Source organism: Triturus cristatus, chromosome 4_1 (genome assembly GCF_964204655.1).
Source record: "Triturus cristatus chromosome 4_1, aTriCri1.1, whole genome shotgun sequence".
NCBI classification, from domain to species: domain Eukaryota; kingdom Metazoa; phylum Chordata; class Amphibia; order Caudata; family Salamandridae; genus Triturus; species Triturus cristatus.
Window position 1 is genome coordinate 1224280365 of NC_140585.1, and position 1153433 is coordinate 1225433797.

At 47.1% G+C, this 1153433-nt stretch overlaps 1 protein-coding gene and 1 pseudogene across 1 annotated transcript; both read right to left on the reverse strand.

Annotated features, from left to right (window-relative positions):
- Positions 1-92013: 92013 nt before the first annotated feature.
- Positions 92014-602793, reverse strand: LOC146856451 (zinc finger E-box-binding homeobox 2-like). Its single transcript, XM_085654619.1, has 8 exons — positions 602454-602793; positions 280115-280330; positions 212118-212252; positions 208688-208926; positions 195450-195555; positions 176404-177839; positions 163120-163297; positions 92014-101455 (listed from the first exon to the last, which is right to left on the reverse strand). Exons 1-8 carry the CDS (start codon positions 602509-602511, stop codon positions 101058-101060), a joined length of 2766 nt encoding a protein of 921 aa, XP_085510745.1. The 5' UTR covers positions 602512-602793; the 3' UTR covers positions 92014-101057.
- Positions 602794-672420: 69627 nt separating this feature from the next.
- Positions 672421-703089, reverse strand: LOC146856452 (endogenous retrovirus group PABLB member 1 Env polyprotein-like; annotated as a pseudogene).
- Between the last annotated feature and the right edge of the window lie 450344 nt (positions 703090-1153433).

Genomic DNA, 1153433 nt, shown 5'->3' on the forward strand with positions numbered 1-1153433 from the left:
GAAGCTGAAAGGCTCTCCACAGAGAAGAGGTATGGGGCTTCAAAAAGCATTCCATAAGCGATCAATGACTGGGTGTATAATAATGTTAACAGACAAATCTTGTGGTTCCAGCAACTGAGCAGTACTTCCAAAATTAAGACCCATTACACACATTAAAATCCCACTCCACATTGAGGAAGAATGTAACAGCTTGGACCCAGGGGCTTAGTTGATCCTCGACCATTTACATTCAAACAATGGATGTCTGGAGCTGACAGCATGGCACTCCACAGAGCAGCCCTGCCCTGGCACTGCCTCCCAGCCCGTGTCTCTCTCGGCAGTGGCTCCCTTCCTGTGTCCTGGGTAGACTTGGGGGTAAGTTACAGGCTCAGCCCACAGGACAGGCGGCTCTCGGCTTCCCACCATTGGCTGCACTTCCAGCCCATTAGGAAAATGAAGACCCCTCTCCGGTTGCCCGAGCGGCTAATGCCGTTTTCTGGAAACCCTCCTCATTCTCTTTATCACTCTCTGGCCTCTCTCCCTCACACTGGCCCTCCTCATTCTCTTCCTGTCTCGCCTGTTGGTCGCCCCCCTAAGTATGTGCATCTACAGTCCCTCTACCAATTTGCCTGCCTCTACTCCTTCATTACCTCCCGCTGCTCTCTGACACAAGCCTGACCATGTAATTGCACGTTCTTTTTTCTTCCTGCATCGCGTCCTCTTCCATGAGGTTCCCTCCCTGTCCGGAGTGTGTCTTGCTGTGCATTGCCCTCCCAGGTTCTTTTGTGTCCTCCGTCCCCAGACGTGAACCAACCCCTGCCATAGAGACCCTGGCTCTGGCTGCCACCACTGTGGAGTGCTGCTGGAGGCTGAGTGAGGTAAGAGCTAAACGTTTTCAGAGGGGATATTTAGTGAGTGGCAGAGTGGCAGCATAGCTGCCAAGGTTTCAGATGTGTGACATTTTCTCATAACTTCAGTGTAATTATGATTGACATTTCAACGATTATGAGCATAGCTCCCAAGGTTTCAAATTGCTATGTGTGACATTTTCAGAATTCAATTGTAGTTGTGAGTGACATTTCAACGACTATGAGTGACACTTCTTTGCGAGCAAAACTCAAGCAATGAAGACGAGGGAAACATATATATATATATATATATATATATATATATATCAGTAATTACACCCATTTGAGCAATGAGAAACTCTAAGAAGACTAAAACTGGTACAAATGTCTGCGGCGGCGGACTCATAATTGCAATAAAATTATGAAAATATCACACCCAGCAATCTGAAAGCTTGGCAGCTATGCACTTTGAGGCTGCTATTTACCAACTGACGTTGGAACTACTCAAAACAACAATGTACAGTAGAACTCTTCTTACTGTGTATCATCTGTGACTTGTCCATGCACATCAAGGGTTGGATCTCTTTGGCAGTACCCCCATATAAGTCATATAGATTGCACAATTTTCTTCTCTAATGTATAATTCAGATGTAGCTTACTCAAATTATTTTAACTTATGTTGGTAATAGATTTTAATGGGCACATATAACAGGGGGGCACAGTAGTATAGCACAATACAGCCCATCCCATAATCTCCATGATTATCTCATGTACATCCAGGGTTCGATTCCCTGGCTTTACATCCCTTAATTTTCAGTTTGATTGTTATTGTCTTCTTTAATTTAGCCATAATGTATGTGTGGTATTAGTTTGGCAATATATTTAAATAGACACACCTAACAGCATCTCATGTAAGTTTAGCATAATGCAGCCTACCTGGTATGCTCAAGACTCACCTCTGTACATCTACTTCCTTTAATCTAGATGTATTTCACTTAAATTTTAGCAGCTGACAATCACACTTAACATGCTTGATGTCGTCTTTGTCTTGTATCTATTTATTTGCCCTGCACATTTCTTTATTTCGAAACATTGACCATTCTTGGCCGACATCACTGTGGTTTAATATTTCTTGTTTCTTCTGAATATTCAAGGAGTGCCGCAGCGCCGGAACAGTTTGTCCCGGGTCTTGGATAGAGTTGAACAAGTCCCCATGGCCCCCACAACTGTGTTTAAGGATTGTGATCATAATGTGTCGGCCCTCCCTGTATTGTAGCTTTGGGCCCCCAGGCAGGCTGTGCACCATGTGTGTGCTGAGGCTGCTGTGAAGGAGAGATGCACTATTACAAGCTGGTTTTGGGTACCAAGAGCACACGTCTTTTCATTCCCAGGGAGTTGGTTGCTGCTGCTTTGAAGTAATGACAGGGAGCGGCCCCTGGATGTTGCCTTTGGGCCACCAGAGTGGGCTTTGTATCTGGTCTGTGTTGGCAAGGTGGAGCTGACTGACCCCTTTGTGCTGCGTTTAGTTTTAAGGGCACACAGTGAGTCATTCCCTGTGAATAATTAATTTGCTGTTTTTGAAAGATAAAGAATCACAGGCTTCAACACTGTTAAGTTGGTTTTGGGTCCCCAGAGCACATCACGTTCGTGCAGGTCCCCACTGCTTTAATGGTGGGACCATGATGTATGGTCATTTAATGTCAGCTGTAGATGAAGGTTACATGAACAGTGTCATGTGTGTGCATGTTTGCATTGTGTTGAGGGGATTACCAGGTAATTGTTCACGCAGCTCTCTGATGGATGTCATATGAGGTTTTTCTGAGTCCCCAGATAGATCATGCAGTCTGTGTGTTCTCTTTTGTACTGCCAGTCACCGGTGTATTCAACTGTGTAGCCTTGGACCGTGTCATGTATGTGCATGCAACTTGCATGATCAAGGTAACTATTCGAGGCGATATTACGTTTTTTTCGGACCTCTTTGAAGTGCATGCCCTCCCGCCAGGGGGGGGGGGGGGGGGGGGGGGGCGGCAATCTGAGGGATAGCCCCGGGCGCCACAAGCTCTAGCTACGCCACTGGCTTGGTGCGAGCATTGATGTGGCAGGAATTGGCCCTCATGCATCTATTCATACATAAGTTTTGCTATTGTTCGATTTCAGTGTGAACAGAGTTCTTTCAGCTGCTCGGTGCCAAAGACAGGATGTAAATATTTGAGCAGATGACAAACAGCGGATGCATCTTTCCACAATGTGCACAATTTGCGTGTTGGAAAAGCAGTAGCTGCGCGCCTGGGCACAATACATAGTACCAGCAAACAAGACCTTTCACTTTCCTCAATTAGCATTAGTTGATTTGGAAATGTAAAAAAGAAAGATCTAGATCAGCTCCTTGTGATCAGAAACATCCCACTCAAGTACAGTTTTTGTTGGGCAAACCAGTGTAATGTGGCACTTTCACTCAATGATGGTGAACAGGGACTACGACTTCCAGATAGGAAGTCTTTGCTCCTTGCCAATCCTTGTAAAACAAGCACGGGCTCTTTACAGGGCGGAGAGTAGGGGTGGGCGGAATTTGCGAAAGTGACTTTCGCAAATTATCGCGAAAATTTAAAAAATCTCCGCAAACACGCGGAAATATCGCGAAGATGCGGAAGTTTTTTTCCCGCCCGTTCACGGTATTTTCTGCGTGGTCGCGGCTCGCCAACTTACCCATGCGGTTGCTCGCGGGCGCGGCCATCTTGTTTTCACTCTTCTCGTGGTGCATGATCGCGAGAAGAAAGACGTGATCGCGCGACCAATGACATTACTGCGGGCGTGAACTGTCGCGAGACAGCGCAAATGGCTACCAACAATCCAACATCTCGTGGAGAACGCGACCGGATCGGGAAAACTTGTCGGCGAATGCGGGGACTCAGGTAAGGCGATCGCGCGCGCGCGAGAATGTATTATTTTACAGCGCGAGCAAGAAACAAATTATCGCTAAGCTGCGGAATGCGAAAATTTTAACATTTTCGCGCTCACCGCGGAACGCAAAAATGTCAAATTATCGCAATTTCCGCGAGCGGAACGGAAATTTAGCCCAGGCCTAGCGGAGAGAAGATGTGCACGCGGGGACTGGCTTTATTGGCGGCGAAAAAAAAAGTCCCCAGAGTGTCACGCCGCCAGTAAAGCATCCAATACCAGCGTGCACATCTTTTGTCTTGTTTGTCTCCCCGCGTGCACACTGGAATCGTATCGATTCCAAAAGGTCCTCTGCATGGCAGAGCAGCACTTGTGCTGCTTTTCGCCAGACCGAGACCTAATATCACTGCTGGAAAACTCCAAAGAATGTCAAAATGAAAAATATTTACAACGTGTGTTCACACTACCGAGGTGAACATCCAGGCTGATGGGGAGAGGCAACAATATAGCCCTTCTTTGCTCTAGGAGTAGAAGGTCGAGGGTAAAGTGCGGGAGGTCAAATCAGCGCGTCCTCACGCTGAAATCTTCACAGCAAACAGCACATCCTTGCGCTGAAATCTTCAAAGCAGTCAGTGCGTCCTCGCGCTGCAGGCAAGCGTTTCTGGAGGAGAAAGCGGTAGTTGGTTTGCAGCACGCGTAAATCCCAGAAAGTTCAAGAAATGCAGAGTAAACCTGACGAGGAGATCTCAGGTTGCACAGGATACAACAAGGAAAGGAACTGGACAGGGAGGCGTGGTCCACAGAAGGAAGGAAGCCAAGCACTCAGGAATGTAGGTGGGCTTCTTTTGAATCATATGAGGTCAGCTGACTCTGCCTCGGTGCAGCATGTGAATGCACACAGCCCAATTTCCCGCCCACTGCATTATGGGAAAGGTAGTCCTATAAAAGGAACAAGAGCAGGAGAGCTAAGGTGTAACAGTTGTGCATAATATTCAGCGAATCCTTCTGCTATATGTTGCACATCCCTCATTCATGTCCCCTTCTCCCCACGTATTACTCTGATCCATCGCTCCGCTTTCTCCTGCCTATCCAGCCAAGCTATCCATTTACTAGCTCGATCTCCCTGTTCGCATATTCTATGCAGTTGAGTGCGGTGTTTTACCTTGGGGGTTTTTGTTGGCTAACTCTGTTCTTTCCTTTTAAGTTGTAATATGTGAACCTCTGTCTCATTCCATGTACCCATAAATGCCTGTTTCCTAGTCAGTATGTCATGTTCTAGCTCTGATAGATTGTTATCTTTCTCTTTCCTATGTCCCAAGGCTAGGGAGAGGGCCCGGCCCTTTATCACTGCTTTGTAGGCCTTCCAGATAACCTGGGATGACTGGACCGATCCCACATTCTCCACGAAGTAATTTTCAGTGTCTTTTATGAAGGTGGCCTTGATGTGTGGTATTTTAAGTCTCCATGGGTTGATCGTGATCAATCTACGGGTGGGAGCGACACTCACTACGTATCGCACCAACATCGGGACATGGTCAGAAATGCCCCTAGCTAAGTGCTTGACCTCAGTAAAATAGTATGCTTTATCTGCCAATGTAAGAATGTGGTCGATTCGGGAGCTGCTGTTATGGGCTGCTGAGTAAAAAATATATTGTCGTGCATGCGGGTGAGCCACACGCCATACATCTGTCAAGCCCAATGCCACTAGGAAATTGGCCATCGTGTTTTTTGGTCGTGGAATGTCCTTGGGTGGGTATCTGTCCACCTGGTCGCACAGCGTCATATTGAGAACACCTCCTATCACTAGGCCACCCTCTGGCAAGTCATGTATCATCCTACTCATATCTGGAAAGGCCACATTATGCAGTGCTGGAGGTATATATGCGGAGAGAATATTCATGCACCTGCCCTCCCAGGTACCTGACACGGCTGCGAAGTGGCCGTACTGGTCAGTGCGTGTGTGAGTCAACATGAACGGAAGGTTTTTCCGCATTAGTATCCCTACCCCTCTAGGCCCGCTAGTGAAGCCAGAGTGGACTGCAAGCTTATATCCCCATCTGTCAAGCGCCTTACAGGTATTCCCAACAAGATGAGCTTCCTGCAGCAAGACGATATCTGATGCCTGTCATTTAATGTATTGGAGTGGAACCCCCCTCTTAAGTTTATCCCCCAACCCGTTGACATTCCAAGAAAGTATGTTTAGTGCCACCTCAGCTCTTCCAACCCCAGCAGCATCCGCAACCGTCACCGCAGTTTGCCCAGTGGCCACAGGGGCCCCATTGTCAGAGATGGAATCTTTGGGCAGAGGTGGCTTGACTGAATTTATGGTGAGTGTGATGTTTGTGAGCCGCGATATTTACAATCCAGACGGAGAGGGCAGATGCCAGCGGTGAACGCGAACTGTGACCAGTTGACAACTTGTTTTACCTTCCTGATGTGTGCACCCTTTGAGCCTCTACAAAATTGCCCTCTTAGACGATTGACCATCTAAACTGCCTTTCTAGAGGCAGTAACATCAGCCAGGAGGGTTAGTGATTTGCAGGCACTCTCGGCGCACCCTCCCTACACTACCTTCTACCCGGACAAGCTGGTCCTCCGGACACGTGCCGCCTTCCTTCTGAAGGTTGTGACTCCCTTCCATGTAGGCAAGAACATCACCCTCCTTACCTTCTTTGCTCATCCTCACCCCTCCAAGGAAAACAAGAGACTCCACCATCTGACCCAAAAAGAGCGTTGTTCTACCTTGATCGGACAAAAGAGTTCCAAGTGGGCGTTCAACTCTTTGTGTGGTACGTAGGAGCTAGGAAAGGGAAGGCTGCGCAGAAACAGACCATCTCAAGATGGATAGTGCTCTGCATCAAGATCTGTTACGCATTGGCCAAGAAGCTACCATCTGAGCGTTTGCATGCTTGTTTCACCAGAGCTAAGGCTAGAAGCATAACGCAAAATGATGGGCCCTGCTAGAGATTGTGATGAGGGACCACTGAGTCTCACATATGTTAATTTGTCTTTGGATCAATGGGGGCCCCTGAATAGAATGATGGCACCATAAAGGGCTGCCCCCCTGCCCCCTGCGCCATAGTCGATGTCAAGGGCCTGTGTTACACCTTTTGCTAAGCCTGCACCCAGTACTTTAGCTCGGGGATTCCCTGTCCTTGACATCAGTCAGGCAGCAGCGTGGGCATCTTTGCACACGTTCACCAAGCACAGCTGCCTGGACAGTGAAGTCCGTTGTCGCTGGCACTTCACTTGTTCAGTTCTGCAGGACTTCTGCTTTAAACTGGTTTAATCGATTTACCTCAAGGGAGGCATTGCTTGTGTATCTATTCTAAGGTACGGAATCTGTGGCTAAAAGTCTCTATAAGATGAACAAATTACTTACTTTCAGTAACACCTTACCTGGTAGAGCCTCTATCCAGCTCCAGTTTCCCCTGATCCTCCCTGCCCTGTGAGACGATTGCAGTCTAAGGGACACCCTTCTCCAGATCTTAGTATTTCACACCAGTGGTCCTTTCTCATAGTGGTTCCGCGCTACTGGTATGGAAAGTTGTGAAAGTAACTGATGTCAGTACACCCAGGTGGTGACTATTATTATTTACTTATTATTGGATCTTATTAAGTGCAGCAAATCACCCTGAAAAAGTCTCAAGGCACTGATTGATGCAAGACTTCCGGAGGGATATTTAACAGTGGTGCTGCGACAGATTAGCATTAGAAAATCCAAGTTTTAGGGCCTTTTTGAAGTGTCTATGATAGTTGCAGACACAAAGCTGTCAGGGATGCTGGTTCCAGTATTGCGGGGCTAATTACGAAAATGATTTTCCAAAATTTCTGGTAGTGCGAGTCCTATGGGGATGTAACAAATGTTTCCCACTGGACCGTAGATTCCTTATTGGCGCATACCAATTAAGTTTTCTCTGTAGGTACAGGGGACCATTTCCATATAGAGATTTGTGTGCCAGGCAAATGAGTTTAAATCGCGTACAATTTTTTATTGGCAGCCAGTTTGGCCTTCTTAGGATGGGGACTGAAGGTGATAGGGAGGGAAAGATGGAGTACTAGACGAGCTACAGTGTTTTGCACCACCTGGAGTCTAGCTAGTGTACAGTTCTTCATTCATGGAAGCCATTAGAGTATTTCCATAGTCCAAGCGACTAATGATGAGTGCCTGGACTAGGTATTTTCTAGATCTAAGTGGAATCCATTGAAATACTTTCTGTAGAGAGGGTGCGCATAATGCCAAAACATGTGCCTGAGATATGATTTACGTGTTTCTTCATTGACAATTTCTCATCAACTATTATTCCTAGATATTTTACTGTTGCCTTTGGAATGGGAATAGGGCCTCAACTATTCATTCGACCAGAGTTCGTGAGCTTTCCCAAACAGTTCAACCTCTGTTTTACTGGCATTAAGTTGACAATTCTGGTTCATCCATTTGGCAGTATGATTTATACAGTTACAGAATCTTACTTTAGTCTCTTCCGGCTTGGGTCCCATCATGATGACCAACTGCGTGTCATCTGCATAAGAGATGACATCAAATCCATATGATTTTATCACTTGTGAAAGTGGTGCCATAAGTATATTGAAGATAGTAGGGCTCAAGGCCCATCGCTGTGGCAATCTCCTGTCCAAGGATATGGTTCTTGAGACATTCGACTCTAGTTTCACTGAATGTGTACTTCCCTTCTGAAAGTTCTGTATCCAGCTGAGAGCTTTCCCTCTGGCACCAATCTCTTCTAGCCTTTTTGTTCAGATTACATAGGAGATGGTGTCAAAAGCGGCTGACAGATCCAATAGGACCAGCATTGCTGCGTGTCCATTGTCGAGAGAAAGTCTTATATTTTCTAGTACTTCCACTAATGCTGTTTCAGTGCTTTGCCATGCACAGAAACTTGACTGGGAAGAGTTGAGCAATTGTCGACTTTCTAAGGGGCATATTATCAAGAAACGGCGTTACAATTATCTCCACTTTAGCGGCAGAAAACTGCCACTAAAGCGGCGATAATGGGCTTGATAATATGCCCTTGAGAATTCCCATAGAAGCCCATGTTCTGGTGTCAACATGGGCTTCTATTGGAATTCTCTGCGGCATATTATCAAGCCCATTATCGCCGCTTTAGCTGCAGTTTTCTGCTGCTAAAGCGGGGAAAATTTTATCGCCGTGCTTGATAATATGCCCCAAAATATGTTGTCAGTTGTGTGTTAACCAATGTTTCCATCATCTTCCTGAAATAAGGAGTAGGTAGATTGGTCTAAAATGTACTAGTTCGCTAGGATCTGCCCATGTGTTTTTTAAGAATAACCCTCACTGTTTTCCTTTTTACTGGAACTACTTCCAGATTTAATGACAAATTGAGCAGGTCTGTAGGGCTGCACAGTAGTATAGGATCCAGGATGGACATACTATAGGGAGGAGCCAGGTCTTCCGATGATCCTGACCTAACTCTTTTTATTATTGCACTGACATCTTCTTGCGTTACCATGGTGAATTCCTTCAATAATACAGTACGGGCAGTTTCCATCATTCTCCACTCCATATTTGTTTCTTCTGCCTTCTCCTTAACAAAGGCATTGTAGAGTTTTGTTATTTTGTCCTCAAAGAAATTTGCCAACGTTTCTACCAGGTCATTGGAGGCTGGAATAGATGCCTCACAAGATATGTGATTAGTGATTAGTGAATTCCTTTAGAATTCTAAACAATTCCTTGTGTGAGTTGGCTGCTTTATCAATTCTATTCTTTCCTTGCACACTTAATGTTATCAAGATATTGGCCCTGATGTGGACCCTTTTGTAAAATATTCTATCTTCATTTATTTTCGATGACCTCCATTTACGTTCTAATTTCCTGCTCGCCATTTTTTCTGTTCTCAGGAGAATCCATAAACCATGGGGCTATCTTAGTCTATGCGTAGTTTTGCTTTTGCCCATTGAGACAGGAGCTATCTTGTCTAAAGCTTTCAAGATGGCCCTTTCAAAGGCTTTGAGGGTCTCATCCAGAATATTGTAGCCCATTAAAGAGGGGGGACAAAATATGAAGTAAGGGTGGTAGATCAATTTTTCTCCATGGCCGGCATGGTTTTAGGGCTGGGACCTGACCCTCCACAGGAATTTCAGACTGTAAGTGGAATTGAATAACGCAATGGTCAGACTAGTGGGGAAGGGGAATTGACCCTGATTTTTTATTTATTGGTGAACAGTAGGTCTAGGGTGTGCACTGAAATATGTGTACGCTCAATAACCTTTTGATATAGGCCTAGTGATTTAGGTCTGTGATTAGACGGGTAGTGATGGGATCAGATGTTAATTCTCCATGATATTTAAAGTATCCGAACATTAGGAAGTAATCTGCCACAAAGAAATGTGATGCTATAAATTCAGTCAATTTGTTACTAAAATCTTGCTTCGGACCAGGGGGTCTGTACACTAGGGCACCTCTCCAGGTACCTTTCCCTGATGATTCCAATCTAAAGATGCATATTTCCACCCAGTCTGAGATAAAAGATTCGACTACACTGACCTTTATCCGATTACCAAATGCTATTGCAATGCCCCATCCTCTTTTTTTTGCTTCTGTCTTTTCTTATCAGTTTGTAATCTGAGGGAAAGCTAATGAAATGTCTGAAAGGGCTACTTTATGTTGCCAGTTCTCTGTTAAGAGACATATATCTGGCTTTTCAGCATTCAACAGATTCCACACATCTAGTGCGTGTTTAGGAATTTAGCCTGCATTACAATCCAAAAGAAGTTCTTGGTTGTGAACTTTTACCTTAGATCCCACGTTCTTAGTCCCTGGTTGCGGAGGGTAAAGAGTAAACTTACATTCCTTACAGATGTATGTGCCATCTTGTTCTGAGACAGGGTTAAGTGCATTCCCAGTGTTATGGGTACAGTGAACTGTGGTTTGTTCTCTAATTTGCTTTAGTTCTGGGCTAGAGTAACAGTACGATGGCATTGTGAATCTTTCCTTATCTCTTAAACTGACCGTTGGGAAGGGAAACAAGCATATACAATGCAATAGGTCTCGCATTTGCGAGAGTTTATGCTATTGGTATTGCAAATGACAATGCCTTTTATTTATTTGTTTAAAAAACCAACACATTCATAAAAGGCATCCTAATCTACAATGCCAATAGCTCAAACTCACGTAAATGCAAGACCTATCGCATTGCAAATGCTTGTTATAGTTTTCAATTCCTTGCAACTGTTTTAACCACTCTATCTACTTTTATGGTTGCTTATACATACCGAATAAAGGGGCATATTAGCAAGCGCTTCATCGCCGCTTTAGCGGCACTTTTTGCCGCTATAGCGGTGATTTTTTTATCGCCCTATTAGCAAGCTGTCGCTAACAGCAGTTAGCGACAGCTTTCAGGCGATAGCGACAGGTTTGGGGCCCACTTTGCATGTCAGCGATATTTATTGCTAATGACATGCAAAGTGGGTGTAGCCAAACTGTTAGCGAATTAGCAACGCAGGCTGTGCGATAAAAAAAGTCGCACTAAGCGCAATTATCGCCAGAATCTAACACCTGCTCAAAACATTACTTACCTGTGTAATCAATGGGAGGTAGATTGTCAGTTTAGGTCCCCATTGGCGTTAATGCGTAAATATCGCTGGATTTCCAGCGATATTCCCGCATTTAGCCGCTATCGCTGGATATTTTATCGCATCAGAGATAAACGTTGCTAATAGCGTGTTATCACTGCGATAATATCCGGCGATAGGCGGCGATAAAAAAATACGCGCTAAGCGCGTTTTGCGGAAAATACCGCATGTCCTTGCTAATATGCCCCAAAGTTCTCTGCATCGAATCGCCTGGCATAAGACTGCAAATGGGGTAAAACAATCCCTTTAAAACGCCATATTTTCTCTGGGTCAAGAGAAAGTATTTCTCCCCATGGAACAATAGTTTCTGTGTGACAAAAAGTAAATGTGCAATGCAGATTTCTGAAGTGTTTTTCCAGGACGTGTAAGCAGGTGCTGACAGAAGTAGATTCCTATGCAGATTTTTGTGAGACCCTTCTAAACATCAGAAATATACATACATGGGAATAGGAAACCAATGAGGAGTACATTTCTGAGTTTTTGCTTTGTCTTTTGTAAATCAGGTTTGCAGTTCTTCGCTGAATGTGAGGTAAATACACACACCGACGTTTGCGGCTTGGTAGGATAGGGGCACGTGGAAGAGGCAATCAGCCCCTCACTAGGAAAGGTAAGGACATTTTCAGGCCTGCTTTCTTATGCATGTGCAGGGCTGCAGCCACACCCACACTCACACATACAAACATTGCTCTCAACCGTACATATGGTGCTTTTGGATAGAACAAACAATAACTTTCCCCCCTTCTCAACACCTGTAAGTTCGTCACCAGAAGGGGACCTGTGATGTCTAAAGTGAAGACATATCCGTGTGCTGCTCAACACCAACGCCTTCTGTCCTGTGTAACTTGAGTGGTACTCTGCGAGGCGTTGGACTGTGAGGTTTGTTCACACGTGTGTGCTGTCTGAAGCTTGTGAATGTTAGAGTTTTCACACCTGTGCAGTAGCTTTACTGTGTGATGCTTGAACCTGTACATTATGTGAGTCGGGATTCTTACAGGAAGATCCATATATTCTGTGTTACATTTCTCTCTGAATTCACAGCTTGAACCTTTCTACAGCGCTCCATGATGCACGCTGAGGCCTCGTTTGCACTGCAGAAAGGATAACAAATAAATAGATGAACAAGTAATGTCGCCACAAGAGACAAGCTCCACAGCACAGCAATGCAGACTAGAAGTGGTCCATTGAGCTCACATCACGGAGATTGACCAGTGCAGTTCAGTGCCGAGCCAGGCTGCATCCCCTCACCCTGGAGTCAGTTATCTTTCTCACAACCTCGAAAGTCACTGTGAGCTAGGGCTAGCGCCACTTCAAAGTGTAAACGCACCGCAGGCTCATCTGGTGGTGCTTAGACCTTGTTATGATATGTAGGTAGTGGAGAGTTTAAAGGCAGTCATATGTATGTCCTCACGTTATGTTTTATTTCTCAGTCCCCTCTGACTTGTCAACACTAGTGACCCTTGTGTCACTCACATTACACGCGGAGTGGTATGAACTTTACCGTGAAACCTTGGTAAATTAATGGTGCCATATTTTCATAATTCAATTGCTCAGAAACTGCAGTTTTTGCTTTATTTGCTTTATTATGTCGGCAAATGGCGGTTGTAGTAACTGACATTCAATTATTGAATAAGCTACAGAACGCAAGACTAATTTTGACGAGTAGCCATGCTGGTGCATGAGCTTTTGAAATTGTAGTGCCTATTTGTACAATCACCGCTCAAATAGAACTAAAATGCACTACTAGTTGTGTTATATTGTGATATTTTCACATATTTTTTTTTATAAACGGGTGATCATGAATTACGTTTTTATATCGTTACAGCCATTTTAGAAGTTGAGCGAATTCAACAAAACCCTTATTGCTTCGTTAATCATTATTCAGTGGTAACGCTGGGTTAAAATGCTCCGAGAGTACCGTGACCTTCCTTGACACCTGCGAAAAGCATTTGAATCAGTCGCACCTTCACGTCGTCTTGTAAATGCCAATAGGAGACCGTTGTAACTCAAACTTCATCATCTTTAATGCATTGCGAATAAGAGAAAAGGGAGTCATTCACAAAAATGCCACGGGTGAGAGAAATGGCGATAGGTACCCATTATTGCTCAATGACGCGATGAATAGTACACTTTCATATCCGATGCCTGAGGAGAACCCGATGACGTCACATGGTGACGTACCAGCCTCTATTTGCTACTGATGGTCTGGATTCTACCTCCTACGACCAGCTTGCTTTGTGCTCGAGCAGCTGCTTTCATGACCCGGTGGCCAAGGGTGGCAAGGCCATTGCCACCACGGGTACCAAAGGGTATGGGCAGTGTTGTGGCTGTTTCCTTGTCTAGTGCTGATTGAAGGTCATGAAAAGAGCGCTTTAAACAATACAGCAGTCTTACAAAAACAAGCAACAAAGTGTATTGGAGCCGCAAAGCCACAAGTAAAGCGATTGCGTAACTGAAAGCAATCGCTTTTGGAAACATAGGAAGCCGCGAGTGGTGTACGCGCACGCGCGCACGCCACAGCGAGCCATATGGTTTCAATTATCGCGCCCGTGTCTGGGCACGATAATTGAAACCATATGGCAGCAATGCGTGTAATAGACACCAATAGGCCATGGGCAGAGCAATGCGCCTGCCTTTGGCCTATTGCGTGCTATCTTAAAAACAAACAGGCAGGCAAAGGCCAATAGCAGGACACAAAAGTAAAAACACACGTACAAGCGTGTACAATTCCAGGCTCTGTTTCGGAACCCCGGACCAAAGGACTCTCACTGCGCGAGCAGTGTTACGCACTGCATCGCTAGGCGCGAGACCTAAAAAGGGCTTGCCTTAGGCATGCCGCTGGTGCGCCGAAGCATGCATCCGCTGCGCGTCCGCGCTCTTTCTGGCCCTAAATAGCCTATGCCTGATGGCTAACGAGTGAAGGAGGTGGAGAACTAGTCCGCTAACCACCGGGCGAAAATAGTGGTTGCCGTGTGTTTGTCTTCCTGTAATGTGATGGACCTAGAGCACTTCCCTCTGCTCAAACGGCACCAGCTGCGGCAGAAGGGGGACTGCAAATGTTATAAGCTTATATAGTGCACAATATTAGTTTTCTAAAATTCATTAAGACCCAAGATTAAAAGACTTTTGAAAAGACACATAAGGTCCTATGAGCGTGAGAATAGACCAGTAGGAGAATTCTACATGTTTAGAGGTTCCATTCACAGTTTATATTCTGTTGCAATCTTTCCAATACAAATTCTGTTAAAATTCCTGAGGAACCAAACAACACCACCAGGGTCGGACTAGCTACCGGGCTTTTCTTAATAAACGACACAAAACAAATGTTTAAAAAAGTATGCTTTAAAGCTTTTTGTTTTGCATTGTTCACTTAGAAGCGCTGGCAGCTCCCCAGCAACATAATCAGCCCCCTCAGAAGTGAATGTAGACCCCACCTTGCCACCCCAGCAAAAAGCGCCCGGTAGCCAGTCCGACCCTGGACACAACGTACTGCTCGAAAATGTATGGCTTTAGTAGTATGATGCCTGGGGAATATTCCAAAGTAAAGAATCTGCAGCTAGATAGAGTCTCTACCGGATAAGGTAAGCAACATTGTTGGATATTTATGTGAGGGAGCCCCCAGTACATTAAATGTTACCAGCAAGAAATGACTCACAGTGAGTCAAAAATACTTTTTGCGAATTATATTCTTTTCATCAACTGCTAACAATGCTTCATGTTAGGGCTGCTATAGTGCTCACGGAAAGTACCAGCACCTCTCAGCCTGGGTTCAAGACATTCATTGGAAGTTCCAACATTCTCTGAAGGCCTGCCATATATTTACTATACAGTAAACACATTTCTGAGCACAAAAGCTATACTTTTTATTGACAGTATCAATATTTCTTAGCAGTTCTGATGATTGTGTTGATAGAGCTGTCAACTATTATCCTTGTCTTGAAAGTCATTTAGTCTTTTGTTCCTGTTGTCAGTGCCCCCATGACAGTGCAGCCAGGTCACTGTCCAAGCCCCCTGCGTCTGTTCCCTTTTATTGGTGTAGCTGTGCATTGTCACCATGCCAATGGGATTGTCCCAGATTCCGTGTGACGGTCCCAATGTGCCTGTATCTATGCCACTTAAGCAGTCAGTGCCCCAGTTTCCCTATGTAAGAACTAGTGTGTAGTTGTCTGTTAGCCAGGGCTCCTTTTTTGATGCCACAGTCAATTCCATTGTCCCAGTCTCTCCATAACAGATGTGGTGACTGTTTCCCTGTGTGGACATGTTGCTTGTATGTGTAGCCCTTATACCATCTTAAATCTACTTCAAAGTGCACCAGGTTCAAATTCTTGTTGCACCTTATCTAGCACACCCGTTTTACAGATTGTTTCAGAAATTAGTGAGTGTGTTTATGCAATACAGTAATTAAAATGGTTTATTTTGTCATAATGTAGAATCACAATCTTCCCTTCTTGTTTTAGAAAAGAAATTCTGATGGGTACTTCTACCTGCAGATTCCCCACTTGTAGAACAACTGCAGGCGTCAGACAGCATCCCGAAACCTCAAAGCAACAAGGTCGCTAGTAGAGTGTTAGACTTGGTCGGCGGCAGAAATGACATTGGACGACGTCACCGAGGCCATATAGTTCCCGCCTTGTGTTCTTTTCCCAGTTCAAAGCAGGTCCTGCAGTTTATTTTGCAGACTACGAGTATATACGGGTTACATATGTCTTAATATGAGCTAAGCAGTACGTTTAAAAATCATTGCCTGTTAACCTCCTGGGCCCTGCAGGGCATTTACGGGGCCCAAACATTAATAGGGATCTCCTGGCTCTGCAAGCGCCTGTGTAGCTACGGCACTGGGCCCTCTCCCTTCCCACTTAAAGCTGACGGTGGTGATGGATTGGTCACTCCTGGGTTGGGAATGATATATATGTGAGGGAGTGATCCAAGGACTGTGGCAGAAACCCTGGTCTATATCAATCTCCTGAAGTTGCTGGCAATTCAACTAGCATTGAAGGCCTTCCTGATATCTATCAAAGAGAGGCTGGTGCAGGTTCTCACAGGCAAAACTACTGCCATGTGGTACTGCCAAAAGCAAGGTTTAGTTCGGTCACAGGTCCTGTACCAACAGGCTTTGCATCTTGGAGTTCAATGAAGCATCGGGGCATTTCCCTAATTGTGACTCATTTGACGGGATCCTTAGATGCCAGGATAGATGAGCTCGGCCAGCGGTGTCTGAAGGATCAGAAATGGTGTCTACACCCCAAAGTGGCGCAAGGTATCTTCCGATAGTGGGAAGAACCCTGGCTATATCTTTTCGCCACATTTGAGAAGGCATAGTGTCAAACGTTTTGCACGTTGACATTTCCGGGAAGACACCTGCTGGGAGATGCATTCTGCCTGGAGTGCAAAATGGGACTCCTGTATGCCTTCCTGCCCCAAGTTCTGAAAAAGATCAGAAACGACGGCCCAAGTCATCCTAGTGGCTGTGGATTGGTTAATTGATTTTAAGTGTATACAGCACACAAATGTCCAAAGGGCTATCTAGGTGCTAGAGAGGCAAGAGATGTCCTACTCATAGTAGAAATAAATGGGTCTTCACCTGCTTGTGGAAAATCAGAAGGTTGGGTTCTGCATGAATGGCAGGCGGAATATTGTTCCAGGCCTGAGCAGCCAGTAAAGAAAAAGTATTACCCCCTGTGCATATCTTGCTGAATTTGGGAGTATTTACTAAGTGTAGCCACTTGGAGTGGCGAGGTATAGAAGGCAAAGAAGGAGAGAAAAGAGATATTATATAGCTTCGAGGTGCAGAACCATGGATGGCTGTATGTCACAGTCTCTCACCGCACCCTAATGCGCAGACTCCACGACGCAGGAATCCAGAACAAAGCCCTCGACGGGATCCGCTCCTTCCTCTCCGGCAGAACGCAGTGGGTCAGACTCCCCCTTTCCTCTTGGACCTTCCACCTGCGGAGTCCCCCAGGGCTCCTCCCTCAGCCCGACACTCTTCAACGTCTACATGGCTCCACTCGCCCCCATCGTCAGGACCTACGGACTGAACATTGTGTCATACACAGACGACACACAACTCATCCTCTCCCTATCCAACGAACCCAACACCGCCGGACACAAATTTCGAGAAGGCATGGAAGCCGTTGACAAATGGATGAAAAACAGCTGCCTACAACTAAACACCAGCAAAACAGAAGTTCTCATCATGTGCCCAAACCCCGACGCCTGGAGCGACACCTGGTGGCCCCCCGCCCTCGAAAACCCGCCAACCCCCATGGACCACACATGCAATCTGGGAATCATCCTGGACTCCGAGCTCAAAATGGACCGCCAGATCAACTCCTTCTTGTCTTCCTGCTTCCAGACCCTCTGCCTCCTTTGTAAGAGCTTCAAATGGATCCCCCTCGAACATGGAAAGACCGTCACTCACGCCCTGGTCACCAGCAGACTCGACTACGGCAACGTACTGTACGCCGAAATAAACAAAAACCTCACCCGCAAGCTACAGAACATCCAGAATGCCGCCGCAAGACTGGTCCTCAACCTGCCAAAACACTGCCACATCTCCCAGCACCTGTGCACATTCCACTGGCTTCCAGTCGAGGCGAGAATCACCTTCAAGATACTCACGCATGCACACAAGGCCCTCCACGTCACCGGACCAGCATACCTGAACAGCTGACTCAAATTCCACGCACCCCAAAGGACCCTACGATCAGCCCAGCTCTCCTACGCCATGGTCCCCCGCACCAGAAAGACCAGATCGGGAGACCGCTCCTTCTTCCTCACGGCCAAAGCCTGGAACGCCCTTCCGCTCCACCTCAGACAGACAACATCGCTCCCCATCTTCACAAGAAACCTCAGAACCTGGCTCTTCGACAGACCCCCTCCTTGATGGAATGGATCCTGCAACCTCCCTACCCCTAGCGCCTTGAGACCCTTACAGGTGAGAAGCCGCGCTTAACAAACTTCTGATTGATTGATTGATTTACAATGCCAAAAGCTCAAACTCTCGCAAATGCGAGACCTATTGCATTGCATGAGGAAAGACAGAGAATATGACAAACTGACTTGTTATCTACACCACACAAATAACAGCATAGAAGTTGTGTAAACTTTAAAATGTATCTCACTCATTTATCCATTAGAAGTGGTTTTAAATCTGTGCATCTTTTAATTAACGAGCTTGTTCTCGTTATACTTAATAGTTCTGTATAAAGGTTGCTTGGAAGCCTTACTGGCTTTAATTGATGGGAGTCACTTAAAGCTTCGTGATGACTGATTTATTCTTTTTGAGAGGAAATGTAAGGTGACATGCTGAGCTTTGGAGTGCATGTTAATAGTTAAAAAATGTTTTACATTAGATCTTGATAGAAGCAAGCGTCCATCAATTAAGTTGGGCACCTAGATCAAAGCTGGTGTTGGATTGCTAATCATTACTGCGGGATAATAACCCCCAAATAAAAGACTACCATATTAGATGGTGAACCCCTCCCATAAGTAATGAGTCAGGTGACAGCACCTAAATGCATTACAGAAATTTTTTATAAGTCTGATAAGGTTAGGTTTGAGGTCATGGTTAAAGACATGCACGAGTAACCCTAACAGACTTCTTCGAGTCATAGGTGGTCAGAAACTGGACGGGGTGGAGTTTCCTGTTATCTTTTTTAAGATCGTATTCATATTTAAGAATCCATATTGCATTGGGGCATTTAACACCAAGGTTCCAACTTTGGATTTGGTCTACTTTGTGGCTTCCTTTCTAATTATCGAATTGTATGCAGTACTTTCAAATGAGATTTACCTGTTACTGAATATGGGTTTGACTACGAAATAAGGGGTATATTAACAAGCCAGGCGATAAAATTATCGCCACTTTAGCGGCAGAAAACCGCCGCTAAAATGGAGATAATGGGCTTGATAATATGCTCTATGGAATTCCAATTGAAGCCCATGTTAGACGTCCTTCACATCTAACATGGGCTTCCATTGGAATTCCATAGAGCATATTATCAAGCCCATTATCGCCGTTTTAGCGGCAGTTTTCTGCTGCTAAAGTGGCCATAATTTTATCGCCTGGCTTGTTAATATGCCCCCAAATTTGTATTCTCCATTCAAAGTATTTAAGTACACACTTCGCCCCTCAAATTCACAAACAGAAGAAACCAACAAATCTTATCACTTGGTGAGCAACATTTATGGAAGCCTGGGAAACTTCATGAAAGAAAGCCTCAGCCATTTTAGTAAGCGGCTGAAAATTGCAGTATTATCCTAATTTTGGTGTACCATCCTTCCATCGAAACATAAATATAAGTATACAGAAAGATTTCAAAACAAGCAAGTCAATTGACTACATCCGCCACTAATGTTTATTATAAAATTATTCTCTGTACGAGTCAGCAACGGGGGCAGCAAACATGATAAACACCTGAGAGGGCAGAACAGTGTCTTGGAATAACTCACTACGCTTACCAACATCGCATTTTCAATACACTTATATGCAAAAACGAACGCCAAACGATAGGCTCCGTCTACCAAATGTGTTTTTTCACAATAGTAATGCAGCCCAGAGAGACTCCGAGAGGTGGCAGTAAAATAAATCGAACATGGTGGCATATTATCAAGACAGGCGATAAAATTATCGCCGCTTTAGCGGCAGAAAACTGCCACTAAAACGGCGATAATGGGCTTGATAATATGCTCTATGGAATTCCAACTGAAGCGCAGGTTAGATGTCCTTCACATCTAACATGGGCTTCAATTGGAATTCCATAGAGCATATTATCAGGCCCATTATCACCGTTTTAGTGGCAGTTTTCTGACGCTAAAGCGGCGATAATTTAATCGCCTGTCTTGATAATATGCCCCACAGTTCTTAAAGGAAGTTCGGTAGTGAACGTTTCCGCAGTAATTGAAAAGGAAAAATTGGATAACCAGTAACAATTCGAGAGAAGGGCTGGGAAAGGAAACCTTTCTACCATATAAAAAAAAATCCTACAAGAGTTTTAAGCACCAACACAATAGCAATTTAAAGGGGAGAAGGCAGAGTCTGTACACTGCGGTACCCATTATGTTGAGGTTCAAACCAATCCTCCTTGAACGAATGCACATAATCCACCATACCCAAAGGAAACAGGTTGCAGAAAAAGATTTAAACAACCCACAAACACCTAATGTCGCAAAAATCGAGGGCTCCCCGAACAAACCTTTATTTACATCATTTCTAACGACCCCACATACCCCTGCCTGCAATGCCCACTCCTTGAAGGCTACCTTGAATGGTGCACTAATGATCCTTCAGCTTTATGGCAGCTGTGCAGCTCGGTGGGGAGAAAACAATCCAAGCCAGCTTTTTTGTGTCTGTTTATTGGGGGTGTAGAAATACCGAAGAGCTCACCTTGGCAATCCAGGCGTTAATGCAGTCCTTTGAGTTCATGACTTGAATTCCCCAGTCCGGCTACCTCGACTGGAAGCCAAGCTTAGCGGAGAGCAGTATTACCCTGCTGGAGCTAGCCTGGCTTCCACCCCCCCACGCTACTTTTATAGAGGTCCTATGTGCAGGAGAGCATCAAGAAGCAGCACAGCGGCCAAGGGGAGCATATAGCGATGAAAACGAGTGGTGAGTGCAGCCCAGCTGTGAAACTGAAAGCTCGCATCGCGCGCTGAGAATATAAACAAGCGCTGGTATACAGGAGGGGGCGTCGCACTGTCTGTGTAATGCGCAGCACTTAGGTACAAAGCTGCTGACGTTTGGATTCAGGAACCGAGTTGGAGGGTTGACGTGGCTTTCATGTGTATACACAAAATGTAATCGGAACTAATTAAATATAAATGAACAATGGAGTGCAGTGCAATTACTAAAATGAATAAACAATGCGAATTGTAAGAAAATTAACAATGCGAATTGTAAAAAAAAAAACATTAGTATGTTTACGAAGAAACAAAGACTCTAAAGAGCGAGCACAACGCTGCCGACTTTGGGAATCAGGAACCAGGGTCGAGGCTTTGCGTGGCTTTCACATGTATACACAAAATGTCATCAGAACTAATAAAAATATAAATGAACAATGGCGTGCAGAGTGCAATTACTAATATAAATAAACAATGCAAATTGTAACAAAATTTATGCAAATTGCAAAAAAAATAAAAATTTGGATGTTTACAAAGAAACAAAGACATTAAAGAGCGAGCAGCAGCAGGTAATTAAAGAAGTAGTCCCACAGCGTAATGAAACTGTAGTTGGCCGGTGCTCCTGAAACAAAAACGTAAGTGAGGTATCGGGAGCACCAACCAATAAGGACCCGCCAATCAAGATCGATGTAGGAGAGAACCAATGATAAGCAGAAGGAAGAATTTCCCTCAGTAGAGTAATTACAGCAGGTCTTGCAGACAGCGCATGCGCGCTGATGCTCGACCTAAAAAGGAAGCAATCCAGGGCAACTCTGTGCAGAAGCAGAATAGGTGAGCCCCTATGCTTAACAGAGCAACGCTTGCGGAAGCAAAGAGGAGGTTCCGGGGGCTCTTGGAGGGAGGAGGTATTCCCATGAGGTTCATCAATGCCAGTAAGGAGAAATGCCAATCATGACAGATGTCATTGTTGTTCCCCAGATCCCAAAGAACTGGTGCAGTCTGTCCCAGAAGTCTGCAATGCTATACTTGCAAAGCGCCCACGCCTCCTCCCTCCACAGCATGCCACCCTCGACTGCAGCCCAGTATTGCAGATCCACTAACCACGCGCCTCCTTGAGGGGTGCAGGGGAACTTCCAATGCATAGTGATCATTCTTTTGGCCAGTATAAGCGTTCAATGAATTTTGTAGTAGACTGTGCATTTACGGGTCTCAGATAGCTACACAATAGGTAAGCCTCAACTAGTCTTGAGTTTAGCCATGATCGTGGCAATGCAGTCTGTGACATCCCTCCAATAGCCCTCCATTGCCTGGCAAGCCCAGATGAGCATGTAGTAATAATGTGCCTGATCGATCTAGTATATGGCCCCGTCGGCAGTAGTGCCCGCAAACACCCTATGCAGCCTCTGCAGCATGAGCTATGCACTGTGTAAAATGTTATTTTGTATATATTGAAAATTGACATTTCTCAAGACCTTTCAAGGATACTCCAGGGCCCTCCCCCATTCTGCTTCATTATAGACATGTTCTACATCTTCCTCTCACTGATCCCTTAACTGGCACAGTGAGAAGCCAGAGTGGTCTTGAATTGCCCTGTACAGCTATGTGATTGATCTACCTTTATACCCCATCATGTGTATAGTGTTTAGCACAGCATTCGCACTGGGTTCTGTCATGTCAGCATTCCATTGCCTCTTCTATGCTTTTGTGATCTTACCATATGTTAGGAATTTACCCTCACCCAGCTCACACTCCGCAATTAGGGTAGGAATGGCTGAAATACAATAGTTCCTGTTAATGGATGAAATGCCCATTGTGCTGACAGACATTTCAAAATTTGGCAGGCAGGTACTCCATCAGGGCGACAGAGTAATTTATCCGTCACCCTGACAGAGTACATTCCGTTGCCAAGATCAGAATAAGCCCCAAAGAGTCCAAACCTTTGGAGGGTTTGCTGGAAAAAGGATATCCTCCTCCGCCAGTCTCGCCCTCAGATCCATGAATTCAATTTGCCTTAAGGCATTACTCACACGCATTGTGGTGCATGGTGAGCGATATCTTGCCCTCAGCCTCTGATGACCTCTGAGCCAATCTGCAGCAGAACATACAAGACGGCCAAGATGTGGCGAAGTGCATGATTACGTCAGACCTGGACATTACTGACTGTTTGGGTAGGGCAGTTGGTACCAACCTGGGCTTCGCCACATGGATCAGACCCACAGGCTTCTTCAGTGATGTCCAGGCATCACTCATGGACATGCCATTCAGTTGCACCTATCTTTTCGGAGGCAAGGCGGATTCGGCCCTGGAGTGCTTTATAGAGAGTAAGGATACAGCGCACTACCTCAGCCATTCAGTGCCCATGTGGCAACTTCCCTGACAATTCTGTTCTTTTTGAGAATTCAGAAGGGGCATCCAATAAAGGCAACACCAGATCCTGCCTGCACAACAAATGACCTCCCAACCTTTTTAAGTTAGTTGTCAGGGATATGGCTGACAGTGCCCAGCCTTCAGGGGCAATGCACTGTCCAATCCCTTACCGCCCTACCACTGCTGCTGCAAAATTCCTTTTGTTTGACATCGGCCACACATTCTCGCCCAGTTGTAGTCAGGATAAATTATTACCTCAACGGGGAGCAAAGCATCATATCAGACAGATGGATGCTTCAAATGGTCCAGTATTGTTACTCCCTACTCTTCCTATCCACCCCTCCAGACATGCCACTTACCCCACAGCTTCTAGAGGACCACTTGTCCATTCTACAGAAGGAAATCTAGTCTATCTTGGGCAAGTGAGCCATAGAGAGGGTGCCAGCATCAGAAATCAGGACTGTATACTACTCCTGTTACTTTCTAGTGCTGAAGAAGGATGGAGGACTTTGTCTGAACTTCTTCCTCAAAAAGCACAACGTCAGGATGCTTACTCTGGCCCATGTTCTGTCTGCCCTAGGTCCACCCCCATCCTGCCGTCCACAAGTTACCTGCATTTTCAAGTAAGCCATGAGCACTTTTAGTTTTTGGTGGTCCCCTGTGGTTTCACCAGTGTCCCTCAGATATTCACCAAAGTGATGTTGGTGATTTTTGCACATCTTCGGAGGTTGGTAGTACCAGTCTTTCCTTACTTTGACGACTGGTTGCTGCTGTCGAGTTCACCTCAATCAGTTGTGAACGACCTCCAGAGCACAACCATTCTGTTAATATCCTTAGGTTTTCCATCACTGTGTTGAAGTCACACCTGACTTCTTTGCATAGGCTCCTGTTCATTAGAGCCATCCTGTTTACAGTGCTTTTCCTCCCCCTCAAATGAGTCTAGGACATTCAGGCTATGATCCTGATGTTTCAAAGAGAGCGGCTCTGTGCCTTCTTGGCATCCAGCATCCTGTTAGTGAACCACGTCAGGTGGCATTTGTGGGCTTTGCAGTGGGATCGGAAGTCTCAGTGGGTTCAGCATTGCGGAAGTCTGTCAGATTTCATCCGGCTGTCGGACAAGACATCAAAAGACCTGCACTTGTGGTTGCTGGACTACTGAGGCAGACCCCTTGCTCTAACCCCTCCTCCACCCCCTATTGCTGGTTGGATGTAGCATCTGTGAAAAGTGGGGATCAGAGAACTCTGGTCTCCGATGGAAATCTGTCTCCATATCAATCTGTTGTAGTTGAGGCCATTTAAAATCTTCCTACCGACCCTCAAGGGGGAATGGGTACAAGTCCTTATGGACAACACCACCACCATAAGGCATGCACCAAACAGGGAAGATTGGGGTTATAGGGCCGGCGGAAGGACGATTTACTCCTCTGGAACTGCTTGAGTTGTCGGGCATTTCACTGATTGTACAATACCAGGCAGGATCTTTAAACGCCAGGGCCAACTAACTCAGCCAAGGTTGCCAAGCAGATTATGAATGATGGCTACACTCAGAGGGCATCTTCCAGCAATGGGGAGGACCATGGTTCGATCTTTCACCAACGCCAAAGATGCTCACTAGTCAAACTTCTGTGCATTGGAGATCCCAAGGTGGTTCTCCCTTGGAGATGCCTTTTGGCTTGAATGGAGCTCGGGCATCTGTACTCTTTCCATCTGTGGCTTTTCCTGCCCAATGTTCTGAAGAAGATCAGGAATGACCGGCCCCAAGTCATCCTAGGGGATCTAGATTGGACTAGGAGATTCTGGTATTCAGAACTGCTGGCCTTGAGCATCTGTCCTCTGATTCGACTGCCACCTCAGGAGGACCTTCTGTCACAGCAGCAGGCCTGGGTCCTACAATGAGCCTGCACAACTTGCACCACTATGCTTGGTGACTAAGTGGCCACAAGTACCTGCCTTTGTCTGCACTTCCAAGTTACTGAATGTAGTTATAACATTCTGGTGTCCCTCCACCAAGACCATTAATGTGGGGCACTGGGCAAAGTTTGTTGTTTGGTGTTCTTCTTGGAATATCCAACCCTTGCAAGCCCAGTTGTCTGATGTCCTTTTTTTCTCATTCTTAGCCCAGAAAGGCCTTGCTTTGGCTACTGTTAATAGTTTTTTGTCGGACCATCTTTTTATGATTGCCTGATCAGTCATTTCTGTTTAAATCATATATTATGATGCATTTTCTAAAAGCGATGACCCACATGTTCCAGGCAAAACTTTTTGTGATGCTTCTATGGGACCTAAATTTGGTTCTCACATTTTGATGTGGCACCCCTTTAAGCCAATGCACAGCTTTCTCTAAATTTATTAAGCGAAAAAGGAAGTGTTCCTCTTAGCAATCATATCTGCTCATTGCATGTGTGAGCTGCAATTGCAGTATGTCTATATACCGTATACCACCTTTTTTTTGGACAAATTAATGTTAAGGACTAAGGCGGCATTCCTCTCAAAAGTTATCACGCCCTTTCACATTGGGCAGTCTATCACCCTGCCCGCGTTCTTATTTTCTCCTCTTCCATCCAGGGAGGAAGAAAGACTCCATTGCTTGAACCCAAAGAGTCTTAAGCTTCTTTATTGATCGCAGCTAGGACCATCAGGAGTTCGATCAATTATTTGTGGGATTCTCTGGTACAATGAAGGGAAAATGATTACAAAAATGGATCATCTCTAGATAGATCGTGCTTTGCATAAGGATCTGCTAGCCAAGAAACAGCCTCCTAAAAGTCTGAGGGCTCATTCCACCAGGGCAAAGGCTGCTACCACTGCACTTGCGCTCAGAGCGCCTGTCTTAGACATCTGCCAGGCTGCTACCTGGGCATTAGTTCACATGTTAACAAACCACTACTGTCTGAATAGCCACTTCCATTGGGAGGGACATTTTGCCCGTTCGGTCCTGCAAGACTTCATGGTCTGGGCCATTCCACAGACTCACCACTTAAGGAGGTACTGCTCTGGTATCTATTCACAAGGTGAGGAATCTACGGTTAGAAATATTCTTCAGAAGAACAAGTTACTTCCGTTAGGTAACATTCTTTCTGATGGATACACTATCTAATTGCAGTTCTCACCGACCTTACATCTTGCACAATCTGTGGAATAGGCTATGTAGGAAAGTGCCCCCTTTTGACATGGTCACTCTCACTTTATGCCTAGTATTTGATGCAGTTTTGATTGAAGTGCACTGAGGTCATGCTAACCAGGTCCAAAGTGTCAGTGCTCTTTCCCTAAAACAAGATACCTGTGCAATTGTACCCCGATTGGCAAGACTTGTAGCACCCTTGTAAGTCCCGAGTAAATGGTATCCCTGTTTCCTAGGTCATGGGTACTAAAGAGGGTCACTAAAGGCTACAGCATGTATTGTGCCACCCCAAGGGATCTAGCACCAAACTCATGCAGCCTGCAATTGCAGGCTGCGTGAAATGGTGCAGACAAAAGTGAAAACATGACATGGCACACACCCTGTGTGCCATGCCCACAAACATTGCATGCAATATAGGTACGTCACCGCTAAAGCAGGCTTACAGCCTTAAGGCAGGGTGCAGTACATTACATGTGAGGACACATCTGCATTAGCAGATATGCCCCTGTGTGGTCTAGTTCAGTTGCTAGATAGTACAAGTGAACAGGGAAGCCACCTTAAGTATATGTACTGGGCACTGGTCAATACAAGTTCCCCAGTTACATGATGGTTTTACTGAAACCTATGGTGTTTGGTATCAAACACCCTGTCTTAATAGATCCATTCAGTTGGGTAACAATAAACATCTGTTATTCAGTGCCAAGATGCCCTTCTAGGTGAACCTGCACTTTGTACATACACAGGTTGTGTTATGTTATGTTATGATGGCTTCAGTGAAACCACCTTGTCATAATAATCCATACTGATCCTGGTAGTGGATTTAATAAAACATGCACCCAGAGGGCACTTTAGAGGTGCCCCCTGAAAACCTACCAGCCTCTTAGTGTGCTGGCTGATTGGAATCGTCCAGCCACCAACCACAGACGTGTTTCTGACCTCATGCAGGTCGGAGCCTGTGCTGTCTGAGGCCAGAAACAATGCGGAAGGTGTTCACACCTCCTCCAGCAGGACAATTAATGAATCTGCACACCAAGGTCACGGACTTCAAAGCACCTACCGCCTTTCATATGCAATCCCAGCTTGCCCCAGACCTGGGAGATGGCACCCCCTCCACCCCCGAGGGCCGTTTGGCACCAGGACAGGCAGGATATTAGCTATGCAAGGAGGCGTGTTGCACCTCCAGGCTATTCACACTCCTAAGGTGGGCTACCTGAAGTGAACACGAAAACTAGGATTTCACCATCTTGGTCGTGGTGAAATTAGGAACTCTGGGACAGGGCTATGCCCACTCCCCACAATAATTGGACATATAGGGGGTGTGTTGACCCCATGGGTAAGTAGCTCATTGGCGACTACCCTTCACTCCCCTTAATGCCCCTAACTGGAGTATTTAGGTGGCACCCTGACACCAGGAACTTAGCTTTGTCTGAATGAAGAAAAGAGGACAAAGATGAGCCAATGAAGCAAGAACTGCGGACTGCTTGTGGACCTTGGTGCCAAACCCTGCCTGCGTTACCTGTTCCTGTCCCGACAATTGCGACACCCCGACTCGTCCTGCAGCTGTGCATCCTTCAAAAGCCTCGAAGGGCCTCCAGCACTTCCCCAATCTGTCAGCATCTCCCTTTAATTTTTTTTCCATAGGGAAGCATTACAGCATAAAAGCGCTTTTGAATAAACATTTTACTGCTAAAATTGCTATTCTGAAAAGTGCTTACCCATTTAGGAAGTTCTTTTTTTTTCTTTGAGTTTTCAAAAACCTTTATTTGAGAAGAATGCACAGTACAATTACATAGTTCCACAAATGAAAAAGATTAGACACACCAATACTTTGCAGCACAGCAGAGATAGTTGCACAGTCGTGTGACATTAGAGACAATGCCACAAAGGATAATCATGAACTCATTGTGAGGGGGCAAAAGCAAACGATCAGGGGGGAGCACCAAACATAGAGGGGGCAGGCAGGGAGAATGGGAGGGCCGTGGACTGAAAGGGAACAGCTTATGGACTAACACCGGCGGCCGCTGCGGAAGGGAGCTGGCGGGGAGCGCGGGAGAGGTCGCTGAATGCTGAGGGTCACGATTTGAGAGGCAGGTAACAAGTGGGCCCCATATATCCAGTGGACAGGATTTGGCTGGCATGAGATCCCAGAACTCAGACAGGAGGGTTTGGCAGCGGGATGTGTCTTCAAGCCAGAGAGGCATCTTAGGCACTGGCCTGCGACCCCAACACATAGAGACCCTGCACCGCGCCAGAACCAACAGCATGGCAGTCAAACGGCGGGAGGCGTCCGGACAAAATTCAACAAAGCCCAAGAGGCAGATCACGGGGTCAGGTTGGAGTGGTGAAGAGGTGATTTCGGAGATAATTGCACAGACCTCCCGCCAATAGGCCGAGACTCGAGGGCATAACTAGGCGAGATGAGCAAAATCAGCCGCGGGCGCGGAGCAGCGCAAGCATCCATTTAGGAAGTTCTTGATGTTAAAATAAATTTAATAATACTTGTTACTTTTCTAAATTGGTCTCGAGTTTCTTCTTGAGAGTGTGTCTCATTTATTGAATCTATCTGTGTTCAACAAATGCATTAACACTACCCTCTGATAAGCCTAAATTGCGCGCCCACACTACAATAGAGCATTTTGGATTATTAAGTTTAGCCCTGTAAACCAATAAGGGTCGTCTGGACTTTCGATATAGTATACCTCGTTTTTGTATACTACATAAAACTAGGGGTGGGCGGAATTTGCGAAATTCACTTGCCCAAATTATCGCGAATATGTTAAAAATCTCCGCAAACACGCGGAAATATCGCGAAGATGCAGAAGTTTTTTTCCCGCCCGTTCACGGTATTTTCTGCGTGGTCGCGGCTCGCCAACTTACCCATGCGGTTGCTCGCGGGCGCGGCCATCTTGTTTTCACTTGTCTCGCGGTGCATGATCGCGAGAAGAAAGACATGATCGCGCGACGAATGACGTTACTGCGGGCGCGAACTGTCGCGAGACAGCGCAAATGGCTACCAACAATCCAACATCTCATGGAGAACGCGACCGGATCGGGAAAACTTGTCGGCGAACGCTGGGATTCAGGTAAGGTGATTGCGCGCACGCGAGAATGTATTATTTTACAACGCAAAAAATTTCCGGTAAAATGCGAATTGCGGAAATTTTGACATTTTCGCGCTCTCCGCGGAACGCGAAAATGTCAAATTATTGCAATTTCCGCGAGCGGAACAGAATTTTAGCCCAGGCCTACATAAATCCCAGCTTCCTACATTGGTGGATCAGTGGTAGGGTTCAAGAATTTGCATTTGCAGATACCACTTGGCCAATAGATGATTCCACTAAGGAACTTACAATTGACAGTCAGATTTTTAAAGATTTATCTAAATTTTCTAATTTGGTCTGTTAGGGTCTTGTGTAAAATCCCTCAGTCCTGTTGCGTTAGAGATTAAAAAAGTAAATTAGGCCGTCAAAAGTCTTTTAGATGTTTTTTCAATTTTCTAACTAGGTCCCAGCTTTACTAAAGATGTCAACCTCAGAGGAGATACTCCAGGGGCTCAACCTGACTCCGTACCTGCAACGTAGTCTGTAGCAGATAAAGGACCTCTGCAAGGTGTGCAAAATTGCAACTAAGTGTAGACCAACCAAAGCACAACTCCAGGAGTTGCTTGCTGAGGTTGATAGAGTCCAGGCAAAAAAGAAAACACTAACAGTACTGAAGAGGAAGTAGTCAGTGAAGATGATTCTATAACCAGTAATCATGGGGATGATTCCTCTCTCAATAGTACAAGTGATGAGGCACCCTGACATACCTGCCCTAGAACTGTACCTGGAGTGTCTGCCTCCACCGGGGGTAGGACAGGCAACTCAAGGCACAGAGAAGTACTAGAAGATGCAGATGTGTATCTTGAGCAATCATTGTGGCCAAAATTATGGCCATAGAAATGGAGATGTCTGAAATGGGTTTAGAACCCTTAAATGGTGGCTCCAACAAAACAAATATGGAGAGACAAGAAATATTTGATCCCAAAATCCCCAAAGGGATTGTCCCCAAATATGTTGAGAAGGATAACATTACCAAATGGCATACAGCCTTAGAGAGGGCTTGTAGAATGAGGAGGTTACACCAGAGACACGGGGACTCTGTACTCTAGGAGGTATTCTCAGGAAACTGCTTGGATAGACTCCTGACTCTGGAGGAGAAATGTTCTGAGTCTTATGACCTCATGAACGATACCCTGATTGAGGACTTTTGACTCACCACTGAGTAGTACAGAATTAGGTTCAGGGAGACACGCAAAACCTCAAGTCAGTATTAGGAAGATTTTGTTAACTTCTCAGTCAAGACACTAGGTGGTTGGTTGAAAGGTAACAAGGTGCAGGGTTATTGTGGGCTTTATAATCTAATTATGAAAGAACACATTTTGTCAATCTGTAACTCTGAGAAGGTACCAGCATCTGGTAGATTCATCTCTTTCGAGTCCCAGAGAGCTGGTTCAGACAGGTAATGAGTGGGTAAGGACCAACATACCCAAGAAGTCCTAGGGGGTGACTCCAAAAAGGGGGGATCAGGCCCACAAAAATCCAAGGAGGGAGGTGGTAAGCTCACTAAAGAAACACCCTCAGGACCCCAGATCTCTAAAAAGGAGGGCAACAATCCCAACCCTACTCTGACAAGCAGAGACAGGGGGACCCAGGGCTTTAAAAGGTTCTGGATAGCAGGTTGTGTTTTGACTGCAAGCAGCCAGGTCACTACAAGGGTGACCTAACCTGTGCCAAGAGGGTGGTCTGAACTGGGCAATCCAGTGTGACCCTAGGAGGGGACTCTTCAGATGAGGAAGCCTTCATTGCAGTTAACTGATCAGCAGGACCAGATAGTTAGCTGGCACTTCCACTCCATTCAGGTGAATGGGATCCCTGGCCGGAGAGACACGTGGCGTCAAACTATAGTGAGTGACAGGTTGGTGTCCCCAGACATGTATGTGCTAGGAGAGACAAAAAGTAAACGTAGTCCCTGGGGAGGTCGAAGTGAAGCCTGTAGCCAGAGTGCCTCAAGAAAAGGAGAGTACCCTTTGCTGGCATAAGGTGATGGTCAGTCCTGATCTCCCCTTAGATTGTATCCTAGGCAATGACCTACCAGAGGATGGTCTGTTCCAAGATGGAGAAGTTGACTAATGCACTCCCCAAACCCAAGATCCTGAGGATCCATACCCTACACCTAGGAGACTGGAGTTCAAGAAGAAAAGGAAGAAGATGAGGAAAGGGTGGTCACTCTTAAAAAAAGTTCCAGTGAGCCAAGGACCTTCTGACCCAGTTGGGGTGAAGCCCAGAGCTGGCACTGGTGAGGCCTCTCCTGTTCCTGAAGAACTCCTGAGCAGTCATGCAGCTGTCCAGTTATAGTGTGCCCCCATGCACTAACAGATGGAGAGTGGAAGAAGGGTGTCTGCCACAGGATGTGGTAGCCCCCCTCTCCGAACAGCACAAAAGGCTCCAAGAACCCACAGCTGCCCCTAAAGAAGCTCAGCCACCAGTCAGTGATGAGCTTAGGGTGTTGTTTTGGATACCGGCAGCTGTCAGTGGCCTCTGCTGGGTGCTAGCCTTCATGGCAGCACTGTACTTGGCATGGGAGGCAGACCGCATGTCCAAAAGCAAATTAGGCCCCTTGACCCTGTTGGTCATGATGGGATTGCTCAAGAGTTGGGTAGTCTCTTTGGGTAAGCTTGGAGTTGCCTAGGCACAGTTAGGGATAGAAGAGGTGGGCACCTCACTACCCAAAATAAAAGGGGAGGAAGGAAAGTGCCCAGATTTATGGAAGGTTCACTTCAAAATGTGTCCTATCGCTGTTGAAACAGGTCACCTTCTGTAGTGAATGAGACACTTTTGTGGTCTGACACCCTATGATGACCCTCAACCACCACCATTTTGTACTGACTTAAGTGTATTATGTTACCCTAGCCTTAATGTAGGATGAGTTTGCATATGCCTGCTTCTCTTCTGTCCTGTAATCTTGCTGTCTTTTAGTAGAATAGTCTTGCAAAGAATAGAAGGTATGGGATGTTGAGGTGCAGTGTTGTGGGTGGTGGTGCAAACATGTTCTCAATGTTGTATACTGAGGGATAAAGTCTATAGTGTTATTTGGGTTATGTGAATTATGTGTTGAACTATTGCCTTTGACATGGCTTCATGTCATTCTGATTTCTGACTTTACCTTGCTTTATGGCAGTGCTGACTATTGCCTTGACATGGTGTCATGTCATCCTTGCTTTTCTGATTCCATCTTGCTTTGGGCCTTTGTGTGCATGGCTTAACTAACTCCATTTTCATGACTGAAGCTATTTTCTGTGCCTGCACGAAGCTACAGAGGTGGGGAGGGCATTATTTGCTCTTCTCCTGTTTTTCGCACTTTACTGACTAGAGAGAACTGGTTCTTATCAGAGGAATGTACATGGCCTGTCTCGGAGCCATAGCAAAGGCCTGATCAACCGATGCAGTGGCCTTGGAGCAGGCTGGTACAGGCTTTCATGAGAACGAGGGGGCGAGGCTTGCTAGAAGCTTCGTTGTGTTTGAATTTGTATTAAAAAGGGGAGCCTACACTGGCCTGGTGGATGTTCACGCCGTGGAGCAGACGTGTTGTCACGGAAGAGTGGAGGCTGGTGTCACCTCTGAGCTTTCACCCGGTTCAAGCAATGGACTCCCCTTGAGCAAAGTGGGGTGAAATGATGAAGCAGTAGGTGAGGTGTCTCTGCTACTAACTGTCTCTTGATTCTTTACTGATTCTTTCCTTTCCTCCTTATTTTCTGATTCTTATAGCCATACATTTTTATTTCTACATATATGTTTGCCTTGATTGTGTTTCAATCATACTATTGATATGTTAGAGTCTGCTATGATAGGTGCATTTGGCTTACCGTGTGGTGCTATTTACTAATAAATACATCCCAGATATACCAATTCGTCTTTTCCTTGTAGCAGGAGGTGTGGACTCTTCTTGGCCAAGTATTCTGTTGTAGAAGGATGGGTGAATTCCCTTCTAGCAGGTAATTGTGTTATAGGAAGTTGTTCTACTCCTGGCAAGTGATGTGCAAAATATATTTCGCTCTAGAGAAGTGCTGTGTATATATTGTTTGCTTGCATTGCCTTTGGGGGAGTGTTGAAAGTTTGCCCACCTTAGGAAGTGCTGTGTATATGTTATATTCCATAAGTTTGGAACTGATATTCTCTCCCTGGGAAAGTGACGGTACGTACCTTGGTCCAGGGGAGATATGAGACCTTTCATTACACCTTCCCGGAGGAAATGGCCATAACAAGAGGATGTGAGACAGAGTAGACCTAGCAATAGCACAGCTGGCTTCCTTACTTCTTCCTCTCCTGACAAGTCAGGAACAGTCTCCCAGTGGTGGGCTCAGTCTCCTGGAGTGTTGGCTGAGGGGAGGGGGGTGGGGGGTTGTGTAGGAAGCTGCACGTCTTTGCAGATTTCCCTCACTATCAGACCCCATTTGAAATTCTAGAGGCTGTTTTTTGGACTCTGACAGTGCACTAAAGCCTGCTAACCAGTCTCAAGTTCTAGTGTTCTTTCTTTTAAAAATGAAATGTCTAATTGTAACCCAACTGGCAAGGACTTTAGGTCCCTTGTAAGTCCATAGTAAATGGTACCCCTGGTACCTAGTGCATGGGTACTTAAGAGTGTCCCTAAGGGCTGCAGCATGTCTAATGCCATCCTGAAGGACCCTTACAAAAACGACATGCAGACTGCGTGAAAGGGTGCAAGCCCTTCTGAAAACACAGCATTGCACACTTTCTGTGTGCAATGCTAAAGTACACTGCAGGTACTATATGTAAGTCACCCCTACAGCAGGCCCTAAAATCCATAAGGCAGGGTGCATTATAGCACTTGTGAGGACATATCTGCATAAGCAGATATGCCCCTGTGATGTCTAATTCTATTACTGGATATAGCAAGTGAGCAGGGAATCAAACCAAGGATTAAGGTGGGCCATGGACTCCACTCCGCTAGCGGAGTTTTCGGAGTTTGATCCACTTCGCACTACTCAATGAGCGTTGAGTTTCATCAACAAACTCCGCTACATCGCGTATCAGAACTTACCCCCCACCGGCACCTACTTTTTTTTTGTTGAAAATTTCTTTATTGGTTTTTCAGTACAGATTACAGTATGCACAGTTAACCAGTTCCACTTAATAAATTAACATTGCAAATTGACCAGAGTTATAGTACAAGACACATTCTGAGAGGTGTATCGTGTTGGACCCGATTCTTACAGATTTTGCCACTTTAATTGCGGTTTGTGGGACCATATTGGATGTGTAATGGTGTGACATAACCATCGCCTCTGGGCCACGTCAATTGGCCGGTGAAGGTTCTTTGTCCGTATTGGCAATATTGGCTTGCTCCAGGAGATATGCCTGAAGCGGGGCCCAGATATCTCGAGGGCGGGAGGATGGTGGGAGGAGTTCAGCATATGTAGTTAATTGTTCTTGACAGTATACTAGGTCATTCAGCCATGCTTTAAATTTAAGATTTAAGATCTCTTGACTGGGGGTGAATGTTTTGATTTGTTCTGCATTCCGTCCATCAATTGTGTGTCTTTTGATTTCTCGCCCTAAGTGCGCCAGGTCTGCTCAGACGTGAGTCCTGGGCTCACTGTGCCACTGGACTCAAGCTATCCTGGCTGAAGAGGGGTGAAACCCCGAAACCGGTCCTAGGATGCTTGTTTCCGGTCCAGAGAGGACATGGCTTGGCAGTTCGAGCTAGACTGTTCCCATGAGGCACAGGGTCAAGACTGGTTTGCATATAGCCAGGTCTAAACTGGGGTGGCATGGTGAGCAAAAGAATGATGGATTTAACTCAGATCTCTTGACTGGGGGTGAATGTTTTGATTTGTCCTGCATTCTGTCCATCAATTGTGTGTCTTTTGCTTTCTCGCCCTAAGTGCGCCAGGTATGCTCAGACGTGAGTCCTGGGCTCACTGTGCCACTGGAATCAAGCTATACTGGCTGAAGAGGGGTGAAACCCCGAAACCGGTCCTAGAATGCTTGTTTTCGGTCCAGAGAGGACCTGGCTTGGCAGTTCGGGCTGGCCTGTTCCCATGAGGAACAGGGTCAAGACTGATTTGCATATAGCCAGGTCTAAACTGGGGTTGCATGGTGAGTGTTGAACTTGGCCCTTTTTGCAGGGTCATCCCTGAACTTTTTGCCTTCCTGCTATATTTTTTCTGAACTGTTGTTGGCTGTTTTATGACTCTGGGCACTTTACCACTGCTGATCAGTGCTAAAGTGCATATGCTCTCCCTATTGTAAATTATTGTACAAATTAGTGATTCCATGATTGGTTGGTTTGGTTTACCTGTCAGACCCTAGTACAGTGCACCAGGAGTGCCCAGGGCTTGTAAATCCAAATGCTGCTGGTGGGCTTGCAGCACTGGTTGTGCCACCCACAGAAGCAGCTTCTAAAAATGTGTCTCAGGCCTGCCATTGCAGAGCCTGCGTGCAGTCTGGTACTGTCATGCTGACTGGGCATGTGCGCCCACTTGCCAGTCCCTAAACCTTCCCTTTTCTTCATATCAGACACCCCTATGGTAGGCCCAAGGACAGGGTACATCGTAAGGATACGGTAGGGCATGCCCTGGTGTGTGTGGCATGTTCTAATAGTGAATTACAGCCATTTTTGTTTTTCACTATTGCAAGGCTACCGGTTCTCCATAGGCCAGAATGGGCAGTTTGGTTATTACATCTTTTAATCCTAACTGACTCAGAGAACATGGTAGCAATTCAAATTTAGTATGCCTGAACTCAGGATGATAAAATACAACTTTTAATGAAGTTGCTTTTAGAAAGTAGGCAATTTCTTGTCTAACCATTCAAACCTGCCTCTGCTAGGCTGTGTGTATTCCTTTGTCTGGAGTTTGAGTGACAGGGCTGGGGAATTCTAGGAGACAGGGTGAGGTGTCCCAGTGGTGAATAGAGAGATCTGCATCTAGATGGGTGGGAGGAGTTGCACCTGGGACCTGAATAGGGATGTGCCTGCCTTCCACAATGTTGGCTCCACCCCCTGGGGAGCAGCTGATGTCTCTGCCCTGCACAGTGAATGAAGAGAAGGAATCCTGTCAACAAAGTGCTCCAGGGCTGTACTTGCCTTCCACAATGCTGGCTCCACCTCCTGTGGGGCGTCTAATGTTTCTGCCCTGCACTGTGAAAGGAAAGGAGAAGTCTGGTAAACAGAGTGCTCAGGAACTGGTTTGGACTGGGCAAAGGCCCATCTGCCTTCAGAGGACAAAGGATTTCTGGGTATACATATATTGGGACCCTGATCCCAAGAATTTAGATCACTTTGGGAAAACAAGAAGAACCTCTGCTGAGGGAGGAACCAGAAGAAGCTGAGGAGGAAACTATCCCTGAAACTGGGGGATTGGCCTGCAGTGATTGCCTTACGGCCAAAGAGAGGAGAAAGGAACTTTGTGTGTACTTTTGCTCAACTTGTGAAGGATCTCCAAGGGGTTGGAAAAGAGCTTGCCTCCTGCTGAAGTCTCAGGAACAACAGACTTCACCCCCCAGCTCCCCAGAGTTCTTTGGAAGGGCCTGCTGTTGTTGTTGGGCCTTCTGAGGGACTGCGTGTCGCAAGGAGCAGGAAGCGCGACTCAAGAAGGGGAAGCGTGCCGCCGGAGCTGTTGTCGTCGCATCTCGTAAAGTGTGTCGCCGCTGCAGCATCGCATCGAGCGGAAGCGTCTCGCATCATCCAGGAAGTGTCTCGCAACGCCGAAGAAGCGTGTCGCCGTCGCAGCCATTGTAGCTGGCATTGCACCGCATCAAGGGAAGAGTCTCGCATCGAGTAAGAAGCGTGTTGCCATCGCAGCCATCGTAGTTGTCGCATTGCACCGCATCAAGACAAGCGCCTCGCATCCACGGAGAAGCGTGCCGCCGTCGGAGCTGCTGTCGTCGCATCACGTAAAGTGGTGTCGCCGCTGCAACATCACATCGAGCGGAAGCGTCTCGCAAACGTCGGGGAAGAGTGTCGCTGCCAAGGCCGTTGTCGTCGCATCGCGTAAAGGGTGACGCCGCTGCAGCTGAAGCATTGAGTCGAGTCTTCTCGCAACATCAGAGAAGCGTGCCGCATCTGGAAGATCTTCACGTCTTTATTTCTTTGCACCAAAAACTTCATCGCATCTACATCGTTGCAACACTTCCGTTGCCCTGCGTGTCGCATCTAAAAGGTACATTGACTTAAAGTGTCGCATTTAAGAACTTAAGAGAACTAAGCAAAATTCTACCATCTAGAGTAACAGTATTGTGTGTTTTTGACGTTTAATGGTCTTGTGGTAAATCTATATAAAGAATACCTATTTTTGATATAAAACCTGTGTGGTGTCCATCTGTAGTGTTGTCACTTGATTACTGTATGTGTTCACAAATGCTTTACACACTGCCTCTGAGATAAGCCTGTCTGCTCGTGCCAAGCTACCAAGGGGGTGAGCAGGGGTTATTTTAGGAGTGTACCCCCTTACCCTGACTGGAGGAGGAGGTCCCTATTTGTCACAAGTGCATACCTGTGGCAACTAGAGACCCCCAAGTCTAGCAGTGAGCAAAAGAATGATGGATTTAACCCAGATCTCTTAAATGGGGGTGAATGTTTTGATTTGTTCTGCATTCCGTCCATCAATTGTGTGTCTTATGCTTTAAATTTGGGCGCCCTCCCACGTCCCCATCTGCAGGCCCCCCATCGCTTGGCAAGCAAAAGTGCCAGAGAGATGTATTTCCGCAACGAGGCGGTCAGTGCTTCGGTGTAGCCTAGTAGTGTAATTAGAGGGGATTTGCAGTCCAGTCATGCGGTCAAGCGCGCCCAATATCTCCGTCCAGTAACTTCGGATGGGGGGACAGTCCTAAGCCAGGTGTCTGAAGTCAGCTCCTTCCCTCCCACAGCGGTCGCAGCGGTCGGTGTCACCGAGGTGGAGGTACATCAGGCGCGCGGGGGGTATAGTAGAGGCGATGTAGATAACGATAGTGAATGATGCGTAGCCTACTATTAGCTGATATTTTCACGGTTTGCTTGCAGCAGAATGACCACTGGTCATCAGTGATGGGGGAGTCTAGTTCTTACTTCCAGCGAGTTCTAGCCAGAGGGGGGTCACATATGCAGTCTTTTTGGGTGGTGCGATAGAGCATTGAAATGGCATGTGCGGGGTGTCTTTTTGAATGAGATTGTGCAGTGGAGTCAGTGTAGGAGGTTCCTGTTGGCAACACGGGGTGAGGGTTCTAACATCCTGCTTCAATCAAATATAGTAAAAGTGTTCTAGGGGGGTGGGCGTGGTGGTGCCAAAGAATTCCTCGCTAGTGCGAAAGATGCCTGTCGTGTATAACTGACCCCATGTCTGAATCGCAAGCTTGCGGAGGAGTTGACAGCATCCACCCTCACGCGTGACGAGAAGGTCCAGCCGACCTCGAAGAGGCAGCAGGGGGGAGTATAGCGTAGTGATGTGGAGGCCGCGGGCCAAGTCATGCCAAGCGCTGGTGGTGCATTCTACAGTAGAGCAAGCGAGTCGACGTGGTACAGCAGGTGCACTTAGGTATGCGGAGTAAGGGGTTGGGGACATGTACCCATCCTCAATTGCTAAGTGGGGCATGTAAGGCGGGGTCCAGCCAATATACAGCAAAATGTGCCTGGGCACACCTGAAATACAGCTCCAGATCTGGGATCTCAAAACCTCCCTCGCTGAAAGGCCGTGTGAGAGTGTCCCAACGTAGTCTAGCTTGTTTCCCTCCCAGGTGAGACAAATGAGTTGGGTTTTGAGGGCTTGGAAGAAGTGTCTACTGGGGGCGTAGGGGATGTTGATGAAGAGGTAAAGCAATTTGGGCAGGATTACCATCTTTATGAGTGAGGCTCTCCCGGCCATGGAAAGGGGCATAGAGATCCATCTTGTGATTTTGTCGGTGAGGGGGTCTAAGGTGCGCCCATAATTTGCCACCATCAACGCGCTTCGGTCGCGTGTGACTAGTATACCCAGGTATTTGATTGTGTCTACACACCATGCAATGGGGTAGTCTGAGGTAAATTGCGGCATTGAGGCAGGTAGAGGAAAGATTTGGGACTTCCCCCAATTGATGTTGACACCTGAGAGGTGGCCAAAGAGGATAAGCAGCCGCAGAATGGGGTTATGGCTGTCTTCCGGGTTACGCATATAGAGGGTGAGGTCATCGGCGTACAGGGAGAATAGGAGCAATCGCTCGGGGTTAATGAGGGCATGTTCGCGATAATGTCAACGGACCTTAGCAGCCAGGGGTTCGATGGCAATGGCGAAAAGGATAGGAGACAGTGGGCATCCCTGTCTGGTATCTCTGGCTATGGGGAAGAGGGAGGACCTGGTCCCAGTGATTAGTACGCTGGCCTGCAAGCCTGTGTAAAGTAGGTTAATCCACGCAAGGAAGGGGGCGGGGAAGCCCATGCGCTGAAGAACAAAGGCCAAATAGTCCCATTTGATGGAGTCAAACGCCTTGGTGGTGTCTAGAAAGACAGCCACTGCGTTCATGTCAGGATCAACATTTTGAAGGACGGCGAAAAGGGTACGGAGGTTATGGGAGGTGCCTCTACTAGGTATGAACCCTGACTGGTCGGGGAGGACTAAGACAGTCATAAGGGGACTGATACGATTTGCAATTAGTTTTGCTAGTATTTTAGCATCTACGTTAATGAGGGAGAGGTGTCTGTAGGAGTCACATTGTGCAGATGGTTTTTCCGGTTTGGGTAAGGAAATTATGAGTGCCTCTCTCATGGATCGGGGGAGTATACCCGTCTCTCTAGCCTCTTTGTAGATGTGGCGCAGAACAGGGATGTGTATGTGGCAAAAGGTCTTGTAGAATTCAGCGGGGAGGCCGTCCGGGCCAGGGGCCTTGCTGGACCACAATTGCATTATGGCAGTGATAATCTCATCATCCTCGTGATCTGCGAGGAGGAACTCCCTGTGGTTGTCTCCCAGCCAAGCAATGGCGGTGTCATCAAAGAAAGGTGTGAAGTCCACACGGTGTGTTCTGTGTGAGGTGTACAGAGTTTTGTAAAATCTTTAGAAAATATCAGCTATGTCAGTTGTGTTCCTGTAAATATGCCCTTCCTCATCAGAAATTTCTAGTATAGTGTTGGAAAATCTCGGGAGGCAGGCCAGAGCCGCAAGTGCTTTGCCCGGTAGCTCCCCTTCTCCGTAGCGGCGAGCTTGAAAATATTTCCCTCTAAATTTACATTCCCGTTCCGCTGTCTCATGGTAGTCAGTGAGGAGTTCACGTAGACAACTTTGCAGCTCAGTGGTAGGCGTGGCTTGTATCTGACTCTCAGAGTGTTTGAGTTCACCCTCCAATTTATGGAGTGTGGATTAATGTCCCTTAAAATCCCCCCACTTTTGGCAATGCAAAGAACGCTCACTGTGACTTCAAAGGCTTCCCATATCGTGGAGTGTTGTGTGACTGAGTTCTCATTGCGGGGGAAGCAATCTTCAATTTCTTGTTCGAGCTCGTGTTTAAATACAGGGTCTAGCAGGGCCAGTCAGTAGGTCTCGGTCTTACAATTTTGGTAGGGTTAAGAATAATGCTGATTTTTCAAACTTTTGAACTACAATGTTACTTTCAAGGTTGTGTCACTGGGTGACTCTTTTTAGGACTTGAATTGGAAATACCTACTATACGATCCATTTATAAATTAATTCTTATCACATAATCAATCATTATCACGCGCACTTCTCACCTTTGAGCACAAATGAATACTTCTGTATAACTGTTTTCTCAAGGTGTGACTCGACACTATTTTAAATGTCACAGATGGCACTATATGAATGAACAAATACCGGACTATGAGATGTTAACACATCAACTAGCACAATGTTATTTTAATCACCCGGAGAGCACATTTGTTTTTAATAATAACAAATGTTTGCAAAAGTTATAAAAAATAACAAAATAATGTAAAATATCATATCACTCTCTACCTAGCCATGAACAAGTCGCATGTACAATCATACTGAGGCGACGAAACACGTGTTGGCTTGGGAACTACTTTCTAAACTTAAAACTTGGAGATCAATTAAAAAGAAGAAAGAAAAAAGAAAAAAACTAAAGATTGATTTATTGTGTTTCATGTGTGATCAAATTCGTAAACTTTAAACTAAAATTTTACGTGTGCTTGGATACATACTTGTATGATTCTTTGTTGGCTTGCCTCAATAACTCAGGGAGGCAGGTGGTTTTCTCTAACCCTTGAGCACCATCACTAATATAATCTTTTTAGAATACCTGGTGGAATTACCTATAGGCGCCTTTTACCTATTACCTATACCACCTCATCTAGTGAAATGGAATGGGGTTGGGATAGTCAGCGCCCAGATGGGCCCCTAAAGGTCGTCCATAGGGTTAATGGGGTGGCGAGTGGTGTCGGTAGGCAGGACTGGCGTGGATGTCCCCAGGCCGGACTGTTCCGTCAGCTGGAGCAGCATAGGCCGCGGCAGGCAAATAATCTCAATAGCAGGGGTGAGGGCTCCATGCGAGGCTGCACAACATCCAGAAGTCGTGGTGTGGTGTAGGCCCTACATCAGGGCGTGGGTACCATCACGGGGATGAGGCAGCGGCTACTTGAGCAGGCCCCGCGGTGGTCCCCAGTTGTGAAGTGGTGCTCTGTGAGTATGGAGGTGCAGCCAGAAGAGAGGCATCCAATAGGCGGCGCACTGCAGGTGGGCAATGCAGGGCGTCGCTGCAGGCGTGGGGTGGCAGAGGAGGGCGGCGGGCACCGAACGCAAACTCACCAGCTCCGGCGGGCGCAGTGTGTCATAGCAGCCGGGCGGGCAAGCCAGTCAGCACCCGCATGCAGCGCCGGCCTCCAGTCTCTCAGCAGGGCCAGCGGGGGTCGCGCTGGAACAGGGCTCCCCAGGCCTCCGCCGGCCCAACAGACTCACGGCAGCAGCGATCCCCTCAGGCCGCAGGTCAGAGCCAGCACTGTCCCCGTGGCCTCTGCCGATCGCCCCCTGTGCTGGAATTTCAGTGCGGGCAGGCGTCGAGGCTGAGCGCGGGCCAAAACGCTTCTGCAGACAGCGAGAGCGAGGGCCGCTTGGTGATCAGGGGGAGGCCTTCCGTACAGCCAGCCGCAAAGATGGTCTCAGGCTCCCCATGCGTCCAGGCAGCAGGCAGAACGACCTCACCTCACAAGACGCAGAAGTTCCGGGGCCGGCAGCTGGCACAGACTGAGAAGTGGTTCAGGGGAAATTGGCAGACAGCTCTGTATCGGAGAGTTCAAAGGGCTGCACTCCCCGCGGCCGCCATTTTGAGCCAGCGGGGCTAGGAGGCAGTCTGTTAGGTCTGCAGTGTGCTCTGCTGCGACATTTTTTCTTACCCCCTGCAGGTAAGATTTTTCTGGCAAGATGTGTTATCATCTCCTCCAGAAGGATGGCTAGTGAATCTGCATACCAGGTCCAGGGACTTCAAAGCCCATAATGCCTTTGATATTCGATCCTGGCTTCCCCCAGACCTGAGAGATGGCACCCCCTGCCTTGAGGTCCATTTGGTACCAGGACAGGCAGGAAATTGCTATACAAGGAGGCGTGTTGCACCTCCAGGCTAGTCACACCCCTAAGGTGGGCTGCCTGAAGTGAACACGAAAATAAGGATTTTGCCATCTTGGTTAGGGTGAAAGTTATGTTATGTTATGTTATACTTTATTTGTAAAGCGCACGTACACCAGATAGATTTCATGGCGCTACTCTAAGGGTGCCGGTCCTGATATGTTACTCGTATGCCTGTCTAAATAGCCATGTCTTTAGGAGCCTTCAAAAACTCATGAGGTCTGTGCAGGATCTGATTTCTAGAGGCAGTGGTCAGATAAGGGGCATAGTGACTTCCAAGAATAAGTAGCCCATTGGCTACTACCCTTCACTCCCCTAAATGGAGTATTTAGGTGGCCCCCTGATACCAGGAACTTACATTTATCTGACTGAAGAAAAGAAGAGGACAAAGAAGAGCCGAAGGAAGGAAGAACTGCAGACTGCTTGTGGACGTGGGCACAAAACCCTGTCTGCCTACCTGCTCCTGACAATAGCAACACCCTGACACATCCTGCAGCTGTGCATTCCCCCAAAGCTTCGGAGGACCTCCAGCACTTCGCCAAGCCATCAGCATCCCCTTTGAAGTGGAGTAGTCACCGACTGCAATATCCGGTTCACAGATATGCTGCTCACCGGGTCCACCGACACAGCAGCCGCCTAGGAAGAGGTCACAGTGCTCCTAGAGGTTAGATCTGTCTCCCCACCAAGTGAGAATATGCCAGGACCAACCTGAGCCACCCTGCACCAATACCCAGGAGTACCTTACCCCTGGCAGCAACCAAAGCTTGTTTGAGTCCAATCTGGACTCGAACGCCGCAAAGACCGAGCAGCTGATGAGGGACCTTAGCATTGCAGAGGCTAGCACCAAGCCCTGCTGTCCTCTTTTGGCCCAGTTGGCCCAGTTTGCAAGTCTAAAGAGATGTGTGTGTGCCTTTGAGGCACGGGAAACAGTTGACCGAAACCCTCTGCACCCGAGCTCCCCAGCCCGGGTCCACGACAACCGATCGTGCTCTCCTGCTCCCAGGACCACTCAAACTGAGCCCCCTGTTGGGAGCTCCTGGATTTGTCCCCAAGTCAAAGGCGCAACGAGAGACAAATTTCGGAGGGGGCTAAGAAAAAATGGCGGGGGGGGGCTAATTCTTCCAGTAATAGGCAGAGTGGAGATGCAGTAGCTCAAAGAAGGGGTGAAAAAATATCAAAGCCTCATTAACAAGCAAATTGTCTTTTAAAGACCTGTGAAGTACTCGGGTGCAGCTGTGTGTGTGCCCAGGAAGCTGTCTCAACCCCGGTTGCCACACACGATGGGGGAGGTCTGAAGCCCTTTGAGCCCAATGGGTGTTGCATGCCTGCCCCCCTCTGCAGCCTGTTTCCAGGAGCCCCCCCCGTTGCCTATGGTGTAGCGCACAAGGCTGCCAACCTGTCCAGCACCTCTGCAACTGGACACTCCAGGGCAGGTAAACTCGAAGTGCTGGTGGTACTTTGGACCTTGGCTCTCTAGCACGTTAAGTCCTAAAGGGGACCCCAGAAAACTGTTTGCAAACAACCGTATGCAGTATACCCCTTTTCTCCATAAGAAAGAATTACAACGTAAAAACACATTTTACTTACCTGCTAAAACTGCTATTACGAAAAGTACTTACCTTTTTGTGAAGTTCTTTGTTTTAAAATAAATATAAAAATACATATTTTTATAATTTGGTCTAGAGTTTCTTCTTGACTGTGTGTTCAATAAATTCATTAACACTACCCTCTGATAATCCTAAACTGCTCACCCACACTACCACAAAAGAGAGCGTTGGGGATTATTAATTTAAGCCCTGTAAACCAATAAGGGTTTTAGGTAAGACCACTGCTTTCCTACAAAAAAAGCAGGTAAGCTGTGGAACATGATCAAACTTATGTTTTACGATGCTGCAACCACTTACTAGATGTGCCCGCACGCATGATGGTGGCATGTAACTTTCGCTAATAGCTCTTTGATTTACTGGGCAATGTGTATTCAATGCACAGTGGCACTAGCTTTATGAATAAGGTTGAAACCTCATTTTTAAGAAACAACATTGTCAATTGCCTTACTTTCTTCTATGTTGAATGTGTGTTCTGTTTGTTTACATACATCTGGAAGCCACTTCAGCTCCAGACAAACATTCTGGTCCATGAGAAGGGACATTCTGGTTAATAAGATGGTTTTGTGCCAGAAACATGATGAATTTGTTGTTATTATCTTTTCTTTTTCAAGCAGGTTGGACAGCCAAGCCTGAGACAAATAGGGACCACTCATAGGGCACTTGGATCGACAGAATTGTGGGTTAGGAAAATTCACCCATTATCTTTGTCCTGAAGAGTCACCACAGATACTTTTGACCACCAGGGGCACGAAACATGTTGACCAGAGTTCGACCCCAACAAGGGTGTGGATGTCAAGCTACTAGGGTACTTTATTACCCCATTAGTAGCACCAACCCATGAAGGTTTTTTAGTCTGACAAGGGAATCAAGATATTAAATGTTTCAATGATAGCCCCAATCAGTTTTAAGTCACATCACAGCACACCCAACACCACCCCACGTAGACATTACTTGCACTCATCATACTGCAAAAAACAAAAGAACTCTGCCAAAGTGACCCTTCAGGGGGCCGGTAGGGCATTGCAGCGCCGGCCCAATGAGGAGCAACCGCTCCATGATGAATCGTGACATCCCTCTGGATGTGTGAGGGCAACATGAAACAGTCTCATTGACTGTCCCTCTCTATCTGTCTAACCTTGAAAATCCTCTTATCTTTCCCTCTATTATTAAGGGTCAGTGACCCCCAGTTTTTGAATTTGGGTCCTTCAGGGAGCCTGATATTATTTTTTTGATAAACACATTTTTATTGATTTCACAAAGAAGTGCCAGCCAATCACCAAGATACCATGATAACAAAGGATTATTTGCACTTATCTGGACAACCCAAAGACCAAAGAAATACAAATTCAAAAGGGCGGATTTTGGAGCATCCCCATCGAAATCAGACCATTCCCCCCAACCACTTCCCCCAGACCCTACGATATTTCTTGGGGCAGCCACATGCTACGTACATTGTCTTCTATTGCATGGCACACCAGTCCACCCCGGCCTGCCACTTCCTCACGGTCGGAGGATCCAGACATTTCCAAGCGGAAGCTATGTCCCATTTGGCCACTACCATTGCTGTAGTGTAACAATTGTTTTTCATTCCTGGTACCATTCAACCCGTCTTTGTTGCCCAGCAGTGCAAGTCGTGGGTCATGCAGGATTGCCCACCCCAACACCTCAGTGAGTTCTTCTTCAGTGGCTCCCCAGAATCGCACCAAGTGTGGGCATGTCCATACCATGTGAAAAAAATCGGCTGGTCACAGGCGGGGGTCAGTCGGAGCCCCGCGCGACATAGGCGCACCGGCATCAAATAGGCAGCATGCAGGAAATAAAGCTGTGTCAAACGCAATCTGGCAGAAGCAGTGATTGTCCTGGGGGCCATAAGGGCGTTGCGGCAGTCCTCCTCCTCCAAGGAACCCGCCCATTCCTCCCATTGAGCCTGCAGTAGATCAACTGATGTTGGGGTATTGTTAATGAGCGACCGATAAATGCGGGAGATGCCCCCTCTCCCCAGGTCCCCCAGTATAATCTGTGCCTCGGGAGGGCTATGGTCCGGGAGTAGTGTACCAGTCGCGAGGTGTACCTGAAGGGCGGGACGGAGCTGCATTTATCTATAAAACTGTGATTGATGCAGGGAATGTCTAGCTTGGAGGTCCCGGAAGGAGCACATGTGGTCACCCACCCAAATGTCGCCTAGCTGCGAAATGCCTATGAGGCCCCATGACCGAAAGCCTTGTAGCCCGTTGACTTCTCTGAGCCAGGTACCCTGCCACAGGGGTGTGCATTGGGTCAGCGTGCGGGTCCAGCCGGTATGGCTCAGTGCGGCCCACCAGGCCAGGAACACCAAACGCGTCACCTCCGGCAGGTGAGAAGGGACAGGTGCCCCATACATCATCGACTGGAGGTTGAACAAGCCCAATTCACTGAGTTCCAGTCTGTAAGCCGGATCCGACCATCCTCCATTGAGCCAGTCGTGCAGGGAGAGCAGGCATGTGGCCAGATGATACAAATATAGATGGGTCATCCCTATGCCCCCATCAAAGGAAGGGATCCGAAAAACGCATAGGGCCATTCGGGACCTGCCCTTCCCCCAGAGGAATTTGGAAGCCAGGCTGTCGAGCTCCCGGAACCATGCTCTCAGAAAGTTAAGGGGGTGTTTTGGAGCGTATAAAGGAATATGGGAAGAATCATCATTTTGAAAAGAGCGACTCTTCCCATGGGATTCAGAGGCAGTGATTGCCATTTAAACAGGTCCGCCTTAGCCCATTTCACCAGGGGAGTGGCGTTAAGGGCCCAGCTGAGTTCAGGGAGTAAAGTCACCCATATCCCTAGGTACTTAAAGGATTGGCGACGGAGAAGTATGGTGGATTGCCAATCAAAGCATTCCCTAGATATGTGGAGGGGAACCAATACCGACTTCTCAGGATTGAGCCAAAGGCCAGAAGCCTGCTCAAAGGACCGAAGGATCTGGAGGCAATGAGAGCCCGAACAAGCGGGGTTCACCAAATAAATCAGGACATTGTCCGCGTAGAGGGCGATTTTATATACTTCCGTATTGGGCCATTCCCAACCCTGCACCTGCCCGCTTAAACATATCAGGGCTGCCAGGGGTTCCATCACCCGAGCAAAGAGCAGGGGAGAGAGGGGCATCCCTGCCTCGTTCCCTTGCAGTTCGGAAAGGGTTCTGACAGAACTCCATTCACTAGGACCCGTGCCTTCGGTCGAGCATACAAAAGTCTGATGAAACCACGGAAGTGGGGTCCGAAGCCCATCTCCACCAGAACGTCGTCCAAGAACCCCCAGTCTACCGAATCAAAGGCTTTCTCAAACTCTACCAGAAGGAGTGAGAGATAGGGGGTGAGTAAGTTACGGTGAGCCAGAGCAGTATGGAGCATCTGCAGCCAATGACGGGTACCACGCGATGGCATGAACCCACATTGGTCTGGATGGACCAGCGTACTTAAGTGGGGTTTCGGACGCTGGGCGAATATTGTGGCGTACAACTTCAGCTCCATATTAATGAGGGAGATGGGACGATGGTCCGCGCACCGAGGCGAGGGTGGTTGGGATTTAGGAAGGACCACAATGGTGGCCATATCAGTCTCGAAAGGGAAGGAACCTTTCTCCATCGCCTCCCTAAATAACTGAGCAAGATATGTACTCAACGTCTCACGGTACAGAGCATAAAATTCTTGGGGAAGGCCACCCGGACCCGGCGTCTTGCCGGACGAGACGAGGGTAATCGCCTCTCCAATTTCAGCAAGGTTGTTCTAGGTTACCCTGAACTTCTGAGTCCAATTGAGGGAGATGACAGGCTCCAGCTCGCAACAGATCTGAAAGAGACAGGGAGGGAGTCCCACCCATGTATAATTGGCAATAATACATCGCAAAAGCCCGGGCCATGTCGGCCGTGGATTTACACACTGAGCCGTCCCGGTCTATAATTTCGGGAATTATGTGGTTCGCTCTGGGGTAGGTGGCTAGCTGGTGGAGGAGAGAGCTGTTCTTGTCTCCCCAACCATACACCCTAGCGACAGACGAGAGCCAGAGGAGTTTGGCCGCGTCAAGCGACAATTGGCGAATCTCTTCACGGATGTGGGCAAGGAGCCTCACTTCGGAGGCGTCCGGGTTCAGGGCGGTAGACCGCTCAAGGCGCAGGGCCTGCGCTTCATGTGAGGTAAGCTGCTCCAACTGTGAGCGCCGCTGGGTTTTGAGTTGCTCCTTGGTGACTCCACGTATCGTAGCCTTGCCAGCCTCCCACAAGACGCCCAGGGATGACACGACCCCTCGTTGATCTGGAAGTACAGTTTTAGCTCTCGCCCTAGCACCTCGCGGAAGTCTTTGTCCTGGAGAAACCACGCGTTCATTCTCCATGTCTGGCACATGGAGGCAGGAGGGGCTCCCACAGTGAGTAGCACCGGGGAGTGGTCAGATACACCCCTAGACAGGATAGCGACGTCTTGGAGCAAAAGGCAGTCAGTCGAGGGAATGTAAAAGGTGTCTATGCGCGCGTGTGTGGTGCGCAGCCGAAGTGTGGGTGTATTGTCTAGACCGCGGGTGCCACACACGCCATGCATCACAAAGACCCAGGGATTCAGGCCAGTCCGTTAGGTGTTTCGCATGCACCAGTCTGCGGTCAGAAGGGGGCCCAGTCGTGTCGAGTGCAGGAGAGGGAACTGCGTTGAAATCACCCCCCAGGAAGGTAGAGCCCGGGGGGGCAGGGAAGCCAGGAGTCCAACGGAGGCGGCCAGGGTTGTGGGCAATCGCGATGGGGGAGAGTATAATGACACCAAGTTAAGGGGTACACCATTCAGGGTGCCAGACAGGGCCAAGAAGATGCCCTGGTCGTGGACGACTTGCGTTGCCACAAACGGAAGGGAGCGCTGCACCAGGATTGCAACCCCACGGGACCCGCATGTGAAGCCTGAATACCAGACCCTGTTGTAACCATATCTCGCTAAAAAGGGGCAGTGGTTACCCAGTAAATGTGTTTCTTGCAGCACTAGAACCTCCACCCCTTGTCATTGCACGTAGCAAAGAACCGCCGAACGCTTGAGGCAGTCAAGGAGACCATTGACATTCCAGGACAGTAGGCGTAAGGATACACCCTGTTTTAACATGACTGTCATCCTAGTGGACTGTCTCAGGGAGCGGGGCGGCCCTGGAGGGGAGTTCGGCCCAGGGCGCTGACGCCGGAATGCACGATAGGGGCCCAGATGCCATGGATCGTATCCCTTGATGCCAGGGACGTGGCATCCTGTGAATGCTTGTATGGTGAAAAATAAATGCAACGAAAAACCAAAATCAAAAAACTTGGGACAACAGTCCCCCCCCTCCCTCTCCCTACCCTCACACCCCACCCTATACTTCAGGAACAGAAGCATCTGTCGCCCTAACAATAACAACAATATAGGACCAAACTAGAACACTTGGGATCGAACAAGGTGTGGAGGACCCCTCCTCATGACAGGATGTCCATAATCAAGTCCAAGAAGAGAGTGAACAAGGCTAAGCTGTCCCATGCTTCCGGCCGTGGAGCCAGGCCCGGCGGGCAGAAGCGGACTCAGGCTGGGTTGCTGAGAAGTGTTGGGCTACGAGAAAGGTCAGTGTCCGGAAGGTTGGTCATGGAGGGGGTTGGTGAGGCCCCCCACGACCCAGGCGGCCAGAGGAGTCAGAGCATCGTATGGCCCGAAGGTCCTCCCGGGGCGGCCCGGTCACCTGGGAAGGATTCAACAGGGAGTCAGAGTGGGACCTCCGATGCCCACGGTGCCTACATGAGCGGTTGCGCTCGGGCCTGGGTTCTGGCAAGCCGCATTCTGATTGATTACCCTAGCCACACAGCAAGGCCCAATCAATCAGGTAGTGGCTTATCACCCAAGAGAGTATCCAGGTGTTTGCTGGAGAAGAAGTGTCCTCCTGCACAGCAGCAGTGTATGCGAGGGACCCGTGCGTGCAAGGACAAGGTATGCGGAGCAGAGGTTCCTGGGGCGGGTGGGTGGAAGTACAGGCAGTGGTTCATGTAGGCAGGTTCTTGGTCTTGGAGGGCCTTGTAGGCATGGGTCAGGAGCTTGAAATGGCATCTCTTCTGGCTCAGGAGTCAGTGGAGGCCTTTCATGTGCTAGGTGATGTGGGTTCTCTTGGGCAGGTTGATGATCAGTTTGGCGGCTACATTCTGAATCGTTTGGAGTCTTTGCATGAGATTGTTGGGGGTATCTGCATAGAGTGCATTGCCGCAGTCCAGTCGACTGGTGTTGAGGGCCTGGGTCACAGTCTTCCTAGTGCTGAATGGCAGCCATTTCATAATTTTTGGAGTGTGTGGAAGAAGGCTGAGAAGTCGGCGTTGATCTGACATTTAATGGAGAGTTTGCTGTCAAAGATGATGCCGCGGTTGCTGTGTGGTCATTTAGTGTGGGTCCAAATTCCGACGCCACCTGGAGTCATTCCAAAGGGCGGTGCTTTTGCCAAAGATCAGAACTTCAGTTTTGTCCGTGTTGAGCTTCAGGTAGTTGTCCTTCATCCAGGCTGAGACGTTCTACATACAGTTGTGGAAGTTAGTCTTCATCGATGTGGAATCGGTTGAGAGCCTGAGGACGAGCTGAATGTCGTCAACATAGGAGATGATATTGAAGTAGTGTGATCTGATGATGTCTGTGAGTGGTGACATGTAGATGTTGAAGAGGGTTGGGCTGAGGGATGAGCCTTGGGGGACACCGCACATGGTGTGCTTGGCTTACCATGTAAAGATAGGGAGGTGGATTCTCTGGGTGCATCCCGTGAGAAAGGATGCCATTCATCTGAACGCATTGTCTATGATACTGACCTGGCATTGGCAGTTGATGAGTGTGTGGAGATGGTGTTGAAGGCTGCGGAGAGGTCAAGGAGGATCATGGTGGCTGATTCTTCTCTGTTGAGGAGAGTGCAGATGTCATCTGTTGCGGCGATCAATGCTGTCTCTGTACTGTGGTTGGCTCTGAAACCTGATTGGGAAGGGTCCAGTAGGTTGTTTCTCTCCAGGTGTTCGGTGACTTGAAGGTTGATGGCCTTCTCCAGGACTTTGGCGGGGAATGGGAGCAGTGAGATGGAATGGTAGTTCTTGAGTTTGTTGGGATCTGCTGAGGGTTTCTTCTGGAAGAGTTTGACCTCCACGTGTTTCCAGGCATCTGAAAATGTGGCGGTGGTTATCGAGGCATTGAGGATGGTAGTGAGTTGGCGGCTGATCTCATCTTTTCCGAGGTTGAAATATCGGTGGAGGCAGGTGTCGGTGAGTGCTCTTGAGTGGATGGAGTTTATAAGAGTGGTTGTGTTTGGTGTGCTGAGTTGTTACCATGAGGTAAGCGAGTGGTCGGTGGTGGTGGTCAATGGGAAGCTGAGGAGGTTTGAGGGTTGGGTATTGAAGTTTTCGTAGTTGGTTGCTATCTTGTGGAAAAGGTTGGCGAGAGGGCACACAGCTCCTGTGAGGCTGGTATAGCGTGTTCAGTGGCTGAGGAGCAGGTGAACTCTCTGACAATGGGGAAGAGTTCCTTGTCTTGGTTGGTGCTTGATTTGATCCAGTGGGTCGCAGCTCCCTTTTTTACAGCTTTAATCTGGCAGTGGTAGTCATAGAGGGCTGAATTAAAATTGGCTTGGTTGGTGTGGTTCCTGCTGGTGCACCGTCTTCTTTCGAGTTGTTTGCACCTGCGTTTTGACGTGCTGAGTTCCGGGGTTTATCATCTGGCTTGTTTGGAGGGTCTGTGCGTTTTGGCTGGTTTGGTTGGAGCAACTTGATTGACAGCGCTGGTGATCCTGTTCTGTAGCGCCTGATCCAAATTGGTGGTGTCTTTGGGCTGTGGTGCTGAAGGCATTGGTCTATTGTTGCTGAGTGACCTTGGACCAGCTGCAGAAGGGGGCTCTGTGGCAGTTGGGGGCGGTGCTGGCAGGTCCGGCAATGGTGAAGTGTATGATGGAGTGGTCCGACCAGGTGAGTTCTGAGGTGTGGCTGTATCTTATTCTGTTGCTGGACGTGAAGATGGGGTCCAGCGTGTGTCCTGCTTTGTGCGTGGGGTCAGTAGCCAGCTGCTTGAGTCCGACGTTGTCCAATCTTTCCGGGAGGTCAGTGGAGTTAGTGTCACTGGGGTAATCCAGGTGGAAGTTGAGGTGTCCTAGGAAGATGTAGTTTTTGGATTTGATGGTGAGCGGGGTGATGAATACCGTGATGGCATAGCTGAAGCTGGTTTGTGGTCCTTGTGGTCTGTACACAAGGGTGCCTCTGATGGTAGTGTTGTCATCAGTGCGGAGCTGGAAGTTTGTGTTCCATGATCGGCGTAGTTTTGTTGTCGCCAATGGTACAGATGTCTGATTCCTTGTGTACGATGGTGATGCTGCCTTCATGTCTGTTGGTGTGGTCGCAATGTTGCATCTTGTAGCCAGTGGGTGTTGCCTTGGTGATGTCCGCAGGCGATGCAGGGGTAAGCCAGGTCTCTGTGATTAATGTCACGTCGGGGTGAAGGGTGGAGATGGCACCCCAGACTTCGCTGGTGTGTTTGCAGAGCAATCTGGCATTGATCAGGAGGCAGCTGCGCTGTTCCGAGGGGTCTCGGACTTCAGGGTTGTTGCGATGGTGTTTGATGCTGATGTGGAGGTGAATCAGCAACGGTCCCTCTTAGGAGCGAGGTGAGGTGAGGCAACATTTGCATCCAGGGCACAAAGGCCAGCCTCAGAATACCTCTGGGAGTACGGAGGACCAGGGTTCCTGGCACTGGGCAGGGTCCAGGTGCAGACGGGCTGAGACGGACTTGCCTTTGGCACGACTCTGGCGTGCCGTTGGCACAGCCGCGCACCAGCCTCCATAAGTAGTCCTGGAAGGTGGGAGGTGCTGGCAGTGAGGCTGGTGGGTTGCGAGCATGGAAGTGGCAGGAGCAGGTAGATCGGCTGGAAAAGGGCGCAGATACCAAGAGAAATTCAAATAACACAACAGGCCAAAAGTAAAATCCAAAATAAATACCAAGTACAGCAACAATTACAATTTTTAGCTGATCAGTACAGCAGATGAACTTAAACAGTTTGTGCAAGAAGACCAGTGAGTGATCTCCTGACTGCAGGAGCCGGCTGCAACTGGGCTGCAAGCAAGGCCGCAGTTGCACAGAGCTAGACAGCTGCAGCGGGGGGAGATGCACAAGACCAGGGGTCCAGGGCTATTCCATGAACTTCATAATATTTTTGGCACTGAAGCAGACAACTTCAGTTTGTATATCACATTAGAAGTGTTACAGTTACTGAACTTATTCAGGTACCATGTTCTACCATCAGCCAACTGTACACTCAGGTTTTCTTGTTAAATCACACACTGAACATCCCCCACAAGGATAATGCCCCGGCGGGATACCAGAGTCTTTAGTCTATTGGATGGGGCGTGTATGGACCAACCGATCTCGCAGGTTGGTTGCTCTTCTGAAAGCAAACCTGGGTGGCGGCATATCAGAGCAAAATAGGCCCGTCTCCCAATCGATTGTTGTCTGCATTAAACTCTGCTATGCTGTTGCCTAAACAGCAGCCCCCAGAAGGATTGAGGCTCACCACCAGAGCTGAGTCTGGTACCACTGCAAGTGCCTATCCTGGTATATGTCAGGTGGCTACATGGGTGTTGGTAAATACATTCAGAAATCGCTACTGCCTTGACAGTCAGGTCCATCTGGGGGCAATTTGTCTCCTTAACCCTGCAGAACATTTTGGCCTGAGCCAGTTGGGGAGGTACTGCTATAGTATCTATTTACAAGGTGAGAAATCTGCAGTTAGGTGTATCAGAAGGACAAGTTACTTAGGTAACAATCTTTCTGGTAGATACTCTATCTAACCACAGATTCCTCACCAACCCTCCCACATCCCTATTCTGTGAACTGGACTCTTTCCTATCTTAAAAGGTCTCAGTCTAGAGATCTGCACACTGGTCATGCCAGCCTGCCAAGATGTGCTCTGCTTCTAAGAGCGCGAACACCCTAAGAAAGCAACTGACATCAGCAGTCATGGGTGGCGCCTCTATGCTGTTTCACTTGTCCCTTCTGGAGCAGAACGATGTTGTCACGAAACCACATGATGTCACCTACCAACTTTCAGGAGCACTACTTGAAAAGTTTCTGTATCCAGTCTTACACCTGAGAAAAATTCACAAAGTGATAAATGTGTGCTTAGATAGAGTATCCACCAGAAAGAGCGTTACCGAAGATAAGTACCTTGTTCTTATTTTCCTCTGTGTAGCAAGCCATGCAAACTCCGTACCGGGCATCCTGGTAGGGCTACTTTTTCTCTATGTACTGTTACGTTTTGATGTCATTAAAGGACTTCTCTTTTATTAAAAGGAAAGACACTGGGCTTGATATTCCTTTATTGCAACTGTTGATTGACTGCTTGAGTCTCTACCCCCCACTTTACCTCCTTAAGACACCTTGGGTTGCTTGTCTCTGCTACTCTAACAATCAAATGCAATAGTGGTGTACTTGAGCGAGCTTGCAGCATCACAGTAGGACCACGGGTGTCCAGTGGTCCTACTGTTCAAGCTCAATTTCCCCTACTTGCACTGTGGGCCCCCAAATGGGGTCTGACGTTCATGTAATCCTTTATGGCAACATAACCTCATTGGTGGCATTGTCAACACAGTAGACTCTCGTCATAAAAATGACTCCTCAAAACTGAGCGTGGAGACTCTCGACATCTAGGGGATGAGTAATATCAAAAGGAACCAGCAGGTTAGGCATTAACAATGCTGAGATGCAAATAGCAACTCAGGAGGAAAAATGTCATACCAATTGGAGTCTAAAAGTCAATGGAATCTGGTGGAGCAATTCTGTAAAGCAATTCTGTATAGAAAAAGCCATGCTAGACTTCCGTGATTAATGATTTCTTTTAAGCATGCCATCATAAGGAGCGCTTTCCTCCACTGTGGAAAGGATTACATTTCCATGTCTATTTAAAATAAGAACTTTTATCTCTGAACACAACCTTTTCCAAGGTAAGACGAAAGGGAGGCATGTGGTTGTAAGTAATTTCAGCGCCAAAGGATGAGCTAGTAGTAGAATCACCCACAGGGTGTAGGGATCACACAAGACAGTGAGAGGAACAGGATATCTGGCGTTGCCAGGACTGTGGCTGCCGACAGAAGTAAGGAGATGAGAGGATCCTAGTTCTACATGGTGTTTCCTGATATTGCATGCTTGCAGGAACAACAACAAGGCTGATGGCAGCTGGATTCTGCATGGGAGAATGCAGCACACGCGGAGAAGGCAGGAGTTGGGAGGCTCATAAAATGCTGAAATGAGCTGGGCTCCCCGTCTAACCGTGCAGTAGTGAAGTGCTACGAGCGGGTAGGAGTTGTGGGATCTACAGGAGTGACAACAATACAAACGGAGAGAAGAGGGGTCTTAGGGAACTTTTTGAGACCAGGCGTGGATATATTCCCCAAAGTCAATGAATCCAAACAACAACAGTATCCACGGCTCTAAAGCTTAGTAAGGTGTACTAGAACACAACAAAACAATGTGTGGAGTGAACAGAACATTTGTCTGGGCATTCCTATTGGTCTCCTCCTAGCGCCACGCTCGAGACGCCAAGGGCTACAACACCTCACCTATGAAGGGGAGCTCACAGATGTTTTTTTTAAAAAGTAAATTGATCCACTAGATGTGAAGAGATATTATTAGGGGAGTTATGGACGCAGTGTGTGAACAGAATGAAAGTGAAATGTAAAATGACCCCTAGGGAGAAGTTTTATTTGATATCACTTGAAGGTCAGGTTAAAAACGGTGCAGTGACAGTTTTAACATAATAACTGTCTGTGTCAGAAGGAAGGTCACAGACCCAGAAGCATGTCACCTCGGTGAGTGATGGGAATCTGTCCTACAAATAGGAATGCCCAGACAAATGTTCTGGTCACTCCACACAACATTGTTTTGTTGTGTTCTAGTAAACCTTACTAAGCTTTAGACCCGTGGATACTGTTGTTGTTTGGATCTACAGGATTGAGTCTGCTACCCAGAGAATGCTCATCAACTCCCTTGCAAGTATGACACTTGGCTTAGTTCTGCGGGTTCAGATTGTTAACAGCTGCAGCCTGCAAGCTCTCCAGGTCCAGGCCTACCAAACCCACAACTGCTGATGACTTGACGTCATTTAGGCCAAAAAAAGCTGCTTGAAACCAGAACATATTGTCTTTCTTCACAGGATTCTGTGATTTTAAACAAACCTTGCAAAGCACCTAAAAGAGTGTGCCTTTGATGCAAGATTCCTTGGAGATTCCTAATTTCCAAACGTCATATTGCAGTAGCTCCTGTGCTACAAGATAGGAAAATAATTATGTCGCCACCTAAGTGATCGGCTTTTTCTTGGACACCAACCGCCAGCAGATTCTGTGATAGTCTTGATTGTCGCAGTAGCTAAGTGAAGATCGGCGTATCTTTCTTGCGTGTCCTTGTCCTGATGAACACTGTTAAAGAATAAACCTCATTGCAGATGTCTCTCCCTGACACTCACACAGCACTGCTTGAGTATCTGTTATTCTCAAATGTTTCGTTTCTCCATTGGGCTATTCTAGTTCACCGTTGTATTCTTTTACTCACCACTTTTGTTTCCTTATTCAGCTTCCTTAGAAAGAAGGTTCTCTGTCCTTCTTTTGTTGGACCCCAGTGAAATAACTCTAGAATGATAATTGACAGGCAGTTGATCATAGGATATTGAGAAAGCTAGATGCCGTCTTCTCCGTTTACAGGAGTTCTTCATGGTTTTCTACTGACAAGTGTCCTGTCCATATGGACATCCAGATTCACATTTCTTTTGGGCCACGTGAGACATATTAGTTTGGGCAAGTTTGAAACCCTAATCCAATTCTAAGCTTTAGGTAAAAGTTATGAATGGCAGGTTGTAGCAAATCATGTGATGAGAGCCTCTGAGACATAGCATGTGTGCTGGACAGGGATGAAGTTACAGTCTTGCCATAAAATGACAGCTTAAAATACTGTCTTGCCGTTTTGCTGTTTTGGGAAATATCCTGTATGGTGCCTGAAAGATGACGAGGGAACGAAATAAAGAACAAGGGGGCACTTTGCGATTTTTTTTCAATGAAAACTATGTTCAGATCAGGGGCTGAAAGTAAACCTAACCAAATCTAAAAAAATCCATTGAAGTAAAAAACAGAGGTGCTGCTCCTCCCTCTGCACTGCTGGAAAAGCCCCAGATCATCTCCAAAAACACGTGTTGGATGTGTTATTTTCTTCCTTTTCCTTTCACCCACTCTTACGAATAGAGTGCAAATAAACTGATATACACCTTTTTATAAACCAGTGCAGAATCGGAATTTCTTCCAGGAAAAATCAGATGAAACGAATCACGCACAATATATAGGCATCATCTTGGACTCCTCGCTGAACATGAAGCGCCAGATCAACGCCGTCTCATCATCCTGCTTCCACACGCAATCCCTGCTCGGAAAGATCAAGTGGATCCCCACAGAGTCCAGAAAGACAGTCACCAACGCACTCATCAGCAGCAGACTCGACTATGGCAACGCACGCTATGCTGGCATCATCCAGAACTCCTCAAGAAACTGCATAGCATCCAGAACGCCTACGCCAGACTCATTCTCAATATACCTCACTGCAGCCACATCACCAGCCACCTGAGAGACCTCCACTGGCTTCCAGTCAATAAAAGAATCCCCTTCAAGCTCCTTACCCGCCTACAAAGCCGTGCACAATGCGGGACCTGCATACCTCAGCCACTGCCTTGCATTCCACGCACCCACCAGAGACTTCTGCTCTGCCCAACTGGCCCTAGCCGCCATCCCACGTATCCGCAAGAACTCAGCAGGAGGAAGATCCTTCTCCTACCTTGCCGCAAAGACCTGGAACACCCTGCCTCTCCACCTAAGGCAATCACAGTCTCTGACCCAATTCAGGAAGGACCTCAGGACCTGGCTCTTCGACTGAACCACAGTGCCTGCAACAGATCAGCAGGTTGTGCCTCCCACCGCCCCCCCCCCCACCGCCTTGAGACCCTTACGGGTGAGTAGTCGCGCTTTGTAAGTCACTTGATTGATTGATTGACTAACATTGGCATATCTCCTACCTGAAAATATCAACACAATACACCAAAATACTTCAAATGCAGTACGGTAAGTAGTACAAAATACGGTGGTCTCCAGGACAAGACCAAACCATATATTAAGAAAGTGGAATGCGAATTGCAAAGGAGGACGGGACCTGGACCAGAATACCCAGAGGAGCGGAGGACACAAGGAACCACCCAACGTAAGTTTCCAGGAACCCCATGGAGGCTGTGTGCAGAGTGGAAACACAGCTGCATTCCCAATGGAAGTCAATGGATAGGTCGCGGTTGCAGTTTTGCAGACAAAGGACCCTTCCCAGATGACCCCAAAGAATTCCCTTGGAGGACAGATGGCTGCTGAGGCACCCCACCCGTGGATGCCCCGGAGAGCTGGTTACCTACACTAGGGAAGCCAGGTGCATAGAGTTGAAGAGACGTCAGAAACCTTCGTAAATTGCAATGGAAGACTTGGAGAAAAGTGCCTCTGGAAAAAAAGGTGAAGAAGTTGTTGGAATCCAAGGGTGGATTCTGGAAGTGAAGAACCTGCAAGCAGAGGGGACAAAGTCTATGCCACTCAGGATTGACCAGGAGGCACGGAAGAGCAATGTCCACTGACGTCGGACAGTTCAGAAGAGTTGTTGGTGACCTTGTCGCTGCAGCTTTGAGGACCAGGTGATGCTGAGGAAGACCGGGAGCTGTGCATGAGCTGTCCCATATCAGATGTCGGTGACTCGGTGGTCAGTGTCCGGCAGGAGCACCAACAAGCCTTGGAAGCCGCAACTTGCTTGAAGAATGAAGAAGAAGCAACGTTGGGACCAGCAAGGTCCAAGGGACTCACCAACAGCATGAGAGTCAGAGCAGGCCCTGAACAAGCAGGGGAACCCACTGAAACAGGAGTAGACCCACAGGAGGGCCCACAGGACAAAGCCACAGGAGTCACAAGAGGACCTCAAGCAGCTCACCAAGAATGAAGGCCCACAATGCAGAGGATGCGGTGAGGATGCTGTACTTGGCAGGAAGAAATGCTGGAGGCTGGAGCTTCTTGCAGCTCGAAGACCTCTGGAGTACAAAGCCAACAAGCCTTGGCAACGGCAAATCAACGCTGTGCACAGAGGTTCGGTCCCAGCGGTTCCGACGATGGATACTAGCCTCAAAATTGCAGAGAGGACAGGTCAGGCCGCGAGGTAGTTGCAGAATCACACCTGTGTTATTGAGCCTCAGGAAGTCCATAGGACGACAGGAGCCGAAGACCGGTCAGCTTCGTTGCAGTGCCTGTAGATGCAGGGGAGTGACTCTTTCGCTTCAAGGGAGATCACTTTGGATGTCCTTGATGCCCATAGTTCTGGTGAAGATCTTGGAAGAAGCACAGACACAGATGACTTTGTAGAACAGTGAGACCAGGAGCAGCAGGTGTCTTCCTTTGTGCAGTCTTGGTTCCAGGTGAAGTCCAGTAAAGGGTTGGCAGCAGCACTAGCTTACTGACTCACCATGAAAGGCTGTTACGGGTAGTACAGGGGGGTACCCCAAGGGAACCCCTCAGTACATGGGATCATAATTGCAACACTGGAATCAGTGTTGGGTATGATTCCAACATGTTTGATACTAAACATGACTAGGTTTGTAGGGGTACCCTGCTCATGCAGGGGGCACCCTCACATTTATCACCAGGCACCCTGCCCTCAGGACTGAAGACCCTGCCGTAGGGTGACTTATAGATTTTAAGTGTAGTTACCTCAGATATAAGGAAACTTATATCTGTTGTGAGAGGTGCAAGCACCAACTCACACAGGCTCCAATGGCAGGTTTGTAGTCGCATTTTAAGTGGACTCCATGGGTTACACAACACGTGCTGCAGCCCATGTGAGACCCCTGGTGCACCTATGTGCTGGGTACCTTAGCACCATATACTAGGGACTTACAAGGATACATCAGTAGCCAATTGTGGATGTACAAAAGTACTTCCCATGGTCAATTTAGGGAGAAAGCACAGTGACTGGGGTCCTGATTAGCAGGATCCCAATCGGACTAGGTCGAAAACACACTGACAGCAAGTAAAAAGTGGGGTAACCATGAAAGCAGATCATGCTTTCCTGCATGGCTCAATGACTCTTTCAGCAGTGGGGAGAGTCTTGGGTAGATCTGTTCACCTCCATCGAGAACATGCAATGTCAGCAGTTTTGCATGTTGGAGTTTCCAAGGTGGCTCTCGCTCGTCAACGCTTTTCATCTTGAGCTCAGGTCTACTTTCCGCCTTTCTGCCTATACCACTCCTGTCCAGAGTGCTCAAGAAGGTCAGGAGCGGCTGGGCACAAGTCATTCGCTTGGCTCCAGACTGGGCACAGAGAGTTTGGTATCCCAAGTTCTCCAAATGAGCATCGATCCTCCGATCAGGCTGCCCCTTTGGGAGCATCTTCTGTTGCAGCAGCACAAGAGGGTCCTCCACCCGAACCTGTCTACTCTCTGCCTTCATGCATGGAGATTGAGCGGCGGGCGACAGTTGACAGCATTTGACCTTCCTCCCGAAGTATGTGAAGTTATTGTGGCAGCCAGGCGTCCCTTCACTAAGTCGGTATACGCTTGCAGATGGCAAAAGTTTAGTAAATAGTGTTCAGAACTGTCTGTCTACCCTTTGTCTGCCTCTCTTTCAGACATTCTTCTATTCATCCACTCTTTTGCCTAGCAGGGTTCTGCTCTGGGTACTCTAAAGGGTTACCTTTCGGCCTTTCGTGCCTTTCTACGGTTGCCAGATCAATCATCACTTTTCAAATCACTTATTGTACATAATTTCCTGAAGGGGCTTACACATTTGTTTCCTCCTTCTCCTTTCATCATGCCCCAGTGTGACCTTAACTTTGTCCTCACTTATCTGATGTGTGCGCCTTTCAAGCCGTTGCACAATTGTCCCCTCAGGCTGCTCACCATCAAGACAGCCTTTTTAGTGGCAATATCTTCTGCCAGGAGGGTGAGCGAGTTGCATGCACTTTCTTCTCAGCCTCCTTACCTGACCGTCTTCCCAGACAAAGAAGTGCTTCGAACTAGGGCTCCTTTTCTGCCTAAAGTGGTGACACCCTTCCAACTAGGACAATCTGCCACCTTGCCCACCTTCTATGCTCCTCCGCATACTTCTAAAGAAGAAGAACATCTCCACCATCTAGATTCAAAAGGGAGCGTTATTGGTCAACCTCAGCCGAATTAAAGAGTTTCAGGTGGATGACCAACTATTTGTTGGGTACGTTGGAGCAAAGAAGGGATGTGCTGTGGAAAAGAGGACCATCTTCCCAGGGTTAATCCTATGTATTAAGATCTGTTACGCTCTGGCAAAGAGTCAGCCTCCTGAAGGCCTCATGGCTCATTCCTCCAGGGCTAAAGCTGGCATCAGAGTTCTCCAGCGTGGTGTCCTGGTCCTTGACATTTACCATGCAGCTACGTAGGCATCCCTGCACACTTTTTTCCACGCATTATTGCCTGGACAATCGGGTCCATAGGGAGGACCTCTTTGGCCACTTGGTTTTACAGGACATTCCGGTTTGAACTTTTCCACAGTCCCACTTCCAGGATAGTATTGCTTGGGTATCTGTTCACAGGTAAGGAATCTGACACTAGATGTTGAAATCAGATGGATAAGTTACTTTCCTTTGCTAACAGCTTATCTGGTAGAGACATGATCTAGCTGCAGATTACTTACCAAGCCTTCCACACTCACGCACTGCGGATCAGTTTTTAGTGTCAGGGCTATTCCTCTTCAGGGCCCTAGTTGTCTAAATACACAACTGTCAGTCACCTTTATGGCTCCACACTTCTGGTGTGGAAAGTAGGAAAAGTACTGATGTCAGCATGCTGAGGTGGCGCCTACATAGACGACACGGACCTCATAACAACAAACACGATGCCAGTGACGTCACACAGAGTCCATTGACGCCACCGACCAGAGCGCAGGGGTACTGCTCAACAAAAATCTCCCGGGTTCAGTCGGACGCCTGGGAAGTTCACAGGTAAGAAATCTACAGCTAGATCATGTCTCCTCTAGATAGGGCGTTACCGAAGGTCAGTAACTTGTTCAACTGACTCATCCAACCTCCATTGTATATAAGTGATTTTTTATATCCTAGCCACAGGTAGGAAGCTCAGAACTCTTTTACATGCTTGCCCAGTGGCACAGGCTGGGTTCCCAGAAACTTTCAACATGCTGCCACTGTACCTTGAAGGTGACTGGGTTTCGAACTTGTGTCATGCACCATAGGCTGGCAGTGATGACACCCACCAGATAAACAGGGCTTCTTCATTGCAAAGCCCACCAATACCATTTTCTAGTATTTCCTCTTTCACTGACCATAAAAGTGACCCCTGGGGTTCAGAATGTGCCGGAGTTATATGAAGGGAGAGTCAAATACCAATGCTCTTGATTGCTATATGTGGTATTTGGGTGTTGGTCATGACAGATGGAATAATTCTTCTAAAACAAGAGTTGATAAACCTCTGCAACCCATAATGGCATTCCCAAAAAGAGGATACGGGAGGTGCTATGAGGTAGAACCCGGTAAAGCGTAAACAATGGCTTTGTTGTGTGGCACGAACAGTGGGAATTTTTAGTCATACAAATAAGAAATTGGATCAGGTTGCTGTCTTGGTTGAGATAGCAACAGAGTCGTTTTAAGGCATGGGTAGAGTGGGCAAATACTCCAGGCCTCCACCTGGGAAAGTGAACCTCCTCTTTATTTGACCTTTGCCTATTCTGTTTCTTCCTAAACCCTTCTCCCTCTCTGCCTACCTCTACCCCTGTCTCTGTCTGTCTACACATTGTCATCTTAAGGATTTTTGGGGTCCTGGAGAAGACATATTTCAACTGTTTTGTGTGTGATTGTTTAGATTAACGTATCATTTAGTATTGTTTGGGATCATACTGGCTTGAATTAGCAGGAAATGGATAATACAATGCAAAATTGTCCCATACAGAGGCCCCCAAAACATGTTTTGCCCAAGGCCTCCAAAATGCTTACGATGACACTGGATGGCAATTGGACTCTGTCAGGTCCACTGTGTGGTTCCAAGGCTTTAGCACTGCTGATATTAGAGTGTGCAGAATATCTCATAGACTTATGATTCATTAAGCTACTGAAAGATTGCCAGAGCTGCCAGCATTTGAGTGCGGAGCACTGCTGTAAGTTATAGCAGTGCTGGTGGTAAGGTATTTAGAGAAACTAAATTTGTTGACCTAATGGAGCCACAGTGCCAACCTCTGGTGCCTGCGAAGCCTCTGCTGGCATCCAAGGCGCTAGCGTCCATACCCATGCTGAGTTGGGAGCTAATTGCTATGCGTAGTCCCAGAGATGAGGGCTCTTCGTCTTTAGATGGATTTTCACTGTGATATTGGTGACTGGGATTTACATGTTTCTGACTCAAGATGCTAGCATTCTGAAGTGAGAGAAAGCATGGTGAGGTTCTGATGAAGCAATTGCAACTTTGAGAGGCTTACAAGATGCATGCAAGTGCTTTGGACAACTGAGCAAATGGTGTACTTATTGAGGTTGTGTTGAGAGAGGTGCAGACCAAGACTACCCCCGGCGCCACATCTTAGTATTGAAAAAAACCTATGAACAAGTTTGCTAACAAAATGAAGAAGATCGAAGCAGGCATTCATACCAATTCTGAAACATCTCTTTTCTCTCCATCATACTGCGAGCTGTTAAACATCCTTCGCTTCATTCTGCACGGTGTGTACCACATAGAGTATGAAAAACACTAAATAAATGAAGAGACTTGTTCGATGACTACCATGAAAGACCATAGACACACATTGGCAGCTGGCAATAGTTGGGTGATCAATTCACCATTTGAATGGGACTTGGGATGTAAGTGCCAAAAGTGCACTATTGTTACTTTTCTGCTGAAAATAAAGACTGGAAACCCTAGAAAAGTTCCACTACATATCATGAGGATACTCATGAATCTCAAACCCTTCCTCCCACAAGCTGACTTCAAGCAAGTGGTCCAAGCACTTGTTTTGCCGAGTCTAGACTATGGCAGTGCTACGCTCTGTGTCCTCTCCAAATATACCTTGACCCCACTAAGGGCACCATTGAATGCAGCTGCCAGATTGGTTAAGGGTACCAAAAGAAATTCACACATTTCCCCAGTCTTAAAATCCCTAAATTGGTTGCCCTATGAAGCAAGAATACAGCTAAAGATAGCCTGCCTGTCTCACAAAGCCCTCAACTTCAAACCCCCCAGTTATCTAGTGCAAAAGATATAATTATCCGGAGGGAGTAGACCTTTCAGGAGTGCAAACTCTCTCCTCCTGAAACCACAGATCTTTCGCAAAAAGATAACGTGTCCCCGTGCTTTCTCCGTCTCTGCGCCGAAGATCTGGAACTCTCGCCCACCGCAAATACGCAGAATCTCCTCCAAGGTTGCTTTCAAATTGAAAGTAAAAAGATTCCTTATGAACAAGTTCTCACCTTAAAAGGATTTTGGATCGTCTGCTCTATTGCTTTGAACTTACACCTTTAAGCCCTGCGCTGGGGGCTATTCTTGTTTTTTATGAATCTTCTGCTCCCCTCCTAGCTTGCTATGTACCAGTTTATTATCTTATTCTTTGCTGACCCATTTTGTCTGTAACTTTTTTGTTTGGTATTTCTATTTCATAAGTGTTTTGTTTCGGTATTGCTATCTGATACCTGTACTGCAATTGTTACCTCCCCTTCCCTCCAATTTTAAAGCGCTCTGATATCCTTCGGGATCATGTTCATGCTACATAAAACTTTATAAATAAATACATTAATTAATTAATTTCCAAAGTACACATTCTAAGCAAGATAGTGGAAGGGAGACCAGTCCAGAACAAAAGGAAACAAACGCATCCTTCATGACAGGCAGTCAGGTTTTAGGCTGTTTACAGGGACTGGCTCACCTCTAGCTTACATTTGGGATGACCTGCCCCATCACTCAATCTGCAGCAAACGGTACCCCTGATCCCAAACGGATCTCCGCTGCTGACATTGTGGAACTTGATACACAGGTGGGACATCTAGAAAGATAGACGTGGATCACTGGAGTGATGCCTCAGCCATGCTGTTCCTTCCTTGCAGATTGGAGCCAACAAGCAAGAATCTGTACTATTTTCCTCCTTAATAAACATATCATCTACGGTATCTCTCAAGGCTCTTCACCATCACTTTTGTTTTTCAACATCTGCATGTGGCCCCTGGCTCAAGTAGCAACAACTTCAATTCCAAAAAAATGCAGGTGGCAGCCAGCCAGGTCTTAGAAGCAAAAATTAAAAGCGACGAAAGATTACCAGCTTTTTCAGACACACTTACTACTGGATGAAAGAAATCAATTTTCATCTGATTCAAAAACTGAAATACTGGAAATCACTGATGTTACCATGGATTCCATTTCTTTCCTATGGCCCAGGATGATGTGGACATCCACGTCATGAACTTACAAAGTACCAGTCCTTGGAGTCTGATTTAATTCCAAGCACTCATTCAATCACTGAGTCATATCCTGGAACAGAAACACTTATCATCACCTAAAGATGCTGAGAAGGCTTTTTCCTCTTCTCCACATGAAGCACTGTTTGACGGCCATGATTCTATCTCAGCTTAGTTACTCTATGATCATTTGTGCCAATCACCAAAGAAAGAAATACAGATGTTTTCGAACGTGCAGCACTACTTTACCCTAACCTTACTAACTAGAACTACATCACCCTGTATTTTAAGAGCGTTTTCAAAGCCCACAGCAGATTGGTCCTTGAATCCCTACAAATGTTTTCTCTTAATATATCTAAAGTCATAATTTCACATCTGGGAATGCAAACGTGATCTCCTAGCCCATATTCAACCCGAAGAGTTGTGGTGAAACCACATCCTAATTCAAGTCTCAGAACACTAGAATATTCTGAGTCCTCTCCTGACAAACTAGCCCAGTCTAGGAACCTTCAATAGAGATTTGTAGAGCAGCAGCCATTATCTGTCAATTAAAGGCTGGTTCCCTCTGTGAAAAGGGAATGTGCCCCAAGCCTCTCTTCTAGATACTCCACATATGTCTGCTATATAATGCTCCTAACATATAGACTTTTGCAGATATCTTTTTGCTCAAAGACCCAAGGTCCGCGAGGCAGCCCACAGGTTGGCGTGATAGTGCTTCGCTAGACACCTGAAGAAATATACATGATGAACGGGATGAAGCAATACAGTGAGTGGTGTCTGTCAGCACTGCATCATCAAAACATATTTCTTAATCCGTTGTAGATGTTGGGTCATTTGCATGATGTGCAGCAATTTCGTGTGCAGTAGATGCCAACTACTGCTTATATCGGTAGGTTTACTCCAGGTGTTCGGTGCAAAAAAATTAGATATGCCCTTAGATGAAAAGAACTTATTGAAGAGTACATATTAACTCTGATCAGATGAGAGTAATAGGTACAGAGGTTCAAATAACAATGGCTGTTCACATTCTGATGCACAACAAAAAATCTACTGGTTCTGCAGGCACAAACAAAGTTCTGACCTGGTCATATTTTTAGGTCGAGCCTGGGCAGCGCATGCGCTGCTCTGTGAGGCATGCTATATTGAGGTACAAACTTGAAGCTCCGTCCATTCTCTGCCCACATTTTTCTTTGGCTTCTGTCATTGTTCACAGTAAACTGTGGCTGTTTATTGGTCAAAAGGCTTAGTAGTCTCTCCTTAGTACCGCCTTGTCTCATTTTGTAACCTCCCATGGCGACACTCCTTGTTACGTGTGTTGTTGTCCGAGCACTATTTTCTCAAATAGCTTTGTCCTGCCTGCTGTTCCAGGCAGGACACGTTCTCTCATAACATCTTTTTTATTCTTATAGCACGCATTTGCAAGAGTTTAAGCTATTGACATTGTAAATGACAATGCCTTTTATTTATCTGTTTTAAAAACAACACATAAATAAAAGGCATTGTCATTGACAATGCAAATAGCTAAAACTCTCATAAATTCGATACCTATCGCATTGCAAATGCTTGTTTTTGTTTCTAGTCACTTTCAAATCTGTGACGACTAGGAAGTGGACACAAGCTATAACATAGTTGTAGTGCAAAAGAGAATGTAAAGGTAAATTGAGCAATTTCAAAGTTTGTATGTTTCTTTGAAAGGTTGATCATGATGACACGCTTTCCTTTTTTGTTGAATTTCAAAAAGCTGTATTGGCATATTAGGAGCTTAATAAAATGATATCAACTTACCATCATTGCACAGTAGTGAATGCGTACAGGTACACAAATGAAAATCAATGCAAAACAGAACAAAAGCAGGTGTCGAACGGGCATTAAATCAGTGGACACGACTAATGAATGATCGCCTCGCTGGCAAACCAGGGGTCGGTTAAACAGTTTGGAGAATATGCATTGGTCTCCTCAAAGGAATCAGCTGTTCTTCGTGTAGTCAGAGGATTTTCTTTTTCTTGATATATCTTAACAGTGGGAGTGATGTGATATTAACAGAACTTCTCATTTTCCAGACAGAATCATTGTCCGAGTTCGCTTTCTGAAGCCGTTAACCCCTGTGGCCTCCTGTAGGCCACTGCTACCTCCGAGAGGATGAGCATACATTTGTTTCAGAGGGGACCAAGGACTCGGTGACCCCAGTTGGGAGATTTTCCACATCTTCTGTGGGTGAGATTGCATTCAGTGTGGCTGACTCATAACGCCAAGCTGTTAAAGGGTCAGAGTTTGCTTCCTCAGAATGTCAAGTGTAGGCGCGGCGGGTGCATGGCTGGACAGGGTGGAGTACTCCTTGAAGGAACTGGCTGGGAGCTACTTTGGATCAGAAACCGTGGGACAACTCCTCTTCAGTTTTTTGGAGTTTTAAAATTTTTATTTTTTACCTCAAGTGGAAGGCAAGCCGATTCTGGTGTTTACAGATAATACTACTATTGTGCATTGTACAACTCGTGCAGTAAATGTACTCTTTGAAGAAATGCCCAAATGAATGATGTTCTGGCACTGAAGGATCTAAGCTTCAGGCCAAATTGGTCAGGGGTAAGCAGCGCTCGGGCGCACACTTCCAGGAACCTGCATTGCGTCTTCACACATAACCTGCAGATGTCTTCACGTGGAAGCAGTATTTATCATTAGAGTCCTGTTGTCCAGTAACACACTGATGGTCTCCTCTACTTCTAAATGAATAGGGGGCATATGGCTGTAAGATGCACAGAATATATTTTCACGGTGTTACAAGCCTGTGCTACTAGTGTCAATAAATTAGTGCTACAGAAAGCTGTGTTTGGTCTTACACTGTGACTTTTGTCAGTCTTGTAGGTGAACAAGTGTGTTTATTTCTGATGTTTCATCTCGAGAACATTGTTATCCCGTGTACCAAATGTGTATTTAATTTCACATGAAGGAAACGTTTCTCTGTATTTTTTAGCTCTAGATTGAATACAGACGCTCTTATTGACTACTAAGGGCATCATTACAAGTGCCTCAGATTTTCTAGTGGGGCGTTTGACTTACCAGTCCCATCTTGAATTACATGGTAAACACCACAGACCTGCAATGTTGCATCACTGAGTTTGTTTAAAACCGAATAGCAATCGTCTTGATATACAGGAAGTTTTCTCCCAGTTCTTGGGCACTGCTCTTCATTTTTCCCTTTCCAGTGTTGTATTCCGCTTTAGGTGTCCGTATATAGGTTTTCCTGAAACGTCCTTATAGAGGCACAATTCGCATTGCCCTTATATAGGCATAAGATCCCAGTCCTTATTTAGGCATTAGCTATGCAATCCAAACACAGGCATGGTCACCAACACCCGTCCACCCCAACGTCACAACGAGTTCTTAGAAACCAGACACTTAAGCTCTTGGGAGTTCCCCTAGCACAGGATTATTGATTTCTCCAATAACTCATGTATTATGGATGAAACGCTATTCCTTAAGGGTTCATTCCTGACGTCTTCCTCTGCCCAACTTTACGTCAATGCTAACATTCCAAGGCACCTACCAGGTATAAATATACCTTCCTTTGCCCAAGCAAATAGGAGGAGACCTCGACTTTAGAGGAGCCTGTGTCCTGGCCTGATGAACTGACAAGGGATGTATGACGTTACAACGCATACATTTACATCGCGGTACATTACACCGCGGTTTTGAAAACGCAAGTCGTTACAACGACTTGCGTTGGAGGGCGCTGGACTTAGGAGTAGTATAATTTACTATTCCAACTCCAGTCTACGTACAGTAGGGAAGGTGTTGGATAGTAAATTATACTATTCCTTGTCCTAGAGCGCCATCTAGCGCAAGTCGTTGTAACGACTTGCGTTGTAAAAACCGCGATGTAATCCCCGCGTTGTAAACGATGTTTCCCCTGACAAGAGACGCTGTCATCCCTGCTCACAGAGAATCCAGCTTCCAGTGTTCTGACTCCCTTCGCGGGGTGTTAGAGTTCGAGACCCGGAAAGAGATTCCCACCTCTCTCATTCTCAAGGTATGGAGCTGACTAGAACCTAGAGGGTCTCTTGGCATACCATACTATAGCCTACCATACTAGGGAATACATCATCTACTTCTTACCTTGTACTACACTTAGGTTAGGCACACTGGGGTAGAACTAGTTAGAGAAGCATCTTATGAGTACTCACATTTTTAGCTTATATTATTTATGTATATGAATGTATGTGTCATAGTTAAAAGATAATGCTAGCGCAGTATTATTTCTTTCAACTGCTTATGCTGTACATAATATATCTCGCATACTGTCTTACGATTGTAACAGCTCATATCTCTTACACGAGAAACAAGACTGTTCGATAAATCCTTTTATTGACACGCCTGTCTATTCTTTCTGTGTAACTCTCAAGAAACAAAGCATGCACAATTAGCTGAGTGAAACTGTTATCTGTTGTTTCCACAATTCTGAGAGTGCTCTGATTCTAAAGGAAAACAAAGTTGTCATGTTTATGCGGTTGCCAGAAACTACTCCCTTCTTGTTTACAAGGAGTTTCTAGTGGTCTCTGAGTTAGCTGGCACAAAGTAATTAAGTTTAATATACTCGATAGGGGCATACTGACCTCAGTCCTATGCCAAATCTATAGGGTATATTATTCCAATGCGCAGAGCCTATTAGGGAAATAGGAACTACACTACATGGTGCCCAACATTTGGTAAGCCACTAATTTAACGCTAGTAACTCAGTCGTGCTTTTCTCAGAGACCCCTACTCACATACTCCATAAGACATCTGGAGTGGGTAGGGTTAAGTTACCGCCAAAGATGAATAGGACAAAAATCCTATATATTAGCTGTTTGGTTAGTTTAACGTTGAAGGACACAGTGTTCCAAAATATTGTGCACCTTATCTTCGTTTCCTTGAAACTTGTTCTACATTTTTCAAAAACGATGTCCCTTAACGGGTATACTAACACCGAGAACGGTGTAGCTGCGGCTGACCCAGTCATAACAGCTTTTAATTTTACAGGTTTAAATGAAACCGATGAGGGTGTTATAAACATCCCTCCAAACATAAGGAGAGCCATCACTCTTAAACTTATAAAACACGGCCTAACACCAAGAGGTGATAGAGGCACACAAATCCTTTCAGACAGAGGTATTCTATTCGGGGAACAACCTTTACAACGCAACTTTTACAACGCACTACCTTTACAACGCATTTTTTACAACGCATAATCCATTACAACGCATGACATTACAACGCATGACACTACAACGCATCTTTAAAAACTACCTTTACAACGCATTCCATTACAACGCATACTACCATTACAACGCATACCATTACAACGCATAATATTACACTAAACTATCCAACACTTACCCTACTGTTGCACCCCTTGGAGTTAGAATAGTAATTTTTACCCCTATACTATCCAACACTTACCCTACTGTTGCACCCCCTGGAGTTAGAATAGTAATTTTTACCCCTATACTATCCAACACTTACCCTACTGTTGCACCCCCTGGAGTTAGAATAGTAATTTTTACCCCTATACTATCCAACACTTACCCTACTGTTGCACCCCCTGGAGTTAGAATAGTAATTTTTACCCCTATACTATCCAACACTTACCCCACTGTTGCACCCCCTGGAGTTAGAATAGTAATTTTTACCCCTATACTATCCAACACTTACCCTACTGTTGCACCCCCTGGAGTTAGAATAGTAATTTTTACCCCTATACTATCCAACACTTACCCTACTGTAGCACCCCCTGGAGTTAGAATAGTAATTTTTACCCCTATACTATCCAACACTTACCCTACTGTTGCACCCCCTGGAGTTAGAATAGTAATTTTTACCCCTATACTATCCAACACTTACCCTACTGTTGCACCCCCTGGAGTTAGAATAGTAATTTTTATCCCTATACTATCCAACACTTACCCTACTGTTGCACCCCCTGGAGTTAGAATAGTAATTTTTACCCCTATACTATCCAACACTTACCCTACTGTTGCACCCCCTGGAGTTAGAATAGTAATTTTTACCCCTATACTATCCAACACTTACCCTACTGTTGCACCCCCTGGAGTTAGAATAGTAATTTTTACCCCTATACTATCCAACACTTACCCTAATGTTGCACCCCCTGGAGTTAGAATAGTAATTTTTACCCCTATACTATCCAACACTTACCCCACTGTTGCACCCCCTGGAGTTAGAATAGTAATTTTTACCCCTATACTATCCAACACTTACCCTACTGTTGCACCCCCTGGAGTTAGAATAGTAATTTTTACCCCTATACTATCCAACACTTACCCTACTGTTGCACCCCCTGGAGTTAGAATAGTAATTTTTACCCCTATACTATCCAACACTTACCCTACTGTTGCACCCCCTGGAGTTAGAATAGTAATTTTTACCCCTATACTATCCAACACTTACCCTACTGTTGCACCCCCTGGAGTTAGAATAGTAATTTTTACCCCTATACTATCCAACACTTACCCTACTGTTGCACCCCCTGGAGTTAGAAAAGTAACTTTTACCCCTATACTATCTAATACTTACCTTAAATGCAATTTAATATTATGCGTTGTAATGGTATGCGTTGTAAAGGTATTATGCGTTGTAATGGAAATGCGTTGTAAAGGTAGTTTTTAAAAATGCGTTGTAGTGTCATGCGTTGTAATGTCATGTGTTGTAATGGATTATGCGTTGTAGAAAATGCGTTGTAAGTGCATGCGTTGTAAAAGTGTGCGTTGTAACGTCATACATCCATTCTATTCATGGATTGTATTCTCAGAATCAAATCCGGTAACAAAAGTATTTCACTTCTTTAAACAAGATGAACCACCTGAGGAATATATTCCTTTCGAGGATATTGAAATTCCACTCACATACCAGGATCATAATCTCTGGTTTAAAGGTGCCCTAAAACATCACAGAAACATTACCAGGCTCGGTCCACTAGGTAGACCAGGAGCAACATGGTCGATTCTAGCCCGCTACACACCTCATCCTGACATCGAGGAGATGTCAGGCGAGGAATTACTGACTCAACTACAAGAGTTAAACAAATTTTACAGACAATTAATCCAATATATCATGCAGACTTTCACAGTCCAACCACCAATGACCATTCCAAATCAAACCCCTCAACAGGGGTATACACAAAAATTATTTCACAGAATCTACACGCAGTCATGGGTAAAATGCCCACAAAACGTGAACAAATTCCATTCTGGATAGCTAAAAAAATTACTCGAATCGAAGCAGTATTTCCAAATACTAGCCCTTATGAGAAACACAGAATCCTAACAATCTGTTTATCAATGGGGATCACACCACAACTGGAAGACTGCACCACTTGGGGCACAGTCTTTGCTGCCATCTATACTAAAACACATGGTGTTCCGTCAATTGCAGTAATACCAGATGTCCTGAAACACATTCAAAATGAATACGGGGCAGAGCCTGCTCTGAATTTAGGTATGAAATTACTGCAAACTTCGACCAGGTCTCAACAATAATATTATCTAACATTAAAGGGGAGGCAGCATCAGTGGCGATCTGCCAACGCTTTAGGGAATTTGATGTAACAGAACATCAACATGAACTACCCAGAATAATAGAAAAATCTTATGCAGAATTAGGCAGAGACAGTTTGGGTGGAAAACCTTTGAAGCCAAAACTGTCTGAAGGTCCTGAGAAGGACTCTATTAAACAAAACCCTACATCTTCTAAAAAGGAGTAGGAAACTAATAAACATAATTCAAAACAGAAACGTTCTCAATCCCGAGGTAGATCTCCTCAAAAGGAGCCCTCTGAAAGGAGGTATAACCTCAAGAATAGGAATAATTTAAGAAAACCTGACAGGTATCAGAATACTGATACATTTTCCTCTCGTACCTTTCAGATATCGTCACAAACATCAGAAAGAAGAGGACGGTCAGATCACAAAGAAGAACGCGTGAAGTCCAAAGACGATCAACACGTTCAGAAAAATAAATCAAAACCTCAATTCACCAAAAAGAAGGTAGCAGGTCTGAAGATCAGACATGCCGAGAATACTGAGAACACTGCTCAAGAACGAAGAATGGGATCAGACAATGCTGGACAGTGCAGCAGAAGTAACAATAGCTCGCCAGAACCTGAAGGAACGTCTGGAGATAGTGGGCTTGAATGAGTACATCATAGTAGAGACTGTAGACACCAGGATCTGAAAGAAACACGTTAGTTAGATTCCTTACCTTAGAATATCCCCAGGCGTCAGGCTGGATCCGGAAAGATTTTTTTCGTCAGCAGTACCCTTGTGCGTCAGTAGGCATCGTCTGCGACTCCGCGTCCATCGTTGGCGTCGTGATCGCCGGGATGATGTAGTCGAAGTACTTAGACGCCGCCCTCGCGCGCTGATGTCAGTTCTTCTTTTTTCCGCGCCAGTTAGCGCAGATCCGGGAAGAGCATACCCTTAGTCACTTTTTGACTAACTTTTTGGACATTTTTGTCTCCCTTTTTGAGTCGACTTCGACTCCTGGTGCCAGTAGAGATGCCCGGGTTCAAGCCGTGTGACGTCTGTCACCGACTGATGTCGATTACCGACCCCTACCATCGGTGTCTCTACTGCTTTGGGGCCGACCATGATGATAAGTCGTGCCCCGACTGCCGGGCCTTGATCTTGAAGGCTAGGCGGGAGCGGTCCCGCAAGCTCCTCGAGATCCGGCAGTCGGCTCCGCGCCGCTCGAGGTCCCGGTCGAGGAGGAGGTCGAGGGACCGGTCGCGGAGCCGAAGTCATCACCGCTCGTTGGGTTCGAAGTCCTCGCATTCAGGTAAGTCGAGGCACAGTAAGAAGAAGTCGAAGACGCAACACCGCTCTTCTGACTCCCCTCGCCGGTCGCGTCCGGCCCCATACCCTCTGGTCCCTGGGCGTCACGCGACTCAGGGCGAGATTCGGGACTTCCTTGTGGCCATGAGGAGTCACGTTCCGCCGTCGAGGCCTACAGGCGCACCTCCGGGCCCCGCAGTTCTGACTGGGGGGCCTAGCGAGCCTGCGGCTTCAGCCCCGGCGCCGTCCTCAACATCAGTCCCGACGCCGCAGGTCCCCGTGCGATCCAGGCCTGGATCCCAGTCGACGGCGGTTGACCTTACGACCCCTCTGCCCAGTGCCGACCCCCATGGTGCCGCCCCCGGCACCGTCTTCGGACGACGCCGTCCCTAATTTCAGCCCTGGTCCGGGTCCGACATCGGAACGGCACCGCCCGGTTCCATCTCCGGCGCCGATGGATGAGCATTTCATCTATAACCCAGCTCCATCCTTTCTGCCTGTATACCAGGAGACGGATGAAGGGGAGGACTGGGAGGGGTCTGAGGACCCTCTGGCACAGCAGTGCCAGTTAAGTCAGGACTGGGCAGACGAGCTGGGGGATGCCAGTGGTCTTGACACTTCGCCTGACACTGGCTTCATCTCTCCTCCTTCCGTGGCTACGGAGGAGGGTGCGACTTATTCTGTGGTGCTGCGCAGGGCTGCCGAGGCTCTTCACCTGGAGCTCCCTGCAGCGGCCGGGAGGACTAACCTCCTCACTGAGGTGCTTCAACCGCCGGTAAGCTCTTCGGAGCCTCTACAGCAGTTCAATGAGGCCCTCACCAACGTTCTGATGGGCACTTGGTCCAAGCCCTCCACAGTCTCGCCTGTGGATCGGAACGTGGCCCAGCGCCTCTGCCCTGCTCCGGGCGACCCCAGCTTTCTGTCGGTACACCCCACCCCTAAGAGTCTGGTTATCCAGGCCTCTACATCCCAGACCGCCTTCCCGTCCGCTCCTCCGGACCGGGAATCCAAAAGGTTGGAGCAGTTTGGGAAGAAACTGTTTTCCTCCCTCAGTTTGGGGTTGCGGTCTATTAATACCGCGTGCCTTTTGGACCGTTATACCCACTCCTTGTGGGATACGGTGGCAGGCGTGCTGCCCCAGTGTCCGGAGGAGGACAGGACACGGCTCGCCCAGGCGCTTGCTGAGGGGTGGGATGCAGCACGGTACTCCATTCGATATGGACTTAACACCACGGGCTCGCTGAGTAGAGCGATTGCGACGACTATGGTAATTCGTTGTCACGCCTGGCTGAGGTCCACAAATTTTTCAGGGGATGTCCAGAGTGCCCTCATGGACATGCCCTTCGATGGCCGTTGCTTTTTGGGCGACAAAGCGGATAGTGCGCTGGAGCGCTTTAAGGAATCCAGGGCTAGGGCCAAGTCCTTGGGCCTCTCTGCCCTGCGCCCGCAAACTTCCACTTTTTGCCCCTTTGGTGGCCAAGGGTGGGGCGCCCCCGCACGTTCGTCCAGCCACAGGCTGCAGAACCAGCCTCAACGCGGTTGCGGATGTGGATCCCGCCGTGGCGGAGCAGGGGGACAAAGAGCCGGTCAGTCCACATCTGCTCCCGCAGCATCTGCCTCAAAGCCTTCCTAGTCCGAGCTTTCAGGCCCATTCCACGCCAGTGGGTGGCAGAGTTTACCATCATCTGCTCCACTGGCGTACCATCATGTCGGACAGGTGGGTGCTGCAAATCTCCCTCTTCAAGGCGACCCCTCCAGGCATGCCACCGCTGTGAGAAGTTGGCCTGATGTATGATGTCACTAGTTCTAGTGTACACCGTATATCAGTCCAAACAACCCTTATGGTGATTGGTTGTAAAGTCAACCTTATAGACCAGCTATCCCAGTGGTAGCATGGACAAGAGCAGTCTTAGGCTAAACTCTGAATGGCATGTGAAGCCAGCTGTTATACCATATGTAACCCCTTGAATACCAAATGAAAGGACACTACAACAGATATATATATAAAATAAAGTGTATTTTTTCTAGTCAAACCCTCAGCACTCTTTATGAGATTCGAGGTAAGTACAACACAGTCTTATTTATGCATACATTAAGTCACACATGTAAGTAATACAGTTAGGCCCTAGGGGCCAAGCAAACCATATACTAAGTAAGTGGTATAAGGACCACTGTCACGGAAATAGGATAGGCCTAGGCCTAGGGAATCGCTGGGGCTACACTATACTACCCAAGGTTAGGAAGTGGGAGGCCCATGGGATTCAGGTGCAGAGTGGAAACACTCACGCGTAATGCGTATAGTCGATAGAAATAGTACAGTTCAGAATTAAGCAGTTTTAGGACACTTCTGTTATGGCTAGAAAGTCGAGACTCGGAAACTAGACCCTAGGATAGTCAATACCCTTGTGAGCACCGGAGTACCCAAGTTACCTAGCCCACGGGCTGCGGGTGCATAGGTGTGAACTTGCGTCGGGTTTCGTCGTGGACTTCTATGGATGCCTGAAGGAAAGTTGCTGACAGGCAGTCAGTGAAGAGTGTACGGTGGATCCCAAGGTTGGGATCAAGAAGGAAGGATACCTGCAATCAGAGGGGACAGAGTCTGGGTCACTAGCCAGTGACCACGTGGAACCAGGAAGGAACCAGGCGATGTCGTGAAGATGCAGGTGAAGAGGTGAAGCTTGTCACAGCAGCCACGGGTACCAGGAGACGTCGAGGACAACCAGGACCAGGAGGCGAGCTGTCCCACGAAGGCTCGTGCTGTCGGCAGCGTCGAAGTCGAACTAGGACTCACCAAGCCTTGGCAAGCGGAGCCCACGAAGAATGGAGGACTTGCTTCTGGTGCAGACCAGGAAGGTCTGGGGTGCTTCTCTTTTGCAGAGGAGCAGGAGCCAGTCTGGAGGAGCCAAACCAGCAGTGGAAAATCGAAGGTGTGTCGTCGCAAAGGTTACTAGCCAACGGGCAAGCAACCGGACAGACGCGGCAAGCAGGAAAATGCAGAAGGGCTCCACGCAGGACTCGTGGAGTGTGGGGGGCTGATCTTCGGTGCAGATGGTGCTTGGGGTTGGGGCTTCTCAATCCCCGGTGCACAACCTCGAGGGTGCCTCAGAAGCTGCGCTGGAAGATACTCGCCACTTTTCCCAGGTAGCTGGTCCCACGTCTCTCGTCGCCTCCACGGATCTCAGCTCGGCTGTGGATGTGGATGTGGATCAGGGTCAGAGAAGTCTGGAAGTCAAGGCTCTGGTCAGGCTCTGCAGTCGGTCCCTCGTAGAACTTCAGCAAAGCAAAGGGTAAGTCTCTTGATGGTGCCTGTTCGCACAGGGTAGCCACTCCTTGGCCACAAGGGAGATTCTTCAGTCTTCTTCTTTCGTCGAATGTCGAAGGTCCAGAGTTTCTGTTCAAGTTGCAGGTTCAGGATAATCTAATTTAGCAGGGCCCAACTAGCTACTAATATACTGGGCTAGTGGGGTGGGCTACCTGCAAGGTCCCTCCTATGGGTGGGACCAGAAAGGGGAGTGGCTACACCCCCTTTCCTTTGTCCAGTTTCACGCCAGAGCTGGGGCTGGAGTGCCCCAGCACCGGTTTGAACTGGACTATGCATGGAGCACCTTGTGTGCCCCAGGCATGTCTCATTCCTTTCAGCCCTCCCTGCCCCAATACACTAAAGTCTGTCTGGGGAGGTGCTAGCACCTCCCCAAGCAGGAAACCTATTGTCCAGGCCTCCCTGGCTGGGAGGGCTCCCAGCAGCAGGAGGTCAGACTCGTGTCTGTGGCAGCAGCATCCATTTTGTGATGCTGAGGCTTGGGTGAGAGTTAAACAGCAAAGTAGGATTTTAACATGTCTCTCCCACTAGAAGGGAGGAATAATATCCTCATTACCAGAAATGGTATGGGGGTATTATTCCAAAGTGTTAGACACCTTACACAACATGTTTTGATAAAGCCAAACCATAGTTACCATAACCGTTTAAGATTATAAGGTACTTTAAGAGTATATGGTAGGCTATATCATAGAACAGCTATAAGGACATGGTTCCAAAAGCTGCAGACAGGCTCAGCTCATGCTAGAGCACCATCTCACATGTTACCAAGCACTATGCCTCCAGGATTGTTAAGGCGTGCCATAGGAGTGGCTGATAGGTACACATGTGTCTATATATAAGGGTAGATATAGGTATACTATATCTAAGCAAGGGGTGATTACACGACCTTGCCCCAGCTGAGTGATCAGCGAGTTGTGTCTGATTGGAAGGCCAGACCAGGGGTGGCATAATACATGCTGCAGCCCCTGGGAGGCCTAGGGTACACCTATGCCCTGGGTACCTATGGTACACTCTACAGGGTCCAATAAGGTGATCCTTATCAATTGGGTATGTACCTAGGGTACATGGAGTCCATTTTAAAGAGAGAGCAGACATTCTGAGACCCTGAATGGCAGGATCTCAGGCCAACTAAGTCGAAAAACCAGCTAGACACTAGGCAAAAAGTTGGGGGTAACCATAGTCAGATATCCACCTTCCTACAACCGCTGTACCACCGCATGTCGGGGGATCACTTGCAACTTCTGCAGGAGGAAGTTACGGCCCTCTTGGCCAAGGGGGCCATCGAGCATGTTCCTGGCCCAGAAGTAGGACAGGGTTGTTACTCTCACTACTTTCTGGTTCCCAAGAAGGGCGAGGGGGGCCTACGCTCTATCTTGGACCTCAGGAGCGTCAACGCCTTCCTCCGGAAGGAGAATTCAAGATATTGACTTTAGGTCAGGTTCTGGCTGCCCTAGACCCGGGAGACTGGATGGTAGCGTTGGACTTGCAGGACGCATATTTCCACATCCCCGTCCTGCCGGCCCACCGGCGTTACCTGCGGTTCATGGTAGGCCACGAGCACTTTCAGTTTACCATGCTCCCCTTCGGCCTCACTAGTGCCCCTCGGGTGTTCACGAAAGTGATGGCGGTGGTCGCAGCTCATCTGTGCAGATTAGGGGTTCCAGTCTTTCCCTATCTCGACCACTGGTTGTTGAAGGCGGGCTCACCCCAGGCAGTTGTCTCCCACCTCCAGACTACGGCCGACCTCCTGCATTTGCTGGGGTTCCCCATCAACGTGCCGAAGTCACATCTGAGTCCCTCCCAGAAGCTCCTTTTCACCGGAGCGGTTCTGGACTTGGCGCAGTTTCAGGTCTATCCTCAGGAACAGCGGGTTCGGGATAGTCAGGCTCTGATTCCGATCTTTCAGACTTTATCCCGAGTTTCGGTCAGGGTGGTCCTACGGCTGCTGGGTCTGATGGCCTCCTGCATCCTGCTGGTACATCACGCCAGGTGGCGGATGCGGGCTCTGCAGTGGGACCTGAAGTTCCAGTGAGCTCAACATCGGGGCGACCTGTCCGACCACGTCCTGATCTCGGAGGGCAGTGCGAGACAGTTGCAGTGGTGGCTCATGGACCGCGATTGGGTCAGCGGCACATCCCTCTCCCTACCCCAACCGGAGCACGCAGTGGTGACGGATGCGTCCCTCCGGGATGGGGGGCCACATGGGAGAGGCGGAGATCAGAGGTCTCTGATCTCCGGCGGAGTCCCGGCTCCATATCAACCAATTGGAGCTGCGGGTGTTCTGGCTTGCACTGAAGGCATTCCTTCCCTCTGTCCGGGGAAGTGTAGTGCAGGTGTTCACGGACAACACCACCACAATGTGGTATTGCAACAAACAGGGTGGGGTAGGGTCGTGGACTCTTTGGCAGGAGGCTCTGCACCTCTGGACATGGCTGGAGCATCAGGGCATCATCCTGGTGGTTCAACACCTGGCAGGTTCTCTGAACGCCAGGCGGACGAACTCAGCCACCGGTGCATGATGGATCACAAATGGCATCTGAACTCGGACGTGGCGCAAGGCCTCTTTCGGCAATGCGGAGAGCCTTCGTTAGATCTATTCGCCACCGAAGAGAACGCGCAATGTCCTCAGTTCTGCGCATTGTAATTTCCAAGGCGGCACTCGCTCGGAGACGCTTTTCGTCGCTTGTGGAATTGTGGTCTGTTATACGCCTTTCCGCCTATACCACTTCTGCCCAGAGTACTGTAGAAGATCAGGCACGACCGGGCCCAAGTCATCCTTGTGGCTCCGGATTGGGCATGAAGATACTGGTATCCCGAGCAACTCAGTCTGTCAATCGATCCCCCGATTCGACTGCCTCTTCAGGAGGACCTTCTGTCGCAGCAACAGGGGACGGTCCTCCACCCGAACCTGTCCAGCCACCACCTCCATGCGTGGAGATTGAGCAGCGGCAGTTGATGCCATTTGACTTGCCTCCTGAAGTCTGTGATGTCATTCTGGCAGCCAGGCTTCCCTCCACTAAAACGGTATACACCTGCAGGTGGAACAAATTTGTGGCATGGTGCACAGCAAAGGCTGTGGATCCCCTTTCCGCCCCTCTTTCTGAGGTTCTCCTCTTTCTTCTTCCCTGGCCCAGCAGGGCTCTGCTCTGGGCACCATCAAGGGATATCTTTCAGCTGTCTCTGCCTTCTTATGGCTTCCTGATCAGCCTTCTCTTTTCAAGTCCCCTGTTGTAAATAGATTCTTAAAAGGCATTACTCACATGTTTCCTCCTGTCCCCTTCGTAATGCCTCAGTGGGACTTGAATCTGGTGTTAACCTATCTGATGTGCTCTCCTTTTGAGCCACTTCATAACTGTCCTCTTCGTCTTCTGACTCTCAAGACTGCTTTCCTGATTGCCATCACCTCTGCCAGAAGAGTGAGTGAGCTCCAGGCTCTTTCTTCTAAACCTCCTTTCCTCTCTGTCCATCCGGACAAGGTTGTTCTGAGGACTCGACCTACTAAGGTAGTTACTGGTTTTCACATCGGGCAGTCCATTACCTTACCCACCTTCTTTCCGCCTCCGCATCCCTCAAAAGAGGAGGAGAGGCTCCACCGTCTGGACCCAAAACGGGCGCTCTCCTTTTATCTGAATCGCACGAAACAGTTCCAGGTGGATGACCAACTCTTCGTTGGCTACGTGGGCGCTAAAAAGGGGCGGGTATTGCACAAGCGAACCATCTCTCGGTGGGTCGTTTTGTGCATTAAGGTCTGTTATTCCTTGGCTAAGAATGATCCTCTTGTGGGGCTGAGGGCCCATTCCACTCGGCCACAGCGGCTACTACTGCCTTGGGACGGAGAGTCCCGCTGCAGGACATTTGTCAGGCAGCAACGTGGGCCTTGCTGCACACGTTTGCCAAGCATTACTGTCTAGACAGCCATGTCTGGAGAGACGGCTTCTTTGGCCGTTCCGTTCTCCAGGACTTCCTGGTGTGATCTTGGTTCGCAGACCCACCACCGGGGTTGGTATTGCTGGGGTATCTATTCTAAGGTAAGGAATCTAACTAATGTGTTTCTTTCAGATGCACAAGTTACTTACCTTCGGTAACGATATATCTGTAAGAAACATTAGTTAATTAGATTCCTTACCACCCCACCCATCCAGCCCGTTCTGCGAACTGATATCTAAGATTAAGGTCATCCCTTTCAGGGCCCTAGTTTCATGGCACCAGTGTCGGTTTCTTGCATGGCTCTGCGTTCCTGGCACGGAAAGCTATGTACAGAACTGATGTCAGCGCACGAGGGCGGCGTCTAAGTACTCCGACAACGTCAACCCGGCGATTACGACGCCGACAACGGACGCGGAGTCGCAGACGACGCCTACTGACGCGCAAGGGTACTGCTGACAAAAAAATCTTTCCGGATCCAGCCTGACGCCTGGGGATATTCTAAGGTACGGAATCTATCTAGCTAAAGTTTTTTACAGATATATCGTTACCGAAGGTAAGTAACTTGTGCGTTTGTACTCCACAAAAGTTATATGAAATAACACCTCGGATGGAGGGAGACATACCAAGAAAAGTGAAAGCACTCTTTTGGGAGAAACTTTCAAGGGGTTATGATATACTTCTAGCAGAACAGGACTGGCCACCCAAATTTATCTGGGAGTGCCCACATGGCGAGGACATCATTATGCCAGCTTTCTCCAACCATATTCCAATTCACCTAAAATATACTTATGCCAGGAAATGGGCAGTTGACCAGGCCCCAGCATTATACAAAAATCATGTAGAATGGAATGAGGATTCACCTCACCACAAAATATCGCTAAAAAATCAACCTACTGCACAAAGGCAGTACCCAATAAAGCAAGAAGCTAAAAAACAGATCAGGGAGATCTTAGATCAACTTGAATACCAAAGGGTGATTGAAACATGCACCTTCTCAAGAACAATCCTTTGCTTCCTGTATCCGAACCAGACAATATATATCATCTAGTTTTGGATTACAGACATTTGAAAACTTGATCCAAAACATTTGCTATTCAAAATGCACATAGTACAGCATTAAGGAATAACATTGTGCGTAAAAAATATAAAACCACATTGGACATTTCACATGGTTTCTTTTGTCAAAACATAGCACCTGAAAGCAGGTACTTAACAGCTTTCTCAATAATGGGGACCCAGGGTCAATTTTGTCGACTCCCACAAGGGTTCAAAAACAACCCGGGGTTATTCTCAGCAAGGGTAACAGAGTTACTACAAATTTATGATGACGATGCATTGTCATTTGTCGATGACATCTATCTGACAGACGATGACCTAGATAGGCACTTGAACAGGGTGAGTATCATTATACCGGGCTTCGCCTCTGAGGGCAATATATTCAACTTTAAAAAATCCAGAATTGCTCATCTCAATGTCCTTTTCCTAGGATATGAGCTTTCAAGTGAAGGCAAATGCCTGGCAGCTAACTTTTTAGAAAAATGTGCGCTGCTCCAACCTCCAAAAATGCAGAAAAATTTACAATCCATCTTGGGTTTCCTAAATTTTGGAAGAATTCTAAATTACGCAGAAAGGGTTAAACCTCTCTACAAAATAATCAAACCTGATTTTTCAACAAAACATTGGAAACAGGAACACAGAGACATCCTGCGTTCACTCCAAGCTAACATGTTAGCAACAAATCACTTACAAACACGCGTAAATAAACGCAATATAGTGATCCGAATAATTTCGGATCTATGCGAATTCACCTATTTAGCATTTAATGAGGGTGAAAAAGTACCAATAGCATACAAATCACATTTGTATACTCAAGCAGAAGTGCACTTCACTTCAACAGAAAAAATACTGACAGCAGTTCAAACCGCTGTAGCAGAAGAAAGAGCACTAGCTCAGGGGAAACGCATTATTGTCGTGACTCCAGTACGAGCATTAGAGGCGGTTACAAAAGCGAGCATTCCAAATGCAAAAGCTTTACATCCTAGATGGATACAATGGGTTAATTCTCTTGCTGCAACAGATGTTGAATATGTTTTTGATCCTGATTTAAAAATACAAGCGTTCCTACAATATGAACATGAATGTCCTCTGCCCACTGAAATTCTGCCTCTCAATCAGTACGAATTTATAATTCATACTGACGGATCAGCACAACCCGCTACAGGGAGTAAACAAGCTTACAGTGCAGCGTGCGCAATCGTTAAAGGTCGCATGCGCGATGGTAACTTCCGACCAATGGTCACTAAAACTCAATCTCTAGGAGATTGTATAGCTCAGCAAGCTGAACTATAAGCATTCAAACTGGCACTTGAAAGTACAGATCTCGAATTCCCCACACTTATAGTGTGCGATTCCTTTTACTGTGTTCAGTCATATAATGAATATTTACAGAATTGGCTTCAAAACGTATTCGAAGATGCAAAAGGTGGCACAATAAAGCACGCTTTGGGAACAAGTAGTTCAGTTGAGAAACAAACTACCAAAAGCTCATGTGATACACACGCTGAGTCATCAACGTGATGGCGTTCACGTTGCAGGGAATTCATTGGCTGATAAAGCCGCAAAGGGGGCTGTTCAGACAGCTTCCGTAGCTGCGATCACTCGTTCAGAAAAGAGAATAGACAGTGAGATATTGTTGGCTGTCAATGCTTCAAGCAAAGGCAGTGGTGCAGCGTTACCAAAGAAATTTCCACTCAAGTACTCTTAAGTAATTGATGTGAACAACGTTCCTTTTGCTCATATCCCAGGAGTGGGGGATTGGCAAATTCCTAACATGGAACGTAAAGCAGCTTTGATTTATGAAGCACATCTTGGGGAGGGGCTGTCACATCAGGGGATCTCTAAAACAATATTAACATTAAAAGAGATGTACTGGTGGCCTGGAATGAATACACTGATTCACATCTTCATCAATGACTGCAGAGACTGCAATAGACAGCGTAGTGCAGAACGCCATCAGACACGAGACCACGAAGTAGCCTGCGCAGTACAGACACCATTGTTAGACAGCATTAGACTATCTACGCGCAGGTGTCCTTTATGATAAATGCATTCCCACAAAAGCTAAGTCAAGGTTCCTATGGATGTGGCCTCAACGCTCGGCTGACGCTCAAACTATTATAAAAGATTTGCGAGTCTTTATCGGCACATACGCAATTGGCACACTACATTCTGACCAGGGCCCTGCGTTTAGCTCTCGCGCTTACAAAGAAGCCATGGCCAGTTTGTGCGTAGCATTGCGGTACTCCTCTCCATTTCATCCTGAGGGAAATTCTGTTGTGGAAAGGAAAAACCGGGACATAAAGCAGTCTATAACAGCTAGAGTATTAGGTTCGGGTGATGGGTGGGTCAAACATCTTATGGGGTCCAACGCTCATTAAATAATTTGCCAAGAAGTTCTCTAGGGGGGGGTCACTCCATATGAGGTCCTATTTGGGGCAAGAAAGTGGGTTCTTGATCTCGAATGTAAAGGCACAGTGGTGGAAAATAAACCCTTTGATATCAAAGATCGTTTGGCTGTTTTACAGGATCTAAATGAAGTAAGATCGAAACAAAGCAACGTGTTCCTGAAGGCAACCTCCACTGGGGAAAAAACGGCAGTCCCAGCAATGCCTGTCTGAATCCCAAAAGTTGGGGATCTAGTCAGAGAGAAGATTGCGGACAAGAAGGAATTTGGATCTTCTTACAGACAACCAGTACCCATTCTAGCCGCCCACGGAACAAGAACAGTACTTCTGCCGCCCCTTGCTGGAAAAAAGGAGAAAAGATTTGTGTCAATCGACCTCATCAAACCACACTATGTGGCTGATACTAAATAGTAGGCCTCGTGGACTCCGACCTAGTAGCAAATGCCCTCCTCTCGCTACTATCCAAGAGGTTCAGACTGAAAGACTCATAACCATCGAGAATTCAGCAGTAAGAGATGAAGGACTAAGCAACAATGCTATGGAACTCATCCCTCTTGAAAGTCAAGTAACAGTTCGTCCAGATACACCTGTCTACACCAACGTAACACATGATCAACTGGTTCCAGCGATTTTGACGAATCCTGATGCCATTCCAACAATTGACTGAACTGCTTCTGGCTACTTCAATAACTTTGATATGTTTTCTGAGGATCCAAGTGAGCCTGAAACTACGCCAGACCCAAAAACTTTCAAACAACAAGTACAAGATTTATTCATTTTCTGAAAGACACTTATCTGGTTTCACCATGGACTGAACTATGGATTATTTCTGGAATCTTTTTCTCTCTGCTTTGGCTAGCTTTGGTAATGATTCTTAGCTGGCTTATGAATGGCAGATACATTTGTTTGGACACTGAAAGTAAACATGTGAACTTACTTTTAAAGCCATACAAATCTTCCCATCGTGAAGCAAGAGACTTGTCAGCAGTGAACATCACAGCCGTTCCTATACAGGATGGTATAGTTTGGGGCAAAAACGATTTTAACATATTCAGCCCGACTGAACTTTTGAAGATTCCACATTTATTTAAAATTTCATTAAGTGACTTTATTACCTCCAGTACCTATTCTGATGATTGGGAATTGAGACTGTTAATAACATGATGTCTGATCTAGAAGGGTCTGCTGCGTTCTCTAACAATGAAAACTTAGAAGGTTCATCAGACTACGAACAGCTTAATTGTTACAACCACTATGGTCATCATTTCTTGCATAAATCTGCAACACCTAGAAATGTGTTTATGTTTAACCAATGGAAACATTGTCCTACAACACCAAAGGGTAGTTCAAAAATGTTTGCAAATAAGTTTCCATATTTTTCAGGGTACAATACATCTGATCCAGAAACATTTTTCTATAGAAATGTAGACAAAACAGGACAGAAAAATATGTTAACTAATACAAAACAGATTTATTCTGCAGCCTTTATTGCCCAACTGTCTAGACAAAGGTTTGATTTTTGGAAAGACACAATCGACACAAAATCGGTCTGGGGTTCTAAAGATTGGCAAGTGCAGGGGATAGAAGCTTTGTTTAGAGCCTGTATCATCCCACAGCAAATAATGTTTTTGAATGACACTGTGCAACAAACGTCTTGCCTTGGATTAGCCAAGATCAAAGACATGAACACACCTTCTGTACCAACACCTGCAAGTAATAGCACTACACAGGGAGCGGTCACAGTAGACACAATACTACAAAACAACAGATCAGATCCTGATTGGAAAAAATGGTTGCTCTGGCCCACAGACACAAACACCTGTCAAGAAAGATTCCTGAATAGAATACAGGGCTTTACTATCCATAGGCCAGACCCACGTTATGGTCAACGACAGCCCCCGGGGGTAGTAACAACATACAGTGTAGGGAAATTGTGCCTCGACTGGTTACAAAAATCTACATGCGAGGATGTGAAACAACACTTATCTTTACTTAAAGAAGACGCAGACCGAAGGGATTTCTAAGAACCAAGAAAAACGCGTCAATAACTTTTCATATATGCCAGCATTTATGCTGTTTATAATTAAATATGGAAGGTTTCACAGGCAGAGGCCGCAGAAAGAATACATGAGCTTGATCGTATTAATTTAGAGAAATCTCTTACTGTGGTCGACAATGGGTTAACAACTTTGTCAGCCAGAATATATTCACTGGACAACATTGTTTCCTCTGCTATTGACATACTGGAACAAGATTTAGCCATGTTACAACAAGGACAATCTCAGTTACGTTCTATTATGTAAGTAGGCTGGACGCTGCAATCCGTGCGTGTCGGCTATGTGCCTTGGCGTTTTATCAACACGTCGTCTCTGTTTTCAGAATACAATCTCACGGATAAACAGATCAAACTGGTACAAAGGGGAGCAAAGTATAGAGTGCTGAGCATTGAAAACTGGAAAAATTACCATTTACGGTAGCAGAAACAACAGCTACAGAATGGCTTATCCATGGCAAAATTACTCTGCCTGTCACTACTTTTCATTTTCAGTATTGCCTCAAACAAATGCAAGCAGGCAAATATGAAAGGTTGGGTAAAGAATACATTAAGACATCCTGGGATTTACCTTACGAATACAGATGTTGGAGTGGGGGTCGTGAAGTGTTTCTAAGCGGTACACACTGTGAAAATGCCCTGAGTGGATCACTCATATGCCAGAACATTTTTACACGGGGCTTGTAATGGTTCTGTGGCAAACTTGTCCTGCCACCTGCAGGGTACACCAGCTGCTGTGATTAATCCAACGTTTGGCCAACTTTCTAACGAGAGTTACCTCATGTTGAATGATCAAAGTTGCTGTGGCATGTTGCCAGGAATCCAATATCTGGTAATGGTTAGCTCCAGGGTTACTTGTTGTATGCAAGTATTGTTCCCCAAAATAGACACAGTCAGGGAGTCGCCTCTATGGCCTTCATTGAATGTTTCTTTTATACGTTTTGATATTTTAAGCAGAATGAAAGCCATGCTTTTGCAACAGACCGTGCCTTTGATCTCGGCCAAAGAAACCTATGTTCTACAAATTGCAAGGACTTCGGCTGGGATACAGGCTCTAATATGTACAACCTGCCCGATACATTTAATAGAAATGATGGCACGTATCTTAAACATGTCTGATACGAGTGGGATTGTACATGTATGTAAGACCATATGTTCAGGACTGTTAACACCTTTTCAGGTAGTCCTCGGAACCATTCCAAACTTCGTGCATTCAGTGTTTGGTGGTATGCCATTAATTCTAGCACTCATTGCAGGAATCCTGTTTCTATTTCTACTACTACACTATGGCAAGCCTATCCACCGGTGTCACTCCCAGCAACTTGGAGAAAGCTCTCCTAGAACGGAAGTGCCGTGAGCACATAGTGCAACTTTGGGCATACCTCGTCTACGGGAACTTAATACAACATGGTTTCTGTCATTTAGAGCAATCTGGCAAGATTGCATCTTACCTGTTCTACGCTGCCTGCTTTGCGGTGAAGAATGCGTGCTAGACATCTGTCTAATACTCCCATCAGTCATGCCAATGGATATCGATACTCTGCTGGACCCGATAACGGCCCATGCTCTGTGTTGTCCCCAGAGCCTACCAATACTGATGACGGCATTCTTTGAGATCTCACTTCTTGCTGCTGCTGAGGTACGAGATGGATCAACAGGCACACAGGTAACAACGGACGCGAACATTGCTGCGGCATACCATACTGAAGGCGATGCTTTACATCTCTGTGCAGTTAACCTTCTAAAGGAGATGTTCCAACTGTCACCGACATCGATAGATGATCTTTTGTCTACAGGAGTAGATGATTTCATGTTTACACCAGACCCATACACTGACTTTGATTCGCCTCACAGTGTACCGGGGAAGCTATGAATTTGGCCTCCATATTTTCAAAACAGAACAAAACTTGGAACTCTTCCTAAAATATTTGTTTTTTTTCTGAATTTGAAAATACAAGGCAATTCAATCTGCTTAGAGTAGAACTATTCATATAGAACTGACTTCTTTGAATACTTCCAGGGACACATTGTCACCTTATTTACCACTATTTCATTTAGTACCATGTTATGAAATGGCTTTGGTTTTTGAATATTTGTCAACCATTTCTCCATATGTATATATTTCTATTAATTCATACTGCATTTATTTCTGATATATGCTTAGAATGAAAAACTGCTTTAAAATGTACAGTACCTTTGCATTACATGTTTAACAAAAGTTTTTTTTTTTTACTTCTTTTAGTATGCTTTTACAAATGTTTTTTTACAACATTGGGTACTCAGTTTAATGTTTAGCATTTAGTATTATCGTTCATTCGAAAGTGGAGTGGGTGTTGTATTCCGCTTTAGGTGTCTGTATATAGGTTTTCCTGAAACATGTCCTTATATAGGCACAATTCACATTGCTCTTATATAGGCATAAGTTCCCAGTCCTTATTTAGGCATTAGCCATGCTATCCAAATACAGGCATGGTCACCTACATCCTTCCACCTCAACGTCACAACGAGTTCTTAGAGACCAGACCCTTAAGCTCTTGGGAGTTCCCCTAGCACAGGATAATTGATTTCTCCAAATACTCATTTATTATGCATGAACCGCTATTCCTTAAGGGTTCATTCCTGATGTTTCCCTCTGCCCGACTTTACGTCAATGCTAACATTCCAGGGCACCTACCAGGTATAAATATACCTTCCCTTGCCCAAGCAAGTAGGTGGAGACCTCGACTTTAGAGGAGCCCGTGTCCCGGCCTGACGCACTGACAAGAGACGCTGTCATCCCTGCTCGCAGAGAATCCAGCTTCCAGTGTTCGGACTCCCTTCGCGGGGTGTTAGAGTGTGAGACCCGGAAAGAGATTCCCACCTCTCTCATTCTCATGTTATGGAGCGGACTAGAACCTAGAGGGACACTTGGTATACCAGACTTGGCATACCATACTATAGCCTACCATACTATAGAATACATCACCTACTTCTTACCTTGTACTACACTTAGGTTATGTACACTGGGGTAGAACTAGTTAGAGAAGCATCTTATGAGTACTCTGATTTTTAACTTATGTTATTTATGTATATGAATATATGTGTCATAGCTAAAAGATAATGCTAGCGCAGTATTATTTCTTTCTACTGCTTACACTGTACATAATATATCTCGCATACTGTCTTACGATTGTAACAGCTCATATCGCTTACTCGAGAAACAAGACTGTTCAATAAATCCTTTTATTGAAACGCCCGTCAATTCTTTCTGTGTAACCCTGAAGAAACTAAGCATGCACGATTAGCTGAGTGAAATTGTTATCTGTTGTTTCCTCGATTCTGAGAGTGTTCCAATTCTAAAGGGAAACAAAGTTGTCATGTTTATGCGGTTGCCAGAAACTACTCCCTTCTTGTTTACAAGGAGTTTCTAGTGGCCTCTGAGTTAGCTAGCACAAAGTAATTAAGTTTAATATACTCGATAGGGGCATACTGACCTCAGTCCTATGCCAAATCTATAGGGTATATTATTCCAATGCACAGAGCCTATTAGGGAAATAGGAACTACACTACACCATGTCCACTATATGCTGCATGACAGACTTGGGCAAGGAAGAAAACAGTGGCCATTGCTCCATGCCAATCACTTTGAGCTAGTGGCTCTGTGATGGATAGGTTGGAAAATCAATTCTGACTATTCTGTTAGAAACCCTACAGTTCCCCCAGTTTTAAAAGAGGTTGGGGAACTACAAGTCTGACAGGGTGAAAGCACTGCAAGTTTGTGGGGCTGCTTCTTTCCCTGCAAACTTTCACTGAGACATTGAGAGTGTTATCTAAATTTGGGTAGCAGTGAAAATTGCACTCATTTTTGAAGGAAGGGTAAAATTTATATTTCATATTTCCCACTCCTTAGGGATGGGAAATTGCAGTGGTGGATTCTCTTCCAGAAATTGCACGTCTTCCCGAAATTGTACGATTTTGCTTTATCACACAATATTAAATTATTCTTAAGGATACTGGAGCTAGCTATCAGTCACTTTTACCATTTCATCCAATACCCAGGCAGGAGACGTGCATTAAAAGTTCCTTCGTATTACTGGCTCACGTTTGAGGCTATGCAGTGTGCAGGAGACATGCAGGGTAGAGTGGTTTTAATATAAAGCTTTAATCCAAAGCACAGTGCATGAGAACTTTCGTATTCAAATGTCTCTGAATCAACATTGGTCCTAAGTGTCAAGAAATTTGAATCCCTGACCTGTACCTCAAACCTGCCCCACGAGTTAGACAGAAATTAAGGACAATAAAACACAGTTTCCTGGTGCAAAATGCTTTATTAACAGTGAATGACAAGTTTCTGGCAGAGCCATAAAAGCATATATATATTTGTATTACAATATATAAAAGAAAACCAGGTTGGACCAAAGTGCTTTTTTATTTATATTTAGAAAAATAGCCACTTGGCGCTGCACTACAAGTGCGTGCCAGATTTAAGAATGAATTCGAAAATGTGTCATAGTGTAATGTTAAAATCACATCAGAATTGTAAACAAATGTGATTTACATACGTCCATGCGGAAGGCAATCATTTCAGTGGAATGCTAACAGGGTGCCAACCAGTCAAATTTCCAAAAATATATTATTTATTTAGAATATCTTTGTCCAGCTGCATGTTACCATGGTTACATTGAGGACGAGCACTGCGATCGTGTGAAATGAGTTTTGTCATTGGTTTTGTTAGAGCCTCCTGCCTCCTGGCTTCTCTACTTAATCTGAAGTGTAACCTGCTGCTGCTCGAGCAGCACCTGCACAGGAAACAAACTACTCCGTCTTCTTCCTACATGAATACTGGGGTTAAAGCTTAACACAGATACTGTTCTGTTATGTTATGGGGGATTTATAGAGCGCACGGCTACTCAAAAAGAGTGTCCTGTGAATGTAACAAAAAAAGGACAAGCATTCTAATTATAGTTTCCCAGTAGTACGTGGTGTGATCTTACATGCCTATTAGAAGCCGCATTGATGATAGTCTGATAAACTGGAAAGCATTCAAACCACAACCTCTTCAACCCACCCCATGCAAAATCTGAGCTAGTGCTGCATATGGACTCAAGAATGGGACTCACTTCACAAGTGATGACCTCCAGAACTCAACACATTAGGGCAGAGGTGACCTCCAGAACTTACCACATTGGGGCAGAGGTGACCTCCAGAACTCCACACATTAGTGCAGTGGTGACCTCCAGAACTCAACACATTAGGGCAGAGGTGACCTCCAAAACTCAACACATTAGGGCAGATGTGACCTCCAAAACTTAACACATTAGGGCAGAGGTGACCACCAGAACTCAACACATTAGTGCAGTGGTGACCTCCAGAACTTAACACATTAGGGCAGATGTGACCTCCAGAACTTACCACATTGGGGCAGAGGTGACCTCCAGAACTCAACACATTAGGGCAGAGGCGACCTCCAGAACTCAACATATTAGGGCAGAGATGACCACCAGAACTCAACACATTTGGGCTCCAGAACTCAACACATTAGGGCAGAGGTGACCTCCAAAACTCAACACATTAGGGCAGAGGTGACCTCCAAAACTTAACACATTAGGGCAGAGGTGACCACCAGAACTCAACACATTAGTGCAGTGGTGACCTCCAGAACTTAACACATTAGGGCAGATGTGACCTCCAGAACTTACCACATTGGGGCAGAGGTGACCTCCAGAACTCAACACATTAGGGCAGAGGCGACCTCCAGAACTCAACATATTAGGGCAGAGATGACCACCAGAACTCAACACATTTGGGCTCCAGAACTCAACACATTAGGGCAGAGGTGACCTCCAGAATCCAACACATTAGGGCAGAGGTGACCTTCAGAACTCAACACATTAGGGCAGAGGTGAGCTCAAGAGTTGGACAGAGCACACCTGTGATGTCCAAAACAATTGGGCATGACTTCACATGAAGTCTCCAGAACTATCCCCAACACGCCATATGTGGACTGGCTTGGGAGTCATAACAAAGCCTCAGTTTTTCTAGGTTGTAATGCTCCATTTGAACCCTAGCATTCCTCTTGCTCTCTGTGGCCTTGGCCTATTGTTTGCCTACTTAGGCTCTCGTTGTGAGTGGCCCTATGTTAGGGGGCATTAACAGGGCAGCTCGGAGATCAGCAGTCCTAGGTCGCCCTTTATCAGCGCATCACGAGTTGATCCCCTATAGTTTTTTTCTATTGTTGGGAAACACCTGCAGAAATTGGTGTTTCCACACCGATTCCAAAGTGAAGTTGTAATCTGGGGCATTTTATTGAAGACAAAATCTCCAGGTACAGCCTGGACTAGTGTCCTCAGTACAGAATGTATGATTACCCGAAACAGGAGCACCAGGTGCAGTAACACCACACCATGATTAATCTCGTTTTGGCTATTTGAAACCAAAACAGGATTGCAGGCCATGGCACCAAAAGGGACTTTGAGGTGCTTCAGTATAAGAACTCCAAGACCAGGCGCGCAACACCCATTGGACTCAAAGGGCTTCAGCCCCCCCCCGTCGTGTGTGGCAGCCCGGGATGAGACAGCTTCCCGGGCACACACACAGCCGCACCCGAGCACTTTACAGGTCTTTAAAAGACCATTTGCATGCTAATGAGGCCTCGCTGTTGTTTCAGCCCTTCTAAGAGCCCCTGCAGCTCCACTCTGCCTATTGCTTAAAGATTCAGCCCCCCCCCCCCGAAATTTTTTCTTAGCCCCCCCCCCCCCGAAATTTGGCTCTAGTTGCGCCTCTGTCCAAGACACTTAAGGAACTCCTGCCTGTGCAATAATTGTCCTATGCTCGTTAAGGGAGATTGCATTGCTTCTTTCTGTGCTGTATCAGTTCTGTAAGGGAAGCTTGCACCGCTGCTGCACATGCTTTACCTGTTTGTGTGAAGGAAGCTGTCATTGTTTATGTCTGCATTATACGTAATGACAAGTCTGTGTTTGTGAAAATCTTGCACTGTTGATACTCATACTGTACCACTTCTGTGTATGTGGGAAGCTTGCAGTTCTCATGCATACGTGGTCCCTATTGTCTGTTTTCCAATGAATCTTGAGAAAAGCTTTCAACCGTACCACAACGAAAATGATTTGCATTATCAATGCTTGATATACTACTAATCGGCAATGTTGACGTTTCCCTGGTAGGTAACGTAGGCCCACCAAGATTTACTGCTAAGTAATATCAAGTGGTTTCAACCTTGCTAGTTCACTTAACGTGACGTGTATAGTGTAGCACTTCAAGTTGCATTGCTTTTAGGAGCTTTTACAAACCAGTAGAAGGCCATTTGGCATACTTAGAAACACCTAGATGAAATTTGCCTTCCTTTGGATACATAAGAAACATTGACCCTTTATCACTTTAACAAGTACATTTTATACAGGGTCATCTCACTCTCAAGTTCAGGGACAGAGATTCAGAGGCTTCCACTGTACGGCATGCTCGGATTTTGAAACATGGACCTTTGAGGTGGAGAAGAAGTCGTGAACATTTGCATATAATAATTTTCTCATTCTGGTGTGTGGCAAAATAGAAACTTGTGCATGAGGCTTAACAAAAAAAGTTGTAAATCTGCACCCATAGAAGTACTCCAAGAATGGATACAACCATACTACGTTATGGAATTCACAAACATTGGCAAAAGTAGACTTGGGAAAGCTGCGCCAGTCTCGAGTTTCCAGTCATACTACTGGCATTGAAGGGACAAAGGAAGCATACTGTCTAACCACTAGTAATCGCTTGGTGTAGCATCCCAACCCATCGTTTATCGCCCACTGTTCCACCCTGGACAGAGGCCCACCTAATGCACATCAGTACTGGCCCTGTTCCTCATGGGAACAGTCCATCGCGAGCTTTGGTCCTCTCACCCCTCCACCCTGCAGTCCACCCCTTTTTCAGTTGGGAAATTCGAGATTCATTGCTCCCAAACCTCACTTTGTTACAGCCCTAGTTCTGGGTTACAGGGTAAGAATATCGACAAAATGAAACTAATTCTACACATAGACCGTTCTAAGGACAGTTTCACGTGAATGCTAAGAAATGTTTGACATAGCAGACAGTGCGGCTTTCCTAGTTGCTTGTGGTGTGACCAGTCATTAGTACCACATAATGTCCATATCAGTAGTAGTCATAAGGTAGCAGTGTCTGCAAAGCCTTTCTGTAAAGGGTTTCTCTAAGTGTGTGACTCTTCAAACTCAGAGATCAAGTTTTTTAAAGACTAAAAAGTGAAGCCCTGTGAATAAGAGACCCTTTACGCAGTAAAACAGACCAGAGCCCTCGGCGTGGTGTGTTTTTATTTCATAATTTGGATAAAATGTGCAGCGCTGCCTATTGTCATAATAATTTCTCTCTGCGCCTGAGTTGAAGAGGTTATGAAAAAAAGGTGATAATCCGAGACAGGAAACCGATTTATAAAACGCTTTGTGAAATTTTAAAAAAGTATTTGAAAAAAAATCTGTTATTTTGAAAGTTCAGCAACATACGATAGAGTTTGATACGAGATTGTATACCTCGTTTTGAGTTCTGCAAGTACATTCTTGATTCAAATATCGCAGAATAGTGCGTCAAGTATTTGTTGCTATCACCCAAGCATCTGTTCGGGTTAAAAAACAAACAATGCGCCTGCCGCGCTTCGGTGCTGTTGCGAAAAGGCCATTAACCGTTGGCCGGCAATTACTCACAGGTGAGAGCCCAGCTGCGTGTTGAGTAATCCCGGCCAGAGAGCGCCGCCCCGTACATTCTGCGCGAGGAGGAGAGCGGACTCCTAGGAACAGCTGATACACCGCCGGGTGGGGCGTCTCCGAGGCTGGTGACTCCACATCTGGAGACTAGAGATGTTTTCTTTGGGAATGTACATGGCAAGGAGATTGTTGCTGTCTCCTCTTCTCCAGTCGTATGCTGTGAAGCCAACTAGCTAAAAGGGAAGCACGGAGTTTTCTTGGCAGAGCTGCAAGGACATCGATTCCCCAAAATGCAAGGTATCGTGGAAGTGACATCACCCACTGCTTTACCATAGAGACGTCACCGGGTTGTCCTTTTGTGCCACTCTTACCATCTCAGAGGCCTCTTTCATGATGCTGAAAGGCTAGGAGAATGGCAAGGTGGGAATACTGCCCGTCCCTGCTATTCCCGAGGCACTACAAAGGGAGCCACAGGTGGTACCCTGGCTACCCTAATTGACATCTACGCATTGCTGTAAAATGGCCGTCATGTCTAAGGCCGAATCAGAAACAAAAAGGGCTTCAGCCCTGTTACTAAATTGCCATCTACACACGACTTTTTGGAAGGCTATCTTTTCTGAAGAGCTCCAGGCGAGGTCTCAGTTTGTTGTGCATATGCAGGGACACTTCAATTATGCTGCAGGAGAGGGCCAAATTACACTGCCGGGTTGAATAAATTATGTGGCAAGAAAAGGTAAATTATGTGTCGTACTAGAGCACATTTTTAATAGCATTACTTCATTATTTTGTACTTTTTACACTTGTTAACACTGAGTATTGGATGTACCTTATTAGTACCAGTTTAATACCCAAATATAGCAATAAATAACAGAAAGGTGATCAGTCAACACTTGCAAAAGGCCTGCCACTGCGCGGTATTACGTGCTGCTGCGTTTTTAGTAACTTTTGAACCATTTGAGCTAGAAACAATTTGTTTTTGTTAAAATCAGCACATCATGCAGCAGATGAAGGATTATGTGGCAAATGCAGCAACTCTATAATAAAGCAAAAATAGCTGCACAGTCGCATAATTCCAGTAACCCTGCATATATGGCACTACACCTTTCATCTTTTCTTCCCCAAAGACATAATTTCCCTCTTGTAAACAGAGAGTGTAAGTGACCTGGTAAGGGGAGAATTTAACAACAGTGCAACATATGAAGGAAGTGTATTGCGAATGCTGAGTGACTTTTCACCCAGCTTTAATGTTTATGAGTTGATTAATTTACAACAAAAGTGAATGAAGTCACAGTCTGAAGCATCACCCGTACAAGTCGTGTTTTGTTGAGTGACCATGCCTCAGTAGGGTGTGGTTGAGGATAGGTAAATTGTACACAAACACATTGCTGCCCTGGTCACATATTGAAGCTGTCTGAGCATGCCAGCTTTAGTCCCTCTGAGTTGTGTATTCTTTCATGACTCCCTAACCTTGAAAATTATAGTTTGCCTTCACTAGTGCACCTCTTGTTCCCATATCTTCAGCTAAACCTGCAAACAAAATGGAAAAATTGAATTGATTCTGTCACTTGTACAATAATTCTCCGTATATAGTCTCCATATATTTCAGGGCTAGTAATCGAACACATTGCTACCAACGCGCCCCATATTAGTGCTGGCTTTTAGGCCAACAGCACTTTGGATCCTGTGATCAGTAGGCATGTCATCAAAATATAAAAGTGAGACTACAATTGCCACTGTCACCAGGTAGCAAAATAAAACTGACATGTGTCAGCACCGTACGAAGTTGATCTTCATGACAAAATGGTCCTCTTAGTAGTCTGTCCCCCATTGCACTTGTGTTTGATAATGCTGTAGATGTTTGTCAAAATCTTATGTCACATTGCATTTTCCAGAATACTTGCCATAAGTAGGCATCACCCAAGAAAACCTGTCTCAATGCACGTCAAAAGTGGTGGTCTCAAAGTAAAATATCAGGAAAGGCTTTGATCAAAACTTCCTGTTTCCTCAGCTGAAAACTGTTTGTGTTAACTTTCATCTTCGTGGGATTAAAAAGAGGACTAGAAAGAGTTATATCAAAGTAAAATATATCTGAGATATTTATACTCGGTGGACACCACACTACAGTTCACAGTCTTAAGGCCTCACGTACCTGCATACAGATGAAGGGTGAAATGGGAGTTTGGGGTACCATTAACAGATTGTGGGGGCCACAAAGATACTTAGCAAGTTGAGGCAGCTCTCACCTAGTGTGTCCTTGAAATGAATCACCTCTTAATAAAAGGCAATTTGGTGATCTTTTCTTAAGAATTGTATGCTTTTTGGTTACTTCTTCGTGTTTGACTGCAGGGGAATTGAGAATGTTCTGGTAATCCTATTTTATATGTAAAGCTTTCTACCCCTTACGAGGCATCGAATGGTGTCAGCTATAGGGAGTAACTAACATGGACATAGGATTTAAGATTGCCTTAGAGCCAGCAACAGCACAGAATGCAAAATAGTCAGCTTTGAGATTCTTCCTCTAAATCTCTAGTGGCTAAAAGTGAACTTTAAGTTACAACTGAGCTTCTGCCATTGCCTGTGCAATATGTAAGGCTCATCAGGGGTCTTTGAAATGTAACACAGCAGAGTGGGCAGATAATGAGACTGAATAATAATAATATAATAAATGAAATACACCATTTGCATAGTTGACACACAACGAGTGGCGAAGGACCTCAACACTGAAAGGAAACCCACAGAAAGGTATTTTTTCCCAAAGTGTGGCAAATATTGCACTTGGACTTCTCCTGAGGATTAATGGCTCTTGTTCAAAATAGGAGCCTGCTGGTCAAATTACTCCAGTATGGCTTATGCTCCTGCACTGCTTTCTTATTGAAGAATTACACTTGACGAAAATGCTAACGAGCAACACTGATGACAATAAAAAATATAATCTTGGACGTGAAGTGTCAATAATTAAAATGAATGAATACAAACAATACTGACAATAATATTTGCAATAATACTAAGCGGCTTCCTCCTGTTCTGTGTATTCCATCCGTCATAACCACATACGTCATAATTAGTGGAGGGAGCATGATAGTCAACATAAAAGCTTTTCAAGGGGGTTAGGGAAAAACCTGATGTCACTCCGTGTATCTGTGATAAGTTTGTTAGTGGGTTGGACGCGTTGAGACTTTTGCTAACTGGCACTATGCCATGTAGCATTTTCCACAAAACATCGGCAACCGGATGTAAACACAATCACTTTGTTGCACATATTAAATAAGAATGTGCTCTTTTTACACATAACATTTTTGAAAATTAGCAATTTTATGCAGTTTTGCTCACTGCTCCATGTGCACTTTTGAACATTTTTCCCCCAGTCAGTTTTCTTTGTGATTCAGAGTCTGGTGGTGTAACCAGGGAGCGCATATGGATGCGTTATGCAAGGAGTAAAATAGCCCTTTAAAACGAACAGCAACCACGAGAATCAGCCCTAACGTTATTTACAAACAAGTGCCTTACGGGTTACGATGATATAATTGCTTCACCTCTCCCATACCATCCTCCAGGTCAGAAATACCATAAAGAAACTAGAGCTTACAAGGCAGTAGGGCACACCAATCACCTGTTAAAAGTTATCGTAGTATTTTGTACATTAGTTATAGATATGAAATAGCGGGTCACGGGATCATCCAGTAGTAGGCTCATGTAGGCACATTCATGCCAGGCAACAGTAGACCATTCTGTTCGAAAACAGTAATAGAAGATTTTGTTGGTACTTGAGATTCCTTAAGTTCCCTGGTGCATTGCTTGGGCACACTGGCACTTCTAGTGGTCTTCAGCCTCAAGCAGATGTTGTTTCCAAAGCACATAAGTATAGAGGTGACTGCTGTGCCCACCATGCTGCTATTGTGTTTTACTGGTTGCATTTGGAGTGGAAATGAGAAGTAACAAATATTGCTTTTGCTGTTATACTTCACCAAGTTTTCAATGCCGGGTGAGTTGTGTCGACTCCGTGATATGTCCCCTTGCTTCATACTGTGCATTTCCTGGACTGAAGGAAGTGGAGGACACAAAGTGCTTTCCCCTAAGACAGAATTGCAGTTTCCAAGTGTTTTTTTTATAGTGGTGTCAGAGATCTGTAAAAATAAAACCAGTGCAAGCTCAGGTACGCAGTTCAGCCATCATATTAGCAGGGATAGAAGGTCATGGGTGGTGCCACTAACAGGGCCTCCACCTGAACCGTACTCTAGTGGTGTTTGTATGCTTGTCTCCTGTCAAAACCATTAAAGGAGACTCGTGTCTGCTTTTTGCCCTAATTTCAGTTTATGAGATCAAAGATCAGGTACATGTTGGATCCACTAGATGCTCATCCTGAAGATCCTGTATCGGTCTGTACAACTGATCTATGAGCTATAATGGGCCATAATGAAGTTGACTTGGTCCGCCAAAATCTCAAGACGTTTTCTGAGTGAAGATCAAAGCTTCCTTCAAAGGACCTCCTGAGTCACGGTCTGTTTCTTCCTAAGAATAAATACCTCCTTGGATGGGCAATTTGTTTGCACCCACGTCTGTGGCCTATAGGTCTTCCTTGCAGCATGCAGGATGGGCTTCCTAGCCTGGATTCATAAAGAAAACAAGAAACCTAAGTGGTCTGAGAGTTCATGGCAGCATGTTCTGAAGAAGCTCTTGGCCAGGCCCTTTTGCATAGTTGGCATTGACGGTTACCCCATTTTCATAGTTGCGGCAGGGGCATGGCAGTTCAGGATCAGTCAGGCTGCTCCCTAATACTCGGGCGGGGCTGGGGGTTCTCTCAGGGCTCTCTTCCACACTCCGTGGAACCCCCAGGGGGTCCTCCAGGAACTCGCTGGCATCGTCTTTTCTGCAGTAGGCATAGCGGTGGTTCATGTGCTGTGAGTAGGACCCTGAGTGTGAGAACCGCTTGCCACACTTGTTGCATTGGTACGGCTTCTCCCCCGAGTGAAGCCTTGAGTGCTCGATGAGGTGGTGTTTGTGCTTGAAGGCTTTCTGGCAGATCTCACACTGATGCGGCCTCTTCCCTGCGAAGAGAAGCAAAAATATTTTATGAGTGGTTGCTGCACTGATGACATCACACTCAGAATTCACATTGAAAACTGACATCAGACTTCCTGCACGGACTGATAAAAAGTGTAAACGTATCATATATAAAATGTTCATTCAACAAGCACTTCTGTTGTTCATAGTTCTAACTGCAGTAGTGTTGTGCCATTATACTTCTGCAAGCGACAGGAAGTTCATATCATCCATTAAAAGTTTGAGAAGCTTAGCTGAGTGAGCCTACTGACCTCTCAACCCATGACCTGGAGTTTGCACACAGTACTTTGCATCAAGTGACTACTACACTATCTTACAGGCAGGACAGACTCCTAAAATCTGTCAGAACTAAACTAATATTGAAATTACGTAGTTACATTCTTCAGTTACAATTTTATTGACTTTTAGCTCAATAAATATGTTTATGACGTTTTAGAACATGAGATTTTAAAACTGTTCAATGTGATCCTTTGCAGCGCATTTCGCAATTCCCAGCATTCACACACTGTTGAGTATCTTCTTTTCCTCTCTTTTCCATGGCCGCCTGCCATTCTCTCCCTCAACGCAAGGAATCTCCCTGATTGTTTACCAGTCTTCTTTCTATTGATTTTGTTTTTAAGCATCCCTAAAAGGCATTTATTAACATACAATATATCTGTAGAAACTTTTTAAATGATCCCAGATGATCATGAAACTGCAAACAACAATCTCAACCTGCTTCCTCTAAGTTAATATATGTGGTGTGAATACAGACTATCGACTACAGAAATCAGGGGATATAGTCGACAGAACATCGAGGGACAAAATATCAAAAGCTAAGTATGTATAGATTTTCTATACTTATCTCCAGAGCTTTGTACTCTGACTATATATATATATATATATATATATATATATATATGCAAAAAAGAAGCAGAGAACTCTGGGTAGTTCTCAAGTTTAGGTGGAAAGCAGCTCCTTTGTGAGAGCACTCTCAACACCAGCGACACTCTAGATCTGCTCACCTAAAATGTCTGCTTTTCTATCAAAGTCTTTAAGCATAGGATTAGCACAGTGCTATCCATGCCGAGATAGAAATGGACAAAGTCTTTAAGCATAGGACTAGCACAGTGCTGTCCTTGCTGAGCTGTAAAATGACAGACGCCATTTACCACTCCAGGCACAGTATTACAGCTTCGAATTGGTAAAATACCAACCAAGCCAACCTGAAATGAGTAAAAGCAACCCCTGACACAGTGTTTCGCTCTAATTAGAGCTCTTCAGAGAGGTATAGCTTTGTCCAGACACAAGGGAGCACCCAGTATAAGTAAAAAAATACCCTTTCAGGCATAGAGTGACGAATAAATTATCCCAAAAAGAAGCAGAGAACTCTGGGTAGTTCTCAAGTTTAGATGGAAAGCAGCTCCTGTATAGAGCACTCTCAACACCAGCGACACTCTAGATCTGCTCACCTCAAATGTCTGCTTTTCTATCAAAGTCTTTAAGCATAGGATTAGCACAGTGCTATCCACGCCGAGATAGAAATGGACAAAGTCTTTTGCCATTTCTATAGCAAAGGCTTTAAGCATAGGACTAGCACAGTGCTGTCCTTGCCGAGCTGTAAAATGACAAAAGCCATTTACCACTCCAGGCACGGTATTACAGCTTTGAATTGGTAAAATACCAATCAAGCCAACCTGAAATGAGTAAAAGCAACCCCTGACACAGTGTCGCTCTAATTAGAGCTCTTCAGAGAGGTATAGCTTTGTCCAGACACAAGGGAGCACCCAGTATAAGTCAAAAAATACCCTTTCAGGCATAGGCATATTACGCCTGCACCGGTGCCGCTTCCTCTGGCCCTGCACCCGCATTCGATGCCGGTCGTACCCCCGGCCGGCATGGACTCCGGCCTCCATCCTGATGTGGACACAGAGCCGGACCGGTGTCGCCTGGCGCTGGATGCGGCGCAGAGCGTTGTTTTTGTGCCCCTGTTCACTCCTGGGGTCCCTTTTAGGCCAGATTGGCACCCAGAGGATGACGAAGAGGACTGGGAGGGGTCAGGTGTCCCTCTGACCAACCTGTTGGAGTACGATCCAGACTGGAGAGAGGACCTGGGGGATGCCAGTGGTCTTGATACCTCCCCTGACCTTGGCATGTTGTCTCCTCCTACCGTGGCTACGGATGAGGGAGCGTCATACGCAGTGGTGTTGCATATGGCTAGTGAGGCTCTCAACCTCGAGCTCCCTACAGTGGCGGTCAGGACTAACCTCCTGACAGAGGTGCTTCAACCGCAAGCGAGCTCTTCAGTGCCCCTGCTGCCGTTCAATGAAGCCCTCCCCGACGTACTTTTGGGCACCTTGTCCAGGCCCATAACAGGTGCTCCCGTGGATAGGATGATTTTGCCGGATGCCACCGCCAGGCTCCGGGCGACCCCACTTTCCTCTATCAACACCCCACCCCTGAAAGCTTGGTGGTCCAAGCCTCTACCTCCAAGAGCGCATTCCCTACCGCTCAACCAGATAGGGAATCCAAGAAGCTGGATCATCTTGGGAAGAAAATGTTCTCTTCCGCCAGCTTGGGACTGCGGTCGGTAAACTTTGCATGTCTTTTGAGCTGTTATTCCCACTCTGTGTGGGACATGGTTGTGCAAGTGCTGCCTCAGCGTCCGGAGGAGGCCCGGACAGTGCTCTCCCAGGCTGTTGCCGCCGGGAGGGATGTGTGCAAAGTTTACCATCCGTTGTGGGCTGGATACCGCCGACTCTCTAGGCAGGACGATTTCCATGTCGGTAGTCCTTCGGCGCTACGCCTGGATGAGATTGACTGGCTTTTCTGGGGATGTCCAGAATACCCTCATGGACATGCCCTTTGATGGCCGTCTAGAGCGTTGCAAGGACTCTCGGGTGCTACAGCCAAGTCCTTGCGCCTCTCCAGCTGCACTGCGCAGTCTGCTTTTCGCCCCTTTTGTGGCTACGGAAGGGGTACCCCACTACGTTTCGCCCAGAGCCACAGGCCGATGCAATTTCCCCAACCATCGCACGGTCGGGGACGTGGGAACCACCGCCGTGGTTCAGGGGGCCCGCTGGCGGGCCAGTCCACCACCCCCCATCTGCAGCAACCTCCAAACCTTCCTAGTCCGACATTTGAGGCAGTTCAAACGCCAGTGGGCGGCAGGATCTGCCATCACCTCCCCCACTGGCGCACCATCACGTCGGAAAGATTGGTTTTGCAGATAGTCCGAAGGGGCTACTCCCTCTCCTTCGAGGCTACCCCTCCAGCCATGCCACCCCAGTACCACCGTATGTGGGAGGATCACTGGTCCTTCTCCAACAGGAAATCATGGCTCTCTTGGCTAAGGGTGCGTTCCTGCCCCAGAAGTAGGTTGTGGTTGTTACTCCCACTACTTTCTGGTACCCAAGAAGGACAAGGGCCTGTGTCCTATCTTGGATCTCAGGAACGTCAACCGCTTCCTCCTGAAGAAGTTCAAGATGTTGACGCTCGCTCAGGTCCTGTCTGCCCTCAACCCTGGAGACTGGTTAGTAGAGTTGGACTTGCAGGACGTTTATATTCACATCCCCGTCCTGACAGCCCACCGGCGTTACCTGCGGTTCATGGTAGGCCACGAGCACTTTCAGTTTACTGTGCTCCCCTTTGGCCTTACCAGCGCCTCTCGGGTGTTCACGAAAGTGATGGCGGTGGTCACAGCTCATCTGCGCAGATCAGGGGTTTCAGTCTTCCCCCATCTCGACTACTGGCTGTTGAAGGCAGGCTTGCCCCAGACTGTCGTCTCCCACCTCCAGATTACGGCCGACCTCCTGCATTCGCTGGGATTCTCCATCAATGTGCCGAAGTCACACTTGATCCCCTCTCAGAAGCTCCTCTTCATCAGAGCGGTTCTGGACACCATGCGGTTATGGGATTATCCTCCCGAACAGCGAGTCCGGGATGTTCGGACTATGAATCCTCAATCCTGGGTTTCGGTCAGGATGACCCTGAGGCTGCGAGGCCTCATGGCCTCCTGCATCCTGCTGGTCAATCATCCCAGGTGGAATATGCGGGCTCTGCAGTGGGACCTGAAGTTCCAGTGGGTGCAGCATCAGGGGAATCTGTCCGATTGAGTCCAGATCTCGGAGGGCACTGCACAACAGTTGCAGTGGTGGCTCACAAACCAGGATTGGGTCAACGACAGATCCCTTTCCCAACCAGAGCACACAGTGGTGACGGACGCATCCCTTCTGGGATGGGGTGACCACATGGAAGAGTCGGAGATCAGAGGCCTCTGGTCTCCAGCGTAGTACGGGCTCCACATCAACCTTCTGGAGCTCCGGGCGATCCGTCTTGCACTCAAGGCATTCCTTCCCTCTGTCTGGGAAAGAGTAGTGCAGGTATTCACGGACAACACCACCGCCATGTGGTACTGCAACAAACTAGGCAGGGTGGGGTCGTGGACCCTATATCAGGAGGCCCTCCGCCTCTGGACTTGGCTGGAACATCAGGGCATATCCCTGGTGGTTCAACACCTGGCAGGTTCCCTGAAAGCCAGGTCGGAGAAACTCAGCCGCCAGTGCATGATGGATCACGAATGGAGATGGTGAAAGGTCTCTTTTGACAGTGGGTTAGATTTATTTGCTGCCGAAGAGAACTCGCAATGTCAGCAATTCTGCGCATTGGAATTTCTAAGGCGGCACTCGCTAGGTCACACTTTTCGTTGCGAGTGGAGTTGCGGTCTGTTGTACGCCTTACCGCCTATACCACTTCTGCCCAGAGTGCTGAAGAAGATCGAACGGGCCCTAGTCATTCTGGTGGTTCCGGATTAGGCACAAAGAGTCTGGTATCCCGAGCTGCTCAATATGGTCATCGATCCTCCGATCCGACTGCCTCTTCGGGAGGATCTTCTGTTGCAGCAGCAGGGGACGGTCCTCCACCCGAACCTGTCCAGCCTTCACCTCCTTGTGTGGAGATTGAGCGGCGGCAGTTGACGTCATTTGACTTGCATCCCAAAGTTTGTGATGTAATCTTGGCAGCCAGGCGTCCCTCTACTAAGACGGTGTGCGCCTGCCGGTGGAACAAATTTGTGGCATGGTACACAGCAAAGGCTGTGTATCCCCTTTCTGCCCCTCTTTCTGAGGTTCTCTTGTTCCTCCTTTTCTTTGACCCAGCAGGGCTCTGCTCTGGGCACTGTCAAAGGCTATCTTTCGGCCATTTCTGCCTTTCTTCAGCTTCCTGATCAGCCTTCTCTCTTCTAGTCCCCGGTTGTAAATCGTTTCTTAAAAGGCATAACTCATCTCTTTCCTCCTATTCCCTTCGTTATGCCTCAGTGGGACTTGAATCTGGTCTTGACCTATTTAATGGGCGCTCCCTTTGAGCCGCTTCACAACTGTCCTTTAAGACTTTTAACTCTTAAAACTGCATTCGTGGTGGCCATCACATCTGCCAGAAGAGTGAGTGAGCTCCAGGCTCTTTCATCCAAGCCTCCTTTTCTGTCTGTACATCCGGACAAGGCTGTCCTCAGGACTCGTCCATCCTTCCTTCCCAAGATTGTCACCTCCTTTTACATTGGGAAAACCATCACTTTGCCCACCTTCTTTTCACCTCTGCATCCTTCGAAAGAGGAAGAGAGACTCCACCGTCTGGACGCAAAACGTGCGCTCTCCTTTTATCTGGATTGCACCAAACAGTTCCGGGTGGATGACCAGCTCTTTTTTGGCTATGTGGGCGCCAAGAAAGGTCGGGCTGTACACAAGCGGACTATCTCCAGATGGGTCATTTTGTGTATCAAAGCCAGCTATTCTCTAGCAAAGAAGGAGCCTCCAGTGGGGCTGCACGCCCATTCCACCAGGGCGACGGCAGCCATGACTGCTTTGGGACGAGGAGTCCCTCTAAATGACATCTGTCAGGCAGCTACATGGGCATCGCTGCACACGTTTACTAGACACTACTGCCTCGACAGCCAAGTCCGGAGAGACAGCTTCTTTGGCTGTTCTGTTCTCCAGGACTTTCTGGTGTGAACTTGGTTCGCAGACCGACCTCCGGGGTTGGTATTGCTGGGGCATCTATTCTAAGATAAGGAATCTATAACTCACTGTTTCTTTCAGATGAACAAGTTACTTACCTTTGGTAACGATATATCTGTGTGAAACATAGGTTAGTTATAGATTCCTTACCGCCCCACCCATCTTCCCCGTTCTGCGAACTGATTTCTAGTGTTAAGGACATCCTTTTAAGGCCCTAGTTTTGTGCACCAGCGGTCAGTGTCTTGCATGTCTCTGTGTTTCTGGTGCAGAAAGTCGTATACAGAACTGATGTCAGCGCGCGAGGGCGGCCTCTAAGTAGCTACCGTGATGTCATTCCGGCGACCACGACGGCAACAACGGACACGGAGCTGGCCAATGCCACCTTCTGATGCACAAAGGTACTGCTGACGAAAAAACATTTCGGATCCAGTCTGACGCCTGGGGGTAATTCTAAGGTAAGGAATTTATAACTAACCTATGTTTCTTACAGATATATTGTTACCGAAGGTAAGTAACTTATATATATATATATATATTTTACAGCAAATGACACTCGCACTCAGGAACCTTGCAGATATTTTATTCTTTAACAGAGTACCCTTCTGTTACACCAACGCGTTTCAGCCCTGTCGGCCTTGGGCACCCGCTGCTGAGCGATCCGAATCCAAGCCGCATTGCAGTACATATATATATATATATCAAACTCCACTCTCCCCCAACAATGCGAGGAAGTGAGCACACACGGGACTCCAGGCAGACTGCAAATTTCTTTCTGTAATTAGGCGTTAGCATGACGCGTTTCGTTTAATGATAAACTTCCTCAGATGCCGCCAAAGAACAAGCCAGTGCTTCTCCCGCCATCTTTTAAACAGGATACCTCGCTCCAATTGGTTGGGCATCCCTGGTGTGCAAGCAATGGGAAAGGCGCAAACCCAGGACTGGATTCACGCGGAGCAGGCATCGTTCGTCAGTACTGGCCCCAGTGGGCGGTGTCCGCTCCCTTCTCCCCAATGCGCACCGAGTCCTCTCGAGTCGGCGGAATTTCAGTTCGCCTTCTCCCTCACCCTGCCGCTATGTTTCCCAAAAGGAGCTCGTGCTTGTCCCCTAAGTAGGCTATATATAATAAGAACAAAGAAACGGGGCTAAGAGGGATCAATCTCGTTTATTTTAACTCAAGAAACAATTAATTTTCTCGGTACAACTTATTTCTTATAAGAAACTATATTCATCATAATTTATCAGGGACGAATATCTCTTGGTGAACATCAGAGCACTTCAACACAAAATATATACAGATTTGCACAAACAAGCAGCAACACAACAACCTCTATTTACAATATCATTAATTCATATGAAATACAAATACACATACAGTTTATGTACACAACAAACTATCAAATATCAATTCCCCTAATCATGGTTCTAAATCAATGTATACTAGTTATTTATAGTAGTACATTTGGAGGAAATCCTTTTTGGCATCCGAGGTGTTACTCCTCTCCTATTGTTTTATATGTCTGCCAAACAAAAATAATTCTTGAATAAACACTTTTAGTGGATTCCTCCTACGTCAAAATGTCGACGCGTTCGCGTTTCAGCCTCCAACTATTTGGCCTCTTCAGGACGGGGATAACAAGCTATCTACAAAAGTGGTATGATAAAATGACAATGAATAAATAAATAACAACAACTAATATATGTCACAAGCTGTCCCAGATTAGCCCATGCAGTGCTCGAAAGGGCCACACGTGAAGGACTCAGCGGAAACACCGGAGCAAAACCTTAATCCCGGAAAAACAGAAACGTGAATTATACTGGTTCAACCCCGGCTTAGTGCGACAGCGAAAATTTTTGAGGGGTGGTGCGGGGGCGGTGGAGAAAAAACTTCCTAAGAGACGCGAGACCCACCACCAATCAAGGCACTCCCAGAATGATTAGTACCTGGTTCAAGACTGGGCGGACATAGCAGGGGCAGTACGTCAGACGAAGTCTTCTCAGTGTCTCAACAAAATTAGAATAATGCCTGTGTACAGGTCCGGCTTGACCTCTCATATGGCGTAACGTAACTTCAATATCTTTTACATCTAAAGTGGAGTATACAGTAAAACCACTTGGGTTAGAAAGTGCACTGAGCGCGTGAGAGAGCGTCTAAACTCATGTAACGTGTGAGAAAGGGAAAGGAGGTTACCTGGTCCATAGCCTCAGTATGAAAAAATCGCCATACGTCTAAATCAACAAGTATGGGGGTCGCTTAAAGTTCTTCCACTCGATCCCCTCATTCACCCACTGGAGGGAACAACAAAGACAGGTCTAATATCACTGTCTACTCCAAACAACACTGACTCGAAGCTATTCACGGGATAGTATTGTTAAAAATCCACTATCAGTCCTCCTCTGCACAAAGCCAAACAGCAACGGTCATACACGCTTAATTGTATACTCATGACGCTATTGCACTTGTGCTCATAGACACTGACACGAAGCTATTAACGGGGTAATATTATAACAATCAACTATCAGCCCTCCTCCGCACATAACCACACGACAACAGTCATATACACTTAACTGGTACGAGCTCGCGTACACGCCTCTGAATCCGCCGCTTCAGGTTCACCAAATGAGACCGCACAGGTGACTGTGAAGGCGGATAGTTTAAAAGCGTGTGCTTACGTAGGTGCGCCGCGGGCAGCGTGACGGAGACACGAAAGTGAGAGAGGACTATTCTCCACCCCGGAGTAACTGCGTCCCGTCTACCATATTGCACTTCTCCACGCTCCTGTCAATAACAAAGTTGGACGAAAACGTAAAAATCAAAGCGCATGTCATGGCACGGAAAAAAAGGCTGGGAAAAATGTGGAAAAAGAGGAGAGCGGGGACGGTACACACGTATTCCCTCATTCATAGCCTGTTTGAAATTGTACTCCTCACCGTGCTCATAGTTGAAATTACCGTAAAAAATGAAAATGGATACAAAGACAGTTAAAACTTTGTTTATCTGCCACCATATAGCCAAGTGGCAGCAGGTGTCACGCAGCGAACGGGGACAGCATAGGGGGGGTCCCCATTCCCCTTCCACCTTTAGATCACTGCATGAGCCAACCAGCAGGCTTACATTCTCAACATGTATCAAGGTTAACGAAACGTGTTATACTTGCTGTTCAAGCTACGTAGGCATCTTACTACATCCCACATACATAGCTTACCTAACTGGCAATCTTAGATCAGAGCCCATAGTTCATCTCTCTCGTTAAGGCCCTCAATCACAGTGTGGTATCTTTCAATGAGGCGAGCTTCTATTCGGTTTAATCTCATCTCGAGTTCCCCCTTGTTGTTTGCCTTAACTACAGCTAAGACTGTCCATTCAATGTCATTCTCGTTGTGACCTGCTTCAACGTAGTGTTGTACCAGCGGTGCTCCCTGTGTTCTACACCTAATACGCGATTTATGTTGTAAAATTCGCGATTTCACCATCTGTGTCGTCTGCCCGATGTACATTTTCCCACACGGACATTTTATCGCATACACCACATTTTTGGTATTGCAATTGGAAAATGTTTGCATCACGTGTTCTTTATCGTTAATCTGCAAACTTTTGGTATCAGTTGTATAGGTGCAGGCCACGCAGTTGTTACTTCGTCTGACGTACTGCCCCTGCTATGTCCGCCCAGTCTTGAACCAGGTACTAATTCACGTTTCTGTTTTTCCGGGATTAAGGTTTTGCTCCGGTGTTTCCGCTGAGTCCTTCACGTGTGGCCCTTTCGAGCACTGCATGGGCTAATCTGGGACAGCTTGTGACATATATTAGTTGTTGTTATTTATTTATTCATTGTCATTTTATCATACCACTTTTGTAGATAGCTTGTTATCCCCGTCCTGAAGAGGCCAAATAGTTGGAGGCTGAAACGCGAACGCGTCGACATTTTGACGTAGGAGGAATCCACTAAAAGTGTTTATTCAAGAATTATTTTTGTTTGGCAGACATATAAAACAATAGGAGAGGAGTAACACCTCGGATGCCAAAAATGATTTCCTCCAAATGTACTACTATAAATAACTAGTATACATTGATTTAGAACCATGATTAGGGGAATTGATATTTGATAGTTTGTTGTGTACATAAACTGTATGTGTATTTGTATTTCATATGAATTAATGATATTGTAAATAGAGGTTGTTGTGTTGCTGCTTGTTTGTGCAAATCTGTATATATTTTGTGTTGAAGTGCTCTGATGTTCACCAAGAGATATTCGTCCCTGATAAATTATGATGAATATAGTTTCTTATAAGAAATAAGTTGTACCGAGAAAATTAATTGTTTCTTGAGTTAAAATAAACGAGATTGATCCCTCTTAGCCCCGTTTCTTTGTTCTTATTATATGTTCCTTACCCAGGCGTGGGAGGGTTATTTGGGTATGCCCCAGTACACTTTCTTGATTGTCCCCTAAGTAGGCGGCAAGCTCCCGCACGAAGTCGTGGTCCACTGTATAGTGTCTGAGCTGGTCACAGGTAAGCGGGTGTCCAGGCGCTACCACAGAGCCTGTAGTGTGTCCAAAGGATGCCACCAGAATCGCCGGACTCAGTTAGGGTGGGCGCTCATTGGGATGCTCGTGGCTGCATCCCCAAACATCAAACTCCACTCTCCCCCAACAATGCGAGGAAGTGAGCACACACGGGACTCCAGGCAGACTGCAAATTTCTTTCTTTAATTAGGCGTTAGCATGACGCGTTTCGTTTAATGATAAACTTCCTCAGATGCCGCCAAAGAACAAGCCAGTGCTTCTCCCGCCATCATATGTATATATATATATATATATATTACCTACTGGCAGTCGCCAGTAGGTAGTTATAGTTGGGACCTATTTTCCATAGGAAATCCGCAACATTCTATTTGGAATACCGTTGGCGCCGATTGACGAATCTTCGCGAACTTTTCCAAACTTTTGGCCAGCTCCGGTCTGCTCCTATCCTGAAAATTTCACGGTGATTCATCAGGCGGGGGCCGAGAAAAAAGGGGGGTCTCAAAACACATTTTCCCCATGCATTTTCCCATAGGACCTGTTGACGCAGCTACAGCCTGAACTGCGGAACGGAATTACACCAAATTTGGCAAAGAGGTAGTCCTCAGCTCAGACTCGTGCCTTTTGCTTAAATGGTGTAAATCCGTTCAGTAGTTCCTGAGAAAATTAGAGTTAAAAAGATAGATATATCTGGGCGGAGCCTAACCACACATCTCATCGTGAGATCTGATTGGCTGTCAGTACTTCATCCAAGAAGTGTTGGCAGTCATCTTGGGACCAATATACATGATAGCACCTCATTAAAAAGCATTGCAGTTAATAGAAGGTTTTAAGACTTTAGTTACATCATAAATCATTTGTTGATGGTACCATACTCATTTTAGGAATTGTGGTGTGTTCTAAGGTTTTTTTTACCATGTGAAAAAGCCTTCTGCTGTGATATCATGAATCATGTTTGAGAGAAAACTATTTTCTCATGCTTTTCCCACAGAGGTTTGGAAGGTGATCTATAAGCTAAACTGAGAACATATTTTCTGTAAATTCACATTATCTTTCTTAGTCATGTGAGAATGAAGTCTGACATTCTCAGTAAAACATGTACATCCAACAAGGGCAGAGCCTGTCAGTTGATTCCTTTGTGTTCTACTGCAGCTTCCCAGAATGTTCTAAAGAACAACTAGAGCGCTAACAGTCCTACTTATTACAAACGTATTGCACACCTGAAGCCATCTTGATTGGAATAAAGTGGTAACTCTTAAAACATTTAATTTAAAAAGGAACAAAATGAGGGGGTTCATTTTGCCATAGAAAGTATGATTAGTGATGCAGAAAGAGAAATTAGGGCACATTTTGAGTGACTTCTCAAATCCTCTTCTATTTCATAAAAACATTCTGACATGCAGACTGAAACATGCACTTTCAATACCAGCAGCAGACTTCCCTGGTGAGCTTTACTACAGTGATCTAATGAGCAACTAGAGTGCTAACATTCTAAATTTATGGCAAATGTGTGACACATCTGAATGCCTTCTTGATGGAATCAAAGTAAAAAACTGAAAGTATTTCCTACTGAGGAGACTGTAGTAAATGAGGAAATTAGGAAACTTCATATCAAATAAGTCTCCCAAAATGGCCACCCGAGACAAAAGAGCCCAAATGTAGCACAAATATCACCCAGATGTAGCCCAAATATAGCCCAATGACAGAATATCCCAGAGTGTTCTAACGAACAACTAGAGCGCTTACTATCTTAATTATGATAAAAGTATGGCACACCTGAAGCCATCTCGATTGGAATAAACTGGTAACACTTAAAACATTTAATTTAAAAAGGAACACAATGAGGGGGTTCATTTTGCCAAAGAAATTATGATTAGTGCTGAAGGAAGAAAAATTAGGGCACTTAATACCAGCAGCAGACTTCCGTGGTGAGCAGTAGTTTTACTACAGTGATCTAATGAGCAACTAGAGTGCTAACATTCAGAGTTATGGCATATGTGTGACAAAATTGGATTCCTCCTTCAAGGAATCAAAGTAAAAAACTGAAAGCATTTCCTACTGAGGAGACTGCAGTAAATGAGGAAATTAGGAAACTTCATAACAAATACATCTCCCAAGATGGCCACCAGAGACAAAAGAGCCCAAATGCAGCACAAATATCACCCAGCTGTAGCCCACATGTAGCCCAATGACAGAAGTGTGCAAAACACTTATTTTTTGTGTATTTTCAGTTTTATATAGTGCAGACTTGTCAGGTATTGGAGTGCTTTACATGAGCATTGGTTACATCACACAAGATCAAATTCATTTTGGTTGTAGACATGGGGAGATTAAGTGATTTGACCAGAATCACAGAATGTTGAGCTGAAGCAGAAACTCCAACCTGGTTCCCCAGTTGCAAAGTCTGCAGCTCTGGAACTAACACCACATCCTCTCCCCTAAGTGCAACATTTAATCAAGTGGTCAACTGGATAAAAAAACATAAAGATTACAAATAGTTGAAAAGTTCTTTGTCGCTATTTGAAAACTCAGATAATATGTCCTCATTTTAGTTTTTTAGAGCACTAACCATAATTTTGATGCAAATAAGACCCTCTAATATATGTAATTTCTAAAGATAATGCTCTAGGTATTACAGTTTTGATTACATCAAGATGGCGTCAGGCGTTCCACACTTTTGTAATAAATATAGAATGTTAGCAATCTAGTTGTTCATTGGGATACTGTTGAGAGGCAGAGGCCAGGGGCACGGACTCTGAAAATTGAAGGCAGGTAGGAGAGTGCAGGGGCAACAATTTGACCACACTGGGCAGGCAGGAAGGGCAGTGGTAGCACAACAGACTACGGAGGGCAGTGGAAAGGGGGGCAGGGGAAACAAACCAACAATACAAGACTGGCAAGAGAGGCTGTGGCAATGTAATAGACCATTGTGGGCAGAAGGAAGAGGCAGTGGTAGTACAACCATACATGCCAACAGACCCGTTTCAGCCAGGAAACGTCCAATGTTTTTAAGCTCAAATGGGCTTTATTTGATCTTTCTCCTGTCTACAATCTCCTCTTTTTCAATGTAACTCAAAGGGGAAAATCAATACCCCAGTTTTTTTTCAAAATCTCCCTCTTACCAAGTTCAAAATGTTCGCAAGTATGGTACATTGGATCATGGTAGGCAGGAGGAATTGGGGTAGGGACATGGACTCGGATAACAGAGGATAGGAGGGACATGGAGAGGTGCACCAAACTGACCCTACAGGGCAGGCATCAGGGTTTGCAGCAGCACAATACACCACACAGGGCATGCGGGACGGGAGTGCAGCACAACAATCCATAGAAAGCAATAAGGAGGGGACAGGACCATGCACATGGACAACAGAGAACAGAGGGGAAAGAGGCAATGGTAGCTAGCTGACCATAATGGACAGACAGGAGAGAAAGCTGCAGCATAACAGACCATAAAGGGCAGGAGGGACGGATCAGGGGCATTACAATGGAACAGACAAGCCAGGAGGGAAGGAATAGGGGTCTGCACATGGAAACAGAGGGTTGGGGGCAAGGGGGCAAGGGGGCAGGTCAGGAGCAGCAAGATGACCATGGAGGTCAGGCAGGATGGGCACTAGAAACAAGACACACCATGGAGAGCAACAGTGAGACTATGATGGCATACACACAGACCATGGAGGGAAGGTGGGAGGGGGTCAGGGGCAGCTAGCTGACCACACAGGGAAGGTGGGAGGGGCCATGGCAGAACAGAAGACCATGCATGGCAAGAGCGAGGGTTATTGGCAGCACAATGGCTATGATGGGCAAGAAGGAGGGTGCAGGGGCATGCACAAAGGACCATGGAGGATAGAAGGGAGGGTCAGGACCTGGGCACAGACAAGAGAGTTCAGGGGAAGGGGCCTCACAACAGACCGCACGGGGCAGGCAGGAGGAGCAGTTGCAGCACAACAGACCAGGGAGGGCAGAAGGGTGTGGCAGTAAAATGGACCATGGAAGACAGGAGGAAGGTGATATGGGCATGGCATGTGGACAGGCAGGGTGGAGGTGGCAGGGACAGGGTACAGTCATCTGACAATGCTAGGCAGGTGGGAGTGGAGTGGCAGCTCAACAGAACCCTCAGAGTAGATAGGAGTGGCAGGTCCATGGAACATGGTGGGTAAAAAGGATGGAGCAGGGGCATGCACAAAGACATCGGAGGGCAGGGGGAAGGAGAATAGGGGCAGCAAGCTAAGCACAGAGGCTAAGCAGGAGGTCAATGATGGGCCATAGAATTGGGCAATGGAGGGCAGGAGGAGTGGACTGGTACATCATGCTAAATGGAGGGCAGTGGCAACACATCAGACCATGCATGGCAGGAAGGAGGAGGCTAGTCCATCGATTCAGACAACAGAGGATAGGGAGGAGGTGGATGGGGCAGCAAGCTAACTGTTCAGAGAAGGTGGGTATTAGGAACTTTATTGTTTTTAAAATGTGTGTCTGTGCGAACTACTTAAAATATGAACAAGTATGCAGCATAATCTCACTTTTATTCAGGAAGAAGAGGACATATGTGACTGTGACTCCGGGCTCACTTGGCAGAAATACCCCCTGACCCTCCACCCCCCATCGCAAAATGTAATGCCCGTGAAAAGGGTAGGTGAACGCAGTGTTATATAGAACATAGTCCTGAGAGCACGATTGAAAATGAAAACTAGATATAATATATGGTATAAACTATGCACCAAAAAGGGTGATATAAGATGAACCGGGGCCTGAAATATAATATGGAATACATTGTGCGCAATGACAGATTCATTGGAGAGTGCGAGATAGCACAGGCACTAGCGCGTGCTATGCGATATGTGCCTTGGAGTGTAATATGCACAGGGCAGTGTTGTGTAACCTAACTAGTCTCTAAAGTTGTAATATAAAATATGTGCTGGGGAGTGTAACGTTGCATATGCACTGTGACAAAGATATGGATCCCAGATTGTAATATGTATGGCATAGCGCTGTGCGTTATAACATAGGCATCGAGGAAGGCACGTTAAATGGGGCAGGTAAGTGTGGCATGACATATTCACGGGGTGGTGGTACAGTGCACATGGGCTAGAGAGTGTCATAGCATACGCACTAGCTGGTGGAATACAACACAGAGGTGTGTGGCACTCGGCGGGCACTGGTGGGTGTGACACAGCATTGGGCTCAGCCAGGAGCACGCTGTGACTCTCAAGTGAGGTTCGTCTCCTTTCCAGAGAGTAAAATAAAAAGTATTACACATTCGGCGGAGGATGTGTGTTTTATTAACCGTGAGGGGGGTTTCTTGCATAGTTTGGTCGAATTTTGGTCGAATCCCCTTTGAATGGCTTGGTGTGCGTGTGTATCAAATGTGCCCGCCAATAGCTACCAATGTTTGTATAAATAAACAACAAGGGTGTCTACTTGGAGAGTACCCACCGGCGGGGGCGTCGGGATTAGGCACGGTAGGGTGTCAGACACGTCAGAGCTTCACTAGCGGTGTAAATACATTCCACATGGATTCATTGTATGCATAGTCGCCTTTTAATGAATATCACGCAAATCGTCATGGTGATAGGTACATACGGTTTGTCCAGCATGTCCTAGGTGTTTCTATAAATATATATTTTTTTAAAATAATAAAAAACAAAGGCCGGCCCCGGGGGATGTGGTCCCCAGGGCCATAAGTGGCCTGAGGAGGGGGGCAACGCAGCCCCCCTCCTAAAGAATAATAAGTAAAAAAAGGCCGTGACTCGGGGGTTAGGGTCCCCGGGGCCGATTAAGGCCTTGGGAGGGGGGCCACGCGGCACCCTTCCAAATTAATTTTTTTCAACAAAAAAATGAGGGTGCAGGCCCTGGGGGATGGGGTCGCCAGGGCCAATAAATTAGAAAAAGAAGGGGGGCCACACAGCCCTCCTTCTTAAAAAAATAAAAAAAATAAAAGACCGTCATCGTGCCGGAGGCCACGCCCCCTCCTTGCAGCACTCTGCAAATGCGCCCCCTGGCCAGTTGTAAGTTGGGGAATTAATTCCCCTTCAATACTTAGGGTCCCTGAGGGCCAACTAGCCCAACAGGTATCTCCAGTATGCGCCAGGGAGCTGCGTTGCAGACAGGTGTTCTGAGGCCACGCCCCTTTTTACACCTCACTGCAACGCAGCTCTGTGGCGCTTACTGGAGGTACCTAGTGGGCTAGTTTGACCCTAGGGACCCTTAGGATTCAAGGGGACTTAATCTCTCAACTTAGAACGGCCACAGGGCGCGTTTACACAGTGGTGAAGGGAGGGGACGGGGCCTGAGATGACGTGTGCAAACACACCCTATGGCGCGTTTTAAGTTGGGAAAATAATTCCCCTTTAATCCTGAGGGCCCCTGGGGGCTAACTAGCCCACCAGGTGCTTCCAGTAAGCGCCACTGAGCTGTGTTGCAGAGAGGTGGTCCAGGCCGTGCCACTTCTTACACCTCTCTGCAACGCAGCTCTGTGGCGCTTACTGGAGGTACCTAGTGGGCTAGTTGGACCCTAGGGACCCTCAGGATTCAAAGGAACTTAATCTCCCAACTAAAACCGCCACAGGGCGTGTTTACACAGTGGTGAAGGGAGGGGGCGGGGCCTGAGTTAACGTGTGCAAACACGCCCTGTGGCGCGTTTTAAGTTGGGGAAATAATTCCCCTCCAATCCTGAGGGCCCCTGGGGGCTAACTAGCCCACCAGGTGCTTCCAGTAAGCGCCATTGCGCTGCGTTGCAGAGAGGTGGTCTAGGCTGTGCCCCTTTTTACATCTCTCTGCAACGCAGCTCTGTGGCGCTTACTGGAGGTACCTAGTGGTCTAGTTGGACCCTAGGGACCCTCAGGATTCAAGGGAACTTAATCTCCCAATTTAAAACGGCCACAGGGTGTGTTTACACAGTGGGGAAGGGAGGGGACGGTTCCTGATGTGACGTGTGCAAATACGCTCTGTGGCCTGTTTTAAGAGGTAGTTTTAATCCCCTGCCCTATTATATGCTAGGGGCTTACAGTGGAGGTCATGCTAATCACAGGGGGACCCCAACACATAGTGTTCCCAAGTGTATGTAGGTGGTTTCACTGTATTCTGAGTGTCTTTTAACATAACACTGCCTCTAGGACTGGTTAGTCAGACTCTGTTACCACCAGTATCCGTCTGAAAAAGTTGAGGGTACAGGATGATTTTGCAACAAGACTTCTTTCTGCTCTTCTGTTTGTTCTTTCTGCACGTTATCCTTCTTCCTGCACTTTTCTTCGTCTTTGAGGACTTCTGTTGCTTCTTTCTGCATTTCTTTTTTTTCTTTCTGTGCGTTTTTTCTTCTTTCTTCACATGTCCTATCTCTGTAGGCATAGTTAGAAATTAGCATTTAAAAAACCTTTGAAATTCACTGAAAAAACCATAGGTTTCAAGCATGTTATAGTTAGGAATTAGCATTTAAAAAACCTTAGAAATTCACTGAAGAAACCATAGGTTTCAGGGGCGTTATAGTTAGCTGGACTTTTCACTCGTACAAAACCATTGAAATTCCCCCGTTATAGTTAGTTCAGCTAACTATAACTTGCGCGCCCGCAATGCACTGCTGATGACGTCACATATTACATCACTCATGACATGGTCAGTGACATCACTCATGACATCACTGATGACATCTCAAATGACATCACTGATGACATCACTGATGACATCATCCTTGTGATAGAGTGGCAGACCTCCTCTCCCCCTAATATAACCTTTAATACACACATTCAAAAATAGAAACAACAATTTTCAAAACAATGGACATACCATTACCAGTTACAACAACCTATTCAGTAATTCTAAGATCCACATACACATCCACTCATTCACCAACAGTCCTATACAGTCACTCATACATGTACTCACTCATCATATGTACTCATACACCTATACATCATGTTACACAATGCCACTCATCCATAGAGTTACTCACACACATAGTCACTCATGCTAATAAAGAATCAAACATCCATTTACTTGCATATACAGTTATACATATACCACCACACTTACTTCTACAGAAACTTACACATACTTAGTCTTTTAAACAATCACTTATAGAAACACATACTTATTCATACAGAACTCTTCCAATCTCTCACTCTCACATATACTCACTTATATACACCAATAGTCACATATACTAGTCTAAAACATATGTAGTTACTCATAAAGACACTATTGAGACAGTCATTCACTCACTAACACACCCATGTACACACTCATCCACCCATACAGTCCTGCACACATGCTGTCTTCAACACATACAAACAGTGAGTCACTCATTCATGCACCTATGCACTACGTAATACCCCCCACCTAACCATACAGACACTCAGACACTCACACTGATACTCAAAAAACTAAGGGTGGGCGTAGTTCGCGAAGTAGCACTTCGCGAAGCTACGCAAAGTGAAGTTCGCACTACGCGAGCTACGCGTAGCACTTCGCGAACTGCGAAGTAACATGTTCGCACTGTGCAAGATGTTGTTTTCAATGATTGCACAGTGCGGACAAGCAACCGGCACTGTGCAATCATTGAAAATGGCATCTTGCACAGTGCGAGCTGTAGTTTTCTGCTGCTCGAGTAGATTTTTCCTCGAGCTGCAGCTTTCTCAACGCGAACTGGTAGTTTCTCATCGCGAGCGGTCGCGAGCATACGCGACCCCTCGCAATGAGAAACCTGACCTTCTCGCGTTGGGAATCTCGCCGGGAGGTTTATTTTCCATGCTCGCGATCGCGAACAAGGAAAAAGTCTCGCCAGGATGTCATTTTGCTTGCTCGCGGTCGCCAACTTGACGTTGAGGACCGCGAGCAAGCAAAAAATGACCGCAGCACTACGCAACACTACGCTACGCGTGTTCGCACTGTGCTACGTGCAGTTCGCGTAGCGCGAAGTAACGCGAACTTCGCAAACTACGCGAGCGTAGCGTAGTGCTTCGCCCAGGCCTACAAAAAACCAAGTAATAACCTATATAGACACTCATGTAGCTACTCACCAACCCATGCAGCCACTTATACACAAAGTGAGAGACTGATACAGATATTTACATATTTAAATATTACTCACTAAGCCATGTATTCACTAAGATACACTTAATCAGTCAGTTATACAATCAATTTTTCAAAAACAAATCATCCATTTAGACACTTATATACCCATTTATTCTTCCATCGACCTTGAGATATACATATGTAAAACATATGTAATTTTCAGAAAAACACACATTCACTAGATGATGTCATCAGTGATGTCATTTGAGATGTCATCAGTGATGTCATGAGTGATGTCACTGACCATGTCATGAGTGATGTAATATGTGACGTCATCAGCAGTGCATTGCGGGCGCGCGAGTTATAGTTAGCTGAACTAACTATAACGGGGGAATTTCAATGGTTTTGTACGAGTGAAAAGTCCAGCTAACTATAACGCCCCTGAAACCTATGATTTCTTCAGTGAATTTCTAAGGTTTTTTAAATGCTAATTCCTAACTATAACGTGCCTGGAACCTATGGTTTTTTCAGTGAATATACATATATATATATATATGTATATATATATATATATATATATATATGAGACTTTGTCCTTTTCTATCTCGTTGTGGATGGCACTGTGCCAATCCTATGCTTACAGACTTTGATAGAAAAGCAGACATTTGAGGTGAGCAAATGTAGAGTGTCGGTGGTGTTGAGGGTGCTCTAGACAGGAGCTGCTTCCCATCTAAACTTGAGAACTACCCAAAGTTTTCTGCTTTTTTTTTCATAATCTGTGCGTCACTCTATGCCTGAAAGGGTATTGTTTTGAGATATATGTATATTTATCCAGTATTGGGTTATCTTTCATAGATTTACATGCCTGAATCATTCGCCATCATCGTGGTGGGAGTCCAACGGTATATATAACAAAGTAGTAGACAGTAAATAGTACATTCCATAGGCTATCATGGTGGTAACCATGTACTCTATAGCCTATTAGCCTCCTTTTACAAAAAAGGACCAAACTGAAAACACAACCAATCAGTAGCCAGCACCCTCTAGAACCTTCCCAAGAGAGGCAGAATCCCTCAGATTTTCACCGCACTTCGTTGTGTAAGGGAGTCTCCCTGAGCTCTGCTCAGTTCTTCAACTTTCTCAGATAACTTTATGTTTTAAACCTTTCAGAAGAATGTCTGATAAAAAAGGATTATTCAGAGCTTGTAAATCCTATGGGAAAAAGAGAGTGCATGTGGATAGTGCACACAAAGATTGCATTTATTGTCTCTATCCCAACCCTGAGACAAAACAATGTAAAATATCACAGACTTTCTCAACCAAAACCTTGAGAGATAGAGACGGAAGACTTTTATTGTGGCTAAAAAAGAAGCAGAGGGCTTCCTCTGATGTAGATAGCGACACGTCCTCTATGTCACACAAGAGGCCCAGGTCGCCTGAGGGTCAGCCTGAAGAGAGAAAGAAACATTCTAAAGTCTCTCATTTGACCAAGGAATCTCTTAAGCAGGAGAAACAGCCGAAGGTCTCCTCAGAGATTGGATCCCCTCAGTCTTCAGGAACATCAAAAAGAAAACCAGAGTCATCAAGCCATTCCAGAGGTAGAGTTAGCCAAAAATCTTCTTCGGCGTCAAGTTCACCATCGATGCCTGTGACTTCTTCAATGACGACTACAGTGACTCTCTCGTTGTGGAGACCATCGACGGCGTTAACTACATCAACGGCGAGTATAAAGGGGTCTCTACCGTCGACGACTCCACCGTCGACGAGAGCACCACAGATGAAGAGGTCATCATCGATAAAAACATCGTCGTCGACAAAGACCATGACGACGACACCATCTTCGATGACGACACCATCATTTTTTTGTGGTTAATAACTTTGGCGCAATTTGCCGAATCTCCCCGAAACATTTATAAGAAGTGCTACTTTTTGGCTAGTTTGAGCATGAAAAGTTTCGCGTGATCCGTCAAGCGGGGGCTGAGAAAAACAGGGGACCCAAAACATGTTTCCCCCCTTCATTTTTCCATTGGAACTTTTAGACACAGCCTAAGCCGCTAAACGGATTTACACCAAATTTGGCAGAAAGCTACTTCTTGGTCTAGAAAGAGTGCCTTTTGTGTTTTTATTTAAATCCGGGACATAGCAGTTACCTTCCCCACACTGGTGCGGTAAGGGAAACCTATGTTAGCTCCTGCTTGGTGGGAGCATTTTCAAAACTCCCGCCATGCAGGAGCAAACACAAAGTCTGCTCCCAACAGGCGGGAGATTTAAAAATCCTCCCGCTGGCTGGGAGCACACTTTTGATCTGTTTCCCTGCCCACACTGATACAGGCAGGAATATAGATCAAAATATTTCTCCCATCCGGAGGGAGGAGAATTAGTAGCTGCTCCTTCCAGAAGGGAGCCATGCCAGCTCCGCTGCATGCGGGGAGCAGACTGGGACTGCGGTGGTATTGTGGCTCCCCCCACTGTCCCCAATGAGTATTTGTGGGCCCGGGGAATGGGGTCCTAACAAGGCTTGGTGAGGGGGGCCATCCGTCCCCCCTCCCCTTTAATTAAAATACCCGGCCCTGGGAGATGCGGTCCCCAGGTCCTTACAAGGCTTGGGGAGTGGGACCATGAGGCTCCACTGCCTTTTCATAAAATGGCTCTGGAGGATGGGGTCCCCAAGGCCTAACAAGGACCATGGAGGGAAGCCACATGGCCCCTCTCCCCTTTATTTGAAGTAGTGGACATGGGGTCCTTGGGGAGGGGAGGCTTGGGAAGGGCCCCCCTCCCTTTTTAAATATATATGGCCTTGGGGGGTGGGGTCCCCAGGGCCATTATAGGTTTAGGACGGGAGCAAAGCAGTTCCCCTCTCCTTTATAAAAAAATGTCCTGGGGGATGGAGTCCACACCTCCAGGCCCTGTGGCAAACCCCCGCTGTGCACGGCCAAAGGCAATGCACACGGTGGGGTTGGCTGCCTTTGGGGAGTTGGCCACAGAGCCTGTACACAGGCTAGGCTTTGTGCCCAACTCCCCACTGTGCATAGCCGAATGCCATGTGCAAAGTGGGGTCGGCTGCACGCGGGGTGTTGGCTGCCGGGCCTGACCACATGGCTGGGTGGGGTGGATTTACCTATGGTAAATAAATATAAGTTTACATTAAAAAACATAGAAATTCCCTGAAAAAAACAAAGGTTAACGTAACACTATAGTTGGGTGAAATATTCAGTAACAACATCATGTTTTTACTCTAAAAAAACACTGAAATTCACCAGTTAGTGTTATAGTTATCTCATTTAACTATAAGTTGTGCCCTAAGTTAACCATAACTTGCGCTCTCACCACACACTGCTAATTACCTTACACATTTCATCACTCATGACATCTTCTATGACATCATTAATAATATCACTGCAAAATATGAAATTATTGATGAGAAAAATGTGCATAGCGGGCGTGAGTTATAGTTACCTTGAGACAACTATAACTAAAACTGGTGAATTTCAATGGTTTTTAGAGTTTAAAACGTTATGTTGTTACTGAATATTTCACCTAACTATCAGGGGCGTAACACAGGCCCCCGCATCCCCCGCGGTGCGGGGAGGCCCCCAAGCTCCAGGGGGCCCCCTCCACACAGTACTCCGTCCTGAGAGCTCCTGATTGAGCTTGAAAGGGGGCCTCTCCACTTACCTGGCAGGGGGGCCCCTTCAAGTTTCGTTACGCCATTGCTAACTATAACGTTACTATAACCTTTGTTTTTTTCAGTATCCCAAAAATCCCGCACTCAGATGGGTGCAAAGAACGAGCCACACCAATCGATACTCTCAAAGTTTCTTTTAATCTTACAAAAACAAATAACACGTTTCAAGTATATCACTCGGTCTTGGTCACGTGATTTGCAGCCTTACTCAATACATTTTTAAAGCATTCCTAATGTAATGAAAATACTGTAACATTGTATCCATTTTAACTTCCTACTTTTTCGTCAATCTTCGTTCATTTTTCACAACAGTGTAATGCAGTTCTTCCGACCATTTTACGTCTTTATCCAGACTACAAAAGATACTCATGGCTCATGAGCGTAGTACGCCCATTTTACAATCGGGCCTGGCAGTATGTTGTTTCTTTCTGGGGCTAAACAATGCACAAATGCAAATACAATGAGCGCATTTTTAAAACAGTGTCGTGAAATTGTTACGACATTGTTCCAACTCTATTCAAACTATACAAAGCACTCAAGTCTCATGCGCATGGTGCGCCCATTTTACAATCGGATCCGCATATATGCCCTTTCATCCCAGTATTAATCACAGCATTACTTCCATGCGTGTTCTGTCATGGAGAAAAAAACGGGAAAGCGGTTCCCCCATCCAATTCATGACCGTCGGAGGATTAGTGTCCTATTCCCACCTCTCGGATGCTCAGGAACCGAATCTATGCCAACAAATCGCATCTTCCTCCTGTCCGCCTCATGTTTCTCATTAAAATGCCGGGCAGTGCTGTAACTTGTGTCATTGTGAGATATTGCTTGCATGTGCTCTAATATACATTTCTTTATTGGGAAAATGGTTGGACCAATATACTATTCCCCACACAGGCAAAAATTCACGTAGACCACAAACTCAGTCTTGCGCATAATTTATTTCTTATTACACCATTTTCTGTGTGTACGTGGCAATGTTATTTCAAAGACTGTGTTTACTTTGCACTGTCCGCAATTTATGAAACTCTTTGGCTGATTTAAGCCATTTTTTTTGTTTTGGTGGAAGGATACTGTGTGCTAGGAGGTATTTTAGCGATGTGTTCCTCTGGAAAGTTAAAGATAGATTTGTTCCAATCTTTTCTTTGGATGTATGACGTTACAACGCATACTTTTACAACGCATGCACTTACAACGCAATTTTTACAACGCAACATCCACTACAACGCATTCCATTACATCGCATGACACTACAACGCATTTTTAAAAACTACCTTTACAACGCATTCCATTACATCGCATACTACCTTTACAACGCATACCATTACAACGCATAATATTACATTGCATTTAAGGTAAGTATTGGATAGTATAGGGGTAAAAATTACTATTCTAACTCCAGGGGTTGCAACAGTAGGGTAAGTGTTGGATAGTATAGGGGTAAAAATTACTATTCTAACTCCAGGGGGTGCAACAGTAGGGTAAGTGTTGGATAGTATAGGGGTAAAAATTACAATTCTAACTCCCGGGGGTGCAACAGTAGGGTAAATGTTGGATAGTATAGGGGTAAAAATTACTATTCTAACTCCAGGGGGTGCAACAGTAGGGTAAGTGTTGGATAGTATAGGGGTAAAAATTACTATTCTTACTCCAGGGGGTGCAACAGTAGGGTAAGTGTTGGATAGTATAGGGGTAAAAATTACTATTCTAACTCCAGGGGGTGCAACAGTAGGGTAAGTGTTGGATAGTATAGGGGTAAAAATTACTATTCTAACTCCAGGGGGTGCAACAGTAGGGTAAGTGTTGGATAGTATAGGGGTAAAAATTACTATTCTAACTCCAGGGGGTGCAACAGTAGGGTAAGTGTTGGATAGTATAGGGATAAAAATTACTATTCTAACTCCAGGGGGTGCAACAGTAGGGTAAGTGTTGGATAGTATAGGGGTAAAAATTACTATTCTAACTCCAGGGGGTGCAACAGTAGGGTAAGTGTTGGATAGTATAGGGGTAAAAATTACTATTCTAACTCCAGGGGGTGCAACAGTAGGGTAAGTGTTGGATAGTATAGGGATAAAAATTACTTTCTAACTCCAGGGGGTGCAACAGTAGGGTAAGTGTTGGATAGTGTAGTGTAATATTATGCGTTGTAATGGTATGCGTTGTAAAGGTAGTATGCGATGTAATGGAATGCGTTGTAAAGGTAGTTTTTAAAAATGCGTTGTAGTGTCATGCGATGTAATGGAATGCGTTGTAGTGGATGTTGCGTTGTAAAAATTGCGTTGTAAGTGTAGTGCGTTGTAAAAGTTGCGTTGTAAAGGTTGTTCCCCTTTTCTTTTAAGAGTGGGTCTGGTGCCAGGATGTCCCATCTCTTTTTGAATGCTGTGTGTATTTTGTGATGAACCTCACTGGTTCTTTTCCAGTATTAGCCCTACTTTTAGTAGGCCTATATAGGGCAGCTACCATGTCAATTCTATCTGCTTCCCCACTCACCAGTTTGAGTGTTTTGTTAGAAGTTTCTTCTAGCTGCAAATCTCAGTTGCATCTCTTTTTTGGTTCTCTGATAACCATCTTCAGAACTACAGTTGCGCTTGGTGTATAAATATGAATCTGAATTAAATCGGGTCCTTGATTCAGAATTGTAAAGTTGCTTAGAAATATGCAGGATCCATATCCACAGTGGCACATAATGCAGGCCTTATTGTTCCAAGGTGCCTAGAACTGAAGATATTCTTATCCATGGAATGAGTTTCCAAATGAGACAAATGCCTCACGTACCTAGGTTATCCTGGAGAAATGGCAAGTTTCACTATGAGGAGAGACTTGATGGGCTCTCATTGGCACATGCCAGGATGGTGATCCCTATTCAAGCTATTTTTCTTGTCTTGTATGCTTAAGAACCTTCTTCTTGCATCTGCTGTACTTAGTACATGTTTCTTCTGAACCTCATTTTTTGTTCCTTCTGAACACCTACCCCACCTTATGTTATGCAAACGTGGCCATACTCCATGTTTCTCTAATCTACCATCAATTATTTCCCCAAACTCATCTTGCTTTGTAATGCCTCTAATTGCCCTTACCATGTGCCACCTGAGTAACCTGCCATGTTTGCCTTCCTTTTTTTTGTTTGTGCTGGGATGTGTTTGCTGTTTGCCATGGTGGTTGTTTTCCTGACTGCTTAAGTCTGAGTTTTTCCGGTTGATCTTAGGATAGCTTTTATCACAGTTAAATTTGACCTCTTTGGAAGTGTTTCTAGCTAAGGCCAGACTTTGTGTATGATTCGCTGCAAGTTTCCTGCATCTCCTGTGCTTTGCATCTGCTCTGCTAATTACAATGTATTGTTAATGATAGTCAGTTGCAAAAATGTTTTTGGGTATAAGATTATGCATGAATCCATGAATATATTATCTATATTTCATAAATAAATAGACTGCTCAAACAATTACTTCTGATAGAGACTTCTAGCCCCAGATTCCTCTTCTTTTTAATTTTCCCCAGGCGTCAGACTGGATCTGGAATCTTTTCCGTAGTTCCTCCACGTGCAGGAAGGTGGCACCATGTGGCTCCGCACTGACGCCATTATACTCCGGAAATAATGTGTGGAGCAAAAATAGGCTCCACTCCCACATGCTGATGTCTGTAACTTTCTTTCCACGCCACCAGATGCGGCTCCAGAGCGCTCTCTTTTGTCCTTTAGAGACACTTACCATGATATTTTCTACAGTGTGCAAAGGATGTTACCCCCTAAAACGACAGGTCTTAGGCCCTATAGGGACTGTTGCAAACAAATGTCTGTGACAGATCCCCATTAGGTGTGTGTTTTGTGCCTAGGGTAGAGTTGCAACTTATTTCATTTATAATTTATTTATAATTTTAAATAGCGCTGAATCACCCCGAGGGGTATCTCTGCGCTTGTAACAAATAAACAACCATGGCAAACGAGTTAGAAGAGATATGTTTTTAACCCCTTGAGTGCCCATGACGAGATAGTCTCGTCATGGGCCGCAGTTGCGCTGTGCCCATGACGAGACTATCTCGTCATGAACCCCGCCCGCTAATTCAATGCCCGGCACAGGGCGGGGAAAGGGCGGGGCACACAAGGGGTTAAAAGCTTTCTGAACTGAAGAATGGTCATATCATTGCGAGGATATTGTGGAAGGCTATTCCAGAAACTCGGGGCAAGGTAAGAAAAGCTTTGCCTCCGGTGCGCGACTTTTTAATTCTAGGAATAGAAAGTAATCTTTTAGATCCAGATCTAAGAGAGCATTAAGGAGTATAGGTATTACATTTCCTGGCAAGATAGGAAGAACTAAGCTTATTTAAGGCCTTAAAGATCATACATCCTATTTTAAATTCCACTCTTTTTTTCACTGAAAGCCAATGAAGCTTTAGTAGCAAAGGCAGAGAAGGAGTCCTAGGCGGTAAACCCGTCACGAGACGGGCTGCCGTATTTTGTATGACCTGCAATTTTCCTAAAGAGGCTACGTGCGTAGAAAGAAGCAGAGCATTACAATAATCGATTCTGCTCATAATCAGGGCCTGAATCAAAGTCTTCCTAGTAGAGATAGGAAGTAAAGGAAAGATTCTCCTAAGCAGGCTCAAAAAATGATAACAAGTGCCAACAGTTGAATTGACATGGGCATCTAAGGTAAGTTTTTGATCCAGTTTGATGCCTAGATTTTTTATCTCCTCTTTTGGAATCGGGGCTTTACCCAACTCCTCAGGCCACCAGTTTGGTGACCAGCAGATGGCAGTACCTCCAAACAACATAATCTCAGATTTTTCGGAGTTTAATTGGAGGAAAGTGCTTTGCATCCAAGAGGCAATAGCCATCATACCTTTGGAGAAAATATGTTGTGTGTCTGATCTTTTTTTATCAAAGGTGAGGAGGAGTTGGGTATCATCCGCATAAGAAATAGGACTAAACCCCAGATTTCTCATAAGTTTCGCCAGTGGGGTCACATAGATGTTGAAAAGAGTAGGGCTCAAACATGAGCCCTGGGGGACACCCCTGGTAACTTGAGAGGGAGCAGATTTATAGGAGCCCATAGTGACTGCCTGAGTTCTGTTTGTCAGAAAATCTGACAACCACTTCAGTGCAAGTCCTTTAATTCCAAGCCCCTGCAGTCTGGACAGCAGGATTTGATGAGAAATGGTATCGAACGCTGCTAAAAGGTCAAGCAGCAATAAAAAAGTGCTGCTTGACCGTTATCCAGAGCCATACTGATATTGTCCGTTACTTCCACTAAGGCAGTCTCCGTGCTATGCTTAGCTCAAAAACCTGATTGAGAAATATCAAGTGCATGAGTGGACTCAATAAACGCCAATAGATGTCTATTATTGTGTTTTTCTATGAGCTTGCTCTGTAGAGGAAGCAATGAAATGGGGCGGTAATTGGTCAACTCAGATGGATGAATTTTTGGGAATAATTTGGGCATGTTTCCATTCTTGCGGGAGACTTCCGGAATTTAGAGAGCTATTGATAATGGAACATATGGGTAGAACAAGTTGTGCCGAAAGTTTAGATGCGACTTTAGCTGGAATAATGTCAAGAGGGGAGCCAGATTTAGTACATTCCAGTAAAGATGATACTTCTATGGTAGTAACATTAGGAAAGGTGCATAATTGAGTCTTCACTAGTATAATTTGATAGATCTACAATAGAGACAGGAAAGGAGGTGTAAGATGAAATAATTTTTTGATAGATATTTTCAATTTTCTGGATAAAGAAGGAAGAAATATTGTCACATAGAGTTTTGGAGGAGATGTCTCTGGTCTCACAAGATTTAGGATTAGTAAAATCCTTCACGATTTGAAAAAGCATTCTAGAATTATTTCCTGCTTGATCTAACGCGGACGCAATATGCAATTTGCGAGCCTTTTTAATGTTATTGTGATAGTTAGATATTGCAGTCTAATAATTAGTTTATCTTGCTCATTGTGCGAGAGTCGCCATAAACGTTCTAGCTTCTTACAAGAGCTTTTTTCCTCTCGTAAAGCAGAAGAGTACCAATCAGTGGGGGTACCTTTTAGAGGATGAGTGAGAAGCTTCATAGGGACTATCTCATCAAGCACATTTGAGATAAGAGAGTTAAAAAGGTCGAGTTGTTGATCGACATTGTAGAACATGGTTTCCCTGTCCCAGGAAGAAAATAGCAAAGAAAGATGATCAGGGGTCAATTTATGCCATGGTCTATACTGGCGAGTGGCTGGGGTTGTGGATGCAGCAGAAATACAATTAGTAGGGCTAATACATTGAAAATGTATAGTGAATGATCGGTCCAAGTAAGCGGGTAGGTGTCACCACATATAATATCCTGAGAATTGGTCAAAATGAGATCCAGAGTGTGGCCAGCTACATGAGTAGCAGCAGAGTTAATTTTAACTAATAATGGTTCAGGGCATCTTCGCTATGGATATTAAAATCTCCTAGCAGAAGAAATTTACGAGTAGCAATTATATGAGGAGAGATAAAATCTTGCAATTGGCTGGTAAAATCTAGTGTCGGGCCAGGTGGTCTATATACCAAAGCACCTTTCCAGCTACAGCGTGTAGAAAGATCTAATCTAAATACGAGGCATTCAAACGCCTCTGTGCCCATTTGATCTAGAATGGTAATTGCTAGGGCTTCTTTATAAATTATAGCTATAGCCCCGCCCACTCTGCCTGTTCTATCCAATCTCGAAATACGATAGCCCTCCGGAATGGCCAAAGCAATGGCAGGAGTGGAGGATGGTTTAATCCAGGTCTCAGTAATGAAGCCCATCTCGGGTTTCAGATCAGTCAGGATATCTCATATTTCTGTAGCATGCTTAGGGAGAGACCTAACATTAGCCAAAAAACAATTCCACTCGATATTTTTCCCTAGGGGAGGTGGTAGATTGGGAAAGATATTCTTTAGAGAGTGAGATGGATCTTTAAAGTTAAGCTGTCGGATAGTAATCAAAGAGGGACAGAGACACTCAGTGCTCTGAAATCTACAAGCTCGGCAAGAAAAAGGGCCCTCTAATACGCGGTATAGGTGAAAGGATAGTTTGCAGGGGGCAGGCTTAAGATCTAATAAAGAGTCACGCGAATATCTGCGGGGTATATTTAGGATATGTAATGTAGATAATGGCAACCTACCAGGGGTCCTGGCTGCTGGCGGCGAACTGCGTTACAACAAACAAATGATGGACAGAATGCTGACAATGCAGACATTCTCCCCCAGTCAAGAGATCTGGGTTAAATCCATCGTTCTTTTGCCCACTACGCCACCCCAGTTCAGACATGGCCATATGCAAATCAGTCTTGACCCTGTGCCTCATGGGAACAGTCCAGCCCGAACTGCCAAGTCATGTCTTCCCTGGACCGGAATCAAGTATCCTAGGACCGGTTTCTGGCTATCAGCCGTCATCAGCCAGGATAGCTTGACTCCAGTGGCGTAGTGAGCACGGGACCCACGTCTGGGCATACCCATCCCACTTAGGGCGAAAAGCGTTACAACAAACAAATGATGGACGGAATGCTGACAATGCAGACATTCTCCCCCAGTCAAGAGATCTGGGTTAAATCCATCGTTCTTTTGCCCACTACGCCACCCCAGTTCAGACATGGCCATATGCAAATCAGTCTTGACCCTGTGCCTCATGGGAACAGTCCAGCCCGAACTGCCAAGCCATGTCTTCCCTGGACCGGAATCAAGTATCCTAGGACCGGTTTCTGGCTATCAGCCGTCATCAGCCAGGATAGCTTGACTCCAGTGGCGTAGTGAGCACGGGACCCACGTCTGGGCATACCCATCCCACTTAGGGCGAAAAGCGTTACAACAAACAAATGATGGACGGAATGCTGACAATGCAGACATTCTCCCCCAGTCAAGAGATCTGGGTTAAATCCACCGTTCTTCTGCCCACTACGCCACCCCAGTTCAGACATGGCCATATGCAAATCAGTCTTGACCCTCTGCCTCATGGGAACAGTCCAGCCCGAACTGCCAAGCCATGTCTTCCCTGGACCGGAATCAAGCAGCCTAGGACCGGTTTCTGGCTATCAGCCGTCATCAGCCAGGATAGCTTGACTCCAGTGGCGTAGTGAGCACGGGACCCACGTCTGGGCATACCCATCCCACTTAGGGCGGAAAGCGTTACAACAAACAAATGATGGACGGAATGCTGACAATGCAGACATTCTCCCCCAGTCAAGAGATCTGGGTTAAATCCATCGTTCTTTTGCCCACTACGCCACCCCAGTTCAGACATGGCCATATGCAAATCAGTCTTGACCCTGTGCCTCATGGGAACAGTCCAGCCCGAACTGCCAAGCCATGTCTTCCCTGGACCGGAATCAAGTATCCTAGGACCGGTTTCTGGCTATCAGCCGTCATCAGCCAGGATAGCTTGACTCCAGTGGCGTAGTGAGCACGGGACCCACGTCTGGGCATACCCATCCCACTTAGGGCGAAAAGCGTTACAACAAACAAATGATGGACGGAATGCTGACAATGCAGACATTCTCCCCCAGTCAAGAGATCTGGGTTAAATCCACCGTTCTTCTGCCCACTACGCCACCCCAGTTCAGACATGGCCATATGCAAATCAGTCTTGACCCTCTGCCTCATGGGAACAGTCCAGCCCGAACTGCCAAGCCATGTCTTCCCTGGACCGGAATCAAGCAGCCTAGGACCGGTTTCTGGCTATCAGCCGTCATCAGCCAGGATAGCTTGACTCCAGTGGCGTAGTGAGCACGGGACCCACGTCTGGGCATACCCATCCCACTTAGGGCGGAAAGCGTTACAACAAACAAATGATGGACGGAATGCTGACAATGCAGACATTCTCCCCCAGTCAAGAGATCTGGGTTAAATCCATCGTTCTTTTGCCCACTACGCCACCCCAGTTCAGACATGGCCATATGCAAATCAGTCTTGACCCTGTGCCTCATGGGAACAGTCCAGCCCGAACTGCCAAGCCATGTCTTCCCTGGACCGGAATCAAGCATCCTAGGACCGGTTTCTGGCTATCAGCCGTCATCAGCCAGGATAGCTTGACTCCAGTGGCGTAGTGAGCACGGGACCCACGTCTGGGCATACCCATCCCACTTAGGGCGAAAAGCGTTACAACAAACAAATGATGGAACGGCATGGTGAGCAAAAAAACTATGGATTTAGGCCCAGATCTCTGTACTGTGTTGAATGTATGACATTGTTCTGCATTCTGTCCATCAACTGTTGTTTTTGCATTTGTCACCCCGAGTGGGAAGGGTATGCCCAGACGTGGGTCCTTAGCTCTCCACGCCACTGGAATCAAGCTATCCTGGCTGAAGAGGGGTGAAACCCCGAAACCGGTCCTAGGATGCTTGTTTCCAGACCAGGGAGGACCTGGCTTGGCAGTTCGGGCTGGACTGTTCCCATGAGGCACAGGGTCAAGACTGATCTGCATATGGCTGGGTTCAAACTGGAACGGCATGGTGAGCAAAAAAACGATGGATTTAGGCCCAGATCTCTGTACTGGGGTGAATGTATGACATTGCTCTGCATTCTGTCCATCAACTGTTGTTTTTGCATTTGTCACCCCGAGAGGGAAGGGTATGCCCAGACGTGGGTCCCGTGCTCTCCACGCCACTGGAATCAAGATATCCTGGCTGAAGAGGGGTGAAACCCCGAAACCGGTCCTAGGATGCTTGTTTCCAGACCAGGGAGGACCTGGCTTGGCAGTTCGGGCTGGACTGTTCCCATGAGGCACAGGGTCAAGACTGATCTGCATATGGCTGGGTTCAAACTGGAACGGCATGGTGAGCAAAAAAACGATGGATTTAGGCCCAGATCTCTGTACTGGGGTGAATGTATGACATTGTTCTGCATTCTGTCCATCAACTGTTGTTTTTGCATTTGTCACCCCGAGTGGGAAGGGTATGCCCAGACGTGGGTCCCGTGCTCTCCACGCCACTGGAATCAAGCTATCCTGGCTGAAGAGGGGTGAAACCCCGAAACCGGTCCTAGGATGCTTGTTTCCAGACCAGGGAGGACCTGGCTTGGCAGTTCGGGCTGGACTGTTCCCATGAGGCACAGGGTCAAGACTGATCTGCATATGGCTGGGTTCAAACTGGAACGGCATGGTGAGCAAAAAAACGATGGATTTAGGCCCAGATCTCTGTACTGGGGTGAATGTATGACATTGTTCTGCATTCTGTCCATCAACTGTTGTTTTTGCATTTGTTACCCCGAGTGGGAAGGGTATGCCCAGACGTGGGTCCCGTGCTCTCCACGTCACTGGAATCAAGCTATCCTGGCTGAAGAGGGGTGAAACCCCGAAACCGGTCCTAGGATGCTTGTTTCCAGACCAGGGAGGACCTGGCTTGGCAGTTCGGGCTGGACTGTTCCCATGAGGCACAGGGTCAAGACTGATCTGCATATGGCTGGGTTCAAACTGGAACGGCATGGTGAGCAAAAAAACGATGGATTTAGGCCCAGATCTCTGCACTGGGGTGAATGTATGATATTGTTCTGCATTCTGTCCATCAACTATTGTTTTTGCATTTGTCACCCCGAGTGGGAAGGGTATGCCCAGACGTGGGTCCCGTGCTCTCCACGCCACTGGAATCGAGCTATCCTGGCTGAAGAGGGGTGAAACCCCGAAACCGGTCCTAGGATGCTTGTTTCCAGACCAGGGAGGACCTGGCTTGGCAGTTCGGGCTGGACTGTTCCCATGAGGCACAGGGTCAAGACTGATCTGCATATGGCTGGGTTCAAACTGGAACGGCATGGTGAGCAAAAAATCGATGGATTTAGGCCCAGATCTCTGTACTGGGGTGAATGTATGACATTGTTCTGCATTCTGTCCATCAACTGTTGTTTTTGCATTTGTCACCCCGAGTGGGAAGGGTATGCCCAGACGTGGGTCCCATGCTCTCCACGCCACTGGAATCAAGCTATCCTGGCTGAAGATGGGTGAAACCCCGAAACCGGTCCTAGGATGCTTGTTTCCAGACCAGGGAGGACCTGGCTTGGCAGTTCGGGCTGGACTGTTCCCATGAGGAACAGGGTCAAGACTGATCTGCATATGGCTGGGTTCAAACTGGAACGGCATGGTGAGCAAAAAAGCGATGGATTTAGGCCCAGATCTCTGTACTGGGGTGAATGTATGACATTGTTCTGCATTCTGTCCATCAAATGTTGTTTTTGCATTTGTCACCCCGAGTGGGAAGGGTATGCCCAGACGTGGGTCCCGTGCTCTCCGCGCCACTGGAATCAAGCTATCCTGGCTGAAGAGGGGTGAAACCCCGAAACCGGTCCTAGGATGCTTGTTTCCAGACCAGGGAGGACCTGGCTTGGCAGTTCGGGCTGGACTGTTCCCATGAGGCACAGGGTCAAGACTGATCTGCATATGGCTGGGTTCAAACTGGAACGGCATGGTGAGCAAAAAAACGATGGATTTAGGCCCATATCTCTGTACTGGGGTGAATGTATGACATTGTTCTGCATTCTGTCCATCAACTGTTGTTTTTGCATGCTGGCGGCGAACTGGCGCGGACGGGCGCAGACGGGCTTGCCTCTGGCGCGCCCGCTGCGTGCGCGCGCTTCGCGCTTGCATCATCCTGGCTTAAGTATCCCCAGCTACAAGAGCGCTAGAGCGCTAACCAAAACGGCGCCCGATTACTGGCCTGACCTGAAGAGGTTCTAGTGTAGCGCGCTAAGTAGCGAGGTGTGTTTTCCAGTTTTAAGTGCAGGTGAGTGGGCAGTAAGCTTTATTTAAAATAACAACTAAAAGAGATTTACAAATATATTTTAAAACAAAAGCGAGTAATGCGCGCTATTACCTACCCTCGTTACTATGAGAGGGCAGGGAGCCGCAATATCAGTAAGAGTAAGCAAAAACGAGTTCAGCTTCAGCATACAGCGTTCGCGCTAGTAGTACCATCTATTACGATGCGCGCTTGCATCATCCTGGCTTAAGTATCCCCAGCTACAAGAGCGCTAGAGTGCTAACCAAAATGGCGCCCGATTACTGGCCTGACCTGAAGAGGTTCTAGTGTAGCTCGCTAAGTAGCGAGGTGTGTTTTCCAGTTTTAAGTGCAGATGAGTGGGCAGTAAGCTTTATTTAAAATAACAACTAAAAGAGACTTACAAATATATTTTAGAAGAAAAGCGAGTAATGCGCACAAGTACTTACTCTCGTTACTATGAGAGGGCAGGGAGCCGCAATATCAGTAAGAGTAAGCAAAAACGAGTTCAGTTTCAGCATACAGCGTTCGCGCTAGTAGTACCATCATTCAAGACCTGCAGTGACTGTGCGTTGATGTACCGAATCCCACCCAGGACCCCAAGGTTAATCTTTACATCAACAAGCATAGGAAGGCTTCTTGATGATCTAAGTCGCCGTACAAGTCCGAGTTTGGCTCTGGTACCGTTCCTGCTCCAGGAGTCACTGAAGCCGCTCCAGAGTCCGGCCTTCATTGCGATCCAAATTTTCTGGTAAGTCCAAAAAGAAACACAAGAAAATGAAGACAGACTCCGTTCCCTTTCGCCACTTGCATTTGCCTCATCAGGTGTAGGTATGTTACTATAGCTCTCACTCCTGGAGTTGCATGATTTCGGAGCCGATCCCGAAACCTGTTCTGGCACACACAAGTTTCCGGGGCCATCTGTCACACCTCAACAGATCAAAGAGTTCTGCGCAGCCAAGCTCTTCAGATCCTTGGAAAAACCTTCTGGCCAAAAGGAGTAGAGAGTCCCTCTGTTAGTTGAGCCTCTCAAGCTCTATCTCGTGCCTCCTAGCTTCCAGTCTGTCCTCCAGCTCCTCTGGGGACAAACCACTGCTAACTGGCCTGGAGGGATTCCCCCCCCTCCCAAAAGCACACCCACCCTAGCAATAGGCTCCTCGGCATCTCCACTGAGAATACCAGAATGCTCGCTGGCATGTCTGGCTGCTACCCAGGCCCTCAGTGCCTTTTGTAGCTCCTCCTTCCCAGTAAGGCCTCTGACTTGGACTTTTAGGTTTTTGCAAAGCACTTTCAACTCCTTCACGTTGTAGGATTCCAATCTATCCTCCTCAAAGGCAATTTCCATGGATGCAACAGATGATGCTCTTGATTCAGGCATGATGAAGGAGCAAGTTCAAGCTGGCAAGGTCAAAAATAGACCAAAAACAAAAGTATGTGGTACGTAATGGTCTGCGATATGGTAGTAGTGCACACCAAACACTGTAAGGCAAGTGCAAGCGCAAGTCCTATCCTCACCGCTGACAACCAATGTTAGAAATTGGATTTTTGGTCGGCTAGGGCATGTGCCAAAGTCGGGCAGAAACCCCCATTCTAGTTACACTCCTAAAATAACCCCTGCTCACCCCCTTGGTAGCTTGGCACGAGCAGTCAGGCTTATCTTAGAGTCAGTGTGTAAAGCATTTTCACATAACCAACAGTAATACAGTGTAAGCACTACAAAAGGACTCCACACCAGTTTAGAAAAATCTCCAATATTTTTATATACTTAAGAAAAGACCAAAAACGATAAATATCCACCATACAGTACTTCAAAATCTTCAGTTTTCAAAAATATGCTTGAATATCCGGGGCTATCGCGGCGTCGTGAACAAACAAATCCAAACAGTTCTGAGTGACCGCAGCATTGCGGGCCAGCTGCGATGTCGGGAAGACCCGCAAACAGTACCTTTTAGAAATGCAGGGCGTTGGCGACCTCTCGTTGAGCTTCCGAAAGCACGGCGTCCGCAAGCGTCGATTCCGGAGGTCGGTGTAGCAGTCGTCGGGGCCCTTGAAGTCACACGCATTGCAGATCGTACTCCTCTCTGATGAAGTCAGGAGCACTGGCATCGGCAGGCGTCGAGTGCTGTGGTGCGAAGTGCAGCGGTGCGGCATGCGGTACCCTCAGGTCACGGTGTGAGCAGCGGCTCGGTGGCGGTGTCCGATGGCGTCGTTGGTGAGACCAAGGTCGTGGTGCAAAGTGAATGCGGTGCTTGTCGCGATGCAAGCAGCGGCGTCGTCATTGCTGAAGCGCTGTAGTCGGCTGACGAACTGGAGTTGATGGCACCGGCGTCGGTAGGCCAAAGCTGTGGTGTGGGATGAGGGTGGTGCGTCGTGTAACTTTACGAGCAGTGCCCTTGAACCACGGTGCAAGCAGCAGCGTAGATTTCGGCGTGGAACGGCGTCTTTGGGGATATAAAGGCGTCGTCGCGAGGCGGTGCGGAGTGCGGTGCCCACAGGTCGCGGTGCGAGCAGTGGCTCGGTGGCAGCATCAGCAGGCGTCATCGGTGAGACCAGGGTTGTAGTGCAGCGTTGCGAAGGTGCCCTCTGCGGTGCCTTCAGGACACAGAGTCAGAAGCGGCGTCGTAGACAGCGCTGGGTTGCTTTTTCCTCTGTTGCAGTACAAAACACACAGTCCCCAGTGCTGAGGGCAGGTCTTTGCTGTTCCTGAGACTTCTCGAACAGGGGGCAAGCTCTACCTCAAGCCCTTGGAGAAACTCCCAAAAGTAGATTGCAGCAAGTTCAGTCCAGTCCTTTCACTGCCCAAGACAGAAGCAGCCACTGCAGGCCAACACAGCAAAGCACACAGCAAAGTGGTAGTTCCTCCTCACAGCTTCTCCAGCTCTTCTTCTTGATCCAAAAGAGTTCTAAAGTTCAGGGGCCTGGGCCCCAATATTTATATCCCAAAAATCCTTTGATCTCTTAGGCAGAGAGTGTCTATGCCCAGCCAGAGCCAGTTCTGCCTTCTCTGGTGTGACTTCCTGGCAGGAGGTGGAGACATCATTGTCAGAAGCAGACCAGGCCCTTTGAGGTGCGAGGAAATCTCCTCGCCCTTCCCCAATTGCAGCCCAGGTCTATTCAGCCCTTTCCTGACCCACCCAGACTATCTGGAGCCACTCCTGCTCCCCAGCCTTCTGTCATCCAAAACCCAGACAGGCAATCCACATTCCAGCAGAGGCACACAGGATGACTGAGCAAGAAAATACCTACTTTCTAAAAGTGATATTTTCAAACACAGAATGTAAAAATCACCTTCACTAAAAGATGTATCTTTAGATTCTGAGTTCAGGCATACTAAACTTTATTTTCTTACCTAGTTCCCAAGGCCAGTTATGTTTATAAGATGTTATAAACAAACTTCCTATTCTGTCCTATGTGGAACAGGTAGCCTTGCAATTGTGAAAAATTAGATTGGCAGTAATTCACTATCAGAACATACCACACACACCAGGGCATGCCCTACCTTTCCCATACACTGTACCCTGCCCACAGGTGTACCTTGGGCCTACCTTAGGGGTGGCTGACATGTAAGAAAAGGGAAGGTTAGGGCCTGGCAAGTGGGTGCACTTGCCAAGTCGAAGTGGCAGTACTAGACTGCGCACAGGTTCTGCAATGGTTGGCCAGAGTCACATTTATGGGCTGTTTGGGTGGGTGGCACAATCCAGTGCTGCAGCCCACCTACAGGCCCAGGCACACGCAGTGCACTTTACCAGGGACTGACACATAAATCAAATAGGCCAATCATGGAAACACCTATCCATAACACATTGTACCACAGGAGCACTTGCACTTTACCACTGATCAGCAGTGAGAAAAGTGCGCAGAAACACTAAGCCAGCACAAACAGAGTCAAAACCGGGAGGTCAGAAAGCAAAAACTCAGGGGAAACACACCAAAAGTTGCCAACTCTACTACCCTCCACCTGGAGTACCATCAGTGGGTTCGCCCTCTGCGCCAATTTGATCCTCAGAGTCCATCTCAATGCCTCTTGCTCCGGTCCAGATCCTACCTTAGTGCCAGAGTCCAGGCCAGTCCATGGACTTCAACACCAGTACCAAATCCATTGACGCCGGATGAGAAAATTACATAGTGTTGTCTGATTTAGAGTCAGCGCAAGTTCGATGTCAACCTGCATTACACCTGGCAATAGTTGAGGCGCTGCTCCCTTTACTTGACTTGCTGCCCTCACAAGGTAGACAACACACCTTACACTCACTTTTCGGCATTGACATTAACAGTGATTATGACGCAGGTGATGAGTTTGCTCAGCCCTATCAAGACTATAGTTGGTATGATGACTTGCACAAGGCTAGATGTCGCCATACCTCACCTGAAATGGGTCTTCTCTGAGACCCAGGAACAACCACACAGGAATCAGCTTCCTATGCCATGCTAATGAGTAGGTCGTTCTAAGTCCTTGACCTCCAGCTCGTCACCTTGAAGGTCAAGACTAAAGTGTTGACAGAAGTTCTCCAGCCAGGGCACACATTATCAGGGACCCTTTTACCATTCAATGAGGCACTTAATGATACCTTATTGGTGCTTGAGCCAGACCTTGCTCCAGTCGTTCAATCAACAGACAAAATTGCAAGACTTGACTGCTGTGCCTGGTTGACCTTGCGTTCCTCTCTCAGCATCCTTACCCTGAAGGCTTTGGTGGTACAAGCGTCTGCGATAGAGAGTCTAAAAGGGTGGAAACATTTCAGAAGGAAGTTGTTTCTTCCACCAGCCTGCCTTTCTGATCAGTAAAAGCCAGCTGCCTCCTGGACGGCTATTCCCGTGATCTTTGGAACTCTGTGGCTCAAGTCCTTCCTGGTCTCCCCAAACATCTCTGACCTGTCCTTGCTTAGATATACAGGACAGTAATGATGTGGCTAAGTTCACAATTTGTTGTGACTTGGATACCACCTATTGCATCGGGCGAGCTATTGGTATCAGCGTTTGCATTCACCACCATGCATGGCTGAGATCAGCTGAGTTCTCAGGCAATGTTCAGTCCTCTCTTATGTACATGCCTACAATAGGACTCACCTTTTTGGGGACAAGTCTAATTCCGCTTTAGAGCGATCTAAAGAGAGCAGCTCTACTGCACATTCTCTGGGCTTATCTACCTTGGCTCTCCAACCACACCAACCGTATCTCTACTTTCGCAGATTTGGTCGAGCTGTGCTGTACCACTAGTCTGTCCAGCAAGGAACCCAACAGTTTTGTGACCAAGGCCTTGGTGCCCACCACCCCGGTTTTCAATATCAACAGGCCACCTAGTCCACTGCCATTCTGCATCCCACCTGCTAAACCCCTTTAGCGTACCCTTAGGGGAGCACAGCTACCCAGTGGTAGGAAGGATCCAATGATTCTTCCTGGGTTGGTAAGCTTTACCATCAGACAAGTGGGTCTTGCAGGGCTATGCCTTACCCTTCCTCTATTCTCCGCTGCACCTTCCACCATTCCCCCAGTGATTGACGAAGGACCATCTCTCCATTTAGCATCAGGAAGTGTAAGCTCCTTAGGACAAAGAGGCTATTGAGAGGGTGCCAGTGCTAGTAGTAGGATGTGGTTGTTATTCCTGCTACTTTCTGGTGCCCAAGAAGGGAGGAAGCCTACATCCTATGCCATACCTGGGTCCCCTCGATGTCTTCCGCTGGAAGGAGAAATTCAGAATGCTCACCCTGGCAAGGTCTTGTTTGGTCTCGAACCTGGAGACTGGATGGTGGGGTTGGTTCTGTAGGAAGCCTCTTTCCATATCCCCATCCTGCCGGCCCATCGGTGCTACCTACGATTCATGGTGGGACAGGAGTATTTTTGGTTCACTGTAATCCCCTTTGGTTTCACCAGTGCCCCCCGGGTGTTCATGAAAATGACGCAGGTGGTGGCAGCACAGTTTTGGAGCTCAGAGGTGGCAGTCTTCCACTATCTTTACGACTGGCTGTTGAAGGAGGGCTCATCCCAGGCAGTCATCAATAACCTTCAGACTATGGCGAACCTCCTGTCATCTTTGTGGTTCACTATCAATGTGCCAGTGTCACACCTGGCTCTTTCTTAGATGCTCCCCTTCATCTGAGCCATTCTGAACACGGTTCGGTTTCATGACATTCCCCCGGGAAAGAGAACCCAGGACATTCAAACTATGATCCCTATCTTTCAGGCTCAGTCCTGGATTTCAGTGAGGTCGACTCTGAGGCTGCTGAAGCTGATGGCCTGTTGCATTCTGATGATCAAACATGACAGGTGGCATGTGCAGACTCTGCAGTGGGATCTGAAGTCTCAGTGGACCTAACATCAAAAGGACCTCTCCGATGATGTTCAGAATTTGGAGGAGACTGCAAAAGATCTGCAGTAGTGGTTACTGAACAACAATTGGCTCTGCGGCAGACCCCCCTCCATTCCCCACCCAGAGTTGACAGTGGTAACTGCTTCTGGGTTGGGGTGGGCATCTGGGAGAGATGGAAATCAGAGGCCTCTGGTCTTCAGAGGAGTCCCTGTTCCATACCAGCCTTCTAGAGCCGAGGTCTTTTCAACATGGCATTGAAAGTCTTCCTTCCGTCCATCAAAGGGAGGCTTGTAGAGGTGCTCACGGACACCACCACCGCCATGTAGTCCTGCAACATACAGGGTGGGGTGGGATCATAGTCCGTCTGCCAGAAGGCTTTGCACCTCTGAAAATGGCTGGCCTGCCAAGGGATATTCCTGGTGGTTAACCACTTGGCATAAACTTTGAAGGGCAAGGCAGGCGTACTCAGCCGCTGATGTTTAGTGGAGCATGAGTGGCAGTTGCATCCGGAGGTGGTGCAAGGTCTCTTCCGTGCATGGGGAGAACCTTGGCTCAATCTCTTTGCCACTGCCAAGAAGTTTTCAAGGTGTACCTCGCTCAGTGATGCCTTTCACCACAAGTGGCACTCAGGGCCCCTCTATGTCTTGTCCCAAATACCAATCCTGCCCTGAGTTCTCAAGAAAATCAGGACTGACCAGACCCAAGTCATCCTATTGGAACCAGATTTTTGGGGGGATTTTCTTCTCACTGAGTTTTCTATAGCGCAAAATTGACCCGAAGGTATCGGGTATCAGAGCGCTTTACACAAGCACCAGTTGCGTTACATGAGTACACATTCATTTTTGTCAGGCACAGGGAGATTAAGTGATTTGCCCAGAATCACAGGATGTTGGTCGTCTTTGCAGAGACCCAAACCCGGTTCCCCAGATTTGAGGTCGACCGCCCCAGCCGTTAGGCCAACTCCTCTCCAGATTGGGCATGGAGAGTATGGTATCCAGAACTTGAGCATGTGTCCTCTGAACAGGCTGCCCCTCTGGGAGGATCTGCTGTTGCAGCAGTAGGGCCAGGTTCTGCACCAGGACCTTTTCAATCTCCACCTTCATGCTTGTAAATTGACGGGTAACAGCTGAACAACTTCAGTCTTCCTCCAGAGGTGGTTGATGTCATCTTTGCAGCCAGGCGTGCCCTGATGAAAACTATACATGCCTGTCATTGGGACAAATTTGTAGCTTGGTGAGGCACTCGCCGGATGGACCCCACCTCCAGGCAAAGGTTTGTGACTTTTTGTTATTTGTTTCAGCCCTCAGCCACCAAGACTTTGCTCTGGGCACTGCTAAAGAGTATTGTTTTGGGCTCTTCTTTTCCACAGTTGCCGCATCAGCCTTCGTTGTTTAAGTCTCCAGTTGTTATGCTTTTTTAAAAGGGTTACAACATCAGTTTCCTCCCTTCCTCTTTGTGATGCCACAGTGGGACCTTAATTTGGTCCTTACATTCCTGATATGCATTCCCCTTAAGCCCCTTTACAGCTTCTACTTGCGGCTTCTCACACTAAAGACTGTTCCTTGTTGGCATTATATCGGCTCTTGAGGGTAAATGAACTTAAAGCTATTTGTGGTAACACACCATACACCACCCTTTTCCCAGACAAACTGCTTCTGCAGACACAAGCATCTTTTTTACCAAAAGTTGTGATGCTGTTCCACATCATTCAGTCCATCACCCTGCCTGCATTCCATGCTCTGCCTCACACCACTAAGTAGGAGGAGTGACTCCATCAATTGGACCCCAAGAGAGCACTGAACGTTTGCATAGATCGTAAAAAAGAACACCGGGTGGACAACCAGTTTTTGAGGGATTCGCTGGAGGGATAAAAGCCAGTCAGTGCAGAAGAGAACCATCTCCCACTGGATCGTGATCTGTATTAAGATCTGCTAGGCATTGTGTAAAAAGAAGCCTCTAGAAGGACTGCATGCTCATTCTACCAGGGCCGAAGCTGCTACAACTGCGTTAGCAGCTACTACCACTGCTTTAGCACATGGGGTACCCATGCTAGACATTTGACAGGCAGCTACATGAGTTTCCCTCCATACGTTCACGAAGTACGATTGTCTGGCTAGTCAGGCCGGCCGAGAAGGCCATTTTGCCAATTGGTTCTGCAGGACTTTCTGGTTTGAGTCCATTCAAAGGCTCACCTCCAGTTAGGTATTCATTTGGTATTGATTCAAAAGGTGAGGGATCTGTGGCTAGATCTCTCTTTAAGAAGAACATGTTACTTACCTTGAGTTATGCTCTTTCTGCTAGAGACTCTATCTAGCTCAAATTCCTAACAGACCGTCTGATCCTCCCCATTTCATTAGTGGACTCTACCCTTTAATAATATCCAAAGTCTAGGAATCTGCACACTGGGCACATCAGTTTACAATTTCAATTTTCACTTTATTTTTATTATGTTTTGGCACTCCAAAGAGGTCCACATAAAACAAGATACACAAATACAAATACACATTCTCAAAGTAAAATTGACAGCTACAGCATTTTCCACTGAACAAGATAATCAGCGACACATACCTCCATATTTCATCAATAAATATCTAAAAAACCTTTAAAAAATTAAAAATATTGAAGCAAAACATTTCATTTGGAGGAATATATAAGGCCTGCAAAAAAGAATTCACATTGAGGATACCCAATTGCAAGCATATTGGTCTTAACCACTTCAAACGAAGTGGACGCAATGCAGGACATATAAACAGTACATGAGAACGATCTTGAGCAGACATATTACAAAAGTTACATGTGGGAGAAGACCCATGCCATTTTGCCAAAAGAGTATTTAGGGGCAGCAAGTCCTGCCTTAGAAGGAACCAAAATCTCCGAACACCATGTGGTAGGTTCCAGGTGACATAGGGTTGAGCAAGCTTCATTAAGAATGTGTTAGCAAGGAGATCACCACCCCTCTTTACTAGCATGGGCTTCTTGTCCAACGAGAAGCAAAGAGCCCAAGAAGCCTGTTTCAAAAGTGATTTTAGCTGGGAAGGAGAAATAGTAAGTAAGGGTACTCTCTTCCAATTCAAGAAGTGCCACAGCCTTTCTAAAATTCTTAACAATTTGGGAGTACTCTCTTAAACTACCCAGCAATTCCCCCTTGAGAAGGGATCTCAAAGTCCCCGTTTCTCCTCTAGCCAGGCTGGCAACCCATCGTACTAGAGCGGACAGGCCCTGCGCCCAACTGCTACGGAGACCGAATTCAAGTCTACAGGCAGCCACAGAACAGGCGGGGTTGAGAGAAGTTATAGACCTTAATAATTTTCCTTCTACCGTCTGTAGAAAACCCCAGTGCTTTAAGTCAACCAGTTCCATTCCATACAGGAGGGTTGATGGAATTTTTGCCCTAAAGACCTCCAGTAAACAAGCAAAATGTCTTCTCCCTGTGGCGGAATAAAGGGCGCTCAGACTTTTGCCTTGGGACAGGGCTTTACGGGAATTATTATCAATATGAGGCTTCTCACTCAAGTTGGCCGAAATTATTTTTCCTAAGAAGGTATATGTCTTAACCACCTCCAATTTCTGACCACCAACTGACCAACCAAAATTCTCTGATTTAGATTTTTTCTTCCCTGTAATGCACATAATTTTGCTTTTTGTGGCATTTATCCTCATGTAGTGGGTCTCTGCAAAAAGATGTAAAGCCTGCAGACGATTAGCTAATCCCTTAGGTGTTAAATCTAGGATAAGGATATCGTCTGCATATAGAAGGCAGGAAATAGAAGATCCCCCCACTACCGGGGCTATGCCAACACAAGATGAAAGCGAAGCAGGAAGGTCAGCAATGTACAGGGAGAACAGTAATGGGGCCAGTAGACAACCCTGCTTTAATCCATTAATGGAGGGAATAACCCGCGATAAACCCCTTTCTCCACCTTGTAACACTCTGCACCAAGTGTCCGTGTGTAAAGACCGCACCAGATCTAATAGAAGAGGGGGCATGCCCAAGTCAGATAGCTTTCTCCACAGCAAGGGACGATCAACTTTGTCGAATGCTGTGGAGAAATCAATGAAAGCCGCATACACTCCTCCTCCCCGAACTCTTATATATTTGTCCGAAATAACCTGAAGGGCTGTAAGGTTATCCAATGTACCATGCCCCTTACGGAAGCCGGTTTGTTCAAGGGGTAATATCTGATTCGCATCAACCCAATCAGTAATTAGCGGTAGGAGACATTTGGAAAAAACTTTTCCAATGGCATCAAGAAGGGCTATCTGGCGATAATTCATTGGCTTATCCCTATCGCCCTTCTTGAATAATGGAACCAATATGCTCCCTTTCCAAGAAGAGGGCACGGTTTTACTAATGAAGCAAGATCTAAATAAAGGAAAAAGAATCTTGCTCCATAAGACAGGATCCTGCTTCAATGCCGATATGGGAAGTTAATCAGGCCCCATTGCTCCAGAGGAACGCATATCCTTAATGGCCATTTCAATGGTTTTCTCCGAAGGGGCGTCAATAGAAAACTCATCCTCTTTAGTAGTCCCCTTACATTCCACCCTTGCGCCGTTCCCAGCATACAGGTTGGAGATGAAAGAGACCCATGACAATTCAGCAATGGAAATAGGGAGGGGGGTAACTCTTGCTCCACAACCCTCCCCAATGAGTGACCAGAATTGTCTAACTTTGCCATGAACTGCGGCCTCCCGTAGACTTATCCAGAGTGAATCTTCTTTTTCTTTTTTAAGTTTCTTCCTAATTCTGCTTCTCCTTCTTTTTAACAAGTATATTTTATTATTTATTTCAATGGATCTACGCAAAAATTGCTCCCGCACTAATTTATTTATTTCCTTATTTAGGAGGGTAATCGGTCTAGAAACATAAATCTTTTTTACAGAAGGGCTAGACCTTTTGGCAACACGGATAACCTCCTTCATAAAATTCTTAAAGTGAATTATTTCAGAACCCTGCCAATCCTTCAATTCTAGAATTGTTTTACCTAAAATACACTCCAAGCCCTTCTTGGCTTTAAAATTCCAAAAACATCTTCCAGAGTCCTTATGAAAGTTAACTACATCACTGTTAAGGGACCATGAATCGGAATTAGGAGGTTGTAATAAGAGGCTTATAGTAATCACATTGTGGTCACTAAATGATGTCGGAGAGACCACCAAATCCTTCACTGAGGAAAAAGTACAATAGTCGGTGATTACATAGTCCAGAATTGACTCACTTTGGAAGGATCTATGAGTATATTTTGCAGGGACATCAGAGGGAAGCCTACCGTTCACTATTAACCCCTCCGCCGCTGAAAGTTCTTCCAGCAACAGCTTCCCTCTCTTATTTGTTTTAATTTTATTAGGGAGGAGAGATTGGGGAATAAGATAGGCTTCTTCTTTACATTTGTTTCTAAATAACTCTATGCTAGAGTTAGAAACTTTACAATTAAAATCACCTACTAACAACACATAGGGGGGAGGTTCTAACTCTTTAATCTGTTTAATGTACGAAAAGACTTGCTTCAATAGAATATTAAAACATTCATCCGGGGGGATGTATACATTTATTATTACCAGAGGATTATTATTTCCCCTACTGGTTAGACTACAAAGTGTCACCGCCTGAAAGAGATTGCTTGGGTCAGCATAATGAGTGAAGTTCCACTTTAATCTGTTGGACAGAAGGCACGCAATTCCCCCTTTTGCATGCCCTTTCTTCGAAGGAGAGGCCATTGCCTCAAGGACAAAATAATCTCTTCCTACACACAATCTACTAGCACACCAGGTCTCTTGGATGCAAATCACACTAGCGTTCAGAGAGAACAAGTACTGTAATTTCTCGGGACTATTATTTATCCCGGCACCATTCCAGGAGAGAACTTTTAAATCACTGCTAAAGATGTCGAAAAAGTTTGGGGTTGTCTATGGATTTACTAGACAGAGCACCGGGCAGCCAATTCCACAACTGGATATCTTCTATTGGGAGGGAATTCTGAATTAACGGGGCAGGCATTACATGCGTCACCAAACGTGTGCTTTTCGAAACCCAAATCTTTAAATCATCAAATGAGGGAGGGGGACCATCTTGGCCAGTGCCCTGCTGAGAGAGTCTATTATGAGGGAAACTATCTCTTCCAGAAGACAAAACAGGTAATACATCAATTCCCCTACACTGGAAGTTCTCAGCCTGTTGCAATATAAGATTTACTATAAGTTTGGAATAGAACTTTACCCTGACATAGGGCGCAGCAACTGTTCCTGATATGGAGACTAAATCAATATCGTTAGATTGGATTAACCTTAGACTCTCTATGTCTTTGAAATACTTAAGTAACCATACTCTATTTAAGGGCAGATCAGAGTCAAATAACGATAGAAAGTCCACAGTCAAAGTATCTACAAAAACTTCTGTCTGGTACTCTTATAGGTAGATGATGAGGCCATACAACACCATCACCTGCGGCATGAAAAATAGGAGCAGAAGGTTTAAGAGCCACAGATACAATAGGGACTGACCTGGACATCTCTGCTACGGGGAGAGGAATCGTCAATCCTCCTACATCTAATAGGGGGCCTCCCACGGGAGAGATTGAACAATTGGAAGAAATTTTAATGCCTAATGCAGAGGGATTCAAATTATCAGAAGTATGAGTAGCCGCTTCCTGACTCAAGGACCCATTTACAGATTCTCCAGTGTTAGGATCATTGATATCAGGGACTTGGGAATCCTCAAAAATTATTTGTCTCTGCCTTTTCTTCCTGTATCTGCGGATTGGTTTCCCCTTTTTTCCTTTGTTCTTTCTTTGTTTTCCAGTTTTTTCTTTTTCTTTCCCCCCTATCCCCTTCATTTCAGGCACAAAAATTGGGAATAGCTCTTTTTCAGATTTTGGAGCAGTAACATCAACACTTTCTTCATCAATTTCAAGGTCAGAATTCCTTACACAGTTAGATACGGGAAGTGTGGGTACTAAAGATGGCTCATTTTTAGGTCTCGCTGAGACAGCGAAAGCTGTCTCTTTGAGACATTTTGTAGTGGGTTTTTAAAAGTGCTTCCCCTGGCATAGAGCTACAGTGCACGAGGCGTGCACGCGCGCAAAGCAGCCATATGGCTTTACTTCGCTCTCCCTCGTAGCCCCTCTCCGCCCCCTTCCCTGCTGCTATTTCACACCAGCTTATCTCTACTCGCGCTTCTCTCCCCCACCCCCCCACCATCGCGTCTCGCGCGTTCAATGCCTGTTCATTATCCCCCACCATCGCGTTTTGCGCGGCCAATGCTTGTTTAATATATATTGCTCCAGCAGGAGCCATTAGTACACCCCACCCCTTCCCAGGTGTTCTGAGAGGGACCCCCGTCCTCCCCACCGCCGTGCTTGCACCCTTTGTACGCCGAATACGCTGTTTAGCGACTGTTTTAATTCTTCTACTGTTCGTGTTGTGCCTCTTTAATAGCGCTTCGAAGGGATGGTACCTTGCTGAATGCTTTCGGTTGCATAAGGCATGGGCATTTTTCTAGCCTTGTGACCGAAAGAGCAACATTAAAATGACATGGATATTTACGAGGTTATTACAGCTCTTTAAGCGACACCAGTAACACAGCGCAAAAGAGCTCATTCTGAAATGCGGAACTTTGTAATAGGGGCTCCTGTTTATCTGCCCTGAAAACAGCAGGCGCTTTCAAACCCCACTCGTCTCTCCAAAGGCTCTGGAAGAAGAAATATGTGAGGCAAAACACCGAATATATATAAAGCAATCCGCTCACTCTCAAAACACTAGAATGAACATTTACCACAAAAATATATATTTATTATAGACGCATTGTCTGCTCGGGGAGATTAACCTTCTACAAAGAGCAAATGCTTATCAATTAAACCATGAAACCTATTCTCAGCCATATAACTTCCTGGGATGTAGGAAGGGTAGGATAATAAATGCCTCTGTCTTTTTAATTCTAGATTTTTATGGTCACACTGGTCGACAAATCACCATGTAATGTGAAAACTGGAGGCCTGAATTATTTGCCTGTTTAACGCACAAAATCCGAGCCACCACATAATATAGGTTTAGAAAGAACCCGCACACAGGGAGGAACCCGCTGATGCCCTAATGTCTAGTAAACAAAAGCGTTTCGGACTGTTCCGTGCAATTTGGGTGAAAAATAGAAGCAGCATGACCCTGTTTTTTTTTCAAACCTACCCTTATGCACTACTTAATACCTCAGGGCGTCTGTGCCTGTCACCCTCATAAGACATCAAACACAACATACATGGCTTCCATCAGCACCTCCTGCTAGGCAGCAACCTATGCCACAAATCCAATGCTTTATTCACGTGCCACAGCGCTACCTGAGCCATGGGTGTCTAACTGAATACTCAATGAGCCATCTCTTCCTGCTGAAGCATCATCCACCATCATTGGTCCTAGAGCGATCAGGGCGTGACACAAATTTATGATCGTACATTAAACCTTTCTAAAGCAACTCGGTCAGGAGTTTGGCCCTAGCCCCTTGGGCACTGTTTTTATCCCAGGCAGCACAAAGCACAATCTAACCAAAGCTCTTGATATTGTTCCTTATTCCTATGACCCAAACTCATGAGCGTGCCTCAATGTGTGGGTCAAATGAACTCCTCGCCATGGGACGGATGCCTTCAAGATGACACACCCCGCCTCATTGGGCACAAACCCTGGAACCCAAATACAGTGACGCAACATCGAAAACTGAGTTGGCTAACTCGACAGTCTGCAGTTTTCCCTCTTGCAACACACCGTGGAAAATTAGAAAAGCATCACAGTCCACCTTTGGACAAGATTCCTTCTATTTCAATGTAGTCGTGGCTGGAGTCTGCACCGTCTGATCCAGAATAGATGTGTACTTTGTTTCATTTTTGTTCCTTTAAAACTTTATTAGTGAGCGCGGCGTCCGCTACACGGACACCGTGCTCAGTGTTAAAATAAAAAAACAAGCATTGGCATAGCCAATAGGTCTCACTTTTGGGACCTTATAAGTGTTTAGCCATGCAGCAGTTGATGTTGTTGCACCAAGGATATTGTGCTGCATAACTAAATACTTATAAGGTCCCAAAAGCGAGACCTATTGGCTATGCCAATGCTTGTTAAGGATAGCCACATGTTTATTTTGAACTGAATTAACATTTCCAGCTAGATGGTCACTACCCGACTCAGGCCCCTGCAATCCTACCTTAGGAACTAAGTCAGGAACCTTTTCCGGGAGCTTTAACAGTAAGACATTTAGTATCTGAGTGACTGATTCCAAAATACAATCAGACCTTCCCACAAATTTACCCAGTAACTGTAAAATAGATGCCAGCAAATGTTCCAATGCAATCAGGGATTCAGAAATCGGTTTTTCCGATTTATCAAAACCTAGGGGACCCATGGGACCAATGCCAGATATATTAAGCAGTGGACTCTTTGAGATGTTATACTGAGAGGAGATATCTAGCGATTTTAAGGAGGGGGTACTGCTATAAAGCAGAAGACCAGATGGAGTAGCGCCGATCGGGGACTTAAAAGCTTCAGATGATTTCAGAGTACCGTCAGTTAGGTATCGACCACAAAGCTCCAGATGAATACTCGACAACTGAGAGTCCCCCTTACCGTCCCCCTTTGGCTGTAAACCTCCCATGGGATCATTGGATAAAAACACTTTATGGCTTGCAGACACATTATTTTGTTGCCCACCCTCAGAATTAGGAGCAGAACACTTAATGTCACCAGTCATTTCAGGGGGTGCTGGGCAAGATTCCTCAGTAATCAGAGAGCCCGAATATTCTTCATTCACCAAAGGAGGGACCTTCTTGAGCACCATAAGGGCTGTGCCAGATGGAGAAGCTATGTCAAAGGCTTTATTTGCAACATTTAACAATTCCTTATCCTTGGGTTTTTCCCAAAATTGCAGCAGCTGGCATTGACCCTTTAATAACAAATTACTAACAGCCTTGTTTCTAAGGGGGTTGGATCTTGTCTTTGTACAAGACCTTTCCCCCAATAGTCTCCCCGAACGTAACTTTTTAGCCGTCATCCTTATACGTGGAGAGCAGGGGAGACCGTAACCCCGATGAATACAATTAATAACAGTTAAAAAGATTGAATATTTGGAGGTAAGTTACGATGAGTTCCTGGCCAGAGAGACAATGTTTATACCGTCAGAATACGACGCGAAATATGAAACACTAAGCAAATGAAGAAATTCAAATACAAATAAAATAAAAATATAAATAAGTAGGCCCAGCCCAGCCTACTTCAACCTCTGAGGGTCACAGAGGGCCCGCCCTTTGCCCGGGCTTAGCCCCCGCGCGCGATCCCATGTCGCGGGAGAAGTGCCGCTCCTTTTCTGCGCCTCCGGGCGCGGACACTGGTGTCAGGGGGGGCGGAGCCACAAAGGATTGTGGGGCCTGTAGTCCCCCCGCTCTGCGGTCGTGGTATGGAGTGCGACAGCGGGGGGGACCAGGCAGCAGGAACACACAGGTAATATCCCCCAAGTGCTCCGCAAGTCCAAAATGCGACAAATTGGCTCCAAAAACCGCGTTTAGGCAATGTAATTACCCCCCAATGCTCCGCAAGAGAAAGCACGACAAACGGGAGGGAGGCACACCTCTCCCACTGTGAAACCAGCAACAGCAGCAATGGCAAAGTCAATGGCCAAAGTCCGAGAAGTCAGGAGTCAGAACCGCAGGAGATTGCGTCCTAACAAGTCCCACCAAGTCCAATAATTAGCGCCACCGCCACCGCTACACTCACGGGACTCTTTGGGACTGATGCACTTCCGCCGACTGGTCCAATTCGGCAGGGGACCAATTCACAGCCGATCGGCAGGGCCGCAGCTTAGACAGCAGCGACAGGTCCGCCCGGCTTCAATCCCCCGCTAGGCCCACGGCCCACCACGCCCAGGAGTGCACAGCTCACCCTCCGATCCGCGGAATCAAGGATCGTGGCCACAGCACACCACGGAGCCGCAACTCCTCCTCCTTGTGCTGATTGATTTCACCAAATATCAAATGTCAGACAAAAAGTCTTAACGTCACACTTCTGCCACAGCACAATATTTATATTTGTATTTGGGTTTCTAAAATATTTCAATTCTATTTGTGACCTTTAATGAGCAAGAGAAGAGGATTATTTGCACGGAGCAGTGTTAAATTTCATCCAATATGCTGCTGCCTGCTGTTATAGACGCTTCGGCGCTAACATCTCAGATCCGCTCTTACCGGTCGCAAGAGATGTAATGTTACGGCCGGTTAGCTCCTGGTATTAAGGCAGTGATTCCCATCAATCCGCGGCACTCGATTTAACTTCGATGTTAGCCTGGACGCCTGGACGCTGACTTGGGCGGCCGCTGAACGCCGAGCACTTTCGCGTCCCGTATTTCAAACTTTCAGGAGAGTTTCAGCTCGCGTTCTCCGCGGTCGCCTTTGCCCTCTTTGCTCCACACGATCCACTGCAGTCTTCCCTCCGGGGGGCGGAGTCTCGTTCCTCCAGTCCTAACTCGTATCCCAACGTCACAGTGAGAGAAGACACCCAAGCAACTATGGAGTACACTTACTAGATGCATCAGTTTACTTTTAGGGCTGTGCGTTTGGGGTCGTGGGCAATCTTGAAAGGAACTGATGTCAACACGCTGGAGTGGCGCCTATGTTTTTTGCCCCTATCCTTATTGAAATGTTTGAGATGATACAAACACAAATAGCCACCCCAAGTGATAAACCAAGAAAGAAAGTCATTGATTGCATCAGCACAGCTGGAGCAGATGTCACTCATACAGCATCAAAATACAGTAGATCAATAGTAGAACATCATTGTAAACATGGGATGTCGAAAAAGAACAAGAGAAAACAGTAAACCAACAAACATCATAAAGCCTACTTCTGAGAGCCTGTTGCAGTGTCTTCGGTGTGTGGAAAACGATGTGCCCGTCCTCGTGGGATGGACATTGTCATGCTTCCTGGATGAGAATGCAATGATCTGCCAGATGGCGGTGACTACAATCCCAAGTCAGAGCCAGAGTCGCGTCACTCTGAAAAGCATGTAACAAGCCATTCCAATCAGTGGCTATAGCACTATGACAAAGGTCCGCGACTCCTCTCTATGTAATACAACTGATTCTGCTGCGGCCCATTCCACCACTGTTGCCTGCCATAGTGCCAGTCCAGGAAGTGGCACCTATATAGGCTCCGCACGCCATTTCAGGAGCAGAGTGTTGCTGGTGTGGAGCTACACAGTGCCACCTAACGACGCGCAGAGGTACTGCTCAAAAGTTTCCAGATCCAGTCTAACACCTGGGGAACATTCAAAAGGTGAGGAATCCGTGGCTAGATAGAATCTTTACCGGAAAGAGCATCTGAAGGCAAGTAACTTGTTCATCACAGCTAGAACCCCACAATATGCACATAATCCATTATAAAGGATATGGACAGAAATAGGCTGATGTACATTTTAAAGGCAAAATTGCTCTAAAAATCAGGTTATGATGAAAAACGTGATCTACCCATAAAAAAATCCCTTAACAATCAGTTAAAGTAAACAAAAGTGTGCATTCGTCCTAATAGCCTCCTTAAAAAAGGCTGTATCTTTGGTTATTTATGCCAATTTTTCTGTCTACCAAAGATAAGAAGGTCAAACGTTGAGATTGAGTAATCAACTCTTTAACCATCTCTGATGAGTGTGCCAGAAGTGAACAATTGTGCGTTGAATAAATCTTGCAAATGGATAAATGAGTACGATGTTCTTAGTCAAGACATAATGATGTATTCTCCAACACTTGTCTAATCTTATGCTTCCTAATAAGGGCTAGCAGTCATATACTTGTTGCTTTTACCAAAAAAGGGTAAACAATGCGGACGAACGAGAACGCATTTTTTTATCTCATTGAAACAAGGGTAAAAAACAAAATACTCTATAACACAAGCATCTCATTGTTTGTGTTTCCAGAGAGATAATCCCCAGTTTAATCAAAAATACAAAGCCCTCACTTATGGATGAAATAATATTTACAGGTGTGGATCCAGATTAGACTTAATTTTACGATGGGTCCAACCCTTCCTAGACAATCTCATTCTCTGCCCACATCTTCAAAACCAATATCCTAATATTCGATTTTGAAATTCAGTCAACTGTGTGCCATACGCGATCCATACCCTAAAGCTTACTGAAGATCCCTTATGTCATCATCAGAATAGTTTATTTCAATCATAAAAGATCATTAAAACAGGCACATGCCATTTTCCAGCAATGGGTAGGACCCTGGCTGGATCTTTTCACCACTGCTGAGAATGCGCACTGTCAAAGCTTTTGGGCGCTGGAGTTTCCAAGAAGTCTTTCTCTCTCTCTCTGAGATGCATTTGGGATAGAGTGAAGAACAGGACTCCTGTATGCCTTCCCACTGCTACCTCTCCTGTCGTGCATTTTGAAGAAGTTCAGGAACCACCGAGCCCAAGTCATCCAAGTGGCTCCTAGACTGAACCAGGAAAGTGTTATGCTATTTGTATTTTTAAAGTGCCTTATGACCCACAAGGCCATCCTGGCACTAAGCAGTTTTGTGTGCCTAGCCCTGCCTATGGTAGGTTGATTAATTGAAAACCCAGGTCCTCAGCTTCTTGCAAAATTCAAGAAGAAAGGAAGAGGCTCTGATGTGGAGTCAGAGGTTGTTCCATGCTTTAGGAACGATGTAAGAGATGACCTGTCCTCCTGATCTGGTCCTGTGTATGTGTACAATGTGTGTTAATAGGAGTCATGCGGAGTCGAAGTGTCAGAGCTGTTGGTGGAAGGAGATGCAAATGTTCAAGCAGGTAAAACCTAAGTTCTATAGTGCCTTGCGTGTGAGGAGTTTGAATTGAGGTTGCTTGTATATCGGGAGTCAGTGTGGTTCCCTGAGGTGTGGTGTGATGTGAGGTTTGCGTGGGAGGTGGAGGATGAGTTTGGCTGCCAAGTTCTGGATGGTTTGTGGTCTTCTAATGAGTTTTTTGGTGGTCCTGGTATGGATGGGTGTTACCATAGTACAACTTGCTGGTGACTAGGGCATGAGTGAAATTTTTTCTCGTGTTCCTTGGGGTGCGATGCGAGTTCGGCCAGCAATTAGTTGGAGTCCCATGGCGAGGTGGTCTTGCCAAAGAAGCACTACTTCTGACTTGATTGATGTTGAGCTTGAGACAGTTGGCTTTCATCCAGTTAGCAACTTCGGTAATGCAGGCAATGAACTTGTTTCTTGTGCAGGGGTGTTCTCCGAGAGGGAGAGTATGAGTTGCGTGTCATCTACATGGGAGAGGATGTTGCGGTCATGTGTGCGGATGACGTTGGCCAGAGGGATCAGGCATGTGATGAAGAGGGTGGGACTGAGTGATGAACCTTGAGGCACTCTGCAGATGTGTGAGCAGGTTTCCGATTAGTAAAGTGCCAGGCTGACAAGCTTGTGTTAATAAGGATCAGATCCAGTGGAGAGTGGGTCCTTGGATGGCAGTCTTATGCAGGCACCCGATGAGGATGGGGTGTGAGACCATATTAAATGCTGCATAGAGATCCAGGAGAACGAAGGCTGCTGTGTCTCCTCTGTTAACGATCATGCAGGTGTTGTCTCTTGTGGTTAATGGCTATGAGTGCTGAAATGGTTTTCCAGCTGCAGCTGACGATTCCAGTGGTGAGGTCTGTGATGGTGCGGGATGGGTATGCTGAAACTAACAAAGGTGTGGTCTGTCCAGGTCATAGTTACTAGCCTATCAAATGTGATGTTGCTGATTAAGGAGAAAATCGGGTCCAACAGGTGTCTGGTTGTGTGAGTGCGTTTGGTAATGTGCTTGGTGATACTAAGATTTCCGAGGTTTTCTAGATGGGCTGTAGAGTTTGGGTCAGTGCAGTTTTGTAGGTGAAAGTTAAGGTCTTTGAGGAGGATGAAGGTGCTGGCTAAGATGATTTGGGGTGTGTCAGAGTCCCTGATGTCACTGATTAAATTGGTGTGAGGTCCTAATGGTCTGTATATGAGGGTTCCAACCAGGGAGAAGTTGGCTGCGATGCATATCTTGAACTTGAGGTGTTCCATGTAGCTGGTGGGGTGTCAGTGTTAGTGGTGCAGTTGATAGTCTTTTTTATTATGATGGTGACTCCACTTCCAGGCTGGTGCTGGCAGTCTTGCCTAACGATCTTGTAGCCGGCAGGGATGGCTGTTGTGATGTCCGGTACCAAAGTCGGGTTTAGCCATGTTTCGGTAAGAATGAGCAGGCCCGAGCGCGGTTGACAGTATGTCTCATATCTCTGTGGCATGTTTGGTGAGCAAGCCGGTGTTGAGGAGCATGCATGCGAGTGTGGTGTGTTTGGTTGGTATTTGGTATACGTGAGCATGAATGAGTGGCTGGTTTATGTAAGTGAGCGAGCAGGGTGCTGTTGATGTGGGAATGGTGGGTATAGGGTGCGGGAGAACTTGCAGGAGACACATGTGAATGCTCTTTCTGTGTTATGTGGTGCGGTGTTTGAGCATTGCGGCTTGCAGCGGCCAGGGTTAAGAGTATGTAGGAGTGCAGCAGGGTATCGGTGGGTAGGGGGAGGGACAGGGTTCCTGGCACTGGGCATGGTCCAGGTGTGGATGAGTGCAGATGGGCTTGCCTTTGGTGTTCCTTCAGAGCGCCAGCTGCAGCCGCCATTAAATAGGTCCTGGGATGCCTCTTTCCGTGTAGATAGATGATGAGAAATCCAGTGATGTCACTTCCTGTACAGGTGGGCAATGGGAAATTAAGTCCTCTTGCTTGGCTTTTTCTTTTAAAGTAGGTTTTGGCAAGAAACCAGTGATGTCACTTCCTGTGCAGATGGATGATGGGAAATCCAGTGATGTCAGTTTATGTGCACATGGGCAACAGGAAATGATGTACTCTTGCTTGGCGTCTTCTTTTAAAGACGGTTTTGGCGGTAAACCAGTGATGTCACTTTCTGTGCAGATTGATGATGGGAATCTAGTGATGTCGCTTCCTGTTCAGATTGATGTTGGGAAATTCAGTGACGTCACTTTCTGGACAGATGGGTGATGGAAAATCGTGACGTCACTTCCTGTGCAGATGGCAATGGGAAAAAATTGCATCTTCTGGGTCTCAGCCTCTGCCCTCCAATCTGGCTGCCCCTTCGGGAGGATCTTCTGTCACAGCAGCAGGGGAGAGTCTTGCACCTAGGCCTGCACAACCTGCACCTCCATACATGGAGACTGAGATACAGCAGATGATCTCCTTTGATTTCTCTTCTACGTTTGTTGATGTAGTCGTGGCTGCCAGCGTCCTTCCACAAAATCAGTTTATGCTCAGCACTGGGATAAGTTTGTGGCTTGGTGCAAAACCCCCCAGATGTACCTGTTGCAAGCCAGTCAGATGTCTAGCTTGTTTTGTCTTTTGACCAGTAAGGACTTGTAGTGGGTACTGGTAAAGGTTAGTTGTTGGTCCTCTTAGCCTTTTTACATTTGTTGGACAAGCAATTCTTATTCAAATCCCCTGCTGTGATGCGTTTTCTTAAAGGTTTGCAACATATGTTTTTCCTTTGTGATGCTTTGTGTGGAACTTAAATTTGGTTCTCACTTTCCTAACTCTCCTAACACTTTCCTTTTTAAAAAAGTAATGATTTTATTATGCATTTTTATAAAATAGCACTTCTATTAAAACTAAAGATTTTCTCCTAACACTTTCCTGTGTACACCTTTTGAACCAATGCAGTTATCCATTGCGCCTCATGATTTAATATTTTTTCTAGTTTCGATATTATCAGCATATCATGTAAGTAAGCTTCAGACTCTCTCGGTCCAGCCACCTATATCATCTTTTTTCTAGGCAAGTTGGTGTTAAGAACTTGCGCTTCGTTCCTTCTAAAGTTAGTGACGTCTACCTTGTTGGACAAGTCATCAATCTGCTAACCTCCTTTGCTCTGCCTCTTCCCTTGAAAGAGGAGTAGAGACTCGCCTGCTTGACCCCAGGAGGGTGCTGAGCATTTACATTGATTGTATCAAGGAACATTGGGTAGATGATCAGCTCTTTGTGGGGTTTCTGGGGCAAAGAAAGGCAATTCAGTGCAGGAATGGGCCATTTTATAATTGATAGTCCTCTGAATTTAGATCTGCTACAGTTTGGCTGGGTAACAGCATCCAGAAGGCTGATATTTCTCAGACTGCCTTGTGGCCATCAGTGCATGTGTTCACAAAGCACTATTGCCTTGACAGTCGGGTCCACTGGAATGAGTATTTTGCTTATTGAGTACTCTAGGACATTTTTATCTGAATCATTCCATTTCACGGACTCACCACTTTGGGAGATAGCTCTTTGGTATCTGTTAACAAGGTGAGTAATCTGCAGTTAAATGTATCCATCAGAAGTACAAGTTACCTCCAGTAGCATTCTTTTTAATGGATACTCTAGCTAACTGCAGATTGCTCACCATCTTCCTACCTCGCTGTTCTGTGGAATAGTCTCCTTTTTCATCTATAAAGTCCCCAATTTAGGAATCTGCACACTGGTCCTTCCACTCTGAAGGTGGGCTCTGCGTCTGAGGGCCCTAACAAGTGTCTGAAAGAAGTTAACATCAGAAGGCATGGATGGCGCTACTGGTCACCTTTCGAGGAGAGCGAAGTGGGCACAGAGTCATACTCAAACACCTCCGAGCACTCAATAATCCATGTTGAAAAAGTTCCAAAAATTAGAATCATCAGTTGATAAGATTCATCCACTGTTTTGGTGGACGCCACCAGTTTGAACGAAGATTGGAGTTACCGTGGGGCACGTACTCGTGTTCCGATTTTGCATGGGAATTTGGAGAGCTTTTATTACGATGAGGAGTAGTACAGTTGGCCTATGTTAAGACCGGACCGGAGGAAATCCACGTGGAAACTGAGTTATGTTTTTGATTGTTCTTGAGAATTATCTGCTGATTTACTTAAGTGGAATGAAATAAGAAGGAAGTAACTTGGGAACTCCTTAAGCAAATGAGGAGTGTATAAGGGTTCATTTACTGGAGACCGGATTGGATGGATAATATTTCTTCTTTTTGTGGACTTGAAGGAGCGCTAAGAATTGCTATTTCAGCCCTGAAGAAGTTGTGAGTCTGATATGACTTTATGAAACACGTGTCGGCTGCGCTTGTATTGAACTGCTGTCCTGATGAATAAACAGTGGATGAATCTTATCAACTGATGATTCTAATTTTTGGAACTTTTTCAACATGGATTATTGAGTGCTCGGAGGTGTTTGAGTATAGATCTGGACCACCTTGGTTGTCCTATTGGGGTTGTGGGAACCAATCCCTTCCTCCTGAGCACCATTTTTGGACTTGGACATTGTTGACTGTTGACCTACATCTGCTGAGCGCTTGAAATAACTGTTTTCCCAATTTGTTGAATTTATTGGGCACAGAGTCACACTGGAACACAGTTTCCAAATCCAGTCTGGCGCCTGGCATATTCACAAGGAGAGGAATCCGCAATTAGATAGAGTATCCGCCAGAAAAAACATTACTGGAGGTAAGTAACTTGTTCTAAATGATGCAACATGGTTTGCAATACAATACACCAAGAGACATTGCAGAATATTTGCATAGTCTCTAGCAGGGTCTCTAACCTTGTCTATATTAAGAGCTACCTTCCTATGTTCAATGAAAATCATCCCCGGCTACTAATGTTACTAGTGTTGTAATTGTTACCCCAACAGACAAGATCACATTAGTGGCCACCAAGTTCAAGATTACCAACAATGATCACCTTGGTGGATCATGCAGGACTGCCAGCTTTATCAATTTGGAATCCTTGTACATGGGTAATATATAAAGGCCATAGCTGCAACGTTACTGGCACACAGGTAATAATATTAGTAAGATGTCTCCACAGTGTCACACAATTTATCTCTCAAATATATGCTTTAACTATATTTTGGAAATGTAATTTCAAACATCAGCTTATGAGTTCAGAAAATATACATTCATCATTCTGACCACTAACTTTTCAACTTTCATATACATACACTAATTTAACCTAACAAAGGTATCTAATTTAGTAGGCTGGGAGGCACACAGGAGAGCTACTTACGGGAAGCTGGAGATCTACCAGTAGCTCGCGAGCTACTCGTTGTAGAAGCCTGGTCCATAGTAAGACTCCTCATAAGATTATTCCAGTCAGTCTCAATGTCATAAAAGCCCTTACAAGTTATATTGCAAAACACCAGTGGCAAATTTAAAGTCATCAGACAAGCCATATCCACTAATCATTTCTCAATACCCACTGACCACAAACCTGATCAACAGAATTTCCTCGGAGGAACCCAATTAAGTGCTGTGTCTACCCTAAGCATGCCTCTTTAGTAAATTTATTTAACACTTCAATGTTTTTCAGTACGGGTTTACTATCACTGCACTCTCCACGTAGTTGGTGATTATAGACGAGGCTATTTTAAGTACATTGAGAATTTGTTCTATGGGCAAAATGTACGTTTTTACCAAATCGTACTCTCAGCCAGGTGTCCTACATACAAGGATCAATTTGCTTCAGAAGATGACATTTTTCTGTGGAAGTGTGAGATAATTTGCAAATATTTTTATGTGAAAGATTAAACGCATTATTTCCCAACTATAAAAAGTTATAGCAACCATAGAGTGGGCAGTTGAGATAGAGAGAAAGGGCTCAATAGAATTAGAAAATTTAGACTAGACTCTTCCTGTAAGATAAAATGTGCCTGCTAAGCATACAGCTAACATTTTCTATGAGTTAAAGAGAAGTATATTTTCTTCCTAACTTTCTGATTATGATTGGAGTCATAGAAAAGTAACATTCCGCTCGATCACCTCGACACCCAACAGACCCTGCTTCATTGCAGGCTGTTGTTACCTACATTGGCGTAACACAAAATGATACCCCCCCCCCCCACACACACACACAGAATATGCTAAGGGGCCCATCAGTCTTCAATATTTTACAGCTATTCATAGATCTTGGTAGGAATGGAAACCCTTTGTAGGGTGGGGGCCCCCGGCGGTGCAGAGGCTGCAGGGGTCTGTGCTACGACCCTGGTTGTAGTTTCTAAGCGCAGGCTAAATTTGTGCTGGTGCAAATTTGCACAGAAAAACAGTTTTTTAGCTTCATTGTTTGCAATCGAAAGAACAGAATAATGTCATAATCAGAGGCAGTATGAAAAATGTAAGCAAGATAACTGTAAGTAACAGTGACGGTAAAGTGAAATGATATTCCCCTCTGCAGAATGTTAAGAGGGGACCCTGAGTCTCCTATATCACACAGATATTCATTGGCCTTGGGGCAAAAAGGGGCCAGGCCTAAGTATTTTGGGGGCCTCCGAAAAGGTGGCGAGGGGAAGGCTGCACGCAGGGGCTTGCATTTCGCCTCTGGTGACGGTGCACAATATTAAAGCTATGTAGACCTGCTTTTTGCCGTACAGAGCCGGCAAGTAACGGGCGCTCCTTTATATCTTGACCCTACACCCATGCTTACCTGTGTGCTCATACTTGTGGCGCAGCAGGGAGCTACTCTTCTGGAAGGTTTTGTCGCAGATATCACACGCGTAGAGTCCCTCTTCGGTCTTCTTTAGCCGCTTTCTCATCGGGCTTGACTCACCGTCCTCAGTGTCCTCCCCTGGAGAGGGCTGCTCAGCAAGGCTGAAGAACTCTCCCTTAGTGAAAAGAAACGTTGGAGTAAGCCTTTGCTGTGAAAACTCGTTCAAAATTGCATTGGACTATGTAGAAGACCGGTGAAAGTTCGCTGTTAAGATGATTACTGTCTTTTATGCTGTTTGCAGTCATGAAGCATCTCTGCCTCCCTATCTCTTTTTGTAGCACTCAGTATCTCATGGTTGTAAAAGGGACTCTTGTCTGTCCGACCCAACTGGGGAACTCAAAAAGGCAGCAGAAAAGTTACTCATCTTACAGCACCTGGACAACTCGCAGAAAAAAACATAAATGTTCTGGGGCGGTGCCCAAGAATGGAGACCCTGTTCCATTTTAGTTCTAGGTCAAATTGGACAAAAAACAGACCCAGGCCTAGTCCTTGTCAGACTCTACAACAACCATTGGTGATTATCTAACAAACTTTTTCTACTAAATGCATTATCTGTTAGAGTATTCTAGCCACAAATTCCTTACCTTAGAATTATCCCCCTGCATCTGACTGGATCTGAACATTTTCAAGCATTACTGCTGCGTGCTGGTAGTTGGCGTAGTTTGTCTCTTTGTCAGTGTTGTATGTGCCAGAAGTCTATATAGGTATGCGGTACCTATGTAGGTGCCACCTTGGCATGCTAACGTCAGTTCTTTCCATTCCTTTCCACACCAGATAGCACAGATCCATGAAAAACTACCTATCAGTCACTTTTTGACTGACTTATTTCAACTTTTTGTCGACCACTTTTTTTGAGAAATTCTTTTCTCCAGTATTGGGGTGTCTTTCATAGATTCACATGCTTGAATATTCCCCGTCGTCGGAGTGGGAGTCCCACGGTAAATAATATAGCAAAATATACAGTCATAATATATATATATATACATATACATAAGTAATCATATAAAAACAGAGATATAAGTAAGTGATAACATCAAGAATGTCCCTATATGAAATCTCCATAGAGATACATGGAAAGAGAAAAAAGACATTCGCAGTCTATCTCTGTCATTATGTTAGTCCAAACTACGGCCAATCAGGCGCCAGCTCCTCTCTAGAACCTTCTCCTCAGAGCTCCTCACCTCAGATTTTCTACCGCACGTCGTGTGAAAGGGAGTCTCCCTGAGCTCTGCTCAGTTTTGTTCTCTTCAGCATGTCTTCAAGTAAGAAGTCTTTGTTTAGACCTTGTTCTTCTTGTGGAAAGCTACGTTTATTCTCAGAAGATCCACACAGTAAGTGTATTTACTGTCTTTACCCAGACCATGAAGTGGCTAAATGTAAGTTCTGTAGAACTTTTTCTACAAAAACTCTGAAAGACAGGGAAGGCCGTCTCTTGTTGTGGCTCCAGAGACTTAAGGATAAAGATGAAGTGGTTTCTGAAGTAGAAAGCCTTACTTCTGGCCGTTCCCACACAGCCTCTAAGCGCAGTAGTATACAAGATTTACCTTCTCCTTTTCTGAAAAAGAAGAAAATGTCTTTGACTATGACATCTGCCACTTCTTCTTCCTTGACTACTGCTTTGTCGCCCACGATACATAGTTCTCAGGCTGCTGAGGCTTCCACTTCCCAGTTTTCAGGGAAAAAACTGGCCTCATCGTCGACGAAGCTTCCGACGATGAAATCTGCAATTTCCTGCACGTCGACGGTGACTCTGACGACGACGACAGCATCAACATCTTCGTAGACGGTTCCGTCGACGTTGTCGACGTCGACGATGATAATCAGTACCATCAAGACTGTATCATCTATATTACCTATTGCATCGTCGTCGACGAAGAAGGAAAAAATCTCGTCGACATTGACTTCGTCGTCGTCGAAGGTTGTGAAATCGTCCTCATCGACGATTACGTCGTCGATTGACCCGTCGACGAGTGTCCCGTCGACGAAGAAGAAGAAAACCTCGTCGTCGTTTTTGTCGACGACGACTCCGTCGACGAAGGTCCCGTCGACGATGGTTCCGTCGACGAAGATCCCGTCGGCGAAGGTCCCGTCGACGATGGTTCCGCCGACGCCAATTCCATCGACTATGGTTCCGTCGACGATAGTCCCGTCGACGATGGTTCCGTTGACAAGTCCGTCTACAAAGATGTCCTCAGTACCTTCTATGTCTCCGATACCGTCGACGGCAGTCTCTTCGGTGAAAATAAAGATTAAAAGGACGACTTCTGCTCAGAGGTCCTTAAAAGATCAAATTTCTTCCACGTCTACAGTACCTACTTCGTCTTTTGCCGCTGCTCCTTTGGTACCATTGCCACCAAGTTCTCGACCAGATATGTCGGGTGAAGTTATATTGTTGGAGGATTCCCACCTTCCTTCTCCATTGTTTGCCACGGATTCTGATCAAGATTCAGAAGAAGGTTTACCTGAATCGTTTGGGACGGCACGCAGTCCCTCAGATTTAATAATAAAGTGCCAAGAGGATAGTAGTGAAGATGAGGAACAATTTTATCACAAAGAAATTCCTACAGAAAGGCAAACTGCGACGCTACCACTGTCCCTGATAACAAATCTTCAACTCATGTTGGACGATTATAATAGACGGTTTCCTTTATCACCACAAGAATCTGTGGTCCCGCCTCCTCCAGTGGTGCCAACAACTATATCGGAACCGGTGCCAGCTCCAATTCAATCTGTGGTAACACCTTCACTACCGCTGCAACATTCTTCAACTCGGGCAGTACCTTCTCATGTTACTGAAGAAGAAGAAGAAATTCCTCAAGACAGAGAGGATGGTGAGATTCTCGATTATGGTGGCGATGATGATGATGATGGTATGGCGGAGTGGGATGATTATCATGCTCAAACACCATCTCCCTCTCCAGTGATACCTGGTGACTCACCACCGGTGGATATTGCCAGTTTTCACCAGTTAATGGATAGGGCAGCACAAAGATTCAAATTGACAACGGAACATAAGGAAGAGGATTGTTTCCTTTACGATTTCAAAAATCAGCCTTTTAAACAAACACATACAATCCCTATAATCGAATTTATTTGGGAGGAAGGCAAAAAGATTATGAAGACCCCAAATAGTCTTCCGGCACAGGTGCCCAGATTGGAAGAAAAGTACAAGTCGCCTTCGGGAGCGCCAGCGTGTCTTACTGGTCAAGCAAAGGCAGATTCTGTGGTGACACAGGCAGCGCAACGTCGGGCTAGAAACCCTGCGTCAACGATCACTGCACCACCTGATCGTGATGGACGTCGTTTGGACGCTATAGGGCGGAAATTTTCTTCAATGGCTTCCACCACTGTGAGAGCGGCTAATGCTCTAGCCATTTTAGGCCGTTACGACCGTCAAGTATGGGCGGATATATCAACGCTAGTTGACCAACTGCCGGAACCATCGAAGAGTGAAGCCCTAAAGCTACTCCAGGAGGGTGAGAGTACATCTGCAGAGATGATAGACTGTGCAGTTGATATCGCCTGTATGGGATTCCGTCAGCTTGCTGGAGCAGCGGTATTGCGCAGACAAGGTTGGTTGCGCTCAACATCCTTTCGTCAGGAAGTACAGGCAAAAATATTGGACAGGGCATATGACGGAGAGGCTTTGTTCGGAGATCATGTGGATGAAGCTCTCCAATCGATAAAGAAGGATACGGAGACTGCCCGCTCTCTGGGCACATTACAATTTCGGAAACAGTCCTTTCGGGGAGCACACGGACGCGGCACCTCCTCTAATTTTCGACGAGGAAGCAACCAGTATAGATCATATAACCAGGGTTCCAACCGTTATTCCTATAACCAACAGCAAACCTCTCGACAGCAATCTTCCAAGACTTACAGAGGGAAATCCTCTTATAGGGGTTCCACCCCTAAGAGACAATGACTTGTATCAGTCCCAGAAAATTGGAGGTCGAATCTCTCTGTACTCTTCTCAATGGTATTCCATAACAAGGGACCGTTGGGTTTTGGACATTGTAAAAAGAGGTCACACTTTAGAGTTCACCGAATTCCCTCCACCCACACCACCTACCGGACCACAACCGGCTCATATCAAGGAACTGTTACATCAAGTTCAACTTATGATAGACAAAGGAGCTATAGAGGTAGTTCCAAGATCTCAAAAAGGAAAAGGATTTTATTCCCGATTTTTTCTTATCACCGAAAAGAACGGGGAATGGAGGCCCATTCTAGATCTGAGGGCTCTCAACAGGTTTCTGAAGAAACAATCCTTTCGCATGTTGACGCTTGTAGAGATCTTGTGATTACTCTCACAAGGAGATTTCATGGCAACAATCGATCTCCAAGATGCATATTTTCATATCCCCAGACTACGACAACATCGGAAATTCCTTCGTTTTCGAGTGGGTCGGAAGGATTTCCAGTTCAAGGTACTACCATTCGGCCTACGCTCGGCCCCGCGAGTGTTTACAAAGGTGCTAGCCCCTGTCGTAGCGTTCCTACATCTCCAGGGTGTCCAGATCTTCCCATATCTGGACGACTGTCTCCTAAAATCACAATCGGAAGTGCAACTTCGACAGCACACACGTCTTTGCAAGGAGGTGTTTCGCGCCTTAGGGCTCTCCATAAATGCCACAAAGTCCCATCTACAGCCTTCTCATCACAAGGATTTTCTGGGAGCAACTTTGGAGACAGTGTCAGCAAGGGCACTTCTCTCCCAAGACCATCTTCAAAGGATTCTCCGTCTGGTCACCCTTATCAGATCAAAAAGATCAGTTTCTGTACGACTGTTAAAGTCATTTCTGGGAATGGCGTCATCATGCATTGCATTGATCCCTCATTGCAGGTTACGGACACGTCCCATCCAAGAAGAACTGGATGTTCAATGGCGTCAGGTTACGGGTTCTTTCAACGATCTCGTAACCGTCACAGATCGGATGAAGTCGGTGCTGAAGTGGTGGACACAACCGTTAAATCTAATGAAAGGCATTTCATTTCTGTCAATAGTACCAGACATGACAATAACAACAGACGCCTCTCTAGAAGGATGGGGTGCTCATTTGGAGGATCTATCAATCAAGGGAAAATGGACAATATGCCAAAAGCCTGGCACATCAACAGGTTGGAGCGCATGGCTATATTTCTGGCTCTCAAATCCTTTCTCCCTTTAATCCAAGGAGAATCAGTCCTAATACAGACAGACAACACAACCTGCATGCACTACATCAACAAGCAGGGCGGAACAAAATCTCCGAAACTGTCTCGACTAGCCCAGTCGATCTGGGATTGGTCTCTCAACCATCACATCACGATTGCAGCAGTTCATCTACCGGGGGTATCCAATATCCTAGCGGATTCCCTGAGCAGGTCCTCCTCCTCGACCCACGAATGGGAGTTACATCAGCCAACTCTAGAGATGATATTTCGACGATGGGGTCGTCCACAGCTGGATCTCTTTGCCACACCAGAGAACCGCAAATGCCGAGACTATGCAAGCTGGCATCCCCACCAAGGATCACGGGGCAATGCCCTTTTGATGAACTGGTACAATCTGTTTGCCTACGCTTTTCCTCCAATCCCACTCATACCTCGTGTCCTGTGGAAGATGCGGAGGCAACCTTGCCATCTACTTCTAATAGCCCCCCGTTGGCCTCGGCAAGCATGGTTCTCAGAGTTACTCCTAATGTCTCAATGCGAACCAATCCTTCTACATCCTCGTACAGATCTACTTACAATGAGCAAGGGGAAAATTTGTCATCCGAATCCCTCCTCACTGAGCTTATCAGCTTGGAACCTGAGCACTGTGAATTTGCCCATTTAGACATCCCACAGGACTGTAGAGACATCTTGGCTCAGGCGAGGGCTCCTTCTACGGTAAAAACGTACAAATTAAAGTGGAAAAGATTCTGCCACTGGTGTGCAGCTAATGGAGTTCATCCGTTTCACTCCACGCCACAACAATTGCTACCTTTCTTCTTGCATTTAGCTAACTCCGGATTGTCTCATGCAACCTTGAGGTTTTTTCTGGCGGCAATTTCCCGTTTCCGTCAAGATGGTTCGACGTCCCTTTGTTCTTCAAGGATTATCCAACAATTCTTCAAAGGGTTATTTCGTAAATTTCCTCCTGTTAGACGCCCACCTCCATTGTGGCATCTAAACATCGTATTGGCACAACTGATGAGGCCACCGTTTGAACCTATTCACAAGGTCGAGTTGAAGTATCTAACATGGAAGGTGGCTCTTCTTCTGGCACTAACGTCTTCACGTCGCGTCAGTGACATTCATGCATTTACCATAAATCCGCCTTTCCTACAGTTCAAACCAGATTCTGTAGTGTTGCGTACAAATCCAACTTTTTTGCCGAAGGTACCTTCAGACTTTCATATTAACGAACCAGTGATTTTGAAAACCTTCTTTGCTAATCCTCAAACTCCTGCAGAGATTGCATTCCCTGGATGTGAAACGATGTTTAAAGTTCTACATCAGCAGAACAGCTTCTTTACGGAAAACTGATCAACTCTTCATAGCTTATGGACGCTATCACAAGGGACGTCCAGTTGCAAAACCAACTATTGCACGTTGGGTTTCAGCAGCCATCGTCTTCTGCCATCAAAAGGCAAACAAGCCATTGCAGTCACCAGTGAGGGCCCACTCCACTAGAGCGATGTCTTCTTCAACCGCATTATTTGCTGGAATGCCTTTACATCAGATCTGCAGAGCAGCTACGTGGTCAAGCAGACATATGTTTACAAGACACTACTGCTTGGCAACTTTAAACGAGGAGGATGCTGCAGTTGGGCAGGCAGTGCTTCGCAATCTTTTTAAATAAGGTGAGCCTCTTCCTTCCCTCCTCCATATTGTTTCCATGTACCGTTGAAATAATGGTTTATTTACACTTGTATAGATATTCAGTAATATCATATATATAAGGATATTGATTGGCAGTACAACTGTTTAGTGCTGTTATGACTATGGAAGCAATGATAATTGTTACTGCTGGCTATTCTATATTCAAGCATGTGAATCTATGAAAGACACCCCAATACTGGAGAAGAACAATTGTTACTTACCTGTAAACAGGTGGTTCTCCAGTATTGGTGTCTTTCATAGATTCACATGCGACCCTCCCTCCTCCCTTCAGAGGCTCTCTTCTCCTCATACACTCTAAAGTCACTTTGGTGCTACGAATATCTGAGGTGAGGAGCTCTGAGGAGAAGGTTCTAGAGAGGAGCTGGCGCCTGATTGGCCGTAGTTTGGACTAACATAATGACAGAGATAGACTGCGAATGTCTTTTTTCTCTTTCCATGTATCTCTATGGAGATTTCATATAGGGACATTCTTGATGTTATCACTTACTTATATCTCTGTTTTTATATGATTACTTATGTATATGTATATATATATATATATTATGACTGTATATATTGCTATATTATTTACCGTGGGACTCCCACTCCGACGACGGGGAATATTCAAGCATGTGAATCTATAAAAGACACCAATACTGGAGAACCACCTGTTTACAGGTAAGTAACAATTGTTCTTCTCCTGGTGTGACAGGATATCCACCAAATCACGTCTGATTTCAACCCATGTGTTGTGCCTGTCCCAGGCAAATGTCTGTGACAGACACCCCGCTTGGTCTATCTATAGTGCCTCGAGAAAGACCATGACTCAAAGGCCTGCCAGAATTGCCTCGCCATGCACCCTAAGCCATGAAGGGAGCGCGCCCTTAAGCTCCTCGATGCCTGACATCGGGTGACCCAGTGACAATCAAGATCCTGGTCACTTGGAAGGTACTGGGATTGCTCACGGAGTCGCACCAGACGGTCATCGTCCTGGGCAAAGTCATCATAGGGTAAGTCACATTGAAAGAAGAAATCTAAGAAGCAAAAAAGGTCTTCCAACTTCTCTGTGTCTCTCTAAATCTGCAAACGAAGAGGGAGCCTCAACACTCTAGGCTCCACTCTTTTATGGAGCTCCACGCTTACCTGGTTTTCCCGAAGTGACCCCCGCCCAACTTAAAGAATTTTTTGAGGCCATGCATCTCATTTTTGGGTGGCCCGACCTCTCTGGAGCGCCTTTGGGCACCTAGGGTTTGGGAGGGACCCCTATTGGATTCCCGCCAGCGGTTACTCCCTCAGTGCAAGTTGGGCCCCTTGGATCTGGTGCTGGATCTGGAGTGGTTCTGCTTGCAAGATCTATACCTTCTCCGTCGCTCGTTCCTGTAGCGGCACCCAATCGACGACATCATCCCCATTGCCCTCAACTCTGACACGGAACAGGACCTGCGTCACAAGACATCGGTCCCGGCGCCGTCAGGACCCATATCTTCCAGGCCGCAGCCAGGGCCTTTTGTCTTGGACAGCCCTAGTACAGGGGATGAAGGGGAGAGCTATGGCGACTCTGATTAATATATCGTCATCTATTGGATGATACAAAGGACACCTGGTAAGATCTGGCGGTTGCCAGTGCATTAGACATCTCACCTGACACTGGCCTGGTCTCCCCTCTTATTGTGGCCATGGAGGAGAGAGCCCCTTTTGCCATGGTGGTGCATAGGGTGGCTGAGCTCGTTGACCTCTAATAACCCTCAGTGGCAGTCAAGACTAACGTCTTGACAGAGGTGCTTCTACAGGGTACTAACCTCTCGGAACCCGTGCTCCCCTTTAATGAAGCCGTCACTGATGTCCTCCTTGGGGCCTGATCCAAACCCTGTAAAGGGGCTCCTTTGCACAGGACGATTTCCCTCCGCCACTGCCCTGCTCCAGAAGACACCAGTTTACTCACCCAGCACTCCACCCCAGACAGTTTGGTGGTCTAGACCTCCACTTCCAGAATCAATCTTGGTGTGTTCCCTTCCCCTCCACCGGATAGAGAATGCTAGAGGTTGGATACCTGTGGAAATGAAATGTTCTCTTCCGCAGCCTAGCACTGTGGTTGGTGAACACTACATGCCTCTGGGGCCATTACTCCCATGTGATCTGGGATTCAAGTGCTGCCTATGGTCTCGGAGGAGGCCAAGCCATACTCGACGGGGACTATTGCAAATGGGAGAGACGTGGCAAAGTTCGCCATTCATTGTAGTCTGGACATGGCCGACTCACTGGGAAAATCAATTTCTTCATCAGTGGCCATTCAATGCCATTCTTGGCTGAGGACTGCTGGATTTTCTGGGGATGTCCAAGCATCGCTTATGGACATGCCCTTTGATGGCGCCCGTCTCTTCGGAGAGAAGGCGGAGTCAGCCCTAGAGCGCTTTAAGTGCTCCAGGGATCCGGCCAGGTCCTTGGGCCTCTCTATGGCCTCTCATCACCTCCAGTCTGCCATTCTCCCCTTTCGTGGCCACAGAAGGGGTTTTCAACTTTGTCAATACACTCCCAGCCACCACAGTCGGCAAACTTCCGAGTCTTTATGTGGTCGAGGACACTTTTGCCATGGACCACATGGAACAGGTAGTCAGAGTCTGGTACAGTCTACCACTCCCCCGGGAGCCGCAGCCTCCAAACCCCTTTAGTTTGCCCTCCTACCATTGTGGGCATCCAGTGGAAGGCAGGATAGGCCATCACCTTCTCAACTGGAGTTCAATAACATCAGGCTATTAGGTTCTACAAATTGTACAACGCAAAGAGGATACTCCATCCCCTTTGTGGCTACCCCTCCACCCATGCTACCCACATACGACCGATTGGCAGTAGACCACTTTTCCTTATTTCGCCAGGAAGTGGCAGCTCTCTTGGCCAAGGGAGCTATAGAGAGGAGGCCGGCATCAGAAATAGGTTGTGGTTACTATTCTCACTACTTTCTGGTGCCCAAGATGAACAGAGTACCTCATCCTTTATTTGACCTGCGCCTTCTCAATCTCTTCTTCAAGGAGGAGAAAATCAAAATGCTCACGCTCACTCAAATTCTGTCTGCCCTGGATCCGAGAGACTGGATGGTGGTGTTGGATTTGCAGAATGCATATTTCCCACCAGATTCCTACCCACAGATGTTAATTGGAGTTCATGGTGGGCCAGGAGCATTTTCACCAAGGTGATGATAGCGGTTACAGCACACATGTGGAAGTCTGGGGTTCCAGTCTTCCCCTACCTCGACGATTGGCTGCTGAAGGCGGGCTCTCTCCAGGCTGTTGTTTCCCACCTCCAGACTACAGAAAACCTCCTGCACTTGCTGGGGTTCACTATGAACATGCCGAAGTCACCTAACTCCCTTTCAAACCCTCCTTTCATCAGAGCTGTTGTGGACACAGTGCAGTTTCCGGCTTATCCTCCCTACCAGCTAGTCCAGGATATTCAGGTTATGATACTGATGTTTTAGCCTCTATCCTGGATTTCACTGAGACAGACTCTACCTCATAGCCTCCTGCATCCTGCTAGTGAAGCATGCCCACTGGCATATGTGGGCTGTACAGTGGGACAGGGTTCAGATTTCAGAGGGACCTGCAACTGATTTGCAGTAGTGGCTAACGAACCGTGATTCTGTCATGCCCTTCTCTGTTCCCCAGACAGAACTAACTGTAGTGACGGATGCGTCACTCCCGGGCTGGGGCAGCTAACTGAGGGAGGTGGAGATCAGAGGACTCTGGTCACCAGCAGAGTCCAGCCTACACATAAACTTGTTGGAGCTTTGGGTGATTCACTTAGCATTGAAGGGTTTTTACCCTCCATCAAGAGAAGACTAGTGCAGGTGTTGATAGACAACATCACCGCCATGTGGTACTGCAACAGACAGGGCAGGGTGGGGTCGTGGACCCTTTGTCATGAGGCTCTGCATCTCTGCACATGGCTGGAAAACCAGGGCATCTCCCTGGTGGATCAACAATTGGCAGGGCAGATGAACTCAGACGTCAATGCCTAGCACAAAGGATCATGAATCTCGTCTCCATTCGGAGTAGGTGCAAGATCACTTTCAAGAGTGGGGAGAGCCTTTGTTAGATCTGTTCGCCACCACTGAGAATGCACAAAGTCAGCAGTTCTACACGCTGGAGTTGCCAAGGCGGCTCTCGCTCTGAGATGCGTTTCCTCTCGAATGGAGCTCTGGCCTCCGGTGTGACTTTCCAGCAATGTTACGCCTGCCCAGAGTTCTCAAGAAGACCAGGAACGACCAGGCCCAAGTTATTCTTATGGCTCCAAAGTGGGGCTGGAGAGTCTGGCCTCCCAAGCTGTTGAGAATAAGCATCAATCCTACGGTCAAGCTACCTCTTCAAGAGGATCTTCAGTCACAGCAACAGGGAAGGGTCCTGCACCCGAACCTGCATACCCTCCGCCTTCATGCATGGCAATTGAGCGGCAACAGCTGACAGCCTTCGACCTTCCTCCCGAAGTCTGTGATGTTATTGTGGCTGTCAGGCATCCTTTCACCAATAAGGTATATGCCTGTTGCTGGGGCAGATTTGTGGCATGGTATGTATCCAGAAGTGTTGATCCCCTCTCTGCTCCTCTTTCTCAAGTATTATTATTTATTCTTTCTTTGGCCCAGCTTGAGTCTTCTCTGGGCACAGTTATGGGCTATATTTCAACCATCTCTGCATTTTTGCGGTTGCCGGTCAAACCTTCCCTATTTAAGTCACCTGTTGTGATGAGCTTTCTCAAAGGTTTGCAACACGTTTCCCCCCAAACCATTCATTATGCCCCAGTGGGATTTGAATCTGGTGCTCACTTTCCTGATGTGCGCACCATTTGAGCCATTGCACAACTTCCCTCTTTGGATATTGACCATCAAGACCGCTGTTCTAGTGGCCAATTGGACAAAAAATCGACCAGTAGGGCCAGCGAGTTGAGGGCATCTTTGGGTACATCTTTCATATGCTACCTTCTACCCTGATAAACTGGTTCTCCGGACTCGTGCCTCCTTCCTTCCGGATGTAGTCACTCCTTTTGATGTAGGCCAGACCATCAGCCTGTCTACCTTTTGTGCCCCACCTCATCCTTCTAAGGAAGAGGAGAGACTCCACTTCCTGGACCCAAAAAGAGCATTGTGGTTCTACCTCGATCATACAGAAGACTTCAGGATGGATGATCTACTCTTTGTAGGGTACGTCTGGGCAGAGAAAAGGAAGGATGTGCAGAAATGAACCAGTTCCCGATGGAGAGTGCTCAGCATAAAGATCTGCTGTACATTGGCCAAGAAACAACCACCTGAGGGTTTGTACTCTCATTCCACCTGAGCCAAAGCTGCGAACACTACATTGGCTCACAGAATTCCGGTCCTGGACATCTATCCGGCTGCAATGTGGGCTTATTTGCACACGTTTACTAAGCACTACTGCCTGGACAGTCAGGTCCGTCTGTAAGGGCATTTTGCACGTTCGGTCCTGCAGGACTTTCTGGTCTAAATTAGGTTCCGGGAGGTATTGCTTGGGTATCTATTCTAAGGTAAGCAACCTGCAGCTTACCTTATCTGGTAGAGACTCTATCTAGTCACAGATTCCTTATTAACTCTCCCATCCTCCCTGTTCTGCAACCTGATTAAAGGATGAGGGTTTTCCGTTCAAAATGGTAATAGAAATTCACACCAGTGATCAGTATTCATCGTGGTTCAGCGCTCTTGGCATGTAAAGTCGTGATATGAACTAATGTCAGCACGACGAGGTGGTGCTTATTTAGGTACCGCGTACAACACTTCCGGTGCTGACGCGAGCTGAACGATCCTAATAACCGGTGCACAGGGGTGCGGCTCAAAAATTCCTGGATCCAGTCTGATGTCTGATGCCTGGAGATAATTCTAAGGTAAGGAATCTGTGGCAAGATAGAGTCTTTAGCAGAAAAGTCGTTATTGAAGGTAAGTAACTTGTCCTGCTTGCTAACAAAACACCGTCTTTACACAATTTTTATAAATATTTTTCCAGCAGCATCTGCTTAACTGTTCTTTGCCAGGTGGTGCATAGCTCTCTGTACTGTCTCATTATTCATGCATTCACTTTTCTCATTGATAAATCCCTAAATATCCATTGTATATAAATGCACGTTACCTTTATTAGTTCTTGTTACTCACACTCATAAAATATGTTTGGCTAGCATTATTTTCGGTACTGCATACTTAAAATCTTAGGGTTGTTTCTTTCAATCTAGAGATTTGCAACCCATGATGCTCTGTAGAAAAACGAGTGTATTTGGATTTTCTACAATCCACACAACAAAAAAACGGTTCAAGCATAAAGATACAGGTCTTTCATTGGATTTCATTTTCCACAGGTAAGATTTCAGGGTCCTACTCACCAGCTGTCTGTATTTGTGCTGCAATGTGTTCGGAAGTATGTAGCCTGACTCTGCTCCATAGATGTAGGACATGTATGGTAGAAAATGGAGGCCTTGAAAGTTGGAGTTCATTTGCAGAATGGGGTATCGTTCCTGGAGCAGGTTATTTAAGGTGGTTGGTAGAAGACCAGGGAAGGTAGTAAACAGGGGCGGTGGATATAAGGAATCAGGCTTTAAATCTGATAAAGAGCCGGGTTTGTGGACTTTCGAGTCTTCCTGAGTGGGTAAGGATACCTGCTTATCGTGGTTTTGAGCTTGAAACCCTCGATTACTCCATGGGACCAGGGGTAATTCTTTGCAAAATCTGGGTAGAGAAAGATCCAGGGGCTCAGCCTGGGTCAAGTCAGAGGTAGAGCTGTTCAGGGTGGTTGGAAGGCCATATGAGGGCAGTTTGGGATTGTGGAGAGGCAATAGTGTGGTGTGATTATTGGCAAGCTTATGGTGGCCTATGGAGGTGGCTTGCAATTGCATCGCCGCACATTGCATCTCATGGTCTGGAGAACTTGCAGCATCCTGTGGTTTTGTCTCTTGATACAATTCCCTGAGGGAGAATTGGGATCGGGCACCTTGCCGGCCATGGTGGTGCCTTCCCACATCACCACCCTTTCTGCTGTGACTTTGAGCAGGACTTGGGCTGCAAGTTTTTGCTGTGCAGACTTTAGTTTGGTCCAAAACTTTGCATGGGTTCTTGCAGTCTTGCCTTTGGTGAAGAGCTTGATGGTCATCCATAGTGACAAATTCCTCCACTGTTGAGTTTCCATTAGACTTCGAGCATCTGAAGTCACCCAGAGAACACCGTATGGGTGAATGGTTTTCGGTGGTACCTTCACCGTGCTGGAGTTCCTTTGAGGCCAAGAAGGGTTCTGAAGGGTATTTATGCCTGTCGTCATTACTCTCCAATGGCTTAATTTCAAAGCCACATTTAAGATCTTGCATGATCTGAAAGTTAGTTCTCCGCCCATTGGAACTGTTTACATGGCCGAAAAGATAGTCCACTTTGTGGCCCAGGGAGGTGGCATGTGTTGCACCACTGAATCCCACTGGCAAGTTTGGCAATGTTTGGTGAAACTCATTCCAAGGAAAATCCACCCATCTCCTAGAAGGGCCTGAGTCAAAGCAGTGCATGGTTATGTTCTTGGCCTTGGAGTTGATGGGCTGTTCGTGATCGTGACCATGCTCATTCTGCTCTTTCTGGCTGTTGTGTCTGAGTCCAGGGCTTGTTAAAATGGACGATGCCCCAGGAGAGCGAGGTCTAGACGGTGAAGTAGGGGAAGAACCTTGGTGGGTGTTGCTAGCTTGTGCGGGTGCAAGGCATTTCTTGTTGTTGAGGTGGGAGCTGTAGGAGCCCGAGTGGGAGAACCTTTTCTTGCAGTGCGAGCATTCATAAGGCTTTTCTCCTATAAGAGACACAAATCCAACACGTTTGGTCAGTAACGTTGTCAACATCTTTATTTTAGCACACCAACAAAAATGTGCTAGTACTAAGTCATTTTCGAATGATTGCCTGCCTCAAGTAAATTAAATCATAGCTTTCATCTAAAGGTAATTAAACGGTGTACCTCCATCTATGAAATAATCTTCATATTGTAGACTGTAGATTGTGCGAAGTTAAACCATACAGGATAAGATATTCGTATTCTAGTTTATTTTCAAAGGTCGTTACGTGTTGACATACAAATAACAATCGCAACCACTGAAAATGCTGATTAAGGATAAAGTCAACTCTAGTTTTGTTTTGCACTCTTCAATTGCTTACTTTTCCACAAGATGTAGATTTTCGGACATTTTAATGTGACAAATATACCCGCCATAGGTACCCCAACCCAAACAGGATAATGCCTCATTGTAAAAGGGTAAAAGGCTCCACCTACAGTTAGTAAGGCTTTAGAGACAGAGGGGGGGGAGAGAGAATGAGCATGCATTCTGGCATGTATTACGCACATAAATCCACATTCACGAGTCCCTCTAATAATAGCAGGTCCTGCTGCCCCCTAGAATTACCAGTGTTTCGCATAATGGGTGCTCACTGAGCAGGCAAGGGGACAGATGCATTGAAATAGTGGCAATAGAATCAGAATGAAAGTAAAATACAGGTACTGTGGGCTGGTTTTTTTTTGACTGGGTGGCAGTACAGTGGAAGTAAACAAAAAAGATACAATATCAAAAAAGTGTGCAAAATGTAAATGATGCAATATTTGAAAAAAGAAGCAAACCCGAATCTAATCATGTCAAACGGTTTGCAAGAAGGAGCATTACAAATCGTTAATGTGCAATTTCAACATCGTAATATAGACAGGGGATGTGAGAAAGTGCCATCTTTCTTGCATGGTATGCCCCCACTTTTTGCTGAATTGCTGAATGTACTTTGACTGAGTGTGCCCTGGGCTCCTGCCAATCAGGTGCCCAGGGCCTATGTTCCTTCCCTAAAACACAAAACACAAATTGGCAAACCCTGGCCACATGTCAGCCCCTGGTAAATGGTACCCTAGGTACCCAGGGTTTTGTGACCAGGGAAGGCCTCTAAGGGCAGCAGCACTCATTGTGCCACCCTTAGAGGCCCTGTACCCTTACACACACACACTGCCCTTGCAGGCTGGGTGTCTGGGTACAAGACAAAACAAAGAGTCGACATGGCACACATCCCTGTGTGCCATGCCCACCACCTACACTGCCATGGCATATATCAGCCACCCCTCTAGCTGGATGCCCTATGCCAGTAGTGTGGGCACAGGAGCCCTGTGCCCCTTTAGTACCCAGGTCCATTCCTGGGCACTGCAAGTGCAGTGCTGCCATTTAAGAGCACATGGTGCTGAGAGCTTGTCAAACACGAACTCCACAGCACCATAATGGCAACACTGAAGACTGAGAAGTTTGGTATCAAACTTCTCAGCACATTAAACCCGCACTGATGCCAGTGTGGGATTTAATGTACCAAGCACCCCAGAGGGCATCTTAGAGATTCCCCCTAAAACCTAACCTTCAATCCACGTCTGTTCTGAGGCTGCCTAGGCTGCCACACAGCAGACATGTCGCTGGACCCCTGGGTAGGAGAGCCCCTGCTCTCCTGGGCCTGCAACAATGCACATCCTGGGCGAGGTGCTAAATCTCCTCCCCCAGGATGGGCAGGGAGAAGCTTCAAAGGCATGCCGCCTCTGTGAGCTTCCCCAGGCCACTGCAACCCCCCACTCTGGTGGGAAGCTGGGCCGGAAACCCCAAATAAGGACAGGGGATGTGCCAGCCTGCCAACCCCACCCCTCAGGTGGGGGAGGCGAGGTGAAGCACATCTCCGGGCTCTCGCCATCTTGAAGATGGGGAGCCCTGCCCAATCAGGACTAGGCTACTGCCCCCCTCCCACAGGAGAGAGGCAGGATAGGGGGTGTACCCACCCCAGGACAGTGACCCATTGGTCCCTGCCCTTCACCTACCTGTAACGCCCCTAAATCTAGTATTTAGGGGCACCCTGAACCTTCCTCCCTCAGATTCCAGATTCTGAAATCCGAAGAAGAGCTAGAAGAAAGAAGACCTGCCCTGCAGCTGCTAAGATTAGGAAGACACCAACTGCTTTGGCCCCAGCCCTACCGGCCTGTCGACCCTCAAACCTGCTCCTGCTCCAACCCGGCATCTCTTGTGGCCAGCAACTTCACAAACCCCGGAGGACCTGGCGACCTTTTGACTCTAAGCCCACTGGGACTCCCATGAGTAGAGGCTCTACTCAAAATCTACTTCTAATCCCTCGCAGCAGCCCGGAACCGCGAACCCAGCACTCTCTGCACCCGCCAAGCCTGGGATGTGCCGGAGTGAACAAAGACCACGAGGACGACCCCACGGCGACTGTGACCCCGAGGGCACCCAAGGACTTCCCTCGACGCTCCTGAAGAAGCCTGCAGCCTCAGAACCAGGTGCCCCCCCAACCGCGATCAACTGAGGGTAAGCTTTCCCGACACCAAAAGGCACACCTTCACCCGGCGCCCCGCGGCCCCCTGTGCCCAATCCCGGGGTACCTACCTATCCTCCAACTACCCAACTTACCTCTCGAAGTGGTGGTGGCACCCGAAGAATCTTCATCCCCGAGCTTGCAGTCTTTTTCTAAACCGGAGCTTTCCCATTGAAATCGATTGAGCGACCGAAGGCTCAAAAGCACCCTGCACCCAGCCGCCGAGTGGCCCTGACAGTGCAACCTCTACACCTAACTAGTTCCCCACTTGCCCTGAGTAAGTGACCAGGAGCCCTGCTCCCACAGCCGCGTGGCCTGCTAGTCAGCAGCCACCAACCAAGGCCCCCCTACCTCTCATAGGATAACATTGGGCCTAACTCTCTCTGCACCCGGCCGTCCCCGTGCCGCTGAGGGTGAACCAACTGTACCTACCTGACCCTGGGAGACCCCTGAGTTTATGCCCAGAACGTTAACTCTGCCAGTCGAGCAGCCGCGGTGCGTCCATTGGGGCGTAGGGGCGTAGCCCCACCAGCCCTGCTTGCCCCACTACACACGCGGTGCGTGCTGCTGTGTGCAATGAATTTGAATTGGTAGCTTCAAATGAAATCAATACCGGCCGGGAGTCGGGACATGAAGGGGGTGGGGCCGGGGGGCGAGCACTAAGGTTGAGTGACAGTTTCACCTCACCCACTGACTGACAGCGGCTCGCAATTTGCGCATGCTTGAGTTTGTTTCATGACCAGCACGAGCATGCGCATTCGCCGCACTCTCTGTCAGCCAGCCAGCCACTAGTTGTACTGAGAGGGAGGGGACCCGAGAGGTCGAGGGTTGCCTCATGCAGCAGCCCCCGTCTCTCGGTATGGGCGAGCCCTATCTGTGCTCTTTAGCCAATCCAGGGCAGGCGCTGCTAATGCAGCGTCTCTGGATTGGCTGAGACAGTCTCAGACACCGAGCGGCACTGTTGAAGGCGCCAACGGACCCGAGGTGGCGCGGACCAGGTAAGATTATTTTATTTACCCCCCTCCCCCGCGAACCCCCTCCCTCGCAACCCCCCCCAACCTCCACCCCCAAGATGTAGACTCTCCGCCATTTGAGTTTGTGGGCCGCTTAATTTCATACTCCAACCGTCCCAGGCGGCGGCTCCTCCGGCTTCCTGGAGGTGCCGGGCCAGAAGGACAGCGCACCGGGCCTCAAGCATGTCGCCTCCGAGGGAGAGATGGACTGGCAGGCAGCGAAAGCCTTCTACGAGAGCATGGGCACCAAGAAAAAGCCCCGGCCCGTGAGTGCGGGGAAGAAAAAATGCATAAATAAGAGCGGTATTATGTGGTAGAGAGAGGAGGTGGGGTGGCATGAAGGGGGTAGTGAGGGCGGAGGGATGCGGAAACGGGTGTTGGCAGAGAGTGAACTTAAAGTCTTTTGTGTCGTAGATAGATAAGAGTGGTGGGGAGATGTCATACGGTGAGAGACTGAGTAGTGGAGAAGGGGCGGGGGCTTTGGGGAGGGGGCAACACCAAAGCTTGCGTGGCTTCGAATGTTTGAGTTTGAGCACATTGAAGACTCTGCTTCCAAGGTTTCAGTTGGCCTACATTTCCATGCTTTCAGTGTGCGTGAGCTCCGAAGACAGCTGCCACAGTTTCACTCTTCTTATTAATGTTTTCAGTGTACCTTATTTTTGTGATTCACGTAGTGCCTTTGAGTGATACCTCATCGCGAATTGAATTTATCGAATTATAGATGGGTAGCAGTTTGCACTCAGAGCCCGGAGGTGAAAAACGTCCCTTGAATTTACTGTTATCTATCTGCTGTAATTATATGTTATGTATGGCCCACAAAATCATCTGCCTTTGCTTGCTACATGCAGGCAGAGGAGGGATGGGGGAGCTATACATCAGTCATGGCTGCTGCCAAAGCAGTGGTGGGTCAGCGGCAGGGGTGACAGGGAAGCAGCAGCGGCAGCTGGGGTGATCCTACCTGTTATTGTTGGACGGGTTGGTCCAACCCGTCCAACAATAACAGGTAGGAAAGCACCGCTCTTCCCTTCTTTCATTAACAGAGGCCTTTCGGAAATGGCTGGTGCGGGCCCTTGTCGCGGGGGCGCAAAATCACGGCACAAATGCCAGGGACCACTGGTCCCTCGCCAGCACTAACTTTCAATTTCCGTCAAACCTTTCCACCCTGAGATCTGACGGCGGACGACAGATAGGCGTGGAAAACATCACTCCAGTCCCATGCAGCACACAGTCAATGGTTTAATCACCTTTTTTGTTGATTCAAATGCACACCTTGGGAAACACTTAAATAAAATGGCGGTCTTTCTGGGTAGATAATTACTTGCCCTCCTTCGTTTATTTGCAGTTGAATGTGGCTCAGGGGGAACTGCATCGCCCCAAGGTTTGAGTGCAACCTGAGGCATGAATGAATAACAATATCACGTCATTGAATGATTGGCAGTAGTATACGCCACATGCCATTATGGGCCAAAACTTTGGTGTTTGACTTTGTTCACCTGGGAGCTACTCAGAGGTCGGAGATAGGATTTTGGGAGCAATCTCCTAATAAAAGGTAAAATGTGAAATTGGCACACTCTACGTCTGATGCTTTGGGTCAATAATTGAATGTTGATTTCTTTTTTAATGCATGTTGTACTTGTACTACTAGAGCCAGGTGTGGCAGTGATTTCACACAGCAGCTCTTGTTTCCAGATGGTTTGACACAAGCCAAATGTAGCTTCTGTGTTGCTTTGTAACTGGTGATAGCAGTGGTGTGTTGCCGTGAGCATATTGGATATAATGATTGCTCTTCTATGGGTGTTCAAATATTAGTTTCCCTGGTATATACTTGCAAGTAAATCCTTTGACTTCATATGATGAGAATATTGTCCTATAGGCATCTTTTCTTGTTTGATGTACAATGCAGCAATGTACATAGCATCTCTTGATTAACCGAAGTGTATGTTTAGTGATGCCAATTAAGCATTATTGTGTTGTAGTTTATTTGGCACTGCCCAGTTCTTTTCTGTCCCGATCCTCATCCATGTTCACTTTCACATGTATTTGGTTTTCTCTTTCGATATTGTTTGCATAGCAACTTTCAGTTCAGCTCAACCAGAATCACGGTAACAGCGCATTGCGCTGCCTCTTTTATATTCAGTATATTGTAAGGCTGTTTTTCTTCCCCCGCCTTTCCTTGTTTTGTTCCCAGTTTTCCCCTTGCGTGCCATTCGTTACTCTAGAGTCTAATAGAGTCGGAAGGCCGTAGGGGAAGACTGTGGACTTTTCTTCAAGTTCCTGACGCTCCTGCGGAACGAACCTGGCAACCATTACACTGCTGTGCAACTTCTTCTACTCTTAGAGCTGAGATTTCCATGAGTCTTATAGTCTGAATTCAGCACCTGAGCATAATAGGACAGAATGTATGAAGCTCTGTGGTAATACTGAATAAGCAGCTACCTATGTTATGCCATCTATTAATGTAATAACTGCACTTTCACAATTGCTTTATTAACCTTCCGGCTTTCTCAAATTTGCTTGAAAATGCACGATTTTTCTTCTTTTTTTCAAAATTTTCTTGTGGGGGGTAACCCCCCCAAACCCCCCTTTTGGGGTTCGGGCTCGCTCGCTGCGCTCGCTCGCTACGGTGCTGTATGCTCATTCGTTTGCGCCCCACCACTTTCAAATCTCACCCACCGCCCCTGCAGTCGAGTACTTACCTTTAAACCGATAACTCAATTTTCTCCATAGGGTAACATTGACTGGTTTTTCCTGCAATTTCTTCTAAGTGTGGATTTTGCAAAACCTAAAATATTCACCAAAAATCAGCCGAGTAACGAAAACGAAAATACTCACCTCCTATTAGGTGATCTCCCAGTGCTGGATCTTGGTGCCCAGCACTGACTCTGTAAAATACTTACAACTGTACTTACCAGTAACCCAATTTTCTCCCATGGGAAATCATTGACTGTTTTTCTGTGAAATTTCTTCTGTCAATTTCTGAAAACTTTAAATATTCTTTAAAAATCGTATAATTTCTGAAAACGTAAATACTTATCTGTTTTGGATAAAGGTCGCAGTACTGAGTCTAGGCACCCAGTACTGGATTACAAAAGTAACGAGAACATACTATACCTGCAACGTGAAATTACTGCCATAGGGAATCATTGATTGTCTTCTGTGAAATATTTTCTAAGTGTCAACTTTTAAAATAGCAAAATATTATCTAAAAATCACCACAGTAATTAAGTCAACTTTTATCACTTGTTTCTAAGTACTGTCCCAGGACTGAATCTAGGATCCAGTCCTGGAATTCCAAAAGTAATCTAAAAGTAATCTATTGCAAATAACTTGAAACTTCCATTGAACTCAATGCATGATTGTGTTTAGAATGGTGTTGCCTATTGCAACAACTTCTAATTATTTACAAAAGTCAATTGCATATTGCAAAAGTATTTACCTACAGCATCTCATTCTGAGAAAGTATATTTTAATACCTATTGTTGGTTCTAAAATAAAACAAGCATATATTTTTTATATATAAACCATTGGCCTAGAGTTCAATTATTGAGTGTGTGAAACCATTTGCTGACTGAGTGTGTACATCCAAATTCTTTACACTGTCCTCTGATACCGCCTTACTGCTCGACCAAGCTACCACTTTAGAGAGTAAGGTTATATCTAACTTTAGCCTCTGCCAAACCTCTGGGGACTGTGGACTCTGTACACACTGTACCTATTTAGGAACAGTATATACAGAGCCACTTTCTCACAGGGGAGACATAGCAAGGGACTTTTTATTTTAGTTTTTGTGAGTACTCCGTGTTGTCTACCATTGACTTTAAAGTGATAATGGAAATATAGTGTGGGGGAGTGTGAATTTTATCGATAAATAAATGGTCCATGCCTGATATTCTGCAGTCTGTCCTCCCGAGCTAAAGGCAATCAGCAACACAAAAGTTTGGATATCAGCCCTATCTTGAAGCTGTTGTCCTCTGGTTCCACCCTATGTTTCCTGCTCAGTGAGTTCCAGTCTTGATGACAGGGAAAGTTGTCTCCTTGTTTGTTTTTGTGAAGCCTTTTTGATAGACAAGGTTTGCTGCTGATGACTACATGGTTCTGTTGGGCACATAGTTGGGGGCCTGTCTAATACCATTGCTCTAATAAGCCCTGTGTGGGGTACAAACAGTTTTAAACATTATTTATGTATCCACTGGAAGAGTGAGGAATGCTTTCAAGCCTGGTTTTATGTGGTTGCCTCGCTGCAGGTTAGGTCCGGAGTCTTTGATCGCTGTCAACAAGTTTCTTTGGCAGGAAGTTAAAAAGGCTTTGACACAGGCTGATATAGGCCGAGCAGTGGAAGGATTCTCAAGAACACGAAGAACCACAGATTGATTCCTTGGTTCAGAGCATTGATGGTGATATTAAATTATTTTATATAGCGCCCAAATGCCAGAGGCGTCTTGGCGCTGATGTCTACTACATTAGAAAATGAACTAGCAGAAGATAAGAATTTATCACTAGGAAGGGCCTATGCTTGATCACATCGAATAGGAGAATAACCAGGTTTTAAGATGTTTCCTGAAACTGGAAAGGTTAGACTGAACTCCTAGCTGGTAAGGTAAGTTATTCCATAGTTGAGATGTGATGTGGATGAAGCTCCATCCTCCCCAGCTCTTTCTTCTGATTTTGAAGACATTGACTGTCCTAGAATTCACTGAGCGTAAGGTTCTTCTGGGAGTAAACAAAGAGAGGTTTCAATTCAGGTAGGCTGGGCCTCCACCATACAGTGTCTTATGTGCCACACATAAGGCCCTGAACATCTTTTCGTCACATGGAGCCAATGGAGCTCAAGTACTGCTTCAGAGACTGGCTTAAACTTGAGAATTTTCTTTAGCAGTTGAGCCGCTGCATTTTGTAGGCCTTGGAGTTTCTTAAGAGAATGCGAGTGAATGCCTACATGTAAGGCATTGTAATAGTCCAGCCTAGACAGAACTAAGGCTGTGACTACTGATTTTTGCATTTCGTATGGAATGAAAAGGAGAACTTTCTTTGAGGTGTGCTACAGAAAATTGCAAGAATAAGTAAGTTTGTTAATTTGTGAATTGAAAGAGACACTGGGATCGAAAATTATTCCCAGATTCCTGACCGAAGATACCAGGATGGGAAAAAAGCCAGGCATCTGAGGCCACCAAGATTGGTCCCAAAGAGTTGTGTCCTTGCTGAAAAGAACCTAATTTTTGTCCGGGTTCAACATAAGACTATTGTTGCACATCCATTCTACAAATGCACACATACAGTTGTTGTTAAAGTGGTGTGCAGTCTCATCAACATCATTCGAGATAAACATAGCAATTTGTATCATCAGCATAAGCCACAAGGATAAGACCAAAATAACGGATCAATCTTGTCCAAGGAGACATGTAAATATTAAATAGTGTAGGACTTAGTGATAAACACTGGGGAACACCAGACGGTAATGAGAAGGACTTAGATACCTAGTCCTCCAGGGTGACTGATTGCTCTCTGTCTGAAAGAAACAGTTCAAGGGCCAGTCCAGAGATTCCAATTTCCACCCAGAGTTCCAGCAAGATCGTGTGTTTCACTATGTCGAAGCCCGCTAATAGCTCCAACAGAATCATCCCCGCCTTCCCGCCCTATCTAGAATACTTCTCAGCTCCTATGTCGCTACAGCCAGAGCTGACTCGGGTACTATGATTAGGTCTGAATCCAATTGAGTCAAGAATTTCATTCTGCTCTAAAAATTTAGAGAGTGCAATGTTCATGTGCTTTCCAGAGTTTTTTCTGGAAAGAGTAAACGAGATATTGGACAGTAGTTCTTTGCCTTTTTGCAACCGTTTCTGCTATGTCATGAACAATTTTTGGAGGATAGGAGTCAGATGTTGCCCACTACTTTGTTTGGTCTAAATGTTCGACTACTTTTTCCTCTGTAAAAGGAGGACATTTGCAGAAAGTATTTTTTTCGGGAGCCACATCGGTGGCACTCGATGCCGACGCTACGGCCCTACCACTAGAGTTTAGTTTGATATATATTTCCTCAACTTTATTAGAAAAAAAATCCGCTAGCTTATCACAGAAAAACTGACAAGGGGGCACTGAGCAGCTTGATGATAAGCAGGACAGGAACCGGACTGTTTTAAAAAGTTCTCTTGTGGAGTTCTCTGCTGCGTAAATTATTTCAGAGAAATATTTCATTTTCTTAAAGGCAATCAGTTTTATATATTTTTGAATAAGCTGATTGCATCTAGCCTTTCCATCCTTGGGATAATTTCATCTCCATAGTTTTCCTGCCTTCTGTTTTTTTGTTTTAATCCCTTAAACTGAGAATAAAACCAAGGAGCTGACGGCCCACTTCTGGAACTTTTAATAGTTTTAGAAAGAGCCAACTTAGTAGCTGAGGCCCTTAACCAATCTGAGTATTTGCCTACTGTTCATTTTGAATCTTTCATGATTGAGGGCCGAGACCTCTCTAAAATGTCAGTTAAGCCTGTTTTGTTAATTTTTTTCCAGGCTTGAACCTTCTTACTTTGCATATTCTTGTTATTAGCAGGAATTGGTGGGACACATTTTAGACTAAAATTAATGGCTTTATGGTCTGACCAAATAATGGGTAAGATATTGTCAACTTTTAAGTCGGAGTTATTAGAAAAAATGCCATCAAGTGTGTTTCCTGCTACATGTGTAGCGGTATTCACCAGCTGAACCAGTCTAAAACAATTTAAAATATCAGTGAGTTGCTTTGAATCTTTTTTATTACCAATTTATAAATGAAAGTTAAAATCACCTAAAATAATAAAATTAGGATATTGCATACATGATTCTAAAATATCTCCTTGTCTTCTAAAACGTTTGCTTTGTGTCCGAGCAGCGGCCTGTAAATCAATAATGCATTGACACTGCTATTGTTAGATAGGTTACCACTGAATAACATTGCTTCACCATTCGCCACTATCGCAAGTTCACATATCACTTCAAGATGGTCTCAAAAGACAACTGCAAGGCCGCCACCTCGCTTACCTGCTCAATCTACCCTAATAATAGCAATTCCGGCTGGTAATGCATCAACTAAGTCTAACTCAGAAGTTTCATCAGCCCACGTTTTATTTAAGAAATGCTAGATCAGGGGTATGAATGTCTAAATGATAAAAAAAATATCGAATTTATGCTTAATGAGAGAACGAGTATTTCTTACTATGCATTTCAATCTAGCGCCACCGACTTCTAGAGAGTCGGTAGTCATAAAACAGTCAGTCTTGTATTTTGGAAAAGTTTGTTCCACCTGGCAGGCAAGATTACAATGACTACGCTGTACATTGTCCTGAGCACGGCTGAAGTTAAGAGTATTACATAACGGGGGCTTACCCATGTTAAGCTGTAGCAGCCACTCCCTGGAATACTTTTGAGATGATATTTGGCCTGGGGTACTGGCATAAGGAGTGGTCTGGGCGTGGACGGCGTACCCACTGTGCGCGTCTCAAGGTTCAATAAATAAGGAGCTCGGACTAAGACTAGACCACCAACCCTGCTTGCAGCAAAATGGTGTCACTTTCGAGCAGTCCTGACTCTGAACCCGGCCAAGGGAGTGCGAATGTGCAAAACAAATTAAAGAAATAATGCCGCCTAGTGTGCCCTATGCAAATTTACAAAATATTAAAAATGCCCTGTGTAATTCCACAAAATGATGCAAAATGACTAAAGTTACTTTTCAGATAGTGTGGTAATTTCAGATCTCCCTCCTCCTCCCCTCCCCCCCAGTCAGCGTTACAGAACTGGGAACATAGGTGAGTTTGGAGTTGAATATGACTACCAGACATCAGTTTTAGATCAATTGTGCCATGGAGAAACTGTTTATTAAATTTTTGCATATGCTTGCACATAACTGTCAAAAAGGCGGAAGACTGATTCCTTTGCTTACATTTTTAAGGTTTTTAAGATTATTGGAAAATGATCCTTGTATAGGCTCTTATGCTGTTTTATAGAATGTTTTGCTGTGTACCTTTATGGCTTTAAACAGCTGGATAAAGTTGATTTTGACTTGACCTCCAGGTTCCTAACTTTTAGTGCAGTACAAGATGGTGCTTCTCTTCCTGCGAGCCACTTGATTGGCAGTGAGGTCGATTTTTGTCTGCATAATCAGGATTTGATTAGGCAAAGGAAACTCTAATTAAGAAAAATATATTGCCCGAACTGGTGGAGATACTAGCCTGATTTACCAGTCCGTTTTCTAGATGGAAGCTGATTTGAATGTCATTAGTGGACGCTTGCACTGCTCCAGGAGCTGGGCCAAATGGAACATGTAGATAGATGCTTAAGAACAGCCATGAAAGGTAAGGATTTCATCCTAGGTAAGGATTCCATTGACTCAATCTGGACTCGATGGGAGGGAATACTAGCATTATAAGACAGATCAAAGATCATCACTCTTCTCAAAGCTTTTTTAGACCTGTAAGGCTGTGAACTGTTAATTTACTGCGTGTAAAGTGTGAAAAATACAGGAACTTAGGAAGGAAGAAGCGGTAGATGAAGTGCTGACAAGAGGAATACACTGACAAAGAAATATTGAAAGTGGAGCATGGGATTATGCATCGACTGGGTAACCTTCGTACATATACTAGACAGAATGGAAAGCGCCCACTATGAATTGTGCAAAGTCTGTAAAACGTCACTCATCGATTCTGGCTCTTTGTGTCCTTATGCTGAGGAGTTGTGCACTATGCAATAACTAGATCCCATTATGTACAACCTGTCCATACGAATATCTTGAATTTCATCTTATTCTTTACATTTGGTGAATTGTGGTATTGTTTTGCTGTATGTGGGGAGTGACATTAGGTATGTACACATTTACGACGAGTGTCACAATCTAAGAATGCATTTCCTTCAGATTACTGGCCTTTGTGCATGGCTGGCAACGAATCATTGGCAATATTCATACATTTAATATTAACAGTTAAGAGCGCAAGCACACTTCGAAACTGCAGAAACTATATTCCTTTTCCAGACAATACCAATTCAAATAGACCCCAGATCCTGACACAGCTAAGGAGAGCATACCCTGACTTAGAAGGAGGAAAGAAAACAAGAATTGCTTCCAAAATTGCATTCCGGCCGTTCAGTAAAGGAGAATTGAGGATCCCTAATCTCAGCCGAATTTCAAGCTACACTCCCAAGCTACCGCCTAAATCGGTTGAAAGCTGAAGCAAAGAGCCATTGCTGCTTCATCGACCATTTTTTTGCAGACTGCTACCTATGGGTAACCTTGGGGAAAACCTGAACTGTAGACACCGAAACCTACTGGCATCCCTTGTTGCAAGAGCTACCATCCAAATATGGGTTATCACAGGTGAATCCCTGAGCCTTATGGAACATCCATTGCCATTCACCCCAGTATTCACGAACCTGGACTTTGAGCCAGGCAGTGGTGGGTAGGGCTGGTTTTAGACAATAGTGAGAAGCCATATGCATTGATATATGTTCATAAATGACGAACTAGATTTAGAGAATGGGCTGTTTTTTGTTTGCATTTGTTTTAAATCAATAAAAATCAATTGAAACATAAGGATGCAAACTGGCATATTTTTCCAGGAGGGATTTCATGCAGTATTAATCCAGGGTAAAAATGAGAAGAGCACAGGTTTTGATACATTTAAGGAGGTAACTGAGGACGTTATCCTAAAACGGGACAAATTCCTAAGCTTACAAAATCTCAAAGACTTCTTTGTCAAACCGTTGTCTCACATTGAAACCAGTTCAAGAATGTACGATTTTAGCATTTGATTCTACATTATGCCATGAAAAGGAATCACCACAAATAGTTTACATTGTACTCTACCTTTAGGAATGAGGAAAGAAAAACTTAAGAGTCATGAACACCTTTTGGTGTAGATGGGTGAGCCCAACTCATTTGTGCAATTGTAGGGGCACAAACAAATATTAAGCCAGTGGAATCTACAAAAGTACTCAACTGTTCCCACTGCACCCAAATAAACTTGAGATCCTTGCTTTCTTGTCTTTCTCTTAGCACTTACTCACCTGTGAGGTGAGCACTTGTTTGCACCCCTAAATGCGTTAATACGATGACTGAACACTGTCAACAATCTATAGTCTATGAACTCAACTGTGAAAGGTTTAAAACGATTCTCCTCATGAAAGGGACTCTCTTCCCGAAATGTACTGAAATGCCTATATTATTTTCATGTTGTGAAAAGACACAAGAATTGTTTTTTTGGATAACCAAATGAATTGGATTTTGCAAAAAGAAAAACACTCAGTAGCAGGGGCAGCTCCTCCATTATAGTAGAGGAGCGTCGCCCCACTACCAGCAGATGCAAACGTGGGGAGAATAAAATGATAATAAAACAGGTTTATTGTCATTTTATTTTTCTTCTCAGAGCTGTCTTGGGGGCGTGACAACAGGCATGTAGGAAGAGTGTTGGGCACTGCTGCAAGTGCGTATGTGGGTTTGGCCGGCCGTCTTAGGACAGCCAAACCGACATGTGCACTGAGATGTCTCTAACACAAGCTGCGTTGCCGGGCTGGAGACAGCAGGCACATACTCCCAGTCTCTGTGGGGATGCAAATTCAGCCCGCTCAGGCCAATCCCGGAGCTTCTCTCATGCTGCCAGCAGCATGAGTGCAGTGTTTAGAATGGCCGTAGGGGAGTCTAGAAGCCTCAGCCTGTGCTGCAGTGGAGCCAGAGGAGCAGAAGAGTGGCGAGGCGGCAGGCAAGTTCTTTTTTTGTAATGTTTTATTATGTGATTGTCCAAACCCCCCACCATGCTGCCCCACCACTTTTCCCTGACACCATCTGCTACTGCTCAGTAGACACAAGAGAGTACATAATAATTGTAGCATAAGACATAAGTACATCACACTGTTGGGCGAGTATCCAATGAGAAAGCACAACCAAGCAATAAAATGTTACAGAAACTTCACTCCAGTTGCCCCAACCACTTCCCCCCAGATGCGCTCATACTTCGTTGCGCAACCCCAAACTTCGTACACAGGCCTCTCTTGTTGTGTACACAAGTCCACACCTCTTCGCCAATGCCTTGACGTAGGGAGCACAGAAGCCTTCGATCGCGCTGCTATGTCCAGCATCGCCACAATTGTATCTGTTCCCAAAAATGTCTGGTCTGCCCTTAAGCCCCCAGATCCCTCCAGGACCACAAGCAGCAACAGCAAAGGAGAGAGTGGCACCTCCAACCCCTGCACATTGGTCAGTTCGGGTGTTATGTTTGTCCAAAAACTCTGGGTCACCTGACACAGCCACGCCATGTGGTAAGAATCTGCAGGAACGCGGGACCAACGTTGACAGGTGGGGTCTGGAAGAAGGTCTGCCTGGTGTAATCTGTCAGGAGTGTGGTATGCGCAATAAAGATAATAGGTCTGGACCAGGCAGAGCCTGGATAATATCATAATGACTCTAGGTGCCAATATGTCTTATCACTAGTCAACATCATCCATTGAACCCAACCAACTCTCCCAGTGGGCTCTAAGGTGGTCCAGTGTATGAGGGGCATTAACGGCAAGGGTACAATAGTTCTGAGAGATGCCTCCCTTTCCCAATGGGCCCATGAGGAGTTTAGCCTCAAGGGGACTAAATTCAGGAGGAGAGGCTTACCGGGACATGAAAGTATAATGTGCATGTCGCAGTTGTAACCACTTGTAGAATTGTGAAGCGGTGATGGCATATGTGTCCTGGAGTTCCAAGTAGGAGCGTATATGGGCCCCAGACCACAAGTCACCCTGTTGTATTATGCCAATAAGTTCCCACTTCCTAAAGCTCTCCAGTTTCGCCACATTGTGCGGCCACGTTCCGTGCCACAGGGGGGTATGAAGTATAAGCTTGCCAGATTTGGTGAATCGGAGCGCAGCCCTGCAAGCCAGAAGGACCACCTGGGTCACCACGGAGCTAGCACCAGAGATTGGGGAGCCATACAGCATGGCCATAATCTATGGAAACCCTAAAGATGACAATTGCATTTGATAAGCCGGATCTGACCATCCCCCACTAAGCCACTCGTTAATCACCACAATTTGGGAGGCTAAATAGTAAAAAGTAAAGGTTGGCCATACCCAACCCCCCATTATACAGGCGTGCTGCCAAATACTTAGAGCAAGGTGGGCATGGAGTTATCCCCGAGGAATGATGACATTGAGTCCAGCTCCCGGAGCCATCATCGAGGCACGACAATAGGAAGGTTCTGAACGACATAGAGGAACCTCAGTAATGCCATCATCTTGTACAGGGCAATGCAACCCATCTCATTTAACGGGAGGGATTGCCATTTGTTGAGGTCTTTGGTTCTGTGAGTCAGGGGTCTAAAGTTAAAAGACCAGGTCAATACGGGGTGGAACTCAACCCAAATACTTGAAGCTGAAATGCACACAGGGCAGTCAGTCTGCCAAGCCACACTGTCCCAAGTCGGACCGATTTCAGCCAGATTTTAGGCTTCATTCCATGTACCAAGATTGATTTAGCTGTGTTGACGTGGCGGCCTGATGCTTTACACAAGAATTGTTAACACAAATTGAGAGAAAGAGCAAAATTGTCTTTTGAAATTAAAATTTCTCCTGAGAATGTAATTTAATTACTTTATAAGTGAACTGCAATTGTGTGGCGGGGAAGACAACCCTGTCAATGTTTCTTGAAGCATTTACATCCTCATACAAAACATATTTTATTTGATAATATCAGTTGTTTTAAGGTTACAGCACCACTGTCACTATACTGATGCCTTCTCATTCAATATCTATCTCCACTGTTTGTGGTTTAATTGATGCATCCGATCATATAAACCTTCATGTGATATGTGATGATTTAATTTTCTATGTCATTCGTTATGTATTGTGTAAGGCTGTAAGCAGTGAATTACGTGGAGTTATGGTTGTATAGATCATCATAACTGGATTTTTAGTTTTAGTTGTAACTACAACATTTCTCCGTCTAGTTTGAGGGTACTTTAACAAATTATCAGTTCTAGGCCAAGGTTGACGTGCGATGATCATGTATGGTCTTCTGCCGTCATAACATTGCTGGCCGCAGACAGTGGCCTATCATTTAACCTTCTGATTCAAACTTGACATACATTGCTCTTTTGAAGAAGTTTGGGGAATGGGGTTAAGTAAGTTACTGTAGAAAGAAAATTTCACACCAGCTGCAGTATTTGTGTTCTTTTATGGCGAATTAAACTGCTTTTTTGTTTTGCTTCTCAAAGGATGAACCGAGAACTTGTAACATATGGAACCATTGCAAGCATTAAGAGCTGACCAATGACTCTGACAACGCTGGCCCTTGACCTGAGATTACAGAATCTGAGTACATAATGACACTATCCGTGGATATCCCACACAGTGGCATTACGCAGAATCTGATCAGAATCTTGCCCTTTCTGCAAGTTGCACATGGATATTCTATTGGTTTTCTGCCCACATTGAGAGTCGTTATATAAAGTGTTCTTGTTTCTTTCACAATGAAACAGTCTCTTGAAAAACTGACGTGCATTCAAAGCCGGAGGCAAGGGGACCATATAGACCGCATGTTTCTCGCAGTGGTTCACAAGAGCTAGGATCATGCCAGATTACCAAAATATCCACAAGGGAGAAATGTGCACAATGTATCTTATTCAAGTCCTCGTTGCAAGTAGCCTCTTAATTCTGATTGGCCTGCTAACAGCCGTCACTGGCTCCATTGGAAAAGCAGCAGAAAACTTGGATAAAAAGTCCGGCCCAAAATAAGGAATTACTGGGGAGAAGGGGATCTGAAAAAACAGATCCCCCTGGTGTTTCCTCATTTCCTAGTAGATCCTTGCGTGCCAACTAGTAATGAATTGAATTTTTCCTATTTCTGCAGATATTTGTAACCCATCAGACTGATGGAAATGCATCCCATTTTTCATGGCATGCGTAATGAGATGGGTCTTAATATTTTTCCTGTATAAACATCATGGATTGGCCCTCAAGGACCCTTCAAAAATCTAGAACCTGGTGGAAATGTCTTCTAATTCAGCATCTGTCAAAGAAGCCGTGTTGAAGGTCAGAAGAAAAGTTCCAAAACTCACCACTGTGTATTCGGATGTGTTCTTTGAGGTGATGTTTGTACTTGAAAGATTTGCCACACTCAGGACACTTAAATTTTCTGGTGTCCGGACTTTCACCTGATAGAGGCTGCAGAAAGAAAATGTCAGAATATTTAAATAGAGAAAGGTTGAGCACAACTGTTTGCAAGCACACTTAAATACCGGATTGAAACATACATTTATGAGCTGGATAAAAATCTTGTTTTATCAAATAAAACACATTCTTGTTTGGGAAAAAGTTTTGTACTTATTAACGTATATATATAAATGTGTGTATGTATATTTTCATGTATTGTGAGCACATCAAGAGGACGGCAGAGTACTTCAGATTAACACAGTCGTTTTGTACACGGTTCAACATACTGACAGGATGACATTGAGGCAAATATGTACACATTTTTGGATGAGTTTACATCAAGTGAAGGTAGATAAAATTATGTGCAAATAGAAGCATACAATCATCATTGCAGTGTCCATTCAATTTTATAGAAGAGGAATTAGAAGAATTTCCATTGGACACATTAGAAGCTCGTTACTCCTAATTCCCCTAATGTATGAATTTTCACTATTCTTTATTGCATAACTACACACCAAAACTTGAAAAAAACAATCACTACATGAAAAGGTATTGTCACGCCCCCACAGTTTAGACGAGGCAGGGGAGTATTGTACACAGGCTTTATTGAGGTTTTACAGATGAGGGATATTGGGTATCCCGGTTAATGGAGAGTCTTTTGCTGTGGGCTTGTGTTCCTGGCGACGTCTGCTCCTTTCAAGGGTGGCCGTCTCTGCCGCTCTCCCTCTCCCGTGGGCTGTTCAGCCGGTCGTCCCCTCAGTAAAAGAAAATAGGAGATACCTGTTTCCCTTCCACTTCCCCGTGTGCTTTTGTTCTGGTTCCCCTTTTACCCTTTCTTCTCCCAGTCCCACTATGAGTTCCCTGCTGCAGGTCAGTTTAGTTGGTGGGCTTTCACCGTCCCCGGGCCCTTTTTATCAGGTATTTCCCGTTGGAGGTGGGATTTGGGCTTCCCTGGTTCCTGTCTTTAATTCTCCTGTCCCAAAAAGTGCTCCCCCTCCCCCCTTTGTTTTACGCTGCCTCGTTAGCTGTCAGGCTGGTCTCCTAGCGGCCAGAGAAGCTCGACTGCGCGTACCACCACCCTACTATAGTGCTCCCAGTTTTCCCTATGACTTGCCTAAAGCCGGGACCCGATGACGGGGTCCCGGCCGTCTCGTCCGTAGGGCCTTCCTCGGGGTACGTCCCGGTTCTTCTCTGGGTCTTCTCGAGGTCGTCCCGTACTACCCTCGGATCCTTCCCCGTCCGTATCAAATAGGTCTTCTCCCTCGTTTGCAATTGGTGTCCTGCCAAGCCTCAAAGCCTGAGCCCTCCAGCGCCAGGGGAAAGTCCGGGTTGACTATAAATGAGGTCTGCAGGGAAATCGGAGTGGAGAGGTTATGTCTCAGCTGCGCCCTGTCCTAGACCCCCAGTGTCGATCTCGTGACCGGAGAGATGTATACTCCCATTGGTCTCTGGGGTTTGGGAAGCCATGGCACTTTCCAGATGTGGATTCCCGCTATGACTTGGTCTATAAAGCACCAGTATTTTTCGGTAAGCGGGCAGGACCACTCCACCATGTGATGCAATGGGCGGCCTGATAGTATTTACTAATGTTGGGGATCCCCAAACCCCCCTCCGCCCCCGAAATAAAGGCCCGCGACCTAGACATTCTCGCCCTTTTGCCTTCCCAGATGAAGTACCAAATCAGGGACTGCAGCTTGTCCAGAGCTCACGTGGGAGGCTGGAGGGGTAGAGTTTGCAGCACGTACAGCAACTTGGGAAGTAGCGTCATTTTGACGGCAGCCATCCTCCCCAGCCATGATAAGTTCTGCTGCTCCAATTTAGTGAGGTCTAACCGATCCATGGCTAGTAAGCTTCCATAATTGTAGTCTGTGGTGGTTTGAAGTGTAGGAAATATTTGTAAGCCCAAGTATGGGACTCCCCCAGTTGCCCACTGAAACAGAAACTGCTCACAGAGGAGCACTTGCTCAGATTCCTGCAACATCAGTTCTAGCATCAAGGACTTCTGTGGGTTGATTTTGAAACCCGATGCCTGCCCGAATTCCGTGAGCTCCCTCATGACGGCTGGTAATGAGTCAGACGGATTTGTGAGGGTCAGCAGCATGTCATCTGTACAGAACTTGATCTTATGTCCCCCCCCCCATCTTAATCCCGGTCACTCTTGCGCTTCCCTATATACGTTACGTGAAAGGCTCCATATAGAGCGAGAATAGAAGGGGGACAGGGGGCAACCCTGTCTGGTTCCCCTGGCTCCCCAGCCGTTTACGCAGATGCTAGCTTGCTGGGCTGGTTAGCACGCCTGCAACCAGGACCGGACTGGGAACCACAACCGGCCCTGGCAACGTGCTCGGCCGGCCCCCTCCCCGGGCCTGTAACAAAAAACGGCCCCCAGGGGGCCAAAACCGGCCCCCACCCATGCAGCGCACCGGGGAATTGCCCGGTGCCCGCTACGGCCAGTCCGGCCCTGCTTGCAACCAACCTCGGAATCGGGGGCCATGGCCAACGCATTCAAGTACCCGATAGAGATACGGCCAGTGCACTCGGTCAAACGCTTTGTCTGCGTCAATTGTTAACATTAATACCGGTGTCTGGGAGTGCTGTGTTTTATCCATGAGATGGCATACCCTCTTTGTATTATCACTAGACCCACGTTCAGGGATGAATCCGGCCTGGTCTGGGTCAATGATCCCTTCTACATATGGAGCCAGCCTGAGCGCCAACACGCTAGTGAAAATCTTTGCGTCTACGTTCAGCAATGAGATCGGGCCGTAGAATGCACATTTTTGGGGGTCTTTCCCTGGCTTGAGAATTACTGTGATGATGGCCTTGCGCATTCATTCTGGTAGATTCTCCTGTGTGTCAATTGAATTGTATAGGCATGTGAGTATCGGTGCTATGTGGGCAGCAAAGGTTTTATAGGATTCCCCTCCATATCCATTGGGGCCGGGCGCTTTCTGGGGTTGCGGCTTATGTTTAGCAGTGAGGACCTCCTGTACTGTGATGTCCTTCTCTAAGGCAGTGTACACTGGTACCTCCGCTTCATTTGTATGTTTATTTTTAAGCAAGATGCCAGTCACATAAACATTAGTCACTGATAGAGAAATTACCATAGAAAATCTTTCACAGACCTTTTTTAAACTGGCACTGTGACTTTACGAACCTAATAATACACCTGCACTGTGGTCTGTATTTTTTTTTGCTGTAAATCATTTGGAAAACTTCCAAACCCTTTCTATTTTGAATTTAGTCAATGTCTTTTAAGGCTGTGAGAATAATTGAACTACTTTTTGACAGATAATAAATTATATTCTTGTCAAAATGCTTTCACTATTCGAGAAGTGCCCTTCTTGTGGGAAAAAGAAGGACCAGACACATCTTCACCCTGTCTGCATTGTTTGCCTTCTGGAAGACCGTCATCCACAGACTTGCACCCACTATGAAAAGTTCTCCAGAAGGACCCTCAAGGACAGAGAAAAAATCAGGCTGCATGACATCCGGAAAGGAAGACATAAGCAGCTGTTGAGTCAACAAGAGCCTTGGGGAAGTTAATCCTTTTTCTAGAGCGCCCTCCTCCCCCTTCAGGTACTCCCACAGAGGGCCATCCATGAAGAAACACCATCAGAGAAAGATGCGATGCTCCCTTTTGATGTCGAAACATGACATAGAGAATGGAAAAACTACTGATTTGTTCACAGTCAACAGGTATGCTGGTGAGGCAACACTCGACGTCAAAGCATTCTCAACATCACGGTCACCATCGACATGTTGAAATTACAATTGAAGCCTCCTTCAACATCCAAATCTCAGTCATATTTTAGGCTTCATTCCATGTCGACAGCTATATCACAATCTACCTTCAATATTTGACCACAATGGATTCAAAGTTTGCAAGAGAAATGTATACCACACACATTCATATTATTCCTCCACCAGTTCTCCATCGTGGGTAACACTTGAGATCCAGCTTTCAAGCAGCCCATCTCTTAGGAGCTCAAATTCTGCTCATTTCTCTCCAAGCTCACTACCTAATACGACACCTCAAACTCCTCCTACTGCTCTAGAAAGACCTCTGAGCAGTCCACAGCGGACTACTCCTTCACCTGATCTTCTCAAAGAGCTATAAGACCAAGAAAGTACCATCGCTCCATTTCTAGTACTAGATCTAGGAGGACTTCTAAAAATAGGCCATCATCCAGATGTTACAGAAGATCGAGTAGGAGATCACAACATGGAAGGGGATCTCCAAACTGGACTTCCTCTAATTGCTCATCTGTCAGTAATTATTCACCTACTCTGGGGTTTAGGAACACTGCACTAACATTGCTGAGTTCATTTCTCCACGATAGACAACAGTGGGTAGAGATGGGAGACACAAGCTCCAGACCTTTCTCTCTCCCCTGTAGGGTGCCGCAGGGGTCTGCTCTGAGCCCCACCTTGTTTAACGTGTATGTCACTCCCCTTGTTAATCTTATACACAGTTTTGGCTTGGCTGTATTCTCTTATGCTGATGCTACACAGATAGTGGTATCTATCTCATTGAAGGTGGAAAAGGATGCAAGTAATTTCTGCAGATATATGGCCCAGGTTGCAGTCAGGATGCAGAGAAACTGTCTCAAGCTGAACTCGGATAAAACTGAGGTTTTGCTTTTTGATAAGGAGACCACCTTTTGGGATGGATCATGGTGGCCATCGGATATGGGCGCTTTACTGAGGCCAGTGCAAAAGACAAGAAAACTGGGAGTCTTCTTTGACACCAAATTATGTTTCTAAGAACAAATCAATGCTGTGACCTCAGCAGGTTTTTTTCATGCTGAGGGTTCTCAAGAAAATCTTTCTGTTTATTCCGTTTGATTTACAGAAGACGGTGATGATGGTACTCATCTTCTCGAAGATGGATTACTGCAATGCTCTATACTTAGGCACCTCTTAAATACTTGATAAAAAAACTCCAGTCCTCGCAGAATGCAGCGGCAAGAACGTTGCTGAAAGTCCCCAAATCTGAACCAATCTCTCATGTAATGCGCGGCATCCACTGGTTGCCAGTAGAAAAGAGGATTTCATTTAAGGCTCTGTGCATAATCCACAAGGCCCTATACAAAGCTGGCCCACGTTTTTTCAAAATTAGCTCTCCTGTATACTCCTTGTAGTAACCTTAGATCGAGCTCTGCGCAATTGATCACTGTCCCAAGAATAAAGAAAGTAAAATGGGGCAGAAGAATGCTCTTGTACTGTGAGGGGAAACTATGGAACTCTTTGCCTCTTGCCTTACGCTTGCAATCCATCTTGCAGCTATTCAGAAAACAGTTGAAGACCTGGTTGTTTTCTCAAAGGGTTATAGAGCTACGCCAAAGGTGTGTCCCCAGGCAGATGTTTTCCTGGTTTGATCTGTATAGCGCTAAGACACCTTGCATATTGTGCGCTCTATAAAACTATTTCTTTCATTCATTCATAGATAGACCACCAGCAAGAGTCTCGCAAGTAGATGACCTACTAACCTTTAATGATGTACTGGTGAGAGGAGCAGCAAAATTAAATATCACTATGCCTTCTCCTACTACATAAGCCACTGGGTGTTTTTAAACTCTACATCCCAGAGGCCCAGCAAGATTATCTCTCCTTCCTCTACACCCTGGTCTTCTTGAGCCTACGATGCAACTATTCCTCATGCCTGCATCAGTGAAGTCTGCTCCATTTAGACTTCTCAAGAAATATAAACCACCTAACTAGGACCTCGTGTTTCTTAGAACAGACTCTATTGCAGATTATGGTGTTGTAGCTGCAGCAGGGAAGTCTCATACTCGGATAAAGTGAATAAGCAGATAGACTTACTTGGGAAAAAGATGTTTGGAACATCAGCATCACAATGAAGTCATTGTTCTATCTAAATTAATGCCCCCATGACCCCATTCACAAAGCCGCTTTACAGCATCTTACATGGAAAACAGCTTTCTTAGTCACTATTAAATCTGTTTGCAGAGTTGGTGACATTCAGGCTTTGTGTGCTACTGAACCATACACAGTATGCCATAGCAATAGATGACAAAGAGAACACGCCCCTGTTTTCTTTTTAAGGTGGTTTCAGTTTTTTACAAAAACCAAACCATCTATTTGCCTATATTTTTTCCTAATTTGATAACTCCATCAGAGTGATCTCTACATTCTCTATATGTAAAAGGGGTTCTTATATCAGGCCGAGAGCCACTTCAAACCACGAGGCACACCCACAATGATTCACAACAGTACTTGCCACTGTTCATAGGTTCACCTAAAGTGCCATATCTTATCACCTTTCTAAAATTAAAATGGCATTCAGTGACAAACATGGTGGGAATAGGGCAAACTTAGTTGATGCCCCATAGAGATCCATAGTTGTCTTCTGGGGAGGCAACTGCTAAAAACCTCCTTGGGATATCATTGACCTTCAACCCAAATACCTCCTTGGGTCTCACAAATGGCTTCATGTAGACCCTTGCAGGCAGGCTGCCAAACAGTTGGGGCAGCTAAAGCATGGGCTGCATCAGCCTAGTCCCACGAAGCTCATTGTATTTAACGAATCTCTCAGCATCAGTTGTTTTTTTCATCGAAACTGCTCCCACAGCCAACACTCCTTGGGGTGCATCAGTGACCTTTCCACAAATATTGCAAATCCAGCCATAAATATTACCAGTCACAGTGTTAAGAGAGCTTGATGTCAAGAACTCTCAACGTTGAGAATGACAGTTCCTCAACTTTGAGTCTGTTTCTTCATATGGTAATTTGTTTTTTAATAAAGTCATCATTACCAGGCAGGCTTCAGGGGTGCATCACGTCTCAGATCCAAAATTCATCCAGAGACATTTTAAAGTCAGTGCGAGAGGGGGATCATTTGACTACAGGGCACTGATGTTCATACTTCAAGGTCCAATGGGATCCTTAGCCTTTACAGATCTTTTTGTTTTCAGGACATCACCAGCTACCCTCATATAACATAGATATGTTTCTCTAATGTGATTTTTAGTGTTGGGATAGAGCCTTAACACGTACATGACATATGACATATGGTGATTGCTATTTACAAGATCTCCCTTCCTACAAGCACAGCTTTGGGCTTAATTTAGGGAACTTTCGTATGGCTTTCCTGAATAGGCTAGCCCCTTATTTCAAATTTTTATCAAATATATCTCATTCCGTCTAACCAATGGAGAAAATGAAGCCTGAGAGAGGTGAAAACCAGAGGACCCTTGTCTCCGGCAGAGGCCCGTCTCTATATCAACCTGTTGGATTTGCAAGCAATTCACTTGGCATTGAAAGCCTTCCAGCTGTCCATCAAGGGATGGCTGGCTCAGGTTCTCACAGACACCACCACTGCCATCTGGTAATGTAGCGAGCAGATTTGGGTGTGGTCTTGGGCCTTGTGCCAGATAGCCATGCACATCTGAAACTGGCTGAATCGTCAGGGCATTTTCCTGATCGTACACTACCTTGAAGGGCCTTTAAACACCAGAGCGGAAGAAATCAACCAGCAATGCCTGGGGATCACAAATGATAGAAAAGGTTTTTCTTAGGAGCCATTATAGTCGCTAAAGTGGTGACAGAAATCCAAGCCTTATGACCACAAGTGGCATATGGTATGCCATTTTAATATGGTTACATTAAGAACTCTTGCTTTCTTATTGAAGAACAAAATTTCAGATGTCTACGCAGACCAGACTATTTTGTTACATCCTTGCCTCCTGCACCCATTTTACTCAGTAGAGAACTCACTTCTTATACTAACTAGAAAGAGTGCCTTTTGGTTTTATCTGGATAACACAGAAGGCATACTTAAAATACAAGTTTATTTATTAACAGTGGAATGACCTATACTGGTTTTGCCAACCAGTCTAATCCATGGCTAGACGTAAGACTGTCCTGCAACAGACATCCTGTTCTCAAAAGGCTTATTTACCCAATCTCAGTAGATAAAGACCTTATTTCGCTACAGGCTTCTCTTATGTAAAGCGTTCCTATCAGCAAGAGTACAGAATATTATTGCTCGGAATCTAATTCAAACTCTGAAACCATGCCCTTATTTTGCTCAGACAGCCTTGTGGCTGCTCATATTGATGATGGGTTCCTTAGGTACATAGCTAAATCTGAGTGTTGTCTACATTGGGTCAGAAATTAGCCCATCCACTATGAGTGGGAACAATACTGCTCTGATATAGGGATTCAATTTAAATGTGGAGTAGGAACACCACACTTCATTTTTGTAGGTAGCTATTTCTGACATACAAATTTCCCCTTTGTCATCTGTTTTATTGCTGATGTTGAGTCTTTTGATCAATGGGTAATCTTAATATTAAGTAACCACGATTTACTGTGTGTAACTCTGAACGTAGGTCAAGTAGCAACCACAGGGGCGTAGCTTAGTCATTAAGATTGCGGCGAGGGTGGGCGAGCTTCAGATTTCCCTACTATCTCACTGGCATATCTTGATAAAATACATTATATAAGAAGTAGGGCAGAGGGGGGCTCAAGAAGCAGTCGAAAGGGAAAAGAGTGTGGATTGTTAGAGGTACTTAAAACACGATATTTTGCATACTAATCAAGATTTTTGAAGGAACAAAATATAAACAAGAGCGTCAGTGTGTTTTTGTCAGTGTGAGCATGTAGAAATCCCAGGTAAAATATGACAGACACTTTACAGTACCCGACTGAAAACACTTGTACCCAACTATTTACTACAGAATACATTTTTAGGGGGGTGTAACACCCCAAACAGCCCTCCTGAAGAAACGCCCCTAAGCAGCCACATTATCATATGCCCTTGAACCAACTACTGGAAACGAATAGCCCATACCTGAAGAGTAACTGAGTGAATAATATGGGTTTGTAGATACCACTGGAACATAGTTTTTAGGGTAGAGTTCCTTAACATGCAGAACTCAATGGGTCCGTGATGCCTACTCAGGGCGTCTGCGACTGTTTGCAAAACTAAATAATTTTAGCAGATTAATAGTGTACACATATGTGAAAAATTCATATTGTGAAAACTAAAATGTTCAACTGTTGGTAAGTGTGAAGGAATTACAAATTGGGGACTAAATATTAAGGAGCCGACTACGATGCCATAGGAAATAGCATCGTAATCTCCTGTTTGGATTAATTTCCGACCGACCCATTTGGATGGAGTCGGTCGGAAAGGAATCCAAACTGGATTTCCGAATGGAGAGCCCATCTGCCATTCAGAAAGCCTACTGTAATCCCAGGGGCGACTCTTTCCGTCCGAGGAACTATAATGCTGCATTCCGACAGCATTTCTGTGCCGGCCTTTCCGACACAGAAAGGCTGTCGTAAATCGACTTTGGGGTGCCCCAGCAGGGCCCCCATGGGTGCAAGGCCTCCGGTTGGCGGCCGAGGGGGCACCTATGGTGCCCCCCTGTTGATCCCTGCACCCCAAGGTACCTGCCACGGGGTGCAGGGAAGAACTGCACCTCTTCACTTTACACTGAGAGCATGCATTCCAGTCAGAATGCATGCTCCCATTGTAAAGAATTTGAGTGTGACTGAACAGTGTTCAGTTGCATTTTAATTGCTGAGTTGGGACCACCGACAGGAGGTTGGTCAGTCCCAGTACCCAAACAATGATTGACGGACTCAGGTCCGTCCGACATCGTAATCGAGCCCTAAGTTGGTATTCTCAGTCTAATTCATGGGAGCAGCATGTGTACAGCAAACAGAATCAAGTATGGACGACTGGTGGCCCCAAGTGAAGTGTAGGCATGGACCGACAAAAGGGAAGCACGGATTAGGAACAAAAAAGACAAACTGATATGCTAGAGTGTAGCCAGTTATTTCGTCTTTTAGAAATGAAACCAAATAATGAAAAGCTCCAACCTTCCCATCAAAATTAAACTTTTGATTTTGTATATTTTTGGTTTGTCATACAAATAGATTATTTTGTAATTTGAGTAACTGCTGGTGTATACTTGTTTCTATATTTTCCAGTATCATTCTGAGGTTTACATCATAGAGATTGCTTAAGCGGGGTCCCTGTCTTCCAGAAGCGATTCAGTCAGCGGGTTCCCAAAGTCAAACCTTTAGGAACTGCTGCTCTAGGACAAACGCTTAAGGATTTGGATTGAATTAAGAGTTTTTAAATGTGGTCCTGGTTATATCTTTATGGGGCAAGGCTTGACTGCTTCCTTGAAATGTGTATTAGGTATTCCAGTAATGAATGGAGCAACTTTGTCAGCCGTACAGTCTGTCAACCATTCTCATACATGATGAATTCTTGAGGAAATCGGTTTTGCATATATTAAAATATCTGGGTGCTAATTTATTTACCGCGTGAATCCTTTGTTTGCAGGTGTTTTGTATGCGCTGCTCAATATGTGTGAACTATCAATAGAGTGCAGATTCCCGCCCGGCAAAGATGGTAAGCAGTTCCATCCTCTCTTCTGTGTGGCAGGCAATTCTTGGAAGTTGACTATGTTTTTATTACATATATTACATTTGATGAAGTTGGTAATTGTTGCATTTAACTAAATTGTGAAAGTATGGGATTAATTTTCATGTAGGCCTTTCTAAAAAAAAGATTATGCAAACACCCCTTTTTTCAGAAACATGTTAAAGTAATAATGTGGTGTTTACTTTTTCTTTTCATTAAAATAAATGGAAAACATATTAAAATGATTCACTTTTTTGTTAGAAGGCAGCCTAAAAATCTCTCATTATTTCATCTTTTCCTCACAAAAACATGTATATGGTTCTTTTTTTCTTACACTTTTCAACAATTTCTAACTTTATGACATTTGGGAAGTTTCTTGCATATTTTTACAAGGCGTGTTAAATGTAACTCTTGCAACTCTCGAAGCCTGAATTGTGCTGCTCTCCCCAACTTGTGGATGACGTGCTTGTTGTAATGCTGACACCAGCGTGGAGAGGTCATTTACCAACACCTAAGAGAAAGTTACACTGTGGTGGAATTAGAAATGCCACGCAGGTATAACCCACCAGATTAATCAAGCACAGTTGTTGGAGAGATTTAGAGGGTAAATAGGCATGGATAGGAAATATGAATGTACAAGTAGAAAGGAAGAGAATGTTGTAAAGGAAGAGTACAGGGACTCCTCTTCTTTTGCATAGACAGATTTCAAATGAACACAAGGAGTAAGTGGGCACAACAGACAAATAGATGTCAAAACAAAACGTATGGGCATGTGAGACTTCAGATATAAATTCCCTAAATCATGAAAATATATATATATATATATTCATACACACACACATATATATACACACACAGACACGCATATATACACACACACACACATATATATATATATATATATATATACACGTGCACACACACATTATATATTAGCCTTTATTACTTAATTTTTAAGGAAGTTTAAAATGTAAAGTTATTCTGTGAATCTTCATTTGTGTTTGTTCATTGTGTGGCAACACATTTATGGATGCATTCCGGTGTAAGACAGTCCTGACTGTCTTTCCGTGTATTATTTATTTATATTTATAAGAATTTATAGAACATCTTTAATTCAGCCCAGATACTGAGTTTTTACCCAATTCTCTTTGGGTTGCTTTAATTAATCACATACTATTAAAATCTGTTGAGGTACTAATTAAGAGTTCCAGACCATCATGCACACCTGAGCCAAATAATGTTCCAATTACTGTTGTGAAACAGGACCCAATAGGTTGAGCTACAATCCTGATATGCTGTACTCTAACATCTTGAATGATGAAGTCAACAGTCCCTCATGGAAGGGATCGACTTGCAGGCAGTTAATAAACGACTAGTGCCCAGCAACCCCAAGTAAGTAACCAGTGGATTCCAGTGGAAACTGTCCGTCAAATGATTACCCCAAAAAATTGAAAAATGGTCTTATAGAAAGCACTTTATTAACTTAGCCAGACAGTATTCCAGAAGCACTGTTTCATGCCAGATAATTTCATGACACTAACACTACTAGCTGTGAAGGCCAAAAAATGGCAAACATGAGAGTCTTCTGACCTGTTTTATAGACTAGTTCGGCATTTGATTAGGAAAATGGAGCCCAACCGTGGCCTATATGTAAACTTTTGGGAATTGATGAAAATAACCGTATTTTATCATTGAACTCGATAAACAGACCTGGATAAAAGTAATACTGTCTAGCAACTTGCGAATTTTACCAAAAATCGCAACAGAAACAGACATAAAATGGTGCGCTTTAACCCTTTTACTTTTTGATCTACATACAGTGGATTACCAATCAATCTTAGACACAGGTGACAGTTGCCACCAAAGCAGAGTGATATATATACAAGTAATCTGATTTACATGGGTGGTCTGGCTTTATAAGACATTTCCCCACATGAAGACACAGTTGTTGCTGCAAACAGTGAGTGTAACAATAAAAACGCTCTCGAAATCTTGTTTAAAAATCCAGAAGAGCAACTGTGAAATTCTTTCAGTATGCGAGTGATTTTCGCAACATGTGTGTGCGGGAATGAAGACTTCCTTCCTTTCTGTGCTAAAAGGTAATTTGTGGGCCGCAGCACACTCACTAAGACCTTATCATTATCGTACTGACCTTTTAGAGCACTAACCAGTTTGGAAACCTCCCAATTTCTCTGTACTAAATATGATAACTTGTAAGTCTCATAAGGCCACGGGGGCCTAGTCTATGTGCTATGGAAAATACAGTGACAAAGCAAAGCAACAGCGGGATGGGTCGGAACTGATAGGGAGAAATATTTGTCCATTTCCAATATTTGATTTGAGTTTGTTTAAGCTGAGCCGCTAAATTACAGAAGTTCAGCAACAGGCTGCATTCTGCACTAATAAAGTTGTTAGGACAGGATGGTCGAGCCTATGCCAATCCGATTTTTGGGATAACCAAGATGCATTGTAAGTACAATTAATCAAGTAGGTATCCTTATCATATGGCAGGGATGGGGCCATCCTTGAACCAACAATGGAAAGGTTTAGAGCAGGACCTAAGGGAATCTAGGAGGTTTACAGACAGGCCAGTGACTCTGAAAGGCCTGTAAGACTGGGACAGGCCCAGATGTGCGGCTTAGCATTTCACTGAAATCTTTTGATTTACCTTCAGTACATCTGCCCATACACCCCCCCCCCCCCCCCGAAAAAAGAAGACCCTGCGCTGCAGCTCACCTGAATATGCTCAGAGGAGGAGTTGCTGTTGGCCAACTGAGCAGAGTGGAGTGCCATGTGCAGCTCCAGCTGGACCCCAAACTGGACCGTGTGACCACAGAGTGGGCAGGTGAAGTTTCCCTCTGGCTTGTGATGGTCTCTGATGTGGTCACTCAGGGAGATGCTGCTTCTGCACTCTTGCTTGCAGTGTGGGCATTGAAGTAGCTGAGAAAAGGCTTTCAGAGCTTCAAACGTCCTGTCTAGAAGAAAGCAGACCACATTTGCCATTTGAAGCTGCAAACCCAACCAACCTACCTGAACTGCGTGCAGAAACTGCTAGAGCATCCCTGTGCGTCTAGAATGATGATGCCTGCAAAAAAAATTCCCCAGCAGTTTCCCACATGTCATGCAAGCTGGGAGCAAGCAGGCATGGTTACTTTCTTATTTATACTTTGTTTTGATGATAGTTATGGGTAGGCCGGTGAGACTCACTGTTTGTTTATAAGTAATGTGAAAAAGCGGTATTAAAAGTGTTTGCTACTGCAAAACCCGCTCGGGATTCTTAGGATGTGCCTTGAAATAAGTCATTGCACCATAAAATTAATTTTCTTGCGTCATTGAGTTCTGTAATGAGTCACCAATATTACCATCCAAACAAGCTGGGTCACAGCAGGCAAAACTACTTTCTGAAATGTTTTTGAAGAAGGCGCTCACACTTGTTGGTGTTTTATAATAATAGGTTATTTATTATGTATAATTAGCTCACAAACCTTGTGTATCATAATGATGGAATTTATTATAGTAATCTTAGCAGCCATAATATAAAATAAGATGAACATTAGAAACACCCAAAGCATTTAACATCGCACATCCATACTAGCTGTAATACTTGTCTTACACCCCATCTAACGCATATATCTATATATTCATCCTCACGATTATTTTATCAGCTGAATGATTAGTATTTTTCCTTACTACTTCATGCTAAGCCATGTACAATCCCTGCATACTTTAGGAAGCTTTCGGGCCTGAATTCGGATGACAGTACTCCTTAATTTCCCCAAGAAACCAATGTTCGTGTCTGTCGAGATTCTTAGGTCTCGTTATATTTTTCTCCCCAATAATTCTTCATGAAGAGGGGAAGTGAAGCTGTTATGCAGTCTCTCGTATCTGTATCACTGAACAAACAATGCCTCGGTTAGAGACATGTCCAAAAGGCAAAAAAAAAATTATCAAAATATGCTTTCTTCCACAGCTGCTATGTGTCGGGCCATAGGGCCTCGTAATGTTGCTCACTACATGTAGCACTGTGGGCAACAGAATGGAAGTTTCCTCTACGCTGCATTTCGGTTTTCTTTGTTAGCTTGACTAATGTGGCGAACTCACACACTTTGATAGCTATAATTGCTGTTCAAAGAATTTGTTTTCTAGGCCGTTAACCTTTCATTTATGCACCTTAAAGACTTAGGGCCTTATTTATATCTTGGTGGAGAGGGTATTCCGTCACAACAGCAACAGAGTTCCCTTCCCGCCAATATAGTTGCCCATCCACCAAATGTAATTGTTGGCAGACCTTAAGTTTGGCCTTGGCAGAGACTACTCCTCCTCTGTGGCCAAACTTCCCTGATGCACTGGGCTGTTGGAGAAATGGCTACATATCCGCCTGCCCAATTTAGATGGGTGGACATGAAGTCATTTTTACTGTTTCCTAAAGCCAGGTAAAACCTGGCCGTAAGGAACAGTAAAACCACTAAAATGCCCCCCCCCCTCCAATGGGAGAAGACTCCCATGGCAAGACCATTTTATTTTTTTCTTCGCAAAAAAAAAATTCTGTTTCGGAATTTTCTTTTCGCAAAGAAAAAACAATTAATCTGTGCTACAAGACTGCGTACTGCTGATGCAGACCCATAGCACAGAGTAATATTTACTGCCAGGAACCGCTTTCATGGCGGTTCCTGGCAGTGCTTTTATAAATGACCACCTGCTTGGCAGTTATTCATAAATTGGGCGGTCGGCCTCTCCACCATGTGGACGGAGTAAGTTACTCCATGCCCATGGTGGAACGGCGGGCTGTCCGCCCATACTTAAATCAGGTCCATAGTGCTTCATGTTTGCTGCTCAATTAGTCCTGATTTGTGTGTAACTTCCATGTGTCATCAGAGGGGACGGGAGGACATGTGCATTGTCACTGATTTTTGAGCAACACATATTTCTAAAAAGATCTGAATTTGGACATCAGGTAAAAAATCCGAGTCCAGCCGGATGCGTATGGTGAACCTAGAGCTGGCGTTTGTCATGTTCACGTTGGACTTGTTTGATTTTAATAGCCATCACTAATATTTGAACTCCTGTCATAAATCTAGGTATGATCACGGACATATGGTAAATATCAGCCATTGATCTCAAAGGAGATATCTTTTTTCTGATCGTAGATGTGGTATTTTCAAAACTGCTCACCAAAGGCTCTGTCAAAACCTCCCTGTCCCCTTGCTCAGCACTCAATGTTTGGAAAGCAATAGCAACTAGTTCATTGATAAAAGACTGCAATTAGCACTTTTTTTAATAGATACAATCGAAAGGCACTATACTTCCAGCCTCAAGGCCATTGCTCTATTGATTGGGCCAACAATTCATTGATAACTTTTGCACTAGCTGTGCTGCGGGCGAGTTTAATTCTGCAAAGCTTGTGTGGTTACGGTAGGATGGTATGTTACAGTTTTGACTGGTGTTTCTATGCCCAGCGGGTTCTTTTGCTGCACATTATTTTCTTGCTTGAGATCTGCTTGTGGTAGATTTGGAGAGTGCAAACTTGTGCAAATGATGCAAGAGCTCTGTGGTAAGTGCACACTTTGCAAGTGTGCTCGGTGTACCAGGTTTTAATTCTTGTGTCTCCGACGAGGACATGCGCTGGCAGAGACGTTTCAAAGCATGGGCAGAGTGGGCAGTTGCCCAGGCCCCCACTTGCAAAGTGGCCCTCACGGAAAGCGAACATTCTCTGTTTCACCTCCGTCTTTTTCTGGATCTCAACCTCGCTCCCGCTCTTTGCCTTCCTCTACTTCTGATTCTGTTTCTTTTTACTCAGTGGTATGTCAAGGATTTTTGTTTCAACTATTTATGCGTAACCCTAACCCCTTTCTTCGAAAGTATAACATGTAATTCAGTATTATTTGGAGTCATGCAGGTTTGTTTTTCAAAAAATGGGTAGTAAAATGCAATGATATTCTGAACATGGACCCAAATATAACTTGCCCAGAGTCCCAATACTCCTCAAAATGACAGGGTGCACTAGTTTTATTTTCGCTCCTTGAGTCTTTAATTTGCCTCGGAACACACAAGGCCCAATTACGGGCATGAGGTTCACGTCTTTATATCTGAGAATATTTCTTGGAGATGAAAGAGTTTGGAAGTCTTATAGCTAGAGCAGTGCGGATGACTGCTCTTTACCTCTTACCTGCCTCTTGGCATTCAGGGCTCTCACGCCGCACATCCTCTTCCGGTGCTCGTGGGTGGATAATGGCTGTGCTGATGCACCTGCTAGAGTCCCCGCTGCTGCCTCTAGACAAGCCCTCCTCCTCCTCTGCCACCGCTGAAAGAAATCAATTCAACATGTTTAGTGACCATTATTTAGGGCGAGAAGAGAGTGCCCTGAGGCCAGTCTTCTCTGTGGACAGTGTCTAAGGTCAGGGTGCTGAGTTAACTAATCTTAGTGCTCAGTTGCTAGGTGAGCTAGCAATTAGGCAGGATGCCTAGGGTGATAGAGTATAAGTGTTTAGCGCGCTCCTTAGGGTGATAGAGTATAAGTGTTTAGCGCGCTCCCTAGGGGGATCAGAGTATAGGTGTTTAGCGCGCTCCTTAGGGTGATAGAGTATAAGTGTTTAGCGCGCTCCTTAGGGTGAAAGAGTATAAGTGTTTAGCGCGCTCCCTAGGGAGATCAGAGTATAAGTGTTTAGCGCGCTCCTTAGGGCGATAGAGTAAAAGTGTTTAGCGCGCTCCCTAGGGGGATCAGAGTATAAGTGTTTAGCACGCTCCTTAGGGGGATCAGAGTATAAGTGTTTAGCACGCTCCCTAGGGGGATCAGAGTATAGGTGTTTAGCGCTCTCCTTAGGGTGAAAGAGTATAAGTGTTTAGCGCGCTCCTTAGGGTGATAGAGTATAAGTGTTTAGCGCGCTCCTTAGGGTGATAGAGTATAAGTGTTTAGCGCGCTCCCTAGGGGGATCAGAGTATAGGTGTTTAGCGCGCTCCTTAGGGTGATAGAGTATAAGTGTTTAGCACGCTCCTTAGGGGGATCAGAGTATAAGTGTCTAGCACGCTCCCTAGGGGGATCAGAGTATAGGTGTTTTGCGCTCTCCTTAGGGTGAAAGAGTATAAGTGTTTAGCGCGCTCCTTAGGGTGATAGAGTATAAGTGTTTAGCGCGCTCCTTAGGGTGATAGAGTATAAGTGTTTAGCGCGCTCCCTAGGGGGATCAGAGTATAGGTGTTTAGCGCGCTCCTTAGGGTGATAGAGTATAAGTGTTTAGCACGCTCCTTAGGGGGATCAGAGTATAAGTGTTTAGCACGCTCCCTAGGGGGATCAGAGTATAGGTGTTTAGCGCTCTCCTTAGGGTGAAAGAGTATAAGTGTTTAGCGCGCTCCTTAGGGTGATAGAGTATAAGTGTTTAGCACGCTCCTTAGGGGGATCAGAGTAAAAGTGTTTAGCACGCTCCCTAGGGGGATCAGAGTATAGGTGTTTAGCGCTCTCCTTAGGGTGAAAGAGTATAAGTGTTTAGCGCGCTCCTTAGGGTGATAGAGTATAGGTGTTTAGCGCGCTCCCTAGGGGGATCAGAGTATAGGTGTTTAGCGCGCTCCTTAGGGTGAAAGAGTATAGGTGTTTAGCGCGCTCCTTAGGGTGAAAGTGTATAAGTGTTTAGCGCACTCCTTAGGGTGATAGAGTATAAGTGTTTAGCGCGCTCCCTAGAGGGATCAGAGTATAGGTGTTTAGCACGCTCCTTAGGGGGATCAGAGTATAAGTGTTTAGCGCGCTCCCTAGGGGGATCAGAGTATAGGTGTTTAGCGCGCTCCTTAGGGTGATAGAGTATAGGTGTTTAGCACGCTCCTTAGGGGGATCAGAGTATAAGTGTTTAGCGCGCTCCCTAGGGGGATCAGAGTATAGGTGTTTAGCGCGCTCCTTAGGGTGATAGAGTATAAGTGTTTAGCGCGCTCCTTAGGGTGATAGAGTATAAGTGTTTAGCGCGCTCCCTAGGGGGATCAGAGTATAGGTGTTTAGTGCGCTCCTTAGGGTGAAAGAGTATAAGTGTTTAGCGCGCTCCTTAGGGTGATAGAGTATAAGTGTTTAGCGCGCTCCCTAGGGGGATCAGAGTATGGGTGTTTAACGAGCTCCCTAGGGTAGTAGAGTATAGGTGTTTATCGCACTGCTCCTACGGTGATAGAGGGTAGTTGTTTAGCGTGCTGCCTCTAGGGTGATAGAGTGTAGTTGTTTAGCGTGCAGCCTGTAGTCTAGGGTGATAGAGCATAGGTGTTTTACTGAGCTGCCCTATGGTGACAGAGTATAGGTCAATGAGGTTGCTGCCCCCTTGAAAGAATAAAAAAAGTTCCGGCCCTGCTTTGCAGACAGTCGCTGCCTACAGCAACTCCAGATCTATAGTCCTGTTGACAATCTCCTACTCCCATCCGTCTCTGACAAATGATATTACATAGTGATGATTTTTGTTTTTCATCCCCCAGAGTCTGACCATTTTTCCTTGGTACTGGCATGGTTTATTTTGCCTTCGTTAAGATGAGGTGAGAGGGGCAAGGAACTTAAACAGTGGCAATTAAAAGAGGTATTGTCTTAAGATTCCCACAACTGCCAGATGCCTGTATCAAGGGAAGGCTCTGAGACAGGGGCGGCCTCTCCTCAGGAGCGAGCGCAACAGGCAAACACAAATAAATAAAATGGCAAGTCACTGCCATTCTATTTATTTGCCACCGCACCATTTTGCGCTGTGTATAGCATGAGGGTGGGGTTGAATCTTGCAAATGCAGGATGACAGCACTGGTCTACAGTGCTCATATCAGATTGGCCGGCCATCTTGCGACGGCCAGCCCGACATGCGCACTTTAAACCCAGCAATCCAAAGACTGTGAAACAGCTTGGGAGTTGCTGGCACAGGCCCCGAGCCTCAAAATGAGGGCTGGGGGAGCCTCCTCCAACCAATCCTGGAACTGCTTTCACAGCATGAGAACAGCTTCAGGATTGGTTGGAACTGCGTTCCACAAGCAGGAAGGCCGCACCGGTTGTGTTCCCGCTCCCGCATTTATGGTGAGTCGAGCACCTATATGCCCCACAATTTTTTTATTGAAGCTAGCTGCCACTGCTCTGAGGGCACATGAGGTGAGCATGTTGACTTAAGGTTGCCATTTAGCCCCGAATTTTGGATGTCTTTTGCTAATATTACGAGTATCAGATATTACAACGAAATACTTTACATTGTATGCACCACATTGCATTGTAATGTACCCAGCCGCGGCCCGTGGAGGGAGTTCCGTGGAGCGGAATGGCGGGGCGGGGGGGGTTCTAAAAACCGGAATATGGAAAATTGCAGGTAAGTAAACAATAAAAGAAATAAAACGAATTTCGTAGCGCCCGCTGCATCGCATTTTGCCACTCTGTGCCCACACTCCAATGTACAACAATCTTTTCCACTATACAAGATTTTTCTTTACGACACAGCACTCCACTCTATTGTACGAGACCCCACTCCAGTTTATAACAGTTTACTACCTACGCTACACCAGTACACTCCATTCCATGCCACTATGCCCTATGGCACACCAATACACTCTTTTGTACTTTACTCCACATGTACTTTACTCCACAGTACGGTACACCACTCGACTCAACTCTACTCCACAGTACGAGATTTTACCTCACTCTGCGCTACTATTCAACTATCCACTCTATGCAGATGCTTCACACACTAGTGTACTCTATGCAGCTCCACTCAACAACACTTCTGCAACCCTCTAATACACTGTATGCCACTCTCTGACACTTCAGTCCTATCTATACCACTTGAATCCACTGTACAACACTGTACTATACTGTATGCCACTGTACGAGACTCTACTCTCTACTCTACAATACTCTAGTATACTATGCAACAATGTACACAACTCTATGTATGCCACTGCACCCCACTTTAGTCCACTTTACTCTGACACAGTACTCCACTCTACTCTACTGCTCCGCTGTACGCCACTCCACTCCCCTCCACTCTAAACTACTCGATGCCACACTACTCTATAACACTTTATGCCAATCCACAGTACCAGATACTATAACACTGTACATCACTCCACTCTACAAAAATCAACTAGACTGTATGCTACTCTACTGTAGTCTACATCAATTTCCAATATTGTATGACACCCCACTACACTCTACTGTACAACACGGCCTCCAATTAATGCCACTTTATTAATCTGTATGCTATGCCACTGCACTCTACTGCACTCCACACCACTATAGTCTATAACACGCCACTCCACTTTATTACATTTTACTCCACTCTACAATACCCTACTCCAGTGTACTCTATGCCACTATACTTTATCTCACTCTACCCCACTCTACTATACTCCTTTCTATGCCACTCCACTGTCAGACACTCAACTCCACTCTGCAACACTGTGCTCCACTCTGTGCCCATCCGCTCTACAGCACTGTATTACACTGTATGACACTCAACGACATGCCACCCAACTTCTCTCTATGATATGCCAGTCCACTATATGACACAGCACTCCACTCTATGACACTCTACGACACTCTCCTCCATTGTACTCTATGACACTCCACTTGACAATACTCCACTCTATAATACTCTATGACACCCTACTCTACTCTTTGACACGCCATTCCACTGTACACCTTGCTACTCCAGTCTACGATACTTGACTCCACTATATGAGACACCATGCATGTCACTACACTATTTAACACTATACAATACACTACTACACTCTACTCTACTTAATTCCAATCTACAATACTCCAATCTATGACAATAGACTTCACAACACTCTCCTCCACTGTACTGTATGATACTCCACTGCACATAACAACTCTCGGCTTGTGACACTGGACTCTATGATTTGGAACTCAATTATTATTATTTTTTTAAAACATAGAAATTGAATGAAAAAAAAACTTAATTTCCCTATACAAACCAAGTTTAAACTACACAAACTTTAAAAATTCTAAAGGTATAGTTATAATTTTCATTTACAATTTATCACCACCTTCAAATTATTATAAAAAGCGGACCACATTACACACTCTTTTTAGCTTGCTAATTAGTCAGCACTACTATAACTCGCCACTCTATCATGCAATGTGTTCTCACAAATAATGATACTACACTGTGCAACACAACACTGTATGAGACTCTCCACCACTCTACTCACGACACTACACTCGACAACTCTTAACTATATAACACTCTACTGGACTGAACTCCACTCTATGTCACTACAATATACTAATCTCTATGTTACTCGATGACACTCCACTCCACCCCACTCCATTTCATGACACTCCGTTGACAACACTCCACTGTACAACACTCAGCTCTACTGCTTGATATGCCACTACACTGTACAACATGCCGCTCCAACTCTACGATACTCCACAATACAACACATCACGCCACTCCACTGTCTAACACTTTACTCCACTGTGCGCTATGTCACTTCACTCCACTGTACTCGACTGCACTCTATTCCTCTCTACAATACTCCAGTCTACGACTCTCAGCTTCACTGTACTGTACTACACTAAAGCCTTGTAGTGGGCTATATAGGCCATTAAAGGCCACCTCCAGCGTTGAAGGCCAGATCTGAAGGCGGGGGTCTTTAACAAGGGAGTGGGACTTCCATACTGGTATAGCCCAACTACGGAGGGCTATGAGGCTATTAGAACATTCCATCACTAGAGGGCTGAATGTTCTAGCAAATAAAACAAAGGATTCACGGAGCCGCTCCGTGAGACCTTTGTTCACAGCAACAGCTGTGAAGGACAACATTGGAATATTGGAGCTCTGGGCTTCTAACAGTCATTAGAAGCCCAGAGCACTCCATTGTTTTCAATGGAGCTCTCAAAATTCCAATGTTCTAATACACTTTCCAACACTCCAATCAGTGACATTCCACACTGCGATTTGAAACACAATTTTATTAATAAATAAATACCATTAACATACAATGAAAAAACAAAGGTTAAGGATAATTTATAGTTAGAAATTTGTTGCGTATTCTTTCTATGCAAACCCTAGTTAAAATACAGAAACATTAAAAATTGTAAAGTTATAATTATAACTTCAATTTAGAATTTACGTACCACCTTCAAATTATTATAAGTCGCACACCTCCGAGCACAGTCTTGTCACCTCACTTACCACACTACATTAACTGTAACTCATGCCATTCCCATGCACTGTTTAGACCCTTGCTTGCTTCACACTTATAGCATGTGAAATCATACCATTCATAACAACACTTCTAACTTCTCAAATTACATTATTTGTAACAACACAGTGCATGGTAGAGTGGCTTGTTATAGTTAGTGTTGTCTGGTTAGTGAGCTGTAAAGAGTTTGTAGCGAGGTCCACTACTTATAATAATTTGAAGGTGGTGGATAAATGGTAAATGAATTTTTAATTATACCTTTATAATTGTTTACGTTTGTGTAGTTTAAACTTGGTTTGTATAGGGAAAATACCTTTTCCTACCTATAACTAAGCTTTAACATTTGTTTTTTTCATACTCATACACACACACAGACACACACATGACACACATACACACATACACACACTCACACACACACACATATATTCGTGAACAAGGCTGTGTTATTCAGCCGAAACGTGTGGACGTTTAATTTCATGGTGCTAAATAAAATTCTTTGTGGATGAAGAACAAGAGTGCCTACCTTTGCTCAACATCTACGAGAACAAGTTTCCGGCGAGTTTCCCTCTGGCATCCTGAATGCCAGTGGTGCTGTGGAGTACAGTGCTTTGCCGCACGCTGTTAAACTCGAAGGTGAGCAATTCCTGGAACAATAAAGGAGCCCACAGCTCTCCGGTGCAGTTAATTAAAGTTTATTGTGCACTACAGTAGAGGCACTAAACGCCAATGCTTTTTGGTGCTAACTCACAGCACCGGAACGCATTGGCGTTTTGTGCCTCTGCTGTAGCGCACATTAAACTTGAATTAACTGAACCAGAGTGCTGTGCGCTCCTTTATTGTTTCAGGAATTGCCTACCTTCATGTGTGTGTGTGTATATATATATATATATATATATATATATATATATATATATATATATATATATATATATATATATATTACTTTTAGGGGAACCCCCCTTTTTCATTTTTTCAAAATAAACTTTTTAGTCTTACTTCCTTTTACCTCTTCCTGCCTCTGAACCCTAAAAAGCCCTTACCACCATTTAACTGTACTCATCCAATCCATATAACCTTAACACCTCTTGCCCTCTTTACCTCTAGCCAACACCTAACACTAAAAATCCCTTGCCTCTCTTTAACTCTACCCACCGCGGAACCTAAAAACGTACCTTATTACTAATACTTACCTTCTTCTGCTTACATGCTTTGTAAAGACATGCGTTGTTAAGACACTCATTGTAAAGGCTCATGCTTTGTAAAAGCTTTTTTTTGTAAAGGTAGGACTTTGTAAAAAATGTGTTGTAAAGGTGACATGCCATTATTACACTACTAGTATGAGACAACCTAAAATATTGCATGAAGAATTACATTTTTTTGGGTGTATTTTCACAGACTATGGGGCAGATTTATGAGCCCCTTGCGCCACTTTTGCGTCACTTTTAACATGGGAAAAGTGACGCAAAAGTGGCGCAAGGGGCTCATAAATCTGCGCCTATGTTCCTAGCAGCCAACTAGGCTTATGTCATGTGTGAAAACTTCAGTAGGCCAGGGGTTTTAGCCGACAGCATTATGGGGCTTTTGATTTTTGAGTCAAAACTTACAATGATAGATTCAAAGCTATATTTATTAGAAAGCAATCTGATTTGGGAGAAAAGTCAGGACTAGCACGCGACATGTAGCCACTCGGCAACAGTGAGTGATCTTAACTATCTTAAAAGAGAAAACAAACATGCTATTGGTAAACATATTTTACTCTAGCTAGAAAATTATTTAAATCCGTAATCTACATGGGGCAGATTGGATAACTAAATGGTAGCATTTGCTAAGTAGTGTTGAGGTGTTGCAATTGGACAGCTTTGCAACCTCTATGATTTAAAGAAACTGCTTCTACTCTATGGGGCATATTATCAAGGACTGGCGATAACTATCGCAAACCTAGGTTAGCGGTATTTTTTTTTATCTCTGTCTGTCGCCCTTTTAATTCGCCTTGTTAGCGACGTATTATCAACACGTCGCTAACAGGCAATTGCTTCCATGAAAACTGCCGCTAACCGCTGCACGATGGCGATAGGTAAACCGCTGATAGCGGGCAGAATCCAGCGATAAGCTTTTAGCGATAATAAAACGCACCCTAACCCGCAAGTGTGGACTTAGAAAAAATAGCTTATCAGTCCACCTACCATAGAAAAGATGTACAAAAAAAAAGTAAAATGCAGATTTGAGCACCTAGGGCCAAGTGCAGCGCTAACAACAACCCCCTCAAGCCCCCCAACATCCAGGATTAGCAGGATGAGAGCCTGGATGCCCCGCTGGACTTGTGTCTTGTGCCTAGATGACTCGCTGGACCTGCGTCTGGGGCCTGGATGACTCGCTGGACCTGCGTCTGGTGCCTGGATGCCTGCTGGAGTTGCGCCTGGAGCCTGGATGCCTGCTGGACCTGCGCCTGGAGCCTGAATGCCTCTCTGGACTTGCGTCTAGTGCCTGGATGCCTCGCTGGACTTGCGTCTGGTGCCTGGATGCCTCGCTGGACCTGCGTCTGGTGCCTGGATGCCTGCTGGACTTGCGCCTGGAGCTTGAATGCCTGCTGGACTGGAGCCTGGATGCCTCGCTGGACTCGCGTCTTGAGCCTGGATGCCTCGCTGGACCTGCGTCTGGTGCCTGGATGCCTGCTGGACTTGCGCCTAGAGCCTGGATGCCTTGCTGGACTTGCACTTGGAGCCTGGATGCCTGCTGGGCTTGCGCCTCGAGCCTGGATGCCTCCCTGGACTTGCGTCTGGTGCCTGGATGCCTTGCTGGACTTGCGTCTGGTGCCTGGATGCTTCGCTGGACCTGCGTCTGGTGCCTGGATGCCTGCTGGACTTGCTCCTAGAGCCTGGATGCCTTGCTGGACTTGCGCTTGGAGCCTGGATGCCTGCTGGGCTTGCGCCTCGAGCCTGGATGCCTCCCATGACTTACGTCTGGTGCCTGGATGCCTTGCTGGACTTGCGTCTGGTGCCTGGATGCTTCGCTGGACCTGCGTCTGGTGCCTGGATGCCTGCTGGACTTGATCCTGGAGCCTGGATGCCTGCTGGACTTGCGTCTGGTGCCTGGATGCCTGCTGGACCTACCTCTGGTGCCTGGAGTGGGAAGTGGAGTAGCTGTGGAGTCGATGACCCGTGGCGGGAGACACTGATGTGCGACGATCGCCCGTACCTGGTGGTGAAGTCTGGCAGGTCGCATGGAGACACGTTGCTGACCTGTGTGAGAAGTCTGCCTTGCACACCTTGGAGTAGTCAATGGTACAGGCGCTGCTGCGCACCAATGTAGTGAGGTCTGCATCGCATACTACAATCCACCACTACACCAGTGTGCACGGAGTGGATTACCAACTGTGGGTGCCGTCTCCCTGCATCATAGGGCGGATGATGTTGGGATGGCTGGATGCTGTGGAGGGTGAGGCCCCTGTGCTACGCCCAACTTGTGTTGTCTGAGTGCTGCAACTACACACCTAAGGGAGCCCTGCTGCATCAACTGCATCGGGAGGTCCACCAGCGGACTACACGGTGACTGCTGTACCCAGCCCAGTGAAATCAGGCTCATGCTGGCTAAGTCACAGATTTGGAGGGAGTGCAGTGGATTGCGCCACGGGGTCAATGTCCAGGCAAGGAGAAGGTGGGACGCGTAGCGCAGGAGGGCCGGGGGTGAGTCGCTCATGCTTATCACACGTAGATGGCGCGCCCCCAGTGTCGTCTTGACCGCTATGGTGGAACAGCGTTGCCCCACCACCTCAAGCAGTGCAGAAGAGGAACAATCTTCACATGATCATAACTCAATCAATCAATCACTCAGGGGAATTGTAAGCGCGCTACTCACCTGTGAGTGTCTCAAGGCACTGAGGGGAGGGGGGCGCAGATCTGCTGTTAGCCGGAGAACCAGGTCTTGAGGGTCTTCCTGAAGGTGTTCAGGGAGGGGGCACCTCTGATGTCTGCCGGTAGTATGTTCCAGGTCCTGGATGCAGTGTGGGAGAGGGATCTTTGGGCTGCTCTGGCTCTGTGGATGCGCGGGGTTTTGGACAGTGCGAGGTTGGAAGATCTGATGTCTCATTTGAGTACGTGGAAGTTGATTCTGTCATTGAGGTATTTGGTTACATTGTTGTGTAGGCATTTGTAGGTGTAAGTGATGATTTGGAATGTGACTCTTTACTCCACGGGGAGCAAGTGGAGTCTACGTCGGTGTTGGCTGATGTGTTTGTGCCGGGGGATGCCGAAGACGAGTCTGGCAGCGGTGTACTGCAATGTCTGGAGTTTGCGGAGTATGGATTTGTAAATGCCGGCGTAGAGTGCGTTTCCATAGTCCAGTCTGCTGGTGATGAGTGCATGGGCGACTGTCTTCCTTGACCCTGGGGGGATCCCTTTGAAGGTCTTGTGGAGGACGCAGAGGGTGTTGAAGCAGCTGAAGGTGATGGCGTAGACCTGTTGTTTCATGGCGAGGGATGGGTCGAGTACGATGCTGAGGTTTCTGGCGTGGTCTGAGGGGTTAGGTGGGTTTCCGAGGGCGGAGGCCAACCTGTGTTGTCCCATGCTGAATGTGTGGTCCCAAGGATGAGGATTACTGTCTTCTCGGTGTTGAGCTTCAGGCAGCTGTTGCTCATCCAGACTGCGACACCCGGCATTCCTTTCTGGGAGTTGAGTCTGGCAGTGGTGGGGTCTTTGGTGAGGGAGAGGATGAGCTGGGTGTCATCAGCGTAGGATACAATGTTAAGGCCATGTTGTCGAATGATGGCGTCGAGGGGGCCATGTAGATGTTGAAGAGGGTCGTGCTCAGATATGATCCCTCTGGGACTCTGCAGGTGATTTACGTGGGATCTCAGAGAAAGGGTGGTAGTCTGATCCTTTGGCTTCTTACTGTGATGAATGATCGGATCCAGTCTGGGGCTGTTCCTTGTATGCAGACGTCGTGTAGTCTGGCAACTGGTGTGCGTTAGGAGACCGTGTCGAAGGCCGGTGAAAGGTCAAGTAGGATGAGGGCTGCCGAGTAGCCTTGGTCCAGGAGGGTGAGTATGTCGTCTGTGGTGGCGAGTAGGGCGGGCTCGTTGCTGTGGTTGCTTGGCAATCCGGATTGGGACGGGTCGAGGATGGTGTTGTCATCAATGAATCGTGTCAGTTCCCTGTTGACTGTTTACTCAGAAACTTTGCCCACGAAGGGGAGGAGCGAGATGGACCAGTAGTTCTTAAGGTCGGTGGGGTCAGCTGTGGTATTATTGAGCATGGGCCAGACTTCTGCACGCTTCCAGTCGTCTATGTAGGTGCCGATTTTGAAGGTGGTGTTGATGGTGCGTTGTAGATTATGTGTCATGGGGGACGCGGCTCTGTGGTAGATGTGAGGAGGGCATGGGTTGGTGGGGGCCCACGAGTGGATGCCTTTCATGGTCGAGGTGGTGTCTTCGGCGGTGACTGGCATCTAGGTGGAGATGGTGGACTGGCTGGTGTGTCCGACGGCCGGGCGGGGGGCCTGTAGACCAGGGTTCCTCAGAGTGTGGAGTTTTGGCTGGTCTGGATCTGGAAGTGCAGGTGTTCGGCGGAGGGGAAAGTTTAGCTGGAGGTGGTGAGGCGGAGGGTGCTCTTGTGGGCAATGGTGAGGCCCACTGCTGGGTGGTCCTTCCTCTGGATCTTGTATCCGTCCGGGATGGCGGTGTTGATGTCGGGGAGGAGGAGGCCTTGGTCCAGGTCTCAGTGAAGAAGACGATGTCGGGCGAGAGGGAGTCGAGTACCTCCCAGATTTCCATGGCATGTTTGTGCACGGAGTGCACGTTGAGGAGGATGCATCTTAGGGTGTCACTTGTGCTAGCGTCAGCTGTGTTTGAGTCCGGGGTGGTGGTTAAGCTCTGGCGGCAGTGGAGGCCGGAGAGCTGGCCGTGGGTCGTGTTTGGCAAGGCCTGTTGGCAGTCTCTGTCTTTTCCAGGGTTGAGTGCGTGGAGTGTGGCTGTGCTGGAGCAGTGGGTGGCCCAGGATCCAGGGTTCCTGGCGCTGGTCGAGTCGGGGACGGGCGCAGACGGGCTTGACTTAGGCGAGCCTTCTCTGTACCAGCGGCATGCGTCCACTGCACGATCGTGCAGCATCCGCCATTAATTAGCGGAGGGTGGACGACCGATCACCTGGGAGGCGGCAATGAGCGAGGACAGGGGTGCGGGCCCGCGGGGGCAGCAACGGCAAAAGTGCGGGCTCAGAGAAGCCAAAAAAAAAATTACAAAATGGAAAAAACAATGGATAACTAACTGATGTAATCATGTTATGTATCCTTAGGGAGTGGGTGGTGGGCAAGACTGCTCCAAACATGGAGCAGGGCATGGGCGGATGGGCATACACACCCAAGTTCGCAATGACTGTTTGGTCGGCCCACTCAGGCCGCCCAAAGCAGTCATGCGCTCTTCCCTGTTCACAATGCAGGCTGCATTACAGCCTGTATGGATAACATGCCCACCCCTCTGTCACCTGGCTGCATGACTTGTCCCATTGCCAATTGCCAATACTCAAACCCCAATTGCATCGCAGCATTGTGATTGACTCAGGGGAGGGAGCCTGGCTGCCTACTTCATTTTAATGGAAGCAGACGTAGAAGAGCAAGAGCTACGAAGACAAAAGAGACGGATTAGAGGTAAGACTTCCCTCAATAAATTTATGACAACACCCGCTCACACACACATCCCTCCGTTCATGCACCATCCAGTGTTCTTTAGGCTTTTACCACCTCACAGCTGTCCAACCTCACCCTGCACTTCTCAATGTTGGACGGTGTGCGCCCATGCATAGTGGGCGTACCACTCGTGTGCCAAAGGCACATACGTGGTTGCGACGCATGCCATGACATTGCATTCCATTCCAATACTAGGCACATTGCAACAGTAGAGTAGGTTTTGCATGGCGGACACATGAAGATCACTGTTCCCACTTCAGTGAGTGCAAACCAAAACTAACCGTAGCACAACAAACCCAAACGTGTACCCTGGAATTCCATTTTAGAACCCCCAAAAGACACCCAAAAATCACATTTGAGACAAATGCACGATCCAAAAGTTTATTTTTCTACCCCAAAACACCCCCCAAATTTTTCATATTTTACCCCCAAAAACACAATTTTTTCATATTTTACCCCATAAACACCCCCAAATTATCCCATTACTGACCCGAGAATGCGTTGTATTCAAATGCGATGTTAAGGCACCTGCGTTGTTGTTGTTGCGTTAACGATGTACTGCCTGCGTTGTAATGGTCGTCTCCTGTGCAAAGGGCAACCCATGGGCTATGCCGTTTACGTCCGTCTGCCCCTGGCCCGCGCTCAGCACCAAGGTGCATTCCTCTTGGACACTCCACTGCTACGGTGCCTGCATCCTCCTCGCCATCAACCCTGTATGCCACCTCGCCTGCCAGAACCAACCTCTGGTCCGTAAAGGAAATCGCCTTCGCCATCACTGACGGCTGCAGTTTCACCCGCAAGGGGCACCCCGGACATCAAGGGGGAGGCATTTCCGTCACCTACAGGGCACACTCCGACTGACCACGCAATCTAATGTGCCAAGGGTGACCATGGACCACATCAAGTCCTAGATCCGGACCAGGCCCAAGAACATCCTCTTCGGCACCCTCATGTGCAGGCCCCCCATTCTCCAATCCCATTGTAGACCTCATTGCACACCAGGGCCTCCCTTCCACCGACGACATACAACTCTGTGAACTCATGTTCCACCTGGACTACCCCAGTGACCAAAGCGCCACCCCCTCCTATCACCGACGTCAGACGCAAGCAGCAAGTCACCTCAGCAGGCCACATTGCAGGACACACGGTCAAGCACGCCACCTCAGCCAGCGGGTACTTCAACTACAGCCACAACAACGGACTCTCCTGGCAGTACCATCATTGAATGAATCACGTCTTCACCTTGGCCACCGGACGCCAGTGCCATCATCACGCCCCCTCGCAGCTGGATCAAGGCCACCGCAGAGCGTCTCAACAACTCCCTCCGCACCAACACTCCACCAATGCTTCCAAACGATGATACCGATGGATCTCCAATGACGCCGACATTCAGGCACCCCTCATGAACGGCACTGCGTCAGTACCTTGCGCCTGCCTGACGGCAGGCATGAGGGTGAGGCAGTGCCACAGGGATAGGCTGGCCCCATGCATTGCTGGAGTTGCGTCATGGTTGTGACACGACTGCAGCAATGCGTGACTTTAGCTCAGGCGGATACGTCAGGATTCCTGACATTTCTGTCATTACTTGCGTCATGGAGCGCTGTCCAGTGATTACAGCGCATCCATGTTGTCGCAAGAAGGGCGTAGTGAGAAGTGTTGCAACGCTGTCTTGTCGTAGCGCAGCACCTCTTTTTATGACTGGGGTACAGGTATGCGCATTATCTTATTGATTGTACGCATTCCTGCACTGTAGTTTTGTCGCAGGGTAGCGCTGCAACATTACTTGCAGTGTTGTCCTGCACCAAAAGCTGCATTGATGAGGCACCATGTTTTTTAGACCAGATTTTTTCTGGTCTTAGCTTCCTGCAGCTAACAGGCCTTAGCAAGAGTATTTTTATCGCTTCACGGGTCCGGGCCATCCTTGATAATAGGGCGAAATGGTGTTAGCGTGTGTTTTTGTGAAATCTTGACAGGGAACGCCTACCTTGCATGTCATTAGAGATAAATATCGCTGGCATACAAGGCGATGGAAATTCCGGCCGCTATCACCTGAAAGCTGTCACTAACGCCTGTTTGCGACAGCTTGCTAATTGGGTGATAAAAATATCGCCACTTTAGCAGCAAAAAAGTGACGCTAAAGCGGCGATGAACCCTTGATAATATGCCCCTATGTATATAGTTTTTGCTTTTTACAGTGGATTTCTGTTTGCATCTGTTTTTATTCCATTTAAATTAACATGCTGCAGTTTAAAGATGTATCTATCTAGTGGTTTCTCAGTGATATATGAAGTGCTTATTTAGAGCCAATGGTTTCCGGTGGAGCCCACGGGCACTCATTTTTTGGGACCGGCACTTATTTTTTCTAACTAGATATTGACTAAGAGCAAGAGAGAGAAATACAAGCAAAGGGTAAAGAAGGAGGAAAAGAAAGAAGGAAAAATCGGCAGAAAGGGCTCAAGCAGGGACCTGCAAGAATGAGCTAAAGGGGCAGTGAGTGTCTGCTGGTGGATTAAAGAGGCCTAAAGGGAATTCAAGACTATATAGCCTTAGTATCGGCGTGTCAGCATTTAATAACACATGACATAAGCTTCTTAACAGAGCTTTGTGTACTGACACTCATTCGTTTACAAATTAAGCACTGGGTATATGACTGCTGGTGACAGCATTTATGGTGAAGTCACAAAGGTCAAAGTTTTTGCCGTATATATCAGCAACACGTACCCCCAAGGGACATTTGGAAATTGCCTCCCCTGCTCAGGATAACAGTAAATAATGCATGGAAATACTGGAATTAATCTTAAAAGATGGTAATTACTCTGAGTAATACTCAATCAGTTTTGCTCCCATTGCCATTACTGGCAGGAATCAACCATATGCAAGTCAGCCTTGGCCGTATTCCAAACGGAGGAATCCATCATGAACCTCTAAAGTGCAACAAAAGCAACCCCCAAACTCGTGACAGCTTTATTGGGCCCTATTAGAGAGCTGCATCTTGAATCCCAATACCACATCAAGTTATGGGCCTCACGTCTGAGAGCTCTCGTGAACTAAGGTGACTCACAAACAAGAAGAATGGAAATGCTTGTATTAATTTACCCACTGGGAATTACTCCAGCCAGCACCCCTCTAATCTGTTTTGGCCATTGCGCAGTTACCAACAGAGACCAGCCATGCACGAATCAGTTTTAATGCTGGCCTCAAAAAAGTAATCCATCCTGAACGTGGGTTGCGTAGCTCCCTGCACCATGCAGGCTCAAGCAGCATTTTAGCAGTAAAGCACAATTAGGCAGACAGACGTCTTTTGTGTTTTTTCTAAGCACACAGACGTGTGACTGGACAAACTCTATGTCAGCAGTCCTGAGAGGAAGATGCGTCTAGAAGCCCCTTGCTCAGTGCAAGTGTATGTATACATCACGACACCACATGCAAGCGTATTCTTCCTTGATGTTTGGCAAGTATCACATAGGTTGTGAGTGAGGCCCACCTATAGGGAGTGATACTTTTTTAGTGGCTGTTCATGAGGAGGGAATAACAGTACCAAGATGGAAAAGATCATTGTGGTGGAAATGTGATCTAGTTTCAAACACAATGGTCCCTAAACAGAAGATTAAACAAACAATGAATATAGACTCAATCAGTACTATATTTGAAGCTGTGCAGCCGGATAGATACTTTAATATTCAATTTGTTTCCAAAAAATGAACAAAAGACATTTGAAGTGGGACACAAGCCTGCATCCAACTCAGCAAAATAGGATGAACAACGTGTAACAGAAAAGGCTCAGGCAGAGTAAGTTGTTTGTATGTAGCACATACTGATGTTACAAACAAAATATAGTGGGACACCATTACACGAGCGATATTTAGTTGAGAAGTGTATATGGTGTGCATTAAGTCGACGGCGTTTCGATCCTTACAAAACATATTAGGATTATCATCAGGACATTCACATTAGCATGCCTGGGTACATTTGACTAATGTCCAGAAGAGAGCAACATGGATATGCCACTTGTTGGGAGGGGCCGGGCTAGGGCAGATTAAGCGTCCGGACCTGGTGCGGTCAAACCTGCAGGAGGTTGGTAGAGATGGCGCCATGTGCACGGTCACTATATCAATTAGAAGAGTTAGGTCTGAATCCGCCTAGCAGTGAGGACACTGCTGCATGAGCGTGCTTTCTGCCGGCATCAATCGCGGTGATCTGTAACACCATCAATGAGGTTAACCCCATACAGCCCCCTAAAAAGGGTTAATATGATTGTGTTTCCCCATTAAAACAAGTGTCCTAAGATAAGTACCTGTGGAAAAGTTGTTCACTTGGCTCTGATCTCTGCATGGTTGGTACAACTGCTTGTCGCTCCCCACTTTCTGCTGCAACTTGGTTAGCCATTCAACACCGGGTGGCATGGGCCACCAAGCTGCCATTTTACTTAGGGTTGGAGGTGCCTCCTGCCCTGGGCTATCCCTGTCCAGGACCCAATCTTGGCTATATTTTGGCTATCAGGTGGGCCCTGCTGCTCCCGTCTGCTTCCCACAACCTAGTTAGGACAGAAACTAGCTATTGCTGAACCACAGCTTAGTCTGAGGAAAGTGGGTGGAATAAATTATGCCGCCACTTACTGCTGCCTTCAAGTCAATGTAGAAGACTGGTGCTGATGAATTCCCCAGTAGGTACCGAGGTGGCCCAATTCTGTTGCCCAGCCCACCAACCTTTCAATTTTTTTTACGCTTCATTCTGTTAGTTGTATACCGACATTGAGGGCCAAACACTATCAGTAGATACAAACAGATAGCATGAAGAAATGGCTTCAATGAAATTCAAAACCATTATCGAAACAATTTTGCTATCAAGCCAACATTGCACCAACTGATTCTGCTGAACATGACCAACATTTCCAAAGAGGTTTGTGGAGTTCTAGCCCCTGAGAAATATTGGGAAAGATCCATCTTAAACCCCTTCCCTGTATAAAGCCCTATTTCCAAATACGAAGAAGCTGTGTGTGTATGATACAGTGTGCCCTGCTGGAATACCCTATGCTAAGGAGAAATATCACCAGTTTCAATTATTGTAACTGGATATAGTACCCATTACTGACTCCTGGCCAACTTAATGGTATATTGAAATTTCAGTGCCAGAATTGTGTAACAGAGGTCAAAGGTTACTCTGTCTTCTGATAAATTGCTGCTTATTCTTTTAACATGGAGATTGGTGTTTACTTTTATCTCTCTGAATGCAAAGTGAGATAACTTTGTAACAAACTATTTGACAATCTTGCTGAAAGTGAAAGGAAAGGCTATAGGATGATGATTTTTCCTACCACTCTACAAAACTTGAACTGTACAAATATTTCAAAATATATCAACAGTTCGGAAAGCACTATTGAAGCACTTTCTGTTGTAATTCTGAAGTGTGATGGAAACAAATGTTTTATCAGAATCAAACTGAATCAACACACTTTACTTTGTGATGCACAAATGATAAATATTCACATAACCCGATTTCCACACATTACAAATGGTGCGCTCAGGAGTTCTATTAATAAAACTAAATGTCTGTGCAAATTTAGTGCCCATTTCAATGGAAAATGTGGTTTCTGTAAATGACAGTGCGCTCCGACACCAACTTTTAGTAATATATTTGCAACAGTGTGCTCCAAAATGTTCCATTGGCTACATACCACCTCCTTACTGCTCTCCTGCTGAAAAGGGCGCAGCTCATTTGCTACACTTGTTCTTTGTAAGATGATGGAATCTTTCACCATGCCTATGACTTCAGTGATGTAACACTAATGGCAACAACCCCACTCTCAAAATGTTTCCAATACCACTGATGGTCCTCATGATAGTTAGACTAGTGTGGGTTGCTTAATACCCTCAGGTTACGCTCTACAGTTAATTATATTACATACAAGCAGTTTACTGACTGAGTTGTTTGCAGTTTGTGGGTTGATGAGGATTGCACTCAGGGGTGTAACTGTTTTCTGGACTGTAATGCCTCGATGGTGGAGTTATCTAAGAAATAGTCATATTTTCAACTGTCTTTTGAAGTGTATATGCTCCTGGGTGCTTCTAATTCTGGCTGGTAGTTAGTTCCAGAACTTGGCAGCTTGTAACAAGAAAGTGGTGCCTCCTATGAATTTCTTAAAGTAAGGTGGTAAGATGATAAGTGATGCAAGCCTGGAGCGCAGTGTTCTGTTTACTTGAATTTAATTTGTATGTATAGTGGTCCTTTACCTTGGGAGGCTCTGTGGACAATGCAGAGTGCCTTGAACATTTCCCCTCTAGCTATAGGTAGCCAGTGAAACGCTTGTAGGACTGGGGGTTATGCATTCTCTTGGGTGAAGGCAGAGAAGAAGGTTTGGGGCAACATTTTGGTTGAGTTGTATTTTGCGTATAATGAATGTGGGTGTGCCAAGGGATAAGCTGTTGGCATAGTCAAGTCTGGAGATTACGAGTGTAATGACGGCTTGCAGTTTATGCTGATATGCAAGTTATGAGAAGATGCAACGTTGTGTTTTCATTGTGTAGAAGGCACTGTTTGTGAGGTTAGCAAGGATAAGTCTGAATCCTTAGTTACTCTCAGGTTTCTAACGTCTGTTGATGTTGTTGGAAGGGCTTCAAGTTCTTTAGGCCATATGGTGGTAGTCTGGTAGTTTTGCGTTTATCCGCATGTCATAATCTGATTTTGCAGTATTGAGCTTTAGATGGTGATTCATCATCCATGCGTTTATGGCACAAATTTAGTCATCAAGTTTTGAATTGTAGAGGTCTTCGGGGTTATACATTATCAAAATAATTTGGGTGTCATCTGCATAGTTGTAACAGAAGAGGTTGTATGATTAATCAGATTTGGTAAGGGGGTTAGGTAGATGTTGAATAATAGAAGGGATATGTTAGACCCCAGAGGAGCGCCACAGGGTTATGTGTGAGGAGGTGACGTGAAAGGGGGTAAGTAGACTAGTTTATGTCTGTCTGTAAGATAAGAAGCAATCCATTTAAAAGATTTTTAACAGATTCCAATATTGTGAAGTGTTTGCAGCAGTGTGCGATAGTAGAGAGTGTCAAATGCAGCCCATAAATCCATAAGTAATGAGGCAGCTACTCCATTTTTGTCCACTTTGAGTTTTAGATCATCCCAGATGGATATGATGGCTGACTCTGTGCCACGGCCTGGTCTGAAACCAGACTTATGGTCAGACAGTAAGCCATAATTTTTGGAAAAATCAGAGAGTTGAGTAAACACTGCTCTCTTTAAAAAATTTCCTAAGACTGGTCCATTTGATATGGGCCTATAGTTTTCTTGATCCTGCTGCTGTGATTGGAAGGCTAAGGCTCATCATGCCAACACAGCATCAAGGTGAGATATGGTGTAGCAACCTATTGGTGGCTTGCTGGAACAATCCTCACCAGCACTGCATCCATTGCCTGCAGTAGTCAGCATCCTGTCCTCTCTCTACCACAGCACTGGCTTGCCTTGAAACGGATGGACCGTACCAAAGGTGTGTTATAGAGAAAATGGTCAGACAGAAGCATTTTATACATAGGTTGGTAATCCCAGTCAGTAGTGATGTGGTATACCAAGGATGTCTCAAAAGAGTTCTGGCATTTGTATGCAGTAGAGAAAGCAAGTGGGTTTATTTTTGTTGACGAATGCAGCTGCTCCTTCCTTCCCTGGTACAGTTGATGAAAATACAACACCTTCAACCTGCGCAGCCACTGTGGAAAACAAGCATCAGGAAAGCCAATAGAGGGGGGCGTGGCTTGTCGCAGATGTGAGGGGAAGTGGACCTCTGAGCTCCGTCCGCGCAGTACCCCTGCCCACAACGATCCTGACAAACTGAAGGTGACCTTTACTGCAAACCTGGTGGCGGAAGCTCTGCTGCCTGTGCTGGGCGACAGCTGACGATCGGGGCTGCCTAACCAGCGACCAAAGCACTGTTTTTGTCACCGGGCAGCTCTGGGTGCTGCGTGACTAAGATGGCGGCCGCGAGTTGAGGAGGTGGGGAGCGCCACGCACTAGCGAGGAGGTCCGGGGCTCACTGAGAGATTTCTCCTCTCCAGCAGCTCTGAAGCGCGGCAGCTGAGGACGTGGCTGGTGAGAGTGGAGCACCGGGGCTGACGAGGAGCTGGGAGTGCTCTGCTGAGCTCGGAGTCGCGCTCCGCATTCAAAATGCCGGCGGCCACCAGTGAGGCTGGGCCCTGACGTCCATGGTGCAGTGGGGCAAGAAGTGGATGTAAGGAGTGCGGGGCTCAGCTGTGGGACCACCTGATTGGAGACATAGTGGACGCCTAGTGCCCGGAGCCACGACGGGCAACGATATTAAGCTGGGCAGGAGGTGTGGAGAGCACTGACCCGAGGCCTTACACGATGAGGGAGAGGCTGTGGGCGTGGCGGGGGGAGCCCACTGGATCCAATGAAGATATCAACCTCATAGGCAAACCCTGTACACATTGTGGTTTCCAGGGAGGTTGGCCTGTGCAAGCGGTGATCATTAATTGAATGCATGCAAGTGGCGGTGACGAAATGCACATGCGGGAGCCTTGATGTCCCATTCCTGACTGCGAGTGTCTGCAAGATGTAAGTAAGGGAGGGACCCTTCAGGTCAACGCCAAGGGCTGGTTGTGGACCCCCATTGTCTGGAATAACCCCGGCGGCCTTTGCCCGCAGAGGAGAACTTCGGGGATCGCTCCTGCTGTTGGGCCTGATGCAGATATTTGGAGGCGCTTGCTGCCGCCACCCCGGAGACCCCGGAGAGTTTGCGCGACCCGCTGATAATGGGGAGGGTGTCCAGGAAGAAGGGGTTCGCTGTCCTGCACGTGGAGAACACAGGACAGCATACTGACGATGAAGAAGAGGTGGTGGAGAGGCAGGGAGATGGTGCCTCGGGAGGTCCCACACTGGTGAAATGTTAGAACTGGGGGTCTCTAGTTGGCAGAGGTAGGTACCTCGGACCAAATAGGGACCCTTGCTTCTAGTCAGGGTAAGGGGGTACACTCCTAAAATAACCCCTTCTCACCCCCTTGGTAGCTTGGCACGAGCAGACAGGCTTATCTCAGAGGCACTGTGCAAAGCATTTGTGAACACATACAGTAACCCAGTGACAACACTACAGATGGACACCACACAAGTGGTAGTATAAAAATAAGTATTTTTATATAGACTTAACACAAGACCACAAATGACAAAAATCCACAATACTGTACTTTAAAAATGGTAGAAATAGCTTAGTTCTCTTAAGATGTAAAATGCGATACTTTGAGTTCAATGTACCTTAGGATGCGTCACGCTATACAACGAAAGTGGTGCAGGCAAGGTGGTGCGTCGGTTACTTACACGCAAGAATGGTGATGCGTTGGGTCCCTACTGATGCGTAGGGGATGGGTCGGTTCTTCTCTGCGAGGGGAGGTGATGCTTCGGTTTCTTACTGTGCTTTCGTGGCGATGCGACCCGCAGCGCCGCGATGCGCTGAAGATCCGGTGCGATGAAACAAAGATGGCGTCTTCTTCTTGATGCGACACGATGCGTGCACACCTGACGGCCGTGCAGCATCTCAATGATTCTTCTGAGCCGCGACAGGCCCTGCGACACACTTCCCGGTGATGTGGCAGTGTCTGATGCGACGCCGATCCTCTTCTCTGGCGATGCAAGGCGCTTCGGCAATGATGCGTCAACTTCAGCGGCGACACGCTTTTCCAGCAATGCGATGACAGCCACTGCGGCTGCGTCACGCTTCTCCAATGATGCGGCGGCGTCTGGTGCGACGTCGATCCTTTTCTCCGGCGATGTGAGGCGCTTTCGCGTTGTGAAGCCGCAGTGGCAATTCGGCGACACGCTTCTTCTTTGTGCGTCGTGCTTCCAGCTCCTTGCGACACGCAGTCCCTCAGAAAGCCCAGCACAGCAGCAGGCACTTCCAAAAGACTCTTGGGGAGCTGGTGGGTGAAGTCTGTTGGCCCTGAGACTTCAGCAGGAGGCAAACTCTTTCTCAAGCCCTTGGAGATCCTCCACAGGTTGATGAAAGAACACAAAAAGTTCCTCTATCCTTTCTTTGGCAGTCAGGCAACCACTGAAGGCCAATCCCCCAAACAGCACTCAGCTTAGGGATAGTCTCTCCTCAGTCTCTCTGGTTCCTCTCCTCAGCAAAGGTTTCTTCTTGTTTCCCAAAAGGGATCTAAAGTTCTGGGGTCTGGGTCCCCCTTTTTATACACAGTTTCTCTTTGTTCTCTGAAGGCAGAGAGGCCTTTACCTAGTCCAAACCAGTTCTGGTCAGTCCTTGAGCACTCTGTTTACATGACTCCTTCTTTCCTTTCACAGTGCAGGGCAGAACATCAGATGCACCACAGGAGGTGGAGCCAGCATTGTGGAGGGAAGGCACAGCCCTATTCAGGTCCCAGGTGTAACTCTTCCCACCCATCTACATGCAGATCTCTCTATTCAGACCTGTGCTGACTCACCCTGTCTCCTAGAATCCCCCAGCCCCTATTTTTCAAACTCCAGACAAGGAATACACAACCTAGCAGAGGCCGGCTTGGATGATTAGACAAGAAAATACCTACTTTCTAAAAGTGGTATTTTCAAACACAGAATGTTAAAACCAACTTCACTAAAAGATGCATTTTATCATTCTGAGTTCAGGCATACTAAACTCGAATTTCTACCTAGTTCCCTGAGTCAGTTAGGATTATAAGATGTAGTAATCAAACTGCCCATTCTGGCCTATGGGGAACAGTTGGCCTTGCAAGAGTGAAAAACGAAAATGTCTGTAATTCACTATTAGGACATGCCACACACATCAGGGCTTGTCCTACATTTTACCTACAATGCACCCTGCCCTTAGGCCTACCATAGGGGTGACTAATTTGCAGAAAAGGGAAGGTTTAGGGACTGGCAAGTGGGTGCACTTGCCCAGTCAACATGGCAGTACCAGACTGCAAATAGGCTCTGCAATGGCAGACCTGAGACCCACTTTTACTGGCTGCTTCTGTGGGTGGCACAACCAGTGCTGCAAGCCCACCAGCAGCATTTGGTTTACAAGCCCTGGACACACTCAGTGCACTGTACTAGGGTCTGACAAGTAAACCAAACCAACCAATCATGGAAACACTAATCCATACATCAATTTACCATAGGGAGAGCATATGCACTTTAGCACTGATCAGCAGTGGTAAGGTGCCCAGAGTCATAAAACCAACAAAAACAGGTCAGAGAAAATACAGGAGGAAGGCAAAAAGTTCAGGGATGACCCTGCAAAAAGGGCCAAGTCCAACATGGACATAATGCAGGCCATCACCTCCTCGAGGGAGGCTCTGGAGGCGAAGATGGATTCCATAGGGGTGGACCTCAATTTGCTGAAGGACGACCATCGCAAGCTGAAGGAAAGAGTGTAACTTCACGAGAAGACCATGGAGGAGGTCCCGGGGGCAGTCTCCGCACTACGGCGATCCCTGACGATTGCGGAAGCCAAGGTCAAGGTGCTGGAAATGAAAACAGAGGACAGTGAAGGGCGCTCCCGACAGAATAATCTACGCGTCGTGGGGGTTCCGAGGCGAGAGGAAGGAGATGACGCAGTCCGCTTCATGGAACACTGGCTTAAAACAGAGGTGGTCCCGGAGGGGCTATCCTCCTTTTATGCTCTGGAGCGAGCCCACAGGGTCCCGAATAGACCGCCTAACCCTGGGTCCCCACCTCGACCGATGGTGATGCGACTGCTTCATTACCGGGACAGGGATCATATCTTGCAGCAAGCTCGAGAGAAACGGAGCTTGCAGATTAGGAATGCCAGGGTGATGATCTTCCATGACTTCACCAGGGAGGTCCAGAGGCAGCGTGCCTCCTTCCTGACACTCAAGCAAAAGCTGCGCCAGTTGCAAATTTCCTACGCCTTGTTGTTCCCGGCATACCTCCGGGTGGTCGATAATGAAGAAACCCACTTCTTTACTGCCCCCCAAGAAGTCTGGCATTGACTGGAGACGCGGCAGGTACCTGTAACAAGTACTTTGCCACCGAGCGGCGCATGGTGGACATCGGTCACTCCCCCGCGATCTCAGAGGGCTCCTACACCAACGGGCACCAACTGGAGAGACACAGAGCCGTGCAGGCCGTTGCGGAGATTAGAAGCGGGGAGGCTAGTCCAAACTCGACTAATAGCGACCGAGGCATGGACAGATCTGAAAGCTCTCGTCCCAGTAGCATGAATGGAGACTCTGAGAATTAACAGCCCGATGTTACACCGCAAACAGCAGATGGCATAGTCTGACAGACGCATGCCGAGACCCGTGAGGAATACTTATCCTGTCGCTGGGAATGTCCTGATGGAAAAGCTGCCATGGGGTGACAACGGACTAATGGCACCTGATTAACTACTGGGGTTACCATTCACACTGCGGGTGGGGGGGTTGGCCGGGGAGGTTCTGGGTCCAACAGGGCCAGCATACGCCACACCACATTTTCGTGATTTATAGTTCACAACACTAGTTTGGATGGGGACTTGTTGGCTGGTACTTGTCCTGGGGACGGGGAGTTTGGGGGATTTGGATGTTGAAGGGGTTTTATTTGGGACCAGGCATGTCGCTGCTGGGAGGTTAGAAGGAGGAGTGATAAGGTTCAAGCAATGGGACTGTTCCATCTTTTTGTGTGAACGGATATCAATGTTCACCATATACTTTTGAAGAAGACACACAACTTTATGTATCACAGCAGAGAGACCAAATCTTACTTCTACCATACAGTGACCAAAATCACTACTTATAACTGTGGTATGTGCTGTCTACTTGTGCATAGTCTCCCACCAATGTGCAGGTGAACGTGAAGGAGAAACAAGGTTAAGAAAAAGGTGAGGAAAAGTTGGCAGTGCCTCACGGGAGTAACACCAAAGGAGGTTACAGGCTGGTACTCGCCCTTGTCCTCAGGTTCTCATCATTAGCATCTGCCAACTTGAAAAATAATAAGATAGTGAGGAAAAAGAACCAAAAATTGTGGTATGAATGCTACAAGTGACCCTTTAAGGAAGACCGGGATCTAGCATAGAAACCCAATGTGCCTTGATTTAAAAACAAGCTAGACACACTGGCTATATTGATTTATTCCTTGCTGTGTGTCTGCTCAGTTAGCTGATCCAATGGTGGATGTGGGAGGGCAAGAAGCAACATGGACAAAGGGGTGAGATGGGAGGGGAAGAAGCAAAACAGACAACGGAGGTGGGAGGCAAGAAGCAATACGAACAAGGGGGTGGGAGGGGAAAAGCAACATGGACATGGGCGACCGGAAGAAGAAAAAAAGTAGTACCTCAATCACAGCGTGATCAGCGGAAGGATAGCAATCATCTGAAGCAATAAGTACTTGGCCCATGCTCCAGCCAAAAGAAGAAGTGAAGCTGGCATTCAGTGGCCAATTAGAAAGCAGTAAATAAGAGTGACAATGAAGCCAGTGACGGGTAAGAAACGGGCGGGCTGCAAGCCCCTTTTTATATAAATATCTCTTGCCAGCGAGAGGACATGCACAACATGCGCTGTTGCAGGCGAGACCTAAAAAACGAGACCTTCTCATTTCAATCAGAAGTGCTCACAAACAGGTCACAAACACATTTTCATTAAGCTATCCCATCATACTTGGTGTCCTGAAACCCAATATATGGGTCTGGGCAAACCTATCCTTATAAGTCTTTTGTGAAAGCAATTATTAATTTGGAGCATTAGCCTATTGAAAAAAATGAATATGCAAAGACGTGTTTGAACATTTGTTTGCAGGAATGTCTTCCAATTGGTATCTATGGGTAGGACTGCAATCTGCCCAAATTTTCATTGGCATGGCTGCTATTTTAATTTCAATGCCAGTAATTGCATTTGGAAAATTAGTGAAATCAATAACTTTTCCCCTTTACATTTTTTTTTTTAAAAAAAGCAATAAATACATTAGGAAATCACTTTAAAAGTAGTTTGGGGCTGTCCAAACTATTCCCCACTGATTATTAAACAGACTAGAGGCAGATTATATTGTTAACAAATAACATAGACGCTTTTACGTCAATACAAGCTCATAGTCTTTGCAGAATTTAAAAATATAACAAACATTCAGTACTGTTCTCTGGGAAATGTGTCAACTATTTCGGGCATTTATTTCCCTTGCTTGTGACTGATGGCGAGCTCAAGGAGTGTGAAACCCACTAAATTAGGATGAGTTTTCACTTAGAGTTATGCCTTAGGCTTAATACCACCATCTAATATTTGACCCGTCGAACCCTGGTAGTGTAGTTTGAGCTTCCCCATTTACTGAGACTTTTTCACCCAGGTTACTGTAGCCGTGAGCCACACAAACTGCAGAAACGTCCACGCCCTCATCATCTTTCTTTTAGGCATGTATAACAATATCATGTTTCAGAAACTGAAGCACGTGTGTGAGTATAATAAAAATGCTGTTCAGCAGACTTCAAGCAACAGTATTAAGAGCATGAGTAAACCCACGGCTACCTAACATTAAGCCTGGGTGGAGTATGGGGAGTAGAACTCCGCGGAGTTCCACGGAGTTAAAGAAAAAACTCTGTGGACTCCGCTCCATCCCAGTCCCTCAATTGTTTTTTAAAAGAGTAAAAAAAAACACATATCTTTTCTCTTGCGTCTGCGGGCTGACCTCCTCCTCACTGTGGTGTCTCCTCGTTGCCGCCGTCCCCCTCTTCATTGCCGTTCGCAACCCCCTACGTTTTACATCTTGCCTGGACTGCGCATGCAACGAGGAAACACCACGGTGAGGAGGAGGGCGGCCCGCAGATGCGAGAGAGCAGGTAAGAGGGGTTTTTACCCTTTTTTCGGGGACCCGGTGGCGCAGTGTCGTACTTTAATATTCGGGACCGCGTAGGGGACAGGGCCCTACCCCTGTCTATGTTGGTATTAGCGAACCGCAAATGGTAAATGCGGCATGTACGAGTGCTTTATATATCGCTCTAAGCTATGAATGCACTGTGTACACGTTATTCTGCTTAACTACGCGGGTTCCATTTTGGAAGCAGTGGCCATCTTGTCATTGCCCTCACATAGGCTATGATGGAGTTAATACGGGCCTCACAGTACATGGGCTTTCCCTCTGACTTCTCTGTGACCTGGGCAGCTGGCTCTGCTGCCCCGGGTCAAACCGGTCTCACGAGCTCCCCTTCCTCCGTCCACCTGTGATTAGCATCAGGGTTTGACCCGTCATAAAATCCTTTCATTCTACACAATCCCCCGGCTAATCTCTTCCACACCTGCTTGTTCTTGCTTTATGACTTGTTTCCCAAAACAGGAGATGCTCATGTTTATTGGGGGGTCTATTTACTTCAAACATGGGATCTGAACCTTACTGTGTAAATCATTGTGGGCTGGCCGAACTGGAATGTGGGATGGTCATCATGACTCTGCTTTTTCGTTTGTAATGTATGCCTTTATATGACCATATCGTAAACCAAGGAATGTGTGCCTGGAGCATGATATTTTGTACTTAAGGAGAAGTCCGTTGCTATGATTTTCAGCAGTCTCCTGAGAACATACACGCTGTTGTACTTCTAGGATACCTGTCATTGGTCTGCAGCCAATAAACGAATCTTTGACTTCACCCAGAAGACTCTGTGTTTCTGTAGGTCTGGAACAGGGTGAACCCAGAAGTCATAGGGTGTGTGCCCCTGCACCGCTGGGTCTAAAATACCCAGTACTTCAGTTTGGCGCCCAACTCGGGCCGATTTCAGCGGTACCAGTCCAAGCCAGAGGTTCGTGAGGAGCTTCGTGTGGAAATTCCGGAGGAAGGCCGCCACTTCATCGACCCCTGCATGTCGACGTGGTCCGAAAGTCTTTTCTGCGAGGTTCTCCGCGTCCCGACGGCTACGAAGGACTGCTGCCCTGATTAATCGACCTGTTTTGGACCCTTGACGAGTTTGAGAGAGCGAAACAATCGAGAGAGTCTTCTGGTGACGCCATCGATCAGCAATATTCAGTTAAGTATAAGTGGAGCGTCTCCCATTTGTTTTGGTATCCTTCGGGATCATTTTGAATTAGTCATTTGGAGTTTGCAAACGCCAAAACCAGAGGACTCGTGTATTCACGAGAATATCGTATTCGATAATCCTTTGACGTTTGGATCTAGACTAGTGAGCGAAGATGCCTGGTTCTGGACTATTTGGTAGATTATTCTGTTTGGGTTGTGGAAAAGATTTCCAGCTAGAGGAATCATGTCCGGTTCCTCCGGTTGGAACTCCAACTTATGAGCTCTATGTGAAACATGGCGTAGGCCCCATTGCATATAACGAAGTGTGGATCCACTACACCAGGAAAGATGGTGTTTTAAAATGGCCCCAAAATGGTAGTTTTGATACCGATATTTTAGATAATCTGGAAATTAAATTGTTTAAGAAGAAAGCCCGGCCGGCGATGTTTGACTCTTTCCGCTTATGGCGAAAGGAAGCCAAACAGAAGGAAATTAAATTAGCGAAAAAGAATAAAAGAGAGAGAGGTATGACAGTAATGCAAGCAGCTGTACAATTTAAAGACAATGAAGAGGAGCAAATGAATGAGCAATTGCACAGGCAGCGTAAGTTAGGGATTGACAGATGTTACCCAGCTTTGCCACATTCTAAGCAGGATGAGTCAGAAGAAAAGGAGAAAGATCCTTTGATGTCACATTTGTTGAGTACGCCACCCCCGTATGCTCAAACTGCCACGGCGCCTCCCCAGCTTGTAAATATGCCACCTCCAGTGCATATACTGCAAGCCTTGCCGCAACCGCCAGTTGCTTTGCAGCCAGTTCCTATTCCTGTAGCGCAGCCCTCTCAAGCGCCGCCAGTTGTGCTTCCAACTGCCCCCGCACTTCCTGCGACTTTGCCTAATCCAGTAACTGCCTCCCCTAACACTCTTCCTTCCATCACTCCAGTACCTGTCTCTACATCCTCTTTTCTTCCCTCTGTTTTTCCCCCTGTTCTCGCCTCAGCTTCTCCTTCGGCGCGACAGCGCTTAGCTAATGTGGTTACTACATTAATGTCTCCTCTCTTTGGGTCATCTGGTGCAACTCCTGGTTTACAGCGTAAGCAGCTGCGCAGCCAATTGCCTAACCCCGATGAGAAAAAGGTAATAGATCACATGGCGCGTAGATGGATCGTTTTTCCTTCACTTTATGATGTGGAATCAGTTGTCAGTACTTTCCATCAATGGGATGCCCCTAAACAGAGATATGTGTTCGAGAAAATGTGCGAAATTCTCTGTGAAGAATTGGAGGATAGTGGTAAAAATCCGAGTCCGCAGGAATTGTGTAGAGTGAGGTTCGATTTTGGAACTGGTATAATTGTGGACCGCGAAGTAGATAAAGCAGTTGCGGTTGTATTGTCACTTAGGAATGACGATTGCCAACAGTCATTGTTTGAACAAGAGGTCCTTGTGGGGAAAAAGGCAAAAGCGCGACAATACCCCATGAGAGAAGTTCCCCCGGTATGGAAGGAAGCGGTTGCAGCTGTCGGTGGTAACCCCGCTGTGGCAGCGCATTTCCAGCGTGTTTGGGTGCATGTTCCATGGAAGCGCTCTGAAGTATTAGCGCTTAAGCAGTCCTTACCTGATCCCCGTAAGAACCCAGCAGGTTATTATAAAGAGTTGTCACAGACGGCAGGGTCATGCATTATGAATCTGGCCGATATAGACATGTTGTTTGGCAATGTTGTTCCACAGCCTCTATGGGGATCAATTCGTAATGTAGATCACAATGCAGAACTAGGGGATACATGGGCCAACATTGTTGCTGCTGATGCTAGACAAACGGGTGGTGCGAAACCAGAACCTTTAGTAGCTGAACTCCCTGGTAGAATCATCACGTATATGAAGACACTAATGCCTGCAATGCGCGTAAATTGGGACAAGTTATCTGCATGCAAGCAGAAGAAAGATGAGACAGTGTCAGACTTCTTTACTAGGTTTGAAGAAACGTTTATTGACCACAGTGGGCAAGATATGAGTACTGAGGGTGGCCAACGGCTGTTTGTGGATAAGTTTGTGCAGAATTTACTTCCTGACCTGTGTAAAAAGTTAAATGATTCAGAAAGTTCTTGGGCTGTTTCTTCTTCAGCGCAAATACTGGCTACTGCACAGTATTATGAAAATAGAGATAAAGACGAGAAAGATAGAACGGAGAAGAAAACGAAGGAACTGAAGACAAAGGTCCTTTTACAGCAGGCCTATCCGCCACGTGGAGGTCAGAATAATTATAGGCAACCCCAAGGTGTCTATCACCAACCCCAACAGTTTCAGAACAATCAGCAAATGAACGGGTATTACCAACCACGTGTCCCTGTAGGTCCCAACCAATGTTCATACTGCAAAGAGGAAGGTCATTTTAAATATAGTTGCCCTAAATTAATGCAGCGGAACGGTAATATGTATGGCGCAAGAGGTAGAGGTGGTCAGCAAGCTCCTAGAGGTAGAGGGCGTGGAAGTGTTCCCCAGAACGCGCGTCCTCTGCCGCCTCAAAGTACCATCAATAGCTTTGATCAGCAAGCTAACGCGATTAGCAATACGGCCCAGTATTATAATAATGATTATTATGCAGAGGACGGTGATGCAGAGAATAATGATTACTAGGACAGCCATAGACAGAGAGAGGGAGTTGTTTCAGTGCCAGTGGATCAGAGTGGACCGTATGTTGAGGTGACTACAGCCAATGTAACGGAGCCTTTTCTGCTAGACACTGGTGCTGCAAAGAGTTCAATCATGCATTCAAAACTCCCTGGCGCACCTTTGTCTGGCGATATAAATGTTTCAGTAGGTTTTTCTGGCGCCCCAGTTAGGAACCCGATTTCTAGTCCCATGTCACTTTCTGTTGGACCTTGTGAGCTGAAAGCACCCCTGATCCTGACAACAGGTTGTGGTGAGAATTTACTGGGATTAGATTTGTTGAAAAGATTGCACGCTACACTGTATTGTTCTCCTTCAGGAGTACAACTTACATTAGGTAGGAAAGTGATTTCCCCAATGTACCTGTCTAAAAACACGATGCCACCTGAATTGTCATCCCTTCCGGATGCACTTTGGGCTACTGGTCCCAATGATGTGGGCCTCTTGGAGATACCGCCATATGTGGTGACTTCAAAGGCTAATGTCAGACTGCCACGTATTCCCCAGTACAAGATCTCTAATGAAGGGCAGAAAGCATTGTTAGACATTGTCAGCGACTTGATTCATAAGGGTGTGATAGAAGAGACAAGAGGCAACGTTTGCAATAGTCCGATCATACCTGTCTTAAAACGAACGGACCCTTCACAGCCACCTGTTTACAGGTTTGTGATTGATCTTAGAGAGGTTAATAAGATTGTTGTGCCACAGTTTCCGGTTGTCCCCGATATAACTGCCTTGTTAACGATGATTCCAGCCTCTGCTGTATGGTTTTCAGTGATCGATTTAAAGAATGCTTTCTTTAGTATCCCAATTGCAGAAGAGAGTAGAGATATTTTTGGGTTTAGTCTGGGAGGCCGAAGCTTCCGCTTCAAACGCGCTCCCCAGGGCTACTGTGAGAGTCCATCCATATACAGTCAGGCTTTGAAAGCGCAGCTTGATGCACTTGTTTTACCTAGTGGCGCTATCCTGATTCAGTACGTGGACGATTTACTGATCGCCGCGGATACTGAGAAGATCTGTAAAGAAGCCACATTGTCACTGTTGCGCCATTTATCCGCTTTCCATCACAAAGTGTCTCTCTCTAAGCTGCAATATTGTCGACAAGAAGTGACCTACTTAGGTCATCTCTTATCGAAGGAGGGAAGGAAACTGACCCCAGAAAGAATTCAAGCCATTGCACAGTTGAGTGTGCCAAAAACACAGAGAGAAGTGCGTGCTTTCTTGGGCATCACTTCATACTGTAGGCATTGGATCCCTAGTTTTTCTTTATTGGCAAAACCTTTGTTAGCCTTAACATGCAAAGACACGCCGAATCCTATCCCATGGTCTGAAGAGTGCCAGAAAAGTTTTGTGGAATTGCGTAATGCGTTATGTTCAGCTCCTGTGTTGGGCACTCCTGACTACAGTAAGCCTTTTACATTGTATGTTCACGAGAAAGATGGATGTGCGTTGTCAGTGTTAACACAGCCTTTTGGCGACAGACCGCGCCCATGCGCATATTTTTCATCCACCTTGGACCCTGTAGCGAGGGCATTGCCAAGCTGTCTGAGAGCGACAGCTGCTGCGGCGATGTCTATCCGACAATCTGCTGGTTTGGTAATGGACAACACATTGATTGTCATGGTTCCACACGCTGTAGATACATTATTAAATAGAACTAAGACACAACACTTGACTAGTGCACGATTATCGGGCTACGAACTTACACTGTTAGCTAATCACATACACATAAAAAGATGTAATACGCTGAATCCAGCTACATTGTTGCCAATTCCAGCAGACTCAGATGAGATTGAGCAACATGACTGTCTGTTCAGAACAGAAGAAGAGACGAAAGGGAGAGTAGATCTCAAAGATACTCCCCTGACTGAGTGTGATGGCACTTTATGGGTAGATGGGTCCTGTTTCAAGCTCCCTAATGGTGACACGACTGCTGCATATGCTATCACGACTCTACACACGGTTGTGGAAACTGCACGAGTGCCACATAATTCGGCCCAAGCAGCAGAATTAATCGCCCTCACGAGAGCATGTGTGTTGTCTGAAGGAATGAGAGTGAACATATACACAGATAGCCAGTACGCCTTTGGCGTGGCTCATAATTTTGGGCGTTTGTGGAAGGAGCGTGGGTTCCTGACGTCGCATGGAGCTAAAATTCAGAATGGCAAGTTGGTGAATGATCTCCTTGAGTCACTGACCCTACCGTTGCAAGTTGCGATCATGAAATGCAGTGCGCACAGGAAAGTCACAGATGATGTTGGACGTGGGAATGCGTTTGCTGATGAGACCGCGAGAGAAACGGCACAGAATGTGAAGACTAGAATGTATGTTGCAGGTCCCGCAAGATGGGTTAATGATGTTGGAATGTGTGAGAACACAATAGAGAGTGTGAAGTCGCTTCAAGCTGAAGCCACAGAGGAAGAGTTAAGCAAGTGGAGAGAAAGTATGGGTAAATTGGATGAGAATGGTTGTTGGATTGATCTGACGGAACATAGGCGATGGTTGTTGCCTGATGCATATGTGCTTCCAGTAGTTACTATGGCACATGGAATGGCACATATCAGTACGAAAGGTATATGCAAGTTGTTGGCTCCAGTATGGCAGAATGCTGGGATTCCCAAGTGTGCAGAGAATGTGGTCAAGAATTGCATAGTATGCTTGAAGTACAACCCTGGTAGGGGAACCCCAACTCCGGCTGGTCACTTTGCACCCCCATCATGTCCATTTGAAGTTTTGCAGCTGGACTTTATTCACATGGAAAGATGCAACAACCTGAAATATGTACTGGTGGTTGTTTGTGCTTTCTCAAAATGGATTGAGGCTTATCCTCTGAAAGATAACACTGCCCTATCCACAGCCAAAGCCCTTGTGAAAGAGTTTTTTCCTAGGTTTGGGATGCCAAGAATGGTGTGGTGTGATAACGGAAGTGAGTTTGTGGGTAAAGTGATGAAGAATGTATGTGAAGGGCTAGGGATAAAGCAGAAGTTCCACGCTGCAAATCACCCCCAATCAGCTGGATTAGTAGAACGCTACAATGGAGCCTTAAAACTCAAGCTGGCCAAAATCCAGGCGAGCACCGGTCTTAAATGGCCTGACGCTCTGCCTTTAGCACTCCTGTCTACTAGAATGACCATACACTCACGAGTGGGACTTAGTCCTTACGAGGTCGTTTTTGGCCGTCCCGCCAACGTATGGGGTGTACCGAGACCTACGAAGTTCAGGGAGATTGAGCATCCAGTACTGCTCGATTACCTGTATGATTTGACTGTTAAACTGCGTGTTTTGCACCAACAGGTACATGATACTCTTCCCCAAGCCTCTGAACCTCCTGGACACCCTATCAACCCTGGCTCGTGGGTCCTGGTCCGAAATTTCCAGCGCAAGAGCAACGACGAGCCTCGCTGGATCGGCCCTCATCTTGTTCTTCTTTCGACAAGATCAGCAGTGCGAGTGAAAGGGAAGAAGCACTGGATTCATGGTACCCACTGCAAAGTAGTCCCCTTGCCTCTGCCATATGACCAGTGGGTCAAGGAGGGTATCGCCGACTCAGAGACAAACATTGTACCTCGCTTTGTACCATTCAGTGACGCACGCTTAAGAGACACAGTTTCAGACCAAGAGAGTGACAATATTCTGCAGGAAGCTGTGCCACCATCGAGTCGACTGGACACCACTGAGCCTGAACTTTTGTTTCAAGACCAAACAGCACCTGGCCGTCTCCGCTATAATTTGAGACCTAGGCCCATGGACAAATAAAGATTTCCTCATTATTTCCCTTTTGACCTTTTTGCTCTCCCATCTGAAGGACTTTCTTGATTTTTGTTTTTCGAACCACCATCCGGGTTCTGCCGCAGGGTCGCGGTGCCAAGACTTTGGGGTACAGGCCGAAGACGCTAGGTCAACGGTTCTGGTTAGTCTAGGACGTTTCCCTGGACTGACAGGCGTACTCCTTAGCAGAAGAAACTCATCCGCCGCGAGCGGCCCGAGTAGAGGATGGAGTTTTTTAAGATGGAGAGACCGATTGAGGAAATGACCTTTAACGCAAGGATGTGTAGAATTGTAAAAAGTAAATGTTTTGTCTTTTTGTGCTTTTTTACACTGTGTAGTATCATAATGTTTATTGTAGGATTTGTGTTTTTCTCCGCTCAAAAGCCCATTGCACCCACTCAACAGCCTATATCTCCTTCTACTGCCTCCTCTCACTCTTTTCACCCTTTGCCTGAGCACGAACAGACCAGACGATCAGAGTTCGTAAATAACTCGTTTATCCAACTCTTGCACCAGCACCAACTGGTAATGAATACGACCAATTGCTGGGTGTGTGGGTTAATGCCCCATACCATTAACAAGGGTATTCCCTACCTGGTGCTACCGTACAGTTACAATGGATCGTCATGGGCATTCCAAACCATGTTTCTCTATGCTCTAGATACATACTCCCCTCGCCAACCGCGTTCCATCAGACCCATCACCAATAATAAGGCTTTGATGAAAGGAGTTGCCGATATGAGTAGGGATATTAATGCATACTCCTCTATTCCCAAAGAAGAGTTGAGACCTTATGCAGGATGGAACGCGACGGGGTATAGTATTAGTCTGGGTGAAAGACAGCGAAAAATCTCATCTCCGATCTGGGTCGTACCCCACATGGGTCGGTTCTGCTTACAGGGTAATGGTCAGAATCCTAGAGCTCAACTGGGAAGAAGTGACTGTACTGAAACGTACACTTTCCCGTCACAGTTTTCCCCTGCGTTTTTGGCTGCTAAGGGCACATATTTCATCTGCAATGACCGAGCATATACATGGCTGCCCCCTGATTTCTCGGGCACATGTTATATTGCGAACTTGCTACCGCCGACATTTACTGCTGCCTCTGACTATCACAAGACCAGAGTTGTGAGAGGTGTGATTAGTAAGGAGGACACTGCCGGTCAGGAAGCAGGAGACTTCTTCTTGGGTTTCCTGCCGTTTTGGGGACCTATGGTCAATAGTAGGAACCTGAGACAGCTGACTCGTGTGGTTGAATCCACTGTCAATGTAACGGCTGGTGCCCTTAGTAATCTGACAGCTGAGCTCCAAGCGGATCGCCTTATGACTCTGCAGAACCGCATGGTTATAGACGTTATTCTTGCAGACCGCGGTGGGGTATGCAAGGTCATCCAATCCAGTTGCTGCATTTTTATACCAGATAATGCTCCAACAGTGTATCAAGCCATCTCCAAACTCCATAAAATATCTGAAGCCATACACGTGGATAAGGGAGATTGGTCACTGATGGGGTGGTTCTGGGAATTGATATCTGCCTGGGGTTGGAAAGTTCTGATGGTCATTGGAATGATCTTAGCCATTCTTTTCCTGTTCTGTCTGTGCATACAGTGTGCTCCTGCGATATGTGGTCTCTGTGCTACCTTATGTGTAAGGAAACCTGTATCGAGGGACGAGCTAAGTAACAGGATGATGCTACAGCAACATCTCCATGACTTCGTGAACATTGACCTAGACTCGGATTAAGATGAGTATAGTGATTGCCTATGTAAGGGCAAAAGGAGGGTCTGTCGTACTTTAATATTCGGGACCGCGTAGGGGACAGGGCCCTACCCCTGTCTATGTTGGTATTAGCGAACCGCAAATGGTAAATGCGGCATGTACGAGTGCTTTATATATCGTTCTAAGCTATGAATGCACTGTGTACACGTTATTCTGCTTAACTACGCGGGTTCCATTTTGGAAGCAGTGGCCATCTTGTCATTGCCCTCACATAGGCTATGATGGAGTTAATACGGGCCTCACAGTACATGGGCTTTCCCTCTGACTTCTCTGTGACCTGGGCAGCTGGCTCTGCTGCCCCGGGTCAAACCGGTCTCACGAGCTCCCCTTCCTCCGTCCACCTGTGATTAGCATCAGGGTTTGACCCGTCATAAAATCCTTTCATTCTACACAATCCCCCGGCTAATCTCTTCCACACCTGCTTGTTCTTGCTTTATGACTTGTTTCCCAAAACAGGAGATGCTCATGTTTATTGGGGGGTCTATTTACTTCAAACATGGGATCTGAACCTTACTGTGTAAATCATTGTGGGCTGGCCGAACTGGAATGTGGGATGGTCATCATGACTCTGCTTTTTCGTTTGTAATGTATGCCTTTATATGACCATATCGTAAACCAAGGAATGTGTGCCTGGAGCATGATATTTTGTACTTAAGGAGAAGTCCGTTGCTATGATTTTCAGCAGTCTCCTGAGAACATACACGCTGTTGTACTTCTAGGATACCTGTCATTGGTCTGCAGCCAATAAACGAATCTTTGACTTCACCCAGAAGACTCTGTGTTTCTGTAGGTCTGGAACAGGGTGAACCCAGAAGTCATAGGGTGTGTGCCCCTGCACCGCTGGGTCTAAAATACCCAGTACTTCAGCAGGGGCTGAGGGACCTACTCCGCTCTGCCATGGAGTTGGAGTTTTGCCTCCACTTCGCGTTCCCAGCAGAGGGCGGAGTTGGTAAAACTCCGCAAACTCAACTGGCTGAGCGGAGTACGCCGCCCGGAGTTACCTAAATTAGAACCAGCTCATTTTTTGCTGTTAAATAATATACATCTTGAATTTTCACACTTTTGAAGGTATGCATAGCTACTGACAAACTAATTTAAAATTCGTATACAACTAAACTATAAACTTTCCAACAAATCTGAAAACAGTATAATTTAGTAATTTTATTTCGCTTTGTTGTACACTGAAATCTACGTTTGCATTTTTAGAAAAATAGTACCTTAATCACAGCAAATCAATGGAAGGACCACAATCATGCTGAAGAAGTAAGCACTTGGTCCATTCTCCAACCGAAAGAAGGAGTGAAGCCGCCAAGCACAGGCCAATTAGAAGGCAGCCAATAAGAGTCCCAATGAAGCCAACGAATGGTAAGCAGTGGGCGGGATGAAATATCTCTCACAAGCTAGAGTGTATGGCTGTCGCAGGTGAGACCTAAAAAATCAGAGTTGGCCCGCCTTCTCATGTACAGTACAGGGTCCAGTAGGTCCGCTGCAGTAGCAATCTAGGGGGAAATCTGGCAACTTGAGAAGAACGGGTAAAAAGGAACATGTCCTTCGAGAAACTAAGCTTTCAGTTTTAAAGCTAGGAATGTTTTTGGGAACCTGTGCCAAGCCCTGGGTATGCGCAGGGTTCTTTTCACGTGTATCTTTGTGCGTGTGCTAGGCTCCTGCCTGACATTTAGGGCTTAACGTTTCTATCAGGCTTGCTGGCCTGGATCAGTTATGCCAGTCTGTTGAAAAATCTCAGCCTATGCTCGCACAACCAGGCCCTTGAAACCCTTCAATCACTGGAAACCCCATATGTGTGTTTTGTGACCGCATCTTTTTTATTAGCAGCCCTAAAGATCAGAAAGTTGAACATTACACCATAAGGGATACAATTAAAAGGGCCTATAACGTTTACTGTTTGAGCTTGTACTGTCGTCTGCACGTTATAGGTCCTAGTCGACCCACCCAATTGTGTCTGCATAGCCGCTCTTATTAACTCGCTGTTGAATTTTATCATATTTATTAATCTCGCATGGTTGTTATATTGACTTTACTGACTTTGTTTTACCTTCGATTTTATGTACTTTTTATGCATTTATTTAAATGTGAAATAAAGATGAAATGAAATGTGTCATGATGCCGCCCCCCCAACACAGGAAATAAATAAGATATTATACCATGCACATATGCATCTATAGGTTATGACATGGTATCGTTGTATGTGTACTTTTTTTCACAAAGGTATTTAACCAAATCAGGATGCAAGGGGTTACAGTTGAGCAGTAGGGTGAAATCATATTGAAGAGACCTCATGGCTATTATACGAGTTGTGTCCTTTGTAAAGTAATGGTTAGGTGTAATCTGTGACACATTAGTCTTTTCTCATTTCCTGTTGTCAGTTTTGGTGTACTGTGGTATTTATTGTACTTGAATTTGATCGGAGCACAGTAGTAATAAATATGTGAATATGCCAGTCGCTTTAGGAGACCTCGTGCCCCCCCCTCCAAAAAAAAAATGACTTCGTCGAGTCCGGCGAGGCCCCGACGTTAAAGTGGTGGTAGCACGTGAAACCGCATACGAACGAACACACCCTCTTGAGTCGGACTTGGACTGCTGAGCCACGCCGGTGGTAACCTGCACACTCAATTAGAAACTAAGCTGGCGAGGGCCGCCTTTAGAAATCGACATTAGCTGGCCACCAGACCTGTGTGATTCGAAAACCTTACTAACCACTTGCTACACAACTCGTTTCCTATAGGTCCGTCTTGATGCCAAGGTGGGGGGTTCTTTGAGAACAACACCTTGCTGAGAACTAACTTTGCAATCTTGTAACCGCAAGTGCAGCAGTGCTCACTCACTACATATGCCTAGTCTGATCTACCGTAATAAAGCATTACCGTATTTTAGTAACAGTGTCATTTATTTCGCAGTACTTGTCACTCGACCGAGGAGTCAAATTCTCAGTTTAAACCGAGACCTAGCTTTAGATTTTTTTGTCGTCTGTCCTCTGATTTTATCATATTTTCGGGTATGTTTCTAGTTTACTTTAATACCTGCTTTAGAAACGACCAGTTAGATACTGATGTGGCCTCTACGTACTTTGTGTCCTTCACAGGGACATACTTCCACTCCAACACATATCCCGAGGTAGAATAAACCTTCTGCCGTCATCAAGGCAGGGCTCAGCGTCCAATCAATAACCGTCTCAGGTGTGCCACTGGGAACTCTGTGGATTAGGCCAAGCTTTCTTGAAGTCCAGAATACGTCCCATTTGTGTTGAATAAAATTGTTCCAGGCTTGGACCAGAATAGTCAGGGAAACTCAGAAACAAAAGAAGGTCATCTGCATAAAGTGGTGTGTGTCTTCTACCCCAGGTGTGCACTGGAAGCTCGTTATCCCTCTGTCAGAGCACAGCTGTTCAGCCAGCGGCTCCACTGCAAGTGAAACTGGCAGGGCGAACGAGGGCATTCTTGCTGCCCCTCCCAGTCCTGAAGAACTTCGAGAGTGTCCTGTTGACGTTTACCCTCGCAATTGTATTTGAATGGATTGGACATGGGCAATGGATTCTTGACACTGGTTCAAACCAGGAGAGGATAGTGAAAAAGTAGTCTCAGACTGGGGTATCAAAACTTTTCCCAGTTCCCCCCACCCTTCACTTCTAGCAGTGAGGCATCCGATAATTAATCCAGGGCAGGAGTATTGGCCTCCAGTTTGATTACTATTGACAACCAGACCACTCTGGAATCCCAGAACTCCCCTTCCAAAAATTACAACTGTCTAGTGTCTTGGCACGCCCATTTAAAGTAAACGTCTCCACTTGTACACATTTTTTTTTAAAGTATTTTTATTGGGATTTTTTTTTTAACCAAGTAGAACATAACAGTTAATCTCAAACAGGACACACCTCGACAATGATCCCCCTGCAAGAACGATTGTACAAAGCATAGTTTCCCCAGTACTTGTTTGTCTCCCAGTACCTTTAAAACACCCACTTCATCTCTCCTGTGTCCAGCATTGCAGGCTGAGAGATGCTTTTATCCTCAAGATCCTCTGTATGTCAGCCATGTCCCCCAGATCTTAGTCCATTTTTGTGGGAAGCCACTGCCTTAGGATATTTGCTGTTTGGCCAGCATACACCAGTCCATACTTTCCTTCCAGGCCAATACCTGGGGGGGGGGGGGGGGGGGGGGGGAGGGTCTCTCCCTCCCACCACAACCTGGCAATATTCCTTGTCACTATTCTCCCCCCCCCACCGTTCCCAGGGTCAGCCATATTCTTGTGTATTTCGGGACACTGCCATCCCCCCAAAAGTTCAGTAGCAATTGTTTCTTCAAGCTGTATACGCTAAGTCTCACCACTTCCGTCATGCAGTCACCTATCCCATCCCATTAGTCCTGTATCTTGGGGCATGTTCACAGGATGTGGATGGATGATCCTGCTTGGGTGCAGCCTCTAAGACAGCTGTCTGAGTGTGTCCATCACATTGTTTATAAGTTACTCTGGAATGGTACGGTCTATGAAGGATACATTGCTTCACTAGTATGCATTTATCATTAAGTTTCAATTCAAGATCACTACCAGGTATGTCATATGTAAACCATGCCTTGACCGAAGGAGAGAGTCTTTCGTTGTACCTCTATGTATTGTGTCTGGGGCATAATTCTGTATGTAGACTCAGACTATCTCAAGAAGGGTGAAATGTATTCCTTGTCTGTCCTAGAGGGGTTAAGCTATCTATGCCGGGTGTACCAGAAGTTCCTCAAGCCCCCTTGTTGCCTTTGTTAAGTTTCCATCTCCTTCATCATTAGGGGTTTCTTCCTGCATATGTTCAGACTCGGAGTCTAGTGATCAGGCATCTGTGGCCCCTTCTGTTAGTAGCAAGCCTTAATTTCCAAGAAGGCTGAACTTGAATTTTGCCCTTTTCTCTGTCTTTGTCTACTTATTCTCGGGCCCTCTTGTGAGGGATTAGCATGTTGATCAGTTTCTTGTGGTCAACTTGGTCTCACAGATTAATCTTTTTGTCAGTCACTCAGGCTGTTTTAGGTAATTCAAAGGAGTATGCATTTGTCTGAAATATAATTTTAATCTTTACCAGGCATGGGAGTATATAGCGCCAGGCTGTAGCTATCAGTTTCAGAAGGGGTAAGCAGGCACAGAAAGAAAGTTTATGAGATTAGAGCACAAGATACACAATATTAAAGCACTAGAAGGACAGTAAATAGCACAATAAACAATGGGCCCCAGGGGGAGACCACACCATATATTAAGAAAGTGTTATAAGAACCACAACTTGACTAGACACAGTGCCTAGAGCACGTAGAATCTCTGGGACCCCAAGGAACCTCCCAAAACAGTGACACAGGGGATCCACCGGGGACGCGTGCACTGTGAGAACACAGCCGCGAGCTCCGTACAATCCTATGGGAAAGTCGCTGTTGGAATTTTAAAGATTAAGGAAACTTAGGAGAGGACTTGGAGCAAACCCTTTCAAACTTAGAAGGTTCTAAGGCCAGCACCCATGTGAGCTCCGAGGTACTCGTGTTACCTAACCCAGGGAAGCCGGGTGCATAGGTGTCGAATGGTGTCGGGAATCTTAGTTATTTTCAATGGAGGGTTGCTGCAAAGTGCTGCTGCCGTGAAGAGGAAAAGTGTCCGGTGTGATCCAAGCCTGGATCGGAGATGTGAAGAACCTGAAAGCAGGGGGGACAGAGTCTGGGTCACTTCAGGGTGACCAGGGGCATGGTAGACCAATGCCCACCAATGTCGGGTGTTTCAGGTGCGAAGAGGTGAAGCTTGACTCCACTGCCACGGGGACCAGGACACGTCGACGATGACCACAGTTCGCAGGTGAGCTGTCCCACGAAGGATGTTGGGGGGGGTCGGCGTCCGGATTGGAGACCAACAAGCCTTGGCAACGGCAACCCATGAGGTGAGAGTAAAAAGGCTTCGGTGTGGACCAGCAAGGTCGTGTGGACTCCCCAAGCGATGGAGAGTCAGGGCACGTCTGGAGCAACCAGGTAAGCAAGTTGAAAGTTAAAGTACCCTTCTCAGGGACCCACAAGTCAACGGACAAGGGATCGCGAAGGGACCTCGAGAGGAATCACTAAATACCAGCCCACGGGACACTCGAGGAGTGTAGGCCAGTAATCATCAGTGGAATCACTGCTTGGGTTCTGGACTACAAGTAGCCCAAAGCACAGCCTCAGGCATTGACAAAAAGCATATGCTGCTGCAAATGTGCACGGTGTCCAGGGGTTCGGGTTGCACGGTCCCCACGAGGGCTTTGGATCTCAGGTTTTGCTGAGAGCACGGATCGGCCTCGGAAAAGCTTGGAAACCCACCTCCTGTGTTGCAAAGTCTTCGGAGTCTTTCAGGAGTTGTGTAGTTGCAAACCGGACAGATGCGTCTTTGGTGCCTGCCTTGCACGGGAGTAACTCCTTTACTCCAAGGGAGATTCTTTGGTCATCCACCATCGTGTAGATAGTTGAAGTTCTGGGATTCTGTAGCAGAGTTTCGTCCAGGTAAAATCTAAAGTCCTGTAGCCAGGGGTTCCTACTTTATACCCAAGGAAGGGGTGGGACAAACTCTGGGGACCCACCTATGGGAGGGTCAGGGCAGAGGGGTGGCTACACCCATATCCTTTGTCCAGTTTTGCACCAGAGCAGGGGCTGGTAGCCCCTGCAACCGGTTTGAGATGGACTATGCACAGGAACACCAAATGTACCCCCAGTGCAGACATCAAAGCACTCTTGGAGTGCACCCACCCAGCCCCAATACACCAAAGCCTGTCTGGGAGGTGGTCACACCTCCCTGTGACAGGAAACCTATTGTCCAGCCTCCCCTGCCAGAGTTTCGTCCAGCAGCAGGGGGGCAGACTTGTGGCTGGCAGCATCCATTTTTGATGCCAGGGTTCTGTGAAGCTGGTACCGGGTGTACTGGTGAAGTCATATTTCTCCCTCTAGTAGGGTGGAATCATACCTCCCCCGCCAGTTACTAGCGGGGAGGTATGATTCCAAGGTGTTTGACACCAAACACGACATGTTTCCATGTAGCCATTCAAAAGTTAGCATTTACCACGAGGTTATAATGCACTTAAGAGTATATGGTTTGGCTGCATCACAAACAACCCTGGAATAGAGGTTCCGAAGGCTGCAGAGGGGCTCTGCTCATGGATGGGCACCCTCTCACATAAATCCCAGCACCCTGCATTCAGGATTGATAAGGACTGCCATAGGGGTGACTGATAGGTTTATATGTACTGTGCTATGGATAGATATAGTGAACCTATATCTAAGTAAGGGGTGCATGCACCACCTTACACAGGCTGCTGTAGCAGACCTGTGGTGCCATTTGGCATGGTCTCCCAGGGGTGGCATAATACATGCTGCAGCCCCTGAGAGGCCTCTGGTGTACATATGCCCTTTGTATATAGGATACAATATACTAGGGACATATAGGGTTACCCCCAGAATCCAATCTGTGGTGTACCTAAAGTACATGTAATCAATTTAGAGAGGAAGCAGCTAGGCTGGGGTCCTGGATAGCAGGATCCCAGCCAGACTAAAGTCGAAAAACAGTGAAGCATCAGCAAAAAGTGGGGGTAACTATAAGAAGCATATCCTACTCTCCTACACCCACATTTAAATTAGTGTATGCCCCGGGAAGGTGCTGGTCTCGGGGCAGTGTGGGGGGGGTGGGGGGCAGGAGCCCCTCTACACTTTTTTATATTAATTTAAGCCCCGGGGAGGAGGCGGTCCCCGGGGCTTGGGGGGGCCCGCGAGGCCCTCCCGCTGAAAATAACCAATGCCCCAGGGAGGTGGCGGTCCCTGGAGCTGTGTGGGGGTGGGCAGGAGCCCATGCATTATTTTACTTGCCCCGGGGAGGTGGTGGTCCCCGTGGCTGCAGGGGCCCCCACAGGCCCGCTATATAATTTCACATTGCCCCTGTACTTGGCCCACCCGGGGGCTTAAGGAAAGACGTTCATCATCTCCTTGTGTTTGCTTTGTTCGCCCTAGGTTAGCAGGGTATGCCCAGACGTGGGTCCCTTGCTCACTTTGCCACTGGATTAAAGCTAGCCTGACTGATGAAGGGTGTTACCCAGAAACCGATCCCAGGATGCTTGTTTCCAGTTCAGAAAAGACCTGGCTTGGCAGTTCAGGCTGGACTGTTCCTATGAGGCACAGGGTCAAGACTGATTTGGATGTATCTAGGTCTGAACTGAGGTGGCGGAGTGAGCTAAAGAATGATGATGGATTCAACCCAGATCTGTGACTGGGGGTGAGTGTCTGAAAAGTTTCAGCGCTCCGTCCATCCCCCTAGTGTTTGCTTTGTTCGCCCTAAGTTGGCAGGGTATGCCCAGACGTGGGTCCCTTGCTCACTTTGTCACTGGATTCAAGCTAGCCTGGCTGATGAAGGGTGTTACCCAGAAACCTGTCCCAGGATGCTTGTTTCTGGTTCAGGGAAGACCGAGCTTGGCAGTTCAGGCTGGACTGTTCCCATGAGGCACATGGTCAAGACTGATTTTCAAATAGCTGGGTCTGAACTGAGGTGGCGGAGTGAGCTAAAGAATGATGATGGATTGAACCCAGATCTGTGACTGGGGGTGAGTGTCTGAAAAGTGTCAGCGCTCAGTCCATCATCTCCTTGTGTTTGCTTTGTTCGCCCTAAGTTGGCAGGGTATGCCCAGACGTGGGTCCCTTGCTCACTTTGCCACTGGATTCAAGCTAGCCTGGCTGATGAAGGGTGTTACCCAGAAACCGGTCACGGGATGATTGTTTCCGGTTCAGGGAAGACCTGGCTTGGCAGTTCAGGCTGGACTGTTCCCATGAGGCACAGGGTCAAGACTGATTTGCATATAGCTGGGTCTGAACTGAGGTGGCGGAGTGTGCTACAGAATGATGATGGATTCAACCCAGATCTTTGACTTGGGGTGAGTGTCTGAAAAGTTTCAGCACTCCGTCCATCATATCCTTGTATTTGTTTTGTTCGCCCTAAGTTGGCAGGGAATGCCCAGACGTTGGTCCCTTGCTTACTTTGCCACTGGATTCAAGCTAGCCTGGCTGGTTAAGGGTGTTACCCAGACACCGGTCCCAAGATGCTTATTTCCAGTTCAGGGAAGACCTGACTTGGCAGTTCAGGCTGGACTGTTCCTATGAGGCACAGGGTCAAGACTGATTTGCGGGTAGCTGGGTCTGAACTGAGGTTGTTTCTTCCCATGCTGAAGGTGCAAAGCCTGTGTTAGATTTAAACGTGTGTTAAGCTATGAGGTACCAGGAATGAGCAAACCGAAACTTATCAAAAAATTCATTACGTGCAGCACGCCATATACCGTTTATTGCTTGGTTTGCAGCTGTGGGCTTAAGTATATCGGAAGCACTATTCACCAGACCAAGATACGTGTCTTGGAACACATCGGGGAAATCAAGAACCAGTTCAGGCTAGACAGTTCCCATGAGGCACAGGGTCAAGTCTGATTTGCATATAGCTGGGTCTCAACTGAGGTGATGGAGTGAACTAAAGAATGATGATGGATTCAACCCAGATCTGTGACTGGGGTGAGTGTCTGAACAGCTTCAGCGCTCCGCCCATCATCTCCTTGTGTTTGCTTTGTTCACCCTAAGTTGGCAGGGTATGCCCAAACGTGAGTCCCTTGCTCACTTTGCCACTGGATTCAAGCTAGCCTGGCTGATGAAGGGTGTTACCCAGAAACCGGTCCAACGATGCTTGTTTCCGGTTCAGGGAAGACCTGGCTTGGCAGTTCAGGCTAGATTGTTCAAATGAGGCACAGGGTCAAGACTGATGTGCATATAGCCGGGTCTGAACTCAGGTGACGGAGTGTGCCAAAGAATGATGATGGATTCAACCCAGATCTGTGACTGGGGTGAGTGTCTGAAAAGTTTCAGCGCTCTGTCCACCTTCTCCTTGTGGTTGCTATGTTCGCCCTATGTTGGCAGGGTATGCCCAGAAGTGTGTCCCTTGCTCACTTTGCCACTGGATTTAAGCTAGCCTGGCTGATTAAGGGTGTTACCCAGAGACCGGTCCCAAGATGCTTGTTTCCGGTTCAGGGAAGACCTGACTTGGCAGTTCAGGCTGGACTGTTCCCATGAGGCACAGGGTCAAGACTGATTTGCGGGTAGCTGGGTCTGAACTGAGGTGGTTTCTTCCCATGCGGAAGGTGCAAAGCCTGTGTTAGATTTAAAGGTGTGTTAAGCTATGAGGTACCAGGAATGAGCAAACCGAAACATATCAAAAAATTCATTACGTGCAGCACGCCATATACCGTTTATTGCTTGGTTTGCAGCTGTGGGCTTAAGTATATCGGAAGCACTATTCACCAGACCAAGATACGTGTCTTGGAACAGATCAGGGAAATCAAGAACCATGATGTAGCCTGCCCGGTAGCGCGGCACTTCATGGACAAACACAATAGCAATAGAAATCATCTAACATTTTTTGCACTTGACCAGGTTCCGCTACATCCTAGAAGGGGAGACAGGGTGACAACTCTTAGAAGACTGGAATCACGTTTCATAATTGATCTCCCAAACCAATTCCCCACAGGGTCTGAACAGTACTGAGGAGTTAGCGGTACATCTGGGTGAATAGCCTTTTGTGATGAAATGTGGTTGAAATTCTGAACTGTGAACGTATTAGTTTCCATGGAGTGTGGTTGAATAATGCTTATTAACTATGGAAACCAGTCCCTTCCCCCTCACCCCCTCACCCCCTCACCCCTCGTTTTGGGATTCGCTATATGCTTTGAAATTTTTTGAAATCCATGAAATTTTGCAATTTTGGTTCCTTAAAGTTTTCTGAATTTTTTGAATAATGTGTTTGTCATGATATTGATGCAAATGTATGCACGTTGAAGTGAACATCCCATGACTAAGAAAACTAATTTTGATTGACAGCGGTGTATTTGCTAATCAAAGAGATTTTTAAACATGCAATGAAATATGCAATTGAATGTGAGGTTTTGCCCATACAGGCTATATGAGGATATGGTTAACTCCAGAACAAACTAAGCCGATTGCGAGTATCTGCTCATCGATGGGCATTATGAGGAAGTGATCATACGCAATAGAACCGGATACAGGTATATGCCCATTTGAGGGCGTAATAAGTATATAGATGTATTGACATTTATATTTAATTTGTAAATAATTGCAGTCATGAACTGTTTGCATTTACATTGTTGCCGAAATGTTTTAACAGGAGGAAACGCTATGAAATATTGCATTGCATTGTTGCATGCTTTAAGATGGCGCTGAATGAATTGTGGACTTGAGTCCGTTTTCGCTGTCAATCCATGTGTCAGGATACTAATGAAAGTGACATAAATAAATCACCATCGAAAAAGGCGTCTGCCGAAACGCGTCTGGTTGCATTTGTGAGTCCGTAATAAATCAATTTGGACTAGCCCCCGTGAGTGCTATTCCTTTTTGACCAAAGAGAAAAAGGTTGGAGAAAAATGCACCCGCTCCTGAGTGCACAAAGCTGGTGCAAAAGCTTGGAGCGAAGATACACAGACACACACATATATATATATATATATATATATATATATATATATATATATATATATATTACCTACTGGCGACCGCCAGTAGGTAGTTATAGTTAGGACCCTGTTTCCATAGGAAAACCACAACATTCTATTTGGAATAACTTTGGCGCCGGTCGACGAATCCTCGCGAAATTTTCAAAATAGGTGGGGCGCTATGCTCCGCTCCTACCCTGAAAGTCTCGGGGGGATTCGTCAAGCGGGGGCTGAGAAAAAAGGGGGGTCCCAAAACGCGTTTTTCCCATGCATTTTTCCATAGGACCTTTAGACACAGCTACAGCCGGAACGGCTGAACAGAGTTACTTGAAATTTGGCAGAGAGGTAGTCCTCAGGTCAAGGAAGTGCCTTTTGTAGGTCTGGTGTAAATCTGTTCAGTAGTTCCTGAGAAAATAGCATTTAAATCAATATATATATCTGTGGCAGCTTACGGTGCGCTTACGGTAAGCTTACCGTAAGCTTACCGTACGCGTACGGTGCCGTGCGCGAGCGCGAATCTGATTGGCTGTTAGATCTTAGTAAACATTCGAATCGGTCGAAACCAGGAAGTGGCGGCCGCCATTTTCTCTCTCGCACTCTGAGAGGGGGTTAAAAAACAAAGACCAAAAACATGTAAAGGGGCTGTTTAGACAGCTCCTAAGCACCTAGCCATGTTGAGGGAGTCCCCAAAGATCCCCCAAGGCCAAAAACGGAATTTTAATTTTTTCGATAATTTCGGCGATTACGCTTACCGTACGCGTACGGTAAAAATTATTTAAAAAAAAAAAATATCCATACTCTTCCCCACCCCATGTGCAAATGGTGCCCGAAGGTCACCATTTGTGCATGGCATATATATTTATGAGAAAAATCAAAATATTACCTTTCACAACGAAGCGCATCATATGTCCTCCATGTGCGCACGGTGTGCGAAGCGCATCGTGCGTACATGGCCCATCTAGCGTAGCGTGGGCACGCGGTGCGCGTAGCGCACCGCGTGCCCACCGTGCATGCACGGCACTAACTGCGTAAAGTGGGCGCGCGGTGCGCAAAGCGCACCGCGTGCTCACTGTGCGCGCACGGTGCGCAAAGCGCACCGTGCGCGCACGGAACGAACTGCGTTAAGTGGGCGCGCACGCCACGAATGGCGTAAAGTAACTTAGCATTTAAAAAACCGTACAAATTCACTGAAAAAACCATAGGTTTCACACACGTTATAGTTAGGAATTAGCATTTAAAAAACCTTGCAAATTCAGTGAAAAAACCATAGGTTTCACACATGTTATAGTTAGCTGGACATTTTACTGATAAAAAACCAATGAAATTCCCCCGTTATAGTTAGTGCAGGCAACTATAACTCACGCGACCGCAATCCTCTGCTGATGACATATGTGTCTTTATGAAAAAAAAATATTTGTAATATATGTATAGCTAAAATTTAATGGAAGAAGACATGGGCAAATAAGTGTCTAAATACAGTATTAGCATCAGCAGAAGATTGCGGTCGCGTGAGTTATAGTTGCCTGCACTAACTGTAACGGGGGAATTTCATTGGTTTTTTATCAGTAAAATGTCCAGCTAACTATAACATGTGTGAAACCTATGGTTTTTTCACTGAATATATATATGTATATATATGTGTATATATATATATCTATATTCCAAACGAAAAGGCGACGTGAGGATTGCCCAGCCATTCGTGTCGGGGCCTGACAGGCGCGTCACCACCTCAATATTTCCAAGCGAAAAACACGTTCTTCTCAGTTCGTGCAATCAGGCCCAACCAGTCGTGCTTCAGTACAAAATTCTTTATTCATGGCAGATCTCAAAGCATTACGCGTTTCGAATTAGAAACAGTCTTGATCATATGCAGCCAAGAAATGTAAGTACGTCCGTTTGTTCTTTTAAACGTGATTTAGACAGCAATGAAGGACTACAATGTATCAGCATCACATGTTGAGTATTCCTTAAAGTTGCAGTGGACACATCATTAATATTATTAAACTTATCCTAAAACAAAGTAGAGCGGAATTACTTCTCTACATATGGAAGTTCAATATCACTTTTTTCAATAAAGTTTGTAAGTTGATTCCTTTTCAGTTGTTATCCATCGATGTTTTAAACCACAGCAACCACAATGCTTTGCGAGTGTCTTTTTCTCTCAAAAATACGTATCCTTCAACGCTAAGTTCTTGAATTTACCCCATGAATTATTACATGCACCAACATTCCTTTTATGCCTTTAAAGGATTAAATTCCATGTGTGGCAAGGTCTATTGAAGTCCATATAAAGTCTGAGATAACATTACATTGCCCACGCGGACTTGCCTGAAAATTGTTTTTGTAGCACGCTGTGCAAGGGTATGGTACCCCTGCAAACCCTGGCTCCTTCATAGAAATTTGCCAAGTCGAAGCTGGCCTCTCACTCGTGGCCCTGCTATCATTACTCTTTCAACCTCATAGATTCAGCTGGCGGGCATCCCCTTTCTCAAGAACGTGTGATAATTATCGCAAAATTAGCTTAATGCAACTTTGCATATCGCAGTCTATCGTGGGAAAACAACCCAGTGTTAACGTAGTATTCTCAACTCGGCGGCACCATGCGATAGTTACACGATAATGCGTCAAATGACCGTGTTAAAATCAATGCGACGCCTCAAAAATGCGAAATACAAATGCCCAAAAAGTTGCTATGAGGCCAATGGCGATTCAAAAATAGCGATAACCAGCGACAGCCTGCAATTCCCACGCGTCATGCAAGAAAATGCACTATAAAAGCAGAACAAGAAAAACACACCAAAAACAAAATAAACTGCGTGGCAACATGGATGCACCTGGACCCAGTGCCCAGGTCAACGCGATACCCACAAGCCCCACAGACCACCACCAAGGAACCTCGGGGTCGGGAAGGCCAAGGAGAAGAGGAAGAAGAAGAGGGGGTACAGTCCGCAGGACAATCGGATCGTCATCACGGAGATGACAGAAAACTAACAACAACTGTCTGTCACCTCCACCGTGTCATTGGCAACACAGACGGAAAAATGGCATTCCATCCTGAATGCAGTCAGATTGTCGAGGAGGTCAAGATGCACTGGCATGACGTGAAAAGCCTAACCAAGCAGAAACCCGCTGCCAACAGGAAGGCAGCAATGGCGACTGGAGGTGGGAGTCCTGCGCCACAGGGGAGCTGGAGCAAATGGTGGCCACAGTCATCAGTGTGGAGACGGTGCAAGGAGTAGGGAGTCCGGACACTGCTCGACATGACCTAACACGACATCAACAGGGTGAGTAACGAACAGGGACTGGGGGGACGGAGGTGATGGGCACAATGGCACACATGCACAACGACGTGTAGCACACCACACACCCACAATAACCCTGGGTCATGTCCCTGATCCCCGCAGCACACATACAAACATCAAGTAGGCCCCCATCCACCATGTGCCCAAAGGGGTCCCACCCCACACATCACCAATTCCGCAACACACACATGCACCCGTGCAAAGATGCGTATTTGTGAGCCACACTGACAATGCAAGTGACACTACATGACGAGCAGCATGGCTGGAGCACAATCACCATGACATCGTGCGCCACGACACTGAGGTGGCTGAGTGTGGACCACATCCGTAAAGGAGCAGGTCACACTCTGACACATCCATGTGCACAAACAACGACTGACGTCAACAGTACATCTGCAGACAAACAATGCACAAGAGGACAAAAACCGTCCAAGAGCACAAATGACCCAAGTCGCCAACATCACAGGACCTTAAAAGCTCAAAAGTCAAAGGCACAATGCCTCCAAGGGATAAGGGGCAGCAAAATCACAGCTGCAGGGTCGACTCTCCCACAATGCAGCACACACACATAGCAATGACAGCACGTTCACATGGACGACAATGTGGTACGCAGTGCAACACTTACACTGCAAAACAGAGGACACAACTGGGTCCACTTGTGCGTAGAAAATGGCCAATCACATCTGACATAGCAGGAAACTGTGAGATGACAATGTACGTGTACAACCTCACCTACGTCATGTAGTCTAAATGTCCACTGTCCCCCATAAAATAGTCCGCTCCTCCCAAACAGTCACAATGTACATTGTCATGCACTCTGTATGTAAACTTGAACAATGCGTCAACATACATGCCAACACAATGTCAACAAGAATCTACCTATGACCTCAATGACCCTATGACCTCAATGGTTGCCAAATGTTTTTAGTCCTGGATGCTTGTGGCTGAAGAGAGGCATATATGTCACTTGTGCTATCACAATTTACTAAATCCTGCATCCAGCGCTTGACAATAGGGGAAATTGCAATTCCCCAGTGCATAGATACCTGTCTCTTAGCCAACAGCAGTGCCAAACGGTGTAGCACCGGCAGTGCTTGGATGTAACCCAGCAGAGCCATTAATGGGTCAGGGTCTATCTCTGTCTCCACTATCTGTGGCAGGACCCGGAACACCTCCTCCCAGTTAGGGGTGGGCGGAATTTGCGAAAGTGACTTTCGCAAATTATCGCGAAAATGTTACAAATCTCCGCAAACACGCGGAAATATCTCGAAGATGCAGAAGTTTTTTTCCCGCCCGTTTGCGGTATTTTCTGCATGGTCGCGGCTCGCCAACTTACCCATGCGGTTGCTTGCGGGCGCGGCCATCTTGTTTTCACTCTTCTCGCGGTGCATGATCGCGAGAAGAAAGACGTGATCGCGCGACCAATGACATTACTGCGGGTGCGAACTGTCGCGAGACAGCGCAAATGGCTACCAACAATCCAACATCTTGTGGAGAACGCGACCGGATCGGGAAAACTTGTCGGCGAATGCGGGGATTCAGGTAAGGCGATCGCGCGCGCGCGAGAATGTATTATTTTACAGCGCGAGCAAGAACCAAATTATCGCTAAGCTGCGGAATGCGGAAATTTTGACATTATTGCGCTCTCCGCGGAACGCGAAAATGTCAAATTATCGCAATTTCCGTGAGCGGAACGGAAATTTAGCCCAGGCCTACTCCCAGTACACCAGCACTGGTGCACTGTTCTAGGCCAAGTGTATGAAATCAGCCTGCTCTGACGCACACTTCGCACAGGTGTGGGGTTTGGTGGGATCAAATTTTGACACTAAGTATGGGGTGGAGTACGAGCGGTGCAGGTACTTAAAATGCAATATCTTGTGTCGATGATTATTCGAGATCAGTTTGTTCTGTTGGCAACAATAGAACCATATCTTGTCCGGCAATTGGGTTCCTAAATCTCTCTCCCAGGATGTCCTTGACACCTGTCTATGATGGGCTTCATATTGGATGCTGTGCCATAGAGTCTGGCCACTAAGTGTGTTGCATCAGGAGTCGTAATAACCATTGGTAGAAGGGGGAATTCGGGAGGCTCTAGGGGGGCAGTAGCAAACTTAGCGCGCAAAGTGCTGTGTAGTCTGTATAAAATGAACCTATCCATTTGTGTGACATTGTGCCCTTCCATTAGGGATGTAACTGTGCGCAACCCCGTCTCGTCAAACCCATCCCGTAATTTGTGGATACGACAGGTGGATAGGGTTCTTTTGGTAAGCGACTCAGTTGTCACTGGTAGACAAGTGTTATCCGATATTGGAATGTGCGGGGAGTACAGGTGTTCATAACCAAGGTCCCGTTGAAGCTTGGTCCATGCCCAACAGGTGGTTGCAATAGTTTGAATGTCTGTAATACTCCTGGGAAGTCCGTGCGGCAAGAGCATGTCTAATGGATAAGGGTAGATCTGTAAACTTTCAGGTTTGAGGAATTGTAGGAGTGCGTCATTGTGATACCAATGATAAGAAAAATTGACCTGTGCTACTAGATGATAGAGATAGAAATCCAGTACTCCAAATCCACAGCGTTCATAAGGTAAGGTTAGAGTAGCCCATCCGAGCCTAAGATGCCCTCCCGCCCATATCAGCCGGGTGGGCATACAACGAAGGTTATCAAAAAAAGCATTGGTAAGCGCGATTGGGATGTTTAAAAATAGATACAAAAAGTGGTGGAGCACTACCATTTTTATTATCGCTGTCCTACCGGCATACAAAGGGGGAGGATTATTCCATTTGTCGATTAAAGTGGTTAATTGTCCACCGCGGGGCCATAATTCAGTCTAATTACCTAGAAGCTACAACGGTGTAGACAAACCCCTAAATATATAGGGGGGTCCGTGCACCATTTGAGAGGGAGGTCAAGAGCATTCTGGGAGGTAGAGGCTGTTAATGAGAAAACTTCAGACTTGAACCAGTTAATTGATAGCCCAGACAATGCCCCGTAACAGATCACTTCTCTCAATACTGGGCTCAGATTGGGTTCTGGGTTTCTGAGGAATAGCATAACATCGTCTGCATATAACGATGCCAACAGTGGGCTGCGCTGAAATTGGAGCCCTTTTGCCAAATGCCGCTCCTGTAGCTGGCGAACAAGTGGGTCCATGGCAATAATAAATAATAGCGGGGAAAACAGGCATACATCTCTGCCGGTTCGTTATATTACCATTTACTTTTAAGTATGATATGGGCTTTGTATACATGAGTGGTACCAGATCACAGAATACTTTAGGGCAGCTAAGCTTGCTCAAAGTGTCGAGAAGAAAAGGCCATTCTAGCGAATCAAACACTTTTTCAGCATCTAATAGGACTGCCACCGCCGGTAGATCAGGATTGATCTGCTTGATTACTGTGAATATAGTGCTCAAGGTGACTGACATTGATTAGCAGGGACAGGTGTGTAGCAAGGACTTTGGCCATGATTTTGTAATCATGGTTTATTAAAGACAACGGGTGGTAGGACATGCAGGATTCTGGAGAATTCCCAGGTATTAACAAAAGGGTTATTATTTACACAGACTTAGACATGCAGTTAGATCACAGTATGTAACATATCCCCGTGAGCCTCCCACGCTGCGCTCTTTGCAACTGGTGCTAACTACCGCCACCAATAAAAAACTTATGACCAGACTATATAGGACAATATGCGATGAGAGCACGGACGATAAAAGTCGGGAGAGATGGAATGGCAATCTGATATCCCCGATCTCCGAAGCGGACTGGGAACATATATGTGGACTGACGGGCAAACTCACCAGAATGGAAATGTACGTATTATACATTTTAAGTATATACATCAGGTGTACTATACACCAGCGAGGTTACATCGCTATGGTCTATGTGATTCTAGCAGGTGCATGAGGGGCGGACAGTCCGATGCAGACTTTATGCACCTTGCATGGGAGTGTAGAGGGGTGGCCTGTTTCTGGAGTGCTGTGGTGAAGGATATAACAGAAATGTTGGGGTTGGAGATACAGTGCTCACCCTTGGTATGTTTACTGTGCTGTGTTCCACATGTGAAGGGGGTGGCGGGCCGATTTGTACAACTGGCGTTGTTAATGGCCAAGCGTAGGGTTGCCATCACATGGGGAGGGAAACGCTCACCAAAAACTGAACATTGGATTAAAGATCTTGTGTATTGTAAAGATAATATGGAATTATATGCAGAGGAATTGCCAACAACATCGCGACCGAAGGACATATGGGAACCATTGAGACAATTATTACACCAAAAGGCAATGACGGCTGCACAGAGCGACGTGAATTAGATATGGCAATTTCATGCACTCCGCACGATGAAGACACGGCATAGTTACAAAGACAATTTGACATCTCTATTTCTCAGGCAGACTGTAGACCTACGATTGGCAAAGATATGATTGTTTTGTTATGATTTGGAGATTATTGTTTGATATTTTTGAGGTGGGGGGTAATGCTTGTGATCACCTTGCACGGTGATAGTGTGGAGCATGTTTCTTTTTGAAATGCATTTAAAATCAATAAAAAAAATGTTTTTTAAAAGGGTTATTATCGCTTCCCGCATTGCTTGGAGTAAATACCATCAGTCAAGGCTTCTCTGTAGACCTCAAGGAAGTGTGTGGGGGTAATTCAGTTTTATATGCATTATAAAAGGCTCCAGTTAAGCCGTCCATTCTGGGTACACGGGTTCCATTTAGATCATCTATTGCTTGCACAATCTCATCGCATGTGATAGGTGCGGCCAAGAAATGTTGCTGTCCTGGTTCTAGCCAGACCATGGCAATTTCTGCTAGGTAGTTTGCAATAGTTTCCGCAGAAGCAGAGTACTTAGACCTGTATAACTGGGTGTAATAATTCGTGAATATATGAGCTATATCTCCTGAATCTGTGACGTTAGTTCTGTCTTCTAACTGCAGAGATGGGATAAGTGCTGCCTGATACGGTGGACGCAGGGAATTGGCTAGGGAGCGACCAGGCCTCCCTCCCTCCCCATAGGCCTGCACTCAAGCATATTTACACAGGTATGTCATTTCACGGTGAGCGAGGTCTTGGAATTCCTGAATTAGTGCAGCCCTTCTATGCAAAAGAGTCAGGTGGTTCCCTGTGTGCATCTCAATGTCAAGTGATTTCCGTGACTCCTTCACTCGTGCCAGGTCTTGCCGTATCGATCTAAGCACTCCTGGGTGTTTCACAATGGACACCCCTATTATGTATGGTTTGAATGCATCCCATAATGTTGAGTACGTCTGTACCTCGCCCTTATTATGTTGGAAATACTCAGTGATTGCGTCTCGCACTTCACTTTTGTATACCTCGTCTAGTAGTGTGTTTGTGAGAAAGCGCCAGACTGCTCGCAGCAGCGGGCCCCCAGGCCTCTGTAAAGTGAGTATTACAGGAGTGTGGTCTGACAGAGTTCTGGGGAGGTACACAATATCGATTAGTGCTAACGATAAATTAGGCGTGCTCTACCAATAGTCAATATGGGACCAGGTTTCATGTGGTGCAGACCAGAAGGAATATTCCTTGACATTCAGATATTTGTGCCGGCATGCATCTATTAAATAATGGGAGTGTGTCATCGTGGTCAAGGCTTGCAAGGAGTGTGGCTTTGTTGCAGGGCCCAGGCCTGTGGTGTCGAGCAGCGGGTTCAGGGAGAGGTTAAAATCTCCCCCCATGAGTACAGTGGGAGTGTGTAATCGAATGAGGTGCGAAGATATGCACAAGTATATTCCGGGGGAGTCCGTGCTTGGCGCATAAATGTTTACTAACAGCAGTGGAGTGGTAGCAAGTATGCCTGCCACTATTAGAGAATGACTCCCAGGGTCAGTAATCACCTCCTGCGCTTTGAGAGGTATAGACCTGTGTACAAGGATGCACACCCTCCTGGAATACGTACTGTTTTTTGCAAAATATTGGTTTGTGTCCCAAGCAGAAGCAAAGTGGGGCATAGCACCTGGGGCGCAATGGGTCTCTTGAAGGAAAGCCACCTGCATCCCGTGTCTGGTTGAATAGAATAGTACGTGCTGGCCCTTCCAAGGATTAGAGAGCCCTTGAATATTCCAAGTAATGCATGTCATTGAGCGTCGCTCTATGATTTTAGCAGTTGCGCACATGGACGACTGGGACTAGTGTGCATGGAGGCCAAATACTCGCAGATCGGCCCCACAAAGTGAGGCAACCCGCCAGTATATGACTTCACTTACATTTCATGCAGATATAGAGACCAGTTAAATGAGAGAAGAAAACAAATAGATAATAAAAACACAGTGCAATAACCTCTATTCCCCACCCCCACTTCCGACAGTGAAACAGATACTACCAGAGGATCCCAATAAACATACCCCTATCAAAGAATTAGAACAACTTGTAGGAGTCATCCTTTGGGGAGCCAACACTCAAAGTTGAGCACTTATTAGCATGGTTATTTATCAAATAGTAATGGCCTGATGAATAGCCAGCGATGATGAGCGAAGCGAAACTCGCAGTCTTCAATGCCGTCAACAGTACAAAATCATAGATACACCCATCTGGTTGAAGCGTGCCATCGCGCCTCTACTGGTCCAGTAAGAAAGCAAAGAGGCCAGTCATCAACCCCCCAACATCACCAAAGTAATGTGAAGAAATCTATTACCAGTTGCCTCCGGTCGTGGAGCAGTGTTATGTGGATGATGAGTGGGCAGAGGTAGAGTCGCCAGTCGCTGTGTGAAAGGCAGTGAGATTGGAGCAATGACGCTTGCAAAATTGGGCAGCCTCTTCTGCTGTTTTGAAGATGATCACGTTGCCCTTGTGTTGTATGCGCAGTTTTGCTGGGTACAGCATTGAATATTTCACATTGGCTTTACTTAAGGTTTTCTTGACTTCTGTGAACTTGCGTTGCGCTTCCTGCACAACTGGGGTGTAGTCTGGATAGTTGGCTAGTGTCATGCCTTGGTATTGCAGTGAGCTATTTTCCTGAGTGAGCCGCAGCGCCATGTCACGATCCTGATAATTGATTAGTTTGGCGATTATTATCGGGGGCACCAGGGACAGGCTCTGAGGGTTCTGTCCGCTCTCTCTATGGCAAATGTGGTTGTGAAGGCCTCCCTACTGTGTACTTCAGTGAGGAGCCACTCTACATTATTGCTCATGCGCCCCGTGTTAGTAGTCTCCGGCACTCCTGATATGCGTAAAGTCATCATCTTTTGCCTCTGTTTGTTTGAGCTGCTTCTCCAGCTTGTCTAGCTGTTTGGAGCTGGAGGAGCCAGCATCCTCCATATCAGAGATACGTTGTTCAGCTGCGTTTAGCCACTACTCATGCTGGTCAAGGCGTTGGTGCATGCACCATAAACACTAGGATCCACCCTTGACCGATTTGGTAGAGGATTATTTAAATCAAGGGTCATGTGCATTACCTACAATGGTTGGAAGCACATAGTGTTTCTTAAATACCCCTCACACACCAAAACAGCCCTTGGTGTCATGCTTCATCGTAGGGGTCTTCGCGACCCTCTACGGGACGCGACGTGATACTACCTAAGGATACGCTGAAGCACTAGCATTGTTCACTATGTATGGTGTAGGAATGAGTGAGTGGAAGGGCCAGAGGTGAGTGAAAAGTGAGTGTTAAAAAATACCTAGCTCCTGTGAAGTAGAAACTTTAATATTCTATGGTGCCGGTATTATTAAAAAGGTGTGGGTCGGAGGTGTCTTGTTTCAATGTACAATGCCTCCTGTGTGTGTCAACATGTTTCAAAGCATGCTGCTTCTTCTTCAGGACAGGTTAACAGATCGCTACCATTCCCACATAGCTCGTTTGACAATGTCAAAAATGGTATGGTGCTATATAAACAGGTAGTGAATGCTACGTGTTAGAGACAGATTTGTCTTAAATATAAAATAGGATACCAAAAGGAAAGTCCTTAAGGGTTATTTGTTGCATGGAAGGCGAATACCTCATGAGCCTTAGTCACGAGTGGGACAAGAGGATGGAGTTCACAGGGGTGCTGTCAACAAAATTCTTAAGGTCTACCCATCTCTAAATGAAGCTGTTTGAGCATTTGGAAGGCTGGGAACTCTGTTGTGTTTGTGACAGAGTACACTGTCTCCAAATTGGCCCCCAAATGTACCAAGGCATTTGGAAAGAAAATCTACCACAATGGTAGTCTTTCGTTCAGCCAGCCTAATGCCAGTGCAATCATGGCAACCCATGCTTATGCTTTTGGCACTAATTTATCTATCTCCCTGCTTCTCAGACATGTTCATGAAGAGTGTACTTTAATGCTAAACCTACAACCTGGGACAATAAGCATCAGAGTAAAAGCTGTTGAAAGTGATAGACTACAGCGAACATGCTCATGGTATGGTGGAAGTCTTCATTTTTTTGTTTAGATCGTTTTCATTAACCTTTTTGTTTATTTTTGCACATTTATCAATAAAGCATACAGTCAGAGCAGCACTCATGTAACAGATGGAAAAAGAGAGAAAATTAATTGCCAGTGGCAAGGCACACTTTGACTAATAGCAACATGAAAATGGAAATTCAGGGTATGTTGAGTACATCAAAGCTTGTGGCAATATCTCAAGAGGGACAGAGTGGTGCTGACAAATCGCGGCATCAGTTAGCATGTGAGTAAAGCAGGATCAGTGCAGTTCAAACACAACCGGGGGCATAGGGCACAACAAAATGAGGATAACGAAAGCGAAGGAAGGGTAGAGGAGAGTCGCTCAAGACCTGCTGCTGCATCAAATTAGCTGGGGGGGCCTCAAACACCACCAAGACTCAGTGACAGTAGTGCTCTGAGGCAGAGGGGCAGTGGCAATTCGGGTGTCGGCGTTAGTCTGTATTCACACCAGTGGGGGATGTACCCTGAGTGATAAACCTCTGTGATGCAGTTGGGGTCCCTGTGTCAGTGTCCGCCCCCGAGAGTTTGGAGACCATTGCATCCCACTGAGGCGCCAGGGGGAATATACGAATGTCAAGCAGGTCTTCTCTGCGTAGCGCCACAGCCTCCGCTTTTGCCCAGTTAAGCAGGGATCGGCGCCAAGAAAGTGGGTGCGGCAACAGGGGGGATTTCCGTTGTTTGGTGATCAGGCGCTTGGCTGTTATTAGACCTAGGTCTAGAAACCGTGTGGCAGCTCTATATTTCTTGTTTCTGCTGAAGAGGTGCAATACATGGGCTTCCCAGGTCGGGGGAATGGTGCGGGTGGTACAACTTGTGAGGGTAGCCGTCACCGTGTTCCAATAGTCAGTCAGGACTGAGCAACCCCAAAGAATATGAAGCAAGTCGGCATCTAATTGCCGGCAACGGGGACAAGCCGCATCCATGCGGAGGAAGTACCTGTTGATTTGGGCTGGGGTAAGGTAGGCCTGATGCAGTATGAAAAATTGTATCTGCTTGAAACGCTGATTCCGAGGGATGCAGGTTGGACTGCCTCGGGCAGCCATCCATTCTCTATCTGTAAACGCCCTTCCCAGGGTCCCCTCCCAATGAAGTCAAAGTCGAGTGAGATCTGCTTCCGTGTGTTGTCGAAGTGGCGATGCGAACCAGCACGTGAGATGTCTCCCTCTCCCCATCACCTGATGATACTGCAAAGTGTGGTGTGTGGGAGGTTCCTGAGCGAGTGCACCCCATTTGGACGCTAACAAAGCTATGAGTGTTCTGTGTAATAGGAACTGCCCAGATGGAGATTCTCCTCTGCTATGAGTTCCTGGAATGGAATAAGAGTGCTCTCTTGAAAAAAGTCCCCCACGTCTTGTATATCTTCCAAGGCCCAGTGATGTAACTCAGCCGTCGTCGTGTAGGCGTCCCCCCCGTGGAGTTCCCAACAGCGGGATGGCGGGTGCGTATGGGACAGTGGTTCTAGTGAGGAAAAGGCACCTATGGAAGCATTTGTGCACTACAGTGAGGAGAAAAATATCGGGGGTCTAAGTGTGAGGCAAGGATGGAAAATCTGTAAAAGGGTTTTCAGCGGTAGTGGAGGCTGCAGAAAGGCTGTGTCCAGTAAATAACGGGAGGACATCCACCTGACGATCCATTGCAGCTGGGAGGCCAGGTAGTAGTGTTCGAAATTGGGTACCGCAAGACCGCCCAGCTCAGTAGGCAGATAAAGGTTTCCCATGGATACTCTGTGGCGTGATGTCCTCCATATGAAATCCCGAACTACCTTTTCCCATTGCTTGAAGAAGGGGGGGGAGATGATGAGGGGTAAAATGGCAAAGTAATAGAGAAGGCGAGGAAGAACCACCATTTTAACCAGGGCGATTCTACCAGAGATCGCCAATGGGAGAGTCTTCCTGAAACCCATCTGAGGTCGAATCGCTGTGGCAACTCGGACAACATTCCCGTCAAAGAGGTCAGCTTTGGTTCGATAAACCCGGACCACCAAATAGTGAAAAGTGTCGATGCACCAGGCCACAGGCGTCCTCCCGAGCGTGTAGCCTGGATCAGGAGTATCCCCTAAGAACGGAGAAAGTATGGATTTTATCAGGTTCACTTGTAGTCCCGAGGCACGTGCAAAATGGCTAAGGGCTCGATCAAGGGAAGAGGGAATGTCATGAAGGTCCCGAGCATATAGTAACCGGTCATCTGCATAGAGCGAAATGGTGTGTATGCCATCGCCTAGCTCAATCCCCATATCGGCGTGTGCGCGGTTATGGGCCGCTGGCGGCTCCACCACTAGCACAAATAGTAGCGGGGACAACGGGCATCCCTGTCGGGTCCCACGTCGCACCCAAATTGGATCTGAAATATATGGGCCCGTCCAGACCCGAACAGACGGATTACAATATAACAGTTGCACCAAGCCGAGGAAGCAGGGACCAACCCCAAAACAAACCAGGGCAGCAAAAATGAAGTTCCAGGCCAGGGAATCGAAGGCCTTCTCAAGGTCTAATACCATGCAACCGGAGCGCGGCCAGGCGATCAGGGCATATTCCGCCACCCGAAAGCAGCAGCGTAAGTTCAGAGCCGTATTATGCTGCGGAACAATGCCATTCTGGTCAGAGTGTACTAGATCAGGGACCAGCGGGGCTAGCCGGTTGGCCAAGACCTTTGCCAGGATCTTATAATCCGAGTTCAATATTGCAATCGGCTGATAGGAGCCGGGAGACGTGGGGTCCTTACCAGGTTTCAACAAAGACACCACATTAGTGGTACACATGGTTGGGGGCAGAGTCCCTTCCGGGATTGCCTCCAGATACATCGAGTGTAGGTGCGGCACCAAATGTTCCGCATGGGTTTTGAAAAACTCTGTTGGGAGGCCGTCCGGCCCCGGAGTTGTACCAGAGGACAAGGAACGCAATGCGGCTCGTATTTCGTCCTCAGCTAGAGGAGAGTCCAGCTCTAGGGACTGGTCTATCGTTAGAGTGGGCAACTCCACTGTGACCACGAAGGATCCAACATCTTGGGCGTTGCCCGTCAGGAGGGTCTCATATAGGCGAGTGTAGTGTTCAGTCATGCGTGAATGTCTCTCTGGGTGCTGCGCTCCCGACCAAGGTCATCGAGTAAGAAATGTATGGGGCGTTGGGGATGTTCTTGTCTAATCAAATAGGCCAGTAGTCTCCCGGCTTTCTCCCTGGCCGAGTGAGAGCGGATCAAATGTGCCAAATAGTTATGGCATCGCAGGCGGTATAGAAGTGCCTCCCGTTCGGTATGGGCAGCATCGAGGTGCAGTTGTCGAGCCGGGTAGGTGACAACCTGCGACTCGAGTAAGAGCAGCCGTCCCTCAATGTGGGCCAGTGAGGTGTCCAATTGTCTGCGAATACTCCAAGTCTGTCCCAGGCAATGACTTCTAACCACCACCTTAAAGGCCTCCCATTAAGTGAGGATCGAGTCCGTGGAACTGGTATTAGGTGCACAATAGCTAGCTATCACTGATTCCAGTGAGCTTCGGAAGAAGGGGTCTTCCAGAGCCGCGGTCTGCAGACGCCAGGCCGGAACCGGAGGGGGTTGCGCCTTCCAGGCCAGGTGCATTACCAAGGGGTTATGATCGGAGTGTGTCCGACCAAGATAATCAGTTGTTTGTATCAAGGGGAGGAGGGCTGCGGATGCAAGTATACGGTCGAGGCGCACATGTAACTTATGGACCAGGGAATAGGAGGAATATACTCTGGAGTGAGGATGACGTTCCCGCCAAACATCTGAAAGAGCCCAGTTACCCAGCCAGGCGTTTAAAAGGCGAGCATTAGAGGAAGCTGTAGTACTAGAGAGAGGGGGAAAGGAGCGGCCAAGGGATACGTTGAGTACTGCATTAAAATCACCTCCCAGGAGCCACGGGACATCCCTCCACTGGAGCAATATCTCTGAGAGATCACTCAGAAAGGTGCCCTAGGCAACATTGGGGGCATATAAGGAACCTAGCAAAATCGGTTAGCCGTTCAGTCTGCCACTTATCAGGACGTACCGCCCCATTAGGTCTGTCAGGACTTCCTTCTCTTCCCACGTGACCCCTGCCTTAACCCATATCATCACCCCTCTAGCAATGGACGAATAGTTGGTACTGTACATCTGGCCACGCCAACGTCGGCGTAAGCGGGTAACTTCAACGGCTGCCAGATGCGTCGCCTGTAAAAATGCAACACTCGTCTTGTGACGCTGCAAATAGGCGTAAATGGTGTATCGCTTAGAGGCTGTCTGGATGCCCCTGACATTCCAAGTGAGGACGTTAAGGTCAGTCATCGAGACAAGTGAGATCAGTGTGCCCTGTCCGGGTGCGGCGGGGCCCCACGTGCGGTGGACCCCCTTGGATGGCAAGGACGGAGAGGCAGCAGGTCTGTAGGGGTGGCGACTCATACAGTGGGAGAAAAGTAATAAGGTGGGGCAGCAGGAAACCTTGCAAGAGGAAAAGAGCGGAACCCCAACATGAGGAACTGCCCAAACAATCACGCCAAATCATGGCTAGGGAACTTGTGCCTTGTATGACTTCGAGGGGAAAATAGACCAGTGAGAGAGAGGAGTCATTGTAAAGACCGTCCCCTTCAATTATCCCAAGAGAGCAGGAGATAGAGCATCACAAAAGTACGAAACGAAACCTGAAGCACTATAGTGTTCTAACATGTATACAAATCAAAAGTCAAATAATGCCGTCTGCAGTTTGTGGGGTGACACCCCGGAGCGGGGGAAAGTCCGCATCCAAGGACCATTCAGGTGTGGATTTGGCGGCTCCGGACTGGGGCGGAGAGGCAGTAGATACAACCGGATATGGGGATCTGGAGGACTGGAGGGCCGTCATTGCCTGTAGGGCCCCTTGGCGTTTCAATCAGATCTGGTCAGGGCTGGGGATGACTACTGTAGACCCCGTGCTCTTGGCTCCTCTCCCCCTGCGTCTGCCTCCGCGTGGGCGCTCACGGGGTTGGACCTCATCAGACGATTTGGGCGCCGGCGCCAACCCCTGTTCCTTGAGCCAGTCCCATGCATGGTATGGTGGAAGTCTTCATTCATAAATTTGGAGGTTCAGGATCAGGTCATCAACTTGCTATATGTTGTCACTCAATGGACACTGCTGCAGCAGTACAAAACCGGCCCTGACAAAACAATAACGCTAAATTCTATCTAACTGGGAAATGCCAGTCCAAGCCCTCCTTCCGACTGACCAGGGCCCTTCGATTTTCTTGGTGAGGGGCGCTCTTTCCCACATGCCTCTCTGATCCGAGTCTCCTCTTCCTTTAGCTCAACATTAGAGGGGGGGCACAAGAAAAACCAAGCTATATGGGGACTTTTTTCCACAAAAGGAAGTAGGTAAGGAAGCGCACCCACACTGTCGAAGGGGAAGTAGCCGCTTTATGCGAACACGTGTGTGCCTGATATCAGCTGCATACATCTTTGAGAATCTGTGTCCGGTCTTACCGCTAGGTGGCAGAATATACACAAACTGCGAATACGAGTCAGCCTGGACTTGAAGTGACAGTCACCACAAAGGACATTTTCATCTTGTGGGTGTCACACAGACGACCTCTCAGGCGCCCCCGCCCTTCCATTCCTCCCTTCTTGCAGTGTCAGGCAGAGTTTTTGTTTTTCATCTCCTCTACAGGGTCGAGTAAAGCTCTAAACTCTCTAAGGCTTGTTTTGTGTTATCGCCTTCTCGTGAGGGGAACATCCGCGCACCTAGCAATTGCGGCATTCTCAACTAGAGCACCACACTGATCTACAGATAAAGAAAGCGGCAAGCAAAAAGCAGAATTACAAAAATCTCAGATGAGTTCCGAAACAAAGAAGATAAGATACCAGGAAAAAGCTATGTTGTGTGTTGATGACTGTGTGATATCTAGTTAGTATGAGCAAAAACTGTGTTGGACACTGATGTGGAAGAAGAGATGCGCTGAGAGGACACGGAAAAAAGAGCTGGCGTGACTGTATGTGTGTGACGCGGAATGAGAGGGGATAGAACAAAGGAAAGCAATGACAAGAAGAGGAAAGAACCAAGAGGCCCGAGGGGAGGAGAGAAAGGGAGGGACAGCGAGGGAGAAGTAGTAAGAGAGAGAGATAAGAACGGAGAGAGAGCGAGGAAGGGGGTGGGGAGAGAGAAGCAAAAGAAAACAGAAACAAAAACAGTTGAAGTGAGTGAGTGGGGATTGCGTGTGAGAGAAAGATTACGATCTAGATGAGAAAGAAGGGGGAACACTAACCTCGAGAGTGCAAGAGAGAGAGTGACAGTCTCTGCTTGAGTGTGTGATGGAGAGGGACGGAAGGAGGAGAGAGGGACAGAATGACACGAGCAATGGAAAGAAGAGATAGAAAGATACATCTGTGTCAGTGGAAGGAGGGGCAGATCGAGGGCAAAGAAGGACCAGCAATGGCGAAGAAAAGAGACTGTGGGGGAAATGCGCGCGCGTGTGATGGTAAAGGAGAGAGAGAGAAAGGGGAGAAGAGAAACTGCCCATGTCCGTGAGAGGAAAAGAGACAGACCGTGATAATGGACAGACAGAGACACGGGGCATATTATCAACAAACTGCGGTAAATATCGCAGAGCGCGCTTGGCGCATTTTTTCTATCGCCGGCTATCGCCGGCTATCGCTGGATTTCAGTTAGCGCGTTATTATCAACGCTTATCTCAAAGGCAATAAGAAATCCAGCGATAGCAGCAAAACGCGGGAATAGCGCGGGAAATGCTGCGATATTTTTTGAGCGATAATGAAAACCTCGCTGATACGCCTCTGTGACCTTAGCCTTGCAATCCAACTCCCATTATTAAGATGGCTAAGTCAACTTTATAGCAGGAGTTAAATTCCTGCGATAAAGGGGGCTTAGCGCGATTATTATCATTGCTTCGCGGGTCTGCTGCCGGTTTGATAATATCACGAAGCCGTGTTAGCGAGTTCTCCCATGCTGTTTTACTCAGGAACGCCTACTTTGCATGTCATTAGCGATGGCATGCAGGGCGATAAAAAAACGGCAGCCATCACGCCAAAAAAAGCGCTAATATGGGTTAGCGTGAGCTTGTCAATAGTGCGATGAATATCTTGCCGATTTTTTGGCTTTTAAAGCCAAAACAGCGGCGATATGGCCCTTGATAATATGCCCCACAGTGTGCCCGATGTCAGTGCGTCATTGTGATGAATCTCGAGCAAGTCACTATAAATCGTGAGGGGAAACGGCGCTCCTTCCAATCCGGGCTCCGTGCCTCGGCTCCCGTCCTTGTGTGGGCTCTGTACGAGCCTCGCTTAACCAGGTGGCACACTGCCAACCAGTGGGAGACACGACAAAAACGTCAACCTACAGACGCTTTAATAATTTGCTAACAATAAGAAGGAGTTCGACGCTGACAGCTGTCATGCACCGAGTTTGACCTGAGATTTTTGTATGATCTTTTCTAGGCTCCTCTGTGATTTGATGGTACAAGTCTATCGCCAAATGACTCCCTCACAGACCCGTTTATACACCATTAACGAACATGCAGAGTTTTGGAATGTAGTATAGTTTTACGTATCTGCTCGATACACTCTCTTCCAACACAAAACGACTTTTCAAACCCTCACGTGATAATGTGAATATAACTAAACATAGTGGGCCAGCAGTTGTCTTACTTTGTATTACTGTACACGTGCCTCACCACAGGGACAGCATGCCGCCACACTCCTTCCTCTTTGAAACTTAGGGTTAGGTAGCGTGAGTTGCACATTACAGGATTGAACATAAAACCAACATTTTGGAGTTACAAATCTCAGCAGGATTTGAGCCTATCTCATTATAAAATTATAGCTCGAGAGGAGTTCTTTTCTGGTGATTATTGCAGTGGAGAAAATCTCTAATTGCCTTGTTTGAAGAAGCCATGGTAAAGAGGATTAAAATGTGGTCAGCCTAGCAGTTATCCCGAACAGAGATACCCCAGTGCCCTCACTAAGTCTTACCTGGGTTCCGATCTTTCGTGATTGGTGCCGCTAACATGTTGGCACCCAATACTTCGTCTTCTTGGTGGGCTTCTTTGGTCTCTTCTGGGAAGTCACTTCCCGAGGCTGGTCGTTCTGCATCAGGGCTCGCCCCAGGAGTCGCCATGCTCTCATCTGTAATATTGGGCTCTTGGGTGAGAGGGCTCTCCACATTTTCTGTTACCTCAAAATGTGAACCTGCAAGAAAGGCAGCAGTCAAACAATAGGCTCAAGAAGCAGTGTAGATACCTTCATACGGTTTGTTTATCATATTTGAATACATGGGACCAAAGGCATTCACTCCCTCAGAGAGTGGACGGGCACTAGTGGTCCAAATTTGTATGGTTTCAATCAGAGATTCTCTTGTTAGGCCTCAGTAACATGTTACAGGACTCAGACAACATCCGACAACCACACTGTCTTTTCATCCACCCAGCCAGTTTCATCACCTATACCAAGACCATTGGTTTTCCATTTGATGAATTGTGGCACTGCAGACAAGGTGCAGATGGCAGTCTGTGGAATGAGACACCATCACTACCAGTGCAGTAAACTCACACACTTTCTCCTGGCGTAAAAGAAGGCAGTCCACTTCTCACACGCCCTCCTCTTTGAGCTAGGCTCCTGCATATGGCAGCCCTGGTGTTTGGCGAGTACTTTCACACTTATTATGTTGAGGATCCTTGCCAGGCTCAATCCTGGCTTGCCTAGAATCAGACCATGGAGCATTACAGTTTCACCACCCAGCAGTTTCTGGAGATGTTTTTAATGGAGACAAACAAAATGCCAAGTAACCCATTTTCCTGACACATTTATTGATCCACACCATTACTACCCACTTCTAAATTAACCTATTGTCAGCCCTGGTCTCTGCTTATTCCATTGCCTCCCAGGTAGAATCTATTTAGGTGCCTCACCTTCATCTGCCTCTAATGCACAGCCTACACCTGCGCCTAACACAACATGTCCTTCTAGAACTGTTGTTTTTGCACTTTGTCACCCCGAGTGGGACGGGTATGCTCAGACGTAAATCCCGTGCTCTCCATGCCACTGGAATCAAGCTATCCTGGCTGAAGAGGGGTGAAACCCCGAAACCGGTCCTAGGATGCTTGTTTCCAGTCCAGGGAGGACCTGGCTTGGCAGTTCGGGCTGGACTGTTCCCATGAGGCACAGGGTCAAGACTGATTTGCATATGACTGGGTTCAAACTGGAATGGCATGGTGAGCAAAAAAACGATGGATTTAGGCCCAGATCTCTGTACTGGGGTGAATGTATGACATTGTTCTGCATTCTGTCCATCAATTGTTGTTTTTGCATTTGTCACCCCGAGTGGGACGGGTATGCTCAGACGTGAGTCCCGTGCTCTCCATGCCACTGGAATCAAGCTATCCTGGCTGAAGAGGGGTGAAACCCCGGAACCAGTCCTAGGATGCTTGTTTCCAGTCCAGGGAGGACCTGGCTTGGCAGTTCGGGCTGGACTGTTCCCATGAGGCACAGGGTCAAGACTGGTTTGCATATGGCTGAGTTCAAACTGGAATGGCATGGTGAGCAAAAAAACGATGGATTTAGGCCCAGATCTCTATACTGGGGTGAATGTATGACATTGTTCTGCATTCTGTCCATCAATTGTTGTTTTTGCATTTGTCACCCCGAGTGGGACGGGTATGCTCAGACGTGAGTCCCGTGCTCTCCATGCCACTGGAATCAAGCTATCCTGGCTGAAGAGGGGTGAACCCCCAAAACCGGTCCTAGGGTGCTTGTTTCCAGTCCAGGGAGGACCTGGCTTGGCAGTTCGGACTGGACTGTTCCCATGAGGCACAGGGTCAAGACTGATTTGCATATGGCTGGGTTCAAACTGGAATGGCATGGTGAGCAAAAAAACGATGGATTTAGGCCCAGATCTCTGTACTGGGGTGAATGTGTGACATTTTTCTGCATTCTGTCCATCAATTGTTGTTTTTGCATTTGTCACCCCGAGTGGGACGGGTATGCTCAGACGTGAGTCCCGTGCTCTCCATGCCACTGGAATCAAGCTATCCTGGCTGAAGAGGGGTGAAACCCCAAAACCGGTCCTAGGATGCTTGTTTCCAGTCCAGGGAGGACCTGGCTTGGCAGTTCGGGCTGGACTGTTCCCATGAGGCACAGGGTCAAGACTGATTTGCATATGGCTGGGTTTAAACTGGAATGGCATGGTGAGCAAAAAAACGATGGATTTAGGCCCAGATCTCTGTACTGGGGTGAATGTATGACATTGTTCCGCATTCTGTCCATAATTGTTGTTTTTGCATTTGTCACCCCGAGTGGGACGGGTATGCTCAGACGTGAGTCCTGTGCTCTCCATGCCATTGGAATCAAGCTATCCTGGCTGAAGAGGGGTGAAACCCTGAAACCGGTCCTAGGATGCTTGTTTCCAGTCCAGGGAGGACCTGGCTTGGCATTTCGGGCTGGACTGTTCCCATGAGGCACAGGGTCAAGACTGATTTGCATATGGCTGGGTTCAAACTGGAATGGCATGGTGAGCAAAAAAACGATGGATTTAGGTCCAGATCTCTGTATTGGGGTGAATGTATGACATTGTTCTGCATTCTGTCCATCAATTGTTGTTTTTGCATTTGTCACCCCGAGTGGGACGGGTATGCTCAGACGTGAGTCCCGTGCTCTCCATGCCACTGGAATCAAGCTATCCTGGCTGAAGAGGGGTGACACCCCGAAACCGGTCCTAGGATGCTTGTTTCCAGTCCAGGGAGGACCTGGCTTGGCAGTTCGGGCTGGACTGTTCCCATGAGGCACAGGGTCAAGACTGATTTGCATATGGCTGGGTTCAAACTGGAATGGCATGGTGAGCACAAAAACAATGGATTTAGGCCCAGATCTCTGTACTGGGGTGAATGTATGACATTGTTCTGCATTCTGTCCATCAATTGTTGTTTTTGCTTCTAGAACTTTAGCCAGCCTCTATGTTCTAGAAACCACCAATGCCTTTGAAATTTTATGCAGGTTGATATTAAACACTTGACATGTTAGTAGAACACTGGGCGATTCTGCCACAGAGCACATGTACAGAGCAGTAGAAGATTGGAAACAAAATGGAGTATCGCTGCATCTTAACACAGAAACACACTAAATTATCTGTGGGTCTAATATGTTTCTAAGCGCCCTACGGCGTCTTGCACACAAGTGGATAATACCTACTCTAACACAGGGGAGTCCTAATTAAAGGATGGGATCCCATCACTCACCAGGGTGACATGCTTCATCATCTTGGATCTCATCCCGGCTGTAACTCCCAGTACAGCCGAGGGCTACAACCCCCTCACTGTGAGGGAGGAGCTCAGGGATGTTTTAAACAATTGCTAGGATATACTAAAATCCACAGGATGATGAGCTGGAGTAAGTTACCAAGTGATGGACACAGTGCTCTAGTGAAAAGGTGGTGAATGTGAAGTAACACTGACTACCAAGAGAAAAAAGTTTTAATATGTATCTCTTGGTGCCAGGATTAAAAACAGTGCTGAAGCAGTTTTGAAAAAATATCTGCAACTATCTAGTTAGAGGGTTGGTTTACATGTTTCAGCTATCGTGACCTTTAGTGTGTCTAGCCTTCCCCAGGACCTAAAAAGTTAAAGCCACTGCGTGTTAAGTGAAAAGAAGTGTAAAAAGAAATAGGTGTAGCTGAATAACTGTAAGAGATACAACCAATTACACCAATTGTCTCAGTTAAGGGGGGGTTGTAGCCCTCTGCTGTACTAGGAGTTACAGCCGGGAGGAGATCCCAGATGATGAAGCATGTTACCTTGGTGAGTGATGGGATCCTGTCCTTTAATTAGGACTCCCCTGTGTTAGAGTAGGTATTATCCACTTGTGTGCAAGACGCCCTAGGGCGCTTAGTAACATATTAGACCCACAGATCATTTAGTGTGTTTCTGAGTTTCTTAGGGAAAGTATCTGTGCTGGTCTCTAAATTTTCCCTTGGACCCTCCTCCCTCCCCTTTGTATTTTTGCATCTTAACAAGCCAAGGAACTCAGAGGTGGGCACACCACTAGATTCTCGAGCCTGCTTCGAGCCAGATGCTCACTCTGGCTTTTCCCAAGGTCCTCTAGGGCAGTCATACCAGAAACAAGCTACGATTTCTTGTAGGTTCTTCTTGCCCTACCTCCCCTTCTTGAACGCTCAAAGACTGATCTATTGGCCACCTCCACACACCAGAGGAAAGGCTGGCCAGTGCTGCGGGCTTCTTGCTTTTTGATTAACCCTTACCAAAATGTACAATGCCTGCAGCACTTACCTGCCCCTCCTCTGCTGAACACAGGGGTTCCACCAGCATCACAGTCTTTTTGCAACACTGGGAAGGTTGTCTGACACAGGAGAATGGATGTGGAGTGTGCATTGCTTGTATGTTAGACACAGCCTTCCCAGCGCTTCATTGCTATGTTTATGTTTGTAGCCCCTATATCTGTACTACAGGTTTTTTTTTTACATGCATGGCTCCGGGAAGGGAGTGGTAAAGAGTATTAGAAGGGCGCAGAAAGAGGGGAGGGAGCTGGAGAGAGGAGAAAGAGAGAGGAAGAGAGATGGGAGAGGAAAATACATGGATTGAGAGCAGGATAGATGAAGGCGTAGGGAGGCAGAGTCAGGGTGGGTGAGTGAAAATGAGAGAAAGCTAGACAGTGTGCGAGAGAGAGATAAAGATCGAACCAAAGAGGCAAAGAGAAAGAGAGTGTGTGTGTGCGCGAGGGAATAGAATGAAATGTGTGATGTTGCAAGTAAGAGGCTTCCTCAGAGCATGGCCTGTGATCGTAGTCAGATATTGCAGAAGCTATCCACTTTCTTGTTGGCACGGCCCATCTATTGCCTCATAGCTCCAAGCCAGACCCCCGGCTCGACGCCTGCTCAGCTCTTCCCGTGAATTCTCAGACTTTCCACCCACTAAAACATTGTTACTGTATTATTAAGAAAGATAAGTATGTTGCTTAATCGTAATCGATCTCTAGTAAAGTGAAACTAATGCAATGAAAACAACAGAAATGGCACTCTGTCTAACCTGCAGAATCAGCTCTCCTATACCAGTCACTGTGAAACCGCCCCACTGCTCACTGTGCGACCTTCATAACTGGCACCTCTCCTGGCTAATTTGATCCCCTGAATAAGAAATATAGCTTTAAATGAATACGACAAGGAAAGCCTCCGTAGGTGTGAAGAAAAGTCCCTATCAACACACATCAAAACACAGAAATGTTTGTAGGAACTCATAACACACAAGGTTAATCACATGCAAACCACACACATACAAGCCTATCCCCACACAAAATACCACAGCAAAATGAGAATAAGCCAACCACAAACAAAAGTACCTTAAACAAACTGAACTGTCAGACAAAACATATAAAGAAACAAAACAATCCACTCAGCACAATAAACCACAAGTAAAACCAACACACGACGGAAATGTACATAATTACACTTGCAATACCATTCGAGGATTTACAAACTTTCCTCATTCCCATAAACCACAATTGAGAACATGGTAAACTGCAAAAAAAATAAAAAAAATTTACAGTGGAGAAATGTAACTACAAGCTGACAATTCGACTGGAAGCAAAAACAAACTGCAATAGAAAATAGTTGTAAACTCCCGAAACCGACAAAACCTAAATAGGCCATGCTAGTTTCTCGAAGGAAAAGTCAGAAAAAAAGACACTGGTTCAGAAATTGAAATATTACACACTTATCTAAACGATAACCTTCCGATAATCTGTTTTGTTCCGACTTCAGTGTACTAGTCAGGAAACTAGTAGTGAAGAAAATAACACCAATAAAACAAACATTAACATCAACTATTACGAGGCTATTTTCTCCTGCTTGTCTGTTAGCAAGTTGCTCTTTTCTTAGGGCAGCAACCCCAGCAGATAATCGTAGTTTGGTGTTCGCTAAATCCTAAAATAGGCTGCTGAGTACATCCAGTACTCAATGCATCTTTACTCAAAAAGTAAACTTTGTGAACACTAAATATATATATATATTGTAATGGCGCATAGGTCACCAGTTTCTGTTTCTCAAAACACAATACTTATATACAGTTATATGTACATTCTGCATTTACCATTTAGCAAATGTGTTAGACAAGTTTCATATGTAGCACTGCTCCGAAGAGAAGATTGAAACGAATACCTTAATTAGCTACTTGTAAAAGGCATTGCACAGGTTCTGTGCACTCTGTCGTCATGTTGCATATTACAAGACAGATTTAGGGGTAGTAAATATCCTCACTCCCCATACCTATCTATTCCAAATTCAGTGGCAAAGGTGCGGAAAATCCATAATATGTGGTAAATGCCACAGACACAGATTAACATTATTCCTGACCATTGTCCACAGTTTAATTAGCAATCTATTCATGAAATGTAAATAAAACCTAAACATTCTAATTCCAATCAGTGTAAATGCTTTGCTGAACGTTTGAAAGAACAGCTTGAAGATCGCTCCCTTCCACTGACTTGACGTGTTTTTAACAATGCAAAAGGCTTTCTACATTTTTTTGCTACATAATTATTGTTCTGTTCGTTATATTGAAATCAACCAAACAGTATTATCCAGTATTTTAATAATTACTTTCAACAAACATTTCCTTGTTTCAAGATAACTACCCCAAAATGAAAACGGAATACTAAAATATACATAGCAAGGAAAAAGTTCACTATTGTCCTATATTATCATCTTGAGTTTCTCTTTACATTTGAAAAACATTTATTCTGGTGGCACCATAAATCATGTGACTCTCTCCCTATCTCTCTCTCTCTCTCTCTTTTTCTGAAATGGCAATTAAACATTTACTCAGAGGAGTGTCATCTTGGTTTGGTTTAAATGCATAAAGTAGTTTTTGAGATATGTGTGTTACAAAGAAGTGTCAGGTGGTCTTCCAAGGGTTAAATTACAGTCATAGCTTGACAAACGTATTCAATTGATTATAACTTTTAGTGCCCTTTGACAAATGTGCTTGAGATTTGAAAGACAGTATGCGTCACTTACTCTGTATATTTTTAGATCATGCAGATCCCTTAATGGAGAATAAGTTAAAAAGAGGTTGCAGGTGTGTATCTTCAGTGGGAGTGCGTACGTCAAACCACCTGAATAAATTAATTTTCATGCTGGTAGTCGGAACCTACAAGTAAGGTTGTGTCACGGGGCAGCTCCTCCGCTAAGGCAGAGGAGCAACGCCCCACTGTTTTTTTTAGCAGGAAAAATACAATGATAATAACTATGATAATACTGTAATTATTATCATTTTATTTTTCGCAGGTTCGGGGCTGGTTAGAGCGGGACAAGGCTGGAGGCACAGGGGGAGGAGTGCTTTGCACACTCTAAGTGCACATTACTGATTAGCTGGCCGTCTTGGCTCAGCCAAACAGTCATGCTCACTTTGCATGTTCCCCACCAGACTGCATCACACAGACTGGTGGGGAACAGGCCCAGGCCCACAGTCCCCATCTTAGCGCCGATCCACGCGCACGACCAGTGGAAGAGGCAAGGTTATTTTTTTTAATTTATTGTGTCCCACAGTCACCTGCTTCCCCCCGCCCCGCCACCCTCATTCCTTGCCAGCTGCTACTGGGCTATGACACTGCCTGCTTTGGGTTTTTCTTCAACAGCAAAGCCGCCTGTCACACTAGACTGTAGAAGAGATAATTTATAAAGCAACCCCTCCTCCTCCCCTGACATAACTGAAATGGCAAATAAACTGAGAGGTTAACTGTCATTGTCACTTCACTGCACGCTACTCTGCAACACTTGACGCCAATGCATTCTACACTAGTCCGCTCTACACTACTCCACTGTACACCACTGCATTCTATGCCACTCTCCTCTACTATGCTCCACTGTACTCTACAACACTGCACTCTACCCTACTCTTAGCCGCACTACTGCATTCTATGCCAATGCACTCTATGCCACTCTACTCTGCATCATTCCACTCTCAGCCCCTCTACTCTACATCACTCCACTCTAAACCACTGCACTCTGCAGCACTCCACTCTACACCACTGCACTCTACGGAACTATAGTCTGTACCTCTCTGCGCCACTCTACTCTGCACCACTCTATGCCATTGCACTATGTCACTCTACTCTAGTCTGTACCTCTCTGTTCTGCACCACTCCATGTGACTGCACTTTACGCCACTGCACTTTACAATGCAACATTCTAACCTACGCCACTGCATACTACGATGCTGCATTGCACGCCGCTGAATTCGATGCCACTCCACTCTATGCCACTATACCTTGCAGCTCTACGTTAATGCACTCTGCACCAGTCCACTCTACTCTATGCCACTTTACTGTACACCACTGTACCCGACTCCACTCTATGCCACTCCAATACACAACATTCTGTGCCACACCACTCTACTTTACTCTTTGCCAATACACTCTACGACAGTCCACTCCAAACTCCTCTACGCAACTAACTTTTAGCCATGCTGGACAGCAGCCACACTGGTGTACAACATGGCTTTAACACATTGGCAAAGCATCTTATTTCCGCTGGCGCTGTTTAAGTAATTAAATGTTTAGCCACATAGTTCATCTACATATGTACTTTAAATAGTACTCATCGAGGATATTGTGAGTGTTATGATCTTAGTTTACACTCCCATTTCTACTGTATTCCCCTACGAATTCTGTAACAACTTCTCTGCAGCGACGTTTTTTATATTAGTTTACGTTTTTAAAGCTATGGAAATAAGAGAAATTTAGCAGTAATGCTGTTACGTGCATTAGTATACAATTCTTAGTCTATTTTATTTTGCATCGTACAACTGAAATTTGCCCAAAATAATACCATTTACTGTCAGTAATTACGAAGTCTTTTTATTATTCAGTTTATTTGTGATTTTAACATTTTATTGGCTTTCCTGTAGAATATATGAGGGTTTTTATTAACTGAACTAAACTTACTTTAATATTGACATTGACATAGGCGGGACCTATTGGCTTTAACAATGCTTGCTTTGTTTGCTCATTTACTTAGAGATCGCATATATTTTCCAAGATGGAATGGGATGAGGGGAAAACCTAATGAGCTCCTGTTCAGCAGCTCTTTCGATTTTCGGGGGCGGAGGTGAAATGTGACAGCAAGAGAAAAGTAAACAAGCAAAAAATGCTGAACGGATTTGCACTAAACTTGGCATAAAAGTAAAACTCTACTCCGAAAGCGTACCTTCATTGACTTGGTGTAAATCAGTTCAGTAGTATTTGAAATACAAGCATTTATAAAAGTTGCAGAGCGGCCTTTAAAGGGTCCTTTTGTATACCTCTGCAGTTAGCAATCGCAATTAAAAAAATCGTGAATCCTGTCCATCACCTGTGTGGAGCCAAGGAGATGTGGAGCATGGGGGTGGCTGCCTGTATTGGTAACCAGCGGTAGTTTAGCACCCTGTGATGGGTTGTCATCCCGAAGTGGGATAGTTACAAAACCTGGCCATAGGCCAACCTCTGTGGCCAAGTCCTGCTGACTGAAGGCTGTAAACAGTGGGGGTTTGTGCACATAGTGGGGCAGATTTACAAGCCCCTTGCGCCTCATTTGCGCCGCTGTTGCATCACTTCTGTGACGCAGCAGCGGCGTAAACCTTGCGCCACATTGCGCCCTATTTACAACGTGACACATCTAGGGAGATGCGTCACGTTGTAAAGCCCTGCGCCACATGAAACCTGCGCCAGGTTTCATGTGGGCGTTACGGCGCAGGGTGGGCATTCCCTCGCAGGTACGCCTCGTAGACGTGACGCAGTGAAATCTACAAGATTTCACGGAGTCACTTTAACGACCATGCTGCGTCAAAACCCTGCACCTGCTTGAAGCTGGCGCAAGGAGTGACGCAGCATGATAGGCATAGAGCGCCCCCGAGCCTTGCTGGAGCGTGTCGCATCCCCCGTCGTAAAGGCGGCGCATAGCTGGAGTCGCGACGCTTGCGACGCGACTCCAGCAATGCGCCGCCTTTACGACGGGGGATGCGACACGCATCTGCCCATCCGTGCGCCACGGCTCACCGCATTGTAAATGCGGCGCATCAGTGGTGGCACACAGGTGTTTTTGCCTGTCGCAAGTGTTCTGGCGCATCCCTGCTGATTTGCAGAGATGTGCCAGACCTTGTAATTATGCCCCAGTGAGTTTGGGCACGTGGACTGACTGAAGCCTAGGCCCTCTGGCTAACTCCTGCTGTTGACAGCCAAAGGTCACGGACAGTGCTGGTTGGAAATTAATGTGTGCCATAAAAATAATCCTTAGAATTCACTGAAAAAAAGCACAATAAAAAACTTAGTTATGGTTGTGACTCAAGTGTGCAAAACTGCTGGAATTCGCCAATTATGGCTAGCTGTGCACCCAACCCACACCATAACATGGTTCGCTTGCTATTCTCAAAACACGAGTTTGCCAATTTCACTGAAGCAAAAACAAACATTGGAAAAGCAAATAGGTTTGGCATTAGCTGCCAACCTTTTGGCTTTGTCAATGCGTGTTTCGTTTTGTTGTGTTTTTGCAAAACGTTATTGTTGGGGAAGGTGCTGGGCCCTCACCAATCAAAAAAAAAAAAAACATTTGGGTGCCGATCACAATCCGGTAAAACCCGGGTACGAACCGTCGGACGGAGCATATTCTCCGTCCGACGCGTACCCGGTCGTCAAAATATACAAACATGGAATTACGATTCGCACGGGTACACCATTACCGTACGAATCGTAAAAAAGACCGACCGAACAAAAAACACCTACCAATGCGATCCGGGAAAGCGCCGACCTGACGTCGGGACGCACGCAGCCAGCCATTCACGACCCAGGAATCACGATTCGCACCGACGTCACCCCGCACGGTGAATATTTTGCGGCAGCCAAAAACTGCCGGGAAATCAGGACGACGCGAACAAGGACCACCAGTACGCGACGGACAGACGACGACGCGAACAAGGAGGACCAGTACGTGACGGACACACAGGACGACGCCACCAAGGAGGACCCGTACGCGACAGGACGACGCGATCAAGGAGGACCCGTACGCGACAGGACGACGCGAGCAAGGAGTACCAGTACGCGACGGACAGACATGGACCCGAACCTACGAGTCATCCCTGCCCTCATAGCAGTACACCTCCTCTACAGGTTACGACGCAGACGCCGCAGAAGGTCAGAATAACTAAGGGAGGGGGGAAAGTGGGGTGGGGTGGGGGTGGCACGACCAGGGCAGGCCACAAAACAACCACATGAGTGACACACTACACATGGCCTGGACATACCTGACTCCCATGCCCTGGTCACCACGAGGGGGTGGGGGCGTGTCCTGATAATCCAGCGACCGCCACAACGGAAGTCCGTCACCACGCGAACCGGCAACACAACCAGACAGGTACGTCCCGTACCCACGCCTGAAGAGCGTGGGTACGAGTCGGACCACGCCCACACACGTCACCCCAACAATGGCGGGACGGATCGCACCCACGTGGCAAAGGCCTGGGTACGGGCCGCACAAACATCACATAGCGTGGGGACGGATATGTACGGACCCTACCCCCACCCCGTATGCAAGGAGCGTACCCCCCTGCCCAACAGTGAAAGTACGACCCGTACCCCCACCCGCGTATGCAAGGAGCGTACCCCCCTGCCCAACAGTGTAAGTACGACCCGTACCCCCACCCACGAATGCATGGAGCGTACCCCCCATGCCAACAGTGTAAGTACGACTCGAACCCCCACCCACGAATGCAAGGAGCGTACCCCCCAGCCCAACAGTGTAAGTACGACCCGTACCCCCACCCACGAATGCAAGGAGCGTACCCCCCTGCCCAACAGTGTAAGTACGACCCGTACCCCCACCCGCGAATGCAAGGAGCGTACCCCCCTGCCCAACAGTGTAAGTACGACCCGTACCCACACCCGCGGACGTACGGAGCGTACCCCCAGCCCAACAGTGTAAGTACGACCCGTACCCCCACCCGCGGACGTACGGAGCGTACCCCCAGCCCAACAGTGTAAGTACGACCCGTACCCCCACCCGCGGACGTACGGAGCGTACCCCCAGCCCAACAGTGTAAGTACGACCCGTACCCCCACCCGCGGACGTACGGAGCGTACCCCCAGCCCAACAGTGTAAGTACGACCCGTACCCCCACCCGCGGACGTACGGAGCGTACCCCCAGCCCAACAGTGTAAGTACGACCCGTACCCCCACCCGCGTATGCAAGGAGCGTACCCCCCTGCCCAACAGTGTAAGTACGACCCGTACCCCCACCCGCGTATGCAAGGAGCGTACCCCCCTGCCCAACAGTGTAAGTACGACCCGTACCCCCACCCACGAATGCATGGAGCGTACCCCCCATGCCAACAGTGTAAGTACGACTCGAACCCCCACCCACGAATGCAAGGAGCGTACCCCCCAGCCCAACAGTGTAAGTACGACCCGTACCCCCACCCACGAATGCAAGGAGCGTACCCCCCTGCCCAACAGTGTAAGTACGACCCGTACCCCCACCCGCGAATGCAAGGAGCGTACCCCCCTGCCCAACAGTGTAAGTACGACCCGTACCCCCACCCGCGGACGTACGGAGCGTACCCCCAGCCCAACAGTGTAAGTACGACCCGTACCCCCACCCGCGGACGTACGGAGCGTACCCCCAGCCCAACAGTGTAAGTACGACCCGTACCCCCACCCGCGGACGTACGGAGCGTACCCCCAGCCCAACAGTGTAAGTACGACCCGTACCCCCACCCGCGGACGTACGGAGCGTACCCCCAGCCCAACAGTGTAAGTACGACCCGTACCCCCACCCGCGTATGCAAGGAGCGTACCCCCCTGCCCAACAGTGTAAGTACGACCCGTACCCCCACCCGCGTATGCAAGGAGCGTACCCCCCTGCCCAACAGTGTAAGTACGACCCGTACCCCCACCCACGAATGCATGGAGCGTACCCCCCATGCCAACAGTGTAAGTACGACTCGAACCCCCACCCACGAATGCAAGGAGCGTACCCCCCAGCCCAACAGTGTAAGTACGACCCGTACCCCCACCCACGAATGCAAGGAGCGTACCCCCCTGCCCAACAGTGTAAGTACGACCCGTACCCCCACCCGCGAATGCAAGGAGCGTACCCCCCTGCCCAACAGTGTAAGTACGACCCGTACCCACACCCGCGGACGTACGGAGCGTACCCCCAGCCCAACAGTGTAAGTACGACCCGTACCCCCACCCGCGGACGTACGGAGCGTACCCCCAGCCCAACAGTGTAAGTACGACCCGTACCCCCACCCGCGGACGTACGGAGCGTACCCCCAGCCCAACAGTGTAAGTACGACCCGTACCCCCACCCGCGGACGTACGGAGCGTACCCCCAGCCCAACAGTGTAAGTACGACCCGTACCCCCACCCGCGGACGTACGGAGCGTACCCCCAGCCCAACAGTGTAAGTACGACCCGTACCCCCACCCGCGGACGTACGGAGCGTACCCCCAGCCCAACAGAGTAAGTACGACCCGTACCCCCACCCGCGGATGTACGGAGCGTACCCCCAGCCCAACAGTGTAAGTACGACCCGTACCCCCACCCGCGGACGTACGGAGCGTACCCCCAGCCCAACAGTGTAAGTACGACCCGTACCCCCACCCGCGGACGTACGGAGCGTACCCCCAGCCCAACAATGTAAGTACGACCCGTACCCCCACCCGCGAATGCAAGGAGCGTACCCCCCTGCCCAACAGTGTAAGTACGACCCGTACCCCCACCCGCGTATGCATGGAGCGTACCCCCCATGCCAACAGTGTAAGTACGACTCGAACCCCCACCCACGAATGCAAGGAGCGTACCCCCCTGCCCAACAGTGTAAGTACGACCCGTACCCCCACCCGCGGACGTACGGAGCGTACCCCCAGCCCAACAGTGTAAGTACGACCCGTACCCCCACCCGCGGACGTACGGAGCGTACCCCCAGCCCAACAGAGTAAGTACGACCCGTACCCCCACCCGCGGACGTACGGAGCGTACCCCCAGCCCAACAGTGTAAGTACGACCCGTACCCCCACCCGCGGACGTACGGAGCGTACCCCCAGCCCAACAGTGTAAGTACGACCCGTACCCCCACCCGCGGACGTACGGAGCGTACCCCCAGCCCAACAGTGTAAGTACGACCCGTACCCCCACCCGCGAATGCAAGGAGCGTACCCCCCTGCCCAACAGTGTAAGTACGACCCGTACCCTCACCCGCGTATGCATGGAGCGTACCCCCCATGCCAACAGTGTAAGTACGACTCGAACCCCCACCCACGAATGCAAGGAGCGTACCCCCCTGCCCAACAGTGTAAGTACGACCCGTACCCACACCCGCGGACGTACGGAGCGTACCCCCACCACACCAGTGTCAGTAGACTCGTACCCTCACCTCTAATGCAGTGTGCGTAACCCCACCGTGTATGTGCCAAGCGCACATATCCAGAAATCGGAGGTGTGTGTGCAGAGTCCACCCAGCAGTGCCCTGAGACAGGAGTGGTGGGTGTGGAGTCCTCCCAGCAGTGCCCTGAGACAGGAGGGGTGGGTGCCCATCACTCCCAGCAGTGCCCAGAGACAGGAGGGGTGTGTGCAGAGTCCTCCCAGCAGTGCCCTGAGACAGGAGGGGTGGGTGCAGAGTCCTCCCAGCAGTGCCCTGAGACAGGAGGGGTGGGTGCCCATCACTCCCAGCAGTGCCCAGAGACAGGAGGGGTGTGTGCAGAGTCCTCCCAGCAGTGCCCTGAGACAGGAGGGGTGGGTGCAGAGTCCTCCCAGCAGTGCCCAGACACAGGAGGGGTGGGTGTGGAGTCCTCCCAGCAGTGCCCTGAGACAGGAGGGGTGGGTGCAGAGTCCTCCCAGCAGTGCCCTGACACAGGAGGGGTGGGTGCAGAGTCCTCCCAGCAGTGCCCAGACACAGGAGGGGTGGGTGTGGAGTCCTCCCAGCAGTGCCCTGAGACAGGAGGGGTGGGTGCAGAGTCCTCCCAGCAGTGCCCTGAGACTGGAGGGGTGTAACACATGTGTGTGAGGCCAGAATTATCCACATGCATACTGGCTACAAGGGAACATGTCCCCATGAACTCATGTCAACAGACTCCACACACAAGTACAGTGATCACCAAGGATGCCACGATTGTCGCAGGTGGAGACATGGCCCTGCATGCATGGCCAAAGTAGAAGGGCTCCGTCACACACACAGCTCATGTAGACACAGCTCTGCGCTAAACATTGGGAACACCCTGCAGGGAAGAAAGCTGGGTACACAGAGGAAGGAATACACCCTTGGACAAGTGCACCATGCAGTAACTGCCTACATGAACAAAGAAAGTTAGCCAACACCTTGTGATGGCACACAGATCACAGGGTCCCACCAATGAGCAGTACACTACTACATATCCCACACACCCAAACCCTTACACACCACCCAAAACCATGTAGCAGCCCCACCAACACCAATACCAGCATAGCAGTAGTGTGATAATGAAAACAAAATTAAGCTTTATTCTGCAGGAGCACAATGTCCGTGGATCGCAGGCAGTTCAATCTTCACAAAGCCCATAGGGCAGTCAATGATTCTCAGCTGGATGGGGGACACAGTGGGATGCGTGTCCCCTACCTTGCCTGCACAGTCAAATGGCATCGTCTTCCACACTGGTGAGGGCATCAGGGGGGGGGGGGGGAGCAACAGGCACCGCAGGGACATCAGGGCAAAGGGGCGGCGTTGTGGGTGCAGGGATGGAGGAGTCCACCACAGGGGGTGGGTCAGTGCCAAAGGCGGAGGCCAGGATGGCACTACACACCTTTGCAAGGTCATCCAGGGAGTCCCCTGCACCCGAAGGGACCTCAGGCCCCAAGGAGGGGGGGGGGTCAGAGGGATGGGTCGCAGCGCCACCGGGGGAGGGTGGAGACAGGGGGGGAGACTCAACCACCCTGACCGGGGACCTCCGTGACCGCTTGCGTGGTGGTGTAACTGTGGGGCTCAGGGACAGAGCGGCCATGAAGGAGTCCTTGGGGGAGATGTGGCCAGGAGAGCTGAGGGGAGGGGATTTGGAGGGAGTGGACTGGGTGGAATGCGGACTCCCACTATGGCTGCGTGTCACACGTTTGCCCCCCGACCCAGTGGGTGTGCCTACCTCACCCTGTGTGTGCGTGTCAGGAGGAGTGCGGTGGACCTTCCCTGCTGGTGTGGTGCCCGTGTCCGTTGATGTGGGTGCATGCCGACGTCTGGGTGTACGTGTGACAGGCATGGGAGTGGGAAGTGTGGATGGGGCAGGGGTAGGTGGGGGGAGGTCGCGCTGCAGGAGACCCACTGCTGCAGTCAGTGTGGAGTCGATGGACCTCAGCAAGTTGCGTTGGTCAGCCTGCGATGAATGAATGCCCTCCAAGAAAGCCTCGATGTTGGTGAGGGTTTTGCCGTGGGCATGGAGGACATTAAGGATCGCAGCCTGACCAACCTGCAGTTGCCGCTGGATGTCCACAGACTCTGCATTGGCGGCAGCAGTGGAGACAGGGGCAGGGGGCGCGGTGCCTGGCAGGAAGGAGACATGCTGTGACCGGGCACGCTGGGAAGGGACACGAGCAAGTGGGAGGCGGCTGGTGGAAACTGAGGGGGCGGTGCGAGGTGTTGTTCCGCTGTCAGCTGCTGGTGCAGCCTCCGCCCACTCGGAGACATCGTCCCCGGACCTGTCAGCTTCGTAGTCTGATGTGCCAGTCGACAGGTCCTCGGCCACATTATCCAGTATTAGGGTATCTTTCATAGATTCACCTGCCTGAATCATTCCCCGTCGTCGGGAATGGGAGTCACCGGTAAATAACAAAGTAATGTCCAGAAGACATAAGATAGTCATAGGCCTCAGAGGCCTTAGCTTAGTAAGCTATCCACGTCCTTATGTAAAAAGGACCAAATTTTGGCCAGAGCCAATCAGCTAACACCACCCTCTAGAACCTTCCTGGTAGGAGCTCTAGTCCCTCAGATTTTCTACCGCACGTCGTGCTAAGGGAGTCTCCACTGAGCTCTGCTCATTTCTTTGGATTTGACAGCATTTCTTCTCAACATTCTGGATTTTCAGCATGGCTGATACACCTAAGAAGGGTTTATTCAGGCCCTGCGCCTCTTGTGGAAAAAAGAGGCTACATATCGACGACCAACACAAGGACTGCTTGTATTGTCTCTATCCCAGTCACAGTTCTAAGGACTGCAAGGTATGTCGGACTTTCTCATCTAAGACCTTGAAAGACCGAGAGGGGCGCCTTTTAATCTGGCTGCAAAGGCTAAAGGACAAGGAGGATGTGGCCTCTGAGGAGAGTGAGAGTTCTTCAGTTGCGTCTCACTCCTCATCTAAAAGACCAAGGGTGGCATCGCCGGGCCCTTCGTCGCAGCCACCTCAAAAGAAGACGCAGAAAAAGTCTTCAGAGGTCCAGGATTCGCCTGTTCCAGGGAGCTCGTCTCCTAAGGTGATGCCCCACACCTTCAAAAAGCCTATTGCCACCTCGTCGACGACAACAATGTCGACAGTAGCGTCGATGAGAAAATCTCCTTCGACAGCGATTTCAGTTACATCGTCGACGACGACTCTATCGACGATGACATCCCATTCCATGTCCTCGACGACGACAACTCCATCGTCGACGGCAGGCAAGTCAATCCCGTCGACGTTAGCCATAAAAAAGGCGTCGTCGAGTAAGCTGTCGACGGGAGCGTCGACGACGACGACACCGTCGACGAGAGCTTCATCATCGTCGACGACAACATCGTCGACGAAGCTATCAACGACGAAGACACCGTCGTCGACGAAGACACCGTCGACGACGAAGACACCGTCGACGACGAAGACACCGTCGACGAGAATATCACCGACGACGCCGTCGTCGACGTCATCGTCGACGTCATCGTCGACGAGGAGACCGTCTTCATCATCCTCGTCGTTGACGACGACCCCGACGACGATCCCGTCGACGGCATTGATACCTGTAACGTCGGTTACAGCTATACCATCGAGCCCCTTGAGGAGTATGGACACGGACGACCAGAGTACATTTGTGCATGTACAAATAACCAAGCGTGCATTGACTCCGGCCCTCACTTCGCCCAGTAAGGTCTCAACCTTGCCTCCCACTCGCCTCTTTGAAGAGGAGGATTCGGACGACGCTAGTCTCTTTCCTGCGGCGACTAGTCCATCACAACTCCATGTGAAGTACCAGGATGTCTCGGATTACGAAGACAATCCCCAGGATTATGAGGAGGTTCCTCATCGAGAATACATGCCGCCTCCACCTTCCATGGTGTGTCTACCGGCAACCTTGGTCACAGACCTTCAGCTCTTAATAACGGACTATAAGCAGCGTTTTCCGACTCCGGCACCTCCACCGATGCCTGCGGGGCCTTCCAAGGAGGAGGCTACACGGCCACGACCGCCTCCACTGCGTTTGGAGAGGACGGCACCTCCGCCTCGGCCCGCCACGGACGAGGAGGAGGAGGAGGAGGAGGAGGAACCTGAGGAAGGAGAACTCCAGGACGTTCAATCCCAACAAGATGAATGGGACGATTACATCCTTCCGGCTCCTGTTTCGCCTGTCCCTACCACAGCCGACTCACCGCCCGACGACATCGGCGGTTTCCACAACATCATTGAAAGGGCGGCCCAGCGCTTCCAGATCCCGATGCCTTCGCATCAACAGGACTGTTTCTTATATGACTTTAAGGAACCCTTCAAGAAGACCGTCCGGGCAATTCCGATAATAGATTATATTTGGGACCAGGGCATAAAGATAATGCAGAACCCTTCATCAATGCCACCGGTTCTACCACGCCTGGACAAGAAGTATAAAGCTCCGGACACTGCTCCGGTTTGTCTTACAGGCCATCCAAAGCCGGACTCGGTTATCACTCAGGCTGCGCAGAGGAGGTCAAACAACCCAGCTGCGCTGTTGACAGCTCCGCCGGATAAAGAAGGGCGACGTATGGATAACATAGGGAAACGTTTCTCCTCTATGTCAGCCTTGACAGTGCGTGCCTCCAACGCTACTGCACTATTGGGACGGTACAACCGACAAATGTGGGCGGACATTGCCCCATATCTAGCGGATTTGCCTTCTGACTTAAAAGAAGAGGCAAAGAAGATTCTGTTGGAGGGTGAGCGATCTGCCACGGAACTGATAGACTGTGCAATGGATATTGCTTCCACAGGCTTTAGACAGCTGGCTGGTGCGGCTGCTCTCCGGTGCCAGGGTTGGCTCAAGGCAACTTCTTTCAGGCCGGAGGTCCAGACAAAAGTCCTGGACATGCCTTATGATGGCCAGTTTCTATTCGGTTCTCTTATTGACGAGGCATTGCAAGGTATCAAAAAAGATACAGACACTGCCAGAGCCCTGGGGTCTCTGCAATCTCGGAACCCTTCCTTTCGTGGGTCAAGAGGAAGAGGCCAGACTTCCTCCAGAGGAGACTTTCAACAGCGTTCCTCTTTCTCCTCTTCCCAGCAGTACCGTCCACAATCTCAGCAGCGACAACAGTCGTCTTACCACAAAACTTCCTTTCGTAACAGAGGAGGAAGACAAAAAGGTGCCGCGCGGCGGCAATGACTTCCAGATGCAGCCGGGCTCAAACTTGTCTCCACCCTACAAGATTGGCGGAAAAATCTCCCATTTTCTCAAAAATTGGCAAACGATAACTACGGACCGATGGGTCCTTCAATTAATACAATTCGGCCATTCCCTGGAATTCACACAAATTCCTCCTCAAACTCCTCCCCGCCAAAGGGCTCACAAAAACCTACGCCCATTACTCCAAGAAATAAAGATTATGCTTCTAAAGGGAGCTATAGAAAAAGTTCCCCTCAGCCAACGAGGGAGAGGGTTCTACTCCCATTTCTTTCTCATCCGAAAGAAAGAGAAGAAATGGAGACCCATATTGGACCTCAGAAATCTCAACAAATTTCTGAAAAAACAGTCGTTTCGAATGATTACCATACAGGAGGTTTTGCATTTACTCAACGCAAACGACTACATGGTGTCGGTGGACCTTCAAGACGCCTATTTTCATGTCCCAATACACCGCAACCACAAGAAGTTCCTGCGTTTCATGGTGGCGGGCAGGCATTACCAGTTTCGGGTTCTGCCATTTGGGCTCAAATCGGCGCCTCGCATTTTCACCAAATGCCTAGCACCAGTGGCGGCGTACCTACGCCGGTTCCACCACCAAGTCTTCCCGTATTTAGACGACTGGCTTATCAAGTCCCCATCACAAGAAGGCGTGATAAGTTCTTCCAACGCTTGTCTGACACTCTTCGAGTCACTGGGGCTCACTCTCAACCACGACAAATCTGTCCTGCAACCATCCCAATGCATGCAATTTTTGGGAGCCACACTAGACACCATCCACAGGAAAGCATTCCCGTCACAGGAACGCCAGGACAAACTTCAATCTCTGGCACTCCAGGTAATGACAAGAAAGACACTCTCGGTGCGCCTCTTCAAATCCCTCCTCGGGATGATGTCCTCCTGCATTCTTTTAATCCCACATTGCCGCTTGCGGATGCGACCCCTACAAGAGGCTCTGTCGAACCAGTGGATCCAGTGTACAGGGTCTTTCGACGACGTCATCCAAGTAACCCCGGCGATCAAACAGGCTCTGCAATGGTGGGTTTGCCCCAAGAACCTTTCGCAAGGCTTGCCTTTCTTGCTTCCTGCTACTCCTCATATAATCACCACGGACGCTTCCTTAGAAGGCTGGGGAGCTTTCCTTCAGGAGCTACAGATAAGCGGAAAGTGGTCCCTTTCGGAAAAAATGCTTCATATCAACCTTTTAGAGCTCCGAGCAGTCTACCTAGCTCTAGTGGCTTTCCTCCCGAGGATAAAGAACTCAGTAGTGCTTGTCCGGACAGACAACACCACGACAATGCACTACCTGAACAAGCAGGGAGGGACTCGTTCATTGACACTTTCGCGCGAATCGCAGAAAATCTGGAACTGGCTGCTCCGCCACAACATCTCTCTCCGAGCAGATTATGTTCCAGGCACCCACAATGTGTTGGCAGATTATCTAAGCAGGAGGCAGGCAGCGTGCCACGAGTGGGAGCTGGATCAGCAGGTCCTCAACAATATCTTCGCCCAATGGGGCACACCTCAGCTGGACCTATTCGCCACCCAACGCAACGCCAAATGCCAATACTTTGCAAGCTGGCATCCCCAACCAGGATCCCTGGGGAATGCCTTTTCGATAGCATGGTGCAACGTCTTTGCATACGCCTTTCCGCCATTTCCCCTGATCCCCAGGGTACTACGGAAGATGAAGGCGGAGCCTTGCACTTTGATATTGGTAGCCCCAGCTTGGCCACGCCAACACTGGTTCTCGGAACTTCACCTCCTCTCCCAGGAACCTCCGATCAGGCTGAAAACGTTTCCATCTCTTCTGACGCTCAGCGATCAGCAGATTCAACATCCGGATCTAGCCTCTCTCAGGTTATCAGCTTGGCTCCTGAGTTCAGAGAGTTTCGGGGCCTAGACATTCCTCCAGACTGCAGGCGAATTCTAGCTCGGGCTCGAGCAGATAGTACCAACAAGACCTATTCACTCAAGTGGAAAAGATTCTGTATCTGGTGTAAGATGAATAAGTTGCATCCTTTCTCTTCCACCCCAGGACAAGTCTTACCCTACCTTTTACATCTAGCAGAATCTGGTCTTGCTCATGCCTCCATTAAAGTTCACCTAGCTGCAATCTCACGTTTCAGAAGATCTTCTTCCGGCCCCTCTTTATGGTCTCATAGACTCATCAAGCAATTCATGAAAGGACTGTTTCGCACATTCCCTCCAGTAAAGCCTGTTCCACCGGCCTGGCACCTTAACATAGTTCTAGCTCAACTAATGAAGCACCCGTTTGAGCCCATCCACAGAGCTGACCTTAAATTTGTTTCCTGGAAGGTGGCACTTCTACTAGCTCTTACCTCGGCAAGGCGAGTGGGAGAGCTCCAAGCATTCTCTATCCAGGACCCATTCCTGCAATTCAAAAAGGATAGAGTCCTTCTCCGCACAAATCCAGCTTTCATCCCTAAGGTTCCATCTCACTTCCACCTCAACGAACCTATTGTTTTACAATCATTCTTCCCAAATCCACAAACAGTGGCGGAACGAACTCTACATTCACTAGACATTCAACGTTGCTTGAAATTTTACATTGAGAGAACGAAATCTTTTCGAAAATCAAATCAGCTATTCATAGCCTACAGCAGACCTCGACGAGGGCTTCCGCTCACAAAACAGAGCATTTCCCGCTGGATTTCTTCGGCCATTTCTTTCTGTCACCAACAGGCAGGACGTCCGTTGAGAACAACGGTCCGTGCCCACTCCACAAGGGCCATGTCTACTTCCATGGCTCTTTTTGCTGGGGTGCCCATTGTGGACATTTGTAGAGCGGCCACATGGAAGACGCCGCATACCTTCACCAAGCATTACTGCCTGGATGCGGAGATCATGAAGGATGCGTCAGTGGGTCAAGCGGTACTACGTCATCTTTTTAAATAGAGGTGAGCCCTTTCTTTCATCCCACCATCCTCAGTTTATGCACATTTCGCACTATAATGTATGCTTTACTTATTCATTGCTTTACGGTAGCACTGTTGTTTATCTCGGATAGATGTGGTTATCTAATACCTGTATGTTATCCATATCTTTCGAAATGTGCTTTATTCACTGCTTGCTACTCTGATTCAGGCAGGTGAATCTATGAAAGATACCCTAATACTGGATAAGGAACGCGTTACTTACCTGTAACTGCGGTTATCCAGTATTGGTATCTTTCATAGATTCACATGCAACCCACCCGCCTCCCCTGGAAGGGCTCTCTCGGATCTCTCAGTATACAGCTGCTTAGCACTGTGCTCACGAAAATCTGAGGGACTAGAGCTCCTACCAGGAAGGTTCTAGAGGGTGGTGTTAGCTGATTGGCTCTGGCCAAAATTTGGTCCTTTTTACATAAGGACGTGGATAGCTTACTAAGCTAAGGCCTCTGAGGCCTATGACTATCTTATGTCTTCTGGACATTACTTTGTTATTTACCGGTGACTCCCATTCCCGACGACGGGGAATGATTCAGGCAGGTGAATCTATGAAAGATACCAATACTGGATAACCGCAGTTACAGGTAAGTAACGCGTTCCCTCTCCTCCGCCTCTGTCCCACTCGATGTGCCAGCCCCGATGTCACGGCTGGCACTGGTGCTCGGTCCCTCCGCCTGGTCTGTGTCCATGTCTCCCTCTGTGTCCCCCGACGATGCTGTGGGCAGGGTGGAGAGACAGAAATTATTCAGACACCTGTACACATCTGTCACATGAGTCCAAACTACATAGGTAACATTGCATGGCCTGAAAAGGAAGATCCCTAACATCTACTGAACAGGGTACCGATGTAGGGCATGCAACACACAGTTGGTTGAGCCACCATGCCACTGAAATACCATGGAGAGCATGAGACAATAGCTAAACACAGGAAAAGGAGTCTGACATAGCACCCAGGTCCTGGGGACAATCCAGCACTGCATCTGCACCACACAGCGTTTGCGAAAATACCGATGACCAGGGACCATATCCATGAACTTGAGACACATGCTGCATAGGTAATGCTGAAAACATGCACAACATGACTCGGTCACTGCACATTGCGTGTGTGTCCAGGCACATCACACACTGCCCAGACCCAGCAAGTGGTAATCAGGATTTAACACATAGGCATTGCCCGCCCCAACAAGACCCTACACGAGGCAAATTGTGGAGACACAGGTGGCACCAACATCTCATGGTCTGGGTGATACACACAGGGGCAGGCAAAAAGCAAGATTGGACGCCAAACAGCCAAGGTGCGCCTGTACAAATAATGAGGTACCAGTGCCCATCCTCAGATGAGTATAACAAGACACACAGGCACTGGCAACTGTGAGTATGAAGAAGGACAATCAGGTCAGGCTGCACAGTGGACACCTGTACAAATTAGCACGTCTATATACATGGTGACAGGGGACAATGGCACAGAGCACAACTTACGCTGTAGACACTGACAGTGGCCACGTTCATGATGACACATACACCACTGAGGAAAAGGTGCCCCAGGGGACAGTAGTGGGCACGCAACTACATGCTACTGAATGGTAATGACAGCAACACACGTCACCATCCCTGCACTATGTGTATCGCACAGTCATGCACATCATGTCACAGGCCACTACATAGGACATGCGCGCTGTAAGGCATGACACATGAGAGACCAACTCCCATGTCTGGAGTCAGCATCAGTGCCAACTGACATGGAACCCACATGCAGTGAACTTGACAGTGCACAGGCAAGGTCCCACAACCTGTTACACACCACCCCCACACATGATGCTACAGACATTGTTCCCGTGGACAAAGCGCCAGCCTACATTACCCTGGGAAGGAGTGACTACACACAGACCAGGGAACACATTGCAAGGAGGGGAAGGGTGGCAGGGGCACAGCGCTATACTGGGCCAAACAGGATCTGCACAGCACCTTTAAACCCTGCCAGTGGATTCATGCTACTGTGCCCTTACAAATGCCGGTGAGACACAACAAACACACATGTACCTACCCCCTTCCGGCTGCTGCATCGCCTGTAAGCGCCTCTCCAGGTCTGGAAAGACCACCGGCAGCACACGCCTGTGGAGGTGGCTCAGACGGCGGCGGCCGCGGTTCTTGTGGCTCTCAGGTGAGTCCCCCAGCAGGAGCCGTGCAATCCTCCGCGTCCAGCACCGGATATCCTGCCAGCGTTTCCTCACCTGGGCCAGGCGCCGCCTCCGACCATCCACACCCCTCACGGCACTGACGGCGGTCAGCCAGATCTGCTCCTTGGCAGTGGCGCCTACCTGTGAGGAGGAACAAGTGACACCACATCAATACACCAGCCACATGTCACAGAGAGACATATGGGTACAAATTAGCTGGTAACAACAAGGCATGTCATGCAGCCAACGCATTGCACCTTTGTCATAGGGACATCATCCCCTGGTGAGGGAAAAAGCAGTACGTGCCACAGTGGGTACACAGGTGGAATGATGGCAATGTCACAATCAATGATCTAGGCTCACACTGTGCATCACACCCACCCCTCCTGGCTCAGGGCACTGCTGTGAGGACTCCACACCCACCCCTCCTGTCTCAGGGCACTGCTGGGAGGACTCTGCACCCACCCCTCCTGTCTCAGGGCACTGCTGGGAGGACTCTGCACCCACCCCTCCTGTCTCAGGGCACTGCTGGGAGGACTCTGCACACACCCCTCCTGTCTCAGGGCACTGCTGTGAGTGATAGGCCCCCACCCCTCCTGTCTCAGGGCACTGCTGTGAGGACTCCACACCCACCCCTCCTGTCTCAGGGCACTGCTGTGAGTGATAGGCCCCCACCCCTCCTGTCTCAGGGCACTGCTGTGAGGACTCCACACCCACCCCTCCTGTCTCAGGGCACTGCTGTGAGGACTCTGCACACACCCCTCCTGTCTCAGGGCACTGCTGGGAGGACTCTGCACACACCCCTCCTGTCTCAGGGCACTGCTGTGAGGACTCCACACCCACCCCTCCTGTCTCAGGGCACTGCTGTGAGGACTCCACACCCACCCCTCCTGTCTCAGGGCACTGCTGTGAGTGATAGGCCCCCACCCCTCCTGTCTCAGGGCACTGCTGTGAGGACTCCACACCCACCCCTCCTGTCTCAGGGCACTGCTGTGAGGACTCTGCACACACCCCTCCTGTCTCAGGGCACTGCTGGGAGGACTCTGCACACACCCCTCCTGTCTCAGGGCACTGCTGTGAGGACTCCACACCCACCCCTCCTGTCTCAGGGCACTGCTGTGAGGACTCCACACCCACCCCTCCTGTCTCAGGGCACTGCTGTGAGTGATAGGCCCCCACCCCTCCTGTCTCAGGGCACTGCTGTGAGGACTCCACACCCACCCCTCCTGTCTCAGGGCACTGCTGTGAGGACTCTGCACACACCCCTCCTGTCTCAGGGCACTGCTGGGAGGACTCTGCACACACCCCTCCTGTCTCAGGGCACTGCTGTGAGGACTCCACACCCACCCCTCCTGTCTCAGGGCACTGCTGTGAGGACTCTGCACACACCCCTCCTGTCTCAGGGCACTGCTGTGAGTGATAGGCCCCCACCCCTCCTGTCTCAGGGCACTGCTGTGAGGACTCCACACCCACCCCTCCTGTCTCAGGGCACTGCTGTGAGGACTCTGCACACACCCCTCCTGTCTCAGGGCACTGCTGGGAGGACTCTGCACACACCCCTCCTGTCTCAGGGCACTGCTGTGAGGACTCCACACCCACCCCTCCTGTCTCAGGGCACTGCTGTGAGGACTCCACACCCACCCCTCCTGTCTCAGGGCACTGCTGTGAGTGATAGGCCCCCACCCCTCCTGTCTCAGGGCACTGCTGTGAGGACTCCACACCCACCCCTCCTGTCTCAGGGCACTGCTGTGAGGACTCTGCACACACCCCTCCTGTCTCAGGGCACTGCTGGGAGGACTCTGCACACACCCCTCCTGTCTCAGGGCACTGCTGTGAGGACTCCACACCCACCCCTCCTGTCTCAGGGCACTGCTGTGAGGACTCTGCACACACCCCTCCTGTCTCAGGGCACTGCTGTGAGTGATAGGCCCCCACCCCTCCTGTCTCAGGGCACTGCTGTGAGGACTCCACACCCACCCCTCCTGTCTCAGGGCACTGCTGTGAGGACTCTGCACACACCCCTCCTGTCTCAGGGCACTGCTGGGAGGACTCTGCACACACCCCTCCTGTCTCAGGGCACTGCTGTGAGTGATAGGCCCCCACCCCTCCTGTCTCAGGGCACTGCTGGGAGACATCAGGCACCCCCCCCCCTGGGACCCCCCCGACAGTACATGGCATGTGTGTTACACCTGGACGCAATGGCAGAAGTCACAGTCACCACATAGGGACAGTCTGTGGCAGTGGCCTATGCACTCACCTGATAACCTGGTCGCCCATACAGCATGGAGTACTGTGGGAGGATCACATCCAGCAGAGCCATGTTCTCCTCCAGGGTGAATGGCTGTGTCCTCTCCACAGCCCTTGACATGGTTCCAGGGAATCAGTAGCAGCAGCTGGGTCGACGAATGCAAAGATGTGCAGGCAAGTGCTCCCTCATGGGACCTGGCTGCCTTATATGTGCCCTTCTGCCCAGTCTCATGCACAGGAGTACAGAGAGATTGGTCACTCACATTTGCATCCTATGTTTCCACCAATCCCTTCAAACCTAGCAGTCTGTGGGTTCTCTATCGGTTTCATTCTCCTGCATGATGTCAGCCCCACAAACACATTGCAACAAAGTAGACAAATCCCAACTGACTTCTGCTGTGCACCTTCCAGAACAATTTCCAATTTTGAACTTGGTCTCCATGACAACCAGCATGCATGTAGGCCTTAATACTTGTCCCCCATGTAATTTGGAGCATCACACACAGGTACGGTGCGTGTGGGGGCCCTAGGGCACCCCAAATGCATGGCAACGGCCCGTACATGCATGCCTACGCTCTCCATCACTTTTGGTCTGCACGCGTATGCGTACTCGTAGTGGTACGGACCGAACACTCGCATCTACGCTCACTATCACTATGGGTCTGCACGCGTATGCGTACCCGTAGTGGTACGGACCGTACACTCGCATCTACGCTCGCCATCACGATGGGTACACATACAGCAGCACTCCCACAGTGATTTGGGAACATGCACAGGCCCTCTCAGCAGCAGTACGGCGGATTTTACACATCACTGTGGTGATAGGCGACACACATGTCGGAATAGGGCGGACATACTTGTCCATGGATGGACATACTTGTCCAGGAATGGACACCAAGGCATCGTCTGTGCATTACCACATGTGTTGGGCACAGGTGTCACAGGCTGTGATGTGGAACATGCCTCCTGAGTGGAGAAGGCACCAGATGTATGATGAGATGTGTACATGTGTACTGTGTGAGGGTGCAATGTGTGCCAGGCATGCCCTTGACTCCTTTGACATGTGTGCATGTGGGACTGCGCACTTGGGGTGAGCGTCACTGGCATGGCACGGACACCAACACACGGAAGTGTCCCATGATGCCCGGTACAGGGGTCATGACACATGACTCATCACTACCCACAGTGCACAATGTGACTATGCCATATATGTGTCCGGGATTTACATCGGGTTGATGTTGTTGCACCCTCAAAAGCTGCAGCCGTTGCAGCAACCAACATGTGGCTGTGTGTAGATTGTCATTGCACACTGTTCCCAACACCATGCCACATGTGTTACCGGATGTGAGGTGCACATGTATGCAAGGGACACGGAGTAGCGTGACAAGGCCATGTCAGCAAACTCACAAGGAATGTGTGGGGAGTCATGACATGTGCACCTTCATGGCAAGGTGTGTGGGCTGGACTAGTGTAATGTCATGTGACCTGTGGCTCAAGTGTTCCGCTGCCAGTCTCTGCAATCAGCATCACACTTCTGCTGATGTGTGGGTGTATGTCACTCCTGTCTTGCGTCGGGCAGTGCACTTGCACTGGGACACAGCTATTCCCATGGCGTGGCATGGGGAGGTTCTCAATCACCGTGTGTAGCTGGGTCTTGGAAGGAGTGTCACCTTGCATCCATACGTGTCCTGGGCATGTAGCACATGCCTGACTCCCTATGTGGCATGTGTGTATTGGCAGATTTACATGTGCTCAGTAGACATGAGTTGTTCTCGTAGTGCACTCACTCTTCCTTGTCACTTCCAAATTACTGCAGAGCGCCTCCTGTTGCCCGAAGAATTCCAGACTTGGCCACCATGCAGGAGAATGACAGGATCCGGCTCTACCGCTTCACCCAACCGTTGATTCTGGAGCTGACGGCGAGACTGGCACCACACCTGCAACCGCAGCACAGGTATCCTACGGCACTGACACCCCAGCTGAAGGTAATGGCTGCCCTACATTTCCTTGCCACGGGTACCTTCCAATATACCATAGCTCATGTTGGTGGCATGTCCCAGAGCATGTTCAGCGGTGTGCTGCATGATTTCTTGGAGGCCATGTTGATTCACCTGGATGACTTCATCAAGTTCCCAACCCCTGAACAGATGACTGAGGTCAAACGTGGTTTCTATGCCCTGGGAGGGATGCCCCATGTCATTGGGTCCATAGATGGGACACATGTAGGTTTGGTACCACCACACGCACGGGAGGTGGCGTACCGCAATCGGAAGCACTACCACTCCATCAATGCCCTTGTGGTGTGTCTGTCCAACATGGTGATTTCACATGTCTGTGCTCGTTTCCCAGGATCAGCACACGATGCCTACATCATGAGGCGTAGCGGGATGCCTGATATGATGATGCAGCTGCGCAACGAACGTGCATGTGTTGTTGGTGGGTACAGTCTGTCTGTCCTGTATTCTGTTTGGCCGAGCAGCACTACCGCTTCGCCAGTTCTAACGATATCCATGTACTTTCCATTTAGGGGACGCTGGCTATCCCAACATGCCTTGGCTGCTGACACCTCTCCGCAACCCCATCACGCCGGCCCAGCTCCGCTACAACACCGCCCATGGCCGGACAAGGCGAGTGATAGAGAGGACGTTTGGCATGCTGAAGAGCCGATTCCGGTGCCTCCACAAGACCGGCGGCGCACTCCCATATGCCCCGGCGAAGGTCTGCAAGATCTTCATGGTCTGCTGCATGCTGCACAACATGGCAGTTGAAAGAGCTGTGCCCCTCATCCTGGATCAAGATGACGAGGACCATCCACCCGTGGAGGACGAAGGGCTTGGCAATGGGGCTAGTGATGTGGAGGATGTGGAGCCGCAAGAGGACATCCGGACTCGGCTCATACGCGACTTCTTTGCTTAGTGGTGAGTACCAGGGTCTGAGTGTGCACGCATTGGTCCCCGTGTGGCATGCGTTGTGATGTGTGTCTCCACCTGCATGTATGGCACGTGGGTCAGAGGTGTGTGTGGGTGTGTCACTGGAGTGATGGTGGCAGTGATGGTAGTATTTCCCCAGGCATAATTGTGACCTAGCATGTTGTCATACATACATGTGTCGAGTAAATGCACATGCAAGTGGCTGTGCTTCTTGTGGCTGACTTCTTGTGTGTCTCTCTTCCCCAGGTACCTGCGCATGCCGTTTGCTGGTTGCATTGTTGTGGCACTGCTATTCCTCATGGACATGGCATCGTGGGCTGACTCAGCGTTACAGGCACGGACACGTTTGGAAGTCTCCATGGGGTAAGGGATGCATCTGGGGTGTATTGGGTGTGGCAGTTGTTCACGATGTGTGCACACTGCCCCGGTCGGGGTTTGGGTCCTCTGCAGACATGTGGCATCCCCATGGGACACGACATGCAGCTGGGTACACCTGAATAGATGGGCTGCCTGGTTGTCAGTCATCAGTGATGGGATGGTGGATTGTGATGAAGGCATCAATGTGTGTGACACTGCCCTCGGACACATACGGTTAACATTGTCTTGACATGGCGTGGGACTTCCACATCAGCGGATGTATGGTGTATGGCAGGCTCTCCGTGAGCAGCTGTGGGTATTTAGCTATTATCCGACACTTGTGTGCCAGTTCCATGGCTATCACGCATTTGTGCTGCAGAAGGGGGGTGCCAGTGTTGGAGCCACATGTTACTCCACATGATGTGTTCATGTGTACTTCAAGTTGCCTCTGCAATCCCAAACACATGACTATTAAAGGTGTCCCTATGCCTCCAAGGTGCCTCTTCTCAGTCAATGCTGGTGTGTTGGCACGGTGCATCCTGCTTGTCTGGCATGGTATTCCCTGATTGTGGCTATGTGTCAATGTGTCGAGTGGCAAGATGCAAGCTGTGTGTGTGTGCTGAGACTGTGTAATGGGCATGATGTCCATGACTGTGTGGGTATTGTGACATGTGCCATCCCCATGCATCCAACGTTGTCCATGACCCCATTCTCTGCATCCACCGGACTCAAGCTTGCAGGACATGGTTCTGCCACCTGTCTACACGTACCTGGGTGCCCCCCAGGACACGGGCCAGGATCCCTGACCTCTGCGCATGACTGTTGCTGTACTCAATGTGTCTGTCAGCACGGTTGTTCGGCCACCCCCTCAGCTGGTTCTGACCATCACGGGTGTGTATGGTGCTCCATGTCTGTCTTGCCTAGAAAACTGTGACCCATGTGTCCTGTGCCAGACTCAGGCCCCAGGGTGTGGATGGTTGAAGTGAACAGATGACTCAGGCATGTTTAGACTGTACAAGACACATGTTAGGTAATAATGCTACCAGCAGGCATCTACTCTTAATAGTGTGATTTATTATTGGGGGGGGGGGGGGGCCAAGTGAGGGCCTTTCCGGGATTAGGGAATCCAAAGTTCAGTAGGGGAGTTGGTGTCCTTGCCATTGGAAATCCTCAGAGTCCATGCCACAGTCTTTGTCAACATTGGTCAGCCAGTGAACAGCAGGGCCATGTGGCAGAGAATGTCTCTTGATGCTGTGATGCTGTTGCTCCAGTGGGCCAGGTGCCAGGCCAGGTGTCCTGGGAGATGGTGATGTAGCAGCCACCCTCACGGTCCTTTCCGTGGACGACCCGGCTTCCTGCGGGGAACCTCAGCAGCAGGCCGTGACGACGTCTGGGATGCTCCGTCGGATGTTTCCTCCTCCTCCTCATGATCCCTCCCTGTGGGTGGTGATGTTCTCCGCCTTCTGGCACAGGGAGGGTCGGCCATGGTGTCGGCCATCCGACGGAGTTCAGCGTGAATCCCCTGGGACGCCGTCACTTGCTGAGCCTGTCTGTCCTCCATCCTCCGTTGGTGTAGCTGTAGACAGGCTATTAGCTCCGCATGTTGCTGGGCCTGCTGGACCTTGATCCCCTCGAGGACGGACACAACCTGGGCCATGCCCGTGGTGTCCTGCCGGTATGAGTCCAGGATGTTACGGACATGGGAAAATACCGGATCCCCAGCCAACTGGTCAGGCTCGCGCCTCCGCCGCTCTCCACTCCCACCACCCCTGCCCACTTGCGTCTGGCCTGCACTTGTGGGCACATGGGGTCTCCGGGACCCCTGAGGGGTGGCATTGGCGTTGTCGCCTGCCTCCTCCTGGGTGCCCGGGACACCGTGTCCCTCCTGGCGAGCCTGGCTGCATTGTGGTGTTGGGGCAGGGATCCTGGGTGTCTCCTGGGATGTGGCAGGAGTGGGGGTGGTGGTTGGCACGGTTGTACCTGACGCAGGTGCTGCAGGTGGTTGGACACCAGAGGGGCCAGGTCGGTCGGGGTCGTCCGCAGAGTGGTGAGAGTGGTCGCTGCCGGTGGGATCGGTCTCCTGCAGATCCGGGTCCTGTGAGTGTTCCCCCCCAGTGTTGGGGGGTGCAGCACGACGTTGACCTGTGTGTGAGAGAGACAATGTTAATTTTGATCCATGCAACATCCATGTTTCATCCGTTACAAAGTTGGCACATTTCCTCTTGGAATTAGGATCTGTCTTGCATTCCACTCACAGTGCACTTGTGCATGTGTGTGTCCCTTGGGCACCAATTTGGCCCCTTTAACTATGTGTGGCACAGTCTTACTTGCTGCGTCAAGTGTGACTGCAGTCAGCAGTGGAGTGTGCATGTGTGCCGAGCTATGCGTTTGCGCCTTCCTTGTAGCACTGTACATGTGCACATGGAGTGGATCCACACACTCATATGATGCAGGTGGCTATCCTTGTGCTCGTGTACAGGTTGTAACATGGCCCTGCGTTTTGCCATGATGAAGAGGGGGGGTTCTGGCACTGGGCACCCTTGTCTACATGCACGCAGTCCACCTGCTGACGAGCAGACATTCCCACACACCAAAGGACTGATTTGCTCTCCCTGTGTCTCCCTCCTTCTCTGTCCCCCTCTCCCTCCCTCTCTGTCCCCCTCTCCCTCCCTCCGTGTGTCAGCCTCCTCCCTCTGTCCGTCTCCCTCCCTCTCTGTCCCCCTCTCCCTCCCTCTCTGTCCCCCTCTCCCTCCCTCTCTGTCCCCCTCTCCCTCCCTCTGTGTCCCCCTCTCCCTCCCTCCGTGTGTCAGCCTCCTCCCTCTGTCCGTCTCCCTCCCTCTCAGTCCCCCTCTCCCTCCCTCTCTGTCCCCCTCTCCCACCCTCTGTGTCCCCCTCTCCCTCCCTCCGTGTGTCAGCCTCCTCCCTCTGTCCGTCTCCCTCCCTCTCAGTCCCCCTCTCCCTCCCTCCCTGTCCCCCTCTCCCACCCTCTGTGTCCCCCTCTCCCTCCCTCCGTGTGTCAGCCTCCTCCCTCTGTCCGTCTCCCTCCCTCTCAGTCCCCCTCTCCCTCCCTCTCTGTCCCCCTCTCCCTCCCTCTGTGTCCCCCTCTCCCTCCCTCCGTGTGTCAGCCTCCTCCCTCTGTCCGTCTCCCTCCCTCTCAGTCCCCCTCTCCCTCCCTCCCTGTCCCCCTCTCCCACCCTCTGTGTCCCCCTCTCCCTCCCTCCGTGTGTCAGCCTCCTCCCTCTGTCCGTCTCCCTCCCTCTCAGTCCCCCTCTCCCTCCCTCTCTGTCCCCCTCTCCCTCCCTCTGTGTCCCCCTCTCCCTCCCTCCGTGTGTCACCCTCTGTCACCTTGGCCCAGCTTCCTGGGCACACACTGTTAGCAGATCTTTGAGTGGCCCTTGGCCTGTTGATGTGAGTTTGTTTCTGATCTCCAGGCACCCATTTTGTCTGCTGTGTGTCTGTGCGCTGCTGCTGTGGTGGTGTGTGCTGCCACTCTTTCACACTGTTGGCTGTTCATTAGCTGCTGGCATGTGCAAAACAGTGCCTTCACCCCCATGTGTTGATGCAAGGCGTCCGCCATTTGCTGGCAAGTCATTCCTGTGTTGGGACACAGTGTTTGTCTGGCTGTGACCTAGGCCATATGGGCAGAGGGCATTGTTGTCTGCTTTGGAGTCGCACTATGTGATTCTTGGTGCCCAGCCTCCCGCCATCCGGGTTACCGTGTCATGTGTTGTTGTCTTCTGTGGCCTGTGACTTGACATTGTCCAGCTGGGTGCATGGGGCATGGTGGCAGCAGTGGCATGTGCCTGCTCATGGAGTGTGGTTGAGTAATGCGATGGCTTGTGGTGGTTGCGTGCCTGTTATTGATTTTGGTTGTGGTTGCAGTTCCCCCCATGTGAGGTGCGTTGTTTGTGTACTCACCCGGGTCTCGGAGTCCTTCTACTCCTTCAACTGCCTCCACCGGCAGTATGGCCATCACCCTCTCCTCCCAGGGATGGTACTGTACGGCTCTGCGGGAGGGCCCTCCTCCGGTGGCGTTGGCCTGGTCGTGTTCCTCCTGCCTCTTGGCTCTGACCCTCCTCCGCAGATCGTACCACCTGTTCTGGCAATCCTGCTTGGTCCTCCTGGTGTCCGCAACAGCATTCACAGCATCGACGATGGTCTGCCACATGGCTGTTTTGGCTGCCTGGCTGGTGCTTCTGACCAATGTTCCAAAGATCTGTGGCTCGACTCTGAGGATTTGATCAACAAGGACCTCCAACTCTCGGTGACTGAACTTTGGATTCTTGGTAGTGGGCATGGTGAGGGGTGTGGGTGGGGATGGTGTGGGTGTGGGGGGGGGTGTGGATGTTGGGGGGGGGTGTGGATGGTTGTGTGTGTGTGTGAATGTGATGAGAGGGTGTTTGTGAGGGTGGTCGTTTGAAGGTGTGCAAGTGTAAGGTGTGGTGTAGCTTGTAGTCTGGTTCTGTGGTGTCTGGCAGCAGTGAGTCTGTTGGAAAGGCTCATGGTTTGTGTGTGTGGGCCCTTTTTATTGGTCCATGGGTGGGTGTGGCAGTTTTTGAATTTTGGGTGGGTGTGTTATAAGGAGTGGTGGTGTATTGGGCCTCTGTTTGTTTTTGGCAGTTGCAGGTCAGTGATTGTGTTATTTAAGTGGTTGTTGGCCATGTTTAGTGGCTGTGTGCCTTTTGACTGGTGTATTCTTGTGTTGTTTTATTTTGTCCTGGTTGTGTACGTGCGTTTTGAGCGTGTGTACGGTGTGTACATGGGCCATTTGGTTGTACGATTTTGTCCTTGTGTGTGGCTTTGTAAGACTCGTACATGCGGTTGTGATGTTGGGGCATGGGGTGCGCTCCGTACTTAGGAGGTTGTGTTGGGGGTGCGCCAGGAACGTACTGGGGTGGGGGTACGACTGGAACGTACTGGGGTGTAGGTACACGGGGGGTACGACACGTACAGGGGTGGGGGGTGTACATTGACGGTGGTACGACACGTACTGGGGTGGGGGTACGACTGGAACGTACTGGGGTGTAGGTACACGGGGGGTACGACACGTGCAGGGGTGGGGGGTGTACATTGACGGTGGTACGACACGTACTGGGGTGGGGGTATGACTGGAACGTACTGGGGTGTAGGTACACGGGGGGTACGACACGTACAGGGGTGGGGGGTGTACATTGACGGTGGTACGACACGTACTGGGGTGGGGGTACGACTGGAACGTACTGGGGTGTCGGTACACGGGGGGTACGACACGTCCAGGGGTGGGGGTACGACTGGAACGTACTGGGGTGTAGGTACACGGGGGGTACGACACGTACAAGGGTGGGGGGTGTACATTGACGGTGGTACGACACGTACTGGGGTGGGGGTACGACTGGAACGTACTGGGGTGTAGGTACACGGGGGGTATGACACGTACAGGGGTGGGGGGTGTACATTGACGGTGGTACGACACGTACTGGGGTGGGGGTACGACTGGAACGTACTGGGGTGTAGGTACACGGGGGGTACGACACGTCCTGGGGTGGGGGTACGACTCGAACGTACTTGGGTGTAGGTACACGGGGGGTACGACACGTCCAGGGGTGGGGGTACGACTGGAACGTACTTGGGTGTAGGTACACGGGGGGTACGACACGTCCTGGGGTGGGGGTACGACTCGAACGTACTTGGGTGTAGGTACATGGGGGGTACGACACGTACTGGGGTGGGGGGGTGTACATTGACGGTGGTACGACACGTACTGGGGTGGGGGTACGACTGGAACGTACTGGGGTGTAGGTACACGGGGGTACGACACGTCCTGGGGTGGGGGTACGACTCGAACGTACTTGGGTGTAGGTACACGGGGGGTACGACACGTCCAGGGGTGGGGGTACGACTGGAACGTACTTGGGTGTAGGTACACGGGGGGGGTACGACACGTCCTGGGGTGGGGGTACGACTCGAACGTACTTGGGTGTAGGTACACGGGGGGTACGACACGTACTGGGGTGGGGGGGTGTACATTGACGGTGGTACGACACGTACTGGGGTGGGGGTACGACTGGAACGTACTGGGGTGTAGGTACACGGGGGGTACGACACGTACTGGGGTGGGGGTACGACTGGAACGTACTGGGGTGTAGGTACACGGGGGGTATGACACGTACTGGGGTGGGGGTACGACTGGAATGTACTGGGGTGTACATAGACGGTGGTACGACACGTACAGGGGTGGGGGGGTGTACATTGACGGTGGTACGACACGTCCTGGGGTGGGGGTACGACTGGAACGTACTTGGGTGTAGGTACACGGGGGGTACGACACGTCCAGGGGTGGGGGTACGACTGGAACGTACTGGGGTGGGGGTACACGGGGGTACGACACGTACAGGGGTGGGGGGGTGTACATTGACGGTGGTACGACACGTACTGGGGTGGGGGTACGACTGGAACGTACTGGGGTGTAGGTACACGGGGGGTACGACACGTACAGGGGTGGGGGGTGTACATTGACGGTGGTACGACACGTACTGGGGTGGGGGTACGACTGGAACGTACTGGGGTGTAGGTACACGGGGGGTATGACACGTACTGGGGTGGGGGTACGACTGGAATGTACTGGGGTGTACATAGACGGTGGTACGACACGTACAGGGGTGGGGGGGTGTACATTGACGGTGGTACGACACGTCCTGGGGTGGGGGTACGACTGGAACGTACTTGGGTGTAGGTACACGGGGGGTACGACACGTCCAGGGGTGGGGGTACGACTGGAACGTACTGGGGTGGGGGTACACGGGGGTACGACACGTACAGGGGTGGGGGGGTGTACATTGACGGGGGTATGACACGTACTGGGGTGGGGGTTCGACTGGAACGTACTGGGGTGTACCTAGACGGGTGGGGGTATACATACACGGGGGGTACGTGTCGGACGTACGGGGGCTGGGGGGAGTGTTGGGCGCGTATGCGGGCACATGTCTCCATGGTTGCTATGGGTGTTCGGTGCGGACGGTGTTTTTTCCATACGGTTGTACGGTCGGACGCACGGGATGGATCGTGATTCCTCGGTCGGACTTGGCTTTTCACGTTTGTAAGGTAAATCGTCCGAGGACGTGTCGGACACATTTTCCGACCCGAGGACGTGTGGGGAATGATTCCCAGTGCGGTTCGTATGGACTTTTTACCATGCGAATCGTGATTGCCAGTTCGTACGGCACTTGTACGATTCGTACGGTAAAAAGACCCGATACGAGTCGCACGGGGGAATTTTTTACCGGATTGTGATCGGCACCTTGGTGTCAAAAATATTTTTTGTTCTCAAAGCACATATTGCCATAGTATTTCCCTGGCACTTAAGAGAAATACCTGTGTCGATGTTTACCTTTTATAAAAGAGCAGAATGCCTTGAATCACATTGATTTTAGATAATAGATGAAGGGGGCTGACTCACTGCCCCATGCTGTAGGTTCAGTGACTAAATATAGAGGGACATAATATAGAATTCCCAAAATATCGACTCCAAAATATTGAAGTACAGAATATAGAATCCCTATCTACAAACAGGTAAGAACTAAAATATCGATTCCAAAATATAGAATGTTATAATACAGTTAGCTAAAATATCGAATTTTTAAAACATGTATTAAAAATAATATAAAAGTAATTAAATATTAAAAACAATTAAATAAAACATACTTAAAATAGTTTTTGTTGGATAGTGAGAGCGTAAAAATTACTATTAACACTCCAGTGAGTGCAACAGTAGGGAAAACGTTGGATAGCGTAGGGGTAAAAATTACTATTCCCACTCCAAAGACAGCAACAGTAGGGAAAGCGTTGGCTAGCGGGAGGGTAAAAATGACTATTCCCTCTCCAGAGAGTGCAACAGTAGGGAAAGCGTTGGATAGCGGGAAGTTAAAAATTACTATTCCCACTCCAGTGAGTGCAACAGTAGGGAAAGCGTTGGATAGCATAGGGGTAAAAATTACTATTCCCACTCCAGTGAGTGCAACAGTAGGGAAAACGTTGGATAGCGTTGGGGTAAAAATTATTATTCCCACTCCAAAGAGTGCAACAGTAGGGAAAGCGTTGGATAGCGGAAGGGTAAAAATTACTATTCCCACTCCAGAGAGTGCAACAGTAGGGAAAGCGTTGGATAGCGGGATGGTAAAAATTACTATTCCCACTCCAGAGAGTGCAACAGTAGGGAAAGCGTTGGATAGCGTAGGGGTAAAAATTACTATTCCCACTCCAGTGAGTGCAACAGCAGGGAAAACGTTGGATAGCGTAGGGGTAAAAATTACTATACCCACTCCAAAGAGTGCAACAGTAGGGAAAGTAATGATTTAATATTAAAATAAGATTAAATTAATTATCAATACCAATAAAAAATTAATTACAAATAATTACCAATTAATAAAAATTAATTACCATTGAAAAAAATTTAATTACCAATTAATAAAAATTAATTACCAATTAATAATTAATTATCAATTAATTATCAATACACAAATACAAATTATTTACTTTATTACAATTAAATTACTTCCCACCCAATTCCCCTATAAACCCACAACCCGCTCCTAATAATAAAAAATACAATTAACATAATTATCAATTAATCAATTAATAAAAATTAATTACCAATTAATAAAAATTAATTACCAATTAATAATTTATTATCAATCAATTAATTATCACTACATATAAATAAAAATTAATATTTAATTTACTATACTTAAATTACTTCCCACCCTATTCCGCTATAAACCCACAACCTGCTACGGAATTAAATTACGTAAAAATGAAATTACATAACATTCATTACTTAAAAAAATTAAACATACATTACAAAAATAATACATAATTGTAACACATATACTACCATACATAACACTAATTTTTTTTCGATATTATGGAAATCTATATTTTAAATTCGATATTATGGAAATCGATATTCCATACCCCAATTTCGATATTCTGTCATATCTATATTTTGGTAATTCGATATTCTGTGCTATCTATATTTTGGAGCATAGCGCTGGGGGTACGGCGCGTACATACGGGGCTGGGGGTACGGCGCGTACATACAGGGCTGGGGGTACGGCGCGTACATATGGGGCTGGGGGTACGGCGCATACATACGGGGCTGGGGTGGGGGTACGGCGCGTACATACAGGGCTGGGGGTATGGCGCGTACATACGAGGCTGGGGGTACGGCACGTACATACGGGGCTGGGGGTACGGCACGTACCCCGGGCACAAGTGTACCCGGGGTAGGGGTCGTACAAAGTTCGCTCCGTACGGGACGCTTTCCATATGCTTGTGTATTCGGAACGCCGGTACGGATCGGACTTGTGCGCTCGGACTTCAGTTTTACGACTCGTACGTAAAACTGTCCGGGACGTCTCGTAGACTTTTCCCAAGGCGATTCATATGTATTTTTCCCATAAGAATCGTACTTCACCGTTTGTACGGTACTTGTACAAATCGTACGTAAAAAAATACGGATACGAGTCGTACAGGAAAAAAAAATACAGGATCGGAATCGGCACCTTAATGTTTATAAAAATTAAATAAATAAAATATATTAATTTCATTTATAATTAATATTTGAAATAATTTTAAAACTTCAATCCTCACTGTCATTTTTATATTTAATTATTGTTTATTACATTTTAATGAAACCTATTTTTTAAATAATTGTAATTATTTTACATTTTTTATTAACAGTTGTATTTAATTATTTTAAAATATAAATTTTAAATATAATAGATTTAATAAAAAAGTCATTTTAAATTGAATATGTTTTAATATATATACCATTGCTCGGATATATATCTATATACCAAAGTCCAGGGACAAATAAGCCATCCCACAAAGCGAAAATAGAGTGGAAAACCAAATTTATTACAAATGCACGCCCATGACACGTTTTAGCCACACAGCCTTGATCCCGCTATGTGGGACGACTTATTTGTTCCTGGACTTTGATATTTTATAACTGAGCTTTGCTCTCTTTGTCACCATAACACCTCCTCAGTTGACGGGACTCATAAAAGAGCTGTGTTGGTATCTCTCTAAATGTTGCAGTTTATGCTAAATTTTTGTGTTTCAGCCTCATGTCTGACTGCACTATATACACCCTCATTGGGAAAGTAGCAATGACTGCTAACTATAATCTTATTCCCAGATACTTTTTTTTTCATATAAACCTAGCACTTAGGGCCACGCCCTATTTGTGTCTCGGGCTGAATTTGAAAACTTGTGTTGCTGGGTCTGCCAAAATTGCTTGTGTTTCTCTGCTGGTTGTCTTTCATGCTGCCCACAAGTGGGTTGCAAGCAATGCTTAATTTGAGCCAGTGGTTTCCAGTGCCGCGCACCGGCACTTAATTGTCAACACTGGCACTTGACAGTCTGCCACAGGGTGGCGCTGTCTGGCTAATTTAGAGATGAACACAACAACAGTTATTTAATAATTCAATCTACATTAAAGATGACTATTACTTGCCGCCCAAGCCATTCTTATAGCTTTGGGGGCCTGAAATAGTCCGAATTGTTGTGCTTGTAGGAGTGAGATCATTAATAGTTTTGTTGTGACTATCATTGGCAGCGATGGGAGGGGCAATGTGTGGTGCAAGCTGCTGTTGCCTCCTTATAAGAGCCCAAGGACTGATTTCTTTACAAATTAAGCACTGGTTGCACTGTCTAGAATATTTGACCACATACCACCTGTTTTTGAACAAATCTACTGGCTGTCATTCCAGCACTCGTTAAGCTCAAGATCATCCGCCTTATTTGCAAGGCTTCGCTTACTGGCTGCTTTTTTAGACTTCGGGGGATATGTACAATAGAAGTGGCAGAGTGAGGCTTTAGGTGTCATGGCTTAACCCCTCTCTCTGCCACTTCTGAAACGCAAGGCTGCACCATATTTACAAAGATATGGTGCAGCCTTGCGTTTCGCCCTGGGATGGCGCTACACTTAGCAGTGTAGCTCCAATGCAGGCAACCTTGCACCATAGTGCAAGGGTGTCTGCGTGTAGGGGAGGATTATTTATGAGTAGATAGGTGTCCCTCCCTGCACATAAACAATCCTGAAATGCCATGTTGTCACTGTCATGTGCGCTGCTTCATGCAACACACATGAAAGTCACAAAATGGCATTTTTTTATAGATTGTTTATGGACAGGAAGGGGGACCTTCCTGTACATAAACAATCCATAGTAGTTTGCGTTTTTCCATGTGTGCTGCACAAGGCAGCACACATGGAAAAAGCAAAAACAAGGGGAAATAATGCATTTCTCCTCGTTTCGCCAACTTAAGTCCAGGTTTTCCCTGGACATAATTTTGGCGCTGCCTCCTATGCACGCTGCCCTTGTACATAGAGGGCAGCGTCAAAGTCAAAGGGTGTTGCGGTGGAACAACCACCGCAACACTCACTGCTAACCCCTTTCACGTTAAGCATAGTGTGAAAGGGGGCTTTATTTACAAGGCAACGTTAAGCCATGTTAAGTGGCTAACACTGCCTTGTAAATAAGACAAGGCCCCTATCTCCACCACAACGTCGATAAAAGTGATGTTGTGGTGGCGATAGATGCTTGTATGTATGCCCCTTAGTTACCAATTTGAACATTTTTAGCTGAGGAAATAATATTCTAAATACCGCAAACTGTTCCTTTTTTATGGATCCTCTTATGGCCTCAAAATAGCTTCCTGGTGTTATGGGGAGCATCCTATAAAAAAACCTAAAGGCTAAATTTTGAAACGAATTTTGCTGTGTTTTAGTATTGTTTTATTAGATAATTGCTTTATCTTTGTATTTAATAGTATTTCTCTCGTATTTAATAGTAATTCTCTTTTTCCCTGTTAATGATTGTGTAAAGCACATTGGCAATTGAGTACACCCTATATGGTAAAACGAAGGCATAGCAGGCAACTATATAGTTGTAGTACTTTCTACCAATACCTATCAGTAATTTAACTTCCATGTAAAAGGCATATTTGAAATTAAATAAAACAATTTGACACACAGTTCTTGAATAATTTACATCAGCAGCAAAAAATGAGTCATTTTGCTTGTGTAGCTTATTAGATAAGATTTCTCCAAAATCGACTTGGTGAATAGTTTGAAAATGGAAAATCAGTACACTCTGTCCTATATCAACCAAGAATCACAGTGGCACAGTATCACATAGGTAAACTTCTAATAATGTAGCGTCATATGTATTCCATTAATCAACTCAATGTTCCTTTGACAGACTGTGAGTGCAGTGCAGAAGGAAAATTACAAATTTGCATTACATTTTTTGCCATTTTTAATGATGTATACATATTTCGTGGACTTTATTAAAGCTAGTAGCAGCTGAATGTTACTTTAGGGTTTTAAAAATTGAACAGGTGACCTCACATTTAAAGCTTTGGTGTTGTGAATTTTAAGTTGAAATAAAACTCCAGCTTAGACACTGATGCACTGTATGATTTTGGGCTATTTAGAAGCATCTTTTATTTCACTTACTTAATTGCAAGCCTAAAGCATTTAGAAATGGGATTTCCCCTTGTGATTCACTGTATAAAACAAGCAGTAGTCATGAGTCATCCTATCACTCTGAGCTATTTTCATATTGAAACAAGCACTATTAATTCAGCATTGACTATTCTTCCTTGGAAAGATCCTACATGAAGTGCTGGGGGCGAACAGAGACCTCAAAGACTAGGGGTCGATTTCCCACTGAAACAAGTCGACTGTGTGCAAACAGAAAGCTCCTTGTAGCTACGAATGGTGCCCAATCATTATGCACAATTGACAACATAAATGGAAAGTACCTCTTCATAGACAGAAATTCATAGCTATCGTTATCCGTGGTTGTTGGAGCTATCTCATAACATTGTCTTCATGTGACACATGTGTCATTCCAGATGATGAAAAAACCTTAAACAGAGCATAACTGAATTGGCTAACCTTTTTGTTTCTAAGTCAGCAGGCTGGTGAGATTTCCTGTTTCACGGCAAAAGAAGCATCATATATGTTTTAAAAGAAATATGGGCAGTGGTGGTACAAGTGTCCTCATTATAAGCTCCTAAATCATAACAAACATCAACAGACATTACTGCTACATTAAGCGGCGAGTATACGGATGTTATTTTGACTAATTACCGAGAGATTCAAGTGCATTATACAGAATTTAGTGTCTATTTATGTTTGCTGATTTCCAGGACCTTGAAATTCACAGAGTTTCCTACTATTCTTCTCACTGCAAGACTAAATTGCAATAGCGTTAGCAAGGGTGCCATGATCAAGAATATTTTTATATTATATTGATACTACATGGGAAATATAACACATCCTGATAATGTAGAGTACACAACAAAGTGAGTGGTCTCTGCATTTTTGTTAGCTGCTCAATGGGACTTTTTTTAGTGACTTTAAGATGATGATGTGGTGAGTCTGCTTGGACTATGAGTAAGATTTACTTGCAGAATTATAGATTGATGCAGTGCTCAACCCACTCGGCTATGTTATTAAGGTCAGTTAAATATCTCGCTTGAAATATTCATGTTGATTATCTGCAGTTGCCAACACTGTCATTGAAGTTTTAAAACTATTGGCAAGTTAGAGAGGACACACACCTTCAAATAGTGGTGAACAAATTGTTTTTGATGCATTGTGGTAGGTTTTTTTAAACGTAAAGATTCCCGGCCATTTATTTCCATGCAGAAACACAAAACCACAGTCGCTCACACTAATTAGTACCTGCACTAAAACAGAATCTCAATGTAAGATTGAAATCCTCTGAACAAATATGACAACAAATGTTATTAGGTGTGCATTGCAATGTGCATTAACTTACTGGGCAATGCTCCACAGTTACAAATAGAAAACAAATGTAAAAAGACCTTTTTTGTTGCTTTTTGGCAGACGTTTTGTGAAATTTAACCTGCTCGATGAACAATTGAAAAGTATTTAATTAATTAATTTGCATTAGTCTTTTGATGATCTTTGGGAGCGATATTGATCAAGCTTTTTGCTATCTTGGGCTAACTGCGCTATATTGATGGACTTAAAGAAATTGGGGACCATATTCAATGGTTTATTTAACATCAACAATAGTGGAGTAACATATTTACCTTTCTTTCCTGCTTGCTATAAATAATTGGACAACCACACTTTGCTCCACACTGTTGCTGTCAAGAGCTGGGGTATTAACATGACACAACATTCGGAACACTGTTGCTCTTGTGAAAGTCGCTTTTAATTCTACTGTGTTGAAACTGCTGATGTTGGCTCAGATGCATTGTAGATACATATCATCAACATACTTCTTTTGACTTTCAGTCACAGAAGTAACCAAAGAAATGTCTTGCAAAAGGTATTTTGGAAATTCTCCCTAAAATGGTGGCCATAAACTCTATGGCAATCTTGACGCTTATTTCTCTAAAAGCTAAATTCACCGGTTATTCTGGGTTTGGATTCAGGCGCATTTTAGTTCAGTTCTCACATACAGTGTTACTGATCACCAGCTTTCTGATTGGCTGTAACATAAGTTGGTGCTACAAAAGTGAGTGAGGTGTTTTCTTGGAGGCAGAAGTGGAAGAGTGCATGTTCTTTTTGAGCCAATTACTGCTCGCTTGGCGTCAGAAGCTCATAGTGTGGTTTCTACTGCAACTTGTAATTTCAATATTAGGTCTCGCCTGAGCCAGAACACGCGCTGCTCTGCAAGACATTTAGTAAGTAGGTTTTGAAAGTGCTACCACAGGCTTTTGGAGGCCTCAAGCTTGCGGTTACACGCTCGTGCACGCGCGCATCCGCCATCTGTCTTTCCTCCGTCACGTGTCATTAAAAGACGGTGCTCTCACTTTCAACGTGGCGGGCGCTCACTCGTGCACCACTTTTGAGGCCGGGCTTGTCTTGTCTTTTACTTTTGCGGCCGCACGCGCATTCCACGCATCGCTCGCGAGCTTGCTCTCCCAAGCACCCGCTTTAAAACAGCCGCTGATCGGACATGACCCCCTCGCTACACATGCGCAACATCCTTAATTTTTCTCATAAGAGGGATTGCAACAACGGTACTGTCATGATACAAGCTGAAGACACCTGTCTCTCTCTCTTCGACCACCTCTTCCCTTCCCTACCTCCCTCCCCTGCGACTGGGTTCTCCCCTGACTCTTCTTCTAGCTCCACACATTACTCCCTATCTCCTCCCATGACCCCCTACACTCCAATAAGTTGCACCCTCGGGAGGCACAGGTCAACCCTCTTTCCCCCTCCCCTGTTCCCTCCTCTCCCATTCTTCCCCATCCACAGTGTGCCCCCCTATCACATCAGCCTCTCCTTTAGCTAATATGCTCCCCGTCCAATATGCACTGTTCCAGTACTCCAATTTAACTCCTACCCCCAACCCTACCTGCCACCCCCCTACTTAGTCCACCTCTCCTCCAACCTACTCCCCAAGTTAACTTTCCTTACGTTCCCCATTCCCTTCTCTTCTTCTCTTCTCCTCTTTTCTACCTCCTCCTCCCCTCGCCGTGTACCCTGAATTCTTCACAAACCCCTTGCATCTCTCTTCTTCCCCCCACTTCTCCAGTAATGTTGTGCTACCCGCATCTCCCCTTGGTAACCCCTTCCATTTCCCTCCTTTGGTCCTAGCAGAACCACTCTCTTTCTTCAATCACCCTATCTCCCAACACCCCTCACTCTACCAGGTGCCCGTTCCCTCACATCCACCTCACCTAGCTTACAGGACCTCTCCAGCCCCCTTCCCTCTCTTCCTCCCAAACCTCCTCTCTTTCTACGACTCCACACATTCCCCTCCTCTCAATCTACCCCACCGCCTCGTTCCTCTCCTATCTCCCACTAATTATGTCCTCAGTTCCTATCCTCTTTGTAACTTCAACAAAGACAACTCTCCTTGCACCTCTGATGCACCAACACCCGCTCTTAACCACCACCTTTCCCCACCCCTGAACCTTGTACCACCAACTCCCCACCCATACCCCCACCTCTCCCTGCCCTCCACTGCCAATTGCACCCCCTCCTGTTTCTATCGAGCCCCCCAACATGCTGTGCTCTGCTCTACTCTCTCTGGAAAATAAGCTAGGATCTCTCATCACCTCCATCTCCCCTTGCAACTTCAACAAAGACAACTCTCCTTGCATCCCTGATGCACCAACACCCGCTCTCAACCACCACCTTTCCCCACCCCTGAACCTTGTACCCTAACTCCCCACCTGTACCCCCACCTCTCCCTACCCTCCACTGCCAATTGCACCCCCTCCTGTTTCCATCGAGCCACCAAACATGCCGTGCTCTGTCCTACTCTCTCTGGAAAATAAACTTGGATCTCTCATCACCTCCATCTCCCAGCTTGACGCTACCATCTCACTCTTAAGCTCCAAGATTGCCACCTTTCCATACACTTCAATTCCTTTGGAAAACACTCACTTTCCCAAACCCATGAGATGCACCTAGTCCCACACCTCAAAATAGCCAATCATAATCTGTCGTCTCCAAACATTGCGAACTGACACAAGTCCTCGAACGCCACCCTTCTTCCACTTTCCTCTCTAAGTAACCCTACTATCTACACTATTCCGACAATCTTTTCTGTCAGAACCACCTAAATACTCCTGGGCACCCTCGTACAAGTACAATATCCCTATCACTCCTCATAGCCCAAGTGCCCCCGTCACCAAAACAGTCGCGACAGAGTTGCTCTGTCTGCTGCATAACTGCAGATCTGCAATGAAACACAAACTTGAAATCTCCGATACCATCATCCTTCACAATATTGACATGCTCTTCCTTACAGAGACCTGGTTCAACGATACCTCTCACTCTATGTTTGATCTCCTGATTCCCACAGCTACTCTATACTTAGAAAGGACAGAATAGACATAGTTGGGGGAGGTGTTGCTGTCATTTTTAGAAACTCCCTTCAACTCAAGGCTTTTCCTAACAGCTCCTTCCGTACCTTTGAATGCCTATCTCTTGAGCTTCAAGTGCACCACGGCTCACCCCTCAGATTCCATGCCATTTACCGCCCGCCTGATAGCAGCCCTTCGTTTTTGGAGGAACTCACTGACTTCATCAGCGACCAATACTCGCAAAGTGACAGTCGGATCTTCCTGGGTGACTTCAATCTCCACTGGGGCTCGCTGGAAGACTCTTAGGTGAATTTGCTGGCCACCTTTCTCTCAGCAAATGATCTTGTCCAACATTGCACAGAAACAACACACTCTAAGGGCTCAATCCTGGACCTTGCTATTTCTAAAGCAGATATGCTTACTATCGCTATCCCTATTCATGTAGGCTGGTCTGACCACCTCCATATCCCCTTCTCTCTTTACCTATCACACTCTATAACTCTCGGCCAACCTAAGAGGACTACCACCTGGTTCCGCAACACTAAAAATATTGACCTCGGCGCTCTCTGTGATTCGGCTCTGCTATCACTTCCAAGGCTAGACCCGAACCTGGATGTCAACGAACTCACCTCCCAATGCCTCTCAGTCCTTGCAGTCGAAATCAACAATGTCGCTCCTCTCCAAAGCAAAAAGAAAAGGCCTACTCCCTCTGCACCTTGGTTCAACAAACCCCTTTATGAAGAATGGAAGTACCTAAGAATCCTGGAGAAACAATGGAGACAAGCGCCCTCCACCAATAATCTTGCTATGCTTCGCTCAGCAAGATCCAACTACCACAAGCACATCTTTCTTGAAAAAGCATCACAGTTCAGAACCCTCCTCGACTCAGCCAAAAATAGACCCAAAAAACTATTCAACCTCATCAACAATCCAAACTGCGCTCCCCCAACCCCCAAGTTGGAGGACTTTACAAAGAAAGCAGCGGAATTCGCTCTATTCTTTGATGGAAAAGTGAAATCCCTTGTGGAGCAGGTCATTCATCCTACCCCTCCAGAGGATCGCAAATCCTTAGACATTTGGCAGAACTTTGACATCATCTCTGAAGATGCCCTCCTCAAATGCATCCTTGAAACAAAGCCCTCCAACCATTCTCTTGACCCCATCCCTAGTGACATTGTCATCGACTTCTACACCCATTCTCTTTCCTTTTGGACCACTCTGGTTAACCTCTCCCTCAGTCAAGGCTCCCTTCCTGTGTCCTTCAAAACTAGGCAGGTTACCCCTCTTCTTAAAAAACCCACCACTAATGCGAACGACCTCAACAACTTCCGCCCCATCACTAACCTACCTTTTCTGGTGAAAATCACAGAAAGATGTGTAGTGAAACAACTCTCCCGTCATATCAAGGATAATGATCTTCTTGACAATTTCCAGTCTGGCTTCATGCAAAACTTTAGCACTGAAACAGCCCTGCTGCAAGTGAGTGATGACACGCTGCGGATACTCGATGCAGGGGAGTCTTGTCTTCTGATTCTCCTTGACCTTTCTGCAGCCTTTGACACTGTCAATCACAACACTCTCCTTAACACTCTTCAACAGAGAATGGGCGTGGAAGGCACAGTGCTTAAATGGTTTGCTTCCTTCCTCTCTGATAGATCCCAAATGATCAAAATAGCGAACAGTCATTCATTTCCTTTGGCGGTAGGTCAAGGTGTCCCTCAAGGCTCTATACTTGCACCTACTTTGTTCAACCTCTATTTGGAACCATTGGGAAATCTCTTAAGTAAATCTGGGATCCTCTATCATCTTTATGCGGATGACACCCAAATCTACCTTAAGGGGTCCTCCACACACGATCTCGCCATCCTAAACTCTACTCTCAACTATATTCAAAACTGGATGTCAATTCATCAACTCATTCTGAATCCCTCCAAAACTGAATTCCTCCTCCTCTCCTCCTCACTCTCTCCTCCTCCGCTTCAATCATGGATGGATCAGATGAATCTACTTAACAATAAACCCATCATTGTCGACAGCGCAAAATCCCTTGGTGTCATACTCGACAAAAGACTCAATCTACTCTCCCACATCAATTCCATTGCAAAGTCTGCTCGATACCAGCTGCGCCTTCTTTGGGGGATCCGACGCTTCTTCCCGAAACAAGACCTAAAAACCCTGGTCCAATCGCTGGTTCTCTCTAGATTGGACTACTGAAATTCTCTTCTTACTGGCCTCCCCAAATCTCACTTGCCCCCCCTTAAATCTGTTCTCCATTCTGCAGCTCGTTTCATATATGGGGCCAAAAGAAGTGACCACATCACACCCATTTTATCTTCCCTCCATTGGCTTCCAATCGAGGCAAGATCTATCTACAAGACTGCCTGTATCACCTACAAAGCCTTGCACTCCTCCTCTCCCTGCTACTTGGCGAATAAACTGAAACTCTCTGGAGGCTCTAGACCATCACGCAATGCAGAAAATGTATTGCTTGAACCTCCCACTTTCAAAAGGGAAAGATCGATGGCCCAATCCTTTTCAGGCAACGCAGTGATAATCTGGAACTCACTTCCACCTCAGCTCCGGACCACCACCTCCCCCCGGTCCTTCAAAACTGACCTCAAACTTCTCCTCCTTCAAAGACACTTCCAAACCTAATTCACACCATATCACACCATATTCACACCATATCTATTCCCTCAAGGAAGTTCTCTCACTATAGGAAATTCTGTACTCCATGCCTATAGAAGTGCCTTCCCAGTGTGTTCTTGTGTTTGGAGTGACTGCCACTTATTGCAGTATTATACCTCTATTTGTATCCAGTATGCTTATGTAACATGCACACTAGCCACTCTTTCCTCTTGTAACGTATCATTTGCTACATCATCTTGTATCTTGTTTACTGTTGTTGTATGCAAATGCGAGTCTAGCATTAAACACAAATCGAGCTTGAAGTTGTTATAAAAGCTGCCATGCTCATACACAATTGTTAAAATGCAAGACCGTCCATCTCCCCCATGGAAGGAAAGCATAGCGTTCGTTACTACCCAGCTTTAACGGACCGCCCAACTGGTCATCCCCCGCCCGCCCTGATCTCCTTAATCGAGAAATTCCTCCTCTTGGACAGCCTCATCCCCCTAATCTGGTCCCTCCCTCCATTACCCTGTAATCCGACCCATTGCCGCCTCTTCCCTAGCCACTTAAATCGGTGCCCCGGCGCGCTTTTGTCGCCTTATAACCCTAGTCAGCGTGTTTTTGATTTTTGAGACAGCTACCCCGCCCACTGTTACCTGCTTTCACCACCTCTTGCTCCCGACCCCCCCCAGCATTCCTTCCCTTCATTGAAACCTCCCGCAGTCCAGGACACAATCTCCCCTATTGGGCACCCTGCTGTACCCATCCCCCTTCTGCCACCTCCCGAGCCATGCGAGTCACCCATCCCTAATTTGCCCCCCAATCCCCCCTCCCCCGCTCACTGAAATCTCTGCTTCCTTCCCAACTCTCTACAACTAGCCCCCCGCTAGCAGATCGAGCCCGGCAACACCTCCATCCTCCTGAATGGCAACCAAACCGTACCACCATCCTCCATGCGCGCCGCTGCAAGGTCCGTCAGGTGGCCCTGGGTTCAGCCTCGGGTGCAGCCACACCCAACCTCCCCTTGGAAACCGCACACCCTCTGCCCCACTGCCCCCAAGTTCCCCCCAGCCAGGCTCTATCACCTCCCACCTTTGAGGGTGACAGTCTGCCCGGCACCCCTGCACCCATCACCCTCGGCCCTCCCCGCATCCTTCCTTGCAATACACCCCTTCCCTCCTCCCATGACCGTGCCCGGCCCCCGCCATGTCTCCCAAGTGCCCACAGAAACTGTAACCAACCACACCGGGCTCAGAAGTATGAAAGGCTATGACATGAAGACTACCCAACTCATGCATACGTCCCCTCCTGCAAGCCCCCCCGTTGCTCCTGCGCTCCGCCGCTTTCCCACCCGTCATTCCCAGCGCTCTCCTTAACTTCACAATGAAACCTCTCACTCCCCCTTCCCCAGGCTGCCCAATCACGGTGTCCCCTCCTTGCCCCTTCCAGCTGAGGTCGCCGACGAGACCAATCACCCTGCCCAGGAACCCAGGACGTTGAACCATGCCGAGACACGAACCCCGCCCCCACCCCCCCCAAGATCGGCAGCTCCGAGCATAAGCCCCCACCCGCTCCGGAAATCCCACCATCCCCACTGTCTTGTTACGCCACCCTGTGCTCCCGAGCCCCACCATCTACGCCTCTGCAACCCTCAACTGAGCATCCCACAGCCCGAGACCCACCCCCTTTCTTGAGCGCCCTTTGCTGCACCCAAGCATTCCCGTGTGCACCCCGGAGCCCACCCATCCAAAACTTCGCCCCCAACCTCACTGTGGTCCTCCTCATCCCTCTGTCGCACTTCATCCATGAACGATTGCATTCATACGCCACATCCAAGCACCATGACCACCCACACCCACAGCTCCCCGCAACCAGATGCGCACACTCCACACCTGACTCCTCCGACCGGCAGAGACGGCCGCGGATGCAACCCATCAGAAAGTAAACCACCTTGTCGCTAGGAGCCGTGTATTTGTTCATTATTCATTGGTAATACCAAATCTGGCAAAAGCCGCTACCAACCGCTAATGGAATGAAGACGCTATTTGTGTATTGCACTCAGCCGCACCATTGTTCAGCAAGACACCGCGTAAGTTCCAATTACCGTTTACGAATGCATTTGTCGTAATCAAATGCGAGGTGGCATCCGGGCGAAACCGGGGGTGGAGCCCCATTATGCCGCTCCGCGCTGACCATCCGCCCCACCCCCACAAACCACCTCCACCTCCCCCAGCATTATTCCCCTTCCAGTGTTATAAGTGTACACGTATAATTGTTTAACCATGCAACAGTTGGTGTTGTTGCACCAAGGATATTCTGCTGCATAACTAATTACTTATAAGGTCCCAAAAGCGAGACCTATTGGCTATGCCAATGCTTGTTTTATTGGTTAACTCATGTTTCTCAATGACACTCTATGAGCATCTGTAGTAGAAAGGCAAACCATAATGTACAAAAGGAACACAATACACCAGGAATTCCTATCAATGTAGCTTCCTGTGTTCCACCCCATTTTTCTCTCCTCTATCGGTAGGACATTGTGATGACAGGACTCTCTTAGCCCACCTTACCTTTCATTCTCACCCCACCCACACTGAGGATCCATCTTAGTTCTACCACAGGCTCCCAGAATCTGATGTAATGTATAAGGACACACTGGTTTTCCTACTATAATCCAAGCAGAACTGTAGTTCATTTTTAACGCATTGCTGTTTACGGCTACACTTATGAGTGAAATCGCAAACTCATGTATGAGACTCCAAATCCACTACTGACTTTGTCCTAGAAACCGCTGATTGACTTTATCACCTTTTCCCTGAAGCAGTGCAGATGGAAACAGCTTGCTGACGTGCTTGGAAGTGCCCACCACCATCATAATTTTAAATAGTATTCCAAATGGTGTGCAGTTTGCTGTCATACCGGGATATCTTACGAAGGAGGTATGTAGAGATCAAGGATGCCTGGGAATCTCTTTGGGGTTCATTCCATAAAGAGCGTGCCTGACAACTGTCAGAACCAACATGTTTCCCTCTGCTACCTTCCCACTTGGTTCTCAGATCTGCTGAGTGTTTGTTGCATATCCAGTACAGCATGGTACATGCCCAAGACATGCTACATTAGCATCTATCATTGGTAGATAAACTGTCCATTTCTTTGTACTCAGTCCGGACCAATGTGGGGTCATGGAATGCCAAAGGTGGAGCCGCCTCAAGCAGTCAGACCTTCGTTGCTCAAACGTCCTGTGGAGTTGCTCACAAGATATGAAAAGCCCTGTACCGCTTTGTTCGCCACAAGTTGGCAGGGTATGCTCAGACGTTGAGTCCCTTGCTCACTTTGCCACTGGATTCAAGCAAGCCTGGCTGAAGACGGCTGAAATGCCAGAAACCAGTCCTAGGAAGCTTGTTTTTGGTCCAGGGAAGGCATGGCTTGGCAGTTCGGGCTGGACTGTTCCTATGAGGCACAGGGTCAGACTGATTTGCATATGGACATGTCTGAACTGGGGTGGCAGAGTGGGCTAAAGAACGGTGATGGATCAAACCCAGATCTGTTGACTAGGTGTGAGGGTTTGATTGGTTCTGATGCTCCGTCCATCACCACCCCCTTTTGTACTGCTTTGTTCGCCACAAGTTGGCAGGGTATGCTCAGACGTTGAGTCCCTTGCTCACTTTGCCACTGGATTCAAGCAAGCCTGGCTGATGACGGCTGAAATACCAGAAACCGGTCCTAGGAAGCTTGTTTCCGGTCCAGGGAAGCCATGGCTTGGCAGTTCGGGCTGGACTGTTCCCATGAGACACAGGGTCAGACTGATTTGCATATGGCCATGTCTGAACTGGGGTGACAGAGTGGGCTAAAGAACGGTGATGGATCAAACCCAGATCTGTTGACTGGGTGTGAGTGTTTGATTGGTTTTAATGCTCCGTCCATCACCACCCCCTTTTGTACCGCTTTGTTCGCCACAAGTTGGCAGGGTATGCTCAGACGTTGAGTCCCTTGCTCACTTTGCCACTGGATTCAAGCAAGCCTGGCTGAAGACGGCTGAAATGCCAGAAACCGGTCCTAGGAAGCTTGTTTCCGGTCCAGGGAAGGCATGGCTTGGCAGTTCGGGCTGGACTGTTCCCATGAGGCACAGGGTCAGACTGATTTGCAGATGGCCATGTCTGAACTGGGGTGGCAGAGTGGGCTAAAGAACGGTGATGGATCAAACCCAGATCTGTTGACTGGGTGTGAGTGTTTGATTGGTTCTGATGCTCCGTCCATCACCACCCCCTTTTGTACCGCTTTGTTCGCCACAAGTTGGCAGGGTATGCTCAGACGTTGAGTCCCTTGCTCACTTTGCCACTGGATTCAAGCAAGCCTGGCTGAAGACGACTGAAATGCCAGAAACCGGTCCTAGGAAGCTTGTTTCGGGTCCAGGGAAGACATGGCTTGGCAGTTAGGGCTGGACTGTTTCCATGAGGCACAGGGTCAGACTGATTTGCATATGGCCATGTCTGAACTGGGGTGGCAGAGTGGGCTAAAGAACGGTGATGGATCAAACCCAGATCTGTTGACTGGGTGTGAGTGTTTGATTGGTTCTGATGCTCCGTCCATCACCACCCCATTTTGTACCGCTTTGTTCGCCACAAGTTGGCAGGGTATGCTCAGACGTTGAGTCCCTTGCTCACTTTGCCACTGGATTCAAGCAAGCCTGACTGAAGACGGCTGAAATGCCAGAAACCGGTCCTAGGAAGCTTGTTTCCGTTCCAGGGAAGGCATTGCTTGGAAGTTTGGGCTGGACTGTTCCCATGAGGCACAGGGTCAGACTGATTTGAATATGGCCATATCTGAACTGCGGTGGCAGAGTGGGCTAAAGAACGGTGATGGATCAAACCCAGATCTGTTGACTGGGTGTGAGTGTTTGATTGGTTCTGATGCTCTGTCCATCACCACCCCCTTTTGTACCCCTTTGTTCGCCACAAGTTGGCAGGGTATGCTCAGACGTTGATTCCCTTGCTCACTTTGCCACTAGATTCAAGCAAGCCTGGCTGAAGATGGCTGAAATGCCAGAAACCTGTCCTAGGAAGCTTGTTTCCGGTCCAGGGAAGGCATGGCTTGGCAGTTAGGGCTGGACTGTTTCCATGAGGCACAGGGTCAGACTGATTTGCATATGGCCATGTCTGAACTGGGGTGGCAGAGTGGGCTAAAGAACGGCGATGGATCAAACCCAGATCTGTTGACTGGGTGTGAGTGTTTGATTGGTTCTGATGCTCCGTCCATCACCACCCCCTTTTGTACCGCTTTGTTCGCCACAAGTTGGCAGGGTATGCTCAGACGTTGAGCTCCTTGCTCACTTTGCCACTGGATTCAAGCAAGCCTGGCTGAAGACAGCTGAAATGCCAGAAACCGGTCCTAGGAAGCTTGTTTCCGGTCCAGGGAAGGCATGGCTTGGCAGTTCCGGCTGGACTGTTCCCCTGAGGCACAGGGTCAAACTGATTTGCATATGGCCATGTCTGAACTGGGGTGGCAGAGTGGGCTAAAGAACGGTGATGGATCAAACCCAGATCTGTTGACTGGGTGTGAGTGTTTGATTGGTTCTGATGCTCCGTCCATCACCACCTCCTTTTGTACCGCTGCATATAATAGGCTGAGCAGTTTTGTGTTTCCACTGCTTTCGATCTGGGAGTTTCCCTGATGTTGTTAAATTGCCATTCATGTAAATAGTATTTAAACATAATAAAGACAATATATGATAAAGTACCTCCCACCTGTACCCTCTGATTCAAAGTGTTAGTTCACTTCTCCCAACCAGTCTAAGGCAGGTCTATATTGACTCTGTTTATCAATTTGCCATTTCCAGTCTAGAGTATTGATTACCCAGAACAGGAAGAGCTCATATTCGCCCATTCAAGCATTTTCTGCCCTTGATTTGTACATAGTCTTATTAGGCCAGTTTCATGCTCCATGTAACCCTCTTGATGTTGGTATATGAGCCTTTGTTTCTTTGCTGATGTTTATCCTGTAATGCTGCCTGGTTACTGGCTTGCTCCTACTTACCATAGGAACAATTGGAATAGGAGGCAGCAAATACTGTTAAGTCTGTCAACAGTGAGAACAATCGGCTGAATGGATATTCGAGCATAACTAATGCCTTTACTTTTGATAGGTGTTAGCCAAAGTGGGGTATATGAGTTTGTCAAACTGAAAGATTTAAAGACCAAACAGTAAAATGTCATTGCTAAAGTTACCATTGTATGACGTGAAATCAGCACTAGTCCAACTCGATAACGGGTTTTCTGCTACACTTTCCATTGTATATCTGCTACCGAAGTCAATACACATGCTTTTGTTGCTGTGCACTGCTATCTTTGAAAGTATGCAATGAGATCATGTTTTACGTGCACAGGGACTCAGTGAGACTTTAAGTTCAGCCCAGTCACTATATCAGTCCGCTCAATTCTCTAAAATTGTCAAACCAATAGATGTATTTAATACACTTTTGCTTCATTTATTGACCCAGAAAAATCTCAGGTTGTGAAATGTGTGGAGAATTTAGATTTGCTCCTTTTTAGGTCTCGGCTCGAGGGCTGCGCTTGCGCAGTCTCGCTCCGAGATTTAATGTTTTGGAGAAGAGGGGCTTGAACCCGCCCCTCTTCTCCATTGGCTTGCCTCTGGAATGCTGGCCAGCCATTGGAGAAGAGGTCCGTCACTCCGAACAGGCCCCATCCTTTTCGGATTCGGGGCCGTGTTTTTTGCAACTTTTCTAATTATCTCCTCCAGCAAATGGTAAGAGGAGAACACGTCCCCTAATCCGAAAGCGCCGCTGCCTTTCTCCGAGGCATTTCTGCTTTGCCTCGGAGAAAGGCGGTGGTGTCTCCTACCTACTTCTAATTTGGCCAGATTCTCCTACATATGGTTGGCTTTCCAGTGTTCCATTTCAGATGTTCATCTTGCATACTTCCTGTCAGCTTTTGAATCCATCACTCTTAACGTAACAGAAGTGTATCCCCAGTTCGTTGGCATTCCTCCGTCATCCGACTGCATGGTTTCTGTATGTGTGCTGTATTCAAGCAGTGTACAGGAAATAGGATGCAGCCACTACACCATGCTGCCGATCCTCGAGGGTCCTTGTCTTCCAGAAGTCGGGCTTCACAATGAAATTGGAAATGCAAAACCAGCAGCACAGTGGTCGAATTAATATCTCCGGAGGGGCGAAATGTAATCTTAGAGAATTTAAGAAAATAATTTCGCATGTGATACCTTTTACGTATGCTTCGTTAATGCTGCTACATGCTCGGAGGGTGGGGGAAGGTTTATAACGTGAAAACAGCCGCCCTCCTGGCTTTAGCACTTCACACAAACAGAAAGTTAGCACTCTAGCTCTTCCTCACTACTCCGAGAACTGACTGTGCCTCAGGAAGAGGGAGAGAAGCTTGGTGTTCAAACAAAGCAGGACTACAACTGCATCGTAGCAGCCGTCTTCAAACCAACCTTTGTATTTTGTTTATCAGATTGTAGTTCTTATCGAAATCGTGAGGCATGCGGAGACGGTATTTTGGAGACGAACGTCACATTCTCGATGTTACCGTGCATATTTTAAAACATCGCAAACGTGTCTAGTGTGAAATATATTTTTAAGAATAATACACTAGAACACATTGATCGTCTTTGCTTATGTTTTTCCCGACTGTTTAATATTAGGACGTTAGCCTCCGTTGCATCGGTTAACCGTATTGTTTATATTGACTTGGCAGTACCGCTCATGCGTGGATCGCTCAAGTCACACAGAGGCCATGTTGGGTGTGGATGTGGCCTTCGTCTAGAGGGAGGAGCAAGTAGGGTAGTTATCATTTCTCAACTTACACGGCTTGCGGCCAGGCCGTGAATCTCCAATTAGCAAGGCCCACGAGAGGTATAGTGTCTGAGGTGTGTAAGGTGCACGAGGATTGGCTGCATGCGTTGCGCGTGCGCTTGAGAGTAGCGTGGTTGGCTGTGCAGTCCAGGAAGTGAGTGCATTTCTGAGGCTGATACTGGTCATGGACAAACTGCACAGGCTAAAGCAGTTCGATGCATATCCAAAGACTTTGGAGGATTTCAGGATTAAGACCTGCGGGGGGGCTGTAGGTAAGAATGTTCAGGTCTTGTATGAAAGACATGGGCCACATAAGAGTTCCATTGTGAATTGTGCGCGCAGAGGCTAAAAGAGCTTTATTGTCGCATCTCGAAAGAAGGAGCAGTCAGTTGGCAGAAGCTTCTCTTACATTGTGGACAGACCTGGAAGACAATATCTCATGCTTTGCTGAGCATGCCAGTGAGGAAGTACCAGCTAAAACGAAGATATGATTTTTGAACCCCAAAAGGTGGCATTTTATAGAAACGGCAGCTTATTCGGCGTTAGGGGACACTGTGTTGTGAGAGAGAAGCCAATGAAGGTTTTGGGACCCTGTTGGGTACGTGCTAGCCATCTCTGTTCCTTATGATGAAATTGCACACAATCTTAGGGGCAAATAAGCTTTCCTGCAGTGCAATTCATGGTGCTTTTTGAAAGCTTTATGTTATTGCATCTGAATAATAAAATAATGTCATGAGCAATGCCAATAGCTCTAACTTTAACAATGCCGAGACCATTGCATTGTAAATTGTAATTCTCTTTTTGCTTCTCCTCCATTGGCTGGCTTCCTAAACTGAGGCCAGCCATTGGAGGCGAGAGCCGTCCCTCCAAATAGGCTCCGTCTTTTTCAGATTCGGGGGCGTGTTCCGTGCTGTTCTTTCCACTTTTTAGCCACGCCCTTTTTTAGGCGTGTTTTTCTCTTCTCCAGCCAATGGCAAGAGGAGAGAAAAGAAAAACACGCCCCCGAATCTGAAACCGCCGCTGCGTTTCTCCGAGGCATTTCTGCTTCGCCTCAGAGAAAGGCAGTGGTGTGCTTGTCCTCTCCCCCTGCCTGTCCTCTCCCCCTGCCCCGATCACACTTCCCTGACACATTGTTCATATAATTGGAGTTACATTGTTCGTGTCATTGGAGTTGTGTTTTTACTTGGTTTTCGTTGCTTAGTGTGCAAGCCAACATTCTATGTTTTATTTTGCATCTTTAACAATGGCGGCCGTGCGCATTTCTTTTGTTGTGCGTGGCTCGCCCTTCAATGTGAAGTACTGGTACGTCGCTGCTTCCAGGCAGCTCCAACTTTCTAGACGCTGGCGGAGGTGGGTAGCTCACCACTCGCAGTTCCTTGTGCAGGCGGCTGCCTGCACTAGGCATGCTCAGTCTCTGCCGGAGCTCTGGCTGAGCTCTATTGCAACGCTGAGAGGCGGCCGCGGTACAGGCTGATAGATGAGAACGCACAGCAGCCGATTGGTAAGCCGTTGCCCCCCTTCTACTTTTTGCGCGCATCTGATGGGCAGCAGCTGATAGTTTCTGCGCTGACAGATGCGTGTTTCTTTCGCTGCATTGCTCTGCTTTAAGAGCATTCACAGGGAGAGAAATACCAGTAAACAGTTGCCTATTGCATCGTGTTTTGTTTTTATTTCTTCTTTGTAATTCTGAGACGTACAGTAACAACTTGCACAGTTCAGGCAGTTTACCCAGACTTTTGTGTAGTGAACGGCGGTAACGCTGAGAGGAATAGAGCAGCCTTGTTTAGGGAGTGCTCCTCTTGTTGTTTGCATGAAGAAGTATAGCAAGTGTCTGTGCAGATAAAAAGTTTGGTGCAAGCTCCAATGCCTGCCACGTTTGTCTCTGCATATTTTGCATCAGTACCCTCAGTCCTCTCCTACCGCTCTGTTCTCACCCACGTTATTGCGGTGCAGAGCCCATACATTGTTCTTCCTTTTCCCATCTCGGCTCCCTCGGTTTGAAGGATGTTCCAGAATGAGAAGAAAATCGGTCCGATGGCACTGCTCATGTGGGACATGAAGTTACTTGAGTTCTTCAATCTCTCTCCTGGGCAGGTCAAATCCTGTTGAAATTAAAGTGCACAAACTTTGAAACGCTGAACTCTCCGGTATTTTTACATCTTTACTTTATTAAAGGCTTGTGGGGCGCGATGTGGCAGTTTAGTACTTCTGTGGTGGGGGGCGTAGTATATAGTATTTATCGTCGATGGCTAGTGGTAGCATTTAGTCCCTCTTCTATGTCTATGGCCTTCCCGGTTTTGGTTCTGAAAATCTGGTCACCCTATTGTTGTAAACATCGTATTTTCTTGTCAATCAATCAGGGCAACAGTCTCAAAGCAATATGTGCCCTTTTGCAAATACGGCTCCTGTCTACTTTTCATAGTATGAACCTGGCACAAGGTTACAAGGCCGCTCTACAAAAGGAACCACATTGCTTTCATTTTTAGATTCACGATTAAGTCTTTTGCCCGGAATCACAGAAAGGTGAGGCGTGGGTGGGGTTTGAACCTTGCGCCCCTTGCTTTAAGGTCGACCGTTCTAGCCTCGAGGGATCTCACAGCTGCTTTTTTTTTTAACCGGAATGTTCAGCTAGGATGCTTTAAACATACCCTTCCCTTTTATTTAATAAGGTGCGCAGAACAAAATATGTAAGCGGTAAATATTCAACTTTCTTCACTTCACGCAAACTATGGGCGAGTGAGACTATTTCCGTTTCTCTGGGTGTGTATGTGCTTTCCAGTATGGAGCAGCTTTGTTCATTCATTTGCTGGTCGCTGAAGTAAAACGCCTGAAGGCGTATTCTCTCGCTCGTGACTTCTTCAGAGCGCTGCCGTGACAGAGTGTTATCTATTTCTGTATCACTCTGGTGCATGTACCTCTCTCTCTATCTCACTACATCACTCTATGCTTATATATCACTACCTCACAACATCACTCTCCCTCTCTACCTCACTCTCTATCTACCTCACTCTCTATCTCACTACCTCACTCTCTATCTACCTCACTCTCTCTCACTACCTCACTCTCTATTTCAATACCTCACTCTCTCTCTCTATCTCACTCTCTCTCTGCTAATGCAATAGGTATCACATATGCAAAAAAAAGCTAATGCCAATAGAAATGACAATTCCATTTATTTAGGGATCCAAAAATGATAAAAAAATAATGAGCAATACCAATAGCTCTACCTATAATATTGCCGAGACCATTGCATTGTAAATGCTTGTTTGTTTTCTTAATGGTATAGTTTACCTTATAAATGTAGTAACACAAATACATGAACATAAAAAAACAAGATTGTAAGCACTACTAACACCTGACATGCAGCAATTTGAGATACTTGTAGTGCATATAGACATATATTGCACACTTAACCTGCTTTGTAAAATGTGGCTATAGGTTGTGCCGATATAACATTTGCCATTGTTTTATTTACAGAGTAAAGTTTTTATATTTGAATAAAAGTCATTCATTGCATAACAGAAAATGAGAGTAATGAAATTGACTAACCTGCTTATCACTTTTGAAGCTCGTTTGCAACTCATAAAAGTTAAAAACAGCTAATGGCAAAAAAATCATATTTCCCGAAAATAATTTTTTTCTGACATTTGGACACTAAAAATGGGTAATACACTTATCTGAGATAGAAGTATTGTAGGAGAGTAGGATCTGCTTTCATTGTTACCCCCACGTTTTGCTTGGTGTCAGTGTGTTTTTGGCCCAGTCTGACTGGGATCTTGCTAATCAGGAACCCGGTAACGGTGCTTTCAACCCTAAATTGACATAGTAGGTAATATAGCACCTCCACAATTGGCTACTGGTGTAGCTTTATAAGTTCCTAACATATGGTACTAAGGTACCCATGGCATAGGTACACCAGGGGTATTCCATGGGCTGCAGCAGGTATTATGGCACCCATGGAAGACCACTTAAAATTGTGACTACAGGCCTGCCATTTCAGCCTGTGCAAGTTGGGGCTTTCACCTCTCACGACAGATATGTTTTCTTATATCTGATGTCACTGCACTTAAAACCTATAAGTCACCCCTATGGCAGGCTCTTCAGTCCTGATGGCAGGGTGCTTGGTTATAAGTTTGAGAGTGCCTCTGCATGAGTAGGACACCCATACAAATCCCAGAGTCGATTCACCAGGCTTTGTAAGTGTGGTCGGCCATTTTAAGACATATAGTGGACATCAGTCATTATGAGCTTTCTAACTGTAGAGTGGCTGAACTGAGCCCTGTCATGTATGGTATCAAACATGTTGGACTCGCACTTCAACACCAATTCCAGTGTTGGAAGTATGATCCCATGTATTGGGGGGCTCCTTAGGAGACTTTCCTGTACTCCCGGTAACAGTCTTTCAGGGTGTGGACGCAAGCTTGTGCTACTGCTGACCATAGACACGATTCTGCTCTCCTGCAGCTGATCCAAGCTCGAGCAGGGGAAGGTAGAACAATAGGTTTCCTGTCACAGGGAGGTGTGACCACCTCCTAGTCAGGACTTTGTGTATGGGGCTGGGGTGGGGGCGCTTGCCAGCGCCACCAGACTGCACCTTTGGTGCCCTCCTTGCATACTCCAGTTTGAACCAGTTCAGGAAGCCCTTCGCTCCTGCTCTGGCGTGAAACTGGAAAAGCACATGTGAGTGTCCTTCCCTCTGTCCAGCCCCAAGTCATTCTAAGCCTTGAGGGCTCCCCTGTGGGTGGGTCTTCAGATTTGTCGTGGGACAGGACTAAAGTCAGGAACTACATCACTCTTCAATCATCAGGACACTTGGACTTCGTTGGACTTCGACTGGAACTGAGACTGCACCAAGGAAGACTCCTGCTGCTCCTGATTTGGCTGTTCTTCAAGTCTTCTCTGTCGTCTGTGTTTCATCTTTGTTCTACAACAGACCTGTGGGCATCAATCACACCTGAAGAAATCTCCCTTGTAGTGAAGGAGTCACTCCCAGCATCTGCAGGTACCGCAACAAAGCTGACAGGTCTGCTGCTCCTGTCATCCTACAGACTTCCAGAGGCTCAGCAACAGAGGTGGTGGTTTTACAACTCCCTCGTGGCATGACCTGTACTCTCTGCAATTCGGAGGACAGTATCCCTCGTCAGAACCTCTGGGACCAAACCTCTGTGCACCTCATTGACTTGTCGTTACCAAGGCTTGTTGGCTCTGCATGCCAGAGATCTTCTGGCTACAAGAAGCTCCACTCCCCAGCATCTTGTCCCTTCAAGATCAGCGTCTTCACCGCATTCTCTGCACTGTGGATCTTCATCTTTAGTGAGCTGCTCAAGGTCCTCTTGTGACTCCTGGGCCTTCAGCCTGTGGGTCCTCTGAGGGTCTTCAATTGCTTCAGTGGGCTCCCCTGCTTGCTTGGGCACTGCCCTGACTCTCTTGCTGTTGGTGAATCCCTTGGACCTTGTTGTTCCCAACGTTGCTCTTTTTTTCATCTTCCACTCCAGTTGCGGCTACCAATGCTTGTTGGTGCTCCCACCAGACACCGACCACCTAGTCACCGACATCCAATGTGGGACAGCATGTGTACAGCTCCGGTCTTCCTCAGTATGGCCTGGTCCTCACAGCGACAGCGACAAGGTCACTGTTGACTCTGCAGAACCCCCCCAACATCGGTGGGCATTGTGTCTCTGTGCCTCCTGGTCACCTCAGAGTGGCATAGACTCTGTCCCCTCTGCTTTCAGGTTCTTCAGTCCGGAATCCACCCTTGGATTCCTACGGACTCCTTCACAATCTTCTCTTGTTGTCTATGGCAGGTTCGGACGTCATTTCACCCTTATGCAGCCGGATCCCCTGGTGTAGGTAACCTGGTTCCCGGGGCATCCACAGGTGGGGAGGCTCTCCAATCTTCTGTATTCTCAAAGGGTTTCATCGGGGTCCTCCGGGAAGGGTCCTTCTTTAAAACTGCAACTGTGACTTCTCCATTGACTTCCATTGGGCATGCGGCTGTGTTCCCACTCTGGACACAGCCTCCGTGGGGTTCCTGGGTACTTACCTTGGGTGGTTCCTTGTGTCCCTGCTCCTCTGGATCCTCTGGTCCAAGTCCCATTCTCCTCTGCAGTTCGCATTCCACTTTCTTAGTATATGGTTTGGTCTCCCCCTAGAGACCACTGTATTTTGTGCTACTTAGCTGATTGCTTTTGAAGTATTCTTGTGTATTGTGTTGATATCTCCGGCTAGGAGATATACCAATGTGATAGTGAAATTGTGTTGTAATAAATAGACTTATTTTGCTAAACACTGTGTGGTTTCTTTTCAACTAACTTACACTATAGATTAAACTGGTAAAACACGCTGCTTAACACTCCTTCAAGATACGCCTGAAGGCTGCTCTCCATAGCTACCTCTTTGAGAGCTTTCCATGGTTATCAAAGACCACTAAAATCAACATAAAGGATTGCCTGGATTAGTGCAAGGTGCACCACTTGAGTAAGTGTGCACCATATACTAAGCCAGCCTCCTACATGTATCATTTACAATATCCTTTACTCTGTAGTATGTGTTTCAAAAGATGGTGTTTTCAGCTTTTCAGTGAATGGGAAGCACGAGTATGGGAAAAGTAAAAACTCAATACTTTTTATAGTATAAAAACATTGTCTCCTAAATAAAACGTTTGCAACTTTTGCCACTCAAAAGGAAATAAATGCTTAGTTGTGAGTCTAACCTAGCTTTAAACTGCAAATGTGTATAACTGTGCAGTGTATCCATCAATTGATTAAATGTCTGGGTAATATATGATTATGTTTTACTCAATTCTGCTGGGCGTTAATGAGATTTCAAAAGCTCTTTTAGGTTGATGGATTCATTTTAGATACGTATGTAAGTAGAATGATTATTGCAGAAATATATATATGCATTGTGTCTACTTCTTAGATAAATCTGCTCGTCAACCAGTGGTACTGTGTGACTACAAAAGGTGTGAGTCTTGCATGGGTGGGGTTCTATTTGTGACATCCGGCCTGAACCTATTTTCCAACTTCTTTCACATGCAGTGTCAGCAAGCAGATAGACATCTGTTCACATCTGCAAACCTCTTCATCGGGTAATAGGGATGCGTGTGGCATAGTTTAAACCACAATATCAAAGTGTAAATATCATCCTACTAAAAAAATGTATCCAGAATATCGGCTACCACAATATCATAAAATTATTTTTGTTCATGCAAGTATAGATTTACTATTCTTAACTCGACATTTATGTATCTTGATTATGCATATCTTCAAAGTAGTACAGATAGTACAAAACACAAGGCTAGCGGAATCCCACTAAGACAGCACCGGATTTTAGAGTAACTCAATGTAATAATGTGGTGAAAAAGATTATTTATTCACCAGAAGTGTGCACTCTTGGTTAGCACCCGCCAGCACAATGCCGTTCCATTAATTGGAATCTACATATACAAAAAAACAGCACCAAATGCACCACTCCACCTATGCAATTTAAGTGAGTCCAAATCTTTAGGGTAGTTCGTATTCCAAAAGCTTCTTCTTTATTATGCAGTTTAACATGCAATTTTTTAAAAACTTCCGACAACAGCAAAAGCAGCCGACGCGTTTCGTCCAACTTTGGACTTCTTCAGGGCCGAAATAGTAGGTTGAATGTAAAAACACGTAGGTTTCTTATTAACTCTATTCAAGAGTCTTTCTCCATCCAGTGGGATATAGTATATCCCCAATAAGAGATCACAGTCCTGTTTAAAAACAGAAGTTTATGGTACAAATTAGAAGATTAAAAGGATCCTTTGCCATCAGTTTCAAGCAATAGTAGGATAGTGGGTCTATATGAAAACTCCTCCAATGATAAGGGCGAGTTAGTCCTATCGTGGGATACCCGATTCAGTATCCAGATGTAAGTGAAAGGGAGGCACCAGCCCCGTCCGATAACAGCGACCGGGGCTGGTGCCTCCCTTTCACTTACATCTGGATACTGAATCGGGTATCCCACGATAGGACTAACTCGCCCTTATCATTGGAGGAGTTTTCATATAGACCCACTATCCTACTATTGCTTGAAACTGATGGCAAAGGATCCTTTTAATCTTCTAATTTGTACCATAAACTTCTGTTTTTAAACAGGACTGTGATCTCTTATTGGGGATATACTATATCCCACTGGATGGAGAAAGACTCTTGAATAGAGTTATTCAACAGCATTGTGGGTGACAGGGATGTTACATCATAATATATTGCGCGTTCCTAACAATGAGAAATGGAAGGAGGGTGTGAGAATTTCATATTAACCAGGTGTGGAAGGAGAGTAAAATTGGGGATGTAAAGGTGAGAATTTTCATTTTTCTCATTGTGTCAAGTAGTAAGCTTTCTTGAGGACAATTACCTTGCTAATTGAAAGTGATTGCTACTTGCCTGGTGTATGGAGTACTGGGTGAAATTAAGCAGAAACAGAGTCAATCACACTGACCCCGAGGCTAGTTTCCTAGAAGATTGAGACAAGACAATGAAAGTATGGGCACATGGCCCTACATACACATGGAAAAACAAGGTCTCCTGCTTTCAGTAAAGAAGGCTCTCTGAGTTTCTTCTGTGTATATATATATATATATATACACACAAATCAGCCCAAGCTGGGTGATGACACATTTCTAAATATCTTGGGTCCTTGGCAGGGCCCATTAATGTTTCCTACTGCTGTGATCTTCAGGTTGCACAGAGAATTCTGCATAGTTGAACTCACCCACGAATCCCTGTCATCAGTATTGTATTGTATTGCAACATTTACATAGCACTTCCGCCAGGACGCCGCTTGGCTGTGGCATCTGTGCGCCTTATAAATGAAAAATAACATAACATAACATAACTTCCTACCCTTAAGGGGGACGCTGAAGCGCTTGCCTGCATAGGTAGAACACTCTACTGTGTAGGGTGTTTGGGTGGAAGTGTATTGTCTTTGTTTTGCACCTGGGTGAGAAGTGTTTCCATGTTATGCGTGAGGACCACCGGTTTTCGCTGGCAGCTTTGATCAGCTCTGCAGGTCCCTTTTTGGTGTTTCCTATATTCATAGTCCACTTAACCGGGTTATCCATTCTGAGATATTTTCTTTAAAGGTAATGGTCCTGATCAGGCATAGGTTAAAGGAGAAAATGGTGGAGATCTCTGCTGGGATGGACTTTGTTAATATCACCCCAAATCTTAGTGGCATTGTGGGATGCCAATAAGTGGTAGTAGTATGCTGCTAGTCAGGTCCTAAATTAGAGCCCTCCATTGGCCATCTGTATATGGTATATTACTTCAGTTATTGTGTGCTTGTTCAGTGGGTGATGGGTGGTTTATTGCTATATACTAGGTGATGGATATGACCCATGGCAATTTTGTCTTATGTGAGTGTAAGAGTGTCAAGCAGTAAAAGGAAATTATTAAACAGCTTGTATGAAATAATAGTGACTGTCTGACTGCTGAGTGTAATGGTACTAGCTTTAGTGTGGGTTACAAATTATATTGTACAATTGACTTTCTGATTGTTGAGTGTTATGTTATTAATTTCAGACTGGGTTATATATTGTATTGTAAGTGCATTACGTCAGATTTGCCGGATGATCCCTGTCCTCCCAGAGTCCTACAACTCCTACCGGATCAGATTGCCGCCTTTTTTAGAAAAGGTTTACAATCTGATATTAAACAAGGAAGTGTTTCCCCAACTTTGGAAGGAGGCAGTAATGATTCCCCTTAAAAAGAAACCCAATGCAGGATCCACAGGACCGCAGAAACCTCTACCAATCTCTCTTTTGCCTGCACCAGCCACAATCTTTGAAAAAATATCAACCAGAATCTGTCCAAGTTTATTACTGCCCAGGACCTTCTGGACCCATCAAAAAATGGGTTCGGGAGTGGTTATAGTACAATAATGGCACTGGATGCCATGGCAGATTCAGATAGTTGCCAGGTGGCCAAGAAGGCACTGCAATCTTGGTAATGTCGGGTATGTTGGCGGCATTCGATACAATATCCTCATCCCTCTTTGTGAAGAGATTGCGCCAAGTGGGTGTGAGGGGTACCTCTCTGGAACATCGGAGCTCCTTTTTGACGAATAGGACCCAATCAGTCAGTTGTGGGAATTTCAGAGCAGAACCATTCCAGCTTCCTTGTGAGGCTCTGCAGAGGTCCTTCCTCAGCTCCCCCCTGTTTAACCTTTATGTTGCCTCCCTGACTAAACTGGTGGGGTCATTCAGCTTCCAGTTGTTTTCCTATACGGACGACACTCAAATCATCATTTCTATATCAGATGATATGTTGCTGGTCACAGAGAAGTTCAAACTCTGTATGATTGATATCAACGTATGGATGAAGGAGAATTGTTTGAAACTGAATGCCGAAAAGATGGAGATCTTGGTTTTTGGGGCACAGCACTCGGTGTGGCGAGAACTTTGTTGGTCAGAGACATGTGGTCATTTACCTACACCAGTTGTCTCTACAAAAAATCTAAGGGTTATCTTTCATTATTCTCTAACTTTCGACACTCAGGTCAATAGGACTATGAGTTCTTGCTTTTTTATTATCAAAATCCTGAAAAAGATATTCCCTGTCATTCCTGCTGAACTTAGATTAGCAGTGGTTATTGAGTTAGTTACATTGTGGCTTGACTATTGCAACACTTTATAGTTAAAGTCCAATAAGTCCTTACTCAACAGACTGCAGGTCATTCAAAATGCGGCAGCTCACATAATATTGGATGTACCTAAAAGTCTTCCAGTCAGAGAAGGTATGCGCTCCCTGCACTGGTTGCCAGTCAAGAAGCATGTGATCTTTAAAGCACTCTGCATGGTCTATTTGAGTCGTCTTCATCCAGGGGACGATTCCCCTGAGAACAGCATTTTGTTGGTATACCAATAAGAGACAGATTAGATCATCTTCTCTTAGGAAGGTGACCATTCCTAGACTCAAGAAAGCCAGGTGGGGCGGTCGTTCCTTTTCAGTAGCAGCAGTCAAATTGTGGAATACCTTGCCCACACATATTGCGAGTCTGAACTCCTATAGAGCTTTCCGTAACCAACTAAAAACCTGGCTCTTCACCCTCCCATGATTGTAGCTCTCTGGTTTTTGCAGCTGTCTTTCTATTCCGGTTTAGCGCTTTGACGCCTATAGGCATAATACGCTTAATAAATCCATTTCGTTGATTCATTCATTCATTATTTGGCACTTATTACCCCTGATGGTGCACTGGTGTGCTTTTACGCTGGGAAGGGCGCTGCTCCAGTCCCAGGGTTAGTGGTTTTTGTTTTGTAGGTATTGTTGATTATTGGGATTAGTCATGTGCTCTTGTGCTTTACAAAAACCATTAAATACCTTTGCTCCAGTTTCTATATGGTTGGTTGCATCAGTAGGAATTAGGTTTGACCTTTCGTTGGGAGAGGAGGGATATGGGAATTTCATGCATTGGTTGGCGATATTAATAGAAGAGGTTTCAGAGATTAGTTATTGTTAGGGTGCAGGGTATGACTTTTAAACAAGAGGTTGTGACCTTTCTACTAAGGTGTGGAAAATGTTCATTGATATTGTTATTGTTATCATCACTTATAAAGCGCACTATCACCCTACGGGCATCCTGGCGCTATCATACGTGTGCCCAACTGAGCTCATGGTACGTGGGGGGTCTAACCGATTGAGTAAAGTCATGCTCTAGGGTAGAGCCATGTCTTCAGGCTCTTCCTAAACTGTAAAAGATCTTCCAGCTGTCTCATCTCGGATGGAAGATTATTTCAAAGTCGTGCAACTGCGGTGCTGAAAGCTCTACCTCCTGATTTTGTTTTTTTAAATCTTGGTACCTTCACCAACTTGGCGGAGGAAGAGCGGAGAATCTGAGCAGGAGCATACCAGGCAAATTTATTCTGCATTGGTTTAGGTCCAGATCCATGCAGAGCCTTGAATACTATGCAAAGCGACTTAAATTGAACTCTTTGCAATATAGGAAGCCAGTGCAGCTCTGACAGAGTCAAGGAGGCAGATGAGTATCTCGGCCTTCTCAAGGCTAACTTAGCTGCCATTGTTTGGATCCTCTAGAGTCTCTCAATCAAATATCTTGGGGACTCCAGCAGCAAGGCATTACAGTAATCCAGCCTGCTTACAATGGTACTTCTTACTATCAGCGCTCGGGCTTGGGCTGGTAGTAACGGAAGAACCTTGCTAAGGGCTTTAATAATGGAAAAGCAACTCCCCATTGTTTTATTTACTTGTATTTCAAGGGTCAATCTGTTATTGAACATAACTCCTAAGTTACACACTTTCTCAGAGGGTGCCGGTGGAGTGGATGTGGGTAGGGGCCAAAAGTTCATACAATAGTAACGATTAAGGCAAGCATGCATCTGATTTAGAATAGGCTGTACTCGGAAAGCAGAGACATTCAGAGGACTGAGACATTTGAAAGAAAAAGGACAGTCCAGAGCTGGAAGTTTTAAGTCAAAGTCAGTTTTCATGCAGGGTTTTTAGGAATATCGTGGAAACATTTTGAGGCACCATGCAGATCTATAGAAAGAAATAACATTATGTGCATGTGTTTCAATATCACTATAGGCCATGAGAGCACCACTGTACATTCATGCGTAAATTTGGTTTAATTTTCCCATTACATTCAATGGAAGGAAGACACAGACTAGGCCGTTTAACTGTTTGTGCTATAAATGCACCTCCCCAGTACACATAAAAAATATTTTTGTTTACTTCTCATACCTTGCGCTGAATTTTGACATGTTGCTTGTAAAATGTTTTTGCATCTGTAACTGTAGTGTACGTCTGTATGAGTAGTGTTGTTTTTGGTGTACATTGTAGATAGAATATTTTTTTAAATGGTTCCTCCTTCACATACCGTTTGAATACCATTCTGAGAAAACTATCGTAGGAAGGTGGATATCTGACTATGGTTACCCCCAACTTTTTGCCTAGTGTTTAGCTGGTTTTTCGACTTAGTTGGCCTGAGATCCTGCCATTCAGGGTCTCAGGCTGTCTGCTCTCTCTTTAAAATGGACTCCATGTACCCTAGGTACATACACAATTGGTAAGGATCACCTTATTGGACCCTGTACAGTGTACCCTAGGTACCCAGGGCATAGGTGTACCCTAGGCCTCCCAGGGGCTGCAGCATGTATTATGCCACCCCTGGTCTGGCCTTCCAATCAGACACAACTGGCTGATCACTCAGCTGGGGCAAGGTCGTGTAATCACCCCTTGCTTAGATATAGTATACCTATATCTACCATTAAAATTGACACATGTGTACCTATCAGCCACTCCTATGGCAGGCCTTAACAATCCTGGAGGCAGAGTGCTTGGTAACATGTGAGATGGTGCTCTAGCATGAGCTGAGCCTGTCTGCAGCTTTCGGAACCATGTCCTTATAGCTGTTCTATGATATAGCCTACCATATACTCTTAAAGTGCCTTATAACCTTAAACGGTTATGGTAACTATGGTTTGGCTTTATCAAAACATGTCGTGTAAGGTGTCTAACACTTTGGAATAATACCCCCATACCATTTTTGGTGATGAGGATATTATTCCCCCCTTCTAGAGGGAGAGACATGTTAAAATCCTACTTTGCTGTTTAACTCTAACCAAAGCCTCAGCATCACAAGATGGATGCTGCTGCCACAGACACGAGTCTGGCCTCCTGCTGCTGGGAGTGATCCCGGCAAGGGAGGCTTGGACAATAGGTTTCCTGCTTGGGGAGGTGCTAGCACCTCCCCAGACAGACTTTAGTGTATTGGGGCAGGGAGGGCTGAAAGGAATGAGACATGCCTGGGGCACACAAGGTGTCCCATGCATAGTCCAGTTCATACCGGTGCTGGGGCACTCCAGCCCCAGTCCTGGCACGAAACTGGACAAAGGGAAGGGGGTGTAACCACCCTCCTCCCAGGTCCCACCCATAAGGCGTGACCTAGCAGGCAACCCAGCCCCCCAGATTAGTATAAGTGTGGTAGCTGGGCCCCAGGAAATTAGATTATCCTGAACCTGCGACTTGAACAGAAACTCTGGACCTCCGACATTCGACGAAAGAAGAAGACTGAAGAATCTCCCTTGTGGCCAAGGAGTGGTCACCCTGTGCGAACAGGCACCATCAAGAGACTTACCCTTTGCTTTGCTGAAGTTCTACGAGGGACCGACTGCAGAGCCTGACCAGAGCCTTGACTTCCAGACTTCTCCGACCCTGATCCACATCCACAGCCGAGCTGAGATCCGTGGAGGCGACGAGAGACGTGGGACCGGCTACCTGGGAAAAGTGCCGAGTATCTTCCAGCGCAGCTTCTGAGGCACCCTCGAAGTTGTGCACTGGGGATTGAGAAGCCCCAACCCCAAGCACCATCTGCACCGAAGATCAGCCCCCCACACTCCACGAGTCCTGCGTGGGGCCCTTCTGCATTTTCCTGCTTGCCGCGTCTGTCCGGTTGCTTGCCCGTTGGCTAGTAACCTTTGCGACGACACACCTTCAATTTTCCACTGCTGGTTTGGCTCCTCCAGACTGGCTCCTGCTCCTCTATAAAAGAGAAGCACCCCAGACCTTCCTGGTCTGCACCAGAAGCAAGTCCTCCATTCTTCGTGGGTTCCGCTTGCCAAGGCTTGGTGAGTCCTAGTTCGACTTCGACGCCACCGACAGCACGAGCCTTTGTGGGACAGCTCGCCTCCTGGTCCTGGTCGTCCTCGACGTCTCCTGGTACCCGTGGCTGCTGCAACAAGCTTCACCTCTTCACCTGCAATCTCCCGACATCGCCTGGTTCCTTCCTGGTTCCACGTGGTCACTGGCTAGTGACCCAGACTCTGTCCCTTCTGCTTGCAGGTATCCTTCCTTCTTGATCCCGGCCTTGGGATCCACCGGACACTCTTCACTGACTGCCTGTCAGCATCTTTCCTTCAGGCATCCATAGGAGTCGACGACGAAACCCGACGCAAGTTCACACCTATGCACCCGCAGCCCGTGGGCTAGGTAACTTGGGTACTCCGGTGCTCATCAGGGTATTGACTATCCTAGTGTCTAGTTCTCAAGTCTCGACTTCCTAGCTACTCCAGAAGTGTCCTAAATCTTATTAATTCTGAACTGTACTATTTCTATCGATTATACGCATTACGCGTGAGTGTTTCCACTCTGCTCCTGAATCCCATGGGCCTCCCACTTCCTCACTGTTGGTAGGGTAGTGTAGCCCCAGCGATTCCCTAGGCCTAGGCCTATCCTATTTCCGTGACAGTGGTCCTTATACCACTTACTTAGTATATGGTTTGCGTGGCCCCTAAGGCCTAACTGTATTACTTACCTGTGTGACTTAATGTATGCTTGAATAAGACTGTGTTGTACTTACCTCGAATCTCATAAAGAGTGCTGAGGGTTTGACTAGAATAAATACACTTTATGTTATATATATATCTGTTGTGGTGTCCTTTCATTTGGTATTCAAGGGGTTACAAATGGTATAACAGCTGGCTTCGCATGCCATTCAGAGTTTAGCCTAAGACTGCTCTTGTCCATGCTACCACTAGGATAGCTGGTCTATAAGGTTGACTTTACAACCAATCACCATAAGGGTTGTTTGGACTGATACAAGGGGTATACTAGAATTAGTGACATCATATATCAGGCAACTTCTCACATCTATCTTCTATTGTGAAGACTGCATTAGTGTTGATTCTCTAAAATGCTCAATCTGAAAGAAACACGTTAGTTAGATTCCTTACCTTAGAATATCCCCAGGCATCAGGCTGGATCCGGAAAGATTTTTGGTCAGCAATACCCTTGCGCGTCGCTAGGCGTTGTCTGCGGCTCTGCGTCCTTCGTCGGCGTCATGATCGCCGGGATGACGTCGTCGGAGTACTTAGATGCCGCCCTCGCGCGCTGACGTCAGTTCTTCTTTTTCCGTGCCAGTAAGAGCAGATCCGGGAAGAGCATACTCTTTAGTCACTTTTTTACTAAACTTTTTGGACTTTTTTGGTTCATCTTTTGAGTCGACCTCGACTCCTGGTGCCGGTAGGGATGCCCGGTTTCAAGCCGTGCGACGCCTGTCACCGACTGATGTCTGTTACGGATCACCACCGTCGGTGTCTTTACTGCCTTGGGGCCGACCATGATGCCGAGTCGTGCCCCGACTGCTGGGCCTTGATCTTGAAGGCTAGGCGGGAGCGGTCCCGCAAGCTCCTCGAGATCCGGCAGTCGACTCCGCGCCGCTCGAAGTCTCGCTCGAGGAGGAGGTCGAGGGACCGGTCGCGGAGCCATCACCGCTCGTCGGGTTCGAAGTCCTCGCATTCAGGTAAGTCGAGGCACAGTAAGAAGAAGTCGAAGAGGAGACATCGCTCTTCTGACTCCCCTTGCCGGTCGCGCGACTCGGCTGAGGGTTTGGGTGGCACCACCCGCGCGGCTCCATCGGAGCCGCAGGAGTCGCATCCGGCCCCATTCCCTCCGGTCCCTGGGCCTACTGCGACTCCAGGCGAGATTCGGGACTTCCTCGTGGCCATGAGGAGACTCGCTCCACCGTCGAGGCCTGCCGGCGCGCCTTCGGTCCCCGCAGGTCCGACTGTGAGGCCTAGCGAGCCGGAGGCTCCGCCCCAGCTCCGTCGTCGACTTCGGTCCCGACGCTGCAGGCCCCCGTGGGATCCAGGCCTGGATCCCGGTCGACACCGGTTGACCTGACGACCCCTACGCCGGCGCCGACCCTTATGGTGCCGCCCCCGGCGCCGTCTTCGGACAACGTCGTCCCCAGTTTTAGCCCCGGGCCGGGTCCGGCGTCGGAGCAGCGCCGCCTGGCGCCGTCTCTGGTGACGATGGATGAGCAATTCATATACCGCCCGGCTCCGTCCTTTCAACCTGTCTATCAGGAATCGGATGACGGGGATGACTGGGAGGGGTCTGAGGACCCTCTGTGGCACAGTAGTGCCAGTTTCATCAGGACTGGGCAGAAGAGCTGGGGGATGCCAGTGGTCTCGACACCTCCCCTGACACTGGCTTCATCTCTCCTCCCTCTGTGGCTATGGAGGAGGGTGCGACCTATTCTGTGGTGCTGCGCAGCGCTGCCGAAGCCCTTCATCTAGAGCTCCCTGCAGCGGCCGTGAGGACTAACCTCCTCACCGAAGTGCTTCAACCGCCAGTAAGCTCCTCGGAGCCTCTACTGCAGTTCAACGAAGCACTGACTGACGTTCTGATGGGCACCTGGTCCAAGCCCTCCACGGTAACTCCTGTGGACCGGAACGTGGCCCGGCCCCACCGCCCTGCACCGGGCGACCCCAGCTTTCTGTCAGTGCACCTCACCCCTGGGAGCCTGGTTATCCAGGCCTCTACGTCCCAGACCGCCTTCCCGTCCGCTCCTCCGGATTGGGAATCCAAAAGGTTGGAAAAGTTTGGGAAGAAGCTGTTTTCCTCCCTCAGTTTGGGGTTGCGGTACATTAATACCGCGTGCCTTTTGGACCGTTACACCCACTCCTTGTGGGATACGGTGGCGGACGTGCTGCCCCAGTGTCCTGAGGTGGCCCGGACACGGCTTGCCCAGGCTCTTGCTGAGGGGCGGGATGCAGCACGGTACTCGATTCGATGTGGGCTTGACACCACGGACTCGCTAGGTAGGGCGATTGCGACGACGGTGGCGATTCGTCGCCACGCCTGGCTGAGATCCCCAAATTTCTCCGGGGATGTCCAGAACACCCTCATGGACATGCCCTTCGATGGCCGTCGCCTTTTTGGTGACAAAGCGGATAGTGCGTTGGAGCGCTTTGAGGACTCCAGGGCTACGGCCAAGTCCTTGGGCCTTTCGGCCCGCACCCGCAAACTTCCGCTTTTCGACCCTTTCGTGGCCAAGGAAGGGGCGCCCCTGCACGTCCGTCTAGCCACAGGCCGCAGAACCAGCCTCAATGCAGTCACGGAAGTAGATTCCGCCGAGGCGGAGCAGGGGGACAGAGAGCTGGTCAGCCCACATCTGCCCCCACAGCATCTGCCTCAAAGCCTTCCTAGTCCGACCTTTCAGGCCCATTCCACGCCAGTGGGAGGCAGAGTTTGCCATCACCTGCTCGTACCATCACGTCGGACAGGTGGGTGCTGCAAATCGTCCGAAGGGGCTACTCCCTCCCCTTCGAGGTGACCCCTCCAGCCATGCCACCGCAGTACCACCGCATGTCGGGGATCACTTGCAACTTCTGCAGGAGGACGTTTCATCCCTCTTGGCCAAGGGGGCCATCGAGCGCGTTCCTGGCCCAGAAGTAGGTCGGGGTTGTTACTCCCACTACTTTCTGGTTCCCAAGAAGGGCAAAGGGGGCCTATGCCCTATCTTGGACCTCAGGAGCGTCAACGCCTTCCTCTGGAAGGAGAAGTTCAAGATGCTCACCTTAGCTCAGGTTCTGGCTGCCCTAGACCCTGGAGACTGAATGGTAGCTTTGGACTTGCAGGACGCATACTTCCACATCCCCGTCCTGCTGGCCCACCGGCGTTACCTGCGGTTCACGGTAGGCCACGAGCACTTTCAGTTTACCGTGCTCCCCTTCGGCCTCACCAGTGCCCCTCGGGTGTTCACGAAAGTGATGGCTGTGGTCGCAGCTCATCTGCGCAGATTAGGGGTTCCAGTCTTCCCCTATCTAGACGACTGGTTGTTGACGGCGGGCTCGCCCCAGGCAGTCGTCTCCCACCTCCAGACTACGGCCGATCTCCTGCATTTGCTGGGGTTCTCCATCAATGTGCCAAAGTCGCATCTGAGTCCCTCCCAGAAGCTTCTTTTCATTGGAACGGTTCTGGACTCGGCGATGTTTCGGGTCTATCCTCCAGAACAGCGGGTTCGGGATATTCAGGCTCTGATTCCGATCTTTCAGCCTTTATCCCGAGTTTCGGTCAGGTTGGTGCTGCGGCTGCTGGGTCTGATGGCCTCCTGCATCCTGCTGGTACATCACGCCAGGTGGCGGATGCGGGCTCTGCAGTGGGACCTGAAGTTCCAGTGGGCTCACCATCGGGGCAACCTGTCCGGCCACGTCCTGATCTCGGAGGGCACTGTAAGACAGTTGCAGTGGTGGCTCACGGACCGCAATTGGGTCAGTGGCAGATCCCTCTCCCTACCCCAACCGGAGCATGTGGTGGTGACGGATGCGTCCCTCCTGAGATGGGGGGCCACATGGGAGAGGCGAAGATCAGAGGCCTCTGGTCTCCGGCGGAGTCCCGGCTCCATATCAACCTATTGGAGCTGCGGGCGATCCGGCTTGCACTGAAGGCGTTCCTTCCCTCTGTTCGGGGAAGTGTAGTTTAGGTGTTCACGGACAACACCACCGCCATGTGGCATTGCAACAAACAGGGCGGGGTGGGGTCGTGGACCCTTTGTCAGGAGACTCTGCGCCTCTGGACATGGCTGGAACATCAGGGCATCACCCTGGTGGTTCAACACCTGGCGGGCTCTCTGAACGCCAGGGCGGACGAACTCAGCCACTGGTGCATGATGGATCATGAATGGCGTCTGAACTCGGACGTGGCGCAAGGTCTCTTTCGGCAGTGGGGAGAGCCTTGGTTAGATCTATTCGCCACCGAAGAGAGCGCGCAATGTCATCAGTTATGCACGTTGGAATTTCCAAGGCGGCACTCGCTTGGAGACGCCTTTCGTCGCGAGTGGAGTTGCTGTCTGTTGTACGCCTTTCCGCCTATACCACTTCTGCCCAGAGTGCTGAAGAAGATCAGGCGCGACCATGCCCAAGTCATCCTTGTTGCTCCGGATTGGGTACGAAGGTACTGGTATCCCGAGCTACTCAGTCTGTCAATCGATCCCCCGATTCGACTGCCTCTTCAGGAGGACCTTCTGTCGCAGCAGCAGGGGACAGTCCTCCACCCGAATCTGTCCAGCCTCCACCTCCATGCGTGGAGATTGAGCGGCCGCAGTTGATGCCATTTGACTTGCCTCCTGAAGTCTATGATGTCATTCTGGCAGCCAGGTGTCCCTCCACAAAAACGGTATACGCCTGCAGGTGGAACAAATTTGTGGCATGGTGCACAGCAAAGGCTGTGGATCCCCTTTCCGCCCCTCTCTCTGAAGATCACCTCTTTCTTCTTTCCTTGGCCCAGCAGGGCTCTGCTCTGGGCGCCCTCAAGGGATATCTTTCAGCTGTTTCTGCCTTCTTGCGGCTTACTGATCAGCCTTCTCTTTTCAAGTCCCCTGTTGTTGCTAGATTCTTTAAGGGCATTACTCACATGTTTCCTCCTGTCCCTTTCGTAATGCCTCAGTGGGACTTGAATCTGGTGTTAACCTATCTGATGTGCGCTCCTTTTGAGCCACTTCATAGTTGTCCTCTTCGTCTTCTGACTCTTAAGACTGCTTTGCTGGTTGCCATCACCTCTGCCAGAAGAGTGAGTGAGCTCCAGGCTCTTTCTTATAAACCTCCTTTCCTCTCTGTCCATCCGGACAAGGTTGTTTTAAGGACTCGTCCTTCCTTTCTCCCTAAGGTGGTTACTGCCTTTCACATCGGCCAGTCTGTTATATTGCCCACCTTCTTTCCGCCTCCGCATCCCTCGAAAGAGGAAGGGAGGCTCCACCGTCTGGACCCAAAACGTGCGCTCTCCTTCGATCTGGACCGCACCAAACATTTCCGGGTGGACGACCAACTCTTCGTTGGCTACGTGGGCGCTAAGAAGGGGCGGGCGGTGCACAAAACCTGTTATTCCTTGACTCAGAAGGAACCTCCTGTGGGGCTGAGGGCCCATTCCACTCGGGCCACAGCGGCTACTACTACCCTGGGATGGGAAGTCCCTCTGCAGAACATTTGTCAGGCAGCAACGTGGGCCTCGCTGCACACGTTTGCTAAGCATTACTGCCTGGGCAGCCAAGTCCGGAGAGACGGCTTCTTTGGCCGTTCCGTTCTCCAGGACTTCCTGGTGTGATCTTGGTTCGCAGACCCACCACCGGGGTTGTTATTGCTGGGGTATCTATTCTAAGGTAAGGAATCTAACTAACGTGTTTCAGATGAACAAGTTGCTTACATCTGGTAACATTAGTTAGTTAGATTCCTTACCGCCCCACCCATCCTCCCCGTTCTGCGAACTGATATCTAGGGTTAAGGTCATCCCTTTCAGGGCCCTAGATTCATGGCACCAGTGTCGGTTTCTTGCATGGCTCTGCGTTCCTGGCGCGGAAAGCTATGTACAAGAACTGACGTCAGCGCGCGAGGGCGGCGTCTAAGTACTCCGACGACGTCATCCCGGCGATCACGACGCCGACGACGGACGCGGAGCCGCAGACGACGCCTAGCGACACGCAAAGGTATTGCTGACGAAAAATCTTTCCGGATCCAGCCTGACGCCTGGGGATATTCTAGGGTAAGGAATCTAACTAATGTTTCTTACAGATATATCGTTACCGATACTTGTTCTTATAGACTTCAAGCACTCTGCTAGCCTTGCAATAAGGTGCACCAAAATCCTATATGTTCCCCATAAAAGTGTGCATGTGTGCATATTGGCATCATATGTTCACAGCTATTTGATAGAGTCATCTAGCTGCAGATTCCTTACCTTTGAATTCTGAGGCGTCAGACTGGACCCAGAAGATTTTTCTTCAGGCAATACCTTTGCGTGCCAGTAGGTGGCATCGGTTGGCTCCCTGTGATATTATCGGCTTTCTCACTGCAGTTGTGACGTCCGTATCACCTATATAGGCGCCCCCTTGACACACTGATGTCAGTTCTTTTCTTTCCGAGCTAGCCAGCGCAGATCCGTGAGAAGATCTGCCCTTTGTCACTTTTTGACAGGCTTCTTTCAATGATTTGTCGAACGTTTTTTAGGTGTAAGTTTTTCCAACATGTCAAAGAAGACTTCTGAATTCAAACTGTGCGGTGTCTGCCACTGAGCTATGTCGGTGACGGATCAACACCTGATTTGTCTTTTGTGCCTGAAGTGTGACCATGACTAGAAGTTGTGTTCCGACTGGCAGGCCATGGCTCCGAAAGCTTTGAGGGAGCAGTCCCTAAATCTGCTAGCATCCGGCGCTCGGCTCTGCGCCGTTCACTCTGGAGGTCTCATTCTCAGTCCCGGTCGAGAGGAAGGTCCAAGCACTGCTCCAGGAGTTCTAAGTCCTCGTCCTCCCACTCAAAGTCATCAGGTCTGCCAAGAGGCATACGAAACACAAGAAATCGAAGCGTGCTTCGACTTCTCTCCATCCACCAGCTGACACAACAGGGGAGCCTCATACTCTAGGCCTCGTTCTGCGGAACCTGTGCCTGGGTCGGCTCCGTGCTTCCCTACCTTCCCAGGAGCCAGAGTGACCCCCGCTCAGCTCAAAGAATTTTATGACTCCATGTGCCTCATATTTGGGTGGCCTGACCCTCCCGGCACACCATTTGGCCCTGGAGGCTCAGAGGGGGCTCCATCCAGTTCCACTCTGATGGCTCAGTCTCTGGCACAGATGAACCCATGGATCCGGTGATGGATTCGGACTGATGCCGGTCGTGCCACTGCAACCTTCCCTGGTGCCAGCCTCTGAGCTGAGACACACGACGCTGCCGGAGCCACCCGGCAACACCAGCACCGCTGGTTCCCTTGAGTCCTAGGTTGGTTCCTCAGGCTTATTTTGAAGGGCTAGGAAGATTGGGAGGGATCGCTGGACCCTTTACAAGACCAGCCCCAATACGAAATGGAGTGATATGAGGAATTGGGTGAGGCTAGTGGACTGGGTACCTCTCCAGAATCTATCCTGCTTTCTCCCCCTACTGTGGCTATGGAGGAGGTAGCTTCATATGTTATGGTGGTGAGAATGGCAGCTGAGGTCCTGGACTATCAGCTCCCTTCAATGGAAGTCAAGACAAACATCTTGAAAGAGGTCTTGCTGCTGGGTGTCTCCTTCTCTGAACCCCTCCAGCAATTCAATGAGGCCTTGACTGATGTCCTTCTGGGAACCTGGCCCAAACCATGCACAGGGACTCCTGTGAATAGGACAGTCACCCGCCATCGCCAAGCACCGGGCAACCAAAATTTCCACACCAACCATCCTACCCCGAGAGCTTGGTGGTCCAAGCCTCTACCTCACAAGGCTTATTCCTTTCTGCACCCCTGAACAAAGACTCCAAGAGCTGGATAGTTGGGCCAAGAAAATATTTTCTTTTGCCTGCCAGCCTTGCATTGCGGTCAGTGAACACCGCATGCCTATTGGGACGTAATTCCCACTCTCTGTGGGAGACGTTTGCACAAGTGTTGCTACAGGTCCCTGAGAAGGCCCGTGCCATCCTCTCCCAAGTGGTATCAGGTGAGAGAGATGTGGTAAAGTTCGCCATTTGGTTGTGGGCTTGACACGACCGACTCACTGGGCAGAGCGATTTTATAGACAGTGGCTGTTTGATTCCACCCTTGGCTGAGAACCTCTGGCTTTTCTGGGGATGTCCAGGCTTCCCTCATGGACATGCCCTTTGATGGCACCGTCTCTTCCGAGACAAAGCAGACATTGCCCTGGAGGACTTTAAGGACTCACAGGCTACGGCCAAGTCCTTGGGCCTCCCAGTGGCCACGCACCCCGTCTGCTTTTCACCCTTTTCGTGGCGGCGGAAGGGGCTTTCAGCCACACCAGCCATATCACAGCCACAAACCCGCGCAAGTTCAGCAACCTCTGCGCGGCCATGGGCGCTGTTCGTTCAAACTCTGTGAGTCGGTCAGCCAGAGGTCGGGTCAGTTCACCACCTCCACTGCTCCCTCAGCCTACAAACCTTCCTAGTCCAGCCCTTCAAGATCATAGGCAGCCGTTGGTGGAAAGATCAGCCATCACCTCCACCACTGGCAAAATTTCACATCATACAGGTGGGTTCTTCAGATAGCTTGAAAGGGCTACTCCCTACACTTTGAGACTACCCCTCCCTCCATTCCCCCAGCTTACGACAGGGTTACAGAGGATCACCTGGCTTTGCTTCATAGGAAGTCATAATTATCTTGGCCAAAGGAGCCATAGAGAGGGTTCCGGCACCAGAAGTACGCTATGGTTGTTAGTCCCGCTACTTTCTGGTCCCGAAGAAGGAAAAGTGCCTGCGTCCTATCCTAGGTCTGCAAGCAAATGCTCACTCTAGCTCAGGTCTTGTCTGCCGTGGACCCGGGAGACGGGATGGTAGCATTGGACTGCATTGGTAAACAGTCAAAATATTGAATTGTAAATATCGATATGGCAAAATATCGAGTTTTAAATATAGAGTGGACATAATACCGACTTTCAAAAATAAAGTGATGCAGAATATCGAAATGCAGGTAAGAAATATCCTTTTTCATAATATCGAAGTTAGTAATATCGACAGTCATAATATAGTTGTTAAAAATATAGATTTTTTTGTGTTTTAAGTGCTAGTATATGTGTTAAAAGTATGTATTATTTTTGTAATGTATGTTTGAATTTTTTTAATGTAATGAATCCAAAACTTTCCCTACTGTTGCACTCACTGGAGTGGGAATAGTAATTTGTACCCTCCCGCTATCCAACACTTTCCCGACTGTTACACTTGGTGGAGTGGGAATAGTACATTATTCCCACTCGCTATTCAACACTTTTCCTACTGTTGCACTCACTGGAGTGGGAATAGTAATTTTTACCCACCCGCTATCCAACACTTTCCCGACTGTTACACTTGGTGGAGTGGGAATAGTACATTATTCCCACCCGCTATCCAACACATTTCCTACTGTTGCACTCACTGGAGTGGGATTAGTAATTTTTATCCACCCGCTATCCAACACTTTCCCTACTGTTGCTGTCACTGAAGTGGGAATAGTAATATTTACCCTTCCGCTATCCAAAACTTTACCTACTGTTGCACTCGCTGGAGAGGGAATAGTAATTTTATCCCCTATGCTATGCAACGTTGTTATATTTAATGTAGCGTAAAATATTATGTTTAAAAAAATATTTTTATGTTTTAACTTATTATTTATAATTTATTTTAATATTTATATTATATGTTTATTTAGATATATGTAATTATATTTTAAATTATGTTTTTAACATTTTGTAATTAAAAATATTCATAATTTTTCAATATTATTAAGTTAATATATATACAAAAAAATGCATGTTTATTTTTTTACATTACATTTATTATTTATTAATTTTAACGTTTTTTAATTATTTTTAAGTATGTTTTACTTAAATATATTTATTATTCAATTAATTTATATTAATTTTAAGACATTTAAAAACGTCGATATTTTAGTAAACTATATTATTAACAGCGATATTTAGGATTCAATATTTTTGTACTTACCTGTTTGTAGATAGGAAGTCGATATTCTGTCACTCGATATTTTTACCTCGATATTGTGGCAGCTCGATATTCTTCTCCTCGATATTCTGTCAGTGATCCGACTGCATTATCAATTTTAGAGGGGAAGGATTCATTAGAAAGTTTTCCAGCACCTGCAGCTTGGGGAGCGCAAGTGAAAATGTAGCAAATCTGGGCTGCAGGGCGGCCCGTAGCTGGTAGTAAGTGAATCTGTCCAGCACATTGAAGTCCTCCGCATCAAGGGCCTGTTGTGTAGAGATGAATATCCCATCAGGAAACGCATCTCCCAACTTTGTTAGCCGCAGCTTCCTGAGTCTTATCGCTAGCGCCTGCCTCGCGAGAAAAGGTAGTGCATGGTGTTTGATTAAAAGTATGGAGGGGGCATGTAGCACTTCCAGCCGTTCCCTCCTGCACAGTTCGTGCCAGGCCCAGATAGTGCAGCCCATCGTGTGCCCCCCAGGGCATGGCCTGGCCTGCCTTCTATAGCGGGCCACATGCAGTGGTTGGTGCATCGCCCGGTCCTGCTCCGGTGCCGTGTGCACCACAAACCGCATAGGGTACACCCAGTGGAACCCAAATTGTGCCTGAACACAGCTGTAATATAAGACCATGTCTTGCTCAAAGCAGAGTGTCAGGATTTCCCAGGAAATCCTAGGCTATTTTCCCGCCCATGCCAATGATATCATGTTTGAGCGCAGTTTGCGCCTGAAGCTATTGGTGAAGGGAAGGGGGAGATTATTGAATAGGTAGAGGAACTTGGGTAGGACAGCCATCTTAGCGATTGCCAATCGTCCCACCAAAGACAGCACACCTGCGCCCATCATCCCAGACGGTCCTCCAGCCATTCCATCAGGCAATCATAATTCCCCCAGTGAACGTCAATGTCACGGCTCAACCAGATGCCAAGGTAGCGCACCGGGCCTTCCGCCCAGCTAAGGGGGAACTCTGATGCAAACCGCTCTGTTGCCTCCGTTAGTGGGAAAATCACTGATTTCACCCGGTTAATACAAATTCCCGACAGTCTCATGAGTTTGATATATCCTCTAAATAAGGGATCGAGGTTCTCCGCGGGGTGTTTCATGTACAGCATATAGGGAAACAAGTATCACCTGGGGGGGAGGCCAAATCGCGTTGAGCACGGTGCTGCCTCAGTTGGGTTGCCAAGGGCTCCATGGCCACAGCAAAAAGAATGGGGGAGAGCAGGTATCCCTGCCTCGTTCCTCGGGACACCGGAAATGGAGGAGTAATCATCCCATTTATCTGTAGCCTTGCAGTAGGCTTTGTATATAGGAGGCGTATCAATTGTATACATTTTAGGCTAGTCCCCAGGCATGACAATAGTGTAAAGAGATACGGCCGTTCGAGGGAGTCGAATGCCTTAGTGGTGTCCAGAAATATGGTAGCTGCTTCCAGCTCTGGGTCCACCTCCTGCAGAGTGGTGAAGAAAGTGCACAGTTTATGCACAGTGGCCCTACCGAGGACGAACCCAGACTGATCTGTTCCCATCACCGCAGGCAGCAACAGGAGTAGTGGCGAGGTCACCAGCTTGGCCAGGAGTTTATTGTCCACATTAATCATGGACAGCTGCCTTTATAGCTCACAGCTCAGCGGATCTTTTTCCGGCTTCAGGATCATCACAAAGACAGGTTCTCTTGGTGACGAGGGGAGCTCTCCCTTCTCCAGTGACTCTCCATACATGTTTATGAGGTGTGGAGCCAGTATGTCCGCATACTCCTGTAGTATCTTCATATAAGATAAATTGTACTCCTGTATTATTTGTGGTTAGCTGCTCAGCCAGTGTGAGTGTTCCATGTGGAATGATGACGTGACTGGAATGTTGGTGTGGTGGAGACAGTTAGGAGAGGATGGGCTGAGCAGCTAGCAGGCTGCTCCTGGTGGGGCTATACAATGGACTTAACATCTTAATAAATACACTTAAGATATATACTGGCTACGTCTGGTGTGTCACATCAACCTATGGAACCAGGTCACTTCAATTGGCGACGAGTTGGACTAAAGAAACCGTGCGTGTAACCTAAAAGACTGGTGTGTAACTAAACTGGTGTGACTTGAAGAAATTTTGGCGTAAAGAAAAGTACTCCTCATCTGGCGGATTCTCCTGGCACCGTGAGCCCCACCAGTGACCACAACACCGGTCGCCCAAACCTTTGTGTGCCAGGTGGAGTGAGGAGTGGAGCTGCAAGTGGTTCCTGAGTGCAGCACTGTATCTACTTCAAGGTGTTGTTTCCCAGCGTCTTTTGTAGATGTTTTCGCAACCAAGCAAGGTGTCTTATGATTATTGTTGGCACCTCTGACAGTCGTGAAGGAGATGGTCTGTGGAGGGCCAGTACAACTACTAACCTTAATGCTCCAGTATTCAAGGACAATGTACCTCTGCTAACAAGCTTATTGGTGACTACCATTGCTGTTTTGTTGTTTGGAGAGAGTGTCTCCATCGTGAGAAGTTCCCCTGTGGACTCACTAGTGAAATGGCTGTTCACCATCAGCTTCAACTAATGGATGACCTTTTGGGAAAATGTACGGGGGCAAAATTCGGGCCCCGGTGTTAAAATATGGTGTTTTGGTGTGGCGATCTACACCAGGAAAGGAGCACATCGGTTCAGGGGCGTGGATTGGGCCCTCGTGTTCACTGTTTGTGTCCTCAAGAATGTGGTTCGTTTTGATGTGGAGATCAGGGCAAGGATCGGGCTCATTGCTTCTTTGAGTGGTCCCGGGTGAGGACAAAGAGCGAGGAGGTGTGTGTTTCGGCGAATGGCTCAAGTGTGGAGACAACGTTACGTTATCGATTTCCTGTCTAAATTGTAAGGGATGCCGTATGCAAGCTGCCAAGTTTAAGCCAACGAGCGGAAAAAATGAAATGTGACCGTTTATTCTTTTTGTTGAACTGCCGTTTTGAGCCATCTGGATGAGGAGAATACATTCTGTCTAAATCATATGGGATGCGGTAATAGTACATTTTTTTTTTATGCTTTTAAAGTTTGTCAGGTATTCTCTCTACATAGCTGGCAATAGATTACGGTTGCGCTTCATTTTAAAAATTCAAATTGGCTCGCGGAACCTACCATGATCTATGTCGCGCGGAGCCCCTCTTCAAGTTGCCATGACGTCTTCATCTCTTGTGGTGTTCGGAGCTGCATTTGAGTCTTTTGAAGCCGGTGCGTGCCGTGAGCCACCCGGCATACGTCTCCTGTGCGTGCCGCCATTTTAAGGTTCACAATATTTTCTGTTCCAGACCGTGATGTATACACTGCTTCTTATGTGTTTTGCCAACCACGATTCTTTAATATACCAACCACGTTTTGTGCGCAAAATAAAGCAAATTGAAAAAAAGTCGGCAACGAGTGGGCACAAGTCAGGTGCTACAGTACAAGTTCAGTGAGAGCCTGAGGGGAATTTGCACTACGGTGTAACGCATCGGCGCAACCAAGAGCAAATGGAAGATAAAAAGGAACAGTTCAACGAAATAAGAAGAAGCAGAGTAATGGGGTTTTCGTATTTAAAGGTACTGTGTTTTGATGGTAGCAGCGGGAAAAAAAAGGTCATCAGTAAGCACTCACCGTTAATTCATGTAGCGACGAAGCGGTGCATTTGAAAGTTTCAAAACTGCGTGTTGTGTCTGCATGAATTTGAAGTGCTCAAATTGTTTTTTTTGGACGCCTGTCGCGGTGACAGGCACACCATTGACTTTTGGAAATACAAGTTTGTGGTACATGTTTTACAGATTTCACGCAAAATGTTGTTGTTTTCATGAGTGGAAAAATTTAACGAAAAGAATGTTTCACAAGAGAGTTAATTTATTGCAAAATGTTTATTTCTTTCTACAATGTCTTATTTAGTCAGTTTTTAGGGGGTTATTGTCCCACCTATTTATAGGGGGCTAGAGTCCCACCTATGTTATTAGTAATGGGTGCCAGTCCTATTTACTCAGTTTTTAGGGGGTATTAGTCCCACCTACGTAAATGTTTATGGGTGTTAGTCCCGTGCACTTAGTGTTTAGGGGGTGTTAGTCCCACCTAGGTAATTAGTAATCGGTTTTAGTCCTTTTACTAAATTTTAAGGGGGTGTGAGTCCCACCTTTGTTCACGTTTGTGTTGGGTTTTAGTCCCTTCATTTATTTATTAGCCGTTGTGTGTGAGGGTATTTGTCTCCTGACGCCTCTCTGTGCTGCATTCTGTTATGTTTGTTGCATTAGTCTAAGGGTGTTAGTCCCATACACTTCGTGTTTAGGGGGTGTCAGTCCCACTTAGGTCATTCTTTATTAGTGTTACTCCCATTTTATTTGTGTTTAGGGGGTATTGTCCCACCTATGTCAGTAGTATTGGGTGTTAGTCCCATATACTTAGTATTTAGGGGGTGTTAGTCCCATCTACGTTTTAGTAATGGGTGACATCCATCCATTGTGTATTTGGTTGGGAGTCTTTCTTCTTGTCTGTTTCTGCGGTTCCTCGAGTGTTTTTATTGTGATTTTCTGTGTTTGTTTTCATGAGTATATTGTGTGGTGTTTCCAACCTCCCTTTGGTATTTTAGCGTTGTTAGTTTAATGTTTTTTGGGTCTCATTAAAGGAGGAGGTTGGTCATGGTGTGTGAGTTTATTGTTTTCTTTTTATTCTTATAAGAGGAGGATGGTGATAGTTCATTCTTATTTTCCGTCCTTTTCTTATCTTTTTCCTTCCGTTTTATAGTCTGGTTCCCTTTCGTGGTATGTGTAATTCATCTTACCCTTGGGATTTGGACTATTTATCTCTTGTTTATTTTGTGTTTAGTTATTATGTACTTTTAGTGCTCTCTTTGTTTTATTGTCAACTGTAAAGAAGGGAGATATTGTAGTATCTTCATATAAGATAAATTGTACTCCTGTATTATTTGTGGTTAGCTGCTCAGCCAGTGTGAGTGTTCCATGTGGAATGATGACGTGACTGGAATGTTGGTGTGGTGGAGACAGTTAGGAGAGGATGGGCTGAGCAGCTAGCAGGCTGCTCCTGGTGGGGCTATACAATGGACTTAACATCTTAATAAATACACTTAAGATATATACTGGCTACGTCTGGTGTGTCACATCAACCTATGGAACCAGGTCACTTCAACTCCTTATAAACCACAGCCGGCAAGCCGGTAAGACCAGGTGTCTTGTCAGCGGGGAGATCTCTGATCACCTGGATCACCTTCTCTACTGTGAAGGACTCATCAAGAATACGCCGGTGCCCATCCCCAAGCCAAAGTATTTGAAGCAAATCGAAGAAAACTTCATAGTCCAGAAATCCGGAAAGGGCCAACCACTGTTTCGCGTCAGAGAAGGAAGAGTAGAAAGAGAGCATCTCTGCCTGCACTGCCTCCTGACCCACCACCGTCTCATTCTCTGACGTACAGTTTCGCAATGTAATCACTTGCCCAGGGTTTCCTGAGTAAGCCAGCAAGGGTCTTGCCTGCTCTGTCCCCCTCTCCCTATCTTCTAGCGCTCGCCTCCCTGCCCAGGTAATGGGTCTCCCTTAAGGCAGCTTCTTCAAAGTCCCCAATTTTGTCCCAGATGCGACTCTATACCTCTGTCTTGTTGGTGTTGAATAATTCCCTTTCAAGTCCCTGTATTTCCTGCTCAATGCATTTTATATCTCTCATGAGCGAGCGTAGGACCCCTGCCTGCTTCGCTATGCACTCCCCTCTGATGACTGTTTTGAAAGCCTTCCATAATACTGAAGAGATCTCAACAGTGCCCATATTTAGGTGAAAGAATCCCACTATTGCAGCTTTGATAGTCTTGCAGGGCCCCAAGTGGTAACTGCCACCCGAACTTCCGGCTCGGGCTGTCCGGCAAAGAGAGCTCTACCAGCATTCGGGATTGGTCTGAGAGTGTTCACCGCAAGTGGATGGCATTGGAGACCCATGCTGCTATGTCTCAGGTGGCAATCCAGTAATCAATTCTCGAATAGGAGGGACCCGCAGAAGTAATGCATGTGCTCTCTTCCCTCTCCCCATTCCTGTTCCTCCAGATATCTACCAATTTGTTTTATGGACTATTATGGACAGGAGTTGTGCCACTGCTCTAGGATGCGGGCGCCGGGATACCCTCGACCTGTCTCTTTGAGGATCAGGAACCACGTTATAGTCCCCAAAGAAAAGCCCCAGGCCCCAGAGTCCCAATCAGTCTCCAAACCTCTGCAAAGATATCAGGGTTATCAGTGTTAGGGCTGTTAATGGATACAAGCCTAAGCGGGTGTCCCCAAGCGCGTCAGCAAGCATCACATGCCTACCCTGCTTGTCACACAATGCAATACGCTTGCGTCAGGGCAAGCCCTTCCTGATGAGTATAGCCACCCCTCGCGAATAGTTAGAGAAGCAGGGTACGTGCCTTTCTCCAATCCATCCCACCTGCAACTGCGTGCAGGAATGTTCCATCAAATGCAATTCCTGTAGAAAGCAGATATCCGCACCATGGCAGCTCAAGTGCGCAGCTACCAGTCTCACCTTGTGCTGATCATTCAAGTCATGAACATTCCAAGTAATTACTTTCAGTCGAGCCATACTGTGTTATCAATCATACATGCACTAGTTTGCCGCTCTATCCTCATATACATCAGCACCCCAGGGCCTGTCGAATAGGAGGAGAAGGTTGGGTAAAAGAAGGGGTGGGAGAGAGAGGAAAGGAAAAAAGAAGAAGCTCAATAGAGCCAGCACCCTGAGAAATACCCACCCCACACCCACTGCAGCCTCCCAATCACACTGAATAAGATCCCCCCACCCCAAACAAAGCCTGTAAAGGCTAACATTTGAATAGAGCAAAGGAAACATCCCTGGGGGAACCACTAGGTGCCCGGCACAGCCCAGCTCAGGTAAGCCAGGTGGCTGGAGAAAATGGGCGCAGGCAGCCTGAATAGACCACACACTGATGAAGGCACAGCTACGCATACTCCAGCAGAGCGTACGAGAACTCATCAGTCTCCAAGCCTCATCTCAGTAGGACCCAACAGACTGTCACATATGTGGTGCCCTTCACAGCATCCATTGGGCCCCAGCAGAAGCCAATAATTATCACTAGTGTGGCCATGTTCGTCAGGGTCCTGCTCCGATCGAGCATCCGCCTTGGATGGTCGAATGCCCATCACAAACCTGGAGGCAGCCTTCGGGTCTGTGAGGTAGTAAGTTATCCCGGCGTGAAAGATACGCAACTTCGCTAGGTAGAGTAAAGAGTATTTAGCATCAGTTTTTTTAAGCGATCTCTTCAACCGGCAAGAAATTGCACCTCGCTGCCTGCACTGCCAGGGTTAAGTCCGGATAAAATGACACAGTATTCCCATGGTAGGCTACAAGTTGCTGCTCCCGGGCCAGTCTGAGTATATAGTGTGAGCCCACAAACAGGGTGGTTACCATTTCTTCTATGTAGTTCTTGACACGGGTCATAGCGGTGGATTCTGGAATTCCTAAAATTCTAATGTTGTTCTGCCTGGACCTGGCTTTCAAGTCCTCATTATTATTACGGATCACCTCAACCACTTTCTCCATGTGGAGCAGCATCTCCCTCGTCCCATTTCCCTCTTTATTAGTCGCTGAGGTTCTCTGTTCCAGCTGTCCAATTTGTTCTTCGTGATTAGATACCTTGTCCTCGAGGCGATCAAATCTATCTGCTACGGAGTCGATTTTGTTATCAATGGCCGTGAGGGACTGCTTTAAGTCTCTGAACATCTCCCTAATGTCATGATCTGGTACCAGCGCACCATCCGGTTCAGGCTCCCGTTGACTGTCACCAGCCAGAGCCAGCATCTTCCTAGTCAGCCTGCGCAGGTCAAAAGTCAGCTTGGGCTGACAGGCATCAAATTTGCCCATCCCAGCAGCGTGGGCATATGACCCAGTCCAAGCACCATCACCCACCAATATAGCTCACCGAAGAGTCCAGTGCTCTCAGGAGTCTCAATCATCAGCAACCCCACCCCAGGCAGAGGCCGCTCACTGCCCCGCATGACACGGAGGCAAGTTCACAAGGCGAGGGTCAAAATGTCAATTGGTGCTCCTGGGCCGCAAACCCCCACCACCAGCATGGTCCGCAAAACTCAACTTCGGCCAGCCTGTCTCTGGGTCTTCCGCAGGCTGCCACGGTCCTCTGCCGGCTACAATCAAGGCCCAAGGAGCTTCAGGGCCTCCCACCCTGCAGAGTGCCTTGCCTCCGACACTTAAAGGTGGGCGGCAGGGACCGAGGTGCCAGCTACCAGCATGCCCCACACAGCTGCACTCACCGCGGGGCGTCCATCGGTCCTGGTCGCCGCCTCCGCTGCTGCCTGGTATCCCTTAGCTGCTCCACTTCCCGATTACTCCGCCACTCAGGTTCCCAGCATGCCTTCTTCCCGGGCCCTCCAGCGAGGCGCGGTCAGCTGAACTTTCCAGCAGGCGCCAGTCTCTGCACAGTGTTCCCCCGCCCGTCAGTGCTGTTCTTCGGGCACTAGAAGCGCCACAGTACACACTGCAGCTGTCCGGTCAGTCAAGGTCCCTGCATGTCCGCTGAGCCGCCGCATATATCTTCAGGTGGGCAGTCGTCAAATTCCATCCAGTGCCACACAAACAGGCCGATTACCGCAGCTCTCCCACACAGCCTCTGCAAGTGACTGCCTTTTGGCCGCTCTGTCCTTCATGATTTCCTGGCCTAAACTTGTCCGGAGTCCCTCCTCTGCGATGGTACTGCTTGTGTATCTACAAAGGTAAGGAATATATTAATAATACTACTACTAATAATAATAATAATAGTAAAGGGCATTAATAGAGCGCACAGCTACCTCAGACGAGGTGTCCTGGCGCTGACGTGGAAGACAGCAGAGTAGAAGAGCTGAGCAGTTAATCCCATTGCTTAAACAGCCATGTTTTCAGCGCCTTTCTGAAATCCTGTTCTGAGTTCAGCATCCGTAAGTGGATAGGCAAGACATTCCACAGTTTGGCAGTCCCTACTGAAAAAGACCTACCCCCCTGCCTGGCTTTGGAGAAACACGGGACGGTAAGGTAGTGTTGGTGGTTGGATCCGGAATGTGCAGTTATTACATGTCTCTATCAGTTGGATAAATTGCCTACCTTCAGTAACGGCTTATCTGGTAGAGACATAATCTAGCTGCAGATTCCTTACCGACCCACCCATCCTCGTCACAGTGTCAGAGACAACGCCGACAAAGTCACCCGGATCCGACCGACACCACCTACTGGTACGCATGGGTTCTGCTCGAAGAAAACTTTTCCGGATCCAGTCTGACGCCTGGGAAATTCAAAGGTAAGGAATCTGCGGCTAGAATAGATCATGTCTCTACCAGATAAGGCGTTACCGAAGGTAAGTAACTTGTCCTTTTTGCAGCTTAATCAACCTAAAGTACATTACTGTTGGAACAAACAATGAATGTCACTAGGCAGATCGCCCTGTGGCAGAACATTCCTTGAATATGGCAGCTTAATGGCAGGAATCCTCAAAATGTATTTAACTAAAATCAGGTTGGAGGAACGCCCCCAAGAAGGCTGTGGTTAATTTTAAAGCCACCTTTTTGGAAATGGATATCTCCTGCAATCTCTGGAAAGATAACCACATACCAGCATGGAAAAGACAGCGCAAGAGTGTGTGATAGACCTGTCTGGACTATTTACCAACTTAGACCAGGATTTGTCCTTCCACTGCAAAGGACGGAGAGGGTGGCCCTCTTGCTAGCAGTCTGTGTCCGCTGGGGCAGCTTGGAACGTCAGGAAGGTGCTGCCGTCTACCACCTCCTTCCTCCAGTGTGAGATCTGATGACACAGCGCCGCGAGTGCTTTCAAGTAAGAGGAGGCCACCTTGCCCTACATAGACAATCCACTCGGGAGCAGAGCAGAGCTGACCACATCCACTCTTCATTATCTCGCTCCTGATGTAAAGGCTGATAAAAGCACAACATGGCCTCTGTTGACGCTGCCTGAGGGTTTCATTCTCAGGCAGGAAGATGAAGAGCATGGTCCGAAAAAGCGATGTCAAGCGAGGACACCGCTCCATGCTAACATGACAGCTTCATAAAGAGGTCCCTTTCAGGATACAATCAAAGGCCTCCTTCTTTTAGCACAATGGGGCACATTTGTCGACTGCAGCGTTCTCAGCATGCAGACACGGTCACTTTTTTGCACCATATAGATGCTTTTCTGGCCCTGCACGCACATGTAAACATCACATATGCTAATATGGCGTTTACGGCTAGGGAAAATAGTTTCTAGTTAGCAAAAATTCCAAAAAGTGAGACCTAAAAAAGACACACTTATGGTCTTAATTTTCCTGAAAGACTTATAATTCTAAGCAGACATTGAAGAGCAGTTTTTTAGAATTCAAAGGCAACTGTGGGGGAGTCAGCAAGGCGTGTTTAGGTTTCGCCCCACTGGCGGATTTCTCTAGGTAAAAGATGGTCCCTTTGTACAGGAGAGACTTCTCTAGTTTTCTTTGACACAGTGCAGTGGAGTCTGATTAGTTGCTTCTGTCGTTACAGTCGAAAATCTGATGGATGTAGTAAGATTTCTGATGGTTACAACAGTGTTTGTACACACTGCGGCCTTCCAGGCTGCTGCCCAGGAAGCCACGATGTTAGGGTGGCGGGCTCTGTCCCGAAAAGACCAACAGCCATTGGCAACATGTGGCAATTGACACTCTTATTAATTAACAGCCCCTCATTCTGCCGCATTGCATGATACCACACATCAGTGACGTTGAGTAGCACCGTAATAACTGATCGTGAGTTAACCTCACCGTTTTAGCAGTGTGCACCAAAAAAAGCAAAAAGAAGGGTCTCTGGAGCGGACACACGGTTGTTGCAAGTGTCTTATGTCGAAGAAGGTTTGATTATGCCAGGAAATAAAGCAACCGGAAAGATGTCTAAAGTTTATAGTTGCCAGCACACTGGCTCTTCCACCTGACATTAAACTTAATGGAGTGTGTGACCAACAGACCAAAAAGCTTGTGAGTTTGCACATACCATTCCTTCAAGAGCCACCCCTGCATAAATGGGGGAAAACTGGTGGGAAATGCAGTGTTAAGTGATACAGCCGTGACATTGTTTTTCCTTCCAGAGGTGGTCCATCCATCGAGTGGCTTCAGGGAACATGCTGTGGCCAGTAGCCTCCAGCCCATTGTGTGGTGTCAACATGGTGAGACGTTCTCAGGAAGAGGCATCTATCTGGGGGAACTGACGTGAGAGAGCCTACAGGCACATAATGCCAGCATCCCACCGCTCAGTGGAGTGATACTGGAGTTTTGGGGATTACTGTCCAACCACAGTGCTCCATCCTCATTCCATCAATTTTTGATCCTATGCTCTACTCTTCTGTACCCTCTTTCCATCACTCCAATTGCCTGAGCACACTGAAGTGAACTAAGGGAGACATAAATATAACAGACCATCATAAATTACAAGAGTCATCCTAGACCCAAACCTCTAAACTTTAGTTGCCAACAAAGCTACCAAAAAAACAGGGTGCTGATGAGTGTCACATTCCTCCGTAACATTCGCAGATGCTGGCGAAAGTGGCACGTTTTGGAACAAGTATTAGTGAATTTGCTTTTTTGTGACATTTTGATGGGAACGAACACCAACCAATCACATACACAAGAGAGAGAACACAGACAGATTTGCTATGGTGGAGATGCGCACGTATGATATGTTTTCCTGAATCATGACTTGTCTTAATATAACAGAGATGTTGAATGTAGTATTTTTCTCCTCTTAAATACTTTGTTCAAAATTGTTACAGGCAAGAAACCTAAATATGTCAGGCCCATTTGAGTTTAAGTTGCTTATTTTGCCCCTACTGATCCTGGTGTAAATAAGAAGTTCTGTATTTTAATCCCATGTTTCCTTTCCACAAGTCTTATTTCACAATTCCAGAACAACAAAACTTCATGAAATATTATCTGTAAAAATCTATGAGCTCAGAGAATAATTTGCCATTACTGTGAATTCTGTGCCATATTCCCGAACTTGAGACTAACATTTTGGGATATCTGCTTCTTTACAAGTTAGAAAGGATGTTACAACCTGTAATTTATTGACAAATCCATCACGGCCTATAGTCTTGCCTATCTGGTTTACAAGTTCACCATCTCTGGTGGTTCTCAGCATAGCCAGGACATCAACAGCCTGGAGACGAGGAAGTGCAAAAAAAAAAAACAGGCAGCAGGACTTCTCCATCTGTGCATTCAGGATCTGGAATTAAATTCCTTCATCGGGGCTGCCCCAACTGTGCTCTAGTTTAGGAAACTTCTGACAGCACACACCTCTTTAATGAACAGTAGAGTGTGATGCAGTAATATTTCACTTTGGCTTTTAGAAATCAGCCACCTCTATAACCACACATTGACTGCCTTTTTTCCTTGGAACCTGTAGAGCTCTCCGCTGTCTAGGTTAGGTTGACGCTATATAAATAGCATTATACTGTACTTTGGGCTATGGTAGAGAGCCCCCTACCAAGGCCGGAAGGGTTAGAGAAGTATTCCAGGAAGTGTATATGTCCTCCCGAATCAAATATTACTAACTAAAGCTATCCCAACACGTAAAGGCTCAGAACTTGACTCAACCGTCAGGCGCGGAAAAGGAAGCAATTCGAACCCCTGTATATAATAATTTTTAATATCCACTACGTCTCCACTAATAAAGGGATACCTGGAGAACGGAGTAGGATTTTTATCTTTAGACCCCCTGGCCTATCTCTCCTAAGCGCTCCCTGAAATATGGTCGAGCCCACCCTGACCTTAAGTAGTCAGGGTGAACCCGAAGATGAAACATGGCACCAATAGGGTGTGTGAGGGTTATTTAACAAAAAGGAATTGCTTCCTTTCCCGCGCCTGAGTGGTTGACGCCACAAGAGTCTAGTTCTGAGCCTTTACGGGTTGGGATACCTTTAGTTACTAATAGCTATATAAATAGCACCTCCACATAATTCGTATTACATTTTATAATATTGTGGTAGATTTTTAATAACTCGTGACTCTGGAAAGATTAATACGCAATTTTAGTGGCTTTTTAATGGGTCGCGATGCTGTCTTCAGGCATGTATGTAGTTTTCTTACTCGTATTGCACTCATGTTCTGATTCTATAGTTAGACTATCACTTAATAAATAAAGGAATCAGTTTAAAAAACAGACTTATCCACTTTTTAAATGTTGACTTTTAGCACAGCTATTTTTAGTTCTGACGTTAGCGAAAAATTGTTGATTTTTCTAAAATTATATTTATAACATATTTACCATTAGGAGCTTTCAGCCACCTTCTTCAGTCATTAGCCTGTTCTTGTGTTCTTCACTTTTTGCTTCTGCACACTACAGCGTACAGCATGGTACAATGAGTCAGTACACTTGGCTTACTTCACTGTGAGTGATGGCATTCTGCTATTTAAAAAGAGCACATCCTCACCCAAAGTGATTACCTTAGGTGCCAGGGACTGCTAGGACAATGTATGCTTTTTGAGATCAAAAATATATTTTCGTTTTGGCTCAACGTTTTTATTTTATATTGACCCATCAGCTCCCTCTATAATACAATTAAAACAAAATGACAAAACAAGCATTGATAAAGTCAAAAGCTGGCAACCAACGACAGACCTATTGGCTTTGCCATGCTTGTTAACACAAGGTTAGAAAACCAGCATTTCACCATTAACTTTACACACATTTTTGTATTCTTGACATTTATCAAAACGTTTCGTTTTTTTAATCATTTGATTAACTAATGTTTCAAATGACAGAGTTTATATCCCATTCCTTAGTCATGGCATTAACAGAAACTCCAGAATCCACTATCGTAGTTCAGTGTTATACATATTGCATTTCAGCGTGAAAAGCGAATGTCCCTTTCCCTTTCCTTGCTGTGACAAGGGGTGGTGCTTTTCACATCACTTAAGTTCATACTCATCTGTTCAAGACTGTTCTAGAAACAGAACACCCTGTAGCGAAAATTATATTGGACCCCAATTAAGGGTCGTTTTAATGGCATTTAAGGCCATTGTGGGGCAGTAAGAGATCTCTTGTGGTTGTTTGTGGTAGTGTTGTTAGGCTGCTGCTTGCAGCAGCCTTACTGTAGGACTGAACCTGGAACTGAGCAATCTTTGAAATAGCCTATGCACAACAACCCCAGAGCACAGGCACGCAAGAATTTGTAACCGTTGATCGTGGTTTATGAGCCCCTATGCTATATGCCTGGGGCACTATCGTCACTGTTTGTCTCATAACTTGGTTCAGAACTGTGGGGCCTTTAGAAGAATGGTCTGGCGTCAGATCACCTTCTTTTCTTCATGCGGTTGCGTTTGTATCACGCGATTTAAAAGGCACCAAAAATGTTGCAGTCAGGAGGACATGAGGTAGCATGGTCTTGAGTGCATCTTGCGATACAATGCAACAGTTAGCAATCCAATAGCATTCCCATTTATCAGATTTATACAACAGTTAGAGGAAGCTGCAGATAATGTTTGTAAGACGCAGAGGAGGAGGGTCATGGGGGGTTGTAGGAAGAGTTTACAAGAGGCAGTAGGTGGGGAAACAAGAGGCACTAGACAGCAGTTGCAATGGGCATTGGACAGGGTATCTCAAGATGGAAAAGGATTCCTGGCCAGGAAACGACCAGGAAGAATGGCTCCTTCACTCACACACACATGGCGGCCAAGGTAACTGGCCATGGTCGCAGTCACAGTAAGATGCGTTTCAGCATATGCCGGTGAAGGAGACCAGTTTCAAGAAAAGTTAGAGCACCCTTTCTGAGGAGCTGTTATTAAATAATGCTGGACGTTTTCTGGAACTTCGTTCGTAAATAGCATATTCACAATAAATGAAAAGCAGAGCTATAAGGGAACACCTTTCAGTGGCCAACAAGTGTACCTAAAATCCTCATTAATGCAGGTACTGTTGAAGGAAAGAGGGTTTTCGATCGGGTGCTCAAAATCTGCAAAACGTAGAAAGGTCCTAAAGAGTTTGGAGTTTGTGGGATTGAGGGAAGACCACTGAAATGTGACAGATCTCAGTGGCTTGTCCCTTTTCATAATAAGCCAGATGTTTATATTGAATATTGCAAGTGGCAGTTAGCAGGTCTAAGCTTTAATTCAGCAATGTGCACACCAGTAAAATGAGGGAGAGGTCACCGAATGAGATGCCTGGCTGTCACGCTGTTAGTTTCACTTCTGTTTTTTTTTTTAATTTGGAGAAGTACAACCAACTGAGTTCCAATGCTCACATTACACAAAAAGGCTTAAAATGTGACACATTTCTCCTTTTAGAGTGTTGCTCAGGTGAAGAGATAGAGAAAAAGGAAGCTTTTGCCAGTTCCTAATAAATAGACTCTTGTGATCTGTAGCTAGATTTTTTATATTTCGCTTGCGTTTGTGAATCTATCCCACATGCTAAATATTGCCTTGTGCATAGAAGGTTTATCTCCAAGGTAGGCTAAGCTTAATGTTTTTCACAAAGCGACGATTAGAACAGACATAAAAAATACACTGCTTCAAACAATGCAAACCTCCTGCAAGTCACCAAAGAAGCCTTCACCACTCTCACAAATCATCACCCAACTCTTACAAAAGCCATTTAACTTCTCTGCCTAGCAACACCCAGAGTGGTTAAAACGCCTCTTTTACAGTCATTAACTCCATTAAACGACATCTTATTCTACAGGTGCTGCAAGACACCAGTTCATCCTCACAGAGATGGTGCCCATGCACTGGTAAACAAAAGAAGAGGTGTTAGCTTATCACCAACAATATCATTCTCTGACATGCTGATCTTAAAGAACATGGGAAGAGCAGTTAGTTACCTCTTAAATACTTTTGCTTGATAATTTAGTATATGGGAATTAATATAATTTGAGTTAATTTCAGGAAAGGCATCCTTCCCTTCACGTGTTCTATACTCAAACCCTTCGAATACATATCAGAAATACTTCAGAGAGACTGCGTGTGCGTGTAAATAAGTGAATTATTAACAAACGTTATTAAGAGGCTTGTATTTGGAAAAACATTGTGTTAGAACTGATGTGAAATTCTTATCACTGATAACATGGAAACATGAAGCTGTTATATGACCTAGCTGCCAATCATGATAGAGGCATTCCACCTCACATTCATGAAACACTGAGGAGGCAAACTGGGTCAGACAAAAATTCAATAATACTAGTAGGCTTAAAGAACAGAAGCTCGAAGATCACGTGCCCATGTTGATGGCCCTCAGCCTAAAGTCGAACCGTAGAATGTATTGCTGAGCTAAACATGAAAAGGCAATTAAACCATGTTTTTTAAGTATCCTCTTAAAAATAAACTCTTTAAGAAACAGGCGAAACTCCTAAAACTAAGGGAAAAAGCACCTCACTAGGGATGGCAGTCTTTGGAACAAAAAAACAACAACACAGAAATACCAAATACTTCATAAGCAAAGAACAATTAATCTAAGTTAATAATGTGTGCTACTAGTATAGTCAACCTGTCCTCATACATTCATAACACAGAGACACACAATATAGTTAACTGCTTAACTATAATATGAATAGATAATTTTAAGTTATTACTGCAGAGAAACACAGGTTTGATGAAAATGCTTTATTGCTAATGATCATTCAGAATTAAACGAGAGCTTGTCCCACACACGAAAGAATAACTTCATGATAAACCACAGAAGTTTATCGTCATTAGGCGTGATCAGAAAAGACAATAGTTCCTTCGTCATTGTGAGGTGTGACAGTCACACAAATATACATTCATAATATGAATTAATGATAAGCCACTAAAATAATATGTTATCATTTAAAAAGTTAAGCACATAAATACAAAATGTGCATCTCAAGATAAAGTGGTGTTCTACAACACCACTCATCTTTGAAAACTATGTTCCACACATGAGTGTACATCCAGCCTGTATCATAGTCCATCCTTTTGTCTTTGTTAGGTGCAATAAGAGAAATAATGTAGCCACTCAATGTGAACGGTGGTGCTGCAATCCTATTCATCATCACAAACTGTGCTAAATTTACATATATAAAACATAAATTCCTAATAAACCACGAAATCTTTTTGTTGGAATAGAACTTAGCAGAAACCTATGATGCAGAAATCCTACTTGTACAGTTTGTATATACACATGCTCATCCCCACAACACAAAACGTCATAAGAAAACAGTAGAGGAAATCAAATAAAAAGAAGTGTCCCTTAAAATGAAGAGGGGTGGGGCTTATGCCCTGTTCCACTTTGGGTTTTGGTGTTGGCAGTGTTGATACTCTCTTTGATGTTTCCAAATTGCATATCATTAGTGATGATGTGCAATTATCGGGATGGTAATGTAATTACAGGGACATTTAAAAAGCTAATTCTACAACCTCCTCTGTTTATAATTTGGTAATGGAAAACTATTATAAAGTATATTGAGACGACATCTGTACTTCTCAGAATTCTATCAGCATTTACGTTGAAATGACAGGGTTTTGTGGATTTTCAAAATGCCCACTATTTCATGGTCTTTTATTTTCTTTCTGTTCATTTGTGGCTTGGGGTACAAAGTCTTAGCTTGACCCCATTAATCAGGATGTCATTTATTGGTTTTCACTTGATTATTCTGCATTTTGATCAATTCAGCAAGGATTTCTTACAAACTTTTCCAAGCTAAGCCATACTTCCACCTGAAAGAGCTGCAGCTATGTTTCCATAGCAGGTAGATTGTTTCTAACCGACCGGTATGTCTTCCATTTTTATGCTCCTTAGGATAACATAAATAAAATAATTGTTGAAAAATCATAATAATTAACCTTACTTTCCCAGTTATATTGTATTTTTGTATTTATTTCGGATTACATTTAGACATCCAGAAAAAATGAGCCATTCCTTTCAAAACACAAATGCATATGAAAAGCATGAGCTTATGGTGTGTATCCATGTTACATGTTTTAAAGAATTACATAAAAGGGCAGATTATAAGTGTTCCAATTTTTGGGGAACGCACTTAATCTCTGCCCTTTCATGTAATTCTTTAAAAATGTAACATGGAAACACACAATAGGTTCATACTTTTCTCATACATATGTGTTCTATAAGTAATGACTGATTGTAGCGAAAGTGCTATCTTCCATGCTTGGCATTTTAATTGATATGCTCCTGTTATGAAGTGAATATCTGTTTTATAGGAGAATCTCATAATTATATTTTTGGGTGTTCATATGTGGAAAAAAACAAAACGTGCCCTTTAAAAAAAGGCTGACAGTTAAGATAATTAAAAAAATATCAATTAACAGTAGACCAGTGTGCGCCTATTAAATGTATGTGTATTTTGGGACCTATCCCGTTATTTATTCTCAAGGGTGTAGGCTTCTCGAGGCATATCTAACAGACCTCTTTTATGTCTTTTTTGTCTTCTTTAAAATTGTTTCTTAACGTGAAAGAAAAAATATCTCATGGATTTATATGTTTCACATCTTACAAATTGGTTTTTTTGGTCCACAAATTACTGTACTAGACCATCGTTATAATCATTTTGTTGTTTTAACAGAAGTATCTCTGCATACACAATTATTTCTCATTCAATTAGGCAACACACATTTTGTTTGGCACACTTTCAAAAAGGCATACAGAACACACCGCATTCTAGCTTAGTCGGATTCTTATGAGATGACGGGGTATTGTAAATCCCTTGAAGACAGGAGAGTTGTCAGCAGAAGGGTTTATTATGACAGATCATGACCAAGCATCTTGAAACACCAACTGCCCTTGGAAGTTTAGAATATTGGAATACAGGCAAAGAGATTGTACTAAAGAGGGAGGGAAGGGAGAAACGAAATACATGTGAGGACAAGGAAAAACAAGAAGAGAAAAAAGTGAAGCAGGAAACTAGGGTGTATATTCACAAAAACGTGTGATAACTACCACAAGAGTAGCTTAACGCAACTCTCAACATCGCAGCCCATCGCAGGAAAATAACCCAGTGTCAACGTCGAATTCCCAACAAGGTGGTACCATGCGGATGGCTACGGAGAACCACGCCTCCGGGTAGCCACAGGTGATCCGCTGCCCCACCCCCAGTAATGGTGGCTCGTACCTGGCTGGCGTTCCAGTGAATGTTGTGGTCTGAGGTCCTCTGTGGTCCTCGAGAGAGATTGAGGTGTGGATCAAGGCGAGACGAAGCGTCCGAGCTGGGAGTTTTTCTTTCCTGAAGCGCTTTTACTCCGGCACTCGAGGTGCGGTGTTAGTGTGAGCAGGAAGCTGATTGTGGGGACGGACGGCGGTCTCCGCTAATCTCCGTTAATCAGGCGAGAAGGCTCGGTCTGGCTCGGCTGCAGCGGCTCGGCTGCAGCGGGAGGTTGGGAGCGGCCGAATGGAGGTTTGTCCACTCCGGAGCACTGATGCCGCATGAAGCTCCAGGAGGGCTTATGGAGATATCAGCCGGGAAACCCTGGAACACCACGGAGAGCCTTTCGGAGAAGTAGACGGTGGCTTCTGCTACCTTGGCGGCTTTGTTGAGGAGGTGAGGTGGAGGCGGGCATTAGCTTCCCGAACTGCGGCTGGGATTTATTCGTTGGTTGCCTCACTGCTCTGCTGTGTTGCTGGTTCCCTGCACTTCTCTGCTTGCAGCTTGGCTTGCTTGGCAGCAGCGAGAGACTGGGAAAGGTTGTCCACTCCTGATTCCGCTTCAAGTTCCGAAATTAAGAGAGATATTAGCAGGGAGGACCTCTGGTATATGTTTAACATAGAAACACGCACGAAAAAGATACACTAAAGACACACTAAAGCTAAGGGGGGGAAAATTAAAAGAGGTTAAGAAATGGGTAAACCTCTGAAGCATGGAAGCGCAGTTGCTAAAGTCGACTCCACAGCTCGTCTTAAAGCCAAAACACGCTTTGCCCAGGCAAAAGAAGCTGCACGAATAGCTAGTAAGGAGAATACTACCAACTCCTATGGACTCGATAGTACCCTCGAGAGCTCGGAAGAGGACCTGCCTCCCATCATCTCTCTGGAACAGGAGGGATCATTGATGGATAAGACAAACTTGTCAGAAGTTGCAGCAGCGCCAACTAAGCCTCAGCAGGATAATTTGGTAACAGATGAACTCAAGAATAGACAAAAAGAGACAGCAATTTTCACTATTCCTAAAGAAAGCTGCCTTACAACCCCCCTCTCCAAGTTTTAGTCCTACCTCAAATATATCTAAAGGCCTTTCAGTGGTACCAGTATTGCCAGCACTTCCAACAGACTTGGCTTCTAATAATAGGGAGAAATTACAATGCAATCTGGGACCCGATCAGTTGATAGCCTCGGAGTCAAATCTAGGTCAAAATCATGGTCAAGATGCAGGTCAAGATGCGGCAACCTCATTAATAGTTTCAACGGAAATGGAAACGATTGCTCCTAGCATAAATTACTCCCGGCCACACGGAACATCAGACGAGGGCAGAAAGATCGCCTTAAATGCTTTTGTAAACCCGACGTCACCCCAATTACAACTTCAGTCACAATCCCTTTTGTTGCCTCAAGTATTACCAGAAGGTCAGCTGGCTCAGGAGGACATCACAGCTGGAAATATGTCTCCCGGTACAGATGAATTGCAAAGCAACCCTAGTCAAAGTACGGAGTTAACAGGCACTTATCAATTAGATATTAGGGATATGTTGAATCTAATATTGGATGAGGTCCGCGAGATCAAAAAAACTCAGAAATTGGAAATTGCCTCATGGCATCAACGGCTACGGAAAATTGAAGAGGCAATGTCATGCTTTCCTATCAAACTTCAAGAGGCGGAAGCCAGAATCTCAGTCTTAGAAGATCAAATGAACACGGTAATTGGGGAGGTGAAAGAGGCAGTAAAAAACAAGAACTATCTGGAAAACAAACTTGAGGATCTTGAGAACCAATCTCGGAGGTCCAACCTCCGGGTCCCTGAAGGCATTGAAGGCTCCTAAACTCTGCAATGGGTCAACTCTTTTATCAAGCAGTAAGTTCTTCCGGAGTTTGAAGGAGATCTCACTATTACCAGGGCTCATCGTGTCCCAGCCCATCCTTTCCCCAATTCTACGATGCCGCGTACAATATTGTTAAATTTTACAGACTTTCGAGTGAAAGAAAGAATCTTGACAAAAGCAATTCAGCAGAGACAATTTTTAGTAAATGAAACCATTAAATGTCGTATTTTCTCAGATACAACTGCTGCTGCTGCACGTAAAAGAGAGTTTGTTAAGATCCTCCATTTGTTCAAAACCCATGGTGCTCAAGCATCAATTGCTCAACAATCAAAACTGAGAGTTTTAGTCAAGGGAAAGTTTTTTAAGTTCTCTGATTTAGAAGGAGCCCAGGCACTTTTAAAAGAGATTTCGCAAGGATCTTTTGCCTGAAGGAATGGTTTATATGTAGGTCTGTCAGATAGAAATGAAAAGGGCTAGTTATTGTTGATTGTGGTATGCTATTGCTGGGGAACCGTGGGGTTTGCGGGGTCATCCAGGGTGTAATCACATGACACCCAGGAGGCTAGATGGGAGGGACGAAGTGTGTATAGCGTGGCCAATCTGGGTTTTTCCACATTTCTATTGGTGGGTCTTTTTTCTTCGGGGTGGTAAGGGTGGGGCTGGGACAGGGTTCACCGTAGAAAAAAAAGAGTAAGAGCAAAAGGTACTAAAAATACGCAATTTGAAGTTCAGTCAGTGAGTAAACCAGGAGTTTACTCTAGAGTTAAAACTTAATAATAGAAACCAGTAAATGTAAGATCACATCAGTCAACAAAAAAAGCATGGTGCTCTCATTAGATGGCTGACATCATTCAATCCCCAAGTTTTGTTCCTACAGGAGACACATTTGAAAATCCAATTCTCCTAAGCTATTTTTACCCAGGGTCTTTTCGAATGATTTTTATGCGTCCGCTGGCCTTGCTATGAGAGGGGTTGCCATTTATTTTTCTAGAAAAATTCCCTGGGAATTTTTACAGATACATAGGGATCCACAGGAAGATGGATTTGGGTAGTAGTACGGTTACAGGTGAGGATCCTGAATTTTATAAATTACTATGGTCCTGTATCAGATGATACCTTAGCCCTGGTCAAAATTAACGAGCTTCTGATGGGCACTCCCGGTCAGTTTATTTTTGCCGGGGATTTTAATTTCATACAGGATTTAAGAAAGGATACATCAAACAAAAATAAAAAACAACTGAAACCAAATACCAAAAAATTAGTGGAGGCTATTAGACAAGAATACCAACTAGTGGATCCTTGGCGAGATATCAATCCTAATAAAGAATGTTTTACTATGCTTTTCGCATCGTTTTAAGAGCGCATCAAAAATTGTTTTTTTTCATATCTAGGTCCCTTCAGGTTTGAAAAGCCGATATAGGGTGTAATCCCTTTTCCGACTATGCGTATGGGCTTGAAATATTATTCATGGGAGGGAGTAGGGAATGGCCCAGGTGGCAGCTGGACCATCTCCTTCTGGAGGATCAGGACTGGGTGAAAAGCTTTAGAGAATGGATCTTGGAATTTTTTTAAATCAATGAGAATACCGTGGAGCCTTTCTCGGTTTGGGGCGGGTTTGAGGCAGCAGCACGCGGTCAAATAATCGCCTATACGGTCGCCCAGTCTAATGCCCGGAGGCTTAAAATAACCAAATTACAAACAGTGGTTGAAAAAGAGTATGCCCTCCAATTACAGCAACGCCCAAATCAATTTGAACAGGCAAGAATAGCTTTGAGGGATTTTTTCGTTATAGAGGAGATTTGTAGCTCCCAAATATACCAACAAAGGGTTTACGAAGAGAGTCAGTTGGTTGGTAAATTCTTGGCTAATTCAACAAGGAAGAAACAAGAAGCAGCCACGATATCAAAAGTCCTCGACCCTCAGTCTGGTCAAGAAGTTGTCAATAGCGGCGAGATGCCCCAGATCTTTGTAGAACATTTCCACCAACTCTATTCTATTGAATATCTAGTGGAGGAGGAGCTGATCCAGAAATATTTCACAGATGTGAATATTCCGAAACATTCAGATAATCGGATCAGTCAACTGGGATCTGAGGTGGAATTCGCCGAGATATCGGCAGCCATCAAAGCAAGGGCAGGGGCCAAAGCATGTGGACAGGATGGTTTCCCAATTGAAGTTTATAATGTTTTTTCAAAAGAATTAATCATCCCCCTAAAGAAACTATTTAATTATATTAAAGAAGGTGGCTTGGTCCTGGCATGTTTTAAAGAGGCGATAATTGTGTCCTTCGTTAAAAAAGATAAAAATCCTATAGATGTCAACTCATATAGGCCCATCAGTCTTTTGAACTCAGATTATAAGATTCTAATGAAGGTATGTGCAGAACATTTTTAATTGGCCGCCCAAGAGACAATTCATAAAGATCAGACTGGTTTTATAGCAGGCAGATCAATGATGGCCAATACTGAGTTTTTAATACATGCCTTGGATTATTTTAATACCAACCTTACTCCGGATGCATTATAATGGTCGATGCCGAGAAAGCATTCGACCTAGTAAACTGGAGAACCCTGTATTTTGCCCTCGGTCTCTTTGGCTTTCCTGCTCAGGTCGTCAACATGTTACGCAACATCTATCAGGGAGCCACGGCTCAGGTAGCAATAAATTTGAAACGAGCGGGAACCATAGAAATAAACCGTGGGACAAGACAGGGTTGTCTGCTCTTGCCGCTACTTTTTACATTTTTTATTGAACCACTTGTAATTAAAATACGAAATAATGCTGCTATTCAACCCCCCATCTCTGGTATGGCCAAGTTGAAACTTTTTGCGGACGACATTATTTTATATCTGACTCCTGACAAAGACAATCTTGAAATGGTTTTGAGGGAATTCAAGAACTTCAAACTAATTGGTGGCTATAGAATAAATTCTAATAAAACCGAAGTTCTTGCCCTCAATACTAATTTGAATTTTCTTCCATCTTGCTTGAGAGCACAAGCCGCTAAGCTAGATCCAATTAGATATCTTGTGGTATTTGTGAATAATGAGTACCAACAGCTATACCAATTGAATTATTTAAGAATGAAAGAGAAAATTAAGAAACTCCTGGAACAATGGCTTCTACTCCCCCTTTCGTTAGTGGGTAGAGTTTTACTAATCAAAATGTCCATACTTCCGTTGCTTATATTTCTTTCTACTAATGTCCCAATCAAGATAAATTTGTCATTTTTTAGAGAAATTGAAAGTGTATTTAGAGAATTTGTCTGGGGAAAGAAAGTATCAAGGGTCAAACTCACTGTGGTACAACTACCTATTGCACAAGGGGGCTTAGCTTTGCCTCATTTAAGAACGTATTATGAGGCCGCTTTTTTAAATTTGGTATCTGGCTTGATAGGATCTAAATATATTAGAGATAGCTTTTTTATAGACAAAATGACGCAAGAAATTGGTTCTCAAACTCAAGTGTTTTTAAAAACTTCCAAACTCCCTAAGAGAACAAGATATAAGACGTTAAAGGATTATTCCTTCAGACTTCAGTCCTTTTTTAAAAAGACAGGCTCTTCGGGTCTGCAATATTTAAAATTGAGAGAATATACCAGTCTCGGCCTCCAATTTAGATTACGACATATTAATAATCTGAAAGAAACACGTTAGTTAGATTCCTCACCGTAGAATATCCCCAGGCGTCAGGCTGGATCCGGAAAGATTTTTCGTCAGCAATACCCTTGCACGTCCGTCGTTGGCGTCGTGCGCCGGGATGACGTCGTCGGAGTACTTAGACGCCGCCCTCGCATGCTGACGTCAGTTCTTCTTTTTCCGCACCAGACAGCGCCGATCCGGGAAGAGCATACCCTTTTAGTCATTTTTTGACTAAACTTTTTGGACTCTTTTGGTCTATTCTCGTTGACTCAACTCTGGTGCCGGTAGGATGCCTGGTTTTAAACCTTGTGACTCCTGTCACCGACTGATGTCGGTTACGGACCACCACCGCTGGTGCCTCTACTGCCTTGGGGCCGACCACGATGCCGAGTCGTGCCTCGACTGCCGGGCCTTGACTTCGAAGGCTAGGCAGGAGCGGTCCCACAAGCTACTTGAGCTCCGGCAGTCGGCTCCACTCGTCTGGTTCCAAGTCTTCGGGTAAGTCGAAGCATAGTAAGAAGTCCAAGAGGCGATATCGCTCTTCGGGCTCCCCTCGCCAGTCGCGCGACTCGGCTGAGGGTTCGGGTGGTACCACCCACGTGGCTCCGTTGGAGCCGCAGGAGTCACATCCGTCCCCGGGACTGACGGGACTCCGGCGGAGATCAGTGCCTTCCTCTCGGCCATGAGAGTTCTGGCTCCGCCGTCGATGCCTGCCGGCGCGCCTTCGGGCCCCGCGGGCTCGACTGGGAGGCCTAGCGAGCCAGCGGCTCCGGCCCCGGCGCCATCGTCGACTCCGGTCCCGACGCCGCAGGTCCCCGCGGGATCCAGGCCTGGATCCCAGTCGGTGCCGGTCGACCTCACGACCCCTCCGCCGGCGCCGACTCCGGTGCCACAACCAGCGCCACCTTCGGACGACGCCATTCCCCGGTTCAATCCCGGTTCGGACCCGGCGTCGGAGCGGCGCCGTCCGGCGCCGCACCCGACGGGTCGCAATTTCATGTTCCGCCCGGCTCAGATTATTCCACCTGTCTACCAGGAATCGGATGACGGTGACGACTGGGAGGGGTCTGATGACCCTCTGGCCCGGCAGGGCCAGTTATCACAGGAGTGGGCAGACGAGCTGGGGGATGCCAGTGGTCTTGACACCTCCCCTGACACTGGCTTCATCTCTCCTCCGACCGTGGCTTCGGAGGAAGGTGCTGCATTTTCTGTGGTGCTGCGCAAGGCGGCCGAAGCCCTTGGGCTGGAGCTACCTGCTGTGGCCGTGAGGACTAACCTCCTCACAGAAGTGCTCCAACCGTCAGCAAGCTCCTCTGAGCCTTTGCTGCAGTTTAATGAAGCACTAGTGGACGTTCTGAAGGGCACCTGGTCCAAGCCCTCCACAGTACCTCCTGTGGACCGGAAAGTGGCCCGGCGCCACCGCCATGCACCGGGCGACCCCAGTTTTCTGTCCATGCACCCCATGCCCGAGAGCCTGGTTATCCAGGCCTCTACTTCCCAGACCTCCTTCCCGTCCGCTCCCCCGGATCAGGAATCCAAGAGACTAGAACAGTTTGGTAAGAAGCTGTTCTCCTCCCTTAGTTTGGGATTGCGGTGTATTAACACCGCTTGTCTCTTGGACCGTTACTCCCACTCCCTGTGGGATACGGTGGAGGACGTGCTGCCCCAGTGTCCGGAGGAGGCCCGGACACGGCTTGCCCAGGCTCTTGCCGAGGGGCGGGATGCAGCGCGGCATGCAATCCGATGTGGACTGGACACTACGGACTCGCTGGGTAGGGCAATGTCTACCACGGTGGTGCTTCGTCGCCACGCCTGGCTGCGGTCCACAAGTTTTTCTGGGGATGTCCAGAGCACCCTCATGGACATGCCCTTTGATGGCAGTCGCCTTTTTGGCGACAAAGCGGATAGTGCGCTGCAGTGCTTTAAAGACTCCAGGGCTATGGCCAAGTCCTTGGGCCTCTCGGGTCCGCGCCCACAAACTTCCGCTTTTCGCCCCTTTCGTGGCCATGGAAGGGGCGCCCCCTCACATCCGCCTAGCCACAGGCCGCAGACCCAACCTCCACGGGGTCGCGGACGTGGATTCTGCCGAGGCCGTACAGGGGGACAACGTGCCGGTCCGTCCACATCTACCCCAGCAGCATCCGCCTCAAAGCCCTCCTAGTCCGTGCTTTCAGGCCCATTCCACGCCAGTGGGAGGCAGAGCTTGCCATCACCTGCTCCACTGGCGTTCCATCACGTTGGACAGATGGGTGCTGCAAATTGTCCGAAGAGACTACTCCCTCCCTTCGAGGCGACCCCTCCAGCCATGCCACCGTAGTGCCACCGAATTTCGGGGGATCACTTGCAACTTCTGCAGGAGGAAGTTACGGCCCTCTTGGCAAAGGGGGACATCGAGCACGTTCCTGGTCCAGAAGTAGGTCGTGGTTGTTATTCCCACTACTTTCTGGTTCCCAAGAAGGGCAAAGGGGGCCTACGCCCTATCTTGGACCTCAGGAACATCAACACCTTCCTCCGGAAGGAGAAGTTCAAGATGCTCACTGTAGCTCAGGTTCTGACTGCCCTAGACCCTGGAGACTGGATGTTAGCATTGGACTTGCAGGACCCATACTTCCACATTCCCGTCCTGCCGGCCCACCGGAGTTACCTGCGATTCACGGTGGGCCAGGAGCATTTTCAGTTTACCGTGCTCCACTTCGGCCTCACCAGTGCCCCTCGGGTGTTCACGAAAGTGATGGTGGTGGTCGCAGCTCATCTGCGCAGATCAGGGGTTTCAGTCTTCCCCTATCTCGACGACTGGTTGTTGAAGGCGGGCTCGCCCCAGGCAGTCGTCTCCCACCTCCAGACTAGGGCAGACTTCTTGCATTCACTGGGGTTCTCCATCACCCTGCCGAAGTCGCATCTGAGTCCCTCTCAGCAGCTCCTCTTCATCGTAGCGGTTCTGGACTCGGCGCAGTTCTGGGCCTATCCTCCGGAACAGTGGGTCCGGGATATTCGGGCTCTGATTCCCGTCTTTCGGCCTCTATCCCGGGTTTCGGTCAGGTTGGTACTGCGGCTTCTGGGTCTGATGGCCTCCTGCATCCTGTTGGTGCATCACGCCAGGTGGTGAATGCGGGCTCTGCAGTGGGACCTGAAGTTTCCGTGGGCCCAGCATCGGGGCAACCTGTCCGACCACGTCCTGATCTTGGAGGGCACTGCGAGACAGTTGCAGTGGTGGCTCACGGATCGCGGTTGGGTCAGTGGCAGATCCCTCTCCCTACCCCAACCGGAGCACGTAGTTGTGACAGATGCGTCTCTCCTAGGATGGGGAGGCCACATGGGAGAGGCGGAGATCAGAGGCCTCTGGTCTCCGGCGGAGTCCCGGCTCCATCTCAACCTTTTGGAGCTGAGGGCGATCTGGCTTGCACTGAAGGCATTCCTTCCCTCTGTCCGGGGAAGTGTAGTGCAGGTGTTCACGGACAACACCACCGCCATGTTGTATTGCAACAAACAAGGCGGGGTGGGGTCGTGGACCCTTTGTCAGGAGGTTCTGCGCCTCTGGACATGGCTGGAACATCAGGGCATCACCCTGGTGGTTCAACATCTGGCAGGCTCTCTGAACGCCAGAGCAGACTAACTCAGCCGTTGTGCCTGATGGATCACGAATAGCGTCTAAACTCGGACGTGGCGCAAGGCCTCTTTCGGCAGTGGGGAGAGCCTTGGTTAGATCTATTCGCCACCGAAGAGAACGCGCAATGTCAGCAGTTCTGCGTGTTGGAGTTTCCAAGGCGGCACTTGCTTGGGACGCCTTTCGTCGCGAGTGGAGTTGCGGTCTGTTGTACACCTTTCCGCCTATACCACTTCTGTTCAGAGTGCTGAAGAAGATCAAGCGGGACCGGGCCCAAGTCATCTTGGTGGCTCCGGATTGGGCACAAAGATTCTGGTATCCCGAGCTACTCACTCTGTCGATCGATCCCCCGATACGACTGCCTCTTCAGGAGGACCTTCTGTCGCAGCAGCAGGGGACGGTCCTCCACCCGAACCTGTCCAGCCTCCACCTCCATGAGTGGAGATTGAGCGGTGACAGTTGATGCCATTTGACTTGCCTCCTGAAGTCTGTGATGTGGTTCTGGCAGCCAGGCGTCCCTCCACAAAATCGGTATACGCCTGCAGGTGGAACAAATTTGTGGCATGGTGCACAGCAAAGGCTGTGGATCCCCTTTCCGCCCCTCTTTCTGAGGTTCTCCTCTTTCTTCTTTCTTTGGGCCAGCAGGGCTCTGCTCTGGGCACCCTAAAAGGTTATCTTTCTGCTATATCTGCTTTCTTACGGCTTCCTGATCAGCCTTCTCTTTTCAAACCCCCTGTTGTTTCTCGCTTCCTTAAGGGCATTACTCACATGTTTCCTCCTGTCCCTTTCGTAATGCCTCAGTGGGATTTGAATCTGGTCTTGACGTTTCTGATGTGCGCTCCCTTTAAGCCACTTCATAATTGTCCCCTTCGTCTTTTGACGCTTAAGACTGCTTTCCTGGTAGCCATCACCTCTGCCAGAAGGGTGAGTGAGCTCCAGGCTCTCTCTTCTAAGCCTCCTTTTCTTTCTGTCCATCCGGACAAAGTTGTTCTTAGGACTCGTCCTTCCTTTCTCCCTAAGGTGGTAACTGCCTTTCACATCGGGCAGTCTGTTACGTTGCCCACCTTCTTTCCGCCTCCGCATCCTTCGAAAGAGGAAGAGAGGCTCCACCGTCTGGACCCAAAACGGGCGCTGTCCTTTTATTTGGACCGCACCAAGCAGTTCCGGGTGGACGACCAACTCTTTGTTGGCTACGTGGGTGCTAAGAAGCGACGGGCGGTGCACAAGCGGACCATCTCTTGGTGGGTCGTTTTGTGTATCAAAGCTTGTTACTCCTTGGCTAAAAAGCAACCATCTGTAGGGCTGAGGGCCAATTCCAATCGGGCCACAGCGGCAACAACTGCCCTGGGCCGGGGAGTCCCCTTTCAGGACATCTGTCAGGCAGCAACGTGGGCCATGCTGCACACGTTTGCTAAACATTATTGCCTGGACAGCCAAGTCCGGAGAGACGGCTTCTTTGGCCGTTCTGTTCTCCAGGACTTTCTGGTGTGATCTTGGTTCGCAGACCCACCACCGGGGTTGGTATTGCTGGGGTATCTATTCTAAGGTGAGGAATCTAACTAATGTGTTTCTTTCAGATGAACAAGTTACTTACCTTCGGTAACGATATATCTGTAAGAAACATTAGTTAGTTAGATTTCTCACCGACCCACCCATCCTCCCCGTTCTGCGAACCGATATCTAGGGTTGAGGTCATCCCTTTCAGGGCCCTAGAATTTTTTGGCACCAATGCCGGTCTCTTGCATGGCTCTGCGTTCCTGGCGCGGAAAGCTATGTACAAGAACTGATGTCAGTGCGCGAGGGCGGCGTCTAAGTACTCCGACGACATCATCCCGCCGCACGACGCCGACGATGGACGCGGAGCCGCAGACGATGCCTAGCGACGCGCAAGGGTATTGCTGACGAAAAATCTTTCCGGATCCAGCCTGACGCCTGGGGATATTCTAAGGTGAGGAATCTAACTAACTAATGTTTCTTACAGATATATCGTTACCGAAGGTAAGTAACTTGTTCATTGGGAAGATTGTGGATTACTTGAGCTAAGACATTTTATAATTCAAAATAGGGGGATTTCCTGGCAAGAGGTAATGGCTAGGGCAGAGAGCTGCAGGAAACCTGCCTTTTTTGAATATTTACAAGTCGTTCGTTTATTAAAGAATACCAATGGCATTTTCGTTGCTCTAAATCAACTTGTGGTAGCTCACTATGGGGTAAAGTCTACGGTGTAGGGAACTGGTATCGGTTACTACATCAACGGGGTCAAGCTCCCATGATAGAGAGCCATTTGGCTAAAATTGCACGTGAAACACAATGTATTTTTTCCCTTAAAGAATGTGAGGCCCTATGCCACCTAGGAAGCAAATCCCTGCAAGCAGCGAATTTTAAAAGGATGGCCTTCTTATCACGTTGGCTTGCCTATTTGACTCCGGCTGCCCTAAAAAAAAGATTTCCGGAAGGGAAGTTGAAAATAAGTGCTTTCGCTGTCAGGCAGATGAGGAAGGAGGATGGCACCATATCTTCTTTACATGCCCTAGGTTGAGGCCCTTCTGGGAGGCAATTTTCGCAGATATTGAGCTAGCAATTGGGAAGAGAGTTTTGCTTATGGCTGAGGCCGCCCTATTTGGCATATGCAGAGATAGAATGATGCTAACAGAGGCCGAGAAAGTTTCTCTATTTATCTCTTGTACTGTAGCCCGTTCATTAATTCTACAGAATTGGAAATCTAGTGAAGCTCCCTTTCATCTGAAATGGTTTAATAAAATGAAAAGGACTAGAAATTTTGAGGAAGCATACGCTAGACGGGTGGGAGCTACTAGGAGATTTGAAAAAAATTGGAAGTTTTTTTGTGATTTAGAAAAGCTAAAAGAGGAACTCTAACACTTGTTATTGATATTGATGTGGAAGTTTTAGCTGCTATTTGTGAATAAAAGGCACTACACTTTAGTTTTGCACTTTAAAAGCACTAGCACTTTTCCTGTTGCACTTTATTATATGATTTGCACAGTGCCATTTTGTAGTTGAATATGTTATTAGCCGCTACAGTCATATTTTGTCTATAACTTTATTATGAAACATGAAGCTATAGTATTTTTTGTACATATGGTTTTTAAAGAATGATTTTAACTATACTATGTATTTCATGTGCTCAATGCTCTGCTCAATAAAACATTTTTAAAGAGAAGGCGGTACCATGCGATAGTCTTCCTAAACCGCGGACAATGTCCGCGATACAACCACCTCGATGGAGATAAAAACAAACCACAACACAAAAAAACCTGCGATGGGCCAACGCGTGATGAGGAAATCAGTAATAAGCAGAGCCAGGCCTGCAACACACATATGGCAGGCGGGAAAAATCACCATAAAAGTAGAATAAACACCCAAACACAAACTGACAAACACCCAAGCACCATGGAGGCAGCTGGAGCAGGCGCAGAGGACGAGCGCAACCCCACAAGCACCCCGGACGACCAGCCTGGGACCTCGGGGACAGGGAAGGGCAAGGACAAGAAGAAGAGGAAGACGAAGTTCAGTCCGTAGGTGAACAGGATCATGGTCACTGAGGTGATGGAACACCATCAACAACTGTTCGTCACCTCCAACGTGTCATTGGGCAGCAAAACTGGAATATGGCGGGACATCGTGGACAAGGTGAATGCCGTCAGAGAGCACAAGAGGACAATGGACGAGGTCAAGAGGCGATGGAATGACATCAAGCGAAAGACCAAGGAGAACTCGCAGCCAACTAGAAGGCAGCAATGCAGACTGGATGTGGGGGCCCAGCGCCACAGCTCATGCTGGATGACATGGAGGAGCTGGTGTCGACAGTCATCAGTATGGATACTGTGGCCGGAGTCGGGGGACCGAACACTGCTCGACAGGACACAACACAACCGCAACAGGGTGAGTGACCACCAGGTACTGGGGGGACAGGTGGAGATGGCCACGATGGGACACATGCACAATCAAGCAGAGCACAGTGTACACCCTCAATGACTCTGGGCCATCGCCCAGATCTATAGCCTGTCACAATGTACAATGCCATGCTGTCTGAATGTCAACATGTACCATGCGGCTACATACATGTGGACACATTGCAATACACCATCTCCTCTTCACATTGCAGGGCCACCATCAACACCCCCTGCAGAGCAGTTCCAGCCACCCTTCACTGATGACGAGGAGGACAACCTCAGCATCGACGCACAAGCACTCCTAGACATCATTGACATCATCCGCGACTCACCTTCAGGATCAGGGCTGACCAGCTGCATCGATGAGACCCCACCCACCACCCAAACCACCCAGCAGGAGGCACCCACGGCCCAGGCAGTCTCCCAAGACCGTCAGGAACAACACACGGCCTTCCAACGCGTGTGCTGGAGGCCCGGAGGGAGACGGCTGAGCAGGTGCGGGTGGGGTCCGACCTCTTGGCCACCAAACTGGACGCCTTCCATGGGTGTCTAGGCCCGCTCCATGGTCTCCAACGATCCCTGACTGACATAGCTGGAGTCCTGACGTGGAGAAAAGAACACCTGTCCGCATAGAGGGGCACCAGCGATGCCAGCCGTGAGCTGGCACACATGCGGAGGCTCATGGAGGACATGGTGCTGATGGAGGCGGAAAGGATGGCAGCCACCGCTGCACATCAGCGAAATGTAGCTGGGATCTACCATGCCCTGCAGATCATCATCATGGCATTGCTGCCACAAGGCGTGGCGCAGATAAATGCTGCTGCCCTCACATCATCCACATCTCCGCCTCCTGGTGTGCCATTGCCTCACAGTGCGGCAGACGTATCCACTCCGGCACCTGATGTGTCAGTGGTACACAGTGCCTCAGCCAGTACTGCAACACCCACAGGTGGGGCAGAGCACAGATCCGGGGACAAGGACGTGGATGGGTTTGTGATCAGGAAGCACTAGCATTCATTTCCGCCACCTGGCCTGTTTCTGCTTGGTGCCGCACATGGCCTCATGACCTTCCACTGACCCCCGATACACTCCGATGCACTCACCTTGGACAGCGACATGGACTGCCATATCCTGGTTGATGACCAATGACACGGCGACCAGACTGCGGACTGTACCCTTCCTCTTCCGCAGTACTTGTCGTCCCCGGAAGGACTCTGGCTGGCCCTCCACGGGCCTATATTGTGTAGTGTGCTCTGCATTGCCCTGTACCGCTCCAGCTGCAGAACTGCACTGGATGTGCAATAAACATCCAGAGACGCATTGCTGTGTCATGTCTTTCATCATTCATGTATGAATGTGTGGATGAATGTAGGGATAGTGATTTCCCTTGCGTTAATAATGCTCATCCTGTGGGATGCCAGTCAGAGGGTGCTACATTGCATATTGTGTCCCAGGTGTCGTGGACACTACAACAGGGACACACGCATCAGTCACTTTCATGTCCGGACATGGACTGAACCACGCCCAGAGCCCACGAGTCATTGTTGCAAGCCCTGTGCTGGTACGGCATACGGCAGGCCAGACCACTCCGCTTACGCTCTGAGGGGGGGCCCTCATTGCTACCCGCCGCTGGCGTACACGCTGCTGGTGTGCAGGTCACTGGTCTAGTGTCAGCATGTCACACCACTCCCTGAGGGAAGGTTTGCACGCACACCACACCCATCCGGCACAGGCATCACAGGCCATGCGACTCCGCCAACATAAGGGGCCGATGACGTCACATTCCCCTCTGCCGGTGGTGACTGGATGACGGACGCTCCACGGTTCTCAATCATAAAGGGCCCATGAGTTGTTGTGCACAGGGTTAGTGCACAGGGTGGTGGCCCTCACAGGCCTACCACCACGTGGCGCTGACTGGGGTTGCATAGGGTTAGTGGCACCCGGGGCCTTACGGCCGTCACGGGCTTACCACCACGTGGCGCTGACTGGGGTTGCACAGGGTTAGTGGTACCCAGAGCATTGCGGCCGGCACAGGCACCCCGCCACGGGACGGTGACTTTAGGTGCACTGAGTTAGCGGCACCTTAAGCTGCTGAGTGGGTGTTCAGCCTGCGATGATGCCCCGTCCCGGCGCTCCGGACAGCTCAGGTTTTGTGTGCCCTGCTGGACCGCAGTGTAGGTCAGAGCCAGCGGGCAGCGCGGGCCTACACCCAGTGGCATCGCTTCTGGGATCCCAGAGTTAGTGGCACCCATTGGGCTGAGCGGGTGTGCTGCCTGCGATGATGCCGGGTGCACTGGTATGTCATGTGCCATGGAGTAAACAAGACCCAGCACCAAACGTGAGACCTGGTGGCCTGAAGAGCGGGGCTGCATGGTGCGGAGGGTGCCGTGCCCGCAGGCCATGCAGCGGCACATGAGGGACCTCCTGTCTACACGCCGGTGGTGGAACGTGAGCAGTGAGGCCTGGGTGTGCATGGGCGGGCATGCTCCGATGGGCTGGGGTGCCTCTGCCTGGTTGTGCATGGGCGGGCAGGCAATGTTGTCTTGTGCAAGTGTGTGTACTGTGCCAATCATGTATCTGGACTCTGTTTCAGATAACGGGTCTGTCTCAGATGTGTGACCTGGTGTACTGCTATACAAGTATAAAAATATATGTGCCTATTGGCTATTGGTCAACAATCACTATCCTCTCAATCTTCAAACACACTCATATTCACACTTCACTATCCACCTCAATGCTGGGTCTGTAAGAAGCACTTGTCGTGAAACGAAATAGGTAAAATAAATCTGTATTTTAATAATCAATGTAAATTCATCCCTAGTATTTTATATGTGACATAATAAATCATACACATAAAGATCCTATACAGTTTAAAATAATAAAAGCACCACACACTTTGTCACAATTGTTTCAAAACATTTTTCATGCCATAAAAAGGAGAACGGTAATCGACAAGCAATGTGTCATACATCTGTCAATTTGGATTTGTCAAAGGCAGTGTCAGACATAAGTTACTGATCCCTGTCTTTCCCTAACTGCACCAAATTTAACACTTTGAAAACAACAGGCGTCGACGCGTTTCGGTGGTGAAACCTTCACATAGAACCACTTTCCTCAGGACTCAAGCTATTTTCTCCTTGTGTGTATAAGTGTTCAATTATGATGTCGAATTCACCGGTACAATTGTACTGCGGCAAGAATGTCTCCTACAACGGAGTACTTCTAGATATCTTGGCGGAACGTTGGAGGCTTGCAAAAATTGCTTAATGTTTATCATAGGACGCAAAGACGGGGTAGACTTCAGTTCAAGTTCATTTTATTTGCCGGAAATAGTCTCGGTCGCTCTCTTGTCTGGAACTGTGTTTATTCCATGTGGATATCAATCCCTCTCTTGCGGAAGAAAAGGCGAAAGACGGAGGAATAAACACACGACCCTGATATACGACAACCAAGGGAGATGACAAATAATATGCTCGCCCCTTTTTGAACTATAAGAAATCGCAAGAGAGGGATTGACATCCACATGGAATAAACACAGTTCCAGACAAGAGAGCGACCGAGACTATTTCCGGCAAATAAAATGAACTTGAACTGAAGTCTACCCCGTCTTTGCGTCCTATGATAAACATTAAGCAATTTTTGCAAGCCTCCAACGTTCCGCCAAGATATCTAGAAGTACTCCGTTGTAGGAGACATTCTTGCCGCAGTACAATTGTACCGGTGAATTCGACATCATAATTGAACACTTATACACACAAGGAGAAAATAGCTTGAGTCCTGAGGAAGGTGGTTCTATGTGAAGGTTTCACCACCGAAACGCGTCGACGCCTGTTGTTTTCAAAGTGTTAAATTTGGTGCAGTTAGGGAAAGACAGGGATCAGTAACTTATGTCTGACACTGCCTTTGACAAATCCAAATTGACAGATGTATGACACATTGCTTGTCGATTACCGTTCTCCTTTTTATGGCATGAAAAATGTTTTGAAACAATTGTGACAAAGTGTGTGGTGCTTTTATTATTTTAAACTGTATAGGATCTTTATGTGTATGATTTATTATGTCACATATAAAATACTAGGGATGAATTTACATTGATTATTAAAATACAGATTTATTTTACCTATTTCGTTTCACGACAAGTGCTTCTTACAGACCCAGCATTGAGGTGGATAGTGAAGTGTGAATATGAGTGTGTTTGAAGATTGAGAGGATAGTGATTGTTGACCAATAGCCAATAGGCACATATATTTTTATACTTGTATTCCTGGGTACTCCAGCCTTCTGGCTTTAAGAGTCCCCTCTCCTTGGTTTCAAGGTACTGCTATACATACCGGCAAGTGGTTGGAGACACACCGGTGGCAGCAGGTGAGCAGTGTGGCCTGAGTGCGCAGGGGCGGCACTCTCACTCTCTCTCTCTCTTTTCTTATCTCTCTCTCCCCCTCTCTTCTACTCTCTCTCTCTCTCTCTCCCCCTCTCTTTTTCTCTCTCTCTCCCCCTCTCTTCTTATCTCTCTCTCCCCCTCTTCTTAGCTCTCTCTCTCTCTCCCTCTCTTCTTCTCTCTCTCTCTCCCCCTCTCTTCTTCTCTCTCTCTCCCCCTTCCTTCTTCTCTCTCTCTCCCCTTCTCTTCTTCTCTCTCTCTCTCTCTCTTCCCCCTTCTTCTTCTCTCTCTCTCTCCTCCTCTCTTCTTATCTCTCTCTCTCTCTCCCTCTCTCTTCTTATCTCTCTCTCTCCCTCTCTCCCTTTCTTCCTCTCTCTCTCCTTCGCTGTCTCTCTGTCCTTTGATGTGCGCAGGACACACCTTCTCATCATGATTCTTGTCTTGCAGGCTGTGACCTACGGATTGCCCCGAGGGGAGCCGCCATGTGTCTTCATTTCATTTCAGTGTTCATGTTAATAAAGTTTCATTTGTTGCTTCGAAAGTGAATGTGTGATGCTCATTTTTGTGACAACACATGCATGTGTCCAGTTGTGGCTGTGCAACATCAAGCGGATTATTTGTTTAGGTGTAGCTGATGTGCCATGTCTTTGGTCGGGGGGTGCCGGGGAGGGGGGTTCCTAGGGGTGGTGGCGGCGGGTGTTCTTGCCCTTTCCGCCCTCCGGGCTGCATGTTCAGTTGCCCGGGTGTATCTGTTGTTCTTCAGGTGTGGGTCTGGGTTGTGCTCCCTGTTGTGGTGCAGGCTGTGGTCCAACTTTGCACCAGGTCAGAGCAGGTGTTATTTTCCTGCTGCTAACGAGCCTTATCACCTGTTTTGTGTTCTTATCGCAGTTCTGGCTGGTCGTTGTGAATGTTGTGGAGTGGTGTTGTCGCGGCTTTTGGCACGGGAACGCCTACTCTGCATCTCATTAGCGATAGTTGCGGGGATCATCTGTGGCGATATGTTTTGCGGCTGCTATCGTGGGTAAACTGGTGCTGTGGGCTGTTAACACCAGCTTGTGATTGGGGCGATAAGTTTATCGCAACTTTGGCTGCGATAATGTGCAGTTAACTCTGCGATAGTTCCCTGTGAATATCCTCCTAGGTGTACATAGATGAGTTGCAGTGCATATCAATGCGAACAGCATGCAGAGAATACATCTCTTGATTTGGTACGTTGCTTTTGAAAATTCCGAAATTGCTCACCACTGATTCCTGGATATTAGAATCGCTGATCACTAGAAGGGCTAAAGTATAAATACCTGCTTAAATGTGAACTACTTTATGTGCATCACAGATGGTATCCCTTGAATTTAGAAAGGAAAACGTTTTGTGCCTTTATATCTATGCAACTCTACAGGAACTTTGGTGATATGTACAATGAAGTGGCGGAGCGTATTGTTTAGCCTCTTGGGCTTAATGACACGCTCCGCCATTTCGGAAACGCAAAGCTGCACTATATGTGTGCTGCTTCATGAAGCACACATGAAAGTTACAAAATGGAATTTTTAAAAAAAGGTTTGTTTATGTACAGGAAGGGACACCTTCCTGTACATAAACAAACCATGGCATTTTGCCTTTTCCATGTGTGCTGCACACACATGGAAAAAGCAAAAACAAGGAGAAATAATGCATTTCTCCTCGTTTCGCCAACTTAAGACCAAGGGGTTTTTTGGTCTTAATTTTGGTGCAGCCTCCTTTGTACGCCACCCTTGTACATAGGGGGCAGCGTCTAATACAATGGGTGTTGCGGTGGAATGCCCACCGCAACCTCCACTGCATGCCCCTTTCACTCTAAACATAGCGTGAAAGGGTGCCTTATGTACAAGGCAGCGTTAAGCCACGTTAAGTGGCTTAACAATGCCTTGAACATAAGGTAAGGTCCCTATGGCCACAGGAAAGTCAAAAAGTGACGTTCCCGTGACGATAGGGGCTTGTACATATGCCCCTTTGTTCTTCATTTTGTGGTGAATAGGTGTGGGAATCTAAAAAATAAATTAAAATGGCAGGTGTTGCTTTTGCCGTCTCAGAGTAATCAGATTCCTTGTTATTAATACCTTCTAAGGCAGTGATTACATATCACACTCTATCAAACAAATCACAATATTAATACACCTGGTATACCGAGACAAGCAGGCAGCGCTTGGGAATCTACCACCTCACTATCCCACAGATCACATTAAATAAGTGCCAGGTAATAGAAATTAAAAAAGGCTCTTTCTCACCCATGAATTGATGCAGCTCCTGAGGATGAGTCATTACACGCAAAGACAATTTTTGAAAAATGGGCGTCGGACTAATCCAATTTGTTGTAATTGTTATGTACTAAAATGCAAAGGACCTTTCTTTCCCTTCTTATTTTCTGAAGACGTTCACATCATCACTCATCATCATCAGCCTTGAGTAGGTTTCAAGTCAACACTGAATCTCATGTGAGCCTGCAAGCAGAGCTCGAGGTGTGCATATGCCCTCTCATTACAGCAAAGGAAAGCACGAGGGAGGTACAAGTAATGTGCTTTGTTAGAAAGACTGCAGAGATGTGCTTTCGGTTCTGAGTCACAAGCACCACAAGAGAGAGCCACCTCCCACGCCACTGGTGTAGCTTCGGAGCTTTGCACTCAGGCTTCACTCGTGCTTCTCGGTGAGTAGAGGATGCTTGTGGTGGAGTTGTTTGGTCTGCTGGTCAAGGCAAGACAGCGAAATACCAAGTTCTGAGCCATCCGTAAGTTAAGCACAAAAGAAAGAATGCAGCTAAAGAAATAAGAAAAGAAGATGTTTTTCACAGATTAAAAGATGCTAGAAGAGGAGACGTTCCAAAACTGTGATAGCCTTAAAACTTATTTTGGGATTCCTTAAACAATCTTGGTCTTAGATTTTCAAGGACTTGGGTCTCAAATGCCATTTTTACTGCAGGTTCTACAAAAAGATTTCGAAGATGAGAGGCCTGATTTCGAATCCCAATTTCCCAATATGACAAAACTGTGTGAACTTGGACAAATCATACCTTCTCACAGAGTCTCAGGGTATTTTAATTGCTTGAATTTGGATTTTTCTTTTTTATAAAATGATCTATTTCCAAGATTTGCACGGAATGGTTAAAAATGTTACATTCAGACCTTTGGAAAAGCAGCATAAGTGATCGCATCCATACAGCATTTGTGTGCAAGTGTTGCGGAGGTGGTGGGTAAAAGGCAGTTTTTATTGTCAATTAAAAAAAAATGTTTGAGCCATTTCAAGACTTAAATGTGAATGGCCACTTTTTAACTAGAGCTTAATAGTTTGGTTACTTTGCTTGTTAGCATTCCCACTTTAGGCAAACAAAAGCACAAACAGATTAGGTAATTTGGTCAGAATTATAAATTGTGGTAAAATGGGGAAGCTCAGATCAGAGCACAGTTCTCCGGATTGCCAGGGAAGTTTCAACATAGCTGTTAGACCCCGTCCCCTAATGCACACTTAGGGGCAGAGCAGGCGTAGGGATTTTGACGCAATGAAGGCATAGAGTGATGCAGTGAAATGTTGTAAATTTCACTGAGTCAGTTCTACATGGCTTTTTGCGCAGGAACGCCTAGCCTGCATACTTTGGGGCAGATTTACAAGCCCCTTGCGCCTCCTTGTGCCGCAAATGCATCTCTTTTTTTGACGCAACAGCGGTGTGAACAGTACAGCAAATTTACAACATGCGCATCTAGGGAGATGCGTCACGTTGTAAAGCCCTGCGTCACATTATACCTGCACTAGGTATAATGTACACAGACTAGGCGTTCCCATGCAAAAAGCCATGTAGAACTGACGCAGTGAAATTTACAACATTTCACTGCATCACTCTACACCTTCACTCCGTCAAAATTCCCACCAGGCGTAAGGAATGACTCAGGGCTTTTTGTATGGGACTCACATATCTGTTGTGGCACATTGCTGGAGTTGTGTCACTTTCATGCGCAACTCCAGTGGCGAGTCACTTTTGTGCCAACAGATGCGTCAGTATTTCTGACGCATTTGTTAATCCTTGTGCCATGGAGCACTGTATTGTAAATAAAGCGCATCCATGGTGGCGCAAGGACATTTTGCATTGGTGCTAGGAAACTGATGCATCTATGCAGATGCGTCAGTTCCTTGTAAATCTGCCCCATTATACCTGGAGCAGGTATAATGTGACCCAGGGCTTTACAACATGACGCATCTCCCTTGATGCGTCACGTTGTAAATTTGCCGCATTGTTTGCGCCGCCGTTGCGTCACAAAAAGTGACGCTTTGGCGGCACAAGGAGGCGCAAGGGGCTTCTAAATCTGCAAAAGGATTCCTAGTTGTAGAGCCAGTTCAGTAGAAAGCTGCAGCATTCAACAGGTGAGGGAGTGGCCTGTGCTTGCCAGGGACGGAGGAGGAAGGCGACTAGGCACGGCATAACCTTCCAGTCCTAGACTACAATTTTGTTTTAACAAGAAAAATGTTATTCATACTGAGAACATAGAGTATGACATTAAATAATCCAAACTCCAAAATTCAAACACAATATCCAGATTACAATCTTCTACTTTGAAAAGTGAAATAATGTAGGAAATACGTTTCCCAACAAGAGTAGTCTCAACATTGCATCTCACCCAATATAAGCAGACGAATTATTGGAGAAAAAAGACATAAGTGAAATCTGTAGATGGTGGGAATGTGGGTAGTTTGTAAGGGGAAAATAATAATCAAGGAACGATGAAAGGAAAATAAGGAGGAATAGAAGGAAAGTAAGTAGGAGAGAAGAAAAGAAAGAAAACTAGTGCTACTACGAGACTGAAGGTTATATTCGAACAAACAGGTCCAGACGCCTAAGAGTCAACCATGGACCAGCAACCCTAGGAGATAATCTAATACTAGAAGAACACGAAAAGAGCAACGGTAACATTTGTGATAAAGGAACTAGAATTTGATTTATCTAATATGAATGATCTCCACATCTGTTGAAAGAGCCTCGCCAGCTTTGAGACCATCACTAATATTAAATCAATGCTCATGAGCCAGTCCACAGACTTTGCTTGAACTTCGAGCTCCACTAAAAACTCGTACTGTTTCTACTACTATTTAGAAAACATTTAGAGATGCAAACATTTTGCAGATTGTTTTGGAAGCAATAATGTCCACGTGTGAATTATATTATGCCCTGATAGTATTATTTTTTATTTTAAATTTTTAACAGTAATGCAATTGAGTCAGGGAATATTGCCGGCTTTTCTTTGTACAACTCTCCTATGTCGTATATTCAGAGAGCATGTTCAAGGCTAAGGCAGGAAAAGCAAACATGCACTTAAAAGCCCATGTACCGTTCACATTTTCTGGACTTCAGAAATACCATAGTCTCGACTAAGGGCCTAATTTATATTTCGGCGAACGGATTACTCCTTCACCACGGTCCGCTCCACCGAATTACAATTTCTATTGGATATAATGGAATGTTTAATTCACCGTTGTGATGGAGTACCCTGCCTGCCAAAATATACATCAGGCCCTGAGCTGCTAATTCTGTGATTGTTTTTCTCCTCCGTTTGCTACCCCATGCCTTTCACAGGAGGTATTGACTTCTGTTACTGAATTCGCCCCTATCTAAATTACCAATTAAGAATCTGGAACTGGGGTTGTGATTATGATGGAGTTATGGTTTGTGCAGAAATTTGTTTTGAATCAGGTGAAGATTCAACAGACTTTAAAGGGACAAGAGTTGTTGTCTGCCTGCCCATGTGTAGACGGTGGGGGAGGCGGTTATAAGAATAGACCTACTGTCTTTGAGACTTCTGGAATGTGGCGCTGTGTGTCGCAGTCTGTCACGGTGCACTTGGCTATGCGTCTAATTGGTATCAAGCAAAGAGTAAGTGAAACCATCAACAGCAACAACACTGTATGTGCAACCGACAATACAGAAGATCATGACAAAGATAGAAAGGCAGACTTTTCATTGAAAAGATTTCCATCTCGAACAATATGGCATTCATCAGGATCCCCACGTGCTCCCAGAGCTGCTCGCCCCCATGACATGGGCAGGTTTTTCGCCGCCACCTCACAGACACAGAGCTCAATGGTACAGTGTCTTCCCCTTTCACACTATGGACAGAGGGAGTATTGATCAGACTGTTCTGCATGGAGAAGGGGGCACTGGAGGAATGCTTGGCACCATAGCGGCATAGAGCTGGATCATTCCGAGGGGTAGGGCACCTGGACAGGGCGGACAGGATCACTCCGAGCATAAAGTGTGGATAAGAATGCTGGGCATGATGACTGTGAGGATGCAGGGGGCTGGGGAAGTCTGGAAAGATCTCGCAGACAACTAATAGAGATCCAAGCAGAGGGTACCATTCTGCGAGATGAGGGCACCTTGGCAAGAACATTGACGGTAAGGTGGTTATTGGAAGGCTGGATTAGACCACTCTGAGGATAGGATGGACTTGCGGGGCCAAACCAGCCTACTGGAAGGGCAGGGGGAGCCTGGGGAGGCATGACTATTCTTAGGATAGGAGGAGCAAAGCCAGGACGGGCAGGCCACTGTGAGGATAGAGGGTGAATAGGCAGAATGGGCACAACCACCTTGAAGATGGAGGGGAAATGCATATGCCAGGCAAGACCACCCACGGTTCAGTTCTGCAAGCCCCTTCTGGACTAGAAAGAGCCTGAGAGAGAAAGACCATCTAGAGGAAAAAAAGGCGTCTTTCTCTGTAATACAAACCCGGTTTAGTGACACTGTGATATTGATGAGTTTGGCAGATTTGTAGTAATGGCAGAGAAGACATGGGCATGACAGACAAGACTATGCTGAGGACAGAGAGGACCTGGGGGCTTAGGAAAATCACTCTGACGATTGAGGGTGCATGCACAGACCAGGCAGGACCTCAATGCGAAAACAGGGACAAGTTACACAGAGCCGCTCTGAAGATAGAAACGATTTTTGCAGTTTATTCAGGGCCACTCTGTTGATACATGGAGACAGGGCAAGCAATGCAGGGTCACACTGTATGTACAGGGTGCCACACATGGGACCTGGACAAGCTAGGCAGGACCCTTCCGAGTACTGACGATGCCTAGTCAGGGTCATTGCACAGAACCTGGGTAGGCCAGCTACTAATTACGAGGACAGATGGAGTCTGTGGAGGTCGAGCAGTGTCACTCTGAAGCTACATATAAACTGTGTACATCAAATATTAATGACAACGAGAAGCTGGGCATGCCAAGCAAGACTACTCTAATGACTGCGGTATTGCGGGTAGGCCTGGCAAGACCTATCTGATGATAGAGATGTTCCCAGATGGTCATGCAAACTTTAGTTTTTAAAAGAGAGGTCCACTAAGACTGGAAAATGCCGCTTCTGGGGTACGAGGGGGTCTATCTGTGACCCTCTTCACCCAATTAGTAGCTTCTGCTCTTTCACAAATCAGCTACTAAAAGAAATTGGTAACCAATGAGATTACCCAGATAACTATCTGCACTGTGAAAGGAAAGAAGGAGTCTTGTCAACAAAGTGCTCCAGGACTGACCAGAACTGGTTTGGACTAGGCAAAGGACTCTCTGCCTTCAGAGAACAAAGAGAAACTGTGTATAAAAAGGGGGACCCATACCCCAGAACTTGAGATCACTTTTGGGAAACAAGAAGAAACCTTTGCTGAGGAGAGGAACCATAGAAACTGAGGAAGAGACTATCCCTAAGCTGAGTGCTGTCTGGGGGATTGGCCTGCAGTGGTTGCCTGACTGCCAAAGAAAAGAGAGAGGAACTTTGAGTGTACTTTCATCAACTTGTGAAGGATCTCCATGGGCTTGAGATAGAGCTTGCCTCCTGCTGAAGTCTCAGGGACAACAGACTTCACCAACCAGCTTCCCCAAGAGTCTTTTGGAAGTGCCTGCTGCTGTGCTGGGCTTTCTGAGCGACTGCGTGTCGCAAGGAGCTGGAAGCATGACTCATAACGAAGAAGCGTGTCGCCGCCGCAGCCGCTGTCATCGCATCGCCGGAGAAGAGGATTGATGTCGTATCAGACGCCGCCGCATCAACAGAGAAGCGTGTTGCCGCCGCTGCAGCTGTCGCATCATCGCTGAAGCGCCTCGCATCGCCGGAGAAGATTGTCACCATCACTGGGAAGCCTGTCACAGGGCCTGTCGCAGCTCAGAAGAATCGTTGAGTTGCCGCACAGCCGTCGGGCGTGCACGCATAATGTCTCATCAAGAAGAAGACGCCATCTTTGTTGCATTGCACCGGATCTTCATCGCATCGCCACGGAAGCGCAGTAAGAAACCGACGCATCACCTCCCCAAGCCAAGAAGAACCGGCGCATCCCCTATTCATGAGTAGGGAACCGACGCATCACCGTTCTTGCGTGTAAGGAACCGACGCATCACCTTCCCTGCACCACTTTCGTTGTATAGCGTTACGCATCCTAAGGTACATTGAACTCAAAGTGTCACATTTACCATCTTAAGAGAACTAAGCTATTTCTACCATTTTTAAAGTACAGTATTGTGGATTTTTGTCTTTTGTGGTCTTGTGTTAAGTCTATATAAAAATACTTATTTTTTTATATAAAACCTGTGTGGTGTCTATCTGCAGTGTTGTCACTGGGTTACTGTATGTGTTCACAAATGCTTTACACACTGCCTCTGAGATAAGCCTGTCTGCTCGTGCCAAGCTACCAAGGGGGTGAGCAGGGATTGTTTTAGGAGTGTACCCCCTTACTCTGACTAGAAGCAAGGGTCCCTATTTGGTCAAAGGTACCTACCTCTACCAACTAGAGACCCCCAGTTCTAACAGTGCTGCTCTGGGTTTGTGATTTTTGTAGTCTTTCATTTTTGAATTCACAGGGCCAAGGCCTCCGCCCATACTTTGAATTGTCTGTGTAGTTTTAGTCCCTGTTTTGTTGAGTTTATTACTATTGTTTTAAGTAACTAAGCAACAAATCATTTCTTCGTCTTCTTCCTTAAAATTAATCAAATCATCCCACATCTCCATAAAATTAAAACGGTTTCTTGAAATCTCTCCGAAGGGTCTTTAAAATTATCCCATATCATGGCGCAATGTTCTAAATTTAACCTAAATACTTAGAATTAGAGACACTGTCTGATTCGAAGATATGAGACCAATATATTTTTTCTACCAGGGTCTGCCTAGTATGAAATTATCAAACTTGAGCTGTCGGCTCAGCTGTAATCGGACCAGAATATTTGCTACTTCAGTGACAAAAAGGAGTCCGAATGTGGGGCAGGAAGCGAAGGAGCACATTCTGGAGGATTTCCGTGATTACTATCTGTTAATTTCCTTGCACTGCATAAACATCTTCTGATGATAATCATCTACTTGCTTAGAAAGAGTTTTCTCATTTTGCCATATGATATAACCCTTGGCCAATCATATCATTACTATGGCTAATCAAACAGAGGTCCAGACTTCCATATGTGAATCTTCACCTGGCCAGCAAGCACTCTAAGGTGGTTACATGGCTAAACTAAGGGTCAATATAACATTTCAATAACAGTGGCCCTCTATGAACGAAACCGGGGCATGCCTCAGATTTAAGATGTGTAGACTATTAAGACTTTGCTTTCAAGACACAAGAGATGATCTGTTTCTAAAAGAGAATTGACTGATTCATATGAAGACAGGATCTGAAGAAGACCTCCAGTAGCACCCAGTGAGCCTGCATCAAGTTTGGCCTCCATGGTTCCACAAGCACCCAGGCCATGTCTATATTTCTCATGATGCACATTTTATACACAGTCAATCTATATTGCAATTATTTACGCAGGCAGCAGTTATCCTGAAAATTTGGCATGGCTCTAACCCTCAAAGACTTTGGGCATTAAGGGCCTTTCAACGGCACAGCTTTCTCTTCATTACCCAAATCTTACTGTCTATGGAGGGTGGAGCAGGAGCAGTATCAGATGTGGGTCCTTTGATATCAGTCACAATTCTATAGTCTATATTTTCCAAATTTAACCTGTGATGTGAACTCAGTAGACCTAGCCAATAAAGGACTGTTTCACATAGAGCTCATCACAAGGGAGATCTCTTTCTGGCACAGATGGCTTTCCAATTCACAATGAAATATGTTTAAGCATAAAATTAAATGAAATAATATTAGGATTTCTAAAGCGCGCTACTACCCATTGGTGTCTAGTCGCTGACTTCCAGGGGGTGGACCAATGAAAAGACAGCATCAGACAACGGCGTGTGTGGAGCCGTTGGCTGATGATCCTGAGCTAGTTGTTAAATAGTCAGATTTTAAGGGCCTTGAGAAACGTAAGCACATTTTTTGGGGTTTTACTGTCAGAGGCATTGAATTCCAGAACTCGGAAGTGGCTACTGCAAAGCTCTTGCCTCCCCAGATGGCTTTCCTGAATTTAGGTACCACCAGATTAGCATGGGAGGAAGATCTTAAAGTTCTGGGGGGATGTATTGTTGAAAAAGTAGTTTCATCGATTCAGGACCCACAAGATTAAGGGCCTTAAAGGCTATGCATAGAAATTTGAACCCCACCCGCTTTCTAACCGAGAGCCAGTGTAGTGCGGGGAGGGCCTTGGAGACCGATTGATATTTCGGTATTCCTAAAAGCAACCTGGCTGCTGCATTTTGGACCATTTGGAGCTTCTCCAAAGCTTTATTGTGGGCTGTCAGAAAAAGCCCATTGCAGCAGTCAATTTTAGAAAAGACCAAAGCAGTGATCACTGCTTTCCGTAGGTCTTGAGGGATGAACGGAAAAACCTTCCTCAGTGATTTAAAAATGAAGAAACAAGACGAGGTAATGGCATTGGCGTGTCCCACAAACAAGAGTTTTTGATCAAATTGAACTCCCAGATTTTTCACCTTAGGCACAGTAGTTGGGAGCGCACCCATTTCTTAGGGCCACCAGTTGGAGGACCAAAATGATGGTTGCTTGCCAAACAACAGCACCAAAGTTTTATCAGAATTAAGTTTCAGACTATTGTTGAATATCCAACCGCCAATCTGTGACATGCAGTTGTGAAAATGCTCTGCCGTGCTGTTAGGTTTTTCTGTGACTGACACTACAATTTGAGTGTCGTCAGCGTAGGACACAACTGAGAACCCAAAACCCTTGATCAGAGAAGCTAACAGGGTGACATACAGATTCAAAAGGGGGGGCTCAATGCTGACCCTTGTGGTACCCCACAAGGAAGAGTGAAAGAGGTGTATCTGTGGCCATTGCATTCCACAACCTTTTTATCATCAGAAGCATGTAGTGCACAGATTTGTTCATTGCATCAACAATCATATAAAGAGAGGTACAAAAAGCCTCTAATCTGTATAGTTTGAAGGACAGGAGAGACACAAGAGAGACATCTAAACACTGCAGTAAAGAACTGATAGAAGAGGTGTAAGAGATATCTAAATACCTCAGTTAGGAATTGAGAGCTAGCAGAGAGGAGAAATATGAGCGAGGTATCTAAATTCCACAGAGAGGAACTGAGAGCAGACTTAGAGAAGGCATGTGAGAGAGAAGCACATTTAGGAGCTGAGCACATTCCAAAAGAAGGATACTTTTAGAAGGGGCTGTGAGATAAGACTTGCCTTGGGAGGCTCAGGTATAACCTAATGGAGTCCTCCACTGAGAAAATGGTGAACATATGAAAGCATCAACAACAAGTTTTATTATTATGATAAGGAACTCCAACGGAGGTCACATTACGAATAACAATAGTAAAACAGTAATACAGATTATGTTATAAAACCAGTGTAAGATTTAGTTCCTCCAAGCCAATACATAGATAGCACTTTATAAGCTCGACCAACCGACTTCGTTCAGTTCATTCATTATTGAACCTTTGAAAAGCAACTTTGTGCATAGTGTAACGTAAGATGTACAAATTTAGCATATTTAAAAATCATCTAAATGCAACTTTTGAAAAGTGACAACGTGCATAATGTAATATAAGATTTACATGTAATGCATGAGCGCTACCAGTGAGCTTCATTCATTTCATTCATTTTCAAACCTTAAAAAGTGACATCGTTCACAGTCAGTGCAAAATGACTAATAAATATAAAAAAATATGGACGAAAACGATCTGTCATTCCTACACAGCATTTCATTGGGTAGAAACATTACATTACAGATTTGCAAGCCTCCAAAGCAGAACGTATGGTATATTTGATAACAAAAGCCTTAAAAAGAGACGACGTGCATTCTGTAACACAGAGCAAACAAAGATTACGTAATTATAATCTTGAATATGTGAAAAACACAGCCTTTTCTCAGATACCAGTAATGACAAATCTGATAGAGACATCTAGCCTTAACTTAGAATATCCCCCAGGCACCAGTCTGGATCCGAAGATTTTTCAGCAGTACCCCAGAGCGCCGGGGGACAGCGTTGCATGGCTCCGCCCTAACGTCGTCAACAGATATGACGTCAGTGAAGCCATATAAGTCCCTCCCAGCACGCTGACGTCAGTTTCTTTATTTTCCACGCCTACGACGCGGATCCAGGAGAAGCGGTTCCTCTGGCCTGTGTAGTTTTAGGCCCTGTTGACTCATTTTCGCATCCGGGAACAGTGTGCCAATGCCTTCGGGCTTCAAATCATGTGAGACCTGTACGCGGCAGATGTCGGCGACGGATATGCATGCGATCTGTATGTGGTGCTTGGATGAGAACCACGACTCCGTGGAGTGCGACGACTGTCGGAAGCTGAAGCCGAAGTCCCTGTGGAAGCGTCGGATAAAACTGCTGTCCGCCCGGATGTCCCGTTCGGAGTCTGAGCATCACCAGTCTCCCTCTCGAGCTGGGGATCTGGTCCAGGGCAGGTCTCAAAGTCATTCCCGAGGACGTCACTCGCATTCCTCAGGTAAGCATAAGGCCGAGAGATCACGGCAGCCGCCGGCCTCATGTGGTCGGTGCCAGTCGCTCCAAGTCTTTGCTGGACAAGGGCCTGCAGACTTCGGGAGCCCGCCGCTCCCGGTCTTTGCCAGACGAGGGCCCGCAGATGTCGACCCCCGCCTATCCTCCATTTCCTGGAATTGGGGCAACCAGACCCCAGATGGAAGCCTATTTCCAGGCTTTGCAGGCCATCTTTTGGTCGACCCCTCTCCCTGGCGCTCCTTCGAGCCCCAAAGAGGTGGTAGAGTGGGAGCTCGCTGGCAGGTTCGCCCTCGGTGCCACTCGAGTACCCTGCCTCCGGTTCCCGAGGCGCTGCAAAGTCTGGAGTCGGCCCGGGGGGCTTCCCGTTCATACGTCGGGCCGACCTTCCCTCCGCTAATGGTGGATGAGGCCCCTGGGGATTCTCCCCCCCCCCCACTGTTGCCTATGTGTTCCCCGGAACAGGTGGATGTGGAGCACTAGCAGGCACTTGAGCATCCTCCAGCTAGGGAGCCTTTGGATCATGGTAGACATGTTAGCCTGCAACCGTCCCCTAATTATGACTTGCTGTCACCACCTAGAATAGCCACAGAGGCTAGTGCAGTATTTGCACAAGTGGTTCCTACCGCTCCAGGCATTTTAATGTTCTAGTCTCCCTCTGCCTTCCAATCCCTTGTTGGATCTGCTCTACCAGGGCAATGCGGATGTTGACCCTTGCAGCCTTTTGGCGCGTCGTTATATGACATTCTTTTGGGGAGCTGGGCGAGACCCTCCTCAGGGAACCCTGTGTAACGTGCGATAGCGCACTGCATCGCCCGGCCCCAGATGACCCAGTCTGTCTGTCCCGGCACCCTAGGACTTAGGGGCTGGTTGGTCAGGCCAAAAGCTTCTGCCGGTATCTTTTGACCAGTGTATCCTGATGTATGGCTGTTAAGTATGACTAACTGGTAAAACGTTCAGTGTCTTTCTGCTGCTGCACGTGTGTATGTCGTTTAGCAGGTGGTGGTGTGGCTTCCACGGTCCACACTGTGTGCATATTTGTATCTCTATTGTCCACATCCATGTCTCTCCTGGTAGTCGGGATGTTGTATTCCTCTACATGAGAGGTCTCGGTCACCAAGCATTGTCACTTTTGGCATCCTGTTGTGCATGGTCATTTGGTGTGCTCTGACTGTCAGACACATTTGTCCCTCCCCTGGCACTTTTGCAGGTCCATGGGATTCTGCGCACAGCTCTGTTTCTAATACTTCTTTCAAAAGCTGTGGCTTTCTTCCGTTATGCACTGGCCGTTCTGGTTTTTGTGATTTTCCTTCGTCCCTTCCTGGACAGTGACAGTCTCGTGCTGTCCTCTGATGGACTGTGGTGCCATTGCTTTTTCTTGTTCATGTCCCCTTTCTGAGCTTAGGGGTCTATTTTCAGCCCTGCTGGCACTCACTGTCTCCACCTGTATAGTCAATCCTTATTGACGGTTTAGTTCCTTTGGGAACTTTGTGGGGTTCAGTCGCAGACCCTCCTTCGATGGGGTATAACCTTGGTATCTGGCCTCAGTTAAGGAATCTGTGGCTAGATGTCTCTATCAGATGAACGAGTTACAATGTCTCTGGTAGAGACACAGTCTAGCCGCAGATTCCTTAACACCCACCCATCCTCCCCGCTCTGCAAGGTCCTTTTCAGGATGGTGTATGACTCATCTGTCTTTCTACCAGTGATTGCTGTCTTCATGGGTGTTCGTCTACTTCACATCCCTCTCAGATCAAGATGTGTTCTGTTTTGCTTGTGGCTCCCCCACTCATTCTCGCATTGGGTGGTGGGTCCCTTTTATCCATCCACGCTCTTGCCACCTAGTTCCTCCAGTATGGAGATTGGTCATGCCCTTTTCTCTGTTGGGCTGGGATCTATTTGATTATGCTATGAGTCACTTGATCATCTCTCTCTATAGTATGTATGGTTGCACATTCTCTGTTGTCCCAGACAATGTTGTCAATTACCATGCCACTCATGTTGTTCAAATCTTCTTGTCCATTACAATGACATTCCTGTGGTTGCATACTGCTTGTCGTTTATTATTGCATCCATTCCCTTTGATGTTTTGCCTCATGGGAGGGAACGGTTCTTCGCTTGTGTGACGACTGTTTCTAGGGGCGAGTATTCTGCTCTCTCCCCTAGTCCCTTTCAGTATGTGCTGTTTTTCTTTCACATGCATCATATTGTTTTCTCATCACTTTGTTCTGATTGTCAAGGTTGCTGCAACGATTTTTTATCTTTTTTGGCACACTGTTCCCACACTCTCGCAGTTTTAGTTGTGGCTCCGCGTTCTCATGCGGAAAAGTTTCACAGGTGAAAAGTGAAGTCAGCGCGCCGGGAGGGACTTATATGGCTCCACTGACATCATATCCGTGGACGACGTCATCGCAGATCCATGCGACGCCGTCCCCCGGCGCACAGAGGTTTTGCTGAAAAGTCTCCGGATCCAGACTGACGCCTGGGGGAAAGTATAAGTTAAGGAATCTGCGGCTAGACTGTGTCTCTACCAGATACATCGTTACCGAAGGTAAGTAACTCGTTCGACAGGAGAACAATAACACAGATCTGCACAAAACCAACTAGAATCACTAGTAAATATTTGAAAAGTATCTGAAGAAATTATAGATCTTACTACAAAATATTTAATTGGGTGGGAATATTATAGATTTGCAAGTCTTCAAAGCAGAACGTATGTTATATTTGAGAAACAGAGGCCTTAAAAAGTAATGCCGAGCACTCTATAACACACACAGAACAAACAAAGTTTAAACGGTTGAGATCTTGAATAGGTAACTGGCAAGGCTCACAAATTCTCTTCTTTTTTCAGGAGTTTGTCCCAGATACCAGTAATGTCACGAAGAGGGAGCAAATCCATTCTCAGTAAAAGGGTCAGTCTTCTAACCCCATGGGGCAGATCCTAGGTTAAATAAGGTTGAGGTTTATTCCCCAAACTGCTCACCTGAACCACTTGGTTGCTCTGATTTTACTAATACTAACACCTTGACTTATTTTAGATAGGGTATTTTTATATAGCTCTTTAGAGCGGACTTGATCATGAAAGAATCTACATTCAGATCAAGACCAAAAGTGTCTTTTGCCCACTCAAAAGACCAGAAAAAGAAATGTTAACCTTTAGGGCTGCCACAAGTGTTCCCTCCTCTCCGCACAGGAGCGAGTTTCCTCACTTCAAGACAGCAGCCAAGGAGACGGAATAAGAAGAAAACAAACCAAACTCCAAAAGAAGAGCATGAGGGGCTACCAGTGTATTCAGATTACATATCTGGTGGAAAATGTGTCCCTTGGCACCTTCAAAAGAGCACCAATAGCTCATAGCCAACACTTCACAAGCGTAACATATTGAGGGGGTAATTTTAACCCTGTAGATTGGCAGTACATGCTCAAAATGGCGTCTGTTCAGAGCATATGCCTGAGAGAGCCCTGCTCAAACAAAGATTCATATAATCATTGTCCCGCCCACTATTAGAGAAGACTTTTCCAAGATAGGGATAAAAATCCACTTTTTCAGGTCTCGCCTGAGCCAGCGTGCATGCGCTGCTCTGCGAGGCTTTTTGTAAGGGCTTCCAACTGTGTTTTTTTTTTGGCTCCCACGCTATTAGCCTTTGCGTGCTGTCTTTCTAAGAAAGACAGCATGCAATTGGGCAAAGACGGGTGTATGTCCCACCTTTGCCTGAAATTGTAGCCGCCCACGGCCTACAGCTTGCGGTTACGCGCAACCTGCAACACAGCACCATCTGTTTACAATTATCACGCCCGTGTCTCGCGCTCGCGTTAATTGTAAACAGATGGCAGTCGGGCTGGCCGGCCGGGGCACAGGCCCCGTGTGCACACTTCTTGTTGCTCTAGCCACTTATTGGCATCTGCTGAAGTTCTCATCCGACACTAGGCCTCCTATTCACCCTCCTCCCATTATGAGTGCAGTCGCTGTACAGGAAACGCGTAGTTCGTAAACCCTGATACGAATGTAAGAGGGATGCCTTCTAAGCCTGTGATCACAACAGTCTCTCGGACACCATGGAGCACCTTTATAATACCATAAACTGCCTAGGGCACTACAGACGATACTGGCAAGATTCCGAGGTATTTCACTGCTGTCGTCGCCAGCAAGAAATTATTTTCACTTAACTTATGAGCTACTCCAAGTGTACCGACCACACTGTTGACTAGATACGGCCTATGCGTCAACAAAAGGAGCCATATATTTTTTATAAATAAAGAATGCTTCAGTTGACCACCTAGTATCACTTTCAGTATAACAGGTGAGGAGGCGCGGGTTTCCATCTTTACTTCTGCTCCTTGCTTCTGAACAATGCACAGGTTTAGTCCGTTGCTCCGTCACGCTGTTTACTAGGCACATTGTGACTTTCAAAGGACCGCATTCTTCAGGTTATTTGTGTGGTGTCTGTGCCTGGAAATTTTTACTTCGCGTTTGTAACTTATTTTTGAATTATGAATTTGCATCTGATTTGTCATGTATATACTTTAATTAAGCAGTGTATTTTAAAGTGCATTTTAAGTGCAGCACACACATTAAAAGAGTCACGTGGCACTAGAAAAGTGGAGGGTGACGAGAAACAAATCACATCAATAGAACTCTTTTACCATTCCATGTGCAGCTATGATTTGAAGATTTGTCGAAGATGACACTGTATTCAGCACTTGAATGGGAGAAAGATGCAAACACCCGCCTCTACCTCTGAAGCAGAGTGCACCCCCGCCTAATGCTGGTGGAACATTCTGGACTTGCGCAGAGTTCCAAGTGACCTGCCCTGGCCTGTTTTCTTACTGTCAGATTCCATGCGGAGATAGTCATGCAAGAGAACAACAAGCATTGGCATAGCCAATAGGTCTCGCCTTTGGGACCTTATAAGTGTTTAGACATGCAACAGTTGATGTTGTTTCACCAAGAATATTGTACTGCATAACCAAATACTTATAAGGTTCCAAAGGCGAGACATTTTGGCTATGCCAATGCTTGTCTAATTTGTTTGAAAGTTTAATTGGTATCTAGGCACAGTTTGTTACTATACCATTCTTGCGAAAAATCTTGATTTTACTTTTCATAATATTTATTTTAAGGAAGTGGGCCTCTCCATACTTTGGCAACGAAGCGCGGTGACGCTGTAAGCCAACAGGAGTTAAATCCATTATGGCTACATCGTCGGCATACAGTAAAGAGCTAATGGACATCGCATCGATTCTAGGGGGATCACCCTTCACCTTACTTAGAGTACCTGGAAGATCCTGGCTATATAGGGAGAACAACAGGAGGGCCAGCAAACAGCCCTGCTTAAGATCATTTTGTGTTTTGACCTTGCAGGATAGACCCCGCTTCCTTCCCATCAGGATCTGGCACCAGGTATCCGAATGCAATTCTATGGTAAGTATACCAAAAGGAGGTGTGGGACATCCAAAGAAAAGAGCTTTCTCCACAGCATTTGACGAACAACTCTATCAAAAGTTGTGGAGAAGTCAATAAATGCTGTATATATAGACATACCCCAGAGAGATGAATATTTTTCAACTATTGCTTGAAGGACAGCTATGTTGTCAAGTGTGCTATGATTCTTCCTAAAACCGTCTTGTTTCGGAGGAATTATATTATGATCTTGAGCCCATTGTTGTAAATGACAAAGTATACTCCTGGCAAAGAATTTGCTAGTCGCATCCAGCAGTGATATCTGCCTGAAACTTACCGAGGAAGATTTAGGACGCTTCTTATAAAGTGGTACAATAATGCTTCCCTTCCAAGTTGAAGGGATTTTTCCAGAACAATAGCAATGATTAAACAGCGGGTCAATAACGGATCCTCATGCAGTAGTCTCCTTTTAAATAACCGGAATAGGAACCTCATCTTGCCCCTTAGCACCAGGGATTCTAGCATTCTTTCTGAAACCCACAATTTCATCTACTGAGGGAGACCCATAGAGAACGAGCATCTCTTCATCTAGATTAAGCGCCAGAGGGATATCTACCTCAGTATTACTGGCTACAACTGACAAATGTATCCCACCCAGACATTTTCTGGGATAGGAATTGCATGCACATTCACTCTGGCGTCACAATAGTCGGCAATCACGCAGCAGTATTTCCTAGAATCCCTATATTTCGCAGCCTCTCTTGATCCATTTTAAATCACATACCCTTCTACACTCTTGTCCTTCAAGGTCGACATCTTATGCGTTTAAGGCGGTCATTTTCATGCTGTCTTAATGAAGAAAACAACAGCTAATGTTTCCTTATCAGGGGAATCATTTCCTGATTTAATGCCTTTAGTTTGGAGTTGCACTTTTTCAACTGCCTGGGGTTTTCAAAACTAGGCCTGGGTGGTGAATTCCGCTCCGTTCGCAGAGTTTGCGGAGTTTTCTGCACCCCACACTCCGCGGAGCTCATGGGGTGCAGAAACTCTCCTTCGCATAGTGCCAGCTGAGTTTTTTCCCTGCTCGCGCTCGCAAACTTTAAATTTGCGAGCGCGTGATGCCGCTCAGTAGAATTTCTACCCGAGCGGCAGGAAGACCAGCCTGAACAGCAGTTTGCACTACACTCCGCCACTTTTGTAACTTCGCAGAGTTTTTTGTAACTTCGCGGAGTTCCGCGTAACAAAACTCTGCAAACTACGCTCAGGCTTATTCAAAACTAGAGCTCAATTTGCGAAATTCAGCCATATGGGAATCATAGAAATACACAGGATCATTCCATACAGATGCCTCAGGGAAGGAGGGCCACACAACTCCCGTTCACACAGACTTAATTAATCCTAGCACTTACGGTAACAATAATCTTAGCTGTCCAGAAGGTACGACCATTCAACATATTATATCCGATCTTGCACAGAGAAGGATTCCCAGGAGCTAATTCCTGGAGATTAAAGGCCACACGTCTACCAAGTAAGCTGTGCTCACTCATCTCAGTTGAAAAAACAGTACATTTCTCACAGCCCCAAACATTTGAAAGGATGCTATTGCAGAATTAAGCAGACTGTATGGAAATTGAGTGAAAGGTATAGGAGGCGACTTCACCCACTGGAGATGTGGTGTATGTATTAATGTGCTTTCAGCAGGAGCACTGGGGGCAAAATCACTAACACAACAGAAAAAGGCCTGAATGAGACAGACAGAGAGGTAGACATACATCGATAATAATAAGGACAGAGCTGACGAGCAGGGTCTGCGGTATTACATCAGATAAGGAGATATGCAGGCTGGCTTGGCCTGCAATTCCTCCTCTGCATTCAATGCACCCATGACTTTAAAAACAAGCAGGCCTGGTGGCTTCAATGATCTCACACTGTAGCATCCTGAATCCAGACTGCACAGTAGTTTCTAAGGCCAGCAAACCCCAGCAGAGTGCAACAAAGGAAAGCTCCTCACTTTTATGCATGTATGTTTATTGCATACAAACATTACAGCTATTGAAGAAATCCATTGGGCAAAGTCTTCTATCCTGCCGGGCGTTTCAAGGTGCCTTGTCTTACGATGTAGGGGCTTGGCCTCCTGTGCTGTGCATATTTCCAGATAGTGACCATGCAGGATTTGCACAAACAGACTCATGCTCTGACATCAGAGGGAAGACGTGTAACACATCTGCCTGCAGGTCACTCTGGCACTACCGGTAAACCAGTGAGCAGGTTGGGGGACAATGAAGCCTAAGTAAGACAGATGCCTGAAGCACGGCACTTCCCTTTACCCAAGGTATCCTGCTAGTCGAGGCCTATATTCACTCAGGACTGAAATCTATAATGCAGTGTCCTGGTAACTTGGAGCCGATTAGTCAGCTAGGCCTCGTATCTGGGCCTAATCGCTGACCTTTCATGAGAGCAAGCAAAGATTTAGCTACTTTAAGTGGCTATGAGCAGCTGTGAAACCATCAGGGATGCAATCTTTTGATTTATTGTCCAGGCTACTGTACTGTATACTTAACAAGAATTATGGAAAATAAACAACTAATAGGAATAGTATTATTCTTGAGAAATATGAGGTTTGTAACCAATTGGTCACACTACTGGTACAACAGATCCACTACCATGGCTGAAGTGCATCGACAGAGCTCTGTGCCCCATCATAGCAACAGTCATAGAGACATGCATGTCACCTCTGAAGTGCATTGGCAGAGCTCTATGTGGGCCACCCACTATAGGGCACCTATCACTCAGTGAACTTAAGATGACTTGGAAGCCAGTGCAACTATTTGGTTTCCTATAGCACAATGCTCCCATATGTCAAGTGGATCCAAAGAGCCAGCCACCCAAGACATCAAGCCACTCTGTGGTGTGATAGTTAATCACTTATTTAAAGACCAGGCCCATGTATGAGTTAATAGCACTGTCTTATTTAAAAATTATAATAAATTGCAAGTCATTCATTTGTGCCGACTGCTGTAAAAGGGTGTGTGGCCTTCGACCACCTCTCAGCAATCCCACTGGGTGGGGCTTACTGGAGTACCTGTTGGGCTAGTTGGCCCCCAAGGACAACCTCAGTAGCGACGGGGACTTCATCGCCCAAGCAAGAGCGCGCCAGGAATCGCGTTCTCAGAGAGTTGGAGAAAGGGGGCAGGGCCTCCGGCGAGTTGCCAGTTCATGTATTTTTTTTTATTTAGGAACGGGAGTTGTGTGGCCCTCCTTCCCTTGGCGCTTTTGGGTCCCCCAGGGCCTGACCATTTATTTTATTTTTATTTAATTAAAAAGGGAGGGGGTGCACGCCCCCCCCCGCTCGACGCAAAGTTCTGCCCCGGGGACGCCATCCCCCGAGGCTAGGCCTACGTTTTAATTACAATTCATTGAAGGAGGGGGACTGTGCAGCCCCGCCCCCTCGCTAGGCTGAATTCGGCCCCGGGGACCCCATCCCCCATGGCCTGGCCAGTTTGTTTTTTATCATTTAAGGGAGGGGGGGAGAGTGGCCCCCCTCTTCAGGCCGATTTCGGCCCTGGGCAAGCCATCCCCTAGGGTCCGGCCTTTTTCGTTTTTCGGCCCCCCTCCAGAGTTATTTTTGATCCTGGGGACCCCATCCCCCGGGGCTTGGTCTCTCGTTGGGGACCGCGGGGGGTCCCTGCCGGCTCCCCGCATACTGCGGGGAGCCGGCATTGCTTGTGGGCAAAGGGAGCTGCTAGCATGCAACTCCCTCTGCCCCAAAGCAATTCTGCTTCGCTTCATGAAAGCAAGAGCATTTTCAATGATAACAAGGGACCTCCAATATTTTCCTCTTTTTATTTTGCAGATTCAACTCAGGTGAGTATTCACGCACAGCATTATGGGATTGGAAGTGCTTATACATCAAGCCCATGTGGGCTGCACTCATTTCCATGGCCAAATATTCTCCAATTGTTTTATTCACCAACAGTTGTCCTCCCCAGTGCAAACACCCTCACCTCTGCTCTGCACAACACAGCCTGCCATCAGCTGTCACAGACCCACTTTGAAGCGGTAGTGCATCCCACGACCGGGCACGGCCGCTGTAAATGAGAAGAAAGGGTTCGCCCACCTGATAGGACTCACTTGCAGAGGGACAGTAAAGAGCAGGGAGGGCTCCGTGATGAAACACGCCTCAGCAGTCCTGACGCGTTTCGGGCCGACGCCCTTTGTCAAAGGTAAGCTGCTAGGAAATGATAACAAGGGACCTCCAATATTTTCCTCTTTTTATTTTGCAGATTCAACTCAGGTGAGTATTCACGCACAGCATTATGGGATTGGAAGTCCTTATACATCAAGCCCATGTGGGCTACAATCATTTCCATGGCCGAATATTCTCCAATTGTGTTATTCACCAACAGTTGTCCTCCCCAGTGCAAACACCCTCACCTCTGCTCTGCACAACACAGCCTGCCATCAGCTGTCACAGACCCTGAAGCGGTGGTGCATCCCGCGACCAGGCACGGCCGCTGTAAATGAGAAGAAAGGGTTCGCCCACCGGATAGGACGCACTTGCAGAGGGACAGTAAAGAGCAGGGAGGGCTCCGTGATGAAACACGCCTCAGCAGTCCTGACGTGTTTCGGGCCGACGCCCTTTGTCAAAGGTAAGCTGCTAGGAAATGATAACAAGGGACCTCCAATATTTTCCTCTTTTTATTTTGCAGATTCAACTCAGGTGAGTATTCACGCACAGCATTATGGGATTGGAAGTCCTTATACATCAAGCCCATGTGGGCTGCAATCATTTCCATGGCCGAATATTCTCCAATTGTGTTATTCACCAACAGTTGTTCTCCCCAGTGCAAACACCCTCACCTCTGCTCTGCACAACACAGCCTGCCATCAGCTGTCACAGACCCGCTTTGAAGCGGTAGTGCATCCCGCGACCGGGCACGGCCGCCTTAAATGAGAAGAAAGGGTTCGCCCACCGGATAAGACGCACTTGCAGAGGGACAGTAAAGAGCAGGGAGGGCTCCGTGATGAAACACGCCTCAGCAGTCCTGACGTGTTTCGGGCCGACGCCCTTTGTCAAAGGTAAGCTGCTAGGAAATGATAACAAGGGACTAATGGAAACTAATTGATGCCTATGTATCGCTGTCTGCGCTGCTGCCTTTGGATAAAGTATGCTGATGGAGAGTGTGTCCTAAAAGCCTGGGGCACTTGTGGAACTCAATAAAAGCATGGCAGACTAGCCGTGGGGATTGCACCACCGCGGAGAAAGCGGGCTGGTGGCTCTGGATGATTGAGCCATGAGCAGTCCATCGGCATGGCTCTTATTTTTGCAACGAAGAACGCTTTGCATGGGAAGCCCATTTATGGCTTAGTTATGAATATTTACGAGTTGGCAGAAGGAACATTATTATGTACTGTGGCTTTAAATTCAAGACTACTGATCCCATGATACATTGTATTACATGAGGCTTCACCTGTGGCCAATAAAGGTACTTGTGACGTTATCAGTAACTCTCTGCCTTTCTTCTTACTGCCGCTCGTGCCTGTGATCAAGGACAGTCATTTGTCTGAAACACGTAGGACGAACTAATTGATGCCTATGTATCGCTGTCTGCGCTGCTGCCCTTGGATAAAGTATGCTGATGGAGAGTGCGTCCTAAAAGCCTGGGGCACTTGTGGAACTCAATATATATATATAAAAAACAAAAAAAACAAAATAAATATATATATATATATATATATATGATACACACACACGCACCATGTATAGTTAAGTTAAGTATATACAAAGTATTGTCATTCACTGAGCTCTCTTTTGCACCTAATGTAGTTTGACTTGTATTGTATAATGTTTTTTGAATAATACAGTGCTGTTGATTAATATAGGGGTATTGTCGCAGAATAAGTGATCTACTACCACACCACAGTGTGACTTGATCTCCTAGGCGGGTGAATCGACTTGTATTGTATAATGGCTTTTTATTAATACAGTGCTGTTGATTGATATAGGGGCAATATCTCTGAATAAGTGATCTACTACCACAGCACAGTGTGACTTGATCTCCTAGGCGGGTGAATCTTTTGATGAACTTGACCAATGGGATCATTGTGCTATATGTAACTATTTCGGCCTAGGTTCTGTTTTGGGTAGAATGGTTTGTCCTTGTTGATATGAATACAACTACCAAGTTTCAAGCTCTGTGATGCAGGAATCATTTGAGGCATTTAAAACACCCCAGGACAAGAGAAGCAGCTCCAGAGAACTTCGTTTTTGGAGGAGGTTGAGGAGGGTTGGGAGTAGGACTAAAAGTGACTATCTGGGGTCGAAAGCCCCCATCCTCGCCGTGTGGGCCCACCACCCTAAGGCAGCAATATATACGGTGGGATTTATGTCAAGTTGCCAGGTCTGTGGTTTGAAGGTATGAGTAGATGGAGAGGGCAGGGTTTGCAGCAAAGGACTGAGATTGCTTCGCAAAGCTGCTAGCAGATGACAGTGCAGGTATCACCTGAGGATTGAGGTGTATTGGCTGAGCTGCTTGTGGCACCCACTCTTGAAATTATAGGAAGAAAAGTAGGTCAAGATTTCCGTGAATTGACCAAAGTGTTTGTTGGCCCCAGATGTGAAACAGCAAGGGGCTCCTAACTCAAGAGTGGGATGCATCGGGGGAGCTACGTTTCAGTCATAGTACTGGGAGAGCAATGTGTGCCAGGATAAAAGGACAGAAATAGTAGGACATGCAGTAGCCCCAGAATGAGGTGCATTGACAGAGCAATGTGTGGGCTCCAGTCATGGACATCAATTCACCAAAATGCCAAGGGTAGCGGAAGTGACATCACGTGGCTTTAATTCGCCATGATTACATCAAAGGAAGTGATATTTATTTATTTCTTGTGACTTGTATAGCGCACTATAACCCAGGGGTCTCTAAGCGCTTTGTTAGGATCAGCTACACAATAAAAAGATGCATCAAATTAAAAATTTAGCGGCCACCCCACGCTTGCTGGAAAAGCACAGTTTTTAATTGCTTGCGGAAGGGCATTAATTTCTTTTCATTGCGGAGTTTCAGCGGTAGTTTATTCCACATAGCTGGCAAAGTATGTGAGAAAGCACGTCCACCCACAGTGGTCAGTCTACAGCGTGGCTGAACCAGATATATGGAATCAGCAGATCTAAGCACCCTCCCTGGTTTGTAAAGGGACAGGCGAGATTTCAGATAGGTGGGTGCTCTGCCATGAAGCGCTTTGTGTACAATGCAGAGCCCCTTGAACATTAGCCTCTGCCTGACTGGCAACCAATGGAGTTCCCGCAGGAGGGGGGATGCCTGGGTACTCCTCGGATTCTTAAAAATGAGCCTGGCAGCATCGTTCATGACCGTCTGCATTCTGTTTAAAAGGCCCTGTGGGAGGCCTATATACAATGAATTGCCATAGTCCAGCCTAGCCAAAATCATTGCAGATACCGCGCTCCTTAGGGTGGAAAAAGAGAGCAGCGGGGAAACTTTCCTGAGTTGGCGAAGGAGGCCGACGCAACAGCCCACCACAGCTGTGACTTGCTTTTTCATGGACAGCTTGCTGTCCACCTGGATGCCCAGGCTCTTAACCACCTCAGCCGGTTCTGGAGGCGTGCCCAACTCCCCAGGCCAGAAACGGTCACACCAAGGGTTGCCAGCGATGGTAATCGGCAACACCTCGGTTTTGTCCGGATTGATTTTTAGGGAGTTGCCGGACATCCAGTTAGCTGTACTTCTCAGGATATTTTGCAATCTGGTAAAAGCATTCTGGCTATCCTCCAGCTGGATGATAATCTGGGTGTCGTCTGCGTAGTTATATACCTGACAGTCCATTTGATTAAGCATTCGAATCAAAGGCTGTAGGTATATGTTGAACAATAGGGGTGACAGAGCGGACCCTTGTGGGACTCCGCAAGTGATCGAGGTTGCGGTAGAGAGCATGTCACCTAATTGCACTTTCTGCACCCTCCCTTGAAGGAAGGATGTGAACCATGCCAGTGCTATGCCCTGAATGCCGAAGTCCCTCATCCGCGACAGTAGTTGTTCATGACACACGGTATCAAATGCCGCGGAGAGGTCCAACAGCACCAGGGCCCCCGGGATTTTCTTGTCCGCTCTGTTCCTAAGTTCGTCTACGATTGACAACATAACCAGCTCCGTGCTGTGATTCGCACGGAAGCCTGCTTGATTCGGCTCTAGCAGCGTGTTGCTTTCCAGATGTTCTGAAAGGGTGATAAGAACATGCTGCTCCAGGACCTTCGCCAGGAATGGTAACTGGGAAATTGGTCTGAAGTTCTTCAGGCATTTTGCGTCTGCCCCCGGTTTTTTTAGCAAGGGAATCAGACGGGCTTCCTTGAAGGCAGATGGCACTTGACCAGTTTGTAGAGAGAGGTTCAAGAGACTCAGCACGTCGTCCTCGATGCCCGGGAGTGCGAGTTTGAAGACTTCAGGTGGGCATGGATCCGCCCTAGAGCCGGACTTGACCCGTCCCGTGAGGGAAACTAAGCTCTCCTTTGTAATCAAGGGTAGATTAGAGAGCGGGATTGTAATTGGCGGTATGGCTGGGATATCCACCGGTGGACAGTCAATTTGCGGGGTTGCCATAATTTCAGTGACCAAATCAATAACTTTGTTGGTGAAGAAATCCTGGAACTTCTGACAGTCCTCCTGACTAAAGTCCGGGGGCTGTTCCTTGTTCTTCCTGAGCTCCATGAGGACTCGGAAGACTTCTTTCTGAGGGTTCGTGGCCGTAGAAATCCTCTCCTCGTAGAACTCGGACTTCCTGGCTATAATCGCTTGCTTGTAATCAGCGAGAGCCCGTAGATAGTTACTACGAGAGTCCGGGCTGTAGTTTTTCCGCCAGGTTCTTTCCAGTTTGCGTAGCCCACGTTTCTGAGCTCTGAGTAGGTCATTATACCACGGGGCCCCTCGTTTCCTATCCGTACGGTTCACCCTACAGATTGGTGCGACTTTGTCTATGGCATTCTGAAGTTTGTCCAAGAGTGCCCCACAGAGGGCCTCTGGGTTGAGGGGGCAATTGTTGGCAGGGGGGTTGGTGCGAAGTAAATTTATCATTTTATCCCCATCAAGCTTATTCCACTTCCTAACTGCCACATATCACATGACCTATGATCCTGTTGACAGCACAGGAAGTAATGTCATGTAAACTTTGAACCTGATGACATTGCTGAAGTTAAAGACTCAACAAAAGGTCCATGGTGAAACAATAATTAGTAAAAATATAACAGATATTACCATATCATTATATGTATGTTAACTAGGCTGCTATAATAATATACCAGGAGTGCAGCCAATATATATGGGGCTGTGACATAACCTTGGTACTAATATTATACACCAGATAGAATCATGAAAAATGTCCAATTAGAGCTACGGACAGAGGTGCATCGGCAGAGCTGTATGGAACTGCAGTTTGTCGCTGCCGACAGAGGTGCATCAGCAGAGCTGTATGGAACTGCAGTGTGTCGCTGCGAACAGAGGTGCATTGGCAGAAAAGCTGTTGTCACTGCGGACAGAGGTGCATCGGCAGAGCTGTATGGAACTGCAGTGTGTCGCTGCGGACAGAGGTGCATCGGCAGAGCTGTATGGAACTGCAGTGTGTTGCTGCGGACAGAGGTGCATCGGCAGCGCTGTATGGAACTGCAGTGTGTCGCTGCGAACAGAGGTGCATCGGTAGAAGAGCTGTTGTCACTGCGGACAGAGGTGCATCGGCAGAGCTGTATGGAACTGCAGTGTGTTGCTGCGAACAGAGGTGCATCGGCAGCGCTATAGGGAACTGCAGTGTGTCGCTGCGGACAGAGGTGTATCGGCAGAGCTGTATGGAACTGCAGTGTTTTGCTGCGGACAGAGGTGCATCGGCAGCGCTGTACGGATCTGCGGTGTGTTGCTGCGGACAGAGGTGCATCGGCAGCGCTGTATGGAACTGCAGTGTGTGGCTGCAGACAGAGGTGCATTCGCAGAGCTGTTTGGAACTGCAGTGTGTTGCTGCAGACAGAGGTGCATCGGCAGCGCTGTATGGAACTGCAGTGTGTCGCTGCGAAGAGAGGTGCATCGGCAGAAGAGCTGTTGTCACTGCGGACAGAGGTGCATCGGCAGCGTTGTATAGAACTGCAGTGTGTTGCTGCGGACAGAGGTGCATCGGCAGAGCTGTATGGAACTGCCGTGTGTTGCTGCGGACAGAGGTGCATCAGCAGCGCTGTATGGAAATGCAGTGTATCGCTGCGGAGAGAGATGCATCGGCAGAGCTGTATGGAACTGCAGTGTGTCGCTGCGGACAGAGGTGCATCGGCAGAGCTGTATGAAACTGCAGTGTGTCGCTGCGGACAGAGGTGCATCGGCAGAGCTGTATGGAACTGCAGTATGTCGCTGCGGACAGAGGTGCATCGGCAGAGCTGTATGGAACTGCAGTGTGTTGCTGCGGACAGAGGTGCATCGGCAGCGCTGTATGGCACTGCAGTGTGTTGCTGCGGACAGAGATCCATCGGCAGAGCTGTATGGAACTGCAGTGTGTCGCTGCGGACAGAGGTGTATCGGCAGAGCTGTATGGAACTGCAGTGTGTCGCTGCGGACAGAGGTGCATCGGCAGAGCTGTATGGAACTGCAGTGTGTCGCTGCAGACAGAGGTGCATCGGCAGAGCTGTATGGAACTGCAGTGTGTCCCTGCGGACAGTGCTTTCGTCTAACACCTGACCAGCTCCCATTGCCATTTAACTGCACGAGTTGTTTGAGATCTTAGAGCACCCTCTTTCACATCAGGACACACCGACGTTTCAAAAGTTCACACTCCACCCCACCGCTTGTCAGACTAGAAAATATTCGCTTATCTAGAATCCAGGAGGGTTGGCTTGGTGGGCCCCCGCAGACCCCCACCACTGCAAGAATAGCATGCACCTTGTGCATTGGCCGCACCTCACATCCTGCCCTTCACGCTTTGCGAAAGGTGAGGTGACCACAGGAGAGGGGGCGTCTTGAAAGCGATGCAAGCACCAGGGGAAATTCCCCCACCTCCAGCTGAGTCAGCGCGTTTCTCTTGCCAGCCAAGGAGGGCTTCTTCGCCAGGCTGCAATAACAGATTACAGACCCAGCCCCAGCCCCCATAAAAGTAACTCTCGCTGATTTATTGCACCTTCAAGGGCCTTATTTCCATTTCTTCTGTGTGGTTAGTGCGCTACAGTCAGTGACGGATTAAAGGGGTGTGAGGGAAACTGAGAGGTCAGCTGATTTCCAAGCCTTTAGAGGGTCCATACCAGTTAGCCTTTTGGATCAATGAATTCTCCTATTCCCTACACTGTGGGTCTTCGGACAACTAGTGGTAGGACTGAAAAATGCTTTTCAAAATCTGAGTAACTGTCTGTGCATCCATGCAACCTTCCCTTGCTGGTTGCCTTCTTTCAGTGGTTTGATGTGGATTGGAACCTGCTTCTCTCATGCTCAGCAACTCCATATTTGGATTCCCTCGGCCTACCGTTCAATTTTTCTACTTGCATCTCCATCCACCAACCCCTCAGACACTTCCACTCTGCAGGACTCCTGCTCAGACACATCCCACGAATACACATAAACAGATCCAGAGGCAGGGACTTCTCGTACATTGTTCCTAAAGCATAGAATGGCCTCCTAATGCACTTCACAGCCTCCTCCTCTCCTCTTGAGCTCCGCAAGAAGCAATGGCCTGGCTTTTTCATTAATCCGGCAGTGTAGGCAAGACTTGGCACACACACACTCAGTGCTAGGATACCCTCTCAGGTGATAGTGAGCTCTACAAATACACATAACATAACCTGTAGTAAGGTTTGATGGTCTTGTTGAATAGCATTGGCACAAGCTGTATTTGCATTTGTATATCTTCTAATCAATCAACAGCTGGACATGTGTCAAATTTGTTGCAGATGGAAGACACTTGAACCTGTAAGTTGCGCCTCCTGTTACAAATATGCTAACTCTGTTACAGCTCCTTTGCTTCCCATTGTATCTCAGCAGGTGTGTCGGCTTCCAGCGACCGTAGGACACAACCCTAGCCCGACAGAACTTGGCTAATCACTTTGGACAACCTTGTTCGCTTTTTGAGTGTGTCTCAGGAAAAATACAGATTGCACTACTTCTCTGTTTTCTTGTCAGGTGACCTCATCTCCGAAACGTTCCCTGGAGCAGAGCAATTTCGTGAACAGTAAGCATGCATGTGATGCTTTCCTGGCAGAGAAGGGTCATGGGACCAAAGTCCCTCCTGCACACAGAGGATAGCGCTTCTGTTGTATTGAAGAATTGCTCATCGTATGTATAGCTATAGAGTCTGAGACCTGCAAAAACTGTGTAACCTAGGTGATACGCATGTGCCTCTGGACATTAAGAGTTCTGTAATCTATCATATACGCCTGCTGTCAGAGAACTGTAAGGTTAGTGTAACCCTGCTTATACTTACTGCCTGAAGACGTAAGAGCTGCATAACCTGAGAAATAATGCAGCTCTGTGAGGTCTGCAAGAGCGCTATCATTTAAACAATACTTTTGCGGGCCGAAGACGTAAACGTGGTTGAGTTGTGTGAGGTCTGTAGGAGCTGTGTAACCTAAGGGATACGTCTTCTGCCCGAGAAACATAAGAGCTGGTAACCTGAGAGGCAATTGAGCCATGTGAGGCCTGTAAAAGCTGTGGGTACAATCAGATTGATTGCTGTGCTGACTGAGGCCGAAATAGCTGTATAACCTGCAGGCTAGTTCTCCTGTCACAAGGATATCTGAACATTACAACTTCTCCTCGTCCATCTTCCCCGACCTGTGAGATAACATCTCCTTCTTGCAGACATTGTTACCTAGCCAACTTCAAAATACTTCCCCCAATATGGCCGCCATCACCCAGATGCCACTACAAAGGGGAAGTAATCCCGCCACACGTCCTGTCATTTTTTTCTGCAGACGTTTCCCTAGCTGACTCAGGTAAGTGGGGAGTCAGGAGAGAATGGCATCAGCACTGGCTCTGGTGCCTTGAAGCCCGTTACAACTATATCCCTTAGCCTACCATCTCTTGAGCCACTAGGATACCCTCTCCCAAGATTTCGAGGCCTTGGTTCTGGACTCTCCTCAGATCTGGAAACAAGTGCAATGGTGGTTAGTTCCAACTTACAGAAGTGATTTCAATTGAAACAGCCCATCCCTCTAGTCATGGCAACAGATGTCAGCAAGAAGGCATGGGGTGCAGTGTTTGGGAAGCCATGGCTCAGGGATGGTGGTCGTTGCTAGAAGCCCAGAATTCATCTAATTGGAGGGAGTTGGCTACAGTAAGAGCCGCCCTTCTCTGGTTCCTTCCTTTGATGAAGGGTCAAGTGGTCTGCATCCAGACAGACAAGCAAATTGTGAGAGCATATATCAACAGGCAGGGAGGAATGGTTTTGTCTCTTTACCTGCTGGCCAAGGAGATATGCTCTCATTCAGAAGTCAATCTTATCTTTCCGGGCAATTTATCTTCCGTTCAGGGAGAATGGGACTGCCGATTGGTTGAGCAGGACTTTCCCATCATCACTCTCCCTGTGTCTCTCTCCCCTGCTCTTTCAAAAGGTGGTGCGTGAAGTTCGGCCATCCTTGGTTGGATCAATTTGCTACATTGGAAAATTCCCTCCTGCCTCACTTTTGCTCTGTAGTTCCAACCAGGGGGACATGGGCAATAGATGTATTACCAGTAAGGTGGCTTTGGGGCCTTCTGTATTGCTTTTTTCTTTTCCCATTAATCCTCGGGGTATTACAGGAAATTTGTTAAGATTAAGACTTGGTCATCCTGGTAGTCCAGGGATGGGCAAGGAGGTCTTGGTTTCCTCTTTTACAGGAAATGGCAGTTGCTCTTTCATGGACCTTGCCCCTTCAGTCATTCACATCTAGGCAGTGGAAACTGTCTCAGGAGTCCTCCAGTCACTTGAATCTGTGGGTTTGGCTGTTGAAAGGTTAAGGTTGTTGGCCCAGGGTTGTTCCTCAGAGGTATCGGAATCCATTCAGCAGTCACATCGTTCTTCCACTAGAAGTCATACAAAAGGCATTGGGGGAACTTTGAACAATGGTGTCAATCTAAGCTGTTGCAGCCCAATGTTTGTGATCCGGTCAAGATCCTGGATTTTCTAAGGGTTGTATTTGTACTTACATCAGCAGTCTCCACTATTAGAGCTCAGTGGGCAGCAATTCAGGCTTTCAGGGGTGAAAATGTATTGGGATTGGCTCCTTTGGTTTACCGGCTATTGAGGGGTTTCTTTCTACAACGCCCTGTTGTCCGTTCTCCGATTCCTCCTTGGGACTTGCCATTGGTCCTTCAAGTGTTGACAATCTCCTTTTGAACCTCTGGACTCAGTGGAGCTTGAGTATTTGACACTGAAAGTGGTATTTTTGGTGGCAATTTTTTCAGGGCGGTGAGTAGGTGAAATCACCACCAGTGCCAACACCGTCACTTCCTCCTTCTTCGCCAGTCCCTTAAGCCACACCTCAAAACAAGTCAAGAAGGGAGGCACAGAGAATCCTTGAAGAGGATAACTCTTGAAGCAGGACTCATGAACTGATTGGAACGGATTGGGGGCCCTTAGACCTTTACCCATAAGGAGGGGATGACTGCAACGTCCAAGGTCATAAGCTACAAGGGCTGTCTGCAGCAAGTGGATTAGACACTTTGCCTGAGATGGTGATCCCCTACTCCAGAGGCAATGTTTTTCCATATGATTGTCAAGAAGGCAGTGGAGGTGTTGAGTCTTCAACTCGCTCAGTAGAGGCATAGACCAACATCCTCACACAGGTTCTCCCACCAGCAGCTCCTGTGGCTGAATCATTACTGCCCTTCAATAACGACCTACTAGAAGAGGCCCTGTCAGCCTGGACAAACCAGCATCGGCTCCTGCAGTGAACACGTTAGTGATCAGGCTTTACTGCCCTGCTCCAAATAATCCACCATTTTTTCAACTCATCCATCACCTGAAAGCTTAGTAATGCAATCATCTTATCCCTCTGAAAATGCGACCGGTACAAGTCCTCTCGGATAGGGAGTTGAAACACCTAGAGATCTGGGGAGAAAAGACCTTCTCCACAGGGTGTATGGATTTTAAGTCTTGAAATTCAAACTGTCTCCTCACTCGCTATAACCATGCTTTATGGGACATGGCCCAAATGATTGTACCTAATGTTCCGGACAATGTGAGGGCACACTTCCTGGAGGAAATCGAGGATGGACAGAATGTCTCCTGGCATATCATTATGTGTGGGCTGGTTACGGAAGACTCTGTGGCCTGGGCAATAAGCACTTCTATGTCTATTCTCTGGCATGCCTGAATATGCGCATTCAGTTTCTCATCTGACGTAGAGAATAACCACATGGACCTTCCATTCAATGGTTCTCACCTTCTGGGGAAAAGGCAGATTCAAGGTTAGAACAGTTTAAAGCTAGCAAGACTACCACCCGCATCCTGGCTTGCAACTGCCACACCCTACAAAGAATTACTGTCAATTCAAGCATTATTGTGGCTTTTCATGAAGCTTAACTGTTCGCTAACATCAGACATACCAACCCCAAATCCAGTAGCAAAATCTGCTCATCAGACAATATAAGGGAAGAGGCAGCAGTCAGGGCTGCGGATCCACTCAGCAACTCTCCTACTTTTCCTCCCCTGCGCCACCAAGCAATCAGACCTAATTCGCTTCCCCAATCCCACTAGAAGCAAATGGTGTTCTCTTTTCTCCCAGCCTCGGAGACCATTACTTCAGACCAGTGGGTCCCCCAAATTGTAAAAAGGGGTTCCACCCTTTCCTTCCTTCAGGTTCTACCCCTCCATTCATACCCCACTCTCTTCAACCACTCTAGACCACCTAAGCATACTGCACCAAGTGAAGACAGCCTCCTACAGAAAGTACCAGTGGAGTTATTGCCAGTGCAGAAAAAGAGTCAGGTTTGTTACTCATGTTACTTCCTGGTGCTCAAGAAAGACAGCAGTCTGCACCCAATCCTAGACCTCAGACACCTCAACTTGTTCCTCCGGAAGGAAAATCTCCAGATTCTTACCCTAGCTTAAGCATTACTAGCATTGGAACTCTGAGACTGGATGGTGTCATTGGACCTGCAAGATGCGTCCTTCTACATCCCTATCCTGCAGTCACACCGGATGTACTTGCAATTTGTGGTGGGTACTATGTACTACCAATTTCTCTCGCTTTACATCAGCACCTCGACTTTTCACAAAGGTGATGGTAGTGGTTTGGGTCAATCTCAGAATCTTCCTGTATCTGGGGTACTGGCTAATCAAAGCTTGATTGCCAGAGATGGTGTCACGCCATGTACAATTGACAGTATCCCTACTGTTCAACATGGGCTAATTGAATAACGAGCGCAAATCCCACATGTGGCCCTCCCAACAACTACAGTTCATAGAATCAGTATTGGACACAACCCTTCACCGCGCCTTTCTGCCTCCACTGAGGATTGCTGACATCAATAAGATAGTTCCATCCTTCCAATAAGGCTCACAAATTCCAGTTCTGAGGGTACTGAGAATCCTGGGTCTGTTAGCTTCCTGCATTCTACTGGCCATGCATGTACATTGTTACATGAGGGCCTTTCAGAGTTGCTTCCACAGGCAGTTGCTACAATATGGGGAGCTCTCTCGGACTCCATTGTGATCTCCTCCAGTGATGGGACAGAGGTAATTTGGTGAGGGAACAAGGTGAACCTGTGTTATGGGATGGCGTTTGCACCCCTCCTAACCATGGCTACGGTAGTGACAGATATTTCCACCTGGGGGAGCTTATCTGGAAAATCTGTAAATCAGAGGTCTCTGGTCTCAGGAAGACCAGGCTTTTCACATCAACCTGTTGGAAATGCGCGTGATTTGGATGGCACTGTAGACCTTTCTCCCCTTCATCAAAGGTATGCCTATCCAGATCATGACGGACAACACACCTGCAATGTGGTACATGAACAAGCAATGGGGATTGGAGTTTCAACACCTTTGCCTGGAAACTTTAAGACTGAGGACTTTGCCACACCGCCAAGGAATCAGGCTCACCGCCCATCACCTAGTGGAGTCTCTGAATGCCAGAGACAACTGTCTGAGCTGGCGTTATCTTGCCAGTCACTAGTGGCGTCTTCTACAACAGATAGTTCAGTACACCTTCACCCAGTGTGGCACTCCTAAAGTGGACTTGTTTACCTCATTGGAAAATGCAAAATGCCAGCATTTCTGTGGCCTCCAGTTTCTGTTGGAAGGAGTCTTGGAGAACGCTGTACAGTTGAGGTACATTTTTCAGCTGCGTCACGCGTTCCTCCCCATACCCTTGATTCCTCAGGTTCTGAGGAAGATTCTCCAAGACTTGGCCCTAATTATTCTCATGGCCCAGGATTGGCTAAGGAGGGTGTGGTACACAGACCTCCTGTGCTTCTCCTGTTGTCCCCTGCTCGAGCTGCCATTCAGACCGAGCATCCTCTCCAAGTCAAGAGGAATGGTTCTGCACCCTAACCACCGAGGCCTCCACCTTCCTGCCTGGACGTTGAGGGGAGACATTTGAGTTAATTTCTGCTACCACCAGAGGGGGTTGATGTGTATCTATCAGGCATCGCCCAGCCATCAAATCTGCTTACTTTGGCAGATGGAGTAAGTTTGTTGCATGGAGCACAGACAAAAAATATAGGCCCTTTGCAAGTCAATCTGTCAAAGGTTCTACAATTCGCACGTTCCCGTGCCCAGAGTGGGTGTGCAAATGGAACTGTCAAGGGGTATCTGGAGTCACTGTTGGCGTCCCTCTGTGTACCCAACCAACTGTCCCTTTTTAAATCCCCTACTGTAATACACTTTCAGAAAGGTTTAACACATTTGTATCCTCCTGCACCCTTTGTTGTGCCCCTGAGGGACTTTAATTTGGTTTTAACTTTTCTGATGAGGACTCAGTTTGAGCCCATTCATAAATGTATTTTAAAGCTGTTGACTGTAAAAACAGTGTTTTCGGTGGTTATCACTTTGGCCAAATGGGTGAGGAAGTTACAAGCTCTTCGTTCCTGTCCATATTTTACCTCCTTTTATCCCGATATGTTGGTGTTGTGAACTAGGGCTGCTATCCTGCCAAAGGTGGTGACTCCCTTCTATCTCAATCCATCACCCTTCGACCTTTTATCCCCTGCCAAATCCCACTATGAAGAAGGAGCCATTGCATAGGTTGCACCCCAGGGGGCAAAAACCACTACCAAAGCTGCTCTAAGGGCACCACAACTGGATGACCAGCTCTTAGTGGGCTGCTGTGGTGCCAAGGTGGCAAGGCAGAGCAGAAAAGGGCCCTATCCAGGAGGAGAATCGACTGTATTAGGACCTGTAATGCTTTGGACAAAAAGGAATCTCCAGAAAGGATCAGATCCTATAGCACCAGAGCCAAATTGACCACTTTTGCTCTTGCTAGGGGACTGACAATTGCAGAGATATACAAATCAGCCACGTGGGCATCTCTGAACACCTTTGCCAAGCATTACTGTCTGGTTTCTGAAAGTGTGCAAGGATAGTCACTTTGCCTTACAGTATTTCCATGGATAACTATCCATCAACGCTTCTCCTAAGTCGGATATTGCTCTGTAATCTATTCTACAGGTAAGGAATCTGCAACTAGACATATCCATTTTATTTATTTTTTCATTAATATTGTATTTATAGAGCGCAACATTCATCCTTAAAGGATATCACAGCGCTAAGGAGAGCACACCGTAAGTGAGGAGTTCGGGGAAAGGGGGGTCCTAGGTAACAAGTCGAACCTTAGGGAACAGATGCATTTTTAGTTATTTCCTAAATGCCATGTAGTTGTCGATGAGCTGAAGTTGAAGTGGAAGTTTGTTCCTTCTCTCATCTTGCGGCAAAACTTTGGAACGACCCCACCCCATTCTGGACTTCCTGATAAGTTTGGTTATTGCCCGTGCCTGAAGGCGCGACCTCAGGTTCCGAGTGGGTACATAGAATTTGACTCTGTCTTGAAGAATTCTGCGTCCCAGATGATGTAAGACCCTGTGTGCATGACTCAGCAACTTGAATTCGGCCCTTTGTCTTACTGGGAGCCAGTGGAGTGTCCCATGCACTCAGATGCTGAGCTGTACTTGCTCTTGTTGCATACCAATTTGCCAGCCGCATTCTGGACCAGCTGTAGTCAGAGAAGAGATAGTCCGCCATGCCTACAAAAAGAGCATTCCCACAATCTAGCCTGCTAATAAGCAGGCCTTGGACAAGGGTTCTTCTACACTCTATAGGGATCCATTGAAAGAGACTTTTTAACAACTTTAGGGTCGCAAAGCTTTTCCCACAGAGTGCATGTACGTGGTCCTGCAAGGTGAGTGCACTGTCAACAAGAATACCCAGATTTTTTGCAACCTGTTTGGGGGCAGGGGCATTGCCCAGTGAAGAGGGCCACCAGGTTGCATTCCAGACTAGATGTGCTCCTCCGAACAGTAGAATCTCCGACTTGTCTGCATTTAACTTCAGACAGTGGTCGGACATCCATGCTGCCATTTCTGAAAGACAACTAGTAAGTCTGATCCTGTGTCTTCGTGTCCATCAAGAGCAATCATCAGTTGGGTGTCGTCTGCTTAAGAACAGATACTGATGCCCCATTTTTCACTGATTTTAGTTAGTGAGGACACGTAAACATTAAAGAGGGTAGGGCTCAAGGAAGCTCCCTGTGGCACTCCATACCTAATTGGTACTGGGGTTGAGGAAAAGGCGCCTAACTGTATGGTTTGGGTTTGATTGTTCAGAAAGGAGTGGAGCCACTGAAGAGCTTTAGAGTGTATGCCTTTATCCAGTGCTTTAAATGGGAAAAAATAAGTGCAGGTACTCTTAAAATGAGCTATGAGTGTATCAAGTGGGCGGGGCTAGGGCCGGGGCTGAGGACAAGACATATAAGACACTTCTACTATGTGGCCGAATACTTATATATTCTTGAGTGCGCACTCACAGAAACAAGCAGCAATGCTCACACAAAGCATTCCAAGAATGCCCTTTGAAATACCTCCCTAGTGTCCGGATTCTCTCCCTCTTTCACTTGCTTTTCTCCCACACACACACACACAAACAAGCGCACACAAGCAGGCAAACACCCAGACACACAAAAGACAGGGCACTCACACAAAAGACTCAGGTGGGATAAAGGCCATTTTACACCCCTTATCTCCCATGGCTTTCTTAATTGCTGCTATTACTGCTGTCAGCGGGATGCCTGGATTCGAGCGTGTGCACAAATGCACACCATGGTGTGAATGTGATTGACAGCATAGGGCCAGAATGGACCCTGCTCTGTCAAACACAGCGTGGTGGTGAACACCGGACATTATGCAGATGAGCCCTGCTGAATTGTTTAAAGGTGGCTCAGCTTGGCCTAAAGGCGCTTTGGCTGTCAAACAGCCTCGTTCGTGCGCGTGAGCCAAAGCAACAATGACCCTACCTTTGATGAGTACCGGTATTCTCCTTGGCAGCAGAGAAGTGCCGGTACTCAGAGCGGTAAAAATGAGAAGTGCCGGTACTCATACCGGTGAGTACCGGCCCATTTAAAGCACTGCCTTTATCATACAGAATTTTCAGCAGAAGGTTATGTGAGATGGTATCAAAAGCCGCCGAGAAGTCTAGCAGGATCAGGGCAGCGGCTCTGCCCTGGTCTACCGCACACCTGATATCCATCAGATGAAAAAGTAACTTGCCTGCGGTAATGATCTTTCTGATGGATACTCTATCTACAGGCAGATTCCTCACCGACCTGCCTGTTTCGCCATTGAATGGAATTTTATAGGGAACGTTAATAAGATCCCAAATCAGTGATGCTCAAAGTACGGCACGGCCAAATGTGGCCCTCCTGACCTTCACATGCATCCCCCAGTTTACAGCATCACTGGGCTGCAGTTTACTTGACTCAACACTAACACGGAGAAATATGTTAAATAAATGGTCAAGCCTTTACATACAACTTAACTGAAGTTAAACAAAGGAAGTAACTAAGGTGTCCTGCACCACTTAAGTTAAGGAACACCTTCATGTTTAAAGATCTCTTGCAACAAACGTATAAAAATATGATAACGTCTCTTCAAAATTCAAAAAGTGTATTTCATCAACATGTAGAAGCATTTTGCCTTAGTACACCATATTATACGAGTATATGAGTACTCATAAACATTTTGCCAGGGGCTAAAATGTTTTTTCTGTGATATAAGCATGGGCCCCATTTATGCCATAAGGGTGGCGGTCAGGAGCATGGGGTTCTCGGGGGAGTTGCCGATAACATGGGTGTAGTGGAAGAAGAAGTATATACATCTTATAACTAAGTTACACAATGTGAAACTAGAAAACCTGTGATTAATCCCAGCTTCCCCACTTTGCCAAAATGTATGATACTAGGCAATTGTTTTATTTCAGTTTCCCTCTCCTTTTTCATCATTATAACTTATAAAAGGAAGTCGAAATACACAACTTCAGGATATGCATTGCACAAAACCTTCTCCTGTGTGTGATTTAACTATAATGTGGTTCATGTATAATACGAAGCCTGCCTAAAGAGTGCACTTAACAACTGACTTGCATCTTAGTTCACTACTGACATTGATGACAGGGTGGGGGGAAGAATGAATGTTTGTAAATGAATGTTTGAAGAAATACTTCTCAATGCACTGATCTATTGTGATGTACTATGGTGAAATGGTTCTGCATGTTAATTAAATATGTTTTGAATTTTGAAGAGCCCTTAACATATTTTTTCACCTTTGCTGCAATAAAGGTGTTTCTATAGTTAAGTGGTGCAGAATAACCTAGTTACTTCCTTTCTGTAACTTAAATTAACCTTAAAAAAAAAGCTTGCCTGATTATTTAACTTCTTTCTCAATGTTAGTGTTGAGTTGAGGAAACAGGAGCCCAGTGCTGCTGTTGACCAGGGGGACGCATATAAAGGTCAGAAGAGTTGCATGCGTCCCCCGGGCCTTACTTTGAGTATCAGTGTACCAGTACATTGCAAAGTAAAAATTTTTTAATGATAGTTTGCAAACATGAATTTAGAAACATTCATGCTTTCCTCCACCCTGGCAACAATGCAAATAGTGACCGAAGGGGCAAGTCATTTGTTATGTTCATCTCTGAATGGCCTTGGTTGCTATTATACATGCACAACATTATAGTTTATCAAATTAAACACAAGAGAAGGTTTTGTGGAGCACACAATCTGGTCATGTATTTAAAGGTGCTCTTATATGTGATAATGAAGGAAAAGGAGGCCAAGTGAAATAAAACAATTGTCAAGGATCACACAATTTGGTCAAGTGGGGAACCCACTATTAATCCCAGGTTTTCTGATTTCACAATATGCAATTCAGCCTTTATATGTACATGCTTCCCCTAGGCCCACCTTACACTCCCCACCCTCCTGCCACCTTATTGGCATCAATGCGGCCCTTGGTCACACAACAGGACAAACTTTCTGGCCCTCTGGAAAATGTTTGTGAGTACCAATGTCCCAAAATGTTTTGATACTGCACTACTCCATCAAAGTCATTCCGTTGCTTCGCAGACAGTGAAAAAATTAATAGAAATTGACATTATTGCAACAGGGTGGGTGCTATATGACTTCGGTTATGTAATCTGAGGCATTTTCAACATTGGCACGCAGTAAGCGCCCCCTGCTCATGACGTGAGAGCTTTGAAGTTTCCGGAACCAGTCAGATGCCTGGGATTATTCTACAGATGAAGAATCTGCAGGTAGAAGTATCCACCAGAAAGATTGTTACCTCAGGTAAGTAGCTTTTTCTTCTCATCCACCCCAGCACAGCGTGAATGTTACTGTATGTCCCCTTCTTCCCCTCAAACTTGTTTTTCTCTCCCGGGGTCTGAAGTTGTAAAATAATATGTGATAGTGCGCACACATTTTCTCAGAAGCATAGGAATGCTGGAGTTGCTGAATACCAAGGCAGTATAGTTTTGACTCAACCTCATGCCTTTTTCACCCACGACCATAGACCTTCTGCCCCTTTATCTTACTCTTGAAAGTGTTTGTATCCCTGCCTTTTTCCCTTGTCTCTGTTTTTCCATCACTCTCTTCCTGTTTCTTTCCTCTTTTTCTGCCTTTCTCTCGTGTTCTGGGTCGAAGTCTAATGATGGAAAAATATGTTCTGGTCCCCACATAAGAGAGTGGTGGGTCCAATCTGCAACCACTGGATCAAATTAAGTGCTGTCTCTCACTAACATATGTTACTGCCATTGGACTCCATTTCTCCGCTTCATATGGATGAAAAGCTGAGTATGCCCAGCACGATATGAACCAGTGACATTTTAACATTACATATGCCTATCGGCACGGCGTATTTACATCCTGAAGTATCGCATGTTCACAAGCAGCTATATACATACATGCACATCCAAATCATTTGCATTCCGTGGCCTTCATTGGCATTCCTTCGTTGTTTGACTTTAAAACAGAACATAGGAGCTATTTTTACTTCCACTTTGTATTTTAATTTCGTGTGTCTGTGACACCACATGCCATCATTGGACGCTATATAAACCAAAACACACTAACGCTAACTGGGCGATTTACTGTAATACCCGTTATTATTACAATACATTTTTTACAGTGCATTTTCTTGGGTAATTTTGTTCCCTTAAACATCTGTTGAAGAGAGCTGGCAGTCTGTGCCATTGTTTTAGTAATGGCTCGCGTGCTTGCGTTGCTATGTCTGAAGGTGAGAAGCTTTGCTCATAAAAGGTATTCCACTCCCTACCTTTCCCCCGTGTCACCACGGATCGTCAAGAAAGTGCTGCTGGAGGGGAGGTGCTGGTGCTCAGGACTATAATCCGAGTGACCCAAGCACACTGTCTAGGGTCGGTCTTGGCTGCGGCAATGACATGTTCACAAACTCACTCTTTTAAATTGAAGTTTCTGCCTACTCAGGGCACAATTCAGGGGTACAGGGCGTCATGCCACTATTTTCACTCAGTGGACGCCGTCCACCCTGCAAAAAGTGGACCCCACTAAAAGATGGTGAACTGAAAATGACACCAAGACACATTCAGCAACACCTGCAGGTTGTTTGCTTTCCTTTGGCGCAGCAACATGCAGGCGGGGAGGAGGCTTCCAGCGGCGGTTCCTCCATGGGAGCCGCGGAGCGCCGCCCCCTCACACTGCTGCACAGAAAGCTAGAAAAATTAAATGGTAATAAAAGGATCATATTTTTCCGGCTTTCTGCCGAACGAAGAGGGCAGGGTGGGGCCAGTGCGTCATTGTTGCTGATTGTCAACAGCAACAAGTGGCCCTCTTCAGTATGAATTGCAAATGTTGATGTGGCTGGCTACCTTGCTACATCTGGCATGCACAATTCAAACTCTCCAGCAGGCTGGTTTAGACAGCGGGGTTGGAGAGCATGCACAGACCTTCAGTGCTCTACAGAGCGCTGAGGTAGCCTGCTCCAGCCAATCCAGACACTTCACTCATGCCGCATGAGAGCAGTGTCTGGATTGGATAAGGGCCTGTGGGAGCTGTGGGTCCTCACGCTCGAAGGAGTCTGGAGCCAGGGACTGAAGAACGCCGAGGACGTGCTGCAGGTTAAGGTAAGTGAAACTTTTTTTGTCATATTTAAATGTTTATGTTTATTTGTATGCATGTTTTTTTTATTGTATTTATGTCGACCTACCATTGTTGTGTGTCACAAACAGCCACTGGAGGCTACTGTATTTCAGACGCCAGCTGGGCCCATAACAAAGGCCGAATTTACGGGGGCCATCAGGTCTCCTTTTGTTCCACTATCCTGACTGGGAGCTATCTGAGCCTCACACCTATATGCAAATGCAAGGGAGGGGAAACAAAGGCACACAGCTTGTTGCTGTCACGTCACAGATACTTAAGAGAGGCATGCTTTTTAAGCTGTTCAATCCCTGTATTTCAGAGGTATGCCAGCACTGTAAAAAAAAAGATGTGTTGGTCAGTTCTAGTATTTACACAAATACCAATTTAAATACCACTATTTGGTGTGTTTCTTTTATAGCACTACTCATCCCAATGCAGGGTGTCAGAGCGCTTTACATCACACGTGCACATTATACATTGACAATAAATCCTATAAATGGGTAAATCAATGTACAAGATGTTTTACATAGGACAGTGAGGGTTATAAGGTGTAGGAGTCAGGGGCGACTCCTCCGCAATGGCAGAGGAACGTCACCCCACTGGTCAGAGTCACTCACAGAAAAATAAAATGATATTAAAACAATAAGATCATTTAGTTTTTCTGTGATGGGCTCTGGTTGAGGAGTGTGTGCGGGGCTGGACCAGGCCATGACAGGAAGGACTGGTGGGCACTTAGAGATACGTATGTCAATTTGGCAGGCCGTCTTAGGCTGGCCGAACAGACTTGCACTCTTCTATTACTCCAAGCTGTGATGCACAGCCGGGTTGGATAAAAACCCCAGGCTCTCAGGCACTGTCTGAGCCACAGACCAGGCCGCTCAGACCAATCCTGGTGCTTCTCTGATAGCATGAGAGCAGCATCTGGATTGGGGAGCTTGTGCTTTCCCAGAGACTGTCGGGAGTGAAGCACAGGGGTGGCCGTCGGCATTGGGGCAGCGAGAGGTATGTTTTAAAAAATATATATTTTTACCCTCAATTCTCTGTTGCGTCCTCCCCCCTAACCCCCATGTTCGTTGTGCGGCAGCCCCCACTGGTAGCAGTCATGTCATTCATAGCTTGCTGTTCTATATGAGAAAGATTACGATTTATGAACTGCAAGTAATATAAGGATCTCTGTGTTAAAAGCAGTAACTTACCTACCTACGTAAAATACAAACCTGTCATCTGCATGTTAGATACCAAGCTTTGCAGGAGACTCATTAACCTTCTACGCTACTTTGATTCAGAACTGGGACTAGAGAAAAAAACAGGTCTCTCCAGCAAATGTGTTACTCTCCAAAGTAATCATACCATTATTATTGTTTCCTGAGATTTAGTAGCCACTCAAAGATCTCTGCAGCAGGTGCCTTCACCCCACAAGATATTTTATAATGCAGACTTTGCAAACAATTAAGCAGAAGCATTAAGCCAATTTACTTTTACGTTTCTCCTTGTTGCCAACTTCTTTGTGGCAGAGTTTTTAACAAATAAATGAAAAAATTGAGGCCCATTTTACGTCGGGTTGCATCACTTTTTTCACACAACCCAGCCACAAAATCTTGTTTGTTAAATTTCATAATGCGCCCAAAGGTACTCACGATAGACCAGCAAAACGTGTGGAAAGTGTAATGTCACTTCCTGTGAGGTCATGGGTTGTGATGTCCCTTCCTGTGCTGCTGTCATGTCATGCTGTAATGTCATGCACCATGATGTCACTTGCATACTGCCTAACATGGTTAGTCCATCCCACGTCTTTTTTTTAGGATTTGTACGCTGTGCTTACTTGCACCCCCTGTTGGACTTGGCCCTTTTTGCAGGGTCATCCCAGAACTTTTTTGCCTTCCTCCTGTATTTTTGCTGACCTGTTGGTGGTGGTTTTATGACTCTGGGCACTTTCTGCTAGTAGTGATTTATGTGATTATGACAGTGACCCAATTGGCCTAGTGATTTTTGTGATCCCTGTAAAGTCATGACAAGTGCCTAGTGATATATATGATTGTGTTTCAATCTGTTTTTATGGATAATACAAAGGCTATTTTTATATTACCTTATGTGGAGTTTCTTTTGTGGTGTGCCTAGTATGTTGTTGCTGTGTGAATGTGTTGCACAAGCGCTTTAAACATTGCCTCTGGGATATGCCTAACTGCTCTGCCAAGCTACCAAGGGGGTGAGCAGGGGTTATCGTCAGCGTGTAAATCCCTTGCCCTGACTAGAGTAGTGGGTTCTGCTTGGCTTAGGTGCATACCCTAGCCAACCAGAAGCCCCATTTCTAACACCCTCCAACTCCACTTACCCAAAGCAGTTCTAGATCCTGACGGTCTTGTCGGCTTTGTGTAAAGTGCACATCACAGTAAGCTAATTTGATCACTTATGTACTTGGAGTCGTCCTCCCGCAGATGCATAGGAAGTGTAGTCGTATAAGGGCAGGGTTAGGCAGATGATTGTCCAGCGACGGGTTTCAAGGGTACAATTCTCTGCAATGATCATACCAGCAAGACCTCCAGGCAACCGCACCCAGACGCCGTGGCGTAACACAGCCCCCCGCAGCCCCTGCAGTGCGGGGGGGGGCCGTCAGAACAGCACTCTGACCAGAGAACTCCTGATTGGTTCTGGAGGGGGGCCCTCCACATATCTTGCAAGGGGGCCCCCTCAAGTTTCATTACGACAGTGCTCAGACGACGCACAGGCGTACCCCACTCGGCTAACCTGCCTTCTGACATGGGCATTCTTGGCTGGGGCAGCTCCTCCATGTGGTCGGAGGAGCCTCACCCCACTGCGAGAAGCAGAAACATAAAATTGTATTATCAATGCCATTTTATGTTTCTGCTTCACGTACTGCGAGAAAGCAGAAGGCTTTGGTCGGGGACGGGCAGGTAGGTGGGAGGTCCTGCTCCAGGGCATGGGAGGAGTGGCTTGCCCATTGTTGTGGACGATGACTGTTTGGTCAGCCCCAAGGCCGCCCAAAGCAGTCATGCGCACTCTGCCCTTTTCTCCATGTTGGCTGCATGCAAGGGATGAGAGGAGGAGGAGGTAGCTAGAAACCTATATCAACTGTGAATGTGTCTCACAGCAAACAAAGTAGGGTTACAGAAGACACCTAATTCCGTGGAGTGAGGCAAAGTCTAATAAAGCTTGAGATTGCATCTTCATGGTCTATTATTTGCAGGAGCGGCCCGTGCAGGTAAGAGCTGTGGGAGGTGAGGCCGAGTTGGGGGGGCAGGATTTCGACAGACGAGGAAAAATTAATTATTTATTTAATTTTCTCTTGTGGTCGTCTGTCAAATCACTCGCCCCCCAACCCGGACTCACCGCTCCACCGCACTTACCTGCACGATAAGCCTCTCCTGATTATTTGTATTTTTTGTATAATGCTGTGTCCAGTCTGCTGCTTGCACTACCCCAGTTTATATCTTCTGTTGGTCTACAGCCTATAGCCTACTAGAAGCGTAGTAGGTATCACCCTTGACCTGTGCCTTGTTTCTGCACGTATTGCATTGCTTTATTTACATGGTGCTTCACCCTTTGTTTGTGTGGTGCCTACCCGCGTTTTCAGTGAGGTAGCGCGCCGTGGGGATGCGCGTGGGTGCAGTGTTGCATTTCTGATCTTATGTGAGAAGCATTTTGGTGTCACACTCGAGGACCAGAGAAGGGCTTTTACCTTGTTTTGAGGCACAGCAATTAACAAGTGTGCTGGAGGGAGAGATGTGAGGATAAGTTCACTAATTATAATTAGGAATGAGCCCTGTAGGCTGTGACTCAGCACCAGGCTAGCCATGGGGCAATGTGGTGCTGTTTGCGGGTATACCAAAAAAAAAAAAGATGGTTATCGGAGAAGGACCAGTAATCCATATGGCAACATGCACCAGTCAGAGATGCAATTGAATGAGTAAAACAATGCCAAATGGCCAAGAGTTGCAGATTGTAGCATTAACAGTAGACATGCTCCTTTTTTAAAAGAAGGGTGTGAGAGGCTGGCTTAGTATATGCTGCTCATGTATGTAAGTGTAGCACCCTGCACTAATCCAGACAACCCTTATGGTTATTTTTGCGGCCTTAGCCAACCTTAGAAAGCTCTTTAAGTGGTAGCTGTGGAGAGTATCCTTTAGGCTTAGTCCAGAAGGAGTGTAAAGCAGCTTGTTTTACCAGTACTTAATCTTATGGTATAGGTTAAGTGGAAAAAAACACACAGTGTAGTTATAAAAATATGTATTTATTATTAATACTCACTAACACAATGTATTATCTCCTACCCGGAGATACAAACACAATACACACAATACTTTGTCAATAGAATACGTAAATAGCACAGACTACTCAGTAGTCCCCAGGGGAAGATCAAACCATATACTAAAATAGTGGAAGGCAAACCATGACCTAAGTCAAGAATGGACTCAGAATACGTAGAAGAACCGGTGAACTAAGGAACCACCAAAGGTGAGTATCTAGGAACCCCACGGAGGTTGTGTGCAGAGTAGGAACACGACCACGTGCTCAATGTTAGTCAATAGGTAAGTCGCGGTTGCAATTTTAAAGAAGGACCCTTCCCAGCGGATCCTGAAGGAATCCCGTGGAAGATGGAAAGCTGGAGAGTCACCCCACCTGTGGATACCCCAGGAACCAGGATACCTATGCCAGGGAAACCGGGTACATAGGTGTGAAACCGCTATGCCCCACAATGGAGGACTTCAGTGAAGATGCCGCTGGCAAAGAGGGTGAAAGTGTCCGGTAGATTCAAGAGGAGAGGTACCAGCAAGCAGAGGAGACAGAGTCTATGTCAGGAGTGATCAGGAGGCGCGGATGACAAATGCCCACCGATGTCGGAGATGAAGGCGAGTTGACTGTGCCCTTGAAGTTGCAGCAGTATGGACCGTGTGATGCCAAGGAGGACCAGGAGCCGTGCAAGAGCTGTCCCACATCGGAAGTCAAGAGCCAAGGAGTCAGTTTCCAGCAGGGGTACCAAAAAGCATTGGCCATGGCAACCAATGTAATTGAAGAAAAAGGTACAGTGTCGGGACCAGCAAGGTCCAAGTGACTCACCACGAGCAGGTAAGTCAGAGCAGGCCCCAACCAAGCAGGGGAACCCACTACAGCCAAAGAAGGCCTTCGAGAGGACCCACAGGCCGGAGGCAAAGGAGTTGCAAGAGGACCTCGAGCAACTCACCAAAGGATGAAGGCCCACAGTGCAAAGGATGCGATGCAGGTGAAGATCTTGGCTGCAGGAGATGCTTGAGGTTGGAGCTTCTTGGAACCCGAAGATCTCTGGAGGAGAGTCAACAAGTCTTGGCAATGGCAAGTCAACGCAGTACACAGGGGTGCTGTTCCGGCGGTTCCAACGAGGGATACTGGCCTCAAACTCAGTGAGAAGACAGTGCAGGCCACGAGAGAGTTGTAGAACCACCACCTGTGTTGCTAAGACTTTTGGAGTCCATGGGAGCTCAGGATCAGCAGACTGGTCAGCTGTGTTGCAGTGCCTGCAGTTGCAGGGGAGTTACTCCTTTACTCCAAGGGAGATTCCTTCGGGTGTCTTGGATGTCCACAGGCCCTGTGAAGAACCTGTATGGAGCACAAATGCAAAAAGAACTATTGATGGGCAGAATGCAGAACAATGTCATACATTAACCCTAGTACAGAGATCTGGGCCTAAATCCATCGTTTTTTTGCTCACCATGCCATTCCAGTTTGGACCCAGCCATATGCAAATCAGTCTTGACCATGTGCCCAATGGGAACAGTCCAGCCCGAACTGCCAGGCCAGGTCCTCCCTGGACTGAAAACAAGCATCCTAGGACCAGTTTCGGGGCTTCACCCCTCTTCAGCCAGGATAGCTTGATTCCAATGGCATGGAGAGCACAGGACTCACGTCTGAGCATACCCGTTCCACTCGGGGTGACAAATGCAAAAAGAACTATTGATGGACAGAATGCAGAACAATGTCATACATTAACCCCAGTACAGAGATCTGGGCCTAAATCCATTGTTTTCTTGCTCACCATACCATTCCAGTTTGGACCCAGCCATATGCAAATCAGTCTTGACCCTGTGCCCAATGGGAACAGTCCAGTCCGAACTGCCAGGCCAGGACATGGCTTGGCAGTTCGGGCAAGACTGTTCCCATGAGGCACAGGGTCAGACTGATTTGCATATGGCCATGTCTGAACTGGGGTGGCAGAGTGGGCTAAAGAACGGTGATGGATTAAACCCAGATCTGTTGACTGGGTGTGAGTGTTTGATTGGTTCTGATGCTCCGTCCATCACCACCCCCTTTTGTACCGCTTTGTTCGCCATAAGTTGGCAGGGTATGCTCAGACGTGAGTCCCTTGCTCACTTTGCCACTGGATTCAAGCAAGCCTGGCTGAAGACGGCTGAAATGCCAGAAACCGGTCCTAGGAAGCTTGTTTCCGGTCCAGGGAAGGCATGGCTTGGCAGTTCGGGCTGGACTGTTCCCATGAGGCACAGGGTCAGACTGATTTGCATATGGTCATGTCTGAACTGGGGTGGCAGAGTGGGCTAAAGAACGGTGATGGATCAAACCCAGATCTGTTGACTGGGTGTGAGTGTTTGATTGGTTCTGATGCTCCGTCCATCACCACCCCCTTTTGTACCGCTTTGTTCGCCATAAGTTGGCAGGGTATGCTCAGACGTGAGTCCCTTGCGAACTTTGCCACTGGATTCAAGATAGCCTGGCTGATGAGGGTTATGAACCCGAAACCGGTCTCAGGATGCTTGTTTCTGGTCCAGGGAAGACATGGCTTGGCAGTTCGGGCTGGACTGTTCCCATGAGGCACAGGGTCAGACTGATTTACGTATGGCCATGTCTGAACTGGGGTGGTGGAGTGAGCTAAAGAATGATGATGGATTAAACCCAGATCAGTTGACTGGGGGTGAGTGTTTGATTTGCTCAAGCGCTCCGTCCTTCATCCCCTTTGGTATCGCTTTGTTTGCCCTAAGTTGGCAGGGTATGCCCAGACGTGGGTCCCTTGTTCACTTTGCCACTGGATTCAAGATAGCCTGGCTGATGAGGGTTATGAACCCAAAACCGGTCTCAGGATGCTTGTTTCCGGTCCAGGGAAGACATGGCTTGGCAGTTCGTGCTAGACTGTTCACACGAGGCACAGGGTCAGACTGATTTGCGTACGGCCATGTCTGAACTGGGGTGGTGGAGTGAGCTAAAGAATGATGATGGATTAAACCCAGATCAGTTGACTGGGGGTGAGTGTTTGATTTGCTCAAGCACTCCGTCCATCATCCCATTTGGTATTGCTTTGTATGGAGCACAGACATTACGGCAGACTTGCAGGACAACAAGACCAGGAGCAGCAGGAGTCTTCAAATATTGTACCAGGACAAATCTATGGACCCACCAGTTGGTAAGCCCTTAAGTACCTGAAGGAAAGGGCTGGAACGATTCAGGGGTCCCTCCCAGAAGAGGGACTGGACAGTGGGGAGGATACTCCCATGTCCTTTGTCCAGTTTCACACCAGAGCGGGAGCCAACGGCTCCCTGTACTCATTTGGACTGGAGTATGCAAGGAGGGCACCAAATGTGCCCTTCAAGCAGTCTGAGTGGCAAGCGCTCCACCCTGGCCCAATACACTAAATCCTGTCTGAGAGGTGGTCACACCTCCCTGTAACAGGATACCTAATGTCCTGCCTTCCTCTGCTCAAGCTTGGCTCAGCAGCAGGAGGGCAGAATCGTGTCTATGGTCGGCAGCAGCCATAGTTTGCTGTCTGGGTCTAGTAGACTGGTACCGGGAGTACTGAGGGCCTCCCAGAGGAGCTTTACAATGCCAACATGTTTGATACCAAACATGACCGGGTTCGTTACAGCCAGTTTAGAGATGGTCATCGCATAATGACACAAGGCCACTCTATGTATCTTAATGGCTGATTCACCTACCACCCAGGAGAATGGACTCTGAAGGTTGTAGGGGTGTCCTGCTCATGCAGGGGTACACTCTTACTTAGAACCGAGCAGCCTGCCTTCAGGATTGAAAGGCCTGCTTTAGGGGTGCCTTATAGGTTTTAAGTGCAGTGACCTCAGATATGAGGAAACTTATATCTGGTGTAAGCGGTGCTAGCACCAGCTTACACAGGCTGCAATGGCAGGCCTGTAGTCAACATTTGAGTGATCCCTCATGGATGGCATAATACATGCTGCAGCCTATAGAGGACCCCTGGTGTACCTATGCCCTGGGTACCTTAGTATCATATACTAGGGACTTATCAGGGTACACTAGCAGCCAATCTGGACTGTACTTAAGTACTCAACATGTCCAATTTAGGGAAGACTAGTCAGTAAAACATAATGAAAGCAGGTCCTACTTTCCTACAAAGGGATACTGTCTACTGCCATACAAATACACTTCAAGAACGACAAAATACATGGAAAAAGAATCAAGCTTAGTAACCTAATCAGAAACTACACAATCTTTATAAGGCCCTGATTCCAATAATTCCGGCTAGGCCAAAGGAAGCAACATTTTTGGCCAGAAATGTATGCTCAAAGCCCATCTCACGTGCCTGAAGATCCCGAAAGACAGATGATTACTAGTTGGGTGAGACCTAGTTGGGACCCTAGCCATACTGGCACAGTACACAGCACATGTGAGATGTGGCTTGCTGTTCTGACAGAGCAAAATTGTGACGGTCTGCCCCATGTTACCCTTCTGTTCTCACCCCTCCATGCAAGCCCAGTACCTTTCTCAGACGCCAGAGACCCTTACTCCATCTAGTGTACATGAAGAGGCATCCTCCTGTTCTCCTAGAATTTCATCCCATGCACCTTGCACTTTCATTATCAGTAGTGAATGGTATTTCTGGGTAAAAAAGATACAATGTTGTGAAACACAACTTACCCTTCTTCCATTCTTTCGGCTAAGGCAGCGGCATGGCACAGATTTGGCAGAGCTCATTTTGTTCAATCTTAGCCTATCTTGTCTCTGACCTCTGAACCTTTTGAAAAGCACCTTTTCCTATGTCTTCACAAGTTAACTCTCCTTTTGATCACCTCTGCATAGTCCCTTCACACTCCTCACCTCTGTTCTCACCTCTAGCAATGGGCCCTTGATCATTAACAATAGTAACCAACAGGTGTCATTTCCTGTTGTGGACAACTCCTAATTCAGCCTCTCTGAATGCATGCTCCAGCCAGCAAAGAGTGCTGATTGTGACTGCTGGACACTGCAGCTTATGTGTGCCCTTGGGGGGAAGAATTACTTACTCACTTTTAGTACTGCTTTGTATTGCAGCATTTGTATACCACTTCACACCCTATTGGGGAGCACTAAAGCGCATTATCAAACTGGTAGGGTGTAGGAAGTGCATTGCTGGCAGAGTATGCTGGTGTGATCCTATGTAGCATGCAAAAACAGCAGAGCTATCACACATTTCACACAGGTCTTGCAAGTAGAGTTGCAAAGCCTTCCCAAACATTGGATAGACGGCGAATTGCAACTTGTCCCACAGAGGTCTACCTTTATAGCATACCCAAATGTACAGTGGTGAGCCCACGTACAGGGCTGCCGACTTGTTTTGTTTAATGCCCTGGTTCTTTTTGAGTAGGGTTGCCTTTGTTGTCTGATAGTAGACTGGTTAGGAGTAGAGCCTTTCCATGTTTTGGGGAGATGGCAATCTGTTACTTGTCATGCAAAACTCTGCATTTATAGTGTATCCAAGAGTACAGTGCTGCATACACCTACATTGCTGATGTGTGCAGTGCTGTGCTTTGAATTGCACCGTAAATCTATATCATGGGCAGGGAGCCTTTCCAGGTGGAGTTTGTTTGTGTCTCAATAATGATCACTAACCAGATTCCTGCCTCTGTGAGGGTTCTTCTTCTTCCTTCTTATGCAACTCTTTCCGCTACCACTTGCTCCTACTAGTGCCTATCCTGATCTGTGTGTTTGTGTGAAGAAAGCCTGCCCTGCTATCTATCTTTCTTTTTTTTTTCGTTTTATGGAGCGCAGACTCGACCTGGAGGTAATGGAGCGCTTTACATGAGAACCAGTTACATTTTACAAGGACACATTCAGTTTTTTTGCAGTCATTGGGGAAAAAATTATGTGAATTGTCCAGAATCACAGGATACTGAGCTGACGCCATGCTTCGTACTTGGTTCCCCAGTTCCAAAGTGGGCAGCTCTGGCCATTACGCACCATACTTTAACTGTCTGTAGTGGAGAGGGAGGTAACAGCGCTTAGCCACGCCTGCTCCTTTATCAAACCCCGGCTGGCGTGTCCTGCGTGAACTTGCGAAACACCCTGCACGTGTCACACCACACTATCTATCTTGAGGAACCCGTTCTGTCCAACAATGGAGCTTGCACTGCTACTGACAGGCTGCACCATTTTTTAGGTCTCGCCTGACCCAGCGCATGCACTGGTCTGGTGAGACTTTTTCAGAGGGCTCCAAAAAGTGCTACCAGGCCAGCCTAGAGCTACAGTGCTTGTGTGCGGGCGCACACGCCACGCTTGACGCAATTACTTTACGGGTGCGGGTGCCGCGCTTGACGCGATTACTTTCACTTTCGCGGCCGCTTTGATGTTTGATCGCGATCACGATCACTTTCGCGGCCGCACGGCCGCTTGTTTTGGTCTGCTACTGGTGTCTGGGGCCTGGATAAGGCTTCTGGGGAGGAGCTTGGGTACTTGGAAAGACTTCCCTCCCTTACAAATGAGGCGCAGAGGCATGCGTTAATGCCCCTAGTCCAAGGTTAGAGGTTCTTATAACAGTCAGCCTGGGAGGAGGGTGATAAATCCGATGCCATACAAATGTCATCATGCAGTATACTACTGCTATAACATACACTGCCTTAAAGGGAAAGATGACATCACACAACAGAAATGTGCCCCTTTATAAGAAGATTTGATAGAAGTGTTACTGTTCTACAAAACTGGTTTAATTGTATGTGAGTAGCACTCACATCGGAACAGGCGCTATCTTATAAGTGTTACAGCACAACGAAAATCAGGGCATAATTCGTAAATCTGTTTTATCCATACACAGCAGCGACGAGTGCAGCCATCAAAACAAAACTCGTATTTAGAAAAAAGCTTCGAGGCCTGCGCTCTTAGTTTTTGCTTCACATTTTCAGCGCTTCATCTTTTCACGGCTGCATTTTTTTAATGTTTTACTTTTGGCGCAGTGTTCATAGAGACCTAGTAACAACTGCTGAGATGCAGGGCATAGAAGCTGCATTAATGGATGCATGTAAGCTATGTGAGTCTGAATTTGTTATACATCCTATGTGCGTTCAGTCATATTCTTCTAAAGTTGCCATCTGCGACCAATTCTGACCTGTTACTGGTTCAATCGTTCAGGCACAGACCTTGACAAGACCTAACCACTGCTACCCTCTCGGCTCTGTCCATTTTCCCAGCAGTCTGCCACATCCTAGCCTCCAGTTAGGTGGCAACTTTCTTTTGCCACACGAGTATTGCCTTTCTGTGTACTCAGCAGGTCTCTTGACTTTACCCTACACTATAAACTGTGGACACTGCCACCTTTTAGTGGCATCCTCGTCCCACCCAGCCTCTATATGCACTACCTGCAGGCCGCCCAAGCAGCCGCGCGGCCAATGCTGGTTTATGTATATTCCGTTGACGTGCACTTCTGCAGTACACCAAAGTGCTACGGCGTGTCCTTAAAGTTCCATGCTGGCTCAATAATAACATCTAAACACAACAGCTGCTCTCCTTAACTTTTATGGCTATTTCTTCACTCTCCACCCCAATAAATGCGACAATTTACGCCATAATATACCCCTAAATAGCTTTTGGAAGTGGTATCTCGTTTTCCGAAGCTTGCAGACACGCTCTAGCGGTTGGTAAACAAGCCAGGCTGGCTCACCCCTCCTCCTCGGTTGCACGCTGCCTGGTGCGACGAGGCTGCCCTCGGGGTGCCATGGCTAATGTTTTACCTGTCTGTGCATTATCAAGCCTGTCTCGTCTGCGCCTTCACTTCCAGGGCCCGGTCTCTTGTCCCATGATTCTGCGAGGCAGAGAATATACTCACATATGGTGGGCGGGGCCAGCTGCGGCCACATGGAAGCCGGCTGGCTGACTGCTGGCCAGCTACAACTGTTCCCAGAGTTGTAAGCATAACCCTGTGTGGTGTGCTGGAAACACAAGCTCCCTTCCAGGGGCAAATTAGAACTTTTGGGGGGAAAAACATAATTTTTACAAAGTGCCGATGTCGTGTAACAACGTTGGGTATATAAGTCAATAACACTTTGCATCCTGGGATTTGTAGTTTTGTTTGGAAATACCAGCTTTCAATGTTGCCATTAGAGACGAAGCCTGGTCAGCCAGCTGTCATGTACAGCATGGTGCTACACGATAGCTGTCGACTCGACATACATGTTACTCTACATGTTTTTTTTTCTTTCTGAGTTTTTTTATAGCGCTTACTTGACCCGAAGGTATCAAAGCGCTTTACATGAGCACTATTTATGTTACACAAGGACACATTTGTTTTTTTGTTAGGCACAGGAGATTAAGGGATTTGCCCAGAATCGCAGGATGTTGAGCGTCATTGCCCAGACTCAAACAAGCATTGGCATAGCCAATAGGTCTCGCCTTTGGGACCATATAAGTGGTTAGCCATGCAGCAGTTGATGTTGTTGCACCAAGAATATTGTGGTGCATAACTAAATACTTATAAGGTCCCAAAAGCGAGACCTATTGGCTATGCCAATGCTTGTCCTGTTTGCACTCCTGCTGTAAACACAGTAGGTGTCCTGTGTCTGGGGCATATGTGCATACTATATTGTGTGCGTATGCGTGAATGTGTATTTGTGAGTAAGAGAAACAGCAGCGAGAGACAGGTACTGGCTGCTGTACTGTGGGAGTACAGTCAGGGCCGGACTGGCCGTAACGGGCATTGGGCATTTCCTTGGAAGGATGGAAGGGGGGCGTTTTCCTACTTGGTGTGCCGGTTTTGCAGCGTTTGGCGCACTGTTGGCCCCCGGTATCAAAAGCAGCAGCGCTTCATACTTGCACTCCCAACACACCAGGGGGCTGCTCTGACTAAATTGCCAGGGCTGCTTTGGTTCCCATTCCGGCCCTGAGTACAATAATAGTTTTGCCTGTAAATTATGGCGTTTATTTGTGTGTGTGAGTGAGTGTATGACTGTGTGTGTGTGGGGGGGGGGGGGCGCGTGAGAGCGAGAGAGAGAATGTTGCACCTACGGCTGGATCCTGGGCGTAAAGGAAGGAATCATACACAACTGCAGTGAATGTTTGACCCGTTTCTTGTGTGAAGGCAGTATGCACTGCTGCTGGGTGCACTCTACCAGTTCTGTGTGGTTAGTGGCCGTGGTGACTACCTTATCACTCACTACACACATGCCCAAAGCAAAAGGGCTGTCTTTGTCAGTCAGTGCTTGGTAACTAAACGTTCCCGCACAGCAGTTTAGCCGAAATCTAGAATAGGAGTAACAAAATGTATTTGACCTTAATACCAGTGAGGAGAAAGAGCCCCACCTCTGAAGGGCTGCTGGGCCGTTCTACCTCTCTTGGCTCTACAGGCAGGCAGAGAGACTCTCTGTACTCTGTCGCCGCGGGATATTCTTCCTGGACTCGACGCGACGGCCCTTCGCGCTTCCTGCCAGTGACCTCATCGCGCAGCTGTGCGGCGCACACAGAGATCTTTGAGGTGGAGCAGCTGAGCACACACAGCAGCTGGGACCTGTTCAGCAGGGCACAGGGTGGTCACAGGCAGCGAGAACGGGACCATCGGCCACTCGAGGCACGGGGGATATCAGACCAGGCTCCGGTTGAACCACCCTCACGCACACACCCAGGCTCTCGAATGAAGTGCTGCCAAACATTGTTAGGCTCTTTTATAAATTCTTTTTCTTTAAAGTTTATTTTGGGGAAAAAATCTCTAATTGCTATATGAATGTATATGAACTAATCCATAAGAGCAATTGTTGTGTTTTCTTTTCCTGGCTAGATTTCTGTGGAATACAGTCACCCCATCAGTTATTTACACTTGTCTAGCAGGTGCATACCTGCGGGGGGAATTCCGAGCCCAGCTTACAAGGGCTAGTGATCTTGTAATATATGTGCAGCCTTACGTGTCTCCATAGGACGTCTTAAGGGGAGGTATGTTCTTATAGTGAGGATTACATGAAAAATATATTACAGAGGCCCCCATCCTCCTTTCTATGTACTATTCCCTACACAGGTGGATGATAATCTCCAGAATCGAATTAATCACCTGGAGAAACTTGAAAAGAAATTAGTGACAACAAAACTGTACGTCCACTTACACAGTATTTACAATCGAATGTAATTTAAATGAGGCTACTGATAAACATAAACAACAAACCAGACATATTTGTAGATGAGCCCAAATTCAGGGAAACCCTCTGTGTTGTATCAAACAATTTTTCACAACACTCAATGGTGCTAAGGATAGACATGGCAGAAGAATAGATAAAAAATTGGAGAAAACAAATTGGATCTCAAGCAAAAACAAGACATTTTGAATGATCAACCTTTGATCAATGCCAGAGAGGAATTGTACAAATTAGAGCGCACAATGCAGGTGTTTGGATCCATCATGCACCAAAAGAAACGTGTTAAACTAACAGAAGAGATGGAGAAAAACGACAAAAAATACACCTAACCCAACATGTTGGAAGATTATTCTTAACAGGACAGTTGAGACGTTTTGTCAACAGAGAATATCAAAACCAAAGATGGTTTGTAACTTTTTCAGTCATCATTTTCAAGTGGCCCAGACTCAGACCCCAACCTCCAACTGGACAAGACAGTGTTTTCTTTTCTTTCTTGACCCAGCTGTGAGGAGCAAACTTATTAATCCTTTTTTAGAAGAGGCAGACAGGCCAACGATCACCTTCAAAGTCCAGAGAGGGACCGGGCCAAAGGTGGGGAAGAGTTGGGCAGTATTACCCACAGGAGCCACACAGGGAGGGACAAATATGATGCCTGTCCAAATGTATCTTGTCTGACTCTGAAGAGTCTGTACTTAGTAAACATCTTTCTTTTATATACACTAATCGTTCCGATAATTTCAACATCAAATTGAAATTACAATTCTTTCACAAGGTAAGCCTCAAACATTATTTTGGTAAAACCTCCTATTAAAGCATTCACAGTGCGACAGGCTTCCGACACCCTTCCACATTCTTTTCAACAGCACATAGTGTCACAACTAAGATCCTAGTCTTTGAGCAAATAGTATTAAGGAAGTGCAAAACATTAGATTATTATTTTGAGTGGGTGACTATCTACCTCAAGAAATAATCACAACCCTTGTCAGGATGAACCCTCAAAGTCTTTCAATTATCGGGAGCTCAATTCTCTGGTAGCGCTGGCACTGAGCAGACACGCTTTACTTAGGGCAACATGTAAAGTATTTATGAGAACAAGAAAAATAGTAAAGGGCATGTTGGTGCTCCTGGGAACTTGGATAAACATTATATTGTAGAAAACAATGGTTCCCTCGGAGGAGGTAGCATCACTTCAGTAAAAGAATAAATCCCTGGTTTATACCAAAAGAACAGTTATTTAATCACTGTTATTGTATTGATTGATATAAACATATAAATATGAAGGAAGGTGTTCCATAAAATGGCACAGTAAAAGTGCTTGGTGACGGTTGTGAACAAAAAGTGTGATGGTGTTTACAACAAAAAGAGAATGTCAACAGAATTAGCTATAGGATTTGTAAAACACAAACTCCTGATCCAGCTCTGGTTTTGAAACTAAAAAATATTATTTCAGTCAATATCTATACATATATATATATATATATATATATATATATATATATATATATATATATATATATATATATATATATATATATATATATATATATATATATATATATATATATATACACATACATATCGTGTGTCTGTGTCGACATTGCAACTTCCTACCAGAGTGTCCTAATGGGGTCTTCATCAGGACAAGTGAAGGTAGCGACCCCTCACTGACATGTTTTCAAGTGATGTACCAAGTTCAAAGAAATTCAACTATCTGATAGTATTAAACAGTTTTGGGATTATGCACTGGAGCCCTGTCCTAGACGCTGTTGCTTCCATTATTGGAACCATCTGTGTTTTACAAATCCTATTGCTAATTATATCGGCATGCCCCTCTTGTTGTAAACACCAGCGAACTGAGTTTTTAATAACTATTACAAATAGTTTGTCAGTTGTTTTCTCTAGCTAGTCCCATTCCCAAAATACAGTGTTAGGATTTTAATCTGTACTCTGGGTTTCAACATAGGACAGCTAAACCCTCCACAGTGTAAAATAGTTTTTGGGTGCTGGTAACTGTAAGGATAATACATTTCTACATGCCCTACTTTTAAAAACTATGCATCCTGCATTATCGGCTGTAAGGTCTACATAGGGTAACTTATAAACTTATAAACAAAAGGTTTTAACTAGTCAAAAAGGTTTATTGTGGAATTGCACTTTTTACACTGCTACAGTTGGGCTACACTGCTATGCTTTAATCCCTATTTGCACTGTCACTGTAGTGGATGGCACAATAGATGTTGCAGTCCACTAGTGGCATTTAATTTCCAGGTCCTGGGTACATCTTGTACCATATACTAGGGACCTATAGTAAGTTAATATACCAATTAGGAAAATAACAAGTTGGCCAAGTTTAAAAGATGAGCTCAGGCACTTTACTACTAGTTAGAAGAGGTAAAGTGCATAGAGTTTTAAAGTCAGCAAAAATATAGGGTCCAGCAAAAGAAGAAAATTCAGGGGTGACCACGCTGAAAAAGAGGATTTCCAACAGGGAGGTGAACAAATTCCTTGGCACCAAGGAGTACATTAAGGTACAAGTACAATATTACTAAAGAACAGCAAGATGCTCTGCCTACTTTGGGGAAACTGCGGATGCAGTTACCCAACTAGAATGAAAAGAGAGTGCTATAGTGGTTCAAGATTATTTGACAGTTTACAAACATGAGATTATTTAGCTATTATCAGTATTCAGGCAGTATCTGAAATCAGGATAGTTATGGAGGGGGCTAGAGAAATGGGCTTCCTAAGTCAGAAAGAATGTGGATATCTCTAAAATGCTTTCAAAGATGCCTACAGTATACACACTTCCCAAAATGCATAAAGAGTAGAAAAACCTCCCGAGAGACTAATACTCTCAGACTCCTGGTCCATCTTTAACCCTCTGTCCATATACACTGGCCACTTTATCAAGCTATTTGTCATTCAGGCCAAAGCGTACATAGGGGACACTATGGATGTCATGGAAGGATTTCCCTTTAATCCTTTGAATTTTAGTGACAATGTAATCCAGTCCCCCTATTCAAACATCACACAACAAGCAGTCTGTGGAGTCGATAAAACAGTTCTGCCTAGTAAGACCAGACACAGCCCAAGTGCCCACTGATTTTATAATGGACCTACTTGAGATCACCCTAACTAAAAACATTTTCCGCTGTCAGGTTTACTATCGCTATCAAATAAAAGAGTAGCCATGAGGGCTGTTTTTGCACTGACCTGGCAGTCTTATATATGGATTGCTTTGAAAAGCTTCATGTCTATATTGAGACCAATCTATATCGGACTACTTTAACTCACTGGCATAGGTATATTGACGATATGCTCATGATTTGGCTTGGTGACCTTATAACCGTTGAGGCATTTGTTGCTTGGTTTAATGCAAGAACAGGAGATATATATAGTTGACTTTGTTCCATAGTAACTCACAGATTAACTTCCTAAATCTGTGGCTCAAGAATGAGGAAGGTAAAATACACACCACAATCTATTGGAAACCCACAGAAAGGAACACCCTTTTCCATTACACAAGCTATCACCCTCATAATCTAAGGAACAATTTGCCTTCTGTGAAGTTGCTTAGAATTAAGATGAATAATGGATGCCAAACTGATTGTTTTAAGGAATCCAACATTTTGGTATCCAAACTCATTGAAAAGGGCTATCCTGCAAGACTGGTCAACATTTCTTGAAAAATAGAGTGGTATACACCCAGAGAACAATGTTTGGGCACCAGAGATAGGAAAGAATGTGAGAATATGGTGGTTTTTGTCATTACCTTCTGTACCAAGAGCAACCAGATAAGGAACATTATAAATAGACACATACATTTAGATGATTACCTTTAAAAGAGGTAAACATATTATGGGTTGTCTTGTGTGTTCTTTGTTACTTGTCAAATAGGATTAGAGTACCAGGTCACCATTTGTTCACAATAGAAATTACTGGCAGTGGTGGGCCATTTCAGGTGTGACAGACATAGGGTGTCTGATCTATGCATAGAGACCAAAACATTTGATCACTCCGATAAGTGCTTCCTCTTCAGGACTTTATGAGCCATAACACAATAGATGTTATTTATTTGATTTTTGCCCTATCAAATTGTTAAATATTGGACAGACAAGACAAACAGTGAAGTCTCTTATACTACAAAACAACAGTAGAATCAGATGTGACACTATTAGAGCACCATTGATTGAACATTTCAAAGCATTGAACCACAGTGCTGAAGATCTGAGATAGCATGTAATCGAAAACATAACAACCAATCCCAGAGGCTTGGACATTTCAGTAAGACTGAACTGTAGAGAATGCAGATGCATGGACATTACAGACTCTATCCAGAACACAGGTGTTAGAGGCCCTCACTAGAGATCCAGAGATCTGGAGAGAGGAAGAAAACAAGACTGCAGGGACACTCTCAGTGATGGCCTTGGAGATCCCGACGTCCCTCGTGGGCAGGTCAGTGTTGGCATCGGTAGTGCCAGGACTGGCCATGCAACAAGCAGTTGCAAGGGCTCCAGTACCACATCTATGGGTGCAGGGAGCCTCAGGGAAAGCTCAGTGTCTCGAAACTTGGTGAAGTGATGACACTGACCTCCTGGAGTCTCAGTGACCCTACCCTGGCAAGTTGCTTTCTCAGTGGACCTGGGGGTCAGCAAAACAGGTGCAGTCGGTGCCTGCAGATGCAGGGGAGTGGCTCCTCCACCCCAGGGGAGATCTCTGCTGGTTGTTTAGATGCTGGACAATCCTCCAAGAGCTTGGGGAGGATGTGCAGCTTTTGGACAAGTGAGGTTCTGTAATTCTCGAGTCTGACTCCATTTTGTTCTGTGCCACCATTTTGTGTTGCCCTCACGTAAGCCTGTGAAGGTAGCCTGGCGAATAAAGTGGCCTGGCCTTCTTAGTTCATGTATACATTAACTAGGTTTCTTTTTGACTCTGAAATGAACTGTAAGAAACTGACCTCTGCACCTGAAACTGACCCCGCAAAGCCAATTTCCCTGATCGATCTTTGTCTGAGATTGCCAATCAATGTTCAGGACATCGTTAACTTTTAGTTTCCTTGCACATGTCTTATCTTGTTCAGCATCTGTTACCGTTTCTTTTTTTATGTTTCTTCATTACATGGGTTATGCTTTCAATTATAGGTTTGTCCGGCTTGTGGAGATTGAATTTGGGACATTCCTAATAATTAACTTTTGGGTTGGGATACTGTAAATTGAGTTTTTGTTATGTGACACTTTGTTTGAAAATGTACCGTATTGGCTAGAATTTTGTGCAGTGGGTGTACATTTATAATGTGAATATTGGGTATAAAAGGAGACGTCTCGCCTTAGTAAAATGAGCAGTCTCCTGAGAATTTACACCGTGATGTATTTCTAGGATCACTGTTACTAGCTGCAGCTAATAAACTTGGTCTCTGACGCCATCCAGAAGTATTCCGTGTCTCTGTATACCAAGTCAGGTGAACTCGAAGATCTTAGGCGTGCCCCTGACGCTGCTGGGTTAAACCCCGGTTCTTCAACTGGCGCCCAACGTTGGGCGACTTCAGCGGTACTGGTCCAAGCCCGAAGATTGTGAGGAGCCCCATGAGGAAATTCTGGAGGACGGCCGCCACTTCATCGACCCCTGCATGTCGACGTGGACCGAAGGTTTTTTTCTGCGAGGCTTCCCCTTTCCGACGGCTGCGAAGGACTGCTGCCCTGACTGTCGCCCTGTCTTGGACCCTGTTGTGATGATTTGTAAGGCGAGACGTTAGACGGTCTTCTGGTGGCGTGACAGACATTTTGGTTAAGCATAAGTGGGTCGCTCCTACGACTTTGTTTTGTTTCTTGGTTTTGATTCGGCCATTGCAATAGTCGAAGCCGGGGGGTTCGTATATTTGCGGGTGTATCATTTTTGATAACCCCTTGAAGTTTGAAGCAAGACTAGTGAGCTAAAAGATGCCTGTTTTAGCAAATTTAGGAAATGGTTTTGTTGTAGTTGTAATAGGGATTCCCGATTGGAGGACTCGTGTCCGATACCTCCGGTTGGAACTCCAACTTATGAGCTCTATTCAAAGCATGGTATAGGTCCCATTACCTTTAATGAAGTATGGGTCCGTTATACAAGGAAAGATGGTGTTTTACGATGGCCCCAACATGGTAGTTTTGAATCAGATGTTTTAGATAACCTAGAAGTTGCGCTATTTATGAAGAAAGCCTGGCCGGCGATGTTTGACTCTTTCCGCCTTTGGCGTAAGGAAGCCAAACAGCGAGAAATTAAGCAAGCTAAGAGAGATAGGAAGGAAAGGAATATATCGGTAATGCAAGCTGCTAGGCAGTTTAAGGAAGATGAAGAAGATCGTGCGATTGAAGTGTCAGATAGACAACATTGCATGGCCATTGACAAATGTTACCCGGCTTTGCCACCTCCCCTTTCAAATGTGACTATAGACCCTGAAAAGGATCCTTTGATGTCACATTTACTGAGATTACCACCCCCTTATGTGCAGGGTGCTACTGCACCTCCGTTACCTCCAGTTGTTGCACCCCTTGTTGTCGTTCAACCCCCTGTTGTTGTTCAGCCACCCGTTGCTTCACAGGTGGTTCTTCCTCCCCCGGCGCAGCCCCCTCCAGGGCCGCCAGCCTTGCCACCAGCCTTGCCTCAAAGTCCTTTGCCTTACACTCCTTTATCTTCGACTTCTCTTATTTCTGTCCCTACGTCTCTGTCACCTCAAAACACTTTGTCTCCTGTCCTCATGTCAACTTCTTCTCCTTCTGCTTGGCAACGAATGACTGAGACTGTCACTAGTCTTTTATCTCCTTTCTTTGGGTCACTGAATATGACCCCTGTTTCTGAACGTAAGCAGAGACGTAGTCAGCTCCCTGGTTCCGAAGAGCGGGCAGTGTTAGATCTCCTTGCTCGTAGATGGGTTTCGAATACCTCCAAGTACAGTCCACAACTGGTTATGGATATCTTCCTACAGTGGGAGGCACCAAAACAAAGGTATGTTTTTGATGTCATGTGTACCTTCCTTCGTCAGGAGTGGGAAGATAATGAGTTGGGTTCAATTCCACGGGAATTGCTTAATGTTCAGTCTGAATTTGCTAAAGGGACGATAGTGGGTTCTGATGTTGAGGAAGCGGTAGAGACACTACTCACTTTTAGGTCTAGACTTCCACCTCAGTCATTGTTCGAACCTGACCCTTCTATTAGGAGAAAAGTGAAGCAGTATCCTATGAGAGAGGTTCCCTCTGTATGGAGAGAGGCAGTTGTGGCTGATGCCGCTCATGGTATTGCGGCTGCACCGGCTCATTTTCAGCGAGTGTGGGTGCATGTCCCTTGGAAGAGAGATGAGGTCCTGGCTCTTAAGCCAACTTTGCCTGACCCCCGTAAAAATCCTGCTGGTTATTATAAGGAGTTGTCTCAGACAGTTGATGCGTGTGTTATGAATTTAGCTGATATAGATATGTTGATGGGTAATATAGTTCCTCAACCCTTGTGGGCGAAGATCCATCACGAGGATCACGCGCCAGAGTTAGGAGATACGTGGGTTAATATTACTGCTGCAGATGGTCGGCAGGTAGGAGGTGCCAAACCTGAACCCTTAGTTGCAGAACTACCTGGTAGGATTATTAATTTAATGAAAACTATGATGCCTCCTCTGCGGGTGAATTGGGACAAGTTAGCAGCATGCAAACAAAAGAAAGACGAGAGTGTGTCTGATTGCTTCACTATATTTGAGGAAACATTCATTGATCATAGTGGTCAGGATATGAGTACAGAAGGTGGTCAGAGGTTGTTTGTAGATAAGTTTGTTTTTAATTTACTTCCTGAACTTTCTAATAAGTTAAAGGACTATGAGAGTTCATGGGCTGTTTCTTCTTCGACTCAGATATTGGCTACTGCACAATACTATGAGAATAGAGATAAAGATGAGAAGGATAAAGTAGAGAAGAAGACTAGAGAATTAAAAACGATAGTTCTTCTGCAGCAGGCTTATCCGCCTCGCCCTAATCAGCGTCAGTTTCAGCAACCTTCCCAGTTTCAGCAACCCCCACAGTTTCATAAACTGTTGCAGAAGCCTGAGTCTTTTGCTTCGCAACTCCCGCTAGGCCCTAATCAGTGTGCTTATTGTAAAGAAGAAGGTCACTTCAAGAATAGTTGCCCGATCTTGCTACAGCGTGCGAATGGTATGTCTGGTCTGAGAGGTCGTGGTGGTTTCCAACAAGTACCTAGGGGTAGGGGACGTGGTACATTTCCCCAGAATGAACTTTCCTTTTCCCCTCAGAATTCTATGAATTATTTTGACCTACAGAATGTTCCGACCGTCCAGTCCACTCAGTACTACACTGACGATTATTATGTTGGAAGTGAGAGTGCTGGTTTTAATAATAGTTAGGACAGCCATGGACAAAGGGAGGGAGTAGTGTCAGTTCCAGTAGACCAGTGGACCTTATGTTGAAGTGATTACATCAGGTGTGGCAGAACCTTTTCTTTTGGATACTGGTGCAGCAAAGAGTTCTATCATGCACTCTAAACTCCCCGGCGCACCTTTGTCTGGCTTGACCAATGTTTCAGTAGGATTTTCTGGCGCCCCAGTTCATAATCCGGTTTCTTGTCCTTTGCCCCTTTCTATTGGTCCCTGTGAATTGGAGGCTCCCCTTATTCTAACGACGGGCTGTGGTGAGAATCTGTTGGGTTTGGACTTGTTGAAAAGATTGCATGCGACATTACATTGTTCTCCTTCGGGAGTACATCTTACGGTGGGTAAGAAAGTGATTTCCCCGATGTATCTGTCTAAGGATCGCCTTCCACTGGAACTGCGTTCTCTCCCTGATACACTTTGGGCTACAGGTCTCAATGATGTTGGTCTTTTGCAGATTCCACCCTACGTTGTTACCCTTAAGTTGAATGCTAAATTACCTCGCATTCCCCAGTACAAAATTTCCAGTGATGGCGAAAGAGCTCTTTTAGCGATCATCTATGATTTGGTTGAGAAAGGTGTGGTTGAAGAAACAAGAGGTAATGTGTGTAACAGTCCTGTTCTGCCTGTCCTTAAGCGGACTGACTCTTCTCAGCCACCTGTGTATCGGTTTGTTATCGACCTTCGAGAGGTCAATAAGATCGTTGTGCCACAGTTTCCTGTTGTCCCGGACATTACTGCTTTATTGACTATGATCCCTGCCTCAGCTGCTTGGTTTTCTGTTATTGATCTGAAGAACGCTTTCTTCAGTATTCCGATTGCTGAGGAAAGTAGGGATATTTTTGGCTTCTCTTTAGGAGGCCGCAGTTTCCGGTTTAAGCGCGCTCCTCAAGGTTATTGTGAGAGTCCCTCCATTTACAGTCCGGCTTTGAAAACTCAGCTTGATACTCTTGCATTGCCTTCTGGTGTTACTCTTATCCAGTATGTTGATGATCTGTTGGTTGCTGCTGATGATGAAGAGATTTGTAAAGAAGTTACTCTTTCTTTGTTGCGACACCTGTCTGACCTTCATCATAAAGTGTCACCTTGGAAGTTGCAGTATTGCCGCCAAGAAGTGACCTACTTAGGTCATCTCTTGTCGAAGGAGGGAAGGCGATTGACCCCAGAGCGTATTCAAGCGATTGCCCAAATGACTGGGCCATGCACACAGAGAGAGGTGCGTGCCTTCTTAGGTATCACCTCGTATTGTAGACAGTGGATTCCGAATTTTTCTTTGCTAGCAAAACCTTTTTTGGCACTTACTCTTAAGGACACACCACGCCCTCTTCCTTGGTCTGACGAATGTCAGAAGAGTTTTTCCGAATTGCGTGAGGCATTGTGTTCTGCTCTGGTGTTGGGTACCCCCGACTACTGTAAACCTTTTACACTTTATGTACACGAGAGAGAAGGTTGTGTGTTGTTAGTGTTGACGCAACAATTTGGAGACAAGCAGCGCCCATGTGCGTATTTTTCAGCTACTTTAGATCCGTTAGCTAGGGCGATGCCTAGTTGTCTAAGAGCTACAGTGGCAGCGGCTGTTTCTATCCGACAGTCTGCTGGTTTGGTATTGGATAATACATTGATTGTGATGGTCCCACATGCAGTGGATACCCTATTGAATAGAACGAAGACTCAACATCTTACCAGTGCGCGTTTGTCAGGTTATGAGTTGACGCTTTTGGCTAGCCATGTGCACATCAAGCGGTGCAACACATTGAATCCAGCTACATTGTTGCCGATTTTTGTAGAGACAGATGCTCAGGAACAGCATGACTGTTTTCTCCGGACAGAGGAGGAAACGAAGGGTAGAGTTGATCTGAAAGATACTCCTCTTTCGAATCCTGATGGTACCCTATGGGTAGATGGTTCGTGCTTTAAGCTTCCGAATGGAGAGACGACTGCAGCATATGCTGTCACAACTTTGCACACGATTGTTGAAACAGCACGTATTGCACAGAATTCAGCGCAAGCAGCGGAGTTGATAGTATTGACTAGAGCGTGTGTGTTGTCAAAAGGAAAGAGAGTGAATGTTTATACTGATAGCCAATACGCATTTGGCGTGGCTCACAGTTTTGGTTGCTTGTGGAAAGAGAGAGGATTTCTTACTTCCCATGGTACGAAAATTCAGCATGGGCAATTAGTGAGCGAACTTCTTGAATCACTTACTTTGCCGACCCAAATTGTGATAGTGAAGTGTAGTGCGCATAAGAAGGTTACGGATGATGTGGGTCAAGGGAATGCGTTTGCAGATGAAGTAGCGAGAGAAACGCCGAAAGATGTGACAAGTCGAATGTTTGTTGCAGGTCCTGCCAGATGGGTTGTGGAAGGAGGAATGTGTGAAGATACAACAGAAAGTGTGAAGATGATTCAGGCAGAAGCTACTGAGAAAGAATTGAGTATGTGGAGAGAGAGTACGGGAATGTTGGATTCAACAGGTTGTTGGGTTGAGTTGTCAGAGCACCAGCGATGGTTGTTGCCGGATGCATATTTGCTCCCGGTGGTTACTATGGCTCATGGGTTGGCTCACATTAGTTCAAAAGGGATATGTAAGTTGTTGGCTCCGGTATGGCAGAATGGTGGAATTCCTAAGTGTGCTGAGAATTTGGTTAAACACTGCATGATTTGCTTGATGTATAATCCTGGAAAGGGAACCCCAACTCCAGCGGGTCATTTTGCTCCTCCAACGTATCCGTTCGAGGTGCTGCAGATAGACTATATTCATATGGAAAGATGCAATAACTTGAAGTATGTCCTTGTGGTTGTTTGTGCCTTTTCCAGATGGATAGAGGCCTACCCCCTAAAGGATAATACTGCCTTGTCTACAGCCAAGGTTTTGCTCAAAGAATTATTTCCCAGATATGGCTTGCCGAGGATGGTATGGAGTGATAATGGAAGTGAATTTGTGGGTCAGATTATGAAGAAAGTATGTGCGGGTCTGGTTATTAAACAGAAATTCCACGCTGCGAATCACCCCCAGTCAGCAGGCCTGGTCGAGTGCTATAATGGCACTCTGAAGCTGAAGTTGGCCAAGGTGCAAGCGAGCTCTGGTCTTACATGGCCCGATGCCTTACCATTGGCACTTTTGTCCACGAGAACGACAGTACATTCTCGCGTGGGACTTAGCCCATACGAGATTGTTTTTGGACGCCCGGCGAATGTCTGGGGTGTGCCAAGGCCTAAGAAGTACAGTGATATCGAGTACCCTATGTTGGTTGACTACTTACATGATTTGACTGCTAAATTGCGTGTTCTTCACCAACAGGTCCATGACACTTTGCCTTTAGTTTCTGTAGATGCAGGCCACACGATTCAACCTGGCGACTGGGTTCTAACCAAGAATTTCCAGAGGTCAAAGAACTTGGAACCCAGATGGACCGGTCCATACCAAGTCCTGTTATCAACTCGGACTGCTATTAAGGTGTTCGGCAAGAAAAACTGGGTACATGGTACCCATTGTAAGAAGATACCTTTGCCCTTACCATACGATAAGTGGGTCCGGGAAGGTGTTGCCGATTCCGAGAGTGAAAGGGTTCCGAGATTTGTACCTTTTAGCGATGCACATCTGGAATGGACTCAGTCAGAACGTGCGGATGATAAAGTCTTGCAAGAAGCTGTGCCGCTGTGTTTGAGACTTGATACTACGTACCCAGAGACACTCTTTCAGGATCAAACTGTGCCTGGTAAAGAACGCTACAGCTTAAGATCTAAAAGGGACAAATACAATTTGAATTTTTTTGTGAATTACACTCTTTCAGACAAGAGACTATTTTTCGAACCACCATCCGGGTTCAGCTGCAGGGTCGCGGCATAAGAACTTAAGGGGTGGCCCACGTATTGACGAAAGGTCTGCGGTTCTAGGGACGTCTAGGACGCCTGGACGCACACTTGAGTGAAGAAGGAAAATTGCCGCGAGCAGCACGTTAGAGGATGGAGTCTGTTGTAACTGAAAGAGATGTTGAGAGAATAGATCTTAAGATAAGATTTTGTACATTGATACATAGCAAATGTTTTATAATATTGTGCTTTTTGATGTTTTTAAGTATCACATTAGCTTGTGTGGGTTGGACTGTCTATGCTACACAACAGACATCTGCACCCACCTCCCAACCAATGCTTTCTTTCACTACTGTTTCTTTGCACCAGTATTATACGTTGCCCGAACATGAACAGACAAGGAGATCAGAATTTGTCAACAACTCGTTTATACAGTTGTTGCATCAGCATCAGTTAGTAGTAAATACCACTAATTGTTGGGTTTGTGGTCTTATGCCTCATACGACAGATAAAGGTATGCCATATTTGGTTTTGCCTTTTTCTTTTAATGGGTCTGTGTGGGCTTTTCAGACCATGTTTATCTATGCAAATGAGGTACGCCCCTTACGTTCCCTTAAAGATAACTGGAGCAATAGTGCCTTAATAAGGGGAATAGTAGCTATGATCCGAGATATTGATGCATATAATGCTATCCCTAAGGATGAGGTGCAGGCTTACGTTGGTTGGAACGTGACTGGATATAGTACCAGTTTGACAGAGAAGGAGAGACGAAAAAGGTCTCCCCCTATTTGGATTGTACCCCACCGAGGCCACTTTTGTTTTCAAGGTAATGGTCGGAATCCGAAAGCTCAGCTAGGTAAGAGTGTGTGTGCTCAAACCTATGTCTATTCATCTCGGACTTCTTCACCGTTTGTGCCAGCTAAAGGCACATATTTTGTTTGTCATGACAGAGCCTACACATGGTTGCCACCTGATTTTTCAGGAACGTGTTATGTGGTGTTTCTACTTCCCCCTACATACACTACTGCTTCAGACTATCATAGACCGAGATATGATAGAGGTGTCTTCAATAAGGAAGATACCGCAGCACACGAAGTAGGAGATTTCTTCAAGGGCTTCCTGCCCTTTTGGAGTCCTATGATCAATAGTAGGCATATTCGACAGCATGTCCGCTTTGTTGAAGCTACTATTAATGAGACAGCAGGTGCTCTTAGTAATGTTACAGCTGAGCTTCAAGCGGACCGCCTTATGACTTTGCAGAACCGTATGGTATTAGACATCATACTTGCAGATCGAGGAGGAGTATGTAAAATGATTGGATCCAGTTGCTGTGTTTACATACCAGATAATGCCCCTACAGTGTATCAAGCCATCTCTCGGTTGTATAAAATCTCTTAGTTTATCCATGTAGACGAAGGAGACTGGTCATTGACGGGATGGTTTTGGGGACTGCTGTCCAAATGGGGATGGAAGATTTTGACATTCCTTGGTATGGTTTTAACCATCCTTTTTTATTGTTGTCTTTGCATCCAGTGTGGTCCCGCCATTTGTAGTCTTTGTGCTACTATGTGTGTTCGGAGACCTGTCCCGAGAGAAATAGAGAATAATAAGATGATGCTACAGCAACACCTTGAAGACCTAATGAATTTCGACATAGACCTAGATTCAGATTAACATGAGTCTTAGGTTATTGCCTACGTAATGGCAAAAGGAGGGTCTGAGGTTCTGTAATTCTCGAGTCTGACTCCATTTTGTTCTGTGCCACCATTTTGTGTTGCCCTCACGTAGGCCTGTGAAGGTAGCCTGGCGAATAAAGTGGCCTGACCTTCTTAGTTCATGTATACATTAACTAGGTTTCTTTTTGACTCTGAAGAGAACTGGAAGAAACTGACCTCTGCACCTGAAACTGACCCCGCAAAGCCAATTTCCCTGATCGATCTTTGTCTGAGATTGCCAATCAATGTTCAGGACATCGTTAACTTTTAGTTTCCTTGCACATGCCTTATCTTGTTCAGCATCTGTTACTGTTTCTTTTTTTATGTTTCTTCATTACATGGGTTATGCTTTCAATTATAGGTTTGTCCAGCTTGTGGAGATTGAATTTGGGACATCCCTAATAATTAACTTTTGGGTTGGGATACTGTAAATTGGGTTTTTGTTATGTGACACTTTGTTTGAAAATGTACCTTATTGGCTAGAATTTTGTGCAGTGGGTGTACATTTATAATGTGAATATTGGGTATAAAAGGAGACGTCTCGCCTTAGTAAAATGAGCAGTCTCCTGAGAATTTACACCGTGATGTATTTCTAGGATCACTGTTACTAGCTGCAGCTAATAAACTTGGTCTCTGACGCCATCCAGAAGTATTCCGTGTCTCTGTATACCAAGACAGGTGAACTCGAAGATCTTAGGCGTGCCCCTGACGCCGCTGGGTTAAACCCCGGTTCTTCACAAGTCAGTCTTTGCTATTGTCGAGGGGCAAGCAGACTGGCAGGGTTTGGCGCCAATCTTTGGTGCAAGTCCTCTGTTCTCACTCTGTCGGTCATTCTTAGTCCTTTCTCGGTTCCCAGTAGTCAAATCTGAGTTCCTGGTGTTAGGGGGCAACCTAAATACTGAATTTATGGGCATTAAGGGGAGTGTAAGGTAGTAGCCAATGGGCTCCTTACCACTGGAGTGCCTACACCCCCTATATGACAACCTCCTGTGGAGAGTGGGCATAAACCTGACTCAGAGTTCCTAGATCTACCAAAAACAATATGGTGGAACCCTTCTTTCATTGTCCACTTTAGGGAACCCACCTTAGGGGTGACACTACACTGGGAATTAATACACCTCCTGGCTAGCTAATGTTCCCACCTGCTGTGTTGCCAAATGGGCCTCAGGGCAGGGGGTCGTATCTTTCAGGTCTGGAGGAAGCTGGGATCCCATTTCAAAAGGGATAGAGGCTTTGAAGCCTATGCTAAATCACTAGCTATCCTTCTGGAGGAGGTGCAATCACCTTCCTCCAAAGCTGGCATTGTTCCTGACCTCTGAGAGCACGGGCGTTCACCTACAGGGGTCAGAAACTTATCTGTTGTGGCAGGCTGGGGGATACTACTCAGCCAGCACACTAGAGGACTAGTAGGTTTTCAGGGGGCACCTCTAAGGAGCCCTCTGGTGCATATTGCAATAAATCTAGTGCTGGCAACAGTACAGATTTATTAAGACAAGGTGTTTGACACCAAACATCATTATTTTCAGTGAAGCCATTATGTAGCTGGGTAACTCGTAATGACCAGTGCTCAGTGTATATGTTAAAGATGGCTTCCTAAACACTTTCAATGTCGTGGCAATGGAACCAGACATCACTGGGGCATCCTCACATATAGTATAATGCACCCTGCATTAGGGCACTAAGGCCTGCTGTAGGGGTGACTTACATATAGTATATTCAGTGTGCATGGGCATGGCACACAGGGAGTGTCTCATGTATTCAAAATGGTTTGCATCATGTCACGCAGTCTGCAATGGCAGTCTGCATGCAATTTGTGTGTGAGCCCCTTAGGGTGGCATAACACATGCTGTAGCCCTTAGAATCCCTCTTTAGTACCCCTGGTCTTGGTACCAGTGGTTCCACTTACGGTTCACTGACACAACATCGATGTAAAAAATATCCATGTTAAAAATAGCGAGTAACAAATATAAACAACAAAAATATCAACTCCTATACTTAAACAAGTAAGTACATAAATATGGACTAAAAAATATTGATGTAAAAAATATAGATGTATAAAATATATACTTGTATATCAATATAAAACATTTTAAATTAAATGTGCTTCCATAATCAACATAATTAATAATCAATTAAATCAATATTATTAATTTAAAAAACTGATAACCATTAATTGACAACACACATTTTTAACACTACAATATCCACAACACACACCTAAATTAAACTATAAAATAATAAAACACAATTAAAACTAATTTTTAAATTAAAAACTATTACAATAAACAACTAATAATAAAGTAATTAGAATGTATTTACTACCCACCCTTTACCCCTTTAAAAGTAAAAAACAACACACACAAAAAAATGTACCCAAAATAAATATCTAATAATTAACATTAATTAAGTATTAACACAAATTACTTCCCAACCTTTACTCCTATAAACACCACAACACATCCCCAAAATTAATTACACAATTACCATAATAAAACTTTAATTAATTTAATTAATATCACATAACAAAAAATATTCATAAAAAATAGATAAACTACTTAACACCCTTAACCCCTATAGACCCCAAAACACACACCTAAAATTAATTACACAAATACCATAAATAATTACCAATTATTGATTTTAAAATTAATTAATAACCAATTATTAATTCATCAATTAAAAATAAATTACTTCCCACCCTTTACACCTATAAACACCACAACACACACCTCACCTAAAATTAATTACACAATTACCATAATTAATTGTCAATTCATTTATTAAAATTCATTAACAATCAATTATTAATTAATTATTAATAAATGATGTTACACATTTTAAACTGTAAAATCTCAATTGAACAAATATTAATAAATAACAAATAATCAATTCATGTAATATAATTAAATTACTTCCCACCCTATTCCCCTATAAACCCGCTACAGAACTAAAAACGCCAAATTCAAAGATTTTTTTAATAACTACTAAAAATGTAACACATATATTAAAAATACAAACAATTCTAATACAAAAAATCATACATCACATACATATAAAATATATACTAAAATACATAACATTAATTAAAAAAACGATATTTTTAACAACTATATTTTTGCAAACGATATTAAACACTTCGATATTTTTAAAATTGATATTGAAATGAAATGAAATGAAAAGAAAGGTTTATATAGTGCAACTGTCACTCCTGACGGAGTCTCCTGGCGCTGCAGATAACTTAAACTAACTGTAACTGTCCAGACTAAATCATAGCCAGAGAGCAGACATCTGTTAGGCCGAAGATCCAGGTCTTAAGGGCTCGTCTAAACAGGTCTTCACGTTGAATTGATCCCAAGCCCTTTGGCAGGTTATTCCATGCTTTTGCTCCCAGGACCATGGCTGATTTCCCTCCTTTTGATGACAATTTAAACCTAGCTATTGCCAAAAGATTTGCAGAACTTGATCGTAATGTCTTGTTGTAATGTATGGTTTAAATCTGGTGGAGAGATAAGCGGGGCCAACTCCCCGAGAAGCTTGTAATGTCCTTGTTGTAATGTATGGTTTAAATCTGGTGGAGAGATAAGCGGGGCCAACTCCCCAAGAAGCTCTGAAAGTCGTCAGAAGTAGTTTAAACAGGATTCTTTTATGAATCGGAAGCCAGTGCAGAGTCTTCAATGCAGCAGAGGCAGACGATCTACGAGGAAGTCCCAAGACCAATCTGGCCGCTGCATGCTGGACTACCTGAAGCCGTCTCAAGGAAGATTTATTCATCCCCACGAGGAGGCTATTGCAGTAGTCCAGCCGAGACAGTATAAGAGCTACTGTCACCGTTTTCCTAGCTGCTGATGGGATGAGATTGAAAAACTTTTTCAATGTTCGGATATAACTGAAACAGATCCCTGTTAGTTTTAAAACATGGGGCTTAAAAGAAAGGGAGGAGTCAAACAATACCCCCAGATTTTTAGCAACCTCAACCGTTGAAGGGGGGGCTGCAATATCATCTGGCCACCAGTCTTTGGGATGAAACAGATTGTTTTTACCAATGGGAAGAATCTCTGTTTTGTCGGTGTTGCAGCAGAGATGGTTGTTGTTCATTAGTTACCTTAAGTCGATATTCTTGACCACGATATTCTTGCTGTCAATATTTCTGAACCACGATATTTATTACGCTACATTCTATCTGCACACCCCACTTACTATGGACAATTGTAAAATTAGAAATTTACCTTGTTTAAGGGCAAACAGCACTGGCACTGGGGCCTGATTAGCAGGGACCAAGTGCACTTTCAATCGGAAAGTATCAGCAATATGGCAAAAAGTGGGGGTGACCATGTCAAAAGGAGGCACTTTCCTACAACTAGCATATTTCCTTGGTTCCCAGTAGTTCATATGAGAGTCTTTTCTCTCATCTAGCCATTCCTCACATGATTTCATGCAGTAGCGCCTCCTCCGCTAAGGCGGAGGAGCATCGCCCACTGCCAGGAGCAGCAAAGAAAATAAAAAATAAAATGATAACAGAATGTTATTATAATTTTATTTTTTCCTCCTGCTGCAGCAGTGCATGAGGGGGTGGGGCGGAACAGCAGGGGAGGAGTGTTAGAACACTCCTGTGGCTGTGCACAATGACTGTGTGGTCAATCCTCTCGGGCCAGCCAAAACTGTTATGCGCACTCCCCTGTACTCTATGCAGGCTGCATTAAAGCCTGCATGGAGAACGTGCCCACCCCTCCAGCCCCTGGCTGAGCGCCCTGTCACGGCGCTCAGACCAATCACAACGCTCTATTGGAGCGTTGTGATTGGCTTAGGGTGGGTGCCTGGCTGCCTGCTTCCTGTTCCAACCTGGAGTGAGCAGGAAGAAGACGCGGGACCCAGAGGCGACAAGGTACGTTTTGTTTTTTTAAAGCAGCCCGCACTGCCCCAAGGCCGATTTCCCCCACCTCCCCTGTGCCCGCACCCCACCCCCACCTTGAGCCGTGCTGGCCGCCCCTGATATCATGAACTTTTTCATGCATCTTAACCTGTTTATAATTATACCTATTGTGAAATGCTCCTGTGTCCAAAAGCGGTAATTGGTCATTGGCGCTAAATACCAAACTTGGGAACAGCTGCACCTCTAGGATTGGTAGCTTTCTATGATTTCTTATGTTGTCTAATCGTGTCCCGCTTTTATTGTGAAGCATCTTCACAAAAAAAGTGACAGTTTAAAAAAAAAAATCCTGTGCTGCAGAAATAGTGCTCTAGGTATAAAAGTATTCATTCGCCAAACTATAATTTTTCATATAGGATATAACTTATATCTTCTCTACGAGTTTTGTTACAGGTTTCCAAGAATTTTGCACAGAGGTTGGTTACAGGTAAGTACATTATTTGTTTGCATCAGAGGTTTAACAGATACGAACGATTAATTTGCCTCTGCTTATTTTGTTAAGAAAATATTATTTGTATTCACCTTACCCAGGTTTGTCACAGATAACGCATGTTCTCATTGACCTGGCATTGAGGGTCGTTACAGGTAAGTACAAATTCGAAATACCATTTTGTCATTTGTGACAGGTATTTAAACTAATTGTGGGCATCTCTCTGAGACATCTTGCATATATGGAATGTGTTGCCATGAACACGAGTGGGCGAAGTCTGAGATGAACCAAAGGAGGTTGGGAGACAGCAACACAAAAAAGACAGATAGATAACATGGCAAAATATTCAGTTTCTCAAAAAGAATGCCACATTCTTAAATATGAAACCTGTTGGTTTTATAAAGTTGTTCAGAAATTTAAGGTAGAAATACAATAATTTTCATAGGTAGTAGGAAAACATGGGAGTGACCCTTGGAAAGCTTCACACCAACTGATGATGACAGCGTGAACCAGCATTAACATTTCCAGGGTTGTAGCTATCATTAATGCATCAGATTCGGTGGCGTCTTGGCCCGTGAGACCTCTGCACCCAATTTTTTTTTTTAGCGTATTATATATTGCGAACTAGGGGGCATGGAGTTAAAATTATCGCCGCTTTAGCGGCAGAAAACTGCCGCTAAAGCGGCGATAATGGGCTTGATAATATGCACTTGAGAATTCCAATAGAAGCCCATATTGTCACCAAAACACGGGCTTCTATGGGAATTCTCAAGGGCATATTATCAAGCCCATTATCGCTGCTTTAGCCAAAGCGCGTTAATTTTAACTCTGTTTCTTGATAATATGCCCCTAGACCCGAGACATCGGGTATCAGAGCTCTTTACATAGCACCAGTTGCTTACATGAGGACACATTCATTTTTGTTATGCGGGGGGGGGGTTTAAGTGATTTCCCCAGAATTACAGGATGTTGAGCGTCGTTGCAGAGACTTGAACTCAGTCCCCCAGCTTCGAGATAGACCGCTCTAGCGTAAGGCTACATCCTCTCCCCAATTATGGCTGTTTTACTACCATAAGTGGGGTGAGGTGGTCGATTGACTATGCTTGCATTAGTGGACCTGGCACACTTGCTATACCACTGAACAGATCATGCGGTTGTTAACGGGACGATATTCACGGACCTGGGCAGCATTTTTATGTGAAGAGACGGAAAACATTTGGAAAATCAGTAAAATACACAATTGAGACAACTATTCATGGATTTCATCAGGCGCTTCTTCGTGCGAATGTTAGGGTGCTCATTTTATTACAGGAGTTTCGGTGAGGAAACTGAGTCTGACCCTCGCAGAAGTGCATTGTGGCATGATTATAGTATATAAATGAAGGCTCCATGCCACCACCACAGGGATCTTCTTTGACGCCTCTACTCCAACCTGGCGCCAGGGATCCTCGTAAGCGATATTAAGCTCCAGGCTTTTCAGCTGACTTCTAACCACAGAGTGGCTTATGTTGCAGACAGTGGGTTTTAGCTCCAAAGTGGATTTTTGGTTTACATAGGATACCGTTCCTGCCTCGTCCGACTGGGACTGCTTTCTCGGTGCACGGAAGATTTGTTTCCGTTTACGACTGCCTTGGACATGTGTTTGGGTTCGGGGTTGTCTTGTAATAGATGTACATCAACCTGAAGTGACGTCTACTGCCCACTGTACATATTTCGTCCTGTTCTACTAGAGACTGAGGGGCAGATTTACAAGCCCCTTGCGTGACTTTTGGGCTGCAGTTGCGTTACTTTTCTGACGCAACAGCGGCGCAAACAATGCGGCCTATTTACAACGTAACGCATCTAGGGAGATGCGTCACGTTGTAAAGCCCTGCATCACATTATACCTGCGTCAGGTATAATGTATGCAGGGTGGGCGTTCCCACGCAGGAAGGCCTTGTAAAAGTGACTCAGTGAAATCTACAAGATTTCACTGCGCCACTTTTAGGACGCCACTGCGTCAAAACCTTACGCCTGCTTCAAGCAGGTGTAAGTAGTGACGCAGTGTAGTGGGAATAGGCCTTCACACGCATTGCTGGAGTTGCGTCGTGCTTGCGACACAACTCCAGCAATGTGTGACTTTTCCGCCAACAGATGCATCAGAATTTCTGACGCATCTGTCAACACTTGCACCATAGTGCGCCGTATTGTAAATACGGCGCATCTATGGTGGCGCAAGGGTTTCTAAGGGTGGCGCAGGGAAAGTGACGCATCTGTTCAGATGCGTCACTTTCTTGTAAATCTGCCCCTGAGTGGCTAGTGTTGCATTGAGGGTAGAGATTGTCCAGAAAAGTGAGCTATTTTGATGTCTAAGCACCACAGGTATTGGATGAGAACATGCTAAACAAGTTAGAGCCACACTGGAAAAGACACAGAGAGATAGCTGTACAGATATATACATATGTGTGTGTGTGTGTGTGTGTGTATTGCGCATGTGTGTGCAATTATGGCTCAGACAGTGGTTCCATTGAAAAAGCATTTTCGATTTGCTTATAACTTTTAACCCCGTGGATGGATCTGCACGAAAGTTGAAGATCTGCTTTCTACTATCTACTACATTTTGACAGGCCAAGTTTTGTGAACATCCGTCAATGGGGAAAAAATGTTAGTTGGGGTCAAAGAAAAGCAGTGATGTGCCAGTTGAGCTCCCATATCACATTTTGTTGAATGATATAGCACAAATTGCTACACTGATGTACACCAACCTTGGCATAAAAGCAAAACTGTACTGAGAAAGTGTAATTTTTTTGGTTTGATTTAAATCCATTCAGTGTTTTTTGAGATATTAGCATTTAAAAAAGTGATCAAGGCGGATTTAAAGGCTAAATGCTTTTGTATATGTCTGCTGACATCAAGACTTGTGAATCATATCAATCACATTTTGAATATTTTACAAACTGTGATTGGCTAGATCAGGGCTGAAAACATTTTTCTGCCATTGTGAAACTCATGAGTTGGCTTCAATTCACGAGTTTCATGCTGTGGCAACATTTATCTTTCAGCCATGGAGTCTAACCCCAAAGGTGACAAACCACAAGGAACTGGTTAGGGGTATAACTTGTATCCCCGCCATACACTGCTTATGCCCTCACATATTACATCACTCATGACATGTTCAATCACATCATTTATGACATCACTGATGACATCTGAAATTACACAATTGATGACATCACTGATTAAATAATCAAAGCTTCTTTTGCACACATTGCTCTATAAATGGGTATAGCATTAGAGCTCCGAAAGTATGTACAAAATAGCTCAGTAGAATACGAGGCATTATTAATGCCATCACAAAAACAACTCCCTTAGGTGTAAAAAGCATGGGTAAAGTGCCACATTGGCGCTATACCACACATTTCACGGGTAGCGTAGTTCACTTTGACAATCAACCATAGATATATGGAAAATCCTCATTGCATACAGTGTTCAATCTGTATACAACTGTTCAGAGAAAGCCCAGTTCCTAAAAATACAGAACATCTGTTACAAAATGAATACCCTACTACAGACAGCTTTTATCTGTATCAAACCCTATGTAGACTTACAGTTAGAGCGGTCGACGTCGAAGCTAGGGAACCAGGTTCGAGTCTTGGCAACGACGCTCAACATCCTGTGATTCTGGGCAAATCACTTAATCTCCCGTGCCTAACAAAAATGAATGTATCCTCATGTAACAAAACTGTTGCTATGTTAAGCGCTTTGATACCTGATTTCTTCGGGTCTAGTTCGCGCTATACAAAACTCTAAAAAAATAATTTTTTAAAACAGTCACGGACCTACATTGAGAAATGAAATTGATATGAGTAGAGAAGTGGGTACTGTAAACGTTATTCACTGGATAGAGAGAGTTTAACCTGTACCACACTGTTTTCAGACAGAGAAACCCTAATCAGAAATACACAACAGAGTATTCTAAAGTATTGACTAAGAACAGTGTACACTCTATGCAACACTTGGCAAAAAAAACTCTATTCGCTTAAAATAAGCAACATCTGAAGGTCCTGAAGATCACACTACCTGCAGCCTTCTTACTGTGGTGAACATTTTACAGACAGACCATCTTCTGAAGCAAAAGAAGCACATAAACATAGCTTAATACCTGGTGCACACAGTTTTCTATGTTACATAGAAATTGTCATGCTTAGGGGATTCTTTCTAATAACTAAAGGCTGCTTAAAGTACTTAGTGTGTTGTATGTAGGATCTTTGCCCTGTTGCAAACGTTTTCTGCAGAGCCTAAAAACGTGTGTGGAACATGCTGGACACATTTTATCAACTGTCACCTGCACACAGGGGTACTCTTCAATGCAAACATTTATAACATGTTCAATAACTCTACACACCTATGATGCATTAGGAGCACATGCGTTTTGTAAACACTTTCATCCATCAGCTGGACACAGGCTGTTACAAAATTAGGTAGAAAAGTAATATGGTAGCTACCCATCACTATGTAAACTGTAAAACAAATGCACACACTCATTGGATGATGGAATCAGTGATGTCATCAATCATGTCAGTTGAGACATCAGCAGTGATGTGGCAAATGATGTCATAGAACATGTCATGAGTGATGTAATATGTGAGGGCATAAGCAGTGCATGGCAGGGGCGCAAGATATAGTTAGTCCGTCGGGAGGCTTGGGAGAGTGACTTGAACACCCTCACAGATGACAATTGGCGGGAAATACTTGCCGCCCTCAGGAAAAATGGTAATTTCGTAGCATTCAGTTGCAGTACCTGCATCACACATATTTTATGAGACTGTGGCTATGGAAGAGAGGTTTAATTGATACACTGGATTGTCTATTGTCTCTGATGTTGTCTCTGATATGGGACAGCGGCGGGAGACCTGATGCACACAGTGTTTAAGATGTGGGGTATTGGTCCCCTTCTGGGAGGAGGTCTTATCATCAGTGGGCAACGTCCTGGGCTGGACATTTTCTTATGATCCCAAAATGGCTCTTCTACATATCTACATGGATTTGTACAGTAATAGGTACAAGATGATACTGCTGTGGTTTGCCCTTGTGTTTGCAAAGAGAGATATTACTTTGAATTGGAAAAATATAAACGTTCCATCTTTGGAGGGTTGGAGGAAGGGGCTGGACCACTGCATGGCAATGAAAGGCCCGATTTACTTATCCAGGGGGTGCCCCAAAAGCATCCTTAAATATGGAGAGACTAGGCCCAATACAGAGAATTCCAGATCGACTTAATTTGACAGGCCTCGTGGTCATTAGATGCCGAGATCTGCTCCTTCTTTGCCAAATCATAACATAACATGTGCATTTGTAAAGCACACATTCACACCAAAGGGTATTTTGCTGCTTAATAACAGATGTCTATTGTTACCCACCAGTATTAATGTTATCGACCTCAGAAGGATGTAGGACTGAGTGGACCCCGGGATTTGAACATGCAACCATGAGGTCAAACACAGGTTCCTACAGTGGACTCATAAGTCCATTAAGCTACCAGACCCAGCACTACATGCATCGTTTGTGTTGTTGAAATGTTCTATGGGCATGAAATGCACAAGGGTGGGGATGGAAATTATGTTGTAACATACTGCTCAGTGTTATGGGCAATAGGAAGTAAGTGCCTCTGTTTCCATTACGAAATGCAAATGGTAATAAAACGTGGTACCAAAAAAAAAATGAAAGCAAGAACACTCAATCGAGTTTTATGTGGCAATGGTGCCAAGATCTAAAACCTCATTCCACCATCTATCATGACAGTTACTTCTTTCCCCAATGCCAAAAGAGAAGAAATGCCTGTTGGCCTTTCCTAGTAAACGAACTGTCCAATTTCCCACATCTTGGTTCTTCAGTTGATCTATGTGGGACATAGATGGAGAGTGCATTTTTACTGTGTATGTAGGTTTTCGGGTGAGTGAGGAGTGTGTGTTGTGCTTCACTGGATGAGGACAGGAGTCCATCTTGGAACTCCTTGTTTGGATGAAACACAAAAAACAAGCTGGAGGAGATTAGGTTCTATTGTGGATTGAGGGAAGCTTTTGAAGGTTCCACACAGGGTACAAGTCGGGGTCCACCTGGGTACACAGCGTCCACCGACTATTTTCACAGGGTGAACACCCTCCACCCAGCAAGTAGCTGGGCCCCACTGAAAAATGATGAACTTGTCCCAGTGTAATTTCCAGGCACCAGGACGCATTCAGGAGTGCCTGCACGTTGTCTACTTTCTTTCAGAGCAGCGTGCAGGCAAAGAGAGGGCTTTCATATTTCAGACTCCAGCTAGGCCCTTAACAAAAGTCTAATTTAAGGGGCCATCAGTTCTCCTTTTGTTCCACTATCCTGTCTGAGAGTTATCTGAGCGGTCACACCTTGATGCAAGGGAGGGGAAAGCAAAGGCTAGCAGCTTGTTATCTCTTCACAAATACTTGAGAGGAGTGCTTTTTAATTTCTTCAATCCCTTATATAAGGGATATGCAGGCACTGTAAGAATGTCAAATGTGCTGGCCTGTCCCACTATCTACACAAATAACATTTTAAATACCATTATTTTATTTTATAGCCTCAAGATATTTAAAAATGTGGACTTTGCAACCAATAAAGCAGAACAGATTTACGTCCACGTTTCTCATTGTTGCCAATTTCTTTGTGGCAGAGTTTTTACGTGATAAATGTATAAGTTGAGGCGTCGGAGATGCGTCACTTTTTGGCACAACCCTGACGCAAAATCTCATTTGTTAAACTTTGTAATGAGCTCGAAGGTACTCATGACAGACCTGCCAAACATATGTGTAAGGTTTTACGATCTGATGTCACTTCCTGTGAGATCATGGGTTGTGATGTCACTTCCTGTGAAGCCATGCCTTAATGTTGCGCTTTGATGTCATGCTCCATGATGTCATTTGCATACTGCCTAACTTGGTTAGTCCCCCAACTTATTTTTTAGGACGTGTGCCCTGATTCCACAGTTTGCCCTTTGAGGTTAGTAATGAAGGGGTAGGAGGTAGTCTTTAGCGAGAAGGTCACCCAAAACAGAGAAGGGCTCTGGAAGCCACATCTGCCAGTAAAGAATAAATACTGGACAGATAGCGGGTCACTGTTCCGGTATTTCTTATTACCTGATGTACAGGCGACACAAACCAATGTTAGTGGGAGAAGATATCTGAGTTCCAGAGCTTGCATCTTTGACATTTAGCTTCCAGGACCGTTTAGGATTAAAACAATGGCTAATATGAGCATGTGTTGTGCCACAGACGTATATGCACACCGTGGCTTCGGTGTATAGGCAAGAGGTGCTCTAAGTACACGTTGTTTTTTTGGTATAAGTATACATGTGCAAGTACATTGAGCCATAGACAGAAATATATGTGTGCTACACCGTAGATGTACAAATATATGAGTGTTACGCCATAGATGTACATGAATGGTGTGCCATAGATACAGATACATGGATGTACACACAGTAAATACGTCAGTACAGCCATCATGTGCCATGGCACATACTCATATACCCAGTCCTAAACCCCTGATCCAAGGCATTGTCTCACGTGCCCAGGTACACCCATTATTATATGGTATAGCAGAGTCTCAAAAGCCAGAGCACAGACTCATAGCCTCATGATCAACCACGGTATGACTAGACATAACTTTATATGCCAAGCCACCACCAGTAGGGCTTAGGATCAGCCTCAAGATCGTGTGCCTATGTCCACCTTCAGATATCCAAACACAACCTTAAACACTAAAATCTCCACAAATACCCATGCACGTCCTGAAATGCCCAAGAACAGCTTCAGACGCCCCATGGCATGTGGGCAGCATCAACTGCCCAGAAACCACATGATATGCTTACCCACACCACAGCCTCAACTGTGGATGAACACAGTCCTCGTATGCTCAACTGAAGCTTCAAATGCCCGGGCACCATCCCTAGTGTGCAGGTATCTGACTGAGATTGTGACAGCACACTTCTTGGGGTGCCACTGCCACCAGTATATTCAAAGCGCCAAATCACTAAACCCTCATGTGCGTGGCCTGGGGAGGTAGTGATTGAGCTACAAATTGGGCAGTTCTTTCGGTGTTGCTGCTGAGCAGGCCAGAGAGAGGAAGGAATGCAACTTCTGTAACCCCACCCTTGCTGCTTCTACCTCCCCACTCCGCACTATGATGTATTGTCATGTTATGTTATGTATATTTCTAAAGCTCACTATCACCTGTGATAGTGTCCTGGCGTTGGTATCCTGGAGGTGCTTAGAGGATTTACTGCTTCCTGTCCTTCCCTATTAGGGTCGGCAGCAAATAGAATTGATCAGATGACTTCGGAGTGGGGGGTGGGGGTATGGAGCAGGAACTTCTGCAAGTAACCCTGGCTCTCAGGAGTATTTCCAGACTCTGGGAGTCAGTGCTGGATATCATTCGAGTGTACATATCCTTACCGCCAAAAAGGGTCTGAGGGTCAAAGTCAGGGGTTAAATGTACGAAACCTTTGTATATGTTTTAGCAGATGGTTGATTCCCTGGATATGGATTCTCCAACCCTGTAAACTGGGGTCACTGGACGTGGGATCACGCTCACTCCACAGTGTGCATGATAGCACCGGCCCGTGTATAGACAGCTGTGGTGCCAGCCATGCCTGCCCTCAACTACAGGGGAGTGCCATGCCAAAGATAGCAAGAGGTTTGCCAGGGGTAGCAGAAGGATGCTAAGGGTAACAGCTGCTGCCCATGGCAGCCCTACAGGGCGTCCCGGGACGCTTACTTTTCCCTGAATAACATCCCCGGAGAAGCCTCGGGGTTTAACCGGGTAATTGAAGTGATTTAACGCAATTAAAACGCATAAATAGTGAACTTCATCAGTAGTGACACCAGACACTATGAGGCAGATTTACTACTTCTGGTGCATCTCTGCTAATCAGCAGGGATGCGCCAGAAGAGTTGCGATGCATCTGCCCACCCGTGCGCCACCACTGATGCACCGCATTTACAATGCGGCGCACCGTGGCACACAGATGGGCAGGTGCGTGTCGCATCCCCCCGCGGAAAGGCGGCACATTGCTGGAGTTGCGTCGCAACCGCGACGCAGCTCTAGCAAGGCTCGGGGTGCCCCTATCCCTAACATGCTGCGTCAATCCTTACGCCTGCTTCAAGCAGGCGCAGGGTTTTGACGCAGCATGGCCGGAAAAGTGACTGAGTGAAATCTTGTAGATTTCACTCAGCCACTTTTCGGAGGCGTTCCTGCGCCGGAACGCCCCCCCCCTGTGCAGGTCACCCACATGTGGCGCAGGGCTTTACAACGTGACGCATCTCCCTAGATGCGTCACGTTGTAAATAGCCCGCAGCATGGCGCTGGCTTTGCACCGCCACTGCGTCACAAAAGTGATGCAACGGCGGCGCAAATCTGGCGTAAGGGACTTGTATATTTGCCCCTATGACTACCCCAAAGGAACCCAAACCTCTGAATAAGAAAACTAGCGAGAAGTGATGCCCAACAAGGTAACAAAGCATGACGGGCACGCATGCAGCAGCCTCATGCTTCTGCATGCAGATATATGTAGATCAGTGGTACAAGCAGCATCGCGCCCCAAGGGGCAGCTCTACTGATGCGGCTCTCTGATCCAAAAGAGAGGGCAAAATAGTAAAGAAATGCCCAGGTTTGGAAATGAACATATATTTAATTGCCTACAAATACTCCAGTCGAGATTGAGAATGGCATATTTACTCCCTGAAAGAGGATTTGTATCCCCATCATGTGAACATAGGGATACAGCAGGTACCACGCAATACCTGATGCGGTGCCCTGCTGGAGGTAGCACAAGAGGGCGGACGGTCCTCTCTGGCAGGGAGGGTGAGTGGGGGCGGGTATTGTTGTTTATGATGTGATGTGGCTCACGCAAAGGCAAGCCATGAACCAATTAACTTCGATAAGTGATCGTATTATTCTAAGAGACCATCCCCGTTTCTCATTCGCATCTGATAAGCTATAATTCCGTTGCTGAGGAAATGTGGTTCATTTTTCACATGTAGCGCGCCACAGTGCTAGTCGTACCATGTGTTTGTGTTCCTGGGCAGGGACATCTTAAGGATTTTGGTTACCCTGGGCCAAACGTATTTTGGGGGCCCTGTTCGGTATAGCTTTGACTTTATGATCCAATTTCAGCTCTTTCATGCCCTCTTTGGCCAGGTCACTGACAGTTCACAGGCACACTTATCCAAATTTTCAGGGATGGTGACTTGTGTTTTCAATATTGTAACACAGCAGCAGTTCACTAATATCACTGCAAATAATCTCCTTGACATCCTCCCATTTCTCATATGTGCGGTCATATCTTGTCCTAAAATGAACTTTTTTTAATGGATTTTGCACCTAACATAAACACGACGACATTTCTCTGCAAAATGTCTGTAATAGACTCTCATACATCAGCCACATTCAAATTAATTAAAGGAAAACAGTATGTTAAACAACAATCTGTTCAAGAATTATTTAAACAGAGCTGGCTCTAGGGGACCTCTTCAAAGGCTGGGGCCCTGAGCCAGAGCCCACTTTGCCCATGCCTTAAAACGTCTCTGTTCATGGGCAGTTTGGGCAGCTCGAGGTGATCCATGGCTTTCATATGGGTCGTGTCCGTGAACATCCATGATTGGACCTCGTTTTACCCCTGCGATTGACTGGGGACTGTACCAAAGTATGACGAAATCAAAAAAATAATCCAGTTTCAGTTTCCGAACAGTTGTCAAAATCCTGTGTGGATCTTGTGGGCAGCTCCCTGTGAGTTCAAGAAGACTTCGGCTGTCTGTTTCTAGAGAAAGTCTAATTTCGCATCTGCCAATTGCTCCAGCCCCTTCCAAGGATTGTAGCCCTCCCCACTGCTGCATGCAGCCCACCCTGCCAGCCCTCAGAAACCACTACAAAGTGGCCACAGGCCTCAACCATGTGACCAGATTCTGGGCTCCAATTTCCTTCCCTCCCTTTTAACTCCCAACCACCCTTCAAATTGGAGGTTTTCTTGCTCTCTCGCTGGGAAAATCTTTCTATTGCCATGAGACTGTTTTTTTGGGACCCAATATTTAAAACTATTGCTCGCATTACTACGATAAGTGAAACAGATGAAGCCGCTGAGAGTTCATAATTTTGCCACCTCTAAAAAGGCAGAATTAAGGTTAATCCTTTTAAAGCAACAGAACAGAAAACGGATTGAGCAGAATGGGTTGTTAGGGAGAAAATACATTAAACATTTCAATTTCTAGACACCAAAGTCTGGTATTCAAATCTCTGAGTGCAGTGCTGGTTTCGAAATCAAGATCCAGGTATTATGAATCCCACGCGCCTAGATCGATTGTCTGCAGCAGCATGTACAGAGTTGTCACTTAGGGCTCACTAGGTGTAGCAGATTCTACCTGTGGCATCACCTCTCTAGCCCTGACTAATCTATTGCTAACTCTGGCACTGCCGTTTAGGTCAGGGCTTGGAGGGAGGTGCTTTAAGAACACAGGGTTTTCAGTTCACCTTGTCACGGGCTCCCTGATCTTGAGAGCTCGATTGAGTGCCTCCTGGTAAAACTGAGTAATTTACCTGTGACTGCAATGACTTCAAGCAGTCCACCCATCACTTGTTTGCATACTTCTGTTGACGGGTATTCCCACATGTGGTTCCTGCGCTCACTGTACCACCGGAACCAAGCTACACCCATCTGAAGAGCCCTGGTCAGGGTAAACCCGGTCTTGGGCTGCTTGTGTTCCAGTTCAGGGAAGACCTGGCCTGGCAGTTTGGGCTGGACTGTTCCTGTTTGGGCTGGGGCAAGACTGATTTACATATTGCTTGTTCAAAACTGAGATGTTATAGAGTGCAAAATAATGGCATGGGTTGCCATTATTTTGTTGAGCTATGGAGAAGGGGACATTGTGAAAAGGGGCCAGGTTGTGCTGTGTCAGGGGTGAATAGCTTCTATTGTACGCGTTTTAGTGTTTCTAATACATGCACTTACACCTTTACCATTAAAGTGTTGGATTACATGTCTCAGTATGCCGAAGGGAACAGGACTAGATGGGACTTTCACACCTGACAGGAAGGAACGTAATATGTACATTGAGGCATCTGACAGTCCGGAAAACACAATAGCATTTTTTTTCCGTCACATATATTTTGGGCATACAATGGCACCACAACAAGGAAAACAAAACTATTTTCTGCCTGAGGCTTTACATAAACAAGCACTGAAAAAGTCCAATAGGCCTGACTTTAAAGTGCCTAAGCAAGTGAACACAGACATTCACAGAATGCTGTTCACGTGTTGCATGCACAAATGTTGTTTATCACATGAAAGCCAGCCCTATTGGCTTTGCCAATGCTGCACAGAAAAGGGCAAGGAGCGCTGTCAATGTCAAACTGGTATTTTGCCCAGAGTGCTAATAATCCTTGCCCTAGTTCTGAGCAGATCGCTTGTATACATCATTATGCTTCCGGGAGAGTTTGTCTTAATGGAGAGTTGTATCTGAAAGAAACACGTAGTGATAGATTCCTTCGTCAGCAGTACCCCTGCGTGTCGGAAGGTATCGTTGTGTGACACCGCGTCCGTCGTTGGCGTTGTGGTCACCGAGATGATGTCACGGCAGCTACAGACGCCGCCCTCGCACGCTGACTTCAGTTCTTTCTTTTTCCGTGCCAGCAAGCGCAGATCCGAAAACGGTACCCCCAGTCACTTTTTGACTGAGTTTTTCAAGGCCTTTTTGTCTCATCTTTTCGAGTCGATCAACTCCTGGTGCCGTAGGGATGTCCAGTTTCAAGTCCTGTGGGGACTGTCATCGAATGATGTTGGTGACGGACCCACACCGCGTGTGTCTCCACTGCCTGGGGCACGACCCCGACCCCAAGTCGTGCGCCGCTCAAGGTCCCGGTCCCGTGGGAGGTCGAGAGACCGGTCGCGGAGCCATCACCATCGTTCTTCGGGATCAAAGTCTTCGCACTCGGGGTCAGGTAAGGCGAAGCATCACAAGAAGTCGAAGAAGCACCATCGTTCACTGATTTCCCTTTGCCCGTCACTTGATGCGGCTGAGGGTGCGGGTGGTGCCTCCCCCATGGCTCCAGCGGAGCCTACGGTTCCACCGTCGGCGTACCCGCCATTCTCGGGTCTGTCGGCGACTCCGGCCCAGCTGCAGGACTTTCTGTCAGCCATGGCCCGCATCTTTGGGCCGTCGGGCCCCACCGGCGCGCCTTTTGGACCCCGAGGGCCCGACTGGGGGTCCTCGACCTTCACTGTCGGCGGCTTCGGTTCCGGCATCACTGTCAGCTCCGGCGCCGCAGGGCCCCCAGGGATCCAGACCTGAATTCCGGTTGACGCCGGTTGACCTAGTGACACCTCCATTGACGTCGACCCCACAGGCACCACTCCCGACATCGCCCGTGCCCCGGACGACGTCGTCCCCGTCGCTCGACGCCGATTCCGACGCCAATGGGGCCTTTCTACCCCTATGTCCATATTTTCGACCTGTTTGTAGGAAAGTGGCTCTGTATATACTGTTCCCAAATAGGTACAGTGTGCACAGAGTTCACAGTCCCCAGAGGTTTGGCAGAGGCTAAAGTTAGATATAACCTTACTCTCTAAAGTGGTAGCTTGGTCGAGCAGTAATGTTGTATCAGAGAACAGTGTAATGCATTTGTTGTACACACTCAGTCAGCAAATGGTCTCACACACTCAAGAACTGAACTCTAGGCCAATGGTTTGTATATAAAAATATATGGTTGTTTTATTTTAGAACCAACAATAGGTATCAAAATATACTTTCTCAGAATGAGATGCTTCAGTTAAATACTTTGCAATAGGCAATTGACTTTTGAATGCAATGGTTACAGTTTGTTGCAATAGGCAACACAATTTCAAACACAATAATACATTGAGCTCAATGGGAATTTCAAGTTAAATGCAATTGATTACTTTTAGGATTACTTTTCTAACTCCAGGACTGGATCCTAGATTCAGTCCTGGGACAGTTCCTCGAAACAGGTGAGTAAATATGATTTAGTTACTGTTGTGAATTTTAAGCAATATTTTGGCATTTTAAAAGTTGACACTTAGAAACTTTTCTCTAATAAAATCACCAGAAACTTTTCTCTAATAAAATCACCAATGTTATCCTATGGGAGGAAATTCACTTAGCAGGTAAGTGGGGTTATTGTTACTTTTTCTAGTTCAGTGTTGGATCCTGGATCCAGCATTAGTGTACCACCTGTAAGCAGTTGAGAGAATGCGTTTAGGTTATACAGGCGATTTTTAACGAATATTTATACGTTTGCAATGGTTTCCTATGGAAGCAAGTTCAAGTTATAGGTAAAGTATGTTCTTTTTACTTTTGTAATCCAGTGCTGGGCTCCTAGGTTCAGCACGGGGACAACATCTATCTAAGACAGGTAAGTAATTCAGTTTTCACAGTTGGTGCGATTTTTAAAGAATATTTGTAGTTTGCAAAAATCGATACTTAGAAGAAATTTCACAGAAAAACAATCAATGGTTTCCTATGGAAGAAAATTGAGTTAGCGGTAAGTAAAGTTGTAATTACTTTTCAGGGTCAGTGCTGGACACCAAGATCCAGCACCGGGATCTCTCCTAACAGCATTTGAGTATTTCCGTCTTCGTTACTCGGTTGATTTTAGGTGAATATTTTAGAGTTTAGAAACTCCACACTTAGAAGAATTTTCAAGTGAAACCAGCCAATGTTACCCTATGGAAGAAAAGTGAGTTATCGGCTTTTGGGTAAGTACTCGACTGGCAGAGTTAAGGTTCTGGGCATAGACTCAGGGGTCTCCCAGGGTCTGGTAAGTACAGTTGTTACACCCTCAGCGGCACAGGGGCAGCCGGGTGCAGAGTGAGTTAGGCCCAATGTTATCCTATGGAAGGCAAGAGGCCCTTGGTTGGTGGCTGCTGGCTAGCAGGCCACGCGGCTTTGGGAGCTGGGCTCCTGGTCACTTGCTCAGGGCAAATGGGGAAGTAGATAGGAGTAGAGGTTGCACTGCCAGGGGCACTCGAGCGGCTGTGTGCAGGGTGCTTTTGAGCCGTTGGGCGCTCAATGGATTGCAATGGAGAAGCTCAAGAACGAACAAAGGCTGCAAGCTCTGGGACCAAAATTCTTCAGGTGCGACCACCACTTCGAGAGGTGTGTTAAGTAGTTGGAGGATAGGTAGGTACCCAGGAGTTGGGCATAGGGGGCCGCAGGGCGCCGGGTGCAGGGGTGCCTTTTGGTGTCGGGAAATCTTACCCTCTGTTGATCGCGATTGGGAGGGTCCCTGGTTCTGAGGCTGCAGGCGTCGTCAGGAGCGTCGAGGTGGGTGTTTGGGTGCCGGATTCGGGGTCACAGTCGCCGGGGGATGTCCTCGTGGTCTTTGTCCACTCCAGCACAGGCCAGGCTTGGCGGGTGCAGAGTGTACAGGGTTCGCGGTTCCTGGCTGATGCCAGGGGTCAGTTACTTGTTTTGAGCAGTACCACTACTCGTGGGAGTCCCAGATGCTTAGAGTCACAAGGTAGCCAGGTCCTCCGGGGTTTGTGAGGTTGCTGCTCACGGGAGATGCCGGGATTTAGCAGGAGCAGGTTCGAGGGTCGACAGGCCGGTAGGGCTGGGGCTAAAGTAGTTGGTGTCTTCCTCTTGTTAGCAGCTGCATGGCAGGTCTTCTTGTTTCTTGATCTTCTTTGTTGTTTCAGAATCTAGATCTAAGGAAGGAAGGTTCAGGGTGCCCCTAAATACTGAATTTAGGGGTGTTATAGGTAGGTAAAGGGCAGCGATCAATAGGTCCCTGCCCTGGAGGTGGGTACACCCCCTATCCTGCCACTCTCCTGTTGGAGGGGGCAGTAGCCTAGTCCTGATTGGGCAGGGCTCCCCATCTTCAAGATGGCGAGAGCCCGGAGATGTGCTTCACCTCGCCTCCCCCACCTGAGGGGTGGGGTTGGCAGAGGCTGGCACACCCCCTTTCCTTCCTTGGGGTTTCTGGCCAGTCTTCCCGCCAGAGTGGGGGTTTAGAACCGGTAGGGGCCAATTGCTGAGTACAGCAAGTGTCCTGGAGAAGCTCACAAAGGCGGCATGCCTTTGAAGCTTCCCCTGCCCATCCTGGGGGAGGAGACCTAGCACCTCGCCCAGGATGTGCATTGTTGCACGCCCAGGAGAGCGGATGGCTCTCTACCCAGGGGTCCAGCAACATGTCTGCTGTGTGGCAGCCTAGGCAGCCCCTCAGACAAGAGGTGGATTGTAGGTTAGGTTCTGGGGGCATCTCTAAGACGCCCTCTATCGTGCATTGTACATTAAATCCTGCACTGGCATCAGTGCGGGTTTAATGTGCTGAAAACTTCTCAGTCTTCAGTGGAGCCATCATGGTGCTGTGGAGTTCGTGTTGACGATCTCCCAGCACCATATACTCTTAGATGGCAGCACTACACTTACAGTGCCCAGGAATGGACCTGGGTACTGTAGGGGCACAGGGCTCATGCACCTGTGCCCACACCACTGGCATCGGGCACCCAGCTAGAGGGGTGGCTGATGTATGCCAGGGCAGTGTGTGTTGTGGACATGGCACACAGGGATGTGTGCCATGTCGACTCTCTGTTTTGTTCTGTACCCAGACACTCAGCCTGCAAGGGCAGTGTGTGTGTGTGTGTCAGGGTACAGGGCCTCTAAGGCTGGCACAATAAGTGCTGCAGCCCTTAGGGGCCTTCCCTGGTCACAAGGCCCTGGGTACCTAGGGTACCATTTACAAGGGGCTGACATGTGGCCAGGGTTTGCCAATTTGGGTTTCAGCACAGTTTTTAGGAAAGGAACATAGGCCCTGGGCACCTGATTGGCAGGAGCCCAAGGCACACTCAGTCAAAGTACATTCAGCAATTCAGCAAAAAGTGGGAGCATACCATGCAAGAAAGATGGCACTTTCTCACACTGTTCCACAGCCTTCGGAGGAAGGGGAGGACTGGGAGGGGTCTGAGTCCCCTCTCACAGCACAGTGTGAGTTTTACCCAGACTGGGTAGAGGAACTGGGGAATGCCAGTGGTCTTGATACCTCTCCTGACCTTGGCATGCTAACTCCTCCTACCGTGGCTACGGAGGAGGGTGCGAGTTATGCAGTGGTGGTGCGTAGGGCGGCCGAGGCTCTCCACCTCGAACTCCCTACAGTGGCCGTCAGGACTAACCTCCGGACAGAAGTGCTTCAGCCAGCGGCTACCTCTGCTGATCCACTGCTGCCCTTTAATGATGCACTTTTGGACGTTCTTTTGGGCACCTGGTCCAGGCCCAACACAGGGGCTCCTGTGGATAGGAACGTGGCCCGACACCATCGCACGGCACTGGGCGACCCCTCTTTCTCTCCCAACACCCCACTCCTGAGAGCTTGTTTGTCCAACCCTCTTTGTCCCAAAGCGCTTTCCCTACCGCACCTCTGGATAGGGAATCCAAGAGACTGGAACAGTTTGGGAAGAATATTTTTTCTTCAGACAGTTCAGGGCTGCAGTCTGTGAACACCGCATGCCACTTGGGCCGTTACTCCCACTCTGTGTGGGATACGGTGGCGCAGGTGCTGCCTCAGTGTCCGGAGGAGGCCTGGACTGTGCTCTCAAAAGCTATTGCTGAAGGGAGAGATGCTGCAAAGTTCACAATACAATATGACCTTGACACCGCCGACTCACTGGGCAGGGCGATATTCACGACAGTGGCGCTCCGCCGCCACGCCTGGCTGTGGACTACTGGCTTCTGGGGGGATGTCCAGAACACCCTGATGGACATGCCCTTTGATGGCATTCACCTTTTTGGCAACAAGGCAGACAGTACCTTGGAGCGTTTTAAGGACTTGTGGGCTACGGCCAAGTCTTTGGGCCTTTCGGCCAGTCGCCCTCCTTCGCCTTCTGCTTTTCACTCCTTTCGTGGCCACGGAAGGGGCGCCCCAACATGTTTGCTTCAGAGCCACAGGCGCAGCAGCAACAGTCTCAGCGCGGCTGCGGATGTGGGACCTGTAGAGGCGGGTTAGGGGACCAGCGGGCGGGTCAGTCTACCTCCACCCCGGCCACCACTGCCTCCAAACCTTCCTAGTCCGGTTTTTCAGGACCATCAAACACCAGTGGGCGTCAGGATTCGCCATCACCTCCCCCACTGGTGCACCATTACTACGGATAGGTGGGTTTTACAAATAGTCCAAAGGGGCTGCTCCCTCCCCTTCGAGACTACCCCTCCAGCCACGCCGCCCCAGTACCACCGCATGTCGGGGGATCACTTGGCACTTCTTCAACAGGAAGTTGTGGCCCTATTGGCCAAGGGGGCCATCGAGCGCGTTCCTGCGCCAGAAGTAGGTCGTGGTTGTTACTTCCACTACTATCTGGTACCCAAGAAGGACAAGGGCCTGTGTTCTATCTTAGACCTCCGGAACGTCAATCGCTTCTTCCGGAAGAAGAAGTTCAAGATGTTAACTCTGGCTCAGGTCTTGTCTGCCCTCAACCCTGGAGACTGGATGATAGCGTTGGATCTGCAGGACGCATATTTCCACATTCCCGTCCTGCCGGCCCACCGGTTTACGGTAGACCATGAGCACTTACAGTTTACCATGCTCCCCTTTGGCCTTACCAGCGCCCCTCGGGTGTTCACGAAAGTGATCACGGTGGTCGCAGCTCATCTGCGCAGATCAGGCCTACCCCTATCTCGACGACTGGCTGTTAAAGGCGGGATCGCCCCAGGCAGTCGTGTCCCACCTCCAGACTACGGCCGACCTCCTGCATTTGCTGGGGTTCTCCATCAATGTGCCGAAGTCGCACCTGATTCCCTCTCAGAAGCTCCTCTTCATCGGAGCGGTTATGGATACAACGCTCTTTCAGGTCTATCCTCCCGAACAACGAGTCCAGGATATTCAGGCTCTGATTCCGATCTTCCAGCCTCTATCCTGGGTTTTGGTCAGGCTGACCTTGAGGCTGCTGGGCCTCATGGCCTCCTGCCTCCTGCTGGTTGATCATGCCAGATGGCATAAGCGGGCTCTGCAGTGGGACCTGAAGTTCCAGTGGGCGCAGCATCATGGGAACCTGTCCGAGTCCATCCAGATCTTGGAGGGCACTGCAAGACAGTTGCAGTGGTGGCTCACAAACCGGCATTGGGTCAATGGCAGATCCCTCTCCCAACCCCAACCGGAGCACAGAGTGGTGACAGATGCGTCCCTCCTGGGATGGGACGGCCACATGGGAGAGGCGGAGATCAGAGGTCTCTGGTCTCCGGCGCAGTTCCAGCTCCATATCAACCTTCTGGAGCTTCGGGCGATCCGGCTTGCACTGAAGGCATTTCTTCCCTCTGTTAAGGGGAGAGTAGTTCAGGTGTTCGCGGACAACCCCACCGCCATGTGGTACTGCAACAAACAGGGCGGGGTGGGGTGGTGGACCATATGTCAGGAGGCTCTGCGCCTCTGGACATGGCTGGAACATCAGGGCATTTCCCTGGTGGTTCAACACCTGGCAGATTCACTGAATGCCAGGGCGGACAAACTCAGCCGCAGGTGCATGATGGATCACGAATGGCGTCTTCACTCGGACGTGGCGCAAGATCTCTTTCAGCAGTGGGGAGGGCGTTGGTTAGATCTGTTTGCCACCGAAGAGAACACGCAATGTCAGCAGTTCTGCGTGTTGGAATTTCCAAGGCGGCATTCGCTCGGCGATGCTTTTTGCCGTGAGTGGAGTTGTGGTCTGTTGTATGCCTTTCTGCCTATACCACTTCTGCCCAGAGTGCTGAAGAAGATCAGGCGCGACCGGGCCCAAGTCTTTTTGTGGCTCCGGACTGGGCTCGAAGAGTATGGTATCCCGAGCTACTCAGTATGACCATCGATCCCCCGATCCAACTGCCTCTTCGGGAAGATCTTCTGTCGCAGCAGCAGGGGACAGTCCTCCACCTGAACCTGTCCAGTCTCCACCTCCTTGCGTGGAGATTGAGCGGCGGCAGTTGATTCCCTTTGACTTGCCCCCTGAAGTTTGTAATGTTATTCTGGCTGCCAGGCGGCCCTCCACTAAGTTGGTATACGCCTACAGGTGGAACAAATTTGTGGCATGGTGCCCAGCAAAGGCTGTGGATCCCCTTTATGTCCCTCTTTCAGAAGTTCTTTTGTTTCTTCTTTCTTTGGCCCTGCAGGGCTCTGCTCTGGGCACTATCAAGGGCTACCTTTCTGCTATTTCGGCCTTTCTCAGGCTTCCTGATCAGCCCTCTCTCTTCAAGTCCCCTGTTGTAAAAAGATTCCTCAAAGGCATTACTCACCTTTTTCCTCCTATTCCTTTTCTGATGCCAAAGTGGGACTTGAATATGGTTCTTACATACTTGATGTGTGTTCCCTTTGAGCCTCTTCACAACTGTCCTCTACGTCTCTTGACTCCAAAGGCAGCTTTCCTGGTTGCCATCACCTCCGCTAGGCGAGTAAGTGAGCTCCAGGCTCTCTCTTGTAAACCTCCTTTTCTGTCTGTCCATCCGGACAAGGTTGTGCTCAGAACCCGTCCATCCTTTCTGCCAAAGTTGTCACTGCTTTTCACATCGGGCAGACCATCACTTTGCCCACCTTCTTTCCGCCTCCGCATCCTTCTAGAGAGGAAGAGAGGCTCCACCGTCTGGACCCAAAACGTGCGCTCTCATTTTACCACAATGGCACACAACAGTTTTGGGTGGATGACCAGCTCTTTGTTGGCTGCATTGGCGCCTAGAAAGGTTGGGCCGTAAACAAGCGAACTATCTCTTGGTGGGTTGTCTTGTGCATTAAAGCCTGTTACTCTTTGGCTAAAAAGGAGCCTCCGTTGGGGCTGCACGCCCATTGCACCAGGGCGGTGGCTGCCACTACGGCATTGGGACGTGGTGTCCCCTTACAAGACATCTGTCAGGCAGCTACGTGGGCCTCGCTGCACACTTTCACTAAGCATTACTGCCTGAACAACCAAGTACGGAGAGACGGCTTCTTTGGCCGTTCTGTTCTCCGAGACTTCCTAGTGTGATCTTGGTTTGCAGACCCAGCACCGGGATTGGTATTGCTGGGGAATCTATTCTAAGGTAAGGAATCTATCACTATGTGTTTCTTTCAGATGAACAAGTTACTTACCTTCGGTAATGATATATCTGTAAGAAACATTAGTAGTGATAGATTTCTTACCGCCCCACCCATCCTCCCCGTTCTGCGAACTGATTTCTAGGTTTAAGGTCATCCCTTTCAGGGCACTAGTTTCAAGGCACCAGTGGTCAGTATCTTGCATGGCTCTGCGTTCCTGGCAGGGAAAGTCGTGTACAGAACTGATGTCAGTGCGCGAGGGCGGCGTCTAAGTAGCTGCTGCGACGGCATCTCGGCGACCACGACGCCAACGGCGGACGTGGAGCCGCACTACGCCCCTTCCAACGCGCAGGGGTACTCTTGACGAAAACTTTCTGGGTCCAGTCTGACGCCTGGGGGTAATTCTAAGGTAAGGAATCTATCCCTACTAATGTTTCTTACAGATATATCGTTACCGAAGGTAAGTAACTTGTTCATCTAGAGCACAATTTTGCATAATAAAAAGTGGCTCTTCCTGCCCCATAATGAACTAAGTATAACACAGAGCCTTGTTTAAATAAATCCCTGTGGTAAGGGTGCTTTTAGGGCTCAGATGGGTGGGGGCATCATAAGAGTGTTGTATAGAGGTACTAGGTTGTAGCTAACTGTAAATATCTCTGTGGCGCTCCCAGGGATAGGCTAGTTCAAAGGTATAGATGAGGAAACTCCAGTGATTTGCGCTGCCAGTCCCTCAGGAGTGTGGACTGGAGATGTCCACGGGTGGGCTTTTGGCAACTCAGTGTTTAGAGCTATCCTTACATGAAGCCACAGATAACTGGGTCAGCAGCAGTCCCCTGTGCACTAACATTCTGCTCTTTCTGGTTCTTCGTAAGTACAGAAGGAGAATGCAGGAAAACCTGCTTTCTTTTTAAAAGAACACTCACAACTTCTGAGTAAATATCATTCTCTGATGTTTATCTGGCTGCCTGACAAATAACACCTTTACACCTATCCATACAATACAATACACTGCAATCTCATTTATACAGCACACATTTATCTCCAAGGAGGCGTCCTGGCGCTAGCGGTAAAGATCACCCAGAGAAGGGGGTCGAAAGGGGCTCACAGCAGCCTTAACGAGAATTAAATAGAAACGTTTTTATTGACTTTATAAAATCACCTACAGATGGGGTACTTCTCAAATTAAGAGCAAGAGCCTTCCAAGTCTTAGTTGTCAGAAAGGTGAAGGATATGCCATCCCTTCTGGCCCTGTGAATGCATGGGATGTGGAAATGTTTGACATTTTTATATCTCAGGCCTCTCTTCTGCGAATATGGTTTAAAATGGCTCCTAAGGTAAAGATGACACTTATGATGGTTGGCTCTGAAAGCTAAGGTCAGAGCTTTGAAATGGATTCTCTTATTGACCAGAACCCAATGGAGGGCACGTAAATGACCCAACACCGTAAATCATTGCAGGGTCTTCAAAATCAGTCGGGCAACAGCATTTTGAATGGTCCGAAAGTGCTGAATCAAAATGTTCAGAAGGCCCAAATTCAGACTATTAGGATAGTCCAGCGTGGAGGTTAAGAAAGCGTGGATAATCGTCTTGCGATACTCTACTGGGATGAGATGCAGCATCCTTCTTAAAGATCTCCGGGTGAAAAACAGGAAGAAGATGAAGCCTTAACCTGGGGCTCAAAGTTCAAGCCAGCACAAATGTCATCGCAAGGTTTCTAACCACGGTAGCAGGGCTGGGGAAGGCCCCCAGCTCTGATGGCCGGCCACCAGTACCTGCAGAAGGGGGGGGGGACTTAGTACAGAGGAAGAGCACCTCAGTCTTGTCTGATTTAGGTTTCAGATAGTTTGTGTTTATCCAGTCCACTGCAGATTTCAGACAGAGCGTAAAAAAGTTGTTGGACTTGGCCCTTTTTGCAGGGTCATCCCAAAACTTTTTGCCTTCCTCCTGTATTTTGTCTGACCTGTTGTTGGTGGTTTTATGACTCAGGACACTTTACCAATGCTGACCAGTGCGAAAGTGCACATTCTCTCTTTTGTAAATTGTGTTATGGATTAGGGTTTCCATGATTGGCTATTTGATTTACCTATCAGTCCCTAGTACAGTGCATCATGTGTGCCCAGGGCCTGTAAATCAAATCCTGCTGGTGGGGTTGCAGCACTGATTGTGCTACCTACAGAAGCAGCTTGTAAAATGTGACTCAGGCCTACCGTTGCACAGCCTGTGTGCAGTCTGGGACTGCCATGTCGACTTGGCAGGTGCACACACTTGCCAGTCCCCAAACCTTCCCTTTTCTGCATGTTAGTCACCCCTAAGGTAGGCCCAAGGTACCCCTGTGGGCAGGGTGAATTGTATATGAAAGGAAGGACATGCCCTGATGCGTGTGGCATGTCCAAAGCTATCTGTTCCCATAGGCCAGAATGGGAAGTTTATTTATAACATCTTGTAAACATAACTGAACCTAGGAACAAGATAGGAAAAAAAAGTTTAGTATGCCTGAACTCAGAATGTTAAGATGCATCTTTTAGTGGGGGTGATTTTTACATTCTGTGTTTGAAAATACCACTTTTAGAAAGTGGGTATTTTTTCTTGTGTAACCTTTTAGTGTGCTTCTGCTACGTTTGGGTATTGCATGTCTGTCTTTTGGATGACAGGGGGCTGGAGAGGGCTGTGGCTCCAGAAGTCTGATGAGTCAGGGCTGGGCTGAATAGACCTGGGTTGCATTTGGAGTAGGGGGAGGAGATTTCCTTTTCACCTGAATGGGCCTGGTTTGCCTTCAACAATGCTGTCTCCACCTCCTGCCAGGAAGCTGCACCAGTGAGGACAGAACTGGTTTTGGCATGGTATAGACACTCTTTGCCTTCAGAGAATGAAGGATTTGTGTGTATAAAAAGTGGGTCCCAGACTTTTAGATCACTTCTGGGAAATCAAGAGGATACCTTTGCCAAGGAGAAGAGTCGGATAAGCTGAGGAGGAATACTGCCCCTGTGCCTCTTTGCTGCCTGGGGTTGGCCTGCAGTGGCTGCTTGCGGCAAAGGAAAGGAGAAGAAGGTCTTTGCTGTTTTGCTTTGTCACCTGCTTGAAGAAAAGATCTCCAAGGGCTTGAAACTGAGCTTGCCTCCTGTTCTGAAGTCTCAGGAACACAAAGACTTCACCCCTCCATCTAGATCCGCTGTTTTAGTTGCTACAGAAGGAAACTGCAACACTGATGCCGGCAATCGACGCCGTAATCTCCACCGAAGCCGTGAGAGCTGCTCCGACTTGCGAAGTAGACCAGACGCCGGTCGCCATGCCACATCGACGCCAGCAAGCGACGCCGTAATCTGCCCGAAGTTGTGAGCGCTGTTCCGACTTGCAACGTGGGCCCGACGCCTGCTGCTGTGCCGCATCATCTCCGAAGCCGACTTCATCATCGCGGAGCCGACCCTCGACATGGGTGACTCCCTGAACCCATCGACATCGCAAGGTAATTGATGCGATTCCATGCCAATAGCGTTGAACATAACTTTAACTTTAAAGAGCTCCGGGGGTTAGACTGACTCGCGCCTCAAATCCGCGACCGTCTAATCGCATCAATTACCTTGACGCCACCGGGCTCTATTCATTGAAAACTAAGCTTTAAGATTACGTTGGATAAGCATATCCACTCTGTTGGATTCACTAGAGGAACCACGGACTCCAGTTCTTACCTTTAAATGACGGGTTGCCCCACCCTGTCCTGATGAAGATCCGCAAGGCCGAGGAATTAATCGCCCTCTTGGCTACAAGTCGGATCGAAACGTCGACGCCCATCTAATTCAACCTGGACCCTTAATCTTAATTTCCACTTGCCATCCTAGAATTGATTTCTAGTCTGAACTGATATAAAATCTTTGTGATTGTATTTTGGCCAGGTTATTTAAGGACGGTGATTTGTAACCGGTCTCCTTTTGCATTTGCTTTGACATATCAAAATTTCTTATGTATTTCTGTTGAAATATTTCTTCTTATCACTTCACTCTCGAGCACCCTGTTTCTCTGCACGTCTCCCTCTGGAGCAACCCGTTTTCAAATTGCTATTTGTATTACTTACTGTCTGGTTTTCACCAATTGATTTAAATAAGTACATGGTGATCCAGAATGTGGTCGTCTATGCACTTTTTATGTTGAGTACTTAATTTGTAAATATGCTGAATCATAATCATTGATTGATTTAAAATATTGGTCCAGGACCATTGTCTTTTGTACCAGTATTAGACCCACCACAGTACAAATCATGCCAAGCTACACCAACTCGGATCGCAGTCAGTGGACTGAGCACCAAAAATTGCATCGCCACCAATTCTGTCTTACAATTAAATAGATTTTTCCGCCTCAAAAGTGAAAAATAAAAGATTCAGCAATCAATTAAAATAAAGTAAAAGGAGAACAACAAAGCGGGTGAAATAAACGCTATCCAGCTCCAGGACACTCAAAATAACATCTATTTTCTTCTACTGAGCATACTGTTGATAATAAATAACAAGCATTTTCAATGCAACAGGTCTCGCATTTATGAGAGTTGAGTTTGAGCTATTGGCATTGTAAATGACAAGGCATTTTATTTATGTGTTGTTTTTAAAACAGATAAATAAAAGGCATTGTCATTTACAATGCCAATAGCATAAACTCTCGCAAATGCGAGACCTATTGCGTTGCAAATGCGTTTGTTGCCTGTGCTATAAAGATTTTTTTTAAAGCATTAGGAGAGAGCGTTTCTGGGCTGCAACAGCAGGCAGGACAAAGCTGTTTGAGAAAATAGTGCTCGGAGGCTGTAATTAAAGCCTACAGAGTAACAACACACATAACAGGGGGTGTCCTCATGGGAGGTTACAAAATGAGACAAGGCGGTACTAAGGAGGGACTACTAAGCCTATTGACCTATGAAAAGCCACAGTTTACAGGGGACAATGACACAAGCCATTGAAATATATGGGTGGAGAGTGGGCGGAGCTTCAATTCCATACCCGATTACAGAATGCCTTGTGCTGCCCAGGCTCGACCTAAAAACCCATGTTTATCTTGCTCCCTTAATACCAGCTCATTTTTTATTCCCTGTATCTTGCATCTGGAAGCAGAAAGCTACACAATTTTCTCCAGTTTATCCTTCTGTTGGTTCCATGGCTCTGGGTAGTAATGTGCACATTTGAAAGGGTGCTTTCAGGGAGACCATTTTCATACAATCTAGCATCAAATGCAGCTACAATGTCATTAACAGAAAAAAATATTTCACAATCCATGTTTTTTAAAGAAGTTCAAAGATATTTTTGGTGGTGTGCCAACATTTCATAAACGTTATGCACCATCTGAATTTCTCAACACCGGGGCCAGGCAAATTGCTGTGTTCTAGTCTTCCAAATTGAATTGTAGGAATTAAATAGACAAACCATAATTCTTTCAAAGAGTGTCATTTCTCAACACCGGGGCCAGGCAAATTGCTGTGTTCTAGTCTTCCAAATTGAATTGTAGGAATTAAATAGACAAACCATAATTCTTTCAAAGAGTGTCATGTTACAATGCATGTAGATTAGTCTAAACTTGGGCTTCTTATACTGCTTTCAAACACAACTGCACTCTGAAGTGTAAAGTTAATGTTGGAAAGAGGAGGGGAGAGTAGGGGTACTCGAAAACAGCAATACATTCCTCATGACTGTCATCCTTGAAAGACTGTGCTGCTGACAAAGAAAAAAATGCCTTAAATGAAGTACTTAGCTAAGATACTTTAGCAGCATTACAGTGCCACATGTGCGCCCCTGACAGAGTTCAATATTTCATTCCATTACAAGCTTGCATCTTTGAGTGTTAGTGGACCTTCTCTAGTCACCCATACTGCTGCTGCTCAGACAGCTGGATAAACAAACAACATAATCACACTTCTATAGAGGGGAGGCGCCATTTCCTTGGAGGCACACAACTTCTGCCCAATCAAAACATGTACCAAAACTAACACTTGTTTTGTATGTTCTGTAAAAATTAGCTCCACTGGCATTCCACTCCTACACAACTTAACCACCTGCCTGTCTTCATGAGAAAGGCTCTGTTGATGCCCAAATTCTGGTGTGTGCATTGCTGCACGCCCTTCATCCCCAGCATTAGCTGAAAGCTGTAATGCCGGAGTGACGTGCGACATGACCGGGAGTGACCTTAGTTGGCATGACTTATTGTGTCTTCTTTATGAGTCCACCACTTGTTGCTGTATTTCTGGCAAATTTGTCAGCAGGAACGTAAATGCTGAGCAGCCACTAGACACTGGCAGGCTTTTGTACAGCACCGCGCTTAGTGGGTTTTTACCCAGGGCCATAGCAATTTCAAGGTTCTGAACTTTTGTTAGCGAATGCATTAGGTAAGCCTGAAAGAGGGAATTTTCTTGATAATTTACTCATCTCTCAGACATAGAGACTTCATATCCCCACCAAGGCTGATGCAAGTACCTCAGACCTCCCTGTAGCGGATAAAGCTGCAATGCGTTCCTGAGTATCCAGTCATCTACTGACCAACCAAAGACAACTGAACAGTTGTACCTTTTAGAGGAACACATGTCTAGAAAACGTTCCTAACCTTTAAGTAGTTGTTGGGGGTGTAGATTTTTACAGGCAAGTTGAGAGAGGAGGCTAGACCTGAAACAGACCTGTAGGCGTGTCTCGCTTTTATATGATGCAGGACAAAGAGCAGACTTAGGTTGGGGATCAGAGGGTGGGCGTAGGTTAATGGAGGGCATGCGTTTCAGCTAATCAAATAGTGGACCCCGTGTGATAACCATGCAGATTGACAAGAGGCGGTGGAAGGTATGTTTTTTCTCCAAATAGAAGAATGCATGAGTGGCAATGGAAATGCGCTGTAATGAACTGAGAGAGCGATGGAAGGAGAGATGGACATGCCAGCCAGGTGTAAGTGTTGGCACAGTGCATGGGGGCCATCTGAATAACAGTGAAGAAGGGTCTAACCAAGCACTGTAGCCACACAGAACTGTAGAGGCTTTACATGGATGGCCTTGACATTAATACAGACGACCTTGAGGTAGCAGTAGAAGAGGGGATTAGGCATGTAACTAGAAGAAAGAGTGGGCACAGTGCATGGTGTACCATGTGTATGACAGATAATACCTTGAGACAGGGTACAGAAGGGCTGGTCACTGCAACCACATAGAGGGGTATGAGTGTAAGGCATGAGGTCCTTGTGAGATATAGAATGAAGTAATGGGTGTCATGGAACATAAGTAAATGTTATCCACTGTCGGGCACCAAGAACAATAAAGAATGACTTGAGGAGGGCACTGGCGAATCAGTCAAGGGGAAGGGTGGCACAGTGTACTATGAGCCTGGTGGGCACAGCAGACTCACTTAATGTGGCAGTAGAGGAGGCAGCCGGCATTTTAGTCACATGGAAGTGCTGGCGTGGTCAGCTGTAGGCACTGTGAGGAATACACACTGACCTAGAGCGCCAGTAAAGAAAGGGGCAGCCATTTTAGCAAGATGGAAGGTTGGGCGCCATTCGGAAATAAGACTCGCGCCCAGCAAAGTGACGTGAGATGGGGGCATTGGACGTTCGAACTGCTACCTAGGTCTGTGGTAGGGAACGCCGGACCTTTAGGGCAGCAAAGGGGGCACTCACATAGGCATTCCGTGCACTTGGGCCTCAGGCTTTACTGCAGTGATTCCCAGAAAGCACGGGACTGTCCTGTGGCCTGCAGTCAAAGGTCTGACCAGGCGCCATGCCAGGCTCGCACAATGGCTCCTCGGAGAGCATAAGCTCATCTGGGGATGACGCCACGTCCTCATATTGGCCACGCAGTGCCAGTGGAGAGGTCAGGCCAGAGACACTGCTGGCGACTGTGTCACAACCGGACCTGCTGGACAATGGGCTTCCTGTTGCCTTTGCCCCCGCGGCCACCCTTCGCCATTGGAGAAGGCGGCCTAGCACAAGGCCGGCCTGTGAGCCCCACGCAAGCCCCCGGACCCGCCAGGCGACCCACGGTTAGAGCCGGACTTTTGTGATACTCTCTGGGTGCCCTCTCATGACCTCCATCTCTTTATTTTCTTCTGAGTAATGCGGCCTCAGAAAGCTAACCTTCAGCCATCAAGCAAAGAAAGCAAGGCTGCATCTTGTGAAATGAAACTACTTATCTATCAAATTCTATTAGCACTGTAGGCATTTACCCATATGTTTCAACTCAGTTTGTAACTGGGATCTATCCACTTCAAGAAGGTGTTTCGAGGTTACACAAACTCAATCACAGACAACACGTAGCCGAAGTGTAGGTATCAGGCACAGCCCTGTTAGCAGCGCAAGCTTCACTCGCACACCAGCAAGTGCAGCGTGGGGAGAAAGGAAATCAAGTCACCCTCTTGCACACGACAGGGTCATCATTACACGCTTCATGCACACACATCCGTGCAGTACAAGGAACAGTGGGGCAAGAAATCCTCTCACATACGGACAGGGGTGGCACACAAGCCCCTGCCGCCACTGCGGCGCACAGGGGACCCCACCCCTGCAAGGGCCCCATAGCTTTTAAGGGGAACTCCATTCAGGCCAAGGCCAATGAATATGTGCGATATGGTCTCATGAGCAGGGGCCCTCATTACATTTTGCAGGCGGCCCCAATCATTTTGAAGAACGCCACTGGGACCAGCACAGACCACAACAGAGCAAACTTCGCTTACAAGATCGGTACTGAGTAGAAACTTTCCTGGCAGCCGGGTAGCAGGCCAGCCACGGTAGAATAATGACGAGCTCACCAAGAAGCGTGAAAAAACCGCACTGGTACCAATGTGCACTAGCACAAGCATTAGATAACATGGAGGAAATATTGAGTAATGCCCTGCTGCCACCAAGTGTAATAAGGAGAGGAGACCAACTAAGCTGGTCGGCCATGTATAGTGCGCAAAGAACAGATGCATACCCTAAAGATATCATAACCATTATAGACACAAGCCGTGTACATGCCTGGTGGCATCGGCCCAAGCTTTCTGTGCAGGCAGATGAGGTATTGGCAGCAGCAGAACTGTCTTCCCTTTTACATAAATCATGGAACGCATGGGCAAAAGGATTTCCAACTGCGCCCACAGTCCAGTGCTTTAAATGGGACGGTACTGTCCGGTACTGAGTACCGGCACTTTTCCATTTTGAGACGGACAGTAGATGTACTTCTCAAGAGAGACCTAATACTTTTAATTGGAGAGTACAGGCACTTCTCAGAAACAAGTAGGTACTCTGCTACAGAGTACCGGTACTTCTATGTTTCCATTTCAAGCTTCGCCCACACACGGTGTACATTGTAAAAAGGGCGGTTCGTGTTAAACACAGGACGTGAGCTGGAGGGGGGGGGGGCGAGGGGGTATGAGGAACCCCTTTGCCAGCGCACCAGCCTGGGTGAGAAACTGGACAACACCTCTTCTCGGAGGTGAATAAGTATTTCCAGTGGTTGCTGCTGTGTCAGCTGAAGGCCAAAAGGAGAAGTCAGGGTGTTTGTGGTCCCAGCTCATGGCATGTGACCAGGGTGGGTGTCAGCAGAGGGCGGAAGGGTGTCAGGAGGGACTCGGAGGTGACCCATTGGGAAGGGCGGGCTGAGACACGGGGACGATCTGCAGAAAGTTATCGGAGGGGTAGAGAGGAGGGACCCGCTGTCATCCCAGCAGGATCCACCAGTTAGGCAGAGGGGCCCAACTATTGACTGTCATCCGACGAGCTACCAGACAATGCACCCTGCAGCAGGATGTTATCTGATAAATCCCCATGCCCTCCGGTAAATATACTGGCGGTATCCGGCCTCGGCCCATGCATGGATTGCCCTGTCCAGCAGTATTGAAAGGCAGCAGCGACTAGACTAAAAAGTCCAATACAAGTTCATTCTGTACCAGTACGGTCTGGTCAAGTGGAGGTGGCTTGCTAGCGCACTACCCTGATGAGAGGTAGGGCGCAGGAGCTGTAGTGCCAGGGAAGCTTGTAGCAGGCAGGAGGGCAGACAGACCCAGACAGTAAACACACACTTACATGCAGAGCCTCTTTTGTGCTTGAGTGACTTCACTGCTGTGCCAGAAAATGTACCATTCAGCACCAATTTACACCCACATCACTCACCATGATGCATACTACTGATATCAGGCACACAACGCCGCCACTCCTAATCCCCCCCCCCCCACCCCCCCCACCCCTACTCGGTCGTGTGTGTCAGCCCCGGCTGAGACAGCATCCTGGGCTGGCGTCCGTCTTATTGCAGCCGCACCCGAGTACTTCGCAGGTCTTTAAAAGACCATTCACTTGTAAAGAGGCTTTGTTGTGTTTTCACTCCTTCTTAGAGCTCCTGCATCTTCACTCAGCCAATTACTGGAAGAATTACCCCACCCCCCCTTCTTGAAATTCCCCCCCCCCTCCTGAAATTTGGCTCTAGTTGCGCCTCTGACTGATATCACCAGTGAAGATGCCACCATACCGCTTTTGCACGATTTTACTGACCTGGTGTGTTTTGAAATTCACCACTTGCCACAAATGTTCCGAACATACTCCAGCCAATACTACCAAAACTGAGTGTGGCAAAAAGTTCACTCACAAATTGTGAATATAGGACACTTTTATTGCAGCGCTCGGTCTTTTTTTTTATCCCACTCGAACCAGTCGCTGGCACAGTCGTCACTACGCCCTCTCTGAGCGTGGCCTCTCGGGGATGCATGTTTAACGGACCAGGGAGGACCTGGCTTGGCAGTTCGGTTTGGACTGTTCCCATGAGGTACAGGGTCAAAACTGATTTGCATATGGCTGGGTCTAAAATGGGGTGGCATGGTGAGCAAAAGAACAATGAATTTAACCCTGATCTCTTGACTGGGGGTGAATGTATGATTTATTCAGCATTCCATCCATCATTTGTTCGCGTAGCACTTTTCCCCCTAATTGGGATGAATATGCCCAGACGTGGTTCTCTTGCTCACTGTGCCACTGAATTCAAGCTAGCTGGGCTGATCAAGGGTAATACCCAGAAACCGGTCCCAGGATGCTTGTTTCCAGAGTAGGGAGGACCTGGCTTGGCAGTTCGGGCTGGACTGTTCCCATGGGTCACAGGGTCAAGACTGATTTACATATGGCTGGGTCCAAACTGGGGTGGCATGGTGAGCAAAAGAATGATGGATTTAACCCAGATCTCTTGACAGGATGTGAATGTATGATTTATTCAGCATTCCGTCCATCATAGCACTTTTCACCCTAAGTGGGATGGGTATGCCCAGACGTGGATCCCTTGCTCACTGTGCCACTGGATTCAAGCTAGCCTGGCTGATGAAGGGTAATACCCAGAAACCGGTCCCAGGATGCTTGTTTCTGGTCCAGGTTTCCTTGCTCACTGTGCCACTGGATTCAAGCTAGCCTGGCTGATGCAGGGTAATACACCGAAACCGGTCCAGGGAGGACCTGGCTTGGCAGTTCGGTTTGGGCTGTTCCCATGTGGCACAGGGTCAAAACTGATTTGCATATGGCTGGTTCAAACTGGGGTGGCATGGGGAGCAAAAGAACAATGGATTTAACACAGATCTCTTGACTGGGGGTGAATGTATGATTTATTCAGCATTCCGTCCATCATTGCGTTTGTAGCAACAGGGCAACACAGCATTGTCCTGACCTGGCACTGGAAAATGCAGTGCCTGATAGACAGGCACCTGGGCCTGGGTGAAACGGGAGCCACATAATGTGTGCCCGGATTTAGAATGCCTCAGATTAGGTCAATGACACGTTTCCTCCCCAGCTTCAGATGGCCTGGTTTGCAGGGAAATCATATGGTCTTTCCCCGGCCCTGGCCAGCCTCAGGGCTGGGGGAGAGTCAGTCACCCACATATAAGGTCCGCAGGCCCTTCTGGCCCACCCATTTCCGAATCTCTGCCTGCTGCCTGACTGTTCAACCTGCTCTGCCTTGGTCCCTACTGGTTCCAATTGTCTCTCCCAACCGTCCCTGTATCCCTCACTGTTTACCAAAAGTGAATCCGGTTGGACCCACGTGTGAAACGACATACAGGTGAGAGGGGGAAACTGTCTTGGATGAAGATTTCGTGGCGGCCATTATTTGGTGCCTTCGAAATTCGGAATCCTGGCGCAGAGGAGGAGAATTGGGGCGGGATTCGAGGGAGAAGCAGTGGCGTAACCAGTGCGCCCCGGACCTCTGTGCAAGCAATGAAAAATAGACCCCCTACACCGGTAAAGGACAGGCGGAGGTGCGTGCCGTGGGCCCCTACTGATCCCGCGCCCGCTGCTACTGCACCTGCTGCATTACTGATAGCTGCGCTTCTTGGGAGAAGTTCCCGACGGGCATTGCGAACACGGGCATTCCTGACCCGCGCCTGTCTGTGTAGGAGTCGCTGCGGTGGGTGCCAGCTCCACGGGGTACCTGGCCAGCACAGGTACGCAGACGGGCATGCCAGAGACAGCCTTATCAAAACCGGGCCTTTGAACTGGGAAAAAAGATTAAGATGATGGATGGGGTTAGTGTTTCCTTTCACAGTCCCCTCCTTTTTCTCTCAGAGCACTGTGAACAGCAGCGGGGCACGGCTGAGCGCCTTAAATCTAGCCATTGAAACGGACTTGTTGTGGAAACCATTTTGATGTCGGCTCGTTCGACACCGCAATATTTAGAATACATTGTGAAATTATAGGGGTCGAATTCTCGCCAGTAATGACCATCATGTGTATAGTCTGCACCTCAAGCTGCGTTGCCTCTTAGCGCTTCAATGTTATTTGTTATCGCCAAAATCAGCGATACTCCTGTTATCGACCAGCGAACGATTAACACCTGAGCCGGGCCTCTTCGGGATTTTGACCTCTCTGACTTGGAACTTGCATATATCTCAAAAGCAATTACTCGACTCGCCGGGCTGATTTAACGGCTATGCCCCAGTGCCACTTTCAGGTTGTAGTCATCCTTATATGTGCTTAGCTCCAATTTCCGACCGTTTTCAGAACCTCTTTCGAAAACACCCCACAGTTGCGCAATTCAAGGAAATTTCCCAAGACAAAAGTAACAGGACACTTCTGAATCTTCCTGTCATAAACGCGTGATAAATAAAGGTGTCCCATGAAAAATATTTTTATTAAAATAATGCAAGTAACATACATTCCTGCCACTTTTTGAAAAAGTAGAGCTAGCGTAATGGCTTTTTTAGAGTCAGGGGAGCAGGAACTCGGGCATAAATTGTAAGCCTGCGCAAAGCACTACGCTACGCTCGCGTAGTTTGCGAAGTATGCGCTACTTCGCATTACGCGAATTGCACGTAGCACAGTGCAAACATGCGTAGCGTTGCGTAGTGCAGAGGTCATTTTTTGCTTGCTCGCGATCCTCAACATCAAGTTGGCGACCGCGAGCAAGCAAAATGACATCCCGGCGAGACTTTTTCCTTGTTCGTGATCAGCAACATCAAGTTGCCGATCGCGAGCATGGAAAATAAACATCCCGGGGAGATTCTCAACGCGGGGAGGTCAGGTTTCTCATTGCAAGTGGTCGCGTATGCTCGCGACCGCTCGCAATGAGAAACTACCAGTCCGCGTTGAGAAAGCTGCCGCCCGAGTAAAAATCTACTCGAGCGGCAGAAAACTACAGCTCGCACTGTGCAAGATGACGTTTTCAATGATTGCACAGTGCCGGATGCTTGTCCGAACTGTGCAATCATTGAAAACAGCATCTTGCACAGTGTGAACAGGGTACTACGCAGTTCGCGAAGGGCTATGCGTAGCTCGCATAGTGCGAAGTGCACTTTGCGTAGCTTCGCGTAGTACTACTTTGCGAACTATGCCCAGAGTTAAAAAATTGGCAGAGCTCCCACTCTGCCGAACTCCAATTCCTCCCCCCAGTTTAGGGGGGCACCTGAGCACCCATCACTGGAGCCTCAGCAGCAAAAATCCATGACCCAGCAGCCCATCTACCACGGGGCCACCAGGTCACAGTGACAGTAGCTGCCACATTTAGGCCCTCATTCTGATGTCGGTCGGACCAAAACTGGCAACTTGTCGGTTGCGGCCCGACCGAAATCTGCTGCTGCGGTTGCACAGCATATTACAATGCATGCGGTCAGAGGCAGCAGGCGTAGGGACCCTCCAACGCTTTCTGACGAGCTGAAGGAGCCCATCAGACGGTCGGAGAGACAGTTATCCCTTCAATAGAGGTGGTACCTGCTCAAGCACCGCCGTAGGCATTACAATGTCCCTTTCCGCCTGCCCTTTCATGGCAGTTCGCCCACCGTGAAAAGGCATGTGGAAAGTGATTTTGGGGGCCCCTAGCAGGGTCTCTGCTATGGGGCCTGGCTAAACAACCCTGCACCAGGGGCAGGCACCGCATTGTGCCTGCCACACGGTGCAGGTATGTTTTAAAAGTGTATATTTTCATTTGAGGCTTTTGCGACCGCCGTGAAGGCGGTCGCATTGTAATAATGGCAGCGGGACCACCGTCTCCTTGTCAGCGGTCCTGTTTCTGCAACAATCATCTGTCTGACATCGTAATGAGACCCCCTAAGAGTGGGATACCGCCACATGTTTTACCTAAGCCAGATCCACATGCCTTGCATAGTGGTCCCAAGCAGGAAACCATAAAAACGTTCCTGAGTTGTGGACAGTAAACTTCCTGTGTGTGAGGGATGTTTTCTGCAGCAGCCCCTACTGAAAAGCTAATAGGAATGCTGGGTGGGCCACACCAACATGGCAGCCTGCTGGGCATTCAACAGTTACCAAATGATGCACCAGTAAATGCACTTTCTTCTCAGAGACCCCACCAAGCAGGTGCAATTCTCTGGATGTATCAGGGGTTTTAGGTGAAGAACTCCGTCTACCTGGTAGGCTGCCAACCAAAGTCTACATCAGGCATTGAAACCTTTGCAGGTGTTGGCAAAGTTACAAAACCTCACCTACTTAAAGTAAGTATTTTTTTTCTCAAAACTTGGCGATGTTTATGAATTTTATAAAGTTTGTAAAATGTATTTTTATATCAAGAAAAAGTGTATGAAAAATAGTAGATTTTGTGGGAGAAAACGTCAGCAAAATCTACAATTCCCAGGAAAATGTTATTCTTATACCAAGTTAGTAGGAAAGCATTTTGTTGGGCCGGGCGCACACTCTATGCTTCTTTGTGAATTGCAAAAGTTGTGCAGTTTATGAGCTGAATCACAACTGTGCCCATAACAACATTTTGTCCAGGCTTGTTATGCACCTCACAAGTGGAATTCCAATGTTGCCAATCCATAAACTTTGTCATTTAAATGCTGAAATAAAGTAAATGTGAGCACAGATTTGCACTATGTAAAGGGTAAACATACTGATCATTAAAAATGAGCGCATTCCAGGACTTGGGAGCTGTTAAGAAAAGTCATGGCTGGTCCATAAAAGCATTGGCAAAGCCAATAGGTCTTGTTAAAGTGTTTTTAGCCATGTTGTACACCAGTGTCTCTCAGAAGGCAGAGCCTACTATTTGACCTCTGTCTTGGAATGCACAGCAATTGTGGCAATATAAAAACAACATGTAAAGGCTTGTTTATTGATCATTACTTTTGAACTCAAGCATGGTTATTTTGGGAATGCTTCAGCACTCCCCACTCCCCTACTTCCACTGCCTATGGCATGGGCGGGAAATTGAGGACTAGGATTGTTTAAGTTAGGCGACTAGTAAAGAGCGCTGTCTAAAACAAAGAAGCTTGAGAAAGAACATTATTCCTCAGACATGTGAGATTGATGAACTGGTACTGGCAGAGATAAATAGAATCAGTCAAGCAGAAAGAATAAGAGGCAGGGAGCCTTTTCAAAGGAATACAGCATGTTTACTGCTGTGAACTAGCACACAAGGGAGACAACTGAAATTACATACTCTCGTGGAGTGCATCAACAACAAAAAAAAGAGTTCTGAGAAAATGAGCATTCATGGAAGAATACAAGGAGTAAGTCAGAGAGGTGGAAAACGGTAAATGCTCCAGGGGAGTGATAAAGACATGCTGGACAATCTAAAATAAATAAAGCCAGCAAGCAGAAAGCAGGCAAATGTGAGTTACAATTCACAAAGCCAATGGTGAAGAATGGTTAGAATGCATTCATAGAGAAGCTTTCAGCATGTCCTCAGTAAGTCTTTGCAACTAGACAACTGTGCTGTCCGGTAGGCGTCAACCTAAAAATAGCTCCCATTTACAATGCACATTATTTTGTGGAAATTAAGAATGTTTACAGTTTGGTGGAGTGTAGTCCTGCTGTAAGCCAATGCGGCTGCTGCCCTGCCAGACCTGTGCTTCACCCACCTCATTTAGAGGTGAGTGATGCACAGGATTGTCACCGGCATAGCTGCACCTGGCTCTGCCAGTGGAAATCATATAGCTAGGGGAAAGAGGGGTTGAGCAATCCGCCATACGTCTTCTCTGTTTAACTATCCTAAAAATAAAGTATGATGTTCAGTGACAATAAAGTAGCCTCAAAGCCACAGCAAACAGGTACTTCATAGTTCTGGGTGGCATGCTTCATCAGTGGCCCGGCTCCAGGATTTGTGGTGGATAATTATGTGCTGTGCGTCTATTCACTTTTTTAACCTTAACCTAGATCCCAACATTAGTTAATACTAAACTGTCAGTTTTCTGTATCCTTAGATAATTTTAACAGTTTTGGCCCAATCTATATTTGTTTTTTCATTCCCTTAGAAAAACCTTTTTCAACAAAGGGGTGTTCAGAGCATCCTTGTGAACTTACAAACACATGGTAAAAAATTCACTGGAGAGCACTCTGCGAGGAGCCTATTCAGAGCACTCAATGTGGAGCATGATCAGATGATGAAGCATTCCGCCTTGGTGGGTGAGGGTCCTTGCATCCTGAAAAATGAGTGTGCCAGTGAAAACGATAGAGCTGGTGTCGGATGTATGTCGTTACAACGCACACTTTTACAACGCATGCACTTACAACGCTTTTTTTACAACGCAAAATCCATTACAACGCACTACACTTACAACGCATGACACTACAACGCATTTTTAAAAACTACCTTTACAACGCATTCCATTACAACGCATACTACCTTTACAACGCATACCATTACAACGCATAATATTAAATTGCATTTAAGGTAAGTATTAGATAGTATAGGGGTAAAAATTACTTTTCTAACTCCAGGGGGTGCAACAGTAGGGTAAGTGTTGGATAGTATAGGGGTAAAAATTACTATTCTAACTCCAGGGAGTGCAACAGTAGGGTAAGTGTTGGATAGTATAGGGGTAAAAATTACTATTCTAACTCCAGGGGGTGCAACAGTAGGGTAAGTGTTGGATAGTATAGGGGTAAAAATTACTATTCTAACTCCAGGGGGTGCAACAGTAGGGTAAGTGTTGGATAGTATAGGGGTAAAAATTGCTATTCTAACTCCAGGGGGTCCAACAGTAGGGTAAGTGTTGGATAGTATAGGGATAAAAATTACTATTCTAACTCCAGGGGGTGCAACAGTAGGGTAAGTGTTGGATAGTATAGGGGTAAAAATTACTATTCTAACTCCAGGGGGTGCAACAGTAGGGTAAGTGTTGGATAGTATAGGGGTAAAAATTACTATTCTAACTCCAGGGGGTGCAACAGTAGGGTAAGTGTTGGATAGTATAGGGGTAAAAATTACTATTCTAACTCCAGGGGGTGCAACAGTAGGGTAAGTGTTGGATAGTATAGGGGTAAAAATTACTATTCTAACTCCAGGGGGTGCAACAGTAGGGTAAGTGTTGGATAGTATAGGGGTAAAAATTACTATTCTAACTCCAGGGGGTGCAACAGTAGGGTAAGTGTTGGATAGTATAGGGGTAAAAATTACTATTCTAACTCCAGGGGGTGCAACAGTAGGGTAAGTGTTGGATAGTGTAGTGTAATATTATGCGTTGTAATGGTATGCGTTGTAAAGGTAGTATGCGTTGTAATGGAATGCGTTGTAAAGGTAGTTTTTAAAAATGCGTTGTAGTGTCATGCGTTGTAAGTGTAGTGCGTTGTAATGGATTTTGCGTTGTAAAAAATGCGTTGTAAGTGTAGTGCATTGTAAAAGTTGCGTTGTAAAGGTTGTTCCCCGCTGGTGTCTTATCCACAGACGTTCCAAATCAGGCGGTGCCACTGTGTGTCACACAATATTTGTTACATTCCCAGGATCGCCTAGTTAACAGCTAATATCACATGGTGGCAGCGAAGGTTTGCTGTAAACCCCTAGATTGACTGCCTTTTCATCTTTTCTTAGAAAGCTTTGAGTAGCTCATGTCCCTTAAAGGTTTTGAAAGACCCAAGGACATCATCAGTAGCTTCAGTAGGCTTTTGATTGAGTGGGTGGGGGGGCGGGGAGTAGGGGGGCTTAGTGGAGGGAGGAGGCAGAAGTGCCTCACAGCTAGTTCTCGGTACAGTGCCAACCCCCTCCAAAGCCCTTTTCCCTCCTCAAACTGTGACATTTGTTTTTAAGGTGGAAGGTCTGCAACCACCACTCAAATGCCAGGTCATACTGACGGCATCCCATCCTATTAATGGCATTGCAACTGTCACTATATATCTGAAAGAAACTCGTTAGTTAGATTCCTTACCTTAGAATATCCCCAGGCGTCAGGCTGGATCTTAAAAGATTTTTCGGCAGCAATACCCTTGCGCGTCGCTAGGCGTCATCTGCGGCTCCGCGTCCGTCGTCAGCGTCGTGATCGCCAGGATGATGTCATCGGAGTACTTAGACGCCACCCTCGAGCTTGACGTCAGTTCTTCTTTTTTCCGCGCCAGTAAGCGCAGATCGGGGAAGAGCATACCCTTTAGTCACTTTTTGACTAAACTTTTTGGACTTTTTTGGTTCATCTTTCGAGTCGACCTCGACTCCTGGTGCCGGTAGGGATGCCCGGTTTCAAGCCATGCGACGCCTGTAACCGACTGATGTCGGTTACGGATCACCACCGTTGGTGTCTCCACTGCCTTGGGGCCGACCATGATGCCGAATCGTGCCCCGACTGCCAGGCCTTGACCTCGACAGCTAGGCGGGAGCGGTCCCGCAAGCTCCTCGAGCTCCGGCAGTCGGCTCCACGCCACTCAAGGTCCCGGTCGAAGAGGAGGTTGAGGGACCGGTCGCGGAGCCGAAGTCATCACCGCTCGTCGGGTTCGAAGTCCTCGCATTCAGGTAAGTCGAGGCACAGTAAGAAGAAGTCGAAGAGGCGACATCACTCTTCTGACTCCCCTCGCCGGTCGCGCGATTCGGCTGAGGGTTCGGGTGGCACCAACCGGGCGGCTCCATCGGAGCCGCAGGAGTCGCATTCGGCCCCATACCCTCCGGTCCCTGGGCCTAATGCGACTCCGGTTGAGATTCGGGACTTCCTTGTGGCCATGAGAAGTCTCGCTCTGCTGTTGCGGCCTGTCGGCGCGCCTTCAGGCCCCGCAGGTCTGCTTAGGAGGCCTAGCGAGCCGGCGGTTCCAGCCCCGGCTCCGTCGTCGACTTCGGTCCCAACACCGCAGGCCCCCGTGGGATCCAGGCCTGGATCCTGCCGGTTGACCTTACGACCCCTTTGCCAGCGCCGACCCCTATGGTGCCGCCTCTGGTGCCGTATTCGGACAACGTCGTCCCCAGTTTTAGCCCTGGTCCGGGTCCGGCGTCGGAGCGGTGCCGTCCGGCGCCGTCTCTGGCGACGATGGATGAGCAATTCATCTGCTGCCCGGCTCCGTTCTTCCAACCTGTCTACCAGGAGTTGGATGACGGGGACGACTGGGAGGGGTCTGAGGACCCTCTGGCACAGCAGTACCAGTCTAATCAGGACTGGGCAGAAGAGCTGGGGGATGCCAGTGGTCTCGATACTTCACCTGACACTGGCTTCATCTCTGCTCCCACCGTGCCTACGGAGGAGGGTGCGACCTATTCTGTGGTGCTGCGCAGGGCTGCCGAAGCCCTTCATCTGGAGCTCCCTGCAGCGGCCGTGAGGACTAACCTCCTCACTGAAGTGCTGCAACCGCCAGTAAGCTCTTCGGAGTCTCTAATGCAGTTCAATGAAGCACTCACTGACGTTCTGATGGGCACCTGGTCCAAGCCCTCCACAGTCACTCCTGTGGACCGGAACGTGGCCCGGCACCACCGCCCTGTTCCAGGCGACCCCAGCTTTCTGTCAGTGCACCCCACCCCTGGGAGCCTGGTTATCCAGGCCTCTACGTCCCAGACCGCCTTCCCGTCCGCACCTCCGGATCGGGAATCCAAAAGGTTGGAACAATTTGGGAAGAAGCTGTTTTCTTCCCTCAGTTTGGGGTTGCGGTCCAATAATACCACGTGCCTTTTGGACCGTTATAGCCACTCCTTGTGGGATACGGTGGCGGACGTGCTGCCCCAGTGTCTGGAGGAGGCCCAGACACGGCTCGCTCAGGCTGTTGCTGAGGGGCGGGATGCAGCATGGTACTCAATTCGATGTGGGCTTGACACCACGGACTCGCTAGGTAGGGCGCTTGCGACAACGGTGGCGATTCGTCGCCACGCCTGGCTAAGATCCATGAATTTCTCCAGGGATGTTTAGAGCACACTCATGGACGTGCCCTTCGATGGCCGTCACCTTTTTGGTGACAAAGCGGATAGTGCGCTGGAGCGCTTTAAGGACTCTAGGGCTACGGCCAAGTCCTTGGGCCTCTCGGCCCGCGCCCGCAAATGTCCGCTTTTCGCCCCTTTCTTGGCCAAGGAAGGGGCTCCCCCGCACATCCATCTAGCCACAGGCCGCAGAACCAGCCTCAACACGGTCGCGGACCATGATTCCGCCGAGGCGGAGCAGGGGGACAGAGAGCCGGTCAGCCCACATCTGCCCACGCAGCACCTGCCTCAAAGCCTTCCTAGTCCGACCTTTCAGGCCCATTCCACGCCAGTGGGAGGCAGAGTTCGCCATCACCTGCTCCACTGGCGTACCATCACGTCGGACAGGTGGGTGCTGCAAATCGTCCGAAGGGGCTACTCCCTCCCCTTCGAGGCGACCCCTCCAGCCATGCCACCGCAGTACCACCGCATGTCGGGGAATCACTTGCAGCTTCTGCAGGAGGAAGTTACGGCCCTCTTGGCCAAGGGGGCAATCGAGCGTGTTCCTGGCCCAGAAGTAGGTTGGGGTTGTTACTCCCACTACTTTCTGGTTCCCAAGAAGGGCAAAGGGGGCCTACGCTCTATCTTGGACCTCAGGAGTGTCAACGCCTTCCTCCGGAAGGAGAAGTTCAAGATGCTCACCTTAGCTCAGGTTCTGGATGCCCTAGAACCTGGAGACTGGATGGTAGCGTTGGACTTGCTGGACGCATATTTCCACATCCCCGTCCTGGCGGCGCACCGGCGTTACCTGCGGTTCACGGTGGGCCATGAGCACTTTCAGTTTACCGTGCTCCCCTTCGGCCTCACCAGTGCCCCTCGGGTGTTCACGAAAGTGATGGCGGTGGTCGCAGCTCATCTGCGCAGATTAGGGGTTCCAGTCTTCCCCTATCTCAACTACTGGTTGTTGAAGGCGGGCTCGCCCCAGGCAGTCGTCTCCCACCTCCAGACTACGGCCGACCTCCTGCATTCGCTGGGGTTCTCCATCAACGTGCCGAAGTCGCATCTGAGTCCCTCCCAGAAGCTTCTTATCATTGGAGCGGTTCTGGACTCGGCTCTGTTTTGGGTCTATCCTCCAGAACAGCGGGTTCGGGATATTCAGGCTCTGATTCCGATCTTTCAGCCTTTATCCCGAGTTTCGGTGAGGTTGGTGCTGCGGCTACGGGGTCTAATGGCCTCCTGCATCCTGCTGGTACATCACGCCAGGTGGCGGATGCGGGCTCTGCAGTGGGACCTGAAGTTCCAGTAGGCTCAACATCAGGGCAACCTGTCCGACCACGTCCTGAACTCGGAGGGCACTGCAAGACAGTTGCAGTGGTGGCTCACGGACCGCGATTGGGTCAGTGGCAGATCCCTCTCCCTACCCCAACCGGAGCACACGGTGGTGACGGATGCGTCCCTCCTGGGATGGGGGGACCACATGGGAGAGGCGGAGATCAGAGGCCTCTGGTATCTGGCAGAGTCCTGGCTCCATATCAACCTATTGGAGCTGTGGGCGATCCGGCTTGCACTGAAAGCATTCCTTCCCTCTGTTCGGGGAAGTGTAGTGCAGGTGTTCACGGACAACACCACCTCCATGTGGTATTGCAACAAACAGGGCGGGGTGGGGTCGTGGATCCTTTGTCAGGAGGCTCTGCGCCTCTGGATATGGCTTGAACATCAGGGCATCACCCTGGTGGTTCAACACCTGGTGGGCTCTCTGAACGCCAGGGCGGACAAACTCAGCCGCCGGTGCATGATGGATCACGAATGGCGTCTGAACTCGGAAGTGACGCAAAGCCTCTTTCGGCAGTGGGGAGAGCCTTGGTTAGATCTATTCGCCACCGAAGAGAATGCGCAATGTCATCAGTTCTGCACGTTGAAATTTCCAAGGCGGCATTCGCTCAGAGACGCTTTTCGTCGCGAGTGGAGTTGCGGTCTGTTGTACGCCTTTCCGCCTATACCACTTCTGCCCAGAGTGCTGAAGAAGATCAGGCGCGACCGGGCCCAAGTAATCCTTGTGGCTCCGAATTGGGCACGAAGATACTGGTATCCCGAGCTACTCAGTCTGTCAATCGAGCCCCCGATTCGACTGCCTCTTCAGGAGGACCTTCTGTCGCAGCGGCAGGGGATGGTCCTCCACCCGAACCTGTCCAGCCTCCACCTCCATGCGTGGAGATTGAGCAGCGACAGTTGATGCCATTTGACTTGCCTCCTGAAGTCTATGATGTCATTCTGGCAGCCAGGCGTCCCTCCACTAAAACGGTAAACGCCTGCAGGTGGAACAAATTTGTGGCATGGTGCACAGCAAAGGTTGTGGATCCCCTTTCCGCCCCTCTTTCTGAAGTTCTCCTCTTTCTTCTTTCCCTGGCCCAGCAGGGCTCTGCTCTGGGTGCCCTCAAGGGATATCTTTCAGCTGTTTCTGCCTTCTTACGGGTTCCTGATCAGCCTTCTCTTTTCAAGTCTACTGTTGTTGCTAGATTCTTTAAAGGCATTACTCACATGTTTCCTCCTGTCCCTTTCGTCATGCCTCAGTGGGACTTGAACCTGGTGTTAACCTATCTGATGTGCGCTCCTTTTGAGCCACTTCATAATTGCCCTCTTCTGACACTTAAGACTGCTTTCATGGTTGCCATCACCTCTGCCAGAAGACTGAGTGAGCGCCAGGCTCTTTCTTCTAAACCTCCTTTCCTCTCTATCCATCCATACAAGGTTGTTCTCAGGACACGTCCTTCCTTTCTCCCTAAGGTGGTTACTGCCTTTCACATCGGCCAGTCTGTTACACTGCCCACCTTCTTTCCTCCTCCGCATCCCTTGAAAGAGGAAGAGAGGCTCCACTGTCTGGACCCAAAATGTGCACTCTCCTTCTATCTGGACCGCACAAAACAGTTCCGGGTGGATGACCAGCTCTTCGTTGGCTACATGGGCGCTAGGAAGGGGCGGGCAGTGCACAAGCGGACCATCCCTCGGTGGGTCGTTTTGTGCATTAAGGCCTGTTATTCCTTGGCTAAGAAGGAAACCTCCTGTGGGGCTGAGGGCCCATTCCACTCGGGCCACAGCGGCTACTACTGCCCTGGGACGAGGAGTCCCACTGCAGGACATTTGTCAGGCAGTAACGTAGGCCTCGCTGCACACGTTTGCTAAGCATTACTGCCTGGACAGCCAAGTCCGGAGAGACGGCTTCTTTGGCCGTTCCGTTCTCCAGCCCTTTCTGGTGTGATCTTGGTTCGCAGACCCACCACCGGGGTTGGTATTGCTGGGGTATCTATTCCAAGGTAAGGAATCTAACTAACATGTTTCTTTCAGATGAACAAGTTACTTACCTTCAGTAACGATATATTTGTAAGAAACATTAGTTAGTTAGATTCCTTACCGCCCCACCCATCCTCCCCGTTCTGCGAACTGACACCTAGGGTTAAGGTCATCCCTTTCAGGGCCCTAGATTCATGGCACCAGTGTCGGTTTCTTGCATGGCTCTGCGTGCCTGGCGCAGAAAGCTATGTACAAGAACTGACGTCAGCGCACAAGGGCGTCGTCTAAGTACTCCGACGACGTCATCCCGGCAATCACGACGCCGACGACGGACGCGGAGCCGCAGAAGACGCCTAGCGACGCGCAAGGGTATTGCTGACGAAAAATCTTTCCGGATCCAGCCTGACGCCTGGGGATATTCTAAGGTAAGGAATCTAACTAACTAATGTTTCTTATAGATATATCGTTACCAAAGGTAAGTAACTTGTTCTTCCGTAATGGGGAATGCATGCATGGCAATCCAAGACATGAGTGGCCCCCATGTGCAGAGAGAAAAGTCCCTATGCAGCAGGGATATTGATTGTTTCACAGAAAAACTCCCACTTTGGGAGCTTGTTTGTGTAAAACAAACAGACACGCAGGGCGGGACAAAACTAAATGGCTCCATCAGGCATTTCACTGAGCCTACAGTGGAGCCGCCTGTGTGGCAGCTCAAATGTAGACTTAGAGATCAAAGACCTCTAAATAGGGTAGCCGATTCTCTGCCATGGTTGCCATGTTCTTGCTGACCTGGTGAGATGATGGGCCATTCGGCCAATTCCTTATGACCTTGCAGGGGAAAGTTTCTTGTATAGAACCATTCGATTGGAGGACGGGAGCAGACAATTTAGTTCTCAGATTCTTTTTTATATAAAATTAATTGATATCTGTATTTGCTTGTAATGCTTACTTGATGCCTTTTTGGATTAATAATATTGTTTTTTTCATATTCTTCAAGTGAGCCCCAATATTTTAAAATTGTCATTTAAAGTCCCACAGTATTGAACGTGTGATGGTGGCTGGGAATGTAGGATACCAAAAGGTGTTAAGGAATTTAAGATCTTAACTGGAAAAGGTTCTATTGATTTTAGGTCCTACAACGTAAGCATTTTCTGTGAGTTTCAAGTGATCTGTCCTGATTCACCATAACTTTTTTGTAAAGCATTTTTGAAGTATTTAGTAGAGATTGGTGATGGAATTTAGGTTTATAAATGTCACCAGGAGCCCGAGATAGTATTAGTCGCCCCAACACATGATAAACGTTATGTAAATGGCTTAAAGTTAAGTTTCACCTGATTTCATGGAAAAGGCATTGCCTTGATTTGGCTCTTTGATTAACAGCACTTGATGTAGGCAATTGTGCTCTAACCTCTCCATTCTATTACCCTATAATTAGAGTTGACCACAATATTTTACTACACAGACTCTACTAAGGTCTTTGTTGTGTCTCCTACATTGTGTTTCTACTTCGTGCAACAAAAACTTGAACAGCTGTACTATTTGCATGAGCGTTGAGTGCTGAGTTTTCCAGGGTACTTCTCTTTTTCCAGAGCATTTCAGACGAAACACGTCATTGGATAATGAGAGATCAACAATCTCTCAACATGCACAGTATTGAATTACACTCTGAATGGTTGTCTTCAAACATTTTCAGATGTCACAGTCTTTTCCAGATGGGCACCTCCAGATCTCAGCCATGACCTGTGACTTACTTAGTGCCTCAGGGATCTGTCCTCTTCTGAGTGATTTCCAGTGAGTATTTCAAGCCACCTATAGAACTCCTAGCCAAACACAGTATTGAGATGTCCATGTACAGTGGCAATACTCTATCTGCAAGTCTCCACAATTATGGGCATCCATTCACTCAAAAATGTCCTCATCCTTAGCCAACAATAGACTTAAAGTTTCCACCTATATGAAAAACCATGAAGGCCAAATGTATTCTGGTTGCCAACAGCTCCAACCAAAGTCAGCCTAACTCTCAAGCATTAGGCTAGTGAGATGGCCATCCAAGCCTCTGTCCCTTCCATGCACAGTTTTTTCATCAATAATTTAATTGCAAATGATGCTGTGATATTATCAATGATGTCATAGAAGATGTCATGAGTGATGTAATATGTGGGGTGATTAGCAGTGCAGAGAGTACAATTTATAGTTACCTTAGGAAATAAGTAAGTTACTTGAGATAACTATAACTGGTGAATTTCAAAGGTTTTGTACATTTTCTTTTAGGATTTTCGTATAGCGCAAACTAGACCCAAAGGTATCAGAGCGCTTTACATGAACACCAGTTGCGTTACAGATGGACACATTCATTTTCAGGCACAGGAAGATTAAGTGATTTGCCCAGAATCACATGATGTTGAGTGTTCCTGCCGAGACTCGAACCCATTGTCACTGACATTTTTCCCACTCTATAATGTTATTTTAACCTTGTTTAGTACCTTGATATTGAGACATATGACCTCTCAAACTGTGCACCTTTGATCTGAAATAATATCCATCCACTTGATCTGAAATAATATCCATCCATAAGTCAGTGATGCACTTTAGAAAGGAGATGAACACACATACGTTCAAAGACCAACAAATCCCCCACAGACAAGGAATCAGCCCATTTGCCCATAGTTCTTTGGGCAACAAAAAAAATGGCTATCTACTTGTTACTTGCCTGTGTATATGATCTTGAACCACTCCTGCAAATTACTACTTAAGGGCACAAACTTAAATCATGCTCTACCATCTCCCCCTCCCTTTGTATGGAGCTCTGACAGGAAACCAGCATCAGATCTGGTGAAAATGTTCAAGCCAGCTCCACTCTGAAAGATGCTGTAACTACAGTGGAGCAATGGGGTCTGTCATTGTTGAGTCAAGGTAGCCTATCCTGCTCTGAAACTGACTCCATGGCCAGTATCTGACTGGGTAACCCTCACCCTAATTAAAAAGATGCTCCTGAAGGGAAGAACTATTTCAGTCAGAGAGCCTGAGTTTGGAATAATAGGCATGTTTTGGCTCTAAAAATGTCCTGGCTATTTCAAACCGAAACCTAGTTTCCCCAATGGCAGTTAAAAAGTAAAGTAGTCACCACAGGAAAATGCCCTCAACAAAAGGGGAAGCACCCACCCTCCCTATGATTTGACAGCTGCACCCTATCAGACTCAGGTGCAATAGTATGACTCTAAACTAATCAAAATACATTAAAAATAAAAACAGTCCGTCCATGCCTCGAGGGGAAGACCGACTGAGAAGCCAAAGGAAGAAAGGCTACTTCTGATACCGAAGACCGGAGAAGCAGGAGACCCAGGAGAGCCAGGAGGCCAAAGGTATAGTGCTGCACCCAACCACGTTCAAGGAGGTGCGTGGCTTCACCAGGACGCTACGCTGCTGTGGGGCTCCAGGAACGCCTGAACACAACGGGACTGCGAGGACCGGGGAGCATTGCGCTCCGCTAACCAGGCTCACCTGCTCCTCTTCCCGTTGACCACCTTGCCCACGTCACGCTACGCCTCGCGGCCCCCGCTGCGCGGGAGCCGCTCGAAGGCTCCATCACCATTCAAAAACTCGGCTTGTGCTACGAAGGTTGGGTTTCCCTTTCTCTCCCTGTGCAAGGACGCTACGCTGCTGTGGGGCTCCAGGAACGCCTGAACACAACGGGACTGCGAGGACCGGGGAGCATTGCGCTCCGCTAACCAGGCTCACCTGCTCCTCTTCCTGAAGACCCGCCCTCCTTACTATTTAACTATGTCCATGTGAATCCGCAGCGCGGATCGCAGCGCGGATCGCAGCGCGGGCGAAGCCCGGGCCAAGGGCGGGCCCGTTGTAGCCCGTTCGAGACCGAGAGAGACCGGACCGGGCTACCCCTCTTTCACCTACGGCTCTAGCGCGTGAGTGTTCATTACATGTCATTTCTATTGCATGTGGTTGTATTGTTCATATTGTCTTGTGGAGGACACATTGCTGCTATATTAGAGTAATTGCGCACTGTGTTGCATCCTAATTGAGCATGGCAGCCAAAGAGGGTAGGAACCATGTGACTAAAGGCAATCTCACTGGTACACTAGATCAATTCATAGTTAGAGCCAACTCGGTGATTGACCAGGGTATTGTCCTTATGGAGCGCAGAGTGTCGCAGGATCTGGCCCTAGCAAGAAGATCTTCCTTGGGCCTCCTTGCATCTGCACGCACCCCAAATGGCACTGGTAGTAATGCCCTTCCTCTTACCCAATTTATTGATGAGACTTCTAGCAGTGAAGCTTCTAGTGACAACGACCCTGTGGTCAACCTTAGAACTACATCCCCCCCAGTGACTAGGTCGGGACCGATTCTACGGGAAAAAAGGGCCACTAAGGTAGGGCTGTCCGCAAACTCCAAGTCAAAAGCCACCAGGCAAGTTCGCTCTAAGCCAGGGGGAGCTAAATCTGCACACCATGGTGCAGCTTTAGTGGCAGACTCGGTGGCTAGAGATGGTCAGGGTAGTTGCTCCCTCCCTCCAGCTTCGTCTTCCTTTAAGTCTCCTGGGGATCACCCTGCTCAGGCATCAGCTCTGCCTGAATTGATGACACAGTCACAAGGGGACGCAACAGTTCCGCAACAATTAGATCTAATGCTGCGCGCGCTACTGGCACCCCTGGAATCCAGGTTGGAGGGAATAGTCACCCTTCTGACTAAGCTTGAACAAGGAATTAAGGATCACACTGAGGGTGCCAACAACAACAAAGTACTCCCCGCATGCTTTTGCAATTGCCACTGTACCACTATAGCCGGGGCCTTACCAGTCCCGGCGGCCCATTGCATAGCTCCACGGCTACCATCTGTCCCGAAAGCTACATCACTGGCAATTCCAGCCACACTTAACACTCCCCCACTAGAACATCATGAAGTTAGGCCTCTTACTGACCATCACACAGATAGTAACACCTTGGGAGAGGCCCCCTTGGGTAATAATAGTGACAATATGAGGACAGTGAGAAAGCGAACCCAGGATAAGGCTACTAGGATGACTTCTAGAATAGACTTGCCCCCGGAAGTTAGCCCATACATGGTTGTCCTAACAGGGGTTCCTGAAATGAATGATCATAATACTGAGGAGTTCCTGAACCTAAAAAACAAGGTAATCCACTGGCTCTCAAACCATAGGCCCCTGCCACCGCAGGTTAGTTGTGAGATCATCATGGTTAGAAGGGTGGGGTGGGTAGGGCACACTCCTAAAAACTTAACTGGCGACTGTGTCATAGTTAACTTCCGGGATGCCAGGACAGCAGATTATATCTGCAACTGGAAAAAACCCCACTTAGACACCAACATTGGGGTGCGCCCCCTCTCCTACTTCTACCCAAATGATCATCTGAGGATAGAAGAGAGCGGTTGGACATATATTCCGCATAGACAAAGGGGAGGTGCTGGGAAATCAAGGCATCTGCCCTCCGACGCAGAATGGGCTTATCCTATCTGCTCAAACAGGTTTAGCTGCCTCGACCAGGTTGATTGACTGGCCAAGCCAACCCAGGTAGCTCAGGGTTCTATGGGGGATAGTATTCTAGGTTTAGAGCCCCCTGGGCTGCATGAGGAAGGGAATTTGACTTCTGACACCATGGGCTGCACCACTAGTACAGGGGAGACCAGTTACAGTAGTACTAATGGCAATCCCCAAGCGCACCCCCTGCAGTTTTCTGCTTCCCTTCCAATGTCAGCCGCCTCCCATAGTGCTAGTTCAACCCTTATAGGCAGAATTGATCCCCACCAGAGGAGTAGCATTTCGTCTGTACCAGATCCCCCATCTCAGCACACACTTCGCCACCAATGTATGAACCTACTATCATGGAATGTGGCAGGCCTAACAAATAAGCTAGCATGTCCTGAATGGGGCTCTTTTGTGGACACTGCTGATGTGATTCTATTCCAGGAGACCTGGGCCAGGGAGGTGGTTCATAGAGCCGGGTTTGCTTCCTTTAACATCGCAGCTCGGTGGGGAGGCAAGGGCCGCCCTTCTGGTGGCCTGACAACATGGATAGGTGTACACCTGGGTTGCAGTGTGGATTTGATCCAGACCAATTCGGATGACATCCTTTGTGTCCAACTGTCCTGGCCCAACTCATATAAATTGGCAGTTGTGAATGTATATTCACGCCCTACTGCTATGGCTAAAGAATCAAACACCGTAGGGGAACTATCATCTTTCCTGGAATCCTTGGACCATGATATTAACTGTGTGATTGCAGGAGATTTTAATTGCCACTTTGAGCCCCTTCCAGGGCTGGGTGAGGGGGCATTGCAGGAAGAAGATGAGTTTTGGGGTATCCCACAGTGCAGGTCCACCTATGCAAAGGCTTGGACCCCATTGGCTATCCAGGTCATGACTTTAACCTTGCAGTTTTCAGTTAGGGCGGTTAATGGCCGAATGCCTTCGGACATTCCATCCAAATGCACCTATAACAAAAAAGACCATGAATCCCATCTGGACTACTTCTTGGTCCAGACTAGGTTATGGTCTAAAATTATGGATTTGGAGGTCGTGAATAGATCGGACAGCGATCATAACGCCCTACTGTTGAGAATGGAAATGCCAAACTCTGCTAAAGCCCATACGGAACCAACTGTTGAACTAGGATTGGTTCTTACCAACAATAGGAGGAGGGTTAAGTGGGAAACCCTATGTGAAAGGCGGGATGTATTGCCAAGCTTATACTCATCTATTCTCCCCCTGCTCAAGATGGCAAGTGACATCTGGGACAAAGGGCAGTCCGAGGATAACTCTGCACGCTTCCTCAATGTCCACAGGGAATTAGTTGATACCCTTGCAGGCTTTTTAAACCCTATAGTTCCTGCTAGGCAACCAAGGACTATCCCGCCATCCTGGTATAATGCCGCATGCAGGAGTGCTAAAACTGCCTTGATTAATGCCATCAAAACCGGCAGTGACAAGCTAACAAACTGTTCACTTAGGGTTGCCCACAAACAAGTTTTAAAACAGGCTAAGATAGATTGGGATTGGGAGAGATGGGAAAGTTTATCATCAGCCCTTGCAAATAAGGAATTGAGCAGATTCTGGGCCATTGTGAATTCTGGGTGCGCGGAACCCCGCAATGCCATCGAAGCTAATCTTGACCCGGGGGTGTGGGAATCCCATTTTAAAACTCTTTACGCTGCCACTTCTGATCTAGATCTCTTGCCTTTTCGGCTTGCGTCTGTGGGGGATGCCGAAGCCCTGGAATTCACCGTAGATGATGTTACGACTGCCATAGGGAAACTGGCAATGGGTAAAGCACCGGGCATAGATAAGATACCCGGGGATTTGCTCAAAGATCAGCCTAAGATATGGGCACCGTACCTTTGTGCACTCTTCAACTCAATTTTGCACGGTACGGAGGTCCCGGACTCTTGGTTGGGAGCGGAAATCGTACCGATATACAAGAAGGGTTCTCCCCTGCTCCCCGTTAATTATAGGCCTATCAGCCTCATTGACGTCCCCCAAAAAATAATGGCAAGACTTATTTTAGATCGCTTGCAGGACTGGATCAATGAGAATGATATCCTTTCTCCCTATCAGGCTGGTTTCAGAAGTAAAACATCTACCATGGACCAGATCTTCCGCCTAGTAATGTTATACTGGAAGACTGTGTCGTTGGAGGGTGGCAGTCTCCACATGGTATTTGTTGATTTACGCTCTGCGTTTGACACTGTTCCTAGGGGCAAACTTTGGGCTGTTTTACGCGATCTGGGTGTACCCATCTCCTTACTGGGTATATTGGTGAGGCTACATACTGAGAATTTTGCCCAGGTCAGGTGTGCAAGAGGAGGTGTATTGTCTGACAGGTTTGCTGTAAACAAGGGAGTTAAGCAAGGGTGTGTCTTGGCCCCTACTCTGTTCTGTATCTATGTGAATGGATTGATTGCCAGCCTGGATGCAGTCCCTAACAACGATGCACCCAGGTTGGCAGGTAGGAAAGTAGCAGCCATAATGTTTGCGGATGACACTCTGCTCCTTTCCAAGACACCAATGGGCATCCAACGTATATTGGAGGGTTTTAGCAACTTCTGTAGGGAGCACGGACTACAGATCAATGTAGATAAGACCAAATACATGATTTTTAATCCCCCAATACACACTAGGCCACCACCTACCCTTGATTCAGTTGCACTCGAGAGAGTTCACACCTTTCAATATCTTGGTGTTACCCTAGGTGAAAAACTTTCCTGGGGCCCACATCCTGCAAAATCCCAACTTAAACTGACCCAAATAGCTGGGGGAATCTTAAAGATGACAAATGCCTCTACTCTTAAACCCATCAGCCCTAGTCTTGAAATCTACAAGATGAGGGCCAGAGCGGCTGCACTATACGGAGGGGAACTATGGGGGCACGTTACTAGACCAGGACTGACTAAGGTTGAGAACAACTTCCTGAGACAACTGCTCGCGCTCCCCCAAAGTACACCCCTACTACCGCTGAGGCTTGACTTAGGTATACTCCCCATCCAGGAGGAACTAGCCATCAAACCTCTCAGGTTTTGGAGGAGGATCTGGCTGACCCCCGAGCTGGAGCAGTACAAAACAGAGCTTCAAGAAATACTGAGATTAGGCAGGGCAGCACATATCCCCTGGCTTTCCTATATCAAAGATGAATTTACGAATCTGGGTCTTGCAGATATGTGGGTGAATCCAGCAATAGCTTGCAGAGAGATCTCTGGGAAAACATTCACTGAGTTATACCGATTTCGATGTTCTAATGCGTGGCTCCATGATTCAAAGAATGGTACCATGGTGAAAGCATTCATAGAGATCAAATCTGTTTATTCATTTGAAGATTTTTTGGACGTAATTTTCCCTGTTATGGCTAGGAAGCTATACATACAATGGAGGTTTGGTGCACTCCCCCTAGCGTGTTTAACAAGCAAATGGTACCCGACTAGGTCCTCACACTGTATTGGCTGTGACATGATCAAAGAGGATGAAAGTCACATTCTTTTTTTCTGTCCACTCTATAGCAGAGCAAGGCAGAATTGGATCGTACCTATTTGTAGGAACCTTGGATTTAGGAAATGCTCGGACGCACTAAGGGTTTTTAAGACTGAAACTGCAGGTCACATTGTATTTGCCTTAGCCAAGTATCTGCATGCTTTCTGGATTAAAAGGAGTTTTATACTATCTAATACTGCCTAGTAGCCGGGCATGTTTTTTGCTTGTGTAACGCTAGTTACAGATACAATGTGTGTCCTAAAATTAATATTAATACTGACATTGATTTACACTCCTGATTTGCATTTGCCTATGTCATTTTAGATGCTCTTTTAACACTGTAATTTTAATGTGTATAATATGTTGTGTACTCTTTTATGGCTGAAATATTGCCGAAATAAAGATTTAAAGAAGAAGAAAAACAGTACCTGAAAACGCAATGTTTTCATTGGATTTCACAAGGAGAAAAATATTGCCAGTTTCTATCAGGTTTCTTCTTTGTTCAAATAACGCCTCATGTCCCATACTGAGTTGAACATCACATATTTCTGGGTCGCATCCCTATGCAGAGACCCATCTGTTACTGAAGGTAATGTACTTTTGTTCTTTATCTGGTCAGTGCTGAGTACTTTAGATGGGACAGCTTGGCTTGGTAAGAGATATCGACTCTAGCCAGTGACATTCCTCCAGTCAGTATCATCACCATCGTGCAGTTTGTTGAGGTTTCTGTTTAAAGCAACTTTGAGTTTTATTACTGATGTTCTGCTAATTCATCCCGACATGGTGGCAAACAATATTGAATTATATATAGCTGGCTGGATCTTCTGGAGGCAGTAAAAACAAATAACCAGTCAGAGTTTAGGAAAATTATAGCATGGTGGGGGAAGGACCAAGTACGAAGAACAGAGCATTATCTGGACTCGGTCCAACCATTTTACTGATTTGTACTCAAGTTTTCGGCCCATTGTAGCCCTGAGCGGAGATAGACGACCTATTCACAAAGAGGAAGACAGTGGGGTGATCGTCTTCTCAATGCAAGAAACAGAGTACGCTATAGACTCCATTAAACCGTGTAACGCACCGGGACTAGATAGACTCCCTGGTGACTTATTTAAACAAGACAAAAAGGTATGGATCCCATATGTCAATGCTCTTAGCAACGCAATATCAGCCGGTGCCCCAATACCGGGAACGTGGAAAGGGGCTGAAATCGTCCCTATCCACAAAAAGGACAGTAAACATCAACCCGAGAATTACAGGCCAATTAGCCTGATAGACGTACTTCAAAAAATGTATGCCAGCCAGTTACTGAACAGGCTTGACGACTGGATAGACTAATAGCATACTGTCCCCATATCAGGCAGGATTCAGATCCCGTACTAGCACAACAGATCAAGTCTTCAGACTGCTGTCTATTATCTGGAAATATGTTAAAATCAGGAAGGGGCACATTTATGTGGCATTCGTTGATCTGAGGTCAGCTTTTGACCTCGTACCCAGAAGCCTATTATGGGAGTCACTTGAAAAACAAGGTGCCCACCGCCTAATTTTGTCACGCAGCTAAAAAGGTTACATAATGGGAACTACGCTAGAGTTCGCTGGGGTATGAATGGGGAACTCACAAAGCCAATCCCAATAGAGAGAGGAGTGACACAGGGTTGCGTACTTGCTCCCACCCTGTTCTCACTCTATATTAACGACTTGGTGGATTACCTACAATATCAAGTAAATTATCCACCAAAGCTAAATGGGAGTTTGGTGCCGGCGCTGCTCTTCGCAGACGACACCATTCTGATAGCACAGACCATAAAGGGGTTACAAAATATGCGGAACGGTTTTAATAGATATTGCACAGTAAAGGGTCTAGAAATAAATGCGAATAAAACTAAGTACACGGCCATAAACACACAAAAGGGCCTAAAAAAGAACCTCGTGCTGAGTAATCAGAAAATAGAATACGCCACCAGTTTTACTTACTTGGGCATATTATTGGACACAAAACTAGCCTGGAATCAGCAAATTAGCCACTCAGCTTTAAGATTAACCCAAGGGTCAGGGGCAATCTTCAAGAAGTATAGCTCACCTACAAGTAAATTTGTGACACCAGCACTCGAGATATACAAATGTAAGGTCCAGGCAGCAACATGGTATGGATCAGAGTTATGGGGCATAAGTGATATCAAACAACTCACAATCGGGGAAAACAAATTTGCGAGGAGAATATTGGGATTACCCCAATCAGCACCACTCGTCCCAATGTTCCACAACCTAAATCTGAAGCGAATGGGACACCTCGCAATCATACGCCCACTGCTCTACTGGATACGGCTATGGACAACGCCGGAATTACTAGTATATAAAGAAGGTGCCCGTAAATTATTGGATATTGATACATGTCTTACCTTTCCATGGTTAAAATTTGTCAGGAACTGGCTGATAGAGTTAGGCCTTGAATCGTATTGGATTAGCCCGCACAGCTTAACGCCAAGCTTTAAAGGCAACCTGAAGGATATTTACTGGCAATACACATTGAATGCACTTCATTGCGATCAAAGATTAGGAAGGTTAACAACTGAATTCCTTTCTATTAAGCCAAACCCGAATCGCGAGGATTTCCTTAATCAGGTACAACCATTTCTAGCAAGAATTCTGTACCTAAAGCTAAGATATAACATACTACAGATCAAGAGCCATACTGCAAAGTGTGAGGCAAGATCTCTCCTGTACTCTATGCACTAGACGCACTTTAGGGCCTATAAATAACACCGAAAATATTGCACATATTCTGTTTTTCTACCCGGCATATGACAGGGCAAGGAGTAAATGGATCCGACCACTATGTTATTTGCTGGGATTTAGAAAACACTTAGAGGCGCTGAGGGTATTGACAACAAGTACCCTACCACACGATATATTTGCGTTGTCAAGATATTTGTTTATAGTGTGTCTAATAAGGAAGAGAATGGGGTTAAAACTGTGGTGTACTAAAGATTAAGATATCTGTGATCGTGGAACTTACCTTGGACTGTATAAATAATTAGACATCTATTCCTTGTATACTTCAAAAAAGTTTTTTTTTTTTAATGGAATTGTTTTATTGTGATCGTTTGATCCTTTTACTGAAATCATGTAACATTCGGCTGGATATATTTTAGATTATTTTATGAATGATGTATCATAATGAAATCTTTTATGGCCTTCGGCCGAAATAAAGAATTTATACTGACACTGGAATTATATATTTAACTTTCAGAAACGGTATTACACAAAACAACCGAAATTTGTCCTGCCTTGTCTTACCCTAAAATCCTTAAGATGACACTAGGTGGAGAGTGACAAGAGACAGAGGTTGAGATATGCAGAAAGAGGGAGAGAGGTTGATCTAGAGAAACAGCCTGGTGTGGGATAGAGAAAGATCTCTTTTCAAGGGGCTCCTTGGTAATTTGGGAATATACAGTCTTGGAAGATGATGTGGCCTAACGGCTAGAGTGGTCTACCTTGAAGCCGGGGAACTGGGTTTGAGTTTTGGCAGGGATGCTCAACATCCTGTGATTCTGGGCAGATCACTTAATCTCCCTGTGCCTACCAAAAATGAATGTGTCAGTTCGTTACAAAACTGGTGCTCACGTATAGCGCTCTGATACCTTCGGGTCGAGTTCGCACTATATAAAACTCAAAAAAACAAAAAAAAACAGCAATTGTCTACATTGTCATTACCTTAAAATGTCTCTACCTGCAATGAGACCAGTATTGCAAATCCATTGTCGTTGTGCAGGTAATAGAAAACAAAAGCGTCCAAGAGACAGATCAAAATAAAAGTCAGGGGATGACAAACAACATACAAAAATAGAAGCAACCGTGCCTGGTAAATACAAAACAGATGCAGAGATAAAAATAGTTAAGAAAATAAGTCAGTACATCTGGTAAAATTGATATAGAGATGTTCAATTTTGTCTTAGGCATTTGATATAGGGCAAGCCTAGTCCCAAAAAGAGGCAGTAAGCTTTACAGAGAGCATGTGTATTGCAACAGGAGGCATCTCAAACATGAGGTACTCCATATTGAAAACCATTTTGTGCGAGACCCCTCGTTGCAACCGTATCACAGAAGCAAGGCATGATGGGGAGGGCGAGCCAGAACGTGTAGTTTGTACACTACTCAACATTGTATTTATTTTTACATCACACATATGTGCAATTTTTAATCTTATGCACATTTTGAGGCACCAAAAGATATACAGATTTGTTAAGAATGAGCGAGGCCAGGATTGGAAGTCGCAGGATAAAAGAAAGTAGCTGAGGGCCTTTATTAGATTGTGTTGGACTGGATATTCCGTCCAAATGGTAAGGATACCTCGTCCTCAATATTGCAAGGGCCAAAAGATAAATGCACTTGTAATACGGAGGATGGCATATCTGCCACTTAGGAACGGAGAATGCCGTCCATCAAACTCTTAAATTAGGTCCTGAGGCACTGTATCGAATTTCAAACATTTCTGCACATTTGGGTATCTTAGAATCGGATTAGATGGTTCATAAAGGGCACGTGAAGTTAAAGGCCTCGAGGTGCTTAGTTCTGCATCTTCTGATTGACAAAGAACTGTCTTCATATGCTCTCATAGTCATAAGGTTAGGATAAAAACAGAGTGAGCCATTTAAGGACATTATTTGTGAAAAGGTTATTTTTCGCATTGCTGGCCGAGTCCCAACAACTTTGAAAGCTTCCGTCTCTTCTGTGACTGTGGTGGGGCTTCCTAAAATCCTGAATGCACCTTCTCTCCAATGAAAGAGAAGCAACGTTTGGAAATTCGGGCCACACCTCCTTCTTTAGCGCTTCACCTTCATGATGATGATTGATTTCAGGGCACAAGTCCTAAAAAAAGAATTGGGGGGACTAACCTAATTAATCAGTATGCAAGTGGCATCATGGCGCATGACATTACTGCGCGTGACATCGCGGCGCGTGAGGGGTGTGACATCACAGCGCGTGACATCACTGGCAGTGGCATCACAAGAAGTGACATCAGATCTTAAGCCCTCACATATATGTTTAGCAGGTCTATCATGAGTACATTTGAGCACATTTCGAGTATACTTGCAACCTCTCCTGATTTAGGCAGAAGATTCACACTTTTGTAGGCTTCACATAAACCAATTTTTGTCAGCGTAAACCTTCCTCTACTTATAGTGCTTTAAAAGAAAAAATAGTGATATTTAAATTATTACAACACATCCTCAAGGGTAGTAAGGGTATATAAATGCTATTTATTTTGTGCAAATACTGGGAAAGATCAACACATCTGCTGTTCTTACCGTGCATGCATATCTCCCTAACAGAGCCTGAACAAAGTAAAAAGCTGCCTCTCTTAAGCTTGTGTGAAGTGCTAACAAGGTGCGAGCCTTTGTTTCTCCTCTGCTGCATTTGCTTTTAGATGTGAGGCTACTGACTGCTGTCCGCCAGGAGACTCGAACAAAAGGATGCCTTATGACCCCTCTGATTCGGCCTTTATAGTTATGGGCCCAGGAGGAGTCTGAAATAAGAGAGCCCCATCCCGTCCCCGCATGTTGTTGCCGATCGAAAGCAGACAATAACATGCAGGCGCTGCTGAATGTGTCCCGGTGTTTTAAAATTACACCGGGACGAATTCAACATCTTTTTTAGGGGGGCCCAACTTCTAGGCTGGGTGGACGGCATCCACCCTGTGAAAAAAGTGGGTGGACACTGTCCACCCGCACAGGGCCGGACTGGGAACCACAACCGGCCCTGGCAAAGTGCTCGGCCGGCCCCCTCGGGTGCCGCCGAGCTCTGTGCCAGGGCCGGTTTTCGGCCGATTTTGTTACAGGGCCGATTTTGCAGCTATGCTGCAAGAACGGCCCTGTAACAAAAACGACCCCAGGGGCCCAAAACCGGCCCCCACCTGTGCGGTGCACCGGGGGATTGCCCGGTGCCCGCTACGGCCAGTCCGGCCCTGCACCCGCGTGTACCCCCGACTTGAGCCCTGATTGATTTGGAGTGAAAGAAACAGCCGGGAGGTCGAGTGGGAAGCAGCCAGCTGATTCACATTTTTTGCACTAGCGAAAAAGCTAAATCACAAACGTTTATCCTACAGTCATGCTTTACAAACCATCAGAGACTATGGAAGCTCTGGAACATGGTGCATCATGGTGTATCCTTAGCTTGACTGAGGGGGAAGACAGATTTCAGCATTACACTTATGGATGGTCAGAAATCAGTTTTTGGTAAAGGCAGGTAGAGACACTACAAGTGGCATTCAATACAGAGAATCAGATACTGACAATGCCTTGAGGTTGTTGTGACTTGTTGTAGACCATGGGTACTCGCAAACATTTCCCCAGGGGCCTCAAAGTATAGTTTGTGTTGTGACTGAGGGCCACACTGATGCCAACAGGGTGGCGGTAGGGGGTCTGGATGATTCAGGAATTGTGCAAGGAGGTTTAAAAAATGTTAAACAGGCAAGCATTTATTTGTAGATTAACTAAAGTAAAATGGTGGACATCACCATAGTTATTTCATAACTTAATTTAACCTGCAAATAAATGCTTGCCTGTTTAGTTACCATTTGTTTCTGAATAGCAGTGCTCAGCAAGTAAACAGCAGCTCGTGAGGGGCTGCATGTAAAGGTCAAGAGGGCTGCAAGTGGCCCCAGGGCTGTGCTTTGATATCACTATTCTAGACCATAGGTGGCCACTTGACCCGGCCTCTTTCTTTTCCTTATCATTCCATTTCACATGGATTCTCCTTTGCCCTAGATTAGGGTAGCTAAATTATGCTCATCCAGCTACTTGTCGTCTTGGCTATCAGGTCTTCATGAAAGTTCCTTACCACATTTTCAACTACAGAGCCTGGAACGAGAAACTGAAACTGTGCTTACCTGTTTTATCGGTATTATATGTCTTTTCTGACTAAGTCAACTTACTCTGTTTCTTCAGTATTAGCGCAAACAACAATTGAACCTGATGATTGCCTTCTGACCCATATCACCTACAAAAAGCTACTGTGTCTGGTGTCTGATTCTTTCTTCCCTTCCTCAATCTCTCTGAGTCATTGTATCGCTGATCTGAGGTAGGTGTTCATGGAAGGTGTGGGATTCACTACATGTTCTTCTACAGTCCTGGAATATGGAGTGGCCACGCCACAAGCTACCATATTCCAAACCACATAAATAATATTAATAATAACTTTATTGGAAATTTTAATCTGCAATTGGACTATTAGAGAAGCATTAAGGGCTATCTTGGAAAAAATGTAAAAATGTAAATACAGTATTTGTAAAGCGCGAACAGCTACCCGAAAGCATCCCGGCACTGGGGGCCGTCGGGAAGATTAAGCAAGCTATTGCCCAGAGTAACATGGTGCTGGGCTGACCTGCCACCAGTGCCACGGATCGAACTGTGAGCCCCAGATTCCAGCGTCTGTCGCCCTGGCAACGGCACCACACCTCCTTCAACTTCTGTCATTATAAACATTGATAACTGGATAATCATAGGACTTAAATGTTCAGAGAACAGAGCTCCATCATCACAGTGAGCACATGATGGACAAACGCACTAAGGTGGCTGCTCTGAAACACACTATAAATAGTAGTAGTATTTTAAATGGAAATCTAGAAGTGCAGATAGCCACTAGTTAGAGTACCTGTTTGCTAATGAGAAGTGCTGGTACGCACCCATTAATGTATTGCAGCAGTGCTGAGAAGTGCAGGCACTCTCCCTTGCACATTAATGAGGTGAGGGTACTCAGTTCAGGACGGTAGTTGCCCATTTGAAGCACTAAATAGCAGTTTAGAAAGTCACCATGCCTATTTAGTCATGACTTGCTTAGCATTCTTGAAAAGGTCTCTTAAACAAGTAGTCTGTAGAACAACTTAGAGTAATACTTTTTTTTATGGAGTATGACTGTTAAATAATTTAGACAGCACACAACAAATTCTTTCTTCTTTTTTTGTAAGTTCTATTTATTCCAAATTTTATTGTGTCACATGTATGGTCTTGGCCACTAAACAGTGCAAAAACAGTAGCCATATTAAAGAAGGGCCAAACAACGAGACCTCTAGCTACAACTACAGCAACGCTGAAACTCCTTACACCAGTGACCCATCAACTATTGTAAAACAACTTTAATGAGCAACACGCTTGCCATAACCACGCATATGCCTTAACCACGCATATGCATGGTTAAGGCAGTACGTGGTCTAAATGCGCAGATGGGCGTGCACAGGAAGAGGAAGGATAGGGAGAGGACGTGGTCTGGTAAGTGGGACTGGGCTGGGTTTTTGGGGGTGGCAGGGTTGTTTTTAGGAGTGGGGGTAGTTTTTAAGGCTCGGGGGTCATGGTTGTTTATTTGGCAGGGAGCCTGGTTTTAGGGCTCAGCGTGGGGGGAGGTCGGATAGTTTTCAGGGGCGGGGGTCCATTTTGAAGGCTCAGGGTGAGTTGTGTGACAGAGGCACTCATGACTAAACCACGCGTGCCTCTACAACGCTGTCCGAACAACGAATGCATCCGAACAACGCATTCCTTTACCATGCATGCCTTTACCACACATGCTGTTACCATGCAATTCCATGGCAAAGGCATGACTGGTAAAGGGTTATGTGTGGTAAAGATCACACCTCAGCCCCTCTCTGCCCTCAGCCCTAAAACGACTGACCCCCCCCCAGCCCTAAAAAATACCCCGCCTCCTCCCTGAGCCTTAAAAACGACCGACCCCCGCTGAGCCCTAAAAACTACCATGACCACCGAGTCCTAAAAAGTACCCAACCTCCACTGAGCGCTATAAACTGCCCTGAGCCCTAAAAACTACCCCCAAACTCCCCCTGATCCCTAAAAACCTCCCCTAACCCTTAAAAACCACTCTCTCCCCTAAAAACCTGGCCCTACCACCACTGACCTGATTGTGTCCTCTCTCAATCCTTTCTCTTCCTGTGCCCTCCCATCCCAGCATCTAGACAGTGCACTTCCTTCACCACGCATATGCATATGTGTGGTATGGCAAGCATGGCTCCACTTGCGGGAAAATGGCACGCATAGCTAAGCCTGTCTCGTAAAGGCAGTTTCCCGTCAGGCTGGGGGTGGCTGGGGTTGGGGTATTTTTTAGGACGTGGGGTTCAGTTTATAGGGCTCGTCAGGGACAGTTTTCATGACTGAGGGCAGTTTTAGGGCTCATGGTGAGGGGGCTGGATCAGGGAAATTTGAAGGATGTGGGGGCGAGTTTTAGGGCTCAAAGCGGGGGGGAGAGACAGTTTTCAGGGTTGGGGCAGTTTTAGGGCTTAAGGGTAGGTCTTGGGTCGGGGTAGTTTTTAGTACGTGGGGCCGGGTTTTAGGACTCAGGTCGGGGGCTGTGGTATGGTCTTTATCATGCATATCCCTTTAACAATCATGCCTTTACCACGAAATTATGTGGCAAAGGCATGCCTGGTAAAGGTATGCGCTGTAAAGGAATGCGTTGTTGAAATGCATTCATTGTTGGGGCAGCGTGGCAGAGGCACACGTGGTTTCACCATGCGTGCGTCTGTCATTCAGCCACTTTAATGCTCGGCTTGACACAACTAGCTTTCACGACTAAAATCCCAATGAGATGCTTAAAATCATTCAACCGTTAAAATAAGCTGCAGTCTAACAGACTGAATAAGGTGAGGACAAGGGAACATCTTTGGAGGCACCCAGCTACTTCTAGTCAAGGAGCCCAGTCCAAAGTTCGACGCCCCACATCAACATCTCATCTGGGGTGTATCACTGTCCCTTCTCCGCACGACGACGATGTAAAAGGGGGTTGTGCGTTTCTTTTTTCCCTCTACAGCACATACATTCACTCAAAAAATCTCCGAGTTAGTAGATGTGCTGCTGAGAGTTAACTTGGAGATTTTTAGAGTTCATGTATGCACTAAAGACAAAAGACAGAAATGCACAGGCCCCTTCTACTTCGGCGCAGCATAGTGAACGGCATCCTGGAACAGCCCTTTGCCACTTTACATTCAGACACAGGAGCTAAAACTGTGCTTTCACATTCTAGATTCTACTTTCCTCGTTAAGAGTGTTGGGACGATTGTGCTAAACTCCACCAATGTGGAGTAACAGTCAGTACAGGCACTATGAGGTGGGTAAAGTGCCGTGGTACTGAGAGCTGACTACTTAGGCTTCGCAAATATATTCTGGGCGCTTAGAATTGTGTGGGCAAATTATGTAGCAGAATTGGCTAAATTATGTGGCTTAATGCAGGACTTTCTGTGGAAAAATTATTTCACCTTTGTGTCACTTTAACCCACAATAATACAGTCCGGTTAAAGATTTCATCTCATTAGTAGTAGTTTATTACCTGAATACAGCAATCAGCTACTGAAAGGTGACCAGTTAACCTTTGTAAAGTATCCGCCAGTGCCGGTACCATAGGTGGCGCACGTTGTGCTGCCAAGCGTCAATGATGACACTCTTGTGCCATAGTGTAAAGGTGTTTGAGTTGCTGTCAGGATAGGTTTTCTGCAGGAAGTGGTATCTTCCAGCACAAACCTATCTTTTGAGGCTATTTCCTATTTGTGTGTGCGCTGCAGAATGCTGCAAGCATGCAAAGAGGAAATAACGAGGAGGAATAACGAGATTTCTCCTTCTTACACCAGCCTTGGCGAGACGCAGCATTTTGGTACAAAATCATGTGGATATCAGCTTGCGTCATAACCCACGTGTGAAAGCACGGAAGACCCATGCACCACCCTTGGAGCACCTCCTTGGTGCAAAGTAACACAAGGCAGCACAATGCGTTAACTTGTGTTACTTTTTTTTCCTAAGCATCACTAATAGCCATTTCCATTGCTTTGTAAATACCACAAAGGATTTTGTGTTGAGTCTGTGCTGAAAAATTAACGCAAATCTGACGCAAAACCTTTAGAAAACTGGGCTAATGTGCTTACTGCAAAATCACATACTTAAAATCAAGCTGGCGGAATTTGGTTCACATTCCTCTTTACCGCACTAATACAGAAGTACCTTTTGCTGACAAACACATGCAGACCAAACTTAATTGCAATCACTATTAGCTCGATTGGCACAATGCCAAGGTCAGAACTAGAAAGTTGGCATGAGGTTACGAGTTAATGTGCCTGGAGAGTGTCAAATGTCCTTCTATCATTTTGTTCATATACTTTAAAAGCAGTGGTGTTCAGTGTCTATCTGCAAAATCATGCCCCTACAGGAAAGGTTGGTCTAGATCCAGGCTTCTCCAATGAGTAGCTCTCGAGCTACTGGTAGCTCTCCAGCTTCTTAGAGGTAGCTCTTAAGTGTGAATCCAAGCCTACTAAATTGGAAGCTTTTGCTTGGCTGAATTAATATATGTAGACCTAAATTTAGGCTGTGCATTTTAGACAACTTGTGTATTTTCAGAACTCATAAACCAATGTTCGAAAGCTGATATTTGAGTGATAAATAATGTGGCATTTATTGCTAATGTTGTTTTCTTGGTGGGGCATTGCAACTATGGTTGTTATGCATTACGCAAGTAGGGGCATTCTGAATAAACAAAGAGTGTTTTACACTAGTACTGGCAGCCATGCCTGATGCACTGAGGTGATCACAGCTTGTATATGGTGGCCACTACTGTAATCTTGTCTGATGTGGTCACTGTTAAAACATTAATAATATTAGTAGCTCGTGATGATTTTCATTGAACATAAGTGGCTCTTACTACAGAAAGGGTTGGAGACCCCTCTAGGGGTTTCAACAATGTGTTGAGGCTGGTCTTCTATTGAATATACTGGAAGACCCTCTGCAGAGCATGGGACTCACTGAGGGTTGGCGCCACTCTACAGCACAGAGGCCTGTGGTGCACTTCTGGGGATTTTATGTGTTGCTGCCTGGGTGGTGTTGTTTATGAAGATTGGGCTTCGAAAATATTTACTTTAAAATATCGGCCTACAAAAAACCGACTGTAAGAAATCAATGTTCACAGTATCATCACCCAAATTAGATACGAAATCAGAATAGTAAATCTAGACTCTTCCTGTATTCTCACCATGACAATATTGTGCAAGATGATATTTTGCAATTAATATTGTTTTTTTTTTTTTTTTTTTTTTTTTTGAAACTGTTTATTACATGTTAAAAGAGGTTACAAGTATGGGCCTACAACCATCCGGCCGGCCGCTAGAGTGGCAGAAGCATATGACATACCTACAGTAAGAGTCTCTTGGCGGTGCAGATCGGTAAATCAGGAGATATCAATAGCGCAGGCCACATAACTCCAAGCCCACAATACGGTTTCCTTTTTTTCAAAACAGAACAACACAAAAAACCACACCCGCAAGGCAACCCGCAATCCAAAGTGACGGCACGTGCTCCTTAAGTGGGGGATCCCAACCAGCAGCCAAACTCTGAAGAGGGGAATGGGAATAGATCAGGGACAGGGGAACCACATGCCCGCGGCTGGGGGAGGGGGTCGGCTTGGGGGACGGAGCTGGTGAGGCGGCCGGCAGCAGTGGCGGCTCACAAATACCCCCGCGATAGGCGTTCCAGGGGCCCCAGATTTTCACCCACGCCCCAGGCTTACCCCTCGCCACATACACTACCTTTTCACGAAACATACACCAATCCATATGTTCTTTCCAGGCCAACACCGCTGGGGGCCACCGGGATCCCCACAATTGAGCAATGTCGCGCTTAGCTATCATGTATCCCAGAGTCACCCACCGCGTCTGCGGGACCGAATAGTCATTTGGTTCCCACACATTCAGCAAGCATCTCCTCGCTTCAGGCAACAGCGCGACACGCGTCACCACACGCAGGACCTCATGCACACCACGCCAGAATCGCTCCACCTGTGGGCATTCCCACAGAATATGCATGAAAGTTGCCAAGGCACCACAGCCACGCTTACACAATCCGTCACCAACAAAGCCCATACGTAGAAGCCTTGGCCCCGTCACGTAAACCCGGTGGAGGATCTTAAGCTGGACGAAGCGAAGGCGAGCCGGGATGGCCACCTCCTTCGGAGAGGCCACCGCGGAAATCCAGTCCTCGTCGTCCAGTTGCAGCCCGTCGGCAACCCAGGCCTCGTGGAGACTAGTCAGCAGGCACGATCTGTCGTTGATCAATTTTTTATATATAAGGGAGATCGTGCTGTCTGGGACATGGCCATCCAGCACTCTGTCCTCCAGGGGGGAAGACTCCGGAATGGACGCGACATCAGGGAAGACGGAGCCCAGCGCGTGGCGGACTTGTAAGTACCGAAAGTACTCACTGCCTTGCAGCTGAAATTCCGTCCGCAGCGTCTCAAAAGTTTTGAATCCACCCCTTGTCCAGAGGTCTCCCACTGTGCTGATTCCGATCGTGTCCCACTTCTCGAAGCCCTTCGATGTCCACAGGGAGCCCAACCTCTCAGACGCATATAGCGGTGTCGCCCGGGTCAAACGGTCCTTCCACCCCATCGCTGCATTAGCCGCGTGCCAGACACGCACCATGACACGCGTCGGTCCCGTCAGACGGGAGTTGGGCGCGCCAGAGTAGAGCGCTCGATTGTAGTCGCCACCGGGCAAGAGCATCTTGTCCATTTCAAACGCCGGGTTCAGGGCGGGCCCGTAAAGGCCATGATTAATTGCAGCTAGCTGGGAGGCCCAGTAATACCGTTTAATGTCCGGGAGGGCAACCCCCCCATCGTACCACGGGAGCGTCAATTTAGCCAGAGCAATACGCGGCCTCCCGTCCCAGAACAGGCGCCGCTGCAGGCTCTCCACCTCACGGAAGTAGCGCGCCGGAACCAAGTCCATAGTATTCTGAAGCGCATACAGAAAGCGCGGCAAGGACATCATCTTAAACAAGGCCGCTCGGCCAAGCGGCGAAAGCGGAAGACGCCGCCAGCGCGCAACGTCCTCCCGCAAGCGCTGGAGGGGGGGTAGCAAGTTCCGCTCGTAGCGGGCCTCCGGGTCTAGAGTAATATATATACCCAGGTACCGGAACCCCTGGGAGGCAATCTGGATCGGGCAGTCCCGTGGTAGGGCCGGAGCCTCCCCGGAGAGCACATACACGCAGGATTTCACCCAGTTGATGACAAGGCCTGAGTTACGACCGAAGGAGCGCAAAACATCAACCAGGACAATCAGCGAGTTACGCGGGGAGGCGAGATACAAAAGGATATCATCGCGTAGAGGGACACGCGGTCCTCATGCTCGGGGGTCCAGCGGAGACCACGGATGGAGGGGTGCCACCGCAGCCACTCCGCCAAGGGCTCCAAGGCCAATGCAAACAGGAGCGGTGACAAGGGGCAACCCTGACGCGTGCCCCGCCCCAGCGCGAAGGGGGCCGAGACTCGCCCATTCACCACCACCTGCGCCAATGGGCCCGAATACTGCAATTAATATTGTTGCAGGATAATATTTGGTGCTTTGTATTTGGCATAGAACCTGTTTGTCTTATGTAATTCTCTAAACGCGAAATTTGTAGGCATGACATCTTGTAAATAACTTGATGCTCTGTACGAGGAAGTTGAAGATCCAACCTGCCCAAAATGCCCGCTTCAGTCCTTGTATGGTGGCTACATGTGTTTATTTTTTTTGCACCAAGGTTTTGCATAGTTCCCACATTTTGTATTTGGCAAGGTTTCCCTTCTTAACTTCCCCTTTACTTGTGCAAAGGTTTTCTGCGCATTGTGATATTATTTTCACCATTTTGTGAGATGTTTTCTAGTCTGATCGAACTCAGTCCAGATGGACAGTGTATGCAGCCTTTTTTCCCAGGAAATGTACCATTTGTGGGGTTTGTCTAGATGCACAACTGCAAATAGATGCAGAATTTTCTGCAAGTTTACGGGTTGCGACATAAATTTGATTAAAAATCAATGCTTAATAGTGCACACTTTGCCCTGAGCCCTGAATTGTGGTCTCACGGTGGTATGTGCACTATCTAGACACCTGACACGTTAAAAAGCACCGGTGATTTATCAGGACCTAAACTCTGGGCGGTGGAACTCTGTAATGAAGGGTTTTCTAGAAAGGTCTTAGTTTGTTGGCCTGTGGGAGGTAAAGTACACTCGCTTTACCTGCGTCCCTTTTAAGAAAAGGTCAAAATACATCTTTACCAACAGAATTCCTAGGGAATTATCTACGCCTACTCCGAAGATAGATGCACTTCCCTGCAGCGCCCCGCCCAGCCAGGTACCTGGACCAGACAGGTACAGTCGTTGGCCCTACCTTGGGAGTTCAGGAGTTCAGTCCATTATTCATACATGAGATTTTTTTCCCTTTCACGTTTCTAGGTATTAAGGTTTCAAGCTCCTCCAACTTCTCTCTGAGGTCTCCCACTTCCTTATCATGTTAAAAACTGCTGGCAGGTCACTCCCTGAAAGGAATTTACCTTGAGTTGTAAGACAGCTGAGTAGGCTAATCCAGGCAGCAGCCTGCAGCGCCTAAAGTTGCTGGAACAAGCTGAGCCTTTTTAGATCTTGCATTAGCCAAGACCTTTTGATTTTGTTAAAACTGTTGGCACGATGTACAAAAGTAAACTGAGACGAAAGTCTACCTTATGTCTTTCTGTATTCACAAACGGCGTTTACGAGTAGTAAAGTTAGACTTTTGTCTTGGTGAAACTTACGTTTTGGTCTTAAGTTTAACCAAGACCAAAACTGAGACAAAAGTCTAACTTTACTACTTGTAAATGCCCTTTAGGAGTACCAAAAGTCGCATAGTAATACTTTTGTCTCAGTTTACCTTTGTTAGTCGGGCCCTGTATCTATGATGCACTTATAAGGGCTTTCCGCAAGCCTTCTTCATCCATTGTGCAATTGTTGTGTCATTCACATTTGCCTTCCGCCCACTACAGCATTAAATGTGGGGCAATGGGTCAGCCTAATTCAGTCAATTGCTATCTTCACTGTGAGTGGCGTTATTCTTCCCTTTCACAAGGCGCACAAACACATACAAAGTAGTTCCCTTAACTACCAGTGACTTCTATGACAATGTGTGCTTTTTGAGACAAAATCCTTTTTGCCTTTAGCCATTAATTTCTATTTTTTCTTTATTTAAAGAAATTATGGCTCTGCAGACTCCCAACAATAAAGTTTTACAAAAACCATGAACTAAGCGAAACCAGCACCGACAACCCCAAAAGGCTGACAGCCAACGCCATACCTATGGCTGTGCCATTGCCTATCTCCTTTGAACATTGAATATGTCTGTACCACTGAGTTGGCTAACAGATATATCTTGTTACAGGACTCAAGACTTCTGTGGGCGACAAAAAATCGAACACTATACAGAGAAGAAAGGTATTATTATTGTTATTACCAGCTAGTATGGGCTGCTCCTTCGTTAGTCCCTTCACCCCCACAACCTGTAAATTAAGTTTATCTGATAGAAAAGAGGAGAGAGAAAAAGGGAAACAGAGAGAGGAAAAGAGAGAAGGAGGATGAGGGAGAAAAGAGGGGGCTAGGGAGAGTGTGTGTCGTAAATATGCTTGTCTATATTCACACACAACCACTGCACAGGCATTAATGAGGCTTAGCTACACATGTATGCGACCTATTGAAAAATTGGAAATCGGAGACCTGAGGTCTAATCCTGGTTTCTGCTCCCTTAATGCATATGTTCCCATGAGCAAATGATGTCTCTCAGTTTGGGTTGGACTGGCCTGTAGGGCAACCAGGCCGTGCTCATTGGACTGGAATGACAGATCCATGTGTGGCTGTTTCCTAGCAGTTTCTGAGCCTGTTTTATAGCCAGACGGGCTGGTTTATGCTGCTGATTTCCCTGATAGCGCCACAAATATTGCATGCAGCAAACAAATATAAGTGCAATCTTCTAAACCTTGCAAAATACCCATTCAGCGTGCCTTTACACGTTAAAAACTGCCTGGTTTGCAACTGTGAGCTACTTTTTTTTAGCTATCTGGTTTGATACTAGGGACCAATTTTATTTTGGTGCCTGGGCTTTTTATCTGCCAGTCCTACCCCGATTCCTGTCAGAGGTCGAAGTGAGCAGGATCTGTGGGGAACATCCTGCCCATATTTTTTAATTTAACAAAAACATTTTCCTTATTTTTTATTAAATGTCAACTGTTCCATTGACATACAGTTGAAATGCCTCGGCTGAAAGGATAAGGGTGGGTATCGTGCTATAGAAACAAGGAAGAGACAGAGAGCTAAAGAAGAGGATGCTTACTACCTGAAGGAATTGTAAATGTGTTCAATAATCTGCAAATGTAAAGGCTTCTCGGACCTCAGTATTGGCTTTGATTGATAATCTCTCCTAAAGCTTCATTATCACAATGATATATTCTTTTTGAGAGGTATTGGCTTTTCATTGGACATCCATGAAAAATTATTGCACTATCTACAATCTGATTGTCTATTTCTAAAATGTATATTTTGAAAACACTTATTGTAAACCCAAATCTGTTGGCACTTTTAGAAGCAGTTTATCGTAAACTGCATGTAATACACGTTTAAAATAATGGCTTACACATTCACAGTGCTTTGCTTCACAGGCTGAGACCTCAAGGCACTTAAAAATGCACAACTCACTGTTCCACACTGCACCAACCAGAATTCACTTGTGTGGCTCTCTGATGACACACACATACACATGTAGAGATCACATTAAGCAATAGAGGTTTCACAGTGAAAAATAGTGCATTTCCCGCTGATTACTTTAACTTTTATTTATTTTTCATTTAAGGTGTGTGAAATAATTTATGTGGAAAGACCAACAAAATAGTTCAGAATATGTTGTTCTTTTAGCCACACCTTTGACTCTGCCTCCATTGCACTCATGGTCACAATTTTCATACTTTTAAATGCACTTTGACGGCTGTTCTTTCTGTCTCAATTCCCTTGTCTGCCAAAATTGGTACTACTTAGAAACAGCAGTGGCTATCAATATAAAAATTATGGGTGGGTGCCATGTGGCCAATTCACCTGCCTGGCGATGGTGGTGTGACATGACATCCAAGAACAGGAAATGGAAGGACTTCCCTTCCTGCCCAGTGGAACGTGTCTCCAGATAAATCATGGAGCAGCTCTCAGCATGACAGCAGCTCCAGGATTGGTGGGAGCAGGCTAACCCAGCGCTCACTTGAGGCTGGGGGCCCGTGCCAGCAATCCCCCATCTGTTTCACAGCCCATGGCTTGCTGGGTGTACAGTGCACATGTCGGACTGGCTGTAGGCAGCCAGCTGGCCAACCCGACATGCGCACTGAAAGAAGAAGAAGTAATCATGCAATAGCAGGATTTTGCCCCACCCCTGGCCTCACGCTCGAGCTGTACACAACACCGGTGGTGGCAAAATAAAATGGAATTATTATGCCATTTATTTGTTGGTGTTTGCCTGATTTGCTTGCAGCAGGCAGAGCAACACTCCTCCGCCATTTAGGAGGAGCTGCCCCTGCTTAGAAACTAACTAAAATCAATATTAATACTGAAGACAAGACTTGATAAAGCCTATACTTTCGGATTTTATAGCGTGTACATGTTTTCTCATGCTTCCTCAAAACACAGATCGAGTAAAGCAGGTGCTCCAAAGTGCATGTGTACATGATGTCTCTGTGTAAGGATGGTTCCACTGCTCTTGCCGGTAAATGCCCTATTCACACCCAGCTATATCATCATAGCAGCAGATGTTCAAGCTTCCCTCACACACAGAACAGGTTCTGCATGGACACCAGAAGTGAAAGCTTCCCACTCGCAGAACAGGCACAGCATGGACACACACTGGGTTGATGCTTTATAAAGAAATAAAACTTTAATGAAATTGGAAAAAAAAACGAGAACTGGCAGTGAAAGTGTGGTATCTCTAGCCTTAACCGTCAATAAGAATGTTAAGAGAATGTATGTGATGCTCCTGTTCTGTGGCAGTACATGCCAATATTCTTTTTTTCAAATAGCTGTGAATGCCTACACTGGGTCAGTGGTACCCTATGAGTGTTCAGCTCCACGGACAGAGCTGAAAGTTTGTCATTTTAGAGTCTATGCAGGCACATGAGGACTACAAAAGCTCATCGTCATGTCAAAATCCCGGCATGATATTGGAAATGTAGGCTTCTTTTCTGTTTTTCATGAAAATAATCAATGTTTTATTGTTGTTTTCATTCACTGCTGTTGCATTTTAAGCTATGTGCACGTTTCCATTCATGTGAGTTCATTCGTTTGATAACTTTGAAAGATCCCTCCTCCTTAGGGTGCCTTTCATGCTTCATTACGCCAGCATGGTTACTGTTTCCCACTATCTCTCCCATACTCTACCAAAGATATTTATGTTTCAAGGGAAGTTGATGCTCACTCTCCCGGTCCTACCCCCTCCTATTTATATCTAATCCTTTACCTTCTGGTCCATTGGTACTTTGATGGTCTTCATCTCTTTCATTATCAATAACTATTATTCCTTCTTTATCCACCTTCCCTCTTGATCCCTTTGTCCCAGTATTTGATGTCCCATTGTGTCTTCAAGCTGGATACCACTTGAATAAAAGACTTAGGGGCATATCAGCAAAAACCTCGTTAAAATTATCGCCGTTTTAGCGGCCGGAAACTGCCGCTAAAACGGCGATAACGGGCTTGCTAATATGCGTTATAGAATTCTAATAGAAGCCCAGGTTAGATGTGCAGGACATCTAACCTGAGCTTCTATTGGAATTCTATAACGCATATTAGCAAGCCCATTATCGCCGTTTTAGCGGCAGTTTCCTGCCGCTAAAACGGCGATAATTTTAAGGAGGTTCTTGCTAATATGCCCCTGTGTGTACGTTCACATTTGGGCAAGGGCGTGCGTTCACCAGACGCAGTCACTGCAGTGGGGATTGCAAAACTAGATGTGGGTTCTGCAGGTCTCCTCCATGGCTTGCTGAGGCAGTCACCAGACCAATAATTCTTATACGTTCCTATTGTGGTCTCCTTTTGTCGTAAAGTCTGCTACTGTCCTACTGACAGGCAGCCAGGTACAGGAGCAGAACTTGAAGAGGATAGTCACAGCTCGAATGGTTTGTCTCTTTCTCCAGGCATATTTGTGGTTGAGCACTCAGGGCCTGCTTCACAAAGTGCCTCCGCACGCGTGGTGGGGGCCCCGCAGTCGTGGGGGACCTCTGCAATGAGAAACTGCAATGCGGAGGTCCTGCCACGAGTGCGGGCTGTACGCCACGACTGCAGAGCCTCTGCCACAAGTGCGAGCTCCCTGCCACAAATGCGTAGCCTCCGCCATGAGTGCGGGGTCCCCTCCACAACTGCAGAGCCTCTGCCACGAGTGCAGGCTCCCAGCCATGACTGCGGAGCCTCCATCATGACTGCGGGCCCCCCGCCACGACTGTAGAGCCTCCTCTCTGAGTGCGGAGGCTCTTTGTAATTCGGGTCCTCAGGGTCTCCTCTGGGAGGTGCTCAGGGGCTGGGCTCAGATACTATGCTATGTATACAGTCCTGACATTTAAAACAATGAGTGTCCAGACAGAGGTATTTCTGTAAGGAACACTTCACCCATACATGTTTATACACACAGAATAGTTAAACCAGAGCACAATGTGGAAAACTGTGTGCTGTTACTGGATGGAGTCAAAATGCAACACAATGCAAGTCTATTATGCTTGATTTCTGATCACTTTGCACAGAGCTCGGTCTTCATGTTCCTGTTTTTCAGATCACAGTTGATTGAGGATTAAACAGTAACAAGAGGAGCTAATTGAGTCTATCCCAACTTTCTTGCTTTGCTTTGCTTTAGGGTAGAAGGTAAAACTGGGAGGGAGAAGGCTGGCGAGGGACACCAGCTGTGTCCACGGAATTTTACAAGTCAATTTTTTGACAGTCAGCCAATGACCTGTGCCTCCCACGGTCAGGGTTAAGGCTTGCTATTTAAGTGTTGTGGGGGTGCAAGTATCTTTATATTTTAAAACAGGTTGGTCGCTGTCTAAATATTTTGGTGCCAGGGTCTGGTGTAAGCCAGTGGCTGCTGATAAGGTCTAGTGAAAAATCATTAGCCCCTGTTATCTCTGGAACTAACTGGCCTGTACGAGTACATATTTTAGTATTGGTGCCTGGAGAACCTTCCGGGTTCTGTTTGGGAGCACCCAAGACAAGGCCAATGTTTAGATCTGTCATAGGGTCATGGAAGGTCTGTAGTTCACAACCCAGTGTTGGCCAATGGTGATAGCCCTCCTCTTCTTCAGAGACTTCTGAAAAGCCCTCTTTGATTCCAAAACCTACCACATGCCGCAACCAGCAGACAGTCTTTACCTGAGTTCTTTAGATCCAGTGTCGTATTAGGAATTTTGGGCCTCCAGGCAAGGCATTTTTTGGTGCCCCGTGTTGCAACTACCTCGAATTTTATTACATATTTTCTGCTAATTCACACACGCTGGATACCAAATAAAATTGGACCACATGTTACATTTTCAGAAAAGGGATCACACAAATACAAAAACAACAGTTGATGGACAGAATGCAGAACAATGTCATACATTCACCCCAGTACAGCGATCTGGGCGTAAATCCATTGTTTTTTTGCTTAGCATGCCATTCCAGTTTGAACCCAGCCATATGCAAATCAGTCTTGATCCTGTGCCTCATGGGAAGAGTCCAGCCCGAACTGCCAAGCCAGGTCCTCCCTGGATTGGAAACAAGCATCCTAGGACCGGTTTCGGGGTTTCACCCCTCTTCAGCCAGGGTGAATGTTTTGATTTGTTCTGCATTCCGTCCATCAATTGTGTGTCCTTTGCTTTCTCGCCCTAAGTGCGCCAGGTATGCCCAGACGTGGGTCCTGGGCTCACTGTGCCACTGGAATCAAGCTCTCCTGGCTGAAGAGGGGTCCTAGGATGCTTGTTTCTGGTCCAGGAAGGACCTGGCTTGGCAGTTCGGGCTGGACTGTTCCCAAGAGGCACAGGGTCAAGACTGATTTGCATATGGCCAGGTCTAAACTGGGGTGGCATGGTGAGCAAAAGAATGATGGATTTAACCCAGATCTCTTGACTGGGGGTGAATGTTTTGATTTGTTCTGCATTCCATCCATCAATTGTGTGTCTTTTGCTTTCTCACACAAATACAGCTGGAAATGTCTTGGCTGGAGCCTTAAAATCTTTAAGTTGACTAGGGTAGAGAGGAACAGAGTCTGAGGTTTAGCTAGGCTGAGAGAGTGGAGGAAGATGACCTAGAGAAACAGGGGTGCTAATGAGAAAAAAACCACTGTCCCAGGGCCACTTGGCAGATGGGGGCACTGGGCAATTGCCCACTTTGCCCATGCCCTAAAAAGTCTCAGTCTAGATCCAGCTTAACAGTGAGTAGGGAGAAGACTGTGGTAAAGGATAGAGGTTCCCACAGGCAATGAAACACAAGGTACTTTCATCGGTGTTGTGGGGACAGGCCAGTCAGGGAGAATCATTCTTCGCAGTTACTCACCTGACTCATAGTTGTATGTCATTACCTTTCTTCCCAGATCTGTGGATATGCACTGGAAGGAGGGTAGGAGGTCTCTGACTCTGGCCTCTTGTACTGCGGGTAGATGTTCCCATCTGAATGGATACGGTCACATGAAATTTAAAGGCCTGAGGAGCACCAGTGCAAGTGTCATTGTGCAGGTTTGAAGACACACGCTTCCTGTTGTGCTGCGCAAGTGATCCAGTACTAATTAAGTTATGGGAGGGAGGTGGGTAGGGAGGGGGTCTATGTTTGGAAATTCCAGATTCAGCCTATCAGGAACAAAGCTTGAATTGTGTTTCTTTCTCTGTGCGGGCACACCATAATCAGTATCTTCCTAAGCTGAATGTTGGTATCTACTCCAAGCCAGAGTAGTCTCACAACATCCTTTTTTTTCCTGAGACAGGAGGTGGGGGAAGAGCAGAGAGGACAGAGAGCAAAGGGAATCCTGCTAGAGATGAGAGGAGGGACATGCACACCAGTGACCCTGCATAAAAGAACCAAAGTAATCTCCGACAGTACAAGAACTCACACAAGGCAGAAGGATGGCCATGCAGTGGGTGAACGATGGTACGAGGCATGCCGATGACAGTCTTTATCCCCGGGCACAATAAACCCACACATACACTCATGGCCCAGGGGAAAATGGCCAAAGCAGGACTTCTTTTTCTCCCTCTGTTCGTGGGCTCACTTCTGAGTGCTGTGGTGCTGTCCACCAAAATGTACCTTATTTATTTATTTGTACGGCAGTCACACTGAGATTTAGGGCTGACTTTAGCACTGGTGGCGCCCTGTGCGACAATGTTTGTTGGCACCCCACCCCAATGACCACCTTCGCCACGGATTCCCTCACTACCACCATTTGAAAATGCCCCTCAATTCTCCATAACCACTGTCTCTTAGATTAATTTAGTTTTATAGCACCACTCATACCAGTTTAAGATGTTAGAACACTTTACATCACACATGCATTGCACAAAGACAATCATACATGTGTAAATCAGTGTATAGGAAATGTTACATGAGACAGAGGCCTACAAGAAGTAGGAGTCACATTTCATCCATACTGATAGGCCCTATAATTTAAGAGTCCTTGGTCTGGATAAGCACAAATTAAGAATTTAAAATGTAATACCATTGTTAGGGGTTTTCTTCAATAATAAGAATTGATTTCTACTCAAATGAACTCCTTTTGCAGCATTAGGACAACAAAAGCCTGGCAAAAAATATATAGCTTTGATATGTTCCTTGCAGTTTGCATGCAGGTTTTTGATGGCTGTTAATAGCTCACTGCTCTATATCAGGATTTTAACTTATAAACTGCAAGTAACAAAAGGATCTCTGATGAAAGCAGTAACCCATTGAAATATTTATATTAAATGCACTTTGTGATATGAAAGGGACACGTTCTTCGCAGCAGGCATGTTAACCCTCTGTGCTATGATGAGTCAAAACGTTCACTAGTCTAAGCTCTGCTCCCTCTCCAGGAAAAAACATTAATCACCGGAGTTGTCATTTTAATTGATGGCTGAATATTGCTGGGACAATGTACGTGGCATCAGGTCTTTTAAAACGAACACGGTGCCCCCACGCCAAGTCAGCGCCCAGTGCGATCGCACCGATTGCACCGCCCTAGAGACGGCCCTGCTGAGATTAATCACAGGAACAGTGAAGCTCCACCCTAACAAGATGACAAAACCCTTGTGTTGTTTGTTAGACACTCACACACCCTATTGGTGTCATGCTTCACCAACAGGTCTCATCCTGGTCCCTAAAAAACAGAATGGACTCAACCATTTTATGGGGAGCACTCTTCTGGGGTCTTAAGCCACTTAAGCCAACGACTCTGTTTACGGTCTGTGACTGTTGCCCAACATATTGTTCCCACTCTGCCTCGCTAAAACTTATGCCTAACGCGCTATGTGCGTTAATGTTCTTAAGTCGTCTTGACTATGGTAACGCCCTGTTTACCGCACTTAATCAAGATCTACTTCCCAAACTTCAAATCCTTCAGAATACGGCTGCCAGACTTGTTCTCAATCTCCCCTCCCTTACTCCATCTGTTTCGACTCTTAAAACCCTGCACTGGCTTTCGGTTCGCCAAAGAGGACGTTTTAAAATCTTAAGCATTACACATAAGATCATGCATGGCACTGGTCCTCAATATCTGGCTAAAAAACTGGTATGTACCCGGACGTTCCCTACGGTCAAGTACAAAATTCCTTCTTGTTCAACCACGCATTCGAACGGTCCGCAATGGTGTCCGATCCTTCTCATATTTAGCTCCTTTGCTTTGGAACAAACTTCCATTGGAGCTGCTATCCATAACGGACCATTTACACTTCCGAAGAAAGCTGAAGACTTGGCTTTTTTCTCAATAAAGTTTGGTATTTGAGTACTTCGGTTACTGCCTGTCTCTCTGTCTTGGCTGCTAGCGCCCTGAGACCTTTTGGTGATTTGTACGCTCTATAAAAACGTTTGACATTGACATTGACATTAAGCAAATGCTCCCTCTTTTTCTTGGTGTGTGGCAATGCAGTGTCTTTGTGCGTACCTTTCTGAGCTTTGTGCGCAAATAATACACAACCTTCACTATGCGAACAAGCCTACTTTCTCCTCAAGCCATGATTGCAAGGAAAGCTGTCTTTCCTTTTAAAAAGAAATGGCTAAAAATACATTTTTAAATATTATAATTTCATCTCTACTGGCAAACAGTTTTAGAGAGGGGGACTCATGAAATAAATAATACACTGTTTCAAGATTTGCCTCCACACCCACACGGAACATTGCTCTGAGGCAGAAAACTCATTTAGGTACCCCTTGATTATTCATTTAAAGAGCATTGGATGCTGCTCCGGTGCATGGTAGACCAAGTATATGGCACAGAAGAAATCATGCCTATCTGGGAAATCCGGCAATAGCTATAATCAAGAGAAATATCATCCAACATCCATGCTGTGAAAGGATATATACTGGGCACCACATGTACTATGGCAGAGAATATGCTCAGCAGAATTGCCATGCCGCATAATAAGTCAATTGGAATTTATAGTTAATATGCCCAGAGAACAGCGTAGAGAAACAGCTTGCTGTCCCTATCTAAACAAGCATTGGCATAGCCAATAGGTCTCGCTTTCTGTACCTTATAAGTATTTAGTTATGCAGCACAATATCCTTTGTGCAACAACATTAATCGTTGCATGGCTAAACAGTTATAAGGTCCCCATTGCGAGACCTATTGGCTATGCCAATGCTTGTTTTAACAGCTCCGGGTTTCGCATGAGTTTGGTTCCAGTCTTGCAAACACTTTATCATATTGCACAAATTGTCTACGGCTGAATCACGTTTGTTGATGTCTATTATTTTATAATTGATGATATTATGAACGTCTTTTTGTAGATGACTGATAACAGCAATATAAAGGTATTATTTTGACGTTCAGCAGTCCGCGGTCTGTCTCCTCTCTCACCCCTGAGGTCTGACTCTGAACTGGGCAGGAGGAGAGGGGCAGAGGGCGAAACGGCTCATGATGGAGCAGGGGTGAGGGCAGTAAAGAGGGGGCAAGGGGTGAGAGAGGTAGGGACCAACCCGCCTGCATCAGGCATCCGCCCAATACCATAGCAACCAGTGAGGATGCAGGAACAGAGGTGGACACGGCGATAGAGCCGGGATGAGGGACAGCCAGATAGATGGGGACCAAATGTCTGCGACAGGCTTCCGTCTGTTACCATAGCAACCATGGGGTGGGGATTATACTCCGCCGGTCCTCGAGTTGGATGGGCGGGAGAAACAGAAGCTAGAGTCAGAGTGAGGGAAGAGAGCAATGATAGAGGGGGAGGTTTCAGAAGGAGGGAGATAGGAAGCAGAAGAGTTGTGGGAGAGATACTGAAGATCAGAAGAAAGATGAGGGGCAGGGGAGAAATGGGGATAGAGCCAGAGTGTGGCACATGGGAGATGGGGCAGGGACGGTATTGAGTTAGTCACCATAACAACCCCTGTGAAAGGCAGGGTGGGGGGGAGAGGGGCAGAGGAAAAGAGGCACTGGAGAGCAGGGGGCGGGGTGAGGGGATTGGGAGGGAGAGAAGAATAGCGGTGGAAAAACGAATTCAGAATAAAATAGAAGCGAGCGGCAGTACTTAATGGGTGGGTGCAGCCGGTGGGTTCCTGCTCTCATTTTTGGGGAACAGAACCTACTTTTCGTAAACAGACTCGGGGCAAGAGAGAGGGAAAGGCAGAAAGAAGGGAGAGTAAAAGTAGGAAAACGGTGCCAAGGAAAGGGAGCTTGGGTGAAAAAAAAAAACTTAGAACAGTGAGCAAAACAGGCAGGAAGTGTGAAGTGGCGGAAAACGAGGCACGAGGCGGAATCCGGACTAAACACCCATGGTCTTCAGTTGCACAGGCTTCCAAGGAGCACTTTGGGCTTGCGAGCTGCCATCGGTTTTACAAATTAAGCACCACGCCATAGATGGGCTGAAAAGAGCTCAGACAGGTAGGCCAGGCTACACATCTCCTGCCCATAGACCCCTCGCAGCAACCTCTGATGACAGCAGCTTCCGGGGAACAGATGCATCACTTAAAGGACACCCCTCCCCTACCTTTCACCTATCCCGGAAACCACTGAACTCTGGGGGTCAAAGGAAAGAGAAAGAGGAGGGAAGAAAAAACTGGGTAGATGGGAAAGAGGAGGACAGTGGAGAGGTTAGGAGAGAGTAAGAAGGAATCCTTAGCAACAAAGTGCCGCCCCGCCACAGTGTAGCGGAGAGGGAATTGGACGATACCAGAGCAAATCAATAAGCGCACCAGGTGGGCAAGCGAGCAGCTGCACACATGCAAAAGCCTTGAAGTAAACACGAACGCGCATGAGCGAAAGTGAAAGTGATCGCGATGCACTTAATGACCCGTGAAAGACAGATGGCGGTTGCGCGCGTGCACGCTCACGTGAACGCAAGTGCTAGGCCTGCCAAAGCGTGGGGTAGCACTATGAAAACCGACCTACTAAATGTCTCGCAGAGCAGCACATGCGCTGGCTCAGCGAGACCTACAAACATGTGAAGAGCTAAATACTGTTCTGCACTTGGGTAACATGAGTTATTGGTGGGTTGTTAATAGTACCTGGCTGACACGGCTTAAGCTGACAGTCCAATAAAAGATCTGAGGAGCAGTATGATTAAAGTTACCAGGCTGCTGACTCCATGCACTGTATACTGTCCCTTGCCCCAGGCATGCAGCCATCTACCGAGTGCAGGCTCACCCTTTTGTGCACACATTAAGATCCTTCTAAACTGCCTCCTTCTCCAAAAATGTTTTCAGGGCAGCAATCGCCATGGTCCTGACTCTGCCCTAGATGCATGTGCGATATTGGCATCCCACCTGTACACTTTCTCAGACATGTTCCCTTTCTCACTCACTCCCTAAGACTCACTCATTCTAAGAGATTGTCTTCCTCACTTTCTGACATATCACTAAAACTCATACTTTTACACTCACCCTTGCCTTTTTTATTCATTGGCCCACAGAGGATCTGTTTACAATTAAGCTGCTTTCTCATTTCAAGCACAAACTCCTGTATGCATCTGAAAAGGGGATTTACGGTGTAGTTGCAAATTTCCCTGTGTAGATTTTTCCTCTGAACTTTCACCATGTAAACTCTGCTGCATATCGGGAGATGGAAGGGATCAAATTGTACTACTGGCCGGCTTACACAGCTGTGACTCAGTGAAATATTACACTGTTTGCATGTATTCTCCATTCTAGTTGCTTTACCACACCCCAGGCAAATGGTAGTTAGTGAGGGCGTAATTTGCAACCAAATTAGCACTTAAGTTGCAATAAGGACCTCACTCTTCTTCACTTTCTTAACTTTCTGTTTTATTCAAGCAAATCTGCCCTTTTTAACAGCACTTTTCACTGTCAGCTACCTAGCACACATGCATTTGCTAGGAAATTGGCCCCCATATCAAAAGAGTAAATACAAAACCAATTACGTACAGACTTTAGTCTCACCCACTCACCAAAGCTCAGAAATATTAAAACTGACAACCTCGCCTTACTGAAGACACTGCTACACAAAACCAAATGAGACTGTGGTCTGAGATGGAAAGTCATGCCTAGAACTACCAAAATGGCCCGTAAAGCCATACTAATGGCAGATTTCAAGCAATACACTTGCTACTTAACTATAACAGTTAACTTATACACCATGCACTCCAGTGCTTAACTTGTAGAAAAGTTAGGGCCATGGCTCTCGTCTGGCAGCCACTGCAGTTTGTACCACACATTGCCCCTGCCATGCTGTCAGTGATAGTAACGACACAACTACTCACCATCACACTCCTACAACTGTAACAATTCGGACTATTTAAGGCCGCCAAAGCTATAAGAATGGCTTGGACGGAAGGTAATAGTAATTTTCAATGTGTATTGAATTAATAATTACCCTTTAATGTGGTCATCTCTAAATAAGACAGACAGCACCACCTTGTGGCAGACTGTCACAAGCGCCGGTGTTGACAATCAAGTCACAGCGCTGAGCACCGGAAACCACCGGCTCAAATTAAGCCCTGATGCACTCTAAATTGCTTTAGAAATAAAACATGCAAAATAAAGAATGGGGGCCATTACAGCAATGAACAAGCCTTGACAAAGCCAATAGGTCTGGTGTTGACTGCCAGTCTGTTAGCTTTGTCAGTGCTCGTTTATTTTGTCATGATTTTACAAAACTTGGATGAGGGACCAGCAGCTTTCCCAACAGCAAACTTAAAAAAAAAAAACATTAATATAAAAAAATGTCTAAAAGTAACGATGTTTTCGGGTCTCCAATAGTACACATTGCCATAGTAGTCCCTAGCACTTGAGTGAACTACTTTGTGTGTGGATGTGTGCCTGGTAAAAGGGCAGAATGCCTTTACTGGCAGTGTATTTATTTAGCCAATGGCAAAAGTGAGCTGACATATATATATATATATATATATATATATATATATATATATATATATATATATATATATATATATATATATATATATATATATATATATATATATATATATATATATATAATATCTACTGGCGGTCGCCAGTAGATAGTTATAGTTAGGACCCTGTTTCCATAGGAAATCCGCAACATTCTATTTGGAATAACTTTGGCGCCGGTCGACGAATCCTCGCGAAATTTTCAAAATAGGTGGGGCGCTACGCTCCGCTCCTACCCTGAAAGTCTCGGGGGGATTCGTCAAGCGGGGGCTGAGATAAAAGGGGGGTCCCAAAACGCATTTTTCCCATGCATTTTTCCATAGGACCTTTAGACACAGCTACAGCCCGAACGGCTGAACAGAGTTACTTGAAATTTGGCAGAGAGGTAGTCCTCAGGTCAAGGAAGTGCCTTTTGTAGGTCTGGTGTAAATCTGTTCAGTAGTTCCTGAGAAAATAGCATTTAAATCAATATATATATCTGAGCCAGCTTACGGTGCGCTTACCGTGCGCTTACGGTAAGCTTACCGTACCCGTACGGTGCCGTGCGCGAGCGCGATTCTGATTGGCTGTTAGATCTTAGTAAACATACGAATCGGTCGAAACCAGGAAGCGGCGGCCGCCATTTTCTCTCTCGCACTCTGAGGGGGGGAGGAAAAACAAAGGCAAAAAACATGTAAAGGGACTGTTTAGACAGCTCCTAACCACCTAGCCTTGATGAATGTGTCCCCAAAGACCCCCAAGGCCAAAAATTCATTTTTATTTTTTTACGAAAAATCGCCGATTACGCTTACCGTACGCGTACGGTAAAAAAAAATAATAAAAAAAAATAATCCACACTCTCCCCACCCCTTATGAAAACGGTGCCCGCAGGGCACCATTTGTGCATGGCAAATTTTCTACCCATAATTTGAAAATTAAAAGCTTACCTTTCACAACGAAGCGCATAATATGTCCTCCATGTGTGCACGGTGCGCGAAGCGCATCGTGCGTACATGGCCCATCCACGGAACGAACTGCGTTAAGTGGGCGCGCACGCCACGAATGGCGTAAAGTAACTTAGCATTTAAAAAACCGTACAAATTCACTGAAAAAACCATAGGTTTCACACACGTTATAGTTAGGAATTAGCATTTAAAAAACCTTGCAAATTCAGTGAAAAAACCATAGGTTTCACACATGTTATAGTTAGCTGGACATTTTACTGATAAAAAACCAATGAAATTCCCCCGTTATAGTTAGTGCAGGCAACTATAACTCACACGACCGCAATCCTCTGCTGATGCTAATACTGTATTTAGACACTTATTTGCCCATGTCTTCTTCCATTAAATTTTAGCTATACATATATTACAAATATTTTTTTTTCATAAAGACACATATGTCATCAGCAGAGGATTGCGGTCGCGTGAGTTATAGTTGCCTGCACTAACTATAACGGGGGAATTTCATTGGTTTTTTATCAGTAAAATGTCCAGCTAACTATAACATGTGTGAAACCTATGGTTTTTTCACTGAATATATATATATGTATATATATATATATATATTCACTTAAAAAAACCATAGGTTTCACGCATGTTATAGTTAGGTGGATATTTCACTCGTAAAAAACCAATGAAATTCCCCCGTTATAGTTAGTTGAGATAACTATATCTCGCGCGCCCGCAATCCTCTGCTCATGACGTCACATATTACATCACTCATGACATGGTCAGTGGCATCACTCATGACATCACTGATGACATCATCCTTGTGATAGAGTGGCGGTCGCGCGAGTTATAGTTATCTCAACTAACTATAACGGGGGAATTTCATTGTTTTTTTACGAGTGAAATATCCACCTAACTATAACATGTGTGAAACCTATGTTTTTTTAAGTGAATTTGCAAGGTTTTTTAAATGCTAATTCCTAACTATAACGTGTGTGAAACCTATGGTTTTTTCAGTGAATTTGTATGGTTTTTTAAATGCTAAGTTATGTATGTCTTATTATTTTTTTTATATATTTATTTTTCAATAAACTACGTATTAAAAATGTTTTGTATTTTTTTTAATGGTTTTTCACCGTGCGCGCACCCCCGCGATTTAAAAATAAATAAAAATTTAATGTTTTTTTCTGCCTTCGGGGCCCTTCAGGGACCCCCTGACCAAGGCTAGGGGGTCAGGAACTCTCTACCCTGCCCCCTTTTCACGTTCGCCACCTTCCTTTTCCACTCTCGCACTGAAAACAAACAAAATGGCGGCTGACACTTCCTGATTTCGACCGATTCGAACGTTGACTGACATGTAACAACCAATCAGAATTACGCTCGCGCGGTGCGCGGCTATAGATATGTATGTGCTTTTAAATGCAATTTTCTCAGGAAATACTGAACAGATTGACTCCATATATGCAAAAGGCACTTCCCTGACCTGAGGACTACCTCTCTGCCAAATTTCAAGTAATTCTGTTCAGCCGTTCGGGCTGTACCTTCGACTAAAGGTCCTATGGAAAAATGCATGGGGAAAAGGCGTTTTGGGACCCCCCTTTTTTCTCGGCCCCCGCTTGACGAATCACCCCGAGACTTTCAGGGTAGGAGCTGAGCGGAGCGCCCCATTAGTTTTGAAAATTTCGCAAAGATTCGTCAACCGGCGCCAAAGTTATTCAAAATAGAATTTTGAGATTTCCTATGGAAACACGGTCCTAACTATAACTATCTACTGGCGACCGCCAGTAGATAATATATATATATATATATATATATATATATATATATATATTATCTACTGGCGGTCGCCGGTAGATAGTTATAGTTAGGACCGTGTTTCCATAGGAAATCCGCAACATTCTATTTGGAATAACTTTGGCGCCGGTCGACGAATCCTCGCGAAATTTTCAAAACTAATGGGGCGCTACGCTCCGCTCCTACCCTGAAAGTCTCGGGGGGATTCGTCAAGCGGGGGCTGAGAAAAAAGGGGGGTCCCAAAACGCGTTTTCCCCATGCATTTTTCCATAGGACCTTTAGACACAGCTACAGCCCGAACGGCTGAACAGAATTACTTGAAATTTGGCAGAGAGGTAGTCCTCAGGTCAAGGATGTGCCTTTTGTAGGTCTGGTGTAAATCTGTTCAGTAGGTCCTGAGAAAATAGCATTTAAATCAATATATATATCTGTTAGCGCGCTCCGTGCGCTTACCGTAAGCTTACCGTACGCGTACGGTGCCGTGCGCGAGCTCAATTCTGATTGGTGGTTACATGACTGTAAACATTCGAATCGGTCGAAATCAGGAAGTGTCGGCCGCCATTTTCTGTCTCTCGCACTGAGAAACAAAGGTGGGGAACGTGAAACGGGGGCAACGAAGAGAGTTGCAGACCCCCTAGTGTTTGTCAGGGGGTCCAAGAAGGACCCAAAAGTACGAAAAATAAATGTAATAATTTTTAAAAAAAATCGCGGGGTACGCGTACGGTAAGCTTACCGTACGCGCACGGCAAAAAAATAAAAAAAATAAAATAAAGAAGTAACAATCACATTTATTAAATAAATTAAAGGACCCACAAGGGAGAAAAAAACAAATGTTACTGCGTAAAAAAAGGCGAGGCGCGCACGGCATGGACTGCGCAACGTGGGCGCTCGGTGCGCGAAGCGCACCGTCCGCGCAGGGTGTGCGCATAGTGAAAAACCAGAAAAAAAAATAAAAAATAAATATATAACTTAGCATTTAAAAAACCTTGCAAATTCACTGAAAAAACCATAGGTTTCACACACGTTATAGTTAGGAATTATCATTTACAAAACCTTGCAAATTCACTTAAAAAACCATAGGTTTCACACATGTTATAGTTAGCTGTACATTTCACTCGTAAAAAACCAATGAAATTCCACGTTATAGTTAGATCAGGTAACTATAACTTGCGCGACCGCAATCCAAAATGTGTAATTTCAGATGTCATCATTGATGTCATGAGTGATGTCACTGACCATGTCATGAGTGATGTACTATGTGACGTCATCAGCAGTTTATTGTGGGCGCGCAAGTTATAGTTACCTGATCTAACTATAACGTGGAATTTCATTGTTTTTTTACGAGTGAAATGTACAGCTAACTATAACATGTGTGAAACCTATGGTTTTTTAAGTGAATTTGCAAGGTTTTGTAAATGATAATTCCTAACTATAACATGTGTGAAACCTATGGTTTTTTCAGTGAATATATATATATATATATATATATATATATATATTCACTGAAAAAACCATAGGTTTCACACACGTTATAGTTAGGAATTAGCATTTAAAAAACCTTGCAAATTCACTTAAAAAACCATAGGTTTCACACATGTTATAGTTAACTGGACATTTCACTCGTGAAAAACCATTGAAATTCCCCCGTTATAGTTAGTGCAGGCAACTATAACTCACGCGACCGCAATCCTCTGCTGATTACGTCAGATATTACATCACTGTATTTAGACACTTATTTACCCATGTCCTCTTCCATTAATTTTAAGCTATACATATATTACAAATATTTTTTTTTCAGAAAGACACATATGTCATCAGTGATGTAATATCTGACGTCATCAGCAGAGGATTGCGGTCGCGTGAGTTATAGTTGCCTGCACTAACTATAACGGGGGAATTTCAATGGTTTCTCACGAGTGAAATGTCCAGCTAACTATAACATGTGTGAAACCTATGGTTTTTTAAGTGAAGTTGGAAGGTTTTTTAAATGCTAATTCCTAACTATAATGTGTGTGAAACCTATGGTTTTTTCAGTGAATTTGTACGGTTTTTTAAATGCTAAGTTATGTATTTTTTGTTTTTTTTAAGGTTTTTCACCGTGCGCGTACCGTACGCGCACGTTGCGCTGCGCGCACCCCGCGTGCGCTGTGGCCGTGCGGTGCGCTTCGCGCACCTCACGCCCACGTTACGCAGTTCGCGGAATTTTTCTGTTTCTACCTTACGCGCACGCTACGCGCACGCTACGCGCACTCCGCGATTTTTCGAAACAAATTTAAAAGAAATTTTGGCCGTTGGGGGTCCTTCTGGGACCCCCTGACAAAGGCTAGGGGGTCAGGAATTGTCCACCCTGCCCCCTTTTCACGTTCTCCACCTTTGTTTTTCACCCCCTCAGACTGCGAGAGACAAAATGGCGGCTGACACTTCCTGGTTTCAACCGATTCGAATGTTTACTAAGATCTAACAACCAATCAGAATCGCGCTCGCGCACGGCAGCGTGCGCGTACGGTAAGTTTACCGTACGCGCACGTTGCGCGCTTATAGATATATATATGCTTTTAAATGCTATTTTCTCAGGAAATACTGAACAGATTTACACCAGACCTGCAAAAGGCACATCCCTGACCTGAGGACTACCTCTCTGCCAAATTTCAAGTAATTCTGTTCTGCCGTTCGGGCTGTAGCTTGGACTAAAGGTCCTATGGAAAAATGCATGGTGAAAACGCGTTTTGGGGCCCCCCTTTTTCTCAGCCCCCGCTTGACGAATCCCCCCGAGACTTTCAGGGAAGGAGCGGAGCGGAGCGCCCCACCTATTTTGAAAATTTCGCGAGGATTCGTCAATCGACGCCAAAGTTATTCCAAATAGAATGTTGCGGATTTCCTATGGAAATACGATCCTAACTATAACTGTGCGACCGCCAGTAGATAATATATGTATATATATATATAATAATTTTAGTAAATAAAAATGTCTTGGCCAATGCCCGACCTAAAAATGGGCATTAAATTCCAAATGTAATCACAAAAGGGACTCCACAGTGTGTGGAGGAGGGAACAGGAGGCGTGGGGTTCTAGGAGCTAGCGGCCTCCATTGCTAAATGTTTACCACAGAAAGCTGCTCCTAGTGAAGTGTGAACCTACTACACTTATAAAACCATTGTGAGTTGGGACATCTCACAAAAAGTAACGGACTGGTCTCACACACCACCTGGTGTCATGCTTCATCATCGGCCAGTCCTCGCCCTCCAAAACCTTCGTTTGCTGGAGGGCGGGCATACACCTGGAGACAGGGATGCACTTCTAAACTAAAGAGTGGGGGCCCGTGAAATGGAAAGTGAAGTTAAAAATCATTATAGTTACCAGAAAGTAAATTTTAATGTGGCCAATAACTATATGATACTAAAAACAAAGGACGGTGAGTGGGGTGTTTAGTGTCCCCTAACCGTCTCGTGAAAGGTCAACATGTTTCTGCCATGTAGGCCCGAGCGGGTCCAGGGCATTCATCAGGACCTAAGTTTGAACTGGGGGCTCCGTTCTTACCAACAAGTAGCAAGAAAGTACCACTGTGCGGATGTGGCGAAGGCCGCACTCCGCTTCCTAAATGGCTTCCGAACGTCAAGCCTATAGGGAGATATAGGAAAGAGTGAACAAACAAATATATATAAAAACCTGTAAAACTGGGTCAAAAGAAACATTACATTACATGACATAATGAAAAGAAACAGCGCATGCATAAGTTCCTTAAGGTGAGTGACTATTCACGTGACTTGTGCCACTCTATGTGTGTACACAAACAGATCGAGAGTATTGAGGCTCTCATGGGTCTTGCCCTAGTTGAAACAACTACTTGCCACATGGGGGGTGGGGAGGGGAAACTCCTGTTCATTCTGGAGGGAGAGAAGGTAAACCAAAGTTTCCATCAAACGATGTGTGGGAGATGAGTTTCCACATGCGTGTATAGCACACGCTCATTCACACAGTAACGAACCGGAAGGGTCCAGTTACAGCATTCACTGCATTCATACTCCCCACTCACCGTCCTTTGTTTTTAGTATTATATAGTTATTGGCCACATTAAAATTTACTTTCTGGTAACTATAATAATTTTTAACTTCACTTTCCATTTCACGGGCCCCCACTCTTTAGTTTAGAAGTGCATCCCTGTCTCCAGGTGTATGCCCGCCCTCCATCAAACAAAGGTTTTAGAGGGCGAGGATTGGCCGATGATGAAGCATGACACCAGGTGGTGTGTGAGACCAGTCCGTTACTTTTTGTGAGATGTCCCAACTCACAATGGTTTTATAACTGTAGTAGGGTCACACTTCACTAGGAGCAGCTATCTGTGGTAAACATTAAATTCCAAACCCGTCCTTCAAACTAGCTAAAAATAGCATTTAAATGACAAAGTATCAAAACCAGTCCGTAGCGTAGCTACTGTGCCCTGCGGCCATAGAGCAAGGAAGGAAAGGGTCCCCCAGCTGCTGTTGCAATTGTAAAATACAGCAGTAGTTAGGGTTCAGTGGGCCCCTCAGCCCCTTGGTTCCAGGTGCCACTGCACCTGCTGCATCAATGGACGCTATGTCCCTGAAATTCATCCTGGTTTAGACGCTAGTTTGGTGGAAAGAAGCGAATGGTTTTATTTTTAAAATGTGTCATTTTGGATAGTGTGTACAAGGCGTAAGTAGCATCACAAGGCTTTACACAGAGACAAGAAAAGTGTGAGTATAAATTAAATTCTGTAAAAAAGACAAATAAAATACAGATATAAAGAAAGGAGAAAGAGAAAATAATGTATGCATATTTACAAACTAGTTAGGCTGGGGCTGTATTTTTTATTACAATGTATATAACAAATAGGTTTACAAAACATTGTATGGAGATTTATTGCACACATACCAGGTAAACAGAATGTAAGTGAAAACAGAAGAATGTAAGTGAAAACAGAAGTCTCACGCATGGTACAGTGCATTGTAGTAAAAAGACCTCAGGAAAATTATTTTCAGCTATGTAGACAGCTGGGCCATATCCACAAACTCCTCACTTTATTTTAATTACCAGTCTGTTTGAAGACAAAGTGAAGCACTTCAGCCATGAAAAATATCACCACCTCACACACGAGGAAATGCTTGCCTTTTGTGTTGCTTTCGATCCGTCTTTTGTTTTCTTTGCTGGTCTGATGGGCCTTTGCACCAGCTCACCTGGGAAAACCATTTTTGTGCACACTGTCGTGAGTCCTCTGCATGGAGGTTGAAGATTGTATGTGCGGCCGCCCAGGCGAGCACCTTAGAAGGAACGTTGTACCTAAGATAAAAATACCCCGGAACACATAGCTATCCCTTTATTATTGGTGTTCCTGGTATGATTAAAATATATTAAACGGGGCGGGAATGGAGACAGTGACCCTACAGCCTACATATGAGTCGACATGTTTCAGCCCTAAATTATAATGGCCATAGTGTTCACAGCTTTCGTCAGGGCTATGTTAGAATAAAAAATGTCAGTGGAAAATGTTAATAGACCAGCCAGGACAACAAAAGTCAACATGCAAGCATACCAGTATGAAGCACAGTTCTCTATATCCCACTGGTTGGCTAACTCTGGGGTGTGTTGTCAATTGCTCATGTCCTTGGCTCTAGGGCAGGCTCATTTCTAGGGCCTGGGCGCTTCTTCCCTCCCTCAGACCTGTCCTCACAGGGTTCTCGCCATTAGCTCCGAACGTCCGGCTGACAATGCCATCTACAATGGCGTTGGTTGCCTCTCATGTGAGATAGGGCCCAGCAAAGCTAGGGCACAGTTTTGCAACTAATTATTGGAAATAACTCAATGGAAACACAACTTGGGGACCAAGCAAGATCCTCTTGTCACAGATCACTTTTCACAGTGGACTTGCTCGCCTGTTACCCCGAGAAGTTGCAAGAACCTTTTTTCAGCTTTTCGTGCCAGGTCCTATCGTATGGGTTCCCTCTTCATAAATTCAGTTTTAAAACAAGCCCGGTAGTTCACAACTTGCTGTGCACAAATAACGACAATCCCTTTTTAGTTTTATCACTCACAATATATTCAAAGCAGAAGAGAGTTACACACAGGTCGCCTCAAGAAAAAAAAAACAGAAGTGAGGAGATCCAGATTGTTCTGCACTCTTTTTATGCTGACATTTCACTTTGTTGACCAAAAAAATGGTAGGTTGTTCCCACCCATAACCACAGCAGCGCCAAAGGACGCCTGAGATCGCCTGCTCCGTCACACCTACTCTGGAATGTTCTGCGGCCCTTCGGCCTGCACTGGGCCCACCTCACGCAGAAGCCACGGCGCGCGACGGGGAAGCGCGCGCACCGGTCTCACCCCTGCTGACTCCAGTCTGCGGCCCTTCCTCCTGCACTGGGCTCACCTCACCAGAAGCGTCGGCGCGCGACGGGAAAGCGCGCGCACACCGGCATCACCCCTGCTGACTCCAGTTATTGGAAGCCCGGCTATTTCTGAATTTCTGCATAATGTAGAAAAAAAACCTTGCACTGCGGTTTTGGTGGATGGTGAAGTGAGGAGAGTGTCGGTTCCGTTTTTTGCTCCTCTCTAGTTTAACCCCTGATTATTTGATTCTGGAAAAAATACCAGCTTAGTCATTGCAGAGAAAATACACAACAGGAGGTGCAGGCCCCTCGAATGCTTTAAACGAGCATCAGCCCCATTATGACGCTGGTGTTTACAGTCAAAGGGTGTTTTTCTACCAGAATTACTGAGCAGAGACATGAAATCATTATCAGTTTGGGTGAGTGTACATAAAAGTATTGGCAGTACTATGGTGCGTGGCTCGTGAGGCCCAGACCTTACATGCGCTCAGAATCAGTGGTGCTGGAACAATTGTCAGAGTGGGGTGCTGTCATCAGTGTCACATCATGAACCCATAGGGATTCTGAACAATCCAAGCATCTCACAAGCAACGAGTGTCGCACATCAGCCACGCCCATTCACCAGGAGAGTGGTAAGGCTGGATAATATGTAGCTGGTGTTGCATTATGGGGCACACTATCACAAATATATTATCACTAAAGCATGGTGTGGCAACACACTGTCATTTACAGACAGCACATTTTCCATTGAAATGAGCACCAAGGGGCATATCAGCAAAAACCGGCGATAATTATCGGTAAGCGCACTTAGCGTGAGGATAATTATCGCCGGCTAGCATGGATTTTCATCGCTGAGATAGTGTGCTATTAGCAACGCTTATCTCAAAAGCGATAAAAATCCTAGCGCTAACTGCCAAACGTGAGATTATCGCTGGAAACCCAGCGATAATCCCACGAAGTTTGGCGATAGTTTGCTGATAGGGCCTCACATACTTAGCCATGATATCCACCTTCCATAGGATATCATGGCTAAGTCAGTTTCAAAGCAGGCGTAAGAAAAGTAGCGATAACAGAGGTTATCGCTACTTTTCTTGTCGCTATGCTGCTTTGCGTGAGGCTTGATAATAGGAGAAATGTCGCTTAGTGACATTTCTCCCGTTATCCTGGGGAGGAACGCCCACTTTGCATCTCATTAGAGATACAAAGATGGCCGTTAGGAATTCAGGTGCTAAGGCAAGGTTTCAGGCGATAGTGTGACCTTGCTAATATAGCGATAAAGAACATCCGCAAAAGTGGCGATAATTTTATATCGCCACCTTGTAGATATGCCCCCAAATTTGCACAGACATGTAGATTTAGTGATAAAATTATGGTGCACAAACAATTTGTGTAAATCGGGTTTCAGTGAATATTTGCCATCTTCACATCAACAAGTAAATTGTCTTGATTCGTTTTGATCCTTTTAACTTCTTTGTTTCCATCACACTTCAGGATTAGAAAAAAAGCTCTTTGTCATGCTGTCCTGTTTATTAATTTTGAAATATTTCTACAGTTCATTTATAGGTATTTAAATTTTGTTGTTTGCTAGAAGGAAACGATATCGTACAGCCTGTCCTTCCAAACCAGCAAGATTGTCCCATAGTTCGCTTCACAAAATCTCACACTTTGCAAGTGAGAGAAAGAAATAGTAGATGCCACTGTCCTTCTTAAAATTAGCAGTAATTTCTCAGAAGACTAGATTGACATTTGACCTGTCTTTGAACGCACAGCAACTGTAACAAGATAAAAACAAAATAATGCTTGTTCACTTTCGAAAATCCAGCATGGGTATTTGGGGGGTGTTGCAGCACCCCACTGCATCCCTATTTACAATGCCTATACTCAGAATGTCAACTATTTCCAAAAGATGTGAATGATAGCTGGGAGTGTAGTAGGGCCATGCGCAGAGGTTCTGCATGGTCAGACTACAAGACTTCCACCATTCGATCTCAGTGTACCTGGCCTATTCAGGAGATTTCTTAATTTTGTGCAGTTAATAAAAACCATTGCAATGGAAATGCCCCCAATACATCTTTACATCATCAAGGCAGGGCGGAGCAGACCATCACATTTAAATCACATTATTCGGACAAGGCAATCTCATACAATAGCCATAATCCCAAGTTAAAACATCTGAATCAATGATAAAATAACATTCTGACTCAGTGAGGTATAAAAACACTGAGACATGGTGCAAAATAGTCTGTGATAAATTTTTGAGAAACGGAGACCAAGTGAGAAGAGGCAATGGCAGGAGCTAGTAGATTTTCAAAGTTCTCACATATTTTCCTGACCTTACAAGCATTTGACTGTCTGTTCGTATGAAACAGAGAGCAGATGCCTCCAAACATGTATTGATGCCCCTTTTTAGATATAATGGCTTTAGGAGGACTCTTCTGGGGGCATCAAAGGCAGGACAGCAGCACAGAAGATATAGCCATGATTCGGACCTGTAATTGCACAATCTACAAGTCCTCTCCTCACCACGTGGGGCCCAACGGTTAAAAGCAGTGGATCGCAGGCCTAGAAGACGCATAAACATAATGTTTCTGCAGGCCGATGCCTTTAAACTGTCAGAGAGGTATGGTTGTGGAAGCCCTGGGAGGTACGAATCATTCAAAGGGAGCAGAATAGTAGACGATTTTAAGGCCCGGCGGTCCATCGGAAATGAGACTTGTCTTGCCTGCTTGTTTATAACCCTTTTCCAGGCTGTGTAGGGAACAGAGTCTGCTGTTATTGATGATTCCTCAATTTGTAGGGATCTTATGGCCTTTACAATTTGTTGGTTCCATGGGTTCCCAGAACTAGCAAAGGGTTCTTTTAGACGGGCTTTTAGAGTGTTATGTGCAGCTTTTAATACCCTTAGATAATACTTCAGGGTGTCTGCCTCACAGGAGAGAGATTGTCTTGGAAGGCCCATCTCCAGTCGTAGTCTTTTTTTTTGGTATATATTAATCTGGGCGTGATCAAGACTGGCCGTACATGCAGCGGGGAAGGCCTGATGCCCATAGCTTAGGACGGGGAGCAGAGTTATTCAGGAGTAAGGGACTGAGGCATAAATAAAATCAGTGCAATTCTGTAGGAAGCTGGCTCTGTATATATTGTACCAAAGTGAGGTATAGTGTGCACAGAGTCCAGTGGAACCCCAGAGGTAAAGTTAGATAGCACCTCACTCTCTATTTGTGGTAGTGTGGTCGAGCAGTAAGACAGTATCGGAGGACAGTGTTAAGCATTTGTTGTACACACTCAGTCAGCAAATGAATTCGAACACTCAAAGACTGAACTTCAGACCAATTGTTTTTGTATAAAAATATTCTTATAGATATTTTATTTTCTAGAACCAAGCAAGCTTGGCACAGGTAAGCAATAAATACTTTACAGTAGTAATGCAGTTTGTAAACAGTTTGAACTGTAATTGCATATGGACTTTGTTTTGACTTCCAGTATGGTTGCAGAGAAATGCAATACTTTGTAAATGCAGTACATAGACTTGAATGGACTTTTCAGTAAAATACCAGGTAAGTTACTTTTTGGATTACTTTTCTTACACAGAGTAGTATACCTAGATACTACTCTGGGACATTTCCTGTAAACAGGTAAGTAAAATTGTTTTTGTTAAACAGTACAATTTTAAATAATTTCTTTAGGTTTTCAAACTCTACACTTAGAATCTTTTCCAAGAAAAACAGTCAATGTTATCCTGTGGAGGAAAATAGTGTTATCGGTTTTAAGGTAAGTATTTGGTAGTGGGAGTTGAGGTTCTGGAGGTAGACTCAGGGGTCCCCCAGCATCAAGGTTGCACTCTTGTTACACCCTCAGCGGCATCAGGGCGGCCAGATGCAGAGTGCTGAGGCCCAATGTTATCTAATGGGGGATAGGGGGCCTCCGGTTGGTGGCTGCTGACGAGCAGGCCAGCAAAGCTCCTGGACTTTAGCTCAGGGCAAATGGGGAAACAAAGTAGCACCAAAGGTGCACTCTCAGCGGCACTGGGGTGGCCGGGTGCAGGGTGCTGTTTTGACGTTGGGTGCCCCGTTGTTTGCAATGAGGAACCTTCGGTTTGCAAAGGCACTGCAGGCTTGGGGACGAAGGTCTGCTGGGTGCGACCACCACTTCGAGAGGTAAGTTGGGAAGTTGGGGGTTGGTTAGGCATCGTCGGTTTGGCCACCCAAGGCCGTGGGGCGTCGGGTGCAGGGGTGTCTTATGGGGTCGGATCTTCTTACCAGCTCCTGGTCGGGGTTGGGGGGACCTTCTGGATTTGGCTGCAGGCGTCGGTTGGAGGCTTGAGGCAGGTCAGAGGTCACCGTATCTCGGGTCAGGATTGCCGAGGGGACCGCCTCGTGGTGTTTGCCCACTCGAGCTCGAGCCGTGGACGGCGGGTGCAAAGTGGTGCGGATTCGCGGTGTCCAGCAGGAGCCAGAGGTTGCAGATGAACAAATCCGGTGTTCACAGGAGACAAAGTCTTTGTGGTTGAAGGCAGGCAGGTCCTCCGGGGTTTTCAAGGTTGCTGGCTGCAGGACAGACTGGGATTTCGCAGGAGCAGGTTCGAGGTGGAGACAGGCCGGTAGGGCTGCGGCCAAGTCAGTAGGAGTCTTCCTCTTGTTAGCTTCGGCACGGCTGTTCTGCTTCTTTTCTTGTTGCAGGTTCTTGTCTGAGGAAGTAAGGTTCAGAGGTGTCCCTAAATACTAAATTTAGGGGCGTTACAGGTAGGTAAAGGATAGGGACCAATGGGTCCCTTCCCTGGGGTAGGTATGCCCCCTATTAGACCCCCCCACCGTCCCTTGCCTGTGTTTTCCCGCCGCTGCGTCCCTGCGGCCCTGCCCCCTGCTCTCCTATTCGCCACCCCGCTCCCACCTCTCAGCTGCACCTCCCTCCCACCTCCCGTCATATGGAGGCCGCGCAGCGTACGTGCCGCTGGCGCGCCAAAGGCGCGTAAGGCAAGCCCGTCTGCGCCCGTCCGCGCCTGGACCGCGCCCAGTGCCAGAACCCCTGGCCCCCGCAACCGCCACGACGCCCGACACCATTACGATGCCAGCACCCTCCACGCACTCAACACCGGACAATCACACACCTGCTTCCTGGCCGCCCCGAAGCGCACCCACGGATCTTTCACCTGCCGGAACTGCAGCTTCTCCAGCATCCGCCCGCCAAGCCACCAACCAGGAAGGAACCCAACTACCTCAGATGCATCCTCCTCAACACCCGCTCCGCCCACAAACACGCCGTGGAACTCTGGGACCTACTCGACTCTACCTCCCCAGACGTCGCCTTCCTGACAGAGACCTGGCTGAACCCCGCCTCGGTACCCGACATCGCCATGGCCGTCCAGGAAGGCTACAAGATCACCCGCAGGGACCGCACCAACGGAGTAGGAATCGCCATCATCCACAGGAACACTCTCAGAGTCTTGACCAACACCGACGACACCCTCAGCACCGCCGAACTCCTGCACTTCCAGATCCACACCAACCCCAACACCACCCTCAGAGGAACCCTCGTCTACAGACCCCCCGGACCCCGACCACAGTTCAGCGATTCATCAGCACACACGCCCTCGCCTCCACAGACTACATCCTTCTCGGGGACCTGAACTTCCACCTCGAGAACAACAACGACCGCAACTCCACCACCCTGATCAACAACCTCGCCAACCTCGGACTCAGATAACTCGTCACAACCCCACACACTCCGCCGGCCACACGCTTGACCCCATATTCTCTGCAAGCCCCCACGTCTCCTTCAACCACACCACCAAACTCCACTGGACCGACCATCGCTGCATCCACTTCACCTTCAAGAAGCCCACCATGCACCACCGCACCCAACAGATGCCTCGCCGATGCTGGAGCAAAGTCACCGAAGACCAGCTAACCACTACCCTCGCCCAGAGCCTACCAGTCACCCCCACCCGCAACCTCAGACAGTGGATCAACGACTGCACCAACACCCTCGCCCCGTTCAAGAAACCCTCCAACAGACACACCAGCAAGAAAGCCAGCTGGTTCACTGAAGACCTCCAGGCCTCCAAGCAAACCTGCCAAAAACTGGAGAAGGACTGGCTCCGTGAACGAACACCGGACAGCTACGCAGCCCACAAGATCTCCACCCGCAGACACCATCACCTCATCAGATCCGCCAAAAGGGCCTCCTTCAAAGACTGCCTAGACAACAACGCACACAACAGCAAAGAGCTCTTCAACATCGTGAAGGAACTCTCCAAACCCAGCTCCAACACCAACGACGTCCCACCTTTTCAAGACCTGTGCGACTCGCTGGCCACCTTCTTCCACCGCAAGATCGCAGACATCCACAACAGCTTCAACGCCACAACCGCGCCGACAACCACCGAGACCTCCGCCCCCACAACCACCATCCGCGCCAACCGCCTGCTCTCCTGGACCAACATCACCATCCACTCTGGATCTCCATCAGACCCATACCCACACTACATCTTCAACGAAGCCAGCACAGCCATCGCACCCCATCTCCGGAAAGTCATCAACATCTCTTTCGAGTCAGCAACCTTCCCGGAGAGCTGGAAGCATGCCGAGATCAACGCCTTACTCAAGAAACCCAAGGCGGACCCCAAGGAACTCAAGAACTTCCGGCCCATCTCCCTGCTCCTGTTCCCGGTGAAGGTCATCGAGAAGACCGTCAACAAACAACTGACCCGCTACCTCGAGGAGAACAGCATCCTGGACCCCTCCCATTCCAGGTTCCGCATCAACCACAGCACCAAAACTGCCCTCATTGCCTCCACCGATGACATCAGGACCCTGCTTGACAACGGAGAAACAGCGGCCCTCATCCTTCTGGACCTGTCTGCCGCCTTCGACACGGTCTGCCACCGCACTCTACGAACACGCCTCCACGACGCCGGGATCCAAGAGAAGGCCCTGGACTGGAGCACCTCCTTCCTCTCCGGTAGAACACAGAGCGTCCGCCTTCCCCCTTCCGCTCCAAAGCCACCGAGATCAACTGCGGCATACCCTAGGGCTCATCCCTCAGCCCAACGCTGTTCAACATCTACATGGCACCTCTCGCCCACGTCGCCCGACTGCACGACCTCAACATCATCTCCTATGTCGATGACACCCAGCTGATCCTCTCCCTCACCAAAGACCCCCACACCGCCAAAACCAACCTCCATGAAGGAATGAAGGCAGTCGCCTGAATGGATGAGGAACAGCCGACTGAAGCTGTACTCGGACAAGACGTAGGTCCTCATCCTCGGATCCACCCCTTCTGCCTGGGACGACTCCTGGTGGCCGACCGCACCAGGAACAGCTCCAACACCCACCGACCACGCTCGCAACCTAGGGGTCATCCTCGACTCCACCCTCTCCATGACTAAGCAGGTCAACGCCATCTCTTCCTCCTGCTTCAACACCCTCCGCATGCTCCGCAGGATCTACAAGTGGATCCCCACCGAAACGAGAAGAACGTTCACCCAGGCACTCGTCAGCAGCAGATTGGACTACGGAAACACCCTCTATGCAGGAGCCTCGGCCAAACTCCTGAGACGGCTGCAACACATCCAGAACGCCTCTGCACGCCTGATCCTCGACATCCCTCGCCGCAGCCACATCACACCCCACCTGACAGACCTGCACTGGCTCCCCGTCAACAAGAGGATAACCTTTAAGCTCCTCACCCACGCACACAAGGCACTCCACAACACCAGACCAACGTACCTCAACAGACGACTCAACTTCTACACCCCCACCCGCCAGCTCCGCTCTGCCGACCTAGCCCTCGCCACAGTCCTCTGCATCTGAAGAGTGACCTCCGGCGGCAGATCGTTCTCCCACATCGCCGCCAAGACCTGGAACACCCTCCCCACCCACCTACGGCAGACCCAAGACCTACTGACCTTCAGAAGACTCCTCAAGACCTGGATTTTTGAGCAGTAGCAGCACTCCCCACCCCCCAGCGCCTTGAGACCCTCACAGGTAAGTAGTGCGCTTTACAAATGATATGATTGATTGATTGTTTGACCCTCCAGTGTGATGAGGGCATGAGCCTGTCCCTGGTTGGCTGAGTTCCCCCATCTACAAGATGGCAGGGACTGAGAGTTGTGCTTCACCTTGACTCCCACACCTGAGGGATGGAGGTGGCAGAGGTGGTCACACCTCTCTTCCTCACTTGTTTTTCCCGTCGGTTCTCCCGCCCAAAGTGGGGGTCAGAACCAGTGGGGACCAGTTGCTGAAAGCAGCAAGTGGCCTGGGGAAGCTCACAAGGGCAGCAAGCCTTTGAAGCTTCCCCTTCGTGAACCCTGCCCATCCTGGGGGAGGAGGCTTGGCACCTCGAACCAGGATGTGCATTGTTTCATGCCCCAGAGAGCAGCAGGCTCTTGACCCAGGGGTCCAGAAACATGTCTGGTGGTGGCAGCTGAAAGCAGCCACTCAGTCTGGACACAAGTGGTAGGTTAGTTTTCAGGGGGCATCTCTAAGATGCCCTCTGTGTGTGTTTTTCAATAAATCCCACACTGGCATCAGTGTGGGTTTAATGTGCTGAGAAGTTATCAAACTTCTCAGTTTTCAGTGTAGCCATTATGGTGCTGTCGAGTTCGTAATGACAAGCTCCCAGCACCATATACTCTTACTGGTAGCACTGCACTTACAACGTCTAAGAACAGACTTAGACGCTGTAGGGGTACAGGGCTCATGCACCTGTACCCTCACCACTGGTATAGAGCACCCAGCTTGAGGGGTGACTGATCTATGCCAGGGTAGTGGGTTGTAGGCATGGCACACAGGGATGTGTGCCATGTCGACTCTTCACTTTGTTCTGCACCAAAACACGCAGCCTGCAAAGGCAGTGTGTGTGGAAAGGTACAGGGCCTCTAAGGGTGGTACAATAAGTGCTGCAGCCCTTAGAGGTCTTCCCTGGTCACAGTGCTCTGGGTACCTGTGGTACCATTTACCAGGGGCTGACCTGTGGCTAGAGATGCCAATTGAGTTAGTTTTAGGGAAAGAACACAGGCCCTGGGAACCTGATTGGCAGGGACCCAGGGCACATCAAGTCAAAGTGTATCAGTAGTCTGGCAAAAAGTGGGGCGTTACTGCAACAGAAACCCACTTTCCTACACATTCTCAACAAGATCCATCCCGTTTTTGTTTCACACTAGGGTGTCAACCACCATCCTCGGCATTACAAGTACTGTTTCCACTCTTGGACTTTGGTATCATACCCTATTGCATTCAGTGTGTTGTAGGTTTCTTCTGCTTCCACTGAACTAATTAGACTAACACACCTGAAGCGGTGATGTCTAGGTGACAAGTTCAGGACAAGAGGCAGTATCAATAATGACCTGGAGTGCGGTGCTCATCCTATTTCACAGGAACAGCAGGGGCAAGGCCAGAGATCATTCAGGGTCTATGCTATGAAGAGTAAGATGGAGAGAGTGTTGGTCAATGGCCGAAGGGTTCTGCTCCTGCCATCGAGCTGTATCTAGGCCTTGAGCACAGCTCATTCATCAGTGGTCCCATTGCAGCTGTGTATTAAAGGGCAGTGCCCTCACCTTCATCAGTGTATCTCCCAGATCACACTTTTCGTAGTAGAGGGCAGACTCTACCATTGTAGTGATTGGGATTACGCACCCATGTCAGTGGGAAACAAGACTTTGGCTTTGCAGGATCGGCAGGAGCCTTACTTTCAGGACTCTGATGTGGGTGTGTGTGTGTCTTTGAATCTATGGTGGTGGACTGACAGCCTCTCTTTCCTTCTTACATTTGTACTCGCAGCTTCGAGGACTCCCAGCATATCCTCAGGCTGGTAGGAGAGTTGGTGCTGTGGTTGAATAGATCCAGAAATGCATAGAAGCATATCAGCAAGGCGAGGCGATAGAATTATCGCCGCTTTTGTGGGCGTTTTCGGACGAAAATCGGCGATAATTTTATCGCCTAATTAGCAAGCTCACGCTAACGTGTGAGAACTTACGTTAGCGTAGGAATTCCTAACGCCCAGCTTTGCATCTCTAATAAGATGCAAAGTGGGCGTTCCTGACATGACAGGAGAAATGTCGCAAAGCGACATTTCTCCTATCATCAAGCCCCACGCTATGAAGCATAGCGGCAAGAAAAGTAGTGATGACCCCTGTTATCGCTACTTTCCTTACGCCTGCTTCAGGACTGACTTAGCCATGATATCCTATGGAAGGTGGATATCATGGCTAAGTTTGTGGGGCCCTATCAACAAGCTAACGCCACATTGCGTGAGATTATCGCTGGGTTTCCAGCGATAATCTCACGTTAGGCAGTTAGCGTGAGGAATTTTATCGCTTTTGAGATAAGCGTTGCTAATAATAGCACGCTATCTCAGTGATAAAAATCCACGCTAGCCGGCGATAATTATCCTAGCGCTAAGTGCGCTTAGCGATAATTATCGCCGGTTGTTGCTGATATGCCCCATAGTTAGTCATTTCTGCTGTGCCAGAAAATGTTAAAATCTATATGTTGAAAAATGAGGCAGCATCTGTGAGGCCTGCACAAATAGCATGACTACATTTGTCCTTCACTGGGAACCAAACACCCAATTGTAGCGCCTGACTCTCAGAGGGTAGTGTTGCAGAGCAGTCTGAGGCTTACTCAAGGGAGGTGGTGTGGGCTAGTAATCACCATTTGCAGGTGCGCAAAAATAACACTCAATAATTGATTGTCCAGTCTGTACTTTGCTTTATAAAAGTAAGAGTACATTTATTAAACACACACACTACTCAATACTATGCACCAATTTACAAATATACATAACTGTTGGAATTACTTTGTGACATTGCAGAACATCTCCACCCCTCCCGTGGGGGGTGGCGTCTAGTACCACCACTCCAATGTATGCACATCATCTTGCCCCCAATGCCATTCGTTGAACATAACCTGGGGCGTGGGCCCTGCGCACTGGCACCATCCCAGTGGCGATCCACCCCATTACCTCAACAAGCATTAAAAATGGGTACACCTGCCTTGGTGACACATGACCCTGACTGAGCATCTCCTACTGACCATAAAGTATTGCACCTCTATATCTTAAGGGCTAGCAGACTGGGGTCTTCACCTAAGTGTAGCAGCAAGAATATAAGCACACTTTAGAATGACAGTACTCAGAACATTTGTGTATCATTAGAATGTATTGCAATTACAGCCCTAAAGGCATCACAGATGAAATCACAGAATTACATGTACAGCCAGACACCCTAGCAGGAAAGTCTGGCCACATAACCCCACTTTGCTTATGACATCACCTTACACCAGTACTTCACATTAAACATGTGAACTTCAGTCCCCCTAAAAGAAATATCCATTATTAAATGCATTTCAGTGCAATTACACCACTAAACCTTCAGGGGATGCTCTTCTCTAGACAGTCCCTACTCAGACCTTCTCTTCCTTATGCGCTTTTCAACCCTCCTCCAGCTGTAGAACGAAAGTTCCAACCCAAGATAAGTTAAATGCTGGCTGAGCCCTTGAGGGGTTATTCTTTTTAAGTCCCTATGTGACTTAGGGGGTGACGTCTCTTCGTGCTGGGGGGGAGGCTGCGCTTCTCCAGCAACTCCCCCCAGCACCTTTTCACCATTGAGGATGACCCCTCTCCTCTGGGGGCTACCAAAACGCCAAAAATGATTGATTCCCCATGCCCTGCAAGGCATTATGGGGCGCTTCAGGCTCCTGATGATGAATATTATAGCAGCGGCTCTCCCGCTGCGACGGGGAGGGCCACGATCTGTGCCTTCGGCCACTTTGGCTGCCCGTTGGAGGGTTCGGTCCCACCCGGACCCTTAGGTGAGTAAGACGGCTCGGGGAGCCCACCCCCGGCCGCTTATGCAGAGTCTTCGGAGCCCGGTCCCACCCGGGTCCCTGGCACCGCTTCTCCTCCTTCGCGGGGGGCCCGGTCCCACCCGGGCCCTCCGCAACCTTGGCACTTCTGGTGGTGGGGGCAGCCCGGGGAGCCCACTCCCGGCTGCTCCGGCTGACTCCCGGCCCGCACTCTTGTGTGCGGCCGCGGGAGCCAGCACTGCTCTTCGGGTCTGCCCGCTCCGGTGAGCAGACGCGGTGGCTGCCGCAGGAACGGCGAGTCTTCGGCGGGAGTGCGACGGCACTCCCCCGCCTCCCTTCAGCTTCGGGGCCCGGAGATGGGGTCCCAGGCCCCTGCGTCCTCTTCACAGGGAGCGCACCTGCGCTCCCCGTCTTCGCTGCTCGCTGGGGGCCAGGGTGGGATCCTAGCACCCCCCGCCTTCCTCATCTTCACCGGTAGCGCGACGGCACTCCCCGGCTTCAGGGCCCGGAGATGGGATCCTGGGTCCCGCCCCCCTGCCAATCTTCACAGGGAGCGCGACGGCACTCCCCGTCTTCATTCTTCGGCGGGGGCCAGGGTGGGCTCCTGGCACCCCGCGGGGGCACCTTCACGGGGAGCACGATGGCGCTCCCCGGCTTACATCTTCGCGGGGGTGCGATGGCGCTCCCCAGCCTCCATCTTCGGTGGGGGCCAGGGTGGGCTCCTGTCACCCTGCAGGCACTTTTACGGGGTCGTCGTCGTCGGTCTTCTTAGGGGTCAAAGGTCGCCTACCTTCCGGGGGCCATATCTCAGCCCCTGGGGGCCCGATCTGCCCCATTTTCACGTCTTCTTGCTCCGGGTCTCCAAGAGGGTGGATTCAGCAGGGAGCTGTCTTCACTGGCTCCCTGCGCTGCCTTTCGCCTGCGCCTCTCCTGGGCCTCTCTTCTCCCTGTGCAGAGGCCCCTGCTTCTGCGCCCTGTTTCTGGACTCTTCTTCTGGTGCTTTTCAGGACCCTGGGGACAATCAGGGGGTTCTTCCTTCCAACTGCCCACTGCGCCAGGCTCCAGCACCTTCTACTTCAGTAGACCACACCCTTGAGAGAGCTTCTCTTCCTGTGCAAGCACTTTTTAAAAGTTGAGTAGGGGGCTGGCAGGAAGTCTCTGGTGGTCCAATTAAACAGCGACACATCACTTCCCTGCCCCTGCTCCCTCCTTCTTGTCCAGCCTCTGGGCTTGTTCAAAATGGCGTCGTCCAGGGTCTCTGGCCACATGTCTCTGAAGCCCCTTCCCCCCACACTGCCTTCCCTCCTTGGTGCAGCCTGGTGCCTGGCAGCCAGTGATAGCTGCTAATGGATGAGCCTGTAGCCCCACCCATCTTCTCTTGGAGAGGAGGCCCTAGCTTGTGGAAGAAATGTTATCAATCCATCCAGCTGAGGTCAGCCCTCAGCCTGGGTCTGGTCATGGCTGGCTCAAAGAAATATGACTGTTCTAGATGACCCAAAAGCAGTACAAATATGACTTTGGACTCTGCAGAATACTTCTTTTCACATCCGCTACAGTGGACTTAAGTGCGTGACTGGAATCTGTAGGCCTAATGGAAGTTAATCTAGCCCATGGGCTCCACATTCCCATAGGGGAATAATGAAGTAAAAAAAACAGTAAGACACACTGACTTTCCCTGGCATGTTTCTTTCCAGTGTATAAAGCCTATTCCATGTCACCACCCAATACTGCATAAGTCCTGCCACACCATTCACTTTGTAGCAGCTCCTGGACTGCGTACGCTAGGAATCTCCCCTGCGCAGCCCGTACATGTGTGCACACGCTTGTACACATGTGTCTGCATGTAACCAACCCGGTGTCCCTTACTCCAGTTGTTGCGCAGTGGCCTGGTCAAGCCAGGGGGACACCAGTAAAATCCCCATGCAGTCTCTTACATCCTGAGTTCACTGTTGGTGAGTCCCAACTTATGAGGCTCCCCCACAGTAAAATTTCAACAATTAGGTGCTCAAAAAGTGAAAAATCCGGGCGGCCCATAGTGTCAGAACCACCTTCTAACACTATATCTGACCAAACAAGTGGCAATTGTTGGTGACCCTCCCATCCCGCCCCCACCACGAACAGGGCTTGGAAGTGACACTGGTCTTTCTTTAATTACTCAGTTTGACATGGTTGCTTGGTTTGCTATTGCATCCTTAGTCACGGGTTCCAAGTTGATTGGAGTTTTCCCACCCGTAGAATATTCAGGGTTGGGTGGTAGCGGGTGTGTTAAATACCACACCCTTAATTAATTTTTAGCACATCAAATCTGCCGGAATTTAGCTGTGGATAATAATAAAGGGGCATATCATCAACGAGGCGATAAAAAATTATCGCCGCGTTTGCATCTGTTTTTGGATGAAAAGCGGCGATAATTTTATCGCCTAATCAGCAAGTTCACGCTATCGCGTGAAACCTTGCATTAGCGCCTGTATTCTGAACTCCCAGCTTTGCATCTCTAATGAGAAGCAAAGTGGGCGTTCCTGCCCTGACATAACTGGAGAAATGTCGCTAAGAGACATTTCTTCAATTATCAATGGGCACGCTAACCTGCAGAGCGACAAGCAAAGTAGCGATAACCTATGTTATCGCTACTTTCCTTACACCTCCTTCAAGACTGACTTAGCCATGATATCCTATGTAAGGTGGATATCATGGCTAAGTATGCCTTGCCCTATCATCAAGCTATCGCCAAACTTTGTGAGATAATCGCTGGATTTCCAGGGATAATCTCACATTTGGCAGTTAGCGCTTGGAAATTTATCGCTTTTGAGATAAGCGTTGCTAATAGCACGCTATCTCAGCGATAAAATTCCACGTTACCCGGCGATAATTATCCTAGCGCTAAGCGCGTTTAGCGATAATTATCGCCGGTCCTTGATGATATTCCCCAGAGTCTTTACAGTGACAGCATGATTCTTTCTCCAGCCACCATCTCGGTTTTAGCAAGCCTTAAAATAAGGTGTATCTTTAACATGCTTTGCATTATTATTCTTCAGACCTGCCACTGTCAATGCCTGTAGCACCTGCTGCTTCTCTCACTCGCCTGGAAGTACCATGGCACTCAAAGCAGTTGTCAAAGCTTTTTCTATTTAGCCTCGAATACTCAAATGATCTTGCCTCTCTCAAGTTATCCTCTGACTATCCCGTTGTCTGAAAATAAATGACATTTTGATTCCTTAATCTCTCACTCTCAGTTTATTGTCTCAAGCTATATATATTAGCCAGACAACTGCCTTCTGCAGTTATCCTCAGCCAAACTAGTCAGCTGAAAATGTGATGGATATGTTTTTTTCCCACTGATCCTTGCTAGCGCCATGAGCTTCTTTTGGACAATAAAGCACTTTGCAAAATGTGAACTGAAGTCGAAAGCACCTTGAGACGAATCCGTTTGTGGAGATGTGCTGAAACTGTGAGGCATATTAGCAAGGGCTTTATCGCCGCTTTAGCTGCAGTTTTTGCCGCTAAAGCGGCGATTTTTTTATCGCCCTATCAGCAAGCTGTCACTAACAGGCGTTAGCGACAGCTTTCTGGCGATAGCGGCCGGTTTTCCTATCGCCTTGCATGCCAGAGATGATTATCGCTAAGGACATGCAAGGTAGGCATTGCCAACTAAAAGTGACTGAAAACAGTCGCTACCACAACTTCCCCCTATTAGCAACGCAGGCGTAGCGATAAAAAAAGTCACGCTAAGCGCGATTATCACTAGTATTTAACACCTGCTAAAAACATGACATACCTGTTTCTTCAATGGGAAGTGGATTGTCAGGCAAAGTCCACACTGGCGTCAATGTGTGAATATCGCTCGATTTCCAGCGATATTCAGGCATTTTGCCGCTATCGCTTGGTATTTTATCACAGTGGGGATAAATGTTGCTAATAGCATATTACCTCCCCGAAAATATCCAGTGATAGGCAACGATAAAAACAAACGCGCTGAGCGCGTTTTGCGATACTTATTGCAAGTTGTTGCTAATAACCCCCTGTATTTTTAAATCCTCCCTTGTTCATATTACAGAGGAACGATGACATCAAAGCCTGGTGGGCTGGTGACTTCAAGGTGAAATGCAATGTCAGATCTGTTGTGTGACAAAGGGAAGCTGACGTCATCTTTGAGGTCCAGTCCATCAGAGGAGCAGTAATACAGTGTGTGAGAATACAATTACAACAAAAGCGTAAGAAACCTTCACTTACCAAAAGTCCAGCCACTCTGTCACAGTGTTTGATGACAGAAGGGGGCAATGAGGACTACTGGCTAATTCGCTGAGCTTGGAATCTTAAAACTGTTCTAATTCCTGCATCAGAGTAGTCCAAAATGCATGTGGTTCTGGGTAGCCCATGTCTCTTCGTAGAACTATATAATATAAAAGATTAAAACATTGTCCAACGAGCTAAGTAGCACTGTCCTAGTTACATCCTTATGTGTTTACATTCGCTGTTAAGTCCTGGTTTCTATAATGTGGTATGAAGAGAACACTGCATATCATGCTAAGGCTGTCCAATATACAGCACCTCATGTTTTAAATGCTCCTTCTGCAAAGAAACACATTTCTGTAAAGCACACTGCCGATCCTTGGAGTTCGATCTATGTTACATCAATCACCTAAAAATGCCTCAGTAAATATCCTCAGAGTCCTAAATCTAGGACCACAACTGAAATTATGCAACAGAGAGGACCAAATTATTCGGCAGGGTTATTATTATTTTGGGATTTGTACACCACAACAGCTAATCGGCACTTGGCATTAAAATCTGATCCCAAACGAACAAGCAGATCCGAAGAGCCAGGTCTTAAGGAGTCGTTTAAAGTTCTGGATGTCAACCATGGTGCAGAACTGTCGAGGGAGGGCATTCCATGTCCTAACGGCCAGATAGGAGAATGAGCTACTTTCCCACTTTTTCCTTCGGAATCGAGGAATTACTACCAGCACGGAGCTGGAGAACCGGAGTGACCTGGTCGGTTGGTAAGGGGTAAATCTCTTGGACATGTACTGAGGGCCTTTTTGGTAGAAAGCTCTATGTGTCGGAACCAGACCTTTGAACCTCACAGGTTCTTTGATGGGCAGCCAATGCAGTTCTTTTTGGACGGTTGGATGTGAGCTCTCCTAGGGAGTTACAGTAACAGCCTGATGGCGGCTTTCTGCACCAGCTGCAATCTCTTCAGGAGGTAGGCATGTAGACCCCAGTATAGTGAGTTGGCATAGTCCAACCTAGAAGTGATCAGGGCCTGGAATGCAATTTTTTGCTGCTGAAGGAGGAGACGGTAAAGGAACTTTTTTACCATCTTCAGCAGACCAAAACAGGTGCCTACTACCATACATTAACATGGTGGATGAATGTGAGCATACCTCCTAATGTAACTAATTATCCCACCTCTCCTCCCGCCGAAAGGGGAGCAGGAAAGGGGGTTTGGCATCCTTCACTGTCTGGCGATGCCTGGGTTGCATTTCAAAGGCGGCATCGCCTTTGAAGCTTCCAGCCCTGGAAGGGCTTCCAGCCCTGGAAGGACGTCCTGGCTTGGGGGAGGTGTGAAGCACCTCCGCAAAGAGCAGGCTTTGTTCCTGGCCTCTGAGAGCGCTAGCTCTCACCTCATGATATTAGAAACGTGTCTGGTGGTGGCAGGCTGGCTAAGACTAGTCAGAGACCACACCAGTGCGTGGTAGGCTTTCAAGGGACCCTCTAAGGTGTGTCATGTGTGCATTTATTAATAAATCCAACACTGGCATCAGTGACGATTTATTAAAATGAGATTCTTGGTACCAAACATCTTAGGGTAGGGTGAAGCCATCATGAAGCTAGGAAACTCGTGCTGACAAGTATCCAGCCCATGTACTCTCTATGGCTCCCCTGTGCACTTACAATATCCAAGAATGGAGTTAGATATTTTAGGGCCATATCTGCTCATGCAGATATACACACACAAAGGATATAGTACACCCTGTCTTAGGGCTGTAAGGCCTGCAGTAGGAATGACTTACCTATACCTCATGTTGTGCTGGCAGGCATGGCACTCAGGGCTGTGTGACATGTCGACTCTTTTGGTTTTCTCTGCACCAAGACATAGAGCCTGCAATGGCAGTTTGTATAGTCTTGGTGAAGGGCGCAATTTGTGCTGCAACCCCAGTGGACACTCTTCAAGCCCGATGCCATAGGTACCAGGGATAGCATTTACTAGGGACATATAGGGGTTGCTGATGTTGTGCCAACTGTGATACATTTTTAGAGAAAGAACCCCGGTATTGGGAATCTGGCTAGCAGTGACCCAGCACACCTCAGTTAAAGTTGCATCAAAAACCAGGCAAAAAGTGTGGGTAGGGGGGACTGCAACAAGAACCCAGTTTACCACCTTTACATTCCTAAAACCGTAGAAATTCGCTGAAAAGAACCACAAAGCTTAAAGCTGCTTCAAAGTTAGGTCTTATAGTAATAATCTACTTCAAATTCATATTAAAAAACTTTGGAAATTCACAGAAAAAAAATAAAGGCTAAAGTGGCGTTATAGTTAGATGAAAATGTCACTTACAGCATAACATTGAAAACTAAAAGAAACACTGAAATATGCCAGTTATAATTAACTGAAATAACTATGGGGTATATTTACAAGGCGGCGATAATAAATTATCGCCGCTTTAGCGGCTGTTTTCGGCCGAAAAGCGGCGATAATTTTATTGCCTAATTAGCAAGGTCACGCTAACGCGTGAAACCTTGCTTTAGCGTCAGGATTCCTAACGCCCAGCTTTGCATCTCTAATGAGATGCAAAGTGGGCGTTCCTGACCTGACATGATGGGAGAAATGTCGCTAAGCGACATTTCTCCTATCATCAAGCCCCACGCTATGAAGCATAGCGTCAGGAAAAGTAGCGATAACCCCTGTTATCGCTACTTTCCTTACGCCTGCTTCAGGACTGACTTAGCCATGATATCCTATGGAAGGTGGATATCATGGCTAAGTTTGTGAGTCCCTATCAACAAGCTAACGTGAGATTATTGCTGGGTTTCCAGCGATAATCTCACGTTAGGCAGTTAGCATGAGGATTTTTATCGCTTTTGAGATAAGCGTTGCTAATAGCACGCTATCTCAGCGATAAAAATCCACGCTAGCCGGCGATAATTATCCTAGCGCTAAGTGCGCTTAGCGATAATTATCGCCGGTTGTTGTTGATATGCCCCTATAACTCTCACCATTAAGAAACTGTAACTCGTGCACTCACTGACATATTCTAGTGGAAATAAATTAATTTTCTCTAAAGCAGCCATTTGAAAGTGCTCTGGCACCCTCGAGCTGAGTCCACGAGACCTTTTACTACATATGTCACAAGATGGTGACTGTGAGGCAGGGCGTTTTCCTCTACATCTGCCTTCCTGCTGCCAGTGCTGTATTTCTCCTTCTCAAGCGGAGTCATTTGGGCTAAATTAAAACCCTGAGATTTTATCTCCCTGCAGAAATGTGGAAATAGTGTTACGTGACAGCGCTGCTTCCAACTGCTCTGCGTGTCTACGGGGATGGAGCAAAAGTGGGGCGAGGCGAGGTTGTTTTGTCACACTTTTGGCTTTGATGGACAGGCTTGTTAAGTGGCAGGAGCTAAGTGCAAAGTCTGTGGGCTATTGCTAAGAGCTCACATCTCTGAGCATGTGGATTAAGGCTCGAACTGAGGTGGCCAGCCTAGGCTCGGCTGGGTTGAATTTTCTTTTTAACCACTGGTTGTGCACTGGAGCTCCATTACCGTTTGTTATATGTAAATGTGTCTTAGGAGGCTGTTAGGAAATTGTGGCATGCATCAGTCTCCCCTGGACACCCCTCGACTCGGGAATAAGCCCTTAAATCAGACCTTATTAACCAAGGTTCAAGTGTACAGTTAGAGCAATAGGCATTTCTTTACAGATGTATGTGCGTAGGGCAGGCCTTGCACCACCATCCCTAGGAGGCATGTCAATGTATAAGCAGGGATTTAAGTGGGATGAAAAAAGTGTGTGTGTGGGGGGTCTCTGAAAGGGGCGTGGCCTATATAATTAAGTGCGTGTGTTTTTTTTTAAAAGTATTTCTTTAGTGTCATTTACAATTTCAGCCGTCAAACAGTTACCGAATTCCAAAAAGAAACATCGGATTAAAATATCAAGTGCATAATACAAATATAACTTTTAAAAAAATATATCAAGTGCATTTTCACAGATCTTGTCCATATCATATCCATTTCTGCCCACGTGTCACCCATTCGCAATTTGTACTGATTACATCCACTTTGTAAAGCAAATAAGAAAGAGAATGGCCTTTTAGGGCGAGTTTTCCCCATGAAGTGCTCCCGAGAGATCTAGCGCTATGTTCTTTTTCCCTTGTCAGTTGATTATGTGTGGTTTGAGATCGAATGTTTGACTTCAGGGAGGGCCAGAATTATTGGCATCCCCAGTGCCCACGGGATTTAGCAACATAAATGTCTTTAAAGGCTCCCATATATCTTTTGGTCTGGAGGACGCTGCTAATAACTCTGAAATATGGACATTTGTTCCTGACCGTATAATAAATCATTCAGCCAATCTTTAAGCCACGTTTGGCCAGTAGTTGCCTAAATGAGACGAACCACTTAACAGATACCTCTACATTCTCCATGTATCCCAACAGCGCCATGAAGGGGGTGAGTTGTATCTGTATTCCCATCATATGTGTCAGGGCCTTGGTTATCTTTTCCCAGTAGCTGAAGAGCAAGTGGCACGTCCATGCTAGATGGAGCAAATCTCCAACCTCTGCTCCACACCTCCCACAAGTGTCAGTTGTCCGCAAATGATACCAATATAGCCTGGCTGGGGTGTAGTGGGTATGGTGTAAAAGCATAAGGGATAATGCATAGCCGACTACTGGTCGTTATCTTCCCTGTCTGCTGACAGCAGTAGTTCCACTGCTTGTCACTGAGGGGGACTCCCAGCTCAGCCTAGCACCCCGATCGAGACCCACACTCCTCTTCTGCTTGTTCTGATTGGGTGCTGCAATATAGTTGTGAGGCTATTTGCGTGAGGTTAGTTGCCTGAAGCAACGTGTGTAGGTGCAAGCATGGGGGGCTTGGGTAGTTGCTTTGATATTGTTCCTCAACCAAATGTACAAAAATATCTCCACGGGGGGTTGGTATGTTGTCTCTAAAAAAATCCTCTCTGTTCCGAAAACAACCTTCTTCATATAGGTCCGCCCATGTATGCATGTTGAATCTATGAAGCATCTGTTTGCAGACCGCCTTGTGTGTCATGGAGAGGAGGGGCTGGCAGGACAGTTGCAGTAGAGGGGAGTAGAGCATAGGTGCGTGGAGCCACCTAGCCAGACCTCGTCAGGCCGCAGTAGTGCAAGCCACCGTTGTTATATCTGCTTCCGTGCAGTTGTTGTGATTGGTGACCTAGATCCCTGTTCTATCGCTAAGTGGTGGCATTTAAGGAGCAGGGTGATAACCAATATGCAGCAAAGTGTGCTTGGGCCCATAAAAAATAAAATTTCAAATTCCGGGGCTTCAAACCCTCCCTTTGAAAAAGACTGTACTAGTATGTCGCAGCAGAGCCTCGGTTGCTTCCCCCCCACCCCCACCCTAAGCTAAGCGGATTAATTGCGTTTTCATATTTTTAAAAACTGGCAGCCAGAAAAATATAGGAATATTAAGCTTGGGTAGTACTATCATCTTCATTAATGATATGCGGCCCACCATAGACAAGGGCATGGAAATCCAGCGGGTGATGGCATCCGTCAGTGTGTCAATCCACATTAGTTCTTCCTGATCCCTAGAGATGACTACTCCCAGATATTTAATCTCTGAGTCGCACCATTTCAGTTGATAATCTGTGAGGTGGAAGATCTGGGACTTCTCACAGTTAATCATTATTACGGAGAGTCCTCCATAATTTATAAATTTCCGAAGTATTGAGTGGAGACTGACCTGGGGATCTCTTATGTACAGAGTAGTATCGTCGACATACAGGGACATCAACAAATGTCTGATAGGGTATCTTAGTGCATACTCCTAGTGGTGCTGCCTGAGCTTGCTGCCCTATCGTTCAGGCAATGAGGAGGGGTGACAACGGGCACCCCTTCCCGGTACCTCTGGAAATGGTGAAATAAGGAGAGCACACGCCGTTTATTGAGATTCTTGCCTGTGGATGATGGTATAGCAGCTTTATCCAGGATAGGAAAGGAGGCAGGAAGCCCATGCATCTCAATACAATTAGGAGAAAGTCCCATTCCAAGGAGTCGAACACTTTAGAGGCATCTAAAAAGACAACCACCGCAGTTAGGTCCGGGTCGATATCTTGAAGTACTGAGAAGAGGGTACGTAAATTATGAGAGGTTGCTCTCCCTGGTATAAACCAGACTGATCTGGCCTTGTCAGGGATTCCATTAAAAGGTTAAGTCAATTAGCCAGAACTTTAGCCATCATTTTCACATCACAATTAATTAATGACAAGGGTCTGTATGACTCATAAGCGATCGGCTGGTTTGCCAGGTTTTAAAAGGGAAATGATTATGGCTTCTCACTTTGTGGGCAGGAGAACGCCCAATTTCCTCTCAATCCCTCAAAATGTACATTTAGAGAAATTTTAAATCACAAGGTGTCAATGTGTGTTACACAATATCAACTCTCCCCCTTCGTGACCACCCCTCCACACATTCCACCCACTTGCGACAGACTGATGGAGAACCATCTCTCCTTACTCCACCAGGAAGTGGCGGCTCTCTTGGCTAAGGGAGCCGGCCATGTTTGTTATTCTATTTTCGCTACTTTCTCCTGTCCAAGAAGGACAGAGGTCTCTGTTCGATACTAGACCTGCTCTCTTTTAATTTCTTCCTGAGCACGAGAAATTCAAGAGGCTCACACCCACTTAAGTTCTGTCTGCCCTCAACCTGGGAGATTGGATGGTTGCATTGGACTTGCAGGATGCATACTTCCACATTCCTGTCCTGCCTGCCCACAGGCATTACCTGCGGTTCACGGTGAGCCACAAGAACTTTCAGTTTACTGTGCTCCATTTTGGCCTTACCACCATCTCTTTTGTTATGGTGGTGGGTGCAGCTCATCTGTAGAGATCAGGGGTGCCAGTCTTCCCCTATCTCGACAACTAGCTGTTGAAGGCGAGCGAACCCAAAGCAGTTGTCTCCCACCTCCAGACTACAGCAGACCTCCTGCACTCACTAGGGTTCACTAGCAACGTGCGGAAGTCACACCTGACTCCCTCTAATACACCCCCTTTCAGCAGGGCTGTTCTGGACATGGTGCAGATTCAGATTGATCCTCCTGGACAGTGAGCCAAGGATATTTAGGCTATGATACCGATGTTTCAGCCTCTATCCTGGGTTTCAGTGAGACTGACTCTGATGGTGCTGGGCCTCATGGCCTCCTGCATCCTGCTTATGATGCATGCCTGTTGGCATATGCGGGCTCTGCAGGGAGATCTGAAGTTCCAGTGGGTGCAGCATCAGGGGAATCTCTCCGACATGGTCCAGATCTCAGAGGGTAACACAAAAAATCTGAAGTGGTGGGTAATGAACCACGATTGGGTCAGCTGCAGACCCCTCTCCCTTCTCCAACCAGATATGACAGTAGTAAAAGATGCGTCAATCCTGGGATAGGGCAACCACCTGGGAGTGGTGGAGATCAGAGGACTCTGGTCTCCGGCGGAATCCGGATTCCACATCAATCTATTGGAGCTCCCAGCGATCCGGCTGGCATTGAAAGTCTTTCTACTCTCCATCAAGGAAGGCTAGTGCAGTAGTTCATGAACAAGACCACTGCCATATGGTACTGCAACAAACAGGGTGGGTGGGCTTGCGGACCCTTTGACAAGAGACCTTGCATCTCTGGACATGGCTGGAACATCAGGGCATTTCCCTAGTGGTTTAACACCAGGGTGGACGAACTCAGCCGAAGATGCCTAGCGGATCACAAATGGTTTCTTCATCCGGAGGTGGTGCAAGTTCTCTTTCAGCAGTGGGGGGAGCCTTGATTAGATCTGTGCGACACCACCGAGAATGTGCAATGTTAGCACTTCTGTGCTGGAATTTCCAAGGCTGCTCTCGCTTTGAGATGCTTTTCATCTCGAGTGGAGCTCTGGCCTCCTTTTGCCTTTCTGCCAATACCACTCCTGCCCAGAGTTCTCAAGGAGATCAGAAACGACTGGACCCAAGTCATCCTTGTGGCTCCGGACTGGGCTCGGAGGGTTTGGAGTCTCGGACTGTTGAGCATGGCCATTGGTCCTCCGATCAGGTTGCCCCCTCTGGGGTACCTTCTGTCGCTGCAACAGGGGAGGATTCTCCACCCGAACCTATCAATACTACGCACTCATGCGTGGCGATTGAGCAGGAACTGTTGACAGCATTCGAACTTCTGCCTCGGAGTCAGTAATGTAATCTTTGCAGCCAGGCAGCCCTCCAGCAAGACGGTATGTGCCTGCCGTTGGACAAACTTTGTGGCATGGTGTGCAGGAGAAGCCACGCGGAGCCGAATGACGCCACCTACCGAAGTGCAGGGGTATTGCCCACAAAAAAATTCTGTATCCAGTCTGACTACTGTGGATAATTCTACAGTAAGGAATCTGCGGTTAAAGGCTTTACCAGATAACGTGTTACGAAAGGTAAATAATGTGTTCTTTAATGTGAATGGTACATGTGTGTGCATTTGGGCAGGCTCATTAGGGCAGCTGATTCACAGAGATAGAAGTGTGTATCTGATCTTGCACGCTCTGGGGTGCGTGTGTGTGAATATGTGCGTGCATGTGTGCGCGTGCGTGCTTGCGTGCATGTGTATGTGTATGTGTTGGGCCTTTAAGGAGCGTAAGATAGTAAATCCCTTACTAATTGTTCATTCATGGGGGGATAACAAGTGTAATCAGTGTTTCTGCGCTGATTGATGCATGTTTTTCACCAATACCAGGAAGTTTTCATTTTGTTTTTGCTTTGAACTTGATGAAAGCAGAATATGAGATGGGTTTTCCAGTGAATCATGTAATTAGCGATCTTGACAGAATTACTGGCCCTCCGCAGTGAAGGCCCTAGCCTTTGCTGAGTTAGCACCAAGGCAGCCAGGTCTTGGACTGTTTTCAACAATGTGGAAGAGAAAGGTGGAAAGACAGTTTGGTTAGAAAGGGGGCGCCGGATTTTTTGTGGGTGAGGGGTCACACCAAGGGAAGTATTCTTCAGGCCCCTCAGAAATCGGAGGGAAAACATACAGTTCATAGAGTCCTCCTCAATAACTAAATTGATGTTGCGTTCCATTCAGAGGACCTGGAATTACGTGGTAAGAGGGGACCAATTTATGTAGCTGGTACACTAAATTATTAAGTAATGAAAAGCACGACACAGCAAGGAGAAAGAATGATATGGTATACCCTGTAATTGAAGATAAGCTGTACAATAAATGATGTGGCACTGTTATCTTGCTGTTGTGATATTTTAACACACCGGTGAAAGAGTGATTCAGTTTCCATACTAACAGCATGGATTTCTTAGGGGGGAAAACTGTACATGCTCAGCACATCTAATCCAAATTGTATCCACCAGCAATAAATAATTTTGGCTTCCACTGAAGCACTGCAATACCATTGTATTAATACTATTGAAATTACTTCTCAGAGTAAAACAGAGTGATAAAAAATATTGTGTTTGACTTAGGAGCATGTTTTATTGTACATACTTCTTATTATAAAAGGTGTGGTTCATTTGTTCGGGCGCATCAGAGCTATGTTTCAAAACGTATATATAATTTCATAATTTACCTGTGTTCACACTACAGGGCCTCAGTAAGCAGTTTTTGCAGTGCTGGGGGAAGAGGCTGGGGGGTGGGGGGGACACAATTTCATGCAATATCCTCTACCACAATATTGTCAGGAGACAGGGAGATGGGATGTTACGTATGGCAATGCTGTACTTCCCTATACAAAGTCACCTTGATTGTATAGGCATTGTCGATAAACGGAATGTGATTAGGGCTCCCGGTTTTATGGAATTTATTTTTTCAACATTTCAGTCTGTATTTATCCATATTTATTTTTTGCTGACTTTTTCTGTAATTATCCATTTTTATTTTGTAGGTTCTGTATAAATAAAGATGCAATTGGTATTTTTCCACATTTATTTAAATGATAAATGTATACTCACATTTAAATGTCCAAAACGTTTCAGCTCAGCAGTATACAGTGCAATAGCATTAGCTGAAAACACTTGGAGGCAGATTTTCAAGCCCCTTGCGAAACTTTTGCGCCACCATTGCGTCATTTATGTGACGCAGCAGCGGTGTAAACAATACCTCACGTTGTGACACATTTACGTGACGCATCTAGAGAGATGCGTCACGTTGTAAAGCCATGCGCCACATTATACCTGCGTCAGGTATAATGTATGCAGGGTGGGCATTCCGATGCAAGAAAGCCTCGTAAAAGTGACGCAGTGAAATCTAAAAGATTTCACTGCGCCACTTCAACGACGGCACTGCGTCAAAACCTTACGCTGCAGTCGTAAGGAGTGACGCAGCACAATAGGTATAGGCCTTCCTGAGCATTGCTGGAGATGCGTCGTGCTTGCGACACGACTCCAGCAATGCGTGACCTTTGGGCCAAAAGATGTGTGACGCATCTGTCAATCCTTGCCCCATGGTGCGCCGCATTGTAAATGCGAGTTATCCATGGTGGCGCAAGGTTTTTTAGTAAACTAACGCATCTCTGTTATGATGCAGAGATGTGTCAGTTTCTTGTAAATCTGCCCCTTGCATTGTAGAATGGCGTAAATAACTGTAGATCTGGACTTAATTAAGCTTTATTAGGAAATCTATTGTCTTTTTTCATCTCCACTAACTCTCAGTCTGTACACCTACTGGCCTGACACTCATGATTGACAGTAGAGAAAATCATCTAAAAACCTATTTTCTTTATTTTTCTGTATTTCGAAATAAATAAAGTCAGAAAAATAAATAGTTTTTTGTCTGTATTTATCTGTAAAGATCTGTAAAAATGGAAAACTGGGAGCCCTAAATATAATACAGGTCGATATTTCGAACACAATATAGTGACATGACCCCACTCTTGCTATTAAGAAGTAGCCCTTTAGGGCTGAAGATGCAGAATTTTAAAAAGAGGTGGGATGTGTATGGAATTCTAAAGTCCGAGTTTCCTCTTGAAAAAAATGCTACTTTAAAAACAGTGTATGTGCTGCAAGCATGCATTTGTGCGACTAGTCAAACAAAATATCTTCATGAGAAAGAATAGCTGGGCTTCCCCCGTCGCATCTTTTGAGGATGCTTACACTACCTGGGGTACTTTGTAAGCTCACGAAATAGCTGAACACAGCAATCAAGAGCAGAGAGGTGACAGGTAACGTTTGCAAAGCGGCTGGTGCGGCAACCTCGTGCACACCAATGTCGGCACCTTTTGATCTGCCTGAGCTCGAAACAGTATCACAGCATCTGGTGGATGGTGTGCAATGAGCCGCAAAGTCACATTTACTCTACAAGGCTACAGTGGTAGAATTATGTTTCCTAGATTCCCTGGTTATAGGACCACGTGACTGGCTCGCACTTTAAAATATGTTTCCCTTGACGCTTAAATATTAAATATCTTCATTACCCAATGTTAAGGTACTTGGCTGGAAGGGAGTGTGAGATTGCCCTGCCTCCATCCATGTCCTTGAACTTCTGCTACACTGAGATCTTCACAGCAGGCGCATAAAGCCGCCGATCTATCTTACTTATTAAAAACAGGGTGGTACAAGATTCTGCCTGGTGTGTTAACTCATGAAACCACAACTTGCCAGAGAAGTGTCTGTGAAACACAGGGACTCTGCTGATTCGTCTTCTAAACTCCTTAAATGAGTGACCTCGCTATACTGCGGAAATGTATAAAAATGCAGCGACTGCTGGCCATTTCTTTTCATTTGGATTCACATGCCGCGCAGGAGCGTTCGGTCTGGAGAATCCATGCTGTCCATCAAAACAGTTCTCAGCCGTAACCATCTAAAAGTGTGGATTTTAGTGAGTGATACTGGCGGTCACCAGGCTGTGATTGTGTAAAGCGGGGCTGCCCACGGCGACCTGGGTGACTCTGAACGCTTGAGTCTCGCTCCTGAATACGAGACGGCGCACATTGGTAGAGGCTGGGCTTTAAGTGGCCCGGGTCCTGCCGGTGCTCATCACCGGCAGTTCTAAAAAGCAGGTGCTGAGTCGGGTTCCTATCGGGCTCCCCATTTTTGCCCTCACCATCAGGGTGAAAACAAAATCTTAAATCTGCAGCAGTGCCAGCCTTCACTGCCTTTGGGGTAACTTCTAAGAGACTCTTTATGGTTCTTTCAGTCTCATCATTTCAGCACTGAAGCATTTTCAATGTTACATACAGCAAAGCCATAGTACACAACAAACTCCAACTGGCAAAGCCAATAGCCCTGACTTGCTGTAGGTGTAATGTTACTTGTAATATAAATCTGTATGCAATGACAGAAGCAGTAAAATGGCAGTCGGCCGGCACACTAAGCTTAAGCACAGATTTTTTGCATGCATATTTTTAGGCCACGCCCTTAATGACCTCGACCACACCCCTCTGAGGGACCCCTTAGTTTTTTCATCCCAGCTAAAACCCTGGGTAGAGACCAGTCTCAGAAAGCACGGGGGTCGAGTGCGGCTCAGGGTCTGGCAGCTGCTAGTGAGCGGCCCCGGTGCGAGACGCGGTGTCCTGGTGCGGTTTGCAGCACCGTGCCACATTCAGCAGCGCCCACACTTCGTCTGCTGTGCTTTCAGGGCAGCAAGCACGGAAGAGGGAGGCCTGGTATCTTTAATTCCAGCCCCACGTGAATACCTCACGAAGAGGAACCCCAGCACTCCTTTTATTCCAGTGTCATCCTGGCTGGGAGCTAGCTGGAGCTATCAATTTGTATAATACTATCCAGAGAACTCGTTTAAAAACCTCAGAAAGCCAAACATTGCGAAAACACAGTATTTTCTAAATGTATACCTTGGAGATTGCATTAGCTTCTCAATTAACTCAACTAACTCAGATTCATTAGAAAGATTCCAACCTGTGACCTGCAGGCAACGCAAGGATTTCAGCAACAGAAGCAGTAACCCACTGAGCTATCCACATTAAGTCAGCGTGTGGCCTGCATGTTAACAAGCTGTGCTTTGCAGCAGGCACAATAACCTGCTTAGCTGTTTTATGCTGAGTCAGATCTGTGACTAGACTGCACACCTATTCGTCCAGCAAGTGCATTGACTGCCAGAGATATTACCGCGATTGTACCCCGGAACCTGCTGGGTATACAAAGATCTCCGCAGCAGGTGTCATAACCCTGCAAGATATTTTTTTTTTAAATCTGTGAACAATTAAAAAACCCAAAAGAAGCTTTACTATCACAACTGTCCTTGTCAATTTTTTTGGTGGCAAGGTTTAAAAAAAAAAAAATTAAAGACAGATCTAAGGAATTTTGGAGTACGTAAATCAGTACTCCCGCGGTGCTGTTTTACGTACTCTTATATGCCTTCACGAAACCCCCCAAAATATCTAAAATTGGAATAATCATATACAATTAGTACAAACAGGAAGGTTTGTGCCCTCTTGACACTTTTACTACCAGCAGATTGGACATTTCGGGGCGATTGACAAAGCCACGTAAGAGTGCGTAAAAGAATACTCTGTCAGTACTTGTAAATGCGTCTGTGACTGGGCCCTTGCATGTGTGACTGGACTGGCGGGCTCTGCTCCTCAGGACCCCACCCTGTCGTCGCTGCCATCTCTTGGCCCCCTTTCAGAGTAGGCCGCAGTCCTGGCGGGGACATGCATGCGCTCGCAGGGTGACAGGCGCCAGGGAGCCCTCCCAGTAAACTTCTTCAATCCTCAGTGGGCGCCACTTGCACTATCTATACGCACGGGTCGTGCACACTTCCTGTGGTGAGCACCAGCCCCCCCGGAGTGCAGAGGAGTCGTGGTGGTGGAACGTGCCACCTTAAGTGTGAACAGTGACAAGCTGAGATGTCGGGGCAGGTTCCGTTCAAACAAACCACATGCCCAGGGGTGGCTTTGCTGAGAACAATGTTGATATGCTGACACAGAACAAGCATGTTCACGTATTTCTCAGTGCCAGTGTGAGTAAAGCAGACCCCCACCCCTCTGAGAGGGGAGAGCCGGCTGTCGCCCTGGTGCAGCCGCTGCCGGGGTGTAGAAAGAGCCGGGTTACCTGCACAGACCGCAGGCGACCTTTGTTCACCGGCGCAAGGCCTCACTGTTTGATCTTGTGCTGATGCATTAAGTGACTCCTCGAATGACATGAACCGGGTTTCACTTTTATTCCGAGGCACTTCCGATCTCGGAGTAGCTGGAGAGGCATACACGATACACCGAGGCGCACAATTACGGAGGACGGGGAAATAGTCCCATGACGACCCCTCGCCCCTGAGGCACATTTCGGGAGCTCGTCTCCCATCTTTTACTTCTCTTCATTGGGGTGCGAAGGAGGTCATTCGTGAGTCGTCCCATTCCGGAAAGAGTCCCCCACAGCTTATTGTAGGGGCCAATTTCACCCGACGGTGGTGGGGACAGCAGTGCCTTCTTCCACACTCCTGATAGAACACTTTCATGAGCCGGGTAACTCCAGTACTTCCTGTCACTGCGGGTCTTGCCCCATGCCAATAACGCAACGCCGTACCTCCAGTCACTGTGGACCATGCGCGTGCTAATAACGCAATGGCGAGTAAATCCAGTCACTGCGGGCCATGCGCGTGCCAATAACACAACCCAGAGTAGCTCCAGTCACTGCGGGCCATGCTCGTGCCAATAACACAACCCAGAGTCCATCCGCGTGCCAATAACACAACCCAGAGTAGCTCCAGTCACTGCGGGCCATGCTCGTGCCAATAACACAACCCAGAGTCCATGCGCGTGCCAATAACACAACTCAGAGTAGCTCCAGTCACTGCGGGCCATGCGCGTGCCAATAACGCAATCCAGAGTAACTACAGTCACTAGGAGCCATGGGCGTGTCAATAACGTAAGGGCGAGTAACTCCAGTCACTGCCGGCCATGCGCGTGCTAATAACGGAATGGCGAGTAAATCCAGTCACTGCGGGCCATGCGCATGCTAATAACGCAATGGCGAGTAAATCCAGTCACTGTGGGCCATGCGCGTGCCAATAACACATCCCAGAGTAACTCCGGTCACTAGGAGCCATGCCATGGGCGTGTCAATAACGTAAGGGCGAGTAACTCCAGACACTGCAGATCACGCGCACGCCAATAACACAACGCCGGGTCACTCTAGTCACTGCGGGCCATACCATGCCAATAAAAGGCCAAGTTACTCAGTCACTGCGGGCCACGCGCACGCCAATAATGCAACGCTATAACTCCAGTCAGAACGGGCCACGAGCACACCAATAACGCAAGGGCTTGGTGAATTGTGAAGACACTTGAGTGTTGACCCCCAAGCATCTGGTCCTGCAGAGAACTCTGATGGGCCGAGCCTCGCTTTCGGTTGGGCTGGGAATTCTTTGATATTGTTTGAAGGAAAAAAAGGGGGTACAATTATCTAGGGTGGACATCTGAGAATCACAATGGCCTCCACGTCCTCAGGTGTGGTCTACATGTTGCGGCTGTACTATTGCCACTCCGGGTCATTTGGCCTTCGTCAGGCCCACAGACGTTCCCCAAACAGTATTATCGGAATCCACTAGGGATTCCACTTTCATTGACAGTGAAAACATGCACACAACGACGCAGACATTTCACCCATCACTATTTGTTTTCTTCTTCTCGGCAGATACTATACTCCGGGACCATGCCCTCGTACAAAACCTGCAGGCTGGCACATCATTTATTTCCCGGCTTTCACATTTTATGACGTTCTGTCGTTCTGTTCTGTGACTTTGGTTGAGTTTTGTTCGAAGGACGGTGTCTAAACATTAATAAAGTATGACTTGACTTGAAGTGTAGAATGCCATGATTTTGAATGCAATCGGTGCGTCGGGCCGCCTTGGCTTTTAGTCCATCTGATGTCACTAAAATGACTACCATTTAGTTGAACAACAATAACACCCAGTCTTAAAGTGCTGAAACATAGATCTCTTGTTGCTGGGCGCCATGTGGGTCCTTACTGGAATTGCTCCTACCAGATAGTTGTTTCTCTGAGCAGGGAAGGGGCGCTGCAAACAGAATATTCGCCCTAGCGAAGTCTCCAGGTCCGACAGAGGAACGCCTGGGCATTTTCAAAATGTCCAAAACAGTCACAAACCTGCTACCCAAATTGGACAGCACGGTCCCAAAATATGTGTTTAATATCGTGAAACATGTTGTGATCATTCATGTTTTAGACTGCGCTATCAGCATCTGAAGCACACACTTAATTTAAATGTACAGGGAAATATGCATTGTGTGGTAGGCCTGGTCACTTGGGAAGCCGCTACCTTGCCCTCTGTGAATGTCCATACAGACATCTAAGGCCTTGGAGTTATGGTGAGCCCCCCAGAGGGGCGAAGGCTTATTTTCCAGCGCTATTTTTATTTGCTTCCAGGGGTTACATTTATAAGACTTTCCCATCTCAAGTATAAGTCTACAAAACAATTATATGCATTTTATCTCCGTCTAGCGGATTACTTATATTCGCCCTTCACACCGATAAGTAATGATTGAATGAAGGCGGGAAGTATGCTCCGCGGGTTCAGCGCTTGCTGCTCAATTCTGTGTGCGTGATCTGCCCGTCGCCTTATAGAATCCCGCCAGTGTTGCCTCTGGCTTCCATACTTTGGAGATCGATAAAAGATTTACCCATATGATCTTAATTCTAAAAACGTTCTGCCTAAAGCAAGCACTGCTAACGATTGTTAATAATGTTCTGAGGAACATTAGAACACGCAGTAGGGGAGGGGCGGGGGTCGAAACACGGAGACCTGGGCCTAATCCCAGCTTTGTGCGGCTCTGTCACAGTTACTTCATCGCCGGCCTTCCCTTCACTTTGCGCCAAAAATGTAAAGTGCTAGAATAGAAACGAAATACTGCCTCTGCAGCTGGACGTCACCTGTGCTTGTCCCTGCTACGGAATTCAAGGGGAATGCAGCCAGGGCCACTGCAATTATGCTGTTCTGTGGGCGCAAACATTTCCGCATAATTATGGATTTACTGTAATTCCACATACTCTATCATCTGATGCATAATTTGCTGATTTTAACAACAACAACAAATCTGGCTCAAACGGATTAAGAGTTAATAAATCGTGGCCCCTGGCAAAGGTTGACTGGCCTTACAGTTGCTTTTTGCTGCATGCCGATGTTAAACTGGTACTCATGAAGTGAGACCTTGCATAGCTGGTGTTAACATGTGTAGACATGACAAAATAATAAAGTAATATCGTCACCAAATGTGCGGCATGACGTCTTTTATATTGCCTTTTCATGCTGCATAATTTAGCCAACCCTGCCACATAAATTGCCTGGTCGTTGCCGCATAACTCCAGCGGCCCTGGGTGTAGCTCCTGTAAGCACAGAAGGGCACCCATGGGACTGGACACAGAGAGCAGCGCACGGGCCGGCGCCTCCTCGTCAGCCATGATTCAGTCCACAGAATCCCATCTCACATTTTGATGTCATCTGTTCGGAACCGCTCCGAGTCACAAGGAAGGCGCTATATATTACACAAGAGAGAAAGGGCGACCTGTCTTCGCAGTTTGATAAACAAACTTAAACGATGTGTAAGGTCCGTCCTAACGGGACGGTTGCAAATGGAACTAGTTGTCGCCCTTGACTTGCGGCGAAAAAAAAAATCAAACATGGCAAGCGCGTTGGTGTCTGCCGCTCACTACCTACCCGCTGAGGCCAAGGTAACCCGCAGAGCGCACGCACCATGTGTATGTGCACATCACTCAATTGTGTAGCTTGTCATGCAAAGCAGGCGCTCCAAAGCGCTGTAGTTAAGCTAGCACATAGTGACCCGGGTAGGTAGAGGAGCTATGCAATCTCTTGCGTGTGTACACCCAGGTGACCTGGCTCTCTCTTAATAGGTACACCATCCCAAGACAAGACACCCGGCTGGCACGGACCCCAGCTGTCACCCGTTGTCGTGAACAAGAAATAAAGCCCCCCCCCCCCCCCCCACAGCCAGCCACAAACTTTTCCCTTTTTAGCATAAACCTTTAATCCCTCTTCGAACATGCCCGAAATAAGAATCATTGCTGTAGCGCTTACGCCCCCCAAAGACCACAACGCGCTGACATTTGGCTTAAGCAGCGGAGATACCTGCAGTGAAGCTGCGGGATCTGCCTGTTATGTTGTGAGGTTGGCCCCGAGAGGACCACAGGGCAAAGGAGGGGGCATCAGAGAGGGCCATCAGTAGGGTCTGGAGTTCAGTGAGGGTTCCTAGCATACCGTTTCACACCTGCCCGGCCCCATGCCACCCTGCAGTGGACCGGCCCTGCCAACTTCAGGCTCTATCGTGCCAACGCGCGCTCTCGAGCAGACCTCCCTGGAAACAGAGTGCCGGCACTTTAAAGCGCCGAGCTCGGAGCGGCTGGCATCTATGCGCGCGGGCGAGCTGCGGTTCCTACCGTGGTTCCTCCTGGGCTTGGCCTGCTTGCGCCGCTTCCCTCGGGGGTCCTCGGCCATGGTGGCTGCGCGCCGAGCCCTGTCCGCTCCTCACATGTCGGGCAGCCCCCGGCCTCTGGCTCTCACGCACATGATGCTCGGGTGTCTCCCCGCTGTCAGCCTCCCCCACATGATGTCACTGCCAGTAGAAGGGGCTGGGCGCCGTGACTCAAAACTCCAGGCCAAGAAGAAAGCACGGACGAAAGGAGTTCGCGACGGAGAAACAGAGAAGTATTTTTAGGCAAGCGCCGAGGGCGCACCGTACCCTCTTCCTTGGGTGTGGCCGTCACTGGGGGGCGTGTGCCCCTCGCAGTGCCAGCTTTCGCGTTGGTTTGGAGCGAAGTTTTCGGCTAATGTGCGCAGAAAATACATTCTGTGGTGACGACGGCTCATTTTATTGTATCTAATAATATACAGATCTCACATCTACCAGAGACGAGGGGGGGGGGGGGGGGTCGCCCGAACCGGGCTGAACATGTGACCTATGCTGAACTCGGCAGGATCTGGGAGGGGCTCATCTGTGTGGGATACAAAACACTTATATAAAAAAGTTATTCCTATTATAAGATTATTTGTAATGTTTTTTGTCGGCCCTGCTTTTCGCTGGGCTACAGATCACGAAAGGCCAGTCCTAGCGGTGTGATCAGTTTTTGGAGACAGCCAGGAGGTCCTCACCAGACTCCGAAGATGGTCAGTCTCAAAGGGTGATCAGTTATCTGCTCGTAGTCACTGTCGAAGTATCGAGGCATCATTCACAGGTGGCACCGCCGCAGCCTCGCTTCAGGTCTTAGGGGCTGAGCCGAGCGCTTGGATCCAGTTGTATGTTAGAAAGGGGGTTGAGGCGCAAGGGCAGAGTGACTCTTGGGCAGTACAAACACCAGGGGCATGGGAATTATGCGGCAACGAGAAATCACATTATGCTAGTAGGTTGGAGAAATTATGCAGCAAAGAAAATCAAATGATTCAGTATTATGCTGCACATTATGTGGCTTTATTATGTTACCCTTTTTGACATTTTAACGGATTATTAGAAAACGAATCACAACGGAGAAGAAAATATAACATGTTATCAAGTAATGAAACTATTCAGGTACAACACATCCTATTTAAAATATAATTCATCAAAAAGTCATGATTTTGCCTTGTATAGAAACACCATAAAAAATAGCCCATTCTAAGAGCCAGAGTAAAAGTTCGTGTAAAACTTGCAGTTATATTCAGCAGAAAACAAGTCTACACATACACGCTGGTTGTGTATTTGTGGTGTCTCACTATCCTTTATTCAATGCGCCTCTGTATATAAGCGATTTACCAGAGCACTTTACATCTGTAAAAAAAAATCCGCTGAAATTAGCATCTAGTGACATATATATTCTAATGTATGCGGATGACATTGTGATTTTAGATCTTACGCCAATAGGACTCCAAAGAAATTTAAACGCATTAAGTAGCTATGTAGATGATAATTTTTTAGTCCCAAATACCTCGAAAACCAAAATTCTACCTTTTAGGTCGGATCTTCACTCAAACCCTACAGAACTCCTCTCATCTACGACACATAGGTCAAAAGGCGGATGCCCATGTAGGAGTATTGTTGAGGCTATACTCCTCCTCTGGAAATAAACATTTCCAACCTATGTTAGAGGTATATCGGATGAACTTCCCGCCTATTTTAACCGATGGTTTAGAATATACGCAGATAAAAACCTGGAAATCAGTAAAAACGAGAGAAGGGAATTCATTACGGAGACTAATAAGAGTAAATCAAGCTGTCCCTGCCCAAGCATTACATCTGGAATTCTCCTTAGTCAGCATTTATGCAAGGGCCATCTCAAATCTAATAAAATGGGATTACCATCTTTTACACGCCGACTCTGGTACTTTAAGGCACATTTTATTAATTGGAAACCTTTAGAGAAGAGTCGTCGCGTTACACGTTTAACAAGAACCTTAATACAGCTTTTAGCCTATCCCATTGCACGGTAGCACTTTTAGAAACTTGGACTCCGGCACTTCTGAAGCTCTTCTTAAAGAATATGACTTCTAAATTAAGTTTCGACCTGGACGTAGAGCACTGTCTTCAATTTAAACATTATATAGAATATACAAAAACTATGGTATATAAATCCCCCAAGAAATATATATACTTTTTATTAGATCATAGGATTTGCCGCTGTATTCTCTTACTGAGGTTGGAAATCCTCCCCCTGAATGCACATACAGCAAAGTGGAATAATTCTGAAAATGCAACAGGGCTCTGTGATTTATGTAAGGGAGGATTGCAAGATCTAACTCATGTTTTAACGTGCTGCCCAAATCCTACTCTAGTAGAAGCTAGGTGGAGATATATAAGGCCTATTAGAATCCGATACAATGTTCCTTCTGTACAAAGCGTAATCACCGGGCAAATTTGTTTGTTGCCAACTCTATACATTTTAAAAGATTTTCTTAAAGCTGTTTTAAAATTGATGATGCTAACGATTTTAAACTTCTAAATATCAAAAGTCGATTTTATGACCAATCTATAACAGATCTAATTTAATTTTTTTGACAAGCTCTATGTAAATCTTGAAAAATAACTACCAGACGAACATATGTTTTACATGTTTCAAAGTGGTATAAACTCTTAAACAGATTTGAGTTAAAATCGTTTTAAAAAGCTATGATGAATAGATTCAGCAACATAAATGTTTAAAGTTGATGATATGAGTTTTCTGCTGAATGTCTTAAAATCATGTTTGTATATTTGTTGACTTCAGTCGAGGTCTATATCAAATAAAATAAACTTAAACTTAAACTATGCACCCCAGACATGTTTTAAAGCTGCCATTCAACTCGTTTCACACATGAGACCCATGTAGGCACCAACATGTAATAATAAACACTCCTGAAGACCAGCTGTGTACTCTACATAATTATATGTGTCCCACTTGTAGGCAATGTACGGTTCAATACACAAAACCCTTAAAAAAGAAGTAAAATGCTTCGGCTTCTTTCTAAACCGTAACATTGTCTGGAAGGTACGTTGCATTTGCACAAATAATGAAAACCATTGTCAGAACAAAGGAGTCATACTTTCGACATTGTTTACATTACATTAATGTATACATAATGAGAGCAATCAACATTCAAAAAGTGCCCACTTAACTCTTTCAGGGTGTTGTCCCTCATTTGCACCTTGTGGACTGCATTTTTAGTAACTTTTGATCTGTTTGAACTAGAGACTTTTTTTGTTTCTTGAAGTCTGAAATTATGCAGCAGACGGTGGATTATGCAGCCAGTGCAGTAAATCATTAATTTAGCACCTGATACACCGCAGTCAGAATCCCAGTTCCAGAGGATCTGGTAAGGCCTGCGCATATTGGTTATGTCCCTGGATGCTAGGCTGCTGGGGCAGGGAGATGGCCTGGAAGAGGCAGCTGAGAGTGCTTCCACAGCACCCAACCTCTGAGCATTGGTCCTTGGCAAATGAAAGCCTTGCATATTTTTGAATACTTCACGTGCCTGGCAACCTCCACCCCTAACCCAGCCCCAACCCCCGGACGAATTTGTCTGTATTATCTCAGCTAAAGCTCTCTTTCCTTCTGAGTTCTTTGACATTATGACTTGTTGATCATAGTATTCAGACGATAGAATAGAGATGTGAGGACCTCTGATGATGCCATCCTCTTCGTGACCTTGAATGAGCAAATGCAAGTGAATTTAGATTGGCCTTATTCAGATTACCACATAACATTTTCAAGACCAAAATTGAGTCTAAAATGCATCGACCTGTATCGTTTGTGTCAAGTCTTCTCCTTGTTTCATTCAGTTTGTCTTCCCAGCCATACGTATTTGATGTCATATCTTGATTGAAAGCCCCTTCCCTCCCAAGCCATGTCATGCTTCTCAGTGGCACTGGTGTACGTTTGTAAGACCATGGGAATTTAGTCTGGTTGTGCAAAGAATCCTGTACTACATATAGGACGTCATTGCAAATTGAGCGGAATAATAATAATAATAATATTAGTCCTTTATTCGATTTAACACAACTCATAAAAGTATTCACAATGTTAAAACACAATTAAACATATCAGAGTTACTCCCCTATATTGATATCTCTGATAGCGTTATGGTCCGCAACCTAGGTTAAAGGACATTACATACAAGTGTTAAAATAAACACCATGGAAATTATCAAAGATCAGATGTGACAACACACTCAATTCTAATTATTACAGGTTCCTCTTGAGGTTCTTAATTTAAATGCAATCCTTAAAAAATTAACAACACAATGGAGGGTAAGAACATCTGAGGACATTTTTAAAAATAACAAGGCAACACCAATCTGCTTAATACCAGTATTCCTGAGTAAAGTCTTTAAAAAGCTTCTCCTTGGGTAAGTATAATACAAGCAAATAAAAAGGAAATGAGTGGTATCCTGTGGAGCCAGATCGTCGCAGCCACAGGGCCCTCTCTCTTCTACGTTTCTCATAAAACCCGCTGGAGATCCCAGGATTTGGTCAATCAAATTTAGTCTTAAACGAGTTATTAAAAACCTATCATGTGGACTGGTCAAAAGGATTAGATAAGATGCTATGGTCGGGGTAGACTTCACTAAAATATAGTTTCTGACAGACTCCTTTTCTAATTCAGTAGTCTCCCATTGTGACTGACTGAACTTTAGATACAATGTTTTGATGTCCGTCTTGTCTTTCTGACTTATAGTGACTATATCAGAAAACAGGGCTGAGCGACCCAGGTTATGAAAACCATCCCTCACATATTTTAGCCAAGGGATTTTCATAGCGTGGTCCAGTGTGAGACAATCCTGGACCACCATCCTTATCAGTCCAAGCTCTTCGCTTAACCAAATTTTTAAGCAGAATACTAAGGGTTTAACTGCTATAGTATCCGAGATGTACCCAGCCCCCAGTTCTTCGTGCGCTATAAATGCAGGGGTGCTGTTAGGTATCCTTAACAGGCGCCTCATGTATTTATTTCCCTCCCTTTGTATATTGTTAAGCTTTACAAATCCCCAGACCTCACTTCCATACAAGAACTTGGCACAGCAGATTGAGTTATACAATTTTAAAATCAGGTCCGGAGTCCAATACCCTAGCCTGTGGCCATAGTTCATAATTGTGCCTGTGGATTTGATCAGGGACAGGGCTTTGTCGTCGAGTAGACGCTTAAAATGTAATTGGCCGTCAAATATTATTCCTAGGTAGGAAAATGCTGGAACTTTTCCTAATGTGTGTGTCCCAATAGAGAAGTTATACGATTTCCCTTTCTTGTTCCCCATTTCCATCACATATGATTTTGTGAGGTTCGGGGACATATCCAGACTCTCCATAAACCTCACAAAGCCATCGATTAGCAACTGCAACCCATGTGGGGTACGGGCTAGCAACACCGCGTCGTCTGAATAAAGCAGAACAGGAACTGCTCTTTCCCCTATCCTCGGCAGGTCTGTCTTGATATCGCGCAGGGCGGCGTCCAACCCGTTGATGTACAGCGTAAACAAGAATGGTGCCAGTATACACCCCTGCCTGACCCCACTGGAGCATGCAAATTTATCTGTGATATCCCCCTCCTGAGTGTACCTTACCGCGGCGGAGGTGTTGTGGTGCAAAGACTGCAAGATATTAATTATAGCTATGTCTACACCCTGACTAGCCTTCAAGGACCACAATTTTCTCCGGTTCACGCGGTCGAATGCCGCCGTGAGGTCCATAAACGCTAGATAGAAGACCCCATCCTTCGCTAACATATATTTGGCCGTGATGAGGTAAAGATTCAAAAATTGAGCGACCGTGGATTTCCCGGGGCGAAACCCATATTGAACATCAGTGATTATATTAGTGGATTCAGCCCAATCCATCAGCCTATTTAAAACCACCCTGCCCAAAACCTTTGCTGATACATCAATCAAAGATATTGGGCGATAACATTGCGGATTGTCCCTGTCCCTTTTCTTGAAAATGGGCACGATAATTGCAGATGACCATGAACCTGGCATAGAGGAACTTATTGCTGCATTTAGCACCCTTGTCAATAGGGGCGCCCATACCTCTGGATTACATTTGAAGAGGACGGGCAGGATCCCGTCTGGTCCTGGGGCCTTATGTCTAGTAAGGCCATCTATTCCAGCCCTTACTTCTGCTAGGGAAAAAAAGACCGGCCTACTGCTGGCTAAACAAACTGTTAGTTGCGGTTCCTCCTGTGTATCTATAGTATGGTTATATAGGCCTTGAAAATACTGCCTCCAATGTTCAGGGAGAATATTCGCACTTAGCCCAGATTTATTCGGGTCTGAGAAACAAGGGCTGTTGATAGTCCTCCAAAACCGTGCGGAATCCTTCAATTGGGCTGCATCCACAAGCTCCTCCCATGCTAAACGCTGCAACTGGCCTATGCGATTTTTTTACCGCTTGCTTATAGGATGCTCGACATGCGCGCACCCGTTCCCTATCCCTGGGCTTCTGCTTGAGTGCCCCCTTCAGTTTCCTCAGGGCCAGCGAGCAGTGACTGTCAAACCACCCTGGATTGTCTGTTATACGTCTAGGTGTGGTTGACTTCAACATGTTGCTGACCCTTGCAGTGATGTTAAAAAAAGCCTCCATCAGGTCTGCTCCTTTTACCTCCCGATTTAGGCAGTCACTAAAATCTTTAGCCCCGTTTTTAAATAAAACGGCATTAAATTCAGCTGCGTCTACCAGGGCCCATCTAAGCCTCCTACCCTGGTCCACAAGTCCAAATCTGTCCCTCTCTGTCTGTCTGCCCCTTGATGGATTATGACACTGAATTTCTAATGTCAGGGGATTGGGGTCACTGAACACGCTATGTTCGATGGTAAATTTTATTGTACTACTATTTAATGTGTGGGATATAAATATATAATCAATCACTGAATGGCACCCTCTGCCTTTATATGTCGGGGGTACAACGCTACCAACCTTGTTAGTGGCCATGTAGATTGTGTGAATTAACCCAAAAGCATATAAAATACTTGTTAGCACCTTTCCCATTTCCGTATGTTCCAAATGTGGACCTTTAGTTAGGGGGCACGCTGACCAATCACCCTTGGCCATCTTTAGATGAGGGCACATATGACAGTTGAAGTCGCCCGCTAAGATCATTTGCGAGGTAGCTCTTGAATTCATTGTATTATGCTCCAACCAGCTATTTAGCTCTGCTAGACTATTTGGGCCCTGGGCAACTGTCTGAGTGGCATTGTAAAAAGTCCTTTCGATCTAAAGGACAGCCCTTGTATATTCTTAGAGTCACACACCAACTCATTCCAGCTGCCATGTAACTTCAGGGCAACGAACACTGACAAGCCTCCTATTGCCCTCCCTGCTCTTGCTTTAACCGCCGGTCGAAAGAAGGAATTATACCCTTCTATGAAAATGTTATTCTCCGTTGCCCATGTTTCCTGTAGGCATATTATGTCGAAGCCCTTCACAATATTAAGCCATTGGGGCACCCCGAGCTTACTTGCCATCCCTGCTATATTCCAGGAGATGATCTTTATATGACCTGGACCAGTATCCACCTCTGATTCAGGGGATCCACTATCTTTACTACCAAGATCTACTGTCCCCACCCACATCTGGTCTGACTCGGGCGGGTCCCTGCAGACCCTATGGGGGACATCTGTTAGCTCTGCGTGCGAGCCCCTAGTCATGGCTGGGGGTATAGGGGTTTCAGAGAGACTGTCCTCACACTTTCTGGCCGTCAGTCAATCTATTTCATTTAGATCCCCTAATGGTGTAAAAACGTTAGATAACTCCATTGTTCCCCCCCAATGGTTCCCGCTTATGCCTTGTGTGTGGCTATCCCTTGCATTGACACAGGTTGGTCCTAGCACTGGTCTGTAAAAGAACCCTAATGGCATGGGTTTGATGCTGGTCTCCTAATCAAATAACCTAACTGTGTTGGATAGGATCCCCTGCACCAACCCCGGGTATCTGAGGGTAACAATTAGAAAATCCCCTCCGTAAACTTTTTGAGACCTACCTATCCATGAGGCCCTGCGGACCATAAGAATGTGCCGGTAATCTTCCCTATGAAATCTAGCGAATTTGCACAGCCAGTGAGCCACCTTGTTAATTAGCTGCTTGGTGGTCTCTTCATGCTTAAGTGTATAAACTGGCACTCCTGTTAGAACCACAGTGTACGGGGTACAGGCTGGGGGGAGATTAATAACTTGAGATGCTTCCCTCTGGTTGTTCACTGGTGCCCCCTGTCTATTCTGCTGTCGGTAATTTGCGATAGGCCTGTTTTCTCCGATTAACTCTGAATTCGGAGGATATGACTCCACCCCTCTTGTGTCAGCAACTCAGGTGATCGGGTAATCTATTGTGTCTTTACCGCTACCCCTCTGTATGGCCCCTCCCTGTGAACGATCAGTACGCTTGTTTCCCCTGCTCACATCCTATCCCCGTGCATATTATGCATATTGTGTGACCCAAGGCCCTGGACTGTGGGGGTATCGGAAATAGCTGGTTCCATTGTAACCTGTTGGGTTAAAAGGCTCCCCCCCATATGCGGTTATTTTTTAGATTGAATGCATCGTAGTTTCTCCTCGATTATATTTAACTTATTCAATGGAGGCTCTAACATAACGGCCATCAATGTTTCTAGTCTGGACCATTGGTCATTCTCACATTCAGAGACTCGTGGGAGCTGGGGGTGTTCCTCTATACAAAGGTTGTCTGCCTCCGCTGACTCGTCAGGGGTATTTGCTCTAACTAGCAACTTCCTCGCTCTGGTCTTCTGCTTAGGCTTATGAACGGCTCCTCCCCTTGTACGTTTAGCCGTTGAATAATTTATTACTGATGGGGCTTGAGCGGCACCGGGGTTAATTAGACTGGCCCTCTGTGTCGTGCTTGATCTAGTACAAGCTGCTCTTTCCTCTCGGCCACAAGCTGGGTTTGGGTCCAGGATTATCAGGGGCGCTGGGTGTTTACTGGGCGAAACCAGAGGGGGGTTAATGCTAACTATGGTCATCATTTCCCCATTACCAGTACTGTGTTTCCTGGTCCCTGTGACAACAGTTTGCTGGCGCGGACTTCCATTAAGATTCCTTGTGCCTGCCTCCTCTTGCCCCTCTTCCCCCTCTCCCATGCCTTCTCCACTCCGCCACCTTTCTGCGGACGCGAGCTCTATATCAGGCGTGACACATGCGGGTGATTTAGCCCCACTCAACCCTCCCAGAGATGACCTCTTAAGGGTCACTACAGTATCCAGTGACAATCTTTTTTCAGTGAGGAGGATTTCATGCGTCAACACTGACTCCGCTCGAGTTAAAAAAGCATCTAAAGTTCCCACAAGTCCCCCTCCACCTCGTTGAATATCCTTTTGCTTGGCCCGTTTCGCCATATATTACAGGGAGACAAGGCAAGAACAGACAGGAAGCAGGGTCAACAGTACCTTACAGGGCAGATGTCCTCCAGTCATAATTATCAAGGGGGTGGCCCAGTCCGGTCTCCTTCGGTCTCTGACGGGCACAGACGGGCCCGCCCTTGGCCCGGGCTTCGCCCACGCGCATCCCGCGCTGCGGGAGGCCTGTGTGAGCTTTAACGCGCCTCCGGGCGCGAAAAGCGGCGTGACGACTGGCGCCGGCGCTAAGCCTGCTGGGGATTGGAGTCTCCTCGCGGTGGCCGTTCCCCTCATGGCGGCGGGAGAAGGAGAGAGCTGGCGCTCGCCGTTCACCGTTCCCCCTCACGGCTGATGCAAAGGTGAGAAAGCGGAATAGGTTGAGGTAGGCTGAGGTGCTTACAAAATGAAAATACTAATATCTGATCTAGCCGCAGATTCCTTATCTTAGAATTCTCCCCAGGAGCCAGTTTGGATCCGGAAATTTTCGTACAGCAGGACTCCTTAGCATCTTCGTCTTCTGGATGTGAGGTCGGTGGAGTCCATACAAGCCGACCCCGACGCGCTGACATCAGTCTCTTCTTTTCCCTGCTTACAGCGCAGATCCAAACGGCGGTTCCTCGGTCCGTTTTTTGACCTACCTCAACTATTTAATCGAAAGGAACACTGTGCCTTTTCTGTGTGCTCATGGTTTAAACCCTGTGGGTCCTATGGATGACAAATGTCGGCCCACTGACCCCCTTTCTGTTTGCATGTGGAGCTTAGGAGTGCGACTCATGCAACAGCTTCAACCTAAGGCACTGAAGGAATGCCGGATGAAGCTTCTTGCATCATGGTTGTCACAGTCATCGAAGACGTCCCATCGGCCTCGGTCCTCCTCATGCTCCAAGGACCGACCATGGGTCCTATCCAGGAACCTTTTCCGTAGATATCACTATCCTTCAATCTCTAAAGGTTTGTCTCTACACAGTCGGTCGAAGTCATGTCGAAGTCATGTCGTCAACTGACTTCATCACATGAGGCCTGCCACTGGTCTTTGACTGAAGTTCAGTGCATGATTCTATCCCACGCCTTCTAAACTAAATTGGAGTCGAGTGACTCTGACCCAAATGAGAGAATATTATAATTTTCTTTATAGTTTCTTTGGGTATTCACTTCCCCATGGCACACCTTTCGGGCCCCAAGAAGGTGCACAACACCATGACTGTGTCCACGCCGGAGGGTTCGCCCTCAGGGTCAGTCCGGTTACCGGATTCAAAATTTGTTCCAACGCCAGTGCACAGCCCTTCGGGGTTACCACCTTCGGTGCTGGGGTCTTGCACTCTGACTCCGGCAATGGCGTTAAAGTTCGACCAGATAACTTTGATAATGGCGCCGCTCGACGCTCCACCCTCTTTCCACTCTGAAGCCGAGGTGTTGCCTCTACGGCACTGGACAGTGTCAGGTGTGACGTCAGTGGAGCTGTCTGTCCTTCCTTCTGCTTTTCCTGCAGAGGAACATGATGTTGGGCTTCATAGAGAGTTTTTCCTTCCTGATACAATTCAACCTCCTGTAGAGTCTAGTTGGTTGATTGATATAGGGGTAGCTAGTGGTTTGGAGCCTTTCCCTGCCTTCTGTCACCTGCTAGTTCGGGTACAGAAGTGGCCACTTCTCCTGCGGTTATGCTCAGACAGGTTTCTACCATTCTGAAGATAGCACTTCCCTCTGTGGAATTGACAACAGATCCATTACTTGGAGTTTTATATCAGAACCAGTCGGTAGAGCTGGTGATTCCTTATAGTGAGGCTCTTTCTGTTATTCTGTTGGGGGCCTGGGCTAAACCTGTTTCTAACAGACATTGCCGGCCCCTGGAGATCAAACATGTCTCCTTTGGCATCCGACTCATCATACTTTTGTGGTGTAGGCTGCCTTGGTCGCCCAAAATATTGATACATTCCCTGCTGTCCCCCCAGAAAGGGTGTCCAGGAAATTGGCAGGCATATTTTCACCTCCACTAGTTCAGCACCACGTTTTCTCAATACCTCTTGTGTCCTTGGACACTTCTCCAATGCATTATGGGACTTGATAGAGCGCCTGCTGTCCTCCCTTTCAGAAGAGACACAGAACGTTCTTGTCTCATTGATATAGGACGGTCAACAGGTGGCTAAACTGATTATTCATTGTGGTATGGACACTACTGATTCTGTAGGTCGGCCAATGGGACTCTTCAGTAGTACTCTGTCGTCGTGTCTGGTTGTGTATGTCAGGGTTTTCAGATGCAGTTCAGGCCACTTTGTTTGATATGCCTTTTGATGGTGCATGCCTTTTCGGTGCACATGCTGACTGCTTACGGAGATTTAGAGATAGTTGGTGTGCAGCAGAGTTTTAACCCTGTCGACTGTTTCCGGGTTTTCTTGTATTAGTTTATATGGGGAAACCTTCTATTCCTTTATTAGCCATTCATGGGGCAGCACCCATTGGCTTTTCCTTTCAATCTTCCATTTATAGGATGATACCCGATGAGGTACTCCTGCTTGCTGTAGGTACTTCTGTTCGGTGTATTCTGTCAATGCCAGGTTAAGTTTCCAGTAATCTGGGTCATATATTATTTTGTAACTTTGCATACACCAGTACTAACAGGGTTTTTGGCTGGGTTTCTACCGAGTACTTTTTCTATTATGTGTACCTTGTCTGAGTTGTGCGGATGCACTGTGGCCTTGTTCCCTGTTTTGCAGGGATCCACCTTGGTATGCCTTGTGGGTACTTTAGGGTTTTCCTCTGTATACTTAAGTTCCCATGTAGGCACTCCAATTATCTGTGTCTGAACATGGAGTGTTGGTGGTCACGCTACGCACCAGTGAAATGTTCATTTCTCTTTCTCCTGCAATCTTCATGTAGGTTATATTTCTAGCCATGGGGTGTTCTTACCTTTATCGCTATCTTCTTTTCATATAGAACGTATTGGACAGGATGGCAGAATCCGTGGCTGGACAGGATTTAGCTAAGACCTGGACTTTTTATGACAGTCTATGTTTTGCTTTGTTTTGGTAGCAAGATTTTCTGACAAGGCTCCTTCTAGTACCTGTTAGGCTATGAGTGGTGAAGGTCTGTCCAATGCAATGTTTCGGATCTCACCTCTGCCTCAAGATGTTCTTGGTCTGGTGCCACTGTCCTTGTCACCTTTTCTCTTCCTTATCTCTGGGAGGATGTATTTCTTCTCGTTTCTGGAATGCTTTATATTTTTGCTGTCCATAGACATTGGTAATTTACCGTAGGAAGCTGGCTCTGTATATACTATAACAAAGTAAGGTATAGTGTCCTTAGTGTACAGTGGATCCCCAGAGGTATAGCAGAGGCTAAATTAGACAATCACTAACAGCTCTAGTTGTGGTATTGTGGTCGAGCAGTTATGCTTATCAGAGGGTGTGTTAAGCATTTATTGTATTCACTTAGGCAAGAAATGATAACACACTCAGAGACAGAATCCAGACAAATTGGGTTAGTATAGAAAAGGTATAATTATATTTTATTTCTAGAACCAAGCAGAACTTGGCACAGGTAGGTACAATATGCTTTCAAATGCAAGGCTGTACTCAGAAATGCAAATCTTGCTGAAATTGGTATTGTTACAGGTTTGTATTCGCTTTAAAACAGTTCAGAATACTTAGATTACTTTTGATCACTTTTGCATTACCTTTTAGTTACATCAACTACTCGGGGTGATATGCCTAGATACCACACCATGGTGCCTACAATACAGAGGTAAGTAAGACAATTTACATTTCAAAGCACAGATACTTTTGTTCCATACAAAAAACAAGTCAACAACATTTCAGAGGAGAAACGACAACATGGGTTCCAACGGGGAAAAGAATGTTATCGGTTTGCAGGTAGGTAAGTGACTAACAATGCTGGGTGTCTGCGGTTAGCACCAAGGTTCTCCAGTATTGGGGTGTCTTTCATAGATTCACATGCTTGAATATTCCCCGTTGTCGAAGTGGGAGTCCCACGGTACATAACAAAGCAATGTAGTAACAACCCAAGCCCATTAGGCATAAAAGAAAGAAAAAACCATAGAGTTTTCACAGATAGACAACTTGTCACCTCTATAACATATCACTGTCATTATGTTCTAGGCCAAATCCAGCCAATCAGGCGTCCGCACCCTCTAGAACCCTCTCCCCAGAGACTCAGGCTCTCAGATTTTCTACCGCACATCGTGTGAAGGGAGTCTCCCTGAGCTTGCTCAGTTTTTTCTTCTCATACTTCACAGAAGATTGGGTTTATGATGTCTTCAACCAAGAAGTCCCTCTTCAGACCTTGTGGGAGCTGTGGTAAACTGAGACTTCATTCTGAAGATCCTCACAAAAAATGCATTTATTGTTTATACCCTGAACATCAGGTAAAAGACTGTAAAATTTGCAGAACCTTCTCACAAAAAACTTTGAAGGACAGAGAAGGGCGTCTCCTTCTGTGGCTACAGAAGTTAAAAACTTCAGAAAATCCTGTTTCTGATGTGCAGAGTGTATCTTCCATCCACACTGCTCCCTCTCTGAAAAGGTCCTGTGACTCTCAAAAGGTTTCTCCTAGACCTAAAGTGATGAAGAAACAGCATGGAGAAAAGATTTCTTCACAGCCTTCTACTTCAAGAGGGGTGATTTCCCCCCCCAGGAGTCTCTCTGTTTCATTGACGCCCCCGAGATCGGATTCTCAGGCGTCTAAGACTCCATCTGCACAGTTTTTACCTCAGAAACTGCCTCTCTCGTCGACAAGCTCATCTACGCTTCCTCCGTCGACGAGAGCTGCCATCGTCGCATCTACGTCGACGACCTGGGCATCTATGTCTATGAAGTCAACCATGATCATGTCGTCGGCGTCTTCACCGTCGACGCTGGTGTCAGTTAAGGTGAGACCCATTTCATCGACGCTACCCTTAACTTCGTCGTCGACGACTATCAAGCAGAAGCAGAAGAAAACGTCGTCGACGGGTGCTTCGTCGTCGAGGGGTGCTTCGTCGTCGAAGAGTGGTTCGTCGTCTACGGCAGCTTCGTCGTCGGCGGGTGTTTCGTTGACGAGGGTGGCCTCTTCGTCGGCGGTGGCTCTGCCGTCGACGGTAGTTCTGTTGTCGACGGTGGCTCTGTCATCGACGATGACCTCGTAGTCGGTGGCTTCGTCGTCGACGGTGGCTTCGTCGTCGACGGTGACTACGTCGTCGACGGTGGCTTCGTCGTCGACGGCTGTTCAACGTCGAATTTCACCGCCAGCAACAACGGCGACGACTCCAACTCTGGATTTGCTACCATTAGCGACTTCAACCTCTCTGCTTCAACGACGGCATTCGTCTCTGGATACCCTGCTGCCACTTAAAACACCTGTACAGCCTCCTGAAGTGCTGTTTTCTTCTGACAATGAAGACTACGAGGATGATAGATTTCGGGCTGCTCGCAGTCCTTCAGAACTTCTAATTAAATGTCAGGACTCGGATGATGATGACGAAGACTTACAACAAGATGATTTCTCATCTTATGACGCACGTCCAGTTCAGGAACCTCAAATGGCACAATTGCCTTTAAGTCTGATTTCCAATTTACAGTACATGCTGGATGATTATAATCGCCGTTTTCCGCAGTCTGGCCATACCACTCCAACGCCGCAGACACCTCAACAACCTGTTTTCCCTAGGGAAACAGTAGTCACACCTACATCAGTACCCAGAGAACAATGTCTTGGAGTTCCTCCAATCCCACTGGAAGATATTGTCGAGGAACAAGATGATGACGCTGACAAGGAGGAAGGTGAGCTGGATGATGCTTCCCTCCTTTCTGACTGGGACAACTATCAGATTCAAACACCTTCTCCCGCTGATCCAGCCCCTTTGGATTCTCCCCCAGTTGAAATTGGTGGTTTTCATTTGCTCATGGAAAGAGCAGCGAAAAGATTTCACCTCCCTATGACAACCAGAGAGGAGGATTGTTTCTTATATGACTTTAAGGACCAACCTCAAAAGCAGGTCCGCTGCATTCCGATCATTGATTTCATATGGCAAGAGGGCCTTAAATTGATGCAGACTCCTAATTCGATTCCTGCCATCCTTCCTAGGATAGACAAAAAATACAAGGCTCCTCCAAATTCTCCAGCCTGTTTGACTTCACAAACAAAGCCTGATTCTATTATTACTCAGGCAGCCCAACGCCGATCTAGGAACCCTTCATCTCCTTTGTCGGCACCTCCAGATCGCGAAGGTCGACGGCTGGATGGTATAGGGAAAACATTTTCCACTATGGCGGCAGCTACGGTTCGAGCGGCCAATTCTCTGGCGATCTTGGGCCGCTACGATCGCCAGATGTGGTTGGACATTTCATCTCTGATTAATCTCATTCCTGAATCTTCCAGGTCAGAGGCTTTGAAGATTCTCCAAGAAGGAGAAAGAATTTCTTCGGAAATCATAGACTGCGCCATTGATGTGTCTTCTTCTGGCTTCCGTCTTTTGGCTGGTGCTGCGGTCCTCCGGCGTCAGGGCTGGTTACGGGCTACGTCCTTTCGTCAAGAGGTGCAAACAAAAATCCTGGACATGCCTTACGACGGCGAGTCCCTTTTTGGCCAGCATATAGATGATGCCCTTCAAGCCATCAAGAAGGACACTGACACAGCTCGTGCTCTAGGATCTTTACAGTTCAAGAAACAGCCTTTTCGAGGCGCTAGAGGTCGTGGTTCCTCTTCTTCCTTTCGTGGTAATTCCAACCAATACAGGCAAGGACAAAACCGCTATTCCTCACAAAACCAGCAATCTTATCGGCAGCAAAATTGTTCCAACTACAGACAATACAGAGGCAAATCTTCCTACAGAGGAAAGGATTCCTCAAAGAAACAATGACTCTCACTACCCTCAGTCACGGACTCCTCCAAAACTTGGAGGTCGAATCTCCCGCTTCTTCTCCAAATGGTCGCAAATAACCACAGATCAATGGGTTCCCGATATTGTGCGCAGGGGACACGCTTTGGAATTTATAAAGATTCCTCCAAATACTCCACCAAGAGGTCCTCCTCCTGCACATTTGAAAGAGCTACTGAAGCAGCTAAACATTTTATTGAGAAAGGGCGCGATCGAAGTGGTGTCAAAACTACAGAAGGGCAGGGGGTTCTACTCAAGGTTCTTCCTTGTACAGAAGAAATCGGGAGAATGGCGTCCCATTTTGGATTTGCGAGTCCTGAACAAATACATAAAGACACAAACTTTCCGTATGTTGTCCCTACAAGAAGTCCTTCCTTTTCTCTCTCAAGGAAAATTCATGATAACACTAGATCTACAAGACGCTTATTTTCATCTTCCTATATTACCATGACACAGAAAATTCCTCAGATTCAGAGTGGCTGGACGAGATTTTCAATTCAAGGTCCTGCCATTCGGCCTTCGTTCTGCTTTCCGAGTGTTCACAAAAGTCCTTGCACCGGTGGCGGCTTACCTTCGCCTTCAGGGAGTTCAAATCTTTCCCTACTTAGACGACTGTCTTCTAAAGGCGAAGTCTTTCGAACTAGCGTCCAAACAAACTCTGTTTTGCAGATCCCTTTTCCAGTCTCTGGGCCTCACACTGAACTTAGAAAAATCTCAGTTGCACCCAGCTCAGAACAGATTGTTCTTGGGAGCCATTCTGGATACCATTCTAGGGAAAGCTTTTGTGTCGCACGAACGACGACAACGTCTTCGCGATCTAGCGGCCTCTATCCATCTAAAAGAGTTAGTTTCTGTCTGAAATCTTTCGTAGGGATGTTGTCGTCCTGCATTCCTCTAGTCCCTCTCTGCCGCCTGAAGATGAGACCTGTCCAAGAAGAACTGGACAAGCAATGGGCTCAGGTCTCGGGCACTTTCAACGACTTGGTCAGTGTCACTCATCGCTTAAAAAGAGCTCTTTTGTGGTGGACTCACAAAGATCATGTCTCCGCGGGGCGTCCTTTTCTAGCGGACACTCCACAATTTACCCTCACCACCGACGCATCTCTCGAGGGTTGGGGCGCCCACTTGCAAGGCCTAACTGTGAAGGGCAAGTGGTTTGTTCATCAAAAGACGAGACACATCAACCTGTTAGAATTACTGGCCATCTTTCTGGCTTTAAAAGCTTTCAGAACCATCATTCACGGAAGCACAGTGTTGATCCGGACGGACAACACAACGTGCATGCACTATATCAACAAGCAAGGAGGCACGAGGTCCGTTTTGTTGTCCCTTCAGGCTCAAAAGATTTGGGATTGGGCGATTCAACATCACATTGCCCTCACAGCAGTACATGTTCCGGGAGCGTCCAACATTCTGGCGGATTCCCTAAGCAGATCCTCCACGACCAATCACGAGTGGGAATTGCACCAACCCACTTTGGAGCACATATTCCAGCTATGGGGTCCCCCAAATCTGGATCTTTTTGCAACCTATCTGAACCGGAAATGCCAGTTCTACGCAAGTTGGCTTCCCCAACCAAAGTCATGCGGGAATGCCTTTTTGATGAACTGGTCCACAATTTATGCTTACGCCTTTCCACCAATTCCTCTAGTCCCCAAGGTTCTACGGAAAATGAGGAAAGAACCCTGTTGGCTCATCCTAATAGCCCCCCGATGGCCTCGACAAATATGGTTCACGGAGCTGCTGCTACTGTCTCAGTGCGAACCAATCATGCTTCGTCCTCTTCCGAATCTTTTGACCATGGAACATGGTCAAATTTGTCATCCCGATCCTGCGTCTCTACACTTAGCGGCTTGGAACCTGAGTACTTTGAATTTGTGAATTTGGACATCCCTTTGGAGTGCAGAGAAGTCTTAGCAAAGGCTAGAGCTCCTTCTACTGTAAAAACGTATAAACTCAAATGGAAACGATTTTGTTCATGGTGCAGTGATGCCAAAATTCATCCCATACATTCCAAGCCAGAGCAACTTTTACCTTTCTTTTTGCATCTAGCAAAATCAGACCTTTCATATGCTACCCTTAAAGTCTTTTTAGCGGCAATCTCACGATTCCGTCAAGATGGCTCTAACTCCCTTTACTCGTCAAGAGTAATGCAACAGTTCTTCAAAGGACTTTTTCGGATGTTTCCTCCGATACTTGGGCCTCCTCCTCCGTGGCATTTAAACATTGTACTGGCACAGCTCATGAAATCACCATTCGAGCCAATCCATAAGGTCAGCCTCAAACATGTCACGTGGAAGACTTCTCTTCTCCTAGCTCTTACATCTTCACGCCGGGTCAGTGACTTGCAAGCATTTACCATTAACCCACCTTTTCTTCAATTTACTAAGGACTCTTCGCACCAATCCGGCCTATATCCCTAAAGTGCCATCTGATTTCCACCTCAATCAGCCGGTTGTTTTAAAAACGTTTTTTCCTAATCCTCAAACTTTTGCAGAAAAGTCACTTCATTCTTTGGATGTCAAGAGATGTCTCAAATTTTATCTTCAAAGAACTGCTGCCATTCGTAAAAATGACCAACTCTTTGTCGCCTACGGACGCATGCGACAAGGTGATCCTGTCGCCAAACAATCTATAGCACGTTGGATATCCTCTGCTATTACCTTTTGCCATCAACAAGCAGGAAAACCTCTCGCTGCTGCCGTGAAAGCGCACTCCACAAGGAAGGTTTCTTCTTCTACTGCGCTTTTTGCTGGAGTCCCTCTTCAATCCATCTGTAGAGCGGCGACTTGGTCCAGCAGACACACCTTTACGAGACACTACTGTCTGGATGCTGCAGACAATACGGACACAGCCGTGGGACAAGCAGTCCTTCGTAATCTTTTTAAATAAGGTGAGCCTCTGATGCTTCCCTCCTCCTGCATACAATGTACTTTTATTTATTATGTATAGTAGATATATATATATATATATATATATATATATATATATATATGGCTTTTATATGCATATAGTCTTCTGCACTGTATATGCTGTTGTTTTGATTCTTATGTACCTTGTATTATTCTGCTTCACTGCTCACTACTCTTATTCAAGCATGTGAATCTATGAAAGACACCCCAATACTGGAGAAGAACAAATGTTACTTACCTGTAAACTGTGATTCTCCAGTATTGGTGTCTTTCATAGATTCACATGCGACCCACCCACCTCCCCTCAGAGGCTCTATTGTGTATTTGACTTTATGTCACTCTTGTGCTACGAAAATCTGAGAGCCTGAGTCTCTGGGGAGAGGGTTCTAGAGGGTGCGGACGCCTGATTGGCTGGATTTGGCCTAGAACATAATGACAGTGATATGTTATAGAGGTGACAAGTTGTCTATCTGTGAAAACTCTATGGTTTTTTCTTTCTTTTATGCCTAATGGGCTTGGGTTGTTACTACATTGCTTTGTTATGTACCGTGGGACTCCCACTTCGACGACGGGGAATATTCAAGCATGTGAATCTATGAAAGACACCGATACTGGAGAACCACAGTTTACAGGTAAGTAACATTTGTTCTTCCTCAAGGTTCAAGGAGGTACTCGAGTTGCACCATCAGCGGCACTAAGGCGGCCGGGTGCTAAGTGCAGAGGCCCTGTGTTAGCCAATGGAGCTAGAGGGGCCTTCGGTTAGGGGCTGCTCACAAGCAGGCCACTCGGTTGTGGGAGCAAAGCTCTTGGGTTTAAGATCAACCCTGCAGGGGCCAACAATCATCACAGGAGCTGCACCACCAGCGGCACAGGGGTGGCCGGGTGCAGTGTGCCATGGGGGCGTCAGCAGCCCTGTTGATTCTAATGGAGATCTCCGGTTTGGAAGAAATGCTGCAGGCTAGGACAAGGAGACTTCCTGGGGGTGACCAATGGCAAGAGAGGTAAGTTGGGTTGTTAGGGGATGCTTGGACACAGTCAGTTGGGCCACCCAAGGCCATAGAGCATTGGGTGCAGGGGTGTGAGGTTTTCTTACGAACTCCAGTTGCGGTCGGAGGGACCCCTCAGGTTGAGGCTGCAGATGTAGGGTAGAAGATCGAGGAAGGTCAGGGATCACTGGATCCCAAGTCAGGATCACTGGGGAGACTCCCTCGTGGTGTTGGGCCACTCGAATTCGGGCTGTAGGCGTCGGATGCAGAGTGGTGCAGAACCGCAAAGCTGGCTGGACACGGGGTCTGTGTTGGAGTCTTTGGTTGAGCAAATCCGCTGCTCACAGGAAACAGATTCCTTTTGGTGAAGGCAGGGCAGGTCCTCGGGGTTCTGGATGGCTACTGGCTGCTGGACATGCCGGGATTTCGCTGGTTGCAGGTCGAAGTCAGGACAGGTTGGTAGGGTTGGAGTCAAAGCAGTTGTTGTCCTCTTCTTCCTTGTTCAGCAGGGCTCTTCGGTCCTTCTTTTATCTTCTTCTCGAGTCTGAGGAGACAAGGTTCAGTGTCACCCCAAATACTAAATTTAGGCGTGTTAAAGGGGTGTGCAGGTTGGGACGAATAGGACGCTTCCTTGGGGCAAGTATACCCCCTATTTTACCACAATCCAGTGGAAGGGAGGCATGAGGCTCTCCCTGATTGGCTAGGTACACTCATCTTCAAAATTAAAGGGGACTGAGATGTGTGCTTCACCTCGCCTCCCCCACCTGAGGGGTGAGGTTTGCATAGATGGGCACACCTCTCTTCCTCACTTGGTTTTCCCGCTGATTCTCCCACCTAAAGTGGGAGTCAGAACCAATGGGAGCCAGTTGCTGGGGACAGAAAAAGGCAGGGTCAGCTAACAAAGGTGACAGGCCTTTGAAGCTTCCCATCGTGGACTCAGCCCATCCTGGGGAGAAGGAATGACACCTCTGCCCAGGATGGGCTTTGTTTCTGGACCCAGAGAGCAGAGGCCCTCTACCCAGGGGTCCCGAATCCTCTGGTGGTGGCAAATGTTAGGTAACCATTTAGGAACCACACCAGAGCTGGTTGATTTTCAGGGGGCTTCTCTAAGATGCCTTCTGAGTGCATTTTACATACAATCTCACATTGGGTTTAATGTGCTGAGAAATTTGGTACCAAACTTCCCAGGTTTCAGTAAAGCCATTATGGAGCTGTGGAGTTCATAATGACCAACTCCCAGACCATATACTCATTATGGCTTTACTGCACTTACAATGTCTAAGAATTGACTCAGACACTGTAGGGGTACAGATCTCATGCAACCGTACCCTCACCTGTGGTCTAGTGCACCCTGCTAGAGGGGTGCCTTACCTAGGCCACAGGCAGTGATTTTTCAGGCATGGCACACATGGATGTGTGCCATGTCGACTCCTCACTTTTACAAGGGGCTTACTTGTGGCCAGAGATGTGCCAATTGTGGGTACAAAGGTACAGTTTTGGAAAAGAGCACATGCCCTAGGAACATGATTGGTAGGGACCCAGGGCACATGAAGTCAAAGTGCTTCAATGTCAGGCAAAAAGTGGGCGGTAACCATGCCAAAAAGGGCACTTTCCAACATTTATTAAATCTGGTTGCAACCGGGGCATTTTCTCACTGTCTGATTGTTCTTGGATGTCACTTTGAAATAAACGTGAAAGGAGAGCGCACAACTGCTGTGAAAGAAACCCCTCACCCACCTACCTGGTAGGTGGCATGCTTCATCATCGGGGCCCAACTGGATTGTCTAATACAATCCAGTTGTGCTACAACGCCTGGATTACAGCGGAGCAGGATATTGAGCAGAGAGTGACGTGCTATGTGAGATGTGAGATGTGATTATGAGTTAAAAAAGTCTCTGGGAAATGCCCTGGAAAAAGCTTTTATTAGAAGGGTCCCAGGACTAATGTTAAAATGGCTGAACAAGCGGACCCGATCGCCGTCCTAGGTACTTCGGACCTTACTTCCCTGACAACTGTCAAGAGGGGAGTTACACGCCGATCGATTTCCAGAGGCATAACTACCTCTTTACTCAAGTAATCTCAAACGGAGATACTGTGAGTACATTACCACTACACTCACAGCACACTTTAGGGTGTGTGCTGATATTTACACGTGGCCTATACCTTGTTCATATGGCCATTCACCTTTTTCTTGGTCCTGACGAAAGCCTCTAGAACCATCCAGAAGGCTGAAACTAGTTGACCTTATCTACAAGGGATTTCAGGAAAATAATATTCCTAACTTTATATCCCGCATAACTTTTTAACATTAGTCCTGGGACCCTTCTAATAAAAGCTTTTTCCAGGGCATTTCCCAGAGACTTTTTTAACTCATAATCACATCTCACATAGCACGTCACTCTCTGCTCAATATCCTGCTCCGCTGTAATCCAGGCGTTGTAGCACAACTGGATTGTATTAGACAATCCAGTTGGGCCCCGATGATGAAGCATGCCACCTACCAGGGATGTGGGTGAGGGGTTTCTTTCACAGCAGTTGTGCGCTCTCCTTTCACGTTTATTTCAAAGTGATAGCAAAAAAAGTTTGCTCTGAATCATCAAATACTTGTCCATTTTGTTTTGCCAAAGTCATTGGGGAAGAGGACAAGTTTTTCTTTTTCCTCGCTCTCCTTTTGTTTCTATTTGTTCTTGGATGTCACCATCTTATTCCTCATTGTTGATGGTTGGTGGCTAATTTTCATCTAGGATTTCCTGGAATGTGTTACTTTAACATTATAGTTCCTCACTTCTGATGAAGGAAGTGGAGGCCTTCCTTACAATCCTTTCCCTGGAGGTTCTTTTTTCTCCTTATAGGATGTGATAGGGATTTGGTCTCTCAAAGGTCTATTAAACCTTTACTACCTTAATTGTGAATTATGTCTGATTGGATGAATTTTTTCTTCTTTTTCTTCCTTCAGAGGATTAGGTCGGTATTCCCTTTCTAATAAAGGGACTTTGTGTCTCAGGTTTCTGGCCTCAATCCTTATGGTGCCTCTATCACTGCCATCCACCTTTCTGTTTCATGGGGCACAAAAGATATGTGCAGCAGAAGATGCAGTATTTAGATTTGCAAAAAGGCTAGGCCACAAGCCGGTATACAAAATCGTCCAACTTTGTATAAGCAATTGTCTATCGGTGGGCACTTATGAAGGCGCAGTCTGGGGCTGCACTGCCTGCATGAAACTTTAAGTAGTCGGAAATAGGTTTTTGTGCAGGCTTCTGGCCATTTCTAAATCGTCTTCAAGCCTTATTGCACATCTGGAATTGGGTATAGCGTTCATGGAGGACTAGATCTCCATGGCATCTCTTTTATTATGTATAAAGCTATGGAGCTCCCTGTACACAGGCTTCTCTTACTAGATTGTCTAAAATTAGTTAACATGACTGCTATTCCATGGTTGGCTTATGTGCGAAACACCTTTCATAGCCTGGGGTACAGACATCTCTTTGAGTCACTGCAAAGAATACCCCTGATCTTAAAATGGAAGTCAAGGGGAGCTATGAAACCTATGAAGAGGGAATTAGACTAGAAAAATCCCTTGTCATGCCTATAGTTACAAGATATATACACATATTCACATCATCTGATATTGAGCCTTATCTGAATTGGATAGGAAATCCAGAGTACATATTTCATCTCACTAGATTTAGATTTTAAAAAGTTAATTTCTTTGTGGCTTTCCCACTATTGGGTTCCTGTGTTTCCCTCCCTCCCATGTTGCCTCTGTGACTGTGTTACTGCCCAATCAACTGTTTATTATATGTTCTTTTGTACTTTATATGACTCTTTTAGATTGCGCTTTGTACACCCTGCCCTACTCCATAAGCACCTTAATTCTTACAAAGAGGTCTTGATCGATTTACAAAGCTTAGAATCGCGTGATGTTTGCACTGATGTTCTTAGCTAATTGAGAGAACCTATGCACTTTAATAACTATTTGTTTTGTGAGGCTTTTAGAGTGTTATTTATATTTCTGAAGATGTAAATGATTAATTCTGTGCTTTTATGGTCCTACAATGACTGAATAAAGATCATTTTGATTTGCATAGGGCTCTCCCCCTTTATGACAGTAATTCTTTGTCTCTTGTTGAGAATGTTACCTGAAATCATTGATTGGTTAGGGCCTTTTGTGTGTTGGCCTTTATTTCAACTGTTGCCGAATAGACCTTGCTGAAAGTCTTGAGTTTTTACAGCTGCTGTTTTCTTTTTATTATTTTTGGCAGACTGCCTCTTGGTAGGTTTGTCAGGCAGTGGGATTCGGTTATACGCGATTGCCCTGGTTGTTCTGGAATGGGTGATGTTCCTCACACTCCCTCAGTACTCTTGCATGGTATTATGATTGCTGGTTATCCAGCTTATTGATAATCTCTATATATTTATAGTTTTCAATTTGTGTCGTTGCTTTCTCGGTATATTACCATTATTGGTGGTAGTTATATCTACCTTTCAATGGATACCTCTATTATTCGAGGGTTTCTGGTTCCTACACTGGTTAGTCTCTCACCCTTTTGAGGGAGACTGAGGGTTTGTTTTCCAATGGGATGATGATACTTGTGGTATCCTGATGGTCTGGTATGTAGGAGGGTATGTGTGAGAAGCTGGCCTGGTATATGATGTCCACTAATGTAAGTGGGCACCTTGTACCAGTTCAGACAACCCTTATGGTGATTTAAGAGGTCTCAGACAACCTTAGAAAGCTATTCAAGTAGTCGCTGTGGAGAGCAGCCTTCCGGCTTAGTCTTGAAGGAGTGTAAAGCAGCTTGTTTTACCAGAATGTAATCTTATAGTTTAGATTAAATAAAAAAGACCCACACAAGGTATTTATAAAAATATGTATTTATTATATAATACTCTCTAGTACGTTCCAGTATCTCCCACATGGAGATATACACAAAGAACACAATAGTATAGCAAAGAAATCACAGTAAATAGCACTAATACACAGTATACCCCGGGGGGGAACAAACCATATACTAAGAAAGTGGTATAAGAACCAGGACTCAAGTCAGGACAATGTTGAGAGGTTGTAGAATCACTGGGGACCCAAGGAACCACCAAGGTAAGTAGACAGGGACACCACGGAGGGCACGTGCAGTGTGAGAGCACAACCGCAGTCTCCGTACAACTTTAGGTGTAAGTCGCGGTTGGATTTTTTGAAGGTTAGGGACCCTTCCCTCTGGACCCTGAAGAAACCCCGTGGAAGACAGAAGGATGGAGAGCCACCCCACCCGTGGATAACATGGTACCCAAGTTACCTATCCCAGGGGAACCGGGGGCATAGGTGTAAAGTGGCGTCAGAAACCGCCATCGAACCCAATGGAGGACTTCCGGAAAGTGCCACTGCTGGAAGGGGGGAAAGTGTCCGGAGGAATCCAAATGTGGATTTTGGATAAAGAGTACCTGAAAGCAGAGGGGACAGAGTCTGGGTCACTTGAGAGTGACCAGGGGCTCGGTAGCCGAATGCCCACCGATGTCAGGTGCTTCAGGGTAGGTGTCGATGACCTTGACTCTGCAGCTGTGGGGACCAGGCAATGCAGAGGATGACAAGGAGCTGGATACGAGCTGTCCCACAAAGGATGTCGAGTGCTGAGGGGTCGGTGTCCAGTGGGAGCACCAACAAGCTTTGGCAAAAGCAACCCACGCAGGAAGTCAAGAAGTTGCAGGCAGCCGCGGTCGGTAGAGGGAGTAGCTGCCGGGCGGTGACGTGGGGAGGGGGAGGGGCAGGGTGGGGGTTAGTAATCTATGGATTATGGAGGTTTACAGGTAAGTAAACATATACATTAATAAAACAAATTTTGTTTTCTTGCACTGCATCCCCAAATGCGATGCAGTGCACGCAACAAAATTTGTTTTATTAATATATAATGCGGCTCATTCACATAGGTATCTTTAACGGTTGCGGTAGCAAGTTTGGATCAGGTCAGACCCACCCGTCCTCCCTCCCCGTCTCTTCAAGCCGCAAGGACCACCCATACTCAGACCTTGTCCAAAAAAGGGAAACGGAAGGCAAAGGTAAAAAGGGGTTAAAAAGCATCCTATAATTTAGGGGAGTCCCCAGCAGTTCACAAAGAGGAAACATTTTGAAATATTACAAATATTTAGATATACGCACATTCACCCCACACCCTCTGGTACTATCCCATTTTCAACCTGGGAAGTAGATTTTAGACGTTCACGTTCAATGTATGCCTTGTATGGGCCCCATATGTCCTTTGGGCATTAAGGTAGAATATAAATCACAGTTAATATTACAGTAGGACAAACTACGTAGCCATCTCTGAAGGGTAGGTACAGTGTGTTGGCCCCATAGCAATGCTATTTCCCGTTTAGCCAGTAATAGACCTAGTGCCACAAATCTCCTGACCTTTTAAGGGAAGTTAATTGTGTAGCCCATGAGTGCAATTTCCGGTGTGGGAATAAGTGCTAGCCCTACCATGTCTCCTAATGTATTGTGAATTTGTTCCCAATATGTTTGTATTTGGGGGCATATCCATGTAAGGTGGGCAAAGTCCGCGTGTGGTGCGGAACATTTCAAACAGTGATGGGGTCTGGTGGCATCAATTTTATGCGCCATGGCAGGCGTGTGATACAAGTGGCAGAGAAATTTAAAGTGGATAAGTTTGTGTTTGCTGTTTAAGTATACTTCTCTCGTTACCTTGCAGCATTTTTCCCATTGAGAGTCTGTAATGGGGCGGCCTAGGTTCTCTTTCCATGCTATGCGTATTTTAACATCGGTCACTGGTCGCAGACTGGAACATGACCTATACATTTTGGAAATAAGGTGAGTGCCCGTATCACTCTCAATAATCAATGTCAGTGGGGCCATGGAGTCAGGTGCAATTGGATAAGTGAGTAGCGCTGCTCTCAATGCAGAACAAATGCACTGCAACACAAAGGTATCCATAAAAGATCTGTCTTGGAATCGGGCCTCTTCTGACACGGGGAAAACATGATCGTCAGGGTACAGATCCCCTATCTTTGTAATGTTAAATTTAGTTAACGTGCGCTGTACTAGTGATAATCAGTGATAGGGAGCCAGAAAGGGTTAGGAAGTGGCAGAGCTGGAGAATACATTATGGTAAACCTGTAGCCTGCCCCAGGCCCAGCTAGTAGTGGAAACAGTTTGTATGTCGCACGGGTCTCTGGGTATGCCTTTCGGTAACACCGAGTGTAATTTCCAGGGAAGTACAAAGTCGGCTTCCGGTCTCAGAAATGGAATGCGGGCATCTGGATGATACCACGCATAGGCATAGCTGCACTGAGCCACCAAATAATATAGGTAAGGATCAGGAACCCCGTAACCCCCTCTGTCACTCGGAAGAGTAAGTACCTGCCAATGGACACGAGGCCTCTTCCCGCCCCAAACCAACCTTATCAAATGTGTGCGCAATTGTAAAAAAAAAACCTTAGTAAGAGGAATGGGAATATTATTAAATAAATACAAAAAATTGGGAAGAACTATAATTTTAATTATGGCGACCCTGCCTGCCATTGACAGTGGAAAGCGCAGCCAGCGTTCCACCTGTGCCTCCAAGCTGTGTATCGCCTGTCCATAATTTAAGCTAATAATACTAGCGGTGTCTAGGTGTACATGGATGCTGAGGTATTTGACAGAGTTGTGGCACTACTCCAAAGGAAACCCGCAGTCCCAGGGAGAGGTGATCTCTGTTAACGGGAAAATAACAGATTTGTGCCAATTAATGCCGAGTCCTGAAAAGCGGCCAAACCGAAGAATTTCCCTTATGATTGGTTCCAGATTGTCTTGTGGGTGACGAACATACAGAATGGTGTCATCCGCATAAAGTGAGACCAATAGGGGTCCTGTTTTAAATTGTAGACCCAGTTGTAAATGTCTTTCTTTCAGTGGGTCCATCGTCAATATAAATAAAAGGGGGGAGAGAGGACATCCCTGTCGTGTGCCGCGCGATAAAGAAAAGGGAGGCAAAAGCGTACCATTTATACGGAGTCTAGCCATTGGGTTAGTATACAACAGGACGGTAGTATCCACGAATCCCAATGGCATCCCCATACGGCGCATTACTGAAAGAAAAAAGGGCCATTCTAAAGAATCAAAGGCCTTTTCGGCGTCCATTAGGACAGCCGCGGCCGGAACCTTTGGAACAGTGAAGAGGGTCCGAAGATTGAGAGAAGTGGAACAGTGTGGGACAAACCCAGACTGTGCCGGGGATATAATGAATTCCATTAGTTGAGAGAGCCTACTGGCCAGGATCTTAGCCAATATTTTGTAATCTAAACTCAATAACGAGAGGGGTCTATAAGAGCTGCATAGGGAGGGGTCCTTGCCAGGCTTTGGAAGAAGAATGATGACGGACTCCCGGAGCGTGGGGGGAAGTACTTGTCTCTCCAGGGCCTCTGCATAAACTTCGATCAACTGGGGTGCAAGGATATCTTTGTAGGCTTTATAAAAGTCACCTGTAAATCCGTCCAACCCAGGGGCTGAAGAACCGCGGAGTGCTTCTATCGCCCCCACCACATCTGCCTCTGATATGGGCTCGGCCAGGAACTCTAGCATACATTTGTCAAGATACACCAGTGCAATTTTAGATGAGTAATTATCCTGGTCCTCAAGATCGTGTCCAATCTTGGAATTGTACAACGTCTTAAAATAAGCTATGAAAGTGTCGCGATTTCCGATGTGGAGGTCACTGGATGTTCTGGGGGGGTGCAAATCTCAGTTAGATATATGCCTTGCTATAGGAGGGGCGGAGCATTTGTGCCAGTACCCGACCAGGTCTTTTGCCCTCGCCATACCTCCTAGCTGATTGATATTTCCCCAAATACAACAGTTCCCTGTCTGCGGCTTCACGGAAGTCCACCAATAGTGCTAAACGCCGATCTCAGCATCTACCGTGGCATTGAGGAGTAGTTCAGAATCTAATGCAGAGATATCACGTTCAATTTGGGCCAGCGTGCTGCGCAAGTCTTTTAGGACGCCGGCACTTTTAGCGATGCACACAACTCTTATATATGCTTTAAAGCCCTCCCATAGGACCGCCCAAGTATCTACAGATCCCGTATTTATAGTAAAATAATTCTCAATGGCTTCTCGGACCTCTGTATTGAAGACCTCATCCTGCTGCGCCCTACCTGGAAACCGCCACTGCCACTCAAAACCCTCCGGACGTGGAACAGATAAGCGAAGAATTACCGGGGAGTGGTCCGAATACGTCCATGGTAAGGTCTCAAGGTTTCTAAACCAGCCGGCTATTCCCAGAGAGACCAACCAATAATCTATTCTGGTCCAGGTATTATGGCAGCCAGAATAATGAGTGTAGGACGTATTAGTAGGATTGTGCTTCTGCCAAATGTCTATTAATGAAAGCTGTTTACAAACCTCTTGCAGCACACGTCTGGATCGTAGTTTGGTGTCAGGGGACGTGGAGGTACTCTCTAATCTGGGATCCAATAGTAAATTGAAGTCCCCACCCATAATAATCAAATTAGGTTCAAGCTTAATCAACTGTATATGTAGGAGTGAAAAAAATCTGGAGTATCAACGTTTGGGCCATAGACACCCACTAAAGCAATGAAATGACCCATGAACATGCCTGTGACAATAAGGAACCGGCCCTCGCCATCCACCACCACTTTACCAGGGCTAAAGGGGAGCCTCTTGTGGATGAGAAGAGCAACGCCCCTAGCGTAACTGCTATAGTTGGCAAAATATCTTTGCGCCCCCCAACTAGAAGCCATGTGTGTATCTTTGGTTTTGGGTAAATGTGTTTCCTGCAAACAGGCAATGTCGACTTTATGTCTCACTAAATAGTTGAGTACCTGGCGACGCTTGCGGGTGTTGTTGAGACCCCGTATATTCCAGGACATAAGGGCTAGATCAGAGGGACCAACACTATTACCTAGCTGAGCCATAATGGGTATTTACAAAAAAAAACATGTGTCGAATGTCATACTGAAAAAAGGGACATGTGTAAGCGACCTTTTCGTACCAACAGTGAAAATATATAACCATCTCAAAGTTCCCCCATGCCTCCCACCACCCAGCCTCACCCAATCCCAAGTAAGGCAATACCATGACCCAATATTTAACAGGAAGTGCCAACTTATGATACAGCTGGATAAACAACCATTAGAAAACCACTTCCACACACAGTGAAATAAAAACATGAATAAAGTATACACCATGAGGGGTGGCAACGCCACGTCGGCCGCAACTAACTTACAACATCAAAGATGAATAATAAGCATTACCCAATGTCACCGCATAGTTCAATGAAAGGATTGGGAAGCCATGTCAGCCAGTCCCTGTGTTTGAAAAGAGTTCCATGCTGGCGTCCGATCCGCTGTGTGGAGGGTAAGGGCCTCTGTCCCCCGTCCTGGGTCCGCTGTTGTTCTTCTTATAGGTGTGGCAGAACTCCTGTGCTTCCGTCGGATTGTCAAATATTCGAGAACAAACTCCCATATCTACTTTAAGTCTGGCAGGATAAAGCATTCCATGTTTCAATCTCTAGTTTCTGAGGGTTGCCTTCACCCCGTTGAACTTGTGGCGGGCATTCTAGACCATAACAGAGAAGTCTGGAAAGAAAGAGAGTTTGGAGCCTTGCCAAATGTTGTCACCGCATTCTCGGGCCAGGCGCAAAACTGAATTTCGGTCTCTAAAATTCATGACTCTTGCAATTATGGGCCTCGGTGGTAAGCCAGGATTGGGTCTAGGCCCAAAGGATCTGTGCGCACGTTCTATTACAAAACCTGGGGTGAAGGCCTCCCTTCCAAACAAATCAGATAGCAATTGTTCCACAAATATATCCATTCTGCCAGCCGTAGCAGTCTCTGGTACGCCCAAAATGCGAATGTTGTTGCGCCAACTTCGCGCCTCCAAGTTCTTGTTCTTAATTGCGACCTCCTTCAGAATTCGCTCCACCCTGTCCAGGGGTTTCAGCGACTGCGCCGAGCTATCCTCAATGTCTGACACGCTGGCCTCCACTACATCTAGGCGTTGGTCATTGGCACTCATGTTGGCCAAGCTTTTGTCCAACGCGTCAAATCTGCCATCAAGAGCCCTGAATCGCACTCTCATCTCTTGAAGTAACAAAGCGGACAAGGAGGAGGTCCCGTCCACTTCATCTGTGCCCTGGGCGCCACTCGCAATAGTGGGGGACTCTTCTGAGGTGGTGGTTTCAAAGGGTAGGGTCCTTTGCTTAGGATCTTTGCGGCCCATACCGTGGCGCAGGAGTGCAACATGGAGATAAAGTGACAGCGAGTCACCGAGTGTATTCAATAGGGTCAGGAGCAATCATTTGCTGATCAAAATGAGTGCAGCCGTGGATGAGGGGGAGACCCGTGCCCCTCAATTGATCACCCCAAGATCAGGATGTAGGAGTGGATGTTATGGGACGTGCGCACTTCATGTCTCGTAGAAGGCCCTTCAAACGCAGTCTGGCACGGAAGAGCAGAAACAACGGCCTCACAGCAGCACCACGAGACCCAGTAATGTTAACGGCACTTAGCTAGTGCCGTGTACGGGGTACCGTTTCAGCAATATCACCGGGAGCTCACGACCGGAGCAGCAGGTATGATGGTAGCCCCCGTTAACATTGGACGTGACCCCCAATCGCCTGCAGGTGCCTGAGGGGTATCACCATGAGAGTGAAGGGGCATGCACCAGGCCCATATGCATCACACTGTGGGGAGCGCTCCAGGCAGGGTAGCTGTGAATGTCTCGGCCATTGAGGAACGCTACTGCAGGGAAGGCAATGTAAGGGAGTCCCAAGGTGTAGATTGTGCTCTCCACCCGGAACGCCCAGCACAGGAAGCGCTGACGGTGAAGGCCCAGACGAGGCAGCAGGGACCTGGAGCCCAAGCCAGTCGTGCTGTAATGGCGGTAGCTCGGGACCACCGGAAGGCCCCTCAAGATGGGAGAGAGAGGGGGCCGGGCAGTCAAGCTACAGGATGTGGGAAGCTGGCCCGCCCCCCCGCCCCACGCACTCTCGCACCCGCCCTCAGCAGCGCCGTAGGTAGACCGATGGGCCCTGTCCCCGATACGGTCTTTCAGCTGAGCTCGTCTTGCACTACGACAGGCAGGCGCAGCCCCAGCGATACGATGTTGCGCAGCAGGGGGAGAAAAGCAAATCAGTCTGCCAACACCCGGACCGGTCACCACGGCCTCCGACCCCCGTTCACCTCAAGTCCAGGCGGATCCGCAGTTGGTCGGCGCCGACACACAGGCCCCGGGAATCACTCCACAGCTCGCCGCGGCCCTCGGACTTCGCCGCTGGATATCAGGATCGGAGGCTCCTTATCTCCCCAGAGTTGGATCGATCGGTTCAGGATCCCCTCATATGAACTAGTACGGAGCGAACTGGTCAGGACAGTGGGGCATTACGGGGATATTGCAGGAGTTGTTGCGTTGGCCGTCGGAGCTTCAGCAGCAAGCGGCCATGTTGGACGCTTGCGTGGCCAATGCCCTTGAACACAACAGTTTAGGGAGAAAGGAGATAGACTGGGTCCTGATTAGCTGATTAGACTAGTCAAAAACAGTGGCACATCAAGCAAAAAGTGGGGTTACCCATAAGAAGCAGATCCTAGTTTCCTACACAAATCCAAATGTAAGGAGATGAGCCTAATCTTGCCCAGTCGAGTCTTCATTTTCTAAGTGAAAATCATGTAGGGATATGGACCACCTTAAAAGTTTTGGGTTTCACCCTTCATCTGTTTTAGCCATAAGAGGGACTTATGGTCTGTCTGAACAATGAAGTGAGTGCCAAACAAGTATAGCCTCAGCTTCTTCAGGGTCCAGACCATAGCAAAGGCATCCCTCTCTATAGCTGACAAACGATTCTGTCTGGGGGCCAACTTTCTGCTAATAAAAGCTACTGGTTGATCCTGACCCTTGGCATTAAGTTGTGACAACACAGCCACTACCCCCAACTCAGATGCATCTGTTTGGACAATACATTGCTTGGAGTAGTCAGGACTCTGCAGAATGGGAGCAGTGCACATAGCCTGCTAAAATCATTAAATGCTTTCTGACAGCTAACTGTCCACTGAACTTTCTTGGGCATTTTCTTGGAGGTGAGATCATTCAAGGGAGTCACTATAGACCCATATCCTTGCACAAATCTCCTGTAATACCCAGTCAGGTCCAAGAAAGCTCTGACCTGAGTTTGGGTAGTTGGAGCAACCAAGTCCATTACGGTCTGGATTTTACTCCGAAGTGGTTGAACCTGCCCTCCACCCAAAAGGTGGCCCAGGTACACAACCTTGCTCTGCCCTATCTGGCACTTACTATCCTTGATAGTGAGGCCTGCTTTCTGCAGAGCCTCCAAACATTCTTCAGGTGGACCAGGTGATCATTCCAGGTGCAGCTATATCATCAAGATATGCTGCAAAATTGGCTTCCAGACCTGTGATAACTTTGTTCACCAGCCTTTGGAATGTGACAGGTGCATTCTTCAAGCCAAAGGGCATCACAATACATTGATAATACCCACTAGGGGTTGAGAATGCTGTTTTTGGTTTGGCATCCTCAGCTAGTCTGATTTGCCAATAGCCCGCAGTCAGGTCAAATGTGCTTAAGAACTTGGCTGAGGCCAAAGTGTCAATTAGCTCATCTGCCCTGAGAATTGGATGAGCATCAGTCCTAGTGACTGCATTGAGTCCTCTGTAGTCAACACAGAACCTCATCTCTCTCGTACTACCCTGGGTGTGAGGGTTTGGTACCAAGACCACTGGACTAGCCCAAGGGCTATATGAGGGCTCAATTACTCCCAACTCCAGCATCTTTTGGACCTCTGCACTGATGCAATCTCTGACATGGTCAGGCTGCCTGTAGATTTTATTCTTAACAGATAGACTCTCACCTGTGTCCCCTTCATGGGTACACCAGGTGGGTTGACTGGGTGTCAAAGAAAACATTTGCCTGTATTGATTGGGGACCTTCCTGCAATCAATCTGCTGTTGGTCAGTGAGGCTGCCTGCCAAGGCTACACCATCAAATGACCCATCATCAGGATTTTGTGAGAGGAGATCAGTAAGAGGGTCACCCTCTTCCTCCTGTCCCTCATCATTTGCCATGAGCAAGCCCATGTCAGCCCTGTCCACAAAAGGTTTGAGCCTGTTCACATGGAGCCACCCTGTGGGGGCTGCCAGAAGTGCCAAAGTCCACCAGCAGCCGTGATCCGTGCAGGTAACAGCGGTGTGGCAGTAGGGCCGGGTGGGGGGTGATGGGGATTCCAACGGACGATGAAGAGGGAAAATTAATTATTTATTTAATTTTCCCTCTGCATCGTCCCTCGAAATCTCCCCTACCTGGCCCCACCGCCCTACCGCTGTTACCTGCACGGACTGCAGCAGTCCACCAGATAGGTAACCTCACCTTTTTGCTCAATGATAGTGTGGGGTCAACTCCATTTATCTTAGAGAGCTGCTGGGGCTACAGGCTCCAACACCCACACTTTCTGGCCTGGCTGTTAAACAGCCAGGACAGCCTTTTGCAATTTTTTGTTGGCCTCCAGGCTTTTACTTGCTTTCTTCATGTACTCAGCCATCCTGGGGCGGAGGCCAAGTACATGGTCCACTACGTCTTGTTTGGCAGGTTTGAGATGTAACTCCCATCCCTGCTTCACCAAACACAAGGGACCCCTAACTGGATGCCCAAACAGAAGTTCAAAAGGGCTGTAGCCAACCCCCTTCTGAGGGACCTCTCTGTATGAAAAGAGAAGGCAGGGCAAAAGAGCATCCCATTTTCGCCTAAGCTTTTCTGGGAGGCCCATGATCATGCCCTTGAGAGTTTTGTTGAATCTCTCAACTAATCCATTGCATTGTGGGTGATAGGGTGTGGTGAATTTGTAGTTCACTCCACACTCCTCTCACATTGCAGTGATGTAACTTGACATGACGTTTGTACCTCTGTCAGTTAAAACCTCCTTAGGGAAACCCATCCTGGAAATAATTCCCAGGAGGGCCGTAGCCACCACAGGACCTGTGGTGGTTCTAAGGGGAATGGCTTCTGGGTACCTAGTGGCATAGTTCACCACCACCAGAATGTAACTGTGCCCAGATGCTGTGGGAGGGTTCATGGGACCAATGATATCAATCCCAACCCTCTCAAAGGGAACCCCCACCACTGGAAGTGGTATCAGGCGGTCCTTGGTAGTGCCACCTGCCTTACCACTGGCCTGGCAAGTGGCACAGGAGCGACAAAACTCCTTTGTGTCCTCAGACATGTGAGGCCACTGAAAGTGAGGGACCAGCCTGTCTCAAGTCTTACTTTGGCCTAGGTGTCCTACCAAGGGAATGTCATGTGCTAGGGTGAGTAGGAAGTCCCAAACCTTCAGCGGTATAACCAACCTCCTGGTGGCACCAGGCTTAGGGTCTCTACCCTCTAAGTAAAGGAGTTCCTCATCCCAGTAGATCCTGTGGGACCCACTGACACTCCCGGCAGCCTAAGGAGCAGTTTTCTGTCTGAGGGGTTCAAGAGAGGGGCAGGTTTGCTGCTCCAAACTCAAGTCTGCCCTGGAAGGGCCTCCTATCCCCAAGAACTCAACCTGATCAGGCTCAAGTTCATCTGGGACAGTTCCTTCACAGGGACTTAGATCATCTCCCTCAAGAGACTGATCCTCACTCTGAGTCTGGGGGAAGACACAGCCTTACCCTTCCTGCTCCTTCTCTTTTTTGTTTAAATTTGTTAATTGGGTTTTAACATTTCATACACACTTTGGCAAATTTCTGATACAGAGCACGAGCGTGTATTTGTTAACAACTTTAGGTTTTCAGATTTGCGATGGCTTTTCATACAGTACATAATTAACATTTGTCATTATTACATTTCGGTTGCTACATACTTGTTAATTTCATTTGCTTTGTCAGTATGCTTTCAGTAACATGACTGGGTTAGCATTCCCTTGCTTACAGAGTTATGTCTGTCTCCTGCTCTTCTCTTGGAAGGCACCTGGTCCATTGTTCCAGGATCCAGGGCCTGTTCAGTGGATGTCAGTTTGGCTTGTGACTTAGTCACAGCAAACACATCTGCAGAGATGCCCAACATTGCTGCCTAAGTCCTAAATTCCACATCAGCCCAAGCTAAAGTCTCCAAATCATTGCCCAAAAAACAATCTACTGGTAGGTTTGAACTTACCACAACCTTGTTGGGGCCAGTTACCCCTCCCCAGCTGAAATTAACAACTGCCAAGGAATGGTCAGTCCTGACATTGTTTGCATTGATCACTTGGTACATCTCACCAAGTATGATCCAGGAGACACACGTTTCTCTGTCACCATGGTGACACTGGCCCCTGTGTCCCTTAGGCTATTGCCTCAGTTCCATTGATCAAAGGCTGTTGTCTGTACTTGCCCAAGTTACTGGGACTGACAAGTAAGATGGCAATATCCATGCCACCATCACATACTAGAACAGCCTGAACTGGAGTTCTGACTAAGCCAGAACCCACCTCAGATCCCAAGGTTAACCCCACTAACCTTTGTTCCCTAGACCACCACTTATACTTATGCTAGGGGGAGCAGTTGCCTTAGGGGCAGTGGTGGTAGGAGTAGGTTCCTTGGCTTTTAGACAAGCAGCATCTTTTGTCTAATGGGGTTTTACCTTACACAGGTAGCTCCAAGGTTTCTTTCTGCCTTTCCCCTTGTTGGATTGTGACTCCCCCCAGATGCAGATTTTTGGGGCCCTGGTGAAGACTCTTTGTCTTTACCCTTGTCCCACCCTTATCCTGAGCTTTTGAAGAATCTTACTTCTTCTGGTCACCAACATGGTTCAGATTTTTCTGCTTTGCCCTGGTTCGGATCCATTTATCTGCCTTCTTTCCCAATTCTTGGGGAGAAGTCAGATCTGAGTCCACCAGGTACTGATGCAACAGCTGATTCCGGCAATTATTAAGGATCTACTCCCTCATAATCAAATTATACAATCCATCAAAATCATGCACTTTGCTGCCAAGCAATCAACCTTCCAGAGCCTTGATAGCACTATTCACAAAGTCTACCCAATCCTGATTCTTTGTCTTCTGGGTGTCTCTGAACGTAATCCTGTACTGTTCAGTAGTTAAGCCAAACCCATCAATGAGAGCACTCTTCAAAACTCAGTAATTGTCATCATCCTCTTCTATAACAGTGAGGAGCTAATGTCTACCTTTGTCAGCAAAGGAGAGCCACAAGATAGCTGCCCACTGCTCTTGAGGGACCCTCTGAACTTTAGAGGTCCTCTCTAAAGCAGTTATCCATTTATGGATGTCATCCTCAACATGGTAGGGAGGGACAATCCTGCTCAGGTTCCTATTGTCAAAGGAATGTTCCTTACTTCTAGGGACACTGTTGCTGCCACCATGGGACTCTAGTCCCAATTTCTTCCTTGCTTTCTGGACTTCTAGAGACCCACTGTCAACGGCCAACTGCTCTTTCCTGAGCCTAAACCTAGCCTTCTCAATTTCAAGCATTTGGTACTCCCTCATCAAAGAGTTCTCTCATTTACTAGAAATGGAGGCCCCTACTGACTGTCTAAAGGCATTGGATTCTGCAGAGGAGTATCTAGTCCTCCTTGGTCTACTCTGCCCCTTCCAAGGAGGATCAAAGACGGCATCCTCTTGTCCCTTTGTGTTCTCCTCTGGGAGGTCTGAATTGTCCAGATGGGAGCCATCAGGACAATTCAAACCCTGGTCAGGGTTTGATTCTAGGTCAAAGAGGGGTGCCCCTCCTGCCCTATCTTCATTCCCTGGCCCACTCTGTCCTGTTCATCTGACCCAGGAGTTTTCAAGTCATCTAACAGTAACACCTCTACCAGGCATTGAGTGTTGACACTTATCCCTGTCTTCAGCTTCCTAGATGCACACAGTGCCTTCAATTCTTGGAACGAAAATTAACTGTATATAGAAGGCAGAGAGCAACTGGCATCTCCTTTAGTAGACATACTAAGTGTGGTGGAGTGTTGCACCTACCTAACCTAGTGGGAAATAAACTGTATAGAACTAATGCTCTAATTTGGTGGCATGGATTGATGTCTTTGGCCTTCTAGCCTTGTACAGTCACGGGTTGATTACCTTTGACAGGGATACATAGTATTATTTTTATGAAGTGTTTTCTCCAATTCTTCTTCATTCCTCTGATGTGAGTTATGTTGTCTGCATGTTTCTCATATGGACTTCCCACAATTCTTCTGGTGAAGCATCTTCTTTTCTTTGCCTGTGATTCTTTGGACAGCTTAGTTGCTATGACTGGCTAGTCTTATTTAGGGATCTTGGTTTGCCAGTCCAGTTCGCAGACTCACCTCTAAGGATGGTGTTGCTTGGGTATCTAATTATAAGATAAAGAATCTGCGGTTGGATGTCTCGATCAAATGAATAAGTTACTTACCTTTGTAACACGAGACAGGATCAAACCTCAGATTCCGTAATGACCCACCCATCCTCCGTGCTCTGCAAACTCTTGTTCCTGTTACCTACAAGATCCCTTTCTTGGCATTCTAATGCCTCTTTTCAGGATTTTGCATTTGTTTAACAAAAATGTTATTTTTTTCTGTCAAATTGTTTCCATATGCAGTTTATAAAAGTGGCTTTGTGTTGTGAGTGCAAAAGGTTGTCACAGAAGAAACTGACGTCAGCGTGTCGGGATGATCTTATATGGACTCCGTCAACGTCACATACGGAGGACGCCACCTTATAATAGTGCTTAGATGTCCTGGGGTGCCATTTTTAATCCCTCATGGCCTTCTCATTGGCCAGCGGACTCCGCGCTTTTTGTGCCTAGCTTGGCATTGTTTCTTCCCCTCGACCCTCTTTCCTCTGATTGGGGGCGAGGGTGCCATTTCCTGGCCATTGTCTCACAGGGAGCCTTGCCAAGTTTACCACGCTGGCCCCTTTCGCCCCTTTCGTGTGCGGGCCTCTGGTATAAACATCACACGTGGCCCCTCCCATTTTGAATTGAAATACTTACAGCTGAATTGTATTTGGAAATGTTGGTTGCAGCTAATTATCATCGAGGTTGAAAAATATATACCACCCGTTCAACTTTATTAGAAGCCATAAAACCTCCTGAATGTCCCCTGTCATAGATTGTTACACATCGATTTAATTTGGCATCATAAATCAAATCATGCTCTTTAGGCTACAATATCCCCATAAATCCAATGTCATCAATCAACACAGACAGGAGTAAAGCTGACTTGTCACCAGGGCATAAATCATCTCATAAATCAACATACAGGCATATTGTTGTCTTGCCATGAAGTCATAAATTACGCCATAAATCATTCTGACGTTTATTGCTGTCATCTGGAGCCTTTGAGCTGAAGTTTTACCATTTGTGTGGGGAGGTAATTCCACAATCTTTTTTAGATGCAACTCAGTACCTTCGCCTACTTGGTACGGTCCGTCGACCGGCGGGCCTGGGCTGCGAATACCGTATTCTCTGTCCCCCATCTCTCTGACGTGTTACCCTGCCGAGAGGCATCCCAAGGTAAGTACTTGGTCTGCGAACCCACTCCAGTCGGGCTTGGCCTTTTCAACCCCCTTAAGCCCTAATTATCTTTCTCCTTTACCACCACGCTGCTCTTGGGCTTATGTTCTCGGGCAGCCCCCCCCCCATTCTGTTTGTTTAGTCTTTTACTGGAACTCTGCCAGTCCCATGGCTGCCCATGGGTTGGCCCAGATCACCTCTGTTCTGGCCTCTGTCAGGTGCACCCTGTCTTCACTGAAGTATTCGGGCGCCTCAAGTTGATTAGGCTGTGCCTAATGGTTTCCCATACATTTGCCCGTCAGTATTTGGCTCCTGCCACGTTGAGCTTCTTCCTTGATCTTTCCAGGGCACTAGTGGACCAAGCCCACCTCCACTTCTGACTGGGCACAATATCAAGTTGGTGGTGCCAAGTAGCCAGGAGGCCTTGGTTAGGTTGTGCCTGATGCACCCCATCAGCTCCCTCCTTCCCAACTCTGCTAGCTCGTTCCCTCCCAGGTGCACATTTAGTAGGTCTGGTTCAGCTGGGTGCTCTTTGTCCAGTCTTTCCTATTCAGCCCCCTGGTTGTTCCCAGTACATCCCAGATGCCCCTATAGCTCTGCCGGCACCTTGGGAAACCTAGCAAACCTATACATTTTGGAAACTAGACACCCAGGCGAATCCAGGATGGGGTGACTTGACTGCCTCCCACTAGGGTCTGTTACCCAGAATACCTTGCAAACGTAAAAAATTGTCCAAAAAAACACATTTTCCCCACATTTCTGTGGTGGAAAGTACTGGAATCTGCACTGATCTACAAATTTCCACCCACCCCGCGTTCCCCAAAGTCTTATGAGAAAAATGGTACTTCACTTGTGCAGGTCAGCCTAGTGCCCGCGACAGGGAACGGCACAAAACGCAACGTGGTCACATCTCAATTTTGCAGTGAAAAATGACCCTTTTTTGGCAAAGTGCCTAGCTGTAGTTTGTGAACCCTAGCTCTGCCGGCACCTAGGGAAACCTAGCAAACCTATACATTTTGGAAAACTAGACACCCAGGGGAATCCAGGATGGGGTGACTTGACTGCCTCCCACTAGGGTCTGTTACCCAGAATCCCTTGCAAACCTAAAAAATTGTCAAAAAAAACACATTTTCCCCACATTTCTGTGGTGGAAAGTTCTGGAATCTGTGTTGATCCACAAATTTCCACCCACCCCGCGTTCCTCAAAATCTTACGAGAACAATGGTACCTCACTTGTGCGGGTCGGCCTAGTGCCCGTGACAGGAAACGGCGCAAAACACAACGTGGTCACACCTCAATTTTGCAGTGAGAAATGACCCTTTTTTGGCAAAGTGCCTAGCTGTCATTTTTAAACCCTAGCTCTGCCAGCACCAAGGGAAACCTAGCAAACCTATACATTTTGGAAAACTAGACACCCAGGGGAATCCAGGATGGGGTGACTTGACTGCCTCCCACTAGGGTCTGTTACCCAGAATCCCTTGCAAACCTAAATCTTTTTTTGAAAAACCACATTTTCCCCACATTTCTGTGGTGGAAAGTTCTGGAATCTGTGTTGATCCACAAATTTCCACCCACCCCGCGTTCCTCAAAATCTTACGAGAACAATGGTACCTCACTTGTGCGGGCCGGCCTAGTGCCCGTGACAGGAAACGGCGCAAAACACAACGTGGTCACACCTCAATTTTGCAGTGAAAAATGACCCTTTTTTGGCAAAGTGCCTAGCTGTCATTTTTAAACCCTAGCTCTGCCAGCACCAAGGGAAACCTAGCAAACCTATACATTTTTGAAAACTAAACACCCAGGGGAATCCAGGATGGGGTGACTTGACTGCCTCCCACCAGGTTCTGTTACCCAGAATCCCTTCCAAACCTAAAAAATTGTCAAAAAAAACACATTTTCCGTAGTGAGGCGACATCAACATTGCCTATCAAAAAATGTTTTGGGCCCTTGCCGGTCGCGGGTACTTGGGCCTCCCACACAAGTGAGGCACCATTTGTATCGGGAGACCTGGGGGAACGCTGGGTGGTGGGAAATTTGTGTGAGCCCGGCGATGCCACAACTTTCCCTGGGGCACCCCAGATGTCAGAACTTTCAACGGGAAGCCTTGCAGCCCCAGGCTGCAGTCCAGATGCCTCTTGCCGCACTACACCAACGGGAAGCCTTGCAGCCCCAGATCCGTCTTGTCGCACCACACCAACGGGAAGCCTTGCAGCCCGAGGCTGTAGCCGAGATGCCTCTTGCCGCACTATCGGAACATCAATGTCCTCCTCTAACACTGGCACTTCATCCGCACTAAGAGTAGCTTCATCCGCACTGAGAGTAGCTTCATCATCCGCTGATGCCATGTGGAGGAAAAACTCACTGCCTGAATCTTACCCTCCCACATCTGCCTCAGAATCAGAGTCAGTCTCTGGACCATGGTCAGAGGAAGACTCAAAAAGCATAACAACAACCTGCTGAGCAGTAATCCTGCGGCTAGCCATCCTTACTAAGAAAAGAAACTGCACAAACAAGTCAACAACAACCAACACTGTGCAAAATAAGCAAGTAAAAAAAATGAGTGCCTTTATCACAAAGATCAATATACTCACAAACTATACGATTCACTTGCAAGAGACTGCTACACTCACCAGCACCCACTCTGCAGAGAGACAGCAAAAATGATATCCCACTAGAAAGAAAAAAAACAAAACCAATTACTCACAAAAGAACAACATACACATCGAGCACAAATGCAAAAAGTTTTTGACACTCAAAAAACAGAAGCCAAACATACTGCAATTCTTACATCATTTGCAAAAAACACATTCATGCAGAGAATTGAAAAAGATTTACATTGTAAAAAAAAGTCTCTTACCAAACACAAGCAACTACAAACAACAGCAGAACCAGTCTAAAGAGCAAAAGCTTTCAACTAGAACAAAAAGGGAGAAAAAAGCATTACAATTGAAATTCACAAAAAATAAAAGAGTTAACATTATAACACACTGTCACAACCCAATTGGTCAATCTGCCAGATGGGCCTTCTAATAGGGCTGTGCAAAAATAGGGGTGAACTTGCCCAAGGGATCGAAGGAGCTTGTCTGAGGGTGGGGCAGAAGACAGCAGACAGAAATATGCCCCCCTTGCAAAAGAAATAAATCCCTGGTGCCTAGTAGGGTTTTCTGCCCCTCCCTCCCGCCTAGAGCAAAAAGGCCACAAAAAAAGGGGCGGATCTGTCCACAGGAGGGGCAGAAATAACAATAACCAAATTTATTTAAAAAATCTGCCCCCTGGGAGCGACCCTTGCCCAAGGGGTTGCTTCTATTTTAATTTCAAATACGTCCCTGGTGTCTAGTGGGGTATTCTGCCCCCCGGGGGCAGAAGCCAAATACACGGGCTGATCTGCCCCCAGTGGGGGCAGAGTACACATTTAAAAATAATTAGGGGCATGGAAGCGACCCTTCCCCAAGGGGTCGCTTCTGTTTTTTATAAATAAAAAATCCCTGGCTTTTCTGCCCCCCCCCGGGGCCAGAAACGCCAAAACAGTCCCCAGGGGGGACAGAAAACACTTTTAAAAAATTTCCCCCATAAGGAAGTGACCCTTGCCCAAGGGGTCGCTTCCTTTATCTAAAAAAAGGACTCCTTGGTGTCTAGTGGGGTATTCTGCTGGGGGCAGAAAGGCCAAAAATACGAGCCGATCTATCCCCAGGGGGGGCAGAGTACACATTATTTTTATAATAAAAGGCCTGGAAGCGACCCTTCCCCAAGGGGTCGCTTCTGTTTAAAAAAAATAAAAATCCCTGGCTGTAGTGGGCTTTTCTGCCCCACCTGGGGCCAGAAACGCCAAAAGACCGAGGCGATCTGGCCCCAGGGGGGGCAGAAAAGTCTTTCTAATATTGCCCCCTTAAGGAAGCGACCCTTGTCCAAGGGGTCGCTTCCTTTTAATGAAAAAATCATCCCTGGTGCCTAGTGGGGGCATTCCTGCAGCACTATCGCGACGCTGTGCGCGATCGTGCTGCAGGAATGCCCTGTATTGAGACATCAGGGGAGAGGAAATACTCTTTCCTCTCCCCGATGCCTCAATACTTGAAAAAATCCCCCCCGCGGCCCCACCGGAGAACAAAACTTACCTCCTCCTCGCTGGGACACCTGGAAGCAAATGGCTTCCAGGCGTCCCAGCGCTTCCTGATGACGTCGGCATGCGCTGTGCGCGCTGATGTCATGGGGAAGCGGGGGGGGGTCAGGGGTGGCAGCGGAAACTCTTCCGCTGTCATCCCCCTCTGTGGGGGCAAGATCGATGCCCCAGGGGGGAAGCGCCAGCACTTCCCCCAGGGATTGTGCTCATGACGGAGCGGTTCCGTCATGAGCACAGCCCAACCAATGCTCATGACGGAACCGCTCAGTCATGAGCATGGAAGGGGTTAATGCCTTCAGTCGTGATCCCTATCCTTGTTGCTGTTGTCGCCGTCCTAATGTGGAATGAATGTGTGCTGAACTCTGCCACCTGCAAACCTGCCCTGGTGAGTGCCATCTTGAGCATTGCCTGGAACTGAAACCTGCTCATGCACTCCCTATTGCTGTGCTTGAACAAGGGGCCATCTCCGGCTGGGCGGCTAGACCTGTATTCCCGCAACCAGTTCACTGAGCACAGGTTTTTGTCTGACAGGCACAGCAGTTTTACCACTGTCCCTCTTGCCTGCTCTTGCCTGCTGGTCAGTTTTGGACCTCAGTGATACCTCATCTGCCCTGTGCCCAACTGTATGTCGCATGCTTAGAGGCATCTCATGTTAGGATGGGTTTAGGAGACTGGCTTAGTATATGGTGCACACTTATTTAAGTGATGCCCCTTGCACTAATCCGGGCAACCTTTATGGTGATTTTAGTGGTCTTTGATAACCTTCTAAAGCTCTAAAAGTGGAAACTGTGGACAGCAACCTTCAGACTTATCTTGAAGGAGTGTTAAGCATGTTATTTTACCGGTTTACTCATGTGGTGTAGGTTAAATGAATAAGAACCACACAGTGTATATATAAAAAAAATGCCTGTTTATTACACAACACTCACTAACACATTGGTAAATCTCCTACCCGGAATTATCAACACAACAATACTTCAATTGCAAATACATAAGTAAGCACAAAATACAGTGGTCTCAAGAGGGAGACCAAACCATATCCTAAAGAAGTGGAATGCGAACTGCAACCGAAGTTGAGACTTGGACCAGGAGACTCAGAGGAGCTAGGGACACAAGGAACCACCCCTGGTAAGTACCCAGGAACCCCACTGAGGCTGTGTGCAGAGTGGAAACACAGCAGTGTGTCCAGTAAAAGTCAACAGGGAGTCTCAGTTACAGTTTTCAAGAAGAAGGACACTTCCCAGTGGACCCTGAAGAAACCCAGTTGAAGACAGATGGATGGAGAGTCCCCCTATCCGTGGATACCCCAAGAACCAGGATGCCTACACCAGGGAAGCCAGGTGCATAGATGCAAAGTAACGTTGGACACCGCCGTAGACCACAATGCCGCTGGACAAGACTGTGCAGGAGACCGGCCAGCTTTGTTGTGGTGCATGCCGATACAGGGGAGTGACTCCTACACTCCAAGGGAGATTACTTTGGGTGTCCTTGATGCCCACAGGTCTGTTGAAGATCCTGGAAGAAACACAGAAACAGATGATGAAGAAAACTTGTAAATGGCAAGACCAGGAGCAGCAGGAGTCCTCCTTGATGCAGTCTCGGTTCCAGGCAAAGTCCAATGAAGTGCAAGTCTCCAGATGGTTGAAGAGTGACATAGTTTCATTCTTGAGTCTTGTCCTACGAAGAATCTGAGGACCCGCCCACAGGTAAGTCCATAAGTACCCTATGGGAAAGGTTGGAACAACTCAAGGGTTCCTCTCAGAGGCAGGGCTAGACAGAGGGGAGGATACTCTCATGTCCTTTGTCCAGTTTCCCACCAGAGTCGGAGCCAAGGGCTCCCCAGAACTGGGTAAAACTGGAGTATGCAAGAAGGGTACCAAATGTGCCTTTAAAGCAGTCTGGTCGTGCTGGCAAGCACCCCACCCCAGCCTAATACACTAAGGGCCATATTCACAAGGAGCTATTGCCAAATTAACGGCACTTTATCGCAGCCAAAGTCGTGATAAATTTACCACCCCATTCACAAGCTGGTGTTAACAGCCATTATCACTAGGCCTGGGCGAAAATTTCGTTCCATTTGCGGAAATTGCGATAATTTGACATTTTCGCGTTCCGCGGAGAGCGCAAAAATGTCAAAATTTCCGCTTTCTGCAGCTTGGCGATAATTTGTTTCTTGCTCGCGCTGTAAAATAATACATTCTCGTGCGCGCGCGATCGCCTTACCTGAATCCCTGCGTTCGCCGACAAGTTTTCTTGATCCGGTCGTGTTCTCCATGAGATGTTGGATTGTTTTTAGCCATTTGCGCTGTCTCACGACAGTTCGCGCCCGCAGTGACGTCATGCGTCGCGCGATCACGTCTTTCTTCTCGCGATCATGCACCGCGAGACAACTCAAAACAAGATGGCCGCGCCCGCGAGCAACCACATGGGTAAGTTGGCGACCCGCAACCATGCAGAAAATCTCGCGAACATGCGGGAAAAAAAATTCCGCATCTTCGCGATATTTCCGCTTGTTTGCGATAATTTTAAACATCTTCGCGATAATTTGCAGAAGTGGATGTCGCAAATTCCGCCCACCCCTAATTATCACCAGTTTACATGCGATAGCAGCCGCAAAAAACATCGCCACAGAGGACCCCCGCAAATATCGCTAATGAGATGCAGAGTAGGCATTCCCGTGCCAAAAGCCACGACAACACCACTCCTCAACATTCACAACGACCAGATAGATCTGCGAAAAGAACACAAATCCAGCGATAAGGCGCGTTAGCACCAGGAAATCTACACCTGCTCTGACCTGGTGTTAATTCGGAAGTCAGCCTGCACCACAAAAGGGAGACCAGCCCAGGGCCACACTGGAAGGGCAACAGATGCCATGGAGCCCCTCATCATGCAGCCCGGACACTCAAGAGGGCCACAACAACCACCGACAGCACACCCAAGCTCGCAACACCCCTCCCCCCCGGACCACCCCCAACCCCGGACTAAGAAACTGCACACCAACACCACGAATCCCAATACAAATATTTTGCCTGATTTCGCACAAGCAAGAAAATCAACAGACCTGTGTGGCCAGAAAATGGAGACACAGTCAAACAGCAATGCAATCAACCAACACAAAACACCATACAAACAAAAGCCGAGACAACCCTTGGGATGAGCCCTAGCGGCCCCTCACTGGACAATCCATAGCACACAGCCTGGAAGACCAAACCCAAGAGAAGAAGGTGTGCCATAAGCCCACCAAATGAAAGAGAGGGAGAGAGACGGAGTGAGATTGCACAAGCAGCGCAAGGCCTCTCGGCCACCTGGCTCCACATGCCAACATACATTTGTGTGTGTATCGCCATCCGTACACCATGAGCCCAAGACCATGTCCCATTGCCATCCGTACACCCTGAGTCCAAGGCCATGTCCCAATCTGAGCGCCAAAGCCACATCACTTTCCGAAAACGCAAGTAGTAGTCGGACAAACATCAGGGATGAAAGCTCCAGTGTTACAATGCAGAAGGCAGGAGGACACCTGCACCTCTGACCTTGGACCAGAACGTGCCTGGAGCAACCTGAGAGAAATGCCATGGCAGACGGGGACGACTCCCACACCACGCATTCTGCAAATGAACTATCTGTCTCATCCACACCCCACACACAGAAGCCCCTGCCTGTGGGACCCCCCATGGGATGTCCTTGACACACACGGAAACAGAAAGCCACTCTCCCCAACGTTGCACACACATTCGAATCATTGCTCAGAGCTGTGGCATATCCTCCACACAACTGCTGCAGTTCAGAAGAGTGCCGGTTCCACGAGACGCACCAACGCAATGGCAGGCCACACCGGGCACATGCACAACCCCGGTAACGTGGAACAGTACCGTGCACCTATGCTGCATTTACTGGGTACACTGCCACTGGCAGTGCTAGGGATCAGTTACTGGCTCAGCTTTCGTTTTGCCTACTTCACATGCGTCCAGCCCTGGTTCTACTGCCGAACATGCACATTCAAGTGTCCCATGGATGTCTGCCTAGCCAACACAACTGTTGATGAATTGGACTATGACCTGTGTCTGTGCCCCCTGTTGCATCACGATCAGGAGTGTAACCGAGACAGCCGTGCATGGGATGCCCTGACATACTGCGTATGTATTGGTAGTTGTGCTTGGGAGATTGCACAATTCCTCATGTGCACTGACCACATCGAGGTGCTCCTCTATTGGGCTGTGTTGCGGATCGCTGAAACGGCATGGGCTGAGCACACCTGCCCGGACCACGTAATGGATTGGCTCACCCTGGTGTTCTTTGAACACGACAATGACGTACTATTGGAACACATTGCACATGAAGCTGCACGGGCATACTACGTTCCTGCAGCCCCATCCGATTGGCACCCACAGCACATGTCCCAACAACCTGTTGCATTGTGGGGAATGCCCACATATCCCACCACAACAGAGGACACGTCAGCCTTCGTCCGGGCTCTGGATGCATGTGTGTGAAACAACCCGTGTGTACACACACATGTGCGAGGTGATGCAGGACCATGTCCAGTGCAACACAGCATCGTTTGGCAACGTTGCGACGTGAACCTCTGGTGTCACATGTGGTGTAAGACACCACTCCAGGTCTGCTTTCGTTTGGGTCAGTCCTAAACAAGCCCTATTCAATACATGGACGTGTGCCTACGTTTGGGGTTGTGAGATTGTTGTTGATGTGCAATGGGGACACAGTTAGTACCTTCACAGTCATCCAATTGGCCATGTGTCTAAGGGATACACATGTGCATAGATGTCAGTTACCAGAGTGTACTTTCATGTGCAATCATTGTCCCTACATCCAGCCATACCTCCATACGTGAGTGAACATAGTGATGACACATCTGTGTGATTCAGAATGTTTTATTCACATTCAGGTGATTGCGGGAACTGTGGCTGTACATGGCCATCCAAGCCCACATCACATGTAAGCCCAGGGGTGGGCCAACCAGAGTCCTTTTGGGACTGCACAGTGATTAGGAAAAGGGAGTGTGCAGTCCGCAGCAGGATTGCTGTGTAATTGTCCAGTGGTGACGAAATGGCAGTCCGTGTCGGGGTCCGGGTGAATGTCGCTGAGTGTTCCGGGGTCAGTAGGAGGTATTTCCCAGGGAATAATGCATAGGTCATGACCAGGCAGGGACAGGCCATATGGGGGTGATGGATGCTACTGCCTCCTTCCTCACACAGTAGTTCACATCCCCTTCTTACTCCCCTGATACGGGTTCTGTGTCCGGTGTGTCCGGTGTGTGTGGCGGGGTAATGGCTGCATCACTGTGTGCCATGGACACATCAGACTGTGAAGGTGATGGGGCAGCATCACTGTTTGCCACGGACACATCAGGGGTAGGAGCTGTGTGTTTTTGATGTTCCCGCTGTAGCCATCTGGGAAAGGCTCAGTGGCAGTAATGGCAAGATGAAGTACTGCAGGGCATTGAAGTTTCCAGTTACTACTCGCTGGTGTCCAGCCGTGGCAGACATTCTTCCAGCATGCATCTCCTCCATGGGCTCCATTGACCTCCGTAGCTGTGCCAACTCTGTGCTGTCATCGCTGGTGCCTATATGACCAGACAGTTCTTGTAATCGATTAATGGCACCAGCGGGGTCAGCCAAGGTCTGTGGCAGAGCATGGTGTGTACAGGGGGTGTCCAATAGGGACTGTACGTGGTCCCTGATGGGACTCAGACACCCACGTATGGCATTGAGTTTGTCTGCCACGAGTCCAAAAGGGGTTTTGGGGTGGTGCACCACCAGGTAAGTTTACCAGTAAATTACACCAAGTGGTCTGTAGTTGGTATATAAACAAAGTCTTTATTTTAATTCAATTGTTGACACAGAGCCTCAGCCAACGCGTTTCGTTCAATAAAGAACTTCGTCAGGGCTGGAAAGATGCAAAGAAACATACAATAAATAAACGCACTATACAAAACATTTAAAATACATAAAAGACATCAAGTATGGAAAGAAAAAAACTTATTTATAAATGTTATCTTGAACAAACTGAAAATGAAAGCACAGGACACATCAGGAATATACTTTGTCTTGTTGATATGTCGAACAACACACTTCCAAGAGAAACTGATGTACAACCCTACACAAAAGAATATTACGTAATTCAATATGCAGGGATGCACAGCTGTGACATCATGTTTCTAATGTGGATACGCTTTCAAATTACTAAAAGTGGATGGTTTAGTAGGGGTGTCCCTATCTGAAACCTCATATGCGTGACAAGAATATGTGTCTGTCTATCCCTTCTTACCCCATGATATGAAGATGATTGTCTCATGAGCAGGGAAGGAGAGGAGGGGGGGAGAGAAGAGGCAGGGGGGAGGGTACTAGACAGGTGTGTATCCGTGAGATAGAACACATGGGGAACACGTACCATGAGTAACGATGCAAGTGCAATCCAATAGCGCCGGAGTTCATGTGAACCAGGAGTCGTCTCTCGGTAGGTTACGAGATGTGCTGGGTGTGCAGTCCTTAACAATCATCCAGTGCCACCATGATAAGGGCACTGTAGAGGTATCTATTAAAGTAGAGTGGATGTGTAAATAGCTAATACGAAATTAATGTCAAAATAATTTCTGAGTTAACCCCCATCTAAGATTCCGAAGTCTAGTTCCCCAAGGTATCAGAGCCGCAAAATATGAGTCAGTCCCTAAGTTTCCAGGATCCACTGCATTCAATTAAATAATCAAAACAAAAAGGACCAGGATCCTTTAATTCAAAAGAAGTGACTCTGATGCCAGCATTGGTTCGTCAGATAGAAAACGCTAGGAACATCAAGCAGAATTCCGACTGCCCATGGTGTGCGGTTAATTCACCAGAGTTTGCAAGGCAACGTGGTCGAAGTGACTCAGTTTAAGATAAAAAGGTGGGACGCTTAGGAAACAAGGCCAGTGGTCCAAAAGTCGGAAGGACAATGGCTTAAACAATGCGTGTCACAGAAAGTTTATGATTTGGTATTGGTGGAATGCCCCATGTCAATGAATCAATGGAACAGGTGATAAGCAATATCCCATAACGTAGGACCCCTGCCGTACCCTGAGAGCCACCAAGAAACACAAAAGGAATAAAAGGAGTAAGAATGGGACACACACGTCTGTAAAGCGAGTAAAACCGAAAATGTAAGAGAACTAGTAAACAAGATCCCATAGTATAGGACCCATGCCGTTCCCAAAACAACAATATATAATGACAGACAAAACCAAGACACATAAGCCTAGAGAGCGAGACACACTATAAAGAAACATAAAAAAAACACATAAAAGAAGTGGCCCCTATGTCAAATGGTCGAAACGGTATTGAGTGGCCAAGAAAATTAAAAATAGGTAGGACCATGCCGTACGTCCCCCTCCGCACAAAGTTAGCTGCATAGTACCCCTCATACCTGTGTTAAGACGGAAGTTCGCGTCCTCCCCTGGGAGTATCCCGTGAAGTGAACCGGGGCAGACGCCGGGTTTAAAAGCATGGGCATGCGTTTGTAAAATCAGCGCACGTCATCGCGTTTTCAGCAAGGTGAAACCGAGCGTGTGATAGTTAGCCAATGACAAGCATATTTGGGCCGTTTCTAGGGAGACCCGGTTTGACACTCGTAAACGTCAAGTCTTGACAGGAGCTGTCAGGGGTTGTGTCGGGGATGAGCCAATAGGAGTCACGATTGGTGCTGCATCAGCGGTTAGAGCGCGCCAAGGTCTGAAATGAGAGCGTTAAAAAGAAAGAAAATAAGAGCTAGAAAAAGACGTCCAATACTATGAGGTCGAAGGCTGGGGAAGCGCACTATATTAGAAGGAAATGTCAATTTGTAAAAGGCCAGCCAATCGTTACGGTACATATTGATAAAGTGTGTTCCCAAGTCCTTCACTTATAACAAGCTGGACACAAGTGAATGCAGCCAGGTGAAAGGATGGAAAACGCGCCCGATTTTAAAACAAAATTATGGTGAAGTGTGCAAGATAAGCGCGATGTAAACACAACTCACGAAGTTGACATGAGCCGTATCCAAGGAAACCCGGTTACCAACTGAGGCGGCTGGCGTGACGTTGGAACAGATACGTCATTCTCGTCACGTCGTGTTAGAGCCTCTCAGAGGGTGTGTCAAATGATAAACCAATGTGTGCGATGCCTCATTCTTATTACGCGCGCCATGTTCGAAGATAAAAGCTGCAACGTCGAAGGCTGGGTAAGGCGCCCAATTTAGAAAATAGATGCAGCAAGATAGAAAATTTAAAAAAAGCGCCCATTTGAGAGGTCAGATGCCACAGAAAAAATGGCAGAGCAGTGCGTGTTGCAAGAGGGTGTCCGGAAGGCCACCACTTGTGTCTCGATGGACAAAAAGTGTGGGGCGTATGTTTGGTTCCCATCTACACATATAAGTGTGGCCTGTTTGGATGAAAAGGTCAAAACCATACTAAATGACGATAAGTGCAACAACGCTGTGCGTGTTGCAAGAGGGTGTCCGGAAGCCCACCATTTGTGTCTCGATGAACACAAAGCGTGGGGCGTAAGTAGGGTTCCCATATACACATATAAGTGTGGCCTATTTGGATGTAAAGGTCGAACCCATACTAAATGACGGTAAGTTGGAGGCTTACCTAAGGAGCATAAGAAAAATGGTTAAAATATGTTAATCATGTCCACACAAGTGTGTTGGAGGGAGGCGCTATTTAGAAGGTGGAGAGCGCGCCATAGATCATGTTAAAGAAAGGGCAAACAATGGGATGTTCTAAAGGCAAGAAATCGCCGAATACGAAAGTGTGTTATAAACGTGCACTGCTTATGTGATTCTAAGGCGTGCTGGGTCTGAGAAAAGCCAAGTGCCAGTCGTGTAAGTAGAGCAGCGTCTAATGGGTAAAACATTGTGCACCGATTAACAGGAAAAAAAGGTCGATGCGAAAGGAATTGACGTTCCTAGAGTTCTAGAGTCAGGTTATCTGTAAACCCCGAGAAAGTATTCAGGTCAAGAAATAATGAAATTCATGATCTGAATTATGCCCCATTGCAACCGACCGCAATCTGCATATCCACTTGGATTCAGTTTGTCTCAATACGAGATCCCTGTTGCCTCCCCGTTTGTTTAAGGGAATATGGTCTATGCCAATAAAAAGAAATGACCTGTCATTTGGATGTTCCCTATTGTAGTGTTCAGTCATGGGATATCGTGTATCGTTGTTAATCAGCGCGCGTCGGTGTTCTTGGATACGGGTTTTCAGACATCGTGCTGTACTGCCTACATAGATCTTTTTGCATGGGCACTCCAGTGTGTATATCACGTATTTAGTGTTGCAATTGATGAAGTGCCTAATCTGATGCGTTTTGCCAGTGTTAAAACTGAATTCTTTGCATTTGTTACGTCCCAGGATACATATATTGCAGGAAGTGCATGTGAAGAAACCCACAGGGGGTTTCGGTAACCAGGTGTTGTTTGTCTTCTGGGTGGTCACATAGCTGGGACATAGGGACCTCCTGAGTGTAAGTCCTCTTCTATACACCAGAGAAGGTTTGTTAGTGATGATGGTACGAAGTCTGGGGATATCTGTCAGTAAGTGCCAGTGCTTTCTAAAGGCTTTAAAGATTTTGTCACTGTGTGCGGTATAATTAGTGAAAAAACTGATTCTTTCACCTGTTTTGTGATTTATGCCGGAATTCCGATCTGCCGCTCTGTCAGTTTGTAGGAGAGTCTGAGTTCTGGGAAGTTTAAGAACTCTACGTTCAGCTCTGTCTAGAACGTTGGGGTGATATCCCCTGTGTTTGAAACGCTGTTTGGTGTCATTAATGTTCTCCCTAAATCCTTGTTCCTCACTGCACAGCCGTCTAGTTCTTACCATCTCCCCATAAGGTATGTTGGAGATGACGGAGCTGGCATGCGCACTTGAGGCATGTAAAATGCTGTTGCATGCGGTCTTCTTTCTAAACATGGTGCTGTGTATTGTGCCCTCTCTGATGTAAAAATGGATGTCCAAAAAATCAATACTTTCCTTGCTATAGGACATCGTTAATTGCACATTAAAGGAGTTATTGTTGAGGTACATTAAATACTCCTTGAGCTGGATTTCCGAGCCGGACCATAGACATACAATATCGTCTATGTACCTCCCCCAGAAGACGATGTAGTTGGTCCAGGGGGAGGCATTCCTGCTCCATGCGTGCTCCCTCTCATACCACCCCATGAAGAGGCCCGCATAAAAGGGAGCAAACCTGGTACCCATGGCTGTACCTTGGAGTTGGTGGTACCACCTTTCGTCATGTTTGAAAAAGATTGTTAAGGACTGCACACCCAGCACATCTCGTAACCTACCGAGAGACGACTCCTGGTTCACATGAACTCCGGCGCTATTGGATTGCACTTGCATCGTTACTCATGGTACGTGTTCCCCATGTGTTCTATCTCACGGATACACACCTGTCTAGTACCCTCCCCCCTGCCTCTTCTCTCCCCCCCTCCTCTCCTTCCCTGCTCATGAGACAATCATCTTCATATCATGGGGTAAGAAGGGATAGACAGACACATATTCTTGTCACGCATATGAGGTTTCAGATAGGGACACCCCTACTAAACCATCCACTTTTAGTAATTTGAAAGCGTATCCACATTAGAAACATGATGTCACAGCTGTGCATCCCTGCATATTGAATTACGTAATATTCTTTTGTGTAGGGTTGTACATCAGTTTCTCTTGGAAGTGTGTTGTTCGACATATCAACAAGACAAAGTATATTCCTGATGTGTCCTGTGCTTTCATTTTCAGTTTGTTCAAGATAACATTTATAAATAAGTTTTTTTCTTTCCATACTTGATGTCTTTTATGTATTTTAAATGTTTTGTATAGTGCGTTTATTTATTGTATGTTTCTTTGCATCTTTCCAGCCCTGACGAAGTCCTTTATTGAACGAAACGCGTTGGCTGAGGCTCTGTGTCAACAATTGAATTAAAATAAAGACTTTGTTTATATACCAACTACAGACCACTTGGTGTAATTTACTGGTAAACTTACCTGGTGGTGCACCACCCCAAAACCCCTTTTGAATTTTGACTGATCTGCTTGGCAGTTAGCATCCATCAACGGCGGATGCAGGGGTGTCAGTATGCACACCATCATCTAATACCATTCTATTTACATTGGGAACTCAGTAAGGAGGTGCAGTCATTGGAGTCCGCCGTTTATCCTGTTTTCTTCAAGTCTAGTTTGGACTGACCTGCACTCCACTACGCCTCCCTGGATACTTTAAAACATGCCTAAACTCATTGATAGAAGAGAAGAAATTGCACAGGACTTATTCGGGAAAGGATTCAGCGCAGTTACCTCTGCACCCACTGTGGAACAACAAGACTCGGGACTACGGACATGCTTTGTCAAACTTGAAAGAATAAAAAAACAAGAACTTGCCCGCTGGTGGGACGGTGTGACTCTCCAGCAATACATCGATAACAACAAAATCCCCAGGGGGCTAAGAATCCTTATCTTCCCTACGTTCGAGGACTTAAGTGGTCCGCTTTTGGGAGAGTGGGAACACAATTTGGAAAAATCTTCTCAAACAATGATGAAGATATTAATCAAACATGCACATGAAAAGGGGCAGAAATTGCAGGAAGAAATCGATGAGCTAGAAAAAGTAATTGAAGCTATGGATTGTAAGGAACTAGTTGATAAGAATTATGTTATCCTTAATAAGGTAATAGAAGAGCACCAACAATATCTCAGAGACAAGAAAATGCGTAAGATTAAAAGAGATGATAAAGACTACAAGGACGGCAGGATTTATACCTTTGCAAAAAGGTATGATAATACCAGTACTGTGGGAGATAGAAAAAGAGTTAGAGAAGACAGTACAGGGAATAGATCTAATAGTACTACCTCACTCACCTCGAACGAGAGTAACAGCTCAGCCCCCTTAAATAGTGAGATCCCTTTAGGGGCAGGAGCAACCAACTTCCAGAAAGAATTAGAGAGACTAAGGGAGGGAGACAGACAACAGAGAAAGGGTCCCAGAAAACAAGGAGAGGCGGGAGGCGCCACAGGCGGAACGGACAGTCACAACATGCGACTGCGCTCCAAGAAGGATTAAGAACTGATGGGGCCCTGGTCCCTCGGAACCAAACTAGACTTTCCACCACGGGGGTCAGTACTAGTCTGGAGGTTGCCCAAAATTCACCCATGGATCTCCAAATCATCAACCTCTCACACAGGCAATTAGACATAAACGAATGCACTGTTCTTAAGAAAGGACTAGGCTTTTGTCCAACTCAATATGGTGACCTAGTTGATGTTCATGTTGATCTATACAAATTTCTACGCACCTTAAAATTAAAAGAGTTTTTTTCACAGCAAACAGCTTTTCCTGTCCCTAATGTTTCAACTGTCTCTGTTACTAACAAAACCATCGAGGACATTAGACATGTACAAACTTTATTATCTTTAGAGGATGATGAGATGCCTGACATGCAAACGATTTTGAATGATTTAGACATTACTGAGGATTGTAACCGTGATACCGGTTTGAAATGTAGATCAAAATTTGTACCACAAGGGGGGTACCATCCCAATATTGATAGATTTGGAGAAAAAATCACTGAGGAACTATATAGAATGGAAAGCACTGGCCCACATAGACAAAATCGTTACAATCTGACAAGACAGGAGAGGGAGGCCCTGAACAGATTACAGAAGGATAAGGAAATTGTGATCAGGGAGGCCGACAAGGGTGGCAACGTGGTTGTAATGAACATTGAGGATTACATGGGGGAAATAGCACGACAACTAGGAGATCAGCAATGTTATGAGCGTATTGAGTATAACCCTATCCAAAACTTACAGACTAACATTAATGGCAGATTGACTGAATGGAAGAATGAATGCCTGTTAACTGAAAATGAGTACAGATACCTCTTTGTCTACCAGGCCCGCTACCCCTGCATATATATCCTCCCCAAGGTCCACAAGGGTGGGAAGTTCCCACCAGGCCGACCAATCATCTCGGGGGTGGGATCCCCGACAGAACGAATGTCGGAATTTGTTGATATTACACTACAAAAACACGTGGTCAATCTCCCCTCCTACCTCAAAGACAGCAAGGACATTCTTGTCAAACTGGATGGATTTACATGGTCCGACGACCTTATGTTCGTCACACTAGATGTGGTGGGACTATACACCTGCATACAAAGAGAATTGGGGTTAGTGGCTGTCCGACATTTCCTTGATAAGGAAGGGGCTGACCATTATTCATATAACCTCATGATCATGGAGATGATTGAGCTAATCCTCACAAACAACTTTTTCAAACATGACGAAAGGTGGTACCACCAACTCCAAGGTACAGCCATGGGTACCAGGTTTGCTCCCTCTTATGCGGGCCTCTTCATGGGGTGGTATGAGAGGGAGCACGCATGGAGCAGGAATGCCTCCCCCTGGACCAACTACATCGTCTTCTGGGGGAGGTACATAGACGATATTGTATGTCTATGGTCCGGCTCGGAAATCCAGCTCAAGGAGTATTTAATGTACCTCAACAATAACTCCTTTAATGTGCAATTAACGATGTCCTATAGCAAGGAAAGTATTGATTTTTTGGACATCCATTTTTACATCAGAGAGGGCACAATACACAGCACCATGTTTAGAAAGAAGACCGCATGCAACAGCATTTTACATGCCTCAAGTGCGCATGCCAGCTCCGTCATCTCCAACATACCTTATGGGGAGATGGTAAGAACTAGACGGCTGTGCAGTGAGGAACAAGGATTTAGGGAGAACATTAATGACACCAAACAGCGTTTCAAACACAGGGGATATCACCCCAACGTTCTAGACAGAGCTGAACGTAGAGTTCTTAAACTTCCCAGAACTCAGACTCTCCTACAAACTGACAGAGCGGCAGATCGGAATTCCGGCATAAATCACAAAACAGGTGAAAGAATCAGTTTTTTCACTAATTATACCGCACACAGTGACAAAATCTTTAAAGCCTTTAGAAAGCACTGGCACTTACTGACAGATATCCCCAGACTTCGTACCATCATCACTAACAAACCTTCTCTGGTGTATAGAAGAGGACTTACACTCAGGAGGTCCCTATGTCCCAGCTATGTGACCACCCAGAAGACAAACAACACCTGGTTACCGAAACCCCCTGTGGGTTTCTTCACATGCACTTCCTGCAATATATGTATCCTGGGACGTAACAAATGCAAAGAATTCAGTTTTAACACTGGCAAAACGCATCAGATTAGGCACTTCATCAATTGCAACACTAAATACGTGATATACACACTGGAGTGCCCATGCAAAAAGATCTATGTAGGCAGTACAGCACGATGTCTGAAAACCCGTATCCAAGAACACCGACGCGCGCTGATTAACAACGATACACGATATCCCATGACTGAACACTACAATAGGGAACATCCAAATGACAGGTCATTTCTTTTTATTGGCATAGACCATATTCCCTTAAACAAACGGGGAGGCAACAGGGATCTCGTATTGAGACAAACTGAATCCAAGTGGATATGCAGATTGCGGTCGGTTGCAATGGGGCATAATTCAGATCATGAATTTCATTATTTCTTGACCTGAATACTTTCTCGGGGTTTACAGATAACCTGACTCTAGAACTCTAGGAACGTCAATTCCTTTCGCATCGACCTTTTTTTCCTGTTAATCGGTGCACAATGTTTTACCCATTAGACGCTGCTCTACTTACACGACTGGCACTTGGCTTTTCTCAGACCCAGCACGCCTTAGAATCACATAAGCAGTGCACGTTTATAACACACTTTCGTATTCGGCGATTTCTTGCCTTTAGAACATCCCATTGTTTGCCCTTTCTTTAACATGATCTATGGCGCGCTCTCCACCTTCTAAATAGCGCCTCCCTCCAACACACTTGTGTGGACATGATTAACATATTTTAACCATTTTTCTTATGCTCCTTAGGTAAGCCTCCAACTTACCGTCATTTAGTATGGGTTCGACCTTTACATCCAAATAGGCCACACTTATATGTGTATATGGGAACCCTACTTACGCCCCACGCTTTGTGTTCATCGAGACACAAATGGTGGGCTTCCGGACACCCTCTTGCAACACGCACAGCGTTGTTGCACTTATCGTCATTTAGTATGGTTTTGACCTTTTCATCCAAACAGGCCACACTTATATGTGTAGATGGGAACCAAACATACGCCCCACACTTTTTGTCCATCGAGACACAAGTGGTGGCCTTCCGGACACCCTCTTGCAACACGCACTGCTCTGCCATTTTTTCTGTGGCATCTGACCTCTCAAATGGGCGCTTTTTTTAAATTTTCTATCTTGCTGCATCTATTTTCTAAATTGGGCGCCTTACCCAGCCTTCGACGTTGCAGCTTTTATCTTCGAACATGGCGCGCGTAATAAGAATGAGGCATCGCACACATTGGTTTATCATTTGACACACCCTCTGAGAGGCTCTAACACGACGTGACGAGAATGACGTATCTGTTCCAACGTCACGCCAGCCGCCTCAGTTGGTAACCGGGTTTCCTTGGATACGGCTCATGTCAACTTCGTGAGTTGTGTTTACATCGCGCTTATCTTGCACACTTCACCATAATTTTGTTTTAAAATCGGGCGCGTTTTCCATCCTTTCACCTGGCTGCATTCACTTGTGTCCAGCTTGTTATAAGTGAAGGACTTGGGAACACACTTTATCAATATGTACCGTAACGATTGGCTGGCCTTTTACAAATTGACATTTCCTTCTAATATAGTGCGCTTCCCCAGCCTTCGACCTCATAGTATTGGACGTCTTTTTCTAGCTCTTATTTTCTTTCTTTTTAACGCTCTCATTTCAGACCTTGGCGCGCTCTAACCGCTGATGCAGCACCAATCGTGACTCCTATTGGCTCATCCCCGACACACCCCCTGACAGCTCCTGTCAAGACTTGACGTTTACGAGTGTCAAACCGGGTCTCCCTAGAAACGGCCCAAATATGCTTGTCATTGGCTAACTATCACACGCTCGGTTTCACCTTGCTGAAAACGCGATGACGTGCGCTGATTTTACAAACGCATGCCCATGCTTTTAAACCCGGCGTCTGCCCCGGTTCACTTCACGGGATACTCCCAGGGGAGGACGCGAACTTCCGTCTTAACACAGGTATGAGGGGTACTATGCAGCTAACTTTGTGCGGAGGGGGACGTACGGCATGGTCCTACCTATTTTTAATTTTCTTGGCCACTCAATACCGTTTCGACCATTTGACATAGGGGCCACTTCTTTTATGTGTTTTTTTTATGTTTCTTTATAGTGTGTCTCGCTCTCTAGGCTTATGTGTCTTGGTTTTGTCTGTCATTATATATTGTTGTTTTGGGAACGGCATGGGTCCTATACTATGGGATATTGTTTACTAGTTCTCTTACATTTTCGGTTTTACTCGCTTTACAGACGTGTGTGTCCCATTCTTACTCCTTTTATTCCTTTTGTGTTTCTTGGTGGCTCTCAGGGTACGGCAGAGGTCCTACGTTATGGGATATTGCTTATCACCTGTTCCATTGATTCATTGACATGGGGCATTCCACCAATACCAAATCATAAACTTTCTGTGACACGCATTGTTTAAGCCATTGTCCTTCCGACTTTTGGACCACTGGCCTTGTTTCCTAAGCGTCCCACCTTTTTATCTTAAACTGAGTCACTTCGACCACGTTGCCTTGCAAACTCTGGTGAATTAACCGCACACCATGGGCAGTCGGAATTCTGCTTGATGTTCCTAGCGTTTTCTATCTGACGAACCAATGCTGGCATCAGAGTCACTTCTTTTGAATTAAAGGATCCTGGTCCTTTTTGTTTTGATTATTTAATTGAATGCAGTGGATCCTGGAAACTTAGGGACTGACTCATATTTTGCGGCTCTGATACCTTGGGGAACTAGACTTCGGAATCTTAGATGGGGGTTAACTCAGAAATTATTTTGACATTAATTTCGTATTAGCTATTTACACATCCACTCTACTTTAATAGATACCTCTACAGTGCCCTTATCATGGTGGCACTGGATGATTGTTAAGGACTGCACACCCAGCACATCTCGTAACCTACCGAGAGACGACTCCTGGTTCACATGAACTCCGGCGCTATTGGATTGCACTTGCATCGTTACTCATGGTACGTGTTCCCCATGTGTTCTATCTCACGGATACACACCTGTCTAGTACCCTCCCCCCTGCCTCTTCTCTCCCCCCCTCCTCTCCTTCCCTGCTCATGAGACAATCATCTTCATATCATGGGGTAAGAAGGGATAGACAGACACATATTCTTGTCACGCATATGAGGTTTCAGATAGGGACACCCCTACTAAACCATCCACTTTTAGTAATTTGAAAGCGTATCCACATTAGAAACATGATGTCACAGCTGTGCATCCCTGCATATTGAATTACGTAATATTCTTTTGTGTAGGGTTGTACATCAGTTTCTCTTGGAAGTGTGTTGTTCGACATATCAACAAGACAAAGTATATTCCTGATGTGTCCTGTGCTTTCATTTTCAGTTTGTTCAAGATAACATTTATAAATAAGTTTTTTTCTTTCCATACTTGATGTCTTTTATGTATTTTAAATGTTTTGTATAGTGCGTTTATTTATTGTATGTTTCTTTGCATCTTTCCAGCCCTGACGAAGTTCTTTATTGAACGAAACGCGTTGGCTGAGGCTCTGTGTCAACAATTGAATTAAAATAAAGACTTTGTTTATATACCAACTACAGACCACTTGGTGTAATTTACTGGTAAACTTACCTGGTGGTGCACCACCCCAAAACCCCTTTTGAATTTTGACTGATCTGCTTGGCAGTTAGCATCCATCAACGGCGGATGCAGGGGTGTCAGTATGCACACCATCATCTAATACCATTCTATTTACATTGGGAACTCAGTAAGGAGGTGCAGTCATTGGAGTCCGCCGTTTATCCTGTTTTCTTCAAGTCTAGTTTGGACTGACCTGCACTCCACTACGCCTCCCTGGATACTTTAAAACATGCCTAAACTCATTGATAGAAGAGAAGAAATTGCACAGGACTTATTCGGGAAAGGATTCAGCGCAGTTACCTCTGCACCCACTGTGGAACAACAAGACTCGGGACTACGGACATGCTTTGTCAAACTTGAAAGAATAAAAAAACAAGAACTTGCCCGCTGGTGGGACGGTGTGACTCTCCAGCAATACATCGATAACAACAAAATCCCCAGGGGGCTAAGAATCCTTATCTTCCCTACGTTCGAGGACTTAAGTGGTCCGCTTTTGGGAGAGTGGGAACACAATTTGGAAAAATCTTCTCAAACAATGATGAAGATATTAATCAAACATGCACATGAAAAGGGGCAGAAATTGCAGGAAGAAATCGATGAGCTAGAAAAAGTAATTGAAGCTATGGATTGTAAGGAACTAGTTGATAAGAATTATGTTATCCTTAATAAGGTAATAGAAGAGCACCAACAATATCTCAGAGACAAGAAAATGCGTAAGATTAAAAGAGATGATAAAGACTACAAGGACGGCAGGATTTATACCTTTGCAAAAAGGTATGATAATACCAGTACTGTGGGAGATAGAAAAAGAGTTAGAGAAGACAGTACAGGGAATAGATCTAATAGTACTACCTCACTCACCTCGAACGAGAGTAACAGCTCAGCCCCCTTAAATAGTGAGATCCCTTTAGGGGCAGGAGCAACCAACTTCCAGAAAGAATTAGAGAGACTAAGGGAGGGAGACAGACAACAGAGAAAGGGTCCCAGAAAACAAGGAGAGGCGGGAGGCGCCACAGGCGGAACGGACAGTCACAACATGCGACTGCGCTCCAAGAAGGATTAAGAACTGATGGGGCCCTGGTCCCTCGGAACCAAACTAGACTTTCCACCACGGGGGTCAGTACTAGTCTGGAGGTTGCCCAAAATTCACCCATGGATCTCCAAATCATCAACCTCTCACACAGGCAATTAGACATAAACGAATGCACTGTTCTTAAGAAAGGACTAGGCTTTTGTCCAACTCAATATGGTGACCTAGTTGATGTTCATGTTGATCTATACAAATTTCTACGCACCTTAAAATTAAAAGAGTTTTTTTCACAGCAAACAGCTTTTCCTGTCCCTAATGTTTCAACTGTCTCTGTTACTAACAAAACCATCGAGGACATTAGACATGTACAAACTTTATTATCTTTAGAGGATGATGAGATGCCTGACATGCAAACGATTTTGAATGATTTAGACATTACTGAGGATTGTAACCGTGATACCGGTTTGAAATGTAGATCAAAATTTGTACCACAAGGGGGGTACCATCCCAATATTGATAGATTTGGAGAAAAAATCACTGAGGAACTATATAGAATGGAAAGCACTGGCCCACATAGACAAAATCGTTACAATCTGACAAGACAGGAGAGGGAGGCCCTGAACAGATTACAGAAGGATAAGGAAATTGTGATCAGGGAGGCCGACAAGGGTGGCAACGTGGTTGTAATGAACATTGAGGATTACATGGGGGAAATAGCACGACAACTAGGAGATCAGCAATGTTATGAGCGTATTGAGTATAACCCTATCCAAAACTTACAGACTAACATTAATGGCAGATTGACTGAATGGAAGAATGAATGCCTGTTAACTGAAAATGAGTACAGATACCTCTTTGTCTACCAGGCCCGCTACCCCTGCATATATATCCTCCCCAAGGTCCACAAGGGTGGGAAGTTCCCACCAGGCCGACCAATCATCTCGGGGGTGGGATCCCCGACAGAACGAATGTCGGAATTTGTTGATATTACACTACAAAAACACGTGGTCAATCTCCCCTCCTACCTCAAAGACAGCAAGGACATTCTTGTCAAACTGGATGGATTTACATGGTCCGACGACCTTATGTTCGTCACACTAGATGTGGTGGGACTATACACCTGCATACAAAGAGAATTGGGGTTAGTGGCTGTCCGACATTTCCTTGATAAGGAAGGGGCTGACCATTATTCATATAACCTCATGATCATGGAGATGATTGAGCTAATCCTCACAAACAACTTTTTCAAACATGACGAAAGGTGGTACCACCAACTCCAAGGTACAGCCATGGGTACCAGGTTTGCTCCCTCTTATGCGGGCCTCTTCATGGGGTGGTATGAGAGGGAGCACGCATGGAGCAGGAATGCCTCCCCCTGGACCAACTACATCGTCTTCTGGGGGAGGTACATAGACGATATTGTATGTCTATGGTCCGGCTCGGAAATCCAGCTCAAGGAGTATTTAATGTACCTCAACAATAACTCCTTTAATGTGCAATTAACGATGTCCTATAGCAAGGAAAGTATTGATTTTTTGGACATCCATTTTTACATCAGAGAGGGCACAATACACAGCACCATGTTTAGAAAGAAGACCGCATGCAACAGCATTTTACATGCCTCAAGTGCGCATGCCAGCTCCGTCATCTCCAACATACCTTATGGGGAGATGGTAAGAACTAGACGGCTGTGCAGTGAGGAACAAGGATTTAGGGAGAACATTAATGACACCAAACAGCGTTTCAAACACAGGGGATATCACCCCAACGTTCTAGACAGAGCTGAACGTAGAGTTCTTAAACTTCCCAGAACTCAGACTCTCCTACAAACTGACAGAGCGGCAGATCGGAATTCCGGCATAAATCACAAAACAGGTGAAAGAATCAGTTTTTTCACTAATTATACCGCACACAGTGACAAAATCTTTAAAGCCTTTAGAAAGCACTGGCACTTACTGACAGATATCCCCAGACTTCGTACCATCATCACTAACAAACCTTCTCTGGTGTATAGAAGAGGACTTACACTCAGGAGGTCCCTATGTCCCAGCTATGTGACCACCCAGAAGACAAACAACACCTGGTTACCGAAACCCCCTGTGGGTTTCTTCACATGCACTTCCTGCAATATATGTATCCTGGGACGTAACAAATGCAAAGAATTCAGTTTTAACACTGGCAAAACGCATCAGATTAGGCACTTCATCAATTGCAACACTAAATACGTGATATACACACTGGAGTGCCCATGCAAAAAGATCTATGTAGGCAGTACAGCACGATGTCTGAAAACCCGTATCCAAGAACACCGACGCGCGCTGATTAACAACGATACACGATATCCCATGACTGAACACTACAATAGGGAACATCCAAATGACAGGTCATTTCTTTTTATTGGCATAGACCATATTCCCTTAAACAAACGGGGAGGCAACAGGGATCTCGTATTGAGACAAACTGAATCCAAGTGGATATGCAGATTGCGGTCGGTTGCAATGGGGCATAATTCAGATCATGAATTTCATTATTTCTTGACCTGAATACTTTCTCGGGGTTTACAGATAACCTGACTCTAGAACTCTAGGAACGTCAATTCCTTTCGCATCGACCTTTTTTTCCTGTTAATCGGTGCACAATGTTTTACCCATTAGACGCTGCTCTACTTACACGACTGGCACTTGGCTTTTCTCAGACCCAGCACGCCTTAGAATCACATAAGCAGTGCACGTTTATAACACACTTTCGTATTCGGCGATTTCTTGCCTTTAGAACATCCCATTGTTTGCCCTTTCTTTAACATGATCTATGGCGCGCTCTCCACCTTCTAAATAGCGCCTCCCTCCAACACACTTGTGTGGACATGATTAACATATTTTAACCATTTTTCTTATGCTCCTTAGGTAAGCCTCCAACTTACCGTCATTTAGTATGGGTTCGACCTTTACATCCAAATAGGCCACACTTATATGTGTATATGGGAACCCTACTTACGCCCCACGCTTTGTGTTCATCGAGACACAAATGGTGGGCTTCCGGACACCCTCTTGCAACACGCACAGCGTTGTTGCACTTATCGTCATTTAGTATGGTTTTGACCTTTTCATCCAAACAGGCCACACTTATATGTGTAGATGGGAACCAAACATACGCCCCACACTTTTTGTCCATCGAGACACAAGTGGTGGCCTTCCGGACACCCTCTTGCAACACGCACTGCTCTGCCATTTTTTCTGTGGCATCTGACCTCTCAAATGGGCGCTTTTTTTAAATTTTCTATCTTGCTGCATCTATTTTCTAAATTGGGCGCCTTACCCAGCCTTCGACGTTGCAGCTTTTATCTTCGAACATGGCGCGCGTAATAAGAATGAGGCATCGCACACATTGGTTTATCATTTGACACACCCTCTGAGAGGCTCTAACACGACGTGACGAGAATGACGTATCTGTTCCAACGTCACGCCAGCCGCCTCAGTTGGTAACCGGGTTTCCTTGGATACGGCTCATGTCAACTTCGTGAGTTGTGTTTACATCGCGCTTATCTTGCACACTTCACCATAATTTTGTTTTAAAATCGGGTGCGTTTTCCATCCTTTCACCTGGCTGCATTCACTTGTGTCCAGCTTGTTATAAGTGAAGGACTTGGGAACACACTTTATCAATATGTACCGTAACGATTGGCTGGCCTTTTACAAATTGACATTTCCTTCTAATATAGTGCGCTTCCCCAGCCTTCGACCTCATAGTATTGGACGTCTTTTTCTAGCTCTTATTTTCTTTCTTTTTAACGCTCTCATTTCAGACCTTGGCGCGCTCTAACCGCTGATGCAGCACCAATCGTGACTCCTATTGGCTCATCCCCGACACACCCCCTGACAGCTCCTGTCAAGACTTGACGTTTACGAGTGTCAAACCGGGTCTCCCTAGAAACGGCCCAAATATGCTTGTCATTGGCTAACTATCACACGCTCGGTTTCACCTTGCTGAAAACGCGATGACGTGCGCTGATTTTACAAACGCATGCCCATGCTTTTAAACCCGGCGTCTGCCCCGGTTCACTTCACGGGATACTCCCAGGGGAGGACGCGAACTTCCGTCTTAACACAGGTATGAGGGGTACTATGCAGCTAACTTTGTGCGGAGGGGGACGTACGGCATGGTCCTACCTATTTTTAATTTTCTTGGCCACTCAATACCGTTTCGACCATTTGACATAGGGGCCACTTCTTTTATGTGTGTTTTTTTTTATGTTTCTTTATAGTGTGTCTCGCTCTCTAGGCTTATGTGTCTTGGTTTTGTCTGTCATTATATATTGTTGTTTTGGGAACGGCATGGGTCCTATACTATGGGATCTTGTTTACTAGTTCTCTTACATTTTCGGTTTTACTCGCTTTACAGACGTGTGTGTCCCATTCTTACTCCTTTTATTCCTTTTGTGTTTCTTGGTGGCTCTCAGGGTATGGCAGGGGTCCTACGTTATGGGATATTGCTTATCACCTGTTCCATTGATTCATTGACATGGGGCATTCCACCAATACCAAATCATAAACTTTCTGTGACACGCATTGTTTAAGCCATTGTCCTTCCGACTTTTGGACCACTGGCCTTGTTTCCTAAGCGTCCCACCTTTTTATCTTAAACTGAGTCACTTCGACCACGTTGCCTTGCAAACTCTGGTGAATTAACCGCACACCATGGGCAGTCGGAATTCTGCTTGATGTTCCTAGCGTTTTCTATCTGACGAACCAATGCTGGCATCAGAGTCACTTCTTTTGAATTAAAGGATCCTGGTCCTTTTTGTTTTGATTATTTAATTGAATGCAGTGGATCCTGGAAACTTAGGGACTGACTCATATTTTGCGGCTCTGATACCTTGGGGAACTAGACTTCGGAATCTTAGATGGGGGTTAACTCAGAAATTATTTTGACATTAATTTCGTATTAGCTATTTACACATCCACTCTACTTTAATAGATACCTCTACAGTGCCCTTATCATGGTGGCACTGGATGATTGTTAAGGACTGCACACCCAGCACATCTCATAACCTACCGAGAGACGACTCCTGGTTCACATGAACTCCGGCGCTATTGGATTGCACTTGCATCGTTACTCATGGTACGTGTTCCCCATGTGTTCTATCTCACGGATACACACCTGTCTAGTACCCTCCCCCCTGCCTCTTCTCTCCCCCCCTCCTCTCCTTCCCTGCTCATGAGACAATCATCTTCATATCATGGGGTAAGAAGGGATAGACAGACACATATTCTTGTCACGCATATGAGGTTTCAGATAGGGACACCCCTACTAAACCATCCACTTTTAGTAATTTGAAAGCGTATCCACATTAGAAACATGATGTCACAGCTGTGCATCCCTGCATATTGAATTACGTAATATTCTTTTGTGTAGGGTTGTACATCAGTTTCTCTTGGAAGTGTGTTGTTCGACATATCAACAAGACAAAGTATATTCCTGATGTGTCCTGTGCTTTCATTTTCAGTTTGTTCAAGATAACATTTATAAATAAGTTTTTTTCTTTCCATACTTGATGTCTTTTATGTATTTTAAATGTTTTGTATAGTGCGTTTATTTATTGTATGTTTCTTTGCATCTTTCCAGCCCTGACGAAGTTCTTTATTGAACGAAACGCGTTGGCTGAGGCTCTGTGTCAACAATTGAATTAAAATAAAGACTTTGTTTATATACCAACTACAGACCACTTGGTGTAATTTACTGGTAAACTTACCTGGTGGTGCACCACCCCAAAACCCCTTTTGAATTTTGACTGATCTGCTTGGCAGTTAGCATCCATCAACGGCGGATGCAGGGGTGTCAGTATGCACACCATCATCTAATACCATTCTATTTACATTGGGAACTCAGTAAGGAGGTGCAGTCATTGGAGTCCGCCGTTTATCCTGTTTTTTGTCTGCCACGAGCTCGAAACCCACCCGCAGCTGATCAGCCAACTCAACCTGGCAACCCAACACACACCGTTGGAATTCCATGTATTGGTTGGGGGGGTCCTGGGAGACAGCCGTGGTGGTGTGTGTTTCCTACTGTGTGGTCTGTGCAGGTGGTGTCACCTCGAGGCAGCTGGCCTGCCCTGCTCCTGGCTATGTGTGTGTGCTGCAGTGTGGTGGGGTTGCCCCTACAGCTCTGATTACGTGTAGCCTTCTCCCTTTGAGGCGGGGTGCCTTTGAATTGTGTACTTTTCGGGGCATGATTTGCTTTGGACTTAGGTCATATGTACTCTCGGACAGATTTTGTGGCCTGGTGCATTGTTCGTCTGCTGTGTGTTTCATAGGGCATGGGTGTGGGTGCACGTGGACATGTCAGAGTGTGACCTGCTCCTTTACGGATGTGATCAGCACTGGGCTACGTCCATGTCAATTCGTGGGCCATGTCATTTGTTTTGGCAGCTGCCATGCTGTCGGACATGCAGTGTTACTTGCATAGTCAGTGTGGGTCACAGAGCCGCTGCTTTGCTGGATTCATCACATTTGCATGGGTCGGGTGTGATATTGGTGATGGGGGGCCCTCTGTGCACATTGTGGATGGGGGCCTACTTGGCATTTCTATGTATGCTGCAGTGTGCTGAAGAACCAAGACTTTATGGGCCTGGCGGTGCAGGGTACACCTTAATCTCCTGGGTTCACCTGCTTTGTCTTACAGAGACACGGGACACTCCGTTAGGCGTAGAAGATAAGGTTTATTAGCTGCAGCTAAGTACAGTTGTCCCAGAAGAACACTCGGTATGTTCTCAGGAGACTGCCACTTTACTTCGTGGCGCACAATCTTTTATAACACACATATTCACAGAGAACACTCCCAATGCATACAGGGTCAACCAATGAGAAGAATGTGAAAACAAGATATTAAGTAACTCAAATAAGCCTCTCTCCCAACTGTGTTTGTCACCCTTCCCCACAAGTTAATCAGTGGTAGTGTTTATAAGTCGACTTGCAGGTGGCAGGACACATTTGTATGCCCCGGAGGACAGTTGTGAAAGGAGAGAATACGAGTAAAGAATAGCGAAGGCCAGAGGATAAGATAAAGTCAGGAAAGAATGGTGCGAACCAACAGATAGTTGAAACAGGGATCAGTCAGACCAGACAAGGATTAGTGGAGTCGGCCGGACCCCGACACCAGCTATAAACCGAGGCAGGAGGTTATTTGACACGTTGCAGTTGGATGAGGGAAAACAACACTTTGTTCACCGTGCCGCCTGAGTGAGGGAAACACAAAATGGCGGAAAGACACAAAATGGTGACTAAATACGAACGGGATCGGAAACTGAATTACCTCAGACCTTCCTTTTGCCATTACTCAGGCAAGACACACAGACTCATTTTAATCAGAGTCGACGTCAATGGTCATGAGGTCATTAAGCTGTTGCTGCATCATCATTTTAATGCTCTCCGTCTTTCGTGGCACAGGCTTTGGGACACACATAGTGGCACAAAGATCACAGATGGCGGGGCCACACCGCATACAGAGACAACAGGAAAAAATGATGGCAAAAACCACTCCAAGGAATGTTAATACCTTCCATCCCCATTTGGACAGTAATCCCCAAAACCATTTCACTAAAGACCAATCTCCTTCGTCCTGATGAATCGACTCGGAGATCACATGTAATTTGGAGATGGCTTGGGCGTCGTCAGGTATATAAATGCAACAGCTAGATCCGATCAATTTACAGACTCCACCACGATCCGCAAGAATAACATCCAGAGCAATCCGGTTCTGCAATGTCATGTGACGATCCGCCTGAAGTTCAGCTGTGAGATTACTCAAGGCTCCCACAGTGACATCTATGGTAGTCTCAACAACATGAACCAATTGTCTCAGGTTTCTACTGTTGGCCATTGGGCCCCAAAAAGGGAGAAATCCTTTAAGGAAATCACCTCCCTCTTATCCTGCTGTGTCTTTAGAATCGATAATCCCTCTGCCATATCTGTTTCTGTGATGTCCCGAAGGAGCAGTGTATGTAGGGGGGAGAAGAAAGGCTATATAGCATGTTCCTAAAAAATCCTTCGGTAGCCACGTGTACGCTCTATCGTGGCAGACAAAATACGTGCCCTGGGATGGTACTAACGGTGGTGAATTCTGAGATGTGTGAATGTATGTATAGGAACAAACACTTTTTTCTTGTCCAGTGTCAGTAGTCCGGCCATTCATTTGTAAACAAAAGTTACCTCGATGAGGCACAGTCCAAATTGGTGGAGATTTTCCTTGTTTAACTCTATCTGTAAGGCTAGTAGCGTAACGAGTCACGTTACAAGCATCGTATGCCCGTTTCTCATCAACAGGAATCCTACTATTCTCCACAATTCTAGCCATAGCCACTATTCCTTTTATCAGAGAACTATGACTAAAATCTTGTCCACTACCATATGAACCAGCTGGACGTCTAAATCGGTTCTGATATGCATTTGAAAACATCACAAAATAGGCCCAAGCGGAACCTTCATAAGAAAATGGAAGCGCTAAATATGGCATCCCTTTTTCTGTGGTATGAGGCATAAGTTCACACACCCAACAGTCGGTTGTGTTGACTACCAATTGGTGTTGATGCAACAACTGGACAAATGAATTGTTAAAGTATTCTGTTCTCCTGATTAGTTCATGTTGGGGAAGCGTATATAATTGATGTGGGGAGATAGTAGAATGGAAAGGAAAGGAAATAGAAGTAGGAACAGATTTGTGCTGCATAACATGGACAATCCAACCTATACACGCCAATAAGATACTAGAAAACATAAGAACACACAATGCTATGCCACATTGACTGTACATTAATTTACAATATTTCTTTCTCATCTCTTCCTTCTTATTATACTTTCCCAATTTGACATCCATCCTTTAAAATCGTTGCTCACGGCAATCTTCCTTTCTCACTTGGCTGTGATTATTAGCCGTCCTATGACACTGCAAGTCCTGGGGGCCTAGCCACTATACAGGTCATGAACCAAGACTCCTACCGTGACCCTGCAACCTGGACAGATGATACATATCACGAAAAAGATGAAAATCTCAGGTGTCCTTGACCAGTCTAGGCCTTAAATTATATCGAGTTCTGTTCAGTACAGTTTGGTCCTGAAATAGTGTCTGTGGATCTGTAGTGTTCAATCGGAGATGTGGCGGTACTGCTTCTTGTAAAACGTCATCATCTTCTTTTTCAGACCGAGCTCCATCTAGGTGTGCACTACTGAAAGGTACAAACCGAGGGACCTCTTCGCCTTCAAAATCACTTACACCCTTACGGACCCACTGGTCAAAAGGCAAGGGCAAGGGCACCTTTTTGCAGTGCATGCCATGGATCCAGTTCTTTTTCCCTTTGACTTTCACTACTGTACGCATCACCAGAAGAACCTGTCGAGGCGCCCTCCAACGAGGTTCCAAATTCCTTATCCTCTGAAAATTTTTCACACAGACCCAGTCTCCCAGTTGGATAGAATGACCTGGGTCTGTGGAGGCCTCTGGTAAAGCGTTTTGAACCTGTTGGTGGAGAACACGTAATTTAGTGGTGAGGTCATGCAAGTAGTCAATCAGCATTGGATACTGTATGTCAGAATACTTTTTAGGGCGAGGGACTCCCCAAACATTAGCCGGGCGCCCAAAAACAACCTTGTATGGGCTGAGTCCCAAACGAGAATGTACAGCTGTTCTAGTGGATAGGAGGGCCAAAGGTAAAGCATCGGGCCAGGCAAGTCCCGTGCTAGCCTGTACCTTTGCAAGCTTAAGTTTGAAAGTGCCGTTATAGCACTCCACCAAACCCGCTGATTGGGGATGGTTTGCCGCGTGGAATTTCTGGCGATTACCAAGACCGGCACACACCTTTTTCATAATTTGGCCCACAAATTCACTTCCATTGTCACTCCAGACAATGCGTGGCAAACCAAACCAAGGGAAGAACTCTTTCAGAAGAACTTTGGCAGTGGGCAAAGCGGTGTTGTCTTTCAGGGGGTAGGCCTCTATCCATCTGGAGAAGGCACACACCACCACCAAAACATATTTGAGATTGTTGCATCGTTCCATGTGGATGTAATCAATTTGCAACACCTCAAAAGGATATGTTGGGGGAGCAAAATGACCTGCTGGAGTTGAGGTTCCCTTTCCTGGATTATGCATCAAGCAAACGATACAATGCTTCACTAAATTATCTGCACATTTTGGAATCCCTTCGTTCAGCCACACTGGAGCCAGAAGCTTACACATTCCTTTCGCACTGATGTGGGCTGGACCATGTGCCATAGCAACTACAGGCAGTACATAGGCATCTGGTAACAGCCAACGCTGATGTTCTGACAATTCTATCCAACATCCCTTTGCGTCTAACATTCCTGTACTCTCTTTCCACTTACTCAATTCTTTCTCTGTAGCATCTCCTTGAATCGATCTCACACTTTCTATTGTATCCTCACACATTCCTTTTTCCTTGACCCAATTTGCAGGGCCCGCAACATACATGCGACTTATAGCATCTCTGGCTGTTTCTTTCGCTACCTCATCCGCAAAAGCATTCCCGCGACCAACATCATCAGTAATCCTCTTATGCGCACTACACTTTATGATTGCTATCTGGGTAGGCAAAGCAAGTGACTCAAGAAGATCAGCTACCAACTGACCATGCTGTATTTTAGTACCGTGGGAGGTAAAGAATCCTCTTTCCTTCCACAAACGACCAAAGCTATGTGCCACACCAAACGCATACTGGCTGTCGGTATATACATTCACTCTCTTCCCCTTAGATAACACACATCCCCTGGTCAAAGCTATCAGTTCAGCCGCTTGAGCTGAATTATGTCTGATGCGTGCTGTCTCCACGATTGTATGCAAGGTGGTAACAGCATAAGCTGAAGTTGTTTCACCATTAGGGAGTTTAAAACAAGAACCATCCACCCATAGGATCCCATCCGGGTCCATCAGTGGTGTATCCTTCAAATCAATCCTACCTTTTGTCTCCTCCTCAGTACGGAGAAAACAATCATGTTGTTCCTGAATACCTTTCTCTTCTGGAAGAGGTAACAATGTGGCTGGATTTAAAGTGTTACATCGTTTGATGTGCACATGACTAGCCAAGAGCGTCAGTTCATACCCAGACAAGCGAGCGCTTGTAAGATGCTGCGTTTTTGTCCTATTTAGCAAGGAATCCACTGCATGTGGTACCATGACAATAAGAGTGTTATCAAGCACCACTCCAGCAGATTGACGAATAGAAATTGCTGCCGCTGCTGTAGCTTTAACCTCTTCGCTGCGGCGCAAATTCCGCCGCAGCGCTGCCGCAGTGCTGGACTTTCCATTCGTGGGCGTGGCCATGACGTCTCCCGGCCATCGTCCGCACACGCCCATCGTGACTCATGACGGCCGGGAGACGTCATGAGCATGGAAGAGGCTATGACAACTAGGCAATGCCTTGGCTACTGGATCTAATGTAGCCGAAAAGTAGTCACATGGCCGCTGCTTGTCTCCAAATCGCTGTGTTAAGACTGACAACGCACAACCCTCTCTTTCATGGACATAGAGCGTGAAGGGCTTACTGTAATCCGGAGTGCCCAACACAGGAGCAGAGCACAGGGCAGTACGTAAATCAGAAAAACTCTTTTGACATTCATCAGTCCAAGGAAGGGGTTGGGGTGTGTCTTTCAAAGTGAGTACCAACAAAGGTTTAGCCAACAAAGAAAAATTTGGAATCCACTGTCTACAATAAGAGGTAATGCCTAGAAAGGCACGCACTTCTCTTTGTGTGGATGGCACAGACATTTGTGCAATTGCTTGAATACGTTCTGGGGTCAGTCGCCTTCCCTCCTTCGACAAGAGATGACCTAGATAGTTAACCTCTTGGCGGGCATATTGTAATTTAGAAGGTGAAACCTTATGGTGAAGGTCAGACAAGTGATGCAATAGTGCAATTGTCACGTTCTTGCAAATATCCTCTGAATCAGCAGCAATCAATAAATCATCCACATACTGAATAAGGGTAGCACCTGGCGGCAAAGGAAAAGCATCAAGCTGGCATTTCAGAGCTTGGCTATAGATGGAGGGACTTTCACAATAGCCTTGGGGTGCGCGCTTGAATCGGAAACTTCGGCCTCCTAAAGAGAAGCCAAAAATATCCCTACTCTCTTCAGCAATGGGGATGCTGAAGAAAGCATTTTTCAGATCGATAACAGAAAACCAAGCTGCCGAGGCAGGTATCATAGTTAACAGGGCAGTGATATCTGGAACAACAGGAAACTGTGGTACAACAATTTTATTAACCTCCCGGAGATCAATACCAAAGCGATAAACAGGAGGCTGAGAAGGATCAGTGCGTTTAAGAACCGGGAGAACAGGACTATTGCATACATTTTCCCTTGTCTCCTCGACCACACCCTTCTGAACCAAATCATAAATAATAGCAAAAGTGCTCTTTCACCATCATTGGGAATTTTGTATTGAGGGATGCGTGGCAATTTAGCATTGGGCTTGAGGGTAACAACATAGGGTGGGATCTCAAGACAACCAACATCGTTTGGACCCGTAGCCCAAAGTGTTGCAGGGAGAGAGAGCAATTCAGGTGGAAATCGATCTTTAGACAAATACATTGGAGAAATCAGTTTCTGCCCCAAAACGAGATGCACTCCAGAAGGAGAACAATATATCGTTGCATGCAATCTTTTCAATAAATCCAAACCCAACAGATTTTCGCCACAACCAGTCGTTAAAAGAAGCGGAGCTTCCAAATCATAAGAACCAATTGAAATAGGCAGAGGACAAGAGACCGGGCTATGAACTGGGGCGCCAGAAAATCCCACGGATACGTTTGTTAAGCCAGACAAAGGTGCCCCAGGGAATTTGGAGTGAATAATAGAACTTCTCATCGCACCAGTATCTAAAAGAAATGGCTCTGAAACACCCATTGTAGTGACATTAACATAAGGCCCATTCTGATCTACTGGAATCGATACAACTCCCTCACTTTGTCTATGGCTGTCCTAGTTAGCGTGAAGACCGTCATTCTCACCTTCAACATAGTAATCATCATTGTAATACTGTGTAGACTGAGTATTTTGCTGATCAAAGTAGTTCATAGAATGTGGAGGTGGAGGGGAACGCTGTGTCTGGGGCGACATACCTCGACCTCTACCCCTGGGCGCTAACTGGGAACCACCACGACCTCGTGGAGTAGATAGTCCTCCATTGCGCTGTAATAAAACCGGGCAGCTATTCTTAAAATGACCTTCCTCCCTACAATAGGCGCATTGGTTAGGACCTAACAAAGGCAGCGGAATATAGGGCTCAGGCTTTTGAAACACCCTCTGAAATTGGGGAGGCTGTTGAAACTGGCGTTGAGCAGAGCGAGGAGGATAAGCTTGTTGCATAAGAACCTTTGTTTTTAATTCTTTAGTCTTCTTCTCTTGCTTATCTTTTTCCTCTTTATCCCTGTTTTCGTAATATTGAGCAGTAGCCAATATCTGAGCCGAAGAAGAAACAGCCCATGAACTTTCAGAGTCTTTTAACTTATGTGACAACTCGGGGAGCAAATTGAATACGAATTTATCTACAAATAATCGCTGTCCACCCTCCGTAGTCATATCCTGACTACTGTGATCAATAAACGTCTCCTCAAAACGAGTGAAGAAATCAGAGACACTCTTATCTTTCTTCTGTTTACACACGGCTAATTTATCCCAATTAACGCGTAAGGCGGGCATCATTGTTTTCATTAAAGTAATAATCCTACCAGGGAGTTCTGTGATCAAAACGTCAGGCTTAGCACCACCCACTTGTGCTCTATCCGAGGCAGTTATAGCATTCCATGTACCACCCAATTCTTGAACGTGATCCTCTCTACAAATCCGAGCCCATAACGCTTGTGGGACTACATTTCCCATCAGCATGTCAATATCGGCTAAATTCATAATACAGGCATCAACAGTCTGAGACAATTCTTTATAGTAACCAGCAGGGTTTTTACGGGGATCCGTTAAAGATTGTTTGAGGGCCAAAACATCAGATCTCTTCCAGGGGACATGTACCCATATACGCTGGAAGTGAGCGGGAATAGCTGGATTATTACCTGCTTGCGCAACATCTTCCCTCCATATCGGAGGAACCTCTCTCATTGGGTAATGTTTCAATGTCTGCCGAACAGCAGGATCAGAATCAAGAAAAGTTTGTGAAGGAAATGATATCCTAAAAGTAACAAGTGTCCTTACGGCATCCTCAACCCTAGAACCCACAATGAGTCCTTTATCGAAATTAGCCTGAACATCCAACAGACCCTGGGGAAGTAAACCCAAATCCATTTCCTCCCATTCTTTAGCGAGAGTGTCACACATAACATTAAATACATATCTCTGCGTGGGCGCCTCCTACTGATGAAAGGTGATCATGATATCTTTCACACTATACTGGGGACCCTTCTCGATCCATTTGCGAGCGAGAGAATCCAATACCACCCGTTCGTCGGAACCTGGAAGTTGACTACGAGACTGTCTTCGAGTAAAAGCCGGAGACATGTTCAGAATCTCAAAGAAAGGGGACAAGAAACCCGAGACAGTATCTGTTATTCGTTTGCGCACAGTAGGAGAATTAGACATAAGGACAGGGGACAAGGTATTAGGCGATACAGGAGAGGAACTGGCAGTTATAAGGGGAGCCGAAGGCAAAGGAGATTGAGGTTCAGGAGATGGAGACAAAGGAATCGGTGGCACAGGAGGTGGGAGTGGCAATACCGGAAGGGGCAAATGTGGAAGAACCGGAACAGGTGGGGGGACAACAGGCAACTGAACAGGTTGTAACAACGGGGGTGCATTAGCACCTTGTACATAGGGTGGAGGCAATCTCAATAGGTGAGACATCAAAGGGTCTTCCTCCAGATCCTTACTTTTATCAGAAGGAGAACTAGGCAACACCGGATAGCATCTATCTATTGCCATACGATGCTGTCTCTTTGAAATTTCCATTGCATTATCAATCTCATTATCTTTAAACTGCTGGGCAGCCTGTATAATCGTCATATTTTGTGCTTTCTTATCTTGTGTTGCCTGCTTAATTTCTTTCTGTTTGGCTTCCTTACGCCAGAGGCGGAAAGAGTCAAACATTGCCGGCCGGGCTTGTCTTTTGAACAATATCGCTTCCAAATTGTCTAATATGTCAGGCTCAAAACTACCATTTTTTGTGGCCACTGTAGAACACCATCGTTCTTCGTGTATCGGATCCATGCCTTATTAAAGGCAATGGGGCCGACACCATGTTTTGAATAAAGCTCATAGGTGGGAGTTCCAACCAGAGGAATCGGACAAGAGTCCTCCAGCCGGGAATCCCTATTACAACCAAAACAACAGAACTTCCTAAACTTACTCAGACCAGGCATCGTTATTTCACTGGACTGTTCACAAACATCAAGGGGTTAAATCAAATAATATAGCACAAACGTACTCACCCCTCGGCTTCGGCTTTTGCAATAGCCCAATCAAAGACCCAAATCAAAACAAAATAGTGGGAGCTACTCACCAATACTTAACTAAGGTGCCGATTAGGATCCTGGAAAAAATTTCCCCGTACGACTCGTATACGGTCTTTTTACCGTACGAATCGTACAAGTGCCGTACAAACTGCCAACTACGATTCGCATGGGAAAAAGTCCATCCGAATCGCATTGGGAATAATTCCCCACACGTCCTCGGGTCGGAAAATGTGTCCGACACGTCCCCGGACTATTTACCATACAAATGTGAAAAGTGAAGTCCGACCGCGCAAGTACGATCCATCCCGTGCATCCGATGTGACAACCGTATGGAAAAAACACCGTCCGCACTGAACTCCCATAGCAACCATGGAGACATGTGCCCGCATACGCGCCGAAACCCCCCCCCAGCCCCCGTATGTACGAGCCCAACCACCCCCCCAGCCCTCGTATGTACGCGCCGAACCCCCACCCGTGCATGTACACCCCCGTACGTACGGACTGTACACCCACCCGTGTATATACACCCGTGTACGTACGGCCCGTACCCCCACCCGTGTATGTATGGAGCGTACCCCCACCCCAACAGTGGATGTACGGACCGTACCCCCACCCGCGTATGTATGGAGCGTACCCCCACCCCAACCGTGTATGTACGGACCGTACCCTCACCCGCGTATGTACACCAGTGTATGTACGAACCATACCCCCACCCGCATATGTATGGAGCGTACCCCAACAGTGTATGTATGGACCGTACCCTCATCCGCGTATGTATGGAGCGTACCCCCACCCCAACAGTGTATGTACGGACCGTACCCTCACCCGCGTATGTATGGAGCATACCCCCACCCCAACAGTGTATATATGGACCGTACCCTCACCCGCGTATGTATGGAGCGTACCCCCACCCGCGTATGTATGGAGCGTACCCCCACCCCAACAGTGTATGTACGGACCGTACCCTCACCCGCATATGTATGGAGCGTACCCCCACCCGCATATGTATGGAGCGTACCCCCACCCCAACAGTGTATGTACAGACCGTACCCACACCCGCGTATGTATGGAGCGTACCCCCACCCGCGTATGTATGGAGCGTACCCCCACCCCAACAGTGTATGTACGGACCGTACCCTCACCCGCGTATGTATGGAGCGTACCCCCACCCGCGTATGTATGGAGCGTACCCCACCCCAACAGTGTATGTATGGACCGTACCCTCACCCGCGTATGTATGGAGCGTACCCCCACCCCAACAGTGTATGTACGGACGGTACCCACACCCGCGTATGTATGGAGCGTACCCCCACCCCAACAGTGTATGTACGGACCGTACCCACACCCGCGTATGTACGGACCGTACCCACACCCGCGTATGTATGGAGTGTACCCCCACCCGCGTATGTATGGAGCGTACCCCCACCCCAACAGTGTATGTACGGACCGTACCCTCACCCGCATATGTATGGAGCGTACCCCCACCCGTATATGTATGGAGCATACCCCCACCCCAACAGTGTATGTACGGACCATACCCTCACCCGCGTATGTATGGAGCGTACCCCCACCCCAACAGTGTATGTACGGACCGTACCCCCACCCGCGTATGTACGGAGCGAACACACACCCCACCAGTCTAAGTATGGAGTGCACCCCAGGCCCCAACACCAGCACCCTCACCCAACATCGCGCATGTACGAGTCGTACCAAGCCAGAGACAAGGACAGCACTGCACAACAAAATGGGCGATGTACGCACCGTAAAGACGCAAAAAACACACGTACACAACCAGGACAAAGCAAAACAACACAAGAAGACTCCATTCGAATCGCACAAAGCCACAAAACATGTCCAACAAGCACAAATACAACCTATTCACTGACCTGCAACTGCCAAACTCCCAAACAGAGGCCCAAAACACAACCACTCCTTATAACACACCCACCCAAAGTTCAAACACAGCCACACCCACCAATGGACCAATAAAAAGGCCCAACACACACAAACCATGATCCTTTGCAACAGACCCACTGCTGCCAGACCACACAGAGAAACAACTGCACCATACTACAACCTCCACTACACCTTACACCTGCACACCTTCACACAACCACCTTCACAAACACCCCCTCATCACATTCACACACACACCTGCACAACCACACCCACAACCATCCACACCCACACCCCCCAGAACCATCCACACCCACACCCCCCACAACCATCCACACCCACACCCCTCACCATGCCCACTAACAAGAATCCAAAGTTCACTAGCCAAGAGTTGGAGGTCCTTGTCGGCGAAATCATCAGAGTCGAGCCACACCTCTTTGGAACATTGGTCAGACAGACCAGCATTTCCGAAAAAACAGCCATGTGGCAGACGATTGTCGATGCTGTGAATGCTGTTGCGTCCACCAGAAGGACCAGGCATGAATGCCAAGCCAGGTGGTACGATCTGCGGAGGACGGTCCGCCGCAAAATGACCGGCGACCACAACCAGGCCAACATCACTGGAGGAGGGCCGGCCCGCAGACGCGTACAATACCATCCCTGGGAGGAGAAGGTGATGGCCATACTGCCGGTGGTGGCAGTGGAGGGAGTAGAAGGACTCCGAGAGCCTGGTGAGTACACAAACAACTCACCTCACATGGGGGGAACGTCATCCACAACCAAACTCACAATCATGCACGCAACCACCCCAAAGCTATTGCATGACTCAACCCCACTCCATAAACACGCACATGCCACTAGCGCCACCATGCCCCATACACCCAGCTAGACAATGCCAAGTCACAGGCCACAGAAAACACCAACACAAGACACGGTAACCCGGATGGCGGGAGTGTGGGCATCAAAAATCACATAGTGCAACTCAGAAGCAGACAACAATGCCCCTGCCCATATGGCCTAGGTCAAAGCCAGACAAACAGTGTGTCCCCACACAGGAAAGACTTGCCTGCAAATTGCGGACGCCTTGCATGAAGACATGGGGGTGAAGGCACTTTTTGCACATGACAACAGCTAATGAACAGCCAACACTGTGAAAGAGTGGCAGCACACACCACCACAGCAGCAGCGCAGACACAGACACTACACCCAATGGGTGCCTGGAGATCAGAAACAAACTCACATGAACAAGCCAAGGGCCATTCAAAGATCTGCAAAAAGTGTGTGCCTAGGAAGCTGGGCTGAGGTGACAGAGTGTGACACACAGAGGGAGGGAGAGGGGGAGAGAGAGGGAGGGAGACACAGGGAGACGGACAGAGGGAGGAGGCTGACAAAGGGAGGGAGGGAGGGAGGGAGAGGGGGACAGAGAGGGAGTGAGAAAGGGATACACAGGGAGACCAATTCAGCCTTGGGTGGTGTGGGAATGTCTGCTCGTCAGCAGGTGGACTGCGTGCATGTAGACAAGGGTGGCCAGTGCCTGAATCCCCCTCTCTTCTCCATGGCAAAACACTGGGCCATGTCTCAACCTGTGCACGAGCACAACGCCAGCTACCTGCATTATATAAGTGTGTGGAACAACTCCATGTGCCCACGTACAGTGCAACACGGAAGGCGCCAATGCATGGCTCGCCACACCTGCTCACTCCACTGCTGACTGCAGTCACAATTGACGCAGCAAGTAAGACTGTGTCACACATAGGTAAAGTCTCAAAAGCTGTGGCCAAGGGACATACCCATGCACAAGTGCACTGTGAGTGGAATGCAAGACATATCCAAATACCCAGAGGAAATGTGCCAACTTTGAAACAAATGAAACATGGATGTTGCATGGAACAAAAATAACATTGTCTCTCTCACACACAGGTCAACGTCGTGGATCACCCCCCAACACTGGGGGGGAAGACTCACAGGACCTGGCTCTGCAGGATGATGATCCCACCGGCAGCGACGACTCTCACCACTCTGTGGACGACCCCGACCAACCTGGCCCCTCTGGTGTCCAACCACCTGCAGCACCTGCGTCAGGTACAACTGGGTCAACCACCACCCCCACTCCTGCCACATCCCAGGAGACACCCAGGATCCCTGCCCCACCACCACAACGCAGCCAGGCTGACCAGGAGGGACACGGTGTACCGGGCACCCAGGAGGAGGCAGGCGACAACGCAACTGCCACCCCTCAGGGGTCCCGGAGACCTGATGTGCCCACAAGGGCAGGCCAGGTGCAAGTGGGCAGGGGTGGTGGGAGTGGAGGACGGCGGAGGCACGAGCCTGACCAGTTGACTGCGGAACCGGTGTATTCCCATGTAAGAAACATCCTGGACACACACCGGCAGGACACCACAGGCATGAGCCAGGTTGTGTCCACCCTCAACGAGATGAAGGGGACCCTCGAGGAGATCAAGACCCAGCAGGCCCAGCAACATGCGGAGCAACATGCCTGTCAACAGCGACACCAAGGACGGATGGAGGACAGACAGGCTGAGCTTGTGACGGTGCTGACGGGAATTAACCGTTCACTCCGTCGGATAGCCGACAACATGGGCAACCCTCCCTGTGCCACCAGGCGAAGAACATCACCACCCACAGGGAGGGATCAGGAGGAGGAGGATACATGCGACGGAGCATCCCAAACATCGTCACGGCCTGCTTCTGAGGGTTCCCGCAGGAGGGCGGGTCGTCCACGGAAAAGACCATGAGGGTCGGCGCAACAGCACCATCTCCCAGGACACCTGGCCTGGCACCTGGCCCCCTGGCCCAACAGCAGCACATCAGCAAATGACATTCTCTGCCACATGGACTTGCTGGTCACTGTCTGACCAATGTTGACAAAGACTGTGGCATGGACTCTGATGATTTCCAATGGCAAGGATACCAACTCCCCCAGTGAACTTTGGATTCCACACACCCGGAAAGCCCCTCTTGTCATACCCCCCCCCCCAACACGTACCCCAACACAAATAAAAACGTACACGATCAAGAGATGATGCGTACATTTTGCATTATTACCTTACATGTGTCTTGTAAAGTCTAACCATGCCTGAGTTCTCATATGACTTCAACCATCCATACCCTGGGGCCTGAGTCTGGCACATGACACACATGGATCACAATGTATTAGGCAAGACAGACATGGAGCACCATACACACCCGTGATGGGCCCAACCAGCTGAGGGGGTGGCCGCACAACCGTGCCGACAGACATATTGAGTACAGCAACAGTCATGCGCAGAGGTCAGGGATCATGTGGAGTGTCCAGGGGGGCACCCAGGTATGTGTAGACAGGTGGCAGAACCATGTCCTGCAAGCTTGAGTCAGGTGGATGCAGAGAATGGTGGCCTGGCCAACGTTGGATGCATGGGGATGGCACATGTCACAATACCCACACAGTCATGGACATCATGCACAATACAGAGTCTAATCCCAGACAAACAGCTTGCATCTTGCTACTCTACACGTAGACACATAGCCACTATCACTGAAAACCATGCCAGACATGCCGTATGCACCGTGGCAACACACCAGCATTGACTGAGAAGAGGCACCTTGGAGGCATAGGGACACCTTTATTAGTCATGTATTCCGGAATACAGAGGCAACTCGGAGTCCACATACACAGGTCATGTGGAGTAACATTGTGGGTCCCACACTGGCCCCCCCCTTCTGCACCACAAATGCTTGATATCCATGGAACTGGCACACAAGTGTCGGGTAACAGCTAAACACCCCCTGCTGCTCACGGAGAGGCTGCCATACACCATTGATCCTCTGATGTGGAAGTCCCACACCATGTCAAGCCAATGCAAACCGTATGTGTCCGAGGGCAGTGTTACACACATTGATGCCATCATCACAATCCACTATCCCATTACAGATGACTGTCAACAAGTCTGACCATCTATTCAGGTGTATTCAGCTACATGTCATGTGTCCCATGGTGATGCGACATGTCTGCAGAGGAACCAAACATCGACAGGGGCAGTGTGCACACATCGTAAACAACTGCCACACCCAATACACCCCTGATGCATCCCTTACCCTAAGGAGACTGCAAAACTTGTCCGTGCGTGTAACGCTGAGTCAGCACACGATGACGTGTCCATGAGGTATAGCAGTGCCACAACAATGCAACCAGCAGACGGCATGCGCAAGTACCTGGGGATGAGAGACACACAAGAAGTCAGCCACAAAAAGCACATCCACTTGCATGTGCATGTACTCGACACATGTAAGGATGACAACATGCTAGGTCACAATTATGACTGTGGAAATACACTCATCACTGGCACCATCACTCGAGTGACACATCCACACACACCTCTGACTCACGAGGCATACATGCAGATGGACACACACATTGCAACACATGCCACACAAGGACCAATGCGTGCACACTCAGACACTGGTACTCACCACTAAGCAAAGAAGTCGCGTATGAGCCGACTCCGGATGTCCTCTTGCGGAACCACATCCTCCACATCACTAGCCCCATTGCCAAGCCCTTCGTCCTCCACGGGTGGATGGTCCTGATCATCTTGATCCAGGATGAGTGGCACAGCTTTCTCAAATGCCATGTTGTGCAGCATGCAGCAGACCATGAAGATTTTGCAGACCTTCGCCGGGGCATATGGGAGGGCGCCGCCGGTCTTGTGTAGGCACCTGAATCGGCTCATCAGGAGGCCAAATGTCCTCTCTATCACTCGCCTTGTCCGGCCATGGGCGGTGTTGTAGCGGAGCTGGGCCGGCGTGCTGGGGTTGCGGAGAGGTGTGATCAGCCATGGCATGTTGGGATAGCCAGCGTCCCCTAAATGGAAACCACATGGACATAAGTAGGACAGGAGAAGCAGTCGGGCTGGAAGTCTACGCAAAATACAGGACAGACAGAGTGTACGCACCAACAACACATGCTCGTTCGTTGCGCAGCTGCGTCATCATTTCAGGCACCCTGCTACGCCTCATGATGTAGGCATCGTGTGCTGATCCTGGAAAACGAGCACAGACATGTGAAATCACCATGTTGGACAGACACACCACAAGGGCATTGATGGAGTGGTAGTGCTTGCGATTCCTGTACGCTACCTCCTGTGCCTGTGGTGGTACCAAAGCCACATGTGTCCCATCTATGGACCCAATGACATGGGGCATCCCTCCCAGGGCATAGAATCCACGCTTGACACCTGTCAACTGTTCAGGAGTTGGGAAATGGATGAGCTCATCCAGGTGAAGCAACATGACCTCTAAAAAATCATGCAGCACACGGCTGAACATGCTCTGGGACATGCCACCAACATGAGCTATGGTATATTGAAAGGTACCCGTGGCAAGAAAATGTAGGGCTGCCATTACCTTCAGCTTGGGTGTCAGTGCCGTAGGATACCTGTGCAGCGGTTGCAGGTGTGGTGCCAGCCTTGCCGTCAACTCCTCAATCAACGGTTGGGGGAAGCGGTAGCAGCATATACAGTCATTCTCCCGCATGTCAGCCAAGTCCGGAATTGGTCGGGGAAGTGACAAGGAAGAGTGAGTGCACTACAACAACAATTTATATGTACTGAGCACATGTTAATCTGTCAATACACATATGCTACATACGGAGTCAGGTATGTGCTACATGCCCTGGACACGTATGGCTGCCAGGTGACACTCCTACCAAGACCCAGCTACACACGGAGATTGTGAACCTCCACATCCCATGGCATGGGACTAGCTGTGTCCCAGTGTAAGTGAACAGCCTGACGCAATACAGGAGTGACATACATCAACATATCAGCAGAAGTAGGATGTTGATTGCAGAGACAGGTAGCGGAACACTAGAGCCACAGGTCACATGACATTACACTAGGACAGCCCACACACCTTGCCATGAAGGTGTACATGTCATGACTGACCACACATACATTGAGAGGATGCAGACAGGTCCTTGTTACGCTACTCCGTGTCCCATGCATACATACACACCTTACATCCGATACCACATGTGGCCTGGTGTGCGTAACAGTGTGCCATGGCCATCTACACACAGACACATGTTGGTTGCAGCAACTGCAGATGCATTTGAGGGAACACCAACATCAAGCTAATGGGAACACACCACACATACATGACATAGTCACATCGTGCAACGTGGGTAGTCACATGTCAGGTGTGGTAACCCCTGTAGCGGGCATCAGGGGACACTTGCATGTGTTGTTGACTGTGCCATGCCAGGGATGCTCATCTCAAGTGTTCTGTACGACATGCACACATGTCAAAGGAGTGAAGGGCATGTCTGGCACATAGTGCACCATCACACATAACATCTGTACACATCCCATCATACATCTATTGCCTTCACAACTCAGGAGTAATGTGCCACATCACAGCCTTTCACACCTGTGCCCCACACATGTATTACTGCCCAGTCAATGCCTTGATGTCCATCCATGGACAAGTATGTCAGCTCTATTCCTTTCTGTGTGCTGCCTGTCACCACTGTTATGTGTGAAAGGCATGGTACATTCGCTCTGAGGGCGTGTGTACGTTCCCTATCACTGTGGGAGTGCTGCCGTAGGCCTACCCATAGTGATAGTGAGTGTACACGCGTGTGTACGCTCCGTATCACTATGGGTACGCATACGCGAGCACACCCATAGTGATAGTGAGTGTACACGCGTGTGTACGGTCCGTATCACTATGGGTACGCATACGCGAGCACACCCATAGTGATAGTGAGCGTACACGCGTGTGTACGGTCCGTATCACTATGGGTACGCATATGCGAGCACACCCATAGTGATAGTGAGCGTACACGCGTGTGTACGGTCCGTATCACTATGGGTACGCATACGCGAGCACACCCATAGTGATAGTGAGCGTTCACACGTGTGTACGGTCCGTATCACCATGGGTACGCATACGCGAGCAAACCCATAGTGATACGGACCGTACACACGCGTGTACGCTCATTATCACTATGGGTGTGCTCGCGTATGCGTACCAATGGTGATACGGAGCGTACACACGCGTGTACGCTTACTATCACTATGGGTTTGCTCGCGTATGCGTACCCTTAGTGATACGGACCATACACACGCCTGTACGGCCCGTTGCTATGCATTTGGGGTGCCCTAGGGCCCCGGAACTCACCGTACCTGTGTGTGAATGTCCAAATTACATAGGGGACACATGAGGGACAAGTATAAAGCCCTACATGCATGCTGGTTGTCATGGAGACCAAGTTTAAAGTTTGCATTTTTTTCATCAGGTGCCCAGCAAAAGTCGGTTTGAAAGAATCTACTTTGTTGCACAGTGGTTGTGGAGTTGACGTCATGCTCAAGAAAAAAAAGAAGCAAAGCCACTGACTGTGCTAGGTTTATAGGGATTGGAGGAAACATAGGATGCAAATGTGAGTGACCAATCACTCTGTACTCCTGTGCATGAAACAGGCCAGCAAGGCAGATATAAGGCAGCCAGGTCCCATGAGAGAGCACTTGCCTGCACATCTTTTGATTCTACAACACTGCTGCTGCTCGTGATTCCCTGGCACCATGTCAAGGTCTGTGGAGAGGGCCCAGCCTTTCACCCTGGAGGAGAATCTGGCATTGCTGGATGTGATCCTCCCACAGTACCCCATGCTGTATGGGCGACCAGGGTTTCAGGTGAGTGCAGAGTCCACTAGCACAGACTGTGTCCCTTTTTTGTGACTGGGACTTCTGGCATTGTGTCCAGGTGTGACACACATGCATTGTACTGTAGAGTGGGTCCCAGGGGGGGGGAATGCCTGATGTCTCCCAGCAAGAGCATGCTGTGGTGCATGTCTGCCGTCCTCACTTGCATTGTGTTTACTGTGACAATCACTGCATGGTGCATGCCACATTCTGCCTGGCTAATCCTCCTGGGAATGTTGCTTCTACAGTCCTCATGTGATTCTGTGGTCACCCCAGTGTGACAGGTGACTGTACCCACAGATGTGTGTTTGTTCAGTGTACCTGTGCTGAGAGTGTCCACATGATGTGGGCGTACCCTGGACATCGGTGTGTGTGTAAGTCCCCTGTCATGTGGGTGGGTGCATATGTGGAGTGTAGCACCCCAGCTGCATGAGAGATGGATATACCCTGCCCATCTGATGCGAGCAGGGAGCAGTGCTGTGTGTCTGACGTGCAGAGCCAGCCCCACACCTGTGAGCCCCCCCAGTCTAGTGGCACATGTGCAGAGTGAGGTTTGTAGCTGCATTTGGCAATGGCAGGCGTATGTCCTGTGCCTGTGTGTGTCTGTGTACTCTGCTGAGGTAGCGTCAGTGGCCTGTGGCATGTGACTGCTTTGAGGTGCTGCACATAATCCTGGTATACCTTCTGATACACAGTGTGAGTCTGGATCATTTATTGTGTCGTACCCCTCATGCCACCTGTGTACTTTCTATGGCACGTGGTGCATTTGCCCTTACACAGAGAAAAAAGTCCCTATGACAAAGGTGCAATACTTTGGCTGCATACTATGCCTTGTTGAAACCAGATAAATAGTTCTAATGTGTGTCTCTGTGACATGTGGCAGGTGTATTGATGTAGTCTCACTTTTTCAACCCCACAGATCTGGAGGGACGCCGTCAGTGCCGTGAGGAGGACGGAGTGTCGCAAGCGGCGCCTGGCCCAGGTGAGAAAACGCTGGCAGGATATCCGGTGCTGGACGCGGAGGATCGCACGGGTCCTGCTGGGGGACTCCCATGTGGGCCCTAAGAACCATGGGCGTCGCCGTCTGACCCACATCCACAAGCGTGTGCTGGCAGTGGTCTTTCCAGACATGGACAGGTGCTTACGGGAGAAGCAGCAGCAGGAAGGGGGTAGGTACATGTGTGTTTGTTGTGTGTCACCAGCATTTGTAAGTGCGCAGTTGCATGGATACACTGCCAGTGTTTAAATGTGCGGTGCAGGTCCTGTCACCCACAGTATAGCGGTGCTGTCCTTCCTCCCTTCCCCTCCTTGCCATGTGTTCCCTGGTCTGTGTGTAGTAACTCTTTCACAAGGTCATCTGGGCTGGCAGTTTATCCACGTGACCAATGCTTGCAGCATCATGTGTGGGGGTGGTGTGTAACAGGTTTTGGGACCTTGCCTGTGCCCTGTCCAGTTCAGTACTTGTGGGGTCCATGTCAATTGGCACTGATGCTGAGTCCAGACATAGGAGTATGTCTCTGAAGTGTAATGCCTTACAGCAAGCATGTCCTATGTTGTGGCCTGTGACATGATGTGCATGAGTGTGCGATACGCAGAGTGCAGGGATGGTGGCCTGTGTTGCAGTCATTACCATTCAGGACCATGGAATAATGTGGCCACTACTGTCCCCTGGGGCATATTTTGCTAGGTATCATGTGTGTCATCACAATATGTGGACACTCTCAGTGTCTACAGCATAGGATGTGCTCTGTGCCATTGTCCCCTGGCACCATGTATATTTACGTAACGTGTTCTACAAGTGTCCACTGTACAGCCTGACCTAAGTTTCCTCGTTCATACTCACGGTGGCCAGTGCCTGTGTGTCTTGTTACAATTATCTGATGATGGCCATTTGTAAATGAGATCGTTGTACAGGCGCACATGGGGTATTTTGGGTCCAATATGGGTTTCTGGCAGCCCATGTGTATTTTTCCCAGACTAAGAGATGCAAGTGCTTTCTGTGTCTCATCAAATTGTCGCATGTAGGGGGTGGTTGGTGCGGGCAAGGCCTACATGTCGACACCTGAAATCTCATTGCTCGGTCTTGCCAGTGTGTGATGTTTGTCTGGACATACACTCAAGGTGCAGTGTCCCATTCATGTTGGGCATGTTTTTAGGTATTACCTTTGCAGCATGTGCCTCAAGTTCATGGAGATGGTCTCTGCTCATCCCTAGTTACGGCAACGCTGTGTGGTGCAGATGCAGTGCTGGATTGGCCCCAGAGCCTGGCTCCTCTGTCCAAATCCATATCATGTCATTTGCAAATGTGTCATGCTCTCCATAGTTTCTTAGTGGCATGGTGGGTGAACCAACTGTGTGTTGCAGGGCCTATATATGTACCTTGTATTGTAGATGTTACTCATCTTTCATTTCAGGCTATGCACTGTAACCTATGTAGATTTGACTCATGTGACATATGTATACAGATGTCTGATTAATTCCTGTTTATTCACCTTGCCCACAGCATCGTCGGGGGACACGGATGGAGACACCGGCACGGACCGTGCGGAGGGACCGGGCACCAGTGCCAGCAGTGACATCTTAGCTGGCACATCGAGTGGAACTGAGGCCGAGGGGAGTGAGCTGGAGGACCTGTCCACTGCCACCACAGAATATGAAGCTGACGGGTCCGAGGCTGAGCTCTCCGAGGGGGCGGAGGCTGCTCCAACAGCTGACAGCAGCACAACATCTCTCCCCGCCCCTTCCATTGCCATCACCGGCCTCCCACTTGCTCGTGTCCCTTCCTGGCGTGCTAGGTCACCACGTGTCTCCTTCCTTCCAGGCACCACACCCCCTGCCCCTGTCTCCACTGCTGCCGCCAATGTCGAGTCTGTGGACATCCTGCGGCAGTTGCAGGTTGGTCAGGCTGCGATGCTTAATGTCCTCCATGGCCACAGCCGAGTGCTCAACAACATGGAGGCATACTTGGAGGGCATTTCAGCATCGCAGGCTGACCAACGCAACTTGCTGCGGTCTATTGACTCGACACTGACTGCAGCAGTGGGTCTCCTGCAGCACGTCGTCCCACCCCCTACCCATGCCCCATCCACACTTCCCACTCCCATGCCTGTCCCATGTACACCCAGACGTCAGCATGCAAACACCCCACCAGACACAGGCACCACACCAGCAGGGAAGGACAAGCGCACACCTCCTGGCACGCACACACAGGGTGAAGTAGGCACACCCACTGGTTCGGGGGGCAAACGTAAGACACGCAGCCAGAGTGGGAGTCCGCAGTCTCAAAAATCCACTCCCTCCAAATCCACTCCCCTCAGCTCTCCTGGCCACAAATCCAGCAAAGACTCCTTCATGGCCGCTCAGTCCCTGAGCCCCACAGTGACACCACCCCGCAAGCGGTCAAAGGAGTCCCCGGTCAGGGTGGTTGAGTCCCCCCCCCCCCCATCCACACCCTCCCCGGGTAGCGCTGTGACCCATCCCTGTGACCCCCCCACCTCCTTGGGGCCTTTGGTTTCTTCGGGTGCAGGGGAGACTCTGGGCGACCTGGCAGTAGTGTGCAGCGCCGTGCTCGAATCCACCTTTGGCGCTGCCCCACCCCCTGTGTTGGAGTCGTCCGTCCCTGCACCCACAACACCTCCCCTTGCCCCTCCTGTCCCTATGGTGCCTGGTCCTTCCCCCCAACATGATGCCCCCCCCCCGTGGAAGACAAAGGAGTCTGACTGTGCAGGCAAGCTAGGGGACACACGTACCACTGTGTCCCCCATCTGGATTAGAGTCATGGACTGCCCTATGGGCCTTGTATATATTGACATTTATGATGATTATTACTTACATCCTGCTGAATAAAGCCATTTGTTTTTTCCTTGGAACACTACTGTTTATCTGGTATTGCTGTTGGTGGACCAGCTCCATGATTTTGGGTGGTGATAATGTGTTGGGTGTGTGGGAAATGTAGTCTTGTGCTGGTCATAGGGTGGACCCTGGTATCTGTGTGCCATCACAAGCTGTTGGCTACATTACTTTGTTCATGTAAGCAGTTACTGCATGGTGACATCATCCCAAGGTGTGTTCCTTCCTCTGTGTAACCTGACATCTTCCCTGCAGGGTGTTTCCACTATGTGGTGCTGAGCTGTGTCTACATCAGCTGGGTGTGTGACGGACTCCTTCAACTTTGCACATGCATGCAGAGCGATGTCTCCACCTGCATCATTCGTGGCATCCTTGGTGGTCACTGTACTTGTGTATGTAGACTGTTGACATGACTTCATGTGGACATGTTCTCTTTTAGGCGCTATGCATGTGTGTACTCCCAGCCTCACACACATGTGGTACATGTACTGCAGGGTCTCTGTGCACCTGACTGACATTTGTGGGCATTGTATCTGTGGCTACTCCACCCTTTGCGTTCCATGGGCACTCCTGGGAGGACTCTGCACCCACCCCTCCTGTGTCTGGGCACTGCTGGGAGTGATAGGCACCCACCCCTCCTGCGTCTGGGCACTGCTGGGAGGACTCTGCACCCACCCCTCCTGTGTCTGGCCACTGCTGGGAGTGATAGGCACCCACCCCTCCTGCGTCTGGGCCCTGCTGGGAGGACTCTGCACCCACCCCTCCTGTGTCTGGGTACTGCTGGGAGGACTCTGCACCCACCCCTCCTGTGTCTGGGCACTGCTGGGAGGACTCTGCACCCACCCCTCCTGCGTCTGGGCACTGCTGGGAGGACTCTGCACCCACCCCTCCTGCGTCTGGGCACTGCTGGGAGTGATAGGCACCCACCCCTCCTGCATCTGGCACTGCTGGGAGGACTCTGCACCCACCCCTCCTGTGTCTGGGCACTGCTGGGAGGACTCTGCACCCACCCCTCCTGTGTCTGGGCACTGCTGGAAGGACTCTGCACCCACCCCTCCTGCTTCTGGGCACTGCTGGGAGGACTCTGCACCCACCCCTCCTGCGTCTGGGCACTGCTGGGAGGACTCTGCACCCACCCCTCAGATGTCTGGGCACTGCTGGGAGTGATAGGCACCCACCCCTCATGCGTCAGGGCACTGCTGGGAGGACTCTGCACCCACCCCTCCTGTGTCTGGGCACTGCTGGGAGTGATAGGCACCCACCCCTCCTGCGTCTGGGCACTGCTGGGAGGACTCTGCACCCACCCCTCCTGTGTCTGGGCACTGCTGGGAGGACTCTGCACCCACCCCTCCTGTGTCTGGGCACTGCTGGGAGGACTCTGCACCCACCCCACCTGCGTCTGGGCACTGCTGGGAGGACTCTGCACCCACCCCTCCTGTGTCTGGGCACTGCTGGGAGTGATAGGCAACCACCCCTCCTGCGTCTGGGCACTGCTGGGAGGACTCTGCACCCACCCCTCCTGCGTCTGGGCACTGCTGGGAGGACTCTGCACCCACCCCATCTGTGTCTGGGCACTGCTGGGAGTGATAGGCACCCACCCCTCTTGCATCTGGGCACTGCTGGGAGGACTCTGCACCCACCCCTCCTGCGTCTGGGCACTGCTGGGAGGACTCTGCACCCACCCCTCCTGCGTCTGGGCACTGCTGGGAGGACTCTGCACCCACCCCTCCTGTGTCTGGGCACTGCTGGGAGTGATAGGCAACCACCCCTCCTGCGTCTGGGCACTGCTGGGAGGACTCTGCACCCACCCCTCCTGTGTCTGGGCACTGCTGGGAGGACTCTGCACCCACCCCTCCTATGTCTGGGCACTGCTGGGAGGACTCTGCACCCACCCCTCCTGCGTCTGGGCACTGCTGGGAGGTCTCTGCACCCACCCCTCCTGCGTCTGGGCACTGCTGGGAGGACTCTGCACCCACCCCTCCTGCGTCTGGGCACTGCTGGGAGGACTCTGCACCCACCCCTCCTGTGTCTGGGCACTGCTGGGAGTGATAGGCACCCACCCCTCCTGCGTCTGGGCACTGCTGGGAGGACTCTGCACCCACCCCTCCTGCGTCTGGGCACTGCTGGGAGGACTCTGCACCCACCCCTCCTGTGTCTGGGCACTGCTGGGAGTGATAGGCAACCACCCCTCCTGCGTCTGGGCACTGCTGGGAGGACTCTGCACCCACCCCTCCTGTGTCTGGGCACTGCTGGGAGGACTCTGCACCCACCCCTCCTATGTCTGGGCACTGCTGGGAGGACTCTGCACCCACCCCTCCTGCGTCTGGGCACTGCTGGGAGGTCTCTGCACCCACCCCTCCTGCGTCTGGGCACTGCTGGGAGGACTCTGCACCCACCCTTCCTGCGTCTGGGCACTGCTGGGAGGACTCTGCACCCACCCCTCCTGTGTCTGGGCACTGCTGGGAGTGATAGGCACCCACCCCTCCTGCGTCTGGGCACTGCTGGGAGGACTCTGCACCCACCCCTCCTGCGTCTGGGCACTGCTGGGAGGACTCTGCACCCACCCCTCCTGTGTCTGGGCACTGCTGAGAGTGATAGGCACCCACCCCTCCTGCGTCTGGGCACTGCTGGGAGGACTCTGCACCCACCCCTCCTGCATCTGGGCACTGCTGGGAGGACTCTGCACCCACCCCTCCTGTGTCTGGGCACTGCTGGGAGTGATAGGCACCCACCCCTCGGGCATCTGGGCACTGCTGGGAGGACTCTGCACCCACCCCTCCTGCGTCTGGGCACTGCTGGGAGGACTCTGCACCCACCCCTCCTGCGTCTGGGCACTGCTGGGAGGACTCTGCACCCACCACTCCTGTGTCTGGGCACTGCTGGGAGGACTCTGCACCCACCCCTCCTGCGTCTGGGCACTGCTGGGAGGACTCTGCACCCACCCCTCCTGTGTCTGGGCACTGCTAGGAGGACTCTGCACCCACCCCTCCTGTGTCTGGGCACTGCTGGGAGTGATAGGCACCCACCCCTCCTGCGTCTGGGCACTGCTGGGAGGACTCTGCACCCACCCCTCCTGCGTCTGGGCACTGCTGGGAGGACTCTGCACCCACCCCTCCTGTGTCTGGGCACTGCTGGGAGTGATAGGCACCCACCCCTCCTGCGTCTGGGCACTGCTGGGAGGACTCTGCACCCACCCCTCCTGCGTCTGGGCATGTACGCTCCATACATACACTGTTGGGGTGGGGGTACGCTCCATACATACGCGGGTGGGGGTACGGTCCGTACATACACTGTTGGGGTGGGGGTACGCTCCATACATACGTGGGTGGGGGTACGCTCCATACATACGCGGGTGGGGGTATGCTCCATACATACGCGGGTGTGGGTACGGTCCGTACATACACTGTTGGGGTGGGGGTACGCTCCATACATACGCGGGTGGGGGTACGCTCCATACATACACGGGTGGGGGTACGCTCCATACATACGCGGGTGTGGGTACGGTCCGTACATACACTGTTAGGGTGGGGGTACGCTCCATACATACGCGGGTGGGGGTACGCTCCATACATATGCGGGTGTGGGTATGGTCCATACATACACTGTTGGGGTGGGGGTACGCTCCATACATACGCGGGTGTGGGTACGGTCCGTACATACACTGTTGGGGTGGGGGTACGCTCCATACATGCGCGGGTGGGGGTACGGTCCGTACATACACTGTTGGGGTGGGGGTACGCTCCATACATACGCGGGTGGGGGTACGCTCCATACATACGCGGGTGTGGGTACGGTCCGTAGATACACTGTTGGAGTGGGGGTACGCTCCATACATACGCGGGTGGGGGTACGCTCCATACATACGCGGGTGGGGGTACGCTCCATACATATGCGGGTGTGGGTATGGTCCATACATACACTGTTGGGGTGGGGGTACGCTCCATACATACGCGGGTGTGGGTACGGTCCGTACATACACTGTTGGGGTGGGGGTACGCTCCATACATGCGCGGGTGGGGGTACGGTCCGTACATACACTGTTGGAGTGGGGGTACGCTCCATACATACGCGGGTGGGGGTACGCTCCATACATACGCGGGTGTGGGTACGGTCCGTAGATACACTGTTGGAGTGGGGGTACGCTCCATACATACGCGGGTGTGGGTACAGTCCGTACATACACTGTTGGGGTGGGGGTACGCTCCATACATACGCGGGTGGGGGTACGGTCCGTACATACACTGTTGGGGTGGGGGTACGCTCCATACATACGCGGGTGTGGGTACGGTCCGTACATACACTGTTGGGGTGGGGGTACGCTCCATACATACGCGGGTGGGGGTACGCTCCATACATACGCGGGTGGGGGTACGGTCCGTACATACGCGGGTGAGGGTACGGTCCGTACGTACCCGTGCCCACGCTGTGGAATGCTTGTGCGGCCCGTACCCAGGCCTTTGGCACATGGGTACGGGCTGTACCGCCATTGTTGGGGTGATGTGGGTGTGGGCGTGGTACGACTCGTACCCACGCTCTTAAGGCGTGGGTACGGTACGTACCTGTATTGTTGTGTTGCCGGTTCGCGTCGTCGCCCACTTCCGTTGTGGCGGACGCTGGCGTTGCTGGACACGCCCCCACCCCCTCGAAGTGACCAGGGCCTGGAGGTCAGGTATGTCCAGGGCATGTGTGCTGTGTGACTTGGGTGGGGGTTTTGTGTCCTGCCCCTGCCCCCCCCCCCTTTGCCCCTGGGTGTTGTTCTGACCTTCTGCGGCGTCTGCGTCGGTACCTGTAGAGGAGATCGACTGCTATGAGGGCCGGGATGACACGTACGTTCGGGTCCATGTCTGTCCGTCGCGTACAGGTGCTCCTTGTGCGCGTCGTCCTGATTTCCCGGCAGTTTTTGGCTGCCGGAAAATATTCTCCGTGCGGGATGACGTCGGTGCGAATCGTACTTCCTGGTTCGTGGAACGCAGGCTGCATATGTCCCGACGTCACGTCGGCGCTTTTCCGGATGTCATCTGTATGTTTTTTTCCCTCGGTTGGTGTTTTGTACGAATCGTACGGAAATAGTGTTTCCGTGCGAATCGTACTTGCATGTTTGTAAAGTTTTACAACCGGGTACGAGTCGGACGGAGAAAAGCCTCCGTCCGACGGATCGTACCCGGTTTATCCAGGATCCTAATAGGCACCTAAATGTCTTCTTAAGCAAACAGAGGCCCGTCTAATGTCTCGCGATACCAAATATCATCAAAGGGACCAAAGCAGGGGGGCAGTCAGGGCAGCAGTCGTCAGCAGCCGTCAGAAAGGAGAAACCGCGCTGCAAAAGACCTTCGGACCACTTCGACATGCAGGGGTCGCTTGACGTGGTTCGCGATTCCTCCAGAATTTTCTTGCGGGGCTCCTCACGATCCTCGGGCAGAACTGCTACCTCTGAAGCCGGCCCACGTTCGGGCGCCAATTGAAGAACCAAGACTTTATGGGCCTGGCGGTGCAGGGTACGCCTTAATCTCCTGGGTTCACCTGCTTTGTCTTACAGAGACACGGGACACTCCGTTAGGCATAGAAGATAAGGTTTATTAGCTTCAGCTAAGTACAGTTGTCCCAGAAGTGCACTCGGTATGTTCTCAGGAGACTGCCACTTTACTTCGTGGCGCACAATCTTTTATAACACACATATTCACAGAGAACACTCCCAATGCATACAGGGTCAACCAATGAGAAGAATGTGAAAACAAGATATTAAGTAACTCAAATAAGCCTCTCTCCCAACTGTGTTTGTCACCCTTCCCCACAAGTTATTCAGTGGTAGTGTTTATAAGTCGACTTGCAGATGGCAGGACACATTTGTATGCCCCGGAGAACAGTTGTGAAATGAGAGAATACGAGTAAAGAATAGCGAAAGACAGAGGATAAGATAAAGTCAGGAAAGAATGGTGCGAACCAACAGATAGTTGAAACATGGATCAGTCAGACCAGACGAGGATTAGTGGAGTCGGCCGGACCCCGACACCAGCTATAAACCAAGGCAGGCGGTTATTTGACACGTTGCAATTGGATGAGGGAAAACAACACTTCGTTCACCGTGCCGCCTGAGTGAGGGCAACACAAAATGGCGGAAAGACACAAAATGGTGACTAAATACGAACGGGATCGGAAACTGAATTACCTCAGTGCCAAGCTAATCAGGGACATGTTCCGCGGTCATTGTCATCATCAAAAGCTTTATTTCGATAAAATTATATCATAAAAGCATACAAACGAACATAAAAATGCAATAAAAATCAGATCGAAATTCAATGAAGGCGAGAGAGTGATACAAATATCAATAGACGGAATACTGGATAAAGATACATTACTACATCCTTTTTCCACTCCCCCCTCAACCTAACACATGCCATCTAAAACCATTTTGAATAAATAGGTAAAAAAAACAGTCACAAGGTTAAAAAAGTATTAAATTACATTTGATACAAAAAAAGAATTGTATCCCCTGAGCATTTTGACATAAAGGAAAAAAAAGAAAAGGAGAGGCATTATATCATATTGTAGAAGCATGTTACGACAGAGGACCCAGGAGCTTTAATCTAATCAACCAGGACCAGGCAAGAAATTTGGCCACCCCACATACAAGCAAAGCACTAGTATCCGATTGTAAAATTCTAAGCGCTAGACGATGGTTCACAGTGCCCAATTGTCTGCAGACGGGACTCAACCATCTTGCCCTAGAATTTTTGTAGACTGGGCACTCGAATAAGAAGTGCGCTACAGTTTCCGCCTTCGCTTTGCAACATGGACAACTTGCAATCGTTTGATAGGGGGGTTTCCATTTGCTTGTACGCTCCCGAATGGGCAGCGTACCAAATCTGAACTCAATATGCAGTCTCCTGTCTCTAGGCTTCTGGATAAGGTCAAGGTAGAACTCCAACCTTGTCACTAGTTTGTGTAAATAAAAGGCCTCAGTTAATCTACCAATATTCACAGCAGTGTTCTCTTGGTTGTCAATCCAAATCCAATAAGCCTTCTTTAGATCGGCCTTGCTTAAGTGCATTCCAGACTCCCAGACTTCTCTTAAGCCCATTGCAAAGAAGGACTTTTTGATGTTAGACAGCCAAGTGATCCTATGGGAACCCGACGAGCTCATCACTTCTCTAAGACCCTCAACATATTTGGAGAGCTCGGGGGTACCCCATAGGTGGGTCCAAAAAAGCAAGGGGCGTAGTCTGGCAAGGTCCCTGAATGAGCGCCTGCCCATATCTCTCATAAGAGGCTTTAGCGGGGTGCCCATTGGGAGCAAGACCAGATCTCTGAGGAATTTGTTTTCCGACATTGAGATTTCAATAACATTATCGAAGCCCCAGAGTTCGGCCCCATAAAGTACAGAGATTACAGCTTTTGCAGCATAAACCACCAGTGCGGGAGCGACGGGCCTGCTCTGGGATGAGCGATGTTCCTTCCCAATAGCCCCCGCAACTCTCTTGTGGTTTAGGAGCATTTTATTTGATGTGGGGTCTCCAACTAAGTTTGTCGGAAATCCTAATTCCAAGGTAATCAAAGATTTTTACAGACTCCCAAGGAAGCTCCCTCTAGAGTAAAATTAATTTTAGAAGATATTGAAGGATTAAACGAAAGGAGCTTAGTTTTTGAGGTGTTTATGGATAAGCCTCTCAGTTTGCAAAAAAGGTTGAACATTTCAAGAAGCTTTTGCAACCCTGCTGATGTTTTGGAAATTAGCAGGGTATCATCATCAAAGAGTAAGGCTGGAATCTTATCGCCCGCCAGGGCCGGGGCATCAGCAGGAATCTCCCGTAAAAAGCTTACCACTCCGTTCACAAATAAAGAGAATAGAGTGGGAGCCATGACACAGCCCTGGCGCACTCCCTTAATGACCTCAATTTTTGACGTTTTTTGATCCTGACAACCCCATCTTACCCGGGCAAAATTGCCCTCATGAAGGCGAATCAAGAGGTCTAAAATAGGTAGCGAGATTCCCAATTCCTTCAGCACCGACCAGAGACGGTTGCGAGGAACTAAATCGAAGGCAGTCTTCAGATCTATAAAGGCCAAATGGAGACTGCCCTTGCCAATCGAGACCACCTTCCAGTGAAGGAGAAGGAGCCGAAATACCTGGTCAATTGTTCCCACATTTGCCCTAAAGCCTGCCTGATAATCTGACAAAACGTCATTTTCAACAGTCCACAACAAAATTCTCTCTAACAAGACCCTGCCAATCACCTTCTGGCCAGCATCAATAAGGCTGATTGGACGGTAGTTGGCAGGATCTTCCCTAGAGCCCTTTTTAAAAATTGGGATCACCTCTGCCCCTTTCCATGATTCGGGGACAGGGGATCCTCTAAGGAGGGCATTAAGTAAGAGAGTAAAATACCTAGCCCAATTTTGAGGGTCTGCTCGAAACAGATCACCTGGCAAACCGTCCGGCCCTGGTGCCTTTCCTGGGACTATTTTATTAATGGCAAGCAAAACTTCGGGTTCCTCAAAAGGGGAAAATGGTTGTACAGGAGAAAATATTAATGAAGGATCAACATGAACACCTGTATTGTGAGAAACTACCCCAGAATAAAGCTTTTTAAAATGCTCGAACCACGCATGGTCCGTAATATGGTTAGGAATAATACCAGGATCCTGATCTTTAAACTTCCTGAATAGCTTCCAAAAGGTGTTCCCATCTTTAGCCAAGCTGGCGGCCTTTAGGTCTAACCAGAAGGCTTCTTCCCAATTACGTTTGGCTTCTAAGAGTGCCTTTTTATACTCCTTCCAGGCATTTTTCACCAGAAGACAATCCTGTTCCTTAACAGCAGCCATCAAAGTGCTCTTTTTACTCCTACACTCAGAGTTGTACCACATCCCTGGCACCTTAAGGGGCTTCTGTTTAGGGGGACAGGACGGTAACGAGAAGAAAGAACCCATCGTCTCTACTGTTTCGACGTAAATGCTGTCAATATTGGGAGGCCCTTCCGTGACACTACATGCTGCCTGTAATTCTACTATTTTAGCCAGCAAGGATACTTTAATGGCATTCAGTTTTTGGTCGTTACAAACAATTTTCGGCCATTTCAAGTGCCTCTTACATTTAGAAGGAACAACTTCCTTAGTAAGCATGGTTCGACCTGTGGCCTGATTATGAGGGATAGAAGACCAGGGGTTCGTCATAGACAGACACAGGTAATTGTGATCACTATCAATGGATGGGACTATAATCAAGTCCACGGTATATTGCCACAATCTACGATCGACTAAAATATAGTCGATACGAGAGGGGCAAATTGCTCTGTTAAAAGTATTTGCGCCAAAAGAGTCAGACAGCAATCTACCGTTTGCAGCTCTAAGACCAAATTCGAGTGAGAGAGCATTCAATTGGATGGCCAACTGGGACCACTTCTTGATTGGCAGTATGGACAGTGACGGAATACCCCACCTAGCGTCATCAGCCTCTATGTCGAGCAGGTCCTCTGAAGCTAGAGGTTCGAATGTGCAGTTCATATCTCCTGCCACCAGAATTAAAGATTCCGGAGGGCAGGAGGTGATTTCCTCACTCAAGGCTGTGACAATTATCGACTTTGCGCCACCCTTCGTACCTCTTACATAAACATTAAAAAGCTCAACGGTAGGGCCACCTTTAACCCCATTAAGTGTTAGCCGCATTAAGTGTAATGATGTACGCAGATGATGTTTTACCCTACAGTTAAGATTGATGCTTATCCAAATTATGAGGCCCCCTGACGGTCTCCCACGTCCATTGGAAGTAGCTGGTAAGAAAAAACAACTGAAACCTGATTTATGCAATGGCTCTAGGCTCCAGGTTTCTTGGAAGATGCATATGTCTTTAGTATCAATAAAGCTATTCCAGTCTGGTAACGAAAGCTTATTGCGTAAACCCGCAATGTTCCATGAAATTATCTTAAGACTGGTAATAGAAACTATGGAAACAACATCAGCGGGAGTGGACATTTCGCATGATGTAGAATCACTTAATTCACCAAGATTATTACCGATGGAGCCAAGGGGAGATATCATTTTGTTTGAGAATTGAACGGGTAAATCAATAATGTTATGATTAGACTTGTTAACAAAAAATAACTGCGGTTCAATAGGGATGGGCGACCCGGAAGTTTGTCAATCATTAGAGTCAAGGTTAGATTGGCCCTCTCTCAACATTTCTGACATGTGACTTCTCGTTGCTAAGGGTTCTGCACAAGGGTAGCGCCTAAATTGAATAGAAGAGGTACCTGGAGAAAAAGTTCTAAACTCCAGTGCCAAAAGTCCCTCAGTCACAAAGTGGCTGGCCAGGGTAAGTTCAATAAAATCAGATAGATTATCTTCAGATCTATGCCTTTGTGCCCTGACAATATCGCTCCTAATTAAGGATCGGCACCCCCTAACATGGCGAACCCAGTGTGTAACTTTATTTATCAAAGAGCCCTCATCTTCTCTCCCCACTAGAACAGGGACACGAACCATAAAAACAGTGGGCTGCCTAGCAACACTAGGGGGAGACACTTTGGGGAAGGATGGAAGAGAGTATCGGTCAGAAATTTTAGGTGGTCTGGAGATATTCGCTAGACTAGGGATTGAACATGGTTTCTTGATCATAGTCGGAGGACAAGATCTAGCATTAGAAATCTGCCTTGTGTCTTTTATATCATGGATAGATGTAACAAGGGGCGGGGACTGTTCACTAGTAGAATTTATAGGTAGATGGTAAGGATGTGCTAGTGGTGACAAGGTAGAAGGCCCACCCAAATTATGACGCGCAGAATTCAAATTGGGTTTTTTAACAATGAGCAACAGTTCTTGAATTATCAACTTGAGTTCACCTATTTCTTCCCTAAGGGAGGTAATAGTTTGTATCACATTGAGTGTTTCCCTTCCATCTAAAGGAAGCCTCGGCGACAGTGCGCTATACAAATTGCACCTAAGATAAGATAAGATCGATAATAGGGAGCTTCCCCACCTCCCCCCTAGAGGCAGAAATTTGTGGTTCTAGGTTGCTAGCTAGGTCAGTCTCGTCAGGTGCAACAAGGGATTCAGACAAAGGAGCATAACGATTGGTGCAAACTAAAATATGAGGTTCGAGGGGTACAGAGTTGCTACCTTTGTTGCCAAGGGGAGGGGACACCAAACATATCTCGTTTTCAAGTAAAGCGTCCTCTCTAAATGACAGATTACGAGAAGGCTTTTTGTTAAACATAGGTGGGATAGTCACAGAACGAGGCGTACAGTTATTCACTGGCGAGGATATGTTTGTAATATTGGGAACAGGAGGTTTGGCAGTATCAAGGATCAGTTCGCACTCGTCAACCAATGTTTCAATGCGATCCATTGTAGAGATGGGCAGTACCTTCTTGGCAGTTCTTTTTGCCTTTTTCCTTTGTGCGTGTGCAGTGTGCTACGCATACTTGTGCATGAGTGCCATTGTGCCCATCTCCCCCCGCCCACCGTCCCTGGTGGTTACTCACCCTGTTGCTGTTGGGTCAGGTCGTATCGTGCTGTGTCCAGGCCCCCCAATCCTGCCACCGTCTCCTCACTGCTGACTGTGGCCACCATTTGTTTCAGCTCATCCAGCTCCTCCTGTGTCGCTGGAGGCCCACCTCCAGTCGCCGTTGCTGCCTCCCAGTTGGCGGCGAGCTTATGATTGGTCTGCCTTTTCAGATCATACCAGTGCCTCTTGACCTCCTCCAGTGACCTCCACGACACTCCGACTGCATTGACGTTGGTGACGATGGCCTGCCATATTTCGGGTTGGGTTGCCAGTGCCGCAGTGGAGGTGCCGAACAGTTGTTAATGGTGTTGGGTCACCTCTGTGACGATGGTCCGGTCTTCCTGCGGATTGAACCCCGTCTTCCTCTTGTCCTTGCCCTTCCCCGAAGGCGGGGTTCCTGGCTGGTCCTCCGTGGGGCTTGTGGTGTTCGGCTTGTCCTCTGCACTCGGTCCGGGTGCATCTATGTTGCTACGCAGTTTGAATTGTTTTTGGGCTTTTTTTGTTGCTTTTATGGTGCATTTTCCCGCCAGACGCGTGGGATTTGCAGGCCTGTGGCTGGTCTTCGCTGATTTGTGTACCGCGATTGGCCTAATCGCATTTTTTTTGCGTTCGTGTAGCGCATTTTTGTGGCGTGGTGTTGATTTTGATGCGGCCATTATCCACGTTATCTGGTGTCTATCGCATGGTACCGACGTGTTGTGAAATCCTCGTTGAGACGGGGTTATTTTCCCGCAATGGGCTGCGGTATTGAAAGTTGCGTTACGCTACTCATGCGTTAGTTATCCCACGTTTTTGTGAATATACCCCTAAGGGAGGTGGTCAGACCTCCCTGTGACAGGAAACCTATTGTTCTATCTTACCCTGCTAGAGATTGGCTCAGCAGCAGCAGGGCAGAATCATGTCTGTGGCCGGCAACAGCACTAGCTTGCTGTCAGACCTTGAAAGGCTGGTACCGGTAGCATAGTGCGGTACCCTTGGGGAGCCCCCCAGTACATGGCATCATACTTCCAACACTGGTGTTGAGGTATGATTCCAACATGTTTGATACCAAACATAACCAGGTTCAGTGCAGCCACTATATAGTTAGACATCTCATAATGACTGATGTCCACTGAATGTATCAAAATGGCTGACCGCACTTACAAAGCCTGGAGATCGATTCTTGGGTTTGTAGGGGTGTCCTGCTCATGCAGGGGCACCCTCGCACTTACAACAAAGCACCCTATCCTCAGGACTGAAGAGCCTGCCATAGAGGTGACTTATAGGTTTTAAGTGTAGTGATCTCAGATAAAAGGAAGCTTATATCTGTCGTGAGTGGTGCAAGCACCAACTCACACAGGCTGCATTGGCAGGCCTGTAGTCACAGTTTGAGTGGCCTCTCATGGGTTGCACAATACATGCTGCAGCCCATGGTAAACCCTGGTGTACCTATGCCCTGGGTACATCAGTACCATATATTAGGGACTTCCAAGGGTACACCAGTAGACAATTGTGGATGTACAACAGTACTTACCATGGTCAATTTAGGGAGGAAGCACAGTGACTGGGGTCCTGATTAGCAGGATCCCAGGCAGACTAGTCAAAAACATACTGACACCAAGCAAACAGCGGGGGTAACCATGAAAGCACAATCTATTTTCCTACAATGGGGCTACCAGCTCGCTTCCTCTAAATGTGCCCTTTTGGTTCTCCTTGTAGCCCAAAGTTAACAATGGGTCAGGCCTCTCTAGTGTGCGCAGAGTCCAGTAGGTCCCCAGAGGTATAACGGAGGCTAAATTAGATAATCACTAACAGCTCTATTTGTGGTAGTGTGGTCGAGCAGCTAGGTTTATCAGGAGGCTATGTCAAGCATTTATTGTATTCACTCAATCAAGGCTGATGTCACACACTCAGGGACAGAATCCGGACCAATTAAGTAAGTATAAAAAAAGGTATGCTTATGGTGTATTTATAGAACCAAGTTTGACTTGGAACAGGTAGGTAATAAATACTTGCAAATGCATGACTGTTCGAGGAAATGCAGTTGTTCTTGTAATTGTAACAGTTACAGGTTGATATCGCTTATCAGAATACTTGGAATTACACAGTAAATACTCTTTGATTACTTTTGGATTACTTTACAATAGTGCTCACTTTTCCCCATACATTAGCAGATCTACATAGAACACTTTCTAGACCTAAAATCTCCTTCTATGGGTCCCTTTGGGAGGAAAAATGGTTATCAAACTTGGAGGTAAGTATTTGACTTATGAGGTTGAGGTTTCGCGGTTAGGACCATTGTTCCCCAAGATCCAGGTGGGCACTCTAATGCATCACCAGCTGCACTGGGGCGGCCGGGTGCAGAGTGCAGGGGCCCAGTGTTAGCCAATGGGCTAAGGGGACCTTTGGTTGGGGTCTGATGTCAAGCAGGCCACTTGGGTGTTTGAGCAAAGCTTCTAAGGTTGCGGTCGGTACTGCAGGGGCCAACGACTGACACAAGAACTGTACCGCCAGCAGCACGGAGGCGGCCGGGTTCAGGAGGTAAAGTGGACATCAGGGTCCCTGGTCTTCTCAGTAGAGACCGTCCGGTTCAGAAAGCTGTAGGCTCGGTCAGAGGGCTTCATGGAAGTGACACACGACTGGGGATCTGGGAGGATGCTTGGACACTGTAGGTTGGGCTGTCATGTCCTTTAGGCTAGTCCTGTCATGTATACCCCTTTTTACATACATTTGTCCCATCCACATGACAATGACGATTTTAAACAGGTGACCTTTTACCTAGTAGCTTGCTCCTGTTTCTTTGACACCAAGCTCTGAGTATTCTGTCATAATCCCTGTACCTGACGTACATAAACACGTCCTCAGGCACGGTATAATTATTCTGTATAAGGGTCACCACTTTTTTCATCCTTGGCCAACAGCCAGCTGTGCATGATCGTATTTGTTGGGAAAAACATTTATGATTGTTTTCAAAACATTTATGATTGTTTTCAAAGCATTTATGATTGTTTTAAAAACACATCGCTTCTAGAAGAAACCTTGGAGTGACCACTCTAGTATATAAGAACACACCGATTGTAGAAGAATCCTTGGAGTGACCACTCTAGTATATAAGACCCTTATTCCCCCCTGCAAATTAGAGGAGAATTCCTTCTGAGCTGACACGGGGTCCCGCATGCTGAATCTTCGACATGCAGCGGTCTGACCTCCCTTGCAGGGTGTCATCCTCGAAGCATATATAAATAGCTACACGCATATACAAGCTACACCTACTGATCTAGGCTAGGTACATTTAGGCAAATTGCATAGGGTGAGCATTTTAGGAATATGCACGTGCTACTGTTTTTATCTGAGATGCCTATGTTCGTCTTATTAGCACTATGGTAGAAATGTATCTACTATTTACTCTATTTGCACTAGCAATATCTTTTGTATATGCTTCTGTCTCCTGATTGTCACAGCAAATATGTTTCACACAAGACTGACGCTGGACCAATAAATACTTATTGAAACATCATAATCGCCATCCTGTGTATTTTCTGTTAGTAAGAGAGCACGAGTGACTGAACAAAAAGTACTGTATTGTTTTCCACGATCCCTGAGGAATCAGGGTTGTCTTGTGCAGTGGTTGCCAGAGACTACCTACACTACTGTAAGATACAGGGGGATTGGTAGTGGAATTGTAGAGCTAGCTGGTCTAACAGCTGACATATCCTGTGGGGGTGTCCGGAAGCGGTTGTGACACCAAGCCCTCAGTTTAGGTCAATCAAAACGTGCAGGTCCTAGGGATTCCTAGGAAACACACGAAATGGCGCCCCCAACGTTGGTTTGGTTCTTATATGAACAGTGAAAATCTGAGTGGTGCAGTCATGCTTTCTCAGAAAGCTCTACTCACACTTTTTCAAAGACGTCTGAAGTGGGAAGGGAAAACCGCCTCAGCTGAGCAGATATACTCTGTGTATTGGCTGAAGGTTTAACAAGCTTGTAAGGGAAAAAGTTCCCACATTGTGCAAAACCCTTAGTCACTAAAATCTTTATTCTCTTCTCCTGAGAATGGCTGAGCTATCGAGTGGTGGTTCGGGCTCGGTGGAAGAAGAATTTGCAAACACTCTTAACATCATAGAGAATTGCTGACATGCAGTAACTATAAAGCTGTTGAAACACGACGTACCCGCAACAGGTGGCTGCGTTACCTTCGTGATTGAAGCACACGAGGTGTTTGGATCAGAGGTATTCTATCCTCGGGTTCAGTCCCCGCCTGCAGAGCCACAGAATAAATTGTTCCACACGTGCAGTGTAGTTGAACCACCAGATGAATACATTCCATACGAAGACATTGAAATCCCATTAATTACCAGCAACACAGAAACTGATTTAAAGGCGCCCTCCCACACACAACATTTGTTGTGAGACTCGGTCCGCTCAGTATAGAAGGAGCGACCTGGCTGGTCTTAGCGACATACACTCCACATCCTCAAATAGATACACTACCAGTGGATGAAGTCTGTGCAATATACAAAGACATTGTCAGGCTATACAGACACATTGTCTAGTTCATCATGCGAACATTAACAGTCCAACCTGCGAGGAATGCTCCAGCTGGTCCACATCAGACCACATCTACAAATACCCCACAGACACTGAAATCAGTAATAGGGACAGTTCCTTCCAAACGGTAGCAAATTCCGTTCTGGATTGCACAAAAAATTGCACGGCTGGTAGCAGTGTTTCCCCACATGGGTCCACAGGAAAAACATAGAATGCTAACCATTTGCTTGCCAATGGGGATGGTGTACTCAATTAAAGATTGTACCACTTGAGGAACAATCTTTGGTGCCGTATACATTAGGATACATGGTATCCCTTCCATAGTAGTAGAACCAGAAGTATTAAAACAAATACAGAATGAGTACGAGGCAGGTCCTGCCTTGGACTTGGGAATGAAACTGATGGGTAACTTTGCCCAAGTCTCTGCAATAATGCTGAGCAACATAAAGGGGAGGCAGCAGCAGTGGCCATATACAGCCGCCCAAGGGAAATATCTCCTATAAATAAGGAGCGAGAATTACCAAAAATTATCGAAGAAACCTGTGCTGCATTAGGTAGAGAAAATTTGAGAACCAAAGCAGGGAAGCAGCAAATGGCAGGTAGTCCCGACAAGGACAACTCAAAATTAGCACCGCTTCTTCTAGAAAAAAATGGGAAAATAAAAATTCTAACAATAACAATTCAGAAAAGAATTCACAATTAAGGGGTGGGTCTCCCCAACTGGAGTCCTCTGAAAAGAGGTATAACCTTAGGAATTGTGTTAATATTAGGAAACCTGACAGGTATCAGGACACTGATACATGTTCCTTTCGTTCCTTTCAGGGCTCATCAAAAAGCTCGGAGAGGGACGGGCGATCAGAACAAAAGCAAGAAGCTCGACCAAAGACAAAAAGGAAAACACATCGCAATTCAGATTATATTATCAAAAAGGAAGAACAACCTAAAGCAAAACCTCAATTCAAAAAGAAGAAAGTAGCTGGCTTAAAAATTAGACATGGTCCAGGTTTCTGAGGACTCAGCTTCTGAACGGGGAATGGGCTCTGACGATGCTAGACAGCGCGGCAGAAGTAACAATAGCTCGCCGGAAAATAAAGGATTTTCTGGTGACAGCAGTATTGAATGAACACATCACGGTGGAAACGCCTGATACAAGAGTTAGTGTCCCACATCGATTATACTAAATTACACTCCAAATAAAGGGGGACGTCTTAAAAAAGGTTAAAGGTCTCTTTCGGGAGAACTTAACATATGGATATGACATACTGCTAGCAGAAAAAGATTGGCCGCCTGAGTTTGTGATGGATTGCCCAAAGGGGGAAAGCGTAATTTTGCCTGCTTTCTCTGACCTCATTCCAGAATCTTTAAAACATTCATAAGCTCAAGAGTGGGCGCTAGCTCCGGCATTATACTGCAACCATGTAGGGTCGGACATGGAGTCTACTCACCACGAAATACCATTTAAATCTACTCCAAATCCACAGAGACAGTAGTCTATTCAAAAGGATGCAAAACGACAGGTCAAAGGCCTTTCCTTTTGTTGAGCGTAATGTAATACACGATCCGGGAGGCTGCTTTGTTATTCTGGAAGGGAACATTCGGACCCAATCCCTGAACCAAGCCAACTTAAAATCCAATGCACAAAGCAGGAAGCCCTGCTCACGCTCCTGGGGGCCCAAGCTGCCCGGTTGGAGGCCCTTCCACCTGGAGAAAGAATGGAGGCCCAGGATCGGAAACTCACATTTCTCAGAGACGAGCTCAGACAGGCCTCCATGGAGTCCGCTAAGCTGCTGTGGAGGTCCTCCGTGGCGCGAGTGTATGGATGGGTAGATAAAAATGGGAGGCTCCGCCACCGCTTAGCCTCTTATCCTATGGCTAACCGTATTATTCCTGAGGTGATGGACTCCCAAGGGGAGACCCATCTGACCCCCACAGCGGGGGCCCAGTGTTTTGCCTCATACTTTGCTTCTCTGTACTCTGCCCAGCCTCCTGGCCTCGCTCTCTCAGAGCTCCTCCGGAGTGAAAGATTCCCCCTCCTTCTGCTCACTGACGCTGAAGCGGAGGGCCTTCATCTCCCAATTATTCCGAAAGAAATTAACGATGCTATCTCCCGCATGGCGGCGGGTAAGACGCCGGGACCAGATGGCCTCCTGCAGGAATTCTACGCATCCTACCGGGACACGCTGATCCCCCATCTCCTGGCAGTGTACCGTGAGGCGGCGGACCGCGGCTCCTTCTGTCCTGAAACGGATCTGGCCACCATTGTAGTGATTCCTAAGTCTCAGCCCCCCTCGACCCACTGCTCTGATTACCACCCTATTTCCCTTATCAACTCGGAACTCAAAATATTTGCTTCAGTTTTGGCACACCGCATACGCCCTCACCTCGACAAGTTGGTCCAGATGGACCAGTGCCCTCCTGGGGTACCAGGCACTGCTTCAGACGGCTCTACCTTGCTCTGGCACACCGACGACAACTGACTCCCTATCTCTCTTTGCTCCTCGTGGATTTCGAGAAAGCATTTAATTCCGTAGACTGGCGGTATCTAGAGGCAGTGTTGTCGGAGATGGGATTTGGGCCCCCCTTTCTTAATTTGGTCAAGACCCTTTACTGCAACACACGGGCCCAGGTGATGGTTAACGGAGCCCTTTCACGCCCCTTTCCCATTGGGAGAGGCACGAGGCAAGGTTGCCCCCTCTCGCCCCTCCTTTTCGCGTTAGCAATGGAGACCTTTGCCTCTCTCATCCGCGCTGACCCGCCACTCACGGGGTGGCAATGGCCCGGTCTGGAGGAGGACAAGATTGCCCTTCATGCCGACGACGTCCTGATCTTTCTGTCGGACCCAGCCTGCTGGGGCCCCGATGTCTCCGAGCCCTATGCCTCTTTGAGCGTGTCTCTGGTCTCAGATTGAATGCGGCCAAGTCGGCTCTGGTCCCCCTTCATCTGTCGAGAGAATGTTTCGATTGGCAGTCCTCGATCCCTCTTCGGCGACAGTCGTTCAAGTACTTGGGGATCCTGATCTGACCTGGTCTCTCAACGTCACCCCTCTGGTGAAACTGGTTCGCGCTGATCTCCTTCGATGGCAAACGCTGCCACTGAACCTTATGGGCAGGATCGCTCTTTTTAGGATGATGGTCCTGGCCAGTTTCCTCTATATGCTCCAAAACACGCCCCTCGCCTTCTTGTGGTCCTGGTTCCGAGAGATGGATGGTTTGGCCACTAAATTCCTATGGAGGGGGTCGGAGGCAGAGATTGGCCCTCAACCAATGCAGGATTCCTCCCTTTGACGGGGGCTGGGAATGATGAACCTACATCTATAAGATCTGGCGACCAGGCTTCTCTCCGTGCATGATTGTTTTAATGGTGGCTGGGCGGATCCGGCTTACAGCCTGAAGTTGCATGCCCTGGGTTTTTTCCGGTATTCAAGGGATGCTTTACGGGACCGCTATCCCCCACACTCTGCTGGAAGTTACTCGTGGGGTGTTTTTGGCCTGGCGAGCCACCCTGCGCCACACTCGCTGGTCAGGCAGACTAACCCAATATACCCCTTTGTGGTGCGGAACATGGCTCAAAGACATTGCCATCCTCTCTGGTTTTAGAGCCTGGGTTCTCATCGGAATTTCTCAGCTGGGAGATGTCTGGCGAGGTAGCCACATTCGCAAATTCTCAGATCTGCAGACCCGGTTCTCCCTCTACGCCTGTCAGTTCTACTGCTATCTTCAGCTGCGCCATGCACTCCATATACACATCTCGGAGGGGATCTCCTTGCTCGAATATAGCCCACCTGAAGCACAGGTCATGACTGGCAATTTGGGGAAAGGGGGGAATTCCCCCATTTATTGTTCCCTCACAAATAACACCCCTAATTCCCTCTCCTATCTCCGGGATAAGTGAGAGGGTTGGATTGGCTCCCTAGATGACGCTGATTGGAGAGATGCGCTGATGGCCCCTAAACAGTTACAGCTTCAGCGCGGCTCCGATTAGTTCAAATATACTGTTTACATGCGGCTTACCTAACGCCACTGTGCCTTCATCGCTCTGGGCTCGTGCCTGATGCTTCCTGTCCCCGTTGTCACTGCCCCAAGCAGATTTTTATCACATGGTATGGCTCTGTCCTGCTATTACGCACTACTGGGAGCTAGTGACAGCTGAACTTACTGAGGTCCTGGGCTGGGAGATCCCGCTAAATCCGATGACCATACTTTTAGGTGTTACTGATGGTTTGGGCGGGAAAAGGGCCGAGAGGCTTTGTCTCACCACGGCACTGATGGTAGCTAACGGAGATATTGCTGCCTTGTGGCTGGACACGTCTGTCCCTTCCATGACACGGTGGTGCAGAGGGTTGGATTGGTGTGCAGCGCAGGAGCGCCCAATGTATGCAGCCCGCGGCTGTCCCAAAATGTTTCGAAGGGTGTGGGGTAAATGGGTTGGGGTGGTAGAAGAATGAACTTTCCTGAGGCTCCTCTATGGACATGGTTGTGGACATTGTTGCTTGCTATTCCTAGCTGGATTCATGTCTGTGGGGGTATTAGTTCCCTATTTTTGTCACTGTTTTGTACTGATCACTGTGCGACAAGCTGGCTTTGTTTTTTCTTACTGCAAATGTGTTTATTTAAAATCAATAAAATTGATTATAAAAAAAAAGACAGGTCAAAGAAATCTTAGACCAACTTGAATACCAAGGTGTAATTGAGACTTTCACCTCCCCGTTGAACAATCCTTTGTTCCCAGTAATGAAACCTGACAACACATATCGTCTAGTTTTAGATTACCGTCATTTGAACACACGCACACAAACATTTGCAGTTCAAAACGCATATAGTGCCACATTAATTAATAACATTGTGTGGAAGAAATACAAAACAACATTAGATATCTCACATGGATTCTTCTGCCAAAATATAGCTCCAGAAAGTAGATATTTGACAAATTTCTGTGCCCTAGGCACTCAGTGAAATTTTAGTCGTTTGCCTCAGCCATATAAGAACAGCCCGGGGCTATTCTCTGCAAGAGTGTCAGAAATATTACAAACATACGATGACGAGGCAGTGTCCTATGTAGATGACATCTATCTGACGGACGATGAATTACTTGAACACTTGTGCAGGGTAAACAACATAATTGTGGGATTCGCCAGTTTGGGCTATAAATGTAATTTCAAAAAATCAAAAATTGCCCATCTCAGTGTCCTTTTTTTGGGGTATGAGCTCTCGGGTAAAGGCAAGAGCCTGGCAGCCAACTTTTTAGAAAAATGCACGCTGCTCCAATCTCCAAAGACTCCCAAAGGTTTGCAATACCTATTAGGATTTTGAATTTTGGCAGAACATACATTCTAGATTATGCAGAAAGAGTAAAACCGTTGTACGATTTAATCAGACCTGATTTCACAGCAGATAAGTGGACAAAGCAACACACAGATACTCTACGTTCAGTTCAGACTGGAATGATAGCATCAAAACATTTGCACAAGCAAGTGAATTCTACCAACTTGGTGATCCGGGTGGTCCCGGGTTTATCAGGATATACTTACATCACTTTCAATGAAGGTGAGACAGTCCCAATTGTATACAAGTCACATATATACACAAATGCAGAAATGCGATTTGCGGCAACTGAAAAAATATTGACCGCAGTACAGACTGCTGTAGTGAGAGAAAGAGCACTAGCACAGGGGAAACGCATTACTGTTGTAACCCCGGTACCCACTTTAGAAGCTGTTACCAAAGCGAGCATTCCAAATGCGAAAGAACTGCATCCGTGATGGATACAATGGGCTAATTCGCTCACTGCAATGGATGTAGATTACATTTACGATACTACACTGAAAACACAAGCGTTTCTGTAGTGCAGTACAAACATGAATACCCTCTCCTGAATGAAATCTTGCCTCTAGAAAGATATGAATACATCATTTATACTGATGGTTCTGCTCAGCCTGCCATAGGAAGTTAACAACAGTATAGTGCAGCATGTGCTATAGTGAAGGGGCGTATGCGGGATGGTAAGTTCCATCCCAGCAATACGACTCGCAATCTCTAGGAGATTGTACAGCAGATTGGCAGAGCTGAAAGCCTTGATACTAGCACTACAATCTACAGATCGGGAATTCCCCACACTTATAGTGTCTAATTTGTTTTACTGTGTGCAGTTCTACAATGAATATCTTCATTACTGGGGCCAGAATGGGTTTAGAGATTCCAAGGGTTGCACAATTAAACATGAATTGTTATGGGAACAAGTGGCAAAGCTGAAAGCATGCCTGCCATAGGCTCAAGTTATTCACACCTTGAGTCATCGACGTGTTGGCCTACAGTACACATTAAAAGGAATTCACTGGCTGATGAAGTCACCAAGGCGACAGTGCGAACTGTGGCGGTTGCTGCAATCACTCGTTCTAGCACAAGGATAGAGACATACTCATAGCTGTGAATGCCTCAAAGAACGGCTCTGCCATCCCAGAAGGATTTCCACTCAAATATTCCTATAAATAAGATGTGGAAAACACACCGTATGCTCAAATTGCAGGAGTGGGGGATAGAGTAATACTAAACTTGGATCGCAGATTAGGTTTAATTCTAGTTGCACACGAGGGTCTGGACTCTGCGCACGCAGGAGTCACCGTTACAGTTTCGTTACTGAAGCAGCAATTCTGGTGGCCAAGTTGATCTAAACAAACAAAAGCTTATGTCTTGAATTGAGACATCTGCCAGCCGATGAAAGGTTCCACCGTAGCACGGCCTCCACAAACACCATTACTCATTTCAGACAGACCTCTCGCTAGTGTCTATTTGGATCACTGCGGCCCATTAAATTTAGATAGGGCTTACAAATACATCTTGGTAGCAGTAGATTCATGCTCTAGATTTCTATGGGTTTTGCCTCAGCGCTCGGCTGACACTCAAACTGTTATAAAGGATTTGCGAGTCTTCATCAGGACATACGCAATTGGCACGTTACATTCCGACCGTGGCCCTGTGTTTAGCTCTCAGGCTTACAAGGAAGCTATGGAAAGTATGGGCGTGGCCTTGCGGTACTTCTCCCCTACCATCCTGAGGGAAATTCGGTAATGGAGAGGAAAAACCAGGACCTAAAGCAATCCTTAACAGCAAGGGTATTAGTTTCGGGTGGTAGTTGAGTCAATCACCTATATGGGGTCCAGAGGGCACTAAACAATATGCCAAGAAATTCCTTGGGAGTACTACCCCCTATAAAATCCTGTTTGGGACAAGAATGTGGGTACCTGGTTTCGATTGTGCCAGCACAGTAGCGGATGTAAAACCACTTGAATTGAATGATCGTTTGGCTGTTTTACAGGAACTCAATGAATTCCGGGCATTACAAATGCAACGTCCAAATAAAACGCACCGCCACTGGGGAAGTGAAACCGGTACCGGCAAGACCTGTGTGGGTCCTGGAGATTGGGGACATCGTCAGATAAAAGATCGTGGACAAGAAGGAGTTTGGACCATCCTACAGAACACCTGTACCTGTCCTGGTGGTTCAAGGAACAAGAACAGTGCTTCTTCCGCCTCTTGCCGTCAAAAAAGAAAAAAGATTCATCTCCATTGATCTGATCAAACCACACTGGCCGATTCTCAACACAGGCCACGTGAAATCCCGAGTAGCCACAGATCTCCTCCTGCTACTATACAGGGAGTTCAGATGGAAAGACTAATAACTTTTCAAGACTCCTCTGCGCAAGATGCCAGAGTAGCCAATAACAGAGTATGAATTACACATGTTGAAATATAACAACATCCAAATGAAACTGAAACGCAAATTGCAATTCGGCCCAATAATGAAATTTACATCAATGTTCCTTCACAAGAAGCACCTGCCAGTTCTACAAACACTGCTGAGCTCCCTAAGATAGATTGAACTGCGTCTGGCTACTTCATCAACTTCAATGACTTTTCTTCATATCCAAGAGAACCTGAGCACACGCCACCCATTTTCAAAAAAGAACAATTTCGACAATTCTATCTCTGGCTGAAAAATACTTACTTTGTGTCCCCTTAGCTGCATCTTTGGTTTGCATTAGGGATCCTGTTTCCTGTTAATTTGGATTGGCATAGTAACTGTCTTTTTTCTTACTACTAAATGGACATTACCTCCCACAACTCTCTGTAGTACAACCTGTGAACTTGGTCCTGAAACCACATTGTCATCACACTCGAACAAAGAGACTTGTCCCTAGTGAACATTGCAGCAGTTCCAGTACAGGATGGTATTGTTTGGGATAGGGTTTTATATGATGTATTTGGGACTACTGAACATTTAAAAATTCCACACGTATTTAAAATATCATTGAATGATTTCATTACCCCGAGTACACTCTCTGATGATTGGGACATTAAGACTTTAAATACGGAGGAGCCTAGCGCGCAACCAAGATGGCCGCGTAGGTGCGAGGCTCCCGAGGACCTCCGCGACCTCCTGCATTAATCCTGACTATATCCTGTCCTAGATGAGGGGACTGTGTTTGTGAGCCCGAGCTGAGGTGACACCCGTTTTCCGTTTCCAAATCGGACCTCGAACACCGGCGGGAGCACCGATTGAGGTTTGCGGCCTTCTCCACGCCGGCCCCCCGGATTGGAGTAGTGGGGCGATCCGGAGACAAAGTGAACAACAGCGGCGGGCAAGGCTGGGCGACTCGCGTACCCCGCACTTTCACTTTCGCTTTTGCGCCCTCCTTTCTGACGGGCGAGGTAGGGTTGCGGGGCGGTGTGTGGTGGTGTGGCCCTGCCCGGGTGCCCGGCCGACCCGCTGTCTGTGATTCGGCCTGCGGACCTGTAGTCGCCCCCCCCCCGGAGCCCGTGAACTGGTTTGTCGGCCCTTTCGAGGAGATTGGCACGATTTGGGGACTGCAACCATGTCCACAAAGCAAGATGGCGACCGGGCAAAGGTGAAATCGACCCGCCGTGGCACGGCCCATCAGTCCAACAACATGGACCGCTACACCCTCCAGAAGGGATCTCCTGAGGCACCGAGTACGTCCCCCGCGGGCCCGACTGATGCTCCTGCTCTGCCCGCGGATCTGACCCTCCGAGACGTCATGGGCGCCATCGCCGAGATGAAGGCCTCGGTGGACCAGCGCTTCGACACTCTGGCGCAGAAGATAGACTCGGTCCTCGTGGATGTGGGCCTGGTAAGGGCCGATTTGTCCAAAACAAATGACCGGGTCGACTCTTTGGTCCACACTACCTCGGGCCTCACTACGGACGTGGCGGCCCTCCAAAAGGAGGTGCGCCGGCTTGGCCAGGCGAGCGCCCTGATGGATCGTCGACTGGAGGATTCCGAGGGTCGGGCCCGGAGGAACAATGTACGCATTCTTGGGGTGCCGGAGGGACGAGAGGAGGAGGCAGCGGATCTGTTTGTGGAGGACTTGATTCTTACCCATCTCCAGCCCCGGGGGCTGAGTAAACTCTTTGCGGTGGAACGTGCCCACAGGGTCCCCGGGGGAAGACCTAAGGTCGGAGCCCCGCCGAGGCCTCTCATTGCCCGGATTTTCAATTATCGGGACAGGGACGCTATCCTGCAGACTTCTAGGCTACAAGGACCGGTCAGACTCGACAACATGGACGTCAATTTCTACCCTGATTTTACTCCGGCGGTCCAAAAGCAGAGACTGAGTTTTCTCGGAGTTAAACGTCGCTTACGGGACCTGAACCTTAAGTACGCAATGCTTTTTCCAGCTAAGCTGAGGGTAGAGGTGGATGGCCGCACGCACTTTTTTGATCGTCCCGAGGCGGCCGGAGACTGGTTGGACACTTTGCCCGGGGATCGGGGTCGGGGGGGTGGGGGGGGTGCGGTTGGTGGGGAGGGCCCGCCGGATCAGGACTGAGGGACAAATAGTAGGCCTTGCTTGGGACAATATTGCTGCTATCATTGACTGCTCGTGTATGTTCCCCTCCTGTGGAGGTTGTGCGGGGTTCCTTGGGGGCTTTCCCTCCTCCTCTGGGGGACTAGTTAGTTTTTTCATCTATGGGGCGACAGGCACACTGCACTTTGGGGGGGCTATCTGGGCTCATGCAGGGGTGTAGGGAGGGGGGAGTTCTGTTGGGACGGGTGGGTTGGGGTGGGGTGTTGTTCGTTTTTACCGCAAGGCAAACCCTTTACTGTGTTGGTGTTTTTGAGGTGCTCTTGGGGGGACAATTGATGGCTTCTGTTTGTGATGGGGGGTAGGGACTTGACTCTGTTGTCGTGGAACGTTAATGGACTGGGGGATAGGATTAAGCGAGGTGTGGTCCTGCAGTATCTGAAACGAATTTTTCCAGATGTGGTCTTTCTGCAGGAGACACACCTTATTGGTAATTCCTTTTATGCCATGAATCGGCGGGGCTATCGCTTGGTGGCCCACTCGGGCTTCACGTCAGGCTCGCGGGGGGTGGGCATCATGGTTAAGAACTCGCTCCCGCTGGAAATAGATGAGGTGCGCCATGATGAGAGGGGACGCTACACGGTCTTGGTGGGGAGAATGGAGGGCAAAGTAGTCGTTTTTGTATCAGTGTACGTCCCACCGGGGTTACAATCTACCACTTTTGCGGACCTGGGGCGCCTCCTCCTTGACCTCCCGGGGGGGCTTCTGGTGGTTGGGGGAGACTTCAATGCGGTGGCCTCTGGGACTATGGATCGTTACCCCCCTAGGGACCTCCCCCGGGCACAGGCGTGGCTGCCCGGCCTCTTAGATACATTGGGATTGGTAGACTGCTGGCGACTAAAACATCCCGCGCAGCTGCAGTACACCTTTCATTCGGGTGCCCATGGTAGCCTCTCGCGGCTTGATCATGTCCTTGTCCCTGCGGCCTATGCTGGGAGAGTGGGAGAGGTGCGCCATCTGGCTCGGGGTATCTCAGATCACTCCCCGCTCCTGTTGCATTTAGATGTCTTCCCGAGGGGGGAGGGTAGGGTAGCCCCAATCAATGCATGGTACCTGCGCGACCCCACTATTCGTACCGACTTGATTAAATCCTTGCAGCGGTACTTTGAGGAGAATGTGGGGTCTGTCCCCTCGGCTATCTCCCTGTGGGAGGCCTTCAAGACAGTTCTTAGAGGGGAGGCCCTCTCCTCTATCTCCCATGCCCGGAGGCGCGAACAGGAGGAGGTGACCCGGGTGGAAGCTGAAATCACTGAACTAGAGGGTGACCTGGGGAGTGGGGTGACGGATGCCACAATACATGTTCTACACCTTAAGCAGGCGGCCTATAGGGCCCTCGTCACGGAGGCGGCCAGGGGCCTCAGCAGGGAGCAGCAGGGGCGACTGTATGATGTGGGTGATAAGGCTGGTAAATTGATTGCGTGGTTGGATAAAAAGGAGAGAGCTAATCGTGTGGTCCCGCTGATCGAGAGAATGGATGGTGTACGTGTCACCGAGCCAGAAGACATTGTCTCTTGCTTCGCGGATTATTTCCGCGAGGTGTATTCCCCGGTTTCTCCCTGCTCGGAGGAGGATTCCCATGCCCTGCTTCGGGACATCGCGCTGCCCTCCCTTTCGGTGGAGGACAGGGAGTCGTTGGAGGCTGCTCCCACCTCGGATGAAATTGCCCTCGCCATACGCTCGGTCGCATCTGGCAAGGCCATGGGCCCAAACGGCATCCCTATCGAGCTGTATAAGCTGCGACCGGATGTGCTGGCGCCCCACCTTCGCGCGATGTTCCTGGCGGCCCACTCGCGGGGCTCCCTCCCGCCGGACCAGCGTCTTGCTACAATCGTAGTGATCCACAAGGAGGGGAGACCCCGAGAACGGGTCACATCCTATAGGCCTATCTCGCTCTTGAATGCGGAGCCCAAAATCCTCGCCAAGGTGCTCGCCAACCGGCTGGTCGGTGTGGTGGGCGATCTGGTCCACCAAGACCAGTCCGGCTTTATACCCCATCGCAACACGGCCCTTAATTTGCGGCGCCTGCACAGGGTGCTCGCGCGTGTTCCGTTTGTGCGGGAGCCGGCCATCTTGGCGTCCTTAGATGCCACCATGGCGTTTGATACACTCGAGTGGCCATACATTTGGGCGATGCTGGCGAAATTTGGATTTGGACCGGGATTCATCAGCTGGGTCAAATTGTTGTATTCGGGCCCATTGGCGCAGGTGGTGGTGAATGGGCGAGTCTCGGTCCCATTCGCGCTGGGACGAGGCACGCGACAGGGCTGCCCCTTGTCGCCTCTCCTGTTTGCACTGGCCTTGGAACCCCTGGCGGAGTGGCTGCGGTGGCACCCTTCCATCCGTGGTCTCCGTTGGACCCCCGAGTATGAGGACCGCGTGTCCCTATATGCTGACGATATCCTTTTGTACCTCGCCTCCCCGCGTAAATCACTGATTGTCCTGGTTGATGTTTTGCGTTCATTCGGTCGCAACTCAGGCCTTGTCATCAACTGGGCTAAATCATGTGTGTATGTGCTTTCCGGGGAGGCTCCCGTCCTCCCGCGGGACTGTCCGATCCAGATTGCATCTCAGGGGTTCCGGTACCTGGGTATCTATATCACTCTGGACCCGGAGGCCCGCTACGAGCGGAATTTGCTTCCCCCCCTCCAGCGCTTGAAGGAGGACGTCGCGCGTTGGCGGCGCCTGCCGCTTTCGCCGCTCGGCCGGGCGGCATTGTTTAAGATGATGTTGTTGCCACGCTTCCTGTACGCTCTCCAGAACACTATGGACTTGGTCCCGGCGCGCTACTTCCGTGAGGTGGAGAGTCTACAGCGTCGTTTGTTCTGGGACGGGAGGCCGCGTATTGCCTTGGCGAAGTTGACGCTCCCGTGGTACGACGGGGGGGTTGCCCTCCCGGATATGAAACGGTACTACTGGGCCTCCCAGCTAGCTGCAATTAATCATGGCCTTTACGGGCCCGCCTTAAACCCGGCATTTGAAATGGACAAGATGCTCTTGCCTGGTGGCGACTACAATCGAGCGCTCTACTCTGGCGCGCCCGACCCCCGCCTGACGGGACCTACGCGTGTCATGGTGCGAGTATGGCACGCGGCTAACGCAGCTATGGGGTGGAAGGACCGTTTGACCCGGGCGTCACCGCTATATGCGTCTGAGAGGTTGGGCTCCCTGTGGACCTCGAAGGGCTTCGAGAAGTGGGACACGATCGGCATCAGTACAGTGGGGGACCTCTGGACGAGGGGGGGATTTAAAACATTCGAGATGCTGCAGACGGAGTTTCAGCTGCAGGGCAGTGAATACTTTCGGTACTTGCAGGTCCGCCACGCACTGAGCTCCGTCTTCCCAGACGTCGCCTCCATTCCGGAGTCGTCCCCCCTGGAGGATAGAGTGCTGGATGGCCATGTTCCGGACAGCACGATCTCCCTCATATATAAAAAACTGATTAATGATCGCTCGGGCTTGCTGACTGGCCTCCACGAGGCCTGGGTTGCCGATGGGCTGGAGTTGGACGACGAGGACTGGATTTCCGCGGTGGCCTCTCCGAAGGAGGTGGCCATACCGGCTCGCCTTCGCTTCGTCCAGCTAAAGATCCTCCACCGGGTTTACATGACGGGGCCAAGGCTTCTGCGTATGGGCTATGCCGAGGATGGGCTGTGTAAGCGTGGGTGTGGTGCTTTGGCGACTTTTTTGCATATTCTGTGGGAGTGCCCGAGGGTGGAGCGATTCTGGCATGGTGTGCATGAGGTCCTGCGAGTGGTCACGCGTGTCGCGCTGTTGCCTGAAGCGAGGAGATGCTTGCTGAATGTGTGGGAACCAACTGACTACTCGGTTCCGCAGACACGATGGGTGACTCTGGGATATATGGTAGCTAAGCGTGACATCGCGCAGCTGTGGGGGTCCCAGAGGCCCCCGGCGGTGTCGGCCTGGAAAGAGCACATGGATTGGTGCATGTTCCGAGAAAAGGTGGTGTACGTGGCGAGAGGTAAGCCTGGGGCGTGGGTGAAAGTTTGGGGCCCCTGGAACGCCTACCGCGGGGGTATTTGTGAGCCGCCGCTGCTGCCGGCGGCTTCGCCAGCTCCGTCCCCCTAGTTGACCCCCTCCCCCGGCCCCGGGCACAGGGTCCCCCGGTCCGTGCTCTCTTCCCGTTCCCCTCTTTAGATTCTCGTGGATGGTTGGGTTCCCCCACTTACGGAGCACGTGCTGTCACTTCGGATTGCGGGTTGCCTTGCGGGTGTGGTTTTTGTGTGTTGTTGTGTTCTCATAAAATGAAACCGTATTGAGGGCTCGGAGTTATGTGGCCCACGTCGTTGATACCTCCTGATTTACCTCTCTGCAACGCCAAGAGCCCTTTTTTGTATGAATGTCATATTCTCCTGTCACTCTAGCGGCCGGCCAGAAGGTTGTAGGCCCATACTTGTATATATTTGAAGACTGCAATAAACGGTTTCAAACAAAAAAAAAAAAAAAAAAAAAAAAAAAAACTTTAAATACTATGCTCTCAGATTTAGAACAATCTGCTGCATTTTCTTACAGGGAATTGTATGAAGATACACCTGACTTCAACATTATGTATTCTTACCAGCATTATGGTCATCACTTTTTGCACAAAGCTAGCATCCCATGAACCATCGATGGGAACATTGCCCGACACCGCCGAAAGGTAGTTCTGCCACATTCCCAAAGAAATGTGCGTACTTTACAGGGTTCAAGACATCAGATCCAATGTCATATTATTATAAGCTTACGCAAACAAATGCAACTGAGAAGAAAATGATGCTGACAAACACCAAGCTCATATATTCAATACCTTTTATCTCCCAACTGTCTATAGAAGGTTTCGACTATTGAAGGGGCACAATAGACACAAAATCCATCTGGGGGACAAAAGAATGATAAGTTCAGGCATCTGAGGCTTTATTTAGAGCTTGCCTCATACCTTTACAGATAATATTCCTGAACAGAACAGTGCAACAGACTACCTGCTACGGGTTTACAAAAATAAAAGACCTCAAAACACCATGCATCCCCTTGCCCACACCTATTGAAGGTATAGTGAATGACACACTGATAATTGAGGAGATGCTGGGTGCAATGATACAGAATGGTACATAAAATGAATCAGCTCCCAACGGGAAGGGATGGTTGGTTTGGCCTATCAACACAAATAGGTGTCAGTCAAGATTTAAGGGTACCACCGGAGGGTTTAGTATCCATAGGCCCAACCTGTGCTATGTACATACAGACGGTGTGGGGTAGTGACTTCTTATAGTGTTGGGAAGTTGTGCCTAGAATGGCTTAAAACCTCAACACTACAACAGGTGAAACAACACTTGTCCCTTCTAGCTGACAACATGGGGGCATATTATCAAGAAACGGCGTTAAAATTATTGGCAATAATGGGCTTGATAATATGCCGCAGAGAATTCCCATAGAAGCCCATGTTCTGGTGTCAACATAGGCTTCTATTGGAATTCTCACCGGCATATTATCAAGCCCATTATCGCCGCTTTAGCGGCAGTTTTCTGCCGCTAAAGCAGCGATAATTTTAACGCCTTGCTTGATAAGATGCCCCATGGATCTTAGGGATTTCTTACTAGGTTCCAAGAAACCACGTAAGAAACGCTTCTTATATGCCACCTACAATGAATTGTGGAAGGTCTCCCAACAGGATACTGCCGAGAGATTACATGAGATTGATAAGATTAACCTAGAAAAGGCCTTGGCTGTGGTAGACAATGGTATGACCACATTTTCTTCACATATTTATTCCCTGGGCAACATTGTATCCTCAGCAATTGATATAATGGAACAAGATTTGTCTATTCTACAACATGGGCAATCTCAACTGCGCTCCATTATGCTTCTAAGCTGGACGCTAAAATTACTACGTTCTGGCCACGTGCCATGGCGGTACATTAATGGCTCAAATCTGTTTTAGGTTTACAATCTGACTGACAGACAGTTGACCATGGCACGCAGAGATGCAAAGTACACCATGCTGGTCATTGAAAAATTAGAGAAGTTACCTTTTACAGTAGCAGAGTCACTATCTATGGAATGGTTAATTAATGGCTATATCACACTGCCAATCACGACATTCCAGTCCAGTACTGCCTTTGATATATCCAGCAGGCAGGTATGAACCGTTAGGGAAGGGTACATACAGGAATCATGGGAGATACCGTACAGCTATAGGTAGAAATAAGGACACTAAAGTTTTCTTAAGTGTAACTGACTGTGAGAAGGCTTTAAGTGGATCTTTAGTGTGTAAGTAGGTCTCGCTATACAGAACGTGTAATGCTTCGAAGGCAAACTTATCTTGCTACTTGAAAGGCTTGCATAGTTAGGGAGGCATCACTGTGGCCTACGTTGAATGTTTCCAGTATAAGGTTTGATTCGCTGAGCAGACTGAAAGCCATGTTGTTTCAACAAAATGTGGCATTAACTTCAGCCCAAGAGACTTTTGATCTCCAGGTTGCAAGGTATTCAGCAGAGATACGGGCCCTTATCCGTACAAACTTCCCAATCCATTTTGGAGAAATGGTTCATCATATCTTTAACATGTCTGATATGAGTGGGATTGTACACTTATTGAAGCGCTTTGGATCAGGCCTATTAACCACCTTTCAGACCATCTTCGGAGTAATTCCAGATTTCATATACTCCGTACTTGGAAGAATTTTGGAGGGCTTCCTTTGGTCCTGCTATAATAGAGGGCATCCTGATTTTAATCCTATTGCTTCACAATGGACATCGCAATCCCTCACGACATGGAGAGAACCTTCCTTGAACGAAGCTGTCGTGAGCGTATGGTGTTCTACCTGACTACGCTTCGGCTTCGAGAGCTGAGTGAGCATTGGTTCCTGTCTATTAGACCCATCTGGCTAGACTGTGTCCTGCCTGTGTTCCGTTGCCTCTTCTGCGGATTTGGCTGCGTGTTAGACATATGTCTGAAACTTCCATCGGTTGCGCTTCCGGACATAGAAGTGCTCCTGGAGCACTTTCAGGCCCACGTGTACAGTTGTCAACAGCGTATTCCTATGTTGATGACGGCATTTCTAGAGCCTTCAAGGGATGCTTCGACTCCTGTTGGAAGAGAAATCATCTCTGCTCCAGAGGTACAGGCATTGGTTCCAGGTGTGCAGGCATCTAATTCTTACCCGGCGGCTGCTGTGGGAACCAGAAATGACCATCTTTGCTCACTCGACATTATATTGGAAGTACTGGAGGGATTGCCACCTGCGGATGCAATGTTCAGCGATGTTGAGTCTTCAGCACAGGATTTATAAACAATATGGCCTTTACTGTGCTGGGAACTATTCTGCATTTTTATAACACTGAAGGTCGTAAATGACGTTGTTTTATTTTTCTCCTTCTCTGTTCCAACGCCTGGGGGAGACGGGTTCTGTGGCGCGGCCTCCCTGGGACGTGGTTGCATTGCGGAGCTGAGTGCCTGGCCGAGATCGGCTGCCGCTGGGGTCCCTCTGTTGGCCACGCTGCTGAGAGGTGCTGTGAGGTGCGGGCTCCAGTGATTACACTGGTGGATCGCGGGCGTTCTCGGGTCCTGTGCTTGGTGCGTGATACCTGGCGGTGATTCTGTGTGGTCTGCTGAGACGGCGGAGGGCAGGGCCCTTAGGGCGGCCTGCCCGGGGGCGCGCATGCAGTAGCTGGCCTGTTCCTGGTAGGCGTTATGACTGCCGAGCCTCCTGGACCTGCTTTGTGTGCCCGGTGAGTGAATGTACTTGAGGGTGGGGCCGCGCTTGTGCGGATCGGCCACGGTTTGTCTGGACGCGCTGAGCCGATGAAATCCTCCCAAACTCAGGAGTTGCTTGTATATGACTCATCGCCAGCTTGTACTCATCTGGAGCGGTAAGCTGTATTTAGTAACTCAAATCGCTCGGGGAGGGGGCATGACTGAATACTGCCCTCTTCATCGTGGTATGTGCTGGCTCCGGGTGTAGTGGTGCCCCATATCCTTGGCTGGTCAGTGTAGTCCATGTCTCCAGTCTCCCGCCTCCAGGGATCTGAATCATACTGGCCTGGCTGAGTGAGTCGTGGTGGGTGGCTGTTGATCGCTCTGGGCCCTGCTGCAACTTAGCCACCCCAGGACAGAACGGATTCGCCAGGGTCTCGGTCAATGCATAGCACTGGTAGACTCTATCTCTGCACTCGAGGTATGGTACGCCTCTGATAGTGGCATTGCCAACGGGGTTCTAAAGTCAGACGGTTCCTGTGGCCAGCGTTTACAGCAATTGGACTGCTCCCTTGGATTGTATTGACACAAGGGGAAAAACTGATAAATCCCAGCTTAAACTGAACTTTGAGCAACGGAAATCCAGGCACAGGGATGAATCATCGGAAGCGGCGATGGCGGGGTCGGGCAAAGAAACAGAGGTAACGAGTGGGGATATTAAACAGATTTTGGCGACTATGCAAAAAAACATGTCCACTATCGAAAGGAAAATTGACTCCCTATCATATACAATGGACTGAATGTCCAAAAGGCTGGACAAGCAGGCGGAGCGCCTAGACATGTCAGAGCGACGCATCACAGAGGTAGAAGAGGCTCAAACCGACGCGCTCAACACCCAAAAGCAAAGGGAAAAAGCCTTGTCCATTCTACAGGATAAGACTGAGGATTTGGAGGCCAGGTCACGGCGCAGCAACCTGCGCATTACTGGCCTTCCGGAATCCACTGAAACTGGTGTCATGGAAGTCTTTGTTGAAAAATTGCTTATTACTTTGTTGGGTGCTGATACTTTCACAGCTATGTTAGTTTAGAGCGCGCAAATCGCTCTCTGAGCCCCAGACCCTCTCCTGGCGCTCCACCGCATCCTATCATAGCAAAATTGCTCAACTACAGGGACAGGAACGCTGCGCTTAAGAAAGCCAGGGAACTGGGCGAACTAATATATGAGGGCTCCTCCATCTCACTGTTTCCAGATTTTACTCTCAGGGTTCAGGAAGCTAGAAGAAATTCGTTCCAATGAAGCGCAAACTGAGAGAACTAAATGTAGCATATGCTATACTGTATCTCGCTAGACTGCGAGTTGTGGTAAAATCTCTGCTGAAGTTTTCTCGGATCCTAAATCCCTTCAAAAATCCATTAAAGAGTGGAACATCGCTGCAACTCACAAGGAGGCCCCTAGCTCTGGGGATGGTGCAGCTGGTCCGGCTGGAAGTCTTGACGAGAATGACTAGCTTCAGATTGTGATTTCTGCTTAATATTGCAGTTATCCTTGGATATGCATAATAGTGTTGCGATGTTTATCCTGCCAATCTGATCATTAGGCATGTAGCTCAGACCAACTATATGTTTTTCTCTCCCTTTTTCTTTTTCTTCTCCTTTTATTTTTTTGAGACTAAGTGGGTTATAACGATTGGTTGTTCAAACAAGCAAGCTCCATTTAAGTGAATTTCCCATCTGGTCTATTCTATTGTGGGCCTTGTATGGGCGGTGGTCCCCATGATGAGAGCTCAATCCTCCTTAGACGGTAGGGCATTTGAAGGGATTTGATGTAATGGCCAGTAACATCCGCCCGTATGTTACCTCTTGTTTGGTTTTATGCTCATTTTTTAATCAGTGTGTAATTTTTATGATCATTGGTATGTTCAGCTTTTGTCATGGGGGGTGGGAGTTCGCTCGCATTTACACACTTGGGTATTGCATTGCGTGGGAGCGGGTGGGAGGGGTGGTTTTTGTTTTGCATACACAGCTTATGTATACATGTATCACATGATGACAGCAACAGAGAGTTTACAGGATGATGGTTTACAGGGGACAGATTATTATAAGATGCTATAGATGCTAGTAGACATAGGCGAAATCTGGTTCATGACTTGGAACGTAAGAGAGCTGAACGATTTCAGGAAATAACGCACCTAGCTCCTAATAATAGCATGCTTAATAAATGGAGGTTTCAAGGCACGTTCCATGCGGCCGGATTCTCCTCCCATGCTAGAGGGGTGTTGACTTGGGTCGACCCTAGATCAGGAATTTCTCTAACTGAGCCTAAGACAGATCCCAATGGTAGGTTCGCCATTTCCTGATGTCGGGGGATTGGCCTAGATATGCAGGTTGTCAATATATACGGTCCTAACTACGACTATCCTTTTTTTTATAAAGCACTATTTGCTCATACATCAACTTACCCATGCTGCCGCAACTGTGGGGAGGCGACCTGAACTGTGTTTTAAAAACGCTGTTGGATAGGCCATGGTGTCCGCCAAGGCACCCCTCTGCCGCTGCTAAAGTTATTGACGGTATAGCGACGCAGTCGGGTCTGGTCGACATCTGGAGGGCTAGGCACCCAGAGGTGGGTGGGTTTACACACTATTCTGCCCCACACGACATATTCACTAGAATTGACTATATGCTTATGCTGAGTTCTCTCCTACCTCAGGTCTGTGAGTGCACAGTACTACCTTGCACACTCTCAGATCACTCTCCAGTCATTATGGAGGTTGCAATCCCCCCACGCGGGGCTGCCCTGTTCACATTTAGGTTTCCTCCTTATTTATTATTCGATTTGGCATTCAGGAAGGAGCTGGCAACAGCAATATCCCAATTTTTTTACATTAATATCGTCTTGGTTGAACAATTTTCCACTGTCTGGGAGGCATTTAAGGTGTATAAGTAAGCACACAGGCCTTCTTCGCTCCATTAGGAGCAGACTCTCGACCCTTGAGGGGCACCTGAGCAGGCTCTAGCAAGAGGCCCTCAAGAACAATGATCCGCAGGTGGCTGACATTCTGAAAACAACACTGGAAGAATACAGAGAGGTACAGGACAGTGAAATCAAACACATGGGAATGTATGCAGTAGCTAGAGCGTATGGTGAGGGGGATAGACCAGGAGCCGTACTGGCTGTACTGGCTGCACTGGCTCCGCGCCAGAGAGATTCAGGTGGGGTCTCCGAGTTACTTGAAGAGGTTGGCACTGTACTACGTGACCTTTCTGATATAGCGCATACATTTAGTAAGTACTATGAAGATCTGTATAGTTCTAAGATTGCGGTGGATGATACGTCTCTGTTGGATCACTTGGAACATGTGCAGTGCAGTTGCCTTGATTTTCGAACGGACATAGGGAGTACTTGATGAGGCCACTGGATCCCACAGAGATTCAGGTTGCCTTGAATTCTATGCGAGATGGAAGCACCCCAGGGTACGACGGACTAACCATCACCTTTTACAAGGCTTATAAGGATTTACTGGTTCCCCACCTGGATAGGTTATTTGAGGAAATTGGCAAAATGGGCATAATGCCGCCAACAATGAGGAAGGCCCTCATAGTCACCCTTCTAAAGCCAGGTAAAGCTCCACAGTTCTGCTCTTCATACAGGCCGCTATCTCTCCTAAACGTCGACACGCACATATTTGCCAAAATATTAGCCAATAGGCTTGCTCCTCTTCTACCAACACTTGTGGGACCGGAGCAGGCAGGATTTGTACCAGGGCACACGTTGACCCAAAACTTTAGGACTGTATTTGGGGTTATTCAGCATGTTAGACCGGATGTCAAGGCTGCTGCAGTCTTTCTAGACGCCGAAAAGGCGTTTGATTCAGTTGAGTGGCCGTTTATGATGGCACTATTACGTAGAACGGGAGTTGGAGACATTTTCCTCAGACTAATCTCAGTTCTGTATATTCAGCCGACGGTAAGAGTGAGGTCGGGGAGTCATGTTACATCCCCCTTTGGTATATCCCTGGGCACCAGACAGGGCTGCCCCCTGGCTTCGCTGTTGTCTGCCATAGTGGCAGAATCCTTGGCGTGCTCTTTTAGAGCGAACCATGCTCACCAGGGGATCCATTTTCCATCTTATTATGTCGGCATATGCAAACTGTATGCTTCTGTACAACAGGGACCCAGCCACCAATCTAGCACCGTTGATTCGCGAGGTGATTAAAGATTAATTGGAACAAGTCCATTATCTTTCCATTAACTCCAGCCAAGTTGCCCTTCGACTTAGACTTCCCTCTGCAGTGGACCACTGACTCAGTCTGCTACCTGGGGATACAGGTTCATACTGACTCAGATATAGTCCTGCGGGACAATTATGGAAAACCAATTAGTAAACTAGAGGAAGATGTCGATAGATGGACAAGGTTGCCACTCTCTCTTGTTGGTCGTATCTCTCTAATGAAAATTATTGTACTGCCCAGATTATTATTTCTGTTTATTAACATCCCAATCGTAATCCTGAAATATGTTTTCAAGAGATTGGGAGCCTTGATGGTTCGATTGGCTTGGGCGGGGAAGTCCGAGATTGGGAGCCTTGATGGTTCGTTTGGCTTGGGCGGGGAAGTCCCCTTGAGTCAAGATGGATACACTTACACTTCCATATTCTATGGGGGGCTGGGCGCCCCAGATTTGGAACTATACTATAGAGATGCACCGAGATCGCACGCCTATTCCTGGTGTCATGGCCCACACACTCTCCCTCATTGCCACATCGAGAAAATAGCGGTGGACCCCTCACCGCTCCCCTGGCGGCTCACTCGGCTTCCCGGCAGGCAATGCGGAGTTCTACATTCTATAAACTTGACTGTGCATGCTTGCCATGTTTTGTTGAAAAGACAAGCTGGTTCACTACTGTACTACCCTCTGCTAACGGTGAGTTTGTGTCAATTGCTCCTGATGTGTGCGGAGAGTGCCGTGGTGCAGTCACTCAAGGTTATTCGTATTCATACGATGGGTGATCTTTTCTTGGACGGTCGGGTCTCCACCTGGGAGGAAGCTTCGGGTGGTGTGCATTTCGCCTCTCCACTGACACAGTTTCACTATTTCAGGGTACGCCATGCCATGTTGGCCTTGTTGGGCGAGGATCTCCAAGAACCTCCTGCTCTCCCCTCCTTCACTTTACTCCTGTGCTTAAAAACCCAGTGTAAATTGGTATCCAACATATATGATATATCTCAGGAGTTCAGGCGCATGCAGTACTCCTCGGCAAGAGTACAATGGCAGGCTGACTTGGGTACAGCGCTGGACGACATTCAATGGAGGTACTGCTGCGAGGTCACGCAAAAGGTGTCGCTAAACGGCAAACATAGATTAATTCACTTCAAATACCTTAACAAGGTTTATTACACTCCGGCACGTCTACATAGATACGGGCTGAGAGAATCTGATTGCTGCAACAGATGTGGTATAAGCGGTGCTGACTTCCTCCACGTCTCGTGGTTTTGCCCTCATATAGCTGCCTTTTGGAGCCAAATATTTAACAAGTTGGGGGATATAGTGGTAATGGCACTTTCTCCTGACCCCATGACAGCACATTTGGGATACACGAAACCCCTAAAAAAAGATGTTTGGAAACTCATAGGTCTGGATTTGCTTTTGGCAAAGCGTAGAGTGGCGATGCGCTGGTCACGAGGATGCCCCTTCACAAAATCTGAATGGAAAAAGGACATGATATTCTGTAATACCCAGTCTGAAACATACAGTGAGCTAATGCCTCAACAGAGCCACCCGAAAAGTTTTGGAGGACTGTATAAACAATACATAACGGCTAGAGATATGGGCGAGGGATGTGACGATTAGAAGAAAGCCATTGTGATAGTCAAGTATGGGCGGGTTCATTCCAGTTGCATTGGAATTTAGAGCCATTTTAGTTATGTTTAAAAATAGGTTGCTGACTTGGCTGTAGGACTATGTTGCATGATATCTGAATGGTCTTTGTGCCCTAGTAGAAGAAAATGCTGTAATTCCCTTTGTATGCCTTTTATTTCCATTACTCTGATTGATGTATTCTCAATGCTTGTGTAGCACTGTATACAGCTGTGGTAAGTAAAAAAAAAAAGTATAAATAAAAAAACAAAAAAAGAAAGTCTTAAAAATACTGACGTCAGCGCACGGAGGTGGCGACTATGTTGACGACGTGGACGTCACGATGGCGGAAACAACACAGACGACGTCACGCAGAGTCCACCAACGACACCTATTGGCTTGCAGGGGTGCTGCTCAGGAAAAGTCTTCTGGATTCTGTCTGATGCCTAGGAAGTTCAAAGGTAAGGAAACTGCAGCAAGATCATGTCTCTACCAGATAAGACGTAGGTAAGTAACTTTTCCTGTACACAGAGTCAATAAATGAGACACAAACTCATGAAGAAATGTCAGACCAATTTAGAAAATTAACACCTTTGTATATAATTTTAGACACCAAGATCATCAGAATCAGGTAAATCTTTTTGGAGCTATAGGTTTTTTATAGAAATAGAAAATACACTTGAATTACGATTTTGAGGTATGAGCCCTGCACGTGGTAATGTTATTCTATGGGAGAAACATACACTACATACATATACTTGCAAGCGTTTCTTAAGGGTGCCTTTTGGGATTTAAGGTTCTTAGCGGCTAATGTCAAAGAAACCACAAGTAGTTCCGTTTTACCTGCCCTTGTCAGTCTGGGTATGAAGGTGTTGGTCACGTTGAAAGCCTTGAGCGCTATGCGGTAAAGTCAACTGCAAAGTACCTGTGAAAAAAAGGCTGTGAGGGAGGACTTGGGCACAAGTCCGGCAGAACCCAAATCAGCCTCCTTACTTAACCGTCTTCCCAAACAAGGTAGTGCTCCGCCTAGTGCTTCTTTTTTGCCTAAAGTAGTGACACCTTTCCACCTAGGGCCTTCTGTCACCTTGCCCACCTTCTTTGCTCCTCCTCATCCTTCTAAGGAAGAAGAACGTCTCCATCGTCTGGACCAAAAAAGAGCATTATTGTTGTACCTTGACAGCAATAAAGAGTTCAGGGTGAATTACCAACTCTTTGTGTGGGTACATTGGAGCAAAGAAGGGACGTGCAGTACAGAAGAGGACCATCTCCCGATGGGTTATCCTCTGCATTAAGATATATTACGCTCTAGCAAAGAAACAGCCTCGTGAAGGCCTCAGAGCTAATTCTACCAGGGCTAAGGCGACCACCACTGTTCTCCAGCGTGGTGTCCCTGTTCTTGACATCAGCCAGGCGGCTACATGGGCATCCCTGCACACATTTTCCAAGCATTATTGCCTGGATAACCAGGTCCATAGGGAGGGCCTCTTTGGCCGTTTGGTCCTACAGGATTTTCTGATGTCAATGTTATTCTATGGAAGAAACATACACTGCATACATATACTTGAAAGCATTTCTTGAGGGTGCCTTTTGGGACTTAAGGTGCATAGCGGCTAAGGTCAAAGAAACCACAAGCAGTTCCATTTTATCTGCCCTGGTCAGTCTGGGTACGAAGGTGCTGGTCGCATTGGAAGCCTTGAGGGCTATGCGGTAAAGTCAACAGCAAAGTACCTGTGAAAGAATGGCTGTGAAGGGGGACTAGGGTACAAGTTTGGCAGAAACCATATGGGCGCTTGGCTCTTGAGGGTCTCTGGAGCACAGGGACACTGTCAGTTCATGTGAACCCGGGCTGTGGGGGGGTCTGGTGTAGAGGTGTTTTGTCCAGTGGGTCACTGTAGTTAGAGGCTCTCACTTGGCTTGGCGACCTGGAGAGGGAGTGAAAACAGGACAGAAAGCCTCTCTCAATGAAGACCTTGTGGATACTGGAGTCCCTTGACGGCAGGTCAGTGTCAGCATCTGTGGTGTTGGGACTGGACACACCACAAGCCTTGGTAGTTGCAAGGGGTCTGGTACCCAGGGTATTAGCGCCGCGAGGCTCTGGGGGGTGGGGAAGGGGGTCAGAGGCTGGAGAGTTGGTGAGGGCAACGGGGATGACTTCCTGACCTGACAACAACATCTTCCTGGTGAGTTGCCCCCTCGGACGGCCCGTTAGCCAGCAAGATGAAGTACTGGGTCGATACAGTCAGTGTCTGCAGATTGCGGGGGATGGTTCATCCACCCCAAGGGAGATGCTGCTTGGTTGCTCAAGGTGAGAACAGTCCTCCAAGGGTTTGGGGAGGATGTTCAGCTTCTGGACAAGTCAATCTTTGTGATTGTCGCGGTGCAAGCAGCCAGGCAGGGTTTGGTGCCAATCTCAGTGCAGGACCTCTGTTCTCACAACTTCGACTCTTCTTTGTCCTTTGTTCAGTTCCCAGTAGACAAATCTGAGTTCCTGGTGTCAGGAGGACCCTTAAATATTGAATTTAGGGGTGTTTAGGGGAGTGTAGGGTTGTAGCCAATAGGCTATTTCCCCTGGGGTGACTACACCCCCTATATGACCACTTCCTGGGGAAACTGGGCATAATCTTGACCCTGAGTTCCTAATTTCACCAAATCTAAAATGGTGAAACCCTTCCTTAGCTGTGCACTTCAGGTGGGCCACCTTAGAGGTGTGCCTATCCTGAAAGTGTGACATGCTTTCTGACTAACTAATTTCCCGCCTGCTCTGGTGCCAAATGGACCGCAGGGCAGGGAGTGGTGTTCCCCGGGTCCGGGGAGAAGCAGTTGTCGCATATCAAGGGCTGCAGATGCTTTGAAGCCTTTGGCCTTGACATGCTAATTCACTAGCCATCCTGCTGGAGGAGACGTGATCCCCTTCTGCTAGAGTAGGCATTGTTTCTGACCTCTCTGAGAGCACTGGCTCTCACCTACAGGGCATCAGAAAGTCATCTGTGGTGGCAGGCTGGATGATACCACTCAGTCAGCACACTAGAGGACTAGTAGGTTTTTAGGGGATACCGCTACGGGTGCATGTCATAATACATTTAGTACTGGCATCACTACAGATTTATTAAGACACGGGGTTCGATACCAAACTTGCATAACGTCGCAGAACCCATACCAATCCCTGGCTTAATGAGAAACTGTCCCAGATGAAGAAGACTGCAAAATTCTTGAACAGGCCTGGAGATGCAAATACGACCCTGCCCTTAAAACTCAACATCGTTCCGCCATCAAAACTTATCACAAACTGATCCGGAAAACACGTGCCGACTATATTGCAGAAACAATAAAGAGCAGTAATAATTCAGCCAAAAGCATCTTCTCCCTGCTTAACAACATTAAAAATCCACCATCAGCAAGGGCCTTGACTACTCTCCCCAACTCACAATGTGAAGCTTTAGCTACTTTTTTTGTTGATAAAGTTGAAGAGATTTACAAATCCTTCCCGCCTATTACCAATAGTAAAAAGTGTACTGATTTTACCAGAGGTCCAGGCACTCTTCTATCTTCCTTTCCTGTCTTATCCTGTGCGACACTAGGGACCCTGTGCCATAAAATCAAATCAGGATCCCCAGCAGATCCTTTTAAGCCTGATCAGTTTTTACAATTTCTACCCTTACTCTAACCCACTCTGTGTGAATTAATAAATCTGTCCCTCACTTCTGGCACTGCTCCCACGTCATGGAAATATGCCAAGGTCACCCCCCTGTTAAAAAAGCCTACGCTAGACGCCTCCAAACCTGAAAGTTTTCACCAGACCTCTCTTCTTCCTTTTGCTTCTAAAATCACAGAATTCTACATCAACTCTATCTTTACTAAATTTATAGAGGCTAATAACATTCTAGACCCAACACAGAACGGTTTCAGGCCTGGCCACAGCACTGAATCCGCTCTATTGGCCGTGACTGAACAACTGCGGTGCACTTTGGATGAGGGCCGGACCTCTGCCTTGATTCTCCTCGATCTTAGTGCCCCGTTTAACACGGTATCACACAAAATCCTGCTGCAACATCTTCAAGAGATAGGCTTAGGTGATTCGGCTCTTTACTGGTTCGTGTCTTTTTTAGCTGACAGATCCTTTCAAGTCATCTCCCCTCCCTATGGCTCCCAGAGGAAGCATGTCCACCATGGGGTTCCCCAGGGTTCTGCCCTGAGTACAACACTATTTAATATCTATGTCCAGCCCCTGGTGGAAGTGGCTAAAAGCAGAGGCCTTTCTATGGTCTCGTATGCTGATGACACGCAGCTTGTCATCTCACTATCCAACACCTCTGATCAGCAAGTCACCAAGTTCCGCGATGACATGTTGGCCATTGCTGAATGGATGACGACCAACTGTTTGCAGCTCAACGCTAGTAAACCTGAGATCCTACTGGTGGGCAAGGACACCCAGCTCTGGAACAACCAATGGCCCTCGACCCTGGGAATCTCTCCTACTCCTAAAGATACCGTAAAAATCTGGGTGTGTGACTGGACAGCACACTCACCTTTCAAGCTCAGACAAAACTAGTGGCAGGCACTTGCTTTGGTCTCCTACGCTGCCTGAGGCCACTGCTCGGGTTCTTTGACCTTCACACTCACCAAGTTATCATCCAGTCCACCATCCTTTCTAGACTGGACTACTGTAACTCTTTGTATCTGGGTGCCAACAAGGCTAGCATTACCAGATTACAGAGGGTGCAAAACGCTGCTGCTCGCTCCATCTTTGCCCTTCCGCGGTCTTCCTCTACATATAAATACATACAGAAATGACATTGGCTTCCAGTAGAAAAAATAATTAAATTCAAATCTCTGTGCATTGCTCACAGAATTTTTCATGCCCAGGCACCCTCCATTCTAACTAACCTTCTCACTCCCTATAAACCAGAACGTTACCTCCATTCATCACACCAACTATTGGTGTGCACCCCCGTGTTAGAAGAGCACGGGCGAGATGACTCTCCTTCTGGGCTCTAGCTGTGTCTCTCTGGAATGGTCTCCCTAGTACCATCAGGAACCTACAAGACCATAGGGTGTTTAGGAAGGCAGTCAAGACATGGCTCTTCCCCTGATTGCTCCCAGATGCATCTTTTCCCGCCTTTCTGTCTTTTTGCTGCGGCTCTAGCGCTGGGTCGCCCCGTCGCTGGGTCAGCCATGCGCTCTACAAATCTGATAACATAACATAACATAAAATGGGTAACTTGTAATGACGAGTGCCCCGTACATATCCTTAAGATGGCTGCCTGTTCACTTGCAATATCTGGTAATGGAACTAAACATCACAATGTCCTATCTGCTTATGGAGATGTGTCCTCACATATAATATAATTTACCCTGCCTTAGGGCTCTAAGGCCTGCTATGGGGTGACATACATATAGTAAATGCAGTGTACCTTGGCATGGCACAAATAAGTGTGCCATGTGGTGTGTATTTTCACAATGGTTTGCACCATTTCATGCATCCTGCAATGGCAGTCTGCATGTAGTTTTTGTGAGGGTCCTTTTGAGTGTCTTAATACATGCTGCAGCCTTTTGGGTTCTGCCGGACTTGTCCCGACTTGCAGTCTTTCTTTGTTACAGGTTTTCTCCATAAAATAGCATTCGAGGCTACCATCACGACCAGCACCTCTGCACCTGGACAAACCAGGGCAGGTAAATCAGAATTGCTGGTGGTTATTTGGACATTGGCCCCTGTGAACCTTCAGTACAGGAGAGTAACCCTGAGAATAATTTGTAAATGCACCTATGCAGTGAATGTTTATCCCATAGGATAAAATGACTGTGTTCAAGGCTCATGCCTCAATTCTGACATCTATGATTTTCTACCGTTTTAACTGTAAAAATCTATAAAAGTTTAAAGTACTTACCTGATTCTGATGATCTTGGTGTCTAAAATTATATAAAATCGGTTATTTTTCTAAATTGGTATCTAGGTTCTTCTTGAGTGGGTGTTTCATTTATTGACTTTTTTAGTACACCAAATGCTTAACACTACCCTCTGATAAGCCTATAATGCTCGCCCACACTACAACAAATAGAGCATTTAGGATTATTAATTTAAGCCCTGTAAACCAATAAGGATTGTCTGGACTTTCTGCATAGTATACCTCATTATGGTATACTACATAGAAAGCTAGCTTCCTACCTTGGGTATCTATTCTGAAGTGAGGAATCGGCAGCTAGAGGTCTCTATCAGATGAACAAGTTAATTACCTTCGGTTATCTCTTATCTGATACAGAATCTATCTAGCCACATATTCCTTACTGACTCACCCATCCTCCATGCTCTGTGAAAGAATTAGAGGGTTTTCCCCTTTTAAGGGCTGTAGCTTAATGCAACAGTGGTCAGTGTTCCTCGAGACTCTGGTGTGGAAAGTATCAAAAAGAAACTGACTTCAGTGCATTGGGGTGGTGCCTTTATAGGCACCACACATGTCACTTCTGGCGTGGACGCCACCACCACACAGAGCTGAACAGCACCACCTACCGGCGTACAGGGGTACTGCTCACCAAAAGTTTCTGAATCCAGTTTGACACATGAGGAGTATTCTAAGGTAAGGATCCTTTGGCTAGATAGAGCCTCTACCAGATTAGGCGTAACCAAAATTAAGTAACTTGCTCATATGTGCAATTCAAGGTGCTCTCAAATCTGCTGAAGATGGAAAAGGCTGAACAGTCAAATAAAGTAAATGCCTCGGATCACATGTTTCGATCAATTGAGGAAGACACGGTTGATCACAGAATTCCTAGTGTCACATTGTGCAATTCAGCCACTGGATTAGTATCTCTTTTTCTCTTCCATTTCACAAGTTAATGCCTTGTTTTTAATACTTTAGAGGAAGGACATCAGTGTTGTGATAAAATATATACTTGCATTACTGATAGTGAAGGGAATGCAGAGTGTTCTGTTTTAATGTTGATATCCCCTGCTTCCCTTGACTCAACAAGGAGAGCGATTGCAAGAGATATCACGAGAGGCTGAACACCTTCTGTGGAGGCAGTTGCACTCATTCCCAAAATAAAGGTATTGGAGGGCCCACATTGTTCACGTGAGACAAGCAAAGTGTAGAGCTCAGCCGCTTGCAAACCATCACACAGAGCCTACAACATACGGGCGTTTTGCATTTTTCATTACCCCCTGGTTTGTGGTGGCAATGCAGATGGGCTTACCATCAAGAAAAATCGTATGCATAACATCCACTTCCGAGAGCACGAGCACGGCATTCTGCAGGCACGAGGGACCTCACTCTAAGCATAGCTGCACAACGCACGCAGTGGGCGCTGGGCAGCACTTCCTCTGCTGCATGAGTGGTACAGGCGGGGACGGGGGGTGTTGGTTACTGAGGTAAGAGTGTGGGCGGCAGAAGCCACATGAAGGCTCGGCTCGATTCCGGCTTGATGTTCTGAAAGAATCTTCGTCAGAGTCAAACAGGCTAGAGCCTTCTGTGACCTGCCCACTTCTAGGTGTACTGTGTTAAGATGTTATCCTCTGCTGTGCTACAGTTCCAGCCTGTTATTGTTATGCTACGCTACATTTGTGTAATTATGCATTATGCATTTGTTACGCATTGCAGTACAGTCTGTAGGGCAGATTTACAAGCCCCCTGCGCCACCAGTACGTCACTTTTCGTGACGTACTGGTGGCGCAGGGGCTCCTCCTTATTTACAAGGACAGGAAAAGCCACCCTGCGTGACTTTTCTTCTCCTTGGGGCAGATTTACAAGCCCCTTGCGCCACTTTTGAGTCACTTTTCCCATGTTAAAAGTGACGCAAAAGTGGCGCAAGGGGCTTGTAAATCTGCCCCCTTGTATATACGGCCCCTTTACACGCAGCACTTTGCGTTGAATGGGCGTTCCATGGGTGTTGCGGTGGGTGTTCCCATGCAACACCCATGGAACAAGACACTTCTCCAGATTTACGAGAAATCGTAATTCTGGCGATGTGTCTGAATGCTACGCCACCCTAGAGGTGGCGTAGCAAGGCGCAAAGAGGAGAAATGTTTTTATTTCTCCTCGTTTTTTCCTCTTTCAATCCGTGCTGCATTCTACAGCACGCATTGGAAGAGGAAAAAGCATCTTGTGATTGTTTTTGTGTCTAGGAAGGTGTCCCATCCTGTACAAAAACAATCTCACCACGACACAGGCATCCTTGCACCATGGTGCAAGGGTGCCTGCGCCGGCGCATGGCTGCAGTTTGTGCGCTAGCACAGGGGGAAGCACAGAGATGCAACAAATTCTTGTAAATATGTCGCATCCCTGTGCTTCGTAAGTGCCGCAGCGTGGCGCAGCCAAAGGGCTTGCGGTGCCACGCTGCGGCACTTCCATGTAGATCTGCCCCTGTATTTGGCTGCCATTTGACGCAGATCTAGGAAAGCTCTCGGACAGACTGGATGAACCATCATTTTATAATGACTATTATTTTCTTAGTGTTTGTTGTGTGTGTTCAGTAAAGTTGGTTCAGTTTTAAGATTTGAAATGCTTTTATGTGCTATTGTGAACATGAAGTGAGTCTGACCTAGGGAGATATTTGTCTTTTTATATATTAAGGGGGGTGGGTCAGTGGAATGACTTTCTGATTTTCTTACAATTTGGGTGATCAGTTGTTTTTCACCCAGCCAGAGTAAGTGCTTCTTTATACAAGCATCACAACAAAGATCGACAAGTTGTAACTCAGGGGTATATTCACAAGAACGTGTGATAACTACCGCAAGAGTAGCGTAACGCAACTTTCAATATCGCAGCCCATCGCGGGAAAATAACCCCGTGTCAACGTGGAATTCACAACACGGAGTTAGCATGCAATAGTCCGCCAACAACGCGGCCAATGGCCGCGATACAACCACTCCAACGGAGATAAAAACACAAACCACAACACCAGGAAACTCGCGATGAGCCCATCCGTGAGGAGGAAAGCAGGGATAAGCACCACCCGGACTGCGAACCACACGGCAGGCGGGAATAAGCACAACCAAAGTCTGAAAAAGTAAGACAGACCAAACAGAAAACAACAGCCAACCACAATGGAGGCAACCCGAGCCAGACAACCCCACCAAACCCTTTGGCAACAAAACATCGTACATGGCAGACCAACGTGGACAAGATGAATGCATTCTGAGAGCGGAGGAGGTCAATGGCACAAAACCAGAACGCCAGCAATGATGCGAAAGGCACAAACTATTAGAAACACGGCAACAACAAGAAGGCAGCAATGCACACCGGAGGTGGGAGTCCAGGGCCACACCAGGAGCTGGATGACATGCAGGAAATGGGGTCCTCCACATCAGTCCGGAGATGGTGGCAGGACTCGGGCCCACAAAATGCACCAAACAACAGACACAACAGTAACAGGAAGAGGAACCAGCAGGGACTGGGGGACGGGGGAGATGGGCACAATGGCACACATGCACAACTAAGCACAGCACAACAGCAGACAAACCATGCCCACGAGCAACAACACCAACCAGGTGCACAAGTCACACAACCCGGCAATGTCACACCACTGAACAGGCACAAAAGTGAACACAACACCGCCTGAAAGGGAGAAGGGTGAGCCAAATCAGGGCTGAAGGGACATCTCACACAATGCAGCACACACACACAAGAAGCAGAGCACCCCAACACAATGTGGGACAAACACCAAATTGCGCACAACCAAACACAGGACACAAGTGCACCCGCCTGTTGCCGGTAAAAGGCCATACGCATCTGGCAAAGCACGAAACAGGGACATGATAATGCACAAGTACAAACCCACAGTCCTGATGGGGTAGCAGTGCACGGGTGGCAGGGAGCCAGAGAGTCCGTGACACACATTGGCATGCAAATCAAGACACAACACAGTTGGAGACAAGTGAAAGTGCGGAAACTTTATCAAGTGCGAGTCAGTACGGACAAGAGAAGTGCCACGACATGCAGACCAATGCAGGAGCATGTCCGAATGAGGAACGTAGGAAAGCGCCCATGTCCATCTCGGGGGAGTCCCTCACAAACACAAGTCAGTGCCAACCTGCGTTGGTTGTCCGCGCCTAGAACATGAGTCCTGGCCAATGTAGCCATGTCCACTGACGTCTCTGGACTGGTGACCACATCCACAACATGCAACCATGTGTCGTGACAAGTGCAATGACTCACATCCAGTTGTGGCAGCAGGTACCTTGTCACTCATCCATGAACGCGAGTGCAGCAGCATAGGCCAACATCTCCAATGAGTGATCGTCGGCCACCACATCTGACATGTCCTCTACGTAATCCATCAGCTGACCAGGACGGATGTGCTGACTCCAACCACTGGACCCAATGTGCACCAAAGCCCAATCGGGTGGTGGCTCAATGTGCTCACTGCACACGACGACTCGTGCAATCTCCCAGGTCCAGTTTCCAACCTGCATGCTGAACATCCATGCATGCCATAAGCGGTCATCCTGGTGACACCCCTGGTCGTGGTCCAACAGGGGGCGCACACACACGTCGAAATCCAGGTCAGCTACCATTACATTGGAGAAGCAGACATCCATGGAGCACTCGAATATGCACGAGCGACAATGCAACACAGGCTGCACGCAGGTGACGTGCACGGTACAGCTCCACGTGACTGGAGTAGACCATGTGTCCGGGATGGTCTGCCATTGCGTCATTGGCTCTGCTTGAAGCGGGACTGGCCTGCCCTGAGACAGTCCAGAGGGTAAAATGGCACAGCTCGGTGCTATGAGCAGTGTCTGTGTGCAACAGGTGCAGGCCTTGGGTGGGGTGGTAGTACGTGCGAGGGCCATATCACACACGCCAACTACGACCAAGGACCACTGCGTGTTGGATGTGTACACGTCGGTCTCACGCCGAGCAGTGCGTAGTGTGGGAGTCGCAAGCCAATACCTGTCAGAGGGTGCTGGCCACATGCAAGTTCCTGCTCAGAGCTGCAGATGTGCTACCACCTGATAGTACAGACAAAGCACCTTTCATCCCTACCTAAACTTTGCCAGCTGCATGCATACAGGAGACATACAGAGGCCGGTCGTGGGTGTGGTGGGACGTATGCGACCCTGGGAATCATGGATGATTTGCCCAGTACGATGCACATGAGGCGACTCACTGTGTGTCACGTTGCCACACAGCTGCTCCGCCCTGCCACGGGCACCCACACTTGTGTGCGCTGCACGTTTGCATCACGTGCGCTCCTATGGGACACCATCCCAATGCCTGTCCGCGCCTGTTCAGCACCATGCCAACAACATTGCAATGCTGGCCTTTGAAGGTGTGCGCTCACTTGGGTATAGGTCAATGGTCCAGACAGGATGGACACAGGTGTCCAGCCCATGACTGGCTGGGACCGCGCAGCGAAAGAGGACATGCAACAGACTCATGCATCCACAATACTGATACACATAACACCTGGCATGCATGTGACAAGAGCCCGAGCATTCTAGCGCTCCGACATGTCCCCGTACCTGCGGGCCCGCCCTCCTGGTACATGCCACATTGCAACATTGTGTACTGTGGCCCTGGTGTCGACAACACCCCAATGCAGAGACACACTCACCGCACTTCCTACACCTGGCCAGGTCCGGACCACGGCCTGCTCCCCCTGCCGAACCAGCACACGCAGCCTGTGCATGCAGGGGGGCAGGTGCGGAGCTACATGTCCAGGCTCACTGCCAATGCTGAGGTGACATGGCAACGTCCGCAGAAGACAGCACACTGTGATGTTGCAGGGCCCGTGCACATCAAGCTGACACAATGAACACACGGACACACTTGCTCAGATGGTGTGAATGGCTACGGGCACGTGCGCACAGCCACATTTATTAGCAGGCACACCTACCGAGTGACACCTGTGTTGGATGTGTGTGGGGATTGTGCACACCAGCCGGCAAGGCCTGCCTGGTGCAGTCAGAAATCAACAACAGTGTACATCGTAAAGGACACAATCAACCAACCATAAAGGCCCCATGGTTTGTGCTGCACAGAGTTAGTGGCCCGGATGCACTACATCCTGCACTGGCCTGCCGCCACGGGCCGCTGACTTGCGGTGCACTAGGGCAGGGCCAAGAGTGCAGAGCAGGTTCTCGTAGATGACAGTGGGCTTGTCGCAGAGTGTCTCTGTGGAAAGTGTGCCCCCAGGGCAAGATGCAGAGGGCAGGACCAAGCAGAAACAGTCACTATGGCGGAGAGTAATGGAACAGACTCATGTCGGACACCAAGTCCGGTTCAGCCAGATGAAGCTGCAGGAAACCACCAGCCTCTGGACTCAGTCGCCACCAAGGTCCAACCAGATAGTGCCCATGACTCATTGCGCACAGAGTTAGTGGCACCAGTGCAGTTAGGGGATGCCACCTGCGATGAGGTGTGTCCAATGGTGTTGGCTCCTCCACATCTTGGCCAGGACACAGTTCCACATGTGTGACATACTGGACCGCACTGTAGGCCTGAGGCAGCGGTCAGCATGGGCCATTCACCTAGTGTTGCCGGCTTAGGTTGGATGGCCCCGCCGGCCTGCGTAGTTCAGGTTCGGTGGCACCACGGTTCGCGGACTTGCGGTGAACAGGGTTGATGCCATCAGGTCACTTGTTGATATTGTGCGTTCTCCTCCGTGACTTGGATCCGGGTTTCGTCTGGACTGAGCCGCATCTTCCTCTTACTCCTCTCCGTGCGTTCACTAGTGTGGAGTCTGCCATTCGTGATTCGCAACTAGGTGCTGGATGTGGGACCTACTAGTCTGCAGGGTAGGCCTGAGCCCTCATCCACGGGTTGCCGGCTGGCGCTGAACAGGGTTAGTGGCACCACATGTTGCAAGATGCCCATATGGAACTATGCCTCACTGATCGGGTGGGGGGTCTGGTGCTGTGGCCGCTGCCCAGGCTTTGGAGTCACTGCCATTCAGGACTCAGGACACAGTTTCACATATGGGACCTACTTGACCGAAGAGGACGCCGATGTAGTATGTGGAAGGAGTAATGTGGGCCAGCGTCTGGGGGCAGGGATGGACTGCGGAGGCCGCAGAAGTCATGGAACTGGTGCTTGGAACTTGCACCTGCACGTGGTGGACCCTCCTTGACACACGCCGGTGTAGGCAGGTGATCAGTGTGGCCTGGCTGCACAGGGGCAGGCCTGACGGGTTCGTGGTCCAACGTGCCGGGGTCCGGCAGGCGCTCAGGATCGCAAGCAACTCCGCTCACGAGGACGGCGTCGGCCTCGTGGCGTGGTGAGAGGCGCCGCCCTTGCAGAGATGTGGGGCTTTCTGGAAGTGGACCACGCCCAGGGCTACGTGCTTTTTATTCACACCCCTACACTGGCCTGGCATACGCCGGGCAATCCCACTCCGCTCACGCTTACGGGGGGGACGTGACAGGCAACATTTGCGCGAACTCCCCCACTGGCCGGGGTGACATGGTTGCGTCCACTGTCCACCACACTTCATACACCAGTGGTGTGTGTCGCCATGGATATGGGTGTGTTCTGCATACTGCGGTCTGTCCAGCACATCTGCCACTCTTGGCATTGTGTGCTTTCCCTATCATAGTTCTCCTGCCTCCTTCACACATGCCTGGTTGCAACCTCTCCCTACATTGGGCTAGTGTGTGGCTGAGGTGCCATGCCATTGATGGCTCATGTGCAGGGCTTGCCCAGGTTACTATTGTGAGTTGTTCTGTTGTGTCTGGTGGGTGGGCATGTTGTTTGGCATGTTGGTTTTGATTTTGTGACGTGTGCATTGCCGGAGTTGTAAGTTGCATGGTTGTGGGGATGATGTGAGTGGGGTGTTACTTTTGGACTTGTCAGGGGGCTGTGCATTTCCCTAGGTGCCATCCTGGGGACGCTGGTTGCTGATGGACGGTCGGAGGATGACGGACTCATGCACACTGGCTGGGTATTTGGAGGCAAGATTGGTGGTGGTTCCATGGTGTTTGGTTGTTGTCTGCACATTTCTGTGAGACGTGTGCTTTCTGTTGTGGTGATTGTGTGCTATGTCGGCAGGGGGCACGGGTAAGAAATGTGTGCTGTGGATTGCCCCCAACATGTGTTTGCATCCAGCTATGGCGTATGGTCCTTGCTTGGTGTCCAGCGGATCCTGCGCATTGTGTTGGACGTATGGGTCTGGGGTGACAGGCTGATGGTGTTGTCCAGGTCAGGTGTGAGGGACTTGGAAGTGGCTGGCTGTGTGACTCCTCCGACTGTGGCGGGTGTTGGTTGGGGGGTACCAGGGGCCAACAGGTGCAGCCAAGCCAGCAGCTTTGTGTGGGGTGGGATGTTGGTTGTCCGCTGTGTTGGTGCCATTGGCCTGTTGGGCGTTGTTGGTCAGGATGCGTAGGATGGTGTCCTTTTCAGCCTGTGGTGGATGGTGACATTGTCAGGGGTTGGGCCTGTGCGGCTGGTGCGCTTCCTGGGGGTCCGCTGTCTTTGTCTGCGCTGCGTCTGTGGTGGTCGGGGGAGGTGTTCCGGGTGTGGGTTGTGGTCCTGTGTTGGTGTGGGTGGGTGATGTGGCCCTCTTGGGTGTCCAGGCCGCATGATGGGTGGCTCCATGGCATCTGTTGCCCTTCCAATGTGGCTGGGGGCTGTGCTTCCTTTTGTTGTGCAGGCTGCCGTCCGACTTTACACCAGGTCAGAGCAGGTGTAGATTTCCTGGTGCTAACGCGCCTTATCGCCTGTTTTGTGTTTTTATCGCAGTTCTGTCTGGTCGTTGAGAATGTTGAGGTGTGATGTTGTCGCGACTTTTGGCACGGGAACGCCCACTCTGCATCTCATTAGCGATAGTTGCGGTGGGCCTCTGTGGCGAGGTTTTTTGCGGCTGCTATCGTGGGTAAACTGGTGCTGGGGGCTGTTAACACCAGCTTGTGAATGGGGAGGTATTTTTATCATGACTTTCGCTGCGATAAAGTGCCGTTGACTCGGCGATAGTTTCTTGTGAATATGTCCCTCAGTGTTTTGTGAATGAGGGTAGTTAATGTTGATTGTAATATTATCTGTATGTTTCTGGGGTGCGTGATGGTGTGGAGTATCATAGTGCTGTTTGTTTGGCAATATTTTCCCAATTCTATGGCTGTCCAGCCATGCTGTGTACATGATGGTGGGATGAGAAGAGGTGTGGTATAGCATGTGCTGTTTGAGTATGACATTGGTGGCATGTATGGCGTGTGCTGTTTGAGTTTGATCATTTATAGGTGGGATTTGATCATCAATGTGTATTGTGTTATTGTTGGTTCTATAATATTATGTCATGTTATGTTACATGTATTTGTACAGCACGCTGTTACCTGAGAGGTTATCATGGTGCTGACCAGGTAAGAGTCTAGCCACGATGGCGCTGAATACTTGTAGAATCCCTTCGTTCGACGGGGGCCTAGGAATGACTCACCTCTACTTATATTATCTCGCTACGCGACTTTTCTCCATACATGACTGGTTCAACAGGGGTTGGTCGGACCCGGCCTACATGCTCGAGCTGGGAGAGCTAGGCCTTGCTAGGATTCAGTCTATGATGTACGGGGCCCCTATTTCCACTCGCATTCCCGAGGTGACGCGCTCGGTGTTGCTGGCTTAGCGGGCTGCACTGCGGCACACCAAGTGGACACACACGTTGACTCAGTGTACTCCGTGGAATGGGACCTGGCTCAAAGAGATGAATGAGCTTCAGGGTTTCAGGGCTTGGGACCTCATCAGTATTTCGCAGCTGGGGGAAGTGTGGGTAGGGGACCATATGCATTCCTTTGGAGACCTCCAAAACAGATTCTCACTGCACCAATCACAATTCTATAGGTACCTGCAGCTGCGACATGCCCTCTGCTCACACCTTACAATGGGTACACGGCTTCCCGACTACAGCCCACTTGAGGCTCAGATAATGTTTGGCGGCCTGGGGATGGGCGGCATCTCACGTATCTATCGTACACTGATTAATAATACTCCCACCTCCATAGACCGGCTGCGGGTTCAGTGGGAGGACTGGGTTGGCCCCCTGGGAGAAGAGGACGGGCGTGATGCCCTTATGGCTCCTAAAACAGTCACCGCATCCGTTAGGCTGCACCTGGTCCAGCTCTACTACTTACACGCAGCATATCTCACCCCGGCGCACATCCATCGGGCTGGGTTTAGTCCGACCCCAGCCTGTACTAGATGCGGTCACGACCCAGCTGACTTCCTTCACATGGTGTGGGCCTGTCCCGACCTGGCGCGGTTCTGGAGGCAAATAGAGGAAGAGCTTACTGAAATACTGGGGTGGGAGGTTCCCCATGACCCGAAGCACACACTCCTGGGCATTACTGACGGGTTAGATGGGTCTAGGAACGAGAAAGCATTTCTAACTACAGCACTAGTGGTCGCTAAGAGAGACATCGCGGCCTCAAGGAAATGCCCTGAGCCCCCGAGTGTTGGTAGATGGCGGGCTGGGGTGGACTGGTGTGCCACGCAGGAGAAGGTTATGTATGAAGCACGTGGGTTCCCTAAGAAATATTGCACAGTGTGGGGGAAATTGCTGGGGGAGGTGGGGTGATCGTTGGGGGACTGTCCATTTGTCAAATAATTGTATTTTAATAATATCTGTCCGATGGGTTGCGCAGAGTCTTATATGTAATCCACGACTTTCATGGGTTTGTGATGCAATGCTGGTGTATTCATTTGTAAAATCAATAAAAATGTGTTTATCAAAAAAAAAGAGTCTAGCCACGACTGGGCGGGTGGGAGATTTATTTGAAGAAACAGGTCTTCAGCTTCTTGAAGAACTCAAGAAGTGAGGATAAGGCTCTAATGTGTAATGGTAAGTTGTTCCACACTTTTGGGGTGATGTAGGAGAATCTGGTTCTGCGTATGTGCAGGATGTGTGCAAGTAGAAGACAGCGTGCCTTTGAATGTCTGATGAAAGCTGATCTATTGGTTATTAAAGTCTGTGAGTAGTGTATGGAAAGGGCTGTCTATAATTTAATGAATGTAGGGTTGTGTTGTGGGTTTGGCTGATGATTGTAGTCAGAGAAACCCAATTTATTCTTCAAAACCAGAGTCGCTTTTATGAGGCAGTAAGAGGCAATGGAAGTTCCTTCCCCAGCAGCCAGATGCCTTTCTCTGTTTGGTATATTTATCTTCTGGTGGATACTTCCACCAGCAGATTTCTTACTTCTTGAATATCCCAGGTGCTAGACTAGGTCTGTAAACTTTCAATACTTCTTCCACACCAGTAGAGGGCACTGTTCTCTCACTCTGAGCTATAATGGGCATACTCTGGCACCCTGATGCCAGATCCTTTTTTCGACACCTAACAACGTGGATTTGAAACTCGCTCTCTTTTTTGAGACTTTTCTTCACAGAGCTTTTGTGGAAATTATTGCAGTGCATAGGAATGTCACTCCCAAGTGCTCAGAGTTTATACCATGTAGAGATTGCCACGGGCATATGTCTATTACAGCCCCCCATAACATTTGCTTGTGGGTGTCAGGGGTTGGGGCATGACATGAGGTCATGTGACTTTTTCCTCATCATCCATCCGAAGAAATCAAGGAAAGGGAAGCCAAACTTTTTATGCACTGGGCCCACAGTGATTGTTATGTTCAACGCTGATCTCTACTGAGATCAAATTCCCCTTACATTCCTTCTTCAACTGAAAAGAAACACAACAAGCACAAGAAGGCGAAGCAACATTGGTCTTCTCCCAAAGGAAAGTCCCAACGGTGTTCCTCTCCTCTTGAAGGGTCATCCGTAGAATAGGAGCTTGTGGTTATCCCACTATTGGAGAACACAGCACTAGTGGCACCACTGGCCCCAACTCCAGACCCAGGGTCTTTTAACAACATGCAACCTTTGATGCTCCTGTCAGGGACCCCGCAGTGCCCCATGCCACCTCAGGCCAACCCTGAGTTTTCGGCACCTGTGCATCAGGTGTTTTTTGCAATGCTGTGTTTTTTGGCGGGCAACAGATCCCTCTATAGTGCCTAAGAGCCCAAAGGGGCCCCCTTTAGGATGCTGTAGGAGGTAATGCCGGCTGGACGTTCCCCTGTGCACTTCAGCTCCATGACTTCCCTGGTACAGCCTGAGGGTATGCTGATGCCAAACTTTTACCTGGCACTGACATTTTCAGACAGGAACCAGCGTCTTGTGCAAGGTCCTCGGTGCTGCCACAGAGGGCCTCAATGCTCTGCACAGATCTGCAGGCCTGACAACTGTTCCTTCAATATCCCTGGGCCGCCAGAAGATCAATCTCCTTCAAAATCACGGGAGATAGTTTGTCATTCCAGGAGAGAAGCTCAATGCCTTGTGGACAAGCAACAGCTACGAAAACAACAGGAAAAGGAGTCTCATAGGCAATACTAGAGGACTATATATGACCTCCTTGGATCAGATTCTGATCCTTTGGATGTGCTTGAAGCTTTCTACACAACATGGATGACAGTAGTGAGGTGATACACTTGCCCTCAGATATGCTGGATTTTCCTGCTTGAAGGAATACGAATAGACTTAATAAATCTCCAGAGACAGAGATCGAGTTATCTGCTGTGCCCGCCTCTTGAGGTGGCCCTGTTTCACTCAGTTATACGTAAGCCAACAGAGGTCCTAGAACAGTCTTTGCCAATGTTGGAAAGCAAATCCAATCTCTTAACTGACAAACTGTTGCTGCCTTCCCTCCCTTCCAACCTGACCTTTCCTTCTACGATGTCTATGCAATTGAGTTGGAGAACTAGACCTTATCCCAATTTGCTCAGGCGACCGAATAGACAAAAAGTCCCTTTATCTGATAATGATATCCAAACCCTCATCATGTCATAAAACTCTTCACTCCCTGATATCACTGACAATCAGGGTATAATCCATCCCATCCCAGAAAACCCACATAGAGCTCCTAGGCTCAACCATAGAGCGGTCAACAAGCACATCTTCAGGGGAATCACCCCAACACATTCTATCCCAGCATGCCACAAACCCCAATTACAATGCATGCTAATCAACTGCAGATCAGCTTCAAGACATGCAGGAGATATTGCGGACATAATCCTCACACATGATGTTGACCTGCTAACCCTGACTGAAACATGGCTAAATTACTCCTCTGCTGTTATCCTCAACATACTAGTCTCTCCTAACCATGGCATAACTAGAGTACATAGCGCCTGTAGACCAGGTGGAGGCATCACTTGCATACACAACATCAACCTGTCAGTTAAACACACACATACCCCCTTCTATCCACCTGCAAATACCTTTACCTTGATATCACTTGCAACAACAGACCTATATGCAAACTACAAACGATCTACCTCCCCCCAGGTGACAATCTGGGTTTCATAGAACAAATCATGGATACCATTGTAACGCTGGTCAACATTGTATGCAAATCTTCCTGTGATATTTCAACCTCCACTGGAGCGATCTGAACAATCCTGTAGTTAACAGTTTTAAAACCTTCCTTTCTGACCTTAACTTGACCCAATTTTGTGACAGGCCCACCCACAACAAAGGGCCAACCTTAGCCCTTATCATCATGAAGCCCAACTCAATTAAATTGGAATCTATCCTTCCCTGTGATTGGACCTGTCACCACTGCATCAGATTCTTCATCAGGGAAGGTGGAATTACCAGTACAGCCCAACTAATGAAATACAGACACTGGAAAAGGAGCATGCAGGACATCAACCGTAATGAACTGACCTTTCTAGCCACAACCTCCTACCTCCTCCTTGAGAGATGTCTGATGTCCTTGATCTTACAAATCCTTACACTTGCTCCATAGTGACTGTTCTTGACACGATCGCTCCACTACAACTAAAAAGAGTGTCTGCAAAAGATTCCAAACCATGGTATAATGGTAGCCTTAATACAGAAAGACACAACTTGAGGCTAGAAGATCATCGAAAAGGCTGTCAACAAACAACTGACCAGCTTCCTCGAGGAGAACAGCACCCTGGACCCGTCCCAGTCCGGGTTCCACAGCAACCACAGCACCGAAACTGTCCTCATCTCCGCCACCGATGACATCAGGTCCCTGCTAGACAACGGAGAAACCGCGGCCCTCATCCTCCTGGACCTGTCAGCCGCCTTCGACACGGTCTGCCACTGCACACTACGAACATGCCTCTACGACGCCGGAATCCAAGAGAAAGCTCTGGACTGGACCTCCTCCTTCTTCTCCGGCAGAACACAGAGCGTCCACCTCCCCCCTTCCGCTCCAAAGCCACCGAGGCCTTCGCAATACTGGGGGCACTGTAAATCCCTAAAGCAGGCTAAACACATGGGCATAGGATGCAACTAATAGTACGATGTATTATTTATTATACTCGAAACATAATACTCAAGAGTCCATCTGCTACATAGTCTATACTACACCATTAACAGATGCTTATGGTTTTTAGATTTTTAGACATCAGCTCGTTACAGTATTGCACTTTAATCATAGCCCTAAGATTTTAAAATCAGGTTTTAAAGACAGCACGTTGGGAGATGTTGCTTATTCGCACAACAGTAATTTTTACTCTTATGTTTGTACAATTGTTTGTTTTCGGTATATGGAACTTTTATGGACTTGATTGTCTAAATAAAAGAGTGTCAGTTCAATAGTATTTTTATACACCAAAAGGAGTAGGGAGTAGTAAAATATTTCTATATGTGGTGGCACGTGCTGTGTGTTATAATACTGCCCTCACTCACACAGTTGTGAGACATGGTTCATCATAGGGCTGCTTCAAAACACCCCCGCGCAACCAACGCCTGGGGTGGAGCAATAGGGTAGGGGAAGACAAAACACAACACATAAGAGAGACAATTAATGTATAAAGTAATGCGGTCTTCGGCGTCCTCCGTTGGCGTCTCTCATCAGGTCGGGCGTCTTCCGAAGTTGTTGGCTGCTGCATCCCTGTTGTTCGTTCACTCCTCCAGACAAGAAAACAAAAGCTGCACATGAACTTGTTTGGGTAACGCACTAGAGTGCTTATGAATATAGAGCTGCGGAGCAGGAAGCGAAGGAGCAGAGCGCGAGGTTGGTCGAGGGTACAGGACGTAGACCGGGAGGACTCGTAACAACACAAGTACAGAACCCTACAGACAGCTCTACCACAACCGGCCCAGGTACAGACAAACTTTGCCCACTATACCTCAGGCTGTTGTGTCCATTGGGGGAGTGATAGTTCAAGTCTCCCTCACGCCCAGCTCTGTTTCATCGCGATACAAACACGCTTCTTAATAACTGAATGATTTTGAGCATCGTCGCCAGGACCAGCCTTTTAACCTTGTTTTTATTATCGAGTTGTTCTAAAGCAAATCACAGGGGTCCCCGTTACCGCTATTCTGCCACTTTGCTTTTCCTTCCGTGAACCTGCTGACTCCGTCTGTGGGTATTGACACCCGGCAACGCCTGCCCTGGAGGTGCTACTCTGCTGCTGCCCGTTTGTAATCCTCCCTAAGGACTTCACTGACCAGGGTGCAACGCGGACCTGCTCAGCTGTTCTGGGACCTGCTGACGAGGGGGAGGCACCGGTCTAACTCTGCGCATAAAGCGCCGCCTCTCCCCCCGCAGCGTGGGTCCCTGTTACCGCTATTCTGCCACTTTGCTTTTCCATCCGTGAGCCTACTGACTCTGTTTGTGGGTATTGACACCCGCCAACGCCTGCCCTAGAGGTTCTACTCTGCTGCCGCCCGTTTGTAATCCACCCTAAGGACTTCACTGACCAGGGTGCAACGCGGACCTGCTCAGCTGTTCTGGGACCTGCTGACGAGGGGGAGGCACCAGTTTAACTCTGCGCATAAAGCGCCGCCTCTCCCCCCGCAGCGTGGGTCCCTGTTACCGCTATCCTGCCACTTTTCTTTTCCATCCGTGAGCCTGCTGACTCCGTCTGTGGGTATTGACACCCGCCAACGCCAGACCTGGAGGTGCTACTCTGCTGCCGCCCGTTTGTAATCCTCCCTAAGTTCTTCACTGACCAGGGTGCAACGCGGACCTGCTCAGCTGTTCTGGGACCTGCTGACGAGGGGGAGGCACCGGTCCAACTCTGCGCATAAAGCGCCGTCTCTCCCCCCGCAGCGCGGAACGTGAGCGGGACGTGCCAGGCCAAGGGCGGGCCCGTCTGAGCCCGTCTGAGACTGGTCGAGACTGGACTGGGCCACCCGCCTGATAAGTTGTGTTTTGTGAGTTTTTATATGAATGCTAGACTATTGGTTAATTGTTAACGATCTTCATAGCTTGCTGAGGGGTCTCGTAGGTGTAAAGAGTTGGGACTATAGCATACTAGGCATTGCAGGGAGAGTGCTCGCTCCTCTCAATAGATTAATAAATACTCCCGCATTTCCCTCGTCTTGAGGAACCTAAGCTATTACAGAAGTATGGGGAGAGTCCCCCACCGCCTACAAGGCCTAATACTCGACAGAAACATTCTGTGCGAACGCCCACTCTGAAACTAACTGCTATTGACAAAATGCTATGGCAGGCAATAGGGGCAGTCGCTAATGAGATAGAACGCATAGAACGAAGGCTCTCTTTGACGCCAATAATTCCGTGTTCACCCACAGTCCTGGAAACAGGAGCTTCAGACCTTTCTCAGACAGTAAATCTGTCAATCACTCCTGACGTAATGCCAGTTTTAGAAAAAGTAACTCTTGAAATTTTTAACAAATCTGATACGGGAGGACAGTCAGGAAAGGAGGCCAGAGGAAACAAAAAGTTCATAAGGGGGGGAAGCAGGTGAACTCTTCTTTGAGACCAGCACCAAAGGCACAGTTAGAGGGCAATATAGCAGGTGAAAATAGCCCAGCAGTATTGGAACCTCCGTTATGGGTCTCGAATTTGGAAATAGAACTTAAAACGTATATTGAAACCATTATACATAGTGAGTTAGAAGCTATTAAGGAACACCTAGAGAAGCTCACACTGTTGGTTGATTCATGGGGGAGCAAAATGGATACTTTTTCTAACATCCTTGTTAATTCTAGAACTTTAGACCAAGCTTCCACCCGCCAAAGCAATTATATGGCTACAACTGCCCAAACTGTCTTACTAGATCCTAATCCCCTAATGGGTCCCATCCCCCCAACTATTCAAACTATAGCCCCGGGTGGGGTACAACCTAGGGCTTCAAAGGAGGGGGTTGAGGGCCATGTCCCTAAGAAAAAGCTAACAACCATGGGTTCGCAAGTTGAACACAACTTTCCTCGCAATAGCAGGGGAGACCATGGGAACAAGGGTCAACCAAATAGAGGCCCAATTAAATCCACCCTCCCATGTATAGATCTACCCCTGGCCTCGACTCCCTATACTGTTATTTTAACTGGAGTTCCGGAGCTGGAAACTGGTGGAGGGGAGACTTATTCTGAATTAAAAAACAAAGTAATTTGGCTAAACAAACATAGAACATTGCCACCTATAATCCAGAGTGAACTTCTCTTTACTAGGCGGGTAAGCTGGCTGGGACCAATGAAGAAAGACATCCTGGGGGATTGTGTTCTGATTAATTTTAGGGACACTAGGGCGGTCGAACATATTTTGAACTGGGGTCATTCGAGGGAGACTAGTGGCATACAGACGTTTCCCCTAGGTTATTTTTATCCTTTCACTCCTCTGATTGAAAGAATGAGAGGTGTATACAAAAAATGGGAAATGAGAGCCCAGCCTGGTAATTTCCTAAATATGGGCAGGGGCACCGAAATGATTTCGTCTTTCAATATTCCAGTTAGTAATAGATATAGTAGCTTAGATCTAGTCGACTGACTAGATCCTTCAGTTGAATCAGTTGAAAGTATAGCTACTCTGCTATCTGTGGTCCAGAATTGTGATAGGCCTGAGTTTGGGGATTATCTTGCCAGGGAAACTCCTGAGGTTATAGTGGCCCCGGGAGGATTGGGCACTCAGTTAAAATCATCGGGGGATCTTCCGGGAAATATACAAATTGGGGAGGGGTTACCTTGCCAATTACTCCAGCAGGAGGTGGGAACTTCTCATACTCAGAATGATAAAGTAAAAGACTTGCATAACACAAGGGTCTTGTCATGGAATATAGCAGGTCTTGCCTCTAAGCTGGATTATCCTGACTGGGGTGCATACATTGATACACATGATTTTTGCCTCTTTCAAGAGACGTGGTCTACTGTGACATTGTATAGGTTAGGATATGCAGCATATTTAATTCCAGCTTTGCAGGGGCCTAGGGGGAGACCTTCAGGGGGCCTCTGCATCTGGGTTGCTACCCATTTGGGTCGCACAATCAAAGTTCTAGATACTGGATCTCTGGACATACTGGGTATTCTCCTTTCATTCAATGACAAATTTAAGATGGTTGTTATAAATGTATATTCCGGCCCAGTAAAGTTGGGACAAATCTCACAGACATTAGATTCCTTGGCTTCTTTTCTTTCTACCTGAGTCTGCTCATGTGATTCTTGGGGGGGGGGGGTTTAACTGTCACTATGAACCCCTCAATGGTATAAGCTCGAACATTACAAGCGAGGAAGATTCTGCTTGGTCGATTCCTGATTGTAATATTCATCCTACTAGGGGGTGGTCCCCCCTCGTCCTTCAGATGACCTCACTTACACTTACCTATTCACTTAGGGCCTGTAACAGTCAATTCCCTTCAGATAGTCCGGGAAACTCGACTTTTAATAAATTGTGACAGGCCACTATAATTGATTATATTCTGGTAGATGTAGAGAATTGGTTTAGAATTATGGACTTTATGGTCCAACCTCGGTGTGAAAGTGACCACAATCCATTGGTACTTGAGATAGCTTATCCCCAATTTAAGGTTGATCGGGGTTTGTTAATACAACCTCCCCCAAATTTAATTGTAGCAGAAGGTGGTAGAAGAGTTCGCTGGGGGACTCTAGCTGTAGCAAATGAAAAAATGGCCTCTTCGTACACACAAACTATACCTTTTTTAGAGACTGCTTTCCGTGTGTTTGACAATTATCAAGGTCATGAATCTTTGTTGTTGATAAACACGAACCACCGGGATCTGGTTTCAAAGTTGACAGAGTTTTTCTATAATTATGATAATATTAATAAGCTCGACCCCAAACCTAAGCACTTATGGTTTAATAAGGCGTGTAGGGAAGCTAAATGTGCACTGGTACTTGGTGTTAAGAACAAGGATGTCTTAAGTACCAGAGCAGCTAGGTCCAACTATAAAAATACCATAGTGGAAGCTAAAGTAGCCTGATGAATGAAAAATGGGAAGCGATTAAGAAAGCCTTGGATACTAGAGACATGAGAGGCTTCTGGAATCTAGTGAAGATTGGTCACTAAAAGTAACTCGGCTATTATTCCCAATCTAGGCGAAGAAGCCTGGAGATTGCATTTTAAAGTTTTATATTCTAGTTCTCTAGATGATATTACAGCACATGGGATAGTTGATGTTTATCAAATACCCTCAAATATGGATCCACCACCCTGCACACTGTTGGAAGTTATTCTGGCGTTGGGCAAGGTACTTCCCAATAAGGCACCGGGACTGGATAGAATTCCTGGTGACCTGTTTACAACTGAACAGGTAGTCTGGGCACATTACCTGCAGATTCTATTTAACGCCATTATCCAAGGGATGGAGCTTCCTTCGACCTGGGTTGGTGCGGAAATTATTCCAATTTTTAAAAAAGGCACCCCATTAAATCCGGCAAATTATCGGCCTATCAACCTTATCGATGTTACTCAAAAGATATTTGCTCGTGTTCTCCTGGGGCGATTGCAATCATGGATGGATGGAATGAATGTCCTGACTCCTTTACAAGCAGGATTTAGGTCTAAAACCTCGATCATAGATCAAATTTTTAGATTGCAATTAATCCATTGGAAAACAGTAACTTTGGAAGGAGGTAGCCTTTATCTAACCTTTGTGGACCTTAAGTCCGCCATTGATATGGTCCATCCTGATCAGCTATGGGGACTTCTTCATGATATGGGGGCGCCGGTCTACCTTTGTCAGCTTTTAAAGTGTTTACATGAAGGTACTTATGCAAGGGTAAGATACGGCAAAAAAGGAGAATTGACTGCTCCCTTCCCTGTGGAGAAAGGGGTGAGGCAGGGATGTGTGCTAGCGCCAACCCTCTTCTCCCTCTTTCTAAACGGTTTAATTGAAACCCTTTTAGTTGTCAAGGATATAGATTCACCAAGGTTGGCAAATAGGAAAATACCAGTCCTAATGTTCGCTGACGACACGTTGCACCTGTCAAAATCACCAATGGGTATGCAGCGGATATTGGATGAGTTTAGTACATTCTGCAGGAATAGAAATCTAGTGATAAATGTCCAGATAATTAAATACATGGTTTTCCATGCTAAAACCACTTATTATCCACATCCCCAAATGGACGGTAGGTCCCTAGAGAGAGTACCAATTTTTGATTATTTGGGTATTACATTAAATGATAAGATGGACTGGGGGACCCAAATAACTATGGCCAATTTGAAATTAACACAGTCAACGGGAGGTATTTTGAAAGTTCATAAAAACTGTTCCCAATAGGTGGTTGGTCCCCCGGCTGAAATCTATAAAACCCAAGCAAGGGGAGCCTCCCTATATGGAGCTGAACTTTGGGGTCACTGCCCATCCCAGATCCTAATGATGACTGAGAATATATTCATTAGGCAGTTGTTGGGTCTCCCAAAAAGCACGCCCTTAACCCCACTTAGGATGGATCTGGGCATTGGCCCTATTGCTGATTTAATTGCCTCACGTCCTCTCCTTTTCTGGCGCCGTATTTGGAGTACGCCCAAGTTGGTTAATTACAGGGAGGAACTGAGGGATGTTATGTCCATACTGGGGGCAACTAACTTACCATGGCTGTATTATGTTAGGAGTGTCTGTCTTTCTCTGGGGTGGGCTAGTATGTGGTCAACACCGGAAGAGACCTGTTCTAGTATTTCTAAAAAGTCCATTGTTCTTGCTTTTAAAGAATACAAATTTGTCCTATTGACCCGGAGCACAAACTCATGCTGCTTGACCTCAAGGTTCTTGGACGTCAAGCAGCAGTACAAATTGGAATTGACCCTGGACAGTATCCAACCGTTCATTGCAAAAAAACTGTTTCTACAATTTAGGCACGGTTCGCTTCCGCTTCATGATTTTACGAACAAATGGAAGGGTGCAGCTAAAGCAGCTTGTCCTGGCTGCTCTGCCTCTGAAGAAACAGAACTCCATGTAATGCTTTTCTGTCCTTCATATCATAGGTCCAGATCGAAGTGGGTTCTTTAACTATGCAGAAATCTTGGGCTTAGAAGCCACACCAAGGTTTTTAGGATACTCAAATATGAAATACTTCCATTATTTGTAGTCGCCACCTCGAAATTTTTGTTTGCAATGTGGTGTATACGTAGAGGAATCCTAAAAAGGAAAGAGTTGGGCAATAGTTTGTTGATGTCTTTTAATTAATTTTATCACCATCTTTTGCTTTCATCTAGAGAACAGTGATGATATTATTATTTTTTTTTTAATGTCTTTTCTTTTTAATTTTTTAAAAAAAATATAGTGTAATAAAATATGAAAAATGTATTGATACTGGTTTTAATAGTCTTAAAATGTTAAAGAAGGAGACCAGGGTTTCACTGATAGTTCCCTATGGCAATATTTCAGGGGTCGGGTAGATAGGTAGTGATATTTAATATTGTGGTAAAGATGTAATGTACTTTTTATTTTTTATTTTTTCTATTAGCTAATTAGTTAATTGTTGTCTTCAATACTTATTTCCGATTTCCTTACATGTGTAATGTTTCATGTCATTTATGGATTGTAACATGTATTGTGCTTTTATGGCTGTACAGCCGAAATAAAGTATTTTTGACTGATGACTGACTGATATTTTGCCACTCCCTACTCCTTTTGGTGTATAAAAGTAGTTCTTGGAGGTCTGGAGTAGGGGGGGTCTGCAACCCTCACCCCTCCTCTTCTGTGTGAATAATCAGTTCGATACTAACCAGAAATAAGCACTTGTCCCGCATATATAATACGCTCCATGAACTGCGGGTTCACGCACAGAAAAAATATATGCATATTTTTACTTCTACCTCCTCTACACACTTGCTGCACCCCATCTCTTGTGGATTTTTAACTCATCTTTTGAACATTGTGAAACAAAACTTTCCATATCCATATCCAGACGTAACTTAGGTTATACTCCTGTATCCTTCAACTGTTATTCTTCCTTCTCCCGCTCCATAGCCTCACCTTTTGATGAGGCCTTTGCAATCTGTTCCTTTCTTGTCTCTAATTCTTCCATAAAATCCTTGTCCTCCCTGCTCATCTTACAAGTAAGAGTTCCCTTCTTATAGGTCAGAAGTTTATCACCAGCTATGAAGTATCTCCATGCGTTTACCCGTGCAATGGCAACATATGGGATCAGTGCCCTAAAACATAGGCACCTTATACATCGGTTTATCAACATTTATATCCGAAACACCTTGTCTATGAAACAACCCAGTGTTTGTTCTACAAGTTAAAGGGTAGGTTAGTGGAATATGATGGTAATTCATACCATCAGGAAAAGTCGATGGCAAATAAGTACATATATAGCATCCTTCAGCATCCAACACCTGCAAATAACCATGCAACAACTTTAAGAAGGCATTTTTGGAATAATTTCCTTCAGTTCCTGTACCATGCAAAGGCTCTAAATTAAACTCTTGTTGCTCTTCTATATCTATTAAACTATGCTGCTCTTCTACAGTGGCAGGGCTAGGTGTACTTTCAAGGATAGGTGATTCTGAGTGGGAGCTCAAACCAATTAATAAGCCTATCATTAAAATAAGGGGAAGGACTGATACTATGACCACTATAGATCTATATTGATTAGGTAACCACCAATGCCAGCTCCAGGGGAGAGGACTCTAACTCCCAGCAGCCAGCCAGCCAGGAAGGACATGCCCCCCATGTGCTCTTAAGCGCGGCGTGGTCCCGCGGTCTGTGCAACCGCCAACTCCAGCTCCAGGGGAGAGGACTCTATCTCCCTGCAGCCAGCCAGCCAGGAAGGACACGCCCCCCACACGCTCTTAAGCACGGCGTTGTTCCACGGTCTGTGTAACCGCCAACGCCAGCTCCAGGGGAGAGGACTCAAACTCCCAGCGGCCAGCCAGCCAGGAAGGACACGCCCCCCCCCACGTGCTCTTCAGCGTGGCGTGGTGCTGCGGTCTGTGTAACGGCCAACACCTGCTCCAGGAGATGGCACTCTAACTCCCAGCAGCCAGCCAGCCAGCCAGGAAGGACATACCGCCCCTCCCGCTCTTAAGCGCGGCGTGGTCCCGCTATCTGTGTAACTGCCAACTCCAGCTCCAGGGGAGAGGACTCAAACTCTCAGCAGCCAGCCAGCCAGCCAGGAAGGACACACCCCACCCACACGCTCCTAAGAACAGCATGGTCCTGCGGTCTGTGTAACCGCCAACGCCAGCTCCAGGGGAGAGGACTCTAACTCTCAGCAGCCAGCCAGCCAGGAAGGACACGCCCCCCCACACGCTCTTAAGCACACAGTGGTCCCACGGTCTGTGTAACCGCCAATGCTAGCTCCAGGGGAGAAAACTCTAATTCCCAGCAGCAAGCCAGCCAGGAAGGACATGCCCCCATGCGATCTTAAGCGTGACATTGTCCCGTGGCGCTGGACGCACCCGGGACGTGCCCGGGCATAGACTAGGTCAAGGGTGGGCCCTTCCACGCCCGTCAGAGCCTGAAGGAGGCTGGGCTGGGTCCTCCCTCTAACGTCTACGTATCGGGCATTAAAAAGCAATATGGGGAAGAAGAAGGTGAGTTTAGTTCGTGCCCAGGAGAAAACATAAAGATTTCTGTGAAACCCTCACCCATCAGTGTTGCCCCTTGGTGGCATGCTTCATCATAGGGTCCTTCCTGTTCCGCTGCAGAACGGGGCGTGCTGCAACCAAACAAGCTACGCAGGAGCACTTTTTGTTGACTATGAGAGACAAGATGGTCTGTGAGGGAGGAGTGAGGGAAAGGAAGGGAATCTCTAAAAATACCTGGCTAGTGGGTAATGACTATTTTATTCCGACCCCTAGTAGGTATGGTTAAAAACAGGGAAAATATTAGGATATAGGGAAATTATGTTCCTATCTCCTAATGGTCGATATATGTCTAGCCTAACCCTCTCTGGTATCTTCAGGACCTAGCGTATTTAAGTTTGTACTTTACTCTTCGTAATGCCTAGTTCCACTCCTGCTGTTGTTTACTAAACACAACATTTAAAACTGCATACTCATTTGGCAGGTGAATACATAATTATACCACCTGTCTTTTGTTCGTACTTATCGATTTCTGTAAGACACAAATGGGGGGAAAAGAATTAAACTTTCCTGGTTCCAGGGTCACAGCTGTAAATGAGCGCCCCCAATATCTTTTATACCCTGTGTCTTCTGTGTGCACCTTCAGGGTGAAAAACAAAACATATTGTGACTTGTTATCTACAAACTAGTGGGTATCAGTGGCACATCTAGTGAGCACCCAAATGGGAAAAACGAGTGGCCAAAACGTTATAAGTATTATAACACACATAATATATATAACAATTGTATATACAGAGAGAGACATACACACACCACGTACATATATAATTTTCAGCCATTGCTTCATGGTTCATCCTGCGGAAAGTGAAGTCTGTAGTCACACTCTGTTGAAAAGAGCATATTTAAGTTTATCAAGAATGCATCTTGCGGTTCCCGAGTGGCTCCCTAGTAGGTGTGAGAAGCAAAGTGAAGTCTTGATGAGGTAAGCCCCCGCTTACGTCTCATTTAACAAGCAACGATTAACGAAGGGTGCTTAAAGTACCCCAAGCTGAGGCACAATACGAACCCTGCGCTCAGCTTTATCCAGCATTATGATGCAGTCTTGATAAACTTGAATATGCTCTTTTCAACAGAGTGTGACTAAACTTTCCTGAAATTTTGGTTAGGTGCCTTTTTTCTGTGTCATAAACCGTGTTTGGAGGGCGTCCCCAGCTCTTATCCTCTAACTCCCTCTGTCTTTATATTTTCATGAAGAAGAAGGTGAGTCATGTGGCATCTGAAGAGGTAACCTTAACATCCCTTGACTGTTTCCTAGCCAAAGCGACCACAGCCACATCTACGGAAATTGCCCTTACAGAAAGGAGACCCTCTTTGTGTCTAACGGGAGGCGAAAAAGGGGCATTATTGTCTCTGGGTCTGAGTTACATATATCACCAACTGAAGAGGCTGCCTGCCGAGTTTCCACCCCTGAGGTGCATGCTCCCTCTCAGCCAACCTTGGGTCCTACTATTGACTCTTCTGACAAAAGGAAAAGAGGACCTTCAAAAGATCTTCCACCTAACACCAGTAAATGGCCAAGAAAGGGCAAGACTAACCCAATCACACCGAGCACGGAGATGCACCCTCAGGGTACCACGACAATGACTTTGAATTGGGCTGACCTACATAAGAAATTAACGCTGTTTTTCCAACCCATTTTAGCACGTCTAGATGCCATTGACTTTGCAATTAAAGGACTGATAGCTAATAATTCACTGCCGGGGGAGCAAGGGGACCTGACAATGACACCAACTTACAACACACAATTATTGTAACTCATGTTGATAAAGTTGGTGTACAAATAACGGATCCCAAAGTAGTTTTAATCTACTCCATCCTAAACAAGGATTACAAAATGGGTATCCGTCATACGCTTTAGTCTCAGGGCCCCCAGACACCAGCGCAAATCTTAGAATGCGGGGGAAGGGGTCTTCAGAAAATAATCCCCCTGTGAGCGGTTAGACTATGCTCAGTGTATACCGCCCCCAAACATCTATTCCCGAGAAGCAAAAAAAAAACCGATGTTATCTGAATCTACCACCAGCATTACTTCGGGAGACACAATCGAAGGCCGCTTAAAGATCCATAAAGGACATGTAAAACTGGCCTTTTTTTTGGCAATGGCATATTTAGATGATAAATTAAGACATTGATGCAGTGTGCCCCCCCCCCTTTCTGAAGCCATATTGTGCATCAGCAAGAATTTTATTTTCTATCGCCCATTCCTCCATCCTATTAAGTAAAAGTCTGCCCATTAGTTTGGCTGTGCTGTCTATTAGGGTAATTGGACGTAAGTTTGCAGGGTTTGAACCGTCATACTTTTTATAAATAGGTATTATTAGAGAATTCTTCCAAGATGACAGAGGGCCTACTTTAGCTATTGCATTAAATACTATAGTCAGAAGGGAAACCCACAATGGCATGTTTGCGAGGGAACTGTCCAGTGGGACACCAATTGGGCCTGCCGCTTTCAGAATAGAAGATTGTGATAGGGCACACTCGATTTCATCGATATTAAACACCTATGCAGGGATGTCGGTAGTCGCCACTTCCAGAGCCACCAAAGAAGTGTTTCCCTGAGTTTCAAATATGGTCTGAAAATGTGTTAGCAATGTTAGCCATGTATCTTCATCTTTATGAAGGTCCATAGATGGACCTCCCTCCTCCTGTGGCACTTCCTGACCCACCTCACACTTTTTTAGACTTCATTAGTCCCACATAGTCACTATAGAATGGTAGGCTCCTGAATGATTTGGGATGGTTGATTTTATAAATTTAAGAAGACATATGGGTGGGTATGACCAGATAGTCAGTCTTGTCTCTCCGAAGAAGATAAGGTGTCACGCTCATTTGAAAATTAGATATATATGTGTTAGCATGCAACCAGGCCTTTGTTTTTTAAATTTATGAGTGGAGTGCATCCTGGTTCTTATTACCTCTTATGTCCTTTCTGTGAGATGCTATTAAGAGACTTCTGGGGAGGATGCATAGGATAGACTGGACAAGCTCACATGATGTGAGTATAGACAGTGATTGCACCAGGAGGGGAACAGGCCCGGCAGATTACTGACCTGGCTACTTAAAAGGGAGATGGATAGACACCCCCCCTATGATGCTCTGCCGCCGCTATGGGACCATGGCCAACACACAACTTTTTAATGAGGTGCTCGGGGGACACCTATGGAACCTCTAAGGCGGAGTGTAGCGGTAGATGACGTAGATGTGGCTGACTACCTGGCAGGTGTGGCTCTCCCTTTATTATACCCCTGATAAGGGAAGGACTGGAGGCAAATATCTACCTGGAGGAAGTGAGGCAGGCCATTGCTAATATGAACAGTGGGAAGTCCCCCAGGAGTGACGGATTTCCGATGGAATTTTACCAAGCAGTTGGCTGGTCCACAGTTGGAAGTACTCCAGGATGCAAGGTAGGGCAGTTTACTGCCTCCCACCCTGAGAGAGGGGTGGTATGTATGATGCCCAAACTAGGGGGTGATGCGGTGGACCTGTCTTCATATAGGCCCCTCACCATGTTGAGTGTGGACACGAAAGTGTTATGTAAAATACTGGCAGAATGACTGACAGGTGCCATGAGATCACTTGTCCATGAGGACCAATGTGATTTTATACCAGGGTGCAGTATGGCCCTTAACTTGCGCAGACTTACTCAGTTCCTGCATGAGGTCCATGGTAGCGACAATGACATGACACTGGTATCTGTGGATACAACTAAGGCATTTAACATGGTGGAGTGGGGTTAGCTACAGCACGCACTTGAGAAGATGGGCTTTGGCCACCCGCCTCCATCAATGGGTGACAATATTATACATGGAACCAGTGCTAGGGTACGCTGTGGAGCTCTGACATCAGAAGTATGGGGTGTGCGAAGGGGCACATGGCAAGGATGCCCACTCTCACCACTGCTATTCAACTTGTCTGAATGGAGCTGTTGACAGCCGGGCTCCGCAATGATATGAGTGATGTAGATATTAAAGTGGGGGAAGTGACGCATCTAATATCATTATATGCAGATTACGGTGTGTTCTACTTACAACTCTCTAGGGAGGCAGAACCAAGGCTCCGGACACATTTAGAGAGGTTTGGGGCGGTAGTGGGATTCCATATTAATATTGGTTGGGGTCCCGGAAACAGATTTGGCACCGTTAGGATTACGCTGGAAGGTGACTGCTTTCAGATACCTCAGCATCATGGTGGGCTACACCATTGGTACAAGGTCTGACTAAATCAGTCCTATTCTGAAACATTTTGCTGCTCTCCATTGTGGGGAGAGTAGCAGTAGCGAAAATGGTGCTCCTGCCCAGTGGTTTGTATGTCATACAGAATGTCTGGGGGGATGAGTCGGGTGGAACTCCTCCAACTAAAGCGTGACATGTTAGGGGGTGGACTGGGCTTACTGGACTTGGAGCTTTATTATTATGCATCCAGGCTGCAACATGCAGCACAGTGGGCATCTGAGGACGATAACTGGGAGAAGAGACTGCTCCACTGCACTTATGGTGGGTAGTTCCTGATGGAACTGCTTATGCGCGGGTCTCGGGTGCCGCCTGGCCTCCCGTACCTGGTCAGTCAGATGGCAGATATTTGGGAACGTGTGGTCACAAGAGTGTTTAAATGACCAACCTTTGCTAGGGAACTAGTATATGGACATTGTCCCCGTGTAGAAGCATCGAAGACGATATGTCTGTGATGAGATGGATGGAGGGGGGTTTGGAAACGATGGGGGATCTATACCCAGGGGAGATGTTTCTCGGACACACTGCACTTATTACTGATGGCAGGGTCAGCTAGACATTTAGTAACACATCTATACAAGACACTCAAAGCATATAGAGCCAGGACAGAACCGGTGGAATGGCGGGCATGGGGGGAGGATCTACCCAGCCACTCACTGACTCGAACTGAAACGCGACCTGTGAATTAGTAAAGACTGTTTCTTGTAAACCCAGGTATAAACTAATCCACTTTAATTTCCTGCACCGTACATATCTCACCCCGATTAACTTAGTAAGATGTACGTGGTTAGAGTGTGAACTGTCCCAGGTGTGAGAGTGAGGGTGCTTCTTTCTTACATATGTTATAAAGAACAGTGGTCCCTAAGGGCTATTCAAAAAAATCATACTCTGGGTGTACAATTATTAACCAGGAAAAGTAAAACTCAATTTGTAATTTATTCAAACAGAAGCTGAAAACAAGTTTGAGGGGTAATAACCCACCTTTACCCCTCAAACTTGTTTTTTATTTTCTCTCTGAATAAATTACTGATTGAGTTTTACTCTTCCTGGGCATTAATTGTACACCCAGGGTGTGATTTTTTTTTGTATAGCACTTAGGGACCAATGTTCTTTATAACCTCTGGCTACCCTTGGTCCTTAGGCATCTGAGGGTTTCTCTTGTGTTGTTTGAAATAATATCGGGGCATATCATCAAGGGCCAGCGATAAATATCACAAAGCGCGCCTTTAGCGCTTGCATATTTATCTCCGGCTATCTCTGGAATTCATCGCCCAGTTAGCACGTTATCAACAACGCCCATCGCCGAGGCGATAACAATTCCAGAGATAGTGGGGATATCGCCGTTTTCCATGATGGAAAACAGCGATATCCTAGATGATAGGGCCTGTGGTCTTAGCCCTTAGCCACACAATCCACCCCCCATGTTAGGTATGCCTTAGTCAGGAATTTAACAGATGTTAAATTCCTGCGTTAAGCCATACTTAACGTGATTTTAAATATCGCTAACCCTCGTTGTCAATATGACGAAGCTGGGTTAGCAATATTTTCCCAAGGGAGACTTGTAAGGTACGCCTCCTTTGCATCTCATTAGCGATGCGATGGGAGGTGTGCTGACAAGGGGCGCTATTGCAAGGATACACGCGCTAGCGTGTCCTTTTTGATAATGCAATAATAATATCGCCGCTTTTCGCCCAAAAACGGGCTCTAAAGCAGCAATAATATTATTGCCACCCCTTGTTGATATGCCCCCTCGTTCTTACATTTTGCGTGGGATTGCCAGAGGTAGCGAAGCTAAGGGGAGTGACAACACACATGATAGGGTAGACACCCCAGACGTGCCTGCTTGGCATTATCAGAAAGCACAGGCAAGGCAAAATGCTCTGGAAATTCCCACAACTGGCCCTGGTGCTGACCAAGAGGAGGATAGCCATTGGGTGGATGGGTACTAGAGCGCCCTGTTACATTGTGGCATAAAGATGTTTGGGAATGGGCTGCTGCTGAGGAGGTCCATATGAAACATAGCCACAGTGTTGACAAATTGCATGAGGACTTGTACACCTGGGCCACATTACTGGAGAGTTTTCATAATGATTGGGATGGGATTGATGCACAGACCACATAGTCACAGGGAGCGGGGGGCCCTGATGCACAGGAATGTGGCGTGGGGAGTGCAGGATGGTTAACGTCTTCTGCTGAATCGCAGTGAGCGGGACAGCCATAGAGAGAGGCTTGTGGGTAACTGTACGGAATGCGAGGGGGATGGGATTGGGCAGGGTATCCCTGTGAACAATAGTTCTGAGTAGAGATAATGTACTGCAGAAAACTCCTGATGGAATAATGACGTTGATGGGGGGAGAGCTTGGTTCGATCGCCTAGTTTTTGTATAATTAATGACACTACATTAGCATATACACTGTACCAAGTTACGTTTGATGTTATTTATTTTATTGTTGCAATTGTTTAATCAGTGGTGGATAACACATGTCTGTATATGTCATTGATGTACTATTTTGTATTGCCCTTGTTTTGGACAAATTGCTGGCCATTGACTAATGAACAGTACTTACACACAAAAAAACAGTGCTTCGCAAACCAAAGGTTTGTGGGTGACTGTTGTTCGGTGTCAGATGCTTACCACACAGTTCAAACAAAAAGTCTCCAAAAAGAATTACCCAAAAATGTACAATTCACAAACAAAACATAATTTGGCAAAACTTATTTGGATGATAACACCTTTCTGTACTAATGTAATGGGTGTACCTGTTTTTCCCCAGAGAGAAGGACAATCTGTAGTTGCACCTCATACGTGCCAGTTTAACACCCAAATATAACAATAAGCAACAAAATGTGAACAGTCCAGCTTTTCAAAGGACCTTCTACTGCGCTGCAACATGTGTTGCTGATTTTTAGTAACTTTTGAATGCCTTGAGCTATAAACAATTTTTTTTGTTAAAATCAGCAGATTATACGGCAGATGATGGATTATGTGGCAAATGTGGCAGATTTATAATTATTCAAAAATCACAGCAGCCGCACAATTGCATAATTCCAATGACCCTGGGTACAATAATAAAAGGTTTTTATTTTTAATATTATGAAAACAGATGCTTCTATTTTAGCAAAACTGATTCCTGGTTATATTAGTTTGCTGCTGTTGTTGAACTTCAGTCATGTTTGGTGGGGCTTGAGGGCCTTGAAAGTCTGAGTGTGAGAGCGGGGTCAAAGGTGTGGCTAAAACAAAATATTCTGTACGTCTTTTGGATCTTTCACCGTCAGGTAGCTAAAGGTAAAATAACGGGCAGCTTAAATTAAATTAAATGAAAAATAACCAAAAAAGTTGTTACTCAGTGAGAAATGCACTATAGTACATTAAGATACCTCTATTAGTTAATGCACTGCAAAGGTCTGTGTGTAACCAGACAGCTACAGATTTAAATCTTGGTTGGTGCAGTGGAGAATTGTGATTTGTGTAAATTTAGCGCTACGAGGTCACAGCCTGTGACCGAAAGCACTGTGAATATGTAAGTCATCATTTTATACTTGCATTTCACACAGTTCAAGAAAGACTGCTACAAAATGCGCAAAAGGTTTTATGATAAAATGGTGCTTCCAAATATAGATTTAAGTAATAACCAGACCGTACGTAATGCATTTTTTGGGGATAACTGTCCCTTTAACATTTCCTCAGACATAGTAAACGCTATGTAAATACAATTAAAAGCACACATTTCCCAGCTCTGTTGTTATCTCTTTGCACTACCACTCAAAAACAATACATCTTTATCATCACAAAGCTTCCAGTGATTCGATCATTTAAAGCAGGCACCGGCTCCTAAGCATCCTACGCACCCTGTGAGGAAAGCTTGTTTAGCTGTCTGCCCGGCTTCGGTTTTACAACACAGGACACTCCACGAATGACACTCCAGCTAAAGCATTTTAACTATTGGAATTGATAGTCCATGAACTGTTGTCTTTTTCTAAAATGAAGAGCAAACATTTTTGATTCCAGGCAAAAGTGAGGCTGGCAACTGCGTTCTCCCCCTCCCATGACTTCACGGCCCCAATGGAGGTCGCACCGCACAGATTGAAGACCTCTGCTCTAGAAGCATGGTCACTATGGAAAAGTTGGGGATCCACTGAGGACAGCAGTCCACCATTTCCAGACAATTCCCTATTTTTGTTTGCATTTTGGGAGGATTCATCTGCAATATGGCAGAGATTCTCATATGAGCCACTTTCCGTACTCCTTTCTCAACATGATGTCCTAAATACAGGTCTTACTTTTTGCAAGTCTGCAGTTTAGCTTTGGATACGTTATGTCCAATTTTGGCTAAATGATTCAACAGGGCTGTTGTATCTTGCCTGCATGCTTCTTGCATTGTGGACACCCCTAACAGGTCGTAGATATACTGAATCAGGTCTAAATTACATGGCAACTTTGGGGTCTGCAGATTCTTTTTCTAGAGCTGGTTGAAGATTAGGGGGCTCTCTGGATAACCTTGTGGTGTTCTGCACTAAACCAGAACCCTGTTTCTGAAATGGGAGTGCAAAAAATCAACTGACTGTCTTTATGCAAAGATATGGAAACACATGCTTGGCACAGGTCAATGACTGAACCACTCAGTAATGCAGGAGATCTGAAACAATATTATATCTGGATTTGGTACAAACAGGACAATTTCCCGCATGTAGAAAATTGACCTTTTTGACATGGCCACCCCTACCTTTTGCCCAAGTACTAATGCTTTTTTACTGAAAGTGCACTGGGTCCCTACTAACCAGGCTCCCGGTGCCAGTGCTCATTCCCTAAAAGGAGTTAATTGTCTAATTGTAACCCAATTGGCAAGGACGTTAGCACCCCTGTAAGTCCCTAGTAAATGGTACCCATGGTACCCAGGGCAAGGGTACTAAAGAGGGTCCCTATGGGCTGCAGTATGTATTTTGCCACCCAAACAGACGCACAGAAAACTGCATGCAGGCAGCCATTGCAGTGATGCATGACATGATAAAAACCATTTTGAAAACACAACATGGCACACTCCCTGTGTGCACCACGCCAAGGTGCATATACTATATGTAAGTCACCCCTATAGCAGGCCTTAGAGCCCTAAGGCAAGGTGCATTATATCATATGTGAGGGCACATCTGCATGAGCAGATAGGCCCCTGTAATGTCTAGTTTCATTACTACATAGTGCAAGTGATCAGGTAAACATCTTAAGGACATGTACTGGACACTGGTCATTACGAGTTACCCTGATACATGATGGCTGCACTGAAACCAATGGTGTTTGGTATCAAACACCTTGTCTTAATAAATCGGTACAGATGCCAGTACTAGATTAATTATGACATGCACCCAGACGGCACCTTAGAGGTGCCCCCTAAAAGCCTACTAGTCCTGTAGTGTGCTGACTGACCAATATCATCCAGCCTGCCACCATAGACAAGTTTCTGACCCCATGTGGGTGAGAGCTCAGTCTCTCGGAGGCCAGAAACAATACCTGTTCCAAAGGAAGGTGTTCACAATTCAAGCAGGATGGCTAGTGATTTATCATCTCAAAGCCTTTGATGTCCTTGATATGCAACACCGGCTTCCCCCCAGACTGGGAAATGCCACCCCCTGCCCTGGGACCTATTTGACATTAGGTGGGAAATTAGTTAGCCAGAAGGTGTGTCGCCCTCTCAGGCTAGGCACACCCCCAAGGAGGGCCACCTGAAGTGGACAGCCAAAAAGGGGTTTCACCATTTTAAATATGGTAAACTAGGACCTCTTGGTCAGGCTTATGCCCACACTCCCCACGAAGTGGTCATATAGGGGGTGTAGTCACCCCAGGGGTAAGTATTCAATTGGCCGCTATACTACACTCCCCTAAACACCCTTAAATTCAGTATTATGGGGTCCCCCTGACACTGATATTATGTCAAACACCCCCCTCCAGTAGCCTCGCAGCATCAATAAACTGGGTATGGAGTTCTTGCATTTAGCAAGATGTGTTGCGTGTCTAGTCTGGACACCACCAACGCTGACACCAACCTGCCGTCGAGGGATTTCAGGATCCACAAGGCGTTTATCGAGAGTGACCCTGCTGCTCAGCTCTCTCTCACTCTCCAGGGCACCTACAGCGATCCGACAAAGAAATCACCACTGCACCCAAGCCTCCCAGCCTGGGTTCACATGAACCAACTGTGTCTCTGTGCTCCAGAGACCCTCAAGAGCCGAGCCCCCTTTGGGTTCTGCCACACTGGTCCCCAAGTCCCAACCTCAGCCTTTCTTTGGCCGGTACTTCTTCCATAGACTTTAATGCGCAGCACTCGAGGCAATGCAACCAGCACTTCTGCACCTGGACTCACTAGGGCAGGTAAAATTAAACTGCTGGTGGTTTCTTCGACCTTGGCCCCTAGGCACCTTAAGCCACAGAGACACCCTCCAAAAACGTTTGCCAGTATATCTATGCAGTGTAAGTTTCTCTCATAGGATAACATTACAGCGTTCGAGGCTCATACCTCATAACCGTTATTTGACTGGATTTTCCATGTTGTCAAAAATCTATAACTCCGAAAATACTTACCTGATTCCGATGATCTTGGTGTCTAATAATATATATAAATCTGTGTTATTTTTCTAAATTGGTCTTAATTTTCTTTTTGAGTGTGTGTCTCATTTTTTGAATCTGTGTGTACAACAAATGCCAAACACTACCTTCTGATAAGTCTAAGCAGCTCGATCACACAACCACAAATAGAGCAATTGGGATTATTCATTTAAGTCCTGTAAACCAATAAGGGTCGTCTGTAGTTTTTGCATGGTGTGTCCTTATATTGCCACTACCACAAAAAAAAACAGCTTCCAACATTGGAGGGAGCGGTGGGATTCAAGACTTTGTATTTGCTGATAGCACTTGGTCAATAGATGATTCCACAAAGAAACCCACAATTGACATTAGTCAAATACATTTTCTAATTTGAACTGTTAGGGCCTTGTGTTAAGTAAGTCCCCCAGTCCGTAGTATTATAGATTTAAAAAGTAAACTAATCAGTTAGGTCTTACAAAGTATTTTAGAATAATTTTGTTGACTTTCTAAAAAGGTCCCAGCTGTACTAAAGATTTCTGGCGCAGAGGGGGTAGTCCAGGAACTCAACCTAACCCCTTATGTGCATCTTAGTACGAAGAAGTAAAATCAAAACTGGCTCAAACCCTCAGAAACACAGTTCCAGGAGCTCCTTGCAGATTTTGACGCTACCCATTTAACAGAAAATCCTAACACCCCTCTCGAGGAGCAGGTAGATGGTGACCATGACAGTGGGTACAGTACTTCAGTAGATTGTCCCCGTAAACTCACTTGAGAAGGTGATGAGGTACTACCTCACATCTACTCTAAAACTGTACCTAGAATACCTTCTCCTCGTGGGGGTAGGCCAGGCAACTCAAGGTTCAGAGAAGAGTAAGATGAAGAAGCAGTTCTTGAGAGACTAGCCAGAAGAGCAGCTCTTGAAGCCAAAATCCTCGCTTGGTTTACAGCCCTTGAGAGGGCTTATAAAAATGAGGAAATTACACTAGACACTGGGGCTCTCTTCTGTGGGAATCATTCTCAGGAAAGTGCAGGGATAGACTCCTGATACTGGATGAGGAAGATGCTGAGTCCTATGACCTCTTGAAGGATACCCTGATTAAGGGTTTTGGACTCAACACTGAGGAGTACTGGATTAAGTTCAGGGAGACTCACAAAACATCAAGTCAGTCCTGGGTACATTTTGTTGACTTCTCAGTCAAAACACTAGGTGGCTGGTTGAAAGGTAGTAATGTGAAAGATTATGAGCTGCTTTATAATTTGTTAATGAAAGAGCATTTGTTGACTAAATTAACTTCAGAAAAACTGCATCAATACTTAGTGGACGTAGGGCTAGTCTCTCCCAAGAGCCGGGAAATAAGGCTGACCCCTGAGTCAAAACAAGGGTCTCCAGAAAGACCCAAGCTGGTGGTGGCCAAAAGAAAAGGGTTCCTGCTCCCCAAAGGGAAAGATGTGGGACACAAAGGAGAACAACCCAAAGAGTCTTCTAAAGGCCCCCAAAACATGTTCAGGAAGGTGGGCCCAGAGATACTTCCCAATCACAGGGTGGGTACCAGGGCAAAAATCTGGGTTACCAAGAAGGCTTGGTGCCATCTCTGCAAGCAGAATGGCCACCAAAGTGCGGACTCTTCCTGCCCCAAAAAGGTTTCCACTTTTTAAAAATCTTCAGGGGTTGTTAGTCTCCAGATGGGATCCCTGCTGTGCCCTGACCGGGTCATAGAGCACACCGATGCTAATTGAATCTCAGAGGGAGGGGTGAATATGGCTACCCTGGTTGTCTGGCCCAGTAACCTGGAGAAATACAGACAACAGCCATATAATAATGGGGTTGAATTAGAAGCACTGAGGAATACAGGTGCAATTGTCACCATGGTGACTGAAAAACTAATATCATCAGAACAGTACTAAACTGGACAGACATATCCAGTTAGCAATGCATGGCCAAAAGAAGGTGGTTGTGTCCTCTGCAATTCCAGTAGAATGTCTGCTAGGTAATTATCTGGAGACCTAAGCATAGCCTGAGGTAGAGATAAGAACCCATGCATCCATGCCAGGAATAACTAAATGGGTGTGTGTGAAAACGAGCACAAAGCAAAGTCCAGGGTGAAAAGAGGTATTGGAGCCCGGAATAATGGCCCAATCCTCCAAGACAAATGGGAAGAAAAACAACTTTGATAAGACACAAGCTCAGGTCCCTTCTCATCAAAAATACCTGTTAGTCCTTGAGGGAACTGAGCCTCAGGAACTTGGGCCTTACACAGCAGAGTTCCTGGACCAAGAGGACCCTCTAGGGACGATCTTTGTCAGGGACAGGGGACTCGTCCCACTCTTGAGAGGCTGAGACAGCAAGCTGCTGACTAGGAAAATGGAGATGTTCATGGCTCCCACAGGATCTGTTGGGAGGAGGGGCTCCTGTATACTGAGGCCAGAGACCCCAAGCCTGGTGCTACAAGGAGAGTGGTAGTGCCTCAGCAGTACAGTGAGTTCTTACTCACCATAACACATGACACCCCCCTAGCTGGGCATCTTGGCCAGACTAAAACTTGGAGTAGGTTAGTCACTCACTTCTACTGGCCAGGCATGTCCCAGAAAATGAAGGATTTTTGCAACTCCTGTGTTACATGTCAAGCCATGGGCAGACAAGTAGCAAACCAAAGCCCCCCTTAATTCTACTACCAGTGGTTGAGGTTCCCTTTGAATGGGTAGGGATTGACATTGGTGGTCCCCTTGACCCTCAAACAGCATCAGGAAACAGATTTATACTGGTGGTAGTAGATCATGCCGCCAGGTATCCTGAAGCAAGTCACCTTAGGACTGTCACTGCTCCTGCAGTTGTCAGAGCCCTCAAGTATTTTTCCTAGAGTGGGTTTCCTTAAGGAGGTGGTTCCAGATAGAGGTTGTAATTTAATGTCTGTTTACCTAAAACAAATGTGGAATGAATGTGGTGTGGCTTACACATTCACTACTCCATATCAACCACAAAACAATGGTCTGGTTGAGAGATTCAAAAAGAACAAGAAAGGTATCTTTTTTTTTGCTTTCCCCATTAAATCCATTTTGGACATGTAAAATAAAGATTCTAACCACTCAGAGTGTTGCAGAGATATCTCTTACACACCTATGGCAGATTTCCCTTCTTGCCAGGAGTATAGCATAGAACAAGGTATCTGGTAGGACCTGTAATACCCTCCAACACTCCAAAGATAATCAGCGAAAGGCTTACCTTAACATGAAACCCCAAAATGCTTGAGATGGTCTTACCCACTTCCTCCTAGAATTTCAGAATAGCCAGGCATTGTTGAAACATATGCATGTCCAATGCTTTTTCTAATCTACATCTCATGCATTTGGCAGATCTTCCTTTTGCCATCTTTGATAGCCTTTACGGTGTTATATATGCCCTGTTGAATGAAAAGGGGTGATTTCGCCTTAACCAAGCAGGCTTGACAATTGAATATAATGTGTGCATCAATATGTGCCAAATGTTTTGTAACTGCTCCCTTAGCAAGCATTCTCCCCACAGGGCATCTGCCAAAATAAATTCTCCGTCCATGGCCTTTTGTAGTGCCAAATACCAGACTGACACTTACTTGCTTCCAGGATGTTTCCCCACAAGCTGGTCTTCCAGCTAATTTCCAATGCCCAAGAGGGACCTCCAAATTTGCTCCCAGCTTTTCAGTTGTATATATTTGAATTTCAACATTTTCCCCGCAACCTCTCACTCAGCTCTGCCCTGGATATAAGATTGCCATACTAGGTTAGTTCGCCCCAATAGTGTATTCCAGCATCTCTCATTGGCATGGCTAATTTGTCCTTTAGGCACTCCGTGGTCCCTGGTGAATCTCATATTGGAGCCAAATTAGAGTAGTAGTCTAGACTTGTTAATCGTCTTATACTAGACCATATTCTTGCTATTGCTTGCAGTACTTTCAGTTTGATATTTTTGAAGAATTTTGAGACTCCAATCTTAAATAGGAAGTGATCTGTGCCTACATAAACTCCCTTTAGCATGCCCTTAAAAAGATTCCCCAGATCTGGCACATTGAGCAGCATTCTGGCGTTTGTTAGCTGGAAAGCCCAGGCATAGTATTGAATATCTGGGAGGGATAGCCACACCTTTTCCATTTTCCGCCGCAGTGTTTTCCATGAGATTCTTATGCCTTTGTAGGCCCAGATATAGGCGTTTATGGCCTGCTGCACTTTATCGATCAGTGGCTTATCAAAGTCCAGAGGGATTGTGTTAAACAAGAATGTGATTTTAGGCAATATCACCCTTTTCACCAGGCTCACCCTCCCGAAGATTGTTAAAGGAAGATGTACCCATCCCTTCATTATCCATATACAGTCCATTAGTGTGCAATTCAAGTTTACTTCTGGGGATTTCCTTGACGTCCTGTACAATCTTCAGACCCAGGTATCTCATTTCTTTTTTAATCAACGGGTTACTTTCTTCCTGAATTCATGCCATTACCTCGGGTTTCCCGGGATTCACTGCATACCCAGACACTTTACCAAATTCTGAAGCAATCTGTAATATAACTGGCAAGGCGGTTGAGAGAACCGAAGTATGAACCATTAAATCGTCTGCATAAAGTGCTACCTTCTTTCCCCAGCCCTCATAACCGAAGGGCAGAATATTAGAGGCCATTCTGATCTTATGTGCTAAGGGCTCCATATAGAGATTGAATACAAGAAGGGATAGGAGACAACCTTGTCTAGTACCTCTAAATATTTTAAAAGGAGCGGTCAAGTTTCCATTTACTAGTATTCTTGCTGAAGGATCCTGGTATAATAACTGAATAACCTTACAGAATTCATCTCCCAACTTGTGTTGAAGAAATACTGGAGCTTTTTATTAAGGTGGTCCAGGAAGTAGTTGGGGAGTAAAAAACAAAAAGTACAATAGAGCGTATGTCTTTTACCCAATGATTACACCTAAGCATCTCTCTAAGCTGTGATGGTCTTCCACCCCCTGCAGCTGCCGGTTACCGGATAATTTGAGAGAGACTTACCCATTCTGGGCAATATCCACACACGTATCCGACCTTGGGCTAGTCTTCTGATCTATGGATTTTTGGGTATGGGCCAAAGGTATGGATATTGAAGTCAGATGTGAATGAAGACAGAAAAAAAAAGAACAAGAAAGGTATGATCATGGGAATCCCTAACAAACTCAGAAGGAGATGGGATGTCCTTTTGCCACGCCTATGTCTCGCCCAGAGAGAGATGCCACCGAAAGGAGTGGGCTTTAGTGAACCTCTCACTGACCTCCTCTCAAACAACCCTAAAGATGGGTCTGTTGAAGGACTTGTCTTTTCAGACATGCTCACTGCCCAACAGCAAACTGACTGCAGGCACACCCTGAAGCAGTATGCCAATCTATTTTCTTTGACGCCTGGTCAGACAACCTAGAGTACACATGATGTGGACACTGAGGACAGCCTATTTGTCAAAAACAAAATTTACAGGCAGTCTGATCAAGTCAAAGAAAGTATCAGAGCTGAAGTCAGCAATATGCTGGAGTTAGGGTGATTGAATCCTCTTAGAGTCCCTGGGCCAGTCCAGTGGTCTTAATCCCCGAACCTCATTCCAAGGGATGTAAACCAAAGCTGAGGTTTTGTGTGGACTATAGAGGTCTCAGTGCTGTAACTAAGACAGTTGCACACCCTATTCCAATAGCTGATGAACTGATTGACAGCAGTGCTTAATTTGAGCCAGTGGTTTCCAGTGGGGGGGGGGCATCAGCAGTTATTTATCTGCATTAGATGTTTACCAAGAGCAATAGAGGAAAAACTATTTAAAGCGTAAGACGGAGGAAGAGAAAGACATAAACACCGTCACAAAGTGAGAAAGCAAGGAAATGCAGAAGTGAGATAAAGGCAAAGGTGGTGTCTGTTAGTGAATTAAAGATGAATGCAGTGGGTTTAAGAATACACAGCCTTGGAATCCGACAACCCACACTTAAGTTAGGACATTCCTTGGCTTGACTGGATGCTACAGGAAGTTTGTGAAGGGGTTTGATACTGTTGTGGCACCCCTCACAGAACTGACCTCCAAGAAGCAACCCAAGAAAGTAAACTGGACAGCGAGCTGTTAAAAGGTTTTTGACACTCTAAAGAAAGCAATGTGCTCAGTACGCAATCTAAAAGCTCCAATGTATACAAAGCACTTCATTGTGTAGACAGATGCCTCTGAGAATGGGGTAGTTGTAGTCCTATAATAGACCAATGATGATGGGCAGAAGCAGCCGGCTGCTTTTATTAGCAGCAGGTAATGCCCCAGAGAAAAGCATTGGCATGCCATTGAGAGGGAAGCCTTTGGAGTGGTTTGGTCCCTGAAGAAGTTGAGACCATACCTGTTTGGTGCTCACTTTGTTGTACAAACTGACCTCAGGCCTCTCAGATGGCTGATGCAAATGAAAGGGTAAAATCCTAAACTGTTGAGGTGGTCCATCTCCCTACAGTAATGGACGTTACAGTGGAACACAGGCCTGGGACTGACCATGCCAATGCAGATGGCTTTTCCAGGTTCTTCCACTTAGACAATGAAGACTCTCTCGGGAAAGGTTAGTCTCATTCACTTACATTTAGGGACAAGGGGTTTTGTAGGAAAGTGTCCTTTTTGACATGGTCAGCCCCCACTTTTTGCCCTAGTACTGATGCATTTTGAATGAAAGTGCACTGGGTCCCTACTAACCAGGCCCCCTGCCAGTGCGCTTTCCCTGAAACAAGGTAAATGTCTAATTGTAACCCAATTAGCAAGCACTTTAGTACTTCTATAAGTCCCTAGTATATGGTACCCCTGACACCCAGGGCTTGGTACTAAAGAGGGTCCCTATGGGCTGCAGCATGTATTCTGCCACCCAAAGAAACCCACACAAAAACTGTATGCAGACTGCCATTGCAGGATGCGCAAAATGGTGCAAACCATTTTGAAAACACAACATAGCACACTCCCTGGGTGCCATGCCAAGGTACACTGCATATACTATATATGTAAGTCACTCCTATAGCAGGCCTTAGAGCCCGAAGGGGCACATCTGCATGAGCAGATAGGGCCCTGTAATGCCTAGATATTGCACGTTATCAGGCAGACATCTTAAGGGCATGTACTGGACACTGGTCATTACGAGTCTCCCAGCTAAATGATGGCTGCACTGAAACCAATGGTGTTTGGGGTCAAACACCTTGTCCTCATAAATGTGTACTGATGCCAGTACTAGATTTATTATGACATGCATCTAGACTGTACCTTAGAGGTGTACCCTGGATACCTACTAGTCCTCTAGGGTGCTGGCTGACTGGTATTGCCTATCCTAAAGTTTCGGACTCCCTGTAGATGAGAGCCCGCGATCTCAGAGGCCAGAAACAATGCATGTTCTAGAGGAAGATGTTCACACCTGTTCCAGCAGGATGGCTAGTGAGTTAGCATGTCAAGGATAGAGGCGAGCAACATTTTGGCAAGCCAGATAGGAGAGATTGGTGTGTTGAGTCCAACAGCTGCTGAAGTACAAGCACCCCTGCCCGAAAGGATTCAAATCTGCTTAACAAGACCAGTGAGCCGATGCCATCATTGATTAAAAGTTCTGCTGAATCCGCAGGGCAGAGGTCTATCCCGAGGTCTCCGTCACAGGGTAAGAGAGTAAATCTGTTCCTTATTTCCAGCATGTGGCAAACTAGGACAAGCGTGTTGTTAACGTTTTCCCTAGTCAGCAAGCTAGGAATGGTGAAGGTAGTTTATAGTTTAGTTCACTTGGACTGCTGAGCGTTACACAGATCGTATGCATAGGCCCTGGGTGTGATAAAGGGTCGCTTTTTTATTTTCCTTGCTTGGACTGCTGAGTATTACACAGATGGTACGTGCAGGTCCTGGGTGTGATGTAGGGTTGATTATTTATTTTCTTCGCTTGGACCCCTGCGCGTTACACAGATGGTCCTGATAGGCCCTGGGTGTGATATAGGGTCATCTCCTTGACCTTATTTTTAGGTATAAAGGAGTTTTCTTAAGGACTATTGATTTATTAACACTGACAGTGTCTGAAAGAAGTGAAGTGGTGGGCTTTTTCGCTTGGAACGATGAACGTCACACAGATGGTACGCATGACTCCTGGGTGTAATATAGGGTGTAATTCGGACGTTAGGGAATAATTTGGACCTTAGTGAATAAGGTATAGCTTGTGTCTGGCCAGGGAGGGATGATAATTGGCAGGTTATTTCTTCTTCTCCCTGCAACTCGTTTCTATTTTTGTTCCCAAGCCAATATTGACAGACGATCAGGCTCTCTTAGCTCCGTGTACCACTCAGAGTATTCCCTCATCATCGGGCAGGGGGCGCTAGGAGCAGGCTCAGATTTGTTTGGCAAAATAATAGTTTTTTCTGTAAACATTTTTTTTTCTGTTCGCATTAAGATATTCAATTTATGCATTGTTAATGTTATGGTGCTGTTAAATTTAGCAATTGTATTTTATGTTGAAATGTTTTGTCCTGTCAGTATGTTTATGCTTCTATGAAATAGTAACCATTTTTTTCCCACATGTCAATATTCTATATTTACAAATCTGCTGCGAAAAAGCAACTTGCATTGTTCTGAACTAACCATTGCACTTTCATACAGGTTGTAATTATTTCATTGCGCTGTAATGGGGCACACTCAAGAAGAAATCCAAGACCAATTTATAAAAATAACACAGATTTTTTATGTATTTTTAGAAACCAAGATCATCAGAATTAGGTAAGTACTTTCCAAGTTATGGATTTTACAAGAAAACAGTAAAATATACAAATAACGTTTTTTGAGGCATGACCCTCAAATGCAGTAATGTTATCCTATGGGAGGAAAGACTAATACTGCAAACATATACTTGTAGTTGAAGTTCCTGGGTGCCCTTCGGAACTTTAGGTGCTAGGGGGCCAAGGTCCAAAGAATCACCAGCAGTCTTAGTTTACCTGCCCTGGCATGTCCAGGTGCAGAGGTGATGGACTGGTTAGTAGCCTCGAGCGCTACACCATTGTAGTCAATGGGCGCCTGAAAACAAAGTCTGCAAAGGGGGACTTGTGGACAAGTTCGGCAGAACCCAAAGAGGGGGGTCTGCTTGTGAGGGCCTTTGTAGCAGGAGGCCATGATCTGTTGTCGTGAACTCAGGCTGTGGGGCTTGTATGCAGATGTGTTTGGCCGGCTGGCCATTTGAATTGGAGGCTATCACAGTCATCAGTTATACCTATAGAGGGGAGGAAAACAAGACAGCAGGGCTGCTCTTGGTGTAAGCCTCGTTGGTCGTGAAGTCCCTCGTCGAGCAGGTTGCTTTGACGGTGGTGGTATCCAGGCTGGACACTCAACAAGGCTTGGTTACTGCAAGTGCTCTAGCACCCAGGGTATTGGTGCAGGAGGGCTCAAACCTGGTTATGAGATGAGGCTGACCTCTTGAAAACACAAACACCTCTTCCTGGGGTGATGCTTCCTCGGTGGACCAGATGGCCAGCAAAACAATGTAATGGACACCCCAAGGGAGAGGCCAAGTGGTTGTTGAAGCACTGGACAGTCCTCAAAGTGTTTGGGAGGGTGCACCGCTTGGTGCAATTGTCTTGGTGCCAGCAGCCTGGCAGGGCTTGGTGCCAAGTTTGGTATTGGTCCTCTGTTCTCGCTGTGATGGCTCTTCTTTGTCCTTCTTCTGTTCCCAGGTAGACAAATCTGTCTCTTTGGTGTGAGTGGAACCGTTAAATAGTGAATTTAGGGGTGTCTCCACACCAAATATGACCACTTCCTGTGAGGAGTGGGCATAATCCTGACCCAGAGTTACTAGTTTTACTAAAACAAAGACGGTGAAACCCTTCTTCGACTGCCCACTTCAGGAGGGCCACCTTAAGGATGTGCCTAGCCTGTAAGTATGAGACCCCTTTTGACTATCTAATTTCCTGCCTGCTCCGGTGCCAAATGAGCCTCAGGGAAGGGAGTGGCTTTCTCTGGGTCTGGGTGGAGGCCAATGTTGCATTTCAAAGGTTGTAGAGGCTTTGAAGCCTCTGGCCTTGAGATGCTAATCTGCTAGCCATCCTTCTTGAGAAGGTGTGACCATCTTCCGCCAGAGCAAGCATTATTTCTGACCTCGAGAGCATGAGTTTCTCCATTGTAGGGGATCAGAAACTCGTCTGTGGTGGCAGGCTGGAAGATACCAGTCAGCCAGTACACTCTGTGACTCGGAGGGTCTCAGGGGGCACCTCTAAAGTGCCCTCTGGGAGCATGTCATAATAAATCGGATACTGGAATAAATATACATTTATTAAACAAGGTGATTGATACCAAACACAATTATCGTCAGTGAAGCCATTATGAAGCTAGGTAGCTTGTAATGACCAGTGCCCAGTAGGTGTCCCGAAGATGGCTTCCTGATCACTTACAATGTTTAGTAAAGGAATAAGGCATTACAGAGACACCTTTGCTCATGGAGATGTGACATTACATGTAATATAATGCACCCTTCTGTAGGGGTGACTTACATATAGTACATGCATGTACATGGGCATGTCACCCAGTGAGTGTGCCATGTCAGGTTTTCAGAATGGCTTGCACCATTTCACGCATTCTGCATGGAATGTCTGCATGCAGTTTGTGTGTGGGTCCCTGAGGGAGGCATAATACATGCTGCAGCACTTAGGAACCCTCTTTAGTTCCCATGCCCTGGGTACCAGGGGTACTTTTTACCAGGGACTTACACAGGTGCTAAAAGGGAAGCTTTAAAAAGTAAAATATACACACAACTTGCAACTTGAAATAAGTGTTTTGCTGAACTGATGCGCACCTTTGGATACCACTTCCCTGAGACATATTTTAGTAAATGTGTGCCAATATTACTTTTTAATTGACAACGAATGAGTGTAAAAAAGAGTTGGGAGAATAATGAAAATAAGTTGGGGGGTCTAATTCTTAAATCAAGACACAAAAGTGAACCTGAATAAATTCACCATCATAAATCAGTGGGCAATCAATGGCCTTCCTAATGGTATATCCAAATCACATAATTTGTGATTAATATCCATTGAACTAAAAAAAAATATATATATACTTCACATAGGAAGTCACGTGCTGAATAAAATGAGAAAAAAAACATATTCCAACACTCCAACATGCTGTCAAAGACATAAAGGTGTTACTTCCCATATCTTAATCAAAGATTATTAAGTTCATATGCTCTCATTTAAGGTCATGCGATGTCCAGCCTTCCCCACTTCTTACCAGAGTTTATTAAGCAAGTTGCTAGAAAAGGCACTGGAGTAGAGAGCGACCCTCTGTAGTCACACACTGTGGGAGGGAAATCACAAAATATTCAATTCTTAGTTTGTATTTCACTCCGAGTGATATACACACTGCTGGGATAATGTTCTCCCCTAGTGTTATGGCCAAAAGTTTCTATCAAGTATGTGCTATACGTAATATATCTTGCTCGTATTTAGAAGCGCTCAACAATTCCCCCATCAACACCCCCCGTCAACGTGAGGCTATGAGGACTCTTGTTGTGAGTTAGGCTAAGCGCATAGTTCGCCCCCAAAGAAAAGGAGAAAAGCTCATCCTTTTATCATGAGCCTTCTCTGCCGAGATTACGTTATCAAGTAGATGTAGCAAAAGTATTCTGCTTCCCTCAATTTCTACAACTACAAAAGGACCTTAAGAAATTCTCAAAAGACAAAGTATATCCATATACGACAGAAGAATATGTGCAGAGAAAATTGGAAGAAGCAAAGAAGGGACATCAGGGAGACCGGAGGAGTTCGGACTCCATGAGTTCAAACAGTGATGGAAGTGAGAGTGAGAACAGGCCAAGGAGGAGGGGGCGTGGTAGAGGTAGGGGACAGTATCAAGGCCAGGGGTACAATTTTAATCCTATGTACCAAAATTACCAAGGCCATGGATTTGGCTGGCCCCCTATGTATCAGCCCTTCCCACCCATGCAGGGCCCTAACAACATCCAGAATTTCCCACAGATACCTGGTTCCCCTTTTTTAGGCAGAGGCAGGGGCCGGGGCAGGGGGAGGCAAAGAGGCAACCTGGGTGTTCAGTGGGAGGATCTAAATATACCATTAGGAAGGCCATTGATTGCCCACTGATTTATGATGGTGAATTTTGCACTACATATGCAAGAGTTTGGTCACACCGACTGGGTGGTTTGCAATTGCTTGAGTTTGTTTGAGAGCACACATTTAATAATATTGTCTTTGTATTTGATGTGAAAACAATTGGTGTTACTGTTTTGTCTTTTACCTTTCAGTTCCTATTTGAAAGAGTAAGTTACGAAAAAGACTCCAGACTTACAGGTGGAGTATAACCCACTAGAGTGGGCAGCAAAAGGTGTTTGGAAAAAGGGCATAGGGATCCAACTTGTCCTGAGGAATGCCGGAGATTTAATTTTGAACCGGCAGAAACATGTTGGCCGCTATGCAGAATGGAGGGGTGGTGAGCACTTAAACAACTCATCCCACCACTATCCATTAGGTATATATATATTTTATATATACCTTTTTAATATGACTAGGCAATCCAGGAATAAAACTATTATAGAGATATCCCTGAGCCAGTTTTAGATACTCATCATTTCTGCACTTAAGGATCCTGTCTTTTTCGTTTGTTTGTATCACTGTTGTATTGTTTACCCCTCCCTATTGCTCCGCCTCTAGCGTTGGTTTTGCGCAGAGGCGTACAGTAGCAGCCCTATGATGAAGCATGCCACAACTTGTTGTGGGTGAGGGCAGTTTTTACAGAGTGTGTGTGCTCTCTTGAACCCTTTGCAATTGCTAACATATATAGGCCGTTTTTCACTCTACCTCTTTTTGTGCATAATCCAGTTCAAACCAGTCCTGGAAACCGTTGGCTCCCGCTCTGGCACGAAACTGGACAAAGTACATGGGAGTAACCTCCCCCTGTCCAGACTCTCCCCTGGGAAGGTCTCCTGAATCTTTCCAGCCCTCTCCCATGGGTACTTAAGGGCTTGCCTGGCTGTAGGACCCTAGATTAATCGTGGACAAGATTTAGAACTGAAACCACTGCACTTCAACCGTCTGGGCACTCTGTACTTCGCTTGGGCCTGACTTTGTCTCCCTCTCAGTCTGCTGCATCGTCTGTGCCTGTGTACCATACAGGATCCATGTAGGACATGTGGAGCATCAAAGACACCTGAAGATAATCTCCCTTGGAGTGAAGGAGTCACTCCCCTGCATTTGCAGGCACCGCAACACTGCTGACCGGTCTGCTGATCTCAAGCTCCTCTGGACTTCGAAAGGCTCAGCAACAAATAAGGTGGGTTTCTATGTTCCTCGAGGTCCAAGCTGCCCTCTCACCGAGTTTGAGGTCAGAATTCCTCATGGGGGCTGCAATACCTGAACCCCTGTGGACCATATACTTTTGCAAGTGCATGTGCTTGTTGGCAATCCTGTGACGAGTGCATTGGGCTCCAAGTAGCCCCATCCTCTGGCAACTTTTCCTACAAAGATCTTTGACCACCTTGCACCGTGTGCCCCGTGGCCTGTTATTTTGTGAAACTGCCAGCGGTCCTCTCGCGGCTCCTATGCCTCTGGCCTGTGGGTCCAATTGAGGGTCATCTTTGTTTTCCTTGGGTTCCCCTGATTACTTTGGGATTGCCCTGACTCCCCTGCTTGTGGTGAGTCTCCTGGACCCGGTCCCCCTCAGCGCTCGACATCCTTCGTGGGACAACTCGCATACAGCTCCTGGTCATCCTTAACATCACCTGGTCCCCGTGGCTGCAGAGTCAAGGTCACAGTCAACTATCCTGAAGCACCTGACCTCGGTTGGCATTCATCTACTGAGCCCCTGGTCACTGTCAAGTGACCCAGACTCTGTCCCCTCTGCTTTCAGGTACTCCTCGACAAGAATCCACATTTGGGTTCCAACGGACACTTTCTCCTCTTCAAGCAACGGCTCTTCTTCGAAGTCTTCCATTGGGTTCGACGGCGGTTTCCGGCGCTACTTCACACCTATGCACCCGGCTTCCCTGGGTTAGGTAACGTGGGTATTTCGGTATCCACGGGTGGGGTGGCTCTCCAACCTTCTGTCTTCCATGGGGTTTCCTCAAAGTCCACTGTAAAGGGTCCTTAACCTTTAAAATTCCAACCGCAACTTGCACATAGACTTGTACGGAGCACACTGTCGTGTTCACACACTGCACAACCCTCAGTGGGGTCCCTATCTACTCACCTTGGGTGGTTCCTGGGGTCCCAGCAATTTTACGTCCTCTTGACATCATCCTGACTCGGTTTGTGGTTCTTATTCCACTTTCTTAGTATATGGTTTGGTCCCCCCCTGGGGCCCACTGTGTATTAGGACTATTTACTGTGATTTCTTTGCTAAAGTATTGTGTGCTTTTTGTCTATCTCTGTGTAGGACATACTGTAACATACTAGGTAGCGTTATATAATAAATACATATTTTTATAACTACTGCGTGGTTCTCTTTTCATTTAATCTATACTATAAGATTGCATTCTGGTAAAACAAGCTGCTTTACATTCCTTCAAGACTAAACCTGAAGGCTGCTCTCCACAGCTACCACTTGGATAGCTATCTAAGGTTGTCTGAGACCTCTTAAATCACCATAAGGGTTGTTTGGACTGGTGCAAGGTGCCCACTTACATTAGTGGATATCATATTCCAGACCAGCGTTTCACACAGATCCAGACCAATTTAAACAACACCCTCATCTACAGACCTCCTGGACGCCGCCTTCCCCTTCAGCGAAGCCAAAGTCGAATTCATCACCCACCCCGCTCTCTTCTCTATGGACTACATCCTCCTCGGTGACCTCAGTTTCAATCTGGACAACCTCGACGTCCACAACACCTCATCCCTAATGGAGAACCTTGCCACCATTGGACGCAAACAACTGGTCACAACTCCAACCCACTCAGCAGGACACATGCTCGACCCCATCTTCTACGCAAGCAACAACATCTCCCTCAGCCACACCTTCAAGCCACACTGGACCGACCACCGCTGCGTCTACTTCACCTTCCCCAAACCCACCGTACCCCTCTACGCCCACCACGATCCTTGCAGAAGCTGGAACAAGGTCACCGAAGATCAGCTAACCACCTCCCTCAGCAAAACTCCACCACCGACACCCATGGACGCCAGCACTTTAGCACGCAAACTCCACCGCTGGATCTCCAACTGCGCCAATACACTAGCCCCCTCAGAAAACCCTCAAGCAAGCAGCCCTCCAACAAAGCCAGGTGGTTCACCCCTGCCCTCCAAGAATCCAGGCGCACCAGCAGATGGCTTAAGAAAAGATGGAGGAGCAGCAAGATCAAAGCAGATCATGCAGCCTTCAAAACCACTGTCACCACACACCACCACCTCATCAAAACAACAAAGAAAGCAGCCATACAGGAACACATCAATGCCAACTCACACAACAGCACATAACTCTTAGTCGTGGTCAAAGAATTAGCCAAACCCAGCGGAGAGACAGCATATATTCCCCCTCTCAAGACCTCAGTGACAACCGTGCCACCGTCTTCCACCACAAGATCAAGGAAATCTACTAGTTTCACAACCCAAGACCCACCCACCGCACCCACAACCACCACACCCAATGGCTCCAGACCCCAGCAGACCTTGCCCAACTGGACCACCCTCACCTCTGACGACACCCTCAGGATCATGAAGAGCATCCACCCCGGAGCCCCTCGGGATCCCTGCCCTCACAACATCTTCAACTGAGCTGGCATCTCCATCCCACTCTAACTGCACCATCAACCTCTCCATCGAGTCTGCCACCTTCCCGGAAGACAGGAAGCGCACAGAGATCAACCCCCTGCTGAAGAAACCCTCTGCTGACCCGATGGACCTCAAGAACTGCAGACCAATCTCTCTGCTCTCCTTCTCAGCCGAAGTCATTGAGAAAGCCATCAGCACCCAAATCTCTGAGTTCATCAGAACGAACCACATCTTTGACCTCTCTTAATCTGGCTTCAGAAGCAACCACAGCACCGAGACCACTCTCCTTACCGCTCCAGACAACATATGCACCCCCCTCGACCAAGGCGAAAATGCTGCCCTCATCCTCCTGGAGCTCTCGACCACCTTCGACACCGTCTCCCACCACACCCTCTGCGCAAGACTCCACGATACTGTTATCCACGACAAAGCCCTAGAATGGATCTGCTCCTTCCTCACTTGCTGAACACAGACAGTCAGACTTCCAGCGTTCAACTCAGAACCCACAGAGATCACCTTCGGAGTGCCTCAGGGATCCTACTTGAGCCCCACCCTCTTCAACATACTCATGGTCCTACTTGCAGCCATATAGAAACAACGGACTGAACATCATCTCCTAAGCCGACACCACATAGCTGATTCTCTCCCTCACAGACAAACCCACAGCCACCAAGAACAACTTTCACAATGGGATGAAGGCAGTCACAACCCGGATGAAAGACAGCTGCCTCAAGCTTAACTCAAGACCAAAGTCCTCATCCTGGGCTTCACCCCCTCCACCTAGGATGACTCCTGGTGGCCCCCAGTGCTCATAACCCCTCCTCCCCACACCCACAGACTACACACGAAACCTCAGCATCATCCTAGACTCCTCGCTCTCAATGAACAGCCAAATCAACGTTGTTTTGTCCTACTCCTTCCACTCGCTCTGCCTGCTTTGTAAGATCTTCAAGTAGATCCCCACCGAGTCCAGGAAAATGGTCACCCACGTACTTGTTGGCAGCAGACTCGATGACTGCAACGTGCTCTATGCCGGCACCAAACCAGAAACTCCTAAAGTGAAACTACTGAACATCCAGAATACCTCTGCCAGACTCATCCTGAACATCCCACGCCATAGCCACATCATCAGCTACCTAAGAGACCTTCACTGCCTACCTATCAACAAAAGAATTACCTTCAAGCTCCTCTTGCACGCCTACAAAGCCCTCAACAACGCCGGACCAGCATAACTCAACCACCACCTCTCCTTTTACAGTCCTTTCAGACCCAACTGGTCCTGGCCACCATCCCATGGATCCACAAGACCACGGCTAGAGGAAGATCCTTCCCTTACCTCGCTGCGAAGATCTTGAACTCCTTGCTGCTACATCTCAGGCAATCACCGTCGCTGCCTCAATTCAAGAAAGACCTCAAGACCTGGCTCTTCGACTGAAATGCGGATCCAGCCTCCCCTCACTCAGCACCTTCAGAGCCTTATGGGTGAGTAGTCACGCTGTATAAGAAACCTGATTGATTGATTGATTGGAACAGATAGAAATGCCCATGAGATCTAATGATGCCAAAAACGCTTTTGTACATATCAGGGGTAGGATAGACCGGAGTGTTACCATCTTGAAAGATAAATGTCACAGTAGACGCTTACATTTGCAAGTTCAAGACTGGCCAGAATTTCCCCCAAGGATTCTGAATGAGAAACAATTTTGAGTGACACCCCTGCGTCTTTTTTGACTTTGATGAGCATCACAGCTTTGATGAGCAAGTCCTAGGCACCTTACAGAAGGGCCTAATGCTGGTGCAAACAACTGGGCACTGAAGTCCGGCAGAGTACTTCAGCTTGGAGTCCCATTAAACTGATTTAGATAAAGCCTTTCTGTTATGCGCAGCACCCAGGCATCTGACATCTAACAGTTCTAAACCTTCTAGACCTTTCTTAGCCAGCCACCCAGGGAATATGGCTTTGGACTGGCCTAGTCAGGCTTTGGATGGAGGGGGTCATGGAGGATGAGTGCTAGTAGACTGTACCCAGATGTTTCAGTAGATGGGGCTCCTGCCCACGACAGGGCTGTTTTAAACACCTGCATACTGTAAAACACCCCCAGCCCCACACCTTGTTAGGTGATCACATTGGAGCCATCAGCCTGTGATGCTCTGCTTATCTCTTGATTAAATGTTCCAGCATAGGTCCAAATAGGGTTAGCTTCAGTAAAAGGAACATTCATTAGCAGGTTCTTCTATGAATAGTCAGTGTTCCATGGCCACATCCAAATACTAATGAACCAGAGGTGCCTGCAGAGAGATAATCTAATGAAATGTCTGATTAAAAATGAACTTGCTGATCTGTCATGGATATAGTTGATATTCAGTCAGCTCCTGTAGGAAAGTGCCCCTTTTTGCAAGGTTGCCCACCACTTTTTGCCTAATGTTGATGTACTTTGACTGAGTGTGCCCAGGGTTCCAGACAACCAGGTACCCAGGGCCTATGTCCTTTTCCTAAACTGTACTGATTCAAACCCCATTTGGCAACTCTCTGGCTACATGTAAGCCCCTTGTAAAGGGTACCACAGGTAACAAGGGCACTGTGACCAGGGAAGACCACTAAAGGCTGCAGCACTTATTGTGTCACCCTTGGCGGCCCTGTACCTTTATACCCACAAACTGCCATTGTAGGCTGCGTGTTTTGGTGCAGTGAAGAGTTGACATGGCACACATCCCTGTGTGCCATGCCTACATCCCACTGCCCTGGCATAGGTAAGTCACGCCTCTAGCTGGGTACATTAGACCAGTGGTGAGGGTACAGGTGCATGAGCCCTGTACCCCTGCAGTGTCTAAGTCAATTCTTGGACATGGTAAGTGCAGTAATGCCAAAAAGAGTATATGGTGCTGGGAGTTTGTCATTACGACCTCCACAGCACCATCATGGCTTTACTGATAATTGGATTTGGTATCAAACTTCTCAGCACCTTAAACCCACACTGATGCCAGTGAGAGATTTAATGAAAAATGCAGTCAGAGGGCATCTTAGAGATGCCCCCTGAAAAAACGACCTAACTCTAGTGTCTTGGCTGAGTGGCTGCTCGCTGTCGGGTCCAGAAACAAAGCACATCTTGGGACGAGGTGCCCAGGATGGGCAGGGTCCACGAAGATGAAGCTTCAGAGGCTTGCCGCCGTTGTGAGCTACCACAGCCATTTGCTGCTCCCAGCAACTGGACCCCACCGGTTCTGACACCACTTTGGGCAGGAGAATCTGTAGGAAAACCAAGTTAGGAGTAGAGGTGTGCTCAGCTTTGCCACCCCCACCCCTCAGGTGGGGGAGGCGAGGTGAAGCACAACTCTCAGTCCCCGCCATCTTGCAGATGGGGGGACCCAGCCAACCTAAGTGAGGCTTATGCCCCCCTCCCACTGGAGGGTGGCATAATAGGGGGTGTACCCACCCCAAGGATGGGTCCGATTGGTCCCAACCTGTACCTACCTGTTACGCCCCTAAATTTTGTATTTAGGGGCAACCCCAAACCTTGCCTCCTCAGACAAGAAGAGAGAAGAAGAAGGGCCGAAGATGCCGTGCTGAAAGAAGAAGAGGAGGACACCAACTGACTTGTCCCCAGCCCTACCAGCCTGTCCCAACCTCAAACCTGCTCCAGTGAAATCCCGGTGTGTCCTGCAGCCCCCAAGAACCCAGAGGACCTGCCCTGCCTTCCCAAACCAGACTTTGTCTCCCGTTAGCACTGGAGTTGCTCATCAAAAGACTCTGGCTCCCGCCAAATCCACGAGTCTGCACCTGACGCTCACGGCCTGACTTTGAGTGGCCAAACACCACAGGAGGTCTCCCCAGTGATCCTGACGTGGGATCTGGTGATCCCTGACCTGCCTCAAGACTCCAGCTGACGCCTACAACCCCTTTCTGGAGGATCTCCTCGACCACGACCGGAGCCGGTAAAAAAAACAGGGCGCCAAAAAACACCCCTGAACCCGACCACCCACGGCCTTGGCGGCCCAACAGATGGTGTTGCAGCATCCCAACTTACCTCTTCAACCGGTGGTCACCTCCAGAAGATCTTCGTCCCCGAGCCTACAGTGTTTGTTGCAACAGGAGAAATCTCTATTGAAATCAACAGGGCACCCGATGCTAAAACAGCACCCTTGCCCTGAGCCTAACTCAAGGAGCTTTTCTCCCACAACCTTGTGGCCTGCTCATGAGCAGCCACCAACCGGGGGCCCGCTATCCCCCATTGGGTAACATTGGGCCTCAGCACTCTGCACCCGGCTGCCCTAGTGCCACTGAGGGTGCTTTGAGAGTGCATCCTTAACTTTGGGGGAACCCTGGTTCTGACCCCAGAATACCAACTCCATAACCTAAGTACTTACCGTCAAACCGTTAACACTGTTTTCTCACATAGGACTGCATTGACTGCTTTTCTGTAAAAAATCTAAGTGTGGAGTTGGTTTGTATGAAACCTTGAAAAAATGCAAATGTACAAACACTGAATTACTGACCTTTTCTCTAGGAATTGTCCCAGTGTGATATCTAGGTATATAACACTGAGTAGAAAAAGAAACTAAAAAAGTAATCTCAAAAGTAACTTTAAAATAATTTTGACTGTTGACTTACCTGTAAACAAACCAATTGCATCCAACTGCAAATCAACTGTATTCAATTGCATTATACCTGCAAAAGTATTATTTCACTTACCTGCACCATGCCTGGCTTGATTCTAGAAATAAAATACCTAAATCATATTTTTATACAAACAAATTGATCTGAGTTCAGTCCTTGAGTGTTTGACATCATTTCTTGCCTGAGTTTGTATAATAGATAATTAACACTACCCTCTGATAAAGCCTTACTGCTCACCCACACTACCCCAAATAAAGAGTAAAATATTATTTACTTTAACTCGGCCTCACTTCGGGGTTCCACTGGACTCTGTGCACAGTATACCTTACTTTGGTATAGTATGTACAAAGCCAGCTTCCAAAAGCTCGCTGATAGATCTCGTCAGCCAAAGTATGGCATTTTATCAGTGGAGATGTCACCATATGTGTAACATATCTGCTTACTCCGACCATGAAATTGAAAGGAGAGTAAGCCCGCTTCATAGCCACATCAATGAGTTTGTCTACTGGATCAGCAGGAGAATCCTCTTTCGAAAACATAGTACTTTGATATGGGAGACCAGCCTTCGAAAATGGCACCTTGACTATAGACAAGAATTCTTCAGTAAACTATCAGGGGTTAATGCTTGAGTTGGAACCTGTAAAATACTGGTCGTTACATTGCCTTCCATTCTTGTGAGGGCACCCTGCATATTGTGCCATATAAGAATAAACTTTCTCTTGGCTTTTTCTGACAGTGGAGAAAAATGTCTCCCTCTTCCTCCATAGCAGCAGTCCAGGGAAGAAAATGATTAGCACAGAGGTGCCAGTGAACGCCAGTCAAATCTGACCCTTGCACATACAAGCTTCTGAAGTCCTGTTCTTCTTGTGGCTCTTCCTCATCTTCATGAGAGAAGGGGTTGTTTGCAGCACTCCATTATTGTAGGCGCTCTTTACCAAAATTATTCCGTTATTGAAAAGTATTGGTGTGTTCCTAGGGTGTATGCTCTGCCCTAGGATCCATACAACAATTCTACACATACTATCCCCATAAAAAGGGAGTAATCCCGCATCATGTGTGGCTGCAAGTACATGTATGACAATTTTTTGTGTTCTATAGCTCAATGTATAAATGTATCTGTTTATCAATCATTGGATTGACCAATCTTTTCAGAACCCCCCATGCATTTCGGACTTTGCAGTCCTTCATCGGGGGTGGGGGTGGGGTAGACTTGGCATCATGAACAGTCTGAAATTCTTATTTTGGGAATTACAGAATGAGATGTAGATAAGCTACTCTCTTCTTAAGATCAAAGGTCCAAAATATAAACAAATACACAGAAATTTAAGACACACAGATGATGGACCGAATGCATAGGAAATCAAACATTCACCCCAGTCAAGAGATCTGGGTTAAATCCATTGTTCTTTTGTTCACCATGCTACCCCAGTTTAGACCCAGACATATGCAAATCTGTCTTGACCCTGTGCCTCATGGCAACAGTCCAGCCCGAACTGCCAAGCCAGGCCCTCCCTGGACTGGAAACAAGCATCCTGGGACTGGTTTCGGGCATCACCCCTCTTCAGCCAGGCTAGCTTGAATCCAGTGCCACAGTGAGCAAGGGACCCACATCTGGGCAAGCCCGGCACACCTGTCCCGGCACATTAGCAGCAAGATGATTAATTGATAACAAACTTTTTGATGAATGAGACTTGAATTTTTAGTTGTAACTGTTTACCAAGGAAGCAGACCACCCCCACACCTGAAGTGCACAAGGGGATTACCTCCTTGTCATGGAGTATCTTGATCATCTTCCACATTTTCATCCCTTCTAGAACTTTAGGAGGTTTGAGTCCTTCTCTATCTTGTAATTCTGCAGCCACTACTTGATTTATCATCTGTTGTAACATGGACAGTGAAGGATTGATTCTGGGTCATGCGCCTCCTCTAACATAGGAAGAGTACAGCCTAAAGCACTGGAGAGCTCTACAAACATCTCTCAAGAAACCAACAGTGCTTCCCAAGTTGGTCAGTTTTTAAGGAGAGATGGTAATGGTTCCCTCCCAAGATCTTGTGAGAATAAAGCCATTTTGAGGTCAGGCTCTTTGGAGACCTGTGAGAGCCAAAGGACTAAAACACTGACCAAAGCCTACAACTTTAGGGACAGCACAGAATCCACTTGAGTCTTATTCTCAAGGGGAACAGGACATACGCTACTGCTTGGCTGCCATGCAACTAAACAGGCAAGCAGAGCTTGAAGACAATGAGAAGGGAGCAGCTAAAGACTGCAAGAGTAATATTATTATTATTCTTATTAGCAATACTTACAAAGTGCGAACTGTTACCTAAAAGGCATCCTGGCGCTAGATATCCAATTCCTGATACAGAGACAAGCAAGACTAGAGCTTATACAGCCAGGTCTTTAAGGTTTTCCTAAAGACAGAGAGGATGTGAATGGAGCAGAAGAAGGCTGGCACAGTGCTCCACAGGCTAGCTGCCTGTGTAGAGAAAGCTCTGCTTCCCATCCAAATTTTCTTAAATTTAGGAACTTTTAACAGATTTGCATTGGTTGAGAACAGTAATCTAGGTGGCGCATAAAGTTGCAATTTGTGTCAAAGTGGAAAATGGCCAATTTGATGAAAGGCTATATGTACAATGCACAAAGATTTAAACTTGATGCACTTACTAACGGGCAGCCAGAGAAGAGAATTAAGAGCTGCCGAGGTTTAACAGTATTGAGGAAGTGAAAGTGAAGGTTTAGCTGCTTCTGCCTGAATATGCTGTAGACATTGGATAAGAAAGTTAGGACCACCCAGGAACAGAGCATTCCCCTAATTCAGTTTACTTAAAGTTGTACTTTGGACTACCATAGAACAGCAACAAGTGGGCAACAGAGGTAGTATTATGTGCAATGCCTTCATTAATCCAAAGCAAGTGGAAGATAATTTACTTACATGCGAAGTAAGAGATAGATTGTTATCAATGTAAACTCCTAGGTTCAGAACTGAACGAGCTGTGATAGGAGGGAGTCTAATTATCTTCAGGAGGCCAGAAATCTGCTGGTAGAGATCACCCAGGGGATCACAAGAAGCAACTAAGGGGCATATCATCAAGCTGGCGCAATATAATTATCGCCGCTTTAGAGTCCATTTTCGGGCAAAAAGCGGTGATAATTTTATCGCAGTATCAGCAAGGTCACGCTATCGTGTGAATCCTTGTCTTAGCGCCCTTTTTCCCAACGCCCAGCTATGCATCTCTAATGAGATGCAAAGTGGGCGTTCCTTCCCAAAATAACTGGAGAAATGTCGCTAACCGACATTTCTCCAATTAACAAGGGAATCGCTAACCTGCTTAGCGATTGGAAAAAAGTTCTAACCGCGCTTAACGCAGGTTCCTGTACGCCTGCTTTCAATCTGATTTAGCCATGTAATCCAATGGGAGGTGGATTACATGGCTAAGTCCACCCTCCCTATCAGCAAGGTATCGACTGTCACAGTGCAATTATCGCTGGATTTCCAGCGATAATCGCACTGTTTTGTAGCTAACGCATGGATTTCTATCTCTTTGGAGATAAGCGTTGCTGATAGCACGCTATCTCCGTGATAGAATCCAGCGATAGCCGGCGATAATGATCCTAGCGCTAAGTGCGCTTAGCGATAATTATCGCAGGTTGTTGCTGAAATTCCCCTAATTTCTCACGTCTTGTCCCAATTAAGCCTGAGAGAACTGGCTTTGAGCAATTGAGAAATATCTCTCATACATTTGTGAAAGGGGGTCATTGGATTGGGAGCGGCACAATCTAGTGTGAGAATTAGCTAGGTGTCAGCAGCATAATTCACAAATTTAAGGCCATGCGATTTGATCAAACTAGCAAACGGTCTTAGATACACATTAAATAGTGCTGGGATTAGGGACGAGTCCTGAGGTACTTCCTGTTTAAAGGCTCTGAAACATTAATGAAAGGAGGAAAGATAGACTGCTTGCATTCTTCTCTCTAATAAGGAAGCCTGCCATTTTAGTGTTCTTGCCTTTCTCCCTACTACTGGCAGCATGGGAGAGTGAAATGCTGTGATCAACCATATCAAATGCTGCTGATAGGTCAAGCAGCACCAACACTCTGTGATGACCTCCATCTGCTGCCATGCGTGTCATCCACAGCAGTAATGAAGGCTCCCTAGGGTGCCAAGGAGCAAGCAAATACCAAACTGGGCCTAATTTAGCAAATTATACTTCTCTAAAAAGTTTCAAGGATTTTATAAACAAATGTTTCCAGTCTTTTATTAGAAAAGGGCAAAGGGGAAATGGGCCTGAAATTACTGAAAACTGCAATAATCCGGTTGGAATCTTCACCGTCCCATTCATTGCAGATTTTGATTGAAGATTCCACATGTCTGTTAGATTCTTTTGGAGAACTCATTTAAATTAATTCAAACGCTCATCTCGAGTCCCAAGATAGCACTCCTTGAAATATCACAAAAGAAATTCCAACCGCATGGTGGATTCCATAAATAAAATCACATTATTTATTTCACGTTCCCTGCTCTACCTAAGTGAAGATTCCAGTGAAGATTCCAACCGGATGGTGGATTCTTTATATATATATATATGAGTGTTTCAGTGGGTCACGGAGCAGAATGCAGATTGTTAGCACTGGATTCCTCACCACGTTTTCTTATTGACTTTGCCAATAAAAATTTGCCGGCTGCCCACCTGGGAGAAAATATGGACTTCCTTTCCCAAAATGCTTTATCTGAAAGAAACACGTTAGTTAGATTCCTCACCTTAGACTATCCCCAGGCGTCAGGCTGGATCCAGAAAGATTTTTCGTCAGCAATACCCCTTGCGCGTCGCTAGGCGTCGTCTGCGGCTCCGCGTCTGTCATTGGCGTCGTGCGCCGGAATGACATCGTCGGAGTACTTAGACGCCGCCCTCGCGCGCTGACGTCAGTTCTTCTTTTTTCCGCGCCAGACAGCGCCCATCCAGGAAGAGCCTACCCCTTAGTCACTTTTTGACTAAAATTTTTGACTCTTTTTGGTCTTCTGTCGACTCGACTCTGGTGCCGGTAGGATGCCTGGTTTTAAGGTCTGTGACTCCTGTCATCGACTGATGTCAGTGACGGACCACCATCGCCGGTGCCTTTACTGCCTGGGGGCCAACCACGATGCAAAGTCGTGCCTCGACTGTCAGGCCTTGACCTCGAAGGCTAGGCGGGAGCGGTCCCATAAGCTTCTCGAGCTTCGGCACTCGGCTCCGCGCCGTTCATGGTCCCGGTCCAGGAGGAGGTCGAAGGACCGGTCGCGGAGCCGCAGCCACCATCATCGCTCGTCGGGCTTGAAGTCTTCGGTAAGTCGAAGCGCTCAAAGAAGTCCAAGAGGCGACACCGCTCTTCGAACTCCCCTCGCCGGTCACGAGACTCGGTCGAGGGTCAGGGTGGTCCCAACTCCGCGGCTCCGTCGGAGCCACAGGAGCCGCGTCCGTCCCCATACCCGCCGGTCCCTGGGACTGACGCGACTCCGGCGGAGATCAGTGCCTTCCTCTCGGCCATGAGGGGCCTGGCTCCGCCATCGACGCCTGCCGGCGCGCCTTCGGGCCCCGCGGGCTCAACTGGGCGACCTCGTGAGCCGGCGGCTCCGGCCCCGGCGCCGTTGACGACTTCGGTCCCGACGCCGCAGGTCCCCGAGGGATATAGGCCTGGATCTCTGCCGCCGCCTCCTCTGCCGGCACTGACACCGGTTCCACCTCCGGTGCCATCTCCGGATGACGCCGTTTCCCGGTTCAGCCCCGGTCCGGGCCCGGCGCCGGTGCGGCGCCGCTAGACGTCGCATCCGACGCCGATGGATGAGCATTTCATCTACCGCCCGGCTCCGGTTATTCCCCCTGTTTATCAGGAATCGGATGACGGGGGCGACTGGGAGGGGTCTGAGGACCCTATGGCCAGGCAGGCCGAACTTTTACAGGACTGGCCAGACAAACTGGGGGATGCCAGTGGTCTGGACACCTCCCCGGACGCTGGTTTCATCTCTCCTCCGACTGTGGCCTCGGAGGAAGGTGCTGCTTTTTCAGTGGTGCTGCGCAAGGCGGCCGAAGCCCTTGGGCTGGAGTTGACTGCTGTGGCCGTGAGGACTAACATCCTCACTGAAGTGCTTCAACCGTCAGCAAGCTCCACGGAGCCTCTGTTGCAGTTCAATGAGGCACTAGTGGACGTTCTGCAGGGCACCTGGTCCAAGCCCTCCATAGTACCTCCTGTGGATCGGAACGTGACCCGGCGCCACCGCCCTGCTCCGGGCGACCCCAGTTTTCTGTCCCAACACCCCACGCCCGAGAGTCTGGTTTTCCAGGCCTCGACTTCCCAATACTCCTTCCCGTCCGCTCCTCCGGATTGGGAATCCAAGAGGCTGGAACAGTTCGGAAAGAAGCTGTTCTCTTCCCTTAGTTTGGGACTGCGGTCCTTGAATACCGCTTGCCTCTTGAACCATTATTCCCACTCTCTGTGGGATACGGTGGAGGACGTGCTGCCCCTGTGTCCGGAGGAGGCCCGGTCACGGCTCACCCAGGCGCTTGCTGACGGGCGAGATGCAGCACGGCATGCCATACGACGTGGACTAGACATCACGGACTCGCTGTGTAGGGCGATTTTAAACACGGTGGCGCTCCGTCGCCACGCCTGGCTACGGTCCACGTCTTTCTCGGGGATGTCTAGAGCACCCTCATGGATATGCCCTTTGATGGCACTCGCCTTTTTGGCGAGAAGGCGGATAGTGCACTGGCTCGCTTCAAGGACTCCCGGGCTACGGCCAAGTCCGTGGGTCTCTCGGCCCCGCGGCCACAAACTTCTGCCTTTCGTTCCTTTCGTGGCCAGGGAAGGGGCGCCTCCTCACGTCCACCTAGCCACCGGCCGCAGAACCAACCTGCACGCGGTCGCGGACCTGGATTCCGCCGAGGCGGTACTGGAGGACAACGTGCCGGTCAGTCCACATCCACCCCGACAGCATCCGCCTCAAAGCCCTCCTAGTCCGAGCTTTCAGGCCCATTCCACGCCAGTGGGCAGCAGAGTTCGCCATCACCTGCTCCACTGGCGTTCCATCACGTCGGACAGGTGGGTGCTGCAAATCGTCTGAAGCGGCTACTCCCTCCCCTTCGAGACGACCCCTCCAGCCATGCCACCGCAGTACCACCGTATGTTGGGGGATCACTTGAATCTTCTGTGGGAGGAAGTTACGGCCCTCTTGGCCAAAGAGGCCGTCGAGCGCGTTCCTGGTCCAGAAGTAGGTTGTGGTTGCTATTCCCACTACTTTCTGGTTCTCAAGAAGGGCAAAGGGGGCCTACGCCCTATCTTGGACCTCAGGAGCGTCAATGCCTTCCTCCGGAAGGAGAGGTTCAAGATGCTCCCCTTAGCTCAGGTTCTGGCTGCCCAAGACCCTGGAGACTGGATGGTAGCGTTGGACTTGCAGGACGCTTATTTTCACATCCCCGTCCTGCCGGCCCACCGGCATTACCTGCGGTTCACGGTGGGTCAGGAGCACTTTCAGTTCACCGTGCTCCCCATCGGCCTCACCAGTGCCCCTCGGGTGTTCACGAAGGTGATGGCGGTGGTCGCAGCTCATCTGCGCAGATCAGGGGTTCCAGTCTTCCCTTATCTCGATGACTGGCTGTTGAAGGCGGGCTCGCCCCAGCAAGTCGTCTCCCACCTCCAGACTACGGCCGACCTCCTGCATTTGCTGGGGATCTCCATCAATGTGCCGAAGTCGCACCTGAGACCCTCCCAGAAGCTCCTCTTCATCGGAGCGGTTCTGGATTCGGCGCAGTTCCGGGCCTATCCTCCGGAACAGCGGGTCCGGGATATTCAGGCTCTGATTCCCATCCTGGGTTTCGGTCAGGTTGGTGCTGCAGCTTCTGGGGCTGATGGCCTCCTGCATCCTGTTGGTGCATTATGCCAGGTGGCGAATGCGGGCTCTGCAGTGGTACCTGAAGTTTTAGTGGGCCCAGCATCGGGGCAACCTGTCCGACCATGTCTTGATCTCGGAGGGCACTGCGAAGCAGTTGCAGTGGTGGCTCACGAACCGCGATTGGGTCAGCGGCAGATCCCTCTCCCTACTCCAACCGGAGCACATGGTAGTGACGGATGCGTCCCTCCTGGGATGGGGGGCCACATGGGGGAGGCGGAGATCAGAGGACTCTGGTCTCCGGCGGAGACTCGGCTCCCTATCAACCTTTTGGAGCTGAGAGCGATCTGGCTTGCACTGAAGGCATTCCTTCCCTCTGTCCGGGGAAGTGTAGTGCAGGTGTTCACAGACAACACCACCGCTATGTGGTATTGCAACAAACAGGGCGGGGTGGGGTCATGGACCCTTTGTCAGGAAGCTCTGCGCCTCTGGACATGGCTGGAACACCAGGGCATCACCCTGGTGGTTCAACATCTGGCGGGCTCTCTGAACGCCAGAGCAGACGAACTCAGCCACCGGTGCATGATGGATCACGAATGGCGTCTAAACTCGGACGTGGCGCAAGGTCTCTTTCTGCAGTGGGGAGAGCCTTGGTTAGATCTATTTGCCACCGAAGAGAACGAGCAATGTCCGCAGTTCTGCGCGTTGGATTTTCCAAGGCGGCATTCGCTCGGGGACGCCTTTCGTCGCGAGTGGAGTTGCGGTCTGTTGTACGCCTTTCTGCCTATACCACTTCTGCCCAGAGTGCTGAAGAAGATCAGGCGCGACCGGGCCCAAGTCATCTTAGTGGCTCCGGATTGGACACGAAGGTACTGGTATCCCGAACTATCAGTATGTCAATCGACCCCCCGATACGACTGCCTCTTCAGGCACCCGAACCTGTCCAGTCTCCACCTCCATCCGTGGAGATTGAGCTGCGACAGATGATGCCGTTTGACTTGCCTCCTGAAGTCTGTGATGTTATTCTGGCAGCCAGGCATCCCTCCACAAAAACGGTATACGCCTGCAGGTGGAACAAATTTGTGGCATGGTGCACAGCAAAGGCTGTGGATCCCCTTTCTGCCCCTCTTTCTGAGGTTCTCCTCTTTCTTCTTTCTCTGGCCCAGCAGGGCTCTGCTCTGGGCACGCTTAAAGGTTATCTGTCAGCTAGCTCTGCTTTCTTACGGCTTCCTGATCAGCCCTCTCGTTTCAAATCCCCTGTTGTTTCTGGTTTCCTCAAGGGCATTACTCACATGTTTCCTCCTGTCCCCTTCGTAATGCCTCAGTGGGATTTGAATCTAGTCTTGACTTTTCTGATGTGCGCTCCCTTTGAGCCTCTTCACAATTGTCCCATTCATCTTCTGACTCTGAGGACTGCTTTCCTGGTAGCTATCACCTCGGCTAGACGGGTGAGTGAGCTCCAGGCTCTATCGTCTAAGCCTCCTTTTCTTTCTGTTCATCCGGACAAGGTTGTCCTCCGGACTCGTCCTTCCTTTCTTCCGAAAGTGGTGACTCCCTTTCACATCGGGCAATCTGTCACGTTGCCCACCTTCTTTCCGCCTCCGCATCCTTCGAAAGAGGAAGAGAGGCTCCACCGTCTGGACCCAAAATGGGCGCTGTCCTTTTATTTGGACCGCACCAAACAGTTCCGGGTGGACGACCAGCTTTTTGTTGGATACGTGGGTGCTAAGAAGGAAAGGGCAGTACACAAGCGGACCATCTCGCGGTGGGTCGTATTGTGTATAAAAGCTTGTTACTCCTTGGCTAAAAAGGACCCTCCTTTAGGGCTGAGAGCCCATTCCACCCGGGCCACAGCGGCGACTACTGCCCTGGGACAGGGAGCTCCCTTGCAGGACATCTGTCAGGCGGCGACGTGGGCCTCGCTGCACACGTTTGCCAAGCATTATTGCCTGGACAGCCAAGTCCGGAGAGATGGCTTCTTTGGCCGTTCTGTTCTCCAGGACTTTCTGGTGTGATCTTGGTTCGCAGACCCACCACCGGGGTTGGTATTGCTGTGGTATCTATTCTAAGGTGAGGAATCTAACTAACGTGTTTCTTTCAGATCAACAAGTTACTTACCTTCGGTAACGATGTATCTGTAAGAAACATTAGTTAGTTAGATTCCTCACCGCCCCACCCATCCTCCCCGTTCTGCGAACCGACATCTAGGGTTACGGCTATCCTTTCTAGGGCCCTAGATTTTTTGGCACCAGTGTCGGTCTCTTGCATGGCTCTGCGTTCCTGGCGCGGAAAGCTATGTACAAGAACTGACGTCAGCGCACGAGGGCGGCGTCTAAGTACTCCGATGATGTCATTCCGACGCACGATGCCAACGACGGATGCTGAGCCGCAGACGACGCCTAGCGACGCGCAAGGGGTATTGCTGACGAAAAATCTTTCTGGATCCAGCCTGACGCCTGGGGATATTCTAAGGTGAGGAATCTAACTAACTAATGTTTCTTACAGATACATCGTTACCGAAGGTAAGTAACTTGTTCGTTAGTTCTCACCTGAGCTTGATTGTAGAAGCTATTAAATGGGAAAGGTAATGGAAATGCAAGTGTAGGTGGTGTTTAGCGCGTTTTCTTATTGACTTTGCCAATGAAAACTTGCCGGCAGCCCACTTGGGCAAAAATATGGACTTCCTTTCCCAAAAATGCTTTGTTAGTTCTCACCTGAGCTTGATTATAGAAGCTATTAAATGAGAAAGGTAATGGAAATGCAAGTGTCAGTGGTTTTTACAGTTTAACCTTTGATAAAGAGCGGATGCTTGAAACGCGTCAGGACAGGCTGAGACATGCTGAGCAAACCAGACTTTCCCTGCTCATTACTCACCTTTTGCGTGCGTCGCTCAACATGAGGCATCGTCTCTTCTTTTCATAAATGCTGCCCAGCCTGGTCATGAGCAAATGCCACAGCTGTAATGCGGATCCGCCGCTGAGTGTTTTAGCGGGTCACGGAGCAGAATGCAGATTGTTAGCACTGGGGTGAGCGCTGGATTCCTCACCACGTTTTCTTATTGACTTTGCCAATGAAAACATGAAAACGTGCCGGCAGCCCACTTGGGAGAAAATATGGGCTTCCTTTCCCAAAATGCTTTGTTAGTTCTCACCTGACCTTGATTGTAGAAGCTATTAAATGGAAAAGGTAATGGAAATGCGAATGTCGGTGGTTTTTACAGTTTAACCTTTGATAAAGAGCGGATGCTTGAAACGTGTCAGGACTAGCAGAGACATGCTGAGCAAACCAGACTTTCCCTGCTCATTACTCACCTTCTGCGTGCGTCGCTCAACATGAGGCAACTTCTCTTCTTTTATATATGTATATATATATATATATATATATATATATATATATATATATATATATATATCCACAATGAAAAATAAATTCCTAGGCAATATAATTAAACAGCATTCCTCATTCTAGATATACTGAAAATAGAGACAGTGTAACGACCAAACTATAAAAATGCAAAATTTAAAAGTAAATGTTTAAAATTATAATCATTTCATTACATTAATAAATTAAAAACACAAATTTTATAAGCATAATCATGATTAATCTAACCTATAATAAATATACAATCTCACTAAAATGAAAATACAATAACACAATGATGTGGCAATTGGACAATATGTCTTCTGCCCGCGTTTCGGCGTGAAACACGCCTTCATCAGGAATAGCCACACAAAACTTTATCTATATAGGGTTTGATATAAAGAGCTATCTGATAGAGACTACTAGCCGCAGATTCCTTAACGTAGAATTATCCCCAGGAGTGAGACTGGACCCGGAAAACTTTCTTGCCCAGCATCTCTGCGCGCCGGGGGACGGTACCATGCAAGTCCGCCCTGACGTCTTCCGCGGGCGTGACATCAGCTAGGTCACATAAGCCCAACCCCGGCGTGCTGACGTCAGTTTCCTTCTTTTCCGCGTGCCACGCGAATCCGGATCGTGTCCCTTACCAGTTTTCAGGCCCTCTTTTTACGCTTTGCATTTCTTTTTTGAGAGCAGTGTGCGAATATCCTCGGGTTATAAGACGTGCTCGTCTTGCGCACGCCAGATGTCGTGATGGACCCTCACCTCATTTGCATGTGGTGTTTGGGGGAGCACCATGACTCCACGGACTGCGAGGCTTGTCAGCAGATGATGCCGAAGTACCGGCGGGAGTGCCGGTTAAAGCTCCTTTCTGCCCGCATGTCCAGGTCGGCGTAGTCGCCACGCCTGTCCCCCGCGGAAGGGTCCAGGACCCGCCGCTTCTGTCTCTGACATTGTCCTCCTCAGAGGCCGCAGGGGCTTCGCTCACCAGTTGGTAAGTGTCGCAGCTTGTCCCCGAGGCCCGGTCCCCGCCCTGTGGGGGGCGCAGGTGCTTCACGGGTCGGGCGGCCTCAAGCGTCGCCACCCTATCCGCCGTTTCCCAGCGTAGGAGCGTCCAGAGCCCAAATGGAGGCCTATGCTGCGGCCCTGCAGGCCTCCTTGGCTCCTCCTCCCCTTCCTGGGACGTCCAAAGATCCCTCGCCATGCACGGGCCCTTCTGCGGAGTCGCCGGGGGCTCCGGCGCCAACAGGTTCGGCACCAGGTTTTGGGGGTCTGGTGCCGTCGGGGTGCGGCCCTGTGGGGTTTCCTCCTTCGGCCCACGGCGCCTCTGCCTCGCTGCAAACCCCCATGGGGGTCCCTGTGGTGTTACGTGAGGTTGCTGGGACTCGTGGCTCGTCCTCGAGTCCTCTTCGGTCCTCTGGGCAGGCGGCAGCCTTGTCCAAGGCCGAGTTGATGCCGCTCAGGCGCCGGTGGCTGTCAGCCCTGGGGGTGCCGCAGGGGCAGGCTAGGGGCCAGGGTGCATCCCCGGGCCCCCCTCATCTCTCCGCGCAGGCGGCTGCCTCGTCGAAGGTCGAGTCTGCGCCTTTTTGGCATCGGTCCTTAGCCGCCCCGACCCTGTCCCATTCCCCCGCTGCGCCAGTGGTGGTGGAGGTCGTCTCGGCGTCCCCTTCGGCGCTGGTCGACGTCGAGCTGGCGTCTGTGGCGGACTCCACGGCGCCGTGCCGGGATCAGGTCATCGATTCGTCTTCGGAGGCCCCCTCTTCTCCAGAGGTTCGGCAACTTTTTGTATCTTCTTCTCCGGAGACGGGACGCCACGTCATGGCTTTTTCCCCGGCGTCTTCCAAGGAGGGCTTGTCACCGTCCCTGCACCCACAGTCTTCCCCTGAGGCACTGCAGGCTCCACACTCGTCGGTCCAGCCTTCTCCTGTCCGCGCTTGGCCGTTTCTTCCTCCAGTTGGGCTAGGGCACGGGTCCTCATAGTACGGCCCGCGGGCCGTCAGCGGCCCGGCAAGCCTTCCCTGGCGGCCCGCGGACCTTGCACACAGTGCCTGTGCCCTGTGCTTGTCAGCGAACACCGCCGGTTACAGCAGCACGGAGTTGTGAGGCCGGGCGATTCTTTTAAAGGCCATTCACTTGTTAATGAGGCTTTGTTGTATTTCACCTCTTCTTAGCGCCCCTGCATCTCCCCTCTGAATGAGTGGAGATGCAGGGGCGCTAAGAAGAGGTGAAATACAACAAAGTCTCATTAACAAGTGAATGGTCTTTAAAAGACCTGTGAAGTACTTGGGTGCGGTGGCCCTGTGCGTTCCCTGGAAGCCGTCTCAGTGCGGGGTGAGGTGACAGAGGACAGCAGGGTGAGGTGATGGAGGGCAGCAGGGAGTGAGAGCAGGGGGCTGAGGTGACAGTGGGAGGAAGACAGAGTGCGACAGAGGGAGGAAGAGGGAGGGAGAGAGAGGGAGAGGAGGACGACAGGGAGAGGAGGAAGACAGGGAGAGGAGGAAGACAGGGAGAGGGGGGAAGACAGGGAGAGAGAGAGGGGACAGAGGGAGGGGGAGGGAGGGAGGGAGAGGGAGGGAGACAGAGGGAGAGGGAGGGAGGGAGAGGGAGGGAGACAGAGGGAGAACGGAGGAGGGAGGGAGGGAGACAGAGTGAGGTAGACAGAGGGAAAGAGAGCAATAGAGAGAGGGCGGGAGACAGAGTGAGAGATGGATAGATAGATAGATAGATAGATAGATAGATAGATAGATAGATAGATAGATAGATAGATAGATAGATAGATAGATAGATAGATAGATAGATAGATAGATAGATAGATAGATAGATAGATAGATAGATAGATAGATAGATAGATAGATAGATAGATAGATAGATAGATAGATAGATAGATAGGGCGGGAGACAGAGTGAGAGATAGATAGATAGATAGATAGATAGATAGATAGATAGATAGATAGATAGATAGATAGATAGATAGATAGATAGATAGATAGATAGATAGATAGATAGATAGATAGATAGATAGATAGATAGATAGATAGATAGATAGATAGATAGATAGATAGATAGATAGATAGAGCGGGAGACAGAGTGAGAGATAGATAGATAGATAGATAGATAGATAGATAGATAGATAGATAGATAGATAGATAGATAGATAGATAGATAGATAGATAGATAGATAGATAGATAGATAGATAGATAGATAGATAGATAGATAGATAGATAGATAGAGCGGGAGACAGAGTGAGAGATAGATAGATAGATAGATAGATCGATAGATAGATAGATCGATAGATAGATAGATAGATAGATAGATAGATAGATAGATAGATAGATAGATAGATAGATAGATAGATAGATAGATAGATAGATAGATAGATAGATAGATAGATAGATAGATAGATAGATAGATAGATAGATAGATAGATAGATAGATAGATAGATAGGGCGGGAGACAGACAGATAGATAGATAGATAGATAGATAGATAGATAGATAGATAGATAGATAGATAGATAGATAGATAGATAGATAGATAGATAGATAGATAGATAGATAGATAGATAGATAGATAGATAGATAGATAGATAGATAGATAGATAGATAGATAGGGCGGGAGACAGAGTGATAGATAGATAGGGCGGGAGACAGAGTGAGAGATAGATAGATAGATAGATAGATAGATAGATAGATAGATAGATAGATAGATAGATAGATAGATAGATAGATAGATAGATAGATAGATAGATAGATAGATAGATAGATAGATAGATAGATAGATCGGGAGATAGATAGATAGATAGATAGATAGATAGATAGATAGATAGATAGATAGATAGATAGATAGATAGATAGATAGATAGATAGATAGATAGATAGATAGATAGAGAGGGCGGGAGACAGAGTGAGAGATAGATAGATAGATAGATAGATAGATAGATAGATAGATAGATAGATAGATAGATAGATAGATAGATAGATAGATAGATAGATAGATAGATAGATAGATAGATAGATAGATAGATAGATAGATAGATAGATAGATAGATAGATAGATAGAGAGGGCGGGAGACAGAGTGAGAGATAGATAGATAGATAGATAGATAGATAGATAGATAGATAGATAGATAGATAGATAGATAGATAGATAGATAGATAGATAGATAGATAGATAGATAGATAGATAGATAGATAGATAGATAGATAGATAGATAGATAGATAGATAGATAGATAGATAGATAGATAGATAGATAGATAGATAGATAGATAGATAGATAGATAGATAGATATGTGTGCATACCGGGTCTGGTGGCTCAGTGGATGAAGGCGTCCGCTGCAGTGGCCTGTGTTCAACCTCATGGTCATAGTTTTTTTTTGCTCTAGCCCCGCCCCCTCCCCCACTGGCCCCGCCCCCACCGGTGCGGCCCTCAGACAGAAACCACACTGTAAATTTGGCCCCCGAGAGAAAGTTTGTGAGTACCCATGGGCTAGGGGATGGCCGGCTTAGCTTACAGCCGTCTCCCACGGAGGAATTGCTCTCACCTCTGCGTTGCCCTACAGAGGCGAGTGCTGAATTCGCGCGGACGGTCTCCACGGCCGCTGGGATTTTGCGCATGGGCGACCCGCTGCCCATTTCCCCGCGGATCATTTGCTGGAGGTTCTCCATCAGGGCTCTGGTGGACAGGAGCTGCTTCTTTCGTTCGAAGCTTCGCTTCATAATTCTCTCTTGGGAGCCTGGGGTCGTCCTGCCACGGGGTACCCGGTGCCCCAGTCGCTTCTGCACCGCCACCGTCCTGCTCCGCATGATCCTGTCTGCCTTTCCTTCCATCCTTCTACCAGGGGCCCCCTTCTGCAGACTACCTTTCCTTCTTTGCCCTCGGTGTTGGCTCCTCCGTCACGGGAGGCCCAGTGGTTGGATTCGTGGGGGCGTAACATCTTCGCTTCCTCCAGTGCTGCCTTGCGGGTGCTCAACACACTTTGCGTGTTGGCCAGAGCCACTTCCTGCTTGTGGGATTCCGTAGAGTCCCTTCAATCTCGTGATTCTCAGGAGGGTGCCTGTGCTGATCTGCGGCACTATGTGTTGGATGGCCGGGAGCTGGCCGCGTTTATTCTTCGCTTGGCACTGGATGTCTCTGAGGATCTTGGTCGCACTATGGCTTCTCCTGTGGCCCTCTGTTGCCATGCTTGGTTGGGGGACAGTGTCTTTCCCGAGAATGTTCGGGAGCATCTGGTTGACCTCCCTTTTGATGGCACTCTTTTGTTTCATGCCCCGGCAGAGTCTGCTATTCAGCAGTTCCTTGCGGGGCTTCACCCTCCTCCTCCTCCTCCCCCTCAGTAAACTGGGATGTCGCTCCTGTGCTGTGCGCTGGGAGGTGTTCTCCCCTTCTTCTGGGGTCTGGTGTTTGGTAGCCCCGGTTGCGTGTTCTGTGTGGTTGGTGTGCCTTCAAGGTCCTTCAGTTGGCCCTTTGGTACTGTCGGCTGCTGGTCTGGCCCTTTTTTGACATGTGGTTTTGGCTGTTGGTAAAGCCGTGTAGGTCCTGTGGTTAGGCCTTCTGTGTCTTTATTGGCTGATTGACAAGCCAGCTGCAGTTTACCCGCAGGTCTTTTTGTTGTACTCTGCTGCGGAGACTTTTCCTAAGAGGTGTTCCCATGTTTTCTTGGGACGTATCATGCCCTATGTGGGGTAGTTGTAGCTATTACATAGCTCTATCATGTGCTTGGGAGGTGTGGTTGCCCTTTTCGGGCTCCTTGCTCTCCGTGGCATCTCGGTATGTCGCAGGTGCGATCTTCTTGCCAATTGTCTTGAGGCAGCTTGCGTTGCGCCCAGGTCCGTCCTTCTCCTGTTCGCTACGTCGCTTGACCGGTCTGGCCTGCTGTCTGCGGCATTGTGTTGTGGCGGTTCCGCACTTCTTTTGTTTCAGCTTGGCCATCTGTCTGGTGTTCCAGAGGGACTGGCTTTCCTTGGCTTCTGTGTTCTGGTGGACGGCTTGGTCCGTCCTCCGTCTCTCTCTCTCTCTCTCTCTCTCTTTCTTTTCTGCCTGGTTCCACTTCTTCGTGGGTCAGTGTGTGTGTGGTGTGTTTCTGGACCGGCCCCTCCTTTGGGATGTACGATGTTACAACGCAAGTTTTTACAACGCGTACCGTTACATCGCGGTCGTTACAACGACTGCGATGTTACCACGCCATGCCTTTACAACGCAAGTCTTTACATCAACTCGCACTAGATGGCGTGCTAACATTAGAAAAGCGTAATTTACTATTCCAACTCCAGTCCACTTAACAGTAGGGAAAGTGTTGGGATAGTAAACTACACTATTTGTAATGTTAGCACGCCATCTAGCGCAAGTCGATGTAAAGACTTGCGTTGTAATGGCATGGCGTGGTAACATCGCAGTCGTTGTAACGATTGCGATGTAACTGCATCGCTGTGTACTAACTGCGATGTTAAGGATGTTCCCCCTCCTTTGAGGTGTGTCCTGGCCCTCCCTGGCCTCTGCCTTCGACTGGCGTCTTGCTCGTCCTAGGTGCGCTATTCGGTGGTGTTGCCTGCTGCTGGCTGCGCATGCCCGTGCAGGCCTGCTTGTTCTACTCCGCCGTTGTGGCCTTTGATGTGTTCCCTTGTGCCCCTGCCTCTGGTTCCACTGGGGCTTTGCGCAGCTGTCCCTTTCTTCTTCCACCTGCACTATTGGCTGTGGTGCCGTTCCTCCCTTGTCCGCTGTTTGCGGCTGAGGTGTGCTCAGCTTTTTCTATCACTGTCTATGTGTTTTTTAAGGTGGGCCCTGCCTCCGGTTCTATCTCTTTTCCTGGGGGTTTGATGTGGTCCTTGTGTTCCTTGAGGCTTTTCGGGCACTGTCTGCCCCTGCGGAGTGTTGGGGGGTTCCCCCTTGGTTGGGCTTAGTGTATGCTGGCCCTGCCCCTCTTGTCCCTGTGACATGTCCCCTGCTGGGGCCCTGTGTCTCTCTTGGTGGGGAGGCTCTCTCGCAGGCCCTCTGCCTTCTGGGTATGGCTAGGGTATCTATTCTACGTTAAGAAATCTGCGGCTAGTAGTCTCTATCAGATGTACAAGTTACTTACCTTCAGTAACGATGTATCTGGTAGAGACGATTCTAGCCGCAGATTCCTTCACGGCCCGCCCTTCCTCCCCGTTCTGCGAGGATCCTCAGTTTGGTTTTCTGAGCTCGCCTCCCTCTGGGTGGCTTGTCTTCTGTGGGTGTCTTCTTTGTTTCTTCCGGTCAGACATCCCTCCAGATGATTTCTCTCCCAGCTAGGGACCAATTTTGTTCTTTTCCCTCTGTGGTTAGAATTTCTGCTCCCCTTGCAGTCTTCTACGTTGGGGATTCTTTTGCCTGTCCTTTGGCCTCCTGCTCCTTTCAGGGGATATGGGCCTCCTTGACAGTGTAGTCTGGGGGTGGATTGATGTTACTCCTCTGTTCTGGGCATGTGGCCCTTCCCTGTGTGGTTTGTGGTTGCAGTTTCTCTCTTTCTCTCTCTTTCTGTTACGGCGTTTTCACATGCTTGTGCCCTTAGGATGGCTATCGCCTTGGCTTGCACGGTGGTTCCACGGAGTGGTGCTTTGCGCTTTCCCTGCTATGGCTTCGCTGCTTTGGCCTTCTGGCACTTTGGTGCCCAGTGGTGCTATTGCCTTGGCTTGCATGGTTGTGCCTCAGAGTGGTGCTCTGCTCTTTCCCTGGTCTGGCATTGCTGTTGTAGCCTCCTGGTACCTTGGTGCCAACTGGTGCTGTTCCTCACCTTTTGTTTCTCTCTGCTTTGTTTCTCTCGTTTTTTTGCACACTGTTCCCATGCTCTCCTCAGTTTTGTTGTGATGGCTCCGCGTTGTGGCGCAGAAAAGTTCTCCGAAGCAAACTGACGTCAGTGCGCCGGGGTGGGGCTTATGTGACCTCGCTGACGTCACGCCCGCGGAAGACGTCAGGGCGGAGTCGCGTGGTACCGCCTCCCAGCGCGCAGAGATGCTGAGCAAGAAAGTTTTCCGGGTCCAGTCTCACGCCTGGGGATAATTTTACGTTAAGGAATCTGTGGCTAGAATCGTCTCTACCAGATACATCGTTACAAAAGGTAAGTAACTTGTCCTTCAAGAAGGGATGCCTTGAATCACTTTCTTTTGTAGAATAAAACCTTAAATTATGTCACATCTATTTTAAGAGGTATGGTGCCGTAGTAACCACCTCTAGGTATCTGATGTGTGTTCAATTTTGAACATAGGATTTGTAAAGACAGACCTGGATGAACGATCTGATACAAGGTTAGTAGCAGTTCACGATAAAAATGAATTATAGTATACCGCATTAATGGCGGTTAACTACTTGGAGGCAAGATAGTCCTCCTTAATAAAATCTTGATCTGCAAGGCGACGCCGTGGGTACCAAAAGACAATAGCACTCACAGGGTTGGATTTATTAATCTCTTTATTTTCAGCGCAACAAATGTGTTTCGGATAGCTCCTTCTTCAGTGTTTACATATCACACTGAGAGGCGCCATCTTAAATGTTGTCGTACCAGGGCATAGAAACAGAAGAGGGGCTCCTTCCTCATCACTTCTTTGGGCGCCATATTAGCATGGTATAATTTACATGAAATTAAACATTTTAACATTTATATGTGCATCCAGTTGCCCAAATCACACTTCAAACCATGTCATTTCATAAGTTATCTCGCCTAAACAGCGGGGAAGAGTTGGCAGTACATTGGTTACTTGAAACTGTGTGAATTTGTGTCTTTGAGAATAGAGAGGAACAGAAGCATTTGATTTTAATTTGAAAGTTATCTCTTCTTTTTCAACAAATCATGCGTAGATGGGCATTATGATGTAGCCGATATACGGCTCACTTTAAGATTAATGAAAATATAGGGGGAAAGGCGAATCTTTGAAAATAATCAATAGCCGATACACAGCGAGATTGATAACATGAGATTACATTTGGTGCAAAAGTTGTCCGGACTGTAAAACAATGCATCAATCTAATGTGTTGAGTATAGACACAATACGCTCGATATATGAGCCAAAAAAATGGATTTGAACATTATATTATATATTGGCTTACTAATGTTTTTGCCGATACAGAGCGAGATGACTTATGAAATTACATGGTTTCAAGTGTGGTTTGGGCAACTGGATGCACATATAAATGTTAAACTGTTTAATTTCATGTAAATTATACCATGCTAATATGGCGCCCAAAGAAGTGGTGAGGAAGGAGCCCCTCTTCTGTGCGAAACCTATGGTTTTTTCAGTGAATTTGTACGGTTTTTTAAATGCTAAGTTATGTATGTACTAATATTTTTTATATATTTATTTTACAATAAACTACGTACCCCCGCGATTTAAAAAAAAAAAAATTAAAATGTTTTTTTCTGCCTTCGGGGTCCTTCAGGTACCCCCTGACAAAGGCTAGGGGGTCAGGAACTCTCTACCCTGCCCCCTTTTCACGTTCGCCACCTTCCTTTTTCACTCTCGCACTGAAAACAAACAAAATGGCGGCAGACACTTCCTGATTTCGACCGATTCGAACATTAACTAACATGTAACCACCAATCAGAATTACGCTCGCGCACGTTAGGGTGCTCGCACGGTGCGCGCACGGGGCGCGGCTTTAGATATGTATGTGCTTTTAACTGCAATTTTCTCAGGAACTACTGAACAGATTGACTCCATATATGCAAAAGGCACATCCCTGAGCTGAGGACTACCTCTCTGCCAAATTTCAAGTAATTCTGTTCAGCCGTTCGGGCTGTACCTTGGACTAAAGGTCCCTACGGAAAATTGCATGGGGAAAACGCGTTTTGAGACCCCCCTTTTTCTCAGCCCCCGCTTGACGAATCCCCCCGAGACTTTCAGCGTAGGAGCGGAGCGGAGCGCCCCACCTATTTTGAAAATTTCGCGAGGATTCGTCAACCGGCGCCAAAGTTATTCCAAATAGAATGTTGCGGATTTCCTATGGAAACACGGTCCTAACTATAACTATCTACTGGCGACCGCCAGTAGATAATATATATATATATATATATATATATATATATATATATATATATATATATATATATATATATGAATATCAAGCGGATCCTTCCACTTCCCAGCGGGCGAGGAGGAAAAGCACACGGACACCAGACGTGCTTCATAAAGATTTATTCAAGGTTAGTAATGGCGAGGCATGTCATTACGCGTTTCGGCCACCAGGTGGCCTTGATCACATAAAGTAACAACCATATTGAATATCCTTTTATACAGCATTTTAAAGTCACGTGATGATTGGTGTTGAACGATATAGAAGAGATACTTATGATTTGCTTGTCATTATGTAGCCTGATAGAGGTGTACAAATACATGATCAGTGATAAGGTGCAAATACTAGTTATTTAAAGTGCTTAGGTTGAAGTACAAAAATGCAAGTTATGTGCAAAATATGCTGAAAAAGGTGTAAACTGCAAATAGTTGCATAGGATATTTGGTTATAAATGGGGGGGTAGCTAAAAAACTATTTTAAAATTGTAAAATGCATTTGATAAAAACCCTCGAATTTGATCGTTTATAAAACAATATCAAGATGTTTATGTGCAAAATACGCAATGATTAAATCCACACTGATCAGCAAAAGAAAGAGAGAACTCTCAACCTAGTTTACAAATGATCATGGGTACAAGGTTCAATAATTGACAAGCAGAAAATAGAAATTCAAAGCCTGATGATAATATATCGTTCATGTGAATCCCAATTTATAAAACAAGTGCAAAAATGTGTCAAAGTGATAGAATAAGGGAACACGAGAAAGGAACCCATATGTGTCTGGCAATGGAAATTCATGAAATGTCCCGGCTTGCATATCAATTAAGTCCAAAATCAAAGTCCAATTTCAAGTTGTGAAGGTTGGTTAGTGGGCGTTCGCCTCAAAATTAAGATATGCATTTCTTCAGTCACAATATTCCCAAACATATGATGGCTTGTGGGCTTTGTGGAGGCTATATTGGGTGTATTTTCCATTGAAGATGTTGCAAACATCGGTTCCGGCCAGTATATGGGCGACAGTTTGGGATGGCAGTAGGCTGGGCAAAAGTAACCAATCGGAAGGCGGGAAGAGGCAGAAGAAAAAGAACCAAAAAACAAGAGAAAAATACGCATTTAAAACTAGTAAATGGGTCATCAATTAAAAACCCTCATTATAATGTTTGGACAGTAATAAGTAATGTTGCTTCCTTGTTTTACCAACTATTTATGATTAAAATTTTGAAATAGCATAAAAGAGACTAAAATCAAGGAACAAATGACCAAGCACAAAACAGATATTGATGGATATCTCATTTGACTCTTTCATATGTGTATATTCACGTAAGGATATTATGGTGCTATCATATGCAATTGTACAAATCCTCAGAATTATTGAGTCCTGTGGGGGCCTTACTGTCGAATTCAAGGATGTACCTTGTTTCGAGTTGTCTTAACGATTTTTCTCTATTGCCCCCTCTACGTTGTACCGGAATATGGTCAATAACAAAGTACTTAAGACAATTCAGGTCATTGTTGTGATACTTTTTAAAATGTCGCGCTACAGGGTAGCTTGAGTCATTGTTGACAATTGCTCTAAGGTGCTGAAGGATTCTGGTGTGGGCTTGAAGTTTTGTACTGCCAATATAGTTTAATCCACATGTGCAGTTTAGGACATAAACCACGAATTCTGATTTACATGTATAATGGCCCTTGATTTGTCTGGCAGTGGGGCTGAAGGGTACACGATATTCGGTGGTGTTTTGGCCGAATTTGCATGCCCTGCAGCTTGTGCATTTGAAGAATCCATTTTTAGGTTTAAGCCAAGTGCTGTTGGTAGGCTTGTCCCTATTGGATCCCATAAGTTCCCCCTTCATTGTCTTGGCCCTTCTATATGTGATCACAGGTTTAGAAGGTAATATTGGGGCCAGTACACCATCGGTGAGTAAAATGGGCCAATTCTTTGAAACAATAGACCTTATTTTGAGGTGTTGCCTACTGTAAGTAGTAATTAGACGTGGTATGTCCACAGTGGAATCATCCACCGCCGGATCAGGTACTTTGATAATGGGGATGCTAGACTTATCAATTAATAAAGTATCTCTGGGCATGGCTTGTACTTTATTGTAAGCTTCCCTCAAAATTCTTTCAGTATACCCTCTTTCCTTCATCCTTGTTATAGCCTCCTCCGAGCATCTAATTCTCTCCTCAGATGTGCTACAGATGCGCTTTATGCGGAGGAGTTCCCCGTACGGGATACTTCTTATCAGATGCTGCGGATGGGCACTGCTGGCATGCAGAATGGAGTTGCCAGCAGTGGGTTTCCTATACAGGGTTGTCTCAATTTTATTGTCAACAATCATGACTCTAGTATCAAGGAACTCAACTGAATTGTGATCTATGTGCGACGTGAATTTGAGATTAAAAATATTACTGTTTAAGATCTCAATAAAATTCATTACACTAGAAAGGTCCCCATTCCACACCATAAAAACATCATCAATGAACCTGAGCCATGTGACAATCTGAGAATTGAATATTTCCGCATGTGTCCCCATGAGAACCTGCTCCTCCCACCAGCCAACATGAAGACAGGCATAACTGGGGGAGAAGCAAGCTCCCATGGCGACTCCTCTCTTTTGGGAATATAGGTCATTGCCGAACATAAAATGATTATTGCACAGAGCCCATTCAATTAGTTCCAAAAGCATGGCATTATGATTGTGAAACTTAATCGGTCTGCGATCCAAGTAGTGTTTGGTGGCAATTAAACCAGTGGTATGTTCAATACTTGTATATAGTGACTCTATATCAAGAGTCACTAACAGGAACCCGGACTCCCATACAATGGTGTTCAACTTTCTGATAAAATCACTGGTGTCTCTGATGTAGGTGGATAAGTTCTTGACTAATGGCTGTAAAAAATAGTCCACATACCTACTGGTGTTTTCACTGATGCTGTTGATAGCGGAAATGATGGGTCTGCCAGGTACCGGCCTTGTTGCTTTATGAATCTTCGGTATGAGACGCAGCGAGGGGATAATGGGTAATTCATTATGCAAGAAGTTGAATTCGCTGTTTGAGATCAAACCCTGTCTCTTATAAGAGTGTAACATTTTCTTGAGGGATTCTTTGGCAACATTATAACGCTTGATGTTTATTTTCTCATAGCAATTACTGTCGGCAAGCTGCCTTCTTGCTTCTGACTCGTATTCATTCCTGGGCCAAACAACCACATTCCCTCCTTTGTCGGACGTACAAATTATCAAACTTGAGTTGTTATTGAGTTTTGTCATCAGTTTTTTGTATTCTGACTCTTGTTGATTCATTTTGGCCTTCTTATGACTGGTTGCCCTGTATAGATTTTTTAGATCATTGGTGACCATCTCTTGGAATATGTCCACTGCGTCTTTGGGCATCATGGGTGTAAAACTCGATTTCCCTTTAAAGGGACTGAGGCCAGCACCTGAGTCCGTATTTATGAGGGTTGAGAGTCTTTCTTGTGCGGGCCGTGTGTCTTTTGGCTCATTCGTGGAATTCGTCTCAGGGTTGTTGAGTTCAGCCATAGTGAGGAGCAGTTGGGCATCCGATGCTTCCAGGTTGTAGTCGGCAGTAACAGCTGGACTGCCTGTCGAAGTTTGTTGTTTATTTCCGCTTTTAATAGTAAAGAATTTCTTCAACTTTAATTTCCTCACAAGGCTGAATATGTCTACCCTGGTCTTGCAATAGTTAAAGTTGTTATTGGCACAATATGAGAGGCCCAAAGATAGAATGTTCTCATCTGCGGCTGTAAGAACAGTATTCGAGAGGTTGACTACAGTCTTGCTGCTGCTCGAATGATCGGAATGCGTTGAGTCTTTCATCTTCGTCGTCGCCATTGCGCTTTTCTGCCTCTTGATGTTACGGGCTTTTCTTCTGGCGCTCCGTTTCTTGTTGCGCCTGACCCTGCGGATGTTTGCGGATTCCGCGGTCTCAGGGTCTGACGGCGGTCCTCGGCCAAAAAATTCAATTCCTCTCCCGGTTGCAGTATGTTGGACATAGCGTTGGTACTCATACGGTCCATTTCTTCCCCTCCACTTCCGCTGGTCAACGAAGCCGAATCTGATGTATCCGACCTGACCGTTATGGGATTTTCATTCATTGTGGGTGCATTTCGTGTGGTAGGTAATACATCGGAACGCTTTTTCCTTGCATTGTCATAGCGACGAGCAAATGTGAAGATCTGTCCTAATTCATAGTCTTCTTTGTCTCTAGTGAACTTGCGTATTTTTCTCAGCTTAATTCTTTCCTGCTGCCTCTTGATTCTGTCATCAATTTCCTTTCTTTGCTTTTGAATTTCCTCTTTTTCGGGTCGTTGGTCGAGTTGGCCATTGATTTCTTCAATTTGTTTAAGGAGAATACTCCGATCGATTCTAGCATATTTAATTAAAATCCTGACCGCATTCATAGAGGCGCTGAGGTTGTTGTCAGCCCATTCAGCTAGCATTTCAGGATTAATGTTTTCAAAATTGGGAGCTAACATGATTCTCAGTCCACGTGGGACTCGGCCAGCTTCCTCATATTTTGTTAACGATATTTCTTCCCACCATTTCATCATTTCGCTTTTCAGATGTTTTTCAAGCGTTTTTAACAGGGTTCTTAAATCAGGGTTTGGATCAACAGCCATGTTCTTACCATCATCACCTCGTTTCGTGGCTGTCGCCCCCAGATTCCTGAATAGTTCTTCGGCCTCCGCCTCGCGTTCTCGTTGGGCATTACTTGACATGCCGGCGCCGCACTAACAATATCTTCTTTCACAGTCCGGACTTCACTTGGACTGAAAGAATAGAGAAACACTACCTCGGCACCCGTGTTCATTAACAATTCCGCTTGCCTTGAAGGGGTCGTCGGGAAATGCTACAGGAGCAACATCCGGCAGCACAGCATCAAGGTCCTTCTGGGATTTGTAGTCAGCACGGGGAGCCGGCACCGAATTCCGTACACGAAAATACGTTCTGAAGGTGGCTGAAGGTGTCGGCCCTTGTCGTCGAGGGGATCCGTGGACGAGTAGCAGTCCCACTACCAGCAAAACGATATGAATATCAAGCGCATCCTTCCACTTCCCAGCGGGCGAGGAGGAAAAGCACACGGACACCATAAAGATTTATTCAAGGTTAGTAATGGCGAGGCATGTCATTACGCATTTCGGCCACCAGGTGGCCTTGATCACATAAAGTAACAACCATATTGAATATCCTTTTATACAGCATTTTAAAGTCACGTGATGATTGGTGTTGAACGATATAGAAGAGATACTTATGATTTGCTTGTCATTATGTAGCCTGATAGATATATATATATTTCATTTTTGATGATGGACGCTACCCTTGTCTTTTACTACTACAAGATTTGTTCTGTGGTGTTTCGGCTGTCCACTCCTGTGTTTTCAGTCCTGAGAAAGACCCGCTCTGACGTTTGTTGACTTGTGCATACCTCTGAGTCGAAACTTTGACGCTTTTTATCAAACCCATGTCCATCAGTTTCCTCACCCCAATGCCATAAAGAAGAATCTTTTTGGGTTGTTGTGATTACATGTATAAAATTGTGACAGGACAGTCCATTATTGACTCATATGTTGTATATATGTGTGTTATTTATATGTTTTGTATATTTCACTTACGACATCGCCTTGTCACTCTATTTCACTTGACGCACCAAAGTCACTCTACTTATGTCCCTTGTTAATGAAGTTGTATATGTGACAGCCATACACTGAAAAAGTAAAAATTACATTTAACTAAGGAATAGTTTTCTTTGGTGTGTTTCGGTGGTTGTCTAAAAAAGTTATATGTTAGATTGTATACCTGCAAATAACTCTCTCTTTTTCCCTGCATCTCCTTTATTATTGAAAGCTAAGCAATTGTTTTTACCCAACAGAACCAACTGTAGATTGCATTACTAATACCCAGTTCTGAGGGAGACAGGGTTACCCCATTACCACTGACAGCCCTGCCAAGTAGCACTAAGGGAGAGAGGACACCCAAAGGGACTTCTCAATAGATCTCGCAAAAGGGCTTGGTACAGGCCAAGAGAAACCCTATTGGAAGTACAACCCAAAGACCGAGGAATGGAAAAACTTATATGTGTTACAACATTCAATACTAGAAGTAACAAAATAAATAAAGTTATTAAGAAGTATTGGAATTTGGTTGGATCTGACATTGGCTACAATGAAGCCCCTTTGTTTGCTTTCAAGCGTGCAAAAAATATCAAGGACTTTGTTGTATCCTCATATCTAGAACCATCACCCACACCAAACATAAGATCTCCGCTCAAACTACCACAGATCCTAGGACATCATAAATGTGGTCAGTGTAAGGTCTGTGAATATACCATGATTGGAATCAGCTTTAATCACTGTGGAAAGACCTATTCTCTTAATCACTTTACCAACTGTAATAGTCAAAATGTGATTTACGCCATCAGATGTCCTTGCCAAATGATATATGTAGGTCAAACTACCCAAAAAGTCAAAAATAGGATCCAACAACATCAGAGCAGGATCAAGTGCAAATCACTAGGAGCACCACTAGTTGAACACTACACAAACGCACGACACACACACCAAGAACTGGAGTGGTGGGTTTTAGAAAAAATCACATTGCACAGGAGGGGTGGTAACATGGGCACTTCTCTTAATTATAAGGAGTGTCGTTGGATTCATCTCCTTGATGCAACCAATTCGGGCCTGAACGAACATGAGGAGACTTATTTGCAAATGAGTAAGCTTTAATATCACTGCTGGTCATTGTTTCTTACCCCTGCATCTATTGTGTTTGCCATTTGGTTTAGTAAGATGTAGTACTTGGATCCTTTCCTCATGCAATTCCAGCATATATATGCACTTGACATTTTCGATCAGTATAACATGGTGACATTGTTTTATACGTCGTATGTCATTATCATCGTCATGTTATTGAACTAGTGTACATCATGATACTATAATGTATACCGTGCAGTCCAATCATTTGGGATATTATCACACTTATTGTCATGTGCATTGTGGGAAAATCCATATTGAATTTTATGACACTTTACACGTGATGTCAAAATGTTACACTTGAAAAGTCTTGATTTGGGAATGTTTTATAACCTGTATAACTGAAACATTCGTATCCCCAGACGCATGTACGATCATGATATCAGCAGGATGGCCCTTATTCACTCTGCAGTCCAATTATGTTAAAAATCTTTTGGCGTATTATCGTACTTATTGTCATGTACATTGTGAGGAAATCCCATGTTGAGTTTTATGAAACTTTACTTGTAATGTTCAAATATTACACTTGAAAAGTCTTGAACGTTTTATAACCTGTATAACTGAAACAGACGCATGTACGATCATGAGACCAGCGGGACGGCTCTTATTTGCTCTGTGAAAAATTGTCCGTTGTTACTGGGTCCCGCATATGTTACAAGCCCATCCCGCTTTTCCTTCACTCATTACGAGCTCATTCCCGACTAATCCACCCCGGGTTTTCCTGATCACCCTACGAGCAAGGTCCCCGCACGTACACGGCTCGTTGAATACGTCATATAGTCAGCCTCAGCTTGCGCTCGCTGTCAGTAGCAGCTGAGAGTTTGACGGATAAAGACGTCCAGTTCGCGGACTCCATGTAAGTTGTTGCACTAACGTCATGGATTTTTCACTTAGTTTCACTACGATTTTGTGAAACTGTTGTGCCGTAATTGCTCTACTTGATGTTTCTTCACCGCCTTCGGCATTTTTAACTTAGTTTCCCTTTGATTTGGTTTCCATGTAAAATGATTCTGCTACAATTGTCTAACCGCCACGGGTTCCCCCTTTTTTCAGCCGTATCATTGGGTTTGTAACAGTTCCTTATATGAACTAGAAACAGCTCATTTTAGGCTGTGCCTTGCAGTTGTTTATGTATACATTTATACATATGTCCTTAGATATCTCGCGAGCGATAATTACGCTCTTATTGATTAATTTTAATTTTACTTCCTCTGGCAACCTTAATCATGGTGCTTTTTTGTTCGCAGTACGTGGCGATTGTTGTGACAGCACCACTTTCCTTTTCAAATCAAATTACCGTCCTTCAGGTACGTGCCTTTCTTTTAAAATCAGGTATACTCTAATTACGCTGACACGTAGTCCGTCATAACCATGCTACAGCCCCTCCTCTTTAATTGTTGCAGAATTCACTATCAAAGTAGATGTCGGCTGCCTGCATAAGATAGATGAGGAATCTATTTCCAATTAATTAAATCGTTGTCCCAGGTGAGCTCTCCTGCCGCACAAGGGAATTGAACCCTTTCCTTGACATGTGACACACACATTGCCCTGACACCAAATTCTTTGCGCTTACAGGTTCCCAACCCATCCCTTGTCCTGATGAAGACCCCCTTTGATGCATACTAATTGGCACCACCATATTGGGTCGAAACGTCGATGTTACTTGTCCTATGCTTCCGTGCAAATCCACATACAGAATAAGGAAATTACAGCCTATAGTGGTTTATGTACTTCAAGTTGGATCTGATTGTTTATTAATTCTATGTATTGTCTATTGTATATATCTGTTACATGTGATTTTTTGTCCAAGTACCCATTGTTTCACTAATTGTTTCATTTTGTATGTGCTTTCTGGTTGGGTCACCCTGTAAACACTTCGGTGTTTTCCACATAATAATTAATACAATTCCATCCAGCAACACGAATTCATTTCTGTTTCTTTGAGTTTGTGTGTGTTCCTTGCAGTTCTTCAGTGTATTCAGTACATGTCCAAATTAGTTTGCTTATTTCCCGACAGAACCAATGTTTTTTGCTTTCACTATTATGCCCAGGTTCTGAGGGCTACTGGGTTACCCCATTATCTTTAATGGTTAAGTAGCACGCATCAGGCATTCGATTAACACAGTTCAATGTGGTGTTCCACATCACCACATTGAAATGCATTGTCATGCATAATAAGGCATAGCGTCACGGCCTCAGCAGTCATAGAAGCGCTACCTAAAACTGTTATATTGGAGTGTGGCAGCTGGCAGTGCGCCGCCCATGGTGTACACATGCTGCTCCGGCAAGCTTGGTTTTGCAGTTGAGCTAGTAGGCTGCTGGCAGGATCACTGCTATAATGTATCAAGGTCCATTGTCTCCCACGTACAGTCTGACATCATGTTGAGGTAGTTCCCAATTGCTACTATGAGACATGACAGCCCAGTCATGTTTTGAGGTACACGTCTGGCGCCGTGGGGGGTCGTGTCCTGCAGCCGGAGCTGGGTTTGTTGTGGGAGGGCAGCTGGCTACTGGTTTGCGGTAAATCATGGTGCTCGGAGCGCTGCCTGCTGCTCGCACCGGCCGCCGCTTGCTATCAGCTGTTATATTAAAATATGACCCCGTGTCGAATTCAGAATAACCGAGGAAAGACAGTGACCATTGCAGCAGCCGCCAGGACAGTCTGTCACTGGAGAACTCACTGAGGACTAGGAGGTGTGGGCTCAATCATTCAGGAGTCCATCTCTACATATTCCCAGGAAGTGAGTTGTGGTTGCCTTGTAATCAAATCTCACTAGCAATGTGACACATGGGGCAATATTCACAAGGAGCTATCGCCGAATTAACGGCACTTTATCGCAGTCAAAGTCGTGATAAATTTACCTCCCCATTCACAAGCTGGTTCTAACAGCCCACAGCACCAGTTTACCCGCGATAGCGGCCGCAAAAACATCGCCACAGCGGATCCCCGCAACTATCGCTAATGAGATGCAGAGTGGGCGTTCCCGTGCCAAAAGCCGCGACCACACCACTCCTCACCATTCACAACGACCAGACAGATTGGTGATAAAAACATAAAACACGCGATAAGGTGCATTAGCACCAGGAAATCTACACCTGCTCTGACCTGGTGTTAAGTCGGACGGCAGCCAGCACCACAAAAGGGAGACTAGCCTAGGGCCACATCGGAAGTGCAACAGATGCCATGGAGCCACACATCATGCGGCCCGGTCCCCCAAGAGGGCCACAACACACATCGACACCACCCCCCCCGGACCACCCCTCTCTGGCAGCCCGCCCAACAAAGACATGCCACATCAGCTACACAAAAACATGTACAAATTATTCTGCATGATGTCGCACAATCACAACAGTTGAAATGCATGTGTCGACACAGAAATGAGCATCACACATTCACTTCCGAAGCAACAAAAAAAACTTTATTAAAATGAACACTGAAATCAAATGAAGACACAAGGCGGCTCCCCGCGGGACAGTCCGTAGGTCACAGGTTGCAAGACAAAAAACATGATGAGAAGGTGTGTCCTGCGCACATCAAAGGACAGTGAGAGAGCAAAGGAGAGAGAGAGAGAGAGAGAGAGAGAGAGAAAGAGAGGGGAGAGAGAGAGAGAAGAAGAGAGGGGGAGAGAGAGAAGAAGAGAGGGGGAGAGAGAGAGAGAAGAAGAGTGTGTGAGAGAGAGAGAGAGAGAGAGAGAGGAGAGAGGGGGAGGGCGAGAGAGAGAGAAGAAGAGAGGGGGAGAGAGAGAAGAAGAGAGGTAGAGATAGAGAGAGAGAAGAAGAGAGGGGGGAGAGAGAGAGAGAAGAAGAGAGGGGGAGAGAGAGAGAGAGAAGAAGAGAGGGAGAGAGAGAGAAAGAAGAAGAGAGAGAGCCGCCCCTGCGCACTCAGGCCACACAGCTCACCTGCTGCCACCGGTGTGTTTCCAACCACTTGCCGGCATGTAGTGTAGTCCATTAGGTCACACATCTGAGTCAGAGCCGTCATCTGAAACAGAGTCCAGATACATGACTGAGACAGTGCAACCCCAGTCAGCGCCACGTGGTGGTCGTCCCATGCCGTACGCAGGCCTGGGTTGCCACTAACCCTGTGCAACCCCAGCCAGCGCCATATGGTGGTCGGCCTGTGCCATACGCAGGCCTGGGATCCCACTAACCCTGTGCGCAACAATACTCTTGTGCTCTTTATGATGGGGGACCGTGGCGTCCGTCATCCAGTCACCACGGGCAGAGGAGAATGTGACGTCGTCGGCCCCTTATGTTGGTGGAGTCACATGGCCTGTGACGCCTGTGCCGGATGGTTGTGGTGTGTGTGCAAACCTGCCCTCAGGGAGTGGCTGTGACAGGCTGACAACTAGACCAGTGACCTGCACACCACCAGCGAGTACGCCTGCAACGGGTAGCAATAAGGGCCCCCCCTCGAAGCGTAAGCGGAGTGGTCTGGCCTGCCGTACGCCGGACCAGCGCAGGGCTTGCCACAATGACACGTGGGCTCTGGGCGTGGTTCAGTCCATGTCCGAACAAGGAAGTGAGTGATGCATGTGTCTCAGTTTTAGTGTCCATGGGACCCGGTACACAAAATGCAATGTAGCAACCTCTGACTGGCATCCCACAGGATGCGCATCATTGAGGCAAGGGAAATCACTGTCCCTACATTCATCCACACATTTATACATGACTGAGGATAGACATGACACAGCAGTGCGTCAGTGGATGTTTATTGCACATCCAGTGCAGTTATGCAGCTGGAACGGTTCAGGCCAATGGCCAGCACACTACACAATTTGGGCCTGTGGAGGGCCAGTCAGAGTCCATCCGAGGATGACAAGTTCTGCTGAAGGGAAGGATCGCCGTGTCATTGGGCATCAATCCAGAAGTGGTAGTCCATGTCGCTGTCCAATGTGAGTGCATTGGAGTGTATCGGGGGTCAGTGGAAGGTCATGAAGCCATGTGCGGGACCAAGCAGACACAGGCCAGGTGGTGGTGATGAATGCTAGTGCCTGTTCCTTCTGACCACAGTCCTTTCCACGTCCTCGTCCCCGGGTGTGTGCCCTGCCCCACCTGTGGGTGTTACAGAACCGGCTGCCGCACTGTGTGCCACTGACACATAAGGGGCCTGATTGGATCTGGCTGCCGCACTGGGAGGCACTGACACACTGGGGGCGGGGATGTGGATGGTGTGGGCGCAGCAGCATTCATCAGTGCCACGCCTTGTCACAGCAATGCCATGGTGGAGGTCAGTGGGGCGTGATATATCTCAGCTACATTTCGATGATGTGCAGCAGTGGCTGCCATCCTTTCCGCCTCCATCCGCACCATGTCTTCCATGAGCCTCCGTATGTGTGCCAGCTCACGGCTGGCATCGCTGGAGCCACCCTGAGCGGACAGGTGTTCTTCTCTCTGGGCATCAGGCTCTCATTTGCCTCGGTTCCCCGGCGGAGAGAGCGTTGTTCCTTTCCTGAGCGGTTGCCAGGTGGAGGATATTGACTCACCCAGTCTTTACGGGTGAAGTTGAAACGCACTACTGACGGACACATATCTAGTAGTTTTAACTACACTATTCTCACTTAATTGCTTGTTCATTCGCACTGCACCCCTCAATCACACAATAAGCTCATCATCTGAGGATTTAGCTTATCCTCCAGTGTATTTTGAAAACATCCCTGAGCTCCTCCCTCTTAGAGAGGGGGTTGTAGCCCCCAGAGGAACTAGGTTTTTCCTCTGGGAGGAGAATCCCAAATGATGAAGCATGTCACCTACGGTGAGTGAGGGATTACGTCCTACAAGGGATTGCCCTTAGTAATATTCTATTGGGCTTAGTCTGTTTCAATACTTCACTTAATGATTCATTTGATTTTTTGGACTTACAGACCTCAGGGGTTCGTATTGTTTTTTTGTTCTTCTCTCCACGTCATGACTCCAGGGATGTCAGTCAGGGCTCATTGGAGACCATGGGGCGGACATGGACACCCAAGGATGGCGTCTAGTTTTGTAGCCATGATGCCGAAGCCCACCCGCACCTGCTCAACCGTCTCCATCTGGCAGTCCAACACACGGCATTGGAAGGCCATGTGTTGTTGTTCCTGGAGGTCTTGGGAGGGTGTGGGTGCCTCCTACTGGGTGGTTTGGGTGGTGGGTGTGGTCTCATCGATGTAGGTGGACTGCCCTGAGCCCACAGGTGAGTGGCAGATGAGGTCAATGATGTCTTGAATGGTTTGGGCGTCGATGCTGGAGTTGTCCTCCTCGTCATCCATGAAGAGTGGCTGGGACTGCTCTGCAGGAGGTGTTGACGGTGCCCCTGCGATGTGAACGGGAGATGGTGTATTACAATGTGTCCACATGTGTGTAGACGCATGGTACAGGTTGACATTCAGACAGCATGGCATTGTACATTGTGACAGTCTGTAGATCTGAGAGATGACCCAGAGTCATTGTGGGTGTGCACTGTACTCTGCTTGATTGTGCATGTGTGCCATTGTACCCACCTCCACCCATCCCCCCAGTACCTGGTGGTCACTCACCCTGTTGTGGTTGTGTTGTGTTGTGTTGTGTCCTGTCAAGCAGTGTCCGGTCCCCCGACTCCGGCCACAGTCTCCACAGTGATGACTGTCTACACCAGCTCCTCCATGTCATCCAGCTCCAGCTGTGACTCTGGGCCCCCACCTCCAGTCTGTTTTGCTGCCTTCTGGTTGGTGTAGAGTTTCTCCTTGGTCTTCCGCTTGATGTCATTCCATCGCCTCTTGACCTCATCCATTATCCTCTTGTGCTCTCCGAAGGCATTCACCTTGTCGATGATGTCCCGCCATATTGTAGTTTTGGTGCCCAGTGACACGTTGGAGGTGACGAAGAGTTGTTGATGGTGTTCCATCACCTCCGTGACTATGTTCCTGTTTGCCTGCGGACTGAACTTCGTCTTCTTGTCCTTCCCTGTCCCCGAGGTCCCAGGCTGGTCGTTCGGGGTGCTTGTGGGGTTGCGCTCGTCAGGTGCGCCTGCTCCGGCTGCCTCCACGGTGCTTGGGTGTAGGTCAGTTTGTGTGTGGGTGTTTTTTCTGCTTTTATGGAGATTTTCTCACCTGCCAGGTGTGTGTTGCAGGCCTGGCGCTGCTTATCGCTGATTTCCTCATCGCGTTTTGGCCCATCGCAGGTCTTTTGGTGTTGTGGTTTATGTTTTTATCTCCATCGAAGTGGTTTTATCACAGACATTGTCCACGGTTTCGGCAGACTATCGCATGCTACCACCTTGTTGTGAATCCCACGTTGTCACGGGGTTATTTTCCCGCGATGGGCTGCGATATTGAAAGTTGCATTGCGCTACTCTTGCGGTAGTTATCACACGTTCTTGTGAATATACCCCATGGTTGCTAATAAATATTGTGCAAAGTCCCTAATGCAAGGTGTGCTCAAACACACTGCACCAGATCCAAGCAACCCTCAGAATCTGGGTTCCTGATTTGCCCACCTGCGGCACATTGAAAAGCTGCCCCCATCCCAGCCTAGCAACATGGGTGAGGAGAACAGCTATGAGCAGAGCACATACTACTCCATTTCACCTGGCATCACGGTGAGCACACAGTCAAGAGTAAATTAAAAGAACTTTTAATATGTGTTCTTTTACCTATGGCAGGCAGAAAAGCAAACAGGAGGAGGGGAGGAGGGAGAAGGTTTTAGTAAATGGTGACATATACATAAAGGAAGGATTTGCATGTTAGATGACTGTCTGGGGGCATGGTCGCCCTCACTGTTTAATGACTGGGATGAGGAGGACCTAGGAAGGGCTAAAGAGTGACATGCTTGGTTCGGAGTGAGAGTGACTTGCTTGTTTACACCTGTTCTTTGGGCACAGTCCAGCAGAACTGTTCAAATAACCCTGGTTTTACAATGTACTTTTTACACACTATAACAGTCCTTTGCTTCTCATCCTAGTACTTATCTCCAGAGAAACATTATGCTTAAAACAATGTATCATAATTCATTGTTGGATTAACTGCTGTCTTTTGCTGAATGTGTTTGAACCGGCATCATTATGGTGCTTTGCAGCAGTTTTAAGATCTTGTTAGAGTTTCTTGTTGCTCAAATGGGTGTAATTTATAATATTGATATGTTTCCCTCATCTTCATTGCTTGATTTTGCTAGCGAGAAAGTGTCACTCATAGTTGTTGAAATGTCAATCATAATTACACTGAAATTTTGAAAATGTCACACATAGCAAACTGAAACCCTTGGCAGCTATGTGACCCAGAAAGTGCAAGTAATAGAACTACACAGGTCTTGCTAGTTTCCCTACTCCGAGAATAAAAATGAAGCTCAAAAAGTAGTGGCATGCCAAAATTAAAACACCCCAACACTCTTAATTAAGAGAAATGTAAGAAACTAAGACAAAAATCCCAGTCTGGCTAAGTCTGAGCTACGGGGGCCCACATAATTATATTAAAAATATCACAGATATGGAACCGTTGAAGCAGGTCCCAAAGAAAGTAATACAGATTCAACAGAGCATGTATGTTTGAATGAAAATAGAGCACCTTGAGTGATAAGAGTAGGCATCCCTTGAAGGTGAAACAGGAAAAGAAACAAAAGTCATTAGGGCAAGTTCCTCTTGCATTTGTTAGTAAACAAAGTCTAAGGAAGAGACTGGGAGAAAAAAGCATTTGTGGTGGTTGCAGTTTGTAAGCTAGGGTATGCAAATCCAGTCTGATCAACGAGGAAACCTCATTTTGTTGGGCTGGGGTGGCAAATGTAGCAGGGTGACTCCGGGTAGTGCAGAGTTCCCTGGCGGTTATGTGTGGGCCCACTAACAGCAATGAAGTACACACATACACTGAGTGATGGTAAGGGCAGAAGACCCCATGCGGGCCACACCCCTTTATTATAATATTTCTGGCCTCGCCTGGCCAAGTGTACAAGGTGAATATCTGGGGCAGGGGGCTGCCACGGGAGAAGCCCGGGTGGCTCAGTACATCCCTTCACACCTTGGCATCGAATTTTACAGTTGAGTTTGGCACACAAAGTCTTTAAGTTGCTGGCTTGGCAGTGGATTTAGCCTAAGGTTGTACCACTAATGGTGTGAGCAGTTTGGTTTCCTTTCTGTTCTCAGACTACTTTGAGCATCCATGACACTTCTGTCCCTCTCACTGGTTTGCTCTGGAGTTTTGCCGCCGGGGGTAGTACTGTGGGGCCTCTCGTCCTCAGGTAGACCATCCACTATGGCATCTTCCTTTCTTTCTTCAGGCTTCTGTCGACTGGGAAAGTCTTCCTTTGGAACCCAAGAGATGTTCCTGGTAACTGTTTCACTGCCTTTTCGGGCTGGTACCATGGTACCCTCAACACGGATCACTGTCCACACTCCTGGTTTTAAAGGTGCTCTAAACTTCCACCCAGGTCTATGGTCTTTGATGATTAATTTGTCATTTGGCATGATCAGTTGCGTTGCTGCTCGTCATTTCAGGCTTGTGCGCACATTGTTTTGTGTGAGCTGTGTTTAGGCCTTTACAGGGATGTAGGGTGGTTAAGTCAATTCTGGGTGAACTGGGATGGTGTCTCTCCTGGGACCGTTGAACATCAGCGACCACGGGGGGCACTGTGTGTTGTAATGTAGTGTTCCTCAATATTCTCATAAGAACCTCTGGAGGCTGAGTTTGGGGTTGGTTACTTTGAACCTGGCAATTCTGAGGGCTTTAATTAAGGAGCGCATAAACCTCTCGGTTTCTCCATTCGCTTGCAGCCACTGAGGCGTGACCCAGCAATGTCGTATCCCTATGTATTTGAGCAGTTATTTGAACTCCAACCCTCAGAATGGTGATCCATTGTCAGTTTTGATTTCGTCTGGCAAGCCAAACAGTGCGAAGACTCTCTCAAGCACTGGTGCAACATCAGTGAATGGCACTGAATCTTCAAAGTCGACAACTGGGTATTTTGAGTAACTGTTCACCAGGACCACTGTGACTCTTCCGTCAGGGAAACTTCCAAAATCCAAACTCACTTTAAACCACAGGGCAGTGAAGGGTTCTTCTGCGATGATGCATGCTTCTTGGGAGCTGGCGAGTTGGCATGTGGAGCATAGCCACACCATTTCGTCTACTGCATCTTCAAGGTTCGGGAACCACACCGACTCCCGCAGGTATGACTTCATCTTTCCTGTCCCTTGATGCCATCCATGGGCTAGCATTGTCACTTGATGTTGCAGGCTTTCGGGGATTACCAGCCAGCAGCCTCGCAGTATGAGGCCATCTTGAGTAGCACTGAGTTCATGGCGCACCCTCCACAGTTCGGTAAGCCTCTCCTTATCTGGGCCATGCCAGTCATTGGCGATGCGCAGGAAGTTCTGACAGGAGCCCTCTGTAAGGCATCCTTCACCTTCATCAGCACTGCATCCGACTTCGTGGCTTCCTCGATTTTGGGTCGGGTGAGTGCCTTTTATCATGCTGATGTATTCCTCTGTCGTCCCCATGTTATCAGAACTCCCTTTTGTAGGTTGAGGCGGATGACGTGCTGGGTTCTTGAACTCTTGCAGATAAACAACTTGCATGTGGTAATGTTGTAGCTAAATGGTCCAGTGCTCGATTTGCAGCAGTGGGTAAGTTGCCATGCCTCGGAACAACGGAGCAAGTGGGTGGTGGCCAGTAACCACTCTGAAGGCCCTTCCGCAAAGGTACAGATGGAAGTGTCAGCATGCCCATTTGATGGCCAAGGCTTCTCTTTTGATTTGGGCATATTGTGCTTTAGTCTGTGTAAGTGTTTTGCTGGTGAACGCCAAGAGCCCCCACCTCTCAGGTTCTACCTTTTGGGAGAGTATGGCTCAAGGCCTACTGGCCTGGCATCAACGAGAAACTCAGTCCGCATTGAGGCCTTATTCAAGAGGGCCATCTTTATCTTCTGAAATGATTTGTCCTCCTTTTGGCCCCATATCCAAGGGGCATCGACCTTGGTCAGGGTCTTCAAAGGCTTAGCGATGGTCGGAGATTGGAAATAAACCTGCAGAAGTAAGAAACTGCGCTCCTCCGACGAGGTGGTCAGTACCAGGGTTTGTTGGATGGGTTGTGACTTCCAGGGGTTGCCCTTCTTGATTAAAGACATATCCGAAAAACTATGAATGTTTGAAAGTGCAAGCATTTCTCTCTGTGCAGAGTGAAGCAATGTTCTCAGAGGAGCTTTAGTGTGGCTCGCAGGTGTCTTTGGTGTTCTTCAGCAGTCCCAGAGTAGAACAGGATATCTTTGCTTACATTCATGAAATCTTGGAGCCCTGACAGTGTCACTCACATTGCAAACTAAAACACCTCCGCCGCTGAGGAAATACTGAAAATCAGCCATTTGTATTGGCATAGCACTAGGTGCGTGGAGAAAGCTGTTATGTGTCTGCTCTCTTCTGAGAGGTGCAGCTGGTGGTATCCAGTGTTCAAATGTAGTTTCGAGAACCACCTCTAGCCATTCAGGTCGGCAATAATATCTTCCATTGTGGGCGTGATATGCCTCTCCCGTTTTATTGCTTGATTTGGGAGATGCATATCAATGCATAGGCGTATTTTTCCTGGTTGATTAGGTTATTCTGCTATGACCATGGAGGATACCCAGGGAGTTAGTCCAGACACTTTCTCGATCAACCCTTGGCTTTCAAGCTTATCCATCTCTTGTTAGACCAGTGGCCTTAGGTGAAACGGCACACGCCGGTTATGCAGGGCTATGGGTTTGAGTGATTTGTCAATGTGCAACTTGATCAGTGAGGCTTTCAGACACCATAAGCTGCTGAACAGTTCAGGGTATTGGCTTAGCACTTCAGCAGTTTGGTAGGCATTCACGTTCCCTGCAAATGATTCAAGCCCCTGATCTTTTGTCATTGGGCTCCATGTCAGGGTGTCGGCTTCTTTGTCGACCACATGCAACATTGTCAAGATCTCCTAGTCTTTTGATCTTATGCTCATGTTCATGCCCCTTGTGGGGGGAGTGTGGACTGGCTCCAATATGTAAATATTTTGGTGTTTAACGGCGACTGTGTTGGCTTGAGCTGGAGGCGATGGTACTGCTGAATGCCCTTCACGTTTACCAATGCACCAGTATCGATGAGGACTTTGACTTCGAATCCGGCGAGCTCCACTACACATGTGGGTTGTGGCCTCCTGTGTCACTTCAGGTCATTTGTGAATGATATGAGGTAGACTTCTTCTTCATCATCTGGTGATGAGTTCTCAAGCCGATGTCTGTGTTGTTGCAGATATTTACGGCCTGAGACCTACAGGGCTCGCATCGACGAGCAGGTCAGTCCGCTTTTTGGGGTCGAAATACGCCATTGTGGCCTTACTCAAGAGGGCCATCTTTATCTTCAGAAATGCATTGTTCTCCTTTTGGCCGCATATACAAGGGGCATTGACTTTGGTCAGGGCCCTCAAAGGCTCATCGATGGTTGCGAGATTGGGAATAAACCTGCCCCAATATGTGGTCATGCCTAAGAACCTGACCACCTCCGACGAGGTGGTCTGCACTGGGGCTTGTTTGGTGGCTTGTGGCTTTCGAGTGTCGACCTGTACCCCTTCTTGATTAAAGGCCATTCTGAAAAACTCTATGAATGTTTGGAAGTATGAGCATTTCTCTCTGTGCAGAGTTATGTCATGTTCCCAGAGACAATTTAGAGTGGCTTGCACGTGTCTCTGGTGTTCTTCAGCTGTCGGAGAGTAGATCAGGATATCATCACTTACATTCATGCCACCTTGGAGCCCTAACAGTGTTTCTCGTATTGCATCCTGAAACACCTCCACTGCTGAGGAGATGCCAAATTTCAGCAGCTTGCATTGGCATAGCCCAAGATGCGTGGAGAAAGTTGTTATGTATCTGCTGTCTTCTGAGAGGAGTAGCTGAAGGCATCAGCATTCAAATGTAGTTTTGAAAACCACCTCGAGCCGTTCAGGTCGGCAATAATATCGTTCATTGTGGGGATGATATACCTCTCCCGTTTTATGGCTTGATTTGGGAGATACTTATTAATGCATAGGTGTACTTTTCTGTGATTGCTTAGGCTTTTTTGCTAAGATCATGGAGGATACCCAGAGAGTTGGCCTGCAAACTTTCCCGACCACCCCCGGGCTTTCAAGCTTTTCCAGCTCTTGTTCATCCAGTGGCCTTAGGTGGAACAGCACTCATCAATGGCGCAGGGCTATGGGTTTGATTGATTTGTCAATGTGCAACTTAACCAGTGGGGCTTTAAGACACCCTAAGCCGCTGAACAGTTTGAGGAATTGACTTAGCAGTTCGTCAATTTGATAGGCTTTCACGTTCCCTGCAAATGATATGAGCCCCAGATCTTCTGCCGTGTGGCTCCCTATCAGGGTGCCGACTTCTTTGTCGACCACGTGGAACGTCGTCAGGATCTCCTGGTCATTTTATCTTATGCTCACAGTCATGCACCCCCATGAAGGTAGTGGGGACTGGCTCCCATATGAAAATATTTTGGTGTTTGACGGTGACTGTGTTGGCTTGGTCTGGAGGCGACAGTACTGCTGAATGCCCATCACATTCACCGATGCACCAGTATCGATAAGGGCTTTGACTTCGGATCCGGAGATCTCCACTACACACATGGGTTGCGGCCTTCCATGTTGCTCAGGTAATTTGTGAATGAGATGAAGAAGACTTCTTCTTCGTCATCCGGTGACGAGTCCTCAAGGCGATGTCTGTGTTGTTGCGAATATTTAGTGGTCCCGTGAGGTTCCGGTCCATCCAGTGACAGCTGTCGTAATGCTTTGGACGGGCATTGCCTGAATAGGTGACTTTACAACGCATGGCATTACATCGCATGCCGTTGCAACGCAAACTTTTACTCCGACTTTCTGTCCGGGGGGGTACTGGAAGTTGGAATAGATTAATTTTCTATTCCAACTCCAGTGTGTACAACAGTAGGGAAGGTGTTGGAGTTAAATCCAACACCTTCTACCCACTGCTGCACACCTTTTGCGTTGCAACGACATGCGATGTAATGGCATGCATTGTGATAGTTTTGTTGTAAAGGCTGTCTCACGCCTTGCCTTCCTTTGGCATCGCTCCCTCTGAACCCCCCACTGCACACCGTTGCAAAATGATTAATGTTGCCGGAGTTCGAGCAGGTGTGACCATGCACGGGACTGCCTTCTACGGAGTCTTCTATTTGGTAAAGTAACGGGCCCCTGCAAACACTGGTAATACCCAAGCAGGGAAATAACTGCATGAAAAGAGGTGGGAGAACACCTGGCACAGTGTGTTTAGACTATAAAAAACGACAACTCGAGAAGCTGACAAACCATAGAAAATACAAATACAAATGAAACAAAAAAGAGGTTATTTTTAGGAGAATTACTTATAAAGAATTTATTCTTTTAAATACACAAGATAAATTGATTTTGATATATGAAAGATATACATGAATAAATAAAAGAAGAATAAATAACCACAATTAGTGACATACATGAAAAATAGACAAAAACATGAAATTATATTTTCTAAACATAAGAGTTGAATTTATGCACTTAAATACATTACATCTTAATCTGATACATTCTATTGTTATAATCCACAGTATTTAGTGCTACGGAGTCTTCTTCATGGCCACAATACTTGCAACGAGGTCCTGTCAGAGGGGGGCAGGTTTCCTGTGCTTGTTCGCCTTACCTCTCGTGTGTATTGCATCATCTCATTCTACTTTAATGTTGGGAGCCTCTTCTGGTGTCTGGTTAATGGTAAGGTCAATCTCTGGCTCTCGCAACTGATAGATCATGGGATCGCGCCATGATGAGAATATCATCCAGGCTGATGTTTGGTTGTCTCAGGATGAGACCTCTGTGGGTCTTGTTTCACCACTCTTAGATGATCTGTCCCCTTATTTCTTTTGGCTGGTCATCTGCTGTGCACATGGGGACTAGCTTGTGCAAGAGTACAAAAAAAGACGTCTATGGACTTCTCTTCTCAGTGGCTTGCTTGGTGGAGTTTGAAGCACTCAAAATCTTGGTTCAATTGGGGGTAAAAATACATGTTGAGAGCTCTCAGTGCTGCATCGTAGTCATTTGCCGTGCCTGTGTTGGGTAGGTGCTCAAATAACTTGTAGATTTCTTATTCTGCGTAATGGAGAAGCATGGAACGCTTTCTGTCCCCATCTGTTTCTCAGGTGGTAATGAAGTAAGTGTCCAGCCTTCCTACCCATGCTTTCTAGTGTGGTGATGCCATTGCTGGGTCAGCTAGCTCACTGAATGACTGTAGTAACCCTACTAACGTATGTTGTAGGGGAAACTGTAGGGGAAACTGTCTCTGTTGCTGCCCTTGCTGGGGTACTGCATTTACATCACCAGCCATCGCTGGGTGATGCGTGAGGTGTCCACTCGCTCTATTGGGCTTGGACTACAGCTGTGCCTGCATCCTCTCGTACACTTTGTTATTGGGTGTATTGCACTTGGCCTCTTCCTCTCTCTGCATCCTCTGATGATGGGCACCCTTCACTCCATCAACTCGGTGATGACATCTATACGATAGACGTTCACTTTCATGAACAATTTTTTTCCTTATCTTTTTAGAACACTCCTTCTCTTGGTGGGACTGACCCTGTCCTTGCCACAATAACGGCACCCAGGGACGCCGGTAACACAGGAATGCCTCTATTCAAAGTCTCACTTATCCCAACAAAAGCAACTGACCTGTCAGGGACTCGTGCGCCGTTATAAAATCACTGCAGGGCAAAGGCGAGCAGATGAGAAGGCTGCAGGAGCAGTGTGCACACAGTCTTAAGATGGTGCTGTGAAGTTGTTTGATGTGTGGCAAATAGGGCGTGGCATGTCGCAGCGGGTGGGAAGATTAGTTTTGCATGAAGGCTATGAGTGTAGGCACCTGCGGTGAGAGTGCCGCTGGAGGGAGGCACCGCAGGGCGAAGCATGAAGCTTCTGTCGTTCCCAATGGGTGGTGGCCTGTTCAGCAGCACCAGGGCCCAGCACGAGCTGCTAAACATGGCGGGTGAGTTTTGGTGGGGGCAGGGCATGGAGGCAGACACCGCTTGACTCAGCGAGGTGCAGCTAGCCGGAATAAGCAAAGTTGCAGGGGCAGGCGTTAAAGTCCCTTGTTGCCAGCTGTAGCAGGGCAACTCTGGGTAGTGCAGAGTCCCCTGGCTGTTATGTGCGGGCCCACTGACATCAATGAAATACACACATATACAGAGTGATAGTACAGGCAGAAGGCCCTGTGCATCCTACGCCCCTTTATTAGGTCTTGCCTAGTGACGCAGCGCATGCGTTGCTCGCCTTGGCGAGATCTATTGTCGTTGACTTGGTTGCCGAAGGGAGACAAGACATGTGCACGCATACAGAGGACAGGAGATGTGCACGGGTACGGCTCGCAGTGTAATCACAACTCCTGCTCGCACCATACGCGTGCACATCTCCTGTCCGGGCCCACTGCAGCAGCTCGATGTGCACACGTATGGCTCGCGGCGTAATCACAACTCCTGCTCGCACCACACGCGTGCACATCTCCTGTCCGGGCCCACTGCAGCAGCTCAAGGGACCCCAGTGCCAGCTCGGCATAGGCTTGACGACACTGCCCTCCCTGTCTCTGTCAGGCCCTTCTTCTTTCATTATATGCCGCCCCTTTCTTCAAGAATGGCTTCCACGCCTTTCATTTCTCTGGCACGGCTTGCCAAACTCTATTTTTTCAATATTATGTGCTTTTAGTAAACAGCGTGGCACAAGCGGCGTGCTGAGCTGCTTACGAAAAATTTACACTATTGAAAGAATAGACTTTAGTTACAGGCTGCAGTTGCTCGCACCGCGTGTGCCACGGAAAATAATGTAAATATGGAGATCCCGCAACCGGGTAACCCAACAACCGTCACTGGTGGTTCAGTGAAACGTACAGAACAGGGAAGAGTCCTCTGTCCTCCTGCTCAGCTGCCTACTGCAGTGCAAGCGGGCGGCAAAAGAAAATTTTGCCTGCACTTTTTGGGATTAAGAAAAGGGACGCAGAAGCTCCTCCACCTCACTGCTCATGCCGCTGCGGGGAGCCAGGTCGTTGTTGGGTGCAGGTGAACTGCAGTGCTGCCGGCCGCGGGCACCGACTCTCTTGCAGTCTTCTCAGGGCTGGGCTGTTGCAGGGCAAGTCAGGCTGAGAGCTGTACTCACCACTGTCTATGCCGGCGTCGAAGAATGGAATCCAGTCTGGATGGGATTCCCGCCCCCACGACTCGGCCCAGATCGGCAGTCTCATTCGGAGTCACTGAGGCAGGCCAGTCACCATCAACAGAGTGGGTACAGTTCTAAGCTCCGCTGCTCTCTGGAAGTATAATGGGCCACGGCGGCCCGGTAGTATCACATAAATCATCACGTGGCACGCTGGAGGGCCTGATCCCAGCCTATCGGGCTTGAGACCGGCAGCCGTGCTCAGCTGTAACCTCTGCCACCAAGGAGTCATCTGCATCATGAATCATAAGTAAGTGCATGAGAGTTAGAGCTGATATTGTGATTAAACTGATCTGTGATAAATATTGCTTGTGTTACACAGTCATCATTATGTCAGTGCCCAGCTGACTCATGTTATAGCGGGCCGCAGGCCAGACCTCGAGGTGGTCGGCCACTCAGCTATTGATTTTTAGGTCTCGCCTACGCAGCCCGCATGCGTTGCATAGGAGGACCTTTAGCCGTCGCTCTGCTTTTTGGAAGCACATACTCGTGCTTGTGGCTGCATCCACCTTGCGGGAGCGAGCCGCGGCGTGCATGCTAATTGGCTGTTGTTCTCTCCCGCAAGGCGGAGGGTGCCACAAGCACGAGTGTGCTTGAAAACAGCTGCTGTTACTCCCCCTCTCTTACAACCCTCTCGCCCATTCCTTTCTTTGATGACTTTTTTTAAACTTTCAGTGAAAGGCGCGCGCGCTTGTTTAAATTAGCCCCTTTTCTGCAACTCGTCCGGGCACAAATCTCAGTTGGCAGCCCGAACAAGGCCTCAACACGTAAAAGCTTTGTGAACATTATTTCTAAATCAATCCCAGCAGAAAACAACACCGAGGCATGTAAATGGCCTTGCGGCACCCTGTCTGTAAGTAATGGCCTTGGAATGACGTAGACACAAATAAGAGAGCAAGACCATCGAGGTGTCCCATATATCTCCCCGACATGTAAATCTGATCGATCGCCCAACATCCCCATGATTACCATATCACAGCACCCTAATAGACCATATTACATTAAGAATTCCATGTTAACAAACACAATTTACTACCGGCGATGGCGCGCACCGTAATGCTAAAATTAATTTCAGTGACTTATGCACACACTTTTGCTTTAAATATTTATAATATTGAAAAGTAAAGTATACTTTATGTACCATAAATGTACGTACGTATTCAAAGCTTTATTCGAGGAATATACTCATAAAAGCACAAACATACATTTAAAATACATCACGTTAAAATTTTTTCCTATTTATACATACTTTTAAAACAGTTGTGCGTACATAAACAATAAAAATCTTTGGTGTACATTTACACAGAAATCACTTGATACCCCAGTTATATTACATTAATAGAAATTGCCCTCCGTCTAATGGACCATGCCCACCCCAGATACTTTGCTGTTGCTAGAACAATAGGCATATCAGTGGCGGTGTAAATAATTCGTAGCGCCTCAACACCCCTGGATGTCCCTAGATTTCTACAAACAGGAGCTAACCAAACTCTTCTCGGGGTGGCATAAGCTTTACACGAGAATAGAAAGTGACCTATGTTTTCCTCAGTTGCACCACAAACCGGGCAGCACGAGGTGGTTGAACTCCTCCACCTACCCGTCAGTGATCTCAGAGGAAGGGCACCTAATCTTAACTGGAAAAAAAGCTTCCTATCCCCTGGGTTAGTAATACTGTCCCAGTATAGTTCCAATGCAGGACACAGTTTGATTTCTAAGAAACGCCCCGCCATTGTGTCTGATCTCGTTCTACTCCAGAGTCTGCCATCTATCCAATCCCAATATAAGCTTTTAATTATGTTTTTGTTTGGAAAGGGTTCCCCAGATGGATTATCCCATAGATTGGAGAGGCCGAGGTCACCTAAAGCAGTCCTAAGATTTTTTAACCAGACTATTTTATGAAAGGTGTCAGCTTTAATTATGGCAAGGAACCCCTCTGCATAATGCCGTATCTCTGGGGTAGTCCAGAGGCGTCTCCAATAGAGAATCGTGCGCAATCGCGCTCGGTCACTAACTGATCTTCTCCCTAAATCAAGACCAAGCGGGATTAGTGGTGTACTCTGAGGGAGACCCGTGATTCCCCTGAGGAACCTATTCTCCGATATTTGCAAGGGGAGAAGCCTCTCGAAACCCCACAGCTCAGCCCCATATAGGGCAGACCCAATAGCCTTGACATCATATACTGCCAGGACTGGTTTTATAGGCTTTGATTTAGACTTTTTGTGTTCCACCCGAAGTGACCCCGAAATCTGTTGATGCCTCAGGACCGCCTTTTCTATATGTTGGGACCATTTTAGATTGATTGCTATCTGCACCCCAAGGTAGGTAAATACAGTAACCACCACAAGCTCAAAATTGTTCAGAAGTATTTTAGGCCGGGGTCTACGTTTTGGTGAGAAGGCCATCAGCTTGGTCTTACCCACATTAACTTCCAGGCCATGTTCCCCACAGAAAAGATCGAAGATGTTTAAAGCTCGCTGCAAGCCAGCCGGTGTTTTGGATAGAATCAGCGTATCGTCGGCGAACATCAGGATCGGAACCCTGAGGCCCGCCAACGAAGGTGCATCGACACTGGCATCCAGCATCCGAGCCACAATTCCGTTAATAAATAGGGAAAAAAGCAGGGGGGCCATAGCACACCCCTGTCGTACTCCGCGTTCAATTGGAAAGTCGGCAGATAACTCACCATTCATACCCCACTGAACTTTGGCGAAGTTACACTCATGCAGCCTCATTATCAGGGTGAGTAACTCAGCCGGAAGGCCTATTTCGCTCAGAACTGCCCAGAGCTTTCTCCTTGGGACCAGGTCGAAGGCAGCCCGCAAGTCGACAAAGGCAACATACAGGCTGCCCTCGCCGAGCACCACCGTCCCCCACTGCAGCAGAGCAAAGCGAAACACCTGGTCGACTGTGCTTGTAGCCTGCCGAAAACCTGCCTGATAAGGGGACAGGGCGTTGTTCTCGTCTACCCAATCCATTAGTAGGTTTACCACCATTCTCCCTACCACTTTTTGGATAGTGGCATTCAAACTTATCGGCCTATAATTGGCCGGGAGGGACCGATCCCCTTTTTTATATATGGGTATAATATTTGCTCCCTTCCATAGCTCTGGGACTGCCGTTCCCTTCGCAATAGCGTTTCCCAAAAGGAATACATACCTAACCCACCTCGCCTTATCGTTTATGAAAACATCAGAGGGCATCCCATCTAGACCCGGGGCCCTTCCCCCTTGGGCAGTGCATATTGCAACTTCAGTTTCTTTAGGGGAGAATAAATTCCCAGTGGGGAATACAGCTGAAATTACTTCCACATCCTTAAACTCGGTAGTCTCAGCATATTGGGGTTTGAAATAATCCACCCAGGCACCCTCAGCGACATTATTGTCGGGTTTATTTGGAGTTCCACCTCTACCCCACTTGACAATATTCCAGAATAACCTGGAATCCTTAGCCCCCGAGGCCTCCTTTAGTTCTGCCCAATACTTTTCGTCCCATGTTTTTTTTGCTAGCGATACGCTAACCTTGTAGTGCTTCCTAGCCTCGCTAATCGCTGCCCTGTCCCTATTCCTGATTGCTCTTCCCAAGCTTAACCTGGCTTCCCTGCACTGATGATTAAACCACCTAGCTGGTTTGGGTGGTTGTTTCCTATTTATCTTGCGGGACCTCAAGAAATGCGGTTTTAAAAGGGAAAAGAGCTTGTTGTGTATGTCCGTTATTTCCATAGAACCTGGGATTACGGGGTTTGCAGCCTCCATAGCAGCGATTGCAGCATCCACCTCGGAACTTATTAAGTCCATAGATTCTGCATTCGCCAATACACTCGGCCAGTTAAGTCTGCGCATGTCATTGGCCATGGTAGGCATTGAGCCGTCACTTGATTGAGGGTTCCCTGATATGGCCATCCACCAGTTATGGGTCACACAGAGGGGATTGTGGTCACTTTCCAGTCTACCGTCGATTTTCATGTCGCATACCAACTGCCACAAATAGAGGCTGCAAAGGACATAGTCTATCCGACTTTGGTTATGACCATTGTCGAATGTACAGGCACCTTCCCTATCGCCCTTCGTCCTCCCATTTAGGGCTCTCAACCCATGTTCCAGGCAAATGGCATTCAGTTGTAATATATCTTTCGTCCACCGCTTAACAGGAGCCAGATTTAAAGTCAGAACACCCCATTGCGTATACTCCTCTTGCCCTAGGAGATCATCCGAACTATCCAATGGTTCAAAAGTCCTATTTAGGTCACCAGCTACTACAACTTTGTTACCCAGGGACTGCGATTCCAAAAAAGTGGACAAAGCCTCTAGAATGGGTGAACTCCCAGTGGTACTGCCCCTGGCGTAGATGTTGTATATATCTATCCCTCCCCACTTTTCTGAGGCTATTCTTAGCATTTGGATGTCCTTACAACCCAGATTCACCACTTTGATTGTTATTTGAAGACATTGCCTTACCCAGATTGTAAGGCCTCCCATCGGCCGACCCCTAGCGCCTCTACTGGCCGGGATTGAAAACTTTAAGTAGCCAGGAAGAAATATAGGGTCGCAAGCCAATGTCTCCTGGAATAAACAAACTTCAAAGCCATTGACGAAATCCATCCAGTTTTGGGACATCAGCTTACTACTCAACCCCGCGATGTTCCATGAAAAAAACTTCCCTAAACTGGGGCCGTCCATGGGTACTGCTCCTACACAGGACATCCCAAAGTCGTTTGTTAAGATTCCGTCATACCCCTCCCTCTCTCGGATGGTATCCTCAGTGTTGTGATCAACCACCTGGGTGCCAACAGTGCTAAGTGTAATTAGTTCCTCATTTCCAGAGTCCCCAGCAATTGGAATACACTCCCCACATGTTTCCTCCAAAATCACAGTCTCCCAACCAGTTCTCATTTCATTTGATTCCACGTTTTTAGTCAAAACAGTTAATACATGCTTCCCACATATATCCCAACGGGTCATACCTTCCCTACTGTTCGTGGAATAATCGGAATTTGGTCAATGAACGCACCCCGGATCTTTCATCACTTCAAAACGATTGTACGTTGGTCCATTATAAAAGTTCCCCCGTTGTAAGGGTACAGTGAAAGGAACAAACCCTGGGGAGGGGAGATTGTTATAGCAACCTAATTCACTGGTCATACCAAATTGAACACCTGTTGGTCTTGGATAAAAGAATGTGAGATCAACAACACCAATTCCACCACTGCTTGTGCCCCAATTTTGCTTCGTAATCAGACGTGCCACCCCAGGATCTTGGAAATTAACAACTATACACTCCCCCCAAGTGCTTAGGAGTACAACCTATCCAGTCTGTCCTTCTCACTCCAATAATCAGCCCATCCACTTCCCCGGGCAGTGGTCTATTTGCCTTTAACCAGTGCATTACCTTGTTTTTTAGCATCTGGAAGGATTGTCTTTGCCCGGCCAACAAAGGTGGTACATTAGTGAGGACAGCCACGAAAGGATAAGAATCTGGGGTGAGATTCATAGGAGGTATCCTACGAGGTGCCTACATCGGGAGGGTGTTAGGCAGGCTAATGGCAGGAGCAGCAGGACGGGATGTTGGAATACTTGGTGGTGGTTGGGAACTATTCAATACAGTGTTATTAGTTTTGGAACTGTCTTTGTTACCCCTAACAGGAACGCCAAGACGGGGTGTTGAAATGCTTGGTGAGGGTTGGGAACCATTAGATACAGGATTGCCACTTTTGGAGCTATCTTTATTACCCATAGCCACAGTATCAGGCAGCTTGTTTTTTTTAGTGATATTACTACTTGGACGGTCCGACAAATCTAAATTAATCATGGGGATTTGTCCCTTCGACTGAGGCCTACTTGCAATGCTGACTACGGGGGGAGGAGGCTCAGCGATGGGCACACCATTTGCCTGGCCATTTGGTTTCAGAAGATTGATGCTATCCCCCGTCCTAGGGTGGGACTTGATTAGGGATTTGGTGGAAAAAAAGTTATCTAGAGTAGCCTGCTCGAAATGATCTAACCGATCAGCTAATTTTTTAACTCGTTCCTCAATAGGAGTCAGGAGAGACCTCATCAGCCTCTCCAACTCGAGGAGCAGGGGTGGAGCAGAAGATAAGGTCTCAGCCAATACCATCGCTGAGGGGTCATTCATGTTAGATACGGGACTAGCCGGAACAACTCCGTCCTTGACAATCTTAACCCCACCAGAGCCAGCCCCAATAGGCTCGCAGGAAGGGCGCAGGCATATTCCAACCTTCCTTATTTTTTTCGGATGTTTGGGAAGATAGCACTTCTTCGGGGCAGCACTTCTTTTGTTACTTGGTTTAGTTTTAACCATGTGAGTTGACACACTCGGTTGGGCAGTGGTCACCTGCCCTGTAGGTAAGCAAGTTGGTATAGTGGACGAGGTAGAAGGCAAAATGGGCACGTCGTGACCCACAGACGAGCCAGCCAACAGCTCTAGTGAAGGGGGAAAAGCATAAGGCGTTTCCAGTACAGCTGGCAGGGTTAGGGATGACAGGGGAGGAACCAATGCCGGGAAACCCTGAGGTGGCCGTTTCTCCAAAGGAATTTTAAGGAGTTCAATAGATAACCTACGCTCGGTGCACCTCTCCGCCAAAGCGATCTGTTTGTCAATATCTTGGGTTACCCGACTAAAGTATTTGTCTAGAGGACCCAAGATGACTGACCCCACCTCGGCCTGAGTAGAGATCTGGGCAGTGGTATTTGAAGGAGAAGACATACTTTGCAGCCAACGAGCTTTAAAAAGAACAATACTATATAAGCAAACACCAGAGATCTCTAGATACAGGGAACGTACTGTAACAAGTAGTCAGAAGGCGCAATGTCACAGAGCGGGCCCAGCCCAGCCTCCTTCAGCCCCTGACGGCCACAGACGGTCGCGCCCTTGTCCCGGGCTTCTCCCGGGACGCTCCGGCGCAGCGGAAGTAAGCACCACTGTTATAGGTCAGACGTGACACGCAGGGGGCGGGGCTGACAGGGAGAGCAGGCCAGGTGTTCTCAATCGGCCAGGCAGGGACTCCTGGGAAACGGAGTCCCTGCAGAAACGCTCGCAGCCCTGCCCAAAAGCCCCAGCACAACACAGACTGCACAGCCTCTCCACAGATTCCCCAGCGGCAATTCCGGTGAAGCGGGACCCGCGAAGTGGGTCCGGCGAACAGTGGGCTCAGAGACAGTACAACAGCCCAAGGCCAAGAGTCCAGGAGCAAGGGTCCGTCAGACGCACTTTCTAATCAACATTGGATCCCGCAGGTAAGAGGCAGGCAGGCTCTTTAACACACTCTGTGCGCAGGGGGCGGGGCTGACAGGGAGAGCGGGCCAGGTGTTCTCAATCGGCCAGGCAGGGACTCCTGGGAAACGGAGTCCCTGCAGAAACGCTCGCAGCCCTGCCCAAAAGCCCTAGCACAACACAGACTGCACAGCCTCTCCACAGATTCCCCAGCGGCAATTCCGGTGAAGCGGGACCCGCGAAGTGGGTCCGGCGAACAGTGGGCTCAGAGACAGTACAACAGCCCAAGGCCAAGAGTCCAGGAGCAAGGGTCCGTCAGACTCACTTTCTAATCAACATTGGATCCCGCAGGTAAGAGGCAGGCAGGCTCTTTAACACACTCTGTGCGCAGGGGGCGGGGCTGACAGGGAGAGCGGGCCAGGTGTTCTCAATCGGCCAGGCAGGGACTCCTGGGAAACGGAGTCCCTGCAGAAACGCTTGCAGCCCTGCCCAAAAGCCCTAGCACAACACAGACTGCACAGCCTCTCCACAGATTCCCCAGCGGCAATTCCGGTGAAGCGGGACCCGCGAAGCGGGTCCGGCGAACAGTGGGCTCAGAGACAGTACAACAGCCCAAGGCCAAGAGTCCAGGAGCAAGGGTCCATCAGACGCACTTTCTAATCAACATTGGACCATAAATTTACATTTCTGTTCCTTCATTCCTTCAGTCGGCACAATGTTCGCGTTTTTTTAATCAACTTTTAATCATACATTTTTCATCATCATGTCCTCGAAGGGTAGGATCCTCGTAAATCTGGTGGAGCCGAGTGCCAATGTACACTGCTGGCCACGTTTAGTTAATTAAATCACATACTTTATTGGTTCCTCTGTTTCCATCTTGTCATACTACAGTATGTATTGATGCGTTTACAAACATAAAGCATGACTTGATAACACGAACCGTTTTAATTCTGGATTGGTGAAAGGAGGGAAGGCTTCTAGTTGTCTACATGGCAGCCTGGGAAAGGATGGAATCCCCACTTCCTGTTTCCAATTCGCACATCTTCCTGTTGATGCAGGGAGCTCCAAGCTCACATATCACAACACAGGGGGAGAGACCGACTTTTGGGTGGCCCTTTTCTAAAAAACAAACCATATCGCCGTTTCTGGTAGAACCAGGAAACTATACATAAATAACAGCTAGTGCAATTCTTTACTATTCCTTTTTAACCTGACAATGCAACCTCTACCGTAACTCTCAATAATTAATAATTTAGATAGCTCTGAAATGCTTTTTACGTGTTTCTAGCTTGTATGTGTCGTCATTATCTTATATGTCAAGGGGAGGGGGGTGGGGGGGGGGGGGAATCCCAATTTTGGTAATCTTCAATTGTTTACTTTTCTTGTCATGAAAATATCAGCCGGGCCGGTAAACTTCTAGTCACGTGGCAACCCTTATGATTGCACCAGTTCACGTGCCTTGTCATTGATAAGAGTCCACACCCTGCTCCCTTAAAGTGGCAGGGTGCACCGATGGCGCATCATACGACACGGGACAGCTTCAAACACGTTGAGCTTTTTAGCTCCTGGAGCTCGCCCAGCTGTCATGTGCAGACTCTTACACGTTGTAAGAGCCAAACAACAAGCCTCCCAATTCAGAGTATATTTCCTGGCTGGCAGCCGGTGTTGCTTATATATATGTTGACCCCCCACCCCCGTCAGACAACTGTAAAATATCATTCCCTTCTAGAACACCGCACCCGTGCTATATACGCATAGGAAAAATGCTTTGAGAACATCGGCGAACATTTCATAACAGATTTACACCGATATCGTAAATAATCTATCAGGATTCCAGACTCACCCACCAGTAAATCCAGAGGAAAAGTCTGTGTGGTAGTAACAATGATCAACAAGTAACATTTACGAAGAAGCTTTAATGGAGCATCCACACATCTTTCAACTCCACAAAGCAACTGCTCTTTCCCACATTTAGAATTTAGAACATGGCTTGAAACTAAACACCATGACATAACAAAGCTAGCTGCAAAGCTAGACTGTACACTACAGTGCACACAATCTGTACAGAATTCTTTCATTTAACATTCTTCGACATTACTGCATACCTTCCTTCCTTATAAACAAAAACACACAAAACATTAAAACAAGCATTGGCATAGCCAATAGGTCTCACCTTTGGGACCTTATAAGTGTTTAGTTATCCAGCACAATATCCTTGGTGCAACAACATCAATTGTTGCATGGCTAAACACTTATATGGTCCCAAAGGCGAGACCTATTGGCTATGCCAATGCTTGTTATAGTATAGCTCTCAGTGTCTTTTTGAAATATTGATCAGCTGGCTGGTGTTGTGGCCAGGCTGTGACCTACGCTATTGTGTGCGATAGCCAGCCTCTCCTGAGGATTGCTCACCTAACGTTAACAGTACAATCAGATTACAATGGCACTAGGTTAGTACCTTTCCATTTCTGGTGCTTTGTAGCAGTTTAAAGAGTTATTCGTTGCTCATGTAGGTGTAATTTATGATATTTATGTTTCACTCATCTTCCTTCAATGCTTGATTTTGCTTGCGGGAAAGTGTCACTCATAGTTGCTGAAATGTCACTCATAATTACACTAAAATTATGAAAATGTCACACATAGCAATCTGAAACCTTGGCAGCTATGTTTAGCGAGTCACACTTCTCCTTCCTCTAGCGCGGCTTGCCAAACTCTATTTTTTCAAAATTATATGCTTTCAGTAATCAGCCCAGCATGTCGCCTGTGCCGTGCTGGTTACTAAAAGCATATAATATTGAAAAAATAGACAAAAAGTTCTTGTTTTATTTATCTGTCACTCTCTGCCTGGGACTGACGCCTCTGAAGCACTGGTTCCTTCCCCTGTTGAATCGAAGCCGGGTGGGAGCAAGTTGACTGCCTTTCGCTTGAAATCAACTGTGGCGGCTGCTTCCCAGCTCCGACTCAGCCCCTTACAGACTGCAACTCCTTACTCCTCCCCTCTCAGCTCGGACTCCTGTCTGGGTCTTGCAATTCGCCCTCAACCTCCCCAAAGCCCAATGAGGGGGTCATTCTCCTGCAGCACGCGTCCAACTCTAGAGCAGCCAAACAGAGCCATGCTGCCATTTGAAAGAAGTCTGATGCCACAGGGGTCGTCGGTATCCAAAGAGCTTCACATCACGCTCTACAAGTAAACACCAAATAACAAAGTACCCCGCAACACTGATCAGCCACCAGTCCAGGCAGAGTAGCGCTGCAATAGCACACCAGCAATTGACATACTGCACAACACTATCGAGCCGTGGCTCACTCACGTCCCTGCAACATAATCCTCCGCCTACATGCATGAAACACCACAAGCCACGATAATACAGTTAAAAAAAAACATTTGCAATGCAATAGGTCTCACATTTTCAAGAGTTAAAGCTATTAGCATTGTAAATTGAAATGCCTTTTATTTATGTTTTAAAAATCAACACATAAATAAAAGGCATTGTCATTTACAATGCCAATAGCTTAAACTCTCCTAAATGCGAGACCTATTGCATTGCAAATGCTTGCTATTTAGCCTTTGGCCGTATTTAGCCAGAGGAGGTTCAAGGTGCATATAGGGGAAGCTAGCTGCCACTGGAAAGGCCCGGGTGGCTCACTACAGCAGAGACAGAAGTGGGGGTAATTAGTTACTTTCTGTTGGTTATTGGAATTTGCCTTCTGCTCGCAAGGAAATATTCCATGTATTTACTCTAGTACACCTCACGTTTTCAGTGTCCATAGGATGGAAGGCTGAGCGGCCCTACCAGGGTTCAAGACTGTGGTCCACAAGCAAGCTATATACAGCCCCGTGTAGCAGTGATGTAAGCCTCAATCAAGGGCGGCTCAAGGGCGGTGCAACCGGTGCCACCGCACCGGGTGCTGACTTGGCATGGGTGCGCCAGTTTGCTAGTTTATTTTGTGCTTAAAAGCACCTGCTGCCGCATTCCTGGCCTCCAGTAATTTTCAGCAACAATTAAAAAGTTTTGATTCATCGTAAGGTAGCGCAGAAGTTTAAATTGCCTGCTGCAAAGAACATGTACCATGCAGATCACAAAGTGAATGTAATGTAAACAGGTCAGTGGGTTACCTCTTTTGTCAGAGACTTCCTTTTGTTAGTTGCCGTTTACAGTGGGATATTAACTGTCATCAAAGAACTGTATGCAGAATTCAAGGTATAGAATGGAGCGTATGGATTTTTTCCCCAGACTTTCATTATTCTAATGTTGCAAAAAGGGTTCATTTGGGTTCAAATCAGTTCTTGTTATTAAAGAGAGCCCCAATCCATTGTGTTACAATTTAAATTCAGAGTTTGTGCTTCTCCAGAACAAGTACTGTTTAACTATACTGCCTGTATGTATGGAGGGATGACATGTGAATCCTCCCCTTGTTGTCCTCTGTCTTCTTATGTAACATTTACATACTCTTATTAACACACTTATAATTGATAGTCTCTGTGCTCTGACACACTTCACTTTTATGAGTGACCCTATAAAATCAATTAAATGCATCCGAGAGAGCGTGGTTATGTTAAAGGGTGGTAGGAAGGGAATCCGTGGGGGAGGTGGTTATTGGGGGGCGCTCAAAAACATTGTCGCACTGGGCGCCACCAGCGCTAAAGCCGGCCCTGCCTCAATCTGAGGCTTACATATTCAGAAGTTCTAACAGCTCTTAACCGTAGGACAACTAAACCACAAGACTATGGAAGCAAGAGCGGAATTTATGACAAAATATAAACATTGAAATTAGATTTTATACAGCACTTACTGTTACTACCCTTCGAGGCGTTGAAATCATTTGTATTCACTTTGCAGTCAGTGGTGCGCTGAATTAATTGAACGAAGCCCACGCCCCTCTGCTTGGGTTTCACCTGTACTAAGAAGACTCCAGGGGCCTATCATGATGGCTGGGCGCCTGTTTACGTGCGTGCAATGTGCCTAAAGTTTCAAACACGTACCCAGGCTTTTCTCCGAGTTAATGCGTGAACCTAATACAGAACAAGTCAGAAACAGAGAAGCGATCCCTGCTCAGTGTTTCCGACCTGCTCTGTTTAAAGTTCATGCATTAACTTGGAAAAATCCCGAGTTATATGTATAAACTTTAGATACCGCGCATTACAAAAAGGCAGGCGTTCAGCCCATCGTGATACGGCCCCTGGCGCTTTCCACTGCACGGAAAGTGCGCTATCGTGTACTTGCGAGCTTCAAAGCGGCGATTTTAACTTCCGCGCAAAGCTGAGGTCAGGTGCAGAGCGCGATAAACGAAAAGGGCACTTCCTGACCGCGGCTGTGAGAAAGGTATCATTTTGATTGTAGGAAACAGCGACTTCTTCTCTGGTGCTTAAAGAAACACAAAATTGCGGAGTTCAGAAGAGAGAGTTGTTGACAGGGAGCCCAGGAAGTCAAGCATCAAAAATGAGCAATTTTCCAAGTCTTGTTTTAACTTTTTTCTGGTTTCAGCCAAAAGATAAGAGTGATCTGCTTGAGGCCACACAGTTCTCTTAAGGTCACACAGACAGCTTCTCGCTATCTAAAACCAATATGAAAAGCAGCAGCCCAAACAAATCGCACCTCCTCCTTCTTGAAATTAGAAATTGTGCACACTCAAATTGGTATCCACCAATCCTGGATACCACTGCTATGCGGAAAATACAATTTCACAAGTTAAGTGGTCTACCCATAAATGACAAAAGTCAAATCAAGTTGTGGTCTAGTCCATTTCTTCTTTATTTTGTAGTCAAACATTCAGATATATTCTCATTGTTCAAATTGTTATAGCCATAGCCAACACATTTCTTTCACTACTGTGAACTTCTTCAGGGCATGCAATATCAAATACCAGTCATTCAAAAATTATTAAAAAAACAGCCACAATATGGTCTCCTATTCTTTTTGTTCCATTGACTAATGCATCAATTCAGTATTCAAAAATGCTTCTAAAGTACCCAATTCCTTTTATTCAGGATCAGGCCCACCTCATTGTGGACACCCAAATCTGTGTCCAAACAAAAGCTCAACCCTCAAATGACACTCTGTAGGAGAATAGGGTCTGCAATCCTATGATCACCCAGATTTTTTGCTTTTGCTTCATTGGTTTACGACTTTCTCCGGCTGTGGGCCTGCCAATCAGACCCACAGCCTAGCTGTTCTCTCTCGAAATTAACACACATGTACGTTAGGTGCATCCACTAATTGGAACTGGGCCGCCTTGTCAGTCCCTGTCTCAGCATACCACAGGTATCCAGGGCATCGGTGTACCCAGGGCCTACCAGGGGCTGAAGCATGTATTATGCCACCCCTGGAATGGCCGCCCAAATCTGACACAACTGGCTGCACGACAGCTGGGGCCACGTGGTGTAATCACCCGTTGCTGTAGGTGTAGTATTCCTACACCTAAACCCTAAAAATGGACACATGGATTCCTATCAGTCACTCCTATAGCAGGCCTTATCAATCCTGAAGGCAGAGTGCAGGGAATCATGTGGGACGGTGCTCTGGCGCGAGCTGAGCCCGTCGACGGCTTGCGGAACCAAGCCCTAATAGCCGTTCCATGGTGACGCGGGCCAACTACTTTTAAGGCATTATAATCCTTGCGGTTATTTGCTAACTTTGGCATCGCATCACCTATACATGTCGAGTAAGGTGTCATACGAATGGGAATACGAACCCCTCGCCAGTCCTGGTGACGGGGTTAGCATTCCCCCCTTTTAGAGGGACACGACATGGAAGTAACCTTGAACCCCGGTTAAAGTTGACTCAAGCCTCAGCATCACAAAATGGATGCTGCCACCAGACACAAGTCTGACCTCCTGCTGCTGGGGGACCTTCCAGCAAGGGGAGCTTGGACAAAGGGTTTCCTGTCGAGGGCGGTGTTAGCACCGTCCCAGACAGGGTTTGTGTATCCCAGGTAGGCAGGGCTGAAAGGAAGGTGACTGCAAGTGGCACCCCGGTGCTCACTGTGCATAGCCCGGCTCAAACCAGTTTCGGGGGCACACCAGCCCCTGAGCTGGCGCGAAGCCGGACAAAGGATAGGGGTGTAACCACCCCCCTCCTGGCTCCACCCATAGGTAGAACCTAGTCACGGGCCAACCCCCTTTTCTTAGAATAAAGGTAGGAGCGAGTCCCCTTCCCAAATTGGATAATCAGATAATCGGATAACTCCGAATCACGAACTACTTTCCACGAAAGGAACTCTTGACTATTTCTGAAGACCCTTGTGGCTAAGGAGTAGCCACCCTGCACCAGCAGGCACCATCTAAGCGCTTGCGGTTTGCTGTAAGTCTCTCCTACGGATCAAGACTGCCCAGCTCGACGAGACCCGAGTTCCCTGCCATCTCTGACCTTTTACCTCCCTCATCAGCTCAGCTGAGAGTCGTAGGTGTGACGAGACCTGCGGGACCGGCTATCTTCAGAACCTGCACGACGCTTATCTAGCACGCCCACCGAGGGACCCTCGAGTGAGTGCACCTAGGGTTTGAGAAGCCCTAACCCTGAGCAGCTCCAGCATCGAAGTCTGCCTCCCCAGCATCCCCGAGATCTGCGTGGGGGCCCTTCCGCTCCTTGCTGCTCACCGCGTTGTTCGACCACTGGCTGACCGGCTTGTGGCCCTCTTCACGACGCACCACGATTGTTTCATCACTAGTCTGGTGGCTCCAGACTGGCTCTTGCTCCCCTTCAACAGAGGAGTACCACGGACCCTCCTGGTCCACTCCCGACGCCATCTTGACTCCCCCGCCTGGGTGGCCACTGCCAAGATCCGCTGCCCCTTCCTGGGCCCAGCATCATCGACAGCAGACACCTTCGTGGGACAGCTCGCCCTCCATCCTGGTCGCCGCCGCGCCTCCTGGTCCGAGGAGCAGCCGAGTCCAACGTCACCCACTCACCTGGTCGAGGTGACTTCAGCCGGTACCCTCCTGGTACCCACACGATCGCTGGCTAGCGGTTGAGAACTGAGTCCCCTCTGCTTTCAGGTTTTCCTTCACCACCGATCCAGGCTTGGATCGCTCTGAACATCGTCACTGGTCGCCTGCCAGCAACTTCTTCTTTCAGGCTCCTGAGACTACACGAGGACTCCCGACATCTTGACGAACTTCACGCAGCCGCAGCCTCCGGGCTAGGTAACTCGAGCATCTCGGTGCTCCATCGCAGGTTCGCTCTACAAGTGTCCAGTTCCTTTTTCGTTTAGTCCCACTGATCGGATCACTCCGGAATCAGTATCTCCAGACTCTAACCATTCGCATTTCACTGTTAGTGTAGATGGTTCCTCGTGCCCCTCGGGCATTTGTGTAAATTGTGCAACTGAAGTATTTTCCTAAGAGTTTTGTAGTGTGCTTAGCTCCCTGACTCATAAAGAGCCAGGGTAGTCTTGTTATAAATAAATATCCTTTATTTTCATAACAACTTGTGTGGTGTCCTTTCACTTGGTGTTCAAGGGGTATATGTGATGGTAAACAGCTGGCTTAACACGCCCTCTAGAGTTTAGCCTAAGACTGCTCGTATCCACGCTACTAGGATAGCTGGTCTAAAAGGTTGACTTACAACCAATCATCAATAAGGGTCGTTTGGAATGATACACAGTGATCACTAGAATAGTGAGCACTACATATCAGGCCAACTTCTCACATTGGTGAGCAGCGGTTGGGATTTGAGCTTGCTGTTGTTTTACCACACACGTATCCTAAGAATATCGCAGTGAAAGATCACATAAGTACCCAGGTACATATAACTTAACTTAGAATACTCCGAGTTCTACTGAACCGGCTGTTGTAGTGTAACAGGGCTTAGCACACCCTGACTACAACTCTTAGCAAGGGATCAGTAGGTAAACCCATAGTGTAGGTAGGTGCAACACTTACACCTCACTAGAAAAGCATGTCGGTCCACGGAGAGTCTGCAGGGACTCCCTTAGTGGTCAGTGACCCTCCGCAGGTCGTGTCACGATATGCAACTCTTAGCTTCAAGGAGATGAGACAACTGTGTGCCTCCCGGAAGCTAAACCAGGGTTCTAACCCTACCATCGCAATACTGATAGGTCTCTTAGAGGCGTACGATGCTAGGAGGTCCTCTAACCCAGGTCCCCCCAGTGCAGATGGGAACATGCCTCCCTTAGAGGGAACCCTCGGTGACCCAGACCTCGACCTCCACACAGAGGAGGAGGACGAGGACGAGTTATCGGGAGACGAGGCAGACAAAGGTCCAGTGGTAGTCGGCAGGCTTACAAGGACCAACTTAAGCAGGCATGAGAATGGAACTGGGGGAGCCCCGGGCCCACGCTCAAGCAGGCTTAACCTTGGGAATGGACGAGCTAGGTCTCTCTCCAGAGGCTCTGGCAGATCGGTTCATACACATGTCTCTCAGGCACCTTCTCAGAGAGGAATGACTTCCCCTCAGAGGAGGGAGCATGAAGCGAAGATGCGGGAGGTCAATCTGAGGATCGAGCGGGAAGAACTTGCCCTCGCCAAAGAAAGACTTGCCTTAGCCCGAGAGCAGAAATTAAGTGGGTTAGATCCCACTGGTGGCAGCGTTCTCAATAGAGAGAAAGACAGGGGTATAGACACTAGACACCTGAGTAAAATAGTGCCCCCCTTTAAACAAGGGGACGACATCCACAAGTGGATAACTGCCTTGGAGAGGGCCTGCACTGTCCAGTGCGTCCCCCCAAGTCAGTGGGCAGCTATACTGTGGCTTTCCTTTGAAGGTAAAGGAAGGGACAAGCTCCTCACTACAAGAGCTGAGGATGCTAACAACTACCAAGTCCTGAAGAACACACTGATTGATGGGTTCGGCTTAACCACGGAACAGTACCGGGTGCTGTTCCGAGACACCCAGAAAATTCAGTCTCAGGATTGGGCTGACTTTGTCGATTGTGCCACTAAGGCTTTGGAAGGCTGGTTGCTGGGTAGCAAGGTTACTGATTACACAGGATTGTACAATCTTATCATGCGAGAACAGATTTTAAACAACTGTCAGAACCAATTGTTGCATCAGCACCTTGTCGACTCGGATCTGACCTCTCCCCAAGAATTGGGAAAGAAGGCAGACAGATGGGTCAGAACAAGGGTCAAGCAGAACCAGAATCAGAACCAGGGTGGTCAGAAGAAAGCAGACCAAAAGGGTAACAAGAACGAACAAAATGACCAGAAGTCTTCGACAGGTCCCCAACAAACCAAAGAGGGTGGGGGTCAGGCTTCACAGAAGAAGAAGACTCAAGAAGGCCAGTCAAAAAGGTGGTGCCAATACTGTAAAAGTAAGACTCACTGGTTTAGTGAGTGCACCAAGAAAGGAGGGCAAACTCCTACCACTGCAGCCCCTAAGGCACCTGCGCCCCCTAGTACAGTCAGCAGTGGTAGTGCGCCTCCCAAGGCATTAGTTGGGTTAACCTTGGGAACCGAGGGGAGTGACGACTTAGTCGGCACGCTCACTCAGGCCGTCCTTGTCTGTACAGGGGATATGGATATGTCCCCTGATGCCAGTCCCAATACTTTGGGCAAATACAGACAGACACCTTTGATAAATGGAAGAGTGGCTCAGGCCTACAGGGACACGTGTGCCAGTGTCACCATGGTGACGCCTAACTTCGTGGACCCTGGACAGATCATGCTAGGTACCAGTTACCTAGTGACCAATGCCAGCAACGTCACTACCAATCACAGTATGGCAGTTGTTGATTTCTCCTGGGGAGGGGTAAGTGGCCCGAAAAAGGTTGTGGTTAGTTCAGACCTCCCCGTAGAATGTCTGTTGGGCAATGATTTGGAAACGTCACAATGGTCAGAAGTGGAGCAGAGGACTCACATGGAAATGTTAGGTTTGCCAGCACATGTCCTTGCTGTGACCAGGTCACAGGCCAAAAGATGCCCCACTGAACAGGTGCTGGATCCTGGAAGAACGGACCAGACACCTTCCAAGAAAAGGAGCAGTAAGGGTAAGGCTTCGCCTTCCCCCTTGCCCCAGGTCGTGGATCAAGTCTCCGAGGAGGCTGACCTTAAAGAACTGAGGGAAACTGAGCCGCAAGAGCTTGAACCTGGTCAGGTTGAGTTTCTGGGCTCAGGGGGACCCTCCAGGGAAGACCTGGGGAAGGCACAGTTAGACTGCCCCTCACTTGAACCCCTCAGACAGCAGGCCGCTGCTGAGGCTGCAGGGAACGCCACGGGTACCCACAAAGTGTACTGGGACGATGGACTCCTGTACTCTGAGGCAAGAGACCCCAAACCTGGTGCGACCAGGAGGCTGGTCATCCCCTTGTCTCTGAGAGGTTTCCTTCTCACCTTGGCCCACGAGATTCCCCTTGCAGGTCACTTAGGCCAGAATAAGACTTGGGACAGAATTGTTCCACACTTTCACTGGCCCCACATGTCCGAAGATACGAAGGAGTTTTGCCGCTCCTGTGTCACTTGCCAAGCCAGTGGTAAGTCAGGTGGCACGACAAAGGCCCCCCTCATACCACTACCAGTGGTGGGGGTACCCTTTGAACAAGTGGGGATCGACATTGTCGGACCAATGGAACCCCAGACAGCATCAGGGCACAAGTTTATACTGGTGGTGGTGGACCACGCCACCAGGTATCCTGAAGCTATTCCCCTTAGGACCACTACGGCACCTGTGGTGGCACGGGCCCTACTTGGAGTGTTCTCCAGAGTGGGCTTCCCTAAGGAGGTCGTCTCAGACAGAGGTGCAAACTTCATGTCGGGATATCTGACTGCTATGTGGAAGGAATGTGGTGTCAACTACAAGTTCACCACACCCTATCACCCACAATGCAATGGGCTGGTTGAGAGATTCAACCGGACCCTAAAAGGGATGATTCACGGACTACCTGAAAAGCTTCGGCGGAGATGGGATGTCCTGATACCCTGCCTCTTGTTCGCCTACAGAGAGGTCCCGCAGAAGGGGGTTGGCTACAGCCCTTTTGAGCTTCTGTTCGGACATCCTGTAAGGGGACCCCTTTGTTTGGTAAAGGAAGGATGGGAGAGACCTCTCAGAAAGCCGGCATCAAACATTGTGGACTATGTGCTCGGTCTCCGCTCGCGGATGGCGGAGTACATGGAAAAGGCGTCTAAAAACCTTGAGGCGAGCCAAGAATTACAGAAAGCTTGGCACGACCAAAAGGCTGTCCTGACTGTGTATCAGCCTGGACAGAAGGTGTGGGTGCTGGAGCCAGTGGCCCCAGCAGCACTCAAAGACAAATGGTCTGGGCCCCACACGATCATTGAGCAAAAGGGAGAGGTCACCTACCTGGTAGACCTGGGAACTCCCCGGAGCCCCCACAGGGTGCTCCACGTAAACAGGCTCAAGGCATATGTCGACAGGGAGGGCATGGGCTTGCTCATGGCCACAGATGAGGGACAGGAGGAGGAGAGTGACCCTCTCCCGGACCTGCTCTCTCAGAACCCTGACGATGGATCAGTAGATGGTGTTGTCTTTTGTGGCAGCCTCTCTGGACATCAACAAGAGGATTGTAAACAGGTTCTTCAATCCTTTCGACATATGTTCTCTCTGACACCCAGTCAGACCAAGTGGTGTACCCACGAGGTCGACACTGGGGACAGTCTGCCCGTAAAGAGTAAAATCTATCGGCAACCTGATCATGTCAGAGACTGCATCAAGACAGAGGTGCAGAAAATGTTGGAGCTGGGAGTCATTGAACCCTCGGACAGCCCCTGGGCTAGTCCCGTAGTGCTCGTGCCGAAACCTCACACCCAGGGCGGTAAGAAAGAGATGAGGTTTTGCGTGGACTACAGAGGTCTCAATGCGGTCACTAAGACCGACGCCCACCCGATACCAAGAGCAGACGAACTTATCGACCGGTTGGCCTCGGCCAACTACTTAAGTACGTTTGACCTGACAGCTGGGTATTGGCAAATCAGGTTAGCTGAGGAGGCCAAGCCCAAAACAGCATTTTCTACCCCGGGTGGGCATTATCAGTTCGTGGTAATGCCCTTTGGTTTGAAAAATGCACCTGCCACCTTCCAAAGGCTGGTGAATCGAGTTCTCACTGGGTTGGACGACTTCTGTGCGGCGTATCTGGACGATATCGCTGTCTTTAGCTCCACCTGGGAGGATCACCTGGTCCACCTGAGGAAAGTGTTAGAGGCCCTGCAGAAGGCAGGCCTCACTATCAAGGCCACCAAGTGCCAGATAGGGCAGACACAGGTTGTATACCTGGGCCACCTTGTAGGTGGAGGCCAGGTTCAACCATTGGAGAGCAAAATACAGGCCATCCAGGACTGGGCTCCTCCAACCACCCAGACTCAGGTTCGAGCTTTCTTGGGCCTGACTGGTTATTACCGGAAATTTGTCAGAAATTATGGATCCATTGTGACCCCGCTAAACGACCTGACAAGTAAAAAGATGCCAAAAAAAGTTCAGTGGACAGCAAGCTGTCAGAAGGCGTTCGATGACCTAAAGCGGGCCATGTGCACAGCACCTATCCTAAAGAGTCCAGACTACTCCAAACCATTCATTGTCCAAACAGACGCTTCGGAGCTGGGTGTGGGAGCTGTTCTATCGCAACTGAATTTTGATGGTCATGACCAGCCCATAGCTTTTATTAGCAGGAGGCTGACCCCCAGAGAGAAGAATTGGTCAGCTATTGAGAGGGAGGCCTTTGCTGTGGTTTGGGCCCTGAAGAAGTTGAGGCCATACTTGTTTGGCACTCACTTCAAGATTCAGACCGACCATAAGCCCCTCTTGTGGCTAAATCAAATGAAGGGTGAAAACCCCAAACTACTTAGGTGGTCCATTTCCCTACAGGGGATGGACTTCACAGTGGAGCATAGACCTGGCACTGATCATGGCAATGCAGATGGGCTCTCCAGGTATTTCCACTTAGAGCAAGAAGACTCACCTGGTCAAGGTTAGCTTATTGTCCCAAAGTTTGGGGGGGGGTCATGTAGGAGAGTAGGGTCTGCAATCCTATGATCACCCAGATTTTTTGCTTTTGCTTCATTGGTTTACGACTTTCTCCGGCTGTGGGCCTGCCAATCAGACCCACAGCCTAGCTGTTCTCTCTCGAAATTAACACACATGTACGTTAGGTGCATCCACTAATTGGAACTGGGCCGCCTTGTCAGTCCCTGTCTCAGCATACCACAGGTATCCAGGGCATCGGTGTACCCAGGGCCTACCAGGGGCTGAAGCATGTATTATGCCACCCCTGGAATGGCCGCCCAAATCTGACACAACTGGCTGCACGACAGCTGGGGCCACGTGGTGTAATCACCCGTTGCTGTAGGTGTAGTATTCCTACACCTAAACCCTAAAAATGGACACATGGATTCCTATCAGTCACTCCTATAGCAGGCCTTATCAATCCTGAAGGCAGAGTGCAGGGAATCATGTGGGACGGTGCTCTGGCGCGAGCTGAGCCCGTCGACGGCTTGCGGAACCAAGCCCTAATAGCCGTTCCATTGTGACGCGGGCCAACTACTTTTAAGGCATTATAATCCTTGCGGTTATTTGCTAACTTTGGCATTGCATCACCTATACATGTCGAGTAAGGTGTCATACGAATGGGAATACGAACCCCTCGCCAGTCCTGGTGACGGGGTTAGCATTCCCCCCTTTTAGAGGGACACGACATGGAAGTAACCTTGAACCCCGGTTAAAGTTGACTCAAGCCTCAGCATCACAAAATGGATGCTGCCACCAGACACAAGTCTGACCTCCTGCTGCTGGGGGACCTTCCAGCAAGGGGAGCTTGGACAAAGGGTTTCCTGTCGAGGGCGGTGTTAGCACCGTCCCAGACAGGGTTTGTGTATCCCAGGTAGGCAGGGCTGAAAGGAAGGTGACTGCAAGTGGCACCCCGGTGCTCACTGTGCATAGCCCGGCTCAAACCAGTTTCGGGGGCACACCAGCCCCTGAGCTGGCGCGAAGCCGGACAAAGGATAGGGGTGTAACCACCCCCCTCCTGGCTCCACCCATAGGTAGAACCTAGTCACGGGCCAACCCCCTTTTCTTAGAATAAAGGTAGGAGCGAGTCCCCTTCCCAAATTGGATAATCAGATAATCGGATAACTCCGAATCACGAACTACTTTCCACGAAAGGAACTCTTGACTATTTCTGAAGACTCTCCCTTGTGGCTAAGGAGTAGCCACCCTGCACCAGCAGGCACCATCTAAGCGCTTGCGGTTTGCTGTAAGTCTCTCCTACGGATCAAGACTGCCCAGCTCGACGAGACCCGAGTTCCCTGCCATCTCTGACCTTTTACCTCCCTCATCAGCTCAGCTGAGAGTCGTAGGTGTGACGAGACCTGCGGGACCGGCTATCTTCAGAACCTGCACGACGCTTATCTAGCACGCCCACCGAGGGACCCTCGAGTGAGTGCACCTAGGGTTTGAGAAGCCCTAACCCTGAGCAGCTCCAGCATCGAAGTCTGCCTCCCCAGCATCCCCGAGATCTGCGTGGGGGCCCTTCCGCTCCTTGCTGCTCACCGCGTTGTTCGACCACTGGCTGACCGGCTTGTGGCCCTCTTCACGACGCACCACGATTGTTTCATCACTAGTCTGGTGGCTCCAGACTGGCTCTTGCTCCCCTTCAACAGAGGAGTACCACGGACCCTCCTGGTCCACTCCCGACGCCATCTTGACTCCCCCGCCTGGGTGGCCACTGCCAAGATCCGCTGCCCCTTCCTGGGCCCAGCATCATCGACAGCAGACACCTTCGTGGGACAGCTCGCCCTCCATCCTGGTCGCCGCCGCGCCTCCTGGTCCGAGGAGCAGCCGAGTCCAACGTCACCCACTCACCTGGTCGAGGTGACTTCAGCCGGTACCCTCCTGGTACCCACACGATCGCTGGCTAGCGGTTGAGAACTGAGTCCCCTCTGCTTCCAGGTTTTCCTTCACCACCGATCCAGGCTTGGATCGCTCTGAACATCGTCACTGGTCGCCTGCCAGCAACTTCTTCTTTCAGGCTCCTGAGACTACACAAGGACTCCCGACATCTTGACGAACTTCACGCAGCCGCAGCCTCCGGGCTAGGTAACTCGAGCATCTCGGTGCTCCATCGCAGGTTCGCTCTACAAGTGTCCAGTTCCTTTTTCGTTTAGTCCCACTGATCGGATCACTCCGGAATCAGTATCTCCAGACTCTAACCATTCGCATTTCACTGTTAGTGTAGATGGTTCCTCGTGCCCCTCGGGCATTTGTGTAAATTGTGCAACTGAAGTATTTTCCTAAGAGTTTTGTAGTGTGCTTAGCTCCCTGACTCATAAAGAGCCAGGGTAGTCTTGTTATAAATAAATATCCTTTATTTTCATAACAACTTGTGTGGTGTCCTTTCACTTGGTGTTCAAGGGGTATATGTGATGGTAAACAGCTGGCTTAACACGCCCTCTAGAGTTTAGCCTAAGACTGCTCGTATCCACGCTACTAGGATAGCTGGTCTAAAAGGTTGACTTACAACCAATCATCAATAAGGGTCGTTTGGAATGATACACAGTGATCACTAGAATAGTGAGCACTACATATCAGGCCAACTTCTCACACACTCCACAAAGCCTTTGCTTTACAGTGTCATTTGCATGCCCTGAACAAGCTCAGGGCGGTGAATGAAACACGTTGGCTGTAACATTTTTGTCATTTTTGGGTACACCACTAAATTCGTGAAATTATCTTTTTGCTATTTATTGCCGAAGACCTTGGGTCAGCTCAGTGCTTTCTAATGATTGGCTTTCTCGTCAATCTCCTTAGTGTCACAATCCAGAGCTTTTACCTCAGATTCAAGACACAAAATGTGGATATTCCAATTTTCAGTACACACCACCCACTGTTAGCTTCAATTACAGAGTGCAAAGCTCAGAAGAATAAGTACATTGCCAAGTACCTGGTTAGGGGCTGAGATCATTCCGATATACAAAAAGGGCTCCCCACTTCAGCCCTCAAATTATATGCCGATTAGCCTAATTGACGTCACACAAAAAATCTACGCTAGGCTACTGCTTCAACGACTAGAGACCTGGATTAATGACAATGATATATTGACGCCGTTACAGGCGGGGTTCCGGGCAAAAATATCAACAATCGACCAACTATTCCGGTTGCAAGTGCTCCACTGGAAGCACGTGACTTTGGAAGGGGGTAGTCTCTACCTTACATTTGTTGACCTAAATTCAGCATTTGATATGGTGGAACGGAACCAGTTATGGTCCTTATTATTATCAATGGGGGCCCCACCCTATCTTTGTCAACAGCTGAAGAACCTACATGAAGGCACCTATGCGAGAGTACGGTTCGGTAAACAAGGACAGTTAACTGGTCCTTTCCCGATTGAGAAAGGCGTTAGACAGGGATGCGTCCTCGCTCCGACTTTATTTTCTTTGTTTCTCAACGGGCTTATCGAAGACCTACTAGCCATAAACGACATTGACTCCCCCAAATTGGGATCCCGGAGATTCCCCGCTCTAATGTTTGCGGACGACACGCTTCTGCTTTCAAAATCCCCGAGGGGGATGCAGCGCGTGTTAAATCAATTTTCTAAAATTTTTTCCAAAAGAAATTTGGTGGTCAACGTAAACAAGACTAAATATATGGTCTTCAACGCCAATACTGTCAACTGCCCCCATCCAACAATGGATGCCAGACCCCTCGAAAGGGTTCCGATCTTTGAATATCTGGGTCTGACCCTGAACGATAAAATGGGATGGGGCCCACAAATGACCAAAGCTAATCTAAGGTTAACACAATCAGCAGGAGGAATTCTGAAAGTACAAAAGAATTGCACACATAAAATAATAAGTGCCCCCCTTGAAATCTTTAAAGTCCAAGCCAGGGCATCTTCCTTGTACGGGGCGGAACTTTGGGGACACATATCAGTTAGCAACCTATCACTAACTGAAAATAATTTTATAAGACAACTGCTGGACTTGCCCCAGAGTACACCTTTGGTCCCCCTAAGACTAGACTTAAACATTTGTCCAATTGCAGAAACCATTGCCCTTCGGCCCCTACTTTACTGGAAGCGCCTGTGGAGCACCCCTGAACTGGTGCACTACAAGGAGGAGCTCAAAACTGTGCTAGCCACATTAGGATCTGGCAAGATTCCATGGTTGGCTTTTGTAAAAAAATCACTTATATTGACTGGGCTTGAGGAACTCTGGTTTAATCCCGAGGTCTCCTGCGCAGCCATTTCTAAACAAATTATGATAAGCATGATCAAAGAAAAAAACCTAATGAACCTCTTTAGCTCCACAAAAGGCTCAAGTTTGACCGATATCTTTTTGGACATCAAGCATTTTTATAGTTTTGAGTCTGTGATTGATCAAATCCAACCCACATTGGCAAAGAAATTGTATTTGCAATTTAGATATGGCACTCTACCCCTTTTCCAGAAAATTGATAGGTGGAAAGGGGGCCCTGCACGACCTTGCCCAGGTTGCTTACAAGGGGATGAAACTTCTGTACATGTTATCCTCTTTTGTCCAGCTTATTCTTATATTAGAAAGAAATGGATAATCCAGCTATGTAAGAACTTGGGCATAAGGCAATATTTGGTTTTTTTTAGGGTTTTGAAAACAGATACTGATGCACTGATTGCCTTTGTAGTAGCTAAATACTTACATTCTATGTGGATAACCCGAAGGAATCTGATAAACAACGCTGTAGCACTATAATATTAAGTTTATGACCATTAAGTGCTTAGACACACTTTTTTACATTTTAAATGATCTGTCTTTTATCAATTTTAGAACTTTTTAGAACTTATTTAAATTTTTTAAAAAAAGTCTAACAATCAACTAGAAATTTGAGATCTGTGTATCGAAATGTACTAATTGACTTGTCGATTGTCATGTTTAATTTTCTTTTTTCTGTATGTGCTTTTATGGTAAATCTAACCGCAATAAAGATGACTTGACTTGACTTGATAAGTACATCTACACAGGGTTTCAATTATAACATGACCTTAAAATCCGAAGATCACAAATATTAATAAGCCCAACCTGATAACATACTTCAGGCTTGAAAAAAACGTGGAAAAATATATCTGCTTTTGCCTGAACTTAATTTTCTTACTTTTTCCTATTCATCAGTGATAGGGGTACCCCTTTGTAAGACGCACCAAGAACAGATTCCTGGTGTACCCTTGGGAAGGCCATGTGACCTTCCATACAGGATTCTTTTCACGCTAATGGAAGTTCTCCATAGTGAAGTACGCCGCAAAGGGATTTTAGGTTCTTGTCCTCTTCAAGAGGATATATTTAATTGACAACAAGAGCACCCATATAAGGTCGACCTGGGACCATGGGAATCATGTAATTATAGACAACAGAAAGGTCCCTAGGAGCAAGTTAAATAGAGAAGGGAATCAATAAGGACCCAATCAGTGCTTATTTTTAAAGACTTGTCCAGCCGGACAGTGGTCATAAATTTTTACTGATATAGTAATTAAACAACAGTTACAAGGAGAATTCTCAAAGTTGGACACAAGCCTGTGTCCCGTACAGTTTTTTAGGGAGAAAACATAAACAACAAAAAATGTTTAGGCAAAAAATGTTTGTTACAATTGGCTGAGAATGGAGAGTAAACTTAACAAACATTACACGTGACACCCTTATGTATAAAACATAGTATCGTTAGGAACATATAGGGTGTGTACAAGTGTCGACGGCGTTTCGATCCTACAACCGAAATATTAGGATCATCATCAGGACAACATTAGTAAAGCCTGTACAATTTAACCTGAGTAGCAAGGCAAGAATTGACAATGGGTACGTGGCCAGGTGGGAGGCTGGGGGAGCCTCGGGTAAAGTTGTTCGTCCCCAGGACGGGGTCAGGAAGGGCAGGAAGTGGAGGGTGCGGTAACCGCGACTGAAGTCAAAAATTCATAGCAATGAAAGGATCAAGTTCCGGAAGATCGGCAATGTCCGCAACTCTGGAAGTCCGGCAATGCGGAGAGCAGGGTCCGGTAATACGGCTGCTGCCGTATTACCGGACCCTGCTCTCCGCATTGCCGGACTACCAGAATTGCACGGTGAAAAACCTGAAAAAAAAAAAAATACATAACTTAGCATTTAAAAAACCGTACAAATTCACTGAAAAAACCATAGGTTTCACACACGTTATAGTTACGAATTAGCATTTACAAAACCTTGCAAATTCACTTAAAAAACCATAGGTTTCACACATGTTATAGTTAGGTGGACATTCCACTCGTAAAAAACTAATGAAATTCCCCCGTTATAGTTAGTGCAGGCAACTATAACTCACGCGACCGCAATCCTCTGCTGATGACATCAGATATTACATCACTGATGACATATGTGTCTTTATGAAAAATAAATATTTGTAATATATGTATAGCTAAAGATTAATGGAAGAAGACATGGCTAAATAGGTGTCTAAATACAGTGATGTAATATCTGATGTCATCAGCAGAGGATTGCGGTCGCGTGAGTTATAGTTGCCTGCACTAACTATAACGGGGGAATTTCATTGTTTTTTTACGAGTGGAATGTCCACCTAACTATAATATGTGTGAAACCTATGGTTTTTTAAGTGAATATATATATATATATATATATATATATATATATATATACACATATATATATTTTGCACAAAAAATGCTTGGATTGCACAGTGACATATGTTTACACACATAAGATAAAAATAGGTCTATCTCTTTTTTCTGCATTATGCAGGAATTAATGTTGTATAAATATATCAATCAAGGTTCTGCTTGACATTGTGTGCGATTTCATATATAATCATGGTTTTTAAAATTGATATTTATTGATTTGATTAACCTATTTATAAAACGCATCAGGTTGCACAATGTATGCTCATTTTTGCACAGTGACCAATGTTTACATATGTATTAACAGAAATATTTGTTTCAATGTTGATTCCAATTGAAACGTCTGTTGTCCATGTTTACTGCACTAGCACTTTAAATTGAGGAAAGAGATGTCAGCGCGTCATGTGATCAAGGTCTTGGGAGACCGAAACGCGTCATGGCGGCATAGCGCATTGAATAATAAAAATTCTGCACCATACAAGAGGTGTCCGTTCCTGCTTTCCGATTCGCTGGTTAATAGAATCTGTTGGAAAAAGGTTACCTTGGATATATATATATATATATATATATATATATATATATATATATATATATACACATATATATATATATACATATATATATATATATATATATATATATATATATATATATATATATGTAGTGGCTTGCAGCCGAGCGTGATGGCCGCAGCCTAGAGGAGCTCCAGGACCGCTGAGAAATCCCCCAGTTATCCGGCACATAATCCACACATTAATACGACCCCAAAGACTGAATTCCAGCATCGAAACGCTTGGGGCACCTTCCGACCCCACTTGGAGACTCGAACTTTAATCCTGAGTGTGACACGGTGCGCGATCGTGAAGCGGCCTGCTCACGTGGCTGGAGCAGGGGCCTTGCATAACGCCGCAACCCAGCGGGGGAGCGCCTAAGTCGGTGCGGCCCCGTCGGAGAAGGCAGGTGCCGTAACGGTTTTAAAACATCCCGGCAAGAAGACAGCTGGCCTGCCCCGGACTGCCCTACCGCCAGAGAGCCTGGAAGACGGTGTGAGGCTCATGTGAAGACTCGGGCGGCGAGAAACAAAGTGCGGGCTGCGGAATCGGCGGAACCGCGCCGGCATGCCCCCAACGCTTGCCGACTGCCATCCTCCAGAAACTGAGGTACCGGGGGTGTAGAAAGGGGGGGTGCCATCCCTGCCCTGAGAGTCCGGTTCACCGGCATCACGGACAGCGATGCACGCAGACCTGGGTAAAAAGCCCAGACGCACACACAGGCGCGGGGAGGCCCTGAGACCTCAAGCTGCATTTCTGCAGGGAGCTCCCGACTGTCGTTCCTATCCGGCAACCATGTTCTCCCCAAAATCGCGAAGTGAAGGGTCGCTGGGGAGAGAGAAGTGGCAGGCACAGGAGTTCAAACAAAAGGCAGTAGGGCCACCACTTCCTCAAAAAAAAGGCGGAATAGTATCCTGAGAGGAGCAGGGCGGAATCACTCGGATGTCCAAGTAAGTGGGAGACTGGAGGCAAAATCTGTGTGTATTGCGGCAAAAGCTCAGGAGTTGGCATTGAATAAGGATCTGGGGGAACCTAGAAGCACAGCTATTGATATTGCAGATACTGAGCCACCTAAGAGAGGGATTAGATATTGTCTAAGAAGCAGGAATTTTTTAGGAAATCCATTAGATACTGAGAAATTACTAAGTGAAAAAAATTCAAGTAGTGTCTCCACCACAAATCCTGGAGTCTAATATTGTTTCCATACGGCCTGAAGCTTCAATGAAAAAGGTTATAATCACTCCCTCTCTCCGTACATACTTTAAAGTTAAACATACTCTCCCCAAAGAGCTAAAAGAGTTGACTCCGGAGGAGGAGGGCACGATTATTTACACAAAAGAAAGCTCACCTCAAACTACAATGGCTGAGAAGAGCCTAACAGCAGCTATCCCACATAGTCCCAATCGTTCTAAAGAGCTGGCAATTTTAGAAGGACGAGGAAATGGAAAATGGTTTATGTACTGCCCCGGGGGTTTCAGTAGAAAATGGTATGTCCACTAAATCAAAAGAAGGGGTTAAAACGTCTGACCATCTAATGGAAATTTTGATCACGGAGATGAGATCGAGCTTTGCCATATCCGAAAACAATCAGCTTAGAATTCAAGGGGTCTGTAAGACGCTGGAGACTAAGATAAATACAATAATGGAAAGGGTTACTACTCTGGAGTCTAACATGGAAGAGTTAGATAAAAGGCTCACCACTAATGAAAAAGCTACAGGGGGCCTGTAAGCCAGCGAGAGGGAACAAAGAGGTAAAATTGAGTCTCTAGAAAATCAGGCTAGGCGGAATAACCTGAGACTCTTGAATATCCCAGAAGGTCAAGAGGCTGGAGACATAAAAGCATTTGTAATACATCTTTTGAAATATTTTTTTCCTTGTAGTGAAATCGACGACCTCTAGGATGACATACAAAGGGTCCATAGAGATCCTTTTGCGAAAAACAAAAATAGGGTGAACCCTAGGAAGATCTTAGTTAACTTAAGACCTATGCATTAAAGGAGAGGATTCTAAAAGAAGCGATAAGTGCGGGCTCTCATAAAAAGGGAGATTGGTCATTCCGAATAAGATCGGATATATCAAAGACGACACAGGACCGCCAATGGCAGTTAGGTAAATACATGCAAGAATTAAAATCTTTGGGAGCAAATGTACAAATGACATTTCCAGCACTCCTGAGAATTATGTGGGATAATCACATGTATAACTTGAAGGAACCTCAGGAGGTAGAGGCATTGCTAATTACGATGAAGGCACACAAAGTTTAAAAATGCCCATAGAGCAGGGACCTCAAATAGGCAGGACAGGCCTGCCAATGAATAAAGGGAGGGTTCTCCGTGGGAGGGGTGAGAATCGGGAGGGGGGGGCACGGGTTTTATTCAAAATATTGCACATATGGTGTGGGAGCATTATGGGGGAAAATGCCAAAAAAATCTGGTCCGAATCATGCAAGTTAAAAGAAAAAGTTAATTTACCATCTTAAATTATGGGAATTAAAGTCCTTACATGCAATGTGAATGGCTTAAGAGTTAGAGCAAGAAGGCACAGGATTCTAGATTATCTTAAATGTAAGGATTGGGACATAATAATCCTTCAAGAAACCCACCTTTTAAAATTCGGATGGAAAGACATAATGTAAACCCAACGCTGGTTGGTTTTTTATATCTATACCGAGCAAACATGCTGTGTTAAGGGGGTAATTACTATCTTAAAAAAAATCAGCAAAAGCAATTCTAGATTCCTACAAATCTGATATAAAGGGGCGATGGGTCGTTGGAAATATTCGTTTAAGTGGTAGATCTCTAGTTATAGCAGGGTATTGTGGGCCTAATGTTGATGATCCTTCAGCTTTAAAGGCTCTGTATGCATACCTTCAGGATGCGTCTGGACCCATTATCCTTGGTGGTGACTTTAATATACTATTGGATCCCGAATTAGACAGGAGTCCTCCCAAAAAATCATCTACCCTGTCAAAAATGAGGAGATGGGTTAAGAATTATCTAGAAGACCTAGGCTTAATAGATATATGGAGAGGTAAGGGTAATAAAAATCATTTGTTTACGTTTAACAACAAAAAATTGGGACACTCTTCCAGAATCGATTATTTTTTAATTGATAAGTCATTAATAGGGGAAGTAAAAGAGGTCAGCCATTTACCTGAACATTTATCAGATCATTCCGCAGTCTTAATGGAGATTGAAACCCATAATCACTAAAATCAATCAAGGTGGACTCTAGATAAGACATTACTTCTTGATGTCAAAGTAATTGAGGTACTTAGAGAAGAAACTGCATCTTATTTCCAACTAAATTTGGGTCAGACCTCCAGCCAGACCAGATGGGAGGCCAACATGGCGGTACTTAGGGGGAAGTTGATTAGCATAGCAGCCCATAGAAATAAACGGAATAAGGAGGAACTGGAAAGTGTAGAGAGCATAATTCATAGATTGGAAAAGAACATTAGCAAAGAAACATCGGCTGCAAAGGCGGAAACTTTCAGGAGGGAACTTACCAAGGAAAAAAATAACTAGATACTCGAATTAAGAAGAAATGGGAGGTCAGTAAACTTGCTCACTATCAATATGGTGAGGGGTGCGGCAAGCTTTTAGCTTGGAAAATAAAAACTGACCTAAATAGGAATAAGATCTCAAGCATCCAAGAGGTGAACAAGAGTCATCCTCTTACAGAGGAGGCAGATATTAAAAAGGCCTTTTACGATTTCTTTTCAGATTTATATAAAGAGGATACGAATAATAGCGAGGCCCTAATCCAACAATATCTCAATCATTGGGTTAAGCAAACTCTGTTAGAAGAGCAAAGGAAAGAAATACATGCTGAATTTACTGAATTTGAAGTTAATGAGGTAATTAAAACTTTAAAAAAAAAGCTAAGGCTGCTGGGCCCGACGCCTTGCCCAATGAGATCTATAAGGTCCTGAGAGAAGAACTTGTACCTGAACTTACCAATCTGTTTAATGAAATATTTATAAGAGGACAAGTACCTCCTAAATCATGGAGTGAAGCTACTATATGTATTATATTAAAAGCAGGGAAAGACCCTAAACACGGTGAATCCTACAGGCCTATCTCTATGCTAAACTGCGACTATAAAATCTTTACGCAATCATTAGCAAAGAGGAAAGTGGGCAGGACAATTAATTCATATAGATCAGAAAGGCTTCATAAAGGGTCGACAGATCCAGGAACTTACTCATGAACTAATAGGAGCAATAGATCTGGCGGATGAGGAAAAACTTCGCCTATCGGTTATTACCTGTGATGCCGCTCAGGCTTTCGATAGGGTTAACTGGAGTTTTTTACATAGCACCCTGGAAGCTTATAAACTGGGTAGTAATTTTACAAGAGCAGTAAGAGCTTTATATTGCTCCCCAACCTCATGTGTGTTGATTAATGGGTCCTTGATGGAGAAAATCTACATAGAAAGAGGTACCAGACAGGGGAGTCCGTTATCGCCTATATTGTTGAATCTTTAAATAGAGCCCCTGGCTTGTGCTTTAAGATCTAACCCATTTATACTCCCCTTTAGCTGTAGGAACTGGGAAAAGAAAGTCGCACTTTAAGCTGATGATTTAATGATATTTACTAATGACCTGATAGGTTCCCTTCCTGAAATAACAACAACACCGCAGCAGTTTGGCACTCTATCAGGCTAGCAAATCAATCAACAAAAGACCGAGATAATGTGCTGGAATACACAGAGTAGAGACCCCTTGGTAAAACACCAAATACGGTACCTAGGAATCCTAATTGTGGGTGAGGTTAAGAAGATCGCTCAAACAAACTTTAATAAAATTCAACCAGAGTCCAAAAAATTGCTTAATGCGTGGAAATGCCTTCCTCTATCATTCATAGGGTGCTCTAACTTGGTAAAGATGATGATCTTGCCCAAATTCACATACTTGTTTAACTCGATACCATTAGAGTTTAAAAAAGATTGGATCAGCAAAATGCAGGGTGAAATCAGCACCTTTATTTGGGCTTCAAAGGGAGACAGAATCTCATTGAAGAAGCTAAGAAGGAAACAGGAACATGGAGGGATAGTCTGCCCGGACTTATTCCAGTATTATAGGGCATTCAATTTTAAGAACATTAGAGTACTTTTTAAAAAATACAGCTCTTTCCCAACTTTTATGCAAGCAATGATAGGTCTGGAGGGAGACCATTTTTTATATAAATTTGGCCATACGAAATACTTTAAGAAAATTACATTAAAAATCTTGGGAGCGGCAATTAGATTGTGGGTCCAGATAAGGAGTCTGTGGAAGATCCCCTACTATAGCCATCATGCCCCTATTTGGGATTCGCCTGGCACGCCTGAATGTTTAAAGGATGCGTTATCGGTCCCGTTGAGAGTAAGCGGAGTGCTGGAATGGGTACAAATATTAACTGGATCTAATACTGTTGACTGGGACCGACTGGTAGAACTAACGAATGGGGGTTTATCCAAGTTCAAGCACAATCAGCTAATGAGCTGGGCCAAATTGCTAGGAAAAGATGGGAGGGGAAATATAGAGCTAGAGGCGAAGCTCCAAGGGACATTCGAGAAGAAAGAAGTAGCCTACTGGTATTGGGCGCTTATTGATGAAGGACGAGAGGCATTTACATTACCTAATGAGATCTGGGGGAAGGCGCTGCCGTCGCTGGATGTATCAGCATTATGGCAAGTATCTGCGGCTGCATTTGGGGATGTTATCAAATCTGCACCTTTGAAGAAAAACTTTCTATTTACTCTGCACAGAGCATACCGGACGCCCAAGAGGTTGTCGAAAATGAATAGGAGAGAGTCAGGAGTTGCCCCAAATGCGGTGAGGAGCAAGCTGTTGACATCCATATGTTTTGGCAGTGTCCGCATCTTCAAACCTACTGGGAAAATGTTGGGAAGATTCTCTCAGATGTCCTCCATCAAGAAATACAGGTAAGCGCCCAATTGATACTGTTTGGGGTAAAGCTGGACGATAATGGGAGGTCCAGTTTTATTAAAAAACAGAGGAATTTATTATTCATGTTGATATTAGCTGCCAGACGCGAGATTTGCATAAAGTGGGTCAACCGCCTTCCCCCTAGAGTAGAAGAGTGGCTGAACTCAGTCCTTAGAATAAACTTAATGGATAGAGCTGGATTATATAGTAAAAGATTGGATTTTTGGAATGACTGGGAAAAGTACTGGGCATGGAAATCGTAGTATTCTCAGAATTTGGCGACCATTTGAAGTCCAATGATTAAGCGCATTAATAGTTTTGAGTACTGGTTACAGAGAGTTTACCTATGGAAAGAGTGGGCAAGCCGTGTAAGAGATGCTTAATGGGCTGTTAGGATACCCCCACGCAGTATATAGAATGATCCAAGTGTTGGGTAAGGGCTATAGAAGGTACAGTCCAACAGGAAAAGCTCTGTTTAAGTGGATACGTTTGCCATAAACACTCTATTTCTCAAAACTTTGCGTGATGAGGACAAAAAAAGAAAAGAAAAAAAAGACCAGTAACACCCCTAGATGGACCCCACAACTCGGCTCCCACTCGGGACCCCAAGTGGGTTTGATGAGACGCTGACCACTACCAGGCACAACAATCGCTAAGGAGTCGCCCAGACCGGGCCTGGGACCTGCGTTGGCGCTCCCCACCACCACTACTTTCACCACGTGGCGGGAAAACCGAAAGGCCGCACGTGACGTATAGTCACAAGGCAGGCAGCGGCGAGTACTGCCCCGCACTCGAACCAAGCACAGCATTGCCCCAGCGGTCAGCTACTGAATGGGGGGCAGAGACAAGCGCATGGCCCAACAGCTCAAACTGAACAAATATTCATACTCTAAGGACCTATCGGACGTGACCGACAGAAATGCACCAAAAGAACCGACCCCCACGCCCATGGGTTAGTCCGAAGTCACACTACAGGATATCATGTCCGCCATCACCAGCGTCCAGACGACAGTGGGATCAATCTCAGCAGATGTCTCCTTCCTCAACGCTGAGTTTCATAAAATGGCCACGAGAGTAACAGAGGTCAAAAATGTAACAGCGACCCTCACCAAAGACACCACCACCTTGCAACGGAAAGTCAGCCAGTTAGAAGAAGCAAAAAAACGAATGGCAGCAAGGCTTGACGACCAAGAAGGACGTTCTTGGCCAATAATGTCAGAATTACGGGCGTTCCGGAGAGCAAAGGAGGACCGGCGATGGGCCTGTACATAGAAGAGCTCATCAAGACACGACTCTCCAATTTTTTTCTCAGTAGAGAGAGCTCACAGAGTTCCGGGGGGGGGGTAGGCCCAAGCCAGGGGCTCCCCCCCAGACCCATTTTGGCTTGTGTTTTTAACTTCCGTGACCGAGACGCCATACTGCAGACAGCACGGGTGGCTCCGCCACTGCGCATAGAGAACTCAGTGGTCTAATTTTTTCCAGACTACACAGCGGCAGTCACCAAGAAGAGAAGAAGCTTCCTTGAAGTTAAAAAGGAACTCAGATGCAGAGAATTCACCTACTCAATTCTGTTCCCAGCAGGCGACGGGTGGTGGCAGATAGAAAAACCTGGTTCTTCGATGCACCAGAGGAGGCCCACGGCTGGTTTGAGGGCTGGCGGCAGGCAGGAGGACCACGGTGTACAGGCAGACAACAACAACGGCATCCGATGAGGGAGACCTCTCAGGACCCAAGAGACGAAGGCGATGAAAATAACCCACTACAGGAGGAGGCTGGAAAATGAAGATAGGCAGCACCCAGCAGTAAGGTCTCACAACAATAGAGGGATCTACTTGCAGATTACAGCGAGACTCGGCATCCGAACATGGACAGCACTGTGTAACTGAGCCGGGCCGGCCGGTCTCGATCGTGGACTGGGACGCTACAATTGAAACCCGGTGATACACAAACTACTACGCACTAAATCTACTTGAAATGTCTTTGAGCAGGGGTTCTTCAAGGTGTTTCCTGGACTTCACTCCTCCTGCACGCAAGCACTGTTTATGGGATTGAAGCACTCTGCACTGTTGGGGTGGCGGGTAGTTGGGGATCCGTCTAGCAGGGGAGAAGGGTGGAGGGAGGGGTTCAGTTCATGTTTAAGTTTGTTAATTTTCAGTTATTCAAATGAGAACATCTAAAGCTGATACAGTTTGTCACAGGGTTAGTGCATGACAGAGTTGGTACACCACTAGATATGCGCCGATGTCGAACAATCGCTCTCGTACCCAAGGGGACATAACACCTGACATTCCACACTCGCAGCCAGAGAACACACACACGCTGAGCTCCCCCCTAACCGTAATATCCTGGAATGTAAGTGGCCTGTGCAACAAAATAAAGAGGGGACTGGTATTACAACATCTTAAGAGACACACTCCGTCAGTCGCCCTCATACAAGAATCACACCTGGTGGGTACAGCCACTAAACCATTGGCTAGATGGGGCTTTAAAATTATAGCACACTCCGAATTTACATCTGGATCCAGGGGGGTGGGGATCTTGATCCGAAAGAGCTTCCCTCTGGTGACAACCGGGACATGGACAGACGATCAGGGGCATTTTGCAGCACTTTCCTGTCAATGGGAAGGACGCACATACAACCTTGTCTCCGTGTATATTACTCGGGTGCTTCACAATCTCGCCCTCCCGGCCCTTGGTAAATTCCTGCTCACACTACCTCCCGGGGAAATAATCATAGGGGGTGACTTTAATGCCACAATGGATGTCACATGGGACAGACACCCAGCAAGAGACCAGGGGACAACTTTGTCGCACCTCCGGGAATTCCTGGACGCACTTGAGCTAGTAGACATTCGGCGCACACGTTACCCTAAAGAACGTCAATACACTTATCACTCGGGAGCACACAATAGCTTATCATGAATAGACTACATTCTTGCCTCCTCAACATGTCTAGAAAGAATCCTGGAGATCAAACACCTCCCCAGAGGTATATCGGATCATTCCCCTATTTTAGTAACATACACATCATACCTCACGGGGAGGAGACGCACATATCCTATATATCCAGGGCACCTTAAGGATCTGACCATATGGAAGGGCCTACACAAGTCCTCGGGGCACTATTTCCAAGAAAATGTACAATCAGTGGCCTCCCCCATCACCCTATGGGAAGCATATAAAATGGTCCTACGCGGACAAGCTATCTCCTTGATCACGGCCCTCAAACGGGACAAAGCACAGCAGGTGTGGGATCTTGAACAGGCTGTTAGCCGGGCAGAGAGCGTGCACACAACAAAACCAAATGATAACTCGGCCCACACACTAAGCCTTGTAAAACAAGCATACAGAGACAATGTATGGGAGGATGCTAAGGCACGAGTCATGAAAACACAGCACACCATCTATGAATTTGGGGACAAGGCTGGCAAACTCCTGGCCTGGTTAGATAAAAAAAGAACGGGCCAGTCGCTGGGTAGCACAACTCAAATTGCCCACGGGAGGGACAGTAACGGATCCCCACGACATAGTCATAGCATTCAAACACCACTACGAAAAAATATACACTCCCATCGCAACGACATCCATGGAGGAGAATTTGGCCTTTCTTAGAGACATACGTCTGCTAAGGCTGACTCCACAGGACGTACAGGCATTGGAGACAGATCTCACAATAGAGGAAATCACTGCAGCCATTAGAGGGCTCCAACCAAGAAAGGCACTGGGTCCCAACGGTATTCCCGTGGACCTTTACAAAAAAGAGGCAGACACACTGGTGCCGCATCTGCTGAAAATGTACGAGGCCAGCCCAGAGGTGGGGACGCTCCCTAGAGACCAACGAGTAGCGACACTTATAGCGATCCCAAAACAAGGTAAACCCCCACAGGAGTGCACCTCCTACCGACCAATTTCGCTCCTTAACGCGGTAGCGAAAATACTTGCGAAAGCGCTGGCGGCCAGGCTACAGCCCTATCTCATGACCCTGGTGCACCCCGACCAATCCGGCTTTATGCCGGGTAGGAACACGGGGATGAAACTCCGGAGACTTCATGGCTACCCACTATCCAGGAAGAGGCGGTCATTCTCTCACTAGATGCCAGTATGGCCTTCTACCGAGTGGAATGGCCCTTTCTATTTGCGGTGCTGCAACACTTTGGTTTCGGGCCCAAATTGTGTGCCTGGATTCAACTACTGTACGCACAACCACTGGCACAGGTAGTGGTCAACGGGCAGCTCTCGGAGGACTTTCCCTTGGGGCGTCGGACCAGGCAGGGATGTCCCCTATCCCCCCTCCTGTTTGCTCTAGTACGCGAGCCATTGGCGGCATGGATAAGGAGGGATCCAGTAATACCCGGACAGAAGTGGGCGGAGGGTTGGGAGGACCGCATCTCCCTCTACGCAGACGACATCTTACTGTACATGGCGAACCCTAGACGGTCCCTCTCTTGCTTGCTTGACATCTGCGAGTCCTACGGTAGAGTTTCCGGCTATACCATTAACTGGGCAAAATCGGTGTTATATATACTGAAGGGCCCTCCTCCATTCCTGCCCCGGGGTGTTGAGATACAGGTCGCAGAAGATGGGTTTAAATACCTTGGCATACACATCACGCCACACCTCACACAATTCTATGAGCGTAATTTATTGCCTCCCCTGAAACGACTCCGTAGTGATGTGAAATGCTAGCACTCCCTGCCATTGACACTCTTGGGGAGAGCAGCTCTGTTCAAAATGATGGCTCTCCCCAGGTTTTTATACGCTCTACAAAACACACCTATCTAAGTCTCTCACTCCTACTTCAAGTCCATTGAGACGGAGGTGGGCCACCTCCTGTGGGAAGGGAAGCCCCCACGTATAGCAATGTGTAAGCTAATACGGGTTGGTATGATGGCGGTATCACCCTGCCCAACATTCAACTATACTTTCAGCTCATAGTGGTTAATCAATGGCTTCACGCGCCACAGGACGAGCCAGCATTGCGTATGGACAGGCACACTCTTGGCACGGACGGAATCCTGGGCACACTATATAATAAATCTCAGAAACAAGCACTGATCGGCCCCACGGCGCACACAGTACAAGTCTGGTTTATAGCACAGCGGGCGCTCGGGTGGGAGGGAGTGATAACACAACACACGCCACTCTGAGACACCCCTAGGTTCGGCAATCTGCGCACAAGTAAGGGTTTCTCCCGATGGGATCTAATAGGCATATCTAAGGTTGGGGACCTGTGGAAAAAGGGGGGTAGTCACTTTTGCTCAGCTATAGGTAACGTATCAGATGGCAGGGACGGAGCAATATTGATACATGCAAATTAAACACGCACTGACGAAGGCCATACCTACGGGAACTGACCTCCCCGAGTCCTCGCCGCTCGAGGATCGATTATTAACGGACTGTCTAACCAAAAAAGCAATTTCTCTAACATATCGCAAATTGGTTAATCATCAGAAAGATCCCACACACAACCTTAGAGAAAAATGGCAAGCTGAGGTGGGAGAGATGGACGAGCATGATTGGCAGGAGGTGCTAGTATCCCCGCGAGAAGTAGCGATCCCCTCCAGACTAAAACTAGTGCAACTTAAAGTATTGCACAGAACATGCTACACTAGAACAACACTCCACAAAATAGGGAGGACTGATACGCCACTGTGTCTGCGGGGATGAGGGATGGCGGGCACCTTTTACCATACATTATGGGACTGTCCCCACATTACACAGTATTAGATGGCTGTAATGGCCACGATCACTCAAGTGTGTGGCTTCAGTGTCTCCCCTGAACCAAGGAGATGCCTACTCAATGTGTGGGAGCCAACAGACCTTAACCACGTGGAGCAAGACTGGGCGACCCTGAGTATCACACTGGCTAAACTGAATATTGCACAACATTGGGGAGCACAGACGGTCCCCTCTCACCAGCAGTGGTGTTATGACTTAGACAGTGCTATGGTAGCGGAAAAGGCGGTATTTATTCATAGAGGGTGTCCCTGAAAATGGATGCGAGTGTGGGGGAAATGGAACACATTTCGAGGGAACATATGCGCCCCTCCGACTGAAGAATCCGATCCGGAACTGAGTGACTGACAAACACAGACGACGTTCTACATGGGAGAATTTTTATGTACTGTAAAGGCGGATCTCTTGGGTGTAGTGGAGAAGCGAAAGTACGTATACGCTGTTCACTCTGTGGCACTACCTTGTATATTATATGAACCGAAAAATATATGTGATTGTGATCAGTTATGTTTGATGCCCAAAATAAAAAATAAATAAATATATATATATATATATATATATATATATATATATATATATATATATATATATATATATATATATATACATAAACAAACAAAGTTCCTGCTGTGCGAAGAACGGGAGGGACGCAGCGGGGATACCAAAAAGGGCATTTATTTCATCTATGGCATGACGCGTTTCGGACATAAGTGCCTTTCTCAAATGCCTGATGCAACACAGTTTCCTTCCCGCCAATCCACTTGAAATATCACCATTCGTTCTTCCATTGGTGGACAATCCAGGTGGGCCGGACACGGCGAACTGCACTGTAGCTGCGTCGGCAGACTACAGATCCCAAAATGCATCTCTTCTGGCAAATCGGGTAAGTATCTCCGTCAGCTCCATTATATCTCTTTTTGAGTGCTGGATTATTAAAAACGTAGCTCAACTGGATAGTGAGAGCACAACGTTGCAGTTAAAACAAATTACCTTCCCGGGACCCCAAGACGCCCAAACCACATGAGTTCATGTTCAACCTCCCCTGGAACCCTGGATTGAGTAAACCAGAGTCCCTCTATGTAATCACAAACTGCAGTCTGCAGCGGAGTTATGCTGTGCGTGGATGCGGTGGGCCAGAGCGTTTCCAATCCCTTGGATTCTCGAAAAGTGCCCTAGCTGCCCTTGTACCTCTGGCCACTAGAAGGACGGGTCTCCTCAAACACACCCGGGGCTGGTGTGTAACATATGAACAAACAAAGTTCCTGCTGTGCGAAGAACTGGAGGGACACAGCGGGGATACCAGGAAGGGCATTTATTTCATCTATGGCATGATGCGTTTCGGACATAAGTGCCTTTCTCAAATGCCTGATGCAACACAGTTTCCTTCCCACCAATCCACTTGAAATATCACCATTTGTTCTTCCATTGGTGGACAATCCAGGTGGGCTGGACATATATATATGTTTTCGATCACCTCGTAGACCAAGGAATGACGACGTCGTGTTCTGGCCAAATTAAATTTATTAGTCGGCTGATAGGACGCGTTTCGCCTGTCCAGCAGGCTTGCTCACCAACAGTTTTTTTTACCATTACAATTCAACCATTTTTAAATGAACGTGCTCGTAGCGTGTCACATGACATGACTACCAAACAAGTGTGTTAAAGGAAAGACTGGTAGTTTTTACATACATTCATGTTTTAAAACGCAGTAAGTATTGTATCTCGAGGAGGAGCCTAGCGCGCATCCAAGATGGTCGCGTGAGCACAGGGCTCCCCGGACCCTCGCTGCTCCTCGGAATTTATCCTGACAATATCCTGACGTGGTTTATGGAATCTGGGAGATGACGACCGGCTGAGCACGTATCTCTTTTCAGAAATTTAATCGGACCTGGGAATCCTGAGTTATCGTTGTTTGAACTTTTGGGACCCACCCGACGGAGGTGCCCGGGGCGAAGGTGAACCGTGGAGCCGTGTCGCAATTGAACAACAGCGGCTGCGGCTCGGTGCCAGGGGCCGCTCGACCACTTTCGGTTTCACTTTCAGACCTCAGGGGGCTGGCCGGTGGAGCGCTTGAGGTGGCGGGGTGTTTCCTCGACCTCTGCACAAGGCTTTGTCTCCACCTGCCACTAGAGTGCCTATCGCCTTGGGTCCCCCCGCACCGCCATATTGTTGCCTCGGGTGAGGCGCTGGTTTCCAGGGCCTGTACCTCAGCTACTTTTGATCGGCGGTCCCCCTCGGAGTCTGTGACCACATGGGGGGCAAGGGGGGCCCGAGGGGCGTAAGACTAAGGCCTCCCTCCGTGGGGGATCGGTCCAGACCAACAACATGGACCGCTACACTCAGGGCAGAGGCTCCCCTGGAACGGCCGGTCCCCCCTCAGACGCCGCCGGTGGGGGCACATCCGTCTCTTCGGAACTTTCCCTACAGGATATCATGGGCGCCATTGATGGCATCAGGGAGACCATCGCCACGCAATACGAGGCCCTGGCCCGCAAGATCGATACGGTGGCGATTGATGTCACCTTAATACGGGCGGATCTCTCCAAAACAAACGAGAGGGTTCAAACTCTCGATGCACGGACCTCCACTCTTGGTGCGGATGTGTCGGGCCTGCAGGCCGTGCTTGGTGACATCAAGGTGGTCAATGATCAGATGGCCCGGCGGCTGGAGGACTTCGAGGGACGGGCCCGACGCAACAACATCCGTGTCATCGGCGTACCGGAGTCCTCTGACGACCGCCCGGTTGACCTCCTGGTCGAGGAACTCATCCTCCAACAGCTGACCCCTGCGGGCTTGAGTAAATTCTTTGCCGTTGAGCGGGCTCATCGAGTTCCGGGCGGGCGGCCACGGCCGGGGGCCCCCCCGAGGCCTATCGTGGCCAAACTGTTTTACTACAGAGACCGGGATGCGATTCTGCAGGCCTCACGTGTCCATGGCCCGGTTCGACATGAGAACTCATCCATTAACTTTTATCCGGACTTTACTCAACTTGTCCAGAAACAGCGGATGGGATTCCAGGGGGTGAAACGTCGTCTTCGTGAGCTGGGCCTAAAGTACTCTATGCTCTACCCTGCCAAACTCCGAGTGGAACATGAGGATCGGACTGCCTTCTTTGACTCTCCTGTGGCCGTGAGTGACTGGCTGGACTCGCTACCGGACAGAGGTGGCCGTCCCGGGCCCTCTGCAGGTGCCAACGGTGACGGGTCCCCTTTGGAGTGACTCTTGGTCCTTGATTTTGCCATTTTGCACTGCTCAGCTGGGTTGTACTTCTTTGGTTCAGTGTGTTTTGCTAGGACCTGTACGGGGGGCGGGCGGGGACGGGTCCCTTTCCTCCTCCGGGGTCTTTTTGTAGACTGGGGTTAGTTGGGCGACAGGCACACTGCAAGTTGGGGGGGTTTTTTGGCCCGCAGGGGTGCAGGGTGGGGGGAGTTGGGTGTTGGGGGGGGTGGGGGGAAGGAGGGGTTGTTTTGTCGTGTGTTTTTTGTTTGCAGGGCGAGGTATTGATTTTCTTCCACTTTTGGGACTTGTGCGACTTGCGGGGGGACCTTTGATCTATTGGAGGGGATGGGGGGGGACGGGCTGAAGCTGATGTCATGGAACGTCAATGGGTTGGGGGACCGTATCAAACGGGGTGTAGTACTGCAGTATCTGCGTCGTCTGACTCCTGATGTGGTGTTTATCCAGGAGACGCATCTGGTTGGTAATGTCTGCCATGCAATGAACAGGGGGGGATACCGCCTCGTGGCTCACTCTGGTTTCACAACTGGCTCCAGGGGGGTGGGCATTCTCCTGCGATCCTCACTTCCGTTGGAGATCACCAGGGTAGTCTCAGATGACAGAGGGCGTTATGTTTGTCTGACTGGGAGGTGGGAGGGGCATCCCCTTGCCCTGGTCTCAGTTTACGTCCCCCCGGGCCTCCAGAACTCCACCTTCGCGGACTTGGGTCGAATGCTGCTTGAACTTCCGGGCAGTCTTTTGCTTATGGGCGGGGACTTTAACTCGGTGGTCTCGGGTGACCTGGATCGTCACCCACCCAGGGCCCTCCCCGCTGCCCAGGCTTGGCTAGGTGGTCTGTTGGAGACCTTCGGCCTGGTGGATAGTTGGCGATTAATGCATCCGACCCAATGTCAATACACCTTTCACTCTGGGGCACATGGGAGTCTTTCTAGGTTAGACTATTTCCTTATGCCCGCGGCGCAGACGGGTCGAATTCGAGAGGTCAGGCACCTGGCGAGGGGTATCTCCGATCATTCCCCGCTGTGGCTTCTCTTTGACACCGAGTCGCGGTCTGCAGGGCGGATCGCTCCCATTAACCCGTGGTACCTGCGAGACCCTACGACTCGCGATAGTCTGGTTAAGGCTATGGACCAATACTTTCTTGAAAACGAGGGGTCGGTGTTGTCTGCAATGTCCCTGTGGGAAGCCTTTAAAACCGTAATCCGCGGACACGCCCTCTCCCAGATAGTGGTGGCTAAGAAGCTCAGGAGTGAGGCGGTGGTGAAGCTGGAGACTGACATCTCGGGGCTGGAGTCGGCCTTGGAGGCGGGTGTCACTCCGGACGGGCTCCACGCCCTCAGCCTGAAACAGTTTGAATACAGATCTCTTGTCACTGACGCTGCCAAAACTATGTATAGGGAGCAGCAGGGTCGATTGTATGATGCCGGGGACAAGGCGGGAAAGCTGATTGCGTGGCTGGACAAGAAGGAGAGAGTGAATCGTGTGGTCCCGGAGTTGCGTGTCTCGGATGGAGTGTGTGTGACTGAGCCTGGTGAGATTGTGGAATGTTTTGCCGACCACCTCCGGACCGTGTACTCCCCGGTGACTGATAGGGATGAGGAAGACTCTTGCCTTCTACTGAGGGACATTGCTTTGCCCGGCCTGTCCGCCGAGGACCGTGAGCGGCTGGACGCTCCCTTGTCGGTAGATGAAATAGCGACTGCGATTCGATCCCTTCGCTCGGGCAAGGCCATGGGTCCCAACGGTCTCCCTATCGAATTATATAAGTTGCGCTCGGATAAACTAGCGCCCTTCCTCCGTCGTATGTTTCAGGAGTCCCTTGAGGCCGGTTCCCTTCCGCTCGACCAGCGACTGGCCACGATAGTCGTGATCCCCAAGGAAGGTAAGCCGCGGGACCGCTGTGCCTCCTACAGGCCTATCTCACTGCTAAATGCAGAGCCTAAAATCCTGGCTAAAGTCCTTGCCAATCGTTTGTTGGGCGTCATCTGCGATCTGATTCATCCTGATCAATGCGGCTTCATCCCGCATCGCAACACCGCCCTCAACTTGCGGCGTCTCCATGGCGCCCTCGCCAGGGCAGAATACCTCTCCGAACCGGCCGTGCTGGTTTCTTTAGATGCCACGATGGCCTTCGACACCATCGAGTGGCCATTCCTCTGGGCTGCCTTGACCAAATTCGGCTTTGGGGAGGGGTTTCTTGGCTGGGTGAAGCTTCTCTACACGGGACCCATGGCTCAGGTGGTGGTTAATGGGCGGGTCTCTCGGCCCTTCGCTCTCGGTAGGGGTACGAGGCAGGGGTGCCCGTTGTCCCCTCTGCTCTTTGCTCTCGCCCTGGAGCCACTCGCTGCTTGGCTCCGCTGGGAGCCCTCGATCAGGGGGATCCGGTGGGCCCCGGGCTTTGAGGATCGGGTCTCGTTATATGCTGACGATATTCTCCTGTATCTTACCTCGCCGCGGCAGTCACTTAACGTTCTCTTCGATGTTCTGACTTCCTACGGGAGAAATTCGGGTCTCACGATTAACTGGTCTAAATCCTGTGTCTATCCTATCTCCGGTGGCCCCCCTCTCCTGCCGCCTCGGCTTCCGATTCAAATATCTCTGTCCGGCTTTAAATACCTGGGGATACACGTCTCGTTGGACCCGGTGGCTCGCTATGAGCACAATCTCCTGCTTCCACTTCGGCGTTTGAGGGAAGACACGGCGCGGTGGTGTAGGCTGCCCTTGTCCCCACTGGGTCGGGCAGCATTGTTTAAAATGATGTCCCTTCCCAGATTCCTCTATGCACTTCAGAACTCCTTCGACATCATTCCAGTGGCCTACTTTCGGGAGGTGGAGAGCCTGCAGAGGAGACTGGTGTGGGACGGACGGGCGCGTATCGCCCTGGCCAAGCTTACTCTCCCCTGGTACGATGGGGGCATCGCGCTTCCCGACATTCGCAGGTATTATTGGGCCTCGCAGTTATCGGCCATTAACCATGCCACGTATGCGCCTGGCTTGAATCCGGCGTATGAGATGGATAAATTCTTGCTCCCCGGTGGGAACTATAACAGGGCGCTTTACTCCCGCTCGGCTGGACGGACCCTGACGGGCCCTACTAAGATCGCGGTACGGATCTGGAAGGCGGCCAATGTAGCCATGGGCTGGAGTGAGCGTCTAACATGTGCTACTCCTTTATTTGCCTCCGACCGACTGGGAAGCCTCTGGACAACGAAGGGGTTTGACCGTTGGGACACGATTGGCATCAGTAGAGTGGGAGACTTATGGATGAAGGGCGCGGTTAAGACCTTCGCGGCGCTCCAGAGCGAATACGAACTCACGGAAAAGGAGTTCTTCCGATACGCCCAGGTTCGGCACGCCCTGCTCTCTGTCTTTGGGGAGGGGACCAAGATCCCTGCCTCTTCGCCCCTCGAGGACCGCATACTCGATGGTCATGTCCCCGACAGTACTATCTCTTTAATCTATAAAAAACTTATTAATAATCGGGCTGACCTCTTGGTGCGCCTTCGGGAGACGTGGACGGGGGACGGGGTGGAATTAGACGACGAGGACTGGCAGTCCGCACTATCGTCCCCCAAGGAAGTAGCCATTCCAGCCCGTCTCCGCCTGGTCCAGCTAAAGATTCTCCACCGGGTGTATGTGACGGGCCCCCGTCTGGTCTCGATGGGATTCTCGGAAGATGGGCTCTGTAAGCGGGGGTGTGGGCTCAGTGCCACCTTTCTCCATATCCTTTGGGAGTGCCGGGAGGTGGCGGAATACTGGCGTCGGGTTCATGGGGTCATGGGACAAGTCACCGGGGTTGCGCTGCTGCCGGAGGTGCGACGCTGTGTCTTGAATGTGTGGGAGCCCAATGATTATAACGCGGCTCAGACTCGGTGGGCGGCCCAGGGATACATGATTGCCAAGAGGGATATTGCGCAGCTTTGGGGCTCCCAGCGGCCACCCACCGTGTCAGTATGGAAGGAGAACATGGACTGGTGTATGTTCAGGGAGAAGACTGTGTATGTGGCCCGCGGTAAACCCGGGGCATGGGGTAGAATTTGGGGGCAATGGAACGCGTATCGTGGGGGTATCTGTACGCCCCCCCTAGTGGACATCGATATTGCCTTGTCCCCCTGACCCTTGATGGTTCCTTGCAACTGGTTGTAATAATCGAATATAGATGTTCCTCTCCCGTTACCCCCCCCCCGATCTTTCAGTACTCCCTCCTGTTGATAGCTAATTGAAGATTTGGAGTAAAGTCCCCCGGATGTAGCCTGACCCACGCTTTTTGCCCTTATGCCTCGCCTTTTGTTTTTAGTTGTTATTTATGTTAAATGTATGTCTCCTGCTTCTTTCGAGCTATCCTGAGCCATTTACGGGGCTGGGCCCCAGGAGTCGCCTACTGCCTTAACTAATGTACGATCCTTTCTGAATCTAGCGGCCGGCCCTGGTGGTTGTAGGCCCATGCTTGTAACTGACTTATTGTTTCAATAAAAATTTAAAAAAAAAAAAAAAAAAAGTATTGTATCTCAATATAAATATACATTATTTTCACAGCACATTTGCGCTAGGATTTTTTTTCCAAAATAGATTAACATTCTCCATACTGCGTTTCTGAATTATATTACACAGTGTGCATCAGTCTACCCGACTTCCTTAGATGTAGGTCATTTATATAACACATTAAAGTTAAGTTCAAGTCTCTTCCTTAACTTTATTATTATAGTAAGGGGAACCATACTCAACTTGCATCGTGGGAATGCTTTTGAAGTTCGATGTTAATCTGACTAAATCGACAAGATTACCCAAGTGGGTCTATCTACATACTCTGATCCATTATGCACAAAACAGTGCAATCATTAATGCGTTCATAAATGTAATCCTGCCCAAGTGGGCAATCATCATTATTAACATTTAAATACCAGTTTTCATATTATCCTGCTCAAAACCATGTGAAAAATTAATTAAAAATAAAAATAAAAAGGTTAAAAAACAGATTCGAGAGGGCTGGCAACTATTACTCCATAAAAACATCATAATAACTAAGGGTGGGGGACAAATTCCGTTCCGCTTGCGGAACTTGCAAAATTTCTGCATTTTTGCGTTCCGCGCAGAACGCGAAAATGTCGAAACTTCCGCGATCCGTGTCGGAACGGAATTCGGGGGCATGAGGGTAGAGGTATTGCACAAAACGGTGGCATCTTCCTGGATAAATATGGAGGGCAGGATTCATTCTGGCACGATGCTCCTGTCACAAAACTTAAACCTCAACAGGAAGCACTTGCAGATATACATAAGCAGGTGCCCGAGTTGAAGCTCAAATTCAGTAATGCATTAATCAGCCAAAATAATTCGTGAGCTAGGTCGAGGCTGGGCAGGTGTGCTTTTCTCTCCATATCTACCGTCAAAAATTAACTGTGATCATTGTTGGAGCTCTGTGCATCCATGACTTTCTCAAGCGCAATCCCCGTTTAGTTCCTGTGACCAGGAGCTTCTTTCTCCTCATCTGCTGCTCTGATCGGTCTCTGACCCTTTATAAACAAGAGGCATGTGAACTCGCATAGAAGCCCCGCCCGTTTGGCCCCGCCCCACACACACTAGCGGTATGCAACGTCTTCCCGCCCTTCCCCCACTATGATGGACAGCAAACTCAAGGGACCCCGGTGCCCTTCAGCGCGGTGGCAAAGTTACAGACACACATGGTCACAGGAGACAACTCTTCTTGCCCTTTACGCAGCTGTAGTTTGGAAAAGCACTATACATTTACCCATCGAGGTAGCACACACATGGTCACTGGAGACAACTCTTCTGGCCCTTTATGCAGCTGTAGTGTAGGAAAAGCACTATACATTTACCCAACGAGGTAGCACACACATGGTCACGGGAGACAACTCTTCTGGCCCTTTACGCAGCTGTAGTGTAGGAAAAGCACTATACATTTACCCAACGAGGTAGCACTTACTGTTGAGTAGAGGTATTGCACAAAACAGTGGGATTCAGGTACAACGTCTCACTCTCTGACTCTATCAAGAGGCATTGTGAATGTGAACTCACAAAGAAGCGCCGCCCCCGAAATCTCTGCGAGCATGCGAAATTCCGCGTGTTCGCAGAGATTATTTGCCGTTTCGCGAAATTTTGCAAAAGGCAACTTTGCAAATTCCGCCCACCCCTAATAATAACATCAATAAACACCTTTATAAATTGTTATAAGTGTGTATACAGGTCCTCTTCAACATTTAATCCTGTCGGGGTACGTGTATTTAATTCAAAGATATAGCATGACTTAAGTTTTCTGAGTTTTTTCTCTCGGTTGCCACCTCAGATATTTGGTGGGATACAGTCAATTACAAATAGGGCTCCCGGTTTTCCGTTTAAACGGATTTTTACATATAAATACAGACGAAAAACACGCTTTCCTTTGTCTGTATTTATATGTAAAAACGGGAAAATACTAGCACATTTTGCGGCGCTGCCCTGCTCCAGCAGAGAGTTGCAAAACAGGTATGGTGATTGCTCACAGAGTAAGTATCGCCTCTGGTGTTATCAGTATTTATGGGGTGAGAAAAAGCCATTGAAGAAACAAGAAAGCCTCGTTAGGAAGTGAATGGTCTTTTAAAGACCAGTGAAGTACTCGGTGTTTTTAAGAAAGAAAATTATGTCGCATCCAGTTCCTGTGTGGGAAGAGTCAGTGTGGAGCGGAGCAGAGTCAGAGATCAGAGCCGCCGAAGCCACCAAAGGCCGAAAGCCTTCGGAAAATTGCTGAGTGCATCGGGCGCAGGCTGTTTGTAAAATTATCAGCATGAACTAGGGCACATCATGTGCATGTTACCATAACAACTTTCGTGCAGTGCAAATAAATAAAGCATTAACAAATGCCCACTAACTGTATTTTTGTCAATGCCTTCAATACAATGTATATAAGGGGAGAGTAGTGAAATAATATAGATTTCAATGTTAGAAAAGGCTCAGTCCTAAACTATGATGCTCAATAGCGTGGCTTATTTTAAATCACAGCAGGATTATATTTTAATGATAACGGGCCTTTCCATTCGCTGTATATTCAAGAATGTATTAATGTGAACAATGAATTGGGACTTGCTCCACTCGGGCCTGGTGCTAGATTCCCCCTTCCTGTCGCCCTTCTGGTGTGATATAGCATCAATCACGCTTTTAACAATTCAACTTGACTTAAATCGGGGAGACAGTAAAATCAGCCCCGTTCGCACCTCTCATTGACTGATTGCCTTTCGTGACCGGCTAGCTTCCCTCTGTCCAAGGGGGGAGGTTTCTTGCTTACGTTTTCGGTGCACCCCCATCCCTCCCAGCTCTGGAAGGAAGTGCAGAGCCGTCACCGCGTGAACTCAGCCTGCTCCCCTCCCCTTCTGCTCCAATTTCTGCACTGTGGGCCTTGCAATGATATTAGTTTTTCCCAATTCAAAAATGATAACATGCAGTTTAGAAAGCAGTGCTGGGCACAGACAGACATGCTTTTTCAGGCAACATATTACTCTTGTCTAGTACATAATTTGAATTGAGTTGCTTCCAGGTGTTTAAAATGGGGCACAATTGGGTTATAGCTGAAGGCAGTGTGAGTTTCTTTCAGTGGGGCAGTATGGTGTTCAGTGTGGGAGAGGATGTGGAACTCTGTGCCGATGCAGAAACTGCAAGGCTCTGAAACAAATGGCTTTTGAAATCACTTTTAGGCGTATTTGGGACATTCTGCGAATGGCAAAGTTTTCAGATTAATGTATTTTGTTGGCCAATAACAAACGAGTGCATGTGTGCATTGTCAATTTACATAAATGTGGAAAAAAACTAGCTGCAGCAGCCTCTTTAACTTGTAGGAAAAATAAATGGGGATAAATACAGATAAAACGCCCAAAAAATAAATATGGATAAATACGGAAATGGCAAAAAAATAAATACCATAAAACCGGGAGCCCTAATTACAAAGCAAGATAAACCATGTGCATTCTTATCATGATGTGTTTCAAAGTGGCGCGCCACTGGATAAGACCTATCCCCATTTTTGATTGCTCTTAAATGCTGCAGCACCCTTTTATGCACAGGGTGGATTGTGCTGCCCACGTACCTCAGGTCACAAGGGCACTGAAGGACATAGACTGCATAATCTGTTTTACAGGAGAAATACCCTTTGATCTTTTTTTCTCTTCTAGATAGGCCTAGTTCATATGATGTGGTATTTTTGCAGTGCCCACAAGCCTTACATTTCGTGTATTTGATAAAACCTTCCTTGCGTTTTACCAGGTTGAGGTATTACTTGCGTGTTGCTTCTTTGACACCATGTTGCTGACTAACATTTGTTATAAAGAGCGTGCTCTTCTGAAGGTTATTGCAGGTCTTTTCTGTACCAATTTACCTAATAGTGGGTCATTTCGTATTAGGTGCCAATGTTTAGTTAGAATATTTCTCACCTTCCCATGTGGGCGATTAAACAGGCGATCATTCTAACTTGATTACTCTTGGCTTGTTCTGATTTCATTTTACTCTGACTTTTATTGAAGAGGATATCCTCTCTTGATTTTTTCTTTGCTCTTTGAATGGCGGTTTGTACATTATCCTCTCTGTAGCCTCTTGCTCGAAAGCGAGACCTCAAGTGACTTAGTTCTCTGTAAAGGACATCCTGTTCACTACAGTTGCGTATTGTCCTGAGACATTCTCCATAAGGACTGCTTCTTATTAAATTGTAGGGATGGAAACTAGTTGCATGAAGCAACGTGTTTCCTGCTGTTGGTTTCCTATAAAGCATAGTATGCAATTTAGAGTCTTTGACATAGATAGTTAAGTCGAGGAAGTTAACAAAGGTGTTACTTATGGTGCTAGTAAATTTCAGATTTAAATCATTTACTTGGTGTTTTTTTAATGAATTTCTTGACTGAGTCCTCTGTTCCTTTCCATACGACGAAAAGATCGTTGATGAAACGACTTCAATGTAGCACTGGTAGATGACCCGGACCACCTGCTCCTCCCACCAGCCCATATGCAGATTTGCATAGCTGGTGGCGAAGCAGGTGCCCATCGCTGTACCGCAAGTTTGGTGAAACAGCTCGTAATTAAAAAGGAAATAGTTGTTTTTCAAACAAACTGAGGCCATAGTCAGTAGCATCTGGGTGTGTGACCATAGTTTAATCGGTCAATTGCTCAGGAAATGCTTGATGGCTTTTAGACCATCATCATGCCTGATGCTGGTATATAAAGTCGTTACATCAATAGTTACCAGCAGCAGGTCTTGGTCCCAGGGAAGGTTGTAAACTTTCTTTAAAAAGGCCCCTGTATCCTAAATATATAGGAAGGGAGCGCTTTAACCAGAGGGCACAAAAATGAATCTATAAACTTTGAGGTGTTTTTCTAAAGCTTCGCCGATGGCAGAGATAATGGCGGATTCTCAAGGCTTTTGTGAACTTTCGTTATTAAAAAAATACTGGTACCACAGGGTTATCAACTTTTAAGAACAATAGTTCTTCATGTGTAATTAAACATTGATTATACCATTCCTGTAGTTGCACATTGTACAGCCTAAAACTTGTGTACATGGTTGTTTCAGTGATTTTGACATAATTACTACGATTGTTCAGTTGTTTATAAGCTTCATTGAGATAGTTTGTCTTGTCCCACAAAACGACATTCCCACCCTTGTCAGCATTACGCACAATGCAGTTACTGTTTGATGCCAGTTTAGTAACCAAAGCAGAATACTCTTTTTCATGCTGTGACAAAATGTAATGTTTTACATTTGTGCATTTCTCCACATTTTTCAAATCATTGATTACTAACTCATTGAAGACATCAACTGAATCTCTGGTGGTCATTGGTATAAATTTAGAATTTGGTCTAAAGTTTGTAAGAGCATTGCTGCCAATCTCGACGCCCTGCTCCCTCACAATTTCAAACACCTGACTGGCAGACATCTGTGTATCAATATTGAGACTAGAAGGATTCATCTTGGTTGCATTGTCCATGTTAAGACTAAGTGAACTCGTCTCACTTGCATTATCCATTCACCTTAAATCTAGCAAAAGATCCATGTCGGCCACTGACAGGTTTCCTGATTGACTGACATCCATAGATGCATTTCTTGTTTCAAGTTTCCTTCCAAGCTGGTTCATAGCTTCAATGTTCTTACAAACTTAAAAATGTCCACTCGTGTCTTGACATAGTCAAATACTGCTGTCGGGCAGTACGATAGGCCAAGTTTAAGAATATTTTTTTCTTTATCAGATAGTGTGATGTCAATTAAATTAATTATTGTTGCTTCATTTTCCGTCACTATTTCAGAACTTATTTGTTCTTTGTCTTGTTTGTTACGTTGGCATTGTTTGGACCCCTTACGCCTCTGTTGCCTTTGCCTCTTCCTCTTGGTGGTCCTTCGCTGATCACTAGTGGTCTTGGACGGAGATTGAATCTCCTCTCTTGCTCTAAAAGGCCAAATGAGTCGATAACAGAGGGTTCTACTGATACTCCTTGTCTATTTTCCTCTTCTAAAACAGTGTCGACTTCAGAGCTCTGAATACTACTTAGTTCAGATTGCGCATCTGGTCTGAATTGACCCTTGGGATTCATTCTTTGTCTTCTTAGGTTTTCAATTTTTTTTTAGCAAAGGTGTAAATTTGACCTCGTTCATAGTCGTTTTTGTCTCATATAAAGTTTTGTGCCTTTCTCTCTTTAATTGTTGTTTCCAGTTTTCTGAGACGTTCTTTCATGTCATTTTTGAATTTCTCAATTGGTTGGTTTCTTTATCCAGCATCTCCATGATTTGGGCAATTTCTTCCATGATTTTCTGCTGGTCAATATCTGCATATTTTACCAAAATTGCAAGCATCCTGCGGGACGACTCCTGATTATTTTCTGCCCATTCACAGAGCATATTGGGATTAGGGTCTTCGTACGTAGGTGCCACTATGATACGGAGTCCTCGCGGTATCAGTTTCACCTCTAGATAGAGAGATTTTGATTCCCACCATTTTGACAATTCACTGCACTTCAATTTTTCTAAGCGCCTTAATCGCGCTATGACATCCGAGATTTTTTCATTACTAGTAACTCCTCCTATTTTCTTGGTGGTTACATGGGTGTCATTGAAAATGGAGAGTGAAGCCTCCTCTTTCTTTTATTTCAACAGCCGACATGGTTAAATAAATTGCAGCTTGTGGCCACTGCCAGAAACCGCCAGTCTCTACACTTTACACTGTCAGTAGAAGTTGAATTTGTAACTGGCATATATATATATATATCAAAAGTTTCCAATTCGATGCACTCTCAGTAACCAAAGGACTCCAATTCAAATCACTTCAAAAGAGATGTTTAATCTTACGACGCGTTTCAGCTCGTTGCAAAGCCTTGTTCACGTAACATTAGTGCACATAACATGATGACTGATAAAGTTTACAATAATGAAAACCGACAAAGGACAAAATGTAAATGACAGACTGCATTGTCAAATGCATGGTGGACATATTGGAATGGTATGTTGTCAGTGAGTATGGTATCAGATTCAATGTAAAATACAAAATACACTTAATAGTATGAACAATACATTATATCCACATGTAATATGTTATTCGATACAGCATTATCAGTGTATGCTATATTCTCAAATCACATACTGTAACGAATCGTTACTAGTGCATTGGGAACTGTATGACCCCCGCATGCCAGTCAATGATGCTCAATATCATACATCTCAACTGCAAATGCCTGTACATGTGCCCTGCATCATGGAGCATAATTGCAGGTTCCCAAAGTTCCAACTGTCATAGATCAAACGCAAGTGCGCAGAGAAATGGGTTGTTAGACTAAATATCATGCCAACGCAGAGTAATAGTACAACAATGACATGTAGTTGTTGTTGGGGCAAGTGCCCTCAGACTCAATGAGGGAAACACAGACAGACAAAAGACAGCCCAAATATGACCGCAATTGAGTCCCTATACATTCTCATACTGTACCCATCAGTCGACCAAACTTAGTGATGGCAGGGGAAAAGGGTAGGTTGCCCGTGAATTAGTGCGTGTCGGTGTCTGGGCCCCTTCCTTTCCTCATGTGAATGAATAAAAGAGAGAAAACAAGAAAGAATAAATAATAAATAACTATCACATAGTATCTTGCAAAAATAGTGCAACATTTTCCTTTCCAATGCACAGAAGGATAATGGATGAAATGGAATGATAGAGAGACTGAGATTAGAATACAAATTCTATACACAGCATACCAAAACAGAGACAAAATTAATAATGTACAGATTATACCCATTTACAGTTATTCTTTAAGATGAATCGCTAATTCTTCGTCTTGGTTCAGCCCACCAGGATTTTTTGTCTGAAAATCCACAATGTATTTCGACTCCCTTTGTCTGAGTTTAAGAACTCGATTGCCACCCCTGGGGCTGATGAGAATTTGTTCAAGAATGAAAAATCTAAGGAGTCCAGGGTTTGAAAAATGTTTGTCCCTGAAATGGCGGGCTACTGGGTATTTTTCATCAATGTGTGTGATTGCCCGGCAATGTTCTAGTATACGCTTCTTGGCCATAAGAGTGGTGCTGCCAATGTAACATAACTTGCATGGGCATTCAATCACATAAATGACAAAGGTGGAACTACAAGTAAGGAATTGGTTGATCTCTTTAAATATCCCATTACAGTTGGCCCTCTTGCAGAAAGTGCTATTTCTGCATGCCTTACAACGGCCACAAGGGGAAAATCCCTGGAGGCCATGTTCTTGTTTCTTGGGATAAAGAGTAACATCACTGTGTATTAATTGATCTCTGATGTTCCTACCCTTCCTATAGGTAATACTCGGTCTATTGGGAATAATATCGCCAATGATGGTATCATGTTTAAGGATCTCCCAATTCCCGGTCAGAATTTTTTGTATGTTGCTCGAATCGGAATTGAATGTCATGGTGATCCTGGTGTTGTTGGTGTCATCATCATTCGTTTCAGGGGATTTGTCTATGATAGTTGAATCCAGTTGCCACTGTTTAACCTGAAAGACGACACTGCAAATCGAAGTTAGGATTCCAATTGTTTTGTTTTATTGGAAAGGCTGCTATGCGTTTCGGCAGGATCCCCTGACTCATATATATATATGTATATATATATATATCAACAATGCTTTGCCATTGGTCCTTTATTTAAATCGAAGAAGGCAAGAGCAGACCCGAAATTCGTCTTCAGTGATGTTTATTGTCCAATCACCATGACGCGTTTCGGCCGGAAGCACCGGCCTTGATCACATAACAGCGCATGGGCGGCATACCTCCTTATAAAGTGCAAAGGTCAGCAATATGTAAACATAGAAAACATACTACACATTATAAAAATGCACAATAGTTAAAGCGTAAGTGCTAAAATCATGCTTAAAAGAATGTGTGTAAATGTTTGACAATTATAGTGATGAACAGAATTCAAATCAATGTAAAATACAGTAAAAATGACGTAAAATACATGAAAGTTGCCATTTATAAATTCTATTTACATGTAATCCTGTGTGATTTTTTACACAATTGTAATGGCATGGGGGTATATCACAGTCTGAATATAACTTGACCCCTACTTAATGAATGAATTTCTGTTATCCTTAATTTGTGACCCAAAATTTCTAATTGCTGAATATAAAGTGTCTAAGTGCATAAAAGAAAGTTGCCCCCTTTGTCATTCTAAAAAACGAGACCCTTATATAAAACATTTTTTTTTCCCTTTACTTTTTATGTATATTTATAAAGTGCAAATGTGCATAAAATAGTGCAAAATAGATTTATATGTGCAAGAAAGTGCGGGCAATATATTATAGTATACATATGACTCGTATTATAGGTATGATAAATATTCATTACCAGAAGAACTTAAATGCCATATAGATCATACCAAAGGTCAGTGAATAGGAAAGAGGAGAACAAATAAATGTGTAATTAATTTAAGAACAGATTGATAGGTTGATTCCCACAAAATGAAATATACAATTTAGAATTGTTATAAAATCATTCCAACCTAAAATGTCAATAAATTAACTAAAAATCTCCTATTGTACAAACTGGTCTCAACAAGGTCAATAGTTGTGTACATGTGTATGATCAGATGCTGCTATTCGATTGTACCAGGTATGGGGATAGACTTAATTTCATCATGTGGTGGTACCATGTGCAACAACCCTATGATGAGATTTATAGTTGAAAGTAACGTCAGCATCCATCCATTTAAAAAACCATAAAGAGATAAATAAATAGATGAATAAATACATATGCAACTAAAAATAGCATGGATCATGATGTGCACATATAGCAAATTTTCTGTCATAAATATGTATGTAAATCCTCAGAAACATTTAAACCCTTAGGTTGCTTGGTATCTATCTCCAGTATATATCTAGTTTCTAATCGCCGAATTCTGTTTTCTCTGTTACCTCCCCTTTTGTTAAAAGGCACTGTGTCTAACACATAATATTTAAAATATTTTAGGCTACTTTGATGTTGTTCCTTGAAATGCCTCGCTACAGGGTAACTAGGGTCTTCGTTTTCAATAGCACGCATGTGTTGCAATATTCTTTTATGTACAGGTAGTTTGGTACTACCTATGTATGTTAAATTACAACTACATGTGAGTGCATAGACAGCGAATTCTGTTTTGCAAGACAGGTATTTGGATATGGTGTATTGCTGGGGGCTAAAAGCCGTTTGATAATATTTGGTATTTACACCATATTGGCATGCCTTACAGTTAGAGCATTTGTAGAATCCTGTTCTAGGGGCCAACCACATATTGGGTTCCACATCTTCCGGGTTGTTTCTCATTAATGTATTACCCATGGATGCTGTTTTTCTAAATGATATAGATGGTTTTTTGGGTAAAGCTCCACCCATAACAGGGTCTCCCATTAATATTGGCCAATTGCGCCTTATTATTGCTCTAATCTGACCTTCCTGTCTGCTATATCCTAGAATAAGTCTAGTTGGTTCCCTTGTCGTATCTTTCATTGTTGTGTTAGACTTGGAGTTATATTGTAATAAGTCCTGCCTTGCTTTGGATCTAGATTTAGATATTGCTGCTTCAATGATACGATTGTTGTACCCACGTTGCAAAAATCTATTCCTACATTGTTCTTGTTTTTCTTGCATATCATTTTCCTCACTGCAAATTCTCTTAATTCTCAACATTTCCCCATAGGGGATACTGTCAATCAAGTGAGGAGGGTGGGCACTTGTCGCATGCAATACCGAATTACCCGCTGTAGGTTTTCTAAATAGGGTTGTAGCTAGACCCATGGGGGTGATATATACCTTGGTATCTAAGAATGTGATGGTTTCACAACTAATATCACATGTAAACTTTAGATTGAAGTTATTTATGTTAATCTTGGAAACAAAATCATGTGCACATTGCATTGTCCCTTTCCAAACAACAAAAAGATCATCAATAAATCGTAACCATGTTACAATACTGTTCTATATATATATATCCTATATATATATATATCTCCTACTGGCAGTTGCCAGTAGGTAGTTATAGTTAGGACCTCTTATCCATAGGAAATCCGCAACATTCTATTTGGAATGACTTTGGCGCCGGTGGACGAATCTTAGCAAAATTTTCAAAACTGGTGGGGCGCTCCAGTCCGCTCCTATCCTGAAAGTCTCGGGGTGATTCGTCAAGCGGGGGCCGAGAAAAAAGGGGGGTCCCAAAATGTGTTTTCCCCATGCAATTTCCCATAGGAACCTTTAATCGCAGCTACAGCCCGAACTGCTGAACGGAATTACACCAAATTTGGCAAAGAGGTAGCCCTAGGTTCACACTCGTGCCTTTTTTTTTTAAATGGTGTAAATCCAGTAGTTCCTTTTTACAACACTCTGCAAAGCAGCCCTCTGGCGCATGCTGGAGGTACCTGGTGGGCTAGTTGGCCCCCAGGGACCCACAGGATTGAGGAGGAATTAATTCTCTAACTGAAAACGCGCCACAGGGCGTGTTTGCAGACATGTCACCTCAGGCCACGCCCCCTTCCCTCACCACTGTGCAAACGCACCCCGTGGGGTGTTTTAAGTTGGGGAATTAATTCTCTTTCAATACTGAGGGTCCCTGAGGGCCAAATAGCCCAACAGGTATCTCTCGTATGCGCCAGGGAGCTGCGTTGCAGACAGGTGTTCATAGGCCACGCCCCTTTTTACACCTCTCTGCAACGCAGCTCTGTGGCGCTTATTGGAAACCTAGTGGACTAGTTTGACCCTAGGGACCCTCAGGATTCAAGGTGACTTAATCTCCCAACTTAGAACGGCCACAGGGCGTGTTTACACAGTAGTGAAGGGAGGGGACGGGGCCCGAGATGGCATGTGCAAACACGCCCTGTGGCGCGTTTTAGGGCGGGGAAATAATTCCTCTTCAATCCTGAGGGACCCTGGGGGCCAACTAGTCCACCAGGTGCTTCCAGTAAGCGCCACTGCGCTGCGTTGCAGAGAGGTGGTGCAGGCCGTGCCCCTTTTTACACCTCTCTGCAATGGCACTTCCTGGAGATACCTAGTGGGCTAATTTGCCCCTCAGGACCCTCAGGATTCAAGGGGACTTAATCTCCCAACTTAAAACGGCCACAGGGCGTGTTTACACTGTGGGGAAGGAAGGGGACAGGGCCTGAGGTGACATGTGCAAACACGCCCTATGGTGCGTTTTAAGTTGGGGAAATCATTCCCCTTCAATCCTGAGGGCCCCTGGAGGCTAACTAGCCCACCAGGTGCTTCCAGTAAGCGTCACTGTGCTGCGTTACAGAGAGGTGGTCCAGGCCGTGCCACTTTTTACACCTCTCTGCAACGCAGCTCTGTGGCGCTTACTGGAGGTACCTAGTGGGCTAGTTGGACCCTTGGGACCCTCAGGATTCAAATGAACTTAATCTCCCAAATTAAAACGGCCACTGGGCGTGTTTATACAGTGGTGAAGGGAGGGGACGGGGCTGAGGTGACATGTGCAAACACGCCCTGTGGCGCGTTTTAAGTTGGGGAAAAAATTCCCCTTCAATCATGAGGGCTCCGGGGGGGCAACTAGCCCACCAGGTGCTTCCAGTAAGCGCCACTGCGCTGCGTTGCAGAGAGGTGGTCTAGGCCGTGCCCCTTTTTACATCTCTCTGCTACGCAGCTCTGTGGCGCTTACTGGAGGTACCTAGTGGGCTAGTTGGACCCTAGGGACCCTCAGAATTGAAGGGGAATTATTTCCACAACTTGAAACGCGCCACAGGGCGTCTTTGCACAGTGGTGAAGGGAGGGGACGGTGTAGGAAAGTGGCTCTATATATACTGGACCAAAGTAAAATCAGCCGAACTATGAATTCCGATTTACTCACCTGTTATCAGGAGAGACCTCAGTGCTGCATCTTTGAGCCCAGTACTGATCCTGAAAAGTAATTCTAACCGTACTTACCAGTAACTTGAATTTCCTTCCATAGGCTAACATTGACTGGTTTCACTTGGAAATTCTTCTAAGTGTGGAGTTTTGGAACTTTAAAATATTCCTCTAAAATCAGCCGAACTACGAATTCCGATTTACTCACCTATTATCAGGAGAGACCTCAGTGCTGCATCTTTGAGCCCTGTACTGATCCTGAAAAGTAATTCTAACCGTACTTACCAGTAACTTGAATTTCCTTCCATAGGATATCATTACCTGCTTTTTGCTGAAAAAGTTTCTAAGTGTCGATTTTTGAAACTTATAAATGTTCTCTAAAAATCGTGCCAACAATAAAAACGTAATTACTTGCCTGTTTTAGATAGAGGTCCCAGTGCTGAACCTAGGAGTCCAGCACTGGATTAAAAAAGTAACGTGAACATACTTTACCTGCAAATTGAATTTCCTTCCATAGGATAACATTGGTAATTCCAACTGAAAAAGTTTCTAAGTGTCAACTTTTAAAATACAATAATATTCCTTAAAAATCACTACTGTAACCAAAACGCTTTTACTTAACTGTTTACAGCTCATGTCCCGGGACTGAATCTAGGATCCAGTCCTGTGGTTAGAAAAGTAATATACAAAGTAACTAATTGCATTTTGTGAGAAGTTGGCCTGGCATATGCTGTCTCCTAGTTATAGGGACACCTTGCACCAGTCCAATTCGACTCTTATTGATGATAGGTTTAAGACAACCTTTAAAGAAAGCTATCCTAGTGGTAGCTGTGGAGAGCAGCCTTCAGGCTAAGTCTTGAAGGAGTGTTAAGCTTATTGTTTTACCATAATAACCTCTTGAATAACCAAATGAAAGAGTAGCCCACACAGGTATATATATAAAATATATGTATTTATTCTAGACAGAATCCCACAGTCTCTTTATGAAGCTGTGGCAAAGTTACAATATAAAACAAGCATTGATAGACACAATAAATAGCACTATTAACATTGGGCCCCAGGGGGGGACCAAACCATATACTAAAAAAAGTGGTATAAGAACCACAACAGTTCTACAGGCAATGCCTAGGGCATTCAGGATCGCTGGCCCCTTAAGAATCCACCCCAGGTTATGAGGAAGGGGACCCACGGGAGGCGCGTGCAGTGCAAGTAGCTGCTATCGGGATCTCTATTACAGCCTATGGACAATGTCGCGGTTGGAAATAAACAGTTTAAAAATACTTCTAGCAGGAGTACAAAGTTAAAACTTTAGACTTAAGCTTTTGAGGAGACCACTACCACGAGAGTACCGAGGTACCACTCTTACCTGCCCCAGGGAAGCCGGGTGCATAGGTCGTTTCTGATGTCGGGTTGCGGGCTGATTTTCAATGGGAAAATAGTCAAAAGTTCTGCTAGCCAAAAGCGTCGATGATGCCGTGAAGATCAAAGATGTGAAGATTGTAGAGAAGAACCTGAAAGCAGAGGGGACAGAGTCTGGGTCACGGCAAAGTGACCAGGAGGCTCAAAGTAAAGAGCCCTTCGATGTCGGGTGCTTCAGGTGGAAAGTGGTGTAGCTTGGATCTGCAGCCACGGGCTCCGGGAGGCTTCAAGGAAGGCCAGCTTCAGGAGGGCGACTGTCCCACGTCGGATGAGGGTCGCTGCAGTGTTAGTGTCTGGATTGGATCCACTAAGCCTTGGCAACCGCAACCCTCAAAGAATAAACAAATCTGCTACAGTGCAGACTCACGAGGTCTGGGAGAGGTCTCCTTCGAGGAGACTGTAGAGCAGGCCTGGAGCAACCAGGGGAACTCTTGATTGTAAAGGTAGACCTCCGCTAGGGCCCACAAGTCGAGAGACAAGGGACCGCGGGAGGTGGCAATTTGGAGTGCGTAAAAGGGCACCCACGGGCCACCAGAGGGGGCTAGGGCGCTGGTCTTTGGCACAATTGCTGTAGAGTGGTTGGCTCGTAAACGGACCAAAGCACAACTTCCCCACTGGTCAGGGTCGTGTGCTACGCAAGAGGTGGCCGGTGTCCTGGGGTATTGGGGATCTCGGCACCCACGCGGTCCAGGGTGCCCAAACTCATTGAGCACACTCACTGGCCTCTGGGATGCGCTGGAAACCCACCTCAAGGTTTCTGGAAGTCGTCGAAGTTCGTGAGAGCAGCGAAGTTCCAACCGGGTCACTTGCAGTGTTTCAGGTGCCTGACAAGCAGGGGGATAACTCCTTTATCCCAAGGGAGATTTCTTCCATCAGCTGGGCAGCAGCAAGTCGAAGGTCAAGACTGTAAAGTTCAAGATTAATCTGAGGCTCTGGGGCCACGTTATTCACCTTTATCCCCAAGATTAGGGGAGAGTCCAGAGTAGCGTCCACCAATGGTAGGTGAGGCAGGAAAGGGTGGCTACACTTTCCTTTGTGTGTTTCCCGCCTGGGCGAGGGGCAGGATGCCCCTGAACCGGTTCCAAGCGGTGTATGCAGAATGAGGCTTCTGCAGCTGCCTACGTGCAACTCTGAAAGGACATTTGGTGCATCCACCCTGTCCCAATCCACATTATCCTGTCTGGGGAGATGCTAGCACCTCCCTGCCACAGGAGCCCTATTGTCCAGCTGGCGAGGCTGGGGTTTTCCCCAGCAACAGCCAGCCAGGGTCGTGTAGGTGGCGGGCAGTAGCCATTTTGTGTTACTTGTGCACTTTTAAATTGGTGTCTAAATTTTCCCATATCGCCCCTCTAGCATGGGGGAATCGTACCCTCATGCCCATGGCTGGACTGGGGGTATGATTCCTACATGTTTGGCTACACAGAACCATATCGTGTTTGGTGTCATTCTCAAGTTATCGCGTTATCGCGATAGACTTATAATGCGGTTAAGAGTATATGGTATGGCTACACTACAAACAACCCAGCAATGATTTTACGAGGGTTGCAGGGAGGCCCTACTCACGTAGGGGTCCCCCCTCACACATACCTCAGCACCCTGCCTTGTAGGATTACCAAGGCCTGCTATAGGGGTGACCTATGAGAGTATATGTGTTGTAATGGGGTGGGATATAGGGTACCTATATCCCTGTAAGGGGTGCTAGCACCACCTTACCCAGACTACAGTAGTGGTCTGGTGGTGTCAGTTTGTATGGCTGTCCCAGGGTGGCACAATAAGTGCTGCAGCCCTGGTAGGCCTACTGAGGGACCCATGCCCTGGGTACCTAGGGCACCATCTACAAGGGACTGTCAGGGCATCCTCAGCATCCAATTAGTTTGTACCTAGGGTACTTCACATTAGTTTTAGGGAAAAAGCAGATAGGCTGGGGTCCTGGATAGCAGGATCCCAGCCAGACTAGTCAAAAACCACTCAAATACCAGGCAAAAAGTTGGGGGCAACCATTAGTCAGATTCCACCTTCCTACATAACCCCCCCCCCCCCCCAAATGAAAGGAGATAAGGTTAACCTTGTCCAGATAAGCCTTTATTTCCTGAGTGGCCATATAAGGAAGAACCTGCACTAGCATGGTTGCTCCCTGTCTCATGGACGGTCCACTTGGGAAATCCTACCCCAAGGGGTTCTAGAGTTTCTCCAAAGTCTAGGGGAATTACCTGTATTGGTTTTTGGGTCAGAGGTGGGCTGGTGGGGTGTCTGAGTCTGGAAGTGAGGCCCTATTTGGGTTGGTCTCAACCTCCTCAGGTCACTGGTCACCATGGAAGCCTTTCTGCCCATGACTGTGTCATATCTGGTCCTAAGGGTCAACCTCTGGCTGCCTACAGCGGGGGGTTGGATCCCTTTGGTTGGAATAGTGGAGGGCACTGGAAGGTTTGGGGCAATTATGCCCCAGGTTTCCCTGTGCTCAACATCATCCATTTGAGGGGTACCTTTACCTAGGGGTAAGGGGGATCCCTCAGTTTGTAGAGGAATATTCACCTGGCTGAAACTACTCTGCTGGGTGTCCCTAATCTGCTGATGAGGGGGTTCCTCTGGACAGGGGCCCATTAAGGGTCCACTGACCTCCCTGACCACTGCAGCCCTGGGCTGACTGAGGCAGGGTAGAGAGGGGCAGAATACCTGCTCCAGACTGGGTACCACCTTGGAAGGATCCCCTGCCATCAGAGAGGTGGCCAGGCCAGGCCTGTCCACTTCTGGGGCAGTTACTTCACAAGGGGCAGGATCAGTTCCCTGAGAAACTTGACCCTTACCTTTAGTCTGGTGGGGGGAGGGCTGCTCCTCACCCCCTATGCTCTCTGTTTGGGTGGAGTGATCCATAGTTTCAGGCTTCACTCCCTTTATTTTCTCCTGGGGTGGAGGTGAGGCCCTCAGGGTCTCATCCACTTTCTCAGGGATTCCTACCATTTTCAAATGGGCCTTGTGATCTACCTCAGCCCAGGCTGAGATTTCCATATCATTCCCCAGTAGACAATCTACAGGCAAGGTGGGGGGCACTGCCACTCTCTTTGGGCCAGTGACCCCTCCCCAGCTGAGATTTACTACTGCCATGGGATGGTCTGTCCTAACTCCATCAACGTTGGTCACCTGGTAGCTAAACCCAGGTAAAAGCTGTTCTAGGGGCACTAATCTCTCGGTCACCATGGTGACACTGGCCCCTGTGTCCTTGTAGGCCACAGCCTTCTGACCATTGATCATGGGCTCTTGTCTGTACCTGCCCAGGATACTGGGACTCATGGTAAAGTTGGCAAACCCCATGCTACCATCACAGACTAGAGTTGCTTGTGTAGGGGACCTGGTTAGGCCAGAGTCCACCTGAGTTCCCCAAGAAAACCCAACTAAGTTTTTGGGTGCACTCCCACCACCTGGGGGATTACTACTAGTAGCAACAGGAGGTGTTGGAGCTGCAATGGGAGGAACATTCTCTTTATTGCCATTCTTTGGACAACTGGAGTCAGTTTTCCAGTGGCCAGGTTGCTTACACACATGGCAATATGGTTTCTTGTTAGAAGAGGAAGGATTTTGGGACCCACCCCCAGCACTGGGTTTTTGGGGCCCTTCAGGGGACTTTTCTGTTTTATTATCCCCACCTTTCTCTTTGGGCTTGGTAGAATCTTTCTTCTGGTAACCACCTTGGTTCTTGGGCCTGATCCTGGTTCTGACCCATTTGTCTGCCTTCTTTCCCAATTCTTGGGGAGAGGTCAGATCAGAGTCCATCAGGTGCTGGTGTAAGAGTTGGTTTTGACAATTATTAAGAATCTGCTCCCTCATTATGAGATTATACAATCCTTGATAATTATTTACTTTACTGCCATTTAACCAACCTTCCAATGCCTTGGTAGCACAATCAACAAAGTCTACCCAATCTTGATCCTGTGCTTTTTGGGTGTCTCTGAACTTAAGTCTGTATTGATCAGTGGTTAAGCCAAACCCATCTATTAAAGCATCTCTCAAGATATAGTAATCATCAGCATCCTCTTCTCTTACAGAGAGGAGCTTGTCTCTACCTTTGTCTGCAAAGGAGAGCCACAGGATTGCTGCCCACTGCTCTACTGGGACCCTCTGTACTTTACATGCCCTCTCAAGAGCAGAGATCCATTTGTGGATATCATCCCCTGTCTTATAGGGGGGCACAGTCTTGTGGAGTTTCCTATTGTCAGGGATTTTCTCTCTAACTCTAGGGGTTTCATCACTGCCACCAGGGCTCTCTAGACCCCACTTTCTTGAAGCTTTCTGAAGCTCCAGGGACTCCCTGTCTAATGCTAACTGCTCTCTCCTGAGTTGTAGCTTTGCCTGCTCAAACTGGAGCAATCTGCATTTCCTCTCTTGGGAGGATTCTCTCCTCTGAGGAGAGGCAGAGGTCCTTTTGGATCTCCTAGAATGGTTGGACCCCACTGAGGGGGATCTGTTCCTTCTGGGATCCACCACTCTACCTTTAGGGATGGAGGGAGTGCCTCTTGGGACATCACCTCCATGTTGTGAGTGGTCTGGTTCTTCCAGGTCAGGATCTTCATCCTCTTCCTGGTCCTCATCAGAGTCCTCTCTTGGAGGGTCCTCTTCTGATGGATGCCCACCCAAGCTGTCTACCCCACCAGACCCTAAAGTCTGCATAAAGTCTGCTATGGGCAGGATTTCCCTGAGACGTTGGGTATTGGCACCTTTGTTTGTCTTAAGTTCCCTAAGGGTGCACATCTCCCTAAGATCAGCAAAGGAGAGATGATCATACTTGTCGACTGGGACCCTTTGGGGTCCTTCCAGAGCCTTATGGGCACCTGAACCTAAAGACATTTCTAGTGTAGTGATAGTGGTGTATCTACCTACACTAAGTGTGGCCTACTGAACCCTCTCTTGAGTTGTAGTCAAGGTGTGCTAAACCCTCTACACACAACTCTTAAGTTCAGTAGAACTTATTGTATTCTAAGCTTGAAATTATATGTACCTTTGGTACCTAGTGGCTTTCACTTTAGAAATTCAATTTGTTATCTGGTAAAACAATGGCAAACTTGAATCCAACCGCTGCACACCAATGTGAGAAGTTGGCCTGGCATATGCTGTCTCCTAGTTATAGGGACACCTTGCACCAGTCCAATTCGACTCTTATTGATGATAGGTTTAAGACAACCTTTAAAGAAAGCTATCCTAGTGGTAGCTGTGGAGAGCAGCCTTCAGGCTAAGTCTTGAAGGAGTGTTAAGCTTATTGTTTAACCATAATAACCTCTTGAATAACCAAATGAAAGAGTAGCCCACACAGGTATATATATATAATATATGTATTTATTCTAGACAGAATCCCACAGTCTCTTTATGAAGCTGAGGCAAAGTTACAATATCAAACAAGCATTGATAGACACAATAAATAGCATGTAGGACCTGGGGTCTCCAGGCCCTATGGGGCGGTAACGTGACACGAGCGGTCGGGCCACCAAAGGTCTGTGTGTTAAGCAACCATACACCACGCACCTCTCATGGACGGGAGACACACACAATAAGTGACGCCACACAGGTTAAATTATGCAAATACTTCAAGTTTATCCAAGTAAAGCCAGATAGATGCAGTTCATGAGATATCAGTGCAATGCGTGCGATGTAATACAATCCAGCAAGGTATACAGGCCAGACATGAGATGTAACGGCAGTTCAGAAGCTATACATTCACTTCATGAGTATGGCGAGGCACGCTTCACTTATACCAGCGCAGGACTCCCTAGGAGGGTTAACTACCTGTAGGGCCCTGGGGGTGATTATCGCGCCGTGCGCGTTAAGCAAAGTCTATCTCTGAACGGGGCATCTAGCACCGGGCAATACTCGTGAGGGGTGACACTGGATACTTCAACACGGAGCCTGTAGAACAAAGCGCTCCTCGTAATCAATGGCACTTAAAACTTTGAAGCAGAGCATCTAAAACAAAGCGCTACTCGTAATCAATGACATGTAATACTTTCAGGCAGAGCATGGAAAACAAAGCGTTACTCGTAATCAACGACATGTAATACTTTCAAGCAGAGCATGGAAAACAAAGCGCTACTCGTAATCAACGACATGTAATACTTTCAAGCAGAGCATGGAATACAAAGCGCTACTCGTAATCAACGACATGTAATACTTTCAAGCAGAGCATGTAAAATAAAGCGCTACTCGTAATCAATGACATGTAATACTTTCAAGCATGGCATGTAAAATAAAGCGCCACTCGTAATCACTGACACGTAATATTTTCAAGCAGAGCATGTAAAATAAAGCGCTACTCGTAATCACGGACTCTTGGTACTTTGAAGCGGAGCATATAAATCAAAGCGCTCCTCGTAATCACTGATAGTCAGTACTTTAGGACGGTGCTTCCAGCGGGGAGCGCAACGGGACTTGGGGAGCGAGTCTCCAGGCTCCGGTGCAGTTCGTAGGGCACCGCGCTTCAGTACCGCTCAAGGGGGCACACGGAAAGGATCCCTCGGCGGGGTCTCTCCGTCGCGAAGGCAGGGGAGGACTCCCACGGAGGGGGAACCCGGGCTAAGAGTGCGGTGCAGCTCCCAACCAGCAGGGGACGTTCCCAGCCTCCGGGCTTACCTCGATCTCGGCGTCAGCAGGCGTCCGCTCCCACGATGATGGGGGAACTCGGCCCCGGCCTCGCACACCTCCTCACGCAGCTGCGACAGCAGCGACGGGGCCCCGGACTTCTCCGCAGGCCTCGCGACACGGCAGGGCACTTCTCCTGGCCTCCAGGCCGCGGCGGTGAGCGCGCTGGCTTCGTCGTCACAGGGGGGGGGGGGGCTCAAATTAAGGATGGGGGTTTTGTGCTCTGCGGAGCCCGCTGCCGGGGGTCCCAGACCAGGGCAGGAAGCGCAGGGGTCACAGCGCTAATACCTGGTGATCTCCGGTGGTTCTCCAGTCGGCTTTGCATCAGGGTTTAGAGTTCAGTCTGGACACGCAGTCTCAGTGCTTGGTGAATAGGTTTTAGAGTTCAGTCTGGACACGCAGTCTCAGTGCTTGGTGAATAGGTTTTAGAGTTCAGTCTGGACACGCAGTCTCAGCATTCAGTTTTGGTTCTCAGCTGTTAGATGAAGTCTGGTTGGCGCAGATGTATCTGGCGCCCTTAAGGGGTTTGTTACAGGGGGTTAGGAATGGAGAGGGCGACTAGATCCTTCCTAGTCAGGCTGGCAGAGAGTCTCTGGGTCCTCCTACTGCTGGGCAAGATCAGTGGGTTTCACAGGGTCCCTCACTCACTTAAGAGGCAGCACCTAAATCCTGTCACTCTCAGAGGCATAAGTCCCTGGCTAGGCCCTACCGCCTACACTCCTGGTGGATTCTTCCAGCTCTGCTTCACCCCAATGGCCAACTTACCACAAAAGTTTCCCTCCCTCACTTAAGTAGCCCTAGGTCAGGTGACCTCTGGCCAAGGCGGCAAAAGAAAAACCACACCTCCCTTCTAGAAGGTTCCAGCACATTCCAGGAGCTTCCCCACTCTACCTATGGGACAAAAAGGCAGGCTGGAGTCGCAACATTGTTGTGGGGTTCCAGCCAGCTCCTGGCAGCTAGGGTGCTACTATGAAAGGCCACTCTGCAGTAGCAGGGGCCTGTGGCAGCCATCTTGGGAGAAGGGAGCACCTGCACCTTAACACTGATTGGCAATGAAAAGGTGCCCGGAGACCTAGTCCAACATAAAAATGAGGGTGGAAAAAAATGAGGCACGATACAAAAATGGAAGGGGAGACCACCCTAGGGCTGACAGGTCCAACATAGCACTATTAACATTGGGCCCCAGGGGGGGGACCAAACCATATACTAAAAAAGTGGTATAAGAACCACGACAGTTCTACAGGCAATGCCTAGGGCATTCAGGATCGCTGGCCCCTTAAGAATCCACCCCAGGTTATGAGGAAGGGGACCCACGTGAGGCGCGTGCACTGCAAGTAGCTGCTATTGGGATCTCTATTACAGCCTATGGAGAATGTCGCGGTTGGAAATAAACAGTTTAAAAATACTTCTAGCAGGAGTACAAAGTTAAAACTATAGACTTAAGCTTTTGAGGAGCCCACTACCACGAGAGTACCGAGGTACCACTGTTACCAGCCCCAGGGAAGCCGGATGCATAGGTCGTTTCTGATGTCGGGTCGGGGGCTGATTTTCAATGGGAAAATAGTCAAAAGTTCTGCTAGCCAAAAGCGTCGATGATGCCGTGAAGATCAAAGATGTGAAGATTGTAGAGAAGAACCTGAAAGCAGAGGGGACAGAGTCTGGGTCACGGCAAAGTGACCAGGAGGCTCAAAGCAAAAAGCCCTTCGATGTCGGGTGCTTCAGGTGGAAAGTGGTGTAGCTTGGATCTGCAGCCACGGGCTCCGGGAGGCTTCAAGGAAGGCCAGCTTCAGGAGGGCGACTGTCCCACGTCGGATGAGGGTCGCTGCGGTGTTAGTGTCCGGATTGAATCCACTAAGCCTTGGCAACCGCAACCCACGAAGAATAAACAAATCTGCTACAGTGCAGACCCACGAGGTCTGGGAGAGGTCTCCTTCGAGGAGACTGTAGAGCAGGCCTGGAGCAACCAGGGGAACTCTTGATTGTAAAGGTAGACCTCCGCTAGGACCCACAAGTCGAGAGACAAGGGACCGCGGGAGGTGGCAATTTGGAGTGCGTAAAAGGGCACCCAAGGGCCACCGGAGGGGGCTAAGGCGCTGGTCTTTGGCACAATTGCTGTAGAGTGGTTGGCTCGTAAACGGACCAAAGCACTACTTCCCCACTGGTCAGGGTCGTGTGCTACGCAAGAGGTGGCCGGTGTCCTGGGGTATTGGGGATCTCGGCACCCACGCGGTCCACGGTGCCCAAACTTGTTGAGCACACTCACTGGCCTCTGGGATGCGCTGGAAACCCACCTCAAGGTTTCTGGAAGTCGTCGAACTTTGTGAGAGCAGCGAAGTTCCAACCGGGTCACGTGCAGTGTTTCAGGTGCCTGACAAGCAGGGGGATAACTCCTTTATCCCAAGGGAGATTTCTTCCGTCAGCTGGGCAGCAGCAAGTCGAAGGTCAAGACTGTAAAGTTCAAGATCAATCTGAGGCTCTGGGGCCACGTTATTCACCTTTATCCCCAAGATTAGGGGAGTGTCCAGAGTAGCGTCCACCAATGGTAGGTGAGGCGGGAAAGGGTGGCTACACCCTCTCCCCTTTGTGTGTTTCCCGCCTGGGCGAGGGGCAGGATGCCCCTGAACCGGTTCCAAGCGGTGTATGCAGAATGAGGCTTCTGCAGCTGCCTACGTGCAACTCTGAAAGGACATTTGGTGCACCCACCCTGTTCCAATCCACATTATCCTGTCTGGGGAGATGCTAGCACCTCCCTGCCACAGGAGCCCTATTGTCCAGCTGGCGAGGCTGGGGTTTTCCCCAGCAACAGCCAGCCAGGGTCGTGTAGGTGGCAGGCAGTAGCCATTTTGTGTTACTTGTGCACTTTTAAATTGGTGTCTAAATTCTGCCGCTTTTCCCATATCGCCCCTCTAGCAGGGGGGAATCGTACCCTCATGCCCATGGATGGACTGGGGGTATGATTCCTACATGTTTGACACCAAACACGATATGGTTCTGTGTAGCCATTCTCAAGTTATCGCGTTATCGCAATAGACTTATAATGCGGTTAAGAGTATATGGTATGGCTACACTACAAACAACCCAGCAATGATTTTACGAGGGTTGCAGGGAGGCCCTACTCACGTAGGGGTCCCCCCTCACACATACCTCAGCACCCTGCCTTGTAGGATTACCAAGGCCTGCTATAGGGGTGACCTATGAGAGTATATGTGTTGTAATGGGGTGGGATATAGGGTACCTATATCCCTGTAAGGGGTGCTAGCACCACCTTACCCAGACTACAGTAGTGGTCTGGTGGTGTCAGTTTGTATGGCTGTCCCAGGGTGGTACAATAAGTGCTGCAGCCCTGGTAGGCCTACTGAGGGACCCATGCCCTGGGTACCTAGGGTACCATCTACAAGGGACTGTCAGGGCATCCTCAGCATCCAATTAGTTTGTACCTAGGGTACTTCACATTAGTTTTAGGGAGAAAGCAGAAAGGCTGGGGTCCTGGATATCAGGATCCCAGCCAGACTAGTCAAAAACCACTCAAATACCAGGCAAAAAGTTGGGGGCAACCATTAGTCAGATTCCACCTTCCTACACATTTAATCAGAAATTCCCATTGAGCTCAATGTTGCATTGTGTTTGAATTTATGTTGCCTATTGCAACAAACTGTAACTATTGCATTCAAAACGTCTATTGCCTATTTGAAAAGTATTTCACTAAAGTAACTCATCCTGAGAAAGTATATTTTGATACCTTGTTGGTTCTCAAATAAAACAAATATATCTTTTGATACAAAACAATTGGCCTAGAGTTCAGTTCTTGAGTGTGTGAGACCATTTGCTGACTGTGTACAACAAATGCTTTACACTGTCCTCTGATACTACCTTACCGCTCGACCAAGCTACCACTTTAGAGAGTAAGGTTATATCTAACTTTAACCTCTGCCAAACCTCTGGGGACTGGGGACTCTATACACACTGTACCTTACTTTGGTCAGGTATATATAGAGCCACTTTCCTACACATCCCCTCCCTTCACCACTGTGTAAACGCGCCCTGTGTACGCTTTAATTTGAGTGATTAAGTCCCCTTGAATCCTGAGTGTCCCTAGGGTCCAAGTAGCCCACTAGGTACCTTCTGTAAGCACCACACAGATGCGTTGCAGAGAGGTATAAAAAGGGGCACGGCCTGGGCCACCTGTCTGAAACACAGCTCAGTGGCGCTTACTGGAAGCACCTGGTGGGCTAGTTAGCCCCCTGGTGCTCTCAGGATTGAAGGGGAATTATTTCCCCAACTTACAACGCGCCACAGGACGTGTTTTCACAAGTCACCTCAGGCCCCATCCCCTCCCTTCACCACTGTGTAAGTATTCATGCAGTGAGCCAGGCCTTAGCACATGGACTGCTTCAAACGCCTATCCACTATGCATGCAGTCCTCTAACCACCTACACACTTGTCTTTCACACCTTCAATTCCCAAGTCAGTATTCATACACTTCCAGCAAACACCGTCACTCCTCTTGCACTCCTCTAGTGACCCATTCAGTATCATGTACTATGTCACATCATCAGCAGTGGATTGCGGGCGCACAAGTTATAGTTAGCAGAACTAACTATAACGGAGGAATTTCAATGGTTTTGTACAAGTGAAATGTCCAGCTACCTATAACAGCCCTGAAACCTATGGTTTTTTCAGTGAATTTCTAAGGTTTTTTAAATGCTAATTCCTAACTATAACATGTCTGAAACCTATGGTTTTTTCAGTGAAGAAATATATATATATATATATATATATATATATATATATATATATATATATATATATATATATATATATATATATATATATATATATATATATATATATATATATAGTCTTATGCTTAAACACTTTGCTGTAGAAATGGCAGAAGAGCTTGTCCCTTTCTATCTTGGCATGGATAGCACTGTGCTAATCCTACGCTTAAAGACTTTGATAGAAAAGCAGACATTTGAGGTGAGCAAATTTAGAGTGTGGCTGGTGGAATTTAATCAAGATGGGGGTGATGTGATCATATTTCTTCAGGCCCTGGATGAGAAATGCTGTGCCATGTAGGATGCCCCTAAGGGTCACAGTGTGGAGTCTGGGAGGTCATTGAGTAGAACATTGCCACCATCCAGATGCAAGAGCACAAGGGCTTGAATAACAGTTTTGAGGTTGCTTTTTGGAAGAAATTGTTTCACTTTCTTTAGAAGAGAGAGCTGGTACTAGGCCGTCCTTGTTTTAATTTGGTAATATGTTCCTTGAGGGTGAGGTTGGTGTCCAGGGTGAAATCAAGTAATTTGCTATTCTGTGAGAGCTGGTGTTTGAAGCTGTAAAGTTTCATGTAATTGTGCCACATTTATACTGTATCTTTTTGATGTTCTGGGAAAATAACAGGGATTCTGTCTTGGTTGGGTTGAGGTTCAGGTAGGCGCAGGACATCCAAATCTGGATGATGGGCAAGCAGTGTCTGAGGCACTGGATGTCTGAAGCAAGGAGATTTTCAAGTAGAGTTGTATCATCTGCATATTGGTGAATCTTGATACTGTTATCTGTGAGTAGAGTGCCAAGTGGCTCTATGGAATTTGAAGATGTCAGGAGACAGTATGAACCCTGGGGGACTCCACAGGATATAGGGCTGTTTTGTGACTTTTTGGTGGCCAAACTGGTGTCGGTTGGGAAGCTTTCTATCACTTTTGCCTTTATTTTTTGTTCTGCCTATGTATCAAGTTGTTTATTACAGAAAACATTGGCTGTTCAGTTTTGTCCCTTTTCACAATTCGAATGTGTGGAGTTTTATTGTATTTATGTGAAGTATTGTGATAAACTTTAATATGCTGATTTCATAATCTTCAATTGTCTTATTTGAGCAAACCAGAATGGAAGATTTTATAATCACACTTAATTTTTCACGGATCTTGTCCTGTTAGGTAGCAGTAATCAATGGGTACCAATATGTACGATTACAGGTAGGTCGGACCCCCAGCGTCCCCATTCTCAAGTTCCATGGCGAACTTTGGTGTATGGATAACTCAAATTCGAGTTATAGGAGGCAGTGGTCACATAAATTAGTAGCATATACTTGAACCTTGTTGAAGAGATGGAAAGATTTTTAGGTCGTTATCACATAATCAATTATTTAAGAGCACATGGGGTCCATTGTGTATCATCGATCCCTCCCACTTAGTATTACACGACCCTTTTCTCTCAACTTATCTAACATTAGTGAACCATGCTGATCTGCTTAATTACAGAAAATAGGATCCTTTTTGCAAATTCACTTCATTTTTTTCCTGTGGGGAAAGTTATTGTCTGTGGAGAACACCCTTCTTCTGCACCAGCAGGAAATCTGTGGGTGATCCAGTCACCTTCCCATCCTGTAATGGGATTCCTTTCAGCCCTATGGACATTTCCAACCCTTTCCAGAGTGGAAAGGGGAGGGATCGGTGCTTGGGAATACCCACACATTTTTTAGTTTGTTGGTGTTCCCAAACTTCCAAGGCCGACTACATCTTGGAACACCTACTATCTCACCCTATGAGTGGCATTTGTGGGTGCAGAGAACTTGGGCCTTGATTGTGGCAGATATCACAACACACATGAAATAGGATTACGCCTGCCAGGTATCTCTTTGTGAATTCCTTGCAGGCGTAAAAAAGTAAATTTAGTTGTAAACTTGCATTTACTCCCAAATTATATTACATACAACAAACATCTGAAAACACATCTATTCTGATCCTTTCTTGATTAAGTGCTGACAGTTTGAATCCCTTCTCAGTAGCTCAAATAGGAGCCTCAATTCCAATCTTCTCAGGAAAAAAATTCCGCTATGTGTTTATTACTTCTGGACGGCCTACTACCTTTTTTGGTTGGATATCCTTTGGTGACTTACCGTTAATCTTATTAGCTCTTCCACTATTTCAGCACTTTTTATTGTGCTGCCATATTCATTGCATGGCGCCTTTTAAAATGTAAGGTAGGTGCCTAATTGCCCATTGCTGCTGGTGCGCTATCCTAGTATTACTAAATAAATAAATAAGAGAATAAATTGACAAATAAATTCATATAAGAGAAGTTAACTGAAGATGAATAAGAGGAAACCAAGATCAAGATAGAGAGGGTAGTGAAAGAAGAGATGATGGTGGAAGGAGAGAGAGTGAGATGGCGGGCTGGAAACGAAAATGTAAGAGGACAGGAGAAGGGATGGTAATGGAAGAGAAGCGAGAGAATGTGAAGAAGAAATGTTAGTGAAAGAAGAGACAGAGAACAGGATAGTTGAAGAGGACAGAGGAGAACATAGGAGACATAATTAAGCACAGTGAAAGAGAAAAAGGCCGCACAGTGAAAGAGAAAAAGGCCGCAGAAGGGAAAAGGGAAGACAGAGGATGGGAAGGACAATGTGAGATGAGATCAGTGAAGAGGAGTGGGTAGGGACAATGTTGAGGAGGGTTTGAGGAGGTCATTAAGATGGGGAGGATAGAGAAGAGAGGAAGAGAAGAGGTCAGAGAAGATGGGCAGAATGAGTAAAGTAAAGAGTGACAAAAATGACATTAGGAGATGAGGGCATAAAGTGGGGGAGTGGAAAAGAGAACGGGTAATGGAAGGGGAGAGGAGAGGGAAAGATAGGGCAGAGTAGGTAGAAGAGTGTACAGTTGGAGGAGAATTAGTGGAAGAAATGGCAAAGGAGATGAGCTATCAAGAGGAGAGTATGGATTAGCAAGGAAAGGTCAAGAGGATGGCTGGAGAGCAAAGTGTATACTGTGGTGAGATGGAGAGTATATAGCGAGAGAGGACAGTGGAAACTAGAGTAGGAGGTAGCGGCAATATAGTGAGAGAAAGGATAGTGGAAGAGAACGAATGCAGTGAAGGAGTAGTAGGGTGGGATAGCAGAGCATACTGGGAGGACTTAGGAACGAGAGAGCATAAGACGACTGAATGTTAAAAGAGAGGAGATATATGCTTTAACTAAAGAAGAGAGAAAAGTAGAAAAGAGAGGACGTGACAGTAAGAGACAACACATAAGAGAGGAACGGGAGAGAGAAAACGATTAGCAAGAAACGCGAAGTGAATAAGCGAAGGTGATTTCAAGGAGGAGTCTGGGGAGAATGAATGTGAGGCGAAACAAGAGAACTGAGAATGGGGAGAGAAAGAGAGAGAATGTGAAGAACGAGAAATTAAGAGCTCATTTGTGAGGCGAGACTAACAAGGAGAGTAGTAAGAGGGTGGAAGAGTACAGAACGTGGTTTTGGAAGGGAATAACGGCCAATAAAAAGGGAGCCATCCAAAATGACGACCGAGAAACACGAGCAGAATGTTTGTTAAGGAGTAAAGATCTCCACAGGAAAGGGACGTCAGCCTCCCTGCGCGCACAGACCTTACTTCCTGAGCCCGACTGCACCCCCTCCCCCCTCCAGCCTCCTCACCACCACAGGAAGCGCCAGGTCAGATTCCTGGGAGCCTGGACCTGGGCGCGTGGGCTGAGCGGGACGTAGAGGACCCAGCTGGCGGGAACGCATGGGATAGGCACTTTCTGGGAAGGAGCTCTCGAGTTTCGACCCCAGAGACGCTGTCTAGATTGTAGTTCAGGGCGCTCTTTCACAAGAACCGCGGCACAACTAGAACCAGCACAGGTACGGACGGGGTCCTTTTCACACATTCGGGAACGTCTAAATCCTGCCTGAAGTCTGCTGCCTTCTTTGCAGGCAGGCAACGGTCAGGCTTTGGGGTGCAAAAGTAGAGAAAAGCCAGGACGTGAAGCCCTCCTAAAAAATTCTGTTCACTTTTTCTGTAGTTATCTTTTTCTTGGGTCTTATGTCAAATTTGTAACATTTACATTTATAGTGTGTCTGCAAATAAATATCTAGGGTGCTAAATGTTGCTTACCTTGTGGTCATTTCCAGCTGGGTACTGGGCTGGTGGGAAACAGGCTTACCCACAGAAGTGCTCATAGTGTTAGAGTACAAATATCAGGGGGGTGTTTCATTTAGTATGGTGATAGTTTGTTCTGTTCACCTACCTACGGAGGACTTATGATCATGCTCTTTTACCAATATTAATCAATAGGCGAACACCAGTAGTGTCAGGCCTTTGCTTTCCATTAGGCATAGGTAAAACATTCAGCCAAAACGCCAATAAATTGAAATTTAAGTGAGAAGATGTTTTGAATGTTGAAAAACGTGTACTGCATTTTTGCTTTTTCAGGAATTCTAATGAGGTTTTGAGGTGATTCACCATTTGCCCAAGCCTATTTCCCAAGCCATTCACCATGCCTGCTCTGGTGGGAAAAACTGAAATATGGGTAGACTGGAGCATACCCACCAAGGCTTCACTTCCTCCACGCTCTACAATGCCCAGATTCTGTAGAGATAATTACTGTATAGGGTTAGCAGTACTCATAAATGCGGAAAACCTGATACCATGAGCAATTTAAGTGCAAAGCCTTGATCTTGGGAGTCAAAACCCTGCTGAAGACCACAGGGGGTGACTGGACTTAGAACCTTCTCAGCTGGGCGTTGAGCTCTTGTGAACTTTATTTGCATAGGCAGCACTGTTAAACCTCCCATTAGTTTGCAGCAGTTGCCCTGAATTGCTATAGGAGGGCAGAAGTGCCAGGTACTGGCAACATTTGGTATCTGATAAAAACTTCTAGCCACAGATTCCTTATCTTAGAATATTCCCCAGGCAAGAGGCTGGATCCCGAAATTTTCAAGCATCAGCCCTGGCTACTGGTAGGCTGCGTAGTCCGGCTCCACGTTGAAGTCATCCGCAACAGAAGTGATGCACACAGTGCCTATAGAGGTGCCACCCTAGGGCACTGATGTCAGTTCTTTTCTTTACAGTTATCGCTGATTGGTGAAGAGCTACCCCTCTGTCACTTTCTGACTATTTGTTTCTCAATTTTTGATGATGCTATGTTAAGAATGTATTTTCATGGTGTGACAAGGATGTCCCCTAAGAAACCTACAGGCTTGAAGCCATGTGGTGCCTGTCACAGGCAGATGTCTGTGACAGACCCACACTTGGTTTATCTGCGGTGCTTGGAGAGGGAGCATGACTCGAAGACCTGCAAGGATTGAAGTGTCATGCACCTGAAGGCGCTGACGGAGTGTTCCCTCAAGCTACTTGCTGCCTGAAGTGAGACTACCCCACGGCGTTTATGATCCCAGTCACGTTGAAATTCCTTGGACCATTCACAGAGCCGCACCCGACGGACTGGTCTCGATCTAAGTTGTTGAATAAGTCCCACCGCAAGAAGAAGGCCAATAAGTCGAACAGGACTTCGACTTCGCTGCACCCATCCAAATTCTTGAATGAGGCGTTGGAGCGTTGCCACTCCTGACCTCACTCCTCTGTGGAGTCTGCACCAGGGCCCGCTCAGCATCTCCCTGACTCTCCTGGAGCCCGAGCAACACCCGCCCAACTAAATGAGTTCTATGAGGCTATGCACCTCATATTTGGGCAGTCCGACCAGGAACAACTGGGCCTAACTCACCGGAGGGCATCACAGTTAATACCCAATCAGAAATAAATATGGCCTTTCAAACATACTACGAGACATTATTTACAGCACCACCAGAACTTAATGACACGGAATTTGAGGCATTTTTTGAAGGTCTGCAGATACGGAAATTGATTGATATGCATAAAGAGGAGCTAGAAAAACCAATAACAGAAGTAGAACTTAAAGCGGCAATTAAGGCACTATCCAGAAACAAAACACCAGGGGCGGACGGATTACCAGTAGAATTTTATACTACATATATGTCATTAATAGCTCCTCATCTAAAGACGATGTACCAGACGGTAATAGACTCTGGCTCATTACCACACACTACATTCAGGCACTAGTGGTTTCCCTACTAAAACCATGTAGAGATAGCAAGGACCTGACGGTATACCGACCCCTCTCATTATTAGACACAGATTATAAAATAACTTAGCAAATTATTAGCAAACAGAATTCAACCCCTCGTATCGCAGTTAATACATATAGATCAATGTGGATTTGTACCAGGTAGGGGTACGACACTCAACATTCGTAGACTGCACCAACTAATGTCACGACCACATCCAAGGAAACAAACACAGGGGTGTATATCATTGGACCTGCGACAAGCCTTTGACTCTTTACACTGGAGTTATATGTTTAGTACGCTTCCAAATTTCAGAGTGCCTGATAATATCACAAAATGGATTGCCCTGCTCTACACTAACCCCACAGCACGTGCCCGCACAGGGATTTATGTTTCCAAACAGTATAAAGTGGAACGAGGTATGAGACAAGGTTGTCCGCTCTCCCCTTTAATATTTATCATAGCCGTAGAACCACTCCTTATCAAAATACGCACACTAGCTGAAAAACAGGGTATATACATGGGACAGGAAGCACATAATATATCGGCTTACGCAGATTATATTATACTCTATTTTGATACGTGACCATGCACAAATTCCCACTATATTTGCCACATTCCAAGCACTATCTGGGCTTTCTATAAATGATGCCAAATCATATGCATATTCATTTACAGACCCTACATGCCTCAACCCATTACAGTTCGGACAGTGGAAGTTTCAAGCAGGGCTGGTCACCTTTAAGTATCTCGGCATCCATATATACAGAGAGGAGGAGGACATATTCGATGGCAACATAACAAGAGCGATTAACACACTTAAATCACAAATACAATTCTGGACGTCCTTACCATTATCAGTGGCAGGTAGAATTGCCTTTGCCAAGACGGTGATACTCCCCAGATTACTTTATTTTTCCACATACTTGCCACTCTTACTTCCTATGCAGGTGTTTAAAACACTGGATACTTTACTGGTGGAATTGATATGGGGAATAGGAAGACGCTGAATAGGGCTATCAAAACTTCGACTAGACACCAGGCATGGAGGGATGGGAGTCCCGGACTTTAGGGCATATTGGTATGCAAGGCAGTTACAATGGCTGGCGTATTGGATAGCAGGGTGTAATCTGCAAGAGATAGACATGCTCCGACGCGATTGGGATCGGGGAATGTTACATACACTCCTGTTACCAAACAGCAGGATTCCACCAAAAGCGCCCCCATTGCTGAAAGTGGCATTGTTGTATTGGAGGAGGGCACTGCGTTATACCAAGGGACAGACTCCTTACGCCCCCACCATTCTGCTGTTGGGTATTCCTTTTTGTAAAAGGTACACTAATGAACCATGACACCTTTGTACGGGAACAGGGAATACCGCACACATTATTTCTGCTACATGCGAACATAGTGAGATATGCTAGAAACACGTGTGCACCGACAGGATCTGAACCCCCCACACACGAAATGGTACACATGCAATATTTAATGGGGAACGGTAGTCATTTAACCAAATGGTTATCATATGGAATTCGAACACATACGGCAGGCAGTACCATTGAAGGCACTATGAGATAAATGGCATACGGACTTGGGGAGAATACTTACAGATAAGGAGTGGAATACAATCCTAGAATACCCGAGAAAGGTATCGCGCAACCCGAAGTTTAAATTAATTCAACTCATGATAGGGCACCATGCTTATCTGACCCCCCACAGACTGACTGTTATGTACCCAGAGATAGCAGATATATGCCCACGATGTCAAGAATCTGATGCTAACTTTATACATGTGATGTGGTCCTGCCCAAGACTGATACCTTACTGGGCCACGATCCATACAATATTAAACACAATAGTCCCGGGTCGTAGGGGAGTTTCACTAGAATACTACATACTAGGGCTTGGCCCTAAAGCCAAAAGTGGAAATCCCACATATAGATTTGTCAGTTTGGCACTGATATTAGCGAAACGCACAATAACCATGCGCTGGAAAGCGAAAAAAGCACCAATGGTAGTGGACTGGTATAATGAGATGATTAGATGGGGCAGAGCTGAAAGTGCAGAGTTACAGAAAGAGGAGCGTAGAGGTCTGGGAAAAAAACCTATATCGTTAGAATGGAATGTATTGCTGGAGGAATTTGTAGCAACTGAAATACCAACAATATAATGCAGGTAACAAAAACCTGTTAATGTAACTGTTGTGCTACTGTGTGATACTGCAAAAGTCCAGGATGTGATAGTGTTATATGAAATAGGAGGTATACACTGCAAATTATGTGTCATTAACCATCTTAGATACAGAAGGTGTTGCTAATTGCAGAAACCACTATAAAGAAGCAGTACTGAGTATGGCGGGAAGAGGGAGGGGGGAGTTATTACTTTTTTAGGGTTAGATCCATGTAAGGGATAAAGCTTTGCAATACATTACGATGATTATAACAAGTTATATACACGAGCAGGAAGGACCTGAAGCAATTGCAATGTCTTGGTTTGCAAATGCAAATATATACAAACATGTAACCAATGTGGTATTTTCATTGCTACCTCTGTAAATTACTCACTGTATAACATATGTACCATGTTACCAAAGATATATACATGTAATGATAAGAGCAGAGAAGTCGTAATGATCAAAAAATCTATAAAATATGTTTTTTTTTTTTAAACGGGGCCGAACTCATCATTGTGGCTCCAGACTTGGCTCGGAGAGTTTGGTATCCTGAGGTGTTGAGCATGGTGATTTGTCCTCTGCTCAGGCTGCCTCTTTTTGAGGCTCTTCTGTCGCAGCAGCAGGGGAGAGTTCTCCACCCGAACCTTTCCACACTCCGCTTTCTTGCAAGGAGATTAAGCACTGACAGTTGACAGCTTTTGACCTTCCGCCTGAAGTGTGCAATGTTATTCTGGCAGACAGGTGTCCCACCACCAAAACAGTATACGCCTGCCATTAGGGCAAGTTTGTGGCATGCTGTATAGGAAAGCAGAGTGACCCCTTTTCTGCTCACTTTCTCTGGTTCTTCTCTTTATTATTTCCCTTGGCCAGCAGGACTCTGTTCTAGGCACCATAAAGGGCTATCTTTCTGCTATCTTGGCCTTTCTGCAGCTGCCTGACCAGCTATCCCTCTCAAATCCCCTATCATACATAGGTTATTGAAAGTTTTTGCAATATATGTTTCCTCCTTCTCCCTATATCATGCCTCAGTGGGACCTAAATCTCGTCCAGACATTCCTGATGTGCGCTCCATTTGAGCCCTTGCACAACTGTCCTCTCATGCTCCTTACCATCAAGACGCCCTTCCTGGTGGCAAAAATATCTGCCCGGATAGTCAGTGAGCTTCAGGCTTTGTCATCCAAGTCTCCATACATGAACATCTACACAGACAAGCTGGTTCTAAGAACTACCAAAAGTCATCACTCCCTTATATGTAGACCAGTCCATCGCTCTGACTACTTTTTACGCTGTGCCACATCCCTCTAATGAAGACGAGCAACTTCACCATCTAGACTTACAAAGAGAATTGTCTTTCTACCTTGACCCTACGATAGAGGTCCGAGTGGATGACCAACTCTTTGTGGTGTATGTCGGAGCGAAAAAGGAAAGGCCGTGCGAATGCGGACCATCTCCAGATGGATTGTGCTCTGCAATAAAATCTGCCACGCATTAGCCAAGAAGCAACCCCCAGAGGGCTTGTGTGCTCGTTTCACCAGAGCCAAGGCTGCCACTTCTGTGTTACCTCGCGGTCCTGGAGCTGGACATCTGCTAGCCAACAACGTGGGCTTCCTTCTACACGTTCACAAAACCCTATTGCCTGGGCAGTCAAGTCCTGCAGGACCTTTTGGTATGAAACTGTTTTGCAGACCCACCTCCGGGGAGGTATTGCTTGGGTATCTATTCTAAGGTATGGAATATGCGGCTAGAAGTCTCTATCAGATTAATAAGTTACTTACTTTTGGTAACCCCATATCTGGTAGAGACTTTATCTGTCCGCAGATTCCTTACCGACTCACCCATCCTCCCCTCTCTGCAAACAGATTTCTGGGGACAGGGCTTTCCCCTTTCAGAGCCCTAGTTCTCCACACCAGTGGTCAGTGTTCTTTGTGGCTGCGGACTCCTAGCATGGAAAGTTGCGAAAAGAAATTGACCTCAGCTCGCTGGGATGGGGCCTATATAGGCACAGCATACGTCACATCCGGCGCAATTACACCAACCATGCCATGTGGAGTGGAAAGATGCGACCTACTGACATGTAGGCATAACGCTCGCAAAAAATGTCCGGATCCTGTCTGATGCCTGGGGATAGTTGAAAGGTAAGGAATCTGGGGCTTGATAGAGTCTACCAGATAAGGTGTTACTGAAGGTAAGTAACTTGTTAAACCTTCTCTTCCTCCCTGCTCTGCGAACTGGTTATAGTATGAGGGTCTCACATCTAAGAGCCTTGGAAATTCACACCAGTTGTCAGTGTTCCTTGTGGCTACGCACTGCTGGCATGGAAAGTCATGCAAAGAAGCTGACATCATTGCGCTGGGGTGTTACCTATATAGGCACCATGCATGTCACTTCCGACGTGGTCCGAATGACACCACCTACCTGGACGCAGGTGTACTGCTCAAAAAATTCTTGATCCACTCTGGCACCTGGGAAATATTCTAAGGTAAGGAATCTGCTACTAAATAGTGTTGCTACCAGATTAGGCATTTCCAAAGGTAATTACCTTGTTTTTTATGTCTGCTTGCTTGAACGTGTTATTTTTAATTTTCTTTCCTGGGTTTATATGGTTAAGGACTGAGCATTGAGTGATGACTGCCAGTGCCTGTTGGAAAAGTGAGCATTTGGAAGTGAAATAGCATAACCATAATGCTAAAGTACACAAGTGAAAGAGGGCATGACTTGTCTTTGGGGACATTAGAAAGAGAAACCAAAGTGCCAAACACAAGCAGAAGTGCACAATAACATTTACTCCTTTGCCCCTGACTGCTACCACTACAACCTACCTCATGCCTCAACACAACATTTCCATTAGAGAGTTGTTTTTTCGAAGCTGAAGGCTTGGCTATATTTGGGGTTCGGAGAACCTTTTAATATCTATCTAGAATAAGAATCAGGGAACCTGTGCTTCTGTGAAACCAGGTGCAATGTATAACACTGGTACATGCATAGCTACCAAATTATTGTGTATTTTTCTAGTATTCTGTTCTTGCGTTCTGTCTTAAGTCTCTACGGGCCTTGGATACTGTGTGTTGCAAAGTTTAGTGAAGCCTCCCATAGTTTACTTGTCTCTCTTGTGGTGCTATGAGTCGAGAAATAAACGCTTATTTGAGGGCGTGGCTAGAGTTAGGGTTCTGAAAAAAATTAATGCAGAATGTACCCCTTTCAGTATATGTGATTGTTTTGCCAGAGATGTTTCTTTAAAATAGATCACCAATAGAAAAGGATTTTAGTTAAAGCAGGGGGAAAAAGTGTCTCACACTTGCAGCGTCGTATGTCAAAGAAAGCATTCCCCAAGGCACTACTCAGTGTTCCAATGTGGAAGAAACCAAACCCAATGCAGGATTATGGGTCAGGTTTGTTGCACACCAGACGGGCATGCATCTTCGAGGTTACAAAGTTATTTAGCACTGGGTTAACAATCAATGGTTGGACACTACGACTCACTCATTTGCAACCAGCTGACAACGTTAGAGTATGTTATGGTTAGTCAGCAGGTCAATCGCCATCAAACGCAATGCTGTCTGCAAACTGGGTGACCCTAGTCTAATAAGGATAAGGACCATTTTGCAAACATTCCCATGAGTTGGCACAGTGGGAGGTGGCGCCTGCCATAACTTTTGGATCTAAGCCAGGCAACCAGAAATACCCTGGTTCTCTTGGGAATTAGGCCTTGTCTCTTTATAATTTTGAATCTTGACTTGTACTGGTGTTATGTTCTTGGTAATTAGATCTTGGGAGGTATTCCAAAAGAGAAGCAGATGCCCCCTCTAATAATTCATCAAGGGTGTAGTATGAAGAACCATTGTTCACTGGGCCTGTTCTGCACGTAACTTCCGGTGTCATGTCCAAAACAGGTTCCAACAGCAACACCAATTAAAACCCCTCCACTTTCACATACATGCCATTGGGTAGCCACCTCCCTTTCCACTTTGGATCCAGCATCAGCCTACATTTTGAAACTGGAGAATGTTCCGGAAGTGGAAAGGGTCTAGGTGGTCAAACAGGGAGTTTTCCCTTTAAGCCAACCCCGCTTAAAAAGGGATTTTATCTGAACAGTGGCAGAAGATCATCAAGACACACCTAGTTTTGATTGTAGAGAAGTAACCGAGGCAAAAACTAGGGAATAATCTTAGTTTTGTAGAGTGCCCTTGTCAGGTTGGTTGACCCACAGTAGGAAGACTGTCCTGACGGATATTTTTTAAATTGTACTAATGCTTATCCTTTCCCTTTCCAGTAATTGATCCAATTTTGGTTGGGCTCGCAGTTAATCTTCTGCTAGTGGGTTCCTCATATCCAGTCCCTAAAAATAGTCTGCTTAATCTTTTAAAACTCCAGATCATAACCTGAAAGACTTACTGTTTTAGAGTCTGACTGAAGGGCTCTACACATTGTCTGAAGTGGCCTTCTTTGGACATTGACGACCATCAGAAGCTTCCAAGGCCACAGACTGATCATCATGCTGGTGTTAAGGGTCACTTGAGGAAACAAGCGACCTGTTTGTTTCTTTTTATCGATATGCGTCAAGTGTAACATTAAAAGCCTGCACAAATAATTTGCAGTTACAAAACCACAGTTGGGAAAGTTAGCATTGGCAAACTTAATAGTTTAGACTTTTGCTCAGTGAAAATGATTGCTTAAGATACACTTACACACACAGAACATGTAGAGTGTGGTCAACAGCTTCAATCTTTACTCACAAATGGAACCTGGCTTTTGTTAAGGTGATTCTGTAAGGCTTCTACTGCTTTACCTAACCTTATAGAAGTGCCATCTCTGCCAGGAAGCGAGTTGAGGGGCGTGATTTGGAGTATGGTTTCATGTTTCGCCTGCATCCTCTTGCCATTTGGGAATCGTGTTGGCAGTAACTATAGGCAGTATTGAAGGAAGCACAGTTCCCATTCCAGTTAAAAAGGATAATTTTGACTTTATGCCAGGGTGCCTCCACAGAACTGATCCTCTATAGCGAAGCAGTGGAGCCGAAACATCAGAAGTAGGGCCAGATCAAGGGCCAGGTGATCAGTGCATCTGCACCTGGCACTGACCTTGGGAGGGGGCGCCTTGTTTAGAAATAAAACAGGTTTAAAAAGCACCTGCTGCAGAGTTCCTTGTGAGTCCAGCAGTTTTCAGACAACGATAAAAATGTCAAGATAACTGGTGATTAATGTCCCTGCTGGAGAGAGATCAGAGTTTTGCCTAGTTGCACTTTGCATTCAAGGAAAAGTAGCACAGAGGATTAATATGCCTGCTGCAAGGAATGTGTACCACACAAATCACCAGACTGTATTTTATGTGAATCGCTCAGTAGGTTACTAATTTTGTCACAGAGGTCCTTTGGTTACTTGCAGTTCATAAGTTACAACCTTAATATAGCACAGTGAGCTATGAACTGCCATCTAAGAGCGGAATGCAAACTGCATGGTATAGGTTGTATTTGTATTTATTAAGTGCATTAAGTCAAAGGCATCTAATTGCTAGCACTGGTATAAAACTGCCTGGATAAAAAGGCCAGGACATTATTATGCTTGAAAGAAAAGTCAGGTTTTTAGCTGCTTACGGAACACTACATAGGAATTCAGACTATGATTAGGCAGGGTATTCTCTAATTTAGCTGCTGCCACAGAAAAAACGAGACCACACCATCTAACCTTTCAAAACCTTGGAAAGATCACCTCCCTCGTAGTTGCTGATCTGAACTATCTTTTTGGAATATACCTGCTAAAAGCGGTCCTCAGGGGCATCGGTCCCTGGTGATGAAGAGCCATATAGACCATGCAGAGTGTTTTGAAAATCACCCGCTTCCTAGCAGGAAGCCAGTGATGCGAGTTCAAGCCCTTCTTGACTGAGAGATGGTAAGGAACATCCAATACCAACCAGGTTTCTGCATTTTGGATGACCTGAAGTTAGTTGAGTGAGGACTTGTTAGAGTTTAAATATACAACATTGCAGTAGCCAAGGCGAAATGTAATGAGGTCTATAACTACTGCAACTCTTAGTTCAACCGGCAAAAAGGGAAAGATCTTCTTTAGGATCTTGATAATTAAGAAGCAGGAACTTACCGTCCTGTTGACCTGAGAATTGAAGGTGTGTTTGTTGTAAAAAAATCACCCCAAGTTTCTTCGTGGCGACCACAGGGTTGGGTAGGGAGCTGCATATCTCAGGCCACCAGAGCTCAGACCACACTGAGTTTTGTGCCATAAACACCAAGATCTCAGTCTTTTTGGGGTTAGGTTTAAGCCAGTTCTCTTTCATCCACATACTAATTTCAGTCATGCAAGAGTTGACCTTGTCTGCCAACACTGTCATATTATCAGACATAGAGACAATGATTTGGATGTCATCTGCATAGGACAACACCAGCAGCTGAAAACCAAAGGATCATACCAGTTTCGCCAATGGGGCCACATAAAGGTTAAACAAAGTGAGACTTAGAGAGGACCCCTGCTGGACTCCACAAGGTAGTTGGAATAGTTCAGCTCTATAGTCCCCGCAGCTGACTGTTTAAATCCCCCTATTCACTTAAAAAGATCCAAGGAGATCCAAAGTGGTATCCCTCATCCCATCTTGTCACAGTCTTTGCAGCAGATGGGTTGGAGATATCGTGTCAAAGGCAGTGGATGTTGTGATGTTAGCAGCCGTTCTTATTTTATTAATAAAATAAGCAGGCTTGGCGGCTTCAACCACGTTTTTAGCGATTAGAACGTTATGTTTTTTTGCCCAGTCCTTCATTATCCTAATGTTGCTAAAGTAGGTTCATTTGGGTAAAAATATACTCTTATTTTGAAACCCTGAGTTTATGCTTCTCCTGACCAAACACTCTTAAAATATTCTGCCTACCAGTATCAGTGATATGTGACTCCTACACATGTTAGATACCATCAGACTAGCCCCGATTTTATTGTGATTCTCTATATGACGTAGGGTCACAGTTAATTTAACACAAAACATACTTAAAAATTGTTTAAAGGAGGAGCCTAGCGCGCAACCAAGATGGCCGCGTAGGCACAGGGCTCCCGAGGGCCTCCACAACCTCCCACGTCTATCCTGAATATATCCTGACTCTATCGACGGGCTTCTAAAGGCGAACCTATGCGGAGGTGATACCCGTTGTCCAAATTCAAATCGGACTTCAGGAACCGGGATAGCATCGATTTCAAGTCGGCGGCCTACTCCTGACCTGGCCCCGGATTCGAGTTGGCATGGTGCCCGGGCAGTAAGTGAACAACAACGGCCTGCAGGACCCGGGCCGGTGCGCACCCCCTGCTTTCACTTTCGGTTTCGGGTCTCCTCGCTGAAACTGACGGAGGGACCCTGGATTGTCAGCATACATTGATAGTGGGAAGATCGGGTATCCTGCCTGGATCTTGGACCCTAGTCTGGACCGCCTTTCGTGATCGCCGAGGCTCCCTAGATCGGCTCTCCGAGGATTGCTAATCGTGTTGGTGGACGATAACCTTGGCGACCATCAGACAATGGCGGCTAGATTGGACGTAGACAAGCAAAAATCCAAGACGACTAGGCAGGGAGCTCATACCCAAGCTAATAACATGGACCGCTATACCCAGCCGAAAGGATCTCCTAGTGGCTCGCATCAGTCACCGGAGAGATCCAAGGATGGCCCGGGATCGTCTACGGAGTTAACATTGCAGGACGTCATGGGCGCCATCGATGAGATGAAAGCAGCAGTCGGCCAGCAATTCGACACCTTGGCCCATAAATTGGACACGGTTTTGATTGACGTTAAACTTGTCAGAGCGGACCTTTCGCAAGCGAATGAAAAGGTCAAATCCTTGGGTCTGACAACGTCGAGTCTGGCAACGGACGTGTCTGACCTGCAAACCGAGGTTCGTAATCTGCGGACGTCCAATGATTTGTCCGTCCGTCGGTTGGAGGATTTTGAAAGTAGGGCTCGGCGGAATAATGTGCGCATAATAGGGGTACCTGAGAAATCGGAGGTCCCTGCGGCTGACCTCTTCGTGGAAGACCTCGTGATCAACCATCTCGCACCCAAGGGATTGAGCAAATTCTTTGTGGTCGAGCGGGCCCATAGAATTCCGGGTGGTAAGCCGAAACCGGGCGCTCCCCCACGGCCACTCATTGCCAGAATTTTTCATTTCAGGGACAGAGACGCTATCCTGCAGGCCTCGAGGGTGAGTGGGCCGACGAAGTTTGAGAACACTAATATAAGTTTCTACCCGGACTTTACACAATCAGTCCAAAAGCAGCGACAGGGGTTCATGGGTGTTAAACGGCGACTGAGAGACATGGACCTGAAATATGCGATGCTCTTTCCGGCCAGGCTGCGAGTTGAGTTTGAGGATCGGACGCATTTTTTCGATCGGCAGGAGGAGGTAGGAGATTGGCTTGATACCCTGCCCCAGCGACGAAGTCGAGAGGGACCGACCGAGGAGAACGGAGTGGGCCTGGCTGGACAGGAATAGACTTTGGTTCCCGGTGACTGAACATTGTGATGACACTTCCGTATTTTGGTTCGATGTTCTTACTCAGTGCCTTATCCTTAAATGCCCGGGGGTTGTGGGGTGCTTAGTGAGGCTCTTTCCTCCTCTGGGGTTTCCTTTTTGTAGCTTAGTTAATGCTAGGGCGACAGGCACACTGCAAGTTGGGGGGGCTACACGGGCTCACGCAGGGGTGCAGGGAGGGGGAAGTTGTAACGGAAATGTTGGTGGGGAGGGGGGGAGGTGGGGACTGTTTGAATGTTCTACAAGGCAACGTAACGCTATACGACTGGTGGTCGGGTTCGTGTACTCTGGGGGGGGTTTGTGCGCGGGGTTGGGATGAGGGGTAGGGGATTGAGAGTACTTTCGTGGAATGTGAATGGCTTGGGGGATAGGATTAAACATGGAGTAGTGCTGCAGTTCTTGAAACGGCTGTCGCCAGACATTGTCTTTCTGCAGGAAACGCATCTCATTGGGAATTCTTGCCATGCTATGAATAGGCGGGGATATCGTCTCGTTGCTCATTCTGGTTTCACATCTGGCTCGCGGGGGTGGGCATCTTGATTAGAACCTCTCTCCCGTTGGAGGTAGACGATGTGATTCATGATGATAGAGGGCGGTATGCTGCACTTGTAGGCCGATGGGAGGGCAGAACCGTATCGCTTGTTTCTGTTTATGTCCCACCGGGGTTGCAGACCGTAACTTTCGCTGATTTGGGGCGAATGGTCTTGGGGCTCCCGGGGGGGGGGGGTTCTGGTGATGGGGGCCGATTTTAATTCTGTTGTATCCGGTAGAGCGTATCGTCACCCCCCCAGCGACCTCCCGGGGGCACAGGCCTGGCTGAGTGGGTTTATAGATACCCTCGGACTGATAGACTGCTGGAGACTGATGCACCCGGGGCAGGCGCAAGCCACAGGGGCTCATGGCAGTTTATCGAGACTTGATTATGTCCTGATGCCGGCGGCCCAAGCTGTGATGATTAGGGAAGTAAGACATCTGGCCCGGGGTATTTCTGATCACTCCCCACTACTGTTGCACATTGAGGTCACCCCCGGGGCTGAGGGGAGGGTAGCACCGATTAACCCCTGGTACCTGCGTAATCCTAAAATCCGGGCGGACCTGGTCAAGTCCCTTGAGCGCTATTTCAATGAAAATGTGGGGTCAGTGTCATCTGCTGTCTCGTTGTGGGAAGCCTTCAAAACAGTGATCCGTGGGCAAGCACTTTCTCTAATTTCCCACTCCAAGAAAAGCAAGACTGAAGAGGTGGTTCGCCTTGAAAATGAAATAGCCAAGTTGGAGGGGGACCTGGAGTTGGGTGTTACGAATGATAAGTTGCATGTTCTCAGTCTCAAGCAGCTTGACTATAAAGCGTTGGTTACTGATGCTGCCAAAGTGATGAGTAGGGAGCAACAAGGGCGCTTATACGATGTGGGGGATAAGGCAGGAAAATTGATTGCATGGTTGGACAAGAAGGAGAGAGCGAGTCGAGTGGTGCCGGTTATTGAGAGAACGGATGGCGTGCGTGTGACTGACCCTGTGGAAATTGTTGAATGTTTCGCGACTTATTTCTGCGAAGTATATTCTCCAGTCTCGGATGGCCTTGAGGATGACTCTCATCTGTTGCTGAGAGATATTGCGTTGCCGTCTTTGTCAGAAGCGGACAGGGTACTGATGGATGCGACGTTGTCACCTGATGAGATTGCTTTGGCTATTCGCTCGGTTGCTTCTGGCAAGGCCATGGGTCCCAACGGCCTTCCCATCGAACTGTTTAAGCTGCGCCCGGACAAGATGGCGCCTCATCTCTGCGACATGTTTCTTGAGGCACGTGACGTGGGCTCCCTCCCCTATGATCAGCGTCTCGCTACAATAGTCGTGATTCACAAGGAGGGGAAGCCACGGGATCGGTGTATTTCTTACAGGTCCATCTCATTGTTAAATGCTGAGCCTAAAATTCTGGCTAAGGTTTTGGCTAATCGTCTGGTTAGGGTCGTTGGCGACTTGATCCATCCGGACCAGTCCGGTTTCATACCTCACCGTAATACGGCTCTGAACCTGAGACGTCTTCATGGAGTGCTCGCCAGAGCGGCGTATATACGTGAACCGGCCGTTTTGGCGTCCTTGGATGCCACAATGGCGTTTGATACCCTAGAATGGCCGTATCTTTGGGCGGCGCTCGCGAAATTTGGTTTTGGCCCCGGGTTTATCGGTTGGGTGAAGTTGCTGTATGAGGAACCATTGGCTCAGGTTGTGGTGAATGGCAGAGCGTCGGCGCCCTTCGAGTTGGGAAGAGGCACGCGGCAGGGCTGTCCATTGTCGCCCCTCCTCTTCGCACTTGCATTGGAGCCTCTGGCTGCCTGGTTACGATGGGAGCCCTCATTGCGCGGCATTAGGTGGACGCCTGAATTTGAGGACCGCATCTCTCTTTATGCGGATGACATTCTCCTGTACCTCACGTCTCCTCGGCAGTCTTTGATTGTACTAGTCGATGCTCTGACCTCATTTGGTCGCAACTCCGGTTTGGTCATTAACTGGGCCAAGTAATGCGTCTATGTTCTCTCTGGGGATGCTCCTCTCCTCCCGCGTGGCTGCCCTATCCAGATTTCGCAGTCAGGGTTTAAGTACCTGTGGGTATTCATAACATTAGACCCTGTGGCCCGTTATGAGCGGAACTTACTCCCCCCACTCCAACGACTGAGGGCCGACGTCTCGGGGTGGCGACGGCTCCCGCTTTCGCCGCTCGGACGCGCGGCGTTGTTTAAAATGATGTCGCTACCACGATTCCTGTATGCACTGCAAAATACACTCGACGTCATACCGGCCCGCTACTTCCGTGAGGTGGAGAGCTTGCAGAGGCAGTTGTTTTGGGATGGGCAATCGCGAATCGCTCTTGCAAAATTGACACTCCCTTGGTATGATGGGGGTATTGCACTCCCCGATATCAAGCGATACTATTGGGCGTCCCAATTGGTGGCGGTGAACCACGGGATGTACGGACCGGCCCCGAACCCGGCGTTCGAGATGGATAAAATGCTATTGCCTGGGGGGGATTATAATAGAGCACTCTATTCGAAGTCTCCTGGTGTGCAGCTGACAGACCCAACCAAGATAGCGGTACGTGTGTGGCATGCTGCTAATGCTGCGATGGGTTGGAAGGACCGCCTCACTCGAGCGACTCCACTGTATGCTTCAGAAGGACTGGGCTGTTTGTGGAGAACTAAAGGATTTGAGAAATGGGATATGATTGGCATATGTAAGGTGAGTGATCTCTGGGTGAAAGGGGAGTTTAAAACGTTTGAAATGCTGAAAGCGGAATATAAGCTGAACGATAGGGAGTACTTCCGGTATGCTCAGGTCCGTCATTCGTTGTGCTCGGTTTTCCCCTGATGCTACTGCTATCCCGGAAAATTCCACACTGGAGGACAGGGTGCTCGATGGCTACGTGCCTGACAGCACAATCTCCTAAATCTATAAAAAGCTTATCAACGACCGGGCAGACCTGTTGACCCACTTGAGGGAGATCTGGGTGGCTGACGGTTTGGAATTAGATGATGAGGACTGGGTCTCGGCAATAGCCTCCCCGAGGGAGGTGGCAATTCCGGCCCGCCTTCGGTTCGTACAACTAAAGATACTCCATAGAGTGTATGTCACTGGTCCCCGCCTGATGCGCATGGGTTTCTCCGTGGATGAGATGTGTAAGCGTGGCTGTGGTTCGCTGGGTACTTTCCTTCACGTTATATGGGAATGCCCTGAGGTGGCTCGCTTTTGGCGTCGGGTGCATGCTGTAATGGAAGAGGTCACTCATGTTGCTCTGCTTCCAGAAGCTAGGAGATGCCTGCTGAATGTGTGGGAGCCAAACGATTATAATGTGGCGCAGACGCGGTGGGCGACTTTGGGAAATATGGTGGCTAAACGCAACATCGCACAGTTATGGGGTTCCCAGAGGTCGCCCACGGTCTCGGTGTGGAAGAAGAATATGGATTGGTGCATGTTTAGGGAAAAGACGGTGTATGTAGCGAGAGGCAAGCCTAGGAAATGGACTGGGGTGTGGGGTCCGTGGAATTCTTATCGCGGAGACATCTGTGCCCCTCCCCTGGCTAGTGTATTGGATGTCCCTTTGTCCCCCTAGCTGACCATTCCTCATCTGTTAGATTATGAGTAGGTTACAGTTTGATTTTTCCTCTGTTCCCAGACCCCCCTCCCTTCTCTGCCGCAGGTCATTGATTTCCTACCCCGGGGAGCGCGTCCTGATATTTACACTGCCTAGTGCCTTGTTTGTGTGTAATGTTTATTAGTTTTAAATTGAAAACTGAAACCGTATTTAATATTGTCACTCAACTACTGCTTCTGTCTTCACTGGGAGTGCTGATGGACTGACGGGATCCTCGGATTGACCAATCTGTATAGCGGTGGAATGATACGTCTCATGCTAATTAGTGGCCGGCCCAAGGGGTTGTAGACCCATGTCTGTAACTCTTTGACGTCAAATAAAGGTTTCTTATAAAAAAAAAAAAAAATTGTTTAAAATTGTACCATTATAATTAAGATTAGATGGCTGAGTTACGTGGAGTGAGAATTGATGGCAATTGGGCTAGGAAAATTATTTAAGGATCAAACTGCATGCAGGAAGATTTCAAAAAAGAAATTGATTGACGCCCTTATGCTGAGGGCACATTATGCCCGCAGGGAAAGGAACTATAGTAAACAGGCAGCCCTCGCATTTCACCTGACCCCTCCCAGGTTAGAGGGAGGATATTCCTATCTAGCACTTACCACAATAGCACAGCATAGATATATACTACTGAGATTTCATCTGAAACTCATCCCTTTGATGTGAGGTTACCCGGAAAGAATATTCAAACAGTCAGACCTGACCCTGTGTCCCTGCGATAACCATCCCCCCAATCTGATCTGCACCTAGTCCTGTGGGTTTTATAAGGCAGAAAGAGATGATTTTATCCTTCCTATCTTAAGTCGCCACAATTTTAGACAATGCCGGGTGGCACTTTTCTTTTTAAAATCTTTAACCGATCCTTTTGTTTGTTATTCGGTAACCACATTTTTGTGGGCCTGTATAAAAAGGAGAAAGTTGCAAGGCTGATTGAAGGCATAACGGTTTTATTCAACAATCAAATGTAGACAATGAGTAATTTGATGTAAATGTATTGTATTCGGTCCATAAGGCATATAACGCATTGTATGTTTTAAAACCTTTCGAAAAAACGAATTTATGTTTTTTTTTAGGTAATTCTAGCTGCTATAGGATTTTAAGCTGTCATGAACTGGGATTCCTTGTTGACTGCTGATCTAAATTGCGCTTTTATGATCTATATTTAAGAGATCTAATAAAGATTTTATTGATTGATTGATTGGCTCCTACACCTTGTAATCCTCAATGTTTTATGTAACATTTTCTATAGACTGATTTTCACATGTATGATTCATTGGCTCTGTATAATGTGTGTTTGATGTAAAGCGCTGTGATACCTAACACTGGTATGAGTAGTTCTGGAAATGTACCAGGGACCTCCTTATATTGATCATCAGTACAGCAAAGAGATTAGCAGAGACCCTCCTGACGAGGATCCAATTGGTGGAAAGCACATTAAAGAGCGCAACAACATCTACACTCTTTAAGACCAAGCTGACTGAAATTAATCATGAGATGGACAAAGAAAAAATCTACCCTTATCTGAAGGAAGACTTCATACCTCCTAATTCTAACAACTCGGGAGATTCTGGGTCTAACTCCTCTAGAAGAGGATCGTCTAGCAACAGCAATTCCAGTACCGATTCAACAAACTATGGTACATCTCGCAGAGGAAATCGCCAGTTCTACCCCGACTTCCAAATGGCCGCTTACCAGCATCCGGCATTCTGGCAATATCCGGTGCACCAACAGGGCCCACCACCATACCCTATGCCACCACAAGGCCCCCCCCAATTTTACCCCCCGATGTATAACCAACCTTTTTTAGGCAGAGGCTGGGGCAGAGGGCGCGGGCAAAGAAGAAAAAACAATCAGCGACAAGGAACAAGGATCCAGTGGGAAGACACTCCGAGAACCATGGAGACACGGAGCCATACGACCAACAAAAAGAAAACTTAGTTGTCAATCTTTCCCAGAGAAACCTCAGCGAAATGGAGCAGAGGGTCTTACAGAAGGGTCTAGGGTTTGTACCCACTCCCAAAATTGACCCCTTCAAACAGCAATGTGAGGTTCAACAAATCTTCCGGAAAGTAAGATTGAAAGCCTTCTTTACCAACACTGAGGCTCCCACATGGACAGACAGTGGTTTACACAATGCCTCCACCTTTACCCCTAGTACCAGCATGATCCCACCTGAAGTTATTACTTTTGAACAGGCTGTTCTAAAAGATCTAGCAAAAATAACCAATTCCAGACATTTTAACAACATGTCTAAGGCTGAAATTGAGACAGTCACCACCTTGTCCAACGACATCTCCATCACCATTAAACAGGCAGACAAAGGGGGAGCCACAGTAATAATGGATACAGTGGACTACGAAATAGAATGTAGACGACAATTGAGTGACCAAGCTTATTACACCTCTGTCCCTACTGACCCAACCCCACGTCTCTTAACTACTATCACAGCCTTGGTCTTCTCGGCCGAGAGCCAAGGCTGGATAAGTAAAAAAGAAGCCAGTTTTTTGGTAAAAAAGAACCCACGCACCCCTTACTTTTACATCCTTCCGAAAATCCACAAAGGAACCTTCCCTGTACCCGGAAGACCCATTGTATCAGGCATCGGCTCAGTGCTTGAGCCTTTGTCACAATTTTGTGATTTTTTCCTTCAACCACTTGTGCATAAGACAACATCTTACATACAAGATACTTCAGACCTACTGAGACTCTTGCTTACCTTACCCCCCACAGATGAAATCACCCTACTGTTGAGTCTAGATGTGCAGGCCCTATATACAAACATACCCCAGAGGGCCACACTCGAAGTGGTGGAAAACATTCTCCAGCTCAAACCATGGCAACACAACACTCCCATAAGTTTCATTATGGACTGTGCTACTCTAGCCATGACAGAAAACTTTTTTGAATTCAAAGGACAGATCTATAAACAGACACAGGGCACTTGTATGGGTAGCACCTTTGCGCCCAGTCTGGCCTGCCTGTACATGTCCGATTTCGAGTCCCGCCACATTTTTCACCATACCAACCCCTACAATACTGACATTTACCTCTGGAAGAGGTTCATCGACGATATCTTGATACTATGGAAAGGAGACATGTCAGCTTGTCTAGAGTTTTGTAATTGGGTCAATACATTGGATCCATATCTTAAATTCACACACACAGTGTCAGAAAGTAGTATCCCATTTCTAGACCTGAACATTAATCTCCATGAAGGTACACTCTCTACTACACTATATAAAAAACCGACGGATCGTAACAGCTTGCTACTATACTCCAGCCACCATCCGCGGAGCCTGAGAGAAAACCTACCAGTGGGGCAATTCCTAAGGATAAGACGCAATTGTAGCAACCTAACTGACTACAAGACTGAAGCTGAAAAACTAACTAGGAATCTGAAAGCACGTGAATATCCAGCGAAACAGATCGCCCAAGCCAACAAAAGAGCCCGCAATAACCCTAGAGAGGCGTTACTAGAACCTACATCTAAAAAACAAACAGAGAACCTCACGTGCGTTACCTCGTTCACTCCGGTATCTAACCAGATCACCAAGGTGATCAAAAAACACTGGAAGATACTAAACACAGGGTCAATGACCTTAGCAACACCAAGGTTCTCTTTTAAACGCACCAGAAATCTGAGGGACTCTGTAGTACATACTCGTCCTCGACCCCAGAGACAGATGACGCAGAGACCACTATGGGAGTTGCCCCCGGTGACCGGGCATTACCCATGCGGCTCTTGTTCTGTATGTGCCCTTACTGACACACACAAGACAGTTGATATCAATGACAATCTCAAGTGGGAATTACGACGCCACACTAATTGTAATACCACCAACTGTGTATACATGATTACATGCCCTTGCACACTACATTATATAGGTATGACAACACGCCCTGTTCAGACACGCATCATTGAACTTCGCAGCAATTTTCGCTGTAAAAGAACTAACACTATGATGTGTGCGCACTTTCTAGAGAAAGGACACACCCCCGATTCCTTTAGATGGCTTATTCTGGAAACATTTCCAAACATAACCAAAGAAGCCCTATTAATCAAAGAACAACGGTGGGTATACAAAAGTGGCACAGACACTTCAGGACTAAATGACGCCATCCCGTGGTGCTCCCTCAAACCGCCTTGAGACACAGTGCACATTAAGCCTTTGAGCTACGACACCTATCTTTGACTGACTTTCTCATATGCATAAGAGGCACTGACACCTCAGGACCTAAAGATACCATCCTATGGGGCACCCCTAGACATAGTGCACACTTGGCTTCTGAATTACTACACCGACATCTGATTGTCTTGCTTATATAGCGATTTCTACACTCATCAGACCTAACGTTAACATTCAGGTCACTACACAACTACTTTGGGGACTACAACTGATTTCATTGATGCCCGCGAGTTCAATACAATATACATCTATGGCTTTGGTAGTCCGCCACTACGACAGCATTAGGGGACCACTACAGCCATACACCAACTAGATTTCCTAGTGTCAATATAACTATAGAATATATCCCGCTACATAATTAGCATGAATGGACATTGCTTACATCTATCTATTCAAGATATCTCAAACATGTATATAACCGTTACTTAGCGACCACTCCGCCTCCCGGACTTCTCCCAACATGGCGGCCAATACTAGTCGCTTATAACATTTACGGATAGCGTTGCATTAAATCCCGCACGAGCAGTGACGTGTATCCGTTTAAAACACACACAAGACCGTTGAGCTCCACCCCCCAGTCCTGGTAGTGCGGGGTAGGTCTACGAGCGACACGGACTCGGCGTGTCAGTAAGTACAACCGCATGCATTTTAATTTAACATTATTCACATGTTGTATCGCTAGCTCCACAACGCCATTTGGTTTTTAACCACTTAGCGATGCCATACTGAGTTCCTCTCATATCGGTTCACTGACTTTGAGACCCGTTTTCCACCGACATATACGGGAATACCCAGACCCACACAAGATATTGCAAGGAGCAACTAACTTTGAGACACGAGTTCTTGTCTTGTTTCCCGCTTAGCGTGAGACTTTTATTACTATTCATTTCATGGAAACGCGTAGTCTTAATAACTGACCACTACAGATAGCGGTTGTTATCTTGGCATCCTCTGGCTATATACACAGCTTTGATTATTCCTCATTAGAATTGCAATATATCACTGTTGTGGATCCAAGAGAAGGGGTGTCAATGACCCTGGAGTTTTGTATTTATCTAACCTGTTTTTAACACTGCCCCCATACACCAATACAGTACGCAAGGAACTCCTTGCGCAGCCTACCAGGGACTGCAGTGGTTTATCCTATGGAGCTTATAGGGTAAGTCCAACTACTGCTGTTGAAACACCTCTAGAGTGATCACTTCACATGGCTTTTGTGTGTTTTTTATCCCCCCCACCCTACACAGAATGTGCACCTTCACTCTAAACGCACGTTCCACCAGCACCATGTACGATAACTGTTTTGTGAATGAGCGTTCCATAACGATTTTGGTCTCCCATTTTCCATACAGGTAGACCGAGCCGCAGGTAATAATACCAGTTGTATATTTAAACGCTTATTGTCTATCACACAATCTTCCTGGATAGACCTGTAGATAGAATTTTTAGGTCCTGATGAATCACTTGAGTATATCTCAGTTATAGTGAGAAACATGTCGACCATAACGAGGCAGTGTAGACAACCCAGAACATAGACCTGAGTTACTATCACTTTACCTCATGTTTTTAATTAGGTGAGGAGACATCGTAATAAAATTGTTGAGATAGTACTCCCCCCTTTTTAACATTCATCTACAATATCTCAAAGCCCCACTTTTCCATTTGAACTACCGGCTATCTTGGATATAAAAGATCTCCACAAGAGTGCTCTCCAAACAAGAGCCCGTCGGGTATTGCACCAGCCGACTCGACGTAGGAGCAGCCCGATGATGTTACATTACATCCTGAAGGGTATGTGATTCACAATATCCCGATGGCTGTGTGAGGGCTCCCATATCCATAACAGACACCTTCCTACATGGTACATCCTCTTCCCATCCCCTTCAGGAACAGCTTTGTCATTTGTAGTTTACATATTTTGGGCACACTTAGCTGGACCTCAACAAAAGCCCGTTTGGCCCCCCTTCTTCTTTGTTGACTTAGTTCTATAAAACAAATTAAATGCATGTGAGAGATTGGGTATGGAGAGATGAGGGCACTGGTGGAGCATGGCAGTGTGGAAAAGGATGATTTGGGGGACGTACTGCTAACAAAGATTGTAGCACTGGACGCTACCAGCGCTAAAGCTGGCCCTGATCAGAAGTGTGGGGGGGCGGGTGTGTGAATGGGGCATTATTTCCCAGGCTCCAATCATATTTAAGCACCTGGTCTCATGTTTCAAAACTACTTGTATATTTTGAAACAAGCCTGTTGTATTTATTTATGGAAGCTAAAATGGCCAAAACCACTAGATGTTACCAGTGTTTTTCAATTCCTGATTTCAGGGTTTCTACTTAAAAATAACTACTTGTTACTAGTGGATTACATCATAATGTATATTTCCCAGGCCACGGAAAGCTTCTGTCATTCTTGCATTGGGGCAATTCATTGTTGAAAGGGGCACCCCCAGAGGGGCTCATTGTCACCATTTTTTAGGTTGAGACTGCAGGCAGCGCACATGCGCTGCAGTCACTTGGCGACCTATTGTGTTTAAAAAAAAAATTCTTAAAAATGGCTTTTAGCCCACCCATTACTTACCATTCGTCGGTATTATTATCACTCTTCATAACCGCGTTCTAATTTGGCAGTGCGTCCCAGGCGTCTAGTCCTGTGTTACTTTCGTTTTTTGTGCTGTGCATAGCTGAAGTATATATTGATTTCACTTAGTGTCTGTCCGCTGCTCACTCTGTGATTGAGGTACTATTTCTTCTTTTCTTTTTACACTTTTTTTATAGCACAAGCTCAACCCGACTCAACGGTTTCAGAGCTCTTTACATGAACACCCAGTTACATTACACAAGTCTAATTCGTTTTTTTTACCATGTGCTTTTGGAGCCAGAGTTCTGGGAGCTTTGTACTTGACAGCAACTGTGCAAGGACGACTCCTTGCTTGTGCATTTGCTTTAAGCTTCTCACCATGCTACTGCACTCCACTTAACTCCAATCCACTCTACTCCACTCCAACCAACTCGACTCTAATCCACTCCACTCTAATCTACCCCAATCCACTCCACTGTAGTCCACTTCACTCTAATTCACTCCACTCTAATCCACTCTACTCAACGCCGCTCCAATATACTCTAATACAGTGTTTCCCAAACTGGGGTCCGAGGACCCCCAGGGGTCCGTGGCACATTCCCAGGGGGTCCGCAGGCAGCAGTTTTAAAAGCACTGCAAAGTTCCTTGTAAAATTATCAGTTTGAGCAACTATAAAAGTGTCAAGAAAATGCCAGTGATTAATGTACCTGCTGGAGAGAGAGGAAAGTTTTGTCTAGTGGCAGCTTTGACTTATCTAATGTGACACAGAGGGTTAATATGCCTACTGCAAAGAACATGTACAATGCATTTTAAAAACAGTATTTTATGTGCATAGGTCAGTGGGCTACTGATTTTGTCACAGAGATTCTTTTGTCACTGTGCAATTCATAAGGGAAAATCGTAATCTAGCGCCATGTCCTATAAACTGTCAAAGAGCAGCTTGCAAACTGCATGGTAAAAGTTAGCAACATATGTTTATTCCCAGTCTATCATTATCCTGATCCTGCTATGTTCCCACTTCCTGCACATGAACAATTTTGTAATGCCTTTTTGTCACTTCTATGTGTGCTGCCTAATGCAGCACACATGGAAGTTACAAAACGTCATTTTTATTAAAGATTGTTTATGTGCAGGAAGGGTCACCATCCTGAACATAAACAATCAAAGGTGTTTTGCTTTTTCTGTTGGAAAAAGCAAAAACGAGGAGAGAAATAAGGCATTTCTCCTCATTTCGCCAAGTTAAGACCAGGTTTTTCATGGTCTTAATTTTGGTGTTGTCTCCTATTTAAGCTGACCTTGTAAATAGAGGGCAGCGTCAAAATCAATGGGTGTTGGAGTGAAACGCCCACTGCAACTCCCACTGCCCACCTTTTTCACGCTAAGCATTGCGTGAAAGAGGGCCTTATTTACAAGGCAGCGTTAAGCCACAATAAGTGGCTTAACGCTGCTTTGTAAATAAGGCAAAGCCCCTATTGCCACAGGAACATCGCAAAAAGTGACGTTACCATGGCAATTGGGACTTGTAAATATGCCCCTAAAATTCTTAGTAATTTGAGTATTTGTTTTGAGTGCACACCTTTGTTTATTTTTTTTAATTACTGTTTTAATGTTTGAAATTTAAATCCTACAAATTGCTTGGGGGTCCCCGGCTTCCAGTGGTGACTCAATGGGGGTCCTCAGGAGTCAAAAGTTTGGGAACCACTGCTCTAATACACTCCATTTCACTCAATCTAATCAAATCCACTCCACTCTAAGTCACTCCATTCTAAGTCACTCCACACAACTCTAATACACTCAATACACTCCAGTCCACCCAATCTAATCCAATCCACTCCACTCTAATCTACTTCACTCCATTCCACTCCACTCTAATCCGCTTCACTCTAATCAACTCTACTCCAATCCACTCCAGTCACTCCAATCCACTCCAATCCAATTGATTCCACTCTAATCCACTCTGATCCACTCCAATCCTTTCCACTCTGTTCCACTCCACTCTAATTAACTAAACTCCATTCCAGTACACTCAAATACATTCAATCTAATCCAGTCCACTCCACTCTAATTCACTCCACTTCACTCCAATCCACTCAAATGCACTCCAGTCCACTCCACTCTAATCCACTCAATCCATTTCACATTAATCCACTCCACTCAATGCTGCTCCAATACACTGTAATATACTCCAATCCACTCAAACCTATCCAATCTACTCTACTCCATTCGAATCCACTTCACTCCATTTCAATCCACTCTAATCCATTCCAGTCAACTCCTTTGTGATCTACTCCGCTCTGATTCACTCCACTCTAATCAATTTCACTCAACTCTGCTAAAGTACACTTCAGTTCACTCAATCTAATCCAACATCCACTCCACTCTAATTCACTCCAGTCCACTTCATTCCAATCCACTCCAACCCACTCCACTGTAATCCACTCCACTCTAATCCACTCCATTACACTCCACTCTAACCCACTTCAATCCACTCCATTCTCCTCTAATTCACTCCACACTAATCCACCCCCTCTATTCCAGTCCACTCCACTTTAGTCCACTCCACTCCAATGTACTCCACTCTAATCCACTCAAATTCACTCTACTCTAATCCACTCTTAACCACTCCACTCTATTCCACGCTAATCCATTTAACTCCAATCCATATACTCTACTCTAATCTACTCCACTCTAATCCACTCTAGTCACTCCACTATAATTTACTCTACTCCAGTCTACTCCATTCCAATCCACTCTAATCCACTCCACTCCAATCGACTCCAATCCAATCCACTTAAATCCACTCCAATCTACTCCACTCCACTCCACTCTAATCCATACCAAACCACTCAAATTCACTCTGATCCACTCCACTCAACTCAGCTCTAATCCACTCCAATCTAATCCACTCAAATTCACTCAACTCTAATCCACTCTAAACCATTCTACTCTAGTCCACTCCACTCCAATCCATGTACTCCACTCTAATCCATGCCACTGTAATCCACTCCAGTCAAATCAAATCCACTCCAATCCACTCCAGTCCACTCCACTTACCTCCACTCCACTCTAATGCATTTGAATCCCCTCTAGTCTACTTCACTCTAATATTCACCACTTCAGTCTAACCCACTCAAGTCACTCCAGTCTACTACACTACACTCTAATCCACTCTCATGCACTCCAAACCCCTCACATTCACTCCAATCCCTCTACTTTTTTCCTCTCCACTCTACTCTAATCTAATCAACTCCACTCCAATCCACTCCATGCTAATACAGTCCACTCCAATCCACTCTAATCAACTCTAATCCACTCTACTCCAGTCTAATCCACCCCAATCCAATCAACTCTAAACCATTCTAAACCACTGCATTCTAGTCCACCCCACTACAATCCTCATATTACACTCTAAACACTCCATTCTAATCCACTCTACCCTAATCCACTCCACTCTAATCCACTTCACTCTTATCCACTCTAATCCTCTCCACTTTAATCCAATCCACTCAACTCTAATTCACTCCACTCTATGCCACTCCACGCCACTCCAGTGCATGTCACTGTATGATACTTCACTATAGAGCACTTCACTATATGACACTCCACTTAACGCCACGCCACTCCAATCTACAACGCTTTAAGCCACTCCACTCTATGACACCCCACTCTATATGCCAATTGACCATACGCCGCTCTATGATACTCCTCTATACAGCACACAACTATATAACACTCCACTCTACGATGCTTAACTCTTTGACACTATACTCTAAGCTACTCTACTCCACTCTATGCCTCCCTAATCCACTCCAATCTACTCCACTCCAAACCACGCCACCCTAATCCACTCCAATCCAATCCACTCCACTCTAATCTAGTCAAATCTACCCCAATTCAGTCCACTCCACTCTAATACTCTCCACCCCACTCTAATCCACTCCACTCTAATCCAATCTCCTCAAATCCGCTCCACTCTAATACACTCCACTCTATGCCACTCCACTCTACGTCACTCCACTCTACGCCACTCTGTGATACTACACTATTTAACACATGACTATATGACACTCCACTTTACGATACTCTATTCTTTGACACTCTCCTCCACCCCACTCTACGCCACTCCACTCTACTCCACTGCAATCTATGATACTTTAATCCAATCCAATCCATGCCACTCTAATCCACTCCAGTCTAATCTAATCCACTCCACTCTAATCCAGTGCAATCCACTTCACTCTACTCCAGTCACTCCACTCCAATCTAATCTACTCCACTCCAGTCCACACTAATCCACTCTCATCCACTCCAATACACTCCAATACACTTTACTTAACTCTAAACACACCACTTTAATCCACTCCACCATAATTGACTCCAACTCACTCCACTCTAATCCATGCTAATCCACTTAACTCCATTCCATATACACCAGTGTAATCCACTACACTCTAATCTATTGCAAATACTCCACTCCACTCCACTCAAATCCCCTCCGCTCCAGTCTACTCCAATTCATTCCACTCTAATCCACTCCACTCTTATCCACTCCACTCTAATCCTCTCCACTCTAATCCACTCCACATCACTCCACTCTAATCAATCCACTCTACTCAACTCTAATTCACTCCACCCCAATCCACATAGTCCACTCTAATATGCTCCACTCCAATACACTTTAAATCCACTCCAATCCACTCAAGTCCACTCTAATCCACTCCACTCCAATGCACTCCACTCTAACTCACGCCAAACCACTCCACTCCAATCTACTCCAATCCACTCTAATCCACTCCACTATAATCCACGCCAATCCACTCCACTCCAATCTAATCCACTTCAATTCACTGCACTTCAATCTACTTCAATCCAATCCACTTCACTCTAATTCTCTCCACTTTAATCCACTCCACTCTAATCCACCCCAATCTGCTCCAAACCACTCTAACAATTTAAATCCACTCTAATCCACTCCAGTCCACCCATCCATTTGAAACCACTCTAATCCACTCCACTCTAATCCATTCTACCCCACTCTAATCCACCCCACTCTACACTACCCCACTCTATGACACTCCACTATACAACATTCCGCTACATGACATTCCATACTACCATACTGTAAGCCACTCTATGCCACTCCACTCTATTACACTCTACTCTACTCTACTCCACGACACTGCATACCACTAACCTTTAGTCATGCTGAATAGCAGCCACACTAGTGTACCACATGGCTAACATACTTTGCTAAAGCCAATTGCTCCTGCATAGGCGAGATCTATTGGTTTTTTTGCCAATGCTTGTTTTCATCATGTTCGATGAGCCCTTAGTCAAATGTATCACAAATAGCACAGAAATCCGGACAGGGACAGACATCTCAGAGGCAGCTAAAATTCAGTTCTGCTCCGAAGACATCACTCTCTTTTCTAGCTCCTAAGCAGCACAACAATGAATCTGCATTCGTCGAGGTAGCAGTTTTTCTGACACATCAGGCTACTTCCCTAATAAAGGAAAACAATAATGTTATTTTATGTCACTGTGATGTGAACGCGTCATCTTGTGGAAGCGATTACAGAGGAGTACATCGGGGTGCTGTTTCGTGAATAAGAGATAGTACACAGGATAACACTACCGTTTGAACTGCCAGAGCTAGTCTCTTGCCTCTTACCGTTTCGATCGGAAGCGTGATTGGGTCAGTTCATGTTCTATTTGTTGAATCTCAGAATTAGACATACATCGATGATGCCCCTGAAGAAGGGACATTTTAGTCCCGAAATGCATTGGACTTAAGTCATCTGTGATATGTTAAATGTTTTGATGTCATGAGATTACTTAAGAATTGTTAATTTCATGTATTTGTATGCATTGATTTTCTTATATGCATTTCCATAATTGATATTTCATGGTTTACAAATTGAATACAACAATAAGAAAATATTGTTTGTCAGAATATTTTTTTAACCATGCTAAAAACTTGAGAGGTTGTATACCACTTATAGTTGTGCGCACCTGAGTCCGGCAGACAGGTTGGCTGCTGGCCCTCCTTGATATGTTGTATATGGTGTGAATAGGTACACACAGTCAGGTTCAGCACACTGATCAATTAACCAGCTAACATTTGGATTATCATTAGGGAGAGGTGTGCATAGCCTACACTTTCATACTGTGATGTGAAGGGCATGCCATCAGGCCTTCCGATATGCAGCCGGAATATATTATCAGTAATTAGATACCTTGGAAGAAAGGCAAAGAAAATATACATGATATTTACAAAGTAAACTCTGGCATTGCAGAGGATATATCTCTGTCACTCACATGCTGAATAAATAAAAATAAAATGTTTTCTTTTTAGCGTTGTGCCTTCCTCTTTCGGGCCCTTCCGGTTTCTTCAATAAACTAAAGAACTTGGGGCCATATGTATCAAAATAGAGTTTTGCGATTCTCAAATTGCGATTTTCAGCGAATCGCAATTTGAAAATCGCGAAATGCAATGTATGTGGGATTTGCTAATAATTTTGCGAATCCCACGTATTCCTTATTTGCGAATCGCAAATTGAGATTCGCAAATAAGGAATACCTTCCCACTCATTCCTATGGGCTAATTAGCAATTAGAGAATCACAAATTGAGAATGCAATTTCAAGGGTGCCAGGGTGTCAAAAGGACACCCTGTTGTACCCCTGAAATGTGCATGCGTGCACATGTGGCACACATACATGCCCTAAGGGCATGTATGTGCGCCACATGGCACTTTAAAAAATGCAAAATAGTGCATTTTTAAGTGAAATCGCAATTTACCAGCAACTTGTAGTTGGTGGTAATTTACGATTCCTTAAGGCCAAATCGCACTTTCTTTTGTGGTTCTTACATTGCATTTAAGGAATCGCAATTTGTGATTCCTTAAATGCAATCGCAAAATAGGGAATTGCAAAATTTGCGATTCCTTATTTTGCGAGGGGGTTTTTGTGTGATGCGTTGCACATTGCTAATTTGCGAATCTCAGTGTTTGCGATCGCAAATTGGCTTCATACATATGGCCCTTGGTGACCTAATTTATTTAAGCATGAAAAGCGCCATAAGTCGCAGGGATTAAGCCGTGCGCCAAGCTGGATGATGGTTGGTAGGTGATTCGGAACTTTGAAACTTTTTCTTGGCATCTATCTCACTGGCACACCAACGTCTGCTTATTTCAAAGGAAAACAAACAGTGTGAGGCAGAAGTATTCAAGGGCATGATGAAAAAGCAGAGACGGAGTAAATATTAGGCACGTGTAGAGGCACCAGGGCCCAGAGGTCTGCAATGCCTGCTTCACTCAATTATAGAGTCTTACGTTGCTTTGTGTCACTTTGCCTCTGGGAGGCATTTCATGGGTGGTGCATGGTCGTTTCGGTGCATCCACCAAGGGATTATGATGCAAAGCAAACTCGTATTTACAGAGTTGTAGACATACATTTGCTTCAAAATGGTGGGGCTGCCTGAAACTGGCATAACAAGGAGAAAATACCTCTGCGAGGTGTGAAGAAACGACTTCTGCACCAATTGGGTTATTGTCTGTGTGAGGAAAGAGTTGACCACCCCCATATGCCAGACGGGGGCCGCCCGAAAGGGAGCCATGTGCTGCGCCGATTGTGCTGTATCCTGTGTGTAGTGCCAAGTTGGTGATGCCGTATGATAAGAAGGGGCTGCCTTGAAAAAGACTGCTGTATGGTAAGGGCCGTAGCTTTGTGCGGTTGCGGGCTGCAACCTCGTATGTCAAGAGGGGTCGCCGCCAAGGACTTTACTGTGCCAATTGGGTGGGAGCCCATTTACTCTCAGATATGGTGACCTTATATGCAAGAAGGTGTCACTGGGAGCATCAAGAAATGCAGCCTGCAACCACCAGTCGGAGAAGTAAGGACTCCCTGGGAACACCTGCAAACCACCATTCAGATGAGAGACTAGCAACATGGTCATCGCTACCAACCCTCACTGGGAAACGAACCGGACGCTTACCCTGCAAGAGGAGCTGCAGAGAACCTCCGGTTGCTTGGGGAGGGTGACTGTTAGCGAGGGACTCTGCACCCACTGAGTGCACCCTACTGGCCTGTGTGTGGCAAATTAACCTGAACTGAGCTGCAGCTAGTTTGACAGGGCGCCCTCAGGAACGCCATTTGCTCCATGCCTGCCGGTGTGGGAAAGACTAATTCTGGACTTTCAGCCTCAGAAGAACTTGCTACTAGTTAATGTGGAACCGCTGGGACACTATTGACTTTGAATTAGAGTCAAAGTAGACCCATGAGACTCAGACTGCTAGTGGGGCATGTCCTAGATATTATTATTAGTGAATAGAGAATAACCACGATCGCTAACACGAGGAGTGAGTGAGACAGGAAATCACCGAAGAAACACTAGATATCCGACCTCCGGGGGGACTGTGTGATTGTTTGTGAATGTCATATCTTTCCTTTATGTTGGTGAGTGGTATAAAAGAAAATACTTATCTTTTATGATAAAAGTGAGCATTTGGCTTGACAATGATTAATCGTTGCACTGCTTGGACAACGCATGCACTGAGAGTCAAGTGCAGGAGGAATACTTGGCTCAGTTACTCAGAATCCATAGTAAGTCGGGCCTCAGTACATCAGGAGTAAAAGGCCTCAACCCCCCATGGTTGGGCCCAGTAACCCCGGCTTGCCCCGTGGCCCTCTGAAAGGTGTTCGGCTAGAAAGGGTGTTGCCGCCGCAGCCCCCGCAAGGCAGTGTGCAGCCTCCACTCTCTTTACCTGTGACAAGGGGAGCGGGGCACACACCACCTGACCTGCTTTCCACTCGCAAGGATGCAGGAGGGAGAAATCAGCTGCTGGCACCCAAGGAGGTGTCACCCAGGTGGGAAGCCCATTGGGTAACACAGGAGTGGACTCCGTTTGCTGCCCCCCATGACAGTGACTAGTGAGTGCCACAAGTGGGACTGGGGCACCCACAAAAAGATTGGGTAATGCGGCAAAGGCCGTTAAACCAAAAGCATCATTTAATATGCATTTTTGAGAACTGAGGAGAGCCCTCTAATGCCTCGTGAGGGCTGTTTTGGAGATTGTTTCAGTCCTTATGGTTGCCCAAGGAGGGCAAGGGAAGCCAACCAACAATATCTCCAATTGTTGTTGAGGGCTATAGGAAGTATAGCAGCCTCGCAAGAGCTTTTTGTAAAACTTAACCCTAAGTTTTCTGGCTTATTGAATTGATAACCCCAAAAGAGTTTTTCCTTATTTCAAGCAATCCTCAATCTGAAGCTTTTTACTTTAGTCTCTAGAGTGCTGGGCCCGATAGTGGTGGGTTCTACAGCTGCATTGTGTGGCCTGAAGAGTGTTAAAGACAGATTCTAGAACATATATTTTCAGTTGCTTTGAATGCAAATGGTTTATTGATGATGTTGTTGATGAATTTTCCAATACTTATAATGATTCTATGAGTATGAATACTGTTTCCCTTGGTTTACATGGTGCTATCATGATGGTGTTTTGTTAAAGTTTAACATGTGGTTATCGTTATTAATGTGGTGATACCCTGACAAAGCCCATAGATCTATCTTATATATTAATGTGACACCTTGACAAAGCCAGTAGGCCTCCTATATATATATCATGTGATCAAGGTCTCTGGAAGACCGAAACGCGTAATGGCGGTTGGTGCAGGGCACTTTATCAAATAAAAAATAGCACCAGCAAATTGAGTCTGCATCGTCTGTTTCCCAAGACAAGGGACTTTGTTCAAGGCGAGAAAGTTGGAATATATATATGTGTGTGTGTGTGTCTGTGTGTGAGCGTGTGTGTGTGTGTTGGCCCTTTCACAAAGCAAGTAGGCCTGCATTATAAGTAGTGACACCCTCTTATACTGTGATGTTTCATCTGGTATAGGTGGGGGGCTGTTGTGATTATGGGGTTCAGGACCCACTATAGGTGGAATGTGATATGAGGAAGTCACCAAACGTATTTCAAACTACCTGAAAGTATATATTTGTAATTTAATGTATAATATGTAGTAGCATGTGTGTAATAAAAGTAAAATTCTTTTTTCAATGAAAAAGCACTAACTTTACAATAATTTACTGAGTGTTGTTAATTGCCAGCGAATGTAGATTACTAGCCTCATCACCTCAGTTGAGTAGACGCTGGATTGCTGTACTTCACTACTCTGATAGAGTCAAGTGCTACGAATAGGGTACTTTGTTCCCATTAAAAAGCCAATAGTGGACTATTACTCGTGCAGGCTTTACATCCTTTGCAGTTAATAACCCAATGTCTTACAATATCCTTTTTATCTTTCACATTCTCCTCACCTTACTCTGCATCTGAAACCATCCTTCATTGCACAAGACTTCACAGTTTCTGCATAGTTCTCCCTGCATAAGCAGTTGACTTTGCACTCAAGGCACACTACACATGGATGCATGCATTAGATTGGATTCCTCTCACAAACATCAACAGATGGTGATATAGTGTCTCTAAGCTGATTTTTATGTATATAGTATATATGTACATAGTATGCTGAACACGAAGAGCCTCCAGCTCACACTTTGAAATACCTTTTGTTTTTATACAGTGGCAAGCACAACAGTGATCATGGGAACTGGAAAGTAGATTCCAAAATCAGAGGTAGGTTCAAAATCTCAAATCACACATCTTTATTTTGTGGTGATCAATTGAACCTATATATATTCCTTCTTGAAACGTCTGTGCTACGCCCAAGAGACTGAGAGCCTGGCGGTCAACAATGAAACCTCGTGGTTACAAACTGCCTTCTTGTGGAATGTGGGGAATTCACCTCTTTAGCTGGACCAGTTTATAATTTTATTATTCAAGTTTATTTAAAAAAAAATCTCACGTGTAGCTGTAAAATTTAAGAGTTATAGAATAATCCGTTCAAAGCCTCTTCTATCACTCTTCTCACCTTCCTCTGTACCTATTTCCCTCTTTCTGTGCTCTTTATGCTTTATTTTACCTTTCATCTCCTGTCTTTATACTACCTGTACCTAGTGTCTTCTCTGTTCGCCTATTCAGTGCTTTTCCTACTTACGTTAATCTTAGTTCCTTCCATTCTGTTGCATGTCAGTTTACTCCCTGTGAGTCATATTATATGCAAAAATCCCTCTCTGATGTAAGTTGAACATGCCCACAGACTGTTCTCTGCTGTTTACGCAATATTTTAAGAGCTGCCACGCATCACTAATGTTGTTTCGCTGTACAGCGCCTTGACATCTTTTTGGTAGAGGAGTGCTTCATAAAAATGCAAAATATATAAATTATTAAATTGTTACTGTTTCTCCCCTTCCTTACCACACATTGACAGAAACTGCAGGCATTTTGAGTAGTGTTGCTTCACATGTCACTTCTGACAGCAGAAAGCAGTCCCATTTACCCTGTGTGTGACCTTTCACACCCCCACATGGTTTTAAAAATATGTTTCCAATGTTTATTGTGAGAAAGTGGATTGTTAGTTGGGGTGGATGGTAGTCCACCACAAGTAATAATATCACTAGTCCTGTTAGGTCCAGTAAACGTTTCAGGAACTTAAGCCTGAGCTTAACCTCTGGTACTATGGCACAGAGCCGACAGACTTGTGTAAAGGGTTTAAAAGTATCAAAACAGTAAAAAAGTCAAAAACACAACACAACAAAAATCCAACTTCAATTTAGAATAATAGAGAATTTTTTTATGAACAAAATGACACCAAAATGATGGGGGAACCCGAGATGAATTTTTACATTTTGAGTTAAATGTTAGTGACAAAAAGCACTAGTCGTGGTCTTGGTTAAGGCCAAGCGCAGTCGATCACCAGCTGAATACAAGGACTGGGTCATCCCGTCAGGAGTTACCTCTTTAGAAACAGGTCTGAATATTTATGGGTTGTCGACGGGTTTGTCTGCGTCGAAGGCATCAGGCAGCGGCCGAAGCTTTGCTCAACGGCGAAAGGTTCGACTGGGTCCTGATATGGTTGTCATTGAAGGTGGAAGATCAGCTGTAGTGAACAGGTCCTTTTTAGCCTGTGTCACTGAAGTAACACCTACAGGCTTACTCACCTTTTTGGAATTTTGAAAGTTCCCCCGCTACATGCTCAACTCAACCATGGCCTACATCAGGTAGATGTGGAGTGCTGCGCAGCGCTGAAGTAGTGACTGCACTGGATGTATGTGTGCCTGGGAAGGGTCCAGTACAGGAATAGAGCAGTATGGTGTAGTAGTACATGTGGTATTATTGCATGTGCTCAGTGCATGTATGCCTGCGAAGAATACATGACATGAAAGATGTAGTGCTGTGCACTGCTTGTGCAATGAAAACATGCGCTGGGTGTATGTGTGCTTGACTGAAGTACAATGCATAAGTGGTGAAGTGTTGTGCAGCGCACTAGGTAACTGTGTGTGCTGGCAGAGTGTGTTTGTTAATAGCACACCCTAATACAATACAGAGAAGTTACAGTACTGAGCAGTGCACGCAGACTGCATGTGTGTGCTGAATGCATGTGTGTATCTAGTGGCACAATTCAAGGTGGTAACAGTACTGGAGAGTAAGTGTACTGTGAAAGTACACTGAGTGGAAGTGTGCCTACAATGATTCATTACATGGAGCACCCTGGGTTCCATTTTGGGAAGCCTGGGCCTGTCTGGTGAAGACATGAGGAGGAGTGGAATCCCCCAGACAGATTTTATATTGCTGCATTCCTGAGCTGAGTGGGACACAAACTGGGTGAAAGGAAGGAAGAAACCCTTCCTCTGCACTTCAAGAGCTTGCTCTTTGATTCAGTTATAGACCAGAAGGAAGGGCCCTGGACACATCTCAGGAAGGAAATGGGGCTTATAAGGGAATCAGAAGTAGTAGGGCTGGGAGCCTGGGATTAATGATGCACATATCACTGTGGCTGACATCCAAGTGTGAACTCTGGCCACTCCCATGAATGTGTTGTGGGTCAAACAGCTTTGGAGTCTTTCCTGCTGTCACACGCATCCTTTCAAGGAGAAAGAAGAAAAGAGAAGTGTACAATTCAATAGAAACAGAATCTCAACATAAAACTTCAAATACTCAGGCCCTAAATCACATTTTGCTGTCTAGAAATGGACTATAAAAAGGGGAGGTTGAGGCCCTAAAACTGTGTCATCTGCCAAGCAGCCAGACAGGCTGTGTGAAGAGGGGAAGGTCTGCAAGTCTTCTGCCTGTCACCAAGACTGGGGGCCAAGGCCTGCTAGCCTCCCTGCAGGGTATGGGGATATCACTCAAGGAAACCAAGATCACCTGCCTTGGAGCACCAGCGCCTGCATGCTTGCCAAGACCAGTGTGCCCTGTGAGGAAGAGTAGAGCATTGGAGGGAGTGAGTTCTAGTGAAAAGCCCTACCGTGAGCACTCCCCGTGCGAGGTGTGAGTATTTGGCTGTGCCAGAACCGGGTCATGACCCATGTGCAGGATTGTTTTTTGGCAACCCTCGTATGCCAAGAGAGGGCCACTGTAGCCTGAGCCGAATGTCAAACGATGCGTGGAGAGCTGCAATCAACACACAGTCTTGTTGCAGTGACCCCATATGCACTGTTGAAGTGTTGGTGTGACCAGTGTGTCAGGACTTGTGAACGCCTTAGTGGTGACATTGTATGCCAGGAGGGGCCACTGTGGTCTGAACAATTGCATCGGAGGAGTCTACAGTGCGTCCGGAGGTACAGCGACACCCCTGTGTGTCAGGAGAGGCCACGGGGACCCAATCATCAAAGACTTTGGGCTGTCTACCGGAACTTCAGGAGAGTGAGTCCTGAGCTGCCGGGTGCTACCGTGGGTAGTGCAGGAAGCCTGATGTCTTTGAGCAGGATCAGAACTCGCGAATGCCCGCACTCAGGGCACCCGCTGCAACGCTGAACCCTTCTCTGTTGCAGGAGCATGTAACTTTGAATGAGCCTGTGTGGGCCCTGGGGGAGTCACTGCTGAAGGTGCTATGGCACTATAGACACTTTTGACTAATTCCTAAGAGTCAAAGGGGAACTCCTGCATACGGCCTACTAGTAAGCATTCCCTGGATGTGGCCACCAGTTAATAGGGAATAACCCTAACCAGGTTATAAGAAAGAGGGTGGGACAGGGATTTGCCTGACAACTACTAGAGCCACGACCTCAAGGGGATTGTGTTATTGCTTATGAATGTTGTTATTCCTTTGAGTGTGTGGCATTAGAAATAAAATACTTATTTGTCTTATAAAAGTATATATTGGACTTGATGTTAATTTTTTGTTTGTACTGTGTGGACTTTGAGTTATGCGTTGTGCTCACTTACCTTATCTACTCCCCTCCAACCCGAGGGATCCTTTTTCCGCTTGTCCACAGCTACCACTGAGAGTCAAATGCAGAAGGGGTACTTGGCCCAGTTGCTCTGGATCCATCGTAGGCTGAGCCCTGGACATCAGGAGTAAATGGCCTCAAACACCATCGTTGGTCCCAGTAGCCCTGCATGCCCAGGGCCCTCTGAAAGGTGTTTTGACAGCCATGAACCCCCTTCAGATGATGGGCGATTTGTTAACATCATTGGACTTTACCATCAATGTGCCAAAGTCACACCTGAATCCTCCACAACGGTTCCCATTCAGAGAAGCCATACTGGATGCGAGCTTCCATGCCATAATGAGTCCAGGACATTTGATCTATGATCCCAGTGTTTCAGCCCTTCACCTGGGTCTCAGTGCGAACGTCACTGACACTTCATAACCTTTTGGCCTTCTGCATCCTTGTTGTGACTCACACTAGGTTGCACATTCGAACTCTGCAGTGGGATCTAAAGTTTCAGTGGGCTCAGCACCAGGGCAACTTATAAGATTCCATCCAGGTGTCAGAGGAGATTGCAAAAGATCTGCGTGGTTGCAGCTTGACTGCAGTTGAACTGGTGACAGACCACTCTCCATACCCCACCTAGAGAAAATGTAGTGATGGATGCATCATTGCTGGTTTGTGGAGGTGGTCATCTGGAAGAGGTGGAGATCAGAGGACTCTGGCCTCCCACGGAGACTTGCCCCCACATCAATTGGCTGGGGTTACCAGTGATCTGCTTGGCAAGGAAGGCACTCCTTCTTTCCAACTGGTGAAATCAGGTACAGGTTCTTACAGCGAACATATCTGCCATGTGGTACTGCAACAAATAAGGGGATGTGGAGTGTGGGTCCTGGGCCAGGAGGCTCTAACTCTCTGTAAGTGGCCCGTAGAACTAATAAACATATATAAGGCTAAGTGTGTAACAACTGCTATCTATGGAGCCGGTGTATGGGGCTATTATGATTGTCAGTCCCTACAACTGGTGGAGACTGCCTTTTTAAGATTTTTACTAGCTTTTCTGAGTGGATATTCCACCTATGTAAGCCATGCGGAGCTGGGGCTACCTTATCTATCGAATATAATTAACACACAGACAATTCTTTTATGGCATAAGATCTGGTCCTTGGAGAAAACCACCCTTAATAGGGATATTATAAGGGACTGTCTTAAATTACAGCGGGTACTCAGTATACCTTGGATGAAGTATATCAAAGATTTCATGAGTGACCTAGGTCATCCAGAATATTATGAATGGCCGGAATCCCTAGATCACATCAGCAGAAAAGCTATTAAAAGAGAGTGCATGATGTTACTGGAGACTTTTAGATTATCCTCGGAACTATTAAAACCGAGTGTTTGTAACAATCAAATGATCTTGACCACTTATGACATACAACCATATTTACAACTCCTGGATGGGACTCAGGACAGGTTTGTTTTAACCTGTTTTAGGTTGGGCATTTTCCATCGCCTAACAAGCTTTCCTGATATAAATGATTGGTCATGTTCCCTTTGTAAATGTCCCTGTGATGGTACATCACAGCAGACAACAATTCATGTTGTGCTTTTTTATACATTTTATGAAAAACAGAGAAAGATTCACGTTTTACCGATTTTAATGTCTCTTGGGTTTAGGCAATGTCGCCCAGCATTTTTATTCCTTCAGTTGTTATTCAATGAGTACATTATGTTGTCTCTGGCAAGATTTTGAAAGAATGTAGTTAATTGTAGAAAGACCATTAGATTGTGAAATTTTGGTGATGTAAAAGTGTCTGTATTGCATGATAAATTATTTTTTAACTATAGCGATTGTTGCTGAAAGAAATGAATTTCTAATCAAGGTTGCTGTATATTTAACTAGTTTGTCTATGATTTTTAGGGCCGATGTACGACCCTAAAATTGCAAACGATTACGGTTGCAAACGGGCAATCGGCCCCTTTGCGACCTCAATTTTGGGCATGGCCATGTACAAACCTCATTTTGCGCATCAGTACATTTTACCGATTCGCAAAATGAGGTTTGCGACTCGCTATTAGGAAGAGGTGTGCCAAGGGCAGCACTTCCCAATAGTGACTGGCATGTGACTGTATGTATGAATGTTTAGTGACCGCAATTGTCGTTGCAAAACACTCGCAATTTAACACCTACTTCAAGTAGGTGATAAAACATTTGCAAATGGTAAGGGGTCCCCTCCCCCTTTGTGAATGGGTCAAAAATATTTTTCAAGAGCAGGCGGTGGTCCCAAGGACCACAGCCTGCCCTTAGAAAATGAAAATGAAAAGTTTTGTTTTTTCATTTTTTAAATGCATCCCGTTTTCCTTTAAGGAAAACGGGCTGCATTTCTTTTTTTAAACTGCTTTATTGCCAAAACAGTCCCAACCATGGTGGTCTGCTGACCCCAGCAGGCCACTATCACTGGGAGTGCTAGCCATGGGGTCGCAAATTGCGACAGCCCTCATTAATATTCATGAGGCATGCAATTTGCGACCCCATTGGGAATCGCAAACAGAGTCTGAGACACTGTTGTACATTGAATTTTGCGACTCGCAAATTGCGACTCGCAATTTGTCGCAATTTACGACTAGCAAATTTCAATGGTCGTCAATCTGACCCTTAGTCTTTCAAATATCAACTGTTTTTTATATGTATTCTGCTTTTATAGTTTTCCATATGAAGAAATCTAATAAAGCTTATTTGACTTTGACTTTTTGAAAGTAGCTGAGAGCTCAGGGCATCTCCCTGATTACCCATCATCTAGCAGGATATTTAAACGGCAGAGCGGACAAGCTTAGCCGATGTTGCCTAGTGGATCTTGAATGGCAGTTGCACTCATAGATGGCACAGAGCATCTTCCAACAATGAGGAGAACCCCAGCTTGATCTATTCACCACTGCAGAGAACTCTCTGTACCCACATTTTTGCATATTGGAGTTTCCAAGGCACCTCTCCTTAAATCACACTTTCTGCATGAATTAGGGTTGGGCCTCTGTATGCCTTTCCATCCCTACTTCTCCTTTTGTTTTAGAGTTTTATATAGCGCGAACTAGCCCTGAAGATATCGGGTATCAGAGCGCTTTACATAGCACCAGTTTCGTTACACAAGGACTCATTCATTTTTGTTAGGCACGGGGAGATTTTTAAAAAATTTTTTTATTGAAAATAACACAAAGTTACATAACATAACCAACAAAACAAGCCAGTTAGTGTTACATCCGACTTGCAATTGTGGTGCTAGACATAACATCTATGTACATACATCCTTATCCGTGGGGCTTTCTGACATCGCGATAGACACACATATAATATACCCCTCTGTTCATGTTCGGGGCAGACCGGCTGACATACCTACATATTAACATGTGCAATCCAAACTTGGTCTTTCAGATACAGTTGGAGTGTCGATACAAAAAATGATCCGCCCATGCTCTCCCCGGGTTGCCATTAATCAACCACCGTAGCCATTCCCCCCCTCATGTCGACAAAATACAGACCCCCATCTCCCCGGAATCACTCATCCACCGCATCCCCTTCATCAACCACACCTCTTCTCTCTTGCGCCCATTGCACAAATGGTACCCAGATGTCCCGCGGCCTGGAGGTCGGCGGCATCAATTCACAGAATGTGTTCAGCTGCGTATGGCCATAAGTCACGACCGCCAACCATCCCTTCACCGAGGGCACCCGTCTTCTACCCCAGTATAATGCCACCTGCCGTTTAGCAAAAAGAAGGAGTAAGGCATGCAGTTTACGCGATTTAGGTGGAGTGTCCTTCACATAGCCCAGTATCCCCAGTTCAGGGGATGGGGAATCCGTTCGCCCCAATATCCGATTAGCCAGAGTAAACACCTGGGACCAAAAGTCCACAAGATGGGGGCAGGACCACGCCATGTGCAAGAAAGAGGCCGGCTCACCCCCGCATCTCCAACACCTGGCATCCTCCCTGACTCCCATCCTATGCAGAGTAATCGGTGTCCTGTACAGTCTATGCAGATACTTAAAATGAATTAACCGCAGTTTATAATTAGGAGAAAGCTCCGCTAGTTGCCCGCAGCAAAAGGCCCACTGTTTTTCTGATATAGGAGAGCCGAGCTCCTCATTCCAGTGTTGAAGGGATTGCGGTCGGATCAACGGCGCTGCGTTTTGCATCGATTTGTAAAGCCTAGTGACCAATTTCCGGGGAGACGGGGAACCCACCAGACCCTCAAGTGCCTGGAAGACCGGGGGGGCCGCCGGGAAGTTCTCACTCAGCGCACGGCAGGCCGCGCGCAGCCTGTGATATAAAAATAATTCAGAAAAGGGCACTGACTGCCCCTCCTCCGCCACCGGCGGCTGCATAAATTTATCATCTGGAAATAGGAGGTCCGCGAAGGTACGGAGATGCAACCTCCTCATCAAGGGTGGACCAACTCCGTCCTCAATACAGGGTAACAACAGGTTACGCGTCAGGGTCAAAGACGGGGCATACAAAAGCGGGACCTTTGCCCTACGTCGCAGTTCCTCCCAGACCCAGCGTAGCATCTCAGCAGAGTCTACATCACCTCGGGGGCGGTGCGCTTTCCCACAGATAGGCACGGGGAGATTAAGGGGCAGATGAACGACCATTTTATTTTGTGCCTCGCAATTTGCGACTAATTGCGAGTCGCAAATTGCGAGGTGCAAAATAAAATGTACAACAGTGTGTTTACCATTCCCAATGGGCTCGCAAATTGCGAGGCTCATTAATATTAATGAGCCTCTCGCAATTTGCGAGCCCATTAGGAATGACAGGCCCTCGCAGGGATGGTGGCCTGCTGGGCTCAGCAGACCACCATGTCTGGGACTGGTTTTAAATAAAGCAATTTTTTAAAAAAATGCAGCCCATTTTCCTTAAAGTAAAACGGGATGCATTTAAGAAAAATGAAAATGAAGCGTTTTTTGTCATTTTTTAAGGGCAGGCAGTGGTCCCCTGGGGACCCCTTCCCATTTGCGAATGCATTACCACCTACTTGAAGTAGGTGGTAATTGTGAGTGTTTTTGTGAACACAATTGCAGTCGCAAAACATTAGTACATGGTTTTGAGACTCGCTATTTGGAAGGGAAATAAATTGCGACTCGCTAAATAGGCTTTGTACATGGCCCATGATGTTTTTGCAAGAGCAAACGGGTTCGCAAACCCGTTTGCGCATGCAAAAATGGGTCGTACATCTGGCCCTAAGTGATTTGCCCAGAATCACAGGATGTTGAGCGTCGTTGCTGAGACTCAAACCCGGTTCCCCAGCCTCGACCGCTCTAGCCGTAAGATTACATACTCTCCCCCTCTCCTTCTGCCCAGAGTGCTGAAAAACAAAGACTGGGCCCAAGTCCTCCTAATGGCACTGGACTGAGCGAGGAGTGGGATTACCAAAACGTCTGGCCAAGAGCATATGTCTTTTAATCCAGCTGCCCTTCCTGTTGGAGCAGAATGGGCAGGCTCTACACCCAGCCTCCACAACCTAAACCTCCATGCATGGAGATTGAAGAGCAACTATTAATAGCTTTCAATCCGTATCCCGAAGTGGCCGGTGCCATTCTGGCAATCAGGCAACTCGCCATCCAAACTGAATATGCGGGAAGCTGGGAGAAGTTTGTTGTGTAGTGTTCTTTCTGTGATAGTCAACCTTTAGACGCCAAGCTATCCGATATTCTAATGCTTTGTCTTTCTCTAGCCCAGCAATGCCTTGCTATGGTAACAGTTGGGGGTTAGCTTTGGCCTTTTCACCCTTCCTACTTTTGCCAGATCAGCCATCCATGCTCAACTTAAAAGGGCTGATATACATGTTCTTGCCAATATCTTTTATGATGCAGCAGTTGGACCTTAATTTGATTCTCACATGCTGATTCATAGCTGACCATAACAAGCATTTACAATGCAATAGGTCTCGCAGTTACGCGAGTTTAAGCTATTGGCATTGTAAATGACAATGCCTTTTATTTATGTTTTTAAAACGAAAAAAAATAAAAGGCATTGTTATTAGCATTGTCAATAGCTCGAACTTGTGTAAATGCGAGACATAGTGCATAACAAATGCTTGTTTTAATGTTTTCTTGGATTGCGGGTGCTACATAGAATAAATTGTTGCGTCACTTTTATGAATGCGATTTTGAAAAAATAGTCAAAGCTAGCTGTCCCGGCCACACGTATCCTGCCTCCCCCTGTGAGTGGACACACAACCACTCAGCCCTGGCATTTAAACTTTTCTCATCATTCACGGTCCACATGCATGATGGTGAATCTAACACCGATTTCGAACTGGTAGAGGAAAAGCTTCTGGTGTGAAATGGATACACTCGAAGTAGTTTAGTCAAAACAATTACAACATTAAAACTGCTGGGCTGCAACAAAAGTCTGTTTTCCTGGCACTGCATTTTCAGCAATAGTAAACTGTTTTGTAATTAGTACACATTCCCATCACTCTCCAGTTCTATGATGTGCGATTGAAAAGAAAAAATGTGTTCTGGGACTTGTAGTTCTTTCATTTACGTTCATGAAAATAGTCTTTACCTCCACAAGGTGCTGAACACTCTGCAACACCTGGGGTGTCAGGGAACATTAAACAGTTAAATTATATCCCAACTTGCATGCTTCAATTTGTCCGGGCTATTATGGATGTAAAGCAGGGGAGCACATTCACCCAGCCACAGAAGCCCCTGGATTGACTGAGACACTAACACTTAGTAAAATAAAAAGTAAAATAAAAAGAGACAGAACCTCAGCCAGATGGTTCTGGAGGCTTCTGGGTCAATTATGGCAACTGCCCAATTTACAAATGTGACTTGCAAAGATTAACCTCACCCAACATAATGACAAAATAAAGACACTCGTATAAGTACGATTCTCCAACACCTCAGAGAACGAGTGGTGTGCCCGCGCGCGCCACAGCGAGACATGTGGTTTCAATTATCGCGCCCGTGTCTGGGCACGATAATTGAGACCACATGGCGGCGGTGCAGGTAACCGACACCAATAGGCCATGGGCGGAGCAATGCGCCCGCCTTTGACCAATTGCGTGCTGTCTTTGTTAAAAAAACGCACGCAAAGGCCAATAGCGTGAGCCAGAAGGAAAAGCACACGCACAAGCGTGTGCGATTCCTAGGTTAGTTTTTAAACCCCCTACAAGAAGTCTCGCGCTGCGCGAGTAGTGTTACGCACTGCAACACTAGGCGCGAGACCTAAAAATTGTGTTTCTCATTGCCATAACATCTGCTCAGTGAGTGAGCGAATTCCAAGCCTTGTCCGTGCAAAATCATACACATCTTTTTTATCTGACAAGTTGGTCCTCTAGGCAAACGCACATTCCCGACGAACGCAGCCACTCCCTTCCACTCAGGGCAATACATTACCTTGCCAGTTATTTACACTCCACGTCACCCAAAATAAAGAGGAGAAATGCCTCCACCCCCTAAACCTTAGGAGGGCGATTATCTTTTACATCAATCAAATCAGAGAACATCGATTGAATGATCAACTTTTTATGGGCTTCTCTCGGATGAAAAAAAGGGAAAGTGGTTCAAAAGAGAACCATCTCTCGATGGATTGTTTCATGCATGAGTATCTGCAAAGGGCTTGCCAAGAAGCAGCCCCCAGAATGCTTGTGCGCTCATTTTACAAGACGAAAGACTACTACCACAAGGTAAGGAATCTGCAGTTAGAGGTCTCTATCAGAAGAACAAGTTACTTTTTACCTTTGGTAATGCTTTTTCTGGTAGGGAGACTAGCTGCAGATTTCTCACCAGCCCTCCCTCCTTCCCGTTCTGTTGATTGGACTCATACATTATAATCCCAATCTAGAGATACGCATATTGACATTGTGATTTACATGGTCTGTGCGTCTGATGGCACAGACTGAGATCAGAAAAACACTGACAACAGTGTGCAAAGGTGGTGTAGATATAGTGTCCCCAGCATCACATCTAGGGAAGGGCAGATCTGATGTGGCGCTGCATGATGCTACCTACCAACGTGCAAGGGAATTGCTGTCAAACGTTTCTGGATCTAGTCTGGCTCCTGGGGAAATTCACAAGGTGAGGGATATGCGGTTAGATAGAGTCTCAACCAAAATTGTAAATAAAAGTGAAAAAACCCAACTGCCATGTATAATCATATAGAGATATTCACCAAGTTTCCAAAAAGTTTTTTATAGACAGAAAGTGCTCATTGCTAGGAAGGCATACCAACGGTGCTCATACTGAATGTCGCCTAATAATCCTGTATAGAAAAATCTAGAAGATGGCATAAGACAATTAGAAATGGAATGAAGAGTTGTGTAGTATACATCAAATAGAACTGCACAACCCTAGATTCAACAGAACATGTGTATCGGCTGTTCGCCGTGAATATTGACAGAGCTTAGACCCTGATTTATTCATGGGTCATCATTGGGGTTGGAAACAACGATTAGACGAACGCTTGAATCCTTTCACTATAAACTGAAAGAAATACGCTTTCATTGAACAGCATCATAGTGTAAAGCATAAACTAGCAGAATTAATCTGATCAATTGCCATAAGTGGCTATTGCTTGCTCAATGCCAAGCGGACAAATGATGAAAGGGGAGGAGGACCCTGAACAAAAATGAACACGAGATGCTCCAAGGAGTCAATTAAATTAGATGGAGGAATCTGCAAACCCATTGAGTGCTGTTCACAGGTCAGTCAAATCTACGAGGTGAAGATGACGAGTGGCTGGGTAAGGCTAGGGCAGTTGAGAAGGCGAGGCATGATCAACATGGGAAACAAGTTTACATAAAGGTGGAGAAATGAATCCCATTGGGTTAGGACAATGGTTCCCAATCTGTGCGCCGTGGCACCCTGGTGTGCCATCAAAACTAGCCATGGGAGCTAGGCACCAAGCACTTTAAAAATATATTTTTTTTAATATAGTTTTTTTTTCAAAAACATCTTTTTATTGAACTCCTTTTGTCACAAATTAATCACATTGTTAGCATTACATTTGTCAAGTATATGTCCATCTGTGCAGCACTTTTGTAAATTATGTATTACCAATCCCCCCACCCAACCTTATATTCCTCCCCCCTCTAGATTACAGTGCAGTCTCCCTCCTTCCACTGGCTTTACTCCGGTGTTCTCTGGAGCTCTCCCTTCTTCATGCGATCCCCCCGTACGGTTCAGTACTTATAAACTTTTGCTGTATGAAAGTTGCCACTGCCATGCCTCTCCCCTGCTAGTCCTGACTTTGCTGTGTCTCCTGAATGCATGGAGATTGAAGGGCAACTATTAATAGCTTTCAATCCTTATTCCGAAGTGGCCAGTGTCATTCTAGCAATCAGGCAACCCGCCATCAAAACTGAATATGCGGGACGCTGGGAGAAGTGTTGTGTAGTGTTCTTTCTGTGATAGTCAACCTTTAGAAGCCAAGCTATCCGATATTCTAATGCTTTGTCTTTCTCTAGCCCAGCAATGCCTTGCTATGGCAACAGTTGGGGGTTAGCTCTGGCCTTTTCACCCTTCCTACTTTTGCCAGCTCAGCCTTCCATGCTCAACTTAAAAGGGCTGATTTACTTGTTCTTGCCAATATCTTTTATGATGCAACAGTTGGACCTTATTTTGATTCTCACATACTGATTCACAGCTGCGCTCTAAGCCAGCTGATCAAAAAAAACTGCGTTACTCATTTGCCTCTCCCTTGCTAGTCCTGACTTTGCTGTGTCTCCTGATGTCCCCTTGCCGTATTTCCTCCCCTCCCTCCATGTCTTCGTCGTTCTCTCCATTATCTCTAGTCATACTGCCCATGAACGCTACTCACTCGATTACGTCCTCCTCCAACTTATCTTCATGTATATTTCCTCTGGTCGTGCCCATTCTAATACATCCTTACGCCATAAGGCACCAAGCACTTTAATGCATTTAATGTTGAAAAGTGTGTCTGCCCTCCCGACTCCCCTCTTAAGGGGAACCCGCACGCACCTGGTCAGCGACCACTGCGCCTCCGGCCTGGTTGCCCCCTCGCTGCTCCTCGATCCTGCTCCTGAGCCCTTGCTGCTCCAGTCTCCTTGACGCCGAGAGCGGCGCCCCAGCCGCCGCAGGGCCGCCCGCCCAACCCGATCCAGTTTCCCGCCGCTTCCTGACCGCGGCCCCGCCCCCTCGCCAGTCCATTGGTGGACGCGACCCCGCCTCCCAGCTGACCCGCCCTCCCGACTCCCCTCTTAAGGGGAACCCGCACGCACCTGGTCAGCGACCACTGCGCCTCCGGCCTGGTTGCCCCCTCGCTGCTCCTCGATTCTGCTCCTGAGCCCTTGCTGCTCCAGTCTCCTTGACGCCGAGAGCGGCGCCCCAGCCGCCGCAGGGCCGCCCGCCCAACCCGATCCAGTTTCCCGCCGCTTCCTGACCGCGGCCCCGCCCCCTCGCCAGTCCATTGGTGGACGCGACCCCGCCTCCCAGCTGACCCGCCCTTCCGACTCCCCTCTTAAGGGGAACCCGCACGCACCTGGTCAGCGACCACTGCGCCTCCGGCCTGGTTGCCCCCTCGCTGCTCCTCGATCCTGCTCCTGAGCCCTTGCTGCTCCAGTCTCCTTGACGCCGAGAGCGGCGCCCCAGCCGCCGCAGGGCCGCCCGCCCAACCCGATCCAGTTTCCCGCCGCTTCCTGACCGCGGCCCCGCCCCCTCGCCAGTCCATTGGTGGACGTGACCCCGCCTCCCAGCTGACCCGCCCTCCCGACTCCCCTCTTATGTCGACCCCTCAGCGACCGCGCAGCGGACGCGCGCAGCGGGAGCACCGATTGAGCGCCGAAGGTGCGCCAAAGGTAAGCCCGTCTGCGCCCGTCCGCGCCTGGACCGCACCCAGCGCCAGAACCCCTGGCCCCCGCGGAGGCCACCCCACCTGCCGGACTTACGATGCCGCCACCCTCAACGCACTCAACACCGGCCGAACCCCCGGGTGCTACCGAGCCACTCCGAGACGCACCCACGGACCCTTCAGCTGCCGCACCTGCAAGTTCACCTGCATCCGGACCCGCTCCACACCAGCACCCGCCAAGCCGAACACCAGCAGCAACCACCTCAAGTGCATCCTGCTCAACACCCGCTCCATCCACAGACACGCCGTTCAACTCTGGAACCTCCTCGACACCACAGCTCCTGACGTTACCTTCCTCACGGAAACCTGGATGAACGACTCCTCAGCGCCCGACATCGCCATCGCCATCCCAGAGGGCTACAAGATCATCCGGAGAGACCGCGACAACCAGATTGGAGGAGGCATCGCCATCATCCACAGGGACACCATCCGTATCTCGACCAACGCCGACGACACCCTGACAACCGTCGAACACCTGCACTTCCAGATCCACACCGACCCCAAGACCACCCTCAGAGGCACCCTCATCTACCGACCCCCGGGACCACGCACTCAATTCAGCGAAGACATCGCCGACTTCATCAGCCCGCACGCCCTCCCCTCTGCTGACTACATCCTCCTCGGGGACATCAACTTCCACCTGGAGAACAACAACGACCGCAACACCACCACCCTGCTTGACAACCTCGCCACCCTCGGACTCAAGCAGCTGGAGACCACCCCCACCCACCTCGCCGGACACACACTCGACGCCGTCTTCTCGTCCAGCAAAGACATCTCCTTCAGCCACGCCACTGGACTCACCACAGCTGCATCCACTTCACCTTCAAAAGAACCACGGTCCACCACCACCAGCAACAGGCTGCACGAAGAAGCTGGAACAAGATCACAGCCGAACAACTCGCCGCATCCCTGAGCCAGCACCCTCCCGCCAGCTCACCGAACCCCAGCCAAGCCGCCGACAACCTCACGAAATGGATCTCCACCTGCGCGGACGAGCTCGCCCCTCTGAGGACCCCGCCCAGCAGACCCGGAAACAAGAAGGCCCCGTGGTTCACTGACGAACTCAAGAGCTCCAAGAAGAACTGCCGAGCCCTCGAGAAAGCCTGGAGAAGAGACCCAACGCCGGACAACATGACTACCCTCAAGCTCGCCACCCGAATGCACCATCAACTGATCCACGCCACCAAGAAAACAGCATTCAAGGACCGGCTGGACAACAACGCACACAACAGCAAGGAACTCTTCAACATCGTCAGAGAGCTCTCCAACCCCAACGCCGGAACCAACGACATCACCCCATCACAAGACCTCTGCAACTCCCTCGCCTCCTACTTCCACAACAAGATCGCTGACATACACAACAGCTTCAGAACACAACCAACGCTCCCCACGACCAAACCAACGCCCCCCACCACCACCCTCAACGCCTGGACACCGATCAACCTCGAAGACACCATCAGCACGATGAACTCCATCCACTCCGGATCCCCAACCGACCCCTGCCCTCACCACATCTTCAACAAGGCCGACGCTGTCATCGCACCCCACCTGCGGGACATCATCAACACCTCCCTCGACACCGCCACCTTCCCTGAGAGCTGGAAGCACGCCGAACTCAACGCTCTACTAAAGAAACCAACGGCGGACCCCACCGAACTCAAGAACTACCGCCCCATCTCGCTCCTCCCGTTTCCAGCCAAAGTCATCGAGAAGACCATCAACAAGCAACTGGCAGCATTCCTCGAGACGACCGGTTCCCTCGACCCTTCCCAGTCAGGCTTCCGGGCCAACCACAGCACCGAGACCGCCCTCATCGCTGCCACCGACGACATCCGAACCCTGCTGGACAACGGAGAAACAGCGGCCCTCATCCTCCTAGACCTCTCCGCGGCATTCGACACTGTCTGCCACCGCACCCTAGTGCAGCGCCTCAACAACGTCGGAATCCAGGAGAAGGCACTGGATTGGATCATCTCCTTCCTCACCGGAAGGACACAGAGAGTCCGCCTGCCCCCGTTCAGATCAGAAGCCACGGAGGTCATCTGCGGCGTCCCTCAGGGCTCCTCGCTCAGCCCCACCCTCTTCAATGTCTACATGAGCCCCCTCGCGGCCATCGCACGCCAACACAACCTGAACATCATCTCCTACGCCGATGACACCCAGCTGATCCTCTCCCTGACCAACGACCCCGCCACCGCCAGAGCCAACCTACACGAAGGGATGAAAAACGTGGCCGAGTGGATGACGACCAGCCGCCTGAAACTGAACACAGACAAGACGGAAGTCCTCATCCTGGGCTCCTCACCCTCCGCCTGGGACGACTCCTGGTGGCCCCCCGCCCTGGGCAACGCACCCAAACCGACAGACCACGCACGCAACCTGGGCTTCATCCTGGACTCCTCCCTCTCCATGACCAGACAAGTCAACGCCGTCTCCTCGTCCTGTTTCAACATCCTGCGCATGCTACGTAAGATCTTCCGGTGGATCCCCACCGAGACCAGGAAGACGGTCACCCAGGCCCTCGTCACCAGTCGATTGGACTACGGCAACGCCCTCTACGCCGGTACCACCGCCAAGCTCCAGAAGAGACTCCAGCGGATCCAGAACGCCTCGGCGAGACTCATCCTTGACGTCCCCAGACGAACTCACATCTCCAGACACCTGAGAGACCTGCACTGGCTCCCGATCAACAAAAGAATCACCTTCCGGCTCCTCACCCACGCACACAAAGCCCTACACAACCAAGGCCCGACCTACCTCAACAGCCGCCTCAACTTCTACGCTCCCAAACGCCACCTCCGCTCGACCAGTCACGCCCTCGCAGCCGTCCCCTGCATCCACAGAGCGACAACAGGAGGAAGATCCTTCTCCCTCCTGGCCGCCAAGACTTGGAACGCCCTCCCGACCGACCTACGCCTGACCCAAGACCACCTCTCCTTCAGGAAGAAGCTCAAGACCTGGTTGTTCGAGCAGTAGCGGACCCCCCTCCCCCCAGCGCCTTGAGACCCTCCGGGTGAGTAGTGCACTTTATAAATGCCTATGATTGATTGATTGATTGACTTCAGTTAAACTAGTGAGACTCAAACGCATGATGTCGATGATTTGTAAGTGACATGCCTAAAGCTGGAAATGTAGTGCTTAATTGATGGCATGTTGAGGAAGATGACCTCCATATTTCACTGGATCCACACGTTCCAACACTCCCAAAGTAAGCAGAAGATGCCTGATTTATTTTGTTAGACTCATTGATGGTTTAGTTTTTTTCCAAATGCATTTTACACCATTGCAAGTTATCAGGGAAGTACTGTTGCCCTGTCGCTCAAACACCCTATGTAATATTAAGTATTGATGTACTTGAACAATAGGTACTTACGATACAAATTTCTTCCAGTACACACACATTTCCAGACAGGCCTGCTCTGTCCATGTGCACAGGGTAGGAAAACACTTTATACAGCATAATGCCAACATTTTGAAGCAAGAAAGAGGGACGTTTAAAAAAAAAATGTATTTGGCTTGCATTGAATTTTAGGGAGGAGACAGCTAAAAAAATTGTATTTGGTTAAAAAAATCGCGAGTCAGCCTGCTGAGACAGGTGTGTTGGCACGTATGACATTGGTAGAAATGGAAGTGCATGCAAATATTCTTCGAGCTCAGAAACACTTTTTCAATGGGGCCTACATCCATAGAGGTGCTATCTAGTACTATAAGTGGGATAAAAAAGTTTGAGAGGGTTCTCTAACAAAGGCATGGGCAAAGAAGTGTAACTAGGAATATTTTATTAGAGGTGCCACCTTAGTAATACAAAATACCCTACGTATATGATTATAATACCTTCATCAGCTTCATCCCAGTTTTTCTCCGTGAGAAAAATAGAAGTACTCCTGAGGTCGGGCTTAAACTCACCCTCCTTCCCCCACCACCCTCCAAAAAAAGTAACTTAGTGGGGAGCCGCGGCCAATAGCCAATAGGTCAAGGGAGCCAAGGGTCAAAAAGGTTTGGGAACCAATGGGTTAGAAATAGCATTCCGGTAAGTATCTGGTGCAATTAATTCACCAGATGATGTAGTCTGCACGGAACTGGACAATCTAACAAAAGTGGTTATTAATTTAGGGGAGAAATAGTATCCACTCGCGGGCAGAAAATACCTGAAGTATTACAGAAATGTAGTCCACCTAGGATGGGAGGTTAAAGGATTTCCCTGAATAGGTTCTGCAAGAAAAAGTACAATATAACTTAAAATTTAAATGCACAGCTAGATCGAAATCTTTGGGGTGGCTAAAAGAGTTTACTTACCTTGACGGTTACGTCAGGGGAGGTAACTGCGGAAGGTCGAATGGTCCAGTAACCATCCAAAGAGTTCGCCTCTCTGACAATGAGTATTTTCTGTCCATAAAACTCCTTTTTAAAGTCTTGATAAACATATCCATATAATATGTATGGTTATTGTGTTTTTAAACTGTAAATAATCTAGGGCAACTTCAACTTTATAGAAAAATCAGAACATGTCAAATGAAAGTAGTGACACTAATATTTAGAAAAATACAAAAACATTTATTTTGTTATATATGGTAATATAAAAAAAACTCATAAATATGATTTTTATAAATCTACAAAGAGCTTTGATTTATAAAGCATACTAACTGCAATCATCCTTCATGCATTCATACTTTTAAGTTGATATCTCAAAATTCAGTTCTCTTGATCGGAATGCAAATCATTGACAAGTTGTACAGGATATAATAAAGATTTAATTTGAACATATGATTTTCGGGTGGTTTCCAAGTTGTCTCTCAACGCGCGTTTCGGCAGACTACTGCCTTCCTCAGGAGTTCCACCTCCAAATAGTATGTTCTGCAAAGAGTTGGATATCATAACCATATATTTTAATACAATAATTAGTGTCACTACCATTTACAAAATTATTTTTTTTTTTTAAATATATTTTCATCATTAAACATTAGATCAATGCTACCTTGTTCACATCTATTTTGTATATGTAGGAGCCTTATAGAGAGAAGTTAAAATCTCAGAATTGAGAAAAAGTTGTAGGTGCTTTGCTATAAAACTAAATAGGTGAACAAACCGTATAGAATAAGATAAAAGAAAAAAGAAGAAAAGAGGAACTCAAATCCTGCTGCAAAGTCCCCTCTATGTGCGAAATACAGGGCTAGATATGTCCTAAGTGGTGATAATATAGCAAATACAAAACATGACTATAGCTTGCATAGGTAGTTTTGTAAAAAATGCAAAACCTCTAGACATGCTATACTTCTCATGTGGTTTCAATGGTGGGCAAACTTACTAGTAAGTAAGCGTTTCTGAACTGGTGATTTAGCCCACTTGTAATGGGAATACGTCACAGTTTATAATCTAACTTGCAGATGCAGATAGAAACAAATCCTGCAAATAAAAAACAGGATATGCAATACTCATATAGTATAGATAGCACTAAATTGGATGTCTAAATAGTCTATTCACCTTTTGTAAAAAGACAGCAGGGACATATAGCTATTACATTAGAAAAAGTGCAATGTCTTACTAGTCTTACAGCCAGTGTCAGATTTATCAAGGTATCGGTCAACCCAAGTTGGATTCCAGATATTTCTCTGTATAGTAATTATTCAAAACTGTATATATCAAATTGGTACAGCAGCAAAGTAGGAAAAAGTGAACAAAAAGGAAAAAAAACAAATGTAAGCATAAATAATCTGATATACGTGAGCAAGCTCACTACCTATTGATGGTACAAAAAGGTCATCGAAATACCATAGATAGATGTTAACACTACCTCATTGATATGATGACTAGAGCGATTTATAATTCATGATCCCTCTCAACATCTGCTTCTCTAACAGCGTGCTGTCAACAAAGGAAAAAATAACAAAAAAAACTATGAAAAACTAATAATACGTATTGTGGACAACAGAAATATGATCCAACATTGAGACCAATAATAGCTATAGAGAAAAGGCAAATACCTCGTGAAACACGGTCCTAATCCAATAGATGAGCTGCTAATCCATAAAGTGCCACAACCTATGTTGCATTCTGAAAGACAAAAATACCTCTTAGGAATCACTTTATAGTATAATAGACCATAGATGTACTATAATGGGATACCTGCTTAAAATGTATACATTCATTATCGTTGGCGTGATGATGTCTCAAAATATGCATAATGTGGGGGAGAAATAGTATCCACCCGCGGGCAGAAAGGTACCTGAAGTATTACAGAAATGTAATCCAGCTAGGATGGGAGGTTAAAGGATTTCGCTGAATAGGTTCTGCAAGAAAAAGTACAATATAAATTAAAATGTAAATGCACAGCTAGATCGAAATCTTTGGGGCGGCTAAAAGAGTTCACTTACCTTGCCGGATACGTCAGGGGAGGTAACTGCGGAAGGTCGAATGGTCCAGTAACCATCCAAAGTGGTCGCCTCTCTGGCAATGAGTACTTTCTGTCCACAAAACTCCTTTTTAAAGTCTTGATAAACATATCTATATAATATGTATGGTTACTGTGTTTTTGACTGTTTTATTTTGTGGATGACTTTATTGGTTACAATCCTTGAATGCTAAATTCATAAAAAAAGAGTGACACCTCAGTGGGTACACTGTTGCTTGTTTTATGATTTGTGCCCTGTTTCCCCTGAGGTCTATTGCCCCCTCCCTTATCTTTTATTTATACAACTCTGCACTGCAGCAGAGAGACAGTAAGGGCCATGTTAAGGAGAAAAAAGGAGAATGCTGTCTCTGTCATTTCACTGTACTGATTCCCTTCAGTTTGCTCGAAATTTTAAACACCTTACCTGCTTACTTTTTTCCTCATTTGCCAAGGTGAATGCAAGAGGGAAGGGATAAACCATTAACTGTTCAATCTGTCCTTGTCCCAGTCCTTATTACGTCAGGTTTGTAGCGTTCCTATTCCCCTTCACCTTTATTGTTGAACCTTGGTGGTAGATCTGGGATTTGCCTTCTTGATCATTTTTATGCCAGTCTCAGTCTTGCCACCCTGGTGTGTGGTTCTGCTGTTACTATTCCCTCTGGCTTACGTTGCTTTGTAGTCTTCTTTTCCACTCATGGGGGGCTGATTGGTTAGCTGTTATTTTTTTGTGGTCCATTCCTCTAAGTGCTTTCCAGTTCTTTTTGCCACTGCCACTGCCAGTGGTTGCTGAGTTCTGTGTTGGTATTGCAGGATGGGATGTCATCTGCCTTTTGAGCTTGCTGTCTCCTTGTTCAATGTGGCTGACCTCATGGTTGATGCTGTGTTGCGTGCTGTTCTGTCAGCCTTTTCTCCCAGGCTTTTCTCTCCTGTTCTGTTTTTAGGCTGCTTTCTTACTTACGCCTCCGACCCCACCTGGGATATAGGCCATCAACCAAGCTTGCAGAGGGTGTGACCTATGCAGTCCCAGTGTCTTTTCATGATTTCTTCATGAGCAGGGAGTTGAAAAGTCTGGTGCCATAGGCCGTTATTACTGGCTGACGGCTTCAATAAACACTTGAACCGTGTTGGACTCTCCATGGCCACTACAGCAGAGCTTTATGCCGCATCTGACCTTTTACGGCAACTACGGTGGAGTTTCCAAAGGTCTCTACTCACTAACTTCTGGTATCGCGACACAAGTCACAGATTTACATCATTTTCTTCCCAGCAGCTCCTGATCAGCATACTGTCTGCTTACATCGAGCGGTAGCCTTTGATGCTATGCTCCTGACATTCCCCTTAATTCCCCAGGGCTTGTGTGAAGTGCTCACCTACGTTGTCTTGTGGTTTGTGGCTGCGACCCTAGACTTTCTCCCATAAGTTGTTGTTGTTAAATAGTGGCATTCTCTACAGCTTCACCGCGAAGGAGCAGCATTTTTATTGAGGAGATTCACTCCATTTTTATATGCTATGGTACTCATTATGCATTGTCCTGAAAAGGTTTGAAAGTGTCCAAAACGCGTCAACCACCTATATCCAAGATTTTCACCATACAACGAATTTAAAGAAAGTTCTAACTGTACTGTAGACCATTGTTGAACTAACTATTATCAATTTATTTTCATATTAGATTTGCAGGTTTTTTGTATCTGATTGAGACATTAAGCCGCAGATTCCTTAACTTTTGAATTCTCTCCTGGTGTCAGACTGGATCCGAAAACTTTTCAGCAGTACCTCTGTGCACCGGGGAACGGCGTCGTACGACTCTGTGATGACGTCGACTCCAGTTGTGACGTCAGTGTAATCGTATAAGTGCCCTGTGATGCGCGGACGTCAGTTTCTTCTTTTCTGCGCTGTAATGCGGATCCCTAGAAGCAGTTCCTCAGGCCGTATTTGGACCTACTTCAACAGTTTTTGTCAGTTTGAAACAGGGTGCTTTTCTTATGTCTTAAGGCTTTAAACCTTGTGAGTCTTGTACTTGACAAATGTCGGTTACAGACCCACACTCCGTTTGTATATGGTGTTTGGGAGAGCACCTCGACTCATTAGACTGCGGCTTCTGCCAGAAGCTGAAGCCAAAGGCGCTCAAGGGACACAGTATGAAAATTCTAGGGGTGTGGATGTTGCGGTCTACAGACACTTCAGGTCAGCCTCAGTCTCCTTGTTCATGGGACCGTTCCAGGAGCCGTTCACGGGAATGTCGCTCTCCATCAACGTCCGAAGGTAAGCACAGGCGTTTGAAGTCAGTGCACCCCCTGACTTCACTGCGTGGAGACTCTGTCTCTCACAGCTCTTCCCGCTTGCTGGTTGAGGAGGCCGTACACGACTCCACCCGCACCTCCCCATCTTTCCAGGAGCCGGGGCATCGATGAACCAAATGAGAGTGTACTACAATTCTTTGCATCTTATCTTTGGGCCCCCACCTTCCTCTGGAGCACCAGCGGGCCCCATGGAGGTGAGACGAGCCACACCAGTGACTTCGTCCTCGGTGCAAGTTGGGCTGTCGGAGCTGTTGGGTCTGCGCTGATCGGCGTTGGCCGACTTAGCTTCTGCACCAGTGCACAGCTCTTCGGGGTCTCCACCTTCGGCGTCCATCCCTGATCAGCCGACTCCGGCATTGACGTTGGCAGCACCGATTGATGTCATTTCTCCTCTTCCTCTTGACGTCAAGACATCTGTAAGAAACTGGCTCTATATATACTGCACCAAAGTAAGGTACAGTGTGTATAGAGTCCAAGAGTCCCCAAAGGTAGGCAGAGGTTAAAGTTAGATAGAACCTTACTCTCTAAAGTCGTAGCTTGGTCAAGCAGTAAGGCAGTATCAGAGGACAGTGTTAAGCATTTGATGTACACACTCAGTCAACAATTGAATTCACACACTCAAGAACTGAACTCTAGGCCGATTGTTGTAGTATAAAAATATATTGTTGTTTATTTTTAGAACCAAGCAAGCCTAGTACAAGCAAGCCTAGTATAGGTAAGCATTAAATACTTTGCAGTAATAAGTTACTGGATATAGAACAGTTGAAAAATGCAATAGCAATTGTACTTTGTTTGATTTACAGGGGAGCAGCAGTATGCAACACTTAGCAAATGCAGTACATTGAAATGAATAGTCTTTTTCAACAAATTGCAGGTAAGTTACTTTTGCGTTACTTTTCTAACTCAGTGCTGGATGCCTAGATTCAGCACTGGGACATTTCCTGAAAACAAGTGAGTAAATGTGTTTTTGTTATTCGTATGATTTTTAAAGAATATTTTCAGATTTCAAAACTCCACACTAAGAAACTTTTTGGAGCAGTACATTGAAATGAATGGGCTTCTACAATAAATTGCAAGTAAGTAACTTTTACGATACTTTTTCTAACTCAGTGCTGGATGCCTAGATTCAGCACTGGAACATTTCATGAAAACAGTTGAGAAAATGCGTTTTGGTTATTGTTTCGATTTCTAAGGAATATTTCAAGTTTTCAAAACTCCACACTTAGTCATTATTTTTTCGAAAGAAAATTGTCAATGTTATTTTATGGAAGAAAAACAGGTCATCGGTTTGCAGGTAAGTAAACGACTGTGGGAGTAAAGGTTCTGGGGTTAGACTCAGGGGTCCCCCAGGGTCAGTGATGCACTGAGATTGCACCCTCAGCGGCACTAGGGCGGCCGGGTGCAGAGTGTTGAGGCCCAATGTTATCCTATGGAGGATAGGGGGCTTCCGGTTGGTGGCTGCTGGCTTGCAGGCCACACGGCTGTGGGAGCAAAACTCCTAGGGTTTAGTTCAGGGCAAGTTGGGGACCAAAGTAGCAACAAAGGTGCACCCTCAGCGGCACTAGGGCAGCCGGGTGCAGGGTGCTGTTTTGAGGTCGGGTGCCCTGTTGTTTCCAATGGAGAACCTCCGGGACAAAGAAACACTGCAGGCTCGGGGCCGAGGATCTTCTGGGTGCGACCATCACTTCGAGGGGTAAGTTGGGATGTCGTGGGTTGGTTAGGCACTGTTGGTTTGGGCACATAAGGCCATGGGGCGTCGGGTGCAGGGGTGCCTTGGGATGTCGGATTTTCTTACCCGCTCTGGTCGCGGTGGGGGGGTCCTCTGGATTGAGGCTGCAGACGTCGTCTGGAGGTTTGAGGCAGGTCAGGGGTCGCCGTATCTCGGGTGAGGATTGCCGGGGGGACCTCCTCGTGGTGTTGGTTCACTCGAGCTCGGGCCGGGGTTGGCAGGTGCAGAGTGTGCTGGATTCGCGGTCTCTGGCTGGCACCAGAAGCTGCAGTTTAAACACGTCCGGTGTTCTCGGGAGATAGAGTCCTTGAAGTGAAGGCAGGCAGGTCCTCCAGGGTTTGTGAGGTTGCTGGCTGCAGGAAGCGCCGGGATTTCGCAGAAGCAGATTCGAGGGGAGACAGGCCTGTAGGGCTGGGGCTAAGTCAGTGGGCGTCGTCCTCTTGTTAGCTCTGCATGGCTCTCCGGTCCTTCTTCTTATCTTCTTTTCTTGTGGTTTCTAATCTGAGGTAGCAAGGTTCAGGGTGCTCCCTAAATACTAAATTTAGTGGCGTTACAGGTAGGTAAAGGGCAGGCACCAATGGGTCTCTTCCCTGGCGTGGGTACACCCCCTATTCTTCCACTCTCCTGTGGGAGGGGGGCAGGAGCCTGGTTGGCGGGGTCCTCCTATCCTCAAGATAGCGGGGACTCAAGGTTGTGCTTCACCTTGCCTCCCCCACCTGAGGTGTGGAGTTGGCAGAGGTGGGCACCCCCCCTTTCCTCACTTGTTTTTCCCACCGATTCTCCTGCCCAAAGTGGGGGGGAAACCAGTGGGGACCAGTTGCTGAAAGCAGCAAAGGGTCTGGAGAGGCTCAGAAAGGCGGCAGGCCTTTGAAGTCTCTCCTTCGTGAACCCTGCCCATCCTGGGGGAGGAGGCTTGGCACCTCGTCCCAGGATGTGCATTGTTTCAGGCCCCTGGCAGCAGAGAGTTCTCGACCGAGAGGTCCAGAAACATGTCTGGTGGTGGCAGCCTAAGCAGCCACTCAGTCAGGTCACTGGGAGTTGTCGAGTTTCAGGGAGCATCTCTAAGATGCCCTCTGTTGTGCATTTTACATTAAATCCCACACTGGCATCAGTGTGGGTTTAATGTGCTGAGGAGTTTGATACCAAACTTCCCAGTCTTCAGTGTAGCCATTATGGTGCTGTGGAGTTCGTAATGACAACCTCCCAGCACCATATACTCTTAATGGCAGCACTGCACTTACAGTGCCCAGGAATGGACTTGGGCACTGTAGGGGTACAGGACTCATGCTCCTGTACCCTCACCACTGGCATAGGGCACCCGGCTAGAGGGGTGACTGATGCTTGCCAGGGCAGTGGTTTGTGGGCATGGCACACAGGGATGTGTGCCATGTCGACTCCTCACTTTTTTCTGCACCAAGGCACTCAGTCTGCAAAGGCAGTGTGTGAGTGTCAGGGTACAGAACTTCTAAGGGTGGCACAACAAGTGGTGCAGCCCTTAGAGGCCTTCTCTGGTCACCGTGCCCTGGGTACCTGTCGTACCATTTACCAAGGGCTGACATGTAGCCAGAGATGCCAATTGGGTTTGTTTTGGGGAAAGAACACAGGCCCTGGAAACCTGATTGGCAGGGACCCAGGGCACACCAAGGAAAAGTGCATCAGTAGTCTGGCAAAAAGTGGTGGGGGGTTACTGCAACAGAAACCCACTTTCCTACAACGTCGCCTTCTCGGCATCGATTGGCGTCGGTGTGGAGTGGGTATAGCCAACTGAGGAGAATATAGTTTTTTCACTTTCCTCTCATGGTGGGGCTCCCGGAAGTCATCTTGTAGTGGGTGAAACAGAGGAGTCTAGGCTGTTAGAGCCTATTTTGGAGACTATTCCACCTCCTATAGAGGAGAATTGGCTATCTGAAGTTGGTGAGACTAGTGGGATGGAGTCTTCCCCAGCCTCTGGGTAACTTTCCCCTCCTCGTCTTGCTACTGAGGTAAGTTTCTCTTTTGCAAATATGTTGAAGAGAGTGGCTACAGTATTGGAATTATCTCTGCCTACGGTGGAGAAATCCTCTGATCCCCTGATTGATATCCTTTATCAAGGTCAGACAGGGGTGGAGCCTCTTCTCCCATACAGTGAGGCCCTGTACGACATATTGTTGGGCACTTGGGCCAAGCCTAATACGGGGGGTCTGGGTGGATCGGGCTATATCTCTCAGGCACTTGCCTGCTCCGGGAGATCCAGCTTGTCTCCTAAGACATCCTTCCCCTCGTAGTTTGATAGTTCCGGCTGCTTCAGCCTCACAAAATATGGATTCTCTACCTAAGGTTCCATTGGATAGAGAATCTAGGAGGCCAGATTTTTCTGGCAAACATATTTTTTCCCCGACTAGTTCTGCTTTAAGGTCCACTAACACGTCTTGTGTTCTTGGGTGTTTTTCTTACGCTTTGTGGGATTCTTTGTAGAATATGTTCCCTACACTTCTGGATGACTTCCAATCTAATCTTGAACAGATGATTTGGGATGTACAGCAGGCAGCTAAACTGATTATAAGATGGGGCATGGATACTACTGATTCAGTAGGACGGACCATGGTATCCTCTGTGGCACTAAGGCGTTATGCCTTGTTGCCAACCTCAGGATTTTAGGTAGCTGTCCAGGCTGCTTTAGTGGATATGCTCTTTGATGGCACCCATCTTTTTGGGGCTCAGGCCGACCCGGCTTTATGGCGTTTCCGTGATAGACGAGGTGAAACAGAGTCTTAGTTTCTCTTTTTCTAATTATATACCTATTTGATTTTTTCCCTATATTCGGGTTGTACGGGGGTATATTAATCTGTTGTTTTTTACATGGCCGGCCATGTTATGTTAGTGTCATGGTGGTATAAGTTCCGCCTGTTGGTGACACCTGATGTGTTGTTCCTGCGGTTAGCAGATATTATTGTTTGAATGCTGTCTTTGACAGGTTATGTGGTATAAGGATAACTATTGCATAGGTTGTTCCCTTCCCTTTTTTCCTCTGACGATGGGCTTCATGCTCAAGAGACCATTTTCTTGTGATGTTTCTTCCGGTTATGAAGTTATCCTATACCTCATGCTTCTTTGGCAGCAGTTCAGTATGCTGGTATACATTACTTTTGATTTTCTGTATCTCTTATAGGGACATCTTGCTTATGCCTTATGGGAGACCTTTTATACAGAAAGTATGCTCATTCTTTAAACCTACTCTGAATTTCCATTTCAGTGCAATTTTGGATCTGATTTGACCAAGATTTCCACTAGGACTCTTGTTTGATCAGTCCTTAATTTGATGACAGTGTTTCTGTAGTTCGGCCTGTGCATGTGGTTTGTCCCTTGATATATATGTCTCTTGCTTGGCAGGTTCTAGGTCTCTATCTGACGTCACTGCACTTAAAACCTGTAAGTCGCCCCTAAGGCAGACCTTTCAATCCTGAAGACAGGGTGCTAGATTATAAGTGTGAGGGTGCCCTGCATGAGCAGGGCACCACCTACAAACACCGGAGTTGATTCTCCAGGTTTTGTAAGTACGGCCAAGCATTTTGATAAATATAGTGGCCATGCGTCATTACGCGATTACAAACTATATATTGGCTGTGCCGAACCTGGGAATATTTGGTATCAAAGATGTTGGAATCATACCCCAACACCATTACCTGTGTTGGAGGTATGATTCCATGCACTGGAGGAATCCTCCGGTAAGTCCCCAGACTCCCGGTAACAGCTTTCCATGGGCTCCACCTCCCAGACAGGACTTAGTTTATTGGGCTAGGGTGGGGTGCTTGACAGCGCCACCAGACTGCTTTGACGGGCACATTTGGTGCCCTTCTTGCATACTCCAGTTTGAGCCCGTTCAAGGAGCCCTTGGCTCATTCTCTGGCGCGAAACTGGACAAAGAACATGAGAGTATCCTCTCCTCTGTCCAGCCCCTCCTCTGGAAGGGACCCTTGAATCATTCCAACCCTTTCCTAGGGTACTGAAGGGCTTACCTGTGGGTGGCTCTTCAGATTTGTCGTGGGACAAGATTCAAACCCGAAACCATTTCAACTTCGACTGTGTGGGTATCTGGACTTCGCTGAACTTCGCCTGGAACCGAGACTGCACCAAGGCAGGCTCCTGCTGCTCCTAGTCTCATTGTTCTGCAAGTCTTCTTCGTTGTCTGTGCCTATGCTCCTTCCAGGTTCCTCTCCAGGTATGTGAGCATCTAGGACACCCGAAGTAATCCCCCTTCGGAGTGAAGGAGTCACTCCCCTGCATATGTAGGCACCTCATCGAAGCTGACCGGTCTGCTGCTCCTGACGTCCCTCAAAAGGCTTGGCAACACAGATGGTGGCTATGCAACTACTTCGAGGCCTGACCAGTCCTCTCAGCCGGTTTGAGGCCAGTATCTCGCGTTGGAACCGCTGGAACAGAACCCCTGTGTACCGCGTTGACTTGACGTTGCCAAGGCTTGTTGGCTCTGTGCTCCAGAGATCTTTGGGCTACAAGAAGATCCAGCCTCCAGTATCTCTTCCTACCAACATCTTCGTCCTTCTGCATTTTCTGCACCGTGGGCCTGCATCATTTTTGAGCTGCTCGAATTCCTATTGCGACTCCTGGGCCTTCGGCCTGTGGGTTCTCTTGAGGGTCTTCATTGGCTTCAGTGGACTCCCATGCTTGCTCGGGCCTGCTCTGACTCTTCTGCAACTAGTGAGTCCCTTGGAGCTTGCTTGTCCCAACGTTGCTCCTGTTTCGTTTACCACGTCTGTTGCTGCGTCAAAGGCTTGTTGGTGCTCCTGCCGGACACCGACCCCTGATTCTCGACTTCCAAACGTGGGACAGTTCGTGAATGGTTCCAGGTCTTCCACCGCATCACCTGGCCCTGACAGCTGCAGCGACAAGGTCACCGTCATCACTCCTGCATCTTCCGTCATCGGTGGTCATTGCTCTTCCATGCCTCCTGGTCACCTCCGAGTGGCATCGACTTTGTCCTCTCTGATTGCAGGTTCTTCCCTTCAAGAATCCACCCTTCGATTCCAACTGACGCTTTCACCTTCTTTGCCAGCAGCATCTTTCCTGAAGTCCTCCATTGTGGTCTACTGTGGTTTTCAACGTCACTTCGTACGTATGCACCAAGCTTCCCTGGTGTAGGTATCCTGGTTCCTGGGGTATCCACGGGTGAGGTGACTGTCCAAACTTCTGTCTTCCTCTGGGTTTCTTCAGGGTCCATTGGGAAGGGTCCTTCTTGAAAACTGCAACCGCAACTTTCTCATTCACTTGCATTGAGTCCGCGGCTGTGTTTCCACTCTGCACACAGCATCCATGAGGTTCTTGGGTATTTACCTTTGGTGGTTACTTGTGTCCCCAGCTCTTCTGAGCCTCCTGGTCCAAGTCCCGACTTCGGTCGCAGTTCGTATTCCACTTCTTTAGTATATGGTGTGGTTTCCCCCGGGAGACCACTGTGTATTTGTGCTTACTTACCTGTTTACAATTGAAATATTGCGTGTATTGTGTTGATATCTCAGGGAAGGAGATATACCAATGTGTTAGTGACTATGTATAAAAATAGACCTATTTTTATAACTACACTGTGTGGTTCTTTTTCGTTTAACCTACATTATATGATTAGTACTGGTAAAACAAGCTACTTAACGCTCTTTTTGGACTAAGCCCTAAGGCTGCTCTTCACAGATACCACTTAGAGAGCTTTCTATGGTTGTCTAAGACCCCTAAAATCACCATTAGGGTTGGCCAGATTAGTGCAAGGTGGTTCACTTAAATAAGTGTGCACCATATACTAAGCCAGTCTCCTACAATGGTCCCTTGTAGAGGGAATGAAGAAGCCTAAACTGGAGACTGGAGCAGCAGGTTAGTGAGGATTTTTTGTTTCTTTTTAGCTAGATCTCATGGTAAGTTCTGGAATAAGAATGAGTTATTGGAGTAATAAAGATCATTGGTAATTAATTGTTGCAGTAATTTGTGGTAGGGTGAGCAGTGGATTGTTTTATTGCTCCACCACAGTGTTTTGCAGGGCTAAAGTGCAATTACCTTCTCCATATTTTTCAGGCGCAGTATTCTTCATGATATTTTTGTATCAAATATCCATGAAGATGTTACCGTAGTATATCAGATACTTGTGTAAGGAGATCATTTAACATAAGTTCTAAATGCTACCATGTCACTGAAAGGAAATCAAATTATTTTTCAAAGCAGAGCTAATGTTTAGAAAGTACTTTTTAAAATGTACTACGAGATCCAGTTAAGCGGGGCTCAGTGTGCTAGTACATGATGTGCAGATATATTATCTGACATAAATATTGTGTCCTAAATATTATTTATAAAAATATCCTCCCATTGGGCATTGTCAGCTTGCCCTTATAGACCACCGACACCACCCTTCTGGTTTCTGACACTTTTTATTACAACAGACTATAATATTAGCTTATTATTCTCTGCTTTTAGAATTCAAAACATGACCACTCTTGCTGCAGCCTGAGACAGTAAATCTGTCTGATTACTGGTGCAAGCACATAGAAGTGTCTGCACCAAAACCTGAACAAATTGTCCAGAGCTTCTTAATCTCCAGGCCTGGCCTCAGGGGTGTGACATGCCAAGGTACCTCTCCATTAGTTTTGTGCTGCAGCATCACCTGTAAAGGAAGCCATGGAGACTTTAGCATCAGCCCTGCAGTAAGGTGAAAAAGTAAGAGACTCAAAATTGGAGCCTGTAGAGGTTTCTGCTTCATTATCTGAGGCATAATGGAGGATTCTGTCTGCTCCAAGTGTCCAACCTGCATCAACAGCTGAAAAGGACCGGCACAGGCAGCTGAAGGTAAGTAAAAAAATCTCTCAAATTTGTCCATGGGTGTGGCTGAGTATACATGTGAGAGAAAGATAGCATGTGTATGCGTGTGCCTGTGAGCATTTTTGTGTGGATGAAATCGAGTGAGATTGAGCAACAAGGGAAGTGTGTGAGAATACATAAGAGCAAGTGACAGTGTAACTAGAGTGAGAATGAGCGAATCAGATTGAGTGAGAATAAGTGAGTAAGATTGAGTGAGAATAAGTAAGACTAAGGGTCTGATTTAGATTTTGGAGTACAGATTTTATTCCGTCAAAGCAATGGAGTAAAACACTCCGTTGACCTGAAAGAGTAACTGCTTTCCGAAAATAGAGATGTCCACCGGCCCAGCAAACATCTCTTACATTAAGTTCGATTGAGAATTGGGTGGAGTGAGTACTCATTCGCAAAGCGAGGGAGTACCCTCTCTGCCAAATTGAAGAACTGCCAGCCTCATTTAGAGTCGGACAGACCTTCAGTATATCAGCAACAGAGACTTCTCCAACTCCATTTCTGACGTACACCACCCCCACCCTGATTTAGAGTGGGCGGTCAAATGGCCAGTTTTTACTTTCAGATCTCGCCATCCATAACGTAGCAGTAAGTGAAAGTAAAAACGTTTAAATGATCCCCACACCAATGGAGAAAATTCCCATAGTGAGCGGGTCATTGTTTTTTTTATTTTCAAAAAGAAAATCCAACTTTAGCATTTTGTTTTTGAAAATATATATATATTAAAAGTTTGACTGGTGGTACCGTCATGTTGAACGAGCCATCCATCAAACTTTTAATAAATTGACAGGAATTGCCATAAATGCACTGCCTGCCAACGTAAGAGATGTCTGTTAGGCCGGCTTACATCTCTGAATTCAGAGTGTTTATTCCATTTTACTGATGGAGTTGAATTTGTATTCCGAAATCTGAAACAGGCCCATTGGCAGGAACAGCCATCAGAGGAGTATGTCAGCAATGAAGATTGAGTAGTTTCAGTCTCTGACATACTAAAATTCTGCCTAAGGCAGATGAACTTTCAGTATAGCGGAGGGTACTCTGTTGTCTGTAGCAACGGAGTACCCTCTCTGCTAAACTCTATCTCAGACCCTAAGTTAGAATGAGAAAGTGAGTGTGAGAATGAGGTAGAGTAAGAGTGAATGGAAGTGAGTTTAAGAAAGAGTGGCAGAATGAGTGAAATGAGTGTGAGTGAGTGAATGTATGTGAGCATAAGTGAGTGGTGAGTGTGTGTGTTTATATGAGAGATGTGCTCATGTGTGTGAGGGAAAGTGAGTGAGAGATTGAGTGACAGACGTAGTGAGTGGGATTAAGCAAGAGTGAGAATAATGAGTGAGAATGCGAGTGCAACCATGAGTGAAAGTAAGAATGTGTGCAAGTGTGTGAGTGAAAGTGACATAGTAGGTGAGAATGACTGGGAGGCAGTGAGAAAATATGATGTAGTCAGCGTAAGGCAATGAGAAAGAGTGTGTGAGTAAGAATAAGTATGAGTGAGTGAGTGAATGTAGGTGAGCAAGAGGGAGAAAGAAAACGTGTATGTGAGTATATTATGCAAGTGAGTCTGCCACTGACCCTGGCATACTGAAGAGAATGCTGGCATTTTGGAGGTAATTCTTGACATGGGGGTACCTGTGACAAAATGCTATCATTGTCTCACTAGATGTAATTCTTGGCATGAGCCACAAGTGGTAAAATGCTGGCATCTGTATACTGGATGTAATGCTTTGCATAATGGGAACACAAGGCAACATGCCGACATTAGCCTACTGGAGGTAATTCAAAGGAGGACAGCCAAGGCATGTGGGGAGAGGAAGAGTAAAACCATGTCAAAATGTGGGCATACTAAGGGTTATTTTTGACATTTGTGTCACTTATGGTATATTGATGCAATTGATGGCAAAATGCTGGCCCTGGCCCTGGTACAATGGAGGTAATAATTACCATATGGGAACACCTGCTTGACATGTTGTAAAAAATATTGTCACCTTCTTAGAGGATCAGGCTTCACTGGCTGACACACCCTAAAAATACGTGAATATTTAGGGAGCCACCTTTCACAGCGAATTTTCCTTTTTTTAGCAAATGAGTATAGAAATGGTGTTTCAAAATCCAATATTTTGCCCCTTTTTTTACAAACTTTTCTGGTGGGTGGAGGGAAAAATCTTCTCTCACTGTCTTAGAAGAAGTCGGGCTCTCTTCACTCTCCCCCTGGAATTAAGGACAAGTATTATGCTTCATCTCTTTCATAGATCACTAACCACCAGTGTCATTGGGTGTAGATTCTTTATTAACTCCAACTGTCATATTTGTGTCAGATGGTATTCTTACAATAGTTTTGTACCACGCCTCACCCTTTGTTTCAGCTGTCTTGGGTCTGGGCAGTACCTGGTCCGAGCACTACAGGAGATGGCTGAAGTGGCGTAGCAAGAAGGGTGGGGGTGGTCCACCCCAGGTGGCATAAGTTTTGAGGGCAGCAGCCTCCACCCCGCCCACTCTTACCTGGGTCTGTTGAGGGCAGCAGCCGCAGGAATCGCCAGCTCTCCCCTGCTTACTTTCAGCCGACGCAGGCGGCAAATGCAGGGGCTGCCACGAGCGGCCTAAGGCCTAGCTCCGCCACTGGATGACTGCATCATCACAGGGCCCGATTGGCACACTGTAGCTGCCATGCTATGCAGCGGTGCTGGAACATTTTTTAGAGTGGGGGGTGATGCCATTATTATTATACCACTGAACTCAGAGAGATTGTGAAAAATCCAAGTGTCATACAAAAAAAACAAGTGTAGCGGATGTGCCATGCCCATTTAGTAGGAGAGTAGTAAGGGTGTGTGTGGTGTGTAGCTGCTGGTGCATTTTGAAGCACTGGTGTGGTAGTGCACTGTCATTTGCATATGGCACATGTTCCGCTGAAATTACTATTACATTTGTGTAGACATGCAGTTTTACTGGTAAAACTATATAGCGCAAAAACAATAATGTGTGGAAATTTGGTTTCAGTAAATATTTATCATTTGCGCATCACCAAGTAAAGTGCCTTACATTTTTTGATCCTATTAAAATCTTTGTTTCCCTCGCACTTCAACATTAAAAAAAGTACTTCATTTGTGTTTTCCTAATTGCTGGTATGATTTGAAATGTGTGTATAGGTCATTCACAATATTTAAATTATGTTGTGTGTAAGAAAAAAACTGACATGCTACCCCATCAGGATTGTCACCTAGATCACTTTTGCAAAATCCTCTCACTTTTCCGTCAGAGAAATAAAGGTACACTCCAGATTTCCAATAAGCAACGATTTGTCAGAAGATGTTGCCTGATATTTGATCTTTAGCTTTGAATGCGCAACATAAGTGACATGGTAAACAAAAAAACATAAAGGCAGCTTTATTGTTCATTCATCTTCTGAACTCCAGCACGATTATTTCTGGGGGTGCTATAGCACCCTAGCAACCCTACTTCCAGTGCCTTTGATGCTGTTAGGCTTAAAGGTGACAGGTTTTCCTCACTACTGATTTTCTCGGTTGCCTCTGCTTGAAACATGTTTTAAAAACCAAAACATAAATAAAAGGCATTGTCATTTACAATGCCAATAGCTCAAACTCGCGAAAATGCGAGACCGATTGCATTGCAAATGCTTGTTGTTTTAGTTCCTAGGACTCTGGAGTGTTTTAGTGTTTCTCTGTTAACTTCCCCAAAGATGGAGTGCACTTTTTCTGCATCTTTGACGTGGGTTTCTCTTCAAGAAATAAGGTTGTCCTGCATGGGCCTGTAACTGGGGCAGCAGAAGAGGAAGTCCTTCTCGATTACAGGGGGTTGTTCCTGTGTTTACCCAGGGCGGTGATAGACTTCTGGTCTCCCTGGGTTTCCACTGTCCAGTTTAATTTTGCTGAAATTAGCATAAAAAATCGAGTTTATGAAGAGGAAGCTTTTTATGTTTTGTGGTTTAGCCATCTGAAGACTTTCGAGCAGAACTGGGTATTGGGCCCGTGGTAAGTAAATATGTTCAGCAATCTCAGCAGTTCGTTGTTTTTCCCGTACATGCAAATAGATAGTCTGATGTGGCCAGGCCCAAAAGGTGCGGGGCGACTTCTGCATTTCTGCCTTGACGCCAAGACTTCCGCATTGCTGCAGCGGCCACAACCTGCCTGCGTTCTAGTCATCAGATGTGGGTTGGCGCGTGGACACTGCTGTCCGCCAAGACTGAGTTGGTTTACTCTGTGAGTTATCAGAGCTGCTTCGCATAAGACCCACAAGCGCTTTCGGGTGTCCAGGGCCTCTGCTCTGCCACTCAGGCAGCACCGCCGGGGTGGCATGAATTTAGGTATTCAGGCTTGTTAAGCAAGTATCGCAGAATTTAAGAACACCACCCTAGAGTTTCGGATTTGTGATAATGAAATTGAACTCAAATTGAATTTGTAATTGTATTTATATAGCGCTTACTACCAGGGCTTGAAATGGGAAAAATAGAAGTATTCCTGCTTGTTTCTGAGAAATGCCAGTACTCTCCAATTAAAAGTATTACCTCTCTCCTGAGAAGTGCCGGTACTCTCCCTCTCAAAATAAACAAGCATCTGCAATGCAATAGGTCTCGCAGTTACACAAGTTAAAGCTATTGGCATTGTAAATGACAATGCCAATAGGCATTGTTAATTGCAATGTCAATAGCTCAAACTCGCGTAAATGCGAGACCTAATGCATTGCAATGCTTGTCTAGGCAATGAAGCCTGTAGGCCCTTCTCCCGCTGAATCATCCATCAGGAACCCAGACAGGCCTCCGGAAGGTGCCCTTGGTGTATGCTTGCAGGCACTGCAAACATCTCCTCCATGAAGAGGCTAGAGTCAGAATTAAATACATGTAGAAGAATTTAGTCAAGCAGAAGCCTCGCCGATGCCGTGACATTTCGCGCCTAGGGCTTGCAGACGGACACCATTTCACACTGCAGAACGGTCTGCAAATATCACAGCATTGTTATAAGGCGGCTCGTGGACGCCAGCAGTTCCATAGGAAGCGCACAGATCTGTGCATGCGTGTTGCTTATGAAGTGGGGGGCATGCTTGGCTGTATTTTCTAGGACCACAGTGAGCGGGGATGGTTTTTCTACGCAATGAAGCCTGTAGGCCCTTCTCCCGCTGAATCATCCATCGGGAACCCAGACAGGCCTCCGGAAGGTGCCCTTGGTGTATGCTTGCAATTTTTGGTGCTCTGTATAAGAACGCACATGAATAAGGCGGTGGGAGCCGTTTGGACAACACTGCAGTTAGGCAAATCGTAAAAACACAGTCCGGGGTGGCTCTGCTTAGGCGACAAGATTGTTTTTCGTCCGCGCAATCACGGAGGTGGTAATAAGCCCACAGCCCGGCTGTTGGGGACAAAAGCTAAATCGTGAAAAGGGAACGAGAGATAAACAGGTGGGAGTGACAGAAGAGTCACAGAGGCGAATATGAGGCTAAGTAGAAGAAACGTCTGAGAGCGGAAAACGCGAGGGGTTAAAGATGAGAAATAAAGACGGGGAGCGAGAAGTACGCGAAAGTGAAAGCAAATGGTGTGCACTTTCGCGTCCGCTTTTATTTCCTCAGTGCCCGCGAGGCTCACTGAGGAAATCAAAGCGGACACGAAAGTGAGTACACAGGTTGCCAAATGGTGCGCGCGCCCGGCGCACATGCACTGTATTTGGAGGCCTGAAAGCACTCATTTGCACTTCCAGATCCCCCATTTACAAAAGCTCTCGCGAGAGCAGCGCTAAAGCGCTGGCTCAGGCGAGGCCTAAAAAGTGTTGGAACTCCGTACTGGACTGTACCAGCCCATTTAAAGCACTGCTTAGTGCTTACCCCCTGAGAGGCGTTGAAAGGCATTCTGCGGAAGAAAAGAATAATGAGCAGGGGCAGTAGGCACCTATCAATATCCCTGGGAAGGAATGTCAGAGATGGGGCTGTCCCATCTGCTTCACAGCCTTCTTGGGTCTCTGACGAGAACACACTTCTGCCTAGCTTGTGTAAAAAGTCTACTCCCATTTGTTCAGGAACCACTGATTTGGAAATATTTAAGACTCCTAGGTCAGACTTTATACATGTCAGGGCTTGTGCAGAGGTACCATGCTGCCACTCCGCTCAAGGATGCCGGGTTCTATAACAGATGCAGATGCTTGGTGTGGCAAGGTAGAGTCCTTTCAGACCTAAGCCTGGAGCACAAAGAGATCCGGCCCTTATTCTCTAGGCAGGCCTATCATCAACACAGAAGATACATGTGTCTGCAGAATGCCCATGCGCCCGTGGGAGCCTCCCTACCTACTGTTATTTGCTAGGGCACAATCCAGTACAGGCAGGTGCATCCTGGCAGGTTGGTGACAACTGCTAGATGCCAGCCCCTTCTCCAGTGGGATTCTTGCGTTCCTGGAAGCTGAGAAGAAGTGAGCAGACATCTCCCACTCGTCATTAATTGGAAGAAAGGCCTTGAATTATACACAGCTTGCTTGAAGACGTGGGGCTAGTCTCAAGGGACGAGGATGAGAAAGGAGGGGCTGGGCCTGACCATGATATCTGCATTCCCATTGCTTATTCAGTGCAGAGACTGGTTTGGCCTGAGTCCTGTCTCGCCCATTCCCCTGCCTTCCCTGACACCCCTTGCAACCACATGAACACCATGGAGAATGCCAACAGACCTCAACTCGAACATGTCACCCAACTACAGGAAAACACAGAGAGTGAGAGGTACTCTAGAAAATCTGAGTAACTGGTGAGTGGAAATACATTACCACTGTAGCTGTAACTCTAAAAAGAGAAGAGTTACTCTTAACAAGAGCAAATTGAGTAGAGATGTTATTGCTGATGAGCAAGGGTGGGTTGTATGTTGTTCTAATGTGGTGTCCCCAACATTGCAAAGACAGCATGCAGGCAAAGGGCTTGAATTAGAGGTGGACTAAAAAAAAATAAAGGCTGTTAGGGCGGTGAAGGACTTTGCATCTATCACTCTGTCCTTACTGCGCCAGCCAAATTCAGAGTTTAATGCCAGCGCATGGTAAACTCCAAGGTTTGTGTGAACTGCTGCCACGGTGTTCATACAAAGCCATTTCAAAAATTTGGTGTGCATACGTCATTGGTGATGAATGTTTCAACCAAACTTTTAAAGCTTTTGCTTTTCCACAAATGAACTCTTTAAGCAGGAGTATGTTGTCGGAAAAGGAAAAAACAAATAGCCCCAACACTAATAGTGTTCTCCAATAGTGTGGGGGTTATTTTTTTATTGTCTCTCACAGCTAGGATATTCCTAACAGTGATGGGCAGTAAAAAAAAGCCATCTAACCACCTACTTTAAATAGGTCGAACTGTCAGATGGTTTACCTCCGACAGTCCATACTCCCTTGGGTCATTGGAGAAAGCTTTACATCTACTGAGTACATTTTACTCTATCGGTTTAAGCCTGGCGGTCTGCCCAGTTCAAAATAGGGGGTTGCGGTAAACCGAAAGTTTAACAACACACTATATCAATGAAGTACTTTGTCCGCCAAACTCTAAATCAGGCCCAAAGCGTCTGGATTGCTCGTTCCTTTGTTTCTGTTGGCCTGTTCTGCACATAACAGATGCTGCATATGGGGTCGGTTGCTGTTCTCCTCGTCCTGCTGCTGTGTGTCTTCCCCTTCCTCTCCCATTTCCTGTCCAGCTCCCTTTCTTGGATGTGGTGTCCAGAGGAGTCATCAGGGAGACCTGCGGTCAACCAGCTCTGTTGTCTTGTTCACGACAGGACTGGCTGTCTTACTGCAGAGCGAGGAGAATTGCAGGGAAGCCAGCGTTCCTGAGAGATCAAGGCGACCACAGATGCCTGCTGTAATGATGATAAGTTGCAATACAAACCATGTCAAGCGTTAGCTTACGTTCCAGACATACCGACCTTGTGGGAAATATGCAAATGCTACTTTAGGCCAATCTTCCTGTAATGCTCAAGACAGGGGAAGGAAAGAGAGACAGCCATAATGCCACAGACACAGTTGTGGAAGGCTCCCCTCATCAGTGCATGCACAGTGTGCTGCTCATGTTCAAAACTTAATATTCCAAATATTGAATATTTCAGCCTCGGTGAAGTGTGTTCCTTGGGCGACTTGCCTTTTGTTCTTCTCAGTCAGCATACCAAAAACCAAACTCCTATTTGGTAGAGAAATTCAGGACCCATGCTCACCTCGAGAATCTTGAGATTCCTCATTTACTCATCATCAGTGATAGTCGTCCCAGTCTTAACCAGTTGCACGATAGTCTCTTCCTCCACAGTTTCACAAACGTCAATTCACCAACATTCCAGGGGTAGCGGAAGCGACATCATCCAAATGGACAGCCACTAATGACATCACCGGAAGTGAAATTACATGAACTTTTGACCCTGATAATGTTATAGAAAGTGTTGTCACATGATCTTTTACATAATGGCATTAAGGTAGTGACACCGCAACCTAAAAGTACCAGCAGTAAACAAAAGAGTAAACATTAATTGACAGACTATTAAAATAATGTGAAAGGTTTCTAAAGTAGATACAAATCTATTTCTGTATCGCACATGTATATGAATTCATGAAGTGCTGCTTTGATGCATCGGGTTTGTATCAGTCATCTACTTAGATACAACCAGCATGGACACATCCAGACATGCATATGCACAGGGCCACATATCAAGACACAGCTCAATGTACCCAGGCCCAGACAAGGGCCAAACACATCAACCTGTGCCCAGACATAGCCATCAGTTCTTGCACACAGCCTCAAATGAGAGGCTCAAACATTATTTCAAGTGTTCATCAAACAGCAAAGCCCATATTTACAAAAACTTCATTCACACAATGCAGTGCAGCAGTTACAGTTGTTGCGCTGCATTGTGGGAAAGAGAGAAAATAGTAGTCTTGGGCGGTATACTCCGCTCCGCTGGTCGGAGTTTGCAGAGGTTTGCCACTCCGATGCTCTGCTTGGAGAGCGGAGTTTGGCCAACTCCGCCTACCGCCAGTGGAGCGGAGTTTTACCGGCATGCGCTGCTCACTTGATCCTAAAGATGTGCCTCAGGTCCCTTTAATGCCTCTTCTATGTGGAACCATAGATTTCTAATAAAGATTAGAGAACTGGACTACAGTGCTGACCTCTCTCAAACTGTCTCTGTCGGGTGGATCTGCTGGAGGTGAGAGAGCTTTTTTTTAAAATAGCCACTGTTTTTTAGGTCTCGCCTGGCGTAGGCTGCGCACATGCGCAGTCTCGCTGGCGAGATTTAACGATTTGGAGTATTTTGTGTAAAGGGCATTAAGCCCCGCCCCTCTTTTCCATTGGCTGGCGTCACCAATTATGCTAACAGTGGCCAGCCATTGGAAAAGAGTTGGTAGTGACGTTTTCGTTCAGCTTTTTGAGCCGTCCCATTTGGACGGGCTCGTCTGCCTTCCTTGCGTCGTAAAAGGTTTCTTATCTTTATGGGGCCAAACACATGGCCCCATAAAGATAAGAAACCTTTTACTAAAGAAGGAAAGCAGGCGAGGCCATCCAAGTGGGACGGCAGAAAAAGAGAAAAGTCCATGTCACAACCGCGGCTGCCTGGCGAGCGCTTACAGACTTGTTTATAACATTGCAGCTTGTTTCTGGCCATTGAAGTAAGCCACAACAGATTTACTATAACATTTGTCCATACTGCCAATTTCTATGCGGAAGAGTTTTAAAAATAAATGTTTGTTGCATGTCAGTCTCCGCCTCCTTTTGGCTGCCAACTCTTGACACCCAATTTATAGAATGGCAGAGTATATTTGTTTACTTTCCAGCACTGATAAAGGACTGTTTATTTATTTATATTTTTATTTATAGATTTATATCGCGCTAGAATCGACTCTTGCATAAGAGTATCTCTGCGCACAGAAAAGAAAAAGAGAGAGAAAAGTTGGCAGCTACAAGAGACGGGAGGAAATAGCTCAGCACAATGCAGCATTTAGAACTAAGATGGTAGAAGAAATACTAAAATAGAAACGTTTTGAGTTTTTTCCTAAAAACCAAGAATTCAGAACATTGCCTTAGCTCAAGAGGAAGTTTATTCCATAGGGTCGGGCCTGCCACAGACAAGGCTTTCCCACCTTGTCTGCTCCTCTTGATGGTCGGTACTTTAAGGCGAAGTTGGCTACTGGACCTAAGAAGCCGAGTGGGATTATAGGGAATGAATTTCTCTTTCCAATAGGGAGGTCCAGAGCCATGTATGGTTCTATGGATAAGACAGCATGTCTTAAACGTAATCCTTTTATGAACTGGGAGCCAGTGTAATTTGTCAAGGAGTGGTTTAGAAGGAGTTCTTGGGGGGGCATTCATCACAAGTCTTGCCGCGGTGTTTTGTATCACTTGGAGTTTTGCTAGGACTCCCTGGTTAGCTGACAGCAGGAGTCCATTGCAGTAATCCAAGCGACTCAACACTAGAGCCTGGACCAATGTTTTTATAATGGAATCAGGCAATAGTGGAAACACTTTGCGTAAGAGTCCAATAACATGAAAGCATTGGCCAAAAACCCAATTGCCATGTTGCTTATAAGTGAGCTCACGATCAAGACGGACCCCTAGGTTTTTTACGACCAATTTGGGTTCAGGTACTTGGCCCAGTTCACATGGCCACCACTCTGAAGTCCACAGATTTCTGACCTCCCCAAAAAGCATTACTTCGGTCTTACTTACGTTGCATTGGAGATAGTTAGATTTCATCCAATTTGCAACAGCTTTCATGCCATCTGAGAAGGCCTCCCTCACTTCGTCGGTCAGATGTTTAAAAGGGAATAGGAGCTGCGTATCGTCAGCATAGGAGACGGGGACAAACCCAAAGTCTCTCAATATATCGGCCAGGGGTGCCACATAGATGTTAAACAAGGTAGGGCTTAGACAAGAGCCCTGTGGCACCCCCTTGGTGATATGAGTTTCTGTCGACCTGAATGTGCCCATGCTGACAGTTTGGGTGCGGTCAGACAGAAAACTCTTTAGCTAGGTTAACGCTGTGCTTTCAATTCCAATTGCGGTCAGACGTTTGATTAAGATATTGTGAGATATAGTATCGAACGCCGCCGATAAATCCAACAGTACCAGGATCGCCGAATACCCTCGATCCTGATACATGTGAAGGTCATCTGTCACCGACAGCAGAGCGGATTCAGTACTGTGTCGGGGTCTAAAACCAAACTGAGAACTGTCAAGCTTGTCAGACTGTTCTATGTACTGAGAAACCTGCTTGTTGACATGTTTCTCTATGACCTTCCCTAAAAAAGGGAGTAACGAGATAGGCCTCAGATTGGATAAGTCAGTCCAGGGAATGGAGGAGTTTTTCCTAATGGGCCTTACCAATGCTTTTTTCCATTCCCTAGGAACTTGCCCCTCGGTCAGGGAAAGGTTAATGAGGCTTTGAATCAGAGGACTCATGCTTTTTCCTACAATTGGGAAAATTCTGGCTGGAATAATATCTGAGGGACTTCCGCTTTTAATCTGCCCCAGATAACATTCTGTCTCAATCAAGGAGATAGGGAAAAAGGATTTATCCAGTTCCATAGGTGATAGAATATCATCAATGATGGGTGGATAGGAATTTAGTTCTACCGTTCCATTCCAGCAGCACCTTTGATTTGTTCACGCATTGAAATGAATCACGCACTACCGACTATTTACTTCCGGGTAGGGCACGTAGAAAACACGAGCGGCTGGAAACGTTCAGTATCTCCCGTGTACCTCCGGAGGAGACAGAAAAATACCAACGCCAGGAACACAGACCGGCGAGATTCTGTGGACTGCTCCTTGAAGTATTTAACCCGTGCGGCGTGGTTATGGAGCAGCAATAGCTCATTGATTCCTTCCAGCGTCTCTTCCTCGCTGGGCGATGGTTGTGTTCATTTCCCTGGGCGGGGAGTACAACGAGCGCCCCCCACGCCCGAAAGTCCAAGACAAATTTGTTACCAAGTGTTTATACCTACGGCTTGCTTTCACTGGTGTAACATAAATTGTTGCCGACATCAACGATAGTTACACTGTTTCCGCCTCACAAAGTTGATGAGATGACCAGATGGCTCCATGTGACCGGCGCACTTCTGTTCAATTCCTGGACTTTGCATTCTGGGAGTTGTAGTATTGGTTAATTTGATTTGCATTAATTGGACCAACAATTCTGCTAATATTAATATGTAATAGTAAAATCCATAAGTGGAAAAACGGTGACCGGAGCCATCTTATTACGCTACTTGTGGACAGTTGAGAGACTAGAGAACAGCATCCCCCTGATCCTTCTAGTAGGTCCCTACCATGGTCTGCAGAGGAGGAGTTGTTTGGCTAATTTGTTGTACATGCTTTGGCCACTAGAATGATTTATGGTATAGAAACAGCCTCATCTACCAAACCACTGGCGTTCGACATTGATTCTTATTTGTTTGAGTTTCATATAGCGCCTACATGAGCAGCAGTTGCGTTACAGATGGGGCACATGCATTTTGTTAGGCACAGGAGGGCGTGGGGGGTATTAAGTGATTTGCCCAGAATCACAGGAGGCTCGAGACTCAGTTCCCCAGCTCCTAGGTTGGCCACTCTATCCGTTAGGCCACATGAAAGAGCTACGCATTATAAAACGTAAAATATGGAGAAATACCATAAACAAATAATGTTGGTCAGAGAAGAGATCAGGGGGCAGTGAGATATGAAGGGGCGGCTTTGGAATGCATTTCTCGCACGACCTCTACGAGTCGGTACCTTCCCCCACGGCTGCCTCCCCCGGGGATGGCATGAGATTGCTGCATCATCCGGCTGTCTCGAGCTGTTAGTGGGGGCACCGTGGCATGACCAGCCCTTGAACAGTACGGCCTGCTCTGCAGCGCTCGGCACAACATGCGGGACTGGGACGTCCTCCTACCGCAAGGGCAACAAAAACTCAGCCCCAGACTGCAGCACGCCGCTGCTCTGCATGAGGTTCTTTTCTGAATGCCGCCCTCACTTCACCACCAAGACGAACCTACAAGGAGAGCAGTGACGGAGACATAGCCCCCACCCCCCCCGGAATAGCTTTGAGGATAAACACAGCCCTGTGTGCCTGCTAGTTTCAGCACGCTAAGCTGTTTGATAACAGTCTACGGTTTCTCACAATCAGTGGAAATGCGAATCAGATCAGGGACCATAAGAGGGATGTTTGTTTTCGGTGTTTGCCTGGAACTCGCTTAAAGGTCATTTCATTGTGGATGTGCATGTGGTAGGACTTGATCCCATTCCGTCTTTAAATGTCCTTCCACACCTCTCAACCCACCTTGGTCCCCAAATCCCAGTGCGCTGCCTTCCTCCTACAACTCTTCTCCAAACCTCACCACCTTCTCTTTCTTTCCTCTTCTCACCAACTTACCCACCACACATTATTTCACCAATCTAGGTTGGTTGCCCACAGTACTCCTCCATGCTTCACCACAATGTCTTCCCCACACTTCACTGAGCCTCACCACACCTCTCCTTCATGCACCAACATATTGTCCCCCTGCCTCTTTTATGCTGTACCACACACTCCACCACCATCGCTCACCACACTGTCCTGCTCATTCTTCATTACACCTTTTCTCAATCCCACTTGCCTCACCTTTCTTCTATTCTTCTACTTTTCTCACCTTTCCTCAGTCCTCCTGTATTGTCTCACCTTTCCTCAGTCCTCCTGTTTGTCTCAGCTGTCTTCTATTTTGACTTCTCTCATCTTGCCTCAGTGCTCCCGCTTGTCTCGCCTTTCTTCTGTTCTTCTACTTCTCTCATCTTTCCTCAGTCCTGCTGGTCTCACCCTATCATCCCCAGGTGTTAATGAATGCTTATTGAATGGATTCATAGTTACTTAACACAAACCTACCGGAGCCAAGCTCTGCACTTTAGTGAATGTTGTGAGATGATGCAAAATCAAATACATTAAGTGGAGATTTACTTCTTTTGAATTATACAGGTGCATCACAGGCTACACATTTACAATCGTAGGCACAGGGAGATTAGTCCAAGTGCTCACAATCAGACTAGTTCTTGCCTGCGGTTCACCAAAACGTACACTGAAATAAACAGGGCACCAATACGCTACTCACTTCTAAACTCGATGTATACGTTCCCCTTCAGAAAGATGAGCATGTACCACTGGTAAGCAACATATCCACAAGTGTGACCTCTTAACCTGCTAGATAGACTGTCCTCCATCAGGGTCTTTATGCTAAGCAGAGTCTCCATCCATTTTGTTGAGTGTCCCTTCTTTCATGGAATGGGTATATTAAGACATTAATCAGTCGAAGTCTGCCTCACCTCTTTCAGATGTCCAGCACTGTGATGCACTTCCAGGTGCCCTACACCCTCCCATGGCCTCTGTACAAGTCTTACATTCAAAACGTCACAACCTTTCACCAAGGGTGCTATGTCATCACAAAGGCCTTCAACCAGTTGCCCCTGGCTAGGAAGACACGGTTTGGGAGGACGTGTCTTTTCAGTGCTGGTCCTAGCCCTGTGGAAAGCTTACTTGTACTTCAGTAATTTTCCTTATAAAAGGGACTGAGCTGGTTTTACAGAATAAAGCCTACATTGTAAAGGTTGAATAACCTTTTCACCACACTTAATAACAAGCATTGAAAATGCAATAGGTCTCGCCTTTGATTAAGTTAAAGCCATTTGCTTTGCTATACAATACCATTAGCAAAGCAAATGGCTTTAACTTAATCAAAGGCGAGACCTATTGCATTTTCAATGCTTGTTTTAAAGAGCACCGGGCGAATGTGAGGACACACCTCACGGGGCACCTTGAAATGGAGCCAGAAGCAGTGCGCTTCATGTCCTGTGCAGAGCAAGAGGAAAAACAGGACTCGCCCTTAGCCCTCAGGTGCCAACAAGGTTAGGGGCACTGTCAAAGTGCATCAGCTGGCAAGGCTCCCCTCTAATTGTATTATGTGCCACCCCCCACCCCCCACTTATTTCTTTTGTGAGGCGGTGAGAGGAGACGTTGCTTCAGTTCCTTGAAAGTATGCTGGATGGGCATAGCAGCTGAGACAGAGTTACCGTGGTAGTGTTGGTGATTAGTCAGCGCCCTCGGCATGCCGCAGGAGTTACTGGTGGCATTGACTGGCCAGTGCAGTGGCCTCTGCATGCAAATTTACCGGTGTCAGTGATTCCCTGAGCTAGTAAGCATCTATATAGAGTAGTGTCTGTAGGCATGACTGACCCCTTGGGTTTCACTCCATGAAACCCTCTGCCTGGAGGATGCTGATTGAGGAGGAATAAGTGATCCTAACAGCTGCAGTGGGATTCACAGGCACTAAGTCCTGGTCATCATTAGGGCGGTGCGGAACTCCGCAAAATTCCACAGAGTTTATATGCAACTCTGTGGAATTCTACATAGTCCAACTCCGTGAACTCTACCCACCCCAAGAAAATAGAAAAGCACCATATCTACTAAGATATGGTACTGCTTTCCTCTCTGCCTACGCTGGTGCACTTTAAGCTGCCATGCTCCAACGCACACCTTTGCCCCATTGTGTAAGGGTGTGTGCGTTTTGTAAAAAATCATTGTTTTTGTACTGAGAGGGGATGTTTCCAGTTCCAAAACTATCTTTTAACATGTTTCATGATTTGTGTGCGTGCAGCATAATGCAGCACACATGCAAAGTTGGGAAAGCAAGGAGAAATGCATACATTTATCCTTGTTACCCTTACCTCAAGGAGGCATAGGATTTTGGCGTAAATTGCTGTCTACAAATGTTTGTAAATAAGGATTTGCATAAAAACCCATGGATGGTTGCATGGGAACGTACCTCCCAATTAAAGCCCCCTTGATGTAAAGTAACATAGGATGACTTTGCGGTACTTTGTGAAATTATCCAACGCAAGCCCTGATTCGCATTGGATAGTGCTGCACAAAACGTTAGTAAATCTGGGCCCAAGTATGAATCTCATGGGCAGCAGCAGAATAGATGCAGTCAGCCAAATGGCTGACCATAAGCCAATGTGACGTAGGAATAACCTGCCAGGTCACTGGTAGGTTACAGTTTTCTTCTCTCCTCTCCTGTAGGCAGAAGTCCTGAATAGGAACCTGCAAAGTTCAGGGGCTGCTTTTGGCTCCCTTGAAATTGAGGCTTTTGTAATAGCCTACAGGAAAGAAACATTTTAATTAATTGAAGTGTTGCATCGCACGCACGTCAGAAGGTTATCTATTTGCGTTCTGGACTGGGAACAAACTCTAGTGAATTAAAACCTCCCTGTTATGAGGGAATAGAGAGTAAACAGGGCTCACGTGAGACCCGTGTTCCTTTGTTCTTTCCGTTGTCTGCGCGATCTCTGACCCCCGGGGTAGCAAAGGCAGAGCCGGAGGTCGCAAGAAGCAAGCTAGGGTCACAGCTCCGACCCCTGGTGACCCCTAAATGACGTCCATGTACAGCTTTAGCATATTTTATAAAATAATCATTAACCACAGCCAACATGCCCCTCACAAGCCCTTCCTGTATTTAAACCCATAAAGGTGTGGCGAACCGTCCTACTTCCCGATATTTCTCTTATACTGGTAAGTACTGGTTTAATGTTTTTATTGAATATTCGTGTCTTTATATTTATTTATTTATTTTTCTCTTCTAGAAGACTATGGGGCAGATTTACAATAACTGGCGCATCCCTGCATATCAGCAGGGATGCGCCAGTTATTTTGCGTCACGGCTCCGCCACCATGGATGCGCTGCATTTACAATGAGGCGCACCATGGGGCAAAAACGGCACAGATGCGTGACGCATCTGTGCCGTAAAGGCAGCGCATTGCTGGAGTTGCGTCGCAAGCGCGACGCAGCTCCAGCAAGCTCTGGGGTGCCCAATCTCCACAATGCTGCGTCAATCCTTACGCCTGCTTCAAGCAGGCGCAGGGTTTTGACGCAGCATGGGCTCAAAAGTGACTGAGTGAAATCTTGTAGATTTCACTCAGCCACTTTTAAGAGGTGTTCCTGCGACGGAACGCCTCCCCCTGCGCTGGAACGCCTACTTCTGGCGCAGGGCTTTACAACGTGACGCATCTCCCAGATGCGTCACGTTGTAAATACCCCGCAGCCTGGCGCTGGTTTTGCGCTGCCGCAACGGCGGCGTAAAAGTGGCGCACGGCGCTTCTAAATCTGCCCCTATGTGAATAGGCCTGCTCTAGTGGCATTCCAGTGTAGACGATCGCTTGTATCCGAATTTCGCAGGTAATTTGCCTGTATTCCTCCCTTTTGCCGGGGCTCAAGGGCAGATCATACACTTTAGTCCTCTTTACTGGGGAAAGCATTTATGGACTCCTTAAATGTGAAGAGAGTTGTTTTGTTTGCGAGACTGTGGCACCCAGAGGTGCAACTAGAGCCAAATGACGTGGTGGGGGGGGGGGGCTAAGATTTGTTTTGGGGGGGGGTAATTCTTCAAGCAAAAGGCAGAGTGGAGCTGCAGGGACTCTAAGAAGGGGTGAAAAACAACAAAGCCTCATTAACAAACAAATGGTCTTTTAAAGACCTGTGAAGTACTCGGTTTCGGTGGTGTGTGTGCCCGGGAAGCTGTCTCATCCCGGGCTGCCACACACGACGGGGTGGGGGGTGGCTGAAGCCCTTTGAGTCCAGTGGGCGTTGCGCGCCTGGTGGCACCTGACTTCTGCATGGTGGTGGACCCGCAATCCTGGGCCTGCTATGGGGTTGTTTCCCCTAGGCAATTGGGGAAGTAGGACGTTGAATGCGCTGTGCTCTGTGTATTAACGAACCACATGGGAAAAGATACCTCTGAGAACTAAGCCTCTCACCAGGCATCTCCTCCTAATACTGCTCCTGATCTGCAGTAGTTTGATGTGCTGCAGGAAAAGATAACTTGAGCAGTTTATGATGCATTTAATACGAGAGAATCTCCTCTTTCTCCTCCTCTCAAGATGAAGGCGGCGCCACAGAATCCTTTCAGCAACATCTCTGGTGAGAAAGAGGACTGAAGGGGTAGTTATGTGTTAGGATAGAGCAGGGCTTTAAGTGTAGGGTGACCAGATTCTCCTTAGGAAAAACCGGGACGGGCACAGACATAGGACTAAATGTCCTATTAGGTCTCAGGGCTTCTTTATATATATATATATATATATATATATATATATATATATATATATATATATATATATTCACTTAAAAAACCATAGGCTTCACACAAGTTATAGTTAGCTGTACATTTCACTCGTAAAAAACCAATGAAATTCCACGTTATAGTTAGATCAGGTAACTATAACTTGCGCGACCGCAATCCACTGCTGATGACGTCACATATTACATCACTCATGACATGGTCAGTGACATCACTCATCACATCAATGATGACATCTCAAATGACACATTGTGGATTGCGGTCGCGCAAGTTATAGTTACCTGATCTAACTATAACGTGGAATTTCATTGGTTTTTTACGAGTGAAATGTACAGCTAACTATAACTTGTGTGAAACCTATGGTTTTTTAAGTGAATTTGCAAGGTTTGTTAAATGCTAATTCCTAACTATAACGTGTGTGAAACCTATGGTTTTTTCAGTGAATTTGTACGGTTTTTTAAATGCTAAGTTATCTATTTATTGTTAATTTTTGCGCGCACGGGGCGCTTCGCGCACTGTGCGCGCGCTGTGGGCACTCGGTGCGCTTCGCGCACCGAGCGCCCACCTTGCGTACTTCGTACCGTGCACGCCACGCCATTTTTTTCAAAATATCAATTGTTTTTTTCTCCCTTGGGGGTCCTTAGATTTCTATATTAAATGTGATTGTTAATTTTTTTTTTTTTAAAATTTTTTTTACCGTACGCGTACGGTAAGCTTACCGTACGCGCACTCCGCAATTTTTTTTAAAAATTATTAAATTTATTTTTCATACTTTTTGGTCCTTTGTGAAGCCCCTGACGAACGCTAGGGGGTCTGCAACTCTCTTCGTTGCCCCCTTTTCATGTTATCAACCTTTGTTTTTCAGTGCGAGAGACAGAAAATGGCGGCCGAGACTTCCTGGTTTCGACCGATTCGAATGTTTACTTTGATCTAACAACCAATCAGAATCGCGCTCGCGCACGTCACCGTACGCGTACGGTAAGCTTACCGTAAGCGCACGGAGCGCGCTTACAGATATATATATTGATTTAAATGCTATTTTCTCAGAAACTACTGAACAGATTTACACCAGACCTACAAAAGGCACTTCCTTGACCTGCGGACTACCTCTCTGCCAAATTTCAAGTAATTCTGTTCAGCCGTTCGGGCTGTAGCTGTGTCTAAAGGTCCTATGGAAAAATGCATGGGGAAAACGCGTTTTGGGACCCCCCTTTTTTCTCAGCCCCCGCTTGACGAATCACCCCGAGACTTTCAGGGTAGGAGCGGAGCATAGCGCCCCATTAGTTTTGAAAATTTCGCGAGGATTCGTCGACCGGCGCCAAAGTTATTCCAAATAGAATGTTGCGGATTTCCTATGGAAACAGGGTCCTAACTATAACTATCTACTGGCGACCGCCAGTAGATAATATATATATATATATATATATATATATATATATATATATATATATATATATATATATATATATATTATTTCAGCACAACCCACTTCAGGAGTCATGGGCGCTCTGCGGTGGTGCGTTCAAGATACGGCAGGGTCAAGCCGTTACTTATTCACTTCGTTTGCCCGCAAAGGCTTCCTCGCGCACTCCCAGAAGGAAAAACGGTTTCAAACACGATCGTGTATTATGATTCCTTTACTTTCAGCATGCCAGATACAAGTAAAACCTCTACGCGTTTCAGTCTCAACAGAGACCTTGATCACGAGTCTAGCATTTGTTCAAGGTTATCATAGTGTTTTAAACATGCATTCAATTAATTAGTGACATCACTTCCTGAGACAGTGCCGCTCAGCATTCTGGTAATAGTCGTCCGTGACAAATTTTCATTTAGATTTTAAATTAAAGCGTGTTCAGTTATACTAATAAAGCAAAATAAGAGTGTTGTGATCACATTAGATAAGCCTGCACCCAATCTATACACATGGAATAGTCCTATTGTGTACCATCCTATTCAACGGCATTTCCAATAAATATTCTATTGGTAGCGGTGCACAGCCTAATCAGAGTCGAAATTCCTGACATATGGCCATCTTATTTCAAATCACTCTCATCGCCCAATTAATGCTATGTGTTTTGACACGCTTGAGTGTGATACTGCAGTGGACCATAACGTTAGACTCGGATAGTGCTGTGATGTAAATTATCAATCACATAGTTGATCATTTTATAACATGAGTCAAGCCCTCCAGTGGGCCTTAGTCTCTAATTTGTGATAGGTGGGCACTGTCTCACATGTTAACCGTGAATTAATTAAACTACAAATGCGTAGAGGTTTTACTTGTATCTGGCATGCTGAAAGTAAAGGAATCATAATACACGATCGTGTTTGAAACCGTTTTTCCTTCTGGGAGTGCGCGAGGAAGCCTTTGCGGGCAAACGAAGTGAATATATATATATATATATATATATATATATATATATATATATATATATATATATACACCAGTCCTGGTATATTTCGAGGCTGTCTCTGTGGGCGAGGTAACTCACGAATCCAGAACTCCTCCCTTCCATACGAAGAAAATACTCAGACGCTCGTGTATGCTTCAAATAGGCAATTTAATGACACGTTTCGGCTTCACGCCTTGCTCAAGGCAATACGATTTACAAAATCGTTAATCCATTTTTAAATACATGTGTCAAAAAGTGGAAAGGGGACTTAACCACCACCACGTGATTTGGGTAGTGAAAATGTGTCGGCCATCTTAACATGATCTTTTACAAAGCTTTTCAAACAACTTAATAATGTTATCAGCAGTATCGACAATGTTGAAGATCAGCAATTACATTGATGCACGAGTTCCGCATCTTTAACAATAAATAATAATTGTTAAAAACTAACCACTGTATAATTCGCCAACTACAATCTCGCCCAAGTGGTCAAATAAATATGACCCCCCAACTGGATGTAAACAGTATCGACACTGTTGCAAATCTGCAATTCCATTAGTGTATGAATTAATTCAAATACCTATATAACACATCAACATTCAGCCAAGAATTTCGTAGCGCGACCTGCATCGCAAAATGCGATGCAGCAGGTGCTTCGAAATTCGTTTTATTTATTTAATTGTTTACTTACCTCCAATTATCCATATTCCATTTTTTAGTACCCCCACCCTGCCCCTCCCCTGCCCCGCCTTTCTGCCCCACGGAACTCCCTCCACGGGCCGCGGCTGATGGTATTATCAAAGATGAAAAAATTATTTGTTAGACAAAAATACATCATATCTAAAATCATTTCCGAATGGAAAAACAATGAAATAGAATGAGTTTTTAAAAAATGTCTAACAGCTTGCAGACCTAAATCATGTTTAATGTTTGTATACAAGCTGTTTACATCCATGGTTACTAGAGTGTACTCATCCTCCCAATGAATGCCATCAATTATGGTCAAAAAGTGTGTGGTATCACACAAATAGGCTGGCAATCCCATTACATAAGGTCTAAGGTAGTGATCAAAGAATCTGGAGGTATTCTCCAACAATTAGCCAATCGATTAAACAAACGGCCTACCGGGAGGCTTTTGGGCATCCTTATGCAGCTTTGGCAGGAGATAAAAATAATTATACTCCTCCCATTCTAATAAACCTCTATCTCTCCAGTCCAAAAGCATTTCCCCAAATTTTTCATTTGATGTCATGATTTCATTCCTTTTCGAGATGCAATAAGTTAATATCATTTAGCTGCCGCATCCCTTCAGCTAAATACTCAATTTTGTCCAAAATGCATACGTTCCCACCTTTATCTGATTGCCGAATTACAATGGAACTATCTGATTTAAGATCTTTCAAGGCTTTCAATTGTGAGCTAGTAATGTTTCTTTTGTGTGATTCTAGAAACTTATACCTCATCTTTTTAAGGTCTTTTAACACTCCCTTTTCAAAGACCTCTATAGCCTTACATTGTATATGAGGCAGGAACACAGACTTTGGTTTAAAAGTACTGCCTGGATTTACATCTAAATCAAAATCAAGATCTGCCAAATTCATTACGGCATTCTCATGACCATCACAATCTTCATCAAGAGTCGTCATTACATGTAATACCTCAACATCATCACGGTTCAAATCACTCAACACATTATCCCCGTCTTGAGACTACATTTTTACAGGTTTTGTTTCAAACCACTTCAATATATGTTTGTGTTCTTTTATAAAAATGTATTTTCACATTACCTCCTGTTCTGCGAAGAGCTCCAGGGTCTGGCTGCTGGTGGCCTGGCCTTGACCTATGGCCTCTGCAGCCCTGATTCGCACCTCATTAAATCCTGCTGTGCTACTTAAATGAGGCGAAGCATCACAGCAGGAGAGTTTAAAGAAGTGAACTTGTCCCCGTTTCTAAAAGGGCTGGTCGAAATGTGAGCCTGCATATCAAAGATTAACGTGCAGGTTCACCCTATCAGCCTTAATAACCGGGACATTTCTTTAAATGACCCACACACTACCAAAAAACCGGGACATTTTTCCAATTTGGAGAAAAGTGTCGGACACCGGGACACTTCTCCAAAAACCGGGACCGTCCGGGGAAATCTGTGACGTCTGGTCACCCTATTTAAGTGAGATGAAAAAACTAGAGGGTCTCTCAAAGTGACGTGGCCGATGTAATTAAGGACGTGGCTTAAAAAAACCTAAGCTAAAAATCTGTGCTCAGCATAGTGTCCCACCGACTGGTATTTTGCTGTTTCTGCCATTGCACAGAGATATATAACACAACAAGTAACATCATACCTACAACAAGTCAGGACTATTGGCTTTGTCAATGGTTGTTAGTTGCATAAGATAAATAAGCAGCAACTATGGCTTGTATATAATATTGAAAAAGATTCCACTTGAAACCCTCGTGACACCACAACGGTGTTGCTGCTTCTGAGTTCCAAAAAGAGAAGGGAAATCCAGAGAGAAAATGACTCTCTTTAAAGGATTTCCCTTCCCCTACAACGCTCACCTAGCATGGCGTCATGCCGTACCTTCTCCACTAGTGAGAAGTGAGCAGTGTGAGCACGCGCACATCGATGTGCCTCTTGTCACTGCAGTTTGGGAAAAAACGGACCGCCTGTGCCTGGGCACAAAACAGAGCCCGATAGAGACCCGTTTCGAGGCATCCTTTAAAAAACTGCACCCGTGAGAACTGGCCTACTTAAAGCCCTAGGCTAGAGGTTTCAGAGTTGATCAAGCACATATATTCCAATCTCTCTTTGCCTTAATCTTTGTCTGCTGCTGCTGAGAGTGAGGATATTTTTGCACAATTCAGATACAGAGACATTTATTTACTCTCAATTCAAAGATCCACCTGGAGCTTTTATCCAGAGAATGAGTAAATGTGGAGAAGTTGTATTTCCCAAGATTCTCGGCAAGAAGATATACCAGGGAAGATTGTCAAGTGAATTCCTGGAATCAGTCATAGTTAACTCCCTTATAGTGGGCCTATTCTCAGGGGGTACCATAATCTCTGAGGATGCTTCTCCAACTGATGGCGTGGAAAAGAAGGTGGATAGAGCTAATAAGATAGCGTATGGTGCATCTGACTTTGCTCTTATTATCGGGGGGCATGCCACTTTCCCAGTGCAGTCTGTGCTTCATGAATTTCAGGCAGTAGCGGAGGAAACCCAGCAGGGTGAGGATTGCACTACTAGACTTTCCTTGATGGAGCAGGAAGTTAGGTTACTTTCTGAGATCTCCTTTGATGGTCAGTGTGCTGCTATTGCGGGTTCCAGGTCTGAAAAGACATCTGTGGTTGAGAAATTTAAAGGTGGCCAACTCTCAGGAATTCGGGCTTCTTCACTTTCTGTCCAAAGGCATCCGAGTGTTTGGTCATCATTTTGATGAGTTGGTTAAGAGTTCAACAGTGGTTAGGAAGCTTCTGGCTTCCGTCCCACTTCTTCAAGAGGGAGAAGTTTTAGTTTCCAATGAGCTTTTAGGGGACGCTCCAGAGGCTTGAAACAGCCCTTTCATGGAAAGGGTCTTGGCCACGGTGGTCCCTCTTCTGATAAATCCTGGCATCAGAGCTCTATTGCTACCAGCATCCCTTCTTCCCAAAAATCGTAACTATCACGGGAGGGTGGGAGGAAGGCTCCTTCACCTTGCAGAGGTCTGGAGAACAACGGCGGGAGACTGTTTTGTTCTACAGACTGTGAATTAACCTCAGATGTTTTTTCTACGCAATGCTAATTTCTCGGTGTCCCCTTCATCATCAGGCATTACGGCAAGGGTTGTAGGATGGTCTTCTGAAAATAGCAATCAGACCTGTTCCAGAGGAGAAGGAAGCCAAAGATGCTACTTAGTCATGTTTTTGGTTGGAAAAGCAGCTGGGAACTTTCATCCTGTTCTGGATTTAAAGAGAGTAAATTCAAGATGGTAAACTTTCTGTCCATCATTCCTTTGGTCCTTTTGCATATGTTCTTGGCTTCTCTAGACTTGTTGGATGTGTACCTACACATTCCAATTCATTCAGACTGCCAGAGTTTTCTAAGGTTTTTCATTGTTTAAGAACATTACCAGTTCAGCATTCTTTCCGTTTTGCTTTCTTCAGCTCCAAGAAAAATCACAAATACCTTAGCACCTTTGGTCGGTAATCTGCATGTTCTGAATGTCTTGCATTTCCTTAGTTGGGTAACTGGCTAATTTGTGCCTCTTCTTTCTATAAGGGCCTTAAACCAGTCCATCAAGCATGCAGAACTCTGCAGGATCACAATTTTCTATTGACAAAAAATAATTGTATCTTCAGCCAACTCAGAGTCTTCTGTTCATAGGAGCTCTGTTTCGTACGGATCTGGGATCAATGTATCTCCCTCCTCAAAGGCAGCACAAGCTGATGGCCCATCTTCATTACCTTCACCAACTTCAGTCAGCCACAGCAAGATTAAGGTTGACTGTTTAGGGGGACTTGGTGGCAGCCTTTCATCTGGTCCCATGGGCACGTCTTCATGAGTACCCCTTAGTTAACTATCTCCTGTTACACCAGAACCCATCCTCTGGGAATTACAAGTTGCTATTTCCTATGTGCCCAGAGATGTACCAGAAGTTGCAATGGTGGTTGAGTCTGATCAACTTGTCCAGGTAATATCAGAATGTCCAACTCCACTATGCATTGAATATGCAGCGCGACGCTTCTTTTCTGACCAGTAGTCCTGACCATGCACTCGACCTTTGTTACGGTGTCTCTTTGTGCCTTTTATTATGATTTATTTGTATATTTTTTAGTCTCTCAGCCCGACCATCCGGACAGTGCCAAAGGAGCCCGCTCTTCTACTGGAGGGGTAAGCTCTAATTTCTGTTGTTGTTGTTTGCGCCGTGAGTTCATTAAGTCTTGTGCACTTCTGGCTATTCCTCTCTAGACCACCCGTATTTTAGTTCCCTTTTCACCATCCGCTTCTCTGCCCGGACTGGTACCTTTGAATTCTTACTTTTTGAATCAGGCACCCTCGTGTCCGTCCCCATTAGCACCTCTTACCAACACTGAGCCCACCCTCTTACTAAGACAACTGTGTCTGTCCATATACTAACATTTATGACCCTGGCTCTGGGTTTGTGCACTTTATAAGCCGTATTACACTATTTTTCAGAGTACTCCTTTTATATATCTGTATACAAACTTGTTATCGATGAGTACACCAGCATGAGAATCTTCTTATTGGTCACTATTGAGCAGTGCATGTGTTGTGAGTCTGTGTTTACACATCACCATACAGGACATGGCCACGATCAATATTAATCTAGCCAATATAGTGACTATAATTGTTTGTTTTTTCGCTCTCTCTCTCTCTCTCTATTATCTTTTCCAGGTTGGATTCAGGTCCTGTAAACTAAAGCACCTTCAGCGCATGGACACATCTTCCTTTAATTAAAAGGTATTCTGATTCACAGGCTCCGCCTGGAATCCGGTCTTCTTTATCACAATTTTTATATCCTTATCACTGGTCCTGACGAAGCGCATATGGATCCCTTATGGACCACAAGAGTGCGCGAAACATGTTGACCCCATTACGTATTCTCAATACTATCACATTTATCCTGTGAGCAGTAGCTAGTCATACACTTGCCCTCAAGATTCTTTTCCGAAGAGGTACTCCAGGATCCACCCCATTTTAATTTACAGATTGGACCCATGAATAAAAACTTTGGTTCAGGGTTCCATCTAGTAATTTTAACACACTCATCCCTTTCACAAAGCCCTCATACACCCATGCACAACTGCGGCGACTCCTTAAAAAGATCTCCGTGAAAGAGCCCTCTTTCGGGGCCCGTGAGGGACTGCAGCGCCACCCCCACGAGGAGCATCGCCCTATGATGAAGCATGACATCCGCTAGGGTGTGTGAGGGCACTATAAACTATAGGAGCAATTCCTCTATCACTCACACTAATTCATTTTACGTGTGTGTCACTTTCATCTACCTGGTCTTGATTATCCTTTTTAGAGAAACAGTTACCCCTTTGTTTAAATACTGATTTCTTGGGAGCCTAGGTACTGGACCTCCTACTTTCCAAATATTACTCTCGGTCCCCAATTCTTCCTGTGTTTGCATTATTAGAACGGCAGTCAGCCGTGGGACCAAGTTTGTATCCTTTCCCCTTTTTCATCTGTTCTTCCGAACAGTTTTACACGGCTTATCTGCACATTCTCACTATTCTCTGCTTCTCAACTAGCCCTGATAACAGAGCACATTTCAATATGGACAACCCTGGCCTTGGTTTCGATGATGACACAGTGGCAGAGATTCTCCGCGCCCCTTCACTTCTAACCGATGATGGTAGCACTGCCACTGGGAGTAAAGCCGATGACTGGAAATCCTTACAGTCATTAAGAAAACTACAGATCAAAACAGCGTTGCATGGCCTAATCATGACTGAGTATCTCAGGGCCAACATAGCACCTAATGGCCTTCTAGTCACTCTCTCACCCAGAATCTTCTTAGAAGACCTTACCTTTCGTAACGAATGGTCACAAATTGCATGGAAATACACACGAGACTGGCTTGTGTTGAGTATCAACACGGCTAAGCGTCTCTCCGATGAACTTCTGGTACAAATAAAAATAGCTGAGAATGGTCTCAAGACTGGGATATCAATAACAGCATTTAAATCAAGATTAGCTGAAATTAATGAGGAAATTAATGAGCACAAAGATTTCCTCACGAAACAAAAAATCACGAAACTTTAGAAAGACATGAAACGCTTCAATAAAGAAAAAATGTATCTCTATACCAAAGAAGACCACGTCTTTGTGAACTGCGACACGAACTCTGAAGAAGGTAGTAGCAATCCATCAAGCAGATCAGGATCGTTTGGTAGTGACACTAGTTTTGAAGGAAGGAGGATACCCCAAACGCCAGAGAGTTACAGAACCAACAACGTCCCCCTCTATTTCAGAACTTCCCGCAACAACCGTTCCCACCACCTATTTATCAGGGTCAATGGTTAGGACCCCCGCCTATGTGGAACATGCCGCCCACACACCACTTCCAACCTCCTCAGTTCCACCATTTCACGAACCCCCCATTTCACTACAGAGGGAGGGGCAAAGGAAGAGGCAGAAGAAGAGGAGGCAACAAGATGGTCCAATGGCAGGACCCAGAACCGATGACGACACAGACTCAAACGAAAGGACAGAAACCCTAGTGCTCAATCTATCGTCTAGACAATTCACCCCAGACGAAACCAAACTGCTGGAGAAAGTCCTAGGATTTGTCCCGACACCAGCAGAAGACTCTTTCAGATTACATCAAGAGCTGCATCAATTCTTTCGCAAGGTTAGACTCAAGGCTTTTTTCCAAGACAAACCAGAAACTACCCCCACTGAAACTGGCCTTAAAAAAACATCCAAGTTTACCCCCACAGCAGCAATGATACCTCACGAGATTCTTACATATGAACAAGCTGTCTTAAAAGAAATGACATCTATGAACTATCAACAACCTTACAACAACCTCTCTAAAGTAGAAAGACTCACTCTGAAAACCATTACCGATGACTCCGCTATCATTATCAAACCAGCAGATAAAGGCGGTGCCATCGTCATTCAGGACATAGGCACCTATGACAATGAATGCAACCACCAGTTATCGGATACAACATACTATGAATCTAGCACAGCTGATCCAACCAAACGTCTGCTCACTCTGATCAAGAGTATGGTCAACGAAGCTTCCGTGGAAGGCTGGATCTCACGACAGGAAGCAGATTTCCTCATCAACGAAGAACTTTTATACCTTACCTAAGATCCACAAAGGATCCTCCGGGTCGCCCGATTGTCTCAGGAATAGACTCGGTCCTTGAACCACTCAGCAAATTTTGCGACTTCTACTTACGACCGGTAGTTAGCAAAACCCCCTCCTACCTTAGAGACACCATTGAAGTCCTAAACCTCATTGAACAGTTTCCAGAATCCGGTAACATTGATCTCCTGGTAACGATGGATGTGGAAGCTCTGTACACGAATATTCCACAGGATGCCACTCTTGAGGTTCTTGAAAGCACTTTACGTAACATCGACCCTTGGCCTTATGAAACACCGGTCACCTTTATCTGTGATTGCGCTTCTCTAGCGCTCAAAGAAAATGTCTTCGCCTTTAAGTCCCAACTGTTTCATCAAATACAAGGTACCAGCATGGGAAGTACATTCGCTCCTAGTCTGGCCTGTCTGTACATGGCCCACTTTGAGAAACAGTACATCCAAAATGAGACCAACCCATACCGCCACAAACATTTTATTGTGGCGTCGTTATATTGATGACATTATTCTATTCTGGAAAGGGGAAGAAGAACTCTGCATTACATTCTGCAACTGGATCAACACACTAGACCCCTTCCTCAAATTCACTAACACCAGATCTAGACACGAGGTACCCTTTCTCGACATTCTCATTACACTGACTAATGGTTCCCTACACACCACGAACTATAGGAAACCAACCGACAGAAACAGTCTTCTTTTCTATGACAGTCATCATCCTAGAGCACTCAGGAATAATCTTCCGGTGGGCCAATTTCTCCGTCTTCGGAGAAACTGTGACACTACCATTGAGTTTGAGAAACAATCCACTATCCTCAAACACAGCTTAGAGTCACGCCACTACCCTAAGAGAATGATTAATCTAGCGCAGAAGAGGGCCCGTAACAATCCTAGAGCAGCTCTCCTTGAGACCAAACAAAGATCCAAGTCCGATATTATTACATGTGTTACAACATTCACTCCCAGTTCCAATATTGTACAGAAAGTCATCAAAAAGCATTGGGATATTCTCAAGACTGGTTCTTTCCAACCAGGACCACCGCCATTATTTGCATTTAGACGCACTCAGAATTTGAGGGATTATCTTGTTCACACTAGACCTAAATCTCCACTTGTTCGTCAACCCACATTGTGGACCTTACCGCCAGTAGTGGGCCACTATCCCTGTGGCTCTTGCACCGCATGCAACGAGACTACTACTTCAAAACAAATTGATTTGGGCCTTTGTACTCCTTGGCGCCAAATGAGACACACTAACTGCAATACGAGTAATTGTGTTTACACCATCCTTTGCCCCTGTAATAAGAGGTACATTGGCATGACAACAAGACCAGTGAAAATAAGGATTGGTGAACACAAAAGCACGATCAGGCGTGGTATAATTAATACTAGACTACTGAACCATTTTTTTTAGCACAAACACCCAGCTAACAGCATACGGTGGACAATCATAGACTCCAACCCCAACTGGACTACAAAAACCCTATTCAGACAAGAACAACGCTGGGTCCACAAACTTAAATGCGACACAGCAAGGCTTAATGATGAAATCCCATGGACAGAGTTATTCTTCTAACTTTGATTTGAGGTTCACCTTTTTCAATCCCAGTATACCTGATCACATACTTTTGATCATGATCCTCACTTGCTTCTACCAGTCTTTGTTCATGCTATATTCTCCTCACGACTGGTATTTTCTGTCTTAATACTGTTAATGCTCGTTATCAATTCTGAATACACCCTCAGTACAATCTCTAATTATTTTATTTTATTGTCTTTTGCCCGTGTACCCGCACTTTGAGGGGTATCACTCATTTTCTACCGCATTTGCAGCATTGGCTTTTTTAACGATACCCATAACGTCTACCACTATGTTTCCTGCATTGCTTTGTGTACACCTGAATACTAGGCTAAGATGGCCGCCTTTACAACATTCATCGTTCATTCTTACATCCCATTACTAGCGCGCTATGCACAAATACGCGTGGCTAGTCCAGACGCAATGTTGTCCTAATCGACCACATTCTGTTCTGTTTTTGATTTTTCCTCCCCATTTTTTGAACTGCTGTTGTCATTTCTGACAATTCCTTGTTAATCAGTACTGAATCTTCTCACATAAAATTTTTTCCGGATTACCCGCTTTACTTGTGGGGAGCTCTCTTATTTAGCTGGATTTTCTTGACATAGCCCAAATATAAATATATATAATTTTTTTGACTTAGCCTACGAGTGATGAATATTACACTCGCTATTATTCTCTTTAACCGTTCTTTCTACACCAGGCTAAGATGGCCGCCCTCTTGTTTTTGATATTTCGTTCTGACTTTCTTTTACATGCGCGCTACACAACACACGCGTTACCAGTCCCTACGCAATGACGTCATTACAGGAAGCATTTGCCGACTCCGCCAACTACGTCTTTCTCTACTTTAGATATATAAGGATAGAATTTCATCCTTATCTCCTCACTCCCGGCATCCGTGACGCAGGGGTAGGTCATACCACCCACTTTCAGGCGAGAACAAGTAAGTGCACACTAAGCGCAACGCTTCTTTTCTGACCAGTAGTCCTGACCATGCACTCGACCTTTGTTACGGTGTCTCTTTGTGCCTTTTATTATGATTTATATTGCGCAAACTCGACCCAAAGGTATTGGAGCGCTTTACATGAGCACCAGTTACATTACACAAGGATACATTCATTCTTTTTTGGTAGGCACCGGGAGATGAAGTGATTTGCCCAGAATCACAGGATGCAGGGATCAACAGGGGGGCACCATTGGTGGCCCCTCGGCCCCCAAACGGAGGCGGCAAGGAGCAGGGGGCCCTGCTAGGACCCCTGAACTCGCTTTCCATGTCAGAAAGCCCGGAATAGAAAGCCTGTGGGAAACCGTGTATCGTAATCCCAACGGCGGAAACCCTGTCCAATGGGATTACGGGCTAGGTTCCGACTGGCCGACAGACTCCTTGAGTCCGTCGGAAGCCAACAGGAATGACCGGCTGGTTTCAATTCCGACCACCTAAATTGTAATTAGGCGGTCGGAAGTGAAACCGTCGTTCAGGTCGGAGGCTTTCCAACACTCATCGTAATTGGCCCCTTAGTAAATGATCCAAGCATTTTCAGCAGCTCTGTCATTTAGCATCTCAAATAAAACCTTGTGTTGTTCGTTCTCTTAAGTGATAATATAAAATTTTTCAAAATGGGAATCGTATAATCGGCATTATCGCTTACCAAACAACGACAAGTTCATATTTTACTTCTGAGTTAAACTGCTTTTGTTTGCTAAAACATCACCCACTTAGGCAAAGTGTCCCTCTCAGAATCCTGAATTCTACACTGAAGCTACAACTGTTCTCAGTAAATGCGCTGTCCACTCTCGGGTGAATTATAAGAGTTGGTGCCCTATACAATATAAACATAGTTTTAAAAAAAGGCACAATAACTTAAAAATACACCATAATTAGTGCTCCTAAATACAAAGCATGATAATATGGGTTATAGTACTGTACATAAATGCAAATACTGGACTCTTCAACGCATCCCTCTTGTAAAATATATTTTTCTGTAATAAAACTGCGAAACTTTATTAATAACTTTGCTGCGAATTTTACAGATTTTCTTCTATGATTATTTGTGATTGTTCTTCGTTCGTACTTGGATATTACAGGAAGGCATGAAGGTGTATTTCTCAAATGTTGGTTGGTGTAATAACCGAGCTTCTTTACTTATATGCATTTGTACTAGCAACAGACGCGAATGCAAAACATGGAAAACAGTCACATTTGTATTTTCATAACTCACTTGGGCTCTCGAAAGTTCTCATGAATGTTTGTGGAATTTGAAAAAACACAGATACTGGCAGCTCCACTGCTTTCACATTTTCTGTGGGCCAGAAAATCTCTTGTTTGGAGCTGGAGTTGGCTGACCCACTTGGCATGTTTGCACCAAGGCAATGGAGGATACTGCATCCTGCTTTCCTGATGCATCACATTCTCGTGTACATTTTTTTGCATTGTGTATATGGCGTCATTCCCTTCTAAGACTGGTCCCCAGCATAAGGGGGGGATCAGAATGTATCCCCATTCTTTAAATCCATTCTTAGCCTTTTTCCGCCATGAAGGTGTCACTACATTTCGGTCTGGGCATAGGGTAGGCATTGCCGGGGGCTTTCCACGGTGAGCCCTAAGAGGAAGTGACTGTAGGTTGAGTGTGAGCGTTCGTCAGGGCCTCTCCTGCTAACCTCGCCCCAGTGGTTTCCCAGAGGTGGGCGGCATGCGGAGATTTAAGTGTTGATTCTCCTTAGCAATGAGGAATATGCATTGGCAAAGCCAATAAGTCTCGTCTTTGGGAGATCAATTGGCTTTGTTGATAAAGGGAACAGACTCCCATATCCACAGCTCAAAATAATTAATAATAATTTCCAGTGGAAACGCCAGTAGAAAAAGGAAGGGGGAAAGGGTCAAGCTAAAACCTGTGAGGGGATTGGGCAATAAATAATGCAGAGGGAGGAGGACAGGAATATAAATGATAGGGCAACAACACAGGGGAGGAGATGGAGATGGGGAAAGTTCGATGTGGTGTGGGACGTGGGGGAGGAGGGAAGATGGCTTGCAAACACATGCACATTTACAAAGTGCTGCAAGGGGAAGAAAAAAGTAACAGGGGAGAGAAAACGCGAGCAGCGGAAGGACACTCACAAAGAAAGGAAGCAGTATTTTTTGCATGCTCTCGTAAAGGGAGAAACACATGAAAAGGAAGTGAAGCTGGCACTTGCTGACCATACAAATAAAAGTGATGATGAAGCAAATCAATGGTAAGCAGTGGACAGGGTATAAGCTAGCATTAAGCTAGGAAAATGTCTCACAAGCGACAGTGCATGTGCTGTCTCAGACGAGACCTAATAAGAAGCAAGCAAATGAGAGTGGCAAGAAAGTAAACTAATGAATGAAATGGGCATACTTTAAGCCGATTTTCAGCTTTTGGTATGGCCCACAAGATTTTTACAAAAATGCAGGTAAAAGCAAACCATTTTTATTTTCAACTATTTGTCTGTGAACCAAGCCATTGCTTTAAAAGAGAATTTAAGTTTGATATGAAAGCATATGTGGTATAGTGTTGCATGATATTGTATGGTATGGTATGCTATGGTATAGTGTGAATGTGTGGTATGGTATGGCCTGTAATGGCATAGTATGGTCTGTCATGGCATAGTATGGTGTGGTGTGGTATGGTATGGAATGTCCTGTCTTTGTGTGATATGGTATGGCCTGTCATTGTATAATATGGCATGGTTTTATACAGTATGGTATGGTATGGCTTGACATGGCATGATATGTTAAGGCATGGCATGGCATGGTATGGTATGGTAAGATGTGACCTGACATTGTAAGGTATGTCATGGTATGATATGGTCTTGTCTGTCATTGCTGTTGTATAGTATGACCTGTCATTATACAGTATGGTTTATTATGGCATGGTATGGTATGGCCTATCAGAGTATGGTATTGTATGGTATGAAATACTATGGTATGGCCTGTCATTTTAGAGTATGGTGTGGGGTGGTATGGCCAGGGCCACTGGAATTATGCAGCAGGAGAGGGCCAAATTATGCAGCAGGGTTGAGTAAATTTTGCGGCAAGAAAAGGGGAATTATGTAGCATAATGCAGCACATTTTGTAATAGTATTAATTCATTTTTTCATCATTTTTAAACTTGGTATCACTTTGGGCCTTAGTTGCATTACATTAGTAACAATTTAATACTTAAATATATCAATAAACAGCAGAATGTTGACCAGTCCCCCTTTGCAAAGGTCCTTCCACTGCACAGCAACATGTTTTGTCACATTTTAGTAACTTTTGAACCGTTTGAGCTAGAAACACATTTGTTTTGTTAAAATCTGCAGATTATGTGGCAGATGAGGTATTATGTGGCAAAATCGGCTAATCTCTAACTATGTGAAAATCGCAGCAGCTGCACAATTCCTGTGGTCCTGGGTATGGCCTGTCATTGTATATTATAGTTTGATATGGATTTCCATTGTGTAGTGTCGTATGGTATGATATGGATTGTCATTTTATAGTATGGTATGGTATGGCCAGTTTTTGTATGGTATGATATGGTACGGTACGACCTGTCTTTTTATGGTATGGTATATGGTATGGCTGGTCATTTTATGGTATTGTATGGAATTGCCTGTCATTGAATAGTACTGTATTGTATGGTATGACCTGTCATGGTATGGTATGGTATGGCATGGTATTATATGATAGGGTACGGTATGGCCTGGCATTGTATGGTATGGTATCGAATGGCATGGTATGGTATGGCCTTCTGGTAGGGTATGGCCTTTCATTGTATTGTATGGAATGGCATAGCCTGTCATAGTAAGATATAACCTGTCATAGTAAGAGATGGTATGGCTTGTCATTGGATAGTATTGTATAGTGCGGTATGGTATGGCCTGTCATTGAATCGCATGGAATGGTATGACCTATCATTGTATGGTATGGTATGGTATGGAATATTATGGTATTGCATCATGTTATGATATTGCTTCTCATTGTAAGGTATGCTGTGGTATGGCCTCATGGTATAGCCAGTAATTGTATGGTATGAAATGGTATGGCCTATCATTTTATAGCATTATATCGACTGGTATGGCATGGCCTTTCATTGTATAGTATAGTTATGGTATGGCTTGTCATTGTACATTATGGTATGGATTGCTATTGAATAGTAGGGTATTGTATGGTATGACCTGCCATTGTATTGTTTGGTATGGTATGGCCTCATGACATGGTATGTTAAGGCCTGTCATTTTAGAGTATGGTATGGTATTGTATTGTATGGTATGCTATGGTATGTCATATACTATAGTATGATATGACTTGCCATTATATGGTAGGGTATGGTGTGTCATTTTATGGTATGGTATGATAAGGTGTGACCTGTCATTGTGTAGTATGGCATGTATGGTACTACCTGTCTTTGTATGGTATGGTATGGTATGGTGTATTATGGTAAGGTAAGGTATGGCCTGCCAATGAATAGTATAGTATTGTATGGTATGTTCTGTCACTGTTTACTCTGGTATGGTATGATATGGTAAAGTATAGCCTGTAATTGTATGGCAAGGTATGGTATGGTATGGCATCAAGTTATAGCATGCTCTGGCTTTGTTTTGTATGGAATGGTATGGCCTGTAATTTTATAGTATGTTATGGAATGCTATGGTATGGTATGTCCTTTCATTGTATAGTATGGTATGGTGTGGTATGGAATGTCCACTAAGAAGGGGGACCCCTGAAAACTAATATCGGCAGGACTACCAGGGGAATCAGCATAATCTTAAGGAAAAGAAGAGAGTACCTGCCGCGAATACATCACATGAAGGCCCTAGAAGAGGGTCCAAATATTTCAAAAACAACAACCAAAGGCAAACCAGAGAAAAATGAACAATTAGGATCTGGAGAAAGGGACGTATTTTTAGAAAAGATCTTTTTTATTTATTTTATAGTGATGATTATTATAGATAAGACATTCACTTTCAGTGCATATGATGAAGGGTTAGACAGACTAAATCAAAGTGGGTAATCAGACAAGCTTCAAAATAATACAATTTCAATACAGGTAGTAGCTAATGGTCCCAAGGGTGCTCCTTCAGACAAGACACACATTCATACCAACAACCACATAGGGAAACATATAATGACAATACAATTTTATAAAAACATACAGCAATGTGAAATAATTATTTCGCAACAAAATTCTAGAGCAATAAAGGGACTGAACACAGTCCAAGCGGCTAAAAAGGCATACAGCAAAATTCAACGTTGGTGGTGGCCGGGGGTGTAATAACACAAAGGCATTGTGTTATTACACCCCCGGCCACCACCAACGTTGAATTTTGCTGTATGCCTTTTTAGCCGCTTGGACTGTGTTCAGTCCCTTTATTGCTCTAGAATTTTGTTGCGAAATAATTATTTCACATTGCTGTATGTTTTTATAAAATTGTATTGTCATTATATGTTTCCCTATGTGGTTGTTGGTATGAATGTGTGTCTTGTCTGAAGGAGCACCCTTGGGACCATTAGCTACTACCTGTATTGAAATTGTATTATTTTGAAGCTTGTCTGATTACCCACTTTGATTTAGTCTGTCTAACCCTTCATCATATGCACTGAAAGTGAATGTCTTATCTATAATAATCATCACTATAAAATAAATAAAAAAGATCTTTTCTAAAAATACGTCCCTTTCTCCAGATCCTAATTGTTCATTTTTCTCTGGTTTGCCTTTGGTTGTTGTTTTTGAAATATTTGGACCCTCTTCTAGGGCCTTCATGTGATGTATTCGCGGCAGGTACTCTCTTCTTTTCCTTAAGATTATGGTGGTATGGAATGACCTGTCATTGAATAGTATGGTATTGTATGTTATGTCTCGTCATTGTATGGTATGGTATTGTATGGTATGACATGGCTTGTCATTGTGTGGTATGGTATGGTATGGTCTCATGGTATGGTATGGCCTGTCAATGTATGGTATGGCCTGTCATTTTATGGTACGTTATGAGATAATATGGTGTGGACTGTCATTGTATAGAATAATATGGTATGACTTGCCATTGTATGGTATGTGTTGGACTTCGCCCTCTCTACAGAGTCATCCTCAAACGTTTTTGCCTTCACCCTCCGGTTTTCTGAACCCGATTTTGTTGACTTTTAGGACTCTGTGCACTTTACGACTGCTAACCAGTACTAAAGTGCTTGTGCTATCTCCTTTTAGCATGGTAAAATTGGCTTACACCCAATTGGCATATTTAATTTACTTGTAAGTGCCTAATAAAGTGGTACTACATGCACCAGGGCCTGTAAATTAAATGCTAATAATGGTCTTGCTGCATGGATTGTGCCACCCACTTAAGTAGCCTTTTAAACATATCTCAGGCCTGCCATTGCAGCTTATGTGTGCAGTTTTAAACTGCCATTTGAGCTGGCAAAATAAACCTTTTGCCAGGCCTAAATCTCCCTTTTTAATACATGTAAGCCACCCCTAGGGTAGCCCCTAAACAGTCCATAGTACAGGGTACAGTGTATTTTAGGTTTTACATGTCCTGGTAGTGAAAAACTCTTACATTCATTTTTTACTACTGCAAGACCTGCCTCTCCCATAGGATTGCATTGGGTTACCTTATTACTTTTAATATGTGATAACTCTTCATTGTGAGCAGGTAAGAATGCAGAGTTGGGTGTCTAAAGAATTGTCATTTAAAACCTTTTTAGTGTCACAATTCTGAAAATGTCACTTTTACAATTGAGCTGTGATTTGAGGCGTTTTCACGGCTTCTGTTCGCACGCATTCATTTATCGAGTTGGAGAATAAGTTCAATGATTTAAGGGAAGGAGTGCATCCGCTCAACAATGACTTATCTACTTTTACAAAGTTGCTATTTTCTTGTCCCAACCATTTTTGTTCCTGAAGTCTGTATCCTGGGTCACATGAGTATGTGTAGCTGGCAGTTGGTCTTAGTGTATTGCACACAGACAGTGTCACAAAGGTGGAATAGCTGTTGACAGGATGAACCATCTCTGACTTGACAAGGGGAGGAGCTGTCACCTACCACATTTGCACACCACAAATGCTCTGCAGAAGCAACTTACAGATAATTTCACATAAGTCTATTGTGCCCCCAAACAAGCTGGGGCCAGGGTAGAGGCAGGAAATCCCAGATACCTCTCTAGGAGGAGGGGTCTAGAGGTTTCTCCTACTTCAAAGTGGCACTAGATATAAATACAGGACCCTCAAACCCAACACTTCAGAACACCTCTCTACCCGTGCAAGACTCAGAAGGCCTGGTGTGCTGCAAGAAGGACTCTTACTCTGCTGCCCTGCTGCCTGAGTGAGAAGTACTGGGCCTACATCTTGAACCCAGGACCACCAGAGTGACTCCAAGGACTAGTTGGCTGGCCTTCTGATCAGGGCCTCAGAAACAGAATGGGCTCCAACTACCTTGAACCCTTCCCATGGACTCTGCCTGCTCTGAGTCTTGCCTCCCCCCCTCCCCGCCCCCCAACAGGTGCCACCCCTGTCCTGGACCCTTGGAAGTGGCCTGAAGGTGGTCTACCAGCCCAGCTTTGGTCCAAGCAGAACCAACACAGTGCAACTCATTGCCTCGTAGCCTCGAATCAGAGCTGCCACTGCACAATGCATCCCCAACACATGCCCCCACAGCTTTTCGGAACGGCTGCTGCATGATGAAGCAACGCAGGACCTCGCATTAAGACCTGCAGCTCCTCAGAACCGCCATAGCGCAATACATCCCCATCGCAGAACCGTGCACTGCAGCCCTGCAGCTCCTTGGAACCACTGCTGCGCAATGTATCTTCCACACAGGACCTCGCATTGCAGTGCTCAGACCATCTGAATGGCCTGTCGTTATAACTTGATGATATACTGCACCAAAGGTTAGAAGGGGAGAGGATGAAAAGTAAAAGAGGGCATACACTAATGAAGGAAACGACAAGATGAAAGTAACAGGGTGGAGCAAATCCAGGAGGACAATTATTTAAAAACTCGCACAGAGAAATGCCACCTGTTGCATTTGAAATTACGTAGGTTCAACAAAGCATCAAATCCTTGTTACAATGTACACATCAAGCTATGGGAGGAAGCACAATAGGAGCGGCGAAACAAGCCAAAAAATCGCTTTACAATATAATAGTATTTTCACGTAGAATGTTCTGTCAAACCCGTGATCGTGAACACATAAACCAGTTACACCCCCTCCCCCTTTTGTATCCGACCTTTCCCACTGTGTATTTATTCTGTTTACCACTGTCTAACTCTGCCTGCAAAACTCAATAAAATACTTTGAAATACAAAAAACACCGTGTTTTTTGCCTAAAACATTTTAATCACGCCCAAGACATCCTATAAATCAGAAAGCATGAACCGCAAAAGCACTTTGATACAGGCTAAACAGGTGATTCATTAATAGCGATATCGCAAAGACATTAATGTATTTTAAAATCATTGTTAAAAGCGACACTGGCACTCTGTGGCCTGCTGGTGTCACACACATGCAGCAAGATCTTTTTTGAAAGACCTGCATTGTATTTAACAATCAGGTTCTCTTGCTGATTTTTATGTGGTGTGGTGAGAAAAGCAATATGCTGGCAAAATATACCTATAAAAATTTCAGGAGACGCAAAAGACCCTCAGTAGGAGGTCTATTAAAATTTTGTTATGATGCGCCAAAGGGTAGAAAAGGAGAGGCTGAAAAATAAAAGGAAATAAACACAAACAAAAGAAACGAGTGGGTGAAAGCAACAGCGCGGAGCAAAAAAAAACATACATACCCAGGGGAAGACAATCTGAAAACGCATACACTGTTTGGAACTGCTGCATGTGGAAGAAATAAACAGACATGGGTAGAAAGTGAAAGCAGTGAAAGGACAACACAAAAAATAAGGAAGCATTATTTGGTCCATGCTCTAGGGAAGGAGAAACACTTGAACAGAAAGTGAGGCAGACATGCGCTGGGCAAACAGAAGCCAGCACATAAGAGTGACAATGAAGCCAACAAATTCAATAAGCAGGCTCCAAGCCCTCTTTAAGCTAGCAAAATGTCTTGCAAAAGGCAACACGTGCTATCTCAGGCGAGATCTAAAAATGTGCAGACACACCCAGGAAGGGGTAGGAAAAAGTGCTTGTTAAGGCCAATTTCAGCCCTCCATCTAAATTTACAGCTACAGTCATTAATAGAGTTTTGGTAACTCTTTATTTCAAATCTTAATATAGATCTCCTGTACTGCACCCTGTGACAAAATCAGTAGTAATGCTTTGGCAGGCAACGATATATCTCTGATTAACATTATTTTTTAAAACATGAAGATTCCAATTTATTACAATATTTAAGTTGCCACTGTGGCTGTTGGTGAGGTCAATGTTACCAAGTTTGACTATTTTTGCACATACTTTTTCTCATATGCATCATGGTCATTTTCCATGTTCTTAAGTCGGTGAGTGGAGGATAGAATATGCCTATAGTGTGACCAAATTGAAATTTGGAGAGCGGTGCACTTTCTCCCGTACTGTCCTACATATACAAACACTAGAGTAAACACATTTCCTCATTCTAGGTAAACAAAGGAAACAGGAAAGATACCAGAAACATGTCTCTGCGAAATTACTTTGTGGGCCAACAAAGACCGAACATAGGTCTTTATGGAAGTCTGAACCTATTTCTGCTGTCTCTTTTTTCCCAAATGAACTCTTCCCAATCGAGACTCAATTCCAGTTTGGGTAGTGCAGGAATACGGTCTGCTGCTCCCCATAAACGTGAATTTACAGAAATATCAAGGGTAGTACAAGTGACATCACATTCCTCTTGACCCATGGTGACGTCACAAGATTGACTCCTTATCCCAACCATAGCCCGTTAACAGCATCCTAATTGTTGCCAATGAGGCTTGTGGAAGGACAAGGACTCTTCCTATTGCTGCCTTCATTACCTTGAGATGTCGGGCTACAAGAGTGCTAGGAGTACCAAAGGGGATGAGGAACAGCTGCTATCCCTGGCTACCCCTAACTGACATCCATGCTGCTACCATGTCAGAGTCTGCTTTTTAAAAAAGGTTTTCCTCAATCATTTTTGTTGTGGCTATAGCTTCCTCCCAATCCCTATGAGTGCTGCTCTGAGGCCAAGTTCTCCCTCTCCAGATATCTCAAACATTTCCTTCTTTCCAAACTCTTCCCTTAAATCCACTGCTTTTTACCTGTCCATCTTTCTCCTCCACACACTCTTCTTCCCATTCATCTTCCTCTGCATGTTCTTCGACAGGCATTGGGGGAAAATTAGTGAGATAACAGAATGAAGAGATTAAAGTCTGGGCTTGGAGAAAGAGACATTACCAGCTCGTCATCCAGACATACATGCCCTGAAGTTTCTGGGGACAATAGCTGCCATTAACACCTTGGTGATTACTCAAGCCATACCACAGGACCGTGTACTGAAAATGTCAGACGCCCATCATAAACCTGAGATGATCCTTGGAGCACCCCATATTGGGATTTGGAAATACACATCTTTGAGATCCGTAGTGCCTTACCAACTTCTGTGCTGTAGAGTTGCATGGATTTGGGTAAGGGCCACTATCATCTCGATATTTTCAGGCTACAGGCACAGAGTTAGGAGGTGAAGATCCTGTTTGGTATGAACCTCCACTTTTCATTCTCCATGAAAAGGCATGAGTAAAAATGCTTGCCTTTTCTGTTCCATTGAACAAGTTCGAACTTCCAAAAATAGCTTCTGTTAGGTTATTTTGAAAAGAGAAATGAAAACCCAAAGGTGTGAGTCTATGATGATGCACTCAAATATGTGAAGCTGGTTAACTAATGTATATTTACAGGGATTCATATGTCTGCAGTTACTCAATATTATTTCACCACAAATCCTACAACAGTGCACTGGCTTATTTTATTAAATATTTCTGATAGAGACTTCTCACCACAGATTCTTCACTTTGAGAATTTCCGTGCGCACCAGTCTGGATATGGAAACTTTTCCTTGCAATTCCCTCGTTCATCAGCAGGTGGCGCTGTACGGCTCCACTTCTGATCCGTCCTTCCCTGAAGGTGACATCAGGGCACTCAGTCAATCAATCAGTATTTATAGAGTGCAGCTAATCACCCCAGGCGCCAAGGTCTTGTGCGTCTCTAGGCAAAGAGCATTGTCTTGAGTCTCTTCCTGAAGTCCGCTTGAGTTGGTGCTGTTCATAAGTGGAGGGGGAGGTCGTTCCAGGTCTTGGCGGCGAGGTAGGAGAATGAACGACCTCCGCTGTTACTCCGGTGAATGTGGTGAATGTGAGCGAGGGCGCGGGAAGCGGATTGTTGTTGTGTGGTGGGCTGGTAGAAGTTCAGGTGGTGGTTGATGTAGGCTTGGCCCTGGTCGTGGAGGGCTTTGCAGGTGAAGGTCAGCATCTTGAACTGGCATCTCTTCTGTACGGGGAGCCAGTGGAGGTTCTTGAGGTGAGGGTTAATGTGGTTCCGTCTGGGGAGGTTGAGGATGAGTCTGGCAGCTGCATTCTGTATAGTCTAGTGTCTCTTAAGGAGTTGGGTGGTGATCCTGGTGTAGAGAGGGTTTCTGCAGTCTAGCTGTCTGGTAACAAGGGCTTGTGTGACCGTTTTCCTGGTGCCACTGGGGATCCGTCTGAAGATCTTGCGCAGCAAGAGGCGGGTGTGGAAGCAGGAGGAGGTTTTTGCGTTAACTTGTCATTTCATAATGACTTTGCTGTCCAGGATGATTCAGAGGGTGCGGGCTTGATCCGTGGAGGTGGGTCCGGATCTGAAATCCAAGGGCCACCAGGTGTCGTCCCGTGCTGATGTATTGTTTCCGAAGATCAGTACTTCGGTCTTGTCTATGTTGTGCTTCAGGCAGTTGGTCCTCATCAAGTTGGAGACATTCGCCATGGTGTTTCGGAAGTTTATTCTGGTGGTGGCGGGATCTTCTGTCCGAGAGAGGATGAGTTGGGTGTCGTCCGCATAGGAGATGATGTTGAGTCCATGGGATCAGATGATGTCCGCCAGTGGAGACATCTAGGTGTTGAACAATGTAGGACTGAGTGATTATCCTTGGGGGACGCTGCAGATGATACTCTTGGGATCGGAGGTGAAGGGCTGAAGTCAGATTCTCTGGGTCCGTCCTGTTAGGGTGCACACTCATGCTCATATATACACATCACCTTCGTGTGTTGGCATCGGTTCCTTTCTTTCTGCACCTTGTGACGTGGATCTGAAGCTTTGAGTCCTGCCATCTGACAGACTTACTGTCCTCTAAAATGTGTTAGTGTGCAGTATGTCTCCCTCTAAAGCAACAGGTTTCAAGCACGATGTGTGTCTCTGGTGCCTTGGCTCCAAACACGAATTGGTCTCGTGTCACTGCTGCCGGCAAAATGATCCATAATGCTGTCTGTAACTGTGAAGCTAAACTGGTAGATCCGGAAATTTGCAAGTCGAAGAATGTTCCTGGTCAAATTCGAGGGCTCAGAAGGGCTCTCACTCCTGAGACCCTACTGTGACCCATCATCATCGAGGACACGGGGTTCTGATAAGTCGAAAATAGGCCAAGAGACGTAAAAAGTTCAGACGTGGGGCTCCTATGTTCTGTCATGTGCACCACTTTGAATTGTGTGATGCCCCGGGCACCTCTAAGCCTCGAAGTCGGTCCTCCATGTTGGAACTGATTTCAGCTTTGATCTCAATGCGCTCAGAATTTCTCAGGCCATTTGCGATGCCGCATGCCACAAATACAGGCCTTACACACCATATTGGGTGACCCACCGGGTCCCTCTGGCATGCCTTCAGCCCCAAAGGATCCAGAGGGCCTCCAGTAGGGTTATTGCTGGCGGATCCATCCACAATGTGTGCCTCTTGACCTTGATTCAAGGCCTGTCCCTTCCCGTAGCTTGGCTCTGCTAACTCAGGCCCTGGTGTCATGCCTGATGCCTCCCATTGTGGCATGTATGACGCTGCCATATGCACCACGGTCAATGCAACTGGACTGATCATTGACTCTGGTACCAATGTCACCAACTTCAGAGACAGAGCCAATCAGATTCAGAGCCAATCAGATTCAGAGACCCATACCCTCTTGTGTAGGTCCTATAAATCTATATAGGATCTGCATGTTTAGACAACATAGACGGTAGGATTGGTGTTCAGACTGATTCTAGACACCCCCACCGGGTATGTTCGCCTGTATACTAGCTATCTCAAAGTGCCACTAGAAACCCCTCTTACCAAGGAGAGAATAGTTCTTGGCAACTATCGAAAATGACAACTCTGTCCCATCAGGGATTGTGGAAACAGTACAGTACTTTTCACTCAGTCACTCCTGCTCACTTTGTCTCAGAGAGATACACAGAATAAACGTTTTCAATAAACATTTATTGAACCAGCATCATTCTAGTGTAAAATAGGTGTGCTGAAACAACCATAAGACAGAAACAGATATAAATGATTATAAGCACCAATAGAGTAAAAGGATGGTAGATTTCTACCTTAGTGTTAAAACAATGAATACAGGCAGGTATAAAAATACATGACAGTAATAATGTGTACTCCTACGATGCGACCCTATCTAAATGTACCTAAGTGTACCTAGTATGTATGTAGGTGTAAAGCCAAAAATCCCTCTAGGATAAAGTCAACCACATTACCTGAAGTGAGCGACTGTGGGACCCCATCTTGGTCTTGAGATGGAAACCCTGCTAGGGATGTCAGACCACTGCAAGCTGCAGTGTATGCATGCAGGAACCTCAGCGTCTTTCGTCAGTGTGTCAGCATGGAAGTCCTGTTTCTCCTCTCCCTGCCTCAGCAAAGATATGGTGCTTATATACCCAAAGTGGTACTCTCAGGAGATCTACCTTGCTGTGTCATGTCCAATTTAGGATGACAGAAGGAATGACCCTTATACATAGTTATTATGCAGGTGATGGTAGTCCTGCTGAGTTTCCAAGAATCCTCATGCATAATGAATGAGGCTAGTTTTCAGGGAAAACTCCATGTCCTGTAAGCAGTCCCGTAACTAGGTAAAAGGTCAGTCCCATAACCGTTATGTAGTGTAATGACAGGGGAAATATAGGCGAAATGTTTGGTTGCTACTTGAGCCTATATTGGGATACCTATATGAAACATAACAACCCTTTCACCTAGACCATGACAATATGCCCAATCAGAACCTGACACATATGTCCCCCACTATGATGATAGGGACTATGATAATCAAGAGAGACCATTATATTGAAGGGAATATGTTAGTTGAGCTTCAGGATGCCAGTGGTCTGGATAGATCCCCTGATACTGTCCCCAGGGTATGGCAATGGAAGACTCTGCCTCATTCGCCACAGTGATCAGAAGGGCCCTGGAGGTTTTGAACCTCAGTTTCCCAACCACTGAGGTAAACCCAAACATACTTACCAAGGTCCTCAACCCTGGAAAAATCAGCCAAGAACCTCTATTGCCCTGTAAGGAGGCCCTAAGTAATGTATTGGTGGGTACCTGGGGAAACCAGGATCTTGCCCCCCCTCCAATTAGTATGCAATTGACGAGGCAGCACAGACCCAGTCTTGTTGATCCAGATTTACTCCTCCAACATCCAATTCCAGAGAGCTTGGGCGTTCAAACGTCCACCAGTTGGCTGAACCCCAATTAATTCCCTACATATACCTTGGAGAATGGAATAATTTTGCCCTCTGGTCTGTAACTATCTCTTGCCTCCTGGGCAGGTACCTGGGTCTCAGTGAGACTGGCTCAGAGGCTTCTTGGCTTCTTGCATCCTGCTTGTGAACCACACTAGATGGCACATGAGGACTCTGCATTGGGATCTGAAGTCTCAGTGGGCTCAGGAACAAGGGGACTTGTCACAGTCCATTCAGATGGCGTAGGAGACCGCAAAAGGTCTGCAGTGATGGCTGCATGATCGCAGGTCAACCGGCGTCAGACTCCACTCCCTACTCCACACAGAGCTGACGGTCGTAATGGATGCATTGTTGCTGGGTTGGGAAGGTCACCTGAGAGAGGTGAAGATCAGAGGACTCAGGTCTCTGGCAGAGACTCGCCTCCACATCAATTTGTTGGAATTGCGAGTGATTCGCTTGGTACTAAAGTTGTTTCTCCCGGCCATCAATGGGGAACGGGTACAGTCTCTCATGGGCAACACTGCCACCATGTGGTAATGCAACAAACAAGGCATTGTGGAGACATGGGTCGTGTGCCAAGAGGCCCTATGCCTTTCGAAGTGGCTGCACAATCGGGGCATCTCCCTGGTCGCCCAGCACCTGGGAGGATCGTTAAACGCCATGGTGGACAAACACAGCCGATGTTGCCTGGCAGATCACAAATGTTGGTAACACTCAAAGATGGCACAGGCCATCTTCCAGCAATGGTGAAGACCATGGCTTCACTTATTCGCCACTGCAGAGAATGTGCCGTGTCCAAGCTTTTGTGCGTTTGAGTGTGTTGCACGTTAAAGTTTCAAAGGCAGCTCTCCCTCGGAGACAACTTCTGCCTAAAATGGGGATTGGAAATCCTGTATTCCTTTCCACCCCTGTCCCCCTTTTCAGGGTACTGGAAAAGATCAAGAAAGACCAGACCCAGGTCATCCTAGTGGCTCCAAACTGGGCAAGGGGAGTGTGGTAGTTTATTGTTTGGCATTTCTCCCGTAACAGCCAACCCTTAATTGCAAAGTTATCTAATGTTCTGATGTTCAGGTAATAATGAAAGCTTATCTTTCAGCCATTTTGGCCTTCTTAAATTTGCCGGATAAGTCATCCCTCTTCCAAGTCACCAGTTGTGATGGTTTTTTTAATGGGTTGATCCATATGCCCCCCGTAAACATTATTTTTGATGCTGGCACTGCCTCATTGTTGATTATGAATGGGGCTCCCGGTTTTATGGTATTTATTTGTTTGACATTTCCGTCTGTATTTATCCATATTTATTTTTCGCTATTTGTATCTGTATTTATCCATATTTATTTTGTGTTTTGTGGAGAAATTAAGCAGAAATTTGTATATTTCCACATTTATTTATTTATTTAACCGATAAATATGCACTCATGCGTGAATGCCTGATCAATTTCAGTATCAACCTTGTGCATATCTACTGCTGTTAAATCCTCTTTACTAAAATTCCTTTGTTTTTTAACCCCTTACCTATCAATCCATGCAGCTATTGGCCTGGCAATCATGGTAGGCAGTATTTAGAATTACTCCCAAAGCAACCCAATTTCCGTTTTTATCCACATTTAAAAATAAATACAGACAAGAAAATAAATGTTTTCTGTCTGTATTTATGTGTAAAAATCAGTAAAAACGTAAAACAGGGAGCCTTAATTATGAATATAACTCACTTCTTCACCAATACTAAGCCATACAGCTCCACCTTTACTAACAATTGAAAGAATTGAATGAAAGCTATGCTGTGTTTACTTCTCTTCCAGTCATCCTGCCAACTGACCGCACACCATGTGCCATTCCAGTACTTCCCAAAGCCTCCCATCCTGAAAACATCAAATATTCTTCTGACATTCCACTCATACTGGTCAGTGGACAACCACATTGTCAACCCGTTGTAGTCCTCCAAAACTTTCATTTAAATCCTTAGTGTGAGAAGTTGGCCTGGTATATGCTGACCACTAGTTATAGTGGGCACCTTGCACCAGTCCAAACGACCCTTATTGATGATTACGTTAAAGGCAACCTTTATTGAAAGCTATCCTAGTGGTAGCTATGGAGAGCAGCCTTCAGGCTAAGTCTCGAAGGAATGTAAAGCAGCTTGGTTTATCAGATTATAACCTCCTGAATGACCAAATGAAAGGAGAACCACCCAAGGTATATATAAAATATATGTATTTATTTCTGAACACTCTCTACTAATCTCTTTATGAGATTAGAGAACAAGGCACACAATATTAATACACTAGAACAACAGTAAATAGCACAATACACAGTGGGCCCCAGGGGGAGACCAAACAATATATAATGAAAGTGGTATAACAACCACGACTTGACTAAACACAGTGCCTAGAGCACGTAGAATCGCTGGGACCCCAAGGAACCACCCAAGGTAGTAATACAGGGGACCCACGGGGGATGCGTGCAGTGTGAGAACACAGCCGCGAACTCTGTATAATCCTATGGGAAAGTCGTGGTTGGAATTTTAAAGATTAAGGACACTTAGGAGAGGACTTTGAGCAAACCCTTCAAACTTAGAAGGTTCTAAGGCCAGCACCAATGTGAGCACCGGAGTACTCGTGTTACCTAACCCAGGGAAGCCGGGTGCATAGGTGTCAATTGGTGTCGGGAATCTTCGTCGTTTTCAATGGTGTGATGCTGCAAAGTGCTGCTGCCGGGAAGATGAGAAGTGTCCGGTGTGATCCAAGCCTGGATCGGAGCTGAGAAGAGCTTGAAAGCAGAGGGGACAGAGTCTGGGTCACTTCAGGGTGACCAGGGGCACGATAGACCAATGCCCACCAATGTCGGGTGTTTCAGGTGAGATGAGGTGAAGCTTGACTCTGCAGCCATGGGGACCAGGAGACGTCGACGACGACCAAAGTCCGCAGGCGAGCTGTCCCACGAAGGATGTCAAGTGCTGGGGGGTCAATGTCCGGATTGGAGACCAACAAGCCTTGGCAACCGCAACCCACGCGGTCAGAGAAAAGATGCTTCGCTGTGGACCTGCAAGGTCCTGGGGACTCCTCAAGCAATGGAGGGTCAGGGCACGTCTGGAGCAACCAGGAAAGCCCACTGAAAGTCAAAGTTCCCTTCTCAGGGAGCCACAGGTCGACGGACCAGGGATCGCGAAGGGACCTCGAGAGGAATCACAAAATACAAGCCCACGGAACACTCGTGGGGTGTAGGCCGGTAATCTTCGGTGGAATCACTACTCGGGTCTGTACTACAAGTAGCCCAAAGTACAGCCTCAGCGATCGCCAAAAAGCATATGCTGCTGCAAATGTGCACGGTGTCCAGGGGTACGGGTTGCATGGTCCCACGAGGGCTGCGGGTCTCAGGTTTGCTGAGAGCACTGGTCGGCCTCGGGGAAGCTTGGGAACCCACCTCAGTGTTGCAAAATCTTCGGAGTCCTTCAGGAGCTGCGTAGACTCAAACCAGTCAGATGCGTTTCAGGTGCCTGCCTTGCAGGGGAGTAACTCCTTTACTCCGAAGGGAGATTCTTCGGTCATCCAACATAGTGTAGATAGATGAAGTACTTGGTTTCTGTAGCAGAGTTTCGTCCAGGTAAATCTAAAGTCCTGTAGCCAGGGGTTCCTACTTTATAACCTAGGAAGGGGTGGGACAAACTCTGGGGACCCACCTATGGGAGGGCCAGGACAGAGGGGTGGCTACATCGATGTCCTTTGTCCAGTTTCGCACCAGAGCAGGGGCTTATAGCCCCTGCAACCGGTTTGAGCTGGTCTATGCACAGGGACACCAAATGTGCCCCCAGTGCAGACATCAAAGCACTCTCAGAGGAGTGCACCCACCCAGCCCCAACACACTAAAGCCTGTCTGGGAGGTGGTCACACCTCCCTGTGACAGGAAACCTATTGTCCAGCCTTTCCCTGCCGGAGTTTCGTCCAGCAGCAGGAGGGCAGACTCGTGTCTGTGGCTGGCAGCGTCCATTTTGTGTTGCCAGGGTCTGTAAAGCTGGTACCGGGTGTACCGGTGCTGTCATATTTCTCCCTCCAGAATGGTGGAATCATACCTCCCACACCAGTTACTGGTGTGGAGGTATGATTCCAAGGAGTTTGACACCAAACACGGCATGTTTCCATGCAGCCGTTTAAAAGTTAGCATTTACCGCAAGGTTATAATGCACTTAAGAATATATGGCTGGCTGCATCACAAACAACCCCGGAATATAGGTTCCGAAACCTGCAGAGGGGCTCTGCTCATGCATGGACACCCTCTCACATAAAACCCAGCACCCTGCCTTCAGGATTGATAAGGCCTGCCTTAGGCGGTGACTGATTTGTTTATATGAACAGTGATTAGGATAGATATAGTGAACCTATATCTAAGTAAGGGGTGCATGCACCACCTTACACAGGCTACTGTAGCAGACCTGTTATGTCATTTTTAATGGTCTCCCAGGGGTGGCATAATACATGCTGCAGCCCCTGAGAGGCCTCTGGGGTACCTATGCCCTAGGTACATAGTATACCATATACTAGGGACTTATCAGGGTACCCCAGAATCCAATCTGGAGTGTACCTAATGTACATGCAATCAATTTATAGGAGAAAGCAGCTAGGCTGGGGTCCTGGATAGCAGGATCCCAGCCAGGCTAAGTTGAAAACAGTGAAACATCAGCAAAAAGTGGGGGTAACTATAAGAAGCAGATCCTACTCTCAGGTCCTGCCTCACCCCTTTTGTCAACCTGATCCTGTGATGAGGCTTTGCATCTTTCTTCATGATGGCAACATGTGTCTGCAAAATACTCTTTCCAGGGCCACCACCTTACAGGCATAGTTCAACTGTCTCATGACCTGTTGCATTTGCTGGAGCTCACATTTTTCTCAGTGCACCACCAATGTAACAGACCCACAGTGTCTCCAACTTCTGTTTTGGCAGTCTGGATACCATTGGCACTAAGTCAGGCTCTATTCTGAGAAATGTCAGTGTTGTGGGTGGGCCCCCAGTTTTTCTCCCCGCCAGGGAAACCCATAATACACTAGCCCCCATTACTCTGGCTCATTCTCTCTGGCTCCCTTTCCTCCCTGCAAAAAAGGAAATCATCGAAGTGGTGGATGACACACATGGCCTCTGCCTCTGACTTCCCCACCCATTCAAGGAATGGTTAGAGCACTCAAATGCGGAAAACACCACTTAGAGCCCCATGGGCATCGCCTTGTCAAAGAAGTAATGACCTTATAATAGCATCTCCAGTAAACGAACGTTTACCGGCAACAGCCAAAATGCTGACTGCCCTGTTTAGGTATTTCTTCAGACACTGGGTGAACACCTACATCTTAATTGGTGTAATGGCCCTTTCCCACTACCCCTTTGCATCCACCCCTTCTCCTGACATACAGCCCTTCATGCAAAGCAATCCAGGAAAGGATGCTTCTTGCTGTATCTGAAGCACTCATGCCTAAATCTGCACAGGGCTCTGTAACACTCACCTTTGTTATAGTTCCAACATGCTGTTCCCGATGCTGGTCTGGTTTATGCCTCCTCTCCCCCAACACCCCCCCAACCCAGGGGATGGGTCTCGCCTGAAAGAGGGTGTGTGTTAATGGGAGACTGCTCGCTGTGTGAGCCAAGGGTATTAATCTCTTCCGTGTCATGTATTTGAGCCATAACTCATCCATCTACCCCCATGTTTTTGTTGTGTCCAATTCCCTTCTCGCCATAAACTCCTCATCATATTGGAGCCACGCCAGGCATCCAAAACTGATTTTTGCTTTCCTTATCTGGTCAATATACTTAAATAATGCCATGGTGCATTTGGAGTATTTCTCGCATGTGATGCTAGCATAGATCTCAAACTATGTTCACATGTCCATGTTCATCGATACTTTTGGCCTCCTAGCCAACTCTCTTACCTTACCCGAGATCCTTCTTATCTGATAGAAACTTCTAGCTGCAGATTCCTTACCTTTGAATTTCCCAGGCGTCAGGCTGGATCCGGAAACTTTTGCTGAGCAATACCCCTTGTGCGCAACGTCGGGTGGCTCCATTCGCCATCACCAGCAAACTTTCTGGGGTGGGGTGTTGGCTGAGGAACTTTGGGTCGCCCGGAGCTGGGCGATGGCGGCGTGCAATCATCCTATACACAGGAGCCTCTGTGCTACGCTTGGACCATGTTCCTAGAAGGACGTCCGTAAGTGAATCATTATGTCATCATTGCACCATTCTCAACTGCCATAACCAGCGATCATGTCTTTCTGCGACCGTTTTAGGTCTCGCCTAGGCAGCGCTTGCACTGTCTCTTTGAGGCATGCTGTATCTACTCTGTCGGCATAGAGTCTGCCCATCCCTATTAATTTGTTGCTTTGCATGTCCTTCGCAAAGGTTTGCTTCTCTGTGATCACCGTGGGTTATGTGTCTCTCCTTTTTGTGTGTCGACTCCTCCCATGGAGCATGCCCCTATTACTTGTAGGCTTGTCCTTTTGTTTATGTAGGTTTGTTCAAGCGCAGTAGATTTTTATTTGGTGATTTCCCATTCACCCGACAGAGGTTCGTTTGCCTTTGCGTACTGCTAATAAACGTACTTGTATCAGCATTCTGCAGTTGTCATTTTATTTCCATTTTCGTTAACATTCGACATGTATTTTCATTATTTGTTTTTTGTAGGCTCGGGGAGCTCTGATGCCGAGACTCAAACCCGGTTCCCCAGTTCCAAAAACGGCAGCTCTGGATGTTATGCCACATCCCCTCTCCAAATATTGCAGGGCATTGGTGCCAGTGTGTTTGGCTGGGAGTAGCTTAGTTTCGTTATTTATTTTTGTTCTACTTGAAGCGAACTGCCTGCAGCAGAGCCTTCTTCCTTGGGGCTGTGTGCAGATCTGTTCCACCTCCCCTCCTCCTTTTGTTTTGCTCTGTATGTGTGATGCAGCTGCCTTAATTGGCTGTGTTTTTCTAACCGGTTAAATAAAAAACAAACTGAAACCAAAGTGCCTTTTAATGTCAACTTAAAAGTTCCAAACCACAACCGTAATTTCCAGCTCAGCAGTTGATTACTTATATATACAAAAAACATATTACTGGGAGAACCGACGCCAAGAATCGAACCAGGTTCCCCAGTTCCAAAGTTGGCAGCTCTGGATGTTACGCCACATTCTCTCTCCAAACATTGCTAGTTTTCTTTCTAAATGCCTCTTCGGGAAATCTGACTGCCTGGTTATGTACTTATCCTCTGACTCGTGCTACCATGCTTCCTGGCATGTGCATTTTTTTCCCTATGTACTTTACTGGTTTTCATTTTCAGTAGGAAACATTTTGCTAAGCGATTCCAGGGGTGTGGGGGTGAAGGGCGCAAGGGTTCATTGTCAAAAGACGTCCCCGTCTCTGTAGACTTCACTTCTGTGGTTTGGCCAGCGGGTTCATGATAGACCTTGGTGGGGAGGCAGTGGCGAGTTAAAGGATGGCACGCTAAATTAGGCTAAAAGGCATAGAAGAAAGCTCTCAGATTTTGTGTAAGTAAATAAGAAAAATAAGTTTATCTTGATTTCAGATGGTTGTTTTACAGGTCAGTGTTTCTGAAAATATGAAATGTGCAGTAAACGTAATCTGCTGCATGCTCCCAACAAGTGTGCCGTCTGCAATCATGTCGCCGAGTTCCTGCATGGTTTCTTTACCTTAGATAACTGTTTAATCGCCGCCGCTCTGTCCTTTGCTCATGGGGGAGGTGATTGCGTAAAACTGACATACACAATCATAGGCTTGAGTGAGCATTGTTCTTAGGGCTCAGAAGCTGAAGGAGAACTTGTGCTCTCAGCAGGGTTGGTTGAACTACTCATAGATTGGTCCATAACGCCTGTATGACACATGAGATATGACGTCTGGCGTGGGATGTTTCCCCATAGGTTGACGGAGGAGAAGGACTTTACTTCTTTTTATTAGGACGCCATTGTAATCAGGCAGCATGCATTTATAAGAGTCAAGAGAACCACCAAGAAAATAAAAGACAAGGAAAGGAATAAGTGGATTTGTGAATTGAATCCCACAGGCGAGGCTTGAACGTAAGACGCACTGTCCATCCTTAGATGTAGTTAAGTGTCATAGAAGACATCACACAGAGCTTTGCTATATCTACTAAGGTGATACATCGACGCACAAAATGTCCAGTGTCCATTTGTGCAACCACTAATGTCCAGAGCTGGAATTCCTTTTGTGCAGACCTTGTAACAAGGGCAGGAAGAGAGCCGGATCTTTAACAAGGCCAAGAAGCAGTAAAACCAGCAGAAAGAAGCTGGTGATAACGCTGTGAGCATCATTAGTCAGACCTGGACCAGTATCAGTATCAGGTCTAGTTCTGTGCGCTAACAAAGATGATGTTATTTACCGTAACTAGCTCTGGGGAAAGTTTACTGTTGTTTTGTGTATTTCTGAGGTGCGTTCACTTCCAACCTTTGGTTTCTGCTTAGTGACCTTGGTAGCATTTGGAGAGCCAGGATTTTGTAGCACTAGAATGTGGCAACAATCTCTTCCTGGATCTCCTCTCTGCTTCACAAAACTCTATAGCTTATTCCTCTATTTTGCCTCCAGCTCTCCGTTTATCTTTCCCAAACTGAGTTTCACCTCCTGCACATCTCACGGGCATGGTCTCAGGGTTCCTGCTACAAATTCCTAAGTCTAGTATATAAATCCGATCATGGGTTCTCCTCATCGCACTTACCTTATATAGTTAATTCCCTTTTACTCTGCAGACCTACTCAAGCAGTGCCAGCACAGATGCTGCTTCAATATACTAAACGCACGTACACCTGTTAAAGATCCAAGTAATTTTCCTCGTCATTACGTGCAAACGGAGAAACACCGGTCTCCTGAGTCTAAAAGCGAACATCGACCTGAACACCTCTAAAGAAGTCTCCAAGCACCCCCCTCCTTCAATAGCATTTCCTCATCTACATTGGCCTGCAAGGCTAACGATGTGTGATCGCATCAAAGATCTGTGATGTATGTCTAGCATGCCTCCTTCCATCCAACATTTAATGTGCTGATCATCACCGCTTCTCTGAACTAATGTACTTTAGGTCTTGCCTACCAGGCTGCACAAGTTGACTTGTTGCGAAAAACCTATTGTGAATTTATAGTGGGATTACTATTGTTTGACTTTATGGTCACTCTCATTTGCTTGCTTCTTTTTCTGTGATTTGCCTTCCTCTTCTTGTTTGTCTCTTCTCTGGAGTATATCGTTTTTGCAGTCCTTTTAATTTTCTGACTTGTATGCTTCCACTGCTAGCTCCTATTTATTTCTTTTTAATTCTGCAATCCATGCGAGTGCATGTGTTTTCTAGCTCTCTTGCTCTCATGTGCTCCTTCCTCCCCTCAAATGCCCACATCTCACTCACGTGTTGCTGCTCCCCATCCCTCCCAGATTGTCTGAAAAAGTGCAGCAACAGATATATTTTTGCTGGGGTATGACTGAAGAGCACATGGTCCGTGACTGGCTACCCTCCCCTCCCAGCTTTCCACAACACCTTGAAGAATTGTCATAAGCAAATTATCTTTGGAAGGCGGGGGGTCAGGGACCCCCCGGCCGTATTTATTATACAAAACAATAAAAGGATGAATATCAACATTACATCAGTTATGCAAGAATAAGCAAAATTCATGACATTAGATTTACAGAATCGTAGACAAATATCAAAGGCTAACCTTAACAAACGTCTAATACAGCGTGTTTCCTATCCGAATCTAACATCCTGCCTGAATTTTGCATTCTAACATATCTGGCCGGACGGCAAGGTCGCTAACCGGTGTCAAGTCCTACTAACCACGCCCTTACCCAGAGGTGCGCATGCGCGACAGAGGACCGCCTACCCCGTCGGCATCGTGAACTCCATTTAACCAACAAGGAGGGCCCTTACACTTTGCGTCATATGCTGACGTCATGGTGTATGTGCGGGGTGGCTACCAGCCTAAGGAAAGCGTGACTCCCTCCCCCGCATTTTTAGCAGCTAGCGGATATTCCTGCCCCTGAAGTTCTAGGAGGGACCAGTGGCCCCTCCCCCTGGGCCGCCCCCTCCGTGGATGGTGACGCCCCCCTTAGGACCTTAAATTGCTGCTCACCGATCATGACCTTACCGCCTGACCAACCCTAATAAATACGACGATGAACCTAGAAAAAGAACTCGCTAAAGGACAACTACACTACACTAAAACCAACAATATAGATACAAAGCATGCTGTGCTAATGGGAAAAAGGCCTAAGTACACACAATATTACCTTTTTAATGACACATAATCACAGCTATAAAACGGGAAAAAGGCCTAGGTACCCACAACCTTGTTTAATAACATAATCACACCTGTATAACGGGAAAAAAGGCCTAGTGCAGACAACCTTCCTAACTAACCACAACCAATCCTACCTTTCCACGGGAAAAAGGCCTATGTCAAACTTACTAACACCCCTGGCTAGCATTGTTTAGTAGCTTGTTTTTTAGGGCTGGTGGGTGGGGAAATAATTAATCCGCCCCGAGCGTGGGGCACACGGAAGACACGGGGAGCGAGCCAGGAGCAAGAGGGCGCCCCCCCCGCTCCCCGCGCCTTATAAAGGGGGCTGCACATCGTCCTGGGGGCCCGCACCCCGATCGTCCCGCCCCCTCTGCCCCGGAAGCCGAATGGCTGCTTCCGGGTTCACGGGGGCGGCATCAACCAATCGGTGTTGGGGGCGCGCCGCGCGCGTCATCGCCCCGCGACACACCCCCAACACCGAAAGGCCGGGGGAGGGGGGGCGCCGCACCGCCATTTGGGCGTGAGGGCCGAGTGGCCCCCACTTTACACATGGTCCGTGACTGGCTACCCTCCCCTCCCAGCTTTCCACACCACCTTGAAGAATTGTCATAAGCAAATTATCTTTGGAAGGCGGGGGGTCAGGGACCCCCCGGCCGTATTTATTATACAAAACAATAAAAGGATGAATATCAACATTACATCAGTTATGCAAGAATAAGCAAAATTCATGACATTAGATTTACAGAATCGTAGACAAATATCAAAGGCTAACCTTAACAAACGTCTAATACAGCGTGTTTCCTATCCGAATCTAACATCCTGCCTGAATTTTGCATTCTAACATATCTGGCCGGACGGCAAGGTCGCTAACCGGTGTCAAGTCCTACTAACCACGCCCTTACCCAGAGGTGCGCATGCGCGACAGAGGACCGCCTACCCCGTCGGCATCGTGAACTCCATTTAACCAACAAGGAGGGCCCTTACACTTTGCGTCATATGCTGACGTCATGGTGTATGTGCGGGGTGGCTACCAGCCTAAGGAAAGCGTGACTCCCTCCCCCGCATTTTTAGCAGCTAGCGGATATTCCTGCCCCTGAAGTTCTAGGAGGGACCAGTGGCCCCTCCCCCTGGGCCGCCCCCTCCGTGGATGGTGACGCCCCCCTTAGGACCTTAAATTGCTGCTCACCGATCATGACCTTACCGCCACAGGCCAGCATTGTTTCCCGACGATCTGGCCCCCCCCCCACAACTCCTGCCTCAAGGTCATCCTTACCTCAGAGAGCCCTTCAACCAAGCTAGGATATTATTACACCATATTCTATTCCCTGCCTCAGTCAAATGAACCCCATCCTGTAAGTACAAATCCTTCCCCCAAATAGCCCCATGTGGGATGGTCTGTAAGTGAGAGGTTCGGAAAAGTTTTTCTAACTTGGTATTGATCCTCTTTACCGAGTGATTCAATGCCCTGACAGATTCACCCCCACGCCACTGCAGACGCGGTATCAGCTGAGACCAGACTACAGTGCAGTCAGGGCACACCCTCCTTACCCAGCCCGCTGCTGAAATGATCTCTTCCAGGGGGACCCTCCTACCCAGTCTAGCCAGGTCATTCCCCCCCAGATGAAGAATCACCACTGCCGGTGGGGCTGTATGTTGGGCGACCAACTCAGCAAAGAATCCCCTAAACTGACTGAGGCAGAGACCCCCCCTCCCAAAGAAAGAGATGGACCAACCTTCGTGCTCTAGCTCCCTTCTACCCTTGCCTGCAAAAAAGACATTTTTAGCACGATTGACATAAGAATGACCAACAATCCAAACCCTGCCTGACCGCGTCCCGTGTTCCTGACTGTTCACACCTTGATGAGTCGCCGATGAATCCTGATGATGACCCGAAGCAAGCTCTCCGCCTGCGTCACAGAGCGAAGGAACTGCAAAACCAGAAAAGAAAAACCTGATGTCAGTAATACCCTAGGTACTTTACAACATGTGTACCCGCACATACCGTTTGTAGCAATTGGAATTGGGTGACCATCTCCCAATTCTTCTAACACTGTTCACATGTAAACCCCTTGCGACTGCCTCGGTGGCTGCACCTATCCTAAAGGAGTGTGTGCCAAATTCCTTCGGGTCAAGGCCCACCCTGGCAATAGTCAACTCCATGACTCTTCTGAACTGATATTTGGTTAAAGGGGTGCCGTCCGCGTGTAATAGGAGCGGCCCACCCAACAGTGCACCTCGCTGCTTGATGAAAGTCTCCACGTGGTGTACCGGGCAGCAAGGATTGGCCCTTGCCCTGTGCAGTACCACAGTCTCCCCCCGGGACTCCTGATCAGTTTTCGATCTCCTAATCGTCACCCACAATGTGTCTCCCTGAATCGTTGTGCTCAGGAATTGGATACCCCCCTGCCTATCTGCCTTAGAGGCTGCCACCAACTCACTCAGCCTCAACGCCCCATAAAAGGCTAACGTAAACGCTGCCTTAAACAATTGTATCTCCCAGCCTGAGCTACAGACGTCATGTAATGCAGGCAGTAATACGGTCATCCTCTCCAAACCTATTGGTTTCCTAGTGTCAGCCGTGCTGCCCTGTAAGCGGCGCCAACCCCTCAGACCCTTCCGCACCGCAAAGTTGTTAGTCGGATCTTTCACCCCCTTCGCCTGTGCGTAAAAGGAGACAGCTGCCCTATGCCTGTTCGCTGTGGCCACTGAGCAACCCTCGTGATGCAAACTACCCAGATAATCCGTAAAGCTATTTTCCAAAGCCCATTTGGATTCCCAGTCACACCCCAAGAACGTGCAATATGAACCAAACGCCCCTTCATAAGCTGTCCTTGTCTTGGGAGCTAAGCTAGCAGCCACGAGGTCCGGTAATTTGGGGCACCAATCTGCCAGAGTGCTGACGGGAAGTGAGTCGGTGTAGGCTCTGCTGTTGGAAGATGTTCCCTGAATACCTGCATTTTTTGGCGAGAGAGTGCATCAGCTGCATTATTAAGGACACCTGGGACATGTTTTGCCCTAAATACAACATTCAATCGCAAGCATCTCAACACAATCTCCTTCAAGAGGCGGAGTATGAACTTACAGCGTGCCGCTTGCTGATTGATGCACTCCACCACCGTCATGTTGTCTGACCAGAATATTACAGATTTGTTACGCAGGATGTCAGGCCAGACCATTAATGCAACCCAAATGGGGAACAGCTCCAGAAAACCAATGTTGGTTGTCAACTCACTGTACACCCATTCGTCCGGCCACCTGTGGGTGACCCACTTGTTTCCAAGGATGGCACCAAACCCAACACTCCCAGCAGCGTCAGTCCATAAACCTAACTCTGCTGAAGTAATGGGGGGGCCGGACCACACTACCCTGCCGTTGAAGTCCTCCAGGAATGCCATCCATATCCGCATGTCCTGGCGTACCTCAAGCGATAGTCTAGTGCGGTGGTGTTTCTCTCGCAGGCCCCTCATAGCCTGCGCAATTGAGCGAGAAAAGGGGCGAGCCATTGGTATCACCCTCAACGCGAAATTCAACTGGCCCACTGTTTCCTGAAGCTGTTGCAACGAGACCTTCTCTTTGGCCAGGCATGCGCGTAATGCCGCCTTGAATTTACATACCTTTTCCTTTGGGAGCCTGAAACAACCCTCCACAGAGTCTATTTCAATGCCCAGAAATTCTAAGCAAGTAGCTGGCCCCACTGTCTTCCCCGGCGCCAGCGGGACCCCAAAAGCCCGCATGAGCACGCAAAATTCCTCCAATGCCCGTGCACACTTCTGAGACCCAGCCGCACCCAGGAAGAGAAAGTCATCCAGGTAATGCATGACCTGCTGATGCCCGGTTGCCTGCCTCATTACCCATTCCAAGAAGGAACTGAACGCCTCAAAATAGGCACATGAGATCGAACAACCCATGGGCATGCATTTGTCCATGTAGTACTTCCCATCAAACTTGAACCCCAAAAGGTGGTGATCCCCCTGATGCACAGGGAGAAGACGAAATGCAGACTCTATGTCAGACTTGGCCATCAATGCCCCTGGACCAAGGCCCCTAAGCAACACTACCGCGTGATCAAAAGAGGCATATTTTACGCTGCAGACATTCTCATCTATGGCATCATTCAAGGATGCCCCCCTTGGGGCTGAGAGATTATGAATGAGTCTATATTCGCCTTTCTCTTTCTTAGGGACCACACCAAGTGGGGAACAAACAAAGTTGGGCACTGGCAACTCGTCAAAAGGTCCTGCTAGCCTACCCAGGCGTAATTCTTTTTCAATTTTTGCAGCCACTACCCCTGGGTTATGCTTTACAGACAGTTGGTTCCTGCACTCAGTCTTACCTGTGTACCCTCCCACCGGTATCCTGAAACCCCAAGAAAATCCCTCCTGAAGTAATTTAGCCGCTGCGTGATCCGGGTATCTGTTCAGCCAGGGAATCATTGCCATGACATCAATGGGAGTGTGCGATACTAAACCCTCCTCTAGCCTAATCAGGTTTCCTTCTCCCCCTGGAACCCTGGTTGCCACCCTTAAATCTGCAGGAAGTCTCTGGGTGTGAGGGGTGCCCGCACAAGGAACAGGCATGCTTGAACTTACATGTGCCCGCTGCCCTAGTGCAGGACCGTTTGTTGAAATCCCAACATACGCCCTTTTTCTCCCCCCAACCCTTGCCCTTTCCTGGAAGCTCACCTCCTTGTGCATGCCGAAAGGGCTGTTGCGGCTTGGCCGGGTATATTTTCTGCGAAGTGGTTGCCCCCATCGCAGCTGCCCCCCCAGATATCTGGTTGTACCATGACAAGGAATCCACCACATCCCACGCTAGAGAAGGATTGAATTCCTTAGCCTTCCTGAATGAAATGTCATACTCTTTCCACCCATTCCCCACTTGTGTCTCGCTCCACATGGCAATTCTGCTCTGGTAGCAGGCCATTTCGGCTTGTAAATTGGGCGACCTTTCAGCTGTAATGGCACTAAACACGGAAAAGGCCCTCATCCAGTTAACAAATGTCTCCTCAACCCTGAACTTAACCAACTCTGTTCTCCATTCACTGGGCAACATCCATTCCTTTTGTGACTTGGCGTATTCCAGTTCCCTATTATCGAGCAGCAAGGAGAAAATGTTGACATATTTGCCCGCCCAGATCATCTCCTTCACAGCCTGAGACACATGTTGCCCCAAGTTCTCCTTCCTTGACGGTATAGCACCATCTTTAAGTAATGGCAAAGCCACCTCCTTACCATTGTCAATACCTTGCGACGTCGCCCCATCCTTCTTCGTCGCTTGCCCGCTGGTAGAACCTGTTGGGGAAGTAAGTGGTACCAATGGTGCCCCTTCCCCCGCCCTGGCCAACTTAATCATCTCAACCAGTTTCAATGCTTCGGCTGAATGATCCTGTGAGGATGGCAATACCCCCCCCCAACTGCAACCAGGGCAAAACAGCGGCTATCTGGGATGCCAATTCCACCGGGACAACATTGTTCGGGGCTGTTGGGACCCCAACGGGAGCAATGCTCACAGGGGTGGCAGGAGGGATGACCACGCCAGGGGCGACCGGCAAAGCTGGAATAACCGGGGCTGGCCCCGCCGGTGCCAACAGGGGCATAACGGGGGCATCCTTAGGTACTCCCCCTGGCAAACCCTCCCCGACAGTTGTATGTTTGGGCGTCACGCGCCCAGATTTCTTAGACTTGCCCCTCTTAGGCGGGGTGACAAACTCCCCTCTAGGCAGTGGTGGCTTGACTATCCTTTTTGGCCTGCCTTGTGGACCCGGCGGCCCGTCCAACCTCTGATTAATCTCTGCCACATTCCTGCCCAACGCATCCACCTTACCCAAACGCCTATCAATCGCCGTCATCCTGCGCATCATAGCCTGCATCATTTGCTCCATGCGGGAACTCCTATTAACTCGTGCCCCCGGCATATTTCGACAATCTTAATGCAGCTAGACCTAGCCAAACACCGGCGATTGTACCTGTTTTAGATGTAGGATGTGAAGGGGGCCGTAAGCACCAAGCAACTGTGACCGCAAAACACACCAAGCTAGTCTTAGCGTGTGGGCGAGCGCCAACCCCTTGTAGGAAGGTCTCAAGCCCCGCGGCCCTCCAGAAGCAATGAAATGCAGGCCCGCCTCACTCCTTACCACCGACGACCCGCGTGTCCTCAGCCCGTTGCTGCGCTCTGCCGTGTTCTGTTGTCCGCCACCGGAAAGAGCCCCAGAGTCAAGATTCCTATGACAAAACACAATTTACTAGCCTGGACAAACACTTTCAATTCACAGCAATATTCATTGATTACTCCCAAACTGAAGTTAATTGTTCAAATACCAGCAGCCTATGAGCACTGGTCAGGAGAAAACACCTCAAAAACACTTCAAACCAATTATAAATCCACCATCCCGAGAAAACAGCACTTCAAACACATGAAAAATCAAGCTTTTCCTATTTGGTCTCCCCTCCAGTGGCTGCCCTGCTGTAACCTGCTTCGCACAATTCGAGCAAAACCTGTTCAATAACTCTCCGTGTAGCTCAATTGCCTGCAGCTCCTCTCCCCGCTGGACCGGCCCCCGCTCCCACACCTTACCGGGTTTTTCAGCACTTCATGCTTGCCCAGTCCTCATTGGCACCTGCAGCGCTCCCCTCGGTGACTTCCGGATTCCTGCTAGTCTGCCAGCACCGATCTCGATCCTCCCTGCTTCCTCCGTGCACACCCGACGCGATGGCTGACTGTGACTGAAACTGCCCCTCCGTGGACGATGCTCCAGCCGGGAACGGCACTTCCTTATGCCTGAAAAAATGCCGAGACACGCGTCGCTCCCCTGCAACACAAAACCAATAAATCAGTGTTCTGCCGCCAAGCTCCCTCCTCTCCACGGGATGCGCGTGCTCCGATGGCGGCCCCAGCGATGTCCCGGCGATCAGCTGGCAACACCAGGAAATCCCCCCCGAAATCGCGAAGCCGACGGCTTCCTTCCTCGATGTCCCGGCCACCTACGATCACCTCCTCCAGACCTCCGCCGAAGGTACCTGCAAGAAAGATAAAATAATTAATCCGCCCCGAGCGTGGGGCACACGGAAGACATGGGGAGCGAGCCAGGAGCAAGAGGGCGCCCCCCCCCGCTCCCCGCGCCTTATAAAGGGGGCTGCACATCGTCCTGGGGGCCCGCACCCCGATCGTCCCGCCCCCTCTGCCCCGGAAGCCGAATGGCTGCTTCCGGGTTCACGGGGGCGGCATCAACCAATCGGTGTTGGGGGCGCGCCGCGCGCGTCATCGCCCCGCGACACACCCCCAACACCGAAAGGCCGGGGGAGGGGGGGCGCCGCACCGCCATGTGGGCGTGAGGGCCGAGTGGCCCCCACTTTACAGACTATAAGGGTTGTTTTTGTTTTATGTTCTGTATTTCACATATTGCTAAAAGCGCAAGCTTTGGTGTACAAAGACTTTTCTGGCACTGGGGGAAGGGCCATCTGCTGCACTCACTAAGCTGACATGTGAGACAGAAAGTGTACTTAGCATAGTACTTCTCCTGGAGGCCCATAAATCTGCTCCCTGAACTACCCCAAAGGACCAAACGGATGAATCCTGTGGAAAGTAAATTATGTTAGGCAAGCGTTTCTCTTTACATTCTTATACTTCCTTATTCTTTTAAATTCTCTTCAGCATTTCCTGGATGAAAAGAATTAGAAACATAAACCATGCCATTTATACAGATTGACAGATTGAAGATATTGAATTTAATCTGCAGTTTTGAGATACAATACAATATATATGCTTTTCTTACTTTATTTTGATGGGGTTTTTGAACTTTTTGTAAACAATACTTTACAGACAAACATGGGCAAAGTCTAAAGCTAGGCAGTCCCATTATGAAGTAAGGCGTATTGCATTTGCCAATGCGTGTTGTCTTTCATGGCCTATTGGACAACCCCACGCAATTGCCTCCTGGTTCTGCACTTCTTTGTTTGTAGACTGATGCCCTGCATTCCCCGGTCTGGTCTGTCCTCTCCCTTATTTCTCATGGGAGATTGTGACCCCTCTTCCTAGAGTCTCACCTCTTTTATTGAGGACCCTTTGTGCAAAGAGGGGACCCCGCTCCAGCTCCTCCTCCGGGACGTTGCACAGGCAGCAACTACTGTGGGCTGCCTTTTTGGGCCTACTGTATGACCCCTTCACCAAGGGGGCCACACTTCTCTTTGTCATGAGGCCTTCAGTCACTTGAAACTCTTTGGCAGCCCGCAGGTGCTCCCAAAACGGAGCCTGCCGTGTGGCTGCCTGATCCATTGTTCGAGGAAAGAATAAAGCGTCATCTGCACTCCACATTAGGTGTTCCCTCTTCTGCACGCAAGGCCCATCATGAAGGGACATGTAGACTTCAACTGGTGACAATTTAGTGATGTTAATGTGATCATAGCTGTGGGAGTCAGCAATTGTACAAACAGTAGGGCGCAGAATGCTTTTAAAGGTGGGGCTACGAGCAAAGGCATCACTCATATTTAAGGATGTGCAAAGATGCTTAGCTCGTAGAGCAGCAGTCTACAAGGGATTAGCCAGAAAATTAAAATAGCCCCCACTTTCAACTAAAGCCTTGATGCCACCAAGCAAGCGAAGCAAGTGAGCCAAGCCCTCCATGGAACAGCTTCCTTGCCTCTTCCATCCATTCATCCACTCTGCCATCCATCAGTCTATTCTGCCATACATCTATCCATTCTGCCATACATCTATCCATTCTGCCATCCATACATTCACTCTGCCATCCATACATTCACTCTGCCATCCACTCTCTCATCCACTCATCTGTCCTCTGCCATCCATCCATTCATCGACTCTTCCATCCATCATCCATCCATCCTTCATCCATCTACCATGTCATCAATCATCAGTATTTGTAAAGCGCTGCTTATCACCTGCAAATGTATCCAGGTACTTTGCTGCAGAGTCAGTCGAAGAGCCAGATCTTGAGTCCCTTCCTGAAGTGGTCAGCGAGGGAGAGGTGCAGAGGTGCAGGTGAGGGTGTTCAAGTACTTGGCTGCATGGAGGGAGAAGGAGAGTTCTCCGGTGCTGCAGTGGTGGATGTGTGGTACCTCTGCGAGGGCGAGGTGAGTGGAGTCGAGGTTCCTGGGCAGCAGGTGGACATTCAGGCGGTGGTTCATGTAGGCGGGTCCTTGGTCATGGAATGCTTTGCAGGCGTTGGTCAGGAGCTTGAATTGGCATCTTTTCTGGATGGGGAGCCAGTGGAGGCCTTTCAGGTGCTGGGTGATGTGGTTCCTATTTGGCAGGTTGAGGATCAGTCTGGCTGCTGCATTCTGGATCGTCTGGAGCCTTCTCATGTGTTCGGTGGTGGTGCCTGCATGGAGAACGTTGTCGTAGTCCAGTCAGCTGGTGATGAGGGCCTGCGTCACACTTTTCCTGGTGCTGTTGGGAAGCTACTTGAAGACTTTGCGAAGCATGCAGAGAGTGTGGAAGCAGGATGAGGAGACAGAGTTTATCCGATATGTCATTGAGAGTTTGCTGTCCAGGATGATGCCAAGGTTTTGGGCTTGGTCTTCTGGAGTGGGGGTGGGTCCAAGTTCTAATGGCCACCAGAAGTCGTTCCAGAGGGAGGTGTGTCTGCCGAAGATCAGAACTTCAGTTTTGTCTGTGTTGGGCTTAAGGCAGCTGTTCTTCATCCAGGCTGAGATATTTCTCATACATCTGTCGAAGTTGGTCTTGTCATGGTGAGGTCCACTGAGAGCGAGAAGACAAGGTGGGTGTCATCGGCGTTGGAGCTGATGTCGTGGGCTCTGACGATGTCTGCGAGTGGTGTCATGTGAATGTTGAAAAGGACTGGACTGAGGGATGAGCCTTGAGCAACACCACAGATGGTGCTCTTGGGTTGAGAGGTGAAGGGAGGGAGACGGATTGAACGAGTGCGCCACGTGATGAAGGACGCCATCCATTTGAGTGCGTTTTTTGTGATTCCAGTCTGGTGTAGTCGCTCGATGAGTGTGTGGTGGAAGACGGTGTTGAAAGCTGCTGAGAGGTCCAGTAGGATGAGGGCAGCTGATTCTTCTCTATCGAGTAGGGTACAAAGTCATCTGTTGCGGCAATGAGGGCTGTCTCAGTGGTGTGATTAGCTCTGAATCCAGATTGGGAAAGGTCCAGCAGGTTGTTTCTCTCCAGGTGTTTGGTGAGTTGGAGGTTGGTGTCCTTCTCTAAGACTTTGGCGGGAAACAGGAGCAGTGAGATAGAACAGTAGTTCTGGAGCTCGTTGGGGTCTGCTGAGGGTTTCTTGAGGAGCGGTCTGACCTTTGCGTCTTTCCAGGTATCAGGAAAGGTGGCTGTGGCGATGGAGGTGAGCTTGCGGCTGATCTTGTCCCTTCCGACGTTGAAAAGACAGTGGGGGCATGGGTCGGTGGGTGCTCCTAGTGGATGGAGTTCATTAGAGTGTTTGTGTTTGATGTGCTGATTTTTTCCCATGTGGTAAGGGGGTGGTCAGCGGCGGTGGTTGATGGGATGTTAAGGGCATCAGTGGCTTGAGAATCGAAGTTTCTGTAGATGGTTACTATCTTGTTGTGGAAGTGTTTGGCAAGGGTGTCACAGATTTCCTGGGAGGAAGGGACCAAGTTTTTGGTGACTGTTGGGCAGGTGAACTCTCTGATGATGGTGAAGTGTTCCTTGGTTTTGTTGGCGCTGGTCTTGGTTAGGTGTGCCAGGATTTGCCATCCATTCATCAACTCATCCTCCAAAACATTAATCTACTCTGCCATTCACCCATCCGTCCACTCCGCTATCTAACCATCCATTCATTTACTTTGCCATCCATCCATTCACTCTGGCATCCATTCATCCATTCACTTTGCCATCCATCCATTCACTCTGCCATCCATCCACTCTGCGTCCAGTCTTCCATCCACTCTACCATTAATCCTGCCATCCATCCACTCTGTTATCCATTCACTGATATTTTCATTCACTCACTCATCAATCCATCCCTTTATTCTGCCATCCTATCACCTGTCAATCTACCTATTAATCCACCCCTTTACTCTGCCATCTTTTCACCTCTTCATCCACCTATCCATTCACTCATCCATCCCTCCATTTACTGTGCCATCCTTTCACATGCCACTCCACCTACCATTCACTCATCTTTTGATCCACATACTCATTCATCCATACTTCCGTCTATTCACCCATCCTTCTGATATGCCTTCTTTCCTTCAATTCTGCCAGACAATGTTGTAATAGAGTAAGCAGTGGAAGCCCCGCCCACTCTCCACCCATATTTTTTTAATTGACTGGTGTCATTGTCCTTCTTAAAGCTGAATTCCAATTCATTATGAGGCTTGTTAGTCCCTCGTCTCCATTTGTTACCTCCCATAACGACTGGACCTTTTACTTGGCTCGTTACACGGTCTCTGTTATTTAGTTGGTGAGCACTATTTTCTTTAATGGTCTATCCTTATTCCAGCGGGGTCCGCTTTTACTTAAGTGGCCGCGCTGCTTTATTTAATTAATGCAGCGCGGTCCGCATCATTTCAGTGTAGCACAGGCAAACAAGCATTTGCAATGCAACAGGTCTCGCATATACGCGAGTTTGAGCTATTGGCATTGTAAATGACAATGCCTTTTATTTATGTTTTTGTTTTTGAAATATAAATAAAACGCAATGTCATTTACAATGCCAATAGCTTAAACTTGCGTAAATGTGAGACCTATTGCATTGCAAATGCTTGTTTTCCTTGCTCCTGCTGCGTTTCTATTGACAAAGTATTTATCAATTTTTGTCTGCCGAGTTGCAGACAGAGGAGGCCCATGAAGAACCCCACTTGAGCTGCTAAAGCAGGGGGGGTTCACAACGCCCCAGGTCTACGACAAGACACAGGAGTCTGCGCTTCTAAAGTATTATTGTTTCCACAGGTGACCTGGTCAATTCTAAGTGCACTTTAAAACATATTTTCAGTTCTACTTTGTTGTTTGTTTATTGGATTTTAGTGCTTGAATTGCATACAGTGTAATTAGCTTATATGTATACATGTATTACACTGGTGGCAATAGCACTAGTGTACTTAAGGTTAGGTTGGAGTTTCTATCAAGTGGGGGATCAAATAATGCTTGTGGTCAAACAAGTGGTATTTGCCATTTTACTCCCATCAACTCTTTTCTCTCCGCTACAGAAAAAAATGTCTGAATGGAGTTATATCAAACTTGCCATTAATGTAGAACTTTACTCAAGGTTGTGCCTTTGCTTGGTTTGGGGTTAATCCATTCTGTAGTATTTGAGGATTTAACATTTAAAAATTGTTTTGGTCTGGGCATGAAAAGGTTAAATTATAGACATCTCTTGACAGTGGTAAAAAATTACTTTTGGTTTGCTTATCATTTTAGCATGGTTTGGTGTTTTGCACAAAATTTGATAGCATGTTAGTGTGTTTAGCTTATTGTTGGTATTTTAGAATTGGTGTCAGTTTGTGAAGAGAAGCACAGTTAAAAGGATGGAGGTCAGAATTGTGTTAATTTACTAATAAGTGTTGCATCATGTGACAAATCCACTGAGAATTCAAAGGACATTTAATATATTTAGTCCCCTGTGGCCCTGTGGATGGTTGCAAAGTTAAAAGGGGGGAGGGGTTATTTTTTCAAGTGCTAAAAGCTTTGATGCTCAAAAATTAACCTACATGAAATCTGGCAGGCTGTTAACATATTGACAAATTGACAGTGAGTGAATCTGTAGATCTGACACAGGATGGCAAAGTGAAATGGAGTGTCTAAAAAAAGGTAACCCGATAGACTTCTAGTCGCAGACTCATTACCTAAGAATTATCCCCTGGCATGAGACTGGATCTGGAAAGTTCTCATGAGCATTACCCCTGTGCGCCAGTAGGCGCGTCATTCGACTTCACGTGGCGTTGTCTGTTCCTGAAGTGATGTGTGTGGATTATATAGGTGCCACCCCTGTACGCTGACTTCAGTTTTTGTTTTCTGCACCAGTCAGCGAAAATCCGGAGAGAGCTACCCCTGTCACTTTTTGACTAACCACTTTTTCTTCTTTTGTTGAATTTTTTTTCAAGAGTTATCATCTGGTGTGGCAGGGATGTCCACGAAGAAGACTGGATTTAGGCTCCGGCAAATGTCGGTGAAGGACCCACACCTTGTCTGCCTTTGGTGTCTTGATCACGACTACAACGCCAAGACCTGCATCAATTCTCACTTGATGCAGCCCAAGGCCTTGGGGGCGTGATTCCTCAAGCTCTTTGCTGCTCGAATTGTGATGCCACGACAGTCTCGATCCCGGTCGAGAGGAAGGTCCCAGGATTGGTCACGGAGCCATCGATCTTTGTCACAGTTGAAGTCGTTCTACTCTGGTAAGTCCCACAAGAAGAAGAAGAGGAAAAAATCTTTCACCCGTCCGTCAAAGTCATCCAACGAGAAGAGGAAGTGTAGTTACTCGAGGCCTGGCTCTGCGGTAGAGCCCGTGCCTGGGCTGTCTCCGCCTTTCCCCGAGTTTCCAGGAGCTGGAGTGACCCCCGCCCAGTTCTGAGAATTTTATTATGTAACGCACCTCATATTTTGGCGATCCATCCCCTCTGGAGCTCCTTTGGGCCCTGCAGGTTTGGGAGGGGCTCCTCCTGGTTCCCCGCTGGTGGGTCCAACCCCTGCGCCAGTCAGGTCCCTTGGATCCACCGATGGATTCAGACTGGCACCGGTCGTACCACCTTGACCTACCTCGACAACGGTCCTGATGTCAATGCTCCTGGCGCCGGCGGCACCCTTCGGTGGCATAGTCCCCATTCTCATCCCAATGCCGACTTGACCCTGAATGGATCCACACCCTGTAGACTGGAGCCTGAGCCCTATTGCTATGGGCTAAGATTTTTTTGGGGGGGGCTGAAACCCCAGCATGGACTAGTCTGGGTCTGGTGGCTCAGTAGCCGGGTCAGGTGGCTCAGTGGACTAATGCATCAACTGCAGGGGCCTGTGTTTGACCTTATGGTCACAGGTTCAAATCCCGGTGGGTCCTCTCAGCCTTTCATCTATCTGAGGTTGATAAAATGAGTTGAGTAACAATAAACTTCTGTTATTCACCGCCAAGATACCCCGTTTGGGGTGAATGTGTGCTTTACAAATACATATGTTATGTAAAGTGTGAGGAGTTGGAGGAAGCTAGTGGTCAGGATACCTCCCAAGATACTGGCATGGTCTCTCCTCCTACCATGGCTACAGACGAGGAAGCCTCTTTTGCTGTTTTGGTGAGAAAGAAGAGACTGAGGCCCTGGACCTTAGCCTACCCCCAGTGGCAGTCAAGACTAATATCTTGACATAGGTTCTTCAGTCTGGAGTGAAACTCTCAGAACCGCTTCTCCTATTTAATGAAGCCCTTATGGATGTCCTGCTCGGGTCTGGTCCAAACCCCGCACAGGGGTTCCTGTGAACAGGACAATTGCTTGCCATCATTGGCCTACTCCAGGGAACCCCATTTTCTTCACACAACGCACTCCCTCATACAGCTTGGCGGTCCAAGCTTCCACTGCATTTGTAAATCCTGCTGCATTCCCTACCACCCCACCGGATAGGGAATCCAAGAAGCTGGACAGTTTAGTCAAGAAAATGTTTTCTTCTGCCAGCCTGGCACTGCAGTTCGTGAACACTGCATGCCTTTTGGGGCCTTACTCCAGTGCACTTTCTGATTTGGTTGTGCAGGTGCTGCCATGGTTCCAGAGGAGGCAGGGGAGATACTGTCTCAAGCTACGACAGACGGGAGAGATGCAGCTAAGTTTACAATCCGATGTGGCCTGTGTAGGAAGCTGCCTTTTTATGTAATGGACCTATGTAAGGGAATACCATGCAAAATGTCCAGACGATCCTTATTGATTTACATGGCTTACTTTAATAATCCCAAGTGCTCTATTTGTGGTAGTGTGATCAAGCAGTTTAGGCTTATCAGAGGGTAGTGGTTTTTTTTGTGTTGTAATTTTTTATTGTTAAACAAGGGAACAACTTACATTAAAGTGTTGTATACAATGAAAACTTTCAGCTGGTTCATATTACACTAGTAATTCATAAAATGTAAATGACAATGCGTGGGACCTAGGTGAGGGATATCGGGTGGGAGTAAGGGTGGGGAGGGGAGGTCTTGAGGGAGAACTGCAAGGTCGTGAGAGGGGGCTGGGGAATGTGAGGCCGCGATATTTATCTTGTGTGCGACCCAATCCAGCTCTCCTTTACCTCCTGGTGGGCCTTCACCATGGATCGCAGTGCAGTGGACTCTGTTATTCGTCAGGTGGTGGGGTGGGGAAATTACTGTCACCCCTCTTGGTACATCATCTTGAAAACTGGGAGGGGAGAAAGGAGAGTGGGTGTGTGTCCTGTATGTGCGTGTATTGTATGCGATGGTGCAGGGGGAGAAGGGGGGTGCATCTAGGTGATACAGAGGAGCTGGACTCTGGTCGGCAATGTGGTGCTTGCCATCGATCCTGGTCTATGAGGGTGGTTGTCACCTCGGGGGGGGAGCTGGGATGGGTGTGGTGAAGGGGGGTGGGAGTGGATAGTCCAATGGTCTTGGGGTACTGATACGATCAATGCGCGGGTGCATGGCTCCAAGGGGCGTTATCAGTAAAGGGTGGTTCCGGTGTTCTAGTAATCTGCTGGACTACATGGCCTGTGTGCCTGACAGAGGGCAGTGTTAAGCATTTGTTGTACACACTGACTCAATAAATGAGGCACACACTCAAGAAGATATCCAAGACCAATTTATAACAATTATACAGATTTTTATAGTAATTTAGACACCAAGATCTTCAGAATCAGGGAAGTAAGTACTTTCAGAGTTATCGATTTTACAAGAAAACAGTAAAAATGCTCAAATAACGGTTTTTGAGGTATGAGCCTCAAACGCGGTAATCTTATCCTATTGGAGGAAAAACGTACACAGCAAACTTATACTTGCAGTCGGTGTTCGGGGTGCCTTTTAGGACTTTAGGTGCTTATGGACCAAGGTCCAAAGAACCACCAGCAGTTTGGGTTTACCTGCCCTGGGGTGTCTGGTTGCAGAGGTGCTGGCCGTGTTGGTAGCCTCGAGTGCTACACTCTTAAAGTCAATGGAATCTGGAACAAAGAGGGTGCATGGGGGGACTTGGGGACATGTCCGGGAGAACCCAAAGGGGGATTTAGGTCACGAGGATCCCTAGGAGTCACGGCCCTGGTCAGTGGAGCTCCAGTGCAGAGGGCCTTGGCTGGCTGGCCACTGGAGGTCGAGGCTCTTACAGTTGTTGGTTGGTTCTGCAAAGGAGGGAGAAACAAGACAGCAGGGCCACTCTGGTTGTGGATCTCATTGGGCCTGAAGTTCCTCGTCATGCAGGTAGGGTTTCTATGATGGTGGTGTCCGTAATGGACACAAACAAGCCTTGGCTGGTGCAGGTGCTCCCATGCCCGGGGCATTGGTGCATGTGGGCTCCTGGAAGGTCGTGTCTTGAAACTCAGCAGAGAGACGGGGCTGACCTCCAGGAGCCACAAAGACTTCCTCCTGACATGCTGCTCCCTTGGTGGGCCCGATGGCCCACAATACTGTGTATCAGACAAGTGTGGTCCGTGCTTGAGTGCTTGCACTCTGAGTGATGGCTCCTCCTCTGCAAGGAAGATGCTAGATGGTTGGCAAAGTGCTGAACAGTCCTCAAAGTGTTGGGGAGGATGCATAGTTTTGGACGAGTCGGGCTTTGCAATTGTCGAGGTACCAGCAGCCAAGCAGAGTTTTGTGGCAAGTTCTGTTTAGGTCCTGAATTCGCGCTGTGACTGCTCTTCTTTGTCCTTCTTCTGTTCCCAGGTAGACTAATCTGTCACATTGGTGTCGGCGGGGGGACCCCTAAATACTCAATATAGTGGAGTATATGGTAGAAGCTGTAGGAAGCTGGCTATGTATATACTATACCAAAGTAAGGTGTAGTGTGCACAGAGTCCAAGGAGCCCCCAGAGATATAGCAGAGGCTAAATTAGGTAAGTACTAACAGCTCTCTTCGTGGTAGTGTGGGTAAGCAGTTAGGTTTATCCAGAGGGTGTGGTAAGCATTTATTGTATTCACTCAATCAAGACTGATGGCACACACTCAGAGACTGAATCCAGACCAATCAGGTAAGTATAAAAAGGTATACTTATGTCTTATTTTTAGAATCAAGCAGGACTTGGACTTGGGACAGGTAAGTAAAATATACTCTCAAATGCAAGACTTTACTAGGAAATGTGGTTGTGGTTGAATTTTCAATAGTTACAGGTTGGTATTGGTTCAAACAGCAGTTTAGATAACAAAGTAATTACTTTTGGAATACTTTTGGATTACTTTTAGATTACATCGACTACTCGGGGTGGTATGCCTAGATACCACGCCGGGGATCTAACAATACACAGTAAGTAAGACTTTTTAAGATTTGCAGTGTAGTTACTTTTCCTCCATACAAAACATCAATTCAACACAACATTTTATTAACAAAAACTTATAACATTGGTTCCTATGGGAGATATTTTTTATTGGTTTCAAAGGTAAGTACTCTACTCACGAGTGGGAGTTTTTTGGGGGTTAGGACCAAGGTTCCCCAAGGTCTAAGTTGCACAACCAGCGGCACTACAGGGGCCGGGTGCAGGGTGCAGGGGCCCAATGTTAGCCAATGGGGCTAAGGGGGCCTTCGATCAGGGACTGTTCACAAGCAGGCCACTTGGCTGTGTGAGTAAGTTGCACAACCAGCGGCACTACAGGGGCCGGGTGCAGAGTGCAGGGGCCCAATGTTAGCCAATGGGGCTAAGGGGGCCTTCGATCAGGGACTGTTCACAAGCAGGCCACTTGGCTGTGTGAGCAAAGCTCCTGGGGTTAAGATCAGCATCAAACAGCACAGGAGCTGCACCACCAGCGGCACAGGCGTGGCCGGGTGCAGTGTGCCAAGGCGACATCGGGGACCCTGTTGATGTCAATGGAGATCTTTGGTTCGGCAAAGACACTGCAGGCAGGGAGACTTCCTGGAGGAGACCATTGGCTGGAGAGGTAAGTTGGGATCTTGGGTTTACATTTTAATGTAGACTCGGCTACCGATTTTTAGGTCTCACCTAAGCAGCGCACATGCGTTGCTCTAGGAGATGACCTTTAGAAATTGGTCAGCTCTTTTCTAGCACTTGTGCTTGTTTTGGCATCCACCTTGCGGGAGCGAGCAGCGGCTCGCGCGTTAATTGAAAACAGATGGCTCTCGCGCTGCCGCTGCTCGCTCCCGCAAGGTGGATGCCAGCACAAGCACGAGTGCTTGAAAACAGCTATTTGCCCTCGCTATCCCTTCCCAACTGCTTTTCTTGCCGTCGCTTTGCCGTTTGCCGTCAGAGGCCATCTGTTTATAATTAGGGACACGCACGCACTTGTTTACATTTGCTCGCGGTCGTCTTGCCGACTCAACATCCTGGCTCTTTCACTTTCGTTCGCGCCGCGCTTTTTCACACAAGTTCCTCACTCTTATCCACTGAGGTCTCATGATGTTAGAATCTCGCCTCCACTTCAGCCACGCGCCCTCCTCCTGTCATGAACATGCTTTCTCCATTTCTGACCTCACCTTGCCTTCAGAGCTCCTTCTGAAGCGCTCCTTACTCCCTCGTGGGATCATGTCTGCTAGAGAGAGGTTTGTGAAAAGTGGGCCATTTGACATTGTGGAGCGGTGTGGGCCACGTGACCAAACAGACCATGCAGACGAGCGAATGCACACGTTTATCCATACCACAGCACACACGTGCAATCTACTACCCATTAGTTTGCGAAGTAAAACGAACACTGTATCATGGCCCGAGAACTCACTAGATTATCGAATTTCACACAGCGTGTATCATGCTCGGAGAGAACACAACATACTCAGTGACGTAAACACACACTGTGTCGTCGTATATAGACACATGCTTACATAATCCTCTGAGCCCACACTCGCGCAGTCCTCGCCCGGCAGAGTTTGTGACGGACATTGACCTCAGAGCTCCTCGCGAGGTTGCATTTTCATGGTGCTGGCTTGTTAATCTCCCTGACAGGGCAGGCCGTGTCGTTGCTTGACCTCACTCTGCGCCATGTGTTATTCGCAGCCCGAAGTGAGTGCAGGGTGCCCTCGATGCCCCCTGGAGCCATCCCTTCATAACTGGGCACAGTACTAGCGCGGACCGTCGCAAGCTTCTACCTCGCTGCAGCACAGTGCAGCTCCCATCATCCTATCGTCGCTAGTCTGGCTGACTTGGCCCTTTCCTGCCCAAGTCGGAAGCGGTTTCATGCTCTTAACACCTGCTTGACAAGGAGCATTGCTTCCATTTTGGAGTGCTTTATCCCACCTAGATTTGTCTAAGAATTGTACCACCCTCGCATCGGAAGTCAGAATATTCTGCTAAGCATACAGATTACACATAAACAGGCTTACTCCAGCTACCCAGCCAGACACTCAGCTTTTAAGTATAACTTGCGAAAAACTCTTCCATTCCCAAAGTGGTGCTTCTGTCATGAGTGTCAGCACTTTCAATGCCGATTTGGTCACCCATTCCAAGATTCTAGACATAAAAGAGCAGGTGTGGCACAGCAAGTTGCAACATCACTGGAGCCAAAAATCTAATATTTTCGTGCACATTGCAGTGACATCCCACCAACAAAGCATTTTACAGGGAAGTCACCGAGCCAACCAGGAAGGTGCTGCAGCTGGGAAGAAAAATAAAAGAACTTCATATCTGTTATGTGCATCACCTCATTCATGTGTCCATTTCAGCATCTTCAGCCTAACCCTATGTTGGCGTCTGCACATATCAGAGAGAGCAGCATTCTATCCAGTTCACCAAATACTCATAGCAAAAGCAGACAAAACAAGCAGTGGCATAGCCAATAGGTCTCGCCTTTGGGACCTTATAAGTGTTTAGCCATGCAACAGTCGATGTTGTTGCACCAAGGACATTGTGCTGGATTACTAAACACTTATAAGGTCCCGAAGGCGAGACCTATTGGCTATGCCAATGCTTGTTTTGTATAGGAGGCTCTAAAGGCGTTTTTCAGATGTCAGGTAATTTCCTCCCTGGCTGCTTGAAGACAGGAGAAGAAAATACAGTACGTTAAGTTATGTAAGAGTTTAGATGAAGCCGTAAAAACACATGTTCAGGCCCCCAATAAAAATACACAGATGTCTTCCACCAAATAGATAAATGCCTCCCGCTGGGACAAATTTGTGGCATGGTGTGTATCGATAAGCATTGAACCTATATCGGATCCTCTTTCTTAGGTACTATTATTTGTTCATTCTTTGACCCAGCAGGGCCCTGCTCTGCGGAAAGTTAAGGGCTATCTTTTAGCCATTTCTGCGGTTGCCGGACCAGCTTTCCTTTTTAAGCCTTCCGTTGTGATGAAATTTCTTAAAGGCCTGCAACACGTTTTACCCCCAGGCCATTCATCATGACAGAGTGGGACTTGAACCTGGTGGTCACTTTCCTGATGTGATGTGCGCACCTTTTAAGCTGTTACACAACTGTCCTCTTCAGGTATTAACAATCAAAACCACCTTTCTGGTGGCCATTACATTGGCCAAGAGGGTCAGCAGGCTACAGGATCTCTCGGTGCACCTGCATTGCACTACTTTTTATCCTGAAAAACTGGTACTCCGGTTATGTGTCTCCTTCCTCCCGTTGGTAGTCCACATTTTCCATGGAGGCCTTATGATCACCCTGCCTCCTTTTTTGCCCCACCTCACCCTTCTAAGGAAGAGGAGAATCTCAACCGTCTGGACCCAAACTGAGCATTGTTGTTCTACCTTGACAGCACAAAAGTATTCTGGGTGGATGACCAAGTCTTCGTAGGGTACGTTGGGACCAAGAAAGGGAATGCTGTGCAGAAATGAACCACCTGCCGATGGAGTGTACTCTGCATACAAATCTGCTACGCACTGGCCAAAAAGCAACCACTTGAAGGCGTTAGCTCAGGGAGTTCCCGTCCTGAACATCTGTCAGGCTGCAACCTGGGCTTCACTGCATACATTCACAAAACACTACTGCCTGGACAGTCAGGTCTATCAGGATGGGCATTTTGCCCGTTCAGTCCGGCAGGACTTTCTGGTCTAAGTTGAGTTTTCAGAACCACCTCCTGGGTCACATTGCTTGGGTATCTATTCTAAGGTAAGGAATTTGTGGCTAGAAGTCTCTATCAGATGAACAAGTTACTTCCTTTCGGTAATGCTTTATCTGATAGAGACTCTATCTAGCCGCAGATTCCTTACTGATCCTGCCATCCTCCCCGCTCTGCAATCTGTTTAAAGGATGGTTTCCCCTTACTAAGTGCCATAGAAGCTCACACCAGTGGCCAGGCTTCATCATAGCTCCGTGCTCCTGGCGTGAAAGGTCGCAAAAATGAATTGATATCAGCACACTGGAGGGGCACCTATATAGGTACCGCGCATGTCACTTTCGGTATGGATACAGAAAGAGGCGTGGGTGGTGCACTGCATAAGCTAGGTGAAAGGTATTTTCGTTCAATAAGGTCTGGGTGCGCAATCAGGGTGGTGTTATCCGTCCTAACACCATCAATGAACAGCTGAGTAGTGTCTTGCAGAGATCTGCAAGTACATCCCCTGGGTAGGCACTCCAATGGGTAATCAAACTAAGTTGATTCATGCAAAAGTGAATCCTTTTAAGATGCGTGTTTTTAAATGCTTTTATTCAGCAAATTAGTTCAATTCGATATTGTTTGGCATATCAAATGTTCATTTGTAATCCATACTACCAGATCTATGAATCTTGATCTCCTATGCATTTCGGGCTGGGACGCCCTTGGTCACGGAGCACTGTTGAGGAAGGGAGGGAGGGATGAGTCAGTGAGGGTATACCGCCTGGATTTACACGTGCTTAATGTGACTAAGTGCAACAATAACTAAAACGGGTGTGTTTGCTAACGTTTTAGTGACTGAGTGAAGGTACTGGGTAGTGCAATGGAAATTACTGCGTGTGTTGGTTGAATGCGCGCTGCGCAATGACATGCTGGGTTCTGTAGCGCTGTGGGCGAAGAACACTTACTTCATAGATACCGGTGGCAAAGCGTGCCGTCCATCGCTTAGTCGAGGGGTCTGCGTGTGGTGCGGGCGGGTGCTCGTTATGTTTAAACACTCGGTGATGTGACGTGAAGAAACGTAAACATAAACAAAGGACTACTCGGAAGTATGCACGGTGGCGACCATCTTAGAATGTGGGGAGATAGAGTACAGGTGATGCAAACTGGGGAGAATGCAGAGAGACAATGTCAAAAAACAGAAGTAGTATTACATGAATAAACAGTAACATAATAAGCAATGCATCATATTAGTATTACAGGTAACAACTATACTCAATACGGTCATTAAGACCATGCGGCTTCAGAGTCTGTAACAGATAAATCCATTCAAGTTCTCTTTTTAACAAGAGTTTATGATTGTCAATCCCTTCTCGTTTGGTGAGGGTTTCAAGTACTATGAATTTTAATTGGGCGATGGAATGCCGAGCCTCAGCAAAATGCATGGCGATGTTGGATTTCTCAACTTTCAGCCTGATGTTAGATTTATGCTCGTTGAGGCGAGTTTTAATTTTCCGTTCGGTTTTACCGATGTACAGCTTTCCACAGGGACATTTCAAAGCATATATCAAATTCATCGAGTCACAGGTAGCATCAACTTGAAGTTTAATGTTGTGACCTTTCATTGGGTGCTGGATACTGTTGCCTTTGATGACACTATTGCAGTGATTGCAATTGAAGCAAGGTATTGTGCTTCTGAGACGAACAGACATACATCATGCGCATTAATGAGATGCGTGAACAATTCCGTGCTAGAGGATATCCTGAACATACTCTGAATGAAGCACAATCTAGAGTTGCTCTCATCACCAGAGAAGATAGCCTTTTGAAAAGCAATAGAGTGCAAGAACAACGTATGGTGATAGTATCCAAATACTCCACAGCCAGCCCTACATACAAGAAGATTATACGGAAGCACTGGCCCATCTTACAAAGTGAACCCGACTTCAAGGGCATTTTTGAGAAACCACCAATTTTTGCACACACAAGAAGCAGAAATTTCAAGGAAATTTTGTCTAAACCCACTGAAACCCACACACAACACCGTGGCACCATACCTTGCTTCAATTGCAATCACTGCAATAGTGTCATCAAAGGCAACAGTATCCAGCACCCAATGAAAGGTCACAACATTAAACTTCAAGTTGATGCTACCTGTGACTCGATGAATTTGATATATGCTTTGAAATGTCCCTGTGGAAAGCTGTACATCGGTAAAACCGAACGGAAAATTAAAACTCGCCTCAACGAGCATAAATCTAACATCAGGCTGAAAGTTGAGAAATCCAACATCGCCATGCATTTTGCTGAGGCTCGGCATTCCATCGCCCAATTAAAATTCATAGTACTTGAAACCCTCACCAAACGAGAAGGGATTGACAATCATAAACTCTTGTTAAAAAGAGAACTTGAATGGATTTATCTGTTACAGACTCTGAAGCCGCATGGTCTTAATGACCGTATTGAGTATAGTTGTTACCTGTAATACTAATATGATGCATTGCTTATTATGTTACTGTTTATTCATGTAATACTACTTCTGTTTTTTGACATTGTCTCTCTGCATTCTCCCCAGTTTGCATCACCTGTACTCTATCTCCCCACATTCTAAGATGGTCGCCACCGTGCATACTTCCGAGTAGTCCTTTGTTTATGTTTACGTTTCTTCACGTCACATCACCGAGTGTTTAAACATAACGAGCACCCGCCCGCACCACACGCAGACCCCTCGACTAAGCGATGGACGGCACGCTTTGCCACCGGTATCTATGAAGTAAGTGTTCTTCGCCCACAGCGCTACAGAACCCAGCATGTCATTGCGCAGCGCGCATTCAACCAACACACGCAGTAATTTCCATTGCACTACCCAGTACCTTCACTCAGTCACTAAAACGTTAGCAAACACACCCGTTTTAGTTATTGTTGCACTTAGTCACATTAAGCACGTGTAAATCCAGGCGGTATACCCTCACTGACTCATCCCTCCCTCCCTTCCTCAACAGTGCTCCGTGACCAAGGGCGTCCCAGCCCGAAATGCATAGGAGATCAAGATTCATAGATCTGGTAGTATGGATTACAAATGAACATTTGATATGCCAAACAATATCGAATTGAACTAATTTGCTGAATAAAAGCATTTAAAAACACGCATCTTAAAAGGATTCACTTTTGCATGAATCAACTTAGTTTGATTACCCATTGGAGTGCCTACCCAGGGGATGTACTTGCAGATCTCTGCAAGACACTACTCAGACTTTCGGTATGGATGACATCGACAAAGCTGATACGAAACCTAACGATGCGACCTACCGGCGCGCAGGAGTACTGCTTGAAAATGTCCGGAACCAGTCTAATGCCTGGGGATAATTTGAAGGTAAGGAATCTGCGGCTGGATAGAGGCTCTACCAAATAAAGTATTAATGTAGGTAAGTAACTTGTTCTTTAACGTGTTTCAGATATGTGGTTAATGATATAATTCATCAAATTTCCATGTTGATAGATTGTACTGTACAAACCATTTAGCCAAGCTCAGTGGGCTCTGGGCACAGAATTTGGCCAGTGACCAAATGGGTTTCACACCACCCTCACTACACACAATATGCTCTGGGCTCAGGTCCTCACCTGTGGCCAGGCCCATCCCAGTTCTGTGGCTCAAAGCCAGCCCCAGTCTCTCAGCAAAAGCCCTAGTGCCTTCAAAAGCCCTTCAAAAATGTGCCGTGGGCTCTGGGCACATGGCCTGTCTACCTCTCTACCTCTACCTCTCTACCTCTCTCTACCTCTCTCTCTACCTCTCTCCCGCTACCTCACTACCTCTACCTCTCTTCCTCTACTTCTCTCTCTACCTCTCTCTCTACCTCTCTCTCTCTACCTCTCTACCTCTCTACCTCTCTCTACCTCTCTACCTCTCTCTACCTCTCTACCTCTCTCTACTGCCTTTGGGACCTTATAAGTGTTTAGCCATGCAACAGCTGATGTTGTTGCACCAAGGAAGGGGCGAGGAGTTGGCCTAACGGCTAGGGCGCTTGACCTCGGACCTGGGGAACTGGGTTCGAGTCTCAGTAATGACGCTGAACATCCTGTGATTCTGGGTAAATCACTTAATCTCCCCGTACCTAACAAAAAAATGACTGTGTGTCCTCATGTAACGTAACTAGTGCTATATAAAGCGCTCTGATACCTGATTGGATTCGGGTCAAGTTCGCGCTATATAAAACTCTGCAAAAAAAAAGGATATTGTGCTGCATAACTAAATACTTATAATGTTCCAAAGGCGAGACCTATTGGCTATGCCAATGCTTGTTAGTCTCTCTCTCTACCTCTCTCTCTACCTCTCTTTCTCTACCTCTCTCTCTACCTCTCTACCTCTCTCTAAGCCAGCCCCAGGCTCTCAGCACAAGCCCTAGCGCCTTCAAAAGCCCTTCAAAAATGTGCCGTGGGCTCTGGGCACATGGCCTGGCATACCGCCACACACTGTAGCAGCCCTAATGCTACTGGCTTGCAGCACATGACTCTCATCCATGTGCAACAAGCTCTGGGTGCAGGACCTGGCCAGTGGCAGGCCCTTTCCCAGCCCCCATGCTATTGAACCAGCCACATAGAATTAGACATGAGAAGGATCTATAAGGTAGTAAGACCTGTTTAATTCAGTCCTCAAGAAATTACTCCAATCAGGCCATCCCCGTGCATTTATATTCATCTAACAAGATAGCTATCAAAATGAAACCTTCCAGGTCTGTTCAAGACATTTATGGAATACAAATATCTAATCAATGAATGTACACAGAATTTCAAAAAGATCCTATTCTGAGTATCTACTTTCATGCCAAATGTGCATGTGTTATTCCTTTCAGAATTTTTTGTTGTAGCAGAGGGCTAAAATTCCTATTGGATTCAACATTGAAAACACAACTGTCTTGATCGCCCCACTTCCAGATGCATCTGCACAAAACTAAACATGCTGACATTCAGCCGTCACACATTAATTGTATGAAAGTGTCAGTGGGATACTCTATCACCAGACAATTTGGCCCATAACTAAGATGGGAGTGTCTTTGAGCATAATACATTATATTCCCAAAACCATCTTGGCCAAAATGTAGTCCCTGGTCACCTCTTTGACATCCTCATTTATTGAGTATAAAAGGCCAACACAAACGCTGCCAGGTAATTTTGCCAGCATATTCTTCAATCACTTGTTTTCTACTTGTAACCTCTCTACCTCTCTCTCTACCTTTCTCTCTACCTCTACCTCTCTCTACCTCTCTCTCTCTACCTCTTTACCTCTCTCTGCCACTCTCTCTCTCTACCACTCTACCTCTCTACCGCTCTCTACCTCTCTACCTCTCTCTCTACATCTCTCTCTCTACCTCTCTCTACCTCTCTACCTCTCTCTCTCTCTACCTCTCTCTCTCTACCTCTACCTCTCTACCTCTACCTCTCTACCTCTCTCTACCTTTCTACCTCTCTCTCTCTACCTCTCTACCTCTCTCTCTACCTCTCTCTCTCTACCTCTTCCTCTCTACCTCTCTCTCTCTACCCCTCTACCTCTCTCTCTACCTCTACCTCTCTACCTCTATCTACCTCTCTACCTCTCTCTACCTCTCTACCCCTCTACCCCTCTTTCTACCTCTACATCTCTCTACCTCTACCTCTCTATCTCTCTTCCTCTCTCTCTACCTCTCTCCCTCTACCTCTCCACCTCTCTCCCTCTCCACCTCTCTCCCTACCTCTCTACCTCTCTACCTCTCTCTCTACCTCTCTCTCCACCTCTCTCTCCACCTCTCTCTCTACCTCTCTACTTCTCTCTCTACCTCTCTCCCTATACCTCTCTCTCTACCTATACCTCTCTCTCTACCTCTATACCTCTCTCTCTACCTCTACTTCTCTCTCTACCTCTACCTCTCTACCTCTTTCTCTACCTCTACCTCTCTACCTCTCTCTCTACCTCTACCTCTTTATCTACCTCTACCTCTACCTCTCTCTCTACCTCTACCTCTCTACCTCTCTACCTCTCTCTACCTCTCTCTCTACCTCTCTCCCTCTACCTCTCTACCTCTCCCTACCTTTCTACCTCTCTCTCTACCTCTTTCTCTCTACCTCTCTCTCTACCTCTCTCTCTCTACCTCTCTCTCCACCTCTCTCTCTCTACCTCTCTCTCTACCTCTCTCTCTCTACCCCTCTACCTCTCTCTCTCTACCTCTCTCTACCTCTACCTCTCTCTACCTCTCTCTCTACCTCTCTCTCTACCTCTCTCCCTCTACCTCTCCACATCTCTACCTCTCTCCGTACCTCTCTACCTCTCTCTCTACCTCTCTACCTCTCTCCACCTCTCTCTCTACATCTCTCTCTACCTCTCTCTATCTCTCTCCCTCTACCTCTCTCTACCTCTACCTCTCTCTCTACCTCTATACCTCTCTCTCTACCTCTACCTCTACCTCTCTACCTCTCTACCTCTCTCTACCTCTCTCTCTACCTCTCTCCCTCTACCTCTCTACCTCTCCCTACCTTTCTACCTCTCTCTCTACCTCTTTCTCTCTACCTCTCTCTCTACCTCTCTCTCTCTACCTCTCTCTCTACCTCTCTCTCTCTACCCCTCTACCTCTCTCTCTCTACCTCTCTCTACCTCTACCTCTCTCTACCTCTCTCTTTACCTCTCTCTCTACCTCTCTCCCTCTACCTCTCCACATCTCTACCTCTCTCCGTACCTCTCTACCTCTCTACCTCTCTCCACCTCTCTCTCTACATCTCTCTCTATCTCTCTCTATCTCTCTCCCTCTACCTCTCTCTACCTCTACCTCTCTCTCTACCTCTATACCTCTCTCTCTACCTCTACTTCTCTCTCTACCTCTCTACCTCTGCCTCTCTACCTCTCTCTACCTCTACCTCTCTCTCTACCTCTACCTCTCTCTCTACCTCTACCACTCTACCTCTCTCTCTACCTCTCTACCTCTCTCTACCTCTCTCTCTACTCTCTCTACTCTCTCCCTCTACCTCTCTCCCTCTACCTCTCTACCTCTCTCTACCTCTCTCCCTCTACCTCTCTCTACCTCTCTACCTCTCTCCCTACCTCTCTCTCTACCTCTACTTCTCTCTCTACCACTCTACCTCTCTCTCTACCTTTCTCTCTACCTCTACCTCTCTACCTCTCTCTACCTCTCTCTCGCCTTTGGGACCTTATAAGTGTTTAGCCATGCAACAGTTGATGTTGTTGCACCAAGGATATTGTGCTGCATAACTAAATACTTATAAGGTCCCAAAGGCGAGACCTATTGGCTATGCCAATGCTTGTTAGTTTTGCAACATGTTTTACGCCCAGAGTTTTCACGTAAGGTTGAAGCTCAGGACAGCTGACAAGAGAGGAAGGCTAATTGATTGAGTACTTACTAGAGGTTATCATAGTTCCTATGATTAAAACCTCCATCTTGTCCATATTTGTTTCTAAATAATTGTAATGTGTTCAACTTTTGACATTACAAAGGTATTCAGGTAGATTGTTAATGGAGCGAGAATTACTGGAGGGACAAAAATTAAGTTGAACACCTGCATATAAAAAAAAGGCACGGCGTAACTTCTGAAAAATGAAGAAAAAGGCTTTATAGATATCTTAAACAACTAGTCCCTCATGGGGATTTTGTTTAGGGCAGGGCAGCAAGTCAGCTTGCTGTGTTGCCATACGCCAAAGTGAAAGGGCAGGAATGCACTGTATTTATGCAATTTGGTGCATTCCTGTCCTTTCCCTGTGTGCTTGTGCCGTTTCTGCAGCCCAGCTTCAATGCAGGCACCCTTGCACCATGGTGCAAGGGTGTCTGTGTTGTTTTGAAGGTTTGTTTTTGTGCGGGGAAAGGCACCTTCCTGCACAGAAAAAAATCCTCAGAGGGTTTTTCCTCTTTCTATGTGTACTGCAGAATGCGGCACACATAGAAAGAGGAAAAAACTGGGAGAAATAAAAGTTATTTCTCATCGTATGCCTCACCTCTGGAGGTGTAAGGTTTAGGCGCTTCCCCAGGTTTACATGTTCAGGTAAATCTGGGGAAGTATCAAAATCCACGGGTGTTGCGTGGGAAATGCCACCACAACGCCCATGGAACGCCTCCCGAGCGCAGAGTACAGCAACGCAGCGATTTGCACTGCCTCGCCTTACTCCACATCTATAAGGCCATTCAAATCCACGCATAGTGGCATTGCGTGGCCTCATAGATATGAGTTTCTGATCTGTGCCGCCAAAGCGTTACAATAAGCGACACTCCGGCGGCACATGGGGCTCGTAAATATTCCCCCTAGCAAGGTAATTTTGTTCCTTGAGGTGCTCAATCGCTTATAGAGGAAGAAGTGCAAAAAATTATTAAACATGCTCCTTTGGATCTATGTGAAAAGAAATAAACCAGGTTAGAGTTGTTCCTACAATCCCACACTCGATTTGTCTTGTAATATGGAGATCATGATGCATAGTATCGAAGGCTGCTGACAAGTCAGTAGTACCAGGGCATTAGTGAATTGGAGTTAGCAGCCAAACGAAGATCGCCCAAAAGTGCAACCTGGGTAGATTCTGTACTACAGTTAGGATGAAAGCCACAGTGTGAATCGTCCTGTAGTGAAAAGACTTCAAGACATGGACAAAATTGTTTTGCCAATATTTTTTGTAGAATTTTTGAAATAGTAGTAAAACAGGTAATGATGTTGATTAATTGGGGTTTATTTCTGGATGAAGGGTGGGCTTTTTGAGAACGGGTTTAACAATGCCTTGTTGAAGATCTTTAGGCACAATTCTCAACTTTAAAGGGAGGGAGAAAATATTGTAAGTAGTTGAAGTGAAATTGGGAATATCTTTGTGAATTACACTGATGGGAGCAGGAGCTAATGGAGTACGTGATTTACATGTTTTAATTAATCTTTCTAGGATTGATGATCTTATCTTTACCAATTCCATTTAGTCTGACCTGTCTTTTAGTCCTGTGAGCATCTTGGTAGTACTCAACTTGCATTTGGTCCTCCTTCTGCTACATCTTGCTACTGAGAATAGTTTTCAAACGTTTTTTTATGCCTTTAAGTTTTTTCTCCTGCTTGGTGATTTCATTTAGAGTACACTGTCCAGTTTTTGTTTACACTTCACTGACTGGCAAAGTAGCCTGTTTCTGAAACTCAACACAACCTCATGAGAGGAGCCACCGTTGAGCCCGTGCTGAGAAACAACGTTTACAACACTGTCTATACCATGCAATGCCTTTACCATGCTGGTAACAACCACACAGGTAAGTATCCATAATTTTACCAAACATGTGTTTACCACGCAGGTAAGTATTTATTTTTAATAACCTAATTATTAAGTTATTGTAAAAAAAAAAATTAGGTTTAGGAGCAGGTAGTGGTAATGGGAGGAAAGGGAAAATTTAGGGTTTGAGGTGAGTAGTGGTAAAGGGAGGCAAGGGTAATTTTAAGGTTTATGGGTGGGTAGTGGCAGAGGAAGGTCAGGGTAACTTTAATTTAGGGATGGGAAGTGGTAAAGTTAGGTAAGGGAAATGTTAAGGTTTAGGGGCAGGTAGTGTTTGAGGGAGATAAGGCTAATTTTAGGATTTATGGGGTGGGCAGTGGTAAATAGAAGAAAGAACAATTTTAGGGATTGGGGAATATAGTGGTAAGGAGAGGTTAGAAGTAAATTAAAAACATGGGCGGGGGTTTGGGTGGCGTCCCCCCAAATATAAATTAAGTTATTGAAAAAATAAAAATTATATATACTAATCGTACATATGCTTCCTATGTACGGTAAAGGCATGTGTGGTAAAGGCATCTGCATGGATGACCCCAGCAGTTAACTGAGCCACCCCCCTCCTTCCCCCAGCGCCATGAGACCCTCACGGGTGAGTAGTTGGGCTTTACCAACCCTTATTGATTGATTGATCTGCGTGGTAAAAGCATGCATGATAAGTGCATGCATTGTAAAGTCATTAATTCGCTCTTACTATATAAATGCATTGGGAACCTCAGTTCGGGACAGCCAGGGAAAGTCTGGGCTACCCCTGACTTGGTAACCTTGACGTTGCCCTTACTAAACCTGGTCTCAGGGTCATGAGATTGGTTACAAGAATAGGAAAGTGCAAACCTGAAAGTAGAAAGGGCCCATGATATAAGATAAGGGGAATACATTTTTTCTCCTTTTTATTGTCTTTGTTTATATTGGTTTAGGCTTACTACCCTCCCTTTCCAAGTCCCCTTCGTAGTTTAATATGATAGATGTATATGTGGTGCCCTGAAGAAGGTGTACGGCTGGTGTGCCAAGCTGCACCGAAACGCATGTCGGCACACTACAGGTGGTCTAGCGTACAGATTAGATCAGAGATAAAACAGATGTCCATTAGTGAAACACTGGAGAAATATATTTGATGGAATATGCTCATTTCATGAGTTTATGTTTATGAATTATGTTTATGAAGAATGTATACATATGAATTATGTATGTTATAGTTTGCATGCAGTATAATGGCATTAGGATCTTGTTGATCTGCTAGCTTTTGAGAGTATTCAGCAGGGCCAGTTTTTGGCATGGGTGAGCTGGGCCCTGGCCCGGGGCGCACGGTTAGCTGACTACCTGAGCTGCCTTGAATAAATCTTTAATTCCCGTCCTTTTCAGTTTATTATTTCCAAGCTGCATGTAACTCATGGTTTCTGTTTTTTCTTCGCCTCCTTTGATTACCTCTCGCCAAGCTCCCTTTCATTCTTGCACAGCCCCTCCCATGGGCTCTCACCTCCAGTTTAGCCACGGAGTAGATGATTGAGGTGAAGGGACAAGTGGCAAATGTGTGTTCATGCGTCGGTCACCGCTCCAAGGTATTCAGCCTGGACATGACCTGTGAGCAAAAAAGGGTCTCCCTGCTAGGATCACCAGTGGGAGGCGGCAGATGGGGAAGGAGTGGAGGGGGACGATTAAGAGGGACACCAATTTAGTTTTTTTCCGCGCAATGTCTGAGGAAAGCCGTCCTTGGTATTCAGACATTTTATTTGATTGTTACAAGAATTATTGAGGTATGAGTGAGAATGTTTGACGGGTGATCATTTTTGGGGAGAGTGTTACTGGATGGGTAGAGGGGGGCAGAATATGCATTTTGATATGATGCACATATGTATAGTTTAGGTATAAATGAAGGAGCTATGTAGTATATTTGTTAAATATACAAATTAATAAAATATGTGAAATGTTAAATACTGGATGGGCTCTGTATTAAGTACTGTTGTGATTAAGCCTATTTGTATAAAGAATTAGTGACTTATTAGCATTTAGAAATATAGTGGGGTAGGCGGTTTCAATCTCTGTTGTAAGGAACAGCAAAGTAAACAGTGCTCTAAGTGAAACAACCATTACAACGCAGTCATTACAATGCACTACGTTTACAACGCAGTCATTACAACGCAACTGCCTTTACATCGCATGCCATTACAACGCAGCCATTATAATGCATGTCACTACAACGCATGCCATTACAACACAAGTCACTACAACGCATGCCATTACAACGCATTATAAGGTTAGTAATAGGGAATTGTAATTGTTACACCTACACTATCCAACACTTACCCTACTGTTGAACTCACTGGAGTAGGAATAGTAATTTTTACCCCTAAACTATCCAACACTTACCCTACCGTTGCACTCACTGGAGTGGGAATAGTAATTTTTACCCCTACACTATCCAACACTTACCCTACTGTTGCCCTAAAAGTAGTATGCGTTGTAATGGTATGCGTTGTAATAGAATGCGTTGTAAATGTAGTTTCTAAAAATGCGTTGTGGGCATGCGTTATAAAATCATGCGTTCTAGTGGATGTTGCGATGTAAAAAACGTGTTTTAAAGGCATGCGTTGTAAATGTTTGCGTTGTAACGTGTCCTTTTCAGCTCTAAATGCCGATTTACCTTCTGTATTTTCCAGTCTTTGTCCTCTGTCTTAGCCATCTGCAGAAGAGAGTAGGCTGTTGAAGGGCTACCAATGGGGCAAAGTTCGATACAGTGAGGTCCTGAAGTGTTAAAGGGTGCGTGAGTGACCTCACTTCCACCACCCATGATTAGCAGTGCTTTTCTGTAGTAAGGCTAAGCTGTCCACTTCCACACGACTGTTCAAGCTTCTCCAGATCTCTTCTAATTTTTTCCGCTCTCCCTATTTCAGAGACCTGTCACAAATAAGATGGCGAGTGTCTATTTTAGGAAACTTGCCTCGCAGCTGCAGAGGGCTAAATCTGATTAACATGGGACTGTTGCTGAGGTCACAGGAAATAGGGAAGCATTGGGCAGGGCCAATTTGGGCTCGAGGAACCAGATCATGTCATCCCCCTGCTGTGCCCTCCATTCAGTCACTGGAGGGTCTGAATGCAGACATTGTCCTTTGGAAAATAGCTGGGGGCGGGGGCGTAGAAAAAGCGACTTAGCGTGGGATGCATGAAGCAGTTAAAACATGAAAGGTTCTTAGCCCCATCCATCCTCTGCATTGACTGCGCTTTTGAAAAACTCTGTTCAGTTTCTTTTCTTGAATAGTATATGCTATATGTTTGTTTAGTGCTTTTATATACTGCTAACACACTACCCAACCGCCTGAGCACTCTGACAGTAAATAAGTAGGCCCGAATGCCAAAGCAAAGAAGTGTTCTGCGGGAGTGAGCAGGGTGACCATTGTGCACCAGAGGAAGGTTTCAATGGAGGGCGCTGCTGTCACCTTGGTTGCCACTGGATCTCTTCTGAGGCTAGCTCTCCTCTTTCCCGACACGCTGCACAGGAGTAATGACACATTCAGAGGAAGGCGAGCTCTGGTCAGAGTGGCCCTTCAGTGCAAATGTTCTGATCTGAGTCTTATGGGAGCACAAGTGCTGGACCGGTACTTAACTTGCCCAAAAAATAATAATGTATGCGTTTTTATATAGTGCATACTCTACAGGAGGTGTCAGAGCGCTTTACAATAGAACCAGTTCCATTACATAAGGACCTCAGAGTACATGAATTACATAAAAGATAGGAAACAGATAAACTCTAAACTCACATAAGAATGGTAGTAAGTAAATATGCCTACTACAGATACTAGCGGCTAGAGTTACATATATACAAGATGCAAATTCACTCAAGATTACATTTTAAGAAAAGTTGAAGCAATTATGGTTGGACAAAAATATATTACATATTTACAGAGCATGATCTCGCAATTGCTGGGGTTCTTACGGTGCTCGTTCAGCCAGGCCTTCAGGGTGTTGCGCTCAGGGGCAATGGCCCTTGTTGTTGTGGTTGCCTCAACATCTCCAAGGCAGCAGCAGAAATCCCCGGGGCCTGTAGGGTGTCAATGGGGGTACTAGAGTTTCCTTTTGAGTTGCCCACCCCAGCACACGGACTGGGGGTCGAGATGGGGGTAGGCGGGTAGCCACCACCAAGATTGAGGTCTTGTGCGTCTCCCCTCCCTGTCGTTGCTGTGTGGTCTCCCCTGTGTCGCCCCGTTCCACTATCCTGGGTTCCACTGTTCGCCATGGAGGAGCGAGCGATCGTCTCTCTCAACTGCCCAACACGCAGTGGCTAGATGGAGGGGCGCCGCCAGGATCCACGCCGAAACAGCGATCCCAATTCGGGGAGCTCCCGAATGGAGCTCCTTAGCTGTCCATTTGATTAATCTACCACAGACACTCCCTGGCATCAATTCGAGGCAAGCGTTTTTGTTTTTGCTCAAATACCAAGACAACGTTGTGTGTGTAAAAAGAAGCATATCTACCGGCACCACTTTAAAAAAACTGAACATTCAACAGTCCGCGCTGGCTGACAAACACACACCACCATTTTAAGGTGCAGAACGTTTTTCGAGGGGCCCTCCTGTGTAGAGAAAAACAATTGTTCTCTTTACCAGCCCTGCGTCTCTAATGGTCGCCAACAATAAGCATTCAAGAAAGATGCTTTGTATGATGACGTCAGCTGGGGGTTTCAGATGTATTATGAATGATGTAGTTGAATGCTTGGTCACTTTTAGCAGCTATATTTAATTGGGATATGAAACTAAAATCTGTGTGTATGTGCTTGTGTGTCTATGTCTTTATGTCTGTGCCTGCGTGCGATGTGTGTGCGAATGTATCTCATTGTGTTTGTGGGGATGGTTGCTATATTTTTATGTAATATTGTAGTCCTTTAAAAGCTAAAACAAAGACTTTTTGCAGCCCAGGACACGTGTCTATATTACATTATGTCCCGTCCCTTTTCCAAGTTAAATGCAGCACCCAGATTTCATATTGGAAGCCCAGCATGTTCAACAAGGCTCTGTACTGGAGGAGGCAGAAAGAGAGGCACTCACTTGCAGATTCACACTGGAGTCCACCCCAGCGGTCCCAACCAGCTCAGCACCCAGCAACAGAGTGCCCAAGACACTGTCCCAGGCCGTGAGATTCACGCAATTGCTGTCACCTCTGCACACCACGGGTGCGGCACTCATCTTTGAAAAAGTATGTGCACTGCCGCTGCCCACATGAAAGAAAGATATAGTACAGACCCTGTAAAGTAACTGCTGATGCTGGGCATCAGAAACCACCGGGACAAATAAAGCACTGGCTGGAAGGAGCCATTAGGGCAATTGTTACCAGTTGTGGGGACTGAAGTTACGTCGGGTCAGAGTTTGGCTCTACTAGGAGTCATTCACATAGGCCACCTCTTCATCAGTCTCTGCCTCACTGGTATCTCCTGTTAAAAGTGGGCCGCGTCATGAACCCTGACCTACACAGGTGATACATAATGTTACTTCGAAACCTGGTCTTTATGATGCCCGTTATTGGCTTAGAGGAAATGGGCCAGTTGGGGAAGGCATGAGTAAGTGGGTACGTAAGGTAAGCAATGAAAGCCATGTGCACTGGTAGCAGGCCTGTGATACTACATTATTGTGTCCTTCACATGGTCAACCGGTGAGGAAAAAGTGTAATACAAAATGCACACACTGAGCTACAAACTGGAGATGGGCGAGCCGACAAATTAACAGGGAGAACCAAACCAGAGCTGAGTCAAGGGTCTGTCTGGGCTCTAAGAGCCTGTGCACTAGCCGAGGCCTGCCTCTAAATCATGCAGCAAGCATCATGTGAAAATATGATAGTCTCCTTAAAAGTTAAAAAAAGAAGAAACTTGCAGACGTTTTTCAGCTTAATACATCAGATTGAGCTCACATATTAGACGGTATTCTCATACATGACAATGAAGAAAACTGAGGCTCTGTAAAATAAAATATTTACCTAACATCACACAACTTATTCATAGGGGGGAAGCCAGGATTGGTCCTAGGTTTTCTGATTTCACTTAATTCAGCTCAGCCACTAAATGGCTACCTCTTTCTCACCTTTTTACGATTTATGCTTTGTTGGTGCATGTTGGTAGAGCGCGTATGGCATACAGAAGTCACATCAAATTTCAGCTCGTTTTGGGCTCAAGGGTCCATAATGACCTCGAGCAGAGTTCAGCCTCTGGCTCGAGCTTTAAGTGGCTCACCGACCTCTAATAGAAACCTTGAAGACAACAGGTTTCAAGCACATTGTGTGGAAGCTCTGTGCAGCCAATGGCTATTAGGATTTTACAACCTCCTTAGGACCTTACCTACAAATCCGACCCATCTCCTTTCCCCACCTCCTTCATGATTGGCCACGTAGAGCTGGGCTCAAACCTCTACCCTCACCCCAAACCCTGCCAGTTCAAGTCCCATACCCTGAAACCCAGCGCTTTGTGCCACCCCTTCTGGTGGCTGCATCCTCTTCGCCTGATGCACTCAAAGACCCTGATTGAAATGGGGCTACGGCACAGTGTTTGTGCGCAGGATCGTTGCATCTCTGTCCCCTCCACACCTCACTTACATCTTCGAAGTGTGAGGTCCTACGTCTGGTTGAATGGTGTACTTAGATGGGAAAAAAGTCAATTGAGATGACCATTGCCTATTTGAAAACACTTGCCCCCGTCAAACAGCAGTTATATATCTCGTCGCATGACAAGTGTTATATCTTGCACTGAAGGCAGAACCACTTCAGGGTGTGTAGGAGAATTCAGAATTAAAATGTGGCGCTGATGGTTAGTACCACTTTCAGAGGGCCATGGGGCAAGCAGGAGCTACTGGGCCCTGCCATAAGGGTTGAGGCCTTTTACTATGGGCCCTGAGCATCTGGGCCAAGAACCCTTTAAGCACGTCTGGCATATGTGGTCACCCTCTTCACTCCGCACACGGGCTACAGCCTGATCGGCACAGCAGTGATGCAATCTTCACAACTGTCCCCTCTGGCATACAGGGTCACCAACTGTACTCTGCACACGGATGGCGTCCTGATTGGTAGTACACCACGGCTAACTTCACGGCAACCCACTATGGCATACGGGGTTGCTGATTTGAATCTGCAGATGGCGATGAACTGATCAGTGCAGCAGCCGTCGCCTTATGCTTCGCTATGGTGATCCGATCACCAAGATCCCCCACTGAACCTCGCTCCTTCCAAGTACTGTCCTCTTCCTCATAGGGCACATTGGCCTTGGCAAGCAGTCAGGCACTGGTGCTCCAGGCTCCAGGGGCAGATGGTGTTGGATTTCCTCAGCTCATCTAGCTGGGAGACAGGCAGACCATAGCCCCCAGTCTGGGTCACGGGCAGAAGTCTTGCAGAGCTTCTCCTCCTCAACATACTCTCCGACTGGCTGCTTGGCTGCTGACAATTTTGGAAGCCTTGAGCTCCCCTACTTATAGTTCCTTCCCAGACACCCAATGTGATTTAGAGTCTTTTTTTTCAAGTTTGTGATGGGGGCTTTGCTTCCTTTCGAAGAGCCTACTCCTCTGTCCTGCCCTTCCTCTAGGAAGCACTCTGCCACAGCAGGAGTGGCTCCAAATCTGACAGACCCAAAACACAGGCCATGAGAGTGACTAGAGGTTCACACCTAGATGTCAGTCACAGTGATATGTGCATCAAAAAGTTACCCCAGGCCCCCCGCCCTACTCTTTATGATTCTTTTATCAGACCCATCTCTCTCCTGAGATGTGCATGTCCCCATTTCCAGTGACCTCTCCCTGAGTCAAAGAACACTTTTTCAAGTGCACTAGGGAAGCCTGGCTCTCCTTCCTCCAGTGTGTGTCCCACCCAGCTCTCGGGAATCCAGCAATCCACAGATCTGTCTGGGAGATTCTCAACCTCCTCATGCTCCTCCAGTCAGCCCTGGGTCTCCCAATATGGACACCAGAGTCTTCCATGTATTGTGCCATTCACAGACACACATACACCAAGCACACACATGCAACTACCCATTTTGCACAGTGCTACCTACTAACTTCATGTAGGTCAAGGGTGAGATAAGCACACAGCAGCAGAACTTTACCTGAGTGAGTCTGCACGCCTCACTCCAGTGATACAGGTAAAAAGGCCCGTTCACTTCTACTGATCACTACATTGTATTCTGCCACCACAGTGCTTGTGCTTCTTAACATCCTTTCACCACTACAATAGCGCTTTGGGCGCCCCTCCTGGTCCAACAGGACCGCAGCCTGTGAGACAGGCCTATGTCATGGCACACACACATGATCTGTGTTCGCCCAAGACAACACAATTCAGCACCAGGGATCCAGACATGTTGCAGCTGGGGCACTCAGGGCAGAGGTGCTCATCTGTCACCATGTGAGGGACTTTTCCGTCCCTACACTGATGGACAGCAATGGAGCTTGAAGTCCCTCACAGCAGCAGAGTGAGCTTCACCACACTGCCTTTGCACAGCAGCACACTGCACTTCCCACAAGTGTCAGTTCACCACATTGCCCACAGGTACCAGCTCCTTACACTGCCCACCAGTACCATCTTCCAATTGTGCCATCTACTCCCCGTACCCACTGGTGCCAGATGCACTGCACACCGCTTGCAGTGTCGCCTTTTCACAACACCAACTAGTATCATCTCACTCTGCTTCCCAGAGCCAGCTTACTTAGGAGGCCCAAGGCTTTGGTGTCAATCTACTCCCTGGAGGAGCAATGCCATGCTGTGCACGGAGTTGTCAGTGCCATAACAGTGCCTGACTTTCTCAACCCAACTGTTCTTGATCTGGGTAACAAGCGCCATAACACCCCTGCTCCCTTGAACACTTTAGGCAGTGCAGTACTGGCCAGTAGGTGACACTACTGCCCAGAGTCTGTTTCCTTCAGGTCTCTAGCCAATGTCTTACACTGACTGCCCTTTCTAAAACCTTGAAGCAATGGTGTAAACTCACCCGGGGAACTAAAATAGTTTAATATTGTTACTGATCACTGGGTGATCCAAATTCATGAATTTCTGATTCCTTTGGGACCGTTGCCATACTTCAACAATCCACTGGGTGTCACTGCTCCACCAGTGACTTTGTGCTACCTTCAAGTGCTATCCTGTGACTTGCGAATAGGTGTCCCTGGTGCACTGTTTTTCACCCACTAAAGGGGCTTTATCTATTTCATTCTTTGACTGTCTCATGTCACTGCTACACCAACACCTGTTTGCTTCCAGCAGAATTACAGACCCATGCCATATTATGACTGGCTGGTGGTGGATAAGAGTTCTATATTTCAGCTGCTGCTATGCTCTGTGTGGTCACCCATTGTTGTTGCTGCAGCAGTCTGTTTTGATGAAGAACTGCAGCCGCTGCCCTTCACTGAGTGGTGACTGGTTGTCACTGTTCTATTTTGATCATTCACCACCACCAATTTACTCTAATTGGCCACAGGTTGTCACTGCTGCACCCGGATCTATGTTACTCATGACCATCAACTCTTGCCATACACTGGCAAGTCAGTAGGTGTCACTGGTGCACTTACTCCAGTCAAAGAGGTTCTTTCTAGGTGAGTATTTTAAGGGGTCTAAACATATTTGACACTGCATACGATTGGTGACTTACCCCGCTACCTAGATATGGCCAAAATGTTGAGTGCACCTTCTTTGAACAAGCATTGGCAAAGCCAATAGGTCTCGCTGATATGAGTGTTATAGGCTTTGTCAACGTCCATGTTGTACAGCAGCACGGCTGAAAGAAAAACAAGCATTGCCAAAGCCAATAGGTTTCGCTTATGCGCCATCTGTTTTCTTTGTTAATGTTTTTTTTAACATGTTCAACATAGCTTAAAGTAGAAAAAAACCTCCATAAAGCGGTCATTGCTGGCTGCATCATAGTGCCTTTTACATTGGGCACTGAATAGGAACAGAAGGACAGTAAGATCACAATGGAGGAAATGTGTGAGCCTGTGGCCTGAGGGGACCACAGTTCCTTGATGTGTCTCGAGGGCCTCGGAATCCCCAGGAATGTACAAGCTAATGGGTTGGAGAGATTAAGCCATTCTGAAAGTGAATCTGGCTCTCTAATTTACACATGGAAGGTAAATGAATGATTAGATATAGTGAATGTGATCTTTTAATCATGGAATGCTTTTGGTTTCATTGGCAGCTTGGAAGAGTCCTTGTTGTGTATGATATGGATCGCACATTACCATTAGAACTTCAGAATGTCCAAGGTGCTGGCGCATATGCGCGAGGATGTAAACCATTGTATGATGGACGGTGAGTGTTGATCGAATGACACCTACATAAATTTTGCATTGATGGGCCGATAAACAAGAAGTAATATGGCCTTGTGTAATATAACTGGTGCTCCTGTAAAATCGCTCCATTACCTTTGGGTCGAATAGTCACTTTATAAGATGGAAAAAATTGCACAGAGAGCTGGGGAGGGCAAGCAAATCGAGGTGGGCTGCAGGGGTGGGGCGACCGTAACAGGTTCTGAAGCCAATATGCAAGAATGTAAACCATTGTATGATGGGTGGTGAATGTTGATTGAATGAAATGCCTCAGAAAATGTTGCATTAATTGGCCTACAAGCAAGAAGTAATGTGGCCTTGTGTAATGTACAAGTGCTCCTGTAAAAGCGCTCCAATACCTTTGGGTCGAGTTGATGCTATATAGGACAGTAAGAATTAAAAAAAAAACACGGCCAGCAGGTGGAAGGCAAGGAATTTGAGGGGGGGGAGGGGGGGGGGAGTCCGTACTAGGCGCTGAAACAATGCGCGAGGACTTAAACCATTGTTGATTGAATGAAAAGCCTTGATCAATTTTGCATTGATTGGCGTTTAAATAAGAAATATTTCAGCCTTGTGTAATGAACTGGTGCTCCTGTAAAAGCGCTCCAATACTTTCGGGTCGTGGTCTTAATACTGTAACTGTTCCTTTAGAATCCATATGCCTGTACGGAGCACTCTGTTCTGTTTTGGAAGAGATACCTTCTGTGGTGTATAGTATTTGAGACCAAACCCCAAACCATCTCCTTTGAGGAAACAGTAACCGCACAACTGCATTTATCAATGCTGAGTGAAGGACTCAGTGAAACAAGGGTGTCCTTGGGAGCATGGGAGCCAGGCCCATGACAGATATTCAGAATAAACACCAATTAAGTAAATAAATTCCCATTATATCATGGTATGTTCATTTATTTTGTGTGTGTACCCTGAAATCCTGGCATGGAGCTTGCCGTCATGGGCCGACGTGCGACACCCCCCTCTGATAGGCTTTTGGCTAAGCTTTGCATACAGCAGTATCCTGGGCCCTTGAGCAGTGTAGAAAATGAAAGTACCCCTTTCCTGCAAGACCTGGAGAAAAGTCCAGTAATCGGCTATGAACCAAGTGAGGAAAAACCGTGCCTTTCCTAAATTATTTTTAAAGTTTCTAATTCTGTAATAAAAGGAGAAATAGATTTTCTCAGGAATATGTTTTTTTGTTGTTGCAGTTTTATATAGTGCGCAAACTCAACCCGAAGGTATTGGAGCACATTTTATGAGCACCAGTTACATTACACAGTCACCTTTCATTGTTTATAGGGATGGGAGAGATTAAATGATTTGCTCAAAATCACAGGATGTTGAGCTGATGTCGAGACTAGAAGCTGGTTCCCCAGTTCCACAGTCAGCAGCTCTGGCTCTTTTGCCACATCCTCTTTGCGCGGTTCTGTAGCTAAGGAGGGAGGTGTGGGATTTAGCTGTACAGATGGGGGTGTGGCTCTGAAGCCACTGCGTCTCTTGTTTAGTGAGGTTTGTGTACAAGCTGCAATGGGGCCTGCTGATAGAAGAGTCTGCAGCTTCTGCTTACGACACAAGAATGTGTGAGGGTTCCTACTAATGGCACAAAAAGGGCAAACGAGCACTCAGCCAACAACGGTGGATGCTGGGTGAGTGGGTGCTTTTTTCAGCTTCATGTAACATCTGTCAGATGTTTGTAAGCGCTTCGTCAGTGGGGATTCTGACATTGTATTTGGTGGTGAGGGGGGTGTAGTATCGCAGTATGGGGGCTACTGCGTGTGGGGCTAGGCAGCAGGCTTGGGGGGCCAGTAAATAACGGACACGCACACACTGTTAGTGGATACTGGGCAACGACCCCGAGCGGTCTTGTCCCCTTTATTTATGCCCTCGGGCGTGCCCGCCCTCGGGATGCGTGGGTGCGTAAGAAGCGTGTGTGGACGAACCGGGTGGCTCCGTCACTACATCCCTCCACTGTTTTAGATACAGCAACCCTTCACAGGAGAGACCACTCAGTCCTTCTGAGCACACCACGCAAAGTCTTTTAGTTTCTGACTGGGGGTCGGGTTCGGCCGGAGACCATACTTCTGGCTCCGGGAGTTGTTTCCTGATTCCGACCCTTCGGGCTGCCTTTCCGGTGCAGGGACAGCCTCCTCTGGACTCCTCACGTCCTCCGCTGGCCTTGATCCTCTACTGGGTTGTGGTTATACTACCTCTGCCTGACTTCTCGCGTCTTCCGCAGGGCTTATTTCTTCACCACCTTCCAACTCTCCCAAGGGTTGGTCAGCCTCCAGCCCGTCCTTGGGGACTAGCTTGAACCATGCGATGTTCCTTGTGACTACACGGGTTCCCCGCATGGCTGATACCATGGTACCCTTTATTTTGACTACTTCCCACAGTTCGAGTTCAAATGGAGTGTGATACTTCCAGCTTGGGTGGCGGTCTTTTACTACAACTTTGTCTCCAACCTGAACGCCCCTGGACTGCGCCCTTCGAGCTTGACTCGCTTTGTCGTTAGAGGCCTCCCTTCTCGTCTGCGCCGCGCCTTGATCCAGCTCGGGCGGATTCCATGTTCGATCTGCGGGCACGCTGTCTCTCGGAGCCCGTCGAAACAGTAGATGAGCTGGTGCACACCGGGTGGTACAGTGCAGGGTTTGGCGATATCGCAGAGAAATTGTGACAGGCACTGCTCGGCATCGTCCCCTTTTTCCACTCCAATCCTGAGGGCTCGGTTCAGCGTGCCCATGAACCGTTCCACCTCTCCGTTCGCCTGGGGCCACTGCGGGGTGATCTTCCAGTGACGGATGCCCCGGGAGGTCAGGTAATCCTGGAAGTCTATGCCTTGGAACGGTGGACCATTGTCGGACCTGATCTCTTCCGGCAGGCCCAGCATGGCGAACATGCGATCTAGCGCTGTCTTCACATGGGAGAATGCCGTTGACGGCACTACCTCTGCCACCGGAAACTTGGAGTGTGAGTCGATCAGCACCAGTGTGTTCCGTCCATCCGGGAATGACCCGAAGTCGACGCTTACTGATGACCTTGATGCGCCATCCGGACCACTTCTTTCTGCAGACTCCTTGGGATCACGAGGGAGGCACCCCTCAGGATTACCCCCTGAGGGCCTTCACTGAGTTTGCTTTGTACCTTGCACACTTGTTGTCGGAACACCTGTTCCTCCGCTGTGAGGGAGCTGATACCATCCAAAAAGTGCCGCAATTTCCTGTCGACCAGCGTGCTCTTGACTTTGACGTCAGATTCCGTCGCTTTTCCAGCATCTTCGAGAGTGAGTGCCACAGGGCATGCATCCAGGGAAATCATTAGGACGAACTCCTCCGTGTACTCTTCATCCGCCGGGGTGGGAAGTGGCTGAGGTGGGCCAGGGTGTCACAATAAAAAATCAGCCGGGTTGTTGGCCCCTGGTCTGAATATCACTTCAAAACGGTATGTTCTGAGTTGTACAGCCCACCTCGTGATCTGTGGTATGGCGAGCCGAGCGGTGCCGGCGAAGAGTGGGACAAGGGGCCTGTGATCGGTGACCACCCGAAATTCATGCCCGTACAGGTACAGGTACAGATGGAAATGTTGGCACGCCCATTTGATGGCTAGAGCTTCCCGCTCTATCTGTGCATACCGCATCTCCGTAGCCGTCAGCGCCCACCTGGCATATGCGGTGGGGACCCACTCTTTGTCCATCACGACCTACGTGCGCCGGTGCGGGCGAAAGTATGCCATGACACGGTCGTCGATGAGGGCGTCCTTGATCGCCTGAAACGCCAGGTCTTCTTTGGCAGACCAGGCCCATGGTTGGCCTGATTTTGTGAGGACACGAAGTGGCTCGGACAGAAACGCAAGATCGGGGATGAATCGGCCACATACTGTGGCCATTCCCAGGAAGCTCCTGACTTCAGTGGCTGACGTGGGCCTCGGGGCGGATCAAATGGCCTCTGCTTCTTCGGGTCTACTCGCAGCCCTTCTCTGGAGAAGATATACCCAAAGAAGTCCACTGACTCCTGATAAAATGAGTATTTTGATCTGTGCAGGGTGAGTCCGTTGTCTGCGAGTCGCTGCAGGGTAGCTCGGAGGTGCTTGTGGTGCTCCTCAAGCGTCTTGGAGAACACAAGGATGTCGTCGCTTAAGTTTATCACGCCCTGCAGACCTGAGAGTGTCTCCCTTATGGCATTTTGAAACATCTCCGCGGCCGACGAGACGCCAAAACTCAGTCTTCTGTAGCGACGTAATCCAACGTGAGTGGAAAACGTTGTAATGTTCCGGCTGTCGGGGTGGAGTTCCAGCTGGTGATACCCCGCGTTGAGGTCCAGTTTGGTGAACCATTTTGCGCCGTTGAGATCAGCAATTATGTCGTCCATCGTAGGCGTCAGAGAACGCTCCCTTTTCACGGCTTTGTTCGGTAGGCGCATGTCAACGCAAAACCGAATGGCCCCTGGCTGCTTGGGTTTCGGGGCCACGATGAGGGGGGACACCCATGGGGTGGGGCCTGACACTTTCTCTATTACCCCCAGGTCTTCCAGCTTCTTTAACTCTTCCGCCACCTGGGGTCGCAGGTGGAACGGCACCCTCCGATGTCTTAGCGCCATGGGCCGGACCGTCGGATCCATGTGCAACTTGAATGTCTTCCCTTTCAGACAGCCTAGGCCTTTGAACAGCATGGGGAAGTCTTTAAGCATCTCTCCGGCGTGCAGGTCGTGTATTTGATTTGCGAAAAACACAAGTGTGGAAGGTACAAAGCAAACTCAGTGAAGGCCCTCAGGGGGTAATCCTGAGGAGTGCCTCCCTCGTGACACATGTAAGAGGGGCAGTCGCCAAGAAAGTCAAAATACACCCAAAGGAGGGACAAAGACGACAGTTCCACCAATAAAATGAAAGGAATTTCAAAAGGCACATTAAACAACAAATGGGAAGTGGTGGGATTGGTCTAACCCCACAGAGAGATTACTTCATGCCTCGCAGAGCAGCGCATGCGCACTGACTCTAAGCTTGACCTAAAAAGGGAGTCTACGAGAACCCCAAGGTATGTTACGTGATAGTCGATCGAGTAATCTTTTCAAAGAGAAGGCACCATGTCTTTGGTTTACCTCAGTTTTATTTAATGTAGGTGCGGGAGGGCCTGTTGCTTTGTAATTTTGTTTAATTTACATTTGTTATATGTAATGTTGTAGTGTTTACACAGTGCTCACCATGAGGTGCATGCTGGGATGTATCCAGTGGTCGAAGAGGGGAAAAAAAAGTAGGGGAACTGTGGGTGGAGAATCAGAGGGTGGGAATAACCCATGGACTGGGTCAGTGGAGGGAGTCAGAGGTGTGGCCAGAAAGAGCAAAACATCCCAATTTTTAGTATTTGTTTGGTATTTCACTGACCATTTACAACGTATTACATTATTTAATTCAACCAAGGGATACACATGTTTATTAAAGGTTGAATATGAGCTATTGACATTAAAATGTATTCACAAAGTGGGATACGTTTCCAATCACAGAATAAACCAAATACACTTAAAAGTGGAAGTACAAGCCATTTGTCTCCGAGCCATGCAGTTTCTGTCATCAGCACTTCTCCTCCCTTTTTCCACAAGAGAGTTCAAACATGAATGACAAAACATCCCAGTTTACAAATGTTTTCCACCTAATTATGGCTCTGCCATTTTTGCCACATATTACACCATCTGCTGCATAATCTGATGATTTTAACTAATAAATTGTTTGTAGCTCAAATGGATCAAAACTTACAAAAAAATGTGACTTGTGTTGCTGCGAAGTGGAGGGCCCTTTGCAAAGGTTGACTGGTAACCTTTCTCACTACTGCATTTGACTGTTATACTGGTACTAATGAGGCAAAATATTTGCAGAGACTTAGTATGTATAAAAATGTCAAAATAATAAAGTATCAGAAAATATACCGAATTATGCTGCGGTCATTTTGTTTGCTGCATAATTTAGTCAACACTGTGGCACGATTTTGTTCTCTCTTGCTGCATAATGCTACTGCCCTCAAAGCAGGTAGCACATGTTAAAAGTGCTTGTGCATGGAGCAGAGAGGCCGTGAAGTTTGCAAACTTAGTTTGGTGAGCGTGAAAATCCTGCATTGCCGATCCCTGGTGAGTTGCACTAGTACTGCTGAAACAAGGCCAATTGAGGTACCAATGGTTGAGGCAGACTGACTTCAAGGGTCCTGTTACCAAGTCACTGTCACTCTGGGGTGTGTTGCTTCGTAAGCCTGCCCGCAAGACTGGAGGTGAACTTCAGCATGGATTGTGGTGGACAGGCCTTCAAGGATAACCCACACTTGCCACTGCCAGGGCCCACCTTCTGGTGCTAAGACACCCAGGCTTCTGTAGTCTAGCTGGGCCTTCTAAGGTCTAGCATGGAAATGTGCTCCCTCTGGAGAGTGGTTTGGTGGAGTGGTCATGAAGGCTGAACTGGGTTCCCCAGTCCCAAATTTGGCAGCTCTGGCCATAGTGCCACATCCTCTCCCACACTGAACACCATACCGCCCCACTGAGAGAAACTCGCACTGCCTTCAGCTATAACCCAGTTGTGCTGCGCTATAAACACCTGGATGTGACTCAATTCAAATTATGCACTAGACAAGTAATATGCTGCCGGAAAAAAAAGTAATAACATCTTGGGAAAATCAATTACTTGTAGGGAATGCAAGATTAAGTAAAACATGTGGAATGTAAGCAGTAACAACGTGGTGTTAACAGGGCGCATGAAGGAGAAATGCTTTATTTCTCCTTGTTTTTGCTGTTTTCATTTGTGCTGCATTGTGCAGCACACACAAAAACAGCAAAATCCCATGCATGATTGTTTATGTACAGTAAGGTGTCCCTTCCTGCACATAAACAGTAATTTAAACAAGCATTTGCAATGCAATAGGTCTCGCATTTACGTAAGTTTGAGCTATTGGCACTGTAAATGACAATGCCTTTTTTTTATGATTTGGTTTTTAAAACATAAATAAAAGGCATTGCCATTTCCGATGCCAATAGCTTAAACTTGCATAAATGAAACACCTATTGCATTGCAAAGGCTTGTTTGCTAAGCTGCTGGAATTTTCTTCTTCTCCTTCCCTATCAACGCCCCCTTACGCCCTCGTGAAGCAGGCGCCTCTGGGAAACACTACCTCAGGGATCGCACAGGTATTTTCCTTTTCCAAAGTTACAAACGACGAACATGCAGAGTTGGACATTTTTGCATTTAGGTCACCTACAATTATTACCTTAGGGGAATCCTCCGAATTACTAATGTCACGGATAAACATGAAGATTGAGCTTACTAGATAATCATACATTTTGCCCGGTGGGATATAGATTGTTGTACACACAAGCACGGCATGCTGTTGTCGTGCTCGTGTTTGATGTAGTCTTGAGCGTAAACCTTGCTTCAGGCTCGTGTCCATTTTCATAGAATGTCGTCATCCGTCACATAATGCATTGGAGGTTGGTGTTAACGGTGGGGCACGTGGAGCTTCATTTGTATTGGGTGGTAAAATATATATATGGTGGTAATGACAGCTGTTGTTATTACTGTCTTGGACTTACCGCTGTCAACACGTCGCGCTGGAAATAAACGTTTGAATGTTTACAATTAACGGACTCTTCCTTATTAGTGACAACCTAGATCCTACATAGAGGTTAGCTATCAGAAAACAAGTATTAACATTTTCCACAAGGGAGCAGCAGTCTCTAGTCATTAAATCAGTGTCCGTTCTGTTGGAAACCTCTGTACTATTTGGAAAGATGTTCCCGCACTACTGAATACGCTAAAATGCCAAAGGACATGAGATTGTCATTTTATATAAACCACAAATAATAAATCAAGCAGTGCAATTTGACAATGCACTACGTTAATGCATGAATTAAAGAATTAATATAAAAATAAAAAACAAATACAGTATAATGTGTTCTCAGAGTGTGTAATATATTTAGGAGTCCATAGTTGTGTGTTCGTTTTGTACTTCAAACATTACTAAATCAAATTATAAAGGGTTTTTGTTTAGCTTCACATCCAACCACTTTGTGGCGATATGGTGCTGTGAATTCCAAGTGTGAACCAAAATTAAGTTAAGGGTTGCAGTACAAGTGTAAGTAAATATGCCACATAAAACAAGCTGATCGCAGCAAAAAGAAGTGGATGCATGCTTGTTTTTGCTGCCAGTTCCCCCGGGGCACAAGCAGGCATCCACTTCTGTCACGATAACTGATTGCAGCAAAAAAGACAGAAGTGGATGCCTGCTTGTGTCCCGGGGGGACTGACAAAAAAAAAAAACACTCAAAGCGTATTGGCACCAGATGGCCCGCTGGGTGTTGAGAGGACTCCATAGGCGACAGTTTTGTTTGTTTAGATACGAGTTTTCCGTCGCCATTGCGCAAATGTAAAAAAAAAAAATGACCATGCCTTTTATATATGTGTTCCTGAATCTGCAAGTGGTGCGTAGTTTAGGAGTAAGGCTCAGCACGCCACATCATGCATGCTAAAACACTTCGCAACATGAAGACACCAACTGAGGAGAAAGCAAGTAACATATTACTGTCCTTTATCTTTTAAAACCCTGATTAATACTGTGTCAAACAAACTGCAGCTTAAAGTCACCAAGGGTGGGAGTTAGTTGAAGCATTTTTCACTTGAAAACATAATAGGGGTGTGCAACAGCGATACAAATCAGGCATTCTTATCTAGAAATACATATGAATTAACATTTCTTGCGCTGAAATGTAATCGGGTGCATATTTAAAGCCCTTGGGCAAAGTCCGCGCTGTAGAAAGACTGCAAAAATAATAAATACATAAATGTGACTTTAGAAGAAACAAATATTGTTAAAGGCACACATTTAATAGAACTAGTACTGTCGGAGCTGTTCTGTTGAAATGTCTGCTAGTACAGAAATACCGAAAATCAATTTGTATGGGTGGCCTCTGCAGTCAATGGGTTTGATATTCCAGAGTAGAGCGTGAAAAGGCCAGCAGAGGGCATCCGTACAACAAACAAAAGCTCAAAACTCGCACCTTTCATAGTAGCCACACGGAGCATGTTTCAACGCGCTGGGCCGAGATTGTAGGGACAGTACAGGAGTTTGGCTATTCCCACGTGGTCTGCCTTGTCACTCACCAGCCTAGAGAGTCTGTCACCTCACCAGCCCGAGAGGTGCAGCTCTCAACCCCGCAGCTCCCGTAGCTCGATGCTGGCTCAACGCCCCGGTATTTCATTTATTAGGGGGGGGGGACAGGGAAGGCAAGCTCGGTGTCAGCGAACGCAAGAGGCACATTTCAGTTTATATTAACAACGCAGGAACGGATGACGATTTCTTGAGAGGTTTCAGAACACTTCGCGAGATGTTATCATAATGTGTATATGGTTTTTTGATTTTCATTTTGTCTAAGTTGTCTCAGGTACTTTTCCGCCTTAATCAGTACTGCGCACTTTAAAACAAGAATCTCCACAAGACTAACTTAGTCTGTAATTGCACCACGCTAAAACAAGCAACACTGGTTAATGGGAAAAAAACATGTGTTTTTGGACGGAACACGAGCGCTGAGACTTTGCTGCAGAACGACCAGAAAGATCGCCGTTTTTGGGTACAAAACAGAGAGCCGACGAGGTGACCCGCAGGGGAGAAATGGTGTGTTGGTGGAGTGCGAGGTGTGTCGTGGTGAGAGGCGGCGCCGGTCTCTTCGTGAACTTTGTGCGCAACCAGGCATGCAGCTACTCCAAACAGGCGAGAAGGGAGGGGGGAATGGCAGCAACAGAGGAGCCCGCGAAAGTGAAAGTGATCGTGATTACGATCGCTACGGAGGAAAGACACATGGCGCTGCGCGCGTTCACGTGCACTGTAGCTTTAGGCCACGGCAGCACTTTGAAAAGCCCAGATATAAAATGTCTCTTCGAGCCTTTGGCTCGCGAGACCTAAAAATGACGAGTTGCAACTTCTATTTGTGCTGCACAAAGCAGCACAAATACAAGTTACAGATCACCTTCCTGCACATAAACAATCATTCCACCGCAACGCAGGCACCCTTTCACTATGGTGCAAGGGTGACTGTGTTGGCGCTAGGCAGCTGAAATTATCACCAGCACAGGAAGAAACGCAGGGCAGCCCTGCATTTCAGAAGTGGCGGAGCGCGACGTTAAGCCAAGAAGGCTAACGCTGCGCTCTGTCACTTTGTAAATATGCCCCGCTGTTTAAAGAAAGATGACAAAACAAAAGTAGCGCTTCACTAGCAAATTCTGTAAAGGGGCCCTAATATGTTTTGGTGTGAATAAAACCAATCTGGCCACTTTGCGACAACTCTGACTTGCTTTTTTAGTTATTTTTAGTATTTTTAACCATTTTTCTCTCCGCCCGGAGGCTGCCCTTTGTAATAGAAAAATGTCAGAAACAGACATTGTGGCATGCTATGTCACTATTTCCTCTCTGTTAGGTCTATTTTTATGTAAATTGGTATTAGTAAGGCTATTGGATCCCTTCATGTTCTAGTTCAGAACTCTGTTGTGCCTGTTTGAACGCTACCGGTCTTCGTGCTCCTGGGCACTTGGTACCCGCAACTTATCTTCAGCTTACAAATAAAGAACTACTAAATTCTATATGAGAAGCCTCTTCAAAACATTACAGACATTTGCTGCAAAAGGGTTTCTTTCTTTTTTTTTTATCCATTTCACAGGGGAACAAATAAAGGGAAGAGAGAGTAAGAGCTGTTTCTTAAAGTCACGGTTTTCAGCAACAGAAAAGGAGCCACACAGAAAGAGGCAATAAGAGGAAGAAGTGAGAGAGATGGGGGCAGAGTCCTTTTCCTTCTTTGTCCACCCCGCCCGTCCCCGAACGGCCATGAATGGCCGAGACTTATCTATGAGCTTTCACTATTTCTGCCGTCCTGGGACACATTTCCAAAAACAGAAAAGTAGGGGAATGAATTGCTTACATTTCAAGAAGTAGGGGTACGCCGTGCCCTTCCGATCCTGCCCACTTCGACCACTGGATGTATCAATGGGAGCACGAAAAGAGGGGGTGCAAGATAGCTTGGATTATTATTACTGATCTGCTGGAGACTTCTAGCCGCAGATTCCTTACTTTTGAATTTCCCCAGACATCAGACTCAAAATTGCTCTGTGGTCCTACCTACGCCACCATATTGGTGATGAGGGATTCGACCCGCGTACCGTGCCTCCCTCAGCATGCCTCACCTACTTCGCACCGGGTGCCTCCCGGGCAGCGTGCACATCTTGCTACTCACCAGTGATTGGCGCCTGGACACACTCTGCCTCTGAGCTCCTCATTCCAAAGGGCGTGGTCACCTGCATCCCTGTCTGTGACTGCACACCGCCCACACCAGACACCTTCTTCATCGGCAGCCGCAGCTGACTGCCAAGGAACCCTATTGATGACCGCTGCTGCCCTCCACCCAGCTTTGCTGAATCTACTACGGAAGGCTTCCTGCAGCTGCACCGAAGTGCCGGCGCTCCCACTCTGGGGGCCAAAATTGAACTCTGCTGCAGGGGCATAGCTGCTGTCAAGGCCTGGAAGATTTGCAAACCTCAAGGGTATGTGCAGCATTTGTTTGCTGTGAGGGCACAACGCTCAGTGAATATCATTGGACATCATACTCCAGCCCTCTACCTGCACACCCTGTCACCACTGTAGCAGCTAACCGCCTCCTCAATTCCCAGCAGATTGTCAACATGGGTAACCCCCATTTTTCATGGCTCACCTGTCTGCCATTCAAAGACACTGAAATTCGCATTGCTTTTGCATGCCCCTCATTTGCCTGGTGATATCTTGCCATCCCTCCAGCTGAGGGCACACCTCTACCCAGGCAGATTGTTCCAGCCCACGAAGCAGCAGACCAGACCCCGCCCATCCTCCAACGGTGCATCACTGGTGGCCAAAATATCCAGCCCCAACAAGCCTCACACTCTCTAGACTCCATGGCGTCAATTCCTGCACTAGAACATTCCAAGTCACAAGCCCACTTCCCATGCAAGCAGCACGATTGAAAGCGTGGGTAGAGCGCCTGGAAACCTACTTCCTGGCCATCGACGGACCAGATGAAAGAAAACGCCCGATCCTTCTCCATCCAGGACAAGCTGATTTGCACAAAATCCACAAAGCCGTTGTAGAAGGCGGCCCACCTTGCACCTACACAACTCTAAAAAACACAATGAGAGTGCACTTCGAGCCGTTCACAAATCTGGATTCGAACAGCTCCGGCTGCGGCAAGCCAGCCAGAAAAGTCAAGCCTGTAGAAACTGGGCCCCAGTTGCATATGCCAGCCACACCCTCACTCCCATGGAGCAGAGGTACTCCCAAATCGAGAGGGAGGCCATTGCGATACACTGTGGGTGTTGTCACTTCTATGTATACCTATATGGGCATCCCTTCCAAGTATACACAGAGTTTAGCCTCTAATTCCTCTGTTTCAAGGGTCAGCATCCAAGACGCGGATTTAAAAGTGGATCCTGCAGTTGCAGGAGTTTGATTTTTTAGTGGTGTTTCTTGTCACAGCATGCAAGACCAGCCACTCCTCAGGAGTCCCAGGATGCACAAGAAACAGAGGAGTATGTTCAGCTGGTGATCGACTGTTCTACGCCTCTTCCGATGTCATTGAGAGATGTAGTAAACGCCACCGAGCAGGACGATTGTCTCCAGCTAGTAATCAATGCAGTGCAGGCCAATGACTGGAAGGCTCGAAGTACGCATTCGGCATGGCGAACAGTAGAGGTCAAGTTGACCCTGCAGAGTCTGCACCAAGCAAGACTGGAGCTGTCAGTAACAGCAGAAGGGTGCCTGATGAGAGTCCACCAGCTAGTCCTACCTCGTAGCCTCCAACAACAGGCTGTCCAACCTGCCCATGGAGCACACCAGGGAATGGTTAAAACCAAAAACAGACTGCAACAATGTATGGTTTCCTGGCCTGGACCAGAGCGTTGAAGCCGTGGTGAGAGACTGCATTGCTTGCCAAGCTAGCAATCTCCTGGACACTCTTGCACCTGTCATCACAGAAGAAGGCAGAGGGCGAGTGTCGATTTTGGAAGCGTCCCTGATGGTACACACATGTTGGTGGTGGTGGACGATTTCTCCCGATACCACGAGGTAGAAATAGTTGCCTCCACGTCAGAAGCCGATGTAATTTCCAAGATGGAGAAAATCATTGCAGCACAAGGTTTCATCAGAGAGCTGTGTAAAGACAATAGTCCCCCATTCATCAGCCATGAATAGGCCGACTACCTGCTATCCAACAACATGAAACACTGGCGCATCACCCTGCAATGGCCACAAGCGAACAGAGAGGTAGAGATTTATAAAGACAAACATGAAAATGATCCGCATAGCCACAGCCAAAAGACACAATATGGAAAGTGCTATCAATTAGTTCTTGTGGGAGTTTCGAGTGACTCCACTCTCAACCACTGGAATAGCCCCCAGCCGACTCAGCCTAGGGCAAGAAGTCCAAGATGTGATCTTACTTCACCCCTGGTGGGCAGAACACCCAAACCCCCCCAGTCAGTCTGAAACCCGGAGGGCCAGCAACAATGACCATGCCTCACAAAGGAGGAGGGCAGGGAGACAGCCTCTTCACCAAGGCGATTTGATGCTAGTGCAGGATTGACACACCGCAGAGAAATTCAGTCACCAGGAATGTATCCCACTTCATGAAAGTGAACTGTGGACAAGATGATGAAACAGTGAGCAGCGAACTGTATGAAAGCAGCCCAGGGAGGGAAGGCGACTGGGTTTCCAAGGGGTCTCAGCATCCCCAAGGTGCTTCTAGTAACCTACCTGTCTGTTCCTCGAAAGTGGCACTGTCAAGCTCTTGTCAAAGGCCAGCTTCCTTAGAAGAACTCGTACTAGGAGACCCTCCAGAATCCCAGCACCTGAGCCAATGAGGAGGAGGCCATTGATACCATCTTTGAGCTAACCCCACTCCGTCCCAGAGTCTGAGAGACTTTGCGTCAGACTGAGCCTCTCATTTGTTCAGAGACATCTGTTGACAAGTCAGTACCGTCACCATGGATGTCGAGGGCCCTAATTGGTACGGTAGAGAAACATTCAGTTTGTGTTATAAGTTTGAAGCCGTTTGATTTGTCATTTTTGTTTTCATTCCAAGAAAAAGGAGGGATGTAGTGTCTGCACGGTGATGGCCCCGAGGTGCTAGCTGGGATGTACCAATAAGAGCACGAAAGGAGGGGGTGCAAGTTAATATTATTGTTTTATGTTTCAACCCTTCCATAATGCTTTGACATTGCCTGGCCGGGCTTGATCACTTAACTTAGGCAATAAAGGACCAAGCCTTGTGTGACACGAAGTTAGCATATGAATAAGAGATGCAGGGCCAGATGTACGAATCATTTTACCACTCGCAAACTGTGACTGGTAAAAGGCTTTTTGGCATGTACCAACCCTATTTGCGAGTCGGTAACCTATTACCAATTTACAAAACAGGGTTTGTGAGTTGCTGTTAGGAAGAGCAGTGTTAAGGGCGTCCGTTCCTAATAGCGAGTCGCACTGGTATGTAGGACTGTTTTGCGACCGGGAATGCAGTTGCAAAACATTTGCAGTTTCCAACTTCAAGTTAATGGTTACCCATTCGCAAACGGCAAGGGGGTCCCTGAGGGACCACTTCCCCCTTGTGAATGTGGACATCAACAATTTTTAAGGAAAATGGGCTGCATTACAAAAAAAATATTGCTTTATTTAAAAAGCAATCACGGACATGGTGGGCTGCTGTCCCCAGCAGGCCACCATCCCTGTGAGTGCAGGCCATCCCCAATGGGTCGCAAAGCGAGACATACGTCAAGAATATTAATGAGGTAGGTCTATTTGCGACCCACTGGGAATTGCAAAATATGTGTAACACACATTTGTACATGGGTGTTCGCGATTTCCTAATTGCAAAATAAGGAATATGCCAACTTACTTTTTTGTAGATCTGGCCCACTGTGACCCCCCAGGTCATTATTTTATACCCGCTCAAAATTACACTGTGATATGCCTCCACAAATGTAGTTCTTGGCTAACTCATGAACCCAGCCCTCCTGGTCCTGTGTTGGACATCCGGCATGTATCTTGTAGGTTTGCTCCCAGGCAGACAGTCTCCAGATGTTGCAACCAAGGGCCGCACTACAGCTGAGACAGTGAAGAATGTCCTGTTATTTCTACCCCCTCTGGATACAGATTCCATCGCTTCTCTTGAACAGCTTTCTCACCCTTTGCTGAAATAAAAGGTTAAAGATCTGCTAATGCAGACATTTTGGACCCACTGCAGAGGCGCAAAGAAACGCACGGGGCCGTGGGAAAGTGCAGTCAAATTTGCCAGTCATACCAGAAGATCTCCGGCTCTAAATTTAGCAGTGGGCGTGTGTGATGTGTGCGCGTGGATTTGCTGCCTCCTAGTGGACATGAGCGACATGTCAATATGCATTTTGGGCAAATGCAATACTATTTATTTGTACGTGAGCGAGCTTCCCTTCCACTGCTGCAAATCTAAATAAATCTCATGTCGTTACTACAGCTGTGCATCAAAAAGCTTAGATACGGTATAACAAATAGTGTAATGGGAAAGGACGCACTTGCATTAGCACCAAGACGGTGCTTACTTTGCACATACTAAATGCAGAAAAACATTGTATTGTAATTGTATTTATATAGCGCTTACTCCCCCTGACGAGGCGTCGATGAGCTCTTCAGCGAGTAGCGATCTACTCCAGAACTCAAAAGGATTAGTGATGGATTAGTATAGGGAAAGATGAGTTAATTTGAGCAGTGGGCATGTGAGTATTAGTTGGATTGAATAATGGAGGGATAGAAGAAGGAGGAGTCTAGAAAGTTTTGGATGAGTAAAAAGGAGAGATGGAGGCTGGAAGAGTATCTAGAAAGGGATTAGAAAGGTCATAGTAGTAAAAGATGTTTGAGATGTGTCAAAGGAGGGGTGTATGAGGGAAGAACTTAGAAAGGGTTTTAGAATGAGGTTTAAAGTGATAGAGAAGGAAAGAGTCTAGAAAAGGTTATTTTGGAGATGATAGTAGTAGAATGAGTTTTGGGATGAATCAGAGTGGAGCTAGAGGATTCAATGAAAGGGGTATAGGGTGGGACTGAGTAGTGCACTGGAAAGAGTAAAGGTTTTTTTTCTTTGCATATGGGCATGCCTTATGTATAAGGAAAGGGGCAGCAGGGCACAAGCGCTGGTAACACCAGCATCAATTAGAAATGGGCATAGATCAAACACACACAACCACACCGCAGGATGGCAACATGCAGAAAATAAAACGCAACTGCAGCGCAAGCGCGACCCACGTCCATTAGCACAGACTGCAAGGAAGATACTGCACCACAGTCACAGACAAACAGCACAACATACAATAACTGGCAAATATAACAACCAAAATATACAGCGTCAGGTTTTGTGTTATGCCTCCTTTGACTAACACAACAATATGCTTTTTAACCGGAAAGTTTGTAGTAAGTGTTATATTTATAAGTACAGTAAGGTGACACCCCGGTGCATATCTATTGGCAATCCGAGCCATGTTTAAGAAAGGCTGTTGTAAATGAATCACATTTACACAACGTCAATATTGGTTGAATAGTTGATACAATGTGAAGCTAATTGCTCCTCAACTCGATTTTCTTTTACATTTACTAACAGAGGACCTTTCAAATCAGATTTAACTGAAGACCTGACATTCAAAACAGATTTACATTTTACACACACGCACCTGTGCCAGACTCGCATACTGACAGCAATGCACATTGTTCTCCATGTCTACGATAGTCCTCAGACTCCAACCTGCTACAGTCCTGCAAATTTGCCCAAATGCTGGCATGCAGCAATCCACAGATTTGTCCAACACACAATGATAAAATCATGCACACTGCTGATATCACAGTGCACCATAAGGCACACATTTTCTTGGCTTCTAAAGCATTGCAATAATGCACATTCTCTTTCATTTTTTTAGCTTCTTTTTAACCCTATAAGTCAGTTCAGTTCATAAAGCTTTATTCGGAGCTTGACAAAAAGTCCATAAAAGCACATCATACATTATAAAACATCAGTAATATACAAAAGCAAACAAAAAAATAGATCATGAAAAGCTTCATCTATACTACTAAAACAGACAAGTAGTTAAAAATACAACAGAATGACAATTTAAAAGATAATGCTAGGCCTTGCCTTGATAGCTTGGAGGAGAAATGTCGCAATAAAAAAGCAAACATCAGGTGGGGGGTTAAATATCAGTTTCATGGTGTCTTTAACAGTCCTAACACCAAATTTCTTAAAAACAGGTTAAGCGATGCGGAAATTACCATAAAGTGGGCAGAACAATAAAAAGTGCATAGTGCTTTGAGCTGTAGTGCCATCACAAGGGCAAGGTCCAATCGGGTGCTTTTTGATATTGGGGAACGCCACTAAATGGTGAACAATCCCAAAACGCAGTCTAGTTAGAACGAACCTGTGGGAAGGTCTAGTTACAAAGCTCAAATATGGTTGATAGCCTAACAGCTCACAACAGCTGTCATAGAGCATACAGGTGGATAAGTTGCTGCTGGCCTTCATACGTCGCTCGTACTTTAGGAGCATGAAAACAGATTTCAGTTCACTTTTGGTCAAACTATTGGCAGCATAACAGTCCTCATATAAGTTAAGACCAAATATTTCCTTATAGCTGCTCATGACAAAATTTACCCAAGGGATCTTTAAATGATTGTCACTTATGGTGAGTGAGGGCATTCGTCCTAAAAAGGGATTTCTTCTTCCCCCATTAGGGTTTTGTTAATGAGACTCAGGTTCATTATTCATTTCTTTCTTTGATTTATTGTTCTAAGTCGTTCCAGACCCGAGAAGTTCACAGTGTTTATAGGTGTGAGAAGTTGGCCTGATGTATGATGTCACTAGTTATAGTGTACACCTTATATCAGTCCAAATACCCTTATGGTGATTGGTTGTAAAGTCAACCTTATAGACCAGCTATCCTAGTGGTAGCATGGACAAGAGCAGTCTTAGGCTAAACTCTGAATGGCATGTGAAGCCAGCTGTGATACCATATATAATCCCTTGAATACCAAATGAAAGGACACCACAACAGATATATATATAAAATAAAGTGTATTTATTCTAAGCAAACCCTCAGCACTCTTTATGAGTTTAGAGGTAAGTACAACACAGTCTTATTAATGCATACAGTAAGTCACACAGGTAAGTAATACAGTTAGGCCCTAGGGGCCACGCAAACCATATACTAAATAAGTGGTATAAGAACCACTGTCACGGAAATAGAATAGGCCTAGGCCTAGGGAATCGCTGGGGCTGCACTACACTAGCGTTAGTTAGGAAGTGGGAGGCCCACGGGATTCGTGTGCAGAGTGGAAACACTCACGCGTAATGCGTAAAAGTCAATAGCAATGTTACAGTTTAGAAATAGATAGATTTAGGACACTTCCGGAGTAGCTAGGAAGTTGAGACTTGAAAACTAGACACTAGGATAGTCACTATCCTGATGAGCACCGGAGTACCCAAGTTACCTAGCCCACAGGCTGCGGGTGCATAGGGGTGAAGATGCGTCGTTTTCGTCGTCGACTCCTATGGATGCCTGAAGAAAGATGCTGACAGGCAGTCAGTGAAGAGTGTCCGGTGGATCCCAAGGCTGGGATCAAGAAGAGAAGCAACCTGCAAGCAGAAGGGACAGAGTCAAGGTCACTAGCCAGTGACCACGTGGAACCAGGAAGGAACCAGGCGATGTCGTGAAGAGTTGCAGGTGAAGGTGAAGCTTGTCGCTGCAGCCAGGAAGACCAGGAAGCGTCGAGGACGACCAGGACCAGGAGGCGAGCTGTCCCACGAAGGCTCTTGCTGTCGGCGGCGTCGAAGTTGGACTAGGACTCACCAAGCCTTGGCAAGCGGAACCCACGAAGAACAAGGGACTTGCTTCTGGTGCAGACCAGGAAGGTCTGGGGTGCTTCTTCTTTGCAGAGAAGCGGGAGCCAGTCTGGAGGAGCCAAACCAGCGCAGAAGATTTCAGGGTGCGTCGTCACAAAGGCCACTAGCCAGCGGGCAAGCAACCGGACAGACGCGGCAAGCAGGAAAATGCTGAAGGGCCCCACGCAGGACTCGTGGAGTGTGGGGGGCTGGTCTTCGGTGCAGATGGTGCTTGGGGTTGGGGCTTCTCAATCCCCGGTGCACAACTTCGAGGGTACCTCAGAAGCTGCGCTGTAAGTTACTAGCCACTTTTCCCAGGTAGCCGGTCCCACGTCGCTCGTCGCCTCCACGGATCTCAGCTCTGCTGCAGATGTGGATGAGGGTCGGAGAAGTCTGGAAATCAAGGCTCTGGTCGGGCTCTGCAGTCGGTTCCTCGTCGAACGTTTCACAAAGCAAAGGGTAGTCACTTGATGGTGCCTGTTTGCACAGGGTAGCCACTCCTTGGCTACAAGGGAGATTCTTCAGTCTTCTTCTTTCGTCGAATGTCGAAGGTCCAGAGTTTCTGTTCAGTTTTGCAGGTTCAGGATAATCTAAAGTCTTGAGGCCCAACTCCCACTCTTATACTAATCTGGGGGGCTGGGATACCTGCTAGGTCACGCCTTATGGGTGGGACCTGGGAGGGGGTGGTTACACCCACTTCCCTTTGTCCAGTTTCGCGCCAGAGCTGGGGCTGGAGTGCCCCAGCGCCGGTTTGAACTGGACTATGCAAGGAACACCTTGTGTGCCCCAGGCATGTCTCATTCCTTTCAGCCCACCCTGCCCCAATACACTAAAGGCTGTCTGGGGAGGTGCTGGCACCTCCCCAAGCAGGAAACCTATTGTCCAGGCCTCCCTGGCTGGGATCACTCCCAGCAGCAGGAGGTCAGACTGGTGTCTGTGGCAGCAGCATCCATTTTGTGATGCTGAGGCTTTGGTTAGAGTTAAAACAGCAAAGTAGGATTTTAACATGTCTCTCCCTCTAGAAGGGAGGAATAATATCCTCATCACCAGAAATGGTATGGGGGTATTATTCCAAAGTGTTAGACACCTTACACGACATGTTTTGATACAGCCAAACCATAGTTACCATAACCGTCTAAGATTATAAGGCACTTTAAGAGTATATGGTAGGCTATATCATAGAACAGCTATAAGGACATGGTTCCGAAAGCTGCAGACAGGCTCAGCTCATGCTAGAGCACCATCTCACATGTTACCAAGCACTCTGCCTCCAGGATTGTTAAGGCCTGCCATAGGAGTGACTGATAGGTACACATGTGTCTATATATAAGGGTAGATATAGGCATACTATATCTAAGCAAGGGGTGATTACACAACCTTGCCCCAGCTGAGTGATCAGCCAGTTGTGTCTGATTGGAAGGCCAGACCAGGGGTGGCATAATACATGCTGCAGCCCCTGGGAGGCCTAGGGTACACCTATGCCCTGGGTACCTAGGGTACACTGTACAGGGTCCAATAAGGTGATCCTTACCAATTGGTTATGTACCTAGGGTACATGGAGTCCATTTTAAAGAGAGAGCAGACAGCCTGAGACCCTGAATGGCAGGATCTCAGGCCAACTAAGTCGAAAAACCAGCTAGGCACTAGGCAAAAAGTTGGGGGTAACCATAGTCAGATATCCACCTTCCTACACAACCCCCCCCCCAAACGAAAGGAGATAAGGCTGGCCTTGACAAGGTAAGCCTCTATTGCCTGAGTGGCCATATAAGGAAGAACCAGCACTGGCATGGTTACCCCCTGTCTCATGGTCCACTAAGCAATCCCTCATCCTAAAGATATCATAGGGTCTCCACCATAGGGAATCTCTACCTTTGGTGTGTCTTTGCAAAGTAAAAGGCTGGTGTGGAGATGGAGTACTGAAGTGAGTGTCCTCAAAGTGAGGCCTCAGCTTCCTCCAATCATCCTCCACCATGGATGCCTTTCTTTCTCTAACTGAGTTGCACTGTGCTCTCAGGGTCAGCCTCTGGCTACCTAAAGCTGGAGGCTGGGTCCCTTTTGTGGGCTTACTGGAGGGACAGGTCAGGTTTGGGGCCCTAAGGTCCCAGGTTTGCCTGTGCCCAACAGAATCCCTCTGGGGGAGGTCCCTAACTACCTGTAAAGGGGATCCCTCAGGAATGTTTTTACCCATCACCTGGCTAGGGCTACTAGCCAGGCAATCCTCATTCTTTTGATTTGGGGGTTCTTGTGGACAGGGGCCCTCTTGGGGTCCACTGGCCTCCCTGACCTCTGCAGCCCTGGGCTGACTGAGGCAGGGTAGAGAGAGGCAGGCTACCTGCACCAGACTGGGTCCCACCTTGGAAGGGGCCACTGACATCAGAGGCTCTGCCAGGCCAGGCCTGGCTACCTCTGGGGCAGTTCCTTCACAAGGGGTGAGGTCAGATCCCTGAGGAGGCTGACCTTTTCCTAATGTCTGGGGAGAGGGAGACTTTTCTTCCTCCCCACTACTCTCTGTTTGTGTGGAGTGATCCATAGTTTCAGGCTTCACTACACCTATATCAGTCTGAGTGTGGGCTGAGACCATTACAGCCTTGCCAACCTTTTCAGGAAGGCACTCAGTTTGTGTTTGAGCTGTGACTGTCACAGCTCTGCCAGTTTCTACAGGGAAGTCTGTCTGTGCCTGGGCTGTGGCTACCACTGCCCTTCCAACCTTTTCAGGGAGGAAAGCTACTTGGACAGGGGTTGTGACTGGCACAACCCCACTACCCTTTTTGGAAAGGCCTACCATTTTAGAATGGGTGTCTTGTTCAACTCCAGCCCAAGCTGAGAGTTCTAAGTCATTCCCCAGCAAGCAGTCCACAGGCAAGGTTGGAGACACTGCCACCCTTTTAGGGCCAGTGACACCTCCCCAGCTGAGACATACCTCTGCCATGGGATGACTGTTCTGGTTGCCATCAATGTTAGTTACCTGGTATGAGAAACCAGGCAAAAGCTGCTCAGAGGGAACTAGCCTATGGGCCACCATAGTGGTGCTAGCTCCAGTGTCTCTGTAGGCCTCAGCTTTTCTACCATTGATGTAGGGTTCCTGTCTGTACCTACCCAAAGTGTTGGGACAGGCAGTGAAGTTGGCAAACCCCATGCCACCATCACAGACAAGAGTAGCTGCTGCAGGGGAATTGGCTAAGCCAGGATCCCCCTGTGTTCCCCAAGAAAACCCAACCAAATTTTTGGGGGCACTCCCACCACCTGGGGGATTACTGCTGACAGTAATAGGTGGTGTGACAGGAGTAGTTGGAGGAACAGTTTTGTTTTTAGCCTGTGGACAACTGCTGTCAGTTTTCCAATGCCCAGGTGTTTTACACACATGGCAGTAAGGCTTTTTAACTGTGGTAGAGGAGGGAGCTTGGGACCCACCACCCTGTGTGGAGTTTTGGGGCCCTGAGGAAGATTTCTCTTTTGCTTTATCCCCACCCTTCTCTTGAGGCTTGGTGGTATCTTTCTTTTGGTCACCACCCTGATTTTTAGGCCTAATCCTGGTCCTGACCCATTTATCTGCCCTCTTTCCCAATTCTTGGGGAGAGGTCAAATCTGAGTCTACCAGGTGTTGATGGAGAAGCTGGTTCTGACAATTACTAAGGATCTGCTCCCTCATAATCAAGTTGTACAATCCTGTATAGTCCTGCACCTTGCTGCCATTTAACCAACCTTCCAAAGCCTTAGTGGCACAATCCACAAAATCAGACCAGTCCTGTGTCTGTGTCTTCTGGGTGTCTCTGAACAACAACCTATATTGCTCAGTGGTTAAGCCAAACCCATCTATCAGAGCACTCTTCAGGACTTTGTAATTGTTTGCATCCTCATCACTGACTGTGAGGAGCTTGTCTCTACCTTTGTCAGAAAAGGAGAGCCACAAGATAGCTGCCCACTGACTTTGGGGTACCTGCTGTACTTTGCAGGCCCTCTCCAAAGCAGTCATCCATTTGTGGATGTCATCCCCATTCTGATATGGGGGGACTATCTTGCTTAGGTTTCTATGGTCATAAGACCTATCCCTATCTCTAGGAATGCTGCTGCCACCAGTGGGTTCTGACCCACACAATTTTTGCTCTCTAGCCAGAGCAAGCTTCTCTTTGGCAAGGGCAATTTCTTCCCTCTGAATCCTCAGATTAGCTTCCCTCATTCTGGCTTTATGCTCCTTTCTCTCAGGTGAAGTCATTCCCCTGTGAGAGGAAGCATTAGAGATGCTAGAGACATGGGAGTGGATGGATTCCCTTGAAGGGGATCTGTCCCTCCTGCTTCTCTGTGAAAGCCTACTTGGGGGTCTGTATGGGGGGACCCCATGCAAACTCCCATGTAAGCTTAGGTTAGCCTGGCTAAGTCTTCCTACTTGGCCCTGGCTGTCTACCTCTTCCTCTGAAGTCCCATCTGACTCATCTGTGGTGGGTAGACCCTCCTCTGTGCCTAGGGCACCTTCCTGAGATGCCCTCTGAGCATCATACTCCTCTAGGAGTTGTCTTAACTGAAGGAGGGTAGGGTTTGCACCCTGTTTTATTCCTCTGGAGGTACACAAGTGTCTCATCTCCTGGAATGTTAAGGTATCATACCTAGAGGGGGTCTTCTGCAGACCTGCCCCTCCTGAGAGAGCATCTACTTGATCTCCTCCCAGAGGCATGATCTAGTGAGGGTGTGGTGTGTGCACCTACCTACACTAGTTGTATCTACTAAACCTTTCTAGTAGTTGTAGTCAGGGTGTGTTATTCCCTTCAACCTACAACTACAAAGTCCAGTAGGACTTAAGTATAATAATCTATGTTATATGTACCTAGACAATATCTGTGTGATCTTTCAATTTAGTATCTCAAGATTACAATGGTATTACAACAGCAAGCTCAGATCCCAACCGCTGCTCACCAATGTGAGAAGTTGGCCTGATGTATGATGTCACTAGTTATAGTGTACACCTTATATCAGTCCAAATACCCTTATGGTGATTGGTTGTAAAGTCAACCTTATAGACCAGCTATCCTAGTGGTAGCATGGACAAGAGCAGTCTTAGGCTAAACTCTGAATGGCATGTGAAGCCAGCTGTGATACCATATATAATCCCTTGAATACCAAATGAAAGGACACCACAACAGATATATATATAAAATAAAGTGTATTTATTCTAAGCAAACCCTCAGCACTCTTTATGAGTTTAGAGGTAAGTACAACACAGTCTTATTAATGCATACAGTAAGTCACACAGGTAAGTAATACAGTTAGGCCCTAGGGGCCACGCAAACCATATACTAAATAAGTGGTATAAGAACCACTGTCACGGAAATAGAATAGGCCTAGGCCTAGGGAATCGCTGGGGCTGCACTACACTAGCGTTAGTTAGGAAGTGGGAGGCCCACGGGATTCGTGTGCAGAGTGGAAACACTCACGCGTAATGCGTAAAAGTCAATAGCAATGTTACAGTTTAGAAATAGATAGATTTAGGACACTTCCGGAGTAGCTAGGAAGTTGAGACTTGAAAACTAGACACTAGGATAGTCACTATCCTGATGAGCACCGGAGTACCCAAGTTACCTAGCCCACAGGCTGCGGGTGCATAGGGGTGAAGATGCGTCGTTTTCGTCGTTGACTCCTATGGATGCCTGAAGAAAGATGCTGACAGGCAGTCAGTGAAGAGTGTCCGGTGGATCCCAAGGCTGGGATCAAGAAGAGAAGCAACCTGCAAGCAGAAGGGACAGAGTCAAGGTCACTAGCCAGTGACCACGTGGAACCAGGAAGGAACCAGGCGATGTCGTGAAGAGTTGCAGGTGAAGGTGAAGCTTGTCGCTGCAGCCAGGAGGACCAGGAAGCGTCGAGGACGACCAGGACCAGGAGGCGAGCTGTCCCACGAAGGCTCTTGCTGTCGGCGGCGTCGAAGTTGGACTAGGACTCACCAAGCCTTGGCAAGCGGAACCCACGAAGAACAAGGGACTTGCTTCTGGTGCAGACCAGGAAGGTCTGGGGTGCTTCTTCTTTGCAGAGAAGCGGGAGCCAGTCTGGAGGAGCCAAACCAGTGCAGAAGATTTCAGGGTGCGTCGTCACAAAGGCCACTAGCCAGCGGGCAAGCAACCGGACAGACGCGGCAAGCAGGAAAATGCTGAAGGGCCCCACGCAGGACTCGTGGAGTGTGGGGGGCTGGTCTTCGGTGCAGATGGTGCTTGGGGTTGGGGCTTCTCAATCCCCGGTGCACAACTTCGAGGGTACCTCAGAAGCTGCGCTGTAAGTTACTAGCCACTTTTCCCAGGTAGCCGGTCCCACGTCGCTCGTCGCCTCCACGGATCTCAGCTCTGCTGCAGATGTGGATGAGGGTCGGAGAAGTCTGGAAATCAAGGCTCTGGTCGGGCTCTGCAGTCGGTTCCTCGTCGAACGTTTCACAAAGCAAAGGGTAGTCACTTGATGGTGCCTGTTTGCACAGGGTAGCCACTCCTTGGCTACAAGGGAGATTCTTCAGTCTTCTTCTTTCGTCGAATGTCGAAGGTCCAGAGTTTCTGTTCAGTTTTGCAGGTTCAGGATAATCTAAAGTCTTGAGGCCCAACTCCCACTCTTATACTAATCTGGGGGGCTGGGATACCTGCTAGGTCACGCCTTATGGGTGGGACCTGGGAGGGGGTGGTTACACCCACTTCCCTTTGTCCAGTTTCGCGCCAGAGCTGGGGCTGGAGTGCCCCAGCGCCGGTTTGAACTGGACTATGCAAGGAACACCTTGTGTGCCCCAGGCATGTCTCATTCCTTTCAGCCCACCCTGCCCCAATACACTAAAGGCTGTCTGGGGAGGTGCTGGCACCTCCCCAAGCAGGAAACCTATTGTCCAGGCCTCCCTGGCTGGGATCACTCCCAGCAGCAGGAGGTCAGACTGCTTACTGGGGAATGACTTAGAACTCTCAGCTTGGGCTGAAGTTGAACAATACACCCATTCTAAAATGGTAGGCCTTTCACAAAAGGGTAGTGGGGTTGTGCCAGCCACAACCCCTGTCCAAGTAGATTTCCTCCCTGAAAAGGTTGGAAGGGCAGTGGTAGCCACAGCCCAGGCAAAGACAGACTTCCCTGTAGAGACTGGCAGAGCTGTGACAGTCACAGCTCAAACCCAAACTGAGTGCCTCCCTGAAAAGGTTGGCAAGGCTGTAATGGTCTCAGCCCATACTCAGACTGACATAGGTGTAGTGAAGCCTGAAACTATGGATCACTCCACACAAACAGAGAGTAGTGGGGAGGAAGAAAAGTCTCCCACTCCCCAGACATTAGGAAAAGGTCAGCCTCCTCAGGGATCTGACCTCACCCCTTGTGAAGGAACTGCCCCAGAGGTAGCCAGGCCTGGCCTGGCAGAGCCTCTGATGTCAGTGGCCCCTTCCAAGGTGGGACCCAGTCTGGTGCAGGTAGCCTGCCTCTCTCTACCCTGCCTCAGTCAGCCCAGGGCTGCAGAGGTCAGGGAGGCCAGTGGACCCCAAGAGGGCCCCTGTCCACAAGAACCCCCCAATCAAAAGAATGAGGATTGCCTGGCTAGTAGCCCTAGCCAGGTGATGGGTAAAAACATTCCTGAGGGATCCCCTTTACAGGTAGTTAGGGACCTCCCCCAGAGGGATTCTGTTGGGCACAGGCAAACCTGGGACCTGAGGGCCCCAAACCTGACCTGTCCCTCCAGTAAGCCCACAAAAGGGACCCAGCCTCCAGCTTTAGGTAGCCAGAGGCTGACCCTGAGAGCACAGTGCAACTCAGTGAAAGAAAGAAAGGCATCCATGGTGGAGGATGACTGGAGGAAGCTGAGGCCTCACTTTGAGGACACTCACTTCAGTACTCCATCTCAACACCAGCCTTTTACTTTGCAAAGACACACCCAAGGTAGAGATGCCCTATGGTGGAGACCCTATGATACCTTTAGGATGAGGGATTGCTTAGTGGACCATGAGACAGGGGGTAACCATGCCAGTGCTGGTTCTTCCTTATATGGCCACTTAGGCAATAGAGGCTTACCTTGTAAAGGCCAGCCTTATCTCCTTTCGTTTGGGGGGGGGGGGGGTTGTGTAGGAAGGTGGATATCTGACTATGGTTACCCCCAACTTTTTGCCTAGTGTCTAGCTGGTTTTTCGACTTAGTTGGCCTGAGATCCTGCCATTCAGGGTCTCAGGCTGTCTGCTCTCTCTTTAAAATGGACTCCATGTACCCTAGGTACATTCCCAATTGGTAAGGATCACCTTATTGGACCCTGTACAGTGTACTCTAGGTACCCAGGGCATAGGTGTACCATAGGCCTCCCAGGGGCTGCAGCATGTATTATGCCACCCCTGGTCTGGCCTTCCAATCAGACACAACTGGCTGATCACTCAGCTGGGGCAAGGTCGTGTAATCACCCCTTGCTTAGATATAGTATGCCTATATCTGCCCTTATATATAGACACATGTGTACCTATCAGTCACTCCTATGGCAGGCCTTAACAATTCTGGAGGCAGAGTGCTTGGTAACATGTGAGATGGTGCTCTAGCATGAGCTGAGCCTGTCTGCAGCTTTCGGAACCATGTCCTTATAGCTGTTCTATGATATAGCCTACCATATACTCTTAAAGTGCCTTATAATCTTAAACGGTTATGGTAACTATGGTTTGGCTTTATCAAAACATGTCGTGTAAGGTGTCTAACACTTTGGAATAATACCCCCATACCATTTCTGGTGATGAGGATATTATTCCTCCCTTCTAGAGGGAGAGACATGTTAAAATCCTACTTTGCTGTTTAACTCTAACCAAAGCCTCAGCATCACAAAATGGATGCTGCTGCCACAGACACGAGTCTGACCCCCTGCTGCTGGGAGTGATCCTGGCAAGGGAGGCTTGGACAATAGGTTTCCTGCTTGGGGAGGTGCTAGCACCTCCCCAGACAGACTTTAGTGTATTGGGGCAGGGTGGGCTGAAAGGAATGAGACATGCCTGGGGCACACAAGGTGTTCCTTGCATAGTCCAGTTCAAACCGGCGCTGGGGCACTCCAGCCCCAGCTCTGGCGCGAAACTGGACAAAGGGAAGTGGGTGTAACCACCCCCTCCCAGGTCCCACCCATAAGGCGTGACCTAGCAGGTATCCCAGCCCCCCAGATTAGTATAAGAGTGGGAGTTGGGCCTCAAGACTTTAGATTATCCTGAACCTGCAAAACTGAACAGAAACTCTGGACCTTCGACATTCGACGAAAGAAGAAGACTGAAGAATCTCCCTTGTAGCCAAGGAGTGGCTACCCTGTGCAAACAGGCACCATCAAGAGACTACCCTTTGCTTTGCCCACGTTCTACGAGGAACCGACTGCAGAGCCTGACCAGAGCCTTGACTTCCAGACTTCTCCGACCCTGATCCACATCTACAGCAGAGCTGAGATCCGTGGAGGCGACGAGCGACGTGGGACCGGCTACCTGGAAAAAGTGGCTAGTAACTTAAAGCGCAGCTTCTGAGGTACCCTCAAAGTTGTGCACCGGGGATTGAGAAGCCCCAACCCCAAGCACCATCTGCACCGAAGATCAGCCCCCCCACACTCCACGAGTCCTGCGTGGGGCCCTTCAGCATTTTCCTGCTTGCCGCGTCTGTCCGGTTGCTTGCCCGCCGGCTAGTGGCCTTTGTGACGACGCACCCTGAAATCTTCTGCGCTGGTTTGGCTCCTCCAGACTGGCTCCCGCTTCTCTGCAAAGAAGAAGCACCCCAGACCTTCCTGGTCTGCACCAGAAGCAAGTCCTTCGTTCTTCGTGGGTTCCGCTTGCCAAGGCTTGGTGAGTCCTAGTCCAACTTCGACGCCGCCGACAGCAAGAGCCTTTGTGGGACAGCTCGCCTCCTGGTCCTGGTCGTCCTCGACGCTTCCTGGTCCTCCTGGCTGCAGCGACAAGCTTCACCTTCACCTGCAATCTTCACGACATCGCCTGGTTCCTTCCTGGTTCCACGTGGTCACTGGCTAGTGACCTTGACTCTGTCCCTTCTGCTTGCAGGTTTCCTTTCTTCTTGATCCCAGCCTTGGGATCCACCGGACACTCTTCACTGACTGCCTGTCAGCATCTTTCTTCAGGCATCCATAGGAGTCGACGACGAAAACGACGCATCTTCACCCCTATGCACCCGCAGCCTGTGGGCTAGGTAACTTGGGTACTCCGGTGCTCATCAGGATAGTGACTATCCTAGTGTCTAGTTTTCAAGTCTCAACTTCCTAGCTACTCCGGAAGTGTCCTAAATCTACCGTTTTCTAAACTGTACTATTGCTATTGACTTTTACGCATTACGCGTGAGTGTTTCCACTCTGCACACGAATCCCGTGGGCCTCCCACTTCCTAACTAACGCTAGTGTAGTGTAGCCCCAGCGATTCCCTAGGCCTAGGCCTATTCTATTTCCGTGACAGTGGTTCTTATACCACTTACTTAGTATATGGTTTGCGTGGCCCCTAGAGCCTAACTGTATTACTTACCTGTGTGACTTAATGTATGCTTAAATAAGACTGTGTTGTACTTACCTCTAATCTCATAAAGTGTGCTGAGGGTTTGACTAGAATAAATACACTTTATTTTATATATATATCTGTTGTGGTGTCCTTTCATTTGGTATTCAAGGGATTATATATGGTATCACAGCTGGCTTCACATGCCATTCAGAGTTTAGCCTAAGACTGCTCTTGTCCATGCTACCACTAGGATAGCTGGTCTATAAGGTTGACTTTACAACCAATCACCATAAGGGTATTTGGACTGATATAAGGTGTACACTAGAACTAGTGACATCATACATCAGGCCAACTTCTCACAGAGCATTAATAAATATCTATTAATTCATAAATATTTAAACCATGACCTAAAAACTGCAATGATAATAATGCCTGAAGTCCTGTTAATCCAACATCTAATCTGGCGTTAAAGGTCACAAACCAGTGATGTATAATAAAAGGAAGAGGAGTGAAGTGACAATAAGATGAAAAAATAAAAAAATCTTTTATGATAATTTATAAAAAGTAATATACATAAGCGGTAGAAATGGTCAACCCGCGCATGAAAAAAAAAATTGTGGATACGGGACTTGACCCACTACCTGAGATGACATGCTGTTACAGTAAGCTACCTACTAGGGTATTATATGGAATTATAAACAGGTAAAGAGATCCTCACTTGAGTTAAGGCCATTCGGGGTTTTGGTGTCTAATTCAAGCATGTACCTGGTCTCCAACTGCCTAAGCAGGGACTCACGGTCACCCCCCCGGCGTGGCCGTGGGACTGCGTCCACTACAAAATAACTCAAGGAGTGTAGACAGCTATTATGGGTCTCTTTAAAATGTCTAGCAACTGGGTAAGCTGGGTGGAGAAGTGTGGCTCAATGGTTAGAGCGGCAGACCCTGATGCAGAGGTCTAGCCCGGGACCAGGGTTCAATTCCCCGCCTCGGCGGGTCTTGGGCTCAAAAATTCCACGGACCTGATAATTCTCGCCTCGGTGCCATTCCAATCATGGAGTCCCACTCTGCAACTCTGGGCAATAGCTTGCTTAATCTTCACAACGGCCCCCACAACGCTAAGGATGCCTGGCCTCCACCTTGGGGGTGCCCAGGAGTGGACGCCTCACAGGGAAAGCCAGGATGGGTTCCACAGCGGTATTCGTACAAGCGCCTTGAGACCCTTGCGGGTGAGTAGTGCGCTATACAAGTATCAATTTACAGTCATTGTTGCTGATAGCCCGCATGTGCTGTAGTATGCGTTTGTGGACCGGCAGTTTAGTACTACCAACATATTGCAGGCCACACGCACACTCCAGCACATACACGGCATATTCAGTTTTACAAGTCCGTTTTTTCGATATTTTCCAGGAACCTCACTAAAAGGAATTTTGTATGTGGTCTTATTCCTGCCCAAGTTGCAAGCTTTGCAATTGGTACACTTGATAAAACCCTTGGAACTTTGTATCCAGGAATTGCTTATACTGATTTCTGGGCTGCTCTTCACCAGCATGTCATTCATGGAGCGAGCCCTACGAAATGTGATAGCAGGGGATTTAGGCAGAATGTCACCCAACACTGAATCATTACAGACCACCGGCCAATTTCTATTGAAAATCATACGCAATTTGTTATGTTGCCGGCTGTAAGTGGTTATTAACCTGGGTGGCTCTAAGTTGGAACTGGAAGAATCGTGTGGTATGATGGAAACAGATCTATATCCTAATGCTGCAGGGCGAGAAATAGAATTTGCTTTCTTGATCGCTATGTCAAGCATCTTGGCAGTATACCCTCTGGCTAAAAAGTGTTGCCTACTTTCCAACTGGGCCTCCACATAGTCAATATCCAAACTGCAGATCCATCTGATACGCAGCATTTCCCCATAGGGGATACTACGTATCAGATGATCAGGATGGTGACTGGTGGCAGGCAGAACTGTATTACCTGCCGTGATCTTACGATTAATCTGGTCTCCAAATGATTATCTCTGATAAATACTTCTACATCTATGAAGTTTACAGATACTTTGCTCACATGTGCTGTGAATTCAAGATTGAGATTATTCACATTGATTTCTGCAATAAACACATTAGCTGCTGATTCAGACCCCTTCCAAATAACGAATACATCGTCAATATAACGATGCCAGGCTACTATATGATTGTCCAAAATGTGTCCGAAGCAGACCCTGAGGACCTGCTCCTCCCACAGTCCCATATGTAGACAGGCATAACTGGGGGAGAAGCAAGCCCCCATCGCCACGCCTCTCATTTGTTGGAACACCTGATTTTGGAATAAAAAGTAGTTATTGTTCAAACATATCTGAATCATATCAGCCAGCATCTTGTTGTGTTTCAACATGTGAACCGGTTTAGTCCGCAAGTAATGTTCTTCTGCCCTAATTCCATCCAAATGATGGATGCTGGTATATAGAGTGATGACATCAAGCGTTATCAGTAGATAATCATCCTGCCAGGTTACAGTTTCAATTTTCCTCAAAAAATCCCCCGTATCCTGTAAATAAGATGGTAAGTTCCTGACATGTTCCTGGAGGAAAAAATCAATATACCGTGAGGTATATTCCATCATGCTGTTTCTCGCGGAGATAATAGGTCTCCCCGGAGGTTTATCTGAGTCTTTGTGCACTTTTGGGATCAGGTAAAAGACAGGGATGACTGAGTGGTTGGTTTTTAGGAACTTGAATTTATCACTACTAAGTAGACCCACGCTTTTCCATGAGTTTAGCGTTGAATTCATTCCAAGCCCGATTGACTGATTGCCAATCACCCCGTCTATAGCACTGGCGGTCATTCAAATGATGGAGTGCCTCCTCCATGTACATTGATCTGGGCCCAAGGACAATGTTGCCCCCCTTGTCCGATTGGCGAATTACCACATTATTATTGCTTTGCAGGTTCTTCATTAAACTACCATAGCAGTTATTCTGTCTTTGACACTTCTGTTGGGCCTGCAAGGTAGAGATGTATAGTTTTTTAAGTTGGGTAATCACCAAATCATTATAGATATCAATATTATCATGTCCCATGATGGGATTGAATTTAGACCTAGGTTTGAAACCTGAAAATCCGGGCATATCCAGTCTTGGCTGCACATTGTTGTCCATGGATGTTTCATCAAGTGTGCATTCCTTGTGTAAGTCATGTAAGTCACAAAGTAACTCATATTCGCCTGCTGTTATGCAAGATGGACTTGAGCTATCAACTGCAGTTGTATCCAAGATTGCGCGTTTGGGTGTATTCAGCAGGTGGAACTTCTTTAGTTTTAATTTACGGATGTATTTGTACAAATCAATGCGAGTCTGAGTGCAGCTGAAGTTGTTAGGTGGACAAAAAGATAGTCCTAGTGATAGGATTTTACTTTCAGAAGTAGTGAAATGCATATCAGATAAGTTAATAATAGAGAGAGAATCACTGGACAGGGGAGTCATTTCCGATTCCATTTCCCCTGTGATTTCTTGAAATTTGGCTTGCCGCCGCTGTCTGTTTTTGCGGCATTCTCTGCGCTCACGGCGTTTAATCTTCTGTTTGAAACCCGTGGTCTGAGAGTCTGTCTGCGGTCCTGGTGCAAGCAGTCCACCTCTTGTGCCAGTGAGAATTTGGTAAACCCCAATCGTGAACTAGTGGTGGCTTGTTCATTGTCTGACTCGCTACCTGGTACTGAACTCAGATCTGACAGAGAGGATGATGTTTGGGCTGCAAGGTTTACATTCAGTGGCACTGGCTGCGATTGTGCTGGTGCATTAGCCTTCATGAGGGAGTCAAATTTATTTGTGAATGTAAAAACCTGTCCATTTTGATAGTCTAACTTATCTCTCTGAAATCCTTTTCTTCGCTTTTACTTCCAGCCACTGGGCCTTTGACAACTATCAAGTATTCTGATTACTATCAAGTACTTTTTATAGTAGTTGAGATTGTGGTTAGATATCCATGTATTCTACATTACGATGCACTAATTAGCTATGATTAAACTTTAATTTCTATGTTTACTATTGATTGCCAATAGGACCACGCTGCACTATAGTCTCTCTCTCTCTTTGCAATTTGATTCCGTTCTCACATTTTGATTTACACATATGGGTGTTTATAGGAACTAAGTTTTAACAGGGCAACTCAATTTGCCACGTACATACTTTAATTAACTGCAGTGCGGGACCCTGAATAGAGGTCCAGACCACCTTTTACACAAGGTGATCACTCAAGACGGACACTCGTCGATACACCAATTAGATACATACAAACATCTCCGCATGTTTTACGCACCTATCTTAGTGTAGTAGAGTCGGTTCTGTGCCACTATTGGGCAAACATAACATTTACTTTAATCCACATGTTATTTAAATCCACATGTTATTTGTGTATCGACCTACTCACAGTGGCTTTTTCCCTCCACTCACATGAGTTTCATTGCCTGAGTCTATTATAGGCTACTCCCAGTCACTATTTGACGAACAATGTCCGCTATGCGATTAGGTGTTCGCATAAAGTTTTATTTGCACTAACTGCTAATACCCTTGCCTAGAGAAAGAGCGGTTGTTGTGCGGTCACGTGATCGCATAAAGTTTCATTTCTTTCACTTGTACAAACATGTAATCTTGTTTGAGTGCACAGAGATAATAGAGATCCCAACCTGGATAGAGCGCCGACCCATCTGATATTGTCAATCTAGAGAAATTTTGCGCCACCTTGCCGGGAACTTACACGTTTTGTGGCCATTTAATAACTTTTAATATTATCACTGTGCCTAAACGCTATTTACACCATCGTGTAAAATGTTTGTTTTCGACTGAAAAATCATGATGTGCGATGACTAAAGGACATGTTTGGTTTATTATTCAACACTGTTTATCGACATGAAACAGAGTACAATATGGCGCTGTGTGTTATTAACCGTTTCTGTTGATACATGTACTATGAGTAGACTTTTCGAAGTCCTCTTTCTATGATTACTTTACGAAACAGTATGTATTGTGACAATTGTTTTGAACACGCTGTGTGAACAAGCCCGTTCGCGGGTGAAACGCGTTGCAGCAGGTTTATGATGCTAATAAACCTACCTGTGTCTAAGTGACCTTCGTTTCCCTGGTGATTCTGTTTGTCTCCGAGAGCGCGTTGGGACTCCAATTTTCGTTGATAGTAATTACCGGTCGTCTCTGCCGGTTCGCGCCACCCCTCTTGGGGCTTGAACTTCAGAAAGAGTGATTTCGTGAACAAAAAAAATAATATATATATATATATATATATATATATATATATATATATATATATATATATATATAGAGAGAGAGAGAGAGAGAGAGAGGGGTAATGCACACTGACCTGAATGTGCCCCCATGGCGATGGGCAAAGGGAAGTACTTGCCTGCCTGGAAGGGTCTGGGGTGCTGCATTGCCCCCGGGACGCGCTCTGGTGTGCTAGGTTGCTCCGGTCTGACAGCAGGTGGGGCAGGAGTGCGAAGTGCCGGCCAGCCATGCCGTGTGGGGGAAGTCCTGTGAGGGACTCCAGGTACACAGCAGCCCGGTTAGGAGAAACTCAAAGGGGGTGTGAGGGGGGAATGTCCAGGCTCTGATAAAACCCTTGAGTAGGTGTGGAGGGTCACATTGTGATGCCACGACCGCTACCAGTCAGCCGGGTATCGAAGGTGAGGTGTGACTGAGTACGAGTGGTAACAAATGTCTGCATGTATGGTACAAGAAGGAAGCATAGACAGTATTAGATTTACAAAAAATTTAAAAAGGTCTACATACACTTACCTTATGGAAGGTGTGTAGGTTTGTAATCACCAAGATGCCTATACGAAGAGCCGTGTCTTCCAGCTTCTTGCTGAACTCAAGAAGTGAGGAGAATGCTCTGATGTGTTGAGGGAGGTCGTTCCATGTCTTTGGTTAGATGTATGAGAAGGAGCAACCTCCAGTTTTATTTTTGCGGATGCAGGAAATTTGTGCAAGTGAGTGAGGCAGAGTGTAGGTGTCTGGTGGGTTGGTGAAAGTGTATGTGGCTGTTCAGGTATTCTGGTCCTGTGTTGTGTAGTGTGTTTTATGTGTGCTTGAGAAGTTTGAATTGGCTGCGCTTGTGAATAGGGAGCCAGTGAAGCTTGCTCAGGTGCGGTGTGATGGGTGTGTGGCAGGGAAGGTTGAGTAAGAGTCTTGCAGTGGTGTTCTGGATTGTCTGCAGTCTGTAGAAGAGGGTTGTAAATTCCGGCATAGAGAGTGTTGCCGTAATTCATCTGGCTGGTGATAAGTTCTTGCGTGACAGTCCGTGTGGTGTTCTAAGGTAACCATAAGAAGTTTTTTGCTGCATACAAAGGAAGTGGAAGATGGAGGTGCACACTGCATTGACATGAGCAGTCATTTTGAGCTTGTCGTGTAGGATGATCCCTATATTTCTGGTGTGGTCTGTGGGTGTAGGTTCTAGCTCTGACAGCCACCAAGTAGAGTCCCATGGAGAGGTCTTGATGCTGAAGACCAGTACTTCAGTCTTGTTGGAGCTGAGTTGCAGGCAGTTGGTTTGCATCCAGTCTGGTATCATGGTAATGAAGGTGGTTCTGGCAGTGGTTGTTTTGTCTGTCAGGGAGAGGATGAATTGGGTGTCATCAGCGTAGGAGATGATGGTGATATCTTGTGACTGGATGATGTTGGTGAGTGGAGTCATGTATATGTTGAAAAGGGTGGGGCTGAGGGACGATCCCTGTGGGACTCTCTATATCTATTTTTTGGTCTCTGGTGTAAAGAGTGGCAGCCTGACCCCTTGGGTTCTTTCCAAGAGGAAGGAACAGATCCATTTGAGAGCAGAGACTTGAATGCCAATCTCATTGTGTCTTCTGATGATGGTGTTATGGGAGACCGTGTTGAAGGCTGCATTGAGGTTGAGCAGGATGAGGGATGCTGTTTGTACTCAGTCCAGCATGATTCGAATGCCTTACGTAGCTGCGTTGCGTGCTGTTTTGGTGCTGTGATTCTTTCTGAATCATCACTGAAATTTAGCTAGAAGATGGTGGCTTTCGAGGTAGGTTGTGAGTTGCTTGTTGATGGCCTTCTCAATCACTTTGGCGGGATAGGGAAGCAGGGAGATGGGTCAGAATTTGCTCAGTTGATTTGGGTCAGCTGTGGGATTCTTGAGGAGGGTGTTGATTTCTGCAAGTTTCCATTTGTAGGAAGGTGGATATCTGACTATGGTTACCCCCAACTTTTTGCCTAGTGTCTAGCTGGTTTTTCGACTTAGTTGGCCTGAGATCCTGCCATTCAGGGTCTCAGGCTGTCTGCTCTCCCTTTAAAATGGACTCCATGTACCCTAGGTACATAACCAATTGGTAAGGATCACCTTATTGGACCCTGTACAGTGTACCCTAGGTACTCAGGGCATAGGTGTACCCTAGGCCTCCCACGGGCTGCAGCATGTATTATGCCACCCCTGGTCTGGCCTTCCAATCAGACACAACTGGCTGATCACTCAGCTGGGGCAAGGTCGTGTAATCACCCCTTGCTTAGATATAGTATGCCTATATCTACCCTTATATATAGACACATGTGTACCTATCAGTCACTCCTATGGCAGGCCTTAACAATCCTGGAGGCAGAGTGCTTGGTAACATGTGAGATGGTGCTCTAGCATGAGCTGAGCCTGTCTGCAGCTTTCGGAACCATGTCCTTATAGCTGTTCTATGATATAGCCTACCATATACTCTTAAAGTGCCTTATAATCTTAGACGGTTATGGTAACTATGGTTTGGCTTTATCGAACATGTCGTGTAAGGTGTCTAACACTGTGGAATAATACCCCCATGCCATTTCTGGACATGAGAATATTATTCCCCCCTTCTAGAGGGAAAGACATGTTAAAATCATACTTCAACTGTTAGCCTCTGACCAAAGCCTCAGCATCACAAAATGGATGCTGCTGCCACGACACAAGTCTGACCTCCTGCAGCTGGGAGTGATCCCAGCCAGGGAGGCCTGGACAATAGGTTTCCTGCTTGGGGAGGTGCTAGCACCTCCCCAGACAGCCTTTAGTGTATTGGGGCAGGGTGGGCTGAAAGGAATGAGACATGCCTGGGGCACACAAGGTGTTCCTTGCATAGTCCAGTTCAAACCGGCGCTGGGGCACTCCAGCCCCAGCTCTGGCGCGAAACTGGACAAAGGGAAGTGGGTGTAACCACCCCCTCCCAGGTCCCACCCATAAGGCGTGACCTAGCAGGTATCCCAGCCCCCCAGATTAGTATAAGAGTGGGAGTTGGGCCTCAAGACTTTAGATTATCCTGAACCTGCAAAACTGAACAGAAACTCTGGACCTTCGACATTCGACGAAAGAAGAAGACTGAAGAATCTCCCTTGTAGCCAAGGAGTGGCTACCCTGTGCAAACAGGCACCATCAAGAGACTACCCTTTGCTTTGCCCACGTTCTACGAGGAACCGACTGCAGAGCCCGACCAGAGCCTTGACTTCCAGACTTCTCCGACCCTGATCCACATCCACAGCAAAGCTGAGATCCGTGGAGGCGACGAGCGACGTGGGACCGGCTACCTGGAAAAAGTGGCTAGTAACTTACAGCGCAGCTTCTGAGGTACCCTCGAAGTTGTGCACCGGGGATTGAGAAGCCCCAACCCCAAGCACCATCTGCACCGAAGATCAGCCCCCCACACTCCACGAGTCCTGCGTGGGGCCCTTCAGCATTTTCCTGCTTGCCGCGTCTGTCCGGTTGCTTGCCCGCTGGCTAGTGGCCTTTGTGACGACGCTCCCTGAAATCTTCTGCGCTGGTTTGGCTCCTCCAGACTGGCTCCCGCTTCTCTGCAAAGAAGAAGCACCCCAGACCTTCCTGGTCTGCACCAGAAGCAAGTCCTCCGTTCTTCGTGGGTTCCGCTTGCCAAGGCTTGGTGAGTCCTAGTCCAACTTCGACGCCGCCGACAGCAAGAGCCTTCGTGGGACAGCTCGCCTCCTGGTCCTGGTTGTCCTCGACGCTTCCTGGTCCTCCTGGCTGCAGCGACAAGCTTCACCTTCACCTGCAATCTTCACGACATCGCCTGGTTCCTTCCTGGTTCCACGTGGTCACTGGCTAGTGACCTTGACTCTGTCCCTTCTGCTTGCAGGTCTCTTCTCTTCTTGATCCCAGCCTTGGGATCCACCGGACACTCTTCACTGACTGCCTGTCAGCATCTTTCTTCAGGCATCCATAGGAGTCGACGACGAAAACGACGCATCTTCACCCCTATGCACCCGCAGCCTGTGGGCTAGGTAACTTGGGTACTCCGGTGCTCATCAGGATAGTGACTATCCTAGTGTCTAGTTTTCAAGTCTCAACTTCCTAGCTACTCCGGAAGTGTCCTAAATCTACCGTTTTCTAAACTGTACTATTGCTAGTGACTTTTACGCATTACGCGTGAGTGTTTCCACTCTGCACACGAATCCTGTGGGCCTCCCACTTCCTAACTAACGCTAGTGTAGTATAGCCCCAGCGATTCCCTAGGCCTAGGCCTATTCTATTTCCGTGACAGTGGTTCTTATACCACTTACTTAGTATATGGTTTGCGTGGCCCCTAGGGCCTAACTGTATTACTTACCTGTGTGACTTAATGTATGCTTAAATAAGACTGTGTTGTACTTACCTCTAATCTCATAAAGAGTGCTGAGGGTTTGCTTAGAATAAATACACTTTATTTTATATATATCTGTTGTGGTGTCCTTTCATTTGGTATTCAAGGGATTATATATGGTATCACAGCTGGCTTCACATGCCATTCAGAGTTTAGCCTAAGACTGCTCTTGTCCATGCTACCACTAGGATAGCTGGTCTATAAGGTTGACTTTACAACCAATCACCATAAGGGTATTTGGACTGATATAAGGTGTACACTATAACTAGTGACATCATACATCAGGCCAACTTCTCACATTGGTGGGCAGCGGTTGGGATCTGAGCTTGCTGTTGTAATACCATTGTAATCTTGAGATACTAAATTGAAAGATCACCCAGATATTGTCTAGGTACATATAACATAGATTATAATACTTAAGTCCTACTGGACTTTGTAGTTGTAGGTTGAAGGGAGTAACACACCCTGACTACAACTACTAGAGAGGTTTAGTAGATACAACTAGTGTAGGTAGGTGCACACACCACACCCTCACTAGATCATGTCTCTGAGAGGAGATCAAGTAGATGCTCCCTCAGGAGGATCAGGTCTGCAAAAGACCCCCTCTAGATATGATACCTTAACATTCCAGGAGATGAGACACTTGTGTACCTCCAGAGGAATAAAACAGGGTGCAAACCCTACCCTCCTTCAGTTAAGACAACTCCTAGAGGAGTATGACATTATTAGGGCATCTCAGGCAGGTACCCTAGGTACAGAGGAGGGTCTACCCACCACAGAGGAGTCAGAGGAGACTTCAGATGAAGTGGTAGACAGCCAGGGCCAAGTAGGAAGACTTAGCCAGGCTAACCTAAGCTTACATGGGAGTTTGAATGGGGTCCCCCCTTACAGACCCCCAAGTAGGCTTACACAGAGAAGCAGGAGGGACAGATCCCCTTCAAGGGAATCCATCCACTCCCATGTCTCTAACATCTCTAATGCTTCCTCTCACAGGGGAATGACTTCCCATGAGAGAAAGGAGCATGAAGCCAGAATGAGGGAAGCTAATCTGAGGATTCAGAGGGAAGAACTTGCCCTTGCCAAAGAGAAGCTTGCTCTGGGTAGAGAACAAAAGTTAAGTGGGTTAGAACCCACTGGTGGCAGCAACATTCCTAGAGATAGGGATAGGTCTTATGACCATAGAAACCTAAGCAAGATAGTCCCCCCATATCAGAATGGGGATGACATCCACAAGTGGATGACTGCTTTGGAGAGGGCCTGCAAAGTACAGCAGGTTCCCCAGAGTCAGTGGGCGGCTATCTTGTGGCTCTCCTTTTCTGACGAAGGTAGAGACAAGCTCCTCACAGTCAGTGATGAGGATGCAAACAATTACAAAGTCCTGAAGAGTGCTCTGATAGATGGGTTTGGCTTAACCACTGAGCAATATAGGTTGTTGTTCAGAGACACCCAGAAGACACAGACACAGGACTGGTCTGATTTTGTGGATTGTGCCACTAAGGCTTTGGAAGGTTGGTTAAATGGCAGCAAGGTGCAGGACTATACAGGATTGTACAACTTGATTATGAGGGAGCAGATCCTTAGTAATTGTCAGAACCAGCTTCTCCATCAACACCTGGTAGACTCAGATTTGACCTCTCCCCAAGAATTGGGAAAGAGGGCAGATAAATGGGTCAGGACCAGGATTAGGCCTAAAAATCAGGGTGGTGACCAAAAGAAAGATACCACCAAGCCTCAAGAGAAGGGTGGGGATAAAACAAAAGAGAAATCTTCCTCAGGGCCCCAAAACTCCACACAGGGTGGTGGGTCCCAAGCTCCCTCCTCTACCACAGTTAAAAAGCCTTACTGCCATGTGTGTAAAACACCTGGGCATTGGAAAACTGACAGCAGTTGCCCACAGGCTAAAAACAAAACTGTTCCTCCAATTACTCCTGTCACACCACCTATTACTGTCAGCAGTAATCCCCCAGGTGGTGGGAGTGCCCCCAAAAATTTGGTTGGGTTTTCTTGGGGAACACAGGGGGACTCTGGCTTAGCCAATTCCCCTACAGCAGCTACTCTTGTCTGTGATGGTGGCATGGGGTTTGCCAACTTCACTGCCTGTCCCAACACTTTGGGTAGGTACAGACAGGAACCCTACATCAATGGTAGAAAAGCTGAGGCCTACAGAGACACTGGAGCTAGCATCACTATGGTGGCCCATAGGCTAGTTCCCTCTGAGCAGCTTTTGCCTGGTTTCTCATACCAGGCAACTAACATTGATGGCAACCAGAACAGTCATCCCATGGCAGAGGTATGTCTCAGCTGGGGAGGTGTCACTGGCCCTAAAAGGGTGGCAGTGTCTCCAACCTTGCCTGTGGACTGCTTACTGGGGAATGACTTAGAACTCTCAGCTTGGGCTGGAGTTGAACAAGACACCCATTCCAAAATGGTAGGCCTTTCACAAAAGGGTAGTTGGGTTGTGCCAGCCACAACCCCTGTCCAAGTAGATTTCCTCCCTGAAAAGGTTGGAAGGGCAGTGGTAGCCACAGCCCAGGCAAAGACAGACTTCCCTGTAGAGACTGGCAGAGCTGTGACAGTCACAGCTCAAACCCAAACTGAGTGCCTCCCTGAAAAGGTTGGCAAGGCTGTAATGGTCTCAGCCTATACTCAGACTGACATAGGGGTAGTGAAGCCTGAAACTATGGATCACTCCACACAAACAGAGAGTAGTGGGGAGGAAGAAAAGTCTCCCTCTCCCCAGACATTAGGAAAAGGTCAGCCTCCTCAGGGATCTGACCTCACCCCTTGTGAAGGAACTGCCCCAGAGGTAGCCAGGCCTGGCCTGGCAGAGCCTCTGATGTCAGTGGCCCCTTCCAAGGTGGGACCCAGTCTGGTGCAGGTAGCCTGCCTCTCTCTACCCTGCCTCAGTCAGCCCAGGGCTGCAGAGGTCAGGGAGGCCAGTGGACCCCAAGAGGGCCCCTGTCCACAAGAACCCCCCAATCAAAAGAATGAGGATTGCCTGGCTAGTAGCCCTAGCCAGGTGATGGGTAAAAACATTCCTGAGGGATCCCCTTTACAGGTAGTTAGGTACCTCCCCCAGAGGGATTCTGTTGGGCACAGGCAAACCTGGGACCTTAGGGCCCCAAACCTGACCTGTCCCTCCAGTAAGGCCACAAAAGGGACCCAGCCTCCAGCTTTAGGTAGCCAGAGGCTGACCCTGAGAGCACAGTGCAACTCAGTTAAAGAAAGAAAGGCATCCAGGGTGGAGGATGATTGGAGGAAGCTGAGGCCTCACTTTGAGGACACTCACTTCAGTACTCCATCTCAACACCAGCCTTTTACTTTGCAAAGACACACCCAAGGTAGAGATTCCCTATGGTGGAGACCCTATGATACCTTTAGGATGAGGGATTGCTTAGTGGACCATGAGACAGGGGGTAACCATGCCAGTGCTGGTTCTTCCTTATATGGCCACTTAGGCAATAGAGGCTTACCTTGTCAAGGCCAGCCTTATCTCCTTTCGTTTGGGGGGGGGGGTTGTGTAGGAAGGTGGATATCTGACTATGGTTATCCCCAACTTTTTGCCTAGTGTCTAGCTGGTTTTTCGACTTAGTTGGCCTGAGATCCTGCCATTCAGGGTCTCAGGCTGTCTGCTCTCCCTTTAAAATGGACTCCATGTACCCTAGGTACATAACCAATTGGTAAGGATCACCTTATTGGACCCTGTACAGTGTACCCTAGGTACCCAGGGCATAGGTGTACCCTAGGCCTCCCAGGGGCTGCAGCATGTATTATGCCACCCCTGGTCTGGCCTTCCAATCAGACACAACTGGCTGATCACTCAGCTGGGGCAAGGTCGTGTAATCACCCCTTGCTTAGATATAGTATGCCTATATCTACCCTTATATATAGACACATGTGTACCTATCAGTCACTCCTATGGCAGGCCTTAACAATCCTGGAGGCAGAGTGCTTGGTAACATGTGAGATGGTGCTCTAGCATGAGCTGAGCCTGTCTGCAGCTTTCGGAACCATGTCCTTATAGCTGTTCTATGATATAGCCTACCATATACTCTTAAAGTGCCTTATAATCTTAGACGGTTATGGTAACTATGGTTTGGCTTTATCGAAACATGTCGTGTAAGGTGTCTAACACTGTGGAATAATACCCCCATGCCATTTCTGGACATGAGAATATTATTCCCCCCTTCTAGAGGGAAAGACATGTTAAAATCATACTTCAACTGTTAGCCTCTGACCAAAGCCTCAGCATCACAAAATGGATGCTGCTGCCACGACACAAGTCTGACCTCCTGCAGCTGGGAGTGATCCCAGCCAGGGAGGCCTGGACAATAGGTTTCCTGCTTGGGGAGGTGCTAGCACCTCCCCAGACAGCCTTTAGTGTATTGGGGCAGGGTGGGCTGAAAGGAATGAGACATGCCTGGGGCACACAAGGTGTTCCTTGCATAGTCCAGTTCAAACCGGCGCTGGGGCACTCCAGCCCCAGCTCTGGCGCGAAACTGGACAAAGGGAAGTGGGTGTAACCACCCCCTCCCAGGTCCCACCCATAAGGCGTGACCTAGCAGGTATCCCAGCCCCCCAGATTAGTATAAGAGTGGGAGTTGGGCCTCAAGACTTTAGATTATCCTGAACCTGCAAAACTGAACAGAAACTCTGGACCTTCGACATTCGACGAAAGAAGAAGACTGAAGAATCTCCCTTGTAGCCAAGGAGTGGCTACCCTGTGCAAACAGGCACCATCAAGAGACTACCCTTTGCTTTGCCCACGTTCTACGAGGAACCGACTGCAGAGCCCGACCAGAGCCTTGACTTCCAGACTTCTCCGACCCTGATCCACATCCACAGCAAAGCTGAGATCCGTGGAGGCGACGAGCGACGTGGGACCGGCTACCTGGAAAAAGTGGCTAGTAACTTACAGCGCAGCTTCTGAGGTACCCTCGAAGTTGTGCACCGGGGATTGAGAAGCCCCAACCCCAAGCACCATCTGCACCGAAGATCAGCCCCCCACACTCCATGAGTCCTGCGTGGGGCCCTTCAGCATTTTCCTGCTTGCCGCGTCTGTCCGGTTGCTTGCCCGCTGGCTAGTGGCCTTTGTGACGACGCTCCCTGAAATCTTCTGCGCTGGTTTGGCTCCTCCAGACTGGCTTCCGCTTCTCTGCAAAGAAGAAGCACCCCAGACCTTCCTGGTCTGCACCAGAAGCAAGTCCTCCGTTCTTCGTGGGTTCCGCTTGCCAAGGCTTGGTGAGTCTTAGTCCAACTTCGACGCCGCCGACAGCAAGAGCCTTCGTGGGACAGCTCGCCTCCTGGTCCTGGTCGTCCTCGACGCTTCCTGGTCCTCCTGGCTGCAGCGACAAGCTTCACCTTCACCTGCAATCTTCACGACATCGCCTGGTTCCTTCCTGGTTCCACATGGTCACTGGCTAGTGACCTTGACTCTGTCCCTTCTGCTTGCAGGTCTCTTCTCTTCTTGATCCCAGCCTTGGGATCCACCGGACACTCTTCACTGACTGCCTGTCAGCATCTTTCTTCAGGCATCCATAGGAGTCGACGACGAAAACGACGCATCTTCACCCCTATGCACCCGCAGCCTGTGGGCTAGGTAACTTGGGTACTCCGGTGCTCATCAGGATAGTGACTATCCTAGTGTCTAGTTTTCAAGTCTCAACTTCCTAGCTACTCCGGAAGTGTCCTAAATCTACCGTTTTCTAAACTGTACTATTGCTAGTGACTTTTACGCATTACGCGTGAGTGTTTCCACTCTGCACACGAATCCCGTGGGCCTCCCACTTCCTAACTAACGCTAGTGTAGTGTAGCCCCAGCGATTCCCTAGGCCTAGGCCTATTCTATTTCCGTGACAGTGGTTCTTATACCACTTACTTAGTATATGGTTTGCGTGGCCCCTAGGGCCTAACTGTATTACTTACCTGTGTGACTTAATGTATGCTTAAATAAGACTGTGTTGTACTTACCTCTAATCTCATAAAGAGTGCTGAGGCTTTGCTTAGAATAAATACACTTTATTTTATATATATCTGTTGTGGTGTCCTTTCATTTGGTATTCAAGGGATTATATATGGTATCACAGCTGGCTTCACATGCCATTCAGAGTTTAGCCTAAGACTGCTCTTGTCCATGCTACCACTAGGATAGCTGGTCTATAAGGTTGACTTTACAACCAATCACCATAAGGGTATTTGGACTGATATAAGGTGTACACTATAACTAGTGACATCATACATCAGGCCAACTTCTCACACCATTCATCCGGGAAAGTGGCGGATGTGATGGAGGTGTTGATGATGTGGGTGAGCATGGTGCTGATTGGTGATATTCACAGGTTGTATATGTGGTACGGGCATGAATCTATTGGAGCCCCTGAGTAGATGGTCTGCGTGAATGCCCTCGTGTTGTTTCTGGTGCGGGTTCTCCATACGACCAGGTGACCATCTTGGTTGGTGGTGGGTAGGTTAGCAACAAGTTCTCTGAGGTTGAGTTGATGTGCTAAGTTTCTGTAGATGAACAAGTTACTTACCTTCGGTAACGCATTATCTGGTATAGACAGTATCTAGCTGCAGAACCCCCACCACTGAATTCCCCAGGCACTAAGCCGGACCTCAATGTGTGCAGCACCCCGTATGCCGCCGGGCTCCGCGTGACGTCACCAGCGTCGGCCACTGTGCCACAGCCACCCACAAAAGCGCCACCTAGGTGCGCAGACACCAGCTACCCCTCACCCTTCCACACCAGAAGCACAGGGCCATGAAGTGAACTGACTGGTGTGTGTCTCAAAACTAGGGCCCTGAAAAGGGAACAAACCTAGCCCTATCCAGTGAGTCAGCAGAGCGGGAAGGCAGGGGTGAGTCTGTAAGGAATCTGCAGCTAGATATTGTCTCCATCATATAATGCGTTACCGAAGGTAAGTAACCTGTTCATCAAGCAGTTACATTCATACCTTGAATTATAATTTCCAGTTATTGTAAAATCTCTTAAATCCTGGGGTTACACCACACCTGGCAACTGCTGACTCTCTCAGGCGAGCATTTATCGGGGATTGAGGTCTGTTGACTTTAAGGTGAACAGCGGTTTACCTAGGCTGGGGTAGTCTAGCCATAGAGCTAATGTGAGGCTTCCCAATGGTTGGGGTTTGGTGTGGAGCCCCATCTAATGAAGAGGGGCGGTTAGGCCCCATGGGGTCCAGAAACAATGAGAGTTTTCCCTGCCCAGCTATTCTGCTGTTCAGTCCAATATCAGTCTTTCTTTCTGTCCTCTCTTGATATCTCCTAGGCTTCTGCTCTATTGTCCAGGTGGGAGGGTGTCATGGATGCTCTTCAGTGTCCTAAGTGAGTCGACAGCTATCAAGAGGCCACAACGGCATCTAGGCATAGCCTGGAGACAGATGGGAGAAACAGATCGGCTAGACACAGCGACTGACCGGCCTGTGGTCTGGATTCCTAGGATTTTCTACAGGGTTGAGACTGAAACAGAGGGAGTCTCATGGGGCTAAGATGCACCCGTGCGGAAGGATATGTTCCTACTATCCTAGCTTTGTTGGATGCTCAATGATTTCAGGCCCAGATTCAGATGGAGACAAATGGAGTTGGCTGTAGCATTTCTGTAGGGCAGATGAAGCTTATGTGCCTTCTCTAGCTTTCCAACTTTATTATTTAATGCAACTGGCTATTTTAGGCCATACCGGCCTTTCACCGAGTCTTCAACGTGCTTCAGGGTTGCAAATGTGTAAGTTAATCAACTATAATTGCTAAGAGGCAGTTCAAACTCAATTCAATTCAATTCAAATAGACTTTATTCGGATTTCAAAAACCATCCATAAAAGCACAAAATAAATTTTAAAAATACACATATAATACTGCAATTTTGGGCCACAACTTATCATTTACAAATATAATTTATAAAAACAGCAATGAAAACTCAAATGACCTTTATACTGTACAATGCATAAAACCACCTTAGATACAATATATAGCAGTGTATAGCAAAGGATAAACATAGGTATTATGAAAACAAGACAGATACGTTATGACACATTAGGTTAGTGCAGATCATGTTTTAAAGTGCAAAGTGCATATCTTGGTATAAAATTAATCAATTCTCAAGGACCTGCGTGAGCATACAATAGCATTAAGAAAATTGCTAACTCTAAAAATTAATTCATCAGATCCCAACATTAAAAAATGTCTATAAGCATGATTGAGGTCGGTCAAATCATGTTTTCTACAATAGGGGATTAAATAGTGCCTTGTAAACTTCATGTAAAAACCACAGCCAAAGATAAAGTGTAACATACTCTGGGTTCCACCATGGTCACATGGGCAATTTAATTTTTCCAGATTTTTAATGTAACCCAATGGAAAACAGATAAGATTAATAATACTCCGGTCCCTGAATCTGAAGAGTAAGGTCCTCTTCCATCTGCCCAATTTTTTACGTAAATAGGGCTGAGGTAACGTCGAGAATTCAAGAGATGATTCCTGGATTTGTAAATAATTGATAATAGATGGTTTCACAAAATCTACTCTTTCCCTCTCTTTGTGGTAATGCTGATAGAGTGCCCTTCTCACTACATTTTTGTGGGAGCCATCAATCTGGTCGGGGTATGTAAAAAGATGACCATAATTAACACTCATGAGGCTCTTTTCTACCGCATTAATCCAGGGAATTAAGTCGACATTCTCGCAATTCAGACAGTCCAAAATAATCTCACGGGACAGGGAAGCTGCCGGGTTTTTCCAGACCCTTAACCAGAACAGTGCGGGTCTTGCTCTTATAAAATCCTCAACATAATGTAGTTTTAATTCATTATGGCATACAGTAGTTGGTGCACTAATGACTCCCCCCAAAATTTTCCGGCAAAATCTGTTCTCTTCTCTCTGTAGTTCGGAACAGTTCGAAAACCCCCAAACTTCAGCCCCGTATGTGCCAGTTGGGAGACATTGGCTCCGATAAATTTGTAATAAGCTGGAAACCACGTCCGCCTGGCGCGGTTGACGGAGAGAGATAACAGAGTTAATCGATTTTGAGAGTTTATTTCTCCCCACTGCAACGTGGGGTTGCCACGAGCCGCTATTAGAAAATAGCAGGCCCAAATATGGGAAAGTGCAAGTGCTTTTTAGGGAGTTTTGGCCTATCACAATCTTTGGGATTTTGTAGTTTTTAGGACCACAGGTCATTATAAAAGATTTACTGTAATTAGTGCACAAACCTAAGTCAGACATGTAGTCAACAAATCCCGAGATTAAAATACGTAGGGCGTTCGGGGTGCGGCCTATAAGTACCGCATCATCCGCGTAAAGTAACGCCGGGATTGGTTTCTTGTTAATCATAGGGACGTCTTTTGTCAGGTTACATAAAGAGTGGGTTAATTCATTGATGTATAATATAAAAAGCAAGGGGGCCAGAACGCAGCCCTGTCTGACCCCCTTGCCTATTAAAATTTCATTTGAGACCTCGCCTTCATTATTTATTCGGACGCGGGCCTTCAGGTTGCAATGGAGGTTGGCCAAAAAGTGGACTAATGGTTCATCTAAGCCGTAATTTAAAAGAATGGACCATAAGCGGGAACGATTTACAAAATCAAATGCCGAGCTTAGGTCCATGAACCCAAAATACAGAGGGGATTGTTTAGCTCTTGTGTATTTAGCCATTATAAGGTTGAGGTTCAGACATTGTTCCACCGTGCCAAGTTTGCTCCTAAAGCCTAACTGGCAGCGGTGGATGATAGAGTTGTCATCTGCCCATGTGCTAATTCTATCAAATAAGACCCTGCCAAGGACCTTCAGGGTATTATCGATCAATGATATTGGTCGATAACACCCCGGGTCCAACCTATTTCCCTTTTTGAAAATAGGTACGATAGTACTACTGGACCAAGTCGAGGGGATAGATTTCTTACTCAAGTTGTTAAAAAGATTACAGAGTAAGGGGGCCCAGAAGCTTATGTTGGATTTAATCTGGTCGATAGACAGACCATCCGGGCCTGGTGCCTTGTTACCGGCACTATTTCCAATAGCTTCCTCTACCTCCTCTAGTGTTATAGCTATGGTGCTATCTGGGAAACTATCCTCGGTATGGTCTCCAACTTCCGCATATAATTTCGAAAAGTGGGTGACCCAAGAGTCTCCTGTGATATTGCAGTTAATCGGGGTGATGTTACTTCCCAGGGCTCTCAAGTTCTTTACGTTTCTCCAAAACCCAGTTGAATCTTTTAGGGCAGCAGATTTAGTTAGATTATCCCAGTGGCTTATTAAAAGCTCCTCAGTTCTAACTTTTAGTGCGTGTTTATATTTAAAGCGTAGTGAACTGACAAGGGACACATCTCGAGGTTTTACTGCCAAGGCCTTTCTGAGTTCTCTATTGGCCCTCGAGCAATTAGTATCAAACCATCTTTGATCGGTTACATTGTGTTCTTTTGACGGTCTAGATATTGCCCTTTTTATAACTGTGCATAAATCACAAAAAGACTTAACTATGTCGGGGCCACCGAATGCTAAACATTTGGAGATCAACAGAGGATTATTCCTGATCACAGTAGATAGGATCTCTTGGTTGTCGATCCCTCTCCAGACAATCCTGAGCCCATCTGTAGAAACAGTAATATTTTGGGCTCCTGTCTCATAAGGGCCTATAGGTTTATTAATAGATTTAAGTTGGATTACTATGGGCAGATGATCGCTATATGGGCTACTAACAACCTCAGAGCTAAATAACACTTCACTAAGGAGGGAAGAGGTAAACATATAGTCAATCGTAGTTGAACTACCACGGCCAATGTAAGTGGGGGCCGGCTCAATTCCCTCAGGGGATCCACATAGGCTCATTACATCATCTAGATCCCTGCTATGTAATAAATCCAATAATTCAACACCTCGTCTACAGGGCGGGGATGTATGGTGGATGTGGGCATTAAAATCTCCACCAACACAAATGCCATCAAATTGGCCAAACTTTTCCCCATTTGCAACTTCATCAATAAAATTAAACAATTCCAAAAAAGTAGGATTTGGATGGTTAATAAAATCATTATTATAAAAGTTTATAAGACAAATTCTTAACCTTGCAACATATTTCACAGCTATCAGATGTTTACTGACCACATGTAAAGGTTCAATTTTCACGTCTTTAGAAACTTTTGCCCAGATGGATAAACCACCACTTGGTCGCCCCGAAACGGAGGGCAAAGCAGTAAGATTATGGGCGAAAAAACCCTCCAGTAATTGAGGACATGTGCACCATGTTTCCTGCAGCATTACCACATCAAAGTGACTTATCCATGTAACCCACTCTTTAATTTTCATCTTGCTTGAGAGCCCAGCAATGTTCCAACTAATGATACTAAGAGTGTCAATTGGTGGAATAGTGGTGCGAGAAGAGTGGGCAATGGGAAGGTCGGGGCATACTACAAGGGGTGAAGTTAATCCATCTGGACAGGGCTCAGGAGTGTTTATAAATTTTGCCCTTTCCAAAGACATTGTACTAGTAACCTTATCCGGTGTAGTGGAGGAAGTTAATAGTGGTCAATCTAAGCTACCTAATTCAGATAGAGCGGAGAATCTGTTGAATAAAGGAATTGTGTTAGGGGCCGTTTGAAATATTCTGTGTGGGGGCCTATAAAAATGGCCCAGTGGGTGAAGAGTTATGACAGTCGATGTACTGGCATAGGTATTGTGTGTGTCTAAAAAGAATCTTACTGAGCTCGGGTGTCGGAAGTTAATCACTATGCAGTCCCCACTGATATTTTTGTGTTGTGGGCCCACCCAGCTTACCCGACGGGTTGATATAATCTCATTAGATATGTTCCATCTTGCCCCTTTATGTTTAGTCAGCCAATCAATGCATTTATTGTGCAATTGTTGCCATGACTCGCTTTGGTTTTCATTAAGGGCTGGTACGCCAGCTAGCACAAGAACATATGGGCAGGCTTCTGGGGGTAAGTGGAGTGATGGTCCTAGATTGTTAGTGGTGCTATTTCTTACTGTCGCACCTCTGCTTGCGCTTACACTCTCCGATTTATTGCCTGTCCTATCTTTTCGGGTTACTGATGGAGTGATAGTAGGATTAGCGTCCGAGCTCACAATATTAGTAGTAGCTCTTCCTGCTGCTCCAAAAGAGTCATGATTTGGGCCCTTAGTCAGTGCGGGTTGGATATTGGTTAAGGTACTGCTAGATGGGACGGCTTTAACCGCTGTTAAGCTTTTAGTGTAACTGTGGCCAGAGTCATCAATAGTGGCCAAACCTCCCTCCCTCAGATCATTACATAATGATTCTAATTTGTTCATAATTTTTTCACCCCGGGCGACATCCACACTCATAGTGCCTTTCCTTTTAATTTCCTCTTTTTTTACAAGGGTTTCGATTTTGTCCAATCTTTTAAAAACAAGATTAAATTGCTTAGCTATTTGAATTTCAACTTGCTTAAAAATGGTATCAACGATAGTCTCAATCAGATTGCCATTGACTTTGAATTGGTTATTACGGTCAGTATGCTCGGTCTGGGTACTGACCGAATTGTCAAAGATCTCATCGCATAGTCTAGGGGCCTCACATATACCCTTATCCCGGGCAGGAGACTCTAGTCTACAAACAGAGACGGTGGGTCTTCCCGCTCCTTCATCCGATGGTGACAGTTGCGATGATAAGTCCACAATGGAGCCTGATAACACTATTTCACAGTCATCTCCTTTATTTTTGTTCCATAAACTTTGTGGGGTTGGTTGGTTTCTACAGTGATTTGGTTGCTTCCTTTTGTTTATGGAACATTTCGCTGGGCCTCTCTTACGTTTCTCCCTTGTTATTGTGATGGGACGTGTTGTTTTGTCTGGTGCGGATTCCGCTAATTGAACAGTTACAGGTACAGTCACCAAGCTGGTTGTATCAGTAATAGAAGTTACAATGTCAGATTGGGCTGATGGTTTAATAACTGTTACTGTAGGGGAGAGGGGGAGACCCAAAGTAGGTGATTCATTAAGGGGCTGGGAGCATGACAAGGTAGTAGTAGTAGGAAGTCCAAAGGACATCCTGCGTTCGGTGTCCGCAATCTCGTTGGTAACCATGGTAAGGGCATTAGCCAGTAATACATCAATCGATGATGGCAGCTCGATAGGGGTAGCAGTATTAACAGCTATAGGCTTCATCGTGCGTTTCCCCATAGTTTATGTGAATACCTGTACGGCTTGGCGATGCAAAGGGGGGGGGCCCAGCCCAGCCTCGTCCTGCCCCGGACGGCCACAGACGGCCCGCCCTCTGCCCGGGCTCAGCCCGGCGACGCCCGCGCGCGTCCCGCGACGCGGGGGGAACCTCTACTGAAGTAGCGCCTCCGGCGCGCTTTCCGGCGGATGTGGGCGGGTACTGGAGGGCTGCTGGGGACTGTAGTCCTCCTCCACTGCGGCCTCGATGTGGTGGGAGGCGGCGAGGGAGACTACTGGCGACTCTCTGTCCTGGAGCCCTGAAAGAGATTTGGCGTGGCGCGATGTTTGCTCCGCAAGGTATGATCCCCAGTTCAAACTCCTTTTTCGGCCAATTGAACTGAATCTCTTCGGTCATTTCAGCAAACAATTGCCAAGTGATATATTAATAGATGGAGTCACTTGGATAACAATTACTAGATATTTGGTCTCGCGCCAAGGAAAAAACAACCAAATACCGCTGATATATAGTAGTATCTCGTTACATCACCAAAATGAGGTCAGGCAAACACAGGGGAGAGCCTATGATACTTCAACATGGAAGGATAGAAACGACTCTGCACAGTCCCACCCAGCACCAAATGAAAGCAAAGTCTTGTATCCAACGAAGCTGCTGCTCGTATTTCGCCACCTCAACATATGTTTTACATCTGGCCTAAACTGCTTCAATTGCCATCAACATTTTCTTTTATGAAAGATGGTAGGGCAGCTTTGCATCCGACTACATAGGAAGCTAGCAAACTCTTGCTAACTCTACTGGCCCCTCTAACTCCTCTCTTAGTGCCACAAGCCATGGGATGCTCTGCAGATATTGTAGAACAGTTGATTATCATATCGGTCAAGCAAATTACTACACTATAAACTCAAATCCTCATTCAAATTTGAAAACAGATTTAACCATAAAGTCCACACTTGCAAAATAATTGAGCAATCAGCAAAATTCTGCTTCATCACCCCAGACGCTAACATTATCAAATGTGGATTCACCTGATGCCGCAACTATAAGTACAAAAACGTTGCACCAGATCAAGACTTCTCAATGCAGCAACATGCGCCGCCGTCAAGTGCACAATGATCCTTGAAAACATTTCCCCTTCCCCCCAATATGTGAGAGTGGAAGTAGCAACGGAATTGGGGGGTCGGGAGTAATTCGTCTATCGCCCCAACCTATCAAATGAGTGCAAGGGACCTGGGTACACGGCAACAAATGCTCACTTTTGACTTTCCAACTGTTTCTCCTGTTGCTTGTGATCGAGTTGCAGACCCTCCATTGGACATAAGGACCTGGCAACAACTAATTAATACTTAAAATACCACAGCTAAAGCATTGGAATTCCAATCCAATGAATTTGATATACAAATCTCCTTATTGGAGACTTTAGCTCAATATACGTTGATTTTCGTTTTGAACGTTTAAATTCCACCATCAGAGGATTATTGGCAAATGCCCATAAACTATCTGCATCCCCAGCCACTAACACCCAAGACTGCCTCTGTGCCATACTCATTGGTAAGTTAATTTCCCTGCAGTATATAGTGGGAGAGGTGAACAAGGTCAATGCAGTGAAACATCTTGATAAAAACTTGCAAGTGACCGCACCTTCTGCAGGGCCCCCACGCAAGGCCGATTTTGCAAAACCTTTGTCTATTCATTCCAACTCGCCCAAAAAGGAGCACATAATAAATACGGAAATCCACGACTTTCCGCACCTTTTTGGACTCACAAATATGACCAAAATAATAGTAAAAGCGTGCAGTCCCACAGCATCCATTACTGCAGTAAACCTATCTAAAAACCCTGCAAACGAACGAGTTTCAACCAATTACCCCCCTCTCAATCAACTGTCGAAACGCAAAAAGAAGCAACTAAGAAAAGAAAACAAAAAGATAGGACAAGATCTTAAGAGCAAAAGGAACAAATGGACGGAATGCTGAAAAATGCAAATATTCACCCCCAGTACAGAGATCTGGGTTAAATCCATTGTTATTTTGCTCGCCATGCCACCCCACATTGGACCCAGCCATATGCAAATCAGTCGTGACCCTGCCCTCATGGGAACCGTCCAGCCCGAACTACCTAGCCAGGTCCTCCCTGGACCGGAAACAAGCATCCTGGAACCGGTTTCGGGTTATCACCCCATATCAGCTAGGCTAGCTTGAAACCAGTGGCAAAGTGAGCAAGGAACCCATGTCTGGGCCCAGATCTCTGGGGTGAATGTTGACATTGTTCAACATTCTGTCCATCAATTTTTCTTTTTGCATCTAAGTGACCTTGTGTCACTTTTGCACAGTTCTTGTACATTCTACATGTTGTTTTAAATGCTATGTGTTAAACATTTGATCTTAAAGATTTGAACTATTCGGTAACTCAGTGGTAATTGATTTGATTCGTGCAGGGGTTGCTATGCAAGGATGTTTGAGACCTATACAGTGAATGTTTGACTTTACAGTGAATGAGAGTATGCCTGTGGAAATATAATTGTGGTTGATTTTAATCCCAAAGGGATATTTTCTCGACTTTTAAGTCTGACACGGGGCCCTGTTCCTTTGGTCTAGGGGCCCCTCCCTTTTTACCTTTCGATATAGGTCTGGATAAACTCTGTGTGGATAAAGATGCTTTGTCTTTTCTACTTTCCCATTACATTATATTCATCCAAGAATCCTGGTAAGACTGTGAAATTCATTTTGAAGGATATTCTGAGTTATTTTCTCCTGCCACCAGCTCCCACTCTATAGGCCATGCAAAGGGGGACTCTTCATCTATCTTTCCACCGATTAAGATTTTGCCGCTAGAGTATTACACTGACATAAGAATTTTCTTTGCATTGAGATAAAATGCAAAGACAAATTCACAACTCGGCTATTTCTATTAAATATGTACATACATCCAGCAACATCAGAGAAATGCCAAAATGCAAAAGACTTTGCACAACTCATTTCATATATTAAGCTCAAACCCCCTAATGTACAAAAATAGCAGACTCGCAATGGCTGATCCTGTCACATGTCACCAGGCCCCAAAGACCAGAATCCATAGGCACCACCTTCTTGGCTGATCTGAAAGGCATATCTATGCGAGCCTTGGATGGTCGCTTTTTAGATGATCAACCATTGCGTCCTACACATACTTCAGAGAAAAGATTGGCCATTCAATCATTTCCGTTTTAATTGTCTCACGCTGTGAAAAAGATCACATACTCTGTAGGCTGATTATAAAGAATTCCATTAAAGCACATCCACACTTGGAGTTCATTGGATCAAATAGAGCACAGAAGAAACCACAAAAGTATGCCCACTGGCATTCAGCGATAATCGATCAGTGTAGCGCTCTGTTTTATACCGTGACTGGGAAATCAGCAGCATTTGCATACTTTGGGTAGCAGCTTCCAGTCTGCTTCCTTATCCAGAACATCCAAGGCTACTATCAAGCATCCCTAGTGTAGGAGGTTGGCTTAGTATATGGTGTACACTCTAAAGAGTGATGTACCTTGCACTAATCCATGCAAGCTTTATGTTGATTTTAGTGTTCTTTGATAACCATAGAAAGCTCTCAAAGTGGTAGCTGTGGAGAGCAGCCTTCAGGCGTATCTTGAAGGTGTGTAAAGCAGCTTGTTTTACCACATTTGATCAACATTGTTGATTAGATGTGAAAGAACCACACAGTGTTTATAAAAACAAGTATTTATTATGCAACACAATCACTAACACATTGGTATATCTCCTACCCAGAGATATCAACAATACGCACAAGAATACTTCAAAACAACCAGGTAAGTAGCACAAATATACACTGGTCTCCAGGGGGAGACCAAACCATATATTAAGAAAGTGGAGTGTGACCTGCGAAAGAGAATGGGACTTGGACCAGAAGACTCAGAGGTGCTGGGGGACCAAGGAGCCACCCAAGGTAAGTACCCAGGAACCCCACAGGGCTGTGTGTAGAGTGGAAACACAGCTGTGTGCCCTATAGAAGTCAAAGGAGAAGTTGCAGTTTTAAAGAAGAAGCACCCATCCCAGAGGACCCTGAAGAAACCCTTTGGAAGATGGAAGGTTGGAGAGCAACCCCACCTGTGGATTCCCCAGGAACCAGCTTACCTGCACCAGGAAAGCCGGGTGTATAGGGGTGAAGTGATGTTGTAACCTGCTGTAGATGACAATGGAAGACGTTGGAGAAAAAGCCTCCGGAGAAGCCTGTGAAGAAGTCTGATGGAATCCACAGGTGGATTTTTGAAGAGGAAAACCTGCAAGCAGAGGGTGCAGAGTCTATCAAAATCACTGGAGGGTAACTGTTCCTGTGAAGGGACGCTTGGCTAATCAGTAGCGGACAGTATGGTTGAAAAAGAAAGATAGTATTAGTCCATCCAAAAAGATGAATGATAGGTTGATTGAAAAAGGATGTATATGGTGGGGGAATTCCTCGAATTTAAAGATTTGCCCTCACACACCTGTTAAGGTGTCATGCTTCATCATAGGGCGTTTAGCTCCTAGTGGGGGTGTCACTGCAGTCCCCCACAGGCCCCGCGAGAGGGCTCTTTAGCGGAGATCTTTTGAAAGGAACGCCATAGTGGTGAGTGCGGGTATGTGGGGAGTGTGCAGGTGAATTAAAAATAACGTTATGGTACCCTTGGTAATATATATTCTTTGATCCGTTCGATAAGATTAAAAGCAGGAAAAAGAACTCAATTGCCCTTACTCCAGTGAGAAGGGTCAGTTTGTTTTTCAAAAGGTGAGTGGTGATAAAAGTCATGGGGTCGACATGTTTCATGGACTATTGGTCCCTAATGGATGCTTGGCATTTCATCTGAAAGAAAGAGTTAGTTATAGATTCCTTACCTTAGAATTACCCCAGGCGTCAGACTGGATCCGGAAAGTTTTTCTTCAGCAGTACCCCTGCGTTTCGGAAGGTGGCGTCGGTCGACTCCGCGTTCGTTGTCAGCGTCGTGGTCGCCGGGATAACGTCGCGGTAGCTACATAGGGGAAACATTGGTTACATCGCTGTGTTTACACCGCAATACCTTCACAACGCGGGTATTACAACGCAAGTCATTACAATGACTTGCGCTGGTTGGCGCTCTAAGGTAAGGAATAGTATGATTTACTATTCCAACACCTTCCCTACTGTAACGTAGGCTGGAGTTGGAATAGTAAATCATACTATTCCTAAGTCCAGCGCCCTCCAACGCAAGTCATTGTTACGACTTGCGTTGTAATGCCTGCACTGTAAAGGTATTGCGGTGAAAACACCGTGATGTAATGTCGTATATTCCTACATAGACGCCGCCCTCACGCGCTGACGTCAGTTCTTTCTTTTGTCGCGCCAGCAATCGCAGATCCGGAGAGAGTGGTACCTCCAGTCACTTTTTGACTGACTTTTTCTCAACTTTTGTTGAATTTGGTTTTTGAGGCCATCGACTCCTGGTGCACGAGGGATGCCCGGGCACAAGGCCTGCGGTTCCTGTAACCGACTGATGTTGGTTACGGACCCGCACCGTGTGTGCCTCTACTGCCTGGGACGCAACCATGACCCCAAGTCGTGCTCCGACTACCAGACCATGGTCCGAAGTCTTTGTGGGAGCGGTCTCGAAACCTACTCGAGGCCTGGCAGTCAGCTCTGCGTCGCTCGAGGTCTCGGTCACGGAGGAGGTCGAGGGCCAGTCGCAGAGTCAGCACCATTCTTCGTCTAAGTCTTCGCACTCAGGGTCAGGTAAGTCGAAGCACAAGAAGAAGTCGAAGAAGCATCGTTGCTCTTCGACTTCTCCCCGGCCGTCAGCCGACGCCACGAGGGATGCGGGTGGTGTCCCTCCAGCGGCTCTGCGTGCAGAGCCCGTAGAGTCGGCTCCTGTCTCCCCCCCCCCTTCCCAGGACCAGGAGCAACCCCTGCCCAGTTTTGCCAGTTTTACGAAGCGATGTACGCCATCTTTGGGCAGCCTGATTCCTCCGGCGCGCCTTCGGGTGCCGTGGACTCAGCTGGGGGCCCTGGGCCTTCGGTGCCGGCGGCTTAGGCCCCGGCGCTGCAGGGTCCCCTTGGATCCAGGCCTGGATCCAGATCAGCGCCGGTCGACCTTGTTATGCCTCCCCCAGCGCCGATTCCACCGGCACCATGTCCGCAACCGGTGTGGGCTGTGTCCCCAGCCGACGTCGACCCCGACCTCCACCTCGAGCTAGACACGGAGTCGGACCAGCGTTGACTGACGCCGGATCCGACGCCGATGGACACTTTTGTGCCCCTGTTCTACCCTGGCTCTTTGAGACCAGATTGGCAGCCAGAGGAGGTTGAGGAGGACTAGGAAGGGTCTGGGGACCCTTTAACCGACCAGTTGGCTTATGAACAGGACTGGAGAGAGGAACTAGGGGAGCCAGTGGTCTGGATACCTCACCAGACCTTGGCATGTTGTCTCCTACCGTGGCTACGGAGGAGGGAGCGCCATACGCAGAGGTGTTACGTAGGGCGGCCGAGGCTCTCCACCTTGAGCTACCTACGGTGGCAGTCAGGACCAACCTCCTGACAGAGGTCCTTCAACCGGCAGCGAGCTCTTAGGAGCCCCTGCTGCCGTTTAATGATACCCTCACGGACATCCTTTTGGGCACCTGGTCCAGGCCCAACACAGGGCCTCCTGTGGACCAGATGATTGCCCGATGCCACAGCCCAGCCCCGGGCGACCCCACTTTCCTCTCCCAACACCCCACCCCTGAGAGCTTGCTGGTCCAAGCCTCCACTTCCAAAGGCGCATTCCCTAACGCACCTCCTGATAGGGAATCCAAAAAGCTGTACCACCTTGGGGAGAAAATGTTTTCTTCCTCCAGCTTGGGACTGCTGTCAGTATACACCGAATGTCTGTTGGGCTGTTACACCCACTCTGTGTGGTATACGGTAGCGCAGGTGCTGCCCCAGATCCCGGAGGAGGCCCGGGCGGTGCTCTCCCATTCAGTTGCTATGGGGAGAGACGCAGCGAAGTTTACCATCCGCTGTGGGCTGGATACCGCTGACGCACCAGGCAGGACAATTTCCACTTCAGTAGCCCTTCGGACGCTACGCCTGGTTGCGGTCGACTGGTTTTTCCGGGGATGTCCAATCCATTCTTATGGACATGCCCTTTGATGGCCGTCGCCTTTTCGTTGACAAGGCAGACAACGTGCTGGAGCGCTTTAAGGACTCTCGGGCTATGGCCAGGTCCTTGGGCCTCTCCACCACCCACCCTGCGCAGTCTGTTTCGACCCTTTCGTGGATACGGAAGGGGTGCCCCGCCATGTCCCGCCCAGGGCCACAGGCCAGCGCAAGCTGTTCAGCCTATGCGTGGCTGGGGACGTGGGAACCAGCACTGTGGTTCTCGGGCCAGCGGGTGGGCCACTCCACCACAGCCCCCTCTGCAGCAGCCTCCAAAACCTCCTAGTCCGACCTTTCAAGGCCACCAAACGCCAGTGGGCGGCAGGATTCGCCATCACCTCCCCCACTGGCGCAGCATCACGTCGGACAGGTGAGTTTTGCAAATAGTTCGAAGGGGCTACTCCCTCCCCTTCGAGACTACCCCTCTATCTATGCCACCTCAGTACCATCGCATGTCGGAAGATCATCTGGCCCTTCTCCAACAGGAAGTTTTGGCACCCTTGGCCAACGGAGCCATTGAGCGCGTTCCTGCCCCAGAAGTAGGTTGTGGTTGCAATTCCCACTACTTTCTGCTGCCCAAGAAGGACAAAGGCCTGCGTCCTAGCTTGGATCTCAGGAACGTCAACCGCTTCCTCCGGAAGGAGAAGTTCAAAATGTTGACGCTCGCTCTGGTCTTGTCTGCCCTCGACCCTGGACACTGGATGGTAGCGTTGGACTTGCAGGATGCTTACTTTCAGATCCCCATCCTGTCGGCCCACCCTGCGTTACCTGCAGTTCACGGTAAGCCATGAGCACTTTCAGTTTACCGTGCTCCCCTTTGGCCTTACCAGCGCCCTTTGGGTGTTCACAAACGTGATGGTGGTGATCACAGCTCATCTGCGCAGATCAGGGGTTCCAGTCATCCCCTATCTCGAAGACTGGGTGTTGTCTTCTACCTCGAGACTACAGCCAACCTCCTGCATTCGCTGGGGTTCTCCATCAACGTGCCGAAGTCACACTTGACCACCTCTCAGAAGCTCCTCTTCATTGGAGAGGTTCTGGACACAACGCAGTTTCTGGTTTATCCTCCCGAACAGCGAGTCTGGGATATTCGGGCTATGATTCCGATCTTTCAGCCTCTATCCAGGGTTTAGGTCAGCATGACCCTCAGACTGTTGGATCTGATGGCCTCCTGCATCCTGCTGGTGGACCATGCCAGATGGCATATGCAGGCTCTGCAGTGGGACCTGAAGTTCCAGTGGGCACAACATCAGGGGAATCTGTCTGATTGCGTCCAGATCTCGGAGGGCACTGCACATCAATTGCAGTGGTGGCTTACGACCCAGGATTGGGTTGACGGCAGATCCCTCTCCCTTCCTCAACCAGAGTTCACAGTTGTGACCGATGCATCACTTCTGAGATGAGGCTGCCACATGAGGGAGGCAGAGATCAGAGGCCTCTGGTCTCTGGCGCAGTCCGGGCTCCACATCAACCTTCTGGAGCTTCGGGCGATTCATCTTGCACTCAAGGCATTCCTTCCCTCTGTCCGGGGAAGAGTAGCGCAGGTGTTCATGAACAACACCACCACCGTGTGGTACTGCAACAAACAAGGCAGGTGGGGTCGTGGACCCTATGTCAGGAGGCCCTCCGCCTCTGGACATGGCTGGTACATCAGGGCATATCCCTGGGGGTTCAACACCTGGCAGGTTCTCTGAACGCCAGGGTGGACGGACTCAGCCGCAGGTGCATGATGGATCATGAATGGTGTCTTCACCCAGAGGTAGTGCAAGGTCTCTTTCAACAGTAGGGAGAGCCTTGGTCAGATCTATTCGCCACCAAAGAGAACGCGCAATGTCAGCAGTTCTGCGCATTGGAATTTTCAAGGCAGCAGTCGCTAGGCGACACTTTTCGTCGCAAGTGGAGTTGAGGTCTTCTATACGCCTTTCCACCTATACCACTTCTGCCCAGAGATCAAGCGCGACCGGGCCCACGTCATTCTTGTGACTCCGGACTGGGTACGAAGAGACTAGCATTCCGAGCTGCTCAACATGGCCATTGATCCTCCGATCAGACTGCCTCTTCGGGAGGATCTTCTGTCGCAGCTGCAGCGGACGGTCCTCCACCCGAACCTGTCCAGCCTCCTCCTCCTTGCGTGGAGATTGAGCAGCCGCAGTTGACGTCATTTGACCTGCCTCCCGAAGTCTGCAATGTTATCTTGGCAGCCAGGCGTCCCTCCACTAAGACGGTATATGCCTGCAGATGGAACAAATTTGTGGCCTGGTGCGCAGCAGAGGCTGTGGATCCCATTTCTGCCCCTCTTTCTGAGGTTCTTTTGTTCCTCCTTTCTTTGGCCCAGCAGGGCTCTGCTCTGGGCACTCTAAAGGGCTAACTCTCGGCCATTTCAGCTTTCCTTAGGCTTACTGATCAGCCTTCTCTTTTCAAGTGCCCTGTTATAAATGTATTCCTTAAGGGCATTACTCATCTTTTTCCTCCTGTTCCCTTCGTAATGCCTCAGTGGGACTTGAACTTGGTTCTTACCTACCTCATGTGCGCTCTCTTTGAGCCGCTACATAACTGTCCTCTCAAACTTCTCACTTTGAAAACTGCCTTTCTGGTGGCCATCACCTCTTCACTCAGAGTGAGTGAGCTACAAGCTCTTTCTTCCAAGACTCCCTTTCTGGCTGTCCATCCGGACAAGGTCGTCCTGAGAACTAGACCTTCCTTTCTTCCCAAGGTGGTTACTTCTTTCCACATTGGCCAAACCATCACTTTGCCCACCTTCTTTCCGCCTCCTTCAAAAGACGAAGAGAGGCTCCACCGCCTGGATCCAAAACGTGCGCTTTCCTTCTACTTGAAACGCACCAAACAATTCTGGGCGGATGACCAGCTCTTTGTTGGTTACGTGGGCGCTAAGAGGGGTCGGGCCATGCACAAAACGAATCATCTCCAGGTGGGTCGTTCTGTGCATCAAAGCCTGCTACTCTTTAGCAAAGAAGGAGCCTCCTGGGGGTCTGCGCGCCCATTCCACCAGGGCGACGGCAGCTACTACTGCTTTGGGACAAAGAGTTCCCCTAAATGACATCTGCAGGCAGCTACGTGGGCATCGCCTGCACACGGTCACCAAACACAACTGCCTAGACAGCCAAGTCCGGAGAGACGACTTCCTTGGCCGTTCTGTTCTCTGGGACTTTCTGGTGTGAACTTGGTTCGCAGACCCACCTCCGGGGTTGGTATTGCTGGGGTATCTATTCTAAGGTAATGAATCTATAACTAACTGTTTCTTTCAGATGCACAAGTTACTTACCTTTGGTAACGATATATCAGTAAGAAACATAGGTAAGTTATAGATTCCTTACCGCCCCACCCATCCTTCCCGTTCTGCAAACTGACTTCTAGGGTTAAGGACTTCCTTTCAAGGCCCTAGTTTTGTGCACCAGTGGTCAGTGTCTTGCATGGCTCTGCGCTTCTGGGGTGGAAAGTCGTCTACAGAACTGTGTAGCTACCACGACGTCATCCCGGCGACTCCGACGCGGATGACGAACGCGGAGTTGACCGACGCCACCTTCCGACGCGCAGAGGTACTGCTGACGAAAAAGTTTCCGGATCCAGTCTGACGCCTGGGGGTAATTATAAGGTAAGGAATCTATAACTAACCTATGTTTCTTACAGATATATCGTTACAGAAGGTAAGTAACTTGTTCATCAGGACCGGAATTTTGTGTTTTTAGTGCAAAGATTGCTCTGGCGGCAAGCAGATGAGGGCAGGTATGAATGCGATGCCGCAGAAGGTCAATGTAACCTTTGAGACATCTGCTTCCCCCGCGGAGGCATCCCCGGGTATTGTTTTGGGTTGGATTAATATGTAGAAGTGGTTCTAAACGACTGTGCCCAGACAACAACGACCACTCACCTGAGTCAGGTTTATATAACAGGGTGGACCACTTCCTTAGAGCCCTGTATGATTTTAATCTTAGCACTTCCGGTCCTCATGAAATGCCAAGGATCTAGTAGAGACCAATGGGCGTGAAACATGTCAACCCCATGAGTTTTATCACCACTCACCTTTTGAAAAACGAACTGACCCTCCTCACTGGGCAATTGAGTTCTTTTTCCTGCTTTTAATCATATTGAACGGACCCAAGAATAAATACTACTAAGGGTACCGTTACATTATTTTTAATTCACCTTCACACTCCCCCCATACCCACACTCACCACTACGGCGTTCCTCTCAAAAGATCTCCGCTAAAGAGCCCTCTTGCGGGGCCGTGGGGGACTGCAGCGCCACCCCCTGAAGGAGCTAAACGCCCTATGATGAAGCATGACACCTTAACAGGTATGTGAGGGCAAGTCTTTAAATTCGAGAAATCCCCCACCATATACATCCTCTTTTCAACCAACCTACCATTTATCTGTTTGGATGGACTACTAATAACTTTCTTTTTCAACCACACTGTCCGCTGCCAATTAGGCAAGTGTCCCTTCACAGGAACAGTTACCCTCGAGTGAGTCTGACGTACTGTCTTGGGAGCACGGGTACTGGATTTCCTTTCTCAAGCTCCCCGTCCCTCACTCTGTGCATTTCGGGCAAAGTCTATGACACTCGGACGTGACCAGGAGGCACGGAAGCACAATGCCTACCGATGTCGGGAGGTTGAGGAGTGAAGAATGTGACCTTGTCGCTGCAGCTTTGAGGACCAGGCGATGCTGAGGAAGACCAGGAGCCGTGCACGAGCTATCTCATGTTGGATGTCAGTGTCTAGGCGGTAGGTGTCCGGCGGGAGCACCAACAAGCCTTGGTAGCTGCAACTGGCGTGGAAAGCAAAAAGATGCAAACGTTGGGACCAGCAAGGTTCAAGGGACTCACCAAGTGCAGATTAGTCAGAGCAGGCCCGAGGAAGTAGGGGAACCCACTGAAGCAAAGGAAGACCCTCAAGAGGATCCACAGGCCGAAGGCACAGAAAAGATGGAGGCCCACGATGCAAGGGATGCAATGAGGATGCTGATCTTCAAGGGATGAGGTGCTGGAGGCTGGAACTTCTTGTAGCTCGAAGATCTCTGGAGTGCAGATCCAACAAGCCTTGGCAGCGGCTAGTCGACGCAGTGCTCAGGGGTTTAGTCCCAGCAGCTCCTACGAGGGATACTGTCCTCAAAATTGTAGAGAAGACAGGTCATGTCTCTAGGGAGCTGTAGAACCACGACCTGTGTCGCTGGGCTTCAGTAAGTCCGTAGGATGAACAGGAGCATCTGACCGATCAGCTTTGTAGCAGGGCCTGCAGAAGCAGGGGAATGACTTCTTCACTCCAAGGGGGATTTCTTCGGATGTCCTTCATGCCCACAGATCTTCTGGAGAACTTGGGTGAAGCACAGCCACAGATGAGGCAGAACACTTGGAGAACAGCGAGACCAGAAGCAGCAGGAGTCTTCCTTGATGCAGTCTCGGTTGCAGTTGAAGTCTAACAAAGTCCAAGTGTCCAGATGGTTGAAGAGTGTCTTGGTTTCAGAGGTGAGTCTTGTTCCACGATAAATCTGAGGACCCACCCACAGGGGAGCCCTTAAGTTCCCTAGGAAAAGGGTAAGAACGACTCAGAGGTCCCTCCCAGAGTAGGGGCTAGACAGAGAGGAGGATACTAGCCTGTCCTTTCTCCAGTTTAGCGACAGAACAGGAACCAAGGGTTCAATGCTGTCTGGTGGCGCTGGAAAGTGCTCCCACCCCAGTCCAATACACTAAGTCCTGTCTGGGAGATGGTCACTCGTCCCTGTGATAGGAAACCTATTGTTCTACCTTCCACTACTCTAGTTCAGCTCAGCAGCGGGGAAGGCAGAATCGTGTCTGTGGTCAGCAGCAGCACTAGCTTGCTGGCACTCCCTAAAAAGGCTGTTATCCAGTATTGGGGTACCTTTCATAGATTCACATGCCTGAATCATTCCCCGTCGCCGAGGCGGGAGTCCCACGGTAAATACAAAAGTAGTGCCAAGAGTAAATAATAGTAGTAGGCTAAAAGAAAAAGCCTAAGGCCCAAGTCTTAGTAGCCTATCTACATTATTATAGAAAAAAGAACCAAAGATTGGTCCCAGCCAATCAGCTGCCAGCACCCTCCAGAACCTTCCCAGCAGAGGCAGTTCTCCTCAGATTTTCACCGCACGTCGTGTGTGAAGGGAGTCTCCCTGAGCTCTGCTCAGTTTCTTCAGCTATTACTACTTTTTGGATCATCCATGATCATACTTCATTTCTCTGACCCTATTAAGGCAGTAATATGGCAGAGTGGCAGAAAACAAGGTAATAGACTACGAAATATGTCTAACCTTTCCTCAATAACTCTCACGTTCTGAGAGATGAGGCTATTATTGGGACTACAGAGACTTTCATCTGTCACTTCTGATGAGAACAACGAGGATTCCTTCACCTCATAGGAGAGGTCAAAGGGAGAAGTCGCGCCAGGAGCCTCCAGAGGGCGCGCAAAAAAGCCATAAAGACCTACCTTGAGTCTTGATAGGCACTTCTCACAGAGAGAGGCAAGTGGGAAAACTTCCTCAGAGGCTGATCTTACAACTCCCTTTTCATCCCTACATCAGGGAAATCTGTTTAACCTGACATTAAGGAGTCTATTACAAAACTCCATGTCTAATATTACTGCCTCACCAATATTGACCTCATCTACGATGGCCTCGTCTATGATGGGCCTCCTATGATGGTCGTCTACGATGGTCATCTACGACTGCCTCATCTACTACGGTCGTCTACGACGGCCTCATCTACGACGGTCGTCTACGACGGCCTCATCTACGACGGCCTCATCTACGACGGTCGTCTACGACTGCTTCATCTACGACGGTCGTCTACGACGGCCTCATCTACGACGGTCATCTACGACGGTCGTCTACGACGGCCTCATCTACGACGGCCTCATCTACGAGGGTCGTCGACGACTGCCTCATCTACGAGGGTCGTCGACGACTGCCTCATCTACGAGGGTCGTCGACGACGGCCTCATCTACGAGGGTCGTCGACGACGGCCTCATCTACGAGGGTCGTCAACGACGGCCTCATCTACGACGGTCGTCGACGAGGGCCTCATCTACGACGGTCGTCGACGACGGCCTCATCTACGACGGTCGTCGACAACGGCCTCATCTGTGATGGTCTCACCCACGAATGGCCTCATCTATGATGGTCTCACCCACGAATGGCCTCATCTATGATGGTCTCACCCACGAATGGCCTCATCTACGATGGCCTCCTCTACAATGAGATTGCCCAGGACAGCCTCATCTCGAAGAAAAACTCATCATACGATTGCCTCATCTAGGACTGCCTCATTTACGGATGGCCTCACCTATGATTACCTCATCTATGATGGTATTGTCTATGATCATCGTCTACGACAGCCTCATCTTATATGGATGGCCTCATCTACGAATGGCCTCATCTACGAATGGCCTCATCTACGAATGGCCTCATCTACGAATGGCCTCATCCACAAATGGCCATCATAGGACTACCTCATCTATGATTGCCTCATCTATGATTGCCTCATCTATGATCGCCTCATCTACGGATGGCTTCACCTATGATTGTCTCATCTATGATGGCATTGTCTATGACGGTCGTCTACGACAGCCTCATCTATGATGGTTGTTCAGGACGGTCATCTATGACGACGGCCTCGTCTGCAATAACCTCGCCTACATACCCATGTCTACGACAGCAAAGTCTATGATGAGATCGTATACGATGGCCTAATTTATGACTGCATCCTGTACATAATTTAATACAGCGGGCAAGAACTAGACTTCTACTGCCAGTTAGTCGAACAGACAGAATGTTTCCTTTATGATTTCAAAGAAGAGTCCAGGAAGATGTTGAATGTGGTACCTATACTAGATTACATCTATTCCAGAAGTGTTTCCGCGCATAGAAAAGAAATACTGTGCACCTGCTAAAAGCCCATACTGTCTAATGGGTCACCCTCGGCCAGCTTCAATAATTTTAAAGGCCACCCAACAGTGATCTAAAATCCCGCAACGCCTATCACCACACAAGGAAGGATGTCGTCTGGACCTTATAGGCAAAAAATTATCTACCATGGCAGCGGCCTCTATTAGAACTGCCAATCCTCTAGCCATAATCGGCTGTTATGACCGTCAAATGTGGTCAGACATGGCGAGTCTCATTGACCTCATTCCTGAGGACCGAAGGCAGAAAGCGAGAAAGATTCTATTGGAAGGAGAACGTGCCGCATCGGAAACTATAGATGCACCTTGGACATAGTGAACACCAACTTCCGTCAGCTAGCAGGGGCTGCAGTGTTTGGACACCAGGGATGGCTTAAAGCCACTACTTTCAAACCTGAGGGGCAATCAAAGATTCTAGATATGGCCCATGATGAAGAGGTTTTTGGTTTGGTGAACATATTGATGAAACCCTCTTAGCTATAAAAATTAACACGGATACTGCAGGATCATTAGGCACCCTTTAATACGGGTGCAGATCTTTCAGAGGAGCGAGAGAACGTGGATTATTCGTCAAGAGGAGGATACCAAAACCAACAGAATAGGCAGTATCAATCCCAGTACAGCCTTACAGCCAGACATCATACTGTCAATAGTCTACGGCAAGTTTCTCCCGTCAGGGTGGTCGAAAGAGATCGCAGTATCAAGGCCGAGACGCCATCAGGAAGCAGTGATTTCCATAGGGCACCAACCATTTTACCCTTCTTACCCGTGGGCCAGAAGATATCAGCTTTGTTCACAAGTGGCAGGAAATTACATCAGACCAATGGGTTCTAGACCTAGTAACCAATGGCCACACCCTGGAATTCATCAAACAGCCACCTATTATTCTGCCCAGGGGTCCCCCTCGTCGTCATGAGATTTTGAGTTTTTTAAACAAAGGAGATTTTATGGCTTCTCTGGATATGGAAAATGCGTATTTCCACATACCTATCCACCCCAAACATCACAAATATCTTCGCTTTCAAGTGCCTTGCGCCCATTATCAGTTCAAAGTGCTCCTGTTTGGGCTGCAATTGGCACCAAGAACCTTCACGAAGTGCTTGGCACCAGAGGCAGCAGCATTGCGATCTCGAGGAATACAAGTGTTCCCTTATCTAGACGATTGGCTGCTCAAAGGTCCTTCAGAACATGAAACCAAGATTGCCACAGCAGAATGTATCCATCTCTTCTCTTCTCTGAGGCTGTTTCTCAACGACAGCAAATCAGTTACATCCTCCAAGTCATGTTTTTTCTCGGAGCAAGTTTACACACGGTCCAATGCAACGCATTCTTGTCACTTGGTCGCCAACTGCATCTTCAAAAATTGGCAAGGTTAATTTGGAAAAAAAAAAAAGCCAGTTTCAGTCCGAATGTTCGCTTCGCTCCTGAGGATGTGCTCTTCAACGATACATCTCATACCCTTGGTACGGCTCAAAATGCGACCTCTTCAGGAGGAACCGCAACTTCAATGGCAACAAGCCATGGATTCGTTTGTCGATACCATCAAGGTCACGCCGCACATGATAAATTGTCTACATTGGTGGTCGCAGACAGAGAATCTAACCCAGGGTCTCACGTTCCTACAGACCATTCCAGATTTCGTTTTAACGACAGATACCTCCATGGAAGGATGGGGAGGTCATCTGCAGGATTTGATCTCAAAGATGAAAACAACAGCAGATCAACAGGCTGAGCGTCGCGCCGTTTTTCTGTTTTCTCTAAGCATTCCTCCCGAGGATTAAGGGTTCGTCGGTGCTAGTCCGGACTGGCAATACCACCAGCATGTATTATATCAACAAACAAGGAGGATAAAAATCAGCTATGCTCTCGCAAGAAGCTTAGGAATTGTGGGAATAGGTCACTTTCCACTAGATGCCCTGAGAGCCAAACACGTCAGGGGTCTCCTCTACCCTGGCGGACACGCTGAGCACGTCTCAGTCGGACTGTTAGGAGTGGAAGCTGGAAAAGGAACAGGTGAACACAATGTTCCAAACTTGGGGTAAGCCAGCCCTGGACCTATTCACAACAAGAGAGAACAAAGAATGTCAATATTATGCCAGCAGGTCCCCTTAACAGGGATCAGGGATTGGTGTGTACGCTTTTCCCCAATACCATTGATTCCGAAGGTGCTCCGCAAGATGAAGCTGGAAGGTTGCCGTCTAATTCTGATTGCACCCCGTTGGCCAAGACAACATTGCTTCCAGGAACTTCTACTATTGTCTCAAGGCAAACCCATTTGCCTACTGCTGACGCCTATGATGTTGTCAAGGGTCGGAGGCCAAGTGGTTCATCCGGACCCACAGTCACTGCACTTGCATGCATGGCTCCTGATTTCTTAGAGTTCAAGGACCTCAACATTTCACAAGACTGTCGTGAAATATTGGCCAAATCTCGAGCCCAAAGCACAATCAAAAACCTTATCGCTTCAAATGGAACCGATTTTGCTGTTGGTGTGAGGCAAATAATATTCACTCAATTCAAGCTACTGCAGAACAAGTTCTCCATTATCTGCTTTCTCTAGCCAAGTCTGGGCTTACTTTTTCACCGGTCAAAGTACATCTTGCTGCACTTTCTAGATTCAGGAAATGCTCAAAATTCCCTTTTCTCTGCTCGCCTTTACTTATCAAACAATTTATGAAAGGAATCTTCCGAGCCTTCTCTCCAGTGCGAGCACCCCTCCAGAGTGGGAACTCAACACTGTGCTAGTGCAGTTAATGAGGCGTTCATTTGAGCCTATCCATAAAGCTGATCTCAAATTCCTCACTTGGAAGGTTGCCCATTTACTGGCTCTTACCTCGGCAAGAAGGGTTAGTGAAATCCAAGCTTTCACTATAAATGAACCCCCTTTTACATTTTGCTCGGGACTATGTAACCCTTCAAACAAATCCCAGGTTCTTTCCTAAGGTACCATAAAATTTCACTTGAACAAACCGGTAAGATTAAAAACATTCTTTCCGGATCCATCCACTCCAGCTGAAAGAACATTACACTCGCTGGATGTTACACACTGTTTTAAACTCTACCTACAGAAAACTAAGAATATCAGACGATCCAACCGGCTGTTTGTGGCGAATGGTCAAGCAACTCTTGGAGATGCTGTAACAATAGCCAGATGGCTGGCATCTGCTATTCATTTCTGCCATGACAAGGCTAACAGACCTTTGCAGAGGAAAGTCAAAGCTCATTCAACAAGAACAGTGTCAACAGTTTTGTTTGCTGGAGTAACTCCGGAAAATATGTCATGCTGCGACATGTAAAAATGTCCACACGTCGACGAAGCATTACTGTCTTCAATTTTCGCATCAAGATGATGCAGCGGTTGGGCAGGCTGTTCTATGCCATCACTTTCATTAAGACCAGACTCAGATACTTTGCCCTTTTATGTATTATTCCATTCTTTAATATTCATGCAAATGTACAGATTTATATATCTGCAAGATTTTAAATATTTGTGTGTATGTATATATATATATATAATAGCTAATACTTGGATATAGCTTGGTTTCCTTTAAGACTACTCTTTTTAAAAAAAAAGAAAGAAAGAAAGATGTGTTTTTTCAAGCACTGAGGATGCTATTTGGGAGTTTAAGAACCAGTGTCTCCCACCATCCGCAAACGACAGTATATGGTTATACTGCTTACTACTCTGATTCAGGCATGTGAATCTATGAAAGATACCCCAATACTGGATAAGAAAACAAGTTACTTACCTGTAACTACAGTTATCCAGTATTGGTATCTTTCATAGATTCACATGCACCCACCCTCCTCCCCGGCTAGTCAGTTCTCTATATCAGGTATACTTACTTCTCACTTGTGCTAGGAAAATCTGAGGAGAACTGCCTCTGCTGGGAAGGTTCTGGAGGGTGCTGGCAGCTGATTGGCTGGGACCAATCTTTGGTTCTTTTTTCTATAATGATGTAGATAGGCTACTAAGACTTGGGCTTTAGGCTTTTTCTTTTAGCCTACTACTATTATTTACTCTTGGCACTACTTTTGTATTTACCGTGGGACTCCCGCCTCGGCGACGGGGAATGATTCAGGCATGTGAATCTATGAAAGATACCAATACTGGATAACTGTAGTTACAGGTAAGTAACTTGTTTTCTTACTGGGAGTACATGGGGGTCCCCTAAGTACATGGAATCATACTTTTAGCACAGAATCAATGTGGGGGTATGATTCCAACATGTTTGATCTCAAGCTCCTCGCCGCATGATGTTGGTAAACTCTGCGATGCTCAAAGTCCCAGGACTGCTCGCAGAGCCTGTCCCGATGTTGTTTGTCACATTCCAAGGTGTCGGAGAAGTCCCACAAGCATAAAAAGTTGAAAGAAATCAAAGAAGTTTTTTACTTTGCGTTATCAGTCAAAGTCCTCTGACGAGACGAGGAAGTGTCAGCACGCCAAGCCTGCGAGTCGGCTGCACCTGAACCCGGGCCCGCTCTGCCATTCCCTGATTTTCCCAGAGCTAGTGCGACCCCCACCTAGCTCAAAGAGTTTCATGAAGCCATGCCCCTCATATTTGGGCAGCTCAACCCTCTGGAGTTCCTTATGGTCCGATGTGCTTTGGAGGGGTCACCACTGGATCCACGCTAGCAGGTTTGCCCTCAGCACGAGTCGGGCCCCATGGATCCCTTGCTGGATTTGAAGCGTAGCCGTCGGCAAGACTTGCTTCGATGCCTGCTTGAATGCTGACACCCCCAGTGCTGCTGATGCCCATAGGTGGCACCAACTCCGGCGCCGACCTGGTCCATGCTTTCCTGAGGGGAGTCAGTGCCTTATTTATTTGACTGTCCTGAAGAGGGAGACGAATGGGAACGGTCTATGCACCCTTATGGTTACCAGCTCTCTGAAAAAGAATAGGAACAGGACAACTGGTATTAGGAACTGGCAGAGACCAGTGGGTTTGACACCTTGCATGAAAGTGGCCTGGTCTGTCTTCCTACCGTGGAAACGGTCGGAGGGTGCCTCTTTTGCTATGGTGGTGCATAGGGCGGCTGAGGTCTTGGACTTTTATTTGCCCACGGTGGCTGTCAAGTCAAACGTCTTGAAGGAAGTGCTTCAGCTGGAAGTCTCCCCTTCTGAACCCCTTCTCCTCTTCAATTAAGCCATTAAAATGTCCTACTCAGGGCCTGGTGGTCCACGCCCTGTACAGGGACTTTTGTGCATAAGACGATTGCCGGTCACCATCGCCACACTCCTGGGGATCCCAGTTTCCTCAGCACCCCTACTCGGAGAGCTTGGTGGTCCAAGCCTCCACATCCAGGATGAACCCCAGCGTGTTCTCTACCACTCCACCCAATAGCGAATCCAAGAGGCTGGAGAACTTTGTTAAGAGAATGTTTTGTTCTGCCAGCCTAGCACTGCAGTCGGTGAACACTGCATGCCTCTTGGCCCATTATTCCCATACTATTTGAGACCTGGTTGCGCAAGTGCTGCCCATGGTCACAGAGGAGGCCCAAGCCTTACTCCAGGCTATTGGCTGATGGGCGAAATGCAGCAAAGTTCACCATACGGTGAGGACCTGACATGACCGACTCGCTGGGCAGAGCTATTACTTCGTCAGTGTCCCTCTAGAGCCATGCCTGGCTGAGGACAGCTGATTTTTCAAGGGATGTCCAGTACTCCCTCATGGACATGCTCTTTGACGGCTTTTGCCTATTTGGAAGGAAGGCTGATTCAGCGCTAGAGCACTTTAAGAACAGCAAGGCTACGGCCAGGTCCTTAGTCTTGTCTATTGCCCATTGTCAACCTCAATCCTGCTTCCGCCTCTTTCATGGCCACAGAAGGGGTCTTCAGCCGCCCCCATATCTTCCCAGCCAACAGACTTCCCAGCCTTTTCATGGCTGAGGGCTCTGGTCCCACTTACATCGTGGGTCAGGCAATCAACGGCCGAGTCAGTCGTCCCCACCCCCTCCGGCAGCCGCTGCCTCCAAGCCTCTTTAGTTTGTCTTCCAACCATCATGGGCATCCAGTAGGTGGCAGATACGATATCACCTGCCCCACTGGCGGTCAATGACATCAGATCGTCCAAAGGGGGTACTCTCTCCCCTTTGTGACTAACCCACAACCCATGCCACGCCCTGACGATTGGCTGATGGAGGACCCTCCCTTCTTGCTCTGTTGAGAGGTGAAGGCTCTCTTGGCCCAGGGAGACATAGAAAAGGTACATGCATCAGAAGTAGGTTGTAGTTTGTGATTCCCGCTACTTTCTGGTGCCAAAGAAGGACAATCCTATCCTCGATCTGTGCCTTCCTAACTTCTTCTTGAGGAAAGAGAAATTCGAAATGCTCGTGCTTGCCTAAGTTCTGTCTGCCCTCGACCCAGGAGACTGTATGGTAGCATTGGACTTGCAGGACTTCAACATTGACGCTCTGCCTGCCTACTGACGTTACCTGTGGTTCATGGTGGGACACTATCCCTTTACTGTGCTCCCTTTACGCTTTACCAGTGCCCATTGGGTTTTCACGTGATGGGGTGGTTGCAGCTCATCTGTGGAGGGCAGTAATTCCAGTCTTTCCCTAACTGGATGATTACCTGTTGAAGGTGGACTCCCCCAGGCAGTCATCTCCTACCTTAAGACTACGGTGAACCTCCTGCATTTGCTGGGGTTCACTATAAACATGCCAAAGTCACAGCTGACTCCCTCTCGGAAGCTCCTCTTCATCTGAGCGGTTCTGGACATGGTACAATTTCAGGCTTATCCTCTAGAGCAGTGCGTCCAGGATATTCAGGGTATGATACTCATGTTTCAGCCTCTATTCTGGATTTTGGTGAGACTGACTCGGAGGCTGTTGGGCCTCATGGCCTCCTTCTGGTCACTCATACCCGATGGCCAGTGGTATAACATTAGCCTCCGCACCCCCCTGGAGGTGGGGGGCGAGCTCCAGGAGGCCCTCTCAGCACAGTACAC

Coding starts and splice junctions, on each gene's coding strand:
- LOC146856451 (XM_085654619.1), bottom strand. CDS start 602,511: ATGGCCGAGGACCCCCGAGGGAAGCGGCGCAAGCAGGCCAAGCCCAGG. Junction 208,927..212,117: donor CCCTGAATGCCAAGAGGCAG/GTAAGAGGTAAA, acceptor GCTTTCTTCTAG/ACAGGACGTTTGAAGCTCTG. Junction 163,298..176,403: donor AGCACAAATACAGACAGCTG/GTGAGTAGGACC, acceptor CTTTTCACTAAG/GGAGAGTTCTTCAGCCTTGC.